Genomic DNA, 1,153,433 nt, shown 5'->3' with positions numbered 1-1,153,433 from the left:
ACTGTTTTTTAATTATTCATTTATATACCTGACTATCCATCTATCATACTATATGTTGAATAAGTGAATGAATTTATTTGCAGAATTCTTAATATTTGTATATCTTGGAGAAAAATTACATGGATGACCAGTAAAATTTTATTTCACGTTTTGACTCCAAAATGACAAAAATGAGCTGATCATATATTTGTAGGTGGGTATTGATACTTTATAACATGAAATTTTAAGACATATGAAAGAAAGGAAATTATCTAATTTAATTTGCCACTCTAAGCTTATTATGATAGCAAATCTTGATATGGATATTACAAGAAATAAAAATTTTCTCATTCTTACCTTTAGACACAGGTATTCTTAATAAAATATTTACACAACGTTGAACAATTACTTTAAAAGATACATCATGTTCATATGGGTTTTATCCCAAGATTGCAAACAAGTTTCAGTATTTAAAAAGTGTTAATGTAATACAAGATTGGCCAAAGTTTCTGCTTATATGCAAAATTGCCCTGAATAGCCAAAGAAATAAGATAAGAAAATCTGAAACACAGAAATCAATGGAGAATTAGTCATGCAGAAATTGCAGGAAAAGAGTGATCATAAACAAGCCAGGTTGCTCATGAAATTGATGTATCACAGATATGGAAAGAGATCTGACAGCTGATAAGGAGATGTACAATAAATAGCTCTAGGCCAAAAATTTATCCATGGAGAAAATAGAGAAAAATTAATTTCCTATTTTAACTGCATACAAAAATTAAAATGTCAGATTGATACATTATTTAAATAAGAAAAGTAATTTTTTTGTAAACATACAGAATAAAATATAAGAGAATTATGGCCTTGGATTAGTAAACTACTAAACACAACTGTAGAAAAAGTAATTTAATTACATTAAAATTAAATATTTGATTTCCAAAAATTATAAAAAGCAAAGTAAAAATATAAACTAAGCAATTGACGATCATTTTATCTAGTATGGACGATCTATATATCTTTTGAGACAGCAATTCCACCCACCCCCAAATCCTAAAACAATTGTAGTTTACATGACTGGAAGGCTGTCTTTAAGAATATCTACTGCAGGATTGTTTTATTAGTACAAGAAAAGAAATCCTTAACAAGGAAGCAGGGATTATATATCCTGTATTCTATCAGCAGTATCACAAGTAAGTGATAAAGACGTAGATGTTGTTTTAGTTTGTTAGGAATCTTGTATAAAGCATCACAGACTGATTGGCTTAAAATCAGTTTTTTTTTTTTTTTTTTGTCTCATAGTTTGTGAGCTAGAAGTGCAAAGTTAAGATGTTGGCTGGATTGTGCTTTCTTCAAAGTCTATAGCATTTTGTTGGCAGCTTGCCAGAAATCCATAGCTTATCCTTTAACTCTAGTTTAGTTTTCCAGGCTGCTCAAAGCAGAGGCCATGAAATGGGTTGGCTTTAACAATTGGAATTTATTATTTTACAGTTTAATTTCATAAGAATGACCAAATTGATTTATCATCAGAGTGATGCTTTCTTCCCAAAGTTTCAGCAATCCTTGGCTGCTCTGTCACATGACAAACCACGTGGTGACTTTTGCTGTTCCACTACCTTATCTTCAAGGTTCTGTTACTTTCAGCTTCTGGATTCTGTAGCTTTCTCTCTCTCTCACTGTCTGTATCAATTCTGTTCATAAAGGACTCTAGTAATAGCATTAAAATGCACCTTGAATGAAGTGGAATCCACCTTAACTGAAGTAGCCTTGTTAAGAGAGCCTACTTACAATGGGTTTAGACCCACAGGAATGGATTCAATTTTAAAACATGTTTTTCTGGGGTACATACAAAGTCAGAGCACCGCATTCCACCCTCTAGATCTCCATAAAAACATGTTCTTTAGATCTCCATCTAAAATACATTCAAGCTATCACAATATCTCAAATCCTTAAGTAATTTCAGTAACAATGCTACGACCAATGTCTTATCAAAATTGTTATAAGTGTGTTCTGTCCTGGAGCACAATTTCCCTTTGTCTGTGGACCCATGAAACTTAGAGAACAAGTTATCTGTTTGCCATAGGCAAATAAGGGTCAGGCACACGATAAACATTCCCAGTACAGAAGGGAGAATTTGGAAGGAAAACAGAGGTCATGGGTCCCAAACCATTCTGAAATTCCACAGAGCATACTCCATTAGATTTCCAGGTCTTAGAGTCATCTATGGAATAATGTTTTGTTCTTCTGGCATGATGAAATGGCAGTGCCATCCCTTCTAGGTGCTTTCACAGCTGCCATGCTCTCCACAATCCCCAAAGCACAGGCTCAACTCTTTCAGAACAGTCAGATGACAGCCAAACTCTCAGCAATCCCAAGAGCATACGTTCCACCATCTCTGAAGACTGGGCCAGCAGTACTTTTTCTGAATATCCAAGGTAGAAGGTCTCCCTTCTTCAAGTACTAGGGCAAATTCACCCTTTCTACATACATCTGTGGGCCTGCAGTCTTGGCCTAAGATGATGGCTTCAGTCCAGAACACAGCTTCAAAGGTTTTTCCTTTAAAATAATTTTTTCTGCCCCCCTTTCCCCTTTTAATCCAGGCTAGCAGTATTTCCACTCACACAAATCTCAGAAAAATTGTCAGTTTCACATGTAGTACACAAGAGGCCAAATCATAAAACAAAAGTGCTTTGCACAAATCCTTTCTGGATAACTTCATTTCTTATCCTGGCTTGCCCTTAAAAGGTTGACCAGTTCCAGGGTCAGGCAAACCCTCCCATGGAGTACTATGCTCTGAGGACTTCCTTTCCAGAAGCCTCGAAATTTTCCAAACCATCAATTTTTGGTTTCCTTGTGCTCAGGAGTTAAGTTCACAGTTTATTCTTCTTCTCTCACATTTTTCTATAAGCTACAAAGAGAAACCAGACTGCACTTTCCACACTTAGTTTGTAAAACTCCTTAGCCAAATACCCAAGATCGATTGCTCTTAAACTATGCCTTTCATTCTATATCAACTCATTTTTCCCTAAGTTCTCTGCCATTTTCAAACAACAGTCTTCTTTCTTCTTGTTTCCAATGACATGCTCATCATTTCCATCTAAGGCCTCATCAGAAGTACCTATAGCTTCCATATTTCTACCAACAAACAATTTTCTTCAAAGCAATGTATGCCTTTTCCATCAAATAGCTTACAGTTCTTCCAGCATCTACCCATTGCCCAATTCCAAAGCTGTTTCCACATTTTTGACATTTGCAATAGTAGCACCCCACTCTCTTGGTATCAAAATCTGTTTTAGTTTCCTAGACTGCTCATAGAGAATACCATGAAATGGATTGGCTTTAAATAATGGGAATTTATTAGTTAACGGTTTGCATCTATGAGAATTTCCAAATCAAGGCATCATCAAGTCGATGTTTTTCTTTTCCCAAAGACCAGCTACCAGCAAATCTGGCTTTTCTGCCACATAGCAAGACCTATGGCAGTGTCTACTAGTTTTTCTCCCTTCTCTTTTGGGTTTCATTGCTTTCCTATTCCTGATTCTGTGGCTCTCTCTCTCTCTCTCTTTTTACTAATTCCATACATAAAAAACTCCAGTGATAGAACTAAATCCCATCCTAAATGAGGTGGGGCCACCTTAACTCAAATAGCCTCATCAAAAGATCGTCTTTATGATGGATGTAGACTCACAGGAATGGAGTAAACTTCAGAACATGTGTTTTCCAGAGTACATACAACTTCAAACCATCACAACCTCCATCACATGGTTATCTATCACCTATTCAGTCTGCAATGATGTTTTCTCTACTATTAAAGACCCCAATCTTACTGTATGAAGTCCCATCCTGCTTTAGTTTGTCTCCACCTTAACCAATAGGATCATTGAAGAGCATGTTCAAAAATGGGAGCAGGGATTAAGACGTCTTTGAGGGACAAGATGCAACCCATAACACATGGAATTCTATATAGACTGTTACATTGAATTACTTAGAATTACATATACTAATGTGTTATCTCAAAACAATCGTATTTAGTAACAAGAAAAAAATTGTTGAGCTATACAATAGAATTATATATGGTTCCATTATCATTTAAAGTGCTTCATAACCATGAAAAATAATACTGTGCATATCTATGAATACATAAATATGTTATAAATGTTGTTATGTGATCGCTATTCAGTGCCTAATAGAGTGGTTAGCACTCAACAAATATTTCTTTGAATAAATAAGTGATAAATAAACAACCAGTGTAGGTAGTGGTTAATTCTGGGAGGGGTGAGAAAGTGACATGATGAAAGCATGCCTGGTGGGCATTCTCCTATTCCCCTGGTGGGTTTTGTTTCAATTAAAAAAAACACACACACACACACAAACAAATATATGCCTAAATATCACCATCAGAAGTTGTCCTGTGTTGTGTGGGGTATTTAAATACTTACACTTTTGTTTGAAAATTCACAATAAAAGAAAGAAAATAATTAAACAGACAAATAAATATTAAAATAATAAAAAGAAATTAAGAGTAACAATATTACCACATTCTATAAACTAGAATATTTCATAAATGGAAGAGGGTTACCTTGAAAGTAGTAAATATTTCAATAGAGACTAGCTGGAGTTCCTGATCATAATACTATAGAGCTTATTTAGTGGATAAGAGATTGACAAATATGTATTGCTATCCTCTTCTAACTAGATGATATATGATGGTTTATTTTACAACCCCAACTAAAATGCACCTTTTATATTCCATATCCCGAGGAAGGTATACATTGAGAATTAAAAATAGAAGTCAACCCTCTTCCTTACAAATAGACTTATTTTTTTCTAAACAGTAATAAAAATTACATAATATGAATCAAAATTAAAGAGATATAAATAACTGTATCTATCTCTCTCTATATATATTTCTCTTTATCTCTCATAAAATGTTTACTAAAACTGTGACACCAGCCAATGTGTACTTCTTTATTCCTAGCAGTATTCTGGCAATGAAATATATTCAACTTCATTAGTGTCATTTTCAAAATCTCCAACAGCATATTGGAAGCCATTTTCTAATTAATGCATTTAATTTTAGACATACATAAATGTCTTCTTAATTTTCATATACAGTTATATTACTTTTGCACTTATCTATAATTTAAATTATTGAAAATAAGATGTTTGTTTGCTTCTCAGAGCAAATTGGAAGCAAAACAAATTACATGATCTGAACCCTTTTTAAAAAGAATTAATGCCATCGAGCTACTTGATCTTGGCATTTAAGTACTTGAGAAGGTTGATGACTCACTCAACATATTAATAATAGTATAGTAAGAGCTAGAATCCTAGAATACAAATAGAGATTTCTATCTGTTACAGATGAGCACGCACACGAGAAGACAATATGTAAATAAATAGTCAGCACAGAAGTCCATTTAGAATTCAAAAACCAAAGAAATTGGTTTAATAAATATAGTAAAAAAGTATAAAGTTACAAAATGACATGACTAAAGCAATACTTATAAATGAAAAACCAATTTCCTGCATCCCTCTAGCACCATTTTTGGATTTTAATTGTTTATATTAGTTAAACATAATGATTTTGAAATAATGTAAAAATATCATTTCTTCATACCATGTTCACTGGGGAGAAAGCAGTTCTTTATTCACAGGGTGAATATACCGCTTACTTCTACAAGCTCTAACTGAGCACCTACAAGGTGTCCAACTATGCGCTGCCAGGTGTAGAGAGATAAAGAGATAATTCTGATCATTAGTGTTTAGAGATAGTTGACCTTATGATGAAGACAGATATATTAAAAGATTATTTCAATATGATATGGTAGAACTTATGGGAATTTATGCACAGGATACTATATGAATTCAGAGGAGGAAAACTTGCTCCAGGCAGGAAACATTGGTTCCGAGATGATAAAACTTCCTTGTCAAGGTTTTATCCAGGCCTTAAAGGTTGAACACATTGGTGTGGTTTTACAATATCAGATTGATACCTACTTTTATTATTCAATCAGGTGAAATTTCAGGTAGCACCTCTATTCCTTTTCTTCTAGGATGCATAACTTCCCTGACTTTAGATTTCTCTCCTACAATCAGATTTAAATATCTCTTCTCTCCCCCAAAGAAAGTCTCTTTAAACATCTATTTCTCACATCTCCTTTCCTACATTGAGCAATTTATATACTCTTCAGCCTCTTAAAGGCTGCTTTATCATACTCTGATTCATGAGTAAACTATACTTTGACTCCTAATGTCTCCATGTCCTCTGCTCAAGTTATGCACCATTCTGATTAATTCATAACCTTCCTAATCACTCTGAGCAGGAAATTATTTTTTTACCTAATAATGTTTCCCACAGAGAACTGGTCACAATTCTCAGAATCTTACAACTATAATATAGAAGATAAAATTGCATTAGTCCTTAATATGCGTTTTAGAATAAACAAAATGGCAAAACAGCTTTAGGTGTAGTAGCTTATATACACATTTGCAAGGTAATAATTGCACTACACATTGCCTTTTAACCTGTGGGATGATATTAATTTTCAAGTATATGAAAAACAAAACCATGCAGGCATTATGAGAAATTTGCTTTTATTTCTACTTGCCTTCTATTTTTCTAAGTCCTAACACAAATGCTCAGAATGTACATACAACAGAAAATCATATTTATCATTTGGTCTATTTTAAGCCTGCAAAACAAGCATAAACATAATTTTAAAATTAGTAAAGTCTTAATTATAATTTTAAAGGGTTTTGGTGATAATGAATTTTCCATTATTTAATATTTCTTTAAAAGTTCAAATTAAAATGCTTTATAAACTTCAATTAGGTTCCAGAAAGACATGCATCATACAGTTCTTAGCAAACAACAAAGTAAAATGGGATTGGTAAAAAGCAAGAAACAATGAAAAGGAAAGTAAAAGATGCATTTTAACTGAATGGAAAGAATGTTTTTATTTCATGCAGCAATCTGGAATACATACATTTTAGGGAGTCTTGCAATATGATTTTCTTTTTGGGTGTGCAGTCCGGGAAATGAATTGCAATATAATTTTGAACATGACTTTTAAAATATACTGCAGATTGCACTGCACATTAATATGTTATATCTACCTTAGTATTCCTAATGAATTCACTGATGCAATAGCCCATTAGATAGATGGTAGGAAACCACTGCTCTTTATTGCCCATTAAAAGGTTGCAAGCATGGCCCTTACTTAGGGAAGCCAAGAAAAGTATTATAAATTAGATTGTGAATCTAATTGGCATATGACTGGGTCTCTTTAGATAACCTGTATTCTTAATATGACTGCTTTAGAGGCAACATTTCATTACAGTGTACCCTAGAAATCATACACTCAACCCCTCAAATATCAGTAGAATAATAGATAAAGAACATATTTATCCAGTATCCCTTTCAATCAGAGAGCCATATGTCTTCCAGTGAATACAAATTCTGTTCATTCAATAGGACTGAAGCCTGCTGCTGCCTTGCCCATTCCCTGAGTTACCCTAGTCACGACAGCATGACCCAGAAATGGATCATTCCCCTTATAAGTTACCTGGTTATATATCAGTCCTAATCAATTCCAGTCCTTTTGGAGATTTGAGATGTGAGCAATAATGTCAGCTGAGCTCACTCGTCCATCTTTGCTTAGCTGGCAGGCCACATGACACTCACATAGTCTAACATGGCTTCACTCTCAGTTCTGGTTGTTGGCAAGCTGTCAGCTGAGATCATGGGGAAAATTGGGTTTTGCATGCCTCTAATAACCTATAAGGTCAGCCCAAGCTTATTCACATGGCAGCACCAGGGTTTCAAGAGCAGCAAGAAGGCAATCCTTGATGTTCTAGCATTTTTCAAGACTCTCTTGAATGTTGCTTATAAGCCAAATTAAATCACATGGCAAATCCAGAGTCACTATGGAAAGGGGTTACCCAAAGGTGTGGATACAAAGAGTTGTGACCAAGATGGGGATATTACTGCAAACATCCACATCAGTAGGGAAGAGATGGAATTACTTTAACTGAAGCGGTTTGTCTGGAATAGAAGTTTGCATATCTGGGAAAATTTGAAAATAAGTTTGGGGATAGATATAGAAATCAGATTGTAAAATATTGGATTATGAAGTGTAAGTTTACAAATGGGGAGCTACAGAATATTTTTGGTTAATAATTGATTGAAGGGGTCATGATCGAAGTTACATTTCCAGGAGTTATTAAGCAGCAGTATATAGGATGAACTCAGGAGGGCTTTGAGATATGTTTTTAAACCTGGCAAATATGAAGGGAAAAAAAGAAAGACAGAGTTGGGAGTTCTGAAATATATCAGTATCTCAACTTACCCTGCTAACCTCACATTAAAGAACAAGAACATTTTATAACAACAGGAAACTATAAAATCATAAAAACATGAAATTGTTTTTTTTAATCTACAACTATACAATTTATAGTAATTGAAAGCCTTGCATACTTTTATATAGAAGTATCAAGACAATAATGATTAAAGGGAAATTCTGAGTTTAATTTCATGGAGAGACCTCCTACAACAAGGAAAGTCAAACTACCTCTTCCTATCCCCATGCTCTACTGGTCATGTTATGCTTCTATGTGACACTCATCTGTCAAATACACTAAGCCTAGAATGTCCGTGTGTCCACCATTCCCAAAATGATATGGACTGAATCACCTTAGCAGTGACAGAAGAGCCTCTTTCCCCTTTATTTTGGACTCTATGATATTAGGAACTTTCTGGATCACTTTCCATGTGCCCTATCTCTGTGCTTTATCTTTTCTGGCTCTGATTTCTTTTGTATGATAAGCTCTTTGTGTTCTAAGGCAGGTTGTTTTTAATGAGTCAAGGAAAGATCTATCCTTGAGTGAAGTTTATCCACATCAGGAATGTGTGACTTTGGTTAACTATATTTTGCTTGTTCATCTTAAATACCAACCTCACCCTGAAATCAACATCCAGAGGAAGAGCTGCCCGGCTGTGGCATTTGAAGATTTGTGGTTCTATTTGTTTTTTGGTTGTTATAACACTTATGAACCACCACATGAGTAAATATATTTTCTAAAGTTATAAAGCTAGTAAGTGATAATTCTGGTTCAATATAAAAAGCCTTAAGTTTTTACCACCATGGGCTACCTCTTCCATGGACAACCTAATCTTTTATGGCTAGATTTGAAATTGTTCCAACTGTCGATTCTGTCAAATGGTTCTATGAATCCTATTATTGTGCCATGATGTCAAATGGGGTTATTTCCTATTGTCCTAGAAGTTTGGCTAGAACCCAAAAAATGAGCTTATTGAAAGTTGTTAATACTATAACTAGTCATACTAAAAGGTACCAACTAATGGATCTGGGGCTCTTAAGTGAACTCATACAGAAAGTTTATTTCTCTTCCCGTGATAGATGGAAAGAAATTTTCCCTCACTGCAGATAATAGAGAAGTGCCAAAATAGTCATTGGTAAAGACTGGAAGTTCATGCAAGATAGTGAGATTGGTGTTTAGTTCCCTCATTAGATAGTTGCTTAAGTACCAGTCTTGCATATCTACAACTTGTGCTAAAAAGTAGATGAAACAAGATTAAGGGAGAGATGTCATATGGAGGAACAATTGGGCTGACAGAGGTCAGGATGAGTTCCCTTTGAATTTTTGAGTATGGAAAATGGATCGTATATGTACATAGATCTTATAGCTGACTATGGGAGATATAATTATTTAGAAGCCACAATTTTTCAGGTGAGGCCACATCTTGTGGGGAGAAATGTGCTTCATATAAAGTCAATGTAGTTTGAGGTCATGTAAGGGTGTGGGTAGAAGATGTACCAAATTTCAGAAGAGCCAGTTAGTATTAAGGATGGAGACTCTTTTCTGTTCAAACCCAGCATCTCTTCACATTGAGACCATAGATAATGAACTTGAATTGCACCCAAGACAAACTAAGGGAAATCTCCAGACTTACCTACACAAGTAAGTATCTATGTTTTGCCCTGCTCCTCTACATTCTCTTAATGCCAGAGGAGAGGGTTGCAATGGATAGAGTCAGTGAGGATGCTACACCAGATTGTCTTCCATACTGTTACTAAGCAGGAAATGGGGCTTTTGCAAAACACATTTCATGTACTGGGTGATAGATTGAATAATGACTACCCAAAGATTTCAACTCCTAGTCCCTGGAACCCATAAGTCTTATCTTATGAGAAAGAAATTATCTTTACGGGGGTGATTAGGTCAAGGGTTTTGACATAGAGATATTAACCTGGATTATCCAGGTGTACCCTAACTACCATCACGTGTATCTATATAAGAGGGCAACAGAGGGAGAATTGATACAAATACAGCAGAGGAGACAACAATAAGACCATGGAGGCAGAGATCAGAGTGATATGGACACAAGTAAAGGAATGATAGCAGAAACTGGAAGGAACTTCCACCAGAAGCTGGAAGAAGAAGGACTGGATTCACCCCTAGAGCCTCTTGAGGGAGCACAGTCCTATTGACACTTTGATTACAGTGTAGTGAAACTGATTTCTGACTTTGAGGCCCCAGAAGTATAAAATAATAAATTTCTGTAGTTTTAAGCCAACAGGCTTGTGGTAATTTGCTCTAACAGCCTTAGTAGAATAATATAGTCATTGGAAAAAAAATAATACTATTTCATGTGTGCATTCCCCAAGAAATTGAGAACCCTTAAATGAGTTACGATACACACACACACACACACACACACACACACACACACACACACACACACGGCTCTGATTATGTTCTGTACCAGACAAAGCTATAAACCACTCATCACATCCCTTCAGCCCATCTAATTTCAGCACCACAATGGCAGACAATTCCATTTCACATTACCAGTGTCCCACAGAAAGCATTTTCTGCACAATCTCTTTTGCTGCCTCAAGGTTTTCTCCAAACTCAGCCATAAAAGTGTAAGGGAATTAATTCCCCTGGGAAATAATCAGAGTGGGAATATGCATCAGAGTTTAAATGCCTGAAGTTTCTGAAACTGTAATGGGTCAACCCTACATGGCACTTCAAAGAGCCCTATGCAGGATTGAGCTCTAATTCCTTAACAGTGGATTTTGCCTCTCTTCTGCGTCATTTTCCCTCTTCCTGATGTCTCTTTCTGGGATCACCTGCCAAATAAACTACTGGCATACAATCTTCTTGGATTATGCTTCAGAAAAACGGAAACTAAGACAGTCTGTAATGAATACAGTTCTGCAGCTGGGTCACTTAGTCAGATGGCAACAAGCACCCATTGCTGGTTGCAATGTGCGGTGGCAAATCCTGGCATGTTGTAGCATCACATTTACCAAGAAGGTCACATTCTGTACTGCTATGTGTCTTAAGGTGAATATATGGTAGGAACAAAGACTGAAGAAGTATTTATTTACTAGGTCATGTGAACTTATATGTTATACAAAAAGAAGTATTTTTTTTTTCTTTCCTGTAGGCAATATAGTGTCGTTTCAAAGTTTAGTCTGAGGCAGGTGGGCATCTATACTGCACCTCATCACTCATTTGTGTGACCCTAAGCAATTTACTTAAACTCTCTCCATCTCAATTTTCTATTCTGAAAAATGGAAATATAAATAATACATCAAAAAAGAAAAACTTTTTCATACTGTGTGTGATTGAATTATGCCCCCATCTAGACATGTTCAAGCTCCAACCCCTGGTACTATGGGTATGAAATCATTCGTAAATAGGATCTTCAAAGGTCCTGTTGTATTGATGAGGGTGGGCTGTACTCTTATATGACTGGAGTCCTAACAAACAAAGAGAATTTGGACATGGAAGTAGAAACCACAGGAAGAGACAAAAAGAGAAAAATTTCCATGTGACAGAGGCAGAAGTTGCCAGAAAGCCGCTACCAGAATGCTATTGACTTCCAAGAAGGCACAGCCTGCTGATACCTTGATTTTGCTACCCTCCATAGTGTGAGCCCATAAATTCCTGTTATTTAAGCTGACCAGTCTGTCATAATAGGCATGGCAAACTAGGACACATGCCAAAATTTACACAGAAAAATTTAATGAATGCTAGCTGTAATAATTTGAGAGATATCACTTTGAACATAAGGTAGAATTAGGGTATTAGAGTAGGAAAAATAATGGTCTCCCAAAGATCTCCTGGCCCTAAAACCAAAAATGGTAAACATGGCAAAAGGGCCTTTGCAGCTGTGACTAATGATATAGACTTTGAGTTTGAAAGATGGTTTTCCTAGCTGCTGAAGTAAATACTATGTAAAGGGTTGGCTTAAACCATCAATTTATACTGGCTCACAGTTTTTAGGCTAGTAGAAGTTCAAAATCAAAGCATCATCAAGGCCATGCTTTCCCCAGAATACTGTAGTGATCTGGTGATCCTTGGTCCTTGGCTTTTCTGTTGCATGGTAGCAGAAACTGTGACCTCTCCTCATTTTTTCTTTCTTCCATATTCCATTGGCTTTCAACTTTTGGCTACTCCCTGACTTTTCTCTCTTAATATGACTTTCACTCTTTATATAAGACTCCAGTAACCCAAATTAAAGTCTAAACAGATTTATTTGGGCCACATCTTAACTGAAATAACATCTAGAAGAGATCCTATTTATAATGGGTACACACTCACAGGAATAGATAAGAACATGTTTTTCTGGGGTACATAACTTCAAACCACCATAGTCAGCCCTCTGGACCACCCCAAAGACATGTTCTTCCCACATGCCAAATGCATCCATTCCACCACAACATCCCAAAAGCCTCAATTCATTTTAACAACAACGCTAAGAACAAAGACTCATCAAAAATGGTTGTGAATGAGGTTTGTTCTATGACACAATTCCTCTCTCTTTGTAGTTCTGTGATCCTAGAAAGCAATTTATCTGCTTCCAATATACAACAGAGGGACAGACATAGGATAAACATTCCCACTTCAGAAAGAAGAAATTGGAAGGAAAACATGTTCCCCAAAATTCTGAAACCCAGAATTGAAAAATTTCATTAGATTCCAAGGTCTGAGCATCATCTATGGAATGATGTTTTGGACTAGAGTCCTGATGGATTGGCAGCCCCAAACCTTTCAAGTGGCCATGCTCTCCTCAAATTTCATGAAGTCCAAAATCAAGGCGTTAAGGTGATTATTTCTTCCAGAAGACGGCAGCATGCTGGGGATGACTTCCAGTGATCCCTGGTCCTTGTCATATGGTAATGCATATTGTGGCCTCTCCTGCCCTATAGCAGCAATACCAAATTTAATGTAGGTGCCAATAGTAGAATTATGCTATCATTATCTTAGAAGTCAATTTTCTAAAATTAAATATAATTATTGAAGCTCAGAAATATTCATAAATCATTTATCTGTAGGCCTTCAAAAAATCCCTGGTCATATCCATCAAAACAGCATAATCCTCTGCACATACAATAGCTTAAAAACATCTTGCTGGTACATGTTAAATCCAAGAAGATCATCAGAAAATAATAAAAAGAGGTCATCATGCATACTCTAGGCAATTTTTTAGGTTCTTGAAGGGGCTACAGCATCTACTCTCCTCTACTAATTTCCACATGGGCTGCATGGATCTCACGTGGCATCTCCTCTAGGGCCAAATTCTGGTGAACTTTCTCATCCGATAGCATAAACCCATTCATTTGCCTCTGGGATTGTTTCAGAAATAGCACTAATGTAGACCTAATCTATTTTACTTGCATTCTTCTTGATAAAGGATTTGTTCACAGGTGGACCCAATTTGGAATGTTCAGCTTGATCTCCTGGACCTATATCTGATGGTCCCAACCATCAAACTTTCTTTACTTCTGCATGATATGTTATGCCTATTTGGGGATTTCAGTACCTGAAATCATTTTGCTGTCACCAGGAAAGGCCCCTTGAGGCTAAAACTGTCATATAGAAAGAGGAAGCTTCAGAGGAACACAATTTAAATAGTGTAAAAGTGCACTGCTAAACCAAGCAATACAGAAACATAAATTTTAAAGTAAGCACCATATTTTGAAGTGAATTCCCTTTGTTATTTAAACCAGTTTCACCTAAATTTTCTATTTTTCTAACAGAAAGTAATTTAATTTGTTTATTAAAGAATTAGATATTTCATGTTTTAGAAACCTAGGCAACACCTTAATAGTTGGACTTACATATATTAAATCCATAACTGGCAAGGATTTATTGCATGGTGATCATAATAGAAGTAATTAAGAAAATGACAAAAGAATTTAATTCTACTCATTTAAAGTCCACCTATCTGTATTTTTCTATTTCATTTCTGCATCATCTCATCCAGTAATCCATTCTTGACTCCTCATGCTAAGTAGTGACCCAGTCCTGTGCTTCCTTAGTAAATTGTGCACACTTATATTGTACAGTTTCACAAGAGTAGGAAATATCTATAGGTACCTTTTTCTCTGCATTTATAAACTGAGCTATATTACGATGTTAAGCACCTATTAGAATCTGATATAAAGAAAGAGCTTAACATATATTGGTTGAAATGAACAACCATGAAAAAGTCTGCATGACCCATTTCCTACTTGCTGTGTTAAGCTAATTTTCCCACTTATGGATCTTTTAGAAACAAATCTATATAGCATTCTGCCAGTCCTTGAAGTGTGCCTTGGGTCTCCAGAAGCAGAAAGATCCTCAGAGATTTATCTGAGAATCTCAAGCTAGCTGCAGCCACTTTCCACATTTAACCATTAATTCAAATGTATTTTAATTTAGCCAGATTATGTATAGTGTTAACAAGAGACATAAAAACATCACTGCCCATCATACTTACATACAGTGTCTACTTAGGGGAAATCTTGTAAATCCACTTTAGTTTCCCTTTTGCTTATTAAAAAGAACCCAGAGCTACAAAAGTTTTGCATTAAATGAGAATAATGGAAGACTAGAAAGTTGTGTATCAAGTGACCTGAATCTAGACAACTGAGTGTTTTTATCCTCAGGGTTCAATTGCTTTTATTCTGCTATTGTCACCACTTTCCCCTTTATGTACAACAAACCAACCGACAAACAAAAGAAAATTCCAGGTTAGTAGTGAAAGGAAGGTCAATTCAAATAGAGAAGGAGAGAGCCATTCTCCATACTTCTGTCAGCATACAATATTAACAATTTCAGACTCAGGTTTAAGATGTCATACAATATTTCTTTACAACTATGAGTTAGGGCCAATATTTCAACTCGTTCAAAGTTATCTAATCACATGGGCCTATTCTGAACTAATAATGAAAATACAGAAAGCCTCAACAATGACCAAAATTATCAGCTAGAGCTAGGATTAAAGAAGTGAGGTCAAGATGTGAAAGGGAGGTGGTTAGACATCCAGTTTAAATTTAACAATATATAAAATATCTTTCTGTAAAGGAAATCTTAGGATAGATAGATAAGTAGATAGATCGGTAGATACATTTATAGATAGTTCCAATATTTTAATTCATTTTTATATACTCTTTTTCATTTTTTATAATCTTTCTGAGAGTCATTGTGACAGAAAAATGAATGTGTGTGCTATTTTGTTTATACATTCAGTTTACGTGCATATTTTTAGAAACTAATGCCTTACCTGGCTAGTACATTAAAAATTAGTTCCATTAATATTTAAGAATTTTAATTGTGAAAGAAAAACTTGAAAGCAAACTACACAATAGTCACTGAGTTAAATATTTTGAGTTCATGCTTGAAAGAAGAAAAGAAAAGATCTCTAAACATTTACTTTAGCTATGCTTCCATAACTATTCTAACATTTACTATTGCTTAACTAAATCTATGTTTAAACAAAGACTTACCCTTTCTCTTATTCTCCTTTCAGCCTTCTCTGAAGCCCCAATGTCAAATAGATGACATCATATTATTTACAACACAGAACCTACCACAGGTAAACTCAGAAATCAGACTCAAATGTCTGACATAGAGTGTGAGATTTTAAATGCGATAAAGTATTTGCAAGTAATCACAGTGCAGCTTTAGGAAATTTCCCCTACAAATATTACAATAAAGTTTGGGACAAGAATTTTGGAACCAAAATCCTAAAGAAAGAAAAAATACTATTCTTTATCTGTTCATTTCAAAATCCTCAATGAAATACAAAGCCAATGTTATTTGCCAATAATACAATTTATGTTAACTTGATTTTATTTGCCTTAAGAAATAAGAAAAATAAATTTTTAGATAAAGCATTTTACAAATTATAATCAATCAAACCTGTATTTGGATTAATTAACACTACACTGGTTATTACTATCTTCACTCCTTTGCTATCTGTCTTGACCAATCTGAAAAAAATTATCTTCTAACTTAACTTAGTCAAGTTTAATCAGACTTCTTCCCTTTCAATGGGCCCCTGGATCTTGAGCCACTGTTGAACTTCAGGCAGCAGTGGAATACTGCTGGGATTCTTCTAAATTTCCATTCAATTTTAATCTTAAAAGGTGAGCTTTCAGTTCCTGTACAAAAGTTGCAGTGTTTTATTTTATCCTGTGTATTTGATATTAAACCCCTTCAAAGTAGTATGCAAATTAAGTAAATAGATATGCATAGTTACGCAAAATGAAATACAAATGTGACTACTTAGAGTTTTTGTAAATATCTGGTAACTTTAAGATAGAAATGATGGTATTAGGAGTCAACTTTTTTCCTATGGCTTGTTCTCAGGTTCCATATCAAGGGAGAAATATTAACCAAGTAAGTTCAAGTTTGTAGTAATCAATGTAATTTTTTCTCCTCCCATAGAATTTTCTTTAATTAAAAAATTCAGGAAAGCAAATGATATAATTACACTTAGACACCGAAATCACAGATTTATTTCTTAAATATTCTATAAATAAAGAAATGGGTGTTACAGGTTGAATGGAGACCTTTCTTTCTTGAGTCTACTTCCTCTCTCTCCAGAAATAGCTCCAGGGTTTTGAATTTGTTTTTTTCCTTAAATTTCTTCAGCCATGTTTTTTTTTTAATTTTTTCATTTGCAAAAAAACTGTAGACTATTTCTTCGTATGCTTTAAAACTTACATATAAGCTCTTTTACTGTAATTTGCCTTTTTTATGCCACATTGTGATTTGAAGATCTGTCCACATTAATACTTACAAATTTACATTGATAATATTGGGTATTTTACCCCAATATTGTACTATGAAAATCAATGTAGTAATTAATATCTTAATGCCTAAAATCTATTACATTTATATATTTTTGTAGTATGTACCTTAAAGGGAATTTAAATTATAATGTATGTACATTTTTCAACTTTTCTAGTTACTACCAAATGTCTTTCAAATCAGTGTGCACTTCTATCATTAGTGTTTTGTTTTGTTTTTTTCTTATTTGCACAGGCAGGCACCAGGAATCAAACCCAGTTCTCTGGCATGGCAGGTGAGAATCTGCCACTGAGCCACTGTTACACCACCCTTCAATGCTTATTTTAAATTATTCAAATCATCAGAGAAATCACCAGACCTAGAAGGTCTCACTGATAGACATTCTTAAAAATTCAGAACTGTGAAGAAGAATGTTTCTTTTCTGATTCTCCTCTTTCATCTCAAATAGTAAGGAGTTAGGACTGCCAAAATTTATATCCCTCCTAACGACCACTGTCTTCCACTTTGCAAAGCCAATCATTTGTGGTAATATTTTCTTTTTTCTTCAACAATTATAATAATTAATAATTATCTTATTTCTACAGCATTAGCACTTTTCTAAACACTTTGCATAAAATTAATTTTCACAGCCCTATTATGAGTTAGCTCCTATTTCTGCTATTTTAGAGTAGAGAAAGATGAAGTTCAGAAACTATTATGTGCCCATGGTCATATAAGGAAGAGTGGGACATAAACTCAGTCTCTCTACACTTTAAAGTCAATGCTTTCGACTTTCTGAGCTCTCAGTGCCCTTGGTGGGTAAAATAAAGTTCCTCTAAGATACTCATGTCCTAATCCCTAGAATCTGTGAATATATTAGGTTACCTGGCCAAGCGAAATGGAGGTTGCAAGTGGACTTCAGTTCTATCCAGCTGGCTTTAAGATACAGCGATTTGTACTGGATAATTCTTTCTATAAAAAATATTTTTATTGACAAATTTTCATACACATGTAGTCCATATATGATTTACAATCAATGGCTCACAATATCATTACATAGTTGTATATTCAACACCATGATCATTTTTAGACAGTTGCATCACTACAGAAAAAGAAATAAAAAGAAAAAAGAAAACTCAAACATCACATACCCATTACCCCTCCTTCTCATTGACCACTAGCATTTCAATCCACACAAGTTATTTTACCTTTTATGCCCCCTACTATTTATTTATTCTTTTATCCATATATTCTTACTCATCTGTCATACCCTGGATAAAAGGTGCATGGGGCACAGGTTTTCACAATCATACAGTCACATTGTAAAAGCTATATCATATCACACAATCATCTTCAAGTCAAGGCTACTGGAACACAGTCCAGCAGTTTCAGGTACTTCCTTCCAGCCACTCCAATACACCATAAACTAACAAAGAGATATCTATATAATTCATAAGAATAACCTCCAGGATAATCTCTCAACTATGCTTGAAAAATCTCTCAGCCACTGAAACTTTATTTTGTCTCATTTCTCTCTCCTCCCTGTTGGTTAGAAGGCTTTGTCAAACCCATGATGCTGGGTCCCAGCTCATCTGGGGAGTTCTTGTCACCTTCTTCCTCTATCTTCCAGGTAGATCTTGTCACCTTCTTCCTTTATCTCTACCTAGGACATGACTCCCAGGGGTTAACTCTGGGAGGGGAGACTTAACATCTGGGAGTCATGTCCTAGGTAGAGTTAACCCCTGGGAATCATGTCCTAGGTAGAGGGGAGGGCAGTGAGTTTGCTGAATTGACTTAGAGTGAGAGCCAACATCTTAGCAAAAAAAAAAAAAAAAGAGGTTCTCTTGCAGTGGCTCTTAGGCATAGTTATTAATAGGCTTAGTTTTTCCTTTGCAGGAATGGATAATTCTAATGGGGCTAGTGTAATCATAAGACATGGAAGAAGGAGGCAGAAGAAGAATCAGTAGTAGATGTGATGATGGAAGAAAGGCCGAGAGAGATCCACGCTGCTGGCTCTGAAGATAGAGGAAGAAGGCAACAAGCCAAGGAATGTTGGTGTCCTGTAGAAGCAGGTAAATCTGCAGAAACAGATTCACCCCATCAAGCCCCTAGAAAGGGACACATACCTTCTGACACTTTGATTTTAGCCTTCCAAAACCCATGTCAGACTGTAACTTTGTGCTGTTTTAAGCTACTACACTTGTGAAAATGTGTTACATTCTATTACAGCAATAGAAAATCACTACATTGTTCAACATAGATTCTTTTCCTTTGTAATTGATAGAAACATTTAGGCAAAAAAAAAAGATAAGTTATTTTCTCATAGAATCTAAAGATATTTTGGAAAATTAAGCTTTGAAAAGTGCCTAAGGAATAACTATAACCATTGACTCAAATGTGTTAGGCTTTACCCAATTCTCTGTGTTTTTTGTTTGTTTGTTTGTTTGTTTTTCTCTACTTGTCAGCCTCCTGCTCTTTACACAGAACTTGGAACAAATCAACTTTTCTGGACACATTATCCACAGTCGGAAGACCAGGTCCTTGGATTGGCCAAATTCTGTGGCATAATTATTCTAGAACAAACAATAGGATCAAAGGGACTGGGTTATTTTAATATTTTAGCTCCTCAATAAACCATGTAGATGAGCTAGGAAGACCATACAGACGTCTGTCATCTATCAGATTTATTTTTGCTTTAATAGGGCAATGCCATATGTCTCATTTCATGACGTCCTTTCATCTATTTAAGATACAGAAAAAATTAGAAATTATAATGTAGAATTAATTTAGAAAAGTAGAAAAGAAACAGTATTAGGAAAAAATCAATTAGAATTAGAAATTATAACTAGAAAATTACAATTTAAAATAAAATGATTTAAAGTAATATTGAGTAGGCTATTTAAAAGAAACAAAACCATCAAACTATCACAAGCAAAGCTCCCTTCGTTATTAGTTTTCTGTTGCTGCTATAACAAATTGCCACAAGCTTGGTGATTTAACACTGATTTATTATATCACAGTTCCATAAGTCATGAGTACAGTGGACATGGCTGCTTTACCTACCTTGATCCCACAAGGCTAAAATCGGGGTGTAGGCAGGGCTTTCTGCCTTTCTAGAGACTCTGGAGAGAATATATTTCCAGGGACATTCAGGTTGTTGGATGACTGAGGACCAGTTTCCTTGCTCTCTGTCAGCTGCAGGTCATTCTCAGCTTCCTGGTTCACAGACCCTTTCCCCATTTTCAAAGTCATACTCATATTATGAATCTCTCTGCCTTTTTATGCTGCACCTCTCTGACTTATCCCTTCTCCCTCCTTCTCCCACCATTAAGGGTCCGTATAACTATAAGAAGCGCAGCTGAATAGTTCAGTATAATTTCCTCATCTCAAGGTCAATAGCCTTAATAACATCTGATAGGAGTATTAGCATATACACAGGCTCCAAAGGATAGAGCATGGACAATTTTTGACAACGGGGCATTATTATGCCTACCATAATAATAATAATAATATTATGCCTACCACACCAAAATTAGGTCAAATTTAAGATATAGTATAACTCTATATTTTATTTGTTCTGTGTGAATTTATATTTTATTTGTTCTGTGTGAATATTGAAATATATGAATATTGAAATTAATTTGCATATTATACCCATGCCCATTTTTATATCTTATTAAGAGTTCTCAATTTGTCAGCGGCTAAGTAAGTCTTTGACTTGTTAAATTATTTCTTTTAGAACACTCTATAGTCATTTCTTTTGTATATTTACTTTGAATCATCATCAGAACTATATCCAGAATTGTAATGGTATTTATGTTCCAAATTACGGTGTACTTTATAATTATTTGCTTTAAAATAAAGGTTTCCAGTTCTATATAGTTGCATGACTAACAGTGAATGCCAGTTCTTCTTTGGCTTAAAAAGGCTAATGGAGTTTTAAGTGGTAAACAAAGTTATTGGGCACAGAAATAGACTCAATAAACTCTTGAATCTTAGCACTGAAATAAATTCTATGAAAAAGAATAATTTCCACTGAAACCAATGCATACTTCTCCAGGGCATTTATGAGAACTCACTTCATACAAACCCAAAACCAATGGCGTTCGCAGAGAATGGGAAAGCCACGGAAGAAACGGTATGTTATTGTTGCTGTTGTTTTGGAAATAAAAAATTGTCTTGTTTAATCATTTTTAATAAATGAATAAAATTGAATCTGCTTAAACATACTGAAGTTCCAGTCTCCCAGACAATAGCATATGGAATATTTAATAATAAGATGATGTAAATAAAGAATAGTAGTTCTCACTTGGCCATATGGTTTATTTTCTGTGAAAATGTAATTTTTGTTCAGGGTTATGTTATTTCTTTTAGATTTGTGGAGAGTTTATTTCCTTTGTTGTTTTCATTTAACACTTCTCCAGAATATTTATGCAATTGAAAAGCATTTTCAATGATTTTGTTAGAACATTCTGATAATAAATGTATCAATGAAAATTAAGCAGATCTCAAGAAACTCAAAGCCCATGGGTGGATTTGTTCAGAAGTACCATGAAGCTGAGCAGCCAAACTGGAAGATAATTACACAAGGAAAATAACTATCAACAGATGCCCGAACACTGATCATCACCTAACCAGTTAAAAGACAGTCTCACACCCTACATCCAAGCCCAAAAATGTTTCTTTATCTGTTCAAAGCATAATTAACCTTAGGCTATGGGAGAGACCGAGGCAGCAGTAATCAGCAGTGGTTTTATAGTACTCCAAAGCAAACTATTCTGTTTTTTTCCCATGCAATAAGGCTCACCGACAGTGACACTGTTCTGTGATATGTTTCACTTTCAAGTGACATTCTTAACTGAGGTGGTAAAATTTCTTTGTTTTATATAAGTAGCTATGTAAAAATTCACTTCGATGAAATCATTTGGGACTGAGAGGAAATAAGAGTGGCTTTCTTTTCATAAAAGCAAATAATTTCAATCGTGGCATGATGCGAAATTCTCATTCAATAGATTCTGAAATTGTGGGAAATTTTAAAAGTGTGAATTAAGCTTTTTTTGTTTGCAACCCTCATCATTTCCATTATAGATAATACTACTTTTCTTCTCATCTGTTGACCTTCCAAGTTTTACACTCTTTTAAAGTTTACATCATTTTAGCGTGTTTAGTCACTATGTGCTAATATGGAAAAATCTACAAGATTGTTATTAATTGATAAAAGCAAAATGTACAGAGAATGTTCCAGTTGTGCAAGGAAAAAAAAAAGCATGTAAGAATGCACCTAAGCTTTTACATGCAAACAAATTTCTGGAAGCTTATACAAAGAATTTGTATCAATCAAGGTCCAAACAAGAAACAGATGGCACACACAATTTAGGATAATTTTAAGAGGGTTTACATGCAAACAGATTACCCTGCAAAGGTGTGGATGGGTACAGAAAAACTTAAAGGAAGGGCTAGGGCAAGATGCCTGACTAATAATAGCAGGGCTATTCTTACTCCTGGGACTGAAGGAATAAAGAAAGGGAGAGGCTTCGAAAAGCTAGAAAGAGAGAGAGTCTTGTTGAGCTAGCTGTCTTTAAAGGGGCAACGATGTCCTGCCTCCTGGCAGAAAACAAGTTCAATTAGAACCCTGATCTCACTCTCTTCCTTCCCCTCTCTAGCTGGTATTAAAATAACCCAACCCAGCAAACACTACCCTGAGAGCCAGGTGCCCTAATTTTGCTGTCCATGAGGGCCAGCCTTCCAGAACAAGATAGCAGAAGGGTGAGGAGTGAATATGCAGTGCCAGATGGATGAATTCTCCCATGATACTCTAAACTTTGCCTCACTAGGCATCTTGTGGTGGAGAGGAAGTCCAGCCATTCAACGTCAGGAGTAGTTTTTCCCCCTAAGAATTTTTTACATTTGTAGTTCTTCCTTAATCATTTTACATAGTTCACAAGCATTCACTAGTAAAGAATTAACAAAAATGAGGTAATAATTTCTTTCAAAATGCCCTTCACAGTTTTGATTTTAGATGAATTAGTTATTTCATTATTATCTTGAGTCTGGAATTACACTTGTTTAAGGGAAAAGACTATAAAAGTGACATGTTAATACTGTCACAATTTCCAAGGAGAGCGGAGGAACTGCTTATGTTACAATAATCAATGGATTTAACTATATGTTAAGTCATGTGTGCATGACTTCCCTTATGGGTAATAAGCATGGAGGTTACCCAATGGGCTATCTCCATTTTAAAGAAGAGGGAGCACATTTTTCATGCTAAATTGAAAAGCCAGGATATGAATGCAATTATGTTGCTACAACCCTATAACCCCGGGATGTTATGAGAATTAAATTAGAGGAGTTAACAAGTTGGTTTCAAATTCCACCTGTCACTTATTAATTGCATATTTTTTGCAAGTCACTTAACTTTTCTAAACCTAATTTTTAAAGAGATTAGAATTAAAATGTTTCCTTATAAGGGCTGAGGTGAAGCTGAAGTAGTACAGCATAGGAGAAAGTCTCAGTTAATATAACTGAAGGCATATTTTTCATGCAGAATGAAGATTAAGTTCCTGTCTGTACATCTATCTACCTCTCTTTCTCTTTTACACACACACACACACACACACACGTTTACAACCATACCTTAGAGTTGTTACCTAGTATTTTCTAACCTCCTCCAGAGTAAAAGTAGATTCAACTGGTCTTGTTCATAGAACAGAGAATGTGCAATGCTTTGTAAAGCATTTCAGCAAACATTGTTTGCCTATTATATTGGATGAACGAACACATTTTTATCAAATGCCACCAAAACTGTTTAGAAATTAAACAGCTTTTGTGTTTGTGAAACTTTTGAGACACCCATTTAGTTCCTTTTTTTTTTTTTTTTTCTGCTTGCAGGGAACAGTCTCTGAGGTCCTTTTTCTTAATGGAAGCATTTTGGGGGGCAGAAAGAAAAAGCAGAAGCTATCTGCAGGATACTCTCTTCATTAGTATTTGCTTCCCAAAACCAAGACCCACTGAAGCAATCAGTCCAAATTCCATGGAGGAATAAGTGGCAGAAGCAAACAAGAGCAGAAGGAAGGGTTTCCTTCAGATTCAAAAGTCAGGACACTGGAAAAAGCATGTTGGGGCACAGCTCTATGGTTAGTTTAACCAATGCAGCTCCTTAATCTGCTGTACAAATTTTCCAGGGAAATAATAAGAGCCCAAGTGGAATGGCTGAATAGTTTCCAGCCTTGGAAAAGATTTATGAGGCAGAGAAGCAGAAGAAAAGAGGGAAAAGAGAGAATCAGGCAAAATAAACCCATGGACTTCTTGGAGGGAACCAGCCCAATACTGATGACAGGAGACCACTTTGGGATTATTTAATTTTTGTTTTGTTTTTTGTTTTTTGCCTTTGCTGCTGGCCATGGACAAAATTGAATTTCCAAACTGTTTAATAGGAAGGAAATACATAGTTAAAATTAGAATCTATTAAATGAAATTAAAATAAGATATTGCTTGCTTGTTAGATAGTAAACCTTATCTGACACATTGTATCAAATACAGTCTGTCCTATGGCTTATGGGCTTTAGGAAGTGAAAACATACATGTAAGTAAAATATCAGTTTAGGTCAAGAGCTTTTTATCCTGATGTTCTGGGTTGGGGGGACAGGGGTCAGGGGGACAGGCATGGGCTGAGCTAATGAAGGACTTCAGGCTTTGGAGACATTGACCTATAGCAGTGCCTAAACAAGCCTGAACTTCAACATACCACTCATGCCTTACGTTGTTTCTGTTTTAATTATGCATCTAAGTTAAGTACAGGTCTTGATGCTCCAAGGTTTTTCCATATGTACTTTTATGTCATTACTACTCACTCCTTTAATTAAAAAAAAAGAAGCTTTATTGAGGTACTATTGACATGTTATATACTGCACATATTTAAAAGTACAATTTGATAAAATTTCTCATATGTATACATTCATGAACTCATCATGGCAATTAAGATAATGAGCATACCTAACACTTCTAATACTGTATAGCCCTTCCTTTGTACCCCTCTCCACCCATCTTCCATCCTACCGGCTTCCTTTTCCCTAGGCAACCACTGATCTTGATCTGCTTTTAGTCATTTTCTATAAACTCTATAAAATGCATTTTCTAGTTTGCATTTTCTACAATTTTCTGTAAATGTTCAGGCAATATTTAACTCTTTTTTGGTCTGGTTTCTTTCACTTAGTATAATGATTTTTAGATGCATCTATTTTGTTGTGTGCTCAAAGATTCATAATTTTTATTGCTGAGTAGTGTTTTGTTTTATGTCTATACCAAAATATGTTTATACAATTACCTGTTAATGGACATTAGGGCTGTCTATAATTTTTACTGATTAAAAATGAAAAATGTTTCAAAGAAAAAAGAACTGCGCTGGGAAATATTAAATCGACAAGGAACACTTTAATCAAGGGCTTCTATGGCTGGGGAGGAAGAATAGTCCATGATTCTATGGAAACAAGGACAATGAGCCTTTTAAAGGAAATTGACTGGAGGACAATAAGCCTTTTAAAGGAAGTTGGCTGGAGGAAGAGCATTGAGAGATAGTACTGAGGTTAGTCACAGGGGTGAGCAGAGTGATTAACTTAAGTTGCAATTAGGGCCACTTGGTTCTGAATGTTATCCTTTGTAGTATTTATGCCATTTAGAGTCTGTAAGGAGGGAGACAAAGAACTACCTCAATTAGGATCTCTCAGGCACCTGGAGAGTGGTAGGGCTGGGGTGAGAGGGAGGTCAGGGGCCTGGAGTCAGGAAGAGTTACAGAGGTCTTTTAAGCTGCTGTTTTGGTTTGCTAAAGCTGCCAAAATGCAGTATACCAGAAATGGGTTGTCTTTTACAAGGGGAAATTAGTAACTTACAATCTACAGTTCTTAGGCCATGAAAATGTGCAACTTAAGGCATCAACAGGATGAAACCTGGACTCTGAAGACTGGCTGCTGGGATCTGGGTCTCTTCTGTCACATGGGAAGGCATGTGCCCGGCATCTGCTCTTCGTTCCTGGGTTTCGTTGCTTTCAGCTTCTGTTTCCAGTGGTCTATACTACAATAGGTCTGCACCCACAGGAGTAGATTAAAAGAACATGGCCTTTTCTGAAATACATAACACCTTCAAACCACCACAAATGACCTCAGGTAGAATGACTGCATTTTATGGCAGGTATATTTTTAACATTTTAAGAAACTTCAAATCTGTTTTCCAAAAATGTTGTTATAGTTTACATCCCTAACAGCTGAGTCTGAGAATTTCTGTTCTTCTCCATCTTTACCAACACTTGATTTGGATAATCATTTTAATATCAGTCATTATAATAGGTATGTAGAGATATCTCATTATTCATTTCCCTAATGAATAATGACCTCACAGAGCTTTTCATGTGGTAATTTGCCATTGATACATTTTCTTTGGTAAAAATGTTTCTTCCTTTTGGTTATTTTTTCTTGCTTGCTGTTGTATGTTTTTATTTTTGAGTTTTAGAGTTCTTTATATATACTGGCTTTATGCCATATTTTCCCCCTTAATCACCTTTCTTATGATGTTTTGTCAACATGACAAGGCATTAAAAAATAGCTTCTTTCTACCATATTCTTTTAGGCTTTTAGTATATTTGAATGAATTCTTGTCTGGTTCCACTGAATTTATATTTTAATACAATTTTAAAAATTGTGGGTTTTCCTTATTTTCAAGAAGTATTTTGCTCTCTGCCTTTCCAATAGTGTATGGTACACCATATAAAAATTAAGTCTCATCCTTATTAGCAAAAGCCAGCAATAATAATTTTAATCTGTGTTTTTTCTCAAAAATTATCTAATTCATTTCTATTAGGCTGGGTATTATTTTTTCCATTTTTTTCCCTAAAATTTTCAGATGGTAGAGCTGGCATTTGAACCAAGCCCTGAATTGCTCCCAGCCTGAGCTTTTTGTCCATTGCTATCTATTGCCTTCTGATGCTGAGCAAATATTGGCAAACATTTACTCATTAAAAGTATATTAAAAAATAGAAACTGAAGGGGAAAATAATGAAAATGGTAAGAAGGTTCATTTTCTCTACATCATTTTGCTGCAGATCACAGTTCAATTCTTTTCTAAGATCTTGCTCCCAAAAGAATTAATCCCCATTGTCATATCTGACTTCATTCCATCTCATGCTACCTGCTGGCTCACATCAGAGGTATATGAAAACCTAGGTTTGTCCTACTAGTCCTGAACAAGATTAAGTGTTCATACATAGCTCCAGGACCAATTAATTACGTTACAAATGCCCTAGTGTCCCTATACATGTTTATAGAGCATTACATGCTGATGGAACTGCTGCTCCATCATATACATTATTCATAATGCATGGCAGTAAAACTGAATAATTAATACCTCAATATCACTGATAATCCACCCTATCCTTCCACATGCCAATATACCATTTGGAAATTATTTTGATGCATGGCCGAAGTGCATATCACACTGTGCAAGAATTCTGCTTCCTGAAATATATATGCATGTACTATAAATCTGAAACAGACCTATTGTGTCTTATAACTCAGCAATTATTTCTTCCAAGACCCCATAAGTTAAAAGGAGAATGTTTGCCTATATACTTTTATGAAAATTGGAGAGGTGGTACAACTCTATTATACTATTCATTTTAAAGGAATGATTGTTGAATGTAATACAACAGATTAATATATATGCAGAAATTTACCCTCTTGACAATGCAGTTTGAAAGCTAATATTTTTTTTTCAGAATTAGAATGGCAAGAAATTATGGAAAGGGATTTTTCAGTAAGGGGTAGAACTCCCAGTCCCTACAAGACTCTCTAAACCTGAGAATATTTTTTTTAAAAAAAGGAGGGGAGATCTAGGGCTCTTTTTCCTTTGTCAAGGAGGTAATTGTAACATATAACTTTTTATCATATAAAAACCTAAAGTTTAAGCTAAAAAGGATTGCTTCCTCCCTTTTCGCCAGTACCATCCTTTAATTTTCATTAATATTTCCATCACCATCAATTAATATTCATTTAATAACTAAAAAACATCTGTGCCACTCTAGCGAGAGCTATAATCACTACAAAATATATAGTTTTGATCTAGAATCAGATAAGTTACTATCATAACTGTGTGGTCACAATTAACCACAAGAATGATACAAATCATATATTTACTAAAATCCAACTGTGCATAAGGAACTATCTGGCATGCTTAATATTTTCATATCTAGTAGGGATTACATTTGAAATTAAAAAAGACAGAAAAAAACCAATGGAATAGAGAGTGGCTGGAAATGGAATCCTAAAATAGCATCCTTGTCAATGTGACTTCAAATTAGGGTGACAGACAAGAAATGTAAAAATAGGCATATGGAAATAGCCAAGTTGATTAAAAATGGGTTTCTGAATTATTGCCATTTGGAGGTTAATCTCAGATTCTGATTCTGTTCTGACACATTAGGAAATGTGTCATATTTGCACCCCCAGCCATTTAGATATCCTTTATTTATGGTACCCAGGTTTCACAGGGAGGCATTTTTATTCCTCCAGGGAACCCCAAAGCCTGAAGCATAAAGACCTAAATCAACTCTTAGTAAAAATTTGCTCCCTACATGACCAAGACATGATTATTTCCACTGTATGTACAGAACTCTCTGCATTGTGGAAGTCATTGTTATTCACTCTCCCTGAAGTTGTAGAATGTATTTTCTTTTCCATTAATGAGAGGACATTTCAATGCAGTGGGTGTTCCTTTAGTCACTGAATTGGCATTGCCACTAACTTTAGCAATTTGAAATGGTTACAGTCCAGTTTTAGATCTCAAACTTCTTACCATTGCTATCAGTAATGGTTTTCAAACAATACAACTGTAGGAGAGATTCTGGGAGCTACCTAGGAAAGGAAGTTCTATTGAAAGGGAAGGATCTCCTGTGACTGCAAAGCCTCCTTTATGCATCGGCTGAACCCCAGATGGAACTTTCCTATTGACAAGCTAAAGGTATTTTTGCTAACAGGGTAGTCAAGTAATAACATCTCATTTCCTTCAAATTGAAGTGAATTGCTAGAGCTACTTCTTGAAAGAATGATCTCTTTAGAAGATTCATCTATGTTCTTCCTCCAGCTGTGCTCAGTTAGCAGAACTATCAGACATTCCTGGCCCCACGGAGCATGATCTCTTAGGGTAGGAAAAGGAAAAACAGGTTCCAAAATGGTAGTGCAATCTTCATCCTTATCACATTATTAAATAGCTGTTAGTACTCTCATGGTCATTCAGCTCCATCATTGCCCCAATAATGCAGATCTTTGCAAAGATTTAAATGGATACATGTATAAATTTCATTTAACATTTTGCCTTTAGCATATGTGCAAAAATACGAAGTGTCAAAGCCCTAAGTGATTGCTCACGGCACTTTAAATGCATTTACCTAATATTTTACTATGTTATAGTCTAATGGATAATGTCTATAGGTTGACATTTCTTCCTGCTGTTTTGTACAGGATGGCTGAAAGGTTTGAAAAGTGAGTTAAGCATTTTAGCATTCCTTGATCCCAAATGTGAAACAATGCTTAGAATTTTATTCACATTTTTCCATTGTATGAATACACATTCTCACTATTAACTATGGTTTTCTTTTATCATCCAAGGGACATTACCTGCATTTCTCTTTAGAAGAACACACACACACACACACACACACACACACACACACACACACACAACTGTGTTACCAAAATAGCCAGTATCTCATTCATAAACTCACCCAAATAACACTGCTATGTATATTTAATCTTTGTCCATTTGTCCTTTATAATTTTGCAATGAATGGGTATGTTTTGATGAGTTTGAATATGTTTTCTATATTTCAATTGCCTCCTAGATATCAGAGAAGAGATGCAAGTACTCTCAGACAACTAGAATCTGGGGTAAATCTATTTCATTAAAATTTTCAGGAAAGGTTTAAAATAAATCACAGAGAAAATGATGGTGAATCAATCAAGCAATACTGATGTGCATGAGGCATTTTGATATGTTCTACCCAGAACCTGGACCATGATTCTTTCTAAGTGCTGGCACACAGAATAGAATTTTAGGATTATTCATGATTACCATTATGGATTTTAAAAGTACGCTCTTTCCTCTTATTTTACTATGTTAACTAGGTAGCTTAGGTACCTTTTCCAAATTCTAGTTACGTAACTTTTCCATTCCTGGTTTTGGCTGTGCCTTTATTAGTCACCAAATATTTTAGTTTAGTTTGTGGAATGTCACAATGATTTCACCTTTTTTTTTTTGGTGTTGAGCCAACTTTAAACTACTCACACAAATGAGATAAAAATGAACTGATTAATAGTTGCCACAGAAGTTCTAAACCAGAAAATTAAAGCTTGGATTAAAAAAAAAAAAAGAAGAAGCATCTATCATACAATCCTGCTAAGTTCCATTTTAGGTTTAAAATTCTAAGGTGGGCAAGCATAACCAGCAATGAAAGTTAAATAGAAGCTAATATGCAGTAAATTTATTTGACATAATCACTGTGCTTCCATAGGGAAGGTCACATGAAGGTGGAAATGAAAGTTTAAAGTTTGGATGAGGGAATAGTAGTGTCAAAAAGGGATCCAGGGCTCCTGAGGGAAGTTTTTCATCAGACTAGAAAGTAAATAAAGAATTTCAGGCTTCCACTAGCCTTCATCTTCCAGAGTTGAAGTGAGGCTTATGATTGCGAGTGCCCTATGTGTTTGATCTTGAGCTCTCCTGACATGGTTTTTGAGACAAATTATCAGTAAAGTGGTATGGTCAGGAGAAAAGCATTGGGAGACCAGGGAAGGCTAATTTAATTGCCTTTGTTCCTCAGTGACATAACTTAAATTGAGCTTGCATTTTTGAGAGCACAGGGATATTTGCATGCTTGGACTTTCATAAATGGAAAATGAACTCAAGGCCCTTGGCCTACCCATAATGTATCACTTTCTGTTTGAAGGACAAAATAGACAACAGGGAGTCAAGAGAATCTGAAAAATCTTCTCTCCCACATTTTCTCTTGATTTTTTTTGGAGTCTTAGTTTAAATTTAAAATACTAAGTAATAAAGTCAATGCAATACAATATGATATTAACAACAAAAATAAAAAGCCAAAATATATACCCTAAATATATCTTCTTAAGAAAGAGAACTAACTCATGAATATATGTAAGGAAATCAGTTTACTCCTTGATTAATGTTTCCATTCATATATGAAACAAAGATAAATTAAATATCTTTTTAAATAGGTTTGATTACAGATAAATTGTGCCACCAAAATGTTATATAGAAAACAGTAAAAATATGACTGAATTTGTTAAGAATCAGGGAAATACTAGGATAATGATACTATATTCTTCTAGGAAAATAATGAAAAATTGGAAATTTTCTAATAATATTCAAAGGTTGTACATCGTGGAACTCTTCCCACTAAAAATCTAGGTAGTACTGTGATTTTCTGGATGTAAAACTTAAACATTAAAATCACCATGCTATTGCTTTGGTTCTAAATCCTATGGTAAATTTAGATTTTATTTGAGTTGAATTCTTAGGCATTCCCTAAAGTATCCTGTTGCTTGTCTCCTATCTATGATCATTGTTTGAGATCATATTGATGTTCAGTCATAACTAAGTAATGAAAAGTTAATAAAGCTATTAGAAATATAATGAAGACAATAACTTTGCTAAAGAGGTGCATAATTAAGTGTTTGTGAAACAATGAACTGTAATTCAATAGCGTTTATGAACAATATGAATTAATTAAATTTAAATAAATGAGACCTCAATAAATACGAGGTTTTTCTTTTTTTTGCAACTTAAGGAGAACAATAAGAGTGTCTAGCTTTTCTTCTTGAGTTGGAATCAATTAAAAGATTCAGGTATGAGGTAGTTGGATATCAAAAGAACACTGCTAAACTCATAAAGCCTACACTGAAGAATATGGCTTTCAATCTGTTTATTTTGTGGCCTTAATTATATAATACCCCAAGATTAAACCTGCCCACCCAGCTTCCAGCATTATTGGGAACTTGCAGAGCTACTCCATGTCCTGCCCCCCGTAAGCTTTAAGGAAGGAGATTCAAAGAGTCTGTACCTTCTCCTGGCAAGTATATGAAAGAATGAGAGAAAGGGTGTGGGGAGCTGAGTCACACTTGTTCTTGTTCATTTCCTTCTCTGCATCTCACCCACCAGGAAAGTCAGTCCTTCTCAGAAGGGAACACTGAGTATGAGGCCAGAGACTAAAATATATTAGTTGCCAAGGCTGTTGTCAGAAAGTACCACAGACAACTAGTTGGTTTAAACAACAGTAATTGTCTCAGAGTTTTGGAGGTTAGAAATCCAAAATCAAAGTGTGGGCAGGATGATGCCTTCTCTGAAGTCTGTAGCATTCTGGTGTAGCTTACCAGCAGTCCATATCTCAATGTCAATATCCATTACATGACCATCTGTCTCCTCCTGTGTCCAAATTTTCTCGGCTTATAAGGACTCCAGTTTTATTGGATAAAGGTACAGGTTGATTCAGTTTGATCTCATCTTAACTTACAAGATCTTTTAATAACCTATTCACAAATGAGTTCACACCCAGAGTACCAGGGTTTAGGGTATGAACATGTCTTTGTGGGAAACATATTCAATCCATAGCAGAATTGCTAATAATATTAGTTAGAGGGAATTTTAAAAACAACAACCTCTTGAGATTTACAAACACATACATGTTTGGGATATGACAGATAAACTGCCCAAATAGTTTCAGTTTGACCATGTGGTCCCAGCTTGACTGTTTGAGTTAATAGTGATAAGATAATAGCTACTTCATACTAATATATTCATGGGCATTTTTTTTAGCTTTATTACAAAAAAGAGACTAACAATTGATGAATATTTTATCCATTACTTTTAAATGCTTATCATCTAATTGTATAAATCTAGATGTTCACTATAAGAGGTAAAAAACAAGTGGAAGGATTGCACTATATAAGATAGATGCCACATTTAAAACCTGTTTTTGTAACCTGTACTCATGGGCCTTTGCTTGTTTTACATATTTGATGAGCTGAAGAAAGAAGAGACAAAGGAGTTCTGAAGATGATGAGGAAAGTCTATGTTGTTTTTATGAGTAGCGATGAAATGCCATTTATTTCTCAGGTATAAATTTTGAATAGAGATAGCACATTTTGTTCTGAAAGAAAAGATGCTGGGAGAGGAAATATTTCCTCAATATTTTTGTGTGTGGGGGGGGAGAAGATGACTTTCAAACACGCAACTTTATGAAATGTATAAAACAAAATGCAAAGGTGAAGCATTTAAGGTTTATTAAACTTGTGATTACTATTGTATTGAATAGAAAAAGCACAAAGAAATAGAGAAATCACCTTTTATGTTGCATGTAAAACATTAAAGCTAAACAGAGGTGATATATCCATATTGCGTGGGTAGAGTCATTGGGCAAGTGAATGCTTCATGGGAAAAATATGTGTAAGATAATGAAAATTGACAGCATATTGAAGAGAAGTGAAGTCATCATACATAGAGTTTGAGTTGGCAAGAGATTTGAGAGAAAACTCTGGCTTTTACTGACTTGAATTGTTAATATAATGTTTGACTTCTCTGTATAATATTACTAAATTATTTTCATACTTTTGATTGTGTCTCACACATTTCAGGATTTAGATTAACTTAGAGAAAGATTTAGAAAGATTAGAGTTTATGAGAGATTAGTAATGAGACCAAAGGGCTTCAAATAAATAAACATAAATATACAGTCAATCCTCATTATTCATAGATTCTGCATTTGTGAATTTGCCTACTGGCTAAAATTTTTTTGCATCCCCCCCAAATTAATGCTAGTAATGCTTTTTCAGCCTTTTCTAATTTTTTTTTAATTTTCATTAATAAAACCAATCAATATACAATATGAACATTCTTTTTTCATCACATAGTTGTATATTCATCATCATGATCATTTCTTAGAACATTTGCACCAATTCAGAAAAAGAAATGTAATAAAACAGAAAAAAATTCATACATACTATATCCCTTACCCCTCCCTTTCACTGATCACTAGCATTTCAATCTACTAAATGTATTTTAACATTTGTTCCTCCTATTATTTATTTACTTTTAATCCATAAGTTTTACTCATCTGTCCATAAAGTAGAGAAAAGAAGCATCAGAAACAAGGTTTTCACAATCACACAATAACATTGTGAAAGCTATATCATTATACAATCATCTTCAAGAAATATGACTACTGGAACACAGCTCTACATTTTCAGGCAGTTCCCTTCAGCCTCTCTGTTATGCCTTAAATAAATAGGTGATATCTATTTAATGCATAAGAATAACCTCCAGGATAACCTCTTGACTCTGTTTGGAATCTCTCAGCCATTGACACTTTATTTTGTCTCATTTCTCTCTTCCCCTTTTCAGTCAAGAAGATTTTCTTAATCCCTTGATGCTGAGTCCCAATTTATTATTGGATTTCTGTCCCATGTTTCCAGGAAGGTCCACACCCCTGGGAGTCATATCTCACGTAGACAGGGGGAGGGCAGTGAGTTTGCTTGTGTTGACTGAGAGAGAAAGGCCACATCTGAGCAATAAAAGAGGTTCTCTTGAGGGTGACTCTTAGACCTAATTTTCAGTAGGGTTAGCCTATCCTTTGTGGGGTTAGGTTTCATATGAACAAACCCCAATATTGGGGGGCTCAGCCTGTTGCTTTGGTTGTTCCCACTGCTTGTGAGAATATGAAGATCTCTCCACTTGGGAATGTTGAATTTTCCCTCTTTCTCATCATTCCTCCAAGGGGACTTTGCATATTCCTTCTTAATCGCTGTTCAAATCCTTCTGGGATTTATCGAGGCATCACTCTGGACAAACCTACAAAACCTCATGCCCTACTCAAGGTTCCATGTACTTATGGTGTTAAATTAAGCTGTCCAAATAAGTTGTATTAGGAAATGCCCTAGTCAAAATATAAATTTTGTACCAAATAAACATTTTTGCTTTAGTCTCACATGTAAGTTGAAGTTTTAAAATATTAATTGCCGTTTATTTTCAACACCCTACACTATTGAAATTCCTTTGTTCTTCCTCATGGAAAACATTTTTAAATTTGCACATTTAGTCACCATCATTATACAGGCTAGGCATTCCTAGATTATACCATCTCAGTCTTTATTGTATATCTTTCCTTCTGATTTCATTTGTGCCCCCTGGCCTCTTCCCTCTATCATTCTCACATTCAGCTTCATTCAGTGTTCTAACATTATTGTTTTACTGTTAGGCAGTATTGTGCTATCCATTTCTGAATTTGTACAATCAGTCCCATTGCACAATTTGTATCCCTTCAGTTCCAATTACCCAATATCTACCTTATTTCTATCTCCTGATGACCTCTGTTCTTAACTGAAATTATCAAAGTTCATTCATTAACATTAGTTCATATCAGTGAGACCATACAGTATTTGCCCTTTTGTTTCTGGCTAATCTGACTCAGCATAATGTCCTTAAGGTCCATCCATGTTGTTACATACATCATAACTCAATTCTGTCTTATAGCTGCATAATTTTCCATTGTATGTATATAACACAGCTTGTTTAGCCGCTTGCTTTTTCAGCCATTTTTGACATACACATAGAAGCAAAGATAAGAGCTGTCCATTGTGTGTCCTCCTAGGTGAGATCCTACAAGGCAAGGCTCTGCCTTCTCGTTTCATACTGTAAATGTGGCCTTTTCACAAAAAAATTTAGTACTGTATTTTTCATTCTTCTGTACTTTTTAGTGATAATTTCACTGTTTAAAATGGCCCCAAAGCATAGTACTGAAGTGTATTCAAGTGTCCCTATAGGATGAGAATGCTGTGACATAACTTATGGAGAAAATGAACATGTTAAATAAGCTTCATTCAGGCATCAGTTTTGGTGCTATGGCAATGAGTTCAATGTTAACTAATAACAATATTTAAATACCTTTTTAAACCATATATAAAACAAGGTTATATATTGATCAGTTGAAGAAAATGTTGTGACCAGTGGCTTACAGGGAACTAATTCCATTTTGTCCTAGGAGCTATGGTTCAGTATTCACTTGTTCAATGTTCACAGTGATTTATAGAGCATAATTACTGCAAATAATGCATATATAACTATATGTACATAGAATGGCTCTATAGAATAAATACAGATTATGTATAGTGATAGGTTAGGAATATCTGCTTTATTTTGAAAACAAAGTAGTAGAACCACTGATCTCCAAAATTAAATGACATTTTCTTCTCAGTATTTATCAAGATGAGATGGTATTTTGTCCTTTAAATTACATTCCTTTGTTTTAGACCTTGTGCTGGTTTGGAAGGATGTATTTACCCTAGAGAGCCATGTTTCAATCTTAATCCATCTTGTGAATGCAGCTGTTTCTTTTAATCCCTGTAAAGTACTATAGGTTAGGAATTTGGTTAGATTATCTCCATGGAGATATGAATCACCCTATTGTATTAGTATGTGATTAGATGGAGGTGTGACTCTAACCATTCCAGGTGGGTCTTGATTAGTTTACTGGAATCCTTTAAAAGAAGAAACATTTTGGAGAGAGAGAGAGAGAAAGATGAGAGAGCCATGAGAACCATGAGAGCTCATGTAGACAGAGATATTTGGAAATAAAGAAGGAATATGCCCCCAGGGGAGCTGCATGAAGCAAGAGGCCTGGAGAGAAAACTAGCAGACATCACCCTGTTTGCCGTGTTCCTTTCCATTTGAGAAAGAAACAAACCCTAAACTTCACTGCCCTTTCTTGAGTGAAGGTAACGTCTTGTTGGTGCCTTAATTTGGACATTTTAATAGATTTTTTTAATTGGGACATTTTCATGTCCTTAGAACTGTAAAGTGGCAACTTAATAAATTTCCCCTTTTAAAATCCGTTTTCCATTTCTGGTGTATCACATTTCGGCAGCTAGCTAACTAGAACAGACCTCAATTTAATAATCTTGGCACGGAAAAGAAGTGCTCCTTGTGGGGATGCCCCAGAGACTCCAGCATTTTTTGCATATGCATATTTATTCTGCTATACTCCCATAGCTATCTACCAGTATTCATCAACTCATATATACGAATATGAACAAACACATATTTTTCATTTATTCAGAGACACTTCAAAGCTTGAAAGACTTTATTTTTTTTTATCACTTTTTATTGGGAAAGGATCAGATATTACCTTTCTTTTCCTGATAAGTGAAAAAGAATCAATGTATAACGTAATATTAAAGTCAAAATTAATGAGGCAGAGTAGTATGCAATTATTTCCTGTTTTGCCTGATTTGATCCTGTGTTATAATGCAAGAGCTTAAGTTAGTAGGCATGGTAAAACTGACTGTAATTTTTGTAAGTATTTTTTATTCTTAATATTTTAAAGATAAAGAACTATTTTTAAAATGCTTATCTATTTGACTTCCTAAATCTTGATAAAAGATTTATGATGAATACTGATACTAAAATTATAAATTATTGTCTTTATTTTTAAAGAAGATTATAACTGCCTGTTACAATTTTGACTTGCAATCGTTCTAATTGCTTAAAAACTTGTAAATCTCTAGTTGTGTGTGTTTAGTTTTGGGACTTCATGTTTACATATTTCTTTAGTGTCTCCCATCCTTAGCTCCCAGTTATAATTATAACTGAAAGGCAAAACTAAATCAAGTAGAACTCCTATCTTGTGTACCCTTTCTGAATGCCCAACTACTAGAGAGCAAATGCTGTTCTTTCAATTACTTGAAGCTACTCTACTCCTGACCCTTGCTCCAAGGTCCTTTACTTAGCTTATTAACATCAGTCTAGTCCTGTTGTGTATTGATTTTTAAGGCAGCTCAACTTCATCCAGCATTAGTTTCCAATAGTACCATATCCAACTGTAAAAACAGTTTGAGATGAGCCTAAAATGCCATTGAAATCTCTAGGGCAATTTCCAGAGGTGATAGGCCATTACCTTCCTATATCCTTACTTGAAATGGCACAAAAATTGTATGATCGCTTCTAAAAGTAAGGGAAGTGCCCAAGGAATTATCTACATTTTGGAATCTTACATAATATAAACATTCTGCAGCAAAGGGTTTAATGCAAAATGATTGAAATCTAGAGACACATGTTCAAACCCGAGGCTATCCCAGATCTTAACATGATTCCTGGCATATATTTAAATTCTTTCAGGCTAAGTTGTTTTGTTTATAAATATAAGGGAGGTGGACTAAATAAAAACAGCTGTTATTTATTTAGTACTTACTATTTGGAGACTTTTCTAAGTTATTTATATGCATCATAGCTTTTAATCCTAACAATACTTTCATGAGAAATGTGCTAATATTATTCCATTTTACATGAAAGGAAACCAAGTACTGCAGAGGCTAAAATATTCTCTTGGCACTTATCTAGTAAATTGCAGAGCCAGAACACAAACACAGAATTGTCTGTCTTCAAAGGCTAAGGTTCTATATCATGTAAACATTCCATGATGTTACATTCCATGTTAACATTCTATGATTATAGATGCTGCATTCTGATGCTAACATTCTATGATTCTTCTTGTTTAATTTAGTGGTATGTGTTGTCAATGGAATCAATAAATGTCCTTGACACATGGAGTGACCTAGAAACCCTTACAGAACTTATAATATTTCACAATGGAGAATATACTTTTTATTTACATTATAGGCTATACTCATTTTTATCTCTATCTTTTCTTTTAGATTGGAAGCCTACTAGAATCATATTTCTGGAATGAATATGGCACAGGATTAGTATATCACCACGCCTGAATATAATTATGGAATGATTGAAAAAAGGCAAGGAAATCATCCTTGATTAAATTTGTAAATGGCTGCCCAGAGAACCATTATGATTTATGAGGATTTGTTGCTCAGACAGTAAATAACACCAGTGACAACATTTTTTCAGAGAACAGAAGATCAAATCTGTTGCAAAGTAAGGGCCAATACTTCCTCTCAAAAACACAGCAGAAGAGACAGAGGTAATAAATGATATTTCATTTGTTATGACCCTCCTATATGAGTAAGAGTAGAGGGACATAATTTAACTCTTTCAGTAGGGCTGAAAGGCTACATATTTCTAGAAAATGCAATAGTCTCTAATTCTCAACAAGAGCTTGCTGGATAAAGGAAGTTATCCAGATAAGTGAACTTCATACAATCATACCTGCCATTTCAGGGATGCAGAAGAGAAGTGTTTGGAATTTCATGTAATAATATTTTAACTTACCTTGTAATAATAGTGACTACAATAAAAATCCTCATGATAGAAATGGAGCATTTTAGAAAAATGACACATATTTTGCAATTAGCACTACTAAGCACATCAGGTGTTAAAAAACATAAATTACAATCCTGTTCTTCAGAAACAACCCCAAACTCCAAGGTGAAGATTAAAAATTCCACCTATGGCATATAAATTAAAATCTAGGCAACATGTCATTCTAATGAGTTATTAAAAATTGAGACCATGGATATCACCACTTTAGAATATAGTGTTGTCAGCACATATTAACAACAATTTATAAAACCAGAGCCCCATTGGTCAGATGTTATTCATATATACTGCTGTTTCCATTTTAATTAATACAAGTTCTTTTCTAAATAGGCATCTGTTATATGAAATAAATTATTGTTCTATTTAACTGGAAATATCTGGCCCTTATTGGTCTCATTACATAGCTTTAATAACCATTTGACATTTAGCATTTCCTAGCTAACAATGACATACAATGATTCATATCTCTGGAACAAATTGTAAAATCCTAGAGGGCAACCATCATGTTCTACATTCATTTTTAAAACTGATTAATTCATCTGACACAAAGTTAGAATGTAATAGGATTAGTAAACACCAGATTGACAAACTGAAGTTCCCATTGAATATGTAGAGCAGTAGACATTTATGTGCAGTTGATTTTTTTTTGGTGAATTTAAAATAAAATAAAATATGTAAAACATACAACACAATGCCTATAATAAAATATACAATTCCATATATACGGTTTTATTTTACTTCTGCCCTGAATTTTATGGTCTCGAAAACATGCTTTTAGGTTTGTAAGGAAAACATTCACATGCAATTCTTTCTAGGGAAGAGGTTTATTTTCATATGGATACATCATATCCACCAGGATTGTATAATTAAGATAGAACACATAATGGACCTTGTATATACTCAATTCTAATTGTAACAACCTTTAATGAAAACCTCACAAGCAGGCTGAGAAAGTGAGAAAGAAGAACAGTCTCCACGTATTTTGTTGGCAAAAGAAGATCATGATGAGTTGCTTTCTTGAGAGATAATGTAGCACGGGTCCAAATTCAGAAAAATAACAACAATAAGAAGAATGCTGGCTTCTCGCTTTGTGTTTTACGAAAAAAAAGAAAGTTCAAATTTTGTTTGGTTAATTGGATTGAATTTTCTCATCTTTCAAAAACAGCAACAGATTAAAAGAAAGTGCTCTGCAGGGGAAAAACATGCTTCAGAGAAGAAAAGCAGAAAAGGGGAAGAGACATTATTCACATAGTTATATGATTATTTTCCTTATGACTTGCTTCTTTTTAGAGTCCATCAGCAGCTTTTTGAACTCACTTTGTTGGCCACAACTCTCAGTAGATTATTAAATAATCAAATCAGTCTTTAGTACACAAAATTAGAATATACCTGCCTGTACGGAAACAAACAAATAACAAACATACACAAAGAGGTCAGTAATGATTGAAAATTAATTCCATTTCTTAGTATGCCATATGTGCAATAACTCAGAATAAATAATATATTATACTCTAAGTCCACAGCCTTAGAAACTAAAAGCCTGGTTGGTGCTTGACTTACAAGAGCAAAACAAGCTTACAGGGCATGGGTCTGTGTTGTTTGGCAAGTAGTCAATAAAACTGTACCTTATGACTTTCTCTCCTAAAGGTTCTAATCAAAACAATTTATTTCAGGCATGTAAACCCTGCTTTTTAGACTGTAGCTATTGTCAGCATATGCAGTAACATCAGCAAAAGCTGATGTAATTTTTGAATTGAGAGTCCCAGAGCTCCCCCATCTGTCTCAGTAATGGTTGGATTTCGTACTAGATTGATACAGCATGCCAACTATCATACAATGATTTCCCCCCTAACCTTTCTAATAGCAATTTCCCTTCATGTGATCTCACCCAGCCTAACTAATATCCAAGAATAGTATACAAATAATCTGGAGATCATAGAGTTTAGAGGGTATTAGCTATCAGTTCACTAACTAATTACTGGGGGCAGCTATTCAGACATGATAGGCCATTTGAAATCTTAACTTCAGTCACCAAAAGAGATTTCTTTTCATACTAGAAGCTAAGTTTCATGCTTCTGTGAGCAAAGGAAAGTGGATAGAGATGAGAAAAAGATCTGTAAACAAAGCCACCGTTTATTTTTATGTGAGGGTTATCTGGCAACCCAGTTGGTTCTCTGAATATATTTCTCTCTCATCAGCGGTGGGATAGGAGAATTGAATGTGATGTGTTTGTCTTAGTAAAAGGTATAACTAGATCCTGGGGGGAGACAATGTGTTTTTCGTTGTTTCTGCTCCAGTTCTCTACTGAGAAATAAAACCGAGAGGATTCAATTCTTTTCCTTGCAACGGACTTGTAGCTGCTACGACTGACTGCTCTTAGCACAATGCACTGATTGTTGTGTATCACTGCCCCTTAGTGGTTGGCCAATAGCAAACATTTTAAATACCTACTAGACGTCACAGGTTTACAGGTAAATGGAGCATGCAGTCCCTTCTTACAGCAGGCAAGAGACTTAATATGATGTCTGCCCTTCTTAAGATGTTACCTTGTTTTTCTATGTCAGTATAAGAGGCAAATACTCTGGCGTCAGTTAGATTTAGGATTATACCTCCCTTTTCTCATTCCCTGTATGACCTTGGGAATGTCATTTAACCCTTCTCAGCTTCTTTATTTTCTCCATCCAAATCAACATTAACATCTACCTCCCTGAACCAATATGGAGGGTTAATTGAATAGTGCAGGAGAACAAATAGAAAAGTGTCTGATATTGAATGTATTGTTCTGATTATTGTTATTGTTTTGATAAACATTTATGAAGCATGTGATTCTCCCCTTATTCTCTAAGAAAAACAATTGAAAGACTCTCATGCAACATCAGTATAGTCTCTATGGAATTAAAAAATAGCATGTCTACATAGTTACCCTCGGTAATGATGATATAGCACATGGTTCCTGTTTTTGTTTTACCAAATTACACATCAATTTAGTTGGTGTGGTTTGTGGATTTGATTATGGTAATGTGAAGCATGATTTAATAGATTTTATGTTTCAGAGCAATTTTGGATTTACAGAAAAAATGTACAGAAAATACAGAGAGTTCTCATATGTAGTCTCATCCACGTCCCTGCATACATTGTCCCCTAATATTATCTTCCTGCATTAATGTAGTGCAATGTGGTGCAAAAAAAAAAAAAAAAAAAAAACACTTTAGTGTGGTTACAATTGATGAAACAATATGGATATATGATTATTAACTAAAGTCTATAATTTATAATAAGGCTTACCATTTGCTTTGTACAGTTCCAAGGGTTTTAAAAAATGCATAATATTAGGTATTTACTGTTACGTTATCACCTATAGTAGTTTCAGTACTCTAAAAATGTCCTGAGTTCTTTCCCCAGAATATTTCACTGCCCTGCTCCACCTATTCATCCCTCCCTCAAACTCCCTGAACTCCTGACAGCCATGGATATTTTTTACTGGCTCTAGTTTTGCTTATCCAAAATATATACTTTTCAGACTCGCTTCTTTCACTTAAAATGTATTTAAAGTTCTCCCATGTCTTTTCATGGCTTGATAGATCATTTCTCTTTATTGCTGAATAATATTTCATTATATGGATGTACCACAGTTTGCTTATATATGCACATATGGAAGGATAACTTGGTTGACTGAAACGTCTGGAACTTATGAATGAAGCTGCTATCAATACTTGTGGGCAAGTTTTGGCGTGGACATCAGTTTTCAACTCATTTGGGTGAACACATAGCAGCACTATTTCTGGATCATATGCTAAGCCTATGAGTAACTTCATAAGAAACTGACAAACTATCTTCCAAAATGACTGTACCATTCTGCAATCCCACTAGTCATGAGTGATAGTTTCTATTGCTCAACATCCTCACCAGCATTTGGTGTCATCAGTGTTTGAAATATGATTTTAATTCAACACCTCACGTGTTAACAGGAAGCCTATGTATTTAAGGTACTCTTCTGTATAATGGGTATGCAAAGGAAAAATTAAACAATATTTCTTACCTCAAGGAGCTTCTAAGTCAATGGATTAGACAAAAATGTAAATTTAGCTAGATAAAAATTAGACTCTGCTAAATGAGAGACCAAGATCAAGTGCTATGGAACCATAGAGGAAAAATAAAGTCATCGGCAGCCTCAGGGTAGTTTTCATAGAGAAGGTGATATTTTCAGTAATGCTTGAAGCAATATATTTGAAGTTTGATAAAGAAGGAGGAAATTTTCCAGGCAGGGAAAATAGCAAAGGTAAGCACTTGAAGAAATGTATGATATGAGTATTCAAAAAGTAATGAAAAATTAAGTGTAACTAAAGGGTGAGCCACGAGTTAGGAATAATAATGATAAAAGTGAACCAGAAGATGAATTTTGAAACACTTTAAATACAATGCTAAAATTTTCCATCCTACGTACTATTGACAGAAAAGGATTATGGAAGGAAATATTTTTCATTTTAGGAAATTTTCTTTATTTTTGTTTAAAAGGCAATGTTAAAAAATGTAACCCCAATAGCATTTTCTAACTAAAGCTAAATACTTTATACTCATTTTCAAGAAATATGTTACCCCAATAGAATTTTTTAACTAAATTCTTTATACTCATTTTCAAGGTTATGCATCACTTTATACAATGCCCACTCACTTTCCCTTTAAAATCTTGCCATTTTTGTTGCTAACTCTTACCATTCTGATCAACCACTTAATCTTCCATTTTTCCACCATGTGAGTCTCCCACTGTTAACTTTAGCAGGTGTTGTGATTTGAAAATGTTATGTACCCCAGAAAAGCCATGTTCTTTTAATTCAATCTTGTGGGGGCAGATCTATTATTGGAAGGGGTCTTTTGACTTGGTTGTTTCCATGGAAATGTGCCTTCACCCATTCAATGTGGGTTTTAATCCACTCACTGGAGTTTTTCAAGAGGGAGAGACTTTGAAGAAAGCACAGATGCTTGAAGAGGGAAAGTATTCCTGGAGATGCTAAGCTTAGAGATGGAATCCAGAGTTTGCCCCAGAGAAGCTAAAAGAGGATCCATATATGCTTAGAGAAGGAAATGCCTGGATATGCTAAGAGAAGACCCTCAGGACACAGAGAAAAAGCCACCAGGATAAGAAGCTGAAAGCAACGAACCAGGAGAAAGGACCAGCAGATGCCAGCCAAGTGCCTTCCAAGCTGATTGAGAAGAAAGCTGGTGGTGTTTCTTTAAAGTCCAAGTATCATCATGTTAATGCCTTATTTCCATGGCTTTTGAGCTGTAAATTTGTAATCTAATAAATCCCACTTCTTGTATATTGCATTCTGGCAGCTTTAGCAAGCTGGAATAGACTTTGGTCCCAGGGAACTGGGGTGCTGCTGAGTTTGCAAATTCTAAACATGTTGGAAATGACTTTTAAAATGGTGAAGGGAAGATTCTGGAGGAATTATGAGGAATTTTAATAGAAAAGGCCTAGAATGCTTTGAAGACACTGTTGATAGAAATATGGACTCCAAAGGTACTGCTAATGAGGACTTAGATAAAAATAAGGAATGTGTTATTGCAAACTGGAAGGAAGGTAACACTTGTTCAAAGTGGCAGAGAATTTGGCAAAATTGTGTACTGGTGTTGGATGGAAGGGAGAATTTGAAAGTGATTAGCTGGGATTTCTAGCTGAGGAAATCTCAAAAATAATGTGGAAAATGTAGCCTGGCTTCTTCTTGCAGTTTATAGTAAAAAGCAGGAGGAAAGGCATAAGCTGAGAACTGAACTCTTGGGTACAAAGAAACCAGAAATTGATAGCTTGGAGAATTATGAATTTTGGGGAAAATAAGCCCCTAGGGAATAGTGCCCCACACAAGGATTTAAACAAAGATAGAGCCAGTCAGCCATTTCCAAGTCAGGATTGGAAAAGCAGTTATCCAGAAAAGATTTGTGAAAGTTTTGTTGTCTGCTTGTCATGATACTTGTATGCTGCATGGGAAACTGGCAAGTTTGTTGTAAGATCTTTATAAAGAGAACCACTGCCAGCCTTGACTAAAAAGGACAAAAAATAGTTAGATTGAAGGAAAAATGACTTTAAAGGCAGAACCATGGAAGCCAATGTCTGGAGCTCAGACAATTTGGGCCAGGAGAGCAGACGTACCATAGAAGGGAGCCTAGCTGCCCCATTCATTGGGAAGAATTTTGCTGCCACAGGACTTGGAGAGGGAGAAGCACATTCCCCTGGGATTGGGTAGCGTCTGGACACCACCTTATTGTTCTGAAAGGGTTGAGTATATGCCCCAGAGAGAGCGGAGAGTCTGAGTGCTGCCCTGATGCTTGAAGAGGGTGGGGCCTAGCACAAGGTGGTTTCCCCAGTACTTGACTCTGTTGGAATGTTCACTTCACTGTTTGAAGAGAACAGGGCTGCTTTGTAAGCCCTTGGAAAGGGTGGACTGCCACACTCTCAAGCTCTGAGGACAAAATACAATTCTATAAATGACACTGAGACCTTGAAATCTAATGAAGTCAGCCCTGCAGATTTTTGGAATTATTTGAGTCTTTTGACCCCTGTTTTCCTCCCAATTTTTCTCTATGGCAATGGGAACATTTACCCTAATACTTTCTTTCCTTTTTATATTGGAAGCAGATAATTTGTTCTGAGATTTCTCAGGTCAAAAACCAGAGGAGAATTTTGCTTTAGGACAGACCATGCCTGTAGCTGATTTTAATGAGAACTCTGTACTGTTCTGACCTTGTATTGTATTTGTATTGTTGCTGAAGTTGCTTAAGGCATTTGTGATATTGTAATGGAATGATTGTATTTGTATATGGAAAGAGCATGTCTTTTTGGGGTCCAGAGGGTGGGTGCTGGTTTCAAACTGTTATGTATCTCATAAAAGCCAGGTTCTTTTTAACCCAATCTTGTGGGGGCAGATCTGTTGTTGGGTGGGACCTTTTGATTAGGTTGATTCCATGGAGCTGTGACCCCACCCATTCAAGGTGGGTCTTAATCTGATTACTGGAGTCCTTTATAGAGGGAGACATTTTGAAGAAAGCACAGATGCTGGGAGAAGGAAAGCACCCCGGGCGATGGTAAGCTAAGAGATGAAAACTAGAATTTGCCCCAGAGAAGCTAAGAGAGGACCAACAGATACTTAGAAAGAGAAATGGCCTGGAGATACCAAGAGAAGACCCTCAGAATACAGAGAGAAAGGCACTGGAATGAGAAGTTGAAAACAATGGACCAGGAACAAGGACCAGCAGATGTCAACATATGCCTTCAGGGCTGACTGAGGTTTTCCAGATGCCAGTTTTCTTCAAAGTCCAGGTGTCATCTTGTTGATGCCTTAATTCAGACATTTTCATGGCCTTAGAACTGTAAATTTGTAACTTAATAAAATCCCTTTGTAAAAGCAAATCCATTTCTGGTTTATCACAATCAGGCAGCCTTAGCACACTGAAACACACTATAGATATATCATTATCTATTCCTAAATAATTTTATTGTTTCCAGACAATAACTCACAGATTAGTCCCATGTAATTTTGTTGATCATCTTGTATCCTCAGTTCATAGTGACTGTATTTGAAATATCATAATCATCCAACTTGGATCATTCTCCTTGTGTTGTCACTGAAAAACCTTGTCATTTGGTGATACATTGTTCAGAAAATAAAATAAGACAATATATATTTTGGAAATTCCATTAGTGGGTAAGGCAGAGCCAATAAAATCAGAATGAAAATCAGTGTCAAATTTAGACCAATAGGTACTTGTGTTCAGAATGCTTGTTTAGTGACTTCTTCAAAGCACCTACTTAAGGCAAGGGTTGGTGCTGGAGCTGATTCTATGTGCTAATCTTGTCTTACACTGAGAAGAGAAGAAACTCAAAGCCTAGAAATTAGGGATTTCAGATAAAAGATAGCAAATATCTGCATTCTTATCCAATTTGACCTTTTTTGATTTCCATGACAAATGATAATATTGACTTGCAAAGAATTTTTTAAAAACTACTGCAAAGCGCTAATAGAGAAAAAAATGTGTTTAAGGGGGTTTTATGAGGACTCTGCACTCTGTGCATGACTTTTATGTAAATTTGCAACTTCTCCAATTAAAAGAATGCATGCACATTAACTGTGGTGATTGTTACACAAGGTTCTGCACAGACCATCTCCCCCATGTGTCTAAGGACCCTATAGAATGAGCTGATAACAATGAAAATACATCCATGTGACTGAGAATGCTAATATAAATGCTGATGTACTGAATCTATGAGAAACACATGGTAGGAATTCTAATACAGAGCTTTGCAGTTTCTATGCAAGAAGAAATGCCTGTGATTAGAGATAAGTTCATGGGGAATAAGAGAATGTGGAGGCAGAATTAGAGACTTTGTACAGGAAAATAGATTAAGGTTGAGAGAAAACTAAGATAGAGAGATTTGGCAAAAATGCTGACATGCTTTTAAATTCCTGAAAATAACTGACAAGAGGAAGTGAATAGGTTGTAAGGATAAAACAATGTGTATTAAAGAAAGATAAAAGATCAGATAAGGACAAAACATTAAATAACTGCCTATGTCCTGAGTTATAAGTTATTAGTATCTAAGAATACAAATTAACAAGAAAATGTTCTCAATAATACACAGTGAAAACAATGGCCCAGCACATTTTAATTTGACAAGCAAGGCAAAATCAGGGTAACCTTGGCTGGCAATATTATACAAACTGAATTGAGGGATTTCTTCTTTTAAGAAAGTATAAATCTCAAGTGAATATTTAAGATGGTATTTTTGCCTTATTCAGTTTAAATTTTGCATGAGAAAGGCACTGATTTTACTATTTTACAGCATAATTTGGGAAGGTGGCTTCCAGATCAAGATTAAATCCTCACTGACCACTATGGGGAATAAAGAGGTGAGCCTCATGAGTTTAGTGGTCTTTCTAGTACCTTAATTGCTAAAACATCATAGATGACTCACAAGTCAACAAGGAAAGATATCAATCTGGAATTTATCCAAACAGAAATACTTAATGGTTATGGAGGATGAAAATTGGTGAATAACTTAAAATAATAGACAGACTGAAGGAAAACAGGGCCTATACTTGTGACTTTTTTTCACAGGAATTCTTTTTTTTCTTTATGTTGTATGGTGGGTTTATATTTCATTCTTATTCCACGTGAATATCCCTTTATTGCAGTACCCTTTGTTGAATTTTTGCTTGTTTGCTTGTTTGTTTGTTCATTTTGGGAAGTGCATGGGCCAGGAAATGAACCTGGGTCTCTCATAGGGATTCTTGACTCAAAAATTTGGAAAGTGATGAATGGTCACCAAATAATGAAATCAAAAGCTTATTTTAATGTTTGTAAATCATAACATGTAGGTTTTATATTGATAGATAGATATTAGATTATAGCTATATAGCATAATATATCGATTACATGTAAATGTTTGCATTTAGTGTGTATATACCTCTATCTTATAAGATATAATAAGTTATAATGTATAAATATTAATGTTTTCAGACAACCAACTTATTACGATCTGTATAAATATAACTTGTAGAATTTAGAATAAATGGTACATCTACAGTCAGCAGTGAATGACCTGCTTTTGCAACTATCCGCATGATATAATAAAGGTTGTCAGTAAAGGTGCTCAATGGATAATTATTTCCAAAAGCATGTTGAAATATCTGTGTTTTCTTTTCTCTCCTAAACATTCCCAAACATAGAAGATGATTGTATCTAATTGTACAACCAGTTTAGCAATTTTGCTCAAATTACAAATCAATTAATGTCTTCATTAATTAGGACTAACATGCGTTTTTAGCATTCAGTCAGTCATTATTTCAACAATTTGAGATTAAATGTTTCATGTATTTTGTATGCTCCTATTCTACTAGATTGTCTTTTTTTCCTGGGATAGCCAGAAATAATTTCCATTAGAAAAAGCTTGCATCTCTAAGATCATAAATCCCATGCATAAAAATGAAGGTTTTGCTCTGTCTGTAAATCCATATAGCTAATTAAACTGAACTGCTATTGTGTTGAGATGACACAATAATCACAATATCACGAGGCAACACTAGACATCTAGACTAGGGAAGCTTTCTGTTCTCAGTGTAGTGAAAATGGGTGAAGTGGTCATAGTATACATTAAAATTTTGAAGCAGTGTTAGTAACTTTTTAAATGCTTTTTTCTTTTCTTTTCTTTTTTCCCGCGTGGGCAGGCACTGGGAATCAAACCGGGGTCTCTGGCATGGCAGGCAAGAATTCTGCTACTGAGCCACCATCGAACCACCCTACAATTTTTTATGTAGTAAACAAGTTAAAGTCCAGTAATAAATTTAAACAAATACAAAATAAATGCAATTGTTTGGGGAAATACCTTGGAATTCTGAACTCTGAAATTAACATTTCAGATTTTGTCTTTGTCTTGTTTCAGGTGCAAAATAAACATTCATATTATCTGGATTGCATTTTCGGAAGGGTCTAATGTATGTGAACTAACAGTCTGCTAAATTTCTGTAATCCAAATGTGAATTGAGGCAGACTGCTGCTATCAATCACCTAGGTTAATATTCTCCATGTAAAACACCTATGGATTTATACCCTAAACTTCCTAGAATTTACATCTCTCTCAATACAATTGTTTTCAGTCAGAGCTTAAATAGGAGCAACTTGTATTTACCCCACAAATTTCATTTCCTGAAAAGCAACATTTTTAACCAAGCAATGAGAGAAAATGCTTGCATTACATTTCATATATAATTGGTATAAAATCAGAATAATATATAGATGTTTTTAAAAAGCCTGTTAAATCCCAACAGTTGAAAAGTATGTCTTGGATATCACGGGCTCTAAAAGAGGCATCTGGTAAAATACACGACATGAGCATCTCTCTGCCATCCTGATGTTCTCATTCTGAACATATTTCCACTGTGCCTTTATATTTAGCTCATGTTTTTGTTATTACATTACATTGAGTCCCGGAGAAGTTGAGAAAGTATTGAAAAATTGTTTAAAAAGAAGCTGAGCAGATGAGAAAAGTAATTACCATTGAGAAAAGCATATGTCCCTGCATATAAAATCACTCCTTATTAATAATCATATTGATATTTTGGAGACCAAGTAGCAATATTCAAAGCATTTTACATTTTTACCCAATAGTTTGATACTTCTTTTTGGGCATTTTATTAAGTTAATTTGCATTTTGGGAAACTGAGTGCTGTGAATATACATGCAGCATTTTATATTTTTTTCCCATTTCAAAATAATGAGAAATTGAATATCAGTTAAGATTTTAGATTAGAAAGTCTGATGTTAAGAATGACTAACTTGGGCGGGCCATGGTGGCTCAGCAGGTAAAAGTGCTTGCCTGCCATGCCCAAGGACCCGGGTTCGATTCCCGGTGCCTGCCCATGTAAAATAAAAAAAAAAAAAGAATGACTAACTTTAAATGGATGATTTTGATAGTTCTAAAACTGAAATATCTGTAGTTTCATGGATGCTTTTCCTAGAAATTCTTTATTTTAAATAAATAATTCTCCCAGTCATTTCAATATTATTCTCATTGGTTCATGTTCAAAGAGAGTGTTGCATTCATTTTATAACTGAAAAGATGGTAGCATTTTATTTAAAGGAGTCTGGTTAGTGTCGAAAGGAAGATCTTGGAGCATGGAACTTGGTTTTCCATTACAGCCTCCACTCATAAATATGGAGCCCATCCAAATAGCTTCTTTTTTTTTTTACCTAGGAGATTTTATAAATTTGGATAAGACACTCATTAATCCATCAACAGGGAAATCATTTCATCGGAAAAAAAGAGGCGAGATCCTTGGCCATACTGAAGGAAAAGTCTAAGAAAATATACATATAAACTAGTCATCAGAAGTGAATAATTTAACCTCAAGCTACTTTACTTTAAAAAAACATGTTTCAGTGAATTGTAAATTAATTCATATCAGTTATTTTAAACAAAATTCATATATTAAATTTGAAGAGAAATTTTTATTTTAAATGTCAAAGGAATGTAGAAATATATTTTGTGATATTATCATTCCCTATTATGAAAAACTTTCTATAGATGGCTGTACTATTCAAGCATGTGTCTTTCTTTTTAGGAGAGGAAGGAATATTATTTTTCTTGATTATGCTAATAATGACATTATACTCTTGAATTCCTTCCAGGAATGAGTCAAAATCGAGTTAATGAAGGGAAAATGCTTAAATTTTTTTTAAAAGATAAACCTTATATGAAATAAAAGAATAATTACATAATGCAGATAATAATGACCATATTGGAAAGTCTTTCCCCTATGACAGGCTATTCTGCAAGCCTGAATTTTTCTTTTAAATAATTATGATCCCATGTGACCCTATTCCCACCATTGAATATAAATTTCTAATTCTTGTTCTACAGAATTATAATTATCAAAATGGAACTTTTTTTTTGTTATTCATGTAAAATGACTTGTTCTATTCATTTTTGAAAATATTTTATGGTATATCATGAGGATCCTCTTCATCCAGATAAGGAGTCCAGGCTTTAAAATCCACTCTGTTTGGTTAGAAATCTTTAAAAATTTTTTCTCACTAGAAAATTTTCAGGGACACTTGATGAATTACTTAGTGTAGTCACAGTAGATGGCTTATTACATCTTGTAGTATTCAAAGAATTTTATTAGAGAGGGATATTAACTTCCTCTTTTCCATATTTATAAATTTCTTTCTGTTTTCTTAAATTTCGTGCTTATCTCAGCAGTTCTCAAAATTGTTCTGATGGTTTAGCAGCTGGAAGTCACAGAGCTCTCTATGAAACAACATCAAAATTTTTGTGATACTGAGTATAAAGAGCCCATAAAACCCAAATACACAGTGCTGTGGCATGTCAGATATTATCTTACATACATATGGAATAGATGAGATGCAATGAGAGTCTATGTTCTAAGGTAAATTAATTTAGTAGGAAGAAACATAAAATTGAAAACATTATTTCCATTAGGTATTTTGTTCTAAATTGAGGGAAAAACCCATTATTCAATTTTAACAGCAGAACATCTTGATTCTGTTAATGGAACATGTTCTATAAAATAATTGCTTTAAAACCATCTTCTTACATTAACATCCTATGAAAAACCCAGGGAAGTAAAGAACATTTATCTTACTAACAAAGAAATAAACAAAACAGGGAAACAGATAGGCATGAAGAGTCCTGTAGGGATTAGAACAATCTTGGCTATTGGCCTCAAAAACTACCCCTATAGGGAACAAAGGTTAAAATAAATGACTAGATGGAAATACTAATGGTCAATGAAAGGGAGATATGAGGGGTATGTTGTATATGAGTTTTTTTTTTAATTCTTTATTTTTTTTTTCTGGAGTGATGCCAATGTTCAAAAAAATGATCATGGTGATGAATACACAACTATATGATGACATTGTGAACCAGTGATTGTATATCATGCATGGACTGTTTATATGTTAAGAATGTTTGTATGTATTCTTTTTTTCTGTAGTGATGCTAATGTTCAAAAAAATGATCATGGTGATGAATACACAACTATATGATGACATTGTGAACCAGTGATTGTATATCATGTATGAACTGTTTATATGTTAAGAATGTTTGTATGTTGTTTTATTAATAAAAATATATATTTAAATAAAATCTACCCCTGAAGAGGATTAAAGGTGCAATACGACTTTACCCTGGTGAAGAGCTGTGGTAAGAAGTGCCACCTGCTGGGAAGGGTAAGAAAAGGACAGTCTAGAGGCTCTGCAGGAAAGTCAGACAATCAATCTACTGGATCTTACCCTCAGAGAAACTTGACAGTAATTACACCCTCCTCCTGAGACCTGGGAATACTTTGTTCTGGAAAATCTGATTAGGGTCAATCTTATCGGGGGAGGTCTTCCTCAAAAAAAGGATTCTATATAGGCAAGGCAAGAGCCAAAAAACAGGACTGGAAAATTACTGATCAGTTAAGCTGAAGCTATTCTGGTAATTCTAGAAGTTGAACTGAGTGTCAAAGAATATAGATGACAAGGCCAGGCAATAAAAAGATTGTATGTAAAAGAATGAAAATGACCTCCAGAATAAACTAATTAAGGAGATCAGATGCCTACACACCAGCAAAACAAATCATACTAGGACATATGAAGATATGGCCCAAAGGAACAAACTAGCACTTTAAATGAGACACAGGAATTGAAAGAACTAATAGAAGATATTCAAACAAGTATGTTAAATTAGCTTGAAAATCAAATCAATGAGTTGAGGAAGATACAGTGAAAGAGGTGATGGATATAAAGAAGACATTGGGCTACCATAAAGAAGGATGCAAAAGTCTGAAAAGACAAATGGCAGAACTTATGGGAATGAAAGGGGGATAGTAGAAGAGATGAAAAACACAATGGAGACTTAAATCAGCAGATTTGAAGAGGCAGAAGAAAGATTAGTGAAGTGGAGGATGGGACATCTGAAATCCTACACACAAAAGAACAGATAGGGAAACAAATGGCAAAATATGAGCAGGGTCTCAATTGAAAGACAACATGAAGTACATGAATATACATGTTGTGGTTGTCTCAGAAGGAGAAGAGAAGAAAAAAGGGACAGAAAGAATAATTGAGGAAATTGTCACTGAAAATGTCCCATCTCTTATGAAAGACATAAAATTACAGATTGAAGAGGCACTAGATACCCCACATGGAAAAGATCTGAAAAGCACCTACTCCAAAGCACTTACTAATCAGATTATCAAATGTCAAAGACAAAAAGAATTAGGAAAGCAGCAAAAGAAAAGCAGTCCATCATGTATAAGGGAAGCTCAATAAGAATATGTACAGATTTCTCAGGAGAAACCATGGAGGCCATAAGGCAGTGATAGGATATATTTAAGATACTGAAAGAGAAAAACTGTCAACCAAGAATCTATATCCAGCAAAATTATCCTTCAAAAATGAGGGAGAGTTTAAAATTTTTTCAAAGAGATAGCAAAAGAATTTGTGAATAAGAGATCTGCTCTACAACAAATACTAAAGGGCCCACTACAGGCAGATTGGAAAAAAATAGGAGAGAGATCTGGAGAAGAGTGTAGAAATATCAATAAGAGTATGAAGAGGGAAAAAATAAGCATGATATATCAGAATAAAGTCATGACGCATGCAACAACATGGATGAATCTTCAGGACACTTTTTAAGTGAAATTACCCAGAAACAAAGGTACAATACTGCACATCTCACTATGAAATAACATTAATGAGCAAACTTTGAGAGTTAAAGTTGAGTACACAGATTATTAGGAGATAGAAAGAGGGCAGAGATTGGGCATTTGAAGCTGAAGGAGTACAGAATGTTCAACAGAATTGATTGTGAATATCCAGAAATAGAGAGTACAATACTATTTGATGGTAGCACAATATTTTAAGTACACAGAACAAAGCTGACTGTGAGTATGGTAGAAAGAGGAAGTTTAGGGTATGTATGACACCAGAAGGAAAGATAGAAAATAAAATTGAAGATTGTACTATTTATCAAAACCTAGAGTGAACAATGATGATGAATAAATGTACAAATATAAGAATGCTTATACATGAGGGAGAACAAATGAATGTAAATGCTACAAAATGTTGAAAATGGGGTGTTACATGGGAAAAATACAATCAGTACAAACTAAGGTCTACAGTTAGCATAACATTGTAATGTGCTTCCACTAGCTGCAAGAAAGGCAATATACCAAAACTAAATGCCAAGATGGGGATATAAGGGAATGGTATGGAATTCTGGGTAATGTTGTTTCTCCTATTTATTTTCTTCATTTTGTCCTCTTATCCTTTCATTGTGGAAGAAATGGAAATGTCCTCATATAGATTTTGGTGAATATATATAGCCATGTGGTTATACTGGGAGCCATTGATTGCTTACTTAGGAAGGATTGCATGCTGTTCTAGTTTGCTAGCTGCCGGAATGCAACACACCAGAGACGGATTGGCTCTTTATAAAAGGGGATTTATTTTGTTGGTTCTTCAGAGGAAAGGCAGCTAACTTTCCACTGAGGTTCTTTCTTACATGGAAGGCACAGGATGGTCTCTGTTGGTCTTCTCTCCAGGCCCCTGGGTTCCAACAACTTTTCCCGGGGTGACTTCTTTCTGCATCTCCAAAGGCCTGGGCTGAGCTGCGAGTGCTGTGATGAGGAATGCAGAGCTGCTTAGGCTGTGCTACATTGCGTTCTCTCATTTAAGCACCAGCCAATTAAGTCAAACGTCACTCATTGCAGCAGACATGCCTCATAGCTGACTGCAGATGTAATTGGCAACAGATGAGGTTCACATACCATTGGCTCATGTCCGCAACAACAAGACTAGGCATGCTCACCTGGCCAAGTTGACAACTGAATCTAACTAACACACATGGTGTGTGAAAAACACTTTTTTAAGATAAACAGGAAGATACAAGTGCTGGAGAAAATGTGGAGAGAAAGTTGTACCTATTCACTGTTAGTAGGGAAGTAGAATGGTGCAGCCTGTCTGGAGGACAGTGTGTGATTCCATGAGAGTCTAAGTATAGGGCTGCTATATGATCCTACCAGACTATTATTATATATATACTTGGAAGAACTGAAAGCAGGGACAGGAATAGACATTTGCACAATAGTTTTTAAGGTGGCGGTATTCATGATTGCAATTGATGGAGGTGGTCTAAGGAGACATCTTTTGATGAATGGAAAGGGGAGCTGTGGTGTATACATACAATGGAATATTAAGTGGCTATAAGAAGGAATGAAGTTGTGAGGCATGCAAATAGGTGAATGAACCTTGAAGACCACATGTTGAATGAAATAAGCAGAAACAAAAAGACAGATATAATGCCTCACTAATATGGACTAACTATCATGTATAAAAACTGAGAATAGAATTAGCATAGGTTATCAGGAGAAGGTTCCTAGATTGTAAGCTGTTCTGGCAATCATATCTATTCCTGAGTTTAAACTGTTATTTCTAAATTCTGAGATTTTGAGCTTTGTTTTCATAACCTGTCTATTGCCTGGAACTTTGGATATCTGTTTGACACCTGAGATTCAGAACTAGGGTTCTGCAGCTATAAAAGTCAGCATTACCCCATTCATCTGCTGTTTAAAAAGCTGCAAAACAGTACAGACTTCAATTAGAGATATGAATGAAACTGATCTAGCTAAGACTAAAGTAAATCAGACTAAAGGATAAAGGATGATATTGACTTTAGTTTAAAACTTCAAGTTGTAAGAAACAAAAGGAAGTAATGTTTATTTGGTGTAAAATTCATATTTTCTGCCCGAGGACCTGGGTTCAATTCCCGGTGCCTGCCCATGTAAAAAAAAAAAAATTATATTTTTCTGTAGCCCACTATCTAATTTAACTTATTAATCAATTTATTCAAGCACCTTATGGGACCTTGAATAGAGAGTGAGATCTTGTTGGTTTGTACAAGTTAGTGTGATGCCATGATATACTCCAGAGTATGTTAGGCAAAAGATAAAAAAGTTTTTGCAAAGTCACCTTGAAAGACTGGAGAAAAATGTGGAAATGTTAAACTTCACCTGGGGAAGACTTGATATTCTTGCAAGCATTGGAGACTACCAACTTGGTAGGCCAAGCCCCTAGTCTTGGAGCTTGCCCCTATGAAACTTATCCCTGAAAAGGAGAAGCTAAGACTACTTATAATTATGTCTGAGTGACCTCCTAGAGAATCTTTTTTGCTACTTAGATGTGGCCTCTCTTTGAAGCCAACTCAGCAAGTGAGCTCACTTCCCTCCACACTATGTGGGACAAGACTCCCAGGGTTGTAAATCTCACTGGCAACATGGGATATGACTCTCAGGGATGAGTCTAGCCCTGGCATCATAGCACTGAGATAGACATTTTGATCAAAAGGGGGAGGAGAAATGAAACCAAAATAAACTTTCAGTGGTTGAGAGATTTCAAATGGAAAATCTGGTTGAGAGTTCATTGTAGAGCATGCATTATATAAATATTTCTTTTCAGTTTTTTGGTGTATTGGAGTATACTATAGGGAAATGCTTGAAGCCATTGAACTGTAATCCAGTAGATTTGATTCTTAAATATGATTGCATAACTATAGCTTTTACGTTGTGACCATGTGATTGTGTAAAACTTGTGACTGACACTTCCCTTATCCAGTGTATGGACAGATGAGTAAGAAAATAACAACAAAAGTAAATAAATGGGTACAGGTGTAGTTTAGTGGTTAGAATGCCTGCCTTTCATGTGGGAGACCCTGGTTTGATTCCTGGACCATGCACCCCCCCCAAAAGTAAATGAACAATAGGGGTGTATAGAAGGTATATGTTGTTTTGGGTGTTCTTTTTTACACTTACTTTGATTTTTATTCTTATTTTTATTGTTTTTGGAGTAATGAAATTATTTTAAAAAATCAATGGTGATAGTGAATTTACAACTATTTGATGATGCTGTGAACCACTGATTGTATATGTTGGATGATTATAAGTTATGTGACTATATCTCAGTAAAATTGAATTAAAAACAAAACAAAATGAAAAAAATCAATCCTTGCAAGAGGCCTGAATTTAACTGGATAAGCCCATCAAACAATTTATGCTCCAGAGAATTGTCAAAAACATTAGAGTAATCATAGGTAATTTGTTTGAGTCTTCCCACTGGGTTGGATATCAACAGAGACAGATATCTTATTAGACAGATCAAGAAATAGACATAGAGAGCTACTATAATCACTGTCATCTTAGGGTAATTGTTAACCTATATAAAATAGCTCTGAGTAGCTACAGCAGAGATTGCACCTTGGCTAGGAAATGCATTCGATTAAAATGGTTCAGCCAAGTCATCAAACAAGTTAACCAGCAATCCACAACATCAACAAGACCAAGGAAGGCATGGGAGGGGCTAAGTAACCAGAGTTACTAAAATACTAAAACTAATTATCTAAAAAGCATAGTTTTCAACAAAAAATTCTGAGATATTTAAAAAAATAGGAAAGTTCAACCCCTTCAACACAAGAATGGAGACAATGGAAACTTCCCTTGGGAAGCTTAGATGTTGGAGTTAGCATTAGAAGATGTAAATAAATATACTCCAAAAAGTACAAGAATCTAGTATTAAAGAAATAAAGATATAATTTTGACAACTTATCAAATAAAGAGCACAAAATTATAAAAAGGAGCTGATGAAAATTTGTAGTTTAGATGTACAACAGCTGAAATGCAAGATTACTAGAGATGAATAAATAAATAAATGGGAGAGAAGAGAAAAATCTTTGTTGTAGAAGGATTCCAAATAATTTATGTAGATATTCTGTTCTCAAGTTGTTGGTGAATAATTTCCCATTTCTTAAATGTGGACAACACATAGTGACATCTTTCCAAGGAGTACAGTATGCAAAGTAATGGAAAAGAGTAAATTTAAAGTAGAGAAACTGAAAAAACATAATCAACAGATATAAGTAATGTTGGGAGATGCTGACCACACTATGATGAGATGAAATGACACTTTAACTCTGTGGTTTTCCTCAAAAAACCCTACAACCCTTGACTAATGAAAACAAAATATCAATTTTGGCATTTACCCAAACAGTACTCCTCAAGACTGTCAAGACCATAAAAGTAGGAAAGTCTGAGAAAATATCACAGCCAAGAGGAGCCTAAGGACACATGACAATGAAATGTAATGTGTAATCCTGAATGTGATTCTGGAACAGAAATGAACATTAGGTAAAAACCAAGAAAATGTGAAAATAGTATGGAGTTGAGCAATAAAATAATGTATTGGTATAAGTTAGGTCATTGAAACAAACATGTCAGATGATTGTAAGATATTACTAAGAAGGGAAACTGCATGCAGCATATTTAGAGGCTCTCTGCCTCTACATTTTTAAAAATTTAAAACTCCTCCAAAAAATAAAGTTTATTTTTAAAATTGAGAAAAGGAACTCAAGCATAGATTTAATTGTTAGAAGAAAAAAAGCACTTGAATTTGAAGATAGGTCAATAAAGATCATGCAAGCTAGAAAGCAGAGTTTTTAAAAACTGAAGGAAAATGAAACAAACCCTCTGAAAAATGTGGGGCACCATTAAGTGCACCAACATATGTGCAATGGCAGTAACTTAAGAAGAGTGAGAGAAAGTTTAAAAAAAAACTAATAAAGAAAAAGTGCACAAATTTCCCAATTTGATTAAATATATCCATTTACACATCCAAAAAAGCCCAAAGACATCCAAAGGATAAAGCAAAGGGAGTCCCAATCTGAGAGTAAAAATGCTGAAATAGAAAGAGAAAATACTGAGACCAGCATGAGGAAAACATTTTTTTACATACAAGGAAATGCCAATAAGATAGAGAGCTTATTTATCATTTAAAACAATGGAAGCCAGAAGAATAAGGGATGACATAGTCAAAGTGCTCAAAAGGAAAACAAAAACAAAAATTGTCAACTAATGCACTGAGGTCTGGGAAAATTACTTTCAAAAATAAAAGTGAAGGGCGGGGCAAGATGGCAGCATAGTGAGGTGTGGAATTTAGTTCACCCTCAGAGCAGCTATAAATAGCAAGTAATGGTACAGAATAACTGCTAGGCGAACATCAGTGACCAGACACACAATGTACACCAGTCTGGACCAGGAGAACTGTAAGTCTCCCAAGCTGCAGAGGCTGCTGTCCCTCCCCAATAGACATGGCAAGCTGGTTTCCTGAGAGGAAAGGAAACAGACTTCACTAGAAGCAAGGGCTTAGCTCAACCAAGCTCCAGTTTGGAATTCATTAACATATTCTGACTACTGAAAACAGGTCCCCAACACAGATAAACTTGGAATAAACACTAAAAGAAGTAGTTTTTGCCCAAGAAGAGAGGCAGCAAGGCTGATGAAAAAAACATAAAAATAGAAGCCCCTCCCTTTTTTTTGTCAGACAGCACAAAATACTGGAAAAGGGAAGGATCCAAAGAAAAATGGGCACACAGAACCTGGAGATTCATCGAGCTACATACCAACTCGAGCTCCTGATTGGCAAACCCAAGGAGTGGTAGTCTAGCTCTTAAAAGTCTTTTGTATTTTCTTTGCTTTTTTTTTTTTAAACTTCTTAACACCTTATTTGATAGAATGGCTGGCACTCTCAGATTCCAGCACTGCCCCAGTCAAGGGCAGAACTAAGACATGCATTAGAGAGTAACTAGTCAGGTGAAAAGGGTTAATTTCCTAAAAGACACATCTTCTCCAAGAAAAGGGGGTGGAGCCCAGTTCAAGTGAAATCCCTCCTTCAAGGAATTTAGGCCCCAGGGGCTGGAAGACAGAAGGAATCAAAGCCTGCCTACTACCTCACCTCTGTCTCAGCCATACCCCTGGCAGGAAGAGTCTGCTGAAATTAAAGGTACTGCATAACTTTACAGTGGTGGGAAGCTGTGGGCAGACAAATGCTACATGCTGGGCAGGATAGAAAAAGCACAGAGTTTATAGGTTCAACAACCTGCTGGGTTTTCCCCTCAGGGAAAACTGATGCTGGCTACTCTTTCCTCCTGAGACATGGACCTGTCTGGAAAATTTGACTAGGGCCTATAATATCTGAGGAGAATCTCCTAAAAATGCTTCTATATAGACAGAACAAGAGACAGAAAAAGAAGAATTAAAAAATTCTGATCAGTTAAACAGAACCTATGGTAGCAGTCTAGAATAAGATGAATGAATGTCAAAGAATGGATAGAAAACAGAAGCCATCTAACAACAATAACAAAAAATCTTAGATAAAAGAGTGAAAAACAACCTCCAGAATAAACTAAATAAGGAAATCAAATGCTTGGATATCAGCAAAAAATAATGAGTCATGCTAGGAAAATTGAAGATATGGCCCAGTCTAAGGAACAAGCCAATACATTAAATGAGATACAGAAGTTAAAACAACTAATTTAGGATGATCAAATAGACATGCAAAATCTCATTTTAAAAATCAACAAGTACAGGGAGGATATTGTGTGAACATAAAGAACTCAAAAGTTCTGAATAAACAAATCTCAGAACTTATGGGAATGAAAGGCACAATAGAACATATGAAAAAAAAAAAGAAAACAATGGACACCTGCAACAATACATTTGGAGAGGCAGAAGAAATAATTAGTGAATTAGAAAACGATATCTGAAGACCAAAGCACAAAAGAAAATATAGGGAAAAGAATAGAAACATATGAGCAGTGTCTTAGGGAATTGAATGACAACATGAAACACAGAAATATACATGCTGTGGGTGCTCAGGAGAAGAGAAGTGAAGAAGAAGAGAGAGACTAATGGAGGAAATAATCACTGAAAATTTCTCATCTCTTATGAAAGACATAAAATAACAGATCCAAGAAGTGCAATGTACCCCAAACAAACTAGCTCCAAATAGACATTGTCCAAAACACTTACTAATCAGATTATCAAAAGTTACAGAGAATTTTGAAAGCAGCAAGAGAAAAGCAATGCATCACATATAAGGGAAGTTTGATAAGATTATGTGTGGATTTCTCAGCAGAGACTATGGAGGTGAGAAGGCAGTGGTATGAATATTTAAGATTCTGAAAGAGAAAACCTGTCATTCAGGAATTCTATACCCAGCAAAAATGTTCCTTCAACAATGAGGGGGAGATTAAAATATTTTCAGATAAACAATCACTAAGAGAATTTGTAACTAAGAGACCAGCTCTATAAGAAATATTAAAGGGAATACTACAGGCAGATAGGAAAAGGCAGGATAGAGAGATCTGGAAAAGAATGTAGAAATGAAGGCGATCAGTAAAAGTATAAAGAGAAAAAAAAAATCAGTACGACATATAACATCCAAAAGACAAAATGGTAGAAGAAAGTACTGCCTTTATGTTAATAACATTAAATGTAAATGAATTAAATTCCCCAATCAAAAGACACAGACTGGCAGAATTGGATTAAAAAACAGGACCCATCTTTATGCTTTCTACAGGAGACTCACTTTAGACTTAAGGACAAAAATAGTCTGAAAGTAAATGGTTGGGAAAATATATTTCATTCAAACAACAACCAAAAAATAACAGGGGTAAATATACTAATATCTGACAAATTAAGCTTCAAAAGTAATCCAGTTAAAAGATTCAAAAGTAATCCAATTAAAAGAGACAAAGACAGACGTTGTACTAATAAAAGGAACAATTAAACAAGAAGATATAACAATCATAAAAATTTATGCACCAAGCCAGAGTGCTCCAAAATATGTTAGGAAAACACTTACAACACCAAAAGGAAAGTAGACACCTCCACCATAACAGTTGGAGACTTCAATTCCCCACTTTCATCAATGGATAGAACACCTGGACAGAGGATCAATAAGGACACAGAGATTTTGAATAATATAAATGAACTAGACTTAACAGACATTAATAAAATATTATAACCCACAACAGCTGGATAAATATTTTTCTCAAGTGCTCATGGATCATTTTCAAGGATAGACCATATGCTGGGTCACAAAGCAAGGCTTATTAAATTTTAAAAGATAGAAATTACATGAAACTCTCAGATCATAATGGAATGAAGTTGGAAATGAATAACAGGCAAAGGGCCAGAAAATTCACAAATATATGGAGGCTAAACAACACATTCTTACATAACCAAAGGGTCATAGAAGAAATGACAAGAGAAATCAGTAACTATCTTGGGGAAATGAAAATGAAAGCACAACATATCAAAATTTATGGGATGGAGCAAAAGCATTGCTGAGAGGGATATTTATTGCCTTAAATGCCTATATTTAAAAAGGAGAAAGAGCAAAAATCAAGGAATTAACTGTTTACTTGGAATAACTAGAGAAAGGACTGCAAACTAGCCCTAAAGCAAACAAAAAGAAATAAATTATGATCAGAGCATAAATAAATGAGATGGAAAACACTAAAACAATCAAGAAAATCAACAAAACTAAAAGCTGGTTCTGCAAGAAAATCAAGAAAATCAATGAACCCTTAGCTAGGTTGACAAAAAAAAAGATAGAGAGAGGATACAAGTAAATAAAATCAGAAATGTAAGAGGAACACACCAATGACCTTGTAGAAACAGAGGAGGTAACAAGAAGATACTATGAGCAGCTACATGCTAATTAATTAGACAAGATAGTTGAAATGGTCAACTTCCTGGAAAGGCATAGACAGCCCAAACTGACTTGAGAAGAAATAGATGACCTCAACAAATCAATCACAAGTAAAGAGATCAAATCAGTTATCAAGAAGTTCCCAAAGGATCAGATCCAGGGCCTGATGGATTCACATGTGAATTCTACCATTCATTCAAGAAAGAACTAGTACCAATCCTGCTCAAACTCTTCAAAAAATTTTAAAAGGAGGGGAACTTATCTAACTCATTTGATGAAGACAACATCTCCCTAATACCAAAACCTGACAAAGATACTGCAAGAAAATAAAATTACAGATCAATCTCTAATGAATATGGATGCAAAAATCCCCAACAAAATGCATGTAAATTGAATCCAGTTGCACATTAAAAGAATTATATACCATGACCAGGTGGAATTTATTCCAGTTATGCAAGGTGGATTCAACACAAGAAAATCAATTAATATAATAGACCATATCAATAAATCAAAGTGATAAAAACACATGATCTTATAAATTGATGCAGAAAAGGCATTTCACAAAATTCAGTATATTTTCTTGATGAAAATAGTTTAAATGATAGGAAATCAAAATGATATAGGGAATATGTGAAAAACCCACAGCTAACATCACCCTCAATGGGGAAAGAATGAGGAGTTTTCCCCCTAAGATCAGGAATAAGACAAGGATGTCCACTGTCACCATTGCTATTCAACATTGTGTTGAAAGTTCTAGCCAGAGCAATTAGACAAGAAAGAGAAATACAAGGCATCCAAATTGGAAAGGAAGAAGTAAAACTCTCATCGTTTGCAGATGACATGATACTATATGTCAAAAAATCCCAAAAACTCTACAGCAAAGCTTCAAGAGTTAATAAATGAGTACAGCAAAGTATCAGGGTACAAAATCAATGTCCTAGAATTAGTCTGTTTCTATACACTGCTGAGGAGAAATCTGAGGAGGAAATCAAGGAAACAAAATTCATTTACAATGGCAATCAAAAGAATAAAATATTTAGGAATAAATTTAACTAAGGATACAAAAGACCTATACTCCGAAAACTATCGGAGATTGCAAAAGAAATCATGGAAGACCTAAACAAATGGAAGGGCATACTGTGTTCATGGATTGGAAGACTAAATATAGTTAAGATGTTAACTGTACCCATATTGATTGATAGACTCAATGCAATATCAATTAAAATCTCAACAACTTACTTCAGAAACAGAAAAAAAATACCCAAATTTATTTGGAAGAACAGCATGTCCTGAATAGCTAAAAATATCTTGATAAAGAAAAATGAAGTGGGAGATGTCACACTATCTGACTTTGAAGCATATTATGAAGCTACAGTGGTCAAAACAACATGGTATTGGCATAAATATAGACATACTGACCAATGGAATCAAATTGAGGGTTCAGAAATTGACCCACTCATCTATGGTCAATTGCTCTGTGATTAGGCAGTCAAACCTACCAACCTGGGACAGAAGAGGCTCTTCAATGAATGGTGCTTGGAGAATGGATATCCATAGACCAAAGAAGAAAGAGGATCCATATCTCACACCTTATACAAAAATTAACTCAAAATGGATCAAATGCCTAAAAATTAGAATAAATACCATAAAACCGTTACAATAAAATTTATAAATCATGTAAGTGGTTTCCTATACATAACATCCAAAGCACAAGCATTGAAAAATGAAATAGATAAATGGGATCCCCTCAAAATTAAACACTTTCGTGTATCAAAGAATTTCGCCAGGAAAGTAAAAAAAAAACAGCCTACTCAATGGGAGGAATATTTGGAAACCACATATCAGATAAGGGTCTAGTATACAAAATATATAAAGAGATTCTTCAACTCAACAATAAAAAGACAAACAATCCGATTTAAAAATGGGCAAAAGGGGCAGTGCAACAGTGGCTCAGCAGGCAGAGTTCTTGCCTGCCATACCTGAGACCTGGGTTCGATTCCTGGTGCCTTTCCATGTGAAAAAAAAAAAAGGCAAAAGACATGAACAGACACTTTTCAGAAGAACAAATACAAATGGCTAAAAGGCACATGAAAAGATGCTCAACTTCACTGGGTATTAGGGAAATGCTAATCAAAACCACAATGAGATGTCATCTCACACCAATTAGAATGGCCATTATCAAGAAGAAAAACAGAAAGCAACAAGTGCTGGAGAGGATGTGGAGAAAGAAGCACACTTATCCATTGTTGGTGGGAATTTAAAATGGAACAACCATTCAGAAGGGCAGTTTGGTGTGGTTTCTCAGGAAGCTAACTATAGAACTGCCATATGATTCAGATATCCCATTACTAGGTGCATGTTCAGAGGAACTGAAGGAAAGGACACAAATGGACATTTTCACACTGATGTCTATAGCAGCATTAATTCTGATTGCTAAGAAATGAAACAGCCCAAATGGTCATCAATGGAAGAATAGCTAAACAAGCTGTGGTATATACATATGATGGAATATTATGCAGCTCTAAGACAGAATAAAGCCATGAAGCATGTAAGAACGTGGATGAACCTTGAGGACATTATGCTGAGTGAAATTAGCCAGAAACAAAAGTACAAATACTGGGTAGTCTCCCTAATATGAGCAAATATTAACGAGTGAATGTAGAGAGTTAAAGTTAAGAACACAGGTTATCAGGAGATAGAAAGAGGGTTGAGATTGAGCATTTGGTGCTGAAGAAATACAGATTGTGCAATAGGATGTATATTGTAAAAATTCAGAAATGGATAGCACACTACTACCTGATGGTAGCACAATAATATAAATGCACAGAATGAAGTTATGTGTATGGTTGAAGGAGAGGGGCTTGGGGCACATGTGAAACCATAAGGAAAGATTCAGGATAAAGACTGAGGTAGAATAACTTAGAAATGCCTCTAGAGTAGACAATGATGGTGATTAAATGTACAAATATAAAAACATTTTTATATGAGGGAGAACAAAAATGTCAGCATTGCAAGGTTTGAAAATGAATGGTATGCATAAAAATGTATAATCAATGCAAGCTAAGGTCAATAGTTAACAATAACATTGTAATATTCTTCCACTGAATGTAACAAAGGCAATATGCCCAAACTAAATGTCAACAGGTAGGGGGCATTATGTATATGATTGCATTGTTGGTCCTATGGCATACAGATACGATATATTTACTAATTATAAGTAACAAAAAAGGCAGATGGGATCAATGTTGTGTTGGAGTAAGGAAAGGACACCAGATGGTAACTCAAATGCACAAGTACAAGTGAAGACAAGCAGATATGTTAAATAAAGAGTTTAATATAGCAAACATATTAAATATAAACTTAATTTGCTTTTTTGTGCCAAATCCTTAATAGACATAAACTTATATAATTTTATATTTATAGCAATATGTTATTGAGTTTGTAGCATATATAGATGTAATACTATAAAGCATCATCAAGAAAATTGTCCCAGCCCTGCCAGATACAGCCACCAAGTGATTCTGTAATTGAGATTTCAAAAACCCATTCTCTCAATCCAGCTGCTTCAGGGTGATGGAAAACATAAGACCAGTGAATTCCATGGGTTTTGGGCTCATCCCCAAATTTCATTTGCTGTCATGTGGGCTCCTTGATCAGAAGCAATGCTGTATGGAATACCACGAATGTGGATGAGGCATTCTGTTAGTCCACAGATGGTAGTTTTGGCAGAAGCATCGTGTGCAGGGAATGGTGATCTGTATCCAGAGTATGTATCTGATCCTGTAAGAACAAAACACTGTCCCTTCCATTATGGAAGTGGTTCAATGGAATCGATCTGTCATGAGGTAGCATACTGACTGCCTTGGCAATTGGTGCCATATCAGGGACTGAATATTAGTCTCTATTGTTGGCAGATTGGACGCTAAATAGTGCTGGTAGCCGGGTGAGTGGAATTCCATGTTGTTGAATACATGTATAGTCTTATTCCTTCTATTTTACTTTTCCAAGTGTTATAACAAATATCATACAATGGGTTGACTTATACAACAAGAATTTATAGACTTACAGTTTTATAGGTAGAGGTAGTACAAAATCAAGGTATTTTCAAGGCAATGCTTTCTCCTTAAAGATCTGTGGCATTCTGGGGCTATGTCATTGATTTTTTCATCCTTGGTTTTCCATCATATGGAAGAATTTTTTTTCCTTCTCTTCTCAGGTCCATTGATTTCCAGCTTCTTGCTTCTAATGCCTTTCTCTCTATATGCATAAATTCCATTCTGCTTAAAGTGGATGCCAATAATCTGGATTAAAGTCCAAACTAATTCAGGTATATATTTTAACTAAAAATAGCATCCTCTAAAGGTCCCATTTGCAATCATTTCACATGAAAAGGAATGGACTAAGATTAAGAACATGTTTTTCTGGGATACATAATTCAATCCCCAACAACAACCATCATGGATACTTTGCTTAGGAGCCTATTTAGCAATGCCAGCGGTGGCTGGGGAAAGGGACTGACTGGTATCCCAAAAATGGTTTGTCCTATTCACTTGGTTATGAAAATCTTCATCTGCTGATGTCACCTGGTGAGCATTCACATAGGACACAAAAAAGAATGGGGTCTTAACATTCTTTCCCCATCAGAGAGGCCTATCCTTTCCCCAGGACTTCACTGCCATCAATTTTACAATCATTTTCCTTCCAAGTCCCTGACCACTCAGTCAAAAAATTGACCATATCCCATGAATTACTATACAAATGCACATCCGGCCATTTCTCTTTCAAGCAAATGAAGAACCAGATAAAATTCTCAAATTCTACTCACTGGGTGTGTACTCCTCTTCAATGTTCATCAAGGCTGTTCCAGAAAGGGGCTGCAGTGTTGCAGCTGTTCACTTTTGGGTCATGACCTCATATCATGCAGAGACATCTATAAACCATGCCCAAGTTTTTTCTTCCTCAGTCGACTAATTATTAGGAACTAACGAAGAGGTCATAACTGCAGGCTGGGAGAGAGTAGGTAATGTGGCTAGAGTGGGGACTACGGGCATCTGGGCCATTTACTCATATAACTTGTGCTTTCAGGGACTGCTAGAGCCTGATCTGTTACAGAACACTTTCATTTCATTATGGAATCCTGCTGTGTGTGCCCAACTTTGTCTTGGTGGGCCAGACAACATCCAGTTCATGATGAGCAACTTAAGTCTTATGATACCTTGTGGCCCATAGCTAAGCATTTAGTCTCTACTAAACCCAGCAGCAGGCCAAAGTGGTTTCTCAAAAAGACCGTAGCTATTTTCAGAGGATGGTAGGGCTTTGTCCATGATCCTAAGAGTATGTACTGTGATTCTCTTATAGGAGCCTGCCAAAGGCTATAGGCAGAACCTCTATTTGCCACTGAAACTTTCAGCACTATTGATCTGCTAGATTATGTGGCCCAAATGGCAGAGGAGCTTGCACAGCAGCCTGGAACTGTTCACAGGGCTTCTGCTTGTTCCAATACCCTCTTATTTCTAGCAGCTTTTGGATCACTTGCTAAATGGACTGGAGTATCACACCAAATGAGGAATATATTGCCCCTATAGTCCAGTATCTGACTATGCATTCTGCTTTTTTCTTGGTTGTAGAAGGGGCTAGAGTCAGCAGCTTATCCTTTACCTTAGAAGGGATATCTCAACATGCTCCATACCTGTGGGTACCTAGAAAATTTCACTGATGTAGAAAGCCCCAGGATTTTTGTTGGATTTATCTATCTCCCACCCTCTGATATGCGAGACTTATCAATAAGTCTATATGAGTGGTTACTTCTTGCTCACTGGGTCCAATCAGCAAAATGTTATCAATATAATGGATGAGCATGTTGTCTTTTGGAAGGGAAAGAAAATCAAGTTCCCTGTGGACTAGATTATGACATAAGGCTGGTGAGTTGATAAATCCCTTGTGGTAAAACAGGGAAGATGTATTATTGGCCTTGTCAGCTGAAAGCAAAGTGTTTCTGGTGGTCTTAACTAACAGGTATTGAGAAAAGCACACTTGTGTAGCAGTATCCAATGGTGATATTTTGCATATGTCCATTGAAATTCATATCATAGACTATCAGTGCACTCTTATCATTGGAAATGAAGTCATTAATGCCTTTTAATCAAATAAGATTATAGAATCAATTCCAAATCCCCAGAACCAACTCAGAAATCTTATCTAAAAGATTGTTTCTCAAGAACTACTCTACTCTCAGTATCAAAATCTGTATTAGTAAGGGTTCTCCAGAAAAACAAAGCAAATAGAATATTTATGAGATTTATTATAGGGACTGGCTCGTGAACATGGGGATTAGAAAGTCTGAATTCCATAGGGCAAGCCACAAGTTGGAACCTCTAATGAGGTGACATTAAATTACTCAGCAGAATCAGGCTAGCTAAAATGGAGATAGAAATTCTTCTGATTGCTGCAATCTTCAGTCCTTCCTTTAAAATCTCCAACTAATTGAATGAGGAGACTCCTTTCATTGTTAAAGGCAGTCTCGTTCATTGATTACATATCTAATCAATAAGCCATAAATGAAATAAAGTTACCAATGCTTTAAATATTTCTACAAAATACCCTCACAGAAACAATCATACCTGTGCTTGTTTGATCAAACAACTGGACACCATAAACTAGTTAACTTGACACAAGAAATTAACTATCATGCCAACTTTATCAATAGTAGTATTACATATGAATAAAGTAAAATAATCCAATCAAAGGCAGAAACTGGCAGGCCAGATTAAAAAAATACAAAAAAAAAAAACAAGAAAAACAAGTACAACTCAGCTGTCCACAGGAGTTACATTTAAAAGATTCGTATATATTGAAAACAAAAGGATGGAAAAAACATACATCATGAAAATAGAAACTATAATAAAGCAGATGTGTCTATATAATAACAACAAAATAGACTTTAAAACAAAAACACATCTGTCTAATCAGTTTATTTAAACAACCTAATTACACGGAACCTTGAAGAGGGATTGAGATCTTGTTATTCAGTATAAGTTAATGTAATACCTGGATACATTTCAGAGTTTTGGGGGCATAAAATTAAAAAGTATTTGCAAAGTGGGGCCCCACTAGGACAATGAGGGAGACAATTCTGACTATGAGAATGATGCATCAGATAGGGAGGAAGATCCCCCTTGCCTGCACCCCAATTTTACTCCCTTTAAAAAAATGGTTTGGAGCAAAGTCAAGGTCTCTGAGACCCAACTGTGTATCAGCAGCCTTACGGTCCTGTTCTGGTAGAAGGAGTAAAGAAGGAAGGTTCAGACATTCATGAGCCTCCTAGATAGAGGTGCTCAAGTGAGACTAGTCCTGGGCCCCCATAGGAGCAAGGGCACACCGGTGGCTTTGAGAAGCTTTGGGGCAGACATGGTGGTCCATGGTAGGCAAGTGCACCTGCATTTGTGTGTCGGGCCCTTTGGTTCATTTTGGATAGCAAAGATAGTGGTTCACACTGCTGAGTACATCCAGATTGACAATTTGGATGCCAGTGCATGAAATACCACCACTGCCTGAGGAATTTGAGCCATAGCCAGGAGTCACGTCCAATCCTTTCTGCCACTGGAGATGTAAGAACCTCACCAGGTTGTATAACAAAAGTAGTACCATCTTCCAGGTGGGGAAAAAGACATTACTTTTTTAGTCCAGGATTTGCTTGTGGCAGGTATACTGAGACCCACCCTTGCACAGTTTAACAGCAGAGTCTGGCCAGTGAAAAAGACCTAAGGATCCTGGGGGTTAACAATAGATTACCACAAATTAAATGCTGAGGTACCTCCCTTGGGCAATGCAGTATCTAATATCATGGGCTGCCCCTGAGGCAATGGCAACCCAAACAGGGGATTGGTATGCTATTATTGACCAGACTAATGCCTCATAATTTATCCCACTGCTGGTTAGAGACCAATATCAATTTGCATTAATATGGAAAGGCTTCCAGTATGCATTTCTTTACTCCTGTAGGAATATCTCAACTTTCTTACAATTTGTCACCACTGGGTAGGATTAGACCTACAACAAGCCCAGTTACCTCCAGAAGTACTTGTCATCCTCTATATCGATAACACCCTCATTGCAGGCCCCACTAAGGAATTGGCTGGCAGGTGTACAAAAAGTCATAGATGTTATGATAGCTACAGGTTGGGCAATCAACCCCAATAAAGTTCAGCACTTGCCCAACAGTTATAATATCTAGAGCTCACTTTGGCTGGTAGTCAGAGGACCACATTAGACAATGTCAAACAGAAGTTATTGTCACTGACAGCTTCCAGTACCAGGAGAGAAGCCCAAGAATCCATAGGCCCATTTGGCTACTAGAGACATGTGCCATATCTGGGCATTATTTGGGCTGCTCTAGTTATAGTAACCCACAAAGTAGTTATTTCTGGATGGGACCCCCAAAGCAACAGGCTCTAGGGCCTTGCAAAATGCAGTTGCTCAAGCTTCTCCACCAGTACTAATAGAGCCTTCCAATCCTATGGAACCAAAAGTTTTAAAGATTGCTATCCATGCATACTGGAGCCTGTGACAACAAAAAATTGCCATAGAGTTGCACTAACCCCTTGGGTTTGGACATACAAGCTATCTAAGGTAGCCACTAAGTATACCCCCTTAAACAGCAGCTTCTAAACTGTTATTGGGTCTTAGTGGAGACCGAGCATTTAACCACTTATTCGCCATATGTGACTCTAAGCCCATCCTCACATGGGTACTTAGTACTCCTACTAATAAAATTGGTCAAGCTCAGAAAAGCTCCATCATTAAATGGAATTCCAAGATGAAGCCTAAACAAAACCTCAGGGAGTCAGCCAACTCTGTGAGCAATAGCTGCTTTGCTGTAAGGAACTGAATGGCCCATAGGGACTGTGCTTGACCCTCCATTGGCTTAAAAGGGCTCTGATTCAAAGATATTCCAGCTGATGATATGGCTTGTCTCATAGATAGATCTGAAAATCTCAAGGCTGGTAGAGTCCACTGGGCTTCTGCACCCATCTTTCCATGGATGGCCACCTACAGACTGAGCCTGAATGAGAGCATTCTGCCCATAGGGCTTAACTCTGCAGTGGTTATGGCTGTGCAGGCCACTCCAACCACAACTTCCTGCTACACATTAATAGGCTAATGAACCATTGAAAACAGGCTAGCCATTTGTTCTGGTGGCTGGAAAAACCTAGGATTGGATTATAAGAGGTTCCCCCATATAGGGACATGGCCTATGGCAATAGTTTGCAACCTGGGACGGAGATCTATTCATCACCCATGCTAGTGCCCATGGACAGTGGCTATTTGAAGCAGAATATGAATGGAGTTGCCATGCCAATCAAGAATGTGTCCAACAGGTTGCCATAATTACCCACTGGATTTATTATTGAACAGGACACTGAAGGCCACCTCGGATACAAGGTGAGTTAAATCACTGATAATGCAGCACAGTCATGTCCCTGCCCATGAACCTAGTCCATGCAATGTGGTGAGCTTGACTACATAAAACTACTGCCTGTTAATCAGAGGTTCTGATGGTGTCCTACTGCTATGGGACAGCAATTCCCATGCATCATGTGGATGCCAGAAACACCATCGAAACCTTGGAGAAACACTTTTGCCATGTGTGCTGGCTTGAATAGATTTATGTACCTTAGAAAAGCAATGTTTTAATCCTAATTCCATTTTGTAAAGACAGTCTTTCCTCTAATCCCTATTCAGTACTGTATGCTGGAAGCTTTAATTAGATAGTCTCCATGGAGATATGACTCAATCAAGTGTGGGTACTAAACTTGATTAGGTGGAGATGTGTTTCCACCCATTCCAGATGGGTCTGGATTAGTTTACTTGAATTCTTTAAAGGAGATAGCATTTGGTGAAAGATTCAGAACAAGATAGCCATGAGAAGCAGAGAGTCCACCAGCCAGTAACCTTTGGAGATGAAAAAGGAAAGCGCCTCCCAGAGAGCTTCACGAAACAAGAGTCCTGGAGAGAAAGCCACAGCATATGCCACTATGTTCACCATGTGCCCTTCAAGCTGAGAGAAAAACACTGCCTTTCATTGGCCTTCTTGAACTGAGGGGTCTTTCCCTGAATGCCTTAGATTGAACATTTCTATAGACTTGTTTTAATTGGGACATTTTATCAGCCTTGGAACTGTAAACTAGCAACTTAGTATGTTACCGTTTTTAGGAGCCCTTCTGTTTCTGGCATATTGCATTCCAACAGCGAGTAAACTAGGACACCATATGTTTGGATGCTCAGCTGGGCTCTTATCAGATCGAAGTACCTCATTTACAGTGCAAGAACCTAGCAATGAGTGCACTTCCATGGTAATAGATGGACTTTTCTTGCTTCTTTTCACCAAATGAACAGGGCGATAAAAGTTGGACTGGAAGACTCAAACAGCAACTATGCAAAGGCCATCAGGAAGGACAATTTTCTTTATGGTGCTCCATCAAACTAAAGATATCTGGACATTAGAAACTGAACTCTAGGTGATGGGAAACTTGCTACTGCAGCGTACTTGGGAAATACTGAGGTTGGAGAAGGTGGAGGACCAGGTAGAAACCTAATTAGGCTACACCTGAAGAATCCCAATCTCAGCATACCCAAGTGCCCTTTTTATTTTTTCCCACTGATTACTTTCTATGGGGATGGTTTGTGGTGAGGGCTACAGTACCTCAATTCCAACCTGGAGGCGATGCTACCCTCAGGTGGGACTCCATGTGAACAGGGGAAGGATAATAGAATGCCAGGTGGTAGAATAAAGGGGTTACTGTGGTTATACCTGTGGCTAACCATCCTTTGGTACAGGTGGGAAATATATTTGTTCAAGATGTGACTTCCCTCCATGGACTAGATAATCAGGTTCAAAAAGTCTGGGCTGAATGACAGGGACAATGTGTCCCTAAATAGAATGTGTCCCTGAGGCTCAAATAAAAAGCCTGGGTAACTATATCTGGACAGTCCTCTCCTCAAGTTGTCGGGTAAGAGGATCTTCTCCCCAGAAGGCAAAGGGAAAGGCTTGGGTTAATAAAGTTGTCTCTCTCCCCAGCCTCATAACAATGATAATCCCATCACACACATACCAAATGATACAAGCTTTTGCTTGAGCTACCAACAAGACAAACTGCTGGTTCCATTAGATTTGAATTGAGATGATGTGCCATCTCTTCACATATTTCCAGTCAACCTGCCAACATGGTGGACAGCACCAGCCTACTGGATGTTAGACCTAGTGTTGTGCAGAAACCACTCTATGGACAAGTACAACTGACACCACTGGGCTTCTGGAACATCTTTTAAAGTCCAAATGCTTCCCATGGGAGTGTCCCAATCTTGTAGGAGAACTTTTCCTTCAGTATTAAAACCATGAATGACACCAGGACCTAACTGGAAGAAGTTCCTAATGGTTATAGTAACCACATTTTGTGGTTTGATTCATTGGGGCTACTCCAACAAGAAGTAGATAGTACAGCAGACATAGCCCTCCAAAACCAGAGAGTGCAGGAGATTCTAGTGGTGCAGGATGTGTTCCATGTGTTATGCTGGATATAAATGTCACTCCTACATAAGTGAATCTGGATATGTTGTAACAGAGGTCATCAAAAATGCAGTTCATATCCTCTACAAGATTGAAAAAATATAATCCTTAGACATATTCAGTTGGTTTAGGCTAGGCAATGGATGTGTTAGGTGGGTGTGATCTCTCCTTCAAACAGACTGAATCACCCTGCTGGGAATTACCCTATTAGTTGCCCTTCTCAAATGTTGCCTGAAGATCTTAGAAAATTGGTTCATACAAGTGTATTGGTAAGCTGCTAGAATGAAATATACCAGACATGGAAAGGTTTTTATAAAGGGAATTTAGTAAGTTGCATGTTTACAGTTCTGAGCCTATAAAAATGTCCAAACTAAGGCATCAGAGAGATACCTTAACTCAAGAAAGGCCGATGGGTTTGGAACAGCTCTGTCAGCTGGGTGGCCATGTGGCTGGCATCTGCTGGTCCCTTCCTCCTGGGTTCCATTGCTTTCAGACTCTGTTCCTGTGTGAGTTCCTCACTTTGCTTCTCTGGGGCTGCTTTCACCTCTTGGCTTCCCTTGGCTCTCTCCAGGTTTTGGTTTGTTTAACATCCCATGGGATGACACCTGGCAATGTCGGCTGGGCTCCAAACATCTCAAAACATCCATATCTCTGCTCTGTAAGCTCTGTCACTTCTGATTCTCTCCAAAATATTTCCTTTTGTAAGGATTCCAGTAAACTAATCAAGACCCATATGGAATGGGTAGAGTCACATCTCCATGTAGTGAAATGTCACACACACAATTGGGCATGTCACATCTCCATGGAGATAAGAAGTTACTGCACTACCATATTGAATTGTATTAAATTAAGATTAGAAGAAACAGCTGCCTCCACAAAATTGTTAAAACATGGCTTTTCTGGGGTACATAATATTTTCAAGCCAGCACAAGTGACATTTATCAGAGTGGCATATGATGTCCCAAACATGCAGCTCACCATCAAAATAGTCAATGACATATTAAGATATTTAATGTCTATTTGGGTCCCAGGAAAAGTTGTGGGGTTGACTGTGGTAGGAGGCACAGGCTGACACCTTTCCTTGAAACCCACAAATTCTGTGCTCAGGACCAGGAATATAAGTCTGATTGCTTTTCTTAGAATGCCCCTTGATTCAGGTGACTTCTGTGTCCAGAAACCATCTTGGCTCTCTATTGTCCAATCTCATCAAACTCTCTTGCTAACAATCAAGCCCCTATATAATATGGTCACATATTTTATAATTAACTTTTGCTCCTTCAAGTATTTACCATTTACATGTTCTCTAATTAGATTATTTTTCACATCATTTTCAATATAGGCCATACTTACTTATGCCTTTGTTCACCTGTCCTACCCATTCTATTGATCTGTACTACCCAAATTCTTCCATTTAATTAAGACTTAGATCTGATTTCACTATGCCTTTATACAGAGATCTATTAATTGACCATTGTCTAAGGAACAGCATGCTTAAATACAGCTCTTGCCTGTAAGGATCTTATAGCTTAATCAGAACAAATCAGAAAGTGTGCTAACCCTTAGAATTGTTTAATGAAGGATTTTATCATATGTAGGTGACAGTAAGGCAAAGCCAAGATAGAGAATTGATTAATAGATCAATAGGTAGATGTAGTTAATTAGATAGGATGGGTGAAATTCTAGGAGGCAGAAGGTCACTACTGAGGCCAATGTTGGGTACCTGGGCACTGAGTGCCCTTCCCACCCCTACTTCTAAACTTGGTACCACAAATCAACAAACAGTGGTGGGCACTTTACATCCATCTCACCACAGTAGAGTCCCTGGAAATTTCAGATTCTAGCAAGGTCATTACTAGAAAGCCAGGACTCAAGTCATCAACCCAGAGGTACCACTATCATGCAAAAACCTGGGGCATCTATAAAACTGATTTTCCACAAACTGAAGGACACATGGTGTTACTAGATGGGCAGACTAGGATTGGTACATTCACAACTGATTCATTTATTTCTACATAATTACTGAGCTGTACTATGCACCAGGCATATAAGTATTCCCATTTATGTTCCACTGTGTGCTTCAAGTTTTCATACAGTCTTGGTTCATGTTCTGAGACACAGCACTTTAGGTCCTGGCAGTCTTCCTCAGGCTTATAGCCTTCTGTACACTAAGTATATGCATAGAATTAAACCTTTCAAAATGCCCTATTTATTTTCTCCTCCAAATCTACGGGTATCCTGGCCAAATACATGGCCAGAGAAAAACAGTCCCATGTCCAATAAGAGATTCAGTTCTAAATTCCTAGGAAAGTATCAGGTTAGGTTCCAAAGGTGCCCGGGCTGCACTGGGCTTCCAGGTGTAAGCCCAGGACTCCAGCAATGACTGGCTTCAGTACTTAGTACCTGGATGACTTTGGGTAAAGCAATCAAGTGTACCGAAACTCAAGGTACTCTGTAAACAAGAATAGTAATGCTTGCTGGTTCAAAGTATTTTATAAGAAATGAAAAAGAAAAAGAAAAAAAAAGATATGTGAAAGAACCTTGTTAACCATATTGCACAATAAATATGTTATTACAAATAAAATTAATAATACAAACAAGAAAATAATATTTTTTCATAATTATTATTTGGGTCATCTATTCTTGGATTTTACATAGCACTTAGTAGGTTATTTAAGTATATAACCGATATAAAATAAGAATGTTTTGATTGATGAGGAGATCAAGCGGAGGTTAAAATACTATATTGTCTGTTACACAGAAAGGACAAAGCCTTGGCCAAATCAATTTTCTTAATCACAATAGAAACAGAAAAGTGTTTTCTACTGTGATGTGCAAACAAAAATGCATGTGTGAGTGACTGTGTGGATGTATATATACACACATGTTCTACTCACATATATACAGCAAAGAATGTACAAATTTCCACATTTTACTAGTCAGAACACCGGGCTAAAAGCAAACCACTCCCTTGTCCCTAATTTGGCTATCTTATGTCATATATTATCACATCTGAGATAGATATTTTCAATTAGGAAAATTTGGGGGTGGTATGTTGGGCTTAACCCTCTAGGGAAGTAAAGGAAGTTGTAATGGGCATGGGGAGGTGATAAACTGAATTTCATTAGCAAAGGAGAATTTTGATGATCACATTGGTGTCTGAGCTGAAATAGTCCTTCAAAGTTGTTCCGCCTTGTGGCAACAGGTTCAAGATTTTACCTTCTAATCAGTCACTTTTTGGATGCAGGTAGCACAGATTTGAGTTAGGCAGGTCTCTTCAGAATGGTTTTCCAAAAGAGGTTTATCATGAAGCTATTGGTCTCTAGCATTCCCAGAATCCAGGGGAATTTGTGCATCAGTTCTAAAGGGAGGTAAAGTCTTCTCATCACAGCAACTACTAAAGTCTGCTCCTTACCCTGCTTGGATCTACTTATTTCATAGGACAAGTGCTGGTAACAGCTTCTCCAGGATTCCAATGTGATCTTGAGGTTTCACCTAATGCTTAACCATCTATCTCATTTATATAATAATTGTTTAGAAAGGAAATTTGCCACTCTGAGTGCTCATCATTTAAAATCAGTACAAACATGCATGTCCCAAATGCAAATAAAGTGAATCTCCTCTTATAATGGAAATTGTCATACTTCATGAAAGTATTACTTTTTGCTATAAACATTTTCTACATGTTGTTGAGATACTGATTTTCCCTGAAAAAATAGTGTTAAGTTTATTAATTTTCTCTTTGTTTTTGCTACTTACAAGTTGCCTCTTTCCTTTTTGCCAATTGATTCCTGATCCCTAAGTACCCCTCACTTGGTATTAACTGTATTTATGGGAGGCAAACAAATATGAATGAAGTATGTTAAGTGCTGTATCGATAGACAAATAAAGGGCAATGTCTGTACCCATGCATACAAAGGCCGATGACTATAAATACTGACTGCCCCACAAATAAGGGTATAAAATGCAGGATGCATATACTAAAAAATATTTATTTGAAATTCAAACTTTACTGGGAAAAATGAATTAAAATAAAATGGGGTTGCACTGTCAAGCTGTGTCAACTTTTCAGACCCTATCATTGGGTTCCTCTGTGCCCACCTGACATCTGCTTATATAAGATAAACAATCTCTTCCATTTCTGCCCTTGCTCAACTCAAGTCCGTGCTCGCTCAAGAGACAAACCCTGCCACCCCACTGAGAAAGGTTATAGAAGTTAGCCCCAGGGCCCACTATGGACTTGGCTCCTTGTCTGCTTAGTTGAGCCTACACTACTGGTGTGTTTGCCCATGTGGTCCTGGGAAGCCTAATGGTTCTCTCTGTCCTAGGACCTGTAAGTAATCACAAACTTTTCTTTCATACATCTCTGCTGTCACCCATCCTTGTATGTGACTAGCCATATAAAAATCATTACAACACACCAGGATATACTATAATTTTATTTTCTATACCTGGCAGCCCTATCGACAAGTGAGTAGCATTATATCAAAAATGAACAGTTTGAACTTTCCCTTCACGCTCTATCTAAACCAGGGTACATCACCCACTATACTATTGACACTTTGGGCCAGATAAGTCTTTGTTCTGGGGTACTAGTGCATGCTTTGAGGATATTTAGCAGCATCCCCGACCTCCACTCATTAGATGCCAGTAGCAGCCTACAGTAGAGACAATCACAAATGTGATATATTGCTTACTGTCCCCTAGAGGCTAAACCCCAGTCCCAGTTCAAAATCATTAATGTATATAAACAGCATTAGAGATGCAATTTATTTACTCATCAGAATAACTCAACCCAAATCTTTCTATTATAGTAAGATCATTATGGAAAAAAAATTAAAATGGGGAATTGTGTAAACTAGTTATGCTCTATTCAGCCTGTAATATAAGGTTCTAGCTAATCTATTTACTGATACATTTGATGGCTTAAGATCAAACCATGAAAACCCTGTCTGCTCTATGATCCTACTCAGAAATCCATTGACCCAATATTTATTGCCAGAGCACTCAGCACTCCTGATTTTAAAATGCTGGTTTGACAGAAGATACTTACACAGAAATAAAATACAAGTGTAACTCACTTTTACATGTACACGTGGCTTATTGGGATACAAATAAACCCTTTTGCAGGCCATTTGTTTTTATTTCGGCCATGTTAAACCTTCTGTGATAAGCTAAGCATAATTTAAGATGAGTAAAATAACAAGACTACCCTCTAAGATCTATTTAATTCAGTGATAAAACAGCTGTGGTATAAAGGCAAATGAGAAGGTAAGGACTAAGATGGGATTTGTTCTTATTTAGGTTAAAATCATAGAAGAGCATGTAAGCTCCCAGGCAGGGACTTTGTGTTCCTCTTTGTTCTATCTCCAGAACCTGAAACCTGGCACATAGTAGGTGCTTAATAATAAATTTTAATTGAATGAATAAATGAATGCAAGAAGTACCACAACAACGGGCTGACTTTGGGCTCATCTGAAATTGTTGATTAACTATCCTGTCCAGTTAGAGGTAATAAATTTGTATTGGACAATGTTACCTTATTTGTAAGTTTGTAATTAAAAGAGAAATAACTCTCAACATTAATATGCTTAATAAATGATTAAGCTTTATTAGAATTAATATTCATTAAGACTTAACTGCCAGCTCTAGTTCTACCACCCAAACTAGGTTTACTAAGTGTTATTTTGTAACTTTTAGAATTTAAGTATACAAAAGATAAGATATTAAATATCACATGTGTTTATTCACTATTGAGTGTGTACCTTCCACCTGAAGATCTGAGAGGGTTCTAGTGAGAAAATGAAATTATTTCTTGGGAAAAAATCATGCAATTCATATTAAGTATTGAAATAAAACACAGCCAGTATTTTGCCTTACACATGTAAGGTAAATGCCTGGACAAAGTTTTGGTTCTGCTATTATTTTACTAAAACTGATAAGGTTTTTTAAGCATTCAGAAATTTGGAATAAATAGCAATTGTGTGCTCTAGGATTAGATACTTTAAAGGAAAATAATTTCCAAAATACTAATGTTAATGAGTTTGGTGAAGCCAGTTTTATCATTTTGAGAACATCCTTCAGGACATGACTAATCGGAAAAAGAACACTGGATCAAAATTTTTGAAACGTCTCCTTCATATTTTATTAGGGAAAGGCAATTATCTTATAGAAATGAAAAAATATATACATAGAAGGCACAATTCTGAGTAATTATTCAGATTTCAATACTAATATTCACTATAAAGAGCAAAACATTAAATGTACACAAATGGTTTATAAATCCTGAGTGCTGTTGCATTTTTCACCTTCACATCTAAATTAGAACAGCCACTGCATATTTTCAGTAACAGGAGAAATAATGTCTTAATCCACAGACTTTACATTTTTCTTTTTTCTTTTCAGTACAAGACTGGGAGATACTGCCAACCTAGGAGACAGGAATTCTGGTGTGAATTCAGACAAATTTCCTAGCTGTGCCACCTCTGGATAATCTTTTAAACTCTTTGAGCCTCGATTTCTTCATCTATAAAGTGGGGATGATACTGACTTCTAAGATTAAAATGATGATATGTATAAAGAGTATTGTACCTGATTTGGCATAGTGAGTGATGGATTACTGTTAGGTAGTTTTTCTGTCAACTCCAATCCAGATAGAAAAATAGTGTTTGGTTTGAAATAAACATTTTCTACTATTCTGCAAATACTTACGGTTTGATATATTGCAGTGTTTCTTGGGTTTTTTAATCATCTGGTAACGCAAATAAAAACTACAAAATATACAAGGTATCTATTTTGCTGCTGGAATTTAAATCAGTTCAGCTCAATATATTTAGTTCAAGTCAGCAGGGATTTATTCAGCACAAATCAAGTGTCAAAAAAAATCATGCTCAAGACTATCTAGATAAATAAGCACAATTCCATAAAAATCCCAGCCTTGGTCTTAAAACAGTCAAAAGCAATCCTTTGATATTAATATGCAGAGGAATGTAGATCTTTTTAAATAGATCTCTTCTTTCTGGATTAAAAAATCTAGAGTTCAGGCATACCCAAAAAGCCCATTTGGATATGTATGTATATATGCATGTGCACATGTGTGCTTTCATTTAGATTGTTTCCTAACTCTAGAGCTGTCTTCCCCAAATGTTAATTTACGTCTATCCCTAGAGCAACTGACGAAACCAGAAGGCGGGTTTTAAAGCAGAAATTATTTTCCACCTCACTATACATCAGCAAATGAATTCATTTAATCAACAAGTATTTATTGAGTATCTACTTAGACATTATAATAAAAGTCAGAATAAGCAAAAGACAAAGACAAACAAAAAAGGCATGTCCCCACACTTTCAGAGCTCAGACTCTACTGGATCCACAAATATGTATCACATAAGCATGCACACATATACAGATACAGCTAACTGAACATAACCATAATTACACACAGGTCCTTCCTCTATGTTTATTAAATTAATGCAAAGATTACTTTACATTCCGGAATTTAAAACTTTAGGAAGAAAAAAAATACAATGTTCAGGTATAGAACGGCCCTGTAATCTTCTCATGAGAAACCATGCATACATTTGTGCAATAAGTATTGATCACTTCATGTTTACTGGGCATTTTTCTGATTATTGGCTATAAACAGACAAAAGTGACACCATCCTTGACTTACAGGAGTCTCATTCTAAGCCCAAACACCCATCTGGAAAGCCAATTAAAACCTTTGAGTTGGAAGCACCCCATCTCTAATACCTCCCTACCACCCTAAATATTTTTACAAACGCTTGTCACTGGTCTCGAAGAAGGAAGTGGACATGAAAACAAATGCGTACAATAAAAAGCTTGAGGTATTATGATAGAAACCTTTATAAAATTCAGCAAGATCACAAGGGAGGGTTTAAATGATTTTATGTTGCGTAAAGATGTTCAACACAGACTTCTTAGTCTGCGGGAGCTTTTGAAATACATTTTGAAAAAGAGTAGTTGCATTTTAGGACCGGGGGTGAAGAAGAAACAGGCATTTCAAAAGCAGGAGTTGTACTCTCCAAACCGAAAAATTACAGAACAGTGTGGTGCTTTCTGAGAACTATAAGTGGACTTGCATGACTAGAGAGTAGTTTTGAAGGGAGTAGAGAATTAGCCATGAGTCTTACTGTGCACACGCTTGAGTGATGGACTAAACAGTGTGGGCTTTTTCCCACGGGGGACATTGAATGGCTTGAAACTGGTGATAAAACAATTAATCTTGTGCTTTTGAAAGATTTCTGTGGCAGCAATGTGGAAGCTGCGCTAGAGGAATATTAAACGGTAGGTCAGAATAGCAGATGTTTGAATCAGAGCCTAAGATTATCAAAGTGGGGGAACCAAAATGCACAAAAATTTAATTAACTTTGTTCATAGACAAGTGTAATAAAAATTGGTTTGTTTTCTGGCATTGAAAAAGTACGTTTGTAGTTTTCCATACCAAATTTGGTATTCAGTTACTGAGGGCTTGACATTGTAGAATCTATAGAAACTAGTACTCTGATTTCTGCTCTCACCAATGTAAAGACAGAATGTAAAAACCATTGCCAGACACCTGTGTGAACCAAACTCTGCCCGTTAAACATCTCTGCTCAGAAATGTTTCCTTTATACTATATTCCTATTCACAGTTTTCTAAACAAAAGGTCAACTATTTTATTTTGAAGTTGTCACATAACAGCTGCAAAGAATTTTAAGTAACTGGCAACTTGTGCATAAAAAGTTGAGTCTTAAAAGCATTTGCTTGTACAAAGGCTAATGAATATGTAAATTTGATCTGAATGTGCATTTTGCTTGCTTATCAAGATTTTTACTTGGACTGTTAGTTTAATCCATAGGGCAGTAGAACGCTCTGGGCTATTTTTCTTATTCTATTAAGAGTGTTTCTGAGACAAATAATAATTCAGCAGAAAGAGAATGATTCTAAGGTATAGGTCTAGGAGAAAAAAGATGTTTGGATGGAAGAGAAAAGTTGTTAAATTCCTAGGAAACTTGGAAAACATTTTTAAAATGTAGCAATGCTTTGACATGTCTAAGGTTATTACTTATAGAGGCAGTCTTTAAAAGTAACTAAGTGTCAAATTAGAAAAATCTGAAATCATTTCTAATTTGGGATCCACTTCCTGTAATTTCCCCAAATCACCTGTATTAACGAGTGGCTACAGTTACATGGATGCCCACCCAAAAAAATCAGGAAAGGAAAAAAATGTAGGTTTATGTAGGGTAGCAAAACATAAGTAATAGTGGTCTATTTTAACTAACATTATTGTAGTTAACTCTTAATTAGTTAAACTCATGGAAACCAAAACTACTTTCCTACCTCTACCACCAACTCAAATTTCATTGTGTAATTTATTTTTACCGCTAAATCACTTTCAGTACCATCTCTTCACCATGATTGGAACTCCCTACTTTTCCTTCCTTTTCTCTAGTGGCTTTCTTTCTCCTTTCACATGTTAAAATACACAATTACAATAACTAACTTTTCTTTTATAAATATATTCCTTAGCCAATATTGACAATTGAGTCCCCAGAATCAAAGAATTTCATTCAAATTTTGAAAACTCCATGTTTATTTAATCCAGTATATAGTTGATGCCAGAATTTCCTTGGTACCATAGACTCACTCAATAAGTTATTCAGTTACTTCCCGACCTCTGATGACTAGGGACTTTTAGTCAACTCCAACTTAAAATATCTCTGACTTGGGAAGGTTTGCTTCTATAGAAATGAAATTGTTCTTCCTATATTTTATATTCCTATCTGACCCCTTGGGTTAGTCAGAAAAGTCTATTTCGGATTCCTTACAAAACTGCATTAATTATGTTATCGTATATTCTTTGACCCTCAACACTTCCCAGTAGCTATAATTGTTCTTCCTAGGACAGAACACTGGTATATTTTCTTCAGGGTTAGTTTATTGATTCACATGTTTCTTTTCCATTTGAGGAGCTCTAAGAAGCTCTGAGAACTGATCTTCCCATCCCCAGATCCAAAAATAAGAAAGTATAACAGAAAGCAGGCTAGTGAATTTTCCCCAAACAATGTTTTACAAAAAATAAAATAAAATTTTTCATGGAAAATAATCCTAAAGAAAGCTCTCCTTGCGCTGTATAAAATATTAAGGTGTCACATCTTTAGAATATTGATGAGAAAAGGATGAAAATGTTTACTTTGAAAAGCTGTTTTCTTCCATCCAAAAGTTGGTGGCTGGCATCTTAGTTTACATCCCGGACATTAAACCTGGGCTATAAATATACTTAATGGGGTTTTCAATAGTTTTGTTTATCTCTCTGAGGACACAAGAATCCTACTGCTTAGAAATGTCAGATCTTAAACCTTGTTTCTGTGAGTTATTTTTATTTATGTCCCATCTTGTGTTTCTCTGAAGCACACACTAAAGTCAACTTCAAAGGGCTATTTGTTATATTTGAAATTCTTAAGTAGTTAAGCTTTAGTTTGAAGAACCACCTGGAAAAGTATGGAAAGGCACCTTCAGCCCATTAAACCCAACTATGGCTGTATCTAACATTTTTTATGACACATTTTGTATTCCAGAAAGGCAAGCAATCCTGGAATTATATAACATCATAATATTGCCCTGTATTATGTAACATTAAAAAATGTTATTTTATTCACGTTCTATTCTGAACTGATTTTATTGGTACTTGCCATAGTATTATTGTAAATTACTGTATAGTTTCAGTGACATCGCTGACAACTTAATTTTTCCTTTTCAAATAGGCAGAGATTCCAAGTAATGAATAAAATCAGAACTGAGTCTTAAACAATAACAAGTGTTTCATTCACATATCAACAAAGACAGGGTTTTTGCTTGTTTATTTGTTTACTTTGATTTGCCCCATGTGTATTTTTATATTAAAACAATCATTGGTAACTCTGGTTCTTTCCATAAGAGTTGCTCAGTTTAGACCTAGCATCATAGACTATTACAGTTATACGCACCTTAGAATAAGTCTTCAAATATCTGATTTTTCAGGAGTGCCTAAGAAAATCAGGTCATGAAGCTAGGAAGTAGCAACGTCAAAGCATGAACCTAACATTTCTATATCATAATACAGTCACCCTGCCTGGGCCTGGCCAAGAATTTATAATCCCCATTATACATAATCTATCTTTCTTCTCCTTTTTTCCATAACCATTTATCACTTTCTAACTTACTATAAAATCATTTGATTTATTGCTTATTGCTTATATTCTATATCCCTTATATGAGATAAGTGTAACAAGTCAGGGTTCTTTGTTTACTGATATATTCCAAGTGCCTCATAAGTGCTCCATAAATATTTATTTAATGAATGAATGAGTGATTGAATTGTGCCCAGAGCATATCTGGAATTGTGGGAGGCATTCATTTTTTCATTCCATATATATTTACTTAACACCTATAAAGTTCCAAGTACTGTCTTACATACTGAGTTTAAAATAATAAAGAAAACCATCATGGCCCATTCAGTCTTGGAGCTTGCCAGTGTATTGAAAAGGCTGACTAGTATGCAAGTAAATATAAAACTTACTAGGCAGTTGAATTGAATAGGTCGTCAAGTGAAGATAAATAACAGCAAAACAGTGGGGATCATCTTCTGAGTGGTTGATCAGGAAAGGCTGAGAATTAAACAAAGATGATGAGATACTAAGGAAAAAGGAGGGAGCCTGTTAGGGTACATGATTTTCATGTCATTACAGTTAATTCTGTACTTATCAAGCTTTCCACACGTGCAGTCAACTATATATTTAAAATATGCATATTAATGGTAAGCAAATTATAAATCAAGTTATATAATAACAAATGGAATGAAATGAAGAGTGCTTCTTTCTTCTAACTTTCCTGCCATCCCATCAATCTTTTCTTTGTATAGCGCTTTTACATATGACCTATATAGAATTCAAATTGTAGATGTACACATCACCTCACTTCCATCAATTATTTCATGTTTAAAGCCCATCTATAATAAAATTATATGTATTAAAATCCCCCATTGTTTCACTTAATTCATTCCTATTTAAAAGCACTTATCCTTTGGTTAATATAAGTAGCTTTTGCATACAGCTAACTTCCAAGGCAAAGTTAGTCAAATGCCTTAGATTATGTATTGAATTGCTGAGGCTGCCAGAATTCAAATACCAAAAATGAATTGGCTTGTACAGAGGGGATTTATTAGGTTACATATTTTACAGTTCTAAGGCTGTGAAAATGTCCTGGCTTTTGGTTCATTGCTTTCAGTTTCTGATTCCAGTGGAATTTAAGCCCCTGTGGGTCCTCCCTTAGCTTCTCTGGGACAAACTCTGGGTTTCATCTCTTAGCTTAATATCTCCAAACATTAGTCTCTTGGTTTTATCTCTCTGCCCTCTGTGTCGGTTCTGAGCTCTCTCCATGTTTTCTGTGTTTTATTCTTTTCATGCAAACCTCCAATAAAAGGATTAAGACCCACCTTGAATTGGGTGGGTCACCTGTCCATGAAAACAACCTAATAAGTTCCCACCCATAAAGTGTCTGTACTCACAAGACTGGATTAAAAGAGCACAGCTTTTTTGGAGTACATGACCATTTCAAACCAGCACAGATAATGTTGCTGAGATAAACTTGGATATGTTTTACATTTAGTTAAAGAGAGCAATTATTAATCTTTTTTCATGCTGAAATGTTAATATTGGAAGATTGTTTTGAGAATATGTATTTTTATTAACAATTATATTCTTAAATTTGTTTTATTTGTTCTGTATATTTGAGGAGGATATTACACCGAAATATTTTGATATATACGAAGAAAAAATATTCTGAGAGGTTAAATCGCTCATTCCAAGTCATGCAGTTAGAAATCAGACTCAGATTTCTTAACACCGAATCCAGGAGTTTTTAAATTGTCTTTATGTCTGAAGATAATATATTTTTTAATTGCACCTTATGTCTAGATGTGACAGTAGAAAATGCAGTGATCACAAACATCCCTACTCTGGGTGGAATTATGAAATTTATATCATGTCAGAGAAGCAAAATTCTAGATGGGAACAAAATGGAAAAAAGTATGATTTATTTGTGGCTATAGCCTATGTGCATCAATAAGTTAGAAGGAATGCTCCATATTTTTTAAAAAAGCAAAAGCACACTCAAAACAAAACAAATTAAAGACTGAAAGGATAAGGGTTTAATCCTCTGCAGCATCACTCTTTTTCTATTTGATTTCATGCTGACAAACTTCCAAAAGTTGAGATATGTGTTTCCCAGTTTTGCAGATTTGGCAAATTTCTGATATATTTCTTTGAAAAGAAAATAAAATTAGAGTAATATGATGTTGTCTAGAAAAGGATGTAGGAATGAGTGAAGATCAGCATTCCATACAAATTGATGAAGATAACTATATCAGAAGAGACAAAAAATCCAAATTATAATCTAATAGTGATTACTTCACTTTCTTGTAAAATATAAGGTATTATAAATGAGCAATCATCCTTCTTATGCATTTGTTCTATGTCAACATACACCAATTACTTGGGATATATTATCATGATCTTCTGGATGATTTTGGCAAAATCTCTTAACGTCTGTTTTGCTCGATTTATATAAATGTAAATAGTGATCCAAATGATAATACATCAAGCTCTAAGATTCTATGACTTTATGAAATAACTTCCAAATGTGAGTATGTGTGTATTTCTGACCTGCCATGCTCTCTGTGGTAAAGAAATGATTTCAAACTCTCACTGAATTCATCTGTGTTTCATGAAAGTTGAAAAGACTTCCTGTATAAATTATCAGGTTATTAAAGCAGTTAGATGAAATCAGATTATGATGATCTGGACTGAAATATGTGATCAAGTACCTTCAAAGTTCCTGACATTCTTTCATCAGTAATAAAGTAAAAAAGGTCTTTGACAGTTTAAACTGACCTTCTTAAAATGATTGAACCAATATAAGGTGGGTCATAAGAAGAGTGAAATTGAGAGCAAAATATTTTAATAGGGTATGAATAGATACATATGTACTAAAAATATTCTGATTAATACTTTGAAATCTGAAAAACAAGGGGAATTACAAAAGTAAACTGTCTGTTTCTACCATTCTTACTGATTTATATTAGCTGGGGATGGAGAGGGCAGACAGGAGGATACACTAACTGCTGCTTTAGTCTTTTATACATTAGATATACAGATTCATAGCTAGTGAAAATCTATGTAATTTCTGTGCCCCATTCTACCATAGATTTAAAATGGATGGTAGATATTGACCTACATAATAACAAACAACAACATGAACAGTTGCAAAAACAGCAATATCTACAATACAGTTAACATTGTATTATTTACGTTTTCCTTTGACTACATGCCTAAATAAATAGAGAAGCTAAAAAAAAAAACTACAGTGACATTCTGGATGCAAAAAATCAATCCACAGATGTGTGAAGGTGGCTCAGCAGGCAGAATTCTCACCTGCCATACAAGAGGCCCAGGTTCGATTCCTAGTGCCTGCCTGTGCAAAAAAAAAAAAAAAAAAAAAATCAACGCAATAATCCATTTTTCTTTTAAGGAATTCAAACTCTTAGGTACACTGTGGCTCTGGAAAGAAAGTCATTTGTAGAAACTAGCATTTTATCTAATTTTAGGTCAATTATAGGCTATCGCTCTCCAACCGTATTTCTTAAGTTTTTTCTGCCTCTTAGTTAACACTCATTTTAGAAAAGAACCAAAGAAAGTAAAACTCACATAATTCTTAAATAGCACTATTAATAATTATACAATAATGTGAATGAATACAGATTGCACATTTTTAATTACTATATATACTATTTGTAACTTTTAAATTCAAGAGTATATTACATTTATTATGGATAACTAAATATTTTTTAAAACCATGATTTTAGTCATTTCATATTTGCACCATATGTATTATGTTCATATACAAGTTTAGAAAACACAGTCACGTGATTGTTGTAGATATTTTTGTGTATTGTATTTTTTATTATTAACCCATTGTACATTCCTAATGGTAGAATTTTGTTTTTATAAAAAACTATGAGAACTTGTAAGGATTAACTTAAATAATCTATAATCACCTTCCTACAATTAGGACCATTTAAGATTCATACTATGTGAGTAAAATTGCCCAATTTAATGGACCCTCACAAACATTGTATATTATCATATTTAAAAATTCATCAATGGGCTGGTAGAGTCTGATATTTTAAGTCAATTTACACATGTATCATTGGTCGTTGACATTTTTTACATGTTAATGTTGTTTTGATTGCTGTGTATTAGTGAACTCTTCAATGTTTTGTGCATTATATATTAATCTATTTGGATATTTGTTTCTTATTGATTACTTAAGGCTTTTATGTATTAAGACCATATTCTTTAAGCTCATATTATTTCAATTAATACTGTTAAGTAGAAATTCCCCCAATCTCAATGTCAAGAAGTGCTCACATATTCTCCTCTAAAAGATATGTTAAATTGTGTATTATATATAATATATAACACATATTAATATAAAATAGTTTAAAAACTTTTAACTACTTAATCCATCTTTAATTTATCTTAGCAATGTATGGTATGAAACTGAGATTGAATATAGTGTTTCAATGTTCATCAATGCTCCTAAGAGAGTTCATTAAAAGTAAACGTCTTGGGGGTGCAAGGGTAGTTCATTCGTAGAATCCTCGCATGCCACGTGGAGACCCAGGTTAGATTACAGGTCCATATACTTTCCCCAAAAACAAACAAACAAGCAAAAACAAACACTCAAAAAACAAGTAAAAAAAAAAAAAATCAACAAATGGCGCTTCAATAGCGGGATACTCATGTGGGAAAATAGTGAAATGTGACCCTACCATACAGCATGCAAAAAAAAAATCTTTGCCTTACTGACATGAGGTTATATGTAACATTTGACTCTTTTTTTTTTTTTTTTAGTTCCTCGAGCTACCATAACAAAGTACCACAAACTGGGTGACTTAAAACAACAGAAATGTATTGTTTTACAGGTCTGTGGTTAGAAGTCTGAAATCAAGGTGTGGCCAGGTAAATATCTCTGGGGAAGTTATCTGTTCCCTGACTCTCTAATGTGTTCTAGTAGCCCCAGGGGTTCCTTGGCTTGTAGATGCATCTGCCTCTTGCTCACAGGCCATCTACTCAATCCCTGTGTTCTAGTTTGCTAGCTGCCGGAATGCAACACACCAGAGACGGATTGGCTTTTAATAAAAGGGGATTTATCTCATTAGTTCTTCAGAGGAAGAAGCTAACTTTCTACTGACGTTCTTTCTTATGTGGGAAGGCACAGGGTGATCTCTGCTGGCCTTCTCTCCAGGCCTCTGGGTTCCAACTTTCCCCAGGGTCATTTCTTTCTGCATCTCCAAAGGCCTGGGCTCAGCTGCGAGTGCTGAGATGAGGAATGCTGAGCTGCTTCTCATGGCTATGTCGTCCTGCTCTGCTCTCTCTGAATTGCTCTCATTCTCCAAAATATTCTCTCTTTTATAGGACTCCAGAAACTTATCAAGACCCACCCAAATGAGTGGCGACATGTCATCACCTAATCCATTTTAACAACCACTCTTGACTAAATCTCATCATCTAGGGAGATGATCTGATTACAGTTTCAAATATACAGTATTGAGTAGGGATTATTCTGCCTTTGCAAAATGGGATTTAGATTAAAACATGGCTTTTTTAGGGGACATGCATCCTTTCAAACCAGCACACCCTGTCTGTCTAACCTTTCACTTGTCATAAGGACACTGGTTATATTGGGTCCACCCTACTCCAGAATAACTTTATTTTAATTTGCCTGATTCATCTATAATGGGCCTATTCCCAAATAAGATTGCATCCTGAGGTACTGAGGATTAGATATTCAATGTGTCTTTTGGAGGACATAATTCAAATAGCATATTTAGAGCTTTTTATTGTCCCCCTTTATATTTTCTTTATTTCATGACTAGGACTTTTTAGTCCTGGGCTCTTGTTTATTACACTTTTAGAGTTTCCTCTTTTAATGCCTTTGTACACTTATTTTCAAAATGTTCTCTGTTAACTTTTTCTACTTATGCACCATGCTTTTATTAAATTATTCACCTTAATAAAGGAGCTTTTCGTTTTGTATTTGTTTTACTGTTTTCTTTAGGGTGGCCTTTAAAATTAAACATAACTGGATTGGAATACTATTGTTACCACCTACAATTTTTCTGTCTAAGCCAGTTACTTAAATACCATGTATCTCAATCTCTTCATGTTTAAATGTAGATAATAAGAGGATGGACATCATACTACAAATGATAAAATGCATGTAAAAAATTTAGCATGGTCTGACATGTGGCAAATGCACACACAACAACTAGCTGTGGTTTTGTATTTTTTTCTCATTAGATAAGTTTATTTGACATAAAATGCATTCAGAAAGTATAGAGTGTATGTACACCACCCTCCTTCATTCACATAGTCTTTAACATATTTATGTTTTGCAGTAGTGTGCTACATTTGTTACAATTGATGAAACAATATTGTCATAATTAGACTATAAACTGTAGTCCATTGTTTGCATTATGGTTTGCTCCATGTTGTACAGTTCCTCATTTTTTATTAAAATCATTTTTTTAAGAAATATTAGGTTGCAATCCATGTAAACATATTGCTGGATCACTCTCATAAACACCAATCAACTCATCATATATTTGAATTCTCCCACAAAAATCTAACTTTTATAACAGCAACACAAATAAGAAATAACATCAAAAGGAAACTTCTGAATTTTTGCTCAATATTGATTGCTAAGATGAAGACAGATATGAAATTATTTTTAAAAAATGGTGTTAAACTGTATACAGTATACAAAAAACATTGTTTTTGCAGACCAAAAAACAATTGTGCCTCTTTGTCAACCCATATTTATTAAATTATACTCCATAACAAATTATCCAAAAATCTCAGTGATTTATAAAAATGAATTCTATGTCTGTTTATAGCATGTCATATTAGTTCTAGGATGTCTAAAGCTTCTCTGTGTGTCTTAGTCATAGTGGAGCCTGAGCTGAAAACAAAACTGGCACACTTTTTTTATTATTGTCAATGGAAAAGAAAATGTGTGAAATATATAATAGCTATTAAGCTTTCTGGAGGAAAGGCCATATGCTACTTTTGCTCACAATCAATTTATCAAGCAAATTACATAAGCAAAGCTAATATAAATGGGGTGAGGAGTTATAATCTGTTCAAGAATGGATGAATAATTGAGAAAAATACTAACCTACTCCCAGTGTTTCTTTTCCTACAAAGTACAAAGAAGAACAGAGAGAGCAATTTTTTTCGCAATCCTTAAATATGGCAAAGCATTAAGGAACATTGCAGTTTCTTTTCAAAAACTTAAAATAAAGCTGATAATTAAAAAAAAGCAAAGAGTTTAACCCACATGATAATTTTCTGAATCAAGAGAATTTAAGCAAATTAATTTTAGTTGAGTATTTACATGGGTACTCTTTTAGTAAGGGTACTCATTTAGAAATGGATTATACAGAAAGGAAAAATTCATGAGGATTTACTGAAGTTTAAACAGGTGGTTTTACTTTGCTAGCCTGTAGACAGCAGATACTATAAGATGGGTGTGCTTTTAAGAATGGGGATTTATTCACTTATGGTTAGAATCTGGGAAATTGTCCAAACCAAGGCATCATCAAGGTGATGTTTTCTCCATGAGAAATGGCTATGGACAATTCTTGATTCTTCTACCACATGGCAAGAGACATGGTGGCATCTGCTGTTCTGTCCCTTCTCTTTCAAGTTTCCTTGCTTTCAACTTCTGGCTTCTATGGCTTTCTCTCTTTGTCTGATTTCCATCCTCTTATAAAGGACTCCAGAAAAAGGATTAAGACCCATCCTGGAAGAGGTGAGTCATACTTTAAGGAATATCTTCAACAGAAGATCCTACTTAAAATAGGTCCACACCCACAGAAACTTGCTTATGGGGTATATACAGTTTCATATCATCAGATATGTAATATTTGGCACTTACATTGTACTTTTCTATTTTTCTCTATCTTTGTGGTATTTTTCTTATGCTCCTTCTATTTAAATAGACTTCTATTGACAACTGCACTTATCAACAACAACTGCATTTTTCAGGTTTTCTGGAAATTTATCTGCTAAAGTTACCCATCATGAAACGGTTATGCCCCTAATATTGACCTCTTGAATCTACACAGATCAATTTGGAGCAAAACCTAGAAGTGATGTCCTGCAACAAATAATGAAATTAAGAAAGAAAAACTATGCATTAAATTCTCTGAAGCAATCATGATCATGGAGTCTTACTGAACATTTTTAAGTAAAATGCTACCTGTTTATTTCATTGACACTCAGTAAATTTACTATGATAATACTTTATTTGATTATTAAATAATCCTTTGTATTATACAAGGCAAGTTGGCTATTGAGATGGTAGAAATAGCCATACATTCAAGACTGTTGTGCCATTAATTAATAAATTAAGTAATTTTTGCATGAGCAGGCATCAGGAATCGAACCAGGATCTCTGGCATGGCAGGAGAGAACTCTGCTGCTGAGTCATATGGCTTGCCCTGTGTTATTATTGTTTGGTTGTTTAGGTATGGCCTTGATGTCAAACTCATCCTGATTACACTTTTATATCAATCCTATTTCTACGCATACAATCTCTAGTATCTGAATGCACTTTCATCACTGAAATGCCAATCAGAGGCTAAGACAGGGTTCATTCTCTTCTCCCAATCAATATTATGTCTGTGAATCTCAGCTAATATACCTGAGTTTCAAAATCACCAATTCTGCCCAAATTCTGTCAACATATTAACTGTTTAAACAAAATCTTAATTTAAAGGAAATTCTAAAAGTCATTTAATCTCTCCCTTAAGCAAATCTTAAAAGGGGTTATAGGCTTCCTTTAGGAAATGTTCCTTTAGTATTTACTTAAATTATTTCACAACATTATCATCTCTCTCTTCGTCTGTTTTTAATTTTCTTTAATCAACTAATCTGGAATTTATGTTGCTATTATCTCCGTTATAAAAATAGTAAACAATTTCTGGAAAAGCTCATTCTTTCAAATCATGTCTGTTAGGGAATTTACTTAACTTCTCATAGCATTGAAAATGATCTAATTGGCGTTATTTTTTATCAATTTGATTTAAAAAAACTGCTAAACATTTCAATCAGTTCATCATGCACATAAAGAATAGATAAAAAAGTGAACACAATATAATTATAATTAGTAAAGTTTTTACTCCATTCATACAGGAGAAAATATAGATGCTCCCCAATTCCATATTATAACAAATGTATAACTCTTAACCAGATATTTTACAGATGAGACTACCTATATATCCTCTCAGAAGAAATATGTATAAATGAACTCTCTATAGTCTAACATTAACTGATGGAGACAGGAGATGAATACATGCTCTAGGATTTCAATTTTTCTTTCATGCCAATACCATTTTGTGTGGATATTTCTGTCAAATATAAGAACTAAACACTGTTGCCATTCACAGTCATAAAAATCTTGCGGGGAAATTGCATTCATTATGGTGTTAATTGTAGAAAGTGCTTAAGGAACTTAAGATTTTAATGTGCAATTTTTAGACAAAGGTAAAAACCTTCTAAAATCATTTTTAAAAATACTTTTTAGAATGTAACTGTGAGTATTTTAAGAAGTATATACTTCCTTGGACAAAATTCAGGATGAAGATACGTATAGTATACATACAGATACATATATATATAAAATCGTAAAGAGGACATGAAAAGTAAATGTACCTTTTAAAACTTCAACCTAGAATATTAAGTCATCAATGGAACTTGAAATAAATTATTTTATATCAAACTACTAAAAATATATCTCGTAAAGATGTTTTAATAGATATATTCAGATATTAAGATAAATAACACGTTCTAAGTGGCACTGATATAATGAATCTGTACATACAAAACCCTTATAACTATAATTAATACAGACATAAATCTGAATAATTATAAAATTTGTAATAATACATTTTCAGATATTAAAAGCATAAAAATACAGAGAAAATTATTGATATTTTGCTGTATTTCATTCTTCCTTTTTGCCTCTAAAAGGCTATTTTTGCTGCATAAATGTCACCTAGACTTCATCACAGAGGTTTGGGAAAACATGATATGACACAGCTGGCAGTTAACTTGTTAATTAATATTCTTAGTCTCATGCAACTTCACTCCCAACACTTTATTCATGAATTATAATTTAATCATGGATTATAGCAAAGGATCAAAACTAATAATCAAAATCTCTTGCTACTATTTAATCTAAATTTAAAAATCAAGTTTGAAAAATAAACTTATGTTGTAGTGTTCATGTTAAATGAGTTTTGGCTCTGGCAGATGAAAAAAAACCCACACATTTCAAGGTGTAATATTCGTCGACTCTTCTATGAAATTGCTTTTCATTCTTACCATTTACCAAATAGAACGTGGCATGGAATGTAAAACCTCATTTGAATAAGTCTCATGACTATTAAATAAGCATAATTCCAAGAAAATTTTTCTACTTATTTCACTTTAAAACATCTTTTTCTAAGTATGTAGTATATTGCATTATTAGTATAGCACAGAGAGCCTATAAAATATGGCTCTGAGAGATCATATTAACAGAAAGCAAATATTCACCCTTTCCCACAAGGAAGGAACATATCTTCCAAATTTATGGATGCCATTCCTGGACTTTGATCTATTTTCCCAGTGGAAACTGAGAGGACATGACATCCATCGAATATGGGCTAAGGTTTTAAAGGCTTTTGATAGGTTTGGCTTACCCTCTTGGAGGTTCTTGTCTGCCTCTGTGTAAAGAGAGCAAATTCCATGCAACTGCTGCTGCTTCTGCTTGGCTGGGTAAATGAGGACCTGTGGAGTACACCTGAACCAAACCTGCTGCCTGGAGCAGAGCTTCTCCAGTTGACCTGTGTAGATCAGGAAATGAGAAGTTAATGCATTTTGTCGAAAGCAACTGAGATTTTGGTTCTAGTATTATCACATCAAACAATGACTGAAATATTGTACAACATTTAATAACAGAACTTTCATTCACTGTCCTGGGACATTGATTGTAGTATTAAATGTTATTGGAAATTGTCCTAAAAGTTTGTAATGGGGCTAAGTGAAAACAAAAGTGTGCAACCACTGAATTGACTTTCACTGCGGCATACCATTATACATTCCTTTAGTTTTATACATTATACACTCCTTACATTTAGTTTTCCTTATCGAGTTGCCCTGCAACCCAGCAATACCAATACTAGGTATGTACTCAGAAAGGTTGAAAGCAGTGGCATGAACAGGCATCTTTACACTGATGTTCACAGCAGCAGTATTCATAATTAGTGGGAACAATTCAAGTGCCCATCATCCGATAATTGGATAAACAAAATGCAGTATATATGCATGATGGAATATTACGCAGTAGTAAGGCAAAATGAGGCTCTGAAGCATATGACAATATGGATGAACCTAGGGGATAGAATGCTGAGTGAAGTAAGACATACACAAAAAAGATAGATCTAGTATGATTTCACTATTATGACTCTGGTAAACTCCAAATCATACGGCTGAGGAAGATCTGTACTCATAGAGAGCAATGAACTAGATTTTGCATCTCTCCAACTAGAGTATGCAAATAACCTCACATGCAATGTCTTCCAGATGTTCCACATTTTTAACATTAACCATTCATAATAAAGTGGAAAGAAAAGATGCATAAGACACATCCCCTGTACTTGTACTTTTCACAATTTGAAAATATACACAAATACGTAAACAAATCATTGTGAAATCTTGCAAGTTCTCCACTAGAAGTCTATAAAAAGTGCTATTGGAGGATAAAGGAGAGAGTAATTTATGCTTAATGGAAAGTCAGTGATGACCTTGTGGAGATGAAGACAGTTAAAATGGATCTTGAAGGTTGAGAATAACTAAGGAATAGAATAACTAGGGAATGTGATATTTTCACTGGAAGTGAAATGAAAGAGCATGGATGACTGGGGAAAGAGCAAAAGCTGACCAGGGTGACCTGAGTATAGCATCCTGGGAAGGCACGGTTGGAGAGAAGAGTAAAACAGGTTAGAATCAAATTTGAAAAAACTTTAAAGGTTAATTTATAAATAAATTTGTATCAATTTTTAAAAAAAACACTAAAATGTGCTATTTGCCTTACAAATACATAAATTACTTGATTTTCTTTGTGGATTAGTTGCCTAATCAGCTTATACTTTTATTTATTTGAAGCACAGCTGCAAAGAAAAGTGACTATTCAGTGTTCATTCACCTTAAATGTATCAAATGACTACTATAGTTCAGCTGATGAAAGATCGGACAAAACAAAAATGGTGGGGGAGAAAAAACTGGGGATAGTGGGATGGGTAAGAAATGAAAATGTGTAAATTTAAGGATTGCTGTTTTCTATCCAGATATCTGATTTTTGTCTTTATTTTCCTATTTTTTTGAAGGCATCTGAATATAATTAGATATGGCAGACATTTAAATGAGATCATGAGGATATTTTACATCCTATATTGATTTCCTTTATAAATCAAATAACATATCAGAATAATTGCTTTAATAATAAGGAAACCTATTTTTATAATGACTCAAGGACTATATGTTTATTTAAATTGTCTCATTTAATATTAACCACAATTCATTGTAGATAGGCACTATTACGATGTTCATTTTTCAAAGTAAGAAATGGAAGTTAAGGTGATTTAATTAGTCAGTTAGACTGTGATGGAGTTGCAGTTTGCAACAATTGCTTCTGACTCAGTAATTGTGCTGACCATTGAATGATCATCTTCTCCTCACCTGGCCATGGTGGTGGCTGCAGGAGGTGAGCCATCTTGGGAAGTTGGTTAAGTATCTGATTAATAACCACGCCATGACCTTCAGAAATCTTCACAGGATCTATTTATCTTCATAAATATATCTAATCTCTATCTGGTGATTGAGGACCCTCAACATCCAAATTTAACTCCTACCATTCACAAAGCGTTTCAACAAGTTGGTCAGTTCTTCTTTCACCACAAAACTGTAATTCCTATTCTAGTGAATTCCTCCAATGTTTCTCTTGTATGAATTGAACCTCATGCCAATGTTGTTATTTTAATTGTCAAAAGCATTTTATAGACTTCTGCAACTCTGTGAGGCTTAGAGAGAATCAAGCTTCACTTCTTTCTTTTATGAAAATGAAATACGAGACTTGTGACTTCATTTGGTTTTGTATTTTAACACAGTTATCATAGAATCATGTTTCTTTTATTTTGACTAGGTTTCAGGGAAAATGAACTGCTGTTTTCTATGCTCATTAAATCTTCTCAGGTAATCTAATAAGTAGATCTAGCTATTTTAATTCCAGTCCCATTCCTATGGTACATCCTTCAGAAAATAGCAATAGCTTCGAATTAAACAAGGTAACAGTAGAAAACTGGTTCAGCCTACAACCCACAGTGAAGTAATTGCCTAACAAGTTGTTTTGGTTTTCTAAAGTTGCCAGAATGCACTGTACCAGAAGTGGATTGGCTTTATTAGGGGATTTATTAGGCTACAAATTTACAGTTCTAAGGCCATAGAAAATGTCCAAAAAGGCACCAACAAGAGGATACCTTCACTCAAGAAAGACCGATTGCTTCTGTGTTTCTCTGTCACGTGGGAAGGCAAATGGCAACATCTGCTGGCCTTGGTTCCTGTGGGTGAGCAGATGAAGACCCACCTTGAATGGGTGGGGTCACATCTCCATGGAAACAACCTAATCAAAAAGTCTCACCCACTATTAGGTGAGTCACATCTCATCTGCATAGAAACAACCTAGTCAAGAGGTCCCACGCTATAATGGTCTGCCCCACAACATTGGATTAGAAGATCATGGCTTTTCTAATCCAGCATACAAATGGTCAATAAATTTCAGCTTGAGTGCTTCTAGTGACAAGGGACTCACTGCCTGTTCAGCTTATTTCAGCGAGTTCTAAGATTCATTTCTTCCTCATATTGAATCAGTACATAGATCCTGGAAATCTACATATTACTCATAGCTTTTCCAATCAAGATAAACTTCATTTTTTTGTACACCAGAACTTTAGTGATTTGAAATCATTTAACATGTTTGTAAACCAAAGTTCCTTATATTCCTCCAGGGCATCTTATTTAAACAATTAACAAATTATAACCTCAATCCTTTCCTTACTGATTAAGTTTCTAGATGTTCTTAAGTTTGCAAAAGTCCTCATAATATAGAATAATCATTGCCAGACAGGTACTTGGAATATAATGATACTTCTACCTTCTTTTATCAAAATGATGCATCAATAATGCAGAGTAACTTTGCAGTTGTATTTTAAAACTTCTGCATTACATAAAACCTAAATACAAATCTCCAAGTCACTTTTTTAATGCTTCACAGGAAAAACTACCAACTAACCTCTCTGCTACTCTACTGGAAATATTGATGCTGTAAACGAGAAGACAAAAATTGCATCTATTGTTGATACATATAATTTTTTAGTTTCACTTCTTTCTCTCTCTCTCTCTCTCCCTCTCTTTCGCTCTCTCTCCCCCTCCTGTCTTGGTAGCAAATTTTGAAACTGTATATTTAAGTAGGGAAAGACTACGATCATGCTCTTGGCTTCTATTTAAAAATGTCAGCCTTACTATGTAAAACACTCTATCCCAATATGATGAATGATCTTCAAATTTTCTATCTCACAAAAGGAAAATGATTTTTTTTAATTGGGGGTTGATAAAATGACAGTCAAGCCTGCATAGCTGTCTAGTTAGATGTCCAGCTGGGCTGTCCACAGCCATCCAAGTTTATAGCTATATCTTGCCATCAGTAGGTTGTAGTTGCCTGCTCCCGTTTAAGACATTGGATTATATGACAGCTGGGACATTGAGGCCAGTGACAACGATTCCAGGTACACCTTGATTACTTGAGCTGGCTGTATTGGCCTGATCTAGGAAATTGGTCAAGATGGATAATGGGTACAAGGATTAACATTGCCACTCCATGACTCAAGCCTGGCTTCTGACACCCAGCCACCTCCTGCAACCTCCTGGTTGCAAACAAACACTAAAAACTGTAGACGGACCCTTTTTGAGAAAAGGTACTGTGAAGTTAATTGAGGCATTCATAGAGTTAATAGAGGCATTCATAGAGTTGATAGAGGCTTGAGACTGAAGTGGATAATTTTATTATGGACAGGCACATTAACTTTATTTTCTGCAGGTCCTTAATCTTCTTTTCATATCAGTTATCTGAGTACTCGATAATTTACTTTCAAATTGCCCCTGTTCTGGTGTTTACCCACCTTTTCAGACACTGGTTCCTTATTTCTAAATCTAGTTAAAATCCATGTTACCTGTGAATAACAAAAGGGAATGGATAGGTGGAATAGGGAATTATTTTGGTTTATTTGTGAGTTTTTGTTTTATTTCTTAATATTTAATGTTTCCCACATTTTTCTCCTCAGCTTGCTCTTTTCTTAGATATATATTGTTTTTCATCATTCTTTAGGGACTCTATTTCCTAAGGCTTAATCATTTTTATGGCTTTCATTATTGACTAAAAAGCATAACACATAAACACAATATTTCTTGTACTTAACATTTGACAAAAAATGTAGTGTTTGATGATTCATCATAACACAACCAACTCAAATGCTATTTCTCCAGGAAAAGCAGTATTTCAAGGGCAATATAAAAGATCAGTAAGAATATGAAATGCTGATAATGTGCCAGTATTCCCTGTCTTACAACATCCTGATTGCAGGTGATATTACTAATAGTGGCAAAAATACGTGTGATCCATAAACCCAATTGCTCTTGATTTTCTCCTTACTATACTTAGTGGTCCTTCGGCTGATTTGAAAGTCTTAAGTTAGGGGACACTCATGATTCTTAAAGACATCCATTTTCCCTGTATAGCTCTTTATTAAAGACTTTTTAGCATATTTCTTTCATTTCTTAGCTGCCTCCCTTTATTAGTCCTACCATACCCCTAGGTTTCTCAGAGGGACAAAATAATCTCTCTGTTCACTCCATTTTATTTCATTTCACCACTGAGTCTTCTGCTCTAAGTGTTTCTTATCTTTATACAGAATGACTTAATGTAAACTCTGTGTGGTAGTTAGATTCAGGTGTCAACTTGGCCAGGTTAAGGCACCTAGTTCTGTTGCTGTGGACATGAGCCAATGGTACGTGAACCTCATCTGTTGCTGATTACATCTGCAGTCAGGTAGGAGGCGTGCCTGCTGCAATGAATGACGTTTGACTTAATTGGCTGGTGCTTAAATGAGGAGAGCTCAACTTAGCACAGCCCAAGCCGCTCAGCATACCTCATCTCAGCTCTCAGCTTAGCCCAGGCCTTTGGAGATGCAGAAAGAAATCACCCCTAGGAAAGTTGTTGGAACCCAGAGGTCTGGAGAGAAGGCCAGCAGAGATCACCCTGAGCCTTCCCACATAAGTAAGAACCTCAGATGAAAGTTAGCTGCCTTTCCTCTGAAGAACTAACAAAATAAATCCCCATTTATTAAAAGTCAATCTGTCTCTGGTGTGTTGCATTCCAGCAGCAAGCAAACTAGAACACTCTGTATTACTTCTGTAACTTTTTTTCAAGATACTTGAGAGTAGAAGTTGCTTGTAAGAGAAAAAAAAAGACAAAATGTGTGTGGAGTACATCAGGAGAGACCAAGTGTGTCCTAGGAAGAACAGTGGGACACAAATCCATAGCAGTGTGAAGGAGGAGAGAGCATAAACATGAGATCAGAAGGAAGCTGGCATGGGCAGATCTTGTAAGGCCTTTTAGACCATCAGAGGGACTAGTGCTTTTATCTTGTGCTGGGAAATCCCACCTAGTGAGTGAATTCACAGCAAAGTCTGAACAATAGAAAATTGGATGACCCATTCATCTCCACTAGCTCCATCTCATTCCTATCACGCCTCTCTCCAAAGCCTTCAGTGTTGGAACACCTGACAACTTGTCATTGAAATTGTCTTAATATAAGAATCACACGTCCTGAAAGAGCACTAGCTCAGGTATACAAGGCCAAAGTTTAAGTTGCAGTTTACCACAAACTAGTATCGAACATTTACCATATCTCTTCTCTTTCTCAAACTCACTTTTCTCAATCTATGAATGATATGAACATTTTCCCTTGAGAACCATGAATTGATTTTGACTACCTTTTTATCTTTGACATGCTTATGAAAATTTGGACCAAAGTGCTATAACTTTAGAAATACATATTATATCATGTTATACTATTTAGCTGATGAGCCTTCTCTGACACATGTGATCTGTAAACTCAACTGCTCTTGGGTTTCAGAAATTAAATATGAGAATAAAACAGCAATATTAAACAGGTATCTAAATTGATGTTATCATAAGCAATAGCCATAGATATCCAAGAAAATAAGTATACCCTAGGCATGAAGCACTGATTTAAAAATTGGTTAGGAGTATACCCAAGAAGATAAATCCTGGATAACAGTATGATTAGGTGGTTTAAAAATATGTTAGTGGATTATATTTAAAGAGTTTAAAATTAATATATCCATTAGTTTTTGCCACATAAAGTGAACTAAAACCTAGCATTTTAAAACTGCAAACACTTATCTAACCTGTCATTTTATGAGTCAATACTTTGGGCTGGACTCACTTGAAACATTCTTCTCATCTGGCAGGTTTAGCTGATGTCAGCTGCATTTACTCATACATAAGAAAAATGGGATTACAGCCAGCTTTATATGTTAAGTGTGAGTTTACATATTATCTATGTTCCACACATTTTCATGTTCTTATCAGGCTATCTTGGACTTACTTGCATACCATTAGTTTTAAGAGTTACAAAAATAAAAATGGAAACACATAAAACTTCTTTATTCCAAGGTTTGAAACTCACACATCTTCCTTTCACTGGAACTGTAGTTCACAGACCAGACTAGATTTAAGAGGGAAGAAATAGACTCCACCTCTCAGTGGAGGAATTGCAATTGGATTTTGGACATTTTTGCACATTTTCCAATGTCAGGCTGAGAAATGTAGTCTTATGGCACAATTCAGGATTCTTTATTCTGTGTACCCTTTTTCGTTTTTAACTTATCAGTTGGGCTATGCTTGAGTTATTACTCACTAGTTAAAGTATATTTGCAACTAAGGGATTGACCACAGTGCAGAATTAAAATACTGGGGGAAAGTATAGGAAATTCATAGACTCTCCAGATTGCAAGGGTAAATAAAGGTGACAGCTCAAATTAATGAATAAAGGAAACTGGAATATTTAGTTCGAGAGGGAACTTAGCTTGAGGATGAAGTTATAAAAAGAGAATAACCTTATTCTATATTATCCCAGAGGGAAAAATTACATCAAAGACTGGCAGCTAGAGGAATCAAGATTTAAATGCAACATAAGGACGGCATTGTAACAATTACAACCTTCTGAAAGTAGATAGAGCAGACTGACCTGCAACAAATCGAAGGAGATATAGGTTGATTTAAGCTTCAGAGGTGTTAATAAATTGAGAAAAGGTATAAGGTCTTTTATAACCACTATTCTAGTTTGCTAGTTATTATAGTTCTAAGGCCAAAAAAATGTCCCAGTTAAAGCAAGTCTATAGAAATGTCCAATCTAAGGCATCCAGGGAAAGATGCCTTGGTTCAAGAAGGCCGATGAAGTTCAGGGTTTCTCTCTCTCAAGTGAGAAGGCATATGGTGAACACAATCAGGGTTTCACTCTTGGCTGGAAGGGCACAAGGCAAACACGGCATTATCTGCTAGCTTTCTCTCCTGGCTTTCTGTTTCATGAAGCTCCCCAGGAGGCGTTTTCCTTCTTCATCTCAAAAGGTCCTGGATGGTGGCCTGTTTCATGGTGCTGCAGCATTCTCTGCTCTCTCTGAATCTCTTTCATTCTGCAAAATGTTTCCTCTTTTATAGGACTCCAGAAACGAATCAAAACCCACCCAAATGGGTGGAGACATGCCTCTACCTAACCCAATTTAACAACCATTCTTGATTAAATCACATCTCCAGGGAGATGATCTAATCACAGTTTCAAACATACAATACTGAATAGGGATTAGAAGAAGCAGCTGCCTTTACTAAATGGGATTAGGTCCAAACATGGCTTTTCTGGGGTCCATGCATCATTTCAAACCAGCATAACCACAAAATTCTGTCATCTTATATTCTGTCCCTTCATTTTAAAATCAACCTTATTAATTTAGCCTTTCTTACCTCATCAAAGCCTTAATTAGAATATACAAATTTATTTTATTTTTCCTCCTATCTGATACAAGTAATTGAATTGTCAAATTTACTGATAATAAGTAAGAAATTAAACTGTGAGTTTCACACATATGCTACTGATCTAGAGATGTGCGCAGAAGCTTGTGTGTGTCTGTTTGTGCTGTATGTGTGTGGACGGGTATGAAGCATTGCGAGGAACTAGAACACGAATGCTCATCCTCATAATGTGTTATCTTGCATTCTGTTTTTAAAAGGTAATAATGTATCTATTCATATGAAGCAATAGGTTTTTCAAGTTAAATTTATTTAGTTCAGTACTTCATTTGAGGAAAAAGGTGTTGTACTCTTATGCAATCTTAAGAATCTTTTCAATTTTCAAGAATATATTTACTAAACAGAATATTTTGGTATCAATTCTGAGTAAAAGTTTTTGGGTTTTGGCACTTATTAGATATGTAAATGTGAGCACACTACACATCTGATTCTTCATCAGTAAAGTGGGGATAATAAAAGTAACATTATTTTAAGATTTTGTGAGTTTGGAATATGATAAATTGTGCAAAAAATACACTTAGCACTTTGCACAGAGCCTCGAAAAATGTTCAATAGAAATTATTTATTTATCACTATTGTCATCATAATAATAATAATCATCATTACTTGCATTAGAAGATGATCTATTCCAGTAATGTGAAGTATAGACTCTGCAATCCACCAGACTGTGTTTAAGTTCTAATTCAGTCAATAAAGAGCTGTCTTTATCTCAGTTTTCTAACTTAATTCAGTTGTCTAGATCTGCTTCCTCATTTATAAAAACAGAGTCATGATATTGCAAAATTACTGGGGTTATTTAGTAATAAATTAAGATGATACATGTAAAATTCCTAGACCAGTGCCAGAAATATAGTAGGTATGACAAAAAATGTTAACAACTATTATCTGTCACTGGTTTCATAATAATAGAATTCGGTTTTTATTGACTTCACAACCACATGAGATAACATCTTGAAGCAAGTAAAATAGATTGCATTTATAAGGGTCCCCCCTCCCCTTTTTATGAGAAGGAAGCTAAATATTCTTAACATCATTTATAGATTGCTAAAATCACTTATGTATTATGAACAAAATGATATAACGTGTGGGTGTGACTTGCAACTATGTGAACTACAAATTATGATTACAACTTAATGAGGTACTTCTGTTGTTAGGGCCTCTCAATCAAATATTGTAGCTAAATTTTAGGTGCGTGAGGTTCATTCATTTGTTCAGTATTTATTCATCAAATTTATGAATCAGACACTGGGGATATGACAGGAAATAAAATATCCCCCTCCATTGAGCTTACATTCCAACAAAGCAGTCAAATATTAAACAATTAAAAAATGTATTTTGGTATTGTCTTAATTTTCCTAGGGATATTGAGTTAGTAAGTAAAGAAAAGCTCAAGGCTCAATCACTAACAAAGTTATCCCACAATACAGTTTCCAATTCTGTCTTTATGTTATCTGCCTTTTATTGAGTGGCCTTTTCTATTCTTCAAAAAATAATCTTATTGTAATTGCTTACAAGTCTCTCTCTCTCATATTTTCAATGAGCTCAGTGGTCCATGGAATTAGTTTCATGGAATTATCAATTGTGACATGGACTTCAAGTAAGTAAATGCTTTCACTAAATGGGATTATAGAGATATCATGATTCTTTCCATGACTTAGAATACGATAATTTCACCTTTTGAAAGAGTCAATAATTCATCTGTGATAAATAAAACTTGCATTGTGTTCACAAAATGAAATCATGTTCTCTGTTGGTGAAGAAACTGTCATTGGTTAATCAATAAGCCAATTGATTCACAATGTTCATGTGATCTCATTATGCAAATTACACTCATTTTTTCATAAATCAATTATGTTGCTGCTGTTGATCAGTTTTACTTTCCCTAGTCCAAGGGACAAATATTTGATATGGAGAAACAGATTTTATTGATCACTGAAAAGCCAATATACATTATTTCAAATGTTTTCTGGAACAGAAAAAAACAAAAAGAATAAAAATAAAATACTCCTTTAGGTAACAATTTTGCTTTTCAAACCTTACTGTGAACACACATTAATAAAATACTTGATTAATTTAAATTTTTCTTAGAAATCAACCAGGTTAAAACCCTTTTTACACAGCACTTTGAAACACAAACAATTATTTCATTTGCAAAAAGTTGTCTATGAGAGTTTTAAAGATTCTTCCCAAAGGATGTGATATAAAACACAAAATCAAAAGATCTATCTCGAGATTTTCTAAACATTATCCATCACTCCCCCATTTCAATATAACTCTAGTGTGACTTCTGATGCTTTTAGCCATTCTAAGAATGATTTGAGTATAAATATTATATTAATAATAGTAATAATTAAAGTAAAAATATCCATTTTCTCTGTTCACTAAGTGTGCTGTGTCAAGTTCTCTGGATGTATCAGTTTTGATCTATCTATCAGTAAATTTTTCTTTTTTTTCCAGGATGCACAGCACAATTGGGCTATGTCAATACTTTACAACTTGTCATTACTTAATGTTTATAGTGCTTGGATCAGAAAAAAAGTGAAATAGCATTTTAAATGAATAGGCTGCACTAAGTTCATACATTTTATGTAGCACAGATGAATTGTGTATAATTAATTCATCAACAAGATGACGAAAGGCATACATATCAAATTCTCTGAAAGGAAAAATCAAACCACTCCCAAATCCATAAATGTTCCTAATTCATTTTCCTTTAGTTTTTTTTTCTTTGTAAGTTCATTTTGTTTTTCACTTATCATTAATCCTTTTGTCCTCAAGTTGGAATAGTCATAAGATGTATGCATGTAATCCCTACCTGGTTCTTGAATCTGCTCTATGATAGCTCTGCCAACTGGCTGATAGATTACGTATATGAATTAAAACATAGTTTCATAGATTCAAAATCTGAATGCTTAAAATTTTATCCAGCGACCAAGTTCATTTGTCCATATTTTTATTAATTTACTCATTCAAAATCTATTAATTACCAATACCTGGATCATATTGGTGAACAAGAAGGACAATATCTGCTGAAAATTTAACTCCATTAAATATTATAGAATTTTAAGAATATTAAATACTTCACAAATGAATGAAAATTAAAATTGTGATAAATGCTATGAATAAAAAGTGTATGTGCTAGGAGAAGTTTTAAAAGTCAGTAAGAAATTAAAACAGTGAATTGAGAATTAAGAAGTCAATGCTGAAGAAGCAAAACATGAAATTCCTTGTGGTATGAAAAAGAGCAGTGCATAAATAAAATGTACATATTGAGGAGGTTTGGGCCAACATCAGAGAAAACTCTAAGTTTCTAGCTGGTAGAACAGAATGGAAGGTATTGTTAATCATGGAAACAGAAGTTTAGGCAAAAAGGTCCCAATTATCAAAAAATCATTTTTTAAAATATTACATTTATGAGACCTTTGAGACAATAAAGAAATAATGATTGGTGGGCAGTTAGATAAATTTTATGCAATAAATATTTGCAAGGTACATACCAGAAATATGCTAGGGGCAAGAGATACAGTTCTGAATAAAACATACATATTCCCTGACCTCCTGGAGTTTAAATCAAGTGAGAGAAAACAAACATACCAAAGAATCTATCATTTTCAGGTGGTGATTAGTATTTCAAAAAATAAATAGCAACAATGATGATAGAGATGGTGGTGTGCTATTTAATAAGGGTAGGTCATTGAAAGTTACCCTGACATAGTAACATTTAAGCAGAAACATAAAGTAGTGAAAGGCATGTATTAGGCAGGGAGAATAGAAAGTAAAATGGCATTGAGGTGGAATTGACTATTTCTTTTTTTTTTTTCTTTCAATTGTACCAAGTGCACAATTGATAATTCAAAATTATTTTCTTCCTGCACACATAAATATGCTGAGGATCCCATTACGTTCCCTTGATACAGTTTTCCTACTCTATATATTAAACTTCTCCTGCTCCTCTAGGGCATTATTTTGTCTCCATTTTATATCTTGTATTCTGTCTATTATATTAAAGTTAGTATCCATTTGTTTCTGTTGTTTGTAAAATAATTTCAGGCTAAAATAAATGTAAAAAAGAATATTTACTATAGCATGTATTAAGGGCAACTTACTATTTAAAATGTCTAAAATAATGTATGTAAAAATCACATATTGTGATCTGCAGTTCAGTTAATTTTTTAAAATGAACACAATTGTGCAACCAGCACACAGATCAGGGAAGGGAACTTTGTCATCACTCCAGAAAACCCTCTGGTGGCCCATAACCCATACCCAAAGCTCACCACTATCCGAAATTCTAATATCTTGGATTAATTTTGCCTGCTTCTGAACTACATAAACCATGTATTCTTTGCTCTGGCTTCTTTTGTTTAGGATTAGGTTTCCAAGATTCATCCAGATTATTGCATGTAGTTGTAGTTTATTCATTTATTTGGCTTTATAGGATTCCAGCTTTTGAATATACCATATTTATCCATTGAAAGATATCTGAGTAGTTTTCCATATGGGGCATTATAAATAATACTGCTGTGCATATTCCGATGTATCATTTTGTAGAAAAATTTACTTATTTCTATTGGGCATGTATCTAGGATCATAAAATATGCAGTAAGTCCAGATTTATTGTATACTGGTTTTACAGGTGATTGTATCAATTAACATTCTCAGCAGCAGTGTATGAAAATTCCTGTTGTCCCACATTTTCTCCAATATTTTGTAATCTCCATCTTTTCAATTACTGCTATTTCTGATTACTGCTTGACATTATTATAATGCATTGTGCTTTTAATTTGAAGTTCCCTGATGATTGAGGAACTTGAAAACTTTTTAAATGTCTATTGTTCATTTCTGGTTCATCTATCTATCTATGTAAATATATGTAGGCCTATGTCTGTATGTGCATATATCAATACACGTATAATTCCTTTCACTGTTTCTTAATTTTTCATGAGAACCTACATTTTGTAAATTCAAAATATCAAGAACATTTCCCAAGTTTTTAAATATCTTAATAATATTCTTAATGTGTTATTCTGTGTGAAAATTATAATTCTTAGCTTAACTGGTGTTATTTTACAGGCTTTATTTGTTTTAGGTTTTCGCTCATATGAAATGTTGAGATAAAATCTTTATCTGTTAAAATTTTATTTTATCCTAGGTTTTTGACATAATTTCTGAAATATAGGCCTATATTAGAATTAGATATATTACTATAATTCTAGAAATTTGAACCCATTTTGATACAATCAATAATGCATTAAAGTACCTATTTAATCTTACTTTTGCTAGGACTTAGTCTTAAAACATTTGACCATTTGTTAATAAATATATCACTCACTTAGTTTGCATTTTTTGGGTTCATAGTCTGATTACGTATTTGTCATAATTTTAGTATTCATTGAAGTTTTAAAATTTGACTGTTTTAACTTATTTGCTCATATTTTGCTTTTTGGTAACATTTCTGTACACATTAAGAATACATCGTTATTTGTCTGTCATATATTTTGCAAAGAAATTAAAAAAAAAAGGTTTCTTAACTGAAAATTTATAAATCATATGTGGCCAAATCTAATTACTTACAATAATGGTGTGGTCGTTTGGAGCTGTAAGTATCCCAGAAAAACATGTCCTTAAACTGAATTCACTCCTGTGGCTGTGAACACTTAGGATGTAGGACTTAATGATAAGGCTACTTCAGCTAAGGTTTAGCTTATCTCAGTCAGGATGGCTCCTAATCCTGTTATTGGAGTTATTTATATGTGGAATAAAATTCAGACAGAAAGAAAGAAGTAGTGGGAAACAAGAAGCTGCAATTGAATGGAACCCTGAAGAGAATGGAGAGGACTCCATGTATATTGCCATTGATAGAGGATCCAAGAACCCAAGGACTCAGGCAGCCAACCCCAGAATACCAGACTTCAGGAAGAAAGCATTGCCTTGATGATAGCTTGATTTGGGCTTTCTCTTAGCATTAAAATAAAGAACTAATAATTTTTCATTGTTTAAGCTAAGCCATTGCATGGTATTTGCTCGAGCATCCAAGAGGACTAAAACAGATGGTTAAATGAAACCTAACTTCATGCAACAATTGGAGAACATTGGGGGCTTCTTGAAACAGCTGGAGTTATAGATACAGTTTTTGTAGGTACACAGATACTTGTGTTCTGAGTGGAAGTTCTGGAATTTTTATTATCTTTTTAAGGATGGCCATATTCATTTTGGATCCCTTGTTAACATTGAATTTAACTTATTTTTTACATATATTTAAAGTTTTGTCCTTACCAAATTGTCATTTATTGAAAAATTTTCCTTTTATCTGTACTTCCAAAAACAAAACCATTATATACTAATTTATTATTAAATCTATCAATAATCTTTACTCTTACCTCTGTCTTTTTATTACCTTTGCAACCAGGGTTTATGTTCATTGATTTTTCTATCTCTGTGCAATGGCCAGAGATGCACTGCTTTTTACATCTTCAAAAATTTTATAACCACCTCTATCATGAGCTTACCTTTTCAATATTTTTCACTATTTTTTGTGCTGTATTGCTCCAGTGCTAGGGAATAAATTTATAATACAACAAAAACAGATTTTTTTTATCCTGGTTTTATTAAATGTAAAAATATAGTCTGGAGAATATTGGCGTGTTCACAGTATTGATTCTCCCCATTTAGAAAATGGCATAACTTACACTTTTCACGTTTTCAATATATTAAAGCATTTATTAGAGATACATCTCTCTCTTTTTGTTCTTTTTCTTTGATTCTCTCTCTCTCTCACACACACATACTTTCTTTCTCTTTACTAAGTGTATTCTTATGCCTGTGCAATTTTTATGAATGGCCTTTTACCATTGTGTTCTAAAAGGAAAAATTGGTGTGGAGTGGCTAGGTGATTTGAAGCTGTGTGTACACCCGGAAAACATGTACTTAAATTTAACTCATTCCTGTGTATGTAAACTCATTGTAAGTAGGAGCTTTTTATGATGTTACAACAGTTAATGTGTGTCCCACCTTAGGCAGGATGTGTCTTAATCTTAGTACTGGAGACTTTTATAAGATAATGAAATTCACAAAGAGAAAGAAAGCCATAGAAGCAAGTAGCTGAAATCAACAAAACCCAGAAGACAAGGGAGAGACCAGCAGATGCTGCATGTGCCTTGCTTTGTGAGCTATACATTATTGGCAGCCAGTCTGCATGAAGACAGCATCTCCTTGATGTTGCCTTGATTTGGATAGTTGCATGTTCTCAAAACTGTAAGCTAATGAATTCCCCTAGTTTAAGACAAACCATTTCATATTATTCATGGTATTTCATCAGCCTAAGAAATGAAAACACCATAAGAGATATTGGTTCATAATTTTCTTCCCTTGCTATATCCTTATCTGGTTTGTTATGATGGTAATGTTGGATTAGTAGAATATACTAAGGAATGTTCCCTCTTCGTTAGTTTTTTAGGGGAGAATTTGAACAGGATTGGTGTTAATTTTTCTTGAAATATTTGGTAATGTTTCCCTAGGAAGCCATCTGGTCCTGTACTTTTCTTTGTTTGGAGGTTTTATTAGGATGGATACCATCTCTTTACTATTTATTAACTTACTGGGATCTTCTATTTCTTCTGGAGTTGGTACAAGTAGTTTGTGTGTTTCTAGGAATTTTTCCATTTCATCTAGGTTATCTACTTTATTGGCATACAGTTGTTCATAGTATCCTTTTATAGTGTTTTTAATTCAGTTGGGGTCAATAATAAGGTCCCTTTTTAAATTTCTGATTGCGGTTATTTGTATTCTCTCCTTTTTTTTCTTCATCAGTTTCCCTAAAGATTTCTCAATTTTATTTCACTTTTCAAAGAACTTTAGGTTTTTTGAATTTCTTTATTGTGTTTGTGTTCTCTATGTCATTTATCTCCATGCTAACCTTTGCTATTTTGTCCCTTCTGCTTGCTGTGGGTATAGTTTGCTCTTATTTTGCAAGTTATTCTAGTATTGAAGTTAGGTCTCTGATGCTAAATCTTTCTACTTTTATGATATAAATATTTAGGGCTATAAATTCCCCTCTCACTATTGCTTTTGCTGCATCCCATATGTTTTGGCATGTTGTATTTTTGTTTTCATTTAGTAAAGATATTTCCTAATTTCCCTTGGGATTTCCTCTTTATCCCATTGTTTGTTTAAGAGTGCATTGTTTAATATACACATATTTATGAATTTTCCATTTTTCCCTGTTATTAATTTCTAAATTCATTTTGTTGTGGTTGGAGAACTAAAATATTCTATTTCCTTATTAACCTTCTGTCCAGATGTTCTATCTGTTATTGAAAAGCCATATAAATGTCTACCATCATTATAATAGAATCAGCTATTTATCCCTTCAAGTATGTCAGTATTTCCTTCATATATTTTGGGACTTTGCTGTTAAGTATATACATATCCATAATTTCTATATTTCCTTGTTGAACTGACTTCTTCATCAACATATAATGATCATTGTATTGGTTTGAAACTGTCATGTACTTCCAGAAAAAGCATGCCCTTTTTAGTGACCTAATCTTGTAGAGGAATCCATTTTTCTCTTAACCCTGATTTAATATTGTGCAATGGAAACTTTGATTGGATTGTTTCTATAGTGATGTGACACATCCAATTGTGGCTATAACTTTTCTATTAAATGGAGATGTGACTTTGGCCATTCAATATGGTTCTTTATTAGTTCACTGGTGTCCTGTAAAAGGGGAAACATTTTGGAAAAACTTCAAATACAGACTCAGATATTTAGAAATGCCAAAGCCCCAGGGGATTATAGGAGCTGAGAGAGCTGATAGCAGCTAGACAGGAAACAGAACCAACAATGATACAGACAGTTGGAGATGATTGAGTGCTAGAGGAGAGAGCAGACACCTAGGCACGGATGTTTGGGGATGCAAAACCCAATGGACAATACCATGCACCTTCCCAGGAGATACTAAGCAAGCCAGAACTCGGAGTTGTGTCAAGGTATATTCCCTGGATGCCTTACTTTGGGCATTTTTATGGCTTTAGAACTGTAAACTTGTAACTAAATAAATTCTCTCTTTTAAGAGCTGCTCAACTTCTGGTTTATTGCATTCTGGCAGCATTTAACAAATTATGGATATGTATATACTTAACAGCAAAGTCCCAAAATATATGAAGGAAATACTGACATACTTGAAGGGATAAATAGCTGATTCTATTATAATGATGGTAGACATTTATATGGCTTTTCAATAACAGATAGAACATCTGGACAGAAGGTTAATAAGGAAATAGAATATTTTAGTTCTCCAACCACAACAAAATGAATTTAGAAATTAATAACAGGGAAAAATGGAAAATTCCCAAGGGCCTAAGAGAAGGCCCACAGATGTTTAGAGAGAAGACCACTAGCATCAGAAGCTGGAAACAATGGAAATTGGAACAAGGACAAGCAGATGCCAGACACATGCTTTCCCATGTGATGGACATAGGCCTTTCTGTAGTCAAGGTATATTCCCTGGATGCCTTACTTTGGGCATTTTTATGGCTTTAGAACTGTAAACTTGTAACTAAATAAATTCTCTCTTTTAAGAGCTGCTCAACTTCTGGTTTATTGCATTCTGGCAGCATTTAACAAACTAAAACAGATTTTGAGACTGAAGAAGTGGGGTTTTGCAGTTTGCAAATACTGAACATGTTGGGATGGGTTTTACATGGATAAGGGGAAGATTCTCAAATAAGTCTGAGAAGGTGAATCAGAAAGGCATAGAGGACACTAAAGGTGATTCCAGTGAGGCCTTAGACAGAAAGGATTATTGCAAACTGGAAGGAAGGTTATCCTTCTTTTAAAGTGGCAGAGCATTTAGCAAAATGAAGTGTTGGTTTTGGATGAAAAACAGGATTTGAAGTGATAAACTTGGCTATTTAGTGAAAGAGATTTCCAGACAATATGTGGAAAATGCAGCCTGGCTTCTCCTTGTAGTCTATAATAAATGTGATAGGAAAGAGATAAGCTGGGAAATGAACTCTTGGGTAAAAAGAAACTAGAAATTGATGGTCTGGAAAATTTGGGGCTTCCAGAAAGGGAGACCCAAGAGAATATTGCTCATGTGAGGATTTAAACAAACATGGAGCCAGTCAGCCATTTCAGAAAAAGAATTGGAAATAGAGTTACCAAGAAATGATTTACAGAAGGTACTATTATCTGATGGGTGTGGTCTATGTATACTGCATGGAAAACTGACAAGTTCCTTGTGAGACCTGTATAAACATAACTAACACTAGTTTGGACTAAAAGGGACAGAAAAGGGAAAATTGAAGGAAAAATATCTTCAAAGGCAGAACCATGGAAACCAAAGTCTGAAATCAAGAAATCTCAGGCCTGGAAAGCGGACCTACCCATGAGTTTTCCATGAAAGCAGAGGATGGCCTTTCTGCCTTGATGTTCAGGAAGATTGTGGTGTCCCAGGTCTCAGAGAGAGTAGAACACATAAATCTAGGATTTGGGAATGTGCTTGATAATCACCCCATTGTACTGCAATGTTTGAGCATGAGCCCCATGATGGCAGAAAGCGTGGGTGCTGCCCGGATGCTTGGAGAAGGTGGAGCCAAGATAAAGGTGGTTCCCTCAATGTGCCCCGATGTTATAACCCATATTCTAGTGTTTGAAGAGAACAGGGCTGCTGTGTAAGCCTTTAAAAATGGTGGAAGCTGCTGCTTCTTAAAGTCCAGAGGAAGAATGACTCTCAGACTTTGTAATCTAATGGAGTTCTTTCTGGAAGTTTTCGGAATTGTTTGAGACTGATGACCTCTGTTTTATTTATTTATTTATTTTTTCCTATGGCAATGGGAATATGTATCCTATGACTGCCCTTCCTTGGGGATAGACCTGTTCTAAATTTCACAGAACAACAGCCAGAGAAGAATTTTTGCATTAGAACAGACCATGCACGTGTCTAACGTTGATGAGATTTTGTACTGTTTCTGAATTTGCGTTGCATTTGTATTGTTACCGAAATGGTTTAAGGCTTTTGTGATGTTGTGATGGAATGAATGCATTTTGTATATGAAAAAGAACATGTTATTTTGGGGCCCAGAGGGTGGATTGTTCCAGCTTGAAGCTGTTATGTACCCCAGAAAAACTATCTTCTTTGTGCTGATCTTGTGGAGGAAGCCATGTTTCTTTTAATCCTGATTCTATACTGTGGGGTGAAAACTTTGATTTGATTGTTTCCATGTTAAAAATTTGTAACTTAATAAATTTCCTTCTTAAAAACTGCTCTATTTATGGTATATTGAATTTTGACAGTATTTAGCAAACTAAAACAACACACTAAATTGTGGCTGTGACTCTTTTACTAGATGGAGATGTGACTCTGGCCATTCAAGTAAACTTGATTAGTTTACTGGAGTTCTTTAAAAGGGGAACTATTTTGGAGAAACCTCAGGTGCAGATGCAGACACAGACATTTGGAAATACAGAAACCCCAGGAGATACCAGGAGCTGAGAAACCCAAAAGTAACAAGACAAGAAACAGAGCCAACAGAGGCAAAGACATTTGGAGATGCTTGAGTGATGACAGAGATAGCAGCTATTTAGGTATGGATGTATGGAGATACAGAGCCCAGCAGCCATCACCATATGCCTTACTCTGAGATGCTAAGTAAGTCAGATCTCCAAGTTGTGTCCTGGAGGGGCCAAGTGAAGGTCCCTTGAAGTAACAGAACTGGGAATAAGGACCAGCAGACACCAGCTACATGCCCTCCTGTGTGACAAACATCAGCCTTTCTTGAGTTAAGATATCTTTATCTGGATGCCTTAGTTTGAACATTTTTCTGGCCTTAGAACTGTAAATTTCTAACTTAATAAATTCCCTTCTTAAAAACTTCTCTATTTATGGTATATTGAATTCTAATAGTATTTAGGAAACTAAAGCAACCATCTTTGCCCATTTAAGTATTCATTGACTATTATTTCTGATATTTACATAGCTATCCAAGTTCTATTACTATGTGCTGTGCATGATATATTTTTTCTACCCTTTCAATTTCAACCTACTTATGCCTTTAAACTTGTAGTGTCCATTGTAGATAGCATATAGTTGATTCAGACTTTTACATCCATTTTCCAATTTCTGCCTATTGATTGGAGTGTTTAATTCATTTATATTAAAGACACTACTGAGAAAGCAGGATTTCCTTCTGCCATTTTGCTATTTAGTCTTTGTACGTGTTATTCCATTTTTGTATCTCAATTCTTCCTTTAATACCTGCTTTCATATTTATTTATTTATTTGTATTGTACAGTATAGAGTCCCTTCTCATTTCTATCTGGATATGTTTTTCAAATATTTCCTTGTGGTTACTTTGGATTTAAAATGTAATATTCTAAATATATACCAATCACTCTGATTTGATACAAATGACTTCTATAGTATATATATAAAATATTATACCACGTTTTTGGACTTGTGACAAATTATATCTTCATACATTATATGTTCAAAGCTAGAGATTTATCTTTACTTTTTATGCATTTGCATTTTAGCACCTGTTCAAAGATGTGGTGTTCCATATCAAAAAATACAATACAATCATAATGGCATTCATAATTACCCAAATTACTCTCACTGCAAGTTTTTATTTCTTTATGCCACCTTGAAGCACTGTCTAGCATTTCTTCCTTTCAGTCTCAAGTAATCCCTTTAATATTACTTGTAGACAGGTCTAGTGGTAATGAATTCCCTCAGCTTTTGTTTATCTGGGAATGTCTTCATCTCTACCTCACTTTTAAAATAGTGTTTCACTGAATAATAAATTATTGGCTGGCCATTGCTTTCTTCCAGTTTAAAGTATTTCAAGTCATTCCATTTTGCCTTCATGGTTTCTGAGGAGAAATCAGCACTTAATCTATCTTGGACTTCTTCATATATAACACGTTGCTTTTTCACCTACAACTTTCATTTGTACTTTGCAATTAACTGTTCAGTTTGTGATGGGATGTATTTTTTCTACAAGTTTATACTATTTAGTGTTTTCTGATGGGATGTATTTTTTCTACAAGTTTATACTATTTAGTGTTTTCTGGGCTTCATAGTTGTGTATATTGATGTCTTTTGCTAAGTTTAGAAATTTTCTGTCATTTAAAATATATATATATTCCTTCTGCCCCTTTGTTTCTTCTCCTTCTGGACTCCTATAATGCCTATATTGTATATATTGCTATGCATGATGGTGTCCCAGAGGTCTCTTAGGTTATTTTAATGTTTTATAATTCTTTTTTTCTTCCTGTTTCTCACCTTGACTCATTTCAATTATCTTGCCCTTGAGTTCACTGATTCTTCTTCTTACAACTCCATTCTGCTCTTGAAACCCTCCAGGGAACTTTTCATATGAGATATTGTATTTTAGCTCCAGTAATTCTGTTTGGTTCCTATTTAAATTTTTATCTCTTTATTGAAATTATCATACTGTTTTTCTCATTGTTTTCCTGACATCCTTTAGTTCTTTCTCTGTACCTTCCTTCATCTTCTTGAGCATACCAAAGAACAGTTTTTGAAGTTTTTGTCCAGGTCTGGGCCACAGACTTTACTGATTTTTTCTGTATTTTTTTTATCCTCTTCCTCTGTATGGGCCTTTGTTTCCTGTTTTTTATTTCTCTTATAATCTTTTGTTTCACACAAAACATTTTAAGATTTTAAAATGTTAACTCTAGGATTCATTCCCTGAGTCTTTGGTTAATAACTACCTGGTGATCTGACAGTGATTTTCTGTAACATTAGGAGATAACCAAATCAATCAAACCTAAGCAAAACATTTGCAGATTAATTTTTTATTGGCTAGTGTTCTCTGTCAGATATCAGCCTTCCTATAGGGAAAGCAGAATGTAGGGTTCTCCCCATCTTTTCTGGCCCTGTATCTTCTCTTGGGTTTGGGCCCTCATCACAGAGTTTGAATGAACCCTCTACTTCCCAGTAAACAACTCTTCTCCCTCTCCTGGGTATTCTACAGCCAGACTTAGAGAAGTTAAGCCTTTGGCCTTTGCATCCACCTGTATTATTTCTTACAGGACTTTTGTTGCCTCAAGCTGCTTTTGCCTGGCAAATTCTGGAATGGGATCATTCTAAGACGAGTTTCTCAACTCAGTTTTTTTCTAACCAGGGATCTACAAAGGGAGCACTGGCTGGCTTAAAACTGCCTTTGGGAGAGGATGAGGGAAGGCCCAGGAAGGGTATCAGGAGATTCTTCCTTGTCTCTTCATGTTGTGTTTACTTGACTTAGCACATGCCCAACAAATGCAGCCCTTACTGTGCTCCACAGCTCTGAGGAACCTTACAGTTTTTAAGTCTCCTCTACCACCGTTGTGCTGGGTGGTCTGGAACAGCGGCTGCTCTCAGAACCGGATCCCCGCCCCCGCACCGCCAAATTCAAATTAGAGAACCCACATCAGTGATCCAGAGACAAGAGCACATGCAGGAGTGCCAAGATAGTGGCATAAGGTGTGGGATTTAGTTCATCCAAAATAACCAAGTTGTTCTGGAACAGCTGCTTGGAGGATTTCTGAGCCTAGACACACATCCTGCACCAGCCAGGAATGATTTGAAAGGCTGAGAATGGTGAATCACAGCACAGAAGTGTAAGTAAATTCTTCCAAGCTTTGGAGGCTCTTTCCCCTTCCCAAAAGGTATCTCCCCAGTGGGAAACAGAGGACCTCTATAGTAGGTGGAAGGGGAGCTCAACCATGCTAAATACCAGCTCCAAGCACAGATAAATCTACAATGCAAACAAGAAATAAACTAGGAGATCTGTATCAGCCCTGTTCCAAGCAGGGAGAAGGCAGGAGTGATGAAAAAATATATATTAAAAAAAATGAAGGATTCTGGAATTGGTTGAGCTAAGAATACTGGAAAAGGGCTGTGCCCCAAGAAAAGTACCACAGAAAGCCAGATACCAACACTGGCTATTGATTGGTGAACCTGGGGGTCATGGAGGCGGGGGGACGGAAGCGGGGGTGAGGTGGGTAGGGGACTGGCTCTGAGATTTTCTTTTCTTTTTTTCAAGCAGCCTCCATTTTCAGCTGTACCCCAGCAAGAGTAGAAGTATGCATGACTGAAAGAAAAATAAGTAATCTGGTGCAGGAGACAGTTTCCTAAAGGGCACAACTTACCCAAGAAAGGGTAGAACAAACAGGACCCAGCACAAGTGGTAGCTCTCACTCAGAAAATATAGTCTCTAGGGACTGAGATAGCAGCAGCAGTTTCGCCTACAAAACAGAGAGCCTAATTTGCTCAAACTAGCAACAGTTTCAACCTACAAAACAAAAACAAAAACAAAAGACAGAGCTCAGTATGTCTAAAACATCATGGATGGAGGGGGATTTCTTGAGAATCCTGTAATTTTTTTTAAGCCTGCAGGGAGTAAGGAGCTGAAGAGCAGTTTCTCCCATACCTCCCTAAAAAAAATAAAAGAGGTGGCACACAGCCCAGCACAGACAGTAACTGTAATTTAGAAAATTCAGACCCCAGGAACTGGAAAACAGAAACAGTCTAAGCCAGCTTTCAGCCTCAGCCTCTGTTTCAACCACACCCTTGGTTGAAAATTAAAGGCAGGGTACTGCTTTAGGGCTGTGGGGAGCAGTGGGCTAACAGGTGCTGTCTGCTGTCAGGTGCTTCACAGGAAACACTGGCACCCTGCTTGTCACATCCCCAGGAAACTTGGATACTGACCACATCTTTCTGAGTCCTGGGCCTGTCTTGTCTTTGAAAAACTGAATGGGAGGACACTTTGCCCAGAGCTAGACCTCCAGGTAAATGTTGCAAGAGGTAATGAAAGAGTGTTTAAAATATATAGAGACAAAAACAAAACAAGCATCAAATAAACATTCCTTGAGGAAGAATAGGTAAAGAGAGCTTTTCCCTGGGGGTGAAACAACTGTGGATGCAAAAGAAGAGCAATCTAAAAAAACTTCAATATAGGCAGGGCAAAAAAACAGAAAAGCAAGAGCTGAAAAATTCTGCTCGGTTAAATTAGAAGCCATGTTAGAAATCTAGAAAATTGAACTGAATTTCAAAGAACAGACAACAAAGTCAACCAACAAGAAAACCTTAGATGAAAGAGAAAAAACAACCTCCAGGATAAACTAATCAAGAAAAGCAAATACCCAGACACCACCAAAAAATCATGATCTATACTAGGAGACCTGAATATATGACCCAGCCAAAGGAACAAATGAAAACTTCAGATTAGAAACAGGAGTTGAAACAAATAATCAAAACTTTCAAATCTAATCAACAAACCTAAATCTAATCAACAAACCTAGGAAAATGTGACAAAAGCAATGAAGGGTATAAAGAAGACACTGGGTGACCATGAAGAAGAAGTCAGAAGCTTGAAAACAGAATGATGCAACTTTGGGGAATGAAGGACACAATAAAAGAGAAGGGAAAAATAATGGAGACATACAACTGATTTGAAGAGGCAGACGAAAGGGCTAGTGAAGTAGAGAATAGAACATTTGAAATCATATATACAAAAGAACAGATTAGGGAAAAGATGGAAAATTATGAGCAGGGCCCCAGGGAATTGAATAACAATATGAAGTGCATGAATAAACATATTATGGGTGTTCCAGAAGGAGAAAAGAAAGAAAAAGTGACAGAAAGAATAATGGAGGAAATAATCACCGAAAATTTCACAACTGTTATGAAAGCAGACAATTATGGGTCAAAGAAGCACAGCATATACCAAACAGAACAGATCCAAAATATACCTACTGTAAGACACTCATCAGGTTGTCAAATATCAAAGTCCAAAAGAAATTTCTCAAATAAGAAAGGGGGAAAATAAAGATTAATCACAACACGGGAGCTTAATAAGAGTGAGTGCAGATTTCTCTGAAGAAAGAGGTATGACATACTTAGGATAATGGAAGAGAAAAACTGCCAGCCAAGAACTCTATATTCAGCAAAACTGTCCTTCAAATATGAGGGAGATGGGCAGGCAATGTTGGCTTCGTGGCAGAGTTCTCACCTGCTATGCCGGAGACCTGGGTTTGATACCCGGTGCCTGCCCATGCCAAAAAAAGAAAAAAAAAATGAGGGAAAGGTTAAAATATTTTCAGATAAACAGACATTGAAAGTGTTCATGAACAAGAGAATTGCTTTATAAGAAATACTAAAAAGAGTGCTACAGGAAGATAGGAGAAAACAGGACAGGGAAATTTGGAGATGAGTTCAGAAATGAAGATTAAGAGTAAAAAGAGAGAAAAATAGGTTACTACATATAGGATTAAAAGGACAAAAAGGGGAAAGAAAGTATTGCTTTACAGTAGTACCATTAAATATTAAACAATTAAACTCGCCAATCAGAAGACATATACTGGCAAAATGAAAAAAAAAAAAAACAAAAAAAAAAATAAAACCAAGCTCAATCTGTACACTATCTATCAGAGACTCATTTTAGACCTAAGGACAAAAATGTATATGGCAGGGTGCCTTAAATAGCTAAAAAATATCTTGAGAAAGAAATAAGAAGTGGGAGGCCTCACACAACCTGACTTTAAAGCATATTACAAAGCTACAATGGTCAATATAGCATAGTACTGGCATAAAGATAGATATACTGACAAATGGAATCAAACTGAAGACTCAGATATAGACTGTCATATCTAAGGATGATTGATTTTTTGATAAGTTAGCAAAGTCCACCCAAATGTATATGGCAGGGTGCCTTAAATAGCATAGTACTGGCATAAAGATAGATATACTGACAAATAGAAGCATCCAAAATATCCAACAATGGTTGAGTGGATAAACAAACTGTGGTATATACATACTGTGGAATATTGCATAGCTGTAGACAAAATAAAGTCTTGATGCATGCAACAACATGGATGAGCTTTAAGGATATCGTATTGAGTGAAATAAGCCAGAAACAAAACCACAAATACCATATGGTTTCATTAATATGAACTAACTATAATGTGCAAACTCTGAGAATTAAAGTTGAGAATACAGGTTTTTTCAGGAGATAGAAAGAAGGTAGAGATTGGGCATTTGATGCTTAAGGACTACAGATTGTTTAAAAAGATTGATTGTAAAGGTTCAGAAATGGATAACAAAATACTGTGTGATATTAACACAATATTTTAAATATAATGAAAAAATCTGAATGTGAGTATGGTTGAAAGTGGCACCAGATGTAAAGATAAAGGATAAAAACTGGATCTATATAACTCAGCAAAACCTAGAGTAGATAATGATGGTGGTTAACTGAACAAATATGTAATTTTTTTTTTACGTGAGCAAGAATAAATGTATGTCACCATTACAATGTGTTAGAAATGGGATGGCATATGGAAAAAACTATAGTTAATGCACACTAGAGTCTATAGTTAACAGTAACACTGTAATATTATTTCATTAATTGTAACAAAGGCAAAATATAAAAGCTAAATGTCAATAAGAGGGGGATATGATGGAGGGGTATAGTATTTTCTTTCTCTTTTTGTTTTCTTCTTTCTTTGCAGAAGAAATGGAAACGTTTTCATATAGATTCTAAATTAAAGATACGATTGAAGTTAATCTGGCTAGGAGTAATGCATATTAATGCATAACTATGTAATTATACCAGAAGCCACTGATTGTACACTTAGAATGGACTGTATCGTGTGTGAATAAAATTGTTTAAAAATAAACAGAAAGATGCAAGTGCTATAGAAGATGTGGAGATAAATATATTCCTATTCCCTGTTGGCAAGGATTTAAAATGGTGCAACCCCTCTGGAGTGCTGTGTAGTGCTTCTACAGGAGGCTAAGTATAGGGTTGTCATTTATCCTGCATTCCAGTTACTAGGTAGTCATAAGAACTGAATGCAGGGAATGAATAGACATTTACACACTGGTGTTTATGGCAGCATTATTCCCTATTGTCAATGGATGGATTTGGTCTAAGAGTACATCAGTTGATGAGCAGAAAGACCAACTGTGGTATATAAATATGATGGGATATTGTGTGGCTGCAGAAAGGAATGAAGTCATGAGGCGAGCAACAAGATGAATGAACATTGAAGATGTTATGTTGAGCAAAAAAACCAGAAATTAACGGACAAATTTTTTTTTTTTCAGCTTCATTCAGTATTTTAACATGGTTACTTTACAATTAGGTATTATTGTGCTGTCCATTTTTGAGTTTTTGTTTCTAGTCCTGTTGCACAGTCTGTATCCCTTCAGCTTCAATTACCCATTGTCTTACCCTGTTTCTAACTCCTGCTGAACTCTGTTACCAATGACATATTTCAAGTTTATTCTCGAATGTCCGTTCACATCAGTGGGACCATACAGTATTTGTCCTTTAGTTTTTGGCTGGATTCACTCAGCATAATATTCTCTAGGTCCATCCATGTTATTACATGGTTCATAAGTTTATCTTGTCTTAAAGCTGCATAATATTCCATCGTATGTATATACCACAGTTTGTTTAGCCACTCTTCTGTTGATGGAGATTTTGGCTGTTTCCATCTCTTTGCAATTGTAAATAACGCTGCTATAAACATTGGTGTGCAAATGTCCGTTTGTGTCTTTGCCCTTAAGTCCTTTGAGTAGATACCTAGCAATGGTATTGCTGGGTCGTATGGCAATTCTATATTCAGCTTTTTGAGGAACCGCCAAACTGCCTTCCACAGTGGTTGCACCCTTTGACATTCCCACCAACAGTGAATAAGTGTGCCTCTTTCTCCGCATCCTCTCCAGCACTTATCATTTTCTGTTTTGTTGATAATGGCCATTCTGGTGGGTGTGAGATGATATCTCATTGTGGTTTTGATTTGCATTTCTCTAATGGCCAGGGACATTGAGCATCTCTTCATGTGCCTCTTGGCCATCCGTATTTCTTCTTCTGGTAGGTGTCTGTTTAAGTCTTTTCCCATTTTGTAATTGGGTTGGCTGTCTTTTCGTTGTTGAGTTGAATAATCTCTTTATAAATTCTGGATACTAGACCTTTATCTGATATGTCATTTCCAAATATTGTCTCCCATTGTGTAGGCTGTCTTTCTACTTTCTTGATGAAGTTCTCTGATGCACAAAAGTGTTTAATTTTGAGGAGCTCATTTATTTATTTCCTTCTTCAGTGTTCTTGCTTTAGGTTTAAGGTCCATAAAACCGCCTCCAGTTGTAAGATCCATAAGATATCTCCCAACATTTTCCTCTAACTGTTTTATGGTCTTAGACCTAATGTTTAGATCTTTGATCCATTTTGAGTTAACTTTTGTATAGGGTGTGAGAGATGGGTCTTCTTTCATTCTTTTGCATATGGATATCCAGTTCTCTAGGCACCATTTATTGAAGAGACTGCTCTGTCCCAGGTGAGTTGGCTTGACTGCCTTATCAAAGATCAAATGTCCATAGATGAGAGGGTCTATATCTGAGCACTCTATTCGATTCCATTGGTCGATATATCTATCTTTATGCCAATACCATGCTGTTTTGACCACTGTGGCTTCATAATATGCCTTAAAGTCAGGCAGCGCGAGACCTCCAGCTTCGTTTTTTTTCCTCAAGATGTTTTTAGCAATTCGGGGTACCCTGCCCTTCCAGATAAATTTGCTTATTGGTTTTTCTATTTCTGAAAAATAAGTTGTTGGGATTTTGATTGGTATTGCATTGAATCTGTAAATCAATTTAGGTAGGATTGACATCTTAACTATATTTAGTCTTCCAATCCATGAACACGGTATGCCCTTCCATCTATTTAGGTCTTCTGTGATTTCTTTTAACAGTTTTTTGTAGTTTTCTTTATATAGGTTTTTTGTCTCTTTGGTTAAATTTATTCCTAGGTATTTTATTCTTTTAGTTGCGATTGTAAATGGGATTCGTTTCTTGATTTCCGCCTCAGCTTGTTCATTACTAGTGTATAGAAAAGCTACAGATTTTTGAATGTTGATCTTGTAGCCTGCTACTTTGCTGTACTCATTTATTAGCTCTAGTAATTTTGTTGTGGATTTTTCTGGGTTTTCTACATATAGTATCATATCGTCTGCAAACAGTGATAGTTTTACTTCTTCCTTTCCAATTTTGATGCCTTGTATTTCTTTTTCTTGCCTAATTGCTCTGGCTAGAACTTCCAACACAATGTTGAATAATAGTGGTGATAGTGGACATCCTTGTCTTGTTCCTGATCTTAGGGGGAAAGTTTTCAATTTTTCCCCATTGAGGATAATATTAGCTGTGGGTTTTTCATATATTCCCTCTATCATTTTAAGGAAGTTCCCTTGTATTCCTATCTTTTGAAGTGTTTTCAGCAGGAAAGGATGTTGAATCTTGTCAAATGCCTTCTCTGCATCAATTGAGATGATCATGTGATTTTTCTGCTTTGATTTGTTGATATGGTGTATTACATTAATTGATTTTCTTATGTTGAACCATCCTTGCATACCTGGGATGAATCCTACTTGGTCATGATGTATAATTCTTTTAATGTGTTGTTGGATACGATTTGCTAGAATTTTATTGAGGATTTTTGCATCTGTATTCATTAGAGAGATTGGTCTGTAGTTTTCTTTTTTTGTAATATCTTTGCCTGGTTTTGGTATGAGGGTGATGTTGGCTTCATAGAATGAATTAGGTAGTTTTCCCTCCACTTCGATTATGTTGAAGAGTTTGAGGAGAGTAGGTACTAATTCTTTCTGGAATGTTTGATAGAATTCACATGTGAAGCCGTCTGGTCCTGGACTTTTCTTTTTAGGGAGCTTTTGAATAACTAATTCAATCTCTTTACTTGTGATTGGTTTGTTGAGGTCGTCTATTTCTTCTTGAGTCAAAGTTGGTTGTTCATGTCTTTCCAGGAACCTGTCCATTTCTTCTAAATTGTTGTATTTATTAGCGTAAAGTTGTTCATAGTATCCTGTTATTACCTCCATTATTTCTGTGAGGTCAGTAGTTATGTCTCCTCTTTCATTTCTAATCTTATTTATTTGCATCCTCTCTCTTCTTCTTTTTGTCAATCTTGCTAAGGGCCCATCAATCTTGTTGATTTTCTCATAGAACCAACTTCTGGTCTTATTGATTTTCTCTATTGTTTTCATGTTTTCAATTTCATTTATTTCTGCTCTAATCTTTGCTATTTCTTTCCTTTTGCTTGCTTTGGGATTAGTTTGCTGTTCTTTCTCCAGTTCTTCCAAGTGGACAGTTAATTCCTGCATTTTTGCCTTTTCTTCTTTTCTGATAAAGGCATTTAGGGCAATAAATTTCCCTCTTAGCACTGCCTTTGCTGCGTCCCATAAGTTTTGATATGTTGTGTCTTCATTTTCATTTGCCTCTAGGTATTTACTAATTTCTCTTGCAATTTCTTCTTTGACCCACTTGTTGTTTAAGAGTGTGTTGTTGAGTCTCCATGTATTTATGAATTTTCTGGCACTCCGCCTATTATTGATTTCCAACTTCATTCCTTTATGATCCGAGAAAGTGTTGTGTATGATTTCAATATTTTTAAATTTGTTAAGACTTGCTTTGTGACCCAGCATATGGTCTATCTTTGAGAATGATCCATGAGCACTTGAAAAAAAGGTGTATCCTGCTGTTGTGGGATGTAATGTCCTATAAATGTCTGTTAAGTCAAGTTCATTTATAGTAATATTCAGGTTCTCTATTTCTTTATTGATCCTCTGTGTAGATGTTATGTCCATTGATGAGAGTGGTGAATTGAATTCTCCAACTATTATGGTATATGTGTCTATTTCCCTTTTCAGTGTTTGCAGTGTATTCCTCACGTATTTTGGGGCATTCTGGTTCGGTGCGTAAATATTTATGATTGTTATGTCTTCTTGTTTAATTGTTCCTTTTATTAGTATATAGTGTCCTTCTTTGTCTCTTTTAACTGTTTTACATTTGAAGTCTAATTTGTTGGATATTAGTATAGCCACTCCTGCTCTTTTCTGGTTGTTGTTTGCATGAAATATCTTTTCCCAACCTTTCACTTTCAACCTATATTTATCTTTGGGTCTAAGATGTGTTTCCTGTAGACAGCATATAGAAGGATCCTGTTTTTTAATCCATTCTGCCAGTCTATGTCTTTTAATTGGGGAATTCAGTCCATTGACATTTAGAGTTATAACTGTTTGGATAATATTTTCCTCTACCATTTTGCCTTTTGTATTATATATATCATATCTGACTTTCCTTCTTTCTACACTTTTCTCCATGTCTCTCTCTTCTGTCTTTTTGTATCTGACTCTAGTGCTTCCTTTAGTATTTCTTGCAGAGCTGGTCTCTTGGTCACAAATTCTTTCAGTGACTTTTTGTCTGAGAATGTTTTAATTTCTCCCTCATTTTTGAAGGATAATTTTGCTGGATATAGGAGTCTTGGTTGGCAGTTTTTCTCTTTTAGTATTTTAAATATATCATCCCACTGTCTTCTAGCTTCCATGGTTTCTGCTGAGAAATCTACACATAGTCTTATTGGGTTTCCCTTGTATGTGACGGATTGTTTTTCTCTCGCTGCCTTCAAGATCCTCTCTTTCTCTTTAACCTCTGACATTCTAACTAGTAAGTGTCTTGGGGAACGCCTATTTGGGTCTAATCTCTTTGGGGTGCGCTGCACTTCTTGGATCTGTAATTTTAGGTCTTTCATAAGAGTTGGGAAATTTTCAGTGATAATTTCTTCCATTAGTTTTTCTCCTCCTTTTCCCTTCTCTTCTCCTTCTGGGATACCCACTACACGTATATTTGTACGGTTCACATTGTCCTTGAGTTCCCTGATACCTTGTTCAAATTTTTCCATTCTTTTCCGGATAGTTTCTGTTTCTTTTTGGAATTCAGATGTTTCATCTTCCAAATCACTAATTCTATCTTCTGTTTCTTTAAATCTGTCATTGTAGGTATCCATTGTTTTTTTCCATCTTTTCTACTTTATCTTTCACTTCCATAAGTTCTGTGATTTGTTTTTTCAGTTTTTCTATTTCTTCTTTATGTTCAGCCCATGTCTTCTTCATGTCCTCCCTCAATTTATCGATTTCGTTTTTGAAGAGGTTTTCCATTTCTGTTCGTATATTCAGCATTAGTTGTTTCAGCTCCTGTATCTCATTTGAACTATTGGTTTCTTCGTTTGACTGTGCCATATGTTCCATTTTCTGAGCGTGATCCGTTATCTTCTGCTGGCGTCTGGGCATTTAGTCAGATTTCCCCGGGTGTTCGACCCCACAGGTTGAAAGATTTTTCTGTGCAATCTCTTGGTTCTGTTTTTCTTATCCTGCCCAGTAGGTGGCGCTCGTGGCACACGTTTGTCTGTGGGTTCCACCAGTGAAAGTTGCTGTAGGTCCTTTAACTCTGGAAAATTCTCGCCGTAGGGGAGGTTCGGCAGCCGAAGCGTCTTGGAAGAATGCCAGCCGGCCTGGGGTTCCGAATGCGGGGAGGGTCGCCGGCCATTGCAGCACAGGAGAGCATCCGGCCAAATTACCTAGTCGGCCCGGGGCACCAAGCGTGGCGGGAGGGCGCCAGCTGTCGCAGCCCTGGAGAGTGCACTGTTCCCAGCCGACGGGGGAGTCACGTGTTTGGAAGGGATCCCCCGGTCACTGTTCTCCGCAGTCTGGGGATTTCCGACCCAACTATCTCAGTTGTTCCGGGGGGCCTCGTGTGGTGGGGGCACCAGCCGCCGCGGCCTAAGGGGACCGCCTGTCCAATTCTACCAGCTGGCCTGGGAAGGTGGAAGGGAGGGACTCCGGTCGCTTGCCGTCCCACCCAGGAAAGCCCGTGCCCCTTGGTGATCTCACCGGAGCTGGCTCTCCCAGATAGTCAGCCGTTCCAGGATGGGGTACGCTGTCCCTTTGATCTCCCTCGTGGCTCCGGGAGCTGCTCTGTATTATCTCCACTCCCCCAGTAGCTGTTCTGGAGGAGGAAAGGTGAGGGCGGCAAGGCTGTCGAGGCTGGTGGCGGAGGAGCACGATGAAGGCGGGGGAAGAGGGCACCGTGGTGGTTGGAGAGCAGCCGGAGCAGGAGGGGGAGGAGGGGGGGGAAGGAGGTCGGGCGGCTCGGCTGCTGCGGGGCGTGGGCACCGCGCGGCGGGCCGGCGGAGAAAGAGAGGGGGGAAGGAGGTCGGGCGGCTCGGATGCTGCGGGGCGTGGGCGCCGCGCGGCGGGCCAGCGGAGAAAGAGAGGGGGGAAGAAAAGGACAAATATTTTATGGTCTCATTAATATAAACTAACTATAATGTACAAACTCTGAGAATTAAATTTGAGAGCATAGGTTATCAGGATATAGAAAATGGGCAGAGATTGAGAATTTGATGATTAAGGAGTACAGAATATTCAATAAGACTCATTAAAAAGGTTCCTTGGTAGTAATGTCTCATAGCAGTCACTTATATTCCTGAGTTTTGACTGTTAATCCTATAAACTTGTATTTCCCTGGAACTTCAGCTATCCATGTGACACCTGAGACTCAGAGTCAGAGTTCTGCAGATCTGGAAGTAAGCTTTAGTCCATATAGGAACTGTTACAGAGGCTGAAAAAGAGATCAGACTTCAATTAGAGATATGAATGAAACTAATCTGGCTAGGACTAAGGTAAATCAGAATACAGGATAAAGGATGATATTGTCTGTATTTTAAAACTTCAACTTTTGTGTGGGACCAAAGGAAGAGGCATTTTTTTTTGTCCAAAATTTAAATTTTCCTTAGCACATTGTTCTAATTTTCTAGCTGCCAGAATGTGATATAACAGAAACAGAATGACTTTTAAAAGGGGGATTTATTGAGTTGTAAATTTACATTTTTAAGGCCATGAAATCTTCCAATTAAAGCAAGGATATGGGAATGTATAATATAAGGCATCCAGGGAAAGATACCTTGGTTCCAGAAGGCTAATGAAGTTCAGAGTTTCTCTCTCAACTGGAAATGCATATGGCAAGCATGGAGATGGCTGCTAGCTTTCTCTCCAGGCTTCTCGTTTCAGGAAGCCCCCCCAGGGATGTACTCCTCCTTCATCTCCAAAGGTCTCTAGTGGCATAGGCTGTATGCTTTGTGGCTATCATCGTTCTCAAGCTTTCTCCAAAAGGCCTCCTCTATTAAAGGATTCCAGTAAACAAACCAAGACCCACCTGGAATGGGTGGAGACACATCTCCCTTTATTCAGAAGTTAATACCCACAATCATGTGAGCCACATCTCCAAGGGAACAATAAAAAATCTCCCAGCCAGCAATACTGAATGAGGATTAAAAGTCATGGCCTTTATGGGGTCCATCATAGATTCAAACTGGGGCACACACTATCTAATGTAAACTGCCTGGCCAGTTTATTTAAACAACCTAATTGCATGGAACCTATAATAGGGAGTTAGATTTTTTTATACTGTACAGGTTAACATAGTTCCCTGTTACACTCCAGAGTATTTTGGGTAAAAAATTAAAAAAAGCATTTGCAATGCCCCTTGAGGGACTGGATAAAAAACTGTGGAAGTACCAAAATTCCATACCTGGGGAATTCCTGATATTCTCTCAAGCAACAGGTCTCCCAATTTAATAAGCCAAGCCCTTGATCTTGAGGCTTGCCCATATGAAACTTATTTCTGCAATGGTGAAGCTAAGCCTACTTATAATTACACTTGAGTGCCACTCCCAGAGAATCTCTTTTGTTGCTCAGACATGGTCTCCCTCTCTAAACATACCACCTACCTGGGACATGACTCCCAAGTGTGTGAGTCTTCCTGGCAATGTGGGATATAACTCCCAAGGATGAGCCTGCACCTGGCATCATGGGGTTACAATGCCATTTTGACAAAAAGGAGGAAGATAAATGAAACAAAATAAAGTTTCAGTAGCTGAGAGATTTCAAATAAAGTCGAGAGGTCATTCTAGAAGTTACTCTTATGCAAGATTCAAGCAGATGTTGCAGATTGCCACAGTATGCCAAGCCCCAAACAACACCATACCTTAAAAACTAAAGATGCCCTAGATTCTATCTAAGGCTCTATAAATGTTTTACTTATTAAGCTTATTTTTTCAGAAACCTAAAACCTCCAGATGGCTCCTCTGTCAGTAAGCTCTGAATACAGAGTACCAGTCTCTCCAAGAACATCAACCAGTTTCATTCCTCTATCTCATAATGCCATCACCCCTTTTTAGTATGAAGAATTTAGAATGGTCATTGCCCAGATATCCTTGAAGAGTGATAAAAGGAATGGGGTGAGTTGTAACTGAGAAGTTAAGATTTAATAAATGATTAATACAACTGACTCATTATATAGTATTTCTTTTTTTTAGTTTTAGTGATTAGAATAGTCATAAGGAAAACCTGATTATTACTAAACTGTAATCTAATAGCCTTAATCTGTGATAATGATTGTTTAACTATATAGCATTTATTTCATGATCATGTGATTGTAAAATATTTGTAACTGACACCTTCTTTTTACAGTATATGGATAGATTAGTTATAAAATAAAAACATATATGAAAACATTGTAGCTTGAGAACACTTGGAAAATACCCCTACATAAGCTATCAGCAATACTTAACAGTACTTTAATAATCTTTCATCAATTGGGACAAATGTAACTACTATTAAAAATAGAATTATTATTATTACTTGTATTTTTTTCTCTATATTAACATTCTATATATTTTTTTGTTGTGTTGCTAGTTCTTCTAAACTGATGCAAATGTACTAAGAAACGATGATCATGCATCTATGTGATGATGTTAAGAATTACTGATTGCATATGTAGAATGGTATGATTTCTAAATGTTGGGTTCATTTCTTTTTTCCGTTAATTAATAAAAAAAATAGTAGAATTACAAAATAAGTGCTATCATCATCAATGGTAATAAATTTTCCATAATACAAATGTTTGTAATAGGGAAATGTATGGGAATCCTGCATTTTATGCATGATTGTTCTATAAACTTACAACTTCTCTAATAATTTTTTTTAAAAAAGTCAGTGATCTGTAATTAGAAACCACTGTTCCCCACAAGATCTTGGGGAACAGGATTTCATGTCCTTTTTATGTCAACAAGAAGCTATGGTGGACCCACTGCCACTTGCCAGGAGAATATGAGATGGGCCACAATATCTGCCATGTGGAGAGAGCAATTTACTGGTACTTAATGCACTTGACTGGCTTCTTCTTCTGCTCTTTGCCAGATTCTGTACCATGTTCTCCTGGACTCAGGAGTTTTTTTAATAATTGATTCAGATAGTTTCTGATTGTTTAATAGTTCTTTTGGTGTAGGGACACTTCATTAGAGCATGTTTTTCTATTATCTACCCCCAATTTGATCTTACTTCAGCTGTTCCAGAGAAAGAGTGAACATTACCCATCTCATCCTATGGGGCCATGTTTTGGTGTGCAAGCTGCCAGAATGTGATATACCAACAATGAAAAAGTCTTTATAAAGGGAATTTGATAAGTTTTAAGTTTATAGCTCTAAGCCTATGGAAATGTCCAAACTCAGACATCCAGGGAAAGATACCTTAATTCAAGAAAGGTTGATGCATCGGCAACACCTTTGTCAGCTGGAAGCACATGCTGGTTCCTTGTTGGTGCCTTGTTCCTGGGCTCCTTTGCTTTCAGCCTCTGTTTCTGTGGGGGTTCCTCACTTTGTTTCTCCATAACTGGCTTTCATCTCTTGGCTTCCCTTGGCTCTTGCTTCCGTTGGCTCTCTCCATCTTCTGGCTTGTTTAACATCTCATGGCGATGTTTCCAAACATCTGTGTCTCTGTTCTCCAAATGTTAGCACCTGTGGCAGCTTTGCTCTGAAGTTTCTGTCAGCTCTGTCTCTGTTGGCTCTGAGATTTCTGTCAATTTCTAACTCTTTCCAAAGAGTTTCTTCTTTTTAGAGATCCCAATAATCAAGACTCACTTGGAATGGATGGGGTCACATCTCCACTTAATGAAAGGGCACCCCCACAATTGGGCTTGCCACATCTCTGTGGAGAAAATATAATAAAAAATTTCCAACCTACAGTATTGACTCAGGATTAAAAGAAATAGCTACCTCCATAAGATTGAATCAGGATAAAACATAGTGTTTCTGGGGAACATAATACTTTCAAACCAGCACAGACCAGTACTAGACAAGGAGAGTATAAGAAATGATAATTTTATGTCTACTTGTCCCATGAATATAGATATAGAAGTCCTAAATAAATTCAATAAAACTTGTCATAATGCAAGTTAGAAAATAAGGCAATTAGTGAGTTGTTCCTGTCTTGTATTCAGTGTCACCTTTAAGAGAGCTTCTTTAAAAGAATGTCAGAATTGTATCCTATTAAAGAGAAGGAGACAAATGCAAAGGGGAAAGCAGCCTGCTGAGGAAATGGCATACATTCCCATTTTGAGAGGCATGTATGTGGAAATCAAGTCTCCGTATATGGATTTTTCTCAGCCCAATAATTCCCAGTTGGCCTAATAGTGTTGGTTTTAGTGAACGAATATATTCTGAAATTTTTTCTAAGGCTAGGAACTTTTTTGTGTATATAGATAATATAGGCATATAGATATTATATATACTTAAGCTTGGCATAAAATTTTATCAGATATTGCCAATAGATCAGTGGATTTGACCTACATTTTTTCCATGTAGGAGACTCCTTGTGACCCCCTTGTATTAATTTCTGAAATGTATTATATTAGTAAACTGAATTTTGCAATGTATTTTAAAAATTACAATGCTTACTAACTTGAGATTTTCCTAAATATGCAGGCATGATTAAATGTTATATTTAGAAGATTATTAACCTCACTAAAAGCTTTAAGGAGAAAAATATGATCATCTCAATAAGTAAAGGAAAGATTCTGATATTTAATATGTATCAATACTTAAGAAAAACAAAATAAATCAATATCTGCTTTCTCTTACTTAATATAGAATATCCCAACTGATCAGTAAAACATCTTCAACAAAGGTCTCAACATGGATTTCTGTGGTATTTAACATATTTTCTAAGAAAATGCATGCAACTAAGATACATCAGAAAAAAAGACCTAGATGAGAAGAATTTCAATCCCAGGTATTATACTTATTGAGGCTGGAGTATGTAACATAATTTGGTACTGGTACAAGGATAGACAAACTGACCAATGAAACAGAAAAGTGAGCTCATAAATAAATTTACATATAAATGCAAATCTAATTTATTATAAGTGGCATTGCATATTATTGGAAATATCAGTGAGAAAAATGCTTTTGTATGACTATGTACGTTTTTACTGGGGGACACAATGTGTTTTTACTGGTTACAGTGAGATAGGAAAACTCTTAATACTGGGCAAGAAAGCACCCAAGCCTCTGAGAAGTGGACAAAACTTTCATTGCTGTGGCAGACTAGAGGACCCCTGTCCAAAGTCTGAGCCCCAAACATTCTTCATCTCCAGATTATATAGGCCAGCAAGCAGGGTGGGAGTTACTATGGGAACAGGCTTCACACTCTGGAAAAGTACAGAAACAGAACTTGCAGGGCAGGAGTGATTATCTGGCCCTTAGCTGATTTCTTTCGTCTGAAATGCAGGCAGCCCTGGACCTGCAGACAAGCACACATTTTGTTTTACCCCCTTTTAGAAAGCATGCTTTTTATATTTTTGAGAGTACATAAATTCTTAAAGTGATAAACACAAATGCACAAAGTGATACACATAAATTCATTAAGTTATACAACAATAATGCTAATGTTAAAGTTCAGAACTACTTCATTACCCCCCTTTTCATGATGATATTCTTTGGGTTTAGCACCATTTTCACTTGTGGGGACTAATTCATAATTGTGGTAATTTGAGGGGTGCAGACCTCTGAGGTGAAGTAAGTGGCAGGTAGTTTTTCTGTCTACTAAGGCTTCTATAGTTTGACTTACACTTTTTAGTGAGCAAGGGAGGAGGTAGGGGAGGATAAGACATATATCAAGCAGCACTGAAACACTTCCAATCAAAGTTTTGAACCCTCTAAAAGTTGAGAATCACCCTCCAAAGAGATTTTTGGGGTCCCAGCCATTCCAGGTCTGAACTGGGACATGGGCTAGGGTTCTCATGTGATGCATGATTTCTTCTATTACTTTTCCTTCATCATCTAACTGCAAGCAACAGTTGGAAAGGTTGCATTTACCACATACTCCACCTTCCTTTGCTAACAGATAGTCAAGAGTTAATCAATTCTGATAAATGGCTGTTCTAAATTTGGCTTGTTGTTGAACCAACAGATTAAAGCATGGGTAGTTTCATTTGTGATTTGTTTGACTACTGCCTGGAGCCGAATGATGCAGTGTAGCATGTAAACTGAGGTCTGATATCCCCATGACCCCTCTTCTGCCTATGTTACCAGACTGTAATAGTGGATGATGCACTCTGGAGGCCACTCTGTCTTTCCAGTTTCCTATTTATATGTTTCTCTTTTGGACCCGGTTATGTTCTGATTCATAGACTGGGTATTCTAATAGTTTCCCTTGCTTTAGGGGAATTAGGAAGAAAGAAAGACAGATGGTTCCTAATACACAGGCTTCTGACTACCCTGCAGGCAATTCAGAATAGGCTATTCCACCACAGGTCCAATACAACCCTTCAGGGGGGCTTCCCCTGGAGCTGAAATATCACTCCAAAAACTTTTTTAGGGTGGGGAAAGAGACTAATGGTGATGAATCAGGAGCTGTGTGATTTTTTTTTTCTTTTTTTTTTTTTACATGGGCAGGCACTGGGAATCGAACCCGGGTCCTCTGGCATGGCAGGCAAGCGTTCTTGCCGCTGAGCCACCATGGCCCACCCAGCTGTGTGATTTTTATATGATCCACACCATAAGGTGACATGTTTACTCTGATTATAATACCATTGCTCCAGAGAGACAAGGTTCCCAAATGGCACTGGGAAGTTATTTCCCCATCTAGCTATACAGTTTTTTCCAATTATGGAAGTTTTTAGGTTCCATTGGCTGGGTCTGGGGCAGAAGGTGGTTACATTTACTTTTTTCTGTTGGCATTAGTTCTTTTGCTTACCATGGCCATTGGTCCCCCATATTGTTCCTCCAGAGACATAACAGGAGGAAATGCTTAAGGAGGAGGCTACCTGCTGTGCTAGTTGAAAGAACAGATTTTGAGTGCTTAGGGGAACAACTGGGGTTGATTTTGTATTTCCTCATAGAAGGAATGGAATATCTCAAATTTCTTTTGGTTGTAAAAGATCATGGCTCTTTTATATATAAGGTGGGGCCAGTGATGGCTTTAGGGCACCACTTTACTCCAAAGAGCACCTGACTTCTTTTCCCCACTGAGTATCATAAATATTTAAAATCGGTAAGATTAGTGAGATTGCAATGCCCTGTCCTGCAACTGGGGGTACTGGGTGTTACTTGTAAGAGGGTACTTCAGGGGTTTTCCATTTGGTATAGCTCACAGCAACTGCTGGTACTTAGGGCTTTCTGTAAGAGTGTACCTCGAGGGCTTCCTATTCATTGTAACATATCGCGTGTGACCAGGTCTATGGCAGGACAGACAATAGAAGTATTGAAGAGCAGAGACACTGTTTATTGGCTTATTAGAGCAATGGCTCTGCCTACTATTATTTCTTTTCCCTTTCTTGGAATTTTAATTCTAACACAGTTTTGTACTTAGGCTTCTTAGGGTCATGGCAGATGTAGTGATGGTCTTCCCTAGGGTCACAGATCAAGAATGTGATTTGATTATAGGTACAGAAGCCCTTGGGGATACCTTAGCAAGTGTAATGGGTGTGGAATACCAAGGTGAAAGAGACTGTGCCACCAATCCAGGCAGCATGAATGCGCTCATGGTAGTAGTCTTGGGCAGCAATCCTGAAGGGACAGCGGGAGCGTACAAGCAAGATTATGTATAAGAACAACATTCTGAAACTTATATAGGAAAGGAAAAGTTACCTGGATGTAGAGAATCACACCAAATTAAAGTAAAATTAGTTTTTGGAAAGAATTGCAGGTGACCTACTTCTAAGAGAGCTAATGGGAAACAAGAGAGGAGATAAAGAAAATTAGACCATAGATCTGGCAGACCAGGGTGTCCATGCAGTGACTTCTCAATCTTCAGCCATGCGCAGACCAGCCAGCTTCCAGAGCAGCAGGGGCAGGGAAGGTAGATTTCTTATGCAAAGTCAGATGCAGCAGGTTCTCTGGGTTAGTTTGGCACTTCCAAGATGGGTTTGAGCCATTTCCAGGTACCAGTCAGGAATGGTGGATCCAGGGGCTGATCTTGGCAACCTTGACAGCTGTAGGGGCAGAAAGGAGGACTGTACAGAGCCCTAACTAGGTTGGTGTTAGTGCCTGATTTTTACCAATCTTATATCCAGACTAATGATCCTGGAGTAAAGGAGTGCACAGGGGGTGTTAATTGAAGTGGGAATCTGTCATTTATCCAGTTGTGCAACTGAGACAGAGTGGAATTTAGGCCCTGGCATTGCTTTCTTAAAGTTAATTCTCCAAATTGTGTAATATTTCCTTGGAGCTCTTTTAAAAGTGGTGGAAGTCATCTGAACAAAACTTCAAAAGGGGAAAATCTAGGTTGTCTTATGGCTGCATCTTACCCTCAACAAGGCTATAGAGAGACCATCCGTGCATTTTAGATTGGTTTCCTGACAGAATTTCTTCACATGTGATTTTAGGGTGTGGTTCATTCACTCCACTTTTCCCAAATTTTGTGGCCTATATGCTGTGTGGGGATTCCACTTTATGCAGAGGGTTTTGGTGAGATTTTGTATGATTTGGGCCACAAATGCCAGTCCATTATCAAGGCCTAGGGAGCTCAGCAGGCCATACCTGAGAATGGTCTTTTTGCACAAGAACTGGACAATTTCCTGGGCTTTTGCTGAATGAGCGAAGGTGGCTTCATTGATCCTGAGAAAGTACAGACTCCTCCTAGTGATTATTCATATTCCCTTGCCCAGAATACTACAAAACTTCTGCCATCCAGTTTTGTAGTATTCTGTATCAGGGCAGGAGAAAGGCTGGTCCTTTAAATCTGGTCTGCTAGAGAACACTTCTTCTAAGGTTTCTAAAATTCATGCTTGGGCAGTCCTTCTCCCATTGGCAGGAGAGTAGCTGGGTTTATGCTGCATATGGCCTTCACTTGAATATTCAGATTGTTATATAAGTGGGCCTGATATTTCAGCAGCCAGGAAGTGGAAAGCCAATGCTGTCCCTTTTGCTGGAGAACTATCTTGATTTGGTGTGGGATGTGAAGGTTAGTTGCTGGCTGAAGGTTAACTTTTCAGCATCATGGGTTAGAATGACAATGGCAGCTATGGCCTGTAGACAGGGAGGCCATCCTTTGGCTACCAAGTCTAACTGCTTCAACAAGTAAGTTACCAGATAATCCCAAGAGCCTAGTTTCTGAATGAGGAGCCCTGTGACTCTTCCCTGTTTTTCATGATCGTACAGGGTGAAAGAATTATCAATGCCTGGGAGACCCAAGTCTGGGGCTCCGGTGAGTTTCTTTTTAGAGTTTCAAAGGCTCTTTGTTGTTTGGCTCCCAGGGCAGTGGTGAATTTTCAGCTTCTCACATAGCCTCATAGAGAGGCTTAGCAACTGTGGTGAAGTTAGGGATCCAGATGCAGCAGAATCCTGTGGCCCCTAGGAACATATTGCTGAGATGTGGATGTAGGAATTTGACATATGGCTGGCTTGCTTTCAACCCCCAGGTGCTGGGTGACTGGGGTGATTTGAAACCTGAGGAATTTTACTTGTTTCTTGCAAATCTGGGCCTTTTTCTTAGAGACCTTGCATCCTCTTTGATTTAGGTGGGTCAGGAATACCTTTGTACCTTCTAGACAATCTTATGAGGTTATACTGGCTAACAATAGATCATCCACATTTTGGAGCAAAACACTATTATACTTTTTGTTGTGGAATTCTTGCAAGTCCCTCCCTAGGGTTTGTCGAAATATAGTGGGATAATTCTTGTACCCTTGAGGCAGGCACATCTAGGTGAATTGTTGTTTTCTTCCAGTGTACAGATGTTCCCATTCAAAGGCAAAAATGCATTGGCTGACCAGTGCCAGACAAGTGCAGAAGAAAGCGTCTTTCAGGTCAAGGAAGGAGAAAAATTATGCTATTGCAGGAATTAGGCTCAAGGGAGTATATGGGTTTAGCACTATGGGATGTAAGGTAACAGTCACTTTGTTGATGGCCTACAGATCTTGAATGGGGAGGTAATCATTGGTGCCAGATTTTTGTACTGGTAGCAGAGTGACATTCCTACAATACACCTTGAACAAGTAGGCAGCCAATGAGTGCCTGAATTCCCACCTGGGCTTCTTGTGAGACTGGATATTGTTTAAGATGCACTAGGGCAACTCTTGGGTGGAGTTCCATAAGGACCAGAAGGGTGTTCACTGCTAGCCACAGTGGACTGTTTTCTGCCCAAACTGAGAGATCAACTCCTGTCATCGGTGGATGGATGGGTTGGTTTTGGTTTTTCTATAGCAAGGAAGAGAATCCACTCTTCCATCTGGGGGGCTGTCAGGGTCATCATGATCTTTTTCCCTGGGTCCTTTAGTGTTAGAAGACTTTCCCCTTCGGCATTGAAACTTATTTGGGAGTGGAGTTTTGTCAAGAGATCTTGGCCCGGTAGGGGTAGTGGGCAGTCAGGAAGGTAAAGAAATTGTTGAGAAACTTCACAGGATCCCAGCAGACACTTTGTGGCCTGTTAAGAAGGGATGCTTAGCTAAGATGCCAGGGACCCCAGTGATGGTGGCTTGACTGTTAGTTTTCGGCCCAAGTTGTTCCATGACAACAGAATGTTCTGCACCTGTGTCTACCATAAAGTTCATCTTCTGGCCCCCTACTGTCATTGTGACTATGGGCTCCCAGGGGCCGAGTGTGAGGGGCCCAGTCTGTTTCAGTCTGAGTTGTCTTTACGGCCTATTAGACCCACAAAATCAGTATCTCTGGGTTCTTCATAGCTACAGGGGTGTTTGCTATTCCTTTCTTGTGTTCTGTTAGGGCATTCTGCTTTCCAGTGTCCCTCCTCTTTATAGTAAGCACACTGGTTTCTTCTCAATGGAACTGCTCTCCTACATTCTTCAGACACCTCCCAATAAGTGGGTGTTTTATCCCCTGGCCCTGTTTGCTTGAAGAGTCTGAGTTTTGAGAATGGGGGCTTCCTGGTGTCCTGGGTGAGTACCACAGCAAGGAGGTCTCCTTTTTCCTTCAATCAGTGATCTGCTTCTCTCCATGCCTCCTGGTCTCAGTTCATGTAAACTTTTGTAGCTACTCCAAGGAATTGAGATATATTCATTCCAGAAAACCCTTCTAATTTCTGTAGCTTTATACAGATGTCAGGTTTGGCTTGCCTGACAAATGCAGAATTAACAAATTTCTGATTTCCTGGCACTTCAGGGTCTAAAGGAGTATGCAGTCTAAAGGCTTCACAACCTCATAGAACTGGCTAGGGGCTTCATCTGGCTTTTGCAGGACTTCAGTGGTTTTTGACATATTCATGTTTTTCTGGCCCCCTTTTTCATGCCTTGAATGAGTGTATCTTGGTAGAGATTCAAACTGTTTTTGACAGCCTCAGTGTTCGGGTTCCACCATGGATCAGCATTTGGGAAGGAGTTTAGAGCATATTGGGATGTGTTCAGTGCTCCTTCAGGAGCATTTTCTTCTACCCATTTCAGGGCAGCTTGTGAAATTCATCTGCACTCTTCTGTGTTGAAGAGGGTGATGCAGAGCTGATGACAAGCTTGCTGTGCCAGTCGATGGGTGTGTATAATCCACTGGAGTAGGTTGATCATAGCGGGGGGCTTCTCAGTGCAGAAGGGGGTGTGGTTTTCCAGTTTATGAGGTCAGTGGTTAAAAAAGGCTGATAGACAAATATTGGTTGACCTCCCTGCACCTGTCCATGTAGACTGTAGTAAACTGGTGCTTGGGTTTCCTATGGGGGCAGTTGCAGAGCCCCAGAGGCACTGCAGGTTCTTCCAGCTCAGGATCAAAGGTTCCAGGTCTGTGAGATTTCTGGAGAGAGCTTGGGCAGACTGGGACCTGGAGAGATGGGAGGTGACTGTGGAGGTGCTGGCTGGAGTCCCTGATGAGATGAAATCCCCAGTAGAGGGCATCAGGGTTGATGACGGTGCCTCCAGAGCTACAGCCAGTGCTTGAGGTGGGGGTCGGGGAGCTGAAGCTGACTAAGGTGGAGGTAATGGATATTCTTCTGTAGCCAACAGGACTGGAGGGTTTTCCAGGGTTGAATATTTAGAAATGGGGAGTAAAGAGTCTCTGTTGGCAGCAGAGAGGGTGGCTCTTTGGTCCCTTCATCTAGGTGGCCAGGGTTTTGTTTTCTTTTTTCTATCAGCAGTGGAGAGCCTTCTAGGGTTGAAAGTTTAGTGGTGGCTTGGGCTAATTTCATTGTGGGCAACCACTTCAGGGAGTGAAATGCCCAGGTTGATGCAGGCTACCAGGACTTTCACATGGCTTTCAATGCAAGCTTTTAGCCTTGGTGGCAAATTCTGAACAATTTGGAGCCAGGAGTCAATGTATGGAAACAGGTCAGGGTGACCAGGCTGTCCTGTGACAACTTGCCAAAAGGCTTGGGTCACTTGTGGGTCAAACGACTCCTCAGATGGTCATCCAACTCCAAAAGTGGGCCAGTCCAATTGGCAAAATTTGCACAGCTCCTGAGGCTTGAACTTCACTCCTCAGTCTCCAGAAAACTCTTTCTTAAGATTCTTGATGATGTAATCTAAGGGAGTTTGCTTTCAGTACCACCCATAGTGATACTTCTGGGTCATCAGACAACAATTAAACAAAAGAACAAGATGACAATCACTTTGTCTATCTCCAACCACTTCCCACAACGGATAATTTAGGGTTTTATTGGCATAAGGCAGGTTGGTAAAAACTCCCAACTCAGACTCTTTCTCTTTCGATTAAGAGCATTGCTATACGAGCTATAACAAGAACCCATGGAACTGCAGATTGGGATACGCATTTCACTGCATAAGTGACACAGCACCAAAGCCCCAGGTCAGAGCCACAACTCATTCACACACTGTCATGGTCAGGTTCATGTGTCAACTTGGCCAAGTGGTGGTACCTGTTTGTCTGGTTGGGCAAGTGCTGGCCTGTCTGTTGCAATGAGGACATTTCATAGAATTAAATAATGATCACATCAGCTGTATCCACAACTAATTCCATTTGTAATCAGCCAAAGGGAGTGTCTTCTGCAATGAGGGATGTTTGATCTAATCACTGGAAACCTTTTTAGGAGGATTCAGAAGAGACAGGCTCTCCTCCTGCTTCAGCCGGCAAACATCTCCTGTGGACTTCATCCAGATCCTCTATCGGAATCACTGGCTTCACAGCCTGCCCTGCAGATTTTGGATTCTGCATTCCCATGGTCACATGAGACATTTTTATAAATCTTATATTTGTGAGCATTCCCTGTTGATTCTGTTTCTCTAGAGAACCCTAACTAATACAACTTGGTACCAGGAGTGGTTCTTAAGAAACAGAATCTTAAAAATGGGTTTTTATGAATGGTTTTCTTGTCCAACTGGACTCAAAGGCACTAAGGAGTCTGATTCCCATAATCAGAATGACACTCCCAATCCATGGAGTGAGTTGGCAAAAGAGATAGTCAAAATATCACTATTTGATTCTCCTAATGCTTTGCTTGTATGAAGCCAGGCTCTGGGGGATAATGTTTTTGACACCTTTACAGAGTATTGTGGAAATAAGGGGTATAGAGATGCTAACTGGTTGTTGTTAGGTACACTGGAAATATTAAGGAGTGAAAGGGATGGGTTTAAGCCTTCAAACAAGAAGCTTAAGTGCCATCTGACAGATAGTATCCTGAAGAAAAATCTTATTTCCTGTAGCCATAGACTTGAGATCTATGAAAATCAGACTCAGAATCTTATTGTTAGAGTAGCAACTTTACAACATAAATTGAAATCTCAATGTTACATGGTGTCTGCCATTAAAGTGAGGGCATTGATTGGAAAGGAGTGGGTCCCTGAAAAATGAGACGGTGACATATGGATTGATAATGATGTCGGGGGTGAGGTTGAAATCCTAAATCATGCTGGGTCTTCTCTAGATAACCCTGTAATAATCTTCCCTGAGAACATAGCTGCCCGACCTCCAACCTGCCTTGAGGAGTTGGCCACCCAACCTCCTCTTGAAAGGATTAGTCTTAGAGTGATTAACCCTGTTTTACTAGATGAAACTGCAGATGAATGCCCTAAAGCAAATGGCTTTGAGGATATTTCTAAATCTTTTCATGACCCACCCCACCACCCTTCATTTCTTCCAGAACTATAATTAGACTAAAGTCCCAACAGGCCCCTAAAGGTGAAGTACAAAGTATGACACATGAGGAAGAACATTATACTCCAAAAGAACTGTGTGAGTTTTTCAGTTTATATAGATAGAAATCAGGGGAATATGTATGGCAATGGATTTTAAGGGTGTGGGATAGTGGTGGGAGGAATATAAGGCTGGATCAGGTTGAATTTATTGATATGGGCCCACTAAGCAGAAATTCTGCATTCAATGTTATAGCTTAAGGGGTTAGAAAAATTATTAACAGTTTGTTTGGATCGTTGGTTGAAACATGAATCAAAAGGTGGCCAACATTACCTGAGGTTGAAATACCAGAACTGCCCTTGTATAATGTAGATGAAGGGATCCAGAGGCTCAGGGAGATTAGAATATTAAAGTGGATTTATCATGTAAAGCCTACTCCTACATTCCAGGAATGTCCAGAGGATGCACCTTTTACCAGAACAGTGAGAAATAAATTTGTGAGACTAGCGCCATCATCCCTGAAGAGCTCTGTAGTTGTACTTCTCTGTAGGTCAGATATTACTGTAGGAACTGCTGTCACTGAACTGGAATCTGTAAACATAATGGGGATGACAGGATCCCATGTTGGCAGAAGCCAGGGGGCAGCACTTACCAATGACAGAGTAAACATGGCTATTATAATAGACAGCAAAGAAAAAGCAGGAGTCAAAATTATATGACTCTCAGAGATTTGTGGCATTGGCTAGTAAATCATGGGGTACCTAGAAATACAATAGAAGAACAGTCTACTAAATTCTTCTTCGAGTTGTATAAACAAAGGAGTCCTAGGTCAAGTGAACAGAAGTCTAACTTGAATTGCAAAAACACAGAATCATGGCCCCTTAATCAATTTCCAGACTTGAGACAGCCTACAGACCCAGAGCCCCTTGAATGAAGGGGAGGTCAGGTCCCTTTGGGGGAGAACCCTGTTACACCGCCACAAATTTATGCTGTTAATCTTCCTCCAAGCCTTCCCCAAGGAGACCGACGGCCTTTTACCAGGGTAACTGTGCATTGGGGAAAAGGAAATGATCAGATATTTTGGGGATTATTAGACACTGGTTTGGAAGTCACATTAATTCCAGGGGACCCAAAATGTCACTCTGGTCCACCAGACAGAATGGAGGTTTATGGAGGTCAGGTGATCAATGGAGTTTTAGCTCAGGTCCATCTCACAGTGGGTCCAGTTATTTCCCCAGTCACAGAATGTATAATTGGAATAGACATACTGAGCAACTGGTGGAATCTCCACTTTGGCTTTCTAACTCATGCAATGTGAGCTATTATGGTGGGAAAGGCTAAGTGAAAGCCACTAGAACTGCCCCTACCGAGCAAAATAGTAAATCAGAAGCAATACCAGATTCCTGGAGGGATTGCAGAGATGACTGCCACTCTTAAGGACTTGAAAGATGGAAGGGTGGTGATTCCCACCACATCCCCATTCAATTCTCCTATTTGGCCTGTGAAGAAAACAGATGGATCTTGGAGAATGACAGTGGATTATTGTAAGCTCAACAAGCTAGTAACTCCAGTTGCAGCTGCTGTTCCAGATGTGGTATTGCTTGAGCAAATCAATACATCCCCTGGTACCTGGTATGCAGCTATTGATCTGGCAAATGCTTTTTTCTCAATATCGGTAAGGATCATTAGAAACAATCTGCTTTCAGCTGGCAAGGTCAGCAATATATTTTCACTGTCCTACCTCAGGGGTATATCAACTCTCTAGCCCTATGTCATAATCTTGTCTGCAGGGACCTTGATCGTTTCTCCCTCCCACAAGACATCACACTGGTCCATTATATTGATGATATCATGTTTATTGGACCTAGTGAGCAAGAAGTAGCAACTACTCTAGACCTACAGGTAGGGCATTTGTATGTCAGAGGATGGGAGATAAATCCAACAAAAATACAGGGGTCTTCCACCCCAGTGAAATTTGTAGGTGTCCAGTGTGTGAGGCATGTTGAGATATCCTTTCTTTGGTGAAAGATAAGTTGCTGCATCTGGCCCCTCCTACAACCAAACAAGAGGCACACTGTCTAGTTGGTCTGTTTGGATTTTGGTGACAACATATTTCTCATTTGGGTGTGATACTCCAGCCCATTTGTTGAGTGATCAGAAAAGCTGCTAATTTTGAGGTCAGCAAAACCTGTCTGTGACAGGTCCTGGCTACTGCACAGGCTGCTCTGCCACTTGGGCCATATGATCCAGCAAATTCAATGGTGCTGGAAGTGTCAGTAGCAAATAGAGATACTGTTTGGAACCTTTGGCAGATCCCTATAGGAGAATCACAAGGCAGACTCTTAGGATTTTGGAGCAAAGCTTTACCATCTGCTGCAGATAACTATTCTCCTTTTGAGAAACAGCTTTTGGTCTGCTACTGGGCCTTAGTAGACACTGAACTCTTAACCATGGGCCACCAAGTTACCATGAGACCTGAGTTGCCTATCATGAGCTGGGTGTTGTATGACCCACCAAGCCATAAAGTTGGACGTGTGCAGCAGCACTCTATTGTAAAATGGAAATGCTATATACGAGATAGGGCCAGAGGAGATCCTGAAGGCAAAAGTAAGTTACATGAGGAAGTGGCCCAAATGCCCACGGTTTCCACTCCTGCCACATTACTTTCTCTTTCCCAGACCAGAGTTATGGCCTCTTGGGGAGTTCCTTACAGTACATTGACTGAGGAAGAGAAAATTTGGGCCTGGTTTACAGATGGTTCAGCCCGATGTGCAGGTACCATCTGAAAGTAGACAGCTGTAACATAACAACTCCTTTCTGGGGTGTCCTTGAAGGACAGTGGGGAGGGGAAATCCTCCCTGCGGGCAGAACTTCAAGCAGTACACCTGGTTGTTCATTTTGTTTGGAAGGGGAACTAGCTAGAGGTGCGTTTGTATACTGACTCATGAGCTGTTGCTAACAGTTTGGCTCGATGGTCAGGGACTCAGAAAGAGCATAATTGGAAAATTGGTGACCAAGAGATCGGGGGAAGAAGTATGTAGATAGACCTTTCTGAGTGGGCTAAAAACATGAAGATATTTTTGTCCCATCTGAAGGCACACCAGAGGGTGACTTCAGCAGAGGAAGGTTTTAATAATCAAGTGGATAAGATGGCCCGTTCTGTGGATACCAGTCAGCCTCTTTCCCCAGCAACTCCTGTCATTGCCCAATGGGCTCATGAACAAAGTGGTCAAGGTGATAGGGATAGAGATTATGCATGGGCTCAGCAGCATGGACTTCTACTCCCCAAGGTTGACTTGGCTACAGCCACTGCTGAGTGCCCAATCTGTCAGCAGCAGAGATCCACACTCAGCCCCTGATATGGTACCATTCCCTGAGGTAACCAGCCAGCTACATGGTAGCAAGTTGATTACATTGGAGCACTCCCTTCATGGAAAGGACAGCGGTTTGTTCTGACTGGAATAGATATATACTCTGGATATGGGTCTGTTTTCCCTGCATGCAATGTGTCTGCCAAAACTACCATCCGCGGGCTTACAGAATGCCTTATCCATTGTCATGGTGTTCCACAGAGCATTGCTTCTGATCAAGGAACACACTTCACAGCAAATGAAATGCAGAAATGGGTACATGCTCATGGAATTCTCTGGCCTTACCATGTCCCCCATCATTCAGAAGTAGCTGGATTGACAGAAGGTGGAATGACCTTTTGAAAACTTAATTATGATGCCACCTAGGTGGGGATATCTTGATGGGGTGAGGTAATGTTCTCCAGGAAGCTATATATGCTCTGAATCAGCATCTGCTGTTCGGTGCTGTTTCTCCCATAGCCAGGATCCATGGGTCCAGGAACCTAGAGTTGGAAATGGGAGTGGAAATACACCATTACCCCTAGTGATCCACTAGGAAAATTTTTGCTTCATGTCTCTGTGACCCTGAGTTCTGCTGGTCTACTGGCTTTAGTTCCAAAATGAGGAGTCCTTCCACCAGGAGAAACAGCAATGATTCCATTGAATCTAAGACTGCCACCTGGTCACTATGGGCTACTCATGCCCCTGGGTCAACAAGCCAAGAAGAGAATTTCATTATTGTCTGGGGTGATTGACCCTGACTATCAAGGGGAAATAGGACTGCAACTACACAGTGGAGGTAAAGAAGAGTTTTCTTGGAATATAGGAGATCCCCTAGGGCATCTTTTACTATTGCCATATCCTTTGTGATTAAAATCAACAGAAAACTGCAACAACCCAATCCAGGTAGGACTACCAATGGCTCTGAAACTTCAGCAATGAAGGTTTGGGTCACCCCACTAGGCAAAGAACCATGGCCAGCTGAAGTGCTTGCTGAGGGTAAAGGGAACATGGAATGGGTAGTGGAAGAAGGTAGTGATAAATATGAACTACAAACACATGATCAGTTACAGAAATGAGGACTGTAATGCTGTTTTTTTCCTGTTATATTATTTAAGTTGTAAGTTATCAAGTTTAAGAATGAATATTATCTAAGGACTTGAACTCTATTCTGGAGAGACTTAATGTGTTTCCAGTTATATGCAGCAGGACAATTGAGTATTGTTAGGGGAAAGAAAAAATGTGTGGTTTATTGTTTTTTATTCAGAAATTAGATGTGGTTTAAGGTGGTATGTATAGCTGCCAAATTGACAAGGGGTGGACTGTCATGGTCAGGTTCATGTGTCAACTTGGCCAAGTGGTGGTACCTGTTTGTCTGGTTGGGCAAATGCTGTCCTGTCTGTTGTGATGAGGATATTTCATAGAATTAAATCATGATCATTTCAGCTGCATCCACAGCTGATTCTATTTGTAATCAGCCAAAGGGAGTGTCTTCTGCAATGAGGGATGATTAATCTAATCACTGGAAGCCTTTTTAGGAGGATTCAGAAGAGACGGGCTCTCTTCCTGCTTTGGCTGGCAAACCTCTCCTGTGGAGTCCATCCTGACCCTCCATCAGAATCATTGGCTTCACAGCCTGCCCTGTGGATTTTGGACTCTGTGTTCCCACGGTCATGTGAGACACTTTTATAAATTATATATTTGTGAGCGTTCCCTGTTGATTCTGTTTCTCTAGAGAACCCTAACTAATACACACACTTTTGCACACCAGGCACTTGACAACATGGCATGTTATGTAGGACTCCCTCCCAAAACCAGAGTCTATCTAACTGCCAGGGTTTTCTCCTTCAGCTTCTCTGAAGGGTGCTTGGCCTGGTTTAGGAGGTGACCAGCCTCCTCTTCTGCCTGCAGTGCAGGACCTGTCAATCTTTATACCTGATTGAAGGTGAATGTCCATTCTTAGCAGTCCAATGGATGGAGCTCTTGTTCAGTTCTCAAGATTGCTGAGGCCCCTCTCAAGTGTGGGGAAGCCAATGCCCCATTCCAGTCAGATTATCCCAAACCATAAAAAAGGTTTCAGGGGTGCCCAGGGATGATCAAGATCAGTCTGTGTCTCAGGCCTCCCTGGAGATGGGAAGGGGACACAAGGGTGTCTCTTCCTTGGGTTGCAGAGCTTTGTGGCCAATGCACCAGAAATGAAGCAGAAAAACTCCAAACACCATGCAAGAAAGCACCAGAGCCTCTGAGAAGTAGACAAAACTTTTATTACCTGTCCAAAATCTGGGCCTTGAACATTCTATGTCTTAAGATTATATAGGCTAACAAGAAAGGCAAGAGTTACTATGGGAACAGGCTGTAAACTTTGGAAAAGTACAGAAACAGAATTTGCAGGGTGGGATTATTATCTGGTGCTTAGCTGATTTCTTTCATCTGAAATGTAGGCAGTCCTGGACATGCAGACAAGGAGACCTTTTGTTTCACTGCCTTTTAGAAAGTATGCCTTTTATGTATTTTTGAGTGTACATAAATTCATAAAGTGATAAACAAATGCACAAAATGATACACATAAATTCATAAAGTTATACAGCAATAATACTGAGGTTAAACTTATGAACTACCTCAATAGGATCTGTTTACTTGGACATTAATTTTTCATCCTATGTTAGAATATTTTACAGGGTACACTCTTCTTTCAAGTCTCTCAGACCCTTTTGTATTTATTTTATAGTGAAAATTTACAGAGTTTCTTCACCCCCATATATATTAGCTTCTCAAAGGGTTTAGTGACCTTCTCTTCAAAACTTAAAAAGAAAAAAAAAAACAAAACATGACTATGATGGCCTGGATTTCTTTGTTTCTAAAATGAGAGGGTGAACAAAACTTTTTCTAGATCCCCTTTCAGCACTAACAGTTGCTTCTTTGCAGTAAATTCAGTCTTTGTTATTCATGGGATTATTTTTATCTGCCTTAATAAGTGATTCATGTTAAAATCAGCAATATCTATCATTAAAAGTTGTTGAAATACATATCTCTGTACCTCTGTTTTTATCTAATCCTTTCTAAAGAGAAAATTAGGCCAGTAGTGTAGATAATGAATATTCTCCCATGGTGGCTTTATTGAAGTGTAAAAAAAGTGAAGGCTCTGACACAATGTTTCACGCAGTAAAACAGAAAGAACATTATCACCATAAAAATATCTACTTCCATCCCATGTTTATAAAGCTTCAAATTTTCACTGACTTTTCAAATCCTGTGGAATGAGAGCAAATAACAGATTCCACAAGCTCACTTTTATTTATAAAATTTTGTGAGCTTTGAAAATTGTGGAAGGTAGAAATACCCAAACATTAAAATCATTTCATAAAGACAAATTAAATTCTCTGAAGATTAATGTGCATTCCTACAGGTAATCTACTTCCATAATATACCTAGGAGGCAAGTTGATTTTTTCTGTATCTCTGCCAATTATTAAAAAAATTAACTTTTGAGAACTGTTTCCATAAAATATTATATGTTTGTGTCCAGATTGCTGTAAGTATATGTCAACTTTAGAATCCACAGAATTATCTGTGAGTTGGCAGGTAATCTCAAATGCTTTGACATTCTCATTATATTTGAAAAGGAAACAGCACAATCAACTGGCAGCTCTGAAGACAATAATTGCTATAAAGCCCAATTAGTGAGCTACCTGCCAAATCATATGTCCTGATGATGTAGCAAGACTTTGAAGTTTTTACAGATCTTTTTTCATAAAATCTGGACCATCCTGTGCCAGCTTTCTGACATGGGATTTAATCCAAAGAAGTACTGTACATAGAAAAAGCTCAAATTATATCCAGAAGTTTGTGATGTATCAGATGGCTAGGCAGATTTGGACTCTTCCTCGTGGATTGCCTTCCACTGAAGAAGCAAGAAGATGATCTTTTCCTTCTGAATCGTGCAGAACAGTATACCATTATGCTGGACACATTAAATATGTACAAAAAAGCAAACATCTTAATTTTTCTAGGTTTTGAAGATGGCCAGACATAAAAAATAACAATTTAAAGCTCTAGGCTTCATTTCAACTTTCATTTAGATTAAAGACCATGATGGCCAGTCTTGGCAGAAGAAGGAGGGAGAAAAATTCTCTCTGTGAAGTAAGGATGTTTATCACTGATTTTCATATATTAATAAATTAATAGCCTATTAAAAAGGAAGTATCCCCAGATCATTCATTCAACTTCTTCATTTTAAGATGAAGAAAGCTTAAGCTTCTTTTCTCTCTAGATCTTTCTTTCCTGTATAAAAGATGATATCAAAATTACCTTCATTATATAGCTCCAATTCTGCACTCTCTGAGTCAGTCCTTCCTGTATTTACCAACATTTAATTCTCTGGAGTTCATTATCACAAGTCTTGACTCTCAGAAAACAGCTACTAATCATCTCATAATTGATTTCCAGGTAGAGGTTAGGCCGTTTGGACATATACTGTTTTTGTTGGAGATTGAGTCATGCCCCCAACAAAGGGTATATTCAGGTCCCAATACCTGGTTCTGTGAGTATAAATTAGACCTTTGAAGTTATATACGCCTGAACTGATGAAGGTGGGTCTTAATATAATATGGCTAAAGTCCTTATGAACAAAATAAGTTGTACATGGAAGCAGAAAGTGCAAGGAGCAGCCAGAAGCTGGAAGTAAACAGAAGTCAGAAGAGAAAGGAGAAGATGCTGCCACATGACAGAAAAGCAAAGGAACCCCAGACATTGCCAGCTAATCAGGAGATACCGACACTCGGAGGAAACAAGCTTTCTAGCCTCTAAAAACGTGAGCAAATAAATTCCTGTTGTTAAGCCAATCCATTATATAGTATTTATTTCAGCAGCTAGGAAAGTAAAACTGTTTATTGGTATTCATTTTCACAGATACTCATAATAATGTGTTGTGAGCATCCTGACATAAGGGAATTCAATTTGAAATTCAGGGTCATATCACATTAAATATATATACAGTTTCACAATTAAGAGTCAGATGCCTGAGAATTAGAATGTAAAATAGTGAACATGTACCCAACTAAACAACAGATGACTACATGAATCAGGGAGAAATCAGAAACTCAAAATTCCAAGTGGGTAGAAACTTAGTGTTAGCATCAATACATCAGTCAAATTACAATTTGGGCAAGATGTAGTATAGATAAGGACAGCTTAAATGATTGATTATCATGAAACTACCATAAATATGTGAATATCTGGGTGCCTTTTGAAAAACAAATGACCTTAATATGTAGGAATTAATTGCTAATGCTAGAAAATTCATAGACCACAGGAAAACAATGAATGAAATAGATGAAAACTAAGGATCTTTTTGTTGGTCACACTTTCAAAACTACTTTCACTTGAAAGTATAGTAGATCAATTTATTATGATTGTGTCTACCTTCTTAATCTGTCAGTTGCTTCATTAATTAACAGAATTTTGCATTATTTCAGTGGAGTAAACCCATGACTAGGCACTGGTTATACTTAAAGAATTTTCTGTGTGACTATATGTAAAGAGAAGTTACAGAGGAAGCTGTTGGTTGATATATGCTTGATAAGGAGGGAGAAATGTAATGTGATTTGAATTAGACATTGGAACAATATGGGATTTTTCAATACTGAAATCAAATTGCAGCATCCTGCTTTTAAAATTATTGAAGATCTTATTTTCCATATTGGAGATATTTATCTGATCCAATTTTATCTGCCAGGGTATATCCGTAAAGTTCAGAGAGAATGGTAATACCTTAAAAATGGTTACAACACTCTGGTCTAGCTTCCAATGGGTAGTTTGCTAGATAAAAATGAAGGCTAATGCTAAAAAATTATTAGTTGAATGAAAACTGGAAGTTTCATCTTTGATCCTATAGGGTTATGCTGTAGATAATTTGCCCTTCCACTCTCTACTCTCTAACTGATGCAGACACAGAATCATAAATGTGAGATGAATCAATCTCTGTTGATTCAGATGGTAAGAATCCATATTAAAACCCTAAATTCTTCCATAAATTGCATCAGTAAAATAAATGTTTCTTTGAAAGAAGTCAGATTACAGTTCATAAATAGTAAATTACAGAGAAAAGTAAAACAATAAAATGCATGAAAACTTGAGATAAAAATCATATAATGGAAGTTAACTGGAAGAAAAGATAGGTAGCTAAAGAATCTCATGATATGGAGAAAATTACAAATCATAAATAGGTAATATTAGTAAAGTAGAAAAAATGCGAAAGTTGGAATACAAATGCATTAAAAAGATGCAAGTCTTGAGAATATGAATAACAGTAAATGAAAAGGGAGGTTGGAAAACAAGTTTCTATGAATGCCACTCAGAAGATCAAATTCTTTATATCTCAATAATTAAGAAAAATAGGCAGTGAGCAAATTACCAGTGGGTATAACTCCACCCATGCAAAGAACTTCAGAAACTATAAATGGTTAATGGGCATGTTAAAATATTCAACATGACGTAATTAAAGAAATTCAAATGAAGAGTATAATAACATTGCTTGTGGAATACTAATGTATGGAAACTTTCAGGAGTGGAACTTGGCAACATTTATCAAGATCATTAAAATATCCATATTTTGACCCAATTATTCAATTTTTAGAAGTATATCCTGAGGAAATGATAAGAAATATGCACAATGAATTATGTATGAGAATGTGAACTTTAGCATTATTTATGGTAGTAAATGTCTGGGACTAAGCACAGTATTTTGGAGGAATAGTTGAGTAAATTACTCCAAAGTAAAAGAATCCAATAATATAATGGAATATTATGCAAGTCTTAGCACAAACTTTCACATACTTAAAAAAGTAATAAAATACATGTAAAAATAAATAATAGAAACTGTCAAATATATATACTTAATTTTCTTTAATTATGTATCTGCACACAGAGGCACACATGCACATCTATTTCTAGAATAACATGCACTCAAATGTAATATTTTATATTACTTGTGATTAGAGACAATGTTCTTTGTTCTTTCTCATTTCTGTATTATAAGGAGATTTTCCATTAAAACTGAATTAATTGTATATTAGGAAAAGAGCTTTACACATTTAAAAGTATATATATGCTCCCATTTTTTGAATATGTTAGTACAAAAAGACTTATCAAACTGAGACCAAAGAAATATGAGATATGATATTAGCATAGCTAATGAACAATTTTTTACTGTTATTATATTGAAGAAAGTACGAATCATCACAAATCACAAACCTATTTCTCCTTTATGGCTAATTATACAAATCAGTATTTTTGGAGACATATCAAATTACCAATCAAAATTGAAATAATATCATCTAATTTATAATAATGGGTTTTAATAAGTCATATAAACATTAAGCTGACCATGATTTCATTAATATACCTAAAATGACACATATATTCCAAATTCATATTAAACGTAACTGAAATTCAACTGTTGAAGTCTCCATAAAACATTTATCAATATTATGCACATAGAAGGCCATCATAAGATCAATAATTGAAAAAGAAGGGATTCACAAAGTTCACATTCTCTAGTTGTAACACATAACACCAGCTATTATTCATAAATATATTTAAAACTCATCACTCAATAATTTAAAAATATGTTCTGAAATGTGTACTGGTTCAAAAGTATAAATGCATTTATGCATTTTAGTACAATGATTAAAAGTAAATGCAGGATTTAAAGTTCAATCTGGCAAAAAGTATACTCTTACTCATATCAATACCAGTAAGCAAGTACATCTTTAAAAAAAAACAACTATGGGACAATTAATTTTTCAAAAGCAACCAAATATGAGTGTTTTTATTGGGGGTAAGGACTTTTTTCAATAATACATATAGAATTTTGTATATGCTAGCCTCTGTTCAAGAGAATATGTAAAGAAGATTAAAGTAAAGGGAGAAGCAGAGACAAAGTTATCAGAAAACAAACTATCAGGATACCAAGGGCAAGTCTGTTCTCACCAGAATAAATGCAAAGGCCCCAGGTAGGGAATGCATCGGCGTGTTTTAGGAAATGCAAAGAGGCATGTGTGAGTAGAACCAAATGAGCAAGGGAAACAGTGGTAAGACATACGGTCTTAAAATTAACACATAGCCAGATAATTTGGGTCTCTGAAGTTAGTATAAGCGTTTGGCATTTTCCTAACTAAGATGGGAAAAAATGGGCGTTATTTAGCTGTTAGACATGGTAATTAAATTTCAGAAGAATGAGTCTGTTGAGTGCAAGGAGAGGTCAGTGGTAGAATTCTCACCTGTCATGCAGGTGACCCAGGTTTGATTCCAGGTCCACGCATGGCCCCAAACAAGCAAAACAAACAAAATATAACAAACAAAAATTTAACAAATGGTGCTGCAATAACTGGATACCTACATGAAAAAATAACGAAATGTGACCCACCATACAGCATACAAAGAAAGAAAAAAAAAGTTGAGCATAAAAAACAGAAAGGAATAGAGGAAATTGAGACTTATATAGAGGTGTTGTATATTAATGTGAGGAAGACCAGGGATGAATTAGGGTAGAGATAATATAAATATTCCTTACCCCTTCCCTTGAGAAGGGGGATTGTAATTATCCTTTGCTTGAATTGGGGGAACCTTTAGTGAATTGTTCCAACCTGAAAAATGTAATGGGAATGGTGTTCTAAGAATTCCAAGGCTAGATAATAAGGTTTGCAGCTACTTCCTGGGCCTCTTAGAACACTTAGTCTAGGAGTTTCCAATTATTATGTAAGAAGTCCTACTACATTAAGCTTTCTGCAATGAAAGGAAGCCTGAAGTAAATGTATGGGAATGCCACATGAAAAGAGAGAAGCCAATCGACCTCAACTCTCCCTGCTACTCCATTTGAAGAGCTAGACATGTGAATGAGGACACCTTCAAATGACTCCTGCCCCAGACACCTCTTTTCACAGTCTCTTGCAGACTCAGTATAAAAATATCACATGTTCAAGAAATTAATATTCATTGTTTTTTTAGCATCTGTCATTGCTGAAGGCTTATTATTATAGTATAGTCAAGTCTAACATGTTTGGTGCATAACTTATCACCAGAATCACGGTACTGCTATAGCATGAATACTAAAAATTATGGTATTGGCATAGGGCAACGAAGAGGGCAGGAAGGTAATTATTATCAGAAGATGGAAGGAAGTTGATGCCAGTTATGTTTCAGTGAAACGTATGGCAAAATTGAGACCTTAATGAACTTGCAACATGGGAGAAGAATCCACAGAACAGAATATTGACATTATCTGATATTTACTGTTGGCTGTATTTTCCAAGGCATTCCTAGAAATTGACCTCATAAAAGAATTGATCATTTTGAAAGCAAGCAAGAAAGGAAATATAGTTCATTATTTTGGGGATCTTCTGGATTGGAAGAAACAATTGTTTCTTAAAACCCAAATAGAAAAGATTACATGGAGACATTCACTGATGTCAAAGGCAAATTAGGATTGGTAGTCCATCAAAAATTAAATCAAGGGTATGACCGTCACAAATATTGATAACACCATTAATATACTAAGTTTATGGACAGGAGATCTTCCCAATTAGATAAAACAGAATAAGTGCAGAAGAAACAGAATAAGAATGTGGCTACTCATGCACCTGAGCCTATATAGGCCCAAGCTATTAGCTCTGATAGTTTAGTGAGTAAGAGAAGCCTGGAGGCAAGGGAGCAGATAAATTGATCAAATATAAGATGAATGTTTGGGAAAGAACTGCAGACTGAATGTTTACTTATAGAGCTGGCAAGAATCAACTATATAGAAGCCTCCCAAGCTTATAAGAGAATGTACTACAAAAGAAACCATGACTTTAAGCAGAAATAGTTTGAGACTATTGATGATTGAAAAAAGTCCATTGTTTAGAATGAAAACAACCCTCGAACCACAAAATGTTGCCCTAATCAGATATTCTCTCAGTAGTTTAATGGATAATGAAAAACCACCAGAGCATGAAGCAAGGGCTTAAGGAGATCATTGGAGAGGTTACCCCTTGACAAACACCTTTCCCTGCTTAAAAGGAGTCTCATAACATCTGCCTGTGGAATTTGAGAATTGTTGTGGGATGGTTTATAATTCCAATGTCAGTATTTATTGCAGTTATTCTGCTGTTGAGATTGTAAAAGGGGGCATTCATTCTTAAGAGGAATCTGACTGGACCTAGCCAAATTCAGTATATACATGCCTATGATCAAAGAATTCTGCCTTGGACAATAGATGAACAAACTGTGGTACTATATTCCATGGAATATTATTCAGGAATAAAAAGAAATGAACTATCAAGACAAAAAAAAAGACATGTATGGAAATTTAAATGCATATTGCTAAGTGAAAAGAGCCAGTCTGAGAAAGCTACATACTGTCTGATTCCAGCTATATGACATTCAGCTATAAAGATGAAATTCTAGAAACAGTAAAAGATCAGTGGTTGCACAGGGCTCAGGGGGAAAAAAAGAATGAATATTTGAAACACAAGGCAGTTTTATGGCAGTGAAAAGATTCTGTATGACACTGGAATGGTGGACACATGGTTTTATGCACTTGTCAAAGCCCATAAAACTGTACAACACAAAGAGTGGATCCTAATATAAACTATGAATCTTAGTCAATAATTTATCAATATGGGTCATCAATTGTAACTAATGCACCACAGTAATAAAAGACATACTAATAAGGGAAACTGTATAGGGTCTAAGTGAAGGAGTACTGCATTTTCTGCACAAGTTTTCTGAAAACCTAAACTGCTCTAAGAGATGAGGTCTATATTTTATAAAAGGTTTTCCTTTGGGAACATACCTTAATAAATATCAAAGATGTTAATTTCAGCTTTACTGGAAAAAAAAGGAAGCAGAGACTATTATGCTCGTGTTATTGGGGTCACAGGTGGATAAAACATGCTGGGATCATATTACGTAGCTCTTTGCAACAGTGAGAAGGAAAATAATTGATATAGACAGATAAATGGATGAATCTTCAAAGCATTTTGCTGAGTGAAAAATGCGTGCAATATATGATAGCTGTTATACATACCATCTGCATGCATATACATATATAAGACATTTACAATAACACAAAACATTGCATCTATTGAGATGACTGTTTATGAGAAAGGAAGAAAAAAATGAATGGAGAATGGAGATCAAAACTAACACATGAATGAAAAGGACTGGTGTTTGAAACAGTGAAGATAATATGCTGTGAACTGAGGAGTACAATGACTTTAAATCTGGGAACCTGAATTCCTAAAACAAAACTATAGAATTTAAAAACAAACAAGCTAGTTACCATAGAAAAAACATAAGATTAAAAACCAATTAATCATCAATCAATAAAGGGGAAATGAGTGAAAGCCTTTGGGAAATAGAATCCCAGAGGTCTGCATTTCAATATGTGTGTTTGAGGAGTAGTTATAATGGGATCTTGAGGGATCTTGAGGGACCATTCCTGGCCCAGGGACAATACTCTTTTTGTATTGGTAAGGAACACATCACTTAGAATGACCAGGCTTGTTTTCAGAGCCTTTCTCACACTATCTACTGTTGAGCTGTTGTGGGCAAATTCCTTAGTTTCTATGCGCCTTTGAGTTGTTGGAGCGACAGCGTCAACATGGCTATGTAAGACGTCTTCTGGAAAAGACTCCTTTCAGAAACAACAAATAAAAGGTGAAAGCCCACTTGCTCAGAACTCTGGAGGAGGATAGCAAATAGAGAAGGACACTACAAACATCAAACGAAAGAAAAAGAAAAATCAGCCCACCATAAAAGTAGGAAATCTGTGACCCAGACCTGCAAATCTGGACCCCTCTTTACTACTCAGTCCCATACAGCTTAGGAGTCATAAAAAGGGCAGTACAGCCTGGCAGCCTCCTGCCATGGATTAAGAATATAGAGCTACTTACAGTGGTAATTTAGAACTCCATGCCTATCCAGACACAGGAAACCAAGTCCGCAGAGACCCAGAGCAGAACACAAGTTGTTGGCAAGAAGAATATACGAAAGAGCCCCCTCCCATCAGGTGATAAATCAGGCCATGGCACAACTATCAGCAAGCTGGATCACATAAATGAAAAGCAGACCTTTTTGAACATAAGGATACCCTAATGCAGAAGTAACCAGAGTAAATAAAGCCTCATATCAAAAAAGAGGCAGGAGAAGTGAAATGGTGGCTCAGTGGCAGAAATCTCACCTGTCATGCCAGAGAACTGGGTTCATTTCCCAGTGCTTGCCCATGCGGAAAAAAAAAAAAAAGGAGAGGATAAAACTGAACTACTCAAAAGCAGAAAAAATGTGATGACAAGACATCAGCAAAAACTTACATTCCATTCTAAGAAACAGTAAGATATGGCTCAGTTATGGGAACAAATTAAAATGTCAGAGGATATACAGACTTTGGAACAACTAATCAAATGAGTTCAAACAAATTTCCTAAGTCAATTCAAGGAGATAAAGGAAAATACAGCTATAAATAAAATAATGCTGTATATAGAGACAATGTCTATTAAGAAAACAATGTGTGAGCAAAAAGAATAATTAGAAAGTTTAAAAAGAAACATTACAGGAATTATGGGGAGAAAATGGAAATTAAAAATACACTAGAGATATAAAAGAACATATTTGAATAGGCACAAAAAGAATCAGCAAACTAGAAAGTTTTATAATTGAAACCATACAGTCAGAAGAACTGATAGAGAAAAGAATAGAAAAAACAAATTGAACAATGTCTAAGAGACTAGAGTAACAGCATGAGGAATTTCAACTTACACTCCATGGGAGTCTCATAAAGAGAAGGAGAGGTAAAGGAGCAGAAAGGATAATTGATAAAGTAATGACCAACATTTCCCAACTCATAAAAGACATAAATATACAGGAAGAACCTAGAAGATCTACTTTGAGACATATACTAATCAGAATGTGAAATGCCAAAGATAAAGAGTTAATTCTGAAAGCAGTAAGAGAACAGAAACTCATCACTTCCATAAGACTATGTTCCAATATCTCATCAGAAACCATCAGAAGTCAGGTGAGAAGGCAGCATTGTGATCTATTTGAAGTACTAAAAGAGAAAAACAAAACAAAACTGCCAACCAAAAGTTCTTTATCTGACAAAATTGACCTTCAAAAATGATATTCACAAACAAACAGAAGGTGAGAGAATTCATCAGCAAAATACTTGACCTAAAGAATTCCTAAAGAGTGTTCTAAAAACTAAAAGGAAAAGGTGGGAGAGAGTGAGCTGGAGTAGTGTGAAGAAAGGGAGATTTTCAGTAAAGGTGAATAAATGGGTCAATGCTAAACGAAATATTACTGTCCTCAATATGTAACTCTATGCTTTAATTTCTATTAGAGTTAGAATACAATTGAACAAGAAAACATAATCTTTCTTGATAATAAAAATGCAAGGTATAAAGAGAAAATGGTTGACAAAAACAGCATAAGAGGGAAAATGGAAGGATATAGAAACAGGAATACATATGCCACTAAAGTTAAGTTGGCCTTTTTTCAAATCAGTTGGTTATAGAATTAGATTGTGTGATACAAACTCCGGCGTAAAAACAGCAAGAGTATTTAAAACATAAACAGTCAAAATTGAGGAAAAAATGGTTAGATACATCAAAACAGATTCATCATACAGAAAAGGAAGCTTTAATAAAGGAAAAGAAAGGAAAAAAGATACAAGAGATAAAAACCAATGCCAAAATGACTGAAGTAAGTACTGTCTTTTCAATAATAACACTGAATATTAATGCATCAAACCCCTCAACCAGTAGACACAGATTGAGAGAATGGGCTAAAAATCATGAAGCTAGTATATGTTGTTTGCAAGATACTCACCTTAGACCCACTTCACAGTGAAAGGATGGAAAAACATAATTGATGCAAATAGTAAACAAAAGTGAGATGTAACTATAGTAACATCAGGTAAAATAGATGTTAAGCCAAAAACTTTAACAGGAGACAAAGAAGGACACTATCTATTAATAAACATGCCAATCTACCATGAAGAAATAACAATCATAAATATTTATGTACCTAACCATGGTGCACCAAAATACATGAGACAAATACTGGCAAGACTTACAGGAGAAATAGATACATGTATAATAATAATTGAGAAGCTTCCATATACCATTCTCATCAATAGAGTATGTAGACAGAAAATCAATAAGTAAGCATTGTACATGATTTTTTTGATAAGTTAACTGATCTAACAAATATGCAGAACATTGCATCACGAAACAGGAGGGTACACATTCTTCTCAAGTGCTCGTAGATTGTTCTCTAGGATAGATCACATGTTGGGTCACAAAACAAATGTCAACAAATTTTAAAATTTTTAAATTCTAAAAGCACCTATTATGACCACAATGGAATGAAGCTGACAATAACAGTCAGAGAAATGGAAAATCCACAAATATATGGAAGTTAAATAATGTTCTTAAACAATCAGAGGGTCAACAAAGACATCAGAAGGGAATTCAGTAAATGTGTTGAGATGAATGAAAGTGAGGACACAATGTTTAAAAACTTATGGAATGCAGCTAAGATAATGCTAAGAGGGAAAGTTATAGACCTAAATATTTTTCATTAAACAAGAAGAAAGAGCTAAAATCAAAGACCAAACTTCAAAACTGGAAGTCCTAGAAAAAGAACAGCAAATAAACCAAAAGCTTGCAGAAGAAAAGACATAACAATGATTAGAGCATAAATGAATGAAAAAGAGAATGAAAATAACAATAGTGAGCATTAACAAATCCAAAACTTGGTTCTTTGTTGATCCAAAAAATCAATAAAATTGACAAACTTTTATATCTACCAAAAAAGAAAAAAATAGAGGATGGAAATAAATAAAATCTGAAATGAGAGGAGGTGCATTAATATTGGCACAAGAGGGAAAAGGATCATAAGAGGATACCATGAACAATTGTATGCTAAAAAATTATACAACCTAGATAAAATGAACAAAATCTTAGAAATACCCAAACAACCTACACTGACTCTAGAAGAAACAGAAGACATCAACAAACCAGTTAAGAGTAGAGATTTAATCAGTCATCAACAACCTCCCAACAAAGAAAAGCCCAGAATGAGATGGCTTCACAGATTAAATCAACAAAACATTAAAACATCAATTAATACCAACCCTGCTCAAACTCTTCCAAAAACTTGAAGATGAGTGAACACTACCTAACTCATTCAATTAAGCAAACATCACATCATCGCCATCTAACACAAGAAAAGAAAATCACAGACCAATTTGTCCTATGAAAATAAGGAAAAAAATCAACAAAATACTAGCTGTCCAACAGCACATTAAAATAAATATACACAATGATCAAGTAGATTTATCATTGGTGTTCAAGGGTGGTTCAACATAAGATAATCAATTAATGTAATATACCACATTAACAGAATGAAGCTAAAACTATATAACCATTTTCAATGAAGCAGAAAAGACATTCCACAGAATGCAGCATCTTTCTTTGATAAAAATATTTAAAAATTAAAATAGAAGGAAACGTTCTTAATATGATAAAGGGCATATATGAAAAACCTATGGTTAACATCATACTCAATGGTGAAGGACTGAAAGATTTTCCTCTAAGTTCAAGAACAGGACAAGGATGGCCATTATGGTCACTGTTATTTAACATTATACTGGAAGTTCTAGCCAAGGCAATTAGCAAGATAAAAGAAATAAAAGTTATCCAAACTGGAGAGGAAGAAGTAAAATTTTCATTATTTGGAGATAGCATGACCCTATATATAGAAAGTCATAAAAATAAAAAATAAAAAACAAATATACTACAGCTACAAATGAAATTAGCAGAGTGGCTGAGTACAAGATCAATACTCAAAAATGAGTTTTTATACATTGGAAATGTGCAATCTGTGGAGGAAATTAAAATAGCAACTAAAAGTGAAATAATTAGGGATAAATCTGGTTAGGAGTTTAGAGGACGTAGATGCAGACAACTATAAAACTTTGCTAAAAGAAGTCAAAGAAGATGTAAATAAATGGAAGGACATTTATTGCTTATGGATTAGAAGACCAAATATTGTTAAAATATCTATTTTATCCAAAGCTATTGATTCAATGCAATCCCAAGCAAAATTCAAACAGCCTTCTTTACAGAATAGAAAAGCCAATCATCAACTTTATTTGGAAGTGTTAGGGGCCCCAAATAGCCAAAACTATACTGAAAAAGAAGAACCAAGTTGGGGAACTCATATTTTCTTTTTTTTAACTTTAAACCTTATTACAAAGCTACAGTTGTCAAAGAGCATAGTACTGACAAAAGGACAGAGATATAGACCAATGCAATCAAACTGAGATTTCAGAAATAGGCCCTCACACCTATGGCCTATTGATTTTGATTAGGTTGCCAAGTACACTCAGTGATGAAAGAAGACTCTCTTCATGAAATGGTTCTGGGACAACTGGAATTCCACATATAGGAGAATGAAGGGGGACCCCTATCTTACACCATATACAAAAATTATGCAAAGTGGATCAAATAGCTAAATATAAAAACTGGGATTATAAAACTTCTACAAGAAAACACGGGGAAGCATCATCAGGATCTTGTGTTAAGCATTAGTTTCTTGACTTTATACCAAAAGCATAAGCCAAGAAAGGAAAAATAAGTGGGACCTCATCAAAAAAATTTAAAATTTTTGTGCCTCAAAGGACTTTACCTTGAAAAGAAGAAGCCAATCTGTTTAATACGAGAAACTGTTTGGAAACTACATATCTAATATATTTAAGAAGAAACCAATTTGCTTAAAAGGAGAAAATGTTTGGAAATCACATATCTGATAAGAGTTCAATATCAAAAATATTTAAGTAAATCCTACAACTTAATAAAAAAGTCAGACAATCCGTTTAAAGAATAATCAGAAGGCTTGATTAGACTTCTGAAGAGGAGAAAAAGAGCTTGTGGTCAAAAAGGACATGAAAAGATGTTCAAACTCATTAGAGAAAGGCAAATTGAAACCCCAATCAGATACCATTTTACATCTATTAGAATGGCTGCTATTAAACAAGACAACAACAGAAAATTATAAGCGATGGAGAAGATATGGGAAGATAGGAACACTTATTCATTGTTGGGGATACAAAATTGTATAGCCACTGTGGAAGAGAGTTTGGCAGTTTCTCAGAAAGTTGAGTATAGCATAAACATTTAACCCAGAAATTGTATGTATACAAAAGATTTGAAAACATGGATACAAACTGTTTTTTGCATACCAATATATATAGTGGCATTACTCATAATTGCCAGTAGAAAGAAGCGCTGGTATCTATCAAGTGATGTATGGATGAATAAAATATGACATATATAATTAATGTTGGTAAAAGGATCAATTTTATGTAGTAGATACATTACTAGAAACAGGATTTTTATAAAATTCATAGGACTGTATAACATAAATAGTGAATCCCAATGTAAAATGATGGGCTAATTAATAGTGCAATTATAAAAATGTTCTTTCATGAATTGTAGCATATGTACTACATGAATGCAAGTTGTTAATAATAGAGTGGCATATGGAGACTAAATTTTATCCATTATTTTTCTGTATACATGCAACTTCTCTAATATAGAAGAAAAAAATAGTTTTTGTACACAGTTAAATTAAAATAAATATAAAGAAATTACTGATCACTTTTGATATGGAAGGCAGGTTGCTATAGTTTCTGTCATCAAATTTCAAAAGATCTTGCTGAGCTGGCAAAGAGATAATAGGGACATAACTGCTGTGATGATGTAGGAGCTTAGTGCTATTGAAGGCTCCACTAAACATTTAACTCAGTCTTTTCAGAGGAGGAGCTAAAAGCTGACATCTGCAGAATATGTGTGAATCAATATGAAGTATGTGTGTGTATGTGTCTGTCTATGAGAAAACAAGGTAGGAGTGCTTTGCAAATAGGGATGTCCCATCTAAATATTAGTGACTATTACTAACAAGAAGCTTGAGAGTAGAAGTCCCACCCTTACCTTTGTTGCTTATGCACAGTCAATCTCTGCAAACAGTGGGATGAGGATTGCATCTTTGGGGAGCTTTAGGGAGAAAACTTCTCAGCCTCACCCTCTTCAAAATTTCTGGGCTACACCTGAATTCTCTGCAATCTTTGGCGCACACACTCAATCCATTTAGAATGGTTGGGAAGTAGCCATGTTTTCCACAATCCCCAGGGAATGTGCTCCTCCCTTTCTGTGGCCCAGGGCAGCAACACTTTTCCAACAGCATTCTGCCTCTGGGGCAAACTCACCCTCTCCACACATGAGTGGATCTGCTCTGCTGGCATGAAGCATCCTGGCTCTAAACCCGTTCTTTCTCTGAAATAATGTTTCCTTCAGTTTGTTCCTTTTCTGTATTTTTCAGTCGAGAGAGGCAGTGGTTCCATTTATACAGATCTCACATAATTCTTGTCAGTTTTCCATGTTGTGTTCAGGGATTGCAATCATCAAACAATAGGACTTTCCACAAATCCTTTCTGGGTAGCTCCATCTACAATCCTGGCTTGTGCTGAAGTGGCTGATGGTGCCACGTTTAGTTAAATTCTCACATAGGGAACTATTCTCTGGGTACTCATTCCAAATGCTCAGAATTTTCTAAACCTAGTGCTTGGTTTCTTTGTCCTCAGTAATCCATTTCTCAGTTTATCCCTTTCCTATTGCATTTTATATATGCTGCAAGGAGAAGTCAGGCTGTATTTTTCATAGTTAGTTTGGTAATCTCTTCTCCTAAGTATCCCAGCGCATTGCTTTCAAATTCTCCATCCCATCTAACACAAGCACTCAAGTTTTCCAAATTCCCTGCCACTACAACATGGATTGCTCATCTTCCAGTTCACAATAATGTAATTCACCATTATCTTTACAGTCCATATTTTTACCAACAGCCTCTTCAAATGATCTAGACCTTCTCTATCAAGCATCTCAGAATTCTTCTAGAATCTTCCCATTAGCCACTTATAAAGTTGTTTCAGCAATATTTTTTGTATTTGCATCTCACAGAAGTCCATTTCTCTGGTGCTAAATTTGTTTCAGTTTGTTAAAGCTGATGGAATGTAATATATCAAAATTGGATTGTGTTTTATAAAGGGAATTTATTAAGTTAGAAGTTACAGTTCTAAGGCCATAAAAATGTCCAAACTAAAGAATCCAGATAAACATACCTTACCTCTGAGGAAAGGCTATTTTGGAAACTGTTTCCAGTGACTTCATCTCTAAACATCTGCGGATCCTCACTTAGTTTCTCTAGGGCAAACTCTGGGTCTCATGTCTTAGCATCTCCAAATATCTGTGTCTTGATTTCATCTCTCTGCTCTCTTTCTCACCTCTCAGCTCTTGTATGTTTTCTTTTATTTTGTTTTAGAGAACTCCAGTGAAAAGATTAAGACTCATCTTGAATTGAGTTGGCCTCATCTCCATGGACACAACCTAATCAAAAGTTTCCATCCAACAAAGTGCTTACTCCCATAATATCAAATTAGAAGAACATGGTTTTTATGGGGTACATGACCATTTCAAACCACTACAAGCAATAACACTAGTTAAGTGTTAAGAGATGGTTCAAGGAAGATTTGTATGTCCTTTATTGCTGGAAATTTACACTGCTATTTCTCTCATGGATACCAGTGCATAGCAGCCTAATGTTGAAGATCTCTTTCATATCTTGCTGCTGTTCAATCCACAGCTCGGTTTTCATGTCTTTCAAGTTGACTTGATGTGTTGTTCAATCAAACAGAATGAGCATTTTGAGTTGTTTTATAACTATTTTGGGCTACCTTTTGAAAACTAAGGTAATGTGTCCCTAACACATTTACTACTAATTATGAACGCATGCTCTCACTGTGTGTGTGTGTGTGTGTGTGTGTGTGTGTGTGTGTGTGTGTGCTTTTCTTCCTTACCCTATGAGGGAATCTACAATTTTGCTATAAACTGGCTCATTGTAATTTTCCATTGCAGTACTCCGGAGGCTTCTCACTTGGTAAATTAAAATCTACAAATATATACATTGTATTAAACATCAAACAGCCATGTAATTTCCTATTGCTGTCATCACAGACACTACTGTAAAATCAGGGATATCAATGGCAATAGATGCCATACTTTTTAATAAAATTTAGAGCAGCATTCTCTTTTTACTTATGCTGCTTTAAATATCAGAAGATATAAGAAATTATTTCATGAAATAAGATGTAATAAAATAAGAAAATGCTTCATGTGGTATGTTTCAATGTGATTGGTTCTTTAACATGGATTAATATCTGTCACATTAAAATTTAAAATTCCAGAAGTAAAGTATATCAAGTGGAATATTGTTTTAATAAACTTGATTAAAAACGTTCTTCAAAATGACATGTTTTGAAAGCAAAACTATTCTAACACTTAAATTATATATCTTTACTCTGGATACAATATATCAGATTTTCAGAACTATCAATTCTAATTGTTTCTCTTTTGCCTCTGTTTTTCTCTAGGAAATGTTAAACTGAATTCAGAATCATTCAAAATTCCTCTTCAATCTACTACTTACCTACTATATCAAAGCAAATCTATCTTTTATTTATTTAAACTTTTAGGGTAAAGTGTGATAGGACCATTAAAAGAAGAGATAGTCAGCATGGGTTTTAAGCACAATACCTTTGTTTTGGGTAGGATTGCTGAACTATCATGACCAAATAGCACCTATTCTACTTTTTCATTTCACTATGAAATAGTTCTCAGTTCAACTCAGGATCTTTCCACCAGCTCAGTCACTGTGACTGGAGCCCTAATGTCTCTGGATTTCTCAAAATACGTTTCCTGTACCACCTACATCAAAATCACTTGAAGTATTTTTTTTTAATTTCAAATCCCAGAGTCCCCACCTTAAATTCACTAAATCAAAATCCCTGGTGATTGAATAAAACACCTACTATTTAATAAGGTACCCAGACGGTTTTGATACATGGAAAGTTTTCAGGAAATACTGTTCTATAAGTGTGATTAGTAAGTTTACATATCAACTTGGCTAGGTTATGTTGTCCAGCTGTTTGGTCGGGCAAAAACTTCCCTGATTGTAACTGTAATCTATGTCATAGATTTAAATCATTAGTAAATTGTCTATTTCCATGGCTGCTTATATCTAAAATAAACTGAGAAAGATGCTTTCAGCAATGAAAAATGTTTCACCCAATCAATTGAAGGTTTTAAAAGAAGAATTGATGATTTCAATAGTTAGAAGGAATAATTTCCATCTCTACTTCTGCCATCAAATTTATCCTGGGTAATTCATTGAAAACCTTCCTCATAGATCCCAGGTAGAGGTCTGCCCTATGTAATTAAGATTGCCTTGCTTCAGACTTGCATGAGCCAGTTACTATAATAAATTTCATAATCTTTACATGTGCCTGTGTGTGTGTGTGTGTGGAAGAACTTAATCACTAGTCACAGTAAGGGCCTACGGGGGGCAGGTGATGGATTGAATTTTAGCTCAGGTCCATCTCACAGTGGATCCAGTGAGTCTCTGAAGGATACACACACACACACACACACACACACACACATATACCCCTAATAGGATATTATATATATCCTGTCAGCTCTGTTTCTTTGGAAAGTCCTAACTAATTCAAATTTGCTACTGGAAATGGTTCTTATGAAAAAGTATCTTAAGGGTGATATGTTCCAAATTGATTTTAGGGTTCAGGGGACTGGTGCTCTAATCTAGCTAGATTCAAAGACACTAATAACTCCATTTCCAATTATTAACTTGGCACACTCATAGTCATGCCATATATTGGCTATAGAGATATGTGTAATATCACCATTGGATTCTGCTACTTAAAAAAATAAGGCTCTAGGTAGCAGCACACTTAATAAATTAACAGAGTTTTTTAGAGGTAAAATGTATAGTGATGTTGGTTGGCTGTGCTTAAATTCTCTGAATATCATTGTTAAGGAAAAGAATGAACTCAATGCTTCAAATTCCCAGCTTAAGTGTCACATGAAGGTCACAAAAGTTTCTTTATGTTCTGAAACAAAATCTCATTTCTTGTAATCACAGAATTGAGATTTCTAAAAACCAGACTCAGATTCTCATTGTGTGAGTGGCTGAATTGCAACATAATTTGAATTCACTACCTTGAAAGGTGTTTGCTGTTAATGTGAGGGTGCTGATTGGAAAGGAATGGGATCCTGAAGATTGTAATTGGGACATACTGGCTGATAGTGATGTTTGTGGGGATAGTGAAACCCAAGATCCTGCTGAGTCTTCTTTCCAGAAAATCCTTTAATGGCCTGCCTGTGGAATCACCTACCCTAATACTAGTCTGCCCTGAGGTACCAACCATCCAACTTCCACCTGAGGGAATTAAGCCTATTGTACTTGATAAACTTGTAGGCACCTTATCTGAAGGAAATATCCTCCACACGTTTCACCAGATGACTGTAATGGAATGCCCTAGGTAGTTAGCTTGCAAGGCATAGCCAATTCCTCTCATGACCCACTCCCACCATCCCCTTTTTTGTCCAAACCTATAACCAGATGGAAGTCTCAACAAATTCCAAAATGACTTGCAAAATGTGACCATGAGAAAGTGTGCCATGGCCCAAATCAATTACGTGTTGTTTTTTTTTCTTTTTCATTTTATATAGACAGAAATCAGGGAAATATGTGTGGGAATCGACAGTAACTGTGTGGAATAATACTGGAAAGAACATAGTTGGAACAAGCTGAGTTTATTGATATGGGCCCACTAAGCACAGATTCTGAATTTAATGTTTTAGTTCAAAGGGTTAGAAATGGCTCTCACAGTTTGTTCAGGTGATTCACTGAAGCACAGAACGAAAAGTGGCCTACATTACTTGAAGTTGCAATGCCAGAACTGTCCTGGTGCAATATAAATGAGGGGGATCTAAAGTCTTAGAGAGACTGCAATATTAGAGTGTACTCATGATATAAGACCTGCTCACTCACCCCAAGAATGTCCAGAGGGTACATATTTCACCAGAACTCTGAGGAACAAATTTGTAAGACCAACTCCATAATCCTTGAAGAGCTTTTTGGTTCCTCTTCTTTGTACGTCATATATTACTGTAGGAATTCTGTCGCTGAACTTGGATCCCTAAACACAATGGGAGTGGTCAGATTCCATGTTGACAAAAGCCAAGTGGCAGGATTTAATTGCCTGTCACAATAGGGGTTAATGGACATCAGATGATCATCTGAGTTCTAACTCAGATCCATCTCACAGCAGGCCCACTGGGGCTCTGAAGCCATTCTGTGGTTACTTCTGAAATTTCAGAATGCAAAATTAATGTAGACATACTCAGCAACTGAGAAAATCCCCATCTTAGTTCCCTGACTTGTGGAATGAATGCTATTATGATAGGGAAGGCCAAGTGGAAGCCACTAGAACTGTTTCTACCTAGAGAAATAATAAATTAAGAGCAGTATTATATTCCTGGAGGGATTGCAGAGATTAGTGCCACCATCCAAGTCTTGAAGGATGAATGGATGGTGATTCCCACCATATCTCCATTCAATTCTAATCACCTGCACAGAAAACAAATGGATCTTGGGAGGATGACAGTGGTTGTTTATAAACTTAATGAGGTGGTGACTCCACTTGCAGTTACTGTTCCAGATGTAGTATCATTGCTTGAGCAAATCAACACATTGCCTGGTACCTGGCATGCAGCTATTGACCAGGCAAATACTTTTCCCTCAATGTATTTTAGTAAAGGCACCAGAAACATATTGATTTCAGCTTGCAAGACCAGCAACCCATCTTCACTGTCCTATATTAGGGGTATACCTACAGAAAACTGGATCACTTTTCTCTACCAGGAGATATCACACTGGTCCATTAGACTGATGAAATCAAATTGATCGGACATAGTGAACAACAACTAACAGCTACTCTAAAGTGATTAATAAATCGTTTGCACATGAAAGGAAAGAGACAAATCCAACAAAAATTAAAGGGCCTTTCAACTCAATGAAATATCTAGGTTTACAATGGTATAGGGTATGAGACCTCTTAATTTTTTTTTTTTTGAAATACCACTTATAAGATGAAGAGTAAGATGTTACATTTGGATCCTCCTATTGTCATAAAAGAGACACAATTCCTACTTGACCTCTTGGAGTTTAGAGCAACATATCCTTCAACTTGGTGTTATACTACAGCAATTCCCAAGTAACTCAAATTTTGAATGGGTACAAGAACATGAGGAGGCTTTGCAACATGGCTAAACTAATGTGTAATCTGCTCTACCTCTTGGTTCAAATAATCCAATAGATCCAATGATGCTGTAAATTACAATAGCAAATCCTGTTTGGAGATGTTGCATGGAGCCTTTGGCAGGTCCCTATATAAGCACCACAGCACAAACTCTTAGGATTTTGCTGAAACATTGCCATTCTCTGCAGACACCTAGTCAATTTTGAGAAACAGTTTTGGAATGTTACTGGCCTTTGGTATAGACCAAAGATCTAACCATGGGCTATTAAATCATCAAATGGAAGCAATACATACAATATTGGACTCAAGCAGGCCCTGAGCACACAAATAAGTTACATGAGGAAATGAACCAAATTTCAATAGCCCCCACTCCAGCCACATTATCTTCTTTCCCACCGTACAACTATCACCTCTTCAGGAGTTCCTTGTGATCAATTGACTGATGAATAGAAACCACAGGTTTGATTTAAAAATGATTGCATGATATAGAGATACCATCTAAAAGTAGACAGCTGGCCCACTACAGCCCCATTCTGAGATGTCCATGAAAGACAGTGGTCAAGCAAAATCCTATCAGTAGGCAGAATTTTGAGAAGTGCACCTGGTTGTTCTTTTCTTTTTATTTTCTTGTATGGAGAAATAGCTGGAGATGCATATGCATACGCATTCTTATTGGGCTGTGACCAACGGTTTCACCAGATGATGAGGGAGTCGGTAGGAACACAATGGGAAAATTGTTGATTGAGAGATCTGGAGGAGAGTTATGTATATAGAACTTTCTGAGAGGGCAAAAAACATGAAGATATGTCTGTCCCCTCTCAATGCTTACCAGAGAGTGACTTCAGCAGAAGACAACTTTAATATTCAAGTGGATATTATAACTTGTTCTAGACATACAAGTCAGATTCTTTCTCTAGTCATTCCTTTCATTGCCCGTTATGATAATAAACAAAGTGGCCATGTTGATAGGGATGCAGCTTATACATGGGTTCAGAGACATGAATTTATGCTCACCAAGGCCAACCTGGGTATTGCCACTGCTAAGAGCTTAGTCTGCCAGCAGCAGACACCAACAGACACCATTCTCTGAGGTGTTCAACCTGCTACTTGGTGGCACATTGATTATATTGGACCACTTACATCACTGCATTTTATTCTAATTATAATAAACAAATACTCTGGAAATGGAGTTGCCTTCTCTGTCTGCAATGCTACTGATAAACCTACCATTCAGGGCTTAATCACTTCTCATGGTATACCACACAGCATTTCTTCTGATCAAAGAACCTACAGCACAGAAATGAAGTATGGTATTGGACATATGCTCATAGAATTCACTGGTCTTAGATTCCTCATGATCCTGAAGCAGCCTGATTGCTAGAATTATGATATGGCCTTTTGAAGACTCAATTACTACCTAGCTGAAATGACAATACTTATCAGGGCTGGGGCAATGTTCCATAGGAAACTGGGTATGATCTAAATTAGTGTCCAAGCTATGATATTATTTCTCCGGTAGCCAGGATCCATGGGTCCAGAAGTCAAATGGTGGAAATTGGAGTGGCACAATGTCATTATTTTCCCTAATGACTCATTAGAAAAATATTTGCTTCATGTCCTCAAAACCTTAAGCTTTGCTTAAGGTCTTAGTTCTGAAAGGAATAGTACTTCCTTCATTGAACTGGATATTAAGACTGCCACCTGGTCACATTGGGCTTTTCATGCTTCTGAATCAACAGGCAAAGAAGGGGATTATGGTTCTGGCTGGAGAGATTGATCTGAACTATCAAGGGGAGATAGAACTGGAATTACACAATACAGGTAAAGAAGAGTTTGCCTGGAATACAGGAGACTCCCTAGGGCATCTCTTAGTACTAGTGTGCTTGCGATTAAAATCGTTGGGAAGCTGCAACAATCCAATCCATGCAGGACTATCATTTACCCAGAAACTTCAGGAGTGCAGGTTTGTGTCACAATGAAAAGAACCATGACCAACTGAGGTGCTGGGGTAAAGGAAATATGGAATAAGTAGTGGAAGAATGTAATTATAAATACAAGCCATGGCCATATGACAAGTTACAGAAATAAGGACTAAGTGGTTATACAATCTCATTTTGTTATGAATATATTTGTATATATATACATTAAGCAAATATATTTTTTCTTTCCCCTTATCCCCTTATCATATAATATAAATTGTATTAAGATTATATCATAGTCTTCCATTAAAGAATATCAAGTTTAAGAGTGAATATAAGAAGGGCTTTCACTCTCTTCTAGGGATAGAGTTAGTGCATTCCAGTTGTATGCAGGACTGGTGAGTTATGCTAGACAAAAATATGAGTGCTGTTTTTATTTAGAACTTAAGTATGGTTCAAGGAGATGAGTACAGGTGCAAGTTTGACAAGGCATGGAGTGTGATGGTTAAGTACATGTGTCAACTTGACTAGCTTAGGATGTACAGTTGCTCTGTAAAGCAAGCACTGACCAGATTGTTACTCTGAGAAAATTTCATGGATTTAAATGATGAGTAAGCTCATTACATCTGTGGGTGATTGCATCTACAATCAACTAAGAGTTTTGCCTTCAGCAATGAATGTCTCATCTGATAAGTTAAAGCCTTAAAGGGAGAACTGACTCTTTCAGCAATCTGAAGGGAGAATTTCCATGTCTACTTTAGTCAGCCAGCTTCTCCTGGGAAATTCACTAAAAACCTTCACTGGAGTAACCAGTTAGTGACCTGCTCTATAGAATTTGGACTTGCCTATACCCGTAGTCACGTGAGCCAATTTCTAAAATAAATCCCATTATACTTATAATGTATTAGTTCTGTTTCCTGAAAAACCATAACTAATATAGTAGAATAGGTAACATTCTATTCTCCTTACCTTTTCCCCATGACCCTCTCTTTGTGCATTCAAGGGAAATGAACCTCTGTATGTACAAGTGCTATTTAATTAGAAGCCACTTTCTTATTAGGAGGAATGTATTTGCCAGTGCATTTGTAAGGAAGTAAGTATGGCATAGTTTAATCTTTTATTTTTTAATTCTATTTTAATTTTAATTATTTATATCCAATTTTTTGGAAGGTTTCGGTTGAAATTAAGGCTATTCTGTGAAAATAGAAGCATTTTCACTCCAATAATTTAAGTATTTAAAAATGGGAATATTCAACAAATTCATTTAAAAATATCTCTGTCCCAGTTTTAGGAAGTAGGAACTAATTTCCTATTATATATATACGACCTTCTCTTTCTTCTTTTCCTTCTTTTCTTACTGTTGTTTTCCTCCTATTTTTTTATCTTATTTTCTGCACTTTTTCAATTGTAGGTCCTATGAATAACTACTTCTTTTTTTCTTAAGCCAGGTAATTTGGCATCCAATTTAAGATCCTCTTTGCTTAGCCATATATTTATCTGAAACATTAACTTTGCTCTCTGTAAAACTTTTGTAATTACTGTCTTAAAATAAAGATGTCTTTTTTCTAGTCTAGTAACAATTATGTAGGTTCTTTTGCCTTCAGTTATGTATACAACTCCAAACAAATATTTTGACGTGGGCAATTCTCCTTCCTTTTCTCTTGAAATGTTATGCAAACAATCCGTAATTTTCAGAGTCTCAGTAATACTAAAATTAATGGTTAAGTTTTTGCTTTATTATATTTCTAGGCTCATAATGTAAAATAAGTTCTCCCCTAAGCCAGTCTTCATGGCTATTCATATAATGGATCATTTTATATTTATTTGATGAAATCCTAGGATTCTTTGCCAGTGGAAACATACCAACATGTAGTACATAGATATGAAAACTACGATCAGCTTTTTTTAGGCTGCTTGCATGTCTGTGAGCTGAAATGGAGCATCCACATTATCCTGCTGTAACACATATTAGAAATATGTTGAAGAGCAAATTCACATGTAATTAAAATTCTTTAACCAATCAAGGAAAAGTGCTGTTTTCTCAAGAGTGAAAATATACTGTTCTGAACTCCTTCTCGCTTCTACCTAGAAAAACACATTGCATATTTGAAAAGCAGTAACTCAATAAATAGTCATGCTCAATTTAGATGTCTTTTCTGTTCTAAAACTTTGGGTTTGGATACAAGTAATCATAATGACTTCTTTATATCAGTTTTTTTTTTTTCTTTAGATGAAGTTGTATGTCATTTTCTCAGAGAGGTTCTTTTAGGAGAAAATTTAATAGACATGACAATTTAGTACTGTCTAATCTAGAACTTGACAGCCTGAAATTTAAATTGTAATTTTAACACTTACATGTGGGGGTGAAATAAATATATTTTACTTTTCTCAGAAGGGAATATCTCATCTCTACTTCAAATTAGTATAGTTTAGGAAATATTTTTTATAAAATTTCTCAACAGGCTATGAGAGCATGAATGATCATTCATTTAATCCTTTCCTTAATCACTCAGTAGTTATCCATTTTTACTAAGAGATGTATACTGAGATGTAGGAAATAATAGAACACTTTAACTTAAGGACTTCCCAGGAGGTAAGATATTTCAAAATACGCCCACATCCTTCCTGGGACAAGTATTTCCTTATTCACCTTCATAGGGGCCCCATCAATTTCAAGTTAAGATAATAGCAAATGGGTTTGAGAATAAATATGAGATGAGAATTCTTTCATTCCTGAAATGGAATTAAGAGATGGTAACCAGTTGTGAGAGAATTTTGTTAATTTTTAACATATGAGGTGTGAACACAAATTGTCATTTTCTTTCTTCAATGTGTTAAAACTTTAATGTGTTAAAAAATAGTGAGGTAAACACACAAACCACACAAGTCAATGTAGAGAAAAATTATCCTTCAAAAATAAGGGAGAAATAATGACCTCTTCAGGAAAACAAAAACTGAAGGGCTCCATTACCACCAGAAACTCACCCTGTAAGAAATGTTAAAAGAACTTCTTCAGGGAGGAAGGCAGTGATATGGGTCAGATACTTGAATCTACATAAAGAAAGGGAGAACATCAAAGAAGGAATAACTCAATGTCAAGCTATTTTAGAAGTCTCATTCTAAATCCATCAAATAGGCGATTCTTTGTTTAGCAATAATGGTGACAACATTTGAGGAATTATATCATATGCATAAGTAAAATGAATGACAGAAATGTTATAAGGTTGCAGGGAGGAATTGGGAATATACCTATACCACATTTGAAGTAATATAATGTTTCTTGAAAGAGGACTATGGTTAGTTGTGAATGTATAATGTGGATTTTAGGGCAACCACTAAAATATTTTTAGATAAATTATTATTATTGACATGCTAAGACAGAAGAATAATTAGAATTATATAAATGATTGATTAAAACCAGCGGAGGCAGAAAAGGAGGAAGAGGGAATATACCATCCATAATATATGCTCTATAATTAATCTATATTAGATAGTAGATGGTTGATGTTGACATCATCATTATCATCATCCATTGTCATAGCAACATAGCTGTAGAATGATGGTGGTAAGGAGCAATGGTAGAATTAATCTGGCTCAATGTGGAGGATATTGATAGGCAATAAAAATACATCATAGAAAAAATCTAATGGCATTAAAAAAGGTAAGTTGAAATGCAGTACAACTATATTAGGCCAGCTCTTCACAATGTTTGATCAAAAAAAGGGATCACAAAGAAGAGTGCCTGTAGTCCAAGAGGGTTCATTTATCCAAAGAAGATGATAATAATTTTGATGAGGAAATTTCCCAGAAGCATTAACAGAGCTATTTTTCCGGCCACCCTAAATTATTGTTTCTTTTAAATTTCTAATTTCATACATAAATGATTATTTGAGGTGACAAAGTGATTTACAGTTTGTTCATAAAACTTTGAAGTCCATTGGTACAAAGAGAAAATAAAGTAGATGATGACCTGTTACAATATGTCATAATAGGAAAAAAAAAAACTGTAAGATACACCACTAAGAGTAATTACAATTTGTAAGTAAAACATCACTTCAGTGTACCTACCTGGGTTTTCTTGGGAATAATTAAAACTAAACCTGGGAGTTCAAGGATAGTTCAGTGGTAGAATTCTCTCCTGCCATGCAGGAGACCCAGGTTAGACCCCTGGACCATGCACTTCCCAAAAAAAACAAACAAGCAAAAGAAACAAAGAAAAAACAAGCAAACAAACCAAAAATTCAACAAATGGTGCTGCAATAATGGGACACTCACATGGAAAAATAACAAAATGTGACTGTCATACAGTATACCAAAAAAAAACCTAAACCTAAACTGAAAATTTTGGAGGAAACTAAAAAAGTTAAGATATTATAATAAATAATTAAGTATTTTTGACTGAAAGTCATTATACTTTTATAGGAATATCAAAATTATGAATTCCAATTAAAGATCATTGTCTGGTTTAAACCCATAAAAGGATTTCCTTTCTATATATTTTGGTAATGAGAAAAATAATTCCAACTTAATGAATAATGCTCTATTAAACACTACAAATTTAAATATTTAACGAACTTATCATGAACTTTTAAGAAAATATAAGGACATAAATTAATCAAAACAGTTCATCAGTAATATGAAGAATTCAGGCCCTGTATATGGTCAATTTAGTCTCCAATTTGTAATCTCATCAAATGGAACCCTTAGTTATAGGTTCAATAATTGCTTGACATACATTTTTTAAACATTTAGTTTTGAAATATTTTTTAGATTTAGAAAGATTTGCTAAATTATTAAAAACTGCCCTTATATCTTTCTCTCAGCCTCTGCTAATGGTAGTATCGTACAGTGCATTTATAAAAGCTAGTACTGTAGTATCACTATAATACCAATAACGAAAGTGCAGGTTTTATTCAAATGTCACTAGTTTTTTAATAATATATATTTCTCTTCCAGGATCTAACCAGAGATGTGATGTTGTATTTTATTGTCATCTTACCATTGATTTTTGAGAGAATGACAAGAGTTTTTAGGTATATGTCCTTGGGGATCAATTCTATTCTAAGAAAGAATGACAAAAAGGTGATAGTGTTTTAAAAATGAAGATAACTAAGCTCTTAAAGGAAAAAAATTACGAAAAATACATATAATAAAATCAAGAAGAATGGCAGTCTCATAATGATAAATATTGCAAAATTCCAAGTTTTTCTATAAACTGTATTTTTAATATTCTTAGCCCATTTATTTACTATAAAACTTTGTGAAGGAAAAGTGTCAAAAAAGATATTTTGAACCATATTGACATCTAAAACTGAACAGCAATCTAAGCTATCAAACCAGAGCCTAGTTACTAAGACATGTTTTTTTTTTAAAAAAAAAAAGAAAAAAAAGCACTGAGGGGGAAAAATGTCAATTTTATGACCACATATTGACCTGATTTTATTTTTATCCAAATAAGAGTTACAACCTTAAAATTCTTGTAGTATTAATGGCTGGTTACTTCATTTTATTCTTAAGAAAATTGGCCTATAAAATAGAAAAATAAAGGGATGCAAGAAAGCAAAAGGGAAAAGTAAAAGAAGTAAAGAGAGAGGGAGAAGAAAGTGAAGATTTTGAGAAAGAAAGTTAAGTGACATAATAAAGACCACAGGATACTGAGATATTTGATGCAAAAAAGTCTCCAGTACTTGTAAAGCTACTTTAATAGGACGGAATATCTAGGAAGTGAACCCCAAGAAATAACCCTTTTGTTTACTTTCTCAGCAATCAGCAAGAAAACTGTGGGAGTTATTATAGGCAGGCATAAAGTCAGAATTAGTAAAACAGTTTGGTAGGAGGTGGAACAATGATCAGAAAATTAAAAAATTGCTATGAAAATGGCAAGGGTTTCTCTCAGTGATACATCATATCTCCTTTTCATGGGATACTATGGAAAGTGGAGCATGTCTTGGAGACTGGGTAGTTAACTGTTGCTGCTATCCCTTCCTTGTGTAGCCACATCCATATAGTTTGGTTCTAGTTATAGTATTATAATTATTTTTGTGTTAAATTAACTTACTCTATATTTGATCTGTAAGTCACTTTCCCAACTTTATATCCATTCTTCTAACAGACATGCAACAATAGTAAATATTTGGAAAATTACTTAAAATTACCTGACAATCTGATGTTATCATGAAGGATGGAGTTTGAACCAAGCTGATTGTATTTGGAAATTATTTTCAAATAATGGAAGATTACCCTTTCTTCTGGCTACAGTGTGTCTGGAAAACAATCTTTAAAAACTGGACAATGGATCAAAAATATGAAAAGATTGGGGAACTTCCAACATAGTGTTGAATTGCAGATACAAGGTGCAATAAAGGATATGTATCCAGCATTGAGAAGAAATGTTCTTCAGAAAGTGATGGCCAATCCCTGAAATTAGTAGTTTGAGGACAGAAAAGAGATTATGAAAAAAATTGGAATTCACTGTATACCAATAAAGAGAAACCCTGTTAAGCCCCCTGCTTTCCATTGTGATTATGAAGGATCATGGCTTATGAATAAGGTTGAATCAGAAACAGACTAGCTTTCAGGAAGACTAATGTTTAATTGAGAACCATTTCAATCCCTGATTAGAAAAAATTGATCTAAGATTGTTGGTGTGGTAAACTTACTGGCTCTAATGGACAAGTGTAAAGGTTCTCTGGAGAATGAATGCTATTTCTCATTTAAGATTTTGGAACAATAAAAAATAATCAGGCATACAAGAAGTGAGGCTATGTCTGTAAATCCAAAATAAAATACAGGTAACAAAACTGCTTAGAATTGAACATTCTGAACTGAGAAGGGTAAGAAATGGAATAAGGTTGATGTACATGCTGTATAAAGATACTTTGGCACAGTAAAGATAATTTTGGAAAGTACAACATGACTGGATTGAAATGTAGAAGGTCAGAGTTGTAGGCATTTCACATGCAGAAAAATGCAATTACTTAATTTAATTTATGACTTTGTGTCTCAGGCTACTCATTTCACTTGAGAATATTAAAACTTTTTTTTTGTAAAACACATGCCTTTGTGATCTATGCTTTTGCAGCTCAGTAACAGCCTATGGATCTGTGTTATTTTGTTTCAACCATGAAAAGGAAAACTCTCCAATACCAACATATTTCCGACAGAGTGAGTCTTCTGGACATAACTGAAAACATTACATCCCTGGCCTGCTTATGTTTGTGTTTTGCCAAACCTCCACTTCTTTTTCTTCTTCAGCTGGTAGTGAAAAAAAAAAGTTGGCATTTCATTCCTCTACTCCTGGATAACTTAGGCACATCAAAAGAAAGAAATAATTAAAAGCATGTATCAATATCATAATTAAGAATATTCAATTTCTCCAAATTAAAATGTAATCTGCCAGTTTCTGACTAGGTTCACAATAGATACAACTAAACAACTTCTTTATTATTGCCCTAAGAAGATTTAAAATTTAATGCTCTCAGACATTCTGATATAAGAAGACTCAAAATGGGCATTAAATAATATCAGCAGAAACTCTTGCAAATATAAAGCCATAATATACCACTAAGATAAATTTAAGCGGCCAACTCTTTACAAGTTTACAGATTTAATAAGATTGCAAATTAAGAGCTATTCATCAAGGAACCAAAAGTAGGCAGACTATTTTTTTCCACTGTCACATTGCCTATGTAACAAAACCAGTTCTCACCAATAAGCTAATAGCATATAACTTTAAATGCAAAATTGCTACACTGGGCAGTTTAGAACATATACCTCACCTCCCAGGACTGAGAAAAGTTCACATAGCTTTATTTTTTTTAAGTGGTAAGATCATTACATTTATATGTTTGAAAGCTCTGCATCTCTTTTATTTACATTCAACTTTTAAATGTTTATGGCCCCATAAAACAATTGTGGCAGATATCCATTTAATTAACAAGTTGAACAGAATGAAAATGGCTAGATCCCACTAAAATATTTGTATTGCTTAGGATTTTCTCTAGAACAGTGCTGTCCTATAGAAATGAAATGTAAGCCATACATTTAATATTAAATGTTTTACTAGCCACATTAAAGGGTTAAATGAAAAAGATAAAATTAAATTTTTCTGGGGGGGTGCATGGTCCAAGAAATGAACCCAGGTCTCTCACATGGAAGGTGAGTATTCTACCACTGAACCACCTGTGCATCAGATAAAATTAATTTTAATAATATATTTTATTTAATCCAAGCTATCCAAAATATCATCTCAATCCATAGTAATAAATACATGAAAATTATTGAAATATTTTATGTATTTTTTCATATTTTTTATCCTTACTACATAATTCAGATTGTACAGTCCACATTCCAAGTGCTCAAAAACCACATGTGGTTGGTGCCAACTGTGTGGATTAGAGCAGCTCCAGATGTTTGGCTTTCAAGGGCCAAATGATCTTGATGGGTAGGTGTGCCGATTTGAAAGGATGATGTACCCTATAAAAGCCACGTTTTAATCCTGATCCATTTTGTGGAGGCAGCCCTTTCTTTTAATCCCATTAAATAACTGTAGGTTGGAAGTTTGATTAGATTTTCTCCACAGAGATGTGACACATCCAATTGTGGATATTAACGTTTGATCAGAGGAAGGTGTAAATCCACCCATTCGAGGTGGGTCTTGATTTGCTTACTGGAATCCTTTCAAAGGGGGAAACATTTTGGGGAAATCTAGAGACCTATGAGAACCATGAGTGCTCATACAGCCAGAGACCTTTGGAGATGAAGGAAACTGACCCTTGGGGAGTTTCATGAAACAGGAAGCCAGGAGAGAAAGCTAGCAGACTTCGCCATGTTCACCATGTGAGTTTCCAGTTGAAAGAGAAACTCTGTCATTGGCCTTTCTCGAGTGAAGGTAAACTCTTGCTCTTGTTTAAATTTGGACATTTTTATAGACTTGCTTTAATTGGGGCATTTCCATAGCCTTAGAACTGTAAACTTGCAACTTAATGAATTTGCCCTTTTAAAAGCCAAACCCACACACACACACACACAAACACACAAAGCTTAGGTGCTCAGGTAATAGAAATTTAAGATGCTAAACTTTCATTAGTACATTTAATAAAAAAGAAGTATAAGAGAGAATTTTGAAGAGACTTCATATATTAGTTTTTTATATTGTTAAATAGCAAATTACTACAAATATAGGTGCTTAACAGAAATTTATTATTCACTATTTCTACACATTAGGAGTCCTAAATATTATAACTGGGCTCTATGTTCAGGGTCTCACAGCCTGAAATTAAGTGTTTTTTTCTGGCTGTGTCTTTATCTGGAGGCTCAACTAGGCAATATATATGCTTCTAGCTTCCTCCAATTGTTGGTAGAATTCATTTTCTTTTTGGTCTAGTACCACAGTCAAGACTTTTTACTAGCTGTTCCGCAAGAACCAATTTCACCTCGTAATGTTGGCCTCGGGTTGTCAACTTGCCATGCAAGCCTTTTGAAAGTACGGCAGCTAATTTTTTTCAAAGACAGCCAAGGAATGACTTAATCCCAACTTATTTCTTCAAGGAATGGCCTAATAACTGTTAAGGATTTACAGGGTTATATCAGTCCCGCCAAGGATAATCTCATTTTTGTTTGATTAACTCAAAGTCATTTGATTTGAGGCCTTAATCACCTCTTTAAAATCCTTTTATGTTCCTTATATCCAATTGAGGAAAGGAATTTCCTATCCTATACACAGCCTCTCCCACACTCAATACAAGGGGATTAAGGGATTAGGTTTATATTGTGTAAACTCCAGAGGGCTAGAGTCTTCTGCAAATAGAATTGTTTGTACCATACATGAAAACTATAAATTAAAAACAATATGGAATTGGAATTAAATATATATATATTATATCTACATATATATGTAGATTAAATAACAATTTAGACAAAGTTGAATAAAGAATAATTGAACTAGAATATAGATCAAAAGGACATATCCAGAATAATGAAGCAGGAAAAACAAAGGAGAAAAATGACAGATTCATGAGAGTCAAATTAGAGATGATGAAAATAACAAAAATAAGTGTAATTAAATACCTAAAGGAAAGGAGAAAGAGAAAGTTCAAAAAAAGTAAAGTTTAAGGAAAATTTCTGGGAAAGTTTAAAAATTATTGAAAAATGTTAAAGCACACAGTCAAAAGACTATCAGCCACAAAAAAGAAAGAGAAAAGAAGCCACTTTCAGGTACATCATCGTAAAACTACTGAAAACTAAACATAAAGAGAAGTCTTCAATGCAGCCAGAGGTAGGGTAACAGATTATTTGTCCCATAAAAACACCAACCAAGTATCTATAGCAAAAATATATTTTTCTAATTTTTATCTGATAAATTGTAGATTTACAGAAAACTCGTGCCGAAAATACATACTTCTCTTATACCTCCCCTCCATTACTATTAATCCTTGGCATTAATGTGCACCTTTGTTACAACTGATGAAAGCATAATTATAATTTTATTATTAACTACATTTAGCCCATAGTTTACATTAGAGTTGACTCTTTATGTAGTTCAGTCATAGGGATTTTTTACTTGATTTTAATTCTAGTACCATATACACAACTTAAAATTTTCCATTTTAACAACAGTCAGATATATAATTCAGTGGTATCACTCACATTCACAGCGTTATGTTACCATCACCTCCATCCATTACCAATTCCTTTCCATCATGCCCAGTAGAAATTCTGTAACACTTAAAAAGAATTAACTCTCTATCCTCCACCCTTACCCAAGCCATTGTATCCTATTTTGTAATACTATGAATTTTCTTTATTCTAATTATTTCTTGTCATTGAGAACATGAAATATCTGTCATTTTGTATCTGGCTTGATCCACTCAACATAATCTCTTCAAGGTTCATCTGTGTTGTTGCAGTGTTTGAAACTTCATTCCTTTTCATGGCTGGATATTATTCCATGGCATGTCTATTACATATTTTATTTAAATTCATCTTTTGATGGACACAGTTTGTTTCCATTATTTGGCAGTTGTGAATAATGCTCTACAGCTAATTTTTAAATAAAAACAATGACCATAAGAAGATGACAAAATCCCTTCAACTTGTCAAGAGGAAATAACTGCTAAACTAGAATTTTTCAATCCTATCAAAATGCTTCTTAAAATATAATGCAAAAATAATAAATCCATTCCATCACCAAAACAAAATGTTGAGAGAAGTCCTTGCCACGAGACCAGCACTATTAAAAATGTTCAAAAAAAAAAAAATGTTCAAAGGAATATTATAGCCAAAGGCAAAATAATTGCTGATGGAAGCTTCTTATTTCAGGATGAAAGAAGAAGTAAGAGAATGAAAAAAGGTAAATTAGTGTGCAAATCTACAGGAATTTTGACTTAATGTAATATCAATAATAATATCCTATGTTTTGAAATACTCACACAGAATTGCAATACACAACAAAAATCATATAAAACAAAAGAGGATTACAATTTAAATGTTTTAGTATCTTTGTATTCTTGACAAACTAGAAAGAAATACTAATTTATATCAGAATGTAAAAGCTCAAGAATGCATGCTTAAATCTGTATTGTACCCTTATAATGGACAGTAATGTACCAAATTCTCACCCAGAAATCAAATCTTAATGAATTTCAATATATTAAAATTATATAAACATGCTTTCTGACCTCTGGGAAATTATGATAAAAATCAAAGTTATCAGTTCCTCCAAACAAAGCTGGAATACTCTCATAGGTTTGGAAATTATACTCTTCTGAATAACCAATGAATATTTAGAAAATGAAAATATCCATGGTGATTAGAAAATATTTGAAGTGAATGGTTATGAAAACTCAGCATGATATTACTTGTAAGATGTAGCTAGGCTAATACTTCAATGCTATAAAATAATATTTAAAAAAGATAAAGAGCTGAAATAAATTTACGATCTAACCACTTTGATAAAAGTTGGGTAATTAACAGAAATTAAACTTTTAAATATTCAAATGGAACAAAAATGAGCAGAAATGTATGAAACAGTAAACATATAACAGAGTCAACTGAAGTTTCACAATATTATATCAGATCACAGATCCTAGAGATATAATTAACATAGATTGTGTTTTATTCATTTATGCCAGTAAGTTTAAAAATTTAACTGAAACATATTTAAGAAAACAGGAAGAAATAAAAAATATGTCTATTAAAAATTGAATCTGTGATTAAAACTTTCACACAAAGGAAATTCAGGCCCAGATGGCTTCAGTTGTAAATCATTCTACATATTTTAAGTCTTAGTAACCTCAGTCTTAAACTCTTACATGGAATATTAAAAGTTGATCATAAGTCAATTTGTTTTATGAGGTCTGCCTAAACATGATATCATCCATATAAATGAGAAGAAAATTGTTAGAAAGTAATATTAAGCACCAACCCCACTCATGAACAAAGATGCAAAAACCCTACTCAAAATGTTGATATTTCAAATCAGTGTACATGAAAATAAAAAAATCATGCTCAATTTGGGTTTATTCAAGGACTGCAATTTCTGAAATTCACTCTAACTATTTTACCTAGATAAAACAATAAATAATCTATTTTACCAAGGTAAATAAAACCACATGATAGCAAGGTAGGAAAAACTAAAAAACAAACATGATTTCAAATCTGTTCATATTTTTTTTAACTTGGCACAACAAGAATTGAAAGCAATGTCTTTAGATGTTCAAAGATATTTATAAAATGTCCATAGAATATGGATACATATGAGTTAACTATTGACAGTTTCCTTCTGAGATCCTACCAGACAAGAATCCCTACATATATCTTCACTGTACATCATTGTGTTGTAAGCACTGGTCAGTTATATCAGAAAGAACAGGAAAGAAGAGGAGGAGGACTGAGGAAAAAAATGAAAGATTAAACCAAATTGAAAACAATGCATAAAATTTTCATAAATCGTAGAAGACATCATTGAGCATATAGAAAAAAAATTAAAATAGTTGACAGGCAAACCACTTTAAATAAATAAGTGAAATAGATCAAAATATCCAAATATAATAATATATAAAAAACACATTGTTTAGGCACTTATAGTTTCAGCTCTGACATGTAAAGTACTTAGAAGCTCTGTCATTCCTATCCTTAAAAAAGCTGGGGGAGGTAAAATTCTATAACTTTCTCTTTCTAAGCAGATAATTAAGTTAAGAAGGAACACTGCTACCTCCAAATCTGGAGAAACAGGTATATTCAAAGTAACAGCCAAGATATACTCACTGGAGCAAAAGCTGCTTGTGGAGCAAGTTGCTATATGCACGTTGTGGGACTACAGACAGGCACAACATAATCTTTCAGCAAATGACTGTTAATTATTTACAGAGCACAAAAGGTCCAAAGATCAGGGAAGAGATCCCATTATGCCCAATCTCCCATGGAGGCAAATGCTTGGGTGAGGGTCAATGGTTGGCAGCCCCACATGCCCTCTTTCATCTGGGAGATTAGGGACACTTGTGCTGCCCAAGTGTTGGGTTTTATTCCTCCCAGAGGGAGAAGCCCTGCCAATGATAAAAAGCATTCTTTTAGCAACCTTTGTGACCGGCAAGTAGCTGTAGCTAGTTGAGACTTAACTATCTTCCAGGGCTATTTGTTGATCTTGTGGAATGGAAACATACCAAAAACTTGCACACAAACAAGAAGAGGAGAAAAGGAAGGGGGTAGGTAAGAGCTGGGAGATGGCTGCTGAGGGTGTCTGTGACTTTCTCAGCACAACCAGTGGCTCAAACTTGCAGGAATAATGATGTGTGAATTTTGAAAAGTTGCTGGAAGCAGAATGCGGATTAGAATAAAAATGAGAAATTCGTCGAGAGAGATTCCACACTTTCTTGGGTTCCTACAAGATCACTCCAGATTCCACAGAAAACATCCTTGTAAATTCCACTTTGGGCAATGGCAGAGGGAGGGAAAAAGTGATCATTTTGAAATATACCCAGGACTTTCTTCATAACAAAGATCTACTCCACAGGGAAAACACTTTGTAAGGCCCATATCCTGATTGGGAGAAAGGCTTCCCTCCCAATCCAGTACCCTCTAGCTTTTCTGTTTCATCTAAAGGTGTAAAAAACAGGCTGAATAGAGTGTGGATATTAAGAAAACAGGTTTAGAATGCTGTAGCCAGCTATGGTAGAATGCTATAGCACTGGAGAAACCCAAGAAAATCACATCACTGTGACACAGGCTCACTTTAAACTGAGATTTAATCAAAATATTATAGAATGTCCCCCATCACCCACACCTTTACACCATGCCAGCAGGGCTCCAGTACACCATCAGGAGGTTTTTTTGCTGAAAAAGCTGCAAGATTCAGACCTCTCTGAGAAGTACTTTGGGAGGCCAAAATTAAGAGAGGAGACAAAAGCAAAGACACTAGAGTGATCTGAAAATTCTATTATATATAACTACAAAAAACAATAAGCACAACATAACTCAAAGGCAGATTAACATAAGTCTTTATAATAAACACCTATTTGTCGCCGGTTCTATTGCTCAATGTAACACATCTAACTTTCACAAAAATTACAAGGCATAGTAAAAGGCAAGAATTAACACAGTCTGAAGAGAGAAAGTAGTCATCAAAACCAGATTAAGGCATGCCAAAAATGTGACAGGCAATTAAAAATAACTATGGTTGATATGTTTAAATATAGTAATGTAAATAAAGAGATGGAGACTAAGAAAGAATCAAAAGGAAATTCTGGAAATCAAATGTGGTTTAACAAAAATAACGAATGTCTCTAATGGGCTTAGACTCAATGCTGAGGGAGGAACAAACTTGAAAATGGGACAACAGAAACATCTAAACTGGAAATGAAAAAGGAAAAAAAATCCAAAACCACAAGACAATTTCATAAGGGATAACATACACATGAATGGAATATCAGCGAGAGAAGAGAGCAGAAGAAATGCTTGAAGTAATAATGACTGAGAACTTTCTAAAAGTAATGACAGATGCCAAACCACAGATTCAGGAAGCTCATAGAACATTAAGAAGGAGAAATAGCCAAAAAATATATGCACATCATATTCAAAATACAGAAGACCAAAGTCAAAGAGAAAATGAAATGACCCAGTGATGGATGGGAGGGCAGGGAACACCTTACCTACACGAGAACAAGGATAAGATTTAGAGAAGACTTCTCAACAGAAACTCAACAAGCAAAAAGACAGTAGACTGAAACATTTAAAATGCTTAGAAAAATGAGACCAACAAAGGAAATATGCCCACCTAGAAATCTCTATCCAGTAAAATTATTGTTCAACCAAACACACACAAGCAAAAATTGAGGAAATCCATCATTAAAAAGAAATATTAAAGAAAACGATAAAAAATTTCTCAAGGATAAGAAAATTACGCCATAAACTTGAATATACATAAAGTAAGGAATACCATCAAAGGGAGAATATATAAACAGTTGTGGTACGTTGAATTATGTACCCCAATTTAGACATTCTTAATCTTGATCTGCATTCCTGCGAGTGTGAAAATGTTGTATATAGGAACTTTTAAAAATGATATTTTTAGTTAAGGCTTGGCCCAATTGAATCAGGGTGGACCTAACCCATACTACTGGAGGGTTATAAAAAGAAGCCAGAAAAGGATTGAAAAGAAACCAAGGATACGGCTTGTGATGGGAAGCAGCTCTGCGATGAGCCTCAACAATTGCAGCCAGACAGCACCAGCGTGCACAGACATTTTGGGAGAAAGCTTAACCTATGGCACCCTGATTTTGGACTTCTAGCCTCTGAAATGTTAGATGATAAATTTCTGTTATAAAGCCTACCTATTGTGTTGTATTTGTCATGGTAGCTTGGCAAACTAAGAAAATGTTAAATAGTTTTATTTTTATTATTCTAATTAGTCTAAAGATAAGTCTTTGTTTAGTAATAATATTAACAAAATGTGGTGATTATAGCATATGGATAAATAAAATGAAAGTCAGAAATATCATAAGGATAGTGGAAGGAATTGGGAATAATCTATTAGAAATACTGTTCTAGCTTGCTAGCTGCCGGAATGCAACACACCAGAGACAGATTGGCTTTTAATGAAAGGGGATTTATTTTGTTAGATCTTCAGAGGAAAGGCAGCTAACTTTCATCTGAGGTTCTTTCTTATGTGGGAAGGCCAGGGTAATCTCTTCTCTCCAGGCCTCTGGGTTCCAAAACTTCCCCAGGGTGATTCCTTTCTGCATCTCCAAAGGCCTGGGCTGAGCTGCGAGTGCTGAGATGAGGTATGCTGAGCGGCTTTGGCTATGCTATGTTGAGCTCTCTCATTTAAGCACCAGCAATTAAATCAAACGTCATTCATTGCAGCAGGCACACCTCCAAACTGACTGCAGATGTAATCAGCAACAGATGAGGTTCACATACCATTGACCCATGTCCGCAGCAACAAAACTAGGTGCCTTCACCTGGCCAAGTTGACACCTGAATCTAACTACCACAAATACCTTCACTGCACTTAAAGCAGTAGAATGTTATTCAGAGGCAGACATAGATCAGTTGTACGTTATATTCCACCACATGCAAAATGTTTATATTTAAGCATGATTGATATGATAAGATAGGAAAGAACATGTAATCGTATATATTTTTCAGTTAAAACTAGAGAAGGCAGAAAAAGTGTGAGAAAATAGAGAAAACAAATCACAAATACGAAACCATTACACACATGGCATTCATCCGATTACACAAATAACTATTTAAATGTGATTGTTTTGAATATAATCAATTAAAAGATAGAGATTGTTGAAGTGGATTTACCTATTTAAATGTAATTGTTCTAAACATAATCAAAAGACAGAGATTATCAAAGTGGATTTAAAAAAAGAACAAAAACATACTGTGGGTTGTCTACAAGAAGCCCACTTTAAACGTAAAATCTCAGACAGGTTAAATGTAAAAGAAGGGAGAAAGATATATCTTGCTAGCTTATAAATAGCAAGCTGTTATAGTAATATTAATTACTGATGAAGTAGAATTTCGAATAAGGAAAATTATCAGGAATAAAGTGTGTCATTTCATAATAATAAAAGGGGCCAATTCTCCCAGAAAACATAAAAACCCTTCTTGTGTTTACACCAAAAAATGTAGTTCCTAAAGCATGAGGCAAATTCTGAAAGAAAAGCTGGGACAAATAAATATATTCACATTATTGTTATAGTTGATTTCAATTATTGATTGATCATGCAGGCAGAAAATAAGGATAGCGTAGACCGGTCACCAGTATCAAGCCCTTTGATCTACATGACATTTATTAAATACTCTACCCAACAAAAGCTCACATACATACTTCTCAATGGAATGTTCACTGAGATAGGCCACATTCAGGGTCATTAAATACATTATCTAATTTAAAAGAATGGGAATCACACAAGGTATGATGAAGTTAAGCCACAAATCAGTCAGAGAAAGATAGCTGGGAACTCTCCTAATATTTGGAAATTAAACAACACACTTTAAAATAATAAATTAATCAAAGAAGAGTTCTCAAGAGCAATTAAATTATTTAAAAGTAAATGAGAATGAAAATACAACATTAAAATTTGTGGGATGCAATGGGAGGGGTGCTTAGTAGTAAATAAATGCAGCATTAAATGCATATGCTAGAAAAGAAGAAAGATCTAAATTCAAATTTAGGAGATTAAATTTCTGCCTTAGGATCCTAAGGAAAGAGTAGCAATTTAAGCCCAAAGCAAGCAGAGGACAAGAAATAACAAAAGTCAGAACACAAATCTATGAAATTAAAAACAGAAAACAATAGAGAAAAATCCATGAAATAAAAATCGGCTTCTTTGAAAAGGTCAACAAAATTGATAAAAATCTAGCCAGACTAGTCTAGGGAAACAAAGGGAAAATACCTAAAGTACAAATATTAGAAATGAAAGGGTTGCTATCACTACTAAGAAGAATATTACAAACAAATCTATGCCTATAAATTTGATGTCATATAACATGGATCAATTATTTTATAGTCACAAATTGTTGAAACACACAAAGAGAAATAGATAATCTATTAAACAATATGAATATCTATTAAAGAAACTGAAGTAGTATTTAATAGCATTCCAAAAGAGAAGGTACCAGTCCAATTAACAATAGGCACATAATCTGAACAGACAATTCACCAAAGAAGATATATGCCTTTTGGGAGATGCAAGTTAAAACAACTATGAGATATGACTATACATCTGTTAGAATGACTGAAATCCAAAACGAAAACATAAATTTCTGGAGAAGATGGAGAGAAATAGGAACTCATATTCGTGGTCGATAAGAATGCAAGATAGTAAGTAGTCACTTTGGGAGACAGTTTGGTAATTTCTCAACAAGCAATTTTATTGTGGTAACAATAATGTTACCTTCAATGCAGTGATTATGCTCATAGCTATGTACTCAAATGATATTAATAAATATGTGCATATTGAAACCTGTATACAAATATTATGGAAGCTTCATTTATAATTCCCCCAAACTAGAAGATGCTCAGAACCCTTTAATAGCTGAATGGATGATCAAACTGTGATATAGCCACATGATGGCACACAATTCAACAATAAAAAGAAATGATCTGTCCAGCCATACAATGGCATGGGTGAATATTAAGCATGCAACGTAACTGAAAGAAGCCGCTCAGAAAGATTACATGGTATGTGATTCCAATTATATGACATGCTGGAAAAGGCAAAGCTTGAGATTGTCAATAGATTAGAGATGGCCAGGATGTTGCAGAGGGGCGATTGAATAGAAGAACCACATGATTATTTATGGTAGTGAAATTGTTCTGCATGAGCCTGGAATGGAAAAAACATGATACTATATTTGTCAAAATTCCTAGAAATCCACATCACAAAGAGTGAGTCTTAAAGCTTGCAATTTAAAAAATGAGTCATTTAGGAGATTGGAAATCCCCAAATGGAAAGCAGAATGTGACCCAAAAATGTAGTACAAATGTATGCAACAATCTCACTGATGGGTGTTGAGGTAACAGATGCCGACATAGATAATTTTGGAAATGATGAGAATCTATAACTCTGAAATTATTAGAATCTATAATACTGAAAGCAATAAGAGCTTTAAGTCAACAGCATATACTTTTTTAATAAACTTCTTTCTCATGGAGGTATGAGTTAACAATTCTGAAACCACTAACATTGGTACTGGAATCGAGCAATTATATTAATATATGGAAGATGGTTAGGGACAGGTTTCTCATTATTGGAGTTGAAGGTTCCTGATAAGCAAGAGCAGAAAGCAAGAATGCTCCATGTGGTAACTATCTCTAGAGTTAGAGATAGTATGAATGCATGTATAGTTTAATTTAGAGACAAATAGTTGAAAATAAAAATATGTATAGTTATATTTATACCATCAAAGGTAAGTGATACAAACACTTCCTCTCTCGGTCAGCTGAGAGAGTCCCAAATCAATGACAACTCAGCAGCAATGAGCATATCGAGCACCCATACCTTGGTTTCTAATACCATTCTCCAATAAAAGAAACCTGGGCTCCTAGGGAAAATGGCTGATAATATGACTGGGTCAGAAAATATGAAGTATGAATTTGGAGAACGTATAGAGCCATAAATTAAAAAGAGCGAAAAAATTGTCCCAAAATAACTAAGCAAAAAAATAACCACATGGGCAGGCCACAGTGGCTCATTGGCAGAGTTCTTACCTGCCATGCCAGAGACCTGGGTTCAATTCCCGGTGCCAGTCCATGTAAAAATAATTAATTAATTAATTTAAAAAATTACTCACAGAATGAACAACAATAACAACAAAGATGATCCAGAAACATAAAGTTAAGGGTAAATTAAAGAAGCACAGATGTTGTTCAAGAGCTCAAATATGAGCTCAAAGGCCAAATATGCAAGAATCTGAGCAAAAATAAAGTAGCATCAGATTATAACATAAACTAGAAAGTAAATATCCATGAGTCAATACTGATATATAACTGATTTAATAAATCAATCAATGGGGAATTATAAACACAGCTCCCATTAGAAGAATGCCAAATAGTTTATGTAGATACTCTACCCTCTTTGAGGGTAGCATAACTCCCCACTCCTTAGGTGTGGGCTGCCCATAGTGACTTCCTTCCAAAGAGTATAGTGTGGAAGTGGGGAAACTGATACTTCACAGTGAAGAAACTTGATAAATACTACCTCACTCATGTGACCATGATTAGCATCATCAGTGATCATAATCAATAAGTATTATTGATAATAAGTACCCTTTATATGATGTGTTGAAAATGGAATCCGCTTTTGTGGTCTTCTTCCCCAAAGCTCATAGCCCCGTTCTAACCATGAGATAAACACCTCACATTGTCAAGCGAGTGACATTCTGCAAAATACCTGACCAGTACTTCTCAAAATTGCCAAGATCATCAAAACAAGGAAACTTGTTTGTGTGACTCATAGACACACAGCCCTATGGAGATCTGGCATATAAATGTAATATGACAAGATGAAACAATTGGAAAATAAAATATTGAAAATAAATATTATCAAAGTCATTCAAATTCTCTTTGAATTTACCATGGGATAAATCAACTGAAAGTTGTGCAAGACCTTCTATAGAAAAACAACTTTAATGGACTTTAATAAAGGGAGAATATGTATACTATGTATATCATAATATTGATTATTCCCTATTTTATTCATATATGTATGCATCATATTATATATTTAAACACATTCATATGTATACTTTTGTATATAAACATATATGTATATCTATATATATATATATATAATTTTTAGTGAAATTCCTAGCAAAATACTAGACAGTTTTTAATGGGGTTTGTCAAACTGATTCTAAAATTTAGGAAGAAATGCATAGTACCAAGAATAGCCAAGGTATACCTGAAGGAGAGCAAATTATAGTAATTGCAATGCTGTATATCAAGCACAGCAATAATGAAGATCATATGACATTAGCACAAGGATGACAGAGTCCTGTGAAATCAACTAGGGCCTCCAAAAATAGATCTTCATATGTATGGACTGTTGTTTTATAACAATTGTGACATTATACTGTAATGGGAAAATGATACATTTTCAATAAATAATTCTGGTTCAATTAGATATCAATAGGCTGTCAATATGAAAAAAAAAAGGGGAAACATGCTGCCTACCTCTTACCTCATCATACATTTAAAATCAATTTGAAGCATATCATGGTCTTTATTGTGAATGTTAGAGCAATAAAGGCTCTAGAAGTTAACATACTAGAATATAGTATGCTATGATAAGGAAAGTCTTCAGAAACATGACACAAAATGCAATAACCATAATATAAAAGACTAGCAAATATTGTCATTAAATTAGGAATATATTTTTATCAAAGACAAAAAGAAAAAGCAAATCACAGTAGATATTTCAGCATATAAAAGTGATAGGTATATATATAATATATATACATGATGTTTCTACAAATCAAAAAGCAATAAACTTAGTGCTAAGGATATCAAATATCTAAGAAAATCATAAAATTGCTCAATCTAACAAGGCATTACAAATTAAAATTACGAGTTAAATTATGAACTCAACAGAATAGCTAAAACTAAAGGCACTGACAAAATTATTTAATATTTTTACCACTGGAACTATCATATACTGCTGATAAAATTATGTATCAGTGTAAATCACTTTGGAGAATTGTCATTATTTACAAAAGTTGAAATGATACCTTAATACTAAGCAATTTCTATACCCAACAGAAGTATGTATTCATATGCACCAAGAGACATGTACAAGAGTATTATTAACTGAATTATTCATATTGGACAAGAAATAGAAGCAATCCAAAAATCTATTAGCTAGACAAATATAATTACATTGTGAAGTTTACATATAATATTACAGTATAGCAATGAAAATGGGCAAACTATGGTAAATTAAAAGGGAATGTTAAAACATATTAAGTGATGCATATGATATAATTGCATTTATATGAGTAGGTTCCCTGTGAAACAATTCATTGATTTTAATGCTTATTATTTTTCCTGTTTTATGTCTGTAACTTTTATTGAAATAAAAGGGAAAAAAATTTTCACATTGCTTATGTGTTCTTGGGCAATTTGCTTAACTTCTTTGATTCTAGGGTTCTCTCATAGGTAAAAAATGTTTATGATAACATAAAGTCACTTTGAAAATTAATTAAATATAAATAATTTGGAACAAAGATTAGCAAATACTAAAATGCTCAATAAATAACAGCTACTGTTTAGAAACCCAAAGTCTTTTCCAACTGCAAACATTTTTTTTATTATTTTTTCCAGTTAATCAAACGGCTTGAGTTCCATATTTATTAAGAATGTACTTGATCAACAGAATTATTCTATGCATTTGCAATACATCAGTTAACAGAGCAGTAAAACATTCTTAGCTGTTTATGAGCTTAAATTATAATGTGAGAGACAGCCCCAAACCATAGCAATAAATACATTGCATGGTATGTTACAAGATAAAACTTGTTAGGGGAAAGAATAGAATGGATTAAGGTGCATTATTTTTTCCAGAGTGAAAATAAGTTGCAATTTTACAAAGAAAGAACAAGTAAGTTTTAATTAAAAAAAATAATGATTTGTGTATGAAATCATGAAGGAGGTAGGAACAACTGGGGAAAAAGCAGTCAGTATTGACAGGAGAATGACTAAAAAGGCCTGAAGTCATTAGGATGTACTGAGGGATGGAATATGCTACAGGGAAAGAAAAGCGGAGGTAAGGATGGCACTGGAACTTTTGGTCTGAAAAACTGTGAAGTTCCTTATTTCCCTAATTTAATAAGCTCTTCTCAAGTATATTCAGATCCTATTAGGTATTCTGTCACTTTTATTTTCAAGCAATCTCTCTTAGAGCCTCTTGATCAGCATCTTTCTGCTCTGTTTGTGTTTTGTGTTCTATAGAGTTGACATTTTGGGAGCTTCTTCCTGGGATTTCCTTCACCTTTCACTTATGAAGAATTCACTCATAGGTGCTCATCCATGTGTTTGGCAATCTTCATTTTCTCCTTTGAATTGTGGAACAGATCTCCCGGTAGTTTCCTGAAAAGCATGAAGAGAAGGTAGCCTACTTGAAATCGCATGCCTAAAAAATGCCTTCATCCATATCTTTAATTGACTTGTCTTGGTTTTGAATTCAATAAGAAAAAAAAAAAAATTCTCCATTTTGATCTGGATTTCAATTTACCATTCTGCTTTCAGTAAAACTCACCTCTCCCCACCGCCCTCAAGAAGTATCAGGGCCTTCTCATTGATGTCTGTTACTTAAATTTTAGTTCTTAACATTTTATGGGTCATTTTATTCCATCCATTTATCTGGAAACTCATGTCCTTCAGACCCGATTAATTTTATTGAATTTTACTTCATGATTTTTTGTCTCCTATTCTCTCATCTTTTTGTTTTCTGAAATTCCTGTTTAGATTTTGGACTATTTGGATTTGATTTCAAATTTTATTTTTTAATTTTCTCTAATGTCTTCATTTATTTATTTTTCTATACTTTCTGTAACATTTCCTAAATTTAATCATCCAATTTTTATATTGAGTTTTTCATTTTTCTGTCATACTTCATAATTTCAATACTTAGTTTTTGCTCTCTGAATGTACCTTTTATTTTTGTGAAGAATTCTTCTTTTGCTTGTACATATGGTATGTTCTGTTCTTCATATGGAAATGGGTATTAATTTTTGTGTGGCTCCTATTTCTAGAAAATTATTAGTTTCTGATTATTTTTATCTAAGTCCATCATCAGAGGCTTCCAGCAAGTGTTTGTTGATGCTTGTAAATACTAAAACAAATTAATAGGGCTTTTGATTCACATCAAGATGGGCTAGGCTTACTCTTCCACTTGGATGCTAATATTTTTAACATAAATACCAAATATTCATTATATGAACTCTAATTTATTCCCAGATATACATAAATATACCCACTGTAAATTGGTATTGAGTTCCATAATCTGGAGAGCCTCTGTTTTACCCTGAAAAAATAATAATCAGCCAATCCCCTATTAAATGTACATATGTAAAGAGGCAGAAATGGGGAGAGAATATTATTGACTCTATGGAACGGGAAGGAGTTTAAGATTCTATCAGCTTTTGTCATAGTGTTTTATAGTTTTAATTAGTTCAAATTTCCAGGAGAGTTGTTGGAATTGTACCAGAAACTCCCATACACCCTTTATTCAGATTCAACAATTTTTCATTTTGTTCCATTTGCTTTACTATTTATTCAGCTTGTTAGTTTAACATACATATGAATATTATTATTTTTATGTATAATGTTATAGTAAGTTGGAAGCATCATGCTTCTGTGACCCTAAATATCCATTTTCTTAAGAGTGTAAATCTTAAGAAAATGGGTAGTGTCCTTACACAATCACATTCATTAAAATCATCAGGAAGCTATCTCATCCACCCACAGGAAATTAAATATCCATATGTATTAATAAGTTTCCACAGAAATTTCACAATAACATCATTTATAGATTCCTGTCTTCCTTATTCCAGAGTCAACTCCAGGACCGCATATTATATTACTTGTCATATCTCTCTAGTCACAGTTTTTATTTGTGTTAAATGACTTTAACATTTTTTAACAGGACAGGGTGGTTATTTTGTGGAATGTCCCCTGATTTAAGTATTCCTGATATCTCATCATAAGTTTCATTGAGGTGATGTTTTTTTGTTCTGATAGTATGCATTTGGCACACGATATTGTGTCCTAATTCCAGTGAGGCTAGGTTTGATATCTTGGTTTAGGTGGTGTTTCCCACATTTCTCCATGGTAATATAGCTATTTTTACTTCAAAATTAACAAGTATTTTTTGTAGAGAAGTGCTTTGGAACTCTGTAAGTATGTAGTTCCTGTTCAAATATCTGCACTCTAATTTTAGCATCCACTGATAATTTTATAAATTCAGCTTTCCTGCAATATTTATTATTTAACATTTTACTGTAAGGAAGGTCTTTAATGTGCATCTCTGAATATTTATAGGTTTAGACCCATGAATTATTATTTTATTCACTGGTTTATAATCCACTCCTTTCATTATTTATTATGATGTTCAAGTAGCCCCAAATATGAGCAGAGGAAGCCCTTTCGAGCTGGCTTACGTTATATGGACATATCGCCATGATTCTTTGAGCTCCACCTGTCCAATTTAACAAGGTGTTCCAGGCACATCTTGATCTTTTCCAGCCTGAGAAATAACCATTCCTCTTGTAAGACCAGTTCCTTTTAGTGGAGCGTAGTATTTAAATATTATTTGGATGCTATGTGTGCTTTTTCCTTCTTTTTCTCTCTCCTTCTTCTCACTTTCGCTCTTTCTCAATTTCTCTCTCCTCATTTCTCTGCCTTTATCTATCTATCTATCTATCTATCTATCTATCTATCTATCTATCTATCTATCTATCTATCTATCTATCTATCTATCTATCCATCCACCCATCTATCTGTCTATGTCACTCTCTCTATATAGATATACATGTGTAGTTAAAGTTACATATATAACATAACTAAATACACATTGATACCCCTAATCCCAATACAAAATCTCATGGCACACTTTAGTTTTTTCCTTTCCCAACTTTGAAGCTCTTTTAATCTGCTTCCCATTATCCTTAAAAAATTACAGTTTACTATTTGCTTACTCCTTTTTAAGGTAAATTTATATAGAAATTCACAAATTAAGGAGGCAATTTTAATGAGTTTTAGAAAGTGGATATGTATAATGGACGCAATATACAGGATATTACAATCAAAGCAACAGGTTCCCTAGTATTACTTATTAATAAATCATAACCCCATGTCCCCTCCCCTACTCTAGAAGCAGTCACAATTTGGATTTCCTTCTCACCAATGGCTAGTTTTGTCTAATATGGAACTTATGATGCTGTATGTATTCTATTCGCTCCTGCTTCTTTTGCTTATCAAAATGCCCATGAAATTTACATGTTGTTACAGTAATTCATTTGTTCCTGTTATTGCCGAGTAGTATTCCATTGTATGAACATAGAGCACTGTTTATTTCCATTCTGTTGATAGAACTTTGTGGTATTTCCAGTTTGGAGGATTATGAATAAGGATGCTATACACATTTGTGAGTTCATTTTATTTTTGTGGACATATATTTTAATTTTTCTTGGATCAGTTCTGAGGACCGTAATTCTGTGTCAAGAGATAGAGGCATATTCAACTTTATATGAAATTGTCAAACTTTTACTAAATATCTGTGCTGTTTTACCTAACCACCATCAATATATGAGAATTCTGGTTGTTCAGCATCCATGTAGTATTTGATATTGAGAGCTTTTTTACAAAAATTTGGTTATTAAAGTAAGAATATATAAAAATTTCAATGTAGTTATAATTTGTGTTTCTCTGTTGATAAATGATTTTAAACACTTTTTTTAGTGAACTTTTGGCCATTTATATATTTTCCTTTGTGAAGTATTTGTTCAAGCAACTTGCCTATTTTTCATTGAGTAATTTACAAATTCACTCTCTTTTTATAGGGACTATATATATATATATATATATATATATATATATATATAGTCCCTATATATATATATCCTGGATATGAGTTTTTTGTCAGATATATGTTTCCAATCTGAGGCTTGCCTATTCATTTTAACAGTGTATTTTGATGGTCAGAAGTTTTTTAATATTGATGAAGTCTAATTTACAATATTTCATGGCAGTTATTTCATTCTAAGATTTCTTTATTTGCTCTCAGGTTGGCTTTGAGCTATTTGTTTTCTTCTAAGCTTCATGGTCTTATCATTTTACATTTGTGTCATAATTCACCTTAAAAGTTTTGTGTGTGGTATTAAATAAGAAGGTTGTATCTTCCATTTGGATATCTATTTTTTCCAGTACCATTTGTTTAAAGTCTTTGCTCTTCCACTGAAATGTTTTTACACTTTTACGGAAAATCAATCAAAATGAAAACTGCTTACATCTGGGCTCTATTTTCTTCTGTTGATCGGTTTGTCTGTCTTTATGCCCCTACTATAGTGTCTATAGCTTTATTTTAAGCTTTAAAATCCATTGGTGTAAGCCTTCCAATTATTTTCTAGTTTTTAAAGATTGTTTTGGCCATTCTATATATTTTGTTTTTCCTTATTAAATTAAGAATAATTTTGTAAATTTCTGCAAAACAACCTGTTGAAATTTTCACTTGAATTTTATTTATTCTGTAAATGAATTTGGTGAAATTGACATATTAATACTGAGTCTTCCAGAACGTCTAGACATCTATATTTCTCTATGTATTTGTTCTTCTTTAATTACTCTCAGCAATGTTCTGTAGTTTTCTGACTATAAGTCTTGATTTACTGCTCTTATACTTATTCCCAAGTATTTTGGGCCTTTGGTTCTATTGAAAAATGGAAATTTTTATTTCATTCTATAGTTGTTTGTTACTAGGATAAAGAAATACAATCAATTCTTTTATATAGACCCTATGTACTGAGGTCTTGTTCCATCGGCCTTTTAAAGCTAGTAGGGTGATTTTGTTTGTTTGTTTTTGTATATTCTTTAGGGCTTTTTACATTAAAATCATCTTGTCCGAAAAAAATGGAGTTTGACTTATTATTTTCCAATAAGTTTGACTTTTTTTTCTTGATTTCTTGAACTAAGTTATTAATTCAGTGTTGAACAGAAGTTGTGAAAGGTGACATCCATTGATATTTTCTTTTCTCAATTTAAAAGGAACATATTGAGTCTTTCACAATTATATATGGCACTGCTCATTACATTTTGTCATGGGCAACCTTTATTAGGATGGGAAAGTAGACCATTCTATTTTAATTTAGCTGAGAAGTTTTTTCCTGAATGAATGTTGAATTGATCATATTTTACTCTTTTGTTTGGTTTATATGGTTAATTACTCTGACCGGTTTTTAAAATGTTTAATTAGCCTTGAATTCCTGGAATGTAATATTGCATTAAATTTGTGGTATGTATTTTCATGAAAAATACTAGATTATAACTTTGGTTTCTTTTAATGCATTCATCGTATTTTAATATCAGAGATAAGCTGGAAATTCCAAAGTGTCTCTCCTTTCTCTTTGATATTTATAGATACATTTGGGGGGGAATTGACATCTCCATGATTATATGTTGTCCTGTACATGAAAGCAGACTTTCCATGAATTTAGGTATTCTTTTAATGTATTCTAATAAAATTTTATTACATTCTTGTAAAGTTTACCAAACCTTTCGTTAAATTTATTCTTAGTTCCTTAATATTCTCATACAATATTTTAAGTTGTAAGTTATTATGAATTATTTTAGTTATTTGCTACTGATATAAAACTTGGTATTGAGAATATTATCATCATGTTCTGCTACCAAAGTACTACAATTATATATAATAATAGATTTAAATAATTTTCTAATTAAATTGTCATATAGTCTATACGAGGAAGTTTTCTTCCTTCCTTTCATACTACCAAGCAACTAACTCATTTTTATCATATAATTATGCTTGCTAGGGTACTGGTTAATTAAAGCTATGAAATGTTTCCCTGTACCGTTTCTGGTTTTAAAAGGGAAGTTCTCTGCATTTACCCATTTGAAAAAATGTTTATTGATTTTTAAAGATAATATCATGTTACTAATTTCCTTCCTATTAGTAATATACTGATCATTTTTATCATAAAGAAATGTGTCAAATATGTTTAGTATCATGTAATTACATGATGACATTGAGTTTTTATTTTAATTTTTTAATGTGACAATTGCATTTGTATATTTTTAAATATAAAATATTATTTGTAAATCTAGGAAAAATCATATGCCTATAGTATTTCATCTTTTTACACAGCATTGGGTTGAACTTGCTAATATTTGGTTTAGGGTGTTTGTACCCATTTCTAAGACTGTGTTTAGCCTATAGTAATTCTTTCTAGTAATGCCTATGTCTGGTTTTAGTATGTTTTACTATTATTTAAGATAAAAACAAACCTTTCCAAGCTACTTGACAACATTTACTTCATATGTTTTATACAATCTCTTGGTTATAATTCTTTACCCAAAAATAGTATACAAAATTTATACTTCTTCAAAATTACTGAGTCCTTGCTTGCCTGAAATATTTTGTTTCCTGCCATTGCACTTGAATAACTGCTTGGCTAAATATAAGATTCTAAATTCCAAGCACTATTTCTGTAATATTTTAGAAATACTACTCTAATCTTCTTACATCTAGTGGTAAGGTTAAAGAAAGGTTCACATAGATATGATTCTTGTTCTTTTGAAAATCATATTCTTTATCTCTCTGTACTAATTTCATTAAAAATTATTTTCCATTACTGTATTCATTTTCAAAATATCTCTATAACATATTTAGATATAACTTTTTCTTTGTCTTTTCTTATTGGCACATTATATGCCCTTTCCACCTGAAATCTTTCACCTTCTACTCTGGTAAATTTATCTCTACATTAGGTCCAAATAATTTTTTCATTATATTTTATAGCAAACTTTTTAGTCAATGACTTTGAATTTTTAAAAATTATTTTTATTGAGAAATATTCACACACATATGGTCCATACATGTTGTATAATCAATGGCTCACATTTTCATCACATAGTTGTGTTTTCATCACCATGATGATTTTTACAATATTTGCATCACTCCAGAAAAAGAAAGAAAAAGAAAAAGCTCATACATTCCATACCCTTTACCCCTCCCTCTCACTGACCATGAGTATTTCAAACTCCTAATTTTTACTCTTTATCTCCCCAATATGTATTTATTTTTAGTCAGTTTTTTTTTCTCCTCTATCCATACCCTGGATAAAAAGAGCATCAGACACAAGATTTTTACAATCACACAATTGCATTGTAAAAATTGTGTCTTTATATGATCATCTTCAAGAATCAAGGCTACTGGAACAGAGCCCAACAGTTTCAGGTTCTTCCTTCCAGACTCTCCAATACACTGTAAACTGAAAAGGTATATCCATATAATTCATAAGAATAAGATAACCTCCAGGATAACCTCCTTACTCTGTTTGAAATCTTTCAGCCACTGGACCTTTATTTTGTCTCATTCCTCTCTTCCACTGTTGGTCAAGAAGGCTTTCTCAACCACTTGATGCCAGGTCTAGCTCATCCTGAGTTTTGTCCTACACTGTCAGGGAAATTTATACCCCTGGTAGTCATGTCCCATGCAGAGGGGAGGGCAGTGAGTCCACTTGCCAAGTTAGCTTAGAGAGAGAGAGAGAGGCCATATCTGAGCAACAAAACAGATTCTCTGGGGGTGACTCCTAGGCATAATTATAAGTAGGCTTAGCTTCTCCTTTGCAGGAACAATTACTCTAAATTTTATTGCACTTGAATCAGAGTGCTTTGTCCCTATGATTTTGAATTTTATTGCACATGGATCAGAGTGCTTTGTCCCTATGATTTTCAACTTTTGATATTTTTGAAACCTCGTTGGAGTCTAGTAATTAATCAAATAATTACATGTTCCACATCTCTTAAAGCATGTGTGCTTTCTAGATGTTGGATAATGAGTTCTAAGTCAACAATTAGATCTGATGTGACAATCTTATATTTTAAAATACCTGTGTTCATACCTCTTTTGAAAATCTGATTGAGCTATAAATTACTAAGAGAGTTAAACATTTCTGGCTATACTAGTTGATTTATTAATCTCTTCTTTTATTGATTTGCATATATATTTTAAGCAGTTTTATTGAGATATATTTACATACCATATAGTTCATCCAAAGTGTACACTTAATGGCTTTTGTATACCCAGAGTTGTGCAGTCAGTATATCAATCTTAGAACATTTTCATTATTCCAAAAAAAACACCCGTACCCCTTCGCAGTCACCTTTCAATCTCTTTTTCCTTTCCAGCCCTACATAACCACTATTACTAGCTCTATAGATTTATTTATACTTGTATTTTATATAAATGGAAGCATGCAAGATTGCATCTGGTTTCCTTCACTTAGAACAATGTTTTTTTAAATATTATTGTTTTTAATTAGAGAAGCTATAGGTTCACAGAAAAGTCATGCAAAAAATGCAACATTCCTGTATGCCTCCTTATTATTGACATTTTGCAATATGCTGTTACCTTTGTTATAACTGATGAAACAATATTGAAATAGTACTATTAATGGTAGTCCATAGTTCACTTCAGGTGCATTTTTTCACTTTTACCACCCTAATATTAACACCTTGCAACAGTATCATACATTAAATATATTCCATTTCAAAATGTGTATACTTTCCTCATAAATTGTTCATTTAGCAATATGTACTTTAGTCCTATACTGCTTTTTGATCTTTAGACTATTTTTTTATATAAATTTTAGAGAAATTTTTTTTAGTGTTTCATATGTCACAAGCATTTTGGCAGGACTGTTAGTATGGGGGTGGAAACCATGATCTCTGCCCTCTAGGAGTCTAGAGTTGAATAAAAACATACACAGAAATTAACCTGCACATTTGCGCTATATATTTATATTTGAGAGACTGAATAAGAAAAGAAGAGAGTCCGCAGATACATGTCATTTTCTGACCAGTAACTGCATATAAAAGGTTCATGAGGAGAATAAACATATATTGTCTTGCAATTACCAATCTCTTTTTATGTGAATTAATCAATGGTGCTGTTTTATTTTTTCAGTAATGCAGGTATTTCTCTACAATTTATTTGAAAATATAAATTAAAATGGAAACCACACCACATGGCATAATGTATTTAGACTCTAACTTTTAAAATATTCTGTGCATATACAAAATGTGAAAAGACTTATTTTCTTAGGTGTTAATATTTTAATCTTAGGTTTATTATTTCCCCTTGATTTTTTCTTGTGTCCAAGTCTAACTCATAATATAAAATGGCTAATTTTATAAACTAAACTGTAAAGCTACTGATGATTAATTCCTCAAATTTTCTTCTGTTGTACAAGTGCGTATTTCTTACTTGTTAGAATAAAGAAACTTGAAATTGCTATTTCCTTTAATAATATGAACCGGTTGTAGAGTTAACTTTGATCTTTATCAATTTATAGTTGATCATATTGAGTTTGTCTTAAGCATGTCTTTCTTTTTCATGTCATGTCCCTGACATGTTCAGGGACAAAAACACAAAATTATTTATATTTATTTATATGAGTTATTTAAAAAAAATGATTACACTGGAAAAATCTTTCAAATCATGAGAACATCTATCACCAAAGAAAAAATCACTTCTCATGGCTGTCATTACAAGTGCTGTATCTCTCAAATGTTTTGTCTTTATCCCAGGGCTCATAGTACCTTCAGGGATCTATCTGAAAGACAGAGCTCATTCACTTACCTACCTAAGATAATGCAAAAGTCATGTTTAGTACTCTGTATTAATGAATTGCAAAATAATGTGTCCTTTACCACAATGAAGAGCTATTTTAAAAAGTCCCCATCCTAAATTTACATATCTATGCAGAAATATCCCTTTTTGAATAACTTATTAAAATCATTTTTAATGAAATACTGTGGCAGGCAGATACGTGCTAAGACAACAAGACTAAATAATTTGATCGATAAATTTTACTATTGTTGCTATTAAAAAAATGAAAGTTCCCGGCCCATGCACGTCCCAAAAAACAAACAAGAAAACCAAGCAAGCAAATAAAAATTCAACAAATGGTGCTGCAATAATGGGATACTCAAATGGGAAAATAATGAAATGTGACCCCACCATACAGCATACAAAAAAAAAAAAAAGAAAGACATGCTTAAGACAAACTCATTATGATCAACTATAAATTGATAAAGATCAAAGTTAACTCTACAACCGGTTCATATTATTAAAGGAAGTAGCAATTTCAAGTTTCTTTATTCTAACAACTAAGAAATACGCACTTGTACAACAGAAGAAAATTTGAGGAATTAATCATCAGTAGCTTTACGGTTTAGTTTATAAAATTAGCCATGCTATACAAATGTTTCTATTAAAATGTATAAATTATGTCTAATTTCTCATTAGGATTTGTCATTTGATTCAATCTCAAAATGATTAATAAAAACATAGCTGATTTTTATTTTTAATAAAGGTAAACATAACTGAAAGTAGATAATAAGGTATTCTGAATTAGACAATACACACTATTGCTTTCTTTTCATCCATAACAATTGTGTCCCTATAATGTTATCATTTTAATGTATGATTTAATAGAGTTTTTTTCCCCTATTTTTACTTTAATGTATATGATAGTGACTTCCTTTTCCTATTCCTTTGTTTGTGTTCCTGTTTGTGGTGCAATTTACCCCCTTTTTTATTGTCTTTAATCATGAACTAGTCTGTCCAAACCTCTAAATCCTGTTCAAATTCAGCCTCCTCCACATTAATGCCTTTTACTTCCGCCGAATTATTTTCTTTCCTGTAAGCTAAAAAGTAGTTTATTTTCCAGTGATTTTTTTTTTTTTTTTTACTATTTTGCCATAACTCTTAGAACCCTTCACCAAGAATTGACTGTGGTGTTACACTTTTGGAATTATTAATCAGACCGAAAGCTTCTTAAGAGCAAATATACCTTTGATTAATCACTGCATCCTCAGTTATCCAGGAACCAAAAGCTCAAGCTGGGCAATTTGCCACCTCCATGAGTGCCAATGCTTCCAGTCACTAAGGAAAATGTGAATTTAACACTTTATAACTAACATCAGGATTTTGCTCAGGCTCATTGTTTAGAAATGCCCACTCTCAAAAATGTTGACATAGTGATGACAGAAAATCCTCAAATTATGGCTAACCAACACAATTTTTTTCAGGAATTAAAGAATACTATTTCCTTCACCAAAATGAAACAAAATAAAACACTCTTTTCCTCATAACAGAGCAAAAGAGTTTCCAACTCTCAAATCCTGATTTCATTTAGCTGAGAAAGCAAAGTGCATAACCTAAAAAAATGAATAAACCTAACGAAAGTGAATTACAACAAAGTTACCTATGAGATTTTGAGATCCAACGCACACATATAGTCAGAGGGGAGATTCTTCTTTCTCTTTTTTTTTCCTACAAATTCAAGATCTGTTTATGTTAAACTAATTTATTATTTTCCTAAATGTGTAGGAACTCCCAAACAATGATATATTTCATTATTTTCCCTGCTTAGTTAGCATGAAATGGTGTTCTGGGGGGATGAAATGATGGGATTCCAGGTTCTAATACGTTACTGAAGCATATGATTCACACATCAATTTGGATCTAAAACTCCCTTTTTAGAAGGTCAACAATGTTAACTATTGTTTCTGTGATAAAATTAACAATGAAATTGTTGTTTTCCTTCAGTAGTTCTAATTATTCTAGTCTTTAGCTATTAACATTTTAATTTATTTTTAGAAGTAAAATTTTCTTTCTATTAGTGAATGTACAAACTTTTTTGAAGATAATGTCCATTGATAAAGTCTGCAGCACAGTACTGTTTATTTTTAGGAACATATCCAAACCAAGCAGTGATGTATGATGAATGCAAAACTGACAGCAAGGAGAGCAAAGTAATGCATGCCTAGGTACTAATTATTAAAAACAACTCCTTTCCTTCCAACAGTTTCAGAACATAATGGCAAAAGTATCTTGAAAAATCACATGCAAAAGAGAAATTAAATTTTAAAGAACTGGAGACTGATATAAAATCTTTACCAACTTCTGAATTTTGATGGTCAGACCAATTCATCAGATTATATGCTATGTCTTCTTTATATCACAATTAACTGTATGATTGTCATATTAGTTTGAAGGTATGTTTAAAAATGGACACACGAATCCACAGTTTTGCAAAACTCTCCTTTTTTTTCTATCCCACTTTTCAGGAGATCCAAAAATAAAATTTAAGCTTACTTATTGAAGGTTCTGACTATTAAGAGGAAAACACCTCTCTTAAAACATAACAAAATCATTCAAAATAAGGTTTAATCAATAATTCCTTGTTCCTGGGAAAGCAGCAAAGAATAATTGATTTAAGTTTTTTTAACACTTGAAAGCAGTTTTTGAACTTATGTTGAGAACATGAGGAAAACAATAGATGAATAACTTTATACTTTTAAAAAGACATACTTTAGAAATTCACCTTCTGAAATAACAGGGATTTTTTAACCATCTCTAAATATTACATTCAAATTTAAAATATTTTATTGGATGGTCTCTGACAATATTTTAACAAAGTTGTGTTATGCTAATGAATAAGTAGTTTGTGTAATCTAAGATTAAGTAAGATCGGAGTAAGGAATTTACTGTAGATATGGTGTATAAAAAATAGATAGCATGAAATATAGGTGCTCAAATTCATAAATTCATCATCTAAGTTGAATGCACAAAGATTCATTTTATACTGTGTGCTCTTCTGCCATATTCTAAATTGCCAGGATTTCTGATTGCCAAGATCTAAGATAGTGATCTAAGATAGTGAAAATTCAGTGATCTTCAATATTTTTTTGCTTTAAAACTTCTTAAAAATTTGGAAAAAATGTTTAGTCCCTTCTACTGAAAAACAAAGAAACTTCTGAAATGTAAATAAGACTAGACAGATTATCATATGGTTTGTCAGTTTGAATCTTCTTGATAGCATAATGTGCCATCACCTCCAATATACCTAATACAAGTATCTCTATTTTGATCTCACAAGAACAACTTTCTTTCTCTCTCTTTCTCTCTTTCTTTCCTTCCTTACATTTTGATCAAGTTGCTAAATAAAAACTCTCATTATTACTGCCTACATTTTACAATTCATAACATCTCAATGCAGATAAAATTACTCTGTTTCTAACTTGAAGCTTCAGAATTGTTGGATTTATGTTTGAGCCATGAAGCTCATTTTTTGGTTTATGTTGTCTTTTTGACACTCCAAATTCTCTGGTGGGATTTTTATAGGAAAGGGTACATGTGGAAGTGGAGGACCGGGAAATTGGTTTTTCTAAGTCATTATCGATGGGAGATAATGTCTCCTTAACTTAACAGGGGACATTTGGTAATGTAGGAAGACATATTTAGAAGTTACAACTTGGGAATGGGTGCAACTAAATATTCAATGCAAAAAATAACTCCCAAAATGGAGACTATCAAGCCCAAAGTATCAGTAGTGCTGAAATTGAGAAACTCTGTTTTAAAACTTTCTGCGGACATGTACCTAATAAAAGTTCTCATGCATGCTCAGGGGTAAATACACCTCATTTTGAAGACTGATTGGAGTCATTGCACCATTTTCCCCTAAGTACAACCATTCATCATCCCCAATCTGGGAATGAAAGAGAATTACCCACATGGCCAAACATCATTTCTTCATTTCTTCAAATGGAAAGAGCAGAGGGATACAGGATTGCAAAATTTAGCATCACACATTCACACCCACCCACACAACTTTCACACATTTCAGTGCTGAACACACACAAACTAACTGTGATTTTCACAAATATAAAACAAAAACAAAAATATTAGTCCTTGGTTTTACAAGAATTCGATTGCAATTCCTCACCTTGACCTACCCCCCCCCACAAACTTTCATCAAACTTCCCCCTGCTTCTACTTCCATGATCCCATATTTCTCCTTCCCACATCATTAGATAATCTTTCTGATTTCCTTTGCTCTGAGGGGTGGAGGTGTCTTCATTTCTGTGGATAATATCAAGTAGCATATTAAATAATAACAAAGTTTTTATATTATCCTTGCTTTAAAGGAGATTCCTAAATTCAAAATGCTTTGATCAAAAAAGAATTTTTTAATGAAGAGAATTTCATATAATCTAGCACGCCAACAGAGAGAATAAGTTGGTACAAGTAGGTATATCTGCACCTCTCTTACCAGGTAAAGTCTATGACCTGAAAAATATATCACATCAGGTGATTTTAGTAGGACAAAAAAACATCAACAACAACAAAAACATTTCACTCACATATTTCCCCTAAATTGAAGTGGACTAACAACATCTATTAAGTCCCAAATCCGTTCCAAGTTATTTGTGTGAGTTGCAGTATCGTGGATGAATGGGAGAGAAAGATAAAGTATTAATGTGGTTTCTGCAGCTTTTAAAGGAAAGAATTCTAACTTTTAAAGCTATTTGGAGCTGTTTCCTACTTTAACTTTCTAACAAGTGGTTTAAAGGAAAGTTTGTTCAAAATAACTCTGAGAATGGTTTTGGCATGAAATATCTACCTTAAGAATCCACGCTCATTTCTCATCTTCTCAGTTACTCAAAATGCTTGCCCGCTAAACTCCAATTTTGTTGCATATTATTTCACAGTACTTGTACTTTACATGTTTACATTGCAGACATAACTCACACTAAGATTAACAGGAGTTGTGCATCTAGATCAAGGAGCAAATAACTCCTACACTATTTGTTTTGAGACCTATCTTGTCTGCTATTCATTAGAACATCTTGGAAATTCCACATAAAACATCAAAAAGAAAAGTGCCCATAACTCAGTGCCATTTATTTGTATGTAACAACTCACACACTGCATATCATAACACACTTTGCAAAGAGTGTTAGTCAAAAGTAAAAGGGAAATTTCATAGTGAGATAAAATGCCAGAACTGGCCAATTTTGTTCCCTAATGCAGCTGCAATAAAGTTAAAAACTAAGGTAACCCTTTCAAGATTTTGGAATCTCTGGGGAGTCTTTCACCTTGTTAAATCCAATACTTTCTTTCATTTCTTCTAAGTTTGTGGCTGTTTTTCAGTTATTGCAGACTTCTATGAGGATTAAAGGAAAGAAAAAAATAGCAAAAATAACTCCTGTTACTTTGAATATGAGTCTTTTTAAGAACCATTTCCAATGACAGTATTCAAAGAACTGTCTGAGCTCTGATTGTGCTGTGGATGACTCTAATTTTGTTAGAAGGTGACCTCAATCTCTTACCAGAATGATTTAAATGGCCAATGTGGCAGCAAAGTGGTAAATATATGAAGTAGGAGGGTTTCACTTTTCCACCCAAATTAATGCAACTGTATTTCAACTTGCATAAGATAAAAAATAATCCAGGTTTTAAATTATTATTTGTTCTGATAATACATATTACTCTTCATCAAAATTCACATTTACATGTACCTTAAATTATATCTATTAAATATTCAGGCATCTAATATACATCTATGGAATCCAAAGACTCAAATAAGATAAGTAATTATTGAAGCTCTCCCCTGCTTTGTACTCCTTTTGCATTCTGTTGCAATCAGGATAAAAGAAGAACTCCTTGCCATAGAGTATGAGACTCAGAACAAAGTTCCTGCCTACTCTCCAGCACTTTTAGCCCATCACTTCCAGTGCTTTTGCACATTCAAGTTACATTGTATTCTGACCATCTCACTGAGTCTCTCTGAGCCTTGCTTTTGGGGACCTTTTGTCTAAAACAGCCATCAACAATGCCCCTGACCAGTAGACAAACCCTGAGAATAGTACACCCATATTCTCATCATTCTTTATTCCCTTGCCCTTCTTCAATTTTTTATGGTATATTTGTCATTCTATTTTTATCCTCTCTCTTTATTTCTTTAATGTGTATTCTTCTACTAGAATGCAAGCACAGACGAATAGACACTTGTATTTCTTACTCATGACTGAATCCCTGGCACTTAGAAAATTGTTGGCACACTGTAAACTCAATGGCTATTTATTAAATAATAAATGAATAATAATAATCAATCTATTACTGTTCTGTATATAAATTATATATATGAAATAGTGCATTTTATAAATAATACATGATATGAACTATTGCTTGTTGTTGAGTGTATTTGTGTGTGTATGTGTGTTTGTGATATGGTAAGTGGATCGGCAGCAATTAAAAACCAATTTAGCACAATATGAATCAGGGAAATAACCTACAAATAATCAGTTATCAACCAGAAGGGATGCTAAAATGGCTTTAGAAACAGTTACTTGAAATATTTCTGGTTCCTGCTCATAAAATCAGTTAGCAACTCCCACTCTTAATAGGCTTGTTTTCTTTGAAAACAAACAAAAACAAAGCTGAAATTCCCTTCCTACTGCTAAGTCTCATTCAGTCTAGCCATTCCTAAGCTTAACAGTCAAGCTTCTGGAAATTGAGCAGGGCCAAGACGGTGCCTTAGTAATGTGCACACATTTTTAGTTCGTCCTCCAGAGCAACTACTAAATAACCAGAAACAGTGCAGAACAGCTCCCAGAGCCACGACAGTGACCGGACACACAGCGTACCCCAGACTGGACCAGCTGGACCTGCTGTGAGTCTCGGAACAGTGAGTTCCCCAAGCCGCGGTGGCCGGCACCCGGTGCCCCTCCCCCACAGGCAGCTTCCTGGAGGGAAACGAAAGAAACTCTAATAGTAGCAGAGACTGAGTCCGACCAAACACCAATAATGGCATTAATAAACAAATTCTGACTACTAAAAATAGGCCCCATCTCAGTTGAAACTGGTCAAGGTGGAGGTCGCCTATTGGGCTAACTGAAAAAGAGGAAAGGGGACAAAATGGAGCCTTCTGAGGCTGTTTCTCTGGAGGCTTGGCTGCCTCTGGATCCAGCGGTGAGATTACACATGCTGAAACTGCCCCAAACGCAGGAAAAGGCTGCTTTCAGGGCTGTATCCTGCCTGTGCCTTCCCCACGGGAGAGGTGAAACACAACTCAGGTGGAATCCCTCTCTCAAGGAATTCAGAACCCAGGGCTTGGCAATTTGAAGCCATTAAAACCAGCCTACAACCTTTCCTCTGTCTCCACCACGCCCCCAGCAGGGAGAGCCTTCCAAAGTTAAAGGAGCCACAACATCTTTTGCTGGTGGGACCCGCAGACAGACGAGCGCCACATACTGGGCAGGATAAGAAAAACAGAGCCCAGAGACTTCACAGGAAAGTCTTTCAACCTACTGGGTCTCACACTCAGGGAAAACTGATGCAGGTGATTCCTTCCCCCTGAAAGAAGGCTAGCTTAGTCTGGGAAAACCCAGCTGGAGTCTGTAATACCTATGTAGACCCTCCTAAGGGTGGGGAGGGAAAAGGCACCTTATAAGCAGGACAAGAAAACAAGAACTGAAAAATTACCCTCTGTTAAACAAAACTTAAGCTAGAGGCCCAGAAAAAACTGAACTGAAGGTCAAAGAACAAATAGGCAACAAACTCATCTAGCAAGAAAACCCTAGGTAAGATAAGTGAAAGCAATCTCCATAATAAACTAATTTAGGTAATCAAATGTCTAGATGCCAGCAAAAAATAACAAATCACTCCAGGAAAATTGAAGATATGGCCCAGTCAAAGGAACAAATCAATAGTTCAAATGAGATACAGGAGCTGAAACAATTAATTCAGAATATACGAACAGACATGGAAAACCTCATCAAAAACCAAATCAATGAATTGAGGGAGAACATGAAGAAGGCAAGGAATGAACAAAAAGAAGAAATGGAAAGTCTGAAAAAACAAATCACAGAACTTATGGGAATGAAAGGTACAGTAGAAGAGATGAAATCTACCCCTGTTAGGATTAGTGAACTGGAGGATGGAACATCTGAAATCCGACAAGAAACAGAAACTATAGGGAAAAGAATGGAAAAATATGAGCAGGGGCTCAGGAAATTGAATGATAATATGAAGCGCACAAATATACGTGTTGTGGGTGTCCCAGAAGGAGAAGAGAAGGGAAAAGGAGGAGAAAAACTAATGGAAAAAATTATCACTGAAAATTTCCCAACTCTTACGAAAGACCTAAAATTACAGATCCAAGAAGTGCAGCGCACCCCAAAGAGAATAGATCCAAATAGATGTTCTCCAAGACATTAGTAGTCAGAATGTCACAGGTCAAAGAGAAAGAGAGGATCTTGCAAGCAGCAAGAAAAAAGCAATCCATCACATACAAGGGAAACCCAATAAGACTGACTATGTGTAGATTTCTCAGCAGAAACCATGGAGGCGAGAAGACAGTGGGATGATATATTTAAATTACTGAAAGAAAATGTAGTGCATCTTCTCCTCTTTAATTCCATTATCCTTGTGATTTGCTCTACCATCTATCCAGAAGCACGGGATTATTACTCTAGACTGCTGGTGTGATAAAGGCACTCAATTGATACTGACGGAATGAAAACCTTTCCCACTCCTCATCTACTACTTATTCATCCTCATACTGTTCCTGCTTGTATATATCAAGGTGTTTTATTAACAGCCATTACATGGAGGTCTCTTATTTGGGTTGGTTGGGTTCAAATATCTATCCTCTGTTCAGTAATTATGTGGCCTGAGAAATGTGACTAAATTTCTGTGCTTCTCTCTGCTCATGTAGGAAATAGATAGAATAAAGATAATAGCTATCACTTGGGTGGACCAAATGAGATATGTATGTATTAAATAGTAGATATTATTATTTATGAAATTCTTCATTTTTGTATCAGTCAAACCTCCAACTAATCACGGTGGAGGTGCTTTGTAAAAGGCAGATCTGTCGTGTCATAACAATGTTTAACGAAGTTCAGTGACTTTCTAGTTCTTTTCAAGTCATAGGCTGTCTCTGTGGTATTCCTCAAAAGGATTTTTGTGATTTTTTCCCTGCTTAACCTCCAGCCAAATACCTCAGAAATCAATCACAGATTTAAGCAGGAAAAATAATATGAGTAAGTGAACACATAATTATTAAATATCTGAAGGAACCCTTTTGGAGTTAGAATATTATTGGTGAACGTTTTGGGACAATAATTTATTTTGAAATTGAATGTTAAATTCATATGTTATCCTTTATCTTGAACGAATTTTATTGACTCATATTTTCTAGAGAGTTAGCCACTGTATTAAAAATGGTTTACTTTTAGTCTAATCTAACAGATGTCTTCTACCACTTAAACCATTTCAGAGCATCAAAAGATTAAAATTCATTTCAATTTATTTCACTATGTTTATATATTCTCAGTACCAAATGTAATAATATAGCATGGGGAGATTTAGAGACCGAAATTAAAAATACAGAGCTAGATAATTTCTAAATAGATTATGTGTCAAGCAAAATCCAATACTACCTTATAATAATGGTATGATATTATATACTTCTGAAACTTAAGCTGTACTTCAGGGCTGTGGAAACAAATTAGAAATATATCAGTATGTGAGTCCTTGAGACCAGATGGGTCATTGAAAACAGAAAAGAGAAGGATGCAGAGCAGAATCCACCAACATTCCAGTAATTAGAATTCTGGTTGAAGAGGGGAACAAGTAAGAGGACATTGAGGATAAAAAGGCAGTGAAGTTGGAGTCAATTAGGTAAGCAGTGTGTTTTAGTTTCCAGACTACCGTGGAATGGGTTAGTTTAACAACAGAAATTTATTGGTGAAGGCATTTCAGATGTTGGGAAACTTGCTTGCTCCCAGCGTTGGTATCTTTCAATTGGGTGGCAATCTTTGAGGTTCCTTAGCTTTTTCATCCCATGACAATGCATGCTGTGGCATCTCCTATCTCTTCCAGATTCCACTGCATTCCAGCTTCTTGCTTCTCCTACGGCTTCTCTCTCCTTCTGATTTCCACTGCACATATTATAAGGCTTCAGTAATCTGGATGAAAGCCCAACCTGATTCAGTTGAGCCAGATGTTAACTGAAGTAAAACACAGAAGGTGTCTTATTTATAATGGTCCACAGCCCCAGAATGTGGAATAAGACCAAGTACATGTCCAAACTGAGGTACATAATTCAATCCAACGTATGGGATGAATCACAGAAACTTAACTCTGGAATGCTGCTAACAGGTTGTGATAAAAATATAAATTGATATCTAGCTTCTAAATGATTTGGCCTTTGGTACAATTGGTAACATCATGAAGGCTATTTCTGTGGAACTGTGGGGATTAATGCCTGATTATGAAGGGCTCATATTCAGACATCTATTGTGGGGAGACAAAGCAAAAAAGAGGGAGCAATCAGGAGATAAAATGTGATCAAGATCCTTTTATTTCTTAAAGATGTTGATGCTATTAAGAAATATTTTCTTATTTAACAAAATAGGTATAATATTCATTATTCTTAATAGGTCAGTGTAATGACCTATTACATTGACCTAAAGAGAAGCTATATACACAGATGTCAAAGTGTCACTTGATGGCATTTAATATACATTTTCTGATAAAATGTGTAAAACAAGCCTTTGTAACTACTGTAAGAAACATCTGTAATATAAAATCTTAATTGTCCATAGATTAATTTCTAAATTTAATACTCTACTAAAAATTCCAATATCTATTTGACTGTACCAAATGATATTCAAGTTCATCTGAGAAAATAATTTCCATTGGAATGAAGAAATTGTTAAATGTGAATATTAAGGAGGACAGATATTGAGTATATTAAACTATATTATATTGTGAAGAATGCATATGCAGATTTTTAAACAAAGTAAAAAGCCTCTTAAAAGGACTGTGTGTGTGTGTGTGTGTGTGTGCGTGTTTGCATTCAAAATGATGATTTTTACTGTTTTGTGAAAAGAGAGAACATGGATCAGATGATATTTGGGACATTTGTTTTTTTTTAATGAAATTAAAATTAAATTACTTCCTTAGGAACAAAAATGCTAATTCTAAAAAATTATGAATAATATAATTAGATAAAGTATATGTGCATATTTTTTGCATGGGAAGGCACCTGGATTCTAACCAGGTCTCCCACCTGGTAGGCGAGAAGTCTGCCTGTTGAGCCACCATGGCCAGCCCAATGTGTGTATCTATTTTATGTCATGGTGGACAGTGCCATAAAAGGAAATGTTATAACATTGTTTCATGACAATATTTGTAATGCACATGCTATAAATTAACATATAAAATTAAAATGTGAATGCAACGATGGCTCAGCAGGCAGAGTTTTGGCCTGCCATGCCAAAAACCCAGGTTTGATTCCTGGTGCCTGCCCATGCAAAAAAAAAGTGAATGCAAACACAAAAATATTTGTTTCATGTATATTTATTATGTCAAGGGATCTGGAAACCATCCATGGTAGTTTGGATCAGTTATGCATTGCAGAAAGACCATGTTCTTTTAATCCATCCTTAAGGGTTCAGATCTACTGTGGGCTGGACCTTTTGATTAGACTGTTTCAGTTGAGATGTGACCCACCCAATTCATGGTCGGTCTTAATCAATTATTGGAGCACTTTATGAGAAGATAAAGGATGGAGAAGCTTTGAGAGCTCATAGTGAAACCTGGGAGAGAAGAATCAGCAGATGCCAACCAGGTGCCATCCTATGTGACAGAGGATGCCATCATCCTCTCTTCAGAGAAGGTATCATCTGTTGATACTTTATGACATTTCCATGGGCTTAGAACTGTAAATTTGTAAACTAATAAATCCCCTTTTTAAAGCCAACCAATTACTGGTATATTGCATTTTGGCAGCTTTAGCAAACTGAACCAGACTTAGGTACCAGGAGTGGGGTTACTGAATCATATGATAACTTCATGTTTAACAATTTGAAGGATGACCAAATTGTTTTGCAGAGTGCAGGTACCATTTTACATTCCTATTTGCAATGTATGATCATTCCTCTTTCTCCACATCTTGAATGACATTTGTTAAAAACTGACTTTTGATTCTAGCCACCCTAGTAAGTATGGAGTAGCACCCCATTGTGGTTTTGATTTGTATTTGGCTGGTGACTGCTGTTGTTGAGCACCTTTTTATGTGCTACCTGGATATGTGTGCATCTCCCTTGGAGAAATATCTATTCAGATTATTGCCCATTTTTAATTGGTTATTTTTCTTTTTATTATTGAACAGAAGCAGTCTTGTATTCTAGCTTCAAGTCCCTAATCAAATATATAATTTTAAAATATTGTTACCATTACCTAGGTTGTCTTTTCAATTTTTGATGTTCTCCTTTGAAGTAAAAAGTTTTAAATTTTAATAAAATCTAATTTATCTATTTTTTCTCTTGTTGCTTGGACTTCTGGTGCTATATATATGAATTTTTTTCCAAATCTAAGTTGTCTTAGGGTTCTTTAGGGAAACAGAACCAGAGGAGGTATCTTAAATAGTATGAGATTTTATAAAAGTGTTTCTTGCAACTGTGGGGATGCATGAGTCCAAATTCTGAAGGGTAGGCTGCAAGTTGAAAACTCTGATAAAGATTTTCAATGAATTTCCCAGGAGGTGCTGGCTGGCTGAAGTAGAGATGAAAGCTCTCCCTTCTGACTGCTGAAATTGTCACCTTTTACTTAAAAGCCATTGGGTGATTGGATTAAATGTCTCTGATTGTGGAAGTCACTCCCCTTAGTTGACTGTAGATGCAAACAGCCAATAATAGCAGATGTAAGAGGATTTAACAATTACCTGTGCTGCTTCTGCAAATGTTGACTTATATAGTATTTTTAGAATTTTTAAAATAAACTTGGCAGTGCATATCAAACACAATAAAAATACAGATCCTTATCCCTAGCTTTTCCCATTTAGGAACTTTCTCTCTTATGGTGATTATAAATATAAAAATGTAATTACTACAGAGTTAGTAATATCGGAAAAAAGAATTCAAATATTGTCAATAGGAATGGGATAAAATAAATTCTAGTATGGATAAGATAAATCATTATGCATATTTGAAAAATAAGATTTTTGATAACATGAGAAAAAACGTAATACGTTGGTATATGGACGATTCCAAATTTACATTTTTTTTCACACATACACATGCACTCTCCCCAAAGACAAATACTCAAACTTAATTCAGCATACTTGAATTAAGAGCCATTTTTAATTACTTCTGTGAGCTTTTCTGCATTATTCAAATTTCTATATTAAACATATACTAATCTCATGATCAGAAAATGCAAAAATTCCGCTCAAAATATTTAAAATAATAATGAATTTAAGACCTGCTTTTTTCTTTCTCTCTGCACAAAAATCTATCCTTTGCTTATTTTTCCTTTTTATACCTCTATATAATAATATAGTATCCATTTCAGCATGCATTTATATATATACTGAAGTAAATATAGATATAGATATACATATAGATATAGATATCACTTAACTGAACTGCAGTTGACAAAGGAACTGTCCCTCATAATGGATTCATAATAAGTTTTCAATTTTCATATTTGTTGATAATGAGTCTACAGTTTCCAAACATAGAAAGTGGTCCTTATAAATAGTTACTTCTCTATCAAAGTACTTTATAATAATTAATATAATCTTTATATTGTTAGAAGCATCAAACATTAGATCAGTTTCATGCTGATAGGTGGCTTGAATTGGGGAACATGTGGAACTTGGGCAAACTACTTCTAGAAGATGAAGCAACATGTAATCCTCACTTGTATTTTATATTGTCAAGTTCCTGAGAAAGAACAAATATCTATGAATTTCCATTTCTATATTTGCATGTGATTACTCCAGAAATGATGCAAGAACTGGTTGGGTACAACTCTTCTCCTTATCTCAATTTCTAAAGAAAGCGAGAACTATTCTATAAAATTAAATGCAGTTTTCAAAGGTCAATTTAGGGTTTCTCAATGGAAAACCTCTGAAAATTGGTTCTTTGCTTATCCTGAGTTAGCTATAAAAGAGATAAAATGGTTGTACCTAGCAAATAAGTTCAATGAACAGGACCTGGACATCTAAGGATAAGCTTTAAAAAATAAGGAATCAGAAAATGGCTTTCAGAACAAAAACAAGAAATTTGGATAAAAGATAGGAAAAATATCCTCTCAGTTCAAGTGTCCTCAAATAAAATCAAATTAACTCATTTAGCAATTTAAAATGTACTGTTCTAAAAAGACCAAAATTAAAAGCAAAGAAGAAAATTAATGAAAAGATTATCATTAATATAGAAAATAATATGTGGTCTCAAGCAAGAATTTTTATCTAACATGATGGTTTAGCATTTATCACTGTTTGATATTTTTATTCGAATATTTTCTATTCTCCCCTTTTTAGTGTGAAAATTATGAGTCAGTGGTCTCTTAGTGCTAATCAAAAGTTTATTATATGACATCAAGTACATACCTATATTCTAATTTGCTTTACTTTAAGCTTTAATTTATTTTTTTAAGTTTTACTCTCAGATTTGATTTAAAAAAAAGTTTTGGGAGTCCATCTCACTCTACCCTCCAATTACTTATAAAGGATCTTACTCCCTACTTTATAAATTATTCACATAATTGAAAATGGTCAAGCCAAGGTTAAAGTTTTAAAGTAGGCTTTTAAGACATTTATTTAATTTTTTTTGAGAAAACAATGGGATCAAAATGGTGGCAGAAGACATACCTGAAATATTTTCCAGAAATTAGTGAATAAAAATTAAAGAAAAAAAAAGCACTTATTTAAAACTCTGGAGGATGGTAGAAACTGGAGAAGGACTCCACAAATGCTAACCCAAAGAAAAAGAAATTTATCAGGTAGGAAACTTTCATCCTTGTTCTAGTTTGCTAGCTGCTGGAATGCAATATACCAGAAACAGAATAGTTTTTAAAAAGGGGAATTTAATAAGTTGCTAGTTTACAGTTCTAAGGCCAAAAAAAGTCCCAAAAATTAAAGCAAGTCTATAGAAATGTCCAATCTAAGGCATCCAAGGAAAGAGTCCTCGGTTCAAGAAGGCCGATGAAGTTCAGGGCTTCTTTCTCAAGTGGAAGGCACATGGAGGACATAGTCACAGTTTCTCTCTTATCTGGAAAGGCACATTGTGAACACGGTCAGTGTTCCTCTCTCATCCGGAAGGGTAAATGGCGAACATGGTGTCATCTGCTAGCTTCTTCTCCTGGCTTCTTGTTTCATGAAGCCCCCCGGGAGGCATTTTCCTTCTTCATCTCCAAAGGTCACTGGCTAGTGGACTTCTGTTTCTCATGGCTATGTCATTCTGATCTGCTCTGACTGAATCTCCTTCATTCTCCAAAATGTTTCCTCTTTTATAGGACTCCAGAAACTAATCAAGACTCACCCAAATGGGTAGAGACATGCCGTTACTTAATCCAGCTTAACAACCACTCTAGATTAAATCACATCTCCAAGGCTATGATCTGATTGCAGTTTCAAACATACAGTATTGAATAGGGATTATTCTGCTTTTATGAAATGGAATTTAGATTAAAACATGGCTTTTCTAGGGGACATACATCCTTTCAAATCAGTACAACCCTGAACTGACCAGTCCTCTTTCCTCCTAATCACTCAATCTCATACACATGGGGTTGTTCAGAGGCAATGGCCTGGATCCCTCACACCTCTCCCCATGAATGCAGGACTAGAAGCCTTCACAGCAGAGAGGTAAAACCCCATGCATACCCAGTCACAGAGACACAATCCATGAAGAACCAGGGCAAAACGCAAGCCTTTGAAGAGTGCCTCATTTAAATGGGTCCCCAGGGGCAAAAGTAAAATGAAAGAGAGAGAGGTGTTTGCAGAAAGGGTGACAAAAACTGTGTGCACTCAGTCCAGTTTCTATTGGCTGGACCACCTACACACAAAACTATCTTTTCTGGAGTGTCCCACCTTTCAAGATTGACCCCATCTTGTTCCCCAGAACAGGATATCCTAATGTGGAAGAAATCACAGGCAGAAAAGCCTCACAGAGAGAAAAAGGGGAAGTTAAATGGAACTGCTGTAAGAAGGAGGGTCTCAGAACTGAAATGTGTAAGGAAAACAGGACTATGAGTAAGGGAGAGAATGTAAACAAATTATAAGAGCTGGGAAGAAAATTCTTCACAGAAACCAAACGTAGACGTTGAAGGTTCCCAGAGAAGGGGCAGAAGAATTGAAGTTTTCTCTTGGAGATTAAACAATGCAAAAAGTACAATATTAAAAAATTGTACAGTGGACAGGGCGATGGTGGCTCAGTGGCAGAATTCTCGACTGTCATGCTGGAGACCCAGGTTCGAATCCCAGTGCCTGCCCATGTGAAAAATAGAAAAGGTGTATATCATATCTAGGGCAAGAATCAGATGAAGAAAAGACCAGAAAATTCTGATCAGTTAAACTCAGGTTATTTTAAAGGTCTAGAATAAGTTAGAACAAGAGTCAAAGAAGATCCTGAACACAAAGCTCATCAACAATAAGTCCCTAGACAAGAGAAAAAAATGGACCTTCAGAGTTAAGACATCAAGATTGTCAGATGCGTAGACATCCACAAAAGTTTGTACAAGTCATACCAAGAAACAGAAAGATAAGGCTCAGGAAAGGGAAAAAATTAAAACTTCACAGAAGACACAAAATTTGGAACAATTATTAAAAGAATTTTTAACAAATCTCCCAAATCAATTCAAGAAAATGAAAGATAATATACATAAAGAGCTAAAGGATATCAAGCCAATAATGTGCAAGCATAATGAAGAATTTGAGAGTGTAAAAAGAAACATAACAGGAATTATGGGAATAAAAGGCACAATATTAGGGATTAAAAATACACTAGAGACTTCCTGGAAGATGGCGGCTTAGTAAGACGCGCGGATCTTAGTTTCTTCTCCAGGACACCTACTAGGGGAGTAGAAACGATACAGAAAGCGCCCAAAGCCACAACAGAGATAAAAAAGACAGCGTACCCCATCCTGGAACGGCTGGCGGGCTGAGAGAAGCAGCTCGGGTGAGATCGCCGAGGCGCGCGGGCCTTACCGGGCGGGGTGGCAAGCGGCCGGAGTTACTCCCTTCCCCCTTCCCGGGCCGGCTGGGAGAATTGGAGAGGCGGTCCCCTGAAACCAAGCCGGCTGGCGCCCACACCACGCGCGGCCCCCCACCCCACTGAGAGAATCGGATCGGAAACCCCCAGGCCGCGGAGAACGGTGACGGGTGGGGGAGGCACCTTCCAAACCCGTGACTCCCGGGGAACGTGCACTCTCTCGGGTGGGCCGCTGCCGCTGGTGCCCTCCCGCCACGCTTGTTGCCCAGGGCCGACTAGGAAATTCGGACGGGCTCTTTCCCTGGCTGCGGCGACCAGCAACCCTCCCTGCGTTCGGACCGAGGGCTGGCTCAAGCCGCTTCGGCTAGCGAACCCCCAGGACGGCGAGAGTTTTCCAAAGTTTAAGGTCCCACAGCACCTTTTACTGGTGGGACCCGCAGACAAACGTGTGCCACGAGCGCCACCTACTGGGCAGGATAAGAAAAACAGAACCCAGAGATTTCACAGAAAAATATTACAACCTTGCTGGGTCCAACACCAAGAAAAATCTGAATAAATGCCCAGACGCCAGCAGCAGAAGATAACTGTCCACGCTCAAAAGATTGAGAATATGGCTCAGTCAAAGGAACAAACCAATAGCTCAAATGAGACACAAGAGCTGAGACAACTAATGCTGAATATACGAACAGAAATGGAAAACCTCTTCAAAAATGAAATCGATAAATTGAGGGAGGACATGAAGAGGACATGGGCTGAACATAAAGAAGAAATAGAAAAACTGAAAAAACAAATCGCAGAACTTATGGAAGTGAAGGATAAAGTAGCAAACATAGAAAAAATAATGGATAGTTACAATGATAGATTTAAAGAGACAGAAGATAGAATTAGTGATTTGGAGGATGGAACATCTGAATTCCAAAAAGAAACAGAAACTATAGGGAAAAGAATGGAGAAATTTGAACAGGGTATCAGGGAACTCAAGGACAATATGAACCGCACAAATATACGTGTTCTGGGTGTCCCAGAAGGAGAAGAGAAGGGAAAAGGAGGAGAAAAACTAATGGAAGAAATTTTCACTGAAAATTTCCCAACTCTTATGAAAGACCTAAAATTACAGATCCAAGAAGTGCAGCGCACCCCAAAGAGATTAGACCCAAATAGGCGTTCTCCAAGACACTTACTAGTTAGAATGTCAGAGGTCAAAGAGAAAGAGAAGATCTTGAAAGCAGCAAGAGAAAAACAATCCATTACATACAAGGGAAACCCAATAAGACTTTGTGTAGATTTCTCAGCAGAAACCATGGAAGCTAGAAGACAGTGGGATGATATATTTAAAATACTAAAAGAGAAAAACTGCCAACCAAGACTCCTATATCCAGCAAAATTATCCTTCAAAAATGAGGGAGAAATTAAAACATTCTCAGACAAAAAGTCACTGAAAGAATTTGTGACCAAGAGACCAGCTCTGCAAGAAATACTAAAGGGAGCACTAGAGTCAGATACAAAAAGACAGAAGAGAGAGATATGGAAAAGAGTGTAGAAAGAAGGAAAATCAGATATGATATATATAATACAAAAGGCAAAATGGTAGAGGAAAATATTATCCAAACAGTAATAACACTAAATGTCAATGGACTGAATTCCCCAATCAAAAGACATAGATTGGCAGAATGGATTAAAAAACAGGATCCTTCGATATGCTGTCTACAGGAAACACATCTTAGACCCAAAGATAAATATAGGTTGAAAGTGAAAGGTTGGGAAAAGATATTTCATGCAAATAACAACCAGAAAAGAGCAGGAGTGGCTATACTAATATCCAACAAATTAGACTTCAAATGTAAAACAGTTAAAAGAGACAAAGAAGGACACTATATACTAATAAAAGGAACAATTAAACAAGAAGACATAACAATCATAAATATTTACGCACCGAATCAGAATGCCCCAAAATACGTGAGGAATATACTGCAAACACTGAAAAGGGAAATAGACTCATATACCATAATAGTTGGAGACTTCAACTCACCACTCTCATCAAGGGACAGAACATCTAGACAGAGGATCAACAAAGAAATAGAGAATCTGAATATTACTATAAATGAACTAGACTTAATAGACATTTATAGGACATTACATCCCACAACAGCAGGATACACCTTTTTCTCAAGTGCTCATGGATCATTCTCAAAGATAGACCATATGCTGGGTCACAAAGCAAGTCTCAACAAATTTAAAAAGATTGAAATCTTACACAACACTTTCTCGGACCATAAAGGAATGATGTTGGAAATCAATAATAGGCAGAGTGCCAGAAAATTCACAAATACGTGGAGGCTCAACAACACACTCCTAAACAACGACTGGGTCAAAGAAGAAATTGCAAGAGAAATTAGCAAATACCTCGAGGCGAATGAAAATGAAAACACAACATATCAAAACTTATGGGACGCAGCAAAGGCAGTGCTAAGAGGGAAATTTATTGCTCTAAATGCCTATATCAGAAAAGAAGAAAAGGCAAAAATTCAGGAATTAACTATCCATTTGGAAGAACTGGAGAAAGAACAGCAAGCTAACCCCAAAGCAAGCAAAAGGAAAGAAATAACAAAGATTAGAGCACAAATAAATGAAATTGAAAACATGAAAACAATAGAGAAAATCAATAAGGCCAGAAGTTGGTTCTATGAGAAAATCAATAAGATTGATGGGCCCTTAGCAAGATTGACAAAAAGAAGAAGAGAGAGGATGCAAATAAATAAGATCAGAAATGGAAGAGGAGACATAACTACTGACCTCACAGAAATAAAGGAGGTAATAACAGGATACTATGAACAACTTTACGTTAATAAATACAACAATTTAGAGGAAATGGACGGGTTCCTGGAAAGACATGAACAACCAACTTTGACTCAAGAAGACATAGATGACCTCAACAAACCAATCACAAGTAAAGAAATTGAATTAGTCATTCAAAAGCTTCCTAAAAAGAAAAGTCCAGGACCAGATGGCTTCACATGTGAATTCTACCAAACGTTCCAGAAAGAATTAGTACCAATTCTCTTCAAACTCTTCAAAAAAATCGAAGTGGAGGGAAAACTACCTAATTCATTCTATGAAGCCAACATCACCCTCATACCAAAACCAGGCAAAGATATTACAAAAAAAGAAAACTACAGACCAATCTCTCTAATGAATACAGATGCAAAAATCCTCAATAAAATTCTAGCAAATCGTATCCAACAGCACATTAAAAGAATTATACATCATGACCAAGTAGGATTCATCCCAGGTATGCAAGGATGGTTCAACATAAGAAAATCAATTAATGTAATACACCATATCAACAAATCAAAGCAGAAAAATCACACGATCATCTCAATTGATGCAGAGAAGGCATTTCACAAGATTCAACATCCTTTCCTGTTGAAAACACTTCAAAAGATAGGAATACAGGGAACTTCCTTAAAATGATAGAGGGAATATATGAAAAACCCACAGCTAATATCATCCTCAATGGGGAAAAATTGAAAACTTTCCCCCTAAGATCAGGAACAAGACAAGGATGTCCACTATCACCATTATTATTCAACATTGTGTTGGAGGTTCTAGCCAGAGCAATTAGACAAGAAAAAGAAATACAAGGCATCAAAATTGGAAAGGAAGAAGTAAAACTATCACTGTTTGCAGACGATATGATACTATACGTCGAAAACCCGGAAAAATCCACAACAAAACTACTAGAGCTAATAAATGAGTACAGCAAAGTAGCAGGTTACAAGATCAACATTCAAAAATCTGTAGCATTTCTATACACTAGTAATGAACAAGCTGAGGGGGAAATCAAGAAACGAATCCCATTTACAATTGCAACTAAAAGAATAAAATACCTAGGAATAAATTTAACTAAAGAGACAAAAAAACTATATAAAGAAAACTACAAAAAACTGCTAAAAGAAATCACAGAAGACCTAAATAGATGGAAGGGCATACCGTGTTCATGGATTGGAAGACTAAATATAGTTAAGATGTCAATCCTACCTAAATTGATTTACAGATTCAATGCAATACCAATCAAAATCCCAACAACTTATTTTTCAGAAATAGAAAAACCAATAAGCAAATTTATCTGGGAGGGCAGGGTGCCCCGAATTGCTAAAAACATCTTGAGGAAAAAAAACGAAGCTGGAGGTCTCGCGCTGCCTGACTTTAAGGCATATTATGAAGCCACAGTGGTCAAAACAGCATGGTATTGGCATAAAGATAGATATATCGACCAATGGAATCGAATAGAGTGCTCAGATATAGACCCTCTCATCTATGGACATTTGATCTTTGATAAGGCAGTCAAGCCAACTCACCTGGGACAGAGCAGTCTCTTCAATAAATGGTGCCTAGAGAACTGGATATCCATATGCAAAAGAATGAAAGAAGACCCATCTCTCACACCCTATACAAAAGTTAACTCAAAATGGATCAAAGATCTAAACATGAGGTCTAAGACCATAAAACAGTTAGAGGAAAATGTTGGGAGATATCTTATGGATCTTACAACTGGAGGCAGTTTTATGGACCTTAAACCTAAAGCAAGAGCACTGAAGAAGGAAATAAATAAATGGGAACTCCTCAAAATTAAACACTTTTGTGCATCAAAGAACTTCATCAAGAAAGTAGAAAGACAGCCTTCACAATGGGAGACAATATTTGGAAATGATATATCAGATAAAGGTCTAGTATCCAGAATTTATAAAGAGATTGTTCATCTCAACAACAAAAAGACAGCCAACCCAATTACAAAATGGGAAAAAGACTTGAACAGACACCTCTCAGAAGAGGAAATACGGATGGCCAAGAGGCACATGAAGAGATGCTCAATGTCCCTGGCCATTAGAGAAATGCAAATCAAAACCACAATGAGATATCATCTCACACCCACCAGAATGGCCATTATCAACAAAACAGAAAATGACAAGTGCTGGAGAGGATGCGGTGAAAGAGGCACACTTATCCACTGTTGGTGGGAATGTCAAAGGGTGCAACCACTGTGGAAGGCAGTTTGGCGGTTCCTCAAAAAGCTGAATATAGAACTGCCATACGACCCAGCAATACCATTGCTAGGTATCTACTCAAAGGACTTAAGGGCAAAGACACAAACGGACATTTGCACACCAATGTTTATAGCAGCATTATTTACAATTGCAAAGAGATGGAAACAGCCAAAATCTCCATCAACAGAAGAGTGGCTAAACAAACTGTGGTATATACATACGATGGAATATTATGCAGCTTTAAGACAAGATAAACTTATGAACCATGTAATAACATGGATGGACCTAGAGAATATTATGCTGAGTGAATCCAGCCAAAAACTAAAGGACAAATACTGTATGGTCCCACTGATGTGAACGGACATTCGAGAATAAACTTGAAATATGTCATTGGTAACAGAGTTCAGCAGGAGTTAGAAACAGGGTAAGACAATGGGTAATTGAAGCTGAAGGGATACAGACTGTGCAACAGGACTAGATACAAAAACTCAAAAATGGACAGCACAATAATACCTAATTGTAAAGTAATCATGTTAAAACACTGAATGAAGCTGCATCTGAGCTATAGGTTTTTGTTTTGTTTTGTTTTGTTTTGTTTTGATTTTACTATTATTACTTTTATTTTTTTCTCTATATTAACATTCTATATCTTTTTCGGTTATGTTGCTAGTTCTTCTAAACCAATGCAAATGTACTAAGAAATGATGATCATGCATCTATGTGATGATGTTAAGAATTAATGATTGCATGTGTAGAATGGTATGATCTCTAAATGTTGGGTTAATTTCTTTTTTTCCGTTAATTAAAAAAAAAAAAAAAGAGAAGGGATAATTGGAGATGAAGGGATACAGACTGTACAACGGGACTGGATATAAAAACTCAGAAATGGACAGCACAATACTACCCAATTGTAATGCAATTATGTTAAAACACTGAATGAAGCTGCATGTGAGGTATAGTTTTTTTGTTTTTGTTTTTTTTGTTTTTTTTTCTTTCTATTATTGTTTTAATTCTTATTCTGTTGTCTTTTTATTTCTTTTTCTAAATCGATGCAAATGTACTAAGTAATGATGAATATGCAACTATGTGATGTTATTAAGAATTACTGATTGTACATGTAGATTGGAATGATTTCTAATTGTTTTGTTAATTCTTTTTTTAATTAATAAAAAAAAAAAAATACACTAGAGATATACAATTGCAGTTTTGAGTAAACAGAAGAAAGTTTCAGCAACCAGAAGACACAGGTCAATTGAAATCATACAGCTATGATATTTTTAAGGTAGTGAAAGAGAAAAACTGACAGCCTCAAATTCTTCGTCTGATGAAATTGTCCTTGAAAAATGATGGAGAGTTTAAAATATTCATAGATAAAAAGAAGCTGACTTTTCAACAACAACAAAAAAATCTGCCTTACAAGAATTTCTGAAGGGAATTCTGCAGATTGAAAAGAAACAACAGGAGAGATGACTTGGTGTAGTGTGAAGAAATGAAGACTATCAGAAAGGGCAACTAAAAAGGTAAATGCAAAACCCCACAGTACTATATGCTCAATACACAACCGTACTAATTAATTCTTATATGTGTCAAAATACAACAGAACAAGAAAAAGGCATATTTCTTGACCATGGACATGCAAAATATAAAGTGGTAAAGTGGGAAAAAGACAAATAAAGAGGTGAAACAGAGGTATATGGAAGCAGAGAACATATATGTAATTGGAGCTAGGTTCTTTTTTTTTTTTTTCCAGTTAGTAGTATTTGTAATATAAATCCCAGAGTAACACAAAGAAAGTATTTTAAAAATGTACAGACTCACAAATAAGAAAAGTATTACTCAGATTTACCACAAAAGGTTAGCTATACAAAAATGCAGGTTGCAACAGAAGAAAGGAGAGACAAAAGATATGACATATAAAAATAAAGACAAATAGTTGAAGTACTACCTTTATAGTAATAACACTGAATGTTAATGGATTAAACTCCCCAGTCAAAAAACAGATTGACAGAATGGATTAAAAAAAAGAAATGTGATCCAACTATACATTATTTACAAGAGACTCATCTTCATCCATAAACACAAATAGGTTGAAAGTGAATGTGTGGGGAGAATAATCCATGAAAGTCGTAAATAAAAAAGAGCATGGGTAGTGCTTTGGTATTATTGTTTGGGTTTTGGTTTCCTAAAGCTGCCGGAATGCCATAGACCGGAAAATGATTGGCTTTTTCAAATGGGATTTATTAAGATACAAATTTACAGTCCTAAGGCCATGACAATGTTTGAGTTAAGGCATTCAGAGAAAGCCTGCTTGACTCTGAAGAAAGACTGGTGGTATCTGGGGTTTCTCTGTCACATGAGAAGGCAGATGGTGGTATCTGCTGCCTTTCTTTCCTGGCTTCTGGTTTCCATCAGCTCTCTCAGCTTCTCTTTCTGCTGGTTTTCACTCTAAGTGTCTGTCATTCTTCACTTAGCTTCTTTGGCACAGACTCCTGATTTCTTCTCTCAGCGTGGCGTCTCCAAATGTTTGTGTCTTGATTTCATCTCTCTGCTCCTTGTGTTCACTCTTTTAAGGACTCCAATAAACTAATTAAGATGCACCTTGAATAGGCAGGGTCATATCTCCAGGTAAATAATATAATAAAAAACTCCCATTCATAGTAAGTCTGTACCCACAAGATTGGATTAAAAGAACATGGCTTTTGGCGGGCCCTGGTGGCTCAGCAGGCAGAGTTCTCACCTGCCATGCTAGAGACTGGGGTTCAGTTCCTGGTACCTGCCCATGCAAAAAAAAAAAAAAAAAAAAAAAAAACATGCCTTTTCTGGGGCAACCATTTCAAACCAGCACAGATAGCTCTACTATTATTGGACAAAATAGTCTTTAAACCAAAAACTGTTATAAGAGACAAAGTAGGACATTGTATATTAATAAAAGAGGCAATTCACCAAAAATGGAAACAATCTTAAATATTTATGCATCTAATCACGCAGTGCCCCAAAATATATGAAGCAAACACTAGCAAAATTGAAGGAATAAATAAATGTCCCTACAATAATAGTCAGAGACTTCCATACAACAATTTCATTGATAGATAGCACATCTAAGCAAAAGATCAATAATGTAAGAGAGGCCATGAATATTAAGATAAATGAGATAGACCTAACAGACATATACAGAACATTGCATTCCATAACAGCGGAATCTACATGCTTCTCAGTTGCACAAGGATAATCCTCTTTGATAGACTACATGTTGGATCACAAAACATTTTAAAAAATTGAAATTACTCAAAGCATGTTGTGTCACCACAGTGGAATGGAGGAAATGAATAACAGGCAGAAAACTGGAAAAATCCACAAAGACATGAAAGTTAAATAATACACTCAAACAATCAGTGGGTCAAAAAAGAAATTGCAAAGGAAGTCAGTAAATATCTTGAGATGAATGAAAATGAGAACACAACATTTCTAAACTTAAAGGATGCAGTGAAGGCAGTGCTTAATGAGAAACTTTTAGCTCTAAAATCTTACATTAAAAAAAAAGAAAGGACTAAATCCAAAGACATACTGCATACCTAGAGAAACTAAAAATATGCCAACAAACTAATCCCAAGTCAAGCAGAAACAATGAAAAACACAGATTAGAGCAGAAATAATTGAAATTTATAATAGAAAAAACAATAGAGAGAATTAACAAAACCAAAAGTTGGTTCTTTGAAAAGATCAATGAAGTTGACACAGTGGGTCACAGTGGCTCAGTGGCAGAGTTCTTGCCTGCCATGCCAGAGATCCAAGTTTGATTCTTGGTGCCTGCTCATGAAAGAAAGAGAGTGAGAGAGACAGAGAGAGAGAAAGAGAGAAAGAAAGAAAGTCAACAAACCCTTAGTTGGATGATAAAGGGAAAAAGAGAGAAGATACATATAAATAAAATCAGAAATGAGAGAAAGGCCTTGCTACTGCACCACAGAAGTAAAAGGATAATCATAGGATACAATGAACAACTGTATGCCAACAAATTAGACAACTTAGGTGAAATAGAAAAGGTCCTAGAAACACAAGAACAACCTACACTTACTCTAGAATAGACGACATCAACAGATAAATTACAAGCAAAGAAATTGAAACATTCATTGAAATTTTCCCAACAGTGCAAAGCCCAGGATCAGATGGCTTCATACGTGAATTCTATTAAGCGGCCTGAGAAGAATTAATACCAGTCCTGCTCAAACTCTTCCAAAGTAGTGAAGTTGAGGGAACACTACCAATCATCCTGAGTCCAATATCACCCTCATACCAAAGCCAGATAAAGTTACTACAAGAAAAGAGTATGTTTCAGTTTGTTAAAACTGCCAGAATGCAATTGTACCAAACACGCATTGGCTTTTACAGTGGATTTATTAGTTTACTAATTTATAGTTTTAAGACCATGAAAATGTACAAAATATGGCATTAAAATGGAAGTACCTTCTCTGAATAAAGGCTGATGGCATTTGGGGTTCCTTTACCACATGGGAAGGCACATGTCTGGTGTTTGATGATCCTTCCATCCTCTGTTTCATTGCTTTGAGATTCTGGCTCTTTCAGTTTTGATGGGTCCTTACTTGCCTCTCTGGGCATTTCTCTCTACCCAAGCTCTCTCAGCAATTCTGTTTTTTATCTTCTCATAAAGAGCTCTAGTAAAGGATTAATACCTTTAATCCTAATGAGCTAGTCACATACCAATTGAAACAACATAATCAAAAGGTCCTACCTGCAATAGGTCTGCTCCCACATGGCTCCTTGATTAAAAGAATATTATCTTTCCTGGTGTTTATAACAGCTTCAAACCAGCACTGACTCTTACAGACCAATTTTCCTCATGAATATAGATTCAAATGGAACCCCAAAACACATTGAAAGTATTATACATAATGATCAAGTGGTTCATGTATGAAAGGGTTGTTGAACATAAGAAACTTCATTCATGTATTATACCACATTAACAAAAATGAAGGGAAAAAATCATGTCATCTACTTTGATGCAGAAAAGGCATTTGACAAAATTCAGCATTGCTTTTTGACAAAAACACTTAGAAAATAGTAAGAGAAAGAAACTTTCCCATGGTAAAGGGTAAATATGAAAAAACTACAGCTAACATCATATTCAAGGGTGAAAGACTGAAAGGTTTTCCTCTGAGAATTAGTACAATTACAACAAATTACTGTCATGAATTGCATCCCATATTCCACAACAGTGCAAATATTGGTGATGAGGTGTTGTGTAGAATCCCATATTTTATACATGATTGTTCTTTACACCGACAACTTTTCTAATAAAAAGATAAAAATTACTTGAGGGTACTAATTAAGTATATCCATTTGGATGCAAAAAGTATCATCTAAGCACCTTGCTGAACTCCAGATTGTTTTATACAGTGCCAGAGGTTCCCAAAAATTGTGCCGTGGACTTCCAATATACCCTAAAGTGTAGCACTTGTGATTCATGCTGATCATCTCTTGCCCTAGGAGTAACTAAGCACAGCTACACAACTATTACCATTTTTACCTGAATTAAAAATTAAAAATTAAAAAAATTTTACATGAATTAAAAATTTGGGGGAGCACTGGTAAATGGCATGGTACTCTCTGGATTAATAAATTAAATTAGGTATGTATAGTCTGAATTGTTCTTAGAGAGTCCAAGCAGTGTTCTTGTGATCATGGTTTTTTTGGGTTTTTTTTTTGCACGGGCAATCGAACCTGGGTCTCCAGCAGGCGAGAACTCTGCCTACTGAGCCACCGTGGTCTGCCTCTTGCGATCATGTTTTAAGTATTTAATTTCCCAAATCCCATTTTTGCCAAGTGAGGCCCTGGACCTCTGGTATATATTGGGATGTTTGAAGCCAGTCCATCACACCAGAGTGATATCAAAAATATGTTTGTGGAGACAAAGCAAAGCAGAGAACTAAACAAACAGACTGTGGGAGCAGGAAGAAAATGCAGATAAGATTAGAGAATATATTAGTCAGGGTTTTCTAGGGAAACATAACCAAGAAGAGATATCTGTAAACAGTATGAGATTTTATAAAAGCATCTTATGAAACTGAGGGGATTCATGAGTCCAAATTCCTTGGGCAGGCTGCAAGATGGTAACTCCGACGCAGGTTTTCAATGAATTTCCCAGGAAAGGCTGGCTGGCCGAAGTAGAAATAAAAGTTGTCTCCTCTGACTACTGAAGTCATTACTTCTCTCATAAAAGCCTTCGACTGATTGGGTTAAGCATCTCTCACTGCAGAAGACATGCCCCTTACACGATTATAGATGTAATCAGACATAGATGCAATCAACTGACTGATGATTTATGTCCAGGAAATATTCTCACAGTACTGGTTAAGCCATTACTTGCTTGACCAGACAACTGGGCACCACCTCCTGGTCAAGCTAACCATCACAGAGAGTACTTTTGTTTCTGGAAATAAAGTAGTTTAGGCTAGTGTCCCTGAAAAATCTAGTGTGGAGTCTTCTTATTATGGTAGGCATATATAATTAGTTTAGTTCTGATTTTATCCTATCTTTCCTGCTGGAAAATGCTCAGATGGAAATGAAAATGAAATCTCTAGAGCAGAAACATGAGACAGGAAACAAAATAAAACAAACAACATAAACTCAAAGTTGTATATGTGAGATCCAAAGCAACTGAGAGCAGGGGAAATGAGGCAGGAAGTTGTGACAGTACAGCCTGAAGAAGGGATAACCGCAGTGCCTAAGAGATAGAGCTCAGAAATAGTTTAAAATAATCTCAGATGGAGGGAGTCCTATCTAGGGCCCAGGCTGGGGCAGAGAAGGTTCCTTGATGTCACCTTTCCTTGGAGGGTACATTTTTTTTCCTGATTTATCCCTTCACTGAAAAGATAGGCCATTGAGGGGTCTGCTAACTTTCTTCTTTGTATGGCCTAAAAGTCTTATTTCCAATCCTTTATGTCGAGTTTATCACCTGTATGTTCAAATTGCGTTTTGTTTTCAGATTTCAGGGATATCATTTCCTTTGTTGAAAACTCAGCTTTTTGATTGTAATATAATATTGTTATATTTAATTTTCTGTATTGAATTGCTTCACCTCAGTATTTCCTAAATTTAAGAATTGTATGGCTCAAAAATCAGAGATGTCATGTCTTTCACTATGAGACAAAATCTAGAGCATAGTGCTAGAAAAGTGAATGGCTTAGGAAAAAGAGAAAAAAACTTAAAAGAAAAAAGGCAGATGCTTCATCAAACAATGCCAGACTCACGTATGGTAGAGAAGGAAAGAACTCAAATGAAGTCAAGTTACAACTATCATCCAAACTCTCTTGAAAGTCATACTGACCTGGAACATTTTATAGCTGAGAAAGGACAATCAATTTCTTTGGGAGCATTGTTCCCAATGAACAATGGCAGAAGCATTGTTCCTTACTAGGCCACTATGAGCACAAGTGTCACAATCATCAATAGCAGATTAAGTTTAGAAACATGTAAAGGTTGATACTCCAGTTAAAAAAAAACCCAGCAGATGTAAACATTTCTAAGAGCTGAAGTTTCATAGATTTTCTTAGTTTTCCAGGGCTGTTGTAAAAAGTTCCACGAGCTTGTTAATTTAAATGGGTGTTTATTGTTTCAGTGCTTTGGAGGCTAGAAGTATGAAATTAAAGTGTGGGCAGGGCATGCCGCCTCTGAAATCTGTAGGTAATTGGTGACGGCTTGTCAGCAATCAATCTCTGTTTCTGTCAAATGGCCATTTTGCTCTGTCTCTATATCGTCATCTATCTCTCCAGATACTTCTGTTTTAGTTTCCTAGGCTACTCAAATCAGAGATTATGAAATGGGTTGGCTTAAACAATGGGCATTTATCTTATAGTTCTGAGGTCATAAAAATATTCAAATCAAGGCATTTTTCAAGGCAATGCCTTTTTCATGAAGACCAGATGCAGCCGGTCTTTGATGCCCTGTCATGTGGCAAGCACATGGCAGCATCTGTGTCTGCATTTGTGATGTCTCCTTTCTCTCATAAGTTTTGTTGATTCCAGTTTCTTGTTTCCATGTTTTCTCCTCTTTGTCTTGCTTCCATTTGTAAAGGATTCCAGTAACCCATGCTGGATGAGGTAGGTCACACCTTAACTGAAGTGCCCTCATCAAAAGAAACTGCTTACAGCAGGATTATACCCAGGAATGTATTAGCTTTAAGAACATGTTTTTTTCTGGGGTACATATATATTTAAACCACTACACTTGCCAAATTGGATTGAGCTCACCCCCAATCTAGCTTTGGCTCATCTTAACTAATCACATTTTCAAAGATACAATTGCAAATGCATTTACATCCATGTGTCTTTTGTGGGGAAAAGATTCAATACAAAATGCAAACCTAAGCAATTCTGTAGCTAAAGGCAGCAGAAGGAACCATTGTAGCCAAAGACTGAAAATGCTTTCTCACAAGATAGAGTGGTGACTACATCATTAAAGCTCCTTCTTTTAAAGTAAGAAATGCAGTTGTGCAAAAACCAACCCACTTCTTGTGTATCACATTTAATTAGCTTCAACAAACCAAGACAAATTTTGGTACCAGAAGGGTGATATTTGCTAAGATGCAAATACTAAAAGTGTTGGAAGTACTTTATAAATGGATAAGAGGAAGATTTCAGAAGAATTGTGGAGGAAAAATTACCTGAAAGGCAGAACCATGGAAACTGAAGTCTGGAGCAAAGATGCTTTGGACCAGAAGAGTCGAATCATCTGTGCATGCAGAGAAGGTGAGTGAGCCCCAGAGATTCTAGAGGGCAAGTATTCTGCCCCATTGTTCAGGAAGAGTCTGCCACACTAGGCTTCAGAGAAGAGGGAGCACTTTCCCTTTGAAGTTGGGAGAGTCTGGCTGCCATCGTGATGCTTGAAGAGGGTACAGTCGAAAGCATGGCCATCTCCCCAGTGCTTGAAGATGTTGGAGCCCTCACTTCAGTGTTTAGAGAGAGCAGGACTGCCGCTCTAACAAGCACTGAGTCGTCATTCGATAGATGACTTTCAGACCTGGAAATCTAATGAAATATGCCTTGGAGGTTTTTGGTGTTTTTCCAATTTGTCCCTATGGAAATGGAAATGTTTACCTTATGACTTTCCCTTTGTATACTGGAAGCAGATAACTTCTAAGTTTTATAGGTTCACAGCTGGAGGGGAATTTTGATCCAGTACAGACTGCAACTGATTATGATAAGTCTTTGTACTTTACTGTTACTGAAATGATTTAAGGTTTTGTGATATTTGATGGAATGAATGTATTTTACATATAGAAAGAACATGTTTTAGGGCATAGAAGATGGAATATGGTGATCTGAAGCTGTTATAAACCCTAGAGAAGGCCATGTTCATTTACTCCATTCCTGTTGATGTTAACCTATCATAGGTGGGAATTTTGATTAGGTTATTTCAATTGAGTTTCCCAAAGGTGGGTCTTAATCCCCTAGAGTACTGTACAGGACAATAAAGGACATACAGAAAAAGCCCAGAGAACTCAGAGAAGCCCAGAGAGCTGAGAGAAAAGGACACACCCACAAAAGTTGAGAGAGGAAGCCACTGAAGCCAGAAGCTGAAAGCAACAAGACCCAGTAGAGAAAGAGCAGCAGACACCAGCCTTCCAATGTGACAGATGTGTCCTGGAAATCAGCAGTCTATCTTCAGAGTCCAGATATCATCCTATTGAAGCCTGGAGTTGGACACTTTCATGGTCTAAGAACTGTAAAATGTAAGTTAATAAATCCCCATTGTAAAAGTCAACCCATTTCTGGTACATTACATTTTGTTAGCTTTAGCTAACCAAAACAAGAAGTCAAAACGAAATTAACAGCAACAAAACCACAAACAGCAGCCCATCTGTTAGAAACTTTATATGCATCACACATCATATTTTATCCACACAACAACCTGATAAGTAGGTGCAATTATTTCACCACATTTTAACAAGAAACTGAAGAACACAGGGGTTAAATAGTGTCCTGGAATGTAGCTATTGCACGATAGAGCTGGTATGTAATCCCATGCATTCTGATGCCAGAATTAAGTACGTAATCAATGTGATATTTGACATGATATGGGCCATCTAGCGAGTATATTTATTTATGGATATATGTATTCTCTTAAGGCTCAAAAAGAAAGATTTTACTTACTGTGGTCAATTCCTTACACTGACCCTCATTTTTATGTGACTCCATAGAAGTATTTAAAATAAAAAATTCAGAGTGAACCATGCTTCCAATAAATGAAAAATTTTTACAAGGCAACACATGATTAGTGTCAACTTTCCTAACACTTTTGACAAATAGCAAATTACCCACAGACAGGCAAACAAATGCTTCAAAATAGACATGTGTCAAATGATAAATGACAAAAATTTAAAATTAAATCATGTCCAATCCTATACCTGCAGTAGAATCAATCCTGAATAAATACATTTATCTGCCACTCAACAATGGATACTGAATTGTGAGTTCTTTTTATTTTTACCATGATCTTTTGGACTTCCTGAAAGACAATGGTTAAAAATAAACAAAGAACTCATTCATTTGATGAGACTCCATTTAATGCACTCAACTGCATCTTCTCTTACTCTGTAATTAGATACATCAATATCTCTCTTTCTTACTAAAATTTAAGTTCCATGAGGGCAGAGATTATGTCTTTTTGTTGTTGCCCTTTTATGCCTAGCACAGCTCTTAGAAATTCTTGGGAGATTGATAAATATTGGTTGAAAAAAGAATACATGAGTCATAGAAGCTCAATTAATGCTCCCTGAATGAAGGAATAAACATTTTGATAGGAGAGTATTCCACTACAGATCAAAAAGATTTTCAAGATTTATTTTTAAAATGTTCCATGAATGATGAGTTTACAAACTCTGAATAATTAAAGGGCTTACCCTTATCAGTGTTGCTGACTATTCTTCCAATTTCCCTCACTCCCATCATAGAAAATGCTTCATTTTCCCTACACTTTTGGTAAGCCACTATTGTCCTGCTAGTTTGGCTAAATGGCATGCTAAGACTTATTTAGAATGGTTGTTCTTGTTGAGGAGAATCAGTACAATCTCATGAATGTGTTATGATTATTGTAATAAGCAATACAGTAGGCAAATAGAGGAAAATGTATAGTAAAATTTTGGTGCTGCAAGTAGCAGGGAAGCTATTGGTGTAATTTGTTTTAAAGTGAAATGATAATGCATAGGAATTCTCTGCACAACCTGTCATATAAATGAATGTGTTAGAATGAATGAATGAGTTAAATGAATGATGGAAAGAGTGGATGAGTAAATGATCAATTAGTTATTGTGTATCTACCATTATCAGACACTGAGCTGGTTGCAACTAAATGCATTGCTCCATAGTCCTTTGCAACTTTACTGAATTCAGGTTTTAAAGTTTTTCATTGAAGGAAAGGCATAGAAAGTCAGATGAAAAACTGAAGTTAGAGAGCCATATAAATGAAATAGCAACAATAAAATTATAATCTGCATTGATTTTATCTATAAATACATAGATTTTTTGTGTGTGTTAGGACAGAAATAAGTAAAATGCATATTAACGTCAGTAAATAATTAGAAACCTAGCAAATGAGGTAATGCCAATCTCTTTTCCCAACATATCACACACACACACTAGATCTTTGCTCTCCTCCTATCACCAAGATGACATTACATCATTAAAGGAGACTAAAGAAACCAAGATTATCTTTAAATTTCAACTTGATGTACTGACTATGGAATAATAGCTTCCCAATCTTTTCAAGTAGATTCCCAGACTTTTCAAATATACATTTCTATTTAATAAATGTATATTTAGTTCTGTCCTCCCCACAAAAATCAGAAATAAAGTTTACCAACTCTCACTTAATAATATTTTTTCTTTTGTTTGTTATTTGGGAAAACATACAAGGGTGACATGATTTTCTCTTCAGACAATCATTACTGTGTACATGGATTAAAAATGACTTGACATAAATCCCTGCTCCTAGAACTGCCCAGTACACAGAATAGAACCTATTGGTTTAAAACTGTTTTTTAAACAATCTTGACTTGAGGATCCTTCTTTAACAGAAATAATCATGTGAAAGGACAACTTACACAACAGATGAGCCCAGCTGCTCAGTCTGGGTTCTTGGATCTCTGTCCTTTCACTTGCCCCTCTTCTCATGCAGTGTCCCTCCACAGCCTTTCTCTGAGCTCTTCTATGCACAGCTTTGAAACAACTACAAGATTTTGAAAGAGAATCTAGCCCATGTGGGCACAACCACATGAAAGAACTCTTTCTAAATCATAAATGTTTAAATGACTAGATAGAGAGTTACAACTTTAAACAGAAAGTTAAAAGAACCTGAATTTATTGGTTAAATCCTTCTTGGCATCCCTATGCTGGAATCTTTCTCAATACTCACAGGGTTAGAAGTTTATAGAAAAGAAATGTTACACATTTGGTTGAGCATGGTGGAATACATGGTGCTTGGTTCTATAACCTGAGCTGTGAATTTTGAGTTATTTAAATTATTCTTATCATTCTAATATTTTGTTTTAACCCAAGATGCATAATTAGGTTTTCCAAAAACATTTATTCTTCCCTTTATCCGCTTTTCATTGTATCTGAAATGTAAAGACTATATTTCTTTCTACAGGTTCAAAACTTGATTTCAGGTAATTTAAGTAAGTTTTTCATTCTATTGGAAGCATAATTATGATAATTTATTTTATGATCATTTATTAACATTGACTAGTTTACTGACAAGTTTTTTTATTGTTTTCTTTTGTTTTTAGGCATTGTAAGACTGCACTGTGCTTTACTTATGTTATTTCATTTAGTCCTTTCAATAATCTTATAAATAGGATTGACACCCATAAACCATGGGTGTCATGGTTTGTAGATGAAGACACTGGGACTCAGCAGGTAAATTATTTTACTCAAAGTCTCAGAGTATTTAGAATGAGATGCTAAATCCCAACACACACCTCACATTGGAGCCCCACTTCTTGTTCACTTGTTAACCTGTCTAATGATATATTTTTTAACCTTATTTTTCCTAGGAGGATTTAAAATTGAATAATAGTCATTGCATATTTTCCCATGAAAGAATACTGAGCATGTAGCATAAAAGTATAGACTATCAGAGCCAGAAGTAAAATTACCCATTTTAATAATTTCCATACAAAACCACTATTAAATGTTGTTATTTTTTCTCTTAATCTTTTAAAATATTTTCAGGGTAGTGATTATAGTGCCTATCCAATTTATTTGTTGCTTTCTTAATTTCACATATATGAACAGATTTCATATTATGCCATGATTTAAACAGCATATTTTAAAAAAACTTCATAATATTTTATTAAAACAGTAAGTATTCATGAAGAATTAGGCATTTAGGTTATTTTCATTAGTCTCTATTGTAAATTTGTGTTGGGCATAATAGAACACATGTTTTCTTTCTCAAAAATTTACTTACTTACATAAGGATTATGGAAATGGAGTTATTTCAAAGTATGTAAGCATGTTCAGCCTTCCATATGCATAATACAATCATATTTTTCAAAAGATTATACCAGTTAACATATCCAACAGAAATGCATTGAATGCACAGAATTCATCATGCCTCACAATTTGCATAATATTGTATCAAGCAAAAGATTATCTGGAGAGCACTTGAGTTGGAAGCCACATCTATAACCCCCATCACCTTTAAAATGCTAGTAAAAGAAGAGGAGAATAAGTATTCATATTTTTAAAGACAAAAAGGACAAAACTGTTGAAACATGAATGATAGAGTAAAATACACAAGCTTCCCTCAGCTGACCTCCTTACATAATGTCAAATGCTCCCAGTAAAACCATTAACATTCTTTGTCTTCAAGTTACACACAACTCCCTTCACTTGACAGTCACCTTCACAGAGGGAGACTAGAATATTTAAATAGAAGTCATCAAAAATGGATTGATAGGCAACCACAGTTTCTCCAGTCTAAGGAAATGAAATTCTACCCTTTGGAACACTGCTTTGCAATATTATCTTCACCGGCTTTTCACTCAATATTTGTTTCTGTAAATCTGCTTTGGGTTGGCAATCGCTATGTTCTTTTTTATTTATCCCTTCATTGCCTGGTCTTTAAATTATTTTCATTGTTCTATTTTCTCTCTATTAACTCTGAATTATTATTTCAATGGCTATTGTGCAAATTACAACAGTATCCTTTATTTATCAAATTCTAAAATAAATTAATTATTTACCACATTTCTTATTTGCTACTTTGAGAATAATCAGTCATTTTTAATAACTTTTCATAATATTTTCTTTCTCTTTTATTTGTAGGAGCTTTCATTTTTATGGTATGCATCAGCGTGCTTTTCTTTATATTTGTCTAATTTGCTGTAAATAATACTTCTTTAATGTGCGGCCTAAGACCTTCATTCAGTTTTGAAAAATCTTGGTTAATATTTCTCTAAAGATATCGCACTCTTTTCTCTTTCTCTATACAGACTCCACTCTGAGGCATTTTGACTATTTTTCCATGTTGCTGTTTTTCTTTCAGATCACAATTAATCCCCTCTGTCTTGCCTGATCTGTTTTTATGTACAATCATTGAATTCTTAATTTTATTTATTGTTGTTTTCAGTCTTAGATTTTGAATTTAGTTCTTTTAAAAATGCAAATGTTCATGGGAATGTCATTTTATTGAAATAGTCCACCTTGTTTTCAGCATTTTAAAATACAGGGATTCTATGTGCATGCTATTTAGACATTGAAAGAGCTTACCAAATACAAATGCACATGGCATATACGACTCCCAAAATCTCTTAATTTTAAAATAGAGAAAAAAACTTTTATTTTCCAAGAAATACTAACTTTTTGCTTTGAAATAAAGTAAATAAAAGTTCAGAGATTAGATTTTTCTAGATCTTTTAAGGAATGATTGGAAATTTGTGGCAAATATTTGTGGGGACCAAGGGCCCAGGTCCTCCCACCTCCATATTGGGAAAAAGTTGCTGCGCATTGTCACCCCCAATGACTGAGATAGAAGGTAAAGGTCATCAGATCTACTCAGGGGGCTCAAAGACTGTCCAGATGGTATGGCAAGCTAAGCATTAACAGTTGATCACTGTTGATAGCAAACCTTCAGATAACTATGTCAAGAGACGCTGCTGAAACTTTGTCCTCAATCCTTGTCCTAAATTTTTATAAGCCGTCGCATTCCCTGCCCCTTTGCAGAGCACTGACTTCCATTTTCCAGATGGCCGCCACCAGGAAATATCTTCTCTTGTTTGTAAATCCCAGTAAAATCCATACCCAAGTCTCTGCCTAGCATGTTCTCTGGTCTTAGGGCTGTGCTGACCGGAGCTCTTTAAAAGCTTGTTTGGAACATTTGGCTAGCAAGCCAAGAGATGAAGGAGCTGCAGACTGTAGCATGCACGAGTTCTGGAAAGGGAGAAACAATGAGGAAACCCCAGACTGGCCTCTATCATCCACATGAAGAAGAGTGGCTGCCCTCCTAGATGCATGGGGACTGCCACTGAAAATGACATATATGGGGACTGCCACTGAAAAATTCAGTGACAATGCCCTGAAAACTCTGGTGGGGTTCCTAAATGTTTCACAACAGATAGCAGGACAACTGAATTTTAGTAAAGAGGATAAAAATGTCAGATAGTGGTAGCCAAAGCCTGGCCCCTGTTAAAAGCCTTACATATGGCCACAGAAGCAAATATAAAAACTTTTCTCTGTGGATTAGAATTAATGTGTGACAGTATTACAAAAAGTTAATAATAAAATGGTATATGGGAAAAAAACACCTACTGAAAAGTATGGGCTATAGTTAACAGTAATAGCTTAATATCTTTTCATCAATCATAACAAATATAGCACACCAATGTTAGAAATCAATAATGAGAGGATAAGGCAACATGATGTTTTGGGTATTCTCTTCTTTTCCTTTTCTTCTCAGAGTAATGAAAATGTTAAAAAAGAGCGTTTGTGGTGATAAATGCACAGTTATGAGATTATAATACTGTGAGCCATTGATGTATACTTTGGATAGATTGCATGATATGCAAATGTATCTCAGTAAAATTGCATTAAAAATGTGCTGTAATCAGTTGTAACAAATGTACCACAACAATGCAATATGTTAGCAATAGGGTGGTAAATGGGAACTCTGCATTTTTTGCATGATATTTCTGTAACTCCACAACTTCACTAATAAAAAAAGAGTCGACTATGCCTTATTGCCAGTATGTATTATGAGTTATTGGTCACACTTACCCCAATTACAGGCAAATGCCTTTTTGCATTTGGATTTAACAAACTATGCTTAGGCAGTCAAATAATAATAGGATAAATAATCAAGTAAATTCCTAAAGTATTAGCACGAAATAACTACTATTGCTTAATAAAATTTTCTGATGTGGAAAGAAGAAGAAAGATATGGCAATAACAGTGGGGTAGAAATTTAAAATTTGTGGTGCTTGTTGAGTTTTAATAGGCATGATGGTAAATAAAAATGATGCTATATTTTAAGCCACACAATGTGGGCTTGAATATATGTACAAATGTATATAGCCTTGGGAACATATTAATTCCTATTACTTATTTATATTTCCTATATTCCCCAAAAACTGCAGCCCTCCACAACAAGTGATAGGTGTAATACATGAACCCAAGATTGAAAAATTAAGACAAGGGCCCATAGGAGAAGGAAAGTAGTGTTAATAATAAAGATTGAACTTCAATTGGACTGTAAGCTTCCGGGGACTTGGGGCCCAAAACTGGAAAATTCTGTATATACTTTCCATTTTTGAAAAGTACCCAGGGTGCCAGTTACTCTCAAGAGATAAATCTTATAAATTCCCTACACAAGTCTCTAAATTTGCTTTCTTATTCACAGAGTGGATCTAATAAATTATTCTCTAACAACTTTACAGTTATTAGTTATAGAGTTTTTCAACTATAGAGTTATAGTTGAAAACTCTAGAAGACACAAATTAGGACATCTGAGTGGCAGCTGGCTTATGATAGCTTTCCCTTCCATCTCTATTCAGAGTTGTATTCCCCCATATTTGTAACCAGATAACAGGTAGACCAATCAGATACTCATTATTGGGTATGGGAAATTTGGACTTAGACAACCAACACTGGGCATCACTGGAAGTGAGTTGGATTAATGGCATGTACCTACAGTGGTCAGCAAATTCTTGCTATAGAAGCTTACAGACTTTCCCAAAAATTGCTTGTTCAGCCCTTTTTGGTCATTTGCTACCCTCCTTCCTATGAATTCAATCTGTTACTGAATCCTAACTAACATATAAGCCCAAATTACGTAAAACTTAAGAATTTGTGTTGGGGTAAATGATATGATTACTACATTATTTTCTTATTAGAAATAAACTTTTCTGAGTAGAAATGACAGACCAAGCATGATTCTTAACATTGTCAACAAAAAAGAAACAGATTTAGTTTCCATGTTATGTTTAGAGTTATGTTTTCTTTCCCTGGAGCTGAGCAGGCACTAGGAATTCTAAACAAATAGAGCTTCTTAAGAAAATGTAATTACCAGTGTGTACAGAGCCAGAGCAGTTCTATGGACATAATAAGTTTGGTAGCCATGAGAGGAAACCAGCATTAATGAGCAGTAATGATGAAAATCTTATCAGCTGGAACATTTAAAACAAAACAATTAAGTGGCTTTTATTTCATTAAGCAACCACAATCACTTCTAATATCTTTCTGAGGCTTAATGAAAAGTGCTCTCTCTCTAACCTCCGTTTAAATGAAAAGCTACAAATACTCTGAAAGTGACAACAGTTTTAAAAATATTTTGTTCCTGGGAATCATGCTAAGCAAGTGCCCTAAACTGAGGGAAAAAAGACATATAGTTGAAAATATTAATCACAGTATTATTTATTGGCACGAAAATGAAATCTCCAAAGTTAGAGTGATGTAATGATTGTGGTGAATCTACTACATGAACCAACATGAAATCTTTGAAATTAGGGGGTAATGACCTGGGAAAAAGCTCATAACACAAATTTGATGAAAAGGCTGTTTAAAAGTTTGCATATTCTATCATATTTCTCCCAGAAAGGTCAACAGATTCCTGCTGCTGAGCTCGACAGGGCTGCTCAAAGATTCTACAGATCTTTTCTCACCTCAGTGGTTTTCTCTAGACTCCTTCCAAGAAATTCCTCCAAATAAAACTGTTAAGTGAAAAAATTACGATTGCAGAAAAAAGTATAACATAAAGCAATCTGAGTAAATAATATAAATCCATATCTATACAGTATAGGCAAGAAAATGAATAAAGTGGGAAATGGAAAAATGCGGAGCACACTACAACCTTCTATTTCTGAACAATGGAATTTATGGAGGGGATCTGAGATCATTTGTGTTTTATGTTGCACACATCTTCATAGTCCAAGTACTTGTAATAGAAATAAAATTACAGAATATAAAAATTAAATAAAAATTGAAATTACAGCAAAGTTAGCAATAGATCTATTTTCAAAAGGTAATAGATATTAAGGTAACTTTATTTTCTTTTTCATTCTTTGTGTGTGTGTACATTTGTGTTATTTAACATATAATACTCTTTGTTTTCCATAAGGGCTATGCTGTTTTCAATCTCATAAGGTGAAAAGATGCTTTCAAATGCATTTGAATTGTTGAGATGCCCTGAGTATTATAGCAGACTTTCAGTATTAATTTATGTCAGTAATATTTGTTAGTTATCTGTTGAGCATTAAAATATCATTGAAAAACTCTTCAATAAATTACAGCAGCAACTAGCTGCTGCTTTGATCAGCTTGTAATACTCAGCAATCTCATCTGTGATTTTTGCAAGATATATGCAAGAGCCAAGATTAGCCATAATCTACTTTGTCCAGGCCCTAGGAAGTAATCCCAGTTGGAATTTTATCAAAGATATCCATATGGTAATAATAATAATCATTCAGCATCTAGATTAGTTCTCTGTTTTATTCCACTAATGAATACTCTGGAGAAATAGGGTCAATTTTACAGAACAAATTAACCTTAGCTAGCTACTTATAAAGTTCATTTTGCTGGACACCTATGAAGTAGAATAAATTTAAATACAGTTTAATCGACCCTTCCAGGCCTTGTAGAGACCAAATAGCTAGGACATAAATATAATGGTAATTAACCTAAAATGATGATAAGATGTATTTTTTTTTCAGGGCAGTACTGATGAATATCACATTTGGGGCCATAATTCTAGGCAAACAGACTATAGGAATTAGACAGCAACCCCATTCTAAGCATCAGTTGCACCACGGGAGGTCAGAGGTGGCGTTTGCTGGCAAGGAAATCTGATTTTTAATTACTCTGTTGTTTCCAAGCTATAATAGCCATGGCTTGTTCAACACAAGCACCATGATGTGAAATGCATTTTGTTTCCCTCCTGCCTTTATTTCGCTGCCGAATTGACAAAATGTAACCCTCTGTCCTACTAATAGGGCAGCATGAAAACTAATTGATATTCTCTGTTTTCAAATATTTGTATCCTCAAGCCTCTTTGCCTGAAAAAGCCTGACAGAGTCTCTTCATTACCTCATTATGCTATAATTATTGCACACTCAATTGCCAGGGCCTGAGAGTAATTCATTTATGCTGTGCATCAATAAAAATTTATGCCTTCAGAACTAGATTTAACCAACTTAAAAAATTCTAATTTAGAGCAGAGTTTTATTTGCCTCCCGGCTACTCAACAAGTGGTTAATCTTTTTTTTTTATTAAAAAAGGAAAAATATAAATAAATGTACAAACTATTCTAGATTTTAAAGCTTTGTTGAGATTTCTTTGCTCTTTTCTTAATATTCCTTCGAAGGACCAATAATAAGGCTTCGTGCACATTCCTGCTCACCTCCACCACATCCAGGATGACATTCTTCTCCTCTTTTTTTAAATAAACCCTTCTGAAATTCATATTCTCCCCTGAATTTTGGTATAGTGACAACATATTAGCTATTCCTTAGCCTACAATTTTATTTAATTGAATTCAATGAATCAAATTCAAATAAGCAACCATCTGTTCCATAATCTCCAGCAGTGTGATCTGTAAATGATACAACTTGATACATATTTATTGAATTTGCTTTTTCAATAAGTTGGGTATTCTGTCTCCATTTTCATGTTTTTTTTTGAGTATCTTCATACTTCCCTTATATTTACCACTTCCATAATCTTATTTCCAGTCCACATTGATAATCAGTAAGACAGCCACGTGATACATTTTTTGAACACATAAATATAACTATTGCCTCCTGAGATCTAGAAACTTGAGAGTCTCATCTGAGAAATAAGGTCTTCTCCTATTATCATACAAACCCACTTTGTTTTTTATCTTTATTGTTTTCTACAACTTTCAAATCTTCAAGTTGATTTTGTCCATTGTAGTTCCATCTAATTTCTTACATATTCTGAAACTCTTCATCACATATTCAAGCCAAGTATTTCCTAATGCCATAGAGTTATCCAGAAAGAAAAATTCTCAAACAAATAATAACAGTACCCAGAGACTCAAAATAAAAAGAAAAACATTAAAAAGGTTTCCCACAAGGAAGTCAGGCTGGTCTCAAATGTCTCCAACATGGAACTTCTCTTCATTTCTTTTTGCCTTAGTCCAAGACAACATCAATTCTCTTGCTGCTCTATTGTACTATATAATAGTAATTAATTCTTCATATGGTCTTTTAAAATATTAGGCAATATTCCTATTTTCTCAGAGTATTTTAATAGTTTTTCATCATATTTTGCATAAATGCCAAACTGATTGCTGAGACCCTGGAGCCAGAAGCTGGCCCCTGCCGACTTTTACAACTAGGTATATCCTACCAATACATATTTTTGCCCAAAGTGCTGCGGCACTGGTGCCCTCATTTCTGCTCTTGTAACACTGCAAATATTCCAGAAACCTATGCCGTTTTCATTGCAGCATTTATTACTAGCTAATATTTTCCTGTTTAGTGACATACGTGTTTATCACCTCTGTTAACTCACTCAAGTGCTGGGACCTTGACTGAAACGTACACTGCTATCTCCCCAGTGTCTAGGAAATTGCTAGGAACTCTATATATAGTCGTTTAATGAACAAATGCATGGGTGACTGATTTATTGATACAAATTTCTATCTGGAATGCAATAATATCCATAAATATTAGATGACAGAAGATTGCAAACAAGAATATTGAAAAACAAAGCTTCCACTCATTTGTTAGATCCTCAAGCCTATAATTAGTAAATTGCATACTTACTGTTTGTATTTAAAGAATTTATACTATATGCTAGTCATTGTGATGGTAACATGTTTAAATTAAGCTTTAAAATAATCTAATGGGGGTAATGACTATTAATTGAAACTGAGATTTACATAAAGAAACTTGCCCAAAGTTATCCAGTTATTAAGAGATAGTTAAGAATCTCAGACTTCAATTTTAATTCAGAGTACTATTTGTAACAACTATGCTTAATTTCTTTTCTAGTGTGAGAGGACTCAGAAAGCATAATGTAGATTATCAGTTAGCACAACACCATAGATGTAATCATTCATTGTTTGATGACATACTTTCAATCCCATCTTCATCACACTCACAGTTGCTTCATAATATTGATATGTTGCAGAACATACTGTTCTGTTTCTTTGACCTCTTTCTCCCTCCTCAAGCAGTATTTTAGTCACTACACCTTTAGTAATACATTTTAGTAACCAATAGATCTTAATTACCCATTTGTGGAAAATAGACATTGTTCATCTTATACATTTATGCTCTCAAATAAATACTTGGATCATTTGCTAAATACCAACCTAGAATCCCATTGTGATAATTATTTTAATTCCATCTCTTTTTAGCTTTGTACTTTATTTATTCTATATGACGCTGAGTCTTCCCTTCCATGGATTTATTAAAATTTATTATATATATCTAATTTGAAATCTTTAATAACATTTTCAGTTTTCTTATAAAGCTTCTATACTTTCCTCTTCAGTTTATATATCATTTTTTCTGCTGTTGTGGTGAAAGGAAACTACTTTTCTATTGCATTATTATATTTTCTATTTTGTCAAATACATAAACTGTTTATATTTGCATGACAGCTATTTTTGTATTGCTTTCATTAGTTTTTTACTAAATTTCTCTGGGTTCTCCAATTAGAAAACGCCATAGAAATAATATCAGTGCCTTTTACCATTGTATATTCAAAAGACTGATGCAAGTTTACTTGCAAAATTTCTTTGTAAATTACTTACAAAATAATTTTAAATACTGTTATATTAAAAATTCTGATTTGTGATTGACTTTTGAGGCATTTTGACAGATTTTGGTGTTAGAGTTGATACTAGTTTCAAAAAATGAATTTAGATATTTTTCTTCTAACAAATTTCTTGTAGATATTCTGCTATATATACACAACATATATTGTTATATTATGCCCTGCACTGATTCTTCTATCAAGAATTTTGATTACTGTAAAAATTCACTTGATTGTTTTTGTTTTATTCTAGTTCTTTTCTCTTCTTATATCAGTTTTTATTATTTCAAATTTCTAAAAGGTATTTATTTATAAAAATATTGTAATTAATTAGTGTAAAGTTCTACACATTATTATCTTACACTTTAAAGATACTTCATACCTGAAATAGTACTCCCTCTGTTATATATATATTTTTTCTGGGTATTCTAGGCAAATCTTTATTGAATTCATGAAGCAAATGTATAACAAATCAGCATGAAATAATAAATGAAGGTCTTTATGGTAAATTAATATTCTACAAAGCTCTGTGTACACAAAATATAAAATAGCTAAAAATCAAGAGAGCCTGAGAGACACACAATTCATTGTATTTATTATACTATGTGCCTACTGAACAATGAACATGTTATATTTTTTATTAAAATGTTATATTTTTTATTGCATTTTGCTTGTTTGCCTCTTAATTGATTTTGACATTCTTGAATCTGTGTTCTCAAATTTATCAAGGAATTCAATTTGACTCCTACTTATTAATTAAATCAATGTTATCTGTTTTCTAAATGATGAATATCTGCTTTCATCTTTTGGTGCTTCCCTTCTACATTCCTTAGTTTAATTTTGATATTTTTTTATTATCTTCCTGAAATGGAATTGAGTTACTTATTATTTTTTGTTAAAAATATAATATTAATGACAAATTTTATCAAAGAATGCAGTTGTCAATTACTGCAAATTCAATATTGCAAATTTAACCACAAATTAAAACTCAACTCACCATGCATCAATAGTATGGCATATAATCTCTGAGCACAATGAAATGTAACAAAAAGTAAGGGGGGCAATGATAAAATCTAAACATTTAGAAATTAAAACAAAAGATGTTTCTTCTCTCCCACGCAAAAGTGGTAAGGGTGAAGGTACCATATATTAAAATTCTTAGGTGCAGGCAAAGAGCTATTTACAGGCAAATTCCTAGATTTAAAATATTTTGTTAGTGAACCTGAAAAAGTAAAATTTGGTCAATTACACATGTTTGCATCTTACAATTAACTGAGAAAAACAGGAGGAAATACATTCAATTAAAAAATAATCTTGACTACCTATATGTTGTAAATCTCTAAAGGGCTTCAGGAATGTTGCAGAGAGGTCTCTATGTTGACAATACTAATAGAATAAAGAATATTTCTTTAAAATATATTATCAAAGCATAGCTTCTTTTGTGAATAACAAAATAAAATACAGCATATTATCTTTGTTTGCAGACTTTCCATAACAAATACTACAAACTGGGTTGATCTAACAAGAGGAATTTATTGGCTTGCAGTTTGGAAGACTATAGAAGTCCAAAATCCAAGCACAAGCAAAGCCATATGCTTTCGCCCTTAAGTTTGTGATATTCTGATACTGGCTTGCCTCAATCCCTGTGATTCCCTGACTTAACTTACATATCTGTCTCCCACCACTTTTAAATTTCTCTTTCTCTTTGCATCTGTTCTTCCATTCTTCACTGATTTCCCACTTCCTCATCCTTCTCACGCCTTTCTCTGATATCTTTGTATAAGGCTTCCAGAAATACGGATGAAATTCACCATGATTCAGTTGGCCATGCCATAACTAATAATATCTTCAGAAGGTCCTGTTAATACGAGTGAGTTCATACACATAGGAATGCAGATTAATATTAAGAACATGTCTTCCATTGAAATACAAGACTCTCTGCCCTCTGGACCCCAAAAAGACATCATCTTCCAACATAAAAAATATATATTCACCCATCCCAATATCTTCAGAAAGTTCAGTAACAACTCTAAATCCAAAGTCATCAAAATAAGCTGTAGACATGATATATCCATGAGCAAATTTCTTATCTGTCTGTGGACCTCAGTAATCTAGAAAACAGGTTGTTTGCTTCTAAAATATAATGGTGCAACAAGCATCGGATAGACATTCCCATTCCAGAGGGAAGAAATTGGAAGGAAAACAGGTATCAGAGGCCCCAAACAACTATGAAATCTGTCAAGGCAAACTCCATTAGATTTCAAGGCCTGAGAGTCATCTGAGGATTGATACTCTGTCCTCTGGGCCTGCTGGAGTGGCATTACCAAGTTCTGAGTCAGTGGTCATGTGCAGTGCATATGCACAGTTTACAGTGGCCCATAAACTTTGGTGTAGGTCCTATCCTCTCCAATCATTGCTGATGGCTCAACCGTTCCCACATATCAGGGTGGAAGTTCCATCCCCTTAAGCACACGGCAGAAATTCTACCCTATCCAAAGACATGGGCAGAAGCCCCTCTCTCTTGGCCAAAGGGGTCTCTTTGGTCCAATAATCTTCTTCCACAGTATATACTTGAAGTCATTTTTCCTTCAAGTATTCTCTTTCAGTTCAAGCTGGTAGTATTTTGCTTATGCAATATTCTGGAAAAACCCTGTCAAATCAAGGAATCCAAACCACCAGACAAAGGATATTCCCTGGATTCTTCCCAGATAGCTACATTTCTAATCCTAATTCTTCTGAAAAGTCTGACTGGATCCATGACTCATATGCCTAATCTCTTTAGCAAAAGTGTTGTTCAGATACTCCTTTGTGTGATTCCCCAATCTCTGGTGGCCCTCCTAGAAAAGCTGCTCCTTGATCTTGTATCAAAACACTGTCTGGATTGGCTGAGAATTGTTCAAATAATCAATTACTGGTTCCTTTTTAATTACGACTTTAGTCCTCAGTTTATCTCTTTCCTCTCATTTTACCATAACCAGTATCGAGAAACCAGACTACACCTTCTATACTCAATTTGAAAACCTCCTCAGCTAAATATCCAAGCTTCTGGTTTACAAGTTCTGCCTTTTACTCATGAGAATGCAATTTTACTAAGTCTCCTGCCACTTTATAATAAGGATCAACTTACCTACATTTTCCAATAGCACATTTATTATTTCCTTCTAAGTTTTACCTCGAAGTATCTGTATTTCTACCAGCATTCTATTCATAATGAATTATGTATTCCCTAAGATGATAAAACTTTCTTTACAGCTCTCACTTATTTCTGAATCCAAACCAGCAATTCAGAAATGTCTTTAATTACCATATATCTATGGACAGTTTCTTCAAAGAAATCTAGGTTTTTTCTATCAAATGTTTCAAATACTTTCAGACCCTAATCATTACCTAATTCCTAAGCTGCTTCCACATTTTTAGTTATTTGTAAAAGCAACACCCCAATTTTGGTATAAAAATCTGTACTGTTCATGTTTCACAAGAGAAACAGAATGAGAGAGAGAGAAATAGAATAGACAAGAGAGGAGAGATGAGAGGAAAGGAGAGAAGAAAAGAGAGAGAGAAGAGGGAAAGAAGAGAGAGGAGACAAAGAGATTTACTGACTTATTATAGGAATTGGCTCATACAAACATTGGGCTGCCAATGTTTAAATTCCAGAGGGTAGGCCACAAGCTGGAAACTCTAAAGTAATGATCCTGAAGTCTAGAAAGTTCAAATTCTATAAGGTAGGAAAATATTCTTTGATGCTTACAGAAGCAATCAATCATAGATATGATCAACTAATTCTAGATACAAACCCATCTACAAATAATCCTCTTGATAGCAATCATGCTTGCTTGCTTGACTGAATAAATGTACACCATAACCTAGTCAAGGTGGTAGACAAAATCAGCATTCACACATAGTGTTTACAATCACGAAATTTGGAGTGAGAAAAATTTGAAGAAAATTTCAGGTCTATGATCTTCTAGTGCTTACCATAAGCAAATTATGTAATGGTAGGGGATGACGTCAATAGAAATGCTCTGTGAGTAAATGAGGTAGAACCTACTCTGTGCATCCATAAGGTATGTGCTGCATGGTGAGCAATACTTTCATAATGTCTTAAATAGTGTCTCATCTTATAAAAGGGTTAACAAATCCCAAGTTCAAGTAAGATTTAATCAAGGATTGAAAGACAGATTTATTTTATGTTAGACAATATAAAAAAAAATACTCCATCAAACAAGTAGATCAAGTGGCATTAAGAAAAGAATTCTATTTAATTAAATATTCTCTGCCAATTAAAGTGATTGAAAATGGTCCTTGATATGATGAATAATAAGTCTATCTTTAACAGCAAGCATTTTTGCAAATGGTGAAATAAAATGCTACCCTCATCAATGTAGAAGCAAGACAAGAAAGTTCTCTACATTATTATTGCATAACATTGACCTGGGAACATTAACCGAAGTTATAAAACATGCCAGAGGAAAATAAGGTATAAACATTGTTGAAAGGAGACACAAGTAGTTGTGTAAAAATGTAGAAAATCTAAGAGACCCACTCACTATTTTTTTTAAATTGGCAATTTATAAAAAAATATATACAATAGTTAATACCTTTCTATATTCCCTATAATAACCAGTAAAATGATTATGAGGAGCATTCCTCATGATAATAGCAAGATATACAATGCATATAATATTCCTATTTTACAGAATGATTGTATCCAAAGGTGATCAATCTAGTATCTACTATAATTCCTAACACTTGAGTGCCTATAAAATGCCAGACCCCTAATCAGCCAAATGTTTTATCAGGTTTATTTAATTTTCATTACAATCCTGTGGTTATAGTACTATTTTGTGTTCCATTTGCTGGATGAAGAAGCTGAGAGTAGAGATGAATGCGCTTGCGCAAAATCCCATGTCTGTTAAGTGGCAGAACGAAGATGAGAACTTACGTTTGACCACCATTACGCCGACCTCTGTAGCGGAAACTGCAATTGCCCAGTCAATGCCCACTCTCCTCTTTTATAAAAAGAACAGAATTCTGTCTGAGAAGAAACTAGAGGAAAATAAATTATACACAGTGCACAGTACCAGGTGATATGTTTCCCCTCCTTCCTGCCTAAAATGTAAATGGGATTTTGAAAATGGAGCAGCTTTTCTGAAACAATCAAGCATAAGGATCAAAGCCAACTCTTGTGACAATATTTAATACTAGAGACAAAGATGCAGTGAGAGAAGGATTCTTAAAAAGTTCATATGGGAAGAAGAGTAGTTTACTGGAAAGCAATTTGGCAATTAAGAGACAATGTTCAAAGTGCTTGACCTACTATTAGTGTTTTCCAATATACCTAACAGTAATATTATACTCAATTGAATCATGATACACCTAAATAATGGAATATATTATACAACTATTACAATTATGTTCTTTGAAGAGTAGCATATTACTTGAAAAATATTTGTGATGCATTATTTGGTGGAAAAAAAGTAAAATGCCAAAATTTCTGTTGATTAATATATGCAAAAATATCTTCCAATCTATATGTGTGTGTTTATTATATGAGCATTCTAATGGCAACATCATTTTCTAATGGTTATGGAAGGAATTTTTATCTTTTTATTTCTCATTTTTTTCACATAACTGGCAATAAGTTTGCATGGCTTTCATGATAAGAAAAATCATTGATAACTTAGCCACATTGATTAGACATTTCAATCAAAATATCGTTTTTGGACTTGTGATAGAAAATCGGTATAATTATACCATCCACTTCACCAAACATTCAGTGAGGGGAAATGAAAAAGGATAGCATCAATGTTTCCAGTTGTGCAAGAGTGTTGGCACTTGGCAGAGCGATGCATATTATGATTGACAGTTGTTTCCCACTTGTGTCTGGGGCCTAGGACTGAGAAGGTGTTATGGGGTGGACATTTTGCACTCTGAAGTGATGGGTTATGAAATAATGCATAAATAGAGTGTTGTTTTTTTTTATCTAGTTGGTTTAGACAGGATCAATAATACTGTTTTCCTCAATTTTTTCAACTCACTACAGTGAAGAAACTTTTCTCCTTTTCATTCACATGATACTTTTTTTTCACATGATATTTTTGTATTGAATAAGAAGATACTTGAAACTCAAAGAAATCCCACCAGCCTCAATGGCTACTAACTCAGTGTATAAGAATTTCTCAAAAATAAAGCTTTCAAAGTATGAGTTAAGAAAAAAAATTAAAATTTACTTTACTTCCAGTGCAGGAGAAGTAAAGATAGAATAACATTGACCACATACAGAAACCTATCTGGTTTTAGTGTATAGTGAAAATCCCTCTAGATTAAGAGGCACAGCATTTGGCTTGGTGTCCCAGCTCTGCTATTAACTGGGTGTTTAATTTTTTATAAGTAACAGATGTTTCCTGAGCTTTTTCTCCTCCCTGTGAAAAGGTGAATGATGATACCTGTTTCAACTACATATTTCATCCTCTTGTTGTGAATACTAATTGAAACAATGTATGTAATAGCACTGAGTGGTTCATAAATTGTTATAAATATAGTTTTTAATGTTATATAACACATTATGACAGATAATTTTCTCAACTCCCCCATACTACTCTGCTCACTCAGATGATTAAACTGTCTTGCAGAGAAGTCAAAATGTTAACAATGCCCTAATGATCCCTATTTAACCTGCCATTTATTTCTCTCACTGAATCTTTTACCACCTTACAACCAGCTCACTTCTTTCTGCTCATTTCCACCCCATGCTGTTTATTGAATGCACCATGGACACTCTGTCTTAATATTGAAATACCCCCCCAATCACAATCAGGTCAGAGCTGGCTTGACCAAACAACGGCACACTATAACCTAGCCAAGCTGACACATGGAATTAACCACCTCATGCTTCTAAAATTACTTTTGAAACATTTCTAATTGAAACAGAGAATGAAGACGTGATAATGAAGTCAAGAGAGAATGTGCCATGATGTGAAAAGGATATCTGCTTTTTGTGGCCAATCACTGCTGCTTTCCAGTGTTCTTTCTCCCCTGTGTTCTGTCCTCGACATATGACACTCACCCACCCTCATGTTACCCACAGCTGCCCAAGTGCATGCACCGTGTTCTGCACGCCTCAGAAGAAATACACATGAGATTCTTCTCTCCTCAAAATCCTGTCTTAAGTAGCTATTTTAATTTCTAAAAACTGAATTCATGCTAGTGAATTATGACCAATAATTATTACCTCCTTCAATCCTGATTCCATAGAAATCTGGGTTTTAATGGGAAAATGCCCCTACTGTTAAGGATTGATACCTAGAAGGGGCATAGAAAGCTGGCATAGAACCAGTCCTCAGTGAAGTTATTTTGGGAAAGAGTCACTGAAATTAGCTTAATGATATGCCCATGTTCTCTCTCTCCTGAAATAGATGGTCACTATTTTCATGCTCATGCTTGACAGGAGCTACCTAATTGCTTGAGCTAAAAAAATAAATAAATAAAAAGCATCCCTATGTATCTGTCTTCTGTGGAAAGTTAAAAATAGTATTTTGATATAATAAATCCTTTGTGAGATATGGGATGCTGATGGAGATTATTATTTCACATATCAACATATCTAATGACATGAAGTTATTGAATAATATGTGATAATTAAGTGTGAAAATAGGCTTCTGCTTCCCAAAGACAAACTTACTAGTACTCAAGTAGTTCAGCTTAAGAATTCTTTTAAAAGATTATTGAAGCAGTAACAGAAATAACAACAAAAGGATAAAAGCATATAAGCAATGGAATTTTTAAATGTTATGCAACAAAATTTGTATATTAAATGTTAAAACATATGAACTGACAGTTGAATCTGCTCTCTTATCAATGCACTCCAGTCAAAGCTGTTAATGAACAGAATTTCCCTTGGAAAAGTGTAAGGTAAAGGCCTGGTTATTTGGAGTCAAATAGACATGATTCAGATCTCTGCTAGCGTTCTCACTAATGGTGGTTTTAGGCATATTGCTCTGCCTAGATTCAGTATAATACCTGTAAATTTGGCATAATCATATCTATATTATAAGGCTATGGAGCTTATTGCGATATTAAGTATGTGAATTTCTATGTAAATTTCTTAGAACATTGGTATTCTTTATGAACTAGTTACCAGCAAGTAGGACCTGTGCTCAGGAGAATCTGTCCATTATAATGTCTTACTTTGCCAGAGCTTCTATGACACATACTGATAGGCTTAAACCACTGGAATTTTATGTATCATGATTTTGGAGGATAGAATTCCAAAATCAAGATCTTGACAAGCTATGTTTTCCCCTGGAGTGTGGAGCATTCTGGCACTGGTTCATCATGACCTTTCGGGTTCATTGGCTTGCATTTCTGCCTCGATCACATGACTTTGCGTTCTGGCTCATACTGACTTCTGGTTTCTTTGGAGTGACTGCATCTGAGATTCCTTTTCCATATAAGTATCCAGTTTTATGGAGTAAGGCCTCCACTAATTTAATTTGGCCTCATTAAATAGGATCTTCAAAAATGTTATTTACAAATGAAGTATTAATAACATCTTCAAAGTTCCTATTTACAAATAGGTTCATACCCACAGGAATGTAGATTAAGATTTGAACATGACTTTATAGGGAACATGATTCAATTTCCAACAGTTATCAGCTCTGTTTCCCATTGATTATTTCTATGGAAAGAACTGGATTAAAACAACAGCATCTGAGGATGGCCCAAGGAGCCATTAGGGGTCCCTAAGACACTTTCAAAGGATTCACAAAATTCTGCCTTTTCCAACTGGGTAATCTCTAGTTATCTTCTGACACTTCAACTAAAAACAGCATCATGCAACTGATTTAATGTAAAAGTAAATACAAAAATCCAGATGTCTTTTATCAAGTCAAAGTTATTTGCAAAAATGTAAAACAATGCCACTGTTCTCATCAATTTATTTTTGTTGTCATTTCATAAAATATGTTACTGATATTAATATATGATAGGTTTATTATAATTTTAATTAATTAGTAAGGATTTAATAATTCCTCCCTTTTAATTTCTAGCAAAGTTATTACCAAATTTAACCTAAATAAAGAAAAAATACATCTGGGACTTTTAATAGTTTTAGGAGAATCCAGGGTAAGAAAAAATTTGAGAACTGCAGATCTAATGGGCTATTCTTCAGTATGCACAATAACCATGTAAAATAAGTTTAGGTTGTGATTCCTTCTCTTAGGATAAAAAAGCGTGGTGTGTATGTGTATAAACATATGTATTATATGATATATGCACGTAATATATATCTGTGCATATATCATAAATCATGCATTTATTTTACTTTGTTAAAGAATAAACACTTTAATTGTATTCTGTGGTTTTATGATTGGAAATTGTTTTTGCTATTTTATTACCTAGGGCTGCAATAGCAAAGTACTACAAACTGGTTGGTTTAAAACAACAGAAATGAATTCTTTCTTCATTTTGTAGGCCAGAAGTCTGAAATCAAGATGTTGTCAGGGCCATGGTCCTTTTCAAAACTCTAGGAAGAATACTTCCTTGCCTTTCCCAGCTTCTGGTGGCCCCTGACATTCCTTGGCTTGTGGCCAGTCACTTCCGCCATCTTCACATGGCCTTCTGTGTGTCTATTTTTGCATTCCTTCTCTTCTTATAAAGACACTAGTTGTTAAATTTAAGGTCCACCCTAATTCAATATGACTTCATCTTAATTTAACTAATAACATCTGCAAAGACACTATTTCTAAATGAATTCACATTCTGAAGTTCTGGGTGGACGTGCATTTTTGAGGGACACTATTTAACCCCCTTCAAATTTCAAAGGATAATTACATGAAATTGAGGTTCTTAGGATACTATTAGAATTGTGGAACAATATCATTCAAACATGTAGGGACTAAATAGCCATAATCCTCAGTATCAGTCAGTAAGGGAAAGGGTTGCAGGTCTGAACAATAAAGAATGATATAAACAAAATTATAGCATAAGTTGCTATAATAATAGCATTATATGAATACCAGAAGACCAGAGAAGTAACTCTTGACTTGCCAATGTAAGGGAACATAATTTCTTAAAGTAATGGCCTGCCGAGATCATATAGAAAGTATTTTTAAAATCATAATGTGACTAAGAGAAAATTAAGTGTTTTTTTTTCTAGGTCATTTTAATATAGCAGGCAATAAAATAATTTTGGTGTAATTTTTATTTATAAAATATGAGCCATACAAATTAAGTGACATACACATGCAGATATGCTTATTTATACTCAGTTTGAGTATATAAATTGCATTGTAAACAAAAATAACAGGACTCACAAAGATTTAAATCAGGGTATCTTAAAATTAAAAGAAATATTTCTAAGGTTTTTGGACTGCCTAATCTCCATTTTAGCAAAATATGTTCTCTCTGCACTTCTTTATCTCACTCTAGTCTGCCATGGGTCCATGGGTAGCCTCACCCTGCATGCCCCTATCTTCCTCCTCTTTAGTTTGTGTTTGATCATCTGGGATGAAAGCATGAATGAGAGAACTGATGCAGTCTTAGAGCTGCAAATTTGCAACTTAATAAATTCCCTTTTTTAAAAGTCATTCTGTTTCTGGTATATTAATTCTGGCAACCTTCAAATTAGAACAGGCATTGTTTCAGAATCTTCCACATTCCATTGTGACTTTTAGACACCCCAGGAAGAGCTTTTCCAGATATGAGGTTGCAATTTGGTAAACTGAATTGTTAATGAACAGTTGTCTCACTAATAGAATCTGATTAGTATTTGTTTTACTTGTTGATAAGACAAACCAGACTATTTCATTTAATTTTATTTATAATACACACAGAGACATATACATATAAAATATATAAGGGAAAACTTTTTCTAGAATTTTAAGTTTTACTATTCCTCAAACAAATTAGATAAGATGGTAAAACTACTGTATGCATATTAGGTGTTAAAAAGACATTGAAAACTTATTTATTAGGTGTTTTTGTAGTTGAGTTTTCCTAGATGGTGAGATGAAATGACAGAAAATATGCTCCTTGTATGGTCCTAGTGGCATCATTAAGGAACTGAAGATGTATAATTTCAGATACTGTTCAGGTTTCCAAATTAGCAACGATAATAATATTTTAAGCCCTTTACATATATTTCCTCATTTTCCCTTTACATATATTTCCTCATTTTAACATTAAAAACCAGCTGAGCTAGGTTCTTTCATTCCTCCACAAATGACACAATAGATAACTTAACTGGAAATGTGGTAAAAGTTAATCATAATTAAATTGGCATGGCAGGTATGCTTTTCTTTACATCTCTCATTAAAAGTAATAATAAAGTTTCCAGAGATATTAAGAATTTAACCATTTTAATAAAAACTAAAATCTTAAGACCTACATAAAAATTTTCATTTTGCTTTCATTGTTTTATTTTTTCTTGAAGTAATTTTCATTATAATATTCTTTTAAAGTGATCTCCTATTATTTTGTTTCATTTGGAGAACCAGAAATTAAATATTTATTTAGCTGTATAACAAAGATAAGCAAAAGAAAGAAGGAAAGAAAGAAAGAAAGAAAGAAAGAAAGAAAGAAAGAAAGAAAGAAGGAAGGAAGGAAGGAAGGAAGGAAGGAAGGAAGGAAGGAAGGAAGGAAGGAAGGAAGGAAGGAAGGAAAGAAGGAAAGAAAGGAAGGAAGGAAGGAAGGAAGGAAGGAAGGAAGGAAGGAAGGAAGGAAGGAAGGAAGGAAGGAAGGAAGGAAGGAAGGAAGGAAGGAAGGAAGGAAGGAAGGAAGGAAGGAAGGAAGGAAGGAAGGAAGGAAGGAAGGAAGGAAGGAAGGAAGGAAGGAAGGAAGGAAGGAAGGAAGGAAAGAAAGAAAGAAAGAAAGAAAGAAAGAAAGAAAGAAAGAAAGAAAGAAAGAAAGAAAGAAAGAAAGAAAGAATCACATGGCATCTAAGAAATAATTGCAGCACTGCCATTCTTAGTTTACCTGTTCTACATTATTATACGTAGACACTTGTTTGGGCCCAAACTGAATTCATGAAGTGCTTAAGTCATTTCCACTGGAGACCAAAAAGCATTCCAGGCACTGAAGTAGACATAGATTCATTAGGACTTGCAACCAAGAGAGAGTCTTTGGTGCAGTAGTCCAGACGGGGCAGTGCTCTGAGGAGGGGCAGGAGTACAAGGGGCAATATGCATCTAACTTTAGAACAAAGCTATTCCATATGGTATGAGGACAGCGGGTCTCTACATAATCACTAAAGGGTCTTAAGTCTGATGTTCTATTAAGATAAATGTTTAAGACAATGAATCAATTCGTGTCATTCCTTTACATCATGATTCCATTCCTTTTCCTCTGGGGAGGTTGTTGTCTTTCTTGGCTGTTATGTGCCTGGGACTTCATTCCTGTTTAAGAGAATCTGCGCCCTGGGCCACTGCAGTCCCCTTGCTCATTCACTAAATGTCCATAAAATGACTCGAGTGCATCTGATACTGTGCTAGTACCAGTGGTACAATGGTAAAAATGCAAATACTTCTTTTGTCTCTCATGGCATATTATGGATAGATAAACTTGAGATAAATTATTACATCTGTGATAATTATGAAAAAGAGGCATAAGATAATATACAAGTGTATTTTCCAAGTCAGAAAAGCAAGGAAGCATTTTCCTGAACTGAATCAAAATCTGAAGGAATAATAGGTCTTGTGTAAATGGGGACTGGGTGGTTGCAATGGGGAGCATTACAGGTACAGGGTAAACAAGAATCAAAGCCTGTGGGGGGAAGGAGTTCAGAGTAGAGTTTTCTGTGAAGTAAAGATTAGTCAATGTGCCCAGAATGCAGAGATGTTAGACAGAGTCCTTTTCCCTATGTGTACAGGAAGGAAGTAGCTTACATTTGTATTCAGTTTAAGAGACAGAAACATTAAGAAACCTTGTAAAGGTCACAATTTCAGCCTGGGTAAACTCACTATCTTTCCTTTTTCATATTACCCCATCCTAGAAGGAGAACGTGGGACAAAGGGACACTGAAATAGCCTGGTAAATTGACTTTGAAATCACTCTATGAAGTGTGCCAAAATCTTTTCCTAAAGAATTTTATCCACCCCCCCCACACACAAATCTGAATATCTAATGGAGAATAAAGCACATTTTGGCATGAAATTGTAAGTTATAAGAGTAAGAAAGTATCCATTTCCCAGAGGAACACTTGAGTGAACACCCACCACTCCCTCCAAGCTGACCCGAACAAACGAAAGGTTTGAAGGATCACATTGAGACTGAGAAATTTCAGAATATTTCCTCAAGAAATTGTAAATGTATCATTTTTCCACAGAGAAATCATTTTCTTAGCCCACTGTAATGACCATCCAGAGAGTATAAGGGAATGTTGTTTTCACATTTGGGGTTTAAAAGGCCCCTCCAAGTAATATGGCTGCAAGACCTGATGATCGTCCATCTGTGGACATTAGACCAATGGCTTCCAGTCCAAGAAGAGCTCTTTGCTTTGCAATCTCATTTATCTCATTACTCAAGCTCATTTTTCCAGCTGAGATCATATGCTGACTAGGATATGCATAAATGAAAATCAAAGTGTTCTAAATGCCATAATATATGAATTGGTTTGAAATCTAACACCTTGGAGACTTCATGGGAAATTACTCTTGTTTACAGTTATTTTAATGATCTTGGTCCTGAAATGCTTTTGGATGGCCAATTCAAACAAAAGCTGATGTGGTAAAATGAGAGGGCAAAATTTGTTTTTGAGCATAGAAGGTAAGTAAATATAAATTTATAAATTAAATTTAAAATATGTGGGGTATTAAACCAATATTTAATATAATATGAAACCCCAGAGTTGGGTTAATTGTAAATTTTATGCAATCTTTCTGTTTCATTTGATCCAATCAAATTGGACTCATTTCTTCTTCTTTCCTATTTTCTATGTAGCACATGCATAGCATAGGCATACCCTTTCATATGCCTGTCTTTACTAAAAAACAGCATGGGTGATGTACATCGCTCCCCCTCAATCAGCCCATTGCTTTCTCATTACAACTCATTTCATGTTATGATAAAAATGATGTACATATGACAAAAGTCTATGTATACATGTATAGTCTTAGGTATATATTAATTAAGTTATTAAATGAATATAGATAGATATTGATAAAAACATGTCTATATCTGGACAAATGTAAATAGGAAGAGAAGAATTAACACCAGCAAAATATTATTGATTCATTTCAGACAAAGAAATGACAGGGTTTCAAAGATTTTATATATATGTATTTTTTTTTTCACAAAATTATCTGAATGTCACAAATCATTTATTGAATATATGGGAAACTAGGTCAACCAAGACTTGGAAATACACTACCTATGATATTTATTACTCTTAGATTTGAAGGATGAATAAATGGATAGTTCTTATATATGTGAGTTTTCTTAATTTAGGCCATATATAAGAATATAAAAACAGCTATTCTAAATGGACAGCACACACCATCAAGGATTCATTAAAAAATTATCACCCCTAAATAATTCTCTAAGTTTATATTTATCCATAAATATAGGATAGGCAGCATACATATATTTATGAGTGTTTATACATACCTAGATACAGATATAGATATAGATATACATGTATATATATATATATATATACATATATAAGTTGTTTAAACTTGTATATATATACACATGTATATATATATATACATATATAAGTTGTTTAAAATGGTATCATATCTTATAACTTGTTCAGTAATTAATTTTTTTCCATCTGATCACATGACAGGGATTTCTCTATATATCTGTGCATGTAAATCCATCTTATCCTTTTTAATAGCAAAATAAATACTATTTCATCATATTAATTTACAGAGAGAGCAAGAGACTGTATTATTTAAGAGTGCTGATAAGAACTTAATTGCTAACTATAAAGTTAGACTTTTAAAATTCAAATCTAAGTCACCTGCTTGCAATATTAATCTAGACAACATTATTAATCTCTTTTTGTCCATGTTTCCTTATATGCAAAATGGGTGATCATAAATGTCTTTATCATAAGATTGTTTTGAGGTATAAATGCGATTGACTCATTCATTCAATTTATTCTACAAATATTTAGAGCCTCCAAAACATGCCAGTCATATTTAGGCATATGTGATATTTCACTGAACAAAATATGCAAGATTTCTTGTCTCATAGAGTTTACATTCTTGTAAGTACTTACATAAAATAAAAAAACAAAATAAATATGCTAATTATAAAGTACATTAGAATAAGTGTTATACACAAGGGGAGAAGTACAGCAGAGTAAGATATTAAGACTCCCTATGGTGGGAGAACGTTAAATTTCAATAGGTGCTTATGATAGAAATCTTAGGGAACATGATGTGAATAAATGACTTGATCATGGTGAGTTGCAGGGATTTTAAAGAGAAAAGTTTGTCAATTAGATGGTGCAGTCATAAGGTAGGATTCAAGGAAGAGTAAGGAGGCTAGTTGGCTAGAGTGGAGTAAGGGAGGGGAAAGGAATAGAAGATTAGGTTATAAAAATAAGGAGGATAGGTAAAATCAATAACGTAAGACTTTGTTGCACTGAAAGAACTTGGAAACCATTGCAAAATTCAGACCAGAAGAGTGACACTATCAGACTTTCACTTAAACAGATTCTTTGGCTGCTATCTGAAAAACAGAAAGTGGGAGGGAGGAAAGCATAAAACATGTGACTAATGAAGAAGCTACTTCAGTAACCCAGGTGAAAACTGATGGTGGCTCAAACCTATATATGCAGTAGAAGTGGATGAAAGTCATTGGATTTGGCTATAATTCGAAATTCAAGAAAACAAAACAGGATTATTGATTACTTGGAAAGAGGGTATCAGAGAAAGAGGATTAGAAAATAACTCCAAGATTTTTGATCTTACTATCTGGAAGCATGGAGTTGTCATCAACTGGAAATGGAGAAAGCTGCAGAAAGAACAGATTTAGTTGAGAAATCTAGGAGTTAAGTTTAAGACATATTAACTTTGAAGGGTCTACCTAACATACACATGGAAATATTAACTAGCAATTGTCAAAGAAGACGTTGCATACTCAGAAGTGACTCTCGGAGACACTGTGATATATAGTAATTGTTGGTTTAGATGACAAGTTCCTAAAGAGGATGATTATGATAATTTATGTAGATTGAGCACTAGGTTAGTTGATATAAAATTTGCTGCTCACGTTGCCAGTTGTCAGCTGTTATGCACATGGCTTAAACAGTTAACAGAGAGGTTATTGTGTGCTGGCAGTTGTAATGAGAACCCAGATAAATGTCATTTATTGCTTTGCTAAGTTTTACTCATTCAAATCCATTATATTCCTGTCATGTCAAAGTGCTAGACATGGTTCACTAGAAAAAAATAGAAAAAAGAAGAAATTGCGTTTGCCACATAGGGAGATTTTGTGCTCTGATGGAGCCAACATAGATTAATAAAAAAAAAAAATCAACTACAGCTGACAATGGCAAAGAATATTCTCTGAGTTTATGACCTGATGTGATACAATTATAGCACTCATTTGTCTGTGATAAAAGCTATTTTAGAAAAGAAGGGTAATTTTCTAATTGATTCTCCTCCCAAGGAACTTTCATCCTCACTGCTACACTCAAGATGACCAGACACTTACTTTGATGTTTCTAAACCAAAGGTCACACCTGCACAGCATTTGACACAGATGACATATTCTTCCTTGAAATATTTTCCTCATTTGGCATCCGTAATGTGTCAGTTTGAATCTATTATGTGCAGTAGAAAAGCCATAACCTTTACTCCTGAGGATTCAATATCACTGAGTAGGATCTTTTTTATTGTTTCCATGGAAATGTGATCCACCCGATTATCCTGATTATGGGTGGTAGTTTTTGATTAGATAGTTTCCATGGAGATGTATCTCTACACATTCAAGGTGAGTTGCTTACTGGAGCCATTTTTGAAAAAGCTTCAGAACCAACAGAGCTCACACAGCCAGAGACCTTTTGAGATATGGAAGGAAAGTGGCCCCTTATGAAATGAGAAGAAAAAGCTAGCAGAAGGTGCCATTTACCTTTCCAGCTGGCAGAGGTATTTTGGACCTATTGGCCTTTCTTGAATCAAGGTATCTTTCCCTGGATGCCTTAGTCTGGACATTTTCACAGACTTAGAACTGTAAACTTGAAACTTAATAAATTCTCCTTTTTAAAAGCCATTCCTTTTCTGATATATTGCATTCCAGCAGCTTTTACAAACTGAAACACGCAATTTATTTCTCTCTTGGTTGATGCTGTCTATCAAATTTTTGCTGATTCCCACACCTACCTTTACTAAATTGTTCTTCTATTTTCTCCAAAGACAGTTACACCCTTCTAATGAAGAAATCAACATTTATTTTCCCCTTCGTTTTTATATTCAAATAAAAATCCATTGGGTTTTGACTTGAACATATAATCAGCAACCGGCTTCTACCCAATACATCACAGTGGGGTCCACTTGTGTTTATGCAATAAACTCCTAAAGGGATTTCTTGTTAGGACCCATTCCATCCCTCCCATCATTCTGTTCCTAACACAGTGCTCCATTAAAGACATAAGTCAGATAATTCCATTACTTTGCTCAAAATCCTTCAGCAGATTTCCATTCAATTAATGAAAGGCCCTACATAAACTACTTATCTGGCATTATCACCACTTGCTTCCCACCTTGTTCATAGAGCTTTCGCCACATTGCTTTTATTATTTCTGGAATGCCCCCTACAATCTTCACATCTAAAATGCTTTAGAGCATTTGTACTTGCTGTTATCTTTACCTGGAAGTTCTTCCTCAAAATGCTATGTGACTTACTTCCCATTTCCTTCAACTGTCTGCTGATATGTTTTCTTCCAAGTGATGCCTTCCCTAAACCCCAGTCAATATAAGATAGCAAATTCCCCTAAGCATGGTATCATCCACCTTCTTTAAGCTGCTTTATTTTTCTCATTACCACGTGTTTCCATGAAAAATATTATTTGTGTACTTCCTTAGTAGCCTGTTAATTCCCTCCTGCCAGAATGTAAGTTTTATGACTATAAGAAATTTATTACCAGTAAATAATAGTTTCATAAATTAATTCTTCTTTGAAATAGTATCTGTGTTTATTTTATTTTTCAACAGGCCATGTGGCTCTTCTAATTTCTCCCTAGGAAAAACATGTTCAAGTTGGACTGAAATTGGATTGAAATGTTTGCAATTGGACTGAAAACCCAGATGGACAGATAAACTACATGAATTTTACTCTCTATCCCCATAAGACCTAATGCAGTGTCATTTCTAGTTGAAACTTCTTGAAGATTCAATCTCCTCTTCTTGATTAGTGTGAATTTGAGAATTGCATTTTACTGTAGAAAAAGTCTAATGTTTTGAGTTATTAAAAACCATCTGAGAGCACAATGTAGAAAGATGGCAGAGTAGAAAGCTCCAGAAATCAGTACCTTCCTCTACCAGAACAATTATTACACAAACAGGAACTATCTGAGTCAACTATTTAGAACTGTTGAATTCTAGTAAAACACTGTGCAGCATTCAGGCAAGAGTGGGAAGAAGAAGTGCCATTCAGAAGCTACTACCGCCTAACCTCCAGCATCACAGCCCTCAGCCCTCACTCCTGAAAACAATTTCTAGTGTCAGGGGAGCATATTCAAATATATTTCCCCAAGATCTGGCACATGTATAGTCTGATTTTTGATCGACACTTTTGATCAGCTACTTCACAACTCTGGGACACCAACTATGAAGGTAGCCATTGTTCCAAATCAACTCAGGCAAAAGAGGCAGAGGATTCTTAAAGATGATGCACTCTTTAAAGCTTCAGAAAAGAGTTAAAGGCTGCATTTACTAGGCAAGTACTGAAGCAAGAAAAAGCAACTTCAAAGATCTGCACGAGAAGCCCCTGGCACCCATGCTTTCCATTTCCTCACTCCCTACTGAGGGTAGTATGGAGCTAGATGCCACTCCAATTTTGGGTCCCTGACCTCTTCTGGCTGGGTAAGACAGATCTAGAAAACTCCCCTGCTGCTTCTCCCTACATCCCAAAATTTACCCTCAAATAAAAAGCAGTTTACAACAGTGAAAGTGTGGCAAGACACAATCCAGACAAGTGGCCTGAGACAAATATTTACCTGCTTAAAGTCCTGAAGTGGAACACCTAGGAAAGAAAAAAGTAAGTCTCTTTGCTGGGATGTAGAGGGGATATTCAAATTCATGTAAACAGGATCACCTAAGGCTTCTAGTAAGCCAAAACCAAGGACAAGACACAGGCTCAGAAAAGATAGGCTGGTCTTCTTGATAAGAGGGTTGAATTCTGAAGAAGAACACCAGCCAATGTAAAGCCAATTTTCAAATACCATGAAAGTTTTGACATTGGTTTGATCAGCTGTTTGAGTCCCTGGCAGTATAAAAAGTCTTTGTCATATCATTAAATGGATACAAACTCAAGAAACAAACAGCTCAGGGACTAAATCCTAGAGTTATCATTTAAAAATATTAGAAATGTATAATGTAAAATAACAGTTTACAAGACAAACAAGGAACCAGGAAATGATGGGCTGTGCACTTGAGAAGAATATATATCTTGCAGTTATTGAGAGGTGTCCTATATATGTGCTAGTTCTGGTTGGTTGGAATATTGTACAAACCTTCTATTTCCTCACTGATTTTCTCTCTAGATGTTCTATCCATTATTGAAAATGGTGTTTTAAAGTTTACTGTTAATATAGAACTGCTTATTCAAATCTGTCACTATTTATTTCAGATATTTTGTAGTTCTGATGTTAGTGTATTTTTGTTTATCATAGTTATACTTTCTTGTTGAATTGACCCTTTTAACACTTTATTATGACTGCTTAGTTTTTGGCTAAAAGCCTATTTTTTCTGATGTTATAACTACCTCAATTTCATTCTCCATGATATACCATATGATAGGTTAAAAGACAAGTCACAGTAAATTTTAAAATGCTGAAATCAAACAATATGTCTTGTCTTACCACAATGGTATGAAAATGGAAATCAACAACAGCAGGAGAAATGAAAAATTCAAAATATGTGGAAATTAAGCAGCTCCCTCAAGGAATTCAGACCCCAGGGTCTGGAAAAGTGAAGCGATTAAAGCCAGCCTATAACCTCTCCTTTGTCTCATCCATACCCCCAGCAGGGAGAGTCTGCTGAAGTTAAATGTACTGTATCATCTTATCCTGGTGGGACCTGCAGGCAGAAAAGTGCCACATACTGAGCAGGATAGGAAAAATGCATAGTCCAGAGGCTTCTTAGGAAAGCCTTTCAACCTGCTGGGTCTCATCCTCCAGGAAAACTGATGCAGATGACTCTTTACTCCTGAGAGAAGGCCAGTTTGGTCTGGGAAAATCTGGCTGGGGTCTATAATAACTAACTAGATCCTCCTAAGGGGATGGGAGGAGAGACACCATACAGGCAGGGCAAGAAAGAAGAAAACAAGAACTGAAAAATTCTGATCTGTTAAACAAAACCTAAGCTAGAGGTCTAGAATAAGCTGAATTGTATGTCAAAGAACAATAGACAATAAAGTCATCCAGCAAGAAAATCCAAGGTGAAAAAACTAAAAACAACCTAATTTAGGTAATTAACATAATTAAATAAACTAATTAAGGTAATTAAATGCCTAGACTCCAGCAAAAAATAACAAATCACACTAGGAAAACTGAAGATATGGCCCATTCAAAGGAGCAAACCAACATCTCAGATATAGGAGTCGAAAATTAATTCAGGATGTCTGAACAGACATGGAACACCTCATCAAAAATCAAATCAATGAATTGAGGGAACATATAAAGAAGGCAAGGAATGAACAAAAAGAAGAAATCAAAAGTCTGAAAAAAATCATAGAACTTACGGGAATGAAAGGCACAGTAGAAGAGATGAAAGAAAAATGATGGAAACCTACAATGTCAGATTTCAAGAGGCAGAAGATAGGATTAGTGAACTGGAGGATGGGACACCTGAAATCTGACAAGCAAAAGAAAATATAGGGAAAAGAATGGAAAAATATGAGCAGGGACTCAGGGAATAAATAATGGAGGAAATTATCACTGAAAATTTTCCAACTCTTATGAGACTTAAAATGACAGATCCAAGAAGTGCAGTGTACCTCAAACAGAATAGATCCAAAATCATGTATTCCAAGACACTTACTAATCGGAATGTCAGATGTCAAAGAGAAAGAAAGAATCTTGAAAGTAACAAGAGAAAGCAATCCATCACATACAAGGGAAGCCCAATAAGACTATGTATAGATTTCTCAGCAGAAACCATGGAGGCAAGAAGACAGTGGTATGATATATTTAAGTTACTAAAAGAGAAAAACTGCCAACCAAGAATTCTATATCCAGCAAAATTGCCTTCAAAAAAGAGGGGGAAATTAAAACATTTTCAGACAAAAAAATCACAGAGAGAATTTGTGACCAAGATACTGGCTCTACAAGAAATAATAAAGGGAGCACTAGAGACAGATAGGAAAAGACAGGAGAGAAAGGTGTGGAGAAAAGTGTAGAAATGAAGACTATCAGTAAAGGTAAAAAGAAGAAAAATTAGCTATGACATATAAAATGCAAAAGGCAAAATGGTAGAAGAAAGTATTGCCCATACAGTAATAACACTAAATGTTAATGGATTAATCTTCCCAATAAAAAGACATAGTCTGGCAGAATAGATTGAAAAACAGGACCCATCCATATGCTATCTACAGGAAATGCAACTTAGATCCAAGGATAAACATGGGTTGAAAGTGAAAGATTGGGGAAAGATATTCCATGCAAATAACAATCAGAAAAGAGTAGGAGTAGCTATACTAATATCCAACAAATTAGATTTTAAATGTAAAACAGTTAAAAGAGACAAAGAAGGACATTATGTATTAAATTAAATATATAAAATTAATTATGTATTAATAAAAAGAACAATTCAACAAGAAAACATAACAATCATAAATATTTATGCACTGAGCCAGAATGCTCCAAAATACATGAGGCAAACAATGAAAACACTGAAAAGAGAAATAGACACATTTACCATAATAGTTGGAGATTTCAATTCCCCACTCTCATCAATGGACAGAGCATCTAGACGGAGGATTAATAAAGAAACAGAGAATTTGAATACTACAATAAATTAGCTAGACTTAACAGACATTTATAGAACATTACACCCTACAACAGCAGGATACACCTTTTCTCAAGTGCTCATGGATCATTCTCAAGCATAGGCCATATGCTGGGGCACAAAGCAAGTCTCAATAAATCTCAAAAGATTGAAATCAAACAATACACTTTATCAGATCATAAAGGAATGAAGTTGGAGATCAATAATAGACAGAGTGCCATAAAATTCACAAATATATGGAGGCTCAACAACACACTTTTAAACAACCAGAGGGTCAAGGAAGAAATTACAAGAGAAATCAGTAAATATCTTGAGGCAAATGAAAAAGAAAACACAACGTATAAAAATGTATGGGATGATTCAAAACTAGTGCAAAGTGGGAAAATTATTGCCTTAAATGCTTATATCAAAAAAGAAGAAAGAGCAAAAATTGAGGAATTAACTGTCCACTTGGAAGAACTAGAGAAAGAACAGCAAACTAACCCCAAAGCAAGCAAAAGGAAAGAAATAACAGAGATTAGAGTAGAAATAAATGAAATTGAAAACATGCAAACAATCAAGAAAATCAACAAAACCAGAAGTTGGTTTTATGAGAAAATCAATAAGATTGATGGACCCTTAGCAAGGTTGACAAAAAGAAGAAGACAGAGGATGCAAATAAATGAAACCAGAATGGAAGAGGAGACATAAACACTGACCCTACAGATATAAAAGAGGTAATGAGAGGATACTATGAACAACTTTATGCTAATAAATTAGACAATGTAGATGAAATGGACAACTTCCTAGAAAGGCATGAACAACAACATTAACTCAAGAAGAAATAGATGACCTCAACAAACCATTCACAAGTAAAGAAATTGAATCAGTCATTAAGAAGCTCCCCCAAAATAAAGTCCAGGACCAGATGGCTTCACATGTGAATTCTACCAAATATTCAAGGAAGAATTAGTACCAATCCTGCTCAAACTCTTCAAAAAAATTTAAGAGGATGGGAGGCTACCTAATTCATTCTATGAAGCCAACATCACCCTCATACCAAAGCCAGACAAAGATATTATAAGAAAAGAAAATTACAAACCAATCTCTCTAATGAATATAGATGCAAAAATCCTCAATAAAATTCTTGCAAATCGAATCCATCTGCACATTAAAATATTTATACACTATTTTATACACTATAAAATATTTATACATTATAAAATATTTATAATGTAGGATTCATCCCAGGTATGCAAGGATTCTTTAACATAAGAAAATCAATTAATGTAATACACCATATCAGCAAATCAAAACAGAAAAACCACATGATCATCTCGATTGATGCAGAAAAAGCATTTGACAAAATTCAACATCCTTTCTTGTTTAAAACACTTCTAAGAATGGGCATAGAAGGGAACTTCCTCAACATGATAAAGGGAATATATGAAAACCCCACAGCTAGCATCATCCTCAATGGGGAAAAACTGAAAACTTCCCCCCTAAGATCAGGAACAAGACAAGGATGTCCACTATCACCATTGTTATTCAACATTGTGTTGGAAGTTCTAGCCAGAGCAATTAGACAAGAAAAAGAAATACAAGGCATCAAAATTGGAAAGGAAGAAGTAAAACTCTCACTTTTTTGTAGATGATTTCCACAGCAAATCCACAGCAAAACTACTAGAGCTAATAAATGAGTACAGCAAAGTGACAGGTTACAAGAGCAACACTAAAAAATTTGTAGTGTTCTTATACCACTAGTAATGAACAATTACTAGTAGCAATGCCATCTTAAAAAACACATGGGCCAATGATGAATGTACAAGGGAAATTAGGAAATATCTTGAAGTGAATGAAAATGAAAATACAACATACCAAAAGTTATTGTATGCAGCAAAGCAATTGCTTGGAGGGAAATTAATAGTTACAGATATATAAAAGAAAGATCAAAACTTAAGGGTTAGGGTGGGCAATGGTGGCAGAGTGACAGAGTTCTCTCCTGCCATGCAAGACACGTGGATTCAATCCCAGTGCCTGCCCATGCATTAAAAAAAAAAAAAGCCTGAAAAATTAAAAATGAGAAAAGTAAATTAAACCCAAAGTGAACAGAATGAAGGAAATAAAGATTAGAGCAGGTATAAATAAAATAGAAAATAAAAGCAATAGGGAAAATCAACAATACCAAAAGTTGGTGACTTGAAAAGATCAATAAAATTGACAAGCTTTTAGCTATACTGACTGTTTTAGTTTCTTGGCTGCACAAGTGAATACCATGAAGTGGGTTGGGCTGAACAATGGAAATTTACAGGCTCACATTTCTGAGGTTAAAAAATGCCCAAACTAAAGCATTACCAAGGTAATGACTTCTCCCTGATGATTGTAGAGTACTGGAGCTGGCTGCTGGTTATCCTTGGTGCTTAGCTTGTCACATGGCAAGATACATGGTGGCATTTCCTGGTCTCTATCTTCTTCTGGGTTCCACTGATGCTCAACTTCTGGCTGTTCCCTCAGTGGCTTTCTCTCTCTCTGCCATTATTTCATTCTGCACATAAAGTACTCCAGTAATAGGATTAAGGCCTATCTTCATTGAGGTGGGCCACACTTTAACTGAAGTAACATCCTCAGAAGGATTTATTTGCAATGGGTTCAGCAGCTTGCATTTTCACACAGCCTCTTTTAAGAAATTAGTTATTGCCTTCAAGGCACCATAATGGATATAGTAATAAAATGAAGAGAAAAAAAATTACTCAAGAATTAGCCCCCATCTATCCATAGAACACTAACATTATTACAATTTAATAAAAATGTGAGTGTTAAAATAGTATAATGCTTAAAGCTACTTTTATTTGGCCTAAAAATCTTTTATTTCTATGGGTGTCTTTGACCCAGAAATAACTGTATAAAATATTTTTAAAAAATGTTTAATGGCTTCTCTTCAATTGCAATTGCAGGTTCTTCAAATGGCCAAACAAAACCCAAACATCTCAATTTCATTGACTTATTCATGGAATCTACTCATTTTCTGGTAGGACCTGTGTCTTTATAGAGAGTGTGATGGATTGAAGCTCCATGTACCCCACTAAAGATCATGTTCTTTAAATCCATTCCTGCAGATGTAGACATATGAGTGGGACATTTTGATTAGGTTATTTCAGTTGATCCATGCCCCAGTATGGGTCTTAATCTTCTTATTGGAATTCTTTATAAGGGGATATAAGACAGAGAAGACATAAAAAAGGTCCAGTGAAGTTAAGAATGAAATTCAGAGAAGCACACAGAAAAGTTAAAATAGAGAAAAACTAGAGACAGTGAGAGATAAGGACAAACAGAGAAGCTAAGAGAGGAAGCCACTGAAGCCAGAAAGCAATGAAACCTGGGAGAGAAAGACCAGTGGTCACCATGTGGCATCACCCTTAGCTGGTCTTCAGAGAGAAAGCAACACTTGTGATGCCTTGATTTGGCCATTTTCACAGCCTCAAAACTCTAAGCGTTTAAGTTAATAAGTCACTATTATAAAAGCCAACCCATTTCTGGTAGATTGCATTTCATAAGCTGTAACAAACTGAAACAGAGAGCTACTTGTTTGATCTGGGTTTTGTGTAATGATGCCTGGCATGCAATTAAGAGATAGGGTTTAATCCAATTATAGCACAAAGCCATATTTGTGTCACATCAGCAACTGCCTGCCTGTAAAAGAAGAATTGCTATAGTTTCACATAGGATGTCTCATTGATTCTACTTGAGGCTGAGTGATGTGACCTCACATCACAAATGAGGGCCAGAGATCTCATGAGATATATTATTTTTGCATAATTCTCTATAAATTAAGCTCTGGACCTCATCCCTGCAAGCTAGGAACCTGATTTTGTTGGCATCTATCTTACAGAATGATATCCTCTAAAAAAAAGCTCATGAGATTAAAAAATAAGAAATTCCAATTTACTAAGTTAGAGGAGAAATTAAAATGCCAAATGGACTGTAGGTTTTCATTAGCTGTTCAGCATGTTTGCTTTTTGCAACACATATAGATGTGAATTGAAATGACCTGAAGGTTTATTGATATGCTAAGAATTCTGACCAGAGAAATTATTTTTACAGTTCAAATGTCAAAATGCTACATTATAGTAGCCTGATATAGGCTCCTTAATGAATTACACCCAATAAATAATTCTGGTTGGTTGGCATGGGTCATGTCAACCCAACTGTATGCTCACTCATTTTATTAATGTCACCTTTGGCATTTGGTGTTTCCCTTTTCTACTTTTTAATATTTGACTTTGACTTTAACAATCTATCTAGAAATATAAATAAAGCAGACAAAATTACCATGTTATCTAGTTCTGCCACTAAAGGATTTTTCTAGAGTCACTTATATTGGAGTTCCTCTTTAATTCTGAAGCTATTTGGTCATAAAATTACTGACCATTTGTTCAGCATCCTTCCATTAAAGAAATATTTGTTGAGCATATATTATGTGAACTATTTTAGTTCTTAGGGGTAGAAATTTGAGCAATATTGAAACAGTCCTTGCCTTCAAAAATGTAAAGTCTACCAAGAAAAGAATTAAGTTCTTGATTAAACACTGAATAGTGTGAACAGAAAAATCTCTTACACTATTGGAACTTCAGGAAAATTCTCCCAGAAGAAATGTTTGCATTGACATTGTGTGATGAAGATAATTTTTTCTATATATTACAGATGGTCTGCTCACTTTTTAATACATGGACATTATTTGTTTAGCTCTTCCACGGCATTTTTATTTCTCTTTTTGTAAATTCATTTAGAGTACTTCATAGCAGCATGTCCACTAGGAAAATTATAATTTAGATTTATCCTACTATATTATTAAAACAGAAGAAAATGTATCTAAACCAGTTGTGCATCATTCAGCATATATCACCCATATGATTGATAGTGGTGGTCAGATGTCCTAATTGTTATACTAAAATATATTTCCTCAGCTCCCTTTCTGCATCTAAACCCTCATCATTTCCATCATCTGATGGTTGTCTTTCATGGCCCATGCCCAGCCATAACATCATTACTTAATTGTGCTTCTCCTTTCAGAGAGATTTGGGGAATCTCCTAAAAGTATCATGATCCAGGTGCTCTGAATCTAAGCCCAAGGCCTTATCATTTTAATAATCAGGTTTCCTTGCCCTTCACTAACATAAAACATCCTTAAGGCCTAAGAATTCCAATGACTGAAGAGACCAGTTCTATATCACGAAGGAGACCTAAGAGGAAATAGTTGATGAATAGTGTAAGTTTACCATCTTGCTCAATCCTCACAGCTTACTCATGATTCAGGCTTGCATTACCAATTCCTCTCACTCTAAGTCATCCATCACCCTTGGTTGTTCAACTGTTATGCATGTTACATGCACTTCTAGGAACCCTGAATTTCACAAACAAATTTCTTCTTAATTTAACATTCATCACAATTGTCTCACAAAGCTATGCATATGGTTCTCAAATAAGAATTAGAAGGCAAGAATATGAATTGGCATTTAATAACTGGTCAATACAATTTAATAGCTTAATTTATATAATGTTTTGGTCATGATTCAATCTAACCTACTTTCAAACTATGATAGGATTCTGGATTCTTCCCACAATCTTCCTGACATTTAAGATTCCTTACTGTCTGACTACCCTTCCTATTTCTCACTCTCAGTATGTCAGAGTGTCCTGATAGGTTTATACAGCCTACCTCTGATATTCATGAAGACATATTTGGAGGTCTTTGATATTTTCTTTAGCTTCAAATCTTACTTCTGTCTAGTGACATATAAACTAATCTTTTCAAATTTCACTAACATTTTCTAACTTGATGAGAAAAATTTGACCCAGCTGAGGTTTTTGTTAAAATACCTTAACTAATTACTCTTTCAAAATGCCATAGAGTATATAGAAAGGTCTTATTCTGTTCTAATATTTTAACCTTTGTAAATTTTGCCTACTTCTTATATATCCAAAAATAATTTAAACATTTGGTTCAAAAACACCATTCCTTTTGACTTCCTCAGTTCTTTCAATTTTCGTCTTTACCACTGAATTTTGCTTTTGTTCCTACTTGTGTGTTTTTACTGGTCTGGTAGGAGAATTTTTGACAAAGATACTAAATATTTCCATTTATAACTTTTTTTAAAATTGTGCTTACTTGGTTAGAGTTATGATGACAAAAATGTTTATTCTAGTAATTTAATTAAGGCAGCTAAACCTATACATTTATAAATTATGTAATCCTAAACAAAGATGCAAATTAGAAATAAGGTTTTATCTCATGTCATGAACTACTGAGGTCATTCATACACCCCCCCACACACACACATACCCACACACACACATACACATTTAGGTTCTGGATATACTGGATTATATATAAGCAACACTAGTGTAGGAAAATTTTGATATCTGATATCTGTAAGGCCCGTCTTCAGTAAGATTTTCTTCATTTCTCTGGGCTATATGTTTCTCTCCGAATTCTCAGTCCTTCCTATTTTAATTAAAATTTCTCATGGGTGTATCTTACTTCCGTAACTTTATACATGCTCCATAAGATAGGAAACTACTAATTTAGTTTTCAATTCTCTCATGGTAAGCAGCATACAAGTATGTGATACGATCTTGATAGATAGTACATTTTACTCCATAGAAATAATGAATAGGTTAAAAAAGGAAAAGCAGAACAAATATAAAAAGGAAATAAAGTTCAGTGCATTTTTAAGTCTTCACATTAAACAGAACTGTAAGTTTTTTAAAAGGTTGAAACATGTTTGCCATGTTTAATGAGCAAAAATATAAAATATAATATCTATGATCTGATTTGCTAACAAGCTGAAATACAACTTTCCTTTGTAAATTCTCTAAAATAACCACTAATTGGCTTGTTAGCTTGCTTCATATACTTCTGGACCATTATAGTATGGTTTTATCCACACGAACACAGACACCCATTAATACACATAGGCATAAGAATATACACACATATAATATGTAACATATATGCACACAGACATATGAAATATGAAGTATCATCTTGCATGTTAGTGTTATTTTATTTTTTGACAGCTTTGAGGTTTACCCAGCTTAATAGTTTCTCATTCTACTTGGCACAAACTTGCCAATTTGGGTTCAGTGAAAGTTTGGTCAAAGAATGTTGCCTTGTTTGAGGGTTCTGCAGGCAGGTAAGCAAACTTCTATTTTGGTTCCTGAAATCATGTAAATACTCTCAGTTCCAGGTGGTGGAACTGAGTTCCTGAATGTGTCAGTCTTACCATGCCGCACCTTCTGTGCTTTACAATGGGAAGTTGAGAATTTTATTTTCAGAAATATAAAGCTTTCTGTGAAAACAGGAGATTCTCTTTTTCTCTCTATCACCCCTCAATTTAAACTGAGAAAATCATAAAAGTTTATTGGTAAGCCTTTGCTCATCGTAGCTGTGCTGGTTTGAGAGAATTATGTACCCTAGAAAAGCCATGTTTTAATCATGATCCAATCTTGTGGGAGCAACTTTTACTTTTAAACCCTATTCAGTATTGTATGTTGGAAGCTTGATTAGATTATCTGCGCAGAGCCGTGACTGACCCAATACCCAGTTGTGGGTATTAACTTTTGAATAGAGGGAGACGTAACTCCACACATTCCAGGAGGGTCTTGATTAGTTTGCTGGAATCCTTCAAAAGAAGCAAGCATTTTGGAAAAAGCTTGAGAGACATGGGAGAATGTCAACAGAGCCAGGAAAACAGAGTCCACCAGCCAGAGACCTTTAGAGATGAAGAAGGAAAACACCCCTGGGAGAGCTTCATGAAACAAGAAGCCTAGAGAGAAAGCTAGCAAACACTTCCATATTCATCACGTGCCTTTCCAGTTGTGAGAGAAACCCTGAATGCCACCTGCCTTCTTGAACCAAGGTATCTTTCCCTGGGTGCCTTAGATTGGATAGTTCTATATCCTTGCTTTAATTGGGACATTTTCACAGCTTTAAAGCTGTAAAACAGCAACTTATTGAATTCCTCTTTATAAAAGCCATTCCATTGCTGGTATAAGGCATTCCAGCAGCTAGCAAACTAGAATGGTAGCTGATACAATTTTTCAATTGGAACTTATAGATGTTGCAATGAAGAAATAATACATTTATAACATAATCTGTAGCTTCTTTAACATAAATATATTAAAAATCATTTTTGCACAAATTACTAAGTGAATATATTGATATTTAGAGTATCTTCTAATATCTGTTAGAAAATAACCAAACCCTACAACTCATTGTCAGATGTGTTTTCTGCTAATAACCCAAGTTTTAAATAATGAAACAAATCAGTAATATATTAACTAAATGGTTTTATAGATTTATAAACTGTTGGAAAGATTCCAGAAAATGAAAGTTTATATCATGGATGCATTAGCTATTTAATCTTATGAGACTCCAATAACAGTAGTATTGAGAAGAGACCCCTTTCCCCACTATTTAAGTCCTTCAGCTTCATCCTCCTTTCAAGGGAAGTTCTCATTTGATCACAATCATTTTTACCAGCTTTGCTTACCTGACTTCAACCACTCTAAATCATCATTGAGGCTGTATGCTTGTGATCATAATCTCTGTGCTCCAGGGCAATTTCATACATTTAAAAAATAATATGTGCAAATTATTATTATTATTTTATTTATTTATTTTTGTATGGGCAGGCACCAGAAATTGAACCCAGGTCTCCAGCATGGAACTCTGCCTGCTGAGCCACCATGGCCTGCCCAATGTGTGCAAATTTTATTTTGCATGTTATTTCTATCAACATTGAAAACTTGGGTAAAATAACCAAGTGATAATGTAACTCCATCCACCCTCCCCAAAAATTGATGCACTAAATTAGATTTATAAATATTATACTTTGCTATTCTTTTCAAAATATGCTTTAGAATGAGATGAAAAAGTAAAAATCAATTATTTTAGCAAAGTCTGATCCATAAAAACTTGTTTCTAAAGAAATCTATATTTCAGATGAATATGTGAGGTTTGCATTTTATCACTTTTTCAGTGCAACACTTTTCATTTTAAGAGGTGTAGCATTTTGTGCAGGTGAAAAACAGAGTCAATTATTTAAAGACAGTATGTTTTTAATTAACAAATTCATCAGACATTCTGAAATACAGTAAAATTAATAAGTGGGAGACTTATTATTGCTTAGTCACCCGAATTATTCAAATATTCTTAAAGTGCATCTTTATCAATGTATGTTTTGAAAATCACTATTTACTTTTTGCATCACTCCATTTCTGTGTGCTAAAGTCAAAGTTCTTATTAAACCTAATTTGTTTCATGCACTGACAATCATGTTTAAAAGTCAGCAGGAAATATAAATCATCCAATTATTCCTATTGAGGAAACAGCATGGAAGTGTTGATATATTTAGAGTGATGATTTGTGCAGCTTTGCATCACTATGCAATCTGAGGGGCATTGATGACTGGATTCAGACTTGAATCTGCCATTTTCCCTTTTGTTCTGTAGGAGATTATTTACTCCTATTCTCTTCAGAATGCAAAAGATGATTGTTAGACAACATAGAAGGAAAAATGAAGACAAATTATGGTGTGGGTCTCTGATTCAAAAGGCATCTGTTGTTGAAATGGAAGCGGTTTATCAATCCATAGTAAATAACAATGTCTTTCTTTTTAATCAGTGTCAGCTAAGCCACTTTCTGTGTCTGAATTTCAGATTTATTAGGGATGTTAAAATACACAAAATAATGATCATCTCCCTAATTGAAATGCCCCCAAACCAAAAACCATACCTCTCCACCCTCTGACAAAGACATCTGAGGAAAAACTGGTCATTAAAAATTCAGAGAAGTGGATAGAAATTGATGTCATTCTCTAAAAAGTCAAAAACTCAATGTGGTACACAACTTAGATTTTTAATAAAGCACTGTCAAAGACAGCACAGCTGCTTCTTTGAAATGCAGCATTATTTTCTATGTTGTCTTAATGTTAGTCTTTGATAATGAATAAAGAAAACAGCTAATTTAAAACTGAGGGATATCCTTTGAGAATAGAGAATGTTGAGGGGCACACTGAGAATAAATTAGAAGAAAGCAGTATCACTATAACATTCCAGATGGTTTAGAGAACTTTCTCTATAGATCTGTAAAATATTCCCACTGGGAATGGGGTCTCTAAGCTGGCCCAAAATTCCACCCAAGTAGGTGGGTACAGAGTTCTTAAAAACTATACTTTGTGTTCTGTTTTTATACAATGTTCTTGAAGACAAAAGAAGAAAAATTCTATTCAATGACTAAACTCTGTCCTTAGGAAACCAGAGGTCCTAGTTATATATTGCAACCACACTCAGCCACCTATTCAACTCAGGGAAGAGAGTCCTCTATTAGGGGTACTTTGATTCAGAGTATCTCACTCTCACTCTGCTTTAGTCATGATGTTCTGCCCATCCTAAATTAGCAGATGATAGAATATAGAGACTATGCCTACTTAAAACCTACATGTTCCCTTTATTGTTTCAGTCACCCAGGACCTTGCATGCCCTGCCTAGAAGGTAGCTTCCTAAACTTTAAACTCAAAGCAGAAGCAACAAAAGAAAAAAGAGATAAATGGGAATTTCCTTAAGTCAAATGCTTCAGCATCTCAAAAGACTTTGTCAAAAAAGTGACTATGCAGCCAACGCAATGGGAGAAAATATTTGGAAATCACATATCGGCAAAGGTTTAATATCCTATATACATAAAAAAATCATACAACTCAATAACAGAGAAAGACTGTATTTTTCATGATCAGGAGCTAGGAAAGTAATTATTAGAAAACACTGGAAGCATGATCCATAAAAAAAAAATTATAATTTTAATCACGTAAAAATAAAAATTTTGCTCAGTGAAGCCCATATGAAGAGAATGAAATGCCAAGCTACACACTGGGAGAAAATATTTCCAAACCACCCATCCAACAAAGTAGTATATCCAGAATATAAGGGATTTTCAAAACCCAAGAGTAAAAATATCACACAATCCAAGCACAAAATGTACAAAATGCATGGTCATTTAACAGAAGAGAATATGCAGGCATCAGAGAAGTACCTGCAAAAATGTTCAACATCACGAAAAATTAGAAAAATACAAATTAAAAACCCAAGACATCAGTACACATCGTCATAATGGCTAAAAAGAAATAATGACAATCCTAAAGACTTGCAAGGATATAGAAAATATACAAATTTTATTTGCAATAACTCTAATGTGGAATCAGGTCAGATGCCCTTCAACAGCTGAATGGTTAAATAAGTTGTAGTACACACATACATGGATTATATTCCTCAGCAATAAAAATAATCAATCTTTATGTACACCCAACAATTTGGATGAGTTTCCAGGGAAATATAAGAAGGGTGGGACACAGGGGGGATGTGGCTATGGCAGAGCAACCAAAGGAGCTTTGTGTTGATGGAACTTTTCAGTATCTTGACTCTAGCAGTGAATAGATGAACCTACACATTTGATCAAATTCTGTAGGACTAAATACATATACACAAATATAAGTGAAACTAGTAAAACAGATTGATGCATAGTATCAATAATACTCTGTTTACGATATTGTATAATAGACTTACAAAATGTTATAATAGGGGAAAGGAGAAATTGAGTAAAATGTGTGTAGGATTTTCTGTATTATTTCTTACTATTGTATGTAAATTTACAATTATCTCATTAAAACTTTCAATTAAAAGCAGGGTAAATAAGTTCATAGGACAGCTCCTATATCATTTTCATTACTACATTTCAGACTGTGAAGGATATCGGCTTTGTATTTTTCTCAGCAGGTAGCAGGCTAAGCAAAGGAGTAGATTTAAAGTAAGGTGACAGGGTGTAAATTCCTGGAAGGAACTATTAGCCAATCATGTAAGACAGTCTGGGAGGTTTCCCAGGAGAATCTAGTGAACTATCTCCACTAAGCGGTTAAAACTATATTTCTTAATATATGATATGGCATACAAATAACAATATGTCAATAGGTATGAAGAGATAAAGTTTTCATTGCTGGATTTATAAAAATTAAACAGTTCATTAATTCAGAAATTTTTGGAGACTGATATGCTAGTGTTTGCTTTTACTTCTCTAGAAGGGAGAGATAAAATATAAATCCTAAACAATTGGAGTATGAGTGTATGTGTGCATGCGTGCGTATGCATGCAGCATATATTAGATCTAGGATTCTTTGAAATGCATTTCTGAAAGTGGTGGTTTAAATCAGAGCTCAACAAAATAGTCTCTAAGTTAACTTTCACCATTATACTTCAATTCTCCAAGTGTGATAGGTTGAACTATGGACCACAACAAACACATGTACTTAATGTTAATTCAGATCCCTATGGGTGTGAATCATTGTAAATTGTATCTTTTGAAGATGTTATATTTAGTTAAGGTGTAGTGAACTGCATCAAAGAAGGTCTTAATCCAAATTTGTGTATATCTTGTAAGGAGAACCTGGAAGTCATAAAAACCAGAAAGGATAGGACATCACTATATGACAAAAGGGAAACAGAGATGCCTGCCAAGGAACCCTATAGACTGTGGTAAGCGAGCACTAGAATGCTACTAACCCCAAGGGAGAGTAAGCCTTCTAGCCTAAGACCCTGGCAGACTAAGGCTCTAAGTGACCCTCTCCAACTCTTGCCAGTTAAACAAAATATTTGTTATTGTTTTTTTCAATTTGTTGTATGATGGTCTGAAGAAAAAAAAGATAAATGCTTTCCTCTACTAAAAATAATCATGTGCAAAAAATGTTCTAAGTTTATTTTTTAATTATTTTTCCATCAGTAAATAGACACTGCAGTCACTGGACTTTTTCATATGGTAAGATGTAGGTCAACAATGAAATTCCAACATAATCTAACTCTTGACACATTCAATAAAAAGGAAATCCATAGGATTCTATTTATAAGTTATTAATTTCTACTTCTGCATGTGCTTACATTTTTATTTAAATGTGATAATTCGTGATATTAAAATGCTTTGTGATCTACAGCAATTCAGTGAAACCATGATTCCCTAAGGTCATCTTGTTCCAAGCACATTGTTATTTTCATTTCACTGCAGTGATTTGACTTAGCATAATGCTGATCTGACTGTATTTTTGACTCTGAATTTTATTGCAGGCTTGTGTCAGCTTATTCCTGAAGTAGTTATACATAAGCTCCTCTCAAATGCTCACTGTCCTATTTCGTGGTCTCTTTTCTGGCAACGCTTCCATTGCGAGCAATGGCCCTGACTTAGCTCTTTAGGCATCTCACCAATCAGGATGCGAGTTACATTCCTGGTGGAATGAGCCATTCAAGAGAACATATCCCCATAAAGAGAGCAAAGCTGAAGTTTCATTAATATTCAGCCCCGTTGTGGATGAGAGGCTCCTCTTAAGCAAGCGTATTAGGCTTATCTTTTCTTATGAACGCATTTTACCAGTGACCCATGCCAAGTGACTTCATGTGGTTTTCTCCAATTTTAGGGATCAAAAGTTGCAATACAGAGACATCTTTTCCTAAAATTAATGGCTTTTAATTTCTTCTTTATCCTGAATATTCAATCATCCAACCTACACAAACTGATATTTTTTTATATGGCACAGAAATTAGAGACATGTGTGCAACCTGTACACAATGTTAAATTTTATCTTTTCTTCCAAATAACTAATAAATTTCTCATTAGGCTTACTGGGGAATATCCTGGGAGTATCTTTTCCTGGAAGTTGAAATCTGCATTGGTTTTTTAAGAACCACTAAAGTAAGATTCCATTATTAAACTAGTATTATTTTATCTTTTCTCCTCTATTAACACTTTATTTCTTTCCCACCCAATCTCTACTAGCTCTCTTTTCCTTTTAAAAATAATAATCCATATTAATTAATCAGATGCTGTTTGAATGTTTTATTACTACCTCAGATAAAAATAACTGAATGAACTTTCACTAAGTTCTCATAGTATGCCTGAGATAAACTTAGTTAAATTGCATAGTAAATTCGCTTTAGGATTTCCCAGGCAACACCTCAAAGATAGATCATCATCATTTGGATTAAAACTGCAATACAATGTGAGGCTCTGTAGCTTTGTTTGAAGAAACAGGCAACATATTGAAATTATTGCAAAGAAACTGTTCTTAAATATAAATTCCAAGTTGAAAGTCACAAGAGCTGATACACTGAATTTCAGGCACTGGTTTATCACTGAGCTTCCCCCCAGCTCACCCAATCAGTGTAACTCTATGTTGATTGTTCTAGGGTGAATAAATAATACTACGGATTTGTGTAATTATTCTTCCAAACAATTCTAGAGACTCCTTCATGTCTCTATCATTTCTATGAAGTTTTATAAAATAATTTTTGACTTTGTTATTTTTAATCCTTATGCTATTCCATGAACAAGACAATTTAAATAGCATTGTCTCCATTTTAATAATGAAGACATAAATGTGTCACTGTCACATGCCCAGTAAAATCAGAAGTAAACTAGAAATAGCATCATGACTCATCCGTAGATTTCATTCAATAATTCTTTCTCATTCCTGATTTCTAAATATAAGTTTAATGAATGTTTTCCTCTATAAGACCTGCTTTGCCTCTCTTATCATGTATCCTGTTAGAATACAGTGGTAATGGTTTCTTTCAGTTGTGCATAAGAATTTTAAGTGGGCAGAGATACCAGTATAGGAAGAGCTGGAGTAAGGTTATGTATAGGAAAATCTGAGGAAATGGAAGAGTGATTGTGCTTGTTTGAAAGTAGTATGTACCTCAGAAAAGCCATACTTTAATCCTTATCCAATCCTGTGGAGGCAGCTGTTTCTTCTAATCCTGATTCAGTATTGCTGGGTGGAAATTTTCAATTAGATTGTCTCCCTGGAAATGTGGCATGCCCAACTGTGGGTAAAATCTTTAGATTAGATGGAGATCTGATTCTACCCATTCTAGGTCAGACTTGATTAGATTACCAGAGTCTTTAAAAAGGAAAACATTTTGGAAAAATGCGAGAAGCAACAGAGCCAACAGAGAGTCAGAAATGACAGAAGCCTCAAAACTGACAGGGCCCAGAGGTGACACAGATGCCGACATTTGTAGAACAGAGACACAGTTCCTTGGAGATGCTTGGAACCCCGCAGATATTGCCATGAGATGCTAAGGAAGGCAGAACCTGGAGAGAGCCAAGGGAAGCCAAGAGATGAAAGCCAGCCCCAGAGAAGCAAAGTGAGGAACCCACACAGGAACAGAGGCTGAAAGCAACAGAGCCCAGAAGCAAGGGGCCAGCATATCCCAGCTGACAGAGATGTTCTAGACAACATCAGCCTTTCTTGACTGAAGTTGCCCTCTTGATGGTTTGGACGCTTTCACCTCCTTAAAACTATAAACTGGTAGCTTATTAAATTCTCCTCTTTTAAAAGCAGTTTCAGTTCTGGCATATCACATTCCAGCAGCTAGCAAACTAACACAGTGACCTACTAGACATTGATTTAATGAAAAAGATCAGGAACTTCAATGTAAAGCAGAAAATTAGGAGACTATGAAAGATTTAATGGAATATGGAGAGCCCCAGGACAGTTAACAGAAGCATTTAATTCAAAGGGGATACTTTACATTCCAGCTACCAAATTTAAAATATAACTGTAATGTGCTGGTCATTTACCAATTCTCTCATAGTTCCAGACTCACCCTTTGATTACATTTACAGTCACTCTTTCATGCTGTGGGTGGCCTTATATAAACTATAGTTCTTCTTTGTTAGCTGGCACTTCATTAGATTCAGCCAGTAGAACGCATAGGAGAGATTGAAAAGAAGGCAAAGAAAATATATTACCTTCTCTTGTTTTGCATGATGTGCCTGGAACTGCAAAACTTTATCCCAGCAGCAGCACTTTGCTAAGGCATTATCAATTGATTCCCGCCTCCAGCACCCTTCAGTCTTTCCAAAATCAACCACCTGGCATATTCTCAGAGGAATCAGAAACAACCAGTTAATGCCTCCTCTTTGAGTTCTAAACTGTAGCTCCAAGGAGTTTCTATCTTCTCACAAACCAAACTTCCATTTCTTTTCCAGTCCTAGAAATGATGGTTGCTTCATGCAGTTATTATCCAAAGTTACTCAGTGTTCCCTTTTAGTTTAAAGCCTGCATAACAAGTTCCTTGCACTAAATTACCTCTGTTGAAAATAATGTTCAATCTGGCTAAAACAAGACTATTTCAAGAAAGGGAATAGAAATATAGTAATAAAATATTTAAGTGTCAATAAAATATTTCCTCAATGGGTGTATCTCTATTTCTAGGCATTTCTGAGACAGTTTTGCCCTGGTATAAATTGAGAATTCTTCCTCTTTTCTAAATCATTTCAGGGAAATGTTTGGAATTTATAAATTGAGATAAAAGTCACTTGTTTGGCTGTTGACCTTAACTCTACATTTAGATGTACAGTTACAGAACAATATTACCATAAAATTGATTTTAAGTGTTTGGAAATGGAACTTTTGGGGTCAGATATCTAATTGGCATGTATATGCCTATATTTGAGTCTCCATGTTTATCTAATGTTTTCTTTTCCTTTTTTTTTGTAAAACTATATATAATACAAGTAGATGTGCATCATAAAAGACAAAAGCACAAAAAACATAAATGTAAATTTGTAGAGGTTTTTTCAAACTCTTTATCATGATTTGTTGCCAATATTAAATCCATTACTAAGGTGATGCTAAAATTGCACTATATGGTTTCAAAAACTTGAGTACAATGCTATTAGGTAATTAATTTTAGTCATATTCTGAAACATCAGATTTCAACAATTTAAAAACCATTTGTTGGCATGGAAACATCAACTTAATTAAAACTGGATTAAATTAATTAGCCTAAAACAAATTGTACTACTGAGTGTTTGATTTAGACTACTTTGAAAGAAAAAGAGCATTTTTCATAATCACTTTGGGTCTTTTATCTAATGGAAGAGTTTAGGTTTTATAATGGACCTTTACATGCACTAATGTTTCAAATGACTGCTTTCATAGGGAGAGGATGGCTAAGAAGAAGGTTTCTATTAAAAAAAAAGGCCAGTTTTCTTGAAGGATTTCAGCAAACAGAGCAGTTTATGAATCAATTGCTTAGGGGAAACTAACCACAGTGTTATCCTTTATTTCATCCTTTATGTAAGATTTTGTATCACACAGTGAAGGAGATCACAACATGATAAACCCTAGAAATAAAACATTAATAGCCATAAGCTAGCTAAGAAACTTGAAGTAATATTACTATCATTTTTGCATTTTAATACCCAATATTTTTGCAGCAAAGAAACTCATACATGCATGGATGGGATTCATAGACTACATTTTAGATTCTCTGTTTCTAAATCAAAGGATTTTTTTGTTTTACTTTTTGATCATTTAATCAATAATATTGAGTGCTCAGCATGCTATCAGCGAAAACTTAGACAATTTAAAATTGTCAATTGATATCTCCAATTAAAGATATTGTTGTTTGGCTACCATAGCCACAGTACCAATTCTTTCAAGAAAACTGTAATCACCTCCTGGACTCATTCTCTATGATCTGATAGGGCTGGCTCCCACCCTAGTTCTAGGGTGGCAGCATGATTTTGAAATATATCAACTTGCTGTTTTGAACTACTTGTGATACAAATAGCAGCTCTTATCTGAAGGAAAATTGATCCTGGACCTACCCTCTTTCTCAGACATCTCTTCCTGGAATTCCCTGGAAGCACACAGCTCTTCGATGGCTATAAACTTGAGTACAGCCCATCCAAAGCAAATCTTGTTTTGAGAAAAGAGCACATATCAAAATGTTTTCCCAATACTTACACCCAAGACCCTGTCACTTAACCACTTTTGCTCCTCAATCATATATAACCTGTAGAGCAGCTGCCATAGAACATACTCTGATTAACGTTGCCATCTCACTATCTGTCTTGAGGTAACTGCAGTTATCTGTAAATAAATTTCCCTAATAAATGCTTTGGACTGGTGTTTAAAGCTTCTTTCTTTGGAATCACAATCAGCCCCATTGGAGGATGGTTTGGGGAAGTTTCAAATGCTTCTTTCCCTATTTCTTCTCTCGAGGTGAGTCCTGCTGCTGGTTCATGACAACACAGGGCAAACTGCCCTCTTTTCCCACCCAATTCGAAGTGATTTGGCTCAGGATATGTCCTGAGAACTAAAAGCATAAACAAGTCAGTTGTGAACTGAGTAGGCCTGTGGCTTCTGGAAGATCACAGAATATGGTGCTCTGGGACTTGTGAGTAAGATTCAGAGACGAAAGAGAACTGCTATTCAGGTTCAAGCCATGGAAACACTCTCTTCCCTGGGAAAAAAGTAACCAGTTACAGTTACTTAACCAGAAACATAAGTTTTGGTTATGTATCTTCTGGCCGTAAGGAAGATTCGTGGGAGATCAGAAAAGCAGAAAATAAGTAGCAGCCATTTTCTACATCTCAGAAGCATTGCGGCTGACCTGCAGACTCACTTTTTTAGCTTGGAATTGCAACTGCTCCACCTTCCGCTAGATTCTGCTACAGCTTCTCTACTCTTGGGTCAAGTGTGTGTGTGTGTGTGTGTGAGTGTGTGTGTGTGTGTGTGTGGTGTGATTCATCTCTGTGGGGATCCCCATACCTCCATAGATAGGAAGTACAGACATAGGTTTCAGTCTACCCTGGTTGGCCTCTAGCTTGTGTTGCTGTATTTCAGATTGCTCTGTACATCTACTTGCTTTCCTAACTGTCTTCCCTGTGGACTTCAATCACAGCATCAGATATAAAGTAAAAAATCTTACAGAGATTGCTAATCCCCACCTACATTTGTGGAAGTCCAAATCCCTGCAAAACTTGAGCTTCTGATTGACCCTTGACTGATAGATGGACATGTAACCCAGGCCAAAGTCAATAGGCATATCTATTTTGCTAGTAACCACTGCAATTTGTTCAAGGTGTGGTGCTTGACATAATTTGGTCAGTGTCATTTCAATAACTTGTAAAGTGACACAATGGTCTTTTGCTCCTCTATTTTGAGATTTTCTTTTAGGGCAAAGGAAAGATTTCTGTATGTTACAAAATCTTCATGTTCCCCACAATTTGAAGGTGGTATTATTATTACCATTTTATCATGAGGCATGCAGCAACTGAGACTTCATAAAAGTAAGTAATGTATTCATAGTCATACCACCGGTACCACAGGAGGTTGATTTAAACACAAGTTCATTTCATTTCAAAGTTTGATGTTTCAAAATTAGTTCAAAGGGATAGGCAAATAATTTGATAATGATCCTTTTTCTTTTTATCAGAAAGTTCTTCTATAAATAAAACATCTGTAATTTAAAAATAATTTGGGAAAAGTGTTGAGAACTTTCGACTATATTCTACAGCATGTTACTTCCTTTGACAAGGTCTCAGATTTCATTAGCAATTATTAGTTTGAAGACATGGGTTCTGGCTGGGTTCTCTGATTGGAGGGTGGTCATTTTCCACTCTGTATTACAAGTTATTATTACTTCACAGAAGAGGGATGGTTTATCTGAATTTTCATCAGTCAGTGAACTGACCACTAGATTTTTTCATCATTGCAGAGAAATGCCTTCAGATGTCATTTTATTCATATGGCACTTATTCATAGAATTTGATTCATGGTTATATTTATATAATATTCTGACCACATGTAGCTTTATATTAAGTATCATTTGCACATAATTTCATTAAACAAGAGAGCCCATTTAGATCTACATCAAATCTTATAACTTATGTATTACTGTAGTAAAGTACTCCCTCTGCCCCTGCAGTGAAATCAGTTCAATGATGCCTCCATATCCTTAACAATAAGTGACTACTACAGTTTTTTGTTTTTTTCAATGATAGTCATTAATATTAATTCATTTAGTGTTGCATAATTCTATAATGTGGCAGGAAAATAGTACACATTAAAAAATAAAATTCTGGCGGTGCAAGGGTAGTTCCGTGGTAAAATTCTCTGCTATCATGTGGAAACCTGGATTTGATTCCATGTCCATGAACTTCCCAAACAAAGCAAACAAACAAGCAAAACAAAAAAAAACAAAACTTCAAAAAATGGTGCTGCAATAATGGGATACTCACATGGAAAAATTATGAAATGTGACCCTGCTATACAACATTAAAAAATAATAATAATAAACATAAAGTTCTGCTTATATCTATTAGGTTTCAATGCATTTGTTTTCATGGATTTTCTTTATAAATTTCCTGATATAGAAGTTTCAAACATGTCAATCAGAGCTTGAGAAAAGCAATTTTCCTTAAGTTATTTAGAAAACTGTCCTCATGTCTTGAGATAACTCTATATATCATCTTCTCAATCAATTCACAGTTTACCTGTGGCACTCCTTTTGATAATGAAGTTTCAAAATATAGATTCTATTCTTAAGAACTTGAAATTTTAATTAAGTGCCTATTTAGAATATCTGTATTGTATATGGCCTTAGGAGTGGTACAGATTCTTTAAATGAATAAAAGAGGAATAATTATATTCTTATTGAAAGGATTAAGATGGAGGTCCCAATTTTTGAAATACTTCATATCTACCTTTAGCAGAAATAATGGAAAATAATATTTCTGGTGGAAGGCATAGTTTGAAAAATATACAGAAATGACAACAAATGGATCATGCTCCAGAACCAGGAAGATTTTTGCTTGGTTGATTGCATCAGGAAAATAAAGGACAGAAGTGAACAATATGTCATGAAATGTAAGTGAGGAAGAGCTGAAGATGGCATTGGATACAAAGCTCAGCAATTTTTAATTTTTTTGCTAAGAAAGATGGCAGTTTTTGAATACTGTTAGGTCAGACAAGCTTGTTGCATTTATTATCAATCTCATTATCATTTTTAATGTAAATGTATTGAGGGTCTACTATGTGCAAGGTGATACGAATAGGTCTTTCCCTCTGAATAATACATAATCTAATTGCTGAATCGAGAATGAAATTTTAAAAGAATAATAACAATATAATCGTTTGCAACACCACACAATTGGATAGATGCTTCATGAATTATGGTAATGGTGCTGCTGAAAATGATTAATACGAGCCTGCAATATTGACTACTTACATCATCAAAGCATAAACAAACATCATTTGCTTCCCTTTGGCCATGACTGTGTGATCTACAGCAATTGCTTATAACACCTTTTTGTTGTATGCTGTGTGGCAGGGTCACATTTCTTTATTTTTCCATGTGAGTATCCCTTTACTGCAGTACCATTTGTTGGATTTTTGTTTGTTTTGTTTGTTTTGCTTGTTTGTTTGTTTTTTGAGAAGTGCATGGACCGAGAATCGAACCCAGGTCTCCTGCATGGCAGGCAAGAATTCTACCACTGAACTACCCTTACATCCACTGCTTATGACATTTTATTTTATTTCTTTTGAGCTGTTTCAGAAGCCTGGCTTTAGGCAATTAGTTACATAAGCCATGTTGAGAGGTAGAATAATGGTGAAGATGATGAAAATTACTGAACTGACTTAATCCATAATTTCCTACTTTCATATTTCTTTATTTTTTCACACAATTCTGATCTGGTGGAATTCAGTAAAAATGATGTCAAATTGCAGTTTGATTTTTTTTCCCACTAGGTAGAAATAGCTGCAGAGGTGATATCAAGGTACATATAGTCACGCCCATCTGTATGCATACATTTGTGCAGTGAACGGGGAATAGAGCAATGAAAAAGGAATATAAAAACCTTTGCCCTTGAGTAATTTACATGTTAGTGGAAAGGGGGGGCAGACAAAAAATTATACATGCGTATATACTTATGCATTCTATTCATATGTAATGCCAGAAAATGATAAGTGCTATGGAAAATAAACAATCAAGTAAATGAGTATCAGACGTACTGGGCCTGGCGTAAATGATGAAACATTTAAATATGATTGAAAGGGAATGCCTCATGAAGAATGCACCATCTGAGCAAAGACCTAGAGGTGTATGGAGATGAGACAGCAGATCTTGAACATACCCAGAGAACTTTCTATGTAGAGGGAATGGTAGAAACAACAGCTTGGAGTCAAGATACAGCCTGGAATGTGCCAGGAGCAACCAGGAAACCAGTGTGGGTGCAGTATAGACAGGAAGAGTAAAATGAGAGTTCAGAGAGATAAATGGAATCCAAACCATGTTGGGTTTCCTAAATAACTGCATATTTTTTGTCATTTACTCTGAGTGAGATGGTTAACCACTGGAGGGTTTAGAGCAGAAAACAGACATAATCTGACCTACATTTTTATAGATTCATTCTAGCTGTTTTCTTATATATAGGCTGCAGGGCAGCAAGAGTAAATGTAAAGAGCCCAGTTAGGAGGCTATTGCAATAATAAAGGTAAGAGGTAGTGTCTTGAACAAGAGTGCTATCCAGAGAGAGGGTGAAAAGTAAATGGAATGAAGTTAAAATATTTGTTCAGAAGCCACTAAAATGGTGGCACAAAAATTGATATAGTTTAAATTTTTCATGCACTGTATGCCCTCCTTAATTTGTTCATCTTAAAACCTTGAATGAAAAGCTGAATTTTATTCATTTATTTTATAAAATTTTTCATTTATTTATAAAAATGGTAGTACCAGAAATGTGCAGCATTATGAGAGAGAAAAGCTGGTTCTTTTTTTTTTTTAATCTAATGTCAAGTCTGCTATTTTATCCTTTATGTGATATGTAATGAATGTAGCTGTGCCTAGCAGGGGGCATGAGGATTCTCTGTCAGCTGTGTTGTTACACTCTGCAGGAATATTTAAAACCAGTCATACAGCTCTAAATTTCTAAGTATTTTCACATTGCTCTCTGACTTCACTTGGAATATAAATATCAATGACCTTTTCAAAATCAAATGAAGGAAATTTTGCAGGGCAAATTGTCCCTTGCTTGTTCCTAAGAAGTAAGCCATAGTCGAAGGTATTGAAAGCCTAACCTTAGTGATTAGATTTAGCATTCTTTTATCAGCATATTTTTTTCCTTAAATATCTTAAATACAAATGGTACTGGTAGGGAGGGATGGAGGTCCACCTAGCTCAACCTGGTTCTTCCAGGGGCCATGGGTTACCAACTCCAGCCACTTTCAGATACTGTTCTTCATTGCTCTGGAAAAGCCAAGATGCCTGAAAGCAAGATGACTTCGTGTTGCCTTACCCCAGCTACATAGCTATAGAAAATGTTCACTGGGTAGCAATTTCCCCAAGATTGAATTTCTGTGTCCTTTCTCTCCTCTGGATTATACTGAAGCCTGCCATAATAATTCCTTGCCTTTCTGATGATAGGGCTCTGAAAATGTGAGCACAGTCTCCACCCAAAGAAAGAAATCTCTCTGAAGTAGACAGGAATAAAGGCACAGTTACAGACAGAGAAAGACATAGGGTGATTAAGGGAGAAAGGAAGAAAGATATCGAAAGATTAAAAGAGAGAGAGAGGAGATAGTCTTTAAGCCCCTGATTCTAGATGCTGAAGTCTCCTCCTGAGGCTTTGCTCTTAATCTCTTCTTTCAATGCATGGGAACTTCCTGATGATCTTCAAATAACTTTTTTTTTCTCTCTCTCTCTTCTTCTCTCTCTCCACCCCCTCCTTTTGCTAGTATTGCCAGAATTAGTTTTCAGTAAGACATGATCAAAGAGAACTGTTTTAATATACTAACCCATAAGGTTGTTTATTCTTTCTACTTTTTTTAACAGCTTTATGATAGTTTATCTTAAGGATGCCTTTGATACAAATTTTAGGGGACATTGTATTAACTTTTATTTTATTTCATTTTTTACATATATCATATAAAACAGCCAAGATCTACGTTCATATACTTTATAATTTTGAATAATACATGTAACACTTTTCAACCATTAATTAATTCACATTTTGCAAATTGATTTAGGAAGTAGGATAGGAGAATTCTATTCTCAATTCATGATGAATTCAGGAAAGTCACTTTCTTTCTCATGTCTAAATTATGTTTATTGTTTATTGTAGCTATATCAATAGTTTTTTAAATCCACAATGTAAACTCTATAGAAGTACAAGACAAAAGGATTAATCACCATGCATAGTACACAATCATGCCACACAAGGTTATACAGTGCTGCAGTTACAATAGTATTACCAGCCTAAGGAGAATCATACAGAGTTCTTCCAAAACTGCATAAATGTTGTAAAATATTTCAATCACCTCATTTTTAATCTTGGTTTTCCATACATACATAGAGAGGTTAATAGATGAGAGAAACAGTTGATGGAGGGAGGAGCAAGTTATACCTAAGCATTATATAGGTTTAAGTAGGACAGTGTTTAGAGACAAATCTCTTCTTCCTTTTCCTTTTTTGCCACTTTCACTTCCAGGCTAGGGACTAGTGTAAAGCCTGGCAAAAATATACAATCTGAAAGAAGAAGAAATGGGGGGAAAAGGAGGTATGTGGAAACATGTAAGGAAGAAGTTGGCTTGCTCTGAATTATCAGAGTAGCTCATGACGCAGGAGAAAAACTTTAGATCTGATAGGAGAGAAAATTTTAAAAATTGACTTTAAGTAAATTTTAGCAGCAAAAAACAGTGTGGAATCTGCCTCAAGAAGAAATAGATAAAAAGTCTATATAACCTATTCAATATAACACAATTGAAAGGAACTAGAAAATGAAAAAAAATTCCACATCATACCCTAATGAATATTCCTCAACCAGCTGAGTTTCTCCCTCTTCTTTCTCCTTTTTCTTTTCCTCATCCTCCTCCCGGCCCTACCTCTCCTCCCTCTCCTCCTCTCCCTCTTCTTCTTCTTCCTATATGATATTATTATTCATTAGCTACCAAAACCTAACATATATTTTGGGGTTCTCCACAAATATGGCTATGAAATAGGATTTTCTACTCATTGTTTTTAATACCCAGAAAGTATAACATGGAAACTTTCAATATTAAATATTAAAACTGCTAATCACAACAGAAAAAATATATATAGGGTAACTAAGGAATAAGCATCATGAGATAGTATCCATCTAACGATCCTATTTTTGATAGAGACCAACCTCTGTAGTTTTAAGATCTTTTGCAAGATTCTCATAGCTACAGAACCACTAGTGGAGACCAGTGTCTCTAGTTACCACTCCCTCTAGGCAAACTGAATAACCAGGGACGCTGCCCAAAGTTCTGCCCATGGAAAGGATTTCCTTTCAGCATTTTCCTTCAGGACCACCTTAGCTTGAAGCAGCCATTCTGTAGCTGTCCACCATAGAGTGGAGACTGCATATTGTGCAATGTCATCTATAAAACAAGACTGAGTTTTTCTTCCTCAGTTAATTGTTCAACACTTTTTTGTGGACTGAAAAAAAGAAGGTAATAGAGTAGGAATGCAGGCAACAGGCATCTGGACCATTTTCAGATACAGTTTACTTGTGCCTTCAGCACCTTCTTGAGACTGCCTTCATACGCAACACTTCTAATTGATGGAATGTCCAAATTTATGACTTAAAGAGTCAGATGATATCTAGGTTGTGATGGGAAGCTCAGTCCACATGGCAAGTTGCTAGAACATAGTAAAGTATTCTGTTTCTACTAAGGCAAGCTATTTCTTAAAAGGAGAGTAGTTATCATCAGAGGATAAAATAGCTTTGTTCCAAAATTCTAGGGTCTGCGTTGTGATTCATCTTTAGGGACCTATCAGAGGCTCCATAGAGCATCTTTATCTGCCACTTTCATTTGAAACATTTTTGGCATTGTGGAGTTGAATGACATTCTGGATCTGTTGCATAAACTTCTTTTGTTTGCTTGTTAGTGAAATGGAAAGGTGATTAAGGTCCTTGTGTCCTAGGATATAACACAGAGCCAGAGAGTTGATATAGCCCTAAGGTAGGACAAGAGAGAAGTATTGTTGGTCCTGTCAGCTAAAAGGAAATTGCTTTACAAATAAAGATAGAAAAAAGATGCAATTGCCAGGTCAATGGCTACCTTCCAGTTACCAAGGGATTTGTAGATTTGTCCGGAAAATGAAATCACATCTGGAGCAATAGCTCCAATCAGTGTCACCAGTGATTAAATGCACAAGAATCCATTCTTATTCTCCCAGGTTTGTCTGTTGTTTTTACTTTTTAACAGCCAAATAACTGGGCAGAATGGAGAGTGTAGGCATCACCCCCCTTCGCCTTTCAATTCAAGTATTCATGGAATGAATTTTGAAATTGCTTTAAAAATGCAGTATTGCATTTGGCTTATAATTGTTTTTTGCATGTAAGGCAGTTTTAATGACTCCCATTTGGCCTTTCCTACAATAATAGCACCATCCCACCAGTAAACAACCCTATAAGACATTGTCCCAGTTGTTTCGGAAGTCTGTTAAAATTGTGCATTCCATAACTGAAGAAATACTTACAAGTGGGTTTGAAGATACATTGAGCTCACTGTGAGCATGATCTGAGTTAAAATTCAATTGATCACCTAATTTCCATAAGCCCCTATGCTGACCACATTTTGGTTTTCTAGTAACTACTGTCATTTTAGAGCTAGTACCAGAAAATACCTGAAAAGTCAGATTATTTCCTTTTACACACACTCACACACAAAAAATACATAGACATTTATATAATTTTTTTTGATAGCCTTAAACAAAAAAGGCTGCTATGTTTGCATCTGAAGCTCAAGCTTGACTACTTAGGGCAAGCAATTAGGGAGAAATATGAATATATATTTGAGAACAGAAAATGTGCAGGCAAAGCTGACAAATTCTTCCTTCAAGAAACAATGAGTCCTTTTTTGGATTCAGAGAGCTTATTACCTACGTAGAGAGTAAAAACAGGAATTACCAAAGGAGTAGGCTTTGTCCCAAAGAATGATGTCTAAACCAAAAAGGCCAGATGGCAATGTAACACTAATAATAGGGTACCATGTGTCTGAGAATCCCATTATAAAAAGGGATTTTCATTGCCTGCAGTTGCCTGTCAAGGGTAGTGAAGCTCGAAGTTTGACATGTAATCAGATCCTGAGTGGTGATGAGGAACTCTCCTATGACACCCTCCTTCTCAATGGTATATAAGGAAATGGATGGGAAATGACCTCTTAGGTGCTTCTCACAATCTTTCCTTGCTCTCATGGTCCAGAAATATCACAAAGTGTTTTTGCCAAGTCTGAGATCAGCTGTGGTTAAACCATGCCTGCATGGCTTAAGTGGGGATGAAACTTATACAACAGACTGTAACTAGTGGCAGTTCTCACTGCTTCTAATCTTGATAAAATAGATATCCTCCAGGAGAACCTGACATCCTTTGTCATAGAACTAAACAAATATCTGACCCAAGAATCAAAGAAACTGAAGGAGAATTGAAGAGAAGGTGGAACAATTGCAAGCCTGTCTAATTCCTGGCTCACCAGGAATGAGGTGAGGTTGAGAGAAGTCACAGTGTGTTATAAATGTGTCTGGCCTGACCTTCTGAGTGTAAAGGAAAAAAAAAAAAGGCTTACACTTCACTTCTACACTACAGATTATGAACAACAATATGCCCCATCCTAATCTGAAATACATAAGCGAGGGAATTGAACAAAACAATTTAAGCAAATTAATATATGAAAATGTCACCAGAAGAATTGTCCCTGGATAGATCAGAGGGCACAAGTAAATTGCATGAACTAGTAGCCCAGATCCCCATGTCATCCACAATGATCCACGATATTGAGCCACTGATATGGAAATGTATTTCAAAGAGACCAATCAGCCCCTGGAAACAAGTAGATTACACTGGGCCCCTTCCATCCTAAAAGGGTCCATAGTTCATCCTCACGTCCATGTAAACTTTTAACATGTGAATCTGTCTTCTCTGCCCAAAGAACCTCAAGCCAGCCCGCTAATTTGGGCTTATAATATGCCTGATACATTGGCATGAAATACCACATAGCATAACTTCTGACCATAGATTGCTCTTCCCAGTGAAGGAGTCATGGGGGTGGTCCCATGAACATATGTTTTCTGGCTATGCCACATACCACGCCATGAAGTGGCTCCTGTGTCCATATGCATTGGAATGCTCTGGGATCATATGCTATTGATGGCACAGATAAAGCAGCAGAATGGAGAGAATACTCTATAAAGATAGGGTGCAATATTTGTATCAAACTCAACCCCTCTCTGTGGTGCCATGCTTCTAATAGAAAAGGCAGATTGGTCCAAGGATGAAAGAGCAAAAATAGAAGTGGTCCTTCTTGACACCATGTATAGCAATGCACTGGAGATTTTGTACTTCTTGTCCCTCCAACTCTGGGATCTGCAGGTGCATAATTGATCCAACTATAGTATGATTCACACTGAACTACAAACTATAGCTTCCATCAGGGTTCTTTGGACACTTTTTAACCTAGGACATCAGATTAAAGAGGAGTCACCATCTTGATAGCAGCAATTAGCTCTCCTCTGCAGGAAGATGTTGCATTGCTTTTACACAGTGAGGGCATGAATGAATACTTGAAGAAACTAGGTGATCCACTTGAACCCCTTTTCATATTCCCTTGATAATGAACTCCCTGTGAACGAACACATGAAGCAGCTTGGCCAAGTTGACTTGGGAGGTAGAAGGCAGGACTTCAGATCACAATGCCTCAAGCCATTGGGATATAAGGGGAAGGTGGAGGGTGAAGTATTTGGGAAATATTTTTCAATTGATTAAAGAGACTGAAAAAGAATATGCTTCTTCAATTCTTTCCCTCCTAGAATTTGGATGTTGTGCTGGTTTGAAATTGTTGTGTATCCCAGAAAAGCTATGCTCTTTAAATCTTAATCCAATTTTGTGGGAGTGTTTCCTACTATTTCCTAATCCTATTGTTTGAGTGTTTCCATGGAGATGTGAACCACCCAATTGTGGGTTTGCCATTTTGATTAGATAATTTCCATAGAGATCTGACCCCATCCTTTCAAAATCTTAACTGATTTACTGCAGAACTTAAAAGAGGTGACACAGAGAGCAGATGCTCTCCCACAGGAGCTGAGAGAGCTATTTTGAAACCAACCCAGGGGGGCCAGAAGATGTCGCCATGTGCCTTCCCACGTGACTGAGGAAACCGCATCTCCCTTTCCTCCGAGAAGGTACCCACTTATCGGTGCCTTAATTTGGACATTTTCGTGGCCTTAGAACTATAAACCTATAACTGATAAATCCCCTATGTAAAAGCCAATCCATTTCTAGTATATTGCATTCCGGCAGCATTAGCAAACCGAAACAGATGCTATTTTGAAAGATTTAATAACTGAAGGTTCAGCTGCCATTTTCTGAATATGGGAAAGGTCAGTAGAATTGAGGAAAAGCTATAAAACCTAAAATAATGGAGATATAAATTACTTAATACTTAACCCTCCATTTTATCTGACATTAAGCTACTTATTGCCTAAAGCACATTGATAAATAAAAGGATAAAGGAAGAGTGTTTAGGTTATTAATGAGGACAAACTTGTTCACTATATTTGATCTCACAGATTTTTATCTGAAAACAATAATACAACCAATCAAGGTAGCCCTGTGTGTTCGGAAATATTAGTTTATATTCTTTTGTTATGAAAAATATGTCAAAATTCTGGTAGCAACTTGGAGCTATGAAGAAGGGTTTGTGCTGGATTCCTAATCCATTAATTAAACCTTATTAAACCTACCTTCAAAGTTCTCAGTATCTCACAATGCTATTAAAGTTTACCACACACATTTCATTAATATATTTTTTATTCTCTAGTCAATTTAATTTTTCTAACTTGTTTGTATATTTTTAAACAAAGCAAATAAAATGACAGTGTTAGATGATGAGATTGATCGATGTAGTCTCTGTTTGAGGGCAGTACTGAAAACAAATACATGGAAGAGTCAATGCTTTTATTGGAATCAAAACTAAAGAATGCATAATAGTTGAAAAATTAAAGGAGAGTAAGTTATCAGCATCTCTTTGCCAGGTTTAGTCTACTAGACATTGCAACTGTTTTTTCTTTTAGAGTAAAACTGTAGTCTTTATTTCTCTTGTATGCTCATTGAAGTTCAAGAGACCAGTTTCTGTGACATGTCTATGTTTGTCCTGTCCACTGCATCTTACCTGCACTCACACACAAACACACACACATATAATATGTGCTAGTGGAGGCTATTTAAAAACAACTACTCTTCCCAGCCCATACACCTCACCCCACCCCCATAAAAAGAAACGAACAAACCAAAAAAAAAAAAACAAAACTATTTAATGCTAAGGTACAAAGACACTAAGCTACCCAACATCAACATGTTAGCATTTCACTTCTGTGTTATTAGCTAAACATTGCTAAGAAGATTCACAATTGCTGACATGGCATTCACGCTTGAGAATCTTGAGTCAATTAGCAATCAAGGGAAGTAAAGGTCATCATAGTGTCTTTACAATGTTAATCCTGAGTTATAAGTTTAGTTACCCAGAATGGGTGTTTTAGGAAGCAGAAGTGATTAGGAAACATCACTTCCAGCCAAGATATGTGGGTACCCAATATTTCCTGCTGAAATTTGTAGTCCGGGTGCATTGTCAGATATATAGGAAATGAAGATTGAAAATTTATCTATGAACCCTTCCAAGTTTTTCAATAAATACATAAAGTAATTTAAAGTTGCAGAAATAGTTATTTGTGTGCTAGCCTTATTGTGTAGTAGAACTGCAAAAAAAAAAAAAAAAAAACCCTCAAAAGTATTTCATTGAGTTAAAGTTGAGATTGGATTTAGAAGTATATCTCTGAATTAGACATTTCCAAAGCCACAAAAAATAATCTATTTATCTTAGAGTAGATAATATACTCTCCTGATCTCTGCCTCGGAGTGAAAAAAAAAGCAGGAAAACATGTGTTTCACAGAAGAGGCCCTAGAATTGAGAATTGGAATGTTCAACTATAATGTGTCTATGACATGTATTTTTTTGCTTAGACAAAAGGGCCAACAACGTTTTTTCTTCCTTGTGAATATCTTCCGCCAAATAATGAAATTCATGACTCATCATTGTTCATTCAAAGAATTCCTGTCAAACGCTTTTTCTCTGCTAGACACTGAATAAAGCACTGCTGGTAAATGGAATAGCTTAGTATGGCTAGAGTTTCCAAATGCAAACATTTATGATTTATTAAAAACAGTACAAAATAAATGCATGCAGGATGCTATGGAAATCTACAGAAAGGGCATCTAGTCTGATTTGGAGGGGAAGAGAAACTTTCATGGCATGTGAAAAGAAAAAAAAGGCTGCATATAGAAAGGCCACTGGAATTGAAAAACTGAAATAAATACACCTGTGTGTTACTATCTTTGTATGGAGAGATGAATATTGGGATGAGCAGTCAAGGTGAAAAAGGAGAGGAAAAATCAGATCTAGAAATATTCTACCTCTTATTTCCTACACTAAATATTTGGGACAATAGGGGACCATTGAATGGATTTACTGAAAAAAAAATATGTAAATAATTAGTGTTTATATATGGACAAGTCACCAAATGTATATATGTATATATAAGTAAATACACAAAATATTGTGTTACTGGGCCCCAGACTGTAAACATCTTATAATACGCAAAAACAAATGATTTCATAAGATCAAGAAAGCCAACTGTTTAACTTTTTTTTTGAATGAGGAACACATCACCATTGTTGAAAACTTAAGCGTGCAGAAAAATACCCATTGAAAGGCAACTCTAAACTTTCCTCCCCTTCCTGAAGCAATATTACCAGTTTCTCAGGTCTCCTCATTGAATTTTTTAATATATGCAACAACAAACATTTTAATTATATATATTTAAAAAACTACAGCATAATATAGGCATGTTTGTGTACTTCATAAAACCACATTCATAAAAATATCCAGCCTTATATCCTCAATTTAAATAGCTTTCAAAGTGAAGAAAGAATGAAATCCTTTAAACACGCAAGATTTCAAAAAGCATATTGTCTTCTGTGAACCCTTTCTCTGAAAACTGCAGGTGGATTTGTTTCTCTTAAATGAGGAATTAACCAAAAGGGAAAACATACAGGATTCATGTAAAAGGAGTTCCAACGCAGGGGAAGAAATAAAGGAAAGTTTCTGGCTGACATTGAAGGAAATCCCAGGACAGCAACTGGGCTACAGGCCAAAAAAAAAAGGAAACTGCCAGCTCAAATTGGAGCAGGGGAGCATTTTACTTTTCTTAAACTAAACTAAAGAAAAACAAAATAAAACCGATAAGCAAACTAATATGGTTTAACATAGCAGAGATTTGTAGTTCTGAATCTACTGGGGGTAATTGATAACAGCACGTAGAAAATCAAGAAGGAAAAACGAGGAGGTTATTAACTCAGAAAATAAAACAGTCTGTAGGAAAGGAGATGCAGTTATAACACAGCGCAAGGCTCAGGTATGAATGATGAATGATGTTAAGGTAACAACAAGAAAAGTAATCTCAGGATTACTGAGAAATGAACGTAAGGGAAGTGTGTTCATGTCTGTGTGTAGGGATTCATCTATGCCCCAGTGTGTCACTATCCAGTTAAAATGGGCAGTTAAAATGGACAGATTTTATTTTTTTTTTCAGTAGGACATCAATAGATAATGTCTGTATCTGAAAAATCAATAAATAATAATACTAGCATTTGTGATGATTGAGTTCATGTGTCATCTTGGCTGGGTTAGAGTGTCCAGTTGTTTGGTTAATAAGCACTAGCCTGATTGTGACTGGGAGAGTAAAGCTGTGTTTTTTAATCATTAGCCAGTTTATTGCTAAACTATTGTAGGGCTGATTACATCTTTGCCTTTAGCAGCGAGAGAAATCTCATACGATCAGTCGGGGCCTTAAAGAACTGATGATTTCAGCAGCAGTCAAAATAATTTTCTCTCTCCTTCAGCCAGCCAGTTTCACCTGGGGAATTCATCAAAACATTCATCAGAGTTCCCATCTTGTGGCCTACCCCATGGAATTCAGATTTGCCAACCCCTATTGCCGCTGATAGCTTCAGCCGGGCCGCGCGACCGGTACACTGGGTGGGTTTGGGGTGAGCTCGCAGGGAATTAACCTGGGTAAACTGAAGCCGGCGCTTTCCCCAGCCAGCGGTCGCGAGTAAAGTCTTCACTGAGGCCAGATTCAGGTTAAAGCTTTATTGATACACACCGGGATGGGCCACCCGGGAACCCGAGGAGTGAGACCTATGGGGTCCGAATACCCCGGGGCTCGGACGACCCAGAGCGGGGTAAGCGTGGGGCTTAAGTACTCTCGGGGAGGGGTGGAGTCTTGGGCGCACACGTCAGGGGGAGACAGCCACTCACACAAGCCAGGCGGCAGTTGCTAGGCAGAAGGGTATGTTTCGGGGATAGGGAAGTATAGAGAATAACAGGAAGGCCTGTTGTTTTGTGGTGGGCTATGGAAATGGGCGGTCTACGACAAGAGGGGGAAAGGGGGAACAGAGAGGGGGGTTACAGGTACGGAGGGCAGAGAGTGAATGTAGAGAGGGAGAGAAGGATTAAGAAATTTTAAGCATGGCTAGGCTCCAGTCCCTGAGAAATATGCCACACCCTATGATTGTGTAAGCCAATTCCTGTAGTAACTCTCATCATACTTACATCTCTAGCTCTGTCTCCTTCCCTCCCTATCTCTCCCTCTCTCTTTTTCTTTGTCTCTCTTCTGTTGGTTCTGTTCCTCTGGAGAACCCTGCAGCATATAATTACAAAGTATCATTTAAAAGGAAAGGAAAGAGTTTAGGGCTTAAAATGTGTTTTGGAGAATAGGATAAAGATACTGTGACTGACAGAACATGGATTCCTATTAGACATAATAAGACTATAATTGTTATATTTAAAAAAAACTGTATATTTTGCTACTTTGATAAAATTTTAAGTGAAGGAAAAATAAATTCCATTATTTAAAAAGGGAATGATATCTGCAACATATTTTTATATATTTCAAGATTCAAAGGTTAAAAATGTAGGTATGCCTACTATTCAACAAAGGATGAGGAAATCAATAATCATAAAGTTTAACAAACTTGTCCACCTTTTCTCCCTGGTTAGTGGCAAAATTTCATGAATAAGATACTTAAGATTATCTAGTTTTATCTATACATGTGTGGTGCTTTGAAGTATTATGAAATCCAGAAAATGCCATGCTCTTTTAATCCATTCCTGTGTGTACAAACTTATTGTAGGTAGGAGGTTCTGATTAGGTTATTGAAGAGTTGCCCCAAGGTGGGTCTTAATCCTTTCACTGCACTCCTTTTAAAAAGATGAGATTAAGAGAAGCTCTTAGAGAAAAGTCCGGGAGAAACTGAGATGACCCTCAGAAGCTTAAAGAGGAAACCACTTGAAGCAGAAGCTGAAAGCAATGAAACTTGGGAGCAAAGACCAGCAGATGCTGCCCCATGTGCCTTCCCATGTGACAAGGGTGTCCTGGATACCAGCAACCTTTCTTCAGAGAAGGTGTCATACTGTTGAATCTTTGAGTTGGACATCTTCCCAGCCTGAGGACTGTAAACTTGTGAGATAATCCTCATTGTTAAAAGTCAGCCCATTTCTGGATATTGCTTTCCAGCAGCTTTAGCAAACGGAAACTACATTTCCCTTCTGTTACTTATAAATATATTGCAGAACTCTAAAACCTAATATAGGGTACAAGTACAAATGGAATATTCATGAAGTTTGACTATATTTTAGCTCCAAAGTGAACTTCAATAAATTTTATAGAGGAGAAATTATAAAAACAGCCCTACTGAACACAGTGCAATAAAATGATATATTAAGCAAAAAATTTTAAATGACCTTGTTAACCAGAAAAAAAAAAAATATTACTAAGCAACTCATGGGTCAAAGGAGAATTGCAGACTTAGAAAAATACTAATAGTAGTTGATGATAATAGCAACAATAATAGGATAGATATATCAGAGTCTAAGATATATGCTACAGCATTTAGAAGAAAATATATAACATTAGAAACTTCTAGCATTACAAATCAAAATAGAAATAAATGAATTACATACATCTTAGCTTTCAATTTAAACAACAGGAATTTTTGTCTAACAGTTTCAGAGGCTGAAAGATTTGCTTCCACCTGGGTTGCTGTTGATCTGGCTGGGTGGCAATCCTTGGTTTTCTATCCGCGGTGACGTGCTTTCCTTTCACTTCCTGGTTTCTCTTGACATGAAGCTTCTGGCCTGCCCCCTGTGGCTTTTTTCCTATAAGTCCTCCAGAAATAGTATTAATATCCGTCCTGATTCAGTTGGCTTCACCTTAACTAAAAACATACATCCACAGTAATAGATTAAGAGCATGTGTGTGGTTTTTTTGCAGTTGTTTTCTGTTTTTTAAAATAGGTGCACAACTCAATCTGCCGAGCACTTTTCTTAAAAACTAGAAATAATTTAAACCAATAAAAGCTGAAGAAAATCAATAAAGAAAATTATAAATTAATGTCATAAAATAAAACATCAATAAAGGATTTTTAAAATGATGTTTTACAAAAATCAATAAAATTGAATACCACTGGCTAAAAAGAAATAAATTGAAAATATACAAATGTAGAAATAAAAAAAGTTGAATAATTATTGAAACAAAGAGCAAAATGCCTTAAAGGCTCCTTTGCATATCTCTACATGTGTAAGTTTGGAAAAAACAGATGCAACAGATAATTTTGTAGATAAACATCATTTTCCAAATCAACCACAGTGGATACCAAGAGTCTAACTGACCAAATGCAGCAAAAGAAAAAAAGAGAAGAATCCCACACAAGAAAAGTACTAAATGCAAACTTAAAGTAACAGTCCTGGTGGTACATACTTATTCAAGAGCATAAACTTGTAACTTCCTCTTAAAAATCGAGTATAACTTTTATCTCCAAACCTGATAAATATTACACCCAAATGCCTTTTCCATGACATCAATTCTTCATTGCCACTCATGTTCTCATATCTGGATCCACATTAGCTCACCCTTAACCTTCCTGGTTACTGCTCTTGGGTCTCATATCCCCTTCCTGCCACATCAATGTCTTTCCTCGACCACAAATGGTCTTTGATCTCTGTCCTTATGCCATCCCATCTCAAACATATACAACTCTTCAACCTATTTTTCATCTGCATATATACCTTAGGCTACAGTGCCCTTTTTTCTACTTGGTATGTTTAATCTATCACTAGGTATTGAGTGAAGCTCTAAGATTAGTGAGAGGAATATAAGATAAAGCCTTTGCCTCCAGTTGGTGAAGGATCAATTACATTTATTTAAAAAGGCACCATCTTGGAGTATCCTTTAATCATCCAAGGGCTATCCCTACATTTTCTTTAAAATCTTTCTTCTTAGTTTAGCAGCTTTCACACCCAAGTATGAACTAGAAAGCAAACAAACATAAAAAGCCTCAACTTTAGAAAATGTGCTTATGGGGAACAATGGTTCCCCTGCTACTCTTGACTACACCTTGGCCCCATTATCCTTGCAATCCAAGAAATAAGAATGTATGTCTTGCAAATAAAACAAAAATCATGAGAGCAGTATGCCATTATCTAACATACAATAAATCATTTTCTGGGGTAGCAGTGAAATAACTGCATTAAAAAAGAACAAAAGTATATAAAAAAAATTTTAAAAAGAAAAAATAAACAAAAATAAATCTACTTCTTCCTGGCAATTTTTTGATGGCTCCCAGTGATCACTTTTTTTATTTTCTTCTTTTTTTTTTTTGCCTGAGCAGGCAATGGGAATAAAACTGCGGTCTCTGGCATGCCAGGCGAGAACTGTGCCTGCTGAGCCACTATGACCCACCCTGTCTTCTTTTCTTTTTACCTAAATCATCAAATTAGTGGTTCATTCATTTATCCTACTTGGGAAATATGACAATTTCATGAACTCATATTTTTTTAGGAAAAAAAAGTGCCCAATACTTAAAGCAAATGAGAACAATATTTATTAATTACTATTCTTCCAGAATATGATACGATTAGTCACCATTTCAGAAAACTAACTGATAACCTCCTAGTGTCTGCAAATGCAGATACTCTGATTTCCCATGAAAGGAAATCCTTGAGACCAAAAGACCTGAACAGATTTTGAGCAACTTAAAGGTTTTCTTATAATATAATGAATCATGGCTTTTAATTCCCTTTTACTACTACTCTGCTCTGTTTTTTTGCCAATTCAAAGAACTTCTTTTTGCAGAGAAGTAATAATCAAAATGGATTTTAGTAACTATACTTTTAAATCATGCTGGCTTTAGCAGACTGATTTGCCTATTGTTGTCTTAAATATCTGTGATTTAATATTCAATTATACTTAAAATAATTTAGAAAATGCAATATCTATGCCATCACTTTAATGGTCAGATTAAGCTAATGTATTTATCTGAAATAGCCACTATTTAATCAAAAGATACACCATATCACATTTTCAATTATGTATTTGAAGACTTTGTGTGTGATTGTAATTTAATGTTAGGTTTCCTGTGAGAATTTATTGCTGGTCCCGGAGTGTTTCTATTATTTAACACTAATGTTTAATGTCTAATTGAGCCAGTGTTTGCATTTGAGTTGAAATCCAAATTGAGAGTTCCTGTATAGTGTTCCATCCTACCTGGGAATATTCTACCCACTTCAGGAAGACCCAATTATGTCAAACAAAGCAAAAATCTGGATGCTGTTAATATATTGATTATTTTCTTATCAGAATTAGAATATGCCTAAACAAAATCTCTGCAGGAAATATTTTAATTCATTAAGAGGACTTGGATTAACTCAGGAGAAAGGTATTTCACTCAGGTAATGTATAGATGTTGGTGACAATAAGCAGTAGACAGTGGTGGTGGGTTCCAGAGTCAGAAAGTTTGGGGTTAAAGTACCCACCCTTGGGCCAATTATTTAGTCTCTCTGTGGGGACAATAAAAATTCATATGGCACAGATTTTTTGTGAGCATAAATGATAGGATGTTTATAAATCATTTAGAAAACCAGGTAGCCAATCTATTTTATTGATGCTAGTATTTTATTGCTACTATTTTTTAATTCCTACTTCAGTCATGTTAATGTTACAGAATTACCTTTTGCAGCAAGTTGAAAGTAAAATTACATGAACAGTGTATAACTTGAGTCAGGGTTCAAATAAGCTAGGGAAAAAAATTGTGTCCCTCAACAAAAAATGCATTTATTAACATCTCACAAAAGTCATAAATACTAAAAATTGCCAACATGTATTAAGCACTGTCTCTAGGCTACATGTTATAATCTGAGCAAAACAATTAAACTCTGATGAAAGAATCTTGTCTACATACAAATCAGGAAACATAGAAGAGGAAATTATATGGCTTCCTTAAAGTTACAGCCCCTATTACTGGGTGGTTATGGTACTTGAATGCAGATTTGTTCTAATGCGTTGTATGCTCTTATATACCACACAATGGTACCTGTATTTGCAGTGAAATCACTTGAATACAGGATTGAAGAGATGGAGTCTGTAGTTGGGTAGGGAAAATCACTATTGATTCTGAATTCACAGAGATCATTTACACTAATCGAAAATTTAAATATCCCAGAGAAGACTAAAATCAGCCTAGCTTCTATTCGATTGACCTTTCCTAGACCAATGTTTGTCACTGGGAGAATGGAACACTGTATTAGGATCACAAAGCCAATGCTGTGTTCAGGAATATGTGGTCCAGAGCTTGGCAGTCTCCACTATAACACTGTTTGAAGAAACATTTCTCATATAACAATATTCTTACTTTTGACTTCCGGGGAAGATGGCGGCTTAGTAAGACGCGCGGGTCTTAGTTCCTCCTCCAGAAAAGCAACTAAAGAAACAGAAACAATACGAAACAGCTCCCGGAGTCATGACAGAGACCAAAAAGACAGCGTACCCCATTCTGAAACGGCTGAACGGGCAGGGAGAATCTGCTGCGGTGAGATACCCGAGGGGCGTGCGTTTTCCCGGCCGGGGTGGCTGGCGACTGGGGTCCCCTCCACGCACGTGGCTCCCCGGTCTGACTGGGAACGTTGGATAGCGGGGCCCTCCCATCACGCTTGGCGTTTCGGACCAACTGGGCAATTAGGACCGGCACTCTCCCAAGCCGCGGCGGCCAGCGACCCCCGCCTCCACGCGCGGTTTCCCGGCCGACTGCCATGCAGACAGACGAGCGCCACGAGCGCCACCTACTGGGCAGGAAAAGAAAAACAGAGCCCAGAGATTTCACAGAAAAACCTTTCAACCAGCTGGGTCCCACACCCAGGGAAATCTGATCAAATGCCCAGACACCAGCAGAAAATAATGGATGACGCTCAGAAAATTGAAGATATGGCCCAGTCAAAGGAACAAACCAATAGTTCAAATGAGATACAGGAGCTGAGACAACTAATGCTGAATATACGAACAGAAATGGAAAAACTCTTCAAAAACCAAATCAATAAATTGAGGGAGGACATGAAGAAGACATGGGCTGAACAAAAAGAAGAAATAGAAAATCTGAAAAAACAAATCACAGAACTTATGGGAGTGAAGGACAAAGAAGAAAAAATGGAAAAAACAATGGATACCTACAGTGGTAGATCTAAAGAGACAGAAGCTACAATTAGTGAACTGGAGGATGGAACATCTGAATTCCAAAAAGAAACAGAAACTATAGGGAAAAGAATGGAAAAACTTGAGCAGGGGATCAGGGAACTGAATGACAATATGAAGCGCACAAATATACGTGTTGTGGGTGTCCCAGAAGGAGAAGAGAAGGGAAAAGGAGGAGAAAAACTAATGGAAGAAATTATCACCGAAAATTTCCCAACTCTTATGAAAGACCCAAATTTGCAGATCCAAGAAGTGCACTGCACCCCAAAGAGAATAGACCCAAATAGGCGTTCTCCAAGACACTTAATAGTTGGAATGTCAGAGGTCAAAGAGAAAGAGAGGATCTTGAAAGCAGCAAGAGAAAAACAATTTGTCACATACAAGGGAAACCCAATAAGACTATGTGTAGATTTCTCAGCAGAAACCATGGAAGCTAGAAGACAGTGGGATGATATATTTAAATTACTAAAAGAGAAAAACTGCCAACCAAGACTCCTATATCCGGCAAAATTGTCCTTCAAAAATGAAGGAGAAATTAAAACATTTATAGACAAAAAGTCACTGAGAGAATTTGTGACCAAGAGACCAGCTCTGCAAGAAATACTAAAGGGAGCACTAGAGTCAGATACGAAAAGACAGAAGAGAGAGGTATGGAGTAAAGTGTAGAAAGAAGGAAAATCAGATATGATATTTATAATACAAAAGCCAAAATGGTAGAGGAAAATATTATCCAAACAGTAATAATACTAAAAGTTAATGGACTGAATTTCCCAATCAAAAGACATAGAATGGCAGAATGGATTACGACCCAGCAATACCACTGTTAGGTATCTACTCAAAGGACTTAAGGGCAAAGACACAGACGGACATTTGCACACCAGTGTTTATAGCAGCATTATCTACAATTGCAAAGAGATGGAAACAGCCAAAATGTTCATCAACAGACGAGTGGATAAACAAACTGTGGCGTATACCTACGATGGAATGTTATGCAGCTTTAAGACAGACTAAACTTATGAAGCATGTAATAACATGGATGGACCTAGAGAACATTATGCTGAGTGAGTCTAGCCCAAAACTAAAGGACAAATACTGTAAGGTCCCACTGATGTGAACCGACATTCGAGAATCAGCTTGGAATATATCATTGGTAACAGAGACCAGCAGGAGTTAGAAACAGGGTAAGATAATGGGTAATTGGAGCTGAAGGGATACAGACTGTGCAACAGGACTAGATACAAAAACTCAAAAATGGACAGCACAATAATACCTAAGTTTAATGTAACTAGGTTGGAACACTGAATGAAGCTGCACCTGAAATATGGTTTTTTGTTTGTTTGTTTGTGTGTTTGTATCTTTTGTTTTTGTTTTTTCTTTTTCCTTTATATATATATATATATTATTAGTATTATTATTTTAATTCTCTTCTCTATATTAACATTCTATATCTTTTTCTGCTGTTTTGCTAGTTCTTTTCCTAAATCGATGCAAATGTACTAAGAAATGATGATCATACATCTATGTGATGATACTAAGAATTACTGAGTGCATTTGTAGAATGGAATGGTTTCTAAATGTTGTGTTAATTTCTTTTCTTTTTTTTGATTAATAAAAAAATTAAAAAATATATATATATTCTTACTTTTTAAGGAAGGATAACAACCTGCATTCACCAGCAGGGCCTTTCCTTAGCCAGAGTATGTTTTTGTGGATCAGAAAATAGTGCCCTTCCTTTGAAGGACACTGTTGGGTGGTTTGTTTGGCAAACCAAGAAATGGGTGGATTTGTTCCTCCATTTCCACTCTCAGTTGACTACCTTGTACAGTGACTGTATTACCAGCCTTTTGAAACAATGGAAGAATTGATGGAAGTAGAGTGCAATGCCAGAGAAGAGAGTAGGTGAAATCAGTGAACGAAGGGATGATATCTAGACTTTTAAATATCCGTTTAGGAATTTGTAAAACAATCTTGGGAGTCTTCTAGCTTCTGCTTTTTTCTGCTTGGGGAATACTAACTGACATGTTTTACAGTGGGTCCATTTTGGTGAATGTACTAGTCTCTCAAACTATTGTAGGGTACTTCAATCCAGGAAGCAACATCATATCAAAGCATATTCCCATCCCTGCCCAAGAGAATGCTGGAGAAAACATTTAACTTTCTTCATGGTGGCACTAGTTGCCAGTTTTAGTCTTGTCACTCATTCTGGTTAAGCAGGGTGTGTGGCATAGCTATTTCTCAACCACATGTGTGTAGCAGGGTAATTAATCATACCTTATATAGATTTCCCATTCCTCTCAATCACTCCTTGCCACTGCACAAGATTACTGAGTAGCATAAACCTATGGCTGGAATCACTAACCATGACCCCCAACCCTGCCTCCCAAAATCCCCAACATGTGGATTTAATAAGGTTTGATAATTAATTCTTCAAAAACCAGACTATTTTATCATTCATGACTAATATCTATTTGAGTGGCTTGGAGAACATAGAATTAATTTTCTTTAGAATTATAATGATTTATATATTCAAAATATAGATATTCTAGATAGACATGCCTTCTCTTACCATATATAAGCAGATGGAGAAATGGCTTGGAGTATCCACACTAATACACAGATGTCATCTAACATGCTTTTTTCTGATTATAAGAATTCTTCTTAGGCTGGTAATGGGAGGTGGTAGTGATGGGAAGGAAGTTGGTGTGAAATAATTTAGGCATAAGCTAGTCTACTTCAGAAATGAATTGGATAGATGAGGTCTTACTGTACTAGTCATTTTGAATCTAATATTTCCTATTGAGATTTATCACTGTTATTTGCAACACTTGGGTAAATTAATTCAAATAGTCAACTACTGCAAAGCACTCACCATTATTTGAGCCTCTGGCTGCATTACCTAGATGTTCTAAGGAGAAGCATATCATCCTTATTCTCGTCCTTCTTCTATGAAAATGAAGGAGCTCATTTATAATAATGCATCGATCATAGACTCTCCTAGCCACTATGAAATGATTCTGTAGTCAGCATGAATTGCCCTCATTCTGAGATTTTGTACAATGACATTGTGCTATCATATCTAAAGAATAAGAAGAGTTATTATCAAGTTCATTTTCTCAGCAGGAAATGTTTGTGATGATGAAACTGTCAAGCTTCATCAGGTTGTTCATGTATTTTCCATTTTGTTAACATGACCCAATTCAACCTCCATCTGATGATAATGCGTTTTGATTTTAACTCACTTTAAAAATGAGTCAATTTGGTTTTTAAAACCTTGTTGATTTAAACTCACTTTAACATTTCCTGATATAATACCTTGCAGTTTTGCTCATACTCTCTCAACTCAGCTGTCTTAAGAGGAAAATGTGAGTGGGTAGAAAACTGAAAATTTTCCTAAGATTAGCACTTGTTCACTAGCCTTTGCTTTCCTTTGCATCTAAAAGTTTCTTCTGTGATGCATCACTGTCTTAAAAATCATTTAACTCTTAGTTGTCAGATTAAAATCCTGGCCTAATCCAAATTGTTTTAATTCTTCCACTTGGCTGTGACTTGACATCAGGCTATCATATCTGGCACAACTAAAAAAATCCAGTACTATATCTTGAAAAATTGACAATCCCTGTAAAACTGCCAGCTTTCATGAGACATGATTTATCCCATTCCATTTTTATGGCATCACACTCAGCTAGCATGTCTAGTTGCTCCCTCATTTCAGTCTCATTTTGCTTTTTCTAAGATTTACTCCAATGTTTTCTGACACATACAGAAAGCTAGTGGTAATATCCTAGCAACAATTCAGAATATAATTCTGAAATGTATAATATCACTTGCTGGGGATGTACACACTCACACAAAAAGTAGTGACACCAAGGCAATTTTTAAATTGCTCATTTAAAACTCTGAATAGTTTTTATCATATAAACAGCACTATAATTACTGGTTAATTTCCCAGGCTCATTCAAAACATACATGAAACACTGCACATTTACTATTGTAAAGCAATAGTAATTAGTAGTTGTGAAATAATAATCAAAAGATGAAAATAAAAATAATTAAAATTGATTATTTCATGCATTTTAGTACTCAGATGGGAGTGTCACTTTCCAGTCTCTTTGCACGTCAGAGTGACGTCTTTGCATGGCTTATATGCAATAAAACAACCATCAAATATGAAAGTCGTCACTTTCTCTATGCTCAAACTTTTACCACCCTCCAGTTCTTCCCTAACCCACATGTGCCTAGAATTGTGTAGTTATTTGCCATGGTTCTGAGGGTTTCATAGACTTGAGCTAGAAAGTAGATGGGATGCTCTGTGTGGATGACAGATGGCCGGAAAGGAGCCACATGACCCATATAGAAGTACAATGTTGAACTTTTACAAGCTTTCTACTTTAATTGCATTTTTATTATAGAAGTCTTCCTTATATGGATAAAGTGTTGACTAGTTCATATTCTTCTCTTGCAGAGGCAAAGGATAAATCCATTTCCTCTCCCAACTTAAAATATTGCATACTTGAACTCACTTCTCATTTCCAAAGCCAAGGAGTGTAATTTCCTTCAGTTTCTTCCTAATGGCATGGTTTATCAACTTCTGATTTTCTTTGCCTTCAGTTTGAAAATGCATCTTACGAGTCTGCATTAGAATGAGCTGAACATAATATTCTATATATTATCCACATATAGTCACTTCTGCCCAAGGGGTTATAATATTTGCTTTGTTTTTAATTTTGTTTCCATCAACTTGAAGGAACTTATTTGCTTTCTTCAATAACTATGGCTTGCTAAGGCAATTAAATGAATCTCAACTAAGAAGTCATGAAATTCCTAGGTAATGTATCACACTTGCCAAGGGAAAGATAGGGTTCTTTGATAAAGGCCTCAGCTGCAAGGTGTGTTGCAAATCCCAGTAGAGAAGCATTGCATTAGACTGTCCTTTAACTAACTGCTTCACTTTGTCATACATGTTAACTTCTATTCTTACATTCGACCATAATAGCTTGGAATTTTTTCATGTTGAAAATGTGCACTTATACCATTTTATTTTAGGAAAATTGAGTCTTTGTAATAAAATAAATATAATAAAAATAAATAACTTTACATTTGTCCCCACCAAATTTCAATATTATAAATTATCACCAGTCTACCTGTCCAAATAATTTTAAAATCCAATTTTATAATACTTTAATTTATAAGTTTTGAAAAATATGCTATTTTCCTATACAATTAAATGTCCTCTATCACTTTGCAGGATTTCAATTGTTTTATGGTAATCAAGAAATAAAGTTGGACTGATTTTAATAGTTAAAATATTCAATTACTTATCATTAACAGAAGCTATGCATGTTAAAATGTGAAACTTTAATGAACAGAATGTAGGATAAGCATGTGTACTATTTTAACTCTCTCATTATTGATGTAGGGGGGATGAAAACAAGGGCATTTTTGGTGTAAAAGACAGTGCACACATGTGGAAGTAAGGCAGAACTAAGTTTGAATCATACCTCTCTAAATCTCCTGGATATCTAGCCTTGGGAGAATCGTACACTATATTCATTTTTTTAGTAAATAAAATTTCTGTACCTTAGTGCATAAATATTTTTTATTTTAATTTTGACTGCAACTTGATAAAATAATTTCTAAAATGTGGACCCCTGAAAGAATCAAATGCTTAATTTTTCTGTCCTCTTTTCATTTATTATCAAAATTCTCATATATTTTTCTAATAAATATCACAGCACACACATTTTGTATAGTATTATTTATATCACTAATCATTGTAATAAAGGTATCTTTCTAGGTTTCTATATTGTTTCCATAATTAACATTTTGTTGATTGCATAAAATGCCAGAAAATTTACCTTTCTTCTCTTAGTTATTCTGACTTTATGTTTGTGGTTTTGTTTTGTATATTTTTGCTCTTTCCTACCAATAAGCTTTTTTTGACATTATAGTTTAGCGTTCATAAATCTTGCAAAAGAACATCAAAATTTGCATCATCTTTAACAAAGATTTGCTTTATGAAAATAAGGTAGACAATTTTCATCCATGTACAATTTTGTATATATTGTTGGGTATAATCTACGAGAAAATGTAGAACAATATTATTGGAAATAAGAGGTTAAGATAGTTCAAGGGAAAATATTATAAAAGGATCATACACACTTATCTTTTCTATGGATTCTTTCCTAAGTTTTCAGACTTATACATTTATTGAAATATTTAAAATGCAATTGGACTATTGCTGTGACTATCCCCTTAGAGGAATGCACAACTTTTAAATTTATATGTGGAAAACGTGCATTTTCTATTATTGATAAATAGAAAGAGGGAAGGATTGTATGGCAAAAAAATCCCTAGATTTTTTTCTCAATATAAAATATGTGTCTCTTGACCACCATACATCTCTCAGGAAGCTACGTAGAGGTCAGAAATTACACTTTAGTTGGCAATAGCTACAGTGAGAACAGCTCTGGAATATGAAAAAAAAAAAGCACTTGAAAACTATATTAGCAGCGCTACCCCGTGGGGAGAAAGGGCAAGTCTATATTTAAATCTTTTTCTTATGAATTGGAATTAAGAAGAATGCAATTTGGAAGGCAACTGACAGCATATCAAATTTAAAACTCTCATTTGGTCAGTGAGCAAATTGAATCTCAGATATTTAAAGATATTTATTTAAAGTCAAATAGAAAATTTTCGTTTTGAAGGGTAACAACTTTGACCCTTGATTAGCAGTTTTATTGTGGTTTTGTTTGATTGCTTTGTCCAGATTTACTATTTAAAGAGTTTAGACTTGACAGAGGGGCAAACATAACAGATGCCAGAGCGCAACTACAATTTCCAAGATACTTGTTAGTCATGTCAGTAGAACACTTCATTATCAAATATATAAATAAATAGCTTCAAATCATTTTTGTAGAACATTCTATAGGTAGCAATATAGATTTATTATTTAGATTTACTTTTAATGGGTAGTGAGTATCTTAGTCACTATTATTCACATGGCAACATTTTATGTTATACTGCAAATGCAATACTAAAACAATTCAATTAGCAAGAAGAGACATGGATACTACAAAATACAATTAGATATGCATATAATTTTACAAGCAGTTTTGCAATAAATTATGACCTCCCCCCAAAAAAACCAGTGAAAGATGAAAAAAAACAGAGAAGCAGGTTTATTTACTCTCTGCCATTTGCATTTTTACAACTACTGTAAAGTTATTTGCCTAGTATTTATTCTCTTCAATGATATCACTTCAAATCCACACGCTGGCAAATGGAGAGACAACCATAGAGGGTATTTTCTTCCGTTATTTTTCATTTGTTGTTTCCTTACAGATATATGCGTCCAGTATACGGATTATATATATATATGTATATATATATACTCAACAAGAGAATAAAATTCATCTCAACATTTAATGATAGCATGTCATGCCAATCATTCAATTGATTTATTTCCCACAGAATTTCAGTGTTTTATTTTTTTTTAATTTGTTGGCTGATGGCACTAATACAAATATAATAAGCTATCTGGCATAAATTCTTGGCAAAATAAGAATATAAATAATAGATTTTCTGCTTATGTTTATATTTTATTTTTAATTAACTTTAGGAAGTGTGTGTTTTATTAAAAATTAGAATAAATAAGTTTTCCGCTCTATTAAGAATACAGATAATCATAGGGCTTCCTCTTTGGCTTCTTACTTTAGATTATTATGCTATGTCTAAATAAAAAATTACATGCAATACTTTGGGGGGATACATAACATATATTAAATATAAAGTACACTCATGATCGGTAACAATTTGTAAAGCTAAATTTTAAAAATCAGTAATGACTGAAATATTCTTAATGAATAATATCACTTTATTAAGTAATAAATCTTCACTTATATTGATCATCAAAATGCAATCAAAACATGGCATAATATACTTATATCTGTTCACAAAAAAATAAGAAAATCAATAAATATTGTATATTACTCAGGTTTTTAACCTCATTTTGGGAGGTTGATCCATTCGTTTTTCCCCTCCTCATGGAAACCCTTTAAAATGATAGTAAACACAACTATATGATAATAATGCTGTGAGCCATTGATTCTATACGTTGCGTGGATTATATGGTGTATGAATATATCTCAGTAAAATTGCATTAAAAAGCAAAATAACTGATAGTAAAATATTTTTTAAAACTGCAATTAAGAGATTTGGGGACCAGCAGAAAATGAGACACATCTATACCTTCTGCAAACAGAGAGTATTTGGATGGTGGCAAGGGATGAAATGAGATTGTGGTGGTTTGAAGCTGTTTGTGCCCCCAGAAAAGGCCATGTTCATTTAATCCATTCTTGTGGGTACAGACCTGTTGTAGGTAGGACCTTTTATTAGGCTGTTGCAATTGATATGTGACCCACCCCATTTAAGGTGGGTCTTAATCCCCTTACTGGAAAGCTTTATAAATGGATAAAGACACACAGAAAAACCCAGAGAGCTCAGAGAAGCCCCAGAGAAACTGAGTGATGAAATTGAGAGAAGTTTAGAGAGAAATGTCCCAGAGAAGCTAAAGGAGGACTCACAAAAACTCAGAAAGGAAGACACTGGAACCAGAGGCTGAAAGCAACAAAATCTGGTAATGAAGGCCCAGCAGACACCACCATGTCTTCTGAAGTGACAGAGCATTAGCCTGTCTCAGAACCCAGGAGTCATCCTGCTGAGGCCTTGAGTTGGACATTTTCATGCACTAAGAACTGTAAACTTGTAAGCTAATAAAACCCCATTGTGAGAGCAAACCCATTTCTGGTACACTGCATTCTGGCAGCTTTAGCAAACGAAAACGAGGACCGTGGGTACTAGATCCTAGAACTGCAATTTTCAAAGCAGACCGAACATATCACAGCTTTAGAAGTTTTAGAAAGAAAATAATAGATCTTCTGCCTGTATTTATGTTTTATTAAAAATTACAACAAATAAGTTTTCCACTCTATTAAGAATACAGATAATCATAGGGCCTCCTCTCTGGCTTCCTACTTTAGATTATTATGTTATGTCTAAATCTCTTCAGGAAAATGAAAAAAAAGGGAAAAGGTAACTCTCTAGTTGCAGTCCCACTCATGCTGTGAGGTATTTGAGGCTTAACAAAACCTAGCAATCTATTTGTAGATCATTACAAGTCATTTTTTTATTATATTTACCATCACAAATTAGATGTGTTTTGAAAAGATGCCCAGAAATAAGGGCATATTAGTAATTCAAACAAGAAAATAAAGCAAAATTGATTTTTCTACCCTTGTGATGAAAATTGAGCCACGTCATAAGTTGTTTTTTTTTAAATGATGATTTGAACAGACTACAAGGAGTTGAATCACAAAGATTTGAAAATGTCACCTATCTAAATTTCTATTTTGTGCATAATTACAAGATCCTAAAGAAATAGTCATATAATAATTTCTAAATAATATACAAATATAATATATATGAATGTTCTAATGCTACTTCTAAAAAATATAAATAATATGATATTTCAAATAGTGAAGTATCAACTGATTTCAAACAAACAATAAACTATGAAGTTATATATGTGTATGTGTGTGTGTTTCTGAAAACAAAGAATATATTCATAGCAATGAATTCCAGCTGCATTCATGAAATCTCTGGAAAATTTTCTCCCTCTTAGGTAAAGAACAATTTAGCTTGCCTTTAATGAAAGAAATTGAAAGACCCCCAAGGGAGAAAACTTTCATGTTTTTTATTTTTTTTAATTTGATGATTTCTCTGAATGGAACCTAATTTCCCATCAGACACACCCTGAGTTAAAAGTATATATATATATATATATATATATATATATATATTCCCCAAATTAGTTTTTTTATTGTTTCACACTTAGATATGAACAAACAACTAAGGATCACCAGATATTTGCCACACAGAGAGATGACAAGAAAATGAAATGATACATGGTCCCATAAAATGATTCTATAAACCAGATTTCTATATACAAATAAAATGATTCTATAATAATGCAAAATAATTTTTCAAATAAATAAAATCTGAGGGAATTTGATGTCAACATATAGAAATATGTAAAAGGTTTTTTAGGCAGATGGAAGCTAGGATTTCTGCAAAAATTTTAAAATATCAAAATAGAAAATACGTAAGTATAAAAAAACTTTAAAATTTAACTTAAAGATAAGATTTAGGTGCAAAATTTATAACAATAACAGCATAGTGGTCAGAGGGAGAAAATTGTCTGATTCCTATATTTATTTGTGAAATAATACAATATCATTTGGAAGAGACTATGAAAAATTACATATACATGGTGGAAACACTAGACGAAACAATCAAAACAGAAGCATGTCTAATAAGTCAATAGTGGATATAAAATGAAATCTGAAAATACTAAATCCAGGAGAATATTGAAGAACATAAAAGAAGAAAAATAATAGCTTTAAGAAAAGACAGAAATTCAATAGATGATGGTAGATTTAAACCCTGTTGATAAATGTAATGCATATATTAAATGTAGTTAGTTTAATACTGCAATTCATAGGCAGAATTTCTGAGAATGCATAAAAAAGCGAGTGGTCAAGAGAACATAATAGAGATTCCAGTAAGAAAACCAAGCATTGTTGCCACCTGATTTATTTAAAAGAGGTCATTCTGAAAGGAATGGACTTTAAAATAACTGGTGTCTAGGAACTTCATATCTAAGTAGAAAAGAACCGTGTCCCATTTCCTTCCACAAAATGCAAATAATTTATTTGAGATTGATCATAGAACTAATGTGACATATAAAATAATTTTTCTCCTACAGGAAAGCATAGTAAAATATATTTATGATATTGTGGTAGGTAAAGATTCCTCAAGGACTCAAAAATCACTAATCATCAAACTAAATATGAGCAAATTGGATATAATTACAATATAAATTTCTGTTTCACGAAAAGAAATATTAGAAGAGCAAAAAATGAGGCTAGAGATGAGAAGATATCTACAATAAATATAGACAAATAACTTCTATACATAATATACAGGTACAATGGATAAACAAAGAAAAAACAATTGAAGAAGCAATTCAAAGAACAGAGATTTAAATGGTCAATAACAATACAAGGTGCTCAAGAGCATTTACTTATTATGGAAATGCTAACTAAGATAACTACAAGATATAATGATACACAATCAGGATGGTAAAACTTTAATGCAAGATAATATCATGTGTCACAAAGACTGGGGAACAACTGGATTGCTGATGGGAACAAATATAAATTGATTAAATCACTTTGTGAAATAGTTTGCTAGTTCTACTGTATCTATCATATCACTAAGGAATTCTACTCAAGTATTTAAAGCCAAGAAAAATGAATTTGTCTACTAATTGCCATAAAAAAGTATGTTCTTAGCAGCTTTATTTGTAATAACATAAAACTTGGGATAAATCAAATGTCCATTAGTAGAATGGATAAATACATTGTGATATACTCATATTGTAACAATGTTATGATAAAAATAACTACTGTTACGTACAACAACATGGATGAGCCTCACCTACATAACATTGAGCAAAAGAAATCTAACAACAAAAAACACATCTGTCAGTTCTTATTCTGACAAAGCTCATCTATGATTTTTAGAGTAACAGTTATTTATGTGAGGGTGTTTACCCTAAAATTGTTCAAGTGGAAGCTTCTTGGAAATATTCTATGCCTTGATCTGAGCTGCTCACTTAGGATTCGTGCCTTATCTGTACATAAACTATACTTCAATTAAAAAAAGTTTGGAAAAAGAGGTGAATTTTATGTAACAGGAATTCTAGTTTAACATAGATGCTAAGTATTCTAGAAAAATTAGAGAAATTCTTAACTTTTAAAAATTCAGTATGATTTTTAGCACAAATAATACATTAACACATTTGATACAGAAAATGTCTGAAAATTTAAAGGAAATAAATCACTGTGGTTGATCATACAACATTTGGTTTTACTCTAGTGGATGTTAATTTTGCTTCCAATCAGAAAATATAAACATTGACATCTACAAAAAATCAATTTATCCTTTAGAAAAATTACATTAAAAGCACATTGTAAGTAAATAAAATTATTAAAATTGGTTTCCTAATTAGTGCTCTATTTTTTACCAAAAATTCACTTTTATCATATACCAGAAATCAATGAGAATATAACTATGAAAAAAATTTTAACCATTCTATTTTGTCCAGATTTAAAAAGAAATATTCACATTAAAGTAACTCCTCGAGTTCCAATGGAAACATGGAAGTAATACGGTTTATATAACCATAACAATTTCAATCTCATGATGTCTCCCTGCACTATAAGAAAAGATAATTGTATAACTCAATATAATACCAGGTATAAAATTTCACAGTGTGATTTAATGTAAGGGGTTTTCCAACTTTTTGTTTTTAGCATTGCTTTATCCTCTAAAAGCTTCCCAGGAACCACAAAGAAACCTATGTGGGTTATAGATTGAAGGTATTTACTTCATTTAAAATTTAAAATGAAAAAATATATACGTGTCATCTTATTAACAATCAAAAACACTTATTACTTATTACCATAAAGATCCCATTTTTAGGAAATAAGTGTATTATCCAAAAACAATTATAAAAAGAGTGGTATTATTTTCTCTTTTTAAAAATCTTTTTAATATCTGACTTAATAGAAAGCAGCTGGATTCTCAAATCTGTTTCTGGGTTTAATTTGCTGTGCTTTCAGATGCCCATTTAGCCACTGAAAAATCCACTTTGCGCTCATGAAAAAATGAGAATTAACAAATGAAAATAACATCTTAATATTATTATGAAAATTGCTTGACCTTGCAAGCCCTTAAAAGGATCTCAGAATTCTCCAATCTCCCCATATCCTGTCTCGATATCTGCTATAGAGGCTATTTTCTCTCCACATTAAGGTTGGTTTGGATTTAGATGCTCCCATCTATGTAATGACCACATGTCAGAGTTAGCCTCCATATTATAAGAAGAGAAGGTGCAAATTTGTCTCTACCTCTGCTTGACTCCAATTCACATTTATCTCCAGGGGCTCTGTTTTCTCAAGAGTTGCACTGGTGAATCTCATGGTCCCTAATGTGTAGTAACATAATAATGCTTTGAGCTGTCCATCTTGAATAAGTGCTCCAACTTGTTGGCAGCAGTAATTCCTTTTTAGAATTTGAATTATCAATAAAATTAACAATAACATAAAAAAAAGTCTATTAAGCAGAAGAATTCCAGTACTAGTTATCTAACAATAATCTAGTAAGAGAAGGAGATTAAGAGGACAGAAAATGTAGAATGTAAGATCAGGCTCTAGAAGACAAAGGAAATGGTCAGAAAGATGAAGGCAGATAGGGACAGCCTCTAATCATAAACGTGGTCACCCAGTTAGGGTCACCAAATCCCACCTCAGTGCCGTGAAAGTATTCTCCTTTTGAACAAAGTAAATGTAAAGCACAGATGTTCTGAAGAACCGAAGTATTTTCAGAGACATTCTTGGCAGAATTAAGTAAGGATAAATGAATCCTAACTATTAGATTGAAGCCACTCCATGCTTAATATTGCACACATAATCAAAAGAAGGTGAGCTGAACGATTTTGTTTAAATTTTTGACATGGAATTTTGGATGCCAAAAATAACTGTTCTTGCTGAAATGAGAATAGCATTATGTAGTTATTCACAAAAAGTAGGGCAAACATAACCCTTGTAAAAGCCATTCAGTTATGATTTAAAAATGCATTGGAAAATCACTTTGGAAGGCATAAAATTCCTTTAAATATCATAGAAGGAAATGTTACAGGAAAGTGATTTTAAAAAAAATAATAAATGAGTTCAGTGTTCCAAGCAGTTTTTATATGGAAAATAAGTAGTAAAGGAAAACAAAACAAAACTACAGAGACAGAGTAAGAGCTTTAGTTTCCAGTCTTTTGAAATAGCTGAATCCTCCTAACTAAGTGGTGTGAAAGAGCATATGTATGCCTGAAATCCTCTGAGGTGTAAAACCGGAACTTTTATGATCCAAAAGGGTCTCTTTAGAATCCCAAATCCCCAGTGATTAGACCTCTGAGTCTACTTTGCCTAGTCTCAACTGCTGCTATGAAATACTGTATGATAATTGGTATCTGTATAGTATAAGTCTTTATTTTTTAAATGCCCTACATGTTTGATTTGCTCAATACACTGAAATATGCTCGATCTCTTACCAGACTGTCACAATAACAGCTGTTTTTAAAAGTCTCAGTTGGGACAGTAGTTAAAAGTCCTTGAAAAGTAAATGGCATACATTCAATTAGACTAAAGAAATCGCTAAAACAAGTATTATTTAGAGGGTTTTTAATTAGATAACTTCTATTAAATTTGGCCCTAAGAGGGAATTCACAACCTCCCAAGATTGTACTAGCTACAAATGAGATCATAAAAACCTTCATTTAACTCTATCTTATGAGTGCTGGCTCACAGGTTGGGTATTTCTCTGTCACCAGCATCCATATGTGTGGCATTGCTCCAATAATTCCCCAAATGACACTCAAGAGATAAAACAAGGTAGATTATCCTTAGGTGGCAAATCAAAGAGACAGACCTTCTGAGCCTGAGACTCAATTATCTCTAACCTGATGCTTCTGGAATTTCCCCATGTCAGAGACCAAGTGTCCAGAGACGATGATTCAGATTTTCTCCAATGCTTGAAAATTTCCAAAGCAGAGAGAATAAAATGTTCTACCTTTTCTACTGGAAATACTTACAATCTTTCAGGAATCTTCCTTGTGTTTCTGCAAAGCCTCTTTCATGTTTTGGCCCTTGATTGTCTTTCTAGTCTCATTTTCTACCACTCCATCTTACCACTCTTACCAAATTTATTTTTCTATTCTAATGTTGCTGTACTTCTTATTGTTATCAAAACACAAGGCTCCTTCCACCTCCATCTCTTTGCAATTTTTCTCAACAACTTGAATGAGCCCTCATGTAAGAAACTGCCCATCCTTTAAAATACTGCTTTAGCATCATCTTTTCTACAGCTCTTCTTTGGGTACCTTGAGCTCAATCCTACCAACTATCCCAGCCCTAACAGAATGAACATCTTGTTCCCATTTAACAATTTTGACTGATGTATGCATTTCGTGCTTATCATTACATCTCACAAGTTTCAGTTATCCGCAATAGGCTGAAATTTTTGTGATCATGGTTTTATGTTATTCATCTTTTCATTCTAATGCTTAATGAAAGTTGGTATAATGGACCTAAATTAATAATGCATTCCTCTCTTTTATTATTTCCACAATCGGATTTGTCAATGATGGAGTTAATGTTTCACATAAATAAAGCAAGGAACACACACCTGGGATTAATTGGTATTCAAAGCATGGAATCTTGATTTTTATACTTGGTTAAGTCTTAATTTTGCTACCTCCAAATCACCAGAAGGATAACCTCTTTAAGTTTCACTTTATTTTTCTGAAAGTAGAGGATATGAGTTGAATTTACTTGAAAGGATTATCTTCAGCCAAGTGATACATATGGTGACTTTTTAGATCATTACTATAATAATATTCATATTGCCAAAAATAATTTATGTTCTGAGTACTAGGCAAATTACATGCATTATCTAATTTAATTCTCACTCCAGACAAATGATGTATGTACTTTTATCATTCCTATTTATGAATACGTAAAATGAAGTTTAAGATGAGATCAAATATATTGCTTAACAGCACTTATTAGTATCTGATATCCCTGAGCTTTAAACTCAGGGTGATTAAATACAGAAACCATGATTTTCACCACCATAAATACAGAACAAAGGAATACTGACACAAATACATCCTTATTTTCTGTGTGCTAAATGTCAGACATTATGGTATTCAATTAACCCACTCTGGAATTAACTGCTAATGGTAAAAAAAAATATCATAAAGCTGGAAAACTTTCAAGTCTGTTTGAACTGCTTTACCTATAGTATAAACTAGTGCTAGGGAAAGAAATTGAGTGGCTGCATTTTTAATAAATTGTGCAATAGTAATAAATGTGTTTTTTTCCATCCAATAGAGAAGTAAATTGGTAAAACAGTATGAGAAATATTATAAGAATTTGTGTATTAAATTGATAAAAATGAGAACTAAAGGTCATTATTCGATTACTATAATCTTTTCCACCAGAGCTAACTTGGCATTAAGGCTGAGAAGAGACATTACTGCCTTATTAAATAGATAGCACATTTATTTTAGCCACATATTTTCAAAGTGTACAGGCTCTGTATAAGTACTAATTGCTAAGGTCAATTCCAAGGCACCTTGTCTGTGTCTGAGCTCTCTCTCTTCATTATTTTCCCGTCCAATACAGACCTCTTTCACACTGATATTCTCAGTATCCGTTTATCTAGGCTACGTAATGTCTCTCTAATCTTTCAAACTCTACAATCAGACCTCTCAATTACATTAATGAATAATAATTAGTAGCAGTAAAGTGAATACTAATAGTGAATATTTTCATTTATTTTTAATGTTTTATTGTGAAATATTTTAAAACTTAAAAGATATTACAAAAATTAGACAGACCCCACACAGGGAACCCCAACATACACCACCCGCCACATACCAAGATCCACCAATTTTAATACTGTGTCAAATTAGGTTACAGTCTATATTTCTTTTGCTTTGCTTTTTGTTTTCACATGCTCCAACCTGATAAAGTCTCTTTCTCTTCTCCCCACTCTCATCAGATCCTGTCCAGGATCATATATTGCATTTAATTGTCATTGTCTCTATAGCTGCTCTTTCATCACGTTTTTAATGGTGAAAATATACATACAATTTACACTTTTCCATCTCAACCATTCCCAGGCATATTGTTCAAAGGGATTAATCACATTCACAGTATTGTGGTATGCTCCCCACCCCCCATTGCTAAAACTTTCCCTTCTCCCCAAAAAGAAACCCTATACTCATAACACATTAACTCCCCATTCTCCCAGATTCCCACTCCTAGTAACCTGTACTTTAATTCCTATTTACGAACTTGCATATTCTCCCATATTTGCTTTTAAGTTACATTGGGGCTTAAATTTAACATCCTAAATCTATAACAATCTCATTTATTTTTATACAAATTTAACTTTAATAGCATATACAAACTATGTTCCTGCGCTTCTCGTCCCTCACCTTTATGCAATCCTTGTACCCATTTTGAATTTATACATTATGAGATGCAAACCGTTTAGCATTTTTTTTAATTCATTTCCCTTTTCAGTCCTGTACGGAGTAAAAAAAGGACTTACAAAGCAGAAATACAGGGTTATTGGCATTTATATTTACCCATGTTTTTACTCTCACTGAAGATCTTTATTTCTTCATGCAGTTTTGAGCTACTGTCTATTGCCTTTTCCTTTCAATCCGCTGAATTCTCCTCAGCATCTGTTGTAGGACTGGTCTAGTACTGATGAACTCTCTCAACTTTTGTTTATGTGGGGACATCTTAATATTTCTCTCAGTTTTGAAAGACTGTTTTCCAAGATAAAGAATTCTCAAGTGGCTTTTTTTTTTTTCTTCTTTCAGGCTTTAATTATATCATTTCACTGCCTCCTTACATCCGTGTTTCTCAGGAGAAGTCAGCACTTAATCTTATTGAGCCTCCCCTGTAAATGACATGTTGATTCTCTCTTGTCATTTCAGAATTCTCCCTTTATTTTTGGTATTTGACAGTTTGAGCATAACATGGTATGGTCTGAGACTCTTCGTTTAGTCTGTCTGAGTTCTGTTTTGGATATGACCATTAATGGTTTTCATTAAATTTGGTAAGTTTTCACCATTATTTCTTTGAATATTCTCCGTGGCCTTTTCTTTCTTCTTCTGAAACTCTCACAATGTGTATATTACCATGCTAGATGTGTGCCACAGATTCCTCAGGATCTGTTAACTTTCCTTCATTCTTTCATATTTCTGCTTCTCAGACTGGATGATATCAATTGTCTTATCTTCAAATTCTTTGCTTCTTTCTTTGGTCAGCTCCAATCTGTTGCCGAACCCTCTACAATTTTTTTATTTCTCTAACTGTGACCTTCAGCTCTGTTTGGTTCTTTTTTATAATTTCCATCTCTGTTTATGTTCATCTATCATTTCTTTATTTCCTTTAGTTTTCTGCCTGCATTTTCCTTTACCTCTTTGAGCCTATTTAAAACTTATCTTTTAAAGTCTTTGGTGTGTCCCAGGTCTGGTTCTCTTAATTGATAGATTCTCATGCTTTGATCTTGTTTTCCTGGGGCAACACTTGCTGTTTCTTTGTATGTGTTGTAACCTTTGGTTAAAATTGGGATATTTTGATATATTAATATGTTATCACTGGAGGTTAGATTCTGAGATACCTGTTCCTTAAGTTTGTATTCATCTAGTGTTATGACAAAGCTTTCCTTGAATGTCAGAGGCTGACAAAGGAAAAGCAAGTGGAAAAGAAAACATTTTTCCCAATTCTTTCATATTTGCCTTTATTAGTTATCACCTTCAGGAAGTTCCATATGTAGTTGTTTAGAGCTATATGTACTCCATAAAAACACGTTCTTAAATCTAATCCATTCCTAAAGGTTGAACCCATTGTAATTAAGACTTTGGTGAGGTCACTTCAGTTAAGGTGTGTTCCACCTTAATCTAGATAGGTCTTAATCCTATTACTGGTGCCCTTTATAAGAGAATCAGATTTAAAGAGAAAGAGAGAACACTTAAAAGTCAAGAAGCTCCCCAAAAGGCATCCATGGAATTCAGAAAGTAAGGGTGAGACCAAGAGGAGCTGCTATGAACCTTACCACATGACAGAGCAGACAAGGATCCACGGCAATCAACACCAGAACACCAATCTTTGGGAAAAGAACCTCTATTTGGACTTTCTTTTATCCTCAAAACCATTACCTAATAAATTCCCATTGTTTAAGCCAACATATTTGATGTATTTGCTTGAACAGTTTAGGAAGTTAAAATAGCATATAGTGAGTTTGGAGACTAGTTCAGGCCAAAATGCAGGGGCCTCCCTGATCCTTTCTACACTTGACTCTTATCTTGGGTATGCACATGTAGCCCTAGGAATTCCCCTACTTACGCTGTTTCAAATGTCCTCTCTTCCCTAGGAGACAGCTCTCTCATGTTCTTGGACACTGCACTGTATGTTCTCTAGCCAGCAATCCCTTGCCTCAGGCAGCACAACTTTATTGCTCTCTCACAGTGTTCTGAGGACAGCCCAGTGAGCTGCCTTCTAGTCAAAGGGAAGTTTCTAGGAAGTGAGTCCCTCAGCCACCATCAGACAGATTAGGCCAGATATACATGTCCCCATTATATAGAGAGGTTACTCTGCTCCCTCCAGAACCAGAGATCCGCCCTTGGAGCACAGCTGAATCTGTGACAAGCCAGTGAGGGATGGGGACGAGGTCAGCCCGGGTGCCATGAGAACCTACTGCTTTTAAGATGCCTTTTTGTATTTTTCTAATTCAGTACTCACTCTGCTACTACAGTTCTTTCAACTGTTTTCTGGGTCTTTAAGAAAGCTATTTCTTCCAATTCCTGCTTGTTGTTCAAAGTCCTGTGGTGAGATAGATCACTGAAATATTTCAGTCCACTATCACGATAAGGGCAAAGCTTCCAGCTTCCACTTATTTTTACTTATATGCCAGACATTTAGTTAAGCATTTTTAAAATTCTAGTTTTCTACTTAATTCTCTGTCAGCCTTGAGAATTGGGTGCTATTATCACAATCATAGATAAATAGGCTCAATGAGACAGTGATTTTAAAAGGAGGCCAAACAGATGGAAAATGCATAGCTGATGTTTTTCATGGTCAAACAGTTAGAAAATGTGTAGTTCCCCGCAAAATGCTACTTTTATACCTTATTGCCTCCCTGAATGATCAACAATTGTTTAATTAAGCATTTGTTGAGTACTTCTGTGAAGCCAATTAAGGCATTTGGTATTGGGGATTAAGAACAAAACAAAATAAAGTTGATAACCAGTTATTTGGAGAAAAAATTCTATGTGACCACAAAAGTTGACATGAAGGGGAAGCACTGGAGGTCTGTCTGATACCATAACTAGTAATCCAGGAACTCACATACAGAGAACACAAATAATTTCCCATTGAAGAGATAAAAGTCTGCATGGCACTGGTGGCTAATTTTCTCCTCTTTGGTAGCTAAGCAAAGTGTCACTCAGCAGAACTGATATAATTGAGTAGAAGAAGATATTTACCCTGGCCCCTGGGCTTTGAAAACTCCCCATTTTTAACAAAACTATTTTCCTCATCAAAAGCTTTCACTGTTGCGTGATTGTCTAGATTATCCCTGAATCCCATCTGTATGTGGAGACTTTCCCACTAAAGCCCGCTCCATGGTACGTCCAGTCTGGTTTTGTCCTTCCTGAGCATTCGTCTTCAGGATAAAGCACAGCTTCAGAAGATCATGTGCATTCTGCCACTTCACTGATTAAAATTTTTCCTCAATAAAATATTTCAAATTTATATTATGGTGTAGTAGTTATGTCTGTATTTGTGACTCATTTGTGTCACCCCTTTGTGTGACTGCAACAGAATAAAAATAGTCTAATTAAAAGTGCACTGTATCTTATATAATTTATTACTAATAGTTATAATTTTTAAACACTACTATGTGGCAGATATTGTACTCAAACTACCTCCAATAGAAAAAACAGCGTTGCAAGGATCACATTAATATTCGTCTTTTCTTGTAAGGACCATACGGCTCAAGGGATTATGTTATTTATTTCAGAAATACTTATTGAAAGTCTACTATATGCTAGAACTTGAGGATATAGCTATAAAATAAGTAGATATGACCACTGCTTTCATAAAGTGCACAGAAGAGACAAATATTAAGCAGATATTCATTCAAAAAATAACTACTTACATAGTGTTATGCATTATAAATCATTAACGACTGTGCTGTTGAGAAAGCAACAATTGAATTGAGACCTAGAAAATAAATAAAAATCAGAAAGGTGAATGGTGTGAGGAAAAAATAATCCAGGTAGAGAAACTAGGAAATTCAAAAGCCTCAGAGAAGGTGCTGGGAGGATGGCAGAATAGGATAGGTCAAGGTCACCCCTGCTCCAAGGAACGGCCAGAGAAGCGATGGGAAGGTGACTGGGATGGCAATTCCAGGGTATAAGTGAACTGGGAGGGTTTTCTACACCACATAGGGAGGCCCTGGTTCTAAAAGCTGAAGAATTGAGATGGAGAGAACTGGAGATTTTCCAGCTAGCGCAAAGAGTCTAATATGCCCCTTTCCAAATGGAGGCTCAGAGCCCTTAGAAGTGCAGGGATGGGAGACAAGGATTAGGAAGTAAACCAAGCCCAAAGTGCTACCCTCACATGGACCACCCCTGCTGCGACTACCCCACCCCCAGCAACACCCCACGCAACTGAACCCCTTCACCCACCCTCCACAACTGTGTTCCAAGGGTCCTTGCCCTGACTCCCGTCAGCCCCACCCTAATCCCCTCATCCCCCCGTTTGTCTCTGCCCTGTGCACACTGTGCACACCTGCTCCAGCCAGACCCACTACTCCCATCAAGCACACTCTCACCCCACAGTTTCGAAGACACAGCCACTGGTGCCCTATCCCTATCCCTCATCCCCCCGTTTGTCTCTGCCCTGTGCACACTGTGCACACCTGCTCCAGCCAGACCCACTACTCCCATCAAGCACACTCTCACCCCACAGTTTCAAAGACACAGCCACTGGTGCCCTATCCTTTGACCTCACCGCCCCTTCCCTACCCCCTGCAGGGATTTGCCGGCATATCCAGGCTGTGGTTGCTTACTTTCATGACCAGATCATACCTGCCCCAGCCCATACAGTCACACAATCCCACCCTGTGAGCTCTATACACCCTTAACATCCATGGTTGGCTCCCCTAGATCTGTGTACAGGTGTATACCACCCACTCTGGGCAGGTTCTGGCTTACACATCCTGACACACTCACCATGGCCCACACAAGCACAACCTCAGCCCACTGACCCTGACTTCTGCACAGCACACACCAGGGCCCCGACCCCCAGACCCACACATACACACAGCCACATCCTCCCTGCTGGGCACCTACCCAGCCATACACCAATCTCTTGACCCCTATACCACACCTCCTGCCCTGTGCATGTGTACACCCTTGTTCCACCACCCCATTCCTGGCACCATCACACTGCTTCCACAACTGGCAGGTGCTTTCATGTGCATTTGTGCTACGTAGCCCCCACCCTGCACAGATGTGCATCCCTGCTACCAGAACCCCTCACCTGCAAACCGGTACCAATGCCCGACCCACCCATCAACTGACACTGATCCACATTCCACAAACCCTGTAAACTGTGCCCCAACCCTACATACATGCACACATATACATTTGCATCCTGGCCCACCTGGACACCTCCCCCTGCACAAAGACACACCCATGCCCTCCTCTCGAGTGCCTTAACCTGTGTGCCCCATACCCCACACTATGATGCCTATGACTCCCATGTTCCACACACCCACCCACACCGTGACCATGCTCCAGTGCCCGCACATCCACACAACCCCCATCTACCTCCCGTCATGCCCTACCTCTAGGTCCCCCATGCTGCACCATGCTTCTGCACTCCAAGCTCTGCCTGTGTTTCATCCCACCCCCATGGCCTCTGTATTGTACCACCACAACCCTGTGCCCTGCACCCCATGCTCGCAGACACCAGCATAACATCCCCGACCCATGCCTATAGCTGTTAGTCACGGCACTGCTGTGCCATGCCCCACACCCCACATCCTGCTCCATATCCATCCCACAAATACAAAGCTTTAGACTACTGAAGGAAATCAACTTCCAAAGTAAGCCTATCAAGATATTTACATGGTTCAAAGGTAAGAGAATATCATTATGCATATCAAGATGCAGACAGATGTAACCCAGCCTAATTACCAAATTAAGACAACAGAGGAAACAAAGACTTTGGAACAACTAATCAAAGATGTTCATGTAGCTGTACTAAATAAAATGAAGTGGATAGCTAATGACGTACAGGAGATCAAGAAGATACTAGAAGAGCATAAGAAAGAATTTGAAAGAATAAATTTTAAAAATAGCACGTATCACAGAGATGAAAGAAGCACACAAATAAAGACCAAACAAAAAATGTACTAGAGGCACATAACATATTTGAAGAGGCGGAAGAAAAAATACATGAACTAGAGGACAGGACAACTAAGTTTGAACACACAAAAGAGCAAATGGCAAAAAAGATGGAAAACCTTGAATTGGACCTCAGGGAAATGATAGACAAAACAAAGTACACAAATATGAGAATCATCAGTGTCCCAGAAGGAGAAGAAAGGAGTAAAGGGCTAGGAAGATTACATGAGGATATAATGACAGAAAATTTCCCAACCCTTATAAAGGATACAAATACGCAAATCAAAGAAGCCCAACAAACTCCAAATAGAATAAATTCAAATAGGCCTTTGCCAAGACACATACTAATCAGTCTGCCAAATGTTGAAGAGAAGCAGAAAAGCCTGAAAGCAGTAAGAGAAAAACAATCTACTACATACAAAGGAAACCACAGAAGACTGAGTCCAAACTACTCAACTGGCATTATGGTGGTGAGTGGTATGATATATTTAAGACCCTGAAAGATAAAGATTTCCAACCAAGAATTCTGTATACACCCAAATTGTCCTTCAAAACTGAGGGAGAAATTTAAAATTTTCACAGACAAACAAATGCTGAGAGAATTTGTCAATAAGAGACTAGATCTACAAGAAACACTAAAGGGAGTTCTGTTTGTTGAAAAAAAAAAAAAAAGACAGGAGAGGAAGGTCTGGAGGAGGGCACAGAATTGAGGAGTACCAGTAAGGATAACTTAAAGGATAAAAAGAGAAAGGAATATATAGATCTGACAAAATGCAAAGGATAAAATGGTGCATTCAAAAATGCTTTTACAGTAATATCTTCAAATGTTAATAGACTAAACATACCAGTTAAAAGATAAAGACTGACACAATGAATTAAGAAATATAATCCAGCTATATGCTACTTACATGAGACTCATTTTAGACACAAGGATACAAATAGATTGAAAATGAAAAGATGGAAAAAGATGTCCCATGCATGCTATAATCAAATGAAAGCAGGGGTACCCATATTAATATCAGACAAAATAGACTTTGAATGTAAAGACAACATAAGAGACAAAGAAGGACACTATACAATGATAAAATGGACAATTCTCCAAGAAGAAATTACAATAATAAATGTTTATGATCTCAATCAAGGAGCTTCAAAGTACATGAGAAAAACACTGGCAAAACTGAAAGGAGCGATAGACATTTTAACAATAACAGTAGGCAACTTCAATATACCACTCCCCTCTATAGACAGAATAACCAGAGAGAGAATCAGCAAGGAAGAGTACTTACATAATTTGATAAATGAATTACACTTAACAGACATATATAGCTCATTAGATCCCATAACACCAGGACATACATACTTCTCTAGTGTTCATGGACTATTCTCAGGATAGATTATATGCCGGGGCACAAAACAGGTCTTTATAAATTTTAAAATGTTGAAATTGTTCAAAGCACTTTCTTTGATCACAATGGATTGAAGCTGGAAATCAATAACCACCAAAGAACAGAACATTCAGAAATATATGGAGACTAAATATCAACCTCTTAAAGAACCAGTGACTCAAAGAAGAAATTCCTAGAGAAATCAGTAGCTATCTGTAGAGCAATGAAAACAAAGCTATAACATATCAGAAATTATAGGATGCGAAAAAAACTGTGCAGAAAGGGAAATTTATTCCCCTAAACATCTATATTAAAATAGAATTAAGAGCAAAAAAAAATGAGGACGTAACTGCTTACCTGGAGGAATTTGAAGAAGAACAACAAACTAAACCCAAAGCAAACAGAAAAAGAGAAATAAAGATTAAAGGAGAGTTAAACGAATGGGAGAAAAAATAACAATAGAAAGAATCAATAAAATCAATGGAATATTAGCAAGGCTGACAAAGTAAAAGAGAGAGAGAATGTAAATAAGCAATATAAGAAATGAGAAGGGAGTCATTACAAAAGAACCTGAAAAAATTGAAAAAATATTATAAGAGAATATGATAAACAACTATACACCAAAAAACTATGTAACGTAGATGAAAAGGACACATTCCCTGGAAACACATGAATAAGTTACACAGACTCAGGAAGAAATAGAATATTTCAACAAACCAAGCACAAGTAAACAGATTCAATTTGTCATCAGAAATCTTCCTACAGTAGGCAGAGTTCTCACCTACCATGCCGGAGACCTGGGTTCGATTTCCGGTGACTACCCATGCAAAAATAAATGAATAAATAAATAGATTAATTAATTAATAACTTCCTACAAAGAAAAGCACAGGGCAAGATGTTTAAACAGGGGAATTGTATCAAAATAACTAACAGCATTACTGCTGCTGCTCAAATGTTTTCCAAAATCATTGAGGGAAAAGGAACACTGCCTAACTTGTTTTATGAAGCTAACATCAAAACCAGATAAAGTTGCTATAGAAAGGAAAACTGCAGATCAATCTCCCTAATGAACATAGATGTAAAAATTCTCAACAAAATACCAGCACATTGAATCCAATAACACATTAAGAGAATTATATACCCCAACCAAGAGGGATTTATACCAGGAATGCAAGAATGCTTCAACACAAGAAATCAATTAAAGTAATACAGCACATTAACAAATCAAAAGGGAAAAATCATATGGTCATCTCAATTGATGCTGAAAAATCATTGTATTAGAGTTAGAGTTTTATAGAGAAACAGAATCAAAAGGAAATATTAGTAAGTGTAAAATTTATAAAAGTGTCTTATGTGACTGTGGGAACGTAGAGTTCAAAGTCCAAAATCCTCAGGGCAGGCTGTGAAGCTGACGATCCAATGGAGGGTCTGGATGAACAACACAGGATAGGGTCCCTGGCCAAAGCAGTAAGAGAGCCTGTCTCTTCTGAATCCTCCTTAAAAGGCTTCTAGTGATTAGATTAAGCATCACTCATTCAAGAAAACACTCCCTTTGGCTGATTACAAATGGAATCATCTGTGGATGTAGCCAACATGATCGGGTGCATGATTTAATTCTATGAAATGTCCTCATAGCAGCAGACAGGCCAGCACTTGCCCAACCAGATGAACAGGTACCACCACCTTGCCACGTTGACATATGAACCTGACCATGACAGTCCACCCCTTGGCAACTTCACAGCTATACTTATCACCTTAAACCATATCTAATTTCTAAATAGTAAACAGTAAAAGACACATTCATTTTTTCTCACTTACCAATACTCAACTGTCCTGCATATAACCAGAAACACATAAAATCTCTCTAGAATAGGGTGTAAGTAATTGGGTAATATTCATTCTTAAACTTGATATCTTACAACTTAAATAGTATAACATAAACAAAACAGCATCACAGTCCTCGTTTCTGTAATGGATCATGTGGCCTTAGTTCATATTTCTTACTACCTTCTTCTACTACCCATTCCATGTTCCCTTTACCCTCAGCAAGCACTTCAGCTGTCCTCATAGTTCTTTGCTTGGTGGGGTGACCCAAACCTTCATTCCTGAAGTTTCAGAGCCTTTGGTAGCCCTGCAGGGATTGGGTTGTTGCAGTTTTCCATTGATTTTAAACACAGGATATGGTAGTTTTGACAGAAGCATTGTGTGCAGGGAAATCAAAGCCATATCCAGAGTATGTGCCTATTACAGTTAGAACAAATCACTGCCACTTCCATGAAGGGAGTAGTCTAATGTATCAACCTGCCACCATGTAGCTGCTGGCTGGTCACCTCAGGGAATGGTGCCATATTGGGGGCTGAGTGTGGGTCTCTGCTGCTGGCAGATTGGGCAATCAGTAGTGGCTGTAGTCAATCAGGTCAGCCTTGGTGAGTGGAAGTCCATGTAGCTGAGCCCATGCATTACCTCCATCCCTACCACCATGACCAGTTTGTTCATGAGCCCATTTGGCAATGACAGGAGTTGCTGGGTAAAGAGGCTGACTGGTATCCACAGAATGGATCATCTTATCCACTTGATTATTAAATTTCCTCTGCTGAAGTCACTCTCTGGTGTGCATTCACATGGGACACAAATAGCTCCATGTTTTTAGCCCACTCAGAAAGGTCTATCCACATACCTCTTCCACAGACATCTTTGTCACCAATTTTCCAATTATGGTCAAGTCTCTGACCATCCAGCAAAACCATTAGCAACAGCCATGAGTCATTATACAATCACACGTCTGGCAAGTTCTCCTTCCAAGCAAAAGGAACAACCAAATACACTGCTTGAAGTTCTGCCTACTGGGAGGATTTCCCTCACCACCGTCCTTCAAGGATACCCCAGAAAGGGGTTGTAGTGCTGCAGTGTCCACTTTCAGGTGGTACCTGCATATCATGCTGAACCATCTGTAAAACCAAGTTTTCTCTTCTTAAGTCAATTCACTGTAAGGGACTCTCCAAGAGGCCATAGCTCTGGTCTGGAAAAAAGAAGGTAATGTGGTAGCAGTGGAGACCATAGGCATTTGGGCAACTTTCTCATGTAACATACTTGTGCCTTCAGGACGTGCTCTGGCCATATCTTGGATATACCATTTCCATTTTATGACAGAGTGCTGTTGTGCATACCCAACTTTATGGCATGGTGGGTCAGACAACACCAAGCTCATGATAGGCAATACAGGTCTCATGATAACTTGGTGGCCCTAGGTGAAGCATTTATTCTCTACTAAGGCCCAGTAGCAGGTCAAAAGTTGTTTCTCAAAAGGAGAGTAATTATCTACATCAGATCATAAGGCTTTGCTCCAAAATCCTAAGGGTCTGCATTGTGATTCTCCTATAGGGACCTGCCAAAGGCACCAAACGGCATCTCTATTTGCCACTGGCACTTCCAGCAATATTGGATCTGCTGGATCATAAGGTCCAAGTGGCAGAACAGCTTGTACATCAGTCTGGACCTGTCACAGAGCCTCCTCTTGTTCAGGTCCCCACTCAAAATTAACAGGTTTTCTGGTCCCTCAATAAATGGGTCAGAGTAGCATACCCAAATGAGGAATATGTTGTCACCAAAATCCAAAGACACCAACTAGGCATTGTGCCTTTCTTTTTTTATTGTAGGAGGGGCCAGATGCAGCAACTTCTCCTTCACCTTAGAACGGACATCTCAACATGCCCTATACCACTGGACACCTAGAAATTTCACTGAGATGGAAGGTCACTGTATATTTGTTGGATTTATCTCCCATCCTCTGACACACAAATGCCTTACCAGTAAGTCTAGAGTAGTTGCTACTTCTTGTTCACTAGGTCCAATCAACATGATATCATCAATAAAATGGACCACTGTGATGTCTCATGGGAGGAACAAACAATCAAGTTCCCTAAGGACAAGATTATGACATATGGCTGGAGAGTTGATATACTCCTGAGATAGGACAGTGAAAGTATATTGCTGACCTTGCCAGCTGAAGGCAAACTGTTTCTGGTGGTGCTTGCTGACAGCTATTGAGGAAAAAGAATTTGCCAAATCAATAGCTGCATACCAGGTACCAGGGGATGTACTGATTTGCTCAAGCAATGGAACCATATCTGAAATAGCAGCTGCAATTACCACCTGGATGAGCTTATGATAATCCACTGTAATCCTCCAAAACCCATCTGTTTTCTGCACAGGCCAAACAGGAGAGTTGAATGAGGATATGGTGGGAATCACCACCTCTGCATCCTTCAAGTCCTTAAGAGTAGCAGCAATCTCTGTAATCTCTCCAAGAATCCAGTTTTGCTTCTTATTTACTATTTTGCTAGGTAGGGGCAGATCTACTGGCTTCCACTTGGCCTTTCCCACCACTATAGCCCTCATTACACAAATTAGAGAGCCAGTGTGGGAATTCTGCCAGTTTCTCAGTATGTTTATTCCAATTATGCATTCTGGAACTGGGGAAATAATTACAGAATGGGTCCAGGGACCCACTGGACCCACTGTGAGATGGATCTGAGATAAAACTCCATTGATCATCTGGCCTCCATAAGCCCCCACTCTGACTGGTGGACAAGAGTGATGTTTTGGGCCCCCTGGAATTAATGTCACTTCTTAACCAGTATCTAATAACCCTGAAATATCTGATCATTTCCTTTCCCACAATGAACAGTTACCCTGGTAAAAGGCTATTGGTCTCCTTGGGGAAGGGCTGGATGAAGATTAACAGTATAAATTTGTGGCAGTGTAACAGGGTTCTCCCCCAAAGGGACCTGGTCTCCCCTTCATTCAAGGGGCTCTGGTCTGTAAACTGTCTCAAGTCTGGAAATTGATTAAGGAGTCATGAATCTGTGTTTTTGTAATTCAAGTTAGACTTCTCTTCAGTCGAACTAGAACACTTTTGTTTATACTTCAAACAAGAATTTAGTAGACTGCTTATCTATTGTATTTCTAGGTACTCCATGATTTACTAGTCAATGACACAAATCTCTGCAAGTCAAATTATTTTGACTCCTGCTTTGAGTTTGTTGTCTATAATAGCCAAGTTCAACCTGTCTTTGGCGATTAAATGTTGCCACCTGACTTCTGCCAACTCAGGATCCAGTCATCCCCATTGTGTTTAAGGATTCCAGCTCAGTGACAGCACTTACCCCAGTAATTTCTGGCCTACAGAGAAGTGCAACTATAGCACTCTTCAGGGAAGATAGAACTAGTCTCATAAATTTATTTCACACTTTTCTGGTAAAAGGTGCATCTTCTGGACATTTTTGGGGTGTAAGAGCAGGCTTTGATGATAAATCCATTCTAACATTCCAATCTCTCTGAGCCTCTAGATCCCTCATCTACATTATGCCAGGGCAATTCTGGCATTTTATCCTTAGGTAATGTCGGCCACCGTTTGTTCCACGTTTCAACCAACCATTCAACAAACTGTTAATGCCTTTTCTGTTCCCTCGAGCTATAACATCAAAGGCAGAATCTCTGCTTAGTGGGCCCATATCAATAAATTCAGGCTGATCCAGCCTTATATTCCTCCCACCATTACCCCACACCCTTAAAATCCATTCCCATACATATTTCCCTGATTTCTGTCTATATAAATTGGAAAACTCACACAGTTCTTTTGGAGTATAACGTATCTCCTCATGTGTGATACTTTGTACCTCACCTTTAGGGGCCTTTGAGACTTTAGTCTAATTCTAGGTCTGGAAGAAATGAGGGGTAGTGGGGGTGGGTCATGAAAAGAAGCAAATATATTTTCCAAGCCATTTGCTTCAGGGTATTCATTGCAGTTTCATCTGGTAAAACAGGATAAATTACTATAAGGCTAATCCCTTCAGGTGGAGGTTGGGTGGCCAACTCCTCAAGGCAGGCTGGAGGTGGGGTGGCTATGTCCTCAGGGCAGACCATTGCAGGGTTATCTAGAGAAGACTCAGCATGACCTAAGGTTTCAACCTTGCTCCCGACATCATTATCAATCCACATGTTCCCATCCCATTTTTCAGGATCCAACTCCTTTCTAATCAATGCCCTCACTTTAATGGTAGACACCAACCAAGATTGAGATCTCAATTTATGTTTCAAGTTGCTACTCTAACAATAAGATTCTGAGTCTGATTTTCAGAGATATCAAGTCTACATCTATAGGAAAGAATATTTTCCTTCAGGACACTCATAGAAATTTCTACATCTGTCAGACAGCGCTTAAGCTTCTCATTTGAAGCCTTAAGTCCATCTCATTCACTCATTAATGTATCCAGTGTATCCTACAACAACCACCTATACCTCCTATTTCCACAAAACTCTGTAAAGGTGTCAAAAACATTATCCGCAGAGACTGGCTTCATACAAGCAAAGCATTAGAAGAATCAAATGGTGATATTTTTACTATCTCTTCTGCCAACCCACTCCATGGATTGGCAGTGCCATTCTGATTATGGGAATCAGAGTCCTTAGTGCCTTTGAGTCCAGTCAGAGTAGAAAACCATTCATAAAAATCCATTTTTAAGATTCTGTTTCTTAAGAACCACTCCTGGTACCAAGTTGCATTTGTTTGGGATCTTTAGAGACACAGAACCAACAGGAAATATCTGTAAATATAAAATTTATGAAAGTGTCTCACGTAACTGTGAGAACATGCAGCCCAAATCTGTAGGGCAGACTGTGAGGCTGACAATTCCGATGGAGGGTCTGGACAAACTCCGTAGGAGACACTCATTGGTCTAAGCAGGAAAAGCTAGTTATGAAATTCATCTGGAAGGGAAATTATGCAGCAGGAAGACAAAATTTATGCCCAATAGCTAAAAACATCCTAAAGAAGATGGTGGGAGGATTAATACTTCTTGATTTTAAAACATTTATAAAGTCACAGTAGTCGAAGCAACATGATACTAGAACATAGATAGAAGTATTGACCAATGAAATTGAATCAAGAGTGCAGAAATAAATCACCAAATCTATGGTCAACTGATTTCAACAAGGCCCCCAAATCCACTAGACTAGGACAAAATTGTCTTTTCAATAAATGGGCATGGGAGAACTGAGTATCAATAGCCAAGAGAATGAAAGAGGACCCTTACCTTTTATGCTATACAAAAATTAACTCAAAGTGGATCAAACACCTAAATATAAAACCAGTACCATAAAGTTTCTAAAAGAAAATGAAGGGAAACATCTACAAGACCTAATAATAGGAGGTACCTCCCCAAACGTTACACCCAAAACACAAACAACAAAAGAAAAAATTAGTTAAATGGGAACACCTTAAAATCTTTGTGACTCAAAAGACTTTGTTAAAAAGGTGAAGAGACAGCCAACTCAATGAGAGAAATATTTGGAAATCACACATCAGATAAAGGTTTAATATCCCACTTACATAAAGAAATTATACAACTTAACAACAAAAGAATAAGCCATCCTATTATATAATGGGCTAAAGATGCAAATAGGCATTTCTCTGAAGAGCAAATACAGATGGTTCAAAAGCATATTAAGATGTGCTTGTTTTCATTAGCTATAAGGGAAATGCAGATCAAGACTACAACAAGATACCACTCACACCTATAAGAACAGCTGCTATTGTTTTGTTGTTGTTGTTTTTAACTGCATTTTTGTTGAGATATATTTACACAGGATAGAAGTCATCCAAAGTATACAATCACTGGTTCACAGTATCATCACATGGTTGTTCATACAGCTGCTGATCAAATTTAGAACATTTTAATTACCCCAGAGAAGAAATAAAAAGGAAAATCCTAATTCTTGCATACTCCTTATCTTCCCATATTATTGACCTAGAGTGTTGGTGTAGTACATTTGTTATGTTGATGAAAAAAATATTAAGATATTACTGTTAACTACGGTCTGTAGTTTGCAATAGGTACATTTTTCTCATATGCACCCTCTTGTTACTATTTTGAAACTTTTTTATTGTATAGCATAACATATATACAAAGCAAAGAAATAAAAAAGCAATTATTTTCAAAGCACTCTTCAGCAAGTAATTACAGGAAAGATCCCAGAGTTTGTCATGGGCTACCATATCATCTTCTCAGATTTTCCTTCTAGCTGCTCCAGAATACAAGGGCCTAGAGGCCTTAAATATTTTTTGTCATTACAATTGACTTTTTTCTTTCTTTTTCGTGAAAAATAACATATTAACAAAAAAGCAACAAATTTCAAAGCAAAGCACCACAATTAGTTGTAGAACATAATTCAGAGCTTGTCAGAGTATGATGATGGCTATGGGTCTGTTATACATGCCCTTTATCATATTGAGGAAGTTATTTTTGATTCCTGCCTTTTGAAGTGTTTTTAATCAGAAAAAGATTTAAAATTTTGTTGAATGATTGTCATGGTCAGGTTCATGTGTCAACTTGGCGAGGAGGTGGTACCTGTTTGTCTATAGGTATGTCTAAGAATTTCTTCCGGAGGACCTCTTTTTTTGGCTCAGATGTGGCCTCTCTCTATCTAAGCACAACTTTGTAAGTGAAATATTGCCCACCCCCATATGTGGGATATGACATCCAAGGGTGAAAGTCTCTCTGGCAGTGCAGGATATGACTTGAAGAGATGAGCCTCGCCCTGGTGACATGAGATTAACAATGCCTTCCTTACTAAAAGGGGGAAAGAAATGTAACAAATAAGTTATCAGTGGCTGAAAGAGTTCAAATAAAGTTAAGAGGCTACTCGAAGTCATGGTTATGCAAGCTTCAGTTAGGCATTGCTACTATGATAACTTGCCAAACCTAAACCCAAACCATTCCTGCCAATCCTACCCAATATAATTGACAGACCTTTCCAACATGAAAAGTTAGAATGGGCATAGCCCAAAAACCCCTAAAGAGTGGGAGAAAGATCAAAGTTCATCGTGGAGTTATACAGAGAAGGTAGGGTTTAAGAAACAAGTATGATTGCTGAATCATTATATTGATACTTCTTTTAGTTTCCAGTATCTTAGAGAAACTAGAAGTAAAAATCTAAAATTGTGGAATTGTAACCCATACTAAACTCTGAAATTTGTTCTACAACTAATTGTGGTGCCATTCTTTGAAATTTATTACTTCTTTGTATACATGTTATTTTTCACACACAAAAAAGAAAGGTAAAAAGTCAGTTGTGATGATAAATGCAGCTATATGATGACACTGTGAACCATTGATTGTACATTTTGGATGATTGCATGGCATGAAAATATATAATATATATATCAATAAAAAATGAAAAAAAAAACAAGATGAGGAAGTTTCTAGCAAAAACAAGGAAATCAAAGAAAGAGAGTAGGGTCAGAGTATAGCGAATGATGGGAAAATTGCCATGAGATAGAATATAAAAATGGAAAGGGATCAATTCACATGGGGCTTTACCACAAACTAGGAGGTTTAACACAACAGAAATGTATTGTTTCACAATTTTGGAGGCTAGAAGTCAGAAATCAAGGTGGCCACACACCCTCTCAAATCTATAGGATTCTGGTGGTGTCTTGCCAGTAACCACAGCATTTTTTAGATTGTGGCATAACTCAATCTCTGCCTCCATCACATTGCCACTCCCTGGCTGTCTCTGTCCATATTTCCTCTCCTTGTAAGGATACTAGTCGTATTGGATTAGGGCCTGCTGTGATTCAGTTTGGTCTTCTTTTAACTATATCCAAAAAAGTCTACTTTAATGAGACCGGGGATTAAGAAGAATTTATATTCTTGGCAGATGTAATTCAATCCATTTACTACTATCAAGCTAAGGATTAGGGATTCTACTCCAAGAAGAATAGAATCTTAAAGCTTTAATAGACACTATGCTGAGAACAGAGTTTTCATTTTAACAATCTTGTTCAGGATTCTCCATGGGGAAGTAATCCAAGCACAAGGATATAAGATTGAGTTTGTCTAGCGCTAAAGCTGAACTCTTTTAACTATACCTTACTGTATCCAACATCGTTATTGTATTTGCTGTTCAAAGTAACCATATGGAAGTAGGAGAGCAGGAATAGTTATTCTCTTTTTAAAAATATTGAAATTAGAATTAAAAAAGAAGTTGCACAAGGCCAAGGTCTTCTTAACCCCAGTGTCAAAATGATTTGACTAATGAGCTAAGGAGTAATAGCTAAAAGTTATGATGGGCCCGCCTTGTGAAATGTTCTGTGCTGAGTAGTTGATGAATATTAGCCTTTTGAAGCTTAGAAAATTATTATGAGGATTCACTCCCAATTAACTGAAGAGGAAACTGCTGCACATAGTTAATTAACTTTCCTAAGTCCACCTAGCTACTACTGTTCAGAACTATTTCATCCTGGAGCTTAAATTCATGATCACTGCTTTGTCCCAGATGAGTCATACTATATTGGGTTATTTCCTAGGAAATCAGCACAATTTATGTTGTTTCCTTTTGCCTTAAAAAGTGACTGGCAAACAACTATTTTTGGGGCAAACATATGATATGAGAATTGTGGTCAATGTTTACAATAACCGATACTAGATGGTCTTCCTAAATTGTAATTGTCTGCTTAAAAGTATGTATGGGATTTTTCCAATCATATTTTACTGATTTTTATCACAGACAATAAATGAACATTCATAGTGATGATAAAGCAATGTAACATGGCTGAGAATAATATAAAATAACCATAATTGTCAAGGGATACAAATGATAGACTAAATATAAATATTCCCACTAAATGTCCTAGAATTACTTCTCAGTTAAGTAATCTTTGTTGAGTACATAATACATTTTTTGCAGAGTTAGTATTAACTATGTATATATTATACTGTTATTAGCTTGAGTTAGCATTTACTCTTCGGTTTCTCCCAAAGACAATAAGAGTTTCTTGGCTATATATGTGAAGATTCTCTATCTGATTGATAAATGTTTCTCATTTAAAAATGATACTATGCAGAACAATAAATTACTGCTTAAGTACATACTGTATTATTTAATCAAATGTTTTAATTGGCTTAAAATTTATAAAAGCAATGAATACTATGAACAATTACAAAATGTTATTTTTAATTCATTTTCTGAATATGTAAATGTTGAGACAGTGTTAATGACTCCAGTCTTTGAAAGTCATTACTCCCGGATCTAGGATGGTCATCCTGTGTTCAGAAGAAAATACATCCAAGGAAGAGAATCCAATTGAATGGGCACAATGTTCCAGTAATGTGAAAAAAGTCAATAGTTATGACATCCTAGAGAGCTCTTGAACTATCTTTGAAACTACCTTTTTCTGAGTAAAATTAGAAGTGCTTATATTTTTCTCCTATCCATCAGTTATTATCTTACTGTTCATAATTGGCATAGATGCCTTAAAAAGAAAAATATATACTAAAAATGTTAGAATCTCTAAACCAAAGATACTGTAGCTATTTAAGGACCCACAACTCTTTCAAACAAATAAGATAGTAGGGAGAACATCACTTAAACTTTGCTATAGGTAGCTTTCTTATCTTCTTCTGCACTTATTGTTGTGTCTGATATGTGACAGTTGGAAATGTTGTTTTTATTAAGCGAATTAGAATTTGACATGGGGGGAGGGTATTACTGAGAAACAGAAAATTGTACACATTCACCTTAAAGCGGATCTATCCCCAGACTCCAGAGTCCCCACTATCATGACGACACGTGTCTTCCCTTTACTGACAAATTACAGATTCTGGTCCTAGCATTTGAAATTGGCAACATTCCTGGCTTCACAAATAATGTACCAACTGGAGCATGATGTATACCTTCATTAACAAAATTGGGACCTGGTATTCAATAAACTTGTCCAACCACTGGTTCATTGTCTGTCAACTTCAATTTAAGCAGAGCTATTTTTAGCTAGGGAGTAATTGTTTTATATTGGCAGACAGCTTAATAGTAGCCATGCCAAAAGTCTTAATTAAGAATCAAATAGCAGTATTTGTATAAGCCTTATTTATATAAGCCTTAGAAATGTAATTTGGGCTTTGGGCAAGTAGCACAAAGACTTTTCTTGAAGACTTTATATCTTACAACAAAATAAAAGGAGTTTCTTCACTTAAAATTAGTTTTCCTTGTTTTATCATTAAAATTGTATTTTCTACAATGAAAGCTGATGGTATATGGACTGATCATCAATTTATGAAGTTGATGGCTGGTTTATTCTTCAAGAGAACTATTCAAAAATGATGAGCTCATTAGAGAGAGTAGTTCCAGCCAATACTGAAATCAATGTTTTTAATGGTTTACTGAGTAGTAAATCATTAGTAGTAAACCATTTGGTCTATAGTCTATAGACTATAGAACTGTTAATCAAATCACAGGGCTACCTGGCAAGTACATATTTAGAAGGTATTAGTGTATTCATTAAAACTGTTGAGGTGCTTAAAATGTACCATAAGAAGATTTAGAGAACTGTTTATTAATTTTGTTTTTGTTGTTAGACATAATAACTTCCAATGTAGTTTTACTTGCCATTATTCTTTATTAAAACTAACCCCAAATCACCACCAGAATAATGTTTCCAGAATATAAACCTGATTGTATTATTCCTTTGCAAATTATGCTTCTGTGGCTGTCTTCTCATAAAGAATAATCTGAAATAAGTTAACTTGATATACAAAGCTTCCTGTGATCAGAGCCCTGCCTCATCCACCACTATATCCAGAGTGTTTAGCTGAATAACATTCTTTGTTAATAGGCTCCAATTCCATTTCTATCTTCTAGCATAGTCCTATAAACCAGATTCTTTCATCACTTCGAACTTAAAGGTGTATTTCTGGAATAAGCTGGTCTTCCTCTACTCCATGTCTTTACATATGGCATTGACTGTTTCTACAATTGCTTTTCCTTGGCAGATTAAACATCAAATATCACTTTTCTGGTCCTCTTCCCTCAGTAGCAGCCTCTAGTAGCATTATGTATATTTCCCTATGTTGCCACACGAATTTTTACAAAACTTCACTGCAAAACTTATGGTGCATTGAAACCTGCTCACCCCTCAACTAAACTGAAGTGTTCTTGTGGATGAGGTTGGTTTTGTTCATTTTTGTCTCGCTGAAGTCTGGCCCATAAAAATGGCTCAATAAATAAGTTTTGAAAGAACAAATGAAAATATGGGAAGGAGCAAAATAAATGTATAACAAAATCTTTGCTTGAGCACACAGGATCATCAATTTTATCTTTAGCATCAGATAACACAAGTCATGTTCTCTTAGCAGCCATCTTAGATTCCTTCCTGGATAAGTCACCATGAAAATACAGGCAAATATTACCAAACCCATAAGTTGTATCATTTTGTCTTTTTTTTTTGCATGGGCAAGCACCAGGAATCAAACCACGTCTTCCACATGGAAGGCGAAAACTCTGCCTGTCACCCTGGCCTGCCCCCACGGGTATTTTTTTTAACTTAACTTTAAACAAACAGAAGCAAATGTGAAACTAGAAGAGTCAGCATTTCACATCGCTTCCATTATAGCACATTTAAAAAATATATACAAATCTCTCTCGTCCTTTCTCTCTCTCTCCCTTTATTTCTCTCTCTCTCTTATACTCACACACCCACTCTACTTATCTCTCTATCAATCAATCTATCAATCTATGTATCTATCTAATTATACAGAGCAAGAACTAGGAATGGAGAGAAGGAAATATAGAAAAATTTGTTTTATTTCTTTATGCTTTTTATTTTAGGATTTTTACTAATATTATTCTGTCGTTAGGAAGTCCTTAAGTTACATTTTGCAAAGCAAATAATTATGGGAAACAAATTTTGAGTAATGCATTTTGGTTATTTTTTTAAATTCCCAGGCAATTTACTGCCCTATAAAATACACTTTAAATGTAAGCTTATAAGGAGAAACTATTTTCTGACCACTTTATTTCTTATCAGACATTTTCTGAACTTTTAAATAGCTTTGCATTTTCATTTTCTATGAACTCAGCAATAATTCTAAGTGTAAATCACTCTACATTTAAAGCTTGCCTTTCATTCTCTGTCCCCATTTTGGGAAGGAACACATGGATCTAAACTAGAATGCATGACATTCTATTAGAAACCTATCAATACTGACAAAAATAGCAATTAAGAGAAAGTTGGATTTTTCACTGATTATGCTTGAATTCTATCCAGTTCTAAAGATGTTCTTGTCCTAAGGGCAACCAACCAGCAGGCTTTAAACTGATACATTCTGTAAACATAAATAGAATTTGCACGTTTTCAGGTAAGGTACAAAGTATCTAATACCTTCAGGACAGAAGGTAAAAGCATCATTTGAGATTAGCATGATGCATCGCTGGTATGGGATCACTCAGAGGCAGAAGGGTTAAGAACCAAGTGTGAAGGCATTTCCTGTTTCCTGTGAATTGTGGACTTTGCATTTGATTAGATTAAATTGTAAAATGTGCTTCAACTTTTATTATTAAGTCTAGAATTTGAACTGTAACTTAGAGTTATCTTGTCTATGAAACTCTTATCAGAGTTTTGGCTTATTCAATATTTATTAATTTGACTAATTTATTAAATATGTGCCAGGCTCTTTTTGTATGCTAAGCACTGTCCTGGTATTACAGAAGTGATACAAGAAAGATTCTATGTCACAGGGTCTCTTATTCTAATACAGGGAAATATTGTACACACAAATAAGTACAACCTGTGCTACTACAGCAATTAAAATACATAATAAGCTCTTACACCTTCATGAATTCATATTAAATAATGATAAAATATGAAAAATTGCATATAAAATTAAAGTGTTTGGGTTTCAGAAGGTAGATTAAAGCTTCACTTAGCCAATAGCACTTGAGAGGAAAATGGGTAACGATTCATTCACTTGATACAACAAGAGGAATATTGCAAACAGACAGGAGATTCTGTAAACATATAAGTTATGGGCCAACAATTACTTTCTTTAGAGAACTGCAAATATTTTATTATTTTAAAGGATAGAACATAAAGGAGAGTGCTGGTGGTAAGACTGAATGAAAGGCAGATTAGATGAAGGTATTATTTGATGCCATGGTAAGATATTTGAGACTGATTCTAACTATGCATGATAAGAAATTATTTTATTCCATATGGGCATTAAAGTTAATTCTTCAACAAAAAGAAAACTACTAAAAAATTAAGCATGGAAATTACATATATATACATTTGTCCTTGAGAGAAACTATTTCACCATTGAATGGAAAATTGTATGAAAAAAAGGAGGGAATATAAGCAGAAATGAAAACTAGAAGCCCTTTCTAAAAGTTTAGCTTAAATGTAATAGCTTACAGTAGTGGAATAGGAAGGAAGGTCATGGTGAAATATATTAGACTTACTAATTAATTGGATCAGCACCACCAATACAATTGCTACCTTATTAGATTCGGCACCATCAATACATAAATTTCTTCATTATTTTCCAAAATTTTAATATTACATGTTTTGTGATTTTTAGAACAGCTCCTTCCACAAGTTAATAAAGGATATAAAAGATAAGTGTAAGCAATTGTAAGTTGTGAGAATGCTTGAAATGTTGGACTATGGTGTCTAAGCTACATGATAAAGAATGAGAAACTGAGAGAAGTATAAAGATTAAAATAAAAGAAGATGAGCAAAAGAGCAGAAACACACTGATGTAAAATGACTAATGGAGTGAAAATATATAAAGAAGTGAGGTATTTATAGATTGCAGAGTTGTGTTCTTTGGTATTTTCATTTATCTTTTCTCAGAGATGGCAAAATTCTAACTGATGACAAGATACAGGTTAAGGTAACCTGAACGGAAATTTGAAAATAAAAATCCTAGGGAATAGAAAAACAATAAATTAAAGGGCTAGATTTTTGGATGTTTTTCCAAGTAGATTTTGAAATCATTATGAATGTAACATGAATTGCATGTAGAAAAAAACTTGGGGTGATGCAAGATTGTTCAATGAGAATGGAATAATACAGAGTCAGAAGATGGCATTGGCAAAGAAGCAAAAAGATAACTAACGTGAGTCTTAAAAGAGAGTTTCTGGACTCAGAGTAGAAGGGAAATAGTCTGAAAGATAAATAGGGAGTTGAGAGCACAACAACACATAGTATTTATTGAGCACAATATTAGCTAGGTGGTCTGATAAATTTTACATAGTATAGTTTTGCCTTGCAGGATTTCCTATTTTGTTTAGGAAAGGAGAAACTTATATGCATGAGTTTCCATCAGTGGAAAGGTGAACTAATGGGTTTAGATGGTATGTGAGGTTAATAGGAATGAAATACTAATAAAAGTAGGTGGCATCAGAGTGCTGACCAGAATATTCTCAATCAAGGTGTTGCTAATACATCAGTGAACAAAACAGATGAAAGGAAAAATAAAAACCTATTCTCGGTAGGCTTTCTTTATAGTGGTGACAGTTCAAGCTATTTGGGCCCATCTACTAACTGGAATCTGGAAATGTTTGCGGTCAGTAAGGCAATCACAAGAAATAAATAAATAAATATATAAATATAATTTTTATATATGTTATTATTATATATATTAATATAATATTTATATATATATTATTTTTGCATGGGCAGGCACTGGGAATCAAACCTGGGTCTCCAGCATGGCAGGCAAGAATTCTGCCACTAAGTCACCATCGCACCGCCCAAGAATTACATTTTACTTTTAGTTTCAATGATAATATATAGGATCAGTTGTTTGATTTTTAAACATTTACCTCTCAGGGAGAGGATGATTAAAATCAAAGGACCTTATCATATTGGTAGATAGAAAGAATGAGCTCACTGCTCTGTGCCATTTATTATTTTTTTAATTTTTCAAAGAAGCTATTAATGTCTTCTGTAATCTTCTTTCATCCATATTAAGTGTCGATGAAAATATTATTGAAACATTATTTTCCCAGTTAAAATATCCTAAGTGTCCTTCTAGTTTATGCTTGGAATAACCCATGGCTTGTGTTCCAGTTTGCTAGCTCCCAGAATGCAATATACCACAAACAGAATGGCGTTTAAAAAGGGGAATTTAATAAGTTGCTGGTTTACAGTTCTAAGGCTGAGAAAATGTCCCAATTAAAACAAGTCTATAGAAATGTCCAATATAAGGCATCAGGGGAAAGATACATCAGTTCGAGAAGGCTGATAAAGTTCAGAGTTTCTCTCTCAAGTGGAAGGGCACATGGTGAACACGGCATCATCTGCTAGCTTCTTCTCCTGGCTTCCTGTTTCATGAAGCTCCCTGAGAGGCATTTTCCTTCTTCATCTCCAAAGCGCTGGCTGATGGACTCTCTGCTTCATGGTGCTGCAGCATTCTCTGCTCTCTCTGAATCACTTTTATTCTCCAAAATGTTTCCTCTTTCACAGGACTCCAGAAACTTATCAAGATCCACCCAAATGGGTGGAGACATGTCATCACTTAATCCAGTTTAACAACTACTCTTGATTAAATCACATCTCTGGGGAGATGATCTGATTACAGTTTCAAATACACAGCATTGAATAGGGATTATTCAGCCCTTATGAAATGGGATTTAGATTAAAACATGGCTTTTCTAGGGGACATACATCCTTTTAAACCAGCACAAAGGGGAATTTAATAAGTTGCTAGTTTACAATTCTAAGGCTGAGAAAATGCCCCAATTAAAGCAAGTCTATGACAATGTCCAAATTAAGGCATCAACAAGAGGTTATTATCACTCAAGAAAGGCTTCTCTCAACTGAAAAGGCACATGGTAAACATGGCGATATCTACCAGCTTTTCTGTCCAGGCCTCTTGCTTCATGAAGCTCCCGCTGGAGGCGTTCTCCTTCTTCAACTCCAAACGTCGCTGGCTGGTGGACTCTGTGGTTCTCTTGTCATTCTGAAGCTTTCTTCAAAATATTTCCTTCTTTAAAGGACTACAGTAAGCTAATCAAGATCCATGTGGAATGGGTGGAGTCTCATCTCCCTCTATTCAAAAATTCATACCCACATTTGGGCGAGTCACATCCCTGTGGAGGTAACCGAATCAAGTTTCCAATGTACAGTGCTGAATAGAATTTAAAGAGAAGCAATTTCTTCCCACAAGATTGATTAGGGTTAGAACATGGCTTTTCTAGGGCACATAAATCCTTTCAATTTATGAGATAAATTGTTGAAATAACCTTCAGAAAGGAGTGGACAATGAGCACATTTCAATAAACACTCAGAACTTAAATTATTCCATTTAGGGACATCAGAAGCAATCAGATTATCAATACCTCTCTCAGCATCTATTGCTATAAGAAAATTTCGATCTGATATGTGTCATTCATTCATTAAAAATTTTTACTGGGTGGGCCATGGTGGCTCAGCAGGCAAGAATGTTTGCCTGCCATGCCAGAGGACCTGGGTTTGATTCCTGGTGCCTGCCCATGTGAAAAAAAAAAAAAATGTTAAAAAAAAATTTTTTAGTAACCCTCAAGGACACGTTGATGGAAAAGACCACACTAACCACTACAAAATCCACATAAAAAAGGCCATAGTCTGGATTATCTTTCTCCTTCATCCTTTTCAAATACTGTAGAAATGCCATAGGGTTATGCCAATGGTCTTTAAATATAATTACTCCCTGCTTCTCAATTATTGAGAAATAATAATAATAACACTTAGTTTCTAAAAAATCTTTAATTCTGGTGCTCTCCTGTAATTAAATTTGTGTAACTGTGGGAAAATCTTATACTTAAATCTGGACTTGGTTTAATTTTTTGCTAACATTAGGAGTTCAGGTAATGATGTCTCAAGTTACTTCAAGTCACTTTACTATGATTTTTAATTGAATTTAAGAGGAACGGGCAGACTAAAGGAAACAACATGGCAATGTAAAACAATCCCTGGGAAAATCACCACTCAGAACTATCAAATAAAAGGGCAAATCCCACTTTCTTAGAACTTTGGAGGATGATAGAGACTGGAGACGGACTGAATGGAAGAAAAAACCAAAACTCCAAGATCAGATAGGACATTTCTGACCCAGATGTACCAGTTCAGATCCTTCCGGGTCCCTTGATACTGTATAGCTTGAGAGATGCACAGAAGTAGCATAGTCCCAGGTCAATCCAGGCAGGGATACAGACCAAAACAACAAGTTAAACCTTATGCATATCCAGGCACAGGGACCCAAATCTGCAGAGACCAAGGGCAGCACAAAAGTTGTTGAGTCCTGTTGCACGCTGTATACAAAAGGGCTCCCAGGGGGAAGCGAGAGAGACCATGGTAAAATGGCAAGAGGTATGTGCACTCAATCCCCTAAATGCAAAATGGGCTTTTCTGGATTGGCACCATCTGGCACCCCAGAGTAGATTCCTAACAGGAAGAAATCCAAGGCAGAAAAGCCTCACAGCAAAAAAAAAAAAAAAAAAAAAAAAAAAAAGGAGGGGAAAACTGCACTGCTGTAAGAAAAGAAAGGCCACAGAACTGAAAAACCATAAGGAAAAGGGGGCACTGAGTGAGGGGGATTTTTTTTTTTTTAAATCAGAGGATGGCGAAGAAGATTGTGCACAAAATCAAATAGAACAGACTAAGATTCCTGGACAAGGAATAGTGGAAAGGAAGATTTCTCCTGGAGGTGAAACAATAGTACCAAAAGGGCAATCTTAAAAATTGTACTGCATAATCAGGGCAAAAATCAGATGAAAAAGTAGATGAGAAAATCTAAAGAGTAAAAAGAATGAACTACTCTAAAGACCAGAATAAGTTGGACCAAGCACTAAAGAAGACCCTTAAAGCCAAACTATGATAAAACCCTAGAGAAGAGGGAGGAACAGATCTTCAAAGTTAACACATCAAGATAATCAGATGCCTAAACATCAACAAAAAATTACAATTAATACCAAGAAACAGGATGATAAGGCTCAGTCAAGGGAACAAATCGAAACTTCAGAAGAGACAGGACGGGCAATGGTGGCAGAGCGTCAGAGTTCTCACCTGCCATGTGGGAGACCCAGCTTCGATTCCTGGTGTCTGCCCATGCAAAAAAGTAATAATGAATAAATAAATAAATAACTTCAAAAGAGACAAAAAATTTAGAAAATCTAAGAAAAAGTAAAATCAAATCTCCTAAATCAATTTAAAAAGAGGAAGGAAAATATGGATACAGAAAATATGGATCTTAATACAGGATATTAAGAAAATAATGTGTAAGCATAAAGAAGAATTTAAAAGTATAAAATAAATATAATAGAAATTATGTGGCTGAACATTCATGTGATGGGTGTTCCAAAAGGAGAAGAGAAGGAAAAAAGGAAAAGAAAGAATAGTTGAGGAAATAATGGCTGAAAATTTCCCAATATTTGTAAAGGACCTAAATACACATGTCCAAAAATCATAATATATTATCCAAACAGAAAAAAATCCTATTGACCTACTATGGAACACATACTAAACAGAATGTCAAATTCCAAAGATATAGAGAAAATTCTGAAAAAAGAAAAGATAAACAATTTGTCATACCTGAGGCTCAGAGCTAGAGTTCGGCATTCTCGTAGTCATCCCAGGCATGCAAGGGTGGTTCAATATTAAGAAAATCAATTTACATTATTGATGATACATTAATAAAATGAAAGGAAAAAATAAAACAACAGAATTACTAAATTGATGCAGAAAGGGCATATAAGGAAATCCAGCATTCTTTCCTGGTAAAATGCATATAATAATAAGAATAGAAGGAAATTCCTCAACATGATGAAGGACTTATATGAAAAATTCATAGCTAGCCTCAAACTCAATGGTGAAAGATTGAAAGAGTTTTCTCTATAATCTGGAAAAAAACAAGGATGCCTACAGTCACACCTATTATTCAACACTGTGCTATAAGTACTAGCAACTGATGTTAGGCAATAAAAAGAAATAAAAGTCATCCAAATTGGAAAGAAAGAAATAATAAAACTCTTACTATTTTATGCAGATGACAGATGACATGATTCTATATATAGAAAGTCCAAAAAAATTTATTAACAAAGCTACTAGAGCTGGTGAAAAAAATGAGTAAAGTGTGGGGTTCAAGATCAACATGTAAAATCAGTAATGTTTCTGTATATTGAAAATGAGCAATCTGAAGAGAAAATCATGAAGAATATTTCACTTACAATGGCAGCTAAGAGAAATAAATATATAGGAATAAATCTAACCAAGCTATCAAGGGCTTGTACACAGAAAGATATAAAACTTTGCTAAAGTATATCAAAGAAGAACTCAATAAATGAAAGGACATTCTGTGTATATGAAACGGAAGTCTAAATATCATTAAGATGCCAATTCTACCCAAAATGATTTACAATGAATCCTAATGAAAACCCCAATGGCATGCTTTTCAGAAATGGAAAAGCCAATTATTAAACTTATTCAGGAGGGTAAGTGGTCCCAAATAGTGAAACATCTTGTAAAAGAGAAACAAAGTTGGAAGACTCACACTTCTGACTTTGAATCCTATTACAAAGCTATAGTGATCAAAGCAGTACCATGAGCAATGGAATTGAATTGAGAGTTCAAAAATAGAATCTCTGGCCAATATATTTTTGACAAGGCTGCCAATTCTACTCAAGTGAGAAATAATAGTCTCTTCAACAAATGGTTCCTAGAGAACTGAATATCCATATGCAAAATAACAAAGTAGTACCCCTATCTCATACTGTACACAAAAATTAACTTAAAATGGGTCAAGGACCTAAATATGAGAACCACTACTATAAAACTCCTAAATGAAAAAATGTAGGCATCTTCAGGATCTTGTGGTAAGCAATGGTTGCTTATGATTTGCAACCAAATCACAAGTAATGAATGAAAAGAAGAGATAAATGGACCTCATTAAAATTAAAACTTTTATGCCTTAAAAGACTTCATTTAAAAAATAGAAAGAAAACCTACTCAATGGGGGAAAATAATTGGAAACCAAATGTCTGATAATGGTTTATCATCCAGAATATATAAGGACATTCTACATCTCAACAATAAAAAGTCAAGAAACATTTTCAATGTTCAAAAGAGTTGAACAGACAGCTCTTCAAACAGGATATACGAATGACCAATAAGCACTTGATAATATGATAAACATAATTAGCCATTAGGGTAATGCAAATGAAAGCCATAAAGAGATACAACTTAGCACTCACAGGTATGTCTACTATTAAAATAAACAGAAAATTGCAAATGCTGGTGAAGAGACGAAAAAAAAGCAAGGCTCATTTATTACTGGTGGAAATGTAAACTGATGTAGCCACTGTGACAGACAGTTTGTCAGTTCCTCAGAAAGCTAAGTATAGAATTGCCATACAATCTGGCAATCCCTCTACTAGGTATATACACAAAATAACTGAAAGTAGGCACTTGGGCAGATATGTACCCAGTGATGTCCTAGCAGTATTATTCACAGTTGCCAAAAATTGGAAACAACCCAAGTGCACATCAACCAATGAACAGGTAAAACAAATGTGGCATATACATACAATGGAATATTTGGCATTAAAAAAGGAATGAAGTTCCGATATATATGACAACATGAATGTAACTTGAGGACATTATGCTGAAAAAGTAAGCCAGACACAAAAGGGTAAATTTTAGAATAAAAATTAAAAAGAAAACATAAATCTTATAGCACAGTGAACCCTATTATAATCAACATACTATAATACAAATATAAAAATGTCTTCCATGAATGTTAACAAATGTACCACACTAATACAAGGCATTGATAATAGGGTGCTATATGGAAAAAATCTACCTATGGTAAATTCTGTACTATAGTTAATAGTACAATTTTCATATTCTTTTATCATTTTATCAATGTAACAGATACCACACTAACACAAAGTGTTAAGAATAGGAGGTTATAAGGAACGCTGTAGTTTCTACATGAGTTTTGTGTAAACTTACAATTTCATTATTAAAAAAAAAATTTGGAGTACTCAAGAAAAGAGAGGAAAGGGAAAAAGTAGATGAATTTCAGAGAAAAATTTGTGTTATCAAATGGAAGAATTGTTTATTTTCTACTTGTAATCAACATAAGGACTTTAAATCAAGGTCTATAATTACAAAAATAAATCAAAGCAGTTAAAATAAAAATAACTATCTCTTTAACAATTGGAGCTATGGAATAATATAGTTATGTGAAGGATACATTTTGGCGACTTAAGAGAGCTACATTTACTTAAACTCTGACCAAGGTCTTTTTGTCTTTGTCATTGGTTTTTCAAATCATTTTCAATTTTTGTTCCCAGAATTTTTTGTATTATAATGATACCAATTCTTGCTATTTTCAGTTCAGAAAAGTGGATTGCATCAATGGGATGAATTTATCAAGTGCTTTGAGCTCCTTGGAAACTAGGACCATATAAATATAACATACTGCCCTGAAGTATATAGAAGAGAATTGCCCCTGATTTCAGTCTTCTGGGAGTTATCCATATAATGGAATCCATCCCAGTAAAATTGAGATTAATGAAAAACAATTCCTATTGTAAAGTTTGTGGTGTGTTATGCCAATTTTCTCCCCACATCAATCAAACATGGATCCTGTAACCCCTGTCCTCTTTTTACAAGTAGAACCAAATACAGGTATCTGTTGTAGTTTGCCTGATATCATAGACTCCAAGTACGCATATTTTCAATTGTATGAATTAAAATAAAATATGTTTTTAATATTAAATTTGGGATAAAATGCAAATGAATTGCCTCCCTTTAACAAAAGAAATTAAGTCAATCTTATCTATCCTTGAATCTCACACGATCCTAAGTTTTAATGGCATTAATTAATTAAGCTAATATTAATTGAGCAATATTATGTGCCAGGTACCTACTACTCACTAGGCAGACAGTGTTACAAAAAGAAATAAATGGCCTCTGAACACAATGAATTCTTAAACTACATAACACATGTAGTCAAATGAATAATGAGAATAGTTTAGTTTTCCTGTCTTATACCATTTTTACTTCAAAGGCTATGCGTGTGGTAAGGAAGAGACTGCAGGGATCTTAGAAGGAAGGAATGAGTTATTCTAACTTTGAAGGCTCATGCATAAGAGATTGTACAGGAGACATAAAAGATTTAAAATTTAATCAGAACAAATCCTGGAGGTTTAGGTGAAGCTTGGGAAGGCTCTCTATTAGAGTTTATGCAGTGATTTTTTGGCTCAGATTTTTTGGAGCAGCATTTGATTGACAACATTCTCAAATTTATAGCTAAGTAGGGTAAGTAAGAGTTTCCATCAAATGCAAATAAGAGTTGGGAGAGCACACTATGCAAATTAAGAGGCATAGAGTGACCTTGGCATTCTATTTTGATCACAGAACCTCATGGTAAATTCTCCTTTTCTAAAATAATGTAATTCTCTAATCTATTCCTCTTAGAACAGCTACTTTTTTTGTTTTCTACAACATCAGAGGAAAAAGGGATTAAGGAACTGCAGAATAAAGACAACTTTGTTGTCAGCTAAAATGTCCTCACAGGAATGATGCATGGTATCCTGGAGGGAGCTAAGAATTGAAGGTTTCCACCTTTTGAAATAATGGCTAGCTCCATAAAGATGGAAAATAGGCTGATAAATCTTTATTTTTTTCCTCTTGTAAGAAAAGAAATGTAAGTACAAGATTAGTTAGTGACATTCATTAATACACTTTTCTTAAGATTTTTCAATTATTTTTTCTACAATTCAGAAATTCTGGAGGTCAAGTAGTTCAAATGAAAAACAAGATATATTTTCTCATTGTTTTAGTTTGCTGGTCAGCTGAAATGCAATATACCAAAAACGAGTTGGATTTTAACAAAGGGAATTTATTAGTTTACAAGTTTACAGTTCTGAGGTCATGAAAATGTCCAAATCAAGATATCAAGACAATACCTTCTTCCTGGAGACAGGCTACTAGATATCCTGGAATTTTCTGTCACATGGAAGGGCAGCATCTGCCAGGCTCCCCCTTCTCTTCCGGGTTTCACTGCTTTCAACTTCTTGGTTCTCTGTCTTTCTTTCAGTCTTTCTGTCTCCATATTCATCCCGTTTATAAAGGACTCCACTAAGAATATTAAGATCCACCCATGTCATGCATCTATCAAAGTAACCTAATCAAAAGCTCCATCCGCAATACGTTTACACCCACAGGAATGGATTAACTTTAAAAACACAGTTTTCTGGGGTTCATAAAGCCTCCAGACAATCACCCTCGTGTATCTTTCGTTCTAATGGGTTAGAAAGACATTAATTAGGAAAAAAATGGATAAGTTGGTTTCAGCTGGTGATAATTTCTACAAAGGGAATAAAACAGAATAAAAGCGTGCAATATCTAAATGTATTGGATAGAGTGACCAAGGAAGGCCTCCCTGAGGATATGGGTTGAATGACAAGAAAAGAATCTTTTACACAAAGGAGTAGCCAATATAAAGGCTCTCAGGCAGGCAATTAGATCAGAAGTCCACTACAGACCAAAGTGACCAGGACCCATGAACAAAGAAGTAAATATGAGATGAAGACTAGAATTGGTAAAGAATCATGCAGTAGGGAAATTTAGAATTTGAAAAGTACTTTGCATTTTCTTTTTTTAGTTGACAAACATGCAGTAAGCAGAATAATGTCCTTTGTATCTTGTTTCCCAGAACCTCTGAAAGTGTTATTTTATATGGCAAAAGAAAATTAAGGTACCAGATAAAATTAAGGTTGCTAGTCAACTGACTTTAAAATAAAGAAGTTAACTTGCATTATCCAGGTTGGTCTAAAGGGTTCGTAAAAGTAGAAGCAGGAGGGAAGGAGAGTTAATGTCATGGTGATACAGCCTAAGGAAGACTTGACTTGGCCATTGCTGTTTTTGAATAAGGAAGGGAGCCAAGACATAAAGAATGTAGGCAGCCTGTAGATGCTGGAATTATCAAAGAAATGCATTCTCTGATAGGGCCTCCAGAAAGAATGCAGTCCTTATGACACCTTTATTTTAGCCCAGTGGGAACTATTTTGGATTTCTGACATACAGAACTGTAAGGTAATAAGTTTGCATTTTAAGCCACAAATTTTGTGGTACTTTGTAAGAACAGGAATGGAAACTAATCCAAACCCAAGGAAATGTTTTTGTTTTGTTTAATACAGTTTTATTGATATACACTCACATACCATACAAACCATCTGAAGTATACAATCACTGGCTCACAGTATCATCATGTAGTTGGGCATACGTCCCACTGATCAATTTTGAAACATTTTCATTACTCCAGAAAGGAAATAAGAATAAAAGCCAAATCCTCCCATACACCTTACCCCTACCCCCCACATTGACCCATAGTATTGGTGTGGTACATTTGTTAACTGTTAATAAAAGAATATTAAAATATTACTGTTAACATAGTCCACAGTTTGTAATAGGTACATTTTCCCTCATGTAGCCATCTATTATTTTTTTTAGCATTTGTTCCCTCTATTTATTTTTAATCTGTATGTTTTACTCATCTGTCCATACCGTAGATGAAAGTAGCATCAGACACAAGGTTTTCACAATCACACAGTCACATTGCGAAAGTTATATCATAATACAATCATCTTCAAGAAACATGGCTACTGGAACACAGCTAGTTTTTTTTTTTAACTTTTTAATTTTATGATATAACAAATATACAAAGCAAAGAAAGAGAAAAGCAGTACTTTTCAAAGCACTCTTCAAGTAGTTACTGGAGAGATCCCAGAGTTTGTCATGGGCTACCATATGATCTTCTCAGATTTTTCCTTCTAACTGCTCCAGAATATAGGAGGTTAGAAGGTATAAATGTATTTTTATCATTGCATTCAACTTTTTTTTTCTTTTTTGTGAAAAAAAAACATATATACAAAAAAATAAATTTCAAAGCACACCACCACAATTAGTTGTAGAACATATTTCAGAGTTTGGTATTGGTTACAATTCCACAAGTTTCTACTTCTAGCTTCTCTAAGATACTGGAGACTAAAAGAGATATAAATTTAATGGTTCAGCAATCATATTCATTTGTTAAATCCTATCTTCTCTGTATAACTCCACCATCACGTTTGATCTTTCTGTCCCTCTCTTAAGAGTGTTTGGGCTATAGCCATTCTAACTTTTTTATGTTGGAAAGGTTGGTGAATAATATGAGATAGGGAGGTAGAAATATCTGATGTTCTGGAGATGCTGGGCCCTCTAGATTTCAGGACTTATCTAGTCCAGGTACCCATCTGGATGTTGTAGTTTTCTGGAAAGTAACTCAATTGCATGGAACACTTGTGGAATCTTATATTTTTCCCTAGGTATTCTTCAGAATTGGTTGGAATGGTCCTGGTTGGGGTTTGGCAAGTTATGATAGGTAGCAATGTCTAAATGAACCTTGCATAAGAGCAAACTTCAGAGTAGCCTCTTTACTCTATTTGAACTCTCTCTGCCACTGATACTTTATTGGTTACACTTCTTTTCCCCCTTTTGGTCAGCATGGAATTGTTGATCACATGATTTAACAGCAGCCATTCTTATAGGTGTGATGTGGTATCTCATTGTAGTCTTGATCTGCATTTTCCTAATAACCAATGAAAATGAACAAAAGCATCTTATCATGTGCTTTTGAGCAATCTGCATTTGCTCTTCAGAAAAATGCCTATCCATATCTTTAGCCCATTTTGTAATTGTGTTGTTTGTTCTTTTGTTGTTGAGTTGTATGATTTCTTTATGTACACAGGATATCAAATATTTGTCCGATATGTGATTTCCAAAATATGTGATTTTCTCCCATTGAGTTGACTGGCTCTTCTCCTTTTTGGCAAAGTCTTTGGAGGTGCAGAAGCATTTGATTTTGATTTGTTAATGTGCTGTGTTACATTAATTGATTTTCTTGGGTTGAACCATCCTTGCATTCCTGGTATAAATCCCACGTGGTTGTGGTATATAATTCTTTTAATCTGTGGTTGGATTTGATTTGTTAATATTTTGTTGAGAATTTTTGCATCTATGTTCATTAGTGAGATTGGGCTGTAGTTTTCCTTTCTTAAAGCATCTTTACTTGGCTTTGGTATTAAAATGATCTTAGCTTCAGGTGGTGCGATGGTGGCTCAGTGGCAGAATTCTCACCTACCAATCTGGAGACCCAGGTTTGATTCCCAGTGCCTTCCCATGTAAAAAAAAAAACAAAAAACAAAAACAAAAAAATAATATTAACCTCATAAAATGAGTTAGGTAGTCTTCCTTTTTCCTCAATTTTTTGGAAAAGTTTGAGCAGGTTTGGTGTTAGTTCTTTTGAGAATGTTTGATAAAATTTCTTAGGAACCCATCTGGCCCTGGGCTTTTCTTTGTAGTAAGATTTTTCATGACTGAATCTCTTTACTTGTGATTGGTTTGTTGAGATCTTCTATTTCTTCCCGAGTCATGTAGCTTGCTTGTGTGTTTCCAGGAATTTGTCCATTTAATCTAAGTTGTCTAGTTGGTTGGTATTTAGTTGTTCATAGTATCCGCCTATTATTTCTTTTATTTCTTCAGGGTCTGTGATAACGCAATGCTTCTCATTTCTGATTTTGTTTATTTGCATCTTTCCCTTTTTTTCTTTGTCAGTCTTGCTAGTGGCTCATCAATTTTATTGATTTTCTCAAAGAACCAACTTTTTGTTTTATTGGTTCTTTCTATTGTTCTTTTGTTCCTGCATTCATTTATCTCTGCTTTAATCTTTGTTATTTCTCTTTTTCTATTTTCTTTGGTGTTAATTTGCTGTTCTTTCTCAAGTTCCTCCAGGTATGTTGTTAAGTCCTTGTTTTTCTCCCTTTCTTGTTTTTTAATATAGGCATTTAGGGCAAAAAAAATTCCCTCTTAGCACAGCCGTTTCCACATCCAATAAGTTCCGTTATGCTGTACTCTCATTTTCATTCATCTCCAGGTAGCTACTGATTTCTCTAGCACTTTCTTCTGACCCACTGTTTGTTTAAGAGTGTGTTATTTAATCTCCATATATTTGTGAATGTTTTTGTTCTTTGGTGGTTATTGACATCCAGCTTCATTCCATTGTGATCAGAGAAAGTGCTTTGAATAATTTTAATTTTTTTTAATTATAAAAACCTATTTCATGCCCCAGAATATGACCTATACTGAGAATGTTCTGTAGACACCAGAAGAATGTATACCCTTCTGTTTTGGGGTGCAATGACCTATATATGTCTGTTAGGTCTAATTCATTTATCAAGTTGCTTAACTTCTCTGTTTCCTTGTTGATCTTCTGTCTAGTTGTTCTGTCTATAGAGAAGATTGATGTATTGAAGTCTCCTATTATTATTTTTGAAACATCTATAGCTCCCTTCAGTTTGCCAATGTCTTATGTACTTTGGAGCTCCTTAATTGGGAGCATAAACATTTATTATTGTTATCTCTTGGTGGGGAATTGTCCCTTTTATTATTATATAGTGTCCTTCTTTGTCTCTTATGATGTCTTACATTTAAAGTCATTTTGTTCACTATTAGTATAGCCTCTCCTGTTTTCTTTTGGTTACAAGTTGTGTGGAACACTTTTTTGCAATCCTTTCACTTTCTATCTACTTGCATCCTTGTGTCTAAGATGAGTCTCTTGTAAGCAGTATATAGCTGGATTATATTTCTTAATCCCTTCTGCCAATCTATATCTTTTAATTGGTAAGTTTAGTCTGTTAACATTCAAAGCTATTACTGAAAAGGCGTTTCTTGAATCTACTATCTTATCTTTTTTATTTTATTTTTCAGATCTATATATTCTTTTTCCTCTTTCTCTTTTTATCCTTTAAGTTACTTTTACCAGTACTCTTTAATTCTATGCCCTCCTCCAGACCTTCTTCTCCTGTCTTTTTTTTTTTTTTTTTTTTAACTGGCGGAGTCCTTTTATTATTTCTTGTAGGGTCGGTCTCTTGTTGACAGATTCTATCAGGATTTGTGTGTCTGTTAAATTTTAATCTCTTCCTCAGTTTTGAAGGGCAATTTGGCTGGATTCAGAATTCTAGACTGGAAACCTTTCTCTTTCAGAATCTTAAGTATATCTTATCACTACCTTCTCACCTCCATGGTGCTAGTTGTGCAGTCTAAACTCTGTCTTACGTGGTTTCCCATGTATGTAGTAGACTGTTTTTCTCTTGCCACTTTCAAAATTTTCTGCTTCTCTTCAACATTTGACAGACCGATTATTATGTGTCTCAGGAAGTCCTATTTGGATTTATTCTGTTTGAAGTTCATTGAGCTTTTTTGACTTGTATATTTATATCCTTTATGAAGGTTGGGAAGTTCCCCCCATTATATTCTCAACTACTCTTCTTAGCCCTTTACTGTTCTCTTCTCCTTCTGGGACACCAATGATTCTTATATTTGTGTACTTTGCTTTGTCCACCATTGCCCTGAGATCCAATTAGAATTTTTCCATCTGTTTTGCCATTTAATGTTTTGAATATTCAAAATCAGTTACCCTGTCCTCTAGTTCACTTATTCTTTCTTCTTGCTCTTCAAATTTGCTGTTGTGTGTCTCTAATATGTTTTTTATTTGGTCAACAAAATCTTTAATCTCTGTGATAACGGCTATTTTTAAATTTATTTTTCAAATTCCTCTTTATGCTCTTCTTGTGTCTTCTTGATTTCATTTATGTCACTGGGCATCCCACTTATTTTATTTAGTAGAGTTATATGAACATCTTCAATTAATTGTTCCAATGTCTGCATCTCCTCTGGTGTTTTAGTTTGGTCACTCGGCTGGCCTATATCTGTCTGCATTGTGATATGCTTAGTGATCTTCTGTTGTTTTCATTGTAAATATATTGATTGATTTACTTTGGAAGTTTATTTCCTTCAGTAATCTAAACCCCTGTGGGATGGATGTATAGCAGGATGCAGGGCATGGGGTGGGGATGCAGGGCATGGGATAGGGCTTAACAGCACAGTGATGAGTTCCAGTGCAGATAGAGGTGCAGGTTTGGGATGCTATGCTGGTACCTGTGATTATGAGTGCCCGGCATCCAGGGAGGATGTAGCTATGTGGGTGCATGTGTCTTGGGGGGGGGATATGTGGTCCTGGTATGTGCTGGTTTAGGGCTTGGGGCCATTTGTCAGCATGAACAGTGCCATGGCAGCAGGTTGGCATTACACCTTCATGGACTGGGGGTGGATGTGACCCAGCTGCTCAGATCACTGCTTTTCCAGAGCAAGGGATCATGACCTGGGACCATGAGCATCTGCCTGTCTAGGAGTTCAGTAAGCTGATATATCTGGGTGGAGGAGCTCAGGGTGGTTTTGTGGGTGAGGGTGTGATGGAGGGGTTGGGGCTGTGATATTATGTGGGCTGAAGATGGGTGTAGCTTGGGTATGGAGGTAAGCACCCACAGCCTATATGCCCTGGTGATAGACTGCAGGAAGCAGGGAGGGGGTGGTAGTGCTCAGGAGGTGTGCAGGAGAGGTGGGTTGAGCACCACTTAGGGTGGGGATATAGGGCAGGTATGCATGCGAAGGTATGGGAGGGTGGGAAATTTTGGAGCACGGGGAGCGGGAGCGGGTGACAGAGTTCAGGTGTGTGGGGGGTATGGGGAAAACCAGTGGTTGTGGGGCTGTTCTGATGAGGGTCGTGTAGTTCAAGGAAGGCGCTTGGCATATTCCTAGTCTCTGTCTCCTGGTCCTTGCATTTCTGTGGGCTCCAGGCTTCTGTGTTAGGCTCCAGTTCTCTGCCTCTCAGGTGTTCAGCTTTTGCAATCTATATGGTGCAGAAAACTCTCCTAGGTCAGTTTCACTCTGAAATTGCTGTCTCAGTCACCCTCCCCTCCCTTCTCTTGCTTTTCCTTGGAGCATGTCTGAACTCAGTCTATTCTATTCTGCCATCTTCCCCAAAGGAAGTTTTTGAGCCAAGGAGTAGCTTCTCCTTGGAGAATACATTAATTGGGTACAAAAGTAGGAACAGAACAATTTGAAGGCTACTGTAGAAAATGAGATGAAGAAAATGTATTATAATAGGGTAGAACCACTGAATACAAAAGAGAAATTAAGAAATTTCAGATACATTTTTGAAATGCAATTCAAAGAACATATTAGGAATTGGAATCTGGGGAGAAAAATAGAGAAATCAGCTCAACTTCTGAATTCAACATTTGGATGGATTACAGTATTTTTTGCTGTGTCTAAGAAAACAGGGAAGAATTTGTAGGAAAAAGCAGTGTCTTTTGAGTGTGTTAAAGTTGAGATGCCTATCGCAGACACAAAACTGGAATTTAAGGAGGAAAGATTATAGCAATAAAAGATAAGGGTGCTAATAATCTGTTTAAAGATACTATAGTGTCATGGTACTGAATTAAATCATTCCTGAAAGAAATCTGGTCTCTTTGTTTGATTCCTGAGTACTACCATATCTTCAGTTGGTGGGAATACAAAATGGGGTTAATATACATGACTGCTTGTATTTCTAAATCTTGTGAATATTGTGAATTTTCTGTATTTTCCTTGAATCTAAATTCTCCTAAATAGCACACTGATTGTCTTTCTCTCTTCTTCTATTGACATCTCAATGCAAAGATAAAATCTGAGAGGACTGATATAGTACACACTTAAATATGTGTATGCTTTCATGTTGATAATTCTACAAACTCTAAGAGTAGAATCATGATGATACTCTTGAAGGAGGCTTGGGCTGAACTCCTGTTTTAGACAAAAAGGGCTTGAAACTCTATTTGCAGCTCAGGGAAACTGGGCTGAATACGGGTACAGGTATACAGGCATTTATGAAGAATGCATCACATGGACACATGGAACATATGACCAAAACCTTTAAAAGGAAGACTGAAATATTTATACATTGTAACAACTCAGAGATTAAGCAAATTGAATCTTGGAAATTATGCAATAAAATTGAAAGAAGAGAATTGATAAGTCATGAAATTAGTTCTTGAAACACTGGAGAAGAACTCCTAAGCTCTTTGGTGTTAAGACCATTTTCCCCGATGATAATTTAGAAAGGATCAAAGATAAAATAATGAGACCCAAAAGACAAAATGACCAATCTTAATATTTTGCCATGGATGGGTCAACCCTGATACTAAGACTTTATTGTGTTTCTGTGGTCTTGAGTATTATGACTGCCTTGGAATTGCTGAGCATAATACATAGACATGCAGAACTTAGACCTAATTTTACCCTGCTTATTTCAAATCCATTCAAAATTCAAAAGGATATTGAATGGATAGAGCATTCAGTGGATACAGAGCAATGTGTCCAAATAGGACATAAGGATTAGCAACATCAGATGATTAGTTGAGGTTCAAGGTTAAATGGGGATGTTGGAAAACCAACTAAGACAACAGGAGAGAGTAACAGAATGGAACTTGTGGGTAAGAGTTAACCTCAATAAATTTAGAGAACTTGAGAGCCAATGCCCAGAGTTCAGATTTTACCTGCTTCCATTTTGGAGTGCAAAGACAGTATTGTAAGTGTGTAGTCTCTGGGATCAGGCAGATGTGGTTGCAAATGTTAGCAGACCTACTACTTAATAGCATTGTAACATTAGGTATTTTGTAAATTCCTCTGAGTCACAGTCTCCTTATGTGTAAGATATGGAATGTATTAATATCTGCCTCATGAGACTGTTGGAACAAACATGATAATACATGTAAGGCACTCAGCACTATGACACATAAAAAGCACCCAACAAATTTTCTGTTTTCTTATCATTAACATGGACAACATTATTTCTATGTGCTTGTTATATTTCTTGGAAAAAGACCAAGATAAGAGAAAAAAATCACTTAATCAAATTCCTTGTCATCAATAGATTTATTTTCATTTTAAGGGATTTGCTTACATTCTAAAATTCTTTTTAGAATTTTACTTTTTGGAGAAATCGATAGTATACAACAAATAGATACCACTAAACACTACAGAGCACATATTCTTGCAAAGCTTTGCTGATCCTCCCAGCATTTATTATGTCTCTGACTGTGTGGGGTAAGTAATCCCACTATTAAATTTAAAATTAAAGTAACTGCGTTTCTGATAATGTCACCAAAAGTTTTATAGCACAGGGAATGAGCTGTTTTTGATGTAGGCTGATATCACAGGATAGGAGAGAATTAGAAATATTTCCCATGTATTTTCTCATGATCTATTCAGCAGTTATTTTCCCACATCTTAGAATAAACATTTCCTTTTATCCTCAGTGAGGAATTTCAAAGAAAGTCAAAATTAAGGATTTATAGAAAACAGTCAATTATTTGTTACTAACATTAAACATTTTCAATAAAAAGTGGCATATACTGCATTCTTACTGGGATAGAAGTAGTAAACTAAGTGTGTTATAAGGTTGAAACCCTACAGAGTCAACATATAGATCCTGCAGTCCAAAGTTATGGCAGGAAGAGGTCTGGGGAGCACTGTGATTCATTATTGGGTGCTTATGGAGATTACCTTCCTTGGAGAGTCAATGGTGAGTTTTCCAAGTGATAGTTGAAAAAAAAATGAATACTCCTACCACTGCAGTAGAGGGTAGAGTTAAGAGTCAGGCTGTGGAGTTCTACAGTTTAGGGTACTGTCCTTGGCACATTATGTAGCAGCTATATTGGAATTGTGTTTTTAAACACTTGTGTAATAAATTTACTCATTCACCTCTGTAGGATTGCTTGAGACAATGAGACAATATACTTAACTGTCTGGCAATTGTTACTAGTTATTTTTATTACTTTTATCCTCCTTACACTTGCATTTTTTACAAGGAGAGAAAATCTATTCTCTATTCTTTCTCCTTGTAAAACCAGGTTTGCTCAGGATGCAGTCACACCACTGGCTTTTGTTAGGAGAGCTCCAGACTGCATGGCAGAATGTGGAATTGCCCAATCAAGGGGGTTCAGTAGACACTATTTCTTATATTGTTATATTTTTATCACAGTCCAAGTGGGCATGAAGTGAGCCTCAGAGACTGTGAGTGATACCTAGAAAATACCAAGCTACCTATAATTCCCTTGTCCTAGACTGGCTAGACATTGAAATGAAGTTTCTTAGGCAAAGGATGAAATAAATACATGGAGCACTATTGTCTTCATGTATTTTAGTTGGATTGGGGGAAGAGTGCTTACCTCAGCTTTTAGTTTAAGACTCAGATGGAGGTGAGATAACAGGTCAGCCCAAGTGATTTCAGGTAGGCCTACCCTACTTCTGGAAGCACAGTGGGAGGAACTCTAACGATTTATGACTATATTTCGAAACGTGCAAAATTATGAAAAATAATAAGAGCGTGATGCCATTTGAATATAAAAGTTTAAGGGTAGGAGTGACACAATGGTGGCTCAGCAGGCAGAATTCTCACCTGCATGCTGGAGACCCAGGTTTAATTCCTGGAGACTGCCCATGCCAAAATAAATAAATAAATAAGTCTAAGGGTAGAAACCAACATGTAAGTAGTCGCAAAGTAGTAGGCTGGTGGAAGGCAGATAGTAGAGATAATACAGGAGAATAGCATTACTGAAGAAGAAAAAGTGGTATTTTCTAGAATTCCGTGTTCATTATTGTTGAGGGACAATTTATAAACCAATACTTTTAGTGTCCAAATCCAGACAGCAAACCCACAGTGATCAAACATCTTCAGAGGTGAAGGTCCTTTGCTTCCAGGACCTACCTTCTGCTGACAGTAATGTTTTCTAAGCAATAAAGCAAAAGCAGGTCAGCTGACAGGGACTGACCTTCTGTCATTTCTCAAGCATTGGGACTAGCTTTCCTCAGCTTCTCACTTCCCAATGTGTAGAAGGGTATCTAAGGTTCACTTAGGGTAGACTAAGGTTCACTTCATTTCCTGAGTCATTTCCCTCTGTGGGAAAGAATAGCAGGAGCTGCAGTCCCATCCTATGGTGCACCTTAAAATCATTCCCCACAGGCCTGATGTCCATTGCATCATGAATGAACCCAAGACTTCTGTGGAGTTACAGAAACCAAGACTTATCCATGTTCTCAACACAATCTCTTATACCGAAATAATATTGACCCAGTTTACATCCGAGTTGTCCTATTCCTCAAAAAGATTCAAAGCTGAACCCGAATCTCAACCATTACCTGGTACCCTGCAACCATTTCCTGCTACCTTTTCGGATTCTTCTCTTCTCTAGGATAATGAAGTGAGTGAAATTAGCACATAGAGCCTACTCCACACAAACCCTTCAACCCAACTTAAAGCAAGTATGGTAGGTTGAGTTAAGTAACCAGAAAAATAAAGAAAAACATATTCTTAATTCATCTTCCTGTTGTTGTGAACCCATAAATAGCACTTCTTGAAGATGTTATTTTTGAGGCATGGCCCAATTGATTGAGGTTGGATCTTAGTCCAGATTACTAGTGGCCTTTTGATAGGAGCTGAAACTCAGTCACAGAAGCCAGAAAGGAAAGGAAATCACTATGTGATAGAAGGCAGATGCAAAATAACAATCTCAAAGGATTGTGAGCAGCCACCCCCAGAATGCTACAGTCTTTAGGGAAAAAGCATCACCTTGCTGACACCTTGATTTTGGATTCCTTTTAGCCGTATAACCATGAGCCAGTATTTACTTATTGTTTAAACCATACCATTTTGTGGTATTTGTATTAGTAGCTCTGGCAAACTAGGACAGTAGGTAAAGGTTAATTTGTGGCAGACTGCTACATTAAAACATCACATTAGCTGTTAATTTAAATTTTATTTATCAGTGACCTACTCAGCTCAGAAAAATGGTGCCAGATCTTGTAGCCAAGTTCAAAAGACGCTGGAGCAGGTGTGATATAGATGAAAAAGAAACTGTTTACATACCAGAAGAATAGCAGACAGTATAAACCTCTGGAGAGATGAAATGAAATGTAGAAAGCATGAAACAGATGATTTTCTGTCCCTGCATCCCCCAACACCCCGAAACCATGAGAATTTTGTGGGTGAGCAGGAACAAAGTCTTGATGTTTGAGGTGGGTTAGAAGGAGAATGGTCTTTGTCAGCCCCTGTATCTGATCTGTCCAGCAATCCAAGAGTTGATAATCTAGGTATATCAAATCTTAGTATATTAACATGGGAGTGTGGAGATAAAGAATGGTGTAGAATATTCCACGTATTACCCTTGACCCAACCAGGGGAATCACAGTATTTAGCCCACATAGTGAGCCTAGTGAGCGAGTGACACAGTCATTTCAGTCAAGGGAGAAAAATCAAAATGTCACTATCAGTTCTGTGGGATGCGTTATTCCAAAAGACGGGCCTTATACAATTGTGGGAGGAAGTGGGTAAGTGAAGGTTCACGTGTATGTGTGTGTGTGTGTGTGTGTGTGTGTGTGTGTGTGGTAGGGGTGTGAGGTTGCAGGATGAGGGAAAAAATGATTCACTAGTCAACCTGAGAAGTCAGGCACTTCTAATTCAGAAGCAGGACCACAAAGGGGAGTGTTCGCCAAGGTCTGTAGGAAGCAGTTCTCTCGGTAGCCACAATCTCTTTGTGTCCAGGCTTACGGGAGTGGCCGTGAACAGGGCCTGACAGTGCTGTTTGCCCACAGAGGCCCCACAGAGCCAGCAGATGGTAAGAACTGGATGCAGAGTGAAGGAGAGTGGGGCAAATTGAAAAACACAGTTATTTCTGCATCTTTCTGTTACAGCATCTAATTGCAAAAACTCCTTTGAAAGCAATGGCTGCTGATCATTTCTGTCTTCTAAACTTTGGATATGTTCCTCTGTTGGCCAATTCTAATCTGGCACCATAGAGAGAAAGGGTTTCTGGGAAATACAGTTCCAAGCATAACAAAGGTAACACAGCACAGTCCACCTGTGCTGAGAACACAGCAAGAGGGGTTGTGTTCCATCACTTTGAGTGAGGGACAGACAGCTACAATTGTATGGGATTCCTGACATAATTAGGAATGGAAACCAAATCCCTGAGAGTCACAGAGATTTGCCCAGATGAAAGAATTGGTTATTCTTTAGACATCAGAAGTTATACAGTATTATTGTAGGATTATCAGATGAGATTAAAGTCAAGAATACCTCCAACATGCACACACACACACACACACACACACACACACACACACACACACACACACACACACACACACACTACCTTGCTGGCTCAGCAGTATCTGAGAAAACATTTGTTGCATTAGAGTCTTCCCGGGGTGGTCAGATGGAGGAAGTGTGGGGATTGAAAGTTAAATTGGACTAGAACTAAATTTAAATCACAAATTTGCCTGACAAAGTTGCTGTATTGGACTAAATTGCCTGGAATTGAGAAGATCAATTTTTCCAATACTAAGCAGAAATAGGGCCTCTTCAGGGATTGTGGGTTCTAAAGAAAGGAGATATTTTTGAACAAAGTTCTGTGACTTTATACTGTTACAATCACCATGTAGATGTCCTTGCGGCTGTGTCATAAATGCTGAATAGACATGACTGCTTTTCACTGCAGAGCATGAGTTTGCCAGCTCATCAGATCCCAGCTTTAGACTTCTAAGCTGCTCTCATAAAACCAATCTCTGAATCTCAGTCTGGGCCCCTAGCCTCAATCCTGTACATCCCTGTTATTTCTTTATCTTCAAAAACTGGTGCCACTATAGCTTCTGCCTACTTTACCTCAAAGCCTGCTCCCAATGTGACATTTACAGAAGCCAAAAGAACATTTTTGTTCAATAGTTTATATTCCAATGACTGGCAGTCTATTCCTTTAAAAATCTCCTCAGCTGACAGTCTTCTTATTGGCTTAGAACTTTTCATATAAAAAAGAAAGTGATTACATCTTACATATAAGTAAAATACTGTGCCATGTTCAGAGAGATTAGGAAAAACTTAGAAAATCATTTGTCCTGAGAATGCTGAAAGGGAAATTATGAAAATGTGCAATTATAATACATTGCAGGAGACCTTTTAAAAATTTTTCTATAAATGTTTAGGTCAAGTGTTATAGTATGAGACATTATTTGAGCCTGTATAAGAAATCAACACCTAATATACAAGAATGGAAACACCTAATCTCACCTTCCTGTTGATTGCTCCCGTGTGACCTGAAAACACTCCTGCCTACCTCCAGTAGATTCTTTAAGAGACTGAAATAGAAACCTTCACTTAATACTCTAAATTTGAAATATCTTAGTTCTAAAACCATACTAAATGAAATTCTAGAAGTATACTTGGTCTCTGATCACTACATATGTTTTATAAAAGGGTAGTGAGATAGAATATAAAAAATTAAATCAACAATGTACCAAAACATACCACCTATTATTTTCTTATCTTAACCCGTTTGTAGATCAATAAATGATGTGATGTTGCTGTTTTTTTTAGAACAATCAATTCTACATGATATTTCTAAGCTTTTACCCTTAAAAGAAAAACCAAACAAAAGGAAAAGAAACATGTCATGCTTACAACTAGGGAAATATATCAATATATTTCCTTTAAGCATACTGTCTGACTTGTTAGAAAATATTTGTCTAAGAGAATTAAACATAACTTGTAAGTAGTTGGATTATTGATTTTTTTTTCTTTCTATTCTGTATGGCAGGGGTCACTTTTCATTCTTTTTCCATGTGAGTATCCCCTTATCACAGCAACATTTGTTGAATTTTTGTTTATTTGGTTTTTCACATTTGTTTGCTTGTTTGTGAAGTACATGGATCAGGAATCGAACCCACATCTCCCACATGGCAGGTGAGAATTCTACCACTGAACTACCCTCACATCCCCTGGATTGCCGATTTTTAAGAAGAGTTGTGAAAACGATTTAGATGAAAATGAATTTCAGGTGATCGTGATTTTTACACAATAATGGCCAATTTGAAATCATTCCTTAGTGGGCTCAGTCGTAATGTTCGGGGAAAAAATCAAATAGCTGTCTATATTCTTTGACTTGATTGGAAGGGTGTTTCTTTCCAAAACATCTCTTTCAGACAGCTACCAATGTGCTTGAAATACCACTGTAAACTTTTATTTTTTTAGATTAAACATGACCTTGTCTCTATAAAGAAAATGGATAACTGATTATAATAAAAATGTTAATGGGTGCATGGGTGGTTCAGTGGTAGAATGCTCAAGTTATGTGGGAGACCTGGTTTGATTCCCCTCAAAAAATGCGAATGACTACCTTTTGCTGAACATTCAGTATATGCCAAAAATTCTAATAAATCTGTCAAGTACATTATTTCGTATAATTCTTAGAACAAAACTAAAAGGAAAACACTAGTATTATCCTCATCTAACTGGTGAGAGGTTAAAATTTAGGGAGATTAAGTAATTTACCAAAGATTGCAAATATAGGTAGTGATCGAACTTTATGTGCAAATTCTTTGGAACTAACCTGTTTATTTTGTACATAATTTTGTTTTGGTAGAAGTGAGCTTTCCAGTTTGAGTAGGAACTTTCTATATAACCTTCCTTATGAAACTTGTGATTATTACAGACAAATCTGCTCTTGTGTCATCTGTTCATACCTCTATAATAATTCACATTATGCTGATTTGAAATGTTTTTATTTCTATATTCCCCACCAGGCTATTTCTTTTTTCCCTGACTCTTTCTTTCTTTATTTTATTCTTTTACTAGAGAAGTTGTGAGTTTATAAAACAATCATGCATAAAATACTGGATTCCCATACACCACTGCATTACCAATAGCTTGCATTTGTGCGGAACATTTGTTACTATTGAGGCCAGCACTTTTTAATCATTGAATTATTTTTTCTCAACAGCAATTACCTTTGTCACAATTGATGAAAGACTATTAACATAGTTCTATCTATTGTCTACTATTTACCTGAGGTATATTTTTCCCTATACACCACTCCACTTTTACCACCTTGTCATGCATTTGCTGTAACCTATGAAATAACATTTTTATTCTTGTAAAGTTAACTGTAGTCCATAGTCCACCATAGGCCTCACTGCACTGTATAGTTCTATGTCTTACCTTTTAATTAAAGTCAAATTAAATTAAAGTTTCCTGTTTTAACCACATTCACTTTCATAGTGCAGTGCTGTTGATTACATTTTTAATATTGTGCTTCCATCACCACAATTGATCTACAAAACTTAACCATCAGCCTAAATAGAAATTCTGTACAAGTTAAGCATCAACTCCTCATTCTCTAACTTCGGTCTACCCCCCGGTAACATATATTCTGGATTCCAACTATGTGAACTTGCTTATTATAATTAGTTTATAATAGTGAGATCAAACAATATTTGTCCTTTTGTATCTGAATTATTTCACCCAACATAATGTCCTCAAAGCTCATCCATATTGTTGCAAGTATTAGAACTTCACTCCTTTTTGTGGCTGACTAATATTTCAAGACATGAAAATACCACATATTATTCACTCATTCATTAGTTGATGAACACTTGGGTTGCTTCTATTTTTGGCAATTGTGAATAATGCCACTATGAGCATCAGTGTACAAATGTCTGTTCACATCCTTGCTTTCCGTTCTTCTGAGTATATACAGAGTAGAAGAACTGCTGGGTCATATGGCATTTCTGTACTTGGATTCCTGAGGAACCACCAGACTGCCTTCCTCAGTGGCTATAGCTTTTTATATTCCTGCCACCAATGACTGAGTGTTTCTATTTTTTCATACTCTCTCCCTCACTTGTAGCTTTCTGCTTTTTAATAAATAGTGGCCATTTAAGTAAGTGTGAATTGATATGTGCTTTTGATTTGCATTTCACTAATAACCAGTGATGTTGAGCATCTTTTCATGTGCTTTCTAGACATTTGTATTTCCTTTTGGACAAATTCCTATTCAAGTCTTTTGCCCGTATTTTATTGGGTTGTTTGTCATTTTATTGTTGAGTTTTAGGATATATCTATATATTCTGGACATTAAACCCTTATTGAATATGTGGTTTCAAATATTTTATCCATTTTGTAGGTTTTATTTTCACTTTCTTCACAAACTCCTTTGGTGCACAGGTTTTTAATTTTGAGGAAGTCCCATTTATCCATTTTTTTGTTTCATTATTTGCGCTTTATGTATAAAGTATAAGAAAACTTTGCCTACCACAAGAGTTGAAGATGCATCCCTACATTTTCTTCTAAGCGCTATACAGACATGTTTATTATAGTTAGGTCTTTGATACATTTTGAGTTAATTTTTGTATATGGTGTGCTTTGGTTTGAAACTGTTATATACCCCTGAAAGCCATGTTCCTTTCCCTAATCCAATCTTGTGGGGGTGACCTATCATTCAGTGTGGAAACTTTGATTAGGGTGTTTCCAGGGAGATGTGATCTGCCTGATTATGGGTGTGACCTTTTGATTGATGGATGGAAATGTGACTCTGCCCTTTCAAGTTGGTCTTAACTAGCTTACTGGAGTCCTTAAAAGAGCTCAGGGAGAGATAGACAGTTTACAGCAACATAGATGCAATATTTGGAGTCAATTGGAGTGTCAACTTAGATGCTTGGGAAGCCAAAATACAGAAAGCTTAGATGCAGGCTTTTGAAAATCAGAAGCCCTAGGAGCTGCCAGGAGCTGAGAGAGCCAACAGAAGCCAGACAGGGACCAGAGCCCAGCAGACTACGTGCCTTTCCGTGAGATGCGAAGCTAACTAAAGAAACCTAGAGTTTGCCCTGGAATGGTTCAGCCAGGAAACATAGATGCTTAGAGAGGCAGCCACTAGAATCAGAACCTGAACACAATGGAACTGGGAACAAGGACCAGCAGATGTCAGCCACATGTCTTCCCATGTGACAGAGGAAACCCAGATGCCATTGGCCTTTCTTTAGAGTCAAGGTGTCTTTTTCTGGAGTCCTAACTTTTGGCATTTCTAAAGCCCTAGAACTGAAAATTTGTGACTTGATAAATCCCCTTTATAAAACCCAGTCCACTGTTTGTATATTGCATTCCAGGAGCATAAGCAAACTGAAACATGGTGTGAAATACGGGTTCTCTTTCATTCTTTTGCATATGGATAGCCAGTTCTCCCAGGACTATTTGTTGAGGGACTATTCTTTACTAGTTGAGTGGGATTTGAAGCCTTGTCAAATATCAATTAGCCATAGACGTGAGGGTCTGTTTCTGAATTATCAAGTTGATTACATCTCTCAATAAATCTATATTTATGCTAACTATCATGCTGTTTTGACCACTGTAGCTATGTAATATGCTTTATAGTCAGAAGTATGAGTTCTCCAACTTCATTCTTCTTTTTCATAATACTTTTGTCTACTCAGAGCTCCTTACTCTTCCAAATAAATTTGACGATTGGCTTTACCATCTCTGCAAATTAGGTTTTTGGAATTTTTATTGAGGTTGCATGGAATCTGTAAATCATTTTGAGTGGAACTGACATTTTCCATTTCATGAATATACAATGTCTTTCCATTTATTTAGTTCTTTGATTTCTTTAACCATATTTTGTAGTTTTCAGTGAAAACAAGTCCTTTACAGTTTTGGTTAATTTATTCCTAGCTATTTGATTCTTTTAGTTGCTGTTGTAAATGAGAATTTTCTTGATTACCCCCTCAGATTGGTCATTAATGATATATATAGAAATTCTACTGATTTTTACATGTTGATCTTGTATCCTGCCATTTTGCTGAACCTGTTTATTAGGTCTAGTTGCTTTGTTGTAGATTCTTCAGGCTTTGTAAATATAAGATCATGCCATCTGCAAAAAATGAAAGTTTTATGTATTCCTTTCCAATTTTGGGGCCTTTTATTTCTTTTTTTTTAAGTACTCTACATAGAATTTACAGTACAATATTGAAAAACAATGGAGAGTACAGTCATCATTGTCTTATTCCAATCTTAGAGGGAAAGTTTTTAGGCTTTCACCGTTGAGTACTGCCTGTAGATTTTTCCAAATATGCCCTTCATCATGTTGAGGAGGTTTCCTCCTACTCCTATGTTCTAAGTGCTTTTACCAAGAAAGGATGCTGGATTCTGTGAACAGACTTTTCTGTGTCAGTTAAGATCATCATGTGGTTTTATCCTTTTGATTTATTAAGGTGGAATACTGTAGCTGTTTACACGTGCTTGGTTGGCATGGGAATTCCATTCTTGTTCTGCTTCAGATAGCCCTTTCTCATGGGCATCGATATTGGTGTCAAATATATTTCCTTCCACTGTTGCAAGCTGTTGCGGCAGCCCCTGTCTCCATATGAGAGTCTCTACTAGTTCAATATAAATATCTGGCCATGGCCCTGTTCCAGATGGAGCAAAATGACCCCTATGTAGATACTGGGATACCTGTATCTTGTTGCTAATCTATTGGATGACAGACTGCAAGTACAAACCAGGACATCCTATGTGACTCACTCTCCCAGAACTTGCCCTGCAAGCAAAACCAGTGCAAGAGACAATTAAATAAAAGAGCCTAGGAGCAAAGTATTACCAGCTTTAAGACAATAAAGCACCCTGAGGGGGAATTTTATTTCTTAGGAAATAGAGAGGGTATTTGAATTCCCGTAAACATGAAAATCCCCAAGGTCAAGTCCAGGACAAGTTATAGGCTTAGAAAAGGCACACTTCCAACTCAGGCTAATCTTCTTGATGGGAGACCTAAACTCTGAAAGAGAACACTAGCCAACAGAGTTTCAGTTTGCATACTGTGAAAGGTGGTTCTTTCATTTTTTTTAAATAACAACCTAGCACTCAGGGAAATATCTATCATATTATTAGCTTTATGTAAGCATATGGATCAGAGATCTCAGGGACTAGATAAAAGAGTTAACACTTTAAGAGATCGAAATTTACAGTGTGCAACAAGAGATTACAAGACAGACAAATAGGAAATGAAGGCCTATACAATGGAACGAGATAAAACTTCAGAAACCATCATAAAAAATAATACTAGTCTTAGGATATATCAGACAAACAATTTAAAAGAAATGATCATCAATATGCTAAAGAAGCCCCAATAAGATTAAGTGCTGATATCTCAGAGAAATCATGGAAGACAAGGCAGTCGGATGAAATATTTGAAGTGTTGAAAGAAAATTACTCTTAACCAAAAATTAGATATCTGGTGAAGCTCCCTTTCCAAAATGAGGAAGATATTGAGGTATTCCCTGGTAAACAAAAGCTGAGGTAGTTCATCACCGCAAGAGCTGCCTAACCTACAAAGCAATCCTGAATGGAATTTTTCAGACTGAAAGGAAAGTACACTTGATAGTGAGTCAAAGCAGCATGAAGGAATAAAGGTCTCTGATAAAGATAACAACATTGGCAATTATAAATGGTCATAGTATTGTATTGCATTTATTTTTTGGCGAGGTGGGGGTGGGAGGTGGTGCATGGTGCAGGAATCGAACCTGGGTCTCCTGCATGGAAAGCAAGCATTCTACCACTGAACCACCCTGCATTTTTTATGTAACTCCACTTTTTACTTTCTTACAGGTTCTAAAATGCAAATTCATAGGGGGCGCAGGTGGTTCAGTGGTCAAATGCTCGCCTTTCATGCGGGAGACCCAGGTTCAATTTCCAGACTATGCACCAAAAAAAAAGAGTGAAATGCAAATGCATAAAAATGATGATAATTCTATGGTTTGGAACATACAATATATACACATAAAATATGTAACAAGTACAACAAAAAGGTGGGAGGATAGAGGGTTATGTGAGCAGCATCTGTGTATTGTATTGAATTTAAGTTGGTATCAAATCAAACATTATTTTCATAGATTTATAATGTTAAATTCAAGTGCAATGGTAATCACAAATAAAATAACTTGAAAATACTTACAGAGAGAAATTATAGGGGACTCAAAATGGTACATTACAAAAATCAGATAAATATGAAAATAGGCAATAATAGGATAATTAAGGGAGAAAAATGGTAGAAGACTTATATAGACAAGATATCAAATTGGCAGAAAAAAGTACTGCATTAGTAATTACTTCAATCATAAATGGATTAAACTACCAAGTTAAAAATAGAGATTGGCTGAAATGATAAAAAGCGTGACCCAATTATATTCCATCTGAATGAAATTCACCTTAATTCAAAGATACAAGCAGGCAGAAATTGAAAGGAGAGAATAAAATTCCATGCAAATACTAACCTAAAGAGTACTTGGGAAGCTATAATACTATCAGATTAAATAGGCTTTAAATAAAAAAATGTTAAAAGGGAAAAAGAACTCAATATACAGAGAAAGGGTGAATTCAACAAGAAGATGTAAAAACTATAAATATATTTGCAAATATCAGTAGAGCACGAGAGTACATGAAGCAGATATTGATGTATTAGAAAAGAGAAATGGACAGTTACTTTAATAGTAGGAGATTTTAATACACCATTTCCAATAATGGATAGAAAAACTAGACAGAAGATTAATAAAGAAATAGAATAGTTAATACTATAAAGCAATTAGATCTAACAGGAAATAGAAAACTATACCAAACAATAGGAGAGAACACATCATTTTTTTAATGTACATTGGTCATTCTCCAGGACAGACCATATGTTAAGTCACAAAAAAGTGAAAATAAATTTTTAATGTTAAGTCACAAAAAAGTGAAAATAAATTTTTAATGTAATTAATTCATAAAATTTATCTTTACTTCACATAATGGAATGAGGCTAAAAACTATTAACAGAGGGAGATGTGAAAAATTTGCAAATATGTGAAAATTAAACAACACATTAAAAGAAAAGCAGAATCAAAGTAGAAATCACAAGAGAAATTAGAAAATATCTTGAGGTGAATAGAAATGAAAATGCAGCGAACCAAAACTTATGGGATGCAGAAAAGATGCATTGAAAGGGAAATTTATAGCTCTAAATTCTGACATAAAAATTAAAAAACAGGAATTTCAAATGATTGAATTAATCTCACAACTGGAGGAACTGAAAAAGAAAGACAAACTAAACACAAAGAAATCAGAAGGGAGGAAATAACAAAGATTATAGCAGAGATAATCGGCGCACACCATTTTTTTAATCTGTAGACTGTATCAAAGAAATCAAAAGTTAGTTCTGAAAAGATTGATAAATTTGACAATATGTTACCTAGATTGACAAAGAAAAAAAGAAAGGATTCAAATAACTAAGATTAAGAATGAAAAGGTAACATAACAACTGACCTTAATAAAATGTAAAATTATAAGTTCATAATATGAACATTTATATGCTAACAAATGAGGTAACCTAGATGAAATAAATGGACTCCTAGAAAAATGCAAACTGCCTACACTGACTCAAGAAGTGATATAAAATCTCAACATACCAATAAGTAGGAAAGAAATTGAATAAGTAATCAAAACTTCCTAGCAGACAGACTTACTGTCAAATTTTATCAAATATTCCAAGAAGAATTAAGACCGATCAGTCTCAACATTTTCCAAAATATTGGAGAGGAGGGAATATTCCGTAACTCTTACTATGAGGCCAGCCTTACCCTAGTACAAAATCCAGATAAAGATACCACACAAAAAGAAAATTATAGACCAACATCTCTTATGAATACAGATGTTAAAAGTTTCAACAAAATACTAACAAACCAAATACAATAAGATATTAAATGGATTATGCAACCTGACCTAATGGGATTTATCCCAGGTATGCAAGGGTGATTCTTTGTAGGAAAGTCAATGATGTCATCTACCACATTAGTAGAATGAAGGGAAAAAGTAAACATGATCATCTAAATTGATGTTGAAAAGACATTTCAGAAAATTCAGCATCTCATCTTGATTAAAAGCACTCAGAAAACAAGGAATAGAAGGAAAATTCATCAACATGAGAAAAGGCATATATAAAGAACCCACAAGTAACATAATGCCCACTGCTGAAAGGCTGAAAGCTTTTCCTCTAAGAAAAAGACAAGGATGTCCACCATTGCCATGGTTATTCTGGTAGTTCATGCCTGAGAAATTTGTCAAGAAAAGAATAATTTCATGAAAATTAGAAAGGAATAAAACTTTCGCTTCTTGCAGACAGCATGATCTTATATGCAAAAACTCCTGAAAAATCGACAATGAAGCTACTAAATGTAATAAATAAACTCAACAAAGTGATGGGATATAAGATCAACATGCACAATTCAGCAGCATTTCTGTACAATAGTATATGCAATCTAAAGAGGAAATGAAGAAAAATATTTACAATGGCAGCTAGAAGACTCAAATATATAGGGATAAATCTACTCAAAATTTTGAAGGAATTGTACATGGTAAACAGTAAACTTTCTAAAAATAAATCAAAGACCTAAATAAATGGAAACACATTTCATGTTCATGGATTGGAAGACTAAATATTAAAATGTTGAATCTACGCAAAGCAATTTATACAAATTCAATGCAATCTCAATCAAAATTCCAACAGCCTTTTTTGCAGAAACAGAAAAGCCAATCATCAAAGGGTAACAGGACATATGTAGCCAAAACTATCTTGAAAAAGAAGGACACTTTTGGGGGACACACACTCCCAAATTTCAACTTATAACAAAGCTACAGTAATCAAAACAGTATGATACCGACTCAAGAACAGGAATATAGAGCAATAGAATCCAATTGAGAGTTCAGAAATAAACCTTCATTTCTAATTCCAGTTGATTTTGATCAGGGTGCCAAGTGCACTCAATAGTGAAAGAAGAGTCCTTTCAACAAATGGCACTGGAAAAACTAGATATTCACATGCAAATGAATGAAGGTTGGCACTTACTTTAGACTATATACAAAAATTAACTAAAAATGGATCAAAGCCTTAAATAGAAGAACCCGAAACTATAAAACTATCAGAATAAAACACAGGGAAACACCTTCAGCACTTTGTGTTAGGCAATAGTTTCTTATATTTCACATCATAAACATGTCCACCAAAAGAAAAATAGATAAATGGATGCCATCAAAATTAAAATGATTTGCATGTCACATGACTTCATCATGAAAATAAAACATCAGTCTGCAGAATTTGAAAAAATATTTGGAAACCACATATCTGATAAGGTTTATATCCAAAATATATAAAGTAATTGTACTACTTAACAACAGTAAAACAATTTAAAAATGGGCAGAAGTCCTGAATAGACATTTATACAAAAAAGTATATATGTGTATGGCCAATAAACCCATGAAAAGATACACCACATTGTTAGCCATTAGGAAAATGCAAATCAAAACCATAATAAGATATCATTCCACAATGATTAAAGTGGCTACATGCTGAGCAAACAAAATAACTACTGGAGAGGATGTGAGAGCAGAGGTATAGCTGCTTTGGGAAACAATCAGGCAGTTCCTCAGAAAGTTAGGTGTAGAATTACCATATGACTTGATAATCCCATTTCTAGGTGTATATTCTGAAAGCAGGATCCCAAATAGATATTTGCACACCAATGTTCACATTGGCCTATTCAAAATTGCCAAAAAATGGAAGCAACGCAAATGTCTATCACAGAAGAATGAATAACAAAATGTGTGTATGTATAATAATGGAATCTTTTTCAGCCCTGAAAAGGAATTAAGCTCTAATACATGCTACAAAATAGGTGAGCCTTGAAGACATCCTGTTTCATGAAATAATCCAGAATCAGAGAGCAAGTATTGCATGACCCTACTTGTATGAAATAATTAAAATACATTCACAGAGTCATAAACTAGTATAAACTTACTGAGGCATGAAATAGGAGTAGAGGATGGTGAGTTAATGCTTCATTAGAACAGTTTTGCTTTGGGGTGTTGGAAACATTTTAGTAAGGGATGATGGTGATGGTAGCAATCATTGTGCATGAAATTAACACTACTGGATTGTTTATTTAAAAGTGGATAAAATGGGAAATTTGGGGTTTAATATATATCACTAGAATAAAAATTAAAAATAGGACACACATGGAATTGCACAACACAAATAATGAACCCTAATGTAAACAATGAACCACATAGTTAGTAGTATAATTATAAAAATATTTTTTCTTCAATTGTAACAAAAGTACCACACTTATGCAAAGTGTCAATAATAGGGAAAACTGTGAGGGGAAGGGGTATTTGTGAATTTTATTCTCCACAAGATTTTTTTTTTTATCTAACCCTACAACCTCTCTATTAAAAAAAAGGAATGAAATTCTGATACACATTATAACATTATAGAAACTGAAAATGCTATTCTTACTAAAATAATACAGTTATAAAAGGATAGCTATTTCATGATTATACTTATTTAAAATATATAGAATAGGCAAATTCATAAAAACAGGAAATAGATTAGTAGTTTCCAGGGGCTTGGGAGAGGAAAAAGTGGGGAGTTATTGCTTAATGGGTACAATGTTTCCATTTTGTATGGTGACAGGATATTGGAAATACATAGTGGCAATTGTGAATGTAATTAATGTCACTAAATGTACACTTAAAATGATTAATGTGGCACATTTTACGCTACATATATTTTACAAAAGAATTATTAAGAAGTCATGGAAAGAGAGAAAATTAAATAAATTTAATTTAAAAATTTACTTTTGGATGATGTCCAAGAAAGTGCAACACGTTATTCTAGTTACCAGAACTCTATTACTAAGCTTCCACTTTTCTTTTATGAGCATTGTAAGAACCTGAACTAAAGAAAACAAGCAATAAATATATTTAAAGTCTCTAAACATTGATCTCTGAGGTTATGGCCCTTTTGAATGCTCCAGGGAGTGTCAGGGCACATACAAAGTAATCTAAAATTTATATTCCTGCTTTCCCAAACCTGTCTAAATTTACTTACTTTTGGCAGACTATTTTCTCTTTTCTTTGCAGTTTCATCTGGATAAAATGAATATTTCTTCCATGGTTCTAAATTTAAACCTTCCTTTTAGTTCTTAACTGAGAAAGAAAATTCCAAAAAATCCCATGATCTATTTTGCCACCCCCAGACATATTAAATTTACTTTGTATATTATGAGGAGGGTGTGGAAAGACTGGAATTCTTGCGAAAGTTAAAACAATTTTGAAAAATTGGCAGTAAATATTAAAGTTAAACACATACACTCTCTGTGACCCCAGTGTTACACTCATGAGTACATTACTAACAGGAATGTGTATTTATGTATACTAAAAGAAAAGTGCAATATATTCATGCACTATTCATAATTACCCCAACTGGAAACAACCCAAATGCCCACTGACTCATGAATGGGCAATCAAATTGTGGTATTTTAATCAATGAAACATAAGAAGCAATGAGAATTAACAAACTAATGCTACACGTCACAATATGAATGAATCTCTCAAATGTAACTTTGAGTGAAAGAAACCAGGCACGAACACATGATTTCATTTACATATGGTTCAAAAATAGTTACAATTAATTTTATGGTACTGAAAGTCAGAATAGTGGTTATTATGGTTGGGACACAAAATGGTTGTAGTTCCTGGGAGGGAGCCTAAAGAGAGAAAAAAGTATGGGCTCTGCCCAGAGGTTGCAGAATTAAATGTCTATCACTGGTAGAAAGGACATGTAAATCGTGGTGGAAAGACAAATTAGAGTTATGTGAAGCAGACTGAAGCACAGATTAATGTGCACAAGCAAAATGGATTTTTTTTAAACATTGGTAAATGAAAATGATAATAAGTAGAACAGAATGCATAACATCTCGCAATCAATAAAAGTTAAAAAAAATACATTCATTCACGCGCACAAACAAAAAGTGCAGATTCAATGCAGTAGAGTGGATATGTCTAGGGAAAGGGAGCAAATGGAAATAAAATGAAATTAAAAAGATATGGGAAACCTGTTTGAAACTTTAATAATGACTTCATGTATTTAAAATGACCACTCCATTTAAGGATTGCATTATATTGAAATAGAATTTGTTCTATTTGCTATATCATATTCTCTCTTAATATATTTGAATCAACATTCTAAAATCTTTGAATAATTTTCTGACTTGGAAATTTATTCATCTACACTTGAGACTTTGGAGATTGAAATGAATCCTTGCAACCATTTTTTATGCCTCATGAGCTATTTTAAACATTTACTTTGCATACTCTTTATTTCAACAAGAAATTAGTTATATATCTGGTTCATGACATTTCAAGTATCACCTTTTGAATTAAGAAATATCTAAATCAATGTCCAGTTTAGTCTTTAAATTTTTAGTTTATTTCAGCTTAACTTAGAAAACACCTTCACACTATAATTGCAATAATAAAAATAATACTCAAGGGGCGGGCCGCGGTGGCTCAGCGGGCAAGAGTGCTTGCCTGCCATGCCGGAGGACCCCGGTTCGATTCCCGGCCCCAGCCCATGTAAAAAAAACAAACAAACAAACAAAATATAATAAAATAAGAAAATGTTTAAAGATGTTTCCCTTCCTTCCTTCCATCCTTCCTTCCTTCTCTGTCTTTCTTTCCTTCCCTTCCTCCCTCTCTCTTTAAAAAAAAAATAATAATAATAATAATACTCAAATAATGTAAAAATTTCCCCTTTAAATACCATACAAAAATAGATTTGAAATTAAATAAGGACCAGAACTTGTTAAAACCAAGTCTAATGACAAAAACTATGATACTTGATTCCTGTTGTATTCTAAGGATTTTACGGATCTTATTCTAGTGGGAAGCTAACTTGCCTGGATTTAATCTGCAAACTATCTCTATGTGGCCTGAAACAGTTGATTACTCAGAATCTGAGACATAAAATCAATGGTTTCCTTCCCTTCAATGATGCACCCTCTCCACAAAATTTTAGCCACTCTATTGGCCTTGGCCTCCTTTCACTCTGATATTTTAAAACCATAGGTTTAATTTTCTGCCATCTGAAACTGCAAGCAGCTAAAGAAGCAGCAAATTAACAATCAGTTTCTCTTCAACCCTGAATCTGATTTTTGGCAATTTGAGCCAATTAGTCTGAGTTTATTTCCTGCCATCTCTTACTGGGCAATCACTGGGAATAGAGAGCACTCTCAAGCCAGAAACTCATAAACTCACAATCCTTAACCCTTTAATTTGCAATTTGTTGAAAGAAAACTCCCAGTTTGCCTTTTCTCTCCTTTTGGATGCTTTCCAATGCTTCTAATACTGTTACTGGAAATGTTTCATTCAGTTTTAAAACTTTTGCAAGAGGGTTTGGGCCACCACAGCCTTCTGCCACCATTACTGGAATTTTCCTCACTTTCATTTTGAAAGATATTTTCCCTGAATAGCAATTTCTGTATGAACTTTGTTTTCCACTACTTCATTTTTTTCCATTATTTTCTGGACTCCTGTTTCAGATGAGAATTATCAAACTGCTGGAATACTTAATTCTTTAAGAGAATAATGATTTAATTAGCTCTCAGAATGTTGTGGAATGATTGGCCTCAGATGGATATTTCTCTGCTCCACACGATTTTCATTTAGACCGACTCATCTGTGGCAATTATATTTGAATGTTCAAATTCATTCACAAGTGTGGCAGATTATACAAGCTATTGCCTGGGAACTCAGTTGAGGTTCTCAACTAGAGTGACTGAAAGTGGCTTCCCCAGATAGTTTGGTATTCTCAGTATGGAATCTGATTTCCTAGAGGGAGCAGCCAAACTGTGAATGTTTCAAAGGAAAAAAATCAAAAGTGCTTGTCCAATCAGAGGATAGTCTCAGAAGCAATTCTGTATCTCTTCTACCATATATTATTTAAGGGTTCCCAGGACCAGCCAAGATTCCAGGGTAGGGTAAATAAACTCCACCTCTTGATGGAGAAGATGCCAAGTAATTTGGTGGCATTTTTACTTCAACACAGACTATATCACATCATTGTTTTTCTGTCTTCATTAGATCGTCCTTATTGATTTTCAATAGTTTGACTATGATGTGTGTAGGTCTATTTTTCTTTGATACATCTTGCTTAAATTTCATTGCTAATCTTGAATTTTTGAGTTGAGGTTTTTATGAAATTGGAAAATAATTGGCAATTATATCTTTAGCTATTTTTTTCTTTTGCTCCTTTATCACACTCCACACATTTACTGATTCTAATTGCAATATCAGGTATACTAAATTACTCGATTTTGTCCACAGAACACTGAGTCTCCATTTACCTTTTTTTCCAGTCCTTTTTCCTCTCTTTTCTTTATATTAAATAATTAAATTTATTAATCTTCAAGTTTATTGACACTTTTATCTGCTATTTCCAACTCAATGATAAACCTAGTGATTTTCCATAAAAATATTATAATTTTCAGTTACAGGATTTAGGTGTTTTTTTTTTTAATTACTGTTTTTCTGCAGAAATTCCCTTAGCGTTAACCCATTTCAATTATATTTCCCTTTGTCTTTGAACAAATTTACAAAAATTGCTTTAAAATTCTGCTCTGCTAATTACAAAGAGATGGTCCTCAGTGTTATTTCATTGACTTCTCTTTCTTTAAACTATAGGTATTATATTCATCTTATTTGTTTACTTGGTTTGAGAATGCATAGAAGTATTTTCTTTATTGTATGTTAAATATCATGGGTGTATTATGTCCTCTTTTCTTAAAAGGTATTAGGCTTTGTTCTGGCAAGCAGTGAAATTGCAGGTGTTATGGTATCTATTGGTAAAATAAAGCTTAGTTTTATTTTTTGTTGGTTCAGGTTTACTTAGGGTTTGAATTTAGTACTAGTATATGCCCTTCCTCCAGGTTCTTCTCTTGATCCCTAAGACATGGCTCTCCTAGGGTTCCAACTGAATACCTGAGCTGCTTAATAAGATCTCTCCATTCTGATTGTACTGAGACCAGCTCAATAACTCATGGTGAAACCCCACGCAAACTTCTGCAGGCTACTTGTTAGATGAATTCCTCACTTTAGGTATTCTCGCTCATAAATCTGTCCACTTTAGCAGCTCAAACTCTGATCTCTGTTATCTCAGCCTGATATTACTGCTTTGCTTGGGATCCACAGCCTGTCCCTTGTCAGAAAATTGCTCCAAGACAGAAATTTGGGGATGTTGTGGAGGTGATCATGAGACTCAATGTTGCGTTTACTTTCACTGAAGGATCACAGTCCTGCACTGCCTGTTTTTCAATGCCTCAACATTATTGCCTAGGTTTGTCAAGATACGTCCAGCTTTAAAGGATTTACAATTAGGAGGGCAAGTTCTTTTACTACTTTCATCACTAGAAGAGAAGACTGAAGTTTTATTTTCAAATGTATACAATGTACACCCCTTTAAAAAAAGGAACACAATTCAGAATAAGATGGGAGGACTGTTTCCAGATATTCAAGGTAATTGTTTTCTTTCCCGACCTTACTCTCTGCTCCCCACACACCTTTTCAAAGGGAAACATTCACATAAGCCCTAGAAACCTGACCCTACACAAATAGCCATCTGACATAATGTTCTGAAAATAAAATGTGTAGGTGATATACCTGTAACTTATTAGCTGTGTGCTGAAATATAAACTCTTTGCTCTTGTCTCTACAGACCTAACCAATAACAATGCTTTATAGGAAAATTATTTAACTGAGTTTATATGTCCTTATCCTATTGGTATTTCTTCCTTTTTCTATAACTGTGCCTCTGCATCAAAGACTGTAACTGTTAAGCCATTTTATGAACTTCTGCCATGATGAATGTTATCTAGCTAATAACCATTCTAATAATGGAGCAGACATATGTTGTTTTCTCAAACCACTTTTTGTCTTCATAAAACTCTTCTGGTCTTATCATTGTCTCCTCATTGCCATCAATAGATGTACTTACACTCTCCTAATTATTTGATCTGCAAGGTCAGGAAGGATAAGTTGTATTTTGTTAGATTTGCTCAGAACGTTCTATAGCTGCTAAGTAATACCAGTCAGCACCAGCCAAAAATACTTAATAATTTTCAGATTAAATTTTCTTGTTACTTTTCCTTTAAGCCATATGAGGCACCTGGACTGGAGTGATTTGAACTGCATTATAGCACTCTTTGGATTAATGAAATATTCTGATTGGTTCACAGATTAATGTAAAAGGTAGATTAATTTTTGTGAACTACTAGTTCAGCTGAGGCAGCTTCTCACACTTTAAACTGCTAACATCATCATATTCTAGCACACAGAAGTCTGGTTTCCCTAAGAATGAAGTTATCCAAAAGAGAAACTAATAAGGCATATCTAAGCAGGGTGTTCGGTAATCACGAGATAACACTCCAGAGGGATTAGAAGCATGAGGCTGCATTTCTGTCAAATTATTAACTCATGATAACCCTTTCCTTCCTGTCACACCTGACTGCATAATTCCTATCCAATAAAAGTGACATTTTCTGGTGATGTTAGCAACTTAAGTGCATACTCTCTCTTTTATTTGAGAACCACCTTGGAAGTCTGTTCACTGAAAACTGGAGGTCTTTGATCCTCCAATGCTCTCCTATATTCTTAGCGAGGAAAACCTGTCTAGAATTATTTGGGGGTTATCTGCTTAGAGAACAGGGGAACCTATTCTTCTAGGTCAAGTGGGTATACACATACTGTTTGATTCAAGCCATAACACAGTCTGTCTGACTGTTCCATCTCAGCATTGACTGTTGAGAACTCTTTAACTATTCTTAAGGAACCCCTTCTATTGCAATTAATTAATTTATTTTCTTATAGTCTAAAAAATTTAAGAACCGAGAATACTAACATAAATTTTGGAAAACCATTCACATTGTACTTGTGAGTGTGAAATTTGTCACAGAAAGTAATTTTTGATGATTATACACAAACACAGGTATCTGTATACACATATATACGTATATGTGCATATATCTTTTAATAGAATTCCATGAAAGACAGTTGGGAAGATATACTATCACTCCAAAATAGCTATATAACTTAATTTTATATAATAGCACTCAGTCTTTTGCAATACAACAACATAATGGTAAATGCCAAAAAAAATGTTGCTTTAACACTATTTTTTTTCAGTTAGTATTATGTCAAGCATATTCTGTTTCTGTATGGTTTCTATGATGATATTTTTGTTTTCAAAATAATATCTTAATTTTGTCAAGGTTCCAAAAGTTACTAAAATATTTTCATTTCCTATTTTTATCTCTTATTAATGATAATGACATAAATATAATCTAAAGCATAGATTTTCCCCTCTATCAAATAATTTCCCCACAGCAAATTCCTTAACATGATATTTCAAGACAAAAACTTATGACTTTACCATGTGCAACCATATTGCTTTCTGTAATAATGGATCTGACTCTACCAGCAGCATAATGTGACTATAAAAGATCTAGCACTGCCTTTAATCTGAGTGTTAAGCCACCAGTGACTTACCTTTGTTATTAGATTCATACCCACAGTTGATGACTATTTCTTATAGCTGTGCCCTTCCTCTTTCAATAGACCTTTCAGTTGGGTGTCCCAGGTGGTAAGTTTCTCTGTCTTATAACAGTCCTTGGCCAATAGCTTTTATTTTTGTCTGGCACAACAGTTATTTCTTAGATTGTTTCTGGTAACAGACTCATTCACAGAACCCCCTTCAAAACCTTTAGTCAAGATCAATCATATTGTGTTTTTCCCCTCATTGCAGACTGAATCATGTCCCTCCACAAAGGGCTTGTTCAGGTTCCAACCCCTAGTCTTGTGGATGGTGACCCATTATAAATAGGAGTTCTTAAAGATGTTACTTCAGTTAAGATATGGACCAAATAAATCAGGTTGGATTTTAGTCAAGATTATTGGAGTCCTTTATAGGCAGAATGAAATCTGGGCATATAGAGGAATGAAGCCATGGGAAGAATACAGAATTCAAAGGAATCCAGAAGTGAAAGGAGAAAACATATCCATATGTATTCCACACGATAGAAAAGCCAAGGACCAAGGATTGTCAGCAGTCAGCCCCGTTATGCCATCGTCTTCCGTAGAAAGCATTGCCTTGCTGATGCCTTGATTTTAGATTTCTCCTAGTCTCAAAATCACGAGCCAATAAGTTCCCGTTGTGTAAGCCAACCCATTGTATGGTATTTCTTTTAACATCTGGGAAACCAAAACACTGTTTTAGTTATAACTGTGTGCTTATAACTCTTTATGGTTATTCTGCATTTAAACAAAAACAGAAACAGATGGGACAGTAATCATCACAACTGCATAGACAATAGATTTGTCTTGATAATATAGATTTCCAGGGTCTCAATGATCAGTTGGGATGTGACCCAGAATGGACAAATTGGTGAAATCATCAAAATTACTAACTGAATCTATTGGAAGTTATTTAATGGTGTTAAAAATTACTAACTGAATCTATTGGAAGTTATTTAATGGTGTTAAAATGTCCAAGGTTTTACTAAATAAAGATAATTTACTTTTGAGAAGGAAATATTACAAGCTGAAAGAGAACTTTGAAATTACAAAGATAAATAGATATTAAAGACCTTGATAAGTATTTTCAACTCATCAAAATCAACATGAATTTCCTGAAAATACCATAGGTAAATTTTATAATTTGTATGTGAACAATTTTAAGGAAATGGATATGCATTTAAAATCCTACTTTTAGCCCAAAAATATATAAATAAACTGTATATAATAATTCATTTTTATCACTAAATGATGATCATTTTGAGTAGCATATTACATGATAGATACCCAGAAGACTTTTGACTTATGTAGAACAATGGACAGATAATTTCATTGTCCTTTATTTAATTTGCATTTTATGGAAAATAATCTTTGTTTTCCAAAACAAACACAATTTTAGAGTCATGTATTCTTAACATAACGTGTGCCTTACATTATTAAAATATCAAATGTTAAAGCACTCTAAATGTTATCTTGCTTGGGCTTTATAGTATTCAACCCCCAAAAGTCAGCTAATCTGAAAGAAGTCATGTCATCCAACTGATTCTAGAAAATAATAATCTATTGTACTTAAATTTATAATGTGATCACTGGGGTACCAAATTCATCTCATCAATTGCCATTTCATTAGGTAAATTGTACACTCCCACACTTGTGTATGTGCATGTGTACAATTATTTCTTAAGTGCATGCTGATTGAATGGAAATGCTACATTATTTATAATGTTTTACCTGTGGTTTATAATGCCTACAAAGGTACTACATCCTTATCAATACACAGTTACTGACTTTAAGAGAAGTTTATTTTTATGCCTGCACTTGTATTCAATCAGTATTTTCTCTAAATAGACTTTATATCCTATTTCTTGCCAACCACTGATTCTATAAACAAGTCTAATAAAAATATATTCCATTCTCTCATTAATTCAATTATGCTAAATATGACACTCTCCAATTCTGCTCCTCAAAAGAAAAGAAATGAAGCTTATTCCAAAAGAAACCAAAGAGATTTCTGAAACAAGTTGTAGTTTCATTTGTTTTCAGTATCCAGCTTTTGATGTGTGCTTGAGGATCATGAGCTACCCTTTTACGAGGTGAATTATGATACTGACACAATTGCAGGAACTAGAATATGTCAGAACATGGAAAATGCATGGATATGTTTATAAGAAAAACATTAGCTCAGACAGCAAAAATGAAGCAAAAACTAGAAAACCCTACAAATGAACACTCAATCTGAAATCGAATGCTAACAAAAATCTACCAAACAGCAATTCAATGGACTTACTATTTTTCCACAAACCTCAAAATGATTCAAAAAAGTCTAAGAACATTGGAATAGTAAAGGAGAGATGGTTTAGGGAGTCACATATCAAAACAGGGAAACAGCTGCTTTGAAAAATATAAGACATGAAAGAGTTGACTAGTAGCTATTATTTAGCAGCACAGTTTAGGTAAAGAAAAGGGATACAAAAAGATTGTATTATATGGGAGTTGTCTTAGAAGTCACTCTAAGTCTATACTTAAGACCTAGAAAAAATAATATTGTATAAGACCTGGAGTAGGGAGTACTGGAATGCTGGCCATACAGTTACCACTCATTGTCACACTTAACTTCTCTAATGCACTATTATTATCTAAAGCGAAAGTAATTATTAGTACAAACCATCATTAAGATTGGAACAAATAGAGATGAAATTGACAGATGACTATATGTTTAAAGTCTGATCACTTTGCTTATAACAGTTTTTTTCTTAATTGTAAAATTGTAAAATTGTTTCAGAACACTGAAAAGAGATACTAAATATTGTAAACATGAACAAATGGAACTATCAAATAATCATTTGTGTCCCATCTGATGAAAATACCAAAATATGACAGTGTAGTGAATGGTGATGAACAGGACAGAAAGAAATCATTTTAAAACTAAAAAGAACAAAATGATGTCATGAGAGATAGAGGGAGTAGAAAGAGATAGAAAATGTCACAAATGTCAAAAATGGGAGAAGTCAAGTATGGCTCTCAGGAAAGTTATCTTCAAGGAACTGAGAGCTACACAGGTAAAAAAAATCTTGGTTTTATAGGAATTGTTGCTAAGGCAAGACCATTTCTAAAAGGAACAGCCAGAGAAAATTTGAGTGTGTCTATAGCACTTTATTTCTTCCTATTTAATCCATCAAATATATTCTTTTAAAAATTATGCATGTTAATTTACTTATCCTATTTGCATCTTTAATGCAAGTACCAGAGAATACTTTCTTGAAAACATTTAACATTTAAAGTAGAATCACTTTCCTCTCCTCCCTGTAAATCCACATTCTCCATCGTCCCCAATCTTTCCAATTATGCACCTTTACTGAAACCTCCTTTACTAAAAAAAGAAAAGAAAAGAAAAATTAACTTTCAGTGCCCCTAAAAGGAGCAATGTTATGACTGGATCAAACCAGGGATCAGAAGAAAGCTGCAGCTGTATGCTCCCATGGTTGAATAGTCACATTGGCAATAACAGGCAGTGGACAAATTGAGAAGGCCCTAACCAGAGGTTTTCCAACCAACCTGACATTTCATGGAAATTTTGTGTTTGGGTCCTTGGAGTTGGTTTTGATGGAGTCAAATAATTCATATTCCAGACCTATGAGCAGATGTTTTCATTAGAAGGTGTTAATAGAGTTGTCTTAGATTGCCAATCTGCTACGATAAACACCAAACAATGGGTTGGCTTAAGCAATAGTAATATATTATCTCACAGTTTTGAGGCTAGGATAAGTATAAAATAAGGATATCATCAAGATTTAGTTTCTTTGCAGGGTCTGGTAGTGCCTGCCTGCAATCTTTGGGGTTCCTTAGCGATCTCCCATCAGGTAGTTAGGTTCTCTCATTTTTCTCCCCATCTGGTTTCCAATGGCTGCCTCAAGGCCTTCTGCAACTTCCCAACTTTTGATTCTAGTTTCTGCTTTTATAACGTCTCCACTGTTATGGATTAAAGCCCACCTCATTCATTTGGACCACAACATTTTGTTTTAACAAAGTTAAATGTTAAAAACAACATTTTGATTTTGTTAAAATGTTAAAAAAGTTAAAAACAACTTTTTGAAGAGGTCACAATGGGTTCACATCCATAAGAATGAGGATTGAGATTAAGAGCATGTCTGTGTTGAGGTATATAATTAAATCTACCAGGATAGTCAAAAACTCCAAATATGGAGTCAGAAGATTCAGGTTGCAGTCCTAAATCTGCCAGCTATGTGATTTTAAGCAGATGATGTAAAATATTTGAAGTTATATATTCCATCTGCCGGGGGGGTGATGTTGTTCCCATCATATCAAGCCCTCATCATCCAGGTTTTCTGCCAAAAATATAATTCTTTGCAGACATATTTTATTCCCTGTACTCCTTTTCACAACTCTTAGAAGCTTTTTCTTGCTTCAAACTTCTTCTTTCAGCTTCCCTATAATATATTCAGTACTTTGAAGAATGGCTCTTCTATTTGCTCACATTAAAAAAGAACACCTTAAGGGTTCTTGTTTTCTGCTCCCTTCCTACCTAGAGATATAGCAATCTGAAATACTCTTTAATCTGATAACTGGAAGATGCAATTGATGTTTTTCTCAAGTTTCAGTGCTGCTTCACAACATTACTGGTCTCCCTCATATACAAACCTTATATAACTCACACCATTTCATTATAGCAATTATTTTCCTTCCTTGTGTATTCATCCATTAACTTTCTCAGTCATGGAAAACTTGCATTACACACCCAACCCTCTCTTCTTCTCACCTTGCGTACTCTTTGCCATGAATCCATCTGTCCCCAAGATTTAATTCTTCTCTCTCTCTCTCTTTATTTATATGGATATAGATATAGACACATACTCAAAACCTTATTCTGTATATCTTAACTTGGAGGCCCCTCAGATTTCTCTAATCCAATGATTTCAAAATACTACATGTTGTTTTTAACTTCCACACACAGTTGAAACATCTGCTAGTCCTAATATATTCAGTCTTCAGGAAAGTCATCACCATCCACTCAGCTGCCAAATCATAAACCTAAAATGCATCCTTAACTCGTTTGGTAGAAACCCATTTTCTCACCCTGTCACAGTAATATACTTGCAGCTAATAACATGACTACCCAGCTAGAGATTCTATTTCCCAGCCATCATGATTAATGTTTATGTCATTTTTACCAGGTATGATGTCTAGTAATTCGTTCACACTTTCACCTAGAGTTGTTGGGGATATATTTTGTAGTGGGATTAATGTATAAAATCAGTTGATTTTAAGTAAAAAAGATTACTTTGGATAACGTGGGTGGGCCTTATGCAATCAGTTGAAGGGCCTTAAGAGTAAAGAACTTAGGTTTCCAGAAGGAGAAGAACTTCTACCTCACTACCCACTCCTATCTGTTACAGCCTGCTGGTCTCCCCTATGGATTTTGAACTCAAGACTGTAACATCACTCTTACTAGAATTTTTAACCTGCCAACCTTCCTCATGGAATTTACATGTGCCATTCTCCACAATTTCATGAGACAATTCCTTAAAATAAATCTCTTAATATATAGGTAGGTGTGTATTTATCTTGTTTTGTCTGTTTCTCTGGAGAACCCTTACTAATATGCCAGCTTGTTTTCTTTGCAACCAGCTCTTGTCCAAATGACTAAGTTCTAAACATTAAATAGTGAGCATAAGTGATAGGCACAACTTCTCCCTCATTTGTATAAATTTTGTCTGCCTTGCACTTTCTCCCTTTTCCCTTTATGTGGCTAGAATTCTGACATGTACACAACCCAGCTTCAAATATGCAGGTGATAACCGTACCGTAGATGTTGTAATAGATGAAACAGGGATCCTAGAAAGACATCATGGAATGGAGCCATCTTGCCAACCTTGACCAACCTCAATATAACATGGCAAAGAAATTAACATAGAATTTAAGCCTATGTATTTTGGAGACTCGGTTATAATAACTGGGACTTTGCCCTAATTAATGCAATTCATGACATTCTTAATGAATCTTGCCTATTAATTCTGAGTCTCATTATTTCTTGCCTCATCAAATAAATAATCTTGTTGCAGATAAACACCTTCATTATCTCCTGCCTAGAATATTTCAAAGGATCACATTTGGCCATTCTGTCTAAATTGTTTTCCAAAATGTCTCTAAAATAATAACCTTTCAACATAGTCCCCATTACTTCCATAAGAAAGTACAAACCACTTGACAGGGCATGCAAAATCTCACATGTGTCCTGAATTTATCTTTCCAGCATTTGCCTATGCACTTTATAATCTATCATATTAAAATCATATTTTCCCTCAAATGATCAGTCCTCTCATTCATCTATTATTTCTCAAGCAATATAATTTACTCTTTAAGAGTCAACTCAAGTATATCCTCCTTTTTAACCTTCCAACTGCTCCAGAAGAAATCATTTTTTTCTTCCATATGCTTCATCAAGTTAACTTATCACATTGTATTTTAACTCATTGCATTTTGGCTTATTGACTGCCTGTATCCGAACATGGTAAATTATTTGGGGGAAGGAACTATGTCTCTTACATTTTGCCAGGGCATGTATTTAAGATAGTACCTGGGTTATGGTAGGTGTTTTACTCTTGTATTCACATATGAAAATGTAGGCACCTCAAAACCTATCCAGGGCCACACATAAAATTAATATGAAACATTTGATTAAAATGCAGATAAATGATGATAGTGAATTGCCAACCACACCAATTAAAAATACAATATTTAAAAATATTTAGGAAGTAACTCAAACTAATAGTAAAGACTTCTTGAAATTTATTATTATAATAAGAGATGATAATAAGTAACAAAATTAGAGTCAGAGATCCACATGCTTAGTACTTGAAGAACAAGAAACATTTCCCTCTAATACAGTAAATAAGATAGCATTTACTGCAATATGCAATGATCCATAGAATCAGAAATGAAATCAGGAACTTATTTTGTGCTTTATTTACTTCAGGCCAATTAGTACAAATTAAATTTTAATTTTATATTTATAATATGATAGCACGATAGCATATGATTTCCACAAAGCATAGTAAAAGGGCAATTTAATGTTGAAAAACACAAGGCATTTTCAGTGTATAATAACAGATTTCAAGATTTAGTTAACTGGAGACAAAAATCATACTTTTCTTTCATAATTTATGATTTAACTTTCCTTTTATAAAGAAACAGTCTGTGGTTGAATATTTTATGGAACAATAATTATCCTTTTTTTATCAACTTCAAAGAAAGGTTATAAAACATTTCAATTCCATTCAAGAGGCAGTATATACAGAACCTAATTGAAAAATGAAATTATTCTTCCTATTTGAAAATGATGAGAACATTCATCCAAATATTTAGTGTCTTCCCAAGGATCCTACAGAATTTAGAAATAAATTGTTTTAGGTACTTTTTATTTATATAGAGAGCTGTTCTAGTTACTCTATATTTACATAGAGAAATAGAGAGGATTTTATCTTTCTATATAAAATTTTATATTGGGCCTGAAGCTAAGTGTAGAATCTGGATTATGAGTTCTAAATAGACTCATTAGTTTTTCATTACCCGAGACCAATTAACTATCCATATAATTAGTAATAATCACTATTTTATTTTAATAATCACTATTTTTAGAGCTTACTCTGTGATAGGAAATGAATCACGTACTTCACATAGGTAATTGCTAATCTTCAATTTAGACCTGAATATAAGCTATAGTTTCCCTTAATTTACTGATGATGATGAGCCTCATATGTAAATTAAACAGAACTGGATGGCCGCATAAAAATATTCTAAAAATTTGCATCTTTGGGATTGATATAAAATTAGGGAAACAGAAACTTAGAGTTTAGTAGTGGTTCATATAATTAGAGCCAAACAGAGAAAACATTTCTTCAGATAAAGAAGAGCTGTGAATGTCAGCGACACATAAAGGATACTACAGAATGTAGAGGCAGGTTAGGATACACACTCACAAGGAAAACTTGATAGCAACCATGGTACTGACTCTTTTAATTGAATCACATAAAACATGATGCCTGATATTTTATTGCCTCTTGATCCAAAAGCATCAACATTTGATGCATTGCTCAGCATCCCTTGGCCTTGAAGTCAACCAAAATAGTAACCTGGAAAGAATACTTTCTTATGAGTCACAAAAAATGAATTTGAAAAAAGTTACTTCACCGATATTGATGAATGAAATAGAAAATAAACTCAAAAGTAATTCACAAAGCAAAAAACATGACATGTATAGAAGCCTCACCAATATTACAAACGAGTGTAGAATATTGTATGATGTGAATACAATCAGGAAAGGTGAAAAGTAAAAGTCATATCTGACCATATGAAACATGATATAAAGCTGAAATGTTTGAAATATAGAAAAATCTCATCTCAGAGCATGAAACAGAGCACAAATCTTAAAATTTTGATGACTTTTAATTAAATAGAGCATTTCCATAGAATATTGATTTGGAAAATCTTCTATGTCAAAAATAATTTTAAGAGGACATGTGAGATGAGTGGCAGTAACTTTGAGTTTCATAATAAAATATAATGTACAAGCTCAGATGATTTTATTTGTAATAATCAAATGCTTAACTAAAACTGAGCTAAGCAATGGCTAAAATTCATTTCACCACATAACAAGGACCCATTGGAAGGTATAACTGCTTTGCTTCAGGCACTGAATGTTGTAATCAATGATCTGGTGCTTTCCATCTGATCACCCAACCATCTTAGTATTTTGACTTGGTCCTTGGAAGTGTCCCTTCAGGATATAATATATCTGCCCCAGTTCCAGGCGTTATGTGTAAGCGCAACAATATCTGTTCAAAGAAGAGGAACATTTACTCCATCTTTTCTTTATATTAGAAAAAACAACAATTTCTATAGTCTCTTAGAAGTCATTTCCTTAATTGTCATTGTCCAGGACTGGCAAATATGCCTATGCCACAATACCACAGAAAGCTAGAGAAGCAGGTATATAGCATTTTCAGTCTCTATATCAGGAAGTGAACTCTGCCATGAAAAAAAAAAGGTATATATAATGTGGGAGAGTGTGGGGTAAGTTGCAATAGGGTAAGACACCAATAGTGAAATACATCAAGCATCGGGTTGGCTTAAACCAGAACTTGTGGCTTATAATTTTGAAGCTAGAAGAAGTACAAAATCAAAATACCAGCAAGAATTACTTTCTCCAGGAAACTGTATATTTTGGTGCTGCTTACAGGAAATCTCTGGGGTTTCTTGATTTGCATATCTGCTCATGTCATGTGGCAATGTCCTCTCTGTTCTGCTTTTCTGATTTCTGCTGATTTCTGGCTTCTTCCTCTGTGGACTTCTCTTGTATTTTCCTTTATAAGGCTCCAGGAATCCAGATTAAGACCTACCCTCAATCAGTAGAGCCACACCTTCACTAAAAATATTTTCAAGAGGTTTTCTTTATAATGGGTTCACACCTACTGAATGTGCATTCAGATGAAGAACATGTCTAAGCAGGGATACATAATTCAATCTAACATAGATGACTTCAAAAAATACTCAATGTTAATTTAGATTCTAGGTCACCAAGGCATGTCACAGAACACAAAAACTAACCAGAAATCAGTAACCCACATAATTTGTAAAAGAAAGAAAACACCGCTAACCAGGAACATATTTGAGGTAAAAAAAAAAAAAAAAAATCTGAGTGATCTATCAAAAATAGAGGTCTAAAATTTAAGGTGCATAAGAACTGTTAGCAATAAAGTCTGAAATTTCAGATTAGACGCATAGGCAGGTAAAATAAGGTACTAGCAACAAACATACGGAGGAGAGAATATTCTGCTAAGGCATAGATAATAAATTATCTTGACTTCCTATATTTCCCACCAAAAATATTGCCAAGTTATCATTATCAATGAACTGCCTTTCCAAGAACCGGTAGTAGAATAGATGTTATGGTTGAAGGATGAGAACTGTGATTTTAGATGATGTTCTGTTATTGTCTGTGAAAAGAAACCGAAAGAGAAACATAGGATGAGAAATTTGCACCACTTCGCTGACCATTCCACACCCCAAACCCTTCTGCTAGCCAGACAAATGTCAATTACTGCAAAGTCTCTCCATCCTTAATTTAGTGTAAAAGAGTCCTCACTGTCTAGCATTTTTGTATCTTGATAGCCTCGTGCACTATGAATCCGTCTTGCATACTTTTCCAGGCCACAGCAAAGTAAAAGCAGTTTAGAAAATTTTCCCCTATGCCCTTTCATAAATCCCTGCTGTCCCAGGTGCCATACTCTCTCTAGAATGTGACTCTACAGCTCTTTCCAAATTATTCCTCTTATATTTCTCTATAAAAATATGTCTTTCGAATATTAGGTCAGAAGTTCACTCTTCTGAGGAGACTTCTGTTCTAATTCAGAGTTTCCTTTCCTGTGTTTTATCACATCCTGTGCATATTTCTACAATGACACATATTCTATTGTGTACGTCTCCTCCCTTAGGCTTTAGGCTTATCAATCAGAATATTTTATTTGAATTCTTATTCTTACTATTTGAACATATAATTTCTTGCAACAAATTGAATAATAATTAGTAAATGACTGAAAGTGATTCCAGGTAGATTTTAATTACAGAGGAATTTTTCCCTTTCCCAATCTTTGACACTCAAATGAAAAGACTAGAGAAAAATGTCAAGCTAATTGAACAAAATTAGAAGGCATTAAATATCTGCTTTATTTATTGAAGTTTCTTTGAGTTGTCTTATTTGTGACTGCTCTCAGTCATCTTTCAGGAACCCAAACTACTATTTCTTTTCCGTTTGGTCCATAGATAGTGCATAGCTTTCTAGAAGTTGTGTTAAATTTTCCAAAATTCTGATAAGTAATGTAACCTTAGCTGATTCTGATATAAGACTGGCTTGTTTCCATCATATCTTACAATAATTTTGAAACTGTTTACTTTTTAATCATTATAAAGTTGAAATACTACATAGTTATGGCATGATTAAGATGATAGAAATATGAATTGGATTCAGTGCCAGAGATTTAATGCATAACTTTTGAAGTCAAATAAATACCACTGGGGTACACACTTTAAGTTCTTGTGTTAAGCTCCTTAGTTCATTCACTTGCATATGCGAGCCTATGTTATATGTTAACGAAGGTCAAAATTTAACTGCAAGATATGCCCTTCAGGGTGGCCCAAGCTCACGAAGACTGAAACCAGAGCACTTTCCAGAGATTCACAAAGAAAAGTAATAAAGCATAGAACATGCCCTGAAGTGGGTTGGTGTTTTTAAAATTGCCAATTCTGCTAAATCTGTTTCGTAATACATAAATGAACATCACCGAAAAATTCACGGCATAATGAGACCAAAAGCATAAGTGAAAAAATAGAAACTTTTAGGAAAGAAAAATGTACAGAAGGAAAGAAAGAAATAAAATATATAACCATGAGTTGTATATAGACATTCTTAATACATGCCAATTTAAGCACTGAATATAATTTATTCCCTAGGCTTAACAATTATTAAAGGGCAATCCCCAAATTTTGATTCTCTTTACTTCTTACTTTGATTTACCATGAAAACTGCCTACATATAATTAGCATACAGTGGTTGCCTTGCATTGGTGAATGAGTAAATAAATGAAAAGTGATTGAAAATCTCCCTCTCCTTTCAAACTTTAGTTATCTCCCCTCAACATCAATGCCTCATAGCATTTCTTCGCATTATAGCCATCACTGCTCTCTTTAACATCTCACTTTCTTTTCTTAAACTGCCTGTTACATTTACAGAACGTGTTGCATTTATAAGCATGTACCATTACGATATTTAAAATATTGTCTTTTCCGATATATGATTATGCTTTGAAGATATAGCATGTTTACCTGTTAGCCCTGTACTTATGCTTAGCCTGCTACCATTCCCACAAGATAGTCAAATATTTCAACAAGCATTGATTGAATAAACAATAATTATAAGAAACACTGCTTCACAGTGTGGAGGAATCTATAAAGACATAGTTGGTTCTTATTTACAAGAGCATTAAAGTCTAGAACAACAACATGGGCACAATCTCTCCATTAATGCTGTTTAAGGATTTAGACAAAGGACAAATCTTCAAATACTTTGATTACTGCTATAATTATAAAATGTTATCACAACATAGAAAGAGGAACAGATTTTTTTCTTGGGAAGATTTAGAGAATATGACATTTGATCTGGGTTAATGTGTTAGAATTTCATCAATATAAATAGGAAGAGAGAAAGTCCAGAGTAAATATGAGGAGCAAAGGTTCAGAGGTACCGGACTCAACACTGTGAGTCAAAAACTTTTGTAAGAAGTTGGGGTTGGTGGCTGACTAAAACTTCCAAAGTTTATTTGCCTTAAATTTAGTTACAATATGCATAATTTAAAAGTCATTTTAAAAATTTTAAGTGGAAAATTATTTGAGGTTAAGTACATTAAAAATGCTGTGTAGCTTTGTTGGTTCGTCCAGAGTGATGCCCCGATAAATCCCAGAGTGATTTGAATAGTGAATAAAAAAGTATTTGCAAAGTCCCCTTTGGGAAATGGTGAGAAAGGGGGAAATTTAATCTTCTCTAGTTGAATTCTTGATATTCGCACAAGCAATGCAGACAACCAAAACTATAGGCTGAGCCCCAAATCTTGGGGTTTGTTCAATAAGAAACTTAACCGCCCAAAGAATAGGTCAAGCCGACTTAAAATTAGGCCTAAGAGTCACCCCCAAGAGAACCTCTTTTGTTGTTCAGATGTGGCCTCTCACTCCAGTCAACACAACAAGCAAATTCACCACCTTCCCCCTGTCTACGTGGGACATGACTTCCAGGGGTGTGGACCCTCCTGGCAACGTGGGACAGAAATCCTGGAATGAGCTGAGACTCAGCATCAGGGGATTGAGAAAACCTCGACCAAAAAGGGGAAGAGTGAAATGAGACAAAATAAAGTGTCAATGGCTGAGAGATTCCAAACAGAGTCGAGAGGTTATCCTGGAGGTTATTCTTACACATTAAATAGATATCACCTTGTTAGTCAAGATGTAGTGGAGAGGCCGGAGGGAACTGCCTGAAAATGTAGAGCTGTGCTCCAGTAGCCATGTTTCTTGAAGATGATTGTATAATGATATAGCTTTCACAATGTGACTGTGTGATTGTGAAAACCTTGTGTCTAATGTTCCTTTTATCTATCTTATCAACAGATGAGCAAAACATATGGAATAAAGATTAATAATAGGGGAACAAATGTTAAAATAAATTTAGATTGAGATGCTGGTGATCGGTGAGGGGGAGGGGTGGGGGTGTGGTATGTACGAAACTTTTTCTGTTTTCTTTTTTTTTCTTTTTCTAAATAGATGCAAATGTTCCAAGAAATGATCATGATGATGAATATGCAACTATGTGATGATATTGTGAATTACTGATTATGTATGTAGAACGGATGATCAAAAGTTTAGAATGTTTGCGTTTGTTTGGTGTTTTTTGGTATTAAAATTTTTTTTTAATTAAAAAAAAATTTACTGTGTAACTCTCTACTTTCAAACTATATTCAATATCCTAAACTAAAAAATCACACTGACTTAGTAATAACTTCCCAATTTCCCATTCCTGCTACACTGGTATCACCGATTCTCCTTTGTCTCTATGAATTTTCTTATTCTAGGTATTTGATATAAAACACACAACAGTAAAAAGGAAGAAAGACCACAAATCAACAATGTAGCTTTACACTTTATGAAACTAGAACAAGAGAAAACTAAACCCAAAGTTAGTAAAAAGAAGGAAATATTTAAGATTAAAACATGGATAAATTGTGCTTTATTTTAAAGGAAACTGTTAGGAATTCCAAGGAATGTAGAATTTATCTAGCAATAATACAAGCATTAATTTAAAACATAGATAATACTAATAAAGTGGATAAAACAAAAAAATTTAGGCATGGGGTATAAGAAGGTGAAAATGTGTGATATAAAAAATATATGGTGTTTTATTCTCCACCATGATGGTGACAGCCTAAAGAAAAGACAAGCTAGTGAATAAGCTCTTTTAATACAGAAGAGGCCACCACCAAGAGGGCGGGGAAACAAAATGATTTAGTGGTTATGTCTGTTTGCAGTTATTATGCACCCCAGAAAAGTCATGCTTTAATCTGGAGCCATTCCTATAGTGGCAGCCATTTATTTTAATCCTGATTCAATATTGTAGGTAGAAACTTTTGATTAGATTATTTCTGTAAAGATGTGGCATGCCCAATTGTGGGTGTGACATTTTGATTAGATGGAGATGTGAATCTACCCACTGGGGGGAGGGGGTCGATTCATTTACTAGAATGTTTTAAAAGTGGGAACATTTTGGAGAGAGTCAGAACAGACAGAAGCTTCAGAGCCAACAGAGAACAGATAAAGATGCTTGGAGAACAGTTGCTTCAGAGAACAGAGACACGGATGTTTGGAGATGCTTGAAGTCCAGCAGATGCTACTATAAGATGTTAAGCAAGCCAGAACATGGAGAAAGCCAAGGGAAGCCAAGAGATCAAAGTTAGCCCTAGAGAAGCAAAGTGAGGACCCCCCACAGGAACAGAGGCCGAAAGCAATGGAGTCCACGAGCAAGGGACCAGCAGACACCAGCCATGTGACTTCCCAGCTGACAGAAGTGTTCGTGACCCAACGGCCTTCCTTGAATTAAGGTATCTGTCCCTGGATGCCTTCGTTTTGGCATTTTTATATGTTTAGAACTGTAAATTTGAAACTTTTTATTATTATTTATTAAATCCCCTTTATAAAGCCATTCCATTTCCAGTATATTGCATTCTGGCAGCTTAACAAACTAATACAGTGGTGCAGAAACTTGGAATATAGCAGCTAGTGGTGTCAGCTGAGACCTGAGTGGGAGAGGTTGCAGCTGGTGACAGTGCAAAATTACTGGGGACTGTAGTTTTAGAAAATCATACTCAATTTTGTGGGTTTTACCTCCAGGAACCCAACCAGTTTTCACGGTAAGAAGCCAAGAGAGATTGTTTTGTGCCTCTGGCAGAGGATGGGGAAAAGTTGCCAACATTAAATATAACCAGAGTGTTCTCCATTAACAAAGGCCTACTCTCCAGTGTCAAAGACTCTACTAGATCCTTTTCCAAACAGAGGGAATAGCAGTGTCCCAACTCTATCCCTGACTGTCCTTCCTGTCTCACCTAAAGGTTAAGGAGATAAGAGACCCCTCTGTAAATCACAGCTCAATTATGCAAGTCATTAAGTTAATGAAGTTTAATCATAAGATTATAGAATAGTTTCCCTAAATCAGACCTTAAGATCACATCAATAAGTCTCCAATATAATAATAGCTGAAAGAGTGTCAAGATGCAGGTCTTGTTTAAGTAGACAATATGAATTTGAAAGCTCTGGCATGTAGAGCTACCCCCATAATTAAACATAGCCCAACTTCTAGCAAGATTAACGTAAAACCACCCATTAAAAGACTTTTACATCATTTCCTGTTAACTGATACATCATGTGCAGGTTTCAACAAAAAGTTAAAAGCATGCTCAAAGATCAGAAAAAAACAATCTGAAAATGCAAAATAAGTATCAAGTATGAAACAAATTTGGAAATATCAGACAATATTTAAAATAACTATAATGAATGTGTTAAGGGCTCTTTATGAAAAAAGTAAACAATATGCAATTATAAGTGGAAAGGTGAAAAGAATCAAAAGGAAATATAAGAAATCAAAAACAGTATAAAAGGAAAGAAAAATTTGCCTCCTGGGTTCATCAGTTTGCTGGACATGGCCAAGGAAAGAATTAGTAAGTTTGAAGATAGGGCAATATAAATTTCCAAAAATGAAATGCAAAGAAAAAAAAAAAGAATGAGAAAAACAAACAAAGAGAAAAGAGAATACAAGAACTGTGAGATAATTTCAAAAGCTATAAAATACAGGATTGAAATGTCATAAAGAGAAAAATGGCAAAATGGGGCAGATGAAATATTTGAAGTGCTGATTACTGAGAATTTTCCAAAATTGTTAAGATACCAATCACATTGCTGAGAAGCTCAGAGAACAGCAAGCAGAATAATTACAAAAAAATCTACACTTAGGACTGTCATGTTGAAACTTCAGAAAGACAAAGACAAAGAAAAATATTGAAAGAAGCCAGAGAGAAAAACACAATACATCCAGAGAAAGAGGGGTAAGTATTATAGGATACTTCTCATCAGAAATTATGCCAGCAAGAGGAGAGTAGAGTGAAAAACTTAAACTGCTAAAAGAAAAGAAAACAAAAGAAAAGAAATACCAGTTCTGAGTTCTGCACCAGTTCTGTGTGCAGTTTTCCTTCACACAGAAGAAGAAATAAAAACTTTCTCAGACAGACAAAAAAAGTAACAGTATTTATTCATTGACAGCAGAGCAACCCTGCTCAGTATGTTAAACCAAGTTTTCCAAGAGCTCAGAAACATGGATGTATATAATAAGGAAGGTGCATTGGAGAATAAATTAACGCAAATTCATCTTTTATTTTATTATTCTTAATTGATTGAGATAACTGTTTAAATAATAATTGTAGCAATGATTGAACTATTATAACACATAGATAAGTGAAATGAGGAAAATCAACAACCTAAGAGATGGAAGGAATATTTAGAGATCCTCTGCTCTAAGGTACACACGAAGAGGTATAGTGTTACTTCAAAATGGACTTAGAATAGTCAAAGTGTATACTATAAATGTCAAGGCAACAATTATTTTTTAATAAGTATAATTGAAATGCTAAGAGAGGAGATAAAGTTTTTTTTTCTATTAGAACCAAAGAAGATAAAAAATAAAAGGGAAGAAAAAACAAAAAGCAAAGCAGAAATGCAGCAAATAGAAAACTATTACAAACATGATAGATAACAATACAACTATGTCAAAGTCTTTAAATGTAAATGTTCTAAATTCATCAAAGACATAAAATATCTGAATGGATATGACAACAACACAATTATATTTTGGGTTCAAGACAACCACTTTAAATATAGTTTTAGGTAGGTGAAATGTAAAGGGACATAGGAAGGTATACTTTGCTAACCCTAATCATAAGAAAACTGGACTACCTATATTAATTTCAAGAAAAGTCACCTTCAAAACAGGAAAATAATCAAGAATAAAGAATGGCATTATTTAATTAAAGAGACAATAATTCTTCAGGAATATATAACATCTTAAACACATACGCATCTAACAACAGAGCATGAACATATGAAACGCAAAACCTTATAGACCTACAAGTAGAAATAAACAAATAAATATTAAAATATTATAGTTGGAGATTTCGATACCCCTCTTTCAGTATTGATAGGTCAGGAAGGCAGAAAATCAGTAAATATATAGCTGTCTTGAAAGAATCATCAATCAACTTGATCAAATATGCATTTATAGAATACTCAACTATCCAATGACAACTAAACATTTAATTTTCTTTAGCTCCCATGGAACATTCACAAAGATTGACAGCATTAAGGACCAAAAAACACACTATAACAAATTTAAAAGGTGCAAATCATAAAAAGCATGTTCTCAGCCACAGTGGAATTACATTAGAAACCAGAAGGAGAGCTGAAAAAAAAAAATCCCCAAATATTTGGAGGTTAATAAACACCTTTCTAAATAATGAATAAAAGAAGTCTACCAAGAATTTTAAAAATGTTTTTAACTAAGTAACAATGTAAATGAAAGTACAGAAACTTTTGTAGGATGCAGCAAAAAAATGTGCCAAGAGAAAACTTTATAGCGTTAAATGCATATATTCCAAATGAAGACGAATCTGCAGTTAACTATTTAAGCTTCCACCTTAGGAAACTTGAGAAAAAGTGAAGTTTAAGCCTAAAGCAAGCAGAAGAAAGTAAAAATTAAATATTACAGCAAAAATCATAGAAATTGAAAATAGAAAAATGAGGAGAAAATCAATTAAACCTCAAATCATTATCTGAAAATATCAATAAAATGATAAATCTGTAGCCAAGGTAACCAGGAAAAAGGAAAGACACAAATGACCAATATTAGAAATGAAAGAAGGGTCAACACTACTTATGCCATGGGCTTTAAAGGATAATAAAGAAATAAAATGAAAAATTCTATGTCCACTGTATTTGTTTTCTAAAACTGCTATTACAAGTTACCAAACACTCGGTTGTATAAAACAACTAAAGTATTATCTCATGTATCTGGAAGCTGGAAGACTGAAATAGAAATTTGGCGGGGTTACATTTCCTTTGAAGACTTAAGGGAGAATCCATGCTTGAGTCCAGGCTTTCCTTGGCTTATGGCTGTGTTATGTCTGTATGTATCTCCATCTTCAGAGACCTTGTTATCTCTCTCTCTCTCTCTAATTCTTTCTCTCTCTGTCTCTTATGACATTTGTCACTGGATTTAGGCCATATGAGGATAATTAGGATAAGCTAATCTTGAGAGGAGGATGAGGATTTGAATGGGTGAAACAGGTGATTTATTAAAGCAATGAAACTATTCTGTATAATTCTTTAATGGTAGACATAATATTATGCATCTATTAAAACTCATAGAAGTAACAGCACAGGGTCAACTGTAATGTATGCAAAATTTTAAAATCATTTAGCTAGTCAAGATGGATACATCAGAATTAATTCATGTTTAGTTTATTATATGCACAGATGATGATATATAGAAATATTTATAAAGTGTCTATATATGGATTAATATATACACTTATCTGTCTTGCCTTGTATAAAGAGACATGACTAAATGTTAATTTGGATGGCACTTTGTAAAAGAAAAAGTATATCAGGTAAAAACTAAGGAAATCTGAATAAAGCATGGACTTTGTTAATGATAATGTATTGATATCATGTCATTACTGTAATAAATCTATCATAATTTATGTAAAACATAAATTACAGGGGGAACCAAATGAGAATATTAGCTTCGGGATTTAGTGGAATCTTTTAGGTGATTATATGAAACATTTTAACAGACTAAACTTTACTCTAAGCCTTAATTTTACTCTAATATTTCACTTGCATTTAAAATCAGTTCACTATTGTTTACCTTTAGTTTTGCCAGCTAATACTCTAGTTCTAGCATAGTACTCTAAATACTCACGCAACACCCAAGATATGCAGCACTACAGTCTTACAAGACAAGTCACTACAGGATGAAAATGAGGTAGACCAGACCAACCTTACAACACATTCAGAAGATTTGCTTACTAGGAAAAATATGTGAAGGGTTTAACAGTGCATTTTTTTTAACAGTGTATTTTTTATTGAATGGGGAAACTCTAGTGAGTATACTCTTGACTGATAAAAGATTAAATAATTTCTCAACCCTCTAAAATTACTTGAATGAGAGGAACCAACAAGCATCGTCAATGTTTGCAGTAAATGATCAAAACATGTGGTGCTTTTTCAGAAGCACTTCAACGACTATCTAAAATTTCAAGTCATTTAAACCCTGTGGTTTAAGCACTGTCTTCAAAACAAACGACTATTTATTCTTAATTTCAAGGAGAAGAACATCAAATATCACCTGCTCTTTATTGTTCTGCATCATACTGCTTTTCATTTATGTTTTCCAACCTGTAATAAAACCCTCAGTATGTAGCACTTATCAACCAGGAAGCCACAAATATTAAACAGCCAATCTCTATACATGAAAATAATGAATTTATGCTATTTAAGGAAATTAGTTCCTTGAAGAAGGAAAAAAAAGTCTTTAGAATTAAGTCAGACAGGTAAGCTCTGCTATGAAATTCATTAATGGTTATAGTAAATCCACATGCTGTTTTAATTCTTAAGAGATCATTTTTGGCATTGGTTTGATGCCAACATATACCTGCCATTTCGAATATTAGGCACATGTTTGCAAAGCAAGTGATTCATCAGTATATGTATTTGTTTAATTATAAAAAGAGACAAAATTATCCATGAAATGTTAAGTCAAGTGTGTGGGTTATATATTTAATATATATATATATATTTAATTAAAACTTCTAAAATAATAAAAACTAAAATGTAGAACTAATGCTGATTAGAAAATGAAGAAAATTTATTGAATACAATAGAAGTAAGAAAAGAAAAATGTAAAAATCCAGAGTAAGTGGGAAAATGAATCTAAATATATCAGTAATCATACTAAATTAAATTGACAATCAGAACATAAGATCTATGATTTTATAATAAAAATTTAATAAAATCTAACAAACTGCTCTTTTCAAAACACAAAGCTAAAATATTTCTATAGACAGCAAATGAAAGTAGGAAGGAAAAAGAATTTCTTGACAAATATTGTTGAAAAGAATATTGGATTGGCTACCTAATTATTAAGATAGATTCTCAGATAAGAAGTCTAATGAAGGACAAAGATAATGATACAATTTAATCAGATGATGAAAGAGGATAGACAGTTCAGTTAGAATGAAAGACAGGAGCAAATATCCGGAAGAACTAGACTAGAAAGTGAGAGCTGGGAAAACAGGGAGAGTGGCAGAGCTGACAAATACATTTTGTGTGAGACGTGGTGGAGAATGTAGGGAACAGAACTTCAAAAGTTGAGTGTTCATACCATTTGAATGACATTTTTTTGGCTTTGTGAGGAATTTAAAATATGATTTTACTTATTCACATAATAATTTAATTTTGAACTGCAAAATTTTTAGGTACAGGTTTCTTAAAATGATTAGAATATAGTTATTTCTATCATGCAGCTGAACAAGCTAGTGAACCATTTGTTTTGATACAAGTTGTAAGAGGCGTGTCCAAAAAATGATGATAGAAGTCATAAGAAATGGTAATCACTTTAGGCCTTCCAAATTGAGAGAATTTAAATGTAGCAGTTGGCTACTACTTTATTAAGTAACTGAGAAGCAGTGAATTTCATTGAAGTAACCTTGCTATTTAAAACGCTATTTCCATAAGAGGTCTGGAAGGATGATGGAAGGAGATTGCGTTACTAGATACCCAGAAACCAGGGCCACCTGGAGAGACCCAGAACTATAGTGACGGGATGGCTTGCATCTATGGAGAAAAATAACTAGAGTTACAGATGCAAGAGACATACAACCTGTGCCACAATCAAGGGGTGAGGGAAATAAGAGGGAAATAAATCCAGCTTCTCCCTCTTTGCATTGGCTTAATCTTTTTGGAAGTCATTTGTTAAGTGTATTTTGAAACGTGCTTCTTCAGTTTGCAGATCACAGCCATTGGGGAATGAAGAACAGATATAAAGAGGAAAAGGAGAATGACCAGTTCCAGAAGCATTACACAGAGGTTATGTAAATAACAAAGCAGATGACCAGACATGTTTCTTAAAATATGTGAATAAATTCTATTTCAAAGGAAAAGTTAGGACTAGTTATCATAGTTAGGTGAATGATGAATGAAAAAGTGTTTAAGAACATAATTCACCTTAAGCACACATGAAATATTCAGAAGAAAACAAATAAAACAAAAACTGACCAAGAAGCAAATATCAAACATATACTCTGTTATTGGACAACAAAAAGAAATCGTAACTTTGCTGATGTCTTTACATTCACGTTATTTGCAACCTAAAAAAGAAATGACAACAGAATTCTTTGGAGGTACTTGACTAACCAATTTAAAAATGGCTCAGGGCAGGCCACAGTGGCTCAGCAGTTAGAGTTATCCCCTGCCATGCCGGAGACCTGAGTTCGATTCCCAGTGCCTGCCCATGCAAAAAACAAACAAAAACAAAACAACTCACAAAAATGGCTCAACTAAGCAATATACTCATGAAAAGGAATAATAGAGTAGTGGTGTGGGGTGTTACTGGCTGGGACTATAAAATAAATGATCAATAGATCATAATGAAGAGGTGAAAACAATTCAAAACTTACATAAGGACTCAATATATGAAAAGGGCAGTATTATATATAAGTAAAGAATTACAGAAAGATTTTCTGGGAACATTAATTCCATACCAGAAACAAATTAACTTGAGGCATTTAAATCTTATGCAAAAATAAATTCTGGTTGGTTTATACCTTAAGTGAGAAAACAAATGATCATAACTTCTAGAAAACATGAAGGGACGTTGTATGACATTTTATATAGGAGTTTTTTTAAACAGTAAGTGAATTGTTCAGGATACAAAACAGAATATTGATAAATAATTCTCCAAGAAATTTAAGCATATTTTATCAGTGATTTTTGCTGACTCTACCTCAACACTTAGTGGCTAAGGATAATACAAACAAGAATTCTCGCTCATGTGTCTTTTAATCTGCTAAAAACTTCTCCTGATCTGACTGCTCAATTCAGCTGGCCTGTGCTTTCTCATGCATCCATGGTCAACTGATGTGTCAACTGGGACTTGGCTGCCTATCACCCAGAGCATGGTGTTGACTGATCCATGAGTCTCTCATCATCCCACAGGTGAGCATGGGAGTGTTCACATTTCAGTGTCAGTGTTCTGAGAGTAAGAGAAGACAGCAATGTTCCCTTGAAACCTAGGTTTAAAACTAGCACAACGTTACCTCTACCATATTATTTTGACCAAAAGAAGCCACAAACCCAGATTCAAGAGGTAGAAAAACAGGCTTTATCAGCTGAAGCAAGAAGCTGCAAAATTCATATGTGTACTGGTTTGAAACACTTTAAGAATCCCAGAAAAGCCCTGTTCTTTTAACCCTAATCCAATCTTTTGGGTGCAGACCTATTGGGTGGGTGGGGCCTTTGGAATAGGTTGTTTCCCTGGATATGTGACCCACCCAATTGTGGATGGGACATTTTGATAAGAGATGTGACCTCACCCATTTAAGGTGGGTCTTAATCCTTTTACCAGAGCCCTTTATGAATAAAATAAAAGGCAGGGGACATACCAAAAAACTCAGAGCCAAATACACAGGGCAGAGAGATGAATGCAAGACGCAGATGTCTGGAGGTGCAGAAGGAGCTGAGGGAGCTATTTGAACCCAGAAGCCAGGAGTGGACAGCAGATGTTGCCCTGTGCCTTCCCATATGACAAGGAAACCCCAGCCAGATCAGACTTTTTTGAGAGAAAGTGCCTTAATTTGAAGATTTTCATGACCTTAGAATTGTAACTTGTAATTTAAACAATCCCCTTTATAAAAGCCAATCCATTTCTGGTATATTGTATTCTGTCAGCTTTAACAAACAAAACAATACATTACTGTAGAACAAGCAAAATATAAACAACATAGAGAAGATATTTGTAATAGAGTAGGAGGGAAATTCTTATATAGCTACAGTCCCTTATGGTGTGGATTTGGGTAGGGGAACAAATAAGTTAAAAAAATACATAGAAAAGAGAGCACAGAAGCCTATCCATTTATCTGTGTGAGTGTGTGTGTGTGTATGGACATTTGACATGGCTAAAGTGTATTTCATATCACTGCAGAAAGTGAAAGTTTTTAAAAATGGAATTTAGAATATTTGGTTATAAATATGGAATATTTTTTTTTTAAATTATGCTACTGCTTACCAAAATTCATTGCAAAAATATCTCCAAGCAGGATCATGGTGGCTGCATAGATTTTTGAATGAGTGCAGGTGCAAATTTCATGTAACAGAGACTACAGACAAAAAAAGAAAAAGCTCACAAAGACACACACCAATAATATCTTTTCATTGTTAAACAATTCAAGTAAATTAAAAAACATTGATGATATGAATTTAGACAACTTAATCAATAAGCTAAATGTAATAAATATACCCCATACACCCACATTCCTAAACTCTGATATATTTATAATGTACTGTACACTGATAATAGAGAAAGCACCTTCTTCTCAAATGTACATGGAACATTCACCACTGATTAAGCGGATAATATATTAGTCCAGGAAATGAAATGCAATTAATTTTTAAAAATTGAATTAACATTTGGTATTCTCTAAACATAATGCAATAAAATATTCAATAACGTAGTACTTTCTACTTAACATATACAGATAAATAAAAAGAAAGAATGTTATATAATTATATAAAGATAAAATTACATGTATATACATTATTATTATTACTATTAAAAAATTATTGGGTCTAAGGTAAAATGTAAAATGTGAAAAGGCATTGTGTATATTCTAGAACACAAAGATAAGGAGACTGACCCAAGAGAAGCGTTAGGAAACAGACAAGGAAGTGCTCAGAGGAAAATTCATGACACTAAATAATTAAATTGGTAATAAGAGAAAATGAATCAAAAATTCAAAAAACAAATCCAGGGAAATAATTAGAGGTGAAAAACATGAAGAAAGGACTTATTAAAAGTGAGAGAATTAGATAAGGTAGAAAAAGGAAAATTGTTTAACCATTTTTCATGATGTTTACCTTTGAGAAAGTGAATATAATTGACAAAATATTAGGTAACCTAACTGTTAAAAAGAACAAGAGAAAAGCATGTAACCAGCTCATGGGAATGCACTGATAAAGAAATGACTGGAGAGAAAGAGCAGAAGTAAGGGACATCTTAAAAGAAAGAATGAAACTACTTTTTTCAAGTCAAAGTAAAATTGAAAACCCATACAAAATTGAGACCTTTTAAGAAATTAAATTTTACTGAGTATAGACTTGTGTTTGTAAGTGTGATGGGTGGATTAAAACTTAAAGCAAAACTTTTCCCTTTCAGAAGACAATATGGAGGATTTTTTTAAGTTCTATAAGATAAAATGTACTAAACGAGGCACACAAATACAATTCATAAAGAGCAAAATAGATCAATTCAAATACATTAAATTATAGATTATTATCAAAAGGCATAAAACAAAAGCAGAAAGACCAGCTTCAAAAGAATTTTTGTGACATATAACTAATAAGAATCAGTCAAAATATATAAATAATTTCTGTAAATCATTAAGAAAAAAATTATTTTTTGTTTCACAATATGAATATATTAGCTAATGGTTTCAGAGGTTGGAAACCATGCTTTTTCCCATGGTTAGTGCCTTCTGGCTGCTTGTTAATCTTTGGGTTCCTTGGCTTTTCTGACATTGCAATGTATATAGTGCCATCTTTCTCTTGTCGGTTCCCTTGACTTCAGCTTCTGGCTGTTTCTCTTGGCATCACTCTGCATGTTCAATTTCCTTTGTTTAAAAGGACTTCAGGCATTAATGAGGAGTAAGACCAACTCTCATTCAGTTTGGACATATCTTAAAAATAACATTTTTAAAGGTCGTATTCGCAAACGGGTTAATGTCCATATGAACAGGTGTTGGTGCCTGAAAATGCCTTTTGTTGAAGACATGATTCAATACCCAATAACTAGGATGTTTCTGTTTGCCATGAGGAAAATTCAGACCCATAAGAACAATATTTTGAAATTTGGAATATTAGAGAGTGGACTGAGATGGTCATCAGTTTAGAATTGAAGAGTGACTGATTTTTGCTATAGAACTGATGGTTTTATTTTTATTTTTTAAATTTTTTTGTTAGAAAAGTTATGGGTTTCTAGAACAATCATACATAAAATACAGAATTGCCATAAACTACCCTGTAGCCAGCACTTTACATTAGGGTAGAACATTTGTTACAATTGATGAAATATTACTAAAATAGTGCTATTATAATCCTAAATAACATCTAGGGCAAAATAGAAGATTCTACAAAGTTTCCATATATTAGGGTAATTTTCCGGAAACCTACAACCTCCAGATGGGTCCCTGGACTAGATAAGTCCTGAAACTTAGAGGGCCCAGCCTCTCCAGGACATCAGCTAGTTCCATCTCCCTACCCCATATTATTGACAGCCCCTTCCAACATGAAAAAGTTAGAATGGCCATAGCCCAAATGCCCCTCCAGAGAGGGATAGATAGATTAAAGGTGATGGTGGAGTTATACAGAGAAGGTAGAGTTTAACAAACGAATATGGTTGCTGAATCATTAAATTGATATGTCTATTAGTCTCCAGAATCTTAGAGCAGCTAGAAGTAAAACCTTAAAATTGTGGAATTGGTACCCATACCAAACTCTGAAATCTCTCTGTTCTACAACTAATTATTGTGTTGTGCTTTGAAATGTATTGCTGTTTTGCATATATGTTATTTTTCACACACAAAAAAATAAAGTTGATGGCGATGATAAGAAAATATTTATTCCTTTTGGTCTCCTATATTCTGGAGCTAGCTAGAAGGAAGCATCAAAGAGGATGTTATGGTAGCCTATGACAAACTCTGGGATCTGTCCTGTAACTACTTGTTGAAGAGTGCTCTGAAAAATATTGTTTTTTTCTTTCTTTGCTTTGCATATATGTTGTTTTATACAATAAAAAAGTAAAAAAAAAAGTGCTATTAATCGTAATCCACAGTTTACATTAGGTGTATTTCCCCCATATACCACCCTATTATTAACACCTTGTTTTAGTGACATACATTTGTTATCATTCATGCAAGAACATTTTTATACTTGTGCTATTAACTACTGTCCATCGCCTATAATAGTGTTCAGTGTGTTATACATTCTTTCGTTTTACCTTTTACTTTCTCTTCTAGTAACATATATGTCCTAAGGATTTCCCTTTTAAGCACATTCACCTATATAATTCAGTGCTGTCATTTACACTCAATATAATGTACTACCATCACCACCATTCATTTCCAAACCATTACATTTAACCTAAATAGAAATCATATGCAAATTAAGCATCCATCCTATATTCTCCAACCCCAATCTATCCTCTAGTAACCTATATTACAGATTCTAAACCTTTTGAATTTGATTATTACAATGAGTTCAGATCAGCGAGATTATACAGTATTTGTCCTTTTGTGTCTGGCTTATTTCAATGAGCATAATGTACTCAAGGTTCATCCATGTTGGTGCATTCATCAAGACTTCATTATTTTTTAAGGTTGAATAGTATTCCACCGTGAACTTGTACCACAATTTGTTTATGTACTCATTAGTTGATGTACACTAAGGTTGCTTCCAAATTTTGGAAATTGTGAATAATGCCACAATGAACACCAGTGTACAAATACCTGTCCAAATCCCTGTTTCCAATTCTTCTGAGTATATACCGAGTAGCACTATTGTGCTGGGTCATATGATAATTCAATAATTAGATGTCTGAGGAACTATCAAACTGTCTTACATGGTGACTGAGTGTTCTTATTTCTTCACATCCTCTCCAATATTGTAGTTTTCATTTTTTAATAGTAGTCATTCTAGTGGACATGAAATAACAACTCATTATGGTTTGCATTTCCCTAATAGCTAGAGATGTTGAGAATCTTTTCATGTGCATTTTAGCCATCTGCATATCCTTTCTGGAGAAATGTCTATTCAGTTATTTTGCCCATTTTAAAACTGGATTGTTTGGCTTTTAATTGTTGAGTTGTAAGATTTCTCTGTATATTCTGGATATTAAACGCTTATTGGTTATTTGGTTTCCAAATATTTCCTCCCATTAAAAAGGTTGTCTTTTCATTTTCTTGACAAAGCCTTTCAATGCACAATTTTTCTTTTTAATTTCAAGATTGGCCCATTTATCTCATTTTTCTTTCATCACTTGTGCTTTGGGTGTAAAGGCATTGCCTAATACAAGATCCTGAAGACACTTCCCTACATTTTCTTCCAGGAGTTTTATATTCCTGGTTCTTATATTTAGGTTTTTAATTCATTTTGAGTTAATTTTTGTATATGATGTGAGATAGGGGTCCACTTTCATTGTTTTGCATGTGCTACCATTTCTCCCAACACCATATGTTAAAGAGATTATTATTTCCCATTTGAGTGGACTTGGAAACCTTGTCAAATATCAATTAACCGTAAATGTGTCTATTTTTGAACACTAAAATCAATTCCTTTGGTCATTATACCTCTACTTGTGTCAGAAACATGCAGTTTTGACCACTGTAGCTTTGTAATGTGCTTAAAGTAAGGAACACAGAGTGGACTTCCACTTATTTGGTCTTCTTTGATTTATTTTAGCAATGTTTTGTAGTTTACTGTGTACAAGTCCTTTACATCCATGATTAAATTTATTTCAATATATTTTATCCTTTTAGTTGCTGTTGTAATTGGAATTTTTTCCTGATTTCCTCCTCAGAGTGCTCATTACCAGTGTACAGAAACACTGCTGATTTTTGTGTGATGATCTTGTACCCTGACACTTTGCTAAATTCATTTAATAGGTCGAATAGCTTTGTTGTAGAATTTTGTGGACTGTCTGCATACAAGGTCATATCCTCTATGAGTTTTTCTTCTTCCCTTCCAAACTATATGCCCTGTATTTATTATTCTTCCCTAGCTGCTGTGGCTAGAAGGTCCAGTAAATTGTTAACAGTGGTGACATTGAGCATACTTTTTTTGTTCCAAATCTTAGAGGGAAAAGCTTCAGTTTTTCACCATTGAAAATTATGTTAGTTGTGAATTTTTCATATATGCCCTTTATCATGTTGAGGCAAATTCCTTCCATTCCTATTTTTCTAAATGTTATTTTATCAAGAAAGGATGCTGGATTTTTCAAATGCATTTTCTGTATCATCAGAGATGATCATGCAAATATTTCCTTTTGTTTTCTTAGTTTGGTGTGTTACATTAATTGATTCTCTTATTTTGAACCACCTTCATGTACCTGGAATAAAACCCACTTGATCATTGTATGCAATTTTTTCTGTGTGTCGTTAGGTTCAATTTGAAAGTATTTTGTTGAGAATTTTTGCATCTATGTTCACTAGAGAAATTGGTCTTTAATTTTCTTTTCTTGTAGTATCTTCATCTGGCTTTGATATTAGGACTATGTTGGCTTCATAGAATGTGTTAGTCAGTATCCCCTCCTCCTCAATTTTTTGGAAGTATTTGAGCAGGGTTGGTATTAATTCTTGTAGAATTCACCTGTAAAGCCATCTGGCCCTGGACTTTTCTTTGCTGGGAGGTTTTTGATGACTGTTTCAATCTCTTTACATGTATTTAGTCTGTTAAGGTCTTCTATTTTGCATTAGTTAGGGCTCTCTAGAGAAACAGAACAACAGGATATATCTATAAATATGAGATTTATAAAATTGTCTGATGCAATCATGGACATGTAAGAATCCAAAATCTGTAAAGCAGGCTGTGAGCTGGTAGCCTCAATGAAGAACCCTCAGGAGAGACTGGCTGACTGAAGTGAAAAGACAGATCATCTCTTCTGAATCCTCCTTAAAAGCCTTCGGGTGATGTCACTCATTACAGAAGACACTCCCCTTAGCTGAGTGCAGAGGTAATCAATGCAGCCAATGTGCCCAAGATTTAAGTCCCGGAAACGTCCTGACAGCAACAGAGAGGCCAGTGCTTGTTTGACTAAACCACTGGGCACCATCACTTGGCCAAGTTGACACATGAACCTGACCATGACATATTTCTTCTAGAGTCAGTGTAATCTGTTTGCATGTTTATGGGAATTTTTCCATTTCATCTAAGTTGTCTAATTTGTTATCATACAGTGTTCCTAGTATCCTCTTACGGCCCTTTTTATTTTGATGGAGTCAGTAATAATGCCACCTTTCATTTCTGTTCTAATCTTCATTATTTCTTTCTTTCTGCTGGCTTTGGGATTAGTTTGGTGTAATTTTTCTAATTCCTCTAGGTGTGCAGTTTGGTCTTTGATTTTTGCTTTTTCTTTTTTATTTTAAATACAAGTGTTAGGGTTATAAATTTCTCTCTCAGAATGAACTTTGCTGCATCCCATAACTTTTGATATGTTGTGCCCTCATTTTTATTCACTTCAAGATATTTCCTGATTTTCCTTGCACCTTTGACCCACCAGTTGTTTAAGAATGTGTCATTTGACTTCCATATATTTGTGGATTTTACAGTCCTCCACCTGTTATGGACTTCTAGCTTTATTCCATTATAGCTAGAGAACATACTTCATATAATTTCAATGTTTTAAAATTGGCTGAAACTTGTTTTTTAATCCAACATGTGATCTAGCCTGGAGAATGATCCACATGCACTTGAGCACATGTATACCTTGCTGTTTTTGTGGAGCAAAATTCTGTATATATCTTCCTAGATCTAGCTCACTTATCATATTATTCAAGTTATCTTTTTCCTTATTGATCCTCTGCTAGATGTTCTACCTATTGATGTGGTGTTGTATTGACATTCCAACCGTTTTTGCAGAAGTGTCTATTTCTCCCTTCAGTTTTTTTTTATAGGCAGTACTTACTTCAGCTATTTTTCCTTGTCATTTTATGTCTTATTTTTTAAGAAAAATATATTTAAAGGGATGAAACAAGTTTTCAGTCATTTCAAACAATAAAAAACGCCAACAAGCCACATATATATGAAATGATGTGCAACCCACTAATAGTCTGGAAAATCCAAAGTAAAACACACTAAACAATTTATACTTTACGAATTTATAATAACATTTTAAAAGTGTAACAGATTGTACAAATCTGTTGGATTAGCAACACAAAGGCAAGAGATAAATTTTAATTCGTCACAATTAAAAATAATTTGTATATCAAGGGGCACTACCAAGAGAATGTAATGACAACCTACAGAATGGGAGAAAATAGTTGAAAACCATATATCAGATAAGCATTTAATATTCAGAATATAGAAATAATTTTTACAACACAACAACAAGAAAACAAACAACCTAATTAAAAATGGGAAAAAGAATTGATAGACATTTTCCAAAGAACATTCATAAAGGGCCCATAAACATTTGAAAAGGTATTCAATGTCATTAGTCCTTAACCTCATTTAGACAAAGAATGGTTCACTCCCACAAGAATGACTATTTTTAAAAAAGGATAATAATGAGTGTTGAAGAGTATATGGAGAAATCAGAACTAAATTGTGTTTTGGGTGGGAATAGAAAATGGTGCACCCACTGTGGATAACAATATGGTTGTTACATAAGGACTTAAATACAGAAATACCAAATGACCTGGCAATTCCACTTCGAAATATATAGACACATCAAACAAAAAACTGGATGTTTTAATTGGTTAAGCTGCCAGAATGTAATATACCAGAAATGGACAGCTTTTATAAAGAGAATTTAAAAGTTCCAAGTTTACAATTCTAAGGCTGTGAAAATGTACAAATTAAGGCAACAAGAGGTTACCTTCACTCAAGAAAAGCTGAGGCTGTCTAGAACACCTCTGGCAGCTGGGAAAGCATGCAACTGGTGTCTTGATTCCAGCTTCTGATTGTGTAGGGGTTCCTCAATTTGCTTCTCTGGGGCTGGCTTCTATCTCTTGGCTTCCCATGGCCCTTTCCAATTTTTGGTTTGCTTAACATCTCATGGGAAGGCACATGGCGATATCTACTGGGCTTTGCCCATGTGGCATCTGCTCTCCCTATCAACACTCCAAACATCTCCGAACATTCATGTCTCCATCAGCTCTAAAGGAGCTTACGATATTATATCAGAATTAAAGGGCATGGCTTTTCTGGGACATACAACACTTTCAACCCCGCAACTGGATTTCAACAGAATCTCAAACTCATAAGCTTATGTTTATAGCAGCATTATTCACAATAGTCAAAAGTTATGAAAAAAGCAGTTGATCATCAACAAACGACCATCAACAAATGGATAGACAAAATGTGGTACATACACACAAGGGACATTATTTGGCCATAAGAGAGAATAGAGTTCTGAGACATGTTGCAAAACAGAAGAATCTTGAAAATATTATGTTCTGTGAAAAAATACAAATGTTGTATGGTAAGACATGCCTAGAAATAGAAAATCCATGGAGACAGAGAGTATGTTAGAGGTTATCGGGGATGGTGTAAAGGGGCAGGAAGAGTATATGTTTGCTGGAGATGGAGAGTAGGTAAATATTTGTCCTCACAATATAGCAGCAAGTTGTTTTTTAAAAGTAGAAATACCAGCTTGTATTTTAATCAGCAATCGGCAAGGTGTGAGAGCTCTTGGTTTATGTTCTTGCCAACACTTGTCATTTTCATATGTGTTAATCTTTAATAATTTAGTAGTCAGAAAATTGCACTTAATTATTTAATTTATTTATTTAAATACAGATTAGTTTAAGCAGCTTTTTAAGAGACATTCTCATTAAAGTAATTTATAACATATCTATATATTATATTGCAAAAAGAACAACTCTATGATCTATTTACTATAAACAATTATAAATGAAGATTATTTGTTGATTTAGCACACAGTGGATATTTTAAATATGTTTAAATTATTAGTTATATTATGCATACATGATTTTGTATAAATGTATGTTTGGAAAAAATATGTGTATTTAAAATATTTATAAAACAAACTCCACATACAATATACCCACCAAAAATGTGAAGAAATAATTCTACAAGCATTTTTAGAGTAGGAAATAAGGAAAAGCTAAGGTGTACATTGAGAGCAAATGGACAAATTATTGTATAAGCACTTGATGAAATGGAATAACGTATCAGTGAAAATGGTTTTTACTAAGATTGCACGCAACAGGGCGGGCCGCGGTGGCTCAGCGGGCAAAGTGCTTGCCTGCTATGCCGGAGGACCTCGGTTCGATTCCCGGCCCCAGCCCATGTAACAAAAAACGGAAAAACAAAATACAATAAAACAAGAAAATGTTTAAAGATGTTTCCCTTTCTTCCTTCCTTCCTTCCTTCTATCCTTCCTTCCTTCTATCTGTCTATGTTTCCCTTTCTTCCTTCCTTCCTTCCTTCTCTCTGTCTTTCCTTTAAAAAAAAAAAAAAAAAAAAAAAAAAAAAAAGATTGCACGCAACAACATGTGTCATCTTGCAATCATAATGTTGAGTGAAAAAGGCAAATCACAAAACACATATGTGTTGTGCTAAAACTTTTGCATACCTCAAAGCAAAGAAAATCGTGTGATTTTTTTTTTACATATAGACATATGACGTGCCTGTGACAAATAGGGTTATTATATGAAGTTGCTCACAGTAGTGGAATCACAGCACCTTTGACCTCATGGGAAAATTCTCAGTTGATTGAGGAAGAAAAAATCCAAGTCTGGTTTACAAATGTTTCTGCATCACATTGTAGTACCACCCATAAGTGTATGGCTGCAGCATTACAACCCAATCTAGGGATAATTTTGAAGGACAGCAGTGAACACAGTGCGGGAAAATCCTTCCAATAGGTGGAACATTGAATTATATATTTAGTTGTTCTCTTTGTCAGGACTGAGAGATGCCCAGAAGTATTGCTCTTTACTGACTATGTTTTTGCTAATGGTTTGGCAGGGTAGTCACAGACGTTAGATGGAACAGACCTGAAAAATTGGTGAAAAGGAAACATGGAAAAGATAGAGACATCTCAGGATGGGAATAGACTGTGAAAATATCGTATCACAAGTTAATTTTCACCAAAGGGCACCTACTATTGAGGAGGATGGAACTAAGAGGCAGACAAGGTGGCAAACCTTGTAGATTTTAAGTCGCCTCTCTCTCCAGCAACTTCAGTGTTTCCTCCATGGGTCCATAAATGAGGACCGGGACAGAGGCTATGCATGGCCTCAGTAAAGTGGACTTCATCTTACCAGGGATAACTAGACTTAATAAGCATCATCGTATTCTGAACAGCCTTGCTCCTAATCAATTAGCTCATTTCACAGCAAAGAAAGAGACACAATGCATTCATTTCTACTGAGTTAACTGGTTTGAGCTCATATTTCACAACTAGGTGGCTGTCCAAATAGAAAGTTGAAATGACTTACTGAAGATTCATTTACAGTGACATCTAGGAGATAACACCCTGAATGGATGGGTTTCTGTCTTGCAAGATGCAGTATATAATTTGCACTAGAGAACATTATATGGTGCTACATTACCTGTTCCCAGACTGCATTTGTCCAGGGATTACAAGAATTAAGGAGTCGACATGGTTGCAGCTGTTCTCCATAACCTACGTTTAAACTCTTGGCAGAGTCTTTGCTTATACAAGTACCTTTGATCACTGATATTTCGGAGGTCTTAGTTTCAAAAGGTGTTTATGATCCCACTAAGGCACAAAAAATCAATAAATGCATTTAATTGGAAGACGAGACTCCCACCTGGGTATTTTTGGTTTGGAATACCACTGAAGCAACAGGCAAAAAATGGAGCTACTCTCCAACCTGGAATAATAGGTCCTGATTAACTTGGGGAAGTTGGTTTGCTACTATAAGATGGAAACCAGATGGACTTCCTGGAAGATGGCGGCTTAGTAAGACGCGTGGATCTTAGTTTCTTCTCCAGGATAGCTACTAGGGGAGTAGAAACGATACAGAAAGCACCCAAAGCCACAACAGAGATAAAAAATGGGGTACAGGATGGGGTACAGCGTACCCCATCCTGGAACGGCTGGCTGGCTGAGAGAAGCAGCTCGGGTGAGATCGCCGAGGCGTGCAGGCCTCACCGGGCGGGGCGGGAAGCGGCCGGAGTTACTCCCTTCCCCCTTCCCGGGCCGGCTGGGAGAATTGGAGAGGCAGTCCCCTGAAACCAAGGCGGCTGGCGCCCACACCACGCGCAGCCCCCCGGACCAACTGAGAGAATTGGATCGGAAACCCCAGGGCTGCGGAGAACGGTGATGGGTGGGGGAGGCCCCTTCCAAACCCGTGACTCCCGGGGAACGTGCACTTTCTCGGGTGGGCCGCTGCCGCTGGCGCTCTCCCACCACGCTTGTCGTCCAGGGCCGACTAGGAAATTCGGACGGGCTCTTGCCCGGGCTGCGGCGACCAGCAACCCCCCCTGCGTTCGGACCCCAGGCCGGCTCAAGCCGCTTCGGCTAGTGAACCCCCCGGACGGCGAGAGTTTTCCAAAGTTTAAGGTCCCACAGCACCTTTTACTGGTGGGACCCGCAGACAAACGTGTGCCACGAGCGCCACCTACTGGGCAGGATAAGAAAAACAGAACCCAGAGATTTAACAGAAAAATTTTCCAAACTTTTGGATCCAATACCCAGGGAAATCTGTCTAAATGCGCAGACGCCAACAGAAGATAACGGGTCATGCTCAAATAATTGAAAATATGGCCCAGTCAAAGGAACAAACCAATAGTTCAAATGAGATACAGGAGCTGAGACAACTAATGCTAAATATACGAACAGAAATGGAAAACCTCTTCAAAAACGAAATCGATAAATTGAGGGAGGACATGAAGAAGACATGGGCTGAACATAAAGAAGAAATAGAAAAACTGAAAAAACAAATCACAGAACTTATGGAAGTGAAGGACAAAGTAGAAAAGATAGAAAAAACAATGGATACCTACAATGATAGATTCAAAGAGACAGAAGATAGAATTAGTGATTTGGAGGATGGAACATCTGAATTCCAAAAACAAACAGAAACTATCGGGAAAAGAATGGAAAAATTTGAACAGGGTATCAGGGAACTCAAGGACAATATGAACCGCACAAATATACGTGTTGTGGGTGTCCCAGAAGGAGAAGAGAAGGGAAAAGGAGGAGAAAAACTAATGGAAGAAATTATCACTGAACATTTCCCAACTCTTATGAAAGACCTAAAATTACAGATCCAAGAAGTGCAGCGCACCCCAAAGAGATTAGACCCAAATAGGCGTTCTCCAAGACACTTACTAGTTAGAATGTCAGAGGTCAAAGAGAAAGAGAGGATCTTGAAAGCAGCAAGAGAAAAACAATCCATCACATACAAGGGAAACCCAATAAGACTATGTGTAGATTTCTCAGCAGAAAGCATGGAAGCTAGAAGACAGTGGGATGATATATTTAAATTACTAAAAGAGAAAAACTGCCAACCAAGACTCCTATATCCAGCAAAATTGTCCTTCAAAAATGAGGGAGAAATTAAAACATTCTCAGACAAAAAGTCACTGAGAGAATTTGTGACCAAGAGACCAGCTCTGCAAGAAATACTAAGGGAGCATTAGAGTCAGAACCGAAAAGACAGAAGAGAGAGGTATGGAGAAGAGTGTAGAAAGAAGGAATGTCAGATATGATATATATAATACAAAAGGCAAAATGTTAGAGGAAAATATTATCCAAACAGTAATAACACTAAATGTTAATGGACTGAATTCCCCAATCAAAAGACATAGATTGGCAGAATGGATTAAAAAACAGGATCCTTCTATATGCTGTCTACAGGAAACACATCTTAGACCCAAAGATAAACATAGGTTGAAAGTGAAAGGTTGGGAAAAGATATTTCATGCAAATAACAACCAGAAAATAGCAGGAGTGGCTATACTAATATCCAACAAGTTAGACTTCAAATGTAAAACAGTTAAAAGAGACAAAGAAGGACACTATATACTAATAAAAGGAACAATTAAACAAGAAGAAATAACAATCATAAATATTTATGCACCGAACCAGAATGCCCCAAAATACGTGAGGAATACACTGCAAACACTGAAAAGGGAAATAGACACAAATACCATAATAGTTGGAGACTTCAATTCACCACTCTCATCAATGGACAGAACATCTAGACAGAGGATCAATAAAGAAATAGAGAATCTGAATATTACTATAAAGGAGCTAGACTTAACAGACATTTATAGGACATTACATCCCACAACAGCAGGATACACCTTTTTCTCAAGTGCTCATGGATCATTCTCAAAGATAGACCATATGCTGGGTCACAAAGCAAGTCTTAACAAATTTAAAAAGATTGAAATCATACACAACACTTTCTCGGATCATAAAGGAATGAAGTTGGAAATCAATAATACGCAGAATGCCAGAAAATTCACAAATACCTGGAGGCTCAACAACACACTCTTAAACAACGAGTGGGTCAAAGAAGAAATTGCAAGAGAAATTAGTAAATACCTCGAGGCAAATGAAAATGAAAACACAACATATCAAAACTTATGGGATGCAGCAAAGGCAGTGCTAAGAGGGAAATTTATTGCCCTAAATGCCTATATCAGAAAAGAAGAAAAGGCAAAAATGCAGGAATTAACTGTCCAATTGGAAGAACTGGAGAAAGAACAGCAAACTAATCCCAAAGCAAGCAAAAGGAAAGAAATAACAAAGATCAGAGCAGAAATAAATGAAATTGAAAATATGAAAACAGTAGAGAAAATCAATAAGACCAGAAGTTGGTTCTATGAGAAAATCAATAAGATTGATGGGCCCCTATCAAGATTGACAAAAAGAAGAAGAGAGAGGATGCAAATAAATAAGATCAGAAATGGAAGAGGAGACATAACTACTGACCTCACAGAAATAAAGGAGGTAATAACAGGATACTATGAACAACTTTACGCTAATAAATACAACAATTTAGATGAAATGGACGGGTTCCTGGAAAGACATGAACAACCAACTTTGACTCAAGAAGACATAGATGACCTCAACAAACCAATCACAAGTAAAGAAATTGAATCAGTCATTCAAAAGCTTCCTAAAAAGAAAAGTCCAGGACCGGATGGCTTCACATGTGAATTCTACCAAACGTTCCAGAAAGAATTAGTACCAATTCTCCTCAAACTCTTCAAAAAAATCGAAGTGGAGGGAAAACTGCCTAATTCATTCTATGAAGCCAACATCACCCTCATACCAAAACCAGGCAAAGATATTACAAAAAAAGAAAACTACAGACCAATCTCTCTAATGAATACAGATGCAAAAATCCTCAATAGAATTCTAGCAAATCGTATCCAACAACACATTAAAAGAATTATACATCATGACCAAGTAGGATTCATCCCAGGTATGCAAGGATGGTTCAACATAAGAAAATCAATTAATGTAATACACCATATCAACAAATCAAAGCAGAAAAATCACATGATCATCTCAATTGATGCAGAGAAGGCATTCGACAAGATTCAACATCCTTTCCTGTTGAAAACACTTCAAAAGATAGGAATACAAGGGAACTTCCTTAAATTGATAGAGGGAATATATGAAAAACCCACAGCTAATATCATCCTCAATGGGGAAAAATTGAAAACTTTCCCCCTAAGATCAGGAACAAGACAAGGATGTCCACTATCACCACTATTATTCAACATTGTGCTGGAGGTTCTAGCCAGAGCAATTAGACAAGAAAAAGAAATACAAGGCATCAAAATTGGAAAGGAAGAAGTAAAACTATCACTGTTTGCAGACGATATGATACTATACGTCGAAAACCCAGAAAAATCCACAACAAAACTACTAGAGCTAATAAAGGAGTACAGCAAAGTAGCAGGTTACAAGATCAACATTCAAAAATCTGTAGCATTTCTATACACTAGTAATGAACAAGCTGAGGGGGAAATCAAGAAACGAATCCCATTTACAATTGCAACTAAAAGAATAAAATACCTAGGAATAAATTTAACTAAAGAGACAAAAAACCTATATAAAGAAAACTACAAAAAACTGCTAAAAGAAATCACAGAAGACCTAAACAGATGGAAGGGCATACCGTGTTCATGGATTGGAAGACTAAATATAGTTAAGATGTCAATACTACCTAAACTGATTTACAGATTCAATGCAATACCAATCAAAATCCCAACAACTTATTTTTCAGAAATAGAAAAACCAATAAGCAAATTTATCTGGAAAGGCAGGGTGCCCCGAATTGCTAAAAACATCTTGAGGAAAAAAAACGAAGCTGGAGGTCTCGCGCTGCCTGACTTTAAGGCATATTATGAAGCCACAGTGGTCAAAACAGCATGGTATTGGCATAAAGATAGATATATCGACCAATGGAATCGAATAGAGTGCTCAGATATAGACCCTCTCATCTATGGACATTTGATCTTTGATAAGGCAGTCAAGCCAACTCACCTGGGACAGAGCAGTCTCTTCAATAAATGGTGCCTAGAGAACTGGATATCCATATGCAAAAGAATGAAAGAAGACCCATCTCTCACACCCTATACAAAAGTTAACTCAAAATGGATCAAAGATCTAAACATTAGGTCTAAGACCATAAAACAGATAGAGGAAAATGTTGGGAGATATCTTATGGATCTTACAACTGGAGGCGGTTTTATGGACCTTAAACCTAAAGCAAGAGCACTGAAGAAGGAAATAAATAAATGGGAACTCCTCAAAATTAAACACTTTTGTGCATCAAAGAACTTCATCAAGAAAGTAGAAAGACAGCCTTCACAATGGGAGACAATATTTGGAAATGATATATCAGATAAAGGTCTAGTATCCAGAATTTATAAAGAGATTGTTCATCTCAACAACAAAAAGACAGTCAACCCAATTACAAAATGGGAAAAAGACTTGAACAGACACCTATCAGAAGAGGAAATATGAATGGCCAAAAGGCACATGAAGAGATGCTCAATGTCCCTGGCCATTAGAGAAATGCAAATCAAAACCACAATGAGATATCATCTCACACCCACCAGAATGGCCATTATCAACAAAACAGAAAATGACAAATGCTGGAGAGGATGCGGAGAAAGAGGCACACTTATCCACTGTTGGTGGGAATGTCAAATGGTGCAACCACTGTGGAAGGCAGTTTGGCGGTTCCTCAAAAAGTTGAATATAGAATTGCCATACGACCCAGCAATACCATTGCTAGGTATCTACTCAAAGGATAAGGGCAAAGACACAAACGGAAATTTGCACACCAATGTTTATAGCAGCGCTATTTACAATTGCAAAGAGATGGAAACAGCCGAAATCTCCATCAACAGAAGAGTGGCTAAACAAACTGTGGTATATACATACGATGGAATACTATGCAGCTTTAAGACAGGATAAACTTATGAAGCATGTAATAACATGGATGGACCTAGAGAACATTATGCTGAGTGAGTCTAGCCAAAAACTAAAGGACAAATACTGTATGGTCCCACTGATGTGAACAGACTTTCGAGAATAAATTTGGAATATGTCCTTGATAACAGAGTCCAGCAGGAGGTAGAAACAGGGTAAGATAATGGCCAATTGGAGTTGAAGGGATACAGACAGTGTAACAGGACTAGATACAAAAACTCAAAAATGGACAGCACAATAATACCTAATCGTAAAGTAATCATGTTAAAACACTGAATGAAGCTGCATCTGAGCTATAGGTTTTTGTTTTGTTTTGTTTTGTTTTGTTTTGATTTTACTATTATTACTTTTATTTTTTTCTCTATATTAACATTCTATATCTTTTTCAGTTATGTTGCTAGTTCTTCTAAACCAATGCATATGTACTAAGAAATGATGATCATGCATCTATGTGATGATGTTAAGAATTAGTGATTGCATATGTAGAATGGTATGATCTCTAAATGTTGGGTTAATTTCTTTTTTTCCGTTAATTAAAAAAAAAAAAAAGAGAAGGGATAATTGGAGCTGAAGGGATACAGATTGTACAACGGGACTGGATATAAAAACTCAGAAATGGACAGCACAATACTACCCAATTGTAATGCAATTATGTTAAAACACTGAATGAAGCTGCATGTGAGGTATAGGTTTTTTGTTTTTGTTTTTGTTTTTCTTTCTATTATTGTTTTAATTCTTATTCTGTTGTCTTTTTATTTCTTTTTCTAAAATTTCTAATTGTTTTGCTAATTCTTTTTTTAATTAATAAAAATAAATAAATAAATAAATAAATAAATAAATAAATTCAAAAAAAAAAAAAAAGATGGAAACCAGGAGGATTCCATCTGGAAGCCAAGTGATTCTCTGGAGCACCTCTTAGTACTTCCATGTTCACTATAAAGGTTAATGGGAAATGACAGCAATAAAAAACAGGCAGTTCTATAAATGCCTCAGGCTTTGGATAATCCTACTAGGTAGAGAACCCCAAATGGTTGACATTCTGGATAAGAGCAAAGGAAACAAGGAAGGATAGTGAAAAAATAAGTCATTAATACCATGATGGCCTTTTGACTAATTTCAGAAGTGATGATTATAGTAACTTTGTTTTCTTTTTGCCTATTAGTGTGTACATTTATATGTAGTATATTAACTATTTTCACTTTTTTTCCTACTTCTTTCTCTTACTTTCTTATATCAGTTGTTTGATGTTAACTTCATAAGTTAATCTTTATGTAACAGAATATTCAGGAAGTATGGGAATGATTTGAATAGAAATTAATATAGCTGGTGATGGGTACCATGGCTGTATGCATGTTCTCCTTATTTGCAGGACAGCATGAGGAATTCACAAATATGAAGGATATGTTCATCTTCTTAGGTATATACTTAAGAGTTGTCTTGTTACTGTATGAAAGTTCAAAAGTATACAGAAAAGTACCCACGCCGAAACGTGGGGAAGGACTTTCCCTCTTCTTCAACTGTGCTATGTTTGGCATAGCAGTCAGAGGACCTGTGTGTGTGTGTGTGTGTGTGTGTGTGTGTGTGTACACTCTCATTTATATCTCTCATGGATCAGCCTTGGTCTTAGCCCTCTGATAAGCTTCTCACCTATCATAGGAACAGCCCTAGCTTCAGCTCCAGTATTTTCCTTCCACTACTAAACAGTTTATCTTGCATTTCAGCTGTAGCTCATGCCTTCTGATGTTTAATTGCAGCCTAAACCCTCCAGTGAGCTTCTATTACACCAGAAGTTTACATATTATCATCATCTTCTCAGAGATATCATCATCTTCTCAGAGATTTGAATATCAGTTTTGGGGACTGGGTCATCTTTTAATTTCCTGAGTTCTTTCCTTGTTTAAAACTTCTCAGCCCAAGGAATATTACCTACTTCCTCAGTACTTCTATCCATCACAGGGTCCTTCTTTACGCTTTAGCATTATTCACCTTTTGCTACATTAAAAATCTTTGTATTACAACTTCCCTGTTCAAATTACTTGCGTAATTTCTATCACCAGACTACCTGGTATCTTAGATCCCTTACTTCAGATCTTGAGTAGTATAAGTGCAGGAATATGCTATGTATACAACTTTTCTCTTCTTCCACAAGGGCTAAATGTAGATCTGGACTAGAAGTAATTGTTCCTTGGGGTCTTATTGAATTGAGTACGTTTGTGCTGATGCTAAAACTCATGGCCAAATTGATGCCAAATGCATATTCTTTAGTGCATAGATGGAGAAGTGGTCATGTGATGGAAGAACTCTGGATTGAGACTGGTAAAATTAAGTTATTTTGCTTTCTTTGATGTTTCAATGTGAAATTAAATTAATCCATCAATTTTCATAATATTGTAAAAGATTTTCCTTGCTTAGAAAGAAAATTTTGTCAATATATCTATAAAAATCAAGTGTGAAACTACAAAATGAAGAAAAAGAGAAGAAGCCAGGAAAAAGAGAAAAGAGGAATAGGAAATTTAAGTGCTCATGTGTGCACAAGTGAGTATGGTTGTGTGCCAAAGAAAGAATGAGAAAGACCACTAAAAATGAAAAAGAGGTCATAGCATGTGCTGTAGAATAAAGGCTACACATTCTTCTCAAACCTCTCAGGGTTCTCAATCTGAAAACACTTATAACTTAACTAGGTCTATTGGATTTGTAAGGAAGCTTAATAAATGTAAATTAAGTATCCAATTTCAATGTCTAAATGGGTGCTAATTGCAAACAGTTACATTTTACAGCAAAATCACCTTTCCTTGATTTCCACTGCTTCTATAGCAAAGTAAAGGCAATCGAAATGATATAGGTATTTCAATTCTGCCTGAAAGCTTTTATGAATAATTCCATGTGGCTAAAGGGGCTAACAGTTTTCAACATATATAGAAATACCAAAAGAAATGCTCTGACCTCTGTTTAACTGCAACAAGTTCAACTCTGAAAAATAATTAAAAATAAAGAAACCAGATTAAGCACGGTCTGATAATGTGGCTAAAGTTATCTTAGAACAATGTTCTTTCTCAAGTATGTTTTTATTGTTTGTTAAAGATGTTTTCTATGCCATATTTATGAATATAAATCCCCTAGATGATTGTGATACAAGAATAAAAATAAAATGAAGAAGTGCATTTTCTTTACTAAATGCCTACTTGCTTAATAAAATTCTAGAAAAGTTTTCATGAGCAGTTTTCACATTTAGCTAGCATGCTTTTTGTGGCGCCCAAATTTCACTTCTGAAAAAGCAGTATCTAATTACAATAATGCAGCTTTAGAGATCAGCTTGACATTCAAACTGCTCTAATTTAGGACAATGAAATATTAAGAATAAAATTAATCCTAAACTGCGAAAACTGCTCTCAGAAGGTCATACATTAGTGAGATCTCCAATTTTTCCAAAGAACCTTTGAAAATAGGATCCTTTCTCTTCTGTTAGTAAGTACTGTCCTGAGTAATAAAAGTATAATTTGATTTTATCTGGGTAAGATATTTATTCCTACTAGTTTCTTTTATAATTCTCTATAATAAAAACTACATTCCTGATTTATGCTTAATTTAGTAATGGGATAGCAAATAAGTAGACTTATTGTCAGGTATGCTGGATTATGATACATCATTGAAGCATTTGTTGATGCTTGGAAGTTGTCAAAGACAAAAGCAGAGCAAGTAATGAAATTGATCTTATTCAGGCTATTGCAATGGACAGAGCATAACATATCTGAAGATCAGAAAGTCTCAGCTGGGTGGTTTTGCCTTAGACTTTTATAAAGAGAAGTAGATGAGTGATAGGCAGAAGATTTACAATTAAGATTGTGTTTTGCAAACATGGGAAGTGTCAGTTCGTCAGCTGAACAGGAAAAGTTGATCTCTATGTTTAACTCATCTTGAGGGGATGAAGAACTCTAATCTCAGCTAATCGTGCAACGAAGAATGGGAAATTGGATAAGCTGTCTGGCCTTTCAGCAGGTTTAGTCAAAGAGGGAAACTTTTGTGTTTGACCTTGTACTGATGAGCAAAGAATTCAATCATCTGCAAGTCTCATGGGAGTCCTAAGGAAGAGTGGACAGGACTCTTCCCCATTTGACAAAGATAAAAATGGACAGTCTTACTAAATCATATGGGTAAGTGTGTTGTTGTTGTTTTTTTTTTGTAGTAAGCCATTTCTTGGAACACAAAAGAATAAATGTAGGGGGATTTGGAAATCAAATATTGGTGGTTTTCCTAACCATTGCTGCTTTCCAGTGACACAGCATCCAGTAAAGGTCAACAATGAAAGGTGCTTCCTCTTCCTCAAAGAAGCCATATGGTCTGAAAATGAGGCAATCAGTGATGTCCAGATCTGCACCATTGTCAGTCCAGAGTCCATCTCCAAGTAAAAGGTTGTTTTCTCAGATTTGGCCTCTGTGCAAGTCAGTTGGAAGTAGACTTGTTCTCAGATGTGCTGCGTGCTGAGTCATGAAACATGAGACAGTGGCTGCAGAACACCATTTCAGAGTCAACAGGGTACATCACTCAACTTCCTGGCATACGATTACAAGCAGGAGAAAGATTAGTAATCCTTGCAAAATACATGAAATCCAGGACCTTACCTTTCCAATTCCCATCCAGGTAAACATGCCTCTTAGGCCACACGGATCAATGTTAGAGAACCAGGGATCTTTTCCTTGAGTTTAGTAATTGACTGTTCTGCTTAGCCTGTAGTTTTTATTCAAGTGCAACAAGACATATCCCTGACTAGAAAGGAAGAGAAGGGCTATACAATTGCTGGTAGCAATTGGCAGTATTTAGGCTTATTTGTTGTGCTTCTAGGAGAGAAGTATCATCATTGATTACTTCTACGGGGTTTAAGAAAAGATTTGCACTACATATTTTAATAGTATAATTCCTACAGAGAATATAACAGCTTCCATAAGTGCATATGAAAAGAGAATTGGGAATATCCCCCAGGGAATTCTTTTAATATATCCTGTAATTGTCTTATTTTAAAATGACAAGGCTCCATTGGGACACATGGTTGACAGGGGGGCTGGTGGCTTTAAGTATGTTTGGAAGTCTCAAATAAGTACATAAAAGACATATAAGAAAGAATGGTACTGTTTGCCTACCACATAAAAAGTTGGTATCCTAAGGCAGGCAATGTATAGAGTGTCTGAAATAATCATATTTGGGGTTAACCTCAAAGGGTAGCATCTTTGCACAGAATTGAATAAAGTCTGTTAGGTTGATTGAAAAGTAGTAGAGGCAAAAAAATGGTGGTTATCACAGGTAAAGGTGCTCCTATCTTTTACCCCAATACATGGAGTTTGGAAATTTCAAGAGAAACATTAATTATGTTAGGAGTTAATATCCACTTAGAACATGCCAAAACGTTAGAGGTGAAGATGTGAGGGAATTTAAATACCAATATCGACCATTAATGGTAAAGTCTATCTGATAAGTGCTGAGAATGGCAATTAGATGTTGGTCCTCAGGGCCAGGTGGTGAATGGCATATCAGTGAGATTGAGTAGAAGAAATAGCTTGAGAAAATGGAATGAATATTATAGTGGGATGTAAAGGAGAGGATAATGTAGGGAAAAGCCACCTTAGGATACTAGATAATAAAGGGAGAGGTGGGTCATTGGTCAATTAAAAAAAAGTATATCAGAGTAGAAAGGAAAGAAAGGCAGTGGTAGTTAAGTAGGAAACTCTAGAAGATCATTTTCTGGCATCTTGGGTGGAACTGACTATTTTGTGATGATATCTGCTTATTGTGTGTCTTGGGAAATCCATTTACTTCATATTATTGTCTGCTGTTTTAGTTTGGTAATGCAGCCAAAATGCAACATATCAGAAAAGGATTGCCTTTGACAAAGAGGCATTATTAGGTTATAAATTTACAGTTCTATGGCCATGAAAATGTCCAAATTCAGGCATCCAGAGAAAGATACCTTGACTTTGAAGAAAGGCTATTGCATCAGGGATTTCTCTGTCACATGGGAAGGCATGTGGTGATATCTGCTGTCCTTCTCTCCTGGCTTCTGGGTTCAGACAGCTCTCTCAGTTCCTTCTGCATCTCTGGACATCTGCTCTCTGTGTCAGCCTACAAACATCTGTCTGCTCTCTCCAAAATGTTGCCTTCTTAAAGGACTCCAGTAAGTGAATTAAGGCTCACCTTGAATGGGCGGGGTCACATCTCCATTTAATCAAAATGTACCGCCTGTAATTGAGTGGCTCATATCTTCATGAAGATAGCTTAATCAAAACGTCCTGCCCACAAAATAGATCTGCCCCTACAGATTGGGTTAAAAGAATATGTTTTTTCTGGTGTACATAACAGCTTCAAATCAGCACATCTGCTTATAGGGACTCTCTAAAGGGTCTCAGCTTCAGGTATTCCTATTAGGGTGGATTTCCATTCCAATCAAGGCTTGCAATATTTTTGAATAGGAAACATAAATCTAAGGTTGTACTCTTGGTAGATTTGTAGTAGTATCGATAGATTGGAAGGCAGTGTTAGGTCTCTTCCACCTGGAATCAAGATTAATCTTTCATTGATGTCTTTTCCAGGAGACTAGGTTACCAATCTGAAGATTATGTAGGGGCTGTGGTTATAGGTTGGGAAAATGGTAGGATGGACCTGTTGGTGGTAATTATGAGTATATTTAATCAGACTTTGACAGTATGCAGGGAATTTTCTAAGATCCATAAATGGTAAGAGATTCTCATTAGTCTGCAGGTAATCCTTTCATAAGAGTATAATCAAGATTGACCGTATGGGGAGGACTGAAGGGTTGTTAGGGTTTAAGGCAAAATTGGGACCAAGGTGGGTTGATTTATCAGAGCATTTTACTAGTCTGAGTTTAAGAGCATTTTGGTTTGTTTTATTTTTCTATAAGACTGACTGCAGTAAGGACAATGCAGTTTTTGTGATAGTGGACATACTTGTTGAATGTTCTGAATACCCTTACTGGTGAGGTGAGTTCCTTTATTGCTAAGGAGATGAAAAGTGGATTCCCCATGTGGTATTTTGGCTATAGCTTGTTTGCAGAGAAGAGCTTCTAACTATCCCTAAAATACTCAGAATATGGTTAGAACATATTTGTGATCTATGAGAATTTGGAAGTTAAATAAAATCCATTTGCCAATGGACAAATAGATTAGAGGCTTCTGGTTCTGGTCCTTCTCCTGCCTAGATATAATATGCCATGAAAATACAAGGATATGATTAGAACATACAAATAATACATCAAAATTATAGAGATGTTTAGCAAGTCTGGAGTAGGTCTTAAACAGCTATATAATAATGTAGTATAAGTAAGTGATATAACCCACCAAATGAACACAATGGATCTAGAATATCCTAGATTAAAATTAAAGAAGCAATGTTGTATTCAAAGTAACAGTTTAAAAATAACTAATTATAATTCTATACTGTTATCTAACTTCAGGCAAAGCAGTACCAGGAGTATGTTAAATAGAAAGATATCACTGACAGTGAGGGCACTAACAAGTCTCTGGAAACTTCACTCAATTCTTTGCATATTTATATTAACAACATTTAACCATCCAAATTTAACCTGGGGAGGGCTAAGCATCTCCTATGATTTGACAATGGTTCTCATTCAACTCATCCATACTAACATATCAAATAAACTCAAGTATAGTTTGTACCTCTCTTTTTACAAGGTGAATTGCTAAGTCACTTGTGATTTTCTAAAGGCCCTCTGGGACATCTCAAAGGTAATTTTAACTGAAAAAATTATCATTTAATATTTAATTTTAGGAAGGCAAAATGACAAAGGTGGTCAGGAGGTTTAACTAATTGATATAATAGGATCACGAGTTACTAAGAAACAATAATTGGCTACCTATTTAATCAAGGATGACAAGGATTTTAAAAATAAAAATAGAAAATAACATGATTATAAAGAATTTTAGCTCTTGAAAAAGTGAGAAGACATTGTTCTATTATCCCAAATTGTTCTACAACATAGAATCTTTGCCTGCTAGACAAATTACATAGAAGGTAAAGAAAAACCTTTTACAGCTTTCTGTTATGAATATACCAATAATTCAAGAAAATGTTATCATTTAAACACCAAGAAATTCAAGCTGGTTTTGCATCAGTACAATATTTTTAATAAAGTTCTTTTAGAAAAGCATAAAAATAGCCCATAACACCGTGGCTAGATTTTATGAAGACAAATAAATTTCCCTTTCCCCAAACCGTTTACAACTTTCTATATGCATTTAGGTATTGTGCTATACTTTCTCCTGTTTCATTCTGGAATAATCAATCATTTTAATTTTCCCATTTCGTTAACACATCCTTTGTATGTTGCATACATTTTTTTCCTCTCAACTATTATTGCTCCTAGTAGAGTCCCATTCACATGTATTGATTATAACTTTTAACAACAGTAGCTTCTACTTCTCCGAGAAAACTAAGTTGTAATTAAATATGAGCTGTCATGCATTTTACAGCAAACAGAGCTTCAATAATATGGATTAAACTTGAAAGTTTAGTAAAAGCAGAGAGAGATAGAGAAGGTGAGCAGCAATTAAAGAAAGAAAACGTGGGAGTCATGAATAAGTAAAAATGTGAGTGGGGCAAAGGGTAAATGGAAAGCAGTGGAGCACATGGAAGATTTTTGGTGAAGAAAAGGTTATGAGGTTTTGTTGGGAGCAAAGAAGGAGGAAGAAAGTGGACTGTGGTGATGGAGAGGGTTTTTAGTAAAATTCTGTTATTTTTGGAAACAATGACTGAAAGTAACTGTATTAGTTTCCTGTGGCTTCTCTATCAGATTATAACCAACTTCAGTGCCTTAAAACAACAGAAATGTATTATCTGATAGTTCTGGAGGCCAGATAACCTAAATTCATTTCAATGAGCAACAATCAAGGTGTCAGCAGGACTGTGTGACCTTGGAGGCTCTGAGGGAAAATCTGTTTCTTGTCTCTTCAGCTTTTGGTGGCTGTTGGGATTTATTGATATCTTACTTTCCCAGGGTTTTTGTAACAACGTATAACAAATTGGATGTCTTAAAACAATAGAAATTTATTTCTGGTTTTTAGAGATACAAAACATAGGGAAAGAAGTACTTACTTGTGTCTATCTAGCTTCTAGTGGTTTGCCAGCAATCTTTGGCTCTAATCTCTGCTTCAGTGATTACATGGCATTCTCCCCTGGTTCTGGCTTTGTCCAATTCTCCTCTTTTTGTAAGGACACAGTCATTTTGAAATAAAACCCATCCTAATCCAGTCTGGCCTCATTTGAATTAATCACATCTTCAAAGACCCTATTTCCAAATGAGGTCACATTCACAGGACCAGGATTAGGATTTGGGGAACATAATTTAATCCACATCAGTCTGCCCTCTAGTACCCACAAATTCATGCTTTCCCCATGTGCAAAATGCATTCACCCCATCCCAATATCGTAAAAGCATTAAATCATTCCAGCAAAAATCTCTTAGTCTGAAATCTCATCTAAATCAGGTGTTTTTGTATTGTCTGTTCTTAGAAGAATCCCTATCCATCTTTGGACTTGTGGCTAGAAAATAAGTTATTTGCTTCCAAAAGCATAAATTAGCCATTCCAATTCCAGTATGGAAAAATAGAGATAGCAAGAATCATGGTTTCCAAACAAGTATAAATCTCAGCACGGAAAATTCCATATTTAAAGGTCTTAGAATAATCTTAAGTGGTTCAGTGCTCTGTCCTCCAGCCCAGTTGTTTGATATCCCTTCCCTCTCATAATATCATGCATTGGACCTACCATCTTCAAACACTGGGGCAGCAGATCCACCCTCTTGGCCTGAGGAGGTACCTATAACACAAGGCTCTGTATTCATCATTCTATCCTCAGATAATTCTCCTTCATTTTTTCCTGTTTCTGTCCCTTTCAGTACAGGCTGGCAATGTATCTGCTGATACAAAATTCTCAAATGTTTTATCATGTGCAATTTACAGATATCCAAATCATCAGACAATAGGATCCTGCTCAGACCTTTTTGCATATTCTCCAAAGGTTTTGATAGACAATCATATCTCCATTCCTGTCTTATGCTGAGACGGTTGATTGGATACATGTGTCATATATCTAATCTCTTTAGCAAAGGATTGTCCAATCTCACCCTTTTTCCCTTTTCCACTACATATTATCTGGATAGGCTGAAATTTTCCAAATTATCAATTGGCAGTTCCTTTTATCCCCAAACATTTCTTTCATCAATTTATATTCTCTTCTCTCATTTAACTATGAGAAGCATGGAGAAACCAGATTATATATTCCATTCTTTGCTTGGAAATTTCCATAACTAAATATTTATGTTCATCATTTACATCTTCTCTTTTCCATTCAACTCCAGGACAAGTTTTCTTGTCCTTTATAAAAAGAATGACCTTTTTTCTACTGTCCAGTAACATGTTCCTCATTTCAGTCTGTGACTTCACAAGAAATACCTTTAATGTTTTTTTTCTAACAACCTTCTATTCATGATAAACTGTTTATTTTTTAAGGTAGCAGAAGTTTTCTCTACATTTCAATCAATTTTTTTCTGAGCCCTCACCATAATTACCTTAAGTATCCATACTTCCACCAATAGTCTCCTCAGAGTAACATAGGTTTTTACTACCAAGCAACTCAAAGTTTCTCCAGTCTGACTATTACCCAATTCCAAAGTCATGTCTACATTTTGAAGTATGTGTTGCAACAGCATCGCATTTCATAGTGCCAAAAGTGTCTTAGTTTGCTTGGGCTGCCCAAGCTTAAACTTTGGCTGGCTTAAAACAATGGAAATTCATTATCTCATATTTCTGGAGAACAGATCCCAAATCTGTAGGGAAGAATCCTTCTTTGCCTCTTCATAGTTTCTAGTGCTTTGCTGGAAATCCTTGAGCTTCAATCTCTGCCTCAATTGTTACATGGCCTTCTCCATCATTTCTGTCTGTCTATGTACAATTCTACTCTTATAAGAAAACCAGTCATTACCACTCATTTTAACTAACAATATCCTAAAGACCCTCATTTTAGCTAGTAACATCTGAAAGACCCTATTAACAAATAAAGTCACATTCACAGGACTGAGGGTTAGCATTTCAATGTACCTTATTGCCTAACAATTCAATTCATAACACTAAAATTGTGGCCTGAAAATTTTCACTTTAAGCTCTGCCTTCATGGCCACAGTATCTCCTCCTTTTCTGTGTGTATCAAATGTCTTTCTGACTCTCTTTTAAGTACTTTGTAAGTGGATATAGCATCCTCCCAGGTAAACCAGGATAATCTTTCATGTCAAGAACCAAGAACTAGAACCTGATATCTTTGTGTGGCTATTATTCAGTCAACTACAGTCACCGTAGTAGTGAAGCTTATATTTGCAGTGGTTCTGTAAGGGGTTTGTGAAATATATTTAAAGCTTCTCATAGTACCAAAGAAAAACATCCAGCAATGAAAGTAAATGAAAATAACACTCAAAGAATCAAGTAAAATATTGGACTGCCTTTAAAAAGTACCACAAATATAGTTCTGGGAAGATGGCATAGTAGAATAGGTTGCGTTCACCCCTGCTCCAAGGAACAGCTAGAGAAGGGACAGAAGGATGACTGAGATGGCAATTCCAGGGTATAAGTGATCTGGGAGAGCCTTCTGTACCACAGACTCAAAGGAAAGCCCTGGTTGCAAAAGCTGAGGAAGTGAGAGGTAGAGTATTGAAGATCATCTGACTGGTGCAGACATCCTAACGTGGAAGCTGGAGCCCTCAAGAGTGCACAGATTGGGAGATGAGGAAGTAGGCCAAGCCTCATTCCTTGAACACACTATCCTCCCTGGTGCAGTCCTGCAACCCATGACTGACCCCACAGTCCATACACCTGAACTCCATCACCTGCTCCCTCCTCCCCACGCACCAAAGGTCCTAGCACCTTTTCCAGTACCCCACCACATCCCCACCCCAAGCACGCACACATCTGCACCAGCCCAACCCACCTCTTCTGCAAAAATAGTCTCAACCCATCCCTCCCAAGCCCTACCTCCCCCTCCCTGCTCCCTACAAGTTGTCGCCATCACATAAAGTCTGCAGGAGCTTATCTCCATACTCAGGCTACACCAGCCCCAGTCCATACAGTCCTGCACCCCATCTCACCCTGCCCCTTCCCAAGCTCTGCAATGTGTACATAAGTTTACAGCCCTCCCTGATATGTGCATGTACATAGCACCCAGTCTCGCCACCCAGAATGGGCAAGTACTGAACTGTGCAGCCAGGCCAGAACTGACCCCAGCCCATACAGGCATAATGCTGACCACTGCCCTGAGCTCTGCATGTGTGCACAAAGGGTCCTGCACCTTTGTTAAAAATAGACCCTGAAGAAATAAAAGAAATCATAAGAGGATACTATTAACAAGTATATGCCAACAAAGTAGACAACTTAGATGAAATGGATAAATTCTTGGAAACACACAAACATGCTCCACTGACTCAGGAAGAAATCACAACAAACCGATCACAAGTAAAGAGATTCAATCAGTCATCAAAAATCTTCCTACAAAGAAAAGCCGAGGGCCAGATGGCTTCACAGGGAAATTTTATCAAACATTCTAAAAAAAGATCTAACACCAACTCTGCTCAAAACTTTTCCCAAAAAAAAATCAGGAAAAAGGAACACTACTTAACTCATATTTCAATACCAAAACCAGGTAAAGATGCTACAAGAAAGGAAAACTACAGGTCTCCCTAGTGAATTAAGATGCAAAAATTCTCAACAAAATACCAGCAAATCAAATCCAACAATACATTAAAAGAACAATACACCATGACCATGGGGGGGTTATACCAGGAATGCAAGGGTTGTTCAATGCAAGAAAATCAATTAATGTAATTTAATAGTACATTAACAAATCAAAAGGGAAAAATCACATGATCATGTCAATTGATGCTGAAAAACATTTGACAAAATTCAACACCCTTTGTTCTGATAAAAAAAAAACTTCAAAAGACAGTAATAAAAGGAAACTTTGTCAATATGAGAAAGGACATATATGAAAAGCTGATAGCCAGCATCGTACTCAATGGAGAGAGACTGAAAGCTTTCCCTCTAGGAACAGGAATGAGACAAGGATGCCCTAGGTCACTCTCAAGAACTCTCAAGAAGTTCTAGAGAGAGCAACCAGGCATGAAAAACAAATAAGAGGCATGCAAATTGGAAAGGAAGAAGTAAAATTTAATTATTTGCAGATGACATGATACTATAGGTGGAAAATCCTGAGAAATCTACATCAAAGTTATGTGAGCTGATAAACAAATTCAACAAAGTGATGGGATCTAAAATTAATGTGCAAAACAGTAACATTTCTATACACAAGCAATGACCTAACTGAGGAGTCAGCTAAGGAAAAAATTCCACTCAAAATAGCAACTAAAAGAATCAATACCTAGTAATGAACTTAAGAAGGTAAGTAAAGAATTTATATACAGAAAACTACAAAACATTGCTAAAAGAAATCAAAGAAGATATAAATAGGTTGAAAGACATTCCCTGCTTATGGATTGAAAGGTTAAATATAGTTAAGATGCCAATTCTAATCAAACTGATCTACAGATTCAACAAATTATCAATCAAAATTCCAACAAACTATTTTTAAGACTTAGAAAAGCTAGCTTCCAAGTTCATCTGGAAGGAAAAAAGACCCTAAGTAGGTAAAAGCATCTTAAAAAAGAAGAAAGAAGTGAGAAGAGAAACACTTCCTGACTTTAAAACTTGTTATAAAGCCACAGTGGTCAAAACAGCACGGTACTGGCACAAAGATAGAAGTATTGAACCATGGAATCAAATCAAGAGTACAGAAATAGACCACCAAATTTATGGCCAACTGATTTTTGACAAGACCCCAAATCCACTGAACTGGGACAAAATAGTCTTTTCAATAAATGGGCATGGAAGAACTGGATATCAATAGCCAAAAGAATGTAAGAAGACCCTTACTTTACACCCTAAACAAAAATTTACTCAAGTGGATCAAATACCTAAATATGAGAACTAGCACCTAAAGCTTCTAAAAGAAAATGTAGGGAAACCTCTTCAAGACCTAGTAATAGGAAATACCTTCCTAAACATTACATCCAAAGCAAAAGCATCAAAAGAAAAAATAGATAAGTGGGAAATCTTGAAAATCAAATGTTTCTTTATTTCAAAGGACTGTGTCAGAAAGGTGAAGAGAGAGTCAACCCAATGGGAGAAAATATTTGGACAAAGTTTTGATATCCTGTATGCATAAAGAAATTACACAACTCAACACAAAAGAACAAACAACTCAATTATAAAATGAACTAAAAATGAGAATAGGCATTTTTCTGAAAAGCAAATACAGATGGCTCAAACGCACATGAAAAATGCACATTTTCATTAGCTTTAAGGGAAATACAGATCAAGACTACAATGAGATACCACTTCACCCCTTTAAGAATGGCTGCTATTAAACAAATAGGAAACTAAAAATGTTGGAGAGGATTTGGACAAATTGGGACACTTATGTACTGCTTTTGGGAATGTATAATGGAACAGTTACTATGGAAGACATTTTGTGGTTCCTTAGGAAAATAAATATCGAGTTGTCCTATGACCCAGAAATAGCACTACTTGGTATATACCCAGAAGAACTGAAAGCAATGACAGAAACAGACATTTGCACACAAACATCCACTGCAACATTATTCACAATTGCCAAAAAAAAAAATGGAAACAATGCAAATGCCCATCAATGGGATGAATGGATTAGCAAAATATGGTATATACACATGATGGAATATTATGCAGCAGTAAGATGAAATGATGTCTTGTAGCACATGACAAGATTGATAAGCCTTGAGGACATAAAGCTGACTGAAATAAACCAGACACAAAAGGATAGATACTGTCTAATTCCATGCTTTACGACCATGGTAAAGATAAAATCAAAGGCTTATGACACAGACTATAGGGGACTTGGGGATGCATAGAAGCTAGAGATGGGTGAATGGTTAAAAGGGAAAAGATAGAAGTGGAGGCAGTTCTGTAGTGGGTCTAAGTAATAATACCATTTTGAAAGTGAGCATGATAGAAAGGGGCTGAATAGATCTAACTGTCCTAAATATTTATATTTCTAGTGATTAACACTAGAAATATAAATAAGTTCTTGCAAGAATTGCTTCAAAAGTATGATTCATGTACAAAGTGTGTTTAAGTCCAGGGTATAGGGGAAAACCTGCTATTGCATGCTACAGGCTTTGTTTAACAGGAAAATAGCAGTACCACAAGAGCAGCAGGGGTAAATAATGGGAGGGACAAGATTTAAAGGGAAGTTTGGATTTATTTGGTGAGGGTGTGTTTATTGGTTATCTTTTTCTTGGGAACAATGAAATTATCTAAAATTGAGAATGTTGATGGACTGTGGACTTTGGGAGAGATATATGATGCCTAATAAATGCAGGCGGCTGAAGGATGCACTGAGTGAGAAGTAGATTGGTGAACGATGGTGTATACTTATGATCAAATATTATGCTGCTACAAAAAGGAAGAAAGTCATGTGTCATGCAACGATGTGAATGAAACTGTGGGATATTTGGTGAGGCAAAATAAGCCAGAAATGAAAGAACGGTTATTGTATGGTCTCCTTTAGAAAATATATAAGAAGACAGGGACCTAGATTGTAAGCTTTTATAGCAGATACATTTAGTTCAGAGTGGCAATTATTATTTCTGGATTTTGAGAGGCTGTTTTATATATGTATAACCTGGTATTTAGAGATAAGAATGAAGCTGATCAGGTCTGGATTAAGGTAATTCAGAACACAGGGGTAAGGAAGACATTGTCTATAGTTTAGAACCACACTTACTCTTTGAGACCAAAGGAAGAAAGATTTATTTTGTCCAGAACCTAAATTTTCTGTACCACATAATCTAACTCAATCTCTCTGGATAGCTCATTTGAGCAATTGAAACACAGGAAGCCCAGAATAAGAATGAGGGCCTTAATCCTTATACCTTAATGTAATGCCTGGATACATCCTAGAATATAGTAACCATATATTCAAAAAGTTTTTGCAAAGTCTCTTGAGGGATGGGAGAAAATACATTGAACTATTAAGTTATGCCATCAGGAATCCTCTGATACTGTGTCAAGCATTAGGGACATCCAAATCAATAGGCCAAGCCATTGATCTGAGGCTTACTCTTGTGTAGCTTATGCATGTAGCAGAGAGGCTTAGCCTACTTATAGGTATGCCTATGAGTTACTTCTGGGGGACCTCTTTTGCTGTTCAGATGTGGCCTTACTCTCTCTAAACCCAATTCTGAAGTGAAATCATTACCTTCTCCCCCTACATGGGACATGACATCCAGAGGTGAAAGTCTCCCTTGTTGGCATGGGAGATGACACCCACAGATGAGTCTGGCCCTGGCACTGTGGGATCAACAATTCCTTCCTGACCAAAAGGGAAAAAATAAATGTAACTAGTAAAGCATCAGTGGCTGAGAGAGTTCAAATAGCATTGAGAGTTTACTCTTGGAGGTGACTCTTATGCAAGCTTCACTTAGACATTGCTCCCTACGATAACTTGCCAAATCCCAATCAAATCCATTCCAACCAATCCTGAAGAAGACTTAAGGCATTATATAAGATTCTACAAAGGGTCCATGTACTAGGATAACTTTCCAGAAACCTACAACCTATAGATGGGTCCCTGTGCTGGTTTGAATTTGTGGACCCCAGAAAAACCATGTCCTTTAATCTTCATTCAATATTGCTGTGTGGAAGTTTTTTAATTATCCTTGGAGATGTGACCCAATGAATTGTGGGTGGTAATTTTTTATTAGGTGATTTCCATGGAGGTGTGTCTCCACCCATTCATGGTGGGGTTGCTTAATTGAGCCCTTTAAGAGGGAACCATTTTGGAAGGAGCTACAGAGCCTGTGTAGCCAGAGACCTTTGGAGATGCATAAGGAAAACACCCCCAGGAGAGCTTCATGAAACAAGAAGCCAGGAGAGAAATCTAATGAACACTACCATGTTTACCATGTGCCTTTCCAGTTAAGAGAGAAATCCTAAATGTCATCAGCCTTCTTGAACCAAGATATCTTTTCCTGGATGCCTTAGATTGAGCATTTCTATAGACTTGCTTTAATTTGGACATTTTTACTACTTTGGAAGTGTAAACTTGCAATTTATTATATTCCACTTTGTAAAAGCCATTCTGCTTCTGATGTATTGCATTCTGGCAGTTAGCAAACTAGAGCAGTCCCTTTACCAGATAAGTCCTGAAACCTACAGGGCCCACCTCTCCAGAACAGCAGCTAGTTCCATCCCCATACCCTATGTTATTGACAGCCCTTTCCAACATGAAAAAGTTAGAATGGCCATAGCCCAAATACCCCTAAAGACTGGTATAGAAATATCAAAGGTGATGGTGGAGTTATACAGAGAAGGTCAGGTTTAACAAACGAATATGATTGCTGAATCAATAAATTGATATTTCTTTTAGTCTCCAGGATCTTAGAGCAGCTTGAAGTAAAAATCTAAAATTCTGGAATCCTAACCCATATCAAGCTCTGAAATCTGTTCTACAACAATCTGTTGCACTGTGCTTTGAAATTTATTGCTTTTGTGTATATGTTATTTTTCACAATAAAAGAAAAAATAAGCCAATTGTGATGATAGAAAGTATTTATTCCATCTAGCTTCCTATATATTGGAAAAGCTAGAAGGAAAAATATGAGATGATGGTGTGGTAGCCCATGACAAACTCTGGGATCTGTCCTATAACTATTTGTTGAAGAGTGCTTTGAAAACCATTGCTTTTTTCCTTCTTTGCTTTGTATGTATGTTATATTATACAATAAAAAAAATTTTTTTAAATAAAGTACCATGAACTTGACTTAGAACAACATAAATTTTGTTTCATGCAGCTCTAAGGTAAGAAGTCCAAAATCATGGTATTGTTAAAGCATGCACCCTCTGAAATATGCAGAGGAGAACCTTCCCTGCCTCTCCCAATATTTTAGTGGTTTTCCAGCAATCCCTGGCATTTTTGGCTTGTGGCTGCAGCACTTAAACTTTTGATTCGTTGATCATATGGACCTCTCTTTTCTCTGTCTGTGTCTCTTCTCCTGTTCTTAAGAACATGTCATCGTTTTCCAGCTCAATGATTAGATTAAACAAAAAAACACAAAAAAATATTTTCTCATGGGCTTGAAGGCTAGAGGTTCAAATTCAAGATGTTGAAAAGTCAATGCTTTCCCCCAGGGATGGGAGCATTTTGGTGATGACAACCCTATCATATTGCCATCTCTCTCTCTCCTCTCTGGCTTCTTCTGTCTTCTGGCTTTTACTATTTCTAAAGTCTTATTTCTCCTGCTCAGGCACCTAAATTTTCTCTCTTAATTAGACTTCTTGTTATATGGATTAATACTTAAGATGAATCCATTTGACATCAACTTAACTATTAATAACATCTTCAAAAGTCCTATTTTCACATGAGTTTGTGCCCATAGTAGTGTGAATTAAGATTTGCACATGTATTTTGGGGGAAGGGAAGGATACAATTCGATGTCCTATCCCAATAGGACACCGGTTTTATTGGATTTAGTGCCATCTATACTCTGGTATGATCTCATAGTTAATTTTATCTGCAATAATCCTATTTCAAAAAAATGTCACATTCAAAGCTACTAGACCTAGGATTTCAAAATATATTTTGGGAGGTGATGCACTTCAACCCATAACATCTTGCTGTCATGGGTAAATATTCATAGCCCAGGGAGCAGTAACTGGTCTCACTGTGGTATCCTCAAGTCACCACCTGTCAGAGAAGGATTACAATGGACTCATGAGGCCTCAGTACCTGGGTGGAGAAAGCAGAGGTCTGGATGTTGGCATTCAGTCCCATGTGTGTCACAGCAACATGCTATCAAAGAAAAAAGCTAAAAGAGAATGGAAATTGATTTTATTCAATTATCGCAATAGGGAAAGTACCTCATATCCAAAGATCAGAGTTCCTTGGAAGGTGATTTTGCCTTGTGTTTCTATATGGCAAAGTGGAAAAGTTGGAGGTAGGAATATTATGGTCAATATTGATTATATAGTCAGGAAAACTCTCAGTCAGTTAGCTATATGGGAACAGCTTATCTCTGTGTTTAGCTAGTTTCAGAGCCTAAGTATATCTAATCTCAGCTAATCATTCATGAACCAAATGCACGAAGTTGGAGAGTCTCTACAGCTTTGTCTATAGGCCAAAGCAAAAGGATGAAGGTTTTACTTTGTCATAGATAAATAAAAGGTCAACCGTGAGTATTAAGGAACTCAAAAGAAAGATTGGACAGTGAGTTTTATCTGAGTTTTATGCAAAAGGAAGAGTGTGTGTGTGTGTGTGTGTGTGTGTGTGTGTGTGTGGTAAGCCATTTTCTAGAACACAAAAGGTTGCAGAGATCATTTGGAAAACAAAATATTTGCTGGAGGTGGGGAGAGGTCTTATGACAGATTTTTTTAGTTACATAAGATTCCTGTAAATTTCAACATTGTCATTGCTCACTATACCCAGAAATTTCAAAGTGATTTCTTACCAACTTTGACAAAGGGTACTTGAAACATAGAAAACTTCTTAGTTTTCAGTAATCAGCATATAAGAAGGTAAAAAAAAAAAATAAGCAAAATATATATATATATAACTCAAAGCAAGGTTTTAACTGCATTAATACAAGAATTTTCCAGAGTCTAATGGATGTTTATGCAATGATAATAGAGCCACAGAAAAACAAAACTCTGCATGTTAAATGCCATAATTGTACATACATTATCATAAAATAAGTATAAGCATTTGCTTTTTTTAGGGATGAGTAATCTCAGATTTAAACAATGATAAAGAACTGACCTGATTTTACTGAGTTCATTGGATATTTAAAGCATTTTCATTTCAGATTTATGTTTCAGTTTTTCTTTATGATTCACCTGAATATTTGGCTTAAGTTATAACTCTAACTCCAAAGGTATATGCTGTTTTCAACCTTCGTATATAAATTTCAAAACTACTACTAATGTTAACATGAGAACAAAAATATTTTCTTCATCAAATCTATTGAAAAATATGGTATTCCAACAAGCTGTGAAATACAAATCCTCATTCTAAATCTTGCACAAACTATGTCACATACTAGGAATTAATAACATCTCCAGATTTTTTATTACTTATTTTTCAGTTTTTTTGAGAGAGCATTCTGAGAATGAATATAGCATGTCATTTTTAATCTTCTGAACAGTTTCTTTTTCTCACTTTTAATGATTCACCACACTACTATTTAATTTTTTTTTGGTTCAAGTACAAGTTACATGAGAAACCCCTCAGGATGACAACTGAAAATGAATGAGAGTGCTTTTCTTCTTGTATGATGGACTGGCTGTTACCAAACTCTCCTCCTTTTAAAAACTGTGAAAACTGTAAGAGCTTCCCCACTACCAACAAATACACAGCACCTTTTTGGGGACAGTGGAATGCAACTGAGATGTACATGGCTTAAGGGATCAAGATCCTGAGGAGAAAGGAAAGGCACTGTGATGAGCATATGTCCACTGGAGATTAGCTAATGGGCAATGGGCAGAAGTTAGAATGAAAGCATTCAAAAAGTAGAAACCTAGAGAGCATGGCAGTTTCATTGTACTGGGGAAAAATTGGAGATTATGATTATGAAGACAGCAAGAACATGGGGAGTCAAAATTAAAAGGAACTGAAAATTCCATAAGAATTATCATAGCATCCTTTTTAAAAGCAGTTTTACTGAGATATATTCACATACTATACAATCCATCCAAAATGTACAATAAATGGTTTTAATATAATCACAGAGTCATGCATTCATTATCAAGACCAATTTAGAACATTTACATTATTCCCCGCCCCTCAAAAAAACAAACCGTTCAATCGGTCACTTCCCAATCCCTCCATCCTTCCCCAGCCCTACATAACCAATAATCTCATTCTGTCCCAGTTGAGTGGACTTGGAAGTTTTCTCACTTATCAGTTGGCCACCGATATGAAGGTTAATTTCTGAACTCTCAATCTGATTCCATTGATCGATATCTATCTGTATGCCAGTACCATGCTATTTTAACCACTTCAGCTTTGTTATATGTTTTAAAATGAGGAAGTATGACTCCTAAAAATTCATTCTTCTTTTTAAAGATGGGTTTGGCTGTTCAGGGTCCCTTAGCTTTTAAAATAAACATGATAATTGGGTTTACTATTTCTGCAAAATAGGCTATTGGAATTTTCATTGAGATTGCATTGAATCTGTTAATCAATTGGGTATAATAGAAATCTTAATGATATTTAGTCTCCCAATCCATGAACATAACTTTCCTTTCATTTATTTAGGTCTTCTTTGATTTCCATTAGTCATGTATTGCAGTTTTCTGTGAACAAGTCCTTTAAATCCTTAGTTAAATGTGTTTATAGATAGTTAATTATTTTAGTTGCCTTTGTAAATGGAATATCTTTTTTTATTTCCTTCTCTGATTTCTTATTATTAGTGTATGGAAGAACAACTGATTTTTGTACATTGATCTTATATCCTGATACTTTGCTGAACTTGTTTATTAGCTCTCGTAGCTTTATTATAAATTTTTCAAGACTTTATATATATATATAGGATCATATCATCTGCCATTGCTGAAACTTTACTTCTTCCTTTCCAATTTGTATGTCTTTTATTTCTTTTTCTTGCTTAACTGGTCTGGCTAGAAGTTCCAATTATGTGGTGGCAGAGGCATCCTTGTCTTATTTCAGATTTTTAGAGGGAACACATTCAATTTTTCACTATTGTGTATTCTGTTTGCTGTTGATTTTTCATATATGCTCTTAATCGTGTTGAGGAAGTTTCATTCTATTCCTAAATTTTGAAAAGATTTTATCAAGAAATGATGCTAGGTTTTTTTTCAAATTCTATTCTGCATCAATGGAAATGATAATGTAGTTTTTCACCTTTGATTTGTTAATGTGATGAATTATACTATTTGATTTTCTTGTATTGAATTACTCCTGAATACCTGGGGTAAAAAATACTTTATCGTCATGCATAATTCTTTGAATATTCTATTGGATATGACTGGCAGTTATTTTTGTTGAGGATTTTACATCTATATTCACTAGAAAAATTGGTCTGCAATTTTCTTTTTTCTTTTTTTTTTTTTTTTTTTTATTTTTCTTCATGGGCAGGCACCAGGAATCAAACCCAGGTCTCTGGCATGGCATGCGAGAATTCTGCCACTGAGCACTGTCGCACTGCCCTAGTTTTCTTTTTTATAGTGACATTATCTGGCTTTAATTTTAGGATAATGTAGGCTTCACAGAATGAGTTAAATACTGTTCTTTCCTCTTCACGTTTTTTGAAGTGTTTGAGCAGGATTGATAATAATTATTCTTAGAATGAGTGGAAAAATTCACCTGTGAAATCTTCTAGTTTAGGGCTTTCTTTTCCTTTCCTTTTCTTTTTTTTTTTTTGTCTTCAATCTCTTTCCTTATAATTGGCTTGCTGAACTCTTCTAATTCTCCTAAAGTCAGTGTAGATTCTTTGTGTGTTTCTAGGAATTTACACGGTTCATCTAGGGTGTCTAATTTGTTGGCATGCAGTTGTTCACAGTATCCTCTTATTTGGCCTTTATTTCTGTGAGGTCAGTAGTTATGTCTGCCTTCTTATTTCTAATTTTATTTATTTGCATCATCATTGCCCTTTTTCCCTTTGTCAGTCTTGCTAAGGATTTTTCAATTTTACTTTTTCCTCTCAAAGAATTGAGTTTCAGTTTTGTTAATTCTCTCTTGTTTTTTATTCTCAATTTAATTTATTTCTGTTCTAATCGTTGTTCTTTCCTTCTTGTGGCTTTGGGATTAGTTTGCAGCTCTCTCTCTAGTTTCTTGACATGTGTAGGTATGTCTTTTATTTTAGTTCCTTCTTATTTTTAAATGTAAGTATTTAGGGCTATAAATTTCCCTCTCAGCATTGCCTTTGCTGCATCCCATAAGCTTGGATATGTTGTGTTCTTGTTTTCATTAGTCCTGAGATATTTAGTGATTTCTCTTGCAATTTTTACTTTGGCTTACTGATGGTTGAAGAATGTGTTGTGTAACTTCCATATGCCTGTCAATTTTCCAGTTCTCTGACTGTTATTCTTTTCCAGCTTCAGCCAATTGGAATAATATGACAAATGAACTAGAGATAATATGACAAATGAACTAGAGATGAACTAGATAAATGCACTATCATCTCCCACTCCTATGTGGAGTGGGAGATGATAGTGCAGTGGCAGAGTTCTCGCCCTCCATGCCGAAGGCCCAAGTTCCATTCCCATTGCCTGTCCGTGCACAAAAAAAGGCATATTTTATCCTTAAGTTTCCATATGTCATACTTTGTTTTTGTTTCTTTTTTGCCCTTTTTTGTTACTCTTACTGATAATATTCACTACCACACTCTACTCCAAGCCTCTCTTTCTTTTCTTTTCCTTTCAACCTGGAGAACTCCCTTTAATATTCCTTGTAGTACTGATATCCTTTTGGCTTCTGCTTATCTGAGAATATTTTAAACTCTTCCTCATCTTGAAAGACAGTTTTGTGAGATAAGTAATTCTGGGCTGGCAGTTTTTCACTTTTACTATCTTAAATATATCATACCACTGCCTTCTCACCTTCTTGGTTTCTGATGAGAAATCAATGCCTAACCTTATGGTTCCCTTGTATATGACAAATCGTTTTTCTCTTATTCCTATCAGAATTTTCTTTTTCTGTTTGGCATTTGACAAAATGTTAGGATTTATTATTTTGGGGGTATGTTGCATTATTGTGCATGTATATTGATGTCTTCCATAAGAGTTAGGAATTTGGGGGCCAGTACCTCCTCATATGCTCTTTTTCCCCTTTTCCCTTCTCCTTCTGATACATCCATGCCAAGTATATTCGTGTGCTTCATGCTGTAATTCAGTTCTTTGAGACGCTACTCAATCATTTCCATTCTTTTCTTTATCTGTTCTTCTGGCTGTCAGATTTGTATTGCCTTATCTTCTACTTCACTGATTATTCATGTTTTTTACAATGTTATCGTATATCTTTAGTGTATTTTTATGTCTTCTATCATGCCTTTCATTCCATCAGTTCTGTTATTTTTCTTTTCATACTTTCAGATTCTTGTTTATATTCACCCAGCATCTCTTAATATCTTTTAGCTCGTTAGCAATTATGCTGGTTTGAAACTATTATGTTCTCCAGAAAAGCTATGTCATTTTAATGCAATCTTGTCAGAGCATACTTAGTGTTTGGTGGAAATTTTTGATTAGGTTGTTTCATGGAGATGTGAACCTGCCCATTGAAGGTGAGTCATAATCAGCTTACTGGCATCCTTTAAAAGGGAAAAGTTTTGAAGAAAGCACAGGCATGGATACTTGGATATGCAGAAGGAAAATGTCCCAGGAGATATCAGAAGTTAGGGGAGGCATTTGAGACCAGAAGTCAGGATAGCCGGGCAGCAGATGCTACCATGTGCCTTCCTCTGTGACAGAGGAACCTGGATACTAGCTGCTTTCCTCTGAGAAGGTATCCTCATTTGGCGGCTTAATTTGGACATTTTCACAGTCTTAGAACTGTTAACTGTAATTTAATAGATCCTCATTATAAAAGCCAGTCTAGGGAGCATGAGTTGTTCAGTGGTGGAATGCTCATGTTCCATGTGGGAGATCTGGGTCCAATTTCTGGACCATGCAACCCCCGCCCCTGGAAAAAAAAACAGCCAGTCCATTTCTGGTACATTGCATTCTGGCCGCTTTAGCAAACTGAAACAGCCATATTTTCTTTCATCTTCTTGATTGATTTAGAAGGTTTGTTTGAACATCTTGGATTAGTTGTTCCATATCTGTATCTCCTCAAAAATATAAATTTGATCCTTTAACTGGGACATAGCTTCCTGTTTTTGAGTATGGTTTGTGATTTTTGGCTGATGTCTATGCATCTGATTATCTTGATTAGTTGACTCTGAAGGTCAGTTTCTGTCTCTTGCCAAGGGATGTATTGTTGATTGGTTTTGTGTTAAGGTTCTTTGACACATTTTTCAGCATATTCTAGACCTTTAGAATTGCCTGTGTTTCATTGATTAGACTTTTTCAGCTCTTCTTCAATTGATTCTTTCCTGGGATATATGATACAATTTTTAGGATTGTACTCTGTGTAATTGTTTCACTCCCCGGAGAAAGTATCTTTTTGTTCTTTTCTGGGAATTTTGACCTGTTCTGTTTGTTTTTGTTTTGCCTCTATAAAATTTTTTGTTTGTTTTCTTTTTTTACTCTTCTTTTATTGTATCTAGTTGCTTTTGCAAGAAGGGAAAATTCCGGGACAAGGGTCACCCCAGAGAGGACTTTCCCAACTCAGTGTTTCTCAGCCTAAACAGGGCCAGGTATCCATGAAAAATATACAGACTAGTACACAAAGCCCTGGGTAGAAGGTAGAAAAATAGAAGGTAGAAAAAGCCTTTTCTACAGCTCCCCGTAGCTGTACTCTTTTGCCTGTTCAGCAGATGATTTGCCTCAGCAAACTCTTCCCCGTATCTCTGAAGTGGACCTATTTCTTTAAAACTTCACTGCCTTTGACTCTTTTGGAGGCAGGTTTGAAACAATGGTCATGGGAGTCCCTGTCCAAAGTAGACTAAAATAGCAGTTCAGAGCAGGGATCCATCCGGCAATCTAAATTTGCCAAACAAAAGCCGTGATCAATGCCCATCTCATTCTATTCTTGGGGAAGAGAGTTTCCATATCCCTTCCCATCAGCAGCAGTTAGCCAGAGTCTGGAGCTGAAGCAGCTTGCCTTGAGAGAGAAAGAATATGTGCTGGCAGCTACCACAGAGTGAGTTCCTCACAGCTCTTCACTGCAGCTTCTATGCCTTTTTGACTCTCTGTTCCCTGCATGTTGTATAGTGCTCTCCTGTCTAAAAGAGCCCCAGAACAGCTGGTTAGGACAGTTTTTGCCTGTCCACTAGCTGTTAATGAAGGAGAAGTAATCCTGAAATTTCTTACTCTGCTATCTTTGTCTGATGTTCCACAGAATTATCCTAACATTCTGCATGCCATATCCATTCAAAACATTTGAGAATGTTTATTCTGCATAAATTCAGACTGAGATTTGAGATATTGAAGAAAATAATTTATAAAGATACTGAAAATCTAAGCAGAGATGGTGGTTAACTCACTTTGTTAGGGAAACAAAAGTTAATGTTCATAGCTTTCAAATAGGTCTTTTTGGTAAATATTTAACTTTTTATATCAAATATGTAATTGATGGCATATGTCCAAGTTCTATTTGAATGCTGAAAGAACTGTGAGTCATCACAGGAGGAAATTAACAGCAATTGATGATGAACAATTTTTCATACACAATGTCACACATTCATTATATAATTGCCAGATGCATTAGGTAACAGAAACAAATAACTGAAAACCAAGAGAGAAACAGATGAAACAGACCCCTTCAGTTGTTCAAGGTATTGGGACTGTGAGACACATATGATACAATGACTATGATTAATATGTACAAGTTACAAAAAAAAGAGCATTTCATCAGAGAATCTCCAAATGAGAAAATAAAAACTATAAAAATTAAAATTAATTGATGTTAAGAATATGATGAAAAATAATTTAAAAATTAAAACAAAAATAATTTAATGAATTGTAGTAACAGAAGATAGGACATGGTAGAGAGAAGTATGAATACTTTTTATACTAAAAATGTTAAATATGCATGATTTAATCTCCACTATAATAACCAGAAGATGAACAAAAACGTAATACTTACAAGAAAATAGAGGCATATGGATTTTTTTTAATTTAGTTAAAAAGACGTAAAAAAAAGAACAGCTTGGAAAATAATGACAGATAGTACAGTGGTGGATTTTAAACCCAACTATATTAAGCCTTAGATATGGAGAAAATAGAACATTTATGGCACTGATGATGAACGTGAAATAGGTACAACTTATTTGAAAACAGCCTAGCATTATCTACCAGTAGGGTGACTATGCACCCACTTCACCACTGAACAATTACACCCCTATTTGTATGCTCAAGAATGTACCATATATGGACCACTTACAAGGCACTCTAAGCAAAACTACCTATTACAGTTTAACTGGAAACAGCCCAAATGTCCATCAATATAGAATGGATACAAATTTTATTTGTATCTATTTCTTGTAATACTATTTCATGTTAAATGGCAATTGAAAATTATGAACTACTGTTACATACGGAAAAATATTTGACTCTCACACTGATATAAATGTTTAGTAAAAGAGACCAGGTGTATGAGTCTATACTATATGCTTCTACTTATATCAAGTTCAAAAATAGGAAAGAAAAATCTATGGTGGTAGAAATCACAATAAAATTTATATTTATTTAAGAGGAAGTAATAGCTGAGAGGGTGCACATGGTAGACATGGGGTGCTAGGAGTATTCTATATCTTTATCTGGGTTGTGACTACATGAATATATCAATTTGTAAATCCCCATCAAGGTATGTACTAAATATCTGTGTACTACACGATATTTTAATTACTTCCATAGTGATCATAGAACATACATTGTATTATTTAAATCCACTTAATTTATTTATATATGTTTTATGACCTAGTATATGATCTATCCTTGTGAATGTTCCACATACTAAAAAGAATATAAATTCTGCTGTCATTGGATAGGTTGCTTTATAAATATCATGACATTAAGTTGGCTGATAGTGTTACTCAAGTTTTAAATATACTTACTGATCTTCTGTCTTACTGTTCTGTCAATTACTAAGAGTGGAATATTGAAGCCCCCAATATAATTTTTGAATTGTTTATTACTCCTTTCTATTCTGTCATTGTTTGCTTCATGTATTATAGGTTCTATTGCTAGCTACATGTATATTTACCATTACTTTACTTTCATGATCTATTGCTTGTTCCATCACTATGAAATGCCTTTGTTTTTCTTTATTTATATATCTTGTCATTAAATTTACTTTGTCCTATATTAATATAGCAACTTCAGCTTACTAGTGATTACGATTTACAACTTTTCCCACACTTTTACTTTCAACCCTATTGCATCCTGGAATCTAAAATGTGTCCTTTTTGGACAGCATATATTGAAACATGCTTTTTAATATAGCGTGATAACCTCTGACTTTTGATTGGAGCATTCAATAAAGTAATATTTAATGTAATCATTGATATGATTGGATTTGTCCTGGGCACTTTGTTTTTTCTATGTCTAATACTCTTCTGTTCTTCCTTTTGTCCTTGCTGCTTCCTTTTTTGTTAAGTATGCTGTTATTTAGTATGCTCCTGTCTTTTATTATTCATAGAGTAGCAGATTAACTGGAGTAATCTACTCATGATATGGGCAAGATTTGCCTGAAGTCCTACCCAATTTTACAAGCATGTATCAATCTTTTGCCTCCATCAAGCCTACAAATATCCCATTAGACTAACAGTTGAATGACTAAGCCTTGAATCAGCAGGCTGGGAGACACTTTCTCTCTCTGGTTGTAAGAAGTACAAGGTCACATGTAAGAGGATACAGAAACAGAGAGGGCTGAAGAATTGAAAACAATAGTTTAATTTACCACAGACAGTATGATACCTCTTTTGGAAAGAAAGAGAAGTGTGAAAAACTTGAGGAAAGGTGAATTTAATAAAAAATATAATTCTTATTTGTTTTCCTTAAAAATACATTTTTTATATTTCAAAAAAAATATTTGGCAGTTAGTATATGAAAGGGGTTTTATTTACTGTAAAATTCTGTATTTCAGACCTTCTTAAATGCAAAAATTAAGAACCACCTTTCTTTTTCTTCTGAAATCTCATGGTACTTGTTTTTTCTTATGGAAGAAAACTTTGTAACTTACATCACAATTAATTTTATATCCTCAAAAGAATATATACTTCCTAAATCCAGGTGAATATCTGGGTTGCTGGTAAATTCTATAGTGCAGTATGATATAGGCAAGGCTTAATAAATGTTTAGTAGTAATAAAAAAATTCAGTCATTCAGCATGCCAATTGCACTTCAAGTCCCAATAACTTAGGGTTCTAATGAGATGATAACATTGGTGTCCTGTACGTCATTGACACAGCCTCTATCTTTAAATTGCAGTGAATTCCAGTCTTGCCGTCTAATTAAGGAAGATCAGTAGGGACTTTTGAACAAAGACCTGAAAAAAGTTAGGGAATCAGTCAGCTATTTGAGGAAAGAAAGTCCTAAAAAGGAGAAATAGTTTCTGAGTTGGGAGGATGCTTACATATCATTGGAATAGAAATAATGTAGATGTGACTGAAGCTAAGTCAGCAATATGCAGGCTAGAAAGAGATGAGGTCAGAGGAGCCAAGTCAATGAGGGTATTTTTCATTAATTTGAGGATTTGGCATTGAATCTGGTTGGAGTGGGAAGTCATTAAAAGGTAGTGATTAGAGGAGTGACATAATATGACATATTTAGCAACATCACTCTGACTTCTGGCTGCTCTATAGGGAACAGACGATAGGAGAGTTAAGAGTGGAAACTATAGTAATCATCCGAACGAGTTGATTTGCTATCGTGGAAGCAGTATTGGTATTGAGAACTGGTCAAATTCAGAATGCATTTCAAAGGTAGAGCTGATAGGAATTACTCACAGATAAAATGCGGTTGTGAAAGATGAAAGGGGGTCACGGTGTCTCCAAGGTTTGTGTGTCTGTGTGTATACATGTCTGCTTGTAAGCAACTGAAAAATGGTTCACATATTTGTGGAGGGACTATGATTTTAGCTTTGGTCATGTGAAGTTTTAACATACACTGATAAATATTCAAGTAGAGCTGTCAAGCTCAACATTTCAGAGAACAGAAATGTTCTCTGGAAATAGAATTTCAGGTGTCCTCAGCGCTTAGCAAACTAGGAGAAATACATGTTAAAGACTAGGTGAGATAAACAATGAAATGAATGTAACATGAAGAATAAAAAGTAATGGAATCTTTCATTATTTAGAGGTTGGAAGGTAAGAAGGAGTTAGCAAAGCAGACAAAGTAAGAATGACTGAGATTAAAGGAATATAAGGACTATGGTCCTCCAAATATCAAGTAAAGAAATACGGAATAATTAAAAGTCATCACATACACCAAATGCTTTTAATAGGTCAAATAAGATGACAGTAAAGACAGAACATTGGATTTTACAGCATGGAGGCTATTGGTGATCTAAACATTAATACTTAAATTAGACTGTAAGGGAGAGTAAAAATCCAGATAACATGGTGTTTAAGAGAAAATGAGCTGAAACAATGGAGGGGGGGGGCAGAAAGTATAGATAAATCCAGAAATTCTAAATAAATTACAACATAGAAAGAAGTTATGCTGGGAAGAATTTCTTTTACTATAGAACAATATTGCATCAGGTTTATATATGGATTGGTATATAATAAGACACTAGAAAATGACTCAGAAATACTGTTGTGCTGGCAAATGGGCTCCCCAAGGAGGGTGGAGGTAGCAGCAAAGAAATCACTAACTTACAGCATTTGCCATTTCCATGTTGTAAATATTCTCACCATGGTCAATATCAAACTCAAATGTTTTCGCTTACTGCTGAGTAAGAAGGTGATGTGTAACTTTTCTCCACTGAGCTAGTATAACTTGGTTTGGAGACACCAATTCTGCCTTTTAATTAAAGTAAAAATAAATGAGTCAATTTGATCATTTCTTTTTAGTGTCTTTACTTCAGATTCTCAAGAAAATACTCTATCTCAATGTATTTTAAGCACTAAAGTCTGAGAAGACTAGTCATAACATAAAATACTGAAGTAAAAAAAGTACATATTGGTTAAATGCAGTTCATCTTTATTTTTAAGGTTTGCTAGCTAATGCCCATATCTTTTAATGTACTGAGAGCACATTTCTGATATTATTCCCTGGATTTCCTTTAGTTTAACCTTGACATCAGTATACAAATGGGTTGTAATTGTTCCCAATAAAAATTTCTCCTTTGACCCTGCACAAAAATGTTCGTATCGGATATGGTGATGTTCAACTCTTAATCATTCAACTTTCCAATTTTATACATGCATAATGTGAAAGATAATTACTGACATCTTAAGAAAAATGAGCAGGGATTAACACACGGAGGATGACTTACAAGAGAGAGCCTACAAATGAATCAAACAGGAAAGATAATTAAGGTGAAAGGATTATTTAAACTGGGAAGGAGAAAACATTAAGAATTTTTTTTAATGTCTAGCACAATCTTTCATGGGCTGCTTAAATGTTATTTTTAATGATGGTTTCTTATATTTGTATTATCATGCACAATTTACATAACACTTTCACATACATTTTCTCTCTTAAGCAGCTGTACCATTTTTGTTTTCCTAGAATACTGTAAAAAGATGTAGCGCTATCAGATTTATTCTACACAGTAAACATGACCCTGATGATACTAAGATCTAATTTTAAAAACATAGAAACGTGTGAATATAGATATGGGAGTCTGAAAGTATTAGCATAAAACTTAGCAACAATATCAAAATAGTAATATAGACTATCATTTCTATTTTAACTCAGATATGTGGGGAATCATACAATGTAAATGAATCTGTTAATACTGATATAATGCAATACAAAACAGCAGAGGGCAGTGGAAGTGGATATCGGTCATGGGACAAAGCAGCCTGAATTTGTATCTGTGCTCTTCCACACTTACTCAGAAGTCATTTTTCCCTTCCCATTCCTGTCCCTTAGGAGGGTAAACTCACTTCCAGCTCTGACACTGGGCTTGGCCAAGTGGCTTAATGTGCCAATGGAATGTAGATGCCAGTTCTGATCTGTCAGAGGCATGGCAGGCTGGCGCGAGCCCTATGGAAGGAACCAGTCTTCTACCATAAGAGCAGCATGTCCACTGCTGTGCCCCATTTGCCTAAGTTCTACAACAAGAAGCAGATGTAGAAAACCTAAAGCAAATCAAAAGCTTAGCATAAAGCTGGCCCAGGTTAAGCCCAGTCAGATTAGACAAACTGCAGCCAACCTGCAAAGCCATGAGCATGGAATTAATGTTTTTTGGTTTAAGCTTCGATAACACTTAAATAGTTTGCTATGCTATTGACAATAACCAACAAATACACTAGCTCTGTGATCTCCAGCTGGTTATGTGACATTTATACCTCAGTTTCCTTTTTTGTAAAAGGAAAAGATAATAGTACCAATATCAGAGCTTGTAAGGGGGATTAAATGATTTAAAAAGTGTAACGAACTAAGAACAGTGTACTATATAAAAGTATTTAATAAATATTAACATTATTATCAGAATCTGGAAGATCTTTTCATTTGATGCTAAAATATAAGGTAACATTTTTAATAAGAGATTTAAGTATTAGAACCATGTTACTTCAACATTTTGAAAAATATATATTTTTAAAGTGAATTATCAAGTTATATTTTGTGTGAAATTAGGCATTATATGAATAGATCATAGAGTATATAGACTATCCTTGCATTAAATTTCATTTAGTGTTGAACTCCCAGAGAAAATATTGTCTGTGAGATGTTTCATGCTTTTCCTTTAAGTGGAAATAAGAAATATACTACTCACATTTTTTGTTCATTTTATATTAGTTTTTAGAAATCTCAAAACTGAACATACTTTTTACTTTAGTAACAAAAATCATATATACATACACATGAATATATACATATATATACACCTTTTTCTCTTTCTAACAGTTTTTTAATTTTTAACGGCTCTAATTTTTAAAGTATAACAATAATGCTTTATATATGATTCAAATAATAAATGTTCTATAAATGTAATGTTTTAGTTGTCACAGATGTATAATTCTTGGGATTTTTTAGAGCTGGATTTTGTCTAAATGAGAAAGACAATCTCTTGGAGTGGAAAATGATATTGGAAATAACTTGGATCCATATGTATATGAATCCACATATATATATCATTATGTATCCTGGATCATATTATTTAACTTTTCTGGGCTTCTTTCTCTACCTGTCAATTGATAATAATAATAATCCTTTTCTTAGCCACCCAAATTTTTGAAAGGCTAAAATAAGATAGTAAACCTAAAAACACTTTGAAAAGTATAAGTTACAATAAAAATGTAAGGGATTACTATTTAACTAAATTTAATACCAAAGCCTGAGTTATTTAAATGTTCAAATTTCTATTTCCCTGCAGATATCTGTGTTACTGATATATTTCCAGAATTCTGCTTCCGTAAGAGCCAATGGTTTGTTTAATTATACAGTCAGCAGCAAACTTTTAATTACATCTTTTCTCAAGATGATATAAAACTTCCCTAACTCCCCAAACAATGCAAAATGAATTGTAGTAATACTCTATAATCCATAGTTCATTTTTAGAAGGGTGAATAAATGTGAGCCTTGTAAATCCCAGATTTCTTTATCAGAATTGAAATTATGTATTTTTGTTGGTTACATGTTGAAAGCGTATGTAAAGCCTATAGATGGTAGAAAAACATTGGAGCTATTTCTACTTATATGTATCATTGACCAGTAACTATAGATTGATACTCAGAAATGCATAATAATTCTAAAATCTATCCCAGTAAAATACTATGTTGATCAACCGAAGTTTAATCTCAAAATATTTTTTATTTTTATGGCTCTTTAAAACTTCCTTTATATGAGGATTTACAAGTTCAAATATCAACAGGGGTCAGACAAATAAAATAAATGAGCGAAATCAGCAGGCTGGGGAACCTGGTAAATGGGAGAGTATATGATTAAATATTTCAGATCTGTTTTTCAAGCAAGACAGTAATTCTTTTGTTTAATGTTAAGCCTCTTGACTATTAAGTGTTGAAAACAAATCTAGTTATTTTTGAATCACCAAGCAGCTCAAACAAATTAGTTTAATGATGCAACAGTTTTCAACATATGCACTTCAATGTTCAAATATCGTACCAGAATATTATATTTTGTCTTCTGTTTTCTCTTCTGCTCCATCTTTATTCCTTTACCAAACTGACCTGGCTCCATATTACCCATCCTTTACCACCAAAAACTCAAATCAACTTGTGCCATCCAGTGATTTGGTCCCAGACAGAAAGTATGCTCATTTGAGACCTTGTGTCGTTACTCAGGTGCAAACCAAAAAAATGGATTAATAGTCAATGTTGCACTAGAAAAAAAGAAAAACACTTGTTGATGAGTTAAATTGGGTGCATAAATAAGTTCATTTTATAGGAGGAGGCACACAGAAGACTGAGGAAGCCATTCAATCCCCTCATCCTACCAAATTCCTGAGCCTGACATTTTACAAAGAATGAAAAAAGAGCTTTGGCCATGTTCATTCATTAGTTTAATGCCATTTGTTAAGGGTTTAACATATGTTAACAACGTGCTAATATTGGGCGTATAGAAATAATTCAAAGATCATAGATTTTCCTTTCACAGATTTTATTATCTAAAAGAAGGAAATATAATACTTAGAATTCTGAAAATCACATGGGTGCAGTACAAGGGACCATGAAAGCTAAAATTCTAACTTGGACCTGCAGAATACATGGTAGTTAGCCAGGTAAATAGAACAAGATGTCTAGGCAGAAGGGATGGTGTGAATAAATTGTTTGTATTTTGCCCGAATTGCTCTATCATTCCCTTGATGATAGGTGGATAGATAGTTAGACAGACAGACAGACAGACAGACAGAAAGATAGATAGATAGATAGATAGATAGATAGATAGATAGATAGATAGATAGATAGATAGATAGATAGAAATGCATACACATATATGCATTTATGTCTATATACACAGATAAAAATATGAAATATTTTTAATCTTTTCGGAGTTGGTTGGAAAAATCATTTCTCCTTAACTCTGAAACAATTCCAATTGTTTTGAAGAAATCTAAGTTCTTTTATTAAATGTAAATCCCAAGTGGAGTGCAACTGTGGCTCAGTAGCAGAATTCTTGCCTGCCATGCCAGAGATCAGGTTTGATTTCCGGATCCTGCCCATGTGAAAAATAAAATAAAATAAATAAGTAGATGCCCCCAAAAATAAAAGAAAAAAATTGTTAAAGGAGGAAAAACAATGAAAAACAAAAACAGAAGAAAGTCAAATAAAACAAAAAAAAATGCAAATCCCATTTTTGTCAGTTAAGGGTTAATTCTAATAGAAAATTCTCATTTGTAATGACCTAGAGTTTTAGGTCCTTTCATATAATTGTTTCACCCATGCCTAATTTGGCAGCACTTCTTAAGGTGTATTCAAAGTATATAATCTCTTCCTCTTGCATATTTTATCATTTAATTCAGGACTTCAGTACAATGTGGATGTCTCCCTGGAGACTTGTAATGTGCTAGCTGTGAGTTAGTTTTATTAAGTTCAAGTGCCCAAAAACAGATATGAAAACAAAACTGACTCTTGATAAGTATTTATCTTGTCTTATGGGAACAGAAGCACAGAGACATATTCAAGGGTATCCTATTTAGCCAAGAAGATTCAGAATGCTGAGTGCGTCAGCATATTTTACAGGGACAGAGCACTGGTGGGTAAATTATGAGTAGGTCAGTGAAGACAGATACTGCTTATTTCCATATGCTCTAACTTAAAATATTTAAGGTATGTGTGCATATTTTTTCACATTGTGTTTATTTGTTTTTGCATGGGCAGACACCAGGAATCGAACCCGGGTCTCTGGCATGGGCAGGCGAGAACTCTGCTTTTAATTTTTTTTCACATTTTATTCTATTCTGATGTGTTTTAAGTTAAAATAATTTAAGGTAGGTGTTTATCGTTATTTTTAATGAGCCATTGCTCTAATTATAAATTGATTATCTAACTAGCTGTCATTCCAAATTGAGTTGAATAAAGGGACTTCAGTTGTCGTACTGAAAGAAGTTTTTTATTTTTATACTTACAGACTAAAATGAAGATGGGAGAAATGCCTTTGGGTATCAACTAACTTTGGAATCTATACTGCTCAATGCCTTGCTTAATTCAAAATAAGTTATGACATCCAATTTGATGATCTGGCATTACATTTCAGCCTAGGTGATGATTTTAGCCATAAATCTTTCTCTGCTTTGGGTTTTGAATACCTGGAAAGTCAATCAGTCAAGTCTCTCAAATTTATATGAGAAGCAGGATGAGATGAAGGATAAACACTCCCTGTGGCCACTGTGCTGTCAGGGCCAGAACTCACTCTGGTCAGGTAAAATGCCTCTGAGCTTTCCATGTTACAGTCTTCCCTGGAGTGAGAGTTCTAACAAGATCCATAAATTAGAAGAGGAGCCTGGCTGGAAATGGTATTCAGTATGGGCCACGTGTCTGAATTAGGTGTTTAATATCCTCAGTTTATTCAAAATTAAATTTACTCAAAATTAAAGTATTCCTTACGAGAATAAATTATGGATTTGAGCCCCTCTAAAAAGCAAAAGAAATCTTTAAAATAGGTTGCAATTTGGAGAAGAGAAATGAAAAGCTTAGAGACAGAGCCATATTAGCACAGGTACATTTAAATGCAGAAATAATAAGTTTCTGTTACATACTTTTAATGGTATTTGTATTGCCCAATAATGAATTTAGCCATTACAATTAATAATAAAAAATAAAGTTCATTGGGATTTAACTTTGCCTTAGATCTAATATAGCTTAATTTCTCTCTACATTATTGCTTCTTTTCATAAAGCTAATATTTGATGTTCCCTAGGTTTGATTCTATTTTCTTATCCTTTAGCCTTCTCCTAACTTGAAGAAATTTTTTTCAAGATTATGACATATGCTGCAGATAAAAAGTTTGTTCGCCAAAGAAATTATTGTGCTTTATAAAAATTCCTTTTTCCCCAAGAAGATTTGAATCATCTCACATATGCACTTTAAAATCATCTTTCCTATCAGGCTGAGCCTTGTGAGAATGTGTCATAAAATAGCCTATGACAGAATTCTGTCTCTAAACATTGGCCATTTAGAGTTTCTAGGTACTATTTAAAAAGTGTTATAAAATGTACTTGAGACATATCTGCATATTAGTTCTTGCCTGGTATAATCAAAATATTGATTTCCTTTCCTTCAATATGCTTATATATTTATTTTCTCATGTTATTCTCCCATTGGTGCCATGAACAGAAGACTACCTATCATTTCTCAAAATGCCAGGATGGAAAATTTGTCTTTGAACAAGGCCATACTGCAAGTAAAATGCCTTACCAGTTCTCAAATACAAGTTTTGATTCTCAGTTTAACTCTTATCTATCATTCAAATGCATCTCAGGCAAATACCAATTTCCAGGTTCAAAGATTCAAATAACAAAGCACCGAAATAAGTTCTTGAAAAATTCTTAAAACAAATCTCTGTGTTGTATTATATGGCATTAATTCCTTGGGTAGTTAGATTCAGATAACTTGGAGAAAAGAAATTTCAGAAGGTACAAAAGTTGCAAAGAAAAAGACATAAAAACAATGGATGACATTGATTGAGTCCTCACCTATGATAGGCACTGTATAAGCCCTTCTCAAGCATGCTTAGATTATATACTTAATAAATATAGGTTAAATATATAAATGTTGCCTTAAGTTTGAACACATTTCAATAAACATCTAATTATAGAAGTAGGTACATTTCAGCAATATTACAATTATGCTAATTATGCCCTCAATTTATTTCTTGTAATAAGTCACAAGTTTGATAATGGTTATTTATCATCATAGATTTTATTTTTTGTCAGTGAATATTTATTCCAGTGTTCAGACCACAAAAGTGCTAAGTTATCTTAAGTGCATGAGACTTAGCATAATATTTTTAAAAGTAGTCATAAGTCTTTAAATGGATCAAATTAAAGGATTTCAAACAGTTCAAGTGACTCCAGTAACATTAAACAATCTAATTATATAGGACAAATGTTAAAACACAAAACAAAAATTTTAAATATGGGTTTTATAATGCAACCTACATATTTAAAGCAAAGTCATTATGGAATATCATCAACTTTTCACTGCTTATTATTGGGAACAATTTTGTATTAAAAATTTTTTGAAGCATTTTCAATATTAATTAGCATATTTTTACAAAGATATTCTCTATAAATATCTTACTTAATTTCCATATGTGGAGGTTTATTCCAGTGATTCACATTCCTGGCTGCAATTTATTATCACCTGGAAAGATTTTATAAATTGTCACTCCCAAGACACAAGCCAGTTGAATTTACAGAGAATCTCTAGGGGTGCTACCAAAGGCAATATTGTTTAGAGGCTCCCTAGAGATTCCAAAATTGAGGAATCACTGGTCTATCAATAACAGATTTCTATCTGGGAAGAAATAAATTACTGGATAAAAGAATGCTAATCTACCTTGTGAACTGACACCTCCAAAAAGAGGAGTGCTACATTTGCTCCTAAAGAGTCCAAAACTTACTCTCTAAAGAACAATGAGGGATCAAATATTTCCATAGTCATTGCTTTAATAGCCCCTTTAACAAGCACTTTTTACAAGAAAAATTAAGTCAAGAAGTAAAAAGACAGGAAAAATAAAGTATTGATACTAGTTAGGTATTTTATGTATACATTATTTAAATGTGATCACAAATACAGCTGCCTTTTGCCTAACACAACAAAGTAGACCTTTCATTGAGATATGAATATAAGGGAATTAACCCCACTGTATAATTTGGGAGGCAAAAATCTGTCTTTCCTTTCCCTACTTATTTCACCTGTTGTCTTTAGAGTCAATTAGATAGATTAAATAACAAAAGTTAGTACATTTGAATTTTTAAATATTAAAATATAAGAATAAAATAATAAAATGTATTTAGTAGAAATGGAAAAAAAAAAGCCTCGGCAAGCACCTTATATTGTAGAATGAAAATACGAGACCTACCATCTTTGCCTGGGTAAATTGCAATTATTTAAACTTATTTCATTATTTGTTTTTCTTTCCTTATAATGTTTTGTAAAAACTGAAGGGTCATGAAGATTCCAAGCACTATAGAAGAAATGGTATAATTATTATCAAATCATTTAATTATACCATTGGAATCTCTAACAGGTCATGAGTAAAATTGATGAGAACCTGGTAAATATCAGTGAAGAGAAAGCAAATGAGGTAAGAATGTAAGTTTGATGAATGTCAGAGCCATTCATTGCTATGCACTCTAGCCTAACATATAACAAATGCATAATATGCATGAGGACGTGGACAGGTTGGTATCCTCATACATTGCAGATTAGATTGTAAAATGATGCAGCCACTTTGGAAAACAATTTGGCAGTTCCTCCAAATGTTCATGATAAAGTTACCATATGACTCAGCAGTTCAACACATAGTTTTTGTCTTAAGTCTTCCAGACTGCTAATACAAATACCATTACCTTATTTTAGCTTGAGAACAGAATTTATTTGCTCATAGTTTTGAGTCTAGAAGAACTAGGAAAATTAAGACCTTGCCAAGGTTTGCTGTCTAAGAATCTGCAGCATTCCAGTGACAGCTTGCCACAATTGGAGGGTTCCTTGGCTTGCATCCCTGTCTCTGTCACATGGCATCTCTCTCTCCTTGTGTCTACTTTTCCAGTTTCCACTGACTTGTGGCTTCTGGCTCCTCTCCATGGCTTTCACCCTATTAGGCCTCCAGTAATAGAGATTGAGGTCCACAGTTGGTTCAGTTGGGCTACATCTAAAGAGATCCCAAAAGCCCCTATTCACAAATGAGTCCATGCCTGACTCACCTTAACATATTCAAAGAAACTATTTGCAAATGTTTTCATACTGACAGGAGCATGAATTAAGATTAAGAACATGTCCTTGATGAGATACTAATTCAGTCTACCACAGGTATGATTCACATTCCTGACACAAAAGGAATGAAAAATGAGCACACAAATGTTTGTACATCTATGTTCATAGTAACATTAATCATTATACTAAAAAAAATGGAAACCAAATGCCCATCAATTATGAATGAAAGGTCCATGCAGTGGAATCCATACAATGGAATGTCATACAACGAAAAGGGATGGAGTGCTGATACATAATACAAAATTGATGAACCTTGAAACCATTGTTCTAAGTTAGAGAAGTCAGTTATTGTTGTGCAGAATAGGCAACTCTATAGAGACAAATAATAGATTACTATTGTTTAGGGCTGGGGATGGGGTGAGGATGAGGAGGGATTGCTAATAGATGATGTCCCTCCATTTGGGGATGATGTAAATATTCTACAGTTAGATTTTGGTGTTGGTTGCACAAATCTGCTAATATACTAAAAATCATTGAGTCACACATTTTAAGTCAGTGAATTATATTGTATGTGAAGTATAAAAGCTAATAAAGCTATTTTTATGAAAGCTTAGTATATGTTGGCAAACTGATTTACTGACTTACTGATTTTTACATAGAAATGGAAAGATGAGAACTTGACCTAAAAAAGGCAAATAAAAACAAGAGGATTCCTTGGAGATATAGCCTGTGCTCAGGATTTTAAGATGAGGGAGGGGCAAACTCACCACTAATTTTAGCAATAATAAAATAAGTAAGGATCCAGAGAATGATTATTGTGAAACTAATGGAGGTGATAAATTTGTATTATCCTCCTATAAAGTTTTTTAAAGCTATTCCTATCAATTAAAGTTAAAAGTCTATGTCAAATGCTTGGCTTTATGCTTGAATCCTAATTTCCCACCTCAGAAGCAATATGTTAGAAGAGAATTGCTTCCATTGATCCTTGAATTCTATTCTGGTTAGGTCTATCTCACCCATAGAAGTAAGTACCATAGAAGCAAATTGCATTTGGAGGAAGCATTTTATTCTAAAGAAAAAGAGGTTTCTTTTCAAGCCAGAGCCATGGGGCCTTGTTTGATTGGGAAACCCAGAAGAAGTAACTGTGCTCCCTTTGTTTCTTAAATTCTTGAATCAAATAATCTCACCTTGGATATGCAGTTTCTCTACCTAAAAATGGCCTGCTTATAGGCAGAAGTGTGATATGGACAAAGAGACCTAATATGTGACAATCAATATTTGTCTTTAATAAAAGAAATAGGGAAGTAATTCACACAGACACAGGTATGTTGAATGCATGCTGTATCTACTTTGAAAAACACTGACTATAAAAATGAAACTATGTTAAGGAGATGATTCTGCTAAGTATAAATTCTAAGAAAAGAATGCCGTATTTAGCAGATAGAGTATGGGTCATGATGTTAACTTCATTTTGGATGTTGTTTTAGATTACTTTTCACACTCTCCTTCCTCCCATATCCCGTCAATCAAAGAGGCTTACGTCTACCACACTGTATTTTCCCACTTCTTTCTGCCCTACTAACATTGACTATTCTTTCTCCTTAAGCTAGAGCAACACTTCCTATGTTTTGTTCTGCTGTATTACATTTTGTTCACTACAGGAGAATAACATTTGTAATATGAAATAGCTCCCTATATTATTTAAGTTAGGCTTACCACTATAACTAATAGATCACCCTCCTTTCCCAATATCACAGCCATGATGGCTTGTTTCTTGCTCACAGAATATCCAAAAATAGGCAAACTTGTCAGCAGGCTGCTCTCCTCTGTGTATGCATTCTGAACCCAGCTGGCAGATGTTTTTATCATCTTCAACTTCCATCTTCACCTCCAAATGTGATCTCACATTGTCATTTGATTCAGCTGGTAATGTAAAGGAGATACGTATACGGTTTTGAATGTCTTTGTGTCAGGACTTGGACAGCTGCCTGCACTTCCATTCTTGCTCCCGGGCTACAACTCAGAGTTATAAATGCAAGGGAGCCTGGGGAGTCTACCATAGCTGTGTGCCCAGAAGAAGAGGAAATGCAGATTTGGTGATGGCTAGAAATTTTTCCCTGTTGAATAAAATAAAACAAAACAGAGTTGCTTTTGCTAAAAGATTTCAGATGGACTCGAGAGGTCACTCTGGAGGTTGCCCTTATGCAGCTCTTAGCCAGATATCACAAACTGCCAAAGTATGCAAAGCTTTAAGCAACAATGTTCCTCAAAACCTGAAAGACATCTGGACACCCTAAAACAAACCACGAGATAAAGAACTCAGTTAACTGTAACCTGAAAGACAATTATAGTATGCCAAATATCCGCCAACCACAAAGAACTTGGCAGGACATGGTTGCTACATACTTCTGTGCTCCCCTAATTGCAATTCTAAACCCCAAATAAATGTCTCCATTGCATTCCAGCTCTGAGAGAGACCAAGGTGAGAGAACTCAGATACCTATTTTCCAAAAAGTAGCAAGCTCACCCTTAACAGCAGAGGCTACATCTACTGGTAGAATTAACTGGGGTAGAAATCAGGGTGAATCTCTGCTGGTGAGAAAGGCTTCTTACACCGGGTCCCAAGAGAAAAGGAGGCAGGTCTACTGAGAAGTGTCCTTTTTAAGAAACAGTCCTTCACTGTAGCAATCACTGTACAAGAAATTTGGCAACTTGCTCTGGCTCCTCCCCATTCTTTGGAGACTCCTATGGTTGAGACTTGATGCCAAAAAATCCAACCCAATTTTCTTTTTATGTTTTTTTTTAAATATGAGTTTAAAAATAAAAGAATAAATGCAACAGCTATCCAATGATCCTATAAGAAGTGTGTGAAAAATAGAAACAAAACTTCATTTCAGAAACAAAGAAAATCACAAAGAATTATCAGAGGACCACAAAATATATAGCAAAACATTAGAAATTAGATGGAAATATTAAGAAAATTGAAGAGTAGTTGTTTAAGCATATTTAAAAATAAAATGGTAAATATTAAGAAGGTTATTACTATGTGTAACGGGTGCCCCGTGGCATGGTGTCAGCTGAGCCCTGTTCCAAGTTCATTAGTCTCAATGCTCGAAGAATTTAGAGATGAGAGGGCCGGTAATAATAAGTAGTAAAGTTTATTAAAGAGAAAGAGAGCAAATACATGAGATAATATGGACTTGCTCAAGGGAGAAACACGCACTGAGTGGGGGTGGGTTAGCTTGTTTCATAGAAAGAGTTTGTTGGTAACAGGTTTCCATGGTAACATCTGAACACTAGTGGCCTACAGGGTTTGTGTTAACCAGGTGATTATAGGGCTAGCATTGTCTCAGGAAGCGATAAATATTGATGCTTGTGGCCAGCCCTATTCAAAATTTGTCTTTGAGCAGATGGTTAACAATCTTTACACCCCAGGCTTTCTGTTAGTAACTAAGAGTTTGTTTCAGGCCCGCGATTTTACAAGCTTTTAGGGTTTGGGGGAGTTTGAAGGCTTTAGGGGAAATTATTCTCCTTGAAGTTTGCAGCTCGCATTGATTCTTTGGCACTAGATAAGAAACAAGGGACTTGCAGTTGTCCTTTAACTCTTAAGAGGTGAGCAAGAAAATAGCAATTTGCAGTTGTCTGCTAACTCTTTCAGAGCTGGATGGGAAACCAGGGACTTGCAGTTGTCCTATTTTATTTTGCTTTATATTGACAAATTTAAACAAAGAAATGTAAGCCATTTTGTTGTTTTTGTACTTGCTTATATGATGGTGTCACTAGAGGTTGCCTACAAAGGAAAATTAGGTATATTATATAGAGGTATATGTATAAGGTTAACCATTAAAAAATTACAAATATTCCTAAATACTATAATTATTAAATATGTGAAAAATGTTTTGTATTATTCATAATAAGAGGTACAGAAATTCACCTGCTGGAGATGAACTAAAATTACATGACTAATCAAATGAGCCCAAATCTAAAATTAGCTTCATACTCTGTCACCAAGGCTATTGGAAAACAGGCCCTCTACTACATTGTTTCTGTGACAAAATGTTGCAACTGCTATGGAAGGCAATTTGCTAATATCTATGAGAATTACAGATCAATTTACCTTTTAATCCAACAATTCCAAATCTGGGAATTTATCCCACTAGTCTGTTTACATGCATACAAAATGTTGTTTGCATAATGATATTTATTATAGTAGTAGTTATAATTTAAAAAAATTGGAAGCCATTCAAATGTCCATTTATAAGGGACTAGTTAAATAAACTGGTATAACCACACACTAGCACGCACTGAAACTGTAAAAATATAATGGGAGTAGGCAGCGGTGGCTCAGTAGCAGAGTTCTTCCCTTACCATGCTGGAGACACAGGTTCAATTCCCAGAGTCTGCCCACGCAAAAAATAAAAAAATTAAAAATATATATATATATATACGTATATACTTATAAGTACATGGGAATATCTCATCTACTGATAGGAAAATATTTCCAGAAATTATTGCTAAATAAATGAAGAACTATAGAAGGCTGAAAGAACAGGGTAGATAGAGGTAGGGAGAACAAGATTTTTCTATGTATCCTTTTTATTCTAATGTTGGGATTTTAAAAGGTTGAATATATGATCTATACAAATAGTGATACATTTATTTATAAGATAAATTTATCACACACTTAGATATGCCAATGTATGCTATAAGTGCAACAAGGAATCAGCAAGCAAAACCCTGAATGTTAAGGTACTTCAATTCTAATCAGCACATGCTGTTGGTCATATAAAAATGGCCCTATAAATCGTGGATTTTTTTACTGCCTAACTAGCATGATTCTAAATTCCTATATTCTGCATGTCACAAAGTTCTCCTGTTGGGTTGCTGGTCTAATTTTTACTTAAAACATACATGACTGTAAATAATATGACAATCATATTCAGAAATTAAAGACTTTAACATCTTGGATCATTTTCAGTCTGTCTTTGGTTTCCTTTTAAAACAGATGTGTTCAGATAACCCTCTAGCCTATTTGATAAGAAAAAAAGCCAACATTCTTGCTTGTCCTTGAAGAAAAAAACAAAAGATGTATGAATTGATGTATTATTGTGCTTTAAGTAGGAAATATGTCTTATAATGTGTATACAGAAAAAGTGTATACATAAAAACAGAATAGTAATAAAATGCACTGCCGTACAGAGATGGGACTGTCACTCAATTAAGAACAGAACTTTAGCAATGTCTAAAATGGTTCATGATTAGGTCACCTTCTCACAGTCCATATGTGTTAGTTAGATTCAGTTGTCAACTTGGCCAGGTGAGCATACCTAATCTTGTTGCTGCAGACATAAACCAATGGTATGTGAACCTCATCTGTTGCCAATTACATCTGCAGTCAGTTAGGAGGCGTGTCTGCTGCAATGAGTGACATTTGACTTAATCGACTTGTGCTTAAATGAGAGAGCGCAATGTAGCATAGCCTAAGCAGCTCGGCATTCCTCATCTCAGCACTAGCAGCTCAGCCCAAATCACCTCGGGGAAAGTTGTTGGAACCCAGGGGCCTGGAGAGATGACCAGCAGAGACCATCCTGTGCCTTCCACGTAAGAAAGAACCTCAGTGGAAAGTTAGCTGCCTTTCCTCTGAAGAACCAACAAAATAAATCCCCTTTTATTAAAAGCCAATCCGTCTCTGGTGTGTTGCATTCCGGCAGCTAGCAAACTATCCAGATAGTTTCCACTATCCAGAATTTTCATTAAACCTTCCTTAATCTTTATATTTTTTCAAATACATATATATAATAAAATATATGTTGTGCTTTGCCTGTTTATAAATATTATATAACCGACTTTCATTTATTTTGTATTTTTATGTGTTTGCTCACATTTATGCTGCAATTCCCAACCTGCTGTGTTAGTTATAATGGATGCATTTTCAAATGTTGTATTGTATTCTTTTTTATGAATAAGCAAAGAATGTTACAACATTATATAATTGATAAGCATTTGGGTTGTCTTCATATTTGTGCTATGATTAGTCATTCTGATATGAAATGATTTATATACTTACATTGGACTTGGTAGGTCCTAGGTTATCTTTTATCTTTTACCAAAATAGCATATTTTGCTTATTTTCATGAATTTTTTTAGTATCAGTGCAGTCCCTGCAGCTTTCTTAGTATTTACCTTGCAAATTTTATTTTTTGTTTAGTCAAAAGATAACTCTATAATTATGGCAATATAAAGATGTTTTTCAGCAAAAAGTGAGATTATTCATGACCAACACATGTAAAAGGAAACCAAAGACAGGGCTGGGCAATGGTGGCTCAGTAGCAGAGTTCTCACCTGCCATGCTGTAGACCCAGGTTCGATTCTCGGAGCATGTCAAAAAAAAAAAAAAAAAAAAGGAAACCAAAGACAGATAGTCCGACTGAAAATGATCCAAGATATTATCATAGAAATAAAGGAAAGAAAGAAAAGCTCTAGAAAAATAAAGAATAAATGGATATTTACTATATGAAACAGTGCTGGTATTGAATTTTTTGGTTAAACTTTATGTAATTTTTCCCCTCCATGGGTAGGCACTGGGAATCGAACCCGGGTCTCTAGCATCACTATATGTAAAATTTTAAAGCATGAAAATAATCATGCAAAATATAGAAAATATGAAGGGAATTAAATTTCTAAGTCTCTGGCATTACATAGGGAAATAATTTATATTAGACTTTAGTATGACAAGGATACATGTTCAAATCTGTAAAGTGTACTTCATTCAGTTATGATTCATATGCCTTATAGTTATACTGTTCAATACTGTAGCTAGTATAGTTACTGAGTACTTGAAATATGACTTGTATGACTGAGATATTAAATTTTATAGTTTATTTAGTTTTAACAAATTTAAATTTAATCAGTCATATATAGCTAGTGACTATCAGATTGGAAAGCATGGCTCTAAGGTAATGATTAGTTAATAGAGAAACATGGTTTTAGGATTTTAACCCAAAAAATAGATAAAGAGAAGAGAGAACATAAAACAATGAATCAAATTGAAAGTGGAAAACAAACTAAATAAGACATCAGCAAAAATATATCATCGATGACTTTTTTACTCCAGGTAAAAGATTACAATTGTCAGAGTGTGAGAGAAAAATAAGACGCAAATATATAACAATATTTTTGTCAAAACAGATATATAGATAGGGAGGGAGCTAGATTGTTGATGGATGGATGATTAGACATTAATAGATAGCTAACGTATTTTTTTAAGTTGTAAGATATTCTTAGAATGTCAATTTTTTATCTTTATGCTACCAATAATATATAAAAGAAAAAGCACATAAAAAGGAAAAAGCAATAGAATCAAATACAGTGACATATTCAGAATGACATTTGGGAAACTTAACATACCAATGTCTTGCTTCATCTCCTGGCTTATCACCCGGGCTAAGATGATGTTTTTCAGGTTTCTCCGCTTTAGATTTACTTTTCTCCCCCATTTTGTATTCTACTCTGTGGGAGGAAGTTACTGTGCTAAAAATGTTACACCTTCGACCATTAATAGATATTTTAGGTGGACCTTGTGTCTCTTTGGCATAACCCCCATCACTGTGGGTTTTGTTCTGCTTTATGGTTTGTTTTTCTTTTTTATTTTTTCAGCACTTTGCTTTCTAGAACTATATGATATTCTGGACTCATTTTGTATATTTCTTGTTCTGGACCTAAAATCAGCCATTTTTCCAAGGAGTCTTGGTTCCTTTTTTTGAAGAATGGCTTTAGAAACAAGATATGGTTGCTGGGTATGCTTTAAGACTTACCCTTTATATTTATAAGTTTTTTTCTCTTATTTCTTTAAGTCTATTAAAATACTCAACTTAAATGCCATATCCAATAACTGATTCAGGTTAGGTTTTACTTCTCTTCACTGTTCTTTCCCTATTGTTCTGTACAAGGGCATCTTTGTTGTTTCAGAAAGTGCGTTGATCACAAACTTTAGAACTTTACTGAAAATGATTTTTTTCAGAGAAATTTGTGTTTTCTTCTGTCAGTTACCCATGAGCTGTACCACCTAGGTATCACTTTAATTTAAAATGTCCTTTTGAGGTTCCTATGACAATAGGAGAAGTTTGAATTTTCATTGCAAAGGCATGAGAAGCCTGTGAATATGAACTGTCAGAGGAAATTTATAACTTTTCCTCCACCTACAGTGCCAACTTTGAGAGAGGCAAGTCTCTCAGTGCAGCACTCTTCACAGCAGGATTTATTTCTGTATCACCCTTACATTGCACTCCGGCCTTTGAATGGTTGGATCTTAGGTTTTATCTTTTATCTACAAATCCTAAATTCAGGGCATACATTCCTGGACTAAATATTTGACAGAGGAGTTTGGTGGTAAAGTCATTTTTGGCACTACCTATCTCAAATAATGTCTAATTTCTCTCTTTCTCTCTCTCTCTCTCTTTCTTTCTCTCTCTCTCCCCCCCCCCCCACTTTTTTTTTTTTTTGATGCTGAATTTCATGCCAGTTCAGGGATGCAATTTTATTATACCCTTTAATTACCCAGATTATTGGTTGTTTTGTTGGGAAGGATGTATGGATTCCCTATTACATCATATTATCAGAAAATTTAGGGGGTTTTAGCCAATATAACTGTTTCTGCTTGGAACATCTGTATTTGGGTTTCATTGTTAAGGGATTCAAAATAAATATGCTATTTTTTCTTTATTTTATGATACTATGTTATTATTACTAAAATAAAAATACTTCTTTCTAGATGAATATAAAAGCTATTTCCCATTTTTAATAAGTATACTATGAGAATTGGGAAAGTAAGTTTAAAATGATGTCAAATAACATATTTCTCAAGGCTTCTAGTATGTGGAACAACTACAGCTTATGTTTGTTCCTCAAAAGGAAGACAGAAATAGAAATTAAATGGTCCAGTAGAGAAAGGAGCAGTTTACTTAGCAGAAAAATTGTGGGCTTTTTTTTTCCTTTAACTCTTTTTCTTTGTTTTTGGTTGCTTTGGACTTTTTCCATACACTTGTCTAAGACGTAATTTAATTCCTCAATGATTCTATTTTGCCGTGATAGAAATAAAATGACTATATTAAAGTAGTGTAACAGTCATGATACAAAGGTAGAAGCAAAGCAAACTGTTTCAAGTGAGGATAGTCTAATTTCTCTCCAGTCTTTGCTGGTAACTTTCTATAGCCTCATTTTGAATACAGATAACAGTATTTGTAATTATTATCTGTTCTCACCCAGTGGAATGAGGTGATTGCTATCTACTACACTGATTATTTAAAATTTGTGCCTTAAACCCTTCTCAGGTTTGTGACCAAATCGCTATTATTATTAGGAGTAAAATATTTTAATAGATTAGCCCAATAATGGAAATAAAAGTGAAAAAGAACTCTAAAAGCAAAACAGAAGTTTAATACTTTTTCAAAGAAAGATTTTAAGCCAAGAAAGCAACAAAATACTGAGGGCACAAAGTCATGACAATTACCATTTCCTATGAACCATAATCTCACGAAACAAATATAAGGATATGTCATACTGTATGAATCTCAATACCCAGAAATCCATATTTAGAGTATTTTTTAATCAAAATTCATTATAAAACTTCTAATATGGTATTTTTGAAACATTTTATTTTTTGCTATGAGTTTCATTAAATGTTTTTCTCATACTTAATTCAAATCACAGAATCAGAGTTTGGGAATAGAAAGTGGCTGTATGAAGGAAAACCCTGTGCATAACACAGGATTGAAAAGCAAAGATTTGTTTTCCAATATCCAGCTTTGTGGCCTTAAACATGCTTAGTTACTGACCATAGTCTCAATTTCCTTGCAATATGAAGGTACAGAAGTTATCTTTGATTAACACCTAGCACATGGAAATATTACATCAAAGCCATATTGTGGAAAGAATATAGAATAAGAGTCTAACAGTAAAAGCATATGTCCTCCCTTTTAACTTGTCCAGATGGCTTTGGTTTTCTTGACACTAAATGGGAAAACTCCCTAACAAGACTGTGGTCAATTATATGAGATAACATTTGTATAACAGCAAGCACTTTTCTTAATATAGATGTTTAATAAATGTTACTCTTTCCTTTCTATTTTTCCTTCCCTTACTCCCAAACTCTGTCTTCAAGGACGAGATAACTTAGATCCAGCAAGGCTGCTTAATTTGCCTAGAATAAGAAACTAGTTGGCTATGGGTTTGGCACTTGTATTATGAACTCTTCACTCTTGCCGGGATGCAAAATTTATAAACCGTTTGGACAGTAATTACACATTATCCAAAATATGCTTCTGTTCATTTCCTTATTTTCCTTATTTTGAATTGACTCTGTGACTTTCCATATCTTTCAGTCCAACATATCTGTATACAGTCTGTCAAACCAAGTAGGTTTGTGCATTATTTTCTGATTATAGAACAAAGAGGATGAAGGAAGTTTGGCAAAAATGGAATTGAGTTTGGATTTCTCATTTTATCAAGGTGGCTAAACATTTTTTACCTCCCTACTTTTAAGATGTGGAAGATCAGAAATCACACTCTAAGTTCAATTTTTCTTTCACCTATTATTTTAAATAAATTAGTATTAAGTAGTGATAATGTTTCTTTAAATGTCTGAGTCTTAACAATTTTGCTACAGTTTTCAATGTCATTCTACTACATTTTAGGGCCAGTTTATTTTTAATTCCCTCGAAGAGCATATCTCTAGGCATATCTAAGTTTATAATGAATGCCAAAAAGAATATCACTTTAGTATGTAGAAATTTGATTTATAGGCAACTGTTCAGAAACATCTATTCAGCAGAATGAGATATGCCTCTGTGTTTAAATATGTAAGAACTTATCCAAATAGGAAAAAGTACATGTTTTTAAATGCTATCATCTATTTTTCAAAATATCCTGAGAGAGAATATGAATGAATTTCCTATTCAAAGTTTATACAAAGGGAATGGGAAAATGTTTATATATGCTGGGAAAATTGAATAATTAATTTAGTTAATTACATATTTCCAATTATAAAAGCACTTTATAACCTTCTATAACATATGTTGTATTGGTAATGAAAATTAGCTTTAGATTTTGTGGTCTATATATCTAGTACATTCCCCAATCACAAGAGTGAAATATGCAATAATTATCATCCCTGTAATATTAAAGACCTTTCAAGTTCACATTCCTTTCTGAAGAGAAGGCCTCAGGCCTCTTCCTAAAATTCTTTGTCTTCTCCCATGTAATCTTGAAAGGTTAACAAAAGCTGTCAGAGCTAGAATGAGTGCCTGGGCTAAAAGATAGAAAAACAAAATGGACATGAGGAAGTCATCTCTTGTAACTTGGCCTAAGTTACCACCCAATAGGAAACCTCAATTTCGAAATATAAAATTAATGTTCGTAAAAATAACATGACGAAGATGAGCTGGAGAGAATGGGTCTCTAATTCAAAGATCAAGATCATCAAAACCATTCACGTCCCCTGCCAGCCATCAGATTTGCTCATAAAGGGCTATATGGTCTCATACAAAATAAAGCCAGAAGCCATCATTTTTCAATTTCTGTTTTTCAGTACTGTTGTCATTCAATTTCTAGTTTTGACTGTTTCTTCCACTGCCAAGTATGTATGCATTTTGAGTTCTATTCATTTAGGCGAGTTTTGATTGTTTATAGCAATCAAAATAAAAAATCCTTTACCATAAGAGGGTTTAAGTGGTCCCAGGCTTAGGTGGTCAGCAAGCTTCACAAAGAACTGAAACAATAGCTAATTGCCATCTGGGATGCAAATGCCTCCAAGTGCTGTCCAACATTGCCTATCAGTTCAAGAGTCTACCAACATCTAATTAGAGTTTCACTATTTCCCAATTCAAATAAAATGTAAAGCCCAAGCTTTACATTGGCTCCTCTTGGCCTGATAGCTGTCACAAGTGTCATAATTTGTGATCAAATGGTATTTAAATTACTATTGAGGCTCATAATTTCATGAGGCTCTAACAGGGAAAACCAGTTCCAAAGATTTGATATTTTTACGAGAGGTCCATTGTGGCTATTTTGCTGGCAAAAGAATCTCCCATATTTCCTTGCTATATCGTTTAGCCTTGCAATAAATTTGTAAATAACATAAAGACTTTTCAATGTGCTATATTTTTCTGCCTTGAATACTCTTCCTAAAGATCATAATATGGTAGACTTATTTTTTCCACTTAGGGTCAGGGTAAATGTTATATCCTTCTCTAATCAACCTGTGCAAGGCGGCCTGACCCTCACTATTTCCAGTTATTTCAGATTCCATTACACCATTGCATTTCCTTCCCAAAAATCAGCACTGCTCGAAATAATTTTGTTCAATTGTTGCAATACATATTAATCACCTTTCTTCCCAGCTGTAAGTTTTGTAAATAGGAATCTTCTCTGTCTTGCTCATCACTGAAATCACAGCACTGAAAACAGTGTATGCCATATAGAAAGAGAACTCAATACACATTTTGAATAACTGGATAAACCTGGATATACCAAAGTGTTTCCCACAGACACTATTTTTTGAACACATAAAGTGAAAATTCGCAAAAAGTGAGTAGTAAACTCTTCTCTTTGAAAGTCACAATTCATTTTAACATATTAAAATATGTTAAATGACCTTGGAGTTAAAAACATAAACAAAACAAAGAAAAATTATTTTTAGTTTTTTGTAACCAACAGCTTCCACATATATTTTCTAACAGACCCACATTTGGTGAAATGCCTATTTCTGTAAGATTTGTGCTCACTAAAACATACTTTGTTCATTGCTAATGCAAGGTAACCTTGATATGTCCCTTTCTTGACACCTAGAATAGATTAATAAATACAGAGGGAATACAGATGAGCTAACTGATTCACTCAAAATGTCCTATAGCATAGATTTTAATTTCATTTAATCATCCTCAGGCTTTGTCAGTAACAATGTACTCTCAGATGCACATTTGGTCTCAAGAATGGTATTTAGTAGGATTATTGGTGCAACAAAATCCACTCAGCTTAAAATTCATCAAGCTGAAACCTACATTATCATGTCTCCAAATTTACTATGCACATTCATGATGGTTCCACAAGAAATTATTTGTGAACTCTCAAAATTGTACAGATCATTAGCCATTAATTTTCTTTAAAATATTATATTTATTTGGAGTACACAGGTAGTTCAGTGGTAGAATGCTCACCTTCCATGCAGGAGACCAAGATTCAATTACTGGATGATGTACCTATAATATATATATGAAATAAAATAAAGAGTGCATAAAACGTCTAAACCAGAATGTTTGAATACTTGGTCAATCCAATTTGTGAGTTTTATTGTTTTAGTAAAAGAAAGCAATATTCAGAAGACAAATTGACAAAGACATTTTGCCATAGTTTATGGAGCAGCATATTTGCATAAGAACCAGAAGAAAACAATGGAAATTAGGTTGTATAGATTGTAATAGCACATGTGTATCAAATAAGGTTTTATGTCTTATTTAATATTTTATCTCAGTAATTCCATCACAAGACATTATTATTATCCCTAATGTATAAATAAGGAATCTGAGACTCAAAGAAGTTAATTTGCCCCATCTCACACTGCTAAAATGTGCCAGGGGAAAGACACAACGATGTTTTTTCTTCTTATTCTGAAGCCTGGACTCCTAGATACTTGTGCTTCATGGCCATCAATTAAAGAATAGTTTTTATGCCAGTCAAATCAACTGTGGCATATAAAAAGAATCAAAAACTTTATGCACATGAGTTTATTGTAAGGATTGAAAAGGATTCTGCCTGCAAAGATCAAGATGCACTGAATGAAAACATAAAAGTTTGTGAAAATAAATTAACTGTGAAAAGAGGAAACAACTAGAAAGAATCAAAGAAACAGTGTCGTTACTTATTGGTGACTCAATCAATAAAATCAAAACTTGATACTCTCCCAAAACTCTCAGTGAGACGAGCACATGTGTGAATAGCAACCTCAAAAGAGTATTAAGTTAAGCAGACAACAAAGATCACTTGCTTAAATCAAAAATTCTGCTTAGAGCAACAATTACCAAACATAAATATGAATGAATTAATAGAAATAGAATGCTAATGGAAATAGAATGATGAATATCAGCTACAAGTTCGGCATTGCTTTCAAAGGATTGGGGAATGCACTTTTAAAATCCCTATATTTTCTGCTGGTTGAATATAATTCATAACCATGCCCATCCCTCCCAAGAGAATTTTTAAGGATAAAATTTGATGATGGACATTTACTTCTGATTCTTTAAAACAGATTTAGCTTCAGCCAATTAAAGATAAATTAATTGAGGTCACTGGAATATTAATTTGAGTAAGAGAAAAGAGAATCAGTTTTAAATACTATTTTTGTTGTTGTTCTTTTGCGTGCAGACTGATTGGAGAAATAATGTATTCTTCCCAGATCTCAAGAAGCAGGCACTGAGAACAGCAGAAATGTTGCTTTAACTCTCTTCTGCAGAATTCAGAAATGGGGAATGCTTGTTCTGCATATTAAGTGATTAATGAGCTTTGAATTTGTTTTGACTGATTTGCCGTTGAGCTTTAGGCTGGGATAGTTTGTCAGCACTAAAGTTGCCTACAAGGTTTAATAAAGGAATTAAATCATTTCAGAAGTTTGTAGAAGGCTGATATAACATTCCAGACAGTATTGAAAATTAAAAATACCCAAATAATATATATGCTGCTGTAGTCAAAACCATTTGGCAAAAAAACTACACATATTGACTACATTAAACTAATAGCAATCCATTTTGGGTCAATGAAGGTACTGTAATAAAAGTTATTCATTATTCACATCATGAACCATTTAGAAAAGTGTCGCCAATATAGAAATAAAGTTATGAATTCTTTATAGAAAAACATCACCAGCTGCAAATATGGCTGCTATTGGCAAAAAAGAGCCTGACATTTACAAATGTAGGTCTTTGTGAATCACAAGGAATTTTTAATGTGTCTTTGATTCAGGCATTGCTTTGAGGTCAAAAGGGGTATAAATTTTGTCTGCCTTCCATGTAAAATATCTTTTGTATTGAAAAAAAATACATGCTTACTTCAGGCAAATTGGAAAATATGTAATAAATAGAGAAAGAAAAATAAAAATGCCCCTTACTACCACTTTCCAGAGAAAACCCTTGTAAATCCTTTCTTATATTTCATTTCAAACTATTTTCCATATTTTATATTTTCTGAATTGTACTTAGAATATATACACCATTTGTTTATATTTTTCCTATAAACATCTTATCTTAGAAATTATTTTTAAAACTGATTCTCATGTCTTCCCAAATGCCATTTTTTAGTTAAAATATATTTGAAAAAAAAACTTAAATTATATTTTCAGTGACCCATAATTCGTAGATTAAATATCCAGAAAGCATTCTAATTTAATATATATTCAAGTTTTATATTTTATGTGTAAAATCACATAGATACCTAATATATAACCCTAATATAATTCAAAGTCCCATATGATCTGGCCTTTGAAGATAATTATATATAAATAAATATATTTGAAAAACAAAATCTGTTACAAAGAATCCCTACCCATGTTTACCTATTGTCTAAAAAATTTTAAAGTTCTTGTTAATTACACATAGCAACACTCTTCAAATTTCTTTTTATTTCTGCTCTAATTCTAATATTGCATAATATGCTTCTCCTTCACCAAGTCCTTCAAACTCCCACTATCACCATCCATGAAATTTTTCAACATCTCTTCTCTCTTTCAGATTCCCCATCCCCTTTACTCTAAGCTATTTACTATAAAGATAAATTTATATCCTCCAGTTAACTAATTATTTCCCTCTTCATCCATTATTCTGACCTGTCTCTGTCTGTGCAGATAAAATTCAACTTAGGTGGGGATATGGACAAGGGAATAGAGCAGGGAATGACAAAAGGCATAAGTAAGAGAATTTACTGTGGATACATCTTTGATTATCATATTTTGGTTGGAGTTTAGGATAGATACACATCTACCATATTTGCAAATTATTCAAATCTTTCAGGACAACAAAATATGGGATTTTATTTTGAAGAATAAAGCAGAGACATAGACATCCTTAGTCAGAATGAAATGACTCAAGTTACACCAAAAAAAAAAAAAAGACATCCCCTACCCCCCACCCCACCCCCATGCCCAACAAATCCAATAAGGAGGAAGTCAAAAGACTTATTTTGAGCATTTACAATGTCTCAGTGTTAAACTTAAGGGTGATTTGACCCAGGCTAACAGCAATACAGGTGGTAAGACATTTTTGGATTCTGAATATATTTAAGATGACAACTAATCACATTTCCTGTTGAATTGATGAAGAATGAATGAAAAATGGAAGTCAATGATGACTTCAAAGTTTTATCTGAGTACCTATAAGAAAGAAGGCACTTTTCATTGAAAATGGGAACACAGCAAGGAGAATCTGTTTTGAGGGAAGAATTGGGAGTTCACTGCTGAACATGCTAAACTTTCAATATCTCTTACATACTAATTAGAGCTGTCAAGGAGGTTATTGCACACTACATGTACAGTTTAGAAAAGAGAACTGGACTGGAGATTTTATAGTCTATAGCATGTATTTATCACTATGAGAATGGGTGATATCAATAAAGAATTGGGTATAGATAGATAAAGAATGATTCTCAGGGGCCTACAACATTAAGAGATCACGGAAAAGGGGAGAAAATGCAGAAGACTCACTTATTTGTCAAAAAGAAACCAAGAGAATGTCTCCAGGAATATAAGTAAAGAAACAGTTTCTAGGAGGAGGAAGTTACTACTATGTCAAATGCTATATATTAATAAAAGGGCAGCATATCAATTATTCAACTTAAAGTCTTTTATGACCTTCAAAAATTTAGTTTCTTTTATGAACTTCAAAAGGAATGCATAGGCCAAGAACATCCTGTTGGATTACTAGGCAGCCTAGAGGGCTCACTTGAGCTGGTTGTGAATTCATCCAAACTAGCCATCAGGGTTATACAGTGTCCTCTCATGTTCAACTGCATGGGAACAGTAGGCTTGTAGGTAGATAGGTGGATTTAACAGAATTAGGATTTTTGCCAAGTGAGTATAATGAAGCACTAGAGAGGCATGGGTTTGGGCAGTTGGACAAAGGAATAACTATAATAATAGACAATGGAATTAATCTAGTAGAGAAAGGAATGAGGGCACTGATGGAGGAAGATATACAAAGCTATATAACAGACGTATCCATCTAGATTTACAATCTGGTATGGTGGAGTGCCTAGGAATTGTGCTAAGTCAAAATAATGTAAAATAATTCCAAACTGCTACAGTCTTTAAATATTAAGTAGATCCACAAACCAGCAAAACACACACACACACACACACAAACACACACACTACATGCACACATTTAATGTTGCTGTGGCACCTTTTCCTTTTTCAGTCTATCTTGAGATAGTGGTCAGGACAATTGAAATCAGGGACAGTCCTCTCTTAACCCTGTTTTTAGTGAAAATGAATGGTGAGCCACATGCTCCCACACTCCGATCAAGACAGACAATTTGAGTGGTGGAATGTGACTGCCAACAAAGAAAGAGTACAAATAAACAAATATGTCCTTGTGGGAAACAAAAAAAAAACGTCTGGAGAATCTCACATTCAGTGTTGCTGTTGTTACTTTCCTTTCATTTATCATTTCAAGCTGTGTCATTCTGATGGTATTTCAGCTGTGAGACTATTGGGGCTGATGCAGAGATAATGAAATACGGAAAGCCCCAAACAATAGAAATATCTGTAACTGGTAATGGTCATCTCCTTCAGTTTTTTAACTCCAGCTGTGCTGTTTGACTGCTTTTGTGAAGAGGTGCCGCATGGGGGAATAGTGAATGGATGATAAAGGATCTGATGTCAGAAACAACTGGGTCACGCAAAATATATATTACAAGATAGGCAGTGCGAGGAAAATGCCCCCTTTGAAACATAGCTCCACGTTCATGAAGATAAAATATGACCAATATAAATTATGTTCTGCGGGGATATGAAAACTTCAATGTTCACAATGTCACTTGATAATGAACTTCATGAGCATATGCCTGGACAGGACATTAAGCAACATATTGGAATAGTCAAGGTATCCAGGCGTGCCTAAAGATTTTTCTCATTCTAGGGTCTCCAGATAGATTAAATTGGGATACTTTCAGTTAAAAGTAAAAGAGAGAATGTATGCAAACTTATTCTTTCCTTTTCTTTTTAAAATGGATTTTTATATTCTGATGCCATGGGTCATCTTAATTATGTTAAAAAATGAAAAGAATAACTTGGGAGATTGGAAAGAGCATGGCTCCCAAATCTATAATAAAAATAAAGTTGAACAAAGTGCAAGTGTACAACTTTTCTTGACCTCCTAGAGTATTAAAGTTGCAGGGCAACTAACTGGTCCAAACTCTATGGAGAGAAAGATGCCTGCAGGAGGAGGCAAGGTAGCAGCACTGGCTTACCTGGGCATGATGCAGCTGGACACTGGCAAGAAGGGTGGTTGCTAACTCTTGGTGGCCCCCGAGTAAGCACTGTTGGAAGATAGGGAGCTCTGAGAAAATCTCCCTAGTGATGCACACTTGGGGAAGGGGAATGGTGACCCCTGGAAGTGCTTGAAGATCCACTGGGACACTTAAGTGAAAAAATCCTATGAGGCACTGGTGAAAATCCAAGTTTGCCAGGGGAAAGGATTAGGTAAAAACAAAACCTCTACCTCTGGAGCAGGGTCACAATTACACACTGAGCTCAGAACTACAGGCAGGGACATAAAGAAGACCTCACCCTTGAAACCCAGTACTTCCTTGCCTTCCCAAGACTAAGGCTTAATCAGAGTAACCAGAAAAGCTTTCCCATTACACTACCCTCTGGCAATCAAATAGGACCAAGCAAGATTAAAACGGAAGTTCAGCTCAGAGGAGAGCCCTAAAACTGAGGACGAATCAGAAATAAAACAAGCTACATTTAACAACTAGCTCAGCTTCTCTAGGCCCATCTCCCCACCCCTGCCATGTTAAACAAAAGATATTTCATGATTTTGCTAGAGGAATTTGGTTTTAACCTTGTATTGCAGTGAGGGTAATCATAGCAGCAAAAAAAAAAAAAAAAAACCAAAAAAACAAAAACCCCCAAATTCAGTTCAACTTCTCATTAGATTAATCGAAAATCACACACAATAAGCTTACCATAAAGAAAGACATGTCCTATTTTCAGCCATAAAAACTATATGCCACAATATCTACTGTCCTACGTAAGATATTGGTCTTTCAATAAAAAAATCACAATATATACGAAAAGGCACACACAAGAATAAAGCAACTATCAGAATCAGACTTACATATGACACAGAAGTGAGAATTATCTTACAAGAAATTTAAAGTAACTAAAATTAATATATGCACTTTCAGTACAGAAATAAAAAATATAAGAAAAAAGCCCAGTGGAAATGAAAAATAGAGTAGGATTAAGAATCTCTTTCATATGCTCACTAATACGCTTGATGCAGCCTAGGAAATATTCAGTTAATTGAAAGTGGATCAATAGAAATTACTCAAACTGAAATGCAAAGTGAAAAATGTAAAAACAAAAGCAAACAACAAACAGAATAGACCATCAAGAGCACTGATGAAATAACAAATAGTCTGATGGATGTAACTGGACTCCCAGAAGAAAAAGAGAGAAAAGGGTAGAAAATTATTTGAAAAATTAATGTGGAGAAACCTTCAAAAATGTGTAACAGCCTCTAAACCACAGATCCAAAAAGCTCACAAAATGTCAGTCATGAAAACTATCACACAGGCACATGCACACACACACACACACACACACACATCATATAATACAGAGGAATAAAGATCAGAATTAAAGTAGAAATCTATTTGGACATCATGTAACCCCAGATGAAAATCGGGTGGAATTTGAAATACTGGAAGAAAAAAATATATTTCAACACATCATTGCACACCCAACAAAAATATATTTCAAAAGTGAAACAGAAAAAACAAAAAATAAAAGTAAAAATATGGGAATGCCAGCAGGTCTATTATAGAGGAAATACCACAGAAATTCTTCAGACAGAAAGAATATGATTCTGGCCAGAAACTGTTTCTATATGAATAAATGGAGAATAATGATATTGGAATAAATGAAGGCAAAACAAATTATTTAATTAGTTTTCTATTGATGGATAACAATTTACCATAGATTTAGCAGCTTAAAATACAACCCACTTATTACTAGACAAGGTTGCATTCTCTGTTAGAATCTCCCAAGATCACCTGCAATCTCACCTAAGGGTCAGGACCTTCTCCAGCCTCATTGATTGCTGGCAGAATTCTGTCAACTTGCAGATGTAGGATTGGCATCCCTGCTTTCCTGCTGGTTGTCAGCAGGGGACTGCTCTTAGCTATTAGAGACCACCCTCAGATCTCTGAGACCTGGTCAGTTTACAACAGGGCTGCTTGCTTCTACCAAGCCTATTCAGGAACTCTCAGACATTTCATACTCTAAATCCTCACTTAGTTAGATCAGACCCAGCCAGAATAATCTCCCTTTGAGGCATTCATAGTCAAAGGACTAGGAAACTTAATTACATATGCAATATTATTAGTGCCCTGTAATCTTGGGAGTCCCTATAGCTTTACATATTCATAGGTCTCTCCCACACTGAAGGGGTGGGAATATACAGTTTGCATACACCATGAGATGGAACTCTTGGGGATGATTTTAGAATTTTGCCCACTATAATGTTTATCCTATTTTTAATTCCTGCAAAAAAAATAACTATCTAAAGCCCAAATAGTAGTATTATGTGTTGATAGCATATGTAAAAGAAAAATGAATGACAAAATTAGCACAAAGAATGGGAAGGAGGAATTTGATATTTATTGTCTTATGGTTCTTACACCATATATATAAAAAAGTAGGTAAAGATGCACATTGTGAAACTAAGGAACCCCTACAGAAATGAAAATCAGACATAAATTATAAGGCAATAGAGGAAATGAAATGGAATAATTAGAAAATCAATTAGCCCAAGAAGAAGCAAGAAAAAAGAACCCAAAACAGATGGAAAAAAACAGAAAACATCTAATGAATATTAGATTTAAATCCAACATCGTCAATAATTACTCTAACATACTAGTTAATAGACTGAGATTATAAGATTTTATAAAAAGCAGGAAACATCTATATATCGTATCCTATTTGCAGTGCATGCATATTAAGAGTGCATTTTACATAATGAAAATTTAATTTAAAAAAATCAACCAGGATGTGGGGAGAGGAATCTAAGACACAAAACAAACCATGCCATCCAACTTTATTAAAAATGAATGTTATAACCACCCTGAAGGGGTGGTAAGAAAGGAGTTCACCTAAGCAATTCTGCAAAACGCCGTTTTTGTTTGTTTGGCTTTGCATGGGCAGGCACGGGGAATCAAACCTGGATCTCCAGCATGGCAGGTGAGAACTCTGCCTGCTGAGCCACCATGGCCTGCCCCCAAGTAATGTTTTGACTGGGTATTGTAAAGCTAAAGTCAAAGAGAATTGTGCATAAACACTGTGTCCTAATTGGTAAATTTGTGTTTCTCATAGGAGTGTTGACAATTCTGAACCTATTTTACATGAATAATAAATAGATATGATGAGAATCAAATATCTCACAATTGGAGAAAAAGTCACAAATAAGCAAAGGGAGGGATGCTAAAATGACACCTTTATACTAGAGCAGAATCGGTGGTCTCAGCATGAACTCATGTTTTAAAAACAAACCGAAACACGAACATGAATAAATCTAAAATGTCTAGTCTAGTAAATAAATCAATAAATCAGAATGTGTGTTCCGTACTAGCCAGAACACCATATCCAAAGAAAAGGGGAACAAAAAATATCCAATAATGGCGGCAAAAGTATTTTTCATTTGAAATTTTCTGAATAATCCAAGGAATAGTGAGTTTTAAATTTGAATCATTACTGCTCAGCATATTATAGCTATTTATACTTATTAATTGTGATTTTTTTTCCCATTCCCTCTATTTCCTTATGTTAAAAACCTATCATTTAGCCAATAACTCATTTTGCAGGCCATAGGATACTGGATGAGTTTGCCTACACATCTTTGCCTTCTGGCCCTTTCTTCCTTTATCTTAAACCAAAATCTGATTGACAAATTCTAATCTTCCCACTTTTATAGCTCTATTTTATTTTTTTAGTCAATTTTCTCAAAAATGCACATGTCTTTCTCAGGGATCCAGGATTAAACATGAAACAGCATTATTCATAAGAAGGAAATTAAAAACATATCCAGGATTTGCAAAGAAGTAAATGAATAGCCATTTGGTAAAAACCGTAGAGTCCAGCTAACAGCAATGAAGGATGAGACAGCTTCTGCCTACTGTTTTGTAAGGTGTGCATGGATGAGTCCAATGATAGAACACCTCTGTGCTTCATCGATGGGACATAGCTCACTTAAATCCTCTGTGATGGTTAGGATCTGGTGTCAGGCAAGCGCTGGCCTGACCATTGCTGCAAGGATATTTCACGGCTGGTTGATAGAACAGAAGGCTGGTGTATTAAATCATAGGTTGATTGTATCTGTGGCTGATTATATCTGCAATCAACCAGAGCATATCTCCTACCAACTGGATAATCTAATCAGTTGAAAACTTTTAAGGAAGAAATGAGACTTTTTCACTGCTTCTTCAGCCAGCGAGCCTGTCCTGTGAATTTTGTCCAGACACTTCATTGATGCTGCCAGCTTCACAGCCTACCCTAAGGATTTTGGACTCTTCCATTTCCATGGTTGCTTGAGACACCTTTATAAATCTCATGTTTATGGATATCTTCTGTTGGTTCTGTTACTCTAGAGAATCCTGACTAATACACCCTCCAAACACGTAACTTGAAAAGGCGACCCAAGGTTTCTGAAATCACCCATATGCCATTGGAAATCGTCTGAAATTACTGATATATTTGATCACCACAGTTATTTGAGAGAAACCATAGAAGATTTTCTAATGGTTTTCAAGTCCCATCAGCATAATTCTTTTCCTGCAATAGCATTCTGTCTATCTTTCCAAGACCCATCTTTAACAGATAAACACAACCTTGGGTCTGAAACTAATATCAGCTATAGTTATAACTACAGCACTCTTTTTTTTTCCCTTACAAGTATACAGGGATGTTTTCGCATAGTGCAGGTTGAGAGGAGTAGCATTTAGTATTCTCATTTTCCATTTGTTACTACTATTTTCTGACCTATATTAATATGTCCAACATTCCACACAAGTGAATATCCTCCACTGAACCTTTTTTGGCACCCTCAGTGGGTTGCTTTATTTCTCTAGTGGTGTGCATTCTCCTCTTCTTTATGCTATTGGGGTTTATGTGCAAATATTTTCTCTCAAATGGGTTATGAAGGCCTTAGTTGTAATCCTCCATATTTCTTTCCAACATAGCATCATCTATGATGGTTTGACATTGTTAACAGATCAGGAGTTATTTATTGAAAATAAAAAACTTACCAGAAACATTTCTCTTCTTAATACAAACCCTTCAATAAAGAGGGTGTAGTTTTGTGATTTTATTTTTTTGGCAAAAATTACTCTAATCCTCTTACCACATCCTCTGTATCTACACCCTTCGCAATGAGAACTTGAAGTTCTACCCATCAAGAGTTGGACCATGTTTTTCCACCTCTTAATTATGAACTGATCTTATGACATGCTTTGGACAATAAAATGCTTTGGAGGTCACAGTGTGACAGTTCTTATGCCATAAGAAGACTTTTTATCTTCCACTTTCTTTCTCAGAACCCTGTCACTGCATGTGTACAAGTCCTAGCTAGGCATTGTAGGAAGAGAATCCAGTGTGCAGAGAAAAGCCAAATCAGCTGAGGCAGTCCTAAATTAGCCAGCCCCCACCAACTCATCAGCTGAGTGTAGTTACATGAAGGAGCCCAACCCAGATCAGCCAAGCCCTGCAAAGATGACCAAAACATGCCTAGCAGACTCAATGACCCATGAGCAACAACCAAACTGTATTGTTTATGTCACTGAGGTCTTTGTGGTTCCTTACATAGCATTATCATGGCAAGAGGTAACACATACAGAGGTAAAAGCTGTTACTAATTTTAAGCTTATTATTATATATTAAATACACACAGTAATTAGTGGGTTTAACAGAAAGAAGTTTAATAACTTCTTTCTCAAACACTCTTCTTATTATAATTCCCCTGTCAATGAATCACTACATTTTCCTAGAGCATTTATAACCATACTCTAATCAACAAAAAGCAAATGTTTTAAAAATTTCTTCTCAAAGGCTGAAATTTTGGCACCGAAACACAGATATTAAATTCAACTCCAAGGATCCCCACCCCACCCCACTTTAGCTGTTTTCTCCAGGGTTCTTAGCTAAATTGTTCATCCCACATGCTTCCAGCACAGCATGGAGTAAAAGACGATTACGATGACATGAATGTAAACTTCTTTACACAAAGGTCGTACCAAAAGTTATCGTAACTGATTAGGCGGCATCTGCTGGCTCAGTGGTACAAGATTGCTTTCATTCATACCCTGAGGGTTTATGTCACCAGCTTTTCCAGCAAGGCATTTCATGAACTGACCTCTCTGTCTGAAAATTCATTTGAAATTCCTCACCTGACTACAGACTGTCAAATGCAGTCAGATAAGCCTAGCCTAGTTTTTAAAAAAGGAAAAAAAAAATCTGACAAAGTGAGGACATAGGAAAATAGCTCTGAAGAAACATTCAGAAAGAATTGCTCATTATACCACTTAGGAGAAATCACATCCATTTGGAGAGCAATGCTCGTAGGTAGAGATGTACAATATTGAAAGTGATTTAATAAGGCAAATGACAATTTGCCTTCTGTGCTTTCCCTATATGGCTGTCAAGATTCAGAGAAGTACTATCTCACCTTGTTTTATCAAATATCCAGAGGGTTTAGTGAGATTAGATCATTAATGACCCCAAACCTAGAATAATGAATTCTTCTACTACAAAATAATGAAAGGATTATTCTAGCAGTACAGAACTGCTGTGCACATAAAGAATGTGAACACCCCTGAAAAACAAATGTTACAAAGGTCTAGTTATTGATATATTTTTCTAGAAAAAGCTGGCATTGAACTAGCATTTTTATAGTTCTCAATCCCTACCCTCACCCCCACCTCCAGCAGTATGACCTTTCTTTTGTTCACACAGAAATCTGGTCAGGGAGTGAGGTGACGGAGGTGAGATGGTGCAGTGAAATGTGTGCGTTGTTGCCTCCTCTCATCCTTTCCAACCCCAGGGAGCACTAGATTCTGAGAGAATATAAGCTCCCTTCACCCACTCGCAGAGAGAAGTAAAAGGGAACTGGGACATTAAGATTTGAATCTGTCTTCTAGATATTTAACTTTTATTGAGAGTCTAGTCCATACCAGATAGCATGTGGCACATTCACATTCCATCCTGACAGAGACTCAGTGAGCTAGGCATTGTAATCGGTATTTGGGATAAGGATGCTGACAGTAAACATTTTATAATAATCGCAGTGCTAAGCAATAAAGCTATAGTTTAATAAATTTACTATGAAAATTGATATTTATATAAATATAAATTATATGTTATATTTAACTTATAAAAGCATTGTGGACACAAAATATTGAATAATTTGCCCAGGCTTAAGTTATCTTTCCCTTGTTCTATGTGAACTGGCAAAACCTTGTTAAATTACATACTATATCTGCTTGGACTAGATTGTCTCTAATATATAATGATTGAGATGTGAAATGCACTGACTTCTGCCCCATTCTGTGTTCTCCCTTGAACTTTATTTTCAATTAGAACTGACAGAACTTTTGGTGAGTATATGACATAATAAAGCCTTGCTTTTGGAGGAAGGAAGCACACAGACCCTAGCTCTATATTGAAAGATATCTATTAGAGGGTACTGGAAACCACCAAATATCTTCAGACTCCCTCTTCCTTTGAAGTGATGGCCAGCAGTCAACACCTTCAAAGGTATCTCTCTTTATTCCCCTACCCGAATTTATCTATATATTATTCTCATTCTAATTGATGCCTTACCATAAACCCAAATTTTTGTTTGTCATTATTTTTTTTTCCTTCTCTTAATGTCCTTTCGGTCTTACATCCAGCATGACACCTTCCTCAAGTACATTCACTCCTGTGAGCAGTCCTTTTTCTGTACTCTTGTGGCATTCTCTCATTATTTTGTAGGACTTAGCCATATGCTTCCTAGTATCACTTTTTATTTTGTGTCTGACTGATGTCAACATGTAGATTCTGGATAATAATTATAATAACAATTAAACATTCATTCACTGAGTCTCTGGCATTTAATAAGAACTCTATAAATGCCATGTGATGGCTGAACACATTATGTACATTATTTAACTCAAGAATGATTAAATTATTTCCAATTTAAAGATGATAAAATAGAATATCAGGGAGCTTAAATAACTTACCCAAAGCCACAGAGGTGGTCAGCAATGGTGTTGATACTAAAAATAAATTTTATTTAATTTCAAAGTCTTTTTTGAAATTTAAGGTATCTTACCGTACTTCCTCAAATTAAGAGATAATACTTTATACTTCTTTGAGTATTCACTGGTTGATGTAGTAATTCATTTGCAGTGAATATTCAACAATTAATGATACAAATTTTGAATAGATGCTCATAGATATTTTGTTATTCCAGTGAAGAAATAAAGTTTCATTATATTCAATATTTCATTTCCCCAACCTGGATATTTAAGAGAACAGAATAACGTGCTAGAAAAAGAAGTGATTAACTGTATAAGCATATCCAGTAATTTTGCATTTCTTTATCGATTCCAAGGAACTCACCTTAATTAAGAAAATGTGTTTTATAAGGGAACAAAAAGTGTTCCTTCTGGCAATATTAAGTTATAAAATTTTGAAATATCCCATGCACTAGAATATTTTGCAAACATTAAAATGCCATTTACAGGGTTGAGCTAGCATGAGAAACCAGTAATTTTTTTGTCCTTAACACTGAATGAATATATCTCAGAATGTTTAGAAATACAATAAGTTAAAACCTGAGGTCTTCCAAGTCTGTTACCAGTTTCCAATACAAATGTATTTTCACATGCCTATTTTAAGTCTGCCCCTCAATTTTTTGATTCATCCTCCACCAAGGACTCAATGCTTGGGCTTCCCTACTTTAAGCTATGTGATTAAGCAACAATAAGTTTCTTACTCTACACATTAAAAACTAAATGTTTGTCCTCACCTTGGTAATGGCATTTATTGGATAGTGTGCCATATTTTACCTCATTGATTCCTCTCAATGACCTTGTAAGGTCTTTATCTGTGAAAGATATTGGGTCCCCATAAAGCTACATTCCCAAACTGTTGTTGCAATTAGGTAGAAACAATGTGACTGAGTTGTGGCCAATGGAATAAAGTAGGGGGATAATCTACATGACTGACCTGTCCATAAAACTACTTCTACAACCTCTGTACTCTCTTTCCTATACCCATGGGGGCTGGAAGCAAAGGACTCCAAGAAGCGTAGTCACAAGAAGGAAGAAGAATCCCTCATTATAACACTTGAGATTTCAGGTTTCATGGCTGCTACATCATAACCTGGCCTTCCATACTCAATGTATTATTATCTATATGCTTCATATGGAGTGCAGAAAGGTGAAGAATGTGTGCAAAGGACATATAGACAGAAATGTTAAATCTAGAGTAGGAACAAGATCAGTCTTACTTGTGCTATTTCATTATTCATTATGAAAATCAATGCTGTCAGTTTAGTTTAGTTTGGCTGTTATGCAGGTGATCAGAGCCTTTACCTGAAGAATTATCTATTCGTGGGACTGTCCCTACAAAACTATTTCTATTCACATTAAGAGGATTAAGATGAAATACAAAGGTAAAATCGATTTTTTCTAAATCCAATATGTGACCTAGGAAATGGCTAACTGAAAGTGATGGCTGCATTTCTTTTGGAACCTCAACCTGATCAAATACTGATCCCCCAATTCTAAGCATATAAAGGGGGTCTAGTGAGGTAATTTCAAGGGTTTCATTGGAATTTATAAAATTACTTTCTTGATGTAGAATTTCAGAACCTTACACAATATTCTTTTGTTTCATTAAAGTGTTATTCAAATCATTATTGTCCCAATTAATCCCCATAAACAGGGAGAGACCAAGGACATTACCATGTGGCAGAGCACTGCTGTCACCAGAATGCTACTGACCCCAGAAGAAAGCACAGCCTGTTGATGACCTCAATTTTGGACTTCTAGCCTCCAGATTGTTGGCTGATAAATTCCTGTTGCTTAAATCAAACCATTGTGAGGTCTTTTTCATACAGCACTGGCAAGCTAAGGCACAGAATATATGACTCTACTCTCTTCTCTACTCCGACATCTCCTGCCCACTCCAAGTTGAGAATTATGACTTCAGAGAAAATTATGGGCATATTTCTTGGCTTATATTCACATGGATGGGCAAGATCACTGAAATCAAGATGCTGAAAATATTGTCTATCACTCTGAATGAAAAAGTCCTCAGATTCAAAGAAAATTGTGTGACAAGGAAAAAGGAAACCACATATATCAATATATTTTATATATGTTTAACTTATTTACCTGAATTTCTTCATCAAACATATGTATATGTGTGGGCACAGGTGTACAATATGCATCATAAATGTATATGTGTATATACATACATTAATTATAATCTTAATTAATTTATATTAACTTGGTTAATTCATATTCTGTTTACACAATTTATAGTCACATTATCAAGATTCATACTGTTACAGAAACTTAACTGCCCAAATATTATCCTATATGCAATTAATTTTATTTAACTTGGCAGGAACTCTCCTCTAATGACCATATTTTCAATATTTCTGTTATCTTGCAAAAACATATAGAACAACTTAATCATTACATTAAAGCATAACCCAATCTAAGTTCTAAAAACAGAAACAACTTCAATACTAACACTCAAAGGAAAGTAAAACCTAAAATTTCAAATTCTTGAAAGGATATCATCTTCAATGAATTTGAGAATGCAAACCTACTTCATAGTTCATAGAATAATCTGAAAAGCTTACCTTAAAATGGCCACTATAAAAACCAGGTTATTATAGCTCGGTAATCAAAGTGATATCATATAATGATATAGATATGAAAGCTGTGATGAAGATATAGGTGTTTAATAGCACCCACTTAATCCTACTCATTCAGATGTTGTAATGAGCTGCTTCACTCCAAGGGCTTTGGACTGAAATATCACCATGCTTAATATCAAGCTCTACCACTTACTAACTTGAGACTTTTGGAAAATATTTCTCTCTAAACCTTATCTGGGAAACAGCAACAAAAATAATACCTACTTCATAGGTAGGTACATTTTATCCTCAGTATTCACAGACTCCACATTGCAAATTTGACTACTCACTACACTTTTATCTGCAACACCAAATCAATCCTCACGTGCTTTTGAAGTCAGTCATTCACACACATGTTCAAGAGCAGCAAAAGTGTGAGTGTCCCAACGTGCATTTTCCAGCTAAGCTACTTAATGTAAGGCTATCTGCCTTGTTTCAGCCCTAGTAATGTAAGCAAGTGTCCTTTTTTCAGTGTTTCTAGCAACACAATTTTCACATTTTTGTGCTTTTTGTTGGTGATTTTGCTGTTTAAATTGTTCCAAAGTTCACAGCGTTGTCTATTGTTCCTAAATGCAAGAAAGCTGTGATATGCCTCGCAGTTATAGAGAATGAGTTACAGTACAGGCTGTAAATTGAATTTAATGAATCAACAATATACATTAAATACATTGTCTTTAAGCAGGAGCTTAAATTTATTTATAAAACAAAGCTATGTATTGATTGTTTGATGAAAATGTTATGACCAGAGGCTCAAAGGAACCTAAACCCCTAGAAGTAATGGTTCAGTGTTTGCTAATTCAGTATTTCAGCAATTTTATAGAACAAAACTATTGTGAATAATAGCATTGGCTGTATCTAATATGATAACATTTCTACTGGACCTAATACACATTGGACCCAGAGCTTCATTATATGGTTATTCTTCATAAATGATAATTATTAGTAGTAGTGTCATTATCATTATTACAAACAAAACAAAAGGTCTTCTTAGAGGCACCATGAAAAATTCACATTTTTTGGTGATGGTTTGCTTCCATATTATTTCCCATGGTGTTCCTTTTATTCGGGATGTCCATCAGATCATTTCTCTTAATAGATAAATTTTATTTGTTAAGAATCTATTCAATGCCCACTAATCACCTGTATACAATTTATATAATGCCTTCTTCTTAATACTTAAGTTAGAAAGTACTAGTTCAAAGCCAGATATTTAGTTATTTTTTAATGTCTTTATCCTGTAGGTATTTGAAGCACTTGTGGGAGAAACACATGAGTTACTGTGATTTTCTAACACACAGCCTAGTATGGGTACTGAATATGTTCAAGATACTTGCTAAATATTCTTGGATTAGTACATTTTTCTCCCGTTTCTTCAGCTTTCTTCTTATTAAGTGTAACTTGGTCTGGAGTGCAAAGAGATTTGCCACTCAGAAAGTAAAAATAGGAGAATGCTCTGGAAAGTTTATCAGTAGAGAGAGGGAAAACTGAATTATTTCTAGATGATCACTCAGGCTTCTTGAATTACACTATGTAGCAAGTTTAATCATGATATATTTGGGGCTCTTATACAGTGTCTCTATACTCTATACTAAAGGCAGCACTTTATATGTATTATCTCATTTACTCTTTACAAATATGCCTTGAAAAGGGAAAATTAACACTATTTTTACAAAAGAAGGCACAATTTTATGAGGTTAGCTATTGGTACAATCACATATACCTACTGGGTGTGCAAAACAGGATTAAATGGCAAAATAAACTACTAAAATTCAGGTGAAAACTATTAAACCATGCTGCCATATATGAACATACATCTCATTTTTCCCTCTAGGCTCCAAGTGGCTTGAGTACAGAATACAAGTATTTATATATTTCCTTCCCCATAGAAATTAGCTCTTTGCAACACACTTAATAGAGCACAATAAAAGCCGTAAAGCCTAGTTGAAAATCACCTCCTAGTTAAAATATATGCATGTGTTTAACCTGTATATTGTATAATTGCTTTTGCCTTATTGAATATCCACATTATCTATGCATATCACTTATTTACTTGTATAATCCCTGGTAATTTTTTTTCAAACTGTTTCACTGTTTGTAATTTTTCTTCTCACCTTAGTTTAAGCTGCTTGGAAATTATGAGCTTGTTACAGGGAATAAGCCTATGACTCAAACCATCATATTAATTTCCTATTTATTTTAAGTTCTGCATGCTACTATGCAAATAGAAAGTGTATACTTTTAGAGTGGAAAGGACCTTCAACAAGGAAAAAGCAAACCTACATGCAAACATGTTAATGGTTAGGACACATGTGGTTGGGAGTTACAGAAAATGTCTCTCATACTTGTCTAAATTAAAGTGCATTTTTTGACCCATGTTACTAAAATGTTCCATTGCAGTGCTGGCTTCACACATGATCAGAACCAAGTGTTCAGTTTCTCCATCTTCCAGCTGTGATGTTCTATTCGATCCATTCTTTAACCTCAGGCACTTTCTTTCCAAATGGTGGCCACATTGACAACTTCCTTTGTTTGCTGTACCATTTTGATTGTTTAAAAAATCTTCAAGGGAGAGCTTTTCATTCCTAAGTGGTCTAATTATAGTCTTAGGATTTATACTAATTGGCCTGGGTTGGTCCATTTGAAGGCACATGATCTTTCCTGTTCCAAAAACAAGGCAATGGAAAACAATGCTTCAATTACCTAGGCCTGGGCCATGCACACTTTCTTGACATTTTGGAGAGGGGTTATCCATGTAGATTGGAAAAGGGGAAGTCATCAAATCCTGGAGTCAGACTTTGTGTCCAATGAATAATAATGGCATAGGCTGTGTCAGCTGTGAGGGACAGTTGGCTTATAATGTGGCAAACATGCTGAAGTAGTATTTTTAGATTTCATGCTGATCTACTAATGACCAACACATTTTCATAAACCTTCCAATAGACTTACCGAAATATGCCTAAGTACTAATGCCTCCAGTTGATCAAGGCTATCATTATACTCCTCCTGATGGCAGCCTGGAGATTATATAGATGTCTCGCTACATTTTTTTAGTGATGTCAAAGAAACTGTGAATAAGGCCAGATGACTATGACCAACTTCACTTCTTTCTCAATGCCATAAATAGAGAGAAGGTTTCTCCAAGAATAATGTAATGAGAACAAAGTTTGGTCAAACCAGATTGCTGAATGTAAGAAGTTTTTCCAAGTACCTGAGGAAATGAGCTGTTTTTATGAGATTCATTTTATATCAAATAAGAGCTGAATTCCTCTGGTAGCATTGGGACACCTGAGTAATTATGAGTGGACTGACTATCAATACTTCCTTCAGGAAGATATGGACAGACTGTTTAAGGAGGTCAAAGAGAAGTTTAGAGGTTAAGTCACCTCCCCAGCATTTGAGCAGAATGAGCTGTGCTGTAAGAAAGTGGGTGAAAACATTCCTAAAGCTTTACAAGTCAACCATAGAAGACCCTGCTATGCCTAAAGAAATCTCCAAACATCTATGTGGCTGGTTCAATTATGTACCCCAGTAAATACATGTTCTTAATCTTAATCCCATATCATGCTGAGTGTGAACCCATTGTAAATATGACCTTTTGAAGATGCTATTTTTAGTTATTGAGTTAATGTGTGGCAAACTGAACTAGAACGGGCCTTAATCTGTATTAAACTGGACCTTATAAAGGGAAATTGGAAGTCACAGAAGCAAGAAATGAGAGCACATTGCCATGTGATGGATGAAAGAGATTAACCAAGGAACCCCAAGAATGGCCAGGAATCAGCACCAGAACACTACAGACTTTGGGGAGAAAACATCACCTTGCTGATGCCTTGATTTTGGAATTCTTCTAAACTCAAAACCATGACCCAATAAATTTCTATTGTTTAAGCCAACCCATTGTGTGGTAGTTGTCACAGCAGTCCAGCAAACTAAGGCAAACTATTGGTTTTGGAATGTGGGGTGTTATTATAAATAAATAAAAATATGAAAACTGGTTTGGAACCAGGAAGGAGGTAGAGTCTGAGAGGATTTTGAGGTGCTTGACAGAAAAAGAGACTGTCAACAGAGTTATGGATATTAAAGGTGTTTCTGGTGATGGCACAGAAATAAGTTTCTATGACCTTAGAGAATACAAAATTCATTATGATTACAATGTCAGTAGGAGCATGGATGTAAAATGTGTTCCTGGTAAGACCTTTTTTTAAAAAAAATTTCATGCAATTTTATTGATATATATTTGCATGCCATGTAATCATCCAAAGTGTACAGTCCATGGCTTGTAACATCTAGCTGTGCATTTGTCATCACAATCGACTTTATTTTTTTGTGAAAAATAGCATATATACAAAAAAACAATAAATTTCAAAGCACACCACAACAATTTCCAGTAGATTTCAGAGTTTGGTATGGGTTACAATTCCACAATTTTGGGTTTTTACTACTAGCTTCTCCAAGACAATGGAGACTAAAAGAAATATCAATATAATGATTCAGCAATGATATTCATATGTTAAATCCTAACTTCTCTATATAATTCCACCATCACCTTTGATCTTCTCTCATGCTTTAGGGGTATTTGGGCTATGCCTATTCTAACATCTTCATGTTGAAAGGGACTGTCAATAAAATGAGTTAAGGGGACAGAACTGATTGATGTTCTGGGGAAGCTGGCCTCTTGCATTTCAGGACTTATTTGGTTTAGGAACCCATCTGGAGGTTTAAGGTTTCTAGAAAATAATCCTAGTACATAGAACTTTTATAGAATCTCATATATGACCCTAGATGTTCTTCAGGATTGGCAATATTTAGTTGGGGGTTGGCAAACTATAACAGGCAAAAATGTCTAACTGAGGCTTGCATAAGAGTAGACTCCAGAGTAGCCTCTCAACTCTATTTGAACTCTCTCAGCCACTGATACCTTTTTGTTGCACTTCTTTTCCTCCTTTTGATCAGGATGGTATTGTCGATCCCATGTTGTCAAGGCCAGGCTCATCCCTGGGAGTCATATCCCACATCACCAGGGAGACTTTCATTCCTGGATGTCATGTTCTATGTAGGGGGGGAGGGTAATGTTTTCACTTACATAGTTGGACTTACAGAGAGAGAGAGGTCACGTCTGAGCAACAAAGTAGTTCCTCTGGATATAACTCTTAGGCATACCCATAGGTAGGCTAAGCTTCTCCACTACATAAATAAGCTTTACAAGAGCAAGCCTCAAGATCAAGTGCTTGGCCTATTGATTTGGGTGTCCCTAATTTTTGAGACAATATCATGGGTTTCCCCAGTGGTAAAGTTTAATCGTTCCAAATTTTCCCCCATCCTTCAAGGAACTTTGCCAATACTTTTTATTATTATTATTATTATTATTATTATTATTATTATTATTATTTGCTTAATATACTCTGGGATGTATCCAGTCTTTACATTAAGCTATACAGGATGAAAGGTCATCATTCTTATTTGGGGATCCCTGTGTTTGGGTTGTTTAAATGGTCTATCCAGACAGGATGAGTTAGATTATGTGCTACAGAAAATTTAGGTTTTGGAAAAAATAAAACTTTCTTCTTTTGGTCTCATAGAGTAAGTGAAGCTCTAAAATACTGACAATGTCTTCCTTATCCCTGTATCTTGAATTACGTTAATCCCAACTTGATCGTCTTTGTTCTTACCTCTAAATACCAGGTTATGCATATATAAAACAGCCTCTCAAAATCCAGAAATCACAATTACCAATCCAGACTAAATGTGACTGCTATAAGAGCTTACAAACTAGGCCCCAATTTTCATATAAATATGAGGCCCTAAAACATTTACTCTCTTTTTTCTGGCTTATTTTGCCTCACAAAATGTCCCATAGGTTCATTCACGGCATTGCATGCCTAACTTCATTTCTTTTTGTAACAAAACAATATTCGATCATATGTATACACCATCATTCACCTTTTTACTTCTCAATCAGTGTATCCTTCAGCCACCTCCATCCACTGGGCATGATGTATAATGTCGAAAGTCAACAGTTCATCAACACTCAATTTTAAACAATTTCATTGTTCCCAAAAGAAATAGATGACAAGCACACCCTCAGTAAACTTAAAGTCCAAACCTCCCCTAAACTTTTGTCCCTCCCCCAATTATTTACCTCTGGTATTTCTGTAGCACTCTTGAAGTTTTCCTGTTAAACATAGCCCATACCATGCAATAGCACTATTGCCCTCTACCATGAAGCTGTACGATCTTTTTACAAGATTTGTACCTTTGAAGTAATTCATGTGAGAACTTATTTATATGATGTTAATTAGTGGGACACAAGGGCCTATACAACCCATCTATCATATTTTACCCTCCATATGGTAGCATTACTTAAAGACCCACTAATGACCACCTTCACTTCTATCTATTTCCTTATATTTAAGTTCAACTTCATTAGCTAGCCGTTCACCCACCTCTAGCAGGTGTATCTTTAGGTCCCCTATATTCTCTATTATAAGCCTCTGATTTTTACCTTTACCATGGTTGTAAAAGTGGAATCATGCAGATCTATTCTTTTGTGTCTGGCTTATTTCAGTCAGCATTATGTCCTCAAGGCTCATCCATTTTATCATGTGCTTCAGAACATCGTTTCATCTTACTGCTGCATAATATGCCATCGTATATATATACACCACATTTTGTTAATCCTCTTGTTTGTTGATGGGCACTTGGATTGTTTCCAACTTTTGGCAATTGTGAATAATACTGCTATGAACATCGGTGGGCAAATGTCTTTTTGTGCCACTTGTTTCAGGTCTTCTGGGTATATACTGAGCAGTGGTATTGATGGGTCATAGGGCAATTTGATATTTAGTTGCCTGAGGAACAAACTGTCTTCCATAGCAGCTGTACCATTATATATTCCCTCCAGCAGCGCATAAGTGTGCCAAATTCCCCATATCCTCTCCAACATTTGTAGTTTCTTATTTAATAATAGTCATTCTAATAGGTGTGAGGTGGTATCTCATTGTAGTCTTGATCTGCATTTCCCTTATAGCTAATGAAAATGAGCATCTCTTAATGCATTGTTTAATCATCTCTATTTGTTCTTCAGAAAAATTCCTCTACAGATCTTTAGCCCATTTTATAATAGGGTCATTTACACTTTGGTTGTTGAATTGTATGATTTCTTTATGTATACAGGATATTAAACCTTTATCCACTATGTGATTTCCAAATATTTTCTCTCATTGACCTGGCTGCCTCTTCACCTTTTTGACAAAGTCTTTTGAGGCACAAAAGCATTTGATTTTCCCTTTTTTTTTTCTTTTGCTGCTTGTGCTTTGGGTATAAAATTTAGGAAGCTATCTCCTATTACTAGGTCTTGAAGATGTTTCCCTTCATTTTCTTCTAGGATTTTTAGAGTACTGGTTCTTATATTTAGGTGTTTGATACAATTTGAGTTCATTTTGTATAGTGTGTAAGGTAAGGGTTATTTTTCATTCTTTTGGCTATTGATATCTACTTCTCCAATGCCCATTTATTGAAAAGATTGTTTTGTTCCAGTTCAGTAGATTTGGGAGTCTTGTCAATAATCAGTTGACAATAGATTTGGTGATCTATTCTGCATTCCTGATTCGATTTCATTAGGTCAGTACTTCTGTCTTTGTCCTAGTGCCATGCTGTTATGACCACTGTGCCATAACAAAATTTTCAAAAGCTTTGAAATTATAAAGTGTTAATCCTCCCACTTCATTCTTCTTTTTAGGCTGTTTTTAACTATTTGGGGTCTCTTTCCCTTCCAAATGAATTTGATAACTAGCTTTTCCAAGTCTTCAAAGTAGGTTATTGGAATTTTGATTGGTACTGCATTGACTGCAGATCAATTGGGTAGACTTGACATCTTAACTACATTTAACCTTCCTCTCCATGAGCAGATAATGCCTTTCCATTGATTTAGATCTTCTTTAATTTATTTTAGTAATCTTATGTAGTTTCTGTGTACAGGTCCTTTATTTTCCCAGTTAAGTTCATTCCTAGATATTTAATTCTTTTAGTTGCTATTTTGAATGGACTTTTTTCCTTAATTGACTCCTCAATTAGGTCATTGCTTGTATATAGAAATGTTACTGATTTTTGCCCATTAATTTTACATCCTATGACCTTATTGAATTTATTTGTTCGAAGTTGTAGATTTCTCAGGATTTTCCAAGTATAATATCATCATGTCATCTGCAAATAATAGAAGTTTCACTTCTTCCTTTCCAATTTGGATGCCTTGTATTTCTTTTCCTGCCTGATTGCTCTAGCTAGAATTGCTAGTACAATGCTGAATATTAGTGGTAAGAGAGGGCACCCTCGTCTCATTCCTGACCATAGGGGAAAAGCTTTCAATCTCTCACCATTGAGTATGATGCTGGCTGTGGGTTTTCCATATATGCCCTTTATCATGTTGAGGAATCCTTATCTTTTGAAGTACTTTTATCAGAAAAGATTGAGTTTTGTCTAATGCTTTTTCAGCTCCAATTGGGATGATCATGTGATTTTCTTCCTTTCTGTTTGTTAATGTGCTGTTGCATTAATGGACTTTCTTGTGTTGAGCACCCTTACATTCCTTGTATAAACCCTACTTGATCATGGTGTATAATTCTTTTAATGTGTCATTGGATTCAATCTGCTAGCATTTTTTGAGAATTTTTGCATCTATATTTATTAGGGAGATTGGCCTGTAGTTTTTCTTTTTTTTGACATCTTTACCTGGTTTTGGTATCAAAGTGATGTTAGCCTCATAAAATGAGTTAGGTAGTGTTCCTTTTTCCTCATATTTTTGGAAAAGTTTGAGCAGGGTTGGTGTTAGTTCTTTCTGGAAGGTTTGATAAAATTCCCCGTGAAGACAACTGACCTTGGGCTGTTCTTTGTAGGAAGATTTTTGGTGATTGATTGAATCTCTGTACTTGTGATTGGTTTGTTGAGATATTCTATTTCTTCTTGAGTCTGTGTAGCTTATTCATATGTTTCTAGTAAGTTGTCCATTTCCTCTAAGTTCTCTAGTCTGTTAGTGTATGGTTGTTCATAGTATCCTCTTATGATTTTTTTTATTACTTCAGGGTCCATGGTAATGAGCTACCTCTCATTTCTAATTTTGTTTATTTGCATCCTCTCTCTTTTTTCCTGTATCAGCCTTGCTAGTGGCCCAATGATTTTATTAATTTTCTTAAAGAAACAAATTTTGGTTTTATTGATTCTTTCTATTGTTGCTTTGTTCTCCCATTAATCTAACTCTGCTTTAATTTTTGTTATTTCTCTTCTTCTATGTGCTTTGCAGTTAGTTTGCTGCTCTTTAGTTCCTCCAGGTGAGCAGTTAAGTCTAAAATTTTTGCTCTTTCTTCTTTTTTAATATAGACATTTCGGGCAATAAATTTCTCTCTTAGTACTGCTTTTGCCACATCCTATAAATTCTGATAAGTTATATTCTTCTTTTCATTCATTTCCACATGTTTACTAATTTCTCTAGCAAGTTCTTCTTTGACTCACTGGTTGTTTAAGAGAGTGCTATTTAATCTCCATATATTTGTTAATGTTCTTATTCTTTGGTGATTATTCATTTCCAGCTTTATTCCACTGTGATCAGATCAATTGCTTTCAATAATTTCAATGTTTTTAAATTTATAAAGGCCTGTTTTGTGCCCCAACATATGATCTATCCTGGAGAATGTTCCATGAGCACTGGAGAAGAATGTATAACCTGGTGTTTTGGGGTGTAACGACCTATACATGTCTGTTAGGTCATTTATCAAGTTGTTTAAATTCTCTATTTCTTTTTTGATCTTCTGTCTGGTTGTTCTATGTGTAGAAGAGAGTGGTATATCAAAATCTCCCACTATTGTTGTTGAAACATCTATCACTCCCTTCAGTTTTGCAAATGTATATCTCTTGTACTTTGAAGTCCCTTGATTGGGAACATAAACACTTATGATCGCTATTTCTTCTTGGTAAATTGTCCCTTTTATTACTAAATACAGTCCTTTTTTGTCTCCTATGACTTCTTTATATTTAAAGTCTATTTTGTCTGATATTAGTATGGTTAATCCTGCTTTCTTTTGTTTACAGGTTACATGGTATATCTTTTTTCATCCTTTCACTTTCAATCTATTTGTATCTTTGTGTCTAAGATGAGTCTCTTGTAAGCAGCATATTGATGGATCATATTTCTTAATCTATTCTGTCAATCTGTGTCTTTTAACTGGTAAATTTAGTCCATTAACATTCAAAATTACTATTATAAAGGTATTTCTTGAATTCACCATTTTATCCTTTGGATTTTGTCAGATCTATATATTCTCTTATCTGTTTCTATTTTCATGCTTTAAGTTGCCCTTACAGGTACTCTTCCATTCTATGCCCTCCTCCAGACCACCCTGTCCTGTTTTTTGTTTGTTTGTTTGTTTGTTTTTTGTTTTTTGTTTTCTTGTTTGCTTGTTTGTTTGTTTTTCAGCTGACAGAACTCCCTTTAGTATTTCTTATAAGGCTGGTCACTTGTTGACAAATTCTGTCAGCATATGTTTGTCTCTGAAAATTTTAATCTCTCCCTCACTTTGGAAGGACAACTTGGCTGGGTAAAGAATTCTTCTCTGAAAGTCTCTTTCAGGATCTTAAATATATTATACCACTGCTTTTTTTTGTCACCATAATGCCGGTTGTGTAGTCTGAACTCAGTCTTATGTGGCTTCCCTTCTGTGTAGTAAATTGTTTTTCTCTCTCTGCTTTCAGGATTTTCCGCTTCTCTTCAACGTTAGACGGACTGATTAGTATGTGTCTTGGGGAAGGCCTATCTAGATTTATTCCATTTGGAATTTTTGGGCTTCTTTGATTTATATATTTATGTCCTTTATTAGAGTTGGGAAGTTTCCCCCCATTTTATCTTCATGTAATCTTCCTAGCTCCTTACTCTTCTCTTCTCCTCTTGGCACACTGATGATTCTCATATTTCTGTGCTTTGTTTTGTCCATGATTTTCCTGAGATTCAATTCAAATTTTTCTATCTTTTTGCCATTTGCTCTTTTGTGTGTTTGAAATGGGCTGTCTTGTCCTGTAGTTTGCTTATTCTTTCTTCTGCCTCTTCAGATCTGCTGTTGTGTGTCTCTAGTATATTTTTATTTGGTCCACATCATCTTTAATCTCTGTGATATCTGCTATTTTTCATTTATTCTTTCAAATTCTTCTTTATACTCTTCTAGCATCTTCTTGATTTCAGTTATGTCATTAGCAAACCCACTGATTTTATTTAGTAGAGTTATATAAACATCTTTGATTAGTTGTTCCAAAGTCTTTCTGTCTCCTTTGGTGTTTTAATTTGGTTATTAAGCTGGGTTATATCTAACGGCATCTTCTTATGCTTTGTGACGTTCTGTTGATTTTGAAGCATGTAAATATCTTGATAGGGTTACTTTGGAAGTTGCCTACCTTCAGTGGATAGAGTTTTGGATTTGTGGGACAGGCGTGGAACTGAACGTGGGACATGGAACAGGGCACAACACTGCAGTGACAGTTTGTGGCACAGGTATAGAAATGAGTCCAAGGTGCTGTACTGGTGTCCCGGAGCATGGGGTATGGGGAGTGGGGCTGTGGAGGGGTGGTGTGGGGGCCATGAGTTAGGGTGCAGCGTGGACAGGACTTGGAGCACAGGAGCAGACTTGGGGGACATAGAGGTAGGGCACAGTGGGAAGTAGATTGGGGAAAGGGCTGTGCAGATGCCCAGGGCCTGGTGCACAGGCAAGATGTGGGTGGGCACATGGAGAGCGGGGATCTTGGGTATAAGGGTGTGAGGTTTGGGGTGCAGAGTTCAGGGTACAGGGAGGCAGGGTATCGGTACATCCTTGTGTTGGTAGAGGACCAGGAGGACTTGGATATGGATGCGTGCATGTGCAGGGCCAGGGTGCAGGTCATAGATATTGTGGGGCATGGTCGGGGTGCATGTGCATGTTTTGTGGGGTAGCAGGGCCCTCGTGTGTGTGTGCAGGTGTAGGGAGGTGGGAAGGGGTACCCACATATGCAAGGTGGGTGCTGTGTGCATGGCTGTACAATGGACACCTACTGGATGTTTGAGTGGGATGCTTGTCCTGGGGGGTGGGGCAAGGGTGTGTGTATCCACGGAGCAGTGTGGGGCTGGGGCAGGGCTGCACATGTGTATAGGGCAGGAGGGATGAGGTAGAGGGGTGAAGGGGGGCCGGGCACAGATGTGTGAGTGCCAGTGTGGGCAGGTATGGGTGTATGCGTGCATGGCTCCGGGAAAGCAGGACCATGGCACATGCATGTGCAGAGCAGGGGGACGGGGTTGTGAACCTGCGTGGGCTGGGGCAAGTGTGGCCCAGATGCATGGGTATGCGCTTATGCAGAACTGGAGGGAGCAGTGCTGGGTGCACCCATGAAAGAGACCAGGGTCAGGGTACAAGGGTCAAGGGTCTCGGCACCCACACAGATGTATGGGTGCCGAGACAGGCAGGGTGTGGGTATGTGTGTGCCTATGTGCCTATGCCCGTTCATGGGTTTGGGGGGCCTGGATTCTGATGTGTACTTGTGCAGAGCTGGGGTGGGGAGGACTTGGTGGGGTGGGGCATGATCGGGGTGCAGAGGATGGGGTTCGGGTGCATGGAAGGTGGAGGTCATTGGGGATCATTGGGTGGAGATGGTGCGTGAGGGTATAGCACATCCTAGTCTTCTCTCCCTGTCCATGCATTCTTAACAGCCCCAGGCCTCTGACTGAAAAGGGGTACATTAGGTTGTTTGCACTACTGGGTGCTCTTCAGTTCTCTCCTTCCCAAATCCTCAGCTTGTGCAACCAGGGCCTCCCTGTGTGGTATAGAAGAGTATTCCAGATCACATACACCCTGTAATCACTCTTTCAATCATTTTTCTGTCACTTCTCTAGCTGCTCTTATCCTATTTTGCCATCTTCCCCTACTTTTGTTTAAAAAGATGACTCCGGGTGTATGTGGAGAATTGACTGTTGCAAGTGGGAGTGGAAGCAGGGAGGCCAGGGAGGAATCTACTGCCCATGTGCAGGCCCATGACTGCAGTGGCTTGGGGCAGGGGCAGGGGCAGGCAGTGGAGGGTGAGAAGTTGCAGCTTGTGGCTTGATGCAGCAGACTTCTCTCTTCTCTCTGGTAAGGCTTTTGAAGGAAATGATGAATGTGATTTTACAACTGAAGGAAAGGCAGTCCTTGTTATAAAGTGGCATAGAATTGGGAAAATTTTTTGATGGAAGGCAGAATTTATAAGTAATTATTTGGATATTTAGCAGAGTATGGAAGGTGTGGTCTGGTCTCTCCTTGTTGCTTATAGTAAAATGCAGAAAGAAAGAGATAACTTGAGGACTGAAATTAAAAATTAACTAGCAATTGATGGTATAGAAAATTCTCAGCCTCTCAAGGTATTGTGCTCTGCCAAAGGCAGCCCTAGCAGGATACTCTTTGAGTTCCCTTTAAATAAGTCCACAAAGAATGGGGCTCCATAAACAACCATTTGCTAAAGAGATCATGCGTATGATTCATAGATCCAATCAACCATTTCAAAAGAAGTCAGTTTTAGAAAATCAGGATCTGTGGAAGATCCTTTTTTCTGATGAGATGAATCCCTTTAAATTGCATAGAAAACTGAGAATACTTTTTGAGAATTTTGTATGACAGAAACACTGCCCACCTGGACTGAAAGAATAGGGTTGGAGGACCCACTCTACAAGACATCAAGATAGTATAAGGCAATAGTAATTAAGGACAGTGTTGGTTTAGTAACATATAGAGTCTCAAAAAATGGGACAGAATGGAGACCCAGAAATATAGTCAACTGATCTTTAACAAAGAAACAAAGGCAAGTCAGTAGAGAATGGACAGGGTTTACAACAAATGGCCCCACCACAGATTCAAATTCCATAGGCAAAAAGTTAACCCAGACAGTGACCTTACATGTTTTGCAAAACTTAACTCAAAATGGATCATAGGTGAAAATGTAAAGCAGAACTATAGAATGTCTACAAGGAAATGTTTGAGAAAATCTAGGTGATCTTGGGTTTGGTCATGGACTCTTAAATACACAATCAAAAGCAGGAGAAATGGCATATTCTACTGCTGGAGCAGAAAATATGCATTATGAGCGTGGTATGCATTTTAGTGTGAGAAAATATGGAAGTGCTAAAAAATATGGAAAAAGAATTTTGATGACGACATGTCAAAAGACCCCAAAGGTCAACTGAAAGAACACCCAATGGCCAATGTTAGAACAATGAAAGTAAAAAAATAGATAAAGACATGCTGGATTATACCCTGAAATATTAAATTTATAACCATGAGAACATACTGATATACACAAATAACCTGATAAATAAATGACTGCATAAGAAGAGACAAATCTACCATGCAGAAGATTTCCAAGCAAGTTATATAGATACTCCACACAAAAATGGGATAACATCACTACCTACTCCCTAAAGGTGGACTATGCTTAGCAAATTCCTTCCAAAGAGTACAGTATGGAAAATGAAGGGAGGTAAAAGTAACTTTACAGTAGAAAAACTGAGAAACATCACTTCAGTCAGGTGTCCATGGTCAATACCAACAGTCTTAAATCATATTGACAGTATGTGCCCTTGAAATGATATGATGAAAATGCATTTTTCTCTCTGATATGCCTACCCAAAATCCATAAATGTAGTCTATTAATGAGAAAACAAAAAGACAAATTTAAATAGAAGCTATATTATAATATACCTGATCAGTATCTCTCAAGATTATCAGACATCAAAGACTAACAAAAGTCTGAGAAAATGCCACAGCCTAGAGTAGCCTAAGAAGATATAACAACTAAATGCAATGTAGTATCTTGGATGAGATCTTGGAACAGAAAAAGGTCATTAAGTAAAAACTAAGGAAAACTGACTAAACTATCAACTTTAGTTAATAATAATATGTCGCTATTGGTTCAATAATTTTACCAACTATAGCATCCTAATGTAAGATATTGATAATAAGATTAACTGTTGGGGAGGAGCATATGAGAACTCTGTACTATTGCTTAATTTTTCTGTAAATCTAAAACTGTCCTAATAAACAGACTTTAATAAATAAAAATGAATAGAGTATGAATAAAGTTGTTGGAAAGATTTTTATTTTGTTATTGCATTGTTTAGTTAACATTGTCAGTATTACTTCAATGGTTATTTAATTTAGAGGGGAGCAAGTTAGGGTTTTAAAATGTGTATATTTTGCATATCAGTATTCCTCATGAAGGTCTCTGTGTTAGTTAGTCAGGGTTCTCTAGAGAAACAGAACCAACTGGAGAGATCTGTAAATTTGAGATTCTAAAGGTGTCTCATGCAACCATGGGAAACGAAGAGTCCAAAATTCAGAGGGCAAGATGTGAATCTGGTGGCTTCAATGAAGCACATGGATGAAATTCACAGGAGAGACTTGCTGGTGGAAAAAGTGCTGAAAGAGTCTCTCTTCTTCCATAAAAACAAACAAACAAACAAAAAACCTTCAACTGACTGGATTACCTGATTGTGGGAAAGGCACTTTAGTTGATCGCAGATGTAATCAGCCAGAGATGTAATCAAATGACTTATGATTTAATCAGCCAGTCATGATATATCCTTGTAGTAATGGTCAGGCCAGTGCTTGCCTGACCAGACAACTGACTATAATCATTATATCAAGTTGCCATCAGAATCTAACCATCACAGTCCACCCCTTGTCAACTTGGCAGCTATACACATCACCTTGAAACACACTTAATTTCAATTGGAATGCAATAACAGACATATATTTCACTTAAAAATACTCAACTGTCTCTAATACAACCAGAAATACACTACATCTCTCCAGAGTAGGGTGCAAGTCCTTAGGTAACTGTGCTGGTTTGAAAGGATGTATGTACCCTAATAAAGCCATGTTTTAATCCTAATTCCATTTTGTAAAGGCAGCTGTTTCTTCTAATTCCTATTCAGTATTGTATGTTTGAAACTGCAATCAGATCATCACCCTGGAGATGTGATTTAATCAAGAGTGGTTGTTAAACTGGATTAAGCGAAGGTGTGTCTCCACCCATTTGGGTGGGTCTTGATTAGTTTACTGGAATCCAATAAAAGAGAAAACATTTTGGAGAAAGAGAGAGATTCTGAGAGAGCAGAGAATGACATAGCCATGAGAAGCAGAGAGTCTACCAGCCAGCGACTTGGGGAGATGAAGAAGGGTAATGCCTCCCGGGGAGCTTCATGAAATAGGAAGCAAGGAGAGAAAACTAGCAGATGATGCCATGCTCGCCATGTGCCTTTCCACATGAGAGAGAAGCCCTGACTGTGTTTGCCATGTGCCTTCTCACTTGAGAGAGAGACCCTAAACTTCAGCGACCTTCTTGAACCAAGATATCTTTCCATGGATGCCTTTAATTGGACATTTCTATAGACTTACTTTAATAGGAACATTTTCTCAGCCTTAGAACTGTAAACTAGCAACTTATTAAATTCCCCTATCTAAAAGTATATTTAAAATATATCATTTCTGGTATATTGCATTCTGGCAGCTAGCAAACTAGAACAATAGCATTCACTCTTAAACTTTTATCCTATGACTTAAATATTACAACATGAACAATAAAAACTTTTGCCATATGACAAGAGGAAAATAAGATATTTGCTTATATACAAATACACACATATTCATAATAAAACAGGGAAGAAATATTCATACAATCACAGTCTTCATTTCTGTAATTGGTCATGTGGTCATAGTTCATATTTATTACTGCTTCTTCTACTACACATTGCATGTTCCCATTACCCTCAGCAAGTACTTCAACTGGCCATGGTTCTTTGCAAGGTAGGGTGACCCAGATCTTCATTTCTGAAGTTTCTGGGCCATTGATAGTCCTACCTGGATTGGGTTGTTGCAGTTTACCATTGACTTTTATCATGGGGTATGTTTATACTAAGAGATGCCTGAGGGGTTCTCCTTTATTCCAGGAAACCTCTTCTTTACATCCATTGTGTAGTTACAATCTTATTTCTATTTGATAGTCACGATCAATCACCCCAGATAGAACAACAGTCCTCTTTCATACCTGTTGATCCCCTTCATACCTGTTGATTCAGCGGCATGAGAAGACCAATGTGCCCAGATGGCAGTTTTAATTTCTAGTTAGTTGGAATAATAGTTCTGTATCCTGGAAGGAGCCCTCCTCCTTTCAGAACTAAGACCTATAGACCAGCAAAGCTTAGAGTTTCAGGGACAGGAAGCAAAATTTTCCTAGTGCATCACTAGGGGTGATAGTAAGTAGTGCCACTTCCATTTCCACTCCTTGATTCCTGGACCCGTGAGTCTTGGCTATGGGAGAAACAGCACCATAGACTGGATGCTAATTCAGGGCATACAAAGCATCCAGGAGAACACTGCCCCAGCCCTGCAAGGCATTGCCACCTAGTTGGCACCTTAAATGTGTCTTCAAAAGGCCATTCCACCATTCTATCAAACCAGCTGCCTCTGGGAACATGATATGACCAGAGAATTCCATGGGCATGTACCCATTCCATACATCATTTGTTTTGAAGTGGGTTCCTTGATCAGAAGCAATGTTGTGTAAGCCCACATATGGTAGTTTTTGTGGAAGCATTGCATATAGGAAGTGAAAACCCATATCTGGAGTATATGACTATTCCAGTTAGAACAAATCACTGCCCCTTCCATGATGGAAGTGATCCAATATAATCAAGCTCCATCAGGTATCAGGCTGATTACCTTTAGGAATATTACCATATCAGGGACTAAGCATGGGTCTCTGATGCTGGTTGATTGGGCACTCAGAAATGGCCATAGATAGGTCGGCCTTGGTGAGTGGAAATCCATGTTGCCGAGCCCATGCATAACTTCCATCCTTACCACTATGCCCACTATGCTCATGAGCCCATTGGGCAATGGTAGGATTGGTATAGGAATGAGGATGATTTGTATCTGCAGGACAGATCATCTTATCCATTTTATTAAAACCTTCCTCTGCAGAAGTCACTCTTTGGTGACCATTCACCTGGGACACAAATATCTCAAGTTCTTTGCCCACTCAGAAAGGTCTATTTACACACCTCTTCCTCAGACCTCTTTGTCACCAATTTTCCAATCATGCTCCTTCCAAGTTCCTGACCATCCAAACCATTAACAGCCCATCAGTCAGTATACAAAATGCACATCTGGCCAGTTCTCCTTCCAAGCAAAATGTACAACCAGGTGCACTGCTTGAAGTTCCCCTGACTGGGAGGATTTCCCCTCACCATTGTCCTTTTTTTTTTTTTTTTCTTGCATGGGCAGGCACCGGGCAAGGGACCCAGGTCTCAGGCATGGCAGACAGCGAGAACTCTGCCTGTGGAGCTCCCATGGCCTGTCCAACACTATCCTTTAAAGACATCCCAGAATGGGGTGGTAGTGCTGCAGCTGTCTACTTCAAGGTGGTCCCTGCATATCATGCAGAACTATCTGTAAACCAAGTCTGAGTTTTCTCTTCCTCGTTCAGCTGACTGTAAGGAACTCCCAAGAGGCCATAGCTCTTATCTGGGAAAGATAAGGTAATGTGGCAGGAGTGGGAGCCATGAGAATTTGGGCCACTTCCTCATGTAAAACTTACTTGTGACTTCAGGATCTGCTCAAGCCCATTCTCTAATATGCCATTTCCATTTTATGAAGGGTGCTGCTGTGCATGCCCAACTTTATGGGTTGGTGGGTCAGACAACACCCAGCTCATGATGGGCAACTCAGGTCACATAGTAATGTTGTGGCCCATTGTTAAGCCTTCAGGGTCTATTAAGGCCTAGTAGTAGTCTAAAAGCTGTTTCTCAAAAGGAAAATAGTTCTCTGCAGCAGATGGTAAGGCTCTGCTCCAAAATCCTAAGGGTTGTATTGTGATTCTCTTATAAGGGCCTGAAAAGGTTCCAGATAGCATCCCTATTTGCCCCCACACTTCCAGCACCATTGGATCTGCTTGATTATATTGCTCAAGTGGCAGAGTAGCTTGCACAGCAGGATGGACTTGTAGCAGAGCCCCCTCTCGTTCCGGTCTGCACTCAAAACTAGCAGCTTTTATGGTCACTTGGCAAATGGGCTGGAGTAGCACACCCAAATGAGGAATATGTTGCCTCCCAAATGCAAAGAGGCATCTAGATGTTGTACCTCTTCTTTGGTCATAGGAGAGGCCAGAAGAAACAGCTTATCCTTCACCTCAGAAGAGATATCTTGACATGCCATACTACTGGACACCTAGAAATGTCACTGAGGTGGAGTGCTCCCAATTTTTGTTGCATTTATCTCCCATCCCCTGACAGGGAAATGCCTTACCATTAAGTCTAGAGTAGATGCTACCTCTTGCTCACTACATCCAATCAGCATGATATCATCAGTATAATGGATCAGTGTGGTGCCTTGTGGGAGGGAGAATGATCAAGGTCCCATAGACAAGACTGTGACAGAGGGCCGGAGAGTTGATATACCCATGAGGCAGGACAGTGAAGGTATATTGCTGGCCTTACCCGCTGAATACATACTGTTTCTGGTGATTCTTACTGTCAGCTGTTGAATAAAAAGCATTTGCCAGATCAATAGCTGCATTCCAGGTACCTGAGGATGTACTGCTTTGCTCAAGCAATGAAAGCATCTGGAACCACAGCTGCCATTGGAGTCACCACCTGGTTAAGTTTACAATAATCTACTATTATCCTCCAAGTCAAAATAGGAGAGTTGAATGGGAATGCGGTGGGAGTCACAAACCCCGTATCTCTCAAGTCCTTAAAAGTAGCACTTGGACAGGTCATGGTGGCTCAGCTGGCAAATTTCTTGTCTGCCATGCTGGAGACTCAGGTTCAGTTCCTGGTGCCTGCCCATGCCAAAAAAAAAAAAAAAAATAGTAACACTAATCTCTGCAAAACCTTCACGAATCCAGTATTGCTTCTGGTTCACAATTTTGTTAGGTAGGGGCAGTTCCAGTGCCTTCACTTGGCTTTTCCTACCATAATAGCCCTCACTCCATGAGGCAGAGAACCAATGTGGGGATTCTGCTAAATTGCTGAATATGTTGATTCCAATTATGTATTCCAGAACTGGGGAAATGACTACAGAATGAGTCCCGGGACCCACTGGACCCACTGTGAGATGAACCTGAGCTAAAATTCCATAGATCACCTGATTTGTGTAAGTCTCTATTCTGACTGGTGGACCAGAGTGATGTTTTGGGTCTCCTGGAATTAGTGTCACTGCTAAGACAGTGTCTAATAATTCCTGTAATATCTGATCATTTCTATTTCCCACTGCACTGTCACATTGATAAAAAGCATTAAGTGTCCTTGGGGACAGCTGGAAAGTTAACAGTGTAAATTTTGGGCAGTGCAAAAGGGTCCTTCCCCAAAGATACCTGGCCTTCCCCTCATTCAATAGTTCTGGGTCTGTAAACTGTCTCGTGTCTGGGAATTGATTAAGGGGTCATGACTCTCTCTTTCTGTAATTCAAGTTAGAGACTTCTGTTTACTTAACCTAGAATTTTCTGCTTATACAGCTCAAATAAGAATTTAACAGACTGCACATCTATTTTACTTCTAGGTATACCATGATCTACTAACCAATGCCACAAGTCTCAGTGCGTCCTGACTGCTGCATTGAGCCTGCTGCCCATTATGATGGCCACACCCATCTTTTCTATGGTGATTAACTGTCACCACATGTTTTTGGCAAACTCAGGATCTGATTATCCCCATTCTGTTTAAGGATTCCAGCTCAGCAGTTCCCACAGTAATATCTGACCTATAGAGAAGAGTGATTACAGACCTATTCAGGATGACTGAGCTAGACCCACAAATTTATTTCTCAAGGGTTAGTGAAAGATGTGTCCTCTGGAAATTTTGGGGGTGTGTGAGCAAGTCTTCCATGATAAATCCACTCTAACATTCTGATCTCTCTAAGCTTCTGGATCCCCTCAAATAAATTATACCAGGACAGTTCTGGCTTTTTAACCTTAGGTAATGTCAGCCACCTTTGGATCCATGTTTTAGCCAACCATCCAAACTGTTAATGCCCTTTCTAACTCCTTGAGCTACAAACACTGAATGAAGAATCTCTGCTTAAGTGGGCTCATTTAAATAAATTCAGCTTGATCAAATTATTCCACAATCTTAATATCCATTCCCACTCATATTCCCCTGATTTCTGTATATACAGATCGGAAAATTTATACAGTTCTTTCATAGTATAGCATAGCCCCCTCATGGGTCATTCTTTGTACCTCACCTTCTAGAGCTTTTTGGGACTTTAGTCTAGTTATGGGTCTTGAAGAAAAGAGGGGTTTTGGGGCTGGGTCATGAAAACAAATAAGAGTCTTTCAGTCCATTTACTTCAGTGCATTCCATGGCAGTTCCATCTGATGAAACAGGATTATTCGCTCCAGATGAGGTGTAATGGTTGTTTTCCCAAGGGAGGTGGTAACAAAGTTGGCAGTCAGTGAAGGGTTAATCTCAGTAGGTGGAGGTTGAATAGAAGACTCCTCTGGGGAGACTGGAGACCAAAAAGCTGTTCCCTCAAGGAAGGCTGGAGGTCCGGAAGTTCTTTCATCAAGCAGCCCTTTACAGATCTATCTGGCAAAGCCTCCGCAGATTTCAGGTATCCTATCCCCCCATCGCTATCATTATCAAGTTATTTATCACCATCCCACGTTTCCAATCAAAGCCCTTACTTTAGCAGCAGACACTCTGCAAGGTTGAGATTTTAGTTTACGTTGTAAATCTACTACTCACATAATGAGGCTTTGTGTCTGGTTTTCAGAGATCTCAAGTCTGCGATAACAGGAAATAAGATTTTCTTTCAGAGCACACATGGAAACTTTTACATCATTCATATGATGCTAAAGTTTGAAATTTGAAGCCTTCAGCTCATCCTTTTCCCTCATCACTATATCCAGCTTATCTAACAACAACCAGTCAACATTATTATACCTCTTAATTCCATAAAACTCCATAAATATGTCAAAAATATTATCACCCAGAGCCTTGACTTGTGTAAGCATACAATTAGCAGAATCTAATGGTGATATTTTGAGTTCCCTTTTATCAATTCACCCCATGGACTGTCAGTGCCTTCTTGTTATTGGAAACAGAGTCATTAGTGACTCTGAATCTAGTCAGAGCAGAAAACCTATTGTAAAAACCTATTTTTAAGATTCTGTCTCTCAAGAGCCACTCCTAGTATCAAGCTGTATTAGTCAGGGTTCTCCAGAGAAACAGAACCAACAGGAGAGATCTGTAAATATGAGATTTATAAATGTGTCTTATGCAACCATGAGAGTGGAAGAGTCCAAAATCCAGAGAGCACGCTGTGAAGCCAGCAGCTCCAATGAAGGGTCTGGACAAACTCCATAGGAGAAGCTACCTGGTTGAAGAAGCACTGAAAGAGTCTCTCTTCTTTCTTAAAAGCCTTTAACTGATTGGATAATCTAACTGTGGGAGACAGGCCTTTTATTGATCACAGATGTAATCAGTCACAGATGCAATCAACTGACCGATGATTTAATCAACCAGCCATGAAATATCCTTGCAGCAATGGTCAGACCAGTGCTTGCCTCACCAGATACCTGGGCATAATCATTTGGCCAAGTTGACACCAGAACCTAACCATCACAATCTTCATATTATTTAAATTTAATGTCTTTCAGATTTGTAATATTGAATGTTTTACATGCCATTTTATTAAGACATGTCCACTGTGTGCTCTCAAACATAAATAAAGCATGATAAAGACTATTCCTTAAAATATACTTGTATGTATACCTCAGATATCATTTTGAATTTTGTACCTCTAGGGCCTTTTTTTTTCTAGTGTAAATACACTTTACATACATACACTTTACATGAATATGCTCTAATTTTAAAAAAAGGAAGATGCTTACAACATGCATATATTAGTATAGAATATAATCAGTAAAGACAAACACAATTAGATGTTTAAAGTAATGGAAAAGTCTGGTCTGAGTTCCCTTGTATTCTATTTTACTCTCACCCTTAAAATCACAGGTTGCAAACTGAATCATTCCATTATCAAGTAACATCTAAAGACAAATTTCCTGAAGGCAAAAATGACTTGTAAATCATTCCCAGGCCAAACTGCAACTAAGCAACTCACCAGTGAGCAGGAAACACACTGATGAAGGCTAAGGAAACATGGAGGTTTTCTCTCACCAAAGTCCAGTTGGAAAACAGTGCTAAGAATGTTACAAGTGTAAAGCAACAGCAATAAAATGCTCATAAGCAAAGCCAGGTTCACCAAATAATTTCACAAAAGGTTTCTTCCCTGCAGTTTGGCTTTCTAAGAGGATTTGTTTCATATTTGACGTGAGGATTTCAAAGGACGTTAACATTTTTATAAACTCTGCTTAAGTAATATACAGGAGTATTGCCACAGCTTCCTCATGTGACAATTGCCTTGACTCTAAGCTCTTTAAGGGATGGACTCATCTTCCACTCATCACACTTAATCCTCCCTGTCTCCACTTCGCATCAGCACAGCCTTACCTCTTTTTGCTGATCCTTTCTTTGTCCTGACCTTCTCTGGACACAAAGAGGCCAAAACGGTCAGAGGGCAGCTGTAGCTTGTTGGTGCAAGGGGACCTTTTTTATACTTCTTTTTGCTTTAGGTTCACTCAGTTTATTTCAAACTTAAATAGAAATTTTGTACAAATTTACCATCAACTCACTATTCCCTATCCCCTATACAACCCTTACAATCTATATTTTAGATTCTATGAGTTTACTTATTCTAATTTCATTTCACTGAGATTATACTATATTTGCCATTTTGTGAATGGCTTATTTTACTCAACATAATATCTTCAAGGTTATCCAAGCTGTCACATGAACCAGAACTTTATTCCTTTTTAATGCTGGATAATATTCCATTGTATGTTTATACCATATTTGGTTTATACACTCACCAGTTGATGGATGTTTGGGTTACTTCCATCTTTGGGTAATTGTGAATAATATTGCTATGGACATCAGTGCCCAAATATTTGAACCCCTGCTCTCAATTGTTTTGGATATAAATTTTAGCAATGGGATTGACGGTCATATGGTCAATGTTCTGAGGAACCGCTAAATGGCCTCCTACCCTGGTTGCAAGGAGGACCTTTTCTGCATGGAACTTGGCATGAGTGCTGCCCCCTCAGAGCCAAGAGTCATGGAAACAAGGGACACAGAAACTTCGAGTGGATCATTGTGATGTGGACTGGTAAGTGGAGCTATTCCTGAGTCTAACTTTTGGTTCAGTACCTATGTCTTCTACCTGGGGATCGGAGCACCATTTAGAAGTTTCTGAATTAGTGTGTATGCTGCAACCTGGAGAGAGGCAATTCCTATTCAGACTATGGTCTCTGAGTTGGTGCTTCAATTGGCCTTTCACAAGCCAACCCAACATCCCAACATTTCTATATAGTGTGGTAAGTGAACAAACCCCCACCCATACTTCTTTCATATGTGGCTGAGGGTGTCTTTGTGATGTTAGAAACTGATAAAAAATGTTGTTTGTTAGGTACTAGTGCTTGCTGAAAGATGATTGTCTTGATAAAGCTATTTGCTACTACACGAATAATATTATGATGCTATGGGCAACTTACTAAATATTGGTTGCTAACTCTTTTAAAAAGTCTTACTGCCTTAAAATAGTAATGGTTTCCCATTTTCTGAAGAAAAAAATATAACTATTTGTACTCATGTAATAGTTGCAGTTTCTGCTTTACTTACTGCTCTTATAGAATAGATCCACTTTGCCTGCAAGAAAGATACTTTTTTGCTTTCATAACAGCAAACTTTCATACTGACCAGACTGTAAAAAAGCATAAATACTTTAAATACAATGCCACAAATATCTATTAAATAGCTAAACTATATGTGGTGAGTCCATTTAGGTCATTCAAGCAAATTGGTCAGCTCATTTAAAGTCCATTGATAGTTTCAGTTCATGAGAGAAATCAGGGCATGCTCTTTTTTTTTACTTTTTCACTGTTTTGTTAGCCTTGCCTGAACAAGGGCTTAAAAAATTGGTTTAAGACTGAGAGTTGTTTCTCTCCACGGAAATCTTTAGTGAAAGGTGAAAGATTTATACGATCTGAAGAGAAACCAGAGTATAGCATGCTCTTTTCAAATTGTTTTCCTAGATGGCTTTTATAGACCAAAACCAATTTGGCACATACAATTTAAAAAAAAAAAAGAAAAGAAATGCATTCCACTCAGAATTTTGCAGTCAAAACTTAATTTTCAGTAAATACATTTATAAAATATACTGTGATATTCTTATGAATTACTGTTATCCTTTAGGCCAATTTGTCAAAGAAGAAAAATTCTCACCTTTAGAAGGTGTATGTGTAATTTTATGGAGAAATCAGAGATGAATTTGAAATAGGATTTTTTTTCAGTCTCCTCATTACAGTGTGATCTGCCAGTCATAGGAAATAGATCTATGTTAACCAAATGAGGTGAGCAGTTAATGTAAAACACTTTTAATGATGCTATGTGCAGAATATAGAATATATTCTAGGCTTTCCACAAGAATACTAGCATAGAGAATTTTAGCCTTTTCTTTCAATATATATTATATGCTACCTGCATAGTTTTCTGAACTTTTACATTTGCAATAAAACATTAATTATATATTCCAGAGTTTATTTTAATAGTCTCAAGGTAACCATCATGAAAATTGTCAAAGGTAAGTATATACTTTGTTGTTTCTGTGGCTATGTTTAATTTTTTGTAAGTAATTTAAAATGTTTCTCAACTCTAAAACTTTGTGTATGTGTGTGTACATGTGTGTATATATGGCTTAATTGCTAGCTCTCCCTTCTTGGAAATTTACCAGTTTCAGTTAAACTGTAAAGAAAAATGTGTTTCTAAAAGGAAGGTATGTGGCAATGATGTCATGTACAAACATAAATATAAAAATTATCATTAGAGCTATATAGTTAAAATTATAGAATTTTAAATTTCCAGTGTTTTCCATTATATTATAATAACCATATATAATAGATATTATTATTATCATTATCATCATCTCTATTTTATCATTGATAAAGCATTCTTAGAGAAGGTAAGTTACAAAAAAGTTCACTACTGACATCTGATAAAGCAAAATAAACAGCTAGTTTTCCAACTTCAAAATCATAAAATATTCTCTTGGCAAAATAAATGAAATAAATATATGAAGAATCATTTTTACTTCCAATGACATAGGGCCATATTTTTAGGGCTTTTTGCATATTTACATGTTTGTTGTAGTGGGAGAAAGTTAGGGAGAGGTACATACATAACAAAATTACTGAGAGTCATTAATTCTATATGATACATTTAGAAGAGACAATCAAACCTTAGAGGTCTAGAAATTGTGGCATATAAGTTATGATTAAAGAAATCAAATGAGCTTAGTTTAGGGAAGATTAGGGTAGATATGGTAATGTGGATAGTTGATAGAATGTCAAAGCAAAGAATTACTATACTTCTCAAAGAGGCAAAACTTGAACAACTAGATGGAAATTACCTAGTAAGCTATGTCCCAAAATAAAAACAGATAATTGGAAGAATCTGACAATAGTGTTGTCTTCCCCAAGGTGGATTCTATAACAGAAAATTTTCCAAGCTAAAACTGCATGACGCTCTGGTAGAGATTTTGTTAAAAGAAAAAAAAGATTCCTACAGTAAACAGAAGATTGGATTTGGGGGCTACTATTGGATTTCCCACTGAAATTAGAATCACAGATTTTACATACAAGAAAGCTTTGGATAATGCACTTGAGCTTCTCCCATTTAAAGATGAGAAACTAAGACCAAAAAGTTAATTCACCTGCTTAATATCATGAAGCTGGATTATTGTTAGTATAATTATTAATAAATCATTGAACTGAAACAAAAGACAAGAATTCTCAACTAATTCGATAAACAATCCAATGATTGCCCAGTTACTTTAATAATCTTCAGGAAAACAAGCTTTTTATTGCAATGCTTTTTGCCAGTATTATATGGCATTTACTGAGAAACTGATGGAAATAAGAAGTAATTACCTCAATTTATACTATCCCCTTGGCAAAGATTTATTTATATTTGTTATGGCTCATTTAGTTGAATCTGTAACACACACCAAACCTAACAGTAAAGAGGAGGGTTGCCAGTATGACTTAGAGTCCAATAAACATGAGAAACATAACTGCGACCATGCAGAGACCAATTTATCAGTTCTTGAAGATCCCTTGTTTGAAAACACTCATGAGATGGAGCTATGAAGAGGACATAAATATACTCATTCATCCCATAATTAATTAATTTTCTCATCAAATATTTATTGACCCCCTACTATGTATGAGACATTTTTCTCTTTCTATTTTTGCATATTTATGTTAATTTAGTGAGATTTAGGACATTTCTTGATCCCTAATCAATTTATGTCAATGGCAAGATAAAGAGGAACACATTTTCTCTACTCTAAAATCCATGTTACTAGATTTCAAAGGGAAATCCTAACCAAACAGTAAATTTTTGAAAGACTTAATCCACACTCTAAATATTTCCATACTAGTTACATAAGCAGCAATTACCAATGTCTCAGCATACTCTGGGTTTTTCAGATTCAATATATTTATTTATAGAGACATAAAACAGTAAGAAACGTGATTTTGATTGTCAGTGTTCTAGTTTGCTAGCTGCTGGAAGGCAATATACCAGAAACGGAATGGCTTTTAAAAAGGGGAATTTAATCAGTTGCTAGTTTATAGTTCTAAGGCCGAGAAAATGTCCCAGTTAAAACAAGTCTAAAGAAATGTCCAATCAAAGGCATCTAGGGAAAGATACCTTGGTTCAAGAAGGCCGAGGAAGTTCAGGGTTTCTCTCTCAAGTGAGAAGGCACACGGCGAACACAGTCAGGGTTTCTCTCTCAGCTGGAAGGGCACATGGCAAACACGGCATCATCTGCTAGCTTTCTCTCCTGGCTTCCTATTTCATGAAGCTCCCCGGGAGGCATTTTCTTTCTTCATCTCCAATGGACTCTCCGCTTCGTGGTGCTGCAGCATTCTCTGCTCTCTCTGAATCTCTCTCAATCTCTCTGAATCTCTCATTCTCCAAAATGTTTCCTCTTTTATAGGACTTCAGAAACTAATACCCACTCAAATGGGTGGAGACATGTCATCCTCTAATCCAGTTTAACAACCATTCTTAACTAAATCACATCAACCAGCGAGATGATCTCATTACAGTTTCAAACATACAGTATTGAATAGGGATTATTCTACCTTTAAGAAATGGGATTTATCTTAAAACATGGCTTTTCTTAGGGGGCATACTTTCTTTCAAACCAGCACAGTCAGCAAAATAATAAATCAACATCTACTAAATCTGTGTTTGGTTTGAAATCCTATACTGGACAATACCATATAAAACATTCCACTTAATTCTCACTACAATAACAAGAGAGATATTGGCATTCCTACTTTATAGATAAAAAAAAAAGCTGTTGCTTAGACAGATTAAATGACTAGTACATGTGGAATCTAACCATATCCTCACATACAAGTCCATTTTTCCAATTAAAGAAATCAACTGTTACAAAAATTAGAAAGCTATAATGATACTGAGAAGAAAATATATTTGAATTATTAAAACCTGGTACACCTTACCTAGTCTTATATATACAAAAACAGGTAAAAATTAAAGAAGAAATTTTAACTTGGTTTCTGTTCTAGTTTGCTAGCTGCCAGATTACAAAACACCAGAAATGGACTGGCTTTTAGTAAAAGGGGATTTATTGATTTAACATATAGTTACTCAGAGGAAAGGCAGCTAACTTTCAACTGAGGTGCTTTCTCACATGGAAAGGCACAAGGTGATCTCTGCTGGCCTTCTCTCCAGGCCTCTAGGTTCCAACACCTTTCCCCAGGGCGATTCCTTTCTGTATCTCCAAAGGCCTGGGCTGAGCTGAGAATGCTGAGATGAGGTAAGCTGAGTTGCTTGGGCTGTGCTACGTTGAGCTCTCTCATTTAAGCTCCCAGCCAATTAAATCAAACATCATTCATTGCAGCAGGCATGCCTCATAGCTGACTGCAGATATAATCAGCAACAGATGAGCTTCACATACAATTGGCTCATGTGCACAGCAACAGAACTAGGTACCTTCACTTGGCCAAGTTGACACCTGAATTTACCTACCACATGTCCACCCCTTGTCAACTTGGCAACTACATGCATCACCATAAACAATATTAAAGTGCAAAAAATTCTCTAAATTTGCAAAACAAGTTATCTAATGCCAATATTCAAAGGCAGACAGTCACAGAATACATGTTTTCATTTCCATAGGGAGAAACTGGAAGGAACACAGGAGTCACAAGACTCAAACAGTTCTAAAACCTGCTGAGAAAATTCCATTGGATGTCAAAGTATGAAAGTCATTTATCCTTCAGCTTTAGAAAGTGGCAGTCCCACACTTTCCAAGGGGCTATGCAGTGGCCCACCTCTTTCCGAATCAACCTCAGTGGACATTGAAGAAATCACCCTTTTCTCAGGTCCACCCTCTCCACACACTGGGACCACACCTGGGCTCTCTGCCATTTCTGGGGCACATGCTCACCATGTGGTGGCAGCCAGGCTCTCCCCAGTCCCCAAGGAGCATACTGTACCTTTTCCAAGGCCTGAGGCTGCACAACTCTTCCACTGCAATGAGGTGGGAGTTCATCCTCACCCCTCAGGGCAAATTCCTGGCCCAAGGTTTCTTGGCTTCAGATCTGAACTTCCATGGTTCTTACTCTGCAAACTCCAATTTGTCCCTTTTGTGTCCCCCTTTGTCCAGATTGGCAGTGATTCCATTTACACCAATAGTCTCTTCAAGCACTCCAGGACTTCTCCATTATTCTCCTCACAGTTCCTCTAAAATCTTCCCCTTATCCATCAAAAACACTGGTCCAACATGACTGATATTTGCAAACTGCAGCAACACCGCACTTCTCCGGTACCAAATCTGTTCTAGTTTGCTAGCTGCCATAATGCAACACACCAGAGACAGATTGACTTTCAGTAAAAGGGGATTTATTGATTTAACATTTAGATCTTCAGAGGAAAGGCAGCTGTCATCTGAGGTTCTTTCTTATGTGGTAAGGCACAGGGTGATCTCTACTGGGCTTCTCTCCACCTGGGGGTGATTCCTTTCTGCATCTCCAAAGGCCTGGGCTGAGCTGCCAGTGCTGTGATGAGGTATGCTGAGCTGCTTAGACTGTGCTACGTTGAGCTCTCTCATTTAAGCTCCTGACCAATTAAATCAAACATCATTCATTACAGCAGGCATGCCTACTAGCTGACTGCAGATATAATCAGCAACAGATGAGCTTCACGTACCATTGGCTCATGTCCACAGCAACAAAACTAGGTACCTTCACCAAGCCAGGTTGACAACTGAATCTAACTACCGCAGTTTCTAAATACCAGTCCCCACCAAAACAATCAGAGTTCTTTGGGAAGATGGTTAATTTCAAGTCTGCAGCAGGAACAATACAGTATGATCATGAAACATCCTCCCCCATAAACCATCAGAAAGTGGCCCACCCCTACTCCACATTCCCCCCCCACCTCAAAAAAGTAGTAGCAAAGAAAGAATTTAGAGATTATAGCCAAGTACTTCTGGGAAAAAAAGAAAACAAAAGTTCCTCCCAGAGAAAATGAACAGGCTCACTCTTGTGTGTTTCCTATCAGTTACTTTCCAGATGGGAGCATTTATTATGGTTATCATTTCCCTGTTCCAAATAGGAGGGTTTGTTATGTTTATCATGTCCCTACTCCACAAGTATACATTGGTTGTTTATTGGGGTTGGGAATAGAGAGACATGGTGTCCTTCTTTTAGTTCATAGGTCACTGGCTTAAGAGGAGTAATAAATTTTCACAAATCTAACATGCCAATGGAAAGGAGTGTGAATCACCCACATAGCCTCAATATTAAACTAGAGACAATGTCTATATGGAGAAAAGAGAATATGGAAATATGTAGCACAGGAGTGACTAACACTATAACAGATATTGCTAGTTCAAATATTTGTGTGCTTTGGTAATTCCCAACCTCTTTTTTTTTTTCTTAGACTGAGATGATGTGACTGTGCTTTAGCCAATAAATGAGGGTAGAAATGATATAGACTCCTTCCAGACAAAATACCCCGCACAATCCTCCAGCTCTGTTTTCTACTTTGGTTGGGAGAGGTCACATGCTCTAGATGGCCTAACTACAATACGGAAACAGTTCAGATCTGGGAGCTATTGTTTGGAGGCGAACCAAGTGGAGTGACTCAGCACTGCACAACAAAAAATTAATTTCTCTGATGTGAAGCCACTGAGAACATGAAGTTTGTGTGGCAGCCAATATTACTTTTTGTACCATATATATCTTGAGGTGTTATAAATAATCACACACTCTGCGCTCAAAGATGTGTTGTCTACTGGAAAAGATAAAACACGCACAATGGTACTTTAAAGATGGCCAGATTTTACTTGGAATCTCTATTATTGAGCAGTAAAATCTGAGTCCCCTCAACCTGAATATGGGCCAGTCTTCTTGATTTGCATCAACAACAGAATATGTAGGAAGTGATTTTTGATGCTTGATCACTTAGAAAGCTTCTGGTTCTACTTAAGCCTTTTGAAACCTATGTTCTTGGAGCTCTAAGTTTCTACTTAAGAACCCCAATTTGTGCAAGGCCACCAAGCGATGAGAAAACCCAATCTAGCCACGTAGAGAGACCATGTACAGACAGATGGAGAAAAATATGGTTGACTGGTCCCTGGATTCTCTAACTCCTACGCTTTTGCTAAATCTTAGTTGAGTTACCAGATATCATAGAAGAGAGACAAGCCATCACTGATCCATCCTCACAAAATTCTTGTATTTCAAAATAACGAGGCTTAAAATGATTGACATTATGCATTGGGATATTTCATTAGACAGCAATAAACTGGAAAATATGCATTAATATATGAATATAGTATAAATTTACTATAAATATACATGTGTGTGTTTATGTATGTTAGGCATGTATGCACATGTTAGAAATGTTAATAGATTATAGCCATAAAATAAGAAAATTTCATAAAAATACAAATTCATTGCTGAAAGAATACAACAGAAGAAGAAATTACTTTCAGCGGTAGAATTGTTACGGGAGGAAATCTTACTAGACTATAATCACAGAATCCATCTGATCTACCACTATTCGTATACCTAGCATGTTGCCCATCACAAGACTGATGCTTGTGAGTGTTAATAGATGACTGATGCTTGTGAGTGTTAAGTTAATAGATGGAATAAATTCACAAATTTTATTGCAACTTAGAAGAATCCTAAAGGAGAGCCTGGATTTTCTCAAATAATGAGTTATGGAAGTGAACAAAGAGCAGAAAATTCTAGGCCAGTGATGCAGCATGATTACCCCAAAACACAGAGGGAGGTATATATGGAGACCCCAAAGAGAAAAGAAAAGGCATCTGATGTGGTTGCACACCAGAGTGTAAGAATAGTAAGAAAGAATGCAGAAAAGATCCGCTATGGTTTGAAAGCAGACACAAATAGTTCTTATTTCATTTGACAATAATTGAGAAATCCTACAGTTTCTTTTCTGGTAAACGCAGTATCATAAGAATTGTTTGTGAGGAAGGTAGCAGAATTTAGGAATCTGAAACAGATTGGCACATCAGTTTTATTCATTGTGAGTCAAGAAGTAAGTTTTAAGTAGTCATGTGAGGAATTCAGTTATGGGAAAAAAAAAAAGCAACCAGAACAAATCATTAATGAGGTATTCACAGTCTTCTTCATTCAGTACGGCAGAGATAGGAGAGGTCTGATAACATGTCTTGTCCTTTGCAACACACAACTATAGAGTGTGTGTTAATTCCAGGGACATAGTTAACATGGATACATTTTGACTTATTATGCACATACTTAAAATACTGAATAAATGTGTGGACATTCCCTCAGAACATCCCACGATGGTAAAACTGGCCATATAATATCTGAATATATGCTTTTTATTTCCAGGGAAATGTGGTTATTTCCATTGAAACAACAATAAATTGAGTGCTTTATTTATGACTGTGGGTTTGCTACAGATTTCAACAGTAGGAATGTGACTTTCTCTGCTGGCACCTCGGCTGTTCTGTAGGCTATATTAAGCCAACGTATGTAATGAGGAGTGGAGCAATAATTAAATCGCTGGAGTGTCACTTTTCTCTCAGCATCATTGCTTCTCTAAACAGACCAGCAAGAAAAGTCAGTTCTGAGGCTGTAGGCAGCTTAATTATTTTTTGTTCCTCCCAAGACTGTTATTTGGAGCATCCAAGATGATCATTTAGCCACTTTGTATTTTTCTTAAAAAATGAAATATACTATCAAAAAATTCAAGTGTCAAACTAGAAATTGTACAAATTGAACTAGCTTAGAGATAATTTTTAAATGGCATCAGAAACGGCAACCTAATTTTCCTCAACAGAGATACTGAGTTCATGAAAGAAAAGAGGCTGATGATTTTAGATTAAATATGGAAATTTTATTTCATTTTAACTGTATTAACATCAGTGTGTTTTTTTTACAACTTGACTCTGGGATATATATACAAAATCCATAATGTCAATTTCAGGATATCCCTTCAAACTGCAAAAAAAAAAAAAAAAAAAATGAAGATTGTAAACACATCCCAGTGATTAACTGATCAATTATATTTTAAATGAATATCATGATTTTCAGGCTAAGCCATCCTCATTTAGAAAAGGCCTCTAGGAAAATGTATACAATTAAACACCTTCAGTTGTTAAACTAACAAACTCACATATACAAACATACAGAAACATATAACTAAATTCTGAGGGGAAAAATAATATGTGTTAGCACAAAACATAAATAATGCATCATTAGTAAGGAGTAGTTAGAAAGGACCACACTTTTTTTTTTTGACTTTTTGTTCTAATCAGTTACTTGGTTACTGTTTTCTTTTTACAGTCTTGCGTTAGAATCTGTATTTCAGAGTGGCCGTACTTGACAGTGTGTAGCACACAAATGAGTTGGATGCATAAATCTCTTTGTGCATAATCTATTTCTATGACCATAGCTGTTTCCTTACACATATATGCAGTACCTACATGGTCCCAGACACAAATACCTGCACGTGCGTAATACATGAAAAAGTAAGAAGTTAAATTATCTTCTCCTTTCACCTTTTTCTCTTTTCTCTCTCTCTCTCTCTCTCCTTTTTTTTCCCACAGCTCCAAAAACTTGACCTCTTATCTCATTTATCTTTTTCTCCATTCCTCTTTTGCTTCACTGTGTTGTCATGTTTTTCCTTTTTAGTAGAAGGAAAAAGAATATTCCACAGCTGTCCTAGAGGCACTTTTTATTGTTTCTTTAAAAAAAAAAAAAAAAGAAAAAAAACCTTTTTTTTTTTCCCCTGCAGTGACGGCAGCACTTATTAATCTTTTTCTTCCCCTTGGTCTCAGTGGTTCTTTTTCTCTTCCACTCTTCCCATTGGAAATCGGTAGGTGGTAAAAATTATTTCTTTCTTCCAGGTGTCTGTGCTCCGTTGGGATTTAGAAAAAGTGCTGGGTTTGATGCTGATCTCCCCGGTGCAAAGGGGGAAAAATACATCAGTGGAGCCGTGCTTGCTCTGAAGAGCCAATAAGTGTTAAAGCATCTTTCAAATTCTAGGTCAGCAGTGAAGCATAGAGAAAGCCTTCTTTATAAAGAAACCTCATGTTCTGCCTAATTATTTTGAGTTGCAAGAAGGAGCTGCTGTCACCTTTCCTGGTTAAAGTAGTTAGGTTTAATGAGCTTCATTCCCACAGTTGTGTCTGGGTTTCTAATGTTTTCCAAGCCTGCAACATTTTTCTAGGTGGTTGTCTCTTTTGAATAATGTTCAATTGGTAAAAGCTGCGAACAGGGGACTGTCTTACTATCCTGAGTTTCCCTACTTCTCTGATTCTGATTACATACTGACTGTCCTCACGGTCCAGCGTTAATGGAGCCCTGGTGAACTTATTTTTCCTTGCTAAATTTCAAAAGAGGCAGTGACCTATTTTTATTGATGTTTATAACAAGAGAAAAATGTAGTGGATGATATTGTGTGCACTCAGAAAGAGAGAGGAACAAAGACTTTTTGAGAGCAGAAATTGGTTTAAGCCCCAGCTCTGGTCCAAATCTGTTCAATTATTCATGTGTTTTCAGATTGCTTCCTTATCTGTGAAATGGGAAAACTAACAATAGTTCCATCCTGAGATTTTTTTGCAGGTTAAATGTTGTAATACACGTAAATTATTTGCAATTTTGACGCATTGTAAATGTTCACTATGTATTAGTCATCATTATAATATTTTTCATAATCTTTTAGAATATTAAAACATCAAAATACCCTGGGATTACCTCATCATGTGTTGAAATTTAATTATTGATAAAATTGAGAACCTGCAAGGATAAATGTTTAGATCAAGATCTCTTCTCTAGTGATCTTATGGGAAAATTTAAATAAATAGTGGTGTCCCATGTACAGCATTAAGTTTGGATCAATTGATCAGGAAATATGTTTTATTAAATTGAGTCACACTGAAATAAAAAGCATGACTAAGAACATGACGCTAATTATTTTGTGTCAATAAGTGCATTATCAGGAATGTTAAAGAAGGTCCAAAGTCACAGAACAAAGTAATCAAGTAGCCAATTCAGTCAAGTTTCACTTGGAAGTTTGTACTCTATTTTTGTCTTAATGCATAAATCAGCACATTAAAAATAGAAATCTACTTTTCTAAAAAAATGTTTACTTTGATGATACCCAGTTAACCACATGTAAATGACTGGTGAATTGCTAACTGGTAACCCATTGATTCCTAAATAACAAGTTGGTTGAAAACCCCATTGATTTTCTTCTAACTTGTTATTGTTGTGTGTGTGTGTGTATGTGTGTGCAATGTTTATGTGCAAAAGTAAACATGACCTCTCTTTTCTGACAGTAGTGCATCTATATAAGATATTTTTAAATGTCTTCTGAAAACAACAAGTATTTTATCTGATATATGTGGAGAATGGCATTGCTGGTTATACCTATTTATATATAATCTTATATATAAGGGTATATTTTCTCTTTGACAGTGTCCTTGCAATTTCTCTTAGAGTTTATGAAACAAATACTTAGGAGTAAATGTCAAATTTTAGTATACTCTAAAATTTTCTTTTTTACAGGCTGAACAGAGAAGTCAATAGACTTTAGTGCCATCATACTGGCAGGCTCTGCCTAGGGAATTTCCAGATTCCGTTATAAGAATTCCCTTATAAGAATTTCTGAATTTCCCTTATAAGAATATCAAATAAATCAGATATACATTTATTTTAATATTTTTCAAATATATAAATTAGCATGACACACTTCATTGGTATTACTGTTAAAGAAAAGGTTATTGCTTAAGAAAAGTTTCATCATGACCTTGAGCATATTTCAATTAAAAATAAACACTTAGGCATTTCTTCATCTGTTCAGCACCCAAAGTGCCCACTTTTCAGCATGTAGACTTGTATCTTTGGCTTTGCTTTTGGCTACTTTTCTTTTGATTTTTCTATCAAAATCTGCCCCACTCTTTATGTTCTGCATCCCATTCAAATTACCATCTAAAATACCCCACTTCTGAAATTATTTCTAGCGTTTCATGATTTTCGCTATCTGTAGGCTCAATCATAATACACTGTTTGCCGTTCCCTATTTGGGAAAATGCTTTTAATATAGGGTTGCCGGAATTAGCAAATAAAGATGGAGCAATAAGCATAGTTCATACTTATACTAAAAAAAATTATTTATTCATTTGAAATTCAAATTAATCTTGGCATCATGCATTTCGTTTGGCAACCTTATTAATTCACGTTCTTGGTGAAACTTCTTGGAAAAGAATGTCTTTTATTGCCGTCTCCACTCCTTTACCTCACATTTTCTCTGCATACCTCTCCGAACTGACTTCACTTTCAACATTCCAATGAAACAACTTTTTCCAGGACCATCAACGCTATCAATGTGGTCGAATCCAATTGTCACATTTCTGTTCAAATTCCATTGACCTCTGCACAGTATTCAATACACGGTGTCACATTTTCCTTGAAATGTTTCTTGTTTAAACTTTGTGGCACTATATTCTCCAGTTTTTTGTTTGCATTGCCCTTTTTATTGGCTGTGGCTTTCCACTTTCCTTTGCAGTTACTTTTGGGCTGTTTAGCTTCCAATTTGAAGACTACCAGCATAAGACATTCTTCTGTCACCCTTTATCTTTTCAATCAATAAAGTTTCTTCAAGAGAATCTATTCAACCTAGTGCCATTCAATATCATCCTCTGGATGCCAATGACTCAAAGCTGAATTTCAAGCCTTAAGTGTTACTTGGAATCCGCAGTCCAACATACTCATCCATTTACTTGATATATCCTCATGGGTGCTTATTAGGTGATTTAAAACTGATTGCAAGAAGAACATGAAGAATGCTTGATTCATCTTTCTCCACTCTAAATCTTCTTTTCTAGTCTTTCCCAACTCAGTAAAAAGCACAAAATCTCACCAACTTCCCGCAAAATACACAGAAAAATTCTGGATTCCCTCTTTTCCTTATTCATATATCAAATTTATCAGAAAATGTCTGAGGACTTGAGATCCAAAACTTATCCTGTTTTGGTCCAATCCATCCGCATTTCTAAAACCCTAATCCAAGCCATATTTTTCACTGCAATTCACATTGTAGTGACACTTCTTCTACTAGTGGTAAAGAGAAAAGTCAAAAAGTAAATGCCATTAAATTCATGTCCTTTTTTATTTAAAAGCTTAGCTAGAAATTAGAAAATGTAGAATTATGCAAAAAATGTGTGTGTGTGTGTGTGTGTGTGTGTGTGTGTGTGTGTGTGTGTGTATGCAGGTACTGGGAATCGAACCCGGGTTTCTGGTGTGGCAGGCAAGAACTCTGCCTGCTGAGCCAGCACAGCCTGCCTGCAAAACATACTTTATAGATAAGATCAGTATGGGATTTATTTTCAAGGTTTAGATATCATGATTTGGAAATGTACCTAATCATTTACATTTTTCATATTTTAAATTATGAGTAGAAACTAAAATATAAGATGACCTCATCCCTAGATTCAAGCAGTTTCTAAATTAACTGAAAGGTATTCACTTTAATTTAAAAAAAAATAAATAGCTCTATGCAGTAAGTCTGCAAAGAAAAATGAATACAGGGAAGTAAAAATAATCTAAGTCAAGTTGAGTTCTTAAAAAAGGACTCAGAGATGAGCACCCAGTGCCAAGGGAACTGCTTGGAATAAGAGTGAATAGGCCCAGGGTCAAATAATAATGTAGACACAATCTGGGTTCTTGAAGGAGAGTCACTTATTTGTTTTCTATTTCCTTTGTACTTGTAAGAAGCCTCAATAAAACATTCAGATAGTATCACCATATTCACAATATATATAATTTTTTTTTAAAACCTGGGACTTCAGGTGTGCAAAAAGAGGATTAACTGGGAGTGACTAAATTCAAATAGACATGAGGTAGCATATACTGAGTACTTAATATGTGCGCTGGATGCAATCTGCTAGGTAGTTTTACAAGGATCATCTTTCCAAGACCTTACAATGTTTTCAGACAGGAACTGTTATTAACATCTTTTTAAAGACAAGGAAAGGTCAAATTCAGAAGAGATAAACAACTTGCTAAAGCCCACACAGACATGAGGTGATGCAATCAGGATTTGAACCCAGGGCGTGCAACTCTCAAAACTACATTCATAACCACAGCACTTTGAAGAGTCTACAATAGCATGACAATAGCTAAGTGCAGATATATTATAGCAAAGTGAAAATAACATAGAAACTTTTTTTCATGTCAACTTCATATCTCTAGTGTGGCTTTAGGCAATGTTCTGAAACTATGTTCCCTTGAGGGTTTAATAAGTGTTTCATGCAAAAAGGCCTGTGTTCAAATACACTTCTATTGTATCCTACCAATTTGTTACTCTTGGGTATTTGTATTGCATTTTTTCAATTTTTGAAAAGTTCTTCCTAAAAGTTATTAAACAAATAAAAATGATTAATATTCTTGAGACTGCAGTGTTAACCAGCAGAAATTTTTCTTTAAAATGTGAATATACAATTAGAAACAGACTCAAAAGAATAAGGATGGCATTCCAAAATAAATCAATGTAGCGAAAGCCATAATATCTTTTTAGGTATTAAGAACAATTTTAATAATGCAACAACAATAATAATAGTAAAATACAGTGATCACATAACCTGGCTAGTCCAGAGTTCTAAGACCTTGCTTCTCATTGTGTTCTTGGACCAGCAGCATTATCATCACCAGAAGCCTAATCGAAATACAGACTCTCAGGTTTCACCTCAGAGCTATGACTTCTGAATCTGCATTTTAACCAGAAACCCAGGCAATTTGTATGCTCATTAATATTGAGAAGTACTGCCTAAGGTATTTCTTAGACTTAGAATAAACTGAATCACCTGGAGAACTGGTTCAAAATGTATGTTCCTGGTGGGTCCAACCCCCAGAAGATTCTAATCGGTTATTTCTTGGGCAGGTTCCAGGAATTTTATTGTCAACAAGTGACCCAGGTGATCCTAAAAGGTCAATGCCCAGAATTCACTTTGGCAGTGAATTTGGCAGTCGGCTAGGTCTAGTTCTTTATTAATTTTGGGATATGGGAAGAGAGACACATTCCAGTGCTTGGAATCACAAGGTTTTCAATGTACTTTGATTGCCATCATCTTTGGAAAGGAGTTTTTCAATTCCATAATCCAAGTTGCCCATGAGCTCTTTTTTATTTGTAAATGACTCCCAAATCTCTGCTTAGAATGCTCATCCAAGTCTTAGATTCTTATATCTAACCACGTATGAGGCAATTCCCATTGTTTGGTTTCTAGGGTCACAAGCTCTTAGTCTTTACTGCACTTCCTGGGTCCTTTTGAGAAAGCATCCTCAGGGAGTGCAAGGGTAGTTCAGTGGTAGAATTCTCACTTGCAATGTGGGAGACCCAGGTTCGATTCCTGGGACCCATGCACTTCCCCAGAAAACAAACAACATAACAAATGGTGCTGCAATAATGGATAATCACATGGAAAAAAATGAAATGTGACCCCCACCATAGAGCATACAAAAAAAAAGCATCCTAAGTAATACAAGTGTGAAATTTGAAAGCCATCACATATACCTTTGCTCCCCTTCCCTGTGCACCTTCCTCACCACAATCACTGGTTCTTACTCATTTGAGTTCTATTTCTCAACTTCATTTCCTTCTTCTGTTTCTGCTACCATTGTTTTAGCTTAGACCCCAACATTTCTCAACTGGAAAACTTTGAAATTCTTCTAATTGGTCTCCTAACTCCAGTTTTGTCATCCTTGACTTCATTCTCCCTAAAATAGCCAGTGAGCTAAATATTCAAATACAACTGTCACTTTTCTCATATAAAATCACTTTAAGTTCATCACTGCCATCAAGATAAAGTTGAACCGTCTTAATAGGCATACCCAACCTCTATAAGCTCCTATCAGCAACACTTTTTACCACTCAGAGCTGCCCACTTAGTCAACTACCAGCACCAAAAGCTTGTGGGTTTTTTTTTTTTTTTTTTTTTTTTAGCTTTTTTTAAATTTTTTTTATTACTCAAAAAAAAGAAAAGAAATTAACACAACATTTAGAAATCATTCCATTCTACAAATGCACTCAGTAATTCTTAGTATCATCACACAGATGTATGATCATCATTTCTTAGTACATTTGCATCGATTTAGGAAAAGAACTAGCAAAACAGCAGAAAAAGATATAGAATGTTAATATAGAGAAGAGAATTAAAATAATAATACCAATAAAAAAAATATATATATAAAAAGGAAAAAGAAAAAAACAAAAACAAAAGATACAAACACACAAACAAACAAACAAAAAACCATATTTCAGGTGCAGCTTCATTCAGTGTTCCAACCTAGTTACATTACACTTAGGTATTATTGTGCTGTCCATTTTTGAGTTTTTGTATCTAGTCCTGTTGCACAGTCTGTATCCCTTGAGCTCCAATTACCCATTATCTTACCCTGTTTCTAACTCCTGCTGGTCTCTGTTACCAATGATATATTCCAAGTTGATTCTCGAATGTCGGTTCACATCAGTGGGACCTTACAGTATTTGTCCTTTAGTTTTTGGCTAGACTCACTCAGCATAATGTTCTCTAGGTCCATCCATGTTATTATATGCTTCATAAGTTTAGTCTGTCTTAAAGCTGCATAATATTCCATCGTAGGTATACGCCACAGTTTGTTTAGCCACTTGTCTGTTGAGGGACATTTTGGCTGTTTCCATCTCTTTGCAATTGTAGATAATGCTGCTATAAACACTGGTGTGCAAATGTCCGTCTGTGTCTTTGCCCTTAAGTCCTTTGAGTAGATACCTAGCAGTGGTATTGCTGGGTCATAATCCATTCTGCCATTCTATGTCTTTTGATTGGGAAATTCAGTCCATTAACTTTTAGTATTATTACTGTTTGGATAGTATTTTCCTCTACCATTTTGGCTTTTGTATTATATATATCATATCTGATTTTCCTTCTTTCTACACTTTACTCCATACCTCTCTCTTCTGTCTTTTCGTATCTGACTCTAGTGCTCCCTTTAGTATTTCTTGCAGAGCTGGTCTCTTGGTCACAAATTCTCTCAGTGACTTTTTGTCTATAAATGTTTTAATTTCTCCTTCATTTTTGAAGGACAATTTTGCTGGATATAGGAGTCTTGGTTGGCAGTTTTTCTCTTTTAGTAATTTAAATATATCATCCCACTGTCTTCTAGCTTCCATGGTTTCTGCTGAGAAATCTACACATAGTCTTATTGGGTTTCCCTTGTATGTGACAGATTGTTTTTCTCTTGCTGCTTTCAAGATCCTCTCTTTCTCTTTGACCTCTGACATTCTAACTAGTAAGTGTCTTGGAGAACACCTATTTGGGTCTATTCTCTTTGGGGTGCGCTGCACTTCTTGGATCTGCAAATTTAGGTCTTTCATAAGAGTTGGGAAATTTTCAGTGATAATTTCTTCCATTAGTTTTTCTCCTCCTTTTCCCTTCTCTTCTCCTTCTGGGACACCCACAACACGTATATTTGTGCGCTTCATATTGTCATTCAGTTCCCTGATCCCCTGCTCAAGTTTTTCCATTCTTTTCCCTATAGTTTCTGTTTCTTTTTGGAATTCAGATGTTCCATCCTCCAGTTCACTAATTGTAGCTTCTGTCTCTTTAGATCTACCATTGTAGGTATCCATTGTTTTTTCCATTTTTTCTTCTTTGTCCTTCACTCCCATAAGTTCTGTGATTTGTTTTTTCAGATTTTCTATTTCTTCTTTTTGTTCAGCCCATGTCTTCTTCATGTCCTCCCTCAATTTATTGATTTGGTTTTTGAAGAGTTTTTCCATTTCTGTTCGTATATTCAGCATTAGTTGTCTCAGCTCCTGTATCTCATTTGAACTATTGGTTTGTTCCTTTGACTGGGCCATATCTTCAATTTTCCGAGCGTCATCCATTATTTTCTGCTGGTGTCTGGGCATTTGATCAGATTTCCCTGGGTGTGGGACCCAGCTGGTTGAAAGGTTTTTCTGTGAAATCTCTGGGCTCTGTTTTTCTTTTCCTGCCCAGTAGGTGGCGCTCGTGGCGCTCATCTGTCTGCACGGTAGTCGGCCCGGGAAACCGCGCGTGCAGGCGGGGGTCGCTGACCGCCGCGGCTTGGGAGATTGCCAGTCCTAATTGCCCAGCTGGCCCAAAACGCCAAGCGTGACGGGAGGGCCCCGCTATCCAACGTTCCCAGTCAGACCGGGGAGCCACATGCGTGGAGGGGACCCCAGTCGCCAGCCGCCCCGGCCGGGAAAACACGCGCCCCTCGGGTATCTCACTGCAGCAGATTCTCCCTGCCCGTTCAGCTGTTCCAGAATGGGGTACGCTGTCTTTTTGGTCTCTGTCGTGACTCTGGGAGCTGTTTCATATTGTTTCTGTTTCTTTAGTTGCTTTTCTGGAGGAGGAACTAAGACCCGCGCGTCTTACTAAGCCGCCATCTTCTCCGGAAGTCTCAAGCTTGTGGGTTTTGCCTACACAAAGTTGGGTTGTTTTTTAATCAGTGCCTTTCTTCATACATTTTCCCAGCTTACAGCCACACCCTCGTTCAGTGGTAGAATGCCCGCCTTCCATGCGGGAGACTCAGATTCTATTCCAGGACCATGCAACCCCCCCCCCCCAAAAAAAAACACCCTCACACCTTTGCTGCTTTTTTTTCCCCTCTAAAAATCATATTTAGGTATCAACTCCTCAGAGATCTTCCCTGATTTGGCTGCCTTTCACTGCAATAGCTTTTGTTGTCCCTTCCTTTGAGCTTTAAGCTCCCTTGTAATAAAAGTCAAACTGGTACACTCTAGATTGGATCTAGGCTTTGCTACTGATGAGCTGAGCTGTATGACCCATTACAATTTAATCAATCATTCTAGCTATGTGACCTCTAAAAATTGAATTAATCATCTCTTCACTTATTTTTCTTCTCATGGGAATTTGAGATAATTGTTTCTATCCCATAGATTTACCATGAGGATTCAGTGCTATAATGAATATAAAGTGCAGTAGGCTCTTTTCCTGGCCCAAAGTACACAATAAATATAAACTGGTGGAATTGGCAGCATTATAATTTTATCCTTATCAATTTATTTGAATTATAAACTTGGGTTCTTTATCTCTAGATATTTTTTATGCTGAAAGGCCCTTCTCTCTCTCTCTCTCTCTCTCTCTCACACACACACACACACACACACACACACACACACACACATATACACACATACTCTTTCTCTCTCCCTCTCCCTCTCTCCCTTCCACTCTCTGCCTCTCTCTCTCACTCTCTATTTCCATTCTCATTGCCACACTGCCAGACCCATGTGCATTCCTTACAGGATTTTTATGTAGTAAATGCTCAATAAAATGTGTGTTTAATAGAAAGGAGTGAGAATGTCCCCAACCTCCAAAAGCCAAAATTACTAGTGCTGGCAATCAGAAGATTCCAGAAGATTAATTACAGATTTTAAGTAAAATTTAGTCCTAATGGTGATTGAATAAAACAATTAAGTAGTGCTGATACCTATATGATGATGGTAATTCCAAAGTTCATTTTTCATCGCCATGTCATTAATAATCACATGATGCTTTTCAGTTACAATATCAGTTAATTTACCTGATGTTCATATTAGCCCCAAAAGGTAGAAAATGATCTCTTTTGGATAAATGACAAAATTGAAGCTCAGATTGGCTCAGGGACTTTTCCAAAACAATGCTAATAAATAACAGTTCTAGACATTTAACTTGATTTATAAATCTCAGGCTCTTGTTCTTTTTCTAGATTGAAATGACTACACTACTCCACACCCTTGTTAGTTAAATATATCCAGGATTTTTGTGGAGACAGTGGTCTTGTCTTTAAAATATGATTGACCTTTTCAGTAAAATGTCTTAGATTAAAGACATTACTTTAATATCTGTTGGGAAGTAAATGTCTAGACTTTTCAAATTTCTACATGTGTCCTTTTTTGTTTACATAGGGAACAATGTCGATAATTGTGGTTGCAGTAGGGATCTACCACAAGAGGTATATATTTTCAAACAATTTTTGTAAATCATTTTCAGGCTTCTGTCACTGCAGATTCTCACTGTGAATCCTTTGCTTGGTCATGCATAAGTGTATTTGCAATACTAGATATACAGGTTTGATATTTTTCTGTTAGTGATTGTTTCACATGTGAAACGTTTTGGTTGAGATGTTAAATGGTAGACATGTACTGTAGTGTGAGAAGTAATTTTAATCATGCATGATTGGTCACAAGACCTAATGTGCAGTAACTATTGCTGTTTTATTTAACAATTCCTTGTTGCTTTGTACATATCAATGTTTGGGTATAAAGATTGTGCATCTGTTCAACACACAGTATTTAAATTGACCAACCTAATGTTACAACTACTTTGAGGTGGCCAAATGTAAACTAAAAGGCTTAATTAAAGTGATACAATTTTGTATAACTTAGCATGAGCAGTTCAATAAATTTGGACTGCCATGCAAAATTTCTTAGAATTTTGTTATATTTGATATGCAACTTGGAACACTGGTATTGGAGAAATATCCTTATAGTACCAGTTCTATCAAGGCCAAATCAATTTTATGATTAAATTTCTTGTGTTTGTGAGTGTATACCTTCATGCCTCAAATGGTAAAAATACAACAAAGGAAAAATTGCCAATATCTGCTTGATACACCCAAAAGAAAACTTGCACTTTGAATGCTGAGCAATTTTTACATGCTGTTAACCATTTTAACATTGTTAAGTATTTCCATAGTTCCCAGAATACTAGTTTAATCCCTAACAGAAGGTTCACTTCAGGATTATGCTCTTTTCTCATCTCATGCTACATCTATGGAAATTCCCTACCTGTAAATATCAGACACCAAAACAAAATAAAACAAAAATTCATCTTAGTTTTGCCTGAAAAGTTTGAAGTTCATCCAGTCTTTCCAATTTTTCTTCAGTTACTGAGTTAAAAAGTATGAGAGAATTCCTTAAAATTTAAAGCAGGCTCCCTACCAGGTCAGTCATAGTTTGATATTACATCTTGAACATGTACTGCTTTATCTGCAGGCAAGTTGCTTTCATAATTCTCATCCTTCTGAGGATCACAGGAACCAAGCCACAGAGAGTCACACTATTAGATCCCCCAGAGAATCTCTTAACACAGCCTCATTATTCTGCTTGGAAATAGAAACTTCACTAGGAAAATTCCACGAGACCAAAAATCTCCTTATCCTGTAGATATATGACATTTTAGAGAAAGCTCAGAACATAATCCTGGAAACATTGCAAGACATATACAAAGCAATGATTAGAAGCAGAAACTAAGATAAGCTCTCCCACTGAAGAGGTTATTGTCCTGCAGTCAGAAAAGTGTTTACAGAAGTACTTTTCAGTATGTTACCAGAACTGACTTAATGAGGAAAAGCTATGACTTTCAATCCAGATATCGCTATAAAATCTTCAATTATGTTTACTAACAAAGTTGTTTAATGTTTGATGGAGGAAGAGAGTATTGCTTGCTATTACATATGCAGTAAGCCAAACTTAGGGCCAGTGATATATTTCGAATGTTTGGGGGCTTTTCATCTTAAAGTTCAGTTAGCTCTTTTCCTGAAGGTTTTGAAATTCATACATACTTGAATATAAGGTGACATTTTCAGATGTGGATTCTTGAATTATCCATTTATTTTTAAAATGTTTAATCTTTAAACTTTGAAAGTTTTAGAATTCTTTTTCTTGAAATAGTGTTGCATACTTAGAAAGGAAAGTATATTCAGAGCTTCAAATTATTTGTCAATGAAAAATATAGGAACTGGTAAATTAATGCATGAGGTTTAGAAAGTAAGTTTGTAGCACCCATGGTAATAATACCTTCAATTTATGTCTTTGGTTTTTATTGTTTTGTGGGTATACCTCTAACTTCCAAATTTTAGACCTATATGTTATGAAATATATACCATGTATCAGTTGCTTCATTATAATACAACCAAATTTATTAAAGTACTATAGCCTCCATAACTCCCAAAACATCCTTTCACTTTCAACCAACTTTTTCAATAATTCTATTTTATATCATTTTTTGCTTCCAAATTGACAATGTTTTATTATAATAAATAAAATAAATCAACGATTTTATCCATGTTGTTCATGAATTATGATAGAAAGGTTTTAGTGTTTTAGTAAACATAAATGCATTAATGTGCTGGCATAAAGTCAGATATAAAACAAGGGTTGTTAATATAATATGGATTTCATTATATCATTCTGTCTTTCTGTCACTTTAATGACTCATTATGCAAAGAAAAAGTCACTAATTATTTGTTTCTAATTTTAGGATAATTTTTAGGTGACAGCTTATAGCTCGTTCTTGAAAAATTTTTACTCAAAAAACTTTTAAACTTTTGTGCCTTTGGAAATAAATAACAATCCCATTATTTCTATTTTTGCAACATAAAATTATTGAAAAGAGAAAATTTCGAGATTTTTTTCTGTTTATCATCTATGATTTCCCATGGCTGCTGATAATATATATGTCTATATGTAAATTCATTTCTTGAAATATTATAATTTTCTTGAGAATTCATAAATTAAACTCTTACGTTAGGAACTGTTGATTTTTAAAAACATATGTAAAATTATCTTCTTTTTTGTCTTTGTGAGGATATATTTACTTATCGTATGACAATTCCAATGGTCATAAGTTGATTAAACACAGGGTTAAGCTTCAACCCACCATGGAACTTTATTATGTGTATCTGTGTTTTTGTATGTGAATTCTTTGATTTATTATGTAATCATTAGGTGACTCCTAGTAATAGCACAGCAATTTTGTTTTGCAACAGGCCTGATGAATCTAGGGTTAAACCAAGCAAATACTTGATGAGAATAAATTATTGAGACTTCAGTGTGATTCGCAATTAACCATTGACCTCTTTGTTGGAAAGGTCTACAGGACGAATAGAGTTTCTCATTTAATATGTATCCCATTGCCACAGAAATCTACATGGCTTTGTAATTGGTCATACAGACATATTTATAATGGAAAATATGCTGGAAGTTTATAAATGATGGTCTGGAAACTGAAATTTCTTAGTAGCAACTGATGGAGCAAAATGAAATTCAGAAATTGATATGCTGCCTTGTTAATAATGCAAAGGATTTTGAACATGGGGCTTGAAATTAAATTAAAAATATAGACCTCATTTGGCTACAAGTAATGTTCGGTTTAACCATAGATTATGTTTTCTGGATGTAACGAGCATATTTTAAAAATCACCTTATAGTTACTTGAATCTATTATTCAAGTTTTCACAAAAGCTTTGCTGATTTTATAAAAGTGCTTTACTTTAATTTATAGGTAGAATAACTACTGGGAAAGAACTTTTCTTAACCATTTCTAAGACTTTCATAATATTTCTATTAGTGGGAATAAGCAAAGAATAGATAAAAAAAAAATTCATAGAGAAGTCCTTTAAACTATCTAATTATTTTTAAGTTAGATTCCAGACAAAAGAGGAGACACTAGTCTCTTTACTGAGATATCTCTGTAGTACACACTAAACTAATGATTTAGACTATTTTGTTTTATTTTATTTTTATGATCGTGAGAATCATGGTCCCAGTTCCCACAAGATATACCCAATGTGCTCTTATAATATCTTACTTTGCACTTTGCATGGCTGTGGAAATGTCATATGACCCAAGCTTAGCTAATACGGAGTTTTTGCCCAGAACTCTGAATTATAAGTGAGTGCTGTAAAGGCACCACTATCCATACTCTATACTGCCTTGTATTTTATGAACCTGGTACTCAAGAGTTCCTATAATTTTGTGAGTTAGATCATAAAATTTTAATAAATTATAAATCAGTTTAAGTTAACTGGAGTTGATTTCTGTACAAGTTCTTAACAAGCACTACAGGAGATTCCAATGCTTACCTCTTCAGGAGTTTAAAAGAACAGTGCATCTAGGCACAGGATGATTGGGTTCTGGTTCTGGAATTTCCATTTATTATCTGTGTGAAATCCCAGCAATATTTTCTGAGTAATTCTTCTACCATAAAATGAAAACATTTAGGTAATAATCTTTAAGGCACCTCCCATATCTAATGCTCTATAATTTGTTATTTCTTTTGGAGACAGTGAGCCAGAGAAAATATGCTATATTTTACTGGAGGCAGTAGGAAAGGATGGGGCCTTACAAACTACTTAGGCTAGCTCACAGATCAATTAGTCTTTTGTTGGGTTCAAGTGTTCTTCCCCTGCTCAGTCTGTCTACCCAGGTTCAGGATAAACGCAATACTGGGAGACTTTATAAGAAATAGAGCTAGTTAGGTTTTATACACAGGTCAAAAATTTAAATAAGACCCACCGGGGACCAAGGTATTGAATTTAGAAGACACAGTCTTTTAAAATAATTGTGATTTTATGTTTAAGAGAATAAAGAAAAGATATACATTTTACCAAATAATTGGAATATTTAAAAAATAAATAAATAATATGGACTATCTAAAAAGAAAACAAAAGTCTGCAGCTGAAAATAACTCAATAGATGTGTTTAACTGCAGATTTGATGAGGCTGAAGAAAGAGCTAATAACCTAGAAATAGAGAAAAAGAAAACATACAGGCTGAAGTATGGAGAAAGACAAAAAAGGAAAGTGTAACAAACATTTAGGACAAACTAAATGCCCAAAAGCACATTGAAACAGATCCTCAGAAATGAAACTTGAGAGAGAAAAGGGAAGAAGTAACAGAGGAGAATTCCTCAAAACTGACAGGAAACAAGGAAAAGTTTTAAGAAGTATTGCAAACCCCAAGGGAGATAAACACGAAGAAAATTATACCTAAGCACATCATAGTAAAATGATATGTTGAAGACAAACACACAGATACACAGATTCTCTCTCCCACTCGCTCTCTCTTACACACACATACATGAATACATTTCCTTTAAAAGAGAAAATGACTTCTGCAATGGCATGCAAAGATATGATATGAATGTTTAAAGTGCTGAACATTAATGTACATTGAGTTAAAAATAATGTCTATAAAACATAAATGTTTATATAAATAAAATCATGACTACAATAACACAAAAGGCAGAAGCAGCATGAATAAGAGTTGTGTTGTAAGTTCCTTGTAGTAGGGAAAGTACGGATTTGTACTAGAACGAAACATGCCAAGGAGGTGTGCCAAGGAAAGATGCTATAATGTCTCTAGGATGCTCTATAAAAAGAGTCAGATAATGTTAACCTAGCAATTAAGAGGAATAATGAAATAGCAACAAAATGACCTCTATTGCTTCAAAAAGAGAAAGAAAGCAGAGAATGTGGGACATAATACATGTGAGATCAATAGAAAACAAAAGAAAGATAGTAAATCAAAATCTAATATATCAGTGATGGCATTAAAAGTAAATGACCTCACTGTGCAACAGGAGAAAATATTGCCAGGTGTGATTGGGGAAAAAAAAAAAAAGAGTTACCCTTATGATGGGAGAGAAAGGTTAAAAGGTAAAAGTAAACAATTTAAAAAAAAAAGAATATAAAAATGTTGTAGTTGGAGTCAGAGTTACTGAAATGTCAATGCCATTACTATGTTGCCTTGGAGCTCCTGAGAGGTCCCAAACTAGGCTAATACTAAATGCAGGGGAGCAAGGGTTGGGAACTGGTTTCACATTTCCCATAAATGGAAAGGAACCGCCACTCCACTCCCAGGAGAGTCAATTGAGAAAAACACTTGCAACCTTCCACAACCCTTAGCATATGGGGGATTTTAGGTGCTGATTGCATGTCTGACTGTGAGGAATTTGTGGAACTGACACAATTTGTCTTCAACAATGCATACTAGTAAAGATGAAAAAAATGACTTTTGTTTCAAAACATAGAAGACGCGAGGCTTTCCTGTTTTACCTGTTTACTCAAATAATCTATGATTGAATGAGAGCATGGAAAATAATTGCTAAGTTTCCTGATCTTTGGCAAACAGGCAGTTTTCTTTTTATAAGAAATTATTCCTAATGGAAACCATTTATAGTTTTATTAATAGTAGGACTTCTGATATTCTTTCTCCTAGTTTCTTCATACTATTAAATTATTAGCAATGTTCACTGTCTTTTTAGATTCTTTCTCCTTATTTCATTACAATCAGTTTTTCTTTTTAGTGTGACAGCTTTAAAATATATGTATATTTGTTCTTATTATAACTGATCACTCACATTTAATGATATACAGAGAAACACCTTTTTACTTTTACTTTTACTTTTTTTCTCAACTTAATGATATGTAATTGTTTGATATTCCTTTTTGCAGAGATGTGTCACTATTCTGATTTAGAGCTATTGTGAACTAGCTTTCATCATTTAGCATTAAAATGACCTAGGTCTTCAGGTAACTTGCTGTATTTTTTCTTTTATTATTTATTCTTACTCCCACATTAATGTCATTTGTTGAAGTTTCTGCTGCTTTTCTAAACTCCTGTTCTTTGTTTTAAAATTTCCAAGTAAATCTTAGTCTTCTTTACTACTCCTACACCCCAAGTATAGTTTTATATTTTATCCAAAAAACTTGACTTAAAAATAATTTTACTACCTGCTATGAAACTCTTAAAATTATAGAAATATATTTTAGACAATGTGAGCTGAAAATAACCTTGGAGAAAGTCTACTTTAAACCGCTCGTCCAATATCTTTCATTTATGAATAAGAAAATAGAATCTCAAAAAAGTGAAGCTATTTGCCCAAAGTCACACAAGCCTTAGTGCAAAAGTTATGATCAGAATTTGGGTCTTCTGGGCACTAAGCTGCTACAATTTCCATTAAATCATGCTGATACATATTTTAGACTATAAGTTGAAACGTCACAAAAATCTTGACAACTTATCTACCAATGGACCATAGTTAAAATAAATATACAGCTTTATATTTATGTATATAAAACATGAATAAGAAATAACTAGTCTTATTTTGCTATTATTATATTTTCTTCTCCTTATCAAATGTAATTAGCATAAAGAATTCAAGTTTTATTTTTGTGAAGAAGGATATTACAAGTAATAGAGATATTGATAGACATAAATTATGATGACACTGGCCCTTTAGCAGAGGAATGAGGCTGATTTTTCAGATTCCAATAATGTAAACAGAATGTTTGATAGTTACAAAAAAACGGATTTATCGGGAAAATAGTAGTTAATGGAATTGTTAATATTTCATTGATTCATTGTTATTTTTATGTCTTAAGCTCTTAGCAGATGATGACCTATCTCTAGCAGATCACTATATGGAATAAGCTCTTAATTCTGAAAACTAAAGAAAATAAGGTGTTTTGGAATAACAAATAATTCAGAGATCTTCCTACTTAAATCTACCATTTAAAAATGAAGAATGAAGAAACCCGGGGAGAGTTTAACATTTTGCTCAAACCAATGCCAGTGCCAAACTTTCTCCAGTATATCATGTTTAATTAGTATGTCACTGATGATAAAAGCCCAGTTTTATTTATTCTTACATTGTTTCAGCTCCCAAGAGTTAATTCTTCAAACTCATTGTCTACAATTAAGGAAATTTTTAAAAACATATTTGACCCCAAAAGGAGAGTTCATGCCTTACATCAGGACACCAATATATAGAGATATAGATATAGATTTAGATTTAGATATATAGAGATAAAGATTACAGAAAGAGATAGAAATAAATAATCTTTATCTTATGTATATTTTTCTTAGTCACAGTGTGACCTTAGGACTAACAATACTATTAGAAATATAGATTCTTAGCCCCCATTGAGTAATTTTGATTCAAAATTTCCATTTTTATAAAATTCCCCAGCCATTTTGTGGATAAAATAATGTTTGAGAAGTACTAATCCATCTAACTGGTAACTAAGAAGAGAGGATTAAGTTCTCAGAAATACCTCATAGTGACAGTAACTGTAACAATTTTTCCTAATCACTTGCTTGGACAATTACAGCTTCATTTTATGTCCTGATTAAGTTGAAATGATTTAAGAAATGAGGGCTTTTATGGATTGAATTATAACCCCTACAAAAACATGTTCACATCCTAACTCCAGATCCTATAGCTATGAATCCATTTCTAAGTAGGATCTTTGATGATGTTTTTAGTTAAGGTGAGGCCAAATGAATTAGGGTGGGCCATGATCCAATATGAGTGAAGTCCTTATAAGCCAAGGAAACTTGATCACCCTAGGAGGAGACAGACTGTAAGAGAGCGGGCCATGTGATGGAGGCAGCTACTGTGTTATGGGTTGCCTGCAACCACGGACAGAATGCTACTGACCTCAAAGAACGCATGACTGCTGCCACCTTGATTTTGGATTACTAGCCTCTAAAACTGAGAAAATAAATTCCTGTTGTTTCGGCCAACTAGTTTGTGGTTCTTTGTTATAGCAGCTCTGGAGAACTAGGTCAAGGGCCATCCATTAGAAATTCTGTTGTAAGAATTTTATCAAATTTCTGTATCTTCCCAGTAGAGCAGTCCCCAACCTGGTCTACATAGTCAACCATTTATCCATTCAATATGTCTTTACTTATACCCTACCACATGTTGTTCTAGCATATCTGAGCAAAACAGAAAAAAATCTCTGCCCTCTAGAGCTTACATTCTAGTTGGCTTTAGCCAAGCAATAACAATATAAGGCAGTCAAATATATAGTTCATTAAGGGGTGGTGTTAGGAAGAAAAAGCAGGGACGAGAATAGGAAAGATCATGGAATGGTTGAACCTGTTCGATATGGTAGCTAAGGAGGGCTTCACCAACAAGTTAACATTCAAGTAAATACATAAAGAAAGTGCAAAATTGTGGCTATTTGGGGGAAAAGCTGTTTAGGCAAAGGGATCAGTAGGTGACAAAGATCTGAGGAAAAAGCAGAGTATAAGGATCATATAGTGTATTTTAAGTCATTTTCAGGACCTTGACTTTACTTTCAAAGACACAAGAAACATTTGGAAGGTTCTGAGAAGAGTGAGATGACTTCTATTTTAACTGGATCATTTCTACAGACCTCAAAGAAAGCATGACTGCTGACACCTTGATTTTGGACTGTTTTTTAAAGCTGTTTTTAAAGAAGAAAAAAGAAAGCAATAGTCCCTAAATTTTAGCACGGGTCATGATTGTGGGGCTGGGGTGGGTGAAGGTGTGGCAGGAGGAGGGCTGTTCAAATGCAGATCATCAGACCCCAGGCCCAGAGTTTCTGATTCAATAAGTCTCAGGTGGGCTAGATAATTTGTATTTTTCTCAAGTTCCCAGGGAATGTTGATGCTACCCTTTCAGCAATCATATTTTGAGAACAGAAAAATGGAAGGAGATAACAGCAAAAACAGGGAATTAAACTGGAAAAATGTTGCAATAATCCAGTCAAGAGAAGATGACATAATCGTCTCTTGGGGAAGCTTTTTAAAAAGCATGAATTTCTCAGTGCCATCCACACATCTTCTTATAGGGCTGACCTCAGATCTGGCTATCAATAATTTTTATAAAGTTCTACAGGTGATTCTCTATAGATTCAACATTGTATGATTGTTAGGCATGAGGACACTGGGATTAGATTTTATGTGCTCAAATTCTGGCTCTGCTTTCTGTATGACTTTATACAAATTCCTCAATATCTCTGCTTATCTACCAAATGACAACAATAGTTAAAAATGATATCAACCTTATAGAGTTTATGATGATTAAAAGAGCTAATGCTTGTAAATGTTTAGCATAATGCCTGGTATATAATAAGCTTGTAATAAAACTTGAATTATTCATGCCATCATCATACTTGGATTTGATTTCTTGCTTTATTTGTAACTTTAATTGATTTGATCATTCATTCACTTAATCATAAACATACACTGATCTCCTACCATGTCCCATGTCTAGATAATATTCTAGACTATAAAAGATGTAACTTTAGCTTGAAGGTTACATCTCTTTCATAGTCTAATGGAAATCAGAGATTAAAAAACAGGTAAACAAACAAACAAAAAACAGACAACTGACTCATAATAAGCTTTAGGAAGTACACCTATAGGTTAATTTTTATATATGTTTGCTCAAGTATCTAATTAAGAATAAGAGGTCAGCAAAAGTTGTTGAACAAAGTGGCATCTTGGCTTAATTTTGAAGAATGAATTGGACTTAACCAGACAAACAGAAAGATGTATTTGCCAGAGCAAAAATACAGGACACTTTTTCTCTAAAGGACCAAAAAGTAAATATTTTCAGTCTGGGCCTAAATACCTTTGTCACAACTACACAATTCTGCCAGTGCACCACTAAAGGAGCCAGAGACACTACGTAATGAATGACTATGACTGTGGCCCAATAAAACTTTATTTACAAAAACAGATAATCAGTCACATTTGGACCAGAGCCTGGAGTGGTCATAGTTTGCTGACCCTTGCCTAACCAAAAAAACAAACAAACAAAAATGTAGGAGTTAAAAAAGTTATTGTTTGCGAACACAAGTCTGTGAGGAAATGCAGACTTGAGCTTTCAGGATCTGGAACTTCAATAGAAGCTGAGATATGCAGATAAAGCACAATGAGGTGTGGAAGAGACTTGCTTAAGGGAAATCAACATCCTAGCATTAGAAGTATTTACTTCCTGGAACTTGTTTTTGCATTGTTTAGCTTTTGCATGCAAACAACCTTTATCACCTTTCTTGCTAGTATATAATTTTGTACCTGGCTGAAAATAAACTTGTCTGAAGACTGATGTCTACGGATCCCCTGATTCCAGTCTCTCTCTCATTTTACTTTAACATTCCTAGGGTCATAACAGCAGCCAACACGAAAAAAGGATGTGTAAGTCCCAAAGATATGTGAGAACATAAAATGTCCTGGATATTTCCAGAAGAGCGGAATTGCGACACCAAAAATACATTTTACTTACTGAACAATGAATACATGCCTAGGATGAACATAGGATGGGAAACTTGAATCTGCTTTCATTTTGTCCGTTTCAGTTCCAATATGCAGGTCAGAATGGGAGCATCTTGCTTTGTAGGATCAAAATGCTTAAATATATATTTTTTTCATATCAACAAATGCAAAAACAAAACTATTTAACTGCTGCTTGATGAAAGGAATAGAAATCTGTAATATTGTGTTCTGTCTCTAGAACTAAAGGGCAGAAATGCTATAATACAGTATAGTTGAGCACAACATATGAGGATAAGAGTGGTGAAAATGAGGCACATAGGTCGGTAAGGACAAAAGTATGAAGCAATTATAAAGATTAGGAATGTTATCCTAAAGAAAAATGTTAGGTATTGAATGGCTTTATACCAGAAGGCAACATCATCTCTTTATGGTCCTACAAGATTGAAAATTTTTGCAGATAATCTTTCCAATACACAATACAGATCACATCAGTCTTCTATTTAAAACCTTCAGACACACCATTATCCACAGAATTATTAATTAATTGTATTCATTTGTTTCCTATCTCTTTTGAAATTAGACAATAAATCACTTATTTTGAAATTATACAAACAGTATATTCATTTCCAGATCTATCACTGCAGCCACATGATTTTCATTAGTTCCATATCTCTCTGTACTCTATTCTCCATTCCCATTTCTTCTTGCCTCCAATTTTCAGCCCCAGATTCTCTCTAAGCTTTTGCTCTTATTTATTGAGAAACTGTAAGATTAAAGTTGTGTTTTTATTGCATGTACACTTACTTGCTCTTACTACAGTGTGGCCTCTGTGCATACAAGCAAATTGTGGGCCAGCTCCTAGGGCTCACTCATGCAGATCTTTTCACAAGTGAAGACAAGAATGAGACTTGAGAAGTTTGCCTGGTCCATAGTACTATGATCAGCTTTTATATGGGTGCTAAGACCTTTTCAGGCCTTACTTTCATTGAAGATCATAGAATTTATTAGGTAGGTATGGAACAAATTTGGCTCCTATCTCCTAATACACCTTGAATAGACTGTAAACATATCTGGGTTGAAGTGTGCTGTTTGGAAAATTATCATTCTTGGGCATGACATCATCTTTGTTAACCCCTTGATGTGAATTTGATCTAGATTTTCTCAAAATAAGTTTTTGTGTATACACTATAAGCTGGAAGTAAGCTCTAAATAGGAGGCACTATAGTCAAATTTTGAAAGCAGCAAAAAGATAGCAACTTTTATGAATATCCCTAGTTTACAGAAGCTGAAGAACTAAACTGTAGACAATTACATCACCTAAGATTCCACAGCTAATAAGTTGTGGAGCTTGGACTTAATAGGGCAGTTTGATATCTGAATATTATGAACCTAAACAATATCTCTACATCCAAAGTAATACAATCAATTGCCATGCTATTGTATAAGACACAAATATCTTTCACACAGATTGTGCAATTTAATTGTTTGTAAAAAGTGAAAATAAAATTGAAACCTAAGATAGTTTCCACTCCAATGTTATAATCAATTGATAAATCTCTAAATGTCAAGCATTTTAAGGAAAACCTGACATCCTTTGCAGCTACAACAGTGAAGCACAAAGCAAAAATTCTTACAGAAGTAGGAAGGACTCAGTCATTTTTTCTTGGGAAAATTACAGGGAATATTATTGATGTGATTCTTTTACTGCATTCTCTAAGAAATGAATGACATTAAAAGTTTGGTTAGGCTTTAAAGTATTATTTCAAAATAATATTTCTTACAGCACAACTTACAGGAGTCAAAAGTAGCCTTAGAATAAAAAAGCATAGAGCAGGATGCAGTGGCTGAAATTTCAAAATGTGATTATTTCAAACTCAAAGTTACCTTAAACGTCAACAAGATAAACAAGTTCCAACTGTTTTATAGCTCATACATAATGATTTCCTTAAAGAATATAACTGTTTCCTTTCTAAGAGCCCATATAATCCTTTTTGTTTTACAAATAAACACAAAATATGGATGGAAGAAAAACACCTTTCCCCAACCTCCTGATAACATCTATTAGCTCTCATTTCTGCAAAAATATTTTATGGGTGTAATACAGAGTGTTTGGCCTGGTTATAGAGCTTTGTAATTTTACAAATTTCTTGAAACCCTTTAATCATTCCTTTTCTCTCTACTGATTCTCACCACCTTAGCTTCCTTTACTTATCTAAAGAATAATGTGATAGGCTTCTAATGTCTTCCCCCTGCCTCTACCCTACCTTCCTCCATCTCTCTTGCATTTTCCACAGGGCAAACAGTTTGATTTTTTTTATATAGTTTCTCAGGGACTTCGTGACAAAGTTCCAACTCTTTAACATCCTATACGAGTTCCCTTACGATCTGTTTGAAAACTTTTTGGACTTATTTCTTGCCACTTAACCAATCATGTAGATTAATCAAACTGAGCCACCTACAGTTCCTTAAGTTTTCCATATGATTCTCCTGAATCGTATTCTTATTATTGTTCTTATTCACTTGAGTAACAGTTCACATAACTCAACACTCAGTTTAAATTCTGCCTATAGGGATAGATCTGTTACTGGACAAGAGTGGTAGATTCTTCTCCCCAATGTGCTCAATGACAAATTCCTGAGACAAAGAGAGAAAAAGTTTATTACTAGGCATGAAGCAAGAGAGCAGATGGCCTATCAACCCAAAATCTGTCTCCTTGAACTGCAGTAATTTTGATAGTTTTATTAGAGAAAAAGATGTGCAGGGTTTAGGATAATGAGCACAGTGGCCCCAGATGATACAATTAGAGGTGATCTAGTTATTGAGCATATGCAGATTGATTACATGCTTAGTCACAAAACATATGTAAGAAAAAGGTAGAATGAGGTATAGGTGACTTGTAGGTTAAAGTCTAAGCTACTGCACATGTCAGGTGGGCCCATTTGGTTAGATCCAGTCTTGGTTATCAAGATAACTTTGGACTTGGGGTGGGTTAGTTCTGGGCTGACCCAAGACCTTTCATCATTAAACATTAGGGGCTGTCTTTAGTGATTACAGGACTCTAAAGTTGAAAAACTAGATAACTGGGTACAAATAAAGATTAGTCACAAGGTTTTCACAATCACAGGGGAAGAAGATAAAAGCTATACAATCATCAGAGATCAAGGCAGCTAGATTACAATCTAGAGATTACAGTAATTTCTCTCTGTCCACTCCAATATACCAGAAAGCAAAAAGGAATAGCCATATAATGACTCAATAATCAAAATCATCCCTCATATCCTGATTTCTCAGTTAGAGAACCCTTAATCTTCCACGGATGCATACCTTTTTTTTATGCTTCCAGAGATTCTTTGTACACCTCTACTTGCTCTTGTTGTATTGAATTTAAAAATAATATATGTATCTTCTTCAATGTATATTAAGTGTACTGAAGGTAGAAATCGTTGCCGCTCACTCTCTTCACATCTCCTTTGTACAACAACTATGATGAATATAGTAATACATGTTGAGTAAAGGAATCAGTGGATAAATGAATCTCTTCAAGGCCCTCAGTCAGTGAACCCTCTTCTGCACTATCCTAAATTAATATATTTGAAAACAGTCTGTGTTGGAAATTAAATCATGTCCCCCACACAAGTCATGCTCAGGTCCCAACATCTGCTCCTGTAGGTATGAGCCCATATTTGAAAAGGAACTTTGGGCCCTCCACTTCTCAGGCCCAGACACCATGGAGATCACTTTCAACCTCACTCTCCCACTACCCTCTGTGTGCCATGGAGAAGAGCACCAGTAGCTAGAGTCTTGGCTCCTAGCTAGTGGCCATGGCATGGCTGCCCAACTGGACTTCCTGCCCACTGCCTCCATTTCTCATTCAAAGAATTCAATGCATACAAAATCTGCTTCTGTCATATTATCAGGTTCCATTTAAGCTTCCAAGACATGTTTTCTCTTGATTTGAGGGTCCTGAGGGAATCTAACTAGTGAGAGAAATGGAAGAACCACCCTTGCTTCCAGAAGAAAATATTACAAACATGGCCAAAGATGCAACTTGTGTATGCTGTTCCCTGGCATATGAAGAACGCAGTCACAATTACAGATTATATTTCAAAAGCATGGAACAGGACCCTTTACTTGCTTTAGATGTTTCTCTTCATGTGATAAGTAGAGTAGAAAAAAAATGGTGGTGCTTTCTGTCAAGACGAAAGTTCTTATGGACTAAAAACTGTGTGCAAGGATATCTGGAATTTATGGTTTGCTCATAAACAGAGAGGTGAACAAGAAGATCCATATTTGAGAATCTAATGAAATATGAATTTCCTGTCTCTAACAATCTGCCCCTCTTTGCTTTTGAATCCAAAAAAAAGTATTTCCTGAAAATGGGTGGAAGCTATATGATCCTTTATTTAGAGTACAGATGGCAGGGAATTTCTAATGAAAGCTGGAAAATATCAAAGATGAGTGAATGATGTGAGCTGTGTGATAGATACTCCATCCTTTTGGTTGTGCCAGCAAATATTCCTGATAAAGAATTAAAGAGAGTGACATCCTTCAGATAAAGGGGCCAGATCCCAGTTTAATCATGAATTCATCCTGAAAGTCAAGCCACAATCATTCATTGTAGCCAGACATGGCAGGAGTAAGTGGGAAGCATAGCAAAGAGGATGAAAAGTAGGAAGCATAGCAAAAAGGATGAAAATCTTTCAAGCCAGTTTCCCACAGGATTGGAATTCAATGAATATTTTCTCATTACCATTTTGGACCACTTATATATCTGCTTATTTGGAACATTTCTCTGCAACAATGAGCAGCAAAGAGAAAAGAAAATCTTCCCAAAAGGTCTATATCCCTATGGTCTTACACAGATACTTAAAGATTTTACTAATCCTCTCTATGGGAGCTGTTTCAATCACACTCTTTATCCAGTAGCCAGCATGAATCACCTAGAACTCTGAGTGGTCTACTACATCAGATGGAATCCATGGATAAAGCCTCAGGAGCCCATTCACAACAGATATAAAAAACTTCTTGCTAAAGAGCAGAGCTTCACAATTAGGTATTATTGTGCTGTCCATTTTTGAGTTTTTGTATCTAGACCTGTTGCACAGTCTGTATCCCTTCAGCTTCAATTACCCATTGTCTTACCCTGTTTCTAACTCCTGCTGGACTCTGTTACCAATGACATATTTCAAGTTTATTCTCGAATGTCCGTTCACATCAGATGATCACGCATCTATGTGATGATGTTAAAAATTACTGAGTGCATATGTAGAATGGTATGATTTCTAAATGTTGTGTTAATTTCTTTTTTTTTCTTTTCTTTCCATTAATAAAAAAAAAAAAAGAGCAGAGCTTCAAATAAAAGTAGAGGAACTACAGAGAGAGATTTCCAACTGATCAACCTCATCTTCAGAAAGAGCTACTTCTCCTGCATAGTATGTCACTCCTGTTCAAACTGTTGTATGAAAGGACTACTAAATAGGAATACCATTGCTATGAACTCTTGATTAGAATGGCAACTTTATGAGTAAAAAGTCTTCTGAATTTGGAACCCATTTATGAGAGAAAGTTCAGTCTATTTTAAATCTCTCTAGGATGTTATATTAGTTAGGGTTCTTGGGAGAAACAGAATCAGCAGGAGATATCCATAGATATAAAATGTATGAAAGTGTCTCACTTAACCATGGGAATATAGAGTCCAAGGTCTGTAGCGCAGGCTGCAAGCTGGCAGCACTGATGAAGATCCTCAATGAACTCTCAGGAGAGGCTGGCTGGGCAATTGTGGGAATGGAAGAGGTCAAAATCCATAGGGCAGGCTGTGAAGCTGGTGGCTCTCATGAAGGGTCTTGACAAACTCCACAGGAGAGAGTGGTTGGCTAAAGTAGGAAGAGTGACTGTCTCTTCTGAGTTCTCCTTAAAAGCGTTCTATTGATTAGATTAAGCATCCCTCATTGCAGAAGACACTTCCCTTAGCTGATTACAAATGCAATCAGCTGTGGATGCAGTCAACATGATCATGAAATGTCCTCATAGCAACATACAGGCTAGCGCTTGCCTGACCAAACAACTAGGCACCACTTCCTGGCCAAGTTGACACATAAACCCAACCATGACAGATGTGTTTAGAAATGTAGCAGTGCAGGGGCTTAAATGAAATAACCTTATATATAGTTATGCAATTATAATACTTATAAGGTACCAAGAGGATACTAAAATGCTTGTTTTTTTTTTGATCTACAGTGGGAACAAGTTTTTGAAAGAAAAATACTATCTTAGAAATTTTGGAATTTGGTAAAACTAAAATACAAATGAATTTGAAATTTACCTCTTGAAAGGACAGAGCTCTTAAAAGAGGGAGTAGAATCACAGTGTTAAAACCAAATCAGGACAGGCAACAGTGGCTCAGTGGCAGAATTCTTGCCTGTCATGCGGGAGATCCAGGTTCATTTCCTCAGGCCTGCCCATGTTAAAAAAAATAAAAATAATTCAACACTAGCGAAACTGAGAGTCCGTAGCATCATATATATTGGGTATTTGGGGACTCATGGTACTCCTTTCCCCATACCAGGGTTTCTGCTATATCCCAATTCACTTGTTTTGATCATTTTCAACATTGCTGTTATTGATATACTTAATTTAAGATGTATTAGATAGCTGTTCCAAAAAGACGTTTTATAGAGTTAGAGGTGAAGTGCTAGAGTGAGGTGGAAATTGGTAGCACTCAGGAGTTCAAAGAATTCCATCCATATCCTTCAGATTAGCTTGCTTTGGCCCAATTATCAGAAACATCCTGATACATATATATATATACATATATTTAGATGGATAGTCTGGAAATCAAACCCAGATCTCTTGTATGGAAGGTGAGAATTCTACCACTGAAATAAATTTTTAAAAACTCATCTACTCCATTTCATTTTATATATCTTTTTTCTGTCCACAGAAGTTAAATGGTAAGTTTTGAGGCAATATTTTAAAATTTTACTAGAATTGATTTTTTCATGAAGTCTAAATAGCTTACGGTGAGAAAAAGTACTACGCTTTTATTTTACATGTAATATTTTACTACTTTTCCCTTTTGCAAATTCTTTAATTCCACTGAATGATTAGGTCTACCAAAGAACATCTTGTGTGTGGAGATGTATTACAATCACAATGTCAGTAAAGAAAATCTTGATTCAATGTCTGCACAATAAGAGTTTGGTGCTGGGATAAACATTTGGTTCCTTGATGTCTGTTTTACTCTATATGAAGAACCATATATAATGTACTATAACAAAGGAATTTCCTGTCCCTGGGGTCTTTAATTAAAATAAAATTTCAATCAACTTTTCAAAACTTTGTCTTAAGTTGTTTCCCTATCTTTCTTTTGCAGAAAAAATGTTTATTTGGAAATCTTGTGAGGAGGAAAGAGATGTCTTTGATATCCCACCCAAATATTAAATACTCAATTTGAGCTTATTTTCTTTCAGTGTCTAAATCTTAAAAATATAGTGACTATATTTTATAGTGACTATAAAAATATAGTGACTTAACAAGCCACAGATACTATCATCTTAACAGTCCTGCTTGTGGTCTTTCAATGTCTAATTCTAGCATACAGTAAATATTAGCAAAACTGGTAACACACACACAAAAAGAACTTTGGACATATTGGTTAAGGCATACTCAAAGCGAGAGAGGGTGGGTCTCCATCCAATATGGTTGCATTTCTTAAAAGCAAAGGAAACGACATGGCAGAAGCCAAGGGGAGCAGCAAGAAGGTGGAAGTCGCAACTACTTGGAAGAGAAAGGGTACACCCATTGCCAAATGACAGAAAACCCCATGAACTCCAAAGTTTCCTGATCAGCCAGAAGATCTAGACCCCAGGAGAGAGCAAGCCTTCTAGCCTTTGAAAGTCTTAGCCAATAAATTTATGTATATAAGCCAACCCATTGTATGGTATTTGCTTGCTTTAGCAGCCAGGAAACTAAAACAGTACATTTGTGTATGTGTGTATGTGTTCATACGGACTTGCACACTTACACGCACGTGTGTTTGTGTCCATTTTTTGTTCCTATTTCTCTTTGTTTCAGCAAATCATTTTGATTCATCATGAATGACAGAGTGTAAGAATGTAATGTTGCTGGACTTCTCAAAGAAACAAAAGGAATAGTTTGTTGCATGTTAAAATACAAGGTTCCCAATGACAAGATTTATTAGATACATTGAGGAAATACTGATGAAACAGAGAGTAAAATTTTCAGGTTATGAGGAACAAAAGGAATTTCTTTGCTATTAAGAAGGAAATGTTTGATATTATGGCATCCCAGGAGAACTGACCAACAACTGAATGAAGAGTAGCTTCAAGAAGTCACAGGTGGACATGTGTCGTGTCTTCAGAACATACAGATACTTCCCCATAAGAAAGGTTTTAAAGATTCCACAGAAGGATGAGTACTCCCATCTCCTGGATTGCATGTATATATAAGGTTCAGTAGGTATTTTAATCAAAGCTGCCTTAATTCAAAACTTGACAGAATCCACATATCTGTGAGAGTCCAAGTAATTCTCAAAGTAGTGAAATGATTTTTTAAATTAAAAAATATATAACTTAGCTATCTACATTAACTTTAGAACTTGATGGAAACATTGATACAGTGAAATTAAATTCACATTTTCTAAAGGCAAGTCTTAGGGAGATTACTTAAATACTTTTCAGCAACATTTAGTAGCAGATCTCAGATCAGAAACTACAAAAACTCCTGAATTATTTTTTCATTCAATCAAAACTTTTTCCCTTCCTTTGAAACATTCATTTTTTCCCTCCAAATTAATTATATAGAAATATTTTTCAAAGTCCAGTCTAAAGACCATGTAGATAAATATTACTTCAACCAGCACACTAAAAATACAACATCTTAGGATTTACCTGCAACATAGTGAATCAGAAGTTCTGAGATTCTTACCTGCTATGCATTTTCATCAGCTTTTTTTTTTTTTTTTTGCATAAGCAGTCACTGGGAAATGAACCAGGGTCTCCGGCACAGCTGGTGAGAAGTCTGTCTGCTAAGCCATGGTGGCCTGCCCCATAAGCTTTTTTTATTGTGAAGTAAAATTTGAGAACCATTTATTTTGAAGTATAGATCATTTGCTCATTTAACCAGTGCACATGCAATAAAAAGATCCCTGTTTGAGATTTACTTTAGTTTCTCAATGGCTCTACAATTATCCCAAATTTCCCTTCACAATTCCGAGCGGAAATCAATTTGTGAATTCAGTGATGTTAAAGGTAACTATTCTGCAATTCTTAGTGCTTCTGTTGCTTTGAAATCATATTACATACACTTACTTATTAGGACATTTTTGTATTTTAGCCAAAATTTTTAAACAGTGTAGAAACTATTTTAAAACTTCTGCTACCTTATTTTTAAGCCTTAATATTAAAGATTATAATTACTTCTATTCTGAAGTTACAATTCCTTTAGAGATAATGTGGTATTGAGTCATATTCCTCTTCTTTTAAAAGGATTATCACCTTTAGCATTGGCAATAATAGCTAGCAATTATTTAGTTCTGTTTCTTTGAAAGACACTATTCTGGGTACATAGAATATCTCAATCCTCACATCTAACCTACAGTATATATATATGGAACACATGTCTCTGAGTATTTTAATTAGAATGAATTTCACCATAGATCCTTTGTTGATAATTCACCATGGTCCCTTCACTGATCATGTTTACCACACCCAAATATTACACATAAAATAATGACATTAGGGCGGGCCACGGTGGCTCAGCAGGCAAGAATGCTTGCCTGGAATGCCAGAGGACCCGGGTTCGATTCCCGGTGCCTGCCCATGTATAAAAAAAAAAAAAAGTAATGACATTAAAAGTTTGTTTGTTGGAACTTCTGGCTTCAGCTCAAAGATTTAAAGAGCTTGAAAGATGTTATTCCCATCCTTACACCAAGAAAAAGCAGAGCAAACTGAAAGTCAGTGACTTTACTTTAGCCCATCAGATAATTCAGATTGCAGGTAAAAACACCACCCGAAATCTAGAGAGAGAGGGGTATCCGGAAAGTCTCAACTGAAATTTGCCTGTATGGAGAAGGAGCTGTCAGAGCCATAAGCAGGTATGGAAGGGACACTTAAATGGTAATTTTGAAAAGTTTCTGGAGGCTGAGTGTGTCTTAAGTTGACAGTGAGAAACTCCTGGAGGCTGCAGTTCTACAGCCTACTTGCCATCATATTTTCCTGACCTTTATTGCCAGGAACACACTTAGGCTTTTTCACTGAAGATACCTTCATGGTTCCACGAGGAGACAGCAAGACAAATCCTTGTGAAAGACACTCAGAGTTTTCTCTAGAGCAAAGGCCCTCTCTCCAGGGGGAAAGCTGACCAGAATCTTACCCCAAGTAGGAAGAAGTGTCTTCCGCCCATTCCATTCCACAGTAGCTTCCTGTATTATGTAAAAGAAAAAACCAGGCAAACAAACAAGCAGAAGACTTACTCAACATGGGTCAGCACTTCAAAAAAAGAGATTGGGAATGGTACAGCCAGGGAAGGGAGTAGTGGGCAAGGGAGAAAAAGTAATATATACAACAAAAGCAACATTTGTGACAATCATAGCCAAGAGAGACAGACCCATTAAAAGACAGAAATTTAGTCATACGATTGTAAAACACTTTCCTCCCCAACGTTTAATTCACAAAACTGCAGAATAATGGGATTACAGATGAAAGTGGGTTACAGCTGAGAACACACCAAGTTTCAGACACTCTCTAAGGACGAATACGTAGGAAGATTCAAAGTCAAAAGCTGATACCAAAACAAGAACGCTGTAGAGTTTGAACCCTCTGACACTGATTGCTAAAGCAATCATTAAACAAAGCCTAAATCCTAGCAAGACAAACATAAATCTTCACACTAAAAACCTCTTATTCTCGGTTCTTTTTACTTGATACAAAATGTCTGCTTTTAACAAAAAAATTACGAGTCATGCCAAAAAACAAGATTAAATACAGTTTGAACTAAGAAAGCAAACATAAAAACCAGACTCAAATATAAGACAGATTTTGAAATTGTCACGTAGGGAATTTCAAATCACTATGCTTAATGTGTTAATGGCTCTAATGGACAAAAGAGACAGCATGCAGGAACAGGAGGGTAATGTAAGCATAGATATGGGAATTCTAAGAAATAGTCAAATGGCAATACTAGAAATCAAAGTACTGTAATAGAAATAAAACATGCGTTTGACAGATACATTTTAGACTCTAAATGGCAGGGAAAGAATCTGTGAACATGAACACAGGTCAATAGAAACTTTCCAAATAGCAATGTCACAGGGGACAAGAAGAAGGAATTGATGAAATTCTGTTGTATATTACCTGTACAACAGAAGAATTAGTAAATTGTTATTTGAAGGTAGACTTAGATTAAACAGGAATGTTTTGAATTCTAGCATTACTACTAAAATCATTTTAAAAGACAAAGTATAGCTGACAACCAAAGAATGCAATCATATAAAATGTTCAATATCATACAAGGGAGAAAAAGGGGCAAGGGAAGAAACAAAGGACAAGAGGAATGAATAGAAAATAGACAGAGACATAAATATTAATCCAAGCACAGGAATAATTGCTGTGTGAATGTTCCAAATATACCAATTAAAAGACAGAGGTTGTCAGGCAGAATAAGAAGCACAAGTTAATATAAAGACTATTATAGTTAAAAGTAAAGGGATTGAAAAGATAAACCATGCTGACACTAACCATAAGAAAGCTGGTATAAGTTTATTAATTTCAGACAAAGCATACTAATGAAAAAGGAAGATCACCAGGGTAAATAGGACATTAAATAACTATAAAGATTTCAATTCTACAGGAAGAAATAACAATCCAAAACACATATACGACTAACAACAAAAGCATCAAAATATCAGAAATAAGAGTGGTAGAACTGAAATGATAACTAGACAAACCCACAATTATATTTGCAAACCTCAGCATCTCTCTGCCAGTACTTGAAAGATTAAGCAGCCAGAAAATAGCAAGGCTATAAATGACCTGAAATCCACTATCAATCAACTTGATGTAACCGACAATTGTAGACTACTCTATAAAACAATAGAAGAATATACATCCTCTCAATCTCGCATGTTAACATTCACCAAGATAACCATATTCTCCACTAGAAGAGATACCAGAATAAACTGTAGGCTCTCAGACCATGATACAATTAATTTAGAAATCAATGAGGGCATTATCTTGAAAATTCTCAAATATTTGGAAATTAAGTAACATACCTCTAAATAAGTTGTTCATCATAGAAGAAATCTCAATAGAAATTTTAAAATATTTTGAATCAAATGAAGATGAAAATACCACTTTTCAATATTTTGGGATATAAATGCAGTGATTAGAGGGAAATATTTAGCATTATATTTCAAATATTAGAAAAAATATCTTAAATCAGTAACCTAAGTTTTTATCTTAATAAACCAGAGAAAGTAAAGCTTAATTAAGCCTAAAAGCAGAAGAAAAGAAATAAAAATTAGAGTAGACATCAATTAGGTTGAAAGTATGAAATCAATAAAGTCAATGAAACCAAAATTTTGCTCTGTAAAAGGTCAATATACATCATGAAACTTAAAAAATAAATAATATAAAACTTTAGCCAAGCTAACCAAGAAGAAACAAATAACTAATAACAAAAATAAAAGTGGAGGGGGTTGGTAATCAGTGCTGATCTTACGGATTTTAAATGGATACAAAAGGGAATACTAAGAAAACTGTCTAAAAATTTGGTAACTTGGATGAAATGGAACAATTCCTCTAAAGACACAAACTATTCAGGTTCACACAGGAAGAAAAGGGAGACTCAATAGCCCTGTATCTAATAAAGTAATTTAATCAATAATTAATAAACTTCTAAATACTTAAGGAAGAATTAACAGTTCTCCACAATTTCTTCCAGAAAATGCATGAAGAGGAGCACTTCTGACTTATTCTATGAAACTAGCATAACTATTACCCAAACCAAGCTGATTCAATTTAAGAAAAGGAAACTATAGGCCAATAAATATTATGAAAATAAACATGAAAATCCTGAACAAAATTTTAGCCAAATTGTATCTAACAATTTATAAATATAATTATACACCATGACAAATTGTATTTATTTCAGGTATTGAGATTTGTTCAATATTTGCAAAGTAATCCACCATTACAACAGGCTAAAGAAGAAGAATCACATGATCACATCAAATGATACTAAAATATATTCGACAAATTCCAGCACCCAGAAAATTTCAGCAAACTATGAATAGAGTTGAAGTTCCTAAATTGGATGAAGATCATCTACCCAAAAACCTACTGTTAACAGCTAACATTATACTTAATGGTGGGAGATTGGATGGTTTCTCCAGAAGAATAGGAATAAGGCAATGATGTCCTCTTTCAATATTGTATTAGAAGTCCTACTTATTACAATAAGATACAAAAAAGAAATTTACATGATATACATTGGAAAGGAAAAAATAATTAAATGGCCTTTATTCACAGATGATATGATTGTCTATATAGAAAATCCCAGAGAATCAATAACAACATCCTGAAACTAATAACTAACTATATCATGGTTACAGGACTCAAAATAAAAATGTATCAGCAATGAACAAATGGAATTTGAAATTAAAAAATAAAAAAGCAGCAGTGTTTACAATAGCACAACAATGAAATATTTATGTGTAAATACAACAAATTATGTACAAGATCCATCTGTATGCACAAAACTCTGAACCACTGGTGAAATAATCTAATAAGATAAAAATAAATTTTGATAGAGTCTGTGTTCATGGATCGGAAGACTCAGTTTTGTTAGATGTCAATTTTTCCAACTTGCCCTATCGATTTAATGTTTCCCAATTAAAACTCCTGCTTTTATGTAGATATTGACAAACCAATTCTAAAATTTATGTAGAAAGGCAAAAGACGTAGAATAATCAATACAATGAGGATGAAGAACAAAGCTGGAGGGCTAACACGACCTGATTTTGAGATTTACTACATAGTTACATTAAGCAAAACAGTGTGGCTTTGGTCACACAATAAACAAATAGATCAAGGGAACAGAACAGAGGGCTCAGAAATAGACTCTCAAAAATACAGTCATGTGATCTTTGATAAAGCATCAAAGGCCATTCAATGGTGGTGGGATAATTTGATGTACATATGCAAAAATGAACCTAGATACAAACCTTACAACCTGAACTGAATCTAACTCAAAATTGATCTTGCTCATAATTGTAAATGCTAAATTATAAAACTTCTAGAAGAAACCATATGAGAAAATATGAGTCACCGTGGGTTTGGTGATGATTTTTCAGATACGCTACCAAAAATACAATCCATCAAAGAACAAAATTGCTAAATAGAACATTATTAAAAAATAAAAACTACTTTGTGAAAGACACTGTTAAGAGAATAAAAAACAAGCTACTGGTTTGGAGAAAATATTTGCAAAACATGTATGTGATAAAAGATATTTCTAAAATGTACAAAGAACACTAAAACTCTGCAGTAAGTAATCAAACAGTCCAATTTAAAAATGGGGAAAATACCTGAATAAACACCTCAACAAAGAAGACACACAGATGGAAAATAATCATGTGACAACATGGTAAACATCATTTGGCACAGATAAAGATAGGAACGAGAACCCTCTTTCTTTGTTGGTGGAAGTGCAAAATATTACAGACATTTTGGAGGACAATTTCTTAGAAAAACTAAACATAGACTTACAATATGATCCCACAATTGTGTTCCTAGGTATTTACCCAACTTATTTGAAAACTTATGCCCACTCACAAACTAGCTTGTAAATATTTGCTTTCATTTTATACATAGTGCCTCACCTATAAGCAACTGAAGTATTCTAGATAAACTTTAGTACAACCATACAAACGACAGAATTCTGCCACGAAAATGAATGTGATATCAAACCACAAAAACACACGGATGAATCTTAAATGTATACTTCTAAGTGAGAGAAGCCAACCTGTAAAGGCTACTGTGGTAGTTAGATTCAGTTGTCAACTTGGCCAGGTGAAGGCACCTAGTTCTGTTGCTGTGGACATGAGCCAATGGTATGTGAACCTCATCTGTTGCTAATTACATCTGCAGTCGGCTAGGAGGCGTGTCTGCTGCAATGAATGGTGTTTGATTTAATTGGCTGGTGCTTAAATGAGAGAGCACAAGGTAGCACAGCCCAAGCAGCTCAGCATACCTCATCTTTGCACTTACAGCTCAGCCCAGGCCTTTGGAGATGCAGAAAGGAATCACCCCAGGGAAAGTTGTTGGAACCCAGAGACCTGGAGAGAAGGCCAGCAGAGACCATCCTGTGCCTTCCCATGTAAGAAAGAACCTCAGTTGAAAGTTAGCTGCCTTTCCTCTGAAGAACTAACAAAATAAATTCCCTTTTATTAAAAGCCAATCTGTCTCTGGTGTGTTGCATTCTGGCAGCTAGCAAACTAGAACAGCTACTTTTCTTTTTTGCTGGGGGGCTGGTGGAGGCGGTGCATGGTCTGGGATGAAACACAGTGTGCTGGTTTGAAAGCACTATGTGCTCCCAAAACTCCATGTTTTAATCCTGATGCAATCTTGTTGGGGCAGCTGTTTCTTTTAATCCTGATTCAATATTCTAGGTGGTAACCTTTGATTAGATTATTTTCACAGATATGTGGCACACGCAATTTTGGATATGACCTTTTGATTAGTTGGAGATAAGACTCTGGCCATTCCAGGTGGGTCTTGGTTAGTTAACTGGGATCCTTTAGAATAGGAAACATTTTGGAAAGAGTCAGAAATGACAGAGCCAGTAGAAACTTCAGAGCAGATCTGATACAGATAACAACACTTGGAGAAAAGAGACATGGATGTTTGGAGATGCTTGGAGCCCAAAAGATGTCACCATGAGATGTTAAGCAAGTCATAACCTCGAGAGAGCCAAGGAAAGACAAGAGATGAGAGCCAGCCTTGGAGAAGCAAAGTGAGGAACCCCCACAGGAACAGAGGCTGAAAGCAATGAAGTCCAGGAGCAAGGGGCCAACAGATGCCAGCCACCTGACTACCCAGCTGACAGAGGTGTCCCTGACCCATTAGCCTTCCTTGAATTCAGGTATCTTTCCCTGGAGACCTCAGTTTGGAAAATTTTATAGCCTTAGAACTGTAAACTTGTAACTTATTATATTTCCCTTTTTAAAAGATGTCCCTGTTTTGGTATATTGCATTCCAACAGCTAGCAAACTAACACAGAGAATCTTTTTTAGGGTGGTCTAACTATTCTGTATGTTATATGAAACTTGATCATGAGTTACCATGATTCTTAAAATGTCTCTTGTATGTTATTCGGTCAGTCCATAGAATGGGAAAGAGAGTGGTAGTTCATTAGCCTTTACATCACCTCATTTCAGCCTCCCTCCAGCTTACTGGATCCCCACTTCTACCCAGTTAATGCTTCTTTATCTGGGTAAAACATATTTCTGTCTTGTCATCTGCAGAACTGCTGAAAACATTTCACTTTAAACTTGTCTGCAGTCAACATAGTCATTAAAGGCCTATCTTCTGAACTAACAACTTTTCAAGGTACCTTAAAAAAAAAAGACCTGTTCTCTGATTAAGAGAAAATGATGTCAGATCTTAAAATATTCTAAAATAATGAAACTCTATCATTGCATGGAAAACACTCAAGGAGTCAGAGAAGGTTAATTCTTGGGGAAAAAACAACAACAGTAAATATGAGTATTCCAGCTACAATTTAAATAAAGTAAAAAATGCTTCCAATGCATCTTGCTCCATTGGTAGAGGTTTAAAAATTAAACCAATAAAAGAAAATTCTGTAACAAGTATGTTGAGCCAAAAATGGAATGGGTTGTCTGACTTCAAGAAGAGGCTTCTTACTCTTCTAGGAGGCTATTAAGTATTTCTACTTTTAAAAGAGTAAATTAGATGAGTTACAATGTCTTTTCTAAATACAGGGAGAAACTATTCAAAAGCAGAGTTTTTCTTTTTTTAAATCTGGAATTCTTCTATATCATTAATTTATCAGGTAGTAAACACTAAGGCTGAATCCAAGAGTAGCACACCCATGATGGTTGTTCTTATAACTTATACCAAGTCACCCATTGAATAACCAAGAATGTGGTATTAATAGTTTTGTATAAAGATGATAAAAGGGTGAGATAAGTTTGATAAGTTATAAGGAGGAAACTGAAGATACAGTAAATGAATAAGAAATGGTGCAGTAGTTGCACATTTGAGAAGGGAAATGGAGACTAAAGGGGGTGGAAATAAGGAATAGTAACATGGAATAAGAGAAGGGGCAGTGGAATCAAGAGGCTACTCCAATGCAAGCTGAGACTCTGATATACAAAAAATGCTTCTCACAGAGTTCTTGATTTGGTCCAAAAAAAAAATTGCCTTTGCAGGAAAAGAAATTAAAATATTAGTTTTCTATAGCTGTACTGGCCACTTTTATTTTAGTAAATGGGCATAAAAAATTAAAGATTCCTGCAGGAATGGCAGTCCTAATTGACATCTCCAAAAGTGACATTGTAGGGGCTGCAAGAGTGGTTCAGTGATAGAATTCTGGCCTGTCATGTGGGAGACCTGGATTGGATTCCTGGCCCATGCACTTACCCTAAAAACAAACAAGCAAAAATTCCACAAATGTTGTTGCAATAATGGGATATTCACATTGCAAAAGAATGAAATGTGACCTCTGCCATAGAGTATACAAAAAAAAGGGCTGACATTGCATTGATAATGGCCCTAAAGATCATTTTTACTCTAAGCCCAATGCTAAACCCTAGCTACAAGAGTCTACATTTGTCCTACCCAGCACTCTACACAAGTAGCAATTCACCCTCTCCATTTTTAATTGACTTTGTAATGACAGCTTCCCTTATCTAATTTGCAAGGTAGGCATAACTCCACATTTGATTAACCAAAAGAAAGTAATTTTATGCATTTAATGTAAAAGCAAAAGTTAAAAGTCAAACCCCACTTAAATATTAAATGTCCATAGACTTACTTTTCAATACTTTTAAGATATTAATAGTCAACACATGTCAGTATATTGTCCTAAATATTTCATTTAGCATTCCTTTTATCAGGTTTTTGATTCATAAATAATATAAAATAACTTTTATGTTTTCTTTTTCCTGAAGAATGGTACATCTAAATAATTTCAAATACATATAGGCCAGAATAAGTACATAGTTACACATATATAAAGCCCAATATTCATAATTTAGGCTTTACAAACCCTATTAATTTTTGGTGAATGTGTGTGTTTTATTCGGCCAACCTCATAATTTTCTTGTTTTATGCCCACAGCTTAGCCAGAAGAATTTCAAAGCATCTAGTTTTCATGTTTTTGATTGACATAGAGATTTTGCTTACTTTAAAATTTGTTTTAGCTAACTTTGCCTTTTCTCTCATTTTCTCCTGCCTATAATCACAAAGCTATATAAATTCTTTGTGGATTAATAAACATTGCCATTTACTTAAACCCCATTAGAGGGTGAGGAATTTTTCAAAGCCTGGAACAAAAGAAAACAGTTTGATGTGTGTAGACTTGTTTAACAATCCTTCCTGTTTTCCTTTGGTACATTTAAATATGAAAAGATAATAAACGTAAATGAAGAGCTTACTGTACAGAACTATTAGTGTATCTTTGAAGAGTTTCTGCTTTCACTGCTTTATGACTGTTATTCAAGCCAACAAATGCTTTACACTAAAAAAAAAAGAATAGCATTTTCTTTCACTTCAATTCTTCATTCTAAGAAAATTAAAAAGAAAGGAGAATAAAGTTTCACTATTGTTAGATGCCCCATATTATGGAGAGATGTTATGAAATCTGATTATGCAAATGCACACCAGATTGGTTGGATATCACATAATCCTGATGAAGAAAAGTGGACTTAAAATCAGGAGATCTGTGTTTTCGTCCAAGCTATGAAATTAATTAGCTGAGTGACCTGACAACTTATCTATACTCTCTGAATCTCAGTGTCTCCTCCTACAAAGTCATGCTGGACCACATGATTTTTTTGGGTCTTTTCTAATTATTCCTCATGCTGTATTAAATCAAAATTAAATTATTATTCTACAATGCTGAGGGGAAAAAAAGAAAAGATTGAGAGGTCATTTCATTTTCTGAAAATGGCCAATTAACACCTAGGACCTCAATTCTATAATACTTGGAGATTTACCTAAAAAGACACTGATAATTTGAGATGCTGCTTTGAGGGTGATATAAAAATAAATGATTTTTCTTTTGATAGGCAATGATCTGTCCTGAAAACTCTAGAAAGAGATTATTTTACTCACTTATTCACTTCTAGGATGAAGGAAGAAAATATAAATCTGGACCCTTAGTCCTCTGTTATAATCAAGGAGATTTTCAGAAAATCCTAGTATGAATATTAGATGTCCTAGAAATTGCATAAACTGATACCCAGCTAAGTGCATATAAAATCATTACAGCTAAATATGTTTTCCCTTCCACTCCCTTTGCCATCAAAGAGGAACTCCCAGGAATGCTCTGAAAAGTCTTATAACAGGATGTTTCATTTCCTTTACTGTAGATTTGACATTATAAATAATAGCTGTATATGGTCTTTACTATATTGAAGTTCATACCTTGAATGATTTTAGGATATTTAGCAGAAGTGATAAGACATAACAGCTGAGAGTTCAATCTCAGGATCCGCTGATACCTGAGTTATGATTGTGGTTTGTCCATTACTAGCTCTGCTACGCAACCTCTCTGTGTCTCAGTTTCACTATCTGAAAAACTGCAATAATATTAGTTCCAGTGCAATGTGTTTTCTTCATTAAAGAAGTTCTGTTTACAGAACAATCCTGTATAAAATACCTCACCATCAACACCTTGCATTGGTGTGGAATATTTGTTATAATTGATGATCGCACATTTTAATAATTATATTATTAAAGACCATGATTTAACTTAGGGATCACTGTTTGAGTTCCATGGATTTTTAAAAAACATGCGATCTAACATTTCCCCTCAATTATATTCAGCCATATTTCATATCTGATGATTACATTCACAATGTTTTGCTACCATTCCCACAACCCATTACCAAAACATTTCCATTATTCTAAATAGGAACCCTGGAAATTTTTTTTTTTTTTTTTGCATGGGCAGGCACTGGGAAATGAACCCGAGTCTCAGGCATGGAAGGTGAGAATTCTGCCACTGAGCCACCACTGCACTGCCTGGAACCCTGGAAATTTGAAGCTTTAATTTCCCAATCATTATCCCCACTCTGAACCCTAATAACCCATATTCTAGATTTTTACTCTATGAGTTTACTTACTTTAATTGTTGCAAATCAGTGAGATCAAACAATATTTTTCTTTTCAGTATATGTCTGGTAAATTTCACTCAACATCATATCTTCAAGGTTCATCCATGTTGTCACCAGTATGAGGACTTCATATCTTCCTTCTTGAACTTAGCTGCCTAACTATCTCCCAGGGGGTTGTGTTGTTACAAATAATCAGAACCAAATCTTAACTGGTGGCACTGTTGAAGTCTGGGGATAACTTCAGATGGAGAAAACCACCAAGAATAGTTAGAGTAGATGAGCATTTGTATCACTGATCACAATGGTGTGGGGCTTGGCTAGGTTGTGGGTCCACATGGCTCAGAAAAAGACATTCTCACAAGAATTTTAAGAACTTCTGGAATCATACTTACTTCCCAATCAGTCCCTGCACCCTGTCAGAATCATAGCTTGCTCCTGTAAGTTCACCTTTGCCCTGAAATTATTTGTATTTTATTTACTCCTTGTGAACTCTTAGTAAGTTTATCATCCATAGAATCCATTCATAAATATCGATAAACTGAAATTTATGGATATTATTGTACCATATGCATATCTGCAGACTGGTAGTATAAAACAATTAAATATAGGTAGCTAGATATCAAAGAGAAGAGGTGAGATACTTATTGAGCTTTTCGATTTATCTAATTTACACAGGGATCTATTTGGTCCCATGTACTGGAATAATGTTTATTTAGAAGTATAGTAATTTTATTTGAACAAATCATATACATTATACAAATCAATAGCATTCAAAGCTATCCTGACTTGAAAAACTCCTTATTAATATACATAAAATGGAACAAAAGTGATGTTTTCCCCTCTTCATCATTCACTTCTATTGTAATATTAAGATGCTATAATATAAATGTTAATAAAAATGGACTGGGGGTGGGTTGATCTTCAGTTCAGTGGCAGAGTTCTCACCTGCCATGCCAGACACCTGGGTTTGATTCCCAGAGCCTGCCCATGCAAAAAAAAAAGGGCTGGGAATATCCAGAGGGATATCATAGCCAGCTGATGGAGATTCTCAAATTCCTGCAAAGAGAGAGGTATGACACTCTTTTTTTTTAATTAATAAGGGATATTAAAACAAGAGATTTGACCATGTCAAAGGATTACGGTTTCATCTTTTGAAACAGCATAGATAGTATGACCTAGTTTGTAGGTACTTACTAAGAGTGATATTGCCCCTTTGCCTTTTTTCAATAATGTTCATATTCTACATTCCAGGACTTTAATGTCTTATATTGGTACTTGACAACCTAAGAATTCTACTGAACAAATCGTTCAAGCCGCCTTTTAATGTAGAGTATCAATTTTGTCATTTTTTCCTGCTTATTGTCTTTCCCTGCTTTCAATTTTTCATATCCTCTGCACACCCCCCCAAATTCTTTCCAACATTACTACCTTTACATATCATCTCAAGTTAGGCCAGACTGATATTTACTAACATTCTGGATAATAACAGCTATATTCCTTTTGCAATATTTAAGCCATTATTTAGATTTAGCATCTGCATGGAGTGAACCTAAAGGTACAAAGGCTAAAGGGACCATCCATGGCTTAGTTGAATAGTGAAAAGTTTATTTGACTTGAAATTCCAACATGAGGACGCAAATACAATTTCCTCTACTTAAAATATTTGGACTTGAGTAAGATGTTCCTCCAGATTATTTCCTTATTTACATTGGGGTCAATGATTAAATTAAATCACATGTGAAAATGCCAGGTAATTTAAAAGCACCCAGTGATTGATTATGGAATCTCATTCTTTCTCATTATATTTCTTTGTCCTTCTTTCTCACTTAACTCTCAAATGTGCTCTGCTTTTGGATCTCTTCTATTCACTTGGAAATTTATACTAAATACCCACTAAAAATTTGTATCCGAGATCAGGACTTTCATACTAAATATATGACAGAGATGAACCCATTCTGGATTTATCCTTGAAATTTCAGACTTATATACCTAACTGCCTATATGATATCTCCACTTATCTTATCTATGTAGCTCATCTTCAGCATCTCAAAAGCAGCATGTGCAAAATTGAAATGCTTATCTTTCTCATTAAACCTACTGTTCCATCATATTTTCCATCTCAGTTAATGGGAATTCTATTCCTCCTGTCTTTTTTTTTTTTTTTTTTTTAACATGGGCAGGCACCGGGAATCGAACCCGGGTCCTCTGGCATGGCAGGCAAGCATTCTTGCCTGCTGAGCCACCGTGGCCCGCCCACCTCCTGTTTATATATATATATAAGATATATATATATATATCATAAGAACATGTTAATGGGTCTGCACAAAGATTGAGCTAATTTGACTGTCTCAATGAAATCACACTGAGACTCATATATACATATATATTTGTTTGTTTGTTTGTTTTGTTTTGTTTTGCATGAGCAGAGATTGGGAAACAAACCCGGATCTCCGGCATGGCAGGTGAAAATTCTGCCATCGAGCCACCGTTTCACCACCCTAATATAAAATTTAAATCATTTTTTATTTTTCTCTTTTTTTCATACTCTGCATCCAGCCGAGAGTATCTAGCAAGATACTCTGTTGCCTCTATCTTCATAATACGTTGAATTTGACCATTTCTCGTCACCCTCACCACATTAGGTCATTACCATGAATCATTAGTTAGCAAATGGGCTCTGCTTCTGCCCTTGACTGCCAACAGACTCTGCTTCATAATACATCCAGTGTGATCTCACTGAGACAGTCAAATTAGCTCAATCTTTGTGCAGACCCATTAACATGTTCTTATGACATCCAGATTCAATTCCAAAATCTTTAGGATAGTTTACATGCTTTTCTTCAACCAGATCAGGTATACTTCTGAATCAAAAGCAGTTTTTATCTTCTCCACTTCCTTTTCACTCTTGTCTCAAATATATGAATGAGTTGCGTTCTCACCTCCATCAGGTTATTGCTGGAAGTATGCCTTCAGTAACACCCTCAATTAAAATTGCCCCCTTATAACACTCATGCTCTTTATTCTCTTTTCCTTATTTTTTTCTCTATTGAACTTATCACCAGCTGAAATATTATAGAATTTGTCTCTATACTGTCGCATCCAAGTAGAATGTAACACTGATGAAACCAGGGATTTAGTCAATTTAATTCACTTTCATATCCCCACAGTCTGGAACTATTCCTGGTGCTTACTAAATATTTTTGAATGCAAGAATGACTGTGTGAATGGACTTAATAAAAAATAGAACACTCCCATGTGACAAATAAATATCACTTCATTTCGTGTTGACTTCTTTTTTTAATAGGTTATATATACTGTTATACATGTTGTCCTTTATGGAAGTTTGTTATTAGCAACAACAGGATGGAGGAGGGAATTTGGGGGAAATTATGGGAAAAATCATTAATAAGTGAAATTCATCCATAAATCTCTGAGATATATTCTCCTCTGTGTTGGTAGAGAGCTGAGACTGTTCTCTTTTTTTTTTTTTTTTTTTTAAAGGAAAGACAGAGAGAAGGAAGGAAGGAAGGAAGAAAGGGAAACATTTTTAAACATTTTCTTGTTTTTTTATTGTATTCTGTTTCTCCGTTTTTGTTACATGGGCTGGGGCCGGGAATCGAACCGAGGTCCTCCGGCATAGCAGGCAAGCACTTTGCCCGCTGAGCCACCGCGGCCCGCCCGAGACTGTTCTCTTGATACTGCCATGCATCAATGAGATAAGGAGATAAGCAAGCATCCTGAGGGTGATTTTTTTCTGTCATATCCTGGTAAAACCTTGCTTCTAAGCAAGCATTCTGAGGGTGATTTTTTTCTGTCATATCCTGGTAAAACCTGGCTTCTGTTAGACAATGAATACAAGGGGATGGTTTGGGAACCTATAACATAATCAAAGTACACATACCTGTAAAGTCTGCTGTTCATTTAAAAATGCACTGAAGTTCTCAAAAACAGAATAGAAAGCAGTGTGTTTCATTATCTAAATTACTTCTCAACAATTCCCTTAACAAAAAAACACCTAGATGTAAATTGTATTGGTAAATATGAAACAAAATCCTTGCTTCCACAGTTGCTAAACAGTGTGAGTTGGAATAAAATATTTACTTCATTCTTATATACAAACTACAAACCCCTTAAAGACATGTGCAAATATTGCATATTCATTATTTAGGTAAACTGGGACATAGCACTACTGCTAACAAATAGAGATACAGGCAAAAGTAAGATACATGCCAAACACTTACTTTTATGATTTCGTATTTTGTGCAAGAATACATTTCCAAGGAAATTTTGAACTCTGAAACTACTGCTTGGAAATCTCTGCACGATTTCTAGGACAGAGAGAAGGGTTTGCTGAGATACCAGCACAGGCTATTCCCAACATAACCCATTTTTGTAATTACTATATCCAAACACTATAGGCCACTTTGATATATTTAATACTTTGCTTCCAACAGAATGTGCCTCCTATTTGTTTAGTATGACTATATTGTTTCTGTTGTACTGGACTCTTTACCTACCCACCTTTCCCTTGACATCAGTTTGATGGTCATTTCCCTGTATTAGATTTTATTCATGCTGGAATTACAAAGACTGGAATTGCATCTCTACATATCTCTCCTAAAGTAATATATTCAGTCCTGCTGTAATTCCATACCAAACGCATTTGCCCTTATTTATATTTGTTGTTTTTCGCTCCAACAATTAAAACATAAGACCAATGCATACTAAATATTATGGAAAACAAATAACAGAATATTGGCAATAGCTAAAATGCACATACTAACATATACTAGAGATCTAAAAATAAATAGACATATACATTTCTATCAATATAAATTTTCAAAAATTATACCAGAAAACTTAGACTATGTAAGACTAATTAACATAGAATAATACAGATGATTATAACTTCCATGCATGACATACCAAAAAAAATGTTTATTGCCTAGAAGTTTAAAGAACAATTTAAAATTCCTGAAAAAAATAGATTTAAAACTTTTGACCTGGACCTATTCAACTTTTTAAAAATAATGTCCACAATAAAACCCCCAATGGAAAAAGTTTGGAAATTTTTAATGATCAAATATTTTTCAAAATTTATATGGAAAAATGTAATCATATTTATATGATTGTATATATATATCAGTAAAATATAAAGAAAATGTAAAAACAGTTTAATTATTTTGCATTAAAAATTGATAAACAAATTAATTTGGTTTAATGAACTATGCTCCAAACAATGCAAGAGTATTAGAATAAAACATTAAAATATTTGGTACCACTTTATAATACTAAAGGTTATCATTCATAACGGAGGTATAAAAGTTATGCATATATATATAAAAAAAGAAAAGCTATGCATATCAAAATGACATAGCAGAAACATATATAAAATATTTTATTTTCTTCAATTTTACTGAGAGATGAAGTCCCAGCAGCGAATTACCCTGACATATAAGGAAAGATGGAGGTCTCCACGGAAAGCCAGGGCATGAGCTTTGGTTCATTGTGGCATCAGATCAGAAGGAAGACAGCACCTTCAAGCAGGTAATAAAAGTTGACTAAACATTTTAATGAATTGCTAATGGTTAAGGGCAAGTTAATAAGAGAATAGAAAAACCCTGTGTCCTGCATATTTAAGGAGAAATTTCACCCAAACCTAGGTTCTTTTTCATGGACATCACTTGGGCAATCAGAAGAAAGAGTGGTGGCCAGGGAAGGAAGGTGGGGGCAGCCTCCTTGACACTGCAATCCTGGATGAGGGGAGCAATGCCATGGTAGAAAGGAGTGAAAACTAACAAAGTCCCTAAGGAACAAAACCCTGGAGCCACTGGGAGAAAGGCCACAAACTCGGTCATCCCCAGAGCACAAAATGACCTATTGTAGCTGAAAAAAATGTAAAAGAAAAAAACATTCAGTCCTGGGAGAAGTAGAAAACTATCATCAGCTCAGATATTATGGATCCACTATTGCTTGGGGGAGGTTTGAATCACAGAGAAATTAACACTGTTCGGGCACAGGGACATAGATCTGCCTGAAAATGAGGCTGTCGGAGGACAACAAAGAACCCCCTCTGATCACCAACTCCCAGATTAGCAAACAAATTACAAATCAGAGGAAAGTACCACTGGTGAAGGGATCGCAGAGCAGAAAGAAAGTCTAAGGGGTGGAACAGGCAAACTACAAAACATGCTGATGAATCAGCTCCCACATGAGAATGCAATAAAGCCAGAGAAATCTGAAGTTGGAGATGAACTAAGGGAAGCACAGCCATAAGGAAATCTAGACCCGCTCAACAAGCTGGACCGACACGTTCTCCATGTTAACAGTATAGCGGAAAGAATGTTTTGCCCATTTTCAAGCATCAATGCTATTCACCTCATTCTACTGTTCTACCTAACGTGGCTAGCAATCGATGGAAAATTTTCATTAGTACAAATAAATAAACCAAAACAAAGTAAATTACTGCAAGAGACAAGGTATCAACAGAACCAGACTTAAAGATGACACATGTAGGAATTAATGCAGGAAATTTTAAATTATTATAACTAATAATAATATGTTAAAGCCTTACATGAAAAAATTGGATGATGTACACAAACAGGTTGAGAATTTCCACAGAGAGTTAAAACCTATGAGTGCGAAATGAAAATAGCAACTCCAGATTAATTTTGATTAGTATTTACATATTCTTTTTTCCCTTTTATTTTATCTTCTATTTTATATTTATGTTTGTATCTAGGCAGAATATAATTGGATCCTGCTTATTTTATCCAATGTGACAATTTTTTTTGTTCTTTAACATATGCTTATACCATTTAAAGTGTATATAATTATTTATAAGAGTGCTTTGAAATCTGCCAAATTGATAATGTTTTTTTCTATATGTCCTCTGATCTTTATTGCTTTTTATTTTTATTTTTTTAAATTTTTTTACATGGACAGGCACCGGGAATCGAACCCGGGTCCTCTGGCATGACAGGCGAGAACTCTGCCTGCTGAGCCATCGTGGCCTGCCCTACCTGTTTTTCATTTAAATAAATATTTATGGTCACATTTCTCTCCAATATTGGTTTTCTATTTATCCTTTCAAAAATTTTTAACAGTTGCTTTTTAAAATACTCAACTTAATTGATCAGATGGGGTTGTTACATTAATAAGAGAACAGTAGACATCAGAATAAAGCATATTACCTACAACAGACTTTACATAATGTAAAAGAGGGGAAAATTTACCAGGAAGACACAACAAATCTAAATTTGTATGTACCTTACAACAGAACTATAAGACATACGAAGCACAATTGATAGGTCTGCCAGGAGAAATAGAAAACCCATAATTATACCTAGAGATTTCAACACTCCTTTCTCTTATAATTAATAGAAAAAGTGGACAGGATATCAGTAAAAATATAGAAAACCTAAAAACACTATGAAACCAACAGGACTCAACTGTAATTTATTTAGAGAACTTTCTACCCAAACAACAGTTGAATACATGTTCTTTCAAGTGTACCAGGAGCATTCACCCAATTGACTACATTTTGGACCACAAATAAATATTTAAAAAGTATAATAACTAAAATTATATGAGGTATATTGATGGCCATAACAGACCTAAACTAGAAATCAATGACAGAAATGTATTTGGAAAATCACCAAATATTTTTAAATAAAACAACATACTTCTAAATAACCCATAAATAAAAAAAGAAGTTGCAAGGAAAAAAAAATATTTTTTAAATAAATGAATATAAAAATATGATATGCAAAATTTGTTCAATGCAGGTAAATCAAGGTTTATAGGAAAATTTATAACACTAAATGTTTTACTCTAAATAAGAAAAGGGCTTAGATTAGTATTCTAAATTTCCTTCTTAATCAACTAGAAAAAGGAGAATCTATGAAACCAATATCAAACAGAATTAGTAAGATAATTGCAGAAAACAATGGCAGTAATTTTTTTAAATGAAAGAAAAATCAATAAAATTAAAATCTAATTCTGTGAAAAGATCAGTAAAATTTATAAACCTCTATACAGACTGATCAAAAAATTAAATTTAAGTAAAATAAAGAAAAAAGACATGTTATTTGTATCAGGAATGAAATAGAAGGTATCACTACAGATATTATGCATGAATTAAAAAAATGTTATAAGCTTATAAATTTGATAACAAAGACTTAGTGGAAAAAATTTTTGAAAGTTATAAACTGACAAAGCTCATCAATGGATAACCTGAATAGTCCTTTATCTTTTTGAAAAATGAATTTGTAACAAAAAAATTTCCAAGAAAAAAGCTCTAAGTTCAGATGGCTTCACAGATTAGTTTTATTACTAATTTAAAGACGATAGTAATCAAATGTTACAGACACTTTCAGAAAACGAAGTATTTCTCTCTTGATTTAATGAGGCCCATAGCACCATGACACAAAACACAGAAAAGAAAACATTACAAGGAAAAAAAAAAAAACTATAGAACAATATCTACCATGACAACATAGAGCCAAAAGTCCTCAATAAAACATTAATAAATATACCTGCCAATATATAAAAATAATAATATGTCATGACCAAGGTATCTTTTATTTTAGTAATGAATGATGGTTCCAATATGTGGAAAATCAAATCTATTATTTGATAATTATAAAATAAATTATTTTAGATTGCCATATCAACAGTCTGAAGGAGAAAGAACAAATAATCATCTCAATAGGAGCAGTAAATAACGTTTGGAAAAACTCAACATCCTTTATAATTTTTAAAACCTGTGGTGAATGACTAATCTTCTCTAAAAGTTCAGGAAGAAGACAAGGATGCCACTCTCACAACATCTATTCAACATTGTACTGGAGGCTCTAGTCAATATAATAATGAAAGAAAGAGAAATAAAAGGAATCTATACGGAAAGAAAACAAAGGGCATGCTTTATTTGCTGATGACATGATTGTTTATTTAGAAACTTTTATGGAGTCACCAAAAAAAACACTAGAAATATTAAGTGAGGTAAGCATAATTGCAAGATCAATATACAAAGTCAAGAAAATTTTGATATACTACCAACAACAAATAGAAATTAAAATTTTAAAATATTTTAATAATATCGCTTGCATAAAATTAAAAAGTAATAAAAAACTCATTGCAACCCTAAATATATAATCTAAAGCTATAACATTTTTGGAAGAAAAAATAGGAGGAAATATTTGTGAAGACTTCCTATATGACATCAAAAACATGATTCATAAATGTATAATACATTGGACGTCATGAAAGTTAAAATGTTTACACTTCAAAGAACTTTTAAGAAAATTTAAAGCCATATCATACACTGCAAGAAAATATTTGCAAAATACATACATGCTTAAGATTTGTCTCAAAACTAAATAAGATCATTTAAACAAGCAACATGTACAAAAAAATTAAAAAGTAGATTTAAGATTTCAACATAAGCCACTACTCTCCTCTTTTAATGGTAAAGAGAAAAATATGAAAATACCAAGTACATGTGTGAATGCAGAGTAATAGGAAAATCTCATGTATAATCAGGAGGAACGCAAAATAATACAGCCCCTTTATTAAGTATTCTGACCATTTTTAAGTTACTCATACATTTATCATATGATCAAGTGTGGTAGTTTAGAGGCTGTACATACCCCAGAAAGGATCACGTTCTTTTAATCCATTCCAGTGGTGCAGACGTTTTGTAAATGGGACCTTTTGCTTTGGCTATGTCCATTGATTAGGTTAATTTGATTAATCCTCTTATTGGAGTCCTTTTTATAAGAAGATAAAACATATACAAAAGCTAAGAGATAACATTAAGAGACGCTTATAGAGAAAGCCCCAGAGAAGTTTAGAGAAAAAAGCCATAGACTAAAAAGCCAGAATCTGAAGCAATGGAACACTGAGAGAAAAAGACAAGCACGCATTTCAGGTGCCGTGCTGACAGAGCAGCTCAAGTTCGCTGGTAACTAGTCTTCAGTAAGGTATCATCCTGTTGATGCTTCCATTAGAACATTTCATAGCCTTAGGGCTGTAAATTTTTAAGTTAATAAATTCCTATTGTTAAAAAACAGTCCATTTCTGTTGTATTGCAGTCTGGCAGCTCTAGCAAACCAAAACACCAAGAAATCCCATTTTCATTCATTTTCCCAAGAAAAATGTAAACATAGATTCAAACGATAATCTGCATGCAAATGTTTATAGCAGCTTTATTCATAATTGCCAAAAATTGGAAACTGCCTTCTGCTACTCAATGGGTAAACTACAAAAGACCTATACTAGGAAATATTACATAGCAATAAAAAGGAATGAACTATTGACACACCTCCAAAATAGATAAATCACTAATACATAATACTAAGTGAAAGAAATCAGGCTCAATCCATCCATCCATCTATGCATACATACATACATATGTAGGTACATTCATACATAGGTGCATGAATTCTGGAAGGAGATTTTATTTGACCTAACATCAGTCACATATTTAACCTCTATTATTGTCAGTCCCATTGGTGCCAAAGGCAATATGAGAGGAGCAGATACTCAGTGAAACACAGTAATGTTCTCATAAAAGAAGAAAGAAGAAAAAAATGATATGCATATATATTTTTTCCTACTAATTTAAAACCATCTTCACTCATGGTATACAAAAAAGTTCTCAAAATATTCTGTGAACACTGGCATAATGTCTAAATGACATGCCTGATAAAAGTTTTCCTTACTCTCAACCTCATATGAACCCACTTCTTGGATGTTTGATGTTTATTAGTCAATTTTCTTGGTATTGTATTTATGAAATGAAAACCTCCTTTAATGAAAACTGCAGTTTGATTAAGTGATGATTTTAATTTTACAGCCTGCTCATGGGAACATAAGAACACTAAGATTTACATATTAATTTTTATTCCTGAAAGAAACTGAGAAAAGATAGAGGCAAGCATGGAACAACTGAGAGATATAAAAAGTATAACTCCAATATTTGTATGAAGCAGTTTCTGAAAAAAAACATGGGAAATGTAAATAATTAAATGAAATTGATGCTACATGTAGAATATCATTTTAAAGATAATGGATTGAGTCCTGGTCTGATACCCAGGGTGAGTACCAGATCACTGTAAACTGGGTTACTAGATAAAGTGGGATCTCAGCCCAGCTGAAGCTTGAAAAGGAATGCAACCATTTTATACTGAATATCTGGGTGCCTGGATAAAAACTATGAGAATGCATAGAGTGATAAATTATTCTATCAGGAAGTAGCCTTAGGAAGTCACTAAAAAAGCCATGTGAAAGCAAAAAAAAAATCAATTTCAGAGAAAGTCATCAAAATCACTAAAATCTCTTTAATGAATTCCAGAAAATACAACCATTGAATCTTGTTAAAAAGAGTTAATTGTTTTTTAAAGTCCCAGACTTGACATAATTATTTCAGTTACATTAAACTCACAATTGCTCTGAAAGCTAATAGTATCCCCCATTTAATGTAAGGAGACAAGAAGGATCAATGGTTTTTAACCTTTCATTGTCCAAGGCCACATGACCCAAAGGCCTGGTAAGCGAATAAGCCAACGTTCAAACTGCAGTTTTATTGATTCCACTTCATCAAGATTCCATCTTCCATAATCACTTCCCATGTGTTCTTTCATTAGATTTAATGAAATACTTATATTATATTCTGTGACATCACCAAGTATTGGTTCTCAGGGTATGTAGGGAATTTTAAAACCAAAAAGGTGCTACCATAGGGATTTTTTCAGAGTAACTATTTTAACTTGCATGATATTTCTAAAGAACAGGAACTTTTAATATTGAATGTTCTGATGCCATCTCTATATAACACAAATTGAAGTCAAGATACCAATGACCTTCTCTTGTAGAGATATTTAAATGGCCAATTCCAAAAATTCAATTCAGCATAGTCAATTTGAGGTCTTTATATTTGCAGGTTGACCATTTACCTTGCTTAAATGCTCCCAAAAGTCATTGTTATCAACATATACTAGGATCATAGAAAAGCACTCAAAACTTTCACAAATGCCAATGTTTCATTTGTGTCAGCCCTCCTTGAAACTGAGGTGACTGTTCAGACATTGCTTTTGTTTTAACTGTGAAAAATAAACTAGAAAATTCACTAGAAATTGTTTTTCTTTATAGATCTTCCATCAGGCCCATAAGGCTGGATCAGAACTCAGTAGAATCACAGAGGGTATTATACTCCTTAAAAATGCAAGTTTCAATTAAAAAAAAAAAGTCTTGCCACCATATTATTTCAATAAATAAAAGCAGAGCAAGACAATGCTAAATTTCCACTGAAGGGAACCTCATGGAAGAGAGTCTTCCAAGATTCTTTAGTATGCTCCACTTTGGGGGGAGTTTGTAAAGGCAGGAATAAACAAGATAAAACTGTAGAACTAGAATTGACTCAAGAGATTAAAAAGAAACTTGAAGAAGAGACAAAGTATAAATCCGACCCTTGTAAAATGTTGCATCGTATCTATTTATGCAGTGTAACAAGAGGAAAATAAATACCGGCTGTTTTACCAAGCTAAAAAGAAGTGAAGATTATAATAACTGGCATTAGGGATGATGCCTAAATATTCCTGTAAAGCTATTTATTCAGATTGAGTAGAACAAATTAATTAGAATTGCCTGTGAGTCACGGCAGTTCTGATGGAGAGAAAGCACTTCATCTGATCAGAATACATTCTTATTAAATAATTTAGGACACCCTTTTATCCTAAATTTTGCTATACTTTCTTTCTTATTTTTTTGTGTCATCATTTTTAGTGAACCAAGAAAATTAAATGCGATAATACCTGCAAAGTTGCATACTCTGGGAGTGTAAAACTGTATTTTTAAGAATATTATGAAAATATTTCGTTTTCTCATCTCATGTCAAATAGGATAATTTATATCTAGTATAATATTACTATAACAGTTTTACTTTACTTAGAAAATAAGTTTCTCATTTCTCTATGTGGATACTTTCCCCCTAGGAGATTTATATATTCAACTAAGATGTCCTTAAATAGAAAAAATTTACCCAGAATGTCATTTGTGGTAGATTGAGTTATTCTCTCAGACAAAGTATGTTCTAATCTTAACCTGCATTCCTATGGATGTGAATGCATTATAAATAAGACCTCTTGAAGGTGTTAATTTTTAATTTAGTTGTGGCCCAATTGAATGAGGTTGGGTGTAAATCTGGATTATTGGAAGTCTTTTAAAAAGGACTCAGAAGTGACAGAAGCCCAAACACTAAAGATTTGAGGGAGAATGGAGAAGACACTGCCCCCTTGACTGGAATCAGAGACAAAAGCCAAGGGATCCCAAAGATTACCAGAAGCCAGAAATAGAACCTATAGACGCTGAGAGAAAGCAAGTCTTGAAATTTGCCAATATCTTGATTTTTGACTTCCTGCAGCTTCAAAACTGAGGCAACAAATTCTTATTGTTTATGTCAGCCCATTGTGTTGTATTTATCATAGCAGCCTGGTGAATTAAGTTTATCAATAGATTTTATTTTAAAACATGTTAAATAGATTGGAAAATATTGTAATTCTTCTAAATGCAGTGCTTTCTATTTTTGTTAAAGATTTGTTTCGGATTTCATGTCCTCCTCTAAGAATTCAATTGGCCCTATATAATTATTTAAATCAAATGCTCACCATAATTATTATTTTATCTAAGAGCCTGAGTACATGCAAAATGTATATAAGCAAATATATGTATATATAATATTGTATAGGAATAAACATCGGATATATATATACTGATATTCTGATATATATATATATTCAGATATATGCATATATATTCTGATATTCTTTAGTATGCCTCTCTTTAGAGGAATCAGTAAAGCCAGGAACAAACAAGGTAAAACTGCAGAACTCAAATTAACTCAAGAAATCAACAGTCAATCTCTTGAGTCAATTTGGACATTTTTTCCTTCAAGAAACTTACTATTTTACAAAAGGCATATCATTTTCTACTGCAGTTGGCACGGTCCTGCTCCAGAACCCAAAGGGCTTACTATGTGATTTTACCACAGGGGTTTCCTGTATATTCCAAAGGACATTTTTCCCCACCACTGGTATCTCTAACATCATAGCTTATGCCAGGTGATATGGCCCAAGTATCAGAGCTGCCTATACCACAGCCTCAATGTGCCTCAGAGCCTTTTCTTGCTCTAGGCTCCATTCAGAGATGGAAGATTTTTATGTCCCTTCTACATGGGCCAGATTAATTTTCCAGCCAGAAAATGCTGCTGCTTCCAGAAGAGTTAACATTGTGCAGAACCTTCAAGAATACAATATTTCATCTTTTACTTTGCAGGGACTGTCCTGGTACTCCCCTTATCAAAAGACCCCTAATGTGTTTACTGATATGGTAAGTTCCTGAATTTCTGTAGGGTTTACCTCCCACCCTCTGGAACACGTGTCTTACCAAGACCTACAATTTCCTGACTAACTCAAGTATATATGATCAATGGGATGCTCTGCCAAAGTCCATTCTGTTCAGACTCAGCAGAAGTTAGGAGAGTTAACATATCCCTACAATGATAAAGAGATATATTTTATCATCTGTTCCATTTGATACTAACCCTTTCTGATCCTCTCTTCTCATTGCTATAGGAAAAAATGTATTCACATCGCTTTGTAAACCACCTCTTTGAGGCCATATTAACCTTCTCTAGCAAAGATACCATATTAGAAACAGAAGTTGCAATTGGGAGCTGCAGTTGGTTCTGTTCCAAGTAGTCCACTAACACCTTCCAGGACCCACCTGGTTTTTGTGGAAACCAGACTAGTGAATTAAAAGAGATAGGGTAAGGACATTTACACTTGCATCTGCTATTCTCCCCCACCCTCTGCCATGAAATATTCTTTCTGATGAACACTTTTGGCCTGAAGAAGGCTATGTTTCAGCGGTGTCCACAGGGTCTTTTTTGTTATATTCCTAACCCCACAGGTCAAGGATATAATGTGAAGGTTGAACCTACTACTAAGGATGGTACTTACAATTATACATTAAGCGAGTTGAAAAATGACCATGGAGCACAGCCACAGAACCAGTAAACCCAGTGTATGTTGCACCTCTTTCCTGACCTAAAGTCCCCACACTGCCAATGGCACCTTTAAGGTACTCCAGGATTCTACGCAGGCAGTGTCCAACAGTCTTCAAAGTGTTGAATATCCCTGTTTTCCAAAAGCACACTTGCTTGAGTAAATTTCTGAAGGCAGGACCAGCTACATAATTGGCGAGGCCCAGTGCAAAGTGAAAACGTGGTACCTCTTATTCACAGAGCACGGATAACACTTTTTCCTTTCTTCTGCAGTTTCTCTCTTGACCTTGCATGGGGGTGATTATTAGCTATTTAATGTTGCCTTCCCTCAAAAGTGGGGGGCACCAGGATACTCCCAGAGTCAAGGCAGACCTTCACTGGTACTAAGGTACCCAAATTCATTCCTTCTTCTACTTGACTCAGGTACTTGCTTAGTTCCCTACCAGGGGCCCAGCACAGCCATGATCTCTACTAGGGCTGGAAGAGTGGGCAGGCAAAAATCTGACACATGGAAGTGGGGAGGTGGGAAACCAAACCATATGTAAGCAATTTTCTTCCACTGTTAAATTCCCTTGCCTTTTCTACTTTTACACTACATTTCCACCTTTACCTGTGGTGGTTCAAAGCTGCATGTACCCCAGAGAAACATGTACTTAATTCCCATCCATTCTTAGGTATAAGTAGGGCACATGATGAGGTTGTTCAGTTAAGGTATGGACCACCCCAATCAGGATGGGTTTTAATACTATCACTGAAGCCCTTTATAAGTGGAATGAAATTCAGACAAAGTGAGAGAATGCCAAGGAAGCAAGTAGCTGAATATCAAAGTAACTTGGAAGAGAAGGGAGAGACCAGGAGACACTACTATGTGCCTTACCAAGTGACAAACTAAGGACCAAGGATTGCTGGCAGTCTTTGAGAAGAAAGTATTGCTATGATGATGCCTTGATTTGGACCTTTTCCCAGACTCAAACCATAAGCAAATAAATCCCCATTGTTTAACCCAACCCACTTCATGGTATTTACTTGAGCAGCTGAAGAAATTAAAACACTATCAAACTGTAGAATCTCTAATTTTCTACATTCTTGACCCAAAGAATGCATGTGTCCCTGCTCTGATCTACACAGATCACTGTGGGACTGATTTATATCCATTTTCCTAGGATTTTCTATCACTAATCTCCTAGGTGTGCTCCTTTCTTGATTAGAATAAAATAGTTACCCACTCATTTCTATTTTCCATGAACCACAGAAAGTATCTCTATCCATCTTTGTGGAATTCTGCACCCCACCAAGTTGTGCATTTTAATGGCTTCCTTAATTTCTCTCAGAGCGTCTCCCTCCTTCAACTGCCTGGCTTTCCCCTCCTGGCTCCCACCTCTTGATTTCTGTCATCTTATGACAAGCAGTAGCAAAGATGTTTACTTATACCTTGAATATATATGCAAAGGAAATATTGTCTACTTTTCTATAATTAATAGGGTCTTCCTCAGAAGTTCCACCAATTGGACATCAGGAAATCACTCAGGTTCCTATCTAGGGTAAAATTCATCCCATACTGTAATTTAGAGTCCTTTAGAGAAGGGACAGTCTTTGGGATAATTTCCCAGTCTCTCCCATTTAGGTCCCCTTATGGTGTATGGACTCTCAATGCCTGTGGAAGGGAAAAGTAGAAAGTAAGACCTTTATGCAGCAGAATCCTAAGTTGTAGGGCTCTTTTTCTACCACACACAGTAGCTGAGCAGGCTGAGAGGATTTTCATTAGGTATTATTTTTCCTAGTTGTAACAAATTTTTACATTTTCATGGAATTCTTACTCTACATATGACTTTTATTATTAAATCTTTTTAATAGAATATTTAAATATATTGTGACTCTGATAATGGTATCATAGTATTTGTTCTTCAGAGGTAACCAAGAGTTTCACAAAAGTACATATGTATCTCTAATAATATATTGCTTTGTTTTACATGTTGTGAGATTTATGTAAGTGAAGACATTGAATATATGTTCTTTGACTTTCTTTTCTCATACAAAGTACTTTTCTATGTGACTCCTCATTATTAGTAAATGGAACTTGTATGAGATCCTTTGTCATCATTGTTTTGGCAAGACACCTAGGGTCACATAAATCATTAATCATTTTCAACTACATCCTGTCTTGAGAGTTTCAGGCTACAGTTGAGGGTAATTTGGCAACAAACTCTTGAGAGAACTAGTTTATTTGTAGACATTTTCAAGGTATATTATTTTTCCTCCATCCAGAGTAAGTTTAAAGCAAGTACAATTCTTCAGTCTCCTTTCCTGGGGTGGATTTTTTTCCCTCCAAATTCACTAATGGGTAGCATAATCTCTTGTTCTTGGCAGTATGTGGGGTCTCTAGTATTGTTTCTTACTGTGCTAGGACTCTAAGCTTTGTTTCTGGGCCCCCAGCACAGCCCCTTGGAATAAAATATGCCAGCAGATGCTCTCAGGACAGATGGCAGATGCAGACCTTGCTCACCTCTTTGCATCACTATTTACCTCCACATGGCACTGTAGATTGTATTAACTTTTTTGTCATCTCAGCTCTTCATATAAAATGTTTTTTTTTTGTATGTTTAATATTTTTAGGTGTTTTGTTTTAAAAAATTATCTATATATTTTGATATTTTATTTTGTTATTAGTTTTTTTTTACATTTGTCAAGTGCTTGGCTGCTGTGCCAGTTGTAAACTGGTGTAATGAGAGGGATGTTCTTGTAATTGTGTGTGGTGGGGTGTTAAAATATTTTGTATATAGATTTTCAATTAATCTCCCATTTCAGTCTTAGGTTTCTCTTTTACCCAAAATCTCAGGCTCAGGGCCTTTTGGGGGTACATCTGAGAATATCATTTCCCTAAAATATAAACATAGCCCACTTGGACTTCATGATGGAAATAAAATTTTTCTCAATTAGTTAAATCATTCTTCTGCTCTCTTCTCACTTTCAGAAATTGGTGCAAATGTCTTCCTTCAAAAACCCACCTCCTGTTATTTTTCATTGTTGTATGGCTATTACTTTAAAGAGCTATCTTGTCTATCATTTAATGGTATCTCAGGAAGTAAGATATAAAATCCAATGGTCTGGCCTCTTACGTGTAAAGAATTCCCAGGTCCTTTATGGTTTTTGGACAATTTAAAACCTTTACTTAATTATATCATGTAATCTTAGTGTTACATGATTATATCCATGTAATCTCCATGACCACCTTGAGAGGAACTTTCCTGTTTTTGTTATTTTCAATGAATGTCCAAATAAAAATTAAAACATTAAATAGGACTCTATTCTATAATGTTTGCTACCTATCTTGTATATAAGCAGGAGAGAACCCTTGGTTTACTCCTCAGTTAAACAAAAATAGTACTCAACCCAAACCTAACTGTCATGTAGTGGAATCATCCAAGGTCTTAGATATTGACTAATAAAGTAGAAGTCAGAAAACCAGGTTTTAGGTGTGAGGTTGTATAGTTCAAAGAACACAGGCCTCAGCATAAATCTTGGAGCCAACTCCAAGATGAGCAAAACTGAGACAAACTATTTAATTTAACAGGAGATCAATATCATTATCTCAAAGATAATGAAACCCTATCAAATAAGACAATATTAAATATGTTAAATGAGACACAAGTAAGGCAGTTAATGCACTGCTTGGTACCTAATGGATGGTCGAAAAGATGTTTTGTCTTTCACATTACTTGCCCTGATTTTTCTTGTCCTTCTACTTAGAATAATGGGTCCAACAAAACACAAATACTGACTATTGAGACTCTTGATAGAATCCATCAAAAAAAGAAAAAGCAATTTTGATTCACCCTTATTATCATGACTTATCCTCTTGGAGTAGATTTAGCAAGACTGGTCTGAAATTCAGCAGATGCTATGAAAGGGGCTGAGGTGAGAAGATCTGTTTTTATGTTATGAAATATGTAAATAATTTGACTTCTTCAAATAATTTATATGTTTGGATGATGCATTGCTTACACTATCAAAAATCAGTTCAAATGTTATATACCATTTATGATAATTTCAGATGACCTTTAGCTTTTGGAACATATATTTAAAATCATTCAACTATCAACCTGCTAATATCTACCGAATTTTACCCTTTTGAAGTATGCATATATTAGGTTTTATATAAAGGCAATTTATTCCTAACACATTGAAAGGATTTTTCAAACACAGCTGGGGACCCTAAGCCATCAGACTCCCTTCCACCCTTCCCCATAACGACTGGGAAATGTGCAAAACAACAGCTTTTGATGTTTCTTATATTTATACAAACAACATGGATATGATTTCCCCTCTTTCCCAGGGAGTTACAAATAGACAATAAAAGCTTCATCACCAATAGGCAGAGACATTCACTAAGATAACAGGAAAATATCATGGCTTTTATGAAGTTTGTTTTATGTTGTTTTTTTTCCCACTGAGATTACGTCTATAGAAGAAATAGATACATTTCTTCAATTCAATTCAAAAATGCTATTAATAATGCTGCCCATGTTTAAAACAATTATGTTATATATGATGAATCTGATGTAGTCCTTGAAGTCAAATAAATATAATGCAATAGAATATGTTATTGGGCGGGCCCCAGTGGCTCAGTGGTAGAGTTCTAGCCTGCCATGCTAGAGAGCAGGTTTCAATTCCTGGTGCCTGCCCATGCAAAATAAATAAATAAATAAAATAATAGTGTATGTTATAAAACAACTTAAAATGCTGTGACCATAGAGATATTGTCTGTGAATAAAGCAGCATGGACTTTAAGGAAGAGTTAGGTTTTACATGGTGGGTAGAAACTTTTTAGGAAGAAGTATGGAGAGGTAAACATTCCAGGCCCAGGTAAAGTAAGGTGAGGGATGTATGTGTGTGTATATGTCTGGGTGTGCACTTACTAATAGTCTTTGCTTTTGATGGCAAGGATAATGAGGCTGATCTGGACTTGCATAAAGAAAAAGATAGTACATGTTAAGGATACAATTACCCTATGCAAGACTTCAGGAATGAGCTGAAATCAGGCACCTGCATAGTGTGAAGATTCTCCCTCCACCCTATTTCTGTTTCTCTCTGTGTGAGTGCTTCATTCTACTGCTTTGCCCTAGACTACCTTTCTTTGTTTTCCTGTCTACAAGGTTTCCCAAAACACTTTCATTAAAAGATTGATGGAACTTGGGCTGAAATCGCTTGGCTTCAATTCTAAATTTCCCAGGACAATTGACCTCTTCTGTTTAAGATTTCATCCTTAGTCAAGCAATTTTTTTCTAAAAGCATTAGGCCACAGCTAGGAAAGTTGGCTCTTTTGAGCCCCAATCATAAAAGTTCAATGAGGCAGCATGACAAACTATATTTCCCATGAAAAGAGATCTGAAATAACCATGACAAGTGCCCATTTAGGTAATGATTATTTGATGAGCATATGACTAAGTTTAGATGTAAAAAAGTATGAATGTAGAACTAAAAAATAATAATCTAGGGGAGTGTGGGATCATGACAGAGTAAAGAGCTCTAGGACTCAGTCATTCCACTAAAACAACCGTTAAATGAACAGGAGCTTTCTGAAGCAACTAATCTGAAACTCCAAAGGCCAGAAAAATACAGTATAATATCCAGAGAAGAGAAGGGGAAGAGGCTGATAAATTACAGTAAAGAATAGTAATTAGCTCTCTCCCCATGGTAGCTGGCAGCACCCATATCCCACTGTTATGGAAGGCCGCTATGAAGCCCAGCCATGGCTAGTGACAAAAAGGGACATAAAAATCCTCCTTCCAAGAATAGGGGTGGGCATGGCTGATCACCAATCACAGCTTTTGATTAGCAAATTTGGATCACTGGGGTACTAGTAGAAAACAAACAAGGAAACAGGAAATGATGATCCATCCAAATGAAGAGGATAAAACGCAAAAAAAATCCAATGAAGAAGACCGGGATGGGAACACACCCAGCAAAGCCTTTAAAAATAATAATCTTAAAAATGGTCAAGTATATGAAAGAAAATACAGAGAAAGAACAATGGATATCAGGGTTCCTATTGGAATGATGGAAATATTTTAGGCAATGGATTATAGTATTGGTAACATAACATTTTGAATGCAATTATCAGCATGAAATATATATCTAAATATGATCAGAAAGGGAAATGCTAGATTGTATATATAGTAACAGAATAAAAATTTTAAAAACAAATCCATGGAAATATCCTACACAGTCAGGAAACCTACATTAAACCATGGGCTTTAATTACTTAAATAATTATAAAAATGTGCTATCATCAATTGTAACAAAGGTTCTGTACCAAGGAAAAGTATTGGTGGTGGAATGGTTAATGAGATACTACTTTTTATGCATGACTATTCTGTAAATCCACAATTTTGCTAATTAAAAAAAAATAAGAATAATAAACTAGAAAAGTTAGCTGGGATAAAATGATGTCGTGAGAGTTCGAATGAAATTCCAAGAAATTAGAAATTTTAGAATTTTATTCTTCATGCAAGGAGAAGTCATTAAAGATGTTTAAATAGGATTATAGCATGGTTGGAAGGATCTATAGGTGATTACTTTGGAAGCAAAATACAGACAAAGGGTCCACCTCAAAGAGACATTAATAGTTCAATAGACATCAATGGAGAGTGAAGATTGTAGAGGTGTGGCATTCAGATTGGAAGGGAGTATTCTAATGGGAAGCTGAAGCGACTGAATTTGGTGTCGAGAGGTGAGAGACAGTGACCACCTAATCCTTCAGAACATAGCTTTCGCATAGACACTGTATTAAAGTGACTTGGAGTGATTAAAAAAAGAATATGGCTATCATCTTTCAGATTTATGGCCCGAATCCTTAACCTTCTGAGAGTGTGCTGTGTGAAAACCAAAATTGGCTCATGACCTTTGCATTCCAATAAAACTAAACAAGCTATGTGTTTTCTAGAGAAGAAAGTTATACTACATAATGGATTATTACATGCAATCCATAGGTATTGCCTGAAAAAGAGACAGAAACACAAATATATTTGTAAAATGCTGAGCTAAACAATGTTAGAGAAAGTTCTTATTTGTGGGAAACTCCAGACCTTTACTTTATTAGCATTCAGTATGAATCTTCAAGAGCAGCAGTATTGTATGCTGAGTTTCAAATATGATCACATCACAACTTTTTAGAGGAAGACTTCTATGGATTAACATTGCTTGAAATGCAGTGTGAAATTCTGCTAAATGTAGAGTTTTCTCATGATCGAAAACATAAAGTCTATGGTGAATATCATTTAGAATAGCTCACCTTACAGTAAAATCATTCAACTGGAATCAAAAGAATGTATTGCACCATATTAATATGACTTAGAGTGATTTATAAAAATGAAAATGGCTATCATCTTCAGAAACATTGTCCCAAGGCTTATGCTTTTGAGTGCGTCCTGGGTGAAAATGAGAATAGTTTCTTGACCTTTGAGTTCTAATGGTATTAATGTATGCCACGAGTTGTCCAGAGAAGAAAATTATTTTACATGTTGGATTATCACATAAGTGATTTGCCTGTGCTTGTTCAGAGAAAATATATGCACACAGTATCCTATGTACACTGATATTCAAGCCATGGAAATAAAAATTCAGAGACATATGATGAGAGATATAGAGAACATTGGAGCCACAATTAATCAGCTGCTGAGATAGCCTGATATTCTGCCATCCTATATGGTAGAGTGGTTTTAAGAAAATTACTTTGAACAGTGAAAGTGAATGCTCTTGATCTCTGGACATTTAACTTTGTTCAAATCTTTCATTTAGACACAATCATAATTAAAATCTCCTTTTAAAGGAAAGGGAAATTATTAAATAATATCCATTCTTTTATTCTTTGTCTTCTTGCTCAACTCCAAGTTCAAATACAGATGCATTATAGAACAAGGTTGCCCCTGAGTTTCTCAAACCATGCAGTGATCAATCCTCACATCCATCATCACTCTTTATGCAAACAGGTTTTTTAAGCCAACTATACCAGAATTATCTAGGGGGAGCTCCACCGGAGACCTTTTGAATTAGGACCTCAGAAGATGTGGCCTGAGAATCTGCAGTTTAACAAATACTCAGATGATCTTATGCACATCTGCTGAAATTTTGAGACGCACTATACTAGGTTTAGCTTGTTCTAAGAATGCATACATGTCACGGCCATAAAAAAAAAAATGCCCAAAAGTATAGGGCAACCAAAGGCTCAATCATTCCATGAGTTCAGTTGCCCATGTACCCCGTTACCTCACTGTGAGGGCTTGAGAGATGTGAAAGGCGTTACTTCAGCTCTGAATGATTTTACATTACTCCTCTGGTTTTGATCTTGAATCAATAAAATGAAATCCCTTGGCATACTATGAAATGCACTGAAATACTGTTTGGCATTTTTTGAGTTCCGTTTCTACAGCTAAAAGTTTATTTTTGAATTCTAGTTCTCAAAAGTGGTTTGACAATTAGTTTATCCACTGTGGAGGTGGATAGAAATGATAAGAGTTTCATATACAAAATATTCTTAATATGCAATTCTTCTCAAGGCTTCTGAAGAAATGTCTATCAAATCAAATAGTTGACACACTTGGAACACTTAGTTCCAAAAAGGAGATGACATTTTTTCATTAGTTTAAGATTTATATGCTAAACTATTTGTCACAATAATAATAAAATGTGACAGTGCAGATCATATGGCCTTTTCACACAGGAGAGGTAATGTATTCTTTGGAAGTTTATAAGTGACAACTTGCTCAAATCAGAGATTTAAAAATATATAGACAAGCACAAGAGCTCCAGAACTTTATATTTCATTTCAGAATCATTCATTTAATGATATTTACATCCTTATCAGCCACATTGATTAATATTTTATATATTAGAATGTTTCTTTATAGGTTGTTTGGTTATTAACATTTTCTAAAAGGTCAGGTGTCAATCAGTTCAAATGCATACAGAAAGAAAGAGCTTCCTAAATATAAATTCTTTCTATGCCATGGCTGATTTCTCCAAGCTTTTTGTGATTCACCAGCTGTTGCCCTGTAAAATTACAATTCATTCCATGCAGGAACACTGAAAAATATGCACATGGCCCAATTCTAAACAAAGAGGAAAGAATGTCTTCCCAGAAACATGTGCTGTGCTTTATTGTAGCAAAGCAACTGTCTTTCTACATTGTATCAAAACTCTCTGTTAATGTTATTGGGCCTTCAACTAGACAATAGCCCCCTAGTTAAGGACCATATGTAGTCATCTTTCCTATCCCAGTGTCTTGTGCTGGATCAAAGCAGGTACTTAATAAATATGAGCCAAACAGAATCATGTATCATTAAGGCGCATAATAGTTATAAGTGAGTTACATAGACATTAAGGTATGGAGAAATTATGACCCCAAATAGTTTACTATTTGAATTCAGAAAAATGATGGAAAAGCCATATTCTTTGTTTCCTTTAGAGGCATGCTCCCAACCATTCCAACTCACCTTACATTTAGTTTGGAATAACTAGGAAAAATGCAGTCTCTCATGGAACTATTTTCTGCTAAGATACAATTTATCTTGAACGAATTAATACAGGTTCTGAGGTGCCTTACATATTCTCAATAAGTAGCTTCTATTGTGGGAGTCTAGCGTCTTAAGACTTATTTTTTCTCCACGCAAAACACTTATTTTAGTTTCTTTACCTAAAGAGACCTTTATAACAGTCACCACTTTTATTCTTTAAGCTACATTTTGTTGTCAAATTGCGTTTTACATGAATACTGTAGAAACTTCAAGTTGCACCCTGAGGGAAAGAATCTCATCCCATCCCCAGCACAAGAAGGATTAATCACAGATAAGCATAATGTGAAGCTACAGCATTTTATAACATCACTAAAACATCGTTTCATAAACAGAGAGCCAAAAATTTTCAGAAATAAAAAAAAAAAGAATCACTCATATTGAAGCTTACATAAGAAGTAAAAGCTTCCTCCATAGTAAATGACTCTTGGGAAATTGTTTTAAGGGACACATAGTCAAACTCCTTTACAAAAACCATGCAGCATAACTAGGAGGAAGTCACATACCCATGCCCGATGTTTTTAGACCAACGTGTCTTCTATGCTTCAGTTCCTGTTCCTTTTTTTTTCTTTATAAAACCTCTAAGTATCTACTTCTATCATTATATAGGCCTTAAATGAGATGAAATTTTGACGAAGTCTAGAAAACACATCATATATAAAGTCCACTTTTAAAATATTCATGACTTCAAGTATCAGCTAACCAGCAAAACCCTCATCAAGCACTTTCAGAATTCTTCATGTGAATAATCACAGATTAAAAAAAAAAAAAGACAGAAGAAATAAAATATTTTTGCATAAATGTCCCTGAAAGTGTACATATAGATATGTGCACCTGTAGCTTTGGGAGCTTGGTCAGAGGATTTTTTTTTTTTTTTTTAATGCAGGGACTGCTGTTATATATATGAAAATAATGGGACAGGTATTGGAAGTAATAGTCTCCCATAACTCTTCTTTTTGTCTTGCTAGGCTACCCAGCTCACATAAGTAAACAAGTATAAAATTATGCAAACCTTTTGCTTGTTAAAACAAACAAAGCTTTGCTAAAAGCTCCCTAGCAGAAGTGACACTAGTTACTTTTATTTGTAATTCATGACTTAGAAGTTCACTTTTTTCCCACCTATCCAAAAAGGTTCAGCAAGTCTTTGATCTTACCAGGTGGCTGGAATGAGAGAAAAACCAAGTATAGATATTTAGCACAGATGACTTCCCCTCAAATATGTTAAGATCCCATGAACAAGACTCTTCACCAGTGCAGAAATAAGAATAATATGAATGGAGTATACCCAAATCAATGCAGGTAAACTGGCCAACATGGCTGCGATTTTCTTTTGAAGAGAACATTCAATTAACTCTGTCTCTGTGCAAAACTGCAAACCATATCCCATTATTCTGAGTCACTTTATTGTACAATCTGAAAAAATACCTGAAACATACCTGAGATTCTGATATCCTTGAGAAAATTTACCGTTTTAGATTCATCTCAGCACAGGACCTAGCATACTCTAGGTATTTAATAAATATAATAAGTGAAGGAATTTCTCTTGGAATGCACAGTACATTTTAATCTGAGGGCTGAACAAGATTTATGCCATACTCAATGTTGATGATTACTTACAAATAAAACTAAAACTTTAGTTCTTTATCGTGTCACTTTATTTAATTTAGTTTTTGAATGGACTATTCCATAGATGGTTAGATAATCATTTTGAAATGCCTAGGTTGTGTTATCTGCATATATGATGTCACAGTTAAGGAGAGATATTTTTGTGAATATTGTATTTTTGAAGCCAATGTCTAGAAAATGTTAAGGAATAGTTGAAATCCAGAATTTGGTGTCAAGACCATAATCTGAATAATTAATTCTAGAGGTATAGAGGATTCCAAAGATTCTTTTAATCATATCTCAGGAACACATGCATCTACATTAAAGATATTTAATTTTAAAATGTTCAAGTTTTCTCTTTTCTGTCCCCTCCTCATATTTTGCTTGTTATTTGCACTAATTTTGATCTGTCCCACCATGTGGGTGAAGTAGTACGATAGCCTTTGATTCCGATTGATAACTATGCCCTTTTTCTTCCCAGAGAAAGAGCAAAAAGTGATCACCTATCTGAAATATACCACCTTCATATTCAAGAAACCATGCTAAGCCGGTTATTATTTAAAATAGCATATGACTTTTCTGATGTGATGTACTGCCAAGTATAGACAGGTCATAAGTCATTTAGTGCTTTATAGAAATGAACAAAGGAAAGATGTTACTAAAGCTGCTGGAGCTTTATCCTTCTCAAACTTTTGATAATGATGACTTGGGAATTCTGTTTTCAATAATGATATTCTTAAAAATATCTCTGATGATGAATAGACCCAGAGATGATAAAATCACTCTCAAATCTAAATGTTTCTAAGAATACGCCAACAGCGCAATGTAGTGATTAAGATTATTTATGTCTATATATTGTAATTAATAAATTAAATATAATTGGCTTAACCTCTTCCCCCTCCCAACACTAAAAAAAAAAAAAAAAAAAAAACCTGTAGGGAAGAGATTAGTTACCTCTCTTATATGCTAAGCCTAGATGTAGGGCAGACTTCAGGTAAGGCTTGTTTTAACCAATCATCATGACAATACCAAGAATCCAGTTTCTTTTTCTTCTTTTTCTTGCTCTGTAATTGCTTTTCATGCCTCTCTCAATTCACTAGCCACAGTGACTATCAATTAATTATTCGTGTATAATATAACCCACAAAACTAAGTGAATTAAAGCACAATGGTTTGGGCGGGCCGCGGTGGCTCAGCGGGCAAAGTGCTTGCCTGCTATGCCGGAGGACCTCGGTTCGATTCCCGGCCCCAGCCCATGTAACAAAAACGGAGAAACAGAATACAAGAAAATGTTTAAAGATGTTTCCCTTTCTTCCTTCCTTCCTTCCTTCTCTCTGTCTTTCCTTTAAAAAAAAAAAAAAAAAAAAAAAAAAAGCACAATGGTTTGTTATTATTTCTCACCTTGAAGTTGATTGTCTGTGGTTCCTCTAATGAGTGCCCTCATGCAGATTCATTGAGTTGAGGGTCCGCTTAGATGGAAGGCCCAAGAAGGCTGGAGTCACAATATCTGTCAGTTGACTCTTGACTGTCATCCTGAGTACGCTGGGTTTCTTCCTCGTGGTCTATCACCCTCTAGTCAACCGGCCTGGATTCTGGATCTGTAATCTTGAGGCAGATTTCCAAGAAAGGAAATGAAGCTGCAACCACCCAACCTCAGAATTGCACAGTGTATTGTTTTCACCTTCTGTTCATTAAAGCAAGTCAGGAAGCAAGCCTAGATTCAAGGGTTTGGGAAAGAAACTTCGTCTCTTAATGATAAATGTAGAAAAGTCACAGTGCAAGGGGCCATGGTCACAATGAGTTGTGATTCATTCTTCCATAATGTCCAAATTGTTGCTTTATTACCACATCTCCTATTTTGACACAACACCATACAATCCAATAAAAGACAACGTGTATTCCTGCAGAGGAAAGAAGAGAGAGATTGAGTTCTTTATTCCTAGCAGCTCTAGCAAATAACTGACTCAATCTTGGAACCATTAAATGATATTTAAGCCAGTTAGGACTTAGCCCTACAGCTGGAAGTAGTCAATGGCAGTCAAACTACATGAATAGCCATTAGAAATAGTGTTTCACCAAAGCAAAGTTAAGCTAAACCTTACAGAACTTGGAAGACCTTATGCTGGATATTCAAAACAAAAAAGTTCACTGGCCACTGCTTGGCAATGAAAGGGAGAACCTTACCCCAGATCTCTTAACAAATACTCTATTGTTTTAACTGTCACCCCAGTCCACCTTCCTTTTTGGCATTTTGGCTTAGGATAATATGAATTAATGATTATGATACTCCATTTGCTATTTGTATGAACTTAGACAAGCTAATGATACTTGAATAAACTGAGTCTCAGTGTCTTCAAAGAATATGAGTAATGATCATGCTCTGGATATTGAGAAAATTAAATGAGATAGTCTATGCTAAATACCCAGCAGAGCATCTCTCACTTAATAAACATCTCCCAGAGATCACGTACCACCAGCCAGCATAAACAACATCATTATTACTAAGTCCCTTAAAAAGTGTAGGATGACCAGGTTGGCAAAATTCTCATGTCTGTGTTATGCTGAACCAATGCTCAGATGCAACTGAGAAGCACATATGATATTGCAGGGCTGCCAGGGAACTTTTATGACCACAGATATAAGTATTGTCTAAGTACAACAAAAGTCACTTACTGTAAGTCTGTTCATTTGAGGCATATTTGCAAAACAATTTTCAAACAACCAGGGGATAGTGCATCTCAGGAAGTTTAACAATGACCTAGATTGTGTACTGTAAAAATGTCAAAATCAGTTCAAAAGGCCTTCGACAGTAATGAACAAGAACTTTTCTCTGAATTTCAACTTGAAATATATGCATGCTTTGTGATTACACACTTCCTTTAATATTACTCTCCTGGCTCCAAACTGAATTCAAACAAAGAAACCATACACATACATAAAAACAAAACATGGATACAAGATAGGGTTGATAGGCAGGCTTGACATGCTGAGAATTTTGTTTATTCTCTTGCTTTCCAATTTCAAAATTTCGCTTGTTCTTAGTTTCTGACTTAAAACCCCTATGGATTTGATTATTGAGTTTTGAGAAACTGTTTTTAAAGAAACATTGGACCTGGGAACCTTTTACTTTTGATTGTACTTACTTGGGGGATACAGCCATGTCTTGGTAGCTTTATCCTCAGGCCCTTATTTCTTCCCAGTAGCAAGCATTACTCAAACGTATGAGCACAGCTTGCATTAGCACTAACATGCAAGACCTCTCATTGCCTCCCAGACACTTGAGCAATTTATGATCATTTGTTGTGAAGAGGCTCTGCCATTTCTCTCAGCCAGAAGGAAAATAGCATTGCCTCCTCAATTGCATCTCAAGGACTCAGCTAATGCAGCCCTGATGCTCTTCTCCAGATAGAAATATCTACAAAGGCTTTGAGAGCTCGATCAAGTACTTTCACTAAGTCAGCCACCAAAGGCGTTCTGCCCCCTGCCTGCCACAATTACAGGACTCTCTAGCCAGCAAAAATAGGCAATCTGAAATTTCCTCTAATGCTCCTGTCAATATTGAACTATGGATTGCCAGAAAAAGATCATTCTTTTCCCTTAGTGGCTTAAGTGTATTGTGAAGGGTCTATAACTGTATGTGTCAATCTTGGAAATGAGACATAGAGGCCCCTCTACACTCAATTACTACTGGTTGTCAAACATGCTATACAGAATTACTGACTCACTGCCTGGTAGAGGGAGCCACTTGTTCCAGTATGTGGACCTCTTCCAGAGGATAAGATACCAGTATAGGAGCTAAGAAAAAAACAGTGGCAAAGTGGATTTCAGCACATAAGTGAATATTAAAGCAATGCAGTCTAGAAGGAGAAAAAGAGACTGCATTAATGTGGATTAGAGATGAGAGTGCTAAAGGGAGTTGGCAGGCCCTAATACTTTGGGTCCATTGTTCTTAGTTTGAAGCTATCCAAGGCTGAGTTAATGTTCCCCAGTCCTGTGACTTGAGAAAGGTTCAGGGAAACATCTCATTGTACGTAATGACTTTCTGTTTAATTAGTACAAATTCCTCAGAGCATTTCTTATTAAAGTAGCCCAATAATTCTGCATATCTAGAACCACGATGCCACCAGGTGTGAGATTCAGAAGCCAACATCGTTAAGGATTACATTGCTTACTCCTTCAAGCCACACTTAATTTGCAGGGGAAAATTAAGAGGGTGTAGAGCCATGTTTCTGCCATGCATCATTAGTTATATAGGATTTCCAATTTATGTTACAATGAGAGTAGTCAATGGTGTTGTTTACCTTAAATATTTATGTTTTAACAGCCAATCTGTTCTTTAACTGCCAGTTAGTCCATCAGTGTCAGCTAATACACTTGAAAAACAATTGCTCTCTTTGTTAATTCCTTCAAATACAAAAAAAATGGAATAATATTGTCTTTATATTTTTCTGGATTGAAAGAACAAGATCAATCCTTAGCCCTTTAACTGGTGCTAATTACAATAATATTAAAGTCTAGGGACAAGAGGAAAAAAAATGTAGGGGATAATAAAAATCTTCACATAAATTGAGACTCAAAACCTTTTCAAAAACAATTTCACACAGAAAAAAAAATGTCCTTCTATAATTGTTGAGTTGCATCTGCCTCTTTCAGGGTAGGAGAAAATAAGAATCAGTTTAAAGGTTATTCAATAAGACCTTGACATTTCAGATCAAATATTCATTGAGTGATAAGGCATGGGAATACAAAGAGAAGTCAGACAACCTACATTGTTGGAGCTTATAATCTAATGGAGAACATCAAATGCCAGTAACCATCTATAAAAGGATGGAAAAAAATAAATGTAATGTAGTTCAAAACATGAGTAAGCATAACACAAGGTGCAAATGAAGGGAGAATTAATTGATTCTTGGAAAGATGTACTGAAGACCTGGGACATTAAAGGTAAGCTAAGATTTCAGTATGAGGAAATGACTTCAAATGTAATCGAATGAGAAGAATTGTAAGGAAATGTATATGGCTATTGTCTTAGTTTGCCAGAGTTGCTACAACAAATAGCACATATGGTTGGCTTAAAACACAAGAATGGAGTGTCTCACAGTTTTGGAGTCTAGAAGTCTGAAATCAAGGAATGGCAAGCCATACTTTCTTGTAGATTCTTTAGTGTTCTGGTGGTGGCTTAATCTCTGCCTGTATCATGTGACAAGCTGTCTTCTTCTGTCTCTTCCTCTGGCTCCAATAAATTTCCTTTGCTTATAAGGACGCGAGTCATATTGGAAAAAGACCCACTCGATTTCATTTGAGCTCATCTTAATAGGATCTTCTAAAACTTGAAGTGTGTGAACTCACAGGAGAGTGGTTAGGATTTCATATTTTTTGCAGGGTCATGATACAGTCCCCAACAGCACAGAGCAGAACGATAGGAGCCTAGAATTTCTGTAGTGTGGATTAGGACAGAAGCTAAATCACAAGAAACTGTATTCAGTGTTATTTACACATAATACTTGCAGGCTATTTTGATTTTTTTTTTTCGGCGATGATGCAATTATGACTTTACTATTCCAATTTTATAAGGAGAGGAACAAATCTAAACAGCTAAAGTAATTTCTCCAAGTTTCTTGGTTAGTAACTAGTATACCTGGGATGGGATTTGAAGCATGGTATATAAAATGAATGCGTTTATCATGACAAAAGTTTGGACTTTGTTTTATGAGCAATGAGCTACTTTGGCTGGCCTCTGGGGAAGAAAGAGACATGATCTTATCAAGAAACTACCTGCTTGTGTAAGCCTTATCTGATTTTTACTGTGGTACTATCCATCTTATTTTCAAGTGGGCACCTTATATTCCTACAGTGTACATAGCACTAGCCCTAATCTACCACGCAGCCATCTCCATATCCCAACATTTGAACTCATGATTTGCTTTCTCATTTAAAGCTTCTCTACATCTTTTTATGAATGGCTCAAAATGACTTCTAGGCATTCTTTCCTCAGAAATGATACCTGTCTCTTTTGATTTGGTTGTCTTATACCCCCTGTTAAAGGTATCCATGAGTCACAAAATCCCCAGGCAACTCCACTCAGTGAAGTTTCCCAGCAATCTGATTCTTATCTTGTTCTCTACAGATCCTAGAGTGGACTCAAGGAAGAGTAGAACTATTCTGATATTTGAATTCTGGTAGTAATGGGCTGGATAAAGAGTTGAGGACAATCATTCAATAGTTATTACAGGGAAAAGAAGATCAAGTTCTAATCTTAGAGAAAAGTAGTAAACCTTACAAAAGGCAGAAGTGATAAGAATGTATAGGAAATGAGTCGGGGTTTGGAATTGAAGATAAGTTATGTCTAGTGAGCTGGAAGAACTACTTGATTATATAAGGAACATAAAGAGATGAGTAAGTTCTAAAGAGTGAATATAACAAATCATGTTTGAGAGCTATTAAATGTGAACTGAGTGAAGAGATTTATTTTGGAAAAGGTTATTTAGATAGAAAAAGGTCAAGGACAGAATTAAAAAAATCTCCTACACTAAGGGTGGGCAGAGGAGAGAAAGGGGAAGCTAAGTAGAAGAGGCATCCTGAAAAAATTCAAGAGAGGTGATGGTTTCAAGGTATAATGTGTTCCATAAAGTTCCTCAGAAAGTTAAATGCAGAATTACCATATAAGCTTGACAAATCCAACAGAATTTAAAGCAAGGTCTTGAACAGATATTTTCACACAATGGTCATAGCAGCATTTTTCACAGTTGCCAAATGTTGGAAGCAACTGAAATGTTGATCAATGGGTAAATATGTAAACAAAATGTGTTACAAACATACAATGGAATATTTTTCAGCTGTAAAAAGGAATGAAGTTCTGATACATGCAATGACATGGATGAAATGTGAAGACATTTTGTTGAAATAAGCCAGACACAAAAGGACAAATACTGTATGGGCTCACTGAGATGGAATAATCAGAATAACCAAGTTCATACAGTCAGGAACTAGAATACAGGTCAACAAGGGGTGAGATAGAGGTAAGGAATGAAGAGTTGATTCTTTATTGGTGCAGAGTTTCCATTTTGGGTGGGTGATAAAAAACTTTCGTAATGTATAGTGGTGATGGCAATACAACATTGTGAATGTAAATAACATTGCTGAATTATACATCTGAAGATAGTTAAAAGGGGAAATTTTAGGCGGTATATAATATCTAGAATAAAAATACAGTCATAGGACTGTTCAACACAAACAGTGATCTCTAACACAAACCATTGTAAGAGTACAATTATAATAACATTATTTCATCAATTATAACAGAGTTGCCATGCTAATACAAAATGTTAAAAATGGCATGGTGTTAGGAAACTCTATATTTTCTGTATAATCTTTATAAACCTAAAAATTCTTTAGTAAGAAAAACAAAACAGGCGGGCCACGGCGGTTCAGCAGGTGGAGTTCTCGCCTGCCACGCGGGAGACCTGGGTTTGATTCCCGGTGCCTGCCCATGCAAAAAAAAAAGAAAAGAAAAGAAAAGAAAAACAAAACAAAACAATCTTTAAAATAATAATAATATGGTCCATAACATCAAAAGCTACTGCATAGTCAGGAAGAAAATGAGCAAGAAGAGATTATAGGGCTTGGCCATTGAGCTCTTATTATTGACTTCTGTAAACTTGGTATCAGCGACTGAGCAAGATTTGATTGAATAGGACTAAGGAATGAGTCTGAGATGATAAAATACTGGCAAAATATATAGTCAGCACTGCAGATGATTCAGATTGTGAAATAAAGGGGAAATTGCAGTATATCTTAAGAAAAAAAGAGAAGCAATTTTTATTTTGGCACCTGAAAGATTTGAGCATATGGAGAAGTAGGGGTAGAAAATGACAGAATTGAAATATATGTAGTACTTGAGGATGTATATAGGTAAAGAAACCAGGAACACATAATTGGAGGGGCCTTCAGGAGACATAAAGGTCAATTGTGGAAAAGATTAAGGGCTTCTGTTTCAGAGACTGTGAGGAAGTGGATGTGTTTTAATTTAGTAGGCTGTTCAAAGCAAATACCATGAAATGGGTTGACTTTAACAATGGGAATTTATTAGCTTACATTTTGAGACCACAAGATTGTCAAAATCAAGGCATGATCAAGGCAATGCTTTCTTTCCAAGTACAGCTTGCTGGCAATCCTTGGGTCCTCTGCCATGTGGCCAAGCACATGACGTTATCAGCTGATCTCTCCTTTCTCTTCTACATTTCTTTGCTTTCAACTTCTTGTTGAATTTCATTCTTTTAAAAAGGACTCCAGTGAGAGGATTGTGACTCACCCTGGGCCATGCCTTACCTGAAATAACCTCATCAAAAGGTCCTACATACAATAGGTTTGCACCCATAGGATTAGATTCATTTTAAGAACATGATTTGAGTTTCTGGGGTACATAAAGTTCCAAACCACTAGTGGGTAAAACTTTAGAATTACATACAACTGACATGATAACCAAACATTCCAATTCGATAAAACAAATTTTTAAATCAAAGTAAGATATAACACCTGGTTTCAACAACATCAAATTAAAAAAAAAAAAAAACTTTGACATATCTAACGGTCAGTATTTTGGAGGAATGTCACAGAGTTTTACACATTATGCCAATAATTCCTCAGAATAAAGTGTTAGACATCAGTGTCCCCATTTTAAAGAGAAGAAAATGAGAATATACAAAGGCTAAAGATCCGCGAGAAGGAGGTGAAGCTGGAATACAATTGCTAATTTGAGCAATAAGAAAGATGATACTCTTTCTCATAAAACTAAACTATAATATTCCAAGGATTACATTGGAGATGCATATAGCAGAATAATAGTAGTGATTCACTTAGGTCGACATCCAATAAATAAAAAAAATATTTATTGTACATGCACAATTCCATAAAAGAGAAAAAGTTGGAGAGAGAGCATATAGAAATAAATGTACCAGGGTAGAACAAAGCAGGGCAGTTGTACAAAGAATCCATGGTGAAAGCAGTAAGTGAGAGTAAGTCACAGGCAGTACCGGCTTCCCAGGGAGATTTCCACTCCTACCCTCACGGGAGTAAGAAGATCACATACATAACATATGTCAGACTAATGAGACAGACATTTTCAGTGCTTTCTGAAAATGTAAAAAGAAAGCACTGAAAATGTAAAAGAGAGAGTTTTATTCATTATTCTTTCAAGTAGATTGAATAACGTCTGCCACAAAGACATATTCAAGTCCTAACCCCCTAGTCTTATGGGCGTGAACTCATTTGTAAATAGGATCTTTGAAGGTCTTACTACCATGAAGCCAAACTGAATCAAGGTGTGCCTTAATTCAGTATGACTTGGGTCCTTATAATTGAAGGACATTTCAACAAAGAAGTAGACATCAAAAGAGGAGGCAGAAAGAGATATAGCACCATGTGCTGGAGGCAGAGATTTATTACCAGCAAGAAAGCTACAGACTGGAGAAAGTATGTCCTGCTGATACATTGATTTTGGACTTCTATCCTCCAAACTGTGAGCCAATAAATTCCTGCTGTTTATGCCAACCAGTGTGTGGTATTTGTCATAACAGCCCTGGCAAGCTAAGACATTCTGTATGCTGTTTACTTTTTTATGCTGTCAATTTGTATTCTTTAGTCTGTTTATTTCACTGTGAACCTTGAGAAACAATGGTTAGAGAACATTTTAGACAACATAAAGGAAAAAAAAACCTCATTTTTCCACTCCCATTTTTTTTTTAAATCTCCTTTGGAAAGCTAACTCATACTTATCTGTACACATCCAAGCATGTGTAATGGAAAATAATAATAACAGGTAACATTTCACTCTCATTTGCTGCATGCCAGTGATGTGTTAGTGTGCATTTACTCACTTGTGATTAAAATGTCATTTAATCCTCATAGCTAAAAGAAACAGATAATATTATTGGTCCCCTTTTAGAGATGAGGAAACTGATGTTTAATGAAGTGAAAGCAATAAATAGCTGAGTGACACAGCTAGTAATTGATAGAGACAGCATTTGAATCTCATCTGCCTGAATCCAGAATTCTATACTCTCAAACAAACCACTTGTTAATTGGATGGTCATGGAGAAATCACTTTTTTTTTTCTTCTTTGGATATTTAGTTTCCTAGCTTTTACAATATAAACAACAATGGCCACTTGGAAATTGTTTTAATGAATGCGATATTTTAATATTCTAACATAGAACCTGACAATATATGTACTTAAAACCTGCTTACTTATTTAGTCACACAAAAGACGGAGCCCTTTTGCCTACAGTGGTCTTTTCCCTTATTCTTCCTGAAAAAAACTCCAAAGTCATTTCTCAGCTTAGAGTCTTCCTTCTAGAAACTCTTTGTAGATCCCACAAATTATTGCCACTCCCAAATTTGTGCTCCCAAGATGTTTCCCTTTTAAAATGTATGAATACTATATTTGATACAGTCTATATGCATCATGAAATTGAACATTTATCTTGTTTACATTTTCAAGAACCAATAAGGAGGTAGAAACATGAATATAATTCAGGAATAGTCACCTATTGAACTAATGAGATCTTATTTCATTTGTATTATGCTGGAAGTTAATATATCTATCCTTTCCACTTTTCATTATGATTATTTTCCATGCTGCACATATCTCAGTTCTTCCCTTACCCTTTTAACTTTCATGGCTTTTTTTTCTGTCTTAAACATGAAGGTTATTCTTTCATAGCACCACACATTGTAATAACTACTACAGATATTTCAATTTAGGTTTATGGCTTATATTATTGAAGGGAATTACACTTGCCCAAAAGTGCTCACCGAGTACATGTATGAAGGCTACAGTAAAGGTTGAATTAAGAAAAGAATGAGTGAATGAGGCCAGTGATTTAAATTGAACACATGCTTCTACATTAAGAAAATTGCTAATGTCTCTTTAAATCTAACTATTAGATTGTTCTAATTGTCTCACAATTGAAGTAAGGAAAGGAAAAATGATTAACATTCTCAGTATCAATAAAAACTTCAATAAGGAATAAAAGAAAATCAGAGGGAATTGGAGGAGAAATATAAACAAATAGAAAGGCAAGCTGAAATTGTCAAAAAAAAAAAAAAACAGTATTCCTGGAATAGTAATGAACCTTAAGAAAAGTCAACATGTTGCTTGAAATGCTGAAGGACAAAGGAAAAAGAAGCAAAGAAGGAGTAATTAGAAGTTAGCTATATGTGAACAAAGTAGGTCTTGGTATTTTCATAAGCTTCCACTTAAGTAGCAGGCACCACCACTTTCTGGAATCAAAGCAATTTATCATCCATGAACAACTGCCAACAAGAGCATCACAGGGGACAAGCTGAGGTTATGTTTTTACCAGGCCTGGGTTTTCATATACAAGTATTGGATTTATCTGGACTGTGGTGGGTTGCTAAGCTCAGTACCAAGGGGAAAAACCCGTCTTATTAGTAGTGAGGCCATCTTCATTGTTGTAGTCTATCATCGTCTGTAGGAGTAGGGAAGGAGAGGTGCACATTGCCACAATTGCAAGCAAATTAGAATGTGCTTTGCAAGAAACCCCATGTTACTCACTTATTGTTTCCACTTAGAGGGCTTAATATAGGCCAGAGAGTTTAAAAACCGTACATCATAAACCTTCACAAACTAAAGTGTTTGAAAAGAAACCATTAAAAGTACAACACATTCTTCTCTCTTAAAAATCAGAGTGGAATATAGTACTACTCACAGCACATATAGGAAAGCACCCATAAATATATAATAAGAGGTCATGTGTATGTATAGAAAAGCCTGCATGCATCTATCAGGGAAAAGGAATATTCAGAGTTTGGAGAAATAACTTGAGATGCTCTGAAGCTGAAGGCACACTTCAGCGGTTTCTAAGGGCATATCCAGATGGACCACTGGCTGGGACAGGAGAAGTCAGCACCCTTCATGGGGAGTCACGTGCTCCACCAGAGCCAATATGACCATGGAATGGTTTGCACGCAGGCATCAAATGGGCTGGAAGGAATAAAATGACAGGGATTCCTATCGCTGAATAGACAATAGTTCCCTATTTTCTCCTCTCGGACACCATCTCTGCCAAAGGGTCACAGGAATCAACTTGGCATAACAGAGCAGCAACTGTTTTGAGGTTCTGCTCTGCTAATGAAGTGTGTTGAGTTCTCTTGTGATAAATTCCTGATCATCCCTGGGCATCCCACACCCACCGCGTGACTACAACACCCATCCCCGTGTCAGGCCCCTTGGCATTGGATAAATGCCAATAACATCATAAAGTATATCTATAAATCTGGAAGAGACAAATACATGTTGTGGGAAAAATACATACATGCTAACAGAGCCAACAATCATATATACTATCGATAGCTGTGGATCACGGATCTGTGGCGGTATAAGCCCATACAGCTCAGGGGCCCTCTTTAAAATTTAAAAATGCATTTTTTTAAATGTCAATGTTTAAGAAAACAAATACCAAATTATTTGTTTTCTTAACAAATAATTCGAAATCAGGTATTTTCTTTCTTTCTTACAGCGGTTGTTAAAAATTATCACATGTATGGTGGCTTAAAACCACAACCTCATCTCATGGCATTGCTCTATGACTAAGATAGGCTCAATTTAGGGTTCCTCCTGCTGTTCTCTCTCAAACATGGGGAGATATCTTGAAAGAAACCCAAAAGCTGTGTAGCTCTTTGCTTGGGTGCAAGCGTCTACAACTCTAGTATTTCATTTTATGAGAGCATTGATGATAATAACAGGTGACATTATGTGAGCTGCCAGTCTGTGGCACTTGGCACATGCCAGGCTAAGCATTTACGTACCTTATTTTACTTCACTCCCATAACAATACAGGGAGGAGGGTATCATTATCCCTATTTTCTTTCTGAAGATGAACTTGTAAGTGGTAATAATTGCTCTTGCTGGTTCTCACATCAGGAAAGGTAATAAGTGTTATGAGATAGAGGAGTTGTCTCTGTTTTCCAAAGGGCACTCACTTCCGGTATTGCTGAATTGGGTCCTGTGGGCCACTTACTACTAGAGTGTTAAAGCAGAAGCTCTGGGTTTAGTGTAAGGGCACTGCTTGCCGAAGAAGGGGGTTTGACAAGTACCAACACATAAAAATTATTGCTGTTATTATTATTTGTTTTCTCAGGTCTGGCTACAGATATACAGAAAAAATTATATTCAGAGACTAGTCCATATTAGTAAATGTCTTTGACTTTAAAAGTTAGTATTTTTAACTATATGGAGTAAAAAACAACTTTTCCCTTTGTTCCTCAAGGGAGCATAAGTCTGCCCTTTAGTGACTCTCTCTGTCTGCCCAGTACAAGAATTACCTGTAGTATGCACCATGCTATCTTCTCCCCATGAAGAAAGAGATCTGCTGTAAGATATAAGATTCTGGAGACACAACACACTTGGGAAGGATACCATCTCCCTTCTGGTCTCATCGTGCTAAAGGCTATGTGGAAACACTGAATACAGGTTCTGAGAGTCAAAGATCCAAAATGGAACAAGGACATGGGAACTTATGAAGTGTTTAAATCCTCTTAGGGAGAAACCAAACTGATTCTGCCATTTGGTGACCTAGTGCCTTTTATATAACAAAATAATGGCGATATAACTGAAGAGGCAGAACTGGGTTTATGAGAAAGATTGTTATTTTCTTACTCCTCAGACACACTTGGAAGACTCTCCAACAGTCAGAATTTGGTGTCAATAATATGTTTTAAGAGAACCTACTATGTGTCCAAAAGACCCCAAGGCTGGCTCTTTCCAGATTGCCCTGGAGAATAGCATATCACACTAAATCCAACATGAGACAGAGAATTCACAGCAACCCAGTACAGAGATACTGAGAGGAACTCTTACAGATCCTTATTTTACAGAGGCAGAGACTGAGGTCTGGGTAGATAAAGTGACCCATTTAACTGAGAGAGGAGCAGAAAACACATTTCTAGACTACCAGTCGGGAAATTACACCACAAGACATCCTACAGAAATTTACTTTTTAGGGCATGAAGGTTAGGTTGTGTGTTTGCTTAGTATAAGGCATTATGTCTCTGTGCAGGTGCCAAATTAATACTATGGGATAAATACTGCCTACTGCTGTATTGCATATGCATTGTTAATTAAAAGGGTTGCAATGGATAAGTTGCAAGAAATCACTTAGAATCTGTAGAAATAGAATCAATAGATCTAGCTGAATATAATGAGCTTGAATTCATTGGAAAAATAGCTTTGGGGGGAATCCAAATGCAATATATTTTATGTAATTATTCTTATAATTCTATATTTAATAATATGCAAGGCAGCCTTTTTCCCATCTAACATAAGGTTGTAAAATATTCGACTCATAAAAGTATTCAGATGAGGAAATGAGAGGGAGGAAAAAGAAACCTTTTGTTCTTAAAAGCATTCTTTTGTTTTTCTTCTGGTTATAAGTCTGTCCACTGAAATCACTACAGCTTCATTTAAAAATCATTCTAAAAAATAAAAAAAAAAAATCATTCTACTATGTAAGGGCATCAATTTGTCCTGAATAAAAGCTGCCCACAACCTGTGTTTCAACCTCACCCCTGGAAGGACAGAGTAGGTTGAGACTTGGAGGCACAGTACCACCTTGGCACTGTATAGAACAGTTTGTTGAAGACTGCCATCTTCTGGGAAGGTCAGGAAAGCACAGATTTAGGGAGTCATCAAAGAGAAGCATGGGGTCTTACTGGGTCACCACCCCAGGGCACTTTGGAATCAACCTATGCCTCCTTCATGAGTCCCTGGGCCTGTATTGACTGGGAAACGCTGACTTTGGAAAGTCCTCTCCCAGGTGACACTACTCCCAGAAAAAGCAGCTAGAGACAACCAAAGGAGTGTTTAAAAAAAAACACAGAGGCAAATAAAAAAGAAATAGAACAGATCAATGTTACTGGAGAAGGAATGGGGGGAAAGGAAGATTTCTTCTGAGAAGGAAACAACTGCACAAATAGAGCAATTTCAATAATTGTATAATAAATCCAAGGCATGAATCAGTTACAAGCTTGTTCTAGTTTGCAAGCTGCCAGAATGCAATATACCAGAAACAAAATGGCTTTTAAAAAGAGGAATTTATGAAGTTGCAAGTTCACAGTCTAGGGCTGTGAAAATGTCTAAATTAAGGTAAGACTATGAAAATGTCCAAATTAAGGCACCAATAAGAGGTTACCCTCACTCAAGAAAGGTCAATGATGTTCAGGGTTTCTCTCTCCACTGAAAAGGCACATGGCAAACATGGTGGTGTTAACTTTGTTAACTTGGTCTCCTGGCTTCTTGTTTTATGAAGCTCCCCAGAGGGCATTTTCCTTCTTCATCTCCCAAGGTCTATGGCTGCATGGGCTCTGTAGCTTTCTCTAAAAGGGCTCCAGTAAGTAACCCCACCTTGAATGAGTGGAGACACATCTCCATGGAAACAATAAGAAAGGTCTCAACCAGTAGTACTGAATGAGGACTAAAGGACATGGCTTTTCTGGAGCACAGAACAGTTTCAAACTGGCACAGAGATGAAAACATCTGATCAGTTAAACATGAGCTATTAAAAAACTCCATAATAAACTAAAGGAAGTGTCAAAGAAGTACCTTAGCACAAAGTCAGTCAATGAGAACACAACATATCAAAACTTATGGGATGCAGCAAAAGTAATGAAAAGAGAAATTTAAAACCCTAATGCCCTACATTAAAATAAAGAAGAAAGAGGTAAAATTGAAGACCTAACTGCACACTGGGCGAAATAGAAAAAGAATAGCAAGCTACCCTCAAAACAAGCAGAAGGAAAAAAATAACAGAGATTAGATCAAAAGTAAATGAACTTAAGAATTTAAAAACTATTAATAGAATCAACAAAACCAACATTTGGTTCTTTGAGAAGATTAATAAAATAGGCCAACCCTTAGTTAGACTGACAAATTATAAAAGAAAGAAGATGCAAATAAATAGTCAGAAATGAGATGGGGGCATTATAACTAACCTTACAAAAATAAAAAGAACCATAAAAGGAGACTATAAATAACTGTATCTCAACAAATTAGACAAATTTTGAAGTGGACAGATTCCTAGAAACACACAAACAATCTACAATGACTCTAGAAGAAATAAAAGAGCTCAAAAGCCCAATATAAGTAAATATCTCCCAACAAAGAAGACCTAGGCCCAAACAGTTTTAAGGTGAATACTGCCAATAATTGCAACAAGAATTAATAGTAGTCCTGCTCAAAGTCTCCAAAAAACAAACAGAAGAGGGGGAAACACTACCTAACTCATTCTATGAAACCAACATCATCCTAATACTAAGGCCAGATAAAGATAATACAAGAATGTAGATGCAAGCATCCTCAACAAAATACTTGCAAATTGAATCCAAATGCACATTAAAAGAAATATACACCATGATCAAGTGGGTTTTATCCAAAGTATGCAAGGGTGATACCATGCAAGAAAATCAATTAATGTAATATACCACATTAACGAATAGAACGGAAAAAAACACACGATTGTCTTCTTTGATGCAGAAAAGGCATTTGACAAAACCCCGCATCCATTCTTGATTAAAGCAGTTTGAGAAATAGGAATAGTAAGACACTTCCTCAAGATGATAAAAGGCATATATGAAAAACTCAAAGCTAGCATCATATTCAATGGTAAAAGACTGAAAGCTTTCCTCCTAAGACCTGGAACATTGTTACCACTGTTATTCAATATTGTGCTAGAGGTTCTAGCTAGAGCACTTAGGTAAGAAAAATAAATAAAAGGAATTCATATTGGAAAATAAAAAATAAAATGTTCACTATTTGCATAGGACATGATCTTATATAGAGAATGCCACAAAAAGCAGTATAGAAGATCAACAAACAAAAATCTGTTAAGTTTCTATGCACTGGTAATGAGAAATCTGAGGAGGAAAACAAGGAAAAAAATCCATTTACACTAGCAAATAAAAGACTCAATTATCTAAGAATAAATTTAACCAAGGATATAAACAACTGAACACAGAAAACAAACAAAGCAAAACAAAACAGAATTATAACAAATCAAAGAAGACTTAAGTAAATGGGAAAGACATGCTGTGTTCATGGTTTGGAAGACTAAATAGTGTTAAGATGACAATTCAACAAAAATTAATAGACTCAATGCAATCCCCCCAAAATTTCAACAACCTACTTTGAAGAAAGGAAAAGACAATTATCAAATTGATACAGAAGGACAAGTGTCATGAATAGCCATCAACATCTTGAATAAGAAGAAAGAGGTTGGAAGATTCACAGTTCCTGATATTAAAGCATATTACAAACCTACAGTGATCAAAACAGCATGGTACAGGTATATAGATAGATATATTGACCAGTGGAATCAAATTGAGAGTTCAGAGATAGACCCTCCCATCTATGATCAGTTGATTTATGACAAGGCTGTCAAGTCCATTCAATTGTGACAGAACTGTCTCTTCAACAAATGATGCTTGATACTAACATCCAAAATGAAAAAAGACCCCTATCTCACATTCTACACAAAAATTAAATTAAAATGGATCAAAGAACTAAATATAAGAGCAAGAACCATAAAACATCCAGAAGAAAATCTAAGGAAGTATCTTATAAAGATCTTGTGATAGGTAATGGTTTCTTACACTGCACACCCAAAGCACAAGAAAAAAAAAGAAAGAAATGGGACATACTGAAAAGTAAATATTTTTGTGCCTCAAATGACTTTATCAAGAAGATAAAAATGCAATCTATTCAATGGAAGAAGATATTTGGCTTGTTTGTGTATTTTATTTGTTGTTTTATGTTTTATTTCTATTTTTTGTCAAAAAGAATTTGTCCTAGCCTCAGGAAATTTAGGGATTTTGGTATTGTGTGCCTGTGACTGAGGTTCTGGGATTTGCATTGTTCAGAAACACGTGAGTTCCCATGCATGCACTTCCCAAAACAAACAAACGAGAAAGCAAAGAAAAAACAAACAAAAATTCAACAAATGGTGCTGTAATAATAGGATACTAACATGGAAAAAGAATGAAATATGACCCCCATCATACAGGGTACAAAAAAAGAAAAGACACACAAGTCATTTTGATAGTTTATTCAACTTTCATATTATACATTTTTATTAACATTTTAGGAGCCAATGAATTTAAAATATCTAACTACATTCTATGTTAGAAAACTATGCAAAAATTTAATAGTCCTGGAAAATGGAATATTTCTTTAACTGCAACAACCTCATACATGAAATATTAAGGACATTAATTTGACATGAGGTCAAGAAATAAACATGTGGAGGTAACAGATTATTGGTAGAAAGTAAAATATTTGTCAGAGTCTCGTGTTTGCTTCTTTGTTTCAGTTAACGAAGTCCTAATTTGGTACATTTAGAAATGCTTTTTCTCCCCCATGCCATTTTTTAGAATTCTCCTCCCAACTCCAGATCAATTGATCAGCAAATTCTACTAACTCAGTTGACTGTCATTTGATAGACAGACTCTGCCAAGTGAACCAATAGAGATGAGAACATTGGTGAGCATATGTAATCATGCCAAAATAATTCTAAAATGATGCCAGTGTAACCTTTTTAATGTTTTAGTTTGAAATAACTTCAACTTTACAGAGACATTGCAAGTATATTACAACGAACTCTTTTATACCCATTGCCCAAATTCACCAATGTTTAACATGTACACACTATTTTATCCCCCAAACCTTTTAAGAATAACTTGCTTACATCATGTCACTTTATCTTTTTTCTTTCTATAGCAATACTAAAAATTTCTCAATTGACACAAGATAAAAACTACATTAACAGCAAATCTGCTCTAGTCTGTGGCTACAATTCCCCCTTATTTTTGTTCATTCCTCAACCTTAAGGCATTTTGGACAATGAAAATTCTGGCTGCTTCTGACTGAGGAGGGACATAGATATTAGGGGGAAGAGGGATGGACTTATTTTGCTTGTAGGTGAAGATACTCCTTGCTCTCACGATGGGGCTAATCGATCATCATCATCATTTTGTTAATTGACCGTGAGAGGCTCAAAAAATGAAGAGTGGGAGCTGACCACATACCTGCTGGGTTTGGGGGCTCAATCTGGCAGCTTTAAGCCTCTAAGAAATACACTTAACAAGTAAATTGAAAATTATAGATTCAAGTTAAAGAATCATAATTAGGAGAGTTATAAGTGAATACAACTATGTTATTTGAGGAAATAGCTTTTCATAGAGTCACAGAGAAAGCCTACTGAGGGTGTGTTGATTTAACCTACCCATGTGAATTTCCTATGGTGTCCAGACATCCCCAGGGCCCTCAGGAGCACTGTTGTAGTTTGTGAAATCTGGCTGAGACCTGTATAAAATTAACCTCCAGAATGACCTCTTGACTTTATGTGAAATTTCTTAGCCATAAAAAACTATATTAATTAATATTTCTACATTTTGAGCAAGGTCTTTCTCTGATTAATACTTAGTAACAATCCTTTGGAAACAAGGAGGCTTAGCTTTAATCATGTTCCACATAAGGGGGAAAGTAGTGAGTTCATTTGCAGGGATTGCACTTGAACAACGAGATTTTCAGGAGGTGATTCTTAGGCATTAATACTTAGGCTTAGTTTCGTTCTTACAGAAGTTAGGTTCATAGGTGCAAACTTTAAGATTGAGGACTTGGATTACTAACATATTTTCTTTTATTAAGCAATGCCTATATATACCAGAGCTTTGGTCATATTACTTGTGTGAATAGCAGTAATTCCCAGGTGGAGAGGTTTAATAGATTTTTTTAGCTACCATAAGGGCAGTTAACCTTGTGACAAAGAAAATCTACTTATCCAGAAAACAGACTGATGGCAACAGGGACCATATAACTCATGTAAATATGTAGCTATATAAAGTTCAAGATGTCTAAAAAGGTCCTGTCAGTTGAGACTCTGACCTTGTCCCACCTTTACATTCTTACCAGGTTTATGTTAATTGACAGAACATAACGTATATACTTGCCTAGTTTCTCATGTAAAGTTGTTGTTTCTTCTAATAAAGATGAAGTTTCAACTTGCAGCTGACTGTATACACTTTCAGAGAAGCATCAGAGCAAAACAGTGTAACTGATGAAGAAATTTGATTACTTCCTGTGACATGTAACATTCTTTTAATAAAAAATACAACATTCCCATATACACCCTATTGGCAATTCACACTGGTGTGGTACCTTTGTTACAACTGATGCAAAAATATTAAAATATTGCTGTTAACTATATAGTCCATATTTTGCTTAATGTGTATTTTTCCCATTTTCTACCTTATCATTAACACCTTGTAATAGTAGTGTACTTTTGTTATAGTTGCTGAAAGGATATTCTTATATTTGCACTATTAATCACAATCATCATACACCCCAGGGTTCACTTTGTTCTATAGTCCCGTGTTTTATCCTCTAGCTTTCCTTCTATTAACATACATGATCCAAAACTTCCCCTTCAGAGATGATGGCAGCACATTCCTGTGAACGTAATTAACAGGGCTGAATTACATGTATGAATGTGGTATATAACTTTGTAAATCATTCTGACCTCACTTTTTCCTCTAAAGCACTGTTTAAGTTATTCATTCAATCAAAAGACTGCTATTATATGAACAGTACTAGTGAAATAGGAACAGCACTGAACTGGAAATGAGGAGACTGGCATCCCAAGCTAATTTGGCCATTCCTAAGCTCTAGACCCTTGAAAAATAAATGCAAAATAAAATAAAATAAAATAAATGTTTCAGATATCAATATTTTCAGATGTTAAAGGTAGAAAATATCTGAGATGGTATTTGAGGTCATTTATATTTTTCAAGTTTCATGATTGCAATCTGATTTTAAATGCAAATTCAGGTACCTTAATGATAACATCAACCAAGGAAACTCATGGTACTTAAAATGTGCTAGATAATGGTCTGAAAGTTTTATAGTGTTGAACCTTTTAAACCTCAAGAAACCTTTTGTGACAACAGTTGCTGTTACTCTCACTGTATAGATGAGAAAACTGAAGCACAGAGATTGAAATAACTTCCCCAAGGTCAAAAAGCTAGGATTTGAGCCTTGATATATAGCCCTGTTTAATTTTAGATCTTTAGTTAGATTTGGTGTTTTGCTTCCTTGTCTATAAATATCTTCTCCCTTTTCTGTTATCTGTTAACCTATCAGCAAAATTATGATTTAAGTTTCAATTTCCCTCATTGGAAAATGATTGAAAAGACACCTTGATAACTCAAAATATTATAGAGATACTATGTGATCACAGTCAAGACCAGTAGTTGGTCAAACTAACATTTAATGACTGTCCATAAGATAAACACTATGGTAAGTGCTGGGTGTCAATTATCTTTATTTTCCCTGGACTAAAATCTTCTTAAAATGAGACTAAACTTCTGACTACTAAATAAATGGATTAAAGGATTAAAGAATAAAATAAACTAAAGTAGGCATTCACATTTTTATGTTAAAAGCAACAGCAGTTTAGAATGTTTGAAGACCCTGATCAGTGTAATACATGCAGTATCTGGTGAGTCAGAATTTGAACCAGGGACATTTAGTTCTTAGAATAATGTTATTTCCACAATGACACATTTGTGAAGCTTGCAGAACTCAGAGAAACTTCACCCCTACCACTAAATAGAGAACAAAGGTATAAATGGCCAGATATATAGACATGAAAAGGAAATAATCTATTCTCTTGATGTAAAAAACTTAGATTACTTGTAATAACTTTATTAACTGCCATCCCCTAGGCTTAAATGTCATTCCTTTGTGTACAACTAATGGATGCACTAATTCTTAGTGGTGACGATGTCCTTCCTAAGCCAACATCAAGGAGGCTTTATGACATCAGCAAATTAACTTTCTCTGAGCAGTGGTTTTATCTCTTATTTTCTATTTTAAGGCAGGTTGCTTCCTATCATATTGTTTGCATATAAGATGTGACACTAATATTTCCTCTGCTCTAATCTCTATGTTAAATAGAACATCTCTCCCTGTCCATCCTTAAAAATAACATCTTGAATATTATTTTGTCAAGAATAACTTTCCTGCCCTCCATGAACATTTTTATTATCTGTTACATTGATAGTGGTACTGTTTGTTTGTTTTTAATTTGGTATCTGTTTTCCCCACTAGACTTTAAACTCTAGGGTGATGCGTTTTGTCTTAGTTTTGTTCATCAGTGTAGAGCCAGGGCCAAACAAAGAAAAGGGAGAGTATAGAAGCACTTTTTCTGATACTTTTTTGCACACTCCTTAACTTCGGAGTTGAGTATGTCTGTCTGAGCCTCCCTCCTCCTTTCCTAGGGGAAGGTTATATCTCTCAGGTGCATATTCTCTTTTCCTTCCTGCAGTGCATTTACTGAGACAATCTCTTCCCTTAGCAAGACAGCCTATAGTTTGGGGTAGGTAAATTTAATTAGCAAAGGAGAGAATTTGAAAGTGCTAAGAACACACACCTTATCTCTCTCTTTTGATCCAGATCTTTTGATAACAAAAACTGCCATTTTATTATTGATGTGGCAATTTATGTGTCTATTTTCTCCAATTTAAACCTAACAGAGAAGGAAGGAAAGACATACTTATTATTTACTGAGATCCTAAAATTTTAGTACATTCTTTCATTGACCAGGAAATTTGAAAAAAATAGCAATGTGTTGGTATTATGTGAAACAAACTACCATGTGGATAAATTGATGCTTCAAGCTCTGCCAGATCAGGGGGGTCTGGTCCTTGACCTTTTAGGGTCACAGCAGCTTGTCACAGTAGCTTATTGCAGCAGATGTCTATGGTTTAGCAGCTCTTTGATAAGTAGCATAAGGCTTAGTAAGCACATCTCATCCCGACTTTTGTAGCTAACCTTGACTGATGCCGGTGTAGCTTTGACCTAAGCAGGAATGAATGAGACAGAGATGAGATTATCAAGAGAAAGGGAGTCTTTTAGCCCCATTAAGGCTCCATTGATACAGGCTTTTTAGGCATTGATGGGTGAAATGATTTTTGTCCTTATGGTAATTTTCTTGAAGGACAAAAGACCAAAGCTTTATTCTTCAAAGGCAGTTAATATCCATGTGGGCTACAAATTGAGTGCATGAGATATTACCCTTTTTATTGTTAGGGTTTGACGTTAATAGAAGCTATTAATTTAGCTACTCCAAATCCCATCCTCTTGCCATGTTGAAAAGAACATCCATTATGGTTGAGTCATGTCCCCCCAAAAGATGTATTCAATGTGACTCTATTTGAAATAGAATCTTTGAAGATGTTATTGGTTAAAATGGGGCCAAATTGGTTTAGGGCCCAACCTAGTCCCCTATGGCTTGTGTTCTTATAAGAAGAGTAAATCTGGACCCAGACAGAGACAGACAGAGAGTGAGAAATCAGCCAGATACCACAGAGAAAGAATGCCATGAATTGCCAGCAAACCACCACTGAACGCCACAGACTTCAGAGGGAGCGTGGTCTTGGTCTTGTCACATCTTGATCTCCAGCTTCCAGCTTCTAAAACTATAAGACAATACCCTTCTGTTGTTTTGAGCCACCTATCTATGGGACTTTGTTACAGGAACACCAGAAAACTAAGACAGCACCCAATTCCAAAAAGAGTAAAGATAAGAAATAAAAAACACCAGCAGGTTAATCTCTTAGAATCATGTGTGAGGCATATTCACAGCCCCTGAGAGTCATGTCCTACCCTCTAGTTTCAAATTGACTTCTGTTTAGTCACTAAATAATTTGTGACCATAGTGTAAGATTTCAAAGACCCAGATCGGATTGATCCACAAAAGGTAATGGATTTCAATAATTAGCAGATAAGGAAGAAAGGAAAATTATATTGGACATGGCAATTACTTGAACCTAGGCTGAAAAACCATTAAAGGAGTTTATCACAAAGTTAAATTTACAACCCAAATTCAGGGAAGGAATGTTATAACTACATTTATCTTAGAAATAAAGTTGGAAAATAATTTGCAAAAAAAAGAATTAATAGGGCAAAAATATGTTTTAAATGACAATGGCCCAGGAAGTGATTTCAGCATTGGAAAGAGGAGAAGACAGATTTACAAGGGATGAAGGAAGAGAACAATCTAAAAGGTACCTTCAGGACTTAACAACCGAATCAGAACTACATGAAAGGGAAAATGAACTACATTTATACCAAATGTTCTTACCCCGGTAATGGTAAAGTTTCTTGGCAGTGAACTTGAGTAACTTCCCTAGAAAGGGCTTATGTCCAAGGAATTGAGAGGGATCATCTAAAAACTGCAAGATGGGTGGCCTATTAGGAAACCACCTCATAACTATTGGAAGAACCATCTCAAGGAGCCACAGATTATTTGAATGTTTGAGAAGGAAAAAGTAGACAGATCATCCCAGGGTACATTAAGCCTTATCAGGTTTCTTACAAAGACCATATGAACATTGAAAATATACATTGCCCCTCTCTGAAAGTTGCTTCAACATATTTGAGAGCATCCAATAGTTGCCAGTCACAGCAGTTGTCCCTGGGGATGTATGGGGAATGATGACGACAAATTTTATACCCTTGGGGTCTATATCCTAGAAGGAGAGGTCAAAAATAAAAAAGATAAAAGAATGAGTAAGAATAAGGAGAACAAAAGAGCAAGGGAGAACAGGACGTGTTTCTGGAAGAAGACTTAGTGACCAGGGAGGGCCTCACTTAGTGGGAATGATATTCTAAGGGAAGGCAAAGAGCATATGAAAAACCCAAAATAATGGACAATAATGGATTAGAACTCAGGGTGGTAACCACAAACATGAATGGCTTGAAAAAGGATATTTTTGACATTATGTCTGTTACTAGGAAATCCCACCATACAAAATGTAGAGGAATATGTAAGTGTCTTAGTTTCCTAGGGTTGTTGTAATAAAGTTCTACCGACTGGGTAACTAAAAACAACAGAAATCTATTGTCTCACAGTTCTGGAAGTTAGAAGTCTAAAGGGCCATACCTCCTCTGAGGTCTACAGAGTTCTGGTGGGCTTTTCAGAAATGCTTGGCATTCTTTGGCTTGTGGCATAACACAAATACTGCCCAGTCACATGGCTGTCTCCTGTGTCTGCCTGTGTGTCCAAATTTCCTCTCCTTATAAGGACACCAGTCATATTGGATTAGGGGCTGCCGTGATCCAGTTTGATCTCCACTAATAACATAATCAAAGATCATATTTCCAATAAGCATCACATTCATAAGGCCAGAGTTTAGATCATGAATATTTTGGGGGGTGGGAGGATGGGGAAGGGGTTATACATAATTAGATTCTTAACAGTAAGGAAAGGAAATACCTGGACCTGAGTGAGAAGGGAAAATAAAATAGAGTGATTGAAACACCACAAAGAGTGATCATTTTACATGTGATGGAAAATGAAAATGGTCAATTTAAGGAGTAGATAAGACTGTTTAAACTCAGGTGAGGGGCCGTGCAATGGTGGCTCAGTGGCAGAATTCTCGCCTGCCATGCCAGAGACCCGGGTTTGTTCCCAGTGCCTGCCCATGTAAAAAAAATAAAAGATTAAAGAAGAAAAAAAAAAACTCAGTTGAGGCTTCCAGAAAGGAGAAATAAAGCATTTCAGAAAGACCCCACTCCGACAGGAAATTGTGTCACAGAAGAAACATATATTTTGCCATTGAGCTAGAACAAGTTATTGCAAATCCAAGTAATTCAAAAGCCAAACAAAGGAAAATCAACTTTAGGACAAGCACAAGCTGCAAAACCTTCAGAAGTCTGAGGAGCAGCTGAGGTCAGTGATCTGCTGGTGCTGAACCTGTGCTGAAATAAATGTGAGATGAGCTCAACTGGGGAATTTAATAACCTTCAAAATATGGAGCATGAGGAAAAAAGGAATCAGTGGTGGTGCTGCTAATAAAAATTTGCAAATTCCTCAAGAAGGCTCAAATGTCTCAGACACCAATCGGAGAGGTGGGAGTCAGTTTGCATAGGTAGAATACCCCAGCCCCCTCGATGAGCATATTTTAATTAACTCTAACCTGTTGGGAGATGTCTCCCTGTTGACTTTCAGCCCCAATTCAGAGTAGGCTGATTGAGACTTTGATAGAATACAGTCAAGTGGACTTATGCTTCTCACTCTATTTTAGTTTTCACCCGTAATTGAGGTCTAAATTGAACCAAGTGCTAGGATTGTAAGAACACAATTTACTTAAGATACGTCTTGTAGAAACTTGGGTTGCCTATGATTTCCAGATGTTGAGAGTGTGGGATGAGGGCTGTAGAAAACCTTGTAGCCTATTAACTTTTTGAATGTTTAAAGATAAAGGCACATGAGAGAATTTGAGTGAAAGTACTTGAAATTCAGAGGACCTGAATAAACCATCCTTTTTCCAGTAAAAAGGACCCAGCTACAGCTGCTCAGGGAAGCTCAACCCACCCAAGCATCTGACCGAGACACATGTGGCAGATACTTAGTAGAATAAGAATTTGAAAAGAGGAAAGAAAAAAGAGTGAAAGAAAGATTGAGGCTCTAAATTCTTTTGAATTCAACATTAAAATTTTTATTCATTTTAATTGAAAATGATGTGGATTTAAATTTTCAACTTTAATTTCTGTCTATAAATTAATAAGGGTATTAGTTTTAATCTGTAATATTTTTTAGAATTGTATTACTTGGAATACTTAGAATAACTTTGTTATTGGCACATATTGTCATACCTTGTGAATAGCGTATTAGTTAATCTAACTAGTTATAATTTTTGAAAAAAAGGATGAACTAGAAAGTGAATTTATTAGAAAGTTGCATTTTAGAGGAGGGATTAGCCTAATTTGTAATGCTTGGTTTCTGAGCTTTCTGGAGCCCAAGCTAAACTGTGTACCAGGGGTCCCAAGAAGGTAAAGTGGGTGCTGTGGGATTGTCCTCATGAGGTGGGGGCAGTCATTTTTCTGTAGGCTATTGATTTTTTTTTATGAAGGACAGTCACATCTCTAGTTGACCAAAGCCTTGATTTTGAAGCCAGAAGGAATTTGAGAACAAATCTGGGGATGTTAGAAGGGATTTCCTCTGTCATTATGTAAGGTATGCTTCCTCTAAAATCACACCTCCAAGCCATTCTATTAACCCTATTCACTCATTTTTCTACAGGTGAAGTGATAAAGAAATGATGAGAACAGGGGAAGGAAGCTGAGAGTGCACAGCCCATGTTTGGATGAGCTTTCTCCCTGTGGAAAGAGGGATGAAGATTGCTATCAGAGATCCAAGCCACCTTATAAAATAGCATGCTCCTAGCAAAAAGCTGAGATATTAATCTCCATCTGACACATGACTGGATACACATTTGTCATTTCAAAATTTGATAATGAGCCTCTGAGCTTGCCATCACATCCCTCACTTTAAAGACGAGGAATCTGTTACTCAGAATTAAGCAGTTTTCCCAGAGATAAACAAGAAATGACAAGTAAACATTCAAAACTGGATCTGTTTCCCTTCAAAGCATTTCCCTCAAGAACTGGCTCATCTCCCTCTATAAACATATCTTGCACAACTTAACCTCAGGCATCTTCTTTTCCTCTATAGTACCATACTAACTGATGCTCAATCAATACCCTATGTTCTCTTGGCTTTCCATGGTAAGTTTCCAATTACATGTCTATTTGCTCTCAAACTATATGTGAATGTCTTGGTATTCCCAGCCTTAGCAGGGTGCTGCATGCACAGTATTTGCTTGGTTTGCAGAATGAAATCCCTTTTCATTTTTTAACTCTTTTAATCTAATGATATCCTCAAACACTTCATCCCAATAGATCCAGCATTTGGTATTGTTGAAGTGCTTAGAATTACCTGAAGACTTGAGGGAACATTGGGGTTTCCTCTCCAAAATCTCGGACGATAAGGCTAACAGACAGTTCTCAACATCTCACTTATCCATTCACTTCCCAAGAGAAGTAAGTGTGAGTTCTATGACAGAACATCTCTCCCTTCTTTGACATTTGCTCTTAAAAGAAATCTCCTTCTTTGTAACCTTATCCAAAGTTTATGAAATTCTAAATAAGTATCACTATCATGTTTATTGGTCATCTCTTTTAAAAAACAGATTAGTCAAATGTGCTTTTCCCCTAAAATACCTGGTTGTCTTTATCTACCAGATCTCTTACGGTTCAATATCCGTTCCCTGTATTTGGCAAATCACCAGTTGGCCCGCGATTTCCTTTGCTACTTGGGGAGTCTCTGAGAGTTTATAAACCATTTCAGAGAACTGTGTCTGAACGGAAGAGGCTGCTGTCCCTAAAGGGTTAGTGAGCTTCTCTGAGAATCTGTTTTATTTCTATAGTGACTCAAGCACTGAGGAAAATCTAGTTTAGAGTTCGGGGATATGGTAAGATAGATTGTCTCTTTGCGCATTTGTGAAATGCATGCCATGGCACGACATGCAATGTGTCAGATTGTGTTCACTTGTGAGAAAACACAGGTGACTTAGACTTCCCACTCAGAGTTCCTCATTTGTCATTGCTGAGATTTAGGAAAGGTTTCAAGACCAAGTACAGTTACTCATATGTGATACTGCACCAGCCACTAGCAATAAATCACACATGTAACTACTTGGTTCATTTACACACAGATGATATACATTTTACAATTCATGGCAAACTAAACAACTCATATGATTTGAAGTAGGTCACAAAAAAAGTGTAGAGTTTCAAAACTCTATCTGGCATGTGCTTTTTCCTATCAGGAAATCCTGCTATTTTTAGTGCCCATGGGGCTTTGGTGGTATTCTCCTGCAGTCCCCTCATTTTATAGATTAAGAACCTGAGACCTTGGAAGGTTAATTGATTTTCCCAAAGTCCCAGAGCTAGTTAGTGGCTGAGCCAACACCAGAACCCATCTTTCCTGTCGCAAAGGCTCTCTTTCCACTCCACCAAGCAGCCTCCTGTCTTGGGCTACCCAAACCAGGCTTCTGAAGTGCATTATTAAAGGATTATCTGTTCTACCCATAGTGGCTGGGTCAGCAATAAGATTATTAAATTTTTATCTCACTCAGAGCTCTCCAACTTGGAAGATTCTCATCTGCCAGACTTAATCTGCCAAAAAAATATGTGGAGAGAAGTAATGAGCACACACGGTAGTCACGGAATTAGACACTGAAAGCCGCTAGCTGGACAATCCGTGGGAAAGTCCACGGCCAAATTTTGTCATGGTTTAAAAAGCACTTCTTTCCACTTACACTTCTGTGAAACCCTCACACAGATAGCCTGGTCTCAACCTGCAATCTGAACCTCCATCCATAGCTCCTGGAAGTGCCTACACTCTGACATCTGCATAAATGCCAAATGAATCTGCTGTATGATAATGAATACAAAATGAATTAATAATGATATGTGAATCATGGATACAATTTACAGTTCCTCAGACAAAATAGTGTCTTTTTTAGCATGCACCTGCACAAATTACCGCCTTCAGACTTCAGTCTAAATCGCCCACTCTCTTCCAGCACACCAGCGCCATCTACTGTCATTTGGTAGAATCACAGTCTTCCCCGCAGCTTGTACTTCAACAAGCACCTGCTCCTTCTTATTACCTAACTTGTTTTCTTTATATTTGTTCTAAAAGCCTTTTGTTTTTAAAGTGTGAGGTCTCAAGATTTTTCCAGTTGCTTTTGTTACAAATGACCTAAAAATACTCCAGGGCAAAAATATTTGATGGTCTCTTCTATCACACCTCACATTCTAAGCAGTGTGTCTAGTCCCAACTTGGATTTAAAACACTTCTTTGTTAAGAAAAATAACAATGCATTGTTTCTCCTTTGCTATGTCTAAATATAATTTTATTTGTAGAAGTCCACCACACACTATCTTATCAAGCATTGTAGTTTTCCATATTTTCCCAACTACAATAAAATTAGCATTTCTAAACTCCTTAGATAGACAGGACTAAAATTGCAAAAAAACAAGTTTATTCCCTCCATTCTGTAGTGGACTCTGCTGTTTGTTGCTCCCTCTCTGCCTCCAGAATCCTTTCTTTTCTGAAGTATACCTTAAATTCTTCTGTTAGAGCAAGTTAATAACAGGGTATGATAAACTTTTTAAAAAAATAATAAAATCCCATTGACCTCTCGATGGAGAAAAGAGCATGGGGGAAGCATGTCACAAGGGAGGCCAGTTAGGAGACACTGTGGAAATCCAGAGGGGAGGTGGGTAACTATGGCTTCAACTAGAAGAACAGTGATGAAGGTGGTGGGAGAAGGTAGGATTTGGGATCTATTTTGCAGATATGGTTAAGAAGGATTGCTGATAAGTTGGGCAGGAAGTCAGAGAGAAAGAAAAGACTCAGATAACAGAGATTTTTTGGCCTGAACACAATGATGTGAAAGAAGTAATCTGGAGCTCTGTTTTGGGCATTTTGAATTTAAGATTCTATTCGGTACCCAAATAAAGATGTCTGGTAGTAATGGTGTATGCAGTGTGATGAGTTCCTCTTGGAAAATTACCCTTTCCCATTATGTGCAATCAAGGTAAAGCTATTGAATTTAGGTGTTCTACCTTTATTGTTTATACGAGTAAAACTGTATAGACTATGAGTTAATCAATTATTAGGTAATTTTGGTATGGGTGAAACAAAAAGGTCAATAAAAGGATAAAACCTTCAGTTTCTTATTCAGAAAATTCAAAAATACTGTGTAAACAATTCACCTGGTGCTTGAGTTCATATGAAAGCAGTGATAAATTCCTTTAGAAATAGAGTCTTCTGCCATGCCTGAATACTTCTACTTTGCATGCTCTGACTCAAATACAAATATTGAAATAAAAATGAGAAATACCAAGCAAAACAAGATCTTCTCTCTCCTCACTGGAGCAATGTAAAGACTAGATCTCCAAATCTCAAAGGCCCCTCTGGCTTGAACTCTCTGATTCTGCAGAGATGCATAACTAAAATAAACCGTGTACTACTTGCAGCAAGGCCAGCCAATTAAAATTTCATCCCTTTATTTTCCAGATTACATTTTCACAATCATATCATCTTAAAAAATTATTTGGTAAGGTTTAGGGAAAAAAGGATGCTGTTGCCAAGTAACCAGTCAGAAATGAGTGAAGCAGTACATAGCAGTAAATGAACATTTCAAGGGAAATTTTTCAAAATTATCATTAGGAATTTGGTATCCCTATATAAGTTTGATTGTTCCTGTTAAAACATATCTACATTCGAATTTGGTAAATCAAATGCTGAGGTTAAATAAAGGAGAGGGGGAAAAGAAATGTCATCTCACATCACATGCTGAGTATTTCACAGTGGTATATTGAAAAGACAGTGGAAGGTTTTTTTTTCATTCAATCATTTACCAAATATATACAGAAGGAGTGAATTGTAAGAATGTTGGGATTTGCACTATTTGAATAAAATCATTTGAAAGTAGAAAAGTCAGCTTGCACATAAATAAATCTTCATAATTAGCCAGGCTAAGAAGCAAATCATTTTGAGGAGAAGACATTTTAAACTTCATCACATTATCTGTTTACTGCTGATAAAGACACATATAATTCTAGAAATCACACTTCCCCATTTACAGTCTTCTTTACCATCTCTAGATGCTTAATATATTCACTTTTTCTTCTGGTTTCTAAACTCTTTTTTACCCGTCCATCAAATTTGGATTCTACAGATCTAGCACGATTTTCATTTTTTTCTTCTTTTCTCCTAGACAAAAGGAGCCTGCTCATTTGATCCTTCTCACTAAAATAGAAAAAAGAAAGCTTAATAGCTTTAAGAAAATCTTTCATTTTCTATGTCAAAGTTATTGTATTCATACAGGACATTTTACAGCACTAAAAAAAAATTCCATCCCATGCACAAAATAATCCATGCACTTCTCTTTATTGTTGGCATTTTTGATACCTGTTAATATGGTTAAAGTTTATGTAAATGCACGGACACTCAAAGAAGGAGCAGTTGGGGGCAGGACTTGCTAGCATAGAAACGTTTCTTATGAAAAAGTGCCATCAATTCTTTTGTGATCCAACAGAAGAAACCGATTTCAAACTCAACTTAGAAATGCCTAAATTGTGCTTAGGAATGAGGAATATACCTTTTTCAATTGATTTTATGTTCAAGTTTGCACTTCATTTGAAGTTTGACACCATTTGTTTATATTAATGATATAAATTTTCATTATTATGATAGTCATTCTAGCAAGTTTCTTCAGCATATAAAAGCAAATATATATTCATTATATCTATGGAAGATAATGCCATTTATCCTATGTATGTCATGGTCAGGTTCATGTGTCAACTTGGCCAAGTGGTGGTACCTGTTTGTCTGGTTGGGCAAGTGCTGGCCTGTCTGTTGCAATGAGAACATTTCACAGAATTAAATCATGATCATGTCAGCTACATCCACAGCTGATTCCATTTGTAATCAGCCAAAGGGGAGTGTCTTCTGCAATGAGTAATGCTTAATCTGATCACTGGAAGCCTTTTAAGGAGGATGCAGAAGAGACAGGCTCTTGCTGTCTTGGCTGGTGAGCCTCTCCTGTGGAATTCGTCCAGACCCTCCATCAGAATTGTTGGCTTCACAGCCTGCCCTGTGGATTTTGGACTCTACGTTCCCACAGTCACATGAGACCATTTTATAAATTTTATATTTGTGAGTGTTCCCTGTTGATTCTGTTTCTCCAGAGAACCCTAACTAATACAATATATATGGATAAATACATGTATTTTCCCTCCTTTCATAGTAATATGATATTTAGCCAAGCAAATGGTCTCCTAGAATAAAGACTACCACTTCTTGACATTCCTTGTGGCAAGGTGTAGTCATATGACTAAAATCTGGGCAGTGGGATGTGAGTGGTAGTGTCACGTGACACAGCTCCACCTTATTGGCTGCTGTGAAGAAATAGTTGTGAATCATCTTGCAGTTACATAACTGCCACCACTTAGAAATGGCAGAGCAAAAATTGAGGAGAAGGCTGGGCCTCTGATGAGTTCACAGAGCAGAACCATCACACCAGATCAATATTTATGGAGTGCAAAATTAACTTCTAACTTATTAAAGTGAATAGTATTTTGGGTCTGTGCTTCAGGTGACAATTCTAATTACTAATTAATACAATGCCTATTTCTGCAGGCAGAGGAGTCCACCTCCCCCAAATTCTGTTTATAGGAGTGCTATCAGGAGGGATTTAGGTTTGAAAGTATACTAGAATGGTCTTAACACTTACATATACTAAATAAAGAGATGGCAAGAACATTCCAGGGTGTCAAGTGATGAAGTTTTTATGATGTTGATATGTACCCTTACAAAGAGGAAAATATTACGGAAACTAAGTACAATACTCTTTGCTTGGTGTTCTTGAAAAATTGAATTTAGTAGAATTGATTTTAAAATGTTCAGGAAAGCCACTAATTCACTCACTTTTCTATTCAAAGCAATGTTATTAATCTAGTAAGTGCAAGTCTGCCTATATTTTTAGGAGGGATAAATTTTAGTTGAATTAAGTTGGACCTGTGCTCGAAAATCCCTCTAAAATCTGGTTATTGACGAACTTGTCAATTTCTATAAACTCTCTTGGTTCCAAGTTCCTCATCTGTACAGGAGGTTAATGTTGGTTCCTAAGTCACAGTGTTGAATGAGATAAAGCACAATGGACCCTTAGCAGGGTGTCTGCACAGAGAAATCACTCAGGATGTTTGCCAGTGTAAATGTTGGTGTTATTGTTATTATCATTATCATTATCAGTATAAAAATAATGCAATATGTCTCAATATTCAAGAGACTTTTCAAGCAAGAGAAAAGATCAAACATATTCCCAGTTGGTTATAATACAAAATTATAAACTCTACCAAAAATGTCCATGACTGTTGTAAGCAAGTGGTTGTTTATGGCTGGGGAGTCTAGCGATGGTTGATATTGAGAGATGGGGTAGAGGTGGGAGGATGAAAAGGTTTTTTGTTGGACGGGATGGTGTGAGCAAAAGTGCAATGATTGTGTGATCATTCTCATCTTGTAAGTGTGAAGAGACATGGATGCTCTTGAGGAAGCCACAATTGCAAAGGGAAAAGGGGGTTTCGAAGGCAATTAGATAAACTGATAAATAGTAGAAGTAAATGTTTTGTCATTTCTATCAGAAGTGAAGACCCACAAATAAACCAAAGGATAAAAGCAAAATATCGTTTCTTTGCACTTGTAGCCAAATTAAAGGAGGACCAACCATAAGCTTCCTGGGCATCATATAACAAATGGCATGCAAAAAATCACCAGAAGAAATCTGAGGTAAAGCAAAAGGAAGCTTAGATTTCTACATCAGACACATGACAGAATGTGATTTCTAGCTACATAAAATATAAATTTGCTCTCCTTCCCTGTGGGGTAGACTGTGCCTTTGATGGTAAATTAACAATCGCTCTTTTTCATTTATAACCAACTTTTGTGGAGTAAAAGGACAATTTTTCTTTTACAACCACAGGATGACTCAAATTTTAATATCAGTTCTTTGCATCCAAATCAGCTGAAATTCTGAAAACAAATACTGCACAGAATACTTCTGTTTTCCAAGAATACAGGATTACTTTTTCTGTATCTGATACTTTTTTAACATGTCTTCCAAGAAATTGTGTAGATAGGAAAATTAGAAAAGGAAACTGAAGCAAGAACAAGAAGCACAGAGATTTGGGAACCATATAATCAATATGGAAGAAGAAAAAGTAACTCAAATAACTTCCCTCATATTCTTATCCATGCAAATTAGTTCTATTTCTACTGAGTATGAAAACTATTGATATCTAAGTGTCAGTGACAAAAATGTTTGACAAAAGTTCTAAATAAGTTAAGATGCTCAGTTATGATCAGACTATGTAATAGGGTCATTATTTTATACCCAATCTTGTATGTGTTACTTTTAGTATTTAAAAAGTCTCCCACCCATGTGTGCCAAAAGTTGAACAAATGTTTAAACAATATTGGTAATAAGAGAAGGGGGAGGAGATGGTTTAGTATAATATGTTAGAGTGAACAAAATAGGCATTCGTTTAGTCTTATTTGCAGGCTCCCTTAAATTGATAATAAACCACAACTAATAATAATGAAAATTATAAACCATCAGAGTAGAGGAAAACAAGAGGTGTGGAAAGGAAGGGTCCAATTGCAAGAAATTTGAAAAATTTTTTTTAAGATGCAAGACAGTAGAATATTGATAACCAATGCAGCGGGTTAATAAAAGTTAAATATGAGGTGGACTTAAAGCAGAGAGCTTATGAGCTCTGGAGAGCCTTGGGGATGTTTGATACCCTGAAACACCATGTGCAGTAAAAACTGATAGTAAGATAAAGGCCTACAACTGTGGGAATAATTGAAGAACTCTAGATAAAACTGTGAAGTGTAACTCCCCATTTCTATATTCACATGCAGAGAAATCCAAGAACCAGGAACACAGGAAACACAAGCATGCAGCAAAAACAGCAATTATCACTAGAAAAACAGTTAAGCAAAGAAACTAGGGAGAATTGCCCCAGAAAAGCAACAGAAAAGCCCTAATGGTCAATTTGCCTCTTACTCCACATGGAAGCCAGTTGACAAACTCCTTCCGTTTACACATATACAAAGCTTTTGTATAGGTAGATTGTTTGCTTGTTCTTGCTTTTGCTTTTTTGAAAATGGGTTTTTAACAAACTACATATTAGGCATCAATGTGCAAAATGTATTCACGAGGTCATTCAGCTAACCATTTATTCATTCAACAAACACAAAAAATAGCAGAAAAACATGGGGAAAATGAAATTAGAAGATTTACTGAAAAATAATCTATTTTATCCATGGAAACACCTATATTGTATGTAGTCATAGAAATGTGAAGACTTGTATTTGCTAATAATGACTTTGATGTCTGCAAATTCCAGTGAATGTGAATTGTTTCCCGCAGTGACAGTCCCTAGAATGTGGTAATGACTAAGCCGTGGCCTTGACTAGCAGGAAGTTTACTATCTAAGAGAGGACCTAGATCTAGGTGTGCCTTGTAGGAACTGCAGAGGAGCCTTAATCTCAAAAGGAAGGGGCTGGATGGGAGACTCAGGGAAAAGCATGATTCAGAAACCAAACATTCCAGAATTCTTCCATGGAGTGAATTAGGATAGAGACTGAAACTTTTTAATTAAGCAAATACAATGCCAAGGGAAAAATACTCTCAGCTTCTTGAGGTAGAATGAGGAGATTATGGAATAAAAGCCAGAATTTAGTAAAATGGTACAATCACTTCAAATTAACATTCACATTGTACCAGAGAAATACCTTCTTGTAAGAGAAGTCAAAGTCCATTTTTTGTTCTCCTATTGGGACACATTTTTGAAAATGGGTTTTTAACAAACTACATATTAGGCATCAATGTGCAAAATGTATTCACGAGGTCATTCAGCTAACCATTTATTCATTCAACAAACACAAAAAATAGCAGAAAAATATGGGGAAAACGAAATTAGAAGATTTACTGAAAAATAATCTATTTTATCCATGGAAACACCTATATTGTATGTAGTCATAGAAATGTGAAGACTTGTATTTGCTAATAATGACTTTGATGTCTGCAAATTCCAGTGAATGTGAATTGTTTCCCGCAGTGACAGTCCACATTTATCTAGATCATAATACCAAAATTAACAAGTCGCCCAATATATGTTTGTTGAATTACTGAATTGGTTGAGTGAGGAATGAATTTTAAAAAATCATAGTATCCATAAGCTCAATAATTTCAATGTTTTTTACAAACACAATAAATGATATAAAGTCTCCTGGTCTTTGCTACCCTATTTGTCCCCTTGTTAAATTAACCACTGTTCTAGTTTGCTAGCTTCCAGAATGCAGTATAACAGAAACGGAATGGTTTTTAAAAAGGGGGATTTAATAAGTTACAAGTTATAGTTCTAAGGCTGTGAAATTGTCCAAATTAGAACAAGTCTATAGAAATGTCTAATCTAAGGCATCCAGGGAAAGATACCTTGGTTCAAGAAGGCCGATGACGTTCAGCACTTCTGTCTCAGCTGGAAGGGCACATGATGAACATGGCGGCATCTGCTAACCTTCTCTCCAGGCTTCGTGCTTCATGAAGCTCCCCATGAGGCATTTTCCTTCTTCATCTCCAAAGGTCACTGGCTGGTGGACCCCATGGTTCTCTCGTCATCCTGTCATGGTTTTGCAGCTCTATCCTCATTCTCAGAAAGGAACTCTCTCTGAAATGTCTCCTCTTTTACAGGATTCCAATAAACTAATCAAGACCCACTTAGAATGGGTGGAGACATGTCTCCACTCCATCTAATCAAGTTTAATACCCACAATTGATTGAGTTACATCTCCTTGGAGATGACCTAATCAATTTTCCAAGCTATAGTGCTGAATAGGGATTAGAAGAAAGCATTGCTCTCACAAGATTGATTAGGATTAAAACATGGCTTTTCTAAGGTACATAAATCATTTCAAACTGCTACAACCACCTTCTTCAAAATCTTGCCTTATACACTAACCCATATACATTAAAGAAAGATAAATTTAGGGCACATAAACCGCTTTCAAAATATGAAACAATACTCACATGAAAAGCATAATTTATTTTATCATCCTCCTCCTCATCACCATATTTAATAGGACATTCTTCAGATCTGTCACAATTTCTCCAGGTTTCAATATTTGTAGATTATTTCATGGAAATTTGGAGCCATTAGATTTATCAACAATGCCTACTATCACTATTGTCATTATTATTGTACATATTAAAAATCTACATATTAGAATTCTAACTCTTCACAAAGAAGTTTCATCTTAGGAAACCTTAGTAGTAGTGTGCAGTGCATACATTTCAGGGCAAATTTTTTGCAATACAGTATTTTAGACATTTTTTAGAGAGTTTTATTAACACATAATTAGAATTTATAGAGCACTTACTATGCTACAGGCCCAAGTCTGTGTACCTTTTTAAACTATCTGAATCATCCTTACAACTCTGTAAGGTAAAAAGTTTATTCCCATTTTTCAGATGATAAACTGAACTTTAAATGGGTTAAATTACTTAACTAAGCTCATCGGCTTGAAAGTAACAGAATGTGAGAATTTGTGATGAAAGTCATTGTCTGACACTTGAATTTTATTTCTCTGAGTTCATTATTTATCTTATGTGCCTTAGGCAATGTGTATAAAATGTCCCAATATTATCAGCAGCATCTAATAATGAATATACTCTCCAAAACAACATGCTCTGCACTGCACACAGAGAATCTATTTACTCAGCCAAATAGTTCATTAGTGTCATAGCTGACAGCTCACCTTTCTCTTCACAGCGCCAAAGTTTGTCAATCAGATGGAATGCTCCCATTTACACCTGCATCCCATTATTTGAATAATACCCACGCAAGTTTTATTCCTACCATTTCAATTTACAGGAGCTGGTTCTGTGTCACTGACAAGTGGAGGTGGTTCAGAAATGCCAAGAGACAAATATAGTTAGGAAAATGGGATATATTTTATTTATGAAGGCTGTAGTTTCTCTATTTCATATTTTTAATTATATTTCACTAGTATATATGATGTTTTATATGGAATGATTAATCAGTGACCCACCTAGGAGTAAGTTGAAAGAACTGAAGAATTTGTCACAAGAATTTGGATATGGCACGTACTTATGTTTTTTTTCTCCCATGGGATCTAGTGATTATATATGAGAAGGTTGGCCGATATACTTTGTCTGTATATCAGGTTTAGTACTTTTGCCCACTGACATGACAAATAAAGGCTCCTTTCTCTTATATTATTACTTCACTAATATATTCATGTTAGCATAGGCATAAAATACAGACTCAAAGAGACAAACTGACAATTATAATTGTATATTTATAAGTAATTAATTCTGGTTATTTTATATATATATTTCGTATGCTGTGTGGCGGGGTCGCATTTCATGATTTTTCCATGTAAGCATTCTGTTAACACCATTTGTTGAATTTTTGTTTGTTCATTTTTTGCTCGCTTCTTTGTTTTTTGGGAAGTGCATGGATCAGGAATCGAACCCGGGTCTCCCACATGGCAGGTGAGAATTCTACCACGGAACTATCCTTGCAGTCCTAATTCTGGTTACTTTTAAAAAGATAATCCATTACATTGCTATTCTCTCTGATCTTCCTTCAGCTTGATTCATGGCACTCTATAGTGTTTTCATTATCAGCAGACTCCCGCTTCACACTGCCGTCGAATGTTTTCTCAGCGATATCTCTATGTAATTCTTCTTTCTCATATTTCTCTATTTGACTATCTGATACTTCATAGTATGCATGAGGCCTGCGGGAAGTGTTTTCCATGCAGTAGCAGCATTTCCTTCAACAGGCTACTGAAAAGCCTTCTACTACATGCTCCCTCCCGGGAGAGATGGTGAAACTAGTTCCATTTACATGTGTGTTGATGACCCTCTCACAACTCAGCCTGTTGGGATGACCACTCCCACTCTGTCTCTATGTTGCACACACTCTCTCCTTTTCCTGCTTTGTGTAAATACATTCATTCACCCACAGCCAGATAGATTTAACTTGTAATGGCCAATAGATTGTTATGCTGTTTCACATCAAAAGAACACCTTGGGATTAACTTGCTTTTTTCATCCTAGAATAAAATCTAAGGCAAAAGACATGTTTAAAAATATCACAGGTGTTTGTATTCTTGGATACCTGGTAAACTGGATATAAATAAAAGAAATGTTCATATATCAAAATGCTGCCTGATTCTACTAAATGTCTTTGACAAGCCAAAATTCTAAGGATGTAGATATTTGGAAAGATCATTTCTTGAGGTTAATTTCTCAAGGGATTTTAAAAATTTAATTTGGGAACTTTTCAGTATTTCACTCTGTTGCAAGTTTATGCCACATTTGATCATATTAAGTTGTCGCTTATACATTTAAGACCATTGTTTTTGTATATGCGAGAGGGCATGTATTTTACAAACATAATAGGGTTTCTACTATGAAATTGTCATTGCAATAAGGCAACTTGGTAACCTACCTTCATATTTGTAGTCACAAAAGTCAGTAATTTGTCACATTGGTGTTTTAAATGTTTGCCTAAATTGTTGGCTATTTCTGTGTTTTATAAACCAAAAATAAACCAAAACACAATTTTTATAAACAATGAAGAAAACCAAAATAAATGTCTTTGCATTTCAAAATAAAATCAAGTTTAATAATGAGCATCTCAGATTCAGACCAATTTTCAGAACCTGCTCAGTACATTTACCTTTGAAAATGGAATTTCATAACCTATATGACTTTCTGAAAAAAGCAACAACCATGAAGAAGGGCCAGCCACGGTGGCTCAGCAGGCAGGCTTCTCGCCTGCCATACGGGAGACCAGGGTTCAGTTCTTGGTGCCTCCTGCCCATGCAAAAAAAAAAAAAAAACACTAGGGAGAAAACAAAGATCAGTGGTTGTAAGTTTGGTGCCTCCTGCCCATGCAAAAAAAAAAAACACTAGGGAGAAAAAAAAGATCAGTGGTTGTAAGTGAGGGAGAGATGAATAGGTAAGCACAAGGCATTTGTAGGGTAATGAAACTGTTCTATGTTACTGTAATGGTGACTACATGACTATGAATTTGTGAAAGTCCATAGAACTGGAAACAGGATGTGTAAACCCTAATACAAATTGTGAACTTTAATTATAATGAATAACAACATTGGTTTATCAATCATAGCAAAAATGCTGCACTAAGGCAAGATAGTACTAATAGGAGAAACTGTGCGGAGGGTAAAGGGTAAAGCAGAACCATATGTACCTTCTGTACAATTTTTCTTTAAACCTAAAACTGTCCTAAAAATAAAGTCTGTTCATTTAAAAAAAAAAGATATCCTCATGTACAAAAATTAGCCAATAAGCTTTCTTACCAATCTAAATTCCACATCTAAAACCCACAAAATACGTACTTTCGATTATCTGATCCTTTTAGGCAAGACAAAGTTTCTATGCTACAGAATTTGGTAACACGGTAAAATTTAATCTTTAATGAAAATTCAAAGTCTCTCAATTAAATGAATACATCTGCCTGGCTATTTGTGGGAGACAGGACCGTGCTCCCACAAATACAAGCTCCAGTCCTAATCTACAGTTCTGTGGGTATGGGTTCATTTCTAAATAGAATTTTTGAAGATCCTATTAAGATGAAGCCACCTGAATCAAGGTGGACCTTATCAAATATGAGTGGGTTGTTTATAAACAAATGAAATTTGGGCATAGAAGTAGAAGCCATAGGAGATGACAGAAAGAAACATATTGGACATATGACAGAGGCAGAGATTGAGTGCACCAAGCTACCCCCAGAAAACTAAGGACTTTAGAACAGGCGTCGCCTGCTGAGACTTTGATTTTGGCCTCTTAGCCTCCAAAACTGTGACTCAATAAATTTGTGTTGTTTAAGCCACCAGTCTATGATATTTATCATAGAAGCCCTGACAAACCTGACACTATTCCTACTCAAAGATTGAGTAGGAAGCCATTTACACAAAATAAATTAAGTGGCCTTAAGGAAATTAGCTGCCCCCAGATTCTTCCCACTGACCCATGATATTGTTCCTGAAATTTATCTTCTTATTCTTTAGTCTAAATCACCATGTTCTCAGAAGGTCCCTGCTAAAATGGCAAATGTGTTTTATGATCCAGACCATATTGGGAATTTCAAATGCGTTTATCTAATAGCATTATGGACACTTAGCAGGACCTTGACGGGCTAAGAAAGAAATCAACAATTTGTTAATTGGCAAGATAAGAAAGGTTGGGAATTCTATCTCAATTGGCAAAATTCGAAAGTTTCAGAACTATATTTAGAGAGGTCTTTCCCAATAAATAATATGTAGTATACAATGGACTTTCCCATTATAAAGGAAAACCAGAATTAGCCAGCATGTCCTCTGTGAAAAGAGACACTAAACTGGGTAGTTCTAATGATGAAGTGCATCTTTTTCAGTCTGTCTCCAATAAAGTGTAAACTCATAATAACTCACTGCATAATACTAGACTTGTAAAGAAGACGCCTAGAAAGGGCAATTTTCCCTTTTTGGGGGGGGTCACTAAAAGTGTCTAATTTCAAATTTTTACAAAACCATCGAAAAACGGAGCAGAGGCTTTGGAAGAGCATTGCAGCTCCCAGCAAGTGTAACTCAGAAAGTCTCAATTTTTACTCTTTGTAGCTGCTGGGAAAGAACTTAAATCCATTTTCTCTCAATCCATCCATCTGTAAAATTACTATTCTTATTATTAAACATTTCTGAAGTCTTCACAACATCCTGAGCACTGAATATAATGTGTATAAAGTCATTGTTTATGCCCTCTAGGAGCATAATGAGGCTTACCACCTACTTCTAGGAATGTCTTGGGGATTGAAATACTATTTTAAAATGCCAAGAGCTACTCAGAAGAAATGTGCTGTATAATTACAAATATTATTATAGATGAATGGGCATGTTCCATTAACCTCTAGAATTGGTTACCAAGGGAGCCTGTGGAATCTTCTTCTCTGGAGAGCTTTAAAAAAAAAAAAAGCAGCTAGCTATATATTTGATTGGCATAGTTTAGGTGGAGTTCTGCCTAGCACAAATTGGGAGAGTTATAGAGGGAAAAGCCAAATGCACTTTTGAATTATGCCAATCAATTTATCCTATAAAGACCAAGATTGAGAAGGGCTGAGTTCAGTAAACAATCAAATTCAAAAAGATATAGAGAAAAGTCTCCAACAGAGTTGGTAATTAAGAGAATTAAGAGTCAAATGATTCTCCCTCAGCTTAAAAAGATGAGTAGTGCTTGAACTAATAGCCAGCTACCCAGCAACTTTTTGCTTTTGGAAACATCCTGAATACGTTTAAGCACAAAACTTACTATGCTGGAAAAAAAAAAAAAAAAAAGGCACAGAAGTTCCAGTCAACAAATGTGGCAGTATAAAGCATTCTAGAAAGCCATTCCCCCACAGAATCTGAATGATTCACAAAACCTGGCAGTCATCTTTCTTAAAATTCCAGAAAACAGTTAAAAGATTGCCTAACTGAGTGAGTGCAAATCAAGGAATCACAGCTTTAATAATAGTAGGAGAAACACTGAGTGCCCTTGCTGACCCTTTCCCCCAGCCTCCCCAGCTCAGTATGGAGCCAGCCTGGGCTCCGACTACTGCATGTTCCCAATCCAGATCTGGAGGGAGTAGAGTAAACCCTATGCAAATACTGTGGTGCCTGATATCAGTGCAAATCTATCCTAGGGCGGCATGAAAGACTGAGATAAGAAACACATTTCTAGCTGAACCACTCAGAGATTGCCTGGAGTAAGAAGCTTGCAGACAGCTAAAGTATTCTAAGAAACAATTATATCAAAGTGACCTGGGGCAAATAAATACCTACTATAAATTATGCAATGTAGCACCCAGGTGGAAGAGAAAGTGCATTCAAATGCCTGTAAACCGGGTAATTCTTAAGGCCATGCATGAACAACAACAAGCCCTGGATAAGACACAGTCTCGAAAAAGACTCAGAGGACCCTGAGCTAAATATTCCCCTCAGGCTGCTTTTCTTGATAGAAGAGAAACACTCTGAAAGAGAGCAGAATCCAGTGCAGAACTAATTTAGAAAGACTGTGTAAAATGGTTTTTTTTTTTCATTTGTTTTTGTTTTGCATTTGTTTTTTTCTTGTTAGGTCTTGGCCTTAAGGAACTCTCTGTCACACCACAACCTGGATACTAATTTAAACAACAGACAGGTCAGGGATTAAGCACTAGAGGTAACTCTTTAAAATTTTAAAATGTATAGTGTATGGCAAAAGATTACAAGACAAAGAAAGAAGAAATAATGGCCCATCCAAAGGAACAAGATAAAAATCCAGAAATGATCAATGAAGGAAACCAGACTTTGGAGACACTGGAAAAAGACATTTAAAAATTATCCTCAACATGTTCACAAAGATAAAGGAAAACACATAAGAAGAACTAAAGGTTATGAGGGACAAAAGGAATGACCAATACCAGTATCTTAGTGAAGATATAGACATTTTAAAAAGGAATCAAATAGAAATATTGGAGCTGAAACCACAATAATGAAAATGAAAAATTCCCCACAGGGTTTCAACAGCAGATTGGAACTGGACAAGAAGGAAACAGAGAATTTGACTACAAGGAAATTATAATTATTCAGGCTGAGGAGCAGAAAGAAAAAATAATTTAAAAAATGAAGAGGGCCTGTGAGACTGTGGGACGCCATCACGTATACAATATATGCATTGTCAGAGTCCCAAAAAGAGAAAAAAGAGAGGAAAGGCTGAAGGAATAGTAAAAGAAATATCAAAAGTAAACTTCCAAAATTTAATGAAAGACATGAACATGTGCATTTAAGAATCCCATCAAATCCCAAACAGGATAAATTCTAAGAAAACAGGACTAGTCCCATGGTAGTCAAATTAACAATTGCCAAAAGACAAGGAAAGAATTCTGAAAGCTGCAAGGGAAAACACATATTTTATGTACAAGGAAGTTCCAACAAGCATAAATCAAAATTAAATATTTTTATTCATCAAAGGACTTCATTATGAAAGTAAAAAATTAATTATAATAACAAAAGAAACAACCTATAGAATGGGAGAAACTATTTGGAGACCATATCTTATAGACTTTTAATATCCAAAATATATAAAGAAATCCTCCAAATGAACAATAAAAGGCAAACAACCTAATTTAAAAATGTGCTAAGATTTACTAAAAAAATGCAAACATTTGAATAGGCATTTCTCCAAAGATATACAAATGGCCAAAAAGAATATGAAAATATGCTCAACACCATTAGCCACTAAGAAATGCCATTCAAAGCCATAATGGTATCTTATATTCACTAGAATGGCTACTATTAACAAAAAGAAGAGAAAGACTGCTTGAAAGGATGTGGAAAATAGGAACACTCACTTTTTTTCAGTTAGGATGTAAAATGGTGCAGTTGTGTAGAATACAGTTTGGCAGTTCCTCATAAAGTTACGTTGAGTTACCGTCTGAGCTGTCAAGCCCACTTCTAGGCATATATTCACAAGAATTGAAAGCAGGGACTGGAACAAATATTTATACACTGATGTTCATAGTGATAGTGTTCACAATTGCCAAGGATGGAAGCAACCCATGTTCCTTTATGCTCAATCGGTATATTGTATATGAATGGATAAATAAAATGTGGTATATTCATACAAGAGAATATTATTCAACCATGAAAGGAATGAAATTCTGTTATATATGACAGCATGGATAAACCTTGAAAACATTTTGAGTGAAATAAACCAGACGCAAAAGACAAATATTGAGTGTTCTCATTAGAATGAAATAATTAGAATAAGAAAATTCATGAAGTAAGAATTTAGGATATAGCTTGTTAGAGGCCAAAGTGGGGGTAGAAAATGGGGAGTTAATACTCAAGCTGTACAGAAGCTGTTTTGGGTGGCAGAAAATTTGGGTAATAGATGGAGATTATGATAGCACAACATTTAAATGTAATTACCACATTTGATTATATATTTGAATATGGTTAAAAGGAGAAATTCAGGTTGTATATGTATTATTAGAATAAAATTTTCAAAAAACAGCATAGGACTGTGCAACACAAACAGTGAATCCTAATGTAAACCATGGATATAGTTAATAATGTAAGTATAAAAATGTTGCTTCATCAATTGTTACAAAGGTACCACACTAATGAATATGTTAATAAATAAAACTGAGTGTGAGGGAGGGGGTACATGGGAATTTTATATTTGTTGCATGATTTTTCTCTAAACCTAAAACATCTCTAATAAAAAAATTAGTGGTACACCAAAAAACTCAATAATCACGATAAATAATACTTTAATGCAAAGATTTTAAAAAAATCAAAATTAATGAAAAATTCATGATGAACAAAATATCAAATTCTGAATAAAGACAGGATCTGAAATTTTAAAAAAGAGCTAAATTTATCATTAATGAGGCCTATAGGGTTGGCTGAATCTGATAAAATTATTAAGAGTAATCTTGAGGATGGGCCACAGTGGCTCAGCAGGCAGGAAGGCTTGCCTGCAATACCAGAGGACCTGGGTTCGATTCCCGGTGCCTGCCCATGTAAAAAAGAAAAAAAGAGTAACCTTGAATATTCTAAAACATTCTGGTATATTCTAGAATGCCAGAATAACATATTCTGAATTGAAAAAGTCGTATTTCTTATAATAAAAATACTTCTTATGGTCAATTCCTTATTTTTATTATCAATTCCTGAAGGCACTTAATTATTTTCTTAATTTAAGCAGTTTTGATGACAATATTTCTAAAATCTAGAATTTTTTTTCTAGATTTTAGAAATCTTTCTCTGTCTGAGCAAGTCAGATAAAATACATACAACTTTTCCTATGTTTATAGTGGATCCTTGGAAAGTGGTGAATATACATTTTTTTTTTTAATTCTGAATATCTAGAAGACCTCAACTATTGTATTTACCTGTAGATTCAGATATCAGATATAGATCCTCTTAGAGATAGAGGTATATGGAAATGACCCAAAGCAACTGCTCAGTTATATTAAGAAAGTCTTTCATGTGCACTTATTTGGGGTCAATTGTTTCTTTCTCATAAAATCTTAATAAAAGTTGAGTAACTGCATGACCTTCAGAGAAGGATAGCATGACTTCCTGTTGACAGAATTAATTATTGACCCAATGGCTGTGAAATAGCCTTCACTGAGTTATTTTCACAATCTCTAGAAACTCTTCTTCTTCCTGGCATTATCACCATGGTGAGTTGACAGGAGCATTTAAAACATTATCTATTATTTCTGCATCACAAGCCCAGTGGACTAGGTCAATTGCCTTGTCAGTTTAAACCTCCTCCTCTGTCTGACTTGTATGAAGATGCATCCTGGCATACAAAGAGCCCTGGTCTAGGAATCAGGAGCCCTGTATTTCACAACTTTATTTTGTGACCTTGACAATTAACTCTATTTCTCTGGACCTCAGTTTCTTCATCTATAAAATATATGGATTGAATTAGATGATCATTTAGGTCCCTTCCATTGAAAAAAAGGTATGATTCCATGATGTCCTGTAATTTAGTGTGATGTTAAAATAAGCCAGTCTTTCACTATGAGTTTCTTTGTGAGGTGCTCATAGCACTCTGTAGGTGCCCCAGTGGAAACCATTAGCATAATTCAAGACAATAAAATGCACACATCAGAGGTGAATGTAATGATGAACCCTGGACCGTGATTGATTTAATTAGGTCTCCAACAAAAGACCTGTTCTTAATCAGCTATCCTGTGTGCATGACCGTCTTTGTATATTGGACTCTTAGATGATGTACTATCAGTTAAGGCCTAGATTCACTTCTGAATAGGATCTTCTAAGCTCCTACTTAGGCATAGCCAAATTATATCAGGGTAGAGCCTTAATCCATGTTACTGAAGGACTTACAAAGAGAAAGGCTCAGTGAGAAGCCAGAGTCAGTGGGAACCGGAAGATTGCACACAAGGAGAGAGAGATTGCCATGGGAGGAAAGACTGCTGGAACACGTCAGGGAGAAAGCACGACCTTGCCGAGGTCTTGATTTTAGACTTCTATCTGAAACCTTGGGATAATGAAAGCTTGCTGTTCACCCTTTGTGTGGTGTTAAAACTGTCTTAGTTTTCCAGGCTGCTATGACACAGCCATAGGCATATTTCATAGGGTATGCTCATTAAACAACAACAGAAACAACAAAGAAACTAGTCATGTAGTTTTTAGTTAAAAATTTAACATAAAAGCCAGATTTGGGCTTCTGTTAATAAAGCAAAAGAACTAAGCACAGTGAGTTCACATATCTCCATGGCATTATAGTCTATCAGAGCTGGGTAATTGTTGCTATCTTTAATAGTACATGTGCCCTACAATTTGCCATACAATACACCGCTCATATTTCACTTCCTGGCCCTCTATCCCTTCGAGCTTTTGAATGCAGGTTGAAGTATTTGTCTCCACCACCAAATAAAATGCTTTCACCGGGTAAATAATTCTTCTTGACCCTCTGTGGTAGACACAGTCAGCTAGCTGTCTATAACTGTACATCCTGCAGTTCTTTCCGAAAAAAATGAACTCTGATTTTATTCAGGGTACCATCTTTCTGGATAAAATATTCACCTCTGCACACTGCCTTGCATCACATGAAATGAAAACAAATAACAAGTAAGAGGAAGCCAACACTAGTTCTTTCAAAAAAAATATCGCTTTACCTAATTAAAAAAAAAAAAGTCCTCTCAACTGACCCACAGATTCGTCATTCATACTTTATATTTTCCTTACTTCCTACCTGGAACTCTGATATAAAACCTATTTAGGTAGTGGCTATCTTGCAGCCCTGAGGACAAAAGCCACATACTAAAATACCAGAAAAGCTAGGAGCATTAGTTTCTGTTCGCATCCTGGAGTAGCTTCTCCAATCCTGGACTGCCACCATGTTTGGGAGAAAATGAACCACTATCTGGTTGAGCCATCACAAGTGGGTTTTCTTTTTTATTACCACCAGCTAGATGCCTACACCCTCACTGAATCCCAACTACCTGATCTAGAGAAGGTAACTGGTCATTATCCTTTTAGAACAGAAGCAATACCAATCAAAATTAGGGTTTACAATGGGTGGATGCTTACTATTGATATGCATTATGCTAAGTGTTCTACATCAGTTAACTCTCAGGATATGAGAGAGATGTCTTTATACCCATTATACAGATGAGGTGTGGAGATGATTGTTTCTTGCTCCAGGTCAAACAATTCTTTTGAATAAATGATGAATGTTGTGCTAGTTTGAAAGTTTAGTATACTCCAGAAAAGCAATATCCTTTAATCCTGATTCAACCTTGTAGGGTGGAAACCTTTGATTAGATTGTTTCCATGGAGACTGGCTCACTCAATTGTAGATGTGACCTTTTGTTTGGATTACTTCCATGGAGATGTGACACGACCAATTGTAGGTGTGATCTTTTGATTAGATGGTGATGTGACTCTGCCCATTCAAGGTAGGTCTTGATTAGTTTATTGGAGTCCTTTAAAAGAGGATACATTTTAGAAAAAAAAAACATAGTTACTTCAGAGCTCAAAGAGATACACAGCAAACACCTAGAAACAGACGTCTGGCAATGCAAAGCCCAGCAGATGTTGTCATGTGCCTTCCCATGAGATGCTAACAAGTAAGAACCCAGAGTTGTGTCCCAGAGTAGCTAAGTGAAGACCCACAGACACTTAGAGAGGAAACCACTGGTATTAGAAGCTGGAAGCAACAGAACTGGGAACAAGGACAAGCAAATGCCACCCACATGCCTCCCATTTGACAGACATTTCTTGATTCAAGATATATTTTCCTGGATGCCTTACTTTGGACATTCTTATGGCTTTAGAATGATGAACTTGTTTCATAATAAATTCCCTTTGTAAAAAGTTATTCCATTTCTGGTATATTGCATTTTGGCAGCTTGGAAAACCACAACAAATGTTACATCTAAGTTTGAAGTAAACCTTAAAATATTCATCTGAAAGTACAAACATCTCATTCAACAGTGTTGGCTCATCAAAATACACTGTCATTTCCATTCACATTTAACATATTTATCAGTGTCAATTTCAGCTGGTCCCCCAACATCCCCTGGCATTCTCACACTGTTCCTTAGAAAGGTTACTCCCTTATTCTGAGAAAGGAAAAATTCACATTTTTACTCTCTTTTCAACTACCAACATCACTCTCTACCTTACTGATTCTCTATTGAGAAAGCACAAGGCTATTTCCATGTGTTCTTACATACTCTACATTTCTGACTTTTGAATTGATGAATTTACCCTATTATCATCTATGGCCAAAGCTTCCAGTGGTGCTCAAAATTTCTTCCCTGATTTTCAATGTAAAGATTTTTTTTTTCTAAATCTACACCTTTCTTCTCTTTTGTTATTAATTGCCCCCTCTTGTCAGAATATGGACATGCCCTATTCCTTTGTCATTCCAAAGAAATTTCCTTGACCCTCCTTTCTCTTTTCAGTTATTGACTCAAAGTTTTTGACTACACTTGTATCTCTACTTCCGCCACTTGTATTCTGTTCTCAACAGTCTTGGCCTCAATCTCTACCATAACCCTTAAAATGTTCTTGTCAAGATCAAAAAGGACTTCTGATTTGAAAAATCCAATGGTTAATTCTCAGGGCTCAAATCTCCTCAAGCGGATTTGACAGAGTTGATTCCCCCCTTATTTTTGGACTTCTAAATTTACTAGGGTTCCAGAATGCCACATCTTCTGATGTTTGTTCCTATTTCATTAACTGTATCTCAATAGTCTTTACTGGCTTAGCTTTCCTTTCCTAACCTGTAAATATTAGAATATCCTGGAGTTTAGTCTTTGCCACTTTTCTCTTCCCTACCTACATGTCTCTAGATGATCTCACCCAATCCAATGTTTTAAAATATATCTCTGTGCTGTTGAATCCCAACTTTCATCTCAAACGAGGACTTCTCCTCTGAGATTGACTCATATAACCAGCTCTCTCTTTGACCTTCTCATTGGGCATATCTAACTTAAAATGTCTAAAACCAATGATTGAATTCCTGTCTCATCCTGAATCTCCTTCATCTCAATGCAAATGCAATTAATGCAGTTGCTACAAATCAAGAATATATGCCATCCTTGATTCTATTCTTTATTCCTTTATATAGTCAATGAGTAAATCATGTCACTTCCACCCACTTCACCCCACTTCCACCAAAACTAAACTTAACCAAGTTACCATCATAAACCAGTTGGGTATATCTATTTAATTAGTTTTTTAGTCTTCCATTCTTGCTCTTCTCTACCCTCAGTGCTGATCATGTCTTATTTACCCTCACAACTCTCCAGCAACTTTCCTTCATGCTTAGAACAATAAGGAAGATCCTTAACATTGCCTATGAGACCCTAATAGATCAAGATCCTGTTTACATATTTTAATGATCTCTTACCAGGCTGGCCCTCATTCAGCCCTGTTCAGCCATTATGACATTTTTAAAATGCATCAAGTGCTACAATATTTTTTCCTACTCAAAGACTTTACTACTACCTGTAGTTTTCTTTTCCTAGAGAATCTTATTCCAGGTTTTCCTTTGCTTTAGTGGTTCCTCAAATATTTCTGAAATGAAATATCTATATAAATACATATAGATTTCATTTGGATTAAATATAGATATTTCATTTGGATTAAATATTTAATTCATGTGCCTGTTCCAGCATTACCTCATTGAAGAAGCCTTTCTTAGCCAAACAAATTAAACCTGCTTGCATTATTTGCTATCTTTTTATACTGCATCTCTATTCTTTAGTATTTATAACTACCTGAATGATTGTAAATGCTCTTTTTATTATTACTATTATCTGCCACACACCCATTTATAGGTCTATAAAGTCAAGGACTTTTTCTATCTTGCAAACTGCATAAATGCCTGCTCTTATGACTGGAATGTGCAAAAGCTCAATATATTTTTGAATGAATGTATAAGTTAATGAATTGTGGATACTCTGTTTTTTCCATTAATATATATCAATACAATATACTATGACTTAGTCGTATGTGTCATGTAACAACATTAAATATAATCATATTATTGCAACTTGAAAAAAAACATGATTAACTGTTCTTTTGAGCCTTATTATCCTGGAATTTCTTTGAAAAATGATCAATATGTATTTCTCTCTTTACTGTTCTTACCTTGCTTACATTTTTTTGGATTAATATTTAAATAAGTATCTCCCATTGCTGCTAGTTTGGGGGTCTATTTCTACATGGATCAATGTTCACATTACAGGAATTCATGCCATAACAGCATAACTAATTTTACCAGGTACTAAAATTACAGTGCAACTCTCCTCCAGTGGATTCAAGCTATTGTTTGATATTTCTTTTAAAGTGACACTACTTATAGTAATATAATACCATTAGAGAACTTAGAAGAGCTGAACTCAGCTTGTCCTATCACTAATTGCCCCAATAGGCTGCAGTATTTTCATTTTTACACAGAGTTAACATAAATGTTAATGTGGAATTTTAATTATCCTCTAGAGGCTATTGTTTCTTTTTACTGTTACTGTATTCCAGCAATTCTGCTTTGTTCTCCCCAATTTGTATTTCTCCTTTGCAACCTCAACTTGACACTTCTGAATATACTGCCTTGTCTTTCATCATCTCACTATACACACACAAACCCACACACACACTCCTACCTTTTCCTTCAATGTTTGGCATCTGTTTCTGTCTTTGTAGATTGATTTTACAGTAATTACAAGCAAAATTTTGTGTTGTTTTCTTCTGATTGATAAAATACCCAATCACCTCGTCTTTGATTCCTAATAGTCCTAGGAGGCTCCTCTTTTCATGCCTAGATTACTTAAAAGAAGACAAATATTCAAAGAAAAAATAGAGGATTCCTATAGAAACTTATCCATCTTGTTATAGGAACGGTTCCTCATATGACTAATAGTATACAGGAATGATAGAAATTATTATTCTTTTTAATTCTCCCAAGGTGGTTTCATAACTTGTACTAGTCCAAATGCATTGGAGAGAAATTAATTAATTACATTTGATGGATGTTTAGAGCATTAGTTCTCAGTCCTTTAGTAGAAAATATCTGTTGCAAAGATTACATTTGTTTTTGTACTTCTAGTAGCACATCTTTTAAATCCTAGGGTAATAAGGAAATTTAGAAAACAGCAAGATCACTTTTAACTTGGCCTGCATATATTCTCTGTAATCAATTTGATCAAAACCTTGCTACAAGAAATGCCTTCATTAAGTTTTTAAAAATAAAGTGTGCATTTTCACACACTATTGAGTTGAAAATTCTTTCTACTGTTTTTTTGCAAAAACTGTAATACTGATTCAAATTGTTTCATCAAATTAATTTTAAAATTCAGAAGAGATTATCAATTTTCTACGTTTGCATTATGTTCTTTAGTAAGGCAACAGAAAATGTTTTAAAAATGCACTGAGTACCTCCATATGCACTGTATGTTGTTAGGTAGACAAGGTGGGAACATAAAAATGAATAGATACCCATGTGGACTCAAAGAGTTTCTACTCAGGGTTTCTGTTCTCTCCTCATTTAGAAAACATAAAATATTCACAGCTGGGCTCATAAATGTGCACTATACAAAGAATTGGAACTGAGAAAGATTTTCCTCCTCTTTCTTTTCACTATTTCAAGTATTGAGCAATTACAACTCTTACTATACAATAATAACACTAATAATAATAGCAATTATTCTTTCTTGATCTTTTATTATTTTCTATGCATCGCACACATATTGGTTTAAGTGAGCTTCAATCTGAGATAAAGTCTTGTTATACTTAGTTTAGTTAAATTATACATCACTGTTAAAAGTTTGTAATTTTGCTTTGTTTTTTCTTCATTTTCAATTTTCAGTTAACAAACCTATTCTTTTGTGAAATCAAAAAGAAAGCAAAAAGTGTTCAAATGAAAGCCCCATTTTTTAGTATTGAAATCAACAGGAGAAAGTAATTGTTAGGTCTGAAGACTAGGACCCCCTTGCCCCCATGATGTGATCTACCTCTGGTAAATATTTCAAACAGGTTCCCCACCCTAACCTGTACCTTTTCAGGTTCCAGCAGCTGCCCTCTTATAATAACACCCCAGAGGCAATTACAACCCGGCATGCTTCAGGCAGCACTTAAATTTTAACTTTATCAGTAAAGTATTGCGAACTCCTAACCTAACCCCCTAAATCTAAAAACTAGACAATAGAAACTTACCTAAGACTTGCCCCTAGCCCCCAACCTTAAGCCAAAAAACCATATTCCCTGCCATCTTGGTACAGCCGTTTTGCTCTCTCTCAAAACCCTTCCCGGGCAGCTGTTTCTCCCTGAAATAAAGCCTTTGCCTGAACTCCTTGTTCCATCTAATTCCTGATGACTTTGCTGAGTTTGCCTTTCAGTAACCTGTCCAAGTGTCACAAAAGCTTTTCAGTGCTCATTCTTTTCTCTCAATTTCTGTACTCGTGTTGCTGAACTGTAATAATTGCAATGGACAGGACAGACTCCAGACCACAATTTGAGCATCATCGCAACAAAACATGCTGAAAATTGCAGTACTTTTTTGAATGAAGAACAAATAAAATGTTTCCGATCAATGCCAGTTTGTCTTAAGGAAACCTCTTTTATTTTCAAGCAGCATTCATAAATTCATGCAAAAAAGTCGTTTTCTCCAGAAAAATAATGGGAAAAGAAAAAACATGCGTGTCAGTGTTAAGCTGAAAATAGACTCTGAAAATCAAGGTACAGAGTAAGTTAATTGAGTGACATGACACGTGTGGGAGCAGAACTGAAAGAAAGTTGCTGCTTAAAGAAAAGTGGCAGGGAATCAGTTTATATATCAGCTTAGAATAAAGAAAGGATATGGGGTAACAGGGACTGGGGGGCAAGGAGGACGTGAGCTATGTGAGTTGTCTGGGGCAAGGCATTTTTGGGTGCTGGAAGTCTGCCAAAACTGCCAAGACAGAATGTTTGTATAGGAATGGGCTTATTTGGTGAAGATGAGCAGACTTGCTGGACTTTATTACAGTTTCTCCTTTTCCCATGGAGGTGGGGTTCTTAATTATAGCACCACAAAGGATTGTTGGTATGTCAGCCTGCCTCAGTTACTTTCCTGTTTGTTTTTGTTTTTTTGTAGTTTCCTGGGTAAAAATGGAAGTTTAAGCAAATTAAGATGATTTAGTAAAGCTATTTACCATTCTAACTTCATATCAGCATGAGACATTACTGTAAGATCTAAAGTATCAATTTTCAGAAGACTGGGCCTTTTTTTGGAAGCATAAAAAGTTTAACAAGAGAAACCGAAACAGACTCTACTTTTAAAATGAACAGTTCCTCTGAAGGAAAAAGAATTACCTATAACTAGCAAAATAACCCCAAGTTTTAATTACATTGTAGATGCTTGCTCTTTCATGTTATTCTACTTAGCACCATGAAACTTAATTTATCAGTAGTCTCAATTTTTATTTCTTAGAAATGCAGGTTGTAACCATCAATTTTACTGTTGTGGAAAGGACACAGTCATTAGTACCAGATAAAAGTCAATGAAAAGCTTAGGTTGCCACAGATTTCACAAAACCCTCCTCAGAATCATGTGCTTGCACTATCAAAACAATTAACTCAGTAGTACTTGGACTTACAAAGGTCATTTGATTTTTGAATATTTTAGAAGACAGAAGACTAGATTCTCTGATGGATGATTTTTAAAAAATCAGTACATAAAGAAAAACTGCTCAAATTACTAATTTCTTCATATTAGGAAAATATTGACGCATGAAAAAATGGCCTTGTGAAAGACCAATCAAAGCCACTAACTACATAGGATATATAATAAGAAATGAACACTAAATATTAATTAAGTGTTAGATACCATTTAAAACATTAAATGTATATTAAGATACTACATCAAGATGAATCATTAAAATAATATTTCAAATAATTCTCATTGGGTTGACTTTAAACCCCAAACAGCCCTCAACACATTTCTGCAAAATATGTAAATAACCTAAACAGAAACTTAGCAAAGGAAAATTTTGCCTGAGTAAGTGCAACATTGTAAATGACTAGAATCCTGTGGTTTTATGAAACATTGGGTGAATCATGCAAGATTAAAATTGAACAATTTCTTGGGGGCATTATAATGATTCATTATCAATTTAATCCAGCAATTTTTTTAAAAAGTCATAATTATAGTGATTGAATCTGTATTTTTAATTTGTTTTCTGAATATCTGGTGTGTGAAGTTTAATTTGACAAAGAGCTGTTCCTGAAAAAAATGACATTTTGGGAAGAAATTTCTAAATCAAATATTTTTCCATTAGGCAAGGTGAAAGAAATCAATCCAAGGAATACCAGAAATAGGAGTAGTTACAATTCAAAATTTTCTCCTTGGAATATGTAGGGAAATTCTAACAAATACTGTTTATAAAATTCAAAATGGTAAAAACAGTGGAAGAGAAAGTTATATACACTGATGACTGCATTAGCAGGGTCACTGTTCTAATTAATTTGATTTTATTAATTTAATGTTCTCATGTTAAGAATTTTAAGTGCCAGTAAGAATCTTAAATTTTAATATGAAATTAATTCGCTTAGCAGTCAGAAAGAAAATGCACCAAATCTAGCATAGCACCTGTACTGTAAGACATTACTCTCAGTGGAAAAAGTGGATTAGAAAGATCCAGGAATCAATCCCTCCACCAAAACAACCACAGAACTGGTAGGAAATAACCAAATTCACCACCAGTGTCAAGGGGAGCACTGTGCAGCATCCAGGGAGGAACGGGAAGAGGAGGCTGGTAAATTGTGGTAAAGACCTGTGAGTTTCACCCTCCCTGCAGTGGCTACCATCCGCTTCCCCCCATGTTCACAGTGGCACAGCATGCAGATGTCAGGGTGGGACATAAACAACTGATCCTCCAAACTCTAGGGATGTGCAGTCTGATACAAGATCTCTTCCTTTATCAGCTATTTCAGAGCATTGGGGGTTGCTCTGAGGATAGTCATTCTTCCAGCCCCACTGGGGCAAAGGCAGCAGAGGAATCTTAAAGAGAGTAGCTTTCCTCAAAACTACAGAAAACATTAAAATGGCTGCATTAACTGGGCAAATGCTTAATTTAATAAAACGCAACCTCAAAAACCTTGGCTAAAACGCCTGGTGTCCTTGTTGGCCCCTTCCACCACCTCTCCACAACAGAGAATGGAGTCAGCTTGAGCTCCCACTGTGGGTCACTGGCCCTGACTAGACGGAGCAGAGTGGCATCTGTGTGTGTACATATATGCCAGTGCCAATCTGTCAGAGTTCTCCCAGAATTTGTCCTGGGGGAAGAGAAGCTCTTATAGACAGCTGGGACAATATGGGAAACAGCTGGGACAATGCGAAAAATAAATAAGTTGCAATGGCCTTGGGTAAAAGACTACCTGCTTTAAGTTACTCAAAAAAAAAGCACCCCAGTGGGCCATGGTGGCTCAGCAGGCAGAGTTCTTGCCTGCCATGCCAGAGACCCAGGTTCGATTCCCCGTGCCTGCCCATGCAATAAATAAATAAATAAAGCACCCAGGTGGGGGAGGACGTCTGTTCCAAAGGTATTCACTCAAATCCCTGTGGACTGTAAACAGGGAATTCCTGTGTTTTCTAATAAGAAAGGCCCAGGTGAAGTAGCAATTTCCCCAGCTCTGGCTACAAACAGACTCAGCTAAGACAGGGGAGGACCACATACTTCCTATTTGCCTCAGACTGATCTGTTTGATTGGAGGGCTAAGTTCTGAAGGGAACTACCAGTCAAGAAGAGCCAATTCGCAAAGAGAGTGAAAGGTGCCTTTTGTCTTGGTTTGTTTGTTGTGATTAACTCTTGGTTCTCAAAAGAATCTTTGCCATATCACTAGCTGGATACAAACTTTAAGGACATCCCAGGAGCTAAATCACAGAGTTAACACTTTGAAATATCAAAATGTACAATGTGCAACAAAAGATTACAAGACAAATAAAGAAACAGGAAATGACGGCTCATCCCAAGGAACAATATAAAAATGCAGAAACCGTCAACTAAAAGTACCAGACTTTGGACTTACCAAATAGAGACTTTAAAATGGTGATCACTGATATACTCAAGGAGATAAAGCAAAACATGGAGAAAAAAACTAAAGGATATGAGGAAAACAATGAATGAACATCATAGGAATCTCTCTAGAGAAACACTAGAGTTGGAGAACACAATAACTGAACTACCAAATTTCCTAGATGGTTTCAACAGAAGATTGGAGGTGGCAGAAAAAGAAATCGATAAACTCAAAGACAAGACAACTGAAATATTTCAGGCTGAAGAGCAGAAAGATAAAAGAATAAAAAAGAATGAATAGAGAGACTTGTGGGACACCATCAATCATACCAATATACCAATGACAGAGTCCCAGAAGGAAAAGACAGAAAGAAACGGAAGGAAAATGCAAAGAAATAAAGGCCTTAAACTTTCAAAATTTAATGAGAGACCAATATGCACATTCCAGAAGATGAATGAAACCCAAACAGGATAAATTTAAAAAGAACCATGCCCAGACACATAATAATCAAATTGTCTAATGCCCAAGAACAAAGAGAGAGTTCTGAAAGTTGCAAGAGAAAAGGAACGAGTTATGTACAAGGGATTGTGTTCTGATTTCTAATCAGAAATGATGGAGGAAAGAAGGCAGTGGTATGAAATATTTAAAATATTGAAAGAAAGCAATTGTCAACCAAGAATTTTATATCTGGCAAGACTTTATTTTCAAAATTGAAGGCGAGATTAAGCATTGCTAGATAAACAATTGCTGAGGGAAACTGACACCACTAGACCTGTCCTATAAGTAATCCTAAAGGGAGTTTTTCAGACCTAAAGAAAAGGACAATAGAGAGTGGATCAAAGCAGCATAAAGAAATAAAGACCTACAAAAAGTTAACAATATGATAAATTATAAATGCCTGTACTATTGTACTGTAGTGTTTAATTCTTACTTCCTACAGGTGCTAAAATGAAAATGCATAAAAATATAATAAATTTATGGATTTGAACATACAATGTACAAAGATATAATTTGTAACAGGTTCAAAAAAGTGGGGGACAGAGGAGTATAGAACAATGTATGTGTATGTTATTGAAGATAAGTTGGTATCAAATAATAGTTACAGATTTAGGACATTAAATTTTAATCCCATGTAGCAACAAAGAAAAGAAATGAAAAATATATTCAGAAAGAAATGAGAAGGGTCTTGAAATGGTACAATACAAAAAGCCAAGTTCATTTTAAGCACTCAAATTAATACAGTAAAATGTCTTTAGACATAGAAACCTGGGTTAATCCACCACTCAATTACCACATTCACCCTTAGATGAACAAGCTGCTATTAATTAACTTTATAAGAATTTTAGGTCAAATATGAGGCTACTTTTAAACAACAGAGATAGAGATATTGTTCTTACAAGACTATTTGTTTTGATAAAGCACCATTTCTCCTATCAAATGACTTTTAAATAATCCCTTACATTGTACATAAATATCTCTTTTGAGAATTATTAACAGAGACCAACATTCATATGGCAAGGAAGTCCAAAGAGAAGGCATTAATTTTGGACTAAGTACTATAAAAGGTGTTTTGGGGTCTGTTTTTTTCCCTAATTTCTCCTTATTTCTTCTCTGGATTAATATCATTCAGTTTCAACGCTCAACTTGTAGATTCCTGCCAATTAGTGTATTATCACTAGTACTGGCTAAATAATAAGCACTTTTCCAAGACAATGAGGTATAATAAAAAATTCAGATATTAAATTATAATAGCTTTGGGTTTCTGCTCTTCTAAGTACTAGCTATGATGATTGTAAATTATTTAAATACATATTCCAGGACTTCCACTTAAAAGTGTTGGTTGATTCCATAAGCTTGTAGCAAGTTTGAAAATACATACTTAAAACAAAACAAAATAAAACAAACAAACAAAAAACTCTGGGAGATTTGCAACCTTCTTTTACAGGTAAGGGGCCTTTAGCCCACTTCTGGGGACTTGTTAACATATGAAATCACACCACTTGTCGTTGACAGGGCTGAGGTTAGCATCCTGGATCCAGGTTCAATTTTCTATTTACTGTCTCATTATATAAAGCTCTGGACAATTTTGCTTCATTTGCAGTGGGGATAGGATTAGGTGGCTAGAATCTTGAATCTTAGTTTTTATTCTGATAGAAGTCATTTTTTGCATGATTTTAATTTTCTTCCTTTCTACCTCAAAGTTTCCTTTTTTTTCCTCCTTTTTCTACAGTCATGTTTCTTTTCTTAGCTCGAACCTACGCCATCTCTATTCTTGATGCTGCCTTTCTCTCCATCCCCAGGACAGGTATGCCATTACCCATCTCCTCTCTTTCTTATATTTAAAACTTCCATGCTTCAGGTTTGTATATTTATTTTTCCCTTCATTCCTTGAATATTTATTGTGCATTTATGATGTACCAAGCACTGTGCTTGGCCCTGGAGATACTGATGAACAAGACAGATACAGTTTCTGCTCACATTGATTTTTGCATTCTAGTGAGGACTAGTCTAGAAGCAAATCAGCAGGTTCTAATTGTGCTGTTTGCCCTGTGTAGATTTCCAGAGACAGAGTCTCCGTATTAGCGAGGTCCTCCAGTGATTGTGTGCACATTAAAGCTTGAGGGCCCTTAACAGAGGAAAGTAAGAGCCTCAAAGTTTATAAACAAGTAAATATCTCCACTATCCCAAAATAAATATCTTTTTAAAACCCCCATTCTTTTCAAATCAGATTTCTCAAATGGTTCATACCTTTTCTTCTATTTCCTCAGTATATGTTTCTATCAAACTGTACTCTTTCGGTTTGGGCATTTTTTGGTTTTCCATGCTACTCTCTAAACTTGGAATGCACTACATTACCTGCCAAGGTCCCTCTAAGGATAGGGAGAGGTGATACATTTGGTAAGTGGGATTCAACTACATCCTGAAAGGCTGCAGAAGGGTTGACTTTTAGGGCCAAATTTGGAAGCTAATGGCGGCTATACAGGCAAACGGATGTTCTACAAGCACTAAAAAAAGAATAAAAATTATGCATGGTTAGAAAAATGTAAAAGTCTGTGATTTCAGGAAGCTCATGAAGGTTGCAGCATTGGGAATTTAGTGGGAAGTAGTGGAAGAGAGAGTCAGGAGATCAAGGTGCAAAGGTAGGAATTGATGATGAGAAACCCTGAGCTGGGAGCACACGTTTCAACTTGTGTTGAGAGTTTCTTGATCAATATCTATGCATTTAATATATTTTTTCTCTTTTTATTCTGCTCTAATAGAACAACTTCATGCTAACAGAAAGAAAAGTGTTTATTTGCTGGGAAAAGATATCTTATTAAAATTTAAATAAACTTCAGCTGAAAACTAGTGACAACTTGTCAAAATGAAGTTTCAGATTAGAGATGTAAGGTTAAATAAGTGGTTTTATATTTTTCTCATATGTCATAAAATTATCAATATGGTGAATATATTTTTCCATATATAGAACTCATATAGGACTTTAAGCAGACATTGCTTCTGCAATTCCTGTGATTTAATAAAGATATTCATAGACACTACTATTGTATGAACCTGTTTATTATTTGGCCATTTTTCAGATTTATAAACAGCTTTCTTCTTTATGCACTACCTTGTCAAATGTTATAATAAAAGATATATTATCAACTTGAACAATAACAAGTGACTCAATTACATTTTTATCAAGTGACAAAAAAAAATTAAAGAATAGTGCCCTTGACCAAGCATAAAACATCTTAGATTCTAATGAATAAAGATTATATACAAATTCATTTTATGGAGAGGGGAGTCATTTCCATGGAGTAATATACTGATGTAAATTCAGTACATGGCAAAGTAGATTTTAAAAAACTTGACATAAAATTCTGTGTACCACTGGTGGAAGACTGAGCATATATATATTTTTGTTGTCATTAACATTTGGGTAGTGTGCTTTTTAGAGAGTATTTTTTTCCTGCTGTCCTGAGTTATCATACATGTTGCCCTAGAATTTGAAGGACTAAAGCAAATGGGCCAAGTGTTATAAAAACGGAATCCATGAGACATTAACTGAAAAATGGATATTCCCCCAGGAAAATAGAATAACTGATCAACTTAACTTTGAGGAACACAATAGTAAAATATAAAATAAAATAATGTAACATGTTGTGCTGGTTTGAAAGGATGTATGCACCCTAGAAAAGCCATGTTTTAATCCTAATCCCATTTTGTAAAGGTAGCCATTTCTTCTGATCCCTACTCAGTATTGAATATTTGAAACTGTGATTAGATCATCTCCTTGGAATTGTGACTTAATCAAGAGTGGTTGTTAAACTGGATTAGGTAGAACTGTGGCTCCACCCATTCGGGTGGGTCTTGATTAGTTTACTGGAATCCTATAAAAGAGGAAACATTTTGGACAAGTAGAGATTCAGAAAGAGCAGAGAAGAACGACATAGCCACGAAAAGCAGAGAGCCCACAAGTCAGTGACCTTTGGAGATGAAGAAGGAAAATGCCTCCTGGAGAGCTTCATGAAACAGGAAGCCAGGAGACGAAGCTAGCAGATGACATGTGTTTGCCATGTGCCCTTCCAGATGAGAGAGGAGCCCTGACCGTGTTCACCATGTGCCCTTCCACTTGAGAGAGAAACCCTGAACTTCATCAGCCTTCTTGAACCAAGGTATCTTTCCCTGAATGCCTTAGATTAGACATTTCTATAGACTTGTTTAATTGGGACATTTTCTCGGCCTTAGAACTGTAAACTAGCAACTTATTAAATTCACGTTTTAAAAGCCATTCCATTTCTGGTATATTGCATTCCAGCAGCTAGCGAACTAGAATACATGTTAAAGAAGTTTGAAGATGTTTATCTTATAAATATATATATATACAAACTATATATATACATAGTTTATATATAAAAAAGTATATATATAGTTTATATATAAAAAAGTATATTATGTATATATATATATATATATATATATATATATATATATATATATATATATGTATGTATATAGTTTGACCTTAGAATTATCATTCACTGAAAGGAAAAAATGCCAAAAATGCCAAAAAAAGGGAAAGCTTCTCTTTCAGATTAAAACATTTTATATGCTTTATACAGGTTTTGAAAAGTAGATTTTCAACTCTGTACATATCTAATAAAGAATAGAATTTGAATGGTTCTATTTTTATCTGTCTTATTTAGAATCTGTTTAAGAACAATTCACTCTGACATTAAAAAAGCTATTCTTTTAAACACTAAATTTAGTCCCCAATGTATATTCTAAAGGTCTATATATAAATAGTGAAAGATGACACTATTCCTTTGTCTGGAGTCTTTTTCTCTCTGGAAACCATTTTATATTAATAATTGTCTCGCAACCCCAATTTACCAAATTTCATCATCTGCAATTTAATTACAGTTAATAACAGGGAATATGTCTAATTAAAGATCAGTCTTAAGATCTGCCTATAGTATTAGTTAGATACATGGCAAGGTTGAAAGTTAACTGTTTTTCTGATAGTTCATCCATAAGAGTTTATTTAGGATTATTGAAATCTTTAAAGTAACCATTTAATAGGCCTATTTGTTTTTTAGCAGAGTTCACTTAATAATGAGAAAAAATAGACATTCCTCTTCTCTTCACATTTTTGGGGTTTGCTACCACATAATAGAAAGATATTTAATTTTAAATATTTTATAATATTGTTACTTTTTTCCTTTAAAACAGGCATAGAACCTGAACCTTCTCCCAGAAGACTTCTTTCACTTTCTTTTTCCAAAGTGTGCTAGTTCTTTTCTGATGGTGGGCTAAAGCAGAGAGATTTGCATTCTCCTCCTTTCCTGAGAAGGTAAGTTCCAAGGTAAAGCTGAGTTTTAATAGAAAGGCTTTTTTTTTTTTTTTTTTTAACTAATGGTACCTCAGGACAAAGCATATACATGGACAGTGGGAGAAAAGGCAGTGGAAAGGTAGAAGCTGGGATTTAATCTGGAACGAAAACAGAAGAATATGTGTTAGATGATAGTTCAAGAAACTTCAGCTAATGTAATGTTCAGCCAACAGTATAGCATAGCGGTCAACAAACTTTTAGTGTAAAGGACTAGATAGTGAATATTTTAGGCTTTGTGCGATTTTATAATTTTGAGCATGAATTCACATTTACTGAAACATATAATAAATAAATATACCCTGGGTATTAGCCATGCTATTAGTGCTTTAATTGAAGCCATGGTAAATAAAGTAAGATTTTTCTGCCAACATTTTGCAATTTCATAGAGGGAAGAAAAGGCCAATTCTCACAAAATAACAATAAAATTATAATATGGTTTAAGGCATTTGTTAAGTACTGTCTCTGGTAATAGAGCTTAGTTTTAGTAGGATTGAAGTAGAGGTAGAACAAACAGAAATTTAGCTTCAGCTATTGCTTGGATACCAAGGGAAAAAAACAGCATTTTAGGCAAGGAAGGCAATGTGAGATCAGAATGAACTTGGCACATTCACGGGAGAACCAATGCAGTATAGCATCTAAAAGCATGGACTCTAGAGCCAACAATGCTTGGGTTAAATCTTAGCTTTGAAACTTATCAGCTGTGTGACCTTGGGTAAATTGCCCCAACTCTCCTTTAACTTCCACATGTATAAAAAAAGGAAGATGATAGCTCACTATGTGATAGGTTTATTGTAAGCATAAAATGTGTCGATATTCATAAATGCTCAAAAGAGTTCCTTGCACTTACTAAGCTCTAAATAAGTGTTTTCTATTATTATTATTATCACTCTTAGTGTTATTAAACCACAAGTTTGCTTTAAGCAGTTAGTTATATTTGTTGACTCCAGGGAACTTAAACTAATTTCCCTCTGTATCTGAAGACTATTTTAAGAAAGAACAAAACAGCTTAATCACGTAAAATAAAGAAAACAGCATCTCTCTGTTTTCCAAAACCCATCAGACACAAAATGAGCAAATAGCTTAAATCCAAAATATTTGGGGAGGAAGGGTATTCAGATGAAACCACTGCCCAACACACAAACATGGATCATGCATGGCTAAGACGCTTGGGATATTCATGTCCTCCTTTCTGTTCCCAGATGTGTGCAAACTGTGGGCTTATTTTGTTCTTGTTTTGTAGCGTGCTGTTTTTAATCTTTTATGTGTGGAAAAGCAATTGTTCACATGGTGAGCATTAATGAATGATGTATATATTCTATATTCTCTCTTTCTTTCACTGTTTGTGAGAAAGAGAGAATGAAAATGAGGGAGGCAAGTGGGGAATAGAGACAGACAGACAGAGAGACAGAAACAAAACAGGATTTGGTGTGGTAAGAAAGTCAAATATACCAATCCTGTGTATTTCCCTTTGGCCAAGAAGAATGATTTCTAACCACTACTAACTAACAAATGCAGCTTATAAATGCCCAGCAATTCCTTCCAGGATAGTTCTTCACAAAAAGGACAGCTTAGTTTGTAATTCTAATATTAACAAAAGTAAATACAACCTGATAGAACTTATTTACAAGAAGCAAAGTATCATTTCTATGTCAGTATACTGAATTTTACCACCTGCGGGTTTTATATACTCACAGCTATTTTTTCCTTAACGTTATTATTCCCTCTTTGGAACCCAGATACTCATGAAACAATCATTGTCAATACAGAAATAAGTCTATTATCATAATAACAAGAAGTAATGATAGAATATAATTAATATTTGGTTAGAATATACATATCTACTGCAATGCTTAGATGGACTTCAAATTATGAATAATTTTTCAGTTGGATATGATTTGTGAGGCTGAAAGACTACATTTATTGAGCACCTCAATGTATCATTTCCAGCTATGTGAGTTACAAAACCATGTCATTTAATCTACACCAATCCCATAAAATTTATACGTTGCCATCGCAACTTGTTGCTTTCAAATTGCACCTTTTAGCATCTTCAAATACTGAATGAATTCTCAGTAGATCTTCTGTGTTTTGTGTTCAGTTGCTTTGGTAATCTGTTGCCTTTCCTATCTTTCTCGCGGACTGTCGCATAGACCCCCAAGTTGCAAACTCTAGGCAATTCCTTAATACAAGCAGCTCTAGCTACAGCATAGAACAAGAGTGACTTCGTTGCCTTTGGTGCTCAAAGAGCACTCACACTCAAATACAGTCTACCACAACTCTACCACCCCAATGGATAACTGTAACCCAACTGTAATATTGGAATTTTGATGAGAGTGACTTGGATTTGGTACCACAGAGATATAATTTTTCCCTTATTTTTAACCTTAAATGCAGTATAATCTTACATTTTGCTTATTTTTTCCTGCTGAAATAACTGGCATGAATCTATACACAATCACATCCTTTGTCTATTTATATATGTGGAACCTATTTCCCTTCCATGTTCAAATGTCATGAATATTTATGAGCAGAGATAGAAGCAGTAAAATAAAATGAATTGGCTTGAGCCAAACACTATTCTGCGATCTTTTCCAGTTCATTCAACTGACTGCCACTTGACCAAGACCTCACTCAAATGAACTTACACATTAAACTACTCACTGAAAAATTGATTTCCCAAATGTTTTCCAATTACAAAGTCACATGGAATTTCACAGAAGCATTTTGCAAAACAATCAGTGTTGGTAAAACTTTTAATTTTGACCCCAAATATTTCAGATTAAAAGCCAGTATTGTCTGTTGGTACTCAGGCCCTCACATCCCTTCCTATAGTGTATTGTTAAATGGGCCACATTTTTTTTACCTTAAAAATTTATATTCTCTCCATTGAAAGGTAAGATGAGAATCCTTCCACTGGCCATTTCTGGGCATGTGATTGTAGAGTCTCCTGGTGGGTGAAGGGGCTCATTACTCCAGTATCAGGAGCGACCATTTGACTTTCTTTGGTCAATAATATGTGGGCAGAAATGATAATGTCCATGCCAAGCAGATTTTACTACCCTGTATGTACTTCTGCTATCTTGCCTTCTCCCTCTACCATGAATACAGCTTGTCTCAAAGGTCCTCTTCTCTCAAAGTCAAGTTGCAGGATAAGAAGCATAAAACTGAGACATATGAGGCTCCAAGCTGATAATGTATGACATGAGTGAGAAAGAAACCAGTGTATTTGTAAGCCTTTGAGATTTGGGAATTGTTGCTGAATCATAACCTAATAAAACCGACACTGGAAATGGGATGTCTTATAAGAGAAACCTAAACAATGTGGTAATGGCTTTAGGGCTAGGGGTTAGATGAGGCAGAAACTGCTACTGAATGTTTGAAAAATAGCTACATCATATTATAAACAGACAAAATATTTTTTAGAACTCTCACCTGGGATGATCTGTAAGGCAGACAACATGGTGAATAAAGTATGACTTTTGGCAAAGAGGTTGGAATAAAAAATGTTACTGATGAGATTTAGTTGTTGTTGGCTACATTTCACAAGCTACTACTAAAAAGGGAGATTGGCTTAGGAAAAAGAGTTGGCTGGTTTGCAAGAAGTGGGAAAAGACAGGATCTAGAATGTTCAGGACTTGCAAGGAGAGGTATGCAATAGGTAAAAAATAAGTTAAGTTTCAGCCACAGGGCAAAGATCAAATCCAGGATGTAGTTGTCAGTGACCTTTGTTAAGATTTCTGAATGCTATAAAGCGGCACCCTATACACACCCTTGAGATCATTTTAGATAGACAATCCGTGTCAGAGAAAATAGACCAAGGGTGTAGCACTCCCCTTGAAGACTGATAAATTTAAATGATCTGTATCTTAGTTTAGAGAGAAACATCTCAAAAAGAATTGTGGATCAGACTATTAGAAAAATTAGCTTAATTGGGATCAAAAAATAAGAATGTGGCAGAGATTTTGAGTGGGTTGTACTGCCAAAAAAGCTACAGGCCTGAATTAAAAGATATTGTGACCATTCAAGATAGAAAATAAACCCTAGACCTGCCAGGTTTCCATGGTAGAATGGAGCCAAACAAATCTTTCAGCAGCTAAAGAAATCAGATTATCCAAAACCCTCTTTATATGTGGCCAAGAAGGATAATGGAAAAGAACAGACTTCTCAGAAGAGAGATCCAAGAGGCTCTTGTCCATGGGAGACAAGAACTAAGGCCTAATCAAGAAACACTCCCTAACACCAGTATTAAAAGCTGCAGTAAAAGCAAGATTTTAGGATTTCTATGGATAAATAATGGCTGTATGCTTCCAGTTCTTCCCAATTCTGAATGGGAGTAAATCGTTATTGCCATCTTGTTTCTGTTTCATGTATTTTCAGGGTTTGGGGAACAGAATCTTGTTTTTTCCTTATGAAATTTTAGTTATCTTGATTAAGATGCACCTGATAAAGAGACTATCACAAGACCTTGGACTTTTAACCCATTACTCAGATGGAGTAGGGCTTTTGGTACTCTATATGAATGGGGAGTGTCCTAGTCTGCCAAAGCTGCCAGAATGCAACACACCAGAGACGGATTGGCTTTTAATAAAAGGGGATTTATTTAGTTCAAAATATATAGTTCTTCAGAGGAAAGGCAGCTAGCTTTCATCTGAGGTTCTCTCTTACACGGAAAGGCACAAAGCAATCTCTGCTGGCCTTCTCTCCAGGCTTCTGGATTTCAGCAGCTTCCCCCAGGGGTGATTCGTTGCCACATCTCCAAAGGTCTGAGCTGAACTGTGAGCGCTGAGATGAGGTATGTTGAGTTGCTTGGGTTGTGCTGTGTTGATGTCTCTCTTTTAAGCTTCCCATGAATTAAATTAAACATCATTCATTGAGGAAGGCATGCCTCAATCTTACAGACTGCAGATGTAATCAGTCATAGATGAGTTCGACAAGCTAATGATTCAAATCCACAGCAACAGAACTAGGCATATCACCTGGCCAAGTTGACACCTGAACCTCACTACCACAGGGAGAAAGGAAACAATTGAATATTCATGACCAAAACACAGGTCTGTGGTTCATGGAATTATTGTTTACAAATATCCCTACTTATTCTCCTCTTTTATCTGCCTCCCTCCTCCCCATTTACCTGTGAGAGAAACTTACTTCCTTTCCCACTGTCAGGTAAATTTTGATGCTTTCCTTTGGGGAGGATGAGATCCCTAACCACACTGTGAGACTTGGCCATATGACTCAACTGACCAATAGAATGTACACTGAAATGGCAAAGAGCAGTTCAAAGAGAAGTTTTAAAAACTATTGTGTGTTTCCATCAACAATCTTGCTCTTTCCAGTTTTTCCGATAATAGTATATACCCAATATATGCTATTCTTCCTGCCTGAAAAAGAACACACATGGAACAGAGCATCAACCATACCTAAGCTGCCAAATGTAACAAAAAGATATATGTCATAGTTGCAGAGCATTGATATCCTGGGGCTTTTGTTTCTATGCCAAAACCTAAAAAAGCTGACAAACATAAACTTAAGCCTGCAAGACTGAAAACCTGAAAATTGTTTCACCTGATCCCTTTCCAACTGGGTTCTTATTAATTAACTGCCAGTAGGAAGTATTTGCAAGAAATTAGAATGTATGAAAAAGGTAGAATACAGTGTTCTGTTTCTAGAAAAAGTCATTTGCAATTATGGCTCCTGGGTTCCTTCAATATCAAGAGAAATCTGATTTTCCCAGTAATATGACTTTTCACTCATCTGTACTTTCAGCCCCATGGCAGTGGCAGCTTCCTCTAGTGGTGATCCACTGCCTAAGGACAATAGTGGCCTGTGTTTTTACTGTGTGGTCTGGCCGTTTTATTTGTTTTTGCTTCCTTTTTATTTATTTTGCTCCTCTGGCATTTCTAATTTCTAACACTTCTATAACAAATGCCCTATATTAAGTCCCTTTCTGAAACAACTAGAGGAGATTGTTTGCAGGACTGGACCTGACTGATATAAACAACACCTCAATTTTGGAGAGTCTACTACAAGTTGATTAAAAATAATTGCCTTGGGCAGGCCACGGTGGCTCAGCAGGCAGGAATGCTTGCCTGGGATGCCAGAGGACCCGGGTTCGATTCCCAGTGCCTGCCCATGTAAATAAATAAATAAATAAATAAAATAAAAATAATTACCTTAAAGTATCTAGATCCTGGGGAATGGAAAAGAAGAGAACAGATGCAGAAATAAAACAGAGGAGAATACTTAACATATAAGGTATTGTGTGATAATGTATATTTGATCAACCATATGAGATGGTCATCACTTTCTAAACTATACTTATGAGGACACTTAACATATTAGTTTTCTCTAGAGAAAAAGAACCAACAGGAAATATCTATAAAATTATATCTTCTTCCTTAAAAGTCTTCAAATGATTGGATCAAATCCAACTGCTTGGATGCTCTCATTGCAGAGGACACACCCTTTGTTTATTGTAGATATAATCAGTCATAGGTGCAATCAACTGATGATTTATTAAACCAGCATTCTGGTTTATCAACCAGCAAAAAAATATCCTTGCAGTAATGGTTAGGCCAGTGCTTGCCTGACCAGAAAACTGGGTACCACCACCCAGTCAATTTTGCACCTGAACTTAACCATTATAGTCTAACATTTGTCAACTTGGCAACTATACACATCACCTTAAAACATACTTAATCACTAAACAGAACACAATAACAGGCATATGGTGTACCTAACAATAATTCAACTTTCCTGAGTACAACCAGAAATGCACTAAATATTTCCAGAATAGGGTGAAAGTCCTTAGGTAACATTCACTCTTAAACTTGATATCCTATAACTTAAATACTATAAAATGAACAATATGATTTATATAAGAAGAAAACAAGATATTTGCCTTATGTACAAATACAAACATACTCTTAACATGAAAACAAGGAAGAAATATTCACACCTCATAGTTCTCATTTCTGTAACTAGTCACATGGTCATAGTTCATATTCATAACTACCGTCTTCTATTACCCAGTCCATGTTTCCTTTACACTCAGCAAACACTTCTGCTGGCTGTGGTTCTCTGCCTGGTGGGGTGAACCAAACCTTCATTCCTGAATTTTCTGGGCCATTGGTAGTCCTGCCTAGATTGGGTTGTTGTAGTTTTCCATTGCCTTTCTTTAATCTTAGAGCATGGCATTACTAAGAGACGCCTTATAGGATCTCCTGTATTCCAGGAAAACTCTTCTTTACCTCCATTGTGTAGTTGCAGTCCTATTTCCCCTTGATAATCTACTGGTTGGGGATCAATCACCCCAACCAGTACAATAATCCCCTACCTTGGCTGTTGATTCATAGGCATAAGAAGCACAACGTGGCCAGGGGGCAGTCTTAACTTCCCATTCAGTAGAATCATTGTTGTGTCTCTTGGTAGGAGCACTCCTTCTTTTGGAACTAGGACCTGTAGACCAGAAGAGCTTAAATTTTCAGGGACAGGAAGCAAAAGTTTTTCTAGTGGATCACTAGGCATGATAATGGGTGGTACCACTCCTATTTCCACTGCTTGATTCATGGACCTCTGAATCCCAGCTGTGGGAGAAACCACATCCTAGGGTAGATGCTGGTTCAGAGCATACACAGTCTCCTGGAGAACATTTCCCTAGCCTGAGGCGTTATTGTGACCAAGTAGCACAATAACTGTGTCTTCAAAGGCCATTCCACCATTCTGTCAACCTAGCATGCCCCTAGATGATGGGGAACATGAAAAGACCAGAGAATTCAATGAGTATGTACCCATTCCCACACTTCATTTGCCAGGAATTGCATTTCTTGATCAGAAGCAATGTTGTGTGGAATACAATGATGGTGGATAAGGCATTCCATAAGTTCACAGATAGCAGTTTTGGTGGAAGCATTGCATGTGGAGAAGGCAAACCCATATCTAGAGTATGCTTCTTTTCCACTTAGAACAAATCACTATCTTCCATGATGGAAGTGGTCCAATATAATCAACCTGCCACCAGGTAGCAGGCTGATGACCTCATGGAATGGTGCCATATCGGGGACTGAGTGTGGGTCCCTGTAGCCAGGTCAGCCTTGGGGAAAGGAAGTCCATGTTGCAGAGCCCATCCATGCATGACCCCTGTTCCTACCACCATGTCCATTTTGTTCATGAGCCCATTGGGCATGACAGGATGGGCTGAGAAAAGAGGATGACGTCTATCCACAGGATGGATCATCTTATCCACTTGATTATTAAAATTTTCCTCTACTGAAGTTACCCCCTGGTACACATTCATTTGGGATATGAATATCTTCAAGTTCTTTGCCCACTCAGAAAGGTCTATCCATATACCTCTTCCCTAGACCTTTTTGTCACCAATTTTCCAATCATGCTCCTTCCAAAACCCTGATCATCCAGCTATGAGTCAGTACACAAATGAGTCAGTACACAAATGCACCTCTAACCAATTCTCCTTCCAAGCAAAATGAACAACCAGCTGCACTGCTCAAAATTTCCGCTCACCACTGTCCTTTAAGAAGTCTCACAATGGCGTTATAGTTTTGCAGCTCTCCACTTCTAAGTAGTTCCTGCATAGCATGCAGAACCATCTGTAAACCAGGCCCGAGTTTTCTCTTCCTCGGTCAACTGATTGTAAGGAACTCCTGAAAATGCCATAAGTCTTGTTTGGGAAGAGAAGGTAATGTGGCAGGAGTGGGAGTCATGGGCATTTGGGCACTTCCTCATGTAACTTACTTGTGCCTTCAGGGCCTGCTCGAGCCCTATCTCTAATATACCATTTCTATTTTATGATGGAGTGCTACTGTGCATGCACAACTTTATGGCTTGGTAGGTCAGACAACACCCAGCTCATGATAGACAACTCAGGTCTCAATGTAATTTGGTGGTCTATGGTTAAGCATTCAGTCTCTCCTAAATCCCAGTAGCAGGTTAAAAGCTATTTCTCAAAAAGAGAGTAGTTATCTGCAGCTGATGATATTTCAACATGCCCCATACCACTGGACACCTAGAAATTTCATTTGAGGTGGAAGACCTTTGTATTTTGGTTGGATTTATCCCTCATCCCCTGACCAATAATGCCTTACCAATAAGTCTAGAGTAGTTGCTACTTTTTTCTCAATAGGTCCAATCAGCATGATATCATTAATATAGTGGACCAGTGTGATGTCTTGTGGAAGGGAGAAATGCTCAAGTTCCCCGAGGACAAGATTTTGACATAGGGTTGAGAGTTGATATACCCTGGAGGCAAGACAGTGAAGGCATACTGCTGGCCTTGCCAGCTGAATGCAAACTGCTTCTGGTGATCCTTACTGACAGCTATTGAGAAAAAGGCATTTGCCAGATCAATAACTGCATACCAGGTACCTGGCAGTGTACTGATTTGCTTAAACAATGATACCATCTGGGATCATAGCTGCAACTGGAGTACTACCTAATTAAGCCTACAATAATCCACTGACATCCTCCAAGTTCCATCTGTTTTCCACACAGGCCAAATAGGATATTTAAATGGGGATGTGAGGGAATTACCATCTTTCAAGTCCTTAAGAGTATCACTAATTTCTGCATTTCCTCTGGGAATATGGTACTGCTTCTGATTCCCTATTTTGCTGGGTAGGAGCAGTTCTAATGGCTTCCACTTAGCCTTTCCTACCATAATAGCCCTCACTCCATGAGTCAGAGAACCAATGCGGGGATTCTGCCAGTTGCTGAGTATGTTAATTCCAATTATGCATTCTGGAACTGGAGAAATGACCACAGAATGGGTCCAGTGGGTCACTGAAGATGGACCTGAGGTAAAACTCTATTGATCACCTGGCCTCCATAAGCTCCTACTCTGACTGGTGGAGCAGAGTGATGCTTTAGGTCTCTTGGAATTAGTGTCACTTCTGAGCCAGGGTCTAATCATCCCCCAAATATCTGACCATTTCCTTTTCCCTAGTGCACATTCACCCTGGTAAAATGTCATAAGTCTCCTTGGGGAAGGCTGGGAGGAAGATTAGCAGTGTAAATTTTGGGCAGTATAAAAGGTCCTTCCCCAAAGAAACCCAGCCTCATTTAAGGGGCTCTGGGTCTGTAAATTGCTTCCAGTCTGGGAATTGATGAAGGGGCCATGATTCTCTGTTTTTATAATTCAAGTTAGACTTCTGTTCACTGGACCTAGAATTCTTCTGCTTATACAGTTCAAACAATAATTTAACAGACTGTGCATCTATTTTACTTGTAGGTACCTCATGATCTACTAGCCAATGCCATAAGTCTCTCTGCAAGTCAGATTATTTTGACTGCTGCTTTGAGTCTGCTGTCCATTATGGTGGCCATGCCCACCTTGTCTATGGTGATTAACTGTCACCAGATAGCTTCTGACAATGCAGTATCTGATCATTCCCATTGTGTTTAAAGATTCTAGCTCAGTAACAACAGGTCCCACAGTAATATCTGACCGATAGAGAAGGACAACTATAGAGCTCTTCAGAGATAATGGAGCTGGTCTCATGAATTTATTTTTCAACGTTTTGGTGAAAGATGTGTCCTCTGGACATTCCTGAGGTGTGTGAGCATGTCTTCTATGATAAATCTACTTTAACATTCCAATCTCTCTAAGTCTCTGGATACCCTCATCTACATTATATCAGGGCAGTTCTGGTATTTCAACCTCAGGTAATGTCAGCCACCTTTTAGTCCATATTTTAGCCAACCATCCAAACAAACTGTTGATGCCCTTTCTAAGCCCTCCAGCTACAACATTGAATGCAGAGTCTCTGCTTAGTGGACAGCTACAACAATGAATGCAGAGTGTCTGCTTAGTAGGCTCATATCAATAAATTCAGCTTGATCCAACTTTATATTCCTTCTATCATTATCCCCTACTCTTTTTTTTTTTTTTTTTTTTTTTTTGCATGGGAAAGCACCAGGAATTGAACCTGGGTCTCTGGCATGGCAGGCAAGAATTCTGCCATTGAGCCACCATCACATCTCCCTATCCCCTACTCTTAATATCCATTTCTAAACATATTCCCCTGATTTCTATCTATACAGATTGAAAAACTCATGCATTTATTTTGGAGTACAGCATACAGCCTCATGAGTCACGCTTTTTACCTCATCTTTTGGGGCCTGTGGGACTTCAGTCTGGTTACAGGTCTTGAAGAAAAGAGTGGTGGTGGGAATGAGTCATAAAAAGAATTAGAAGCATCTTTCAAGTCAATTACCTCAGGGCATTCCCTGGCAGTTTCATCTGGTGAAACAGGATTAAGCTCTCCAGACAGAAGAGTTTCGCCGATTTCCCCAAGGAAGGTGGTAACACGTTTAGCAGGCACTGAAAGATTCATCTCTTTAGGTGGAGGATGGATGGCAGACTCCTCAGGGTATACCACCAGGAAGCTCTTTACTCAGGGCAGGCTGGAGGTAAGAAGGCTGTTTCCTCGGGACAGACCATTATAGGTCCATCTAGCAAAGACTCAGCAGAATCCAGGGTTTCCATGATCCCATCATTATCAACATATCTGTCCCCATCCCATGTTTCATAATCCCATTCTTCTCCAGTCAAAACCCTTACTTTAACAGCAGACACCTTGCAAGGTTGAGAATTTAGTTTAATTTGTACTTTTGCTACTCAGACAATGAGATTCTGGGTCTGGATCTCAAGTCTGTAACCATAGGAAGAAAGCTTTTCTTTTAGGGTCTGCATAGAAACTTTAATATCTTTCATAGGGCATTTAAATTGCAAATTTAAAGCCTTCAGTTCATCCCTTTCTTTCATAATTGTATCCAGCATATCTAACAACAGCCAGCCAACATCATTATACCTTTTAACTCCACAAAACCCCAGTAAGATGTCAAAAAAACTCTCACTCAAGGCCTTGCCTTATGTAACTATACAATCAGCAAAATCAAATGATGACATTTTGTGTACCTCTATTGCCAGTTCACTCCATGGCCTGTCAGTGCCATCTTGATTATTGGAACAGAGTCATTAGTACCTTCGTGTCTAATCAGAGTAGAAAACCAATGGCAAAACTCATTTTTAAGATTCTGTCTCTCAGGAACCACTTCTATTACTAAGTCTTATTAGTCAGGGTTCTCTAGAGAATCAGAACCAACAGGAGATATCTGTAAATATGAGATGTATAAAAATGTCTCACGCAACTATGGGGATGCAAGAGTCCAAAATTTGTAGGGCAGGCCATAAGGATGGCAACTCTAGTGAAGTGCCTTTATTAACTCTACCGGAGAGGCTGATTGGATACAATCAACTGACTGATGATTTAATAAACCAGCGTTCTGGTTTATCAACCACCCATGAAAAATATCCTTGCAGTAATGGTTAGACCAATGCTTGCCTGACTAGACAACTGGGTACCATTACTTGACCAAGTTGACACCTGAACCTAATCGTCAGACATAGCCTCAGAAATGTTAAGTAAATATCCCCATTTATTATTAACAGAGATAACATCACAATCCAAGTCTGTGTTATTTTAAAGTCTATTTATAATCCAAGTCTGTGTTATTTTAAAGTCTATTAAATCTATGAGGGAAAAAATACCAGTAAGGCAGAATAATCTAGGAAAATGTCTTTTTAGATGTGGAATGCACTATATAATAAAATATAGGTAGAATTAGAATTCTCAATAAGGAATACATTAAAATGTTGAGGAGCAGCCAGAAAAGACACATAAAAGGACAGTCTAAATATGATTTGCTTGTGGAACAGTGAAGTAGCTGGTTTGCTAGGATTTGGTATCAGACTTTTGAGTTAATGGGACATAAAGTAGAAACATGTCACAGAGACAACTGAATCCCTAGTTAAGTTCAGTCATAGTCATGGAAAATATGAGGACCTTTGAAGTTTCCTAAGCTTATTAGTCAGTATTTATTTTTGTGATGATGTATAGACCAGATTGAACTCCAAATTCATTATTGACTAATTTTTGGATTTGGGCAAGTTATTTAAGCACTTTACGCTTTTGTTTTCTCATCTGTGAAATGAGAATAAAAATAATATCTCCCACATAGGGATGTTAGGAGACTCTTTGTAAAGGCACACTGAATGACACAGTGATCCCCACACAGCTTCTTGTTAAATAAACAACCAGACAAAAAACCAAACAAAGCAAAAGCCGGGGATCTTCCCCTCTTTTTTAAGTTGTATACCTATGCAAAAAATTCCCTGCCACATTTGTTAGTGAGAAGCACGAGTCACTAGGAGATTACAAAATGAAGTTTTAAATTGCATAAGACCACTAATTTGTCTTAAAGGTATCAATGTTTGCAAATGACAGAAGTATGGAGAAGTTGCAAAGAGACTTCATCTTCCCAATTCTTAAATAGTATGCTCTATTGAATAGACCAAAATCTATTCAATTTCAAGTGTACTGCCTTGACTTCACTTAGATTATCTCAGAAGGCATCTCACCATAGCAAGTATTTCACCCTCCTATCTCTGTTGATTTCAACATGCAAAATGAATAATCTGACCAGGGCAAAGTATCTACAACTATGTGAGAATTCTGTTCTTTCTGTAAGAATCCTGCCCCAGAGGCAAATATATCTGACTATACTTAATCTGTACTATTTCTTTGATCTTCTGATCAAAATTTATTCTGGCTTTTTTAGTAAATGCATGGGTCATTTTTTGATAAAAATCACTTCACTGACATATCGAATGCATCCTTCTGTCATACTATGCAACTCTATGAAGAGTCATGTAAAAAGGGAATCCAGTTCTGGGATATCATACAATTGCCAAATTAAAGGAAAGATTGAACATCAAAGGAACAACATCTTATTGAAACACAAAAATGTAAAAATGACCCTTGGTAATTTATTTGTTATCATTCAGTTTATTCTTTTTAGCTCATGCCAGCCCCTTTTATTCAGACCTCCATGAAAAATTGCTTTCACTAGAATAGACTGTGTATGTGTGTATGTGTGTGAGTCCATCATAAGGCAATTAGGAACATATACAATATCACAACTAATAAAGTGTTTGAAAACAATTTGACATATTAGTTTCCATTTTATCTTAACTATAAATGGGTTGATAAATAGAAATAGATTAAAATCATCCAAATTTGCAACCCTTGTTCAGCGAAATGCAGGGGCATTACATTGAAAATAGTCTACCTAGTATTACAAATGAAAGAATATCACATGCTTATGAATTCAAATTGTTTTGCAGCACCCATTTAAATTGCACATATTTAGCTCAATACTATGAAGAATAAAATAAAATAGTTAAGATTTTGACTTATTTTATAGTGACCCCACGTAATTCAAAAATATGACATTTATAAATATATTAAACATCTCTTTGATAGGGAGCTTGTGACCTGGCAAGGCACATTATTTCAGTTAATGAGCTAGTCCAAGGCTATATCTTCTATATTAAGCCAAGTATGATTGCCCATTCAGTGCAGTTCATTTGCCCTATATCTGTTCTCTAGAGCCATGCAGGAAATATTAAGTCACTATTTTATATGGTAAACCTTTAAGCACCAAATATGCTACTTTACCCTCCTAATTGCAGTTTTCCAGAAGTACTATCAGATGACAGTTAAAACACATGCACAGGCTTTCATTAATGTTAAGGAATCAGAGAATATCAATTTGATGAGCTGTGTCGAATTTGAATACTTGCAGAAGATTTAAAACTTAAGCCAACTTGATTTAATTAAAATATTCTAAAATATTAGCTAAAAAGGTCCTATATAAAGCCCTTCGGGTTCACTTTTAAAAGTCATTTCAGTCTTTTAGACAAGTTCTTAATGTTTAGTTTCCTGTATCTTCTGCTGAAGTTGCTGTTTTGTTTTTTTTTTTTTCCCCTCTCAGTTGTCCTCAATGTAAATTGATGGTGAGAGACACATACAATATTTAAAATGCTCATTCCTGTGTTTGGACTGCTGGCCAAGCAATTCTTTCCCATTGAACCTTGGCAGCACAAAGTTATTTATTTTATGAACTTCCATCTTTATGAATTTTCTTTTGCAATTTGGCCTAGAAGATGGAATCCTGGGAAGTTAAGGATCTAACAACCAGAGGCTTTTAGAATTTATCAGAGGTAGAAATGAGGCCAACTCAAATGCATCTTGTCCCCTTCAAAGATAACATCAGGTTCTGGGGTTTATTGTTTTAGACAAGGCAGAATAAGTTAATATCCTGAATAGTGGGTGCTTGAGAGTCACAAATACAGTAAACGTTTGAAACCAAAGTAGCTCATGTAGCTGTAAACTAAGGTTTTAAGGGTTAAATTTAGAATACTTTCCAGCCAACATACCAGTATTTTTATTATCAAGCCCATAATTGGATATCTACCATAGTACACTAAAGGATGTGTTCTAACACCCATAGTACCAACTAATAAAAAGCAATCACCTTGGTGCAAAGGTGACCCAGTGGCAGAATTCTCCCCTGCCATGTTGGAGACCCCAGTTTGTATCTGGGTGCCTGCCCATGTGAAAAAAGAAAATATAAAGCATATATGTTATATATATATAAAGCATAAAGCAATCACCTTTATGAACACTCAAAACCTATTTACATTACACTTTTCAATACATTGACATAGATAGTATAATATTTTACACGTACTTTTCAAGACAGATAAGACAAATGTCTTTATTTGCAAATATTCATGTGGTTTTGCTTTCTACCTATATAAATGTTTTGTTTATTATCGTTTAAATGATTTCCAAAGTGTCTTATCCAGGTTCAGAAAACTCCAATACCTCTATCAAGTAGATATTTAACAGGAAAATTTGCATCCTTCCATCTGGGTCCAACAGACCAACTATTTGAGTACCCAATCAATGATGGATCTTATATTTGGAAAAAGAAGACTATCAACTTTAATTGACTGTAAAATTAATGAGAACTAAGTATAATGTTCATGTAATATATCTTAATGTAAGGATTGATTTGCATTTGAACGTATAAAGACATACTTTTCAGAATAATTGCAGAGGTAGTCTTCATTCTCCATATGAAGTAGTGGCTCTGCATTCTGGTTGAAATGCAATATTTGAATACGATTGGATAATTTTAAATTGATTTCCAACCTTGAAGTATTCATTTGCCCCCTATCTCAGAAATACAATGTCAGATTGTGTGCAAAAGACAAAAGTAGAATAAGCAAAGTAATGGATAAGATAATCAAAATAGTGACACCAATAATAAAAGGTCAAGGCCAGAAATCATTGGGTATAAATGTTTAGGAAGAGCTTCCTGAAAATTTATTTTTGAGAATGGATGGACTCTGTAGCAGACAAAGCTGAAAAGTACTTATGACGAGGAAAGCAAAAAAGGGAATAACAGACTAATTTGGGGACATTTTTCACAAATCAAACAGGGGAAGTGTTGGATTTGAACTTGAGGCATGTATAGAGAAGGCATGAGAGAAGCATCCGGAAATTGAAAATGAGGGTATATTTTGAAGATCATAGAATAACATAGAGAAAAAATTTGACTATTATTTATGAGATAATGGGAAAATATTAAGAGAAATATGATTCTCTCTGCACTGTAACTGAGTATTTTTTGACAGATTTGATGATTTGAATGATGTAAAGAAACTTAGAAAAGAAAATCAAGAACCTGCAATAGTCTAAGCAAGAGTTAAGGAGGTTTTGAAGAAAGATGTTGGCAATAGAATCAAGTAAATTAAGAGCAAAAGGAGAGAAAGGGCAATGATGTCTATCATATTCCTTCTAGTTGTCAGGAAATACTGGCTGATTAACTTATGCCCGTACATTTAATAAATATTCTTATGACAATCATATAGATATTATTACCATCATTTGGCAGATGAAGATATTGGCAGGAGTTTTAAGGAACTTGTGCAAGAATACACATAAGTGGCAGAATTGGTATTGGGAAAAAAATCCAGAATTTGAATTAAGCTGATAGCTATTATATTATTTAACCTGAGAAGTTTTCTCTATGTGGTATTATAGTCTTCTTCCCACCCACCCAAGACCAATTTAAAGCTATGTGTAGAATTTTAAAATATCATTGGATATATATAATTCATATCAATTCACTAAGTGACTCTGATATGACCTTTTTTTTATTTTTTGAAGGAGGAAGAGTGGAATCTTCAAGTTGTATCAATGTGTACAGAGGAATATAAAAGGAGATGAAGTTAATGTTGAATTTTAAATTGAAAACCCTGTTTGTATAAAATTTTGGTGGTGTTAGCAGACATGCTAAATTTGTGAGGATGAAATATTATGATGGTTTTAAATTGTATTACCTCAGAAAATATCATGTTCTTAAAGCTAATCCATTCCTGTGGCTATAGAACTATTGTAGGTGGGACTTTTGATTAGGTTATTTCAGTTGAGGCATGCCCCGGGTGGGTCTTAATCCTCTTAGTGGACTCCTTTATAAGAGATGACATTCAAAGAAGCACAGAAAGAAGCTGAGAAGGAAAAGCCAAAGAAGTTGAGTAAGAAGGACACACCCAGAAAACAGAGAGAAACTACAGAAATAGAGGAGAAGCACTGAGGCCAGAAGCTGGAAGCAATGAAACCTAGGAGAGGAGGGAGGGATTAGCAGACCTGCCATGTGCCTTACTATGTGACAGAGGAGCTGTCTTCAGAGTCTGAATATAGTATAGGTTTACAATAAGTTAATAAATCCCCATTGTCAAAAGGCAGCCCATTTTGGTAAACTGCATTTCAGCAACTTTAGTAAACTAAAACAGTTAGTTTAAAGGGGTCTAAAATCATCTTAGATTAAATTGAATTTGTTGACAGATGACATCCATACTACTGGTCAGCTTAATTTAAAACAATAGAATCTACAAGTAGAAAAGCAAGTTATTGGAAGGTGCTAATTTGCACATAGAACCTACCTAAGGAGCAGTGCCAAATCCTGAAAGCTTACACAGAGAGGAACAATAGCCAATATCACTGTTGGGTTTCTCTGTAGAAAACCCTTAACCGCTCTCACTTGGCAATCACAATGCTTATGAATGAACACAGAAGTAGATTATCCCTGGCTTCTACAAAGAATCAGATATATTTTGCAGCACAATTTTCAAAAATAAATTACTTCTCATTATTTCATTTTTCATACTGCCAACTCTTATTTAAGTTTATCTTTTTAGCAGAATGTACCTCACAATAGTCCTGCATCTGAGCCACAAGGTAGCTGCAAGGGAACAAATTTACTGGGTTTTAACTTAGCAAGACAAGGTTCAAAGTGAGGATTATTGTCAACATAGAGAAGGTCTTTAAAAATATTAGTCCCCAGCATATCATGAATAGTCATTAGATCCCAGCTATTTTATTGGCTGCACAATATTAATATGCACCCTTCCTCCCTATTTAAAATTCCAAGTAAGAATATGCATTCAAATTAAAATAATATAACTACTCTTAATATAAATAAATAACAATCACTTTTATCCATGAAGAATTCAAGTCAGTTACTGAATCCACTAGTCCAAGAGTTCTGAATAATACCTATTTCTCTTCTAGACTAGTCATACTCGTGTCTAGTTTTTGTAACTTATGTACTAAATTTTAAGCTACCTATGACTCATAGAACCTATATAAAGTAGAATAAGTTGAGAGAGGAAAAGCAGAAAAATTAAAAAGATATGTAGATAGATGATGGATAGATCAGGACCAATTTTTTAATTTTTTTATTTCTGCAGCTGATTAAAAGCCCAGAGTACTGAAACTGTCTTTTTCCAATACGCACTTCATGTTCACTTCATTCTTAGCTAATAGTTTGGTTGGTCAATGATATTTATTTGAGACAGTGGTTCAAACTGGATTTCCTAAAAGACCCTTAGATTATTATTTTTTTTATTTTTTGCATAGGCAGGCACCGGGAATTGAACCTGGATCTCCAGCATGGCAGACAAGAATTTTGCCTGCTGAGCCACCATTGCACCGCCTGACCCTTAGGTTATTTTACATTTGTTGGGATGCTCTTACTATCTATTCACCTTTCCAATACATGTGGCAGTATTAAGTATACTCTGGAATTATCTGTAACTCTTTCTTCCCAGATAGGGTAACAAAAGACTTGATCCCCTTGATAATCAAAATCAGTCATGCATCCAACAAAATAACCTTTTCTTCATTTTTGTAACAGTGCCAGGCAAGCTGAAATAAACAGGCAGCAGTTTCAGCTGATAATTAAATGGAATTGTATTGTGTCCTTGGGTACTATAAACTAACAAATCCCAGAGTTATTAACTTCTGGATATGAACAGAATTTCCAACACTGCAGTTTTCAAGTGTTTGATGTTAGCACTGATCTTTACAATTTATCAAGGATGTAATCTTGATTTTGATTCACTATTTTGATACAAAGAAAATGCTACAGAAATTTCCACTTGGCTGTACTTACCATTTCATAAGTCAAAGAGTCAATGTAGATACAATGTAGATACAATATAGTTTTTGATTATATTTCTTCTAACCATATATTGGAAATTGGGATAATAACCCTAAATGTTTCTAGAACTGGACCACTGTGAGGGAGAGATGGCCAAATACTATTACCACCTCTCCCCCAGAAATCATGTAAGCAACAGGGAAATTCAAGACCAGGAATTGTTGTTAGTTCGGAACCAGTGACAATCACTGCATTTTCTGGTTTCTTAACTTTTCTCCAGGCACGTTTACCCCAGGGAATAGTCACAAGTCGCTTTGGAGAAAGCAAAGTAAAAGGTTTACAGAATATTCATGCAACATTATTCTAATCTATTTACCCAACATTATTCAAACTACCTTTTCCCCAAACTGACTCATATTTTAGAAATTATAAAGAATCTCTGTCTTTTTGACAATGAGTCTTGTCAGATCTCTTTGAACAATTAGATTTCTTTTCTTATGCCCACGAATTACATGGTCCGTGTCCTTCAGTGCTAGGTATTAATAATAAATTTGCCACATCCAGAGACCACAGTGGGTTGGGTCATTTTGGTCATCACCCTACTTCTCAAACCTATTTGCATGATTATCTCCACTTTGCAAAACTTGACACAAGAGGCAAAATAGGTGTAGTTATGCAAATAGGCTTCAAACAGGCTCCTGCCAACAGTCCAAGACCCATCATCTCTATTGAATTCAGAATGAATTTCAAGACATCATTAGCTGAAGGTATATCCAGCTTACAAGATAAAGCAAATACAGCCCTTAAAAGGGTGCTGGTCCTCCATTAACAATGTAATTCCTATTACCCTGATGAAAAGAACTACTACGCCCTCTTTGGGAATGGACAAGTAGATTGCGTATGAAAAGTTTGCTCAAATGTTCCTATTTCTGTATCTGTTTGGTCTCTTTCCATACTACATCAAGGAGTTGTCATCTTAACTGTGTTTATAAACAATAGACGCAACTCTAGCTAGTTTAAACCAAGAACAAGTTTGTAAGAGAGTCTGTAGGTAGCTCACAGACTCTTAAGAAGGGATACAAACCTAGCTTGAAGCTAAGGAGTCAGAAGTGCCCAAGTAACAAGGTTGTCAGATTTAGCAAATGAAAATACAGGACACCAATTAAATTTGAATTTTAGATAAACTATGCATGATTTTTATTAAAAGTATGTCCCATGTAATATTTTGGACTTACCATAATTCATAATTTTTTTTTTCAAATTTAACTAGGCTTTCCGTGTTTTATCTGCCAGTCCTACCAAACACATAAAAGCTTTATAAATGATAACACACGTCAGTCCTACTAGGAACCTGTAATGAATAAAACCAGAAGCCAAAACCTCTACTAATGTCTTCTTCCAAGAACCAGATGGATTTTGCAACATATTTGCAATAAGATTTTTTCCTCTCATATTGCTCACTGTTGAATCTGTTTTGTGGGTTCATCTGGTTGGTAAAACCTAGTTCATACCTGTGAATCTCTGCTTCACTGGGACATGGTAATGCTAGCTTTCTGTTATCTGCCTTCAGAAGACAAGAGTCCCACACTGGGCAACTTAAAAATATTGAGGGGGGTATTCAAATATAATGGGTCTCTAAACAGTGAATATTCACTACAGTCTGTACCTAAGAGTAAGAAATATGAATCTAGATTCACCAGCCCCTTAGTTCATTAAATCCAATTAGAGTAAAACATATGAAATAAGTAATTTATGTTAAGAAAATAATTGAAATTTACTTTGCAAATTCTCCAATATTGACAAAATACTTAAGATTTGTAGAGTATCAATTCTCTCTATTTTGAATTAATCCAATGAGAAAATATTATACTAATATATTGAAAATAATTTCCTTATGAAGAACAAATTAAATCCTTCAACATGCTATTTTCTTCTGAATTTTCAAATCTTTTTCTGACTGGGTTTATTTTTAGATAAAATAATATATAATTTTAGGAAACTCTTGGGCTCTACTGTTTTTCCTTTGATAGCACATGGCTGAAGGTATAAATGGAGCTTTTTAAAACAAACCTAGAGGGTTTTAGCAAAGATGTGAATCAGTAGCTTTCAGTTCATCATCTCATTATTATTGCTTTGGCACATTGTATATTCTTCATGCAATGCATTTCTATGGTATCCTAAAATCAAGGTGATTTTAGCTGAGAAAAAAAGAAAGTATAATATCTTCTAATCATTCCCAAATCAAATCTTTTCTTTGAGAGACACACATAGTATTGATAAAATTAAAAATAAAATGTGAAGACTGTATGAAAGTTAAAAAGGAGCTCAGGTTCTAACTATAACCCTAAGTAGATGGGTTTACGAATTATTAACACAATTGTGGAAAAGAATGTGACTCACCACTCAAAATGGAACTGCATCCACAAAACAATCTCTCAGAAAATAAAAGTATTCATGAGGTCAAGTCTTCTTATACCTGAACCACCCATTTGTTTTTCAAATGGAAGTTGGAGACCAGCAGTGAAATCACAAAGTGCCACTCAATATAACATGGGTTTGTTAATAATTATTGGAATACACGTTAGATAGTTTGTAAAAATTGCTGCAACTTTCTCCTCTTATATCAACAGCCTCTATAATGTGACTTCATGAAATTTGGAGTCCATTTTCTTACTTCACTGAATCTGTGCTGACCTTGGACTTGCTTTGGCAAAAATTGTGAGACTAAAACCATAGTGTCCCGTGCTCAAATGTAGGCATTAAGATGCACTGCATGCATCTTCTCACTTTCTTGGATTCCTGTCACCATCATTTAAGCATGCAGCAGAGATTGATACTCCCAATAGCAGTAAACTAGACCACTAACACTTATTAACAGCTGAGTTGCACAATTCTTTTCAAGATCAAAGTCAGAATAGACTGTTCCAGTGTCCCAGATCAGCAAATATACAATGAACTACTTATGTTTAAACTGTACAATCTGAATGGTTTTGAGATATATATATCTGTACATATATACATACATAAAATGCATACCGGTGAAATCTTCATCATCATCAAGAAAATGAACATATTCGTCACCCTCAAAAATTTTTTATGTTCCTTTCCCATTCTCAGGCAACCTACTAATCTGCTTTCTGTCATTATAGATTAAGACATGTTTTCTAGAATATTATATAAATGGAATCAAACATTACATACTATTTTTTTGCTGGTCATATTCACTCAGCATAATTAATCCAAAGTAAGAATTGGATAAATTACATTTGGTTATGATGTATTATCATTTTAATCTACTTTTGAAGTCTAATTGCTAGAGTTTTAGTAAGGATCTTGTTACCTATCTCCATGCTGGATATTTATCTGTAATTCTAAAAATATTTCCCTGATTTGGATATCAAAATAATATTGATTTCATAAAATCAGTTGGAATGTGTCTGTCTAATCAATTTCCTGAAAGAAATTGTGTGTTATTTGTATTATTTCTTTCTTAAGATTTAATAGATTTCATTACTGAAGACTATTAGGTCTGAAGTTTATTCTTTGTGAGGAAGAGTTATTAAGTTTTAGTTTATTTTCTTGAAGTTGGAGGAATTATTCAAATTTATTTTTTTAAGTGTATTATGGAACATTGTGTCTTCTAAGGAATTTATACTTTTCATCTGTGTTGTGGAATGTATTAGGATAGGGTCCTTCATAATATAGCCTTATTATCTTTTAAAAGTCTGAAAGCTTTGTGGTGACATCATCTCTTTAGTTACTGATATTGGTAGTTTGTATCTTTCTTTTTTTACCCCAGACCAGGCTGCTAGTGTTTTATCAATTTTGTTGATCTTATCAAATAATAATAAGCTTTGATTGTCTTGATTTTCTCTATCATTTTTCCTCTCTTTGATTTTAATGATTTCTTTTCTTATCTTCATTACTTTCTTCCTTCTCCTTACTTATGGTTTAATTTCCTCTTTATTTCCAGTCTTGTAGTGTGGGTGCTTAGGTCATGATATGAGAGCTTCATTGTTTTCTCAAATTTTCTTACTCTATGCACTTGATAGTACAGGTGAAGACACGAAAGGAATCTTAGTCATTTCTCTAATGTTGTCTCTGTGTTCAGCTCTCTTCTTTCTGTACTTTGTTCCATTAGTTGCCAAAAATTTGACCTCTCCAAATTCTGAACTCTTGTTGCCTTCACTCAAGGAGATGCTGGAAACTATTTACGTATCCCCTTCTAGCACTGTATATGTTACACATATAGAGTTCGACTCATTTGTTTCCCTTTTTGTAGGGATTACTGTTCACTGCTTGTTGGCCAATATCTGGAAACCATTATTTCATATAGTTTATCATTTTGTTTTGTTTTAATTTTAACAAATGAGCATAAATCTGATCTTTGAAACTCCACCCTGATCGGAAGTAGAAATCACCTTTATTCATTTTTCTTTCAACATATTCATTTATTTGATAGACTGACATCAATTTTACTTTGTGAAGCAAAGTTGTCTAATTTTCCAGCCAACCTAAAAAATAATATCATTAAATCAATGACCTTTCGTGTTCAATGTGGTATAGATCGTGGTATTATTGTAGATACCATAAAGTAGCACTTGCTTGTATAAAATAAATTTAGAAAATTTCTAGGGAGGATATTTGTTGCAACTGATATCAATTCAAGGATAGGTGAATTGGTGAAATTCGAAAAATTACCAAGAGAATTCTGTAGGTTAGATTGCACATCCATATCCAAAGCAAAATAGTAGTAAGAGTTGGTCTCTAAGATATCACTGCAGCTGTCAGAGAAGACAAGAGCCAGGATTTGTGTCTGTTGGCTTCTGATGTGGAAGCCAACATCACAACAGCAGACACATTTATTCTGTGGCAAAATAGTGTTAAGAATGTCCTTCTGCTTGGACTTTACACAAACAAGGTTACTTAGATGATAGAGTTAAGCTTGGTGCTGGACCAACCAAAATGTCAAAAATTCACTGCAACTGTTGTTTTCCCAGAGCTAAGCACAATGCTTGGCTTATATTTATTGACTGATGGAATAAAGAACGAAAGAAAGAATTTAAAGCCCTATATAATTATTTAGAAAACCTTCTTAAGTGACTATATTCTGTTTTTAAACTTCAATCCAGCTAATTGCAGAAAATGAAACAGAATTAATTTCTTCATTTATATAACTTTACAAATTTAAAACCTATTAAATCAATGAAGAGTTCCTAGTATCCTTATTCAAGAGAAGGTAAGAAGATGTTAAATACATAGCAATATGCTGTGTTTAAGTTTGATGGACATTTGTTGCATAGCTGCTTTATCCTCGATATTTTTAAATAATATTTAATGTATTTCATAAAAGAGCTAGATGATAAAGATATGTTTCCTTTTACAAATAACATTGCTCTGGAAGGTTAAATGATTTGCTTAGGATCACATGGCTGATAGGCAAGGTTGAGATTAAAACTCATTTAGAAAACAATTCTTCCTCCATGACTGCTTTTCAGAATGAAACTATTTTTTAAAAAGTCTAATTAATTTAGGTATAATACCAAAATAAAATTATACAATACATTTTTATAAATCATATGTATTCAGGTATAATTCACATTGAGTAAAGTTTATTGCTTTTAACTGTACACTATAGTTTGTGCAGTTTCAAGGCTTTTCCAAGCTTTTTTTTTCTTTTTTGTACCGGGAATCGAACCTGGGTCTCCAGCATGACAGGCTGCTGAGCCTCTGCCTGCTGAGCCGCCTTGGCCTGCCCAGTTTAAAGCCTTTGATATGTATATATAGCATGGCTTCAATCAAGACATAAAATATTTCCATTATATCAACAAGACTGCTTTTGTCCCTTAATAGTCAATCTCTTTCCACTCTCTTGGCAACTGATGATATAATCATTTACTTATAATTTTGCTTTTCTTTCCAAAATGCTGTATAAATGTAATAACATGTGGGACCTAATGGATTCAATAGCATTCTCTTCCAAACTTTTAATAAAGAAATAATATCAATATTACACATGATATTCCAAAGAATTTAAAAAGGAAATTCTTCCAAGCTCATTTTCTGAAGCCAGTATAACATTGATAAGAATAACCAAAATGAACATTACAAATAAGGGCAACTTCTGCCATAAACAAAGATGGAAATATATTTAAATGTATGACAGATTATAATAGATAATATATCAAAAACAAATACCTCATGACCAAGTAGGTCTATTCCTAGAACGCAAGTTTTGTCTATAATTCAAAATAACAAGCAACACAATTTATCAAATTAGGACAAAAAAAGAATCATCATATGATCCTTTTGATAGGTGCAGGGAGAAAATTAGACAATACACAAAATCCATACATGCTTAGAATACCATCGTGAACAACAACTATTAGAAAATCAGGAAGAGAAGGGAACATTTTATATCTGAATTAGAACGTGTATTAGCCAGGTTTCATCAGAGAAACAGAACCAACAGTGTGTGTGCGATTCATTTGATTGATTTCGCTATATCTACATATGATTATTTTAAATAAATTGTGGGGACTACCAAGTCTGACCTCTATAGCTTAGTCTTATAGGCTATAAACTTGGGAAGGGTTGGTAGTATAGTCTTGAGCCCAAAATCTGTAGGAAAAGCTGGCAGGATGGAAAATCAGGAAAGAATGTATGTTGCTGTCTCAAGGAAGAATTTCTTTATCTTGGAGAAAACTTAGTTTTTGTTCTTAAGACATTCAACTGATTGGATGAAGCCCACCCACACTGAGGAGAAACTTTTTTAGATAAAGTCAACTGATTGCGGATTTTAACCACAAACAAAATATCATCACAGCAGCCCCTAGATTAGTGCAGTTGGCATATACAATTAACCATCAGAGTGTCTACAGAGAGTCTACACAAACATAAATCCCCAATGGTAAAATCTCCAAAGCCTTTACCCTGAGACTGGGAATAAGAGAAAGATCACCAGCATTTCTACCCTATATTTTACTGGAGGACACAGAAAGTCCAAGAAAACAATAAAGGAAGTAAACTTGTAAAATTTTGGAAAGTGAAATAAAGTGGTCATTATTTATAGATGGCATATGTGTAAAAATTGAAAAAATTAATACACTATTAGTATAAATCAGTGAATTGTAAAACTGTTAGAAGATCAACACAGCAGACGTATGTATATATACCAAAGAAAACTAATAACCAATTTTTAAAAACAATATTTACATAGCTCCTAAATTTATTAAATTCCTAGGAGTAAATTTGAAAACTAGAGCACATCATTGAGAGAAAAAACTTAGATCTAATAAATCAAGAGATACAACAATTTAATGGACTGGAGGACTAGCTATTGTAAAGATACCAATAATCCCAAATAAATATTTATAAACGGATATTGCGAGTTCTATCTCACTTGATCTTAAATTTCAGTTTGAATACAGACTTCGTATGTGTTCTAGGATGCAATTTAAATGGACAGACTGTTTTTGGCTTTAAATAGGTAAAGAACTATTATGTATAATTAGATCAATGCAATCTAATTTTATATATATATATAATTTTATAGATGAAAATGGTGATAGATCTTGGTCACATTAACAAGTAATCAGATGGGAAAAAAGTTTTGTCATTCAATTATTTAAACAACTCTCTGTTATACCCAAAAATTACATGGTGACCTATTATCGAATTTAGTATTAACGAACTCTCCACTAACAAATCCATGCTCTGCCATCAGTATTGGTGAAATAAAAAATCGGAAAAAAATGATTTGCAATAGGATTTGTGGCACAGTCATTTAAATCATTCACTTTCTCAACACTTACATCGATATTGTGAATTGTTCCTTGGGTGCCACTTAGACTTTTACATCCCAGCATAATCTGCTATAATAAATTAGAAGTATGTTAAGGATTTTTCTCTGTTTTGTGAAGTGTGAGAAAAGTGATTTTTATGGGGAGATGGAAAATGCATAATGTTTTGGGCACTCATACACAAATAAGCTCAGGAAAGAGTTATAAATGAAATTTCAGAATCTGGGCATTAAATCCCTCACAACTTTTTCTATCCCTGAAACTTTTAGATTGTGGTCATACACTTTCTGTATGAATATTCTTTAGTTGTAAGCCCACTGCACTAAAATAATCTTTATCTTCTGCTTCCCTTAAGCACTTTGCTTTAGCTCACAAAAATAAACCTGAGTCATGGATTCATACAGGAGTCATGGAGTGTCTTCCTGCCGATACTTAATCTTTCTGTTCTAGTTTGCTAGTTGCCAGAATGCAACACACCAGAGACAGACTGGCTTTCAATAAAAGGGGATTTATTTAGTTAACGTATAGTTCTTCAGAGCAAAGGCAGCTAAGTTTCAACTGAGATTCTTACTTACTTGAGAAGGCACAGAACGATCTCTGCTGGCTTTTTCTCTAGGCTTCTGGGTTCCAACACCTTTCCCTGGGGTGATTCCTTTCTGCATCTCCAAAGACCTGGGCTGAGCTGTGAGTGCTGAGATGAGGCATGCTAAGCAGCTTGGGCTGTGCTACTTTGAGCTCTCTCATTTAAGCACCAGTCAATCAAATCAAACATCATTCATTGCAACAGGCACGCCTCCTAGCTGACTGCAGATGTAATCAGCAACAGGTGAGGTTCACATGCCATTGGCTCATGTCCACAGCAATAGAACTAGGCACCTTCACCTAGCCAAGTTGACACCTGAATCTAACTACCACATGTCCACCCATTGTCAACTTGGTAACTACACATATCACCGTAAGCAATATTAAAGTGCAAAAAATTCTAGCTGTGGACCAATGTATCTCAAAACAAGTTATCTGGTGCCAATATGCAAAGAAGGACATTCACAGGATACAGGTGTTCATTTCCATAGGGAGAAACTGGAAGGAACAGAGGAGTCACAAGACCCAAACAGTTCTGAAAACCTGCAGGGCAAACACCATTGGATTTCAAAGTCTGAAAGTCATTTATCCTTCAGCTTTAGAAAGTGGCAGTCCCACCCTTTCCAAGAGCTTATACAATGATCTGCCTCTTTCAGAATCAACCTCAGGGAACATTGAGAAGACCACCTCTTTCTTGGCTCCACCCTCTCAAGGCATCAAGGCCACACCTGGGCTCTCTGCCATTTCTGGGGCACATGCTCAACCCCTCCATGTGGTGGCAGCCAGGCTCTCCTTAGTCCCCAGTGAGCATGCTGTACCTTCTCCAAGGCCTGAGGCAGCACAACTCTTCCACTGCAATGAGGTGGGAGACTTATCCTCCCCAGGTATATGGGTGGGTCCACTCTCCTGGCCGAGGTTTCTTGGCTTCAGGCCTGAGCTTCCATGGTTTTCACTCTGAAAACTCCAATTTGTCCCTTTTGTGTCCCCCTTTGCCCATATTGGCAGTGGTTTCATTTACACCAACAGTCTCTTCAAGCACTCCAGGACTTCTCCATCATTCTCTTTATAGTTCCTCCAAAATCTTCCCCTTAACGATCTAAAAAATTGGTCCAACATGTCTGGTGTTTGCAAATTGCAGGAGCACCCCACTTGTCTGCTACCAAGTCCATTCTAGTTTGCTAGTTGCCAGAATGCAACATATCAGAGACAGATTGGCTTTCAATAAAAGGGGATTTATTTAGTTAATGTATAGCTCTTCAGAGGAAAGGCAGATAACTTTCAACTGAGAGGTTCTTTCTTATGTGGGAAGGCACAGGGCGATCTCTACTGGCCTTCTCTCCAGGCCTCTGGGTTGTGACAACTTTCCCTGGGGTAATTCCTTTCTGCATCTCCAAAGGCCTGAGCTCAGCTGCAAGGGCTAGAGATGAGACATGCTAAGCTTCTTGGGCTACACTACGTTGAGCTCTCTCATTTAAGCACCAGCCAATTAAATCAAACATCATTCATTGCAGCAGACACACCTCCTAGCTGACTACTGATAAAATCAGCAACAAATGAGGTTCACTTGCCATTGGCTCATGTCTGCAGCAATAGACCTTGGCACCTTCACCTGGCCAAGTTGACACTTGAATCTAACTACCACACTTCCTGAAATCTGAACATAGTTTTAAGTGACAGAACACACATGTTGAGACTTTAGAATCTTTCTTAGTCATAAGATATTATGAAAACGGTCATAAGTTCAATATTCAAAAATGTTATATGTATGAATTGAAAGCATAAAATTCTTTCCTAAAGTTCAGAGTTGAAGAATATGTTGTAGGCATATATTCATAGTTGCATGCCTTGTTATAATTGCATACTTTGCCATAATACATAATTGCATAATTGTATGCATACGTTCATTTATGTTGATAATAATACATGTCAGTAGTCAGAATATGTAATATAATGATCTACATATATTAAACACTAAGATGTTGGTTTCATAATTTAACTACATGTATGAATTAACTAGAGAATTTTTAAAATTAAAATACAGATTCCTGGCTCTCATTTCAGATCCACTGAATCAATATCTCAGGGGAAATTGTGGGGCTAGATAATTCTTAAGCACAGCCCCATTTATACGCATTTGAAAATTACTTTTCAATGCTACATTCACTTAACATAGTGAAAAAAGCACACATAAAAATTATCCAAAGATTTTTCAGAGGAATGTAACTTGCACATGATATAGATTCACAGTAGTAAATTTTCTCATTGAGTTCAAGTTTGTATTCCCATCATGAATTTCTACTTGCTTCTTGTGCAAATGAAGATTTATTTTGAATACTTGAATAAATCAATGGACAAATCAAACTATATTTTGTTTCAGAGTGCGCAAAAGTATATTGACCTTCTGTCAATAAAATTATATTTCCTGTTTAGAGGAGTAATACAGGTAAATCAAAAGTTCAACTGTGCTAATAGATATTAAATAAATTCAGTATAAAGTGACATTGGAAAGTTGTGCTAATATCTGCCATTCTTTTTAGTTGGTAATTCAATCACTGCAACCTGAAAGTACATCTTTACGTAACAAGAATTTTCGCTTTCTTGTTGCCACCTTGATAAGCATGTAGGTCTTCACATATGGGTGATTTTAAGTGTTATAGAGACTATTTCACAAAAGAAATTGTCACTACTTTCTATTTAAATTGGGGTCTGGAAGGCTATGTGTAACAGCATGCCTGATAATTGGTTCTATTATGAAGCACTGTCAAGGCAGATTTTCCAAGTACCAAACAAAATGCTTAGCTCTCTTTCCCAGCAAAAACTGCAACATAGTGCTTTGGCAGCAAAAAAAAAAGCTCTATTCTAATTGCACAGAGAAAATCTAATTTTCCCTTCATAATCCAGATGCCCACCTGACATTCAGGGTATACCTATGAACAATGTGCTGCCACTCCATATTTGGTGGAGCAGTGGAGGGAGCAGGCCTTTTTTTTATCTTAATATGAATTTTGCAGCATAAGTTAATTACTTCTATGTAAATAAACTTAATAAATTCTCTTTCAAATAACTCAAATAATGGGTCCTGCTCCTTTAATAAATGCCCTCAAAAAATATGTCATACATTTGACTCTTAGGGTTTTTAAATTCTTTTCTAAAATCAATTTAATTCCAAATAATATCTTTTATATTATTGGATTTCTACCAAGACCAAAAGAAAAAAAACAAAACAAGACAAAAAATTCTTAAATGGAATTGAACATGTCATTTTTGCTGGGAAGTCTCAAGCACAGGGAAAGGAATAAAACGCTCTAATACCCAGTCTCTTTCATCAGCAACCATGGCTAATTCTCAATCTACTTTACGGGATCTTTTGAAGATTGCATGAGATTATACATGTAACAAGTTTAAGAGATGCCTAGAGCATAGCAAATATTAAATAAATGCTATTATCTGATTTTAAATGATCATATATACTTACATCCTACCATGTAAGTAATTTTTCAGGGCCATTCATTCCCCATTAATTTTTCAGTGTTTGTAAACAGCACTTGAAATGGGGATTTATGAAAATAATTTATTAAAAGATGTGCTTTCGGGAAAAAAATAGTACTGGTGTAAGTGGCACAAGCCAGGGCTGGGAAGGGCTATGCAATAATGAACTATTGGGTAAAACCTAGCTTCAGGCTGACCCCAAGGAGATCTCTAAAGTATGAATTGTGATGCAGTCTGCCCTGCCTTGAAGTGAGTGTGCTGGGACTTTTTACCTTGACCTTAGAGAAAGTTAGAACTTCAGTTGTTCATGGATGATTCTCTGGAGAAGACTTCAGGTCTGAGCTTTTAACTATAATAGAGTATGGGGAAAGTTGACCAAATTGGCCAAAATGGTAAAAAAAAAAGGAAAGGTGCACGAGAAGTTCAGTGGTTAGAATGCCCACCTTCCATGCAGGAGACCTGGGTTCGATTCCCAGACCATGCACCACCCCCCCCCAAAAAAAAGTCTCAGGGAGAATGAGGCATCCCCAAAGCATATACTACAGCACAGTTAGAATCATTCCCAGTCAGGTGAAGTAGGCGGTCCAGCAGAATATTGATAGAAGTAATTTCAATTCACCGTGAGAAGTATTCCAACAGAACTATATGGAGTGTCAGTCCTCCACACTTCCTGCAAGTTCTCACCTTGAGACTGTTTTACACCACTGATTGTTTATTCCACAAAAGCCTCACCACCCATATTCTGCCTGTGGCCTGGACAACTTAAACTTTTTTTTTTTTTTTTCTAATATGCAGTATGGCAGGAGTCACATTTCATTCTTTTTCCCATGTGAGTATCCCCTTATTGCAGCACCATTTGCTGAAATTTTTTTGGGTTGGTTTTTGTTTGTTTGTGTGCTTGTGTATTTGTTTGTTTGGGAGATGCATGGGCCAGGAATTGAACCCAGGTCTCCCACATGGCAGGTGAGAATTCTACCACTGAACTACCCTAGCACCCCCTAAACTTTTCCATTAAGACCCCATGCAAAGCATTATTCCTCTTTAGAGAATCCATCTAACCCTACCTTGGGTTCTTCTTATATACTGCAAAAGCATCTTATTACACATTCTCACAAACATTTACTATACTCTAATCCCTTTTCCATTTAGATCGTGCATACTGAGTATTAAGAACAATATTTTATTCATCTTTGAGTCCCAGTGCTTACCATGATTGGACTTTATAAGTGGCTTAATTAGGTTTGGTGAATGAAGCAATCAGTGAAGTAGTATCTCCCGCATCACCTATGCCTACCTATAATCTCCATGTAGACCTATAATCCTTCTTGATGATATGTAAGATGTACCTATTTTAGAGTTAGCTTCCTACATTTTTTTTGGACTTCTCCTTGTGATATTCAGGGAATCTATCAATGTCTAGATTATGAATTCTTTCTTCTGACATTTTTCAGACCTTATTTCCAAAGTACTTTAATTCATTCATTAAAGAGAGTTTTCTTTTTTAAAAAAAGTGATGTTTTCACCAGAATTTTCTTAGATACATAACAAAATCAAAGGTTAATATAAAAAATTAAGAGACAGCATCAAGAACAAGCAGATTTTTCCAGGACATTAATTGCTAAAAAGAGCTTCTGCCTAAGCAATGTATTTCTCTAAGCAGAATTGCTGCTCTAGATTTTCTAGGAAGCCTAAACTCATTTCTTAAAAGATAATTACTTGGGGGTGGGAGATGCAATGGTAGTTCAGGGAGGTGCAGTTGTAGTTCAGTTAGAATTCTCGGCTGTCATCCGGGAGCCCCGGGTTCAATTCCCCACCATTGTACTTCCCAAAATAAACAAATAAACAAAGAAAGAAAGAAAAAACAAACAAAAATTCACAAATGGTGTTGCAATAATGGGATACTCAGATGGTAAAAGAATAAAATGCGACCCCGAAAATACAACATACAATTAAAAAAAGATAGTTACTTAAGAGTAATTTGTTCAACAATTAATTTTCTGCATGCATATCCCAATAAAATGAATTAGGTTTTCTACACAATTAGACACTTATACTCCAAGAAATCCCAGTAAGTTAATACAAGGACCCCATATATGTCTGTTCTTATGAAAGATTACCCCTATCTCGAGTAACACTGCATTATTCATAGGCAATTTTCACACATTGTTTGCGTAAAAGTTAATTTTAAAAATTCTATACCTCCTACAAAGGATTCTGAGCTCCTACAGAGCAAAGAACACTGAACATGTTTGTTGAGTTGAATTGACAAAGGTAGTGATCAAACTGAGCAATGATGTTTTAGTCTGAATAGTTTTGAATAGGATGAAACTGATTGCATTTATGTTTCCTTGACTTTAACTGTGTTGATCAGACTCCAAGAAGAGTCTCTGAAACCTCAATATCCATTCTAAAGAAAGCAGGTTAAATGATTTCTTCCCTGCAAAAATGGCTTATGCAATTTTTGTTCACTGCTTGCATAAGACTGAATTTTTGTTCATTGCTGATTGACTGAGGTTCTATGAAAGTGCTAAAGGCAAATTAGGGTGGGTTTGATACAAGAGAAGACATCCACTTTGATCTGGCTTGTTTCAAACATTTATAAGTTTCAAACCAGCACAGATGACAAAGTTGGATTGCAAAAAAATTTTTTTCTATTAAAAAAAATAGTCTGGGGAGAATATCTACTTCTAGTAGTGTTAAGAGTAGCTTGATGCTGACCATCCTTCCCACTGAGAACAACTAGGGAACCTTGCTAACATATTTTTGAAATCTCTTTGAGGCTATTGGAAAGCTACAAGGTAGCTTACATTTTTGTTCACCACTGATTGACTGAGGTTCTATACAAGTGCTAAAGGCAAATTAAGGTGGGTTTGGTACAAGAGAAGACATCACTTTGACCTGGCTTGTTTCAAACTTTTGTACAATAGCGATGTTCCTTGTAAGCAAATCAAACACTCTTTTTGAAGAAGTGTGAAACACTGGTGGAATGGAGATGTATCCCCATTGGCCATTATGCCAAGTAATCCTCAGCAAACATACAAGTTCTTTAAACAGACTTCACTTGCTTCCCTGTAGCTTTCCAATAGCTTCGAAGAGATTTCAAAAATATGTTAGCAAGATTCCCTACTTGTTCTCAGTGGGAAGGATGGTCTTCATCAAGCTACTCTTAACACTCCTAGAAGTAGACATTCTCCCCAAACTATATTCCTTAATAGAAAAAAAACTTTTTTGCAATCCAACTTTGTCGTCTGTGCTGGTTTGAAACTGTCAAATACCCCTGAAAAGCCATGCTCTTTAATCTTCATTCAATATTACTGGGTGGGGCCATTTTCCATTGTTTCCATAGAGATGTGACCCACCCAACTGTGGCTGGTAACTTTTGATTAGATTGTTTCTCCATCCATTCAAGGTGGGGTTGCTTACTGGAGTCCTTTAAGGAGGAACCATTTTGGAAAAACCTCAATGCCTACAGAACCCACACAGTCAGAGATCTTTGAAGATGCAGAAGGAAAATGGCCCCAGGGAAGCCCTATGAAATCATAAGAGAAAGCTAGCAGATGTTGCCATGTGCCTTTTCGGCTGACAAAGGTATTCTGGACCCATCGGCCTTTATCGAATAGCTTCTATTTTTTCACAGCCTTAGAACTGTAAACTTGCAATGTAATAAATTCCCCTTTTTAAAAAACAATTCCATTTCTGGTATATTGCATTCCAGCAGCTTTAACAAACTACATCATCATCTATCATTTGAAATTTTTCATGGATTTGTAATAGGTACTCTAATATCTTCCACTAATCTATTTCTATTCCTAAATAATACTATGCTACTTTAAATACTATATTTTTTATAATAAGAATGTACTTGCTATTATAGCAGGTATTCACATTTTATGCTTCTTCGTTCTGTTCAGCTTGACTACTGAGAGCCTTTTGCATTTTTTTTGTAAATATTACAGTCAGGTTGTCAATTTTCTTGAATGTATTGGAATTGCATTGAACATATAACATGATTAAAATAGGAAAGAACTTATCCCTTAACTATGCTGAGTCATCTCATTCATATATAGGGTTCATCTTTAAATTTCAGCATGCACAAATTACTAAAGCAGATCAACAAATTACCAAAGTACAGTTTGCCACCTGTGTTTTACGATGCTGTGATGTTATTTCTTATCTTTTAAACCTCCAAATTAGATAGTGTTATTATTTATTTTATCAATATTAGATACACTAACTTGCTTAATGAATAATTTTTTTACCATACTTTTTCTGGCACCACAGTCCTGGGTTTAACTTTTTTCTAAATAAGGTAGATTACTTGGAAGTTATTTTGTGATTGAATTGTGTCCCCCTCAAAGACATGTTCAAATTGTAACCCCTGTGAATGTGACCTTTATGGAAATAAGGACTTTGAAAATATGAATTAAATTAAGATCAAAGTGGATTAGGGTGGGCCTAATCATCAGCCTATGACTGATGTCCTTATCAGAAGAGGAGGGGGGACACAGGCAATGACACATGGGAGAAGGACACATAAAGATAGAAAGAAGGAAGAATGCCATGTGGAGAGGGAGGGAGACATGCTTCTATGAGCTAAGGAATGCCAAAGATTGTTGGCAAACTCCAGAGGCTAGAAGGCAAGGAAATACTCTCCCCTAGAGGCTTCAGAGGGACCATGGCCCTGCAGATACCTGAATTCCAGACTTCCAGCCTCCAGAACTGTGAAACAACACATTTCTGTTACTTTAAGCCATACAGTATGTGGTATTTCATTACAACACTCCTAGAAACTAAGATACTGGGCTTGTTAAATTCTGCACGTTGATACATTTGGAACTATCTTTAATTCATTACTGTTCTCAAGTGATAATTTAATGAAGGTGGTGATGTGAAACTGCATGTACCCCCAGGAGAGCGTGCTCCTAAATCTAATCCCTTCTTGTGAATATAAGGCCATGTCAATAGGACCTTTTGAAGAGGCTGTTTCTGATAAGATATAGAAAACCTCAATCAGGACGCCTTAATCCTATTACTGAAGTCTTTTATAGATGAATGAAATTCAGACAGAGAGAGAGCCACAAGAAGCAAAAAGCTGAAACAGAACCCAGAAGAGAAGGAAGAGACCAGGAGACATTGCCGTGTGCCTTGCCATGCGACAGAGGAACCAAGGATCACTGGTAGCCAGTCTTAGGGGAGAAGGCATCACCTTGACAACATATGTGCATTTTCCTGATCTCAAAACCCTGAGTGAATAAATTCCCACTGTTTAACCCAACTTATTCCATGGTATTTGCTTAAGCAGCCTAGGAAAATAAAACACTAACGATGGGACTCTAGGCCAAACACTATTTTCTCTTAGTACTATTAAAATAGTCCAATACCTTTTGTTGTTTTCCATCATTGCTGTCAATTGAATTAAAATTACTTTGAAGAAAATGTGACATGTGTCTTTTGCTGCCTTTCAGATCATCTCTTTGTCTTTGGTGTTTGTAGTTAACTAGGATGTGAATAGGTATGCCTTTCTTTCTTATTTTATTTTTATTTTTATTGCTTTGGATCTTGTGATTTAAGAATTGGAGACCTCATGTGTTTTATTAATTATGTTTATCATCTGTCATAATCATTCTTTTCTTTCTCCAGTCTCTCTATAACATCCTCTAAAAATCTAACTAAAACAGTGTTAGAACTTTAGAACTTTTCAGTCCTCCATATCTTTTAACCTCTTTCAGCACAGCCTGGGTCATTTCTTCAAATCCATCTTTCTTTTCACTGGCTCTCTTCTTTTCTGAGTATAATTCACAATTTAATGTACCTATATGGGTTTCTTTTTAGCTTTCAAATTACTTTTATTTTTTTAAAATGCAATTTGATGATCATTGTCTTAGACTGTATTTTTAGAACACTTTTAGATTTACAGAAGTTGAGCAGATAGTAGAGTTCTCATTTACCTCCTGCATACAGTTTTCCCTATAATTAATCTTACATTAATATGTTACATTTGTTATAATTAGTGAAATAACAATGATATGTTTATTAACTAAAGCCAGAGGTTATTCATCTTTCCTTAGTTTTCACCTGTCTTTTTCTCTTTCAGGATCCCTTCCAAGACACCACATTATATTTAGTTGCCATGTATCTTTAGTGACAGTTTCTCAGACATTCCTTGTTTTGGATGACCTTGACCGTTTTGAGGATTGCTAATCAGATATTTTGTAGAATATCCTTCAATTGGGATTTTTTTTCTTTTTTTTTCTCATTATTAGAATTGAGTTATGAGATTTGGGAAGGAAGATCACAGAGATAAATTGTGATTTTCATCACAGCCTATCAAGGATACATACTACCAAAATGAATTATGACTGCTGAAGTTGGCTTAATCACCTAGCTAAAGTAGTGTTTGTCAGGTTTCTTTACTCCAAAGTTACTTTTATTTCCCCCTTTCCATACTGTGCCCCTGGAAGTAAGTCATTATGAACAGCCCAGATTTAGGAATGCGGAATTATGCTTCCTCTCCTGTAGAGTGGAGTAGCTGTATAATTTGGGGGGATTTTTCAGCACATCAGATTTATCTATTCTCTCAATTTATCAATTTATTTAATCATTCACTTATATCAGTATGGACTCATGGTTATTTACATTATCCTTTGAGTTATAATGCAATACTACTTCATTTATTTTGTTGATCAAGTAGTTCCAGTTTTGCCTATTGGGAGCTCTATCAGTAATAATCTATCAGATTAATGATAGATTTTAGCTAATTTTAATTTCTGACACTGATCTAAAGCTCATCTTGTACATTTCTTGGCTAAGTCCTAGAATCAGCCATTTCTCAAAGGAGACCTGGGTCTTTTTATTGGAAAATAGTATTAGGAACTTAGATCTGTGCACTAAATGTGTATTTTGCTACTTTTGCTACTGAGGTGTTATTTCTTTTAAGCTCTCTCAGCTGACTGGGCAGAGAAATATATGTGCATATATTAAACCATGTTTATACACATGTCTTTAAATATTTCAATATGTAAACATCTTTATATCTTTATTAAGTAAACGAGTTGTGGCTGAAGTCTCCAAGTCTAATCCTTTACCAAATGGATAATTCTAGCCTCCTCCACTTGCTCCTCTGTAACCTATCACTGCAACAGTTAAAAACCTGGCTCCCACCATCTACCATCCATTTACATAATTTCTCACTTCCAGTATATATGACTAGCAGTATCAGACTTGCTAAACCATTCCATATTCCTGCAGGAAACAATTTTACCAAGTAATGTACAGCCTTATGTGCAATTCTTTTTGCCTTTAGTCTTACAGATTCCATTCATATCCAAAGTTTCTTAGGTCAGGACTTCATTCTCCCTCCTCCTTCAGTGAAGTTTTTTTTTTTTCATACATTCTTTAGATTTCTTGTAAGAGTTTGCCTTCTTTCCTGGAATGCCGTAACTTCCTAAGTTATTTCTTTTTAATTTGCATGTTTAGGTTCATTCTTTGTGCTGAAAGTTATATGGAATTTGACAAATTCATAATGTCATATATCTACCATTACAAATGTGTCAATGTAATAGTTTCACTACCTTAAAAATTCCATGTACCTTACATATTCATCCCTCATCTCCTCCTTTCAGGTAAATTGAAACCATGGGTCACTTCACTTCAGTTTCCAGAACTGAATAAATGGAATTGTAGATTTTATAATTTTTTGGACAGCATACTCTTAGCAATAAACATTTAAGGTTCCTCCGTGCTTTTTCATGGTTTATATTTCATTTCTTTTTATCACTGAATAATATTCTATTGTATGGACATACCACAGTGTACTTCTCTAATACATCTTTTTTGTTTCTAGTTTTGGGTAATTGTGAATAAAGCTTCTATCATTCAGAAACATATTTTTGAGTGGACATAAACACTCAATACGATTGGGTAAACACTTAAGAAAACACCTGCTTGATCATATGGTATTTTGGTTTGCTAAAGCTGCCAGATGTAATACACAAAAATTGATTGGCTTTTACAAAGGGGATTTATTAGGATACAAAGTTGCAGTTCTAAGGCCATGAAAATATGCAAATTAAGGCATCCAGAGAAAGAAACCTTGACTCTGGAGAAAGGCCATGGCATCTGGGTTCCTGTCACATGGGAAGACATGTGTCTGGCATTTGCTGGTCCTTTGCTCCCAGGTTGCATTGCTTTTCAGCTTCTGATTTCAATGGCATTGTCTCTGAGCTTCTGTGGGTCCTTGTTTATCTCTCCAGGGACACCTCTCTGAGATCTCTATATCCTGTGGGTCTACTTTCAGTGTCTCTGGGGTATTTTTCTCTCTATGTGCTCTGTATCAGCTCTCTCCAAAATGTCTCTGGGTTCTTCCTTTCTCATTCAAAACATCTCTGGGTTTCTCAGCTTTTTATGTCTTTTTATTCTCTCCCAAAGAACTCCAGTAAAGAAGATTAAGACCCACCATGAATTGGGTGACCCACAACTCCATGGAAACAACCTATCAAAATGTCCCACCCACAATAGGTCTGTACCCAGACCAACACATGGTAAGACTACCACTTAGATTTCTAAGAAACGACCAGTCTTCCAAAGTGGAATCAGTAATCAGAATCCTCTAAAACAAAGAGAAATCCAGGACCAGATGACTTCACTGATGAATTCTGCCAAACATTTTAAGAAGAATTAATAACAAACTCCTTCAAACTCTTCCAATTTTAAAACTTAGTATAAAGCTGCTGTAATTGGAACAATGTGATACTGATATAAGGATAGACACATTAGCCAAGGAAGTAGAATTGAGAGTCCAGGAATAGGACCATACAGATATGGCCAATTGATTTTTAACAAGGGTGACAAGTCCACTCAATGGTGAAAGAATGGTGTTTTCAACAAATGGTTCTGGATTTACACAAAAGACTGAAGTTTGACTCAGCCATATACAAAAATTAAATCAAAATGGAAAAAAAATCTGTATATAAGAGCCAAAGACATAAACTTCGTAAAGATCTTCATGACCTTGAATTTGGCAAAGAGTTTTATATATGACACAAAAACCCTGAGCAAGAAATGAAACAATAAATAAATTGGAATTCATCAAAATTAAAAACTTTGTGCATCAAAGGACATTATCAAGAAAGTGAAAATGCAACCTAAAGAGGGGGAGAAAATTGTCTCAAACTATATATCAGGCAAGGGTTTAATATCCTGAATATATAAAGAATTTTCACAATGCAATAACAGAAAGAAAAAGAACTCAATCAAAAACTGGGCAAAAGATATCAGCATTTTTCCAAAGATGATATGTAAATGGGCAATAAGCACATGAAAAAATGTTTAACATCATTATTCATTAAAGAAATAAAAACAAGCCCATAATGAGATAGCACTTCACATATAACAGAATAGCTACAATTTACAAAATGGAAAATATCAAGTTTGATAAAAGATGCCCCAAAATTGAAGCTCTCATGCATTGTTAGTGTTAACGCTGGTGTTAACACCAGTTGGCAGTTCCTCAAAACATTAAATATAGAATTCCATGTGATCCAGCAATTCCACTTCTGAGCATATAACCAAAGAAACAGGAAACTGGGAACTCCTGTACACCAATTTTCATAGCAGCATTATTTATAATAGCCAAAAGATGGAAATAACAAAAGTGCTCATCAGCACATGAATGGATAAACAAAATGTGATACATACACACAATGGAACATTATTCAGCTATAAACAGGAACGAAGTTCTGATTCATGCTATAACATGGATAAAACTTCAACATCATGCTAAGTGAAACAAGCAAGGCACATAAGAACAGATACCGTATGATTCGCTTTTGAGAAATATGGAAAATCTGTAAACACAAAAAGTAGATTAGAGGTTACCAGATGATTTGGGAAGCTCATAAGGGGACTTTATTGCTTGGTAGATACAGAATGCTTGTAAATTTTCAAAATTAAATTTATTAAGAAAAAGCACATTTTAAAAAATGTATTCATTATTGTTGAATTTTAGTCAACATATTGTATGGAATTTGTTTAAGTTGCTGGAAAACTAATAAAACAGGTCCTCCAACTTTGTTTTTCTTTGCTATTTTAAATCTTTTGTCTTTCCATATGAACTTTAAATTTTTTTTTTTTTAAAGAGGGAGGAAGGGAAGGAAAGACAGAGAAAGAAGGAAGGATGGAAGGAAGGAAGTGAGGAAGAAAGGGAAACATTTTTAAACATTTTCTTGTTTTTATTATATTTTGTTTGTTTGTTTGTTTTTTACATGGGCTGGGGCCGGGAATCGAACCGGGGTCCTCCGGCACGGCAGGCAAGCACTCTTGCCCGCTGAGCCACCGCGGCCCGCCCTTTCCATATGAACTTTAAAGCAGTAACCACAAAATAGCTTGCTGGGATTTTAATTTGAATTGCATTGACTATATAGATCAGGTTGGTAAGGATTAACTTCTTAGCAATATTGAGTCTTCAGGTACACTCTCATGGACAATATCCTTTTTTATTCCTTTCATCAGCAATTTGTAGTTTTCCATATATAGATCTTGTACCTATCTTGCTATGCTAGATGTATGCCTAAGAATTTCATTTCTTGCTGCTCATGTAAATGATATTTTTTTTATTTCAAATTCTAATTGTTCATTTATGATATGGAGAAAACAAATTGTCACTTCCATATTGTTCTAATTTTCTAGCTGCCGGAATGCAACACACCAGAGACGGATTGACTTTTAATAAAAGGGAATTTATTCATTAGTTCTTCAGAGGAAAGACAGCTAACTTTCAACTGAGGTTCTTTCTTATGTGGAAGGCATTCAGTGATCTCTGCTGCCCTTCTCTCCAGGCCTCTGGGTTCCAACAACTTTCCCTGGGGTGATTTCTTTCTGCATCTCCAAAGGCCTGGGCTGAACTGCAAGTGCTGAGATGAGGTATGTTGAGCTGGTTGGACTGTGCTACATTGAGCTCTCTCATTTAAGCACCAGCCAATTAAGTCAAACATCATTCATTGCAGCAGGCACACCTCCTAGCTGACTGCAGATGTAATGAGCAACAGATGAGATTCATGTACCATTGGCTCATGTCCACAGCAACAGAACTAGGCACCTTCACCTGGCCAAGTTGACACCTGAACCTTACTACCACACATACTGACCATGAATTATGCCTCAATACTTGACTCACTTATGAATCTTGTACAAAGATAAAGGAAAACTGCTATTGCATGATTGTGCTATGTTTAACAGGAAGACAGCAACAGGACCACAGCAATACCAGGGGTAAATAATGGTGGGGAGAAGGACAAAAATTTAGGGGGGGGGGTTGGATTTTCTATTTGGTGAGGGTGTGTTTATTGGTTATTTTTCTCTTGGGGGCAATGAAAATTGTCTAAAATTCAGAGTGTTGATGATTATGAAGCTAAGTGAGAATAATGTGAGACATGGACTGTTGACTTTGGACGTTACACATGATGCTCAATGGATGGAGGTGGCTGAAGGATACACTGACAGAAAAGTAGAATGTGAACTGTCGTGTATACATATGATCGAATACTGTGCTGCCACAGAAAAGAATGAAGTCGTGAGGCATGCAGTGTTGTGAATGAACCTGGACGACATTATGGGATGCAAAATAAGCCATAACAAAAGGCAAAAATATTGTATGGTCTCACTTAGAAAATACCTATAAGAGAATTGGGGCCTAGATTGTAAGCTCTTATAACAGTAACATTTAGTCCAGAGCTGTAAGTGCTATTTCTAAGATTCTGAGATGCTATGCTACATACATATAACCTGGTATTTCCCTGGAACTTTGGGAACCTGTGTGTCAGCTAGGACTTAGAGTAGGAGTTCTGCAAGTCTGAAGGCCAGTGTGGGTATGTACAACTGTTAAAGAAATTGAAAAGGAGACCAGGCTTCAATCAGAGATAAGAGCAAAGTCAGTCAGGTCAGGACTGAGGGAAATCAGAGTACAGGGGTAAGGAGTATGTTGTCTGTGTTTCAGAACTTCACATGCTCCATGAGTCCAGAGGTTTATTTTGTTCAAAACCTAAATTTTCTGTGGCACACAATCTAACTCAACCTGTCTGGATATATTATTTAAACAACCTGAATATAGGGAGTCCAGAATGGAAATGAGGACTTGGAATTCTGTATAGTTAATTTAATGTAAGGGGTATTTACTAGGTATATTGCGCTGTAGTTTTCCTTGCTGGTAGTATCTTTATCAGCCTTTTTTGTTGTCTTTTTTTTTTGTATTGTATTTTGATTGGGGTATTTTATCCATTAACATTCATTGTTATTTCTTTAAAAGTCATCCCTACTTCAACCATTTTTATCCCTTGGTTTTTATTTATCAGATTTTAGTATTTTTCTCTCATTTCATCCTTTTACTACCCTTACTGATAATCATAATTTATATACACTCCGCCAAGCCTCTTTCTCATCTTGTTTTTTTCAGCTGTCAGAATTCCCTTCAGTATTTCTCAAAGAGCAGATCTCTTGTTAGTAAATTCTCCCAGTATGTGTTTATCTGTGAGAATTTTAAACTCTCCCTCACTTTTGAAGGACAGCTTTGCTGGATAAATAATTTTGGCTGGCAGTTTTCCTCTTTCAGAATTTTAAATTTATCTTACCACTGCCTTCTTGCCTCCATGGTGCTTGACGAGTAGTCAGCACAGTTTTACGTGGCTCCCCTGGCATGTGGGAAATTGCTTTACTCATGTTGCTTTCAGGATTCTCTCCTTCTCTTCAGCACATGGCATTCTGACTATCACGTGCCTTGGAGGGGTCTTTTTGGATTTGTTGTATTTGGAATATGCTGGGCTTCTGTGATTTGCATATTCAAATCTTTCATAAGGGCTGGGAAATTTCCTGGCAATCTTCCTGGCCCTTTACTCTTATCTTCTCCTTCTAGGACACCTACGATTCTTACGTTTGTGCATTTTGTGTTGTCAATCATTTCCCTGAGATCCATTTAAAATTTTTCCATTTTTTCACCATTTGTTCTTTTTTTTTTTTTTTTTTTTTTTAAAGAGAGAGGGAGGAAGGGAAGGAAAGACAGAGAGAAGGAAGGAAGGATGGAAGGAAGGAAGGGAGGAAGAAAGGGAAACATCTTTAAACATTTTCTTGTTTTATTGTATTTTGTTTGTTTGTTTGTTTGTTTTTTTACATGGGCTGGGGCCGGGAATCGAACCGAGGTCCTCCGGCATGGCAGGCAAGCACTTTGCCCGCTGAGCCACCGCGGCCCGCCCCACCATTTGTTCTTTCGTGCATTTTAATTCAGTTGCTCTGTCGCTCTGTCCTTTAATTCACTTATATTTTCTTCTGCCTCCTCAAATCTGTTGTTGTGCGTCTCTAGTATATTTTTAGTTTCATCTATAGGTTTTTTCTTTCATTTTCCATAATATCTGCTATTTTTCTATTTATTCATTCAAATTCTTCTTTATGCTCTTCTGGTATCTTCTTGATATCCTTTATCTCTTTACCCATCTCATTGTATTTAGGAGATTTGTTTAAACATCTTTGATTAGTTGTTCTAAATTCTGTGTCTCCTCCAACTTTCTAATTTGATCATTTGGCTTGATCATACCATCTTGTTTCTTCAGGTGCCTTATTTTTTTTTCTGGTTTGTTGTCACTTGATTATCTTGATAAGATAATCTTGAAAGATGGTTTCCCTCTCTTGTCTAAGATTTTGTTGTGCTTGGATTTACATTGAATATTTCCTTGGGCACTAGGTTTGTCTGTAATTCCCAGACAAACCAAGCCAGGGTCTCATGCAGTGGTTGCAGCACTATTCAGAGGACTCTGAGAACTGGGCAGAAAAGGAGTTTGTCAGACTTCATAGCAGATGGTACTCTTGGGCCGTCTATTACCCACAGCCCCACCTCTCCCTGACTGTGACAGCCTGCTAGGCAGGGTCTAAAACAGGTCAAAGTCCAGTTCAAGGCTGTGGGATCCAAAGGGTTACCCTTTCTGGCATATTGTATGATTAGAACTAATTTTCCTCTCCCTCTTTTCCCTATGAGAAGGTCTCCTTGTCTCTCCTAGATACAAGCATGCTGAAAACTGCTAGCCCCAGGGGTAGATGTGTACTGTACACTGAAGTGAACACTCTGCTTGTGGGTACAATGGAGCTGGTAGCTCCAGACTCCCATGTGGATTCATTCTCCAGGAATCTTGATCTGGTTTGTTTTCTCCCCAGCTTCCACAGTGTGATTAAATTCACTCCCTCACTCAGTACCCCCTTTTCTATTATCCTTTTCCGTTCTGGAACATGTTCTGTCTTACAGCAGTTCAGTTACTTTTCCCCTTTTTTTTCCATGAGGCTTTCCTGGTTCTGATATCCAACCTGTTAGGGTATCTCATCCCGTTGAGTCAATTCAGAAAGGTCTGTTTTATGTTAAGGTGGCCCAGCAAACAGAGGTAAAGTGTGTGCACCTCTTATCAACACTTCTGCTACAATCCTTCTTTTTAATTTTTTAATTTTTGTTTTCCCTCTGGGGACATTCATATATGTGGCACTCCTCAGCCACTTTTGCTCCACTCTGGGTCTTTGCCAACTTGGGTCCCTGTGCCTGGATATGCTGCGGGGAGTGGTCTGCATCTGCATCAGAAGGACATGGGTCATGCTGCCCCCTGTGAGTGCTAAGCTGTGCAGGATGGAGGGAGGGGGAGAAGCCTAGTCTGGCAGGTCTGAGATGAAAGTCTTCTACCTGGTTTTAGTGATTCTCTTTAATTTTCTTTGAGTCAGCATTTGTGGAGTCCTTCTTCAGTCTCTATCATCCTCCAGAGTTCCAGGCAAGTGAGACTTGTCATTTTATTAACTGATTCTAAGGGGAGAATTTCCAGAGGATGTCGTATCACTATATTGATGACATCACTCATCCTTTTTTTTGGCATGGGCAGGCAACGGGAATCGAACCCACATCTCTGGCATGACGGGGGAGAATTCTGCCACCGAGCCACCATCTCACTGCCCCATTCATCTTTTTTAAAGCAATAACCTTCATAACTATAAATTTTCCCTCTGAACCCTGCCTTCACCACATACCATAAGTTTTGCTGGTGATTCTCTTTGTGTCCTCACTACTATGATGGTCTAAAATTCATTGGTTTTCAGATTTTCCAACCTTTTGCTTGTTGTAAGGTGGGAGTGACACCTACTAAGCTCTTTATATATCACAGTGGAAACGGAAGTCCAACACCATTTTTTTTCATTGATATGCTTAATCTATTTATATTTATAATTTTATTAATATAAGTAAAAACCCTTGCTAGTTGTTCACTATTCACCCAATATTTCATTTATTACTATTTGAACTAAATAAATACTTTCATTATTCCATTTCTACCTTTCCTGTTCCATTTTTCATCCTTTGTTAACTTAATTTATTCCTCATCATGTTTTTCTTTTAGAAGTTACCTGAGATTACAACGTAAACTCTGGGTTTACTAAGTATTTCTTAAATTGTCTTTTAACCCCTTAAAAATATCACTCCATTGTCTTATGGCTTTTATTCTTTCTGTTAAAAATAAGTCTTCAGTCTTTTTGTTACTCCTTTAAAAGAAATGTGTTCTGTTTAATTTTGTTTCTTTTAATATACACGCTTCATCTTTTTATTTCAGCAATTTGACTCTGATGTGTTGTGGCACTTTCTTTGGATTTATTTTGTTTGAGTTTTGCTGATTATGGTAGATTGAATTATGACCCCACTGAGACATGTTCAAGCCTTAATCCCATTCATGTGGTATGAACTCATTTGTGATCAGGGACTTCAAAGATCTTATTTAGATAAGTGCCAACTGAGTCAGGGTAGGCTTTAATCCATATGACTGGGGAACTTATAAGTAGAGGAAATTCAGACACAGTCAGTCAGTTAGGTAAGCAAGAGAGGAAAGGGGGCTCATAATGTGACTTGGACAGAAATGCATCGACAAGTCAAGGAACCACAAGGATTGCTGGCAAGCAGTACCAGAAACACTACAGACTCTGGAAGAAAGCATGGCCGGTCTTTACCTTGAAGTTGGACTTCTAGCCTCCAAACTGTAAATCAGGAATTCCTGTTGTTTAAGCCAAGCAATGTGTGGTATTTGTGCTTCTTGAATCTATGGTTTCGTCTTTTGTATGTGTTGGAGAAGACTTGACCATTATCTCTTCAATTATTACTTCCATCCATGTTCATTCCATTCCAATTATATGTATCATTTGACTTCATTACATATAGCACATGTTTCTTCTGTCATTTGCATTCTTTTAATCTCTCTGTAGCTTTATATTGAGCTATACATGCACGTGCTACTCCCGTTTTCTTTTTTTTTTCATCACCTGGTTTTTAATCGATAGGTCGTATTCTTAATTTCAGGTATCGGATTTTGCATTACCTGAGTATCCATTAAAAATAGATTCTGACTTTCAGTTGAATTTCCCTATCTCTTTCTCCATTCAGCAAATTTTAATTATGTCTTATTTAATATGTTATTCAGAGCTATTTTGATATTTTTCTGGTAATTCTGTTACTGGTATCATATGTGGCTTGGCTTATATCTTGTAGCATTTTATGCTCTCTCACAGTAATCTTTTCATCTGGAATATTCTCTCCAAAGACCAATCATGAGCCTAAATTAATTATGAAAGTCAATGTGCTCAACTTAATCCAATTAAACTTGATTGTAAGATCCCTATATTCCTAATCATACTCACCTTAGGGACATTTTACCTGCATGTTTTTAAACAGGTTTTCCAATCCAAATTATTTTCACAAGTGACTCTCAGAGGACTTTGTAGGTATAGGAAGACTGGAGGAAATCATAGTTAGACCATTAACCTAAATGTCTGTGCCAAACCTCATAATGATATCTGGGCTGCTCAGATAGCTCCATGATAATGCAGACAATTCTGCCAAAGAGAGTGGCAGATGAACAAACTACAGAACTGACTGATCACAAAAGCTGAACTCCACAGAGCTTTATATGAAACCATAATAAAAGCATTAAGGGTGGGCCATGGTGGCTCAGCAGGCAGAGTTCTCGTCTGCCACGCTAGAGACCCAGTTCAATTCCTGGTGCCTGTCCATGCAAAAATAAAAATAAAAAGGACGAAACAAAAAAACAAAGCATAAAAATCAACTCTAAACCTAAATCATGAGTGTTCAACCAGTATCTAAAGAAATTTCATGCAAGCGCACTGATATAGGTCACAGTCAGGAGACAGATTGCACTATTTTCTATAATGTGCAAGTGTAAATATTTCTTGATTTAGAAGTAAAAAAGAGTAGCATTTCAATAGAAATGGAAAATTGTGCAATTCAATTATTTCCTTTCATATTTGTGGAAACAGAAAAGGAGATAGGAGTTAAAATTTACCTAAAAGTTACCTGGCTAGTAAATGGCAGAGCAAAAGTTGAGCCATATTTTCTATATTCTATACTTTCCACTACAGCACATAGACAGTTAAAATAAAGGTATATACAGCACACTAATGCAAACTTCCTATTTTGGGAGAAAGTAATTTGCTAAGTAGAATCACTGGTAGGTTTATCTACTGTTATGTAGTAAGTTACCATCAGCATGTGTCCATCATAAACATGAGAATTATCAGCTCAGCCTATAAAAATCAAATGTGCACTTTAAATAATTGACCATTCCCAAGAAATAACTATTGTTAGAAATCTTAAAGAATGTGAGTTCCATAATAACCTTTGTAAAAGTAACTCCCCATGCTGATGAAATAGCAATACTAGAGCTGGAATTGAACTCTGATTTTTCTGAGTCCTGACCATTCCATAAACACAAAGGAAATAAGATGAAGTTCAGTAGTTATGCGCTGATATCAGGTCATTCTAATTATTCAAAATGGGAGAACACCCAACACCTCCTTTTCTCCTTCACTCCAAGCCTACTCACCAGAAATCCTATATGGAGTGTGCCTCATCTTTCCACCCCACCTGCTGGTGAAAAACTGGAGAAGAGAAAAACCTAGAACAATCCGATAACGCACTCCTCTCAACTTCAGGAGAAACTGCATGCAGAAGCAGACCGCTGTAAATTATTTGCTTATATCACTGAAACTCAGGTCTGGTATGATTCCCCATCTGTGTGCCAGAGGGCTTTGTCAGAACACCACAGCTGGAAACAAAATTCTGAATTCTGAAGTTGGGGTTTGAACTGTGGCAAAGGAAAATTAAAAACAAACGCAAATGGTGATAGAAAGATACCTTCCCCAAGTTGTAGGTATGGGTGTGCTAATGTTGTACTTTTTATTTAAAGTAGTAAGTAACAATCTTGGTAATCTGAAGGACTTCAAAGATTTGCATGACTCAGGCACTTTTGCATTTTATTATCTTAGAATTGTGCTTTATCAGTTCCTAAGCTGCTCTCTATATTGATTCTGATACACAGTGTCTGAATTCCCCCATTCATTTTAGATCCCACTTTTAAAAATTATTATTGAATTTTTAGATATAACAAATTCATTAGTTCACCAGGCAGGGCTTCAGTTTGAGTGCTTTCAATCTGAAGCAATATTTCTTAAATCTGATAAATAAGTAATAATTTTCTACCACAGAAGATAATGCAGCAAAGAGGTTGAAAGCAAAAGCTTTGGAGCAAGACAGCCTGAGTTAAAATTCTATTTGGAGCTTACCAGCACTTTGAATTTGGGCATATTATGTAAATTTTCTGTGCCTCAATATCCAAACCTATAAATGAGAATGATAAAATAGCACCTGGCTCCTGGAACTATTGTGAGGATTGAGTGGGTTTATATATGAAACACATCTTTACACACACAGGTACCCACTGGATAATAACCCTTTGTTTGATTATGGCAAACATTATGGTAGGTGCAAAACTGAAAGGGTGTTTATAAATAAGATATCAGAGAACCATCCAAGTTTTCATCTCCATTAATTAATGACTAAGACTTTTCTCAGTCTTAGTTTTCAAAGAATGAGAAACATTAAAGAAGCAGATGGATAAACACTTACATCAGAGTGACAGAAGAGAGTGTGGAGAAATATGAAATAGACTGAGTTTCCAAACAAAGACACAATCAGATAGTTATTAGAAGCAGAGGAGAGTAGGAAACATTATTCTGAATTATTAAGCCAATTTAGCTTTGTATATGGATTGTGAAAATGCTGAAGAATTCACTTGGAAATTACTAGAAGCGCTCTGGGAATATTAATATCATATAATTGTGTATTTACATAGTAATCAGATTACTCTGAAGAATAAAGAAAACCACTGTACATGAGTGAGGTCACTTTTTATTTCTAGTGACGTTATAATTTACATTATGATGTAATGATGCCCCGAACAGACACATACAAGAGAGCTGTGATTTGGGGAATAAGAAGACCTGGATCTTGTCCAGTTGACTTGCTGATTACACTAGGAATATTTACAACCCCCAATATCTCTGCATTTCAGAAAATGAGATCTATTTTTAATACAAAATTTGGTTTGAGTAATAAATACGATGATACATGAAGAAGTATTTTTTGCAAAATCCCCCCAAGTGCTCTGTAAAATAAGGTGTTATCCTTACTTAAAACTCAAAACTGCCTGAGTCACTTTATATATCACCTAACTGTTCTCTCAGAATTACACACACATGGCTCATTTCATTCTCATTAAACAGTCATGATTCATCAGTTTGAATATTATTGTTCTCATTTTGAAGATGACAAAACTGGAACTTAAATAATTTAAGTAATTTTACTAGTAGCACTTATCCTGAAGCTGCAAAGGTAAAACTCAAAGCAAAGCCTTAAGACACAAAGTCCAAACATCTTGTAATATACAAACTGCTTCTTTATTATCTTTGGTAGTCTTCAAGATATATTGAAACATTAAGAAGCAAGACCATGCCATGTCCATCTTTTATCTTCAGTTCCTACATAATGATTAGTACACATTGGGCACATCGGTGAAGCTGTGGACTGACCATATATTTTAGAATTTATAGTCACTCAGTGACTCATTTTACTCTCAGGTATCTTGTGTCTCCCTTGCTTCACATTTTCTTCAACTTCAGGTCCCATGGTGTGATGATTAATTTTATGCGTCAACTTGGCTTAGTGAATATGGTGCTTGGTCAAACATTGGCCTACCTGCTGTGAAGATATTTTGTAGATGTGATTAGCACTTATATTTACAATCAGTTAACTTTAAGGCAATTGTCCTCAATAATATTTGTGGGTCTCATGCAATCAGTTGAAAGCCTTAAACTGAAGGAACTGAAAGCCTTTCAGTTCAGCTTTGCAATGGGAATATATGCAAGTACCCAGTACCTCACATCTACAAAAGCAATAACCATCACTCACTTTATTGTCTCCTAACCTGATAGGTGAAATATGATAGATCATTGTTACATTATTTCGTGTCTCCAATCTGTGAAATTGAACATTTTTTATGTTTATTGGCTATCAGGAATCACTTATCTCTGAATTATCTAGTCATGTGCTTTGATCATTGCATAGATGAAGTTGAAAATTACTAGAAGCGCTCTGGGAATATTAATATCATATATTAATATTATGTGGTTTCTACAAGAAATTCTAACTGAAGACCTCACCATTTACTCCTCTCTAACTTTCCAGCCTTCTGGCTTCCTCTATGGATTCAGGCTTGTCAGACCTCATAACTGCATGTCTTCTAATAATATACATATTCTATTGGTTCTGTTTCTCTGGAGAACCTTAACTAACATACACAGTTACACATATCACATCATGTTTCTGTAGAGAAATATAAGTATGTACATAATTTGATTTTAAGTTTACAAATGAACAAATAATGATCTCACCATATGTTAGAATGAACTATTAGAATAAGCTAAGCACTGAAATTAGAGACAAGGAACTTGAATTCAAGGTCAAACTTTGTTCCTGATTTAACTTTCTATGTCTAATTATGTAACCTATAATGAAAGTTACTTTGGAAAAGATTTAATGCCCTTTCTACTCCTTTATGATTCTAAAATCATTTTCTGAAATAAAAAGCCTCAATTTAATATACAAAAGATATTTTAATGGATACTATAAATACGTACTCTATTGTTCTATATGATATATAAATAGAATATATTACAATTTTTCTTTTTATAATTTATATGATTTTACATGAAAGTTTAGGCTACATGAATCCAACTAATCTTTAATGCAAATTAAACACATGTAATTTAAAAGTTTGGGTTGAAAATATGCTTTTATAATTAGAAAGGATAAAAGTTTACAGTCCTAAAGTGTGATTAAAATATTAAAATAATAATTAAATGTCTGTAATCATGATAGATATTCAAAATCAAGATTTAGTCTCTATTTTGAAATTAAGAATTTAGATGTCGTCATTTTATTTTCCAAAAAGTAATATGTGTGTGTGTGTGTATGTGTGTATGCATAAAAATCAATTCCAAATGTAACCAGCAAAGATATATTTTTTTTCAAAAGTTGAATCAAATGATATTAGGGTTTATAAGTAGTTATAAGGATGCAGCCATCAAAATATATGAAAAACAATAAGGGAAGATTTGACCCACCAGATATCAAACATTAAAAAAGTGACATTAATCCAATCAGTATGTCATTGGTATAGGCTGGACCAAAGTATTAGAATAATTAATATAGGACAAAGGTGATATTTCAGTTCAGTGAAAGGAAAATAAATTATTTTATAATGCATTTGTCAAAACAGTTTCTCCATCTGGAAAATAAATGAGAATGTGCACCTATCTTTCACTATACGCAAAAGATAAATTGCAAATATGATAAAGATTTAAATGTGGACAAAAACAATTAAGAAAAATTACTGTGCAATTTAAAGTCAAATTGTCCCTCTTAAATGACTTTAAAATCCAGAGGCTTTAAAAGAGTACATAGATGCATTTGTAATTCTTTTGGAAGATTATTCCATGTACTAAGCCAACTAACATACAGTAGATTTGGAATGTAGAATTGCAATTCAAACAAAAGAAAAAGAGTCAATATCTATTACATATGAAAAACTTTTAACAAATTAAGCATAATGATAAATACTTCATGCATGTAATGATCAAAACACATGACTAGATAATTCAGAGATAGCAATTCCAGATTTTCAATAAACATAAAAAATGTTCAATTTCACAGATTGGAGATGTGAAATAATGTAACAATGATCTATCATATTTTGCCTATCAGGTTAGGAAGCAATAAAGTGAGTGATGGTTATTGCTTTTGTAGATGTGAGGTACTGGGTACTTGCATATATTCCCATTGCAAAGGTGAACTGAAAAAAGCCCTTTTAAAAAGAAATTTGACGTGGATAAATAATGTATTGCTGAGTGAGAATAAAAATACACTTGTTTCAATAAAAGGATCCTATTTTTTAAAACAAAAGTTATCCCAAGATTCCTTATATGTGTCCATTTATGAATTTATGCTTGGATATGACTATATGAACATAAATAAAATATGGAAGGATACATTCTAAGTTGTTAGCATTGATTTCTTGGTGGTCAGAATAGGTAATTGGCTGACTTGGTAGAGAAATTGGTTATAATGAGATAATAAGTATGTTAAGAATATTGTAAGTGCTTTGGTTCATAGTCTAAGTGTGTTAAGAAATCACTGGAAATTTCACAGAAATAAACAGGTATCTTTATCTTTACAGCCAGACCTTTGCGCACATCTTTATGTCCCCTGTCTTGGTTTTCCAGGTCTACTACAACAAAATACCACAAACTGGTTTGCTTATACAACAGGAATTTATTGACTCACAGTTTGGAGGCCAGATGCAAAAAATAAAATTATCAGCAAGTCATGTCTTCTGCGAAGTCGGTAGCATTGTGATGGTGGCTTGCTACCAATCAATTTCTGCCTCCATCACATAACAAACCATCTCATTCTGTCTTCTTCTGTGGCTTATACTTGTAAGTTCAAGTTTCCTTTGCTTAAAAAGATTCCAGTCATATAGGATTAAGGTCTATCCCAATTCAATTTGTTCTCATCTTAGATCAGTAAAGATTCTATTTACATATGATTTCATCCCCAGAGCACCGGGGGGTAGGACTTGAACTTGTCTTTATGGGGGACATTATACAATCAACCACAATTTTCATCAGGATTTTTCTTCTCCGGCTCATTTGTTGCTTTTTCAGATGACCCCTCTTCCCCCTTCTCTTCCCTTTTCTCTTCCTTTCCCTATAATCTTTCTTTTCAAAGTCTTCTCTTCCTATCTTGCTGTCCTTTTCCCTTTCTTCTTCCTTTCCCTTCTTCTCATCCCTTTCCTTCTTCTCTTCTTTCTTGTTTTCTCTTCTCCGTGTTCAATTCCTTTTCCTTCCAACCTCCCTTCTCTCTTGTTTTCTATCATCTCTTTCCTCTCTTCTCCATCATGGAGACATCCATGTGTCAGTAGCCAAAAAATCAGGGTGTTAACACAGAAGTGCAGGGTACCAGGCAGGCAAGGAAGCAGGGTGGGGGAGGTCATAGAATAGCAGTACGCTAGGTGGCCAGAAAAGCAGGGCATAGGAGGAGGATTTGGTGAGGAAGCATCAGTGTGCCTGGCAGTAAGGAAAAGGAACAACGAGGGGTGGGCTACAGGGATTTGTCTGTGTGGCCAGCTGCCAAGTAGCCTGGAAGGACAGCAGAGGCCCCGAAGAGAAGGGGCTGGCTTGCTTGAACGCTGGTAACATGGAGCAAGTAAGTAAAATTATTGGATAGTAAGTCAAAATATTGACAATAATGTGAGCTGTGTTTTTTCAATTGTATTGAAGTATTATGCAAATTTAGAAAGGGGAAGCTAGAAAGAAACTTGAGGTGTTTGATTGGAATTTTAATGATCAATATGAACTGTTTTGTTCAATACACATGTATGTATAGGTATATAAATTGTTTTAGATATATGTTCAGGTCCAGAAGAGACAAATGAATTGGAGTTCAGAATGGGAGTCAGTTGGCATTTTCCCCAGAATTCTTTTCTCTCTGATGATCTTAGAGACATGTTTTATCCATTTAATTGTTGGAATTAAATGCTAATTCAAGTCAAGAATCACAAAAATATTATAGGCAAATTTGAATCCTTATTCTGTCATATTCCAGCTACTAAATGAGTTTATTTGAAGGTTTAAATGAGATGGACTATATAACTCATTAGCACCACCTACCCTTTGAATGTAGTAATGTTAAAACTTATTTAATATAATTTTAAAATAAATATCATCTCTCTAATTCACATAAGCTTGGAGTTCCCTAAAGCAGCAGTTAGTAGCAGCATTTTGCATGGAGGGGATCAGGCTTAGAGAAGTTACATGACTTAAGCAGCTCACGAGGAGCTGAGCCCTGGACTAAAATCCAAGCTTCCTTAACACTAATACAGCAATGAAGAAACATATTATTTTTAATTTAGCTTATTTTTTTGAGAACCAAAGGCCTTAACTATAGGATTTAATCATGATAATTTGTATTAATGAGAAATTAAACCTTTCTATGGAAAATGTGGAATAGCTCTAAGCATTTCTACTTGGTGTGATTATGCCCTTGCTAAACTTCATTTATAATTTGTTTTGTAATACCTGATGAATGATGATAGGGAAAAATTGTGACTTCAGTACACCAGAGTGAAAAAAAGCATTTGAGGATTTCCCTTTTATCATGGCAGTAGAAGGACAACACATTCTGACCTGTCAAAGTGGAGATGTGTGGGCTATTGAGATATTGTTATGAGAAAATATGAAAGAAATGTCCCTTAAAACATGTTGATAAAATGTTGGTAATTAAATCTCCATGGCATAGGAAGAAAATTTCTTTGAAAATATCCAAATGAATAGTCATGTTTTAAGTTAAAAGTAGCTGCCTGAAGCCTTCCTTAAAATCAGCGAACTGCTCATCTTTCAGATTGTGTTAGGAATTGGATTGATAAGGTAAAAATGTCCTATAGCAGAGAGGAAGTACAAAGATGTGTTACATATTTAAATGTCTCATATAATCTTGTTTTGATGTAAATGATAATGTCTGATTTATAACAAGATCCAATTAATACCGTGCTGGCAATTGCTATGTCAGGTAGGCAGTAGAATATGACATTCATTTTTCACCTTTGACCAAAAGCTCATTATCTTTGCATGTATTTCTTTGCTTTTTATCATCAAAGCATATTAGCACAGCAAAAAGAATTAGCAAGGAGATACAACATAATAAATAAAGGCATGGACAGGAGGTTAACAATATGCTATGGTAAAATACCACCCCCTTTCACTGATAAGAAAGCATTAGGAAGAAAAGAGTACATTTGAATAATAGAACCAAAATTTTGTAACCTTTTTGTGAAGGGTAGGTTTATGTGCCAACTTGGCCAGGTTAATGGTACTTAATTGTCTGGTCAAGCAAACACTGGCCTAACTGTTCCGGCAAGGACATTTTATGGACTTCAATCATCAGTAAGTTGATTGACTCATTACATCTATAATCAACTAAGGAGAGTGTCTTCAGAAATAAAAGACATTTAATCCATTAATCAGTTGACGGCTTTAAAAGGAGAATTGATTATAGCGGCATTCAAAAGAGAGAATTTTTATCTTTACCTCATCCAACCAGTCTTTCCTGGGGAATTCATTGAAAACCGTCATCAGAGTTGCTAGCGTGCAACTTGCCCTGTGGAATTTGGACTCATACATCTCCACAATTGCATGAAACACTTTCATAAAATCTCATATTTACAGATACCTTCTTTTAGTTCCGTTTCCATAGAGAACCCTGACTAATACACTTATCTTCAGACTTAATGTGCTACAAACTTGGTGATATTTCTAACATGTAAAACAAAAGTACTTTTGTTTCTTAAATATTTTTCTTACTATCATCCTCTCTCTCTACCTCATTCTCTCTCTTTCTCTCTTCATAAAAACCCCTCTTAGTTTTGACTAATTTTCCCTCTCATCTGTTGTGGCCAGTAGAAATGACTTTTCCCCTCTCCATGGTTCATACTTGGACCCACAGGGTAGAGTAAACAATTCCACTCACAGCTTTTTATTGCTGTCTCCATATTTTTCCTATCTTACTATACAAAGGGAAGAATTGAAGCTCTTATTTACTGTACCTGAAAACAACTAGGCTGCAGTTTGCTTATAAGCCTCACACTGCCGCTTAAAGCTATCATCCTGGTTCTTTCTCCTTTATTTCAAATCCTGTCCTAATACTGTCTTTTGAGTAAAAGTTAAATATGTGCTGTTCTCCATCTACCAGCTTCTTTGCCATTGACCAAAAGGAAGGAAATACTAGACAAAGCAATGACAAAGTGTCTGCTCACTAGAGTTCGCTACCATATATTGGAAGAAGTTTCTTTTAATTCTTGGGGCAGGATGAGTGGACCAGACCCATTAGCCACCACATACTGGCCCAAATTCACTTTAAACTCAGTACCTAAAAACACATTTGATTATAGATTTTTCTATAAATAGTTCCCTAGCAGGGAATACAAGAAGGGAAGAAAGGTAAATAGGAAACTTCAAGCCCACTCATCTCTATGCACACACACAAAGGTGCACACACAGACACATATGCAGCATTCTGATTTAATAATAATATTCTTTATTTTACTTCATAATACTTTATTGTCATTCCTTTGTTCTTCTCTTACCCAATTTCTTCTTTTGGGGAAGAAGAATCTGGGGAATTCTGTCCCTTATCTTTTATATATATATATAGATGAAAAGACATATATATATCTTCTCTCTCTCCATTTCATTGTTCTGTTTTCATGTTTGTTTGTTTGTTTGTTTTCTTTTCTTCCTTTTGGAAAGGTGGAAAACCAGTTGAGCTATAATGGAAGCCTTGGCTCCTTAAAAATCAGGATTCAAATGCTGCCACTATAATGCCTGTAGAGTGAAATTATTAAGAGGAAATTGTGGAGATACTAGTAATTGTCCATTTCTTAGCTGGCTTGGGTGTTTATTATCATTATTAATGTCTAAAATGTTACATATATAAAAGGTACATTCTTCATACTTGATAAATTTTACATAAGCATACATGAACACGTACATATGTTCACACAAATATTGCCTCTAAGAGAAATTTACTGCATATTTTTGGCCACTGCCAATTCAAAGTAAGCCTGAACTAGCCCAAAGGGTACTAAAGGATCTGTCTGTTTGCCTTGGTATGGATAATGGAGTTTTCCAAAGCACTTTAACAGGGAGTACCATGAAATCTGTCCCAAGAAATGGTCTCATGAGTTTCCTACCTGCTTTGTTGAAGTCAATCTGTTTTCACAGAATATTCAACCTGATTGTAACTGACACATTACTAACGCTAACAGAGGGCAAAGCTACCATATGAGATTGGAAGGGATGATGTGTTAGAAAACCCCTGTTCATTAGGGAATCTGAAAAGCATCACTAAGATGAATCATCCTAAAAACAGATTCACAATAAAAGGTTTTATTAATGATTCTGGCTTTGTCTTCATTTTGAGTATTCTCCTTGTAAACTAGATTGATGCCATGCATTTGTAAAAATTAGAAGTAAGTAGTCAACGAATAACAGCAAATGTGAATAACAATTTCTATCTTCTAAAATAAAGCTTAATGATGGGATGAGAATATATGAATACGTTTCTTAAAAGCAAATTCTATCTTTTCTGTTTCAATTCTTTCAACACATAGGTTTAATTTGAAAAACAACTTTAGAGCTCTGACAATAAAGTATTTTAAATACTTATACTGTGAATAGTTTTTACTGTTTTTATATGATACCAGTTCTAAAAAAACATAGTAAAAGGTAATTCAATTCAAACAAATTAATGCAACTAAAAACAGCCTCTCAAATTATTCACTTTCTATCAGTTTGTAATCATGCAATAGAGTCGTTTAGTATCAATTCAAATGTCATCATCATTATTTATAAAAGGCTTCCTCGGTAATTGAGCTTAAGCTGGACAAATCTTTCAAATAGAGCTAATCCTCAAGAAGAAAGTTGGAGAAGACTAGCATGAGTCTCCACTGATCCCCAGGGCCTTCATTTGTAATTTAAAGAGGCCAAAACAAATAACAATTTGTGTTCAAAAGCTGAGCATTGGAGTTGAGGGAAAATGGCAGAATAGGAGATATCAAATTCACCCTGTGCATGCTCTAAGGAACAGCTAGAGAAGGGATGGGAACATGACCGGGATGGCGATTCCAGGGTGTAAGTGACCTGGGAGGCTTTTCTACTCCACACAGGGAGGCCCTGGTTGCAGAAGCTGAAGAATTGAGATGAAGAGAACCGGAGACCGTCTAGCTAGTGCAAACAGCCAAATGGGCCCCTTTCATATCCCTGAGGAGAACATAGACAGGGATACAGTGACTAGGAAGTAAGCCAAGCCTCCTTCCTCGAATGCGCTACACCCACACACACCACCCCCGCCCTGTGACTAACCCCTGACCCAAACCATCTGAACCCTGTCTCCCGCCATGCCACTGCCTTCCAAGCAACCTCCCCAACACCCCCGCGAGTCCCTGCCCTGCAAGCACTATGCCTGCCCCAATCTCACCCACCTCCCTGACACAAGTGCTCAGTCACGCCCTGCCACCTCGCCCCCTGCCGGCAGTCAGCAGCACATCCAGGCTGCAGATGCTCACCTTCATAACTAAGCCAAAGCCGCCCTCAGCCTATACTGTCAGGCACACCCCACCCCACCCGCCCTGAGCTCTGCGTACCAGTACTTCAGACCCTCCCAGACCTGTACACATGCATGCGTGTACCCCTGCCAAGACCCCAGATATGGGCAGGTGCTGACCTGTACATCCAGGTCACAACTGCCCCCAGCCCATGCAGGCATAAATTCAGGCCTGCCCCTGAGCTCTGCACAAGTGCACACCAGGGCCCCATCCCATAGACCCATGCACACTAGGGCCCTGCAACACAGACCCACACCCACATATATCACTCCATTCCCTGCAGGTGTCCAAGCATGTATGCATTGACCTCTTGACCCCTGCACCCTAATCTCCTGCCCCACACACATGCATAAACTTGTTCCACTGTTCCCTGGCACAATCACCCTGCTCCCAGCACTGGTAGGTCCTCACGTGCGCATCTGTGCTACATAGCCACCCCTGCACACATGTGTACCCCTGTCCCAATCTCCCTGAACCTGCACACCCATGCTAAGACCCTATCCACCCAACATCACCCCCCAACCATGTCCTGAAACACCTGTAACCTGTGGCCTGCCCCTACACACCCAGACATCTGCCCCAGATTCCCTAGACCCCTGCCCCTACACAAGAACATAACCACACCCTGAATTTTATCAAGCATTCCAGAAAGAACGCACATCAATCCTGCTCAAATGTTTCAAAAAAATTGAGGAAAAGGAACACTACCTAACACATTTTATGACGCTAACATCACTTTAATACCAAAACCATGTAAAGATGCTACAAGAATAGAAAACTATGAACCAATCTCCCTAATGAACATAGATGCAAAATTCTCAACAAAATATTAGCAAATCAAATCCAACAGCACATTAAAAACTTATACACCATAACCAAGTGGGATTTATACCAAAGATGGTTCAACATAAGAAAATCAACTGATGTAATATAGCACATTAACAAAATGAAATGGAAAAATCATATGGTCATATCAATTGATGCTGAAACAGCATTCAACAAAATTTGACATCCTTTTCTGACAAAAACATTTCAAGACGTAGGAGTCAAAGATAACTTCTTCAATATGACAGAGGACATATATGAAAAACACATATATGAAAAACTCAATGGAGTGAGACTGAAAACTTTCCACCTAAGATCAGGAATATGACAAGGATGTCCTCTGTCATCACTAGTAGCCAACGTTGTACTAGAAGTTCTACCTAGAGCAATCAGAAAGGATAAGGAAATAAAGGCATTCAAATTGGAAAGGAAGAAGTACTTTCATTATTTGCAGATGACATGATACTCTTCTCAGAATATCCTGAGAAATCTATAATCAAGTTACTTGAGCTAATAAACAAATTCAACAAGGTGGCAGAACATAAAATTAATGTGCAAAAATCAGTAATATTTATATATACCAGCAATGACCTAACTGAGGATTCAGTTAAGGAAAAAATTCCATTCAAAATAGCAACTAAAAGAATTAAGTATCTAGGAGCGAACTTAACCAGGGATGTAAAGAATTTATACTCTTAAACTATGTAACTTTGCTAAAAGAAATCAGGGAAGATCTAAGTAAGTGGAAAGACATTCCCTGCTCATGGATAAGGAGGTTAAATATAGTTAAGATGTCAATTCTACCCAAATTGATCTACAGCTGCAATGTTGTACAAATAAAAATTCTAACAACCTACTATTGAAGATTTGGAAAAGCTAGTTACCAAATTTACCTAGAAGGGAAAGAGACCCCTGAATAGCTAAAAGCCTCCTAAAAAAGAACAAAGTGGGAAGATTAACAATTTCTGATTTTAAAACTTATTATAAATCCACACTGGTAAAAAGAGCATGCTACTGGCACAAAGATAGAAGTATTGACCAATGGAACAGAACCAAGAGAGAAGAAATAGATCACCAAATCTATGGTCAGCTGATCTTCAACAAGGCCCCCAAATTCACTGAACTGGGACAAAAGAGTCTTTGTAATAAATGGGCATGGGAGAACTGGATATCAATAGCTAAGAGAATGAAAGAGGATCCTTATCTTACACCCTATACAAAAATTAACTCAAAGTTGTTCAAACACCTGAATATAAGAAGCGGTATCATACAGCCCTAAAAGAAAATATAGAGAAACATCTTCAAGACATAATAATAGAAAATAATTTCCTAAACTTTACACTCAAAGCCCAAGCAGCAAAATAAAAAATAGGTAAATGAGAACTCCTCAAAATCAAATGCTTCTACACCTCAAAAGACTTTGTCAAAAAAGTGAAAAGCCAGCCAACTCAATGGGAGAAAATATTTGGAAATAACACATCAGATAAAAGTTTGATATCCTATATACATAAGGAAATCATACAACTCAGCAACAAAAGAACAAACAACCCAATTAGAAAGTGGGCTAAAGATATGAATAGACACTTTTCTGAAGGGCAAATACAGATGACTAAAAAGCACATTGAAGAGATGCTCATTTTCATTACCTATAAAGGAAATGCAGATCAAGCTACAATGCAATACCACCACACATCTATAAGAATGGCTGCTATTAAACAAACAGGAAATTGCAAATGTTTGAGAGGATGTGAAAAAATTGGGACACTTATGCGCTGCTGGTAGGAATGTATAATTGTATAGCCACTATATTAGTGGTTCCTCAGAAAACTAAATATCCATTTGCCCTATGACCCAACAATACCACTACTTGGTATATATCCAAAAGAGCTGAAATCAATGACACAAACAGACATTTGCACACCGATGTTCATAGCAGCATTATTCACAATCGTGAGAAGATAGAAACAATCCAAGTGTTCATCAACAGATGAGTGGATTAACAAAATGTGGTATTTGCATACGATGGACTATTATGCAGCACATGACAAGATGGATGAGCCTTGAGGACATAAGGCTGACTGAAATAAATCAGACACAAAAAATAGACACTGTATGATTCCACTTTTATGACCATGGTAAGGGTAAAATTGGAGGCTTCTAATACAGACTATAGAGGACCTAGAGATACACAGAAGCTTGAGAATGGTGAACAGTTAGCTAATGAGATTGAACTTAATAAGGGAATAGATAGAAGTGAAGGTGGTTCACTAGTGGGTCTATATGTAATATTACCAGAGTGCAAGTGAACATGATTGAAAGGGGTTGTATAGACTCATGTTTCCTACCAATTAACATTACAAATATAAATAAGTTCTTGTATGAACTACTGCAAAGGTATGAATCTTGGGCAAAGAATGTGTAATTTGGGGATACAGGGGTGGGGGGGGCAATACTGTTGCATACTATAAACTATGTTTAACAGGAAAACATCAACAGGATCACAGCAATACCAGGGGTACATAATGAAGAGGAGGGACAAGTGTTAAAGGGAGGTTTAGATTTTTTATTTGGTGAGAGTGTGTTTATTGGCTTTATTTATCTTGGTAACAATGAAATTATCTAAAAGTGAGAGTGTTGATGGACTGTTGTCTTTGGACATTATGCATGAATCCCACTAGATGGAGGTGGCTAAAAGTTGCACTGACTGAGAAGTAGATCGGTGAGCGATGGTGTATACATATGATCAAGCATTGTGCTGCTACAAAAAGGAACAGAGTTGTGAGGCATGCAAAGATGTGAATGAATCTGTGGGACATTTGGTGAGGTAAAATAAGTTGGAAACAAAAGAGCAAATATTGTATATTCTCATTTAGAAAATATTTATAAGAAAACTTAGGCCTACACTGTAATAGTGATTCTTATAGCAGTCACATTTAGTCCAGAGCCCTAGTTATTATTTCTGGGTTTAAGGGGCTGTTTTATATATATATATATAACGTGGTATTAAGAGATAAGAACAGGGCGGGCCGCGGTGGCTCAGCGGGCAAAGTGCTTGCCTGCTATGCCGGAGGACCTCGGTTCGATTCCCGGCCCCAGCCCATGTAACAAAAAAAAACGGAGAAACAGAATACAATAAAACAAGAAGGTGTTTGGGGATGTTTCCCTTTCTTCCTTCCTTCCTTCCTTCTCTCTGTCTTTCCTTTAAAAAAAAAAAAAAAAAAAAAAAAAAAAAAGAGATAAGAACAAAGCTGACCAGGTAGGGATTAAGGTAATTCAAAATACAGGGGTAAGGAAAATATTGTCTGTATTTTAGAATGTCACCAACTCTTTGAGACCAAAGGAAGAAAGGTTTACTGTGTTCAGAACTTAAATTTTCCATAGCACATAATATAACTCAACCTGTCTGTGTAGATCATTTAAGCAATCCAACTACAGGGAGCCGAGAATATGAATGAGAGCTTTTAATTCCATATAGCTTAATGTAATGCCTAGATACATCCCAGAGTATATTTAGGAGATAATCAAAAAGTATTGGCAAAGCCCCTTGTGGGGTAGGAGAAAAAATAAAGAATTATTAAACTTTACCCCTGGGGAAACCCCAATACTGTGTCAAACATAGGGACGACAAATCAATAGGCCACACTTTGATCTTGAGGCTTGCTCTTGTGAAGCTTATTTAAGCAGCAGAGAAGATTAGCCAGCCTATAGCTGTGTGTAAGAGTCACCTCTGGAGGATCTCTTTTGTTGCTCAGATGTCATCTCTCTCTCTCTCTCTCTCTAATCCCAAATCTGTACATGAAACCGTTGCCATCCCCCCTACATGGGACATGACGTCCAGGGGTGAAAGTCTCCCTGGTAGCATGGAGATGATTCCCAGGAATGAGCCTGGCCCTAGCCCCATGTGTTCAACATTGCCATCCCAACCAAAAGCGGGGGAAAGAAGTGTAATAAATAAGGTCTCACTGGCTGAGAAACTTCAAATAGAACTAAGAAGCTACTCTAGAAGTTACTCTTATGCAAGCTTCAGTCAGACACTGCCACCTATCATAGACTGCCAAACCCCAAACATTCCTGCCAATCCTAAAGAACACCTAGGGCATTATATACGATTCTACAAAGGATCCATACACGAGGATAAACTTCCAGAAAGTTATAACCTCCAGATGGGCGCCTGGACCAGATAAATCCTGAAATGCAGAGGGGCCAAACTTTCGAGAACATCAACTAGTTCCATCCCCCTATCCCATATTATCCACAGCCACTTTCAACACAAAAAAGTTAGAATGGGCATAGCCCAAATACTCGTAAGGAGTGGAAGAAAGATCAAAGTTGATGGTGGAGTTATATAGAGAAGGTAGAGTTTTACAAATGAGTATGAGGGCTGAATCATTATATTGATATTTCTTTTAGTCTCCAGTACCTTAGAACAGTTCGAAGTAAAAACTTAAAATTGTGGAATTGTGAACTATGCCAAATTCTGAAATCTGTTCTACAACTTCTTGTTGCAATGTACTTTGAAATTTATTGCTTTCTTGTAAACGTGTTATTTTTCACAAAAATGGGGAAAAAAAGAGGAGTATAAACAGAGAAGATAGGATTTAACAAATGAGTATAATTACTGAATCATTATATTGATATTTCTTTTGGTCTCCAGTGTCTTAGAGCAGCTAGAAGAAAAAATGAAAAATCATGTAACTGTAACCTATACCAAACTTTAAAACCTGTTCTATAACTTCTTGTTAAAATGTACTTGGAAATTTATTGCTTTTTTTGTATATATGTTGTATTTCACAGTAAAAAAAAATACACTAAAAAAAGCTAAACCTCACTGCCAGTTTTTAAATCCAAGATATTGTTTAATCATTTTCCTACAACAATATAATACAATATCAAATGTCAGCCATTTCATCATTTTTCACCTTTATAATACGAATTCATTATTTGCATGTTATGCAACTTAGTTCAGAAGTCTACAAAATTCCAGAGACTTTTAGTAAGGATTAGAAACATGAAAATATAATCTGATTTACTTCTCTAACTTTATCTTCATGAACTTAATGGGTAAATTACATGGGCTGTTAAAGTTGTTTCTGTTCCACTTCTATTTTCTCTCCTTTTTAGATAAACCAATAAAAACCTTTTGAAGATCATTTTTACACATTTTAGAAAAGAAGAATAAATATACCAATTTGCTGACTAAATTATATAGTGAACAAATTACAAGAATTTTTAAAGGATTATTATTCATATAAGATTATTTTTCTTTAAATGTCATTAAAACCGGAGATTGAACAAATAGCACAAATTGACCAGAAGTGTTTTCAGGAATATTATTTCTCCTATAAAACTGAATGGGTTCATACTGCTTTCAACAGAAAGGCCAGTGGAAATAAAATTTCAATTCCAGAGTATCCAGAATATGGTATTCCAGGCATTGCAGCTGAGAGACAGGAAGTAAAGATATTTCTTGCATTTTTAAGACATGTGGAATCATTACAGAGAAAGAACTGTCAGTCAGTATATTTTACTCAGAACATAAACCCTATTACTAGAAAGTAAAATGTGTAAGACCTTGGGTTATATATTTATAAGTGGGCGGAGTTGTTTATACGTCCCCTGTGATAGAGTGAATACACTGAAAGGCAAAACTAACATTATTTGCTGAGTTAGGGGAAAATAAAACACTAGGTTCCTTTCTTTATAAATATTTCTACAGACAAGATAAATCTTCAGTCCCATCATTACTGCTTAAACACTAATCAGTGATCTATAGAGGATCCCTAAATCCAGCCTAAACCTAGTCACTCTCCATCCTTTCCTCCATAACAAACATTTACTGTTATGTCTATTTTCCAAACAGTTGCATGTATATTCACAGAGCCAGAAACCAATGCTGGAAAATTTACCAAGGAGTCTTACTTAAATGTATACAGAAGATGGACTGATGGCTCTTGGAAACAAAAGCATGGGATCTGGGGGCATTTTAAGTTGAATTGTATAGGAAGACCTAACAAAATACAATAAAATGGTAGGTCCAGTAGCATATGGAAATAAACTTTTCATAGAGTTTATCAATTAGATTTTCGGTACTAATGCTGCATAACACACAAGTGCAAAGCCTTAGTGGTTTAAAGGCATAAATGTCTTTTTCTTGTTTCTCTTACTCCTGAATCTATAAATTAAATTGCTCCTCTGTGCTTTGTTGACTTCACGTGGGCTTTATTCTATATTTAAATCAGGTCTCTGAAGTGTCTCCCCAGTCTGAGTCTGTTGTGGGTTGAACTGTGCCTCCCTAAAAATATGTTGAAGTCCTAACCTCTGGTACCTGTTAACGTGACCTTATTAGGAAACAGGGTCTTTGCAGATGCAATCAAGTTATTATGAGGTCGTCTGGATTAGGGTGAGCCCAAAGCCAATGACAAATGTCCTTATAAGGAGCAAGAGCTTCAGAGACACAGGTACACACAGAGGAAGAACACCATGTGATGACTGAGACAGAGTTGGGAGTGATGTGCCTACAAGCCAAGGAATGCCTAGGGTGCCAGCAACCACCAGAAGCCATTCTTCCCTAGGGCCTTCAGAGGGAGCAAGCCTCTGCAGCACCCTGATTTTGGACTACTTGCACCCAGAACTGGGGGACAATAAGTCTCTGCTGTTTTAAGCCACTCAATTTGTGGTACATTTTTATCGCAGCCCTAGGACTGTAATATAGGGACCAATGGCAATGTGGAGTGTGTACTTGCCATAGTGGATAACCAAAGAACAAGAGAACAAGTGAAAACACTCAAGCATATTGAAAGCTTCAGTTAGCATTATGTTTGTTAACATTTATTGCTCAAAGCAAGTCACTGGCCAAGCTCAATGGCACTGGGGCAGGGAAAATACTCAGCTTACTATAGGGTTAAAAAGTCACATGACAAAACAAATGAGTGTGTTGTTATATAATAAGGAGGGAGGACTAGTGAACAATGATCCAGTTAAGCACAGTGTGTTAAGACAGAATCTTCAAAGCCAAAAGGTAGAGCAGCCTGACCAGTGAGAAAATCCTCAAAGGGCATCACAACTGTTTGGCAATGATAATAGACCTAATTGCTCCTTTGTTGTAATGATAAAAATAAATAATAATGGATAAAAGTAAAGCACTAACAAAAGTGCCTGATAAATAGCAAATAATTAATTGGCTAATATTATTTATAACATTATTGTTAAATGACATATCAAATGTGAATCCATCACTCTACTTATTCTGCACCAAAGTCTACCCAATTTTATTAAAGAAAAACTGATGAAACAAGAGTTTAAAATATGGACTTCACATTAAACTTCTCTCAAAGCAGACAATAACAGTTTGAACTCATAATTTATAACTTATCTTCTTTCATGAACTATTAAGGACTTGAAAATATATATTAACATAAAACATGCTACTGAGATGTCCTAATTTTTCAGAGCAAAGCATTGTTTATAGAGTAAACTCTTGCTTTGGAGATAAGAGTATTCTATTACAAACATCCTTCTATTTCCAGGAATATCTACTCGGCAAAAATGAACCTACAATTTCCTTGCTAAATTGAGTGCAACCAGTTAGTGGATTGGAACTGAAGATTCATTTTAACTATCCTGTCATTTTTCATCACCATACTTTACCCATTATGTGATGCTATTTTGATCATCACAGTCTAACTGAAAACAAGTGTTGTGACAAATAAAGACAGTCTTACATGAGGAAAGTCTAATGCATGTAAGAATGGGTGCGAATTGCTATCACTCATTGCTAGCCAAATTGCAGGGATAACAAATTTCACAAAAAACAATTTCTTCAATAGTCTATTAAACTGAATCAGGAAAAGAACCCATTAGTTGATGTGGTGCAGTAATCTCAAATAGAGATTAACTATAAGTCAGAAACAATAACTATTGTTCAAAGTACCTGGGTTAATATTAGGTACTCAACAAATAATTGTGCAAGGAGTAAGAGAAGAAATGAGACAGAGAGGAAGGGAAGACAGAAGGAAAGAATTATACATTTCTTTATAGAACCAATGAATCTTGTATGTATGCCTACAAGAATCTGCTAAGCATGCTTATTTCTAACATTTATTAACATGTTATTTAATGATAAAAAAGAAAACATATAAAGATGAAAAAAGTGTTTTAAAATGGTTTAACTATTAAATATATATTCTAAAATGTGATTTTGAACAGGTCAGAAATTTACTTACATTCCATCTACTTGACTCCATATCTATCTGATCTGTGTGATCTTATGCAACAACAATTATATTAGCTAACAGTCCCTGTTTTGCTTCTGCTATTATCATACCATAAGATTCTCTTTTTCTATTGTTCATAGTAGTCAGGTAATATCTCTCTACTGATATAGAAAGAACATGAGATGCAGAACTAGGAACTCAAGACTTGAGACTTGATATTCTCAGTGACTAGTTGTATGACCTTGGGCAAGTCACCTAAATGCCCTGAGTCTAAATATACTCTTTGCAAAAATGGGAATAAAAAACATTTTGTTATCTTCCTTAGACCATGTGACATTCCAAGGAGAGTACTCTAAAAGTCTTTTGAAGATTTTAAACTGCTGTTCAGTTGCAGTTGTTATTTTCATCTTTCAATGCAATTGTTTGCCTTTGGTCTAGATTCTGTACTAACTCATCAAGGTGTCAACATACAATTCAGCTCTAATGACAAGAAAATCCAATTCTTACAGAGGAAGAAAATGAATTGTAGACCGTACAGTCACACATTTGGAGTCTGTTATTTTCAATAATAATATGTTAGGGAAGCATTCATTATCAACTGGAAATAACTTATTTCAACAGACACTAGTAGAGTTCACGCCGAGTCCTAAGATACTGACATAAAACAGAGAGAGAGTAAGTACAGTGAGCTCCATCCTAGCAGAAGACATCCATCAGGATGCTTTATTTATAAAGCACTGTATTATTTCTTCTCAATAAGCAAGTTCAAGGTAGGCTCTTTTACAGCAGGGAGTGTTATACAACCATTTCTCTCCCTCTGCACTGCTCACCCCTTTGCCTTTCACAATAAATCTAAACTATTTTAAAACCACTTTTCTTTTAACCCACAGGTCTGGTTTAATGCTCAAAACTCACCCTTAGGTTAGAGGCTATAAGCCCGGTTATTTGAATCTAGGAGAGTTAACCTGCTTTCATGAAGATATCAGCTTTAGAGTCAGATAAATGTCTTCAGATGCATTTGTAAAGAGCACAGTCAAATCATATGAGGCCAGTTGGGAGATTACATTTCTATGTTCCCTTCTCAGCTGATAAGTTTATCCATGGTCCTATATCCTCTTCATTTCCCAGCTGAAGAAAAAGTATTAAGACTTCTCGGCTAATAAAATATATAGCCAAGCAATTTCATAAGTAAGACAAGAACTGGGTTTGTGGGCGGAGGGATGAGGAACAGCATAAAGTGTGTTCATCAGAATTTATTTTAAGAAGCCTATTGTGCGTTAGTATCAAAGACCTTCCTCTGGAAGCAATGTATAAAATGTTGGAATAATCAACAACAAAAACCGAAAGACGGAACTTGAAGCCAGGAGGGAAGTCAGGGTTCACAAATTATTCTGATAGAAGTGAATATTATGATAGAAGTGAAAGAGAGAGCAGGTGGTGAGACATTAAAATAAGAGATGATCTTTACTGAAAAATCAAATGCTGCAATACACAATTTTAATCTGTTAATCAGTTCTATGCAAAAATATAAACTAGCTAAAAATCTTACAATAACAAAAATGACCAATAATATATAGTGGTATCAATGCACTTTTGATCAGTGGAAAGAAGAAATAAATATGCTAAATGACAACATGAGAATTTTATGTAATTTAAATATACAAATATACAAAATCATTATTTTGAAAGTTATTTCCCACTAAAATATATTTCTATTGTAATCTTTAGTTAATAAAGATCCTTTCTGAGCCAGAAATATTTTAAATAAATATATGGTTTTGGGATTTCAACAATAGTATAACTCTGTTTAGCAAAATATTGTCAAATACTTTTTGGTTTGCTAATTATTTCAAATAATTTAAAGTCATTGAAATTTAAATTATACCAAAGAGTACTGAGGATTCCTTTGAATTCACTGCAAGAATCTAGCTAATCTCATACCAGGTAGACCAAACTAAAAATAGTAGGTTTCTAGTAAATGATTTATTCCTATTTTGAATGACTACTTTTAGTCAACAAACATATATTAAGCACAAAGTCACAAGGCCCCACCATGTCAAACACATGATGACATGGAAGATTTTTAAGAGAAGCATTAGATAATTTGGAGAAGTTTATCCTGAGTGGTCACGATGGTCTGTGATACCTTTCTGCATCATCTAACCCACATCCGTGTTTATTTTTGAATATTTCACATCTAAATGTGTCATTTGGGACGCTTGTAGGAATTAAATTCTCTCCACATCATATACCAGTTTACACTGTGCTGATATCCTTGTCTGATGGGCAGTATTGTGCATCCCGGGGACACTCCGACTGGTGTGAGACAATAGGAGTTGAATCTTGGTTCCACCACTTTCTGTTCACACAGTTGCTTGTGGAAAATTGAGACAATGATACAATTATCATGGGTACTTAATAATGCAGAGGACTTAGTGCAGAAACCAGCATACAGATGGAGGTCACAAAGCATTAGTTTTATTCTGGATATTGGTATTTATGTGTTTCTGTGTTTGTTTCCATGATTTTCCTGTTTCTGTAACTCCCACGGCAACCATAGGGAGAGCCTGCTCAGATTTTGGCACGCCTTTAATGTCATTTTGTTAAGCTGAGGAATTGTTATACATGTGTAAATTACACCAGAAAAAATTCAGCTTTGGCTTGGAAGCCCCCGGGTGGCAGAGATATTTTATCTTCTCCCGTGGGAATAATGATCAGCACGATGGTCTGGACTCCCTGAAAAGCCTCCCTGTGTCTTCAATCATGTCAGCGTGTTTGCAAAGTGCTGTGGAACTTGCCCAAACCAGAAAGTACTCAACCCTGTGCAAACCATTAGTGATCTCAATCGATTCCTTTTCAAGCCCGCTCCTCGGCAGAAGGCAGGCATAAATTTTGATGGATTATTTTTCTCTTCTCATCATGGAGAGTTGAAGTGTTAAGGAGAGCAGGTACCTTGAGTGGAGCTCCTGTTTCCTGCCCAGGTGATTTCAATAGTATTAATCGCATGTGAGTCTTTGGCTACAGTTTTAAGCCAATTACTATCTCACTCCCTGGTCACAGTTTAAAGTTCAGGTTTGTGGGCATGTGATACAGGTCTATCTAACCAGACTGAATCAGGACTTTTGCCAGGAATGTTAGAATAGGACTTACTTCTCCACTGGAGTTGATGCTTCAGGTTTGTGAGATTTAAACTGCTGGATTCCAGAGTGATAGCCTAGAAATTCCAAAGGATCATTATGTGCAGCCTGAAAATTAAGTATACTCAGAGGAAACAGAGCTGAGAGATGAATTTTGCTGTCGTCTTGAAGCCATTGATCAAGTTTTACTGGAAACTAAAGGTCCCTCTGAGCTGTTCTGTCTTCTGTACTGCTATTTGTTAAACTGGATTGTTTCAGGCTTTCTGTAACTTTGAACTGAAATAATCTTGAGATACAGAAGCTCCTAAATTTGTTGTATTTTAAATTATATAAAAACTCAGGAATTTAGCTTTCCTGGCCCCATAGCATTTGCAACCTTCCTCCCTAATTATTCAAAGCTTATCCAATGTTAAGAATTTTCAGGACAACAATTTTCAGGAGAGCAACTTTCATGAGTGTGTTTGTGTGTGTGTGTGTGTGTGTGTGTGTGTGCAGGTCAAATAATGTTGTTTAATAAAACACGCAAAATTCAGTGTTTTAAAGCAACAGCCATGTATTCTTATTCATTTACATTTGGTTCAGTTGGGGATTGGCTGGTCTTGACCGGACTCAGTTGGGTAACTTTTTCCGGGCACCCAGGCAAGGCTTGGCTTCTTGTTAAGGGTCATGCTCAGGTTTGTTCCATGCATGTTCTTTATAGGGTCCAGGCTAAAGGGGCAATAGTTTCTCATGACAAAGAAGTACAAGAAAGCAAGAGAAACCACACAAGTGCTTTTCAAGCCTCTGTTTCTGTGCCTTTGTATTTAAGTACAGAAAGTAAGAGTGTGTTTTCAGAGGATAATGTAGGCAGAGGAACTCAATTTAATCTGCTCATCAGAATCCAGACTCTAGGCCAAGTTTAACCACTTATTTTATGACCTGGAACAAATTACTTTGCCTCTTTAATCTCTACTTTCTCTAAAATGGAATTAGCAGATTACTCTACCAAATGATAAGGTGGTCAAGAAGAGAAAACTTTTTTAAAAACATAGATAGAATCATGTTGAAGGAGAAGAATATATTCTAACTGCTCTGTAAAATGGGACGGATAGTTTTACATACCTAAAGTATGGAAGAAATTGGCCATGTGTATACCAGAATATCAAAATCGAAAAGAATTCTAATTTTTTTCTAAAAAAAAATGTGAGCAGAGGTGATAAAAGAAAATATGAAAATATAACTGCATTAACCAGTTTCTAGAGAAACAGAACTTACAGGGGATATCTGTAAATATGAGATATTTAAAGGTGTCTCATGCAACCATCGGAATAGAAGAGTCCAAAATCTGTTGGACAGGCTGTGAAACTGGCAGCTCCAATGAAGGGCCTTCATGAACTCCACAGGAGAGGCTTGCAGTGAAAAATTCTCTCTTCTTCTTTGAAAATCTTCAGCTGATTAGATGATCTCCTTTGTTGGAGACAACGCCATAGTTGAGCACAGATGTAATCAACCCCAGTTGCAATTAACTGACTGAAGATTTAATATACCAGACTTCTGGTTTATCAACCAGCCATGAAATATACTTGCAGCAGTGGTCAGGTCAGTGCTTGCCTGACCAGACAACTGGGCATCATCACTTGGCCAAGTTGACTCCAGCTAACCATCACAACAACCTAATCGTACTTCATTAAAATTAAAAATCTTTGTGTATCAAAGGACATTATCAAGAAGTTGAAAAGACAACTGACAGAATGAAAGAAAATATTTTAAAGTCATAAATCTGAGACGGGTTTAATATCTAGAATATATAAAGAACTCCTACCACTTAACAACAAAAAGATAAACAATCCAATTTGAAAATGGACAAAAGACTTGAACAGACATTTTTCCAAAGAAGATATACAAAGGGACAATAAATATGTCATTAGGGAAATGCAGAGCAAAATCACAATGAGCTATTATTTTATACCCATTAGGATGGCAACATTTTAAAAAAAAAATCAAGAAAATAACAAGTACACCATTGGCAAAAATGTGAGGAAATTGGAACCTTCCCAACCTTGCTGTTGGGACTGTAAAACTGTGTACCCCCTGTGGAAAAGTTTGGCTGCCCCTCAAAAAGTTAAACATAGAATTACTACATGTCCCAGCAATTCCACTCCTAGGTTTTCTTAGTTTTCCAAGGCTACTATGAAAAATTCCAGGCAGTTGGTGGGCTTACACAACTGGAATTTATTGCCTCATTGTTTTGGAGGCTAAGAGTCCAAAGTCAAGGTGTCAGCAAGGCCCAAGTCACTCCACAGTCAGTATCCTTCTGGTGTTGACATTCTTCCATCACATGGCAATCTTTCTATCTCTCTCTGGCTTCTTCTAACTTTTAACTTGTTTTGACTTATAGCTTTTCCTGATTTACTGAGTCTTAATTTACTTTGTTCGCTATGAATCCGGGCATGGCGGTTAAGACCCACCCTGATTCAACTTGGTCTCATTTACATAGGGTCTTCACAGACGCGCTTCACAAATGAGTCTACATCTTAAATATTATAGCATCTTCATAGGTTCAATTTACAAATGTGTCCACACCCACAGGAATGTGGATTAAGACTTGAACATGTCTTTTGTAGCGAAAATGGCTTAATCCCCTCTTAGGTATATATATATATCCAATAGAATTGAAAATAATGACACAGAGAGTTGTATGTCAATGTTTATAGCAGCATTATTCACAATAAACAAAAAGGTGGAAATCATCCAAATGTCCGTCTACAGATAAATGGATAAACAAAATGTGATACATGCACAAAATGGACAATTCAATCCAATTCAGCTATAAAAAAGAATGATGTTCTGATACATCCTACAATATGTGGATGAACCTTGAAAACATTATCCTAAATTAAATAAGCCAGGCACCAAAGGGCAAATATTTTATGATTACACTTATGTGAAATATCTAGCATGGGCTACTTCGTAGAGAGAGAAAGTAGATTAGAAGTTAACAGGGGCTGGAGGAGAGGGAATGGGAAGTTATTGCTTCATGAATATTTTCTATTTAGGATGATGAAAATTTGAAAATAGATATTGACAGCGGTAGTACAACATTGTGAATAAATTAAAAATGTGTATAAAAGATAGTGAGGGATTGAAAGGGATTGGGGCTATCAGGTTTGTCTTCTCCATAGAGCCATACATTCTGCTAATTGATGTATCTCATTTGTCCCTCATATTATTCAAGGCAGAAGAAAAGAATGAAAGACACCTATTCAGGTGTAGCATTAACAATATTTTGAACAGCCAGTTTTACTTTATGGGTACATGGCTCAATTGGGAATCTGTAGGAAAACAGGGATCCCAGAATTTTCCAACATCGTTTTTCATTTCCTTCAGCTTGAATCACATCTCTACTACTAATTGTCTCTGCTGTCCTTTGAAAGCACTCTTTGGAGTAAAAGTGAGACAAATGATAATTACTGCAACACTCTACAAGAATTGTAGATTTAAAAGAAGCAGCATGTGTTGGCACTTTGGTGTAGAGTTCAACCTTAAGAAATTAGGTTCCCTTCTGATTTTACAAATGACATATCTGATAACCAAAACCTAAGCATTAATGTATGTCCCATTTTCTTGTCCCTCTATAGGTAGCTATAAATTAGCATAAAACATTTTATCTAGTCTTTGAGGAAGAAAGTTACCCTATAAATCACTGAAAATGAACTAGATTCTTCTTTCCTCTTTACGCAACCATCACATCCTCAGTCGAAAAAATCATAGGAGGGTGGGAAAGGGTATGAAATATGAGTCCCTATTGGTAACTTAACACTGATCAAGGTAAGAGCAGAAGAAAGATAGATAACATGTAAAGATGCCTTCTTTCTTTCATTGTTCTTTTCTGAGATTACTAAAGTATAATATGAATATTTCACTGCCATATTCTTTAAAAAAGGATAAAACTAAGTATACAAAGATTTTAAGCATTGTTGAAATATCTGGTTTTATATTTTATTTTACCAAAACAAAATTTGCTTGTCTAAAGGGCAAATATTTTCTGAGCACCAATCAAATCTTCAAAAATAAGGTGACACTTCAAATATATCATAGTAGAAATTCAATACACAAAGGACCATCCCCTCACCCCTTTCCATTCTCAGAAGAAGGTAGTATAACTGAATAGCTAAAAGTGTGACTTCAGTAGTTGTATCAGTCAGAGTGAGTAACTATTAACCCCCACAACAGACAAACACTGAGATCTCAGAGGCTTGGCACATGAAATTTTATTTCTCACTCAAAGAAACCCCATGCAATTAAGTGGCAGCTCTCCTCTATCTAATAAGTGTGGTGTAGTTGAAAGTGATGACACTCATCCTTTCATTGTCAGAACTTTGTCAAATGATCCCAATCTAATTTAAAGAAGATCAGAAAATGTAAGCAAACTGCCAATTATTTAGTGAGTATTAATTGTCTTTATACAGGAATAAAACACACTGTATTTGATTTATAGTTCTTCTTAGGTATTAACTGATATCTTGGGCAATTTCCAATCATCTCTAAACCTTAGGTTTCTCAACTATGAAATGGAGATAATCATTTTAAGTTCCTTGGGATGTTGTGAGAGTCAAAAAAGATATTGCATAAAGAGCTTAGCTGAGAGCCTATCACATAATAAACAATAAATAATTCGCAGTCATTATTATGCTTTGAGTTAGACTTTTTTTTTCATTGTTCAGGAGAAATATAGGTGCATCTCAACTAAGGCTTTTGAATTTAAACCTAGATCAAGGTAGGGAGAACACATAGCAGTGGTGGATTTACTTTGAATCTGTTGGTCAGTGAACACTGTTCTTGAAATGGCATTTAATCTAAAACTTAAAGGTTGGGAATATTAGGGAAACAGTCTTCCAGACCAGTGCAAAGGTCCTGAGGCAGAAAATACATCAATTTTCTAGAAAATTGAACCAAGACCAGAGTGGCTGAAGTTCAGTGAGAGAGAGATGGACTGGCCCAGGATGAGCCTGGAGATGTGGGCTGTTCTCAGAACATGTCCTGGGTCACTCCAGGCATCATAATATCTATCTATATAGAGCTTATGAAATACTTTTACAAGTATACTCTTCTCCAATCCTATGAAGTCAGTAAGGTAATAATCCATTGAAACAAAAATTTATGATGAAAAATGTTGACTGAACTATCCAAGTTCACATAGTTAGAAAACATGCAACAGGTGTGTTAAATAAATAGAACTCATACTTGCTTTGAAAGTGATGAGAATAAAGACATAGTAAATGTACCTTCTGTAGTCTATGTGCTAGGTCTTGGGATGTTATACAAGGACCATTCAGAGAGTCTTTGGCAATTACAATGGTTTAGGCTTGTGGATGCTAACTTCCCCATATTTCTTCTCTTGATATGGTATGGAAAACACTACATTATTTTTCCTTTTCTCAATGGTGCAATATAAGTCATGGCTATTCTATCAGTCGAACTTAATGGGGGGAAAAGGGGCAGAAAATATTTGCATTTTTAAGAGCATAACCACGAAGAGGAAAAAAATTAACATGAAATATATTCTTAAAAAGTGATAATATCCTAGACATAAATGATACTGTGGTACAACTTAGCACTATACCTTAAAGATTAAGATGATTCAGTGTAAGGCAAATGAAAATATAGATTAATCACTGAGCCATCTGTTAACTAGGGATCATTAACTAGTTCTTTTTAAAGAAAAAGTTCACTTCATTTATAGCAAGTAATGACTGAGTGCCCAGCTGACTTATTCTGACTACGTAAAACATATATATACATTTTAAACATATTTATATTTATTATATATACTAAAGTACAGTCATGCAATACTTTAATTGAAATTTTAAGCCTAGGTAGAGCAGCGACATGCGAATTTCTTTTAGTAAGAATAGTAGTTTTCCTTTTTTTCTTTTTAATTTTCACCATGCAAGTTTCAACAAAAAGGTAATTGTACAGAAACTGAAAGCTCAAAAATTTGAGTTTTAATTACATTAAGAATATTCTCCTTGCACACATTAGACACACAAAAGAAAGAAGCAAAGCAGGGTTGGGGGTTCCATGAGAATAAAGAAACCTTGGTTTGATTCTATATTTGCATTGACCAGCATAACGCCTGATACACTGCAGGTGACAATAATTAATTAATAGAAGTATTATTGAAATGGGAAAAATAAGATTGTACTATTTCTGCATAAACTTACCAGTTACAGAGACTGCTCAAGTTGGTTTGGCGGTCTTGAGATGGCTAGTCAGCGGTGTTTTTAAATTTTACATTCTTCAAATATTTTCAAAAAACAAATCATCAGATTTTGCCATTTGGTGATCTAATGAAATAAGAAGAAACTTTAGATTCAAATAGATCAAAAGTTGGAGATAACCGGTTCCAGAACCTTGAACTTTAGCACATTCGTAAACTTGTGAACCTCAGTTTCACAAGTTCCTGTGATTCACAATTTTAGTTTCAATGGAATATAAAATCAACACATCTAACTCCCATGATTATACCAGACATTCTAGAAATACATATCACTCATATGAGATTTAAACTCAAATAAGATTTAATATTATAACGTAGGTAAAGAATCTAGCAAAATACCAAGTATGCAGTAGAAGTTCAGTACCATGTGCTTCCCCTCCTATTTCTTCAAATACTGGATATATCTTGGTTACTTTAGAACTTCCTTGGAAATCACAAAACGGACATTACTCATGTTGCCAGCATATAAATGGGCCTCATGTATAAGTGTGCTTTGAGTTAAAATTTAAGAGGAACAAACCATTATATATTCCCCTCTCTAGGATCATGACAGCACTGTTAGAAATTATGACAGTACAAAGCCTCAATGTAGCCAATCATCTTTGCCATTTCACAGGGCATTTTTCTGAAGGGCACAAATAATGCTCTCTACAAAAGCAGAAGTTACATAAGATCAATCATCTTTTGGAACATCTCTCTCACAGACAAAATCAGGGAAAGGTTTAACTCTACTGGTAAAACAGTAAACAAACAGCTGAGAACAGTAGTGGGCAAGCTTGGTGGTTGGGAAAGGGCAGCTGCAATTACATACCTGAAGTCAGGCTTATATGGTTATCTGATCCAAAGGGAAAGCACACAATAAAGTTTCTGACCTGAAAGGGATTTTCAAGTGAAAGCAGACAATAGTTGACAAAATGCATTTAGTGTTACACTGTCTCTCAAAGTTTTAAAATCATTTGATAAGTTTGATGAGCCCAAAACACTAGAAAGGTCACCAGTCATTTCTGCCCCCATAATGTTGGTACTTATTGGAAATTTCCCATTCGAGTAATAAACAATTATGATACTGTTAACATATAACCTCTGGAAAAGGCAGTGAAATCGTAGCCCCTACACAGCCCCAACCCTCCTGTAGCTCAGAAATCTTGTCTTGTTGAAGCCTTCCAGAAAATAATTAAAATGATAGTGCTGGATATTGCCAGATTACAAAGTATGAATGTATATTCAGTCAATTGTTCATGATTCATTTATTCAATCATCCATTCATGCATCCTTTCATTTGATCTCACCTAATCAATAAATATTTATTCAACATCTTCCTTTGTCATTCACTGTTCTAATCATTGCACAGAGTAGATATCTAAACTAAAATGATCCCTCCCCTTTTCCCTCCTGGAGCTAAAATTTATAGATAGAAAGAAATATAAACAAATGCACAGACCAATGTAATATGTAAAATCAGTTAACAAGTTAATGAGTTACCAAAGAGGGAACTGACAGTCAAACATGTTGGGGCTGCCAGCAGTGACAGAGGCTATTATTTAGATAGGTTGTTGGAGAGCCCCCTTTATAGAGATGTATTTAAGATGGGACCTGAAGAGTATAAAAGAACTGACCATACCACAGTTCTGGAAAAATGCATTTCACATTGAAGAAGCTACAGTTCCAAAGGCCTTGGGTTGGAAAAGAACCTGGACTCTGAATTAAGGGAAGAGTATGGATGTGATTGGAGCACAGGTGATGAGGATGAGTGGGCTCTGGACAGAGAGTTAGGAGTTAGGTTCAGTAAGGGAATGTAAACACATGGTAAGACATTTGGATTTTATTCTAAGTGCTTGGGTGGGTGTAAGCAGGAGAATAGCATGATCAAATTCCAGTTTCTAAAGACCACTTAGATCTGCTGTGGGTTCAGGAGAGGTCAAGGTAGCAGCACAGAGACAAGGCTCCTATAGGAGTCCAAGAAAGAGATGATGAACTGGATGATTTGATGAGGATGTGGGATAGACAGTCACCTTTAGAACATAAATAGAATATTTTTAGGACATAGCATCACAGAATTGCTGAAGTCTGGGGATTCTTTTCTGTTTCTTATATTTTGTGTGCAGAAATGGAGGCCCAGATGAGTGGATTACAAGGCTAGTCCATGGGACAGCTATGACTCTGCTACTCTGGTTCCCAATTCAGGCACTAAACTTCAGATGAATAAAATCAAACAAGAAAACTGGCTGTCCTGCCATCATTAATGCTGCCGAGAAATGTTGACATCAAATATAGAATTAAAACCCTGGCTATTAATCAATATGATGATGATGGTGTTGGTGGTCATGGTGATGGTGATGATAGCAATATGCGTTTAATTATTGGTTATCATATGTCAGATTCTGTACTAAGCCTTTTCTCTTTTGATAAACACAACTCAATGAGGGAGAAATATATCCATTTTCATTTCACACTAAGTAACAGAAATGTATATTATGGCTTAATCACCACCCTAAATCCATGATTAGCACTTGTTGAACATATATCAAATTCCAAAGAATATACTGCTTTTCAACAATGAAAACATTTTTATTAATTTTTATTTATATTTATTGTATTAAAAATCAAATAATACATTCTATACGGAGAAGTTTTAAAAAATCACCTAAACTTCTACAATCCTGAGATAATTCCCCAAATTAATTTGATGGTTTCCTTTTACTTATATCTGTATTTATTTACATGCATATAGTTTTAAATAAATTGATTATATACTGTTTCCTACTTTTCTATTACGGGCATCTTATACATTTTGAATAGTCCTTTTATATATATTACCTTATCTTTCTTTCTGATAGTTAACCAAAATTAACTGCATTTTTAACCCAACATCTGTCCTTCCTTATCTCTTTCATGCTTATTTGAAATCACAACATGCACATGTAATTATTAATCAGTGGTTTTAAACATGGCATTATATTACATGTACTTCTCTGCAACTTGATTTTGTTTATATAAACTTCCTCATTGAAATAAAACATAAATATAGAAAATTATGAAGACTGGGAATGCATAATTTTATAAATTTTAGAAGAAGAGAGCACACCCATGAATCTCCAGGATCAAGATGCATAACATTACTAACAACACAGAAACCTTGCTCATGTTCCCTCGAAGGCATAAGCCCCTACTCCAAAGGGAAGCAATAGGCTGATTTTTCATGTCATGGACCAGTTTGGCTGCTTTTGAACCTTATATAAATAGAATCAAATAGTATATGACCTTTGCAGATCTGATTTATTTTGCTCAATATTATGATTTATGAGATTCATCTGGTTGTTGCATGAAGCAATAATTTATACTGTCTTATTGCTAACTAGCATTTGCCTTGCGTAAGTATATTAGAATTAATGTATTCATTTTGTTGTTGTTGGATATTTGGGTTTGTATCTGTTTATTGGCTATTAAACTGTTATGCCAGAAACATTTCAGTATATGTGTCTTGGAGACCGTGTGCATTTATATTTATTGGGCATAAACATAGGCAGGGAATTACTGAGTCCTAGGATATTCAGTTTTCAGTTCCAGCAGATACTGCTAGCAGTTTTCAAAAGTGATTATAATAATTTTCACTCCCATTACAAACACGAGTGTTTGACATCCTGTCAATCAGTTACTCTGTTCAGTGTACAACTATGTCATTGTCATATTAATTTGCATTTCCCTGATGACCAATGAGGCTGAGCACCTTTTTCAAATGTTTATTGAGCATTCGGATATTTTATTTTGTTAAATGCCTATTTGAAATCTTTCACCCACCATAAAGTGCACTGTTTGTCTTTTTCTTATTGGTTTACAGAGTTTTTTTTTCCTATTGTGGACACCTTTTGTTGGATATATGTACAGTAATATCTGCTCCAAGGGTGCAACTTATATTGTCACTCAAGAGTGGTGTCTTTTGATGAACAGAAGCTCTAAGTTTTCAGGCTTTCTAACAATCTTTTTCTGTATGGTTAGTGTTTTCCTGTCATATTTAAGAAATTTAGTTCACAAGATTATAGAGATATTTTCTTAGGTTGCTTCTAAATATAGAAAATTTATAGTTTTACTTTCTTGGTTAGGTCTACAACATCAGTAATTGTTGCTTGTATGTGGTGCTGAGGTAGATTTCAAGATTCCTTTTTCCCATGTAAATATCATAAATTAGCACCCACTGGTGCTAATTAACCCAGCTCCTCTTAGTCAAAAAACCGCTCTTTCCTACTTCATGTGAGTGGTCCCATTTTTGTAAATTTTTCAAATTAGATTACTCCATTTTGTTGGCAGACAGTTGGTGAACTCTAAACTGAAGAAATCATCCAGCCTGAAAAAAAGAGAGAATAGAGATTTTAAAAATGAACAAAGACTGAAAAACTTTTAGAAGAATATCAGAGTCTAAAATATATGTAACTAGAGTCTCAATAGGAAAGGAGAGAGAGGATCAAAAATCAATATGAAAAAATAATATCTGAACACTGCTCATAGCTGATGAAAGACATAAAGCCATGAAAATGTAAGGGAATATATTTTCAGAAGATTTTCACTAAATGAAATGATAACGATGTTTCTTCATGCTTACCAGAACTTATATGAAAGGAAGACTTAGAACTTTAGGAAAGAATAAAAGGCATCAGAAATAGTAAATAAGTAAGTAAATACATTAAATCAACTTTCATCTTAATGTATTTAAAATAATCCAACACTTTTAAATAAAATGTTATATTGCTTTATGGCCTTTGTAACATATTAGAAATAATACATACAAAAGCTACAGCCTGAAAACAGAAAGTGGATAAATGGACCCATATTCTTGCAAAGTTTCTATATTTCACAGAACATAGCACAATATTAATACTGATGAGACTATGAAAAGTTAAGGTTATATATAGCAACCTTTCAAAACCCACTTAGTTCATGTAAAGGGGTATAGCTAAAGTACCAATAAATGGAAAGAAATAATAGAAAATATTCAAATAATAGAAAATATCCAAACAATCCAAAAGAAGGATTTAGGGAAACAGATAAGAAAAAATATAAACAAAAAATACAATTTTTATAGAAATGCAGATGATCTAGAACCAAAAAACAAGTTCAAAAAGATAATTAGAAGAAATTGTATTACTGATTTCAAGATTTATGTTACTCAAGAAAGCATAGTTTTGGTATAAGGATAAACCTATAGACCAATGGAACAGACTAGAGTTCAGAAATATGCACAGTTGAATTCAACAGAGGCACTAGATAAATCAATATGGATAAAATACTCTTTTCAGTATGTTGTGCTGGAACAACTAGATATTCACATGGAAGAAAATAAACTGTGAAACACTGCAGACACAAAAGTTAAGTCAAAATGAGACGTAAACTTTAAGATAAAAACTGAAAATATAAGACTTCCAAGGTAACATTTTTACAGCTTTTGATTTGGCAATAATTTTTTGCTTAGAAACAAAATCATGAGTCCAAGAAGAAGAAAAACGAGTAAATTGGGCTTTTTCAATGATAATGGTAAGAAAATAACTAGGAAATATACAGATTTTAAGAAAATATTTATAGAAAATATGTTTCATAAAGTTTGTCTATCCAGAATAAACAGAGAAATCTAAACTATGTAATTTTTAATAGGTAATATGAAGAATTGTAACCCAATTAAAAAGTGAGCAAAAATTCTAAAAGATATTTCATCAAAGAATATATACAAATGTCCAACAATCATATGAAAAGTGGCTTAGCATCATCACTCAAGTGGAAAATGCAAATTAAAACCACAGAATGATACCATTACTCAAATGCCTGAATGTCTGAAATTAAAAAGACTTACAAAACCAAGAGTTGGTGAAGATGGGAAAGCAATTGGAAATATTGCTGTTGGGAAGTAAAATAGTACAAACACTTTCAAAACGCTTTGGTCATGGTGCAGTCATAGTTTAGTGGTAGAATTCTTGCCTGCTGTGCAGGAGATTCAGTTCAATTCCCAACCCAGTCACTTCCCTGCCCCTGCCCCCCCCCCCACCAGAAAAAAACAATCAGCAAATGGTATTGCAATTAACGAGATGGTCACATGGTAAAAGAATGAAATGTCACCCCCACCATACAGCATACAAAAGAAAAAGCACTTTGGTCATTTCTTCAAAATTCAAGCATTTACATATTATCTTGGTAATTTCAATCTTGGCAGTTTCTCAAGAAGAATGAAAACATGTCCACACACAGCATTATTCATAATAGCCCAAACCTGGGAAACACTAAATAGCCATCCACAGACAAATGGGTGTGAAATATATACTACATCCACATGATAGAAAACTATACAGCAATCAAAAGGAAGAAACTATTGATACCCACAGTAACATTGAAGAATCTCAAAAATGTTCTTATTCTGAGCCAATGAAATGAAACCAATAAAACATGCGAAACTCTATAAAAGATAATCTGATATACAGTGAGGCTAAAAGAGAGCAGATTTATAGTTACTTAAGGTGAATAGGCCAGAACAAGTTTATAAATATACTGAATAGAGACAAAAGGAACTTTGGGGGGTAATTGAAATATTCTGTTTTGATTTTGAGGTTGCTTACATGTATGTATACATTTGTCAAAACTCATTAAACTTATGCTTACAATAGGCACATTTTCTTATGATTTAAATCATACCTCAATAAAGTTCAACTTTATAAAGAAAACAGTTAAGTACTTTTGTGCTTATTTAGGAGATATGAAAAATGTAACTTTGCATCTTCAGAGTAGACTTAAAGAACTACAATAGGGAGAAATCTTGAACTCAAGAACAGGAGGTGGTTTTCATGTGCATTTTCAAGAACTTAGCAGCCAGATTTTTTAATTGCTTGGAATCAAGTTCACTTGTGCCTTTGAATCTATATATGGCCTAGGCTTGGTTCTTAGAGTGCCTGTTTCTAATCCTCTTCTGAACATACCCCAGTATGTGGGACAATGAATCTGAAAAGTCAAGTTGATATGCCTAGCTAGACATTCCCCTTCTAAGCTGTGTTCTGGCTAGCTGGGACCCCAGAATTCTTGGCCCAAACAACTTTAGCTGCTTCTAAGATGTGGACAGGTCTCTTCCCAAAGCCCATGGGTAGGCCATGCTGTCAATGTCTGCAATGCTATAGGTTCAAGGATAGCTTAGGGGAAGCTGTTACTGGATGGGTTTGGACAACTTGGACATATGGTCTTGGGTATCCACATATATGCATGAGGGTCCCTTAGTAATATAGGATGAAGTCAGATTTAGGAAGAAGGTGGGTGTGTCCCAGGCTGAGAACCAGAAGGCAGGGGTCACCCTCCCTAGGCCACCATTACTTATCACAGAGTTCCACAGAGTCAAAAGATTACAAATTCATACCTTGAGTACCAAGTTATCATAAATACATTTTTTTCAAAGTAGGAGGAGAAAAGATATTTTTCAACAATTTTAACATGATTTATAACTTTTAAGTATTTAGGCTTCCATTTGTACTCTTAACCTAATCCCACTCCTTAAATATTAAAGTCAAGCCTGATTTCATGATATTTTGGGGACTTAAACATTGAATACAAAGGATAGAGGAGCATTTTACTTTGAAGTCTTTTTAACTTAGAATTCTTTCTCGTTAGCATTTCATAAGTCCAGGAATTAACTGAATATCTGATTCATAGAAGATCTAAAATATGTGTTGTATTGTTCAAATAATAGTTCTGTGGCCTGTATAAATTCTTAGAAAGTAACTATTTCATGATATTTCCAATCTATGTTTCCTGACTGTGGTCAAACTTACGGTTGCACTCTGACAGTATAATGTGTACATAATTTAGATCAAAACAAGTAATAATCTCTTTGAACTTTCTCACTGTTCTCTCTCTGATATGTGCATTTTCTACCACAGTTGCAGTGCTAAAAATAATAATAATAAGTGCATCTGAAGTCATATTCAAGTCTACAGATTTAAGCACCAAAATAAAAAATCAGTTGAAAGTGAAAATATTTTTATTTTTTCCTATCTAATTATATTCCATGATGATAAAAATAAAACAACAGATATTAGTACACGAGCTTGGTTTAAAGTCTACCTACCTTTCTCATGAAGGGTACTGTCCTGCAAAGCTACCATGTATTAGAAGGAAAATGAAAAGTATTTTACATGACATTTCCAGGAAGAAAATGGATTTGCAATTTGAAGGTAGTTCAATAAAGTAGAATTGAAGCCTTTTGGTTTTATTTTCCTTTCGTAAAAAGTCATTCCAAGGGCAGGCCATGATGGCTTAGCAGGCAGAGTTCTTGCCTGCCATGCTGGAGACCAGAGGCCCAGGTTTGATTCCCAGTGCCTGCCCAGGCCAAAAAAAAAAGTCATTCCATTCTCTGACTCTGAGTATGTGTATGTTATGGTGAGGATAAATTAAATCCTTAACTTCCAATACCTTTCACAAATTTCTTTAATGTGATTAACAGTCATGTACCAAGTAAGATTTAAAGTCTATGTATAGGGCTAAGCTAAGCCAATGCTTAATGCTATTATCAACACCGGTGTTAAAATAAATTTACAGTCATTTGTTTTAAATGACTTCTTGTGGATCACTTAACTCAACTGTTGACAAATATAGTGGAGCTAATGTACAGCTCCTGAAGCTTCTCCCCACACAATTATCTAAAAGACCTTGATATCTATCTTATTTACTGTGTCATTTTGTCAAACAAAGAGTATTCAAGCAGTCTAAGGAATTCTGCTGCTCCCAGCAAATAGAACCCCAGATGAAAACTTCTAAAGCTGTTTTTCACATGGATTTGAGTTATCTATGTCTCTTCGAATCACATAATGAGTTCACCAAAAGGTAACAAATGATGACTAGAAAGAGTAATGGTGCAGAAACAAATGGTGCAGAGCTCTGAGAGCATTTGGCAGGAAGCTTTGTGCATTCAGTTTATGCATTGTGTTCTCATTAAGAGAAAGCAATTTTGTCACTCTCTACTTCTTTCTTTTCCTCTTATTAAATATCAAAACAAAGCTGAAATACATCATGTGAAAGTTTGTGAAAGTCATGCTGTGATCTACCTAGAACAGCATTACCTGGAGAGCATCTCTAAAATATTAATGTGGAACCTACCCTTAAAGATTTTGAGCTGATCAATCTGAGTGGGGTCTGGGAATCTATATCATGAATAAATAATCCAAATAATTCTTATGTGTCCAGCTTAAGGGCTGGCTTTTGGGAATCAGTGATCTAGATGGCCCAGTAAATAATCCCTGAAAAAGTAGAGACGCATGTTCAAATGGTTTAGCTTCGTTGCACATAATAGGAATTCAATACTTCAGATCTCTGAACTGGCCATTTGCTCAAACTGCTTAAGTTGTGAAAAATCTGTAAAACCTAGCACATTTGAAAATTGTAGCATGAGTTGCAATTTCTACATTTAAATCCTTAAATCATTTTAAGCACTCACCCTCAAACACCTTCTGATTCAAGCTTCATTAGGATTTTTCTCTTATGCTGTGGCTACTGCAATGAGCTTTATTTCACCATGTCTGAATTACTTTCTTAAGAGGCTGAATATCATTATGAAATGAGAAAATATGAATCAATGCTGAGGGAAAAATCCTTTTTCCCCCTAATGTGTAGCCGAGTAATGTGCTCTCAGTATGCATGAGAGCCTGATGAATAAATTAAAAGACAATTTCTAAATTGTATATTGATTTTTATACAACATAAAATAAGGTCATATATATGACGAAGACCATCACATAGGGGCATAAATATTAAAGGAGAAAGCAAGAAAGGTAAAATAAAATTTAAAAACATAGCCCTTGATAGTAAAATATATATGCACTCATTTTCTCTGAAACATGAGAACATTAACTTTTCTTGTTAATAAAAGCTATCTTCAGTAATTACTAAAAGATTATGCACAAATTTCCTAAAACCTTTAGTCGCTTCTTTAACATAAGTTGCCATCCAATCTAAGAAGCTGATATGCCAAAAGCATAAAATTCATCATATAGTGGGTTCTATGCTAAAAACTCATTAAATTGCTATTGGCAATGTTTGCAAAGTTCAGGGCTGGTTTCCTGCTCAGTGTTTTCTCCTTGGCTACTTGCCCTATGTGGTGAGCATCAGTATAAGGATGTGCCTATGTTTTATCTGTCTTTCTAACCTTGTTATTTATGGTGGTGCCCAAGGATGACTTTTTTCTGAACTCACAAAACAGACATCTACTAAGACTAAAAAAAAATGTGTTGGACAATAACTTGCAAGAGGTAATGTTTTGGTGAAAATCATGCACCCATTTTGGGGGGGGGGGGGGATATAAACTCTATATCATGGCAAGAATAGGAAAATAAAGCAGTTGATTGAGTCATTTAGAGCATGAAATCACTCATCACATAGAGAAGGAAACAAGAGCAGAGAAATGGCATGTCATTTAAGGATCTCATAAGGCAGAATTAGGACTGCAACATAGCCCAGCAAATGGTAGGCACTATATAATAAATATGCATGATGGATGGGTGGATGAGTAAACAAAACCCTTTAGAGAAGGACTCTCTCCACCAAACAGCTATTTTTCAAACTTGTTTCATCCACTGTGACATACCTCAGGATAAAACTCATCTGCACGACTTAAATTCACCCTATTATGGGGAGCTACACTAATAAAATAATCATCACGTTTGACACAATTCACAAGAATCCAACTGTAACTCTACCCATTTCTTCTTCAATCCACCATTGTAACTTAGTATCATATTTTGGAACTATTATACTACTTCATGGTACCAGAAGAATGAGCTAGCTCGAAGTAAGATACCTAAGGAATTAGCTTTTATGAAACTGAAGTGGTATGTTGTCAGAAAACAGACTTCATTAACATAAGCTATTCTCTGCTTGTGATGTTATTTTCTGAAATTTAGCTCCCCAATCACCTGTTTCTGATGATTTTCTTTAAGGAGCATTATTATGTCATGCAATAATAAGGTATATATGTCTACAATATTTCCTTAAATCTAGATTCAGCGGGCATGAAAGCTTTTGGGCTATTATGTTTAGTGATAGCAAAAACTGAGTTAGGCATAAGCGTGCTTTAGTCTATGACATTTGCAAACCTGGAATATTAGGCATATCTTGTAATTAGTGTGAAAGCAAAGTATTTTCAAATTTAAAAACCAACATCTTGAAAATATTAAAAAATGTATTCCTAGAAAGGAAAAAACATGACTGGAAATAACCTTTAAATTGAAAGTTAATAATTGGTTTTCTAAATAAGTAAATTTACTGAACCTAAACTAGGATATTTCTATCTGCTGTTTATGTTCTTGGTTAAGTTTCAAGCTAGATAAATTGTTCTAACATAATTTGGTTCATTTAACTGCTATAAAAATGTAAAAAGTCAGGGATAGCAAAATGATTTCACCTAGATTCAAATAAAATTGTGACTCACTTCATTTCATATGCGTGTGTATATATGTTCATGTGTGTGTGTATGTATGTATTTATATATGCATGTGCCCTTATGTATAATAGATGCACCCATTTTAAAACATTCAAGTCACAGAGAATGCAAATATATGAAGAGTAAGTCAATGCCCTCTAGTGCAATCCCATTTCACAGTGAGTATTGCTCACTGATGGCACCTTTTGAGAATAAGAAAAATTGATCACACTTTTTCAACATGCAAACTTACAGCTAGGAATGCTCCTGAAGAATCATCAGTTCTAAAAAAAATCAATCCACATTTTCAGTCACATGTTTTTGCCTCTCACCCAAACTCCATAGTAGAAAAGTATAGGGACATATCTCCATTCATGCTTCCACTAAGCGCTCGAGCCTTGGCAATTCTCTTACAGTTGAGCATCAGACAATGCCATAAATAAAGTAAGACTTGCAAAACTATGAAGATAATATTTGTCACTAATAATACAATAATATTTCTTGGACTCCTTGAAAGCAATTTTGCACTATTTTTACTATGAATCTTGCTTCTCCTCTGACTTTAAAGAGTATGTGAGTTTCTTGCTGCAAGATTGCAAAGTGCAAAGATTACATAAACCCATGTCAATCACCATAAAAATATGGTTTATTCCATTTTTTACCACCACACTATTTCACAGTTCTAAATATTAATAATCTTTAAAATGTGGAACATGTGACCTCGCTAAGCAGAGAAGAAAAATTTGTCGTTCTTAGTTTTGAGCTCATAAATAAAATTCTGCCCATGCTCTTCTTTTATGGCCCCTCTTAGACTCTCTTCCTCATCTGTTTTACACAAGGGCAAAGACAGTTTTGTTCAAAGCTGTGACAGAAATGAAAAGTTTTTCAAACCTTTCCAGGATATACTGTACATCAAAAATATTGCTTTTCTATATGGACAAAAAACTAAGAGAACATACCAGAAAATGTATGCCTGCCAAATTCTCCGCTTCTATTTCACTGCCGAACAGCTAGTTATAGAGACAGAAACACAGACACTCTACATAAATATACAGTAATGCCTCCCAGATGATTTTCAAAATGAAATACAGGCATGTCCTCCCTAGAAAACTTCTTCCAAGTAAACATCTCCCCAGGAGCAGATCTTCTAGTTTTTAATACCAGACTTCACTGAATATTTCTATATCTTGACAAAAAGTTATTTAGCTAATGTTTATGTAAGACCATTTTGTCTTTACATCTCCAAAACTCAACATATTTTCCTCAAAAATGAATATGGGCAGCACCTTAAGTTATATTCCAAACACCGACAGTCATAAGATACAATTACATGTAGGTATTTTGAAAAGGTCGCTGAGTGTCAAAAAGATGTTCCTCTGGGATACTCATGAGTCTAAAACATCAGTTTCATACTTGCTGGGAACAATTCTCAGTCATTATATGCTCCTCCAGAGGATATCTCCACAATAACATCTTACACAGCCACTTTTTGTGCTTAGTGTTTTGTAGATCCCTAAAAAGAAAAAAAAAGTGCTAAAGAAAATTGTGGAGAAGGAAGCAAAGAGGATAACAGGGGAAAAAAGTAACAAACCATATTAATTGGTGATGAGAAAGAAATATTTTAAGAAATTTGTATCTTAATTAACAGTTTGTAAAATATATAATCTTTTTTCCCTTATATTTTAATTGACGTTAGGATGCTGTTTGGAGGTTTTGGTTAAAATGCAATGCATTATAATTTTTTCCCACTTGAAACAATGGGAAATAAGTTTAGAGTGCTCACATGGATTATCTGATTTTCAAGAATTGATTGCTGACCTTGAGCTGGAAATGCCTGTGTACTAGAGATTATAACAAAGTAATGTATAATATATGTATACATATATATTTAAAATTTCTATAACAATGACTATTTATTAATATTTCAGTTTATTTAAAAGCAAATGTAATTAAATTTTAAAACTGTTACAGGTATGTCTTTATACTGTAATGTGATAATGAAATGATTGTAGATTATTTAACAGTGTTGAAATCCATACCAATCATTGGAGAAAATCAATTTAGAATTTGAATAAAATTTACAACCAATTTCTATTTTATATCTGAAATCGAGTTTTTTTCATTTAAAACCTGTACAAGACTTTATAACAAACCTGCAGTTTGTTATATAGCATACTAATATATGTTTATATATTTTTATTTGTTATATTAGAAATAATATTCTTAGTACTTCATCTAAAACTTGTTGTGATGCTGTATCCAGCCAATATTTGCAAGCGAATAATGAAAATTCTGGAATTCAAGGCCCAAATCTCAACATCCAGCTGCCCTACTCACTAGCAATAAGGCTTGGGCAGTTACATTATTTCTCAGATTATTCAGCTGCAAAACAGGGTGATAAAATAGTAGGTCTACTGCATAGGATTTTATTTGTTACATATGCAAAGCAGTTCATTCAATAAAGGTTAGTTATTATTGCAAAATGCTGGCTGTCCAAGTCATTATGGAATTTTTACCATAATATTCCTCGTCTGGGCAATGCAGAACATATTATAATCTACTTTACAGAGTTATTATGAAGATTAAATATACAAATGGATGTTTTTTAGCATAAAAACCTGGAGCAGACTAATCTCTTAATAAATCTATGTTTTTATTTTTATTACCATTTTGAAAAACCAATGTACTAGATTGTTCATCGTCGCATAGATTTGAAAGATTTTTCTACAGCCATTTGTATTCAGAAATAGCACCTAGTTGGCTTTTGCTGTGTGAAAACAAATCAAGCTCAGAGTCAGATCATGTTACAAAAATGTCACAGGATATATTCACCACAACACATGACCCCAATCACAGAAGGCAGAGAAACGCCGTAAAAGATAGAAGAGACCGCCTGAAAACAAAACAAAACAAAATTGATTTGCAGCATAATAGTAAATTTTTAAGGACAGTTCTTATTTTTTAATCATTCTATCCAATTCACTGATTAAATTTAGTTGCTTCTAAGCAATTGTACTCGGCTCTTGCCTTAAGAAATTCTATGCCTCTTTTCCCTAAATGCTTCATTTTGATCCAAGTTGCATATATATCCCCAGGCTATATTTTCAAAGGCAGCATCAGCATCAGAAGGATTCATTATTTCTACTTTTGATAATGAGATTAATCGTGAAACACTTTTCCATCAAAACTTGGTGCGAGCCATTTTGTTGAGGCATGGTGTTTTAGTTGCCTGGACTGCTCAAGTAAAAACCATGAAATGGGTTGGGTTAAACAATGGGAATTTATTCGCTCAAAGTTTTGAGGCTAAAAGAATGTCCAAATCAAGGTGGATTTCTTCTCAAAGAGTTGGGTTCTGATACTTGGCTCCTCTGTTACATGGCAATGACATGGCAGCTCCTCCAGACCTCTCTGCTCTCTTCCAGGTTCTGTTCAATTTTAATCTCTTGCTTACCTGGCTTTTTCTCTCTCTTTCTGAATTTCATTTCCCTTATAAAGTAATAGGATTAAGAGCCACCTTAATTGGGCTGGGCCACACATTAGCTACGGTAACTTTATCAAAAAAGTCCTACTTATGATGGATTTATACCCACAAGAACTGATCAAATCTAAAGACATGCCTTTCTGGGGTATATACAACTTCTAACATCACACATGACAACAGATACAAATTGATACACAGAGAAGTTAAAACCAAATTTCTACCTACTAATGTAACTATTTTAAGCAACAAATAAAAATTTATTGAATGAAAGCCTAGCTTCAGATTATCTCAACTTTTTAAAATATATTTCATAATGTACTTTGAACTGTAAATATTTATCACTAGTAATTTATATGTTGCATTGAACCTTTAAGCCAGAAAGCATATTTTAAGTGGGGCATTTGCAATTGGCAGTAGACAAGGGAATGAATATATCTGGGTTATGCTACCAAATCTGCCCTTAATTTGCTGTGTGATCTTGGATATAACAATAGATAGTTATATCTTCTATAAAATCAGGCCATCTGGATAGATGAATAATGAGGCCCTTCCAGCTTCAATATTTTGCTTCTTGATGAAGGCAGGCACCAGAGAACAATCAGAATGATTTCTAGTTTTAATAGTGATGTATTGAAAGCATATTACATACCAAGCTAAAAACCAAAAACTGGAGATACACATATGGGAGGAATGGGCAGCAAAAATGTATAACTAGATGGTGATCTTCCATGGATATCTGTCCTCTGATGGATACAACTAGGCATTTCCAGGACCATGTACAGGATACCTGGTATTTGTATGGAATGAAATGAATATTTGGAGACTGAATTAAACAATATGCTATCATATTTTGATATGGCTGGACAACCCCATAAATCATCAGTACCAAGCAAGGCAGCTTTAAGAGGAGTTGTCAGAGGAAGAAGAACATATGAAACAGAACCATAGGCCTGGCTTTTCAGGGAGACTGTAAGGTAATGAAGCAGAGCCTCCGACATAAAAGTCTCTTTGGAAAACAAACCTACAGTCGAGAATGTGAGAGATGTACAGGCGCTCCTCATTATTTGTGGACTCCAAATTTGGAATTTTCCTACTCACAAAAATGCATGATTAATCCCCTACACAATGTGCATGGTTCTTTCGTGGTCATTCCCGGACTCACGCAGAGCAGCAGCGAATTTTCTCCCAGTGCACAGGTCCCAGCTGAGGCTGAGCAAGGCAATGCTCTGCCTTCTTGTTTCATGCTGTCAACTAGGGTTATTTTTGTTGTATATTTAGCCCCACATTTTTTGCAAATTTGTGCTTTTTGTTGTATATTTTGCCCCACATTTTTTGCAAATTTGTGCTTTTTATTGATTTCATTGTTTAAAATGGTCTCCAAATGCAGTGCCAAATTGTTGACAAGTATTCCTAAGTGCAATAAGACTGTGATATGCCTTATGGAGAAAATACATGTGTTAGACAAGCTTTATTCAACTATGAGTTATGGTATACTGGTCATAAATCCAGTGTTAAAAAATCAGTAGTATATAGTAAATAAGGTATCTTTAAACAGAAGCATGCAGAATAAAAGGTTATGTATTAATTGGTTGGTGAAGGTTGTGATCAGAGGCTTGTAGAACCAAATTCTGCATTTCCCCTAGGAGCCACGGTTCTGTGTATGCTTTATCAGTGCTCGCAGCAGCTTTATAGAACGTAATTAGTGTATTTAGCAAGAATTGGCTGTTCATGGTACAGACTTTGGAGGACTATCAAAAGCCTTTCACAACCCCAAATGTCTTTTAAGACCACCACCATTAGCCTACTGTTGCCTTACATATTCTAGACATCTATAGTTCTAACTTTTGAGGAAACAAAGATTTAAGTTACTTATTAAATATTCTAATACCTTTAACTTGGTATTATGAGATTCCTTTATATTAAAATTAATTTTTCTAGAAAAAAATATTTTTCCATTATCTATTGCATATCTGTGAGGCCTTAAGGCAGAGAGGAGAGACCTTATATTGGTCTTAAAGTCTAAAGTCTTGGATTCAAATCCTGGAAAATGTACTTAATAAAATCATTCATGAAGAGCCTGGCTTACGATAGGCACTCAAAAACTATTACACACAAAACCTTTCAAAGTTTTAAAAAGAAAGGAAGGATATTAATATAGTGAATGCTATACAGAGTACTACCTCACTACTCCATCTACTAAACAATTAAGGAGTCATGGAATAAAAGGACTACCCTTGATCTGTACATTTTTGAAATCTCTAGGCTAAGTTAGGAGGTAAAATAAACTAATTGGAATTTATGTCCACCAACAGGGTTACCTGTTGGTCACTTTAGTTACAATTCACAAAGCATACAAAAGACGATAAATAAATCTCAGAATTTTCAGGATGCCCTTGCTAATTTGTATTTTCAGGAAAAAAATAATTTTACAGGGTTCAATTTGTGTCTCTCATAGATGATTAAAGAAGCTGACCCCTAATATTGATGAGGCTTTTATCTTGCTACGAGGTGCTTAGATTTTCTACGTAAGAACCTTGAATCCAAATCATTTGTGCTGATTGTCACATATAAGTTTGGCCTACACCTCAACACAAGAGCAGCAGTTATTTCCTCAGGAAGCTGAGAGGACAGTTTTCCTGTCTTCTCACTGTTTCCAGGGTTTTGAAATGACCACATCATCATGAAGCTGTGAAAACAGGAAAAAAACACACTACGCCAAGACCCCATAGCCTTAGGCAACAATTTGTGCTTAGTACAGGGGGCCAAATGCATTCCACGTTCCTGAGGCTTTTGCTAGGGCACAGGGATGTTTTAAGAGACTGTGAATCTTGTAGAAATTCAGAGCCCAGAGGGCACTTGTTTTTATCTATACAACTCCTTATCGTTAAAAAAAAAAAGGAAATCAAACCCAAGAAAGGTTTAGATATTAGCTCAAGGTCACATAACTAACTATACTATAGTCTGAATTCCTGGCTCCCCATTTGAAAGTGCCTTGAAATAAGAACGACATAAGGGAATGTCATTTTAAAGAATGACATGAGGGAAATTTTTATGGAGATGGGTGAGGCATATAAATATAGTTTATTTATATTTATAAATATCTGTTATTATAGCACAAGATCTATAAAATAATAAGATAATCATAAGCACTATTTAATTTCAAGCTCATTCTCGTCCATTTCCAGTTTTCTCAATGACATCCAACAATTGATATAAACCCTTAAAAAAAAAGAGTGGAGGGCGGGTCACGGGGGCTCAGCAGGCAAGAATGCTTGCCTGCCATGCCAGAGGACCTGGGTTTGATTCCCGGTGCCTGCCCATGTGAAAAAATAAAAAAAGTGGATATCAAATACTAAGAAGACCTATGTCAAAGGACCATGAGATATTTTTACTTCCTTTAAGATCCATGGAAGGATGATGTTTATTATAAATTGGTGTTGGCTGAAACATACTCCAAAAGCCTGGCACAGATGCATGGCTATTTAGAGATCATGGGGAAAGGATGAAGAGATACAGGCAGGAAACCTGATTTATGGCAGAATTGGTATCTCTAAAAGATGGCTGTTGTTGACAGCTAGCTGAGGGTTCAGAATCATGATGCTAGAAGATCAAGGGCAAGTTCAAATTTAAAATCAAATAAAGAAGATAATCATAGAAAAGTAGAGTAAAATAGAACGACTACAGTTTTCCATTCAATGAGAGAATTTGAATGACCTTTGATTTCATGTTTTTTAATATTTTTTTTATTAAGGAAGTTGCAGGTTTACAGAAAAACCATGCAGAAAATACTGAGTTCACAAATACCCATGCCATTATTAACCCCTTGCATTATGCCATACCTTTGTTACAATTTATGAAAGAATGCCATACTTGCACTATCAACTGTAGTCCATAGTTTACATTAGGGCTCACTGTTTGCATTGTACAGTTTTGTTAGTGTTTTATTAATTTGTAATTTAGTGACATATCTACAACCTAAATTTCTCCCTTTAAGCCACATTCAAATATATAAAGTGCTGTTAATTACATTCACACTGTTGTGCTGAAATCACCACTGTTCAATACCAAAATTTTTCTCCCATTCTGAACTAAACTTATTTACCAATTAAGCATTAAATCCTAATGTCCTACCCCCACGCTGGTCCCTATAAACTTTATTCTAGTTTCTGCCTCTGTGAATTTCTTATTCCTACTTACTTCATATCAGTGAGATGATAAAATAAGTGTCCTTTTGCGTGTGCCTATTTCACTTAACATGTTTTCAAGTTTCATCCATGTTGTAGCATGAATAAGAACATCATTCCTTTTCACAACTCAATAATATTCCATTTTATGTATATAAAATATATATTTTGCTTAAAATAAAATTAAAAATAACATTTTGCTTATCCATTCATCTATTAATGAATATTTGGGTTTTTTCCATATTTTGGCAAATGTGAATAACACTGCTAAGAACATCAGTGTGCAAATATATGTTCAAGTCCCTGCTTCCAGATTTTTTGAGTATGTACCTAGAAGTGGGATTGCTGGGTCATATGGTAGTTCTGTGCTTAACTTCTGAGGAAACACCAAACCATTTTCTACAGATCTTGCACATTTCATATTCACACCAACCATGCAAGTTTTCTTATTTATTCATATGCTGTCCAACACCTGTTACTTTCCATTCTTCACATAGTGGCTATTCTAGTGGGTATTAAATGATATCTCACTGTGGTTTTGAATTTCATTTCCCTAAGGGCTAATGATGTTGAGCATTTTTCACGTGTTTTTTTTTTTTTTTTTTTGGTCTTTTGTATACCTTCTTTGGAAAAATGTCTATTCAAGTCATTTTTTAATTCTGTTGTCTTTTTGTTTATGAGTTGTAGGATTTTTACATATTTTCTGGTAATTAAACCCTTATCAGACATGTAGGTTTCCACATATTTTCTCCCATTCTGTAGGTTGTATTTTTAATTTCATGAAGTCCTTTGGTTTGTAAGTTTTTAATTTTGCTGAAATCCCATTTGTCTGTATTTTTCTTTTATTGCTCATGCCTTTGGTGTATGTCTAAGAAACTATATCATGATACAAGGTCCTGAAGGTGGTTCCCTATAGTTTCCTCAGAGTTTTACAGTTTGGGTATGTATATTTAGGTCTTTGATTCATTCTGAGTTAATTTCTGTGTATGATGTGAGGCGGGTATTCACATTCATTATTTTGCATATGGATATCAAGTTTTCCAAGCACCATTTGTTGAATGAAACTTTGTTTCCCTATAGAGTGGATTTATTACCCTTGTCAAAAATCTATTGATCATAGATGTGAGTGTCTGTATCTAAATTCTCAACTTACTTCTAATTGAGAACTGGGTCTATATATTATTAAGAACTTGGTCTTAAAATTTGAAAGTGTGAGCTCTCCAATGATGTTCTTCTATTTCAAGATGACTTGGACTGTTCAGGTTCTTTATGCTTCCACATAAATTTGATGACTGATTTTTCCATTTCTGCAAGAAGGCTGATTGGGATTTTCTTAAATCTGTAAGTCACACTCAGTAGAATGAACATCTTAACAATATTTAATCTTCTACCTTATGACCACAGAATGTCCTTCCATTTACTTAGCTTTTCTTTGATTTCTTTCAGCAATTTTTGTAGTTTTCTGTATACAAGTCCTTTATCCTCAGTTAAACTTATTCTTAGATATTTGATTCTTCTAGTTGCTATTGCAAATGGAATTTTTCTTCATTTCTTCTTCACATTGTTCATTACTATTTTATAGAAACACAATAAATAGTTTCATTTTGATCTTGTACCCCACCACTTTGCTGAATTTGTTTATTAGCTGTAGTACTGTTTGGGGATTTTTTTTCAGGATTTTCTATATATAGGATCATACCTTCTACAAATAGGGAATATTTTACTTCTTCCTTTCCAATTAGGATTTATTTTATTTCTTCCTCTGTCTAAATTTCACTGGTTAAAACTTCTCATACAATGTTGATATCAGTGTTGAGAGTGGACATCCTTTTGTTGTTCCGATAAAAGCAAGAAAGCTTGTACTCTTTCACCATTAAGTATGATGTTAGCTGAGAGTATTGTTATTTTATTTATGCACTTTATCATGTTGTGGAAGTTTCCTTGTATTCTACTTTTTTAAGTGTTTTTATCAAGAAAGGATGCTGGGTTTTTTCAAATGTTTTTTCCACATCCATTGAAAAAATCATGAGTGTTTTTTTTCTTCCTTCTGTGAATGTGGTGTATTATATTGATTTTCTTATAATAAACCAACCTCACGTACCTGGGATAAATCCCATTTGATCATGATGTGTAATTCTCTTATACACCATATATTTTATGAATATAAATGCAGAAAATCCGCTACAAAATTAGAGGATTGAATTAGGTTTACTAGTAATTTTGTAGAGGATTTTTGCATCGATATTCATAAGGGATATTGGTCTATAATTGGTTGTATGTATCCTCTTTTCTTTGCTTTTTTCTGTGTGTTTATTTATCTTTTTATGTCCTCTTTTTATTTTTCCTTTGTCTATCTAGCTAAAAGTTTGTTAATTTATTGACCTTTTTAAAGAATAACTTTAAGTTTTGTTGATTCTCTTTATTGTCTTTTTGTTGTTATTGCTGATTGTTTGTTTTTATTCGCCATTATTTATGTCCACTTTAATCTTTGTTATTCCCCTCCTACTGCTCATTTTAGTCTTTCTTCTTTTTTTTTTTTTTTTTTTTTTTTTTTTTTTTTTTTTAGGAAAGACAGAGAGAAGGAAGGAAGGATAGAAGGAAGGAAGGAAGGAAGAAAGGGAAACATTTTTAAACATTTTCTTGTTTTTATTGTATTCTGTTTCTCTCTTTCTTCTTTTTTAGTGTAAGCATTTAGATGTATAAATTTGCTTCTCAGCACTGCCTTTGCTGAATCTCATAAGTTTTTGTATATTGTGTTTTTATTTTCATTCACCTCAAGAAATTTCTTAATTTATCTTGTGATTGATCCTTTGGTTGTTTAAGAGTGATTTGTTTAATTCTGACATATTTGCAAACTTTTCAGTACCCCCTCTGTTACTGAGTTGAAGCATCATTCCATTGTGGTCAAAGAAGATGCAATCTATCATTTCACTATTTTTCAATTTAGTGAGACTTGTTTTATGATTTAGTAGTTGGTCTATTCTAGAGACCTATCCATGTGCACTAGAGAAGAGTATTCTATTCTATGGGGAAGAAGTGTGTGTGTGTGTGTGTGTGTGTATGTATATATATGTATACATGGTTATAGGTCTAATTGTTTTATAATGTCATTCATTTGTCTATTCCCTTATTGGTCTTCTGTGTAGATGTTTATCCATTATTGAAAGAGGTGTATTGACATTTCCTTTTATGTATATCTAATTATCTGTTCAAAACCATCAGTATTTACTTTATATAATTTTTTGGGCTCTGCCATTAAGTGTATGTATATTTATAACTGTTATATTTCCTTACTTAATTGATCTCTTTATTAGTCTATAGTGTCTTTCTTTGTTCTTCACTACAGTTAATGGCTCAAAATCAATTTTGTCTCATATATATTATCTCCATCTCTCTTTATATACTATTTGCCTGAGATATCTTTTCATCCTTTCTCTTTGAATCTACTTGATATGCTCATTTCATAGAGTTGGTTCAGGCTTTTATAGCCATTCTGCCAATCTCAGCCTTTTGGCTGGAGAGTTTTATCCATTTATAGTTAAAGTAACTACTGATAATGCACTACCTTCTCCTTCCATTTTTTGTAAGTCTTAAACATTTTTTTTTACCTTCAGTTTTCTGTTAATTTATACTTTCGTATTTATTTTATTTTTTGGTGGTACTATTTTAAATCCCTTCTCATTAGTTGACTTATTTATATTTTTCATATATTTTCATTTTGGTTATCATGAAGGTTTAATTCAACATCCTTAGTCTATAACAATTACATTTGACTTGATACCAAATTAACTTCAATAGCATATACTAACACTGTTCTTATAAGCCTCCATCCACCACCTTTTATGTTGTACTTGCCATCAGTCTTTATCATTGTATATTCAAAAACGTAGATTCATCATTTGCCATTTTAAGACCTGTGGGAAGGAAGAAGTGGAACTACATACCAAAAAATTAAAATGCAATAGTACTGTATTTTGTCATTATGCGTATGATTACCAGAAGTCTTTATTTCTTTATGTCTTTATTTCTTTATGTCACACTATAATACTTCTATCTGTCTCGTGTACGTTCCTTTTAGTCTTAAGATCTCCTTTTAGCACTGCTTACATTGCCAATCTAGTGGTGATATCACTTTCAGCTTTTGTGTATCTGGCAATTTCTTTATTCTCCACGTTTTTGAAATACATCTTACCAGATATAATATTCATGGTTGATAATTGTTTTTTATTACCCCTTTAACTATTTCATTCTTTAGCCTTCTTGCTTCCATGTCTTCTGATGAAAAATTAGGACTTAATCTTATTGGAACTCACTTGTACATAACACATAACATGTTGTTTTCTCTTGCCAGATATAAAGTTCTTGGTTGACAATTGTTTTCTTTCAATATTTCAAGTATTTCATACCATTGCCTTCTTTCCTCCATAGTTTTTGTTAAGAAATTGGAGCATAATCTTATTGGAATTCTCTTGTACATAACTTATTGCTTTTCTCTTGCAGGTTTCAGAACTCTGTCTTTGTCACTTGGCATCGAACAGTTTGACCACTCCATGTCTGGTCATTGTTCTGTTTGATTTTATCCTGTTTGGGTTTCACTGGAATTCTTGAATGTGCATATTTATGTTTTTCATTAAATTTGGAACGTTTTCTGCCATTATTTATTTGGATATTCCTTCTACCCCTTTTAGTCTTCTTCTGGAACTCCTTTAATTCATATATTGATGCACTGTGTCCCACAGCGCTCTTATTTTTAAAATCCTCTGTTCACTTTTTAAATTATATTTCCTTTCTGCTTCTCAGCTGAGTCATTTCAATGATCTTGTCTTCAAGGTCATTAATACTTTCCTTTGCCAAGTCCAGTATGCTGTTGAAACCCTCTAAGTAATTTTTCATTTCAGTTATTGTATTCCTCAGTTCCAATTTTTCAGTTTGGTTCTTATTAAAAATTTATATCTCCTTATTGCAAATCTCACACTGCTCAATCATTATTCTTCTGATTTCCTTTAATTCTTTCTCTGTGTTTTCTTTTATCTTCTCAACCTTTTGAGAATCACTTAAAAAACTGTCTGATATGTCCAAAGTCTGGCCTTCTTTGTTGATAATTTTTGGATTTTTATCTTGTTCCTATGGATGGGACATTATTTCTTCTTTCTTTGTTTGTCTTGTAATCTTTTGTTGAATAGTGTATTTTTAATATTTTAAAGTGTTAATTCTGGGATTTAGTCCCTGAGCTATCTGTTCCTTAATATTATATTGAGTTGTAATATAAGAGTAGCTAACAAAAACAGACAAGACAAAGCAAAACACCTTTCACAGTCTTTGCAAATTGGTACTGTTTGGACTGGTGGTCTCCTTCAGATTTTAGTTCTCCAAACAAGTTAATCAGACCAAGGCAAATGCAAAGTCCTGTGTCCTATCAATCTTAACTGAATCTGAGTGAAGCTTCCTTCTTGTCCTGGGCTTGCTCCTGGCCTTAGCAATTCCTTTGTTTATAAGAATTCAAAAGTTCCCTCTGCATCCTATGAAATAGATTTTCTCTCCTCATGTGTGCTCAAATGTGTGACAATGCAGGAAGTTCTTTGCCCCAAGCTGCTTTGACTTGATTTTTCTTTACATCCTTTTAGCTGTCTGCAAGCTGATTCTACCAGCAGGATGAGTTCTGAGAGGGTGAATCAATCTTTCAGGCCCCACCCAATAGATTGGCACAAATATATATTAACAGTATATGTTCATAGGGGTTACTCAGTTCCCTTAGGGTTAGGCTCTCTCTGCCCAGTGCCAGGACGAAGTTAGAGGGTACAACAGAAAGCGCACTATAAGCTTATGCTACTGTTTTTAATGCTGCATTTTCTTGTTTTGGCACTTGCACAGTTATTGCAACCCTTTAACTATTTTTCAGAGTTTGGAAGACAATGACTTTACCAGGTTTTGTTAGCTTTACAGAGACTCTGTGGGGAAATAGTACCTCAGAGCATCTTATACCACCCTATTGTTTGCCCTGTTGCCTTCACATTTAACAGATGTATCTTCCAGTACTGCATATCCTTCAAATGCTATACTCCACTCACATCTGACTTGTAGTTCTTCAAAAATTTCATGTCTGGGTCTTTAAAAATGTGATATTCTCTTCTTGTATATTCTTCACAGATTTGCAAATTTTTTAGACATAACATTTATTCATCCTTCAGATTGTGGCTCAACTTTGCCCCCATTAAATAGGACTATCATATAATGTATCATTAAATGCAAGATAATTGCAAGAGGCAAGGGTGTGCTATTAATAATCATATAATAGGAGGTGGAAGCCAGGACTGTCACAGGCAACTATGGGGTGAGGGCACCTTATCTAGAGTCCTTCCCACCATATGGCTTATGAGAAAGAAGGGTAATTATCTTTTCAGATATGCCCATTACTTTTGTAACTTTTTACAGAACTTCAGCTTTTCATTTGTAAATTTAAAAAAATACCTTACATTCAATTTGGTTGTATATTCTTCAAAGCATAGAAAGTATTAAACAAGTACTATACAAGTCCTGCATATATGAATAAACATTCATATTTCTAATAAAATTCAAGGCAAGGTAAAAAAAAATGTAATTTCTTCTGAATTGGTTTTTCATTTTCAATCTTGGAAATTAGATATTTCATCATAAGGAATGGCTTAATCTAAGTAATTTTATTAAGTTCTGTTGAAATTTTACAAACAGCTCTTTAGTGTTAGTTCGAGTTCTCTAGGGAAACAGACTGATGGGAGATATTTGTAAATATTTTGAAACATAACAAAATTGTTTCAAGCAACTCTGGAGATGTAGGAGTCCAAATTCCATAGGGCAGTCTGCACGCTGACAACTCTGATGAAGGTTTTTAACAAATTCCCCAGGAGAAGCTGGCCACCTGAAGTAGAGATGAAAATCTTCTCTTCTGAGGGCTAAAATCATTATTTCTCCTTTAAAGCCTTCAACTGATTGGATGAAAGATCTTTCATTGCTGAAGGCAATGTCTTCAATTGATTGTAGATATAATTAGCTATAGAAGCAATCAATTTACTGATGATTTAAGCCCACAATGTCTTCACTAACAGTTATGCCAGTGTTGCTTCCCAAACAATGGGCACAATTACCTGACCAAGTTGTCCTATAAGCCTAACCATCCCAGTGTTCTTAGCTAAAGAAAATTATGCTTGGCAGGTGACATAAAGGAGACGGAAGATGCCATTTGTCCAACAGTTATGTATTACGTCCCTGTGCATCAAATTTCTCATAGAAGAATAAAAGTCATAATTCCCTTACCTTCCAGCACATCTAATAGTCTTTAAGTAATGTGTTAAGAATCTCCTGACAATTATGACATCTAAAATTTTAATTTTCCCATTAGTGATGTCATTTTGTTTTTAAAATGATGACAAATAGTACATATTTGTCACAGCAAATAAAATGAAAATATTCCAATTCCATCCGTTGGTAAAATACCTATAGTGATTTATAAATAAAATACACTGCACAGTGTAACACTAAAACTGTCTGATTTGTTATGGTTTCTCTTCAGTCACCAAAGTGTTTTATGATATCGATAATTACTTCACACTAAATCACCACAATAACCTTCAGTACTACTACTAAGATGACAACTACTACTAGCAACAACAACACAGAGAATGGAATTGTGCATTACACTACAATTGTGGAATTGTACATTCCCCTATTTGTAGAATGCTTACTATGAGCTGACCATATCTGTGTGTCTTTACCATAAATCTTTATGGCATAACAATGTAATGCCAATTTCCTGGATAAGGAAACTGAGAATTTGAGAGAGTAAATAAAGTACTTGCAAGTGTATAAATATAGCAATAGCTACGCGTGTGAGTTATGACAATTATGAACAATATTTGGTGTGGGCCAGACTCTGTCCTAAATGCATTTTACATATTTAGCCGCTTATTATCACAAAATATATTGTTATTGCCATTAAAATAATAAGGAGCTGAAGTAGAGGCTGAGATGCCTAAATCTAAGATTCATAATATTGATTATTATGAGGCCTCACTCATAAGAGCCAGTATGATGTTCAAAAAGTAAACAATAATGGTAAAAATATCAGGGTTTCAAATAAACCCCCAGATTTTATTTCATTTATGTTTTAAGTAGCATCTGCCAGTGATATGCAGATCTCTAAATTAGTTCAAATGGCTCTATCATGTGGAAGGTCATTTGGTTAAAGGTATGTGAGAGTCTCTTCATTAGAAGAGCATTAATGTAGATGCATGTATGCTTGCACTTTGAGCTATTTCCATAGGGTCTATTCTCTACCATGCGTATTCATCAAAACTCTAGTTTTGAGTCCCAGAAGAAAAGATCAAGTAAAAATCTGTCAGTTTTTCTTAATAATCTTTACTACAACCACAAAAAGATTTAGAATAAACTAGGTTAGGAAATCCTCATTCCCTTGAGTTTGTTTCCTAATTACCATAATAAATGGGGAAACTGTATGATATGACCTTTCATAGAGTCATATATCATTCTTCATGGCTACCTAGTACTAAAGTTTGAATTCATAGGTGGCTCCAGCTGACCACTGAATCATCCCAAGTGAAGCATCCAACAAGGAAAAATAAAAATAAATAAAAGGGAGAGAATGTTCAGAGAAATTATCTGTAGAGAAGGTGGATGGGTATCACTTAATTAATAATTAATGAAAATGCAAATATAGTATTAAATGAAGTAAATATTTTGTCTTTGTCTTAACAGGGTGTCAAAAATTCTAGACTGACTCCTCTATCATTGGGAATACCACTATGAGCTAGGTAGATCTCTTTAAATGGAAATATGCATAAACGTTTTAAACACGCACTATTCACTGATTTTACAAATGTTTACTGAGTATCCAACAGATGTTGGATATTTTGGGATATAATCAAATATAATCCCTAACTACCTTTTTTAAAGAATTGAGGAGAATGCCAACACAACCAATGATGACATGATATAGAATATTGTTCTTAGAGAGGAAGAAGCAAAATAAAAAATAAAGAGATCAGCTGGTGTAAAGGGGTAGATCAGGCCAGACTTCATTCATGGCCTTTATTTTCTTCTCTATTACAAATTAATTGAGGGTAAACTCCCAAATGCCACTTAAAAATTCTCATGGCACCCACACAAAGGTTTTACTTGTGGTAAGCACTCAACATACCAGCTAAATAAAGCATAAACTAGAAAGGAGCTGTGATTTGCATGGAAATACAATAGCTTTGTGGAAAATACCACCTTCCAACAGAAATTGTATACTCTTCAAAACAACTCTATATCTGTAAGGATAAAATTGCTCCATAATTAGAAGTGTTTCTAACTGGCTCCTCGGGAATATGATGATCTAAATTGACATTATTCTAGCTTGCAACTATCTTCCAGAATGGGGAAAGTTAAATGATAATATTCATTGTAAGCCTTCAAACATTGTATGTTTTTGTGTATAATGTACACAGCTTATTTTGATATTCAAAGAAAAAAATAGGAAATAAGTGGAAACAATTCAATCAACACCTCATATGAAGTCAAAAATACCAAATGAGGTTAGCAAATACAAAAAGTATTGGAAAGTTTTAAAATTGATAAAATAAAAATAAGTACCATTAGATATTTGTAAAGAATTGCATTTGATCTCTCCATCATTGGAATAGTGACTTAAGGTCTTTGAAACTTCGCTTTGATCAACTTAATAAGGGGAAAAAGAAAATTGAAAAATAAAATTAAAACAGCAAAGCACACAAACACAAAGATGTCTTATTACATTGATTAAAAGTATTGTTAAGAAAAACGGTGAAATAAAATATCTACACATAATATTATAAGTTTTCAATATCATGTAATTAAAAGTTATTAATGGAGACACATAGGTATCTCTGTATATTTTTCTGTTTCCATTCATATTGTGCCTCAAATTATTTAGAACATATACCAATAGTGGGAAATGTTTTAAAATGATTAAAAGAAAGATGGGTCAAGCCTCATGTTATGGATCTTAGGATGTTTTATGTAACTACATCAATACAAGTTTGTATTTTAGCATGTGAATGTGTGTTTCTCTCTCTTTAAAGGGAGGACTTATGCCAAAGAGAGACTCTGCTGCTTTTACTCTCCATGTGACATTCTTCTTTTATATGGATGAAGGTGAACTTAATAATCTGCTATCAGGAGAACACATTATGTAAAGCTTGAGCTGTTTCATTCTCAAGATATGACATATAAATTACAATAAGGGCAGCATAAGGTGTTTCTTAGTTTTTAATGGCTTGCTCAGTGCTATTAAAAACTAATAATTGCTTAAGAATTATTACATATTTTATAATTTACAATATTCCTGTCAGAGAACATAGGAAACCTAACTCTCATTGTTACAAAGGGGAAAGAAAAAGTTCTTATTTTATGTAAGCACTGTCAATCACGTTGGAAGTAAAATGGTAAACATGGAACTTCACAAAGAAAATAAGGTGAGAGCAGGTTGATTCACATATCTACACTGTAGGTGGTTGCCTTTTAATTATTCTTCTCCAAAAAAGGAATATGTCTTTATTGCCGGAGGGGTATGGAACAATTCTTGGAAAGAGATGTCACCAGCCTCTCTGAAAATGCACTGTGGCAAAATTCAACTCATACTTCAAATAAATTATTCTGGCTTAAGTGATGGGATTAAATGGAGAGACAAGAATAGAGACAGGGCGGCCAGCTACGATTTCCAATTATCCAGGTGAGAGATTGTGGTGACTCAGAGGAAATTTGAGGTAAAATGATGTCTCAAAATATTGGATCTTGCAACTGAAGAATAAATCTCTACCTATTTGGTCTTCTTCAATTTTTCCCAGTAATGTTTTTATATTTCATTGTACAGGTCTTAGATATGTTTTCTTAACTTTATCCCTAAATAGCTTAGAATTTTTGGCATTATTTTAAGAGAGAGTTTTAAAATTTCATTTCCCAAATGTGTGCTATAAGTATATATAAATGCAATGAGTTTTTGTATGGAAACCTTGTACCTTGTGACCTTGTTATATTTACTTATTAATTCTAGTTGTTGGTTGGTAGAGTCCTTGGAATTTTTTTACATAAACTAATATAGCAAATGCTAATAGGTACAGGTTTTACTTCTTCCTTGCCTACTTTGATTAGCTTTTTTTTTTTTATTTTTTTTTTACATTTTACACTAAGAACCCCAGTACAATGTTAGGTAGAAATGATGATGACAGGCACAAATCTCTTTGTTCCCAAATTTAGGGGAAAGACTAGTCTTTGCGTATTAAATATGATGTTAGCTATAGGTTTTCCAAAGACATTCTTCTTCAGATTAATGATGGTCACTTATCACTTCAAAACATTTAAAAAGCTTTGCAAAGCAAAGAATGGAATTAGTCCACAATTGTGGTAGGTTGAATTGTGTACCCCAACAAATACATGTTAGTTCCTTGAGGTGTGAACCCATTGTGAAAAGGACATTTTGATGTCATTTTAAGTCAAAGTGTACCCCAATTGAATGAGGGTAGGTTGGTCTTAATCTGGATTGCTGGAGGCCTTATAGAGAGGATCTAGAAGTCAAAGAAGTCTGTAAGGAAAGGACCAACAATTTCCAAGTACTACTGGTAGCCAGCACCACAACACTAAAGTCTTCAGGGACTAAGCAAGCCTTGCAAATGTCTTGATTTTGGACTTCTTTTATCCTCAAAAATTATAAGCTAATATATTTCCGTCCTTTAAACCAACCACACTGTGTGGTATTTACAATAACAGCTCAGGCATACTAAGAACAATAATCACGGGTTCTTCATTTTAAAAAAAAATGCACATATGGAACTATGATAATAATCTGACACTGTGTTCTAGATATGGAGGTACTAACAAAGAACCTTTCCTTTCATTCTTTCTTTCCTCTTTGCCCCTTCAGGCCTAAGGATGGTAAATGTTCTCTGCCATTGCTAGCATTGGGTACTGTACTATTTTCTTCATGTCTTTCTTAAAAACTGTCTAAAACTTTAAAAAGTGTTATGTCATTAAACTATCTCATATTATTCAGTTGGAGTGTGACATCTTCTTAGTAGTGCAACCCTGACTAATACCAGTGAAATACGTCAGGTTATGGTGTCATGAAGAAAATAATACTATTGTTCCAAAAGATTGTCAACCACTTGAGAGCAGATAACATCTCTATCTTGTTCGACATTGTATCCCTATCAATCTAGCATAATAGCTGTAATACAGAAGCATGCAACAATATATTTTTAATAAAAGAATAAGTATATTAATGAATAAATGAGGGTTGAAAAGGCACATAAGAAGATTACCCATGTCTTGTCTTTCAACCCCTTGCCATGATTTTCAATAACTATAAGGCATGACATCCTAGTTATATCCTGAAGTTTTTGTGTCATTTTAAGGTTTTGATCTTTGTGATTTAATACAAATATGATTTAATATACATTTATTCCACAAATAACTATGGAACCCTTAATATGTGATGGATACTAGTGCAAATATTGGTGATACAATGGTGTATGAAATAGAGAAAGTACGTGTTTTCATGAAGCACACTTTGTGGTGGAATGACAGTAAATTGACAAATAACCATGTGATGTCATTTCAGGGAATGATAACAACTGTAAAGGAAAGTTAAGCAGAGTGTGACAAAGGGTTAGGGAAGAGTACCGTTTTATATAAAGTAATCAAGAAAGACCTTTCTAAGGCAATGGTATTTGATGACAGACTTAAGTAAAATGAAGAATTAAAATACATGTGAAGAGCTAGAATTAAAGGATTAAAGAACAAGAGACCACAAGTATATGACCTGAAATATGAAGGCTCTTGAAATGTTTGTAAACAGCAAGAATGTTAGTGTGGCTAGAGCATAATGAACAAGACAGAGGAAATTATTTTGGAGAAATGAGGACAATGTCATAGAGGGCTTTTGTAAGCCTTGGTCAGGAATTTTTATTTTATCCTATCTATAATTGCAAGACTGTGTGTGTGTGGCAAGGGGTATGGGAGTTGATGGGTATAACTTACCAAACTCACATTTTAAAAACATCATTATGGCTTCTATGTGAAATAATAAGTATAAGAAGTAAGTGTGGATGTAGGGAGACGAGTGAGAAAGCTATTGCATTAATTTAAGCAGAATATCATATTTGTACTAGAATGTTTTCAGGAGTGTTCTGAAAAAAGGTCTATTTTAGGACAAATTTTGGTGAAAGAAAAAATATGAATATATGGCATGAGGTGTGAAAGACAAGGATCAAAGATAGTTCCTAATTATTTGACAACAAATATATAATTTACAGAAATGAAAACAAGAGTTTTGTTTTAGATAAGTTGAGTTTGAAATGCCTATAGGATGTTCAATGGGAAAAGTCAAGTAAATAGTTGAATATTGGAATCTGAATCTTGGGAATAGTTTTGCTACCACTACAAGCAGAGAAGGGACAATAGTAGCAAGAAGATGTGTTACTGCATGAAGTTAATTGTTCTTACATTTTCAACCTGGGAGATACCACACCACATTTCTGGATGATGTAAATATTCCAGAAAACAGGTGTGCATTTACGATGCAGAAAAGATGGAAATACATCAGGATCATTGTCACCGATGCAAATGGGGAGGAGCAGGGTCATTATATCTTCTTTAGAAGAAGGAAAATATAGAGCAGTGGATAGTTATCAAGGCTGTTTGGTATATTTGCTCTTTCTGATAAGGAAGCTTAGAGGAAGGAGTGGGGGACAGGGGACAGAGGCTAAGAAGAAAATTTCAAAAAAATCATATTGAAGAATAGAGGGTAAAATATGATGTTAAACAAAAGGGGATTTATAACTTGGAAGAGCAGAGGGCCTAAATATGACCTGTGGTTATAAATTTAAAGTGAAACCACCCAGCAGAATTCTCTGTTTTTCGGCAGTTATGTTCAGCTGCATGGATACTGGTGATGAGCATAGAGTATTGGGTTCAACAGGGTTCAAAATTTGTAAAGTCAGTGCAGTAAGAAATTAAGAGAATTATGTATCTGTGCAAAGCATGATGGGCCTTGGCATTTAGACTGATAAAAAGAGAAGAATAAAGATATCAATGTAGTAAGCAACACTTAAAAACTTACGTGATTCATTTTTAGAGGGCCCAGTGGATAAAAAGCTTCTTAGACTTATAGATGCCAAGGTAAGCAAGCTAGATTATACTAATCTCTTTAAAATATGCAAAATACACATAAAAAGTAACCCAGTTAAATTGAGCTCATGAACACAGATAAATTTTGATTTAACTAGTAAATTGGGAAAAATCTTCCAATGCTCTTAAAAAATTCCTGCAAAATTTGCAAAGTAGAAATTGGTTTGAAATGGATGTTGTTTTCCTGACTTTTGATTTCTTAGATTTTCTCACTCTCTCTCAATATAAAATTGTAGTTGTTTGGGCAAAATTTTTCAACACTATGAAAATATATTTATATAATATTTATAAGAAATATAAACTTTCACACACAAGTGGTCTACAGCTTTTCTAGAATCAGGGGTTTATATACACACGTATATATTTTTACAAATACTTTCATTTAGTTTTGGTTTCCCTGTTACAGTGCAGTCATGATTTTTAATTTTTATCATGCAAAAATCTTAATTGCATCATGATATAAGATAGATGAGAAATAACTCATTCGTTTTCTGAAATAAGCCTTGATCTGATTTTTTTTAGACCTTTTGGACATATTTTTCTTTTCTATTTTCATATTTATATTCTAGTGCTTTAAGAAAATAAACTTTAAATCTGAGGCTCTTAAATTTAGAAAATATTATAATATGCATTTTGCAGTGGAGGGGGAAGTTTATTTTCCAGTTTGACAAATAAGTCATAGAGATGCAAGGAGAAAATTAGATTATTGTGTTTTATCTTTGTACCATGGCTTTTTGTCACAGTTAAAGATCAATTAATTATCAAGAACAGCAAATTGGGAGATTATATATTTTATGCCTGCTCTCAACCTTATAGTATTTTTTCACTGATTGTTCTTTTCTTGACAAATACAATATCAGTATCATTTTTAAATATCTTCCTTCACAATCATATTTCACTTTTATTGGTACTCATTTAATTTTTTTTAATTTGAAAAAGTAATTGCTTTATGATTCAATACTTTCTAGTTCTGTTTTCAATAATATAGCTAACTTTAAAAAGGTCTTTGTTAAGACTTCTACGTCCCCTTAGCATGTAGAAAGCTGCAAAAAATGTTGCTCCCATAAAAACAGTTGAAAAAGATGGATAATCTACAAAATAAAATCTTGTCTTGAGCCCACTGGAGAAGTGAATTTACAAGGAGATCCAAGGGGATTTCAATGAAAGATGGAAAAACAAACTGTTTCATCTGTGGCAGAGCATAAGAGAAAAGTATGGCCACCACACTAGTGGGTGACAAGAAACCTCTGAAACTGTAATGAATACTTAAACACCAAATGTGGGCTAGTGTTGATTTGGAATAGCAAAAGGAAATCTCATTCCCCACAGGCCTCTACCATAAGCCCATATTAAAGATTGGAGGCTGAGTAGGAAAGAAGAGAAAGCACTTCTCTATGGAACAGATGTGAAAAAAAAAAGTGCTTGCTGACTGTGGGGAGACTAAGCAGGCAAAGAGCCCCACCTACTTCTCAATTCCTTCTTCTTTCATATAAAGTAAAAACTTGAAGCCACTGGGGGAGGAGCTGCACATGCTCCAAGCCACAAGACATAGGCAAAGATCCATTGTTTCTTCATGGAGGAATAGAAGCAAAACTCACCTGCCTCAGAAAGAGGAATAGAAAAACCCTCTCTCATGATGCAAAAATCCACTGCCATTGGGAAAGTGTAGAGGCAAAAACCCCCTACCCCTGGGGAGAGTCAAAGAACTATCTGGGACCAACCAGGAAAAGCAGGAAACTACAACCCAAGATCAACCACAGATAGGCAGAGTTTGGCTGCCAAAGGGAGGAGGGAAAAGAGCACTGAACTTGTCATGCCTCCAAGTCCCACATTCACAGGGTATGTCTAACAGTGAGGTTGGCCTAGGCAAACAGGGAATCTTCCCTCTCTTCATCAAGATATCCTGAGGAAGGATCAAGAGCACAGTGTGATACCTCCCTCTCTGGTGCAAGTGTGCAGGGATGGCTCAAAGCTCAGGAGGAGAGGAGGGACAATGAACCTTTGGTTCCACAACACTCCATCTAACCACAACGTAATAGTAGCCCTCCAGTGAAGAAATTCGAGGTCTGTAGAGTACTTAAGATAGTAATAGCAACAACATAACTCAAATCCAGCTTCATTCTTAAATAGGTCATCTTTTTCCCCTACACTAGTAGATTGGCAGAAGTGGTGTACTCATTCTAAAGGTAAATTTTGTTTGCTTCTGACTTCACTGTTCTTTGAAATGATATATATCATTTCAATAAAAAAATTATGAGGTGCACAAGAAAGGAAGAATAAACCACCCATTGTCAAAAGAAAAAACATTAATAAGACAAGCTCAGAAATATTCCAGCTATTGGGGTTATAAGAAATGAACTTTAAATTAAGTATGGTTAATATTTGGTGGAAAAATTGGACACATGCACACAGGTAGGGAATTTCAGTAAAGAGAAAGAAACTATAAAAAGTGTCAAAGGAAAATTCTAAATATAAAAAGGCATGAAATAAGAACTGAAGAGTTCCTTTAATGGGTTTATCAATAGAATGGCGACAGCTGAAGAAAGACTCAGTGAACTGAAAGATAGGCCAATAGAAATTATCTAAACTGAAACAGAAATAGGAAAAAGGGTGTTGAGAGAACAGAGCATTCACTAACTGTTGGACAAAATCAAATAATCTAACATACATTTAATTGCATTCCCAGGGTGAGAAAATAGAAAAAAGCAGAATAAATGAAAGAGAAAATGGTCAGGAAACTTTCAAAAATAATGAAAGACATTGAAACACAAATTCAAAAAGCATAGATAAATTGATGCAGGATTTAAAAATATACACCACACATCAGACACAAACTGTTGGAAACCCAAATAAAAAGAAATCTCAAAAGGAAACAGGGAAAAAAGGATATATAATATACAGCAAAAATAAATGGTAACATTTAGAGCAGGCTAATCATTGGAAGCTATGAAGAAAATGGAACAACATGTTCAACGTAAGAAAGCAAAAACAAAGAAGCAAAACCTTGTTAAGCCAAAGAAATCTAGGCTTTTTCTATCAAGCACCTACCAATTCTTCCAGCCCCTATCCATTACCCAATTCTAAAACTGTTTTCACATTTTTTTATATTTGCTGTAGCAGAAGTCCATTCTCCTAGTACCAATATCTGTTTACGTTTCCTTGGATGCTTAAGTAAACAGCATGCAATGGGATTTTATTGACTCATGGTTTGGGGGCTAGGAGAATTACAAAACTGAGGTTTCAGTAAGATGATGCATTATTCCCAAAACTGGCATTCTGGGGCTGGCAGCTGGGATCACTGGTTGTGGGCTCCTCTGACACATACCAATGCACATGGTTGTAACTTCTCGCCTTTCCATTCTCATTCAGCTTCCACTGATGTTCTGGATGTTCCCTCTCTGGGCTTTCTTTTTCTGTCTGAATTTCTTTCTGTTCATGAAGGACCCCAGTAATTGGATTAAGACTTATCATGATTGACTTGTGTCACACCTTAACTGGAGTAATCTCATCAAATGCCATACTACCGGAATGGATGAAGTTTACGAATATGTTTTTTTTCTGGTGTATATCACTCCAAACTACCACATTATGAAAGTAAAATGACAACTTTCATAATGGGAGAAAATATTTGGAAACCACCTATCTGATAAAGGCTTAATATCCAGAATATATAAATAAATCTTGCAAATAAACAACAAAAAGACAAACAACCCAATTGAAAAATGGGCAAAAGACTTGAATAGACATTCCTCCAAAGAGGATATATAAATGACCAAAAAGCACTTGAGATGATGCTCAACATCATTAGCCATTCAGAAAATGCAAATCAAAACCACAATGAGATATCATTTCATACCCACTAGAATAGCTACTACTAAAAAAAACAATATTTGAAGTGTTGGAGAGGGTGCAGAGAAATAGGAACATTCATTAATTGCCAATGGGAATATGAAGTGGTACAGATACTATGGAATAAAGTTTGGCAGTTCCTGAGAAAGTTTAGAATATCATACGTCTTGGCAATCCCACCTCTAAGTATATACCCCCAAAATTTGAAAGCAGGGACTCAAACAAATATTTACACACTTACGTTCATAATATCAATTATTCACAGTTGAAAAAAATGGAAGCAAACCTAGTGTCCATTGACTGGTGAACGGATAAACAAAAAGTGGTATACACATACAATGGAATATTATTCATATAAAAATGAAGTTTTGATACATGCAGCAACATATGTGAATCTTGAAGACATCATCTTGAAGACATCACATTAACTGAAATAAGGGAAACCTAAAAGTATAAATACTGTATGTTTTCATTGATAAGAAATAGAATAAAGAAACCCATAGAATCAGAATTAGAATATAGGTTACCAAGGGACAAATTGAGGGTGGGGAATGGGGAGTCAATGCTTAAAATGTATAGAATTTCTATTTGGGATAATAAAAAAGTTTTGGTATGGATGGTAGTGATAATAGCACAAAATTGTGAATGTACTTAACAGCACTGAATATTCATATTTGATTAAAAGGAGAAATTTTAGGTTGTATATATATTTCTAGAATAAAAAGTGAAAAAAAAACATGAAACTGTACAACTCAGTGAACTCTCATTTCAACCATAGATCATAGTTAACAATACAATTATAACAATGTTTTTCACCATTTGTAAAATCATACCACAGCATAGCAAGGTGTTAACAATAGAGTGGTACATGGGAACCCTCTATTTTCTGCATTTTACTCTAAAGCCACAACATGTCTAATAAAAAAAAAGTAAAGAAACAAACACAAGGTTTTACAACTCAAATAGTAGCCCTAGTGTAAACTCTGGAGTATAGATAACAGTATGAGTATATTCATATTGCTTCACCAATTGTAACAAAAGTACCACACTGATGCAACATGCTTGTAGGGAAATCTATGTGTCTGACATGGGAACATGGGAACATTGTACTTTCTGCCAGATTTTCTTTAATCCTACATATTTTCTAACAGAAAAACTAGGGATATGGTACATTTAGAGACAAAATGAAAACAATTACATTTAATGTAAATGATCTAAACATTCCAAATAAAAAGTAGGATACCCCCAAAAGCGATACTCAACTATGCCCTGTGTGGAAAAACCGAGTTTAAATATCAAGAAGTAGCTAGATTAAAAGTTATAGAATAGGAAAAGAGGCACCATGCAAATAATGATTTTAAAAATCTCAAGGATTATATTAACATTTGATAGAGTAGAATCCATAACAAATGTTATGGTTATAAAAGTGAACATCACATAATGACAAAGGAGCAAGATCACAAAGAAGACCTAAAAGCTTTAAATGTGTGAACTTTAAAGAGGGATTCAAATACATGATGTACAAAAGAGCTGAAAGGAGAAACAGATAAATTTTCAATTCTAGAGATTTTGATATCCTTTCTCAGTAATTGATAGAACAAATAGATAAAACATAATCAGTAAATATACTGAAGATGTGAACAGAACTATCAACCTACTTGACCATATTGAAATTTCATAGAACCATCTACTCATAAACAGCAGTAGGCAATTTTTTCAAGAGCACATAGAATATTTTCTGCATAGATTATACTATGGGCTGTAAAGAAAACTTCCATAAATGTAAAAGAATTGGAATTATACAAAGTACATTGACCAACAACAAAAAATTAAATCAGAAATCATGAAGAAACCTGGAACATTCACAAGTATTAGGAAATTAAATATCACAAGCCCTAAATGTCAAATAAAATGTCACTTGGGCTCTTCGAAAATATGTTGTATGACAATTAAAATATAGCATACCAAAGTTTATGGGATATAACTAAAGCAGTATGGAAAAGGGATTTATAGCATTAAATGCTTAATTTACGAATCAATAAAAGGTTTAAAAAATAAAATCTAAGCTTAATAGTAAGAAAATTAAAAAATAGCATTAACTGTGCAAATTTTTCTAAAGTATAGAAGAAGGAAAACTTCTTATGTTATAAGACCAAAAATAGCCTCATACCAAAAGCAATCAGTAAAACTAGAAAATTGCTGACCAAAATATTTCATGAACATAAATGCAAAAATCCTTAACAAAATATTAGCAACTAAAATCCAGCCATATATACATACAAACAATATTATATCAGGACTATGTGGAATTTATTCCAGACACGCAAGGTTATTTCAACATTTGAAAATCAGTCATTACAAATCACTTATTTACTGACTAGAAAAGAATAAGTATACATGTATATTAACACTCCTATACAATTTTATATTTATGATTGCATATATTTATGCATACATGCCTACATATGTAATCATCTCAATAGGTGCAGGAAAAGCATTGGATAAAAGCCAATGCTTTCTCCCTTGGAAGGTAAAAATGGCACAGAACTGTACTCTTGCCACTCCATTTTAGCATTGTACTCAAAGTCCTCACCAGTGAGCTAATGTAAGATAAATAAAAGGCATTTATAGAAGCCACTGAAATAATGAAATGCTTAGAGATGAATCTAACACAAAATATGCAATGAATATACCCTAAAAGGTAGAAAGTATTGACGAGAGAAATCAAAGAAGGGAAAATAAATGAATAGATGCACTATGCTGTGGTTCAAAAGACTCAATATTGTTACAATACTAATCTTTCCGAAATGGATCGAATGAGTGAATGCAACGCAAATAAAAATTCCATAAGGATTTTTTTGCAGAAATTGACAAGCTAATTCTAAAATGTATATGTTAATGCAAAGGACATAAAACAACTAAGCGATTTTGCAAAATAGGTACGTGTACTACCTGAATTCAAGGCTTAAGTTACAGTAATCAAGACATTCTGCTATTAGAAGAAGATAAACATAGAGGTTTAGTGTAACAGAATACGAATTCAGAAATAGTCTCACACATATATGGTTAGTTAGTTTTTATTACCAAATTGCCAAGGTAATTCAATGGGAAAAAACAGGTAGTCTTTCCAACAAATAGTGCTGGAACAAGCAGACATTCATATGTAAATACATGAACCTCAACTCATGAAAAACTGGCTTAAAATGGACCATTGGTGCAGTTTAAAGCTTAAAACTATCAAACTTCTCAAAGAAAAGATAGAAAAAATCTTTCTGACCTTGAGCTAAGCCAAGATTTCTTAGTTAAGATATGAAAATCACAAGCCATAAAAGAAAAATAATACACGGGAATTTGTCAAAGTTAAGAACTTTCATTCATTAGGCAATACTGTAAAGATTATGAATAGATAAACCATGGACACAGGTAAAATTTTTGCAAAGAAAACATATCTAATCAAGTACTTTATCCAAAATATGTAGTGAATGCTCACAAATCAATAACAAAAAAATTAGAAAAGTTTTGAATAAATATTTCACTAAAAAATAGTTATGGGTGGCATGCACACACTTGATGTTCAATATCAGTATTCATCAGAGAAATGGAAATTAAAGCCACAATAGAATACTAACATTCATCTATTAGGATGTTAATAATAAAGAACAAAAGCCAAGTGTTTACTAAGATTTAGAACAACTGAGACTTGCATACATTCCTGGTGGGGATGAAAAATGGTATAGTCACTTTGGAAAACAGTCTGCTTCTTACAAAGTTAAGAGCTGATTTATTTTATTACTCAGCAATTCCATTCGTAGGTATTTTTTCAGTGGAGATTAAAGCATACATCCACACAAAGTCCCTTGGTGTCTGAATTTATATTGCATCTTTATTTGTAATGATCAAATCAGGAACAATTCAAGTTTATTGAATCCACTGGTAAGCGGATAGAAAATTATGGCACACCCATAGTATGGAATATGATTGAGAAATCATAAGAAGTAACCTCTGATATATGTAATAACATGCAGAAATGGTAAAATACTATTTTACATGAAAGAAACTTGACAGAAAAAAACAACACACTAGATAATTTTATTTGTATGCTATTCTTGAAATGCAAACCATATAGAGAGAAACACATCAGGTGTCATCAGATGCTCTGTCTGAGGAGAGAAGCTTGATTAAAAGTGGCACAGAAACTTTTTTATGGTGATAGAAATATCCGATATCTTGATTAGAGTGGTAGTTTTGACTGTATTAACTTGCCAAAGCTCTAAAACTGTACATTTTAAAAGGATAATTTTATTATATGTAATCGTATGTCAATAAACGCGATATTTTTATAAAATCACAACATATGGAGAATATAATGAGCTAAAGAGAGTCCATGGACTCTGGTACACTGAATGAAACAATAGTTTAAGAAGAACTAACATAATTATAGTATTAAAACATGATTGTGAACTTTTTAAAATTCAAATAGAGTGTTTTAAAACATAATTTGGTAAAAGAACTCTATTAGGAACCTCGTAGGATATGGAAAGGAATGTATAAATGAGTTAGAGCTCTTGTCCTGGTACAGTCTATTGGGAGAAACATTTATGACCACAAGCAGTTACAACAGCAGACGCAATGTTGAAATCATTATCTAAGTGCTGTAATATCGGCAAGAATAGTAACTTCTGACTGAAGATACTTGGGAGGACTTCAGCGAGGAGGCGGCATTTGAATTGAACTCTGCAGCTTTAAGTTGCTCCTAAATCTCTACATGATTATAAATTGATATTTAATAATGCAAACTCCCAAGATAGCCCCATATAATTTTGCACCTATGTAAGGTGTTCAAAGACATTATGCACATTTGCAATTTGCAGTATACTTGTGGGTACCATTAAATCCTTTCTTTTCCTAAGACTGCATTGTTTCCATAGTAACAAATGTATTTCAGTGTGAATATCAACATAGAAATAACTTGACTAGTACTCATAAGATACTGGGCAGGCACCTTAGCAGCAGTAGATTCTGCTAAGAAAAATGCAAACTGAATTTCATCTCTAAGGCTCTATCTGTCCATCTAATATCTTTTCTATAAGGAGATATTCAAGGAAAGTAATCCCATCTATATTGTTATATAAATTAGTGAGGAAGAAAAACTTACTTGTTTCCTATATATGAGGTAAGCACAGTGTCACTCCATTTTTTCCTTAATTAATTCATTTAATGCAGTTATTGAGAGTCTACCATGTACTAGGTACATATATTTGTAGCCTTACATTGCCTTTTTCATTTTAGAGTGAGCAGGTAAAAAATTTATTGAGAACACGTGCGAGGACATGCTGACAACTCTCACAAAGACAGAGGTGAGAAAAGCAAGAAGTCCTTACCTTGCCTTTGAGATAGGTATTATGATTTGCAAATTATAAATGAAGAAACAGACTCTGAGAGCTTCTATCAGTACTCTGATACCATCAACAGGGATGTTCTTTTGATCCTGGATTCAGTATGTATTTCTCCCGTGTTGGCAATTGTTCCTGTGGAGTGTATGGTCTAACACCTGAAGATTTATCTTTTCTTTTAGTTATTTGCCAATCTATTTTGGCCATGGTTTCAAGTTCCATATAAACGTCTATTATAACTGTTGCTATCATGAATTGGGAAAACATTTAGTCATTAAATTGCAACTAGCTTTTAAAGATGAGAAAAAGTTCACAGAAAATTTTTGTCTTCTCTGATTTGCCAGTTATTAAGAGTGGTATTCTCCAAGGATAAGTGCTAGGACTCCAAAGGCTTATTTAACTATCTTTTAACACAAAAGTTTGGGAAGAAAGAATGCTTAATGAGGTGATCAGGTTTACAGATGAAAGTATGGCCTCCTGGGTTGAGAAATGACAAACTATTGGGAATAAACTTCAGTAATTGCTCGTGAGGCTTTGTGCATACGTGCTCAGAGCCAGGGTAGATGAACCTGGGAGGAGGCAAGCATAACGCTTCACTTTTAGTCAAAAATAATTCAAATCAAACAGATGAAATTAAGATCCCTAAGTGTTACCTATGACCCAGGAAAATATCCTTCCAGTCACTGCTGGCTTACGATGTTTCTTCTGGACAGAAAGATACAGATACATCTATTGAGTATCCTAAGGGAAAAAAACAAAGAAAAAGAAAATATTATGAACCTTCTCTTTTGCCCTAAAATTCTGCCTTCTTCTTTGTTTTTTTTTTTTTTTGCATTTCCAGAAAGAGAAGACCCTGCTAAAGGCAACTGAAACAGCCAAAGAGTTGGAATGATTTTTACTATAGGCGCGATTAAACAAAGATAAACAACAGGCTGAAGGGTTTTCATTTAGTCTAAGAAAAGAATAAAAAAAAGAAGTACCATCTCCCTGTCAAATTCAGCTCATTATCCATACTTAAGCCTGTATGTTTAAACTTATGCCTAAGTGAAATTTGAGAGAACACATCATTTATTCCAAGCATCTTCTCTTATGTAACGATTCTATGCAGTGAAAAAGGGCATCCTTCCTTCTTGGACTTTTCACCCTTGATTTCATTTCACTTTCAAAGCTCTTGATGTTGGTGGAGTTCAGGAGCAGGTTTCCAAAGCTCTTCCTTAAATCGGGGGTGGGGTGGGGATGGGGAATGGGCTGCACAGAACATTCTTCCTCCTTCAGCAATGAAGTGCATTGTTTCTGCCCAAAGAAAATACTTGAGTTCAGGTTTTACACTGGGGGCTATTCATGCAGGCATGCTTGGCCTGAGAAATTACCAAAAGTCCAGACTCACAGAAGAAAAGCAGGTGTTTGCCATAAATCTCATTGTTTGCTCACCCTAAGGAGGCTGGAATAGCAGAATTCGGTGCCCTAGCCATACAGAACAACTCCATCAGACAGAATAGGGTACATTCCACAGGCCAAGTTCTCAGGAGATGTGCCAGGAATCAGTCTTGGAATCCAGCCCTTCTGGAGAAAGCAACATCAAGCCTGCTATGTTAACATTTTCCCGCACACCAGGAATGTCTGAAAATGTCTCCTTTTTTCTGTTATATTTGATAGATATGTGTTCTGTATATTCAGAGTATTTGGTATTCACTCATTTCCTTTTGGAACTCGTCATTTGTCTATTCTTCTAGCATCCAGCATTGCAGTTGTGAAACCTGATGACAGCCTTATTCCAAATGTTTTGTCTGTGACCTGCTTTATTTGCTCACTTTTTCCTTTCTGGAAGTTTTAGATCTTCTCTATCAACTCCATATTCTAAAATTCCAGATGATATGACTTTGAGAATTTTTAAAGATTATTATTTTTATTACAAGTTAAATATGATATATATATATATATATATATATAATTTGTGTATAGAAAATTGATATATATGTAATTTGGTATATAAAATATATAAATTTCACATATATCATAGAATAAAATTTTAACCATTTTTAAGTGCCCAATTCAGTGGCATGAACTACTTTTACAATGTTGTGCTACCATCATCACCTTCCATCACTAAAACTTTTTCAACGACCCAAATAGAAACTCTTCACACAGTAAGTAATAACTCTGCATTCTCCTTTCCCCCATTCTTTGGCAATCTGCAATCTACTTTCTGTCTGTATGAGTTACATACTCTAGATATTTCATATAAGGGGAATCATAAAATTAAATTAAATAAATAAATAATAATTATTATTATTATTATTAATTAATCATAAAATTATGTTGTGTCTGACTTATTTCACTTAACATGGTGTCCTCAAGGTTCATCCATGTTGTACTATGTATCAGAACTTCATTCAGTTTTATTGCTGAATTATATTCCATTGCATGGATATACCATATTTTGTTTATCCATTCATCTGTTGATGGACACTTGGATTTTTCCATCTTTTGGTTATCTTGAATAATGATACTGTGAAAATTTGTGTACAATATCTGTTTAAGGTCTTACTTCAAATGCTTAAAGGATAAACTGAGCAGTGGAATTCTGTGGTCATTCTATGGTATTTCTGTTTTAACTTTCTGAAAAACATCCAAACTCTTTTCCACAGTAGCTGCCCATATTACGTTCCAACACAATTTCAAGCATTCCAATTTCACTACATCTTTGCCAATACTTCTTATTTTCTGTTTTATAAATAATAGCCATCCTGTGGTTGGGGGGCCATTGGTATTAAAGATTATTTTGCTGGACAATTAGTACCTCAATCAGGAAGCCATGTCCTTAATTTTGGTAAATATTTGAGTTATTTTTAAAATTTTCTTCCATTTATTTTTTTCTGTTTAGGAATCTGATTATCCAGATCTTATACTTTTATTTTTGTCTCACATTTTCCATACTTTTCTCTTTATTCTGATTTAAGAATATCATCTCCCAGTGCCAGGCACTGTTCTAGGTTCTGGAAATACAGCTATGTACAAATCAGAAAACATAATTTTCGTAAAACTTACATTCTAGTATGACAAAAATCAAGGTAAAGAAAAATATGTGATACTAAATGTTCTAGTTCGCTAGCTTCCGGAATGCAAAATACCAGAAACAGAATGGCATTTAAAAGGGGGGAATTTAGTAAGTTGCTAGTTTACAGTTCTAAGTCTGAGAAAATGTCCCAATTAAAACAAGTCTATAGAAATGTCCAATTTAAGGCATCCGGGGAAAGATACCTTGGTTCAAGAAGGCCGACGACGTTCAACGTTTCTCTCTCAGCTGGAAGGGCACATGGCAAACATGGCGGCATCTGCTGGCTTCCTTGTGGCTCTACCTAAAAGGGCCTCTCTCCAAAATGTTTCCTCTTTTAAAGGATTCCAGCAAGCAACTCCATCTTCAGTGGGTGGAGACACACCTCCATGGAAATTATCTAATCAAAAGTGACCACCCACAATTGGGTGGGTCACATCTTCATGGAAACAGTCAAAATGCTCCCACCCAGCAATATTGAATGAGGAGCGAAGGGCATGTCTTTCCTGGTGTCTACCACAGATTCAGACCGGCACACTAAACAAAAATAAATTTCTAGGAAAAAAAGGTAAAGAAAGGAAAGAATTTAGGAAGGTTTTTAAATGTTTCAGATATGAGGTTCAGGGGAAGATCTGGATACAGTAAAGGAGACGATGGTTGGTAGATAAGTGGGGTACAAGCATTCCAGGCTGAGGTGTAGACAAGGCAAGGACAAAGTTCAAAGGTAGAATTGTATCTGAAGTATTCTAGGAAGAGCAAAGTCATCAATATGGCTGAAGTGGAGCGAAGCACAGAAGAGAGCAGCAGTAAATGTGATCAGACTTTTCAGGGAAGACCTGATCACAGAGTCATTGGAAAACTGTTGGCAACTATTCTGAAAGAGATAAGAAGCCATTGTGAGGTTTTGGAGGAAGAGTGGCCTGTTATGAATTTCATACTTTTAAAGGATCACTCTGATTGATAACATTGAGAAAAGATTGAAGGGGCAAGAAAGAAGACATAAAGACCAGTGAAAATAGATAAGACACAATGGTAGCTTCCCACACCCAAGTGGTAGCAGAGAAAGTGAGGACAGGTGAGCTCTGGATACATTTTGGAAATGCAGTGGATAGGATGTGTTGATAGATGCATGTGCAGTGTGCTAAAAAGAGGTATCAGAAACAACTCTGAGTTTTATGATTTGGATAGCTGTAAGAGCAAAATTGCCATTAGCTGATGGCAAAGTGACAGAAGGGGAAGATTTTTGAAGGAGTGGGAATCTTGAGTTCAGTTCGTGATAGCCAGTAAGTATTTTTATAAATGAGTCTCAGCTGTTTTCCCTTTCCATGAGCAGTTTATTCTTGCCTTTTACTCATTTTTGTACCGTGTTGGTTATCTTTTTCTGTTGATGTTTTTTGGTTGTCTTCTTCTGTTGATTTATATATATATTCTGGATATATATATATATATCCAGAATATTCTGGATACTACATTTTTATATCTACTTCCAGGTTGTGACTTGTATTTGAACTTTCTTTATGATGTCATAAGATGACAAGGGTCCTTAATTTTAATGTATTTCTACATAATTATATTTCTATTATGCTCAGCACTTAATATATTACTTAAGAAATTATTTCCTGTGCCAAGGTCCTGTGATCGTGCCAGAGGGCAGGTTTTTTTGGTTGTTCACCAATCTTTCACCAAGGATGTGATCCATTGGATGTGAAAATTTCTGGTTTTGATTTTTTGCAGCTCTCCATTGCAGAAGGTTCATTTTTTTCCCCTGTGAGCTTAAAAGTCTGATTCTTACATGCAAAACCAGCAGCTTATCCTTTCCCATTCCAGCCCAAGGTAGCTGTACCATCTGCAAAAGTCACATCAGGTTTTAATTTACATTCTGTTTCTGAACCCAGCAGATTTTCCTTTCCTTTCTGGTTAAACTCAGCACTTAGAAATACACTTGTTATATTTCATTCTATGTTTCCATGTGTTTAACCAGATTCTATCATAGTGTCAGAACTCTGTATTTCTTCAGTTTTATTCACTTCTGCAAATCTTGTAATTTAGACATGATTTTGGTCTATTGGAAAACAAATGGCTTAGACTGTCATGCTTCATGTCTCTTAAAAATTTAACACATATTAGGCATTTAATAACTATTTAAGTAAAATAATTGAAACAATCAGTGATGTGCTATTCTTTTCCTGGAACATATGTACTATTATTACAGTGAAACACAGAAAATGCAGTTATGGCATACTGTGCACTTTGCATAATAGACTCTCCTTAATGGTAAAACAAAAGAATCATATAAACTATCTAAAATGGAAACATAATAATACTAGTAATTATAAATGCACATTCAGCATCTCATTCTTAGGAAATGTGTTTCTATTTATAAATTCTAGTGAAATATTTCACACATGCACACAGACATACTCATAATTTTACACTTGTTATGGCATTTCTAGAATCCTATAAATCCAGATAAATACAAATATTGATCCATATGAGCCATATATCAATCAACAAAATTATCAAGCTTTTCAGGGAGGTTTTTTTTGGAGAAGCCAGTGATATGTATACCAGATTAAAACTTGCTTACCTTAAGCAGAAAAACCCTAATTAAGTAATCAATTTGGAGGTTCTCTTTCTTAGCTGTCTTTTACATGTACTTTGAAACATTATAAATTTAAATTGAGGAGTTACAACTTTAAAAAAATGTTCAACCTTGAGGGAAAATGCAAATTTAAAAATACACAGTCTATGAAGATGTATTATAGATGAATTCCAAGTAGCTGTCATGCTAGCTAGCTAGTAACTTTAAATAATGACATGTTATTGCCATATAATCAAGTCTTTTATCTTGAAAATAAAATTAACAAAAAAGAAGCATATGTGCTGACATAATTCTTAAAGTCATAAGCATGAAAAAAATCTATAAGATAATAATCCAAGAATGAAATTCAAGTCCTCAGTATTTGGCAAAAGTCAATTCTCTGTTAGTAGGTAATTCACTTACAATATATGAGAGAGAAAAGGGTACATTGTTTAGAATTGGAAAAAAAAGTCTGGCTTGGTGTAATAACAAAGACAACATAAAACCTAAGCAAGAGATAATGCTTCCATTGCTGCTGTAGCAAGTTGCCACAAACTGGCTTAAAACAGAAGAGAGAGATGGGTGCTCACCTCATCCTACACCACACAGAGGGAAACCTGCACTGGTGGCCCCAGTCAGTCCCGGAGGGACCTGGGCACTCAAACTCTTCACCCATATCCAAGTGTCTCCTGGCTCCTTTGAAAAAAAAAAAAAAAAGAGAGAAAGAGAGAAAAACAATGGAGATGTGAAACTTCCAAATTCAAAATTCCACATTTACAAGGAACATACGATGGTTATTCATTAGAATCATGGCAATGCCTCACAAATTCAGAAAAAAAACAATAGGGAAAGTGGAACACTTGCAATTGGATTATATAACCATACATAATGCAATGTGGTAGAGAACTAATCCAAGTAAGTTTGAGCCCAATATTTTGAATATATATTCTCATATGAAATATCGCATTCTACAAAAATATTTTTGCTTCACAATGATATGTCAGCAGTTCTAACACTATTTCATGTGCATTCTGCGATTGAGAAACTAAGCGAATATGTTCTGGATAACAATGAGCCTTTCCTAATCATATTGCTGAAAATCAAAGATAAAAAATTTATTGAAACAACTGAAGAAAAAGCACACATGACATAAAAGGCAGCAGTTATTTGTATGATTATGGCTTTCTCATTAGAAACCAAGGGGGTCAAAGGGCATGGAAAAAATCTGCAATTTTCTAAAAGTGAGAAATTCTAACTATAGAATTCTATGTCCAGTAAAAATCTCCTATAAGAATGAAGGCAAAACAAAGATTACTTTTTAGATTAAAAAAAACTTGTCACCAGGATATCTGTTCTATAAGAAATGTTAACTGCCAAAAGGAAATGGTAGCATAAGGACTTTTGGATCTTTGGAAGTGAAGGAAGAGCATTAAAAATGTCAAATACCTGAGTACACATATATGATTACTTTTTCCTCTTAAGTTGCTTTAATTTATATCACTTAAAAATGTAAAATATTATCTGTTGGATTTCTGTGTAATATATGGATAAGTAATACATGTGAAAATTATAACAATGAATAGATTGCAAATTTTCTGCATTTTATGGAAAGTGGTATAAAATTAATTCTAAGGATGCTGGCAAAGGCTACATTTGAGTATAGTAATCTCTAAAACAATAACACAAACACACATATACACACACACAGAGAAATATAACCAAAAAGAAGTAAATTAATTACAATGGAATATTAAATTCAAATCATTCAAAAGAAGGCAGAGAATGTAGAAGACAAGGGAAAAAAGCCAAAGAAACAAATAGAAAATAATCAAGTGATAAATCAAAATTGAAATGCATCATTAATCACATTAAATAATTAATGATCTGAACACTAAAATTAAAAGGCAGAAATTATTAGAATATATTTAAAAGGAAGACCTAGCTATATGCTGCCTACAGGAGACATGCTTAACAGATAAAGGCACAGATTGATTGAAAGTAAATGGGTGAAAAGAAATATCATGCAAACAATACATATAAGAAGGTAGGATTGGCTACATTAATATCTGATTTTATAAACTTCAAGCAAAGAGTAAAATTATAAAAGATTAAGGAGAATATTCTATAATGATAAAAGGGGAAATTCATGAGGAAAATATTAACATTATATATGTGCTTGTATATCATCATAAAGCCTCAAAATACAGGAAACTAAATTTGAAAGAATGAAAAAATTAGACAATTCAACAATTTTATCATATGTTAATACCTCTCTAAGCACTTAATAGAAAATTTAGACCTAAAATCAACAAAGCCAAGACCAACCACATACTGGGCTATCAAGTAAGGCATTATAAATTTAAAAGGATCAAAATAATATTAAGTGTGCTCTTTGATCAAAGTGAATTAAGTTAGTTACCAATAGCAATAAAATATCAAGAAAAACCCTAAGTATTTGGAAATAAAACAGTGCAGTTACAAATAGTTCATGGCTAAAAAGTAAAAGCACGTGCAAAATTAGCAAATATTTTTAACTGAATGACTAAAAATAAAACATATCAAAATGATGAGATGCTGCTACAATGGTGCTTAAAGGGAAAACTTTATCTTTAAATGGTTATGTTATAAAACAAAATCTAAAATCAATAATGAATCAAGAGAAAATAGAGACAACAGAAATTACAAATATCTGGATTGCATGAATATTTATTATTACAGATCCCACAAACATTAAAAGAATAGAAAGAGAATATTATGAACAACTTGATGTAATCAATTATGGCAACTGAGATGAAATGGCTAAATCCTTTCAAAAGTGTAACCTACTGAAATTGACTACACAAGGCCAGGAAACTTGAATAGCCCTATATCTACATAGATTTTAATTTTAGTTTTTTTAAAAGCCTTCCCAACAAATAAAAACTCTAAGTACTAAGAATTTCACAGGTATAATCACTCAAATAATAAGGAAGAATTAATGCCAAGTTCCACAAACATTTTCAGAAATAGAGGATAAAGGAATACTGCACAAATCATTTTATGAGACTAGCATAATCCTTACATTACATTTTGACAGAAGAACTAAAAAATAGAAAATTAAAAACCAGTACCCCTCATGAACATACACACAAAAACCTTTAACAAAATATTAGCAAATGAAATCTGGCAATATGTGAAAAGGTTAAAATACCAAGATAAAGTAGTGGTTATCCCAGCAATGTCTTGTCAAAAATCAGTCAATGTAGTTTACCATATTACAACCATAAAAATGTCAAACTCTATGATCATTTTAATAAATGCAGAAAAAAACTCCTGACAAAATTCAACATCGATTTATATTTACAAACTATCAGCAAGCTATGAAAGCAGACGGGTATGAGACAAAGTAGAGACAGTGAATTAACCAACTTGAAAATGTTTTTGGTTAAAATAGAAAAGAACCAATTTGGGCATGGAATTGTTAGGCCACCTTTGAGTGAAATGTATCTGGGTTGTTCATTGTGTTGGTGTAGAGAGGCAGAACGAAGTGCAAGAGAAAAGATGTATGCAGGATGTGTTGATACTTCCATGTTGATGATAGTCATTAAAATATATGTGCATTTCTTTTGGCCATAATTTATTTCTAAAACAATTAAATGGTAATATATGTTCGTGTTAATTTTTTAGTAGTATATATCTTAGGATCTCTTAGAGGTATTATACTTATTGTCTCTATTTCTCTATGTCTCATTTCGAATTGAGCATTTTAGTATTTTAGAACAGTATTTTATTTGTAATTCTGCCAGTACCTACATCCAGAGTCTGTTACCATTTTGTCTTATTTAGAAATGTTTGTCCTCACGAAAGGCAGTCTTGTTTCTTTCCTGATTGTTATAGTGCAGTGTATTCTTGAAAATCAAATGATTCATGACTTTGGGGGCTTTAAATTGGTAAATATTCATGATGTGAAGAGAAATCATGATATACACTGCATTATCTCATAAAAAATGTATGCTCCGCTGTGTATATATATACATGCACGCAAGGTCTAAAAGGATACATCAAAATATAAGCTGCTTGTAATTATGGATGATATGGTGTTCTTTGCTCTTTTTTTTGTTATCTGTAGTGAGGATATTAATTTTTAAAGGAAGGGGAAATATAAGTATTACCTGAAAAATATTCAAGGTTGGGAGCACTTAAGACAAATGAGCAACCTTGAGGGAGTATATTGAAAGTGGAAGTTAGGATAAACAGAACAATTTTTGGTACAATGTGGTGACTAAATGTGGGATGGGAATGTCACAAACAGAAGAGAAAATCTGAAGTAATTGAAATTGTAGTTACAGTGGATGGCAAGCCTTCTAAACTCTGCCCCCGGACCTTCTACCTGTACCACCTCACTCATCACCAGGTGAAAGGTAGCTTCTTAGAGTCAGTGTCACCCTCTCCAACACATTACTTCAGTATGGTAATGTTGGAGGAAGCCTCTCCCTGTGCCAGATGAAGCAATGCACTTGCGTTTGTCTCAGGCACTAGGTTTCAAATCTCATGCCTATTTCCCTTATGCACATGGGTCTTAATAGTAAAGAAATAGTGTTTTTTTTTTTCTGGAGCTAAATAACTCTTGTCCTAAATAAAATGTGAGGAACCTTTGTAAAAGTTTTTTTTATTCTAGTTAATTTTACAAATTATATATTAATGATGGCCTGTCTAGACCTTTTTGGTACTTTCTTTATCAAGAAAGAAACCTTAAGATGCTCTTGATAGGGTATTGCTCTTCAATAGATAGGTAATACTCCACAATGTAGGGCTCAGGCTTCAGTGCCAGGTGACTTGGGCTTAACATGCTAGATGGAAATAACACCTAAAAGATAGACTAATGGGAAAGTTAAATATGCTAACATATGTGAAGTGGCCCCTGTACTGCTTTAGATGAATTAAGCACTGAATACATGCAAGTTTTCAACTTAACAATCCAACAAAAGTGATATATTTGAGGATAAAGAGAAATTCTATCCATTCTGATTGTTCATTTTTAGGCTAACTTACATTTATAGTATTATTCAAGTGCCTTCACAAAGTGGAAATACAAATATCTTACTAATTCTCGTACGTTATTCCAGAAGATTTTAAATATTTATATAATGCTTCTAGAACAAAGATTATAAATCCTATTTAATAATGCAAAGTGAAAAAATGGCATGATGTGGCACTTGTCATTTATGTGGCCATTGCATCTATATTTTATGATAAAGAAATGTTTAGTATCTCTTTTATTTTAGTCCAACAGATCCTGACAGTAACTCCATGAAACAATTAGGTGAGTATGGTAGTTTGAAGCTGTGTGCCCCTGAAAGGGCTATATTCTTTTAATCTGTTCTTGTGGGTATACAAGTATTGTGGGTGGGAACTTTTGATTAAGTAATTTCAATTGAGATGTGACCCACTCAATTCAGGGTGGTTCTTGATCCTCTACTAAAGCCCTTATGAGAGGGTAAAAGGCAGAAACCCTGAGAGAGTTTAGAGAAAAACACTGCAGGAGAAGAAAGCAAGGACCCAGAGAAACTGAGAAAGTCATTGAAACCAGAACCCAGGAGAAAAGGACCAGCAGACATCGCCATGTACCTTCCCATGGGAACTCTGGATGCCAGAAGCCTTTCTTCAGAGAATATTTCTTCCTCTTGATGCCTTAATTTGGACATTTTCATGGCCTTGGTATTTTAAACTTGTAAATTAATAAATCCTCATTTTAAAAGCAAACCCATTTCTGGTACATTGCATTCCAAAAGCTTTAGCAAACCGAAGCAGTGAGCCTTGTCATGGTGCTCTTATTTTACAAAAGAACATCTTTTTTAATCATTAAAAAAAGCATGCATAAAATGCAGAGTTCCCATATACCACCCTATTATTAATACCTTGTATTAGTGTGGCGTATTTGCTATAATTGATGCAAGCACATTTTTATAATTGTACTATTAACATAATTGATGGTTTCTTTTAGGTTTCACTGTTTGTGTTGTATATTCCCATAGAACACTTTTAAATTATTATTCAAGAAACATGTTAGGGAAATCATAGACACCTGTTAAGTTGTTAAGCTATTGCCCAGACGTTACCTACTACCACCTCCTGCTTTGGTGGAAAAAAAATAGAAACGATGCATATCCATTTCTATTGCGTGCTGTTTTTCAACCGGGGAGAGATCTTAAGTTCTGGCCAGATCTTAAAACAGAAACCAGGAACAAGGAGCCCCAGGTACTTCTCATAGCATGATTTCTCGGTGGCAGGGTCCCCTTCCTTCAAAGTGAATAAAATCACACTCATGCAATATAGATTTGTCTCTTTTCTGGTGAGAGGAGGGGTGTGTGGAACTGCCATTTACACAATCTGATGTGGGGGCAGTTTTTGGCCACCACGGGAGACAAGCTGTGATGGGACTTCTTCCCTGCTCTTTTGGACACTCTGTGCTATATAAATGACAAGGAGATTATTTGATCTTTCTGGAATCTTTGATCTATGCAATGAAGAGATCATTTGCTGAAAGTTTCTGTTGTGCCCTGAAACTGTGTTCCTATGACACACCATTGTAGCAACTCACTCCATGACATATATGCAACCTAAAAGGCCCCCCTTGCACCACATTCAAACATTTAATTTAGTCCTGTTAGTTTTGTTCACAATATTCTGCTGCCATCACCCATCTATTATGAAAGCTTTTCCATCATCCCAAATAGAAACTTTGCACACTTACCTGCTCTACTTCTCTACTTCCACCTCATCCCCTAGTAACCTATATTCGGGATTCTCTTTGAGTTTGCTTATTCTGATTATTGTCTATCAGTGAGGTCATACAGTATTTGTCCTTTTGTATCTGTATTATTTCAGGCAACATGATGTCTTCAAAGTTGATCCATGTATCGCATGAATCAGAACTTTATTCATTTTTATGGTTGAATAATATACCAGTGTGTGTGCACCTCACATTTGTTTATCCATTCAATAGATAATCAACACTTGGGCTGCTTCCACTTTTTGGCAATTGCAAATGATGCCACTATGAATATCAGTGTACAAATATCTGTTTAATCCCTGCTTTAGATTCTCTTGGGTATATACCTGAAGTGGGAATGTCAGGACATATAGTAATTCTATACTTAAATTTCTCAGGAACTGCCAAACTTTATCCACAGCATCACACCATTTTTCATTCCTGTCAGCAATGAATGAGGTTTCCTATTTCTCTATATCCTCTCCTACACTTGTAATTTTATATTTTTAAATAAAAGACATTCTAGTGGGTATAAAATGGTATTTCATTATGCTTTGATTTGTATTTCCCTAAAGGCTAATGATGTTGAACATTTTTAAATGTGCTTTTTGGCCATTCATATATCTTTTTTGGAGAAATGTATATGCAAATCCTTTGCCCATTTTTGAATTGGGTTGTCTTTTTGTCATTCAGTTGAATGGTTTCTTTATATATTCTTGATATTAATCACTGATTGATATGTGGTTTCCAAATATTATCTCTCATTGTACAGACTATTGTTTTACTTTCATGGTAAAGTCCTTTGATGTGGGAAAGTTTTTAATTTTGGTGAGGTACCATCTTTTGTTGCTTATTTTTTGGTGTAAAGTCAAAGAAACTGTTGTCTAACACCAGATCCTGAGGATACTTCCTTACATTTTCTCCTAGGAGTTTTAAAACTTGGGCTCTTACATTTCGGTCTTTAATTCATTTTGAGTTCATTCTTTTTCCATGTGAGTATTCTCTTATTGCAGGACCATTTGTTGAATTTTTGGTTTGTTTGGTTTTCATTTGTTTGCTTGTTTGTTTGGGAAGTGCATGGACTTCCCATGGAATCAAACCTGAACTGCCCATATGGCAGGCGAAAATTCTACCCTTGAACTACCCTTGCACGCCCTGAAGGCTATGGAATTTTGAGATGGATTTTATTGAATTTGTAAATTGCTTTAGGCAGAATTGTCATCTTAATAATATTTACTATTCAATCCATGAACATAGAATGTCCTTCCATTTATTTAGGTTTATTTGATTTATTTTAGCAAAATATTGTAGTTTTCCTTGTATGAATCCTTTGCATCCGTGGTTAGATACATTCCTAGATATTTTATTCTTTTAGTTGCTATTGTAAATGGCAATCTTATTTTTCTCTTCTATTTGTTCCTTGCTTGGTGGTAGAGAAACACTAATGATATTTGTGTGTTGATCTTGCAATTCCTACATTGTGGAATTTGTTTAATAGTGCTAGTAGCCTTGTTATAGAATTTTCAAGATTTTCTGTTCATAGGATCATGTCATCTGTAAATAGAGAAAGTTTTACTTCTTTTCCAATTCAGAGGCTTTTTATTTCTTCACTTGCTTAATTGTCTTAGCTAAAACTTCCAGTATAATGTTGTTGAATAACAGTGATGACAATGGGCACCCTTGTCTTTTTCTTGATTTTAGAGGGAAAGTTGTCATTCTCTCACCATTAAATGTGATTTATCTGGGGGTTTTTCATATATGCCCTTTATTATGTTGAGGAAGTTTCCTTCTATTTCTAGTTTTCTACATGCTTTTATCAAGAAGGAGTGCTAGATTGTTTCAAGTAGATTTGTGTATAAATTGAGATTATTACATTGGTTTGTTTCCCTTTGTTCTATTAGTGTGGTGTATTAAATCAATTGATTTTCTTATGTTGAGCCACCATTGCATAACCAGGATAAATTCCACCTGATCATGGTACGAAATTCTCTTAATGTGCTATTGGATTCAGTTTGCTATTATTTTTTGAAGATTTTTGCCTCTATATTCATAAGAGATATTGGTCTGTAATTTTCTTTTCTTGTGGTATTTATCTGGTTTGTATGAGGGTAATGTTTTTCTCATAGAATGAATTTGGGTGTGTTCCTTACTCAATTTTTTTGACATTGTTGAGTAGGATTGGTGTTAATTTCTCTTGCAACCTTTGGTAAAATTGTGCTGTGAAGCCACGTGGTCCTGGGATTATCTTGGTTGGGAAGTTTTTGATTCAATCAATTTGCTGATTATTGGTGTGCTGAGATCTATTATACCTTGTGTAGGTAGTTGGCTTTTTCTCAGAATTTGTCCGCTTCATCCAGTTTATCTAATTTTGGCAAACAGTTGATCCTAGTATCCTTTTATCATTCTTTTTATTTCTGTGGGTTCAGTAGTAATGTCTCCCTTTTCATTTCTAATTTTAGTCAATTTGTATCTTCTCTCTTTTTTCTTCATCAGTCTATCTAAAACTTGTCAATTTGATTGATCTTTTCAAGGAATCAATTATTGGTTTTGTTGACTCTCACTATTTTTTTTTAATTCTCCATTTTGCTTATTTCCACACTAAAATTTTAATTTGCTTTCTCCTGTTTTGTCTTGGGCTTCGTTTGCTCAAGTTGCTAGTAAAAACTAGTTCCTCCAGTTTGAAGTTAGGTTTCTGATTTAAAATATGTCCTCTTTTTAATGTAAGCATTTAGAGCTATAAATTTCCCTCTCAATACTGCCTTTGCTGCATCCCATAAGTTTTGATATGTTGTCTTTTGTGTTTTAATTTTCATTCACTTGAAAGTATTCCCTAATTTTACTTCTGATTTTCTCACTAACCCACTGGCTGTTTAAGGTTATGTTGTCTAGTTTGCACATGTTCGTGAATTTCCATTTCTCCTTCTCTTATTGATTTCCAGCTTTATTCCATTGTGGTCAGAGAAGATACATTCTTTTGTGACCTAAGATATGTCCTATTCTGGATAAAAATCAATGTACACTAGAGAAGAAAGTGTATTCTGTTGCTGTTGAGTGAAGTGTTCTTTGTAAGTTTGTTAGGTATCACTGTTTTATAGTATCATTAAAGTTTTATATTTCCTTATTTATCTTCTGTCTAGATTTTCTATATATTATTAGAAGTGGTGTATTAAAGTCTCTTACCATTCATGTAGAATTATTTATTTGTCACTTCAAATCTAGCAATATTAACTTCATATATTTTAGAGCTTTGCTATTAGGTGAATATATATTTATAATTTGAATGTCTTATTGTTGAATTGACCCTTTAATCAATATAATGACCATTACTGTCCTTCATAACAATTTTTAATTAGATTCTATTTTATACACTGTTATTATAACTATCCAAGCTCTCTTTTGGTTACCACATGCATCTATATCTTTTTTCCCATCCTTTCACTTTCAACCTACTTATTTCTTGGACTTTAAGGTGAGTCTCTTGGAGAAAACATAGAATTAAGTCATGCTTTTTTAGCCATTCTGCCAGTCTCTGCTTTTTGAATGGAGAATTTAAACCAGTTACATTTAAAGTCATTACTGATAATGCAAGGCTTTCTTCTGCCATTTTGCTACTTACCCTTTGTAAGTTTTATGTCATTTTTCTTCCTCAATATTTCCATTAATGCCTACTTGCATATTTAGTTGATTTTTGTGTTGTACCATATTGAATCATTTCTCATTTCTTTCTGTATATACCTTTCATATATTTTCTTGGTGGTTACCATGAGCTTAAATTTAACATCCTAAATATATAGCAATCATATTTTATTTGATACTAACTTGACTTCCATAGCTTACACATAAGTTGTTCCTTTACCCCTCCATCACTCCACCTTTTTGTCCTTGTTACACTTATTTATTTGTACGTTGTGCATCCCAAACCACAGATTTATCCTTATGTTTTATGCATTTGAATTTTAGCACCTGTAAGAGTAATAAATTGAATTACATACCAAAAGATACACCACATTAATACTACCACTTACAATGGATACCTTTACTGGAAGTTTTTGTTTCTGTATGCCATTCTGGACTACTGTCTAGTGTCTCTCCTTTCAGTCTTAAAAACTCCCTTTAGCAATCCTTTTAGGGTATGTCTAATGGAGATGACCTCCCTCAGCTTTTGTTTATCTGGGAATATCTTAATCTTTCCCTCATTTTTTAAAGAAAGGCTCACTAGATACACAATTCTTAGTAAACAAATTGTACTCTCTCAGTGCTTGAAGTATTTTAATCACCGCCTTCTTACCTTCATGGTTTCTGGTGAGAAATTAGCACTTGATCTAACTGGGACTCCTTTGTATGTGACACATTGATTTCCTCATGTGATTTTCAAAACTCTCTCTTTGTTCTTTGCATTTGATCATTTGACCAGTATGTGTTGGAGTGTACTTACCCTATTTGGTGTTCTCTGAATTTCATGTATGTGCATATCCACATCTTTTGATAAGTTTAGGAATTTTCTGTCATTATTTCTTTAAACACTCCTTCTGCCCCTTTCTCTTTATTTTCCTTCTGAGCATCCCATCAGGCATTTATCAGTATGCTTGATGGCATTCCAGAGGTTGTTTAGGCTATTTTCACTTTTTTTTTTTTTATTATGCTGTATGGTGGGGGTCACACTTCGTTCTTTTTCCATGTGACTATTCCATTTTTTGCAGCATCATTTGCTGAAATTTTCTTTTCTTTTTTTTTGCAGAGACAGGGTATGCATGGGCTGAGAATTGAAACTAGGTCTCCCTCATGGCAGGCAAGAATTCTACCACTGAACTACCCTTTTTTACTCCCTAATTTCATTTTTTATAATTATTTTTTTTCTCTTCTGCTCCTCAGCACTTGTCTTGTCCTCAAGTTCATTGTTAATTTCTTCTGCCAGCTCCCATCTGCTACTTTGAGATTTTCATTTCATTATTGTGGTCTTCAACCCCAGTACTACTGTTTGATTCCTTTTTAAAATTTCTACCATTTTATTGAGAGGTTCATTGTGTACATTCACTGTATTCCAGATATTCTTTAGTTGTTTCTCTGGATTTTCCTTCATCTGTTTAGGCATATTGAAGATCTTTTTTAAAAGACATTTTCTGATATGTCCACAGATGTCTTCTTCATTGATGTTCTCTGGATTTGTATCCTCTTCCTTTAGAGGGGCCATGATTTTCTGTCTTTTGTTTGTCTTGCATTCATTTTTTCACACTGTACATTTTTACATTCTCAAATGTGAACTCTGATATTTATTTCCTGAGATGTGTTTCCTGAATTTGAATCCAGCTAGTGAAATGGCAGAGATTTTATTGTGTGTCAGGAGCTAACCAAACCAAGGAAACCTAAACAAAAAGCACCTTGCACAGACTTGAGAATTGGCTTCTATTAGCTGATAGTCTCCTTCAGAGTTTAGTTCTCATGTCAAAGTCAGCCCAAGGCAAATGCAAAGTGTAAGCTTCCCCCAGTCCTGTCTGGGTCTGTGTCTTGTCCTGGACTTGTGCTTGCTCGTGGCTTTAGGAGGTTACCTGTTTATAGGAATTTGAATTCCCCTTCTTCTTCCCTCTCCTGGCTGTTTTACAACAGGATTTGAATTAGGTAAACCTTTGCCTCAGGACATCCAACTCAATTGTTTCTTATTTGGCTTTTGTTGTTTCAAGAGCTTTTTTTTTCTTTTCCTGGAGTGCAAATTCTGGAAGAAGGGCAGCTGGGGAGGTATTGCCCAAGTCAGTATTTCAGGCTCCAAACTGCCAAAGGTAGGGAATGAGGAAGGATCCAGGAAGAGCACTTGGAGCTTCTCTCATGGCTCCCGAAAGTTGTGCTTTTTTGACTCATAGAGGAGTTATCTTTACTCTGAAGTTGGATAATTTACCCAAAGATATAGTTAGTTTCCATCTCTTAGAATAACCTTCAATCCATAGGACTATGTTATGCCTTATACTGAGTTTTATACTGAGAGTGATTTCCAATACCTGACATATGTACATGCACTGGCATTCTATGAAACACAGCAGTGCTCCTTTTGCATACTCTTCTCCAATCCTCTAAATTGCATTCCAGGTAATTGCCATCAGTTGATCCAAGATTGCACATAATAGTAAATTTATTTGCCACTGGTGGTTTAGATGAGGGACTGGCAAACATTTTCTGTCAAGAGTCAATTTGGTGAACATTTTCAGATTTGCAAACCATAAGATATCTGAGGTAACTGCTCAGCTATGTCTTTGTAGTATGAAAGTAGCTGTAGGCAATATGTAAAGACTTCGGCCTGCAAAAAACTAAATTTGGGCCCCAAATGTGGTTATCTGACCTCCTGGATATCCAGATTATTTCTAATGAGGCTTGCTGAGCCCAATTATAGCAATTATATCTACCTTATAAAAATACAAAATTTGCACAGTGGATCTGTTTAGTATACCACTGCCCTGGTGATATACATTTTTCAGAGTATAGTACTAAAGCAAATGAAATAAAATCAGGGAAGATGTAAAACGTACTATATTTCTGTCACAAGAGAGAAATACATACTCTACCGAAATATACTGAGGGAAGATTTAAGGGCTGCATTGCCATTACATTTATGCTGATCAAGTCTTTTTTCATTAAGAAATATTTTCGTACATCACAATGCTTCGCTTCTTTGTAAGTCATCATGTCCCTTCAAATAATTGTATGTAAACAGGATTAAAATGTTCTATATCATTTTTCTATCAGTGAAAAATTGATCATATTGCAGTAATTCCTGATTGTCACTGATTCATTACAGCTTTAGTATATTCCAATCGCCCTTCAAAATCAAATGTAAAACTATAATTGATAATTAAAATGGCATCTGAATAGTGGCCCTAGATTCAACATTTTCCTAATTACCACAGAAACTTTTATGGTGACAGAAAACTGATGAAATTTAATAATAGCACAAAGACTGAGAGACAAATAATTTGAACAATCATCAGCCTCATGGAACTGAACAAAGGTCCCAAATGAGAAGTTGAGACAGTTTTCTTCATGTCATCTTCATTTGAAATCCTGACATTTTTGTGAGCCATTTATTGATATGCAGAAGCAGTCTTGATAAAATTCTAAACATAAGGAGCAAGATAGAAAAACACAGTGTTGCCTCAGTTTTGTCTATATGTGCATATCTATATATATATATATAGATATATACAGATATAAATTGACTTCCCCCACATCCATTTTTCCACTTCCCTTACAAATTACCTGATTTCCAATTGTGGAATTCACCCCTTCCTTATTATGAAGAACATACTACCACAGAAAAATCTTTCACACTTGATTCACACAAGAAAATAATGAAATTCCAAGAAATAATGACATTCATATTTTAAACATAAAGGTAAGAACTATCCTATAGACATAAGTCTGAAATTAAACAGAGCTACCTCTTGTCTTTTCAGTTAAAAGACAAGTAATTTTCAATTTTATTTAAAGTAGTTTGATTTTAGGTTTCTGTTACTCTCAAAGTACGTTTTTAAAAAATTCACACAATTTTGGTTTTCAAAAAAATATGTAAATTAATACATACTGATTTCTTGATGAATGTTTTATTGTTTTATGAAGTAAGTTTTATCCGATGTAGGACACACAACACAAAAATGTTTATTTCCTTTGTTTCCTGAGCATACATACAGTGCAGACAAATTAAACCCCTTGAATTATTTTACCATATATGTACCATGGTTTGTTTAAAAACATAAATATTAGGTAGTGCTGTACTAGTAAGGATACAGATTATTTTATAAGGCAGTAAACTTCATCTCTCATTGCCTACATAATGACAATAAAGAGGGTCTATCAGTTTCTGTTAAGGTTTTCAGTAAAAGCAATGCCTTCCCATTATTTTGAAGCACAGGGAAATTCAAATTTATGAATTTTTATGAGACATCATATAACCTGTTCAGTGGTTCTCAGCTGTGACTACAGCATATGGTTTATAAATTAAAACAGGTGTGGGAGAAAGATGATGACAGCCCAGAAAAGGCAGAAATGGAATGCACTGTGTGGAAGCAATATGATAAAAATACCACCACTGGCAATGGGGGAACTTGCTGATTTGATGATAGAAGCTAAAAAATGCACAAAGGGACAAATACACACGAAAGCACTTGATGTGAAAGTGTTTCCCTACTACAGTCTCACATATGAAAGTTGAGAATCAGTATCATCTCCCAATGTGAGTGAATGCAAGGGAATCATGAAATCTGTATAGTTCACAATTTAATTGCATTAAAGGAAAAGAAAGAATAAACTCTTAACTTTGTTTAATACAATACTGGTTCAAAGAAGATCTTGAGTTACATCAACCTATGTTATCTACACTATTTTTAAGGATAATGCCATATTTGCTGCCAGATATCAGCAAACTCTATAGATAAGAAAAGTATCCCCATTTTTATGGAGGGAATTATGTACAATGTCCTCCGGTTATTTCAAAAAGTGCTTTTAAAGTAAAGCTCATTAAAATTCTATCTTGTTTAGAAAATAAAGGTAAAAGTATTTGTGATTTTTAAACCTTTCCCTCAGTATTCAGACCTATTGAGAGATTTATTATAAGGAATTACTTTTGCAATCATGGGGGCTGGCCAGTCAGAATTTGTAGGGCAGGCTGGAGACAGCAAATTCCAGTGAGAATGATGTAGTATTCCTGAATCCCAATTCTGAAGGACCTAGCTTCTGGTGGTGGCCAGCAATGCTTGGTGTTCCATTCTCTGCTTCCATCTTCACATAGCCATCTTTCTTTTGTGTCTGTGTCTCTTCTCCTCTTCTTTAGGGCCTCAACTTGATCGCATCTACCAAAACACTATTTCCAAATAAGGTTACTTTCATAGCATCAGGGGTGCGCTGGTTTGAAAGGATGTATGTCCCCTAGAAAAGCCATGTTTTACTCAAAATCCCATTTTGTAAAGGCAGAATAATCCCTATTCAATACTGCATGTTTGAAACTAATCAGATCATCTCCCTGGTGATGTGATTTAATCAAGAGTGGTTGTCAAACTGGATTAGGTGACGACATTTCTCCACCCATTTGGGTATGCCTCAATTAGTTTCTGGAGTCCTATGAAAGAGGAAACATTTTGGAGGAAGAAGGAGATTCGGAGAGAGCAAAGAATGATGCAGCACCATGAAGCAGAGAGTCCACTAGCCAGTGCTTTGAAGATGAAGAAGGAAAACACCTCCCGGGGAGCTTCATGAAACTGGAAGCCAGCAGAGAAAAGCTAGCAGATGACGCCTTGCTCGCCACATGCCCTTCCAGTCGAGAGAGAAACTGTGACTGTGTTCGCCATGTGCCTTCTCACTTGAAAGAGAAATCCTGAACTTCACCGGTCTTCTTGAACCAATATCTTTCTCTGGATACCTTTGATTGGACATTCCTATAGACTTGTTTTAATTGGGACATTTTCTTGGCCTTAGAACTGTAAACTAGTAACTTATTAAATTCCCCTTTTTAAAAGCCATTCTGTTTCTGGTATATTGCCTTCTGGCAGCTAGCAAACTAGAACAAGGGGTTAGGACTTCAATATATCTTTTTGGGAGACATAATTTGACTCATAATATGAGCTCACATTCATGTGCATAAATGAGCAGACACACACACATACACACAGTTTTGGGACTGCACATTCCTTCTCCAAGCTGCTCAAGATGACATCTTCTCAGGTTGTTGCTTTCTCCCAACAAGTTCCCATGGATGATGAGTGCTACATTGCCAAAGGTAATACCCTTTTTCCAGAGGCAATGCAATCCATTGAGAGGACAGCTCTGCAGACTCTTCCAGCTCCACAGCACATGTTTGCTGTCACTCCATCACAGCCTAAGGTCTCTTTTGAAACATTTCTGCCCTCTTCACTTTCTCACAAGTATGGATCCCAAGAGCATTAACCAATAAATTTCTTTCATACTCTATATGAGAAGTGGGAAAACATAACTGCAATAGTTGATACCAGCAGTGGTCCAAGACAAAATCTGGATCACTTGTTGGCTAGCTAGCAACAAAGTACACATCCCTGGCAGCAGACAGAGCACTGTTATCTGCTGAAATGTAGTGGTCATGAATGAAAGTTGTTAAAACTTTCACAGTTGGGAAGCTGGAATGTGCTGGAAAAGAATACACTAATTTTGGCAATGTGTCAGGCTTTTCTAAAACACATAAGATAGGTAATTTATAAGGAATTGGATAGATATTATGGGGGAGAATAAATGATTCAGAAAAAAATGAAATACTGTGGGTAACTTACTAGCAATTGGATTCTAAGAGGTCTTATAAAAAAAAAAAAAAACTCCCATCTTCTGTAACCTTAGTTGTAAAATTGGATTTGATCATAAAAGTAGCAGAGGTGCAGAAAAGATGGAGACAGTAGATGCTTATCCTGAACAAAATTGCTATACCTATAGAGTTGACCAAAAAAAATAGAGAGCTATGGAATTATAGAACATGTTGCCCATCTGAGCAAGGTAGATAGGTAACCATCAAGAGTGTTTCTTGATCTATGCAGCCAGAAGGAAATGGCTTTTGATCAAAAGGATTGCTTATTAGGAAGTGAGGAGCAGTTATCCCCAATAAAAAGTTACAGTTTCATTTCTGAATTTGAGCAAGTTTTCCAACCCAGAAGTCAAATATGCCTGTCAAATCTTGAGAAGCAAGGACCTGTTACACTATGGTAAATGGATGTGGCCATAATATCCCCATTCCTTCCTCAAATGAAACTAAAGTCAGTTACTTCAGGAACCATGTACTGGGGAAAACAGAATACCCAAATATATTAAGTACTGTTATACACAAGGTCCAAGTTGACATTAAGTATCAGGGACACAAAACATTATCAGATACCTTAGAATGGGGACTTATGAACTCTAGGTGATAAGCAGACCCATTGCCAAGTTTTGCTCATAGTGGCTTCATTGAATCTATGAACACACCTAGTAGTGATTTTCCTAGTCCCAAATATAAAATTGGTAGTTGGTAAGTCTCACATTGGCTCTTTGTCCTGAAAGGTAAGAGGTAACAAAGTGGAAAGTTCAGGTGGCAGCCTTTGGAGTAACCCCCTCTCATATCTAAAGTAGAAAATGTAAAAACAGTCTCACATATTGGAGGAAATGGTGGAGGTTGGTGCTACACTTAGAGTGGTGATGCTTATCATATGTGCATTTAATTCATGCTTCTTGCTCCTGTAAAAGCCAGGTAGAGTCTGGAGGAAAACATTGACTACTGCAATCTCAATTACATAGCAACCCCAATTCTAGGTATGGTGTAGAATGAGGTGTCTCCATTAGTACATATTAATGTTGCCTTGGGTACGTTGTATGCAGTCACTGATTTTGCAAATATATTCCGTCCCATCCCTAGATAGAAAAAGGATAAGAAATTGTACTATGAAGTATTAATTTAGATGTTATTTCTTTCCAAGGGCCTATGATAACTCTACTGCCCTCTGCCAAAATATAGCCCAAAGAGAATGGAGCCATGTGGAAAATCCACAGGTTAATAACTTCACCATAATTGGAACAGATGAACAAGAGGCAAATAGGTTTAACAAATATACCACTTGGTAAGACAAACATAATAAAGAAGATGGGACATAATTTCTCTAAAAATATGGGACTCACAATATCAGTGAAGTTTTCATAGGTTCTGGAGTTACAGACCATTCCAGGACATTCAGATCAATACAAAGGAAAAATATTTGCATTTTGAATATTCTACCACTGAGATAGAAGCACAATACCTTCTAGGTCTCTTTGGAATCAGGACGTAGTATATCCCATTCTTGGGAGAACTGCTTTGATCCATATACAAGCTGATATGAAATATCCACAGTCCTGAATGGAACCCAGGACAGGAAAGTGCTGTCAGGCTGTGATGCAAGAAGCCATGCCACTTTAGTCAAAACACCCAGACCAATGAGTACTAGAAGTATCTGTGTTGAGAAAAGAAGCTGTGTAGAGTTTTTGTAACACTTAAAGAGAATCACAAGGAGACCCCTAGAATTCTGGAGAAAGGTCATGCCATCTGCAGCAAAGAATTATGTATCTTTAGAAACACTGCTTATGGCACATTCCTGGGCCCTGGAAGGAATAGACCATGGGTCACCAGGTTAACATGAGAGTAGAACTTCCCATTATGACCTGGGTACCTTTCAGCATTATACCAAGGAGAGAGAGAGAGGTTTATTGCAAGGAATTAGCTTTTGTGATTGTGGGAGCTAGCCAGTCAACTCCAAATTCTTTATGGCAGCCTGTCAAGATGGTCAGTTAGAAATTCTCAGGCACATTGTAGTCCACAAGCAGATTTTTTTCTTCCACAGGGAAATCTCAGTTCTGCTCTTAAGGCCTTCAACTGATTAGATAATGCCCACACAGATCATCAGAGACAATCTCTTTTACTAAAAGTCAATTGATTGTAGATGTTACTCAAAACTACACAACAGAGCACCGTGATGGTGGCTCAGCAGGCAGAATTCTCACTTGCCATACCAGAGACCGGGTTCAATTTCCATTCAAAATAAAAAAAAAAAAAAAACCACAAAACACCTTCTTAACAACACATAGATTAGGTCATCCTGATCAGATAACTGTGCACTCTAGCCTAACCAAGTTGACACCAAAACTTGACCATCACAACTGAGTTCTGCCAGACTCACTGTATCAAAAGGCCAGGTATGCACAGCAGCATTCCATTGCAACACTGAGTGGTGCATTCAGGATTGCATATGAGCAGAGTGGAAGGGCATGAGCAGGAAGCCAGGACCCCCATGTTATCTACCACTATTTTACCAGTGCCTCACCTTCAAATCAAAACTACTGCTGGATGAGGAAGAAAAATAATAAGCTACAGATAAGATATATGGAGGCAAGCCAAAAATAAAAGTTTGCTGCCCTGAAGCCCCACTCAGATGGCACCCTGAGAAATAGCAGTGAAGAGAAATCCTCCCAATAGAGATTTAGGTTATTAACTTGCCATCCACTTTCTGTGGATAGAGAAGTGGTCACTGTTTAGGATACAAATGGTCTCACTGAACATTGATTAACGGCTTGGCTACAGTGTCAGGAGCTTGGAAGGATCCCAACAGAAATGAGATCTGTGCAATAGGTATGTTGAGAATAGGTATGAAATGTGAAGATAGTTTTATTACATATTATTATTACACATATTACATGTTAACACCCATCAAGAAAGCATCCACTATAGAAGGGCACTACATAACCAAACAGACAGATTAACTAGGCTAGTTGGCATCAATCAAATGCTGTCCATTGGCCACACCAGTGTTGGCACAATGGGCCCATGAACTGGGTAGTCATGGCTATCAGAGATTATGATTAAATCATAAAACTTAGAATTTTCTATTGGGTTCAACAACATGGGTCCCCTCTATCCACTGCTGCTGCTAAAATTTCAACTGCCAACAGCCAAGGCCAGTGATGATCCCCCAATATGGCACTGTCCCTCCAGAGGTCCAAATAGCCACTTGGTGGAAGACTTGAGAACATTAGATACATTCTATTCTGGAAGGAGCAGTGGTTCGTTCTGATTAGCATTGGCACATATTTTGGATACGGGTTTTCCTTTCTGCCCTGGAAGGCCTCATCTAGCATTGCTAGTTAAAGACTAATGAAATATTTTATCTACTCACATGAGATCCTAAACAACTTTGCATCAAACCTACTCTACGACAAAGGAGTCACAGATGTGTGCACAGCAATGTGAGATCCAGGTTCTTATGATATGCTACACTACCATGTACTTGCTATCTTCCCACCAATTGCCCTCATCTGATGATAGCCACTTTGTCCAAGGTCATACCTCCTTCCTGGGGCAGGCTCCATTCAATGACTGGTCAATACAGGTGTACAAAGTCCCACATGTCAACCAAACACTTTCTTGTTATCATACTACAGAGTAATACCACCCACTACCCAAAATTGCTTTATTCACACTTTCTTCACAGTTGTTGATCTCAAGAGCCATTCTGAATGACATTTCTCCACACAAATTTCTACTTAATGATCCATTTCCTAGAAAACCCAATCTACTATAGTAGACTTAAAAAAAAAACTGTAACTTACCTTCAGATAAAAGCTAACTGTTCACTTAACAACCAGGAACAAACACCCTTATTATCATTTTTATTAAAGTATGAATTCCTTTATTTAAAAAACAGCCAAGGGCACACAGATGGCTCAGTGGTAGAATGCTCACCTTCCATGTGGGAGACCCGGGTTTCATTTCTGCACCATGCATCCCACTCACCCACCCCAAAAAACAGCCAAAATCTCTGATGAGGTAATTTACTTAAAGATTTGAAAAAGAAAAAGCTATTGTCTTAGTAGATATAAAAAGTTCTTGAAATCTTTTAGCAAAATATTAATAATCTAAAAATGACCTAAAATTATGTGCTGGTCTGATTATGATTAAATCATAAAAATTAGAATTTAAAACAAATATAAGGTGGGCCATGGTGGCTCAGCAGGCAGAGTTCTTACCTGCCATGCCAGAGACCCGGGTTCAATTTCTGGTGTCTGCCTGTGCAAAAAATAAACATTAAAAAAAAAATCATATGTATATAGACATTAATTTAGCTAGAAACTGGCATCCAAAAGACACAGCCCAGGCCCTTAAGGGGTTCACACACACACACACACACACTCACACACACAAACTACATTTTCATATAAATAAAACCCCTACAAAAACAGCAAAATTGAATTGAATACATAATATGTGTCAGGCAATATCTCCAAAAAGCTTTACGCACAGTTTGTCATTTTTTTAAGGTAATCTTATGAAATGTAATAAAATGTATCAATGAGGAAATCAAGGGTTAGAAAGACGAAATAACTAACTATGGTTGTTTGGAGATCTGTATTCCAGAGAAAACATGCTCTTAAAGTTTATTCATTTCTGTGGGTGTGAATCCACTGTAAGCAGAAACTTTTTGATGAGGTTGTTTCACTTAAGGTGTGACCCAATCAGGGTGGATCTTAATCCTATTACTTGGGACTTTTATGAGCAGAATGAAATTCAGACAAATAGAGAGAAAGCCAGGGGAAGCAAAAGCTGAAGATCAGTGGAACAAAGAAAAGAAGGGAGAGGCTAGAGAGGCCACCATGTTCCTTGCCATGTGACAGAAGAGCCCAGGACCATGGACAACCAGCAGCCAGCCCAGAAGGCCAGTCTTTGGGAAGGAAACATCATCTTGAGGATGCTTTAATTTCCTAGCCTCACAACTGTGAGCTCATAAATTCTCATTGCTTAAGCCAACCCATTGCATAGTATTTGCTTAAGCCTCCAAAGAAATGAAGACATTTGTCCAAAGTCACTCAATTATGAAGTGACAGAGCTGAGGTTTCAGCTGTAGTCTGTCTGAACTGAGAACCACGTTTTTCTTTTAATATTATGCAGAAAATTTAATAAGGAAGAGGAATCTAACCAAAAAATTATTAAAACCTAACGTTCTAACTATAGATAAAGTTTACACACTATCTTCCAAAATTTGTCATAAAAATTCTTTAGTTTTTCAAAGACAGAAGCAGATCTGAGGGGGCGCACGGGCAGTTCAGCGGTTAGAATGCCCACCTTCCAGGTGGGAGACCCGGGTTCGATTCCCAGACCATGCACCCCCCCCCCCAAAAAAAAACAAGTGGCTCTGATGTATAATTACTTATACCAATCATTTATGCAGTTTGAGAGTTTGAAACTCAGCTTCTCAAAAATAGTCACATTTTGATACATTGCAAGCTTGCTCAAACATTAATTCTCTGAACTCCCAGTCTAAATTGTCAGCAGCCAATTAACAACATTATGCCAGGAACTTTCATCTCTCTCATTTATTCCAGCTGAAAAATAAAATCTATCACTCATTCACCCTCCATTTTAAGTAACCAGATATATACTTTGAAAGAGACTTTTGTTGGGCCGAAAGATCACTTGAAACTTTAAGTTAAATAATGTCTCGAGAGATAACAGAAAAAAAAAGTTTAACAAGACTCAGGCCTCTTTATAAAAGACCTAAAGTGGTTCTGGGTTTACATGCAATAGCCTTGAATCTCACACTTCACAAACATGTGGTAAACACATTGCATTTTTTAAAGGATATCAGAGAATATTTCAACCACTATTAACCCCTCAAAATCCTTCACAATCCTATATGCTGTGAGTTAAATGTTGTTCAAGTCCTAACCCTCAGTCTTGTGAATAGGATCTTCTTTAGAAATAGGATCTTTGAAGATGTTTTCAGATAACATGAAGCCAACCGGGATTAGGGTGGCCCTAATGCAGTATGACTGGTGTCCTCATTAGGAAAGGAAATTTAGACACAGCCAGACAGAAAAGACAGCCACGTGATGGAGGCAGAAAGTGAGTTATGCCAAAAGGTAAGTCACCTGCCAACCCCTCAATTCAGGCTTCTAGCCTCCAGAACCATGAAACAATAAATTCCTGTTGTTTTAAGCCACCTACTAGGTGGAACTTTGTTATAGCAGCCCTAGGATACTAGAACGTTATCCATCATCACAACTAATTTTGTCGTTTCCATGTTGATTGTTAGCTGTGTCATGGTGAGGAGGTAAGTCATCATCTCTAAGAACCTCTGATGATAAACTATTCAAAATTAAAATTTAATCTCACAATAATTCAAAAGAAATTATTGAACTCTTTTTCCATGCCTGGTGCTCTCCTGACGGTTGCTGATAAAACACTGAACAAACTACAAGCTCTCTCCTTTCTTTAAATTTTATAGGCTAGTGAGATGGAGGTATAGAAAAAAGAAGAATGAAGAATCAAATTTCAGATTGTGATGAAAAACCTCAAGAAAATAAACAAGATGAGGTGATATGGAGGAAATAATATATATATTTGTTGTTGTCAATCAATCTTTTCTAAATTTTAAGTTCTGATTTTGTATCTGAGAACCTGAGCCAGAATTCACCACATTTTAAATGTCACTTCCCATACTCTAAGTTACTGCCTTTGAAGCAAAGCATGAAATTTAATATGTTTGTTTGTTTTCCAGTAAGTGTTTTGGTAGTGTACGTTAGGGATGGGGGGCAATCAAGAATTATAGGGAGTAATGAATACTAAGAACAGTATGTGCAAATGCATGCATAAGCAGAGAATTAGACTTCACAAAGGATTTCTATTTGAATTATTTTGGCTTTTTCATAACTCACAATTGGTATGAATTATACCAGAAACATGTCTTCTTAAGTCTAAAGTTGAGTTCCTCCTTAACATTCAGGCATCTTTCTGTTATCAAAGTAGCATAAGTCACATAACGTCACTGATTGACCAGTTAGAATGACTGTTAGTCAATACTTGTAAATAGGACCAAGTCTGTTACAGTATTTTAGATCCAAAAGGTCTTTGAGGATCTTAAAATCCAATGTGCTTTATGGAGCCCAGGAAAAGCTTTGCCTAACTCCATTTTATTAGAAAATTCCTTGAATTATCCCTTTTACATGTTGGTTTCTGAGTAAGCTTCAGTTTGTTCAGAGATTCCCATGGTTAATTGTGTGGAAGCACAGATTAGTCTGAAAATCCCTGATGTTCCAGTATCCTTATTTAACTACTCAGGAAACTGTATCCCAGAAAAGGCAGATGCCTTCTCTAAATTCAGACAGCTAGAGCATGAAACGAGACTCTAATTTGAAGTTTTTCTTAATTCTAATCAAGTGTTTTGCTCAATTCCCTCAATTTCTGAATCTTGTTCAGTTATAGGAAGAATAATATATTTTGGAAATACCTACTAAGTGTGTGTGAAAAGGCTGCATTAGATTCCTTGTGTGTGTGTACACACATGTGTACGTGCGTGCAAAATCCTTACAACACTGTGGGTTTGGTGTTACTTTCTCTGTTTTACAGATGCAGAATTTAAGCTCAAAATACTAAACTCTGTCCTAGATTATAGAGATAGAGGAAGTGGCAGATATGATGGGAAGTTAATACCATGGCTTCAAAGTCCACATATTATTCCTCATTCAAAATATTACTTCCTTAAGTGATACAACTTCAAATCAAAAGTCCTGCTTATTCTTTGGTTGTGACTTTTTAAACAATAAAAGTATGGGCTGTATTTATACAACATGGAACAAATATGATGATCTGAGTTCTTCTCTCTACCTTTCAAATCAACTTCCTGAATGTGGGTGGGTAATAATTTCAATTAGCTGAATCACCACATAAAGTTTTACAACACATAGCTTATTAGAATGTTAAAGTTTAATCCCTGAACCAAACTTTCAGTCCTCAAATAACTTGAAAAAGTCAAGAACTCTTGAGATGGAGCGCTACCATTTAACTTCAGACCAGATTTACAGCTTGACAATCCAACAAACTTCAGAAAGCAATGCTGTTCATAGAAAATATTAATACCAAATAATAAGTTCATCATTCACAAGTAAACCGGTCAAATCAGAATCCCCGATGAGACAGGTCAAGCCAAGTGATGAACAAAGCTCATGAAACAGTGGGAAGTAACAAGGGAAACTAGAGGGGAAGGCACTGCCATCTGGCCTTTCTGATGTCTCCCTCATCCACCCATTACTGTGGCTGCCTGATGGAAGAAAAAGATGCTGTTATAACTTTGAGGAGGGAACCTAGAGAAATCAAGTTCACTCTCACGCTACAGGGCCCTCACATTCCTGGTTTGAGTCTGTCCTGCCTTTGAATGGCTGATGGTCAGGTGAGGAATATTTGCGGCCAGCACAGAGATGGGGAAAGCTTGGTACCTAGAGGGTCATAAGTAGGGATTATGTAAAAACCTAAGTCCAAAATAAACAGAGAAAGAGAAAATGAAATTAAATGACAAGTAACTTGTTCTCTGTGGCAGGGATTGAAGCAGAGGGGGAACAGGGTCCTGTTTCAATGCACAATTCATTATCAAGGATTTTAGAACAGAAATGCATCCTGTCAAATTGATACCAATCCTTTATTTTTAATCTCCAGCCCATGAATAGGGACTATTTTTATATATTATTAATATGAAAGACTATGTTCTAGATCAGGGCTTCTCAGTCTCAGTACTATTGATATTTGGGGCCAAATAATTCCTTGTTGTGAGGGACTATCCTATGCTTTATAGAATGTTTAGCAGCATCCCTGGTTTTTACCCAATAGATACCAGAAGAAACCTCCTTACAGTTTTAATAACCAAAAATATCTCTCAAAATTTTCCCTGAAGACAAAATCACCCCTCATTGAAAGCGACCTGTCTAGATCATCCCAATAAATGAACACAATCCTATTGCCCAGCTATATAAAATCAGGGCATGATAATATTAGTTGTGTTTCTTTGCACTCAGACATTGGACCTATGGCTCAATAGGGTAGCAAATGTTCTGGCTACAACAATGGCATCCGTACTCATTCCCAGAGCTTGACCTTCAACGGGGATGAGTGAAGGAAATTCATTTCCAGGAGAAAATTGGATGTATGTTCCCTCCATTTGACCTTTCATTTCATAAAAGAAGAATACTTCAGTTTACTGAAGTATGATATGGCCCAAAATTTCTATTTCTGTCCTTTTCTGGATGTCTTTGTGCACACTATTTCTCAATAGCTTTCTCTCTCTCTCTCTCTCTCTCTCTCTCTCTCTCTGTTATAAGCAAAGGAAGAGTTCATTGTAAATTATAGCTTCATTAGTGCAATTTCCCTACATGTCAGCCAAATCAGGAAGTTAACATTATGTGTTAACTTAGATTTAGATAAACTAAACTTACACTGAAACATATACTTCCTTCTTGGTCTTTTAACATTAAGTTTACAATTGTAGGCGTAAAAAAAAAAATCTGTTGTGATTTGTACATATTTTTGTTTTTTCATTATATCCACAACTTACAAAAAAGAATTTAAGGTGAATACTCTAGTTCACTGAAATTCAGTTATTTCATATTCTAACATATGAGCTTTCAGCACAACAAAGTGAATCCAATAGCAACAGACAAAATGCTTCTATATATATCGAACATGACCTTCCATACAGGAAAACACGCAATACAAGGAAATGGGTGTCTGCTGATATATATACATATATATGGCTTTTTTAAATGTTCACAGAACCACTAATTTAAGGATTATTCAGGTTAGTATATTTTTACATGACCTTTGATGTTTAGAAAAAAACAAATGCATATAATAAATGCCTTACAAATTTCTTGGCTAAAATGTCAAACTTTTGTTAAATAATACAGAGTATGAATTCCTTCATAGAATACTTTAGTTTAATTTGTTGAAAAAATTAAGGTAAATACAATATTCCTTTGAATCTTAACTGAAATGTGTTTGTCTGTAACGGGAAATGGGGAAAAAATGATGAATCAATGTATAAAGATGTTTTCTATGATGGTAAGTGTTTATTGAATAGCTTGAATGACAGATGCAAAAGATATGTGTGTATGATATATAAACATATATGTATATATGTGTATTTATTAAGCATGTCAAAGTAAGCTTATGGGAATACAGTGTGTTGCAATATTTATTGGATGGCTGCAGCTTGATTCTCACCAAATTTGTTTTCTTTTCTTCTAAGGCAAATATTTGAACTACATTTCCAATGTTTCCTAACAGTAGATACCCTTGTGATTGAGTTTTGGCTGCCATATGTAGGCATAAGTGTTGTGTATTGCCTCCAGGACTTGTCCATAAAACTTCCTATACAAGCTAAGTACCCTCCCTTCACTCATGGGCTAGCTAGACTCACAGGATCCAGAAGACTGCGAGACTCTGGAAGACCACAGAGCAACTAAATGGAGATAATTGGATTGTGAATGGCTCTGCAGCTATCTATTCCCTAGATAGACCTGCACTGAATTGTACTGGGAACAAAAAAACTCACTTTGTCCATTAGCTGAGACCTGGAAGTTATTTGTTAGATCCCTCTGAAAAATGCTGCCAGTGCTTTGCCTATATCCCCAAGCCCTTACCACTTCATGGATGACCAGTCTGAATTCTAGTTGACAGTACCTGGCTAGCCACAGCCTGTCTATGCAGTAAGCCAGAAGTTCCAGGGTACTGACTCTCCCACCCACCCACCCCACCACAGCAGCCCTCAACAAGTGATGGCTGGGATTCTGTGCAAAGTTTTCCCTCTTCCTGATCTCTCCTTTCTGATACTGTTTCAGTCTGCCAAAGCAAAGTTTTACCTCTTCCTGATCTCTCCTTTCTGATACTGTTTCAGTCTGCCAAAGCTGACAGAATGCAACACACCACAGATGGACTGGCTTTTAATAAAAGGGGATTTATTTTGGTTAAAAACATAAAGGCAGCTAATTTTCATCTGAGGTTCTCTGTTACACATGAAGGTACAGGGCGATGTCTGCTGGCCTTCTCACCTGTCTTTTGCGTTCCAGCGGCTTTCCCCAAGGTGACTTCTTTCTGCATCTCCAAATGTCTGGGCAGAGCTGCAAGTGCTGAGATGAGGTGTGCTGAGATGAGGTATACTGAGATGAGGCATGCTGAGCTGCTTGGGCTATGCTGCATTGAGCACTCTTAAGTTCTTCCTCTTTTAAGCCTCCAGCTAATTAAATTAAACATTAATCATTGCAGAAGGCACGCCCCTTAGCCTACTGCAATTGTAATCACCGTAATGAGTTTCACACGCTAATGATTCAAGTCCACAGCAAAAGAACTAGGTACCATCCCCTGGCCAAGTTGACACCTGAACCTAACTACCATTGCTAACCTATGAAGCAAGTATTGCTCCTTCAATCTCAGAGTTTCCCCAGCAGGATTAAGTTCCTGTCATTCATAGTGGTACTTAATAACAGACCCTTTATTGACTGCCTGCTTTCCCTTCCCTATCTCCATCTTTGCTCTTTTTCTGGTATTTCTTCAAGCCCCAAATAAACCCTCTATACTGAAATCCTTGCCTTGGGTCTGTTTTAAAGTAAATCCAAACTAATGCAAACATTTCATCTTTTCAGACAGTTATAAAGAGTTTTGGATCAGAAAGCATGAGTTGAATTTGTACTATCTAACTAGGTAAACTTAGACCAACACAATCAAATTCTCTAAAGCTTCAGATTTTCTTCTGAAAAAAATGGGGTTAATAATTATTGTAATATTTCAGTGTTTTTATAATGACCAGAGGTGATAAAATGGTAACTTTGTGAATTACCTAGTGTACAGTAAGTGCTGGCTAAAATATACCATTTTTATTTTTGCCACACAGCTAGATAATGTGGAAGTGACATTTGAGCTCAGTTGTGTCTTGTTGATAAGCCAGTGTTCTTTCTCTCATACTATGCCAACTCCTTGATAATTATCATACATTATTAAGGTCATCCCTGAAACACCTCACTTAGTTTTAATTTTCATTTTTTATCAAAGTTGTCTTTGCACAGAGTTTTACAAAGCTTGTTCTGAGAAACAATGATGACCATCCCCCAACCTTCCCAGAGGCAACCAATTCCATTCTATTAGGTAATTCTTTTGGTATTTATCTCTATTTATCTAGGTAGCATGCTTGATTTATTCTTTATTGATTTTGCTTTAGCATTATCTATTGATGTCCCACAGTGGAAGATGAGGTTTTAACACATTTCCTCCTCCTACTCCCATCACATATATCTCCTTCTCTTATCCTCAACCTCACAATGTAATTCTCTCAAATTTTTATATTAATGGTTAATATTAACATAACTGTGGCCATGTAAAGCGATCAATAACTGAGCCACATAGTAGATTTTTCCTTTCATGAACAAAAGTTTTCTCGCCTAGGGTTAATAATTTCCTTAACTATTGGATGATTTACCTTTTTTTTATATAATCACTAATTCATAGCCACACTGTCTACCAACTCGTGTCTCCTCTGATGATACAGAGATGTATCATATTCCTATCCATTTCATCTTTTTGGAGAAAACTCACAAGGAATCTGATGTGCATGATCTTGATGGGCTGCTCTCTAGGGAGAGTTTATACATATTATCCAGGAATCTACCTTCACTTCATTATGGGGATTCCTTTTACTTGACTCGTGTATTGAAAGCCTGATTTCCTTCATTCCATCCTTCTTCTTTATTTTGGTTCAAATAAACCATTTTGATTTACTTTGTTTTGGTGCAACACATTTCACAGCAGCTTTCTAATAAAGGATACCTGGAGGATAATTTTTACTTTGAGAATTTATATATCTGGAAGTAGTTTCTTCATTCTTCCCTTCCTCATGCTTGATTCATAATTTAACTAAGTATAATACTCTACAGTGGACACATTCTTCCTTGAGAAGCTTGATGCTATTTTTATTCCTAGCCCTTTGTGCATGAATTGCTGTTTTATCTACAGTCCCCTGCTCATATCTTATAAGATCTTCTCTTTACCCTCAATATTTAGAAATTTCACCATAATGTATCCTAATGTGGGTTTAATTTCATTCATTTTGTTCTGAGCTCATGGTTCCTTTCTATCTAGAAATATGTGCCTTTTCTTTTACTGTGACATTTTCTTCTGTTGTTTGTTTAACTATTCTTTCTTACTCCTCTATTTTCTTTGTTTCTCTCTGTCTCAAAATGCATTTATTAATATTGGATCTCCTGGACTGTTTCTCTAGTGTTCTGTTATTTTTTTATTTCTTATCTTCTCTCTCTCTCTTGCCCCCCCCATCTTTGTCTTGTCTTCTCTTTTTGTATTTCTCTCCCATCTCTCCTCTCTCTCTCTCTCATTCTCTCCATGTATGCATGAAACTAGGAGCAGGGGGTCACTACTTTCTGCTATTTTTCTACAACTTTATCTTCTAGCCTTTGCATTAAGCTTTTAATTTTTCCTTTACAATATATAACTTCCACATGACCTTTATTGATCTCTGCTTCTTCTTTTAATCTTGTTAAATGCTTACAAATTTTTCTTTTCCTTCCCTGAAGATACTCATGCTATGTTAGTGTTTTCAGTGCTCTCACTTTAATAGGCTCTTTTTTCTCCAAGTTGATTTTTTCCCTGTGTGCAGAATCTGTCTTTCATGGGGAGGCCTTCCTCACAGGTCTGCTAATCCAAGGCAGGATGGTCCTAGTTAAGAGTGGGAGCTGACAAAGCTGTTTAAAAGATCCAAGTGCATGGATGCGCTCATTGACTTTTGAGCGCATAGTCAATGATCTCTATAAGATTATCTGGATGAGAATTTTCAAATGATCTTGACAGTTACGTTTTAGTGTCTATCAGATTCTTGAAGAAATGATCTTCTAATACTATTCCTGGAGGGAAACAAATGGGAGGAGAAAGCTAGTGTGTTAGCACCCAGCCACCATCCATTCACAGCTCATCTGCTGTCCTTTGTTCAGACACATTCTATCTTACCTTCTCCAGAGACTGACCTTCAACATTTTGAAAGATGGCACAGTCGCTGAGTTGCCCAGAATGATGGTAGGGATATTGAAATCCAACTTCTTTCATCAACTTTTGACCTATTTTGTTAACTTTTTAACCCACTTAGGATGACAGATATAAATGTGTCTATATCTTTGATTTTTATTAAACATGTACTAAATATTCCAAGTGATTAGAATCATCAAATTGAGGAGGTGCAATGGTTGCTCCGTGGCAAGAATTCTCGCCTGCCGAGCTGGAGACCCAGGTTCAATTCCCAGAGCCTGTCCATGCCAAAAAAAAAATCATCAGATTGGATTGATAAATCCAACTGCATGCTATTTATGAAGGAAGAAAACTTTATAAATAATAAAATGTTAAAAGTTTTTTTAATTTATTTATTAATTTAAAAATTAAGAAACAAAATAAAACATCAACATACATAATCAGTGATTCACAATATCATCACTGAGTTGCATATTCATCATTTCTTAGAACATTTGCATTAATTCAGAAAAAGAAATAAAAAGACAATAGAAAAAGAAATAAACGAACACAGGAAAGAAAGAAAGAAAAAAAAGATTATACCTACCATACCCCTTACCCCTCACTTTCATTGATCACTAGTATTTCAAACTAAATTCATTTTAGCATTTGTTCCCCTTATTATTTATTTTTATTCCATATGTTCTACTCCTTTGTTAACAAGGTAGATAAAAGGAGCATCAGACACAAGGTTTTCGCAATCACACAGTAACTATGACAGCTGTATCGAAAGTTTTTTAAAAAGAAGATTGGATTATAAATCCTACTGCATGCTGTTTATGCGAGAAAAAAATTTATAAATAATACTCTATAACTAATAAAATGTTGAAAGTTAAAAAAAAAAAAAACAAAAACGAGAAAGTAAACTATCTCCTTAAAGGAGATAAAGGATACTTCATAATAATTAAAGAGTCAATTCCAAAGGAAGATGTACAATCTCAAACAGAGCTTCAAAATACATATTAAAGAATGATAGAATATTCAAATCTACAATTATAGTTGGTTATTTCAATACTCCTATCTCTTTACAATTTGACATGAAAGTTGTAAAGATTATAAAATACTTAATTGTGCTACCAACCAACTTGACTAAACTGACATTTTTGACATTACATGCAAAAGTAAACATAATTCACATTATTTTTAAGTGAAAATTGAATAGAACAGTCTTCAAAATAAATAGCATGTTTGGCCATGAAATAAATCTCAATAAATATAAAAGGACTGAAATCAAAGTGCATCCTCTAACCAAGGAATTACATTAGAAACCAATATTAAAAATGTATCTTGAAAACCATCTGGATATTCACATTATAGTCACACGGGTCTTTATCCCATGGCCTCCTTCTGGAGAAACCAACCTAGGACAGCCATTGTTCTTGTACGACAGTATTGATGGGTATAGATGAGAGACCTTTTTTTGTCATGATCCTTTTGCAAAGAGTACCACACCAACTTTCTGTCTTAAATTCATGGTTTTGAGATGCCTGTTATCAGTCTAATAATTGTTCTTTGTAGGTAGACTACATTTTCTTTCTGACAGCTTTCAAAATGTTTTCTTTGACTTTGATGTTTGCAGAATTACACTGATATGTTGGGGGGTGGATTTATTTTCATCAGTCCTCCCAAGGATTTATTGTATTTGTTGAAATGTATTCCTGTCCTTAATCAATCCTCGAAAATTTTCAGCCATGATTTCATTGAATATTTTATAAAATACATTCTAAATAGAATATCTCCCTCTGGAAATACTATTAGAAATGTGTTGCATGGATTCTTTGGCTGTAATTTTTTATCCCTTGTCTCTTACACTTATTATATTTTCTATCTCTTTTGTATTTTTCATTTTTCTATGCTTTATTCTATATAATTGCATTATATTTAATTAAAGTTCATTAATACTTCAAACATGTCAATGCTTTTTCATTGGTTGGTTAGTTGGTTTGAATTAATACCCTTTAATTTTAGAGATTTTACAGAAAAATTGCACAGACAGTTGAGAATTCCCATTCACTTTTTCATCTGACCCCCTTCAGCCAAGCCACACACAGTTCCTCCTATGATTAATATGTTGCATTAGTGTGGTATATGTTACAATAGATGAATGATTATTGATATATTATTGACTAAAGTCCAGAGTCTACATTAAGATTCACTCTTTATTTGTAGAATTCTATGGCTTTTAGCAAATGCATAAGGTCATGTATCCACCATTACAGTATCACACCAAATTTAATTTAAATTGTGATTTTTTTATTTGTATAAAGCTTATTTCAGGATTTTCCAAATCTGTATGTTTTTCATTCATTGTGTCATCCGTTTTTTGAGGGTTCAATTCATTCTTTTATAATTGCAATCATACTTGTAAAATATTCTCTTCCTGAAAGTATTTCTATTATCTTAAGTTCTTGGGGTTGAGAACCCCTGTTGCTGGAAGGTGAAAATGCCTGGTTAGAGAAATTTTACATTCATTTGCTTTTGCTAGCTTCCCATAAGTTTCACCTGCTTAGGAGAAATTCTTTCTCTTCCTTTCTCTATTTCCTTCTTTGAAGACTATAAAAGCATGCAGGTATTGTAAAATCAAATCACAGTTCCAAATGAGATACAGACCTTGACTTTCCAGTTCTCAAGTTAAACTCCTTTTTATTTGACCAAATGACAAAGCAGATAAGCTTAGAGGTTTTCCTTTCTTTTTTTCTTGATTGTAGTTGGTTTTGTTTTTGCTGTTGATTTAATCAATTCCCTGCGCCAGAGGACAGATTTGTAGGCTACCTTTTCTTTTATTAATTTTCTTTGCAAATATTTCATAGCCACCAAACATACACTCTCCCTTTATTCTACTTTTTAACCACTCTTATTGAGATATATTCACACACAATACAATCCATTCAAAGTGTAAAATCCATGGCTCAAGGTTTATTCAGAACTGTGTATTCATCACCACAAACAATTTTAGAACATTTGCTTTATTTCAAAAAGAAAAATTTCACACTCTTTTATAACTTCTTATTATTGAAATAGCATTGGTGTGGTACCTTTGTTACAACCAATGAAAGAATATTAAAAGACTATTGTTGGGCCACGGTGGCTCAGCAGGTAAGAATGCTTGCCTGCCATGCCCGAGGACCCAGGTTCGATTACTGGTGCCTGCCCATGTTAAAAAAAAGAAAAAAATCTAGAGGCAGGTGCACGTGGACCCGTGTAGGTGCCGAGGCTGTAAAGGAGCGCTCCGTGGAGGACGTTCAGAAAACATCTATGGAAAATTATCCATTGGCTTCATATTAAAAGCCACAGCTCCTGTCTCTTTTAACTACAATTTGGCTGCTGGCCCTGCTGCCTCAAAAGTGTACAACGGCTCTCCTACCACCACCGTGCCCTCTTCCACCTTCACCAGCTCCTCTGCCACCGTCCTCGACAGCCTTGCCATCCTCACCTTTCCTCCTTCAGAACAGCTACTAGGGGAGTAGAAATGATACAGAACAGCTCCCGGAGCCACGACAGAGATAAAAAAGACAGCGTACCCCATCCTGGAACAGCTGACTGGCCAGGAGAACCTGCTCCGGTGAGGTCGCCGAGGGGCCCGGGCTTCCCCGGGCAGGGCGGCAAGCGGCCGGAGTCCCTCCCCTCCTCCTTCCCGGGCCAGCTGACAGAATTGGGTAGGCGGTCCCATCGGGCCGCGGCGGCTGACACCCCCACCACGCGCGGCCCCCCGGACCAACTGAGAGAATTGGATCGGAGGTCCCCAGGCCACGGAGAACGGTGACCGGGGTGGTCCCTTCCAAGCACATGACTCCCCAGTCCGGCTGGGAACGGTGCACTCTCCCGGGATGCGGCGGCTGGCGCCCTCCCACCACGCTTGGTGCCCCGGGCCAACTGGGAGATTCAGACGGGCGCTCTCCCGGGCTGCGGCGGCCGGTGACCCTCCCCGCGTTCAGACCCCCGGGCCAGCTGGCACTCTTCCAAGCCGCTTCGGATGGCGAACCTCCCCCACGGCGGGAGTTTTCCAAAGTTAAAGGACCCACAGCACCTTTTACTGCTGGGACCCGCAGACAAACGTGTGCCACGACCGCCACCTACTGGGCAGGATAAGAAAAACAGAACCCAGAGATTTCACAGAAAAATCTTTCAACCTGTTGGGTCCAACACCCAGGGAAATCTGACTAAATGTCCAGATGCCAGCAGAAGATAACGGATCAGGCTCAGAAAATTGAAAATATGGCCCAGTCAAAGGAACAAACCAATAGTTCAAATGAGATACAGGAGCTGAGACAACTAATGCTGAATATACGAACAGAAATGGAAAACCTCTTCAAAAATGAAATTGATAAATTGAGGGAGGACATGAAGAAGACATGGGCTGAACAAAAAGAATAGAAAAACTGAAAAATCAAATCACAGAACTTATGGAAGTGAAGGATAAAGTAGAAAAGATGGAAAAAACAATGGATACCTACAATGATAGATTTAAAGAGACAGAAGATAGAATTAGTGATTTGGAGGGTGTAACATCTGAATTCCAAAAAGAAACAGAAACTATCGGGAAAAGAATGGAAAAATTTGAACAGGGTATCAGGGAACTCAAGGACAATATGAACCACACAAATATACGTGTTGTGGGTGTCCCAGAAGGAGAAGAAAAGGGAAAAGGAGGAGAAAAACTAATGGAAGAAATTTTCACTGAAAATTTCCCAACTCTTATGAAAGACCTAAAATTACAGACCCAAGAAGTGCAGCGCACCCCAAAGAGATTAGACACAAATAGGCATTCTCCAAGACACTTACTAGTTAGAATGTCAGAGGTCAAAGAGAAAGAGAGGATCTTGAAAGCAGCAAGAGAAAAATAATCCATCACATACAAGGGAAACCCAATAAGACTATGTGTAGATTTCTCAGCAGAAACCATGGAAGCTAGAAGACAGTGGGATGATATATTTAAATTACTAAAAGAGAAAAACTGCCAACCAAGACTCCTATATCCAGCAAAATTGTCCTTCAAAAACGAGGGAGAAATTAAAACATTCTCAGACAAAAAGTCACTGAGAGAATTTGTGACCAAGAGACCAGCTCTGCAAGAAATACTAAAGGGAGCACTAGAGTCAGATATGAAAAGACAGAAGAGAGAGGTATGGAGAAGAGTGTACAAAGAAGGAAAGTCAGATATGATATATATAATATAAAAGGCAAAATGTTAGAGGAAAATATTATCCAAACAATAATGACACTAAATGTTAATGGACTGAATTCCCCAATCAAAGACATAGACTGGCAGAATGGATTAAAAAACAGGATCCTTCTATATGCTGTCTCCTGGAAACACATCTTAGACCCAAAGATAAACATAGGTTGAAAGTGAAAGGTTGGGAAAAGATATTTCATGCAAATAACAACCAGAAAAGAGCAGGAGTGGCTATACTAATATCCAACAAATTAGACTTCAAATGTAAAACAGTTAAAAGAGACAAAGAAGGACACTATCTATTAATAAAAGGAACAATTAAACAAGAAGACATAACAATCATAAATATTTATGCACCGAACCAGAATGTCCCAAAATACATGAGGAATACACTGCAAACACTGAAAAGGGAAATACACATATACCATAATAGTTGGAGACTTCAATTCACCACTCTCATCAATGGACAGAACATCTAGATGGAGGATCAATAAAGAAATAGAGAATCTGAATATTACTATAAATGAGCTAGACTTAACAGACATTTATAGGACATTACATCCCACAACAGCAGGATACACCTTTTTCTCAAGTGCTCATGGATCATTCTCAAAGATAGACCATATGCTGGGTCACAAAGCAAGTCTTAACAAATTTAAAAAGATTGAAATCATACACAACACTTTCTCGGATCAAAAAGGAATGAAGTTGGAAATCAATAATAGGCGGAGTGCCAGAAAATTCACAAATACGTGGAGGCTCAACAACACACTCCTAAACAACGACTGGGTCAAAGAAGAAATTGCTAGAGAAATTAGTAAATACCTCGAGGCAAATGAAAATGAAAACACAACATATCAAAACTTATGGGATGCAGCAAAGGCAGTGCTAAGAGGGAAATTTATTGCTCTAAATGCCTATATCAGAAAAGAAGAAAAGGCAAAAATTCAGGAATTAACTGTCCACTTGGAAGAACTGGAGAAAGAACAGCAAACTAATCCCAAAGCAAGCAAAAGGAAAGAAATAACAAAGATTAGGCAGAAATAAATGAAATTGAAAACATGAAAACAATAGAGAAAATCAATAAGACCAGAAGTTGGTTCTATGAGAAAATCAACAAGATTGATGGGCCCTTAGCAAGATTGACAAAAAGAAGAAGAGAGAGGATGCAAATAAATAATATCAGAAATGGAAGAGGAGACATAACTACTGATCTCACAGAAATAAAGGAGGTAATAACAGGACACTATGAACAACTTTACGCTAATAAATACAACAATTTAGATGAAATGGACGGGTTCCTGGAAAGACATGAACAACCAACTTTGACTCAAGAAGAAATAGATGACCTCAACAAACCAATCACAAGTAAAGAAATTGAATTAGTCATTCAAAAGCTTCCTAAAAAGAAAAGTCCAGGATCAGATGGCTTCACGTGTGAATTCTACCAAACATTCCAGAAAGAATTAGTACCAACTCTCCTCAAACTCTTCAAAAAAATCGAAGTGGAGGGAAAACTACCTATTCATTCTATGAAGCCAACATCACCCTCATACCAAAACCAGGCAAAGATACTACAAAAAAGAAAACTACAGGCCAATCTCTCTAATGAATATAGACAGAAAAATCCTCAACAAAATTCTAGCAAATCGAATCCAACAACACATTAAAAGAATTATACATCATGACCAAGTAGGATTCATCCCGGGTATGCAAGGATGGTTCAACATAAGAAAATCAATTAATGTAATACACCATATCAACAAATGAAAGCATAAAAATCACATGATCATCTCAATTGATGTAGAGAAGGCATTTGACAAGATTCAACATCCTTTCCTGTTGAAAACACTTCAAAAGATAGGAATACAAAGGAACTTCCTTAAAATGATAGAGGGAATATATGAGAAACCCACAGCTAATATCATCCTCAATGGGGAAAAATTGAAAATATTCCCCCTAAGATCAGGAACAAGACAAGGATGTCCACTATCACCACTATTATTCAACATTGTGTTGGAGGTTCTAGCCAGAGCAATTAGACAAGAAAAAGAAATACAAGGCATCAAAATTGGAAAGGAAGAAGTAAAACTATCACTGTTTACAGACGATATGATACTATACGTCGAAAACCCGGAAAAATCCACAATAAAACTACTAGAGCTAATAAATGAGTACAGCAAAGTAGCAGGTTACAAGATCAACATTCAAAAATCTGTAGCATTTCTATACACTAGTAATGAACAAGTTGAGGGGGAAATCAAGAAACGAATCCCATTTACAATTGCAACTAAAAGAATAAAATACCTAGGAATAAATTTAACTAAAGAGACAAAAAACCTATATAAAGAAAACTACAAAAAACTGTTAAAAGAAATCACAGAAGACCTAAATAGATGGAAGGGCATACCATGTTCATGGATTGGAAGACTAAATATAGTTAAGATGTCAATCCTACCTAAATTGATTTACAGATTCAATGCAATACCAATCAAAATCCCAACAACTTATTTTTCAGAAATAGAAAAACCAATAAGCAAATTTATCTGGAAGGGCAGGGTGCCCCAAATTGCTAAAAACATCTTGAGGGAAAAAAACGAAGCTGGAGGTCTCGCGCTGCCTGACTTTAAGGCATATTATGAAGCCACAGTGGTCAAAACAGCATGGTATTGGCATAAAGATAGATATATCGACCAATGGAATCGAATAGAGTGCTCAGATATAGACCCTCTCATCTATGGACATTTGATCTTTGATAAGGCAGTCAAGCCAACTCACCTGGGACAGAACAATCTCTTCAATAAATGGCGCCTAGAGAACTGGATATCCATATGCAAAAGAATGAAAGAAGACCCGTATCTCACACTCTATACAAAAATTAACTCAAAATGGATCAAAGATCTAAACATTAGGTCTAAGACCATAAAACAGTTAGAGGAAAATGTTGGGAGATATCTTATGAAACTTACAACTGGAGGCGGTTTTATGGACCTTAAACCTAAAGCAAGAGCACTGAAGAAGGAAATAAATAAATGGGAGCTCCTCAAAATAAACACTTTTGTGCATCAAAGAACTTCATCAAGAAAGTAGAAAGACAACCTACACAATGGGAGACAATATTTGGAAATGATATATCAGATAAAGGTCTAGTATCCAGAATTTATAAAGAGATTGTTCAACTCAACAACAAAAAGACAGCCAACCCAATTACAAAATGGGAAAAAGACTTGAACAGACACCTCTCAGAAGAGGAAATACAAATGGCCAAAAGGCACATGAAGAGATGCTCAATGTCCCTGGCCATTAGAGAAATGCAAATCAAAACCACAATGAGATATCATCTCACACCCACCAGAATGGCCATTATCAACAGAAAATGACAAGTGCTGGAGAGGATGCGGAGAAAGAGGCACACTTATCCACTGTTGGTGGGAATGTCAAATGGTGCAACCACTGTGGAAGGCAGTTTGGCGGTTCCTCAAAAAGTTGAATATAGAATTGCCATATGACCCAGCAATACCATTGCTGGGTATCTACTCAAAGGACTTAAGGGCAAAGACACAAATGGACATTTGCACACCAATGTTTATAGCAGCGTTATTTACAATTGCAAAGAGATGGAAACAGCCAAAATGTCCATCAACAGACGAGTGGCTAAACAAACTGTGGTATATACATACGATGGAATATTATGCAGCTTTAAGACAAGGATAAACTTATGAAGCATGTAATAACATGGATGGACCTAGAGAACATTATGCTGAGTGAGTCTAGCCAAACCTAAAGGACAAATACTGTATGGTCCCACTGATGTGAACCGACATTCGAGAATAAACTTGGAATATGTCTTTGGTAACAGAGTCCAGCAGGAGTTAGAAACAGGGTAAGATAATGGGTAATTGGAGCTGAAGGGATACAGACTGTGCAACAGGACTAGATACAAAAACTCAAAAATGGACAGCACAATAATACCTAATTGTAAAGTAATCATGTTAAAACACTGAATGAAGCTGCATCTGAGCTATAGGTTTTTGTTTTTTTGTTTGTTTGTTTTTGTCTGTCTGGTTGTTTGTTTCTCTTTTTTTTTTTTTACTATTATTATTACTTTTATTTTTTTTCTCTATATTAACATTCTATATCTTTTTCTGTTGTGTTGCTAGTTCTTCTAAACCGATGCAAATGTACTAAGAAACGATGATCATGCATCTATGTGATGATGTTAAGAATTACTGACTGCATATGTAGAATGGTATGATTTCTAAATGTTGGGTTAATTTCTTTTTTTCCATTAATTAATAAAAAAAAGACTATTGTTAACTGCAATCATAGTTTGCACTGGGTGCGTTTTTTTAATACACCATTGTATTGTTAACACCTTATAATGTATTGTACATGTGTTCTAGTTCATGAAACCACATTCTTATATTTTAATTTTTAAACATAGTATCATACACAACAAGGTTCACTATGGTCTATAATCCCATTTTATATTCTAGTTTTCCTTCTAGTAACATAATCCAATGCTGTTAATTACATTCACAAGAATGTCCTACCATTTCTTCTATCCAACTCCAAACATGTACAAACTATTTAAAAATTCTGCAAAAATTATCAGCTCCCCATTCTCTACCCTCATTCTATCTCCTGCTAACCTATATTCTAGATTTTAACTCTATGAGTTTGTTAATTATAGTTATGTCATATTAGTGAGATAATAAAATATCTGTCCTTTTGTGTCTAATGTCCTCAAAGTTCATCCATGTTGTTACATGCATCAAGACTTCATATCTTCTTACAGCTGAGTAATATTCCATTGTAACTATATATTACATTTAGTTTACTCATTCATCAGTTGATTGACACTTGGGTTGTTTCCATCTTTGGCAATTGTGAATTGCCATTGATGAACATTGATATGCAAATGTCTGTTCATTTCCCTGCTTTCAAATTTTCTGGGTTTACACTTAGTAGTGAGACTGATGGATCAAATGGCAATTTTATGTTTAGCTTCCTGAGGAACAAACTGTTTTCCATTCAGCTGCACCATTTTACATTCCCCCAGTAGTGAATGGTGTTTCTATTTCTCCACAGCCTCTCCAACACTTGTAGTTTCTTGTTTTTGTGTTTTTTTTTTTTTGTAATAGTGGCCATTCTAGAAGGTGTGAAATGATATTTTAGTGAGGTTTTGATTTGCATTTCCTTAATAGCTAGTGATGTTGAGCATCTTTGAGTGTGTTTTTTAGTCACTTGTATTTCCTCTTTGGAAAAATATCTATTCAAGTCTTTTGCCCATTTTTTAATTGGGTTCTTAGTCATTTTTATTTTTGAATTGAAGGGTTTCTTTATATATTCTAGATATTAAACCTTTATTGAATAAGTGATTTCCAAATATTTCTGTCTCATTGAGTAGGCTGCTTTTTTACTTTCTTGACAAAGTCTTTGAAGTACAAAAGTTTTCAATTTTGAAGAGATACTTGTGGTAGTTAGATTCAGGTGTCAGCTTGGCCAGTGATGATGCCTAGTTCTGTTGCTGAGGACTTGAATCATTAGCATGTGAAACTCAGCTCTGGCTGATTACATCTGCAGTCAGCTAAGGGGCGTGCCTTCGCAATGAGTGATGTTAATTAGCTGGAGCCTTAAAAGAGAGATCAGAAGTGAGCTCAACATAGCACAGCCCAAGCAGCTCAGCCTACCTCATCTCAGCACTTGCAGCTCAGCCCAGATGTTTGGAGATGCAGAAAGGAATAGCCCCAGGAAGAGGTGTTGGAACCAGGAGCATGGAGAGAAGGCCAGCAGACTTCACCCTGTGCCTTCCCATGTAAAACAGAACCTTAGATGAAAGCTGCCTTTCCTCTGAAAAATATAAATTCCCTTTTATACTCACAGCTCAGTCCAGATGTTTGGAGATGCAGAAGGGATTTACACCAGGGAAAGCTGTTGGAACCCAGAAGCCAGGAGAAAAAGCCTGCAGACATCGCTGTGTAAGAGAGAACTTCAGCTGAAAGTTAGCTGCCTTTCCTCTGAAGAGCTATAGGTTTTTAACTAAATAAATCCCCTTTTATTAAAAGTCTGGTGCGTTGCATTCTGGTAGCTTTCGCAGACTGAACAGTACTATTTATCTATTTTTTATTTCATTGCTTGTGCTTTGGGTGTAAAGTCTAAGAATCCATTCTGTTCCACAATATCTTGAAGATGCTGCCCTGCATTTTCTTCTAAGAGTTTTATGATCCTGGTTCTTATGTTTAGCTCCTTGATCCACTTTGACTTAATTTTTGTATAAGGTGAAAGAGAGAAGTCCTCTTTCATTCTTGTAGATATGGATATCCAGTTCTACCAGCATTATTTGTTGAACATAGTATACTATACCAGTTGAATTAACTTGACAGCCTTGTCAAATATCAATTGACCATAGACGTGAGGGTCTTCTTCTGAATTCTCCATTCAATTCCATTAGCCAAGATATCTATATCCCAATGCCGTATTGTTTTGGCCACCGTAGCTTTGTAATGTTCTTTAAAGTCAGTGTCTCTCTTCTTTTTCAAGATGTTTCTGGCTATTTAGGGTCTTTTACTATTCCAAATAAATATGATGACTGGCTTTTCCATTTCTGCAAAGAAAGCTCTTGGAATTTTTATTAGGATTAAGTTGAATCTGTAAATCAATTTGGATAGAATTGACAGTCTAATGATATTAATCCCCCAATCCATGAAAACAGAATGTGCTTCTATTCATTTAAGCCTTCTTTTATTTCTTTTAGCAACATATTTTGTAATATTCTGTGTACAGTCTTTTACACCCATGGTTAAATTTATTCTGAGGAATTTGATTATTTTTGTTGCTACTTTTTTCTTCATTTACTTTTCAGATTGCTAATTATGAGCATATAGAAACACTACTGATTTTTGCATGTTGATCTTGTATCCTGCCACTTTGTTAAACTCATTTTTTAGCTCTAGTAAACTAGTTGTAGATTTTTTAGGGCTTTCTATATATGTTCATATCATCTGCAAATAGGGAGAATTTTACTTGTTCCTTTTCAGTTTGCACGCCTTTTTATTTCTTTTTCTTGCCTATCTTGCCTTGCTAGAACTTCTAGCACAATTTGGAATAACAGTGGGCATCCTTGTCTTATCACAGATCTTAGAGGGAAAGTTTTCAGTGTAACACCATTGAGTCCAATGTTAATATGGGGTTTTCATATATGCCTTTAATTATGCTGGGAAAGCTTCCTTCTGTTCCTATTTTGAATTATTTTTATCAAGAAAGGATGCTGGATTTTGGCAAATGTCTTTTCTGCATCAATCTCAATGATCATGTGTTTCCCCTTCAATTGCTTAATATGGTATATTACATTATTTGATTTTCTTGTGCTGAACCTCCCTTGATGCCTTTGATAAAACCCACTTGATCATGGTGTATGATCCTTTTAATGGATGTTGGATATGATTTGCAAGTATTTTGTTTTAGAATTTTTGCAATTATATTCATTATGAAAATTTGTCTGTAATTTTCTTTTCTTTAGTATCTCTATCTGGCGATGTTAGTTTCAAAGAATGAGTTGGGTAATATTAACTCCTCTTCAATTTTTTTCAAGTATGAGCAGAATTCATATTAATTATTCTTAGAATGATTGGTACAATTAAACTGTAAAGCCATCTGTCCTAGGATTTCTTTGCTGAAAGATTTTGATGACAGATTCAATCTTTTTACTTGTAATTGGTCTATTAAGGTTTCTATTTCTTCTGGAGTCAATTTAGGTTACTTGAGTATTTCTAGGAATTTGTCCATTTCATCTAGGTTGTCTAACTTGTTGGGTTCCATTGTTCATAGTATCCTCTTATGATCGTTTTTATTTCTGAGGTCACCAGTAATGTTCCCCCCTCTCATTTCTGACTTTATTTATTTTCCACATCTTTTTTGTTCTTTGACACTCTAGTTAAGGGTTTGTCATTTTTATTAATATTCTTAAGTAACCACCTTTTGGTTTTGTTGATTCTATTTTTATTCTCAATTTCATTTCTTTCTGCTCTAAACTTTATTATTCCTTTCCTTCTGCTTGCTTTGGGATTAGTTTGTTGTTCTTTTTCTAGTTCCTCCTACACAGTTAGGTCTTTGATTTAGCAATTTCTTCTCTTTCTTCTTTTTAAATGTAAGCATTTAGGGCTATACATTTCCCCCTCATTATTGCTTTCATTGCATTCGATAAGTTTTATTATGTTGTGTTATCATTTTCTTCATCCCCAGATATTTTCCGATTTCTTTTGCAATTTCTTCTTTGGCCCACTGTTTATGAGTGTGTTGTTTAGCCTCCATATGTTTGTGGATTTTCCACTTCTATGCCTGTTATTCATTTCCAGCATCTTTCCATTATGGTCAGAGAAGATGCTTTATATTATTTCAATCTTTTTAAATTTATCAAGTCTTGTTTTGTGACACAATTTGTGTTCTATCCTGGAGAATGATCCAAGAGCACTTAAGAATATGTATATCTTGCATTTTGAGCTGCAATATTCTATATATGTCTGCTAGTTCTAGGTCATTTTGAGATTATTAAGGTTCTCAGTTTCCTTATTAATCCTCTGTTTGATGTCTTATCTATTAATGAGAGTGGTATATTGACATCTCCAAATATTATTGTAGAGGTGTCTACTTCTCCCTTCAGTTAGGCCAGTGTTTGCCTAATGTATCTTGGAGCACACTGGTTTGATGCATAAATAGTTATGATTGTTATTTCTTCTTGCTTGATTTCCCTTTCTATTAATGGATAGTATCCTTGTTTGTCTCTTATAACAGTTTGGCATTTAAAGTTTATTTTGTGTGATATTAGCATAGCTACCCCAGCTCTCTTTTGGTTTCTATTTCTATGGAATATCTTTTTCCAGCCTTTTACTTTCAATCCATTTGTGTCCTTATGTCTAAAGTGAGTCTCTTGTAGGCAACATATATATGGATTTTTTTTTACCTAATCCACCAATCTGTATATTTTGATTGGGAACCTTAATCCATTAACATTCAATTATATTACTGTATAGGCAGTATTAACTTCAACCATTTTATCCTTTGGTTTTTATGTGTCATATCTTATTTTTGTCTCTCTTTTTTACTCTTTTAGTTACTCTTACTGATAGTCTTCATTTCTACTCTTCTCCAAACCTCTCTCTTCCGTCTTTTCCTTTCAGTATTTCTTGTAGGGCAGATCCCTTGTTGATAAACTCTGTTCTTATATTTCTGTGAATATTTTAAACTCTCCCTCATTTTTGAAGGACTGTTTAGCCAATAAAGAAGTTGGGGCTGGGAATTTTTCTCTTTCACTCTACCTTACATGTATCATACCATGGACCTCTTGCCTCCACGGTTTCTGATGAGAAATTGGCACTTGATTTTATTGTGTTTCCCTCATGTGACAAATCACTTTTCTCTTGCTGTTTTCAGGATTCTCTCCTTATCTTTACCATTTGACATTCTGATTAGTTTGTGTCTCAGAGTAGGTCTACTGGGGTTTATTCTGTTTGGAGTACATTGCACTTCTTGAACATGTTTCTTTATGTCCTTCATAAGAGTTGGCATTTTTAAGCCATTATTTCTTTAAATAATCTTTCTGTCCCTTTTCTTTTTTCTTCTCCTTCTGGGACACCTATGATACATATGCTTGTGTGCTTTGTGCTGTTATTCAGTCCCTGAGACCCTGCTCAATTTTTTCCCATTCTTTTCTCTATCTGTAAGATTTCAACTGACCTGCCTTCTAGCTTGCTGATTCTTTCTTCTGCCTATTCAAATCTGTTGTAGTTTGCCTGTAGTGTATTTTAATCTTTTCTATTATTATCTTCCATTTCACTCATTTCTGTTATGCTTCTTTTTAATTTTTTTCAAATTCTTCTTTGTGCTCACACAGTGACTTCTTAATATCTTGTATTTCTTTAGCTATATTTTCCCTCATCTCCTTGAATTGATTTAGGAGCTTTGTTTGAACATCTTTTATTAGTTACATTTTTTTTGTCTCCTCTGAAGTTTTTATCTGTTCCTTTGACTGGACTATATCTTCTTATTTCCTAGTAGGACTTGTAATGTTTTGCAGGTGACTAGGTATCTGATTATCTTGATGAGTCTGCTCTAGAAGTCAGTGTCTCTCTCTTTCCTTGGATTTTCTTCTTGATCTGTTTTGTGCTGAGGCACTTCTTGGACACTTAGTTCAACTTATTCTAGACCTTTAGAATAGTTTTGTTTAATTGAGCAGATTTTTTCAGATCTTAATTACCTGATTCTTTCCCTGGATATACAGCATGATTTATGAGATTGCACTATTTCTGCCAGTGTTTCGCTGCCAGAAGAAAAATTCCTTTCCCCTCTTCCTTCTCCAGACTGTTGATCTGTTCTATTTGTCTTTTATTTACCACTATAGCTTTTTTAAACATTCCTTTCATTGTCTCTGACTTCTTTTTCCTGTAGAGCAAATTCTGGGGGCAGATTTACCTTGGAGAGGACTTTCTAAGTCAGCATTTCCCAGTTAAATTAGGGCCAGGGGCCCACAAAAGGGGTGTGGATTATTTGCAAAGTGCCCTGGGGAGAAGGCCAGAAAGGATGTCAAACCTCTCTGACAGCTCCCCAAATCAATGTTTTCTTGGACTTCCCAGTACATGGCAGCCTTTAGCTAACTGTTCTCCATAGTTCTAAGATGTCACTGTGCCCCTAAGCCTCAAGTGTCTCCATCCTTTCAGGGGCAGGTTTAAAACAGAGGCTTCCAACTGCTTTTTGTCCTAGGCAGGTTGGAAATTTAGTTGGCCTCCAAGCCAGGACCCCAGCTAATCCATTTTAATTTAGACATGTTCAAAGCATCTCCATATTTTGCTACTCAAAAGCCACAGTCAGTTCTCAGCCAATGCCCCTCCTGCTCTTGTGGTAGAACAACCCTTCAATAAACTGCTCCCTGCAGGCTTGAGAATGCACTGTGTCTTCAAATCACTCCTACTTCCACCCTGTCGGGGACCTGGATGAAACAGAGGTTATTGGCTGTTTCTGGCCCTGAGCAGGTTGAAATTGTAGCTGCCTTTAGAGACAAGACCCAGCATTCTAAATTTTCTAATCAAAAGCTTCTATGGGAGCTTAGCCATGCTCCTCATACTCTGGGGGAAGAAGACTTGTATTTACAGTCAGGGACTGGATCCTGAGGTGGCCTGCCATGAGAGTGGGGGATGCACACCAGCTTTTGCAGTGTGGAGAATTTTACTCACAATTCTTCACCGTAGATTATCAGTCTCTTCCTTTCACTCTGTACTGACGACATATGGTGTTCTTCTCATCTCCAGAGCCTTGAAGACTTGTTTCCAACAGTTTCTGGATGTATATTGGCTGGCCTGGAAGACAAAATGAGTCTTGAAACTACCTACTATGCCATTATACCCAGAAACTCTCTACAGCAGACTTCTTGTCCAAAAAAAGCTGTGGGATGCTTTGGAAGATCAAGAGTTCCAGACAGATTATTAAAGCAGAGGCCTGGCTACTGGAAATAACATATGTAGTAGGATCTCAAAAACAGTCCAGACATACAACTTCCTCCTGATGTAGTATACCCTTAGTCTAAGTGTTATTGATAGCACAGATATTTAAGGATTTTGTTTGAGGGATTTAGTTTTTTTTCCCCTGCCTGATACAAGCCTATGGCTTAGGCTCCTATCCCTCAAATGTGTATTAAAACCTAATACTGTGGTGAAGGTAATAAATGAGATCATCCCTACCCCAGACTCTTCTGTGGCTTGAGTACAAGTCATGGTTTTCATTTCACTCTTGGCTCTTTGGCACTTAAAAATATATTCCTTCCTTTCTTCCTTCCTACTTTCCTTCCTTCCTTCCTTCTTTCTTTCATTTTACCTATCTTTCTTCTATCTTTCAATTTCTGGTAGCGTTATTTTCACTACATTGTATGCACTATTTTTAAGTGCTGGAGGGTTTAATTTTGGAAGGGTGTCAGTTTTAATAATCTGCCGTGAACCTCAACCCAAAAGTCCTGCATCTTGATGACTTTAAGGCTGGAAATCAGGACCATTTTTTTTATTACCAAGGCCTGTTTCAGAAATAAAATTTTATGTGTGTGATGATTCAAATAGGTTTTCCCCAGAAGTATGCACTTGCCCTGCTTGGGGGCATATTTAATTACCAATTTTGCAGAGAGATCACACTTAATGTGCCCAAGTTAACACTAGCTAAAGGAAAGAGACAACACTAACATTCAATGTACCTTTCTCTCAATCTTGGGCCTTTTCTACAGACTGCCTGATCACTCCTTTCTTTAAGGGTACATGGATTCCTGCTTTTGGAAGTACATCACAGAGGAGAAAAAAATAGAGTCTAGACATAGGGAAAGTTTTAATTCCTAGTTTGAACATTTACATAATCCAACTATGAGACTGGGCAAGTCATAACACCCCCGATCATATTCAAGTCCCTCTTTTGTAAAACAATTGTAATATCAACCTCTCAGTGTTGTTTTGATAAATAGGATGGGTATATGCAAAGTATTTTACAAAATTTAGTACACAGAGATACTCAACAAATGAGCAATTATTAATATTTATTACTATCATTTATATTTTTAGTGTGAAGGGATATGGCTGTTACCAAATTATTATTCAAACTAATGCTCTTTGGAACTCTTTTCTCTTATCTAAATCTGTGTCTATTAGAAAATGTCTGTGTCATTTCAATAAGACCTTAGCTGAGTTATTGCTGATGTTATTATCCAACTTGACTTGCAGTGACTATGTTTTCTTAGCCATTAAAATATAAATAAAATCATCTTTGTATCTGTGTATAAGCCCCAGTTTTTTGATCTCCAAAGTATTTTACATCAAAACTTCTTAAACTCTTCTTGTTTTTCTCCATGTTGGGTCTTATTTTCAAAGTTAAAGAATGTGGTCTAATTTAGCTGTGGTTACTTGATTTTCAAATACACTGTAGTCTAGGCAAGGTTGACTTTCATTGCAAAACCAGCTGAAACCTGTCCAACTTTTCACCAGCAGAGACCTTGAAACCTGTTCTCTTTCTTATAACCCCGGGTAGAATTTATAAATATGACTAGTACTTCAACAAAATTCAAAGGGAGGAAGAACCAGCACTTGACAAAGAAAAACATTGATTTCCTTTTCCAAACCTCTCACAATAAAACTCACTAACTTGTTTCTCTCTTGTCCTACAACAACACAGTTAGCTTAAAGGGCTTTATGGATTTTTTCCCCTGCAACAAAAACCACATCTTTCATGATCAAAATGCCATCGCACCTCATTTTTGAGAATAAACAGTCCCTTCTTTGATTCTGTGGTCTTTTATCTTGCTTGCCTTTTATCACACTGCCTCTGCCATCAGCCATCCAAGTCATCTGATCTCAATCTTCCCATTTTGAGTTGTACTGTTTCTGATTGTATCTGCACTTTTAATCTCATAGTGCATCCATTCAGGCAACCTTTCTGTCTCACACAACTATATGTTTTCCACTTGGATATTTTCAATGCAGCTATTTATCAGTCTTAACAATTAACATTATTACCATTATTTCTTTATGTGAATATAAAATTTATAGTAAAAATTGCTTAATCATTTGTGCTTCATCATTATTTCAAGTCACTCTCTCATCACAGACAATGGCCAAATCCAGTAATAAATGACTATGCCATTTATTCGCTGCTTTATATTTTATAAAATATTTTCAAATAGATGAATTTGTTTTGTTCTAGTTACAATCCAGTGTGGCACATAGCATTTTTTATGTATAAGCAGCTCACCAAAGCCCTTGCTGGTAGTAAAGCAGCTGACCTCAAGGGCATCTACTGATTGTACCCTTTATGCTTATAATAAGGCAGTCACTGCATATTTCTGTAATAAGGTGCATGCTTTAAAAATTAAATATAGAGTCAATCAATATAGATTTCAATGTATAAAATCTAATCATTAGGTTTTAAAATAAGAGTTTATCATCGAATAGTAGTAAAATGCAAAGTAATTTGAAATTAGACAAAGCTGGATTTGGATTCTGGCTCTGTCAATTGACTGCTGAGTTACCTTGTATCCTTGATAATAGCACTGCCAATGTAGAAGTTGTGGTGGGGAGTGAATGGGGAAATGTTGGAAAGAGCTGAACACAGCAACTGGCACACAGCAAATGATTAATAAGTAGAATGAGTACAATGTTATTCATCTCTTCAGTCAATCCTTGGCAAATTTTTGGAAAGCGTATTTTGAACGGTGAGCTTGATTATTTTTCTACCTACACATGTGCTTCCACCTTTAAAAAACCCTTTATCCCCTCAGGCTTCTCACATATAAAACAGAGAATATCAGAATGAGAAGTGAATTTTGAGATCATCTTATACAATACCTTAAGTTTCATAATGGAAAACTCTAATTACACATAGGTTAAGAGGCTTAAGCAGGGAGACAGATAACTGGTTTGAACATCAGTAATGAATGGGTCTGAAAATGTGCATTTCATAAGGATCCAAGGGAAAGAGCGAGTTTCATTCTGTAGCATTCTAGGAGAGGACTGTTGGCAGGTGGAGGGTATACCATAATCTTACATCTCAGACCGTCACCCATTTCACCTGTGTTAAGGTCTGCCCCTACTCTCATAGAACTCCCCATTTTAAATGCCATCTCATGTTCCAAATGCTCAGCTGAAGAAGTTATCTAGAATGTGAAATGAATCAAAAGCAAAAAGAATGTTTTCAACAGTAGCTGTTAAGTAGAACTCCACAATCTCTATCCTTTTCTCCTTGTCTGTACATAGCAGTACTCTCTAGTTCTAGTTTCTCAGATTAAGTCTGCCTTTTACCCATTGAGGCCATTGTCTAAATAACTGATTTTTAAACTAACTTGACTACGCACAACAGGAAGAAATATAATTTACAACAAACCCAGTACACACACACAAGCAAACAACTGGAACAAAAGTTTCATTGATACTCTTACTTATATTCCATGCAGTGTACTTTGATAATTTCTATTCTGCTCAATTTCATTTTTTAATGTTGGTGGCCCACCACATTGGTTTATTATCATATGTAGTAGGTTGGAAATCACACCTTGAAAAAATTTGTTCAAATTAAGGCCCAGGAAAAAGATGCTAGCCTTAATGTAAATGCGGTTTATTTCTGGATGACAGATTATGATGATCTCATAATAATGAGATCTTTACTTTGAATGATCTTTACTTTCTTTTTTTATACATCCATGAATGACCAGAATATTTTAAATGTCATATTAAAAAATAGTGTTAATAACATACTCAAGCAAAATAACGGATTGACATTTTAATACCAGACTAAAACAACATTTATTATAAATTAAATAGCTATTATTAACCTACAAGTGAACACACAGTGCATCACTTAAGAAACGATTAGGCCTATCAGAGTAAATGGAGTAAACTAACTAGGAAACCAAGAGCAGAAAAGAATTTCTTTCCTGATCAATAGCCCTTTGTTCATTTTTATCTCTCTCTTCTAACCTAAAACCATCATTCTGGAACAGGTAAACAGTCCAAACACATTTAGCACCAATTATTAAGAAATAAAGGGAGGTTAAATGACTATTTCATCCATTATTTAATGGCAAAACCAAGGGTTAAAGAAAAAAAAAAACAAACCAAAATCCTATGTGAATTTCAGTTTGAGCTCCTATGATATCTCATGCAGCAGGTTACTTCACTTTCTCTGGTAACAGTTGCAGCCAAAGTTATAATTTTAGGAGATTCCTTTTATTTGCAGACAAACTTACTCTATTTCTCAAAAAATTCATTAAGTTCATGGAAAAGCAGAACTTTTGCTGTTCAATCTATGTGCATTAAATTGATGTGTCTTTTGCTCTTTCCCTCTCTAAATCTGTAGAGTACGTGTCCTGCAATTATCAGCTCTTACATAGTAGTCACACACGATTTCTCTCTTAAATAAAAGTAAGAGAAACAATCTGAATTATTTGCCTGTCTTCAGTTCATTGGTTCTAAGGGATTGTTAACTCCAAGCCACTTACCCAAAGCCAACAGGAAAAAGCCATTTCTTATTTTTGAAACTCAAAAAGTTGTAAAAATTGATGGAAAAAAGAAGAGTCAGTCTTATAGACATAGTTCACTGGAAGGATGACGCTGTAGTGTTCTTAGTTGCTCAAGCAAATGCCATGAAATGAGTTGTCTTAAATGATGGAATTTAGGGTTTTGAGGCTAGGAAAAACAGAAAAATCAAGGTATCACCAAGGCATCCATCATCTGGAAATCAGGAGCTCTGGGTGGCTACCAATGACCCTTAGTCCTTGTTCCTCTGTCACATGGCAGTGCACATGGCAGACTCTCCTGGTCTCTCTCTTCTAAGTTCTGTTAACCTTCAACTTCTTGCATCCCATGATTTTATTCCTATTTGTCTCTCATTTTGGTTATAAATTACCCCAATAATAAGTGTAAGAACCATCCTGATTGAGTTGGGCCACATGGTATGTGAAGAATCCTCATCAATAGGTCCTACTTACACCCACAAGAATAGATTACATTTAAGAACATGTTTTCCCAGGGTACATAGCTTCAAAACACCAAAAAGATATGTTCTATCATGCAAATATGTTTATCCCATCTTAACATTCCAAAAGCTTAAGTTCATTTCAGGAGCAATGCAGAGTACAAAATCTCAGCAAAATTGTATATGGGTGTGGTCTGTACTGGGGCACAACTCCCCCTCCTCCCCATATATGGATCTGTGAAATACAAAAAAAGAAATCATCTGCTTCCAATATACAAAGGAGAAATTGGATGGAAGGGAGGGGTCATGGTTCCCAAACCATTCCAAAATCCAACATGATAAACCCAAACAGGTTTCAAGGTCTGAGATTCATCTTCAGTTCCATGTTTGGTCCTCCAGGTCTGATGAAGCAGCCCTAACCCTTCCAAGTGCTTGTGCAGAAGCCAGGCTCTTCCTGAACATTTATGTGAAGGTCTCACCCTCTCCAAGCACTGGGATGGTGGCCAGGTTCTCTGTGAATGCTGGGGCACAGATCCCACCATCTCTAAGCATTGGGATGGATGCCAGGCTCCCCACAAATCCAAGGACACAGACGTCCCCATCTCTAAGCATTGGGAACGGCACAATGGTGTGGAAGACCTGCATGCCTCCAAGCACAGGGGCAAACACACTCTTTCCACAGACATGGGTGGGTCCACTGTCTTGGCTCAAAATGATCTCTTCAGTTGAGACCTCAGTTTCTATATTTCTGCCCTTGAAGTCATTGTCCCATTAATTTGTCCCTTCTCTGTACCTTTCATTACAGGCTAACAGGGTTCCACTCACACAAATTTTGTAAAACAAACAAACAAGCAAAAAACTTGCTGGCATTTCATGTAGCTCAAAAGGGTCCAAACCATCAGATAACTGAAATTCCTATAGATCTTTATGGCGAAACTACATTCCCAATCCAAACTTTCAGTGAAATTGCTGACTGGATCCATGTTCAGTTAAACCCTCACATGGAGCCTTATTCTCTGGGGAATCATTTTCTGGAATCTCAGGGAGGCCCCTGATAGGGCTACCTTTCAGAGCACACTATTTGGATCGTTCCAAAATTTTTTCAACAGTAAATCTTGGGTTTTTTATGCTTAAGAGCTCAGTTTTCAGCTTATCCTTTTCCTTTTTCATTTTACTAGAGGAAGAATCAGGCTGCACTTTCCACACTTAGTTTAGCAATCTCCTCAACTAAATATCCAAGCTCATCAATTTCAAGTTCTACCTTCCATCTGACATCAGAACTCAATTTCACCAAGTTCTCTGGCACTTTAAAACAAAGATCACCTTTCCTCCAGTTTTCAGTAACATATTCCTCATTTCATTCTAAGACCTCATCATAAGTATTTTTAGCACCCATATTTCCACGAACAGTCTCTTCAAAGAAACCCAGATCTTTTCTATCAAGTTCTTCACAATTCTTCCAACCTCTGCCCATTACCCAAGTCCAACAACGTTTCCTCATTTTTGATATTTACAATAGCAGCACTCCACTCTGCTTGTACCAAAATCTGCATTAGTCAGGGCTCTCTAGGGAAATAGAACTATATATATGTAATGTAAATAATATATGCATTTATAATGTATATAATATGTAATATAAATATTGTGAGAATGATTATGAATATTTTGGCTTACATGACCGTGGAGATGGAAAAGTCCAAATTCCGTAGGTCAGTCTGCAAACTGGGAGTTCCGATGAAAGTTTTGATGAATTCCCTAGGAAAAGCAGCTAGCTAAGGTAGAGGTGTAAATTCTCGCTCTGACTGCTGAAGTCGTCATTTTTCCCTTTAAGGCCTTCAACTCATTGGATGAGATTTCTCTCATAGCTGAAGGCAAACTCCTCAGTTGATAGTCGATGTAATCAGATATAATGCAGATCAACTTACTGATGATTTAAATCCACAAAATACCCTCAAAGTAACAATCAGTCCAACTGTTTGCTTGAACAAGCAACTGGACACCATCACCTAGCCAAGGTGACGTGAATTTAACCATTACAGATGAATACACCACATTAGTGTCTAGAGTTTGACAGGACTCACACTCAGTGACAATACCCATCCATCTGACCCAGCAGCAAGAGAGAAAACAACAAAACACCCCTCTGATAAGTGGTTCTTTTTTCCTTTTCTATCTTTTATCTGTCTGCACCTAGACCTGGCTGTCTTGTGTCTTTACTGAAGCTGAAACACTTCCTTCCCCTATCCCAAACTGCTACAAAACTTTCAGAGAAAGGTTTCCTTTCAAAATATTTCTAGGATCTGATCATGAGAAAATATAGCCCATATGTCTATGGCAAAAAATAGGTAGCAAAAGCTACCTTCCATTATTTCCAAGTACTTTGAATCTAGATAAATATGTAAGAGTTCATGAAACAAAGCATAGATTAAAAAAAAAATACATATATATATATATATATATATATATATATATATATATATATATATATCCACAGCAGCATGTTCTGTTGGGTGGGAATTAAATTTTCTGTGTTGGATCTTTTTAAGCCATAGTCTCAGATGCGCAACAAAGCAAATGCCAGAAGCAGAGGCCAGAAGAACGATTTTCTTGAGCGAGGTATTGCATTTCACATTACTAAAGATGCCTATCACATCAGTGGTACATTTTCTCAAAACTGAACATAAACTGACTTAGAGATCTCTGCTTCCAGTAATTCTGTTCAAATGCTTTTTGACAGCAATTCAAGTTATTTAAAGAGAATATCATATAACTCTTGGGCTTTTCCTGAACTGTCTCTAAAACATGCATCACCTCCAGGTTACACATTTCTCAGTTCCCTGAAAATTGTTACCATTTCTTGACCCATGGGACAGTCTGTCAAAAAATGTGTTAATAGAGTGAGAATTGCTTCACACCTACTGTCCATATGTCTACAAGAAATATTTTTAATTCCTCTAACCCCAAACAGAGCAAAATTTTGAAGTGAAAAATGGTAAACCACCTGCAGAATTGTCTGATAAGGAACATTAAAACAAAGCATTTATTCTCCTTTCAGGTCTCCTCCACAAAAAAAAAAAAAAAAAAAAAAAAAAAAAAACAACAAGAATATAAAGTCCAGAATTATTCCAACTAGGCACTAAAAAGTAATGAAAATGAGACTATAAGTTAATTTGATTTTTCCCATTTCTCATTTAGAAACCACTTAAATGACAATCTATAATTGATTTAACTCATTATGACTTCCTGTTCATATTTTAAAAAGCCTTCCATTAAGCATATTTTCTAATAGCCAATCAGTACACTGGCCCTCCCTACACACACAAGTACAAAGAAATATTAAAATGATATTTTATTTTTTGGTTCTTTTCATCTCTTTATCCTGGGCAAAGAAGCACCAGTCTCCTATCTAGTAAACTGTCTCTTACAAAAGTTGATCCAAACCACACAGGTTGATTTGACTTTAAGGCAACTGAATAGTGTATCCAACTGATCTCCCAAAGAAATGCCCAGTGAATTTTTATTCCCTTTCTAGTTTCCTAGACTCCAACAGGCTGCCAGAATTATTTGAGTTCAAGACAAGAATAGGCTAGAGTATTCCACATTTGGAGACTAGAAAGGCACCCAGTTGTGTTATTTTAGGCATATTCTAAGTAAGCATTTGCTTAAGAGAAAGTATTATCCTCCTTATAATCCAGATGTGAACACATTATAGAATTTAAAAGTTGATATAAAAGTTACATATCAGCATAAAAACTAAAATTCTTATTAATCATAAATGCCATGATTTCGTAAACTTTTGAACAGGTCACACAATCATTTATTATGTCCTATTACATTTTTTTATTAGATTGCTACAGCTAAATACATCAGCACATCCCAAATCCTATGCCAAATTATGTATGCGGGTTATTAAACTAACTTCATTCCTCAAGCTAAAAATTGTTTACCTTGATTATACAGAGCTAAGTCAATTTCCCTAGAGAAAGGCCTACAATTCATATTCAGGAAAGCAGAACAAAGTTGATATTTTTAAAGTGCACAATATTTAACAAATGAGAAAAATCAACCAATTAAAAATCTAATATAAGAAAGCATCAAATTCAATCGTCAAAACAACTCATTTTTGTGTATCTGCACATGTGTTCATAACTATTTAAAAGTTCAGAATTTATCTTATTTTAAGATGGAAAGTGATGCAACTATTGTTCTAAAGATAGCATATCTAATATATCATCCTTGTCAAGAAAATTTGGGTTTTACATCCATTATATCACTTTAAGGGTTTATCTTATCCCCACTTTCCAGATGAACAAAAAGATTCCAAAAGAGTGCCAAGAATTTCCCCAAAACACAGTTAATTAATTATGGAAGATGACTATAATATTGCAGCTGTTTCGTGTCTCTTTGGTCCATAAGGTTTGTGGGAATTCGTCCAAATGTTTGAGCAGCCATAGAAAAATTCACAGCATGTATATTCATCATCAAAGAAGTAAATTCAGAACAGCAGTCTTTAATGATGAAAAAAGCATGTGGTTACTAATCACTAGGATAAGTCCCAGTCATAACCCAGTTTCTCTCATTTTCCAGTCATTTTATTAGAACATTAAAACCATTTTAAAGACTTCAGAAATAATTAAGAAAATTAAGAATTATAGATATTCAAGTGCAAGAAAGGTACATTGAGAGAAAACATAGTACTGCATAAAACTTTCATTTCTGGATTAAAAATGATGATAATAAACTTCACTAACTCCTCATCACTTATCCACTTTTGCAAAACTGTAGACTCATTATTCAAGTTGAAATTTAGACATCATAGTAAAAACAAAGACATTTGTATTAACCTACAATATGAGATAACCAGAAATAGGAATTCTCACTAAATGCCTCAGAATGCAGATATCAAAAATAACCAATGAATGGGCTCACTGCTTAAACACATCTGATATTTCTATAACATTCTTCAAAATCACCACACTTTTTCACATCTCTGTCCCTTTCCAAGGCTAAGCCCTCTTCCCATACTCTGTTCCTCACCTCATCCCTGATCCACTCCTTCCCTCTCTTCCACCCAGTATTTTCTCATTTAGACAGCTGCTATAATATTTCATGAACATACTGTTCCAAACTCTTTCCCCAGTGTACGCATGCATCTCTACCTCCACCAGTTTATACTGTAAAATTTATACTATTTGTAATCAACCTGTCACCAGGTAGCAGGCTGGTCATTTCAGGGAATGGGGCCATATTAGGGACTGAGTATGAATTTCTGTTGCTGGCATTCAGCAGTGATCAGAGTCAGTGTTGGCCTTGGTGAGTGGAAGTCCATGTTGCTGAGCCCATGCATAATCTCCATCCCTACCACCATGCCCACTTTGTTCATGAGCTCATTTGTGTTATAATAGGAGTGGCTGAGGAAAGAGGCTGACTGGTATCCATAGGACAGGTCATCTTAATCACTTGATTATTAAAACCTTCCTCTGCTGAAGTTACCGTCTTCAGCATTCACATGGGAATCAAATACCTACATGTTCCTTGCCCATTCAGGAAGGTCTATCCACACACATCTTCCCCAGGCCTCTTTGTCACCAAATTTCCAATCGTGCTACTTCCAAGTCCCTAAGCATCCGAGCAAACCATTAGCAACAGCCTAGGAGTCAATGTACAAATGTACCTCTGGCCAGTTCTCCTTCCAAGCAAAATGAAGAGCTCTACTCAAAGTTCTGCCTGCTGGGAAGATTTCTCCTTCACCATTGTTCCTCAAGAATATCCCAGAAAGGGCCTGTAGTGCTGCAGCTATCCACTTTTGGGTGATACCTACATATCAGACATAGAGTATCTATGAACCAGGCCCAAGTTTTCTCTTCCTCAATCAACTGATTGTATGGAGCTGCCCAAGAAGCCATGGCTCTTGGCTGGAAAAGAGGAGGTAATGTGTCAGGATGGGGACAGTTGGGCCATGTCCTTATGTAACTTACCCAAGCCCTATCTCTAATATACCACTTTCATTTTATGCTGGAGTGCTGCTATGCATGCCCAACTTTATGGCTTGGTGAGTCAGACAACACCTAGCTCGTATTAGGTAACTCAGTCCTCATGGTAACTAGGTAACCCATGGTTAAACACTCAGTCTCTACTAGACCCAGTAGCAGACCAAAAACTGTTTCTCAAAAGGAAAGTAGTTATCTGCAGAGGATGGTAAGGCTTTACTCCAAAATCCTAAGGGCCTATGTTGTGATTCTCTTATGGTGGCCTGTCAGAGGCTCCAGATGGCATCTCTTTTTGCCACTGACACTTCCAGTACAATTGGATCTGCTGAATCATATGGCCCAAGTAGCAGAGCAACTTGCACAGCAGCCTGGACCAGCCACAGAGCCTCTTCTACTGGTCCCCCCTCAAAACCAGCAGCTTTTTAGGTCACTCGGTAAATGGGCTGGAGTAGCACACCCAAATGAGGAATATGTTGAATTATGGATTGCCAGTGAACAACCACCAGAATGCTGTAGACTCCAGAATAACCATGGTCTTCCAACAATTTGATTTTGGAATTCTAGCCTCCAAAACTGTAAAACAATAAATTTCTGTTGTTTAAACTACTTAGTCTGTGGTTCTTGTTATAGCAGCCCTGGAAAAATGAGATACCCACTATTGTATTTTGGAAGGAGATAACTTGTTTTATAGTTTCACAGGTCCACAGAGAAGAATCATGTCCCAGAATGGATCAATCATGCTTAGAGTCTCAACCACAGGTAATTTATGATTTAGATGAAATTTGGGACTTTTTGAGTTAATGATATTTAGATGAAATTTTGGATTGGCTTAAGACCATTTGGGATGTTGAGATAGGGTGAATATATTTTGAATGTGGGAAGGCTATGAGTATTAGGAACCAGAGTGTGAACTTTAACGGGTTGAATTATGTCCTCAAAAAAATGTGTTCAAGTCCTAGTACCTAATAACTTTGAATGTGGCCATATTCAGAAATAAAGTCTTTGCAGATGTAATCAAGGTAAGGTGAGGTCATACTGGATTAAAGTGAGTTCTAAATCCAGTGACTGATGTCCTTATAAGGAGGTCATATAAAGACACAGAAGAGAGAAGACTATGTGAGGATGGATATGGATATTAGAGTGATGCAATATAAGCCAAGAAATGACAAGGATTTCCAGGAGCCACTGGAAACTAGAAAGAGGCAAGGAGGGATTCTTCTCTAGAAGCTTCAGAGGGAGCAGTACCCAGCCAACACCTTCATTTTAGACTGTGAGCCTCTACAATTGTAAGAAAATGAATTTATGTTATTTGAAACCATCAGCTTTATGGTAATTTGTTATGGGAGCCCTAGGAAATTAATACAGCTTCCTATCTGCCTTTTATATTATTCCAGTTGCATAAAGTCAAGCTCTGTAAGTCAATTCAAAGCTACCCAAGGCCATGTGCAGTCCCACAGAAGAGGTGTTGCAGAGTAAACATGAATAACCATTAGTCCCTAGCACACATTATTTTTCATCCATCTAAGTACTGTCATTTCTGAGTAAATGGCACTGGGACATAGTCAATACGAGATCATCTTCCAAGACAAGTTGGTGTAGTCTTTACACAGCCCAGGCCTGATGACAACCATTTACTCACACCAACCAAAGCAATTCCTTCTTCACTTTTATTTCCTTATTGTCCGTTTGATATCTAATCATTCACTGATTTGCATTGTTGTTGTATTTATCATCGTTGCCCACGTTCTTTGCATCTTCATAGAATGTTGATACCTTTATTTTTAATATTTGAGATTTGAGATCGTCTGTCTTCCTAAGTTAGAAAGTTTGCTTTATTTGACTCTGCATCCCATGATTACTGTATAGTTCTAAAATTGGTGCCCGTAAATGCGTTGATTAATTTTTCATACATTCTTGCCTTTTTTCAGTTACCTTTCAAAATTTTTATTTCCTGTAATATTTCTGTAACTGTGTGTATTAGTTAGGGTTCTCTAGAGAAACAGAATCAACAGGGAACACTCACAAATATACAATTTATAAGTGTCTCACGTGACCGCGGGAACACAGAGCACAAAATCCACAGGGCAGGCGGTGAAGCCTACGATTCCAGTGGAGGGTCTGGACGAACTCCACAGGAGAGGTTCACCAGCCAAAACAGGAAGAGCATATCTCTTCTGAATCCTCCTTATAAGGCTTTCAGTGATTAGATTAAGCATCACTCATTGCAGAAGACATGCCCCTTTGACTGATTACAAATGAAATCAGCTGTGGATGCAGCTGACAAGATCATAATTTAATTCTATGTAATGTCCTCATCACAACAGACAAGCCAGCACTTGCCCAACCACCATTTGGTCAAGTTGACACATGAACCTGACCATGACACTGTGAAAAAATTGTTTAGAATGATAAAATCTCAGAATTGCTTTAGTTACCACCTAGCTAGCCACCCACTGCTTCACCATTCATAACAATCTGACCATATTTCATTGTGTTAATAACCATTGGCTCATATGTATGAAATACCCAACCCATACAACTTTATGTGACCAGATTAAAAGGTGTGAATGTTTTCTTATAAACATTACCCAGGCAAGAGACAAACAAAATGGCCAGAACGCTTTAAAACCATAAGAAACAAGCTGAATTTTGTGAAGTCATATATATATATTTTTTTTCTATCAAAAAATATTTTTTAACTGTAAAAAAAGAAATCTTCTTAGAAGAAAGTTCTATTAGGAAAATAATCCAGGAATGGAGAAAACACATATTCTGTTTTCGTATGAATATCTACCATGTGACTGCATCAGCATTCTGAGACAAGAATTACTCTCTTTTTCAAATGAGTGAATGGAGTAAGAGATTAATTGGCATTCCCATAATTATCCAATAACAGACCAGTAACTATCCATGGACAGAACAAAATTAGAACACAGCCTTTTCAGGGTCAAGTGTTGTCTTTATTTATGCCTATTCTAGTTTGCAAGCTGCTGGAATGTGATATACCTGAAACGGAATGGCTTTTAAAAGGGGGAATTTATTAAGTTGCAAGTTTACAGTTCTAAAGCTGTGAAAATGTCCATTTTTCCAAAATGGTTCCCTCCTTTTTATTTTATTTTTTATCAATAAAACCAATCAACATACAATATGAACATTCTTTTTTCATCACATAGTTGTTTATTCATCATCATGATCATTTCTTAGAACATTTGCATCAATTCAGAAAAAAAAACAGAAAAAAAGTATGCATACCATACCTCTTACCTCTCCCTTTCTTTGATCACTAGCAACCCAATCTACTAAATTTATTTCAACATTTCACGATGATTCCCTCTTAAAGGGCTCCAGTAAGCAACCCCACCCTGAATGGGTGGAGACACATCTCCACAGAAACCATCTAATCAAGAGAGGAGGCCAGCAGAGATCACCCTGTGCCTTCTCACATAAGAAACAACCTCAGTCAAAACTTAGCTGCCTTTTCTCTGAAGAACTATATGTTAACTAAATAAGTCCCCTTTTATTGAAAGTCAATCCATCTCTGGTGTGTTGCATTCCAACAGCTATAAAAAAAGAACAGTAATAAATAGTTTAATTTGACATTATTTTATGAGTATTTCGAAAGATATGAATTCCTAACATCCTGAGTGACCCTCTGCAATCACCGCTGTTTCCACAGCTTTATTCATTAGACATTGCCAAAAATGTGTTGAATTTCTACTACATACCTGACACTGTATTAAGCATCAGAATGTGAACTCATTGCTTACCATCCTCAAATAGCTTGCATAATTTGAGGTAGTATAAATAGAAATAAGTATAATACCAAATCACCATAATAAAGTCCTAGAATTGTCATGATACAGTTTGGGCAAGGGGGAGTGGGCAGAAAGGAATGCTCAGTTTACCAGGTGTATAAGGAAAGGTCACAAGAGAAAGTACTACTTGGGTTGAGCCTCGTGCTAATATTGAACATTTTATTGAATGCCTATTTTTTTGTCTAAATACAGAGACTCTAGGAAATGTTGTAACATTGAAACCACACAATAAAACATAAGTATTTTAGCCCTTCTTTAATAGTTTAGAAAACAGAAATTGGAGAACAAAGCAGAAACTTGGCCAGGATACACAGGTATAAGATACAGAACTGGGGTTTAAATTTATAGTGACTTCTTGAAAGAAGGGCTAATGTCCTTCAGAGAATGGAAGAAAGGAGCGCGGTCTGAATCACATGCTCACAGGGTGCCCGGGACTGCCCTGTTTTGTGGTTGTTTTGTTTGCTCCATTGCCTGGAAAAGTGGTTTTTCTCTGGTTCCCACAAAGGCCCAATGAGGCATTGGCCAACTAAAAAACTCAGTGACAAAGCTGTGCCCCTTTTCAAGGAAGGTGCAGGGCACATCACAACATTCATTTCACCCAACACACTTCCTCCGATATCCCATGACCTTATACTCTTCATATACTTTTGAGGAATATTCTATTTTATTGTCTTTTAAAATACTATCTCTTTTGTAAATGAAGTCTGAAAATGTGAAAGGAACAAAAGAAAGAAGAATAAAAAGAGACAGAGATGGGATGAAAATCAGGAAAGAAAAGATAAGGAAAGAAGAAAAAGGCATGTAATGTTAATAGCAATTGTTATCTGATTGTTATTGTTAATTGAAATGATGCATAAAACCCTCAGATTCAGAGCATATAATAACAATTTACTCCTAGTAGTTATTGCTCAGATTTCTTTTATGATGCAGTTTATGCTTCAGAAAAGATAAAACTCTTTATTGGCAATATGAGATTGATCTTTATAACTAACTAAAAGCTTGTCAGACAGGATGACCAACTGTCCCAGTTTGACCAGGACTGAAGGTTTCCTCAAAGTGTAGGACTTCCAGTGCTAAAGCCAGCACAGAACTGGGCAAACCAGCACAAACTGGGCAAATTGTTCATGCTCCTATTCGTTTCCACCTTTCTTGTGCTTAGCATATTGTAAAAAACACAAATGATTTTGGATAAATCAGTGATTCATTCAACGTGATTTAAAGCATCACTAACACACTGCTGTATTTTTTTTAGTGTAAAACAGCTCTATGGATGTAAGAGGAGTTCTTAAAGATGAAACAAACTGCAAAACTACAGCCTAAGCAGTTCACAGGGCAGAAGTACCATCAATAGCATTATCTGTTACCAGAGAATCACACTTAGCATGCCAAAATAGCCAAGGAAGCAAAACAGGGACAGCATAGGCATTTTAAAACACATTTTTATTCTTACCTTATTAGCATGTGCATCACGATTTACAAGTGTTACAAGGTCACAAATTTACAGTCACAAATCTGAAGTTCAATTTGATAAATAGAAAGCATGAAAAAGTTATAAAGGAATAATTTTAAGTAGACGTCATCACCCCTCTCTGTTGGGGGCTAAATGGAAGGATACTTTCTAGGTAAAGGTGACTTGTTCCAAGAAGCATGAATCAGAGGTAGCCACTGTGGAAAAATTCAAAGATTCTGGTTTGTTCTAATGCCAAGGACCAGATTCAACTAAAGCCAGTCACTTGTGGAATGAAATAATCTTATATGTTTATCTATTCCCCCAATAAAAGCCAAGCCCCAAGAGAATATTTACCTTTTTTCTTTTGTTCAGTTCTGCCTCAGCCCACAAAACAGGGACTAGCAGTAGTAGCCTCTTTATACAATTATTTGCTCTATTTACATTTCACTAATATTCTAGAACAATTTGAGTTTTTATAATCAGGAAGCTTATTAGTGATGTATTTTTATTTGGGTTTCTGCTATTGATTTCTGAATCAAGGTTGTTTAAAATGTGTATTTCTACAAATTACTCCCCTTTTTTGTTTTCATCTGATTCTACTCCTTAGGCATTCAATTTCCATTTCCATAAATATTCCCTCTCAGTTTCCATTAAAACCTTTCAGATATGATACAGTCATTTGAAGCTTTTATTAGTTCACATATTGACATTCCACATAAAGTACTTTTAAATTTGATTAATATGAAATTATGAAAAGCAAAGCATTGCTATCACTAAAAAGAAAATAAATATTTTTGCAATTTACATTGTATAAGAGCAATACAGAGATCTGATGTCCTTATCATATCTTCTCCTATTCTCTACAAATATTCAAAACTAAGTAGAAAAATTAATATTTCTCACTACTAGTAATAAAGGGTATAAACTAGTTAAGAGATTTTCATTAACACACCTATAAAGGAGCAATATGCAAAACATTTGCACTTTATAGAATTACTTGAAAGTGCTCATTCTGGATACCAGATATCTCATGCTCCAGAAAATGAAACACAATTTTCCCACCTGAAAACCCAGAAAACTTTAACATATTAATGTTCTTACTATATATAATCTAAAAGTTTAAAGAAACATGGCATCTTTAATTAATATTTACTATACCAAGAAAATTTTAACTCATAGAATTACTTGAAATTTGCTACATAGAATGAAAGGGTTTGAGTGAAAAAATAGACTGAAAACACAGATTAAGATCTGTGCTTTGTGGTAGTGACACAATCATATCAAATGCTTGTTCTGATATGGTTATTTATAGTATCCCCACTGTTTTAGTTTTCTAAAGCTGCCTGAATGCAATGTGCCATAAATGGAACGGCTTTTAAAAAGGGAATTTATTAAACTGCAAGTTTACAAGTTCTAAAGCCATGAAAATATCCAAATTACAGCACCAACAAGAGGTTACCTTCACTTAAGAAAAGCTGATGCCATCTGGAACACCTGTCAGCTGGGAAGGCACATGACGATGTCTGCTAGCTTTCTCTCCTCATTTCATTAGGCTTCCCCAAGGGTATTTCCCTTCTTCATCTCCAAAGTTCTCTGGGATGTGTGCTCTGAATCTTTTTCCAAAATGGTCCCTTCTTGAAGGGCTTACAGCAACCCTTTACTGGAGTGGAGACATCTCCATGGAAACCACCTAAACTTACCACACACAAGTTGCTGGATCACATCTCCATGGAAACAATCAAAAAGGTCCCACCCAGAAATATTGAATGAGAATTTAAAGAATGTGGCTTTTCTGGGGTACACAACAATTTCAAACCAGCATTCCTGCATTAAGACTGAGAAGCAGATTTTTCAATAGTGAAAAGCAGACACCAATTGAAAAATGCACCCTTATTTTATCTTCCCAATTTTAATTACGATGATAATTAAGAGTTTCCTAAACTAGATGAAAAAAGCCTTTATTAAGGTAAAAACAGAACCTTTTCCCTCATCTTTGTCATATTTTAAAGACTATCTTCTCTGTAATGTTCTTAAAATATCCATGTTTTCTCCAGTGCGTCAAATCCACAATACAAAAATAGAACAGAATTTTGGTCTCATTACATGGCCCAACTTCGGGGGCTTCAATGAGTCTTGCTTTTCTAGACAGTTACCTGTTGTAAAGAGAATGCTCAGAGATGAAAGCAAGCACTTAAAGAAAATATATTTATGAAGTGTATGACCCAAAATCTGACATTAACATTGCAAAAGGCTTTTTTTCATCTAATTTAGGAAACTCATTATCATCATCATGAAAAATAAAGAACCTTAATAAAGTCGGTTTCTGTGATATTTAACCATTGTTTGGAGGAGTTTGTTGGGCCAATAAATACAAGAAATTATTTTCTTTCCCAGAATCATTGTTTTAGGCCTCTATGATGATTTATTAGCTTGCAAGTATAGTAAGATCTTTCCTAAAATAATTTTTTTCTGAATTCTGAGGGATTTCATTTCAGCTTATACAAATTCAGAATTTAAGGATTGGAGATTAAGTTAGATGAAAATTTTTTCACTTAATCATTTAAAAATAAGTCAAACATAACTTCATTAAAGCAGGTATTTTATAGTCTTAGGAAATTAAGTTTTGTTTTACTGAAATTGATTTAAGGAGTTCATTTTCATGAACAGCAATCTGCTTCCACACTGAAAGTGTCCTGGAAATCATGATTTGGTCCCTTGTTACAGGCTGCAATTTTGTAGTGATCCTGTCATACTCTCATGCAAAACCTGTTTCCATTAGGCTATTTCCTGTAGTATCAATACTTCAGAGTACCTTACAACAGGGGCCCATAAGCAAGTGAAAGGAAAAAGAAAACTCCTATAAAGAAAAGAGTGAATGGCTCTGGCTAATTTGTTACAATAACCAGTGATCCCAGAATGGAGGAGAGTTAATTCCACCTGATCTGGTAAAATACAAAATTATTTCATACATAAGGGGGTGTCCTGTACCAGAGATGTAAATGGAATACTATTACCTGCAAACAGCATAGCTAAGGCCTCTTCTGCAATGTAATGTGAAGGGACATGATCCTTGGCAGAGGAAAGAGAATATGAAATTCGTAATGAGTCAAATGTGAGTTGTCTGTTCATCAAATTTTGCATGAATTTTTAAAATTTAGTAATCACTATAAGCTCATCTGTTCTCTTCTGTGAAAAGGAAAGTTAGTATGTATCTCTCAGAATTATTAAAATAATTAAATGAGCTCTTCCATAAAGTAATGGGCTCTCTATCCAGAATCAAAAAAATGACTATGTTATATTAAAACAGACTGCAATAGAACTACATAAAAGAGCAAAACCCTGATATATTGAGAAACTTAAGGCCCCTTAGGTTCGGATAGGATTATTTTCATGGAAATTTTCAAATATTGTTTACTTTAGACTCTTTAATCGATGTTATTAGCTATTCACCATATTTGGTACAAATTTAATGGTCAAAAGGAATCTTTCTTAATTAAAATTCAATAAATTCAATAAAAATAATGAATCATGGACTAAAGCTCTGTGATGCTTAGGACCATGTATGTTTCATTGACCACAGAATCTCATACAGCATAGTGCTGCTTAGCAGAAATATAATGTCAGTCGTAAGTGTTTAATATTCCAGCAGCCAAATAAAGACTATGAAAAATTTAATAATTTTATTACTAAAATTAATTTAATAATATATTATATTTAGACTAGTATGTCCAAAATAGTATCATTTCAACATATAATCACTGCAAAAAACTTACATTGCTTTGAGATTTTTAATTTAAATTCATAAAAATGCAATTCTTCTATCACATTACTGCTTTTCAAGAGGCTCAGTAGTTATATACATGTAACCAGTGGCTTCATCTGGGACTCCTAAAATTAACATAGTTACTGGCATAGAGAAGGTGCTCAAGATATAGTGAATAATTGAAGAAATGAAAACAATTTCCATATCTTTCAGCATTCCTCTCAATGATCTACCATGAAAAGCTCTCAGTGCTGTTCAAATGACCATTAGAATCTTCTTGTAAGTAATCACTACAAAAAGATCAAAAGAGGTTATCTCACAATTTAGACAAAAATACTTTGTTTAGATTATCTCCATGGCCTCACATTTTGTATCAGAATGATATTCAGTATACGGTAAAAAGAAGATCATTTAAATTTATTTGCATAACAGCTGATTGCAAGCATCTATGCTTTTAATTTCAAAAAGGGAAATAGCTACTTTAGCAAATTCATCATCTGAGAAACCTAGTTCATGAGAAATATCTTTAAAATAGGTTTGAAAATCCCCAGGCATCTATGTCAGGCCAATCTTTCTTATTATTTCATGTATTTTCTTTGAAGCTCTTTAAGTCTATACAATTTTTGGAGACCCAATGTGCCAGTTTGAAATTATTATGTACCCAAGAAAAGCCATGTTTTAATCTTGATCCAAACTTGTGAGGCCAGACCTATTGTTTAAGTTGGGAAACTTTGATTAGATAGTTTCCAAAGACATGTGACACAACCAGTTGTGGATGTGAACTTTTGATTAGATTAATTCCCTGGAGATCTGCTGTGCCCAATAGTGGGTGTGACCTCCTTATTAGATGGAGATGTGACTCTGCGCATTCAAGCTGGGCCTTGATTAGTTTACTGGAGTTATTTCCGAGGGAAGCATTTTGGAGAAAGCTCAGAGCTGACACAGAGACATTTGGAGAAGTAGAAATAAAATACCCAGGGGTGAGCCATTTGAAACCAGAAGCCAAAGGACCAGCTACACACCAGCCATGTGCCTTCCCAGCTGACAGAGGTGTTCTGAACCCATCGGCCTTTCTTGAGTCAAGGTATATTTCCCTGGATGCCTTAGTCTGGACATTTCTATGACTTTAGAGCTATCAACTTGTAACTTAATAAATTCCCTCTTTAAAAGCCTTTCCTTTTCTGGTATATTGCATTTCAGCAGCATTTAGCAAATTAATGCACCCAAGTAATAGGTCAGCAGATGATATTAGAGACTGCAAGGCACTCACCAAAGTGCTGATTTGCGAAAGAGAAAAAAAGATGGAAAGAACTGATGTAATAACCAAACTGTTGAGTGCAGGAAAGTGCAAATCCTAAAAGTCTTTACTTTCCATCCCCAAACCTCTGTGATTTTAAGAGGAAAAGTAGTCAACAAACCAAGTGTGTCATTATAGGCAGTCCTCTCAACTTTCTGAAAAAGTTGTTTTTAGATTTTTAAAATAAAAATTCATAAACATTGAGCAGAGTAGGGAGCAAAGTTACTTTGAAGAAATAATATGGTTAAACCAGCCATACTTTAATATAATCTCACTAAAAATACACAAACTTAAAGGCAGTTGTCGATGAGGATGGCCTCAGCTAGAATTTGATGCTTCATGTCCTCATATAAGGAAATTCCCAGTATGATCATGGATGTAAGCTATTGTGGACAATAAACTTCTAGTGTTTTGATAATTTTTATCCAATGCCATTAAAACCTCATTTGTATCATGTCCCTAAACCTGAGTTCACATTCCCCAGCAAACTTCTCATTATAACCTGGCTTCTCACATAGATCTACCTTTATGAAGAAAATATGTTAGGAATAGAGTTTCACAGGATTCTTTTTATAGGCTTTTTCGACATTGTGCATCAGTGTTTGGTTAATCTGGTTAATGGTTTAACATAAATCTGTACGTATGAGATAAATCCACCAATGGGAACTAATACGTCAAGTTTTTCAACACTGCAGAATGCAGGAGCCAGACCCTGAACTGTGAAAATTCACCGAATTAATCACAGCTACCCTACCTGGGAAGGCTCTTTGGACAGACTGCTGGACTTTTTCTTGGCAAGCAAACTCTCTAATGCTACTATGCTGACTTGCTAAGGTTATTTGCATTTGCAGTGATTCCTCAAGGAGACAAAAATGGAATCAAACAAAATGAACATCCTTAAATTACTAGTATAATGACTTTTTTAATAAATGATGCAATGTTCTGAAGTTGTAAGCAAAATGAATTTTAAAAGGCAACCTAATAACTTCAAAATCCTAATCCACATCTGTATTACTGAAATGGAATGAAGAATAGACTAGCAGGGAAGGAAAGATTGAGCTGGCAAATAATTGAGAGACTAGTTCATTATTATCAATCATTGATGGTATTACAGATTTCATGGAAGATATTTAAGAACAACTCCATTATTAGGAAGTGATTATGAAGATTCTGTTATTTTTCTTTCTCAAGGAAAATGGTAAAACTGCTTTGATTAAAAAGTCTAACACCTTCTTCGTGATAACAATGATAATCCCACTTTTCAATATTAACTTTTATTTTTATGAACGGTTTTAAAAATGAAAGAGCCACTGATGGGGAAAGGCAATATGTCATGAGCCAAAGTATTTATTTTCAATATTTCTACATCAGTGAATTTTTTTTCTTTCACTACTTTTACATTTATATAGCAATGCTATTTTTCAACTAAAAAGAACATTTTAAAGGGATAGATATTTAAGTGAAACCAATGGCTATCTAATACCACTTTTTTGTGCAAGTTATTTATAACAATTAAATATAAAAAGAAAAGGAAATATCTGCTCCTGATCTCATATTATCTAAGCTTCAAGAGCAACCATTTCCAATACTCTCAGTTTGCATTGCTCTATTCTCAATTGAAGAAATGAAAGCTACTAATTTAGCTTTAACTTTTCCATTATGATTCTGGAAATCTCGTTTCTATTTCCCAAGTAGTGTCTACTCCCTCCAAAAAAAAAAAGTTATTTTACCCAGAAAACATGTGTGCTTGAAAGCTTGTAATCCAATTGACTCTAAGCATTCTAAGTGCCTTCCAAGCATGGACCCCTGACTATGTAATAGAATGCAGACTCAACCTCAAGATCACTGCTGATAAAGGAGAAGCATGCAATGCTATTCTCTTCTCTCAAGATAATGACATTTTCGGCTGAAAGCTAGGTGAATAGGAATTTGTTAATAAAAGAATTCCTCTGAAAGTCATACGCTAAGTAACTATACTTTAGAGTCTTACCTGCTACTTTTTACCCTGTACAGATGCCACACAATCTAGACAGTTTTACACAGACCTACAATTTTCAACTTTTCTCTCACTTGGACAATTCTTATGACTAAATCGCTCCAGGATTTGTCACTGATGCAAGAGAATCGTCTAAGTTTCTGAGCAAGGAAGGATATTTCATCACGTTCACACTTCCTTAAGACATCAGGTTTTAAAGAAAATCATCACTACCTGCAAACACCAGGTTTCTCTTTAATTGTACCAACTGCCTGCAAATTATCTTGGGTGGGCCGCAATGGTAGGCTTTCATAAAAACAATGAAAGTACAGTATGAACTCAGCAAACCAGATATAATGGAAATTTAATATTAAAAGTTACTAATATTCAAATGTCCTGTCGGGTCTCAGCATTAGTTATAACTGTGGTAGTAACATCAGAAGAGTGATCAAGGCTAAAAATTTCATGACCTATGGCTTAAAATGAACTTCACTATTGTCAAGTTCAAGGCATTTCATTACCAAACTATGAAAAGCCTTGATCCTATGAATGACTTTTAAGTAGCCAAGCTGACAATAAATGTATCAGTATTATTTAGAATGGTCAGTGGTCCTTTCTGAAACCTGTTGTCCTGGCACTTCACAGTATAACTTGAGGTGTATTGGCCTTTCCTTCACTTACCCTCTTTAGTGATTAGAGTAAAGCAGCAATACAATTTTGCAAAATTGTTTCATAGGTATGCAGCCTGGGAGATTCTTGGCTGTAAGAACTGGTGGAATAGACTCAAAGCTCTCATAAAGCAGAACTTCACTGAGACACTATGGATTGACTTTGAATAGTAATTACAAATCTTTTCATTTAAAACAATTTTCTGATTCTGTATGGCTTTTGGTATATCAGCTTGGCTAACCTAAACCGTGAAAATGGAAAAGAGGGCAGTACGTGTGCACTGCCTTCCAGTTATTCAATCAAACACTAATCTATTTGCTGTTGTGTAGATTCTGAAGATGTAATTAAAGTCCTTAATCAGTTGACTTTAAACCAGGGAGATTCTTTTTGGTGAGTCTGACATAATCCAACAAGCCCTTAAAAGAGACTGGGTTAGTCCAGGAGAATGAGATTTCAAATAGCAGCCAAATCTAACCTTGTTTTCCTTTTACTGCCTGAGGACAACCTCAGCTCATGACCATAAATTCAAATCTACCCATAATTTTCCCTCCTTGAGTGCCTACCCTAAAAAATTTCAACTCTCTTACCTATCCCCCAGTATTGCATAGGCTATTTCCTTATAATTTATCTATCTATTGATTGATCTATTGGTCTATTTCTAGTTCTGTTTCTCTTGTTGAACCCTAAATGATAAAGATCACCAGATATTCACTATACTTTTAGCAGATGCTGACTGAAAACTGCAAAAACTGAGCATAAATTATCATGATGCTTCTGTCTTATTTTCATTCTTAACAAAATATATACTTTTAAAAAATAATGGCATATATTCATTAATTTCTTCCACATACAAAAAAAGATTAAGAGTGTCTGCCTAATTCTATTCTCATTGTTGGGAATATAGAAATGACTGAAACAGTAAAAGTTCTACTTTTATCAATAAGGGGTTATGAAGTAGTTACGTCCAGGTGTCACCTTGGCCAGGTGATGGTGCCCAGTAGTTCTGTTGCTATGGACTTAAATCATTATCACGTGAATTTCATCTATGGCTGATTACTCTGCGGTCAGCTAAGGGGAGTGTCTTCCACAATGAGTGACATTTAATTTAATTAACTGAAGGCTTAGGAGATAGAGAGCTTAGCAGCCCAGCATGTGTCAGCTCAAAGCTCAGAGCTGGCTCAGACCCAGATGTTTGGAGATGCAGAAAAGACACACCCTGGAGAAAATCATCGGAACCTAAAAAAGCTAGAAGAGAGGGTCAGCAGATATTACCCAGCACCTTCCCAAATTAGCACATTTGTAACTAAATAAATCCCCTTTGTAAGAACCAATCCATGTCTGGTGCATTGCATTCTGGCAGCCTTAGTAAACTAAAACAGTTTACAATAATGGTTGAAGAAAGAGATCAACAGTAAACAAATAAGTATACCTGTCAGATGGTAATAAGGGCTATCACGACAAATAAGTTTCCTGGGAGTGATTACATAAGACTTTGGTTTATAATTATTTATTATATTGTACACTATATTTTAGCCCTGATTGTGCTATATTCTCCAATTTTAAAACTGGTCAAAAACTATTAAAGTGAATTTAGGAAAATAGGAATGAGCAGATCAGAGTTGGAGAGAATGTTATTTTATATAGACTGTCCAGGGAGTTTCTTTTGAGCAGTTAGAGATACAATGTTTGCGGTTTAGGGTGACAGTTTGGAAGCCTGTTTTACAGTCTCTTGACTTGGCTCTTTTCTTGTTTTCTTTTCTTTTTTCTTTTTTTTTTAAGCATGAAAAATGTTTTATAAAACATAATTGAACTTCTGGGAAGCTGGCAGAATAAGAGAGACAGAGCTAACTTCTCCACCATGGAATAACAAAAGAAAAGTCAGAAAACCACCAAGACAGGGGTTCCAGGGTATGAGCAGTCAGAGAGGAACTCCTACATTATAAAGAGAGGACCTGGATGCAAAAGCAGGGAAATTACAACTGAATGAACAGGGTGAGTTTACTTAATCATGACGGCCTCTGGGCTGGCTGCTATGCAATACCTGATGAGGGAGCGAGGGGCTGCAAGCTCCCACATTTCCATCTCTGCAAGCAGCAGATAGTCAGCTCTCAGTCCTGCAGCCCGGAGGTCTCACACAGAAACTAGAAAACCAACAGACTTGTTTTATCCACTCACAGAGTGCCTACCCACCAGTATCTAGTGGACATCTGGTTTTGGAGAAGCCTGGGGGACCCTCCCCTCAGGAAGAGAGAGGATACAGAGAAGAGCTGGTATGACAGTTAGCAGGCAAGAGGGACACTCTATGTTCTGCTGCCTGTATCCTCTCCCCATGGACGCCCACGGCGCTCACAGCATGCACAGGCAGAGAGGTGGGGTCAAGGGAGAAAGCTATTCAGAAGCACCAAGAGCTCCTTCCCCACCCCAGAGGCCCGCAAGTGCATGTTGGGCAGGAATCTTGCGGACTGATGGATGCCAGGGCAATTCTGAGCTGGCTGATGGCTGGGGAAGGTGAAACTCTCAGCTCCACAGCCTGAGGTTATTCCACTCTGAACCCTGGGAATCACCATACCCAACAAGCTCTCAAGTAGAGTCTCCACCAGGAGTACAGTACCCACCCACCCCAACCCCCAACCCCCAACCCCCGGGGCTAACTGGTCTCTGACATGCACTGAGACCTGCTGCACTGACTGGATTTTCACCTGATTTGTACCAAGTCCAGCAGGCTGCCGCAGTCAGGGAAAAGCAGGTTTGAGGGCAAGAGGTGGCACACAAGCACCATCTGCTGGGAATACAGGGAAAGTGCACTCTGGCAAACTGCTGTTCTTCCGTGTCTCCTACAGATGTCCAAATAGACTTTCGTCTCTCAGAGGAGCTCTTGGCCTTGGTCTGAATGAGAATTTCTGGTAAAGCAAATGCCAAAGGAGACCTTCAATGCATATACATGCAACTATAAAATCTCAGGCAAGCAAGGGAAATCAACTTTCAAACTAACCTTACCAAGATAATCTAATGATGAAAAATCAGCAAATAAAAACAAAGCACATGAAGATGCAAGAAGATATGACTAAGTCAAACTATCAAATTAAAAAGCCAGAGGACACACAAAATTTGGAACAACCAATGAAGGAAGTATATACAAATCTCCAAAAAAATTCAGTAGGTTGGCTAAAAACAAAAGATATCAAGAAGAGACTAGAAGAGCATAAAGAATCACTTGCAAGAATAATAGAAAAATACCAGATACTATGGAAATGAAAGATACTGTAGATCAAATTTAAAATATACTAGAGACATACAACAGCAACTCTGAAGAGGCAGAAGAAAAAATAAGTAAACTAGGGAACAGGGCAATGGAATGCAAATGCATAAAGAACAAATGTTGAAAATGATGGAAAAGTTTGAATTGGACCTCAGAAATTATGAAATTATGGGCAACATGAAGTGCAGAAAGTTGAGAATCATTGGTGTCCCAGAAGGAGAACAGAGAGGAAAGGGCTCGGAAAAGTATTTGAGAAGATAATTGAGTAAAACTTTCCAACCCTTATGAAAAACATAAATATGCAAATCCAAGAAACCCAACAAATTCCAAATAGAATAATTCCATATAGACCCATTCCAAGACACATATTAACCAGAATGCCAAATGCTGAAGAGAAGGAGAAAGTCTTGAAAGCAGCAAGTGAAAAGCAATTCACCACATACAAAGGAAACCACATAAAACTAAGTACTGACTACTCAACAGACACCATGGAAGTGAGAAGGCAGGGGTATGACATATTTAAGATACTGAAAGAGAAAAATCGTCAGCCAAGAGTTCTTTATCCAGCAAAACTATCCTTTAAAAGTGAAGAGGGTTTAAAATTTTCACAAACAAATACTGAGAGAATTTGTTAACAAGAGGCCTGTCCTGCAATAAGTATTCAAGGGGGTTCTCTCAGAACAGGAGAAAATAAAACACAGGAGAGAGAGGTCTGGAGAAGGACACAGAACTGAAGAGTATTGTAGGGTAACTTAAAGGATATAAAGAGAAATATGGAACAAATAGATCTGACAAATAAAAATCAAAAGTTAAGATAGTTCAAATACTGCCTTTACAGTAATAACTTTGAATGTGAACAGATGAAATCCCAAATTAGAAGGTACAAATTGGCAGAATGGATTTAAAAATATGATCCATCTGTATGTTGTTTACAAGAGACTCCATCTTAGGTCCAAGGATTCAAATAGATTGGAAGTGAAAGGATGAAAAAAAATATTCCATGCAAACTGTAGCCAAAAGAAAGCAGAGGTAGCTATGCTATTGTCAGACAAAATAAACTTTAAATGCAAAGATATCATAAGAGACAAGGGAGGACACTATACATTAATAAAAGGGACAATTCACCAAGAAGAAAAAACAATCATAAATGTTTATGCACCCAAACAAGGTGCTCCAAAACATGTGAGGCAAACATTGGTAAAAGTAGATGGAGCAATAGACATTTCTGCAAAAACAGTGGAAGACTTCAATACACCATTCTCTTCTATAATTAGAACCAGACAGAGGATCAATAAGGTAATAGAGAACCTAAACAATGTGATAAATGAATTAGACCTAATAGACATATATAGATTGTTGCATCCCAAAACACCAGGGTATCCATTCTTCTCTAGTATTTAGAACATTATCCAAGATAGGTAACATGGCAGGGCACAAAACAGGTCTCAGTAAATTTAAAAAGTTTGAACTTATTCAAAGTACAGTCTCTGATCATAATGTAATGAAGCTGAAATCAATAGCCAACAAAAAAACTAGAACTCTCACAAATATGTGGAGTCCAAACAACACACTCTTAAACAGCCAATAGGTCAAAGAATAAAATTACAAGAGAAATCAGTAATGTCTGGTGACAAATGAAAGTGGGAATACAATATATAAAAACCTATGGGATGCAGTAAAGGTGGTGCTGAGAGGGAAATTTATAGCTCTAAAAGCATACATTAAAAAAAAGAAAGAAAGAAAGAGCAAAAACCAAAGACCTAACTGAAAACTGAAGAAGCTAGAAAAGAATGACAAACCAACCCTAAAGCAAGTAGAAGAAAACAATAACAAAGATTAGAGCAAAAATAAATGAACAGGAGAACAAAACATAATAGGATCAATAAAAGGAAAAGTTGGTTCTTTGAAAAGATCAACAAGATTGACAAACCCTTAACCAGACAGACAAAGTCAAAAAGAGAGAAGATGCAAATAAACAAAATCAGAAATGAGAGGTAGTCATAGCCATGAATCCTGAAGAATTTTTTGAAAATTTTAACAGGATACTATGAATAACTATATACCAACAAACTAGACAACTTACAGGAAATGGACAATTTCCTAGAAACATAGGAACAACTTATACTCACTTGAGAAGAATTAGAAAACCTCAATGAGCCAATCACAAGTAAAGAGATCCAAGCAGTCATCCAAAAAGTTTTTGCAAAGAAAAGCCCAGGGTCAGATGGCCTCACAAGGCAGTTTTATCAACCATTCCAAAAAGAACTAGCACTACTCCTGCTGAAACTCTTCCAAAACCTTGACAAAAAAAAAAGAACACTACCTAATTTGTTTTATGAAGTTAATGTCGCTCTATTATCACAACTGGACAAAAATATTGACAAGAAATAAACTACAGGCCAATCTCTATAATGAATATAGATCCAAAAGTTCTCAATAAAATACTTATAAATTGAATCCAACAGCACATTAAAAGAATTATACACCAAGCCAAGTGGGGTTTATTCCAGGAATGCAAGGGTGGTTTAACACTAGAAAATCAATCAATGTAATGCAACATATTAACAAGTCAAAAGGGAAAAAATCATATGATAAACTCAACTGATGCTGAAAAAGCATTCAAAAAAATTCAGCATCCTTTTCTGATAAAAATACTTCAAAAGGTAGGAATTAAAAGGAACTTCCTCAATATGATAAAGGGCATATATGAAAAACTCACAGCCAGCATCATAGTCATTGGTGAGAGACTGAAAGCATTCCCCCTAAAACAGGAATGAGACAAGAATGCTCTCTGTTACCACTATTCAACATTGTGCTAGAAGTTTTACCTAGAGCAATTCGGCAAGAAGAAGAAACAAAAGGCATCCAAATTGGAAAGGAAATAGTAAAACTTTTCTTATATTTGGAAAATCCTGAGAAAAATATATGACAAAGCTACTTGAGTGAATAAACAAATTCAGCAAAGTAGAGGTATACAAAATAAATGTGCAAAAATCAGTAGTATTTCTATATATTAGCAATGACCTAACGAGGCAATTAAGAAAAAAATTCATTCTCAATAGCAACCAAAAGGATCAAATATCTAGAAATAAACTTAACCTTAAGCATGTAAAGGACCTCTACACAGAAAATATAAAACTTTGTGAAAAGAAATTTTTAAAAAAGACCTAAATAGGTGAAAAGATATTCCATGTCCATGGACAGGAATGCTAAATGTCATTAAGACGTCAATTATACCCAAATTGAGGTACAGATTCAATACAATACCAATCAAAATTTCAACAACCTATTTTGCAGACTTGGAAAATCTAGATATCAAATTTATTTGGAAAGGAAAGGGGCCTTGAAAAGTCAAAAGAATCCTAAAAGAAGAATGAAGTGAGAGAACTACACTTCCTGACATTAAAGCTTATTGTAAAGTTACAATGGTCAAAACAACATAGTATTGGCACAAAGATAGACAAATTGATCAATGAGATGGAATTGGACGTTTAGAAATAGAGCACTATTTACGGTTAATTGATTTGTCCCAACTCCACTGAACTGGAACAGAATAGTCTCTTCAATAAACGAGGCTGGAGGAACTGGATTTCCATAACCAAAGGAATGAAAGAGGACCCCTACCTCACATCCTAACAAAAAATTAACTCAAAGTGGATCAAAGACCTAAGAGCCAGTGCCATGAAACTTCTAGAAGAAAATATAAGAAAATCTTCAAGCCCTAGGAATAGGAGGTAGCTTAAAGCACAACCAGTGAAATAAAAAATAGATAAATGGGAAATCCTCAAAATCAAATGCTACTGGGTCTCAAAGAACTTTATCAAAAAGGTGAAGAGTAAGCCTACTCAATGGGAGATAATACTTGAAACCATATATACCTGATAAGGGTTTGATATCCAGGATATATAAAGAAATCCTTCAATTCAACAATTAAAGGACAAATAACCCAATTATAAAATGGGCAAAAGATATGAATAAATATTATTCCAAGGAGGAAATATATATGCCTAAAAAGCACATGAAAAGATGTTCATCTTCATTAGCTATTAGGGAAATGCAAATCAAAATTACAATGAGATATCATCTCACACCTTAAACATGGGTACAATTAAACAAACAGGAAATTACAGTGTTGGGGAGGGTGTAGAGAAGTTACAACACTTACTCATTGCTGCTGAGAATGTATAATGGTTCAGCCACCACGGAAGACAGTTTGGCAGTTCCTCAGAAAACTAATCATCAAGTTCTCCTATAACTGAGCAATTCCACCACTCGGTGTATACCCAGAAGATCTGAAAGCAGGGGCACGAACAGACATTTGCACACCAATATTCATAGTGGCATTATTTACAACTGCTAAAAGATGAAAACAATCCAAGTGTCTATCAACAGACAAGTGAATAAACAAAATGTGATGTATAAATAGGATACAATATTATGCAGCAATGAAAAGAAATGAGCATATGACAACGTGGATGAAACTTGAAGATATAATGCCAAATGAAATAAGCTAGAAACAAAAGGGTAGATACTGTATGATTTCACAAATATGAACCCCCTACAAAAATGTAAACTTGGAGTCTAAAAATGTCGAATATAGGGGAGCTAGATATAGACAGAAGCTAGAGAAGGCGGCAGGGTTATCTAATATGTACAGATTTGTTAACAAAGTTGAACTTAAATGTATGGGAAGGAATAGAGGTGATGGTTGGTTCATTAGTGGAGTTATAAGTAATAGATCCATATTGAAGGTGAATATGATTGAAAGTAGTTGTTTAAAGTCACACATCTCACTGATTAGCACTAAAACAATAAATATGTTCTTGCATGAACTACTTCAAAGATTTATTATAATACAGGAATTATTAACAAAGAGTTAATAATAGAGTACTATATGAGAAGAAATATATGGTATTTCTTTTGGTATGGGTGTGTCTGTTATTTTTCTCTTTTGAGCAATGGAAATTTTCTAAAAGTGAGAATGGTGTTGATTGTACAGTTAAGTGAGGATATTGTGAGACATTGATTGCTTTTTTTGGATAGAATATATGCTATATGAATATATCTCAACAAAATAATTGATTGAATTCATCAGCTTTTATTTCTTCAGAATTTTGCAGATAGGAAGATTTTTCCCCAAGTTATAAATTCATCTCTGATATTTTCTAAAATTTGAATGGTTTCATGACTTTTACATTTGGATATTTGATCCATTTGGCATTCATCCTAGTACACAACAGGTATGTGTTTTAATGACTTTAGTTTTAATTTTTCCAAATGGTGATCCAGTTGACCCAACAGCCTTTATTTAAAAGTGTACCCTCTTTCCATGATTTTGAGATGTCCCCTGCATTCAGCAATAAATTTCCATACATACATGAACTCTAAATATTCCAATGAATTCCAACTTCTTCTTTATATTTATGTCCAAATACCACACTCTTCTTGTCATATAGGCTTTATAATACTTTTTAATATCTGGTGGAGTAATTACATCACATTGTTTTTCTACTTTCAATCCCCATCAGTGGCCACTTCCTTGCAGATTCTTCCCTATGAGCTTCATAATTAACTTCTATTACTCCAGGAACAAAACATCCTGCTAGGAATTTATTGAAGTCATGTTAAATTTATAAAAATTATTCTGGAAAAATTGGCATCTTTATGATGCATTAACATTTCTAAAACATGCTGTGCCTTTCCATTTGTTTAAAACTCTTAAAAGAAAAGAAAAACTACTGATCTTGAGAAGATGAAGGACCATTAGCAAATCCATTATTTTTCAAAAGACTTGGAAAGAGAAGTTCAGTTCAGAATGAAGTCAAATGCTATAATTTATGCATGCACTGTCAGTGGCTCTTATCCAGATACCAAGAATAGAACCACATACACAGATTTGAATAAGATCTATATAACAGCAATGCAGAAAATTTGGAGGAAAGCTGAATTTAGAAGACTACTGTCCTGAGAGATCTGAATTCTGGGACAATAGGAATTCTTATTTTCAGAAGGGCACATTGGGTGAAAATAAAGTTGTTCCTCTGGATTCTATTAGTGAGCAATATATTCTAACAAAATCACATTTTAAAAAGGATCTTAGTTGTAACAGTATTTCCCATGGCTGCTCCAAAACATCTGGCAGCAAGTATGCTTAGAGAAATATGAAATATTTTTTATATAAATGACTATATATCTTATTAATTTCAGACATTGCAAAGCCCCATTGGAACCAAGGCAGAGGGTACAACTAATAAATAAAAATAATAATAAATCAATAAACAGTCAGCAGCCTACTGCTCATATTCTCATAGAGGGGTCTTTAAAATTTCAGTGATTACTCCTCCAACAATCTCCAGTGCATAGGAAACTCACTGGTAGCTTTACAAGCCAGCTTGTTTTTCTGTTATTGAACTGTTCGCCCATCTTTCTTTGCCACTCTAATTTTAAGTAGACTTTCTTAAACTCTCTCAGGAAGACTCCAATACAAACACACTTTACTCACAAGAGCATCTGCCTCATTGATGAGCAGAAATTACAAAGCATAATGAAAACAAAATAAAACCAAACTAAACTAAAATCAGAAATCACATAATCTGAATTCTGCTCCCTGCCCTGCCACTTAATAGATGATTTGAACTTGATTTATGCTCTTCCCTTTTCTGAATACATTTACTAACTTTCTCATTTGTAAAATGGGAATAACTACAAGTATCTTACCTACAACAAGCAGTTACTGTGAAAAATAAGTTCATGCATAAAAGAAGTTTTGAAAGTATGCAGAGCTGTAAATTTTGAAAAATTGTTCAATTCCATATTTTTCTCATAAAAGTAAAGTTTCTTACAAAAAAATAGGAAAATACCAAAAAGTATGGAAAAGGAAATTAAATTCACCTAGAATCTCACCAATCAGAGGTTATTATATAATAATGTATTCTCTCTGACTTACCTACACACATACACACACCATCACTACACACTGAAACATTCACACTTATGCTATCATACCACATATATATATGTGTGTGCACACACAATTCTGTTATTTTAGTCTTTCACTCAATTTTATACTAAATTTTGGCAAGATTATCTGCATCCATGCTTTCAATGCCATAATTTACTCAGACAGTATCCTAACACTGTCATCCTAGGATGTATTTCATTTATTTTTGTTTCAAAAATGTCCCAGTGGTCATAAAATATTTCTTTACACTTAATTTGACTACGTGAGAGGAATTACACTTTCTTGTGATATTAATGATGGACATGAGATTAGATACTCCCCGAATCTTCTTTTATGATTGACTATATTGTAAATAGATTTGAATTGAAATAAAATATAAAAGAAAAACATGTAAGTTCCCACGGGGTGCCATATACTTCCACAAAGATTTATAAAGTATTTATTTTCATTAAAGTAAAATTGACATTGAATGAAATGTTCAGATCATTAATGCACAATTAGATTAGTTATGACAAATGTATACTCAGGTATAAAACACAGTCAAATCAGGATACAGATTCCCAACACACCAGAAAGTCTCATCATGTCCCCTTCCAGTTATTTCATGCTTCGTATTGTTCTGATTTCTACAGCATACTTAATTCTGTTGTTGAATGAAGTTCATATAAATGGACTTATTTGAAATGAGCTTTTGGTTTGTGTCTGGCTTCTTTCACTTAGCATAATGTATTTGAGATTCAGCCACATCGTTGAGGATGTCAGTAGTTAAATCATTTTTATTACCTAGTACAATTCCATTGTCTGAATATGAAACCATTGGTGTTCCGATCCGGGTCTGTTTTATATGAATAAAAATGCTATAAACATTCCTGAGCAAGTATAATTTTGTGTAAATACTTTTATTTCTTTTGGATACATATCTTAGATATGGTTGACTGTAAGGAAAAAAACGATTATTAAAATATTCAGACGATTTTACACATCCATCACCAAATGAGTTTCAGTTGATGTATACTTTCACTAATATTTGCTTCCCTGTGTCTTTTTTTATTTATTTATTTTATTTTATTTTTTAATGCGGGACAGGCACCAGAAACGAACCCGGGTCCAGCATGACAGGCGAGAATTACGCCTGCTGAGCCACCGCGGCCCCCCTGTGTCTCTTTAATCATAGCTTTTCTAGTGTATGTGAGATGCTATTTCATTTGCGCTTTTATTTTGTATTTTCCCCAGGTCAATATCTTTTTATGTGCTTATTGGCCAGTTGTATGTACTCTTTTGTGTAGCGTCTGTGAAGCCTTTACCCTTTTTATGGAATTGTCTTTTTAATACCAATATAAAGAGTTTTTTTATATACTCTGGATATCAGTATTTAATCAAGTATATATATTTCAAATATTTTCCTTCAAACTTGCCTTTGCATTATTTTAATGCTGTCTTTCAAAAAGTGCTAGCCTAGCCTTTACATTTTATGAAGTCTTTCTTATCAAAATTTTGTGAATTTAATGTTTTGAGGATCCTCTTTAAGAAATTTTTGCCAGCCACAACATTATGAAGACATTTTCCTGCATTTTCTTCTGCAAACTTTATAACGTTAGTTTTTACATTTAAGTCTGTAATTATCTTAAATTAATTTTTAGTGCATGGAGTGAGATAGGAATCTTGGTTCATTGTTTTCTAGGTATATGCAGTTATTCCAGGAACAACTATTGAAAAAAACTTTTTTTCAGATCCCCATTGGATTAAATTGGCACTTTTGTCAAAAGTAGATTGTGTGTGATTATACTTCTGACTCTTTATTATCTTCAGTTGACCTATTTGTCTACTTATTTGACAACATACTATCTCAGTTATTATATCTGTATAGTTAATATTAAAGTCGATTAGTGTAGGTATGCAAAAAAAATAAATTAGTGTAACTCCTGTATACTTTATTCTTCCTTAGATTTTTTTTCTTTGTAAGACTGTTTTAGCAATTCTAAGATTTTTCACTTACATATAAATTTTAGGGTCAAATTGTCAATTTCTACAATATAACCTGCTGTTTTTTTTTCTTTAGGTTGGTATTAGATACGTTTGATCAAACTGGGAGAAAAATTATATCTTCACTGAATTGATTTTTTCAGTACATGCATATAGTATATCTCTCCATTTATTTAAATATAATTTAAATTCAGAAATGTTTTGCAGTTTTTAATGTACACCTTGTGTACATTATTCCTACATATTGTATGTTTTGCTGATATTATAAGTGGTATGTTCTATTTCATTTCTCAAGTTTTCTGCTTGTACATAGAAATACAACTCATGTTTGTACAATGATGTATTTTTTCATCATGTCTGATTATTAGTTCTTGTAGTTTTCTTTTATTTCTTAAGATTTTCTACATAAGTAGGCATTCATCTGAAAATTAAAATAGTTTTAATTTTGCCCATCCAATTATGTCTTTCGTTTCTTTTTACTGGCTTTCTTCACTAGCTGAGACATCCAGTACAATAGTGACCGAAATGGGGAGAATATGTGTTCTTTCCTTTACTCTTATCTTTGAAAGTGTTTAATATCTCGTGGTTAACGGGGATTTTAGCTGTAAGTTTTTGCAGCTTCCAGTTATCAGACTGAGGAAGTTTCTTTATTGTCCTATTTTACTGACAACTTTTTATCATTAATAGGTGTTGAATTTTATCAAATTATTTTCTTCATCTGTTGAAATAATCATATGATTTTTCTCTTTTATTCAGTCGATGTGGAGAATGGCACAGATTGATTTTCAAGTACTGAACTGGCCTTACATATTAGGATAAAAAATTTGATCATGATATATTATCTTTGTCATATATTGCTGAATTCAATTTGCTAATATTTTGTTAAGGAATTTTGCATCTAGTTCATGAGAAATAGTGGTCTGAAGTGTTCTTCTCTCATAATATGTTTAATATGTTTTTGGATCCATATAATTCTAACTTCGAAAAAAAAAAAAGCTGGGGGCATAGTTTACCAATGTTCATTTATTTTGTTAAAGGGTTGGGAAAGATTGTTGTAATTTAGTCTTTAAATGTTTTAAAACTTTCTCTGGTGAAGCTTTTTGGTTTGAGCTTTCTTTATGATATTTTCTATTTCCTTAATTTCAGTAAGTTCTATTTTTATAAATTTGTCCATTACAAATAAGTGTTCCATTTATTACCAAAAAATTATAAAAAATGTTTAAAATATTATCATTTTAATAGTTAGAGGATCTTAAGTAGCAGCCAATATTTCATTCTTAAAATTGGCAATTTGTTTCCTCTCCTTTCTTGTTCTGTCATGTTACGTGTTTATAAATTTTATTAATATTTGTACCAGAACTTTCTCTTGGCAATTTTAATTTTCTCTTTTGTTCTTTGTTTTTCTATTTCATTGATTTCTGCTCTTATTTATATTACTTTCTTCCTTATACTCATCTTGGGCTTAATTTTAACCAGTTTCCTTGATATGAAGCTAAAACTTATCATTAATTTTAAATGATATTATTTTCTAATGTAGAATTTAATCCTGTACATTTCCCTCTATGCACTCATATAGCTACAATCCCAAACTTTGGATATTTGCATTTAATTATTATTCAGTTCAAAATATTTTCTATATCATATTGTGCTATTCTATGATCTATGGGTTTTTAGAAGTGTTATTTACTTTATAAATATTTGGTAATTTTCTAGTTCTCATTATATATTTCCAATTTAGTTATGTAACTTTAATCTCATAATTTGTAAGCTTCAATCTTTTAAAATTTGCCAAGTCTTATTTTAAGGTTCATATTAGATTTTTGTTCATTTTCTACTATATTAATTTCTAAGAGGTACACATTAAAATCTCCAACTTTGATTGTGGATTCTTATATTCCTCCTTTTAATTCTGTCAATCATTGCTTCATGACTTGCAAAGCTCTCTTATTAGATGCATAAGAATTCCGAATTTTTCATGTATAACTGATAAACAATCACTTGTTTTATCATGAAATATCTCTTATAATTAGGTAATATTCCCTGTGTTGTAGTTCACGTTGTCTGATGTTAAACTTTCTTCAGCTTATTGTTTGAAGGGTATGCCTTTTTCCAGGCTTTTTCTTTTAAATTGTCTCTTTTGCTATAAAGTGAATCTCTCTAGAAACACATAGTTGTGCTGTATCTTTGTGTCTAGTCTGAGATTTTCTGCCATGTATTTGGGTTATGGGTTTACATTTCATGTAGCTGCCAATACAGTTGGATTTAAGTCTACCCTCTAGATAGTATTTCCCTATTTATTTCATTTATTTCTCTTTTCCTTCATTTTAGCATTCTTTTTTATTTCATCTACTTTTGGTTCACTGTTATCTTTGTGTTATCTTAATAATTAACTTTAGTATTCTAATGTACATCTTTAATTTAGAATTAATATTGTATCGTTTCATGAAAAAACATGAACTTACAAAATTTTACTTATTTTTAATGTCTACCCTCATCTATTTTTTATTGTTCACTATATTTAACTATATATGTTATAATGACCTTCCTATAGTTTATTATTTCAAGATTAACTTATTACTTGTCTTTTAAATAAATTAAAAGTTATTGTCTTTATTCACACACATAGTTACTATTTTATTTGTTTTTTCATGCAATTTTATTGAGATATATTCTCATAGCATAAAAGCCATCTGAAGTATACAATCACTGGTTCACAGTATCATCACATAGTTGTAAAGGCAGTCCATTAATCAAAGTTAGGACATTTTCATTACTCCAGAAAAGGAATTAAAATAAAAAAGAAAATCCTAATTCTCCCATGCTCCTTACCCCCACCCCCCATATTATTTGACCTATAGTAGTGGTCTGGTACATTTGTTACTGTTGATGAAAGAATATTAAAATATTATTGTTATTATAGTCCATAATTACTGTTAACTCTAGTCCATAGTGTTTTTGCTTTTTATTCCTTCCTATTAAATCAAGCTTCCATCTGATAGCATTTGCCTGTAGCATGAAAACTTCCTTTATGAATTCTTATAATTCAGGTCTGCTGGGAACAACCCTTCTCACCTTTTGCTTACATGAAAATGTATTTATTTCCCTTTAATATTGATTTTGTTTTCTTTAGCACTTTAAATACACAATTCTATTGACTTCTGACTTCCAATGTTCTGATGAAATGTGATCTGTAATTCTGACCATTCTTCCTTTGGCCAGAGCTAATTTCAAGTTTTTTCTTTATCACTGGTTTTTAGCAGTTTGACCATGTGTATCTAAATGGCTTTTCTTTATATTTATGCTGTTTATGCTTCACTGGTCATCTTGAAAACATAATTTGATGGTTTTCGCTAAATTTAGAAAATTTTGGCCATTATTTCTCTAAACATTTTTTTTTTTTTTTGCTCTTGCTCTCTACTTTTGGGAACTCCAATTCTAATTGGATATTAGAATATTTGTTATTGCCTGACAGGAAACTGAGGTTCAGCATACTTTTTTCAATATTTATCCCATTTCCTTTCTAATTGTATAGTTCCTATTGGTTTTTTTTCAAAAAACTCCTTTTTTTTGAAATAGTGAATCTGCTATAAAACCCATCCACTGAGTTTTTTAAAACTTTTAGATATTGTACTTTTTCATCTAGGAATAAGTTCCTTTACAGATGTTCCATTTTCCTACTAGAATCCCCATCTACTTTCTTATTATGTCTGTTTTTTCCTTTATGTACTTGAACATACATATAATGTATCAGTCAGCAGTCCCCAAGGAAGCAGAACCAATAAGATATTATATGTCTATATATATATATATATATATATATGTACTTATATATATATAAATTAGATAGATAGAATTTTATTTTAAGGGATTGGCTTATGCAATAGGGGAGCTGGCAAGTCCAAAATCTGTAGGGCAGGTTGGCAAGCTGGAAACTCGGGCAAGAGTTGATGTAGCCTTGAGGCAGAATTTCATTTCCTGGAAACCTCAGTTTTTGTTCTTAAAGCCTCCACTTAGTTGGATGATGTGCTGGTTTGAGACTGTTGTGTACTCCAGAAAAGCCCTGTTCTTTTTCCTAGTCCAATTTGTGGGGGTAGACTTATTGTTTGGGTGTGATCTTTTGATTAAGTTTTTTCCATGGAGATGTGACCCACCCAATTGTGAGACCTCTTATTAGGTGATTTCCATGGAGATATGTCTCTGCCAAGGGCCTTAATCCACCTACTGGAGTTCTTTAAGAGGGAACCATTTTGGAAAAAGCTTAGAGCTGACACAGACAGAGGCATTTGGAGATGCCCCTCGAGAAGCTATTTGAAACCAGAAGCCAAAGAACCAGCAGATGCCAGCCACATGCCTTCCCAGATCACCTTTCTTGAGTTCAAGTTCTCTGGATGCTATAATGGGCACTTTTATGGCCTTAGAACTAAAACTTGTGCATTAATAAATTCCCTTTATAAAGGCTAATCCATTTCTGGTATATTACATTTCAGGCAACATTAACAAACTAAAACAGATGAGAAATACCCACATTATCAAGGGTAATCTTAAGATAAACTGATTGTAAATGTTAATCACATCTACAAATACCTTCACAACAAGATCTAAACTAGTATTTGACCAAACAACTGGGCATCAGAGTGTAGTCACGTTGACACATATAATTATCTTTCACATAAAATATTTTTGTCTATTTTATCTTTTCATTATCATATAGTAAAATTGATTTTTTGGTAAACAGTCTGTTCTAGTTTGCTAGCTGCTGGGATGCAATATAAAGAAAAGGAATGGCTTTTAAAAGGGGGAATTTAATGAGTTGCTAGTTTACAGTTCTAAACAAGTCTATAGAAATGTCCAATCTATGGCATCCAGAGAAAGATGCCTTGGTTCAAGAAGGCCAATGAAGTTCAGCGTATCTCTCTCTAGTCAGAAGGGACATGGTGCACACAGCCAGGGTTCCTCTCTCATCTGGAAGAGCGCATGGTGAACATGACGTCATCTGTTAGCTTCTTCTCCTGGCTTCCTGTTTCATGAAGCTCCCTGGGAGGCATTTTCCTTCTTCATCTCCAAAGGTCACTGGCTGGTAGACTCTGCTTCTCGTGGCTATGTTGCGCTACTCTCTCTGAATCTCCCATTCTCCAAAATGTTTCCTCTTTCATAGGACTCCAGAAACTTCCCAAGATCCATCCAAATGGGTGGAGACATGTCACCTAATCCAGTTTAACAACCACTCTTGACTAAATCACATCATCCAGGGAGATGATCTGATTACAGTTTCAAACATACAGTATTGGATAGGGATTATTCCACCTTTATGAAGTGGGATTTTGATTAAAACATGGCTTTTCTAGGGCACATACATCATTTCAAACCAGCACACAGTCCTATGAATTACAACACATGTAAGGATTCATATATCCACTACCAAAATAAGAACTGTTCTGTAACAGTTCAACCACCCCTAAATTTCCCATATGTGATCACTTTGTATCCAGACCTAACCCTGGAAGTAAATGCTGGGAACTACTGATCCCAATAGTTTTCTGTTTTTGAAATTTGTCAAATAAATGGAGCAATATTGTGTGTGACCTGTATTAGTTTGCTAATGTGCTGGAAAGAAATGGAATAGCTTTTAAAGGAGGAATTTAATAAGCTATAAGTTTACAGTTTTAAGGCCATAATATGTTCTAATTAAAGCATCCAGAAAGAGATAGATACTTTGGCTCAAGGAAGGATGATCTGGGAAGGCACGTGACTGGCATTTGCTGCTCGTTGTTCACAGTTCCATTGTTTCCTGCTTCTGATGCCAATGGTCTCCTCTGTAAGTGTCTGTGGGCCTTCACTTAGTTCCTCCAGGACACAACTCTGGGTTCTGACTTGCTTAGCATCTCATCTGGGAAAACACATGACAATGTCTGGTGGGCTCTGTCCATGTATAGGCATCTGCTCTTTCTGTTGACATCTCCAAACATCCCTGTATGTCAGCTCTAAAGCAACTGTTCTCCAAACATCTGCATCGGCTCTGAGCTTTCTCCAAAATGTTTCCTTTTTTAAAGGACTTCAGTAAAACAATCAAGATCCACACTGAATGGGAGGAGTCACATCTCTACATAACCAAAAGGCCACACCCACAATTGGGCATGCCACATTGTCTTAAAGATAATCTCATCAAAAGGCTATGCCTACGACTGGGGCGTCACATCCCCACAGAGATAATCTAATCAAAAGGCTTTCCACCTTATAATATTGAATCAGGACATGGCTTTTCTAGGATACACAACACTTTCAAACTAGCACATGACCTTTTAAGATTGGCTTTGTTTCTTCAGCATTATGTTGTAGCATGTGACAATAATTTGCTCCTTTCTACAGCTGAGTAGCATTCCATTGGATGGATGTACTACATTTTCTCCAGCCATTCAACCATTGATGAACATATGGATTATTTTCATACTTTGGTGTTTGTGAACAGAACTGCTATAAGTAATTCTGTATAGGTTTTGTCCTTAGTCCATTCATAGCCCTTACTCCATGGTATGGTCCTTATTTCTAACATGCAGACTCTTTGGATTCTCACTGAATATATGAGGTCTTCAGTGATTTCTCCCACTTTTGCTAGATCAGAATTCCATCATCTCCCAGCACTGTGTGACCTCTGAAATCTTCATCTCTCAGTCTTGTAGCAGCATCTCTCTTCCAGGCCTCATAAAGTCTCTCCCTATGCATGTGTAGTCCATAAATCATCTAAGACCACATGAGGAACCCCCACTCAGGTTCCCCCAAATTTACTCTTCACTTCTCTCCAGGACTCTGTCAAGCAAATTCCAGTTACAGAAGAAACTCCAAACTCAGATCTCACTTCTCAGCTTAACTAAATTGTCATTTCCTGCTTGGGAATCCAAACAGATATCTATTGTGACATTCAAAAATTATACTCCCAAAAAATGCTAGTGAGAACTCATATGTTTTTCTTCTCTAGGGGACCACAATATTGTTACCCAAAACATGATAACAGTATCCTCTTATATTTTGTTCACTTTTATAGTTCTTTACAATAGGAGTGCAAGTCTGATACTAGTTATTCTGTTGTGGCTGGAAGGCATATGAAGTTTGTATTTTATTCTTTTCTTATTATTGGAATATCTCAGAGAGTTTGCATGAAAATTAGTGCAGTTAAGATTTGAACCTGGTCTAGGGCTCCAAATTCTTTTTTCTCTCCATTACATTAGAAAAGCCTCTCATAGTTGTTCCGATTTCTGCCACATCCTGTGAGCCTAAGCTCTCATATAATTTAGTTAGTTATTTACTCATTTTTCATTATCCTTAATTCCAATCTCACCTATAAGTGTGCCAATATAATAATCCAAAGTAAAAGTATTATTGTTGACATGATAGCATTATCACCATTATTGTTCAAAATTTACCTTTTATTCTTTGAGTGTGAATATTTTTAAAATCTCATTTTGTACCATGCCCTTATCTTTAATCCGGTAATGCTTCCTATTAGAAAAGACTAGAATACTCAGAAAAATTCCAAACAGCCACCATCTCAAGGTTTATTTAAAACAACCAATAAAACATGACTCCCCAAAAGCATTAAAATATATTCACTTTTTCAGACATAAATAAATTACATCCTATTAAATAGTAAATAGAGAAAAAATTTCTTTAAATATTAAAAATCACGAGTCTTTCTTTATAAACTGACTTATGTTTTCTCTCCCTAAGCTGTTCTAAGTTATCACATTTACTATACTTAAATTCTACATTGATATTACTTTGCCACTTGCTAAGTATCTACACGTTACTTGAATTTCATACATTTCTTGAATGTCAATGATTTCTTATTTTTTTCAGAGAAGTCAGTTTCCACTTAGTTTAACCTCTCTTCACTGGATCAGCTTTTTCTGTCTGGAATAGCCAAATGCTGTCAACCTTTTAGTTTTTTTCCCAATTCTACCTCAGCTCTTCTTCATTAGCTTCAACCCTGAGGGAGTGAATAAATGACATTTTTTAATAGAGAAGAGGAAAAATTAAAGAAATGATTAATATTCTTTGAACTCATACTCTGTGTCAGGTTCCTAACATGAATTTGTCTCCTATAAGTCCTCTCGACAATACAACGAAGTTCATTTCTATGAACTTAAGTTCATACAACCGGTAAATGTTAAAGCTGAATCTTAACCTACTCTGACTCTAAGCCCCAAGCTCTTCTCAATACTGTTCCACACTAAGTAAAACTAAATTTAAAAATGATTAAATGAATAAATAAATAAAGTAACCAATCCTGTGTTTGTTCATATAGTTATGTAATTACAACATTTATCAGAGTAATTATAAATTGTTTTGCAGAAAGAAAAACCCACGGTTCCTTCTTACCTTAAATTTAGAAGCATTTTGTATGGCTTAAAGCACTAAAATATGTTCAGCTTTTGGTAAAAATACACATCTTGTTCCTTTCTTACCTTTTTCAGGCCTATTCTTACATTCTCAATGTTGCCTGCATCTATTAATCTCATTGTGCTATATTCTGCCTGCTTTTCCAAATGTTTTGGAATTATGTGTTTCAACACTATGCCAAACCCCAATGGGCATACTCTTAAGAGTCAAAGATTCTTCTTCAAGGGTCCAGAATCTTGTCCATTAGTGAACATATTGCATACACAGGAACCCTAACTTTGAGATGGCTCCCCTTTCTTTCAAAATAGTACAGACACTAAATGGACATTTTTACCTCTAACAAAATCCCATACAAAGACCTTAAATATTATAACTCTAGCCCTAAAGACAAACTTCAGCAGAGCTAATAAAAACAAAAGCAACAAATCCACATTGCTCATTCCATAAGTGCTGGAGAAAGAAAAGCAAAATATTAAAGACTCTGATCTCAGCTTCTCCTAGAAGATTGAAGAGTAAATAAAGTAAATACACATAATCAGTATGCATGAACAACAGCCCACTATTTCAATCATGAGATAAGTAACGTCTGATTAGAAGTTAGAGTTTCTGAATATACCAACCTCTCAAAATCATATGTCACTAAAAAACAAGCAAACTGACAAGCATAAAAACAAAAGTATAGCACAAGAAGCTGCTGATTCACAGAACTGAGTCTAATTTTAGATGAAGTTTAGAGAATAAATAGATTATTAACTATTCTACTGATGTGTTTTCCTTTGCCACAAAGTAGCCAATGCCTGCTAAGTCGGCTGAATATAAGCCATGTATAAGGTTTACTTCTGATTTAAACAGTTAACATTTTTTCACTTAGATCAATAACGCTGTGTGTAGTATAGCATTGTAAGGTAAGATTTAAAAAGAAAATTTCTCTTTAAAAGATACTGACTTTTAGATAATCAGGATTTGAGTTTATCCCATTGACGGGAAACAGGCTACAGACACAATTTCATGACTTATTTGAGTTTTAAAGTAATTAATGAAATAATTCAGGGAGCAATGATAGACATTTCAGATGTAGCATAACAAATGGAGACATAGTATTTTCCATGTTCCAAAAAGGATTCTAAATTTAATGTAAGTAAAATAATTGTATTCTCACATTTAGCAATAAATTGGATAAAATGTTGGGTTTAGAGACATATTGTCCTCAGTGATACTTCAAGGTTACTACGAGGTTCAAGGAGGCTCAGATGTAGGAAGATAAAGTTCATCAGCCTTAGTGACCTTGATAATGGCCAATTTAAAGGCTCTGGGAAAAAGTGAATCCCTGAATGAAGCTATAGCTTATGTTTTGTTATTCTGTTTTACACTGGATCTTCAGCAGAAATTGGAATGAAATATTTGATTCCTTAAGGAGTCTTTCTGTTGAATGACCTAAATGGAGTCTTGGAAGCCAAGCTAACCTGCAAACATAAGGAAAATGGAGAACAAGAAAGTAAAGTGAGAATTATATTATACACAGCCACTAGACAATATCATACCTACCATATTACTCTTGGCTATCAGAGCATTTGGACACTCAAAAAAAGTTGCAAAAAAGTACATTATTTGAAATATATAAAATAGAATAGAAAACCAAGTTTGGTGTCTATTTTCATTGAAGGACTACATTTCTGGATGGTTTGTGTATTATGCGAGCTCCCTGTGTTATTTCATGCTCATTTTATAAACAAGCCTGTGGGAGAAAGACCCTTTGATATCACTGAAGTGTATGAGAGAAAATGGAAAACACAGTTATAGAGGCTGTTTGATTCCTCAGATTTATTATGCTTGTAGCTCAATATCATAACTTCTCTTTTTCGTACATACACAGTTTCAATAAGATTCCCTTAAACACAGAAAACAAAGTCAAATGGGTATGAGGCCCTTCTATTGCAAAGCTTATTCTTTTGCAAAGTGCAGTTTATTGCAATCCAACAGGTCAATGCAATCATTTACTAATTTGTCTTAGCAGGAAAAAATAGTTAGTGAAAAGAACCTTTTTTTCAGTATCTACTTATATGCCAAAGATTTTACCTATGTTTTTCAAAGATTCACTGATCCACAAAGTAAATTTTAAATAGCTGAGCATGCTTAAACACTTCCAACAAATCTTCAAGATACACACGAACACCATCTTTCAAAGTGGAAATTAATACTCAAATACATTAAATAATGTACCAAAATCCATAAAGATAAAACCACCAGCACCAATATTCAAATGGAAAATATTTAGTTCTGCCTATTAACCAGCATAAACATAAAGAACCACCAATGTTTATGGGAGTGATCTATTTGAAATATCATCTTTTGAAGGACTCTTCTATCCACCCGTATAGATTCAGTGATATTATTTTATACCAATATAGAAAAGAATATAATAATACAATACATTTTGGTATGATTTATTTTAAGAAGAAACACAAAATATCAGGTGGAATGAATATTCTTTATAGTTTATAAAATAACTCAAAGAAGGATTGTGAAAGAAAAAAATCTATAGGAGCCTTGCATATGTCCTATTAGTAATCAATGAGAAGTATGTAACATCATTTCTGTTTCTGTCTTATGACCAATAAGTTCAGTGTGAAATTTACATAAGTGAAGCATCTGTGATTCCATTTTTAATGCCATTTGTTTTATCTAAGTGAGCTGTAATCTATTTCCAACAGCTTTTTAATCTTGCCCATTGTTTTGTAAATAATCACTAAATCTTTGAATATCTTGGAAAAGGTTAAATTGCTACTGCTAGAATCAGGAGAGAATGAAGGAAAATCTAAAATAATGAGCTTAACAATGCAAAACACACTAAATGAGCAGTAATTAGATTGAGATAATTTCCATTTATATATTAATGTATAAATTATGTATCAGTGTATGTTTTCTAATAATTCACTATATCAATTATTTTTTATATCCAAACTATGTTTTTAAAACTCATATTAACTTTTGACTGTAAAAGTACACTAGAGCCCTATGCTTCATTGATCAACTATATATATGAACTCCAAATATTACACACAATGACTTGTATCAACATCTTGCATTTATGTCCCATTTTAATATGCTGATATTAAACTTGAACTTTTGGTTTCTTATGAAACTTCAAAATTCTGAGGATTACCATTGTCAAGTTCTCCTTGCCAACTCAATGTGCCACCTATGGTTGTTTCATTTTCTACCAAATTATCACCACCCCAACCTTCCCTTTAGATAGCTGAGTTATAGACCTTTCTGCTAAAGCAATGTCCGCACAAAGCTGCCTTAGACCTAAAGGATAACTTCTAAGAAATTGTTGATTTCTTGGGAAAACCTCATTTATGATACTGCTTCTCATGGTTTGTCATTACATAATATTCTATTTAACAGAAGCTTGTGTTTAAAAACACTCTTCACAGTCTAGAAACATACTTGATTCAACACTAATTTTGACCCTCTGGCACCTGCATAATCTCTCATTAGCTACCACCCAAAGCTTATCAACGAATTCTTCCTTCAAGCTTGGAGTCAAAGATATGGCCATGGATTCCAAAGCATCTCTTAAATCATGCACATTCTCAAGAATATTAATGTGGCTTCAATTTTAACTGGCTCTGTATTTCATCTGCAGGATGTATTTCTGTATTGGCCAGTGATAAACTCCAATCTCCTTTTTCAATCAACTATATAACAGTCTAATTTTGAATATAGAAATACAATTTTTTAAATTATTGCATAAAAGCATGTTATTGGTAAATGTGAGTAACCACCTGATAGCCTCTAAAATAACTACATTTTTTCTGTTACCCCAGTACACTCTTATTCTTCAACTACTTTGATACAATTTTCACACTCTATGAGAATATGGTTTCAAAACATTTTATATAAACTAAAAAGGACCTAATTTCCAAAATTGTCAGAAAGGACCATATTTTAGACTTCAGTGCAATTGCCATGTTAATTAATATATTCATAAAAATAAGGATTCCTACATGAAATTCCCTCTTTCACCTGTGTACATACTATAAATGTATTTCAGAAGGTATACTAAAGCTTTATAATCTTTTGAGATAGACATAAAATTATTTCAAAATCCTTCACTCGAAGATGCAATTGATGATGTTAAAAATAGGGATATTTTTGCAGAGCCAATATAAATGTCTGGATATGATCATCCACAGATGTTCCATGTCTGTTCAAATTCTCTTTTGTTGTTGTTGTTTAATTTCCTTTTGAAACTTTATTTGTATTAATTGGTATAATTGTTTTAATTATATACAATTCCTATTAATTTTTACACTCAGTACTCAAAAAAGTGTTGGCAAGGCAAATTAACTTCAATTTTGATTCATTACTGGAGGAAGTGCATATTTGGAAAATTGCTTTGGAAAACTGCTTGCCATTATGTACCAAAGTTGACCATATGCATATTCTATGACCTAATCATTTTACCCCTTAGTATATACTACATAGAAATATGTATACCTCTCCACTAAAATATATGTACAAGAATATTATTGGCAGCAATATTTACAAAAGTCTTAAATTGGGAAAAAGCTAAATGTACATGAATTATAACATGAATAAATAAGTTTTAGCAATGTATAAGTTGGAGTAGCATGCAGAAAATAAACAAAAAAATTAATGCCAAATACTATTGTTCCAGTTTGCTAGCTGCCAGAACGCAATATACCAGAAACAGAATGGCTTTTAAAAAGAGGAATTTAATAACTTACAAGTTTACAGTTCTAAGGCTGAGAAAATGTCCCAACTAAAACAAGTGTATAGAAATGTCCAATTTAAGGTATCCAGGGAAAGATACCCTGGTTCAAGAAGGCCAATTACGTTCAATGTTTCTCTCTCAGCTGGAAGGGCACATGGTGAACATGGCGGCATCTACTGACTTTCTCGTGGCTCTACAAAAAGGGACTCTCTCTAAAATGTTTCCTTTTTTAAAGGATTCCAGTAAGCAACTCCACCTTCAATGGGTGGAGACATACTTCCATGGAAATCATCTAATCAGAAGTTACCACCCACAATTCTGTGGGTCACATCTCCATGGGAACAATCAAAATGCTCCCATATAAAGGACATGGCTTTTCTGGGGTCCACTATAGATTCAAAGAACCACAACAACAATACAGATAAAACACACAAACATAATGCTGAATAAAAGAAGGCAAACATAAAAGAATACACACTGTATATACACTATATAAAGCTCTAAAAATTGAGGTTTCTCTATTTAGTTAGAACTCAGAATAGAGATTAACTTTCATAACAAGAGAGAGAAAGTGAATGGGAAATGCCACGGAAGAGGCTTTTGGTACTGATCGTAGTTTGTTTCTTAACCTGGATAGTGGATATATAAGTGAGTTTTCATTGGTCTCAGGACCTCAACTTGGTACTCATTGTCACCCTCCTCCATTGTTAATTCTAAATTCCTTTCATGCTCTCAATTATCATCCATTTAGGTATGGATGGCTTACATGGTCATGTGGCCCAATCCTTTATTCCTAAATGGATTAGCTTTCTCAATCCAAGGATGCTATGTAAGTCCATTGCAGCTGTAACTGAGCAAAGGTTTATCAAAAAGCACCAAGCAGAGCACCTGGATTCCACATGTAATCCTTCCTGTCCCCACTGGGTAAAAGTATCCCTTCATCACCCTACTGACTAGTGTCAATTACTTTTGCCAAGATGATGACTTTTTTCCTTGCCTGTTGGTTGCTGAACACAAAGATCCCAAAATGCCTGAATGGTATTTATAGTTTTCAGTTCCGTAGGACAATTGCTGTGTCCCCTACCAAGGGTTCTTGACTTTCAGGAGCTCTAATATTACAGATGACAGCATTGTAGGGACACAAATATAAAGTCTTGCAGAGGGTCCTTGGGACTTACTTATTCTTGGAAATAAGTGATGTCACTCCTGTCTCTACCTCACAGGTTCTGGCTCGTGTCCTCTTCTTGTTATAGAAATAGCACCACATAAAGATTGTTGATTCAGTGCTTATAGTGTGTCCTGAAGAATGGTATTCCAAATGGTATCACCCCTGAGCTCATGATTTAGTTCTGCCTTCAGTAGACCATTTAAATGTTCTGTAAAGCTGCTGATTCCAGATAGTGTAGTATGTGATACAATAATCAAGGTCATGGGTCCATTCTGGTACCCACTTTGATGTGAAGTGTGTCCCTGGCTGAGTGATGTTGTGTGAGAATTCCTGCCTATATATCTGGCATTCTTTAAGTTTCATAAGGAACATAAGCTTCTGGCTAGTGATGCCAGATATACTCATATAAGTATATATCTTTAAGGACAAACAACTGGCCCTTCTATGAGAGAAGGGCCCAAGGTAGCCCACTTGGCTCTAAGAGATCCATTGGTCTATTCAAGAAAGTGACTTATCAGCATTAGTCTCTGTGTCTGGTAGTTCGTACAATCAAAGATGACATTTTCTAGATCAAGCTTTATTAATTAAGAGACCATGTAAATAGGTCCACTACTTCTGGAGTGGATATTGATGCAGGGGCAACACCTATTTTTTAAATGTCTTCTCTGTGATGCATGCATTCTGGAGGACACTTTTTGTGATACAAAAATCTTTATACTTTGGTCTCCTACCATATGTTCATTCAAATGCCTCTACCGAAGACCTCCTTCTCGCTGAACTTCCCGTCCTTTTCTTTCCATTTTCCTAGGCAGATGGTTAATTCATTGTCCATTGACCACTAATTTGAATATATTCCCACTTTTAGCCACTTTTCTTTTTACACAAGTAAATGACTAGGTGCACTGATTATAACTGCAATTGGAAAGATTTTCTCTCTCTACTGTCTCTCAAGATCATTTTCAAATGTATGCAACCACTATCTTTTTAGCTTGCACCAATTTACTGAGTTGCCCTATCCTTAAACCAACCTCTTAATCATTCCTCCTATCTCAGCTGATCTTACAGGATATGCCATATGGCCAAAGTATGGGCAGGCAGAAGCACTATTGAAACTGTAGTGGTAACATGGGGTGTCTTGGGCTACCAGCTATAAAGCTTACTTGCTCTTGCCCTCTAGGCCTGCTAAGGCTATTTATACATATAATATATAATAACCATATATTATTTCCATCTCAGTGAGCTGCTGCTGAGAATGCCCCACTTTATGATTTGACTGGTCCAAGAGCAACCAGCTCACAATAGGCAGTTCCACATACATTTTCATTTAATGCCCCATGGTCAATATTATACCAAGATGCCTCTATGCCTTGCCACATGACAAACTAAGGACCAAGGATCACCAACAGCCAGCCTGAAAAATTCACAGTCTTCAGGGACAAAACATCACCTTGATAATGTATTTCTTTGGATATTCTTTTAGCCTTAAAGCCATCAGCCAACAAATTTCCATTGTTTAAGACAAACCATTGCAATGATTTACATGAGCAGCCAAGGAAACTAAAAAACACGGCCCTAAATCCCACAATTTTCCATTTTTGCCGATGATAAGCAGCATACTTAATGGCTACCCATCTATTTTGTCTCTAATAAGATCAGTCTATTAACCATCTCTGAAGGTCAAGTCTCCTTAACTGACCTTCAACCTTGCCAGTTATTACAGTAATTTCAGCACCCTTGCTTCTGATAGTTAAACCCCATGTGAATTATATTACTTTTGGGGTCCATTATCACCATGGCTGACCAAGATTAGCACTATGACTATCTAATATCCATATTTCCCTTCTTTTAGTAATAGAATTCTAAAATTTTATTTACGAACATTGCTGCCAAGCTAAAGGCTGCATGCCTAGTCTTCCTTACAGTAAATTATAGTATTTGTGCCCAATGAAATATGAACAAAAGTAATGTACTATACCTCTAAGTTGTACTCTTATAGTGTATGCAAACATGAACTTGCCTTCTCCCTTTCTTTTGGATATCTACTAACATCTGCCTATGAAACATAATGCATACCATTCTGACCATATGAATGAAGTGATGCTGGAGCAGTGAGATATAGGTAGTTGGGGTTCCTAGAAGACTACAAGAAACCGAGACATCTAAATATTCTGGACCACCTACCTCTGAACAGCCCCATAAGAAATAAACTTCTATTCTGTTTAAGAATTTTGTAACCTGAGTATTTTTAGAGAAAGTAAATCTATATTGTAACTAATACTCTCCTCTGTCACTTTATCTTAAAGCTATTTTAGTTAGATTCAGGAAATGAAGGAAGTGATTAGAGGTGTAAAGAAAGCCGACTTCTGAACTCCTTCATATCTGTACTCTGTCTCAAACATCTAATCTCATGGCATACCTTATATCTTGCCATTACCGATAACTGCCTTACCTTCAAAATTTCAGTTTATTTTCCACACTGAGACCACCACCTCCAATTTCCCACCTTTCTACCTCTTTTCACCCATTTCCAAAAATATTTAAATTTCATAATGACCTTTAATATATTGATCTTGCCATTTTTCATGTTTTCTTTAGTTTTCTTCTTCTTGCACATTCCTCTTTGGGCCTAATAGTCGTTATTTTCTTAATAAATCAGTCATTCATTTTTCCTTCATTCAATAAATAATCTGTTGAGCAAGATCAATACATGAAACATAGTTCTGGGTATTAGGGGTGGAGATCTGAATAAAACAGAAAAAAGCCATGCTCCATGGAATTTACCTACAAGTGGGTAGGCAGATACAGTAAGTAAATATTTAAAATATTCTATACTTTTTGCATCTTTATAATATAAATAAATAATATACAATTAACCTCTAATTACAGATTTAATTTTTAATTATTTGATCCCATTTTTGCCACAAATCTTTCAAGAAAAATTCGTAATTGGAAATTCTTCACAACTTTAAAGAAGAAACTAAAATCAGAGCATCAATTTTGCTGGCTCAAAATTTCATTAGAAGGAAAGACACAAAAATCACACATAGCAATATCCATCATAAGTCATTTTAAAAAACTCACAAAATAAAGAAATATAAGGATAAGAGAAAAATAAGGTACAAACCACAAAATTTATTCTTACTGTCGCACTACAAGATAAAAGAGCACAAAAACGCTTTAGGAATAAAATTCCTTAAAGAACTGATTCTCTGTAGAATAAAATTAAACAAAATTTTTGTTGAATTGATTGCCACAAACTGCCAAGTTTTTTTTTAGTATCTGCAATGGAAAGAATACAGGGAAAATTAAAATCTACCAATCCTAAATGCAAAATTCCTTTGAGAGAGCGGGCCATGGTGACTCAGCAAGCAGCGTTCTCGCCTGCCATGCTGGAGACCCAGGTTCGATTTCCGGTGCCTGCCCGTGCAAAATAATAATAATAATAATAATAAAATAAATAAATAAAATCCCTTTGGGAAAAGAAGTTTCCAAAAACCTTTTTTGCCCCTTCATTATATTTTGGTATGCACACAAAAGTCTGTGATGTTATTAAATGCGCTTGGTCTGCTGTATCAGTCATTTGGATATGCAAAAACAACAGATGATTTTTTTCTTGCTATATTTGACAGTATGTTTATGATGGATTCAGCAACTCTCCTGCTTTCCTGGCTCTAGGTTTCACACAGATAACAATAATGGTGATTTTGATACAACTAGTATTTACAGGATAGAAAAATAACACCCTTCTGTTGAATGTTCATGAAGTGATTACAGCCCAGTGAAACATAAATAAGCTCTTGGCCATTATCAGAAAGACAGTTGACCACTCTTACTATTCTTCCATAGCCAAAGTAAAATTCCTAACATACAACAGATTTTGCTGTTGGCTTGCTGTGATCTTAGAGAATATGTTTTAACAAGACGAAATAGCAGCAATTCCACGCTTAAGAATGAATTCTGGACAAAAGAATGCCTTGTTCTATACTTTTATGTATTAACATCAAAATGGATGAACATTCGTTTGCAGAGAAAACAATTTATTTGCTGAAAACTCCAAATAAACTTGGTAAACTTTGACAGTGTATTTTTTTACGTAATAATTTCTATGAGTCTGTACTTCAGCAGCGCTAAAATTAGTGTCTATACAAGAAAGCTAAGACATAAATGGAAGTTGAGAGATGGTTTTGTTATCTATAAGCCTGCATTTTTACTTCATTTCCATATCCACAGTTTCTTGTTATTGTGTAAACAAAATAACATTTTCCCATTATTATGTAGAACAAAAATAGCAGAATAAAAATATAAATGGAGCAATGATCTTAAATTTGCTTCTGAAAATATTCAGTGTCGTTTTTCTAGCGGTACAAAAAAGCATGATTTATGGGTTTATTTCAATGAAACTACATCACCACCAAGAACAAAATCATTTGCTCTAAAAGATGAAAATAAGATAAGTCTTTACCTAGTTATTTACTCATGGAAGGGAATGAAAACAGATTGGGAACATCCCCATTACGATATGTGAACAGAACAAGAAAAAATTTTCATGTCTGAAAGTGATCATATACTGAGGATAAAAGAGATGCAATGTAGTTACCACCTGCAGAATCTAGTGCTGACAGGACTGAGAAAGTTTGTTCCAGTTTAGTGAGGTCAGGAATGTCTACAAAATTGATGAGTATATTTTGTGAATGCAAATGTGAAATTGTAAAATTAAACAAAGTTTTATATAATTCAGAGTATTCTCTGAGAGTAACACTTCACTTTGGTCAATCATTGCCTCAACCAACCTGCTATTTGAACAAAGTGTGAAATCTACACAGCACCCATGAGCTAAATGAAGTAAAAAAAGACTTGGAAGAAGGCTAGGAAGGGCTGGGGATGCTGTGTTATGTAGAGTGCTCAGGCTTGTAATGGGACAACCTAAGGGCAAAAGATCATGGGGAGACAGTCTTCAGGGAAAAAGCATGGCCTTTATGATGCTTTGATTTGGACTTTCTCTTAGCCTCAAAACCATGATCAAATAAACTTCCATTGTTTAAATCAAACCAATGAGTGGTATTTGCTTGAGCAGCCCAGGAAACTAAAACACAGGATAAGGGCCTTTCAAGTGTGAGATTCATATAAAATATCCAAATATAAAGTTATGAAAATGAGACCGGAATATGGGGAACAGGTTAGAATGATGACAGAATTTGGAAGATGTCTGCATGTGGCTAGAATTTCCAGCCTTTAGTCTGAGTAAGATCATCAAGAATACAGGAAAAATATTTCATTCTTTTTCACACACTTCCAATTCCCTTGCCCCTCTCTTCTACCATTTACTTAATAGAAAATCACAACCTCTGTTTAAACTCAATTATCCTCCTACAAATCTAAACCTGCACAGCTGAAGGTGATGCGGGGAGAAGACAACTTTTAATTAAGGATCACACACCATAAGAAAGCATTCAGCCTGGCCTGGATGCACTAATATATCTTGTACTCAATTCACTGTTTCCCTCTCTAAAAAAAATTGTATATTGAGTATTCTCCTCTCACTGCCAACATCCTTTCTCCTAAGTGACTCTCATCTTATTTTCCCAAGAAAATGGAAGCACAAGAAGAGATTACTTCAGCTTCCTTCCACTAGCCCTTCCTACCCATACGGATCCATATTCACATACTCTGCTCATCTTCTATTTTTAATGGAAAGAATCCCCTTGCTTCTTTCCAAGGCCAAGGTCCAATCTTGTATACTCCGTGCAATTCCTTCCTAGGATTATATTGATATTTCACCTGTAATCATTCCTTTTCTTTACTGAATAATCATTTTTCTATCTCTACTAAATCACCAAGACCAGCACAGCATTTTTGCTAACTCCCATCTTAGTATCAACAACCACAAATCCTTGGGCTCCAGGCTTATTCTAGCTACTTTGGAAATATCCTCAACCCATTAATCAGAAAACTACAAAAATATGTGTCTGTACTTGATCTCTTGATTCTTCATTTTCCATTTTCCTTTTAACTCACTTTATCCAGGCTTTTATTTCTCACGTTTCTGCTGAGACTCCTTCTTTTGCCAAGGTCACAATTTCCTCGATTTTGCCATAATGAGAGTGTCTTCTCCCCCTTACCATTCGATACCTCTCAACAGCACTTTGCTTGGTTACTTACTACTTTCTTTTTGAAATTCTTTGTCTGGGGTCCTGGGATACCAAGCAAACTACATGACAAGTCAGATAGAGGAACACATAAGTAAAATATTATGTAACACATTCCATATTTCAGATTTGCAAGAAGGAAGGACAAATACCAGAGAATCAAAGATAAGGTATGGATTTTGCTGGACGTGGAGGAATGGGTATATTAATATGTTAATATAAAAGACAATGAACATAAAGTATTTATTCTAGAAACTTTGTATATATACATATACATATATGCACACACATGATTAATTATCAAGAGGTATCAAGGTCATCTCGTTGCTAAAACTGTATTGAACAAAGGACAGTATATTCTATTTCTTCAAAGAAAATGAGGGAGACCACCAGAGAGAGACCATAGAGTAATTTAATGAGTTTCCTTGTGTTCAGATAGTAGATAACAAAGATTCTATGTGTGTGACATCCAACTGTCACTTTACTATGAAAAGGTTTAATCTTATGCCCCAAAACAGAGGGTTTTTTTTCAAGCACAGAGAATACTTTTGTCCTTCTCCCCATTCCAAGAGTTTAAAGGTTTCAATATACCATGTAAGATGTTCAATTAACACTGGTAAAAAACTTACAAGCTAAAGAAGCATTATTATTCCAATTCTTCAATAAGAAAATTGAAGATGAAGTAAATTTCCCAAGATCACACAATTAGTAACTCAATCCAATATTCCTAAGCTTCAGTATCAACTGGCACTTTAGCTAATCATAAAAGTACCCAATATTTATATAATCTTTTCCCTCATCAAAAGCAAAAAAATTAAATTTCTCAAAGTTAAAATCACAACCCTTAGACTCAAGGTGACTAAGGGAGACATTCTGAGGGGTATCTTATTCTGAAAGGTAGCTTTTAGGTACAGAGAGCTGGCAGCTCATTTGCATCATGACATATTAAAACACAAGCTCATCTTTATTAAAATGGTCATATTTTGAAAAAACAATTCTCTTTTCAGGAAATGAAACAAGACTAAAACTGAAAACTCCTAGAAACATCAGCTTTAAAGCTAAGCAAACAAAGCAATTCTTTTCATAAATATCAGAACATTAAACAGCTACCCCAGACCCTAATTTTGAATTTGTTATTCTATTCATTTCATGTTTAAAATTCCCTTTGAAATCATACAGTGTGGAGAGTTGATTATTTTTAGTATAAGAAATAAAAGCCAACTCAGTCGTTAGTATTTGACATTAAGAGATTTGCAGCCACCTGAGATCCATGTGTAAATATTTATGAGAAAAGGCTCCCTCCTAACTTTTATGACATGCACTTTGTTTGCCAAATCTCAGCTCTGATTCTGAATTCTCATCTTGAGGACAAATTCTCAGAGTCCACCTGAGTTAGCAAGTCTTTTGAATGAGGTATAAACATTTTCCATTATTGTACCCAGTTATCTTTAGGAAGTTCTGTCAAGTTATGACAGACTTTGGCTCATTATTTTATTTAAGATGATGGAATTGAAGTACAAAATGTACGAAAACCCAAGATAACTTTAGGATTCCTGTCCCCCAGATATGAGGCTCCCTCAGACATGTTACCTTTCATCAAGGAGATCCAAGAAATAGGACATAGAGATCTAAGAAAATGTATTTAATAAGTCAAAAACAGGTATGCCAGTTCATCTGGTTGCATGAAGAGTATAAAGGCACCGTTTACAACCCTAAAAAATGAAATAACGTAAGTCCTTTAGGGAAGAACTGAGCAGATTTGTATTTCACCCTAATATTTTGCATTTCCCCAATCCATTGTGTCAGTTATCTGTTCAAATATTCACATTTTCTTCTCTCTTAATACTGACTGATGCCATTCCAAAAGGTTGCAATTACAGCACTATTTTTAAAAGACTCTGCATTTAACCTTTGTTGCTTTTTTTCTTTTAGCCCCATATAATGTCTTCTCTGTATCTCTAGTACAGGGGCAATAACTTCTCTTTCTTTATAAGTCTCTATAATTTTATACAATGAAAATATTTTTAAACAATAGTATGACTACATAATGCTGAGTGAAATAAGCCAGACAGAAAATGACAGATACTGTATGATTTTGCTTTTAATACAGAATATAGGGGACATAGAGATACACGGAAGCTGGAGATGGTGGAACGTTTAGCTAATAAGGTTGAACTTAAATGTAAGGGAATGGCTAGAAGTGAAGGCAGTTCATTAGTGGATTTATAAGTAGCATTGCCATATTGAAGGTGAACAGGATTGACGGGGGTTGTATAGAGCCATGTATCCCACCGATTAACACTAAAAATATCACTAAGTTCTTGCATGAAATGACTTCAAAGTTATGCATCATGTACAAATAGTTTATAATATTGAGGCATGGGGGGAAGCTATTATTGCATGCTATGGGTTATGTTTAACAGGAAGACATCAACAGTTCCACAGCAATACCAGGGGTAAATAACTGGGGAGGAAGGACAAGAGTTAAGGGGAGGTTTAGATTTTCTATTTGCTGAGGGTGCGTTTATCAATTATTTTTCTCTTGGATGCAACGAAAATTGTCAAAAATTGAGAGTGTTGATGATTAAACCAGTAAGTGAGGGTAATGTAAGACATGGACAATTGGCTTTGGATGTTATACATAAAGCCCAATAGATGGAGGTGGCTGAAGGATACACTGACTGAGAAGTGCAGTGGCAAACTGTGTGTATGCATATGATTGAATATTGTGCTGCTACAGAAGGGAATGAAGTTGTAAGGCAGGCAATATTGTGAATGACCCTATAGGACATTATGTGATGCAAAATAAGCCAGAAACAAAAGAGCAACTATTGTATGGTCTCATTTAGAACATGCTTATTTAAAAACTGGGGTCTAGGTCATAAAGTCTTACAGCAGTCACGTTTAGTCTAGAGCTGTAGATTTTGAAAGGCAGTGTTGTATATGTATAACATGGTATTTCCCTGGAATTTTGGGTGCCTGTGGACATCTAAGACTCAAAGTAGGAGTTGTGCAGGTCTGAAAGTCAGCATTGCCACATACAATAACTATTAAAGAAATTGAAAAAGAGATCAGGCTTCAATTATAGATAAAAACAAAGCCCATTGGGTTGAGACGAAGGTATATCAGAATACAAGCATAAGGACTAAGGTATAATACAAAATACAAAAGAGGACATTGTCTCTATTTCAGAACTTCACCTACTCTGTGAGACTAAGGGAAGAGAGGTTTATTTTGTCCCAAACCTAAATTTTCTGAAGCACATAATCAAACTCAACCTGTCTGGATAAATCACTTAAACAACCCAAACACTTGGAGCCCAGAATAGGAATGAGGGCTTTTAATTCTGTACAGCTTAATGTAATGCCTGGGTACATCCCAGAATAAGTTGAGCAAACAATTAAAAAGTATTGGCAAAGTCCCTTGAGGAAGGGAAGAAAAAATATGAAACTATTAAATTTTACCACCAGGGAAGCCCCTGATACTATCTCAAGCATTAGGGACTCCCAAGCCAATAGGCCAAGCCCTTGATCTTGAGTCTTGCTCTTGTGAAGCTTATTTATGTAGCGGAGAAGCTAAGCCTACCATAGTTACACCTAAGTTACTTCCAGAAGAACTCCGCGGTTGTTCAGATGTGGTCTCTCTCTCTCTAAGCCCAACTCTACAAGTAAAACCATTTCTCTCCCCTTTATATGGGACATGACATCCAGTGGTGAAACTCACTAGCAATATTGGATATTATTGCCAAGGATTAGCCTGGCCCTGGCACTGTGGGATCAACAATGCCTGCTTGATCAAAAGGGGGAAAAGAATTCTTACCAATAAAGTATCAGTGGCTGGGAGAGTTCAAATAAGGTTGAGAGGTTATTCTGGAGGCTACTCTTACATAAGTTTCAGCTAGATATTGCTATTTGCCATGGACTGCCAAAGCTCAGTCAAAACCATTTCTGCCAACCCTAAAGAACCTAGAACTCTATTTAGGATTCTACAAAAGTTCTATGCACCATGATTACTTTCCAGAAACTACATCCTCCAGATGGGCTCCTAGGCCAGATAAGTCCTGAAACCCAGAGGGGCCAGTCTCTCCAGAAAATCAACTAGTTCCATCCCCCTATCCCATATTATCAAATCCCTTTCCAACTTGAAGACGTTATTGGAAGAAAGATCAAAGGAGAAGGTGGAATAAAAGAGAAAATAAGATTTAACAAAGGAGTATGACTGCTGTATCATTATCATGATATTTCCTTCTATCAGCAGTGTCTTGGAGCAGCTAGAAGGAAAAACCTAAAATTGCAGAACTGTAAGCCATACCAAACTCTGAAATCTGTTCCACAACTAATTATTTGGTTGTGTGCTTTGAAATTTATCATGTTTTTGTATGTGTTATTTTTCTTAATAAAAAAAAGTATGACTTACTTAAATTGAGAAATGAAATATTGAGACAAAGAATATAGTTTTAATGAGCAAGCATTTTTTATCATAAACCTGTGTATTGCAACCTTCTGACACATTTGAGATCTGAGTGCACTAATAGGCAACTAGCCTGATATCCAAGGATAAACAGATGCCATCAGGGAGCAACAAGAATCTTTCCTACCTGAGACAGATACCATAAGGCCCCATTAAGAAGAGTTTTAGTTTCCCAAGCAGTGGGGTGGCTTAAAAATAGAAATTTATTGACTCACAGTTTTGAGGCCAAGAGAGCTCCAAAATTGAAGTATAACAAGGTGATGCTTTCTCCCCAGAGACTGTAGTATTCTGGGGATGGCTTCAGTAATCCTTGGTCTTTGTCATTTTCTGTCACATGGCAATGCATATGGAAGTGTATTCTCCTTTGTCTTCCAGATTCCTTTGACTTTCAATTTCTGGCTGCTCCTTGTGGCTCCCTTTCTGTGTCCAATCTTCTTTGCTTACAAGAACTTCAGTCATTTTGGATTATCACCTACCCTCATCCAGTTTGGACACATCTTATCTAATATCTTAACATCTTTAATGATCCTATTTACAAATGGGCTCATGCCCACAGGACCTGAACATGCCTTTTGTGGGGGACATGATCGAATCCCCAACAGAGTTCAACTAAAATTGTTAATAAATTGATAAACATAAAATGCTGGCTAATGAGATATTATACAACCACTGGGGGCACATATACATATGGAATTCCTATCTACTTGCAGATTCTTCTCCGTGGACCTCGTTAGAAGCTCACAAAAATGTTTGCTGGAAATCTTGAAAACCCAACCCCCATGAGACAGGCAAGATGTAGGGGAAAGTCAGCCACTGTGGAAAAGGAACTACATCCCACCCAATTCCTTCTTTCCTACTATGCCTCCAAACAAATCCTTAAACTGCTAAGGAAGGACAAAAAATAAATGCCTCGTGGCACTGGTGAAAAACTATTGCAACTGGGGGAAAGAACCAAAAAACCTTCTATGCCCTAGAGAGGGATAACTGGGCCCAGAACTGAAGCTTGGGAAAAGACAGAAACATTGATAAGGCCAAACCACCAAGATTCAGGGACTGAGGCTTAATTAGAACAGCCATGGAAGCCCCTCCATCCCTAACACCAGTCCAATAAGCACTAATCAATAAGAAGTAGTAGAATATCACTCTAGGTATTATAAGAACATGAAGTACAGATGCTCTCAGGTGTAATGCAATGGGGAGATTTAAAGCTGAGGGTAGAGAAAACATTAAGAAAAATATTCTGGATAGCCAGCCAACTAAAAGCGAGGAATTTTTTTTTAAAAAAAGGAATTTGGAGACTATAACACACTGAAAGTAACCATAATAACAACAACAACAAAAATGCCCAAACTGCTTAACTCCTGACTAAGTTGGCTCACAACTCACAACTAAAGTTCCAGCAAAGGAAATGCATGTTCATTTCCTAGCATAAAATTTATACCTCAGTGCCTACTATCCTGCACAAGGGATCTGACCCTTAAGAAAATGTTATGAAGCACTTGAAAAAAAGTTAAACAACACAGCAAACTGTTAAGAGATGAAGTAATCACCTTCAGAATTATAAAAGATTTCTGGTCAGAAACCATGCAAGCCAAAAACAATGAAAAGACATCTTTAAAATACTGAAAGAAGGAAACTCTCAAGCCAGAATTCTACATTTATGGAAAATATTTTTCAGATATAATGGAGACAAAAGAAAACAGAAAGGATTGAGCAGATCTGTACTACAAGGAATATTAAAGTTCTTCAGGAAGAAGTAACATGATAGAAAGAGATTCGGATGTAAACAAAGAAATATTCCTTTGGAAATCAAATAAATGAAAGTAAAAATTATATTTGTTTTTGTTATTTTTAATTCCATTAAAAGATAGCTGTCTAGGGCCATGGTGGCTCAGTGGCAGAGTTCTAGCCGGCCAGGCCAGAGACCTGGGTTCTGTTTCTTGTGCCTGCCCATGTAAAAAAAAAAAAAAAGACAACTTTATTCATCTAAAGCAAGAATAGTAGCAATGTATTACGTATTTATAACATATATAAAGGTAAAACATGATAGCATTACCACAAAGGATGACAAGGAGGAATTGGAAATATTATCACAATAATGGTTCATACTACATGTGAAGTGTATAATATTATTTGAAGTTCATGTCAGTTTGAAGCTAATATCTACCCCCAGAAAAACCACGTCCTTTAATACTTATTCAATACCGCTGAGTGGGAGCTTTTTGATTGTTTCCATGGAGATGTGACCCACTCAACTGTGGGTGGTAAACTTTGATTACCATGGATATGTATCTTCACCTATTCAAGGATTGCTCCCCTTTTAAGAGGGAATCATTTTGGAAAAAAGCTTTAGAGCCATGGAACTGACAGAGCCCACAAAGACAGAGACTTTGGGAGTTTCATAAAGAAAACACCCCCAAGGAGGCCATTGAAGAAGCCTGGAGAGAAAGCCAGCAGACTTCACCATGTGCCTTTCCAGCTGAAAGAGAAACCCCAAATGTCACTGGCTTTCTTGAGCCATGTTATCTTTCCCTGGATGCCTTCATTTGGACATTTTTATAGCTTTGCCAGAATTTGGGCATTCTTATGCCTTATAGAACTGTACTTGTAACTTATTAAATTCCCCTTTTAAAAAGCCATTCCAATTCTGGTATATCGCATTCCAGCAGCTTACTAACTATAACAGATTTGGTATCAGGGAAGTGAAGGGCTACTGCAGTTTGCAAATACCAAAAGATTGGAATAGCTTTTTAAATGGATAAGGGGAAGATTCCAGAGGAGTTGTGAGAAACTTAATAGACAAGGTCTAGAATGCTTTGAAGAGACCGTTGGTAGAAATGTGTACTCTAAATATAACTCTAATGAGGCTTTAGACAGTAATGATGAACTTCCTTCCAAACTGGAAGGAAGGCATTCTTTGTAGATGGAAGGCAGAATTTGTGAGTGATAAACTTGTATATTTAGCAGAGGAAATTTCCAAACTAAATGTGGAAAATGCAATCTGGCTGCACTTTGAAGCTTATAGTAAAATGTGAGAGGAAAGAGATAAGTTAAGAACTGAACTCTTGAGTGCAAAGAAAACAAAATTGCTGTTCTGGAAAATTCTAGGCTTCCAAAAAGTGAGACCCAGGCAATAGGGCCCATGTGAGGATTTAACCAAGCATGGAAGTAGTCAGCCACTACAGGACAAGGGAGGATTGGAGATGGAGTCATCCAGAAAGGATTTGTGGATAGTCCTTTTGTCTGATGAGCATGATCCCAGCATATTGCATACAAAACCAATGAGTGTGTTGTGGGAGCTGTATAAAATGGAACATCTGCCAGTCTGGACTGAAAGGGACAGAAAAGGATCAAAGTGAAGAAAAAATAGCTTTAGAGGCAGAACCATGGAAACTAAGGTCTGGAACCAGAAAACCTTGGGCCAGGAATCTGGACCCACCCATACATGTGGAGAGGGTGAGTTTGCCTTGGAAGCAGCAGGTGAGCCTTCTGCTTCATTGTTCAGGAAGAATTGTTCCACTTCAAGCCCCTGAGAGGATGGAGCACATAAACTAGAAGTTGGGGGGTACCTCGCTGCCACCCCATTGTTCTGGAGGGGTTAAGTGTGTGCCCCAGAGATGCAGAGATCCCAGGTACAACCCCAATATATGGAGAGGGTGGATCTGAGAAAAAGGTTGCCCCCCCTCAAAAAAATCCAGTGTAGCAACTCATCCCAGCATTTAGAGAGAGAGTAAGGCCACTGCATAGACCCTTGGAAAGGGTGGGATTGCTGCTTTCTAAAGCCCAAGGATAAATGATTCTCAGACTTTGAAATCTAATGGGGTTTGTCCTGAAGGTTTTTGAAACTGTTGGAGTCCAGTGACCCCTGTGTTCCCTCCAATTTCCCCCTTTAGAAATGGGGACAGGTATTGTATGACTGTCCCTTCTTTGCGTATTGGTAGCAGACATTTGTTGAGTTTCACAGGTCCAGAACAAGAGGAGAATTTTACCTTAGGACAAACCATTCCTGTAGCTGACTTTGATGAGATTCTGTGCTGTTTCTGACTTTGTATTATATTTGTATTATTATGGTTTAAGACTTTCTGATATTGTTATGGAATGAATATATTTTCCATTTGGAAATAACATGTCCTTCTGGGATTCAGAATGTAGAATGTGCCAGTTTGAAGCTATTATGTACCCCAGAAAATTCAAGTCCTTTAATCCTCACTCAATACTGCTGGGTGTGATATTTTTTATTGTTTCCATGGAGATGTGACCCACTCAACTGTGGGTGGTATCCTTTGATTAGATGGTTTCCATGAAGATCTGTCTCCACCCATTCAAGGTGGAGCTACTTCCTGTTTAAGAGGGAACCATTTTAGAAAAAGTTTTAAAGCCATCAGAGCTGACAAAGCCCACATAGCCAGAGATCTTTGAAGATTAATAAAGAAAATGCCCCCTGGGAAATCACTGAAGAAGCCTGAAAAGAAAGCTAGCATACCTCACCATCTATCTTTCCAACTGAGAGAGAAATCCTGAACATCATTGGCCTTCTTGAGCCAAGGTAACTTTCTCTGGATGCCTTAATTTTGACATTTTTATACCTTTGCCTTAGTTTGGACAGTTTCACAGCCTTAGAACTAAAAATTTCAACTTAATAAATCCCTCTTTTAAAAAGTTATTCTAATAAACTAGAAGACTTAGAGGAAATGAATAACTTCCTAGAAAGACATGAATAACCAACATTGACTTGAGAAGACATAGACAACCTCAACAAACCAATCGCAAGTAAAGAGATTGAACCAGTCATCAAGAAACTCCCCAAAAAGAAAAGTCCAGGACCAGATGAATTCTACCAAGCATTCAAGAAAGAATTAGTACCAATCCTGTTCAAATGCTTCAAAAAAAATTGAAGATGATGGAAAGCTATCTAACTAATTCTATGAAGCCAGTATCACCCTCATACCAAAGACAAAGATAATATGAGAAAAGGAAATTACAGACCAATCTTGCTAATGAATATAAATACAAAAATCCTCAACAAAATACTTGCGAATCAAATTCAGCAGCACATTGGAAGAATTATAAACCATGACCAAGTGGAATTTATTCCAGGTATGCAAGGATAGTTCAACAAAAGAAAATCAATTAATACGATACAATATATCAACAAATCAAAGCAGAAAAACACATGACCATTTCAATTGATGAAGAAAAGGCATTTCACAAAATTTGACATCCTTTCTCGATGACAATACTTCAAAGGATAGGAATAGAAGGAATTTTCTCAATATGATAAAGGAAATATATGAAAAACCCACAGCTAACATCATACTCAATGGGAAAAGACTGAAAGCTTTCCCTGTAAGATGAGGAAAAAGACAAGGATGCCCATTATCACCATTGCTATTCAACATTGTGCTGGAAGTTCTAGCCAGAGCAATTAGAAAAGAAAATAAATAAATAAAAGGCATCCAAATTGGAAAGGAAGAAGTAAAACTCTCATTGATTGCAGATTATATGATACTATGTGTAGAAAATTCTGAAAAACCCATAGCAAAGCTTCTAGAGCTAATAAGTGAGTACAACAAAGGGGCTGAACACAAGCTCAACACCAAAAAATCAGTTGCATTTCTATTCCCTGGGAATGAGCAATTTGAGAAGGAAATCAAGAAAAATATTCCATTTACAATAGCAACCAAAAGAATCAAATATTTAGAAATAAATTTAACCAAGGATATGAAAGACCTATCATTAAAAAATATATAAGAAATTGCTAAAGGAAATCATGGAAGACCTAAATAAATGGAAGGGCATACCATATTCATGGATTGGAAGACTAAATGTAATTGAGATTGTCAATTCTACCCAAATTGATTTATAGAATCAATGCAATACCAATTAAAATCCCAAAGGCCTACTTTGCAAAAATAGAAAAACCAATAACCAAATGTATTTGGAAGGGCAGGCTACCCTGAATAGCTAAAAATATATTGAGAAGAAAGAAGTAGGGGGTCTCACACTACCTGACTTCAAAGCATATTACAAAGCTACAGTGGTCAAAAAAGCATGGTACTGGCATAAAGATATATATACTGACCAATGGAATTGAATAGAGTATTTAGATATAAACCCTCTCATGTATGGACAATTTATCTTTGATAGGACAGTCAAGCCAACTCACCTGAGACAAAGCAGCCTCTTCAATAAAGGGTGTTTGAAGAACTGGATATCCAAATGCAAAAGAATAAAAGAAGATCCATATCTCACACCTTACACAAAAATTAACTTAAAGTGTATCAAAGACCTAAATACTAGATCAAAGACCATAAAACTTTTAGAAGAAAATGTAGGGAAATATCTTATAAACTTTGCAATAGGAGGCGGTTTCCTAGATCTTTTACCCAAAGCATGAGCATTGAAGAAAGACATAGATAAATGGGAACTCCTCAAAATCAAACACTTTTGTGCATCAAAGAACTTTGTTAAGAAAGTAAGAAGGCAGCCTATGCAATGGGAGACAATATTTGAAAACCACATATCAGATAAGTGTTTAGTATCCAGAATATATAAAGAGATTCTTCAACTCTACAATGAAAAGATGAACAACCCAATTAAAAAATGGGCAAAAGACATGAACAGACACATCTCAGAAAAGGAAATACAAGTGGATAAAAGGCACATGAAAAGATGCTCAATTTCACTGTTTATTAGGGAAATACAAATCAAAACCACAATGAGATATCATCTGACACCCACTAGAATGGCCATTATCAAAAAAATAAACTGAAATGACAAATGCTAGAGAGGATGTGGAGAAAGATACACATTTATCCACTGTTGGTGGGAATGTAAAATGGCACAACCACCCTGGAAGGCAGTTTGGTGGTTCCTCAAGAAGCTAAGTATAGAAATGCCATATGATCCAGCAATCCCATTGCTAGGTATCTATTCAGAGCATATGAGGGTAAGGACACAATGAACATTTGCACACCAATGTTTATAGCAGCATTACTTATGATTGCCAAGAGATGGAAATAGCCCAAACATCCATCAATGAATGAGTGACCAAACAAGCTGTGGTATTTGCATATGATGCAGTATTATGTAGCAGTAAGACAGAATAAAATCATGAAGCATGTAACAAGGTGGATGACTTGAAGACATTTGCTGGGTGAAATTAGCCAGAAACAAAAGGACAAATACTGTATGGTCTCACTAATATGAACTAACATTTATGAGTGAATTTGGAGAACTGAAGTTAAGAACACAGGCTATCAGGAGATAGAAACAGAGTAGATATTGGGCAATTAGTGCTGAAGGAATGCAGATTGTGCAACAGGACTGACTGAAAATTCAGAAATGGATAGCACAATACTATCTGATTATAGCACAATAATATAATTGCACTGAATGAAACTGAATGTGAGTATGATAGAGGGAGAAGGGTTGGGGGCATGTATGATACCAGAAAGAAAGATAGAGATTAAGACCGAGACAGTATAATCTAGGAGTGCCTAAAGTGTACAATAATAGTGATTAAATGTACAAATTTAAAAATGTTTGTGCATGAGGGAGAACAAGAGAATGTCAGTATTGCAGGGTATTGAAAATAGATGGTAAATAGCAAGAGTACAATCAATACAAACTAGGGTCTATAGTCAATGGTAACATTGGAATGTACTTCCACTGAATGCAACAAAGGCATTATGCCAAAAGTAAATATCAGGAGACAGTGGGATTGGTAAAGGGGTATGGATTCTTTGTGGAAGAAAAGGAGAAGTCTTCAGATAGAGTCTGGTGGTGAAGGCATGTCTATGCACTTAGTGTGGCTTGTATGATGTGTGAATAAAACTGTTTAAGAATGAACAGAGAGGCCTGAGAGGGCACTGGCTCAAGGCCTTGCTCGCTGGCTGACCTAGTGGTGGGTGGCTACCGCGTGTGGGTCCGGAGTTCTGTAATGATGAGAAATTCAGTTACCACGATCTTAGTTTTTCCAGAAGAGAGAGATACTAAAATACATTGAAAATGGATGAAATTGGGAGAGATATCAAAAGGTTACCATCAGGCCCAGATGGTATAACAGGCTAAAGAGTCCTTCATGAAGAAGAAAGTTCTTAAGCAACATGATGGATTCAGAAGCCCATGAGAAGAGGCCACCAATCATAGCATCTTCAAAACAAGATATACCACCTCCTATTACAGATGTATGTGAAATGAAGCATTACTTATGTGGCTGCTGTGCAGTTTTCAACAATATAGCAATCACTTTCCCTATCCAGAAGGTCCTCTTTCAGAGTATGGAATCAAAACCCAGGATGCAATACTTCAGTTGAGGAGGAATGGATTCTGAATTTTGCATCGCGGAATCCTTCCCCCACTAATACAGAAGGCAACTACGCTGGCCTTTGTGTTTGGTCTGTATGAAGGTCTTCACTTGCCTTCTCCCTAAGCATGTCAGCACCCCAGAGCTTGTAACTCGGAGCATGGCAGCAGTACTTGCAGGGACAACAGAAGCCATTTTCACTCCCTTGAAAGAATTCAAACATAGCTTCAAGACCACAGGCATCATGACAAATTTACAAACACTTATCAGGCTTTCAGGTCACTGAAATCCCATGGAATTGGAGAGTATTGTCGAGGTTTGGTGCCCATTCTTTTCCATAATGGATTCAGCAATGTCCTTTTTTTTTTGGCTTTCAAAGTCCCATTAAGGAGTAATTGCCCACTGCCACAACTCACAGTGCTCATTTGCCCAATGATTTTATCTGTGGAGGGCTCTTGGGTGCTATGTTAGGATTCTTGTTTTTTACACTTAATGTTGTAAAAACTCGCATGCAGTCTCAGATTGGTAGGGAATTTCAGTCTTTCCCCAAAGTTTTCCAAAAAATCTGGCTAGAATGGGATAGGAAATTGGCAAACCTTTTCAGAGGTGCCCATCTTAATTACCATCAGTCTTCATATCTTGGGGTATAATCAATGAGACTTACGAGTTCATGTTAAAGGTTATATGAAAGAATCATTAGTTAGGTGCCATTTATAAACAAAATAAGAAGAACAAAATACCTAAGAAGAATACAATTCTGACCGGATCCAAGATGGCGTCTTAGTAAGGTACATGTGTCTTAGTTCCTCCGACTCCAAATCAACTAATAGGTGAACAGAAACAGTACAGAACAGCTCCCGGGGCTACAGCAGGGAATGGACACACAGCGTAACCCAGTCTGGGCTGGTTAGTCTGACTGCGAAACTCGGCTGCGGTGAGTGAGATCCCCGAGCGGCGGGCGATTTCCCGAGCAGCCGCAGCTGTGGCGGTCCGAGCTAATCCCTCCCTCCTTCCCGGGCTGGCTGAGGGACGCGGAGAGACAAGCTTCCCAGCCAAGGCGGCCGGCGCCACACTTTTGCGGGCGGCTTCGAGTCTCGGCTTCGAGTCCGCGACTACGAGTCTCGCATCAGAGGGCTATCCAAAGTCTGGGCTGGCAAGTCTGACTGCGACTCTTGGCTGCGGCGAGACCCCCGAGCAGCGCGTGATTTGCCGAGCAGCCGCAGCTGCAGCGGTCCGAGCTAATCCCTCCCCCCTTCCCGGGCTGGCTGAGAGTATCAGAGAAGCAAGTTTCCCAAGCCAAGGCAGGCGGCGCCCTTCTTCTGTGGGCAGCTTCGAGTCTCAGCTTTGAGTCCGCAGCTACGAATCTCAGATCAGAGGGCTATCCAAAGTCTGGGCTGGCTAGACTGTCTGCGAGACTCGGCTGCGGTGAGACCCCCAAGCGGCGCGTGATTTCCCGATCAACGGCAGCTGCGGTGGTCCAAGCTACTCCCTCCCCCCTTTCCGGGCCGGCTGAGAGTATTGGAGAAGCAAGTTTCCCAAGCCGAGGCAGGCGGCACCCCTCTTTTGCGGGCGGCTTCGAGTCTCTGCTTCGAGTCCGCGGATACGAGTCTCGGATAGGAGGGCTATCCAAGCAGCGGTAGCCCCCCCCCCACGGGAGGCTTCCTGGTCTGGTGGGGAATCCCCCAGGCCCACTGCGGCCCGCAATCAGCCACAGGGTCCCCTCAAGCCGCGGCAGCTGACGCCCCCACCACGCGCGGCCCCTGAACCAAAGGAGAGAATTGGATCCGAAATCCCCAGGCCACGGAGATCGGTGACTGGGGGAGACCCATTCCAAACACTTGAGACAAACGTGTGCCACGTGCGCCACATACTGGGCAAGATAAGAAAAACAGATCCCAGAGATTTCACAGAAAAATATTACAACCTTGCTGGGTCCAACACCAAGAGAAATCTGAATAAATGTCCAGACGCCAGCAGCAGAAGATAACTGTCCACGCTCAAAAGATTGAGAATATGGCTCAGTCAAAGGAACAAACCAATAGCTCAAATGAGACACAAGAGCTGAGACAACTAATGCTAAATATATGAACAGAAATGGAAAACCTCTTCAAAAATGAAATCGATAAATTGAGGGAGGACATGAAGAGGACATGGGCTGAACATAAAGAAGAAATAGAAAAACTGAAAAAACAAATCGCAGAACTTATGGAAGTGAAGGATAAAGTAGCAAACATAGAAAAAATAATGGATAGCTACAATGATAGATTTAAAGAGACAGAAGACAGAATTAGTGATTTGGAGGATGGAACATCTGAATTCCAAAAAGAAACAGAAACTATAGGGAAAAGAATGGAAAAATCTGAACAGGGTATCAGGGAACTCAAGGACAATATGAACCGCACAAATATACGTGTTGTGGGTGTCCCAGAAGGAGAAGAGAAGGGAAAAGGAGGAGAAAAACTAATGGAAGAAATTATCACTGAAAATTTCCCAACTCTTATGAAAGACCTAAAATTACAGATCCAAGAAGTGCAGTGCACCCCAAAGAGATTAGACCCAAATAGGCGTTCTCCAAGACACTTACTAGTTAGAATGTCAGAGGTCAAAGAGAAAGAGAAGATCTTGAAAGCAGCAAGAGAAAAACAATTCATTACATACAAGGGAAACCCAATAAGACTTTGTGTAGATTTCTCAGCAGAAACCATGGAAGCTAGAAGACAGTGGGATGATATATTTAAAATACTAAAAGAGAAAAACTGCCAACCAAGACTCCTATATCCAGCAAAATTATCCTTCAAAATGAGGGAGAAATTAAAACATTCTCAGACAAAAAGTCACTGAAAGAATTTGTGACCAAGAGACCAGCTCTGCAAGAAATACTAAAGGGAGCACTAGAGTCAGAACCGAAAAGACAGAAGAGAGAGATATGGAAAAGAGTGTAGAAAGAAGGAAAATCAGATATGATATATATAATACAAAAGGCAAAATGTTAGAGGAAAATATTATCCAAACAGTAATAACACTAAATGTCAATGGACTGAATTCCCCAATCAAAAGACATAGATTGGCAGAATGGATTAAAAAACAGGATCCTTCTATATGCTGTCTACAGGAAACACATCTTAGACCCAAAGATAAACATAGGTTGAAAGTGAAAGGTTGGGAAAAGATATTTCATGCAAATAACAACCAGAAAAGAGCAGGAGTGGCTATACTAATATCCAACAAATTAGACTTCAAATGTAAAACAGTTAAAAGAGACAAAGAAGGACACTATCTACTAATAAAAGGAACAATTAAACAAGAAGACATAACAATCATAAATATTTACGCACCGAATCAGAATGCCCCAAAATACGTGAGGAATATACTGCAAACACTGAAAAGGGAAATAGACTCATATACCATAATAGTTGGAGACTTCAACTCACCACTCTCATCAATGGACAGAACATCTAGACAGAGGATCAACAAAGAAATAGAGAATCTGAATAATACTATAAATGAACTAGACTTAATAGACATTTATAGGACATTACATCCCAAAACAGCAGGATACACCTTTTTCTCAAGTGCTCATGGATCATTCTCAAAGATAGACCATATGCTGGGGCAAAAAGCAAGTCTTAACAAATTTAAAAAGATTGAAATCTTACACAACACTTTCTCGGATCATAAAGGAATGATGTTGGAAATCAATAATAGGCAGAGTGCCAGAAAATTCACAAATACGTGGAGGCTCAACAACACACTCCTAAACAACGACTGGGTCAAAGAAGAAATTGCTAGAGAAATTAGCAAATACCTCGAGGCGAATGAAAATGAAAACACAACATATCAAAACTTATGGGACGCAGCAAAGGCAGTGCTAAGAGGGAAATTTATTGCTCTAAATGCCTATATCAGAAGAGAAGAAAAGGCAAAAATTCAGGAATTAACTATCCATTTGGAAGAACTGGAGAAAGAACAGCAAGCTAACCCCAAAGCAAGCAAAAGGAAAGAAATAACAAAGATTAGAGCACAAATAAATGAAATTGAAAACATGAAAACAATAGAGAAAATCAATAAGGCCAGAAGTTGGTTCTATGAGAAAATCAATAAGATTGATGGGCCCTTAGCAAGATTGACAAAAAGAAGAAGAGAGAGGATGCAAATAAATAAGATCAGAAATAGAAGAGGAGACATAACTACTGACCTCACAGAAATAAAGGAGGTAATAACAGGATACTATGAACAACTTTACGCTAATAAATACAACAATTTAGAGGAAAAGGACAGGTTCCTGGAAAGACATGAACAACCAACTTTGACTCAAGAAGACATAGATGACCTCAACAAACCAATCACAAGTAAAGAAATTGAAGCAGTCATTCAAAAGCTTCCTAAAAAGAAAAGTCCAGGACCAGACGGCTTCACATGTGAATTCTATCAAACATTCCAGAAAGAATTAGTACCAACTCTCCTCAAACTCTTCAAAAAAATCGAAGTGGAGGGAAAACTACCTAATTCATTCTATGACGCCAACATTACCCTCATACCAAAACCAGGCAAAGATATTACAAGAAAAGAAAACTACAGGCCGATCTCTCTAATGAATACAGATGCAAAAATCCTCAATAAAATTCTAGCAAATCGTATCCAACAACACATTAAAAGAATTATTCATCATGACCAAGTAGGATTCATCCCAGGTATGCAAGGATGGTTCAACATAAGAAAATCAATTAATGTAATACACCATATCAACAAATCAAAGCAGAAAAATCACATGATCATCTCAATTGATGCAGAGAAGGCATTTGACAAGATTCAACATCCTTTCCTGTTGAAAACACTTCAAAGGATAGGAATACAAGGGAACTTCCTTAAAATGATAGAGGGAATATATGAAAAACCCACAGCTAATATCATCCTTAATGGGGAAAAATTGAAAACGTTCCCCCTAAGATCAGGAACAAGACAAGGATGTCCACTATCACCACTATTATTCAACATTGTGTTGGAGGTTCTAGCCAGAGCAATTAGACAAGAAAAAGAAATACAAGGCATCAAAATTGGAAAGGAAGAAGTAAAACCATCACTGTTTGCAGATGATATGATAATATACGTCGAAAACCCGGAAAAATCCACAACAAAACTACTAGAGCTAATAAATGAGTACAGCAAAGTAGCAGGTTACAAGATCAACATTCAAAAATCTGTAGCATTTCTATACACCAGCAATGAACAAGCTGAGGGGGAAATCAAGAAACGAATCCCATTTACAATTGCAACTAAAAGAATAAAATACCTAGGAATAAATTTAACTAAAGAGACAAAAAACCTATATAAAGAAAACTACAAAAAACTGCTAAAAGAAATCACAGAAGACCTAAACAGATGGAAGGGCATACCGTGTTCATGGATTGGAAGACTAAATATAGTTAAGATGTCAATCCTACCTAAATTGATTTACAGATTCAATGCAATACCAATCAAAATCCCAACAACGTATTTTTCAGAAATAGAAAAACCAATAAGCAAATTTATCTGGAAGGGCAGGGTGCCCCGAATTGCTAAAAACATCTTGAGGAAAAAAAACTGGAGGTCTTGCACTGCCTGACTTTAAGGCATATTATGAAGCCACAGTGGTCAAAACAGCATGGTACTGGCATAAAGATAGATATATCGACCAATGGAATCGAATAGAGTGCTCAGATATAGACCCTCTCATCTATGCACATTTGATCTTTGATAAGGCAGTCAAGCCAATTCACCTGGGACAGAACAGTCTCTTCAATAAATGGTGCCTAGAGAACTGGATATCCATATGCAAAAGAATGAAAGAAGACCCATATCTCACACCCTACACAAAAGTTAACTCAAAATGGATCAAAGATCTAAACATTAGGTCTAAGACCATAGAACAGTTAGAGGAAAATGTCGGGAGATATCTTATGAGTCTTACAATTGGAGGTGGTTTTATGGACCTTACACCTAAAGCAAGAGCACTGAAGAAGGAAATAAATAAATGGGAACTCCTCAAAATTAAACACTTTTGTGCATCAAAGAACTTCATCAAGAAAGTAGAAAGATAGCCTACACAATGGGAATCAATATTTGGAAACGACATATCAGATAAAGGTCTAGTATCCAGAATTTATAATGAGATTGTTCAACTCAACAACAAAAAGATAGCCAACCCAATTACAAAATGGGAAAAAGACTTGAATAGACACCTCTCAGAGGAGGAAATACAAATGGCCAAAAGACACATGAAGAGATGCTCAATGTCCCTGGCCATTAGAGAAATGCAAATCAAAACCACAATGAGATATCATCTCACACCCACCAGAATGGCCATTATCAACAAAACAGAAAATGACAAGTGCTGGAGAGGATGCGGTGAAAGAGGCACACTTATCCACTGTTGGTGGGAATGCCAAATGGTGCAACCACTGTGGAAAACAGTTTGGCGGTTCCTCAAAAAGCTGAATATAGAATTGCCATACGACCCAGCAATACCATTGCTGGGAATCTACTCAAAGGAATTAAGGGCAAAAACTCAAACGGACATTTGCACACCAATGTTTATAGCAGCGTTATTTACAATTGCAAAGAGATGGAAACAGCCAAAATGTCCATCAACAGACGAGTGGCTAAACAAACTGTGGTATATACATACGATGGAATATTATGCAGCTTTAAGGCAGGATAAACTTATGAAGCATGTAATAACATGGATGGACCTAGAGAACATTATGCTGAGTGAGTCTAGCCAAAAACTAAAAGACAAATAGTGTATGGTCCCAATGATGTGAATCGACACTCGAGAATAAACTTGGAATATGTCATTGGTAACAGAGTTCAGCAGGAGTTAGAAACAGGGTAAGATAATGGGTAATTGGAGCTGATGGAATACAGACTGTGCAATAGGACTAGATACAAAAACTCAAAATTGGACAGCACAATAATACCTAATTGTAAAGTAATCATGTTAAAATACTGAACGAAGCTGCATCCGAGCGATAGGTTCTTGTTTTGTTTTGTTTTGTTTGTTTTGTTCTTATTATTATTACTTTTATTTTTTTTCTCTATATTAACATCCTATATTTTTTTCTGTTATACTGCTAGTTCTTCTAAACCGATGCAAATGTACTAAGAAACGATGATCATGCATCTATGTGATGATGTTAAGAATTACTGATTGCATATGTAGAATGGTATGATGTCTAAAAAAAAATGGTCAGCACAATACTGCCTAACTGTAATGTAATTATGTTGGAACGCTGAGTGAAGCTGCATCTGATCTATAGTTTTTTTTTTTTCTTTCTCTTATATATTTTTGTACTTTTTATTTTTATTTGTGTTATCACTTTATTTCTTTTTCTATTGTCGTGCTATTTCTTTCTCTAAATCGATGCATATGTACTGAGAAATGATGACCATACACCTATGTGATGATATTAAGAATTACTGATTGCATATGTAGAATGGATTGATTTCTAATGTTGTGTTAGTTAATTTTTTTTAATTAATAAAAAAAAAAAAAAAGAATACAATTCTGCCTGGTTTATAATCAGCCACATACTAGTGTCTTCAGTCCAGGATACAATAAACTATGGGTAGAACTGTTTCTTTAAATACCAAGAACAACAAAATGTTTCAAGAGGAAATTTTTTTTTAATCATTAACAAGAGCTTTAGGCTAATGGTCTGATTAATAGTTATCTAGCTGATAGCCTTTGAAAAGAAACCTACTAGTCAAGATGATTCTTTTTCCAAAACACTCTTATCCTTCCATTATGAAAAATAAGTGGCCATAAGCAGCAGAGAAAAGGCTTTCAGAGCCCGGTGACTTCTTAGGGTTATTTTTATTCCTTCATTTCTTGCTTCTTTACTCTTCAGAGGAGTTGCAAAGGTTAGTCTTCATTAAATTTGAGCACATACATGCTACAACACAGAAACACAACTTTTTCCATATAGGCTTTTCACGATAAATAACTTGTATTCATTTTGAAAATAAGTACCTGTTGAGATACTATCCTGACTCCTTCCGTTAAAACATGGTAGAATCAAGGAGCTAAAGAAAGATCCCATTTTGCTCTCTGAATTCGAAAGTTTTCTGTTTTTTCTGAATGTGACCTTAACCCTTCTAAAATATTCTTATATTGGTTTTGCTTATTTTATTGCCAAAAGATGAGGACTTAAATTTTATTATAGGCATTTGATCCTGTTAACAAGTTTCATATTAATTGCATATAGATCAAACTCGGGTTAGCTATGTTTCTTTGGGTGCCGAGAGGCAATGGTGTTTGCTTGTTTTCCTTGAGTAGTATCCTGTACCTTTGGATTGTTCCTTAAAACAAAAACACTTCCATAAATTTTTATTTTAGAAGTCTATTAATAACAGCCCAGTGTTGTTGGCTTTTGTTTAGTTTTGTTTTCTGGCTTCTAAATGTTGCAAAGGGGAAAAAACACAAAATAGCTTCCACCCCTCAGTGTTAGCTGTCTTTTTATGTTATTCTTGGAAATAGATGCTTTTAGGGTTTTGACATTTTAGGATCCCAAGTTTATAATTGCAGCATTCAAATAATGAGAGTTCGAAAGCATAAATAAATAAATAGAGAAAATGCAGAGAAAGAGATGTTCCTGTTCACTGTCGGTAGGGAAATGAATGAAGTGCAGCCCCTCGGAGGGGGGCAGCATGGTGGTTCCACAGGAGGCTAGGGGTGGGCTTGCTATATGATCCTGAGACCCCATTGCTCATTATGGAGGAACTGAGTGTGGAAACATGAAAGGACATTTGCACACTGGTATTTATGGTGGCAGTGTTCCTGATCCATAATGAGTGGAGATGGTACAATGATTGAAGAATGGAAAGAGGAAGGGTACAATGATTGAAGAATGGAAAGAGGAAATATGGTGTATACATTCTATGGACTACTGAGCAGTCACAAGAAGAAATGAAGTTGTGCGGCATGCAATTAGGTGAATGAAACTTAAGAGCAGTATGTTGAATGAAATGTCAGGAAAAAAGACAAATATTATCATGCCTCAATCATATGGAGTAACTATAATAAAAAATTTGGTGAAAAATTTGGGGCTTATTGTAAAAGGTCCTGGATTGTAAGCTCTTATAGCAGTCACATATATTCATGAGGTATAACTGTTAATTCTAATTCTGAGATACTGAGCTGTTTGTATATGACATGGTCTTTCCCAGAAACTTTGGGTACTTATGTGACACCTGTGACTCAGAGTTAGAAGCTATGAAAGGGAGCCATACAGAAACAAGACCACACAAGAACACAGTATACAAAGTTGAAAAGGGGATCAGACTTCAACTGGAGATATGAATGAAGCAGATCTGGATAGGACTAAAGTATACTAGAAGACTATACTATATACTAGTATAGTATACTAAAGTATGATATCGCTCATATTTTAAATTCTCAACTTCTGGGTAAGACTAAAGGGAGAGATGTTTACTTGTTACAAAAGATATACTTTGGGTAGTGCATTTCCTAATTTAACTTTTATGGTCAGTTTAGTTGAACACCATAAGTACATGGAATCTTGAATAGGGAGTGAGATTTTGTTGGTTTGTCCAGGTTAGTGTGATGCTGTGATAAATCCCAGAGTGATCTGGGCAGTGAATAAAGAAATATTTGCAAAGTCCCCTTGGAATAAGAAGAAAAGAGGAAATGTTCAATTTCCCCATTTGAAGAATTTCTAATACCCTCACAAGCAACAGGGACAACCAAATCTATAGGCCAAGCCATCAATCTTGGGGTTTACCTTTATAAAACAGAGGATAAACTAAGCCTACTTTAAATTAGGTCTTAAAGTCACCCCCAGAGAACCTCTTTTGTTGCTCAGGTGTGGCGTCTCTCTCTAAGCCAACTCAGATGTGAACACACTGCCTTTCCTCCTGCATGGGATATGACTCCCAGAGGTGTAAATCTCCCTGGCAATGTGGGACAGAGAGCTTGGAATAAGCCAGGATGAGGCATCAAGAGATTAAGAAGGCCTTCTCAACCAATAAGGGGAAGAGAAAAATGTGACAAAATAAAGTTTCAGTGGCTCAGAGATTTCAAACAGAGTCGAGAGGTTATCCTGGAGGTTATTCTTATGCATTATATAGATATCTCTTTTTAGTTTATTGTGTATTGAAGTGGCTAGAGGAAAGTACCTGAAACTGTTGAGCTGTGTTCCAATAGCCTAGATTTTTGAAGACAATTTTATAAAAATATAACATTTACAACGTGACTGTGGGATTGTGAGAAACTCATGCTTGATGTTCCTTATATCCAAATATGGAAAGATGGGTAAAAATTATAGATATAAATAAAGAAATAAATAATGGGGGGGCAAAGGGTAAAATCAGTTGAGTAGATGGAAACACTAGTGGTCAATGAGAGGGAGGAGCAAGGTGTATTGTATTATGAGTTTTTCTTTTTATTTCTTTTTCTAAAGTGATGCAAATGTCCTAAAAAATGACCATGGTGACAAATACAGAACTACGTGATGATATTGTGAGCCATTGATTATGGATTATGTATAGAAAGTATGTGTGAGAAGATTTCTCAGTAAATTTTTTTAAAGCCATGCTGTTTCTGGTATATTACAATTCTGGCAGCTTTTACAAACTAAAACAAAGGGAGACTCATTAACTAAAGATATACAGTGTAAACCCTAGGGAAGACACTAAAAGAATTTAAAACAATTGTCTTTTTATATTCTTCACTTATGCATAATAAAAATATCTAAATATTGGGAAGTAAACTGATGACAGATTGCTTAATTTTTCTGTCAGATATTTGCTGCCTTAAGATATTGCAATTTGTATTAGCCTCATACAAATGCCTCCAATTAGCATGACTATACTCGATAATTAAGCACTTATTCAATTACTATCTCAGGGGGATTGTCTTGTCTCTTCACAGACTGTAGTTTTCTTGATGTTGGAGAATGTCCTTTGCTTTCTAAGTTTTATATGGACCAAAGTTGAATAAGTTGCATTTATAAATGCGAGCCTTGGCAGTAGATGGTCACTTATTCTAAATTTTCCTTCCCGTCCCAAATCTTTGCTATCCTGGGCAATGATCTATGGCCAATAACACTGGCTTCTGGCCAATGTTACCATAACACAATTTCAACTTTCTTTGGGCTCTTTCTGCTAGCCCTAAATGCAGGTTCAACTTATCATATTTCTGACATATGTTATATCTTGCTCCCCAATAAAGGAGATTAAGTTTTGGTTAATGCTGTCAGTGACTCATGTTTCATTTTGAAGCCCTGTCAGAAGTTAATAAAACAAAGGAAGAATGCCAAGGAATGTTATAGGTTTTCTTGCACTGTAAGTGGGAAGAGGTTAGACTGGATGATAGCTTCAAGATCTTTTTTATCTAAAATTCTGTAATTTTGCCTCTTTCATGTCCACTTAAAATAGCAATCAAGACTACAGTCTCACTAAGAATATACCATGATTGTGACTGAGAAAGAAAAGCCCTAACAAGACCTATCATTTTAAGGACATTTTAACTCCTTATAGCCAGAAGACAAGATTGATAGCAGAATTTTTAAATTATGTATGTGTATGTATGTATGTATGTATGTATGTATGTATGTGTGTGCGTGTGTGTGTGTGTGTGTGTGTGTATTGCTGGGGTCCAGTCAAACCTCTTGTTCCAACACAGTTCTTGAAGAGGTTGGGTTGGCACAGCCCCAAGACCAAAGAACACACTAGGCAGAGTTAAACATGGATTTTATTGAGACTTACGAAAAAAAGAAAACCTTTCCCTGTGGTGGCCTTCTAGAAAATGAAAGTCAGTGTTCTACAAAAGGACAGGAAGAGGGCGGGCCACCATGGCTCAGTGGCAGAGTTCTCGCCTGCCATGCTGGAGACCAGGATTTGATTCTCAGTGCCTGCTCATGCAAAAATAAAAGTTGGGGGTGGGCAGGAAGTACAAGGGACAGCTTTTAAGAATTTAGGACAAAGACATTCTATAGGGTATGAGAATAGAGTTTCAGCAGGATCTCATGATACAGGGGTCTGGAGGTTTGTTATCAACAGTGATCAAAGGAGGGAAGTTTTAACGCTTTGTTTATGATACCATCTGAACATTCTTTCCGTGAGGAGGTCCGATGTTCTTTACCTTCTCTCTTGGTCACTGTAGGCAGCTATATGCATCTTGTAAAATATCAAAACCAGGGCTCAAGTCCAGATCTTCTAGCCCTTGGTCTAGTACTCTCCCCAAACTATAACTGAAAGTCCCACACTTCTCCGTTTTTCCCATTCTTGGAGAAGCATGCTGCTTAGAATGAAGTACCAGGGAATCAAGACCACAAACATATCCAGAAGGAAAACCCAAGGCTTGCTGTTGCCTCACACCCACAAACACATTCATTGCTTTTTTTTTTTTTTTTCCACATGGGCAGGCACCGGGAATCGAACCCGGGTCCTCGGGCATGGCAAGCAAGCGTTCTTACCTGCTGAGCCACCGTGGCCCACCCCATTCATTGCTTTTTAATGGCTGTTTGCCCACATGCATTCTTCCTGTCCTCTCTGTCACATACGGAGAGTGGGAAATAAAGTCAGCTTCCTTGTATCCAGAAGGATACTCAGAGCCTTTTGCTGAGTTCCTAATGTGCCATCTAACTTTCATGAGGCACCAAGTCAATTCTATTTTTTCCTCTATTTGGTTAAGCCAAGATAGCTCAGTCACTTATCTCAAGACTTTAAAGCAAATGATATAAAAAAATCCTCACAAGCAAAACTCTTTGGGGTTCAAGTGCTTGGAAATGTTGCATTGTTGGTCTTTTTGTTTTCAGTTCCTCTGGCAACATTGCAGCAGTAGGGCTCTCCAACTCTTAGAGATCTCAGAGTTTGATTTGCCATTTCAAAGGTCTAAAGAAAGCAAAGGATCTCAGCTTTGATATGTATTTCAATTAGTGAAATAGTGCCTCCTAATTGATATAAAGCACAGAGGGAATTTTTCAGAAAAAGTTTCAGAACATTTGCCCCTGGAGGTAGTGATTTTCCCATCATCAATCATTTAAGCAGATGCCAGGCAACCACTCCACAGTAATGTAAGGAAGTTTAGTGGTCTCCACTGATTGTCTGCCCAGCATTTTTCTCTTCCCCCTTTTCCTCTTGTAAACCTTCTTTGCATAAACCTTCTTTGCATTCTTACCATTGCTTTCCAATGGAAGTGTTTATTTTCTAATCTGACTCTGCATCCCTGGATGCAGTAAGAGAGACTCACAATGGGCAAATAAGTGAAGAGAATTTCCTGATACTTTTCAAACTGGACCTGAGAGAGACATTAGAGCATTGCGTTGAGGATTTGAGGCTGTGGAGTCAGATTCCCCCCATTCATGTCACAGCTCCTCCACTTAAGAGTGAATTCAGAACCTCTCAGTCTCTCCCTCCTCACTTACATAACAATTTTAATAAGAAAAAAATACCTACCTCATGGGGTTGTCATGAGGACTGAATGAGTTGATGCACATAACTCACTCCCTACAATTTTCGATATAGAGTAAACTCTTGATTAAAGTTACAGAGCATTAAAATTATATCTATGAATCAATCTCTCAATGGACACGGATTCATAAGAAGTGATCTAGGTGATGGAAAGGGAAGGTCCTTGTACCTTCAAGTCTGTCCCCAGTTTTCCAGGAAACCAGATATGTCTCTGCTTTCCCAATAAATTCTCCTTTTTACCTGCATGAAAATGGAATTTCTATCATTTTTCATGGAACAAAAGGAGTAGATAATAGACATTGGGTAATAGCAAATGGCTTTTATAAAAGCTTGCCACTATGGAATTTGACACTTCAATGATTCTGTGTCTAAATCAGATTGACCCATGTGCCATGCCCTTTGGGTCAGGCTGCTGCCATTAAATATTGTCCTGCAATAACAGCCACCAGCTTAGACATATGAATCAATCACTACAGTAGAAAAAGGGCACTCAGCACTTACTTTCCAGGATGGAATTTAAAAGGTTATGAGAAGATACAGGCATCAACCCATGGTTGAAAGACACTCTATACCTCAAGATAAAAGTCAAAGCCATTATTTTTCTCATCACCCAGAAAAATTAATTTAAAAAATCTTAATCTTGAGTCTATTCTTTCTCAATCTCCAGGTCTTAAATAAGATGTTGGATAATATCAGCCTTTATTTTTATTTTGTCTATTGTTGCTTTCTGGAGGAAGTTAACAAAAGTTATTCAAACTCTACAAAGAACAGGAAAAAAAGTTTAATCCTGGAATAGGAATTAATAAATAGTCTTTAAGCTTATATTTCTTTTCCCTTTTTCTCTATATAATGGCATTATCTGCTTCCTAGCTTACATGGGTAGTTGTGAATTAAGGTAGATTATTACAGTGAATTCCAGATAGTTAGAATGGAACTGGAATTGCCTGGGAAGCTTAATGGACTTAGTCATGGTCAGGATCATGTGTCAACTTGAACAAGTGGTGGTACCCGGTTGTCTGGTCGGGGGCAAGTGCTGGCCTGTCTGTTGCCATGAGGACATTTCATGGACTTAAATCATGACCACGTTAACCTCATCCACAGTTGATTGCCAGAAAGTGGCAGAGTGTGCCAGAAAGAGGAGAAAGAGAGAAGAGGGCAGAAAGAATATTCAAAAACATAGCGGCAAAAAAAACTTGCAAAGTATAATGAAACACACTAATATACACATTCAAGAAGCCCAAAGAGAAGACAAGCAAGAAGAGACTCTGCCCAGATACAAGTAGTCAAATGGTTGGATGAAAAGTGCAAGGGGGAGAGTCCTAAAAGTTGCAAGAGTAAAGCAATGTGTTCTGTACAAGGGCATTCCAATAACTGAAAGCTGAGTGCTCATCAGAAACCATGGTGGCCAGAAGACAATGAGTGGAAATATTTAAAGTGCTGAAAGAAAACATTGCCAAGCATGAAGTTTATAACTGGCAGGACTGTTTTTCAAAGAGTAGGGAAAGATTAAGACATTCCCAGGTAAACAAAACCGATGGAGTTCATTACTCCTATGCCTATCCTATGGTCACTGCACTCTTTCAGAGTGAAAGAAAGGGAAATTAGACAATAGATTGAAATTGTATAAAGAAATAAAGAACTCCACTAAAGGTAACCATACGGGTGTTATAAAAAAATGACTGGATTACTGTTTTGTATTTTTTGGCATTTAACTCCATTTTACTCCTTCCATTTCTAAAATGAAAATTTATAGAAATTAATGAAGAATCTATGGTTTTGGAAATAAAATGTATAAAAATATAATTTGCACAAGTACAACAAAAAAGTAGGGAATGAATGGGTGTGTTAGTTTGCTAGCTTTTAAAATGGCTTTTAAAAAGGGGAATGTAATAAGTTACAAGTTAAGAATTCTAAGCCTATAAAATTGTCCAAATTAAGGCATGCAGGGAAAGATACCTTAATTCAAGGAAAGCTGATGGATCAGGAACATCTCTGTCAACTGTGTAGTCACGTGGCTGGCATCTGCTGGGCTCTTGCTCCTGGGCTCCGTGACTTTCTGCCTCTGCTCCTCACTTTGCTTCTCTGGGGCTGGCTTTCATCTCTTGGCTTTCCTTGACTCTCTCCAGGTTCTGGCTTGCTTACCATCCCATGGTAACGTCTGCTGGACTTCGGGTATCTCCAAACATCCGTGTCTCTGTTGTCCATGTATCCGCATCTCTGTAAGCTCTGCTGTGACATTTCTGTCAGCTCTGAGGCTTCTGTCATTTCTATCATTTATAAATTTTCTCTAAAATGTTTCCTCTTTTAAAAGATCCCAGTAACCTAATCAAGACCTATCTGGAATGGGTGGAATCACATCTCCGTCTAATAAAAGTTAATGCCCACTATTGGGTGTGCCACATCTCCATGAAGATAATCTAATCAAAAGATTACAACCTACATTATTGAATCAGGATTAAAAGAAACAGCTGCCTCCATGGGATTGAGTTGGGATTAAAACATGGCTTTTCGGGAGTGCATACTATTTTCGAACTGGCACATTCCACCCTCTGGACTCCAAAAAAATGTTTTTTCTACATACAACATACATTCACACTATTACAATATTACAAATACCTTAAGCCATTTCATTATAATACAAATACAATACAAAGTTAAAACTACAAAATCTCATTAAAGTAAGCTACAGGCATGCTCTATTCTACGGCAAAAATTCTCCTCTGAGTCTGAACCTGTGAAACTGTGAACAGGTTATCTGTTGCCAGTATTCAAAAGAGAGACAGTCATAGGATGCATGTTTCCATTTCCATAGGGAGAAATTGGAAGAAGCACATGAATGACAGTTCCCATACATGTCCTAAAACCTGCACAGCAAACTCCATTAGATTTTAATGTCTGAGAGTCACTTATATTCAGGGCTTTAGAAAATGGCAGTCCCTCCCTTTACAAGGGCCTATGTAGAGGGCTTGCTCTCTCCAAACTCTGGTACAGAGTTTGCAAGCTTGGGGGACTTTGGGGAGACCATCTTTTTCTTGGTGGTCTCTCCAAGCACTGGGGTTGCATCCAGGTTCTCTGCCAACTCCAGGGCACACTCTCAACCCCTCCAGAACAATGGGGTGGCAGCCATGCCACCCCCAGCACACAGTTTATACATTCCACCCTCTCCGATGCCTGAGGTGACATAACTCTTCCTGAACAATGAAGCAGAAGGCTCATGCTCTGTTTCCAGGGCAAACTCACCCTTTCCAATTGCTTGGATTCGTCCACTCTCCTGGCCTGTTTTTTTTAATTTAGACCTTACATTCCATGTTGTGCCTCTGAAATTATTTTTCTTCCAATTTGTCCCTTTTCTGTCCCTTTTAGTGCAGACTGGCTGTGATTCCATATATAAAGTTCCCTCAACACTCTTGTTGACTTTTCATGCAGTGCGCTGGGATCAAGACCATCAGACTAAAGGAGTTTCCACAAATCTTTCAGGATAATTCAATCTCCAATCTTTATTTGGTCTGTAATGGCTGATTACTACCATGTTTGGTTAAATCCTCATGTGGGGCCCTATTCAGGGGGTCTCACGTTTTGGAATTTTCCAGAACACTCTGGAAATTTAAATAAATAAATAAAAATTCTGTTTGCTTTGTACCCAAGAGCTCAATTTTCAACTTATCTCTTTCCTCTTGCATTTTACTATAAGCTTCAAGGAGCAGCCAGACCGCATTTTTCACATTTAGTTTGGAAATTTCTTCTGCTAAATAGCCATATTCATCACTCTCAAATTCTACCTTTCATCTGCAGGAGTGTCTTCCTTCTTTCCAGTTTGGAACAGCACTTTCATCATTTCCTTCTAAAGCCTCATCAGAGGTTTCTTTAGAGTCCACATTTCTACCAACAGTCTCTTCAAAGCATTCTAGGCATTCTCTATTAAGCACCTTACAACTCTTGCAGTCTTCCCCTTATCCATTTTAAAAGCTGTTCCAACATGTTTGATATTTGCAAACCATAGTAGCACCCCACTTCTCCAGTACAAAATCTGGAGTAGAGTCACATCTCCATCTAATCAAAATTAATACCCACTATTGTGTGTGTCACAACGCCATGAAGATAATCTAATCAAAGAATTCCAACCTACATTATTAAATCAGGATTAAAAGAAACAGCTGCCCCCACAGAATTGAGTCGGGGTTAAAACATGGCTTTTCTGGGGTGAATAATATTTTCAAACTGGCACAATGGATATAAAAGCAGTGTTTGCGTTTGCCATTTAAATTAAGTTGCTATCAAATCAAACATGACTTGTACAGATTTAGAATGTTAAATTCAAGCCCCATGGTAACCACAAACAAAATATATGAAAAATATATGCAGAAGTAGATGAGAAGGGAATCAAAGAGTTACACTACAAAAAGTCAAATAAATATGAATGCAGGTATTAACAGAAGAGTTGAGTGACAAAATGATACAAGACTTACAAAAAATAAATAGCTAAATGTTAGAAGAAAATCTTCATTATCTATAGTAATTTTAAATGTAAATGGATAAACATTCCATTCAATATGCAAAGATTGGCAGAATGGATGAAAAAGCATGAGCCAACTATATACAAGGTAACATCAAGCCCAACTGTGCTTAGTAGTGATAATGGAAATAGATGGTGAAAGATTTCATGAAAATAACAAAAGAGCAGTACTCCACGTGCCAGATTTTATGCTGAGTAATTAAGAGGAAATGCACCTCTTGACCTACACAAGATGGTTTCAGGAAGCACTCTCCTCTCTGTGGGGCAAAAGGGACCAACCTCATCACCTCCTGCCTTGGCTTTGCCTGAGATTAACAGGGGAATAGGGTTCAACTATTCTTTCTTTACAGAGCCATATCACTTCTGTGACATACTGAGGCTATTCTTTAAAAGCCTCCAGATAGATAAATTTTAAAAGAAAAAAAAAATCCAGTAGCTATGATTGGCTGTTGGGTTAATGTTATTGGAATATAAGGATAAAGGGAAAAATCACAATCGGTAGAAACATGCAAGTTAAGTAGCTTGATTGCTTAATCAAGCAGACCATTATAGATCCTTAGAGGGGCTGGCATATGGGAAGATTTTAAACTGCCAAGAAGTACAGTAAGTCAATTATAGGTTCACATCCTGACCTCAGCACTTTTCTAAGAGAAAATAGTATTCTTGAATTTGAAAAAAAAATGCAATGGCATCAATAAAAGATTCCACTAAACTATACAGCATGGAGTAAGACATCCAATGTCTCAAGACCATGAGCTCTTCAGTGGGAAAAGCTTTAAAGCAGATCAAACAAGAGAAAAAAGTCACAGTTGTTACATGTCTGTTCCTCTATGAATGTGTGCGTGGAAAACACAAACACACTTGGTATTTAAGTAGTTAAGAATCATCATTAAATAAATACTTCCATGTGGCTATTTCTGTTCAGGATGTCAAATATGAGGCCTGAGACACACACCTCCAGCTCTCAGGACCAGGAAGACATAGTCAGGACCCAATTTCAGCTGGGCTCTAATGAGCACCAGAGACTCACATTATAGACAAGCACTACTAATTAATCTGGCCTAGCATGGAAAGTGAAATTGATTTGCCCTGCTGCTCTATAGCATGTTTGTATATCGTACACAATAATCTTGAATCATTATAGGCAGAAAGACATGAAGTAATTTGCGATGCTGTGTTACAATAAAATGAGCTATGAACTGGGAGCCCAGTGGTTTAAGTCCTCGCTCTGTGTATAATGCCTTAGACATAGTAGGTGCTCTTTCTTCACCTATAAAATGAAGAACTTACTGATGCTTGTTCTACCTACTTACCAGTATTTTTAGGAAGATTCTGAAGGTAACATGTGGGCGAGTATCTACTGGGAGGTCAGGGGTTTTGTTAGGGGACTCTAGCAGTGATCAGGCAGGCAATAATAGGGCCTGGGACAGGGTGAGGACAATGTAAATAAAAAACGAGTTTTGATGTCAAGAAATATTCCTAAAAATTTTTCCTTTTAATTATGAAAGAATTAAAGCATACAGAAAAATATGGAATAGAATATAACCAAAACCTGGGTCTCCAGCAACAAAATATTTTAAGTGTTAAAATTGTGCCTCATTTTCTTATGAATTCTTATGGAGGGGGGGAAGGATGGAAGAAAGGGAGGGAGGGAGGGAGGGAAGGAAAGCAACGGGGGCAAGGAGAGGGGGAGGAGTGAGGGAAGAAGGAAGGAAAATTTTAGACACACAAAAATCCACCCTCGTTATTATTCCTCATTACCGTTTCAGATATTACCACTTTCCTGGCCTTGATATATATTATTTCCTTATATTTTTTTAAACTTTTCTAAGTATATTCTTGGATAAGAGTAATCCATACAACCTTCTTGTATTTTTTAAACTCTGCGTAAATGATATCATACTCAACATATCTTTGCAGCTTCCTTTCTCGCACAATATTTTGTTTTTAGATTTTTTTCAATGCATGTAAATACCTTATTCATTTAAAATGTTCTATATCCTTGAATGAGTATAAAAAAGTTAATCCCCTCAATTAGATTGTTTTGATGTTTTCACAGAACTATTCATATTATATTGCATATTACTAACAGTGCCGTGAGAAACATTCTTCAACATGGAATTTATGAGAGGGCAAGTCATTCTCTAGGGTAGAAACTTGCTAGTTCAAAAGCTCAGGCACTTTTCATGGTACCAAATAACATTTCATCAACAATGAATAAGTTCCTTCGCCCCCACATCTATGCAAACACTTGGCCTTATCAATTTTCTTAAACAGGAAAATGGTATCTTGTTGCTATTTTAATTTTAATTTCTCATATTAGGATTGTGATCAAGCATTTTTTCACATATTTATTGAATGTTCTGATCATTTCTCTGGGACTTGCTTATTTATATTTTTTGTTCATTTTTCCTTTGGGTTATGTTATTTATGTAGTTTATTTTTATGAATACTTTATATGTTCTAGACATTAACCCTTTTTTGGATTGTAACATTCCAAGTATTTTATTTATTTCTAATTTCATTACATTGTTGTTGGAGAAGGCTTTGGTTGACTTTCATTCTTCAATATTTATTTAGATGTTTTGTGCTCTGATATATATCAATTTTTGCAATTTTGCTTGAAATTGAGGACAATGGTCTATACATATTTGTTAAAGCAAATGTTTACTGTATTATTTATGTTGTCTATAGCCTTAATAATTTGCCTTATCAATTAATCATTATTGAAAGAATGCTAATATTTCAAAAAAAAGGTTGATTTGTCAATGTCTCATTGAATGTTTATCAATTTTTGCCTGACATATGTTTAAGCTATATTGTTAGATTCCTACTGAAAAAGATTTAAGTTCTTTCTAAAAGTTTATCATAAATCATGCAGCAATGAAGATTCTTGTTAATAAGTTCCCAAAAACATATGTATGTATATCAGTAGGATAAAATCCTAGATGGAACTCAATCCAAGCATATGCACATTTTTAGTAATCAGAGAGATTTTGCCAAGTGATCCTATAGCTCAAACTGAAGAAGCTGATTAGAAGAAACTGCTTGGTTAGAGTTCAATATATTTTGAACACTAATAATTACTATTATTAGAGAAGAGGGACCCTAAAAATTGTATCAGTGTTGACCTTCTACTCTTCCAACTTCAACTCTTTCTCTGCATCTTGATAAAGTGGCTATCACTGCTACAGAATCCCAAAATAGATCCATGTACATTTTCAGAAAACATTGATTCTGATTTTTTTTATACACACACACACATCTTCTTTTCACCTGTTCCTCTGACATTAGGATGTTTGTGTAATAGACTTGGATGAAAACACTGAAAAGCCACATCTACTGTCTCACAAATCAGAGTGTACATCTTGGAGTGAGAGCATTAGAGATAAACTGCCCCTGCTTTTTGCCAGTCACTGTGAAAAGTATATAACAAAAAAGGTTCTTGGAGTCTTTGAAGAATATCCATGATAAATTATTGCAAGTTCCAGTTTTCATCTTCTTGAAAAATATTACCATCTTCTCTCTAAATTACCAGTGTAAGTTGTTACCAATAAATTCAAGCAGCCATTTTATCTACTTCAGGCCGAAGGTTAAAATGCAGGCACCCAAACTGCACAAAATGACTGTTTTTCTTCTGCAGACATGCAGCTGAATTTTTGTTCTTGAAAACAGCATGCAAAGGTTTTGAGAAAATATCATTGGTCTATCAGTGAAGTGCTCACCTTCAGGGAAATTTATGTCTTCTCGGGTAGGCTTCCTTGGGTTGAGGGAAAGAGGCAGAAAGTAGAACTGATCATATTGGGATCTTGACTTGAGGACTTCAAACCTGTGTGTCTTCGAGCAATTTATTTAATTTCACTCTACTTTGCTTTCCTCCCCTATAAAAATGGGGATACTAGACTTATCTTGAAGGTCTGTGTCTAATATGAAGGACTTTGAAGCTTGCCTGGTTCACAGAAAGGCTTGGTGAATTTTGTTTGTTGCTGTTAGCATTGCATTGTCCTTCATCACCACCCTTACCTTATACCCCACACTCATCTATGTATTCCACTAAAATAGCTGATCTCCCCTGTTTCCCAGACCTTGCCACTGTGCTTTCTGCAATGTACAGAGACTGTTCAAAAACAAGACAAAATATAACCTCTCAACATTAAGGATGTTAAGAGGATCCTTAACCTCTTCTTTGATGTTGCCATTGACCCTTTATTTCTGTTTAAACTGGACTAAGAGTGGGCCATCCTGTAACGGTACCACTTCCCCTCAATCCTCTCAAGTGGAAGGTGATATTTTTTCCTTCCATGTCCCAAACTGCTCAAGGTTAAGAAATGGGTAGTCTTCCTTTGTTCTCATTTTCACTTCCATTATTTTCCTACAAAAAAAGATACCTTAGATCTTTTAAGTTTTGTATCATTTTATATAACTAACATAGCCTCTCTTTTACGTCATCTCCTCTCCTACCAGGAATTCCTCTCCATTTCTTTGAGATGTTAACAATTTGTTCATGATTTCTGTCTCCACCTCTTATCTCATCACTGTTCTTGATGATACTTGAAATATGCTTGAATAGGCCCTCCAGGACTCTGCTCTCTCTTCTTAACTTAACTTCTTACCTGAAAACAGGTATTTCCACACCAATGTTCATTGGGGCATTATTAATAACTAATAATGGTTCATTGGTTACTTCAGGTAACTTTTTATTTTGAAATGATCTTCTCCTCCCATCCCAATTCAGCCTCCAACTGCCATCAACACTATCATTCCAATATTTACACAATATCAATTTTAAGCATCCCCTCTGAGATCCTCATTTCCTATCATTCCAGCTTACTGTTCAAGAAATTCTTCTTCTTTTCCTATATTTCCCAATCATTGATTTTAATTTATATTGAGGTATAATTACCTACTAATTATAGTTAGGTAATATATAATTTAGATACTAAATGTTTAGTTCAATAACTTCAGAAAAAGGTCTACTCCCATACAACAGGCATTACAACAAAGCCATAGAACTTTGCCAGCACCCTAGAAAGTTCCTTCATGATCCTTTCTAGTCACTATTTCTCCTCACAGTTGCAAAGAAAACACTACTCTGATTTCTATCCCCATATATTACTTTTGCAAATACATGAAATGTCCGTAAAATGTAATAAAGCCTTATAAACTTGAAATTTAAAACTAACCAAATAAAATCCCTCTTAAACAACTTTTGTGTTTAAAATTAAACACAATTAGTTAAAAACTAAAATTGTAGAATATCTAGAAAGTAACAATAATAATTTCTAGAAAGTAAATGAAGAATCCATGGGTTACACCTTAAAATGGGGTTCAGAGGAAAAGCATTAGAGTCTTAAATACTCCCTTTGGTTAAAATATTAATTAGTTACCCAATAAAAGAAGTTAGAAAATTAGAAATGATAGAAAATTAAGGAAGGAAAAAATATAAATGAAGATAACATTGGAAATTAGTTTATTAGGAAAAAATGATAAAGCTAATCAAGAACATGGGTCCATGTTAAAAACAATTAATGAGGCAATCCAGTTATTAAATGAATTAAGAAAAAAATAAACTTCAAATAAAATAAAAAGACACAAGTGAAAACAATTGCAAATTTAGAAAATATTAAATAAAACTTTAAAAAGTCACATTATTCATAATACATTTAAATAAATTTGAAGCCTTGAGTAAAATGGATATATAATTTTTAATTGAAATTTAACCAGAAGAAAGAGAAAGTCAAAATAGAGCACTTAACATAGAAGAAAAAAGAGAGAATTGTTAAAAAGCTACTTCCTATCTTATTTTGTCTGGAACTTAAATTTTCTGGACCACATAATCTAACTCAATCTATCTGTATAGCTCACTTGAACAAATGAAACACAGGGAACCCAGAAGAAGAAAGAGGGCTTTTAATCCTGTATAGCTTAATGTATTCTGAATACATGCTAGAATATATTAGGCAGATAATCAAAAAGTATTGGCAAAATCCCTTGAGGGATGGGAGAAAACAAATGGAATCATTAAACTTTACCATCCGGGAATTACATGATACTGTGTCAAACATTAGGGACACCCGAATCAATAGGCCAAGCACTTAATCTTGAGGCTTACTCTTGTGAAGCTTATGTAGGTAGTTAGCCTACCTATAGGTATGCTTAAGAGTTACTTCTATAAGACCTCTTTCGTTGCTCAGATGTGGCCTCAATAAGCCCAATTGTGCAAGTGAAAGCATCTCCCTTCCCACTACGTGGGACATGATATCCAGGGTTGAAAGTCTCCCTGGCAGTGTGGGAGATAACTCCCAGGGATGAATCTGGCCCTGGTACCATGGGATCAACAATTCCATCCTGACCAAAAGAGAGAAAAGAAGTGTAACTAATAAAGTATCTGTGGTAGAGAGAGTTAAAAGAGAGTCGAGAAGCTACTCTGGAGGTTGCTCTTATGCAAGCTTCAGGTAGACATTACTATCTATCATAACTTGCCAAACCCCAACCAAAACCATTCCAGCCAATCCTGAAGGACAGGATTGTTCTTCAATATATAAGGCAATATATAAGATTCTACAAAGGTTCCATGCACTAGAGTAACTTTCCAGAAACCTACTACCTCCAGATGGGTCCCTGGAACAGATAAGTCCTGAAACCTAGAGGACCCAGCCTTTCCAGAACATCAGGCAATTCCATCTCCCTATCCCATATTATTGCCAGCCCCTTCCAACATGAACAAGTTATGATGGGCATAGCCCAAACATCCCTAAAGAGAGGAATGGAAAGATCAAAAGTAATGGTGGAGTCATACAGAGAAGATAGGATTTAACAAATAAATATGATTGCTGAATCATTAAATTGATATCTCTTTTAGTCTCCAGTATCTTTGAGCATCTAGAAGTAAAACTTAAAATTGTGGAATTGTAACCCATGCCAAACTCTGAAATCCGTTCTTCAAGTTTTGGTGCTATGCTTTGAAATGTATTGCTTCTTTGTATGCATGTTAATTTTCATTAAAAAAAGAACAAAATGTCATTGTGATGATTTAAAAATATTTATTTCTTCTAGCCTCCTATATGCTGGAACAGCTAGAAGGAAAAATCTGAGAGGATCATATGGTAGCCCATGACAAACTCTGGGATCTGTCCTGTAACTACTTGTTGAAGAGTGCTTTGAAAACTGTTTTTTTTTTTTCTTACTTTGCTTTGTATATATGTTATATTATACAATTTGAAAAATTAAAAAGAAAAAGCTGTTTCCTATCACTAAAAAAGAAAGAAGAGGGGAAGGAAGGCTGGCAGGAAGAAAAGGAAGAAAGGAGGTAGGGGATGGAGGGAGGAAGTAGGAAAAAAAAGAGAATATAAGCTCCAGATACTTTCACACAGGCATTCTATTAAATATTTAAAGAACAGGTAATTTCAATAATACTTAAACTATTTAAGAGCATAAAAAAATAAAGAAACTTCCAAATTAATTTTAGAAAGCAAGCATAATATGGATTTAGAACTCAAAGATTGCACAAGAGAAGAAAATTATAGAACAATATCATTTATAAATATCAATATTAAAAATACCAACTTAAATTTTAGGAAATAAAATCCATCAACAATAAAAAGTAAAAACTCATCCTGATAAAGTAGATTTGGGTTTAACTTAATGAAGTACATTTCAATGTTTAAAAATCTGGTTAAGTATTCACCAACATTAATAGGTCTAGTGGAAAATAATATTATGACCACTTTCATAGAGGCAGGAAAGTCATTTGAAAAATTCAGCAAATATCCAAGATTAGAAATTAGAGAAACATCTCTCCCAAACCAAAAGTAAACATGATACATCATGCATAAGAAGATACTGTAATTTATCCATTTAAGTCAGGAATGGTATGAAGTGTCCACAATTTTTAATATTTACCATTATCCTTGAGAGATAAGCTCTAAAATTAGGTAAAGGTTATAAATTAAAGCACAAGCTACATGGCGCCCACAGCACATTTACCTTGTACTGGCTTTAGGTATCAGTGAACTCCCAGGCATCATGGGTCCACCAGAATTCTGTGTTCGTGTACCAGATCAACACGCCTATAACTGTAAAGAAAGCCACTAACAGCTGCAAGAAGCCGTATTTTCAAAATGAATGAGAATTTGTTTTAAGCACTGAAAGAAGGCAATAAAATGATAAGAAACACAAGTGATCAAAAAGCCCTATGCTTTAGTTTGCCAGGAATGCTGTAACAAATTGCCACAAGCTATACAGTTTAAACAACAGAAATTTATTATCTCATGATTCTGAGGCTAGAAGTCTGAAATCAAAGTGATATCAGGGCCATGCTTCCTCTTAGAGTGGAAAATCTGATGTAGTCCCCTCCCCTGGCTTCTGGAGGGTGGCTGGCAATGCATGGCAGTGTTTGGTTTGAGGCTACATAGCTCAACCTCTGCCTGTCACTTGCTCATTGCTCTCTGTCTCTATCTATATCCAAATTTCCTCTCCTTGTAAGGACTACAGTCATACTGAATTAGGTCCCACCTTCATCCAGTTTAGCTCCATCTTTAGTAAGATCTTCAAAGACCCTGTTTTACAAATAAGTTTACATTCATTGAATGTGACACATTGGACACAATGTTAGGACTTCAACGGTCTTTTGGGAGAGCATAATTCAATTCATAACATCTTATTATATCTTTCTTACTCATAATAAATTCCCTATATTATAAAATTATTTTTGCTATAATGACGACATAGAAGGAATGGGAAAGATAGGGCACCCACAATTTTTTTTCCCCATTCACTTCTCCTGTATTCACAGTAAGCTATACCTACAGACTAATGATACAATGTGTGCATATCAAGAAGTGACTTAAACAGTTCAGTTAGTAGCATACTTAGAGGAACAAAATAAAGATTCATGAAAAAGTTACAAAATGAAAACTATATAATTTTAGTAATTGAAATGCTCTTATGTTTACATTTAAAATTGCCATGGCACAAAAGTTGAATGGCAAAATTCATGCTGAAAGCTTAAAGTTTTAATTTTTTCTTAATCTAGACAGTTAAATGGTATATTAGTTTGAGTTCTCCAGGGAAATATAACTTATCTTTTAGGAACTACCACAGATGACTGTGGGGATTGACAAATCTGAATTCCATATGGCAGGCCACAAGTTGGAAACTGTGATGAAGCTTAAGTCAAACTTTCCAATAGAAGATGGCTGGCTGAAACAGAGGCAGAAATTCCTCTTTCTGACTCCTGAAATCCTCAGTTTTGGCGTTTAAGACTTCCAACTGAATGGATGCAGAGACTTCTCTCAGTGTTGAGGCCAATCTCCTTGTTGTTGTATATGCAACCAGCCATAGATGCAATCAACTGACTAAAGATGTAAATCCATCTGTGAAATATGTTCATAATAATAATCAGGCCTGTGCATTCTTGACCAACTAGCTGGACAGCATAACATGACCAAGTTTCCATGTGAAATTAACTATCATACATATGAAATTTTTAAAATATCTTAAGTTGAGAGAAACTCTGAAAGTAGAAAGCTTTTTTATTATATACTTTTTTTATTTCTAAATTTCTAAAATTGGCAGACACTCTGTTCCCACCAAGCAACAATTCCTACTTCCTCCTGCCCCTGATAACTTCTACTCTACCTGTATATGTGTTCTTTCTAAATTTATATAGGTTTATTGATCAAATAAGGTAGCATTATATCAACTAGATGTTTAAATGGTTAAAAATTATATCCTGGGGACTGAAGGCCATACATCACAGTCATGTATAATTTGGGGTGGTGAACAAACCTTTATGGCATTTTTGGATACAGATGCCCAGGTCACCATCATTCTGGAAGATGCAGAGGGGAGGGGGTGATGGGAGGTTGGGAGCAATGGGTACAGGGATGGAAGGTTTCTGCTAATCTGTGGGTTGGTCCCTTTGGCCCCTTGGGTGGTCGTGTTTCCTTCTGGAGAAACATGCATCAGTCCCTGCATTATGGGAGTTGATATCCTGCACTGTGCACATCCCAGTGACAATTTGAGGACTGTGCTGGCCTGAATCTGTAGTGGACCCCAGAAAAGCCATGCCCTTTGACCCTCATTCAATATTACTGGGTGGGAGTATTTTGATTTTTTCCATGAAGATGTGACCCACCCAGTTATGGGTGGTAACTTTTGATTAGATGATTTCCATGTAGATGTGTCTCCACCCACTGAAGGTAGAGTTGCTTGCTGGAATCCTTTAAAAGAGGAAACATTTTGGAGAAAGACCCTTTTGGTAGAGCCACATGAAAGCCAGCAGACATTGCCATGTTTGCCATATGCCCTTCCAGCTGAGATAGAAACGTTGAACGTCACTGGCCTTCTTGAACCAAGGTATCTTTCCTCAGATGCCTTAAATTGGACATGTCTATAGACTTGTTTTAATTGGGACATTTTTTCAGCCTTAGAACTGTAAACTAGTAACTCATTAAATTCCTCTTGTTAAAAGCCATTCTGTTTCTTGTATATCGCATTCTGGCAGCTAGCAAACTAGAACAAGGACAGAGTTCAGCAAATTCTGGCCATGATGGTTGCATGAGGAATAGACTATGTACCCCATATTCCAATCTCCTTGACACATTGTCCAGCAGTAAGGACATCACTTCTCTGGTAGGAATATAATTTCCTATCTCTGGTAGGAAAAGTGACATTACTGAATTTATAAAGGATCTTCTATCTGCAGGTATCCTCTAGTCCAGTAATTCTGCCTGTAATAGCCCAGCATGGCCAGTGTAAAAGACAAGTGGAGCATGGAGGCTGGCTATAGACTATCAGCATTTATATGCAGAAGAATCTCCTTTGGCATCATGTTCTCAGTTATTATGGCTCTCATGGAAGTCATTACTGCCTCTGTCAGTATTTGGTATGTGGTCCTAGACCTCACAAATGCCTTTTTATCCATCCCACTCCATGAAGATAAACAAGAACAATTTTCTTTCATGTGGCAAGCCTAATTGCATATTTTTACTGTACTAGCATAGGCCAGTACAGTAAAACTCCCCTACTATCTGCCAACTATGTATAGGGCAGGAATTGAGTAAACTATCTATGCCTGAAGGACTTCAACTGTTCCATTTAATGAGCCAGAGCCTCACATTTGTCCTAACACCAGAATGCCCTTCATTTGTGCCATGTGACAAGGACAACAGTGCAGCAGTTCACTGTACACTCTTCTTCGTCACATTCCTGGGTCACATATCCCGTGTTGGGATATAACAACTCTCGAAATAATGAAACTGGCAAGTGGTTCAGTCATCTATTTGCAAGCATCCCTGAGATGAACAGTGACTTTCTAAGGGTGGGCTGTGCCCCTTACGGGTTTATCATTTTTTTGTAAAAGAAACAAAACTTCAACTGATTGGATCACCTTCTACATAGATCATTAGAGAGCAAAGAAACAAGGTACCTTCAGATTTTTGACTGCCTCCTTGAAATTTCACAACCAATCTGAGATTTCTCATTGGACTGATTGGTTGTGAAATTTCCAATAACAAATTATATTTATTATCCCAAGCAAAATATATATCCCAAGCAAAATATAATTTGTCCATGGGGGTTCATGATACTGGATTCATGTCTTTTGGCAGATCATTATTGCTCTGGCTAGGAGTAAGTGCCAATAAATAATACATGATACACAATCTGTCAGCCAACTTGCCTGACACTTTAAGTTCACACCATGACCCCTTCAGGCTTAGCCTGAACCCCTTGGACTCTCTAACCAAAGTAGTGCTTAATAATAGCATTGCCTCAAACTTCCTCCTAGCCCAACAAGGGGGTGTATATGTTATGTACAGGAATCATCAAAGCCTACTTAACGTGCTCCAGCCATTAGTGTTACCAAATTTTTACTGTCCAAGTTGTTAAGAGCATCTTTAGGATCTTATATTAAGCTATGGCTTACTCCAAAAGTACAAGGAATCAAAAAAATGTAGATAAATGGAACTTTGTCAAAATCAAAAACTTTCGGGTATCAAAGGGTATTATGAAAGTTAAAAGAGAATCTGCAGAATAGGGGGTGCAAGGATAGCTCAGTGGTAGAATTCTTGCCTGCCGTGCGGGACAGCAGGGTCCAATTCCCAAACTAAGCACTTCCTAAAAATCAAACAGACAAAACGAACAAACAGGAAATTCAACAATGGTGCTGTAATAATGGGATACTCACATGGAAAAAGAATGAAATGTGACCCCCACCATACAAAATTTAAAAAAAAATCAAATTGACACACTGATACCTTATCACATCCACTAGAATGGTTACTAACAGCAAAAACAACAAAATGTTAAAAAATAATAAGTGTGGAGAGGATGTGGAAGAATAAGAATAAAAGTTCATTGTTAGTAGGAATGTGAAATGGTGCATCTGCTGTGGAAAGCAGGTTGGTGCTTCCTCAGAATGGTAAGTGTTGAATTACCCTATGACCCAGAATCTCAATTCTAGGTATATGTTCACAAGATTTGAAAGCAGAGATGAAAACAGGTATTTCCACACCAATGTTCATTGGGGCATTATTAATAACTATTCAAGGATGAAAGGAACCCCACTGCCTTTTTTTGTAAAATCATTGGATTTCTGATGAATGGGCAAAAAAAAAGAAAAAAGTGGTATGTACATACAATGGACTATTATACAGTCCTAAAAAAGAATGAAATTCTGCTACATGCAACAACATGGATGAACCTAGAAGAGATTATGCTGAGTGAAATGAGCCAGACACAAAAGAACAAATGTTGTATGATCTCACTGATATTAAATAATTAGAATAAGTAAGTTTATAGAATCAGAAACTAGTATTCAGGGTACCAGGGTCCAGATTTGGGGGAATAATGCCTAATTGGTGGAGAGCTTCTGTTTGGGATGACAGAAAAGCTTTAATAATGGATGGTGGTGATGGTAGAACAACACTGTAAAAGTAATCAATATTATTGAATTAAATATTTGAACATGTAAAAGGGAAATTTTAAGTTGCATATATATTACTAGGATAAAATTTTTTAACAAAACATAGTACTTCACAACAGAAACAGTGAACCCCAACGTAAATTATGGACTATAGTTAATAGTAAAAATATACTAATATTATTTCATAAATTAGAAGAAAAGTACCAAACTAATGCAGAATGTTAATAAAAGGGAAAACTATGTACATGAGGGGGTTATATGGGAACTATGTACTTTTGCGTGATTTTTCTGTAAACCCACAGCTTCTATAATAAAAATTTAAAGCAAAAGAAAAAGAATTGAGCCAACTTAGTACTCTGGGTGGACAATCATTATTTCAAGAGAACGTAACAAATTTAGACAGAACAGTTTGAAAATTGTAAGATATCATTGGATTTTTATTTTCTCTCAATGCCCTGAAAAAAAATTGTATTAGAAAATAAACCCAGTCAGAAAATACCAAGAAATGTAAATCTCATAGTAGGTTTAACATTACATCAGAATAATGATAATTCATGTTGAGGACCTGAGTAGGATGGTGCATATCTAGAAGATGTTTGTCTGGTGTGTAATAACATAGATTGTACAAAAAAAAAACATTGCTTTTGTAAATGATTTTACTGAACACCAGAAAAAATCATATTTGACCAGCAATTACATATTATTAGTATTAGTTTTTATTTGTAAATGATTATACAGAATATTGTGTACTGACATAACTTGCTTTTATACAAAGACAAAGCCTCTGACTGCATCCTGGAGGACCCAGTGATTCTGAGTTCATAATCTGGACCTCAACTAAACCTACAGCACCTGCAACTTAACTAACCCCATCAGCATCAACATAAATATTATAATTTTCAATGGCCTCTGCAAAATCCCAATGTGACCAATTCTAGTTGAAATCAGTTTGAAAGGCCTGAACTAGACAGGCGTAGCATTAAGATAGAGAAAAATTAAAAACAGAAACATAGCTGAGTTAGCAGGAAACCTTGGTGGGTTTCTCTAATGAAATTTTGGATCTTCATAGAATAGTACAATATCTTTGTGGAATTTGACAGCTCAAAACCAAAAATAACTGAGATAATGGCTTTGCACTCAACCTTGAGCATAAATTTGCTTTCAAAATAATATCCAAAATATTTGTGAACAAGTAATTTAAAGTTTGTCGAGATCAATGTTGAAATTTTAAAGTGCTGTTCAAAGTATTCAGATAGGGAGTTTTCTTGGGATACATTAGGCAAGGCAGGACCTGACTGTATCTTTCAGTTTGGACATTTTCTTTTAATACTAAGTGTTTCTGCTTGCTAATGCTGCCAGAATGCAATATACCAGAAATGGGCTGGCTTTTACAAAAGGGATTGATTAAGTTACAAATTACAGTTATAAGGCCATGAAAATGTCCAAATTAAGGCATCAAAAGAGGATACCTTCATTCAAGAAAGGCTGATCATGTCCAGGGTTTCTCTATCACTTGGAACAGCACATGGCAACATCTGTGGACCCTTCTATCCCAGCTCCTGATTCCAAAGGTCTTTCTCAATTCCTGGTGTCTCCTGGGGCATTGCCTTTATGTATCTCCAAATTTCTGTATCTTCTCAGAAATGTCCCTCTACCTTGAATGAGCAGGGTCACATCTCCACAGTAACAACCTAATCAAAAGGTCCCACTGACAATCGGAGGGGTCATATCCCCATGGAAACAACCTAATCAAAAGATCCCACTCACAACTGGGTGCATCACATCTCCATGGAAACAATCTAATCAAAAAGTCCCACCCAACAATAAATGGAATTAGAAGAACATGGCTTTCTGAGGTTATGGGGTACATAACAGTTTCAAATCAGCACCCTAAATTTTCCCAGAGTGAACATCCTGAAGATCATCTAGTAAAATTGATGGAAATTTGCCAAGTTAAATAAAATATTAGGGACTTTTGTTTCCAGCTATGGGAGGTGTGCTGGTTTGAAACTGTTATGTACCCCAGAAAAGCCAAGTTCTTTTAATCCAATCTTTTGGCGGCAGACCAGTTGTTGGATAGAACCTTGTATTTGAGTTGTTTCCATGGACAGCCCACCCATTCAATGTGGGTCTTAATTCACTTAGCAGACTTCTTTAAGAGGGAGACATTTTAGAGAAATGACAGATGCTTAGAGACAGAGACTTCCCTGGGAGATGCTAAGCTAATAGATGAAATCCAGAGTTTGCCCCAGAGAAACTAAGAGACAACCCACAGACACTTTGAGAGAGAAATGTCCTGCAGATGCTAAGTGAAGACCTACAGGACACAGAGAAAGTTACTGGAATGAGAAGCTGAAAGCAACAAACCAGGAGCTAGGACCCGCAGACACCAGCCACCTGCCTTCCCAGCTATGAGGTGTTCCAAATGTCTGTGGGATTTGTTCAGAGTTCAGGTATCATTTGTTAATGCCTTAATTCAAACATTCTCATGGCCTTAGAACTGTACATTTGTGATCTAATAAACCCCCTTTGTATAAGTAAATCCATTTCTGGTATATTGTATTCTGGCAGTTTTAGCACACAGAAACAAGAAGCAAACTGGTACTAGATTATCTATCCTCCCACTGCCATCATAACTAGAAAATTAAAAATATGAATTTTTAGACATTGAAGAACTGATAACACAGAACTGTGATCCCTTACAGATGGGAAACAAATAAGGTGAACCCTACAATAACTGGTTTTTTGACCAAAGTTAATATTAGGATTGTGGAATATGGGGGAAGAACCCAGACAGAGTACGATAATCTCACAGAGATTAGGAGATAAGAACCTGAGTCTGGACTCCCTAAAATGTTCAAATTTGCAGAGAAAATTAGCAAACAGGGAAAACAAATTTGCAGAGAAAATTAGCAAGCAGAGAAAACAATTCAGAGACAGAGCTTCAGAAATCTGTATAAAGATATCATTGAGACTAATGCTGAGAACAAAACTGTATATGGTGAGGATGGAGACTGCATGAGGCTTGAGAAAAACTACTGGAGTGCTATACACCAAACAAGTCCCAGAGCTCTGATAGGGCTGGAAAAAGTTCATGTTTCATCTAGCCAAAATGGAGAGATGTTCTTAGGCCACTTACACATTCAGTAGAGTCTCCGAATGGCCAAACCTTACTTGTAAGAAGAAAGTGTAATCTAGACCTACCAAAATGAAAATTAAAGACAAACCTCAGGACTGCCGGAAAGTTGGCCAAATAGAGTAGGTCCAGTTCAGCTCTGCTCCATGCAAAAATTAGAGAAGGGACGGGAGGGTGACTGAGATGATGATTCAAGATTGCAACTGACCTAGGAGAGCCTTCTGCACCACATAGGGTGGCCCTGGTTGCAGAGGTCAAGGAACTGAGAAGCAGAAAGCTAGAGCCTGGCTTTGAGGTGCAGAGCCTGTGGGAGTGCATGGATGGGAGCTGGGGGTTAGGAGATAAGCCAGGCCATGTTCCTTGAATGCACTACCCTCACCAGTGCAGCCCCATGACCCGCGATTCACCCAGCACCCCACGTACCCAAACCCAGTCACCCGCTCCCATTCCCAGTGCTCCAAGCACCCCTACCCCACAAGTCTCCAGCACAAGTACCCGCCACACCCCCCACACCAAATGCAGCCTAACTCACCTCTCCTGCACCCCTCCCAAGAACTACCTCCCTCTCCCTGTTCCCTGCAGGTTGTTGCCAGCACATAAAGGCTAAGGGCGCTAACCTCCATACCCAGGCTACCCCCGACCCCACCCTTAGTGTCTCACAGTCTAACCCCACCCCCCCCCAAACTATGCACAACAGTTTTATGGCACTCCTAGACCTGCACATGTGCACAGGCCCCCAGTCACGTCCTGCAGCTCTGGGAAATTCAGTTTATGTCAGTTCTAAAACCATGCATGTACACGGTCCTCAATCACACTTCCCAGCTCTGAGAAAGTGCTAACCTATGCAGCCGAGTCACATCTGCCCCCAACATATGAAGCATAACATGGACCTCCTTCCACAGCTCTACATATGTACACAAAGGGCCCCACACTCTAGATCAGTGCACACCAGGGTTACGCCCCCCACACTGGTGCAACTGCACAGCTACATACTCGCTGGCCCCTGGGTGCCCACATTCATTCACAAGCACCAGTGTAACATCGCTAACCTGTACCTGAAACAAATCATAGCAACAAGTGCCTCGCCCCATACTCTGATCCTGTTGCACATCCATCCTGCAAACACAAGACCTTAGACTACTGAAAGGAACCAACTCCCAAAGTAAATCAATCAAGATATTTACACGCAATGAAAACAACAGTAAAGCACTAAGCATGTCGCAATGCAAACAGATATAACTCTGCCTAATGACCAAATTAAAACACCAGAGGAGACACAGGCATTGGAACAGCTAATCAAAGATGCTCATATAATTCTACTTAATCAAGTAAGTGGGATGGCAAATGACATAAAGGAGATCAGGAAGACAGTGAAAGAGCTTAAAGAGGAATTTGAAAGAATAAATGGAAAAATAGTAGATATCACAGAGATTAAAAACTCTATTGACTTAAAAAAAAACATACCAGAGGCACACAACACCAGATCTGAAGAGAGAGAAGAAAGAATAAGTGATGTAGAGAACAGGATAGCTGACTTTGAAGACTCAAAACAATAAATGGCAAAAAAAGATGAAAAATTTGAATTGGATCTCAGGGAAATGATAGACAAAACAAAGCACACAAATATAAGAATCACTGATGTCCAAGGATAAGAGAGGAGTAAAGGTCTAGGAAGAATAGTTGAGGATATAATGGGGGAAAACTTCCCAACCCTTGTAAAGGGCATAAATATACAAGTCTAAGAAGCCCAATGAACTCCAAACAGAATAAATCCAATAGGCTTTCCCCAGGACACATACTAATCACCCTGTCAAATGTTGAAGAGAAGTAGAAAATTCTGAATGTGGCAAGAGAAAAACAATCTACTACATACAAGGGAAACCATGCAAGACTGAGTTCAGGCTACTCAACAAGCCCTATGGAGGCAAGAAAGCAGTGGTATGACATATTTAAGACCTGAAAGAGAAAGACTTCCAGCCAAGAATTCTGTACTTACCCAAACTGTCTTTCAAAACTGAGGGAGAGATTAAAGTTTTCACAGACAAACAAGTCCTGAAAGAATTTGTCAACAAGAATCCGGCCCTACAAGAAATAGTAAAAGGAGTTCTGCTGGCCGAAAAAAACAGGCAGGAGAGGGAGGTCTGGAGGAGGGCACAAAATTGAAGCACACCAGTAAAGATAATTTAAAGGATAAAAAGAGAAAGAGAGAAAATAATATATAGATCTGACAGATAAAATTAAAAAGGCAAGATGGTGGATATAAAAAACACCATTTCAGTAATAACTTTGAATGTTAACAGACTAAATTTACAGATACAGATTGGCTGAGGATTAAGAAATGTAATCCAGCTATATGCTGCATACAAAAGACTCAGACACAGGATACAAATAGATTGAAAGTGAAAGGATGGGAAAAGATTGTCCACACAAGTTGTAATCAAAAGAAAACAGGAGTAGCTATACTAATATCAGACAAAATAGACTTTAAATGTAAAGACATCACAAGAGACAAAGAAGGACACTATATACTAATTAAAGGGTCAATTCACCAAGAAGTCATCACAATCATAAATGTTTACGCTCCCAATCAAGGGTCTCCAAAGTACATGAGACAGACATTGGCAAAACTGAAGGGAGTGATAAATGTTTCAACAATAATAGTAGGAGACTTCAATACACCACTCTCCTCTATAGATAGAACAACTAGACAGAAGATCAACAAGGAAACAGAGAAGTTAAATAACTTGATGAATGAATTAGACCTAACAGACATGTATAGGTCATTGCACCCCAAAACACAGAGATATACATTCTTCTCTAGTGCTCATGAAAAATTCTCCAAGATAGATCATATGCTGGGGCACAAAACAGGTCTTTATAAATTTTAAAACATTGAAATTATTCAAAGCACTTTCTCTGATCATAAAGGGATGAAGCTGGATCTAAATAACCACGAAAGAATGACAACATTCACAAATACATGGAGCTTAAATAATACACTCTTAAACAACCAGTAGAGCAAAGAAGAAATTGCTAGAGAAATCAGTAGCTATCTGGAGATGAAAGAAAATGAGAATACAACTTATTAGAACTTATGGGATGTGGTCAAGGCTGTGCTGAGATGGAAATTTATTGCCCTAAAAGGTTATATTAAAAAACAAGAAAGAGTAAAAATTGAGGACTTAACAGCACACCTGGAGGAACTTGAGAAAGAACAGCAAACTAACCTCAAAGCAAATAGAAGAGGAATAACAAAGATTAATGCAGGGATAAATGAATGAGAGAACAAAAGAACAATAGAAAGAATCATTAAAACCAAAAGCTGGTTCTTTGAGAAAATCAATAAAATTGATGAATCACTAGCAAGACTAACAAAGAAAAAAAGAGAGAGGATGCAAATAAACAAAATCAGAAATGAGAAGGGGTGTGTAGCCACAGACACTGAAGAAATAAAAGAAATCATAAGAGGATACTTTGAACAACTATATGTCAACAAACTAGACAACTTAGATGAGATGGACAAATTCCTGGAAACACACAAACAAGCTACACTGACTCAGGAAGAAATAGAAGATCTCAACAAACCAATCACAAGTAAAGAGATTCAATCAATCATCAAAAATCTTCCTTCAAAGAAAAGCTAAGGGTAACGTGCCTTGAGAGGGGAATTCTATGAAACATTCCAAAAAGAACTAACACCAATCCTGCTCAAACTTTTCCAAAAAATTGAGGAAATAGGAACTCTACCTAACTCATTTTATGAAGCTAATCATTGTAATACCAAAAACAGATAAAGATGCTATAAGAAAGGAAAATTACAGGCCAATCTCCCTAATCAACATAAATGTAAAAATTCTCAACAAAATATTAGTAAATTGAATCCAACCTCACATTAAAAGACTTATGCATCATGACTAAGTGAGGTTTATGCCAGCAATTCAAGGATAGTTCAACACAAGAAAATCAATTAATATAATGCACCACATTAACAAGTCAAAAGGGAAAAGTCACATGATCATCTCTATTGATGGTGAAAAAGCATTCGATAAAGTTCAACATCCTTTTCTGATAAAAACACTCCAAAAGATAGGAATCAAAGGTAACCACCTCAAGATCATAAAGGGAATATATGAAAAACTGATGGCCAGCATCGTACTCAATGGAGAGAGACTGAAAGGTTTCCCCCTAAGATCAGGAACGAGACAAGAATGCCCACTGTCACAACTATTACTCAATATTGTGCTAGAAGTTCTAGCGAGCAATCAGGCAGGACCAAGAAATAAAAGGCATCCAAGTTGGAAAAGGAGAAGTAAGACTCTCATTATTTGCAGATGCCATGATACTATACTTGGAAGGTCCTGAGAAATCTACAGCAAACTTCCTTGAGCTAATAAACAAATTCAGCAAGGTAGTGGGATATAAAATTAATGTGCAAAAATCAGTAGTGTTTCCATATACAAGCAATGACCTAGCTGAGGTGTTAGTTAAGGAAAAAATTACATTCATAATAGCAACTAAAAGAATTAAGTACTTAGGAATGAACTTAACTAGGGATGGAAAGGACTTGTACACAGAGAACTATATAACATTGCTAAAAGAAATCAAAGGAGATCTAAATAGGTGGAAAGACATTTCTTGCTCATGAATAAGAAGGCTAGATATAGTCAAGATGCCAATTCTCCCCAAATTGATCTATAGATTCAACATGGTACCAATCAAAATTCCAACAAACTACTTTGAAGACTTGGGGAAGCTAAATTCCAAATTCATCTGGAAGGGAAAGAGACCCTGAAAAGCTAAAAGTATTCTAAAAAAGAAGAATGAAGTGGGAGGATTAACACTCCCTGGCTTTAAAACCGATTATAAAGCCACAGTGGTTAAAACAGCATGGTGTTTGCACAACAATAGAAGCATTGATCAAAGGAATTGAATCAAGAGTGCAGAAGTAGACCACAAAGTCTATTGTCAACTGATTTTTGACAAGACCTCAAAATCCTCTGAACTGGGACAAATGGTCTTTTCAATTATTGGGCATGGAATAACTGGATATCAATAACCAAAAGAATGAAAGAGGACTCCTATTTTATACCCTACATAAAAATTAACTCAAAGTGGATCAAACACCTAAATATAAGAACTAGCATCATAAAGCTTCCAGAAGAAAATGTAGGGAAACATCTTCAAGACCTAGTAATAGGGGATAGCTTCTTAAACTTTACACCCAAAGCACAAGCAACAAAAGAAAAAAATAGATAAATGAGAACTCCTCAATATCAAATGCTTCTGCACCTCAAAAGACTTTGTCAAAAAGGTGAAGAGAAAGACAACTCAATGGGAGAAAATATTTGGAAATCTCATATCAGACAAAGGTTTGATATCCTGTATATACAAAGAAATCATACTACTCAACAACAAAAGAACAAACAACCCAATTGTAAAATAGAATAAAAGTATGAATAGGCATTTTTCTGAAGAGCAAATACAGATGGTTCAAAAGCACATGAAGAGATGCTCATTTTCATTGGCTATAAGAGAAATGCAGATCAAGACTACAATGAGATACCACCTTACACCTATAAGAATGGCTGCTATTAAACAAATAGGAAACTATAAATGTTGGGGAAAATGTGGAGAAACAGGGACACTTATACAGTGCTGGTGGGAATGTATGATGGGCAGCCAGTATGGAAGACTATTTGGTGGTTCCTTAGTTGAGTAAATATTGTTGTTGAGTACATATTGAGTTGCCTTATGACCCAGAAATAGCACTACTTGGTATATACCCGGAAGAGCTGAAAGCAATGATACGAACAGACATTTGCACACAGATGCTCATAGCAGCATTATTCACAATCACCTAAAGGTGGAAACAAACAAAATGCCCATCAACAGATGAGTGGATCAACAAAATATGGTATATACATACAATGGAATATTATGCAGCAGTAAGATGAAATGACATCCTGAAGCACATGACAAAAAGGATGGATGAGTCTTGAGGACATAATGCTGAGTGAAATAAGCCAGACACAAGAAGATAGATTCTGTATGATTCCACTTTTATGACCAGCATAAAGGCATAATCAGGGGCTTATAATATACAATATGGTGGACTTAGAAATACACAGAAGCTAGAGATGGGTGAATGGTTAGCTAATGAGGTTGAAGGTGGTTCTCTTGTGGGTCTATAAGTAATATTACCATACTGAAGATGAAACAGATTGAAAGGGGTTGTATAGACCTACGTGTCCTGCTGATTAATGCTAGAAATATGAATTAGTTCTTGCAAGTATTATTTCAAAGATATGATTCATATACAAAGAATGCTTAAGTCCAGGGTACAGGGAGAAAACTACTGTTGCCTGCTATGGGCTATGTTCAAAAGGAAAACATCAGCACTACCACAACTATATAATGGGGAGAGGGACAAGAGTTAAGAGGAGGTTTACATTTCTTATTTGTTGAGGGTGTGGTTATTGGTTTTCTTCCTCTTGGGAACAATGAAATTATCTATAATTGAGAACGTTGATCGACTATGGACTTTGGCACTATACGTGATGCCTGATGAAAACAGGAAGCTGAAGGATGCACTGACTACTTCTAGCAAAGTAAATTTGCAAATAATGGTGTATACTTATGAATGAAGGCTGTGCTGCTAAAAAAAGGAACAAAGTCATGAGGCATGCAGTGATGTGAATGAATATGTGGGACATTTAATGAGGCAAAATAAACCAGGAACAAAAGAACAACAATAAAGGTAAATGCTTATAAGAAACAGCGGCCTAGATTGTAAGCTTTTAAAGCAGACGCATTAAATCCTGAGAGGTGATTATTATCTCTGGATTTTGAGAGGCTAATATAATATATATACATATATATATTTATTATTATTATTATTATTATTATTACTATTATTATTTAGAGATAAGAATGAAATTGATCATTTTGGGCTTAAAGTAATTTTCAGAACTCAGGAGGTAAGGAAGACAGTGTCAATATTTTAGAACTACACATACTCTTTGAGACCAAAGGAAGAAAGGTTTATTTGGTCTGGAACTCAAATTTTCTATAGCACGTAATCTAACTCAAACTAGCTGTGTAGCTTATTTGAACAATTGAAACACAGTGAGCCCGGAATAAGAAAGAGGTCCTTTAATCCTGTATGGATTATTGTAATGCATGGATACATCCTAGAGTATATTAAGCAGATATTCAAAAAGTATTGGCAAAGTTCCTTAAGAGATGGGAGAAAGAATATGGGACTATTAAATCTTACCATCAGGGAATTCCCTAATACTGTGTCAAACTTCAGGAACACTCAAATCAATAAACCAGGCCCTCAATCTTGAGGCTTCCTCTGAAGAAGCTTATATAGGCAGCAGAGAAGTTTAGCCTTCCTATAGGTATACCTAAAAGTTACTTCTGGAGGGCCTCTTTTGTTGCTCACATGTGGCCTCACTCTCTCCAAGCCCAAATGTGAAAGTGAAATCATTGCCCTCCCCTCCATGTGGGACATGCCTTTCAGGGATGAAAGTTTCCCTGGTGATGGGAGAGATGACTCCCAAGGATGAGACCAGCCCTGGCACCAGGGGATCAACAATTCCATCCTGACCAAAAGGGGGAAAAAAAGTGTAACTAATCAAGTATCAGTGGCAGAGAGAGTTCAAATAGAGTTAAGAGGCTACACTGGACGTTGCTCTTACACAAGCTTCAGGTAGAACTTGTTACCTATGATAACCTGCCAACCCCCAATTAGCACCATTCCAGTCAATCCTAAAGAACATCTAGAGCAATATATAAGATTCCACAAGGGTTCCATGTGCTAGAGTAACTTTTCAAAAACATACAACTTCCAGATGGGTCCCTGATACAGATAAGTCCTGAAACCTAGAGGGTCCATTCTCTCCAGAACATCAGACAATTCCATCTCCCTACCCTTTATCAGTGACAGACCTTTCCAACATGAAAAGTTTAGAATGACCATAGCCCAAACACCCTAAAGAGAGTGATGGAAAGATCAAAGGTGATGATGGAGTTATACAGTGAAGATAGGATTTAACAAATGAATATGAATGCTGAATCATTAAATTGGTATCTCTTTTAATCTCTGGTTCTTAGAGCAGCTGGAAGTAAAAATCTAAAATTTTAAAATTGTAACCCATGTCAAACTTTGAAATATGTGCTACAACTCATTGTGGTGGTGTGTTTTGAAATTTATTCCTTTTTTTTATATATGGTATTTTTTCACAAACAAAAGAAGGAAAAAATTCAACTATGCCACATATAATTTAACTGCTTATAGAATAAAATCCAATAGCCTTTAAAGATATCAAAATATTAGTAAATTGGGTACAGAAATATACCTATTTTATAAAATTATATATTGTATATAAAGTAAATCTCATGATCAAGTGAGATTTATGTCAAGAATGAAGGCTTCATTTATTATATAAAAATTAATGTAATATATCATAGTAACAGAAAAAAGAGGAAAAGCAGATTATATCAATAAATACAAAATAAGCACATATTAACACTAATGCATGATAGCACCTCAGTATTTTGAGAACTAAAAAGCAAAAATTTCAAAATGATAAAAGATATCTATCAAAACCTACAAGTAACATAATTCCCATTAATGAAAGAAGACTTTCCCCCAAAGACGGAAAAAAGGCGGGGATGTCAATCTCATCATTTCCAATCAACATTGTACTGGAGGCCTTAGTGTAGTAAGAGAAATAAAGAAATAAAGGAAAATATATTTGAAAGGAAGAAGTAAAATTCTTTATTCTCAGATGAAAAAATAATGTACATAGAAAATCTGAATGATTTCATAAAACAACTTCTAGAACTAGTAAGTAAATTGAATGGCAGCAGGATATAAGATCAATATACAAAATTCAATCTTACTATTAAATAATGACAACATATAACTGGAAAATGAAGTTTAAAACATACCACTTACAATAGCACACAAAACTCGAATAATTGAATAAATTCAACAATATGGTAAATTGGACAAAAAAGTTGAAGAGAATAGGAAAAGATAAAACAGAAACAATATTGTGGAAGGTACAAATGGGTTGTTGAGTGGAAAATAATACAGCAGATCGAATGCTTACACAGCACAAGGCCTTACTAAAAGACTGTGCTTGCTAATTTCATGTGTCAACTTGGCTAGATTTTGGCATACGGTTGTTTAGTCAAGTAAGCACTGGCCTTATTGTTTTTGTGAGGGTATTTGTAGATGGATTTTCATCTACAGCCAATTGATTGCATCTATGGCTGATTGTATCTAGAATTCACAAAGGAGAGTTCCCTGAACAATGATAGGAGTCTCCTCATTCAGTCAACTGGAGGTTTTAAAGTCACAACTGAGGATTTCAGAAGTCAAAAAGTAGAATTTCTGCCTTTTCTTCAACCAGCCAACTTCTCCCAGGAAATTCAATCCCATCTTCATCAGAGTCTCAAACTTGAAGCTTGCTTTATGGAATTGGGACATGTCAATTCCCAGGATTCATGAGCCAAGTCCCATAAAATGTCTCTCTCTCTCTCTCTCTCTCTCTCAAATTCTTGTCTAAAACAGGGATACTAAAGTAGACCTAAATAAATGAAGAGATATACCATATTCATGGAGTGAAAGCCTCAACATTGATAAAATGATATTTTCCCTAAATTTACTAATGAATTTAATATAATCCTAAACAAATTACAGTGGGATAATTTACTAGAATGATGAAGTAAATTTATAATTTACATATAGAAGTAAAGAAATAAGATAAGCAAAATCTAATTTTAAGATTTTTGATAAAGCTAGAGTAATTGAGGTACTGTGTTATTGATGTAAGAATATCCATAGAGATTAATCAAAACGTGACTCCAAGAAACAGACTTGCACAGATATGGTCAGTTGATTTTCAACAAAAGTGCCAAGGTAATAATATAATACAATAGTATAATGATAACCTTTTCACCAAATGGGCTGAGATGACTGGATGATCAAATTGAGAAAAACAGAAAATGGGTATTCTAGAATTATAGAAGGACACATAGGAAAATCATTCTATCAGAAGAAAAAAATAAGAGAATGTATTTCTGACCTTGGGTTAGACAGGACACAACAAATCATGAAACAGAGAAAGAAAAATAATACATGGAATTCAACAAAATTTAAAACTCCTTGTCTTTGAAAGACGCCATTAAAAAAAAATAAGTAAAGCCATGAATGAGATAAAATATTTGCTACAAATATGTCACAAAAGACTTGCATCATCATATTTAATGACTACTTCCAGTTCAATAAAAAGATAAGATACTTCTTATCTTAGCCAAAGGATTTAAACAGGCACTTTGTAAAAGAAAATATATGAATTGTCAATAAGTATCAGTAATCAAGAAATTCACATTTAAAAATGAGATGTCATTAGAGACCCACTAGAATAACTAAAAGTGAAACGACTGGCCGCACCAGCTATTGACGAGAATGGCAAGCAATCAGAGATCGGAGGTTAAAGCATATGTCCATATAACGACCAGCATGAAAAAATGTACCTACCAACTTTAACCATGGGTGTGTACATGGTTACAAAAAAATACAAAAAAATTATATTGAGTTAAAGAAGCCAGAAAATATAGAGTATATATTCTGACAATTTATTTCAAATTCTAGAGCAAGCAAAACAGTTACAGAAAGGCTGGTTGCCTGGGGCTGGAGGTGGATGGGTGGTAGAATTGTCTGCAAAGTGAAGAGGGGGAATTTCTGGGGTGATAAAAATGTCTTTATCATAACCATAGTGGTATGTAAATGAGTGTTTACACATATTAAATTCCCTCAAACAGATACAATTCATTGTATGTAAAATATAACCCAACATCTTTTATTTTTAAATAAGATACTATAGCTGCCATTTAGGGCCAATAAAAAACAATGAACCAAGTGATTTTAAACCCAATCCTCCTATTGTGATTGAAAAATACAGATATATAATATAAAAGACACTGTATACCAATATAATTTGTGGCTCAATATTTTTCATTTTGAATTAGGAGAATGTGAGGTCTAATGTTTGCATGAGTTTATAATTCATGTGAATAAAATATCTACTGAAGTACACATGTAGAGTATTTGGTCAGAGGAAAAATAAAAATTTTACAGAAGGGTAGCAGTATAATTTTAGAAATTTTACAGCAAATCCAGAACCATTCAATAACAAAATATAGAAAGGTATAAGTTAGGATTTTGCATGGGACAAAAATGATAAACTACTACAAGAGCAAAATTAAACATGCAATGCTATAATTTCTATACAGGATGATTTTTATACTTTATAACATTATTTGGATATTTCAGATGCATGCTAAAATAGTAAATTGTCATATTTATCCTGCCTTTGGGAATGTAAAAGTTATTTAAGAGAAAAAAAATCTAAGTCTGAAGAACTGCAACTGTAAGGATCCATGATATGGATCAGAGATGGACAGCTACATTCTCCCTAGAGCTGGTCTGAAGATTTGTTAAAGCTGATTCCTGGAGACATCTGGGAAGTGAACATCTATTCTGATTCTACAATATGGATGTTCATAGAACTGTGTATTTTGGTGAGTTGACAGATTAACCTCACAGCTGGGCCAAGGGCTTGTTATCATGACTCTTGGAGATCCTTGAAAAATTGAACTAGCCTGCATTATCCCAAAGGTACCAAGGGTGATAGATGGGAAAGCTTATTTGTGATTTAACTTACTCTTGTAAGTAGTAATCATATTGTAAAATATGTAACTCTGAAACTGAAAAAGTTGATTAGGACAAAATGAGAAAGTTCCTGAAACAAAACCAAATTATCCAGAACTGTTCCAGATTTATTAGGCTAAAAGTAGAGATAGAGCATTATTCATACAGAAAATATGGCAAAACCTCATTCACTCAACCAGTATCATCAACTCTTTATCTACTAGTGAAATTTTAGTCCAGGGCGTATGCACTTCCATCTGTCCTGCAGAATATTACTGGTTCTTCTGAAATATATAACCTATGTGAATGTTCATTATTCTATTTTATAAACCCTAACTATTTCTGTGCCTGACTTGTCAATCGCTTTACACTATCACCATTTGAAAATACAATTGCCATAAGCCAACCAAGTTGTCAGACAATGTCTCCTGTCAGGAATTACTCCATACACAAATTGTATTCTTATAAGAGAGACCCCTCCACAGAAATAATGGGGAAAAAAAAGAACAGAATTTAAAGAGACATATGGTGTGCTGTTTTTAAGCTGTTATGTAGCCCAGAAAAGTCAAGTTCTTTTAATCCTAACCTAGTCTGTGGGTTCAGACCTGTTTGGGTGGGACCTTTTGATTAGGTAGTTTCCATGGAGATGGGACCCACCCAATTTTGGGTGGCGCCTTCTGAATGGATTGTTCCTGTGGAGATGCAACTCTGCCTATTCAAGGCACATCTTGATCTATTTATTTGAGCCCTTTAAGAGGGAACTATTTTGGGAAAAAGCTGAGGGCCAAAAAAGACAGTGACATTCGGAGATGCAGAAAGAAAATGCCACCATGGAAGCTGTTTGAAACAGCAGCCAAAGGACGAGCATATGCTAGCCACTGCATGCCCAGATGACAGAGGTGTTCTAGGCATCATTAGCCTTTCTTGAGCCAAAGTATCTTTTGCTGGACACCTTAGTTTGGACATTTTTATGACCTTAGGACTGTAAACCTGCAACTTAATAAATGCCCTTTATAAAAGCCAATCAATTTCTGGTATATTGAATTCCAGCAACATTAGCAAACTAAAATGTATTAGAAATGGTTAAAAGCCTCACATAAATATAATAAGATTTTTCAATAGAGGATAAGAAAGAAGAAATGAGGTAGAAACATGATTAGATTATTCATGCCTAGGAATTTTCCAAAACTGATGAAAGATACTATCTCACAGATTCAAAACATCAACAAACTCTGAACAGGACAAATGCAAAACAATACAGCAGGTTGAGACACATCTTCAAACTGTTAAACAAAGACAAGAGGGTGCAAGGGTAGTTCAGTGGTAGAATTCTCACCTGGCATGCGGGAGTCCCAGTTCGATTCCCAGCCCATGCACTTCCAAAAAAAAAAAAAAAAAAATCAAATAGTGTTGCAATAATGTGATACTCACATGGAAAAAGAATTAAATGTGACCCCTACCATACAGCATACAAAGAAAGAGACAAGTTCTAAAATCTTAAATGAATACAGATAATTAAGACAATCACCTTCAAAGAAGCAGCAATGAAATTGGTATTTTTTAGCAGAAACTATAAAAGCCAACTTGCAAGGTAATGACATTTTCAGGTGCTGAAAGTAAAGAATCATCATACTAGAATTACATATCCTGTAAAATACTATGCAAAAGTCAAGGTCAAATAAACAGACAAGCCCAGAGAAATAGTCTTCCAAAATATCTGAACTAAAAGAAATGCTGGAGAAAATTCCTTAGGCCGAAAGAAAATGATGCTAGATGGATGCAAGGAACTGTTAAAAGGAAAAGACCAGTGGAAATGGTAAACATTGGCACACTGAAAACTTCCATACAATATATATATCTGTTTATATACTGACGGTTTATGATAGTTTTAAAATCACAATTACCAAAGTTACTAACTCTTTATATGTACTTTATAATAGTAGATAATTGGAACACTATTGGGTTGTCCTTCCAAAAAATATATGGCATAAATGTAGCTGACTGTTACATGTCTTATCATAACAAAAGACCCCATTACTCTATGCTTATTGTGCATAAAAATCACCTAAGCTGATGTCCCCACTCCCTTAATCTTCTGTTCTGTGGCTGCCTCTTTCCCTGCAGGGCCTCCTTTTGCACAGAAAGTAAAGAAATCCATGCCTGCCAGATATATTCCATTTCTAGCTGGGCACTATTAGTGCTCTTGGGTTAGTAATCCACTTAGTAATCTCCAGTACAAGAAGACTGGGCTATAACCCAGTTTCCACATCTTCTCTATTATGGATGAGTTCATTTGCAAGCTGCTAGAATGCGATATACCAGAACTGGAATGACTTTATGATGGAAATTTAATAAGTTACAACTTTACAGTTCTAAGCCTATAAAGATGTTCAAACTAAGACATCCAGGTAAAGATAGCTTAATTCAAGAAAGGTTGATGGGTCGGAAACACCTCTGTCAGGTGGGAGGCCATGTGGATGGCATCTGCTGGTCCCTTGCTCCTGGGCTCCATTGCTTTCAGCCTCTGTTTCTATGGCAGTTCCTCACTTTGTTTCTCTGGAACTGACTTTCATCTCTTGGCTTCCTTCGACTCTCTCCATGTTCCGGCTTGCTTAACATCTCATGGAGACATCTGCTGGGCTCCAAGAATCTCCAAAGTTCTGTGTCTCTGTTCTCCAAGTATCAGCATCTGTGTCAGCTCTGAAGTTCCTGTTGGCTGTGTCATTTCTGAGGTTTCTTCAAAATGTTTCCTCTTTTAAAGGATTCCAATAAACTAATCAAGACCCACCCCGAATGGGCAGTTAAATCTCCATCTAATCAAAAGTTCAAACCCAAAATTGTGTGTGTCACATCTCCTTGGAGATAATCTAAACAAAAGTTTCTCCTCTACAGTATTGAATTAGGAATAAAATAAATGGCTTCTCCACAAGATTGGATCAGGTGTAAAACATGGCTTTTCTGGGGTATATAAAATTTTCAAATGGGCACATATGACATTTGACAAATCACTTCACTCTCCAGGCCTCAAATTTCTCCCTCTTTAAAATGAGAGGAATAAAAATAGGTACAATATAAGACCACTATGAATTAAAAGAAAGGATTTGGTCCTTGAATGTCCCAAAGCTCCAGGTTCCAGGTTCTGAACCTTCATCTATCTCATAATTCAAGAATGATATCAACAAAGGAAACAAAAAAGGATATCTAGATTGTACCATGTGAAGCCCAATCTTCCACCCTACCCCTAAATTAGTTAATTATTCGTATGAGAAGAGGGCCATGAGAAACACTGAAAGTACCCCAAAGAACTTCTCAGGGATCTCAGCTGGCTTCTGGATTGGAAGTGGAATAATTGTTGCATTGTATTGAAAGAAGAGAATTGGTCAGAAACAAAATGCTCATTGGTAAACCTTAATGAAAGCACCAGCTATTTCTACAAACACCTTAACATAGGAAGCATAGTAGAAGAGAAAGTTGTAAACTATGGGAGTACCATAAACATCACTCGGTACTTTTCTTTTTGAGGAAAGAGCTTGCTATGCTCTCTGCCAGAAAATGGGACCTCTGTGGAACCTGGTTGTGGTAGTTAGGTTCAGAGGTCAACTTGGCCAGGTGATGGTGCCTAGTTCTGTTGCTGTGGATTTGAATCACTAGCATGATGTACTAGTTAGGGTTCTCTAGAGAAACAGAACCAACAGGGAACACTTGCAAATATAAAATTATGAAAGTGTCTCACGTGACCGTAGGAACGCAGAGTCCAAAATCCACAGGGCAGGCTGCGAAGCCGATGACTCCAATGGATGGCCTGGACGAACTCCACAGGAGAGGCTCACCAGCCAAAGCAGGAATGCAACCTGTCTCCTCTGAGTCCTCCTTAAAAGGCTTCCCATGATTGGATTTAGCATCACTAATTGCAGAAGACACTCCCCTTTGGCTGATTACAAATGGAATCAGCTGTGGATGTAGCTGATGTGATCATGACCTAATCCTATGAAATGTCCTCATTGCAACAGACAGGCCAGCGCTTGCCCAATCAGATGAACAGGTACCACAACTTGGCCAAGTTGACACCTGTCCCTAACCATGACAGTCCACCCCTTGTCAACTTGGCACATATATATTTATATCACCTTAGACCATACTTAATTTCCAAATGAAAGCAAATAAGCACACATTTTTTTTTTTTTTACCTGACAATACTCAACTGTCCTGCATATAACTGGGAACACATTAAATCTCTCCAAAATAGCGTGCAAATCCTTGGGCAACATTCATTCTTAAACTTGATATCTTACAACTTAAATAGTATAACACAAACAAAACAGCATTACAGTCCTCGTTTCTGTAACTGATCACGTGGTCGAAGTTCATATTTATCACTACCTTCTTCCACTACCCATTCCATGTTCCCTTTCCCCTCAGCAAGCACTTCAGCTGGCCGTGGTTCTTTGCCTGGTGGGGTGACCCAAACCTTCATTCCTGAAGTCTCAGAGCCATTAGTGGTCCTGCCTGGATTGTGTTGTTGCAGTTTTCCATTGATTTTAATCACAGGGCATGGTAGTACTAATAGACGCCCCAGGGGATCTCCTATATTCCAAGAAAACTCTTCTTTACCTCCATTATGTAGTTGCAGTCCTACTTCCTTCTGATAGTCAGGGTCAATTACCCCAGACAATAATGTAATTCCCTTCTTGGTGTGTTGATCCAGAGGCATAAGTAGCCCAAAGTGGCCAGGTGGCAATCTTAACTTCCAGTTCAGTGGTATCACTGTTGTTTCTCCTGGAGAAAGCACACCCCGTTTTGGAACTAAAACCTGTAGACCAGCAGAACTCAGGGTAGCAGGGACAGGAAGCAAAAATTTCCCTAGTGGATCACTAGGAGTAATAGTGAGTGGCACCACACCCATTTCCACCCCTTGGTTCCTGGACCCATGGATCCTGGCTATGGGAGAAACAGCACCATACAGCGGACGCTGATTCAGAGCATACACAGCTTCCTGGAGAACATTACCCCAGCCTTTCAAGTTTTTGCCACCTAGTTGGCACCGTAATTGAGTTTTCAAAAGGCCATTCCACCGTTCTATCAATCCAGCTGCTTCTGGATGATGGGGAACATGGTAAGACCAGAGAATTCCATGAGCATGTGCCCATTCCCGCACTTCATTTGCTGTGAAGTGTGTTCCTTGATCCAAAGCAATGCTATGTGGAATACCATGACGATGGATAAGGCATTCTGTAAGCCCACGGATAGTAGTTTTGGCAGAAGCATTGCGTGCAGGGAAAGCAAACCCATATCCAGAGTATGTGTCTATTCCAGTTAGAACAAATCGCTGCCCCTTCCATGAAGGGAGTGGTCCAATGTAATCAACCTGCCACCATGTAGCTGGCTGGTCACCTCGGGGAATGGTGCCATATCGGGGGCTGAGTGTGGGTCTCTGCTGCTGGCAGATTGGGCACTCAGCAGTGGCTGTAGCCAGGTCAGCCTTGGTGAGTGGAAGTCCATGTTGCTGAGCCCATGCATAACCTCCATCCCTACCACCATGACCACTTTGTTCATGAGCCCATTGGGCAATAACAGGAGTTGCTGTGGAAAGAGGCTGACTGGTATCCATAGAACGGGTCATCTTATCCACTTGATTATTAAAATCTTCCTCTGCTGAAGTCACCCTCTGGTGTGCATTCACATGGGACACAAATATCTTCATGTTTTTAGCCCACTCAGAAAGGTCTATCCACATACTTCTTCCTCAGACCTCTTTGTCACCAATTTTCCAATTATGGTCTTTCCAAGTCCCTGACCATCCAGCCAAACCATTAGCAACAGCCCATGAGTCAGTATACAAACGCACCTCTGGCCAGTTTTCCTTCCAAGCAAAATGAACAACCAGGTGCACTGCTCGAAGTTCTGCCCACTGGGAGGATTTCCCCTCACCACTGTCCTTCAAGGACACCCCAGAAAGGGGTTGTAATGCTGCAGCTGTCCACTTTCGGGTGGTACCTGCATATCGTGCTGAACCATCTGTAAACCAGGCCTGAGTTTTCTCTTCCTCAGTCAATTCACTGTAAGGAACTCCCCAAGAGGCCATAGCTCTGGTCTGGAAAAGAGAAGGTAATGTGGCAGCAGGAGCGGAAACCATGGGCATTTGTGCCACTTCTTCATGTAACTTACTTGTGCCTTCAGGACCTGCTCTGGCTCTATCTCGTATATACCACTTCCACTTTACAATAGAGTGCTGCTGTGCACGCCCAACTTTATGGCTTGGTGGGTCAGACAACACCCAACTCATGATAGGCAACTCAGGTCTCATGGTAACTTGGTGGCCCATGGTTAAGCGTTCAGTCTCTACTAAGGCCCAGTAGCAGGCCAAAAGCTGTTTCTCAAAAGGAGACTAGTTATCTGCAGCAGATGGTAAGGCTTTGCTCCAAAATCCTAAAGGTCTGCGTTGTGATTCTCCTATAGGGGCCTGCCAAAGGCTCCAGACAGCATCTCTATTTGCCACTGACACTTCCAGCACCATTGGATCTGCTGGATCATATGGCCCAAGTGGCAGAGCAGCTTGCACAGCAGCCTGGACCTGTCGCAGCGCCTCCTCTTGTTCAGTTCCCCACTCAAAATTAGCAGCTTTTCTGGTCACTCGATAAATGGGCCGGAGTAGCACACCCAAATGAGGAATATGTTGTCGCCAAAATCCAAAAAGACCCACTAGGCATTGTGCCTCTTTTTTGGTTGTGGGAGGGGCCAGATGCAGCAATTTATCCTTCACCTTAGAAGGGATATCTCGACATGCCCCACACCACTGAACACCTAGAAATTTTACTGAGGTGGAAGGCCCCTGTATTTTTGTTGGATTTATCTCCCATCCTCTGACACGCAAATGCCTTACCAGCAAATCTAGAGTAGTTGCTACTTCTTGCTCACTAGGTCCAATCAACATGATATCATCAATATAATGGACCAGTGTGATGTCTTGTGGGAGGGAGAAACGATCAAGGTCTCTGTGAACAAGATTATGACATAGGGCTGGAGAGTTGATATACCCCTGAGGTAAGACAGTGAAAGTATATTGCTGACCTTGCCAGCTGAAAGCAAACTGTTTCTGGTGGTCCTTACTAATAGCTGTTGAGAAAAAAGCATTTGCCAGATCAATAGCTGCATACCAGGTACCAGGGGATGTATTGATTTGCTCAAGCAATGATACTACATCTGGAACAGCAGCTGCAATTGGAGTTACCACCTGGTTGAGTTTACGATAATCCACTGTCATTCTCCAAGACCCATCTGTTTTCTGCACAGGGCAAATAGGAGAGTTGAATGGGGATGTGGTGGGAATCACCACCCCTGCATCTTTCAAGTCCTTAAGAGTGGCAGTAATCTCTGCAATCCCTCCAGGAATACGGTATTGCTTTTGATTTACTATTTTGCTTGGTAGGGGCAGTTCTAGTGGCTTCCACTTGGCCTTTCCCACCATAATAGCCCTCACTGCACGAGTTAGAGAACCAACGTGGGGATTCTGCCAGTTGCTCAGTATGTCTATGCCAATTATACATTCCGGAACTGGGGAAATAACTACAGGATGGGTCCGGGGGCCCACTGGACCCACTGTGAGACGGACCTGAGCTAAAACTCCATTGATAACCTGGCCTCCATAGGCCCCCACTCTGACTGGTGGTCCAGAGTGACGTTTTGGGTCCCCTGGAATTAATGTCACTTCTGAACCAGTGTCTAATAATCCCCGAAATATCTGATCATTTCCTTTTCCCCAATGCACAGTTACCCTGGTAAAAGGCCGTCGGTCTCCTTGGGGAAGACTTAGAGGAAGGTTAACAGTATAAATTTGTGGCAGTGTAACAGGTTTCTTCCCCATAGGGACCTGGCCTCCCCTTCATTCAAGGGGCTCAGGGTCTGTAAACTGTTTCAAGTCTGGAAATTGGTTAAGGGGCCGTGACTCTGTGTTTTTGTAATTCAGGTTAGACTTCTGTTCCCTTGACCTAGAACTCTTTTGTTTATACAGCTCCAACAAGAATTTAGTAGACTGCCCTTCTATTGTATTTCTAGGCACCCCATGATTTACTAGCCAATGCCACAAATCTCTGCGTGTCATATAATTTTGATGCCTCCTTTGAGTTTGTTGTCTATTATAATACCCACGTCTACCCTGTCTTTGGTGATTAAGTGCTGCCACCTGGCTTCTGCCAACTCGGGATCCTGTCATCCCCATTGTGTTTAAGGATTCCAGCTCAGTGACAGCAGTTCCTACAGTAATATCTGACCTACAGAGAAGTGCAACCACAGAGCTCTTGAGGGATGATGGTGCTAGTCTCACAAATTTATTTCTCACTGTTCTGGTAAAAGGTGCATCCTCTGGACATTCCTGGGGTGTAAGAGCAGGCTTTGCATTATAAATCCACTCTAACATCCCAATCTCTCTAAGCCTCTGGATCCCCTCATCTACATTATACCAGGGCAGTTCTGGCATTTCAACCTCAGGTAATGTTGGCCACCTTTTGATCCATGTTTCAACCAACCACCCAAACAAGCTGTTAACACCTTTTCTAACTGCTCTAGCTATAACATTGAATGCAGAATCTCTGCTTAGTGGGCCCATATCAATAAATTCAGCCTGATTCAGCCTTATATTCCTCCCACCATTATCCCACACTCTTAAAATCCATTGCCACACATATTCCCCTGATTTCTGTCTATATAAATTGGAAAACTCACACAGTTCTTTTGGAGTATAACGTACCTCCTCATGTGTGATACTTTGTACCTCACCTTTAGGGGCCTGTTGGGACTTTAGTCTAGTTATAGGTCTAGAAGAAATGAGGGGTGGTGGGGGTGGATCATGAAAAGAATTAGAAATATCTTCCAAGCCATTTGCTTCAGGGCTTTCATTTGCAGTTTCATCTGGTGAAACAGGATTAATAACTCTAGGGCTAATCCCTTCAGGTGGAGGTTGGGTGGCCAATTCCTCAAGGCAGGCTGGAGGTGGGGCGGCTATGTCCTGAGGGCAGACTATTACAGGGTTATCTAAAGAAGGCTCAGCATGGTCTAGGGTTTCAACCTCACCCCCAACATCATTATCAATCCATATGTCACCATCCCATTTTTCAGGGTCCCACTCCTTTCCAATCAATGCCCTCACTTTAACGGCAGACACCATGCAAGACTGAGATTTCAGTTTACGTTGTAAAGTTGCTACTCTAACAATAAGATTCTGAGTCTGATTTTCAGAGGTCTCAAGTCTACGGCTACAGGAAATAAAATTTTCCTTCAGGATACTCATAGAAACCTCTACATCTTTCAGACGGCACTTAAGCTTCTTGTTTGAAGCCTTAAGCCCATCCCTTTCACCCTTTAATGTAGACAGTGTATCTAACAACAACCAACCAACATCTCTATAACTCTTATTCCTACAAAACTCTGTAAAGGTGTCAAAAACATTATCCCCCAGAGTCTGGCTTCGTACAAGCGAAGCATTAGGAGAATCGAATGATGATATTTTGACTATCTCCTTTGCCAACTCAGTCCATGGATTGGGAGTGTCATTCTGATTATGGGAATCAGAGTCCTTAGTGTCTCTGAGCCCAGTCAGAGTAGAAAACCATTCATAAAAACCCATTTTTAAGATTCTGTTCCTTAAGAACCACTCCCGGTACCAAGATGTATTAGTTAGGGTTCTCTAGAGAAACAGAACCAACAGGGAACACTTGCAAATATAAAATTATGAAAGTGTCTCACGTGACCATAGGAACGCAGAGTCCAAAATCCACAGGGCAGGCTGCGAAGCCGATGACTCCAATGGATGGCCTGGACGAACTCCACAGGAGAGGCTCACCAGCCAAAGCAGGAATGCAACCTGTCTCCTCTGAGTCCTCCTTAAAAGGCTTCCCATGATTGGATTTAGCATCACTAATTGCAGAAGACACTCCCCTTTGGCTGATTACAAATGGAATCAGCTGTGGATGTAGCTGACGTGATCATGACCTAATCCTATGAAATGTCCTCATTGCAACAGACAGGCCAGCGCTTGCCCAATCAGATGAACAGGTACCACAACTTGGCCAAGTTGACACCTGTCCCTAACCATGACACATGGGAAACTCATCTATGGCTGATTACATCTGCAGTTGACTAAGGGGAATGCCTTCTGCAATGAATGATGTTTAATCAGCTGGAGACTTAAAAGAGAGGTGAGAATAGAGCACAAAGCAGCACAGCTCAAGCAGCTCAACATACTTCATCTCAGCACTTGCAGCTCATCCCAGAAGTTTGGAAATATAGGAAGAAATTACCCCAGGGAAAGTTGTTGGAACACAGAAGCTAGGAGAGAAAGCCAGCAGACATCATCCTGTGCCTTCCCTTATAAGAGAGAACCTCAGATGAAAGTTGGCTGCCTTTCCTCTGAAGAACTAGAAGTTTCTAGTTTATTTATTTATAAGCCAGTCCATCTCTGGTGCGTTGCATTCTGGCAGCTTTGGCAAACTAAAACACTGGTATCCACACTTTTTCCATTAGATACTACTTCTTGTTCATGTAGAATATGAAATATAAGTTAAGTCTTAGTGTCTTAGCTTTGGACTCCTCCACTAGCCCTTTAAGACTGATCATACCCACAGCCATTAAAAAAGAAAAGTTGTTCAGAGTACCATACTGTTGGCACTTGTTCCCATTCACCCCTTCATATGTTGAAAGTGGCAATTTTTAAAAAGCTCATAATACTGTCGTGAATAATGTATTTATAAAATCCTTTCACAATGGAATGAATTGTGGTAGAAAAATGGGAATAATCCATTGGGACTCTCTTCATTAACAAATATTTATTAGATAAATTCTCTAGGTTGGGAATTATAAGGAAACAAAAATATATAAAATATATCACAATATACTTATCTGTCTAGGGGCGTAAAGTTATTTTCTCATGTGAACAACTCCATTTAAAGTAATAAGTACCAAACTATACATGGGTGGTTCCTAAATGTAGCTGAGCATCAGCAATACCTGGATCACATAAACGTTCAAAAGCCTGAGTTCAACCCCCACAGAATGTGATCAGTAGAGTTGAGCTGAGTCTTGGTCTTAGGAAGTGTGTGATTTTTTAAAATGTATTTAAAAGTAGAGTATTCATATGTACAATGCAAAATAGAAAAATTATGTAAGAGCAATCAGAGAAAATTTTTCTTGAAGCTTTTCATTTGTTCTCTTAACCACTCTTACAAGTTTCTTAGTCCTTCTTCATACACACACACACACACACACACACACTCACACACATCCCTTTAAAAAGGTTAGCATTCTATTTGCATGTTTCCATACCTTGCTTTTTAACTTAATAGAGCTTGGCAATTTTTGTAGCCCCAGAAAAAACTCATCTGGACAGTGTGTCAATATTAAGACCATTCTTTTTATGTCCAATATTGGAGGACAGATTATCATCCTGGAATAATTGCCTTTAAAATACCATGTGTGTTCTTAAGTCTGACTGCAAATCACTTACAAACCTTGGAAAGGGAGTTTGCCCACACACCAGAAGTCAATATTGATATGACTTGGATGTGTCATGGATACACAGCTGAAGGAATTATTGAGAATGAACGGCTATCAAAAATGTGAAGTTATTTTCTATGTGTTTATTATAATTTCCATTATAATAAACATTTCATTCATTGTTACACTGCTGCTTCCAGAAAAAATTAAAAAGAACGCAGAAATATGTTTACATCCAAAGAGAAGAAAACCTGTAACATTTAAAATAGCATATAGAGTGCGTGGGTAGTTCAGTGGTTAGCATGCCTGCCCTCCATGCGAGAGACTCAGATTCAATTCCCGGACCATGCATCCCCCCCAAAAAAAGAATACAAAATGAAACACAGCAATGTTTAGACCTTTGTACATTGTTTAGACTTTTTACAATGTTTAGACTTTTGTACAGTGCTTAGACTTCCTACAGTGAAGACAGTGATCAATGAAAACTGAATTTCCTTCCTATCTAGTTGGTACACTCTAGTTTTCTTAGTCTTTAATGTTTTGAAATAAAAGCCCATTTCATCTGAGAGGCAAATGATGATGTTATTGTTATTGCCTTAGATTTTAGATCTAAATATTGCAATAAAATGAAGAATTAATTATCACATCAAGGGAATTGATAGGAAATTTCAGGCTGCTTTATGTAAATTTACCAACAGGGGGTGACAGCATAAATATCATGCATGATAAGTGTGTATATGGCAGGTGGGATAATTTACTTTTCTGCTAGAGTTTTCATTTCCTTTCCTAGAAATTTGGAGAGTGGCGCTAGGTCAGAGGTCCAAAACTAAAACTCGCCCTCAAAATCCATCCTGCGACCTATATTCACATATAAAAGTTTTATTGGAAGAGTAGTCATATCCATTTATTTATACATTGCCCACAGCTGCTTTTATGCTACAATGACAAAGGTGAGTAGTTTCCACAGAATACATATGGCCCACAAATAAAAACTGTTTACTATCGGGCTCTTTACAAAAAAAAGTTCCAATCCCTGAACTAGGTAATAGTGATTAATAAGACTTCATATTTGTGAAGAAGCACCCACTATATGCCACACGCTATGCTGACCACCATATATGTTTGTGCTAGTTTGAAAGGATTACATGCCCTAGAAAAGCCATGTTTTAATTCTGTTCCATCTTGTAGAAGCTGTTTCTTTAATCCCTATTTAGTACTGTGATTATCTCCACAGAGATGTGGCTCGCCAATTGTGGGTATTAACCCTTGATTACAGGGAGATGTGACTCCACCCATTCCAGGTGGATCTTGATTAGTTTACTGGAATCCTTTAAAATAGGAAACATTTTGGAAAAAAGCTAGTCACGAAACCAGCAGAGCCCATGCAGCCAGAGCCCTTTGGAGATGAAGAAGGAAAATGCCCCCAGGAGAGTTTCATGAAACAAGAAGCCTGGAGAGAAAGCTAACAGATGTCGCCATGCTTGCCACATGCCTTTCCAGTTAAGAGAGAAACCCTGAACTCAATCGGCCTGTCTTGAGTGAAGGTAACCTCTTACTGATGTCTTAATTTGTACATTCTTATAGACTGTCTTTAATTTGGACATTCTCATGGTCATAGAACTGTAAATTTGCAGCTTATTAAATTCCTCCTTTTTAAAAGCTGTTCCATTTCTGGCATATAGCATTCTGACAGTTTGCAAACTAGAATAATACTTCATTTATGTCTGAAAAATTTATGATATGGATATTAAATTTTATAGTGGTCTCTAAATTATCCTTGAGGAAATTGATCTAAACTCAAATATGATAACTGACTTTAAAGTTACTGTTCTTGAACACTAAGGCACCATTTAACACTAAAGACCAGATATATTTATGGAATACTATATCATGCAAAAGAAAATGTGAAGGACTTGAAAAGCTAGAATCATGGTAAAGTGCAGATTTGTTAAATAAGCTATTTGAGACCAAGCATGATATCTTCCTTTTGGTTTCCTTAGTAACTATCAAAGAACTGTCACATACTAAAAGTTATATAAATGCATCAAGTCTGTGGGCTTAAGGGACCTCAATATTACATGAGATGTGAAAAAACAATGTGTAATCATGATAGAAGTCAGATGCATTATGAAGTGCTCTTATAAATGACACACAAAAGGTAAAATGTGCTATTCGGAGAAGAGAGAAATCAAAATCAAAGCCACACAAAGTGCCTTTTGAGTGAGGGAGTAGGCAGGAATGCAATGAAGCTGAGACCTAGCTGAAGCTTTTTCCAGTTCACCTTGAAATTCTCCTTTATTCTCCAAGGTGCACAATACTTACTGTTATAAATCCAGAAAGAGCTGGTAATATAAATTCCGACTAATTTCCCTATATGTTTTCTCCCAGGGGGAACCACCTAGACAAAACATTTGCTTTCTGCCTGGATAATATTTATGATTTATTCATCTGATCTTGAATCATTCCTCACTTCTTTTGGTAGGACTCTGGGCAACCTAAGAAAATCAGTTCCAAATTCTAACCAGCAAGAGCATTGAGTGACATCACAAAGGGTTCTGAAGTACTTAGTGAGAGGTCCCCCCAAATCTAACAGAATCCAGAGATTTCTGGGGCTGGGCCAGTACTTCTTTTGATGTCCACTCATAAATGAAAGGTATTTATCTGTCCCCATCTGCAATAGTGGCCTTTCGGCAACTCAAAAACTCTTTACCCTTTAACCCAGATGTAGCATCCCTGACCAGTTTAGCCCATCTCTTTTATATTCCAGGGCCTATTTTGGGATCGTGATATTATACAAAGACTCAGGTAGAAGCCATTTACTCACCTCTGTCCAAATCTCAAGAATTGGTTTTATTTCTGTTGGCTATGTGGAAACAAAGCCTAGCCACCCAGTGATGATACACTGGGGTCATCAAATTCTATTGTCAAGAAGACAGAGTGGGCCACATTTATTCAAATACTATGAATGCGGAGTGGAATTGGGAACAACAAAAATAGAGTCATGTAAATCTTAGGTCATATAAACCAGGAAACCAAGTAATGAAACAATGATTTTCTGCATGGTCATCCTCTCAAATTAGAGTACAACAGGCTTGCTTTCTTAATCTCTTGAAGCAAACAAACAAAAAGCAAAGAACAGAAAACCCCATCGACTTACAATTTATACACCTGGGTGAAAAGTATTTCTCATATTCCAGTACACTCTAGACTAGCTTCAAATCTTTGGATATATCTGAAACATCTTCAAAATTGACTTCCTTTCTGATCAACCCCTCTTAAATACACATGCCATTCCAGTGGTTCCAAGATTCTTAAACCAAAGTGACATTTTCCACCTGGTGCACTTAATTTTGAGAAGTGAGACCACCTGCATCCACATAGTTTAACTTTCAGGTGTGAGACTCGAGGCCACTTGAATCAACATGACTTTCCGATTTATTGCAGGAGATTCTTGGCAAGGAATATAAGGCTATAAATGAAGAAATAACTGCACTTTTGGCTCCAGGAATTTCCTTAAAAATGATTCATTTGAACGAAGAGCTTGCTCATCTGGACAAACAGCCTGTTCTATGAACAAAAGATTGTTTACTTGGCCAAACAGCTCACTTATCAAATAGCTGTTTATTTATCAAACCTCACTTCTAGATTCTTGCCTCACCACAACGAAACAAAAAATATTGCATCAAGAATTTTACCCAATCCCAATCAGATCTGTACATTAAAAGAGTTGCTATAAAGCATCAGACCCAAGAGTCCAATCTCCTACAAATATCTCCCCCTGCCCTTTCCTTTCTGAGATACTACTCAGATTCTGCCTAGGTAGTACTCTTCCTTGTAGGTTTTAAAATCTTAAGCTTTGAATAAATAGCAGGTTAATCCAGATGCCTTTTGGGGAGTCAATAGTTGATCTTCCCATTCTTTATAAAACTGTCAGCTACAATCTTTTCTGTCTTCTGATGTCTACATGAGTGAACCTCAGAAAACATGGTGAGAATACAGAAGGGGAAGCTGCAGAGGAAATGTGTATGAAAGCAAATAGGATCACAGTTTTATCTATAATCACAAAAGCGGCTTTGTCATATATATGTATACTCATGAATCATTAAATATCTTTAAAAGATTATGGTGAGATTTTCTGATTCACATTTCATATATCCCCAGTTAGAATTAATAAAATCTGAAGGGACAGAGAAAAGACTTATTCTAAATGCAACTTTGTCATAGCTCCTCAACTCCCATCCTCCTACCCCAAATCCTTTCTTCTCTTGTTGAATGACTTAGTTGATATTCAGGTGTTCAAAAATACCTCCACCATGGCACCCATGTTATGTTAGGATGTGGAATGTCATCTGTTTCTAAGGATGGGCATGCGTCTAACGTATTGGTTAAAAGTATTGTTTCATTAATAAACTAGCAAAAGTTCCAGACCAATTAAAGTGCAGAAGACACTTTCTGGCAATTTCGGGGTGAGGTTCTTATTCTCTCTCCCTCTGGAGCCTTGATACAAAGATGTATAGACTAGAATTGCTGTGGTATTGTGGGGCTATGTCTTTAGGATTAAGGGAATATAGCAAACTACTTGATATCATTTCATTATTGAATCAAACTAAGCTGAAAACTCATATTACTGTTGAACTTTGCAGTTTTTTGAGTCAGCCAATGGCCTTTGTTTATATTTTAGTCTGTTGGATTTGCCTTTCCTGTTACTTGCATCCTGACTAATGTTAAATTTTCTATATTAGTGATTACCTGGAGATATTGTGTAAAATATACAACATTATAAATGGTACATGGATACATTATACAAATAGCCTTTTTTTTTTCATTTCTGCTCAATATGTTTATACTTATGGTCTCACCTTCCACTACATCTCCTGTCACTATAATCTACTATTCTGGAAGTCACGTCCTGAGTCTTTTCAGGATTTTAACTTATATTTATTATTTTTTGGTCAATTGATTATTCATTTATGTCTTCCTATTTGATTGAAATTATAGTTGTTTATATGAACAAACACTTAAAACATCATAGCAATATGGTTTTTCTTTGTGAGTTTTACTGACTTAAAATTTATATATAGTAAAATGGACAAACCTTAAGTGTATACCATAATAAATTGTTTACTTTTTTATATACCCATGTAATCAACACCCAATCCAAGGTATAAGACATCGCCATTATCCCAGATTTCACCGACTACCTTCTCAGTTAATAGCTGACCTCTGCCCACAAGGCAATCATTACCGTGACTTCTATCACCAAGAAATAGATTTACTTGATCTTGAACTTCATATAAATGGTATTGTACATTATGAAGTCTTTTATGTCTATCTTCTTTCATTCAAAATTATCTTTTTGAGGTTCATCACCTCTTGAACTTATCAGTTTGCTTTTTTATTGCTATGTAATATTCCTAATATGAATATATCACAGCATATTTATCCTAATATGAATATATCACAGCATATTTATCCATTCTCTTAACAGTTAGGTTGCCATGAAAGTCCTTGTATATGTTTTTAGCAGACTGAAGCACTCATTTCTCAGGTGTATACCTTGGAGTGAAATTGCTCAATCATAGGTAGTGGATACTGAAAAATATTTTTACAAAATAGTTGAAAAAAATTCACCATCCCACCAACAATATATGAGGGTTTGCATTATTCTACAGTCTTGCTAACATTTGTAAGGGATGTATTTTTTAATTTTACCATTTTGATGGTTGGGTAGTGGTTCTCAATTGAGCTTCTAATTTGCATTCCTCTGAAAGCAGTGACGACCTCCTTTACATGTGCTTAGCGGTCATTTGGCCATCTTTTGTGACGTGGCTCTTCAAGTTTTGTATTAAATTCTCTGTGTTTTTTATTTGATTTGTATAATTTATCTATTTTAGAAATGAACCTTTTGCCAGGAAAATATTTTGAAAATATTTCCCCTTTCCCCCCGAGTCTTTGGCTTTTCTTTTGCCTTTTAAATGGTGTCTCTTGATAAGCCGAAGACCAGTTTATCATTTTTTACTTTTATTGTTAGTACTTCTTGCATTCTGTCCAGAAATTTTCACTGACCCCAAGGTTATGCACATATTCTCCTATGTTTTCTTCAAGAATCTTTACTGCTTTACCTCTAAGATAAGCCCGTGATTCATAGTGGATTTATTTTGGGGGATAATGTGAAGTAGAATCTTCCTAATACCAAAACTTTCTTACATCTGTTGTAATATCGATGGATAATCTCTTCTTGAATTAATATAGACACACCATATAGCTGAATTGTAAACCTCTTTGTATCACTGTACTTTAGGGATTGAATCATATCCCTCCCCCACACACACAAAATGCACATTCAGGTCCCAAACCCTTGTCTTGTGGGTGTGGACACATTATAAATGGAATCTCTTAAGATATTCCTTCAGTTATGGTGTGGCCTAAGTGAATCAGGTAGGGCTTTAATCCAAATTTCTAGAATCCTTTAAAAGCAGAATGAAATTCAGACAGAAGAAAGAGATGCCATGGGGAGCTGGGAGTCAACAGAACCCAGAAAAGAAAGGAGAAGATGCTGCCAGGTACTTTGCCATGTGATGGAAAAGCCAAGGATCCCTGGAGATCACCAACCAGCCAGAAATTACAAACCCTGGGAAGAAACAAGCTATGTAGGCTCTGAAGCCATGAGCCAATAAACTTCTGTTGATAAACTAACCCACTGTATGATTTTTGTTTTAGCAGCCAGAAAACTAAAACTCCATAGCTCCAATACTTCCAATGATTAGTGGAAGCCAGGTTTTAGAATTTTATGAAGTTCTGTTATTATGTGTGCAATACAAAACAAACCTAAAAGATGCATGCATGAAAATAAAGCCAGCACAATCTAAATTTCTTAGGATTTAGGTCAGTTGAGATACATAAACTAACAAGTCTAAACCCTGCTCTAGTTTACAAGTTTCTTTTTGGAACTGTCTACATTAGGCCAAGATTTTTTTTTTGTTTTATGTAATTAGTTTATGGACAAAAGAAAGCACCATGCAAACACAAAGTCTACATTTTTCTACTAATTGACAATAATGTAAAATCATTCACTTGTGCCAAAACATAGTCACAAAGTCATGCAATTACAATGAGACAACTTTTGGAAAATCTGCCTGAATTGCCTGTTTGGCTTCTTCGAAAGCCACAAAGGTATGATCATGCCAGTGGAATAGAATGTAAACTCTTTTTCATTAGTTAACTTGAGATTTATCCTGTCATCTGAAATAGAAGGTGATTCTTAAGTTCTGCTTGAAATATAGAGGTGATATTGTAACTTCTGAATTCTGTTATAACTCTGAATCTGCAACAAAGACTAAATGCAATTGATCAGAGAAATTTAACAACCCTGGAAGAAATCCTCTATTGCAGCTGTTTTCTCAACACTCATTCATTCTTCAATAAGTATACATGGAATGCCTAATATATATTCCAAGGCTATAAAGTTGAACAGGAAAGGCATGGCATTGGCTTTCGTGGAGAGTCTATTGCAGTAAAGTAAATGGGTCAAAACACAGACCATAAAATAATTCACAAATTATAATGAGCAGAGTGACGAAGATAAAGTGCTAAGACAGAGAAAGAGCCAGGCAAACCTCCTACAGATGATGATAGATGATCAGGGAGAGTCTCTGTAAGGACGTACTTTGTAAAGAGAAAAATTAAGCCAGTCCTTAAACCACCCAAGCCATGTCACCAGGCATACAAATTACTGAGACAAAAATGAGAGAGCAAACTTACATGAGCTAACTCTGTTACATAATCTGCTAATGTATCTGTCTTTGGAAATGGCAGAGCAGAAGAAACAGAGATATGAGCAAATTCCTAAAACACTGAGAGTGAAACACAAAGGTAACCGCTGAGTCAGTGGTTCTCAACAGGAGACCCATGAATTGCAGTGACACTGAGTTCTCTAAGCCTACTGTCCCTATTTACATTAATATATAAAATATAACCATCCCTAGGGGCAATACACACTCAGCCTGAAAGAAAATGTCCAGGGGTCCAGAGGGAACATTTGGCTTACCTTCCTTGATTTGGCTTACCTGGATTCAGTATTCCAACTTCACTGTATTCTCTCTGGCTGATGTTTACTTTAACCTTTGCTATCAATGTGATTTATTATTTTTAATGGCGTTTCATGCAAGAATACAAGGTGCTTCTCAAACAGACAGCACCTTGGTTTGCCTCTGAAATAATCCCACTTCTTCAGGTGAATCTGAAACATTCTCAACTAATATAAAAGGAGCTTTAATATCTGACACACTGCATCATCATTTAAATAATTCATATTTACAGTGTATAGACAGTTTCTTCTAGCAAAGAAAATACCAGTTTTTTCTTTTTTCTTTTGTTAAGTCTAAGGTAGAAAAAAAAACACTTCTAAGGAAATTTTTTTAGATTTTTTTTCAACTCTTTTTAAGTGAATATTCAGTGCTTCTCTCACAATTAAATAGAAAACAGAACACAAGCATCTTCTATAAGGACTCTGGGTTCTTGTCACCAAGGATACTCTGAACCTGAGAAGTTTCAGAATGTTGAGATATATAAATTAGCACTTCTGACGACGAGATCATGTGTCCCTGTGATCAAAACACAAACTTTTACCAAACTTACTTGTTTGATAAGATGGCATGTTTGTGTCCAATATCCAGTTTTAAGAGATAAGAAGAATGCTAGATTTTCATCTTTTTTCTTACTCAAGGGCTAAAACTAGAAGCAGCATCATTAAATAGATATAGTTCTTTTAGGAGTAATACACTCAGCATAGACTTGAAATCACTCCTAGAAAAGGAGAAACAAGTGTCTCAGAATGCAAGAAAAGATATTGCAAAATATATTTGTTAAAGTTAAGTCAGTATGTTAGATTGCTTAAACACTCTACTCAATGAAAATATGTATTTGTATGTGTGTTTCTTCAGGTGTGTACTTGTATCTGTTTATATGTATGCATAATGCATGTATATACATACATGTCCAATGCAAATGCAACTTATACAGTGTTATAAATATTGTTTTCTTTAATAGCTTAGATGTGTAAAATTTATGGGATATATAAATTATGCTCCTACTTGCTTACAACAAATCTGGTAGCCACTTTGGAATTTAGAATATTAAGAAATTTCCCTTCATAGTGTTCCGGTTACTACTGTGTCATAACAAACCACTCTGAAACCTCATTGCCTGAACACCCATTCTGTTATGTTGATGAATTCTGTGGGTTGGGAATTTGGACAGGGTGCAGCAGGGATGGTTTGTCTCTGTTCTGCATTGTCAGAGGTCTCCACTAGAAGGGCTTAACTAGCTGAGGGTGACTCAAAGCAACAGGGATGTGCTGGTTTAAAACTTTTATGTACCCCAGAAAAGCCATGTTCTTTTTATACTAATCCAATCTTGCAGAGCCAGACCTATCGAAGGGTGGGATCTTTTGATTAGGTTGTTCCATGGAGATCTGACCCAACCAATTGTGGGTGTGACCCTTTGATTAGATTATTTCCACAGAGCGTGACCCTGCCCATTCAAGGTAGGTCTTAATTAACTAACTGGAATCTTTTTAGGAGGGGAACATTTTGGAGAAAGCTCAGATGCAGATGTTTGGAAATGCTTAAAAGGACCTACATGGAGAGTAGTGAAACGACACCAAGACATAGACATTTGGAGATGTAAAAGATGCCAGAAGCCCAGGAGATGGCAGAAACTTGGAGAGCCATTTGAAACCAGAAGCCAAGGGAGAAGGAGAACAGACATCACCAAGTGCCTTCCCATGTGACAGGGAAACTCCAAATAGAGAAAATCATCCTTTCTTCCCTGAAGATATCCTCTTGTTGGTGCCTTAATCTGACATTTATATGGCCTTAAAATTGTAACTTGTAACTTAATAAATCCCCTTTATAATAGCTAATCCATTTCTAGTACATTGCATTCCAGCAGCTTTAGCAAACTGAAACAGGGGACTAGAACAATCAATACTGAAGCATTCATTTCTAAAATGACTTCTTCACCCAGATATCTGACATTTGGCTGAAATTACTTAAAGGCGGGGCTCAAATGATCTCAGCTAAGACTGTCAACAGGTGTTACAACAGCCTTTCCATATGGTTTAGACAACAGGACATCTAGGTTCCCAGAGAGAGCATTTTAAGAAGGAGCATTCCAAGAGCGGCAAACAGAAGTGGCAGAGCCTTTTGCATGACCTAGCCTCAGAAGTCATATCTGTCGAAGCAATCACACACCCTCCAGAGTCAAGGAGGGGGAACACAGTCACCGTCTTTCCAGGGAAGGAAAATGAATGAATCTAGGCTATCTTATTTCAAAACTTCTACGTTCTGCTTTCTGGCCACAAATTATTTCTATTCCTCCCACATGAAAAATACTCACCCTCTATCAAAAGTACTCAAAAGACTCATCCCATGATAGCATTCATCTCAAATGTGACGTCAGGATTTTGTCATCTAAATCAGGTGCAGAAGCCAATAAGACACATCAGGCATGGTTCCTCTCAATTAAAATCTGGTGAACTAAAAAGACTAGTGTTCTGCCACCCAACCATCCAAACTGCAATGGTGGGATGGGTATAAAATAAGGATTATACTCTCATTATAAAGGCCTAATGAGGAAAACATAACTGTCCCTGGATCATAATAATTCTAAAATTAGGATGGGCATACGTTGCCAGTTCCTTGATTTTGGTCCTGTTCTACAATATGGTAGTTGCTCTCCATTGATCTTAGCTCCAACCTCTAGCCTCTGAATTTCCCCTTTTAGTTACCCTTCCTTTTCCATAAAAAATTAACATATTTTTCTGAGTATTTTGTTAGCCTACTCCTTGTCCATTGAAATATGTGGATCAAAGAGCATGTTTTTATTTTGTCCTGTCTCATATTCTGCTAACCTGGCCGTGTTTCAGCCAATATATAATTATCTTTAAAACTTAGTCAGTTTTTTGGTACCGATTTGGAACCAATTTATATTGTACTTCATTAGATGAAAGCTGTGCCTGCACATTCCTTCATAAGATTTACCCGGGGTCTGGTGTAGGACTTCTGTGGAATAACACCCGTAAGATTTCTGGAAGCCTTATTGTTGAGCAGAGACAGTCTGTGAGGTATACCCATAAAAAAGGCATTTTACCTGAGAAGGAATTATGAGAGGAAATATAAGCACCATCCTAAATCTTACTGAGATTCCAACAGAAGGTTTTTACAGTCCTACCCTTGATGTTTTCTTTACCCTGAGATCACATATTCCTGAACTTTCCCTGAATTTCATCTGCCCTGGGAGAGATTGGGAATGATAAATGTATTTTCCAACACAGCAAGAATTAGTCCTTTATAGTTCCTCTACATACTGCTTGAAAACAGAATAATTCTATCTCTATCCATATCTTATAATATGCAGCGTAAAGAAAACAGCTAACACTTTTGACATTCTTCCTGGAAATATCTTTAGCCAGTTGCATTAAGTCATTAAGTACATTTTCTATTTTGCACATTGCTACAGGTGTCAGTCTGGTTAGGTTTTCCACTACCACAAAATAAGACCTACTCTCTTTCATGTTCCAATGACACTTTCCTCCTTCTCCTTTAAGCCCTCATTGACAGCTTCTTTGAGTCCTGTCATCCTTCCACTAAAGATTGCAAGTCCTTCCAGCTTCCAACTACCCCCAAGTTTCAAGTCCATATAATTCAAGTTTTCTTATAACAGCACTGTACTTCTGATACAAATTTTGCTCCAGATGCTATTTCTGCATTTTAAAAATTCCTAAACTTAGTGGAATAAAACTACAGTAATTTTATTATGCTCACAGATTCTTTGGGTCAGTTATTTTCACAGGGCACAGTGAGGATGATTTGTATCTGCTGCAAGGTGTTTAGGCCTTCAGCTGGGAAGACCTGGACCTGCCAGGGTGACTCAAACAGCTATGGGTGAAGCATCCACTTCCAGGGTGGCTTCTTCACTCACATCTGCCACATGAACAAACATTTAACAAACCAAACAGTTGAGACTGTTGATTAGAGCACATACACAAAGCTTCCCCCTCTAGCTTGGGCTTCTTACAGCATGAAGGTGGGGTTTCAAAATGAAATATCCCAAGAGGAAATTTCCAGGGAGAGAAAGGTATTCAAGAAAGCCAGGTGGGAGCACCGTGACCTATTATCACCTCAAAAATGCACTGAGTTCAAATTGTTTTATTTTTCTTCCTTAAAGGGCATAAAGATAGCATTGCTAGCAAATTTTATCTATTCATTCTGTCACCCATTTATTCCTTTGCTAATGTCTAATATGGTGAGTGAGGCATGAGTCTGGAATCAGACCAACCAGAGATGACTCTTGGCGCCAATATTCATAGACTGTGTGACAAGTTACTTAATACCAGAGTCAGACTCCTCATCAAAGTGTTATGTGAGTGTTAAATAAAAACATATCTCTAAACAGGAGATTACAATTTTTAGTAGTGCATAGCATTTATTGACAGTTGAGCAAGGCAATGTTGCTCTTGTTGAAGTTAAAAGATATATCTGTCCTCTAAAAGGCTCCTGCCCTCTAGAACTCTAGGCTTATGTGCCACAGATAATGCAAGTAGACTAATTTGATTGAAGCTTAAAATGCATGCAAGGAAGGAGAATGGACAGTTTGGATTTGGGAATAATGCATACTAAAAAATGCCCCTGACTAGGAAGTTAGGAAATCTGGGCTTTTGGGCTGGTGCTGCTACTTACAGGCTCTCCAATCCTGAGTAAATCACGTTTCTGCTCTGGCTTCAGTCTTTCTTCTGCAATGTGGCATCATAACACTGCCACTCCTCCTCAAAAATGTGAGACTCAAATGAGGTTGTGGATGGGAAAATGCCTTGAAAATAATAAGGTATTGTAGAAATAGAAATTATCAGGGATTTTTGCTTATTATAGTTTGCATCCAAATAGAGAAAACCAAACTCAAAAAGCAAGTTCACTGTTTTTATGCTAAGACCTGTACATTTCAGAATAAGGTCTTGTTTTCAGCAGGAACATTTTCACACTAGTGGGAGTATAATAATTATCTATCTGTAGAAGTGAAAGTAAAATTTTCTCTTTTATACATAAATTTTTATATTTTCTCTGTTATAAATTTTCCCCGGGACTCTGCAATTTAAACCTACGCAAATGAATTTGTGTTAAATTCATACCAGAATTGTGTTCTCTGATTTTCTGCTCACTAAATATAGATTGTAGCTACACAATTAAGTTAAATGTATAGATGCAGGACCACAGTGGCTCAGCAGGCAGAATTCTCACCTGCCATGCCGGAAACCCGGGTTCATTTCCCAGTGTTGCCCATGCAAAAACAAAATGTATAAATGCATATTATTCAGAAAATTTAAGCCCATTTAAGGCATGGTGTATTATGACTTCTAATTTCTTTCTGGTAAGACTATTAAACTTGGATGATTCCTTGTATTACTGAAAGATTTTTTTCTTAGATATATAGAGAAAAGTATATTAAGCTATATGAAAATAAAATATGTCCACATAGGATTTTCCAAATTCTTGTTTTCCATTAATGTGACTTTCAGTACAAAATATATCCTCATATAGAATTTGCCAAGCATAATATCTTTAAGCATACTGAGTATCTCCACAAACCCTATATTCTCCAATTTTGAACAAGTATCACAGCGTATAAGTACATAATGTAAAAATGATCATAGCTAATATTTGTTGATGGATTATTCTGTACCAGACACTGTGTTAAGCAGCTTATATACATTAACTCATTGAATGTTCACAATAAAGCTATAAGGTATGTACTGTTATGTTGCAATTTTTACCAATAGGAAACAGAGTTTAAAGTGTGCATCCATCAGGGTTCATCAAAGGAAACAGAAACTACTAAAGTATTTCATGCAGACATTTTTAAAAAGCACAGTGCTAAATAAGTCACAGGGTAAAGAAAAATAATTCCATAAAATTTTTAAAAGATAATTTCAAATACAACATGTCAAAACCTATAGAATACATCAAATGCAGCAAATTGAAGGAATTTATAGTTCTTAAATATTGATACTAGAAATAAAGAAAGCCCCTAAATTAATGAGGTAAGTGCCCACTCTAAGAAGTTAAGAAATGAACCAAAGAATAAACCAAAATAAAATAGAAGGAAATACAAGTAATAACAATTTATTTAATAAATAATAAAGTAAAAGTTCATAAAATTTTGAAAATGACCAACAAAGACAAAAAGTTCTCTTTTAATTTTTATATTTTTTAGTTTTGATTAGAGAAGTTTTAGGTCTACATTAAAATCTTTTAATAAAAATTCTAACAAAATAAATTAAGCTCTGTTAATTCTGTTTGAGGAAAAAAGAGAAGAGAAGCAATGTTATGAATGAAAGGGGAATATAATCAAAGATAAAGAATAAAATGATAAGAAAATATTATTAACAACTCTATGCCATTCCTAAAAAAATGTAATTTATCAAAAAGAAATTAAAATCTTGAATAGTCCTATAAATATTGATGAAATGGAAGCAGTAGACATAAACATAACACCAGGCCCTGATGGTTTTAAAAGGCAAGTTCTCTAAGTTTCATCCAATCTCTACACCTATTCTCTGAGACAATACGTAAAAGGTAAATTACTCTGCAGTTTCAGTTAGAAGCTCAACATAATGCTGATATCAAAGCTAGACAAATTGTTACAGTACTACTTCACTCACAAATTTAAAGACAAATATATTTTTAAAAAATTACAACCAACAGTACATTAAAAATGTAAGACAGTATGACCGAAGTGGGTTTATTCCAGGTATGAAAGAGTAGTTTATGCGTTTAAACTGCATCAATGTAATTTTGCACAACAGACTAAAAAGGAAATTATATAATCATCTTAATAGATGCAGAAATTTGATGAAATTCAAACTCATTCATGATTATACACTCTTAGTAAATTAGGAAAAGAAAGGAACTTCTTTGACCTAATGAAAAGTGCCTATAAAAATACCTAAATTATTACAAAAGTAAAAATGTTGGAAGCATTAGCTTTAAAATCAAGAACAAAGTCAGTGGCATAGCTTGCCAGGGCTGCTATAAAAATACCACAGACCAGTTGGCTTAAACAGCAGAATTTATTGTCTCACATTTGGTGGCCAAAAGTCCAAAATCAAGCATATCAGCAGGCCATATCTTCTCCAAAACCTGTAGCATTCTGGTGATGGCTTGCCAGCAATCCGTAATGTGTAAATCTGTCTCTTTCTGTCTCTTCTTCACTCCTCCAGCTTGTTCAAATTCCCTTTACTTATGAGGATTCCAGCCAAGCATCTTCCTTGATTCAGTTGGTTTCATTTTAATAGGATCTTCAAAGATCCTGTTCATAAATGGGTTCACATCCACAGGACAAGGAGTTAGAACGTAAACGTATCTTTGTGGGGTAAATGCTTCAATCCATAACAGCAAGGAGGCACACATCACAATTTCTAATCAACAGTGTATTGTTAGTACAATTAAATGAGCAGAATAAACTAGAGTCTTAAGCATTAAAAAGGATGACATAAAGTTGTCATTATTTGGAGATATTATCAATCACATTAAACTCAGAAAAATCTAAAGAAAAATTATTAGAAATAATGGCATCATTTAGCAAGATGGATGGGTATGTGGTTAACCTACAAAAGTCAGATGCATTTCTACTCTCCAGCATCACAAAATGAGAAAACATAACTAAAAATGACTCTATTTTTAAATAGGACTGTATCAAGTAGACAAGAATAAATATTTAAAAAAAAAGCATTACCTCTTAGGATAAATCATAAAATTCTATGAAGCATTTTAAAGATTTAATATCATAAAATGTTTGTTCTCCCAAAATTGTTCCCTAAAGTCAATAAAATTTCAAATAAATTTCACCAATATTTTCTGTAAATTTTTATAGAATGAGTCTAAATTTGTATAGTGAATTGTGCCAGTTTAAATCTATTATGTACCCTAGAAAAGCCATGTTTTAATCCTGATCCAATCTTGTGAGAGTAGCCATTTCTTTTAATCCTGATTCAATATTGCAGGATGGAAACTTCTGATTATCTCCACAGAGATGTGTCCTGCCCAACTGTGAATGTGACCTTTTGATTAGATGGAGATGGGACTCCATTCATTCCAGGTAGACCTTGATTAGTTTACTGGAGTCCTTTAAAAGAAGCCATATTTTGGAGAGAGCTCAGATGCAGACACTTGGAGAACAGCTGCTTGAGAGCTGACAGAGACACAGGCAGAGCCCAGCAGACATTGCCATGTGCCTTCCCATGAGAAGCTAAGCAAGCCAGAACCCAGAGTTGTGTCCCAGAGCAACTAAGCAAAGGCCCCCACAGGAAACAGAGGCTGAAAACAACTGAGCCCATGAGATGCCAGCCAAGTGACTTCCCAGATGACAGAAGTGCTCCAGATACCATCAACTTTTCTTGAGTGCAGGTAACCTCTTGTTGGTACCTTAGTTTGCACATTTTCTCAGCTATAGAACTTAAACTTGTAAATTATTAAATTCCCTTCTAAAAGCTGTTCCATTTCTGGTATATTGCATTCTGGCCATATATAACAAACTAACACATAAATAAAGGGTCAAAGTCAGGCACTTCTAAGAGAAAGGAGAAATTATTCATCCTACTATATATCAGGATTGATTATGAAACAATAGTAATGGTACGAGGATACATAAAATCACTATTAATGGATGAATCTTTGCTATGACGTATTATATAAAATCAGTGAGGAAAGCAGGGATTTGTTCACAAGGAAAGCTCAGAAAAAAGGTGATTCTCCTTATGGAAAAAGATGCAATTTAATCCCTCCATCATGTATACAAAAATATACTCCAGATGAATTAAGGATTTACATATCAAAACTAAATTTTAAAACTCTCAGTAGAAATAGAGGTTCCAATTTTTTAGTCCTTGGGTTATGGGAAGATTTCTTACAATATTTACCATAAAAAAATTTTAAATGTAAATTAGGCTACATTAAAATTATATTTTTGTTCAGAAAAAAATATTTGAAGAAAGTAAAAATGCAGGTTTCAAGTAAATAATAAATTGTAAATCTACTTACAATATATTCAGTGGACAAAGGATCTATCTTAAGAAAATATGGCACAATTTAAATTAGTATCAAGAACAAAAATAACATTTATATATAAAGAATCAAAAGAAATGAAGGGATTCATCATAGAACAAGAAACAGATGAGGCCAATAAATATATTAAGAGTTCTTCATTTTATCAGATATATGGAAATTAAGACCATAATTAAATAACATTATATTCCCTTTTAATTGACAGAAACTTAAAACTCTGAGCATACTAAGCATTGGAAAGGTTGTACAGAATATATCTAATTTGTAACTGGTAGGTTTGTAAATAAGTTCAATGACTTTGGAAAATAGTTTGGCTTTGTAATCTAATATTGAACATTCATGTATCTCAAGACTCAGCAATCCAACTCCTATTTTATTCACAAGAGAATTGTTTGCACATGTATAATAGAAGACATATTCAAGAATATTCATAGAAGTACTGTCTACAGTAGCAAAACCCTGGAAATAGCCCAGCTGCCCATCAATTGAAGAGCAGATAAAAGAAAGTGTGTTATATTCACAGGATTGGATACTACATCGCAGTGAAAATTAATTAATTATGGTGTCATATAACAAGCTAAGTGGATATCAATCATACACTATTAAGTGAAATTCTAAGTCTTAAATGATTATGAAAAGCATTATAAAAACTAATGATAAATAAAAGACTTTTTTTTTAGAAACGAGTATAGAAGCAATAAAAAGGGAAAGCAATTGAATGAGCACGGAAGGCATAACGAGGAAGGTAAACAGAAGAACAGGATGAAAAGAGAAACCCATCGAGATGAACACACATTATTTTCAATGTCCTAACTGCTGTTTTGCATGATGGGCTCACAGGTGCTTATCACGTTATTAAAAATAATCAACTCAATATACCAGATAAAGAAATGTGCAAAATGATTTGACCAACAAAAATAGCATATCAAAGAATAAACAAAGGAAAAAAAAGAAAGAAAAAAGTACATATGGGGTCCTAAATACTCTTATAAAGACCTCCTTTATAATCTATTGTGAACAACCAAGTTTGGAGCAGTTGAGTAAATAATCACAATCCATTAATCATGACTTCGATCCAATCAGTAGCTATTTCTATTTCTAAGGAAGTTTTTCCAAAAAAAAAAAACTTTCTTTATGAGGCAGTCAGCCCTTCAACTGCCACCTGCACTTCAGAGGCGACCAGTTTGTGATAATTTAAATAATTTATACACAAAAGTAAAGAAAAGCAAGGGAATCTTAAGGCATCTTAAATCATTTGTGAGGTTACATAAGCACAATAAAATAACTTCATCAGGTATAGCCTGTGGGGTGAATGATGTTAAGCTTATGAATTATGATGTCTATATCCTTTCTTAGTTCTCTGTCAATGAGTTTACATTTTAGAAAGTACAAGAGAAGAGTCTAAGCTAAGACTTTGGTAGAATTCTGTTCTTTGACAAATGAGATGACTCCTGAATAGATGTCCAGCATGAAATAAAAAGCAAACTTGCATTTTTCAAAATTTTTTTGCCTTTATGTTAGAGAAAATCTTTGTTCATTTTATCAAATTCATCAGCATCTAAGAATGTGCTAGAGATTGACAGTAAAGCTGTCACTGAGAAGACAAACCTAGCCAATTTACTTCAGAGGATTCAACCCAGCATGCTATCTTCTTCAAGAGAGAGGAATGGTAACACGATGGGGGCGGGGAGTGAGAAGCAGCAGTCTTATATGGAGTATGATATTTCAGGGGCGAAGTAAACCTGCTCAGAGGGTCAGCAGGCAATTTAGAGCCCCCCTTTATCACAGTACACTGTCTTTCAAATTAGCAAATAGCATATAACATTTAAGCTTGCCCCTGATGGAGTAAGGGAAGGTGGCTTTCCTTTCAGTGCTCAGAGACTCATCTCCTGCATGCGACACAAAGAGATGGCTTTAAATTGCATACTTTGTATGGACAGAGAAAGTAGTTATTTCCTAAGGTTCTCTGAGAACAATTTTTTTTTAATTGCAGTCTTATATGGAAGGATGTGGCCTGTGGTTGTAAACTGATCACATTGACAATGAAGAATCAGAAGAATAAATAGGATAATTTAGTTCAAAACCATGCAACTATATTCCTAAAGTGATCAGATGAAAGTTTGGGACAAAAAGAGGAACATTATAGTGAAAAATAAATAAATAAAATTCCTTCCGTGCCCTTTTACCCATCTAACCTGGGAAATAACCACCTGCCTCCAGAGCAGATGAATGAAATGGGCTGATTAGTATAAGCTGATTTATTTATTTTGCTCACTTTTAAAAATAGCCCATGATGAAACTGTAGTCTCTAACTCCTTTTTTAAATTTAAAATGCTGAATTTTTGACAGATACACTTTATATATTACACATGTATAAATATTTTTAACTTCCAAAATGAATTGTTTTCTCTTATTTTTCTTGAAACACATTCTTAGTCTAACATTCCTTTTCTAACTTTTGACAGATAATAGGTAAAAAAAAAATTGTGCTCTAAGACAAATGACAGTGCAGGCCTAATGATATGCGTTGACTGGCGCATGGGTTCAGTTGTGGGGTTACAGTGGGAAGTGGTGGAAACTTTGGGAAACTGCTCAAACAGGGAAGAAGAGACTCAGCTCCAACCAATGAATGCCATATGAATATACAGGCCTAGGAAGACAGTTCTGATTTTTCAAGAAAACCAGAAATCCAGATTTTTGTGAGAAAACTACAGATTTATTTTAATATTGGCTTATGCAAGTCAAATAAAACACATATGTAGAATGAATTAAGTTATAGTCCATTAATTTCTATCTTTGCAACTAATGGATAACCACTGTAAAGGATGGTTTTCCCACTGGAAACCTATTTCCCTTCATCTTCTCCATGACTATTGCTACCTCTGCCTCCTCCTTAACTTCTTTTTCTTTGTCCTCTCCAACTCCTTCTCCAATTATTAAATTCTGGCTCTCAAACCATGCTCTTCCTAAAATAGAATTTGACAAGCTCAATCCAGTGACCAGCTAATAAAATGAAATCTTGATGCTTATTGCCTAATTCACAAAACAAAAGTAAGCCCATGGATATCTAATCTGAAAAAAAAAAAAAATGCTTTCACAAAAGTAGCCAGAAATTGCTACCACTCAATTTCTACTGACAAGAGACCTAATTGAGTATAGTTTCACAGCCTTTCCTATTGGTGCTCATGTTTATTGGAAGTTGCAATTCTTCATTACATACATTTAATGTAGCCATACTTTTTGCTAATGGAGACTTTGAACACAGGTCATTCTTTTTAACTTCCCAATGAGAAATTTTCTTTTTCTTTTTATTTTTTTAAAACTCCAATTTCACAAGACAAAGGAAAGCTCTTATTGGGGAGTTAAAAGAATGACAAATGTGCACCTATGGAAGTTGAAAATTTCAAATTCTCGTTAATCTAGTCTTCCTTGAAACTGGCATTCAAGTATTCACCCCATGCTTCACCAATCTGATGCACCATCCAAGACTGTGAATCACAAATTTAGGAATGCAAAGATTTAGGATGTGTGCAGAATCCTTCCTGGTGAGGGTGCCAGAATGACCATCTCACAGAGTCCATCTTGTGGAGGCAGCACGGTCAATAATGGTTCTAGTCGCAATGCCTAGTGCATGGCATCTGAGGATTGACAGTGCCAGCTAGAACGTCTATATCCAGGAGCAGTGCCCAGCAGCATGTCCAGAAGGTCTTTTTGTTATGACATAACTTGAGCATTGTTCCTTGTTGTGGCATCTCCAAGCTTGGTTCCCCACTCATCCAGAAGATTTCACCAGCTACTCCATATTTTAAAAAATTCCTTTTTCCAACAAACAGTATTCCAGAAAACCCTAGGGAGTGCCCTGGGCTCTACCTAAGTCTCTATAAAAGTGTTCTCTATAAATTTATTTTCACAGAAACTTAAGGCCTCCGGATTGATCCTAGGCCAGATACCCAGAGGTACCAGACTCTCCAAGAACAACAACCAGGTTCATTCCTCTACCCCAGAAGGTTAACATCCCTTCCCAGCATGAAGAAGTTAAAATTGTCATTGCCCAGATATCCCTGAAGATTGAGAGAAAGATCAGATGAGATGAAGGAGGTGTAACTGAGAAATTAGGATTTAACAAGTGTCTGTGACTATTGACTCATTATATAGATATTAGTTTTTAGAGTCAAGTGTTTTAGAACCCAGAAATAAATACCTGATGCGGTTGAACTGTAATTCAGTAAACATGGTCTTTAATAACGATTATATGACTATATTGTAAAAAGAAAAAAAAAGAAAAAGAAAAAGTCAACTGCCCATGTTTGTATCAGTCTACTTCTGGTTGTTCTGTTTTGCTTCACTGATATATACAATACTACACAATTTTAGTTAACCTACCTCTATTGTAAGTCTTAAAATGGGGTTAATTGCAATACTACTGCTCAATAAGAGGAAGGAGCAAGGGGTATGGAAAGTAAGGGGGTTATCTTTTTATTTCTTTTTCTGGAGTAAGGCAAATGGTCTAAAAATGATCATGGCAATGAATACACAACTATGTGATGATATTATGAACCACTAATTATATATTTTGGATGGTGTTCTAGTTTGCTAGCTGCCACAATGCAGTATACCAGAAATTGAATGGCTTTTAAAGGGGGGTAATTATTAAGTTGCAAGTTTACAGTTCTAAGATCACGAAAAATGTCCAAGTTAAAGCAAGGATATAGAAATGTCCAATCTAAGGCATCCAGTGAAAGATACCTTGATTCCAGAAGGCCAACGAAGTTCAGGGTTTCTCTCTCAACTGGAAAGACACAGGGCAAGCATGGTCACATCTGTTAGCTTTCACTCTAGGCTTCTTGTTTCACGAAGCTCCCATGGGGGCATTTTACCTCTTCATCTCCAAAGGTCTTTGGTTGTGTGAGCTCTGTGTCTTGTGGCTCTCTCATCATACTCAAGCTTTCTCCAAAATGCTTCCTCTTTTAAAGGATTCCAGTAAACTTATCAAGACCCACATGGAGTGGATGGAGTCACATCTCCCTCTAATCCAATGTTGATACCTACAGTTGGGTGAGTCACATCTCCATGGAGATATCTAATCACATTTCCAACCTATAGTCCTGAATAGGGATTAAAAGAAATAGTTGCTCTCACATGATTGGATCAGGATTAAGACATGGCGTTCCTAGAGCACATAAATCCTTTCAAACTAGCACAGATGGATTGTATGGTGTGTGAAGATACCTCAATAAAATTACATTAAAAATAATAAAAAATAAATTCCCTTTATGTCTTAAATAACTAGACTTGATTTTTTATTCTTGAAAATAAGTTCATTAATAATTTAAAAATTCAAGATGTCAATAGTTATAGTATTTTTCTCATGATGTTCAAGAGTTTTATCTCCTGAGCAAGTTTAAGAACAGACACTCAGAGATGAGGGTAAAGCGTAGTGGTTACTATTATGGACTCTTTCTTGTTCAAGTCTGAGCATTGCTACTTCTTAAGCAAGTATTTTAATTCTCTGTGCCTCAGTTTCCTCATCTATAAAAGGAGGACAATAATAATTAGCCCACATCTCCTGGGATTGTTGTGAGAACAATTAAGCAATAGCTTGGAGCAAAGTGAACACTCAATAAATTGTATATATTGACATTATTTTCCCCCTGAGCTATATCAGAAAAGGAACAAGGCCACACAATTGGGTGGATTCCCTGTTGGCATAGTCACTTTATTTGGACCAGTGATAAATAAATAGATAAATGCAGCCAGAAATGAATTACAGCACACTGAAGCAAGAGTGCTTGGGTCTCAACCTCTTCTGAGGGCAATCAGTTGATACCAGCAGTGGACTTCCCTAGAGATAAAACTCTAAGAGAGAAACTCCAAGTAACACCTGTCCCCCTTAATGCTTCCCTTTGAATTCTTGAAAAAAAAAATCATAACAAGTCTCACTTTTGCATTCCTGCAGTTTTTCTCAAGCCCACAGCCACTGCAAGGCCCTTGGGATGTATCAATGAATAAAACTGAAAAGATTTCTGCTCTCATGGAGATTATACTCCAGACAAGAGATACAAAGAAATAATAAGTAAATTATATAGTATGTTGATATGCCTTCATTGTTATGGGGGATAATAAGGTCTGGGCAGACCCTTTGATATTTGAGCAAAGCCTTCAAGAAAGTCAGACAGTTGACTGTGCACATCTGTGTGAAGAGCATTCTAGGCAGACAACTGTCGTTGAAAATATCCTAAGGAAGGTTCATGCCTCTGACATTGGGAGAACTGCAAGGAGGTTATGTAGCTAAAGCAGAGTGAGTGGAGGAAATTTATCAGATGAGGTCACAGAGATCTATTGCATGTAGAGACTTGTAACAATTACAGTGACTTGGTGGCTTTCATTCCAATTGCTCTGAGAAGCCATTAGAGGATTGTGAGGAGAGGAATGAATAAATATTCTGTATGTTTTACAAGTATTCTGGCTACTGTGTTGACAAAAGAAATTAAAAAGGGAAGTAAGCAAGGACAGGAGCAGGAAGTGTTATTAGAAGACTATTTCAGTATCCAGGAGAGCTGTGATTATGTCTTTCTTGTACCAAGATAGAAGCAGTATAACAGTGAATCTTTTTTTTTTTACAATTTGAAGGTAAAGGCAGCAGGATTACCTGATATTTGCTATCAACCTCTTTTCTCTGCCTTGTGAATCCACCTTCTCTGTCTTGTCTTGTCCTCTCACTCCCAATTGCCATTTTTACCACCACGCTGATGCCAAAGAGATCTTTCCACACTTCAAACATTACCATCCTCCTTCTATGATTCACACTCCATGGCTCTTCATACAGTTTTTAAACATAAATCCCTTAATATAACACACAAGACCTGTTATGTTCTCTCAGCTGTTTTCCTCCACAAACAGCCTTTGCATTGGTCAGAGGACACCAAATCACATGTACTTTCCTGAAGTTGATTTGCTATCTCACACATGGCTATACCTTTGGATATACTATTTATTTTCCCATAATGCCTTTCCACAGTGCTCCACATAATTGACTTTTACTAGGGAATCTCTTAATCCAGTGTTTAGTAAAGAAAAATAAAAAGAACTTTTTCTTTAGGAAAGAGAAAAAAGTAACTATAAATAATTGATTGAGAAAGTTCTCCTAACAACAAACTGGAGAACATCAATTACATTTATGAATAGCAGTGAACATAATTAGATTCTTGAGTTCATTTGATGTGAGTGAGAAAGATGATTTTGTATGTTCAGAAGTTTCAGTTAGTTATGAGCCAGCAAAGGCAATACAGCAGAGTGAAACCCAGAAACTCTTGTCTTTCTGGATTAGTTGACACTCTTTGGTGCCACTTACTCATTGAGTGACATCTGATATGTCATTTAAGCTTACTGAAATTGTTCTCCCATTGGAAAAAAAATGGACTATTTACCCAAAACCTGTATTCAATAGAAATTTTGAAAAGAATCTGATCAAAATTTAAGTAGGGGAGCCATATAACCTGGTATTATGTTCTAAAAATATTACACTGGCTGTTTTGTGTAATATGGCAAGAAGAAAGATTTGAAGCAAGGAGATCTTTGGAAAGCAGTTTGTTCAAGAAATGGTGGGCTTTTGCATTAGAATTTTTTTTTACATAGCTCTGAGGTGGTGAGAGGCAGTGAGGTTCAGGATTTAGCTTAGAGATATCAGATGTGAAAGCATGAGAGGAATCAAGGATAATCCTACCACATGGAAGATGGTGTTGTATGAACTGTTGGAACATCTCTATGATGCTCAACACTTAGCTATATACCAGAATATGAATGCCCAAAATTGCACTCTCTTTGGATAGCTCCATTAACTTGTTTGAACCAGCATCTGCTATCTGTGGCCATAAAATTTAATAGTATGTCCTCCCTGCCAGACTAGACTTCTTCCTAACCTTTGAAACTTGTCCTCCCAGTGCCCATCCTAGGCAGAAACTAGACATAGTTCCAGAGCATGATCTCCAAATTGCTCCGTCAACAGCTAGGCCAAGCCAGTCCATAGTCTAATACACAGTAACTTTAAAAGAAGGAAAAATGAATTCTAGTGTTTGAAACACTAGAAATCATTTTAAATGTTTTCCAAAATTGTGTAATTATCAAAATCACTTGTTTCAAAATACAAATTGCTGGACTCACCCCAGACCTACTAAATCAAAATCTTCCAGTGAGGAGACAATAAGCCTATTTTATTGATTTATTTATTTATTTTTGTACAAAATCCCCCAAGCAGTACCAACAATGAACTAAATCTGGGAAACACTGATCCAGACCCAAATCTCATTACAGAAGAGGGAACAAAAAGCCCACATTAGTTAAGTAATTTCTAAAAGAACACTTCTCCTCCAACAATTGAGGAAGAATTTTTCTTTTTGCCTTCTTCTTTTTACTTTCTTCATTTCCCTTCAAAAAATATAGAAGACACACATTTTTGAAGAATCTCTGTGAGGACTACAAACACTTCCTAATCATGTCTCCCAGGAGAAGTGACTTTGGAAACCTAAAACAGTCTAGGGAACTTGCTCAATCCTTTTCTTCTAAAAAGCTCACCTTGAAATAATGGCAGCCACTCTACTCTAGGAAAATTATTTCCTCTTAATTGGTACCATCTAGAGAGGCTTGGAACCATAGATGCTCTCTCTGCCAAGTTGAAAAAAAAAGAAGAAAAGGCGTCCTTTGTCCTTATTATTTTCAAGATGATACATGTGTTCTAAGGCTCTTACACACCATGAGGTCTTCTTTGACATCAATAGGCATTATGCATGTGAAAGGGCAGCAGGAGTGGGCTCATTATCTCCAGCCCAAGCAGAGAAATGCAATAATAATCATTCTCTGCTTTTCTTGAAGCTTTTAGCTGGTGTTGGAATCATAAGTCATCTTAGTGCTGTGGATACGGTGAGTAAAATCTTTCTCAATTGGCAAAGAGGTTCAATCCCTGCTCAGTAGAACACAAGGCGTAGGGATAAAGGGGCCCATTGAATGGGAGAAACTGCTCTTGTCTCTAACACCGGATGGTGGATTTGGCTTGAGAAGAACAGAGACTCCCCAATAATATCTTCTAATACATGCAAATCTTTAAGTAAATGAGGACTGTATGTGTTTATTGGAGTCAAAAGTACCTATGGGAATGAGAAAGGATGACCAAATAAAATGGGGCAATCTACTCTGAGAGCATTATTAAATCAAACTAATGTGTTTACTAAGCGTCTTCTACTTTTATCATGAGCACAGCTGTAGAAATTGATGCAATTTATGTCATAGCTGTCAGGAATCACCATTAGGATACAATTATCTGCTCCAGTTAGAGAACTCTGATGCAGATGATTTAAATCTACATAAAGTAGATCAAAGCCTTGGGGTTTTTTCCCCTCTGAGAGACAGTATTATTATCATTTTGAATCTTTCTCCTTTTCTGTTTCCATCCTTAAGCCACCAAGAGAAGAGAGGGATTCATCAGGTTTCCTCTGCTGAATTAGAAACTACAAGAAAAGTCTGATTTCCTTCTAATAGCAATGGTTTCCTCCTCTTTACTTGTATTCTCTAGACCTGCCTACCCACAGCTTTTTCCATTTTAGTCTTCTCTATCTCCCTTCTATTCTCAAAGAAAAGATCCTTTTAAAATCACCTTGGTTCCACATCCTTTCAATAGGGTGCTCTTTCGATTGACAACTAGATTTCAGAGGTAGGATTTATTATGGATATATACAAAGCACTGTTTCAGTTACTCAACCATTTATGTCAACAGTACTCATTTCAAACCAAGCTGGATCAGGCCAGTCACTCCATTAAACACAATACACCATAAAATTGAAAATAAGAAAATGGAGATCACAAAGATTTCAATTTGGGTAAGTAATTCAGGGAGAACAGATCTTCAATTTTTGTCTTAGCAGTCTAAATCACAGTATCTATTATGCTCTTTTTCTTGCTGCCAGTAAGAAAGCTTGGTTTTTGTTTTGCTTGGTTTTTAGTTTCTAAGCTATGTTTCAGCCATAGTCATTACAAATTTAGTGGAAGCCAAGAGGAAGCCAGCCTGATTCTTGCTTTCCCAGGGCTACATCTAGAGCTCTGATTCACCAGTGATTCAACAATGTCCCTGAGGGTCTCTCTGTAGGAAGTCCAGGCCACTCAGCTCTACACCCACTCCATGTACTCATAGACATCTTCTATCCCCTGCTAAATACACATTTCCACCCTCCTGATTCAAGATGACACAATTGTGCATATGAAGAGCACTTTAAAAGCCAAGTAACTTGCCTTCTCATGTAGGAAGTGAAGTGAGAAACTGGAAGCCAAGAACAAGTATGAGTATTCTTTCCATACTTCTGGCTGTGTGTCAAACCTACTATTGTTATCAACTCACCTCTTTTTCTGCCAAACCACACTAGTCTCTGAGCTAGATTATTCATTGAGGTTAAAAACCCTGACTGTTATTTCTTTGCATCACTCTCAGCACCTAGTCCAGCTTTAAAAAAAATTAAAAATTAAAAACTTTTATTTTACAGACAGCAAAACAGAGTCTAAGAACAATGAAATAAAATCTCTAAGGTCACATACATAACCAATGAGTGACTGAGAACAGGACTGGAATCCAGAAATCCAGTGTTTGCTTCTCAACATCTTTTTTCAGTGTAATCCTTATGCCTAAATTAGATGCACAGCCAAAGCTCTATTTACATTTTAATGTAAATCTTAAATACAGATCTGCCTGGATGTGCTTTCTTGCCTAAACTATTTCTGAGTTCACATTCATGGAACCAATCATGGTTTCAAAAAAGGGAAATTGTCCCCTCTACCCCTGTGTTTCTTGAGAAAGGAGGAGTGCTCTATACCCAGGGCCACGGGGCATAACTCTATGCTTTGTCTCAACTCATTCTGGCTCCTTTGCTCTCATCATGACTTTATCTTAAGGTTTAACAACCTTGGCTCTTCATGTTGTAGGAACCTGGCCCTCTAAACCTAGCCAACCAGCTCTTCAGTGAATCATTCCAGCCCCTCAACAAATGTTTCCTCCTGGAAAATAGCCATTTATTGAGCATCTTCTATGCCTCAGTGTTAGGCATTTGCGAGAAAATGCAGATGATGTGTTGATTTACCTGTAAATCACAGCAGTGATAATTCAGTTACCATATATAGATCATATACTTAATGGAAGTAAGTAATTAATAAATAGAGAGCTATAAATAACTGCTTCTTAATTAACTTGAATGAAAAATGAGCTTTTCTTCAAGGGGCAAGTGATTTTTTTATTTACTGATTCATTTATTCAAAAATATAATGCAGGCAGCTATTATTTTCAAGGTGCTATTCTAGACAATGGAAATCAAAAAGTAAATAATTCCAAATCTTTATGTTTTGTGAGCTTACAGACTAACAAAGAACAACAAATACAGAAAAAGTGAAGACAATAGAGTGGAAAAGTTGTTACAGCAGAAGCTCTGTTCTATGTATGGGAGAATGTTTGCATGGAGATGGTAGTTCAAAACAAGGGAGAACTCATAGAGCATCTTAAATTGAAAGACACTCATTGTTGAAGGAGAGGTTCCAGATGGAAAGGAAACAGTGAATCAAAACACTGAGATATGACACAAACTGTCATGTAACACATGACTGGAATGAAGGATATAGGATAAAGGAGTAGAGCAGGAGAGAGCTTCAGGAAAGGATAGAAAAGAAACAAATCACAGAGATTATTTTGTCATTGATAAGAATTTTGAACTTCATCCTGTGGGCAATGAAAGCCATCGAAAGTGTTTTTAGCAGAGGAAGGACTTGATCAGATTTTGACCAAATCTGGGAGATGTGACAAAGTACACATATCAGTTGATGTACCACTCTAATAGTCCAGCTGATGCCTGAAACTATTGACTAGAAGCAACAGACTTTGGTATATACAGAAGAGGTTAGGTTTGAAAGTTGGAAGAAGGTACAATCCACAGAATCTAATAAGAAATTGGATTTGGAACTTTGTGGTAGATAGAATTATGGCTACCCAAAGATGTCCATGTGCTAATCCCTACAATCTGTGACTCTATTACCTTACATGACAAAAGGGACGTTACAGATATGATTAATATTACCAACCTAGAGATGAGGAGAGTGTACTGTATTGTTCAGATGGACCAATCTTACTCATCTGAGTCCTTAAAAGCAGAGAAGCTTTCCTACCTGCAGTCAGAGACTAGAGTTGGAAGAAGGAGGAGCAATTCAACACAAGAGGGATTCTAAACATATTGGGGTTGAAGACGGAGGAAGAGGGTTAAGGAATGCCGGAGACCTCTAGAAGCTGGAAATGACCCTCAACTGATAACCAATAAGGAAAAAAATATCTAACTCCTGTACCCACAAGGAACTGACTTGTGCCAAGACCCAAATGAATAAAGAAATCCTCCTCCAGAGCCTCCGGAAAGGAACACAGTTGATCATTCCACTTCTCCCAAATGCATACAAACTTTTTAATAATCAGTTAACTTTTTATGTAGATGCCACTATTTGAGACCTGCATTCCTTAAAAATATACTTTTAGAAATGTGTCTTATTCATCTTTATATACCTAGCATCTAATCAGTAATGGGGAAAAAGTAGGTCAGCAATATTTCTTTCTTGATTTCACTGGTGCTGACTAAAGTTTGTAATAAGTTGGTGACTACATTATAATATCCAAAACAATTTATTGTATGACTTTCAAAGATTCCCATCATAATATCTAGAATTAATTCTTCTAAAATTTGTAACCAGAACAACTTACATTAGCATAGAGATAATATTCAAAGTTTTACATGCTGCTGCATACCTCACAGAGCTTTGCTCCAGGAAAGAATTGTTCCCGAAAGTACCTTATCCTGACGAGTTTGGTTTAGCACACAATCACAAAGTCTGTCCTTGACTATATTAAAGTTTACAGTACATGGTAAATATTTTCTCTTGTGAAATAGCTGAGCATTGTCTTCTCCCAAGCATACCTGGGAATACATGGTTGTTATTTGAGAATAACTTTGAGATTCTCTAGGCAGTTTTTTGCACTACTTCTCCAAATAGGTCTTCAATTGTCTTCTTTGTCCATGTTATCCTAAGCCGGCTGCATTCTTTATAGCATGTCCCAAATATTCTCTCCAGGTGTCCCCCAACCCACCTCAACAAGAACCTAAGTTCATGAATTTAGCTTCATGGAGTTTCTAGACTGGTAGGGGACTCAGACACTATTTAATCTAATCCTCTCCATAAGAGGATGAGAAAACTGAAACTAAGGAAAAGAGGTGAATTGTTTAAGGAATCAGGCTGTCCTACAACTCAGAGGTAAGCTTTCCTCTCACAACATACAAAGATGTCCACATTTCTTATAGACACCTACCAAGCTAGGCCAAGCTTATTTTCCTGGCCATCTTTGGGGAATGGTTCTTTTGACTCTCTCTCAGAGAATTAGATTTTGTGTGGATTACAAAATAGTCATATCACCTCCTGGAAGTCAATTCATGATTTCCTGAAATTCTGGAGATAGGAGTTTTCTTAAATTTCTAAATCACTTATCTCCACTCCTCCTTCATTTCCTCTCACCTACCAAACACATACCATGAATTGTTTACTCTTTCATTCATTTATTCATTCATACAGTCATTCCACAAGCATATATATATTAGTAAATTAGAAACAAATTAGTAAAATGAAATATATATATATATATATATATATATATATATATATATATATTCTAAACACCAAAAGTACAGGGATGAAAATGCATACTGATCTCAATGGAGATTTTGTGGCAATTTATGGAGGGCAAGCAGGAGGCTCAGTTTCATTGCCTACACTTCTCTTTTTTCCTAATGATGTTGTCATCTCTGTCCTAACAAGTTTACAGGCTTATATGAATAGAGAAAAAGGAATGGGCATTTTTAAATAAGAAAGCTTGAGCAAACATTTTACTAAAAATAATGATTTCTTGCATAAAATAGTTTACAAATAGTTTAATTTGTTTACTCTCAGATAAATTCTATTACCTCTTTGGAATGATGATGGTTCCTTTACAGACTGGCAAAATTCAGGCTGTGAAACAGATTTTCAGATTGATTAAAAAAAAATAGCAGCTTTCTTCTATTTCAGGGATGATGTTCGGTCATCTCCTTGTAATAACTGACTAAATACAAGATAGGTAACTATAGGATAGATGGACAGATAGATATACAGAAAGATAGGTACAGATGGAGAGGTAGAGATGGATACTGTGATGGTTAATTTTATGTTATCAGTTGGCCTGACAACATAAAAGAGTAAAAGAGATTATCCTCTATAATATGGATGGGGCTTGTCCAATCAGTTGCAGGTCTTAAGAGCAAAGAACTGAGGATTCCAGGGAACTGAAGGAATTCTGCCTCTATTCTGACTACACCCTCCACTTCTCCCTGAGTTTCTAACCTCAAAAATTTGGATTCAGCATTCAACATCATTCTCACTGGAATTTCCAGCCTTTGGCTTGCTCTATGGAATTCGGACATGACAGCACCCATAATTGTGTGAGTCAATTCCTTACAATGAAGCTTTTAATAGGAAAACAGATAATTGTCACATGGTAGATGATAGATAGATAGATAGATAGATAGATAGATAGATAGATAGATAGATAGACAGATAGATGATAGATAGGAGATAGATACATATATTCACTGGTTCTGTTACTCTCTAGAACCCTGACTGATGTAGGTTGCCATGATATAGATACAGACATAGATGTAGTGTAGATGTAGATGTAGACTTAGATACAGATATAGATGTAAGTGTAGCTTCAGCTGTATGGAGCAGTAGTATAGGTGTAGGTGTAGATGTCAATATAGTGTACTATATTTAGACATACACAAATTGTTTTAAGGTATTCTGATCACAGATCCGGGAAGGTGCCTTTTCCTTTGCCAGTCTTCAGATAATGAATTGGCTCTTTTTATAATGTAGAACATGAAAGATTCCTGTGGTCTCCGTGAAGGTGCACCATTCAGATCTCCCTTCAGCAGAACCCGCCACGAGCAAGATAGGTAGCTGACTGCCTCCTGCTGCTAGCCCTGCCACCACACTTCTGGGTAGTCTGTGTTCTTCAGGAGCTGCTCCCAGCTATTGACTGAGCACAGCAAGGGTAGTAAAGCCAGATCCCAAGACAGACTCCTCCGTCAGACAATCTCTACTCTGGGCTCTGCATCACCCTGGCCATGACATTCTCAGAGTTGCACTCGTTTTACAGGTGTTGGCCCTGATCCATCATCTGAAGCCTCCCCCTGCTCTTTCTCCTCTGGCCTAATTCAAAATTCCAAGAATCAGACATTTAAAATTTTTTACATGTGTTAATATTAATAATGGTCGGTATTATTCTCAATGGAGTCTAAGATCTCTCTTAAGTTCTCCTTCTTACTCCAAAATTCTGAGCAAGGCAGAATTCCCCCTACTCCAATCTTAAGAGGGTGTCATGGTTAGGGACAGGTGTCAACTTGGCCAAGTTGTGGTACCTGTTCATCTGACTGGGCAAGCGCTGGCCTGTCTGTTGCAATGAGGACATTTCATAGGATTAGGTCATGATCACGTCAGCTGCATCCACAGCTGATTCCATTTGTAATCAGCCAAAGGGGAGTGTCTTCTGCAATTAGTGATGCTAAATCCAATCATGGGAAGCCTTTTAAGGAGGACTCAGAGGAGGCAGGTTCCATTCCTGCTTTGGCTGGTGAGCCTCTCCTGTGGAGTTCATCCAGGCATCCACTGGAGTCATCGGCTTCACAGCCTGCCCTGTGGATTTCGGACTCTGCGTTCCTACGGTCACGTGAGACACTTTCATAAATTTTATATTTGCAAGTGTTCCCTGTTGATTCTGTTTCTCTAGAGAACCCTAACTGATACATCTTGGTACCAGGAGTGGTTCTTAAGGAACAGAATCTTAAAAATGGGTTTTTATGAATGGTTTTCTACTCTGACTGGGCTCAGAGATACTAAGGACTCTGATTCCCGTAATCAGAATGACACTCCCAATCCATGGACTGAGTTGGCAAAGGAGATAGTCAAAATATCATCATTCGATTCTCCTAATGCTTCACTTGTACGAAGCCAGACTCTGGGGGATAATGTTTTTGACACCTTTACAGAGTTTTGTAGAAATAAGAGTTATAGAGATGTTGGTTGGTTATTGTTAGATACACTGTCTACATTAAAGGGTGAAAGGGATGGGCTTAAGGCTTCAAACAAGAAGCTTAAGTGCCGTCTGAAAGATGTAGAGGTTTCTATGAGTATCCTGAAGGAAAATTTTATTTCCTGTAGCCATAGACTTGAGATCTCTGAAAATCAGACTCAGAATCTTATTGTTAGAGTAGCAACTTTACAACGTAAACTGAAATCTGTCTTGCATGGTGTCTGCTGTTAAAGTGAGGGCATTGATTGGAAAGGAGTGGGACCCTGAAAAATGGGATGGTGACATATGGATTGATAATGATGTTGGGGGTGAGGTTGAAACCCTAGACCATGCTGAGCCTTCTTTAGATAACCCTGTAATAGTCTGCCCTGAGGACATAGCCGCCCCACCTCCAGCCTGCCTTGAGGAATTGGCCACCCAACCTCCTCCTGAAGGGATTAGCCCTAGAGTTATTAATCCTGTTTCACCAGATGAAACTGCAAATGAAAGCCCTGAAGCAAATGGTTTTGAAGATATTTCTAATTCTTTTCATGACCCACCCCCACCACCCCTCATTTCTTCTAGACCTATAACTAGACTAAAGTCCCAACAGGCCCCTAAAGGTGAGGTACAAAGTATCACACATGAGGAGGTACGTTATACTCCAAAAGAGCTGTGTGAGTTTTCCAATTTATATAGACAGAAATCAGGGGAATATGTGTGGCAATGGATTTTAAGAGTGTGGGATAATGGTGGGAGGAATATAAGGCTGGATCAGGCTGAATTTATTGATATGGGCCCACTAAGCAGAGATTCTGCATTCAATGTTATAGCTAGAGCAGTTAGAAAAGGTGTTAACAGCTTGTTTGGGTGGTTGGTTGAAACATGGATCAAAAGGTGGCCAACATTACCTGAGGTTGAAATGCCAGAACTGCCCTGGTATAATGTAGATGAGGGGATCCAGAGGCTTAGAGAGATTGGGATGTTAGAGTGGATTTATCATGCAAAGCCTGCTCTTACACCCCAGGAATGTCCAGAGGATGCATCTTTTACCAGAACAGTGAGAAATAAATTTGTGAGACTAGCACCATCATCCCTCAAGAGCTCTGTGGTTGCACTTCTCTGTAGGTCAGATATTACTGTAGGAACTGCTGTCACTGAGCTGGAATCCTTAAACACTATGGGGATGACAGGATCCCGAGTTGGCAGAAGCCAGGTGGCAGCACTTAATCACCAAAGACAGGGTAGACGTGGGTATTATAATAGACAACAAACTCAAAGGAGGCATCAAAATTATATGACACGCAGAGATTTGTGGCATTGGCTAGTAAATCATGGGGTGCCTAGAAATACAATAGAAGGGCAGCCTACTAAATTCTTGTTGGAGCTGTATAAACAAAAGAGTTCTAGGTCAAGGGAACAGAAGTCTAACCTGAATTACAAAAACACAGAGTCACGGCCCCTTAACCAATTTCCAGACTTGAAACAGTTTACAGACCCTGAGCCCCTTGAATGAAGGGGAGGCCAGGTCCCTATGGGGGAGAAACCTGTTACACTGCCACAGATTTATACTGTTAACCTTCCTCTAAGTCTTCCCCAAGGAGACCGACGGCCTTTTACCAGGGTAATTGTGCATTGGGGAAAAGGAAATGATCAGATATTTCGGGGATTATTAGACACTGGTTCAGAAGTGACATTAATTCCAGGGGACCCAAAACGTCACTCTGGACCACCAGTCAGAGTGGGGGCTTATGGAGGCCAGGTGATCAATGGAGTTTTAGCTCAGGTCCGTCTCACAGTGGGTCCAGTGGGCCCCCGGACCCATCCTATAGTTATTTCCCCAGTTCCGGAATGTATAATTGGCATAGACATACTGAGCAACTGGCAGAATCCCCACGCTGGTTCTCTAACTCATGAAGTGAGGGCTATTATGGTGGGAAAGGCCAAGTGGAAGCCACTAGAACTGCCCCTACCAAGCAAAATAGTAAATCAAAAGCAATACCGTATTCCTGGAGGGATTGCAGAGATTACTGCCACTCTTAAGGACTTGAAAGATGCAGGGGTGGTGATTCCCACCACATCCCCATTCAACTCTCCTATTTGGCCTGTGCAGAAAACAGATGGGTCTTGGATAATGACAGTGGATTATCGTAAACTCAACCAGGTGGTAACTCCAATTGCAGCTGCTGTTCCAGATGTAGTATCATTGCTTGAGCAAATCAATATATCCCCTGGTACCTGGTATGCAGCTATTGATCTGGCAAATGCTTTTTTCTCAATAGCTATTAGTAAGGACCACCAGAAACAGTTTGCTTTCAGCTGGCAAGGTCAGCAATATACTTTCACTGTCCTACCTCAGGGGTATATTAACTCTCCAGCCCTATGTCATAATCTTGTTCGCAGAGAACTTGATCGCTTCTCCCTCCCACAAGACATCACACTGGTCCATTATATTGATGATATCATGTTGATTGGACCTAGTGAGCAAGAAGTAGCAACTACTCTAGATTTACTGGTAAGGCATTTGTGTGTCAGAGGGTGGGAGATAAATCCAACAAAAATACAGGGGCCTTCCACCTCAGTAAAATTTTTAGGTGTCCAGTGGTGTGGGGCATGTCGAGAAAGCCCTTCTAAGGTGAAGGATAAATTGCTGCATCTGGCCCCTCCCACATCCAAAAAAGAGGCACAACGCCTAGTTGGTCTTTTTGGATTTTGGCGACAACATATTCCTCATTTGGGTGTGCTACTCCTGCCCATTTATCGAGTGACCAGAAAAGCTGCTAATTTTGAGTGGGGACCTGAACAAGAGGAGGCTCTGCGACAGGTCCAGGCTGCTGTGCAAGCTGCTCTGCCACTTGGGCCATATGATCCAGCAGATCCAATGGTGCTGGAAGTGTCAGTGGCAAATAGAGATGCTGTCTGGAGCCTTTGGCAGGCCCCTATAGGAGAATCACAACGCAGACCCTTAGGATTTTGGAGCAAAGCCTTACCATCTGCTGCAGATAACTACTCTCCTTTTGAGAAACAGCTTTTGGCCTGCTACTGGGCCTTAGTAGAGACCGAACGCTTAACCATGGGCCACCAAGTTACCATGAGACCTGAGTTGCCTATCATGAGTTGGGTGTTGTCTGACCCACCAAGCCATAAAGTTGGGCGTGCACAGCAGCACTCTATTGTAAAGTGGAAATGGTATATACGAGATAGAGCCAGAGCAGGTCCTGAAGGCACAAGTAAGTTACATGAAGAAGTGGCACAAATGCCCATGGTTTCCACTCCTGCTGCCACATTACCTTCTCCTTCCCAGACCAGAGCTATGGCCTCTTGGGGAGTTCCTTACAGTGAATTGACTGAGGAAGAGAAAACTCGGGCCTGGTTTACAGATGGTTCAGCATGATATGCAGGTACCACCCGAAAGTGGACAGCTGCAGCATTACAACCCCTTTCTGGGGTGTCCTTGAAGGACAGTGGTGAGGGGAAATCCTCCCAGTGGGCAGAACTTCGAGCAGTGCACCTGGTTGTTCATTTTGCTTGGAAGGAAAACTGGCCAGAGGTGCGTTTGTATACTGACTCATGGGCTGTTGCTAATGGTTTGGCTGGATGGTCAGGGACTTGGAAAGACCATAATTGGAAAATTGGTGACAAAGAGGTCTGGGGAAGAAGTATGTGGATAGACCTTTCTGAGTGGGCTAAAAACATGAAGATATTTGTGTCCCATGTGAATGCACACCAGAGGGTGACTTCAGCAGAGGAAGATTTTAATAATCAAGTGGATAAGATGACCCGTTCTATGGATACCAGTCAGCCTCTTTCCCCAGCAACTCCTGTTATTGCCCAATGGGCTCATGAACAAAGTGGTCATGGTGGTAGGGATGGAGGTTATGCATGGGCTCAGCAACATGGACTTCCACTCACCAAGGCTGACCTGGCTACAGCCACTGCTGAGTGCCCAATATGCCAGCAGCAGAGACCCACACTCAGCCCCCGATATGGCACCATTCCCCAAGGTGACCAGCCAGCTACATGGTGGCAGGTTGATTACATTGGACCACTCCCTTCATGGAAGGGGCAGCGATTTGTTCTAACTGGAATAGACACATACTCTGGATATGGGTTTGCTTTCCCTGCACGCAATGCTTCTGCCAAAACTACTATCCGTGGGCTTACAGAATGCCTTATCCATCGTCATGGTATTCCACACAGTATTGCTTCGGATCAAGGAACACACTTCACAGCAAATGAAGTGCAGGAATGGGCACATGCTCATGGAATTCTCTGGTCTTACCATGTTCCCCATCATCCAGAAGCTGCTGGATTGATAGAACGGTGGAATGGCCTTTTGAAAACTCAATTACGGTGCCAACTAGGTGGCAAAAACTTGAAAGGCTGGGGTAATGTTCTCCAGGAAGCTGTGAATGCTCTGAATCAGCGTCCACTGTATGGTGCTGTTTCTCCCATAGCCAGGATCCATGGGTCCAGGAACTAAGGGGTGGAAATGGGTGTGGTGCCACTCACTATTACTCCTAGTGATCCACTAGGAAAATTTTTGCTTCCTGTCCCTGCTACCCTGAGTTCTGCTGGTCTACAGGTTTTAGTTCCAAAACGGGGTGTGCTTTCTCCAGGAGAAACAACAGTGATACCACTGAACTGGAAGTTAAGATTGCCACCTGGCCACTTTGGGCTACTTATGCCTCTGGATCAACACACCAAGAAGGGGATTACATTATTGTCTGGGGTAATTGACCCTGACTATCAGAAGGAAGTAGGACTGCAACTACATAATGGAGGTAAAGAAGAGTTTTCTTGGAATATAGGAGATCCCCTGGGGCGTCTATTAGTACTACCATGCCCTGTGATTAAAATCAATGGAAAACTGCAACAACACAATCCAGGCAAGACCACTAATGGCTCTGAGACTTCAGGAATGAAGGTTTGGGTCACCCCACCAGGCAAAGAACCACGGCCAGCTGAAGTGCTTGCTGAGGGGAAAGGGAACATGGAATGGGTAGTGGAAGAAGGTAGTGATAAATATGAACTTCGACCACGTGATCAGTTACAGAAACGAGGACTGTAATGCTGTTTTGTTTGTGTTATATATTTAAGTTGTAAGATATCAAGTTTAAGAATGAATGTTGCCCAAGGATTTGCATGCTATTCTGGAGAGATTTAATGTGTTTCCAGTTATATGCAGGACAGTTGGGTATTGTCAGGTAAAAGAAAAAATGTGTGCTTATTTGTTTTATTTGGAAATTAATTATGGTCTAAGGTGATATATATATATATATATGTGCCAAGTTGACAAGGGGTGGACTGTCATGGTTAGGGACAGGTGTCAACTTGGCCAAGTTGTGGTACCTGTTCATCTGATTGGGCAAGCGCTGGCCTGTCTGTTGCAATGAGGACATTTCATAGGATTAGGTCATGATCACGTCAGCTACATCCACAGCTGATTCCATTTGTAATCAGCCAAAGGGGAGTGTCTTCTGCAATTAGTGATGCTAAATCCAATCATGGGAAGCCTTTTAAGGAGGACTCAGAGGAGGCAGGTTCCATTCCTGCTTTGGCTGGTGAGCCTCTCCTGTGGAGTTCATCCAGGCCATCCATTGGAGTCATCGGCTTCACAGCCTGCCCTGTGGATTTTGGACTCTGCGTTCCTACGGTCATGTGAGACACTTTCATAAATTTTATATTTGCAAGTGTTCCCTGTTGATTCTGTTTCTCTAGAGAACCCTAACTAATACAGAGGGGAAAGCAGAGATACATGGACAGCCCAGCTTTGTGAACTTCCCCAAAAGGGAAGGTGCCTGAATGATTGGCAATGATTGTACTCAATTACAACTTTTCTCGTACTCTGCTGGCACCAAAGGCAGGAGTCTTCTGCTCTCCCATAGAAATGTCACCAATTTAAATGAACAAACAATGAGAAATAAGGGTTTTACTGATGTGTTCATGCTTCTGCTTTGTGGTACTTAGGTTCAGGTGTCAACTTGGCCAAGTGAAGTTACCTAGTTGTGTTGTTGTGGACATGAGCCAATGGCATGTGAAGCTCATCTGTTGCTGATTACATCTGCAGTCAGCTAGGAGGAATGCCTACTGCACTGAATAATGTTTGATTTAATTGTCTAGAAGCTTAAATGAGAGAGTTCAACATAGCACAGCCCAAGCAGCTTAGCATACCTCATCTCAGCACTTGCAGCTCTAGCCCAGGCCTTTGGAGATGCAGATAGAAATCACCATGGGGAAAGTTGTCAGAACCCAGAGACCTGGAGAGAAGGCCCAACAGAGATCACCCTGTGCCTTCCCATGTAAGAAAGAACCTCAGTTGAAAGTTATGCTGCTTTCCTCTGAAGAACTATATGTCTTTAAATAAATCCCCTTTTATTAAAAGCCAATCTATCTCTGATGTGTTGCATTCTGGCAGCTTTGGCAGACTAAAACAGATTTGGTACTGGAGAAGTGGAGTGCTATTGCAGTGCAAATACCAGACATGTTGGAACAGTTTTTTGGATGGATAAGGGAAGATTTTTGAGGAACTGTGAAGAGAATGATGGAGAAGTCCTTGAGTGCTTGAAGAGACTGTTGGTGTAAACAGAACAACTGCCAATCTGGACAAAGGGGGACAGAAAAGGGACAAATTGGAGCTTTCAGAGTGAGAAGCATGGAAGCTCAGGTCTGAAACCTAGAAACCTCAGGCCAGGAGAGTGGACCTACCCATGTACATGGAGATGGTGAGTTTGCCCTGAAGGCAGAGGATGAGTCTCCTACCTCGTTGCAGTGGAAGAGTTGTGCTGTCTCAGGCTTTGGAGAAGGTATAGCATGCTTCTTGGGGACTGGGGAGACCCTGGCTGCCACCACATGGAGGAGTTGAGCGTGTGCCCCAGAAATGGCAGCGAGCCCAGGTGTGGCCCCAATGCTTATAGAGGGTGGAGCTGAGAAAAAGGTGGTCTCTCCTCGATGTCCTCCAAGGTTGATTCAGAAAGAGGTGGGCCCCTGGATAGGTCCTTGGAAAGGGTGGGACTGCTGCTTTCTAAAACTGAAGGATAAATGGCTTTCAGACTTTGAAATCCAATGGAGTTTGCCCTGCATGCTTTCAGAACTGTTTGGGTCTTGTGACTCCTGTGTTCCTTCCAATTTCTCCCTATGGAAATGAAAACCTGTATCCTGCGACTTTCCTCCTTTGCATATTGTCACCAGGTAACTTGTTTTGAGATTCATAGGTAAACTGCCAGAAGAGAATTTTTGCTACTTTAATATCATTTAAGGTGATGTGTATAGTTGCCAATTGACAATGGGTGAACATGTGGTAGTTAGGTTCAGGTGTTAACTTGGCCAGGTGAAGGTGCCTAGTTCTGTTGTTGTGGACATGAGCCAATGGCATGTGAAGCTCATCTGTTGCTGATTACATCTGCAGTTGGCTAGGAGGCATGCCTGCAGCAATGAATAGTGTTTAATTTAATTGGCTGGTGCTTAAATGAGAGAGCTCAACGTAATGCCCAAGCAGCTTAGCATACCTCAGCTCAGCACTTACAGCTCAGCCCAGGCCTTTGGAGATGCAGAAAGGAATCACCCCGGGGAAAGTTGCTGGAACCCAGAGGCCTGGAGAGAAGGCCCAGCAGAGATCACCCTGTGTCTTCCCATGTAAGAAAGAATCTCAGTTGAAAGTTAGCTGCCTTTCCTCTGAAGAACTATATGTTTTTAACTAAATAAATCCCCTTTTATTAAAATCCAATCCATTCCTGGTGTGTTGCATTCTGGCAGCTTTGGCAGACTAAAACATGCTTCTTCCCCTTATCATAATTACATAAACTCTCTTTTGTGATGAAATGGCCAAGGCCTTACAGGATTCCAGAAATACTTGTGATGTTCTATGACCAGTAAAGAAAGTTCACAAACGCATCTTTTTTCAAAGTAAAAAGAAGTATTATTCAGAGGACAAATGGCTAAGGATTATCAGATAGACTAACATACAAAATATATTTTAAAGAGAAAATGATAATTTTCTGGCATTGGTTCATTGCCCGCTGGATAGCTTTTACTGCTATTACATATTGGTCAAAAACATGAATCAGTGCTACTTTCATCTGTTCAATTCAGAAACGCCAACAAAGTTTTGAAGAGCCCAAACAGTATCTCAAAGGAAGAATAATACCAAAAGGAAATAAACTTTCACAATTAATGCCAAGGTTTATTCCAAAAACAAAAACCAGAGATGAGATGATACATACAGTAAGATACACCTGTACAGGTATACATAAAATGACAAGACACACCTACACAAGTATACCTTTAAAAATTGCTACTGACTTCCGGAAAAGATGGCGGCTTAGTAAGACGCGCGGGTCTTAGTTCCTCCTCCAGAAAAGCAACTAAAGAAACAGAAACAATACAAAACAGCTCCCGGAGTCACGACAGAGACCAAAAAAGACAGCGTACCCCATTCTGGAACGGCTGAACGGGTAGGGAGAATCCACTGCTGTGAGATACCCGAGGGGTGCACGTTTTCCCGGCTGGGGTGGCTGGCGTCTGGGGTCCCCTCCACGCACGTGGCTCCCCGGTCTGATTGGGAACATTGGATAGCGGGGCCCTCCCGTCACGCTTGGCGTCTCGGGCCAGCTGGGCAATTTGGACCGGCACTCCCCCAAGCCACGGCCAGCGACCCCCGCCTCCACGCGCGGTTTCCCGGGCCGACTGCCCCGCAGACAAACGACCGCCACGAGCGCCACCTACTGGGCAGGAAAAGAAAAACAGAGCCCAGAGATTCCACAGAAAAACCTTTCAACCAGCTGGGTCCCACACCCAGGGAGATCTGATCAAATGCCCAGACACCAGCAGAAAATAATGGATGACGCTTGGAAAATTGAAGATATGGCCCAATCAAAGGAACAAACCAACAGTTCAAATGAGATACAGGAGCTGAGACAACTAATGCTGAATATACGAACAGAAATGGAAAAACTCTTCAAAAACCAAATCAATAAATTGAGGGAGGACATGAAGAAGACATGGGCTGAACAAAAAGAAGAAATAGAAAATCTGAAAAAACAAATCACAGAACTTGTGGGAGTGAAGGACAAAGAAGAAAAAATGGAAAAAACAGTGGATACCTACAATGGTAGATCTAAAGAGACAGAAGCTACAATTAGTGAACTGGAGGATGGAACAACTGAATTCCAAAAAGAAACAGAAACTATAGGGAAAAGAATGGAAAAACTTGAGCAGGGAATCAGGGAACTGAATGACAATATGAAGCGCACAAATATACGTGTTGTGGGTGTCCCAGAAGGAGAAGAGAAGGGAAAAGGAGGAGAAAAACTAATGGAAGAAATTATCACTGAAAATTTCCCAACTCTTATGAAAGACCTAAATATACAGATCCAAGAAGTGCAGCGCACCCCAAAGAGAATAGACCCAAATAGGCGTTCTCCAAGACACTTACTAGTTAGAATGTCAGAGTTCAAAGAGAAAGAGAGGATCTTGAAAGCAGCAAGAGAAAAACAATCCGTCACATACAAGGGAAACCCAATAAGACTATGTGTAGATTTCTCAGCAGAAACCATGGAAGCTAGAAGACAGTGGGATGATCTATTTAAATTACTAAAAGAGAAAAACTGCCAACCAAGACTCCTATATCCAGCAAAATTGTCCTTCAAAAATGAAGGAGAAATTAAAACATTTATAGACAAAAAGTCACTGAGAGAATTTGTGACCAAGAGACCAGCTCTGCAAGAAATACTAAAGGGAGCACTAGAGTCAGATACGAAAAGACAGAAGAGAGAGGTATGGAGTAAAGTGTAGAAAGAAGGAAAATCAGATATGATATATATAATACAAAAGCCAAAATGGTAGAGGAAAATATTATCCAAACAGTAATAACACTAAAAGTTAATGGACTGAATTTCCCAATCAAAAGACATAGAATGGCAGAATGGATTCAGCTTTAAGACAAGATAAACTTATGAACCATGTAATAACATGGATGGACCTAGAGAATATTATGCTGAGTGAATCCAGCCAAAAACTAAAGGACAAATACTGTATGGTCCCACTGATGTGAACGGACATTCGAGAATAAACTTGAAATATGTCATTGGTAACAGAGTTCAGCAGGAGTTAGAAACAGGGTAAGACAATGGGTAATTGAAGCTGAAGGGATACAGACTGTGCAACAGGACTAGATACAAAAACTCAAAAATGGACAGCACAATAATACCTAATTGTAAAGTAATCATGTTAAAACACTGAATGAAGCTGCATCTGAGCTATAGGTTTTTGTTTTGTTTTGTTTTGTTTTGTTTTGATTTTACTATTATTACTTTTATTTTTTTCTCTATATTAACATTCTATATCTTTTTCGGTTATGTTGCTAGTTCTTCTAAACCAATGCAAATGTACTAAGAAATGATGATCATGCATCTATGTGATGATGTTAAGAATTAATGATTGCATGTGTAGAATGGTATGATATCTAAATGTTGGGTTAATTTCTTTTTTTCCGTTAATTAAAAAAAAAAAAAAAAGAGAAGGGATAATTGGAGATGAAGGGATACAGACTGTACAACGGGACTGGATATAAAAACTCAGAAATGGACAGCACAATACTACCCAATTGTAATGCAATTATATTAAAACACTGAATGAAGCTGCATGTGAGGTATAGGTTTTTTGTTTTTGTTTTTTTTTGTTTTTTTTTCTTTCTATTATTGTTTTAATTCTTATTCTGTTGTCTTTTTATTTCTTTTTCTAAATTGATGCAAATGTACTAAGAAATGATGAATATGCAACTATGTGATGTTATTAAGAATTACTGATTGTACATGTAGATCGGAATGATTTCTAATTGTTTTGTTAATTCTTTTTTTAATTAATAAAAAAAAATAAAAATAAAAGAATGGTATATTTTATCTAAAAAAAAAAAAATTGCTACCAATTACCTGTTTATTTTCTTTTTCATGGAAAATTTTTAGAAAATAATTCCAAGGCAGGCAAAGATACTGGTATTTTCCCTTACAACTAATTAAGGCAATTATTTCATCACTGATAAAGCAAAGTCACATTTGGTTTTTTTGCAGTAAGTTTGATAGGAGTTTCTTAGAAAATCAAGTAATGGGAAGGCTGCAGGATAATTGCAAAGTAAATTGTTGCCACCAATCCCTCTGGTACTTTCAACCCCCAAGAAGGATGCAGTAAACTGTTGCAAAGGAAACACAAAATAAAAATTGACAGTAAGTTTCTTTCAAATGGACTCTTAGGTAAGCGTTTATACTAGGACTCCTTTTTCAAACTCTCCTTGTCAGTGTGCTTTAGTTTCCTAGAAATGTCTCAAGAAGCTCCTTGAGAAGACAGGAATACTACTAGGTGACTAATGTTCCCTTCTCTGCCTCCTTCCTTGTAGCAGCTTTCATGTGCAGAAGTTCCATATAAAACTTCATCGATTAAAAAGTTTGTTTCTTCAAACTATTTTTAAACCAATTATTATAGGAAGAATAATGCCTTTATCCAAATATGTCCACCTCCTCATTTCAATAACAAGTGGATATATTACCTTACATGATAAAAGACATCACTGATGTGATTAAGTTAAGGCTATCCAGATGAGGATATTATCTGGGATTATCCATGGATCCAATGTAATCTTGAGATTCTTTGTAAGAAAAAGAGGAAGAAGGGGAATTCAGGAGATGTGATGATGGAAGCAGGAGTCATACTGATGGATGGGGCCACAAACCAAGAAATCTGGACATCTTCTAGAAGTTGGAAAAGGCCAGGTAATAGATTCTCCCCTAGAGCCTCCAGAAGGAATGCAGGCTCATGGATGCCTCGATTTTAGTCCAGTGGAATCCATTTCAGAGTATTTTGAACCACTAAATTTGTGATAACTTGTTACAGCAATAAGAAGAAATTGATATACCAATGAATTAAAACAAATATTTCTCCAACTTCAGTACATAGACACATTATTTAGCATGTATGTCAAATGCAGATTTCCAGGATTCATACCCCCAAATTTGTATGTGTGTAGTTTGCTGGGAAACCTAAGTATCTGCATTTGTAATGAATAAACAACCACTTCCCCCATGATTCTGATTCCAATGTTCTACCCACCACAGTTTGAGAAACACTGGGAGCCAGACTCATCATACATAGTCTAGCTGAAGTGCAGGGAACCATGATGCTACCTGAAATGATGTTGCCACCAATCCCTCTGGTACTTTCAACAATCACCCCCAAGAAGGATGCATTGTACATTGAATTCTGTTTAACATTACCCAGCAAGATTCCCAGGCATCTTGTAACTCTATTCATGTGTCAGTGCACCTCAGTAGGATGGTTATTTGTTTCAAGAAAGGGATGTTAAGAATAAGAGAGTATGGTATGAAGAGCCTTGGACTTGGAATTGGTAAACCTGAACCAAACACCAATCTCGGTCACAGCCTGGCTATGCAGCACTGGGGAAGATGCTTTTCACCTTTGGACCTCGGTTTCTTAACATATAAAATTAGAAGATTTAACAAACTTTCAGGTCTCCTTAGCAATAATATCCTTTAATTTAGTGGTCCACTTAGGTCAAAGAAACAAGCAAAACATACTAGGACTTTTCAATTTTTACTTTCATCTCTCATCACCTTTAGATGTTTGCTAAGTACAATGATGAATATAAGGTTTCCTTTGTCACTTTCAGCTCTCTCTGTTCCTGTGAAAATTATTTTCTTTCAAAGGAAGATAGAGTGTACCCCAAATAAACCTGATGTCAATGACTATTTCTTTATAGGCATACACCACCCCACACACACACGAAGAAAAGTCAATTTAAATAAAAGCAATATGGCAAGAATTCCAGCATACTGCCAAGCAAGCAAGACATCGAGTGTTTTTGTTTGGCACCCCAGCCTTCGATGTTCTCATCCCAAAGACAATGGGCAGCCACAGGACACACTACAGCTCAATCATTAAAAGTGCTGCCAGAGAATGTGTTTTTCAGAGCTGTTTGGATTGGAGCTTGCACTGAGAATTGGAGCTTGCACTGAGGATATGTGAAACCGCATCTAGGCCTCTGTCCTTTTTCACCTGCCAACTTTCCATTTCAGCCATTACCTATGCATGTAGCCCTACTATGTAGGGATTTCCTCCCCACCTACCAGAGAAACCATTTTCAATTATTCTGGGTCTCATGAGCCTTCCTATTAGTCATCTTGCTCCTTTGCTTCCCCTCCTTCTTTTCTTGGTTGGCTTCATCCTTATCATTTCTTTGATTTAGTGTAACCTCTAGAACAGAGTACATGACATTTCTACACTCTAACCTAATCAGACCAGAGCTGAGCATTCATATTACTTCAATGGGATGAAGCAAGGGTTGTTTCCACATAAGGGCTCTTGTAATGTATGATTAAGGCCATGCACTCTGGGATCATCAAAGCCATCAATCCAAATCCTGGCTCTGCCAAATACTAGATGTATCACCTTGGGAACTCCTCATTATCATTGTCTTCCTAATCTATAGAATGAATATAGCACCTAAGATATTAAAAAATACAATATCTTTAAAACACCTGGATCATGTTAAGAGCTCAATATGGTAATTCTTGTCATTATTATTCTTACTGCCTAACTATAGCATCTCCAGAGCCAAAGCATGCAAGACAGAGACTCAATATCACATCATACAAGGACTGGCAGCATCAGGAATATTTGGCATAGAGAAAGGAGCATGCAGGGAGCAGGATAGTTGTCTTCAAATATATGCCACTTGTTTTATGTCTCCACTGAGAACAGAATAAAAGGCAATATGGGAATTCCTTCTCAGCATGACAAATAAATTTCTTTCCACTAGAAATATCTGGAAATGGAATGGACTCCCTTAGGAGTGAGCGCCTCATGGCTAAAAGTGTTCAAGGGAAACCAAGTTAGGCCTTTGGTGGGGATAGCATAGAAAAGATTCTAGCATGGGATGAATTATTGGATTTTTATGACTTTTAAAATACCTTCCAAGGTTGAAATTCTAAGGTTTTATGATTATTACCAGACACAAAAGAGAAATCAGGAGGAAATTTTTAAAAGATGAAAGGGAAACCCACCAATTTGGTTACCTACTAGCAATTCTTGAGAGAGACAGAAGGGTAAAGATGCTAACAACATTAATGAAAGTAAAGGCTGGGGATTGCAATTCTATCTTCCCATTTACGAAGGTTCTAACATGCACTCTTATCAGCTAAAGTCCTAAAATGCCAAATTCGTTATATAAAATATGAGTGAGATCCCTGTATTTTCTGTATGATTTTTATGTAACCCTACAGCTTCTCTATTAAAAAATACAGTACAAAGCAAAAAAATCATTAAAAGTTTTTAAAAATATGAATAGATGGATGGATTATGTGAAACTCTTTAAAATGTAAACTCAGTGGAAAAGCCAACTACACAGAATTAGGTTTACTTAATTAGCTAAAGGCTTAAAGATAGTTGAAACAGGTAAACATCTTTTCTCCAGCTGAGAGATCATAAAAATGGATGTGAAGGATGATAACAAGTATCCAAGGATTTGTAAAATGTCAGGATCAGTAAGCCTATTGAGTTTTAATGAAGTGTACATACTAATATTTTCAAAGTCTTAATAAAGGTGAGCAGATGGCTCTTTCACTAGATTTCTCTCTCTCCCTCTCTCTCTCTCTCTGTCTCTCTCTCTGTCTCTGTCTCTCTCTCTCTCTCTCTGTCTCATCCAAAAATGTCTCATGAACATCCAAATTTTGTAAAAACAAGAAATTTGCAACCTCATAATTGAAAGCAATTCTAATAGGAGCTTCGGAAAACATTATTTATGAGTAAAATTTAATAGAAGCATTCATAACACAAACACATATACACACACAAATTACAAATTCTAATATCTTTTTATAAGATCATCAAAGTTAGGTGTTAGATGTTGGTCTCAGGCCCTGACATCAATACTATCAGAGGTTGGACTATGTAATTTTAATCACTTTTTTTAAATAGAAATAGCATTCTACTGTTTGCAAAGGACTTTCACCTAAACCTATCTTATTTTATTATCACTCCAGCCCCTGTGGAGTTAGGGAGGACAAAAATTAAGGATCAACTATATTCTGCATAGCACCCTACAGTGCCTAGCTCAATACACTGATAAGTTATAAAACAACATGCACCACAAAAAAAAAACACTCAAAGTTCAGTCATCCACGATGCTGATTAAGTTTTGGTTTCAGACAATAATTATATCTAAGTGCTTCCCAACAACACTTAGAATATTCATTAATAGACATGAGATAGGTCATGAATCTAGAAAATCTAGCAATATCCATTCAAGAGCTTTTCTGTCACTCAAGCATGTGCAGAGACTTCCGAGGGAAGAATTCCATTCATTGTGGGTTCCATTTAAGTAATTGAGAATGACTCCAATGTTATGCTTTGGTAACAACCGTACGTTTAGATTTTAGAAGCCTTAAAAAAGGATGTGTATAAAATCAACATGAAAATAAAAATATATCCATTATCCTCAGATTCTATCAGCAAATGGTACCATAAACAGCACCTGTGAAAAGGAACTGAACAGAACCCGGTGGCCACAAACCAGTTGAGCAGGTCCCAAATCATCTGAATCCTACTTAGGAGATTAGACTGGAACCAATTTACTCATTAAATAGAGTGACTAATATTGGACCTTAACTGAGATAACAAGAGAGGGTGATAAATGGCATCAGAGGTGACCAATTAGCCTAAGAGGACTGGAAAAGTCTAAGAGTTATTTGGTTTGTGGCTTTTTTGAGGAAACCACTAACAGCTACAAGCAAGCTAGCCCTATCAGAGCTGGGTTTAGTTTGACTCATAACTTTCTGTGGTTCTGAATAGCATTATTCACAGAATCTTGGAAGGACCTAGCACCACTCAAAGCTCTCCACCAGTAGCTTCCTGCAGGTTCATGGCACAAGCTGAAATCTACAGCAAAGCTTTTATCTCAAAGAAACTTTCCCTTTCAAATTAGCATTTGGCATGGCATAACACTACTCCTACTTCAGCTAATTATAATGTCTAATATTTATTGAGCAGGAACCATGTTCAGAAATCACAATTTAGTACACCATGAAGAGGAAAGAATTTAAGATTTAAAAGCAGGTGTATAGGTTTATTTTTTTAAATGGCAAGAAAAGAACAACAAAGAAAAGAGTAGTGCCTATTGTTTTACTTCATTTTGTTTGTTTGTTTAGGCTTAAAGAATAACAAGTAGTAAGAGTAGTTCCTAAATCTGGGGTAGCTATGAGATGCAGCTGCTCATCAAAAGCAACAAATGCAGGGCGGAGATTGGGGCGTAGGGGGAGACAGACTGCCTGCTAATAGTTAAAATGCTCCAGACTGCATTTTGTTTGTGTGAAGGAATTTACAACCCAGTGATTCACACTGCAAAGCTTATACTTATCTCTTTGTGTGCCAGCTCCTGGTGTTTCCCTAGTCCCTAGCTCAGATGTCAAGAAAAAGAGGAAATAAAGGTCCAATAAGAAGTTGAAGACAAACCACTATATTTAGATATAGATATAACCCTCCATCTATATAAATCATGCCCAGAGGCACAAAGCTACTTAATCTCTCTTTCTTTGTATGCTTCCAAATCCATCTCATTTTGCATCCAGCATGTCTGTACAAATGCCAATTCCCTCCAATTCAGTCCTGATGTCAAGTGACAAAGGGAAAAACTCCCATTTGAGCTTTCTTCCTTTCAGCCTTTTTGCTTCTAGTCTCCTTCATATAAAATCTTTGCCTCTAATTCCTGGCTTGAGACCACATTTTCAGATGACACATAGCCGAATGTGGCCAAACAGCTAAAAAAAAAAAAGAACAAAAATGCACAGCCTAGATTCCCCTATGATGTAAATTAAAGAGTTGCAACCCCCTCAGGGTCCTCCAATGAAACCTCCCACTGCGGAAGGAACTACTGGATTTCCATCTGTGTGTCTCATGCTATTGGAGGCTATTGTTTAAATAAACATTACTTTGTATTGCGTTTTTAAAAAATTCAATGCATGTTGATGCCTAGTTAAAAGGAAAGAAAATTGCAGTATTAAAAGACTAGTATTTTCAGAGTCTTGTGATGTAAATTGCTAATTTAAAACCCAAAATATTGTTAAAGTGTCTTTATTTAATAGCAGGTGATTGCAAGCTGTAATTTGCAAGCTGTAGATGCAGATGGTAATGTTTTTCCTCTTTTCAGCAGTGCAGTAGAGTATTTACTGCAGATCTATGCAGACACGGAATAGCCAACTGTGAAAGAAAACACTCTGGAGGAAGATTAACCACAAATTCGTGAAGACGAAATGGATTTTGAGACCTGTTCATCATGTCCCAGGCTAGGCAGAATCCTTTCCTCCTGAGCTTGGAGGATGCATGTTCATTAAAAGAGGCTGAAGGTGCTGTACACTGGTTTGTCAGGTGCTGTCTAAATTCAAAACTTGTGAGTAAGACACTGATATTTAATTTAGACTTAATTTATCTATTCTTTGGCTGGAGAGAACCTAGGGAAGAGAAAGAAGGTAGAGATGGTGTTTCCAAACAAAAAGCAAGACACCCAGATTGTTAGATTTAGCAAATAAAACTATAGGACTCCAGTTAAATTTGAAGTCCAGATAAGCACAAAGAACTTTTTAGTATAAGCAAAAAGTTGTAGTAAAAGTGAATAAGCTTTTAATATAAGTAAATACCATACTGGAACTTCAAATTTAACTGATTTGCTAAATCTGGCAACCATACTTGGTGAGAAAGGGTGAATAAATATTGTCTCATTCAGGGAAAAGATATGGGACTTGACATTTACTGAGCATATAATCTGTGAAGGGCATTGTGCTAAGGACTTACTTTCTGCTTTCCTAAGTGATCATGGCAACAACATACCAGAAGTTATTGTTGTTAGCCATATTTCAAAGAGGGTATAACTGTGGCTCAGAGAGTTTTGGTGACTTCCCCAAGGTCAGGTGGTTTACAACAAGCCTGTATTTAGTGGACAAGTTCTCTTTGACTTCAGAGCCTGAATATTTTCATAAAATGATGTTATTGCCTCAACTTTGTTAATTCTATCCTATGATACTTTAAGGACTCTAGATTCCTCTGTACCTCCAGGTGGTCTCCAAACTCCTCCCATCTCCCCCCACCCCAAATAAACAAACCAATTCATCTTGATCAATTATTTCCTTTCTCCCATCCCCACACCAGCGGGAAAATAAAAGCACTATTTGTCTCTTGAAGAGTAATAACATTTCTTTCTGCATTGATGTTATCCAAGTAAACTCATTTCTTATATTCTCTTTTAATCTTATTGTATCTATTGCCAAAAGAACTGGGAAAGCTAACCGTCTTTGAACATTTTTCCTTATGCTACTTATGAAAAACTCTGGGAAGGAGAAACAGAACCCAAGCAGGAACAAGGACAAATGTGGGCCATTGGTTGTTTACTTAGTAGCCATTCTTCACTTCTTCCTGCTGCCAGTCCTAACTGGTTCAGCAATTCATCTGTCCTTATAACTCAATAGGAAGTTTCTCAAGAGAGATACTTTTGATGTTGGGTGAGATGATTCTTTGTCATCATAAGGGACTGACCTGAGCACAGAGGGAAATCTTGCTTTCCTGTGTGCTGGGACCTACACACTGCAGACAGGTATTTAGTCATCTCATAAACAAAAAACATTCCCACTCATTTCCAAACACTTCAGTTGAGGGCCATGAGGCCATCATGGCTGTCCCTTTCCCTTGAAATCTTTGGCTTAGTAGACAGGATTACTCAGCTTTGGTCAATGACACATAAGAGAAGGTTTTGCTGGGGGCTTCTGGGAAAAAGATGTTTCCTCACACTTTAAAAGAGACCCAACGAAGAAGCAGTTCCTTTTTCATTGCTGGATGTTGTGTCTGCTCCCGATGTCTGGAGCTGCAGCAGCTATGTTTTGGTCATGGGGACAAAAAGTGAGAAAAAAAAGATGGCAGAGAAGAAAGATGGAAAAAATTCTGTTTTGATGATATTACTAACCTGCTGAATTAGCAAACCCTAGAGCTTACCCATCTCAAGATTCCTGTTGCCAAGGAGAAAAATTCCCTCATTACTGAAACCTCTTGAGTTGGAAGCTCTCAAGCTTCATGCAGCCCAGAGCACAAAAAATGTCACATGATTCCATGGACATTGGACAGCTGAAGAAACGACAAGAAAAGAGCAATGGAGAGGCTGGAGGAATGATTGGTGCTAGGCACAGCTTTGGCAATTGAAAAGGAGAGAATGGAGTCAAGGAAATGAACTAGGGCTCTCACTTTATCACTAAATAGCTTTAGAACCTTTGATAAATTGCATGATCTCAGCCTTAGATTTTCTTACCAAAGTACTATCAGGATTGAATTTACACAGTTGTCATTTAACAGCCAATGGGCCACACTGAACCTGCAGATACTCTGTCTTTGGTTAGCACAGGTACCTGGTAGCTCCACCACAGATGCAACCACATCCTATTATCTTATACCCAGGCCTTTCCACTCATTATCTCACCTGCCTGTGCCCTAGGTCATTTAAGTTCAGAATCCTATCTAAACGCACTCTCTCCTCTCCTATGTGACTCTGACACTGTGTTGTATGCCTCCGCTATAAATGTCACTGGGCCAGCAATCAGCCTCAGGATCTGTTCTGTTTATAGAAGTCTCTTGGCCTACACCAAATTATTTTTTTTTCCTAATTAAGATACCCAAAACCAATTTTGAGACACCTACAAATAAAATTACCTATTTTCACTTTCAGGGAACATACAGCATATCTTTTGAATACCAAATGCCTAAATGCTAACCTTGCACATTACATTCCTTCCTGTTCAACATCTTATTAATGTTTATTTGCAGACAAATAAAAATTACTTCACCTCATCTACTTAGGGATATTATATAAACCATTTAAATATGGTATTCTCTAGTGCCATCTAGGGGATTTCAGACCAGAAAAGAAATCATCTGTTCAGCTGAGAGGGAAAAAAACAAGCACTGAGAAATCAGCTATGATTCACAAAGTAATTTCTTATACATATCCAATAGTGTTTGGGTAATTTTTCATTTTGCAGTTTGGATAGCTGAGCAAGGTCACGCATGGTGCTACAGCCAGGGAATGCATAATGGGTAAAATGTAGGACACTACATCTATGCTTTGTGGCCTAATATTTTACAAATATATCCTTGAGAGAAAAGACTTCCCTATTTGAATCATTGCCTTTATTTAAGACCTAACCAAGCAGGATTTGTTAATATTTTTAAAACGTGTTTTCCAAATTCCTGATGCCTCTATATAGTAATAATATGCACATAAGAATCCCAACTACTGTCCTTTAAAGATAAACAAAACCAAAGAGCGCCTCATACTTTCTGAGGATTCTATATCTTCAACCCCAGATCCTATCACAGTGTCCAGGATTTATAAGTGTTCATTTTACTGAACTGAGCTCATTACCTTCTAGATAGTGTTGAATGACAACGTGTGCTACCGACCTCCATCTAATGAACTAAATATCAGCCAAAAACAGTTGTCTGTGTTAACTAGCCATAAGCATATTTCTGGGAAGTTCTGTTTGCTAAACCTGTGCCAGGCACTTTTCCTGCAGATTATTCCGTATAATTCTCCCCACCACACCTGGTTCCTATAAATGTTCAATTCCCATTTTAAGAAAATGAGGCAAAGGCAGTGAAATGTCTTCTCCAAGGCAACACAGTAAGAAATACATAAACTGAGTTTCAAATCCACAAGACACTCCTGCCTCAACCAGTGTACTCCAATGACTAAAGGACAATTTCAAACTTAGCACTGAAGTAAGACTACTAAAGATCTTACAAAGTATTCTTACCAATGAAAAAATGCATAGTAGGCTGAAGCACATGAAATTCCAGATACTCATCCATTTTTGACCTATAAAAAAAACACTTTCATGTGATTCAACACAACACATTCTCTAATTCAAGGCCACTTCTCTTTAAGGCTGGTAAAAGCAAAATGTAACTTTTGCTATATAGCAATTCATTCACCTTGAGTTTTTCATGGTCACTTAGCTACTGCAGACTCCGATTAATTAAACTGGATTACCTCCAAAGACTCAATTTCCTCATGTACACTCATTTGCCTCTCAAAGCCATGGCTCCTAAACATCACTTCCAAGATGTATTGATCTTAGTTATCCAACAAGTATTTTGTGACAAGGCAGTTCCAACACCATTTGTTCAGAACCACTTCATTTGATGTCTAGCATAACAAATGATCTCTCTCAATTGGTTCATTTGGCTAAAATAAGTCTCCACCTCAGAGTGAATAGAGGTCAATGGGATGGTCAGCAATAGGTGATGGGTGGTGGTTGCTTTAAAATTTATCTAATAATGAATCACAGCACATTATTATTTAGTAAAAGTAAAAACAATTGAACATTTAGCAGCTACTCTCAAGCAAACCTGACATAATCTTCAATGGGCCCTGCAAAGGCCATGTACCCAAAAGTACAGATTATCAAGGCTTACTGGTTTGCAATCCCAAAAAGCTAATGACTTCTGCCTGATGTTTAATCTAGGGCTAGTTGGTTTTACAACGATTCCATAATCTACTTATATTTTTGTCCCAAAATATTTTCTCTCCATTCCTGCCTTTCTAATATAACAGGGACAAAGATAATTAACATCCCACGCATACAGTCTTTCCTTTTGCTCAACCCATACCCCACTTATCCACAAAGGAAAAGTTTTGCAAAGTTATCTAAGAGGAAGAAAATGTGAAAGAAAAATAAGGCCCACAAAAACGAGTGTGGGGAAGTAGTTCATGGAAATCTGAAAGGAAAGAAGGAAAAAGTTGAGGGCGGGGCAGGTGTTGTGGTAAGCAGGTAGGAGAATGAGATAAATGAGGGGAAGGAAAAATAATAGGAGAAATGCTATCATGGATGATGAAGTGAGTGGAGTTCCTTTGACATTATTCAATTAATTCAGATAAAAATTATAATTCCTATTACTGTAGAATACTGGACTATAGTCATTTGACCATGACCCTGGGCTAAGAGGGGTCCCACAATTTATTCAGATCATGCTAACACAGTGTACCATAATAAAAACTAATTATATCAATTGCTTTGGATGTAATCAGCTCATATATACCTTCCCTACCTCCTTGAGTGTCCTAGGAGCTTTGGCACCATTCGATTTCTGAGTTTTAATGCCAGCTCTGCATAGCATCCTTCCAATTCATATCTCCATTATTCCAATATAGCCCTTGTGCTCAATTACTTCTTATCTCCCTAATCTCACAGTTTTGATTTTTTCCTCTCACAGTTTCGATTTTGATTGAGTTTCTCCACACAGGGGGAGGATTATGGGCCCCAATTGGGCAGACAGTCAAAACAAAAATTGGGATAAAATATTTAATGTGATTTTTATCCCACAGAAGGTACCCACGATTTAACAATGTCTCACCACATCTACAAATCAGCAAGAAGTTCACCAAACTAAAAGTCCTAAGTTTCCCTCCTCAAAGGTGGAGAAATCCAGATATTCAGCAGTTGAAATTCAACTGACTTTCCCAAGCCCCAATTTTAACAGGCTATAAAATAAGGATGTTGCAACATTCCTCCTCTTGATATGGTTGCCAATATCCTCTTGGATATTTTACATGAACTATTCCTGACCATGAAAGACTTATTTTTTTAGGCATTTAGGTATTTAGTTTTGGTATTACTTGACTGTGATGTGTTGAAAAGTATACTGGTGTTGGAATTAAAATATCTGGGTTAGAACTTGCAGATTGTCTACAACTTTCTGATTCTGCAAGCTTAAATAATAGCAACTTGTCTGAGCCATTTCATTATCGATAAGCTGAATATAACAAAGCTATGTCAATGAAGATGGAATAATGCTTGAAACAAACAACATTAAAACCTCAGCAGTTTGACACAACCAAAACTTAATCCTTGCTCACATAACAGTTCAATATGAGTCTAATATTGAGGCTGCAGCCTCCCAGGCAATGATTCCTTCTCTCTTTTGGTTCTACCATTGCCTTTACTATCTGTAAAGGGCCAGATAATAAACATTTTAGACTCTGCAGGCCATATATTTTCTGTTGCAACTACCTGACTCTGCTGTCATAGGGCAAAAGCAGTCACTGACAACATGTAAGCAAATGAGTACGATTGAATTCCAACAAACCTTCATATACAAAAGCAGGCAGTGTGGCAGATTTGGCCTGTGGGCTGTAGTTTGACAACTCTTGTCCCAGTGGATTGAAGTCCTCTGCTGGATTCTTTGAGACCAGCTGGTTAATGAGGAAAATCAGAATACAAAGAAATCAGCATGAGTTTAAGTGGGACAGGTCTAGACACAGCACACATCCCTCTGACCATTTCATTGCTCAGAACATGGACACACCTTACTCCAAGAAAGCCTGGGAAATATCCTGTATTTTCCCAGAAGGAAAAGGGGACACAATTGAGTGAACTCACGGCATTCTCTGCCACGAACACTCTCTTCAGTGGTGTGAAAAGGGTCATATGAGACAATGAGTGTGCAAAAATACTTTGTAAATAATAAATTGCTGGGCAAATGTAGAGTGCTGTTTTGATGATGACTACTATCCGCATGATCTCCATGAATACCTTACCACCAAGCAAAGAAGAGAGCTTGCAGATAAAAAAGAACACCTAAAATTTTGGATCAAGCAGAATCTGCAGATTATGCCTTATAAGGCAGGAGAGTCTGACCATTCCTCCAATTTAGGTGCCTTGAAATTCCCTTAAATTTCCTCTCCCTATATGGTCGTGATAAGCTTTGTACATACAGAGGAAATTATTGAGGCACTTTTCAGGTTATCTCAACAGTCAAATTATTTGCTATAAAATTAAAGTTTTTTTATGATAACTTCAATGGCAGAAACAATGAGTTGGAAGTATAAAAATGAAGCTATCCATAGTATTAACTAATTAACTAGAAATCCATGTTTAATAATCTCCAAGAGTAAGTAAGCTCTATACCAGGGAGATAGGACACATCAGAAAGCATATAAGACAAGATAAAAACAATTCTCAATGTGATTCCTTCAATCAGATTTTTGAAAGTCTCACTTCTAAACCATTTAATGTTTGAGATCAGGTCATGGGATTTTTTTTCAACAGCCTTTTCACAGAGTAGCAGGAGCAGCACAATTATTACACTAATTTTAAAGGGTTTCTCTTCTGTTTGTGTCTTTTTAAAAGATGGAATTAAACATGGACAAAATGAACATGCAAAAGATTAAAATTAATTATACCAAATAGGGGATAAAGCAGAGTTTATCCATTTATTATTTTTTTAATTTTTGGCAATGCAACAAATTGAAGGGACTCATTAGTTAATTAACCATCCATTGTACATTATTTCAGACAAAGTGAGGGAGTCAGATATTGAAAGGTATTTGTAGAGACCTTGTGGGATATGTGGGAAGAGGGGGCAGGGACATTTGAAGTCTGCTATGCTGGCAAGTGGGACTGTGATGCTGTGCTGATAGAGGTGAGACTGGGCAAGTATCAATGTCTTCTTCTCATTATAATATAACATAATATAGCATAATGTATGTTAAGTAATTATAATTTTAATATTACATATAATATTTATATTATATAACATTTTAATTTATAAACATATAGTATTTAATTATATTATATATTCATATATAATATATATCCCCTTTTTATATGCACTCTCCCCACTTCTAAACATTTGGAGCACAATGGATAGAGTGGGCATAAGGCCCAGTTTGCTCAACTTTATCCCAGTTTACACCTGTTCCCCAGGACAACTATTAATAGTTTCCCATTCACTCTCAAAAGTGTCCCCAATTTACACAATGCTGTTTACAGACACACTGTAACTAGATATGTGTTCATGGCTTGATGGGCAGAACTTAGGGACATGGTACTCATGCAGCCTCTAAACAGTTGTGCCCAAGAGTCTTGAGATGTCGAAATGCTCAAAGACCTGAGCACAGAGCAAGGAACTAGATTCATAGGCCCATAACTCCAACACCAGTTACAGTCATTTCTCTCCCTGAAACTTGACAGGAAAACTTCTCAGCAACAACAAAAAATGGCCATTAGGCATTTGTGAGCTGTTAAGGAGGAGAATGTTATCAAAGTTATTATATGAGCTTTGATCACTGCTGCTAAAAGTCTGGACTTTGGCACCTAAAATATGGCTATCCCTTTCTAAAACCACCAAAGCTGATCATCTTTCATGAGTAAAAAATAGTCTATTTAACAACTAAATCCTTTCCTTATATTTGTGTAAGTTGAATTGGTTGGGGGTGGGGGGCAGTGGTTGTTTGTTAATTTTCTCCTAATTGATACCGAACTTTATTTCCTGTAGGGGTAAAGTTTCAAGACTATGAGAGATTGGAGCTTAGATAATATCCGATCTCACACAGGGTGATTCAGTGGCTTACTCAAGGCATTAGCTGGCTGGATGCTTAGGAGGGCTCTATTCCAGCCACTCACTCTTTTTTTTTTCTTTTTTTGTATGCTATATGGAGGGGGTCACATTCCATTCTTTTTCCATGTTAGTACCCCTTATTGCAGCACCATTTATCGAATTTTTGTTTGTTTTGTTCTTTTTTGTTTGTTTGCTTGCCTGTTTGTTTGTTTGGGAAGTGCATGGGCCGGGAATCGAACCCCGTTCTCCCACATGGCAGGCAAGACTTCTACCACTGAACTACCCTTGCACGCCCTTCCTTCCCCTACCCACACCCCCCATCACTAATTCTTCACTGAGTGTTTGTGGTTCTACTTTCCATGTCTTTACACATATCAACACTAGCCCTCAGCCAGTTATCAGATCCTGCACTGTGGTCACATTACTACCTGAGAGATATTTCTCCTTTCCAAAAGATTTGGGAAAGAGGAAATGAGTTCAGCATTCAGTTAGAGGAAGATGATTGCTCATCTAAGCCATTCCTTCTAATTTTAGGGATAATGAGAAAATTCCTGGTTCCTCCAGAGGCAGCATCAGTCAAAAGCAAATGGAATGCTTCCCCTTCTCTTCAACCTTCTTGGAATACATCCTTTTCCAAGATTGGCCAGAAAAATTCTCTCTGACCTCCAAGCAAGGCTCTTTCCATTTGTTCATTGTTGTATTCCCAGAGCCTTGTCTACAATGTACCCCTTTGGGTATTCTACACATATCTGTATATATGTAGGATACCCTATTGTGTTTGATGCTTCGTTGATGCCAGGATTATTTAATTGAATTGAGGGAGCCATGACAGTAGAGGTGTCATGTAGAGTTAGAGTTAGTTAATTATTCCAATAGAGTTCTGGAATAATCCTTCAGAACTGCCTTAGATTTAGGATCAAGACAAAACAAATAGGAAAGAGAATTGCAGAAAAGTCTCTGATCCCAGAAAGAGATCTCTTTCCAGATGAAAATATTAGCAATGTAAAGGAATAGCTAAAAGATGCAAGAGGCAGATTATTTAGAAGGGCATTAATTGGGGCATACAAAATGAAGATGGATGCTGATAACTAGCAGGCATCAGAAATACTAACTTAAATTGGCTTAAATTATAAGATTATGTGTTTCCTAGCATAATACTTAGTCCAGGGTAGAGGGCATCTGAATTAGGTGGTCAGAATGTCATCTTCATCTAGGTTCCCTCCAACCCAGGCCTCTGCAGCATCCTTGGTTTCCGCATGACTTCTGAATGGTAGTGTGATGACTGCAGCAAGTGTCACATTCAGACAATAATACCCACAGGAAGAAGAGAGTTGATCACTCCCCACGGCTCTCTCTCTCTATTTTATTTGTGTATGTGCTGTTAATTTATTTTGAAGAATGTATGCTCTTTATTACTATTAATGAGGCTTGTAATCCCCTGACTATAATTTTCTCCATGAACCTGAGCAAACGTAATTCTTAGAGCCAGCTCTCCCTACCAACTAGGATATTTTTCCAAGGAACTCTCAGAATCTTTCCCCTCATATTGCATTGGCTGGAATCAAATTTTAATGCTTTTCCTAACAAATGTGGGAATCCCTTACCTCCTCTTATGGAAGATGTGTTCAGGTTCTGCCGAAGCACATGGCTGCAAGGAAAGGGGTGAATACCTATAAAAAAAGTTTTGCCAGGGAGAAAAAGGAAGAGAGAACTGCTGTGTAGGCAATCATCAGTGCTTCAGAGTGAGGGCATCAATGATAAATTAGCAACCCAGGTTACCTCTGTGACATGAGAAGATTATAGTAATCCTGAGAAAAATATCTTACATGGGCATAGTACTTGACAGTTTATAAAACCCTTCCTGATCTCTGAAGTAGATAAACATTATTATCACATCTTGACAAATAAGGAAATTAAGCTCAATAGACACACAGGGGTATATATATAAATATATATAAGAAGGGGACTTTATATATGGGAAGTCAACGATTTAGTTAGTGAAGATTATCTGGCTCCCTGAAATGAAAATTCTAGGTTACAGAGCTTGAAAAGATAATTTCCAAGCAGATGTCTGATACTCTATGAAGCCATAAGTTAAATAAATTTTATCAGAATCACATTCTTTTTTGTGCATCATTTATTCATCTATTTATTCCATAGCTAATTTTGTGCCAGACAATTTGTCATGTACTTGGGACAAAAAACAATGAAAAAGATTTTACCTAGGTCAGTATGGTAGGTGGAATTATGTGACCCAGCAAATAAGTATTCTTAATTTAATCCTCGTCCTTATGGGTTTGAACTCTGCGTAAGCAGGACCTTTTGAAGGTATCATTTTTAGTTAAGGTGTGGTCCACCTGAATGAAGGTGAAGCTTAGTCTGGATGACTGGAGGCCTCATGAAGAGGAGTTTGAAGTCACAGAATCCAGAATGGAAAAGATATTGCCATATAACAGGAGGCATAGATACAAGCCAAGGAACCTCAAGGATTGCTGGCAAGCTAGTACCAGAATTGTACCAACCCCAGGAGGAAGAAAGCCTTCCAGCCTCCAAAACCATGAGACAATAAATTCCCATTGTTTAAGCCAATCCGTAGTGTGGTATTTGTCATAGCAGACTGACAAAATAAGATAGTCAGTACTTCTGCATTCACTACATACCAGGTAAGATCAAAAGGTGAACACTGGCCATACATAATTTCTAATTCTAAGATGTCATCTATTGGAAGACATGAAAATAACATTGAGAGAGAGATAAACAGCACATGGAGAATGATATAATAAAGGATAAAAGCTATAGCTCTTACTATAGCCAGCCTTGCAACATTTTAAATACAATGGTAGAAAAATGAATTGGAGTGTTCATGATAGAGAAAAGAATCCAGGAAGAAAGAACACAAACAAGACATGAGAGCCAGAAAGATCACAGAATGAATCAATTTGTTGTGGTTTTACACTGGCAGCTTTCTCATGGAAGGGAAAGGGAATCAGAGGGAAAGAAAGCTAGGGAACTATACAATACAACGCTTGCCCTCAGGACATATTTAGCTTTCCAGTTACTTACTGAGCCACTGGAGTCAAGCCGGGAACGAGAGTCCCAGACCCACCAAATACCTTGACCACCTAAGTTTTCTACGCTGCAGTTGCATTCGGTGCAAAAGCAAGAGTGTACCAATGTCTAGCTACTTAGAGGGACTCTCAGGATCCAACCACGTGCAGCTCATTAAGCATAGAGCTCAATGCTTGGCATATGGTGAGCATACAATAAATGGTAGTGGAGCACAATTGGAAGCTGCCTAACAAGGACAAGAAAAGCCTCTAGATTCTTCAGTCTCCACATTCCAAAAGCACCTGTATGAGGTGTCAGACATGTCCCTTCAGACCAACAAGATGATACAGACAGAGAGACTGTGACCTAGAATGTAGAACTACTTCAGTATAACTCATTTCTGCAAGCATTTCTGGAAACAAAGGCAGGGTGAGTTTGAGCAAGAGGAGAGTGGAGATGGGACAGGGAGAGTAAGAGCAATATATACTACATAGCAGATGATTCCTATTACAAGAAGGGAGGGCAATAAAAGAGGGCCCCTTAAAGCTTAAGGCAATTTGAAAATTAAGAGACTATCCTTCACTTTTCATTTGAAGATGTCTGAAATAAGAGACTTACAAAGTATCCCACTTCAATAGCATGAAAGGGAATCAGAGTGAGGGGTGCTGTGCCCAAAAGAGGGAACCACCTCACTCTCTGTGCTGTGTAAAGCATCTCAGGGCCCTGGGCATGTTTCTGGGACCCAGAATGGAAGAGCAGAGATGCAGGGCTGGCACACTACTCCAGACCAGGCAAACACCGAAAAGAGAAGATAGATTTCCAACTGGAAGAGCCCAAAGAGAGAAGTTGCAGGCCCTCCTCACCCACAGCGAGAGTAAAGCTGAATGTGACAGGGACATGGGCGGGAATGTGGGGGGCCTCGTTGTACCATGTAATCCAAGACCACTGTTCTCGCTGTGTGTCCTGACTTTAAACCAGTCCAAATGGAGATGGGAGGTGCCTCGCCATCCCCTGCCAGCTCCCAACTCTTGCCATAGCCAGTCTTGAATGATGCTCAGAGTAGGGACCAACCTAGTGATAATGCTGGCAGCAGCCACCAGCAGAGACCCAAGAAGGGAAACACATAGGCAAACCCCTTTCCCATGGCACTCAGATGCCATCCTGGGAAGAAAGGAACGGGAGGAGATGAACCTTGAATCTCACTGAATATGAATCTCAACAACACCAGGCTTTATACCTGTAGAACTTTATAGCCCCAGATTCCATTTTCTCCCATAAGTGGTCTTGGAAGGGCTCGTGAGCTGGGATGAGCCTTGTCAGGGCACCCAAGTTTAGTGCACTCTAGTTGTTGAGGAAAACTATTTCCAGTCGTTGAGGAAATTAGAGTCGTCACAGCTAAGATTTACTGAATCCTTGAGGTTGCCAGACACTGGGCTAAGCTCTGTACATGGATTATCAAATTTAATGCTCCTTAGGTAGATAGATGCTACTGTTATTTCTATTCTACAGAGAAGCTGAAATAGACAGGTAAAGTAAATACCTGATTCCAAGTCCTGTGTTCTTACTGTACATGGTAAGAATAGAAATAATAATTAGAGGAGGAAGAGAAGTAACAAGAAATTTTATTCTTTTTTTTTTGAATGAAGCAGCAGATAAGGGGTGAGTACAAAGACCACCTAATACACCAAGAAACACTAGCCAGTGAAAACGTGTTTCTGTGGTCTGGGACTCCTGCCTATCAGAATCAGATGAGAACACAATGCTCCCAGGCAAACCTGTGATATGGGTTTGGCTAGTGTCTATTTATCCCTCTTTGTGGTGGTAGATCTTCCTCTCACCAAGGCTCTACTTTGGATTATGAGCTACGTGATCTGACAATTATGTAAACTAAGACACTTCACTTTCTTGTACCTGAATTTCCATAACTGTACAGGAGGCTGACAATGCCAATAGTTCCCATTGTTAGGTAGAACACTTAATACAACATCTGGAAACAGACCCTTATTTCACCCTTAGAGCCTTACTCTCTCAGTGGCTCATTCAATCAGAAAGCAAAATTCCCCTCCCCACCATATAAAAATACAGGCAAGAATTTAAGTGGTTTCTGCTCACTAGGTATTTAATGAGCAGCATCTCCAAAATCAAACTGCCTTTAAAAACACAGAGTAATCATTTTCTAAGAGAAAGATATAAAATTCCTGACCTCACAGAGTTATCATCCCAATTAGTATATTCCATGGATCAGATCCTTTTTCTAAAACCATTAAAACACATTTTGACTTTTCATTTATTTAATTTCATCCCATGCCTTTTCAGAAAGGGTATGAGGTAGCCAAGAAATAAAGGCAACATGTATTTTGAGATCAATAAAAAATCAGAAACCAGGAAAAGAGATGGAAATAACTTGCTTGACATAAAAATCACACAGAGCTGAGGGCTTACACTTTAGATTTAGATGTGAGTATTGTTTCAGCTAAGGTAAATGCACTCTTTTTTTCCAGGAATTTATTCTTTTAAAGCACTTTCAGATACATTTTTATTTATTCCTTGCAACAATTCAGTAAAGAAGGTATTACACTCTCCATTTTACAGATAAGGAAACTGAGACCTTGAAGAATAAAACAATCTCCCTTGATCTCATCACAATGAGACAAATGCCTTAAACCCTTGTTCAAGGCTCTTTGGGATTATAGGAATATTATGGGATAAAATTTTGAGGCAGAAAGGAACTTTAGAAGTTATTTAGTCCAGTCCAGTTTTTTAGAGACCCACTTTCAATAATGCATGCTGGTCAATAGTCATATAAACATTACTTAATTTAATAAAATAATATTAAAATTTATTATTACCAGTAGAACATGCTTAGCCGTACACCTGTCCAGTTTCCTGCAGGCTTAAGATGGCCTGATTATGAAACAAAGTAATTGAAAGGCCAAATTATGTATCAGGGCATGACCCAGGTGACTTTGGGTTTTCTCATGTATCAAGGACCTAACAAGATTCCCACCATCGTCACTGATAAGTTATGAATAAGGCATTTTTAAAAACTCTCCATGGTTAAATAATGCTCAGGAATGTCATCTTCCAGAAATACTTCTCTTCTCGTCATAATTAGCCATTTTTAATGATTCTGCTCAGCTAGGCTTTTTAGTGTTTTTTAATTGCATATTTTATGATATTTTAATTTTATGTTTATCCATTATTAATCATCTTTATTATATTTTAATTGTCAATGCAGCCTCCTAAACAGAGAGAGGAAGCACTTCACAAATAAGAATATTAATTTATATGCCTTAAAATAATAATTAGGATTTTAATAAAATTACTTCCTTAATGGGTCTCTGTGGAACGTAAATCCCAAATCCTTTAATGAACTAATGAGACATGGGGTGAATATCATTAAACACTGTGCTCACTTCTAATCGAAAAATTTTAAGCAACAATAATAAACCTTCGAAATATTTACCTGAAGGCAAGTTGCCAATTCCCTCTGAAAAGGAGCCTAAGAGCTGCATGCAGATTAATAAAAGTCTAGGCATATCTTCTCTCATTCTGGCATCTGTTGGGAGGATGGAGACATTCAAACTGCCTATGTCATCATGGTCTCCCAAGCTACTTTGTACCTGACCGTTGCGGTTTCCAGAAGGAGCTACCTGTCACCACAGATCTTTAAGGCACCATGAATTCAGATCCATCCAAGATGTACAATCTGCAAATACTAATTTGGGCACTGTAGCCCAATTGGCCTTGTAGCCAATGATGTCATAGCACTCTACAAGTATCAAGCAAGCCTCTCAGCTTTCCTGGACAAGGAGAAGACTGCTGGCTTGGTCCTATAAAAGGATAGACTGTAGGGCAATGAGAGGAAGCAACTTGCATGTTTCAGAGCACCCTGAAGGACCACATGGAGGAAAATAAGAAGGTGAGCATGCCTGGAGCATCCTTGAACACAGACTACCTAGAGGCTCTTTAATTGGCCATTAAAGTTCTCTGATTTCTAAATTATAAACAAAGGAAAGAAGTTGTATACTTTAAAGCAAATGTACTTCTTTGTTTGCTCCCAAGGTTTACCATTAATACCACCCTTTGGTATATAGCTGTCTTGTCACTTGATGGTTTTAATAACCTCCCATTTTTAATCAGCAGTGGTAATTATTGGTGCTGCATTTCCTGTTCTAGGCAGAGGATGCTACAGCCATTATGAAATTAACCTAATACTCTCTCAACATCACTTAAAAATGGTTTTATGGGCATACCTGTTACTGGTAGGGTTTCGATCAGTTCCTGTAAATCTCATTCATTTTCTGAATGCAGAAGCTATAAAAATCCCTTAATAGAAAAGAAACACAAAACAAAATTCAGTAAACTTTCCCACGTAGATAGAGGTTTGTTTATTTGTTTGTTTGCGTGCTCACTTGTTTGTTTTTAATTTACTGATAAAACAATTCTTTTCATATTATTTGAGTGTTACCCTTTGGGAACTCTGAGAATGAACCAATTCACTTCAGAAAAGTCAATGCTGTCACTCTGTTTACCAGTTTGAAAACTTTTGGAACATGACTACTAAAAGTGACAACTCAGAAAATAAAAGAGACTCCCATGAAATGTCAATTAATGTCTCATACCTCTCACCCCATCTCCTATACACATGCATACTCTTACCCCTTGCATATAGTTACAGCTCCAGAACATTTTTAGAAAAACATTTAGTAGCTGACTATGAGAATGAGTCCCTCTCATCCTCTAAATGACACATTAAAATGTCATTGTAAAAATACTATTAAGTCTAATCCCATGATATCATGAAACCTAGCCCAAGGAGAAGAACCACAGAACTGTAGAATTTGGAAACTAGGAAAAAATATCTCAAATCCCTTAATACCAAGTTTTCATTTTACCAATCAAGAAGCAAAGTATAGTGAGGATGTTACAAATCACAAAAGTCTTTGTACACCAGAATAGCCCAAGGAACATATCTGGCAACAGCAGAATCCACCTTAAAGAACAGGGAGTAAAGATAGGAAATAAAATTCTCTTTGGCAAGGTGGTAGCAGGCAGGAGCAGGTTCAAAATACACCCAGGTTAATAATTTTTGCCTCAATCCATGGATCAATAATTAACATTCTTAGAGGAAACTGGTAGACAAAAATGTCTTTATAAGTGACAGAAATCGACAGGAATGATGGCAATGTATAGCCTGAACTCAGACTTAAGCTATAAAATCAACACAATTTAAGAGATGTAAAATGTGTAAAAGATGCCTTAGAAATGAAATAATTTGGAATAACCAAACAAGAAAATCAAAATGAGAAGTTGCATCATAAAAGATTTTCACTCATTGAAAGAATGAGTATGCCAAAGAGAAGATGTAGGGAAGGGACACCTTGGAACTAAGGAAAACAGAGGGAGAGAGTCAATGCTGGCAGGAGAGGGGCACCCGGCCCTTGTCTTGAGCCTCTCATTTCTGTGTGTCCCTCTTGTGTAGGAAATATCCTGGGATATCCGAGCCCATTGTCATTAAACATTAATGTTCTGTGCTCACCAGGCAGTCTTCTAATTTTAAATTCACTTCTAGGCTAGATTTGCCAATATTCTGGACCAATTATATTGGTTGTTAAATTCATTTTTGTAAATTATTGAAATTAGCATTTTGGTCGCCGCTTCCTCACTTATGAGTTTGCTTAGTGTAAGTGTATTTGAATCCAGTTTACTAAAACAACTGGAAAATGATATAGTACATCTGAAAAGTTTAGCCCTGAAACTGCCTAAGGATTATTTTCCACGGTTTCCCTCCTAGGCTGTGTGTCCATATCAGCATCATCGATTTCCCATTGTCTGTCCACTTCCATCACAATTTAGTTCCTATATCCCACCCTGTCCCTTTGGTTGATTCCCACAGCTTCAGACTGATGGATGATCTGGCATTATTTCTCATCCTTCTAGTTTACAGGTCTTAGTTCTCCAGTATGCAGTCAAAAGTGACCGGTTCCCTGGCATCTATCCATTTAGGATGATGCCACATTCTACTTTCACCCAACAAAGAGAATGGATCAGGTAATGGAGGAGTCAGCCCCTAAGTAAGAGGGAGAAAAGATGACAAATTAGAATGATATCTTAATACCCTACCATTTTGTTTCTTGTTCTTCACTGTCACCCAAGTCCCAAGCCAAAATGTTTTTTTCTCAATCCCTGGCATTAACCCTAATTAAAACACCCATCAGCCTTCCTGCTATTCTTAATGAAAAAGGATACTTGGTATTCTGTATCTCATAGGGATTGGGAACCAGAATGTCTGGACGACAATTTAACACTTTCATTAAATAAATATCCATGATCCATTAAGAAGTCATCTTGTATAGAGTCATGGACCTTAAGAGCTGGAAAGGACCTGAGAGATAATCTATTATAACCCCACCAATATAGAAAGATTTCCCCCAAAGTTACAAAGATTAGAAATGGGACTTGAAACTATTCTGACCGTTCTCACTATTCCCCCAGGGGCACTTTGCAAATACTTTTTTTCTTTTTTTTTTTTTTGTCTTTTCGAGAAAGGGGGAAAATTCAACTTCCCATTTGGAGAATTCCTGATATTCTCACAAGCAGTAGGGACAATTAAATCAATAGGCTGAGCCCTCAATCTTAGGGTTTGTTCATATGAAACTTATCCCATAAAGGATAGACTAAACCTACTTAAAATTAGGCCTAAGAGGCACCCCTAGAGAACCTCTTTGGTTGCCCAGATGTGACCTCTCTCTCTCTCAGCCAACAAAGCAAGCAAACTCACTGCCCTCACCCTCTCTATGTGGGGCATGACTCCCAGGGGTGTAAACCTCCCTGGCAATGTGGGACAGAAATCCTAGAATGAGCTGGGACTCAGCATCAAGGGATTGAGAAAATTTCAACTGAAAGGGGGAAGAGAGAAACAAGACAAAATAAATTGTCAGTGGCTGAGATATTTCAAACAGAGTCAAGAGGTTATCCTGGAGGTTATTCTTAGGCATTTTATAGATATCCCCTTTTTAGTTTAAGAAAAAAGTAAAAAAGTAAAAAATAAAACTATTCTGACCCCCAAAATCCAGGGTTTTTTCTCTATACCTCACCTTCCCTTGATGCTTTGTTTCATCATCAGTAAATACAAAGGTTGAGCTTAACAGGACACTTACAAAGGAGCTTCAGAATACGTCAACCTCAAATATGCCTGCATTCCTACTCTGATTACAATTGAAATTGTGGGAAAAAAGAACTGTTAAGTCAACTTGAATTTGCAGCACTTCTGCTAGTATTTCTCATCTGCTATAATGTTGGACACAATCTACCACAGACAGAAAACACAATGCCTGAAAATGAAGCCTACCCAGAGGAAAGCAGAGCTGAAAGCTGCAGACACGTCCTGACAATGTCTTTGAGATACCTAGAAGCAGTTCAGTCTAAAGCCAGGCCTGGCTCTATACCAGAACATTTCAGTTATATGAGTTAAACACAAACAAAATCCCATTTTTACTTCAAGTGGCTTGAGTTACGGATCTTGGCAAATATCTAATACACTGATGGAATTCCACACAGTTTAGGGGAGAGAGATGGTCAATTATGAGGTTCTTTCTGAAGTATGAACTTGAGAGTTGAATGCGCATTCCAGGAAATGCTAAGTTGGGGCTGTAATTTGGGAAGGAAACAAGATAACTCTCTATAATCCAGTTTTCTCATCTGTAAAATGGAAATAGTATTTCCCTTATAGGCTATAGTGAGAAGTAAATTAGTTTATAAAGGGAAAGTGCTTACTTCAGTACCGCACATAATAAGTACTATATAATCACATGCTTTATGACGTTAGAAATGAAGACTAAAGGAATTGCTTTCTCTGCTCTGAGAGTCCCCTATAGGAGCCATCACTTACTCCACTCTGTGATTGCCTCATTAAACTTTTGTGCACTTGTGTGTGTATTTTAGCTGCACTTCTCAGATTCTAGAGGAAACAAGGAATTATTTTATGCTGCCAAATTAATGCTTCAACCCATGATCTAATAATGATGGTGGCCTGTCTCCCTCATAATTAATAGGACAATGATCTTGCCCAGCTTTTAGCCTTTGAGGAAATCCTTTACTTCTCATTTCTAAGCATAGTACAAGCCAGAAAAGGAAAAAAAAAAAAACTAATAATAAACTTCCCCTCTTAGAAAAACATTCACTGTGGCAATGAACTTCTAAGATTCTTTTGAACTCGGTCTCTTCCTTGTTTGTGATGTGAATAGACCTTGCCATTATCAACATGAATAATATATGACTGTTAGCCCAAGAAATAAAGTCAGAAGTTCCAAACAGTTTTATTCCAAGTTATATATATACATGTTCTTGCAAACACGTTCCATTTTAAACACGTCAGCACATCTGGGGACAGATATTCTTTTGGTCCTGGTCTTTTCACAGTTGGCTCATTAGTGAACAGCTCATATAATCAATAAGTTACCAACCAAGAGACTAAGAATATCTCTGCCTTGCATGTTCAAGTATCTCAGAAATATTGATGAACCTGCATTTCTCTCTCTCTCTCTCTCTCTCTCTCTCTCTCTCTCTCTCTCTCTCTCTCTCTCTCTCTCTCTCTCTCTTTCTTATGTATCTCAATAACTACTTGGAACAGGACAGGATCTTATCAATCTTCAATTCTTCCTATGCCCAAAATGTGTCTTGCTCACCTTTTGCCTTTCCCTCTCATTTCACCATTAGCTAAAGTTTCTCATTTAAGTGACAAGCCTTCTTAGTAATAGTTCAAAGCTTTGCAGAAATTTCAAGATTTTGTAGAGGATGTCTAATATTGTAAGATGTGATAATTATCCAGTTAAGGATGCAGTTCAAAGTTCCACAGGGGAAATGGATTAGGCTAGAACAATGGGCATTTTTTACATTAACATTTGTTGCCAGATTAAAATGGTGATGCCCACTTTCTTTGGCATGTTTTCTGGGTATCCAGCTTTTTTTAGATTGTTTTCATTAATGATTGAGGAAGTTGTTGAGGCAGATACATACTCAAACTAGTTTGGTTGACCATCTGAATCAAATGGGCTGTTAGTGAACTACTAACAGGACTGTAGATATGCACAAAAAAGTTTGGCTGATATCCATAACATTCCAATTCACACTCTTGCCAATCTGTGTTTCATAATGTCCAAGGGGGCACAACTGCTTCCTGTTGGGGTGTGTCAACTAACTAGTGTTCTGGTGACAACTACCCAGTATGGCAAGGATCCTCATTCTGTGAGCTTCATTGGAAGATGGAGAAAAACACTGCCTGCTATTTCTCTCCTTGGCAAAAGGAAGAGTCAAAAAAATGTACAACTCTTCTTCCTTCTTCAATATCTCTAGGGAAGCATCTGGCAGGTAAACAAAGCTTAATCTCTTGAAGCAAAGAGACCTCAGCTTTAGTTACAACTTGACCAGGTGCTAACTCTGAGGGCTTAAGCAAATCTTTTCACTTCCAAGATATTCAGTTTCTTCATCTGCAAAATGAACTTCATCATGTCTACGTTTTAAGGTTCTTAAAAGATATAAAGTTGGACCTCAGAAAATAGTCGTTGGTAAAATTTTCAGAAGATGTAAACGGAAAACCTAGGAAGCGAAAGTGCTCCAAAAGAAACATGCAATATTATTATTGCCCATGAAAACAGAGCAACTTAGCTTCTCAGAATGCCTTTAAAATCACCACAAACTCAGGGGCTTAAAAAACAGAAATGTGTTCTCTCACAATTACAGAGGCCAGAAATAGAAAATCAAGGTGTCACAAGGTTGGTTCCTCTGGAGGCTCTGAGGGACAATCTGTTCCCTGCCTCTGTCCTAGTTTCTGATGTTTCCTGACTTGTAGACACTTCACTCCAATCTCCGCCTCCATCTTCACATGGCATTCCTCTCTACGTATTTCTCTGGGTCCTCTCCTCCTCTTATAAGGATAGCAGTCTTTGGATTCAGGGCCAAACTTAAATCCAGGATGATTTCACTGTGAGATCCTTAACTAACTACATCTATTTCCAAATAAGGTCTTGTTCTAAAGTTCTGGACAGAATTTGGGGGAGATGCTATTCAACCCATTACAGCAACAATAGTAAATTACTACTATTATTATTGAACTACGTCACATCAGAGTTTAGTATCTGTAGGTAGTTCTATGTGGTGTTAGAAACAAGCTTATCTAAAAATGCCCCTGGGGCTTCTCTCTGAGATGTCTCAATAGAGAGCTAGCTGGGACTGGGACCCACCCCTTCTCATAGCAAGAAGAGCTATCCATAACTCAGTTTCCCATGGCATTGGGAGTCTACTCCCCCATGAGGAGAGGTCACAACAATCATGGGCCCCAAAGTCACCAAGTGCTAGTCAATTTTCCAGACAACCCCTGTTCATGGCAATACCCAAACCCAGAATGCCTGGTGCTAAAGTAGTGTATTTGTGTTCTTTCCCCCATGCCACACATACTTGACAAGGCTAATTTCCCATGTTATTCCCATAAGAAAATACAGCAATGGGGTCACATTTCTCAACCTGAAATGCATAGAAGCAGAGAGACCTGGGCTTCAGTTCCATGCTGTGTCGTCCAACAGAGCACTCTGGTCCCAGAGTGCCTCTCCTTAGGGATAATGAAAGATTGTGGGATTGTGAGACCTCTTTTCTTGCTAAGCCTCATTTCATAAATTTCCCAAATAAAGCCATACTATTTTCTAGAGCCTATTGAATGATTGTTTAAACCCAATGTTATTTTACAAGCAATCCATAATGTCCATCCGTGAGTTCCAGTCATTATCACCTATCATTAAATGGCACTGATTCTGTTCTCTGTGCAGTGCATTCTACTGACCTCAAGCAGGCAAACTAAATGCTATCACTGTCCTCAAAGGGCTTGCTTCTTTCATCACTGTTATTCCATATCTTTAGTAAAAGGAAAGTAAAGAAAATAGATTTGGTTGAACAAAAGGTAAAATTTTAATCTCAATAGTCCTGTCTTCCACTTATTAAGAATAAATTATGAACCAGTCACTCTGATGGCCACTTTATAGACACCTTCACACAAAAGTCTCAGAATGCTCCTCTGACAAAAGAACTGAGGTCCAGAAAGTTTAAGTAACTTGCCTGAGGTCACACAGCTAGTAAGTGATGAAGAAGAGTTTCAAACTTGGTTCTGCACTCATAATACTAATTAATCCTGCTTCCTGAGTAACTTGAATAGCCAAAGGGAAATGCAGAGTAGATTAATTGAGCTGGACTCAACACTAGCACATTTAGTCATTACTCTCCAGTCACTAAAACAGTGCCCCTGGGGCCTGAAAGTCTGCCCATGTCTCTGTAAATGACTCATTTATTTTCAGGGAGTGACTTAGACATTCGGGAGGAAACAAGTTAAATAGTACCAGACACACAAATCATTTTCCAAAGTACTCCTTGTCCACTAATCAGCACTCATCAGGCTCATACATATTCGAAATTTGAACGTTTAAATTTTTAGTTAATAAACAGTAAAACATAAGACCTGAATTTCTGAAGCTATACCAAAGTCCAAAAAACATCCAAATGCAAGAAACAAAAAAATCTTTTTGCAAATTGTACATGAAACCATCTTCATAGACTTGCACATATGCACTGTTTTAGGAACTTGTTATACAGGTTGCCTAAAATAACAACAAAAGAAAGCAAAGAAATAATAAGTAAGGAAGTGCCGGAAATCATGTCAATGTGTTTTATAAATATCACAAATAGAACCCGTAACGATATTGAACCGAAGAAAGAAAAAAGGAAACTCAAAGTTGCTCATTTCTTGTATGCCAGGTAATAGTTGAGAATATAACCATACTTAATCCTCACAGAGTATACATTCATATTTATTTTTGGCTTCCCATCATCTAAATCCCCTTCCTATATTTAAGTAATTCTCCCCCTAATAAGTCTTTTTGGGAGGTAGAGCCTAACACTTATTTTAGAAGTTAGAAGAGCCAGATGCAGGATTTCCCAGCGTTCCTTGCAGCTAAAGCCAAGAAGATGCTTTCATTTAAGGCCACCAGATTCACCCTGCTATAGCACTCTAATGAAAGCCACTGAGAGAAAGAAGCAGGGGCAGAAGGGAATCTGCAGTGATGGGTTCTGGGTAGCAGCAGTGGAGCACAGTGTTGCCACTATCTGCAGTGCATGGCGCATTGTGTGCGCTCAGTGGAGGTGGCCAGGTTGCCCCTTCCAGTTGGCTGTTGTTCTTTCTTCACAACCTTCACAACCTTCACACCTAGTTTTCCATCACTCCTGATGATTTTTTCAATATACCCATGTGATAGCTTCAAGCTATGTACTCCAGAGAAACCTGTTCTTAATCTTAATTCATTTCTGTGTGTACAAACCCTTGTAAATATGACCTGAGGTTACTTCAGTTAAGATATGGCCCAAATGAATCAGGAAGGGTTTTAATCCCATTATTGAAGGCCTTATAGGGAAGGCCACAGAAAGAGAAAAAGCCACAGGAAGTAGCCAGAAGCTAGAAGTCAATGGAACCCAAGAAAGAAAGGAAAAGATTACCACGTGCACTGCCATGTGACAGAAAAGCCAAGTCACACAAAGCATCACCTGGATGATACCTTTATTTTGGACTTTTCCTAGTCTCAAAACTGTGAGCCAATAAATTCTCATTGTTTAAGCCAACCCATTAAATCATTGCATGGTATTTGCTTTAGCAGCCAGGAGACTAAAACACCCCATTTCTGCTTATTTCAGCTAGAACCAGGCCCTGTCTCTTGCAACCCAGAACCCTGATTGATCTACCACCCAATAATCCATCTTTTGGCATTAGCATTATTATCCCTATTTTACAATGAAAGAAACCGAGGCTTAGAGACATCAAATTATCTTCTCAAGGTCACACAGTTTAAAAGGAACATGCATAAGTAGCTGAATTATGGTCAATCAGTTCTCTGTATGCTTTGATAACTACAGAGCTGGTCATGGCATGTCTCAGCATCATCATTCCCCAGTGGAAGCTACCCAAAGGGAAACAGATGCCTAATGTCTCCCTCTCTACAGCTTGCAGCTTGCAGAGTTGAATTGCTATGTAAATCCTACTTGTTTTAGGAGATCAAGTTCATGTGCTATCTCCTCAAAAGAAAAGTACCCTCGCTACCCTCAAGTAAAAGTCAACTCTTAATCATATGTTTTGATATAAATATTGCTATGTTGATACATTTCTTCACAGCCTCCAACTTAAAGTCCTTCCACAAAAATTAAAATAATTTCAGGGAAGATTTATCTGCACTCCAGCTGAGATCACAGCACAACAACCTGAGAGGTGAAGTAGGGTGAGAGAACATTGTTCCTTAACATCAGAGAATACCAAGACACAGGATATCTGCAGCTTGACTGAATCAAGGAGTGACTTAGACATTCGGGAGGAAACAAGTTAAATAGTACCAGACACACAAGTAATCAAATAGTAATCAGACACACACTGATTTCTTGAATCAGGAGGCTGAGCACAAGTCTGGAATTTGTTACCATCATGACATTGCAAAGTGGCAAAGAGAAAAAGTCATCACAAAACATGAGGTTGTCACCTGAATGTAGAAAGTGTTCCTTGTTTGTACAAGGGTCTTAGTAAGACACACTCAAAGGCAGCTGGAAGAGTCTGATGTTTGAAATTCATTCTTCCTATCCTTCATTCTTTATGAGTATCAATAAACAGACTTGGTGGATAGTGGGTGGCCTGAACTACTTTTCAGGTCGTTGACATTGGGATTTCCCTACTGGTTGGCAGAAAAGCCTCTTGCCTAAATGAAACAGGCAGTAGGTCTTGTGTTTAAATAGAAAAAGCAGTGCAAGTTTTCATGAGGGTTTTGACAGATCTTTATCAGAATTAAACAGAACCAAAAATTCTCAAACTTCAAGTAAGGAAAAGCTATATCAATTCCCTTAAAAGTCTTGAACACACTAGCATGAGATCCAGGTGGTCTTCAAGATTTGGGCTTAGAGACCAGACTGCCTAGATTCAAATTCTGTCTCTGCCATGTGCTAGCTATAACTTTTACCTATTACTTAGCTTTTTAAAAGCCTCAGTTTACTCACCTGTAAAATAGGATTAATAATAGCACCTACCACATAGGGTTGTTATAAAGAATTAAATCATTCCTTTCATAGTGCTTAACATAGCTCAAAATAAGTGCTCAAAAATTTTATATGTTTGTAACTCTTTGTTTCAGTTTTTCAGGTGCAAAAACAAATACCATATAATTCTGTTGGCTTGACAACAGAATTTATTGGCTCATGGTTTCAGAAATTAGAAAGTTTGCTTCCTCCCAGGTTCAATATCTTCTGACTGGCTGAAAATTTGGGGGATTCCTTGGCTTTTCCATCACATGGTAGTACACCTGCCATGTGTTCTCCTTTCTCTTCCATCTTCCCACTGTTCTCTGTGGCTTCTCATTCCATGTCCAATTTTCTTTGCTTATAAGGCTTTCAGCCATACTTGATTAAGTCCCACATCTTAATAATAACTTTGACTATTAGCATTTTCAAAGGTTATAGTTACACATGAGTTCACAACCACAAGACCCCAGGAGTTAGGTCCCAAACATACCTTTCATGAGCAATGTGACTCAATCTCCAACACTCTTCATACATCCTTTGGCTTCTAGGTTAAGCTAAACTGACAAAATTTCCAACTAGCTTCAGCCACACCTGGGTTTCATGGTTGGCCCTGCCACTTCCATACTTCCAAGAATTCCCACACAGACAATTCATTTCACTTCCCCAAGCCTCATTTTTACATGTGTAAAAATAGCTAAGTATAGATTAGCATGGGTCTCACAGGCTTGAGGGAAGGATTTTATGCAAAAAAAATAGCAAATTTATCTGGAAGGGCAGGGTACCCCGAATTGCTAAAAACATCTTGAGGAAAAAAAACGAAGCTGGAGGTCTCGCGCTGCCTGACTTTAAGGCATATTATGAAGCCACAGTGGTCAAAACAGCATGGTATTGGCATAAAGATAGATATATCGACCAATGGAATCGAATAGAGTGCTCAGATATAGACCCTCTCATCTATGGACATTTGATCTTTGATAAGGCAGTCAAACCAACTCACCTGGGACAGAACAGTCTCTTCAATAAATGGTGCCTAGAGAACTGGATAACCATATGCAAAAGAATGAAAGAAGACCCATCTCTCACACCCTATACAAAAGTTAACTCAAAATGGATCAAAGATCTAAACATTAGGTCTAAGACCATAAAACAGTTAGAGGAAAATGTTGGGAGATATCTTATGGATCTTACAACTGGAGGTGGTTTTATGGACCTTAAACCTAAAGCAAGAACACTGAAGAAGGAAATAAATAAATGGGAGCTTCTCAAAATTAAACACTTTTGTGCATCAGAGAACTTCATCAAGAAAGTAGAAAGACAGCCTACACAATGGGAGACAATATTTGGAAATGACATATCAGATAAGGGTCTAGTATCCAGAATTTATAAAGAGATTATTCAACTCAACAACAAAAAGACAGCCAACCCAATTACAAAATGGGAAAAAGACTTAAACAGACACCTACCAGAAGAAGAAATACGGATGGCCAAGAGGCACATGAAGAGATGCTCAATGTCCCTGGCCATTAGAGAAATGCAAATCAAAACCACAATGAGATATCATCTCACACCCACCAGAATGGCCATTATCAACAAAACAGAAAATGACAAGTGCTGGAGAGGATGCGGAGAAAGAGGCACACTTATTCACTGTTGGTGGGAATGTCAAAGGGTGCAACCACTGTGGAAGGCAGTTTGGCGGTTCCTCAAAAAGCTGAATATAGAATTGCCATACGACCCAGCAATACCATTGCTAGGTATCTACTCAAAGGACTTAAGGGCAAAGACACAAACGGACATTTGCACACCAATGTTTATAGCAGCGTTATTTACAATTGCAAAGAGATGGAAACAGCCAAAATCTCCATCAACAGAAGAGTGGCTAAACAAACTGTGGTATATACATACGATGGAATATTATGCAGCTTTAAGACAAGATAAACTTGTGAACCATGTAATAACATGGATGGACCTAGAGAATATTATGCTGAGTGAATCCAGCCAAAAACTAAAGGACAAATACTGTATGGTCCCACTGTTGTGAACGGACATTCGAGAATAAACTTGAAATATGTCATTGGTAACAGAGTTCAGCAGGAGTTAGAAACAGGGTAAGACAATGGGTAATTGAAGCTGAAGGGATACAGATTGTGCAACAGGACTAGATACAAAAACTCAAAAATGGACAGCACAATAATACCTAATTGTAAAGTAATCATGTTAAAATACTGAATGAAGCTGCATCTGAGCTATAGGGTTTTTTTTTGTTTTTGTTTGCTTGTTGGTTTGTTTGTTGTTGTTGTTTTTTACTATTACTACTACTTTTATTTCTTTTCTTTAATTGACATTTTATATCTTTTTCTGTTGTGTTGCTAGTTCCTCTAAACTGATGCAAATGTACTAAGAAACAATGATCATGCATCTATGTGATGATGTTAAGAATTACTGAGTGCATATGTAGAATGGTATGATTTCTAAATGTTGTGTTAATTTCTTTTTTTTCTTTCCGTTAATAAAAAAAAAAAAAAAAAAATAGCAAAATTCCTACAAAATGGTTAAAAATTGGCAAGAAGAGACTAAAAGCTTATCACTGGCCAAGATGGGCTTCTTGCTCATCTTTTTAGAATGCCGATCACATTCTCACTTCAGAATCTTTGCCTGGCTGGGCCCTCTACCTGGAACTCTCGCCCCCCAGCCCTTCACATGGATGGTTGCCCTTGCTATTCAGGTCTAGCTCAGCTCAAAGACATCGTCTTAAAAGAGTCTCCTTCAACCACTTGATATTAGCTAGTAACTACTCAACCCTACACACACATCCCACATCCTGCATTATTTTAAGAAGTCCAGCGATTATATGTTATATTCATTTAGTTTTTCTTTATTCATTTTCTGTGGAAGCTAATTCCCATTGTAATAAAATCTCCTTGAAGGCAAGGATTTGTTAACACGTTTTTCCCCAGGACCTAGAAGGGCAGTTGGCAGATTGTAGGTCCTCTATGAATTTTTAATGAATTAAAGAATGGATTCAATCCTACTGTATCAGCGTAAATGCCAATGAACAGGGTGCTTGGAATTATCTACTCCTTTTAGTTGCATTGTTTAGCGTTCTCAGGCTTTACCAGAAACACACTAAAGCAGTGATTTTCAAACTATGCTTCATGGCACAGCTTCTGAATTGTGCTGGGCCTTCATCTCCAGACTGGCCAGGCTTCTCTGGATAGCCTGGGTCCCAAACAAATGTCATCGCTTTCTCTGTGGACCATGATGAGGAAAAGTTGGAGGGGCAGTGCTGCATGAATCCAAGATGGTTCCAGAGAGGGGCCTGGACAGCCAACAATATTGGAGTCAACCCAGAGGCATGAACCCCATACCCCCCACTGCCCACTTCAGAGCATCTCCACTCCTTTACCAATTTATATCTTGAGATTCTACAAATTATAATTTGAACAAAGGGATCCAAAGTGTTTTAAGTCAAGATCTGAGGCACATTGTATCTTTGGGAGTACTATCACAGACCCTCCAGAAAAGAAAAAAAAAAAAAAGATCTATGCCCCATGCCTTTGGAATATTCATCAATCACATTTCTTCATATCATAAACTCTCCTGCAGAGAGAAATATTTGGAGAGAATGAGTTTAACAGCCTACCTTCCTGGAGAGTGACAGGAGAGCTGTGGTCCTTAGAAAGTGACAGGAACCACAGCAGTAGCACAAGGAAATGAGCTGAAAAGACACCAAAAGGAGAGGAGAGAAATGTCAGAGGCCATTAACCTGTTCCAATGTCACCCTGGGTTCATGCTGGTCGTAGGGATAACATTTGTCCTATGCTGTCCCTACACAAACCACTCAGCCTGAAGCCATTCGTGCGTGAGCAGGCAGCCAGCACTGCTACCCATTCAATCCATCTCCATGTATCCTGCCAGTGAAGCAGATTTTCAATGGCCTCCATCTGTGGAATACTGTTACCCATTCAGGGAAAATTTCTAGTGCAGGGTGGCATAATGATTCCCATTAATGTTGATGTTATTCATGCGGCTAAAATCCACATGCCCCCAGCTAAAATATTTCCCTGCAGAGGTTGCAGTCCTCATCTACTCAGAAATCCTTCATTACAGGTAGATAATGTGTTTTCTCTGTACAAGTGTGAGACACTAGAATAACATCCCTCATTGTGCCTTTCGATCCCTTGATGCACTGGGGGAGGAGGGGGTGGGTTATGAGTACCTTTAATCACTAAGCACAGACTTCTATTTTGTGAGCATCCTGCTCCCAGGGCATATAATGGGAATCAGTGCTCCCAAGCTTGATATTAGGAGAGGATCAGCCCTTGCAAAATATGTTTTCTTCATAAAACCAAGTGCTTTGCAACCTCAACACTATTAACATTTTGGACCGGAAAATTCTTTGTTGGGGTGAAGTTGTTCCTTGCATTTTACAATATTCAGCAGTAAACCTAGCCTCCACCCATTAGATGTCAGTAGTACCTCCTCTCCAGTTGTGACAACGAAAGTGTCTCTGGACATTGCCAAATGACACCCATGCATGGGGGGAGTAAACCTCCTACCCCAGCCACTGACATAAAACAACATTAGAGGGAAGGAGAGATATAACCTCTTGTCCTAAAGTCCAAAATGTGAAACCCAATTGACACACAGAGAAACCCATATGGACAGCAAGGAAGTAGCTGCTTATGATTTCAAATGAGGCATTAGATAAGGTTTCTAAGCAGTGACAAGACTCAGAAAACAAACTCAGGTTGTATTGGTTCTGAATTGCAGCATTTAAAGAGCTCCATATTTAGAAGGGGTCATAGAGATCATTTGAAACAACTCCCCCATGACACATAGAAGAAAACTCAGACCCAGAAACAGCAAGTGACTTCTGAATGGTCTAACAGTGATGGTGGTAGAGTCTGAACTACAATTCAGGTGCCCAGATGCCCAGCCTTGATTTTATTATTTCTATTCATTCATTGATTTATTAATCAAGCATATGCTTTGTATTTAACTACATTTGAAGTGCTGAGCTCAGGTCTGAAGACACAAAAGAAAAGTAGGACATATTCCCTATTAATGACGATGGAGACCATTTATTAGGATCTCCCATGTATACCTGCATGAAGCATTTTAGACCTATGATATTATTTGATCTTCATAAGAAATCTATGAGGTTGGTAATAATGGTAGGTATAATTATACACAGTAGCCCCATAAGTCACATGATAAGGTGTCCGTTTCAGTTTGCTAAAGCTGCCAGAATGCAGTATACCAGAAATGGATTGACTTTTACGATGGGGATTTATTAACTTACAATTTACAGTTCTTAAGTCATGAAAATGCATCAAAAGGACAATACCTGGACTCTGAAGACAGGTTGCTTGGCATCTGAAAAACCTCTGTCACATAGAAGACACATGACTGGCATCCACTGTCCTTCAGTCCTGGCTTTCATTGCTTTCAGCTTCTGGTTCCAGTGGCTTCCTCTCTGAGTCTCTCTGGGTCCTCACTTAGCTTCTCTGGGGTTTTTCTCTATGAGCATCTCTTAATTTCATGCTTTGGCTTTATCTGAGTGCCTTTTATCTACATATAAAGAACTTCATTGAGGGGATAAAGACCACTCTTGAAAGGGATAGGTCAAATCTCAATTGATATAACCTAACCAAAAGTTACTGCCTACAACAGGTCTGCACCCACAGGAATGGATTAAAAGAACATGGCTTTTTCTGAAGTACATAACAGCTTCAAATGGCATAGTGTGGAAGTGAAGCCAGCATTGTAACTGGATAATTCTAGAGTTGTCTGGGAGTGGGGTATCTGCCAGAGCAGAGTCCTTGCTATTGGTAGAGAAACATTACCCATCAAACAGCTATAATTGATGTGTTGGAAAATATGGGTCATTTCCAGCTGTACAGTGCTGGGATCAAACCTTTGCTCTGCCCTTATCTTTTAGCTAATAACTTAACATCCCTGAGCCGCAGTTTCCCTATGTGTAAAATGGGGATGTTAAGAGACCCAGCATGCATTTACTATAATTATTTTAAAAGATCATGCCTTAAAGTCACCAAATGCAGCCCCTTGTGCACAGTGAATATTCAATAAATATTCCTTTTCTTATATCGCTGTACCTCTGTCTCCTTATCTCAAAAAATGGAAATAATAAAGGCAGCTACATCATGGAATTGTTGTGAGACTAATGCCTAGGAATTGGCACTTAGTAAATAACAGCTTTAGTAATTTTTACAGAGGCCACTAGCTCTGTCTTGAATGGATAAATCAAAGACAAGCATTCACAAAAAACTGTAGAGAAGAATAAGTACATCCCCTTTCCAATTACCACACTTCTTCTAGCTCATCATACCAATTAACAGATAAGAAATCTTAGATCCTCAAAAGTGAAATAATTTGCCCAAGATTTCTCAGTAAACTGGTGGTAACTTTTTTCTGCCCCCCAGACACAGCTCTTTCTATTACCCCTTTTCCCTTCCGAGAGCTATCCTAAACCTAGTCACAAGTCTGCCTTCCATGGATGAAAGGAAATATCACAGGATGGCTATGTCCATGTGCTGTTACAGATTTCACTCTGTGCTATTAACATATGATTGACAGCAGAGTGATACGCATGTAAAAACGAGCTGTTACCGAGCTCTTACCACAGTCTATAGACCTTTATGGGTCATTTGGTTCTCAGCTTAAGTGCCACCTCCTCAGACTCCTTCCTTGATGACACTACTAAAGACAGCACACCCTCCACATCAGTTTGTCTCCATCCCATCCCATCACCTGTGTGAATGGCTCCACAGCACTTGTCTGTGTCTGAGAATATCATATTTGTTTACTTATTTATGGCCTGTCTCTGACCAGAATGCCAAACCGATCAGAGCAGTAGCCTTTTCTGCTTGATTTGCCACTCTAATTCAAATGCCCAGAACAACACACAGTCAATAACAGCCTCTCAATAAATACTTGTAGAATCGAAGCAGTAATGAATAAATTTGAGCTCAGTTCACTATGTCCTTCTTGCCAGCCTTTCTTGCACCTTTTGCTCATCAGCCCCAGCCCTTACCAACCTCACTTAAAAGAAACTCTAGGACTCAGTGAATACCCAGAGTCCTATCTTGATTGTGGTCATTAGAGCAAAAGATTGAATCTTTTAAAACAGTTTCTGGCTGGGTCCTGAACCAAAATCTTAAGAGCACCCAAACTTGCCGAAACTCTGATCACCTGGAGCCAAGATGCCCCAAAGCCTACCATGTTGTACCTAATTCCATGTATTCTGAAATGTAGAGGTGTTTCTAAGGTTTCAGATTTCCCTGAAATTTGGTTGAAAAAACATTCGCCAAGTGCCTTCAGTATAAGCAAAACAGACACTACCATCAAAATCATATGAGATGTTCAGGCAAAGCTTCCTAGCCCAAACTTTTCCCCTTCTTTCTGGAAACTAATTAAAAATTATGCCTTCAGTTTTTAGTTCTCAAGAGTCCTCTATTCCTATATAAATATTCATGTAAGAGTCACCATCTTAACTACTCTAGTAAGGACAAGTTTACTACATACTTTCCAAGGTGACTTGCTCCAGGGGCCTATTAGATGAGCTAGGTCCATGACAGTTTGATGAAGACCAGAAATGAACCAAGGAGCCCTAAAAGGATAGAGAGGGATACAAAGATAAACTCTACCTACTTTGAACAGTGAAGAGAAAACCCATGTAATACTTTCCTTGGAGCCCAGTAGGCCTGGAGTCCAGTACTCCCTTAGTCATACACCACCGCCCCCCAGCTGCATGAACTTGAAAATATTACTTAACATCTCTGAGACTCAGTTTCTTCATCTCTGAAGCAAGGATAATAATAATACATACTTCATAGATTACTATAAAAAAACAAATGAATTAATGTATCCAAAGTTCTTGGCATTATGCTGGGCATATAGATAGTGCTCAATAAGTAACATCTATTACTGGTACTACTATAAACTTGCTTAGTGTAGACCTCAAAAAGTTGAGCTAACACTAGTGTACCCTTTGGAAGTATCCCCTTGAGGAATAAGAGAAAATGTCATGGAAGAGGACTCCACAAATCCCTCTTTTGCAGTGTCTGACAGAGTTGAAGCAGCTTCTCAAAAGTGGTTCCAGAAGGTCTCTTAGTCACCAAGAGAAACTGCTTCCTCCGACATGTGCTCTGTGTCCTCCTATGCCCATGTGGTAGTTAGATTCAGTTGTCAACTTGGCCAGGTGAAGGCACCTAGTTCTGTTGCTGTGGATATAAGCCAATGGTACATGAACCTCATCTGTTGCTGATTACATCTGCAGTCACCTAGGAGGTGTGCCTGCTGCAATGAATGACGTTTGACTTAATTGGCTGGTGCTTAAATGAGTGCAACATAGCACAGCCCAAGCAGCTCAGCATACCTCATCTTAGCACTCGCAGCTCAGCCCAGGCCTTTGGAGATACAGAAAGGAATCACTCCAGGGAAAGTTGTTGGAACCCAGAGACCTGGAGAGAAGGCCAGCAGAGACCATCCTGTGCCTTCCCACATAAGAAAAAACCTCAGTAAAAAGTTAGCTGCCTTTCCTCTTAAGAACTAACAAAATAAATCCCCTTCTATTAAAAGCTAATCCATCTCTGGTGTATTGCATTCCGGCAGCTAGCAAACTAGAACAGCCCAGCTGCATGAAGTAGCAGGGGGCAGATTGCCCGTGACCAGGATTGCACCTTGGGTATAAGAGCACTGCGCCAAGAACAGGCGAGGCCTCAGAGCCCATATAGACAATGGAGTCAAAAATGAAGATGTAGTAGAAGAACAAGAATTACAACTCTGCTGATTAAGTGATGAAGTGGATAGAAATGAAAAATATGGCATAAATTATTGAGGAAATGCTAGCTGCTCCAGGCAAAGGCCACCAGCGAAGGAGGCTGGATAATGTTAAAGGTTGTAGAATGAACTGGCAATGGAGGCCTTGTTATGATGCAAGGGAGAGGAATTTTACTCCTAACATTTTCTATGCTTTTTTAATGATTTCTGTATTTTCAAAATGTCTTCAATTCCCTAGTTATGTAACTCTGGCCATTGAATAAATGTAGGAAATGGCTTAGATTTACATAAAAATACAAGTTTATGCCTATAATCAGAGTAATTGAGCTGATATATTCAGACAAGCCATTTGAATTCTAAATAGTGTGTTTCAGAGAACTAACTTCAGAGTGCTTTCCTAATCACCTATGCAGGAGTTTGGATAGAGTTCTTCTTATCTGTTTTTTTTTTTGGGGGGGGGGGTGCCTGGTCCAGGAATTGAATCTGGGTCTCCCATTGGAATGGATAGAGTTCTTGAGTTATCACTGCAGTGTAAAACAACCTGACCAGGAGCAGAGAAGAGATAAAGTCAGTTCTGGTAAATAGGAGCATGTGTGAAAATTTGCCCCATATGTAAATACATCCTTTTGGTATGTTTGAGCATGTTTACTGATTGGTATGTTTCATTATTTTAAACTGTTGTGATAGGGCTATCAATCCTTTCTCCCCATGGATACAGGCAGGTGATTGGAGAGGAAGTCTGCATCAGTCAGTCTACATCAATCACATTTTCTCTCTCTCTCTCTCTCTCTCTCTGTCTCTCTCTCTCTCTCTCTCTCTCTCTCTGTCTCTCTCTTCTTCTTTCTTTCTCTCCTTCTCTCTCAAGTTTTACGTAGGGACACAGAGTATCTTGTAGTTGCTGGAGGGGAGATTTGAGCTTAAAAGTGGGCTAGTGGATGGTGCGGCAGTGGCTCAGTGGCAGAATTCCCACCGGCCATGCCAGAGACCCGGGTTCAATTCTTGGTTCTTGCCCATGCTAAAAAAAGTGGGCTAGCAAAGATCATGCAAGATGAGTAAGCAGCTGCAAGTATCAAAGAGGCCTCGCAACCCCTGAGAGTCAAAGAGTATGTCTGCCTTGACTCTTGATGGCTTTCTCAATTTCTAGCAGCCTAGTTGTACCTGCTTTCCTGTCCAGAGTTTCCAGGAGAGCGATCGTAGTGATAAGTTCCTTGTACTTGAAGTAGTTTGGGGGGGGGGGAGTCGGGTGCAGGAAGGGTGTCTCAGATCTCACAAAGGCAACCGACTACTTTATATGAGGATATTTCTGAACTTCCTGGCTGTTTCAGTTTGCTAAAGCTGCAGGAATGCAATATACCAGAAATGGATTGACTTTTATAAAGGGGATTTATTAAGGTACAAGTTACAATTTTAAGGCCATGAAAATGTCTAAATTAAGGCACCAAGAAAATAATAGCTTCTCAGAAGAAAAGCCTATTTTCTCTGTCTGGGGTTTTTCTGTCACAGGAAAAGGCACATGGCAACGGCTACTGTCCTCCTTCCCAGATTCTGATTTCAAATGGCTCTCTCAAGCTCTGGCATCTCCTGGGACTTCTGGCATCTTCTACATCTCCAGATGTCTTTGTTCTCTGTGTCAGCTCTTTTAAGGACTCTAGTAAACTAATTAAGAGCCATCTTGAATGGGCAGGGTCACATCTCCAGCTAATCAAAAGGTCCCATCCACAGTTGGGTGGGTTGCATCTCCATGGAAACAATCTAATCAAAACATCCCACCCTAACATAGGTCTGCCCCCAACAAGATTGCATCAGGATTTAAAAAACATTGGTTTTAACGGGTACATAACAGTTTCAAACCAGTACGCTGGCCAAGTATATAGGAGGCAATTGTCGGAAATAAGCACTTCCATCCATCCATCAATCAATCAATCAAAAAACCTAATGATATCCTGTTACACATATTCCCCCAATCCCCTTCTCTGTAGGACTTGCAGGCAGTGCACATACTAATGGATCGAGAAGAGCAAAACCATTGTCTTATTCTTAGCCCAGATTAGGGGTACCAGCAGGATAGTATCAAAAGAGAGACAAAGCATTACTCAAGAAACATTATAAAACACTATGTCTGCCTCCATCAGATTAGGGCTGAAGAGTCATAAGAATTGTCTTTGTGGCTTTCTTTGTACTATAGTTCTTTGTGTGACATTGTGTTGGGGTTTCTTGTTTTTTTTTTATTTTTAACATGGGCAGGCACCGGGAATTGAGTCCAGATCTCCAGCATGACAGGCAAGAAAAACTTTCTTTTTTTCACCTGGAGACAAAAATAATATATTTTCATTGTAGGAAATCTGAAAAAAAAAAAAGAAAGAAAGCATAGTTAAGCACAAAGAAGAAAATAAAAATTGTCCATAACCCCACCACCCACAGACAAATACCATGTTTTAATTTAATGTGTATATCATTCAAGAATAGTTTGCTTGTTTAATTGTATAATTGGGATCATGTTTTTTATAGTGTTTTGTAACTTTCTTTAACAATCTACTATGAAATTTTTCCAAGATATTAAACTTCTTCTTCAGTGTAATCTTAAATGGTTATGGGCTCCACGTGCAAAGATGTCCCATAATCTGTTTATACCAATCTGCTGTTGTGTTGTTATCTGCTCTACATAATATGACATAAAAAACTATGCTGGGTGAAGTATCAGGAACTCTGAGACCAGTTAGGAGGAGCTCAGAACCTAGAGTTAAGGGACAAAAGAGAGTCTCCTAGAGGAAAGGACACATGAATCGTACTTTTCAGTGAACAAGATCTGGTCACATACACTGTCTCTTTGGACCCACAATTAAAGACTGAGAAGGTGTCACTTCCCATTGTGAGAGGGAGGAAATCATGACTGAGAAAGAAAGGACCCATCCAGGAAATATGTGAGCATCTGGAGCAGGTGCTGGTAAAGCATTGGGATCCTCTTTGAATTCCTACAAGCAGCACTGATGGATGAGGTTGAGACCAACTAGAGTGGTTTATTTATACTAACAACTGCCTGGTTGACAACTGGCTGGCTCTTCCATGGTTTCCTCACTTACAAAATGGGACTGATAATAGTACCTAGCAACAGGGTGATTGTAAAGTTTAAATGAGTTAGCACATGAAAAGTAGCAGTTTTTCTCTGGCACATAGAGATTACCCTTATTATTAATATAGCTGTGATTGTTACTATGAAAGGGCAAATGTTCTCTGGAGTCAGAAGAGGCTGGGAACAAATACCAGCTTCATCATATGTGAGTAATTTAGGCAATTTAATTTCCTTGTGTCTTTACAGATCATTGGAAACTTTCAATTAAATAGCATACTCAAAGCAAATAGTCCACATTTGGCCCCATGGTAGGCAGAATTTTAAAATTTTAAAATTTTAATTCCCAAGATTTTCTGGCCCCTGGTTACTCAAACAGGTACTCCTTTGACGGGATTTTACAGATGTAATTAAAGTCCCAAATTGGTGGTGCTCATAATACGAGATTATCCAAATGGGCCTAACCTAGTTACTGAGCTCTTTAAAAGCAGAGAGTTCTCTCTGGCTGGTCACAGAAGAGGAAGCCAGAGAGATTGGAGATGTGAGAATTTAGCACACTGTTGCTGTCTTTGAAGAAAAGGCAGCCTCAAGGAAAGGGCCTGAGAACACTATCCAGGAGCTGAGAGTGACTCCCAGCCAAGAGCCAAGAAGAAAATCATTCTTCACCCCAAGAAACCTACCCTCCAAGGCACATTGGCTTCTGCAAACTGAATGAGCTTCCCCATGGCCTTAAGGACATTTTCCCAATTGTCCCAAGGACAAATACTACATGGTGCCCCCATAGGCCAGCCTTGTGGTACAGATGGGCATGAGGTTAAAAGTCAGAGGCAGCCACAAGATCTCTTTGAAAGTATACTTGCTTTTCAAGCCCCAGCACCAATTCACTAAAGAGAGCAGACTGTTTTCAAAATTGAGAAATGCAAGCAAGTCCATTTGTACCTTTTTATTGACATTTCTGACCTTGCCAGAAAAGTATGTTACGTTTTGCTATAAAAATGATCGGAGACTACAGCTTACTGAGTGATATTTTATATTACAGTGCAGACCACTCAAAGCCACTCTTCTCCAGGTAGTGCTGCTGCTATTGAAAATCTCTGAGATCTCAAGGAGACTTCTTTTTCTTAGCATCAGGTCCACAATGTGAACTGAGTCTCAATGTTAGCAAATAATTCAGTATAGGGAACCATAGCGAGACATGGCCTTGATTGAATCACTCCAACAAATTTAGGAGCACTTATGAGTAAAAACCCAAAAGTGAACTTAAAGTCTCAGGCTTCATTTTAAAAAATTATTTCTTAAAAGATCTTGATGTTTACTCGGAATGGCTGTGAATGATGGGTGAGTTTGGATGTTGATTCTTTTGGCAAGTTTCAAAGCAAAAGCAAAACCTAAAAGCAAGTTAGGATATATATGTATATACATTCATATATACATACATATATGTATATGTGCATACATACCTTTTGGCTTTACATCATTTTATTCAGGTTTCTCAACCTAAACTAGAAAATTTTGAAGTTTAAGATAATAGTGTTTCCTAATCTCCATCTACTTCAAAATGACAGAATATCCTTCTTGGCTGTTTTTCATTTACAACTAATTAAGCATTGACTAACACATGCTAGGCACGATGCCAGGTGCTAGGGACATAAGTCTGAGAAAAGATAAAGTCCATGGCCTTACACAGAGAAGGCAAATACCCATTATAAGGACATCAAGCCTGCTCTTCATCCCTGCCTAAGGATGAATAGGAATAAAAAGCAGTTTTGCATCATATTAAAAGTACAGTTGGACAGCCAAGAGTCTATTCCTACTCCCCAACCCATATACTACATAACCTTGGCCAAATTATGTAAGTTCTGTAAACCCCTTTCATCCTGTGTAAAATGGTGGTAATAATGATATTAACTTAATTATTGTGAAGATTAAAGGAAACAGTCCATGTAACAGCACTTAGCACAGTGCCTGGCCATAGTGAGTAAGTGGTGACTATTGTCACCGACATCATGAGGCTGGTGAGGAGGAGGAGGAGGAGGTGGACGAGGAAGATGATAAAGGCCTTGCAAGGCACTTACTTACTAGTGCTAGGGGCTGGCTCTTTCCATGAGATTAGAGAAATGTTAGCTTCCATGAAGAGGTATTTTAAATTTGTCCCTTTGGAGGGTTTGTCAAAACAGTATAGGAGGCCTTGGCCTGCCTTCCCTTTGGAGGCTGTCTCCACCCTGGGGAGGTTCAGCGTGAGAAGGTACTAGACCCATAACAAGAAGAAGTTCTCACTTCCCAGAAGAGGGCCCCTTTATAGGTGAACAAGAAGAGAATGACAAATGCAAGGACTACTTTGACAAAATGTTATGGTATGTATCGAAACCAGAAGAAGTTGGAATACCAGATTATGTGGAAAGGAAAGGAGTGGCAAAAGATGAGACCAGTGAAATAAGCAGGCATCATTGATGAAGAATATTTTATACGATACTAGAGAGTCTGAAGTTGAAGTGTATTCAGCCAGGGTGTGGTATGGTAGGAAATGGAGCCTAAATTTTTAGAAAGCTCACCCATGGTTGCTGTGAGAATGGACTTAAAGAAAGCCAAGATGAGAGGCTGAGGTCTCAGGGGCTGTTATGCTGGAGAGGATGGGAATGGTTAAGGCAATGAAGTCATAATGATGTGGAATAGAGCAGGTATTAATCCTGGAACTACTAAGGAATGCACAGAAGCAAAAAGCTACAATTATGGTGGATTGTGGCCCCTTTAAATTCACAAGCTCCAGAGGGTCTTGCTGATCGTGCAATAGGAGTCCTTTATGGTTCCTGAACTTGAGCCACCTCTCCCTTTTTCTGTGAAAGTCTGAGTCCTCCATCTCTTCTCAATGCATCTTTAGTCTGGAGTTCTCTTGGTCCATTCTGAGTCTTGGTCTAAAGGGCTAATTTATGCAGATCACTGCAAGCTAAAGAATGCTTTTCAGACGTGCAAACAGTGACCAGTTTTACACTAACCGCATATCTACTTCTTCAGGGACTGCTTCCCCTTTGAAAAGAGAGAAGTCAAGTTTGAGAAGATAAGAATTTGGGAACAGTAGGATCCCAGAAACTGCTCCTGACTAGGATGTAGCCCTGTCAGCACCTTCCTGTGAGGAGAGAATTTTTATTTCAAGGCTTGCAGAGTTCCCTCTTAAACCAGCAAATGCACCAGCTAAGTCACCTGCACCAGTTTCTTTTGCTGATTCTCTCCCTGATATGATTATTATTCAAATAGTCTAAATTGAACCCGAATTAGTAATGTATACCTTTGGGAAACACGTTTAGGGAAATTTCTGCTTTGAAACGTGTCCTGCTGACTAATTTGCATCTTTAGAAGAGATAGCCGGTTATATTTGCATTTTAGTTACAAGTGCAAATAAATTTAATTCTACTGAAATTACATACATCTAGAGGATAAATCTACAATTGAAAAGAGTCATAATGATTTACTTTCAGGTTGATTTTTATTGTTGTTTTTCAGTGCTGATAATATAGGGTTTCTGTTTTTATTATATTTCCGTATTTCAGAGTAAGACATTCTCAAAATGACTAAGAATACTAAAATGTGTGCTTCTGTTTTTAATTCAGAAATAGACTATAATTGATGAAAATAGATTCTTTTTGTGTTATTTTTATTTTTATAGACTGTGCAAGAGACTAATACAACAAACATGATAATAATATATATTTCTCTATTAACAAACATTTTGTCAGGCTCCAGAAGATTGCCCACTACTCTCAGCTCTAATCATGGTTGCCTGCTGTGCCAATCTCCTCATCAGAATAATGATGTATTTGGTATGCTCAAAAGTATTTCTAATCAACACTATTAGATTATTTGGTGATTTAGCAAAATAAACCTCCACAAAATAAATGAACTGTCCCTTGAAGTTCATTACAAAATTAAAGCCAAATTAAAAGAGGTGGCCATTCAATTAAATGCACTGAATACTTCAAAATCCCAACAGAACTGTATATTCCTCAAGGCCAGTGATGATACCGTAGTTGCCTTGTTTCTCTGGTTCACTCTCAACATAGTGCTATAAACACAATAGGCATTCAGTAAATTTTTACTGAATAATTGATTGGCAGCAGGTTTCCAGTTATGGCGCAGACGGTCTATTGAATACACAGCAGTGAATCAGGACAGTGCCTCAACCATAGAAGTAGCTAACAAATAATACCCGAATAACCCGAACTCTCCGTCTAATTTGGTCTTCTAATGAGATGCACAACTTTTAGGATTTCTTATTCAGAATTCTGTGTAATTGAGAGTATTTTTTTTTCCCTTATTTCACTGAGCTACACCTATCATAACACTTTTCTGGGCAAATACACTTTTATTTAGTAGCACTTTGGTTAAATGTTGAAAAAAGAATCTTGGGAGAAAACCCTTTGGTTTCCCTGCCATTAAAGCACTCGGGCAGCTGGCTACTGGGGCTGCACTGTCACCCTGCCCTTTGTATTTTCCCTTGAGGAACCAATCCATTCACTGATCCTACAAATATTCCTGAAGCATCTAACACTGGTCAGGCCCTGTGCTGTATGTGAACGTGAACAATAAATACAGTTCCTGGCTCCAAATAGCTCATCGTCAGGTAATGAAAATTATTTAAATGCTTGAAGTATGACATTAGTTTTTGTTTTCCCAATTCCCTCTTAAACTTCAGTGGTCCCAACTGAAGATTATGGAAAACAGACTCTCAAGGTTAAGGGACTTGGGATGTTGAGAATTTTTCTGGAGTGATGGGTGGAGGTGTGATATAATAGGTGACTGAGAATATAAGGGAGTCTGGAGAGGAAGGGTCCGGGGGCATACATTTCCATGGAGGCTTTGGGAAGTTGGAGAAAGAGCCAATATGGTGCCAAAGAGCAGTGCAGAAAACTGACAAAAGTTGCCCTCCCCTGGAAGAGAAGACAGGTCTTCACAAAGAGCTGAGAGCTGGGTGGATCTCAGGGAAGCTAGGTTAGGCATGTCACACAGCACACAGGCTGGAGAAAGGAAGGCTGTCTTTCAAATTTCTAGTAACACGGTTTGATCACTCCGCTAAAAATCTACAAGTCAACCTGGATCTGCTTTCTCTCTGGACTCCTTGGTCTCATTTACAACCAGGTCCTGAAGGTTTGTTTGGCTTTCTAAAGACTTCTTAAAATTGTCTCTCCTCTCTACTCTGCCTTTCCACTGGATCTCTGCAGTAGTTTTCTCACTCATCCCCTTGCCTTCAGTCCTTGCCATCATTCCCTCCGCTGCCTAAAACATTTCCATACTCCCAATAAGGTTTACAAAACCACTCACAATGTGTCTTTTACCTAACTCTCCAGCCTCATTTTCCACAGGGAAAATGAGCCTGGCATTTCATCCTCCAGCAACTCTGAATTTGTCTTAGTTCCACAGAATGCCTCATGTTGTTTCTCTACTCCATGCTTCTACTCATGCTGTCCCTTAACCTAGAATGCTCTCTCCAAACTCTTGTTCATCCATTGAGAATAGATAATGATATTGCCTCTACCTCGGTGTCTGAACCATTCTGGTTGGCCCAGGACTTTATAGATTTTGTCACTGGAAGTCCTCCATCCTCGGAACTCCTCAGTCTCCAATAAACCCAGGACTGATGGTGGGCCTCCCTCACCTTCTCTAAGCTTTCTTTGTCCATCCCTGGTCAAGTCAGACGCCTCATCTCTGTATTCATAGAGCACAGGTCTTCAGTTATTACCAAAATGCAACATAATTATATACTGTATTTATGTATGTTGACCTACCTATGATTGAGCTCTTTAAAGGCAGGGACTGCTTTTATTAGTTTTCTTCTTTTCTGCTTGCTACATGTCAGGTCCCAGCTTAAGGTTCAGTCACTCTGGTCCAGTAGCAAATTTAAAGAAGGTACAAGGGGCCACTGGTAGAGGGGTCATCTTTAATTATTCCCTCTGCTCTGCTCTCTCTCTATCCTCTCTCATGAGGCTTACAGAACAATAGTCCCTTATATGCGAAATTACACAGAAGTGGCACTTTATATGTGATTAGATACATGTTACATCATTGGTTTCGTAACAGGTGCTGAGTCAGAATTACACAAGCTATGCTGTATCGTGCTCCCCTAGAACTTCAAACCTGGAAGCACTTAAGGTGGCCTTCTTAGCAGGCTGTTTATAATAAACAATTTCTCAGGCCCCACACCACATAACACAGTATCTGAAACAAAATAGGTACTTAATAAGAAATGAAAGACGGAGAGAGAAAAAAATGGAATAAAAGAAGGAACAAAGGGCTGAAGCTTTGTTGTAATAAAACATGTTACTGAACTCCAACAGACTGCAACATCATAGGATTCTCAGTCACCCTATGCATCTATTGATTCATTTGTTCCTCCTAAGTGAACCTCATGCAGTAGGATATGTTTTTTAGATATATATTGGAAAGGGATCAAAATTGACTTGTATTAGAGTAAATGCTAGCTGCTGTAAAAAGTAAGCCCCAACATTTTAGTGTCTTAGCATAATAGAAGCTTATTTTTGGCTCACATGAGAATTGAATTTTGAATTCATATGTTCCTCATTGGCAAGCAGCTCTACTCCATGTAGCTCTTACCTGGGATCATCTTAGGTTCTGCCATTACCTTGAAGTCATAGTTCTCTAAATCCAGGCAGCAAGCAGGAGAAAACTTTAGATGATAGATTGGAAGCTTTTGGGGTAGGATTGTATGGATGCTGCACATCAGTTGCCTCTCATCCCATTGGTTAAAACACAATCATACGGCCGTACCTAACTGCAAGGGAAGCTGGAAAATGCAGTCTAGTCGTGTGCCCAAAAAGAAGAAAATAGGTTTGGTGTGTGGATAGTCAATTTCTGCCACAACATTGTAGGAAGATTACCCCCTACTATCTAGGTAAACTTAGGCAAGTTACTCGGTCTCTCTCAGACGCAGCTTTCTTACCTGTAAAATGGGGATAATAACAGTTCCTACCTCAAAGGGAGTGTGATGGTTAAGTTCACGTGTCAAATTGGCCAGAAGATGGTTTCCAGCTGTTTGGTCAAGCAAGCACTGACATGATTGTTACTGTGAAGACTTTTCATGGATTTACATCATCAGTAAGTTGATTGCATCTATGGCTGATTAAATCCATAACCAACTGAAGATATTGCTTTCAACAATGAGATAAATCTTATCTAATCATTTGAAGGCCTTTTAAAAAGAATTAATTATTTCAGCAGCCAGCAGGGAGAATTTCCATCTTTACCTAGGCCCACCAGCTGCTCAGGGGGAATTCTATGAAAACCTTCAACATCGTTCCCAGCCTGCCCTATGGAATTTGAATTTGCATATTCTCACAGTCATATGAGACAATTCTTATAAAAATCTCTTAATATTACAGACATCTCCTGTTGGTTCTGTTTCCCTAGAGAATCCTGACCAGTAAAGTGAGGGTCAAATGAGGTAATGTAAGTAAAATAATAAATCCAAAGCTTGGGATATTGAGAGTTGTCCATAAATATGCATTAGTTACTATTAATATTATCATCATTATTATTTGCCTCACCACTACCCATCTATATAGTAAGGGCATTTAGCTGTAGGATTTACCACTAAAAAACATTTTCTGGAGGCTTTGAGTCTGTAGAAAGCCACAGCTTCCTTCGCATAGTCTGTCATCCCCTTCATCAATGTCACCCTCAGTCCTCTGGCTGCCCTATAAATCCCATGATCATTAGGAGGGGAGAAGCATAGTTCAGGTCCCTGACCACACCTATACTGGACGGCAGGTGTTACAAAATGCATTGTTATCCATCATCAGACAATGATAAACTATAATGAAATACAGTTTCACTTGTATTCAACCATGTATTTTATGCGGATACCATAAAGTTTTACCATCGGCCTCAAAAAGCAATAGTAAACTCTTGTGATTCTTTCTGTTCTACTTTCCTGGGTGCTTTCCACAAAGAAAACTATTGATTTTGAGTTTTCTGAAGTACACTCATAAAAGATTACCCTCAGCCCATGGCTTTCATTTTACCAGGCTCAAGTAATGGGAGAAAATAAGAGGGTCCCGCGGATATACACATCCAAAGGGGTTAGCTGGAACCCTATGGTTAATGACAAGCTTCCATTTTAACTGTGCCCAAACTTGAATCTAGAGCTGAAATCCCAGTGGTGCAGTCCTGTCTGTATTAGAAATCCACTTTGTTTCTAATACCAAACTGGGCCAAGACAGATACAATAGAGATACATTACTAATTGTACAGAGGACTTCTATCTTCACAGATTTTTTAATTATTTCACCTTCACTACCTCATTTGATTTTGACAACATCCATGTGATGGAGATATTAGTCTCATTTTGCAGATAAGGAAAGAAAGGCTTTGAGGGTTTAAGCAGATTGTCCAAAATGATAAGGCTAGAGTGTATAGGGTATGTTAAAATGGGGACTAGAAACCAATTGCTCTGGGTTTTTTGTTTGTTTGTTTGTTTTTGCATGGGCAGGCATCGGGAATTGAACCCGGGTCTCGGGCATGGCAGGTGAGAATTCTGCCACTGAGCCACCATGGCACCACTCCAATTCCTCTGTTCTTAATACCAGAATATTGTTCATTCCTGATTTCCAACTTTTCCTGCACGATCAAGACCCAGGATGAGCCCTAATTGCAGGGCACAACCTAAAGGAGCCAAAATTAGGAAGGAACGGGATGGAAGAGAGAGACAGAAAGCTCAAAGGCTATGAAAAAAATATCATAACTATAAAGCCAGTGACCCCCAAACGAGTCTAGGAGGGATGAAATCCTTGTGAAGTCAGGATTTAATCCTGGAATGGATGCCAAGATGGTGTGTGATTCCAGAAGAGGCTCCGTTAGAACTGAGGCCATAGCCCCACCAGGATTGGATCATATAAACCCAGGGAACAAAAAAAAACATGGGCAGCTGTGGGGTCTTGTCATCCTGGGTCCTTCGAAGGCAAAAGATGTCCTTGGACTTCTAAAGTCCATGGCCTTTAACCTTAAGGCAAGAAAAGGGCCTCAGTAAACTGCCAGTAAAAAGCGCAAGTATTTAAATGCCCTTCCTCCAGCCAGCTGCCTGAGGTCATAAAGCCCTGCAGACAATACGGCATATTTGAAAGGAAGTGTTTTAAACAGTTCATTTTATTTCATTTTCCTTGCTTATTTCCCCTTAATGCCTGCAGAAAAGAAAGATAATCAGCATCTGAGCAGCTGCGGACAATTCACAAAGAGACACTTCGCTCTTCTTAACTGATGGAAATTTATTTTCAGATTTTCATTTATAATGCAGAGTTGACCCCAAACCCATCATTATATTCACTTACTAATCTTCTTTAGCCTATGTATTTTCTTCATTACCCTACGTCAGTTAATTTATTTGTCCTTGAGCTTGTGTTTTGGGGCAGGGAGGGGGGCATTTGGTTCTCTTTGGTTTCAGTATGCTTTGCTTTTCTTTCCCTTCTCTGATTGCTCTTTTCAAGCTTATTGTAGAGTGTGCAGGTGGGTTGGTGGGTGTGGGTGGGTACAATGGAGCTATCTTCACTGCACCTGTCTCACCTAGAGCCCCATCACCTCCAAGCAAAGACCTGGCCTCAAACAAAACAACCTCCAGGTAGCACAGGTGCCACCTGGCTTTCCTGGAGTCATTTCTGAGCATGGTCGCCTTGTGTACACCCATAACTGCCAACCTCATTTGAAGCCTCCACACTATCCCTTTTCTCAACCCCCCACCCTAAATTGTCCCCTGAAGACATAAGTTCCTTCTGGCATGTATTACACAAAGAACAAATGCAGTCATCTGTTCAGAAGTGTTTATGCACTGAGACAATAATAAGAAATGACTAGAAGAAACCGTAGGCAAGTCAAAAGCTAGTAGCAGCTGATAGCTTTTGTACAACCTGTCTCAGGCAATTTGGTAAGTGTGATTTCAGCCCACACGTGGGAGACACCCAGCTGGTTAATAGTCTGCCCCAATCTGCATCAGCTCTTTCTGGCAATGGCCTCCTCCCCAAGTCACTCAAATGAAAAAGCAAGTTAGTGCACCTTTGCCATTAGATGTTTACTGCAATGCAGTCTTTTCTTAGCTCCTGAACTCCTTTATTTGGAGCCTGATGAGAAACAAAGGATAACAGTTTGCTTTCTCATTTTATTTAGCCTGCATTTGAGGTTTAAAAACCATCTTTTCTTCCCCAAAGCACTCATTGGCTTGGCAAATTTGACAAGTGTGACTAGGCTGGAACCTCATTATAACACTCATCAGAATAGAGCAGAACTTCACATAAGGAGGAACTGTACAGCCCTAACTGGACTACCAGGTCTTCAAAGGCAGGGACTGAGTATTATTCCAATATTCATTCCAATACCCTGCACAGAAGTCCACACAGGTGCAGTGAATGCTTTTCAAATTGAATTGAAGGCAAAGGAGCTTTTATTGAAATAGCGAACATCTCCCTTTTCTCTCAAAGTGGTTCCTTATGGGTGATTTTCATTTTCTTCTTTGGCCTTTTTACACTTTTCCCAGATTTTCTACGATGATCATTCATTACTTCCCTAATCATTTGTTTGAAAACAAATGCCTTAACAATGAAGTCTCCACAAGAGACCCAGGGACCTCCCAGCAAGAAGGTAAATGTTTGTTCAGAAAAATACATGAAATGCAGTCTTACCTATGATTGTCACAACCCCAGCTTTATAAAAGGATCTTCATAAAGGAAATGTGAAAGCAGTATGGGGCCAAGCCACATATCTTTGTGACTACCACAATAAAATGATATAATGTACTATATATATAGTGCATCTGATATGCCTGTATATGTGTGCACACATGTGCAAAACTGTACATCTTGAGGATCTCAGCTTAGGCATTTGAGTGGCATTCATTCCCTGGCTGAAAAGAAAATCTGGGCCCTAGATTCTAGAGAATTATGAAACCTATTTCTTATGGCCACAAAACTAAATGTGTCTTAATAAGACCCCAATCGGCATAATTGCTGCAGTCCCAGTTTATCTCAGCCCCAAGGACTTGAGTTTCTCCAGAAAATGGAGTGGGTGGAGATGGATTCTGAGTTCTTGTTGCTGCAGCAGTCCCTTGCAGATATTCAGTTTTGTGACAAGGGAAGTTCTCTTCTTTGATGCCATGCTCTGTCCTAGCACCTCTCTTTGTCACTGTGGTTGCTACCTCTCCCCTCACTGTGCCCCCCCACACACACACATACATTGTTGCAATTGCTGCCACCTGTGTCCTGAGGAATCAGAGGACCATGGAGCAGGCATACAGGACCACTGAACCCGGCACTGCTCCGGAATGTTTCTCCCAAACTTCTGAGCTCCACGGACTAGGAAAATGTGTGCACCTCAAATTCTAAGGGTCTTGGTCCCTCCTCTGCTTTCTCTTTGTGGTGGCAGGAAGCCCCTGTGTGGTATATGCTGCCCACCAACTCAAGTATCCAGAATCTCTTCCATTTCTCTTTTGTTTGGAAGAGAAAACTTCACATATACCCCGGCCATTCTTTCTCTTACTGATTAGCTATATTTGCTTCTGCCCCACCGTATCAGTCAAGGGCTACCCTAGAAGCCCAGAAAGTTACCCAGCTCCAACTAGCTTTTATGAAGGTCAATGGAGGGTGCTGGAGTCATAGACTCAAGTCAACTACAAGGATAGGAAAATAGCAAGAGTTGGTGGGAAACAGAGACTCAGTGCAGCCAAACCTCTCTTACTCCCAGTTCTACTTCTTTCAGGGCATGGACTGTGTTTTCTCCTAATACCCATGAGGAAGGTACATAGCTTATACTCCTGGCAATTCTGGCCTCATCCCTTTAACTATCACAGCAAAAGAGTAGAGATTGTCTTCAGTTTGAAAATTTAGGGCAGGCAGAACACTGATGGCCTGGCTGGCCCTGTAATGAGCTTAAGTTTCCAAAACAAGTGCATGTACATTACCTAACTTGAATCTTACAAAAACCCTGTCTGTAAATATTATTACCTTATTTCAAAGATGAAGGAACTGATCTGGGTGTCTCAGAATGAAAGAGTGGAAGGACATCACCACCAAAACTTCTGCTCCCCTTTTCCCTACTACTTTAGAAGAAGTAGAGGGCTATAAAAAATATACTATAATAGTTAAAAATCAACTTATTATTTCCCAGAGACTATGCTAAGCACCTTTTATGCCTTACTTCATTTATTCTCTATCAACTGAATGGTGTAGGTTCTGTTTTTACCACCATTCTACAGAGAAGAAAACCAAGGTATATAGAGGTTTAGTAACTTGTCCAAGGGCATACAGCTAGAAGTAAAGAACCAGCCAAGTTTGTGCTTTGAAATACTAGCCTATGATATGGTGACCATGGCCAGGGATAAATTATTAGCTCTGAAAAGTGGATTTGTGGAACAACAAAATCAGATGATATGTAATTAAATGATACTTTGTCTAGGATAGATCATAAGTTCTATAGAAACTCAGAACAGGAGGGTATATTAAATTAATGGGACCCAAAGCATTCAGGAAAGATTTGATGGAAGATGAAAGCACTTCGGCTCCATAGGATGCAGAGGATTTGGTTGAGCAAAATGGTGAATTGACTGACATTTCAGGAAGGAGGAAGAGTAATAGCAAAGATCGGTGATAACCTTCGCATTTTTGAGGTTGAAGAGTAGAAGGAAACAGTCTACAATAGAGAGGTTGGTCTTTTAATCCTCTTGTCTTCCCATAACAAAGTGTCTTCATCTTCTTATTATTACCATTGTTATTATTGAATAATTTATAGTTCTTCTTAAAAATCTGATAAAGGAGGTGCAAGAGTAGTCCAGTAGCAGAATTCTTGCCTGCCATGAGGGAGACCCAGGTTCCATTCCTGGCTCCTGGCTTGGGCACATCTCCCCACCTCTGAAAAAAAAAAAAAAAAAAAAAAGAACTTCAACAAATGATGCTGCAGTAATGGGATAGTTGCATGGAAAAAGAATAAAATGTGACCCCTACCATACAGCATACAAAAAAAAGAAAAAGAATCTGATAAAGGCTATGGGTTCTCTTTCTCTATTATAATGTACATACACTCCAAAACATTGTAGTGTTTATAAACACTACAATAAACCCCTATCACAGATTCCCTTTGCCCCACCAAGCCCATCCATGGATCTCTGGTTCAGAACCACTGCACTAAAAATTGCTAGGTTGGATTTTTTCTTGGTTAAAGAAAGCCAGGTGCCAGGTAGTATGAGAATCACCTGGGATAGAAAGGCTAGGACTCTCTATTCCCATTTCAGCTCCTGTGTAAGTCCTCCATATCTGTGTGCTGTGGTATTCTATTCCTTCTTTTTAAAGTATTTATATAATTCCAAGGATGTGCAAGGAAGGCCCTGTACTGGGCAATGAGGACACAGGCTAAGACAGTACCCAGCCTATAAAGAACTCATAGCTGTCCCCTTATCTTGATTCTAACTCTGATTTTTCTATTCATCACCTACGCTTGCTGTTTGCCTTGTGTGAGGAGGATGCCTTACCATTTTGCAGCATTTAGGATACACTCCATTATCCTGACACTTCCTTTCCAACCCTGCATACTCGACTCACCTCACATATGTCTGCTGAATACATCCTTTTTAGATAATTTCACCCTCACCTCCAAATTTGCTAAAATATAACTCTCTCTATATATATATTGGTGTTGGTTCCATATCTGAAAGATTTTGTGGCTTATTGGAAGCCAGGCACTTTTAAAGCTAGAAAGCTCAAAACTTGGCTCAACCACTTCCTGACTGGAAGGTCTTAGAGAAGACAAAGCACCCTGACTTTGGCTTTGGGGTATATGGGTGGGAATAATAATAATGTTTAAATTTCACAATCTTTGTATAGGAAAGAGAGAACTTATCTCCGGTGTTTGGCACCTGGTAGTTGCTCAGAAAATTGTAGTGATTTATTTTTTTCAATTTTTATCAACATGTGTCCTGACTTACATTGTAAATTCTTGGAGAACAAAACATGCTTGAAAATGTTTCTTTAAAAAAAAATAAATAAGACCTGCTAGGATTGCATGAGTCATTTGATCCCCCCAAAAAAGTAAAAGGTAAATTTCTGTGGTCACATAAGAGAATTAACCAATATCTTCTCTGTGCATGCCAAAGTTTAGCATTTTACCTATTTTCAGTTATTTGGAGATGCTACCTAAATTCAGTTTTTTGCCTCAAATGAGATACAGGCCCCAATTATTTGTCCAATCACTCGGTGAGAGACTTTTTACTTTAAAACATCTAGTATGAGTCCCTGCATCACTAAGGATAGATTTCAGTACCAGGGGACCTTATTAGAAGGTCCTTATAATTCCTTATAATCAATTAGTTGGAGTATAGGCAAGAGTATATATTCTTTAGCTATCCTCTATCTCCAGCTTTGATCATTTCCTTTCTTCCTTTTGTTAAAGATGAAACATCCTAAGCAGTTTCCCACCGCATTTTCAGGGAGGTTAAAAGTACTATCCTTTTCTGGCTCAGATTCTCACTCCAACAAAAAGCAGGGGTGCACAGTGAGCCCTCACTGCCTAACGGCAAAAGGCAAGCCCACTCTTCACTCCCCAGGGATTTCGGACAAAGCACACAGTGTCTCGGAAAATGACTGTGGATGCAAAATACTGCCATTAAAGGAACTATTTTAAACTAAATTGATTCTCTGTTCTTTAGCCAATTGGCTAATCCTCCTCTTGAGATGGGCTTCCATTTAAGAAAGCTAAAAATGCACCTCGTGGACTGGGACTTAGAGGAGGCAAGGGATATGCTGACATAGACATTAAGTAGGATTGAGTCGAGAGGGCAGCTGCATCCTGATTAGCTACTTGAAGATTTCCCCAGGCGCTGCAGTCTTTTGTGAAGGGAGCACATCAGTGGAAGGCACAGAAGAGAAGCCAAGGGAAACTGTGAAAGCAAGCCTGGGTGTCTGAAAGAGTGGCGGCGCCTGACAGGATCGTCCTCTCCCTGTGTCCCAGCCACTGAGTCTAGCAGTAACCCCCTTGCCTGCTGGAATGTTTGAAGTAGCTCCAGCTTCCCTGGCCTTCATAAGAAAACTGGTGTCCTGGTCTTCATCCTCACAGTACAATCCTGAGAAGAAATACTAGGTGTGGGAAGGAAATCCAGGAGACTTGCCTTGATTCAGCAACCTGGGGTTCAGACAGCATTTCCTGTAAAGGAGGATGGAGGGATGTACACAGAGAAAGGAGAACACAGACTAAGTCCAGGAAGACAGTGGTGTGGTCAGATCCTCATAAATATCTCTCTTAAACTGGGTAATTATATTTTTTTTCATTTTTAATCTTTCACAGCCATTTTATTATTATGTGTATCTGTTCAATGTTGTAACATAGATGAACAAAATAGAAAAAAAGAATGTATGTAATCTTCAAATTCCATATAAATCCTTCCATTTTTCTATATATATATGTAAATAAACATGACATAAAATGAGACATACCATAATTTTTTTACTTAATTATACATCATTCATTTTGAATTAATAAATATGCATCTACATTTATATTTTTAGTGGTTGCATTGTTTCACTGAGCCATAAATTAAATTTTTAGTTTCAGATTTGGGGACATTTAAGTTGTTTTCCAAATTTTCAGCAGCTATAAACCACCAAGAAGAGCATCCTTAGGCATCAGTCAGAACATTCTGGTAGGCAGTAATGGCTTAACCTTCCTTCCCACCGCCGTCCTGGGTTTAGTGCCTGCATTGTGATGGGCAATGGGCTGTTGCCTGAGGTATGGGAAAAGCAGCAGCACAGCACCACGCACTCAATTCAGAAAACTTCCAGAAGCTGGGTCACTCTGGGCATCCTCAGAAGCTCTGATACTATCATCCTCAAAGTATTTTTGAACAGTTGCATTGCAGGGACACACAGAGCACACGCTTCCCAGCCAGACCAGCTGACTCAGCCCTGGTAAACACAGCCTGAGGGCACCAGAGAAGATGAAATCCGCCCATCCCCACCTATAATGGATCCAGTCCAGAGCTGATTCACTCTCCTCAACCTATAATGAATCCAGTCCAGAGCTGATTCTTCCAGCAACCACCTGAAGGATTCAGAACAATGAGATTATATTATATGGCACTCTTACTCCCACTCTATTTTGAATGCTTTTAGGATAATTTTTTAACATGGAAACTCTAAGGTTGATTGAGTTGGGAGACTGCAATGAGAAAAGAGTGAGTTGGAGAAGGTGAATATAACTTTTTCTAATTAGAAATGCCATCCCTACACATAATAAAATATTCAAAGGCTTCCCAGTAATGTCAACTTACTTAGAATTGATTTAAATGAATCACTGAAAAAAATCCTTTCATCTCTCATATAACGTATGTCTCAAACATTAGAACTGGAATCACTGTTCAATATTAAAAAAAAAAAAATTCAGCAAGCATTCCTGGCACTTAGGTGGATTTGCCATTTAATATGGCTGCTCCATTGGGAGACCTAATGAATAGTCCACATTTGAGAGATTTAGGATGATGGTCTTCATGGTAAAACATATCCAGGCTATGAATAGCATGGCCCTTCATGAAAAACAGAGAAATTTCCACTTATTTTTCATCTGGAAAAGGAAAATGTTGAGCAAGAATAAAGGAAGAGAAATCCTTGAACTATTTACCTCTATTGCATCTATAATCTCTTACCATCCAACTCTTTTTTTTATTTTAGAAGAGCACTGATTATAAATTATTATGGGTGGATTCTGCATGTAAGCTGATACCATGTGGTACCATCTGGGGAGGGCCAGCTGGCCACATCCCTTCCCAAATCCACATTTATTGATGTAAGTTCGGGTAGCTTGAAAGTTATCACAGTGGGAATATTTACACCATGGAAAGTGGCAAATCAGGAATCATTTTTTTCCCTGAAAGCCAGGTGCTAAGCATTTACTAGCACCTTACTGTTTCAGGCCCCTGCCCACTAACTCACCAAGCATTACTGATACAGAAGATAGTGCCCTCACTTTAAGCCTCTGGCTGACCATACAGACACACTTTGGAACATTCAGGAAGTATTTATTTCTTTACTATTTAATAAAAAACTAATCTAGGCTCATGAATAATATTCATTTTCTTCTACTGTAAGAAAGAAAAGACTGAAGTTCTACTTATAATTCTCATTTTCACTGAAATGCTCCCAAGACACATTGACACCCTGAACTCCCACAGCAGTTAAAAAAAGGAATTAAATTAGAAATTCTTGAGGAGCTTTTTATAAATTGTTCATATGTCCATTTTTCAAACCATTAGGGTTTTAGGAACAGTCACAACTCTTTCCTGATTGTACTGGTTAGCCAGCAGAGTATACCTGCATGTGTGACCCTGAGGGCCAGCCCCCAGTAAATATTTGGCATTCAGGTGTGTTGATGGGCTCACATTCCACAAAGCCTAGACTTAGGTCATAAGGAAGGCTGCTTCCTCCCTGCTGTGAATTAGTGTCTTCCTGCATGAATGCATTAAATAGCCATCGTTAATAATCACCCAAGCATGGAACTGACTGACAGAAGATTTGCAGGTTACGACTCTATCACACCAACCTCGTTTGTTCACTGATTTATTACAATTTCATGGTTAAGATAATACAAATTCTAGCTATGCTAAATTATATGGATGAATCTTAACACTATCTCTGCCATATCTTTTTTTGCATCTTTTCTTATTTTTACTGGAAAAGAAGAATTGAATAGGAGTGAAGACATGTAGAAACTGCTTAAAATAGCCCACTAGAGACCAAATGGTTTCCAGAAGCTTTAGTAGAATACTAAACTGCTCTCTATGTTGGCTGCCCATTATAATAAAAACTCTGAAGTGCTAACTAACTGCTTGGGCTAGAAGCAAAAAAAAGACAATTGCCAACTTTGTTTCTCTACTTCCAAATGCTGTTAGGAATTCCAGACCAGACTTCTGTCTGCTGAAACTCATTAGATGGGAGGGGTCATGCCTTCTCTCATGCAGACAGTAGACAATGATCAGGAACAGGGATATTTTGGAGAACAGTTTAGAACAGTTGAAGGTCTCACCTGGTCAATAGGTAGATTCAGATGCAAGAGCAAGGAGTCATACATACCCTGAAGGTACCAGTATTTATACAGTCATTAGTCTGATGAAACTATAAGTAAGACAATATTCATCTCTGCATACTTGTGTCTATATACAAGTCTTTGTCCTCTCTGCTAGACTGTAATACCCTAAGAGCAGGAAATACATTTTATCCATCTCTATAAACCTGTACCTGTCAAAATGCCTAGCATATATTAAATACTATCATATCCAGAAAATGTATTCTTCAGTGCAGTGTGTCTTAGTTTTCCAGACTGCAACAAAGGTTGGCTTAACAACAGGACTTTATTGGTTCACAGTTTCAGAGACAGGAAGGCTTGCCTCCTCTAGGGGTCAGCAGCATTCTGGCTCGCCAGTAATTGTTGGATTCCTTGACTTCCCAGTCACGTGGTGATGTCCTCTCCTTTCTCTTTGTGTTCTGTTGACTTTAAGCTCCCAGTTCCTCCTCATAGCTTTCTCCCTTTCTGTATGAATTACTTCTGCTTATGAAAGCCCCAGACATGGATTCATGTCTACTCTCAGTCATTTGGGCCACACCTGAACTAAAATAACATCTTCAAAAGATCATATTTATAATGGGTTCACATGCACAGGAATAAAGATCAAGACTGTCTTGATCTTTACATACCCTGCCTAAATCAGGGTATGTAATTCAATCTACCATATGCTGTGAAGGAACATGTCATGTTGAAAAAAATCTTCATGAGTCACTTAAGAAAGAGGGCTTTCTACTTTGGCGACTACAGCACATAACGATGTCTCTATCCATGCACTGGCTTCTGTTATTGTCAAGATAGAGTTGAAAGTCAGCAGTAAAATGTCCTGCAACATTTGCCTAGTTCCCCAGACTCTCCTTCTTAGTAGTGCTCTCCTATCCTCTTGTAAGACAATTTCTTTTTCTGATTGATTTCCTGATAACATTTCTTAGACACTCATCCAACAAAGTAGAAAGTCAATCTGAAATTGCTTTTAAAATCTTCCAGCTCTCATTCCTCATTCTGTACTGCAAGTCTTTTTTTTTTTTTTTTTTTTTGAGTTACCAAATACACATTTTTTTTGCATGGGCAGGCACTGGGAATCAAACCCAGGTCTCTGGCCTGGCAGGCAAGAACTCTTCCTACTGAGCCACCGTGGCCTGTCCCCAAATACATTTTTAACATTAACAACCAGGCAGGGAAGTAGGGGCCAGTTTCGAGTTGATTTTTTAAGTCATAAAAGCACCCAAAAATAATTAAAAGTCTACTTGAAATGGCCCTGAAAGTAAGTCTGATTTGAGTGTTTTCTATTAGTTTGGAATAATACTAAAAGAATGAATCTACCTGAAATACTCCTTTACACATCACAGACAATTCTCTTCATTTTCCCATGGTACAAACCAGTGTTTTGATATTTAGCAACTGTGATAGACTGTTACATTCATCACCCCCAATAAATCACACTTCTCAGAATTCATGCATTTCTATTGTCCCTTCCTTCGATGACTCTGAGTTTGGTTATATAGCCAAACAGTGGGATATCAACAAGCATAATCCAAGCAGAGGCTTGATAAGTACTTGCTCTTTGAGTCGGCCCTCTTAAGATACTTCCTCCAAGATATGAGAAAGCCTGTTCAGTCTAGCATTTTTCGGAATGAAAGACTACACGGAAAGAGAGACCAAGTCATCTCAGTCATTCCAGAGAAGCCTAGCCTCCAGCCAGCTCTTCAAACCAAATGGAACCCCATGATTGAGCCTAAGTGAAATCAGAAGAAGAAATACTCAGCCAACCCACAGCTCATGAAAAATATTGTTCTTATTACTTTCTATTTTGTGGGGTTTTTTTCTCATGGGCAGGCACCAGGAATCGAATCCGGGTCTCTCCAGCATGGCAGGTGAGAATTCTGCCACTGACCCACCGTCACACCTCCCAGTTCTTATTGTTTTAAACCACAAAATTCAGTACCAGAAGCAGAGAGCTAGCCTTTAAAAAGAAGAAAGAACTAAATCGATGTGGCCTGAGGAATGCTGAACAAACAGATAGCAGAAGATGGAAAGACAGTGGGTACATTAGCTTCTCATTTCTATTGCAAAAAATTACCACAGATATAATGACTTAAAACAGCACAAATCTATAATCTTACAGTTCTGGAGGTCAGACATCCCAAATGGGTTTTATGGAAACAAAATCCATATATCAGCAGAAATGCATTCCTTATAGAGGTTCTAGAGGAGAAAATGCTTCTGTGTTGGTGGTGGTGGCTTTTGTTGTTGTTGTTGCTGTTTTTTGAGTTACAGAGGCTGCCTGGGTTCCTTAACTTGTGGCCTCTGATGGCATTTTCAAAGCCATCAGCATAACGTCTTCAAATCCCACCCCACATCCCTGACATCTGCCTCCATCGTCACATCTGCCTCTCCTGCCTCCTTCTTCTCTTTCCCTTATAAGGTTCTTGTATTACATTGGGCCCATCTAGATAATCCAAGAATTTTCCCATTTTAAGATGCTTAACTTAATCACAGCTGCAAAGTTTCTTTGGTCAGGTAGGCTAACATTCAGAGCTTTCAGATATTAGGGTGTAGACATCTTTAGGGCCCATTACACTGCTGACCATTGTGAAGAAACTGCTTTTGGAGGCTGAAAAGGTTGTGATTCATGGTTTGAAGAGAAGTAATTTGTGAAACTACTACCTACATTTATTTGGAAAAGAGAAAATGGATTTGTGGATTTGGCTAGGAAGATTTCCAGGCAAAATGTTGAAAGTGCCAAGCAGCTCTCCTGTAAAAAGAAGAAAGAGATTATCTACAAAGAGAACTGTTTGTTTTCCAAGTAGAATTTCAAGGAGTTATAGTAAAATCAAGATGTACTGGGTTGAAGAATAAGACTATGTCACATTTTCACTATTTTTACTAAGTATAAATTCAAAAAGTAAAAAGTGACCTCAGATCAAATCACAGGGGTATCTGTATGACCATTTGTAACATCCTCAGAAAGCTTTAGCAGAGTACCCAGTTAGACACTCTCTAATGGACTAAAGCATTTCTAAAAATCTTAAAGGCAATGTCCTACCACACCTGATATTCAGCCTAAAGTAGAGAGAGGTCTATCTCAAAAAGTCTTATGGATGTGACTTCAGGGTCATGAAGTGAACTCAGTCAGATTCACAAAATTCCCACTGAGTGGCCAAGTATAAAAGTTGTTTTATCAGTTTGGATTAAAGAGGCACAGATAATTCAAACTGAAAAGTGGCTCTATTCGGCAAATAGAAAGCAGACTCAGAAAGCTGCTCAACTGCAAACATAGGCCATTTCATTTGGAAAAGGAAAGACTGGAGGGTCCACAGAGAGCAGTGGGTTATGAGACCACTCCAGGTTGCAGAACTGGGCCCTAATTAAGACATATTCTCTTCCTCAGAATAAGGAGCCTGATGCTGGGTTCCCGGCTGGAATTCATCATTGCTATGGAGCAGCAAATGCTATGTCCTCTTCTTGAATGGAGGTATCTACTGTGGTTATTTTGACTCCATCTTACCTTTGCATATTAGATGGGGAGGAGGAGGCAGTTAACTCATCTTTTGGTTTACAGGTCTCAGGATCACCTAAAGTGCCTCATCCACATCTAGACTTGGTTTCAGATCATGAATTCATAAACTTTGCTCTTGATGTCATGACTGGATGAGACTGTGAGGGTCTTATAAATGATGAATGTATTTGCATATGAGAGAAAATAGAGTGCATGCTGGATAGATTGTTAGATTAATGGTCCCCAATAAGTCATACCTCCCAGCATCCATAGTCCTGTTGTGTCTTTTCCTGCATTGACCCTGGGCTTGGCTGGATAAACTTCTTTGACCAATGGGAACATCAACAAATGTCACACAAATAGAGAATTGAGAAAAGCTTATATATTTCGGCCTAGTCCTCTTGGAATGCTGCCCCCCTACCATGGCTCAGTCTAGCCTCTTTGAGGATGAGAAAGCATATGGAGAGAAAGGCCTAGCCGTCTCAGCTCTCCCAGCTGACCCCAGCCTCCGGGAGTCAGTTCTCCAGCTCAATGAAGCTAAATGTGTGAGATCAGGGAAAACCAGCAGAAAGTCACCCCAGTCAAACCCCAGAATCATCACACAGCAGTAGACGACTAAAATAGGAATTAAGTAGAAACCATGACTCCCAGAAGATATTGGGAGCAAGTGAGGCTAAGTTACAATTGAACTGTCCTCTTCCTTATAACAGAAGCCAGCTTACCTACCCATCTGTTCTGTAAACCAGCCTCCCCACTCCAACTTCTTATCCACTGGAACTAGATTATCACTCATGAATCCTATCTCTCATAATCAATCCAACTTCCTCCTTCTCTTACCTCTGCCCCAAAACACCAAGTATTATACTTTATGGATTGTGGAACACATGCCAATATTTAATCAAAGTTTAATGAGTTTTTAAAATAACATCATCCATGATATGATGTTTTAAATGCATCTTTGGGCCTTCTGCATTATAATAGCCCTAGTTATAAGGTTACAAATGTGTCATGGGAATAAACCTGCATCAAAGGAACTGCTACAGTAGATTGTTTTAGAAGACACTGCTCTCCCTCAAAATATTTTGCATTTTTGCAAAAGCATCTGGTGTTATTTTAAGTACCTTCCCTTTCATGTCCAAACTCTACTGATCCTGGGTTCCCAAGCAAAGTCTCAGGAAAATTAGAAACTTCTCTACCACCCAGATTGAACAGGCAGATTCAAATGGTAAAAGTACCTCTTGGCAAGTAAGTTCCATGCTTAGGAAAGAACATTAACTCTTCCAGGTTTCAGTTCACTCTGCTGTCTCTTAGAAAATGAAAGAGAGAAATGATCCAAACAGGTGCTCATCCTCACTTCCAAAGACAGTGGAGAGAAACAAACTTTCACCTATATTATTTAGCTGATCCTATCCTCAAACTGGTGAGGTGGGCTGGGGAAATCTCCTTCTTGGGTAAGGAAACTGAGGCTCCAGAGGGATATGTGACTGACACAAGGTCACAGAACTTGTATATGGCATAACCATGGCTTACCTGTTTTGAAACAGGATTCCAACAATCCTTGCTTTATGGGGGAACCTGGATTCAAGCTCTGGAATTTCCCCTTATTAGGCAGGTAAATTTGAGCATAATTTGTAATTTGATATGTGAACCATGGATAATAGTAAGTGCCCTCCTACAGAGTTCTTATGAGAATTAAATGAGATAGAATAGAGGGGAAACAGAGAGAAGCAGTTCGTACTATAGGCTCTGATCCAAGTTACTTAAGTTCAAGCCCCAATTCTTGCTTACAAGTTGGGTGGCCTGGGGAAAGTTCTTTAACTTTTCTGTGCCTCTCTTTCCACAGCTTTAAAATGGAGATAAATATCCTAGTCCTATCTTATAGGATTTGGGAGAAGATTAAAGATCATTTAATATATTAAAGGCTCTTATAACAGGATCTGGTTTATACTAAATATCCATTCTCATTATATAAAGACTGGTGTACACATGACACATAATTGGTTACAAGCCCAGCACTCTTTCACCTCTTTCATTATGGGCTACTTCAAACTTTAGAGTTTCCAGGGCCTCCTCAGTGCATCAGAATGTCCAGTTCCTAAACCAGGAAACACAAGTCCTCTTAGTTAGCACCATTAAAAATATCTCTTCCCAAATGAGTAGAGTTTGTCTCGGCTTTGATGAGACACAAATGAAATATTTTCGCCTGTCATTGACTGCATTAAATAAATAATTCACTACAACAGAGCAGGCTGAACATTTTTAAACGAGAGAGACAGCCCTGGACCACTTGAGAAAGCTCTGTGGACCTCTATGGAGTTAAACAGACATCCTTAAAGATCAATGTCTCAGAGAACTGCAACCAAGGAGTTAAGAACTTTTTAACGATTATGATTATTGAATCATTATACAGATGGGTTTTTTCTTCTATATTATAAAATGGCCAAAAATTAATACTTGAAATTACTGAAGCTCGACTAGCTTTACCTTTGTTTATACTTAATATTGTAATGATCTTTCTACCCTAGACTCATCCTTGTTTATACTTTACTAGTCTCAGCCTTGTGAATACTTACTCTTGTAATGGTTAGTCTAACCTAGCCTTGCCCTTGCTTATACTTCCTAGTCTCTGCTATGTGTATACTGACTATTGGAATGGTTATTCTAGCTTAAACTCACCCTTGTTTATACTTAGTATTTTAATGAAGACTTCATCTCCCTTATGCGAATCCATGAAATCCCATAAAATCCTTGAACTTGAGGAGACAGATTTTGGGCCAACAGGCTTCTAGCCTAGTAATAAACATTTTCTCTCTGTGAAACCCTGGTGTCTCAGGAATTGGTCCTTGGAGTGCATTGGGGCAAAAGAATCCATGACCTTTGGTATCAGAACTGAGATTGCATGTCAGTCACTCAGCAAACTTGTATCATCATCTCTCAGTCTCTATGCTCTGAGCTCTAGGGATGAATGGGGACTGTCAATCGAAACGTTAATAAATCCTGAGTCTGAAAATAGAAGAATTTAAAAATAAAGACCTACGTTCAATATATATTCCAGAGAATTTCATTATATGCACCTTTATTTATTTTTATATGCACCTTTATTTTACTATTTAACAGTCTCAGGTAAAAAGAGAGTGAGAAAGCCACAGAGACAGGGACACCAAAATAACCACTCAAGAACTGCATTGGATTTCAACCAAAATCCCCCCTTGATGCATGGGACTGTCAGTGACATAAGGCTGTGGCTCTGCCAGCCCCACAACAGTATTCCATGTGTCTCTCATCCCACTCTCAGGACCAGAATCTGTTTTAGTTTGCTGGGCTGCCATAAGCAGTATACCAGAAATGAGTTGGCCTTTAACAATGGGAATTTATTAGTTTACAAGTTTACAGTTTTGTGGCTATGCAAATGTCCAAGTCAAGGCATCATCAAGAACAATGCTTTCTTCCTGAAGACGAGCAGCCGTGATCCTGGACTCCCGTGTCACACGGCAAGGCACTTGGTGGTAGCTGCTGGTCCCTCCCTGCTCTTCTGGGTTTCTTCGCTTCTGGCTTCTTGTTTCCATAACTTCCTCTCTCTTTGTCTGAATTCAATTCTCTTATGAAGGACTCCAGTAAGAGGATTAAGACTCACCCTGAATGAAGTCAATCACACCTTAAGTAACCTCACTAAAGGATCCTATGTACAAGTGGATCCACACGAATAAAACATACTTTTCTGGTAGCACCTGTAGCTTCAAACCACCACAGTAGGATTTAAGGGTAGTTCCTCCTCATACACCCTGGTCCCAAATTCAAGTCACCAATCTCTGATGCTCAACCAAAGAGTCATTTGTTCTTACACTGGAGGAAAAGCTAGCCATAATGGATTTTCTAACCCAGATATCAGCCTCTGATGGATTGCCTTCCTAAGGATTTTCAAGTATAATCTTAACAGGAAATCTTCACCTTACATGCAGTTCCATTGTTCTGTGCTTCTTAGAATTTATATAATATCATTTTCTCTCTGGCTCCTTAGTGTAACCTTGAAGAAAGAAATTTCAGTCCTACTATAATGCAGGAGATCATGCCATCTAATTTCACACCCATAAACTTAATTGGATTGCATTTTCACAACATACAGAATTCAAATCTTGTGCAAGAAAAGGAAAATGGGAATATTTATTATGCTTCACCAATCCTATCACTACTGTGTCTTTATCCCATCTAAGAGTTTAGTGTATTGAATCCGCAGAAGAGTCATTCCATATCCCTGGACTTCAGCTGCATCACTGACAGAAAATGTAATGCTTCTTGCAACAGTGAAACTCAGCAGGAGTAATTCCTAAAAGGAAAAAAAAATACAATAACTATAGTAATATGCTTTCATTTGCTGGGATGAAGGTGATATCATTATCAGTAGGACTTGTTTTAAATCTATCAGAATGGGTTAAAATGTTGCTTCTCGCAGGAAACTGTGTAGGAAGATAGGAGAACACACTCAAAGGGGCTTCTAGAAATGGAACCTTTGCCACAGAAGTGATTCAGGTAGATGCAATTTATGTTTTTATTAGAGTTAATATTTCTCAAACCCAAAGTTTTATTTTATATTTAAAATAAAATTGAAATTGTCCTATTTTTCATTATCTCAATTTGATTACAGCATGCTAAACTCTAATTTTGGCCCTGAATATTTTATTAAAAAGCAAAACAAAACAAAAAGAAAAAAAATCCAAATACTTAATTGATAGCTGCTGAAGTGAATCAATTTTCTCCAGTCTGATGGGTCTCTGAGACAGAGATACTCAGTAGTAAGAAAAAAGTATAGAATATTCAAAAAGAACACGTCTCAGTTGGGGCCTACATTCAAATCCAGACTTTGTCACTTGCTGTGTGTTTTTGAACAAATTACTTAACCCCTCAGAACCCCAGTTAATAATAGTAATAGTACTAATATTATGGTATTGTTATAAAAATTAAAATAATATATGTAAAGGATTTAACAAAGCACATGGTACAAGAGAGGTGTCCAATAAGAAGCATTCTTATTGTTTTATGAAAACACTGATTATTCAATTAGTGAGAAAGGCTGTGAAGAAAAGATACAAGATGCCATTGAATTGTATGGTGAGGGGGCAGGCATAGACTTGGTCTGGGGATTGAGTGATGTTCAAATCTCCCTGAGGATATTCTGTTTAGATTAGAATTTGAAACTTGTACATATCAAGTTGGCTATGCAAAAGGAGTATGGAAAAAAAAGGATCTTTCTAGTAATACATTGGAGAAAAGGCCCTGAAATGAGGACAAAACATGCATCAGTTGAGGAGTAACTGTTTGGAGGCTCTGAGAGCAAATGGGTAACAGAAGGAGGCCAGCCTGATGAGGCAGAGCAGGGCAAATTCAGGCACAGCATGGTAGGACATGGGAGGAGTTTGAATTTCATCCTAAATACAATGGGGAACTGTTGAAATATTTTAAGCAGGTAATAGACACAATCTAATTAAAATATCATTCTGGCAGTGCACAATTCCGTGAGATGTGGCTAAGGGATCTTATTAGTAATGGTTATTTTAGCCACCACTGATCAAGCATTGGACATCACTTGGTACTTTGTTAATTCAAGTCACTGATACAGTAATTAGTAGTATTCCCATTTTACAGATGGAAAACCTGAGGTTGAAAGAAGCTAAGTAATATACTATGGTCTCATAAATGATAGAGCTGGGATTTAAAGTTAGGTCATCTAACACCAAAGTCTATGGCTTTTTCCCATATATCTCAATTCTATGAACATTAGGACCAGAACAAGGGAGCTGATTTCATTCACTTCTGCTTATGCTCTGGGTCATTGACCAAGAAAAGAAAGAAGGAAAGACAAGACACCCCAACCCTCCTCTTCTTGACCATTTCCATCCACCCTAAGGTCTCAGAAATATCCAAAAGTAATGATGTCTCCCCTTAGCAGTGACGGTTCCCCTCTCCTGACAGCTGGTAGAAAAGTGAGTACAATATATGGAAATTTTAAATCAATCCATCAATCCATCAACTCTCCAACCAAAATTAGAATAAAAGATACTTAAAGCTCCATGATTATTCAACTAAAATGAAATTTCGAAGTGTAAAAGTTTTGGAAATTTAAGGATGCATCATTGAGAAAAAAACATTTGGGCACCAATAATATTGGACCCGGACTGCTGAGCCCTCAGCAGAGGGGAAGGGCCGGCACTATGTTTAATGTATCAAACACTCTGGGCAGCAGCACCTACGTCTCTCCAGACAAGCAGCCTCCTTCATTCAGCCTCAGGAAACCAGAAGAGCTGTAACTGCCAAGAAAGCACTGGCAGGAGTAGGGGAAAAAAAAAAAAAAACCTGGGTAACTTGAGATTAACTTTCTATCCCTCAGGCAGATATATGGGCTATAATTTATTCATCTGCATAATGAAGAAAATCAAATAAATATGCTCTGATATCTTTCCAGCTTTCTCATTTTCTAAAAATAGCCCAACACCTTGTGTATACCTGAGAATATCAGCATTTTGTAAATCCTAATTTAAATCAAAAGAAAGACAAAAAAATATTATTTTTTTTGCACAGGCAGGCACCAGGAATCACACACCTTGATTCTGTCCCTCATATTTTTCAACTTTCTAATCCATTTCTTCCAATAGCTTACCAGAGAAAAAGGGGTAAAAAGAGCTCTCAACCATAATGTAAAAGTATACAAATGAATAACCATAGGCATATGCACTTCTATATGCTTTTAAGTGGGGGTTTTAGATTCTGTTGACAAAGCACAAAATAAATTGGATATCAGAAAATAAATTCATTTCTCAGGCACAATTCAGGTCTGCCAAAATCAAGCCGAAGCTCAAAATGTTTGATCAAGTGAACTCACTAATAGCTAATCATATATGGTTAGTCAATTGTGTATGGGAACAAGTTGGTTGAGTACCATTGCTTATGACTGTTATCACTGCCATCTACAATACAATGCTAAGACCTTCAACAGGCATTAAATAAGCACAGTTTCTCACCATTTACAATAGTCCTAAATAATGAACACTCTGGGCCTTAATTTATTCATCTGCATAATGAGGAAAATCAAATAAATATGCTCTGATACCTTTCCAGCTTTCTCATTTTCTAAAATAGCCTAAGACCTTGTGTACACTTGAGAATATCAGCCTTTCATAAATTCTAATTTAAATGAAAAGAAAGTCAAGAATCTTTTTTTTTTTTTTGCATGGGCAAGCACAGGGAATAATCTAACCCGGGTCTCTGGCATGTCAGGCGAGAACTCTGCCTGTTGCACCACCATGGTCTGCCCAAGAAATTATTTTAATGAGCCAATAAAATGGATAAAAGTAAAACGAACTGGGTTCAAATTCTGGTGCTTCTACCATCTGTTCAGGTTATCTGCATAAAAACTATATGTGCTGGTTTTGAAAGTATTATGTAACCAAGAAAAGCCATGTTTTAATCCTGATCCAATCTTGTGGGTACAGCCTTTTGCTGAAAGCATTGGAGCCCAGAAGCAAGGGACCAGCAAATGCCACCACATGACTACCCAGTGGACAAAGCTATTTCTGACCCCTTGTCAGAAGGTGAGTGGAGAGAAATAATGCCTGGTTTTGTTGCCATGGACTCGAATCATTAAAATGTGAAACTCATCTATGGCTGAGTTGGTGGTGGCCAACTGGTAGAAAAGTGAGTACAATCTATGGAAATTTTAAATCAATCCATCAATCCATCAACTCTCCAACCAAAATTGGAATAAAAGATACTTAAAGCTCCATGATTATTCAACTAAAATCAAATTTCAAAGTGTAAAAGTTTTGGAAATTTAAGGATGCATCATTGAGAAAAAAACATTTGGGCACCAAAAATATTGGACCCAGCTATCTGGTGGCCTTCTCTCATGGCTTCTGGGTTCCAACAGCTTTCCTTGGGGCAATTTCTTCACCTCCTAAATCTGGGCTGAGATGAGGTATGCTGAGCTGCTCACCTTCTGACCTTCTAACCATGTATGAGTAGCTATTAGTGAGTTCACTTGATTAAACATTTTGAGCTTCGGCTTGATTTTGGCAGACCTGAATTGTGCCTGAGAAATGAATTTATTTTCTGGTATCCAATTTATTTTGTGCTTTGTCAACAGAATCTAAAACCCCCACTTAAAAGCATATAGAAGTGCATATGCCTATGGTTATTCATTTGTATACTTTTACATTATGGTTTGAGAGCTCTTTTTACCCCTTTTTCTCTTGTTGGTGCCTTAATTTGGCTATCTTTACTTCCTTAGAACTGTACTCTTGTAACTTATTAAATTCCCTTTTTTAAAGCCATTCCAGTTCTAGTATATCACATTTCAGCAGCTTCGCAAATTAACATACCATATAGCTACATAAAAAACACACCAAATTAGTGTCATCAACAACAGTCATCATGTACCATTACCTTGCATGGTTCTGGAAGTTGACTAGACTCAATAGGTGATTCCTGCTCAGGATTCTCATGGAGTTGCCATTAGAAGATTTGGCTATGGTCTAGAATCATCTTGAAGGCTTCTGCCCTCACATCTGGCCATTGATGCTGGTTATCAACTGGGACCTCAGCAGGGGAACCGACCCTGGCCATATACTCTAGTCTTCCTAAAAGTATAGGAAGTCAAATGGGCCTCAGTGAGGGTGAGAGTGTTTTAATCTGTCAAAGCTTGCCAGAGTGCAACACACCAGAGATGGATTAGCTCTTAAGGGGATTTATTTCATTAAAAACTTATAGTTCTTCAGAGGAAAGGCAACTAACTTTCATCTGAGGTTCTTTCTTATAGAGGAAGGCACAGGGCAATATCTGGTGGCCTTCTCTCCTGGCTTCTGGGTTCCAACAGCTTTCCTTGGGGCAATTCCTTTCTTCACCTCCTAAATCTGGGCTGAGATGAGGTATGCTGAGCTGCTTGGGCTGTGCTGTGTTGAGCTCTCTACTGATGTCTCTCTTTTAAGCCTCCAGCTAATTAAATTAAACATCACTCATTGCAGAAGGTACTTCCCTTACCGACTGCAGATGTAATCAGCCATAGATGAGTTTCACATTTTAATGATTCGAGTCCATGGCAACAAAACCAGGCATTATCACCTGGCAAGTTGACACTGAGCCTGACTACCACAGGGAACATTCCAGGAAAGAGAGAGAGCCGTGTGTTTTTCCTTTTATGACCTAGACTGGAGAGTCACATAGCTTTACATCTGCTGCATTCCATGCCGTAGAAGCAGTCACTAAGGCCTGCCCATACTCAAGGCGAAAGACTTAGGCTTCACTTCTTCATGAGAAAAATGTCAAAGAATTATTGACATGTTTTTTAAACCACCACAATGATTTCGCGCAAGCCATTTACCCTCTGGGGTTCTATGATGCAAGAAATCATCATAATTTGTCATCTTATTGTCTAAAATTCAAATATATAACAGCAATGACTTCAGCTACATATAACCAATCTTTTATTTTTAAAGACAGCAATAGCAAGAATAATAATTGGGACTTCCGGAGAAGATGGCGGCTTAGTAAGACGCACGGGTCTTAGTTCCTCCTCCAGAAAAGCAACTAAAGAAACAGAAACAATATGAAACAGCTCCCAGAGCCACGACAGAGACCAAAAAAACAGCGTACCCCATTCTGGAACGGCTGAACGGGCAGGGAGAATCCGCTGCGGTGAGATACCCGAGGGGCGTGGGTTTTCCCGCCGGGGCGGCTGGCGACTGGGGTCCCCCCTACGCACGTGGCTCCCCGGTCTGACTGGGAACGTTGGATAGGGGGGCCCTCCCACCACGCTTGGCGTCTCGGGCCAGCTGGGCAATTTGGACCGGCACTCCCCCAAGCTGCGGCGGCCAGCGACCCCCACCTCCACGCGCACGGTTTCCCGGGCCGACTGCGAGATTTGGATTGGCAAGTTAAAGGAGCCACAGCATCTTTTACTGGTGGGACCCGCAGACAGACGAGCGCCATGAGCGCCACCTACTGGGCAGGAAAAGAAAAACAGAGCCCAGAGATTTCACAGAAAAACCTTTCAACCAGCCGGTTCCCACACCCAGGGAAATCTGATCAAATGCCCAGACACCAGCAGAAAATAATGGATGACGCTCGGAAAATTGAAGATATGGCCCAGTCAAAGGAACAAACCAATAGTTCAAATGAGATACAGGAGCTGAGACAACTAATGCTGAATATACGAACAGAAATGGAAAAACTCTTCAAAAACCAAATCAATAAATTGAGGGAGGACATGAAGAAGACATGGGCTGAACAAAAAGAAGAAATAGAAAATCTGAAAAAACAAATCACAGAACTTATGGGAGTGAAGGACAAAGAAGAAAAAATGGAAAAAACAATGGATACCTACAATGGTGGATCTAAAGAGACAGAAGCTACAATTAGTGAACTGGAGGATGGAGCATCTGAATTCCAAAAAGAAACAGAAACTATAGGGAAAAGAATGGAAAAACTTGAGCAGGGGATCAGGGAACTGAATGACAATATGAAGCGCACAAATATACATGTTGTGGGTGTCCCAGAAGGAGAAGAGAAGGGAAAAGGAGGAGAAAAACTAATGGAAGAAATTATCACTGAAAACTTCCCAACTCTTATGAAAGACCTAAATTTACAGATCCAAGAAGTGCAGCACACCCCAAAGAGAATAGACCCAAATAGGCGTTCTCCAAGACACTTACTAGTTAGAATGTCAGAGGTCAAAGAGAAAGAGAGGATCTTGAAAGCAGCAAGAGAAAAGCAATCTATCACATACAAGGGAAACTCAATAAGACTATGTGTAGATTTCTCAGCAGAAACCATGGAAGCTAGAAGACAGCGGGATGATATATTTAAATTACTAAACGAGAAAAACTGCCAACCAAGACTTCTATATCCAGCAAAATTGTCCTTCAAAAATGAAGGAGAAATTAAAACATTCTCAGACAAAAAGTCACTGAGAGAATTTGTGACCAAGAGACCAGTTCTGCAAGAAATACTAAAGGGAGCACTAGAGTCAGATACGAAAAGACAAAAGAGAGAGGTATGGAGTAAAGTGTAGAAAGAAGGAAAATCAGATATGATATATATAATACAAAAGCCAAAATGGTAGAGGAAAATATTATCCAAACAGTAATAACACTAAAAGTTAATGGACTGAATTTCCCAATCAAAAGACATAGAATGGCAGAATGGATTATGACTCAGCAATACCACTGCTAGGTATCTACTCAAAGGACTTAAGGGCAAAGACACAGATGGACATTTGCACACCAGTGTTTATAGCAGCATTATCTACAATTGCAAAGAGATGGAAACGGCCAAAATGTCCCTCAACAGACGAGTGGCTAAACAAACTGTGGCGTATACCTACGATGGAATATTATGCAGCTTTAAGACAGACTAAACTTATGAAGCATGTAATAACATGGATGGACCTAGAGAACATTATGCTGAGTGAGTCTAGCCACAAACTAAAGGACAAATACTGTATGGTCCCACTGATGTGAACCGACATTCTAGAATCAGCTTGGAATATATCATTGGTAACAGAGACCAGCAGGAGTTAGAAACAGGGTAAGTAATGGGTAATTGGAGCTGAAGGGATACAGACTGTGCAACAGGACTAGATACAAAAACTCAAAAATGGACAGCACAATAATACCTAAGTGTAATGTAACTATGTTGGAACACTGAATGAAGCTGCACCTGAAATATAGTTTTTTGTTTGTTTGTTTGTATCTTTTGTTTTTGTTTTTTCTTTTTCCTTTTTATATATATATATATTTATTAGTATTATTATTTTAATTCTCTTCTCTATATTAACATTCTATATCTTTTTCTGTTGTTTTGCTAGTTCTTTTCCTAAATCGATGCAAATGTACTAAGAAATGATCATACATCTATGTGATGATACTAAGAATTACTGAGTGCATGTGTAGAATGGAATGATTTCTAAATGTTGTGTTAATTTCTTTTCTTTTTTTGATTAATAAAAAAATTTTAAAAAAAGGAAAGCACATCAGAAAGCAAATATATTTCAATATTTAATCACAGTCAACTGTGAGATTGATCATTACTGCAGTCATAATCAATAAAATATCGAAGAGAGGGAAAAAACATCAATATAAAGTTTTTGAATATTTAACCTATAATGGGTGCCTGCATATGGTAATCATACAATCAATTAATCACCCACAAAATTATTCTCATGTGCATTTTCTTTGTTTTATTGTTCATAGAGCATTTCATTATTCCTTTGTTTTATTGATCCAATTTTGTTTTAGTTCACATATATATGTTAATGTCCAAATATATGCTGTTGAATGTGATAAATGGCTGAATATTTCTATTGCCCTTAGAAATGTCTTTATACCTTCTTGATAAATCAAGTTTGCCAATTAAAAATGCTGACTTGTGCCTTTGTCTGTCTGTCTGTCCTTATATTCTCTCCCATGACTAACACAATCTGAGACTCTGCACAGCTTCCAACAGTGAAAATTATCATAATAATAGTGAACTATCACTAACTTTCCTCATCTACTTTGTAAAATGTATAGTATTATTGCCCCTTCAAGAATGCTATTTAGAGCTGTTGTCTTATTTTTGGAAATTAAAAAAAAAGGATTTATCTAACAGCTGGCTTTTTTCCTTTTCTCATCATCTTCTAGGCAATTTTTTATAGGACACAACCTGGTTACTGAAGCTAACAAAAATGTATAATGTATAAGCTAAAGTTTTGCCCTCTATTTTCAACAAAACATTTACTTTATTATTTTCCATTTCTTGTTTTACAACATCTAATAAAAGAAATAATTCTGTTTTCAAAAAAAAAAAGAATAATAATTGGCATTCACAGTGTGATTACTCTTAATGCCTTAAATGTATTATATATTCTCTCTATGATAGGTACCATTATATACCCTTTAATTCTTATAGATGGCACCTTACTATTCAGAGTAATAAGTTAACATTCAAGAAAACTAACAAAATGTAGTGTGATGGTTAAGTTCATGTGTCAACTTGGCTAGGTTATAATGTCCAGTTTTTGATCAAGCAAGCCCCGGCATGATTGTTACTGTGAGAACATTTCATGGATTTAAATCATCAGTCAGTTGATACCATCTATGGCTAATTGTATCTACAATCAACAAAGGAGATTACCTTCAGCAATGAGAGACTTCTAAACCAATCAGTTGAAGGCTTTAAAAGGAAAAGTCATGATTTCAGCAGTCTGAAAGGAGAATTTCCATCTCTGCTTCAGTCAGCCAGTTTCTCCTGGGGAATTCTTCAAAAACCTTCAACAAAGTCCCAGCTTGCAGCTTGCCCTGTGGAATTGAGACTTGCCCACCTCCACAGGTGCATGGGCCAATTCCTACAAAAAGTCTCATTTTATGTCAGCTTCCCAGAGAAACCTGACTAATACATTAATGCATCTATGTTCACAATTCAAAGAGAAAGAGATTATAAACACTTTTTTAGTGTTATGGATAGTGATATCACTTTGGTTTAAAATCTACTATAATCCTGGAGCCTGACCATGCCAAAAAAAAAAACTTTTAGTAAACTGATCATAATTGAAGAATGTTAGTAATCCTTATGTAGCGAATGAACACAACAGCCTCAATTCCCTTTCCCAATTTCCTCTGAGCAAATTGCCCTGAGGATAAATCATCCCCAAAGGGAAGCCCTTTAATTAGAGGACAAGTGTACATTTTGATTCTGCCTGCAAACCTCACAGAAGGACTCCTGAAACCACACTGTCCCATTTGAGGGTACCCATCTGTTTCAGTTCACTAACCTGCTGAAATGCAATACACCAGAAACAGTCTGGCTTTAACAATGGGGATTTATTAGCTTAAAAATTTAGAGTTCTAAGGCCATGAAAATGTCCCAATTAAGGCATCAACAGGCTGATACCTTCCCTGAAGATCAGTTACTGGTGAGCTCAGGCTCCTCTGTCAGACAACAAGGCAAATGGCGATGTCACTGGTCCTCTTCTCCCAGAGGACGTTGCTTCGGCTTCTGGTTGTTCCATCTCCTAGTTTCTCTGGGTGCTTCTCTGAATTTCTCTGAATTTCATCTTTTAGCTTCTCTGGGGATTCTCTGAGCTCTCTGGGCTTTTCTTATATGTCCTTTAAGGAGTCCAATAAGTTTATTAAATTGAAATTGAAATAACCTAATCAAAAGGTCCCACCTGTAATAGGTCTATACCCACAGGAATGGATCAAAAGAGCATGGCCTTTTCTGGGGTATGAACAGCTTCAAACCAGCACAGAATCCTACAAAGGACACATTCTCCCATCAGAGGAGACCCTCAGTACTGGTGGCAGGCCAAGAGGCAGTGAAATTCTAAAAGTAGCACTTTATAAGAAAGGACAATAGATACAAGAGCTCAAGACCAGTGCTCTCAAGCACCAAAGAAGCTTGTTACCTCCCCAGAGCACTCTTTTCAGACTGGTCTCAGTTTTCAAAACCCAGCCATGACCTTAACAAAAGGTACAAGCCAACCCCAGCCTGATCAGGGCACAGCTGAAGAGTGAATGTGTGCAAAGGCCAGAGGTTAGTTTAGACAGAGCAGGACCCCCACTGATTATTGACATATTGACCAAGGCAGAACAGTCAGAAACCCAGGCCATCCCTGAGTCTTCCAGATCCACACCACTTTATTGGAATGGAAAATATTGCAAAGGAAGCTAGAGAGCACGATGCTGACAGGGCTAAACAAGCAATGGTCTAGTTGCTGCCTCTACTTCATTATTTTCCAATGACCATAAAGATGATGTGGAAAAGGTCAGACGTACACAATCACCCCACAGGAAGCCTAAAGTCCATTAGATGTTAGCCTTGGATTATAAGAAAAGAGAAGAAAATAAAAGAAGGAAAGCAAAAGAACAGACACAGTCAAACTTTCCTTTAGGAATTAATTTTATTAAAAATTTCTCCCTATGCAGGCAGCACTAAAGGGCCTTGGATTTTACTGTTTATCAATGGAGCAATAAGTATATGCAATAAATAAATCTAAAACTGAGGTTGTTTGAATGGAAATACACTAGAAAAGAAAGTAAAATGGTCTCTGGAGAAATACAGAGGAGAGTTCAGATAAGGTTAATAATTGGGATTATCAAAATGGTTGTCATACTGTTGGGTTCCAAATGTGTGGTGAGTAGTTGCTGCTGTGTTGTAAAATTTCTGTTAAGTAATTAGCTCTGAAATGTTACCCAGAGTTTTACTAGCACACACTCTTAAAGGGGTGATTGGGAAAACTCGATGTTTCTTCTTGCTTATTACTCCAGGAAAACAAAGGTGCCAGCTGGATCTTTAAACTGTGGCAGTGGCAATTCCAAGCTGGAGCGCACCAAGCCAAAATAAAAGGATTTTAGCCCAGGCTGCATGGCTTGTTTCTAATGGACCTTGCTCCATACAGCCAGAGTGCCAAAATGTCCTCATGTTCTCTAGTTATGGAAATGCATTGAGATTCCAGAGGAGCACTGTCCTCGCACAGCTCAAGCTTTAGAGAAATTAAGAGATGAATAATATTCATGTAAAATTATAAAGCACTTCTTTGTTTTATATTTCTTACTCTGGACATGTTACCCTTTTTGTGCCCTTGTCCAAGCTAGTGACTTTTTACCAGACACGATGTTTTAGAATTAATGTTGATCAGTGGCTACTATGTTCCAAGACTGTACAAGGAGTTTTCAAGTATGTGTATCTTATTTAATCTTTCACTCTTCATCGGCATTCAATCCAGCTTCTCCTTATACCATATGACTCAGGCAAGTTACATAACATTTCTGTGCCTCAGTTTCCTCATAGATACAGTGGGAGTAATTACTGTACCTACCTCATAGGATTATTGGGAAAATCGAACAAAACAGTCCCCTTGAATATAAATAAGAGGTTTTTCAGTTGTTGCTGCATCAAATAAAAAAACTTGAAGGAATAAAAGGGAGGACTGGAGAAAATTGGAAGAACTCTAAAGATCAATAAGAACTCCAAAGAACTGGGATCTCACCACACAAGGGTGGTGAGACACAGGAGACTCCCAAAAACTCTTCACAGCTGAGAGTATTTCTTAGTCTTGCAATGGTGCTACTCTTACAGAAAATGAATTCTAGCTATATCTTCTGGTGACTTTGCTTAGTATTTAAGATTCTGAAACCAGAAAGTCTGACTACACTGTAACTACATGCTTGCCCTTTGAATTTATTGGGTGGTGCAAAGAAAGATCTGGCAAAGGGGACCCCACTCCTTCAATGATGAGGAAGGAGGCTCCTGGATCTACACTTCCATTAACAGAGCACACACTGGAAGGGAGATAAACTTCTCGGAGGAAATCTAATGCTATCAGGAAAGAATGGCTACTACGTAGTCACCCACATGATGGCAATCCACTAGAGTACAAAATGCACTCAGCAAAGTACCTGGTGCACAGTCAGAGCTCAGCAAGTGTGAACTGTTTATAACTTTCCTGCTAAAACTTCTCCATTTTGCAAAGAAGTCAACTAAAGCTCAGAGAGGTTAGGGAATTTCCCCAAATCACATACATAATAAATCAAAGACAGCATCCAAATTCTAAGACCAGTGCTCTTCCAATAGGAAGAAATAGGTGGAAAACTGGAATGAAATGAAGGGTTGTTTTGGTGGGTGAATACTGAACAAAATCTGTTTATGATTTGGGTCCTTAAAATTGCTTTTTCCCTTGTGCACAGCATAAATTTTCAATGCCATCGTCATACTGATACAGCCTGTTCTGTGATCTTTGGATGTACATACCCATGGGGTCAGGTATCATTACACTTTCTTGGGGAAGCTTCTTGCTTAACAAAAGTAAAACAGCCTTCCTCAGAGAAGTCAGAAAGGTAAGTACAAGTGTTAACCTCCTGTTTTCTGATGAAATGGACAGAGGATAATAAATATTTATGAAGCCAGATGCACATGAATTTTGCAGTTAATCTCACATGTGGAAAGGCCACTCTTGAGGCATCTGAGGTAGCAGAAGTGTCTTCTGACTGTTACCTGCAGAGGTTTTCCCAAGCCTCAGACCCCCATCATTTCTAATTGATGGCAAAGTCTGTTGCCACCAGCAGGAACACTAAAGCTTGGAAGGAAAAGAATGTGTTCATCCTCATGGGTCATTTCCCCAACCCACCCTACAGTCACATTTCCAAGAAAATTGTAAGGTCAACATGTAGCAAAGTTCTGTGCACTTGGGATGGAGAGAGGGAGGATGGAAAGAGCTGAAGCTGCTTTCACTCCTCAGAAATTCTAGCATAACAAAACAGTTAGTAAGTATTCCCCTTACATAAAAGCCAGATAGAACTTTAGAGAGAAGAGGTAAGAGAATTTTAAGAAAGATGGTTAGATCCATGGGTAACAGGATAAATGTTTCTCAAAGACAAAAATGGGGGAAAAGATATATGAAGGGATGTGGGAACTAGGTGTGTTTTATGGGCAGATGATTTCCCTGAGGAGAGGAATATGAAGGTACCAGGACTCTGCCTACAGTAACTGGGTCCCAGCGTTCTCTCTGAGGGGCACTTTTTGAGAGTAATGATGCTACAGTACTCTCCAGGCCCTGGGAGCTTCTCCCAAGTCTCTGGGCAGAAGGAACTGTGTCTTGAAGGAATGGGTCCTCCATAAGGTTGTAGTATCTGAGAGTGACTGAGACAGGACAAGAACAGCCAGAGCTGAGAGCAGAGAAGCTGCAGAGGACAGGAGAAGAGCAGGGCAGCAGATGGCTCTGAAGAAAAGGGAAGCAGTAGGCCAAAGCTCCAAGGGGAAGCCACAAAGTCGCAGAGCAAACTCTTTCACCAGCTAAGAGAGGCAGGAGAATTGGAACAGCTACCAAAGGAGCACATGAACCATCAAGGACCCAATTGGATTATTAGAGCATCTGTCCAAGGTGGGATCAGTCACAGCATAACTGCTACTTGCAGATAACAACCAGGTACATTATTATGGTACATTATTATCCACATTTTACAGCAAAGGAGACCATCTCAGCAAGTGTAAGTAACTGGCCCAAGGTCATGTGATCAGTAGATTCAGGATAATAAACCAGGTCAGTCTCCATAGCCCTAGTTTTGTCTCCAGTGCATGGTGTCCATATCCACGGCTGCTTCTCACCCCCACCTCTCTACTCCTGCTCTGTAAGTCTGGCAAGACCCAGGGAGACTGGAAAGACCTGTGAAGCAAGACCTAACTTTTTTGGAGTTTTACTATTTTAAGCTGCCATTTTTGTAATGCAAAAAAGATAAATATCAATTGTATTTATATATATCAATTATATTTATATATAATTTATTTATATATATCAATTATATATCAACATTTTTTATTTGTAAGCATTGTCCTAAGTGCTTTGCATGTATTATCTCAGTTGATCTTCATAACAGCTCTTACTGGATCGATATTATTATGATCCCCACTGAACAGGTGAGGAAACTGAGGCATAGAGCAATTAAGAAAATTCCACCATTTCACAGCCCATAATGACCACAGTAATGATTCAATCACATATTCTTATCCATGACGCTAAACTGACCTCTTCCATAATAAAAATTAGAAAAAAAGGCAAAAAATAGTCATACAGTCACTTTTCTTTCCCCTCCAGGCAAATACCTACACACAGACATTAATTTGCCAAGTATTACTGAGGACCTCCACTCTGTACCAGACACTTATTCCGATCTGTCTGTGAAAAAAATCTGCCTGCAGCACGAAAGGAGCTCCCTCCTATAGCGTTTTTCCAACTGGAAAACCTAAGAATCAACTGAGAAGATTCCTTCCTCCCTTCCTCCATCTTTCCTTCCCTCCTTTCTTTCTTTTCTTCTTTCTATAATATACTGCTTGATATTACTTTTATTTTTAATTGTAAAGGTTGACCTACAGAGCCAAATAATTCCCAGCATATATATAAAATATCAAATCTTTATCTGCCCACCTCCAATTGCACTCTCTAAAGGAGCCTATGCTAGTAGTTATGTATGTACCAGTCCATACTTAATGCCCATACTAAAATGTACACGTAAATACTTATTTTTCAACTTACATGTTTAAACACGTTTCAACATACAACTGCAATGAATTTTTTGATACAGTCTTTATAACAATTAAGCTCTACCCTACACACTACCTTAAATCATGCATTTTTACTTTATATCATATCTCGGATAGTCCTGCATGTCCCTTACCTATTATTTTTTCATGCTTTCATCATATTATACATAACATCATAATGCAGGATAAGTAACTGGCCCAAGGTCATGTCATCATTAGAATCAGGATAATAAGCCAGGTCAGACTGTAGGCTGCAGCAACACTCCACCCCCACATGCCAAATCTGACCTGCCACCTGCTTTTTTTGTGTGTGCCGTATGGCAGGGGTCATGTTTCATTATTTTTCCATGTGAGTACCCCCCTTTATTGCAGCATCATCAGTTGAATTTCTGTCTGTTTGATTTTTCATTTGTTTATTGGCTTGTTTGGGAATTGCATGGCCTGAGAATCGAACCCCAGCCTTCCTCATGGCAGGCGAGAATTCCACCACTAAACTACACTTGCACCCCCTACCACCTGCTTTTATAAATTTTTATTGGAATTCAGCAATGTCCATTTGTTTATGTATTGTCTGTGGCTATTTTCTACTTCAACAGCAGAATTGAGACATTGTCTTGGAGACTATATCGGCTACAAACCTAAAACTGGTTTCTGTTTTTGTTTTAATTTGCATACCTCTGATTACTAGCAAAGCAGAATAATTTTTCATATGTTTACTGAACATTAAGTTTTCTCACTTGTGTATTGCCTGTTCTAATTTGCTCGTTGTTAAAAATTAAGCAATTAGGACCATAATATATGGTTAAGCATACCTCTTCTGGATATGCTGAACTTAGCTAGAATCCTGACCCCAACACTTGTTACTTGTGCAACACAGTACATCTTATTTGAGTTTTCTATGTCTAAGATTCTTTTTTTTTTTTTTACTGTGAACCATGCATTCAAAAAAGTAATAAATTTCAAAATGTACTTCAACAAGTAGTTATAGAGCAGATTTCAAAGTTTGGTATGTGTTACAGTTCCAGAGTTTTAGGGTTTTCCTTCTAGCTGTTCCACAACACTGGAGACTAAACAGAAATATCAATATAATGATATAGTTGCATACTCATTTTTTAAATCCTAACTTCTCTCTTATAAGTCATCCTTCTCCTTTGATCCCTCTTCCAATCTTTAGAGATATTTGGATTATGCCCATTCTAACTTTTTTTCATGTTGAAAAGAGTGTCAATAATATGGCATAGGGGGATGGAAATGGTTGATGTTCTTGGAAATACTAGCACCTCTGAGTTTCAGGACTTATCTGGCCTAGGATGAAAGTTTTAGGTTTCTAAAAAGTAAACTTAGTGCATACAACTTCTGTAGGATCTCAGATAGGTCACTGGGTGTTCTTTAGGATTAACAGGAATGATGTTGGTTGGGAGTTGGTAAACCATGGCAATTAACAATATCTAGCTGAAGCTTGCAAGAGAATACCTCCAGAATAGCCTCTTGACTCTATTTGAACTCCCTTAACCATTGATACCTTATTTACTTACATTTCCTTTCCCCCTTTTGGTCACGAAGCATTGTCAATCCCACAGTATGCAGGCCCAGGCTCACCCCTTAGAGTCAAGGAGATTTACATTAAGGCTCTCAATCTATAAAATGAGTGGTACTATTGCCCACCTCTTAGAATGCTTAACAATTAGATGAGAGAGCTAACACTGTTGGTTATGATGTCTCTTTCTTTGTTGTTTTAAACCAATCTGTCTATCAAATGTCAAGAACTTTTAGCAGCAACCCCCTTAAAATCCCCAGGAAACTGAGAACTTCCAAAACCCCCAAACGGTGTGTGGTTGGCCACCAGGTGAGGTCAGGGAGGCTCACAGAATGCTCTAATGATGTAATTCTGGGCAATGCAGGAATAAATAGCTCATTTCATTTCTTTGCTCAAAATTCTTTCCTGCATCAGTCCAGTGAGCCATAAGTGAATCTTCCCTAAGTGAGGTCCCTGCCCACCCTCAGAAGTTATCCTTTTTAACATCAGTTCCATCGTACAGCCCAGTACAGGAGACAGAACCCAAATCCTCAGAGCGACATGATCTATCTTGATCTCTTTTTTTTTTTAAATTTACCCTAAATTCCAGATTTCCAGTAATTTGGAAAAATGCTTAAATCCCTTTCATTGCCTTAGTGCCTTTTACTTTATGTTACACTTTTAGTTTCCTGTCCTATCTTAGATACTTAACTGTAAATAGCTTGAGGGCAGACTAGCATTTGGTTCACCTTTGTGCTCCCTTCAGCATCCATTAAAATGTGTGACACAAAATTGGTGCTCATTAAATAGCAACTATGTGAATAAATATCAATGAATTCTTATGATTTGCTTCTTTCTCCTAAAAACCAAATAAAAGACAGAAAAATTTAATTAATTTAGAGCTTTGGAGTACGGGAGACTTACGGGTATTGGGATCTGCATACTTGGAATTCTATTAAAACACAAGGAGCTTTGGAATGTAGAGAATCTGGGATTCCACAGCTGACTCTCATTTAGAATTTGCAAAATAAAAGTTGAGTGGATAGAGTCTTGAGTTTCCAGGACTGAAATAATCAGAAAAGAGGAGAAATAATAATAATATTTGTTACTATGACTATAACTAATACCTAGTAAGCATGTTACAATTACCAGTTCACTTTCCCAAACCACTATGATGTTGATTTTATTCTTGTCCCCATTTTATAGATAAGGAAACTAAAGGCACAAGGGATTTAACTAACTTGCCCAGGGCCACACAGCTAAGGATGTGGCCCACCAGGATTTAACCCCATTCAGTGTGGCTCCAGAACCCACACTCACCCCTCTGCACTGCAGTGGAAATGTAGAAAAGTCTCCTAGAAACAAATTACAATAAGGAGAGGAGGTCTAATCTTTTAAAGGACCAGAGTTAGAATTAGGCGGCTTACACCTGGTTACAGGATCCATCACCATCTATTGGCAAAACCTCTGACAAACAAGTCAATTTATATCACCTTTCCTGGACCTCAGCCTTCCTCATCTTCAAAATGGGAATAATGGCACCAACCCTGAGTTTACCCTACAATCATTTAAATGAGAATAAGATCATGTATATAATAAACACTTCCTAAACTATAGAACAGACTGTCACTATCATGAGTTGAAATGTAACAGAATCTTAAGCTTTATATTGGAAGAAGAGAGAAAGAGGAAGTGTTGTAGGAAATATCCTTAAAAAGAAGGGTTAGATGTACATACTGACCCTCAAAAAGTGAGTACAAGTAAGTGATGGAGAGATGATCAGAATATCTATGTATCAAATATTTTAAACAATTCATATTATACAGGCTATCCTGAGACTTTAGGCTGAGTCATACAGCTAATTATCTCAATTATCCTCATTTCCCTGCAGTGATAGCTCAGGGATTATGAGTGGTATTATAAAAGAAGATTAATTATAATGGCAAATTTCACCTAAAGGGTCTAAAAATAATTTTAAGTACCTGCCAACCCTACGGGTTATTAAACATCATTAGAAAAGAATAAACAAAAAAGAGACTTCTAAAATTAGAGAACTCTGTATACATATATATATATATATATATATATATATATATATATATATATGATGGGAGGGAGGAGAGGATGCATTTATCCATAGCTGTGTGTTGTGATGCCACTCTGTGGCTAATTTATGCTTTCTTAGTCCCATACCTTTGCTTAGGCTCATCGCTATGTTGAAGTCCTCATTTCTCTACCCGTTTAAGAATGTTGAACCTAAATGCCACCTTCTCCATGAAGCATCCCTGGATGGCTACAGTCAAAGGGATTTTTCCCCTTTGAAAATCACTCCAATTTTTCCTTCTGTACATCAGCCTCCTCCCCGTGGTTGAAGGTGGGTCACAAATACGTCCATGAAAGAAGCTAGGGAAATAGGAACAGCAGAAATGTAGGGTAATTGGTTTTCTTTCAAGCAGAAGAGGCAGAATTTGAACATACCATTTCTGCTCATGTTTTGCTGGTAAGAACTCTGTCTCATGGCCACATCCTACTAAATGGAAAGCTGGGAAACGTTTCTTACTAGAAAAAAAAGGGAAAACAGGCCTTGCTGAATCACTGGCCATATCCATCCTCAATTCTTATAGCACTTCAAAAAGATCTTTTATTAATTACTTGCATAAGTGTTTCATGCCCCCAATTTATTGTCAACTCAAATGATCGGAACTCTTGAGGCTGGACGTTTTGCACCATGACAGCTCAGTATCTCACATGTATTTCAATAAAAAAATATTGAATGAGTGACTGTTCATTTTATTCATGGAGAGAAAACAGGTACTGTATTAGTTTTCCAGACTGCTATGACAAATAACACACACTGTACTGGCTTAAACAGAAATTTATGGGTTTATGGTTTGGAGGCTAAAAGAAATCCAAAAATCAAGATATTGGCAGGACTTGCTTTTTCCCAGAGTCTAGTGTTGTGGTGCTGGCTGTCAGCAATCCTTAGGGTTCCTTGGCTTGTATCTCTGCCTCCATTCACATGATGATGTTCTCTCCTTTTTTGCTTCTGTGACTTTCCAGGTTCTCTTTTTAAGGCCTCCAGTAATCTGGATTAAGACTCCCCCTTATTCATTTGAACCTCATCTTATCTAAAAATGATATCTCAAGAGGTCCTGTTTGCAATGGGTTCATACCCACATGAATGTGCATTATGAACTATCTAAATTGGGATAGACTCAACCTACCACAGGTACTGTCTCTGATCTTTCTTCTTGTAATACTCCTCACTTATCTCAATTGTGATTAATTGTCTAATATTTATTTTTTAATTACCCTCTGGCCTTTGCAATATCATAATAACAATGAGGACAGGGACCAGGTCTACTCTGTGTCCTCTCATAGGAAGTACACCAAAAATTTATTGAAAAAGGAATGAATAGACAGAGTCAGTAGTGCTAGCTTTCTTAAGAAATGCATGAGGTAGGAATAGGTATTGAGGAGTGAGGGAGAGGCAGCTAGCAAACTAGAACATGGACCTACAAAAAACAACACATGTTTAAGATGTACAATTTGATATATGTTCACCTAAGTATGCACCAGTGAAAGCATCACCACAATCAAGATAATAAACAAATGCATCATGCCCAAAAGTTTCTATCTATCCTATGATCTTTTATATCCATTCCTCTCCTCCTTCCACATCCATTCCACTTGTCACTCTGTCCCCCAGCAACCTCTGATCTATTTTTGACACTATACATCAGTTTGCATTTCCTAGATTTTTATATAAATGAAATCTATAAACATACTGATTTTTATGGCATCTATCAAAGCATAATTATTTTGAGAGTCATTCATTCTGTACCATGTCTCAACAGCCCATTTTTTAATTGTAGAGTAGCATTCCATTTTATGGATATACTACAATTTGTTTATCCATTCACGTATTGATGGATATTTGGAATGTTTCCAATTTGGGCCTCTAACAAAGCTGCTCTATTGGTGTGCAGGTGTTTATATGGCATGTGCTTTCATTTCTCTCAGGTAAGTACCAAAAAATGGGATTGTTGAGTCACATGATAAGTGTTTTCTCAAAGGTACAAGAAAGTGCCAAACTGTCAGTTTGTACCACCTCTCATTCCCAGCAGCAGTGTTGAGAGTTTTCATGTGTCCACATGCTTCACTAACACTTGGTGTGGGAAGTCATTTTACTTTTAGCCATTTTAATGTGTGAGTGACATCTCACTGGCTAAAGCAGAAGTCACAAAATCCACTTTTAATATGACATTTTGACAATATGTGTAAAAGACATAGGTTTTGACACTTGAATTACAAGTCTCCCATATCATTTTTTATGTACAACTTCATCAAGGAAGGAGGGCATTCCTGGAAAAGGAAACAGTACATACAAAGGATGTGAAAGGTCATGTTGAAGAAATGGCTAATAGTTCATTAATGCTAGAGTATAAAGTGAGAAGTAAGGGATGACAATGAATTAATCTATAAATGCAAGCAGTGGCCAGTTCAGGAAGGATCTGACATAGCATGTAAATGATATGAGATTTTAATCCTTGAGAAATGGGGATCCATGATAGTAGAGAATGTCATAATCAGATTTGTGAACTCAAAGTGGCAGTTCTGTAAGAGCAGGGTGTAGGAGAGGTGAGTTCATGTAGAGAGGGCACTCTAAGAAGATTATTGTATTAGTTCAGATCAAACACGATGAAGAGCTAATTCAGGGCAGTAGCAGCAGGGAAAGAGAGAAGGGAACTGAGATACATAAGAAAGAATTGATCAGACTTGAGGACAATTGTCTGGATTTTAACTGACTTGTAGGTTTTTGCTTTAAGCAACTAAGTAGGCAGGGTGTCTCTTCTAAAATAAGGCGCATAGGTGGGAAAGTAGACTTGTGATGAAAGATAATAAATTCTGTAATAATAAATTACAGGACCCCTGAGATTAAGGTAGCTCCAAAAACAAAAATGGAGGCATTTGCAAAGTCAGTCTCTGCCTCATTCATCCAAAACAAATGAATTTATCATTATCTTTGTGCATGGCATTATAGAGAGATTCAGCTAGGCAGTGGTAGAAATGAGACTAGACTATGAGCCGTACAACTAGGTTTTGAGACTAATTAGCTTTCATTGTCCATACTTGGACAAGTAAGAGACTTGCCCAAGATACTCATCTGTTGAACAGAAATAATAATACCAACCATGGACATTTACATTATTGTTGCAAAGAGCAATACTACATGAGAACATAAATGATAGTTCAAAGTGGAAAATGTTAAGAAACACAGAAGAGAGATGTAAGTCCTGGTGACCCACAAGGGTGCTACTTTCAATCAGCTCCAACCTCACATTGCTAAATGAAACCATTTTCAGCCCCAAGTGAGGGCAGGTGCTTGAAGAAGTAAGGGCTAAATGCACTTTGATGGGGGTAAAGAGAAGGTCAGTAGCTGACAAGGATATCAGAGGGAAAACATATAAAGTAGCTCAGGACCACTCTCACCAAATGACTCTTTAGGGTGGCAGAAACTCTTCATCTGCTATTTCCCCATCTATAAGGGTGCTGTCTCAATGGGAAAGACAATTCTCTGGAAATCAGAGGCTAGAAAACTTGTCTCTGCTCTACCACACAATAGCTATGTGAACTTGGGCAAGTGGTTTACATTCTCTGGTTCTCTGGTTCCTACCTGTAAAGGAGGGGCTTGGTTTAAATGATTTCCACCAACCCACCAGCCCTAACAAGGTCTGTCTTTATAAAGCCTTCCTGAGCATGTTGTCCTTTAAAAAGGGAAGCACATTCTCCTTGCTAATAAATATGGTCTATTTAATATTGCTCAGCAATATTTAGGATCATAAATATTCAAGCCAGGCACTATGTGGACTGTAACAACACTTGTCTTCTGTGTGGCAGTCCAAGCCTACATCGGCTCTACATATTTATAAAGGTGTCCTTATTGTCCAGTGTGTGGGTCAGTTTAAAATTCACACTTGCATTTGCCACTCCTTTTAGGTATCTCATTGCCGCTGATTCATTAGCTGATCTTAAGCACGTAGTAGATCCTCCATGCAGAAGGAAGTAAATCTCTCCATACATTCAGCAATATCTCAGGTCTCCTACAAGGTGGCCCAGCGTGGCACCCTAGGGATCGAGGTCATCTGAGAACAGATCGATTTTAGCCCTGGTTCTTCCCTGCCTATTATTGCAAACCTCTCCAACTCAGGACCATGGACAGGTGTTCCCCACTGAATACACAGGCAAGTGTGACTGTGAGACCCTGAGAATTTGTTTGGTGGTTTGGAAAAAGCCACCTTTAAACATAAATAGGGCAGAACATCTTTGCAGGCAGCAAAGTGGGAATCTTCCTTCATCAATATGCACATGCTCAGCAAACAAGAGGTTGCTATTTTCCAAATGACTCAAAAGCTAAGAAGAGGTAAAAAAAAGAAAGAAAGAAAGGAAAGAAGGAAAAAAAAGAAGCCCAGACAAGTTTCTATTACTGTAAAATGTCAGAAGCAATTATGATGTCATTATTGTCTAAAATTGAAGTGGTGGGACAGCGTAAGATGCCGTCAGAGCTAATAAACCAAATAAAATCCACAGCTTTTTATTGCAGCGTATTACTTCTTTACAAAAAGAAAGGCATCTGCTATATTATAGTCAATTTATTCCTACTATATTTCCATTTTTCTTTTTCCTTCCTTTGTTAAAAAGAAAGTATGAGAGTTGGGATTGGTTGGAGATAAATTTCAACAGTTACAACAGAATTAAAAGGTGCTGTAATTAAAAATAAATAAATAAATGTCCTCCTGGATAGATCAAAAGTAATATATTGTTGCAAGCCTTGAAAATATCCCCTGATTAAAATATGCTTCTTCTTTTTGTACTTACTTTAGCATCAAGCATCCAAGAAAGGAGCAAAGAGCTTCCTGCCTTAAATGAGAAAGAGAAAATAAAAGGACACCTGCTGTTCAGGAGCCTTCTAATAAACCTACCTGAGGAAGCCCAGCGCTAGGGGGCTAATTTCCAAGTTACTTCTTTAATCAGGTTCCCAAATCCAAACATATGTTTCTTTAATTTCCTTTGGATCTGACAGCATTAAGTTGAGAAAACTCAAGAGCTTATTTTTTCATTTTCTGTGTGATGAAAACATTACAACTTTTCATGTGATATTCAGATGAGATCAATTATTTTATTTATCTGAGATGCCAACAACGGAAGAGCTACAGGGAAACTTCAGGGCAGCCAAATTTCTCTTTCCCTGGTATGCAGCCAGCTGATATTTCACTCAACCAACTATCTCCTAAGAGTGTAATGCAGAGACACGTTTTTTGTTTAATGTTTGTGCTGTTTATTTCCTCATGAGCTATAGAATCCTTTGCATCTCACAGATTAAAGAAGAGAATACTTCAAATGGCATCAGAGTCTGCACAATCATTTCAAATAGACACAAACAATATTTGTTGATCACTTATTTCTACAAACCTTAAGTTTGTAAACATGGAGAAAGTCTTCATGCAAGAAGCAAACATTGCACTAATTATGCGAACTGCATCTGCACACAAGTCATGAACGCTCTCAGACCATATCTGCTAAACACCAAGGCCAAAACACCCAATCTACAGGGATGTTGTTTGCTGTGCCCTTTTGGTCATCAGTAGATTGATTTTCATGTTCTGGCTAAACAAACAGTTAGCAATGCTGAGCATTCTTCCCGCTTTGCACTGAAGACCCAATTAGCAAACACAGTCAATGGAGAGGTCAAGAGTTGAAGTTCAGATCCACTCCTCGAGGCCAAGCCTTTCTGTTTGAACAGTTTTCTACTGACCTCTGTCCTCATCACAGGTGCTTTCCTCTGAAAATGTGTCACCAAACCCATGTGCAGAGCCAGAGAGGAAATAAATCGAGGTTTATCCAAATATCATGTGTCACTGCACAGTCAAATTAAATGGCTCCAAAAGGATCATTACTGATAAAGAATGAACTGCTAGCATAGAATGTAAAGATCTGGGTCAAGAAAAGCTCTGAGCTGAAATGGTAAATAAATACACAGTGAATATTCAGAACTAGTCTGGGTTAAGAACAATTTAAACCGTCTGTTACTTTTAACTCATGAGAGACCAAGCTCAGTGTGTCTCAAGCTGCTCACGAATCCCCTCTCTGTAAGTGATGATGATATCTTGTCGTTTGCTACATTTTAGTCTGCCACTATAAATTCACATGAGATTTACAATTTTCTGAGTGTTCTTGGCAGAGTTACAGGCCAATAACACATCAGGAATGACAATCTGGCTACCTACATGCATTTTACAGATTAAAGTCATCATGACAGTAAGGGGCTAAGACCCAGATAATAAATCCACCAGGGGTCTTAGTTGCAGAGATCATGTTAAATCTCTGACCCATAAAACACATTTGTGCTGTAGGGCTTGATTATTTGTTTCCTATGAGGTACTTGTATATAGATAGTCTCAGAGGGAGAACAAATTAACCACTGGTTTATCTAGTTGACTCCTCTGTAAAGCAACTTTGGAAGGAGTGGGCTGGAATCCTCTGTCACAGAAAGGGCCCCTGGGAGACATCAGCTGGTTGGCATGGCCTTGTCAACATGCTGATGAGAAAAGAAGATTTCCCAACAGCAAGGAGTTGGTGCTTTTGGAGTCTTTATAGACTCCTGTATGTAGCTACTGGCCTCCAAAAATCATTAAATTTATTCTGACACACTGGAGCAAGAGACATGGTGATTAAAACAATGGTGTTAGTGTCCACACAGGTACTATCTTCCATTTTATGAAAGGGCAAATAGTTTCCAAAGGCTGGACTCATTCAACAGGAAGCACTGATGACCACTTCTGAGAAGTGAAGATGGAAAAGCAAAACAAATCCAAACAAAACTATCTGTCTCTAATTTTATAACACTCACAGTATAGTCAGGTAGGCAAACAGAAAAACTGGTATAAAAAAAAACACTACCACCGAGATGACTCTCAGGGATGAATCCAGACCTGGCACCGTGGGATCAACAATTCCATCCTGACCAAAAGGAGAAAAAGAAGCGTAACTAATAAAGTATAAGTGGCAGAGAAAGTTCGAATAGAGTCAAAAGGCTACTCTGCAGGTTGCTCTTACACAAGCTTCAGTTAGACCTTGCTGTCTATCATAACCCGCCAACCCCCAACCAGGACCATTCCAATCAATCCTAGAGAACACCTAGGGCAATATATAAAATTCCACAAGGGTTCCAGGCACTGGACTAACATTCCAGAAACCTACAACCTCCAGATGAGTCCCTGGTCCAGATAAGTCCTGAAACCTAGCCCATCCTCTCCAGAACATCAGATAGTTCCATCTCCCTACCCCATAATAGTGACAGACCCTTCCAATATGAAAAATTTAGGATGGCCATAGCCACCTATAAAGAGAGGGGTGGAAGGATCAAAGATGATAGTGGAGTTATACAGAGAAGATAGGATTTAACAAATGAATATGAATATTGAACCATTAAACTGATATCTCTTTTAGTCTCCAGTATTTAAGAGCAACTAGAAGTAAAACCTTAAAATTGTGGAATTGTAACCCATGTCAAACTCTGAAATATGTTCTACAACTAATTGTAGTGCTGTGCTTTGAAATTTATAGCTTTTTTGTACATAAGTTATTTTTCACAAAAAAAGAAGGAGAAAAGTTGATTGTGATGATAAAAAAAAATATTTAAGCCCTCTAGCCTCCTATATTCTGGAGCAGCTAGAAGGAAAAATATGAGAGGATCATATGGTAGCCCATGACAAACTCTGAGACCTATCCTATAACTGCTTGTTGGAGAGTGCTTTGAACACTATTTCTTTATTTCTTTGCTTTGTATATATGTTATGCTAAACAATAAAAAAAAAGTTTAAAAAAAAAACTCTCCTCAAAAATGAAAAAAAAAAAAAAAAAAAAAACACTACCACCAAACTAATTGTTTAAGACAGATCTCTGGGGCTGGTCCAAAATTATAATGCCTATAGATTTCAACCCTTTAATTTTTTCTAATCAGTGCTCTTCTTCTCACCACTGGTAGTTTAGAGTCATCAATGCTTTATCAGTTTACTCTTATGCAAAAGAACTGAGTAAAATACAGCTAAATGACATTGTCTGAAGCCTACTTAAAATGAGGCAAAGACCTGAGTCACTTGGCACAATATAACTTGGCTTACTATGATCCAAGACAGACTCTCCTGTCTTCTAAAAGAGGACACTGGAGAAGACTACAAAACGACCCTGAAATTAGAATAAAGTTTGTCAAAATTTGCATCTTACTTGTAGTAGGTTGAACTATGTCCCCCCAAAAGATAAACTGAAATCTTAACTCCCTGTGCCTGTGACTGTGAAATTATTTTGAAACAAAATCAGTTGGGAATTGAATCTTGCCAAGACTTGAAAAGACATGTTGAAATCTTAATCCATGTTTTCCATTGGATGTGAACTTATTAGTGCATAAAATCTTTGAATATGTTAAGGTGAGTCGAGGTGTAGACTCCTTTGGGACTAGAACCTTCTAAGATCCTATTTATGTGTGACCCAACTGAAACAGATTGGATCATGGTCCATATGAATGGAGGATTTTAAAAGAGAAGTAATTTGGATGCAGTCGGTAGAATCCAAAAACTGGTAGAAACCAGAAATCAGAAGAAGCAAGAGAGAGCTCATTATTTAATAGAGAACTGCCCTCAACAGAGTGTTAAAACCTCTTGGAGAAAGCACAACCTTTCATGATTTTGGACTTCTAGACTTTAAAACCATAGACAAAAAATGCTTGCTATTTAAGCCAACTCATGCTGTGGGATTTGTCATAGTTCTGGAAAACTAAGACAAGGTCTTTGCAGATCAAGGTAAAATGAAGTCATACTGTATTGTAATGGGCTGCAAATCCAATGACTGCTGTCTTTCTAGGCCAAGAAGAGGAAAGGCACACATACACACAGGGCAGAAGAAGGTCATATGAAGTTGGAGACAGAGATTGAAGTTATTCTGCCACGGTCAAGGAATGCAAGGAACCTCCAGGAGCTAGAGGAGGCATGGAAGGACTCTTCCCTAAAGCCTGGAGAATTGCCTTGCTGACACCTTAATTTCAGACTTCTGGCCTCCAGAACTGTGAAGATAAATTCTTATTGTTTTAAGCCACCAAGTTTGTTGCCATTTGTTCCCAGGGACATAGAAAACTGCATTATATTGACATACTCTTCTTTTGCCTTATTTTATCCTACATTTCAGGCCATTCCTACTGCTTGTCAGTAATCACGCTTGGTCCACAGGCTGGTTCCTCAAACCACTGTGGCAAAGCACACATCTCACTTTTTATGTAGATGATATGATGCTACCCCAAAAAGCAGATCTAACTTTACATTGTGCAGAGAAGCATAAACCAATGCAGTATTATCTTAGGGGAGTTTGGAAGGCCTTTTTGAACTTAAGTGTCCTCCTAGCTCTAATCCCACCATTAGACAGCCATTTGATTGAGACTTGAAGGGTACATTTTTTTCAAAATCACTTGGTTAAAAACAATTATCATTGAGTACTTAAAACTTCATCAGTGTAACAGGAGATAGCTCCCTCACCATCTAGTCCCATGCAAGCACAGAGCTTGAGCTATTTTTTTTACATCTCTATCCCTCTGGGTGTAATTATCTACACCATATATTATGGGGTTCTTCCATATGTCCCAGGCCATGGGAAAGGTGGGTGCTTTCCCCAGAACTGCTGGGGGAGCCTCTATGCAATCTTGCAGATATCTTACTTCTTACATTCACCAGCTACTTCAGGCAGCTTTCCATAAAAAGTCTACATTTCACAGAGAAAATGAGGCTAATGGGACCACTAACCAAAAAATGATAGCCTGGGGTGGCTGGGTTTCCAGGAGGTGCTCTGGCACTCTGCTTGGCTTCTCATATTCCACATTCACTCTGCCACTCTACCTGGTTTGTGCCACCTTCCCCCATGAGCTCACCTCCTCCTTCCCCCTCAGCTAATGTCACCCCTCCTCCTTGGTCTTCCTCTCTTGCATTCCAGGAACTAGTGATAATGATGTGGGGAGATGAGCAGCCCCCTCTCTAGTTCTTACTCTATTCTCTTTCTAGTTGTCTTGTTGTGACCTTGCTTATTTCAGGACCCACTTTAAAAGTCAGAAAATCAAACTTGACTGATTCTTTTTTGTTTCATTCTCTCTAAAATGATCATACCTCTTCGGAAACCAATGTGAATGCTTCTGACTAACGGGAGAAGAGAGGGGCAAGGAGATGATGGCAAAGAGGAAGCATGGATAAAAGAAACACTAGCATTAATATTTCAAAATGTTGCCTTGCTTCTGAAAGTATTGGCATTAGTTTGTGAAGGCAATAAAAGCAGAATGGATCGGCCACGCTAAGGGCTAAAGTATTTCCTACCTCATAGGGCTATTAAAAGTATTAAAGTAACACATGCAGAGGGTTTAACACAGTGCCTGGCACATAGGGAGTATTTGGTAAATGTCAGCTTTTGAGTTGGCAGTAGATTAGAGATGGAGTTGGCAGCAGCCTGGAAGAGCATAAAAATTAAAAACAGAAAGAAACTCTACCACTGCTCAAGGCAATGAGGAAAAGCACCATCTGGGACACATCTTGGTTTCTCTTCCCCATGCCTTTCCCAGCTCCTCTTGGATTCAGCTTTTCTCCCTTAGCAACTAGAAAGTGTTTTCCTAATCACCTTCCACAAACTATTATTTACCAAACAACAACAAAAAAAAACCACTTTACCTGCATCAAAGTCTGAATTAATTTGGGGCCACTTTTTTTTTTTTTTAATTTCCAGCAGATATTTGCTGCACTGGTAATTATTTCAAAACACTCATAAAAATTCAATATCAGCCTGATATTGTGGCAGATGATATTCCTTCAGAGTGGGATCATTATGTCTCTAACAGGATGTTGGATGGAGTGGGCCCTTCCAAGCCACAACAGAGACCAATTGACAACAGGTAAATACTGCAAAACTATTCATTAGAACCTGAATATAAGACGCCATCACCACAGGGAAAGCCAGTTTAAAATCATAAATGTCAAGACATAATTAGCTTAAAGGTCAGGTTTAATTACAGTTGTTAAAACTGAAATACACTAATTACTGAAGCGATGTCAGAAAATTATTTTAATGGTTTGAAATGTTTTGTTGGTGCCTTTGTTTCCACAGAATGATAGTTCTCGTTGCTCAGTGGGAAAAACGGTGGCAGACGTTTGCTTTCCTGCCTGAATGGGAGCAGAGAACAAAATAGGATGTTGATGAAAAAGTCTGCAGCCCCAAAGAGTTCACAGAACACTTATTCCATGTAACTGTACTGTTAATCATTTTCTTATAATAGTGCTTTAGATATCATTTTAATGAAGCTTCAAAGAAAGCTCCATGCACTACACTGTAACAAAAGAGGAAGCATATTTATCACTTGGTATGTAAGTTTAATGGAAAAACAAATCAATAAATAAATAACTGCTGAGAAAATAACTCAATAACTGGAAAAAAGTTGCTTTAGTCTGTGAGATTTCTAAGATTTCTGCTGGAAATATTTATTGATTCACATAAGTATTCTGGGGTGTGTTTTTTCCTATATACTACCCTTTTATTAACACCTTATAATAGTGGCATACATTTGTCATAGTTCATGAAAGAACATTCACGTATTTTTTTTGTATTATTTGTATTATTTTTATTTTGTACTATTAACCCCCATCATCATCCACGACAGGATTCACTGTGTTATACAGTCCCATGTTTTATCCTTTAACTTTCCTTCTAGTGACATACACAACTCTACACTTTCCCTTTCAACCACTTTCACACACAATTCAGCATTTATACCCACAATAACATGCTACCATCACCTCCAACCATTTCAGTATGTATACTGTCAACCTAATTAGAAATTCTGTACAAAGTAAGCATCAGCTCCCCATTATGTACCCCTATTCTATCTCGTGGTAACCTATAGTCTAGATTCTAACTCTATGAGTTTGCTTATTATAATTAGTTCTTATCAGCAAAATCATACAGTATTTGTCCTCTTCTGCCCAGCTTATTTCAATCAACATAATGTCCTCTAAGTTCATCCCTGTTATCATATATGTCAGGACTTAATTCCTTCTCAGAGCTGAATATTATTCCATTGACTCTATATACCACATTTTCTTTATCTATTCATTGGTTAATGGACACTTGGGTTGCTTCCATCTTTTGGAAATTGTGAATAATGCCACTATGAACATTGGTATGCAAACATCTGTTCACATCCCTGCTTTCAGTTCTGCTGGGTATATACTTGGTAGTGGGTTGCTAGATTATATGGCAAATCTATACTTAGCTTCTTGAAAAACCACCAAACTCCCCTCCACAGCAACTGCAACATTTTACTTTCCCACCAGCAGTGAATGAATGTTCTATTACTCCACATCCTCTCCAACACTTGTAGTTTTCTATTTGTTTAATAGTGCCCATCCTAGTAGTTGTGAAATTATATCTCATTATGGTTTTGATTTGTATTTCCCTAATAGCTAGTGATGTTGAGCATCCTTTTATATGCTTCTTAGCCATTTGTACCTCTTCTTTGGAAAAATGTTTATCCAAGTGTTTTGCCCATATTTTTTAATTGTGTTGTCTTTTTATATTTGAATTGTAAGATTTCTTTATATATTCTGGATATTAAGCCTTTGCTTAATATGTGGTCTCCAAATATCTTTCCACATTGAATAGGATGACTTTTCATATTCTTGACAAAGTCTTCTGAAGCACAAAAATATTTAATTTTGAAGAATATATATATATAAGATCATTCATTTTTTCTTTCATTGCTTATGCTTTCAGTATAAATTCTAAGAAACCATTGCCTACCACAAGATTTGGAAAGTGGTTCCCTACATTTTCTTGTAGTTTTATGATCCTGGCTCTTATATTTAGGTCTTCCATCCATTTGAGTTAACTTTTGTATAAGATGTGAGATAGGGGTCCTCTTTCATTCTTTTGGATATGGATATCCAGCTCTCCCAGGACCATCTGTTGAAGGGACTATTCTGTCCCAGTTGAGTGGACTGGGAAGTCTTGTCAAAAATCAATTAAACAAAGATGTGAGGGTCTATTTCTGAACTCTCTATTCAATTCCATTGATAATATATCTATTTTTATGCCGGTACCATATTATTTTGAACATTGTAGCTAAGTAATATGCTTTAAATCAGGAAGTATGAATCCTCCAACTTTATTCCTTTTCTTCAAGATGTATTTGGCTGTTCGGGGCCCCTTACCCTTCCAAATAACTTTGGTAATTGACTTTTTCATTTCTGCAAATTAAGAGATTGGAATTTTGATTGGGATTGTGTTGAATCTATAAATATATTCCGATAGAATTAACATCTTAACAATATTTAGTCTTGCAATCCATGAACATGAAATATCCTTCCATTTATTGAGGTCTTCTTTATTTTAGCAAGGTTTTGTAGCTTTCTGCATGTAAGTTCATCTCATCCTTGGTTAAATTTATTCCTAGATATTTTATTATTTTAGTTGCTTTTTTAGATGAAAATTTTTTCTTGATTTTCTCCTCAGATTGCTCATTAGTAGTATATAGAAGCACTACTGACTTTTCCTTTTTGATGTTGTACCTACCACTTTGCTGAACTCATTTATTAGCTCTAGTAGTTCTGTTTTAGATTTTTGGGGACGATATATGTATATATATAGGATCATGTCATGTTCAAATAGTGAAGGTTTTACTTTTTCCTTTCCAATATGGAATTGGAACTTTTTTCTTGCCTAAACTTCTAGCACAATGTTGGATAACAGTGGTGACACTAGGCATCTTTGTCTTGCTCCCAATCTTTGAGAGAGAAAGCTTTCAGTCTTCAACCATTTAGAGTATGCTGTTAGCTGTGAATTTTTTACATATGTCCTGTGTTGGTTTGCTAAAGATGCTAACATGCAATATACCACAAATGGGTTGTCATTTCAATGGGGTTTTATTAGGTACACATCTACAGTTCTAAAACTATGAGCATATCCAAATTAAGCATCAAAAGTTGAAGGTACCTTCTCTGAGGAAAGGCTGCTGGCATCTGGGTTTCCTCTGTCACATAGGAATGTACATGGTGATGTCTGCTGGTTCTTCTCTCCTGGTTCTGGTTTCAATGACAGTCTCCAAATATCTCGGCATTTGTCTCTATGCTCTCCTGCTTCACCTTCCTTTTATCCTCTCATAAAGGACTCCAGTGAAGGATCAAGCCTCACTTTGAATGGACTGAGTCACATCTCAATTGAAATAGCCTAACTAAAAGGTCCCACCCACAATAGGTTTGCCCCCACAAGAATAGATTAAAAGAACATAGTCTTTTTGGGATATGTAACAGATTCAAACCAGCACATGCCCTTTATAATAATGAAGAAGTTTCCTTCTATTCCTATCTTTAAAAGTGTTTTTATCAAGAAAAGATGCTGAATTTTATCAAAGGCCTTTTCTGTGTCAATTGAGATGATCAGTTGAGATGGTTTTCCCCCTCTGATTTGTTAAGGTGATGCTTTACATTAATTGATTTTCTTGTGTTGAACCAACCTTCAATACCTGGGGTAAAATCCCCTTGATCGTAGTGTATAAATATTTTAAATGTACTATTGGATTGGATTTGCAAGAATTTTGGTGAGGATTTTTGCATATATTCATAGAAGATATTGGTCTGTAATTTTCTTTTCTTGCAATATCTTTATCTGGCTTTCATATTAGGGTGATGTTGGCTTCATAGAATGAGATAGTGTTCCTTCCTATTCACTTGTCCGTTTCACCTCAGTGTCTAATTTGTTGGCACATAGTTATTCATAGTACCCTCTTATGATCATTTTTATTTCTGTAGGGTCACTAGTAACATCCCTCCTCTCTTTTCTGATTTTATTTATCTGCAACTTCTCTCTTTTTATTGTGTTTTTAGCTAAGGGTTTGTCAATTTTATTGATTTTCTCAAAGAACCAACTTTTGGTTTGTTAATTCTCTCTACCGTTTTTTTAATTCCAAATTTCCTATTTTGCTGCTCTAATCTTTGTTATTCCTTTCCTTCTTGCTTTGGGTTTACTATTCTTTTTCTGGTTCTTCCAGGTGTGCAGTCAGATCATTGATTTTAGCTCTTTCTTCTCTTTAATGTAAGCATTTAGGGCTATAACCTTCCCTCTCAGCACTGCCTTCACTGCATCCCATGAGTTTGATATGTTGTGTTCTCATTTTCATTCATCTGCAGATTTTTACCTATTTCTCTTGCAATTTTTTCTTTGACCCACTGATTGTTTGAGTATGTTGTTTAACCCCCAAATGTCTGTGAATTTTCCAGTTCTCCATCTTTTGATTTTCAGCTTCATTCTATTATCTTTAGAAAAAGTGCTTTGTATAATTCCAATTGTTTTAAATTTATTGACATTTGTCTTTCGGCCCAGCATGTGGACTACCCTGAAGCATGATTCATGAGAACTTGAGAAGAATGTATATTCTATTGTTTGAGGGTGCAGTATTCTGTATATGTCTGTTAGTCTAGTTCATTTATCATGTCATTAAAGTTCTCTGTTCCCTTATTGATCCTTTGTCTAGATTTATATCTATTGATGAGAGTGGTATAGTGAAGTTTCCAACTATTATTATAGAGACATCTATTTCTCCCTTCAGTTTTGCCAGTGTTTGCCCTCATGTATTTTGGGGGCACCATAGTTAAATACATATATACTTATGGTTGTTATTTCTTCTTGAATGGCTGTCCCTTTTAGTAATACATAGTGTCATTCTTTGTCTGTCATACCAGTTTTGCATTTAAGTTATATTTTTTCCAATATTAATATAGCTATCCCAGCTCTTTTTTGGCTAGTTTGCATGGAATATCTTTTTCCAATCTTTAAATTTAACCTATTTGTGTCCTTGGGTCTAAGGTGAATCTTTTTTAGACAGAATCTAGATGGATCATATTTTTTTATCCATTCTGTCAACCTGTATCTTTTGATAGGTGAATTTAATCCATTAACATTCAATGTTATTGCTGTAAAAGCAGTACTTACTTAACCATTTTATCCTTTGGTATTTATACATCATATCTTTTTTGTCTCTCTTTTTGCCTTTTAGTCATCCAGACTGATTATCTTCATTTTTACACTATTTTTCAAGCTTCTCTCTCTTGTTTTTCCCTTTCAGCCTGCAGAACTCTCTTTGGTATTTCTTGCAGGGCAGGTCTCTTGTTGATGGGCTCTCTTAGTTTCTTTTTATATGTGAATATTTGAAACTCACTCTCATTTTTAGAGGACAGTTTTGCAGGATAAAAAACTCTTGGTTGGCAGTTTTTCTGTTTCAGTATAATATAACTGCCCTTTTCCCTCCAGAGTTTCTGGTGAGAAATCAGTACTTAATCTTAATGCAGTTTCCTGGCTTGTGACAAATCACTTGTCTCCTTCTGCTTTCAGGATTCTCTCTTTATCTTTAGCATTTGACATTCTGATTAGTATATGTCTCTTAGAGTGTGACTATTAGGATTTATTCTGCTTGGAGTATGTTGTGCTTCTTGGATATGCACCTTCACGTGTTTCATAAGATTTTGGAAACTTTTTACCATTTTTTCCCTCAAAATTCCTCAAATTTTTGGCCATTTTTTCCTATTTGAGGAAAAAAGTTCTAAGACTCTCATCATCAATATGCTTGTGCACTTCATGCTGTCATCCAATTCCCTGAGACCCTGCTCAATATTTTCCATTTTTTTCTCTGTCTGTTCTTCTGCCTATAAGATTTTGAATGTTGTATCTTCCAGTTTACTGATTCTTTCTTCTGCCTGTTCAAATCTGCTGTCGTATGCCGCTAGAGTATTTTTAATCCCTTCTGTTGTGACTTTCATTTCCATAAGTTCTGTTTTGCTTGTCATAGTTTCAAATATTTTTTATGGCCTCCCAGTGTCATCTTAATATCCTTTATCTCTTTAGCCATAGTTTCCTTCATCTCCTTGGATTGATTTAGGAGATTTGTTTGAATATCTTTGATTAGTTGTTCCAAATTCTGTGTCTCTTTGGACTTTTTAATGTGTTCCTCTGACTGAGCCATATCTATTTGTTTCTTTGGATGGCTTGTAATTTTTTGCTGATATCTAGGTATCTGATCATCTTAATGAGCTTACTCTGAAGGACAGTTTCTTTCTCTTTCTCTTGTCTAGGGTTTTGTTATTAATAGGGTTTGTATTAAGATCTTCTTTGCACTTGGTTTGTCAGTATTTCCCAGCCAAAACAGAGCCAGAAACTCATGAAGGGGGCATAGACCAGTTCCAAAGGGCCCTGGGGAAAGGTCAGGAAAGATGCCAAAAACCCATTTTGTTAGCTCCCATAGGCTGCATTTTCTTGGCCAGCCCAGCAGATGGTGCTCTTCAGTAAACTATTCCCTATAGCCCTGAGAAGGCAGTGTGTTTTCAAGTGTCCACTGGCTCGTCCCCTGTTGATGCAGGTTTAAACAATGGCATGTCGATTCCTGCCCAGGGTGGACTAAAACACTGGGACCCAATTGTCCAAATTCATGGCCCAAAAGCCATGATCTGTGCTCAGCTGTGCCTCCTTCCCCATTTTGTGGAGGAAGGCTCCTACATCCCACTCTGTCCATAAAAGCTATCCAGCCAGGGATTGGACTAAAACCTGTTTGCCTTGAGAGTGGGAGATGAGTGCCAGCAGCTATGGCAAAGCAAGCGACTCATGGCTTTTCACTGCCTTTTCTCATTCTCTTTGCCCTGCTCTTTTCCAGATGCTACACAGTGCTCCTCTTGCCTCTGGTGCCTCAGAATATTTCTTTAGACTATTTCCACCTGTTCACTAACTAGCTGTCCTTGGAGGAGGAAATATACCCTGCAGCTCTCTACCCTGTCATTTTTCCTGAAAGTCCCACATAAATATATTTGTTGCTTCCTTTAACTGTCTTTTTCCTCTGGGTTTCCAAAGACTAGAAAGTTTGAACAAACTTTCATTTGATTTTCTTTTATTTTATATATTGTTTTGCTTTAAAAAAAATGAGCATTAATATTTTTCAAAGTTTTCCTCTGTTTTAAAAAGGAAAAGAGGAGAAACAAAATACAATAAAACAAGAAAATGTTTAAAAAAGATGTTTCCCTTTCTTCCTCCCTTCCTTCCTTCTATCCTTCCTTCCTTCTCTCTGTCTTTCCTTTAAAAAAAAAAAAAAAAAAAAAGGAAAAGAAAAAAAAAACTCCATTAAGAAATCTAGTAATAAGCAACCACAAATTATCAGATTCTCATAATTGGTAAGAAAAGATCCTTGGAAGATTTAGTTTGAATACTGATAAATTCCCATGGAGAAAAAAGGAGTTCTATACAGTGTATTTCTCATATGGAGATTAGCATACCTGAAGAGAAATAGAACATCAATTTCCGGAGGAGAAAAAATGTTCAAATGAGACAAGAACCTACAGAATGTGTTTTGTCAAAATGCAGAACAAAGGGCTAGGAAAACAGTATTTTACTATCTAAAAGACACATTGAGAAAGACAGTTTTATTTAAGAGAGGAGAAACTGCATGACACAAAAGCATTTAAATAGCTCCAAAAGAACCCACTTGTGACAAAGCACAAGCAGAAGTATTTGCCAGTAAGCTTCAGACAATGCAAAGGGAGTCTGCACTTTGCTCTAGTTCAACAATGAAAAGGGAAAATGACATTTAATTAAGAGTTGCCTGCCTTCCAGGTACTTATGACATTGAAATCAGTGTGGACATAAGGTATTAATGCTGACAACCAACACAACTCACCCAAGAAGTCATTACTTAAGATTTACAACCTCCTACAAGAGAAAAGTGAAAATTTATGAAAGGTTTCCATCTGGCAAGCTATATCATTAGTATTCACACTGATAGTAGCAATGATTTAAATTTAATAATCCAAGTGGAGATATGCATCAAAAAAATTCTTCTAAAATATGTCTAATAGCTCTAACTGACTTTTTTATTAGAGTCTGCCTATGAAAGAAATGTCAGATATCAATGAAGAAGTCATCAAATGTTAATTTTAGTCTATTCAGTGGATAGAAATCCATAGAAAGTGGCATTATCATGGCTGGAACCCTCACCCATACTCTCTGAAAGGGAGGCAATAAACTACTTTTCATTGCTTTACAAAACAAAACCCAATTGCTTTGTTTGATCTGGTTATAACAAGCATTTCAAGTCATAACAATGATTATTTATTAAATACCAATAGTTATTTTGAGGGGTGGGGGAGAGAAAATGCAGCCTTTGGCATGTGTTATTCAGAGTCTATGAATAAATCCTTTTAACAGAGAGGAGGAAATAAGTATAAATCTCCTACTGCAGGAAAATGACTGTGCCATCCATTTTTCTGAATTAAAGCACACTGTCACTGCAAAATGCCCTCATATTGTCGAAACAGGGCTGTGTAGGAAGATAAACACTTGATACCCTTCCTTAAAGCTGTAGATAAAGAAATGTTCACAGCAAAAAGAAATGTGGTTTACACAGCAGAAAACAAACTCAGGACTTAGATTACCCTTGGTTGGTGTTTGTTACAAGTTGAAAAATATGTTTAACTTTAAAAGAGGTTAATATAATTTCAGGGGTTTCATGAAGGATGCCTGGGAAATTTTAAAAAAAATAGAGTAAAGCTTACAGAGTCAGATGACAGGCTGGCCTTAGATTCAGTTCTAATCTGTGACCTTGGGCAAGCTATTTATCCTCTCTGGTCTTCAGTTTCCTCCATCTAGAAAATAGTCCCTAGTTCATAGGGTTGTTGGACTATAAGTTTGATGTTATAAATGAAGTTCCCAGAACAATGGTTTCCACCAAGAATTTTTAACTCTTTAATCAGAGCCTTCAAGGAACTGAAAATATGGGGTGTACTTTGCAGAACTATTAGACCCTCATGCTCCTGAACTTGGCCACAGGAGTTGAAGAAATTGGGTGTGACAGATGCTGTTAGCTAACTTTATCCAACAGCCACCTCCCTGCTACTTCTTTGCTAAGGGTAAGCTATATGGATTTATCATGTAAATATGACCAGGAAAATAGGCCCCTCCTCTAACTCCAGTGGATAACCATTAATGGTTCCATGTTGGGTGTATGTGCTTATTATCTGTGCTATTCACCAAATATTTTTGGTTTTTTGTGTTTTGTACACAAGGTAGTTTTACATTTCCTGGCTCTTTTTGGTTTGGGTGGGCCTGTATTACTAGTTTTGATTAATGGATCAGGAAAAGAAGTGACATTGGGATTTAACTGACTATAGGAGACCCTCTCTGTTCCCTCTGGCACACAGTCCCATCTGTGTTTAAGAAGGTGGGTTCTTACTCAGCCTGAGTCTCTGAATGATGGTCTTGAGCGAGACCGAAGAACATTGTTGTTCTTCCCACAACTTACACTAGATTATCCTGTCTGATACAGCAGGTAATTCCTATTGGGACCTATGAAAAACGAAAAGAGAGGAATGCACAAAGCCCCCTCCTTCCAGCATTTGTGCAATTGTATGAGCCTCAATTTTACCAGGGTTGGAGAGAAGTATATCAAGGTAGACCTCATAAAGGAAGTGATGCGTTTACTGTCATAATTTGAAAACAGATCTTGAGCTTACCAAATTGGTTGGGAGTGTGTGAAAGGACATTTCAGAGAAAGAACAGTGTGAGTACGTGTGTGGAAACAGGGTGTAGTACTATCAAAGACTCTCTGGAGAAGTAAACAAGATGAGATTAGGTGAGTCCTCATATGAAATGGAAGTCTTTAGGGAATTGGACCATTTGGTGGGCCCCAGACTTTTTCTGCTATAAGGTCTATGACAGTTGATAGTGAATTGCAGGGCACGTATCCATGGATAATCTCAGATTTTGAGTGAAAGAATAACAATGACATCCACAAAACTATTAAGAGCAATTTCCACATGCCATATCCTGTGGCATAGAAAAGATTGGCTGCTAATTTCACACACCCCCATCTCTTTCTCTTCCATTTAGGAAAGAATATTGGAATTCAAAATTGTAAATTTGACACTAAAAAGGTAAAACACTATTCATCTTTGATATTGTAACTCAATTAGTAGGGGGCATTTAGTATAGGGATCATGAACCATCCTAATCCATTGATGGTTAATGACTAAAAGCTGCTATCATGGGAACAGGAGTCATCAAAGGATTTTAAGCAGAGCGACATGATTAGCAATGCACATTTTAGAAAAAATTCTCTAGAAACAGTGGGGTGGATGGACTGATGTGGCAAGATGAGGTAAAGACATTATTTGGGAAACTATAGCAGTCACAAGCTTTGTACAGCTTAAGAAGACTAAGTCTAGATGGGCGTATGCCCATCTGCCCAGTTTCACAGGATCTTGCTTTTTGTCTCTGGTTATTTGAAAACTATCTCAAACAAAATCTCATTTTGTCTCATTTTGTATTTATGCATTTCTCTCTCCTTGATCTGTCTTTTCCCTCACCATTGCTTCATCTTTCCCTGGTAGAACTCATAAATGTGTTTCAAGATCTTGGTCAATTGGACAGTAGGTAGAGATTGGGTGTTCTCCTTTCCCCAGAAAACCATGGGAATAATAAGTCGTGTGAAGATAATGAAAGGTGAACTCAGATAATAGCGATGAAATGAAGAGGAAGAGATAGAACAAGAAGATAGTAAGAACCTTGTATATGGTCAGTGGAACTCATTTTTCTGGTTGGATATCCATGTTCTTAGAATGCTGTAGGCACTCAACAAATATTTGCCAAATGAATTTGAGAAACACAATGCTGAATGTTTGTTGGGATGAATCAACATGGATCAACAATGACTCCTGCTCTAAAAGAGTTTCTAGAAATACTGTTAGTCCAAAATCTTAAGCCTTGGAAAGTAAATACTTGTATAAATGCCACCACTTTTCCTTCATTTTCTGCACCCTAGAAGTAATTTTAAATTAAACACTGCAATTTTTCACTGTTGAGCCTAAACATATCTGAAGTTTTCAGAACTCAATGCTCCAAAAAGTCATTGCCAATTGATCACAGTTGACTAGGGAAATGCGGCCCAGTCACTTATTTCTCAGGCTTATCAATATTGAATGAGTTTAAAAGAAATCAAGCAGCAAAGTAAAGCAGAAAGAAGTTTATTCTGCCTTTATTTCTAATCTCCTTTTAATTATGTTTTTGGGGACTGTATCTTAGTAAAGGAAGACTGGAACATTCTATATCAACAGATGCTGAGAAGCCCCCAATCTCAAGAGCAGAATCAGTAACGGGTAGGCCTACATGAGTTGGGAAAGAATGGAGTAGGTGGTTTGGCCGAAGCAAAGTCCATACTTCAAAAGCAAAAGAGGAAATTGAAATGTACCTCATTGTTTTATTAAGGTGAAATCTGCAAGGAAGCCTTCTACAGAAATCTTTCAATATAAGCCATCTAAGGCAAAAAGTTTACAAAAACAATATCAGACCCAAAAGAAATAACTGGAACATCTCACCTTGCTCTTGCAATGAATTCACAGAGTAACCAGAGATAGTATCAGTCACCGCTCAATTTCCCTATTTGTAAACTGAGGGTAAATAACTTCCAACAATGATAACTACCACATATTGAATACTTAATGTGTGCTAGGCAGTGTCCTAAGCACTTTGCATATATAAAAAGCTAAGAATATATTCCTTTGGAACCAGGAGTAATAAAAGGCACTTCCCTTTAACTTTACTTTTATTATGATCCCCCTTAGCATATGATGGAAACCAAAGCTCTGTAAGATTAAGGGTCTTATACTCATGTAAGAAACAAAGATAGAATTGAACCCAATTCTGTCTGGTTTCAAAATCAATCATTGTAACACTATGTTATACAAAAAATTCTAAGTGTCACTTTTCAAATTACAACCAGGTATTGGGGCTAAGACTAAGGCTTCAGAACACAGTATAATCCCCAAGTGTCACAGCAATACTTCTGTTCAGGAACATAATGCAGACAAGGCTCCAAAAATGAACACCATGCAGCAGCCCCAATCTGCTTAATAGCTACCACTGTCCTGCTATGTGCAAGCTTGACACCAGCATAAAAAGCACTTTATGAGGCCTTTATTGACCATTAATGTCATTCCCAGTAGAAATGGAATAGTACATTATCCACAACGGAACTGTATAAATCTGTATCCAATGGCAATCACTAGACTTAACCCAGAAACATATAGTTAACCTGGGCTGGTTGCTATCAAATAAATGAAGAACTTTGGCTGGTTAATCTTCCTAGGGCAACAGCACAGATAGAGTTGTGCCCTGGAGAACTGACCTGCTTTCTTTTTCAAGATGCAGACACCCCCTTAGCATTAGTAATTACTTGATGATTTTACATTGCATTGGGCAAGAAATAGGACATCCTGGAAATGTATTTGCTCAACATTTGGCACTTCAAACCTAGGGGAAGAGAAATTCTGGAAAAATTATTTGGAGGGGTGCAAGATGTAAATGCTGTTATGAGCCTTTTTCCACTGGTAAATACCCAAGCTTTTATTTGGGTGAATGTCATTAGAGACAGATTTCAGTGCAACTTGAATACAGCTGTTTCTGTCCTTCTGGCTCCACAATGTTATTGGATCATTCTGCAGTCATTGGCAATTTGGCCAATCAGTTCCACCTCGGTGCACCCAGATGACCTCCTTCTTCACTGTGTTGATGGACCTGACTATTAAAACTGTGCAGAATTCCAAGATGATCTCCCTAGATCTCTAAAACACCTTGACATAATGCACCTCTTGTGACACCCATCAGGCTTTTATATTAGTGTTTGCTCTGGGTGCATTTATGTTTTGAGAAGCCCTGGGAAAATATTCCTACAATCTGACTTTCTTGTCACTGTCATGTAATGCTTTTTGATTTTCCTGGAGAATGAAAAGAATTAAAGGACAATGTCTGGAGTCTGTTTTTCTGAAGGAATGTGTGTAAAGCCCTCTGTATACCATTAAGAGATAGGCTACTTGCAACAAAAGGGGTAGGGTATATACTCAAAGCCCTTTTTCAAAAGCATGCTTGCTTGCTTTTGGTGGGATATAAAACAGGAAAAGTCTTGTCTCTCAATGTTCTTAATGAAGAAAAATAAAATGGTGATTGGATGGCACAATCAACCCAACATTTCTGCCTTGAATGAAGCAATGACAGGATAAGAGCATCCCTGACCTTAGATCAGTCACCAGTTGTCTCAACTAGGATGTGACTACAAGTTTCAGACTAAGCCCTGCAGTATTCAGCCCAACAATGAGAAATCCTTACGTCTTGAATGCAACATTCTTCAGACATGAAAAATACCAGCTTCTACATGGGACTGGAACCAATACAGATAGTATTTGCCACTGTTATAGGAAACAAAGGAAGGAGAAACCCTTTCTTGATTCAGCAAGAATCAAGTGCTATCCAGCCAGGATAGGGAAGGCAGTTACAATTTGGGCACAGTTGAAAATAATCCATCTCTCCCCTATATGGTGAGTAACTGAAGGACAGTAACTGTGACCCTGGTCGTATATATTGCCTCACAGAGCTCAACCCAGAACTGTTCCATAATGTTACTCTACAAGTATTTATTGGCTTGAATTAACATAGATTTCAACATGCCAAATGCCCTTTCCTCAGCTTGGAACTGAAGAGTAGCAGTGGTTTAATAAAGTTCTTAACATAGTTCTGCTTTTGTTTACAAGGCAATTGCAAATAGGATGATTTACTGATTCTATTGGTATTTGACTCATAAACTCAAGGAGACTGAATGTAACATTGGCTGTAGGGAAGAGGTCCCACCAAGAGTCAATGAATATCTATCTCAAGCAATCACTTATCAACTCCTGGTCAAGCATAGTTGCCAAGGCTTCCTTTCGGCTCAAAAGGAGATTATACTTAAAAAATAAAAATCCAAATTCCTATCTGCAATTGTTGTCTATTGCTATGTAACAAATTACCACAAACTTTATGGCTTAAAATTTAAAAAAAAAAACATTTATTTATCTCAGATAGTTTTTAAGGATGTGAAGGAAGTAGTTTAGCAGGGTGGTTTTAGCTCAAGGATTCTCATATTACAGTCAGGCTGTTGGCTGGAACTTCAGTCATTTGAAGGTTTGACTGGGACTGGGGGATCCACTTCAATTTACTCACATGACTACTGGCAGAAGACTTCAGTTGCTTTAACCACATAGGTTTCTTCATAGGTCTGCTCACAATCTGACAGCTGACTTCCCCCAGAGCAAGTGATCAAAGAAAGAGAGAGAGGAAGAGAAAGACAGAGAGAGACACACAGAAAGAGAGAGAGAGAGAGAGAAGAGCACAAACATAGAAATCAAAGTGTCTTTTATAAACTAGTAAATACCAGAATCATATGCCATAACCTTCCATCATTGACAAGCAACAACCCTGTTACAACGTGGGAGGGGACCATCTTGGAGGCTGATTAACACACTTACTAACACTGATGAGGTCTACTGTCATTTCCCCACTTCTTTCCCCTGCAAAATTCACTTCATACCATTCTCCCCCATGCCGACCACACTCTATTCACATGGTCTTTTGACATTTCCTAGAATACCCTCAAACCTTTCCTTCTTCAGTTTCTTTTCATTTGTTCTTCCCTGTGTCTGGAATATCTTTTTTCAGTTCTTCAAAAGGATAAATCCTTCTCATCTTTTAGATAGCAACTTGCATACTACCTTATCAAATAGGTCTTCCCTAACTATTGTAAAGAATCTCCTCCATTCTATGACACCCTAAAACAGTATCCTCTTTATTTCTTTCTTAGTATATCTGAACTCAATTTTATTCATGTTTTATTTGTTTACTGCCTTTTTATAGATATAATAAGTACCATGAAGATAGGGACCATGTCTATCGTGGTTACAGTTGTTTCTCCAGTGCCTGGAGCAGAATTGGTGTTCAATAAATATCTGTTAATGAATGAAAAAGTCACATATCAGGTCTGCCTAGTCACCATTTTTCATTCCAGATCCCCACCAACAGGAAAACAATTACTTCAATGAACTTATGAGCTGCCTTTCATTTGATCAAGTCTGGCCCATCTCTGGACCAAATAACTGAACAACCAAGAAAGCAGTGGGCCAGAGGACATTCTCCCAAGTCAGGCATCGAGGCACACTTTACAATACCTATTCTCTGCCACATTCTTCCATCTTAGAACTCAGCTTCCTCTGAAATGGTCACAAAAAAAATGATGTCAAACTGGCCTACTTTCCTCAATATTTCCCTCCCCATATCCTGGTGAGTATGAGGTTCTCCTTTCAAAGTCTCCAGAATGTCAATACACAATCTGACTGGACTGCTTTCCTTGCCCTTGTGTATTCAGTTTTGGCCCATTGCATCACACCCAATTTTGCTGCTCAGACCAATGCCTCTAGCTAGAAGCTTTAGTGTATTCTGTCTGCTTGGTTTCCCAAATCCAGCATCACCTCAAGATGTTGAATTCCTGACACCTCTTGGCTACTGATTCTGCAGGCTTGTATCAGGGCTGGCTCCCCACCCACACTCAGAATTTCCGAAGTCCCTGCCTAGATCCAGTCCTCAAATATCACCCATACAAGAAGTTCAGACAAGTGGTTACACTTCATTTTTAAATGGCCTCTCATTTCCTATAGATTTTATTTCCAAATTTGAATCCCATGTACAAGGTTTTCAAAAGTGTAAATTCTCTGACCTTATCTTTCCTCAAGTGGATTTAGTTAGAACATAATGGCTGATCTTAATCAAACACATCATATGCAAAAAATGTTTGATTGGATATTTTTCTTCTTGCACCATAATTCTGCATTGTGAAGTGAACTCTCCAATTATACCTGTGCTCTACCACAAGCTCTAAACTTTCCCTCAGTTTCCTGAACTGTAAAGTAAGTATATAGGTTTAGATACTGCTGAAAATTTTTCTACATGCTGTAATAAGTATAACACACGATATCAAGGTATATTTGACTTTTTGTAGGTGTATGTCTCTGATGCTTTAGGTACTTTTGAAACCAAATGTCAGTTCCCTCAGCTATGTGCATGAGATTCAAAACCCCAATTCCTTGTTTCACATATTCTTCTCTGTTGATCCAGCCATCTTGATCTGTCTGGATCCTTTCTTTTTCTTCTTTCTTCAAAGATTATTTAAAACCAGCTTTCAGATAGGTGAATGAATCCCTGTCCTAAGACTGGAGAGAACCCCGTAAGGCCTTGCACATGTCACTTTTTCCAAGGCTGTCCCCTTCCTTTGTTGCATCTCAACTTTCTAATCAACTGAGCTCAATATTCTACTCAAAAGAGGCAGAAGAATTTCACTATGAAGTCCCCAGATGTTTTCAGAGTCTAAAAGAGAAAGAGGAAAAGAAAGTAAGAAATCTAAACTGTTTTAATTTTGAGGCCATAATATATATACTACACCCTTTTAAATTCATTACTGGATCAGTTTACACACAATGTTTTTTATTCTTTTTTCTCTCAAACTCAATAAAACCAGTACTTTTGTGTAAGTTTGGATGCTCACAATTAGAGCTTAAGTCACAATCATAACTTGTTAAATACTTGTAATAAAAAAGAAAATAATATACTACCCATACTGCATTCTATGTTTCTTAGAACATTACCTGAGCCTCCTCATTGCTCTGTTATCTTTTGGGTATACAATGGATCAAAAGCAGAGACTACATACTGTCTTTACTAGGAAGCAAAGGGACCAAGACATGGATTTCATAATTTATAAATAATGATGCCTAAATCCAGAGTCTTTTCTTAAACTCTTTACATGCACACACAAACACACACACACACACTCACACACACACACACACACACATGCACATCAATCAACTTTCAAGGAAAAATTTCCAGCTAGTAACTATCATGACACACTTCAACACATTTGCTTTCATTACTAAACAATGACTGGCAAGTAAAAATAAGTGCTTCCTTCAGATACCTCAGAAAACTTTTCAAGTTTGTTTTGAACCCAGTTTCTTCCCATCCTCTTAAAACAACTTGTGTCAGAAAATACTTTTTTCTAATCTTCTTTTTTATTAAATCCTCACTGATATTTTTCTATGGAAAAAACAAGAAATATAGCCGAGAGTCTGTGGTTTAAAAAGTCCACTGGTGCATCCTATCAGAGGTTTTAAATTAAGAGGATTTCTTCAGAGTTTGTCATGAGAGGTTTCAGTTATGCAACACACAAAGAGAAATAAAGCATCTCAAAATCATCCTGTTTTGAGAACCAGTCTCCTCTACTACCTGTCATACACATTTTAGCAGTTAGCTCCATCTGTTGAAATTCACTATTAATTATTCAACTTTTACTTTAGGGTTAATTGTTGTTAATCTACCTTCAAAATAAGTTAAAATCATGCAAGCAAGTGAACTCAAGGCAGGAAGTATATCTCACAAGCCTGCTTCATTTTCATAGTGCATCCAATTATTTTAAATAAAATAACATTTAATTAAAGAACTGGTTGGAAGGAACCAAGTAACTTTGAGAAAATTAAAGGTATTTCCTTTAATAACATGTTAAATAAATAAGGGAAATGTGATCTCTTTAATATTAGATTTCTATTGCTTTATATACATTCCTAGACAAAGGCATGGATTGTATATTGAGACTCTATAAAATAACCATTTGCACTAGGGTAAAAGAATTAATCAAAATCATCATTTTATCTTATTGACTACAACAAATTGTGTCATATTAAATTATATACCAACTGCTTTACACAGAGAAAAGGAGCATGTATCATGTATCCCAAATATTTAAAAAAAAAAAAAAAGAGCAAGATCAACAAAAATAAATAAAGTGGAAAAAAATGATAAACTTTTTTTTGGGGGGGGGGGGGTGCATGGTCTGGAAATCGAGCCCGGGTCTCCCACATGAAAGGTGACCATTCTACCACTGAACTACCCATGCACCCAAACTTTTAAAATCTTAATTTATTGAAACAATTTCAATTTTTTTCTTAATTTTTCACAAGCAGAATCTGTGATGTTTATTACTTTGTCCAAGTATGTTCCCCAAAATGCAATTCTAGATATCTCTCTCTCTCTCTCTCGCTTTCTCTCTCTCTCCTCCTCCACCTCCTCTTCATTCCCTCCCTCTTTCTCTCCCTTCCTCTTTAGTTATGCCTTAAATGGTGTTCTAGTTTGTAGCTGCCAGAATACAGTATACCAGAAATGGAATGGCTTTCTAAAAGGGGAACTTAATGAGTTGCTGGTTTACAGTTCTAAGGTTGAAAAAATGTCCCAATTAAAACAAGTCTATAGAAATGTCTAATCAAAGGCATCCAGGGAAAGATGCCTTGGTTCAAGAAGTCTGATGAAGTTCAGCGTTGCTCTCTCAAGTGAGAAGGCACATTGTGAACACAGTCAGAGTTTCTCTTTCATCTGGAAAGACACATGATGAACATGGTCAGTGTTCCTCGCTCATCTGGAAGGGCATCATGGCAAACATGGCTTCATCTGTTAGCTTCTTCTGGCTTCCTGTTTCATGAAGCTCCCCAGGAGACATTTTCCTTCTTCATCTCCAAAGTTCCCTGGTTGGTGGACTCTGCTTCTCGTGGCTATGTCATTCTGCTCTGCTGTCTCTGAATCTCTCAATCTCCAAAATGTTTCCTCTTTTATAGGACTTCAGAAACTAGTCAAGACCCATCCAAATGGGGGGAGACATGTCATTACCTAATCCAGTTTAACAACCACTCTCAATTACATCACATCTCCAGGGAGATGATCTGATTGCAGTTTCAAACATACAGTATTGAATAAGGATTATTCTGGCTGTATGAAATGGGATTTAGATTAAAGCATGGCTTTTCATGGCTCAAACCAGCACAAATGGCTTGTGTAGAGTTCACTTGCTTCCATGGCTTAAATCACCACTGATATGGTTCCTCAGTCATTTCTCCAAACATCTAAAGGACAGTTCTTCCTTGAATTTGTATTAATAAATCTTCTCCAGAGGAACAGAACTGACAAAATATTTAAGTGTAAATTAAGAGATTTATTATAGGAATTGGCTCATGTGACCAGAGAGATTGGTGAATCCAAATTCTGGATGGCAAGCCACAAGTTGGAAACTCAATGAAGGTGACATTGAGTTCCCCAGGAGAAGCTGGCTGTCTGAAGCAGAGATAGAAATTCTTCTTTCTGACTGCTGAAATCCTATATTCTCCTGTTAAGGGCTCCAACTGATTGCATAAGGAGACACATCTCAAGTTTGAAGGTAATCTCCTCAGTTAATCATAGATGTAAACAGCTGTTCTAGTTTGCTAGCTGCTTGGATGTGATATACCAGAAACAGAATGGCTTTTAAGAAGAGGAATTTATTAAGTTGCATGCCCACACTTCTAGGCTGTGAAAATGTCCAAATTAAAGAAAGTCTATAGAAATGTCCAAATTAAGACATCCAGGAAGAGATACCTGTGGTCAAGACAGCCAATGAAGTTAGGGGTTTCTCTTTCAACTGGAAAGGCACATGGCAAACATAGTGATATCTGCTACCTTCCTCTCCAGGGTTATCATTTCATGAAGCTCCCTGGGGGCATTTTCCTTCTTCATCTCCAAAGGTCTCTGGCTGCATTGGCTCTGTGGTTCTTGTGGCTCTCAGGGCCCTTTCCAAATGTTTCCTCTACTAAAGGATTCCAGTAAACTAATCAAGACCCACCAGGAATGTGTAGAATCACATCTCCCTCTAATCAAAGTTGATACCCGCAACTGGGCATGTCACATCTCTGTGGAGATAATCCAATCAAGTTTCCAACCTGCATTGCTTAATAGGGATCCACAACATGGATCAGGATTAAAACATGGCTTTTCTAGGATACATAATCCTTTCAAACTGGCATACCAGCCATGGATGCTATCAACTGACTAGTTATTTAAATCCATGAAATATCCTCACAATAACAATGAAGCCAGTCCTTGCTTCACCAGAGGACTGGACACCAGAACCTAGCCAAATTGACACATGAAATTAACTATCACAGAATTCATGCCAACAGATCAAAACCTTCTCAAAAACCATCTTCTATTACAATGAATCCAGCTTCTTCTCAATTTTCTTATAATAGACCTAGAACTCACTATCTTTAGCTGGTATCTTGAAAGTTAGATTGGCATTCTTAAAATTATTTTTAATTTACTTTTCTCTTGTATCTACTAATCAATTTCAAAATACCATATGTGGTTTCTTAAAATCCATTTTTTTTTTAGTTCTCAGCCAGCATCATAGCCCAATTATTATTATATTAAACTTAAATTATTTCAATATCTATCTCTAACTTCTTCCACCAAAAATCCTGTGTCAGTGGATTAGGTATTATCATGAGATGTGGTAACTCAAACCCCACACATGTGGTAACTCTCAAAGAAAGAAGGCATGTTCCTGAGTATTGTCCAGAATCCTGAGTTATCTCTGCTCTAGGACGTCTCTGCCAGTGATTATGTAGGGACAGAGTTTTCTCTTCCAGAACTCCCAGAAAAAGCTGCATTGCAACCTCCCTTGCAATTAAGTTGAGGTCATTTGACTGAGTTCCAGCAAGTTGAATGTGGTTGGGAATATAGAAGCTTCTTCCTTGTCTGGTCCTTAAAAATGCCCCACATGGTAACCCATTCCTCTCTGGGATGACCATTGGTGGCTACATATTCCAGAAGATATGGCTTAGAGTCACCCTACCTACCATAGATTGAAATGAGCAAAAGAAATATACTTTAAAATGTTAAAACCCTATAATTCAAGCATTATTTCTTACATCAAATAGTATTAGTATCCACCAACTCATTCCGTGTTCAGATACTAAGTTCCTTAGGTGAAATAACTGAAGACGTAGGGGGCGCAAAATGAGTAATTTTCTTAATTTTTATTAATTATAAATGAGAGAGAAGAACCAGAGAATGAGGCATGTCATCAAAATGGGTCAGAACAAGGAACTATAAGGATATGTGATACAGTTAGGACACTGCAAAGTTAGCCATGAGACACACTGCTCAACTTAATAGCTTATGTTAAGCTTAGTTAGCTTCAATCACTTCATTTCCAAACATGCTTGATTCTTTCATTAGCAGGACAGCCTGCATACATCCTATAAAAATTTACCATTTCTATCCTATAGAGACTTAGAAAATCTCCACAGACCTCTTCCTACCCACCAGTTGCCAAAAATTATCCTATATTCTCTCCCATCACCACCCACCTTATTTTCAACTCCCTTCTAATTTCTTTCATTGGTTTGGGTTTTCTGCCTGGTTCTGGATTTCGACTTCTTCCCTAAACACTGTAGGTCTTACTGGGCTCCAGGCCCAAGTCTATGTAGACCAGCCCTAAGCTTGCTCTATAGCCAGGAGAATTCAGGAACTCCAGCCTGAACTTTCAGGTCTAGGGGTACTAACAGCTTTCCCTTGTTCTTAGTTCTCAGGTACCTCAATACCTCTCCACTGGTCCCCTAACTATGCACACACATCTATAAATAGTTTCATCATGAAATTATCAAATTATCTTCAAAATACCAACTGAGTGTTCTTTTTCTGTCAGAACCTTGGCTGATTAAAAAAAAAAAAACTTCATGAATGTTGTGTGGTCTTTGTAGATTTAGCTTTTATGAATCTAGAGGCCCCTGTGGTTCAATGAGACTCCCCCATTCAAGGTGAAATAGCACAACTGCAAAAGTGATTTTAAAGTAATTCAAATCCAGTTGTAATCCACCACAACTCCAGATACAAAACTTAATGGAAGCAAGGGGCTACACAAGGTGGGTACAAATGCAGAATATTTTGGCACAGACATTTTCCCTACCTGTGGGAATTCAAAGATGATGACACCCTGTACGTTAAAATTTCAAAAGAACCTGCACTAACTATCCATGTAAGGATCTGTCTAAACACTAGGCTCCCTGGGTTCTTGAATAAGACCACACCTTAACCAACAAGTAACAATATCACTACCTTCAGCTTTCTAGAGACTCTGAAAGCCCTTCTACCTACAAATACTTCATTGCAATTGACTCCACAATGGCTCCAAGTATGTTTTTGCCCTGAAAACAAAGATGGGTTTAATTTTTTCAAAATACAGCATGCTCCAAGCAGAAGAGATGGGGGTCGGGTTTTTATATTTTAAAGTACATTGTTTCTCTGCCAAGAAAAGTCAATGAACCATTTCCAATGACTATTTGCAAGGTGCAGGGTTAAAGTGTTTGTTGCATGTAGTTAAAACCAGGAAATGAGTCAGTGAAAAAAAACTCACCATGAAATGTCTTTTAGATGCAGTTGCTCATTATTTGTACAAGTATTTATCTTAAAAGGATATGCTCCTCTGTTCCAGTCACTAACATTTATACCTAGCCGAGACACAATTAACTCCTACTGAAAATTTTGTTTCCATGGTTATTTTGGATCTTAATCATGTTTATGGATAAAGCCAGTTTAGAAATATGAACCAAGAATCTCTTGCAAAAGAGTCTGTATCATTGTGAATTGACCACAAAACACCTTCTAGACAAATGTTCCCCTCAATCTGCCACCGAAGCAACATGAAGTCAGTGTTCTACACATGAAAGGAAGGAGAAGGGAGATTTTCCAAATATTCATGCTATCTTCCAGGGAAAACTGCAACATTCAGTAAAGATATGATAGATAGAAAGAGATATAAATACACAGACAGACAGACTCAATGACTACTGGATACTAGCAGTTGTTATTGTATATTATATGTATATAAATATGCTAGAGACTAAATATGCAAAATATATGATACATAGTTTTATAAAAGAATTGTGACCTTTGCAGATTTGGCCCTTATAAGTCTGGAAACACATGTGGTTCAATCAAAAGCCCACATTCCAGGAAAAAATATGTTCTAGTTTGCTAGCTGCTGGAATACAATATACCAGAAATGGAATGGCTTTTAAAAGGGAGAATTTAATGAGTTGCTGGTTTACTGTTCTAAGGCTGAGAAAATGTCCCAATTAAAACAAGTCTATAGAAATATCCAATCAAAGGCATCCAGGGAAAAATACCTTGGTTCAAGAAGTCTGATGAAGTTCAGGGTTTCTCTCTCAAGTGAGAAGGCACATGGTGAACACAGTTAGGGCTTCTCTCTCAGCTGGAAGAGCACATGGAGAATACAGCATCATCTGCTAGTGTCTTCTCCTGGCTTCCTGTTTCGTGAAGCTCCCCACGAGGCATCTTTCTTCTTTATCTCCAAAGGTTGCTGGCTGGTGGACTCTCTGCTTCATAGTGTCACTCTCTCTGAATCTCTCATTCTCCAAAATGTTTCCTCTTTTATAGGACTTCAGAAACTAATCAAGACCCACTCAAATAGGTGGAGACATGTCATCCCCTAATCCAGTTTAACAACCATTCTTAACTAAATCACATCAACCAGGGAGATGATCCAATCACAGTTTCAAACATACAGTATTGAATAGAGATTATTCTACCTTTATGAAATGGGATTTATATTAAAACATGGCTTTCTTAGGGGGCATACTTCCTTTCAAACCAGCACAAATAATACAACTATAAAAGAGATTAAAAATTTCCAGGAAGACAGCAGAATAGGAAAGGCCAAGTTCACCTTCCTTCAAGGAATAGCTAGAGAAATGACAGGGAAAAAAAGTGATTCCAGGGTGCAAATCACCTGAGAGGGTTTCCTACACCGTATGGGGAGGTCCTGGATGAAAAAGCCAATGAATTGAAATGCAAAGAACTGGAGATCATCCAGCCACTGAAAATAGCCCACCAGACAAACAAATCCTAAGAAAATTTGTCAACAAGAAACTGGCCTTATCTGAAATACTAAAGGAAGTTCTGGCAGCAGAGAAAAAAAGACAGGAGAGGGAGGTCTGGAGGAGGGCACAAAATTGAAGAGTACCAATAAGGGTAGCTTAAAGGATAAAAAGAGAAAGAGTGAAAATATATAGATCTGACAAATAAAATCCAAAGGATAAGAACAAAACCAGTCAGGTTGGGATTAAGGTAATTGAGGCCACAGGGGTAAGGAAGACATTGTCTTCATTTTAGACCTTCACCTACTCTTTGAGACCAAAGGAAGAAAGGTCTATTTCCAGAACCTAAATTCTCTGTAGCACATCATCTAACTCAACATATCTGGAAAGGTCATTTAAGCAACCCAAACACTTGGAGCCCAGAATGGGAATGAGGGCTTGTTATTCTGCATAGCTTAATATAATGCTCAGATACTCCCAAAGTATGTTAAGCATATAATCAAAAAGTATTGGAAAAGTCCCTTAAGGGATGAGGAAAAAAATATGGAACTATTCCAGCTTACTACTGGGGAAACCCCTAATACTGTCTCAAACATTAAGGACTCCCAAATCAATAGGTCAAGCCCTTAATCTTGAGGCTTGCTCTTGTGAAGCTTAAGTAGCAGCGGAACTAAGTGTACCTTAGTTACTTCCTGAGGTCCTCTTTTGTTGCTCAGATGCTGCCTCTCTCTCTCTTTCTAAGCTCAATTCTGCAAGTGAAATCATTACCCTCCCCATTAGGTGGGACATGATGTCCAGGGGCGAAAGTCTCCCTGGCAATGTGGGATATGACTTCCAGGGATGAGACTGGCCTTGGCACCATGGGATCAACAATGCCTTCCTGGCCAAAAGTAGGAAAAGAATTGTAACATATAAAGCATTAGTGACTGAGAGAGTTCAAATAGAGTAAAGAGGCTACTCTAGAGGGTACTCTTATGCAAGCTTCAGCTAAATATTGCAGTTTATTATGCTTAGCCAAACTCTAACCAAAACCATTCCTGCCAACCCTAAAGAACACCTAGGGCTCTATCTGAAAGTCTCCAAAGTTTCTTTATACTATGATTACTTTTCAGAAACTTACAACATCCAGATGGGTTCCTAGGCCAGATAAGTTCTGAAACCAAGAGGGCCCAGCCTCCAGAATATCAACTGTCCCATCCCTCTATCACATATTATTGACAGCTATTTCCAACATGAAAACGTTAGAATGGGCATAGTCCAAATACCCCTAAAGATTGTGAGAAACATCAAAGGAGAAGGTGGAATTATAAAAGAGTACAACTGAATATGGGCAACTAGAGCAGCTTGAGATTAGCCCTGCTCCACTGAAAAGTTAGAGAAGGGACAGGAGTGTGACTGAGGCTGCAATTCAGAAGTGCAGCTGAACTGGGGGTGCCTTCTGCACCACATGCGGCAGCCCTGGTTGCAGAGGCCAAAGAACTGAAAGGCAGAAAGCTGGATCCTGACATGGAGGCACAGAGCAGCAAAGCCCACAGGAGTGCACAGATGGGTACACAGGACTAGGAAGTAAGCGCAGTGCGTTCTTTGGGTTTGCTACCCTCAATGGCACCGCCCTGGGACTGGTGACTCACCCCACAACACACGCACCCGAACCCCCTCACCAGCTCCCATTTCCTGTGCTCCAGGCATCCCCACCCCACCTGCCTCCAGTACACATACCTGTCCCACACCCCCACCCCAAATGCAGCCCAACCCACCTCTCTTACACCCCTCCCAAGCACTACCTCCTCCTCCCTGTTCCCTGTAAGCTATTACCAGTGCATAAAGGCTGTGGGCACTAACCTCCATACATAGACTACCTCCACCCATAGTGTCGCACAGCCTCACTCTTCCCTTCCTGAGCTCAGCACATCCGTTTATGGCACTCCCAGGTCCATGCATGTGCACAGGCCCCCAATCACGTCATTCAGCTCTGGGAATTACATGTTACAGCAATCCTAGAACCATACCTGACACAGCCCTCAGCCTCATTTCCCAGCTCTGAGAAAGTGCCGACCTGCACAGTTGGGTCACATCTGCCCCAATCTATGAAGGTGTAACACTGTAACATTCATGCACACAAAGGGCCAAATGCCTTAGACCAGCACACACCAGGAGTATGTCCCCCAGACCAGTGGACCCACACAGCTACATCTCCTGGCCACTGGGCACCCACGTTCACAAATACCAGCATAACATCCCCAACCTGTGCCCATACTTGCCCTAAAACAAATCACTGTACTTACTGCTCCACCTTGTGCCCTGCTCCCTGCTGTACAACCATCCCATGAACACAAGGCCTTAGACTACTGAAAGAAATCAACATCCAAATTAAATCAATCAAGATATTTACATGAGATGAAGATAGCAGAAGATCACTAAGCATCAGACAGATATAGCCCTCCCAAATGACCAAATTAAAACACCTGAGGAGACACAGATGTTGGAAAACTAATCAAAGGTGTTCACACAACTCTATTTGATAAAATAAGTTGGATAGCAAATGACATAAAGGAGATCAAGTAGACAGTAGAAGAGCACAAAGAGGAATTTGAAAGAATAAATAGAAAAATAGCAGAAAGCGGCAGATTAAAGACTGTTGACAAAATAAAAAACATATTAGAGGCACACAACACCAGATTTGAAGAGACAGAAGAAAGAATAAGTGATATAGAGGACAGGATAATTGATTTTGAAGACTCAGAATAGCCAATGGCAAAAAAAGATGGAAAAAATTCAATGGGAACTCAGAGAAATGATAGACAAAACAAAGAGCACAAATATAAGAATCATTGGTATCCCAGAAGAAGAAGAGAGAAGTAAAGGGCTAAGAAGAGTAGCTGAGGATATAATGGGGGAAAACTTCCCAACACTCATAAAGGGCATAAATATACAAGTCAAAGAAGCCCAAAGAACTCCAAATAGAATAAATCCAAATAGGCCTTTCCCACAGTACCTACTAATCAGTCTGTCAAATGTTGAAGAGAAGGAGAAAATTCTGAAAGCAGCAAGAGAAAAACAATCTACTGCATACAAGGGGAATCAAATAAGACTGACTTTAGACTACTCAACTAGCACCCTGGAGGCGAGAAGGCAGTGGTATGATAAATTCAAAATCCTGAAAGAGAAAGGCTTCCAGCCAAGAATTTTGAACCCAGCCAAATTATCCTTTAAAATTGAAGGACAAAAAAAAAAAAAAATTGAAGGACAGATCAAAGCTTTCACAAACAAAAAAGTCCTAAAGAATTTCTCAACAAGAGACCAACGCTGCAAGAAGTACTAAAAGGAGTTCTGCCAGGAGAAAGAAAAAAAGACAGGAGAGGAAGGTCCGGAGAACAGCATAGAATTGAAGAGTACCACTAAGGGTAATTTAAAGAATACAAAGAATAAGAAGGAAAAGAATACATAGATATGACAAATAAAATAAAAAGATAAGATAGTAGAATCAAGAAACACCTTTTCAGTAATAACTTTGAAAGTTAATAGATTAAACTTACCAATTAAGATACATATTGGCAGGATGGATTAAGAAACATAACCCAGCTATATGCTGCTTACAAGAGACTCATCCTAGACACAAGGATACAAATAGATTGCAAGTGAAAGGATGGAAAAATATTCTCCATGCAAGTTGTAACCAAAAGAAAGCAGGGGTAGCTATATTAATATTGGACAAAATAGACTTTAAATGTAAAGACATTGTAAGAGACAAAGAAGGACACTATATACTAATTAAAGAGTCAATTCAACAAGAAGATATAACAATCATAAATGTTTATGTTCCCAATCAAGGAGCTCCAAAGTACATGAGACAGACATTGGCAAAACTGAAGGGAGTGATAAATGTTTCAATAATAATAGTAGGAGACTTCAATACACCACTCTCCTCTATAGATAGAATAACCAGACAGAAGATCAACAAGGAAATAAAGAAGTTAAATAACTTGATAAATGAATTGGCTCTAACAGACATATATAGGGTATTGCACCCAGAAGCACAAGGTTATACATTCTTCTCTAGTACCCATGGAACATTCTTCAGGATAGATCATAAGCTGAGGCACAAAATGAGTCTATAAATTTAAAATCATTGAAATTATTCAAAGCACTTTCTCTAATCACAGTGGGATGAAGCTGGATCTCAATAATCACCAAAGAATAAGAACATTCACAAATAGATGGAGACTATATAACACACTCTTAAACAACCAGTGGGTCAAAGAAGAAACTTCTAGAGAAATCAGCAGCTATCTAGAGATGAATGAAATGGGAATACAACTTATGAGAACTTATAGGATGTGGCAAAAGCCGTGCTGAGAGGGGAATTTATTGCCTTAAATACCTATATTAAAAAACAAGAAAGAGCTAAAATCGAGGACTTAACAGCAAACCTGGAGGAACTTGAGAAAGAACAACAAACTAACCCCAAAGCAAATATGAGAAGAGAAATAGCAAAAATTAAAGCAGAGATAAATGAATAGGAGAACAAAAGAACAATAGAAAGGATCAATAAAACCAAAAGTTGGTTCTTTGATAAAGTCAATAAAATTGATGGACCACTAGCAAGATTGACAAAGGAAAAAAGAGAGGATGCAAATAAGCAAAATCAGAAATGAGAAAGGGTGTGTTACCACAGACCCTAAAGCGATAAAAGAAATCATAAGAGGATACCATGAACAACTATAGGCCAACACACTAGAGAGCTTTGATGAAATGGACAAATTCCTGAAGACACATGAACAAGCTACTCTGACTCAGGAAGAAATAGAAGATCTCAACAAACCAATCACAAGTAAAGAAATTCAATCAGTCATCATAAATCGTCCCACAAAGAAAAGCCCAGGGTCAAATGGCTTCACAGGGGAATTTTATCAAACATTCCAGAAGGAACTAACACCAATCCTGCTCAAACTTCTCCCAAAAAATGAGGAAAAAGGAACTCTATCTAATGCATTTTATGAAGCTAATATCCTTTTAATACCAAAACTGGGTAAAGATGGTATAAGAAACGAAAACTACAGGCCAATCTCCCTAATGAATATAGATGCAAAAATTCTCAGTAAAATATTAGCAAATAAAATCCAACAACACATTAAAAGAATTATGCATCATGACCAAGTGAGGTTTATACCAAGAATGCAAGGATGGTTCAACACAAGAAAATCAATTAATGTAATATAGCACATTATCAAATCAAAAGAGAAAAATTACACAATCATCTCGACTGATGCTGAAAAAGCATTCAACAAAAATTGGCATCCTTTTCTGATAAAAATACTCCAATGGGGAGAGAATGAACGCCTTCCCCCTAAGATCAGGTGAAAGACAAGGATGCCCACTGTCACCACTATTATTCAATATTGTGCTAGAAGTTCTAGCTAGAGCAACCTGGGAGGACAAAGAAATAAAAGGCATCCAAATTGGAAAGCAAGAAGTAAAACTCTCATTATTTGCAGATGATATGATACTTTACTTGGAAGATCCTGAGAAATCTAAAGCAAAATTACTTGAGCTAATAAACAGATTCAGCAAGGTGGTGCAATATAAAATTATTTTGCAAAAATCAGTAACATTTCTATACACAAGCAATGAGCTAGCTGAGGAGTCAAGTTAAGGAAAAAATTCCATTCAAAATAGCAACTAAAAGAATCAAATACTTAGGAATGAACTTGACTAGGGATGTAAAGGACTTGTACACAGAAAATTATATAACATTGCTAAAAGAAATCAGAGGAGATTTACATAGGTGGAAAGACATTCCCTGCTCATGGATAGGAAGGCTAAATATAATTAAGATGTCAGTTCTCCCCAAATTGATCTACAGATTCAACACAGTACCATTTAAATACCAAAAACATACTTTGAAGATTTGGAAAAGCTAACTACCAAATTCATCTGGAAGGGAAAGAGTCACCAAATAGATAAAAGCATCCTACAAAAGACAAGCACAGTGGGAGGATTAATGCTCCCTGACTTTAAAACCTACTATAAAGCCACAGTGGCAAAGCAGCATGGCACCGGCACAAAGACAGAAGCATTGATCAATGGAATCGAATTGAGAGTGCAGAAATAGACCACCAAATCTATGGGCAATTGATTTTTGACAAAGTCCCCAAATCCTCTAAACTGGGACAAAATAGTTTTCTCAATAATTCGGCATGGAAGAACTGGATATCAATAGCCAAGAGAATTAAAGAGAACCCCTATCTTACACCCTGCACAAAAATCAACTCAAAATGGATCAAACTGCTAAATTTAAGAACTAGCACCATAAAGCTTTTAGAAGAAAATTTAGGGAAACATCTTCAAGACCTAGTAAAAGGAGGTAGCTTCCTAAACTTTACACCTACAGCACAATAACAACAACAGAAAAATAGATAAATGGGAACTCCTCAAAATCAAATGCTTCTGTACCTCAAAAGACTTTTTCAAAAAGGTGAAGAGGCAGCCAGTTTAATGGTAGAAAATATTTGGAAATCACATATCAGACAAAGGTTTGATTTCCTGTATATACAGAGAAATCATACACCACAACAACAAAAGAACAAGCAATCCAATTATAAAATGGGCTAAAGGTATAAATAGGCATTTTTCTGAAGAGCAAATACACATGGCTCAAAAGCACATGAAGAGATGCTCACTTTCATTAGCTATAGGGGAAATGCAGATCAAGACTATAATGAGATAACACCTCACACCTATAAGAATGGCTGCTATTAAACAAACAGGAAACTATATATGTTGCAGAGGATGTGGAGAAATTGGGACACTTATGCACTGCTGGTGGGAAGGTACAATAGTGCAGCCACTATGGAAGACTGGTGGTCTTAGGAAAGACCTAAGATACTTAGGAAACTAAATATCAAGCTGCCCTATGACCAAGCAATAGCACTACTTGGTATATACCCAGAAGAGCTGAAAGCAATGACACAAACAGACATTTGCACACCGATGTTTATACCAGCATTATTCATAATCACCAAAAAGCGGAAACAAACCAAATGCCCATCAGCAGATGAGTGGATCAACAAAATGTGGTATATACCAATGATGTAATATTATGTAGCAGTAAGACAAAATGACATCCTGAAGCACATGACAAGATGGATGAGCCTTGAGGACATAATGCTGAGCGAAATTAGCCAGATACAAAAGGACAGATACTGTATGATTCCACTTTTATGACCATCATAAGGGTATAATCAGAGACTTGTAATACAGAATACAGGGGACCTAGAGATACATAAAAGCTAGAGATGGGTGAACCGTTAGCTAAAGAGGTTGAACTCCAATGTAAGGGAATAGATAGGAGTGAAGGTGATTCTCTAGTGGGTCTAGAAGTAATATTATCATATTGAAGATGATCAAGATTAAAAGGGTTATATAGACCTACATGTGCCACTGACTCACACTAGAAACATGAATGAGTTCATGTAAGAATTACTTCAAAAATATAATTCTTGTATAAAGAGTGTTTAAGTCCAGGGTACAGGGGGAAAATGCTATTGCATGCTATGAGCTGTGTTCAATAGTAGACTATCAGCACTACCACAGCAACAGCAGAGGTAAATAATGGGGTGAGGGACAAGGGTTAAGAGGAGGTTTAGATTTCCTATTTGGTGAGGGTGTTTTTACTGGGTTTCTGTCTTTGGGGAACAATTAAATTATCTAAAATTGAGAATGTTGATGGACTGTGGACTTTGGGCCCTCTACATGACTCGCAATGAAACAGGTGGCTGAAGGATGCACTGATGGAGAAGTAGAATGGCAAACGATGGTGTATACTTATGAATGAAGTCTGGGCTTCTACAAAAAAGGAACAAAGTCATGAGGCGTGGCAATGATGTGAATGAACATGTGGGACATTTGGTGAGACAAAATAAGCCAGAAACAAAAAACAACAATGGTATGGTCACCTTTAGAAAATGCTTATAAGAAAACAGGGGCCTAGATTGTAAGCTCTTAGAACAGACATATTAAGTCTGGAGTGGTGATTATTATTTCTGGATTCTGAGAAGCTGTTTTATATATATATATATATATATATATATATATATATATATAACCTGATATTTAGATATATGAATGAAGCCAAACAGGTTGGGGTTAAAGTAATTCAGAACATAGGGGTAAGGAAGACAGTGTCTATGTTTTAGAACCACACATACTCTTTGAGACCAATGGAAGAATGGTTTACCTGATCTGGAACTGAAATTTTCTGTGCATAATCTAATTCAACCTATCTGTATAGCTCATTTGAACGACTGAAACACAGAGAGCACAGAATGAGAAAGAGGTTCCTTTAATCCTGTATAGATTACTGTAGTGCGTGGAAACATCCTAGAGTACATTAACCAGATAATCAAAAAGGATTGGAAAAGTCCCCTGAGGGAGGGGAGAAAAACTATTAAACCTTACCATTAGGTTATCCCCTGATACTATGCCAAACTTTAGGAACACCCAAATCAATAGGCCAAGCTCTTGATCATGAAGCTTACTCTTATGAAGTTTATGTAGGTAGCATAGAAGTTTAGACTACCTATAGGCATGCCTAAGAGTTACTTCTGGAGGACCTCTGTTGTTGATCAGATATGGCCTCAGTCTCTCTAAGACCAGCTCTGCAAGTGAAATCATTGCCCTCCCCACTACATGGGACATGATATCCAAGGGTGAAAGTCTCCCTGGCAATGTGGGAGAGGACTCCCAGGGATAAATCCAGACCTGGCACCATGGGATCAACAATTACATCCTGACCAAATGGGGGAAAAGAAGCATAATTAATAAAGTATCAGTGGCAGAGAGAGTTCAAATAGAGTTGAGAGGCTACTCTGGAGGTTGCTCTTACACAAGGTTCAGGTAGACCTTGCTACCTATCATAACCTGCAACCCTCAACCAGGACCATTCCAGCCAATCCTAAAGAACACCTAGGGCAATTTATAAGATTCCACAAGGGTTCCATGCACTAGAGTAACTTGCCAGAACCTACAACCTCCAGAGGGGTCCCTGGTCCAGATAAGTCCTGACACCTAGTCCAACCTCTCCAGAACATTAGATAGTTCCATCTCCCTACCCCATACCAGTGACAATCCCTTCCAATATCAAAAATTTAGAATTTCCATAGCCCAAACAACCCCAATGAGAGGTATGGAAAGATCAAAGGTGAGGTGGAATTATGCATAGAAGATAGGACTTAACAAATGAATATGAATGCTGAATCATTAGATTGATATCTCTTTTAATCTCCAGTATTTTAGAGTAGCTAGAAGTAAAAACCTAAATAACCTATGTCAAAATCTGAAGTATATTCTACAACTTAATTGTGGTGCTGTGTTTGGAAATTTATAGCTTTTTGTTTATATGTTATTGTTCACAAAAGAAGAACGAAAAAAAGTCAATTGTGGTAATAAAAAAGTATTTAAACCCTCTAGCCTCCTATATTCTGGAGCAGCTAGGAGGAAAAATATGAGAGGATTGTATGGTAGCCCATGACAAATTCTGGGAGCTATCCTGTAACCACTTTTTGAAGAGTGCTTTGAAAACTATTGCTTCTTTATTTCTTTGCCTTGTGTATATGTTATACTATACAATTTAAAAAGCTTTAAAAAATAGAGTATGATTGTTGAATCATTACAGTGTAATATTTCCTTTGGTCTCCAGCATCTTAGAACAGCTAGAAGGAAAAACCTAAAATTGTTGAACTGTAACCCATGACAAACTCTAAAGTCTGTTCTATAACTAATTGTTGTGGTGTGCTTTGAAATGTATTGCTTTTTAGTATATATGTTATTTTTCAAGATTAAAAAAAAAGAAGTGTTAAAAAAAGAGATTGAAAGGTAGTTCAAACCCATTTTTAATCCACCACAACACCAATATTTTCTCTCCATTTCTTTTTGCTTTTCTCACGTCTTCATTTGGAGTTTTTCAAATTCTCCCAGACTTTCTCCCCAACAAAGTTCCTGTAGCTGATATTTGTATCACTAATGTAGATTGGCCTAATATCTGTCTCAGCCAACAATAATCCCTTCTCTTCGGGGGTAGAGAGAAGGGAGCTGATAAATTCATGTGTGCGTAATTGCATGTGAGTAATTTTTCCCAAAAACAATGATAATATTTAAACATATTTTATCAAAAATTTATGAACTTTTACTCTAATCATCTTCCTTTTTATTACAAAGAAAAGAAACTAACTCAGCAGGGTTACTGCAAGAATACAATAGGCATTCTTTGGGCATCCAAAGGTAAGAAATTAAATATTTTGGGGGCCTCTCTAGAAAGTGTAAATTCAGAAAGTGAATCTTCTCGTTCTGTTTCTCAGAAAGGGGCTATATGCCTGATTTTCTCTCTCTCTCTCTCTCTCTCTCTCTCTCTCTCTCTCTCTCTCTCTCTCTCTCTCTCTCTCTCTCTCTCTCTTTCTCTTTCTGTCTCTCTCTCTCTCTTTGCTTTGCTATGACAAACACAATGTTGGAAATGTTTGGGTTTTCTATAGCAGCATGTCACCCCCAGTCTCACGGTGAGTTGTGGTAGATGTCAGGAAGCTGACCCTTAATTTCGGCCAAGGTGATGTGCTACTGTAGACAATAGTTCTAGTGATAGTTCCCTTATTCCCCACACTCCTGGCAGAGGTAGTAGCTTCCCTGGTAGGCTAGTCCAGTGGGCTTGTTCTGGAGTCATTTCCAGAAACCTGGCCCACATCCTAAACCTATAACCCGTCCAAAAAGTTTTAAAGAAACTATATTCTTATATTAAATATCTTTCTGCTATAAAATAGTTGCAGTAGTTTCTATTTTTTACAACTAAAAGAATCACCAGACCTAGATCAATACAATTCAATTTCCCAATCAAAATCTGTAGGAGAAAGATGAAAAGTCGGGGAGTTTCTCACATGGATTGAAAAATTGCACTGAGGTAGGAGAAAAATTAAAAGACTTAGGCTCCATTCTGGTTGATTAAATGTAGAAGATAGCTTTGATACTTCTAAAAATATAGAGGATATAAGGTACAGATCAGGATTCCTATAGTGGGGGGGGGCCATAAGGAAATAAAAGAGTGTCCCCAACCTCTTGGTAATTAAGTAAAACAGCTGTCACACTTGGAGAGCTACAAGGAACTAAGTGAGAGAATGAAGTTACCATCAATGTGAGAGAAATTCACTCTTCTTGCCCCAGCAAGCTGACCATCACATTGAGAATAACTTCATCACTCAGAAACCACAGTGAGAGATTAAGAACTAGACAGGTAAACGCTATCTAGCCAGATGTCTGCTTCAGAAGAACTTCCATAGAGGCCAGGCCATGACACACTCAGAATAAGTAGGCAGACTGATCATTCTCCCATCCACCAATGGTCTAGTCCAGCTCCCTGGCCTGGGATCGCAGAGTCATTCACACTGATATTAGTGTGTGGTTATAGGTGAACACATTCCCTTGATTTCACTTGAAAAAAGTAACACAAATCTATAGGAAGTGTCAGTTAATTATTTTCTTAATAAGGATGATTTCAGAAGCCAAGACGCACATTCAAGTAGATCTGGAGAACAGGAAGAATATGCATAAACAAAACATATTTAGAATTAAGAGAAGAGGAAGATAAGTGGTTAGTGATTTATACAAAGGAAAAAACAGGAAAGATAAATTTAAAAGGAAAGAGAAAGAGTAAGAATGGCAAAAATAAACAAGAATTATTAAGTAAACATTTTTGAGTGACTACTAAGAGCCAGGCATTGTTCAAAGTCATGGAATATTGCAGTAAATAAGATAGACAAAGAGAAAAGACATGGCAGGTGATGATATTTTAGACACTCTGGAGGTTGGTTGGAACAAGCTCAATGAAGGGCTTTTATAAAACTATGTGACACTGTCCTTTAGAAAATAGGGAACCATGGAATTTTATTTTTTGATTTCAGAGAGGTAATTCTGGTCCACACTGGAAATGGAATAAAAAGAGAAAATACTTGCAGCACATGGAAAAGTTAAGGAGTTATGGCAATAGTCCAAGCAAAAAATTATCATCATCAACATCATCATCATCATCATCAACACTTGAACTAGAAGTTTCAGCCTTGAATAGTTGGATAGCATTTATCATGTTAGAGAATGCAGAATGATTGGGTTTTGGAGGGAGTAAATGAATATCATGGTGATCTGTTCAGTTTGAGATTCCTGTGGAATACCTAAGTTGGGCTTAGTTTAATAGGTTGAGAATTATGTCTTCCTGCTGAGGTTAATGAAAATGTTTGTCAGTCCGAAAGAAATCAACCGTCAGTTCCTCCAGAACACATTCTATTGGGTGCTTAGTACATTCCCTGATTTTAGGTGCTATTAAATTGCACTAATCCTGCCTTCTCCCTGAAAGAGTTTCCTCCAAGAACAAATCACCTGCAATTGTTACAAGAAATCACAAGGAGTTCTTATAATTTTAAAGGATAGTAGCAGGTCACTGATCCCTGAATTATAAATTCTTCTAAGCAGGCTTTTAAGTCAAGCCCCCCAAAAACACATATCAATGTCAAAGAGTAGCCTGTACAGAATCAGTACTTTGTACAAAGCCCAAAGTACTGATGTCCAAAACAAGCCTGAAATAACTACTTTATGGATGAACCAAGTATATCTTTTGGTCTATATACACCATGGTATTTACTTATTCTCATACCTCCCTCCAACTTGCCAAGCACATCAACAGGATTATATCCTAACTGACATGTTATATGACCCCTACTCTTTTGGTTGTGCCTGACTGGGCCAGAAGTAGAAACCCAAACCAAATTGCACCATTAGATTCTCTTGGGAATTCTCTCAACTGGAAATCACTTACTTAAGGAAATTCACATATGAAGTTCATAAAAACTTGAGGGCTGAGGCAACCATTTTGAGGTGGTCCATTTTAAAAGGCCATTTGCAAGCAGATGAATGAACAGAGAATATGGACTAAAATCATTGAAAAATTAAACAGACCTACAGCAGAAATGATAGACTATATATGGTCCAAGAACAGGAGCAATAGAAATGGTAGCTGTCTGACTTTGTCCAAATTCCTGAGACTTCCCATTGACCCAAGAATGTCAGAGAAAAAAAGTATTAATATGTGGGTGTTCCTAGCCTTTCTTTTATGCTCCTATCTTCTCAGATCACCTTTCTTCATCCATCCTTTAGGGAAGGTTAATTCTTTGGTAGCTGGTTTTCCTTTAAATTGAAAGCTTACATAAAGTTCTGGCAAGACGGGACAAAACTAGGAAAAAATCTTGCTTGAAGCAGAAAGCAAAAAATCTAGAAAATATGTAACAAGAAAAAAAATTGAAAAGTGTCAAGTGTCAGGAAGAGTTCTGGAAGTGGTTTGTTGAATAAGAGACTCTGGGAGAAGTTCCGAGTCAAGAGAAGCAGAATGTGATTTGTGAAAGTGTTGCTATGGTTTGTGAAGTAAGTGATTTTTAATGTTCTTCAAAAGACCTGCGAAAATAATAAAATTCTTGTTTGCTATATTTGGGATGCTGAGCAATGTTGGTATAAAAATGACTAGGTACTGAGAAAAGGTACTTGAAACTTTAAGATTTATTTAGGTTAAGCCCACAATAAATTTTCCATTTTTAAAGCTAACTTGAGTAACTTTCCATTTCTTCTTTCTGAACCCTTCTTTAGACATCTTTCCTCTTAAAAACGTTATGATCAGATCCTAAATTTATTTATTATATCTTTTCTTCACTCTTTGTGTAATGCAGGTTTAAGTCTCCTTGTTCTTATTTCACAGAAAGAAAGCCTGAAACTCTGAAGGACACTTTGGAATAAAGAAATATGGAAATTCAGCTATCTTTTCCATCAACCTGAGCTCCTTTGAAATTATACAAAGTTTAAGAAATATTTGTTAAAAATAAAAATAAATGGATAAATCCTAAATAGCAAAGCAAGTATTAAAACTTCTGTCTCTGGCTTTTAATTCCCAGGCATCTAGCAGTCTGGCCCTCTGAACTGCACCCCCTCCCAATGCCCCCTAAATTTAATGCTATCAGGCCCACTGCCATTTAAGTCTTTCTTCATTCAATAGCTAGGGAAATTGTCATCGGTATGCAAACTAGTCTCAGGCAAGGAACATTACTCTTTAATCTCCTAATTTTAATTGGTATGCCATCATGCAGACTGAGGCTGCTAATGGCCTAGTTTGTAGATTAAGACCAGCAGACCTGAACTGCAGTATGCCATTAGTTACAAACAAAAAGAGAAAAAACACTGAACAATGATTTTTAAAAAGGCCATTATAAATTAAAGAGAAGGTGGTTCTCCCTCATCTTTCCCAAGGTCCATGACCCTATTTCAATGTCCATTTGTAACAGGATTTGGATTAATGCCTTCTGCTTGGTCAGATAATTTCAGAACAGTTGGTAAATTGAAATGATTTGCTGTGTGTATACTAATGTTATTGGCTAACCAGGAAATGTTGCTGAACAATCTGCTCACAAACGACATTGTTTCAACTGATAGAGCTGTTTCTTTCACTACAAAACAAATATTTTAAATGCAAATAATATTTTACTATTTAAGAAAAGCATATTTGTCTCCAGTGAAATTAACTGTCTTTATTACTTCCAGTGTCTTTTCACCCTCTGTATTTATAAACTCCACACATACGTCTATCTCCAATAAAGAAAATCCTCAAGTGAAAAAGAAATTTGTTTCTATCTATCCAACCATCTCTTTATCCATATATTTATCCTTCTATCCACCTATCTGTCTCTTATCATCATATCTAGCTGGCTAGATATCTATCTACTATGTCATTAGAAATCATCAAAATTTCTCCCCGAATTAGGCCCAGACCTCAAATAGTAAGATTTGATTTCCACGTTCTCATTGCCCTGTTAAGAATAGACATGAAGTAGAAGGCAAGGGTGAGTCTGAGAGAGCATTTAGGAAGCTATTGCAACAATTCTAGGTGAAGACGATGCTTTATTGGACCTTGGTGATGACAATGCATATGGTAAGATTTGTTACATTCTTAGTGCTTTTTGGGGAAAGAGGCTCCAAAATTTCCCAACCATCTGGATAAGGGTGCAAAAATGATGAGTCACAAATGATACTGCTAGCCTCAGCACCTAGAGCTACCATTAGCTCAGATGGGAAGACTGCCAATAGAGCAAGATTGGAGGGAAAGTGAGTTTCGTATGAGCACGTTTGATGGTTAGGTTCATGAGTCAACTTGGCCAGGTGATGATGCCCAGTTGTCTGGTCAAGCAAGCACTGGCTTATCTGTTGCTGTGAGGATATTCTGTGGCCTTCAGTCAGTACACACCGATTATATCTATGGCTGATTACATCTGCAGTTGGCTTAAGAGAGTTTTTCCTTCAAGGAGAGGAATCTAATCTAAACAGTTGAAGGCTTTTAAGGGGAGGATCACTTCAGCAGTCATGAGTGAGAGCTTTCATCTCTTCTTCAGCCAGCTGGCCTCTCTTGGAGAATTCATCGAAGACCTCTATCAGAGTTGCCAGTTTGCAGCCCACCCTACAGAATTTGGACTTGTGCATTCCCACAGTTGCATGAGACACCCTTACAAAATCTCATACTATTTACAGATATCTCCTGTTGATTCTGTTTCCCTAGAGAACCCTGACTATTACAACATATAATGATGCTTAAGAATTCAATTTGAAGGTAGTGAATGTAGGGAGTTGGGTGCATAAATCTGGAGCACTGGGCAAGGTCTTTACATCCCTAACTTCGGTGTCACTAGCTTTTATATAATAGTTAAGCCCTGAGACTTGATGATATCACTAAGGAAGTGAGCACAGATGAAGAAGAGAGGATAAAGGTCTGCGCTTTGAGGTATTCCAACATAAAGAAGTCAAAGAAAATAAAAACAATGTTAAAGAGAAAGATAGTGGTGCCCTGGAGGCCAAGGGAAACAAGTGATTTCAATAGAAGGAAGTAAACAAATGTTGCTAATATGTCAAACAAAACAAGGACTGTAGGCTGACAATTGGAACTAGCAACTTGGAGGTCATTGGTGAACTTGAGAAGTGGTAATATGATAAAGTGGTTGAAGCAGAAGTCTAACTGAAATGGTTTTAAGGGAAGATGAGAAGGGAGAATTAGGAGAGAGAAAGAATAGACATCATTTGAAGAGTATTACTGTAAAAAAGAGGAGATATATGGGGTTGGAAAAAGTAGAATTAAGGTCAAGAGAGGTGTTCTTGTATTAGAGTTCAGAGAATTAATAACATTTTGGTAAGCCAATGAGGACGAGCTTGTGTGAGGCAGAAATGGGAGACATTCTCTAGAGTTGTTCCACTCCATTATAAAAAGGTTGCCCATGTGTATGCTGGCCTTTGACCTCTAGAATATAGAAGTTTCTTCACAGAACTGTCATTCACTGTTGAGAAATAACAGTGGTAGTGATAAAGTTCCAAGATATCCCTGTTATGTATTTGTCATTGCTAACATCTTTGGACAAAGCTATTGTTTACAGACTGTCTCACAACCATAGCAGCTTGGTCTGCACAGATACAGAGAGGGAGCCTTGCTTCAGTGGCAAGATGCTTTCATACCTTCTTTTGTGAATTTGATAGAGATAGTTTCCTTGGCTCATCAACATTAGTTGATAACTTCTGAGAAAATGGGACTCAGAGAATTTGAGCTGTAAAGAAACTATTCTACCATCACAACATGGCAGGCTGCTGCTGATCTTAGTCCAGGTCTTCTCATCCATCAAATGCAACCCTGTACTACCTCCTCCATGTGCTTCAGGGGCCCAGGCTCCTTTCCTCTTATGTCTCCATTGACCTCTAGCACTTCAGTATCTGTTGATTCAACTGGAAGAGAAGTAAAGAGAGTGGAGAACCATACATAGAAGGTTTTAAAGGAACAGGCCTGGAAATGGCTTGCATCACTTCTGCTTACATTCCAATAACCCGAACTTGGTGACACACCCATAACCATTTGCCAGAGAACCTAGAAAATAGAGTCTAACTATGATTATGTGTTCCAGAGGAAGAGGAAGAGTAGGCAGGCTTTGCCC

General features: G+C 36.0%; 3 long non-coding RNA genes, 1 other non-coding gene and 3 pseudogenes across 20 annotated transcripts; 4 read left to right on the top strand and 3 right to left on the bottom strand.

Annotated features, from left to right (window-relative positions):
- Positions 1–197,086: 197,086 nt before the first annotated feature.
- LOC143663535 (uncharacterized) lies at positions 197,087–747,695 on the bottom strand. 17 transcript variants are annotated; one of them, XR_013166002.1, is made up of 6 exons: positions 747,503–747,695; positions 747,108–747,230; positions 676,194–676,315; positions 636,981–637,077; positions 606,740–607,239; positions 197,087–197,316 (listed from the first exon to the last, which is right to left on the bottom strand). It is a non-coding gene; the product is annotated as an uncharacterized LOC143663535 (long non-coding RNA). The 17 variants fall into 17 exon arrangements; XR_013166004.1 differs by lacking the exon at positions 636,981–637,077 and having other exon boundaries at positions 747,503–747,694; XR_013166007.1 differs by lacking the exons at positions 636,981–637,077; positions 676,194–676,315 and adding an exon at positions 609,640–609,742 and having other exon boundaries at positions 747,503–747,694.
- On the bottom strand, positions 528,189–528,304 carry LOC143663781 (U5 spliceosomal RNA). The gene has a single exon (XR_013166164.1). It is a non-coding gene; the product is annotated as a U5 spliceosomal RNA (small nuclear RNA).
- Positions 562,711–563,393, top strand: LOC143663358 (phosphatidylinositol-3,5-bisphosphate 3-phosphatase MTMR2 pseudogene; annotated as a pseudogene).
- On the top strand, positions 563,392–564,184 carry LOC143663356 (phosphatidylinositol-3,5-bisphosphate 3-phosphatase MTMR2 pseudogene; annotated as a pseudogene).
- Positions 747,696–912,325: 164,630 nt separating the features above from the next.
- Positions 912,326–913,213, top strand: LOC143663534 (mitochondrial nicotinamide adenine dinucleotide transporter SLC25A51-like; annotated as a pseudogene).
- Positions 913,214–1,057,616: 144,403 nt separating this feature from the next.
- LOC143663533 (uncharacterized) lies at positions 1,057,617–1,079,197 on the top strand. The gene is made up of 3 exons (XR_013165994.1): positions 1,057,617–1,057,722; positions 1,078,990–1,079,073; positions 1,079,161–1,079,197. It is a non-coding gene; the product is annotated as an uncharacterized LOC143663533 (long non-coding RNA).
- Positions 1,079,198–1,083,239: 4,042 nt separating this feature from the next.
- Positions 1,083,240–1,088,237, bottom strand: LOC143663532 (uncharacterized). The gene is made up of 3 exons (XR_013165993.1): positions 1,088,125–1,088,237; positions 1,087,531–1,087,724; positions 1,083,240–1,083,421 (listed from the first exon to the last, which is right to left on the bottom strand). It is a non-coding gene; the product is annotated as an uncharacterized LOC143663532 (long non-coding RNA).
- Positions 1,088,238–1,153,433: the final 65,196 nt, after the last annotated feature.

Source organism: Tamandua tetradactyla, chromosome 19 (assembly GCF_023851605.1).
Source record: "Tamandua tetradactyla isolate mTamTet1 chromosome 19, mTamTet1.pri, whole genome shotgun sequence".
NCBI lineage: Eukaryota > Metazoa > Chordata > Mammalia > Pilosa > Myrmecophagidae > Tamandua > Tamandua tetradactyla.
The sequence above is the reverse complement of the archived record's forward strand: the minus strand, read 5'-3'. Positions and strand labels throughout refer to the sequence as shown.